This window comes from Bos javanicus, chromosome 25, assembly GCF_032452875.1.
Source record: "Bos javanicus breed banteng chromosome 25, ARS-OSU_banteng_1.0, whole genome shotgun sequence".
Classification (NCBI taxonomy): Eukaryota; Metazoa; Chordata; class Mammalia; order Artiodactyla; family Bovidae; genus Bos; species Bos javanicus.
The window spans coordinates 39,513,087-40,634,861 of NC_083892.1; the positions used below are offsets into that span (position 1 = coordinate 39,513,087).

General features: G+C 48.0%; 2 protein-coding genes and 3 long non-coding RNA genes across 15 annotated transcripts; 2 read left to right on the plus strand and 3 right to left on the minus strand.

Annotated features, from left to right (window-relative positions):
• Positions 1-3,051: 3,051 nt before the first annotated feature.
• Positions 3,052-5,118, minus strand: LOC133238797 (uncharacterized). The gene is made up of 2 exons (XR_009733634.1): positions 4,730-5,118; positions 3,052-3,204 (listed from the first exon to the last, which is right to left on the minus strand). It is a non-coding gene; the product is annotated as an uncharacterized LOC133238797 (long non-coding RNA).
• A 29,237-nt stretch (positions 5,119-34,355) lies between these two features.
• On the minus strand, positions 34,356-767,981 carry LOC133238799 (protein sidekick-1). 5 transcript variants are annotated; one of them, XM_061402289.1, is made up of 45 exons: positions 767,538-767,981; positions 487,798-487,957; positions 468,408-468,514; positions 466,149-466,296; positions 321,293-321,426; positions 222,113-222,224; positions 221,301-221,491; positions 214,714-214,797; positions 211,206-211,400; positions 208,981-209,097; positions 207,544-207,711; positions 205,577-205,679; positions 203,053-203,229; positions 196,325-196,461; positions 183,196-183,343; positions 182,157-182,297; positions 177,492-177,673; positions 154,860-154,975; positions 152,457-152,649; positions 147,978-148,076; positions 142,482-142,673; positions 139,873-139,994; positions 119,254-119,363; positions 118,191-118,341; positions 117,395-117,632; positions 110,765-110,880; positions 109,362-109,551; positions 107,419-107,517; positions 97,971-98,165; positions 96,461-96,662; positions 92,604-92,707; positions 90,298-90,368; positions 82,344-82,479; positions 81,115-81,174; positions 79,022-79,123; positions 71,556-71,671; positions 69,514-69,700; positions 67,679-67,816; positions 63,299-63,460; positions 62,494-62,619; positions 50,923-51,087; positions 48,049-48,186; positions 45,185-45,305; positions 44,735-44,864; positions 34,356-35,391 (listed from the first exon to the last, which is right to left on the minus strand). In XM_061402289.1, exons 1-45 carry the CDS (start codon positions 767,776-767,778, stop codon positions 35,146-35,148), a joined length of 6,570 nt encoding a protein of 2,189 aa, XP_061258273.1. In that variant the 5' UTR covers positions 767,779-767,981; the 3' UTR covers positions 34,356-35,145. The 5 variants fall into 5 exon arrangements, with proteins under 5 accessions (XP_061258273.1, XP_061258278.1, XP_061258274.1 ...); XM_061402290.1 differs by lacking the exon at positions 34,356-35,391 and adding an exon at positions 35,963-37,824; XM_061402292.1 differs by lacking the exon at positions 34,356-35,391 and adding an exon at positions 37,639-37,819.
• On the plus strand, positions 442,366-444,677 carry LOC133238798 (uncharacterized). The gene is made up of 2 exons (XR_009733635.1): positions 442,366-443,867; positions 443,974-444,677. It is a non-coding gene; the product is annotated as an uncharacterized LOC133238798 (long non-coding RNA).
• A 187,251-nt stretch (positions 767,982-955,232) lies between the features above and the next one.
• On the minus strand, positions 955,233-974,605 carry LOC133238801 (uncharacterized). Its single transcript, XR_009733636.1, has 3 exons — positions 972,950-974,605; positions 971,741-971,911; positions 955,233-955,494 (listed from the first exon to the last, which is right to left on the minus strand). It is a non-coding gene; the product is annotated as an uncharacterized LOC133238801 (long non-coding RNA).
• Positions 974,606-983,972: 9,367 nt separating this feature from the next.
• CARD11 (caspase recruitment domain family member 11) lies at positions 983,973-1,091,190 on the plus strand. Of its 7 annotated transcripts, XM_061402299.1 has the most exons (26): positions 1,032,888-1,033,001; positions 1,033,964-1,035,179; positions 1,050,897-1,051,030; positions 1,059,643-1,059,855; positions 1,062,995-1,063,132; positions 1,064,200-1,064,525; positions 1,067,327-1,067,506; positions 1,068,385-1,068,537; positions 1,069,104-1,069,229; positions 1,069,795-1,069,992; positions 1,072,113-1,072,289; positions 1,073,668-1,073,719; positions 1,075,202-1,075,284; positions 1,076,428-1,076,528; positions 1,077,513-1,077,565; positions 1,079,610-1,079,742; positions 1,080,333-1,080,534; positions 1,080,908-1,081,034; positions 1,083,289-1,083,529; positions 1,084,343-1,084,439; positions 1,084,796-1,084,891; positions 1,086,315-1,086,450; positions 1,087,621-1,087,800; positions 1,088,109-1,088,233; positions 1,089,582-1,089,697; positions 1,090,531-1,091,190. In XM_061402299.1, the coding sequence occupies exons 3-26, from the start codon at positions 1,051,024-1,051,026 to the stop codon at positions 1,090,733-1,090,735; spliced, it is 3,465 nt and encodes a 1,154-aa protein (XP_061258283.1). In that variant the 5' UTR covers positions 1,032,888-1,033,001; positions 1,033,964-1,035,179; positions 1,050,897-1,051,023; the 3' UTR covers positions 1,090,736-1,091,190. The 7 variants fall into 7 exon arrangements, with proteins under 7 accessions (XP_061258284.1, XP_061258285.1, XP_061258280.1 ...); XM_061402300.1 differs by lacking the exons at positions 1,032,888-1,033,001; positions 1,033,964-1,035,179 and adding an exon at positions 983,973-984,716 and having other exon boundaries at positions 1,076,431-1,076,528; XM_061402301.1 differs by lacking the exons at positions 1,032,888-1,033,001; positions 1,033,964-1,035,179 and adding an exon at positions 983,974-984,716 and having other exon boundaries at positions 1,059,565-1,059,855.
• The last annotated feature ends 30,585 nt before the right edge of the window (positions 1,091,191-1,121,775 follow it).

The following is a 1,121,775-nucleotide window of genomic DNA, read 5'->3' on the forward strand; positions in this document are numbered from 1 at the left end:
TAGTCAAAGCTATAGTTTTTCCAGTAGTCATGTATGGATGTGAGAGCTGGACCATAAAGAAGGCTGAGCGCCAAAGAATTGAGTTGTGGTGCTGGAGAAGACTCTTGAGTCCCTTGGACAACAAGGAGATCAACCCTGAATATTCACTGGCAGGACTGAAGCTGAAGCTCCAATACTTTATCCACCTGATGAGAAGAGCTGACTCATTGGAAAAGACCCTGATGCTGGGAAAGATTGAAGCAAAAGGAGAAAGGGGCCGTCAGGGGATAAGATGGTTGGAGGGCATCATCGACTCAACAGACAGGAGTTTGAGCAAACTCTGGGAGATGGTGAAGGATAGGCAAGCCTGGCGGGCTGCAGTCCATGGGGTCGAAGAGAGTCAGAGACGACTGAGCAACTGAACCACCCCCACCTTCAAAGTGGGAGCTACGAGAGTCCCTGATGGTTTGGCTGTGAAATCTTAGAGTCAAGAGTGCCTTTAAGGTTTCAGGCTGAGTGGCTGCAAAGAAGGCAACATCAGCTTGGAGGGGAGGCTCTGGGTGTGGGGGCTTCAGAGGAAGACCCGGGGCTCAGCCTTGGACACATCAATGTGAGGGGACTGCCAGCCGTTGCACTATCTCCTGCCGTAACAAACGACCACAAGCCAGGGAGTTTAAGACAACAGACAACTGTGCATCCTCTCTCACAGCTCTGGGGCCACAGGGGTCATGATCCCTGGGGGCCAGTCTTGCTCCCTTCTCTGGGGCAAAGTCTTGGCAAGTGGCGAGGGTGGGCATCTTAGGCAGAGAGACAGCAGGTGACAGAGAGCCTCTGTGGCATCGCTGGTGGGACCTTCAGGGACCCTGCGAGAAGCAGGGTGGAGGTTCCCCACCCCATCAGCACAGGGACAGTACCATTGCCCAGGGCCGCTAAGCAGTGGCATCACATACTATCAGGAATGACTTCTTAGTTACATACATCATCACGAGACCTTCAGAGAGCTTCCCAGGAGGCTGTGGTAAAGAACCTGTCTGCCAACGCAAAAGCCACAGGAGACGCAGGTTCCATCCCGGGGCTGGGAAGATTCCCCTGGAGGAGGAACACTGGGAAGGTCGGGAAGATTCCTGGAGGAGGAAATGGCAACCTACCCTAGTATTCTTGCCTGGAGAATCCCATGGACAGAGAAGCCTGCCAGGCTACAGTCTGTGGGGTCGGAAAGAGTGGACATGACTGAGTGACTGCACATGCGCACACGAGACCTTCAGATCATTTGCTGGAACTCTTGAATTCTTAGGTGAGCAGGCCCAGAGACAGGAAAACGAGGATCTCATTATGGTTAGATGATGCGGGAAGGAGGGAGCTGGGTTTCAAACTCCAACCTCCATCTCTTCTTGGCCTCTCTGCCATGGTGACCTTCAAACCCAAGTGACCAACCCTCAGAGCAGAAGAGTGTTTGGACTGAGGGTTTGAGTTACAAGCAACAGAAACAGAATCTGGCTCAAACCCTGGAGGAAGCTTTGCCAATGACCACATCGAAAACTCCAAAGAGCAAGGACCCCCTGTGCAGCACAGGGAACTGTACTCAGTAACTTGTAAGAACCTATAATGGTAAAGAATGAGAAAGAGTATGTCTACGGAATGGAATCACTCTGCCGAACGCCTGAAACTACACAAGACTGTCAATCAACTCTGCTGCTGCTGCTGCTAAGTAGCTTCAGTCGTGTCCGACTCTGTGCGACCCCACAGACGGCAGCCCACCAGGCTCCCCCGTCCCTGGGATTCTTCAGGCAAGAACACTGGAGTGGGTTGCCATTTCCTTCTCCAATGCATGGAAGTGAAAAGTGAAAGTGAAGTCGCTCAGTCATGTCCGACTCTTCAAGACCCCATGGACTGCAGCCCACCGGGCTCCTCCGTCCATGGGATTTTCCAGGCAAGAGTACTGGAGTGGGGTGCCATTGCCTTCTCTGTCAATCAACTCTACTTCAATTTAAATCATCAACAAAGCCCAGATTCACACGGGAAGACACTGCAGCCCCACCCCAGGCACCGCTTGGATGGCACACACTCGGGCTGCCTCAGTGGCTGGCTCCCGACACTGCACCCAGAAGCTCTGCCGTGGTCACTCTTGGCAGGATGGACCCACGAGGTCCCTTTTCCTTGAGCTCCTGGCACCGATTCCAAGACTGGAGAAACTGTAGCCTAGGGAACAAGCCCTCGCCCACTTTCCAGGTGGCCTGGCAGGATGCAGAGGCCATTCTGCTTGGTTCCCCAGACCCAGAGGAGAGGCTAGGGTACGGGGCGGCCAGGATTTGCAGCAGGGTTCACAGTGAGGGGCTGGAAGTGCCCCCTTGACACAGTGACAAACAACGATCCTCCAAGAATACAGGCAGACCTCAGACTGTGGACCATTCCAGACCACTGCAGTGAATCAAGTCACCTGGATTTGTTTGTGATTTCCCAGGGCATAGAAAAGTTATGTTTTCACTACACTAACGTCTATTAAGTGTGCAATGGCATTATGTCTAAAAAACAACAGGCATACCTTAGTTAAAAATACTGCTATAAAATGCAAACCATCATCTGAGCTTTCGTCAAGTCTTAAAGTTTTTGCTGGCGGAAGATCTCGCCTCAGTGTTGGTGGTTGCTGGCTGATGGGGGGTGATGCTGAAATTTCTTAAAATAAGACAACAATGATGTCTGCTGCATCAATTGACTTTTCCTTTTATGAACAATTTCCTTGTAGCCTGCAGTGCTGTCTGATAGCATTTTACCCACAGAACTACTTTCAAAATCTAATCCTCTCAAACTCTGCCACTGCCTTATCAACTAAGTTTATGTTATTTCTAAATCCTCTGCTGTCATCTCAACAATTAAGTTCACCATCTTACACGGGTACAGTTCACGACACCCCAAAACAATTTGAATAGTAGCATCAAAGGTTGAACGCAAAGGTGGAGGGGACATATGTATATTTATAGCTGATTCACGTTGTTGCACAGAGAAACCAACACGACATTGTAAAGCGATTATTCCTCAATTAAAAAGAATAAAAATCACAAAAAATGAAAAAGATTAATCACAGGTCACTGTAAGTATATTGAAAACAACAGTAAAACATTTGAAACACGGCCAGGTTTACCACACTGGGCGCAGAGACACGAAGGGAGCAAACGCCGTTGGACAAATGGTGCGCACAGACCTACTGGACTCGGAGTGGCCACGGACCTTCAATTTGTAAAAAGAAAACAAAAAACAGTATCAGTGAGCACAAGAAAGCAGAGCTTGTACCGTGTCGGCGGCGTCAGGCTTAGACTAAACTCAGTGCATCCCGGGTAATACACAACAGCGGCCGCCTGGGGCAGCCCGGTGCTTGCCTCCGCCCGGTCTGTCCAGGCTCAGCTCTCACTCTGTCACCTCCCACCCCCACTCAGTTCAGCAGCAACACACCGCATGCTCTGCAGACCCTCCGCCCATTTTCTGTCTGCTGCATGTGTTTCTTTTTCGGGTAAAATTTACATACAGTGAAACACACAAGTCCTCCTTGCAATCTGATGAGCATGGACAAGTGCACACAGCTGTGAGAGCCAGGCCCTCCTCAAGATCTAGAGCTTTCCAGTACCCGGTCATTCTCTCAGCACCCATGCCTAGAAGCAAATACTGACCCGCTTCCATCACGATGGGTTTGTTTTGCCTGTTCTAGAATTTCATACCCCTGAATCCAAGCATGTACTTGTGCCCAGTTCTATCACTTAGCAAACCGTTTATGAGACTCTCCGCGGGTTGCCGTGAACATTAGCTGTGAGTCTGTGACTTCTACTCACTATAACGGGATCAAGGGGTCCGTGTGGACTGCAGAGAGGCTGGGAGACTCAAGCTTTCAACAAGGATTCTTCTGATCCCTGAGGCTGGCAGAGGGAAGGGGGGGCCCTGAACCCACCACAATCAGGCTGGTTTTCAACTCTTTACACAATGACAATTTGGCTAAGATTGCATTTGGGGAGCGGAGAAGGCAGTGGCACCCCACTCCACTACTCTTGCCTGGAAAATCCCATGGGCGGAGGAGCCTGGTGGGCTGCAGTCCATGGGGTCACTAAGAGTCGAACACAACTGAGCGACTTCACTTTCACACATTGGAGAAGGAAATGGCAGCCCACTCTAGTGTTCTTGCCTGGAGAGTCCCAGGGATGGCCGACCCTGGTGGGCTGCCATCTACGCGGTCACACAGAGTCGGACACGACTAAAGTGACTTAGCAGCAGCAGCAGCATTTGGGGAGAAGAAGACTTTTTTTCTATAGAACGAGCATCATCTGAGAAACACGAACTGTGGACGTCAGATCTGCTTGTTTTTCTCAGAATACAGCACATCCTCCAACTAGAGACCATTTCACAACCAACAGGCTGAGATTTTAGAAAATCAATGAACGAGTGTCTGGCTGCCCAGCGTGGGTGAAAGAGCCCTTAGACTCGGTAGAGAACTCGGGAGAGGTTCAGCTAACCGTTCTGGGGGCGCAGATAAGGGTGAGGGGAGGGGCGGGGTGGGGATAAGGGTGGGGGAGGGGCGGGGGTTAGTTTGGGGGCAAGGGTAGAGGTGGGGTGGGGGTTGGTGGGGGTAAGGATGGGGCGGGGGTAAGTGGGAGTGTGGGGGGTGTTGCAGAGAAGACATCTCTGAGTTACGCAACAGTTGAGGCTTTCTGGGTAAACTTTTCGGTGAGCTGGGCTCCTGGAAGAAATGCAAGCAGCAGAAGCTCACCGGAGACGGCGCAGGCGGAGCGGCGGCGGGAGACGCGGAGCTTCTGTCGGCCCTGGAGGGGGGCCCGCTCACCGCATCCCCGCGGAGCCCGCCGGCACTGGCCTAGGTTCCTGCCGGCCCACCCCTGGGCGCCCGTTCACACGACGGCTGAGCCATGCAGGGTGCGGGGGACGCGTCCAGGAGCCACAGCCCCTGTCAGCTCTCCTCACACCGCAGTCCTGGGGCGCCCGGCCCGGCTGCCGGGGGTGGGGGGGCCCCCGAGCCTCCGTGCACCGCTGGCACCCGGGAGCCAGCCCTGTGACCACACTGGTGGGCCAGCCTTCGGGGAAGACGGAGAAACGCCGCCGGAGTCCAGCACAGGGGGCTGCCTCGGGCACCAGCCGTGCGGCCCTCCCGCTCGCACCCCATTGGCCCCTCAGAGCCACGTGAGGACGTGGCGCGCCGTGGGGGCGGGGCTGGGGCACGCGGGCGGCCACGTGCTCAAGGATGGCGCTCTGTTAACACGTGAAAAGGAGAGACGGGACTTCGCTGGTTGGCCCTTGGGGGAGCGCGGAAACGTGTCAGCCCCTGGGAGGGCATTTTTCTCTCCTGCCAGAGTGGGGCGACTTCTCACCCAGTTTCTTTTTTTAAATTGAGTGAAAGATTCTTTAAATCCTACAGTGCCTTTCCAAAGTTTCACCCACCTGATTTCATATCATCTCACAGTAACCCTTTTTCCCCTTCCCACCCCTATACTGCCCCACTTTCCCCTCTCCCCACTGGTAACCACTTGTATGTTCTTTGTGACTCTGCTGCTTTTTTGTTTTATTTACCAGTTGTATTTTTTAGACTCCATATCTGAGTGATACACAGTATCTTTCTCTGATTGATTGCACTAGGCATAATGCCCTCGAGGTCGCTCCCTGTTGCTGCAAATGGCACACTTCATTCTTCTTTATGGCTGAGTATTACTCCCGTGTATACATATTCTATTCCTTTAGCCACTCCTCTGTTGATGGGCACTTGGACTGCTCCCCTGCCTTGGCTATTGTAAATAATGCTGTTATAAACATTAGGGTGCATTCTATTTTCAGTCAGTGTTTTTTCCCCAAGGTATACACCCAGGAATGGAATTGCTGAGTCATATAGTAACTAGTTTTTTTGAGGACCTGCCACACTGTTCTCCACAGTGGCTGCACGGATTTACACTCCCACCACTAGCAGAGGAGGCCTGCTTTTTTCCCACCTCCTCTCCAACATCTGTCATTTGTGTTCTTTTTGATGCAGGCCATTCTGACAGGTGTGGGATCACATCTCATTGTGGTTGGGTTGCACTTTCCTCTTGTCAGACAGGCTTTACAGTCTGGCCTCCTCGGCTTCTCTGAACAAAACTCGTCCGAGGATGCTCCCCCGCCGCCTCCCGCCCCGGCCCCCACACCACTGTTGCTGAACCCCTCATCTGAAACACAGCATTCCTCCCTGCCACTGGTGCCCCACGTCCTTCCCTGCCTCCCCTCCTGTCGGGTCTGCTTTGTCAGTCTGCACACGTACTTTGAACTCTGCGGACTGTATCTATTTTCTGGTTTCCCCAAAAATAGAGTTGATAGGGCTTTGAAATTCTCCTTGCTCCTAATGCATGATTTCCAGGAGGAAACGCAGAAAAACGTTCCTACGCGGCCACGTTCATTCTGAAAGGCGATGGGACAGTTTAACGAGTCACTTTGTTCTGGTTAGAAGGAGCCAAGGACGCAGCCTCTTGAGACGGCGGTAGAAGGGATTGCTCTGGGAGGCAAAGGGACTGCGGCAAGTAGCAATTTAAGCCGGTGACAGAAAATCTACTTGATGGACTGACAATGAGAGCGCGCAAGGAGGAGAGAATGCGTCTGGGTTAGTGCCTTCCTGACTGCCAGTCCTGACATCCTTGGTAATTCTGTCCCGGGCAAAATCTAAGCCAGAACTCTCCACAGACAATGGGCCAGATGCACTTCGGAGACAGGTAATGATCCTACAAAAACAGGAAAAACTCCAAGGAAATGAATGTACAAGCACCACTGAGAAAATGGAAAGCAGAATCTCGGTGGGCGCCACCAACCCCTGCCGGGCATTGTAACTGCGGGATGGAAATGAAGCGATGAGAGAGCTGACAGCGCTGCTGCTAGGGCCGTGTCTGCCGCCGTGTGGCTCTCCAGGCGGATAAAGACAAGGGCCGCTCACTTCATCCTCTTGACCGTGACTTTCAGCGCTAAGGTTTCTCTAGGGCATCCAATTGTGGTGTTGTTTTCCCTTTTGAAGCAGATGCTGATCTCAGAGCCAGAACTATGAACATTTCTGGGTCCCCACAATGTAACCTGTCGCCAGGTTAATTCTAGACAGCGTGTGCCGTGTTTGGATAGAGGATGTGGCCAGGTGCCCTTCTGGGATTGCCTTCATTTGGGACGTCCTTCCACAGCTAGCCACCCTGCTGGGGACTGAGGACAGGGCATTGTTCTCAGTAGTGATAGGTGGTGTTGCTGCAGCCATTTTGTGACCCCAAGGCAAAAAACCAAACACGAGTTTGCTCAGATTCATGTCCACTGAGTTGGTGATGCTATCTAACCATCTCATCCTCTGTCACCCCCTCTTCCTTTTTGCCTTCAATCTTCCCCAGCATCACCTGACTTTTCCAGTGAGTCCTCTCTTTGCATCGGATGGCCGATGTTATCGGAGCCTCAGCTTTAATCCTTCCAATGAATATTCAGGATTGATTTCCTTTAGGATTGACTGGTTGGATCTCCTTGCAGTCCACGGGACTCTTGAGAGTCTTCTCCAACACCACAGTTCAAAAGCATCAAGTCTTTGGTGCTCAGCCTTCTTTATGGTCCAACCCTCACATCCATACATGACTACTGGGAAAACCATGTAGCTTTGACTAGATGGACCTTTGTCAGCAATGTAATGTCTCTGCTTTTTAATATGCTGCTTAGGTTTGTCATAGCTTTCCTTCCAAGGAGCAAGCGTCTTTTGAATTTCATGGCTGCAGGCACTGTCTGCAGTGATTTTGGAGCCCAAGAAAATAAAATCTGTCACTGCTTCCACTTTTTCCCCTTCTGTTTGCCGTGAGGCTAAGTTGGGAAGATGCTACAAGGGTGAGGGTTTGAGGGGCACCTAAGGGGTGCTTCTACGTAACATTTTGTGGCACGTGGGCCTCAAAGGTGGAGATCAGATTATCAAAGGGATCAAGGACCATCTCCGGACTCCCTGTGCTCTTTGGGTGCTGATTTCACCAACCGGCCTCTCTCCACAGCCATGGACAACAGATGTGGCGGTTTCCCTCCCCCAGCCCCGCCCTGGGTCTTAGTCCCGAGAGTCGGTACTTGGGGCTCACCTGGTGGCCTCTATTTTCTCTCTCTTTTTTTTTCAATATGCCTATTTTTTTGTTAGGCAAAAATTCATGTGTTCTAAAATATATGCATTATACGTATTACTTAAATATATACATAGAAAAGCTTTTCTAATGCTTGATAAGGGCTTGAGGAAGAACATAAAAAGAAGAATTGGAGACATTGGCAAACAAACGAAACGAAATGGGACACTGAGTAGGAAACAGAAAACGTGCGACTAACTAGGTAGGCCCGTTTTCTCTTAGTGGCCGCTGCGGGAGGGTGTCCCTCGTGCCAGGCTGGAGTCGGGGCGAGTCCTCACGTCCACGAACTCACGAGCGCACAGCACCACGGGGCACGTTTGGGCAATAAACAGCTGAAGTGCTGGGAAGGGGGAGGCGCCTACGTCAGTTCTGTTTCTAGAGACATTGAATCTCTTTCTAAAGAGACTATCTTCTCTTTAAGAGAAGGGGTTTGAGGTAGAGTTAATGGCGACCTCCAGGCGGGTTTGTGCCAAGGGGCACCTTCAGGGGCTGCCGCCGCCGGCGCCCCCGTCCCCGCGGTGAGCCACTGCCGACCTCCAGCACGAGCTGGAAAGAGTAACGGCTGAGACACAGAGATACAGATGGCGAGACAACGTGAAAAAGGAAACAGAGATCAACCAAAGAACACCAAGGGCCACGGGCAACCAGCAGAAGCTGAGAGAAGAGCATGGAAAATGCTTCCCTCAGACCCGCCAGGAAGGGCCAGCTGTCTGAGAAACCTTAATTCTGGCCTGGTGGTTTCCAGAACTGTGAGACAATACATTTCGTTTGGTAAAAAACAAAGGGTTTGGGGCATTTGTTTGAGCTTTGCTCTTACTTTTGCGAACCTGGAGGCAGAGTTCTCTTTCCATGAGACGAACCATATATGGAATACATTCCCAGAAGACAGAAGACATTTAGCAGATTTCCAGGAGGGAGGGCTGTTTTAAAACAGGAAAGGCATTTCACAAGAAAGGCACTGAGAATAAAGTCCTTCCATCCCTACATTAACTCTCGATTCTGAAGAGAAAGCACCACCAAGGTCTCCCCATCTCATCCAGACGGAGGCCTGGGAGCCGCGTGACTCTTGATTACAGACCTTGGCCAGACGAGGGGGGAGCCGAAATTCAAGGTGAAGGGAGGCCCGAGAAGGAGAGATACGTTTTTCCGCCATTGAGATCAGCTCTGTGTCGGGCCCCTGCTTTCATCTGGAGACATAATGAACGTCAGGGGGGAGGACAAGGCAGGACACAGCAAAGGGACTCGGCAGAAATGAGAGCTGGTCATTGACCTCAGCGCCGGGGAGAAAACCAATCAGGGAGGCGGGATACAGCCAGGAACGCAGGGTGCCTCCCGGCCCCCCGGTTCGTGCACGGCCCTCTCTTGGGATGAGCAATTGTTAATCTGCGAGCAATAAAATAAGAACCGCACATAAACAATACTCAGTATCTTAAAAAATGAAGCCATTAGTGGAACTGCATATGCTGCTCATCCTTCCGCCTCCGAGACGTATGAAAAATCCTTTCTCCAGGGCCAATTAGGATCCTCCACCATTTGCTCAAGCAAAGCCACTTATTATAGGTGACAGTGTAATGCTAAAAAGACGCTTAGAAATAAAACCCAGGCTGTAATCGTTTGGCTGAATAAGACTCCCTGGTTTTGACGGCCTCATATATCTGTTAAAAATTCTTCTTTCCGCAAAGGCTACGTCTCCGTTTACTATTTATTTTGGTGCGTGTGGGGCTGGGGTAGGGGTGCTGTGGAGGGGGCTCTCCATCCACAACTTGGGTGTTTCAGAAATGTCCTATGTCTTCAGGGTCTTTACATCAGCTCAGGTGTGTCTTTGAGTTCCTGTCCTGCTTGGCTGGTGGGAACACGAGAGGGTTTTCATGACCGGCTCCCACCCTGGCTGCTTCTGTAAGTCAATCCTGGGATTTGGAGTTCCCGGTGGCGCAGAGAGCTGGGGGCTGCATGGGTCAGAGACCAGTGAGAAGACGGTGGCGCAGAGAGCTGGGGGCTGCATGGGTCAGAGACCAGTGAGAAGAGACATCCAGTGCCAGCTCCTACGGACCCTCCAAGTCTGGAGCTCGCTTGTCTGCCCCTGAACCAGCTCTGGGGCGGTGGACGGTCCAGACTGAGATCCATGCCCCGGGGACATCATTGGCTGTCGCCTCTGAGGTCTGGGCACAGCGTGGGGCCTATAGGCCTGGCCCCGGCCCCGTCGTTGAGGGGGCTGTAGCTCTTACCTCACGTGCCCAGGAGACGCTGCTTTTTCATCTGAGAGAAACTCCCTCTGCTTCCGTGTTGCCCCCAGAAGCTCACTTCTCTCAGCAAACTATATTCCCAATGAGCTTAGCCCTAGGGCTGGGGTTGGGAGGGAAATGGGCCTGTGTTGCTGTTGTTTACTCGCTAAGTTGTGTTGGACTGTTTGCGACACCATGGACTGTAGCCCACCAGGCTCCTCTGTCCATGGGATTCTCCAGGCAAGAATACTGGAGTAGGTTGCCGTTGCCTTCTCCAGGGGATCTTCTGGATCCAGAGATCGAATCCCTGTCTCCTGTGTCTCCTGCATCGAAGGCAGATTCTTTGCCACTGAGCCATCGGGGAAGTCAAATATAGTTGACTTACAACTATATTTTTATTAAAAAATTGTGTTTCAGGTGTACAGCCATGTGATTCATATATATGAATCAGTTATATACATGTATATAACTGAATTGCTTTGCTGTATACTTGAAACACAATTTTTAAATTGAAGTATAGTCAACTGTATGTCAATACAAATTTTTAACAAAACCACTGAATTGCACCCTTTAAATGGTAAATCTGAAGAATGAAATGGCAACCCATTCCAGAATTTTTGCCTGGAAAACCCCATGGACAGAGGAGCCTCATGTGCTACGGTCTATGGGGTTGCAAAGAGTCAGACACGACTTGGTGTCTGAACAATGAGAAAATGGTAAATTATATGGCACATGAACTCGATAAGCTGCTAAAGAAAAGAAAGATGAAGCACATGCCTCTGGCTGATTCTCAGGGTCTCTGTGTTGCTGCTGTCTTCAGCCTCACTGTTGGTGAGTGTGGCAAGAGCACAATGTTCTGGGGTGAGTTCTTGGCCAGCCTACACTTTGGTGTGAGTGGTGTTGGCTTTGGCCCCACGTATTTATCAGAGTGGATGCCTGCCTCCATCACTTTGAGAGCCAGAGTCAAGCTCCGCCCCCCGCCCCCACAAACACTGCCCTGGAGATGCCGTGAGAGTCCCCACTGGTGCCCAGTGTTTGTGCCCAGTCTGGGTTATGGTCCTGGTCTTGGGGGGCACAGACAGGCATCTGGAGCAGATGGAAAAAATGCCGCCTTGCGGAGAGCTCGAAGCCCACCGATGAGCCACAAGATGAGCGGTGAGATGTGGTGGTCGCTGTGCTTTATCAGCCGTCTCTCCGCCGCCTGCTCTCCCCACAGCTGCTCCCCGGCTGCGTCCAGCCAATGACCCTGCCTTGTCCCCCATCCCGCCTGAGGAAGGAGGCTGAAGTCACCACGCTACTGAACATCTTCCCAAATATCCAGCTAGGAGACCATGGTTTTAGGGCCGTGAATATAACTCTGAGTGGAAAAAATCATCTTCCAGAGGAGGTGCTGGGCTAACCTGGGCAGGATGACTCTGGGTTCACAAAGCAGCCAGTTAATATGAATTACATTATTTTGTTTGGCTCAAAAATGATCCCAAGTCTTCTTTATCATCCATGTCTCAGTAGCTCCCCAGAAACCTTTCAGCTGCTCTCATCAACAGATTAGACAGACCCACCAAAGAGGGTTTCAGGACTTCACTGTTATGCTCGTCTCTACTCCCTAGAAATCTGGGTCATCTTGTGCATTACTGAGGGCTTCCACTGCCTGTGTTCACTTGCTGTGATTGTGTTGGTGGCCAAAGGGTGAGAAGGAATCCAGGATTCTGCAAAGTCTAGTTCACGGGTGGAGCAAGAGAGGCCTCTATAGAAAGCAAGTGGCTTTGGGGGGCCAGGACCCCACTCCCCCATGCTTTACACAGGTGGCCTCAGCCCTCTGATATGGTCCTGTGACTTTTGACAAAGCAACTGCAATCCCCACCTCTATGAGCCCGTAGTGACAGCCTGTTCTGATGAAAGGGATAGTCAATTATGAACTGGACATCAAACAATAAAGAAAACCCGTTAAAATGTTTGTGTTGTGGGTTACAATCTTGGGTTTTATTTCACACAGGGACAATGGACTGAAAATTCTCTCTAAATTCATCTGTTATAAATCTAGAGGGTAAAGGTACAGAGAGCGAGTTTCCTCATCCAGCCCCTCTCTCCCCATCCTCTGTCTGTCCTGCTTTGGTTCTGTGGTTGTCGTTCAGTCGCTGAGTTGTGTCCGACTCTGCGACCCCATGGACTGCAGCCCACCAGGCTCATGTGACATCCAGTGCCACCAGCTGGGGAAGCTCCCCCAAGCCAAGGTTTCCACTGGACGCCAGCACTTGGCTTGGCCAACTCCGTGTGGCCTCTCTGGAGGTTAACATCCGCCAACTCAAAGCCCCAGGCCTATTTCACATTTTGACTATTTGCTGTGGCCCGAGATCCCCTGGAGGACGGCACAGTCACCCACTCCAGTAGAGTTGCCTGGAGAGTCCCAGGGACAGAGGCGCCTGGCACGTGTACAGGACCTCTGGCAAAACAAACACTTCTATCAGGCATGACATCCCCAGGGCTCTGAGATCACCTCCCAAAGCTGAGGGCAAGGAAGGGCCAGACTTCTTGGGGGCAGGTTAAATTCTTTGTGACGCTGTGAGGGCACCATGAAGATGTAATACCTGGGAGTTTCACACCCCCACATTGCAAGGTAAACCTGTTACAAAATACAAAATACAGAATCATAGGACTCTGGAATTTGGGAAGAGTTTTAAGAACCAACATCAGTGGCTATCAGGAAAACGCTAATCAAAGCCACAATCAGATACCACTTCACACCAGGTAGACAGCTAGGATCAGAAACTCAGACGGAAACAGGAGTTGGGGGACTTCCCTTGTGATCCAGTGGTTAAGAATCTGCCTTCCAACGCAGGGAACATGGGTTCCATCCCTGGTTGGGGAACCACGATCCCACACGCCACCGGGCAACTAAGCCCGAGTGCTGCAACGAATGGGCCCACGTGCCCAGGAGAGAAGCCTGTTCCACGAGCTACAACTAAGGCCGGACGAGGCCAAAAACAAACAAATATTGAAAACGGACAAGAGTTGGCAAAGACGTGCAGAAATCAGAGCCGTCACCCGCTGCTGGTGGGAATGGGAAGCGGTGCAGACGCTGGGGAAACAGTCTGGTCCATCAGACAATGAAACACCGACTCGCCACTGACCCAGCCTTCCATCCTGCGTGCACACGCAAGACTCCTGGGCCAGTCCTCTTTGCGCTAGAGCCTCCTCATGCTGGGGTTCGAGGTCGAGAGGGGGACGTCTCCCCACTTGCTACCGCCCGTCATCACCCCAGAGCAGAGAGGCAGGAGAGCCGTGTTTGCCGAGGACCACACTTAGCAAGCCTGTCTTCACCTGAGTCTTTGCCTCCGAAAGAAACTACAAATGAGGGAAAACTCCTTCAGAGGCCTGCCTGGGGCTCAGAGTTGGTGGAACAGGCCAAGGTGGGGGCCGACCGGGCTCTGCAGGGGCCACGGCTGCTCTGACCATGGACAGGCTCTGCCGTCCCTGCTCCAAGGTGGACACAGAATCAGGTCCTGCTCTGCCCGACCTGTCCTGAAAAGCCATCTACTTCGCTACGTTCCAGGCGATCCCCTTGATTGTGACCCTGTGGATTTATGCAGAGAAGGACGCGGACCCGGCCTCCTCCCTGGGGGCCATGCCCGGGGCAGATCCGGCCACATCCTCTCCGCTCCGCTGTGTGCCTGCCTCCGACGCATCCTTCTGGGCCGGCCTCCTTCGTTAGGCTGCGACCCTACAGCCAAGCCGGAAAATGGCTTGCTCGTAACCACAGCTGGAAAATTAAATTTTATTTTTGACACATCTTTACCCTTCTTGCTGCTGATCTGTCTGGCTCCGAGCCAGTCTCCCCACGGCTTTGGTTTTAATATGTGGCCATAAACCCCTCAGAGTTACAGCCGTTCCAAGCTGGTCCTGGTGTCAGTTTCCTCAACACAGTTAATTAAATTCTGAGCACAGTGTGCACACGGATGGTAAAACCCCTGGGCTGAGAGAGTGGGGTGGATGCGTCTGGGCGAACATTCGAATTATCTTTTTACAACGGTGTCGGCACTGAGTGGGCGGAGGCCGTCTCGGATTGGCCAGAAAGCACCACGTCTGCGTTCCTTCAGAAAAATTCTACGATGCATCCACCTCTCGAGATCAGCCCCGGGGAAGTGGAGACGTGGGCCCCCAGAAGGCTTTGTTGAGAATGATGGTGGCAACAGGGTTGGTTTTAGCCCCAAACTGGGGACAACTCGGGTGTCTGTGCCCGGGAGATGGCTAAGCATCCATACGAGGGACGATTTCGCGGTAACAAAAGGGGACAGATGATGTGAAAATACAGACCGGATGAGCCCAATTTCTGAAGGTCAGCGGCCAGCCAGACTAATCTACAGTCACAGAAGTCAGAATGGCGGTTCCTCATGGGGGTGTGCAGCCCGGCTTGAAAGGGGCCCCCGGGAATCTCCCACGGCGATAAAACTATTCCGTGTCCTGAGTGGTGCGGTGGTCATGCTGGTATGTGTGTGTTTTTTTTCTTTTAAAGACTTTTTTTGATGTGTACCATTTTAAAAGTCTTCACTGAATTTGTCAAAACATGGCTTCTGCTTTATGTTTTGGTTTTCTGGCCCTGAGGCATGTGGGCTTAGCTCCCTGACCAGGGATCGAACCTGAACCCCCTGCAATGGAAGATTTAAGTCTAACCACTGGAAAGGCAGGGAGTCCTGGTATATATGTTTATCAGAGCTCATTCACGGCATGCTTATGGCCTGGGCATTTTACTGTGTATAAACTTATTTCCTAATCTACAGAAGTTCCAAGATGACACAACCCTGAGAATTACCAGGAATTTGAGTGTCCAGCCTGCTTACCTTTCAGAATTCAACTCCTCAGGTTCTGGTCTTGTGATCGGGGACCAGAACTCAGATGGGGGTCATCAGCAGTGTTCTCTTGGAGAGGGTCACCCCACGGATCTTCAGGGTTTTCTTACAGACGCCCTCGAGATGTTCCCTGGGGACTAGAGCCTGAGGGACTCATTCACCTCTAGGGGTCCACCTGCTGGAAAGAATTGTGTTTATTAAGTGGCTACTGAACGTGTCCAAGGCTGGATACTAAGACAAATAACTCTGCCTTTCAGAATTCAACTAGGGCACCTCTGCTTGCCCAGGGCCAGCGGAGTAACTATCGAGGACGCTGAGAGCTGAGGGTGAGATTGTGCTGGACTGTCCCGTATCTCGTTGGACGTCATCCTGTATTTACTGCCGAGTCTCTTGTGCTGGGCTGCGGTGGTCGGGTGTGAGACGGAGGCCCGCTGGTTACCTTCAGGGCTCTTTTAGGGTTCGTGTAAAAGCGGAGATTGTGTTGAAAAGCAGAGACATTACTCTGCCAACAAAGGTCCATATAGTCAAGGCTATGGTCTTCTCAGTGGTCACGTATAGTTGTGAGAACTGGACCATAAAGAAGGTAGAGCACTGAAGAATTGGTGCCTTTGAACTACGGTGCTGGAGGAGACGCCTGAGAGTCGCTTGGACAGCAAGGAGACCAAACAGTCAATCTTAAGGGAAATCCACCCTGAATATTCACTGGAAGGACTGATGCTGAAGTTGAAACTCCAGTATTTTGGCCATCTGATGCGAACAGCTGACTCATTGGGAAAGTCCCTGATGATGAGAAAGACTGAGGGCAGAAGGAGAAGAGGGCATCAAAGGGTGAGATGGCTGGATGGCATCACCGATGCAACGGACATGAACTTGGGCCAACTTCAGGAGATGGTGAGGGGCAGGGAGGCCTGGTGTGCCACAGTCCACGGGGTCACAAACAGTCAGATACAATTGGGCAACTGAACAACAACAACAATCTTTCCTTTCTCAGAAGAGTCTGTGCCTAGGTGTGTATGGGTGTCGGGGTCCACCCAGTGTCTCCCCGAGGCGGCTAACCCAACGTGGCCAAACTCACTTCTCTGTCCCCGTCAGACTGTTCCTCCCAACTCCCTGTCAGCGCTCCTGCCCTCTACCCACTTGCACAGACACAAACCCTCAACGCTGCCCCTGACTCTCTGTTTTTAAACACACCCCATCCCATCCAGCAGCAAGTCTCATTGGTGTCATCCCCCGAATCTCTCAGGTCCAGGCAACGTCTCCACGTCTACTGCGCTGTCTCCCGCCGGGACCTCAGCCTCCTCGCTGGTCTCCCTGCCTCCATTTTCGCCCCGTGCGTGGGTCCCAGCCCATCACCCCGCTCAGTGGTTTCTCACTGCGGAGAACTCACAGCCCAGCTCCATCCCATCTACAAAGCCCTAAGGATCTGGACCTGCCCGCCTCCCCTGATTTATCTGCACCCCAGCTACCCTGGCCTTCTCCCTGGGTTCACGGAGCCCATTCTGGCCCTCCACCTGGGACACTCTGTCCTAAGGCTGCCTCCTCCGAGGGGCATTCTAGAACACCTGACCCCACGTGCGCCCTCCACGCAAGCCAGTCCCCAGCCTCTGCCCAGCTCCCGCTCCCTAGCCTGGGGCCCGCTGCCGTTCTCCCACCCAGTGTATCACCGTCTGCATTTGTCTTGCTGCTTCGCTGGTTGATTTGTTTCCTGCTCATCTGCCTCCTCCCCACCCAGGAGTATTTACACAAACCTGCAGGGCTCGGTGCAAAACGGAAACGCGGGCGCCCTAGTTCAAACATCAGTAAGACTTGCGATCAGAACAGGAGATCAAGGTGTGGCCCCGTGTGTCTGCTCAGGCCTCCCACCTGGGAGCCAACCCGTCTCTGCCCATCACGCCTGGAAGGAGTGCATACTGAGGCCAGAGACCTCGCCCTGCTCGTCAACACTGGATCAGTGGCGGTGAAGGCAAGGGAACAGGATAAAGAACCCTGTCAGGAGACCCCAGCTCAGGACCCAGCCCTGTGACGCGACTTCCCAACGTTCAGCTCCCCAGGGTCCCCCAGCCCTGCCCCCCACTTTCTTGCAGTCCCCCAGGGTTCCCAGCCCTGACCCCCAGCTTGTCCGCAGCCGCCGGGGTTTCCCGCCCGCCCGGCTGGATGGGCCTCCACACTTCACAGCCTGGCCAGCAGGTGCGTGGAGCTCACAGATGACCAAAGCCTGGGGCCGTAACTTCCAGCTCCATATCTTTTTATACCTGCTCTTAGTTCACGTGGGCTCTGAGCCTTTCAGGCCGTCCTAATAAAGTGCAGGCCGGGGAGGAGGCAGATGGGGCCCATCTGGCTTCACACGATGATCTATAAAAGGGCGAAGAAAATCGTGGCTATTTACGCCCACGCTGCTGGACCAGCGCCCCCGTCGTCCACGTGCTCCAGCTCCTGGATGCAGAGAGACCCAGCTGCCGCCTCTCCCCTCCCTGGCGGCCGCAGACTCTTCTGCCCTCACGAACTCATCCTAGGCCCCTGCCCTCTTGATGTTTTGCAGAAGAAGGGCCCTGGCGATGGACGAGGGCAAATGTCTGAAGCACAGTCCCGGCCATGCAGCCTCCACATGTCGGTGTGGCCAGTGCCCACGGGACGTGTGGGTGCGTCTAGCACAAACCCTCTGTTAGCCAGAATTGTGGAAGCACGGGGGTGGATGGGGAGGGTTCAGGTGAATTAAAACAGCAGGAGATACTCTGATCCCTCAGATTGAGCAAGCAAAGTGAAAGTGAAAAAGTGTTAGTTGCTCAGTCGTGTCTGACTCTTTGTGACCCCATGGACTAGAGCCCACCAGGCTCCTCTGTCCATGGGATTCTTCAGGCAAGAATACTGGAGTGGGTTGCCATTTCCTTCTCCAGGGCATCTTCCCAACCCAGGAATTGAATCTGGGTCTTCTGTGTTGTGGGGAGAGTCTTTACAGTCTGAGCCACCAGGGAAGCCCAGATTGAGCAAGAAAAGGACTTCTATTTCATGATGGGTCTAAACACGTTTTTGAAGCCTGAATTGACTTTCCTGCTTCTGCTGGTCCGGCCTCCGAATATAAACCTTCCTGGGGCCTAACGACCAGGTGAGCTGCAGCCGTCACTGTGCGGGAGAGGGGGCTGGTCTGGATCCTTGGTGGAGGGTTAGCGTGGGTGTGCAGGTAGGTGTCTAAGCTCCTAACTCTCCAGGGAACAGGCTGTGGTCTGGGGTCTTCACCACTTGCCATGGGGTGGGCCCTCTCCCAGGGCTGGCCTCAGGCTGCATGGGACATTCCTGATTGTCACCTGGGGCTGAGTGTGCCACAGCTGGCTCAGGCACGGGGCACAAGACTGCGGTTGCCCTCCCAGGGGCCCCTTCAGCTTCACTTCTAAGAATTTCCACTCTGTGTTCACTCTGCTGTCTTCTGGCCCTTTCTGCCTCAAAGGCGAGTGCAGCTCAAACACGAATGGCTGAGCAGGTGCCACATGGGGCCTCCCCCTGCTGGGCTCTGAGTGGCTGGGACCTGCTGGCAGGGTTCCCAAGGTGTCACTGCCCATGTCCCAGGGGTGAGCGGGAAATGGGACAAACGAGTAGCCAATGGTAGAAATGTAGTTCATGACCAGTGGACAGGAGGGGTCTGCCCGGGACCTCTCACACCCCGTACAGAGGCCACCAGCTGGGAAAGGCCTGGAGTCTTACACAGGGAACCCGTTCAGATCCTAGCCGCCTTAACATACAGCTATTTTAACTTCAGCAAAGAGATAAATTGTATTTTGGGAGCCACCACGGGTGCACGTATTTTGGCATTAACTTGTCTTCATGTTCTAAAAAGGACCTCAATTCGGAGGCAAATTTTCCACATCTTACACGCTGGCATGACTGCCAAGGTGCCAAACGGTATTTTTCAAAGCTATCCGAGTATGAAATGAACAATGAATATGAAAAAGGGCTTTAAGCCTATTAGCTGTGATTAATTTCTGTCTCGGGTCTAGAGGGAGGGAAAGGAAGCTGTCAGCTCGTGGAGGCTGTGTTTGACTCGCTTCTGGTCAAGAGCACAGACAGGAGGAGCAACCCCATGTCGGGACCCACCCTTCGGCCTGGGGGACACTGGGCCGTCTCCCCCAGTGGATTCTGGGATTCTGTCTGCATCAGCTTCTACTTGGGTCCACTCATTTCTCAAGACTTTCCTCAGCTATCGCCCTGTCCAAGAAGGTTCTGGAAATATGAGCCCTAGCCCTGTACCTGATTCAGGGCCCTGCACATAGTTGGGGTTCAAATTATTGTTGCCGTTTAGTTGCTAAGTCATGTCCGACTCTTTGCAACCCCATGGACTCCTCTGTCCACGGGAGTCTCCAAGCAAGAACACTGGAGTGGGTTGCCATTTCCTTCTCCAGGGGATCTTCCTGACCCAGGAGGTTGAACCCAGGTCTTTTGGATTCTTTACCATCTGGGCCATCAGGGAAGCCCATCCAGAAGGAGCTCAGGCATTAATGGAAACCACCAGCTCCTGGCCAGTGAAGATCCCCATGCAGGGACAGGAAAAGCAGTGTCTTCAACAGCTGTCTGTGAGGTTCAACCTAAAAAGTCAGCACCAGCTGGCGCCTGCGTTCCAAACTCGTCCAAGAAGTGGGGCTGAGCCGCAGTGGGTGGATTTATTGTGGAAACAGTCTCCACGCTCCTGGCTGTGCCTCGGCATTCTCGGTGCCGAGACAGCTTTGGATGGAGATGAATGTGGCTTCCCCAGAGCAGAGGACAGATGTGGCTTCCAGGAAATGAGCAAAGATGGAGCCTGGAATTCCGGAGTTGTGAATCCGCCTGGGCTGGGGGCTTGGCAAAGGGCCTTGTTTCCTCCTCCGGCCAGGCATGCCCTCTCCTCCCGTGGGGACCCAGTAACTGCCCCGGGTCCATGCTTCTTTCCTCTTTGCTTTCCTGACTCCATCTCTCTACTTCAGAGTGCCCCAAGACAGAGGACAAAAGAACCAGAATCAGCTGGACAAACCAAAGGGCGCAACTGCTGGGGGAGAATGACTCGGAAACATACTCACCTTTCAAGATTCCCCAAAAAATGTCCCATTGAGGGGTAGAGGTCCAGCAACAGTCTCCTATGACAATTATCCACCATATCCCAACCTGTGATGGAGAGAGAGGCTGTGAGTCCGGGTGCTCTGTCCATTACAATGTCCCCAACGATGGAAATGAGCCATCATCTGCGCTAGAATGGCGGGCGTTACCCACAAGTGATGCCGAACCCCCGAATGGTGACTGGTCTGAGGAAGTACATTTTAAGTTTTTAATTAATCTAAGTAGCCACATGTGCTGGGGGCTCCTGTACTGGACAGCACAGCTCCAGGCTGAGTGTGTCTAAGGGCGGGTGAGAGAGTAAAACGAGCCAAGACAGCCCCGCGGTCCATCTGCCTCCTCTCTTCCTTGGCAGGACGAACTGGAGGGGGCTGTGGACATTCTACAGGGTCATGTGGTTGCTGAGGGATGGTGCAGGGTTTCAGGGAGGAGAGCCGGGTCAGCTACAGAAAATAAAGTTTCCTCGCGGCCCCCCTCGTTTGCAACTACGACTGTGAAGCTCAAGCCTCTGTCAAGTTTACAATCTGATGGTGACCTTGGGGGCTTCCCTGGTGGCTCAGATGGTAAAGAATCTGCCTGCAATGCAAGAGGCCCGGGTTGGATCCCTGGGTCAGGAAGAGCCTCTACAGAATGAAATGGCAACCCACTCCAGTATTCTTGCCTAGAGAATCCCATGGACAGAGGAGCCTGGTGGGCTACAGTCTGCGGGGTCACAAAAGAGTCAGACACGACCAAGCGACTAAACAACAACTCCTAGTAGATGTGTCGGGGTGCCTCGCTGTGATTTTTTAAAACTTACTTAAAAATGATTACAGATGCACAGGAAGCTGCATGAGAACTGTAACACACCTTCACCGAGTCTTCCCCAGCGGTCCTCGCTCACGTAACTACCGTATGGGAGCAAAACCAGGCAACCGACATTGCTGAAACGTGTGGCCAGGTCTCTATCACACTCAGGATTTGGGTGACCAGCAGCGCAACGCCAGCACGGACGCTTCGGTGCCCTCCTGCTGCCTCTTGTAGTGACAACACCTCCCCATCCCACCCTCCTGGCTCCTGGCAGCCATGAATCTTCTATCTCGATGTTCGTGTCACTTCAAGAACGTTATGTAAGTGGAATCATACAGTTTGTGGCTTAAAAATTTTTTTCTGATGTGGACCACTTTTTAAAGTCTTTACTGAATTTGTTTTTAAAATAGTATTGCTTCTGTTTTATGTGTTGGTTTTTGGGCCATGAGGCATGTGGGATCTTAGTTGTCTGACCTGGGATCGAACCCGCACCCCCTGCATTGGAAGGCAAAGTATTAACCATTGGACACCAGGGAAGTCCCCAGTATGTGGCTTTTTCAGATCATTTTAATTTATTTATTTTCACTCAACATAAAACCCTTGAGCCCCATCCGTGCTCTTCACACCAGCTGTTCAGCCTTCTTATTGTTGAGCTGTATTCCACTGTATGGATGCACCAGAGCTGACTTAAACAGTCACTTACTATGGGATAATTTGGTTGTTTCAGGGTTTTTTTTTCTTATTTTGGCTATCACAAATAAAGGTGCCGTGAGCAATCACGTACAGGTGTTTGTGATGACGTAAGTTTTCATTTCTCTGGGATAAATGCCCAACAGAGCACTTGCTGGGTCATGTGTCAAAGGTCTTTTTTTAAAGTGTTTTTAAGAAACGGCCCTGCTGAAACATTGATATTCTCACCAGCAGTTGAGGAGAGATCCAGGTTTTCTACATACTCACCAGCATTTGGTATTGTCAGTATTTTTATTTTAGCTGTTTTGATAGGTGTGTATTGATGGCTCATCATAGCATTTCCCTAAAGCTAGTGATGTTGAACATCTTTGGTGAACTGTTTCTTTATGCATTAACCCATTATTCTACTTGGATTTTTTTTCTCAATTTTTATGAATATTTTACTGTTGATTTTGAAAGCTCTTTATATATCCTAGTCCTTGGCCAGATATGTGATTTTCAAATGTTTTCTAGTAGTATGTGGCGTGTCTATAGTATGCGGCGTGTCTGTAGTATGTATGTGGCGTGCCTGTAGTATGTGGCGTGTCTGTAGCGTGTGGCTTGTATGTATGTAACGCGTCTGTCGTATGTAGCATGTCTGTCATATGTGGTGTGTCTGTAGTATGTATGTGGAGAGTCTGTCGTGTGTATGTGGCGTGTCTGTCATATGTGGTGTGTCTGTAGTATGTATGTGGCGTGTCTGTCGTGTGTATGTGGCGTGCCTGTCGTATGTGGCGTGTCTGTAGTGTGTGGCTTGGCTGTAGTATGTAGCGTGTCTGTCGTATGTAGCATGTCTGTAGTATGCATGTGGCGTGTCTGTCATATGTGGCATGCCTGTTGTATGTGGAGTGTCTGTAGTATGTGGCTTGGCTGTAGTATGTATGTGGCATGTCTGTAGTGTGTGGTGTGTCATATGTAGCATGTCTGTCGTATGTATGTGGCATGCCTGTCATATGTGGCGTGTCTGTAGTATGTGGCGTGTCTGTCGTATGTATGTGGCTTGTCTGTAGTATGTGGCTTGGCTGTAGTATATATGTAGCGTGTCTGTCGTATGTATGGCATGTCTGTCATATGTATGTGGCATGTCTGTCATATGTGGCGTGTCTGTAGTATGTGGCTTGGCTGTAGTATGTGGCGTGTCTGTAGTATATAGTGTGTCTGTCGTGTGTGGTGTGTCTGTAGTATGTATGTGGCGTGCCTGTAGTATGTATGTGGCGTGTCTGTCGTATGTATGTGGCGTGTCTGTCGTATGTATGTGGCGTGTCTGTAGCGTGCGGCTTGTATGTAGTATGTAGTGTGTCTGTCGTATGTAGCATGTCTGTAATACGTGGCGTGTCTGTAGTATGTATGTGGCGTGTCTGTCGTGTGTATGTGGCGTGTCTGTCATATGTGGCGTGCCTGTCGTATGTGGCGTGTCTGTAGTGTGTGGCTTGGCTGTAGTATGTAGCGTGTCTGTCGTATGTAGCATGTCTGTAGTATGTATGTGGCATGTCTGTAGTGTGTGGTGTGTCTGTTGTATGTAGCGTCTGTCGTATGTAGCATGTCTGTAGTATGCATGTGGCATGCCTGTCATATGTGGCGTGTCTGTAGTATGTGGCTTGGCTGTAGTATGTGGTGTGTCTGTAGTATGTGGCGTGTCTGTCGTATGTATGTGGCTTGGCTGTAGTATGTGGCGTGTCTGTCATATGTGGTGTGCCTGTAGTATGTGGCGTGTCTGTAGTATGTAGTGTGTCTGTCGTATGTGGTGTGTCTGTAGTATGTGGCTTGGCTTTTCATCCTCTTTCACGTGGTCTTTCACAAGGCACATCTTTTTAATTTTGATGAAGTCCAGTTTATCGATTTTTTTCTTTTTGTGCTTTTGATGTCAAGTCTAATTCTTTACCCAGACATGGACCCCTAAGATGTCTTATGTTTTTTCTCTAAAAGTTGTATAATTTTATGTTTTACACTTAAATCTAGAATCCATTTTGAGTTCACGTTGATATGGGCTCTATAACCACTAGGAAGGAGGAGACACAGGTGAAGCTAACTTTGGCATATTGCTCCAGCTTTGGTCTGACTGCTTCAGAATTATTTCTGAAAAAGAGTTGCCTTTCTCCATTGAATTGCTTTTACACTTTTGTCAAAAATCAGTTGGCCTGGGACTTCTCTGGTGGGCCAATGGTTAAGACGTTGCCTTCCAATGGAGAGAGTGTGGGTTTGATCTCTAGTTGGGAACTAAGATCCCACATATCTTGTCATCAAAAAATCCCCCAAAACATAAAAACAAAAACCAAGGCAAAACAAACAAAAAAAATCCCAGGAGCAATATTGTGACAAATTCAATAAACTTCAAAAATGACCCATATCAAAAAAATTCTTTAAAACAACCAGTTGGCCATACTAATATGCAGCTATTCAGTGCCATGATCTGTATTTGGTGCCATGATCTGTATCTAACCTCTGTCAATAGCACACTATTTTTTGTTTTTAAATTTATTTATTTATTTGGCTGCATCAGGTCTTAAGTTACGGCACTCAGGATCTTTCACTGTAATCAGGGTGTGGACTCTGTGGTTGGGGTGTGGACCCTGTAGGTGGGGTGTGGACTCTGTAGCTGGGATGTGGACTCTGTAGGTGGGGTGTGGACTCTGTGGGTGGGGTGTGGACTCTGTGGTCAGGGTGTGGACTCTGTAGGTGGGGTGTGGATTCTGTGGTCCAGGTGTGGACTCTGTGGGGGGGTGTGGACTCTTTGGTTGGGGTGTGGACTCTGTAGGTGGGGTGTCGACTCTGTGGTCCAGGTGTGGACTCTGTGGTCAGGGTGTGGACTCTGTGGGTGGGGTGTGGACTCTGTAGGTGGGGTGTGGACTCTTTGGTTGGGGTGTGGAATCTGTAGGTGGGGTGTGGACTCTGTAGGTGGGGTGTGGACTCTGTAGTATGGACTCTGTGGTCGGGGTGTGGACTCTGTGGTCGGGGTGTGGACTCTAGGTGGGATGTGGACTCTGTAGGTGGGGTGTGGACTCTGTGGGTGGGGTGTGGACTCTGTGGTCAGGGTGTGGACTCTGTAGGTGGGGTGTGGACTCTTTGGTTGGGGTGTGGAATCTGTAGGTGGGGTGTGGACTCTGTAGGTGGGGTGTGGACTCTGTAGTATGGACTCTGTGGTCGGGGTGTGGACTCTGTGGTCGGGGTGTGGACTCTAGGTGGGATGTGGACTCTGTAGGTGGGGTGTGGACTCTGTGGGTGGGGTGTGGACTCTGTGGTCAGGGTGTGGACTCTGTAGGTGGGGTGTGGATTCTGTGGTCCAGGTGTGGACTCTGTGGGGGGGTGTGGACTCTGTGGGTGGGGTGTGGACTCTGTGGTCGGGGTGTGGACTCTGTGGTCGGGGTGTGGACTCTGTAGGTGGGGTGTGGACTCTGTGGGGGGTGTGGACTCTGTGGGTGGGGTGTGGACTCTGTGGGTGGGGTGTGGACTCTGTAGGTGGGGTGTGGACTCTGTAGGTGGGGTGTGGACTCTGTGGGTGGGGTGTGGACTCTGTAGGTGGGGTGTGGACTCTCTAGGTGGGGTGAGGACTCTGTAGTCACAGTGTGGATTCTGTGGTCGGGGTGTGGACTCTGTAGGTGGGGTGTGGACACTGTAGGTGGGGTGTGGAGCCTGTGGTCAGGGTGTGGACCCTGTGGTCGGGGTGTGGACCCTGTAGGTGGGGTGTGGACCCTGTAGGTGGGGTGTGGACTCTGTGGGTGGGGTGTGGACTCTGTAGGTGGGGTGTGGACTCTCTAGGTGGGGTGAGGACTCTGTAGTCACAGTGTGGATTCTGTGGTCGGGGTTTGGACTCTGTGGTTGGTGTGTGGACTCTGTAGGTGGGGTGTGGACTCTGTGGGTGGGGTGTGTGGTTGGGGTGTGTGGGCTTCATGGCTTTGTGGCACATGGGATCCTAGTTCCCTGACCAGGGCTGGAGCCCACATCTCCTGCACTTCAAGGCGGATCTCAACCCCTGGACCACCAGGGATGTCCTTCTGCTTCCCTTCCTGTTTATCATTGCAAGCAGCCTCCACAGCTTACTTTTAATTATGCCTGCTGTTTATTCCTGGCTCCTCTTACTTAAAAGTCAATCCCGTGGGTGGACCATTGTAAAGAACTCGACACTGATGTCTTGAATGAATTAATGATTACTGAGAAATACTTAGCTTTCCTTTTGTTAGTGTTTTAAGAGTCGAGTACAATAATAATATTCGTAACTACCATTTTGTGAATATTACTTGTGTTTTACAGATGGGAGAACCAACTCCAAGTCATGAAGCCAATAACTACAGGGCTGAGGTGTGAATCCAGACACTGTTTTTTGCAGGCTCCATGGCAGTGTCCCCAGTGTGGGGCTGTTATTTCACACCAATGTCACCTTAGTGGGAAGCAAAGGGCCTATATGGCTGAAGAAGTTAGGGAAAAGAGGTAACTTTTGGTTGCAATTTTGAAGTATTGAAAGAATCCTATGAAAGCTCCTGTGTGGACCTCTGAACAGGCTGGAGAGGTGAGAGAATATGACTCTGGAAAACAGAGCTTAATATGCAGGTGTGTTTTGATTTAGAGAAATGTAAACAAATGCTTTTGAACTGTGGTGCTGGAAAATATTCTTGAGAGTCCTTTGGACTGCAAGGAGATCAAGCCAGTCAATCCTAAAGGGAATCAGTCCTGAAAATTCATTGGAAGGACTGATGCTGAAGCTGAATCTCCAATCCTTTGGTCACCTGATGCGAAGAGCTGACTCATTATAAGAGACCCTGATGCTGGGAAAGATTGAGGGAAGACGAGAAGAGGGTGACAGAGGATGAGATGGTTGGATGGCGTCACCAACTCGATGGACATGAGTTTGAGCAAATTCCAGGAGAGAGTGAAGGACAGGGAAGCCTGGTGTGCTGCAGTCCATGGGGTCTCAAAGAGTCAGACACGACTGAGCGACTAACAGCAACAAACAGATAACCCCCACAGTCCCAGTCTACATTATAATTAGCTGGTATAAGCCTGAGGTTCAGACAGCAGCTGATGTGGGATTTTAGCTCCAGGAGAACTGTAAGCTGGGAAGACGGCCATGCAAAGCCTGTGCCTCTGGGGGACGCAGACGACCCCAGAAGCCTTTGGATCCCGCTCAGTCTGCCATGACTTCATCCTCTATCAGCCGCCTCCTGCTCTTTCCTGAGGCCTGGCGTGTGAACAGTCTCTTCCCGTCGGCTGGATGGAAGCAGCACATCAAAGAGCACAGACGAGCTGGCTGGTGGTGGATCTGGCAGAGGCAGCCCCTCTCTGGGAGCAGACACGGGCATCGGAGTCGTGCGGACCACGACCTCATCTACGCGTGGGCTCTCCCCACCCGCCATCCATCTCCCTGCTTTCCAATCATCTCTGCTAATAGCCACCAGGACTTGGTGTAGCCTCATTGAGATTCCAGTGCGTTTCCAGCATTAGTACAAGCTAGATTCTGATTCATTTGAAGGCAACAGAAAATTCAAACATGAAATTTAGTGGTGATTGTCCTTGACGTGATGAAAGACGATCAGAATTAAAGGCTACTCAGGAAGCCAGGACCAGGAGGACATAACGGGGCAAAGGACTCTGTAGGGGGTTTAGCCACTTAAGTTTTCAAATCTTGAGTTAGATAAGTATATATTTCTGAAACTTCAAAAATGGGTTGAAAAAATACATGATGCTTGTTAATACAGAGAGGATTCTGAATGACAGCTGGGACTCACACAAGCACTGTTTCTTTGCCAAAAGACCATAAGTTGTCCTGAAATGGAGCACTGCCCGCCAGTGCAATTTCAGTGTGAACTGGCTGAAGCCACTGCCCTGAGTTCTTTTTGGAACGGGGCTGTTTTTCTTCAAAGCCTACGTGCGGGCACCGTGTGGCCTGTCCCCTGCTCTTGTCCTCCCATGGACACCAGGTTGGCCTCCATTTCCTGCTCAAGGTCCCCTGAGATGGTGGCAGTGGTGACCCCAGGAATAAACCAACACCAACATTATCACCGGAGTCTGCAAACTGTCTTCCCGCCCTTTTCTCCCTTAAGCCTCACAATAACTGAGTTATATTAGAAGGAAAAAAGAGCAGAGAGGGCTAGTGTTTCCCCCAAGACCACACAGCTAGGAAGTGGCCCATGGTCTTCAATGCTTGCTGATGCTCACTGCCCTGGGTGCTGGGAGAAGGCAGGAGCTGGGGGTGGGGGCGGGGTGGGGGGTGCCCAGTCGGCTCGGAGCTGCAGCCCCAAGCCTTTAACAGGAGAGGATCATAGATGCTCCTGGTGAGAAGCACAAAGGCCGCCAGGGTGAGTCTCCCTCCCCTGGCTCCTCTCCTTTGTCCCCTCTCTAGAGCGAACTGTTCCCAAGTCCCAGGCATCTTTCCAGAGAGTCTCTCTACCTTTTGCACAGGTGTGTGTGTGCACGTGTGCCAGTGGACACACACATGCAGGAGCACACTTGTCTTGTGGAACAAGAACAGTGTAACTTGGGAGATTGCTTTGTACCCCTGTATGTGAGTCTGCCTCACTGAAACAGCTGCACTGTGTGGGTGTAGAAGGATTCATTTCCCACTGGGGTGACGTCTGGGCGGGGGGTGACCGGGGCGGGGAAGGCCTCATCTCTGGGCTTAATGGTGGGCGGGCCCACACTGGGAGTGGGGGTGGGTGCCACTGAGGTAGATGGTGAGGGGGGTGCTCCCGAGATGCAGATGAGCCCCCCCTCACTGGGGGTCCCTGGGAGGCTGTGTGGCCCCCTCTCTCCAACAGAGATGCCCCCAGAGGTCTTGCTGAGCCTCTGGTTTCTGTCACCCGTCATCTCTGGAGCTGCAAACCCCCAATCTTTCAGCCTTCAACAATCTCAAAAAAACATTCCCAAAGACTGAGAGGGCGTAGGACTGTCCCTGCAGACTCCAGGACTCCACCAGATTTCTTCTGGGCTCCCTTCGGGGGTTCCATGGTGCTGTCTGGACCTCTCAAGTCAGTAGGTCAATTATGCCAGTGGCTGGTTGGAGAATTCCACAGAAATGTGTTCAAGATGCCTTAGAAATATGAATTTTTTATTAAATGATTTGAGTCTGGATCAGATTCAACCCCATAATGTCGTGGTTTGCTTAATGACTGCAGAATATTGTCTTATCTGAGGAGAAGCGGGACATTTTAAGACCGCAGAGTCCAGAATTAACAGCTTGGAATTCTCGCCCATGCTGGCTGTTAATTGACTCTAGCTATTAAAGGGAAAGAGACTTTGGCAAACCCTAAGGCACTTGTACAAGCAAAGCCGGGGACGTGTTCAAATCATTTTAAAACAGGCGTCTGGCGAACGGATCATGTTCGGAAAACGGGCTGGTTGATCAGAAGGTCTGTGCTTCTGAATGAAGGGTCTGAAAATGGTTCCACTTCACGGCAAAGCCAGGCCTCTAACACCATCTGTGAGCGTCACAGCAATCGGCAACAAGCACGCGGAACTTCAGCTTCCTCGGGACGTCCGCAGAGGCCTCGTCACCACCTCAGAACTGCCTTTTCTTGGTGCTGCGGGGCTCCTGTGCCCTGGGCCCTCTGCCCAGAGGACGGTGGTCCAGGAGGCACACTGCTGGGCTGAGATGATCACTGCCTCCAGGTCGGGGGAGGAGGGTGAGGTGTGGGGAGGAGGGGGCACGTGTACGCAGGGGGCCAACTGGTCCCTGTTACCATTTATCTGCTGCTGCTGCTACGTCGGTTGTCGTGCCCAACTCTGTGCGACCCCATAGATGGCAGCCCACCAGGCTCCTCTGTCCCTGGGATTCTCCAGGCAAGAACACTGGAGTGGGTTGCCATTTCCTTCTCCAATGCATGAAAGTGAAAAGTAAAAGTGAAGTTGCTCAGTCGTGTCTGACTCTTCGAGACCCCACGGACTGCAGCCCACCAGGTTCCTCCGCCCATGGGATTTTTCAGGCAAGAGTAGTGGAGTGGGTTGCCATGCCTTCTCCTCCATTTATCTGAGCCACCCCCAAATGCTCTGGGTGGGTGGGCACAGCGATGCCAACTTAGGACACTCCTGGCTGGGCCATTTAAAAATAGCTCATGAAAACTAAAGTGTGGCCACGTTGTTGTTCAGTCGCTCAGTCACGTCCAACTCTTTGCAGCTCCATGGACTGCAGCACGCCATGGATCACAGCCTCGTCCAACTCGGTGAAATTGTGAGCCATGCCCTGTAGGGCCACCCAAGACGCATGGGTCATGTGGAGAGTTCTGACAAAACGTTGCCCACTGGAAAAGGGAATGGCAAACCACTTTAGCATTCTTGCCTTGAGAATCCCACGAACAGCATGAAGAGTTCCCATATGATCCAGAAATCCTACTTCTGGTCATACATCCAGACAAAACTCTAATTCAAAAAGATGCGTGTTCACAGCAGCACAATTCACAACAGCCAAGACATGGGAGCAACCTCCGTGCCCACTGACCGAGGAATGGGTACGGAAGACGTGGGGTATGATACAGTGGACACTGCTCAGCCTCGAAGAGAGTGAAATGAGGCCATGTGCAGCAACGTGGGTCAACTAGAGAGGATCATACCACGTGAGGTAAGTCAGAAAGAGAAAGACAAACGCCATACGGTACCACCATGTGGAATCTAAACGATGACACAAGCGTACCTACCTATGGGCCTGTGATAAAGAATCTGCCTGCCAATGCAGGAGACACAGGAGACATGGGTTGGGAAGATCCCCTGGAAAAGGAAATGGCAACCGTCTCCAGTACTCTTGACTGGAGTCTCCCACGGATGGTTACAGTCCAGGGGTCACAGAGAGTAGGACGTGACTGAGCACGCACACAGTAACAGCGTAAGGGTACCAACGGCCAGGCTGTGCAGGTGAACTCCTGCCCTTTCTCCTCAACGAAGGAGGCGGGCACGTGGGAGGGTGAGACCGGGGTTTCAGGTGCCTTTCTGTGTGGGCGAGGCCACCAGGCCGGCCCTGAGCTGCAGGCAGCGACCCTGCCTCCCGAGGCTGGCTGTCCCTGATGGGGCTGGGGCGGGTGTGGGAGGGGGACACTGGGGGAGGCCGACGTCCTCGGGAAGGCGGGCGTTCAGAGGTTCCACCCGCTCTGGGCCCTGCCACTGCCTCGTGTCCGCCTGGGGCAAATGGCTTCACCCTGGGCGTGTTTCTCCATGCCCGTGGGGACCCCGTGGAGCCCCCCTGCAGGGCCTGGTGGAGCCTGTGACGGGCAAACGTGGGGAGTGTGCGAGGACACGCGGGGCGGCCGGCGCCCTCCACACGGCAGCTGGGGCGTCCCCGACACGGAATGTGGGCTGACCTTAACTCTGCATCTATGGGGGGCAGGGCAGAAGTAGGTGGACAAGGTGTGAAGAGACAAAGGAGGCGCTCACCCCTGGCTGTCAGCACTGCTTGCTCCGTTGGTGGCTGCTTCTGGAGTGACACCAGAACTGCGGTCCGCTTCTCCTTCCTGCCCCCGGCCCGGTCCTCCCAGCACACATCTTCCTTGGGCAGCATCAGCCCAGAAAACTGGATACCTGGGCCCGACTCCCAGAGAGTCTGTGCCCCCGGGCCTGGCAGGGGCGCGGGCACTGGGAGTTTTGAGTGCCGTGTGGAGAACCGCCCTCTGCGGCCGGCAGGCCCTGAGGACGAGGGGAAGGCTGAGCCCTCCCGGCGGACCCGGGAACACACAGCAGCTGGAGCGGGCGGGAAGGCGCTCAGGCTGCCTGAGCCGGCGGGACCCTCACAGAGGGGACGGAGTGAGTGCCTCCCCCGCGTCCGGTCTGTGGCTGGCTGGGAGCAGTCTCCCTTTCAGCACCTGTGGAGCCTTCAGAGGGCATGCCGGGGGCAGGTGAGGGTGGCCACTGTCCACTCCAGGGGGTGCGGGCCCCACGCTGCCTGCCTCAGGCCCTGGCGACCCGCCAGGCTGCTCCCGGGCGTGCCTCTCCCTGGGAGAGCTCCAGCTGAGCCCCTCCGACCTCACCTGCCCCCAGCGTCCACACCTGCCTTTCCGGGAGGGGCAGGGCCGCGTGGCCTCCACACGGCGTGGGGCTGGCCTTTCAGCATTCCTTCAGCCCGAGAACCCCTGAGTCGTTGCGTGCACACTCACTGAAGAAAAGCACAGGCACACAAGGAACAAAATGATGCTTTTATTAAAAATCGAACCCATAGCACCTCTCTTCCTACAAGTGTTTTTGTTTTTAAAGGAGATCTAGTTTTCTGCACAATTTCAGAAAATGCGGCCAGGAAAAGTTCAGGACTGACCCAAGCCCCCAATAAACCAGCAGGTGAGGCTGACAGGGAACGAGGCGTGGCCGCCGACCAGTCCCAGGGTTCCCTCCTGATCCCACCTCTCTGACGGTCCACACGGCAGATGCTGAGCCAGAGAGTGGCGTCTGGATATGCGGACTGACGACTCGCTGGGAGAAGCCACCCTAATCCTAACTACGCTGTGTGCCAGGAATTTGTAAAAACCGAAAACCATGCCATGAACCATTAGAACCATCACGCAAACATGCTGCGGTCCGGTCGCCGTCAAGGGCAAGGGCAGCATCAACAGGGCTTCGCGGAGTGCGTGCCGCCCCCCATGGTCTCCCCCAACGCTGCCCCACGGCTCGTTTTCCTCCATGACGGCGTGTACCAAGGGCTCCTTAAAATCATGGCTGGGGATGGGAGGGCCTCTCTTTGGGCTGATTTATTCAGAGGGAGGAGGTGCAGGAGATCCAGGAGACGTGCTCCACGGCCGCCAGGTGTGGGGACTGTCCACGGCCCCGCCCTGCCGCTCACCGGCCTGGAAACCTGGGAGCCCCGGCGGGGGGAGGGGGAAGCCTGGGCACACCCATCTCTGCTGCTCAGGCAGAGAGTGCGGCCCTGCGGCCGTGGTCCTCACGGGAAGGGCAGCTCGCCTGTCCATCGCCGGGCCCTGGATGGGGTCCCCGCGAGGCCGAGCGCTGCACATCTGCAGGGCATTGCTGCGGGAGCAGGCAGGAGAGGACAAGCCTCCTGCCTCCGTTAGAGAAATGGTGCCTGTCCTGGGTTCAGAACCAGGATTACAATCCAATATCCATTTCCCTATCATGTGATTTTGTTTTTTTTCCCTCCCTCAAGAGGAGAGGTTAGGAACCCACGCTTCTCAATGTCACACGGTCTGGAAGCTGAAATCTAACCAGAAACACCCAGTTCTCCCTTGGGTCCAGCAGCTCTCACGCCCCAGAGCCCTGGGACCACGGGGCCAGGCACCAGTGCCAGTGCCATGGCAGCCGCGAGCCGCAGCCTCAGGCCCACAGTTCCGTCCCGAACACTGGGCTCCAAGCAGAGAGAACAGGAAGTGTAAGGAGCCTGGGGAAAAGGTGCTGCTGTCACAAAACCCCAGAGCGGGACACACACCTCAAACCAAACTGTCCTTGTGCCAGGACATTCCGGCACGCTCCCGTCAGCTAGGCAAGGCTCCCTATGGCTTAGAGGGCAGAGCGCGAAGGCAGAGTGTGTCCACGTTCTCTGTCCACTGCTTGTCTCCCAAGAAATTCGAGGTGCAGCCCCGCGGCTTCCTGTCCACTCCCCATCTGGGGCCCGAGAGGACAGAGGCCGGCCTGTCCAGGGAGATGGGGGGCTAGTCTTTGCAGGGGGAGGCTTTGGGCGGAGCATCCAGGATTTTTGGTTTAGAACGTTTCCCCTCCACTCAGAGAAGGAAGGAGAGAAAGGAGAGATGGAGGGAGGGGGAGGGGGGCCAGGGGGAGGGGGATGGGTGGAGGAAGGGGGGCGGCAAGAAAGGAGCTTTTCCACACCTCCTACCTCTACTTTTGGAGAAACCGAAAAGGGTTTTTTATCCAACACAAAACTCTAAAACAGAAAAGGTGTTTTTTTTTTTTCCTCACACAACACAAACTTTTCTTGGTCTCCTGGGGTCACACTCTGCAACTCCGAAAGCAGAGGGTCAAGATGGCCCTCTGCCCTGAGGAGGCGGGAAGAGGGAAGGAGAGACCCCACAGACCACGTGATACAGCCTGGCCCTGAGACAGGATCCTTACTGGCATTGGCCAGGCGCTGGCTCGGGGACAGGCCGGCCCCCCAGGAGGACGGACCGGCCCTGCTCCCCTGTGCTGGGGGGTGTGGACAGGCCCCTGCTGACCAGGCTGGTCACGGGGCCTTCCCACAGGCCCTGCGGGCACACCCTGGAAAATTCTAGACTGGGACCAGGGCTGGGGCTTGACCACCTGCACCTCCCACTCACTGCACAAAAGCGATGTGACGCGCTGGGGGCGGGGCTATGATGCGCTGGGGGCGGGGCTACAGCTTGGACTCATTTTCAGAGCAGCTCAAGCTACTTCCATTTAGCTAAAAATAAACGAAAACAAAATAATAACAATTACAGGGAAAAAGGTTTCCAGAAAACCCGTTACGGCGAAGAGCTGGCCGGGGGTCGGGGGCGGGACCACAGCGCTGCGCCAAGGAAGGGCACGACCACCCGCACGGGAGGGCCTGGGGGGCACAGGGCGGGGTGGGGGGGGGACTGGGGACCCCATTTTCTCAGAGCCGTTCTGCTTTACTTGGAGACGCCGCGGCTCTGTCTTTCCCGCGGACAAAGCTAAACAATGAACAGAAAGGCACTGCAGACAGCTGAGACGCATTCATTTCATGTGGCATATTTTAAAAAAAGATAAAAAGATTTAAAAAATACTCTGGTTAACAATGCACACCTCTTACACAACCAGCGATTCTGCGGCCGCTGTCTCGTTTCCTCGGGGCGGGGCAGGCGGGCCTGTGCTGTGCACTTGGGAGGAGCTTGGGGGGGGGCCGGTGGCGGGGGCAGGAGGTGGCTTCCAGATGGGACGCTTCCCGCTCCTGGATGATGGGGGTTGAAAGAAAGGACCGAAGCGGGAAAGCCCCGAGTATTTCACCCCTGGAATGAGCCTTGGCCTCTGCTGCCCTGATGCCAGGAACTGTGAAGCCGGCTCCTCGCCTAAAGCTGCCGACTGAGGACATTTCAGAGACGGACACTCAAGGTCGGGAGGCCCCGGGCCCAGGTCAGACACCTGCTCCTCGCGCCGGGAGTCCCCGGTGGGCGCTGGTTCTCAGGCAGGAGGTAGAGCAGAGAGAGGAGAGGCCTGGAGGGCCCCCGCCCCCTCCCCCCAGCCTTCCCGGGCCGCACGATGGAGAAGCCAGGCCCCCAGGACTCAGGCCTTCCCAGGTCGGGGTGCCGAGCCCTTGCACCCGGCGAAACACACCTTCTCGTAAAAAGAAAAGAAAATCAAAGAAACCTGCTTCCTGCAGCGATGTTACAAAAAGCCAGTTAAAAAAACGTTCCTAATTGAAATCGTGTTCACAGGGGGTGAAATCAACCATCAGCGTCAGATCTTCTCAACCCAGCTCGAGCCCAGTTCCAGGAAGTGATTGTCTCGACACGGCGGCCGCTCAGCTCACACGAAGGACGAGAAGCCGGTGAGCGGAGTCCGGGCGCCGCGGGCCGCGGGCGCGAACACGGCGCTCTGCGTGGTGACCACCGCGCGCGGGGCCGGCCCAGCCTCCGCTCCCGCCACTGCCTCGTACCTGTGCGGGGCCGCGCCCGCGCGCCGCTTCCATGAGTTGTAGTAGGTGGGGTCGCTCAGGTAGTGGTTGACGAACGAATGCTGGGGTGGCGCGTCCTCGGACTCGGAGTCGGTGACCTGTGGGCGGGCGGACGGACGAAACAGGCTCAGCCAGGCGGCCAGGACAGGGGAGGCCTGGGGCTCAAGGAGCGCGTGGAAGGGGGCTGGCGTGGGAGGGTATGCGGGTGGTCTTGAAGGGGCGGCCCTGGCGGGAGGAGCGGCCACGGAGAATGGGGGGTGTCGAGGAGGGAGGGGGCCACGGGGGAGGGGGAGGGCCACACGGGGGGTTGGGGCCGAGGGGGTGGGGCCACAGGGTGGGGGAGGGGCACACGGGGGTGGAGGGTGGGGGCTAGGGGCCACGGGGTGGAGGAGGGCCTCACGGGGGTGGGGGCCACGGGGGGTGGGGCCACAGGGTGGGGGAGGGCCACACGGATGTGGGGGAGGGACACACAGGGGTGGGGCCACAGGGTGGGGGAGGGACACACGGATGTGGGGGAGGGACACACAGGGGTGGGGCCACAGGGTGGGGGAGGGACACACGGGGTGTGAGGGGGCCACACGGGAGGGAGGGCCACATGGGGGTGGGGACTGGGGGCCACGGGGTAGGGGAGGGACACAGGGTCGGGGAGGGCCATGGGGGTGTGGGCCACGGGGGGGTGGGGGCCACAGGGCGGGGGAGGGACATGGGCGTGGGGGTGGCTGTGGGCAGCAGGGCTGAGCGGAGAGGAGTGGCCATCTAAGGCGGGTGGCACATCTCACCTGTTTGTCTCCCTTTTCTCTCCCCCCACCACCTGGGTGTGGACTACCCCAGGGCCCACCTCCACAAGACCACGGAGAGCTCAGCGTGTCCACGGGGGTCAAGCTGGGCAGCGGGAGCCAGCTCTTTCCTCCCAGAGGCTCTGCTCCCCTGCCTGTCCCTGTGCCTGAGCGAGTCCCAGGACATGAATCCACTGTACTCTGGCTTCAGGAGTCTGCACTCCAACCCCTCCCAGGACAGGTCTACACACCATCTCCTCTCTCAGGACATGTCTACACCCAATCCCCTCCCAGGATAGCTCTACACTCCATTCCCTACAAGGACAGGTCTACACACCATCTCTCTCAGGACAGGTCTACACTCCATCGCCTCCCAGGACAGGTCTACACTCCATCCCCTCCCACAACAGGTCTACACTCCATCCCCTCCCAGGACAGGTCTACACTCCATTGCCCCCCAGGACAGGTCTACACTCCATTGCCTCCCAGGACAGGTCTACACTCCATCCCCTCCCGCAACAGGTCTACGCCCCATCTCAAGGACCAGTCTATACTCCATCCCCTCTCAGGAGAGGTCTATACTCCATCTCCTTCCAAGGACAGGTCTACACTCCAACCCCTCCCAGGACAGCTCTACTCCATCTCCTTCCAAGGACTGGTCTACACTCCATCCCCTCCCAGATCAGGTTTACACAGCCCCCAGGGGATGCTCTGTGTTCTGTGGAGAATGCTGCAGTGCCCGGGAGTGTGGAAGGCCCAGGCACTGCAGACTGCCCGAGACTATGGCGCAGGCCCCCAGACCGAGGGTCTGATGGTGAGCTCAGTCAGGGTGAGGAGACGGTGTCCTCCGTGGGACACATGCCACATCCATGCCGACCTCCGTGGGGAGGTTTCCAAGGACAGAGGCCCTAATTGAGTGTGGTGTCTGCTGTCCAATGTCCTGGGGCCCTTCCCTCTGCATCGCCGAGGGACCTGACCCCTCACCTCGGGGTCCCAGAGCAGCCAGTGGAGGAGGCGGGTGGCTCATGGAGGTTCAAGGTCAGTGAGCCAATGGGAACCCGCCCTGGGAGTTTTCCCGCCGCTCCCGGAAGAGCTGAGTGCTTCCCTGGGGGACGGGGCCGTGGGCCCACCAGGTGGCCCCCAAAGCCACTGCTAAGTCGCTTCAGTCGTGTCCAACTCTGTACGACCCCATAGACGGCAGCCCACCAGGCTCCCCGGTCCCTGGGATTCTCCAGGCAAGAACGCTGGAGTGGGTTGCCATTTCCTTCGCTGGGACACAACAAAACCATGGCACAGAATGGAGAGGGGAGACTCAGAGCTGTTCCTTCAGCTTCTCGCTGTTCCTCTAGGGAGAGGGCGAGTGCGCCCGCCCCATCTTGGGACACATGGGGCCATGGTGAAGGCCTCGGGGCTCCTGTTCAGGTCTCACTTTTGCTTCCACGAGAAAGCACAGGATTAAAATGCCATTCCTTGTCCTGCTGCCTGCTCTGTTTATTGTTGATATGACATTATTATTTTTTAATGAGGATGTATTTTAGTGAGTTAGAATTATTGACAGAAAGGAAACGCTGCGGGGTCTTTTTTTTTCAAGTTTCCTGTGTGATGTGAAGTAGCGATGTGAGTCCGTTTCCCAGGAAACCGAGGAAGGCCAGCCTGTGATTGGATGAGTCTGCAGACCCGACCATGAGTTTCTAAAGGCGCGTGGATGCCTGGCAAGCAGCTAACAGAGATAATCCCAGGACTTCTGGTGCTGTGCTGGCAAGATGAAAGACTCCAATATTATTAGAGGATTAATTAAGTGAGAGGGGGCTGGTCTAAGTTGGCTGAAGCCAGAGAGACCTTGAAACCTGTTTCTGTGGATTTTGAAAATAATTTTTAAGATGTGATTTGAACAGTAGCCCTGATATAATTCGTAAGCAGCTGGGCGATAAAATGGAGAGAAAGCCCCTTATTTCTAAGTGGAGAAACATCAAGAGCCACAGCGTGTGTCCTGCGAGGCTGCTGGTCTAATTCAGAGCCACTCTGATCAGCCAGGTTCTCCTGCACCTGTGAGCCGGTTCTCAGAATTGTCACTCGAGTAACATTGCTGAAAACGGTTAAAAAACACCCCAGGGAGAAAATGACAGCATCACAATTTTTTTTTTCTTTCAGTGAAGTATTAGCTTTGCAGAAGAGCTTTTCCGGCAGAGAGCTCACAGGGTTTTTGCCTCTGGAGGAGAGGGTGGGCAGTAAGGGTGGGCAGGGGACCCCCTACCTGGCTCGTCAACCAACTACCAATACAAAAAGTACTTCCAGAATGGCCAGAAGGAGCAGCAGGTCTTCCCCACAGTAGAACAGTGACTTAACTGGGGGAAAATCAAATTATCAACAATCATTTAGAGTCCCTGGAAATGGTGCCAAGGGCATATAGCAAATGGGGCAAGATTTATTGCAGAAAATCTAAAATCACTAAGAAGAGCAAGAGTCTGAGCTGCTTGAACTCTGACCTGCTCCCCCACCCCCAGCTGGGGTGACGGAAGCTCCACTTGGGGAGGGGGAGGCACATGTGGCCGAGAAGCCAGGGCCCCTCCCCTAAGACTCCAGGAATTTGGTTTGACCTGGAGGAGGAAGCCGCGGGCATCTCCCAGCCAGCTGCTTGTCCCCAGCTCCACGATGCAGAGGTATTCCTGGAGGTGTGGTCAGAGAACTGAGCTCCCCTCCTCATCGGGGCTGCTGGGAGGCTGGCCAACGTGCACCAGGTTGGCAGGCTGCCTCGCCCTCGTGGCTGGTGGAAGGAGCTCCATGCAGGGGGGCCGGGGCGCAGCCAGAAACCCAGGGGCGTCCATCCCCACCCAGTGCCTCACTGGTCACCATGGAGAAGGGGGCCGTTGTCCCCACCCCAGCTTTGGTGCTGTGACACAGAGGTCCGCATGGCGGGAGAGTCAGCTCTTCTGAACAGAGAGCTCCCAGCTCTGCCTCAGGGGAGTAGCTTTATTTGGACCATGGCATGCCTCAGGGCAGGTGTCCCTGCTGGCTCGGATGGTAAAGAATCTGCCTGCAGGGCAGGAGACCCAGGTTCAGCACCTGGGTCAGGAAGGTCCCCTGGAGAAGGGCATGGCTACCCACTCCAGTATTCTTGCCTGGAGAATCCCATGGACAGAGGAGCTGAACGTGGACATGACTGAGTGACTTAACACTTTCACTTTTCATGCCTCAGGGCATTGCTGGAAACTGTGGAGGCCTCAGGGGCGAGAAATGAAGAGCTAAGTCCTTGAAAGCAGCAAGTGGAGCAATAAATGCGCCAGAGGTTTAACGGGAGGACCAGGCAAAGAGACAGCTGACGGGAGCCCTCTTGGGCTTAGAGAAGAATTCAGAGATTAACAACGTCCTGCTGCTGCCTGGGCTGTGATTGGATCCAACTGTGGAGTAATTTATACCCTGGAGCCTTGTCGAAAATAAGAGAGCTGCCAGGGAGAGGAGGTTAACAGCTGGGTGTGATACCAGCTGTGTGGGCCTTCCCAAACCTTAGTGGGGAGGTCAGAACAAGAGACAAGGGGATGCCTAGTGGAGATCTCAGTCGTCCCTGGTTGTCATGGAAACCACATGCCTGCCCAAGGCCACACCTCGGAGGGGTGATGTCAGAGCGGACTCGTTGCTGAGGACGTGGCTTCCCTAACTAGTCCAGACGAGTCACTGAACAAATAGGCCAACAACAATGACAACAGACAGAGGGGGCTGAATATGGGTATTCAAAGTGAATACAAGATACTATTTAAAATATGTTCTTGTTTTCAAAAAACAGCAAAGTGTGATACATACACAGGGGAAAAAAAGCAGGGAGCCTCAGATATTGGCAGGCAAAGAATTTAAAAGTAGCTATTATAATATGTTCAAAGAACTGAAGGAAACCATGTTTAAAGAATTAAAGTATGCTGACACTATCACACCAAGTGGAGAATATCAATAAAGAGATAGAAATGACTTAAAAGGACCGAATGAGAAGCTCCGGAGTTGAAAAATACCATAACCAAATGCAAAATTCACCGGGGGGCCTCAACAGTAGATCTGAGCTGACAGAGGAAGGACTCAGCGCACTTAGAGACAGACTGAGAGGCTGCTCGCCATGGTCAGTCACTCAGTCACGCCTGGCTCTAGTCCAAGTGACCCTGTGGACTGTAGCCCATCAGGCTCCTCTGTCCATGGGATTTTTCAGGCAAGAATATTGGGGTGGGTCATGCAACTTGAAAAACAAAGAGAAAAGAATGAAAAAAAAAATAAACACAGACCGGAACACCTGATAAGCGTGACAAAGTTGAGCGCAGCAGCCTGTGCGCAACGAGAACACGGGGTGAGAAGAGAGGGAAAGCAGCAGAAAGACGGTTGAGAGTCACATGACTTAGAACTTCCCAAATCTGGTAGAAAAAAAATCAAGCAAACAAAAAAAACAACTGCATACTTAACAAGCTCAATATACCACAAGATAAACGGAACAAGAGCCACACCCAGACACGTCACAGTTACAGCTAAAATTCTGAAAGACAAAGGCAAAAGAAACTCTTGAAATCGAAGGGAGAAAAATGACTCATCCAGCCCAAGGGAATTCAAATTACGCTAACAGCTGACTTCTGGTCAGAAAAAATGGAGGACAGGAGGCAATGGGCAGGTGTTGAAAGAAGACTGTCAGTCACGAATCTTTTATTTGGCAAAACTGTTTTCATAAATGAAGATGAAATAGGACATTCTGAGATGAAAACAGAAAAATTAATTGCTAGCAGACCTGACTTATAAGAAATACTAATGGAAGATGGTCAGATTGAAGGCCAGTGACACCAGAGAGCAAATCAAATCCACACACACACAAAAGCAGCAACAAGATCATCACATAGGGAATTATAAAAGGCAGTGTAAGGACTTAGTCTCCTTTCTTCTCTTATCTGATTTAAAAAGCAATTTCCTAAAGCATTAGGTAATAATTATATTGTTGGGTCCATGATATAGAGAAATGTAACAATTATAGTGGAACACAAAGGTGGGGAGAAATGAGAACCAAAAATCGCAAACAGAAGGGTTAACGTGATAAGCTCCAATACTTGCTCACCTTTCTCCTCTCAACTTCTTTAAAAGGTACAGAATTCTGTACAGGTAGAAAGATGCATCCTTGGGTCTGTCGTGAATATGGATGCATATAATAATAAGCACAAATGGGGAAGAGAGAATAGATCTATACAAGAATAAAGTTTCTATATGTCACTGAGATTTAGAATAAATCTAAAGCACATACTAATACGAGGGCAATCACTATAAAAAGCAACTGAAAAAATATAGTAAAAGCAAAACAAGGGAATGAAAATATCCCCCGGATATACACTAGAAAGTAGGCGCTTAACAACAGCAGCAAAATGACAGTGAAGGAAAAACACAGAAGCAGAGAGACGAGGCTGACGGACGGCAAGCAGCAAGCGGCAGGCCTAACTCTGGAGTCAGCAGCAACCACACTAACTGTGAATGGATCAAACAACCTGGTGAGCAGGAGGCACTGCAGGATGAATGAGACGGCATGATCCAACTGTATGCTGTCAACAAGAGACACATTTCAGATCCAAGGCTTCAAACAAGTTGAGAGTGAAGTGATGGAAATGATATGCTGTGTGCACAGGAACCAAAAGAGAGCCGGAGCGACTGTGCTGATGTCAGGCCAAACAGACGAAAACTGTGACTGGAGACCAAGAGGGACATGCTATACTGAAAAAGAGTCTGTCCACCATGAAGACACCACAGCTACAGACAGACACGCATCTGCAAACAGAGCCCCCAGGTACAGGAGATTAAAGCTGCCGGAAACGGAGAGAGACGTAGAGAATGTTGACAGTAACTGTTGGAGACCTCGGTACGTTAACAGATGGCGGAAAGATCGAGAGTGTGGAAGGCGTGAACGGCACGATAAATCAACTGGACGTGGCAGACACACACGGAACTCTCCACACAGCAACAGCAGAGCAACACGGCCTTTTCAAGGGGGTTCTTACAGCACAGGCCAGATGCTGCCCGCAAGACAAGACTCAATAAATATAAGAGGGCTGGAGATATACAAAGTATGTTCTTTGACCACAGCGGAATAAAATTAAAAACCATTAACAGCAGAAAATTTGGGAAGCTCATAAATGTGAGGAAACTAAAAACACACACCTAAATAGCCTATGCGGTGAAGACGTGAACTGTGCAGTGTGTGAATGACGTCTCAGTCTGGTTAAGAGACCAGACTAGTTCAAAGGAAAGGCTCCCATCGGAGCTGGCACTTCCAAGACCCCATGAATCTGCCTACAACTCTCCCAGGTTGTAAGGTTCAAAGCTGGGCCCCAGGAAGACGACAGAGCACAGAATTCTGGGGGGGAAAGACGGGCCTCACTGCATCTACCCGAGAACTCAGGAGCAGATGGGGAGCCCAGGAACGTGAGTTCTTAGCCTGGACTCCCGGAGCCTTCACAGGAGGTGCCCGCCCACCACAGGCTTTGGGGGGCCTGGAACCCCAGGTTCAAGGTGACATGCCTTGGTAGAGACGGCGTCCGCACTTTTGATCAACTTTCTAGAACCAGAAAGTGTTAGGACCCGCAAAGCATCTGTGGGAATCCGGGAAGGAGCCTCTTCCTCCAGGCACAGGGCATGCCACGGCCCGCCCTCACTCAGCCATGCGTCCCGGGCTAGGAGAACTCGGCTGGCCTGGTGGGAGGGACGGAAGGGAGCCCGCCGCCTGGGTCTGCATCCAGGTCCACCCAGGAGTGCGTGTCTGGGGAAGACACTCAAAACCCCGGCAAGCCTCAGCTCTCCCACCTGTTACGTGAGGATCCGAACGGCCTCCTTGCAGGATTTAGAGGGCATTTCCCATCCCTCTCGCCTCCTACCCTCACCCGCTCCCTTCTTCCCTTCTTGCTGCCTCCTTCCCCGTGTCTGTGTGTGCATGAGTGCACACGTGTATGCATACATGCGTATAGGCCTAGCGCCCACAGGCATCTAATGATCCTCCATGCGAATCAGCTGGATCTGACTCGCAAAACGCCCCCGTGTGTGAGAGGACAGACAGACTGGCCTGCGTTTAACCCATTTTGAGCATGCTTTTATGAACAAATAGTCAGAATCCATGAATTCCCAGTCCTGGCAATGCTGGGAATGGCCTCTGTGGCCCGGGTGTTGGGTGGGAGAAGAGGGGAAGGGCGGGGGCCAGTGGGCCCTGCAAGATGAGGGTGAGGGTGCATGTGTTGGGTGGCCTCGGCCTTAGGGGTGTCCTGGGGACACGGACGAGAACCGCCTGCCTCCAGGCCTGGCTGAGGAAGCACTCAGCACTTAGCCCAAGTGGAGCTGGAAAGCCCGCGAGGCAGCACAGGGTCGCTGTGAGCATCGTCCACGATGCTCTTCGAGCCCAGGAAGGTGGGGGCGGGCGCCGCCTCTGACCGCTGACCCGGGGAGCGCTGGACGGCAGCCCACCCCTTCCCGACGCGCCGTCTTTGGGACCAGTGGCTGGAAAAGGCCGCGGCCTCCTCGTCAGGAAGCTGGGCTCAGCGTTCTCGCTTTTCCCTCCACAGACAGCCCCTCGCGCGGACACAGCGCTCCTCCTGCATGCCCGCAGGGTGGCTTGCCGCTTCCAGGAGCCCACGGCTGCGGCGCAGACGGGCAGCCAGCGCCCGCGTCCACGGAGCATGGAGGCCGAGCGGCCCGGCCACTGGGCCCCCTGCCTGGGGGCTGGCCCATGTGGGCTCCTACACAAACCACAGTTTGAAAGAAGCCGTTTAATTGAGCCTGAGGGTGCAATCAGTCCTAAACTCAGGTCAAAATGAAGGTGAGACTTATTTTAGATTAAATATTGATTTAGAGTGTGAATGCCAAGCGGTGGGGTGGGCCTGCATGTCTGGCAGACAGCTTGGTGAATTCGTCCCTGTCGCGGCGTCTCTGAAACCCCGCGGTCAGGACTGGGCGCCAAGCTCCCTAACTGCGTCCACTGGTTCGCTCCTGTGAGATGGGCTCGTGGGGAAGGGGCTTCCCCGTGGAAGTGGGGCTCCTCACGGTGCCCCCACGGCTCCCTCCAGGGAATGTCCCCTCCCAACACAGAGACCTTGCCCAGGACGGGCCCAGCCCCGCAGTCAGTACCCAGGCACCAAGATGTGTGGGGCGGGGTCCTGGGGGTCACGGCTGGAGGCTGATACCCCTCGGGGGCGGGGTCTCCCTGGTCCCGGGGCTCCCGCCCTGCTCCGGTGACCCCGGTAACTGACCCAGCGGTGCTGTGACCAAAGCCCGCGCTGGCGCACAGGAGGCTGGCGGGAGGGGAAGCCCCTGTCTGGCGTGGGCGGGGGTTCAGGTTCTACCAGTAGGGTGGGTTCGGGCCCCCGTTACCCCTCGGGGGTCCAGAGGCCACCACGTTCCCTGGTGACCTTCAGGTCGGCCAGGTCTCTTTCTGAGCGCAGAGCTAAGCAAGGAGGTTTGCGAACCCAAAGTCCACTGTGGACCAGGGACTGATCGGGGAGGTGGCCTCGCGCACCAGAGACGAGCATGGACCCTCCCCGTCCGGGAAGGGGCGCCCTCTGTCCCGGCTCTGCCTGCTCCGAGCCTGTGTGTGTGTGGAGACGCGGCTGAGACCAGGGCAGGGCCCCGGGGCGACGGGAGGGGCCGCAGCCCGCAGCAGGGCGCGGGCACCCACCTCGGACTCCGTGGCGTCGCCCGGCTTCTCCTGGAGCGCCCCGCTCTCGGTCAGCGCGGCGCCGTTGTACTTGTTGCAGAGGTCTTCGTCGGAGTAGTGCAGCCCGCCGGGGCTCGGCCGCGGCGGGGACCTGGGGGACGGCACACCAGTCAGCCCCGCCTCCTGGCCCGCCCCCTGGCCTCATCGCGGCTGCGTCGAGGAAAGCCATGCACAGCCTCTGGCACCGTTTCGGTGCCACGCAAGCAGTTCCCAGGCCGCCCACAGCTTCCAGTGACGCCCGGAGGGGCCGGAGGTTCCCCAAGACCAGGTCCCTACACCTGAGACCTGCCTCTTTATCTCTAGAAACGTCCTTAAACCATTGCTAGCACCCGCCCTCCTGCCCTGGGATTCGGGGGACTCGTGGGCGTGGGCCTGGCCGGCGTGGCCCTGGGGTGGGTGCTGCATCCCTACCTGGTCCCATTCTTCTTGGAGAAGGTGTTCTTGACGTTGAGGTGGCGGCTGTTTAGCTCCAAGGCGGCAAACCCTCCGTTGTCCAGGGTCACGGACTCCTCCATGTTGGAGATGCTCTTACCTACATATGGGCGGAGGCGGCGCAGATGCGCGTCAGGAAATGGACGTCAGGGGTCCAGCCCCGAGCCTCGTGGAGCAGGGCAGGCTGCCCAGGGTGCTCCGGACCGCCTGCTGGACAAGCCCCAGGCCTGGCGACCCGAGTCAGCGCCCAGGGCAGGCGGAGTCAGGCTGGGGTGTACGGCTACACGTCAACCGTGGAGCAAAACGATATTAGCATTTTGGTGTTTCTTTTCCTTGATGCCAAAATCAAGTTGTTGTTGTTTTTTTTATCAGTGTCTTATTAAAGAATAGTCAGAGTGCATGAACCTTTTACACCATTGAGGATATTCAATAAATTTCACAATAAAGGCCCAGTCAGAACAAGGAAGTAAGTGGAGGGTAAACATATAAGGGGGAGGGCTCAAGGGTGCAGGGTCTTTTTCCTGCAGTGATGAACATGCTCCAGAACCAACTGTGGTGATGGTCACACATGTCTGTGAATGTCTGTAACTAAAAATCACTAAAAAATGAGTCCATCAGTACATATCAAAGCAGATTCTACAATCTGCTAGCCAAGCAAAGCCGTAAGTAACCAGGGGGACTGCAGAGCTCCCGGCGGCCCCTGCCTCGCTCGGCATGAGAGTTGGTCCTCACCGCTGTCCCCGTGCCCAGGCTGGCCTCCCCTGCCCTTCCCATCTCCCCCTGCCCCTGCCCAGGGAGCCCCTTCCCCCCACCCCCTCCTTCAGATCACAGCTCAAGGGTGGTGAGACCGGAGAGGACGTTCCGGAGCCCTGAGGTCTCCTCCCTGTGTCGTTTCTCCATGCGGTGCCCGTCACCACCTCTCCGTTTTGTCCTGAGAGCTGGCTGGCTGGCTTCCTGCGGTCCTGTCTGCCTCCCCTGCTAGGCTGTGAGCTCTCGGAGGCACAGACCCAGGGATGCTCACACAACCTTGTTCTTGGTGAGGTCCCAGCCCCCGGGACACTGCCCGAGCACACACCAGGGGCTTCACGCATGTTTTGTTGAATTCACCAGCATTTCCTATCCCAAGGATCCTGTCTGCCGGGGACCCCACAGCCCTCCGCTCGCCTCCGTGTTCTGCTTGTGTGCAACGGGGAAAGCCAGCAGCACGCAGACAGCAGCAGATGAAAGAGGAAGTCGCCTGCGCGTCGGGGTTGGGGTTGATGGGAGGCGAGCAGGTGAATATTATACTCAGAGAGGAAGTCTGATCGTGTACAAGAGAGCGTGTTGTCTGGGAGGGGTAGAACGAGGCTGCAGCACAGTGGTTTGGGCTCTGCGTGTCTCCTGGGCGGGCAGGGAGACATTCTGGTGGACAACTTTTTTTTTTTTTTTTCTTTTTTTCTGGGCATTAATGATGAGGTTAAGTGAACGCTCCAGGGTGAGGCTGAGGATTGGAAGCTGCAGGTTAGATTGGACTCTGCGGTCTGCTTCCCAGATGGAGAGGGAGAGGAGGGAAGGCAGGGCGACTTTCTCTGCACCAGACGTGGGATTCTGGGATTCTGTAATAGCATTAACTCGGGAAAATGACATGCCATTCATACACTGTAAATCCCGCAGGAATCAAATCTGATTTACGAACACTTGTTAGAAGTGAATTTACACAGAAAAAAATAAATCCTTTCTTGGAGGAATGAATGGCTCAACGTTACAGAAGCAAATGGCAGGCACTTTAGGGCCTCCTGGTTTTATTAACCCTCTTGGTGCAGGGACTACAGTGCTGGGGGCTGCGGTCGGGGCATCTGAGGGCCCCTTTCACAGAGGACCGTTTCCAGCACCCTGGAAGGTTCCCTCCCTGTTTATACTTCTGCACCAAGAACACCCACCATCCTGCCTTCTAGAAACATCCATTCATTAGGCTGCTCCTGACCTTCCTGTAAAGCAAGTCACGCTGTCTGTGCCCTTCCATGGCCGGCTCTGCCCACGTTCATTTGTCCATTTTTCTAGTGATGGGGACTCTCTCGGCTGTGGACACTCACTGAGCACTTGCTCCACGCCAGGCCTAGCCGTGCTGGGAAAACGGGGCCCAGGCTGCAGAAGGCTCAGAGCCGGGGTGCGGGCCCAGGCAGCACTCGCCCCATCGTGAGAAGGGCTGGACCACAGACCCGACTAACCATCCTGAGTGGCACCGAGGCAACTGAGCCGCACCCCGATGGCTGTTCTTGTGATACTGAAGGGGCCATTTCTCATCTCTTGAACACTTTCCACTTTTTTTTTTGAAGGTCCTAGCGGTATTTACATATTGCATCCATGTGTTTAAATTTACCAGTTAAAGTTAGCACACCTTTAAATCTCTGGGTGGAAAGAGATAGGATATAAAAACAGCAATCAGTGAGTGCTCCGTCGCTCAGTCGTGTCCGACTCTTTGTGACCCCATGGACTGTAGCCCACCAGGCTCCTCGGACCATGGGATTTTCCCGGCAAGAATACTGGAGTGGGTTGCCATTTCCTTCTTCCACTTTCCACATTTTAATCATACTAAAAACCACTCCTGCATTTGAGCAGCTGCAGAAATGGGAACAGACTCTCAGGGGCCGAAGGATCAGGGGACGAAGGATAAGGGACACGTGGCCTGTGTGAGGGCAGAGCCGGCCAGACGCCGGTGCCCAGAGCCCCGGTTTCCTGCCTCCAGAGGGACGTGTGCCTGTCTTAGGGACTGAAATGCAGCGTGGTGTGGGCACCCCAGACCCAGGAGGGACAAGCCCGACGTCTCGGCCCCAGGTCCCCGGGGGAGGCGGGGGCGTCCCCACCTGTGCCGCAGTTGCGGTACTTCTTGCTCTGGCCGTGCAGCAGCAGCGAGAACACCACCAGCAGGATGACCAGCAGACTGGAGAGCGCCATCACCAGGAGGAACCACCACTGCTCGTAGAAGGGCGTCTCCACCTGAGCTGCAGGGCGACAGGCGCACGGTTACATGGACAGAAAATCTGTCCCCGCCGTGACTGGGGTGGGGGGACCCCTGCCTGGTCTGGGTTGTCCTGGGTAGATCCACTGGTTTCCCGGAGAAGAAGCTCTGGGTCCACTGTCTCTCGGGCCTGGGGTCCCCTTGCCCCCGCTGCCCCCACCCCAGGCCTTGGCCAGCAAACTTACATTCTCCCAGTTTTATCTGTAGTCTGGGTTACAGGGAGGGAGGGACAGAAGTGCCCGGGCTTGCTCGTCTCTCCCAGTATGGGGGCTTTCTCCTGAGACACCTGCAAACCCCCTGGCTGCCCCTGTTCCCGCTGCCACCACCTGGTCTCACCACCTCCGCCTGCCAGCAGAACCCCCGCTGAATCCTTGACATCGCAGGGAGTTCTCGGGTGGAAAGTTGGCCCCTCCTGCAAGTGCTGCGCCCACGAGCCTGGCTGCCCTCAGTCTAAGCCTGGGAGCCCCATGACCAACCCCTCTGGGCCGAGAGCTGGACGCGCCCACACCCTCCCAGGAACCTCTGCTCACACGCTGCGGCTGGGGGGCCTGTCTGCTACCTGTCGGCCTCCTCTGCCGCACCAGGGCTCCCCGCCCACGGAAGCTGGGGCTCACGCTGCGGCTGGGGGGCCTGTCTGCTACCTGTCGGCCTCCGCCGCTGCACCAGGGCTCCCCACCACGGAAGCTGGGGCTCACGCTGCGGCTGGGGGGCCTGTCTGCTACCTGTCGGCCTCCGCCGCCGCACCAGGGCTCCCCGCCCACGGAAGCTGGGGCTCACGCTGCGGCTGGGGGGCCTGTCTGCTACCTGTCGGCCTCCGCCGCCGCACCAGGGCTCCCCGCCCACGGAAGCTGGGGCTGCGTTCTGTGCATTTTGTGCCCCCAGCAAAACTGAGAGTTACTTTGAAGGAGGATTGTCTTCTTCCTCATGTTTTATTCTGTTTACTAAGGAGAGAGAGATGGGAGTTGCTCTTTGCCAGGTGCCGGATGGCCCTGGGGTCCCCTCGTGCCTTCCACCTGCTTCCCTGTTGGGGGCACTGGATGTGTGGGACAGGACGGAAGCCCCAAGGTCTGCCGCCCAGAAGCAGAAACCCACTGGAAGGGTCTCAGCGGACGGACGTGAAGCGTGTGCGCCCTGCGAACAAGCGGAAGTCCTCTCTGGCTACTGTGACAGTCCAGGGAGGGAGCCTTGGCAGGCGGAAGCGCTTTAGATCCGACACACATGAGCTGGATTTCAGAGGGATGTGTGAACCACGGTGTCCACAGCCCCGAGGACCAGGAGCCGTGTTCTTACATAGGAACCAGCCTCTGGTGCCCCCTCTGCGTGTGCGCGATTGCAAGCCCTGTGCATTTGGAACTGCTTTTTGTAATTTTTTATATGTGGTCAAGGGAGGCAAACCCTGAATTGCTGGATGGAGTGATGGGCTTCCTTATTCCATTCTCTCTACTTTGGGGTGTGTTTACAAGTTTCTTCATAAAGACGAAGTAGAAAAGGTAGATTTGGTCTTCCTGCTTATTTTTCATTAAACAAGCGAGTGGTGCCCAGGCTGTCCCTCTCACCAAGCGCCCCTGGAATCCACGGTGCTCCCAGACCAGGAGGCACGGGGCCTGGGTGCCCACAGATGCTCCCCTCCCTCCAGGCCCACTCAAGGAAAGGATGAAGGATGTTTCCAATTTAAACAAGCGCAGTCAGCAGCTTAAACAGATGTGACTACGGGGATGGGGAACATATTTGTCTTGATTGGAAGGAAGGCTCGTGGTTTCTGGCCCAGAATCGGCTTGCGACCTCCAAACGTCTCTGCAGCCAGCTCCCTTCTCAAGTCGGCTCCAGGTGGTCAGCCTGCAGCCACCCCCACATCTAGAGCCTGGCTTGCAATCTCGGCGGCGTGGAAGGACCACCTTGGAGCTAGAAAATCATCAGGCCCAGACCCGTGACCCCCGTGACGCAACTGCTGTCCGGGGTGGGGCCCTGAACGACTGTTTTCTAACTGTTCCCGAGGGTGGCCCCTAAGGTGCAGCTGGGGTGGAGGCCCGCTCCTCACCTGCGCCCGGGGCCCCAGGAGCCGGTCCAGGCCGCGTAACCAGCCTGCCCCACAGCTGGTCCCCCCACTGCTCCCCCTGCCTCATGCAGGCTCTCCCTTCCCTGCAGCCATCCCCCTGCACCCTTCAAGACCCAGGCCCAGGGCCGTCACTTCCTCCCGGCGGTCACACCCCTTGTCACGTCACTGGTGAGGACGGGGTCTGTCGGCACCGACACTTGAGCTCCAGGTAAAGGAGCCTGGCCGCCCCCTCCACGTCTGTGCTACCCCCATGGCTGAGCCGGGGCTGACACTGGAGCCGGCAGCCCTTGGCCTCCAATCTCAGGCACCGGGGGCACCGGGCCCCTCGGCCGGCATCCCTCAAGGACGCCTGGGCTGACACAACCACGTGTCCAGGGCTTGCGCTGTCCCCGATGGCGGCTGGGGACAGGCAGGTTGGTGCAATCTTGCTTTTCAACTTTCGGCTCAACAGTAAGGACGCATCTGCTAACAGAGGGTCTCGGGCTGCACTTTGCAGGGGACGTCTTCTCCCCTGGGGGGACCCTGCCCAGCTCAAGCTGAGGCCCTAGCTCTGACAGAGGGCGAGAGGAGCTCAGTGAGGCCAGGACATCTCCTCCAGGGATGGCTGTGCTCTGGGCCCATGCCGCCCGCCCACCCCCCAGGGTCCCAAGGCGGGGCTCCTACCTGACACGGCAGCGGAGGGGCTGCTGGGCTCCCCGTAGCCCGCCTGGTTCACGGCCACCACCCGGAACTCGTAGGTCACTCCTTGCCTGAGCTGGTCCAGGCTGACGGTGTAGGCCGTGGCGCCCTGCGGAATGTCCTTGGCAAACATGTCCCACAGGCCTTCGTCTGCGGGGCAGCAAGGACGGAGTTCAGGGTGCCCGTCTCCCACATGGAGGCCCGGCGGGTGGACGCTGCCCGCCTTGCCCTCAGCCCCCTGCTCCCTCCCCAGGCTGGGGCCTCGCTCTCCTGAACGGACGCCGCCGAGGCTGCCAGATGGGCGGAAGCATCTTTCCTACGTCCTCCTGGCCTCTGGCTCTACCGTCTCCTCTTGGTGTAGGGCGCTGGCTCTTTCTGGGACGTCCTGCTGTCCCTGCCCACCGCGTGTCCCTAAGCCCCAAGTTCCCTCTATCCCGACTCACTGAGGACACGCGCCCCTGCCCCCAAGGGCCCAGAGGCCCCCACGCACACCAGCCTCCACTGAGTTCTCAGCCCCACTGCCTTATCACTGGAAATGACAGTCCAGCAGGCGGGTCAAAGAGAAGACGCTGAACCACAGCCTCGTGCACCAGCCAGCTCCCAGGTCCGGGCTGACGCTGTGACGCTGTCTACACTGGGTGGTCACTGTGGCACGCCTGGTGCAGCTTTTGATAATCGATAGCGGGTCATGTTCTCTCACGGGGCGATGGCACTGAGGGGCAGCTGGCATGGAGAGGCAGGCAGGGGCTCTGGGCCAACCCCACAGGGGCCTCGGCCCCTCACCTGGGGACCTGGCTTCACCTCCTGAGCCAAACCCCTGAAGCGCCTTCCTCGAGTTCAAGCATCCTTTGGAAGGGCTTCAGTGCCAAACCTGCCCTAAGACCAGTTGTTTTTAGTCTCTTTCCGGGAGCTACTAGACACAAGTATAGATTTTAAAAGATGTACTGGATTCTGACTCTTTGCAGTCCATGGGGTCGCAGAGTCAGACACGACTGAGCGACTGAATGACAACTGAATTTTGAACTTAAACGCCCACGTTCACAGAGCATTATTCACAGGAGCCGAGAGGTGATGAAAGCAACCTGTGCTCATCGACGGAGGGACGGATAGATAAGATGGTCCATCCAGCCACACAGAGAAGTGCGATCCAGCCTCAGAAAGGGAGACATTCTCGTGCCTGCTGACACAGCATGGATGAAGCTCGAGGGTGTGACACTGCGTCACACACACACAGACGCTGGACGTGTCCAGTCTAGGAGGTTCCCCGAGCGAATCCACAGGGACAGAAGGGAGAGGGGTGGGTGCCAGGGGCTGAGATGTGACTTAATGAGGACAGAGCCTCAGTCCGGGAAGATGAACAAGCTAGGGACGATGGTGCACAGCCGTGTGGACATACTTAATGCTGCTGAGCCGCACACGCACAGAAGGCTAAGGCGGCAAACATACATCACGCGTTTTACCAAATAAAAATAGGTACTGAATTTCTTTAAACCCTGACATACAGGAAAACATTAACAAAACTGAAACTGAAGCCAGAAAATCAGACGCAGAGAGAAAGGAAGCAGCTAGACAGCCTTGGCGCGAAGCTGCCTCACCACGCGTGAGCTCTGTGACCTTAGGGAGAGGGTTTAACCTCTCTGTGCCTCACTGGAGAACGCGGGCAACATCTACGTCACAGGCGTGCCTCGGGCACTGAACGGGTCAGCACTGATGAAGTGCTCGGTAAGCAGTACATCCACCGAGTGTTTGCGAAATCCAGTCTCTATGGAGCTCGTTGGGTAAAAAGTGGCCTCCGGGCCCACACTGTTCGTTTGAAGCACTGATCCTCCGTGAATTATAAATTCTGTTATAGGAGCAGGTGGGTGATCTTTTACAAAGAGCAGGCGATCTGGAGAGGAACAGCGCATTTGAACGTGCATGCTTCACAGGGAGGACGCCTCTCTGGGAAGCAGCCTCGTCACACGCCTCGGAACAGCAGCGGCTCGAGGATCAGCCCACGGTCAACAGCAGATCACCCGTGCGTGAGTCTGTGTTTGCACAGGGCTTACAGTGTGCACCAGTTAAGCACTGTAGTCACGGGTTAACAAAGGAATGGATGCGGGCGAGACTTGAAAGGCACAGACCTCGGTACAGAGGGGGAGCGCGATGACTATTTATTTCTAAATGCTCACCAAGACACCCATTACCATTAACAACATCCAAATGGCAAGTCATCGCTTAAGCTTCCTCTTCCTTCTGAGACCGTTAGGGTTCGCACATTCGATTGTTCTCTGTGGTCGATTTCTGGTGTGAAGGCTGCGCTTGCCCTGCAGGCCCTGCTCCCTCACCTGGAGGCCTCGGGAGGCCCTGCTCCCGCTCCACGCCCTCCCCCCACCGGCTCCATCCACAATCACTTCAGAGCTCTGCTCAGGCCCCGTTCCAGCCAACAGGGAGCCAGATGAGACTTCTGTTCTCAACGAGCTCCTGATAAATCTACAGGTGGGGGTGGAGGAAAACCAACAAGGTCATCTCACCCTTTCAGATTCACCTCCTGGAGGCCAGCCCTGACCCACTCCTGCACTCTAGGAAGAGACGGCAGCGTCCGCCTCTGGGCCTCCAGGACACTTCTCTACGTTTACCTGTCTGTCTGTACCGATGGGCTCGCGAATGTTTCAAGAGTTCAACAGGTATCAGTTGACGTGATTCACTCCCCCTTTCTTACCTCTCCCTTCTTACTTCATTCCTTCTTTTCTCCTCTTCCTCCTTCTCTCCATCCATCTTTCCTTTCTTCCACCCATTCACTCTTCCATCTACCCATCCATCTGTTTATCTTTCCGTCCACCCATCCATCCACCCACCCACCCACCCATCCATCCACCCATCTCTGTACCCCCATAGCTTTTCACAGGGCCTGGCACAAGCAGGTTTTCAATAAAATAACCACCTCTATTTATTTAGTGCTTACTATGAGCAAGTCACTGTTCCAAGGGCTTTAAACATTGAAAGAATCGTGTGGTGTTTTCCCTCTTAGAAGATAGTTTTATGCTGTCAAAGAGACTAAAGGAAAAACACAGACCCTAATACACTGGATAGTGCCTAAACCCACTGTAATTAAGGGACTAACAAGACCGTGAAAGGTGCTCCCAGACTGTCCTCAGCAGCTCGAGCACTCCTGCAGTGGGTTCTCTGAGTGTCTTTGGCACTAAAGTTTCTGTAATACTTTCCTGCTACTTGAAGAAAAAAAAATGATTTCCCCTTCCTCTCCCGTCACCCAGAGGCCACATTTTATTTTAAATGCTCTGTCATAGCTCCAGGAATTATGTGTATTTTTCATGTTTTAAAAATATTGAACAGAATCTCAACACAAAATGATTTACTTTACATGGAAAAATGCTGGGAGGCGGGGAGTCATACCAAGAGAATTTCCTTCCGAATTAATAGAAAAAAGTTTGTATTTTTGTTCTGCTTAATTCTGCCTTTCCAAAACCAGCATACTCAGCATTTGCAGCTCCACTTGTAACCCTCTGGGCTGTTTATCCACACTGATGTTCATGCCGTGATCGCTGCCGGCAGAAACCCCTGGCGGCCGCTGGAACGTCCACTCTGTCTCTCCACTGCCAACTGTTTCCCTCATCTGTACTGGTCATTAAATATCTCAATAGATCAATGACGGAGAAAAGTATGTCTACAAATTAGGGGGGAAATAACATTACAGAACTATTAAGCATGATGAGATTTGTGCAACTGATTTTCCACGCACCAGGATAATCCCTGGGCTTGAATGTCCATCTCGATCAACACTTGAGGGGCGTGCGGGCCCTTGTGTGTTTCTGGGGATGTGCTTGGCCCGCTCTCAGACCCTAGATGAGGCTACCCTGCCATGTGCCCCAGAGACCCCCGCCAGCTTCCCGTCCCGACCCTCGTGGGGAGCTCGGATCGGCCTGAGGGAAACAGTGGCCGTGTTTCCCAAAGCCACATCCCTGGGTGGCTGACGCCCCAGGCCTGAGGACCTGACCTCTGACCTCCCTGGTGGTGATGCTGACCTTCAGGCCAGGGCCACGTGACACCTGTGTTGGGGTGTTTGCGGTGTCTGCTGGGCCTAGCCCCACTTCGGGGACCCCGGCACCTTCCTGGACTCCTGTTACTGAGACACTGCTGGGAAAACACCAGAGCGAGTAAGAAGGTGGGGCAGCCGCTGAGAAATGAATGCTGCAGAATGTTGCCGGATAAACCACTCTGGTCACACGCCTCCATGTGCGCTGACTAGGGAGGAGAGCTGTCCACCCACACAGTGTGGCCCTGCCGGCCGGAAGCTCCTGGGCTTCTGTCAGAAGCTCTGGGCCGCCCTATGGCAGTGTTTGTTTCCTAAAACAGGAAGATGGCTAATTCTGAATGGCCGCAAGGAAAGCAGGCACCCTCTGTCCACATAGGCTGCCGCCCCGACCAGCTTGTTTCCAGGGAACAGAACAAGGCGACTCTTTGCTTTCGGGGCCAGCACCTCCCTCCTCGCCTGGCGGCGGCAGGAGGCCCATGTCTCGGGGACGACATCCTCAGCACCAGGAACCAGGAAGACCTCCCTCCTGACCAGAGCCCCGCCCAGCACAGGCACATCCCGGGCTCTGCGCTCCGTCGGTCCCCCAACACCCAGAAGCGCAGGCAGACACCAATACAAAAGTCTGATTTCCTGGACAGTTACACAGTCTCCACACTGAATGAAACTCATTCACGGCCCGAGATTTCTGGTGCCGCTAACTCACACGATGAACCGGGACACCGGCTTGCAGTTCTGAGCCTGAAGCTGTTGACTTCTTGTTTAGTCGCTAAGTCGTGTCTGACTCTCTTGCGACGCCATAGACTATAGCCCACCAGCCGCCGCCGTCCAGGGGGTTTCCCAGGCAAGAATACTGGAGTGGGTTGCCATTTCCTTCTCCAGGGGATCCTCAACGCAGGTCAGGTCTCCTGCACTGGCACATGGATTTTTCACTACTGAGCCACTGGGGAAGCCTGTTTATTTCTTGAATGCTGCCATTTCTCTTTGTATAAATGGTCTGGGTTGGAAATTTAACTGACATGGTGAGGATTAAATTTGAGGCTAAATACATCTGATTAAAAAAATTGTATTTTATCTGGTCCTTGTTTAAGGCAGGACACACGAGATGAATGTTGAAATGCAAAGGATGGCCTGTGATGGGGGGCCCTGCCCTGGAATAAACGTCCGCAGAGGCTGACTGGCTGTCACGGGGGGCTGTGAGGGAGACAGGCGTGAGCACAGGCTAGTGGCACAGTGGGAACTGTAGCCACAGCATGCCTGCTGAGGGTGCTGACTCAGCAACTTCCATGGATTTTTTTTTTTTTTTAAACCTTTAGCGAAACACTGATGTTTTCCTTTGTTCAGCTGAAAAGTCCTGCAGTCAAAGACTGCAGTGGACAGAATGACTGGGGAGGGGTCTGGGAGGCTCCCAGGAGGACTGAAATATTTTGGGGAGGACCACCGCCCCCACACCCAGGGACCAAGGACCATAATCCGTCTCATCTGCGCCCATCTCCGGGCTAAATACATTATTTGTGAAAAAAGCAACACAATGTCTGCCTTGCATTCGGTACATCCTAAATATGTATATTTCACGGCTGCTTTGGAGAGGAAAATATATTTATAGCTCCTTCAGTGCCATTCCCGCCTATTGTGTAAATATGTAAATGAGGCTTCTTGATCTACACAGTAAAACGCCTCGGAATAATCTGTGTAAATAAATCAGCTGCATATGCCCACTGCACAGTTCCCATTGCCTTCCCCAGAGCTTAGCAACACCGACTTGGAGGAAACCTTCTCAAAACCCCAGAAGTGAACCTCCGGCAGGACTGTCCGGCGGGGTCTGGGGCCGAGTCCATGCTCGCTGACCGCCCTTCTCCAGGACTGGGAGGGAGTCTGTGTTCTAGCCCCGTGCGAATTTCCTTAGTAGCTGTTCAGTTTGGGGTGTTCATGTCAGAGCATCAACAGAATTCGGTTCAGTTCAGTTCAGTGCTCAGTCATGTCCGACTCTTTCCGACCCCATGGACTGTGGCATGCCAGGCTTCCCTGTCCATCACCAATTCCTGGAGCTTGCTCAAACTCATGTCCATCGAGTCGGTGATATCATACAACCATCTCATCCTCTGTTGTCCCCTTCGCTTCCTGCCTTCAACCTTTCCCAGCCTCAGGGTCTTTTCCAATGAGTTGGTTCTTCACATCAGGTGGTCAAAGTATTAGAACTTCAGCTTCAGCATCATTCCTTCCAACGAATATTCAGGACTGATTTCCTTTAGGATGGACTGGTTGGATCTCCTTGCACTCCAAGGGACTCTCAAGAGTCTTCTCTAACACCACAGTTCAAAAGCATCAATTCTTCAGTGCTCAGCTTTCTTTATGGTCCAACTCTCACATCCATACGTGACTACTGGAAAAACCATAGCCTTGACTAGGTGGACTTTGTCAGCAAAGTAACGTCTCTGCTTCTTAATATGCTGTCTAGGTTGGTCATAGCTTTTCTTCCAAGGAGCAAGTGTCTTTTAATTACATGGCTGCAATCACCACCTGCAGTGATTCTGGAGCCCAAGAAAATAAACTCTGTCCCTGTTTCCATTGTTTCCCGATCTATTTGCCATGAAGTGATGGGACTGGATGCCATGATCTTCGTTTTCTGAATGTTGAGTTTTAAGCCAACTTTTTCACTCTCCTCTTTCACTTTCATCAGTAGACTCTTTAGTTCTTCTTTGATTTCTGCCATAAGGGTGGTGTCATCTGCATATCTGAGGTTATTGATATTTCTCCTGGCAATCTTGATTCCAGCTTGTGCTTCTTCCAGTCCAGCATTTCTCATGATGTACTCTGCATATAAGTTAAATAAGCAGGGTGATAATATACAGCCTTGATGTACTCCTTTCCCGACTTGGAACCAGTCGGTTGTTCCACGTCCAGTTCTAACTGTTGCTTCCTGACCTGCATACAGATTTCTCAGGAGGCAGGTCAGGTGGTCTGGTATTCCCATCTCTTTCAGAATTTTCCACAGTTTGTTGTGACCCACACAGTCAAAGGCTCTGGCATAGTCAATAAAGCAGAAATAGATGTTTTTCTGGAACTCTCTCACTTTTTCAATGATCTGACAGATGTTGGCAATTTGATCTCTGGTTCCTCTGCCTTTTCTAAACCAGCTTGAACATCTGGAAGTTCTCAGTTCACGTACTGTTGAAGCCCGGCTTGGAGAATTTTGAGCATTACTTTGCTAGCGTGTGAGATGAAGTGCAATTGTGCAGTAGTTTGAGCATTCTTTGGCATTGCCTTTCTTTGGGATGGGAATGAAAACTGACCTTTTCCAGTCCTGTGGCCACTGCTGAGTTTTCCAAATTTGCTGGCATATTGAGTGCAGCACTTTCACAGCATCATCTTTTAGGATTTGAAATAACTCAACTGGAATTCCATCACCTCCACTAACTTTATTTGTAGTGATGATTCCTAAGGCCACTTGACTTCACACTCCAGGATGTCTGACTCTAGGTGAGTGATCACACCATCGTGATTATCTGGGTCATGAAGATCTTTTTTGTATAGTTCTTCTGTGTATTCTTGCCACCTCTTCTTAATACCTTCTGCTTCTGTTAGGTCCATACCATTTCTGTCCTTTATTGAGCCCATCTTCGCATGAAATGTTCCCTTGGTATCTCTAATTTTTTTTAAAGAGCTGTCTAGTTTTTCCCATTCTATTGTTTTCCTCTATTTCTTTGCATTGACCACTGAGGAAGGCTTTCTTATCTCTCTTTGCTATTCTTTGGAACTCTGCATTCAGATGGGTATATCTTTCCTTTTCTCCTTTGCCTTTCACTTCTCTTCTCAGCTATTTGTAAGGCCTCCTCAGACAATCATTTTGTCTTTTTGCATTTCTTTTTCTTGGGGATGGTCTTGATCACTGCCCAATCATCAGCAAAATTGGCTGTGGTTAAAATGCAGATACACAGGGCTGCACGGCCACCTGCCCGGGTTGTCCAGGCCTGCTGGCCACACTCCCCAGACCAGCCAAGTGGGTGAGCTCCATGCCTGTCAAGGCAAGATGGAAATGAGACAAGTGGGTGGACGGTAGGCAGCCTGGGGCCCCTGGGGCCTCCCCAAAATGGGCTCAGTCTTCCCAGACCCTGGGCAGCCTCTGAGAAAAAACTCCCTGTCCCAGGGACCCACACACCACAACCAAGCTCCCTTCAGACTCCACTGCCCTACAGAGGGCTCGGGGGGCTGCAGCAAGATGGTGCCGCATTTACTCTCTGTGCAATGAGGCCTGTAACAGATGACAGCTGAGCTCCAAAGCTCACAGTACCGGCAAGAGTTTAAACATTGACAATCTGTAACCGCGTTTCATCTGACTCCAAGCAGCTGCGGGCCTCTATCCTGGAGAGCAGGGGGCGTCCTTCTCGACTTTCAGACGCTGGACGGTGAGCCGGTCAGCCTGCCCTGGTCCAGTCAGCTGCTGGAGGAGGGACAGATTTTCCATGGACAGGGCGGGGGTTGGTTTCAGGATGGTTCACGCGCGTTGCGTTTGTGTGGTTTCAGGATGGTTCACGCGCGTTGCGTTTGTGTGGTTTCAGGATGGTTCACGCGCGTTGCGTTTGTGTGGTTTCAGGATGGTTCACACGCGTTGCGTTTGTTGCACACTTTGTTTCTGTTGTGATTATACCGGCTCCACCTCAGACCAGCAGGCATCAGATCACGGAGGCTGAGGACCTGGGGGCCCCTGCTCGAGACCACGGCTTCCTTATCTTTTCTCGGTGCCGTGGACCCTCTGACAGCTGGCTGACTTTGAAGGCCCCCGTCTCAGAGTGGTTTCAGATGTGTGAAATACAACGGAAAAGGAAACGAGTCACACTGGTGATGCTAAGTGCCTGGCGGTACCCGGAGATGCACAGCCATGTCCGTCTCCAGGCTGCGAGGAGGGTCTGGGTACGTGGGTCTTCTCGGCGCCCTGGGTGAGCCATGCGGTCTTTGGAAGATGTGGTAGAGAAACGTGGATTTCCATGGCACCCTCACACCAGGGAACTCAGAAGTCTTGGCTTCGTCACGAACGCCTCGGATAAGGAGGTAGAGCAGGGTCTGCGGACGACGTAATTCCACCGTAAGGATGAGTGTGAAGGATCCGGGGAGTCTCTCCACGGCTGGCACGTGACACGCATGCAGCCGTGACTCCTGCTGCCGGCAGCCTCACAGCTACTGCAGTGACTTAGGTGGCTTCTCACCTCTTGTCGTGGACTGAATTGCATCCCCTTGTCATTCACACCCTCGAGGCCTGATCCTCAGGCTCTCAGAACGTGATCTTATTTGGAAATAGGGTCTCTGCAATTAATTAAGATGCAGTCATGAAGGTGGGCCTCTGTTCCATATGACTGGGGCCCTTCTAAGAAGGGGAAATTAGGGACTTCTGTGGTGATCCAGTGGCTAAGAATCCACCTGCCAGTGCAGGGGACACGGGTTCGACTCCTGCTCTGAGAAGATCCCACCTGCCACGGAGCAACTAAGGCCGTGGGCCACAACTACTGAAGCCCACCTGCCGAGAGCGCGTGCTCCGCAGCGAGAGAAGCCGCCGCGATGAAGCCCGCCTGCCGAGAGCGCGTGCTCCGCAGCGAGAGAGGCCGCCGCGACGAGAGGTCGCGCACCATGACTAGAGTGGGCCCCACTCTGCGGCTGGAGAAAGTTCACAAACAGCAAAGAAGACCCAGCACATCCAAAACAGTAAATGAAGAAGAGAAATAAAAAGAGGACATTTGGACGCAGGCGGGAACACAGGGAGGAGGCCAGGTGACGAGGAAGGTCGGGGCCTGGGTGATGCTTCTGCTACAAGCCAAGGCACCGCAGAGGCTGTGGGCAACGCACCGGGAGCCGGGGGAGGCGCTGGACCGAACCCCCCACCCCCGGCTCGGCCGGCCTCGGGAACCAGCCCTGCTGACCACCTTGATCTGAGGATTCCCGCCTCCGGAACCGGCAGCCGGCACGTCTCTGTTATTTAAGCCGCCTGTGCTCGGTGCTCGGTTACAGCAGCGAAGGAAGCTGCCGTGTGTTTATCAGTGAAGGAAGTGCTGCTTTCAGTTAGAGGTTAGTGAAGATAAAAACATATTTTTTCCCATCTAAATGGTTGGAGCTCCAGAATTCTATCCATGAACACTGCGGGGGCCTGGGGAGCGAGCAGGGTAACCCCTGGATTTGAGGGGCAAACAGCTTGCTTCCTTTGGGTCAGCATGGCCTCCACAGGCTTGTTTGGGCCCAGACCCCAGGGGCCTTTTAGCCACGGTGCTGGCTGAGCCCGGCCTGCCACAGATTTGGGGCCCTCTGTTTCCGGCACAGGACAAACACCCTGCTTATCAGAAACTGGCCAGGTCCCAGGCTGGGGGCTGAGCATGGGTGTGGGAGCCAAAGAATCATTCACGTTTCATAGAAACCGTCTTGGTTTATGGACCAGGTTTCTCCTCAGAAGTTTGTAGAAGGCACTTCTCATTAGGAACCTCTCAGAACCAGTTTGCTGGGGAGGAGGGGTGCCTGTGTCACTGTGGGGTCTGCAGCTTCAGGGCCCCTTCCTCCTGGTCTAATAGGTGCTTTAGACCGTAGTCTGAAACATGCCCAGAGCTGGACCCCATCTAGCAGGAGGGACCTGGCGATTTGCGTTCTGAGTGTGGCGCTGGCCCACCAGGCACGCTCACCCTCAGAGGTTCATGCTGAGCTGTGCAGCCAACTGAACGTACAGTGCTCCTGTGTGGGCGACACCCCCACCCCCGGCCGTAACACCAGACTTAACCCATCAGAAGTTCATTTTCCAATAAGTCCTTCCTAAAAGCTGAAGCTCCAACATTTGTCCACCTGATGCAAAGAGCCAACTCATTGGAAAAGACCCTGATGCTGGGAAAGATTGAAGGCAGGAGAAGGGAGTGACAGAGGATAAGATGGTTGGATGGCATCACTGACTCAATGGACATGAGTTTAGGGAAACTCCAGGAGTTAGTGATGGACAGGGAGGCCTGGTATGCTGCAGTCCATGGGGTCGCAAAGAGTTAGACATGACTAAGCGACTGAGCGACAACAACAAAAGGTATTAACTGAACAGAAGGAAGGGGAGAGCCCGCTCAGGGCGGACGGGGTCGGGTGGATCTCAGCCTTGCTCTCAGCAGGTGACGTGGGTTCCTGGCAGGAAGGCTCACAGTGAGGGGTGAGCAGAACCCGGTCCACCAAGACCCTCAGCCTGTCTCTGAGCCACTCGCGGGTGTCACTGGTGAGCCGAGAGCGTGTGTGAGGGGCCCTAAGTCCTCAGCATGTGTATCTGAGTGATGGTTACCCTCCCCTAAACCTGGCTCACGTGGCCACCTTGTCGTGGGGCTGATGCCCGTGAGGTTATGAGCACAGTCATGGTTATGAAAACAGAGGGTGAGGGAGTGAGAGGGAGGCTCTCATTTCAGCATCACTCCCTCGGTCCCCTTGTCGTCAGGGAGATACTGCCAGGCGGGCCTGCGGCTTGGACACGTCCCCCCTTGTACAGACGCACGGACACGGTTTTGGGGTGGTGCCCACCCTACCTGAGGGTCTGGCCTCGATGACGTAGCCCGTGGTGGGCGTCCTGCCGGCCCGGCCCTCTGTCCAATGCAGGGTCAGCTCAGAGGTGGATTTGGTGACCGAGACGTCTCGAGGGGAGCCCGGGGACCCTGTGGACAGAGCAGAGCAGGGGGCTTTGGGGACGCCTCGCCCGCCCGGGCTCTCCAGGCAGGGCCACCACGCTCAGTCTCAGGTTCCTCCTCTAGAAAGTGGGGGTGGGGTGGGGGCCGACGCAGGCCTCACAGGGTCCCTCAGAGGATCAAGAGAGGTGAGGCCTGGGGGTGCCCCCTGGGTCCGCTGCCCCGGCCTCGCCTCCATAAGCACCTCTGTAAACAGAGGCCAAGGTCGTTTGTGAAGTGGAAACCTTGGCTCAACCTCACGTGTGAAAACTTCAAAATTTTCTTGTGTATCTTGAATTGAATGCACTTACTTTGTCTTAATAATTTTCCCAGAAAAGAAATACAAACTTGACATGCCTAGGAATTTGCTCGTCTACACTGAATGTGTTCACGTTCAGACACTTGCGTTAATATGCGCTTTTGAAGACAGGGTCAAGAGATTCCCCTGGGGGCCCGGCGGTTAGAACTCTGCGCTTCCACTGCAGGGGGCCCTAGGCTGATCCCTGGTCGAGGATCTAAGGTCCCACATGGCATGGGGTGCAGCTAAAAGTTAAAAAAAAAAAGACAACGGGACCAAAAGAGGCCTGAGCTGAAGCCAGCTCTGAGCGGCCACAGCGGCTCGCTGGAATGCAGACAAACCCGGAAGAGGACGAAGGCGGCTGGTACTCACCCTCGGCCGGCCCGGCCGTGACGTTGGCCTGCAGCTCGGGCCCGTAGGCGATGGTCCGTGCCTGCACACGGAAGAAGTAGGTGACTCCCTTGGTGAGGTCCCGCACCTTCAGCCAGCGCGGCCAGTTCCCCTTCACATCCACGGTCACCACTTTGCTGACCCCTAGAGCCGCAGGAACGGGGAGAGGGGTGGATTCAGAGGGGTCCTGAGCCCCGCCTGCCTGCCCGGCTCTGATAACAACGGCGGAGGCCCCTCGGTCTGCTAAGGAGGTATTTCTTACAATTATGAGGCGTTTAAGTGGTGATAATGGCCAATTTTCAGCACAGATAAGTGCAATTAGAGTCTAAGCTTGATAAGCGGGTGCTGACAAGGGAAGAAGCACCCTGAGAACATGTGGGAGGAGGCGGTCAGGCTCGCTGGTCAGGTCAGGGGCAGAGACCTCTGGCGACCAGCACCACCCAGAGGGCAGGGCCTTGGGGTCTGTAGGGCCCCTTCCCACAAAGTCCTGAGTCACGTCAGAGGCGACCTCGGGCTTCCCGACTCAGTCCTGGAGGAGACTGTGAGAGAGGAAGACTCAGGAAGACTTCTGGGGGTTAAAGCTGCACCCCTTCCTCCGCCCAGTAGGGACCACCCTGTGGTGTGAAGGCCTCGGCCACGCACGACAAGCACAGCTTCGCCCGGGACTTGACTCGAGGATGGAGCACCTGTCACCACAGACAGCGGTGCCTCAACCCAGAGACCAGGACGGCCCGGGACCCTCTCCCTCAGACACGGGGATGGAGCGCGCGTGATGCTGGCTGCACGGTGTTTAATTAGAAAACAGAGCTTCAATATTTTGGAAGGAAGATACATCCTGAAAAATACATAAATGCAGCCTTTTCCAGAAGGGAAAATAGAGTTCTCTATGACGTTTGAAAACGAAGCGTTTGAACAAAAGAGCTACAGAGCTCTAGACTGCGGGACTTCTCAGAGCCTCCCACCCGCCGATGGCTGTCGGGCACCTCTGTGTGGGGCGTCAGGCTGCAGTGGGTCGGTCAGCAGAGGGTGTGTGGACACGCTGCGCGTGGTGCCTGCTGTCCAGGGTCCAGAGTCTGCCCCACTGCGTCCCCCACACAGAGGACTGCTGGGCTTCCCGAGACCGTGGGCCGCCTGTCTGTGCTCGCTGTGAATGGCCAGTGTTCTCTGCACCTTGAGTGCAGAGAACTCAAGGGCAGCCTTGACCTCAGAAGAGCCCCAAAAATCGTGTCCTTGTGCAAAACGGGTCCACCTTCCAAGTCGCCAGAGCAAATCCCTGCAGTCCTGCAGGTCCCAGGGTCTCTCCTCGTGGCTTACTGCGTTCACATCGTGCCTTTTATCAAACACTTGACCAGCTAAGTCATTCTCTTCCCAATTATTTCAGAGCGATTCTGGGGGCTTTTGCCTGGTCGGAGCTTTTCACTGGAGAAGCAGGGCTGTTTCTGCCCAGCAAAGCTGCCCCTCAGGCCCATCGCTCCGGACGGGGCTCCCGGGGGGCACAGCACGCACACATGGAGAGCGTCCTCAGCTGATGCTGGGGGTCCTGTGGGATGTATAGTTTTTGGCAGAGCAGCATCCCTGCCCCCTTTTTTTGTTGTTAGAAAAGAAATACCTTCTCCTTAGAGTAGAACCAACCCCGGGCACAGATTTTGTGAACTCTGTCCCCCCAACCCCTGTCCCATCCCAACCCCCCATTCCATCCCAACCAAGGCAGAATCTTGTTCGTTTAGTCCATTTTAAAACTGTGCCCTGCGCTATAAAGCCTCATGGTGCAATTCCCTAAAATACTTCCATTTAAAACATTTTGTTGTTGATGTTCAGTAGCTCAGCCATGTCCGACTCTTTGCGACCCCATGGACTGCAGCACGCCAGGCCTCCTGGTCCTTCACCGTCTCCTGGAGCTTGCTCAAACTCATGGGCATTGAGTCAGTGATGCCATCCAATCATCTCATCCTCTTTCGCCCCCTTCTCCTGTCTTCAATCTTTCCCCCATTTAAAAGACATTTTTAGAAAACATAAAAACAGCTCTTCTATGGAATCAGATTCCCAAGATCAGGGCCTGGCGCTCCGAGGGCTGCTCTGCTGGGCTCCGGGGTCCACAGCACTGGGTCCACGCTGGGCCCCCCGCTCCCTGGGCTGAAGGCAGCCCACCAGGTCTGGGCCCGGGGCGGGGCACGCAGGGTCAGCCGGGGCGAGGGCGCTGCTTCACAACTTCTGTTTACTGTCTTCACTGCAAGCGTGCGTGTGTGCGTGTGTAACGCACATATCACATCCTTGGTGGTCTTCACGGGGAGCCAGCTGCCACAGAGAGCTGACATAGAATGAAGACACTCGAGGGTCCCCTGTGTTTGCAGCCATGTCTCCGGGAGACACCGGGCCCTCTGAGACACGTGAACGCATCGAAATTGTCCGGAGCCCCCGTCACCACTTCCATGGTTCCCTGTGGGAATCCCGGATCCCACAGTGAAGGGGGCCAGGCTTTTCCAGGAGACCCCCACTCAAGAGGCCCGCACGCCCATCAGACTGGCCGGCCGCCTTAAGCAGGGGGGATACATAATCCAGGAACTGGGGGGCCCTGGTGAGGGACAGGCCGAGGTGTGGGGACTCGTGTGCAAACACTTCCTAAGCCTCCGCCTGCCCGAGGTGGCTGCTGTTCTGGCGTCAGCCAGCGCTGGCCAGTGCGAGGCCCCCAGCTGAGCCCAGAGTAAGGGCTTCCCATGCGAGGCCCCACACCCGTCACCAGCAGCCCCGCCCCGCCCTGGGCATGGCCTCCCTGCAGCCCTGCCTGGCAGACCCCACCTTCCTGGGCCGCGGGCCGTGGAGGCTGGAAGGGCTCGGGCCCAGCGTGTGACTGAAGAATCAGGGGTTTGGGGAGCGGCCGTGGTCCAGGCAGGCTCCGGGTGGGATCCTGAGAAGCGGGCCTGGGTTGGTGGTGAGCAGGGCGGATCTGGAAGGTCATAGGTCACCAGGGTGGCACTCAGGCAGCGGGCCTTGATCTCTGCCCCTAGGGATGGGGTGTGTGCTGGTTGCCGGGGTGGCTGGGGCAGGTGTGAGGCCTAAGGTCAGCCTTGCTCCTGCAGGAGCTGGGCCAGAGCTGTCGGGGGGCGGGTGGGCCCGGCTCAGGGCAGCTCTGGGGGTAGAGGCGGCCCCAGGGCTCCTCGGGCCGGGCTGGGCACTGCCAGTCACTGGTGCTGTCACGGTCAAGGGCAGCAGCCCCAGCCCTGGACAGGGCACTGGACAGACGAGTGGGAGTCAGGGTCTGGGACGTGCTGGTCAGGAACCTGGGCTCCAAACAGGAGCCGGGTCAGTGGCTGTGTGACAGAGCGCCAAGTCCCCGCCCCCACTCACATGGGCGAGCAAAACGCTGGTGTCCGGTAATTCTCGGCCCTTCCTGGCCGCTGGACGAGCAAGATCCTGGCCCGTCTCCTCCAGGGCCTCTGGGGCTGTGACCGCGACTCTGGCCAAGCCCAGGCCACCTGTCCCCAGACTGAGCGGGGCTGAGTAGATGTGGCCCCGGCCTCTTGGCCGTTGGACAGCCTGTGTCCACACGCCGCCTCTCCTGCTATTTACCAAAGTTCATGAATTTTCTGAGACGCGTGCCCCTCACGTGTCCATGTCTGATCTGGGATGCAGCTTGGGACAGTCGCTGCACACGAGGCCTGGGCCAGAGTGCATCGGAGGCCCTTTTTCCTCCTCAGCACTTAATAAAGTTACCATGCATCTCAGAGCCCACGGCAGTTGAGATGCGATGAAATAAAATCTAGGGCTTAACTTTTCTTCTTCACATCAACTCCCTGTTTTAGTTGAATGTGCTTATTTTTATAAAGGAAACGTTTATCGCGGCGCTTTAAGTGGAAAGCCAGGATCGTTAGACGTGTGGGTGGTATCTTTCCCTCCTAGACATTAAACAATCCGTAACTTTTACAGTCTGCCTGCGTCTATGACCAGGGGCTCCCCGCCCTCCTCTGCACCACGGTCCTGGGCACACAGAGGGGCACAGAGAAAGGCCCACTCAGCCCTCAGTGTGTGCTCTGGGCCCTGGGGCTCAGCTTCAGTCTCCTGTTGGGGAACAGCCCACGGTGTGCACCCCCTAAAAACCTTCGCTGAGTAAACGTTAGAATGAAGGGTGGCCGGAGGAGCAGCTGGGGGCAGCCTCTGGGCCCAGTGCCCCCTCTGGCCACATTGCCCACGTGGTTCTGGCTTGTAGTGCCTGGGTGGGACGAACCCTGGGGCCTCAGGAGCGGCAGGTGGTGAAGACCCGGGTCGGGGCCCCAGGAGGGCGGCTGTGCGAACGCGCCACGCGCTCGGCCCGTTCACCGGCCTCTTCCCGTGTCGACGGCGGGCGCCAGGCCCTGCGAGGCTTACCTTGGACGGGCGCGAGCGGCTCGTACACCACTCGGTAGCCCTGCAGGACGCCGTTGGCCGCCACGGGCTCACCCCACGAGACGTTCAGCGTGGTGGAGGTTATTTCCGAGAACGCCAAAAAGCTGGGGGTCCCGGGAGCTGGAGGAACAGGGCAGGACCTTCAGTGAAGCTCCTTTTATAGCAAGAGATCATCTACATGTGTGTCCACGCCTCCGCCCGGAACAGAGATGTTTATTAGATGTTATTTTCTACTTGGTGCAGGCTCAATGCCACACGCTGTATAAAGGTGATTTACTGAGCATCCCCAACCTCCCAGGATCAATCGGAAACTCAAACCCTCCCGAGAGGAGCAGAGGAAACGACGGTGTTCAAGCACAAAGGAGCCTGAGCAGCACGGTGACAAAGGTGTAAAAACGAATGAGAGAGACAGGAAGCGCAGCGCAGACGGCACCGTCAGCTCCGGCCTGCGCCTCTGGGGGCCAGGCTCCGGGGCGGGTGGTGGCTGAAGGCTCTGCCCTCCTCTCCTCTCCCTCTGCAGGGCCAGGAGGCCCCAGAGGACACCCCCACCCTCGTCCTCACCTGGGATCCCCTGGTGCCCAACCATCTCACGGTCCCCCTTGGTCTGGAGATGGGGGAGCTCACAGGCCACCCTGAGTCGGGAGACGCTTTTTCCTGGCAGACGCAGAGGCCGGCTGGGGGTCAGGGAGCAGGCTGATCCACAAGGCCCCCGTCCACCTGGACTGGAGTCCCGAGCTCCCCTCACCGTGTGGGGACTGACGTGCCCCCAGCCCGGTTCCCCTCAGAGGTGAGAAATGCCCACTAAACCAGCCCCTCCTGCCCCTCTTCCACACTCCCCCGCCCTGGGGGTCCTGTGGTCCCACGATCAGCTGGGCCCACCGTGCCCAAGGGTCTCCGCCTCCCACTCTCAGCTGCACAGCTCCACCCCTTCCCTCTGAGTCCACGATGGCCCCTTCCTGGCCTTGCAGGGACTGCTGGACAGGCCCCGGGGGCACGGCCCGTACAATCTGGCTGTGGTCATCTTGTGCAGGGCAAAGCGCTTGGGAGCCCCTGCTCCCAGGAAGACTGAACCCACAGAATGTTGGGGAACCACGAGAGGAGGGTCTGTATCCCATGGGCTCCCGAACCTACTTTGCTGGCCTGTGACCCTCTGGATCTCATGAAGTCCCTCGGAGCTCCTGGGACCCCAGGCCCAGCCTCCTTTCCCTTGGGAGGCCTGGCTGGCCTCACAAAGCCCCCCAGGCCACAGGGGATTCCAAGAGTCACCAGGACAGTGAGCGATCAGCTCAGAATGCACAGTGGGTGAGGAGAGGAGGCCATGGGCAGTGTGACCCCCGGCAGGGCAGTCCGGGCATGCTCTGGGATCTGCCTGGGGCATGTGCCTGAGAGATGGCAGGCCAACCGCTTCTGGAGGGCTCTGCAGCTGAGGCCCCCGGGGGCCCACACTGCAGCCCAGGCTCAGCAGGTCAACAGACAAGGGGATCTCTGCTCTGGGAGCTGGACCTGAGAGAAGCCCCCAGGGCCCTGGGGCTAATCCTGCCTGTGAGGAACAAGGCCTCGTGCAGCTGGAAGCCTGTTCACCTGACACCCTGCACGGCTCACAGCAGGCAGCTCCATGCAGCGGGCCCAGGCTGGGGGCCGGAGACACCATGTGGGTCAGACCCAGAAATCTCCGGCTACATGGGGCTGGGTTTGAGGACCAGCAGAGTGGGGAGCTGGGGGAACTGGAGCGGGGGTGGGGGGCAGCAGCGGGGCAGGGGGCAGCGATGGGGCAGGGGGCGGCCTGGGCAGTCGGTGGGAGGCTTGTGTGCTCCTACCTGCCTGGTGGGTGCAGCCCGGCTGGGGCTCACTCCGGGGCCCGTCGCCCGCGGCGTTGAAGGCCGAGATGCTGACCAGGTACTTGGTGTGGCTGGTGAGGTTCTTCAGTTTGGCCGTGGTCTCGGGCAGGAACAGCACCCGCATCTTCTCCGTGTCATTCTGGCTGTCTGCCTCCCAGTAGTAGATCTGCCGGGAGGAGCGGAGGCTGGAGGCCGGGAGGCTCAGAGGGGTGGCGCCCCGTCTCAGCCTGGGGACAGGCGGCCACCAAGCCGGGGCGGGGGACCCCAGTGCTCCTGGGGGGGTGAGTGCGCCTCTGCAGAGGCCAGGCCAGGAGGATAGGGCCTGCAGACGGAGGTGACTGCCAGGAAAGTGCCTTAGGACCAGGCTCCTGGACGTAAGGGAGACCGACCCAGCCCCTGCTCCAGCCTGTGGACGGCCCCAGCCCCAGCTTCACTAGAGGCTCCTGCATTTTAACCCTGACATGCATCGAAGCCTGCGATTGACGTGACCCAATACTGTGGACGTTAAAACAGCCTCAGATGACGAGCAGAAGAGCCACCCTGGGCTCAGCGCTGCCGGGGGGCCCGTGTTTCTCTTGGTTCTGTTTCCTCGTGTCTGGTTTACATGTGCTCGTGAGCAAACGTGATGCCCACACACGGAGGTTTGTAAGGTCATCTGAACTGTTTCCCTTGATAGCTGGCAGAGAACCACAGCCTCAAGCTGGTGCCAGCCAGGCTGCCCAGAGACAGCCCTGGACCGTGGATCTGCCTTGGCTCAGTGGGTGTAACCCGGGCCAGGCAGTCAGAGCTGTTGGCCCACGTGCGGAGCAGCAGAGTTCCGTGTGGGGCCGGCTCTCCGGTGTCCACACGTCTGGCCAGGCCAGAGCAGCCCTGGCGGGTTAGCTACGCTCATTCCCTCCTGTAAGATGAACTCCAGCTTCTGCACCCTGAACTGGCCAGTGAGGCGCTCTGCTCGAAGAGGCCGCACTAACCTGGACACTGAGGGCAATACCCACGTCAGCGTCTGTTCAGGACACCGTTATTGGGAATTATTAATAGGGAACGCGCTTTGGACACACACACACAGCACCTTGCCTCCAGGCTCAGGGGACTTGCTGTCGCCTCATCAGTCATTGTTAACGGCCCTGCCACGGAGGAAGGCCTTTCTTTTCACAAAACAGCTACAGAAATCATTCTTAGAGGAACATTTACTCGGCCCAATAGTCATCATCAGGGCAGGTGAGCCCACAAAGTCTGAGGACTGATCAACTTGAGGCTCATCAGACCAGACAAGGAGACTCACCCTGAGGGGAGGATGGGGGTTTGCAAGGGACGGCCCTGGGCTGGTTACCTCAGGAGGGTTTTGGCTGACCTCATGGGGTTCCAGCCCCGTCTGCAGGGGTGACCTTGGAGGTGGAACCCTGGGAGGGGCTCCCTGCCCCCCACCAACTTCTGTGACTGTTCATGCCCGATGCTCTTACGGGAATGGTCTGGTGCCTTCCTTCCATCCCACTTCTGGAATATTCAGATGTGGGCTCAGAACAGGTCAGTGTCGGGGTTCTCAAACTGAGGTCCCCAGGAACCAGGCCCCTGGGGAGCTTGTCACACATGCACATTTCCGGGCTCCATCCTGGACCTACTGAGTCAGGACTCGGGAAGCATCCAGTAGTGACACGGGGTGGAGCTGGGGGCTAGGCCTGGTCTCCCCTCCTGCACCGTCAGCAAAGGTGGTGGAGGCTCCCCGAGGGGGCGCAGGGCAAGGAGAGGCCAGCCTGGGAGGGAGGGGCTGCTGGCTCCACCATGAGCCTCCCCGACCCCCAGGTCCGGGGGAGGTGGGCTGAGCTGGCCCAGCCCCTCGGTGATGCCCTCGGGTCCGAGGGTGAGGGCCGCCGCGTGCTGGCGCAGGACGCAGAGGGCCGCCGTGAGCTGGGGGGCCCGGGCCGCCGGCCCTCGTCCCCAGGTGGCCGGGAGGGCAGACCGCGCCTCGCGAGGGGTCGTCCCCAGGTGGCCGGGAGGGAGACCGCGCCGTGCGAGGGGCTTGCCTTGTAGCCCTGGATGATCCCGTTCTGGCTCTCGGGCGGCGGCGGCTCCCATGCGACCTCCAGCTGGCTGGCCGTGAGCGGGTTCACGTGCACACGCTGCGGGGCCTGGGCAGGGGCTGTGGGGCAGAGAGCAGAGGGTCAGCCGAGAAGCCCGCCCCCGCGTGCGGGCTCCCAGGCCCCACCCCGGCCTGGACGACCATGGACCCTCTCAGAACCACGGTTCCCCGCGCGGGCTCCCAGGCCCCTGCGGCCCCGCCCCTGCAGGCCCCGCCCCGGCCAGGACGACCACGGACCCTCTCAGAACCACGGCTCTAAGTGCACACAGTGAAATCTGGAGAACCCCAAAGAAAAGCGATTATACACAGACACAGGGGCGCTCGTGAGAACAAAGGTGAGACAGTAAGCCACGTGCCTATGACTGAGCTGTGAGGCTGCCTGGGACAGGCAGGGACGGCTCAGCAACCTCCAACCTCGCTGCGTCGGGTTGGGGAGGGCCCTGTGGCTGGGAGATCAGGCCCTGCAGACCTGTGCTGCTGGCTCTCACGTTCATTGCCAAGTTGCTGCAGTTGTTCAGGCGTTAAGTCCTGCTGACTCTTTTCCACCCCAAGGCCTGCAGCACGCCAGCCTTCCCTGTCCTTCACTATCTCCCAGAGTTTCGCTCAGATTCACGTGCATTGAGTCGGTGATGCTCCCCAACCTCTGTCGCCCCCTTCTCCTCCTGCCCTCAATCTTCCCCAGCATCAGGGTCTTTTCCAGTAACCGCAACCGAGGGTAGTGCTAAAGTCCACGTGGAACTCGGAGAAAACAAAGGCCATCTGTGGGAATGGCCTGGAGGTCCGGGGGTTAGTCCTCTGCCTTCACTGCTGGAGGCCCAGGTTCGATCCCTGGTGAGGAGCTAGGATCTCGCACAGCACAGTGCAGCCAGAAAAGAAAAACCAAGGCGTGTGTGATCCTGTCTGGGGTTCAGGATGCCGGGGTGCACAGCCCCGCTCCTGGGGGAGGGGCTGGCGTCTGCGCACCCGTGGCTACCCCTCCTCTGGGACGGAGCACAGAGGCCGCTGCCGCATGTCCCCTGGGGAGGACCCACCCCTCTGGTCCTCCTCCCACCCTGAGGGCTACCCCCGCCCCACTGTGATGGGCTGGAGTCACAGGTGCAGGTGAAAGGTGAAAGGTCACTGGCAGGGCCCCCGTGGCCGTGGCCTTGCAGGTAGCCTCAGGGCAGCTGGGAACAACGCAGACGACCCATGTTTCTCCCTGCCCGGCAATCCCGCCGGCCGGTCTGTCCCCTGCCCGCTGCGGGCCGCTCCCTTCACCCCCATGGGTACCCCCCATCCCGGCAAACTCCATGATGGGCTGGACCTCGGAGCTGTCGGGGGGGGTGCCTGGTTGCGGGGGGCAGGATACCAGCCCAGCGCCCTCACCCCCTGCGGCCCTGCCTGCAGCCCGGGCACTGCCTTTGGGCTCAAGTCTGTTTACGGTCACAAGTGGAAGGAACCAAACGGACAGTCACCATCGGGGGAGATGGCCGGGCACTTGGTCCCTCTGGAGGGGGCCTCCGCGGAGAGGACGACCTTCGCGAGTCGCCCCTTCCCTGCTGCCCCCCAGCGCAGAATAAAATAGTAATTAACACGCACTCAGCCTGACACCACCTATTCATTCTGCTCTAACTGTGCGGCTCGTGTTACCACGGCCCACCCCGCCGCTAATGGAAATGTTAATAACCCTCACCAGGTTGTTGTGACAGATGCTCGGCCTCATTATCAGAAATTCTTATTTACCGCTCCATTAAACAACAGAATCACACAGAAAAACAATTCAATCAAAACTAACTGGAGGAATTTTAACAGCCGCATTAATAATCCAAAACATAAATAAAGTTAATGTCTTTGCATGTTTGCCATCGGCGACTCTGTTGCGAAATGACCGTGGCACAGTTAGACGGGGAAAGGCAGAGTGGGACGCTGCTGCCACGCCGGTGGGGTCAGGGCCGTGTGCGAGTGTCCACTGCCCCGAGTTTCCTCCTTGAAGACGTGGCAGAGCCAGGGCCCAGGGCGGCTCGGGGGTGGACACGTGCGACGCAGAGCTCCCCCTGCCTGGCCCGGTTCCATCCCGGGCGGCAGGCCCACCTGTACCGCTGTCCCCGGGCGGGGCTCCCCCGGCCCCCAGCCCGTCCTGGAGCACAGTGCCTCCCTGCCCGTAACAAGGACTTCCCCGATGAGGACACAGCAGGGGAGAGGGAAACTGATGTAAACACAGAGCAAAGCGCGCTGGCTTCTAGACTTGTTTTTGGCTCCTAAGAGCCTCTGGGCCTCCCCAATGACTTGCAGGCAGATGCCCCGTTTACACCCCACAAGGGATCCTCACTCGTCACGAAGGGTTCGGTTTGGAAGCTGGTGGGGTGTCTGACGGGCCGTGATCTCTTTGTTCCCCCACTTTACAGTCTGTGGAGGACGGTGCATGTGAGCATCAGCTCAGAATGCCGTGTTAACACGCATAAAATCAGTTTTCAAAAGCCCGCTGGCCTGGCAGTCTGGCATTAGCTGATACGTGGACGCCACGGACGGTGCTGGAGGCAGGGTCCGGGCTGGGGCGCGGAGCAGAGGTTCCCCTGGGCGCCTCGGCCGGGCAGACGATGCTGCCCCACGGCCGTCACCCACCAGCCTGCAGGGAGGGCCGACCATGGCGGCGACAGAGATGGTTCTGGACTGTGGCAGGCTCCTTGTACCCAACAGTGGTGATGGAACACCAGAGATTTCTGGAATCTTCTGGGATTCTGGCTGAATGCTCAGGAAGCCCTGCAAAGCTGGGAGCTGCAGGCTGGACTGGGCGGGCAGGTCCCAAGAAGCAGTGAGACCGGCACTTTGTCCAGCTCCACTGGCCCCTGGACAGGCGTGCTGGCCCCGCAGTGACCATGCAGCGTCAAGGGAAGACAGCAGCTGCCCCTGGCTTTGCGTGGACGTGCTGGTGGAGGGGGTGCTGGCTCCCAGGCCCCGACTCTCGGACTCCTGACTGCATGTCTGGCAGACCCTGGGCAGCCCCGGGCTCACTGGGGCCCCGCAGCAGAGCCTTTCAGAACCTCTGCTGCAGGGCGGCGGCTGGCCGGCCCCCGTGTGCTCACAGCATCTGCAAAGGTGTCTGGCAAACGGCCAGGGCTGGGGGCACGGGGGCTGCCCACCGCTCGGGCAGGACTGCTCACCATCCAGCCCCTCATCCCTCACCCTGCCCCACTGTGGGGTGGCGACCACCCTGTGGACAGTCTCCCGGAGGGAGCTACACGTCTCCCCCTGGAACCAGTCTGGCCGATGACCCGTGGGGCATTTCCCAGCAGGAACGTCCAGTGCGTTCCGTGGGCTACAGTCCATAGGGTTGCCCAGAGTCGGACATGACTGAGTGACTCAGCACGCAGGCTACAGAGCCGGCAAAAGCAAGGCCCAGAGCAATCCAGCGACTCTCCAGGGGTCACGCAATCAGCGGGCATGTGGACTCTGCTTTGTGTAAACCCAGGCAGCCTGGCTCTGAGCCTCTCTCCTTCCCTCCCTCGTGGTGAGGTTCCGGGGGCCTGGGGAGGGAGAGAGGGGAGGCGGGTGGGGAATTCAGCCCTCCACCCCTCGCTGGCCCAGCAAGTCTCGCCCCTCAGGGCCCCGGCCCCACCCCTCGCCAGCCCAGCACGTCTCGCCCTGTCTCGCCCCTCGGGGCCCCGGCCCCTGCCTCTCTTCTGTCTCCTCTGTCACCTCCCCCCTCCTCTTCACCTCACTGCTGAGCCAGAACCAAACACAACTCCAAGGAGGCTTAACGGGAAGAAGCGGGAAACTGGTCACAAAAACCAGTTTCCAAAAAACCGATGTTGTGCTCTCCAGGCTGCAGGAATGGGGGCTGGAGGCTGCGGGGAAAGCCCTGCACGGCGAATCCAAGCCCTGGGCTCATACAGCGGGATGTGGGGAGTCTGTCCAATCCCTGAGCGCCACTTCGCTGTTTGTAAAATTGGAGAAAATGTGGGACGTGAAGGGTCTTGCAGCTGAAATGAAACGGGTGGTGTGAGAGCAGAGAGCACGACCGGCAAGGAGCGTGGGCAGTGTCCCCAGGCGGGTCCCCGAGGTGACCTTGCCTGCGGGCGGGTGGGGCGTTGCTCCTGTGTGGGCTCTGTCCCCATGGAGACGGAGGGCTTCTGGGTCACCCTGTACTGATGCCTTTAAATGTCCATCTCCCCTGGGGGTGCCCATGTGACCTGAGAGCCGCCCAGAGGTGTCATCACGGACCTGCGATGCCCTCCAGGGACCTGCTCCTCGTGCTCACACCTTCATGCCATCCTTCTGACAAGCAGGGTCCTGGGGGTGCTTCTCCCTCTGGGGTCTGCCCCCCTTGGGGGACTCCTGGGGAAGAGGTGTTTCCTCCCTGTGGGAGGAAGCGCTCTTTCTGCTGCCTGGAGCCACGGGGCCACCTTGACAAAGAGCCTGCCTGAGACAGGAGTGAGCTGAGAGGAGGAGGAACCAAGAGGGGGCACAGGGACAGCCTGTTAGCATGCTGGATCCAGCCATGCCTGAAGCTGTGCCCAGGCTCTTCAACTTCTCCGTTACGTGAGTTAATGACAGATTCTTTCAGCTTAAGCCTCTTTGGGTTTCTATCTCTTGCAAGCTGTATTTCTTACTAGTGTACTATTTTTTACCAATTTGTAATGCTCAATGACTCAGAAATCAATCTCAATGAGAGATCGCCTAAAGGTTACCCTTTCTCTCTGAGATTAAAAGGATTTAAAAACTACATATTCAGGCTAGAGGAGACCCAAAGATCATTAACTCTCGACCTCTCGCTGTTCTGTAGGACGAGACCAATCAAGAACCTGCACAGGGTCTCAGTCACTCACCACTTACTGACCGGCCCTGGTCTAGGCGTGTCCTGGACATTTATCCTGCAGGCAGGACGGGCGAGCTGGGGGCAGGGTCGAGGTGAGGACCCCCATCGCCTCACTCCCAGCCTGCAGCTTTTCCCTCTGCACCATGGTCCTCAGGGCCTGAGCTCAGAGAGGTGGAGTGACGGGCCCAGCATGACAGAGCCGGGGACCGGTGGAAGTGACCCTCAGACCTGCAGGTCTGACTCGGGAAACACACTGTTTTCGGGCAGTTTTCACACAAGTCTGAGTGTTTCCTGCCGAATGGTCAGGATGGTGAAGCATCCGGCTGAGTGAATGGAAACTGCCCCATTTAGCTTTATTTTCTGCAGGCCTGAGAGCAGCCCAAAGTCAGGAGGAACACGTTACAAGGGCCCCTGGGCTGCGAGAGGCAGCGACTGGACGGCCAAGGGTGCGTGGCAACAGTGCTGGAAGCATGGCGTCCTCCTTCCAGAACATTCTATGCGGCGTGAACACAGACGGCAGAGCAACGCTCTGGGGCCGAACATCCACCCGACCTGTGGGGGCAGCCTGAGCGGGGAGCCTGGCCTCTTTCTGGGTTCTGCCTCTGCATCCCCGACTGGAGGCTGTTGGAGGCCGCCCACCCACAGAAGCAGCCGACGGACACCCTCCTGCCACTTGGGAGAAACACGTGGCCCGCCCGGGTTCACAGCAGCTCCACCGCAGCACCCGAGACCAGGGGGCCACCGAGGGACTGCCAGCGAACGCGGAGTCTGCACCCAGAGGAGAGTCCTCCCCCACGAGAGGGAGCCGAGTTTGACGCCTGCTGCAGCTCGGGTGAGCCCGGGAAACATGCCGGGAGACGGGAGCCAGGTAAAGCGGTCAAACACGGCTCTGGCCCGTGTCCATGAAGCCCCCGGAGCAGCGAGCCCACAGACAGGAAGCAAGTCAGGGCCGACGGCGGCTGGGGGAGGGGGCCTGCCCATGGCTGAGGGGCGTCTGTCTGGGGAGAAGCCGGGGCTGGGGGAGGCGGGCGGCGGCCACTCGGCCAGTGGACAGGCTCCCTGCCCCTGGGCTGGACGCTTGCCGGTGACAAGGACGGTGTGTGTCACGTCAACCGTGCTTTACCATAAAACGAACAACAAACAGCCACAGACCCAGGACGCAAGCCCGGAGGCAGGCAGACGTCCATGGCCGTCTGGCTGGCTGCTATGGCCCCGGTGCTCCCGGGTCTCCCGCCCGGGTTGCAGCCCTGTTCTCCACACGCCTGCACCGGTCCTGGGATGCAGGCCCTGTCCGCAGCACCTGGGCCCCGCCGCTGGTCCTCTCGCTGTGGTGCAGGCTGACGAGTGGGTGGGTCAGCTCCGCGGGTCCTCGCCAGCCGGCCATGTGCACCCTGAGCTCAGTGGCAGGGCTGGCACGGCTGCCTGCACGACGCCCCGCCAGGCTCCAAAGCCCCTGCTCTCACGGACGGCGTGTGCTGCGTCTGCCCCGCCTGTGTGGGCTCTTCTGTGGCCAGGCCCAGGCCCTCCTGGAGTGCCTGGCCCCCAAGTGACCTCCACTCCTTCCGCCGACAGACTCCCGGGCAGAGGCCAGGGTGGCTTCCACTGTCTCCTGTGGGGTCACCTGGTTTATCCTTGTCTACGTGAAAATGCCGTGTGACTCTTCCAGAAAAACCCTGCTAAGCCAGGGACCCTCAGTGCTGGCTCGTTTCCGACAATAACCTCTCCAAACTGCACAGTCGCCTGACGTGTCCTGTGGCCGGCCCAGAGAATTCAGCCTTCATCCCCCGAAAGCCTGAGTCCCCGTCCCCAGGGGCATTCCAACCCATTCACCCTCCTGACTCTGCACCCGCAGATTCGAGCAGAACCTTCAGCCATGTGCCAAGATCAGAGGAGACAGCCGTCTGTGGTACAGTGTGTGTGTGTGTGTGTGTGTGCGTGCGTGTGTGCCTGCCCAGGGGGGGTTTCTGTGGGGAGACGGCAGGCCGTGAGGCAGTGTGTGTGTGTGTGTGCGTGCGTGTGTGCGTGCGTGTGTGCGTGCGTGTGTCCGCGGGCAGCGGGCGTTTCTGCAGGTTGAGGGCGGGCGACTCCCTCCTTCCAGGGCAGCGGGGGGCTGGGTGAAGGCAACACTCCGATCTCAACGTGGGATACGACCTCTCCCTGTGCGTCAGCCCCACAGAGGGGACAGTTCTTAAGACAAACCCAGGGGCCAGATCGTATCTGAAACGGGGACTAACGTGGATCTGTGTGGCTTTCGGAGATGGGGGAGTGGCTGTTATGGAAGGTCAGGCTGACTCGGGGCCGGGGCCAGCGCTCAGGCTGGCCAGAGACGGTGGGTGACAGCAGTTCCCCTCCCCCCACCCAGGACCCCGCAGTCCTGGACCCCCACGGGGACGACAGCATGGCTCGCCTAGAGCACGTCCTGATTAATCCGATACCTCCAGACCTTAAACACCCCTGTGTCTCAAAAGCAAGACTTGATCACTCCCGGGGCCACCAGGACACCCAGCCCTTGGCCGAGGACTCTTCCCAGCATGACCAGAAGCCTCCTGAACCCCCATAACCTGACCTTCGACGAGGGGGACGCTGCTGGCCCCTGAGCTGCAGGCAGGACTCACCGGCCTCGCCAACGAAGACCTCCACAGGCGCGCTGGCCGGGCCCTCGCCGATGACGTTGTAAGCCGTCAGGACCACTTCGTAGCGCCGGTATTTCTTCAGATCTGCAAGGGCGAGGGGACAGGGTCAGCAGGCAGGAGCCCCGCCGTTTCTTAGAAAGCTCCCTCTGTGACCAGTGCCCCCTGGGGGGACAAGGGAGCCCTTTCTTGCAGAGAGAAGCCTGTGAGGGGCCGGCCACCCTCCGTCCAGCAGTGCCCCTACCCGCCCGGCAGTGCCCCCTACCCGCCCGTGACCCTGGTGAGGCAGTCACGGCCGTCCTGCATTCGGGGAAAGGTGGCAACCAGCTCCTCGTCTAAGGGAGCGAGTCCAGGACACAGAGCCTGACCTGGGCCTGCCTTCTGGTCCCGAACCTCTCCTGGAGAGCAAGAGCGGACACAGCAAGACCCTGGTGCCGCTCGACCACGCGGGCCAGTCGTTGACCCCTTCTGTGACATGATGGCGGGAGGGCCTGGGGGTCACATTCACTGACCTCTGCAGAGCGGGGTCCTCTCTGGGAGGTACGGTTTGCAGGGACCATGCGCTCAGGCGGTCAGACACATACGTGGGGCCTCTGGACAGTCATGTGACTGGGAGAACCTTCCAGAAAGTTCTGGCTTAAAAAATCAGCTGTTCCCGCCACATCGAGTAGTGCAGAGCTCGTGTGTGGCTGCCTGGCCTGCACGATGCACTTGGCGTCTCATGTGTGGCTGCCTGGCCTGCACGATGCACTTGGCGTCTCATGCCCTTTTCTTCCCAGGATGTGGCCATTCAGACCTCACGGGCCTTGGTTTGCCAACATAGATACATTTAACGGCCAAGATCCTGCCCCCGTGTCAAGCTCTGCTGCTGAGAAACCACCAGACGGCTTCATCTCAACTTGGGGCCTCGTGTGATTGCCAGGAATCCACAGAGATGCACCAGAGTGGACGCCGGCGTGTGGCCCGGGCGCCCCTTCCATGCTTCCTAACCCGAGACTGAAAGGCCTGGGCGGAGACCCGGGGAGGGAGCCCTCGTCACTGGGGCCAGCCTGCACTTGACTCTTCACCCAACCTCTTGGAGAGGCCACCTCTGGGAGACGCCCGGCCCAGGAGGGACTCGGTGGAAAGACAAGGAAGCAGCGAGGCGGGGAGGGGCAGGCGGGCCGGCCCGCGATGGATGACGCAGAGCTTCAGGGGGAGGGCACAGCTCCGGGAACCCCGCCCCCGCTGCCGGGCTGGTTGGCTGTCCCAGGTGGTGGCCGGGGTGATGGGGGACAAGCTGGCAGAGCGCTGGCACCCGCGGGGCCTGGCAAGCCCGGCTCTTCCTCCCCTCCATTACCCGCTTTCTGATCCAGCGACCTCTGCACTGGACTGAACTGCAGCTTGGTCCCTGAGTCTTGCACTCGGTCACTGAAACCCACCCTGGCCGGAATCCAAGGGGCAGCACCACGATTTGATAAGAAGGAGAGAGGCCGGATGGACAAACGCTGGACATGTGCATGCGATGTCCGCCCCCCACCCCGAGAGGAGGGAGACCCCGACGCTGCAGTGAGGAGGACGCTAGGCCTGAAGCCAGCGGACACAGAGGGGCCCGCTGGGTGAGTCCCCTGCTGCGAGGTCCCTGGAGGGGCCGGGGTCACAGAGACAGGAAGGTGGGGGTGGGCGCCCGGGGTGGGGCTGGGGGAGGTGGGGGGCGTGCGTGTTTAGTGGGGCAGTCTCAGGTTGGGGGCGAGAGGGTTCTGAGGTGGGCGGTGGGGACGGGCGCACGGCAGTGTGTGCACATAACAGGGTGAAGGTAAATCCACAGCTAAAAAGGGGGCTAAAAACAAGCCGACAGTGTCAGAGAAGAGCGCTGCCGTGACTTTCTGTCCCAAACTGAGAACGGCTGTTGGGAACCCCTGCCCAGCCTGTGTTTCTAGAAACTCCCTTTCGGTGGTTCTGGCCCATCACGCATTTTAGTGGGACGGGGTGGGGGGCTCCAGGAACGAGAGCTGGGAATCCGAGCTGGTCTTCACTCGGTCCGCCGAGAGGCTGAGGGGCACTGCCCAGCTGCGCCAGCTGAGCGCAGAGTCACTCACGTGTTAACTCGTAGGTTGTCTCGGTGGAGCTGCTGTTGACGGTCTTGAAGCTGCTCTGGGCTGTGGGGGGCGAGCAGACAGGCCGTCAGTGTGGGGACAGCCGGCGCCAGGACGGGCCGCAGACGTGGAAGGAGGCCTGGCCAGGAAGCTGCTCTGCCTCCAGAGCAGCCACCACACGCCCGTCTGCTCACCGGGACCCCCGCAGAGCCTCCTGATCCAGCCAGGCCCCCGGCCCACAAGGGGGAGGAGTGTCTCCCCTCTGATTAAACGGATCTAATTGGCATCTGGCAGAATGTAGCGCAAAGCGGCACTGGGGGCCACAGGACTGGCTGGTCCCGGGGCAACCGCGTCTGATCACGTGCTCAGGTGAGTGCCCCAAGCCAGTGGGGACGACCAGCCAACAGTGAGCAGGTGCACAGACCCTCGCACCCCCTTATTCCAGGGTGTGTGTGACTCAGCCCAGAGGGACAGTCATGGCCAGCTGGGCATTGGCAAGGGGCACCGGGGGAGACGCTGTGAGTGCGGGTCTCAGCGGAGCCAGGTCCTCCCCCGGTGGGGTCGGGGCCAAGCTGTAGCCCCTCGCCGACCCCAGAGGGGCGCTGGGGGCTGAGCGCAGTGTGTGTGACCCGCGCGAAGAGGCCCAGGCAGAGCTGGACCCGGTGCCCTGGCTGCCCTGCCCCCACCCCCACCACGCGGGTGCCAGGGGCCCAGGTGTCTTCTCTGATGGTTCTGGGGGTCATCTCTTAGCCTTCCCCCAATAGAGAGCAGAAGGGGACAGTGGCTTAGGGCAGATGAGCAGGGAGAGGGAGGCCGGGTCTCCACAGGCCCCAGCACCCCGGGCCTGCTCCGTGTGGGGCGGCACTGCTGTCTCCGGAGGCCTGACTACTCCTCCTCCAGGGCACACAGGCCCCTATGGCTTAGCCCTGCCCTGGCCGGCTGACCCCTGCCTCCCCCCACTGAGCTGTGCCGGGCCCTGCGTCACCCTCTTCCTCTCACGTCCTCCGTGACATCCTTTTTACCCCGACGGCCCCCTCAGATGGCTCCTCCTCCAGGCAGCCTTCCTGGGTGCCCTTGCTGTGCCCTGGACCTTGCACACTGTCGGGGTGCTGGGGAGGGGGCAGAGCTGCACCCCTTCCGGCCCCCACAGCTGTTCCCAGCAGGCCTGGGGTGGGCAGATGTGGTGGTTATGGGAACCTCCCTGCCGTGGGGTCGGGGGGCGGGGGGCTCACCTGTGAGCTCGGCCCGCAGAGCCGAGGGCGTCTTGAGCGTCTTGGACTCGGTGGCGGGGGCCGCCTCGTACTCCAGCTCACGGTAGTAGATCCGGTAGCCCTGCAGGAGGCCGTTCAGGCTCTCGTCCCTTGGAGGCTGCAAAGACAGCACGGTCAGGGGCCTGGCTGCATGCTGGCTGGCTGTGTGGACAGGCGGGGCGTCACTGGTTCAAGACAACTAGAGGGGCCTCGGTTGTTGGCAAGAGGACAGGCAGGTGTCCCACTGATGAGGAATGACGGGGTCAGGGATGGAACCCAGGCCTCCTGGTCCTGTGTGCGTGGACATGGCCATGTCTCCCTGTCCAGCCTGGACACCCGAGCCCCAGGGCCGGGGCTGGAGACTGTGGCCCAGGTCACAGATAGAGAGGAAGTTGCCCATTGCCGGCAGACCCAGAACCGAAGGGGGCCGTGGATGCGGCCTAGCCCTGCGTCGTCCACCACTGACCCACCCTGTCCCTTCAGTCCCCGACCCTCCCGTCCACCCGGGCTTATGGCCGTCTCGCTGGGACCCTCACTGACCCCTCTGCGTGCCATGTGGGCCCCCTGCCTGACAGGCGTAGGGCTAGAACACCCACTGCCACCTCAGCTGGCGTGAGAGCGGCCGACGGTGGGGCAGGGCCTGACTCCTAAGAACCCAGCGGAAGGCGGCTGACGGGCGGCTCGGAGACAAGGTCGGACGGTGGGGCAGCCTGAGCCTGTGTGTGAATCCAGGACCTTGCAACCGCTTCCCTCTGCGTACCGCTGCTGCTCAGGGAGGGCCCGGCCCGACTGCCCCTCCCCCTTTGGCTGGTTTCTGTTGATTAGTGAGCCTGGGGAGGGCATCCCCAGCTGGGTGACAGGTCTGTCTGTGGAAGGAAGGCCATCCCACTCCACTTGGAACCCCAATAAGGCCACGACACTCACCCCAGTGCTGGGGGCTACGGGCTCTGCTCCCCCCTCTACGGTCCTCAGCAGGTCAGGACTGAACCTCCCAAACTGCAGCTGGACAGATGGACCAAGAGCGTGCTGGTGCCCGAGTGGACGCCACAGCTACTGTAAGAAAGCCCCCCTGTTGTGGGTTAAACTGTGCCCCCCTAGGAGACATGCTGAGTCCTAACTTCTGGTCCCCGCAAAGTGACTTCATCTGGATTTGGGTCTCTGCAGATGTAAGCAAGTTAGGAAGAGGGCACCGGCGGAAGGGAGCACTCTACGGCGATGGCAGGCTTCACAGAGGGCGGTTCCGTTCTATTTGCCCAGATCTTTAATGCAGCAATCACACGTCCAGGAACTGACCCCACGTGGAATCTCAGGTGTGCGCGGTCCTGAGACCCACAAACGTGAGCCTGGGACTAACTCTCCCCCACCCCTCAAAACGCCAAGACCAATCCTCTCCGGGTCTTTTCAATGCCACCAAGACAACAGGATGGCCTTCGAGCTTGAAGGGCTTGAATCTTCAAGCTTGAAGATTGCCTGCAAACAAATTGGCAGACCTGGGGCTCGTGAACACCATCGGATGATGTGATAATTGATTCACACGGGCACCTAGATGCTCAGCGTGATGGATCGTGAAGACAAAACACATTTTAAGAGGCAATATAGAATCTAGCAATTATTTAACAAATGCTGAGACTGGAAAAAGACCCAAAGATTCTTATAAGATGAGGACATTTGGACACAGAATGTCACGCGAAAGCAGAGGTCGGGACTGAAGGAAGCGTCTAGAAGCCAAGGAGCGGTAAGGCCTGCCGCGGCCGCCAGAGGCTGGGAAGAGGCAGGCAGCAGGCTTCCCTGTGTCTGCAGTCAGCTACCACCTTGACCGTGGACGCTGGTCTTCGGAACTGTGGGAGGGCAGGGCGCCCGGTTCCAGGCGCTCTGCTGTCCACACTCGCACCCTTCAATTTCAGTCCCTGAACCCGGGCGGCACCGGGGGGACCCGGATGCTCAGGGAAGTCTGTTCTCTGTGACCTCTGGCTGCTCTCGGTCCCAAACTCGGGACCCCTGCAGGAGGGGACAGCTCTCTGCCCTCACTCGCCAGTGGGCAGCGCACACAGCAAGGGCGCTTCCTCCCATGAGCGGGAATCACCACGTTTTTACCACGAGAGCCCAGGGGTTTGCAGGGCGGGTCTGCCGCAGCCCCCAACGTGCTCTCCCGCCACTTCTGAGTACTTGGACCCCCCCACCCCCCGTCCCCGCGCTGAAAGCGCCGTGGCTGGTCGTTCTTCCCGTCAGACGCAGACACTCAAGCCTGGGAAACCGGAGTGGACTCGCCACATCCCCAGGATCCACGTGCATCCCTCTGGTCAGAGGAGCCCAGCAAGCCCACCCGGATGACACTGGACTACTAAGCATCACCTTCACAAACACTGAGAAACCAGACAGTCGTGTGAGTCGCTTTACTGCCAGATTCTCTCTCCTGTGCGGGTCTGGGACTGGACCCCATATTTCCAGGGTATCAGTGCTCGCTCCGCTCTCCTGACGCCCACAGGTGGAGACATCTTTAAACTCACCTCACGGTTGTAGAACTAACGATCTGAGAGTGAAGGTGGACCCGCTCAGATGCCCGCGTCGCCTGGATGGGGCAGGTGACCGGCCAGGCACGCAGGGTCCCCGAGGCACAGGCCCGTCTGTCCGGGCCCCGGGCTGAACCATGACACTGATCACTTCCTCCAGCAGCGAGCCTGTGGCCCTCTGCCCCGACCGTTCCCAAAACGAGGCCTCAACTGACCAGAGTGCTAGGAACTCGGGGAGCTGTGTGCTGTCAGGAAGGGAGGTGAGGACAGGGCTGAACCCTGGGGGCCTGCCTGGGGGGGCAGGAGAGAGGCTCTGTTTCTTGTTGCAGTTTCTAGTTTATTCTGCCCTTTTCTTTCCTACCGATTTTGATGGACAGAACCTCTGTCCCCCGCACTGCAGATTCAGGGACACCCCTGAGCGGGGCACGCCCTGGCATGCTGGGCGGTCCCTATGCTTCCTGTCCAGCCCCGGCCCTGGAGCCTCCCCGCCCTGAGGGCAGCGTTTCAGATCCTCTGATACACCTTTTTTTAGATCCCTCCCCTTTGAGCTCATAGGATTGGTTCAGATAGCTTTAAGGGTTTTTGTTTTGCACGACCCTCTGCTATTTAAAACTAGGTTCCACGCGGTAAAGGCAGACACCGTGCAGCGTTTACTGCTAATCGGTGCCACGTGCAAGTCGTGTGTGCGTCTGTGTGTGTAATGCACGCAGGCGCCATCTCCTCCTAAGGACGGACGCCCACCGTCGGCCACTCCGACCCTAGCCCTGGGTTTCTTACTGGCCACGGCTGAGACAATTACAGTCCTCACCCCTAGGCTTCCTTCAAGCACAACCATCACAACACGTAAGAAAAAGTTTATTTCACCCCCTTCTTAAAAAATACAACGGATGGGAAAGTCTACCCGTGAGAATAGAGAGAGACGTTTTCCCACCTGACACCTAAGCCGTGCAGACAAGGTCCAGGTTCAGTGACGCGCTCTCCACCGCCCTTCCCAAGTGAGGCTCAGCGGTCGCAGGGCCTCTGACCCTCTGGGTCCCAGGCTGCCCACAGCGGTGACCCCTGAGGGAGGGTCCTGAGGCCCCCGCCCCACAAGTCCCCCTGCAGTGAAGGCGCCCGGCTGAGGCCCCCGGGAGGTCAGCGGAGCTCCTTGCTGCAGAGGGCCCTGCCTGCACCCCAGCCCTGCCTCTAGAGCCGACCGGCTCTGCAGGTTGATGAGGTGCCCTGAGCTGCGACGTAAGTGTCTTAAGTGCTTCACCCTGCCTTCCGCAAATCGGAAATTCCACCAGCCGGTCCGCAGGGGCCCGGGGTGTTTTTGCAGTTTTGGAAAAGGGGCCCTTGTTAAAGTGCCCGTGACCTGGTCGGAGTGCATTGGCCTTGACCCCCCACTCCAGCGGGCGGGAAGAGGACAGAGAGCTGGGGCTTCTCACCATGAACCTCAGTCCTGGCCGAGCGCCAGGGGTCAGGCTGGGACCAGCTCAGTGGGCCTTCCCAGACAGGGCGGGCCGCGGGGGGGGGGACCCGGGGCTGGGGAGGGTCCACACGGAGTCCCTTCCCAGACAGGGCGGGCCGCGGCGGGGGGGACCCGGGGCTGGGGAGGGTCCACACGGAGTCCCTTCCCAGACAGGGCGGGCCGCGGCGGGGGGGACCCGGGCTGGGGAGGTCCACACGGAGTCCTCCCAGACAGGCGGGCCTCGGGGGGGAGACCCGGGGCTGGGAGGTCCACACGGAGTCCCTTCCCAGACAGGGCAGGCCGCGGGTGGGGGGACCCAGGGCTGGGAGGGCCCACACGGAGTCCTTCCCAGACAGGGCGGGCCGCGGGGGACCGGGCTGGGGAGGGTCCACCGGAGTCCCTTCCCAGACAGGGCGGGCCGCGGGGGGGGGACCCGGGCTGGGAGGGTCCACACGGAGTCCTTCCCAGACAGGGCGGGCCGTGGGGGGGACCCGGGGCTGGGGAGGGTCCACACGGAGTCCTTCCCAGACAGGGCGGGCCGCGGCGGGGGACCCGGGCTGGGAGGGTCCACACGGAGTCCCTTCCCAGACAGGGCGGGCCTCGGGGGGGAGACCCGGGGCTGGGGAGGGTCCACACGGAGTCCCTTCCCAGACAGGGCAGGCCGCGGGTGGGGGGACCCAGGGCTGGGGAGGGCCCACACGGAGTCCCTTCCCAGACAGGGCGGGCCGCGGGGGGGGGGGACCCGGGGCTGGGGAGGGTCCACACGGAGTCCCTTCCCAGACAGGGCGGGCCTCGGGGTGGGGGGAGACCCGGGGCTGGGGAGGGCCCACACGGAGTCCCTTCCCAGACAGGGCGGGCCGCGGGGGGGGAGACCCGGGGCTGGGGAGGGCCCACACGGAGTCCCTTCCTAGACAGGGCGGGCCGCGGGTGGGGGGACCGGGGCTGGGGAGGGCCCACACGGAGTCCCTTCCCAGACAGGGCGGGCCGCGGGTGGGGGGACCGGGGCTGGGGAGGGCGCGGGTGGGGGGACCCGGGGCTGGGGAGGGCCGCGGGTGGGGGGACCGGGGCTGGGGAGGGCCCACACGGAGTCCCGGGTCTCAGGGTGAGCCGGAGGCAGAGCGGGACTTCCACTGCCATCGTCCTGGGGCCCGAGCCCGGGACTTCCCACCACCTCTGTTCCCTGGAGCCCAGAGCAGGGGTCCCTCTGATGCCTGCTGGACTGAGTCCGTGGCTCAGCGGGCACGGGAGGCCCTAGAGAACCAGCTCCAGGCGCCTGCCCTTGAAGCCCAGCAGCTGTCACACCTGAGCCTGCATTCCTGCGGACGTGCCACTGGATAATGACCTGCCTGCCCTGACGGGTGGGGGCGGGGACCGGCCATCCTGTCACCTCCCACCTCCCTCCAGCCGCTGCCCTCCTGTCTTCTCACTGAGGCCTGTGGACCTCACAGCAGGGAAAGGAGGCTCTGGGTGCTCAGAGCCCGGCGCCGGAGCCAGTCCTCACAGACGACAGAGCGGGCGGTGAGAAAGGAGCAAAGGCCAGGATGTCCCAGAGAGGCCAGGCCCCCGTGTCCCCTCTGACCGGGGGCTGCACCACACTCTTAGGAAGGCGCCCTGCACAGCCGAGTCCCCTCCCCGAGTCCACTGCACGTGATGCAGTCTGTCCCTTAGGACGATAATTTTGCTAGAAAACAGCCTCAAAATCCACTCAGAGAAGAGGGGACCAGAGAGGAAATGCATGTGAGTCACAGACTGTGTGACCCGCTGGAGGTTTCAGAACAGCCAGCTGAAATGTGATCAATTCAGAGACATGAATGCCCAGTATGAGCTGCACTCAGTGTGAACACAGAGCCACTGCTGTCTAGAATATACGCACAAATCCTCAGATTCCAACAGCACCGGCCCCCGAAAGGCACAGATTGACCATCCCACTCAGGTCAGTTCAGCTCAGTCATGTCCGACTCTTTGTGACCCCATGGACTGCAGCACGCCAGGCCTCCCTGTCCATCACCAACTCCCAGAGCGTGCTCAAACCCACGTCCATCAAGTCGGTGATGCCACCCAACCATCTCATCTTCTGTCTTCCCCTTGTCCTCCTGCCTTCAATCTTTCCCAGCATCAGGGTCTTTTCAAATGAGTCAGTTCTTCGCATCAGGTGGCCAAAGCATTGAAGTTTCAGCTTCAGCATTAGTCCTTCCAATGAATATTGAGGACTGATTTCCTTTAGGACGGACTGGTTTGATCTCCTTGCAGTCCAAAGGGCTCTCAAGAGTCTTCTCCAACACCACAGTTCTAAAGCATCAATTCTTCAGCGCTCAGCTTTCTTTACAGTCCAACTCTCACATCCATACATGACTACTGGAAAAATCAGTTTTGACTAGATGGACTTCTGTCAGCAAAGTAATGTCTCTGCTTTTTAATATGCTGCCTAGGTTTGTCATAGCTTTTCTTCCAAGGAGTAAGCATCTTTTAATTTCAAGGCTGCAGTCACCATCTGCAGTGATTTTTGGAGCCCAGGAAAATAGTCTGTCAATGTTTCCATTGTTTCCCCATCTATTTGCCATGAAGTGATGGGACCGGATGCCATGATCTTAGTTTTTTGAATGTTCAGTTTTGAATGTTGATCATCCTACTAAGAGGAATCAACTCTGATGGACAGCCCATTCAAGTGGGTCAGTGGCCTTGGAATTACAGGCAGTGCTTGCGTTTTTAAACAAATTACTAAAAAAGATTTACAGGTGAAGCATTTTGTTTGGAATGCAAATCTATATTTAAACGTCGTCCCTTTGTTCCCTTGGCTCTGATTCAGTAAATTACTCATAATTTTAATTATACTTCAACTGCCTGGCAGTTGACAGGCATTTATTTCCGCAATGCATCATACTGACCACCTCCTGCTCAGGCTTCTTGCGATTAGTTTCTCCTGCTGGGCTCTGAAGGGGGACAGCTGATGGGCAGGCACGCCCAGCACCTTCCGTGCAGCTCTCCTCGCCTCACAGGGCGTCTGGGACTGAGCGCTCGCAGCCCAGGGGCTGGAGGCGGGAGGGCTGGGTTGACAGCCAGCACTGCAACCACAGCTGCCTGTCGAGAACGGCTGAGGTGCCACAGTCCCGAGCTCAGCTGGCTACGGGGCAGCCAGACCCATGTCTGAGACCAAGCACGTACCCGGCAGAATTCAGCACCACCCAGAAGACCGTCTGCTCTTGGTTGATTGTGTTAGTGGAGAGCGGGAACTGGAAGTGCTTGGAACCTTCAGTTTCCATGTTGAATGTTCCCCATCTCCCACCAGAGATCCTGATGGAAGTCAGGGGTCTAACGGGCCTTGGATCAGAGACCTCATGGTGGCCTCAGAGGGGACCTTGGAACCCTTGTTTTACAGAGGAGGAACCTGGGGTCAGAGAGGCTTCTGGGGTCAGAGTCTTGCTGTGGCAAACTGGCCCGCAGGCCGAGGCCAGGCCCTGTCCCTCTCCCGGGGCCCAGAGGGCCACTCAGCTGTGGCTCCCCCGGGACAGCCGTCAGAGCCCAGCTGAAGCCTCCTGGGTCCTCATCCAGTTTCAGCACTCCGGGGAGTCTGGAAAGTGCAGAATGCCACAGCAGTGAGCTCCCAGTTCACCGGGAGGACACTTGGAAATGTCTTCTGTTCACACTGAAAGGTTCCCGTTACCCCAAGGAGCTGCCACTTAGCGACACAGAAGAGGGGAAGTGGCCTGGGATGACTCGGTCACCGGACGGGCTGTGCGCTGGGCCCACTGGCCATCCTGCTGACCGCCCCCCACCCCAACACACCGAGCTCCGGTCCACTCTGCAGGTCACCACGGCGCTGGACTTCCCCCCTTGGAGGTCACACTCACACCACGGCCCTGCATGGTGCACCAGCCGGACTCTCCAGCCCAACCCAGGGTCGGCCGGGTGCCCGCTGAGCAAGCTCGCTGCTGCAGGAGCGGGGTTCACAGAGTACCGTGGGGTCCCCGGGCCTTACCTGCCACTGGATCAGAACAGACGAGGTGGTGCGTGGTGTCACAGACACAGAGCGCGGGGGCTCCCCGGGGACTGGAAGGAAGAGGGAAGCAGCACGGGTTAGGCGTCGAGCTTGGCCCGGCACTCCTGAGCCCGGTCCCCGCCTGCTCTCAACCAGCCAGCACACGGCCCCCTCCTCCCGGGGACGCCCTTCCTCCGCCTGCCAGCCTGTGTCCAGGAGAGAGGGACCTCATACTGGACCGCCTCCCCGACCTCACCTCCCACGGACCCGCCCCACTGGACGCACGCAGAGTCTGGGTCTCTTCATGGCCGAGGCGCCCGAGCGCCCCTGCAGTTCCCTGATCTCCCCAGAGGAGGAGGGGTGTCATTCTTTTGGGGTACGTGGGTCAGAGCGACTTCTGAACAGGACACATGAGCAAGCCAGGCCCAGGGCCCTTGACTCTAAACACGGACGTGACTGTCAGGAAAGGGGCGTGACTCCGGGGGCTGGGGAGACCTCTGGCCCGGCCTGGTCCCGGTGGTGGCCTGGTGCAGCTCCAGTTTGACCCCACCCTGCTCTCTAGAGCGTGTGTCACGTCCAGCAGGCCGTGCCCCACTCTCCACCACGTCTGCCCCTGCCGGGCCTCGGCGGCCCGCTCCCAGCAGACGGACTGGCCTTCGCACAGCGGCCCCGCTGTGACACCCCGACAGAGTCAGTGTTCAGAAACGGGCTTTGAGCAGAAGGATTTAGGGCCTCTCCCCACCCGCCTCATCTGTGTGCCCTGCACCCCCAGCCTGCTCCCCACTCTGACTCAGCTGCTCTGAGCGACCCCTGCACCCTGCAGGCTTCCCCGTCCTCCGGGCCCAGACCAGGGATGGGCCCATGCTGGCCACACTCCAGGCCCCCTGCCCCAGGGGCCGCTCTCTACCCTGCCCCTCTGACCTCTGGCTGTTCCAGCTCAAGGCCCTGACCCAGCGTTCCTGTCCACGTGGGGCGGACTCAGTACTCTCGGGATAAGAGACCCTTTCCCAGCAAACCATCTGCATGCTCCCAAGCCCCTCGCCCAGCACTGGCCCCAGCCCTGGGGTCAGCCTGGCCTGTCCTCTCCCCTGAGAGCTGGACTCAGAGTCACGGGACGAAAACACAAGGCCAACCCATTGCAAAGAGAAACTGGAGTCTCGAAAAGGAAGATGAAAAGGTGATTTGAACATGAAAGGGCTGAGAGAGGCCCCCTTCTGACCGACCTGTGAGGGGCAGCGGGTGGGCGCCCCTCTCCCGCAGACCAGCTGCCGGGTTTTTTCCTTCTAAGAACTAACTCTCAGGCAAGGCGCTAACGCAGGAATACAGAGGATGCCACGGGGGACAAGCACTGCTTCTCCAGACCCGGGGCCGCCCTTCCTCCCCGGCCTCCCGCCTACGGGGTTGGAGGGCACCTCTCCGGTCAGGATCATGGGGCCCTGGCGGCCTGACCTCGGCGAGTTCAAGAGCCAGCAAGGCCCTGGACCCCGCGGCTGGTCCCTCAGGGCAGGAGGCCCCGACACCCCGGGCTACAGAAGAGCAGAGCTGAAGCCCGGAGGCCTGGTGTGATCGTGGGGATGGGCTGGTTTGAAGGTCGCTCCACTGCTGAGTTAAGCAGGGAAGGGGGAGCTCAGGGTGGGCCTGGGGATCGTCACAGAGCACCGCCCAGTGAACTGAGGGTCCAGGTCCGTCGGCTGGGCTCCGAGCCTCAGCGTCGTCGTGCAGTGGCCGTGCTCTGTCCTGAGCGCCTGCCTGTCTGCTGGGTCGGCCTGAGGACCCCGCCTCCCTGTCCTTCCGGGCCTGGTCTCACTGCCCATGGCCAAGCAAACTCACAAGGGATCTTCAGGCCCAATTCCTCTGAGCAGAACCAAGCAGGGGTGGGGGGCGGGTAGGGACCTGGAGCTTTCAGGGGGTCTCTCTGCCACCACTTCACTGTGCATTTGTCAAGCGGCAAAACCGGGATGGCTCATGAATGAGAAAAATGGGGAAAAGCTCTTACAATCCAGCTACCCCATGGCATCTATCTTTAATGACCCTATAAATTATTCAATGTCAGGGATGCTAATGGATCATCGGGTTTGGAAGCTAATCAAAGAAACGTCCCTCCGTTTGGAAGCCCTTGAAGTCTGATTTACGGCCCTGAGCTGTGCAGGGGCACCGGCTTCTGCTGCTAATTGAACCCCACTGCCCATGGTTGCTCCCCGGCTCCCTTGGGTGACCCCTTCCTGGTTCAAGGGGAGAGCGGGCCTCTCTAGGAGCCCAGGTTTCGGGGTGCACAGGCAGCAGCGGGAAGTGGGCCTGTTGCTCACCATCCTGCAGCGTGGTGACCGCCTCTGTCTCGGCGCTGAAGTCACTGTCTCCAATGTCGTTGGTGGCCTTCAGACGCAGCTTATAGGAGGTGAAGGGCCTCAGCCTGAAACAGAAGAGACCTGTGACCATGGAGCCCCTACTTGGGGGGCCCCCAGGAGGGGGCGTTCTGGGGCTGCATCCCCCAGGCAGCAGTGAGCTGGCCTGGGACTGCTGGGGAGCAGCCCCCAGCCCCCAGCGCTGGCTTGATGATCAGTCTAGGGGGACAGGAGATTCAGGGAGGGGGAGGAGGGGGCGCAGAACTCTCGGTGGGGATGGAGCTTAGGCTCAGGGCTCCTGGGGGAGAAAGCCACCTCCTGTAATTAGAGACACTTTTGTGCATGCACAAATTGCTGCTCTCCAAGGAGCTGGAGGATTCCTCCAGAGGCGCTAATTACCTCGAGCTCTGGCCCACTCCCCTCCCCGCTCCCCCAGGGCTCCCGCCTGCAGCTCCCGTGACCTGGGGCTCTAGGGTCTGCCCTGGCCTCCTCCCTCCTTGACTGAGCCAGCCAGGGTACCCAGCGCTTGACCAGCACGACCCTCTCTAACCCCCAGGGTGGCTCTACAGAGTGGAGCCGTCAGGATTCCCAGGTCATGAGGAGGGGACAGAGGCCTCTGCCCTCTGCAGAGACTGGTCAATGGTTGGGGTGGGAAGACGACTCTCCTTTTAAACAACCCTAAGTAAAACGGGTCGCTAGGAATCAGACACGACTGAGCAACTTCACTTTATTTTTTCACTTTCATGCACTGGAGAAGAAAATGGCAACCCACTCCAGTGTTCTTGCCTGGAGAATCCCAGGGACAGGGGAGCCTGGTGGGCTGCCGTCTATGGGATCGCACAGAGTCGGACACGACTGAAGTGACTTAACAGCAGCAGCAGCAAGTAAAACCAAGATGATGTCGACTGCCCACAGTGAAATGATGTCTCCCCTCGGCCCATGGATGAGACTTTAGGGACACGAATGCACTTCTTGGTGCCACCACCTCGGGCTTCCTCTTTCCCTTCCATCCATCCACCCACCCAAGTTGTCCGGATCCACGGGGGTCTTGTGTGCCCAGCACAGAGCCACACCAACAACCAAGGCTTCAGATGGACTCGTCTGCGCCGAGGACACACACACCTTCACCACGTCCCTGGGGACACCTCCCGCTCACCCCATTCAGCAGCTGCTGCTAGTCCTGCTCACGAGGAGCCAATGTGGACCCCGCCTCCCCCTTCCCTCTGCCTCAGGCGGTGGCCCCGTCATCCTCTCTGTTTCCTGGACCCAAACATCCCAGGTGATTCTAGGTGCTCCCTCCCTGTCCCTTAGTCCAGACCGCCTCCAGGTTTCCTCACCTCGGTCTAAGCACAGCCCTCCTGCCTCAAACCAACCCTGCCTTCTTGCTTCCCATCTGACCTGTAAACCATTGGTTTTCGAACTGAGGACCAAGGAACCCTGAAACTCTAAGGAACCCTCTGGGGGTCCAGGGTCTCCACTCCCCCTGTGTCAACCAACAGCTGCTCCTCATGCATCTGGTTGGTAATGGCTTCTGGGAAACACTTTGTTTAGAGAAAGGATTCTGCTATCTTGAAACATTGAGGACTGTTTTTGGAAGCCGTGATCAGAAAGCTTTCCTCTCCCTTTGTTTTCATATCTTCTCCTGCGTGAGACCTCCTGTGGTGGCTCTCTGTGAGTTCACACTTGCAGGGATGCTCTTGCATCACCGGCTGGGCCTGGTGCCAGGCGGTGCTGAGTGAACGCTTGCTAGAGGGACGAATGCAGGGGGACATTATCTGCCCCGGAGGTTTCTCGGGAGGGTTGAACAGAGGACGCATGAAAGCCGGCGCAGGCTGGGGACGTGGTGGGGGCCCCGGAAGCGACCCTTGTGTTCAGACGCAGCACTTCGGCCACCTGTGCACGCGTGCTCTGTCGCTCAGTCGCGTCGGACTCCTCGTGACCCCGGGGACTGCGTCTAGTGCGCTCTATTTGGGACACGGTAGTGCACGTGGCCTACCACGTTACATTCAGCACTTCGCTCTTCTCTGAGGATTTTGGGAACTGAGGCCAAAGAGCAGGCTCTTTGAAGACCACCCTTTCTTTCCTGAACTCTGGGGTCTCAGGGAGTCGGGGGCACATCACGGGCAGTGAAGGATGACTTGACAGCTGGATGAGCGCGCCCGGGTCTGAGACGGACGGGCTGGGGCCAGGGGACCGGGAATCAGAGCTCCCAGCCTTGCCCTGCGCTGAGCAGACTCCCTTCCTCTAGAGGACCCACGACTGTCCCTGGGGGCCACGGAGCTGCAGGACTTTCTGTCTCAGCAGGAAAGCCCTGCCTGGCACCTGGAAATAGGCACAGAATGGCTCAGAAGCCATGAAAAGAGCAGCCAGCTCATTACCCTGGAGAGGCAACAGTGGCTACAGAGCCCGGACAACTGGTCTACCCTCTGCCCCGAGCACTTGTCATCACCACCTCCCTCCTGCCCAATCGCTCCTGCCGCCTCCCTGCTGAGCACAACAAAACTTCCAGGACCACTTGGAAAACGGAGGAGGAACAAACCCTCTGATTTCCCCGAGCTCTGCTCTGTTCACTCCCCCAGCCCTCCTCCAGCCTTGGCTTTGAAGAGGGCCAAGCGGGAATTCCGATTCTGGCCCCACCTCTCCTAACTGGGGCACCTCATTTAATTTCTCTGGAGTCTCACTCGACTCATTTCTGGAAATGGAAGTGATGGTATCTGCACTTCCAGGGGAAGTTCTGTTGCACAGCCTGCCTCGAGAAGTCTGGTCACACAGCAGGCGCTTAATAAATGTTCCTTTCTCTTTCCCGTCTCCCCATAGGCTGCTGGAGAGGGCATGTTCAGAGGAGCAGCAGGGCCCGTGGTCGCTGGGCATAGCAGCCGTCACTGGAGCCCAGGCGGTCACTGCCCTGTTCCTGAGGGACACCCAGCTGGATGAGAACGTAACCCAGCACCCAGCACAGGGCTCTCGGGAGCCAGGAGAGGAGCCGTGGTCAGCTAGACAAGCAAGGGGCCTCCTCTGCCCTCCTAGGAGGTCCTGGCGAGGGCTCTAGACCCACAAAGACAGGGGTACCCACTGCTGGGCACCCTGGAGTGTGAGTCCATGGAGTCAGGGGGTGAAGGACAGAGGTGATGTTGGGCGTCTCCCTGGGGCCAGCCTGGACCACTGCCAACCCCACAGCCCAGGGCTTATGTCCCGGGGGACCGTCACTCCCCAGGCCTGCCCATCTAGACGGTTCCATCTGGAGGAACCTGGCAGGCAACTTAACGCCCCAAAGCCCTCACCTCCTCCACCACAAAGCGGTGTGGCCAAGAGAAGAGGCCCGGTGGGATCAGGACAAAGCGAGCCCAGGGCCTCCTCCCACCCAGCGGTCACCAAATGGCTGGCTCAGGGGCAGCCCTGCTCCTGCCGTCAGCCGTCACTGCGGAGCCACGGATGGCAGCAGGCTGAAGAGGTGTGCCTTGCTGACCCAGGCCGGGGCATAGAGGAGGGTGGTCTCCCTGACCGTGACACTGGCCTGTGACATGGTGCCAGGGGCAGGCTGGGCCTCCGTCTGCCTCGGGGACTGGGGGGGCCTCCGCCCCCGTCACCTCGTTAGATCCTGGAGCTCGGGGGTGGGGGCAGGGCAGACAGAGCTCAGAAGGACAGGCAGGAAGAGGCCGGGGTGGGCCTTGGGACTCCTGGGTCCCAGCATGGGAGGGCCAGCCAGAGGGCAGATGCGGGCTCGCAGTGTGGGTCTCCCTACTGGGAGGGTGGGAGCTGGCGGGGGAGCGCAGGGCAGGGCCCCCAGGGGCGGGGCAGGGCCCTCCCCACCCTCTTGGTACCTTTCGACGACACAGGCCGTGGCCTCGTGGCTGATGGACGAGGAGTAGGTCTGCCACTGGCCCCTGGGGAGCTCACGCAGCTGCAGCGTGAAGTACCGGATCGGGGAGGCGCCGTCGCTGCCCGGCACCCACCGCAGACACAGGCTGCGCGCCGTCACGTCGGCCTGGGGCACCTGGAGCTCCCTGGGGGGCGCGGGCCGCTCTGCGACAGAGAGAGGACGCCAGGTCAGGGCCGGGGGCACCTCGAGTGGTTCCGGGGGGGGGCTTGGCGGCTGCCCGGGGCGCTGGCTGTCCAGCTCAGACAGCCAGCAGGCCGTCATCCACAGCCATGTGAGGGTCCCGGACTCTGGCCGGACCTGACTGGAGACCCCCGTTTAGTCCCAGAATGCTCCACTCTCAGAGCAGAAACAGGCAGGCTGGGGGACCGCCACGCTCCCCGGGAGCACCACCAGACGCAGGCATCCTGGACGGCGCCTGGGAGCTCCCGGCACCTCCAGGTTTCTGCCGACGCTCTCCCTCTTTCCGATTTTGGGTCAGTGCCTCTTTAACCCTGGTTTGTGCTCCCTGGACATCAACCCGGGCCTGAGACCATAAAGGCTGTGGAGCAGGTGGCCTGGGGGCTGCTCTGAGCCTCTGGGGTAGGGACTGGGGTGCAGGGAGCAGGGCCGGGACCCGTTTCTGAGTGGGGGTCACTCGCCTGTTGCCCGGTCTCCTCACCCCATTGACATCAACAGAGAAGCCCCACGGGGCAGGAGTAACTGTTGAACTGTGCATCGTGACGAGTGCGGGTTCTGATCAGGACATGCGGGGTGAAATGACGCTGCAGCTGATTGCCGGCGCCAAGGGGATGGCCGCTAGGGACCCGGATCTAACTCCCTTCCCTGAGGCCCACGCTGCGGCCTGAGAGCCCGAGTCCCCTCCTGGGCCCACGGGAAGGGGCCTGGCTCTCTCGGGCCCCTTGCTGAGCCACGGGGGCTGCAGGGAGGCAGGGGCACTTGGGGGCTGGAGGGTGGAGAACAGGGCTGCTCCTGAGGGAGTTCACGTCTGCGCCTCAGTTAAGTCACACCAAACCTTGAGCAAACCTGTCCGTTTCCTGCTCCTTCAGCAGGGGCTGCGTGGACCCTGAGGAAGAAAGCAAGAATAGGGGCCCGGGGCTCTCGGTCGCCTTGTGGTGGGAGCTGGCCTAACTGCTTCCCGGGGGGCGGGGGGGTGGGCGGTGAGGAGCCGGCAGGGGGCTCTGGCTCCTCTGGTGGGAAGGAGGGGAGAAGAGGGGGAGGGGGAGGAGGGGCAGTCTCTCTCCTTGAACCCCAGACATCAGGGCTGAGGATGTAGGCCTGTGGCGAGTGTCAGGCTGTGTGGATCACCTGTGTGTCCAGCTCCAGGAAGGACTCAGGAGGTGCTTAATAAACTCACAGTTCGCACAGCCACCCCCCACCCCCTACCCCCTGCCCAGGCACACCAGGCCTCTCCCCACTGCTGGCCGACACTGAGTCGGGCCTCTGGGTCTCACCTCTCTTCTCGGTGGTGATGACCGTGGCCTCCAGCGGCTCTCCCCAGCCCTGCCTGGTCTTGGCCGACAGCCGGAAGACGTACGCGGACTCGGGGGCCAGCTCGGTGGCCGTGAACTGCCTCACGGTGGCGCCGACCTCCACGGTGGTGAAGGTGTTGGGGCTGCTGCTGGCCAGGCGGTAGGCGATCTGGTAGCCTGGGGGAGCAGGGCACGAAGACTGCTGGTCAGCCGTACCCCCCTCACAGGGAAGCCCCCAGCCCCCACCCGGGACACCCCACGGAGCCCCGGGTTTCTGCGCTGTCTCCCTCTACCAGGCCGGCATCTGAGCTGCAGGCTGGGCCCTTGAGAGGGAAGCCAGGCCCAGGGATGAAGGGGGCCTCGGGGCGCTAGGCCCCCTCTGCATCCTTTGCAGAACTTGACTCGAGCACAGCTACCTCCTCCCCATGGCCCGGCCCGGAGGACACTCAGGAGCAGCACAGAGGGCGGTGCCTTCTCTGCCCCGGCCCCCACCTTCTAGCAGCTCTGCCCTCGACCCCCAAGGGTCTCCCTGCCTGGAATGCCCCTCTCCCCGGAGCAGGCCGCCCTGGAGGCACTCATGCCTGTGCTCAGGCCCCGTGTGTCTGCTGTCTGTCTGTCTGCACACCCCTCTTCCTCCTGCCACCCCAGCGCTTCTGCTCCCCAGAAGCCTCACCCCCATGGCTCTGAGCAGGTGGGGTCGGGGGCTCCCCCAGGGACAGCTCTCCCCGCAGTCAAGGAAGCGGGAGGGGGCTTGCACATCAGCTCCAGGCGGGCCCTCAGCTCAGACCGTCTCTCCGAGTGCCCTGATCATCACGGGCCCATGGCTGCTCAAAGTCACATCATTAAGGACCACATCATTAAGGACCATTAAGGACCAGGCCTCTGCGTCTAAAGCGGCAGAGGACTTGCAGACCCAGCTCTGAGACACCCGGACACCTGGTGTCTGGAAAAGGAGGGCAATGTGGTCAGCGTGCCCACCTGGGTGAAGCCCTCCTCCTGCACGCCCAGCAGTGAGCGCCCTCTTGGTGGGAGCACCACCCTCCCCCTTGCTCCCTCAGCCCCCCTTGCCTGTCACACCGTCCTGATCAGTTACGTCATTGCTCTCCTTCTCCCCATTACTCTGTAGAACATGTACATCTCTTCTCTGTTAACCCCCAGCTCTCTCCTGAAGCTCAGTCACTGCTGCCAGTGACGTAAGCTGCCTTCCCACACCAGCTGCGACCTCAGGGCTTCTGCTCCAGCCTTCATGTGCCGTATTATTATTTGTACATTGTCGGGATTTGCGAAGAGACTGAGGCGCAGGGTGAGGCCTGTGTTCAGCAGATTTAGAGGGGCAACCGGGGAGATCAGACGTGGGGGGCGGGCAGCGCCATCCACGTGGGCACATGGTTCCACAGCAGCTACAGCAGGTCTCATAGGGGACGGGGGGGTCTGTGATGGGACACAGCCAATGACCCGTGTCCACCTGGCCACTGGAGGAAAGTCAGCCTGTGCCCCGTACGAAAGTAGCTGAACTACGGCAAGGAATTAAGGAAAGGTATTCTGCAAAGAATTGATGCTTTCGAACTGTGGTGCTGGAGAAGACTCTTGAGAGTCCCTTGGACTGCAAGGAGTCCAACCAGTCCATCCTAAAGGAGATCAGTCGTGGGTGCTCATTGGAAGGACTGATGTTGAAGCTGAAACTCCAATACTTTGGCCACCTGATGCGAAGAACTGACTCATTTGAAAAGACCCTGATACTGGGAAAGATTGAGGGCAGGAGGAGAAGGGGACGACAGAGGATGAGATGGCTGGATGGCATCACCCACTTGATGGACATGGGTTTGGGTGGACTCCAGGAGTTGGTGATGGACAGGGAGGCCTGGCATGCTGCAGTTCATGGGGTCGCAAAGAGTCGGACATGACTGAGCGACTGAATTGAACTGATTCTGCCAAGACAAACTGAACTTTACGACCAAACGCAAAGACTACAGAGGCAGACACAGAACACCAGGAACATGATCAAACATAATGTTTTAAAGACCTCAAGAGGGAGGCGTGTCCCCAGGGTGAGTGAGCTCGGCCACTGAAGAAACACCACGCCTCGTGAAGAAGGGACTCCAACCCTACCCTCTGCCCTCAGAGAGGCAGAAAGGAACTCTGTGTTAAAAACAGGTGAACATATGCACTCCTGGGGCCTGGGCCCTGTGTGTGTGCACACTGAACTTCTGGGTAGCTCTGGGCTGACCAGGTTTCTTTTGCAGCTTGTGAGAAGGCATGGCTACACCTGAGACGGCCGGGGGAGCAGATACCACCTGCCTAGCGCCTCCCAGGCACGGGGCCCGCAGGAGACACTGCCGTTAACACGAGGCATCCCAGGGCCCCCCACCCCTCACGGCGCCCACCAGCCGGCAGTCGGGCCCTTCACGTGTCCCTTTGTATTTCAGAGAGTCACGTGTGATGAAGACGCCTTGATCATTCAAATCGCCTTCTGCCAGTGAGTCTGAATCAATGAGGATTCAGATGTGGTTACTGATGTGCTTTTGTTATCGTTGGTTCTTGATCACATTTCACTTCTGCTCAGATTATCTGCTGCTGGAGTTAAAAATCCTGGGGTGAAACCGAGATTTTGTTCAAAGGCACGTCTTTGTGAGCTGCGATCTAAACGGGACCCACTAATTGCCCCCTGGGTGGGCTCAGGTCTGCCCTGCACCAAAGGCTCCACCCCTACTCCCCGCCCCGCCCCTCAGGGCACGACCCCGGGGTGACCCTCGACCTCACCTCCACCTGCCCGTGTGGGCTCCGTCACACGGCCCCTCACTCACTCCTTGTCCTCTGTCTCTTTTGGACTGATGGGGCGTTTCTGCCTAGCCCCGAGGCTCCAGGCAACCCCGGAGAACCACGCGAAACCTGGGCTAGTCTCTGATCCAGGTCACAAGGAGCACCTGGGAGAAAATGCCTCCGCCCTGGAGTCTAGGAGCACCTTCCTCTCTAGGAGCACCTTCCTGTCCTTTGCCCTAGAAGAGGGACCGTGTCCCTGCCGTCCTGTTCTGCGGTGCCGTGACCATGAGGATGAACGCCCACACCTCACCTCAACACAGGCTCGATGAGCAGGAGAGAGCCTTCTGTACAGGAGCAGCCAAGAGCTACTGCGGAGCACTGGCCCACACACTCGGGAACACGGATTGGGAGCGAGGCAGGACGGGGGTGTTTGCACAGAAAAGGCTCGTTATCTGGTCCCAGGTCCAGCAAGCTCAGAAACAGGAGCTGAGCCTCAGCGACAGGAGGTCAGAGGGTGCAGCCACACGAGGAAGGAACGGGGATCTGGGTCCCTGGGCGGAGAGGAGAGGGCCGGGGGCAGCCGCGGTGGAAGGTCCCCGGGGGGAATTAAGAGGGGCATGACCACGTGCGGCCCATGGGGATGCAGGGGGAAAGCAGTGGGCTGCAGAAGCCCGAGCAGCTCGAAGTCACCCGGAAGATGAGGACACGTCGCTCGTCTAGAAAACCAGGAGGGAAAGAGGCGCGCGCCACAGGCTGGAGGGTGGGTTCCGGGCCACCCGCGGGGGAGGCCAGGGCCGGGAGAGAGTCGGAGAAGGTGCAGCCAAGGACGGGGTGCCTTTGCAGGGGGTGGGAGGGGGGCATCTCGGTCAAAGGAGCTGACTGTGGAGAGACCCCAGAGCGACTCTGGAGAGTCGAGGGCGGACCTCCTGGGTGGTGGCGAGGCCTTCCCAGGACTGGGTGGTTCCTGGGTAGCAAATGGTGTCTGCTTGAGAGTTCCGTCCATTGTCTGTTTGGGGACCATCCTGGGCCCCGAGGCCAAGGCTGTGAGGAGGGCACAGGGCTGCTGACCCCCTTGCAGGCACTGTGGGTGGCGATGGTCCCTCAGCGCCCACTCCTGGCTCGGGAATCCACAGCGGCTGAATCTCCCAAGGGGGAGTGGGCAAGCATCAGCCTGGCCCGGACGCTGCCTGGGTCGCTGGTTTTACAGCTTCTCCGTGTGAGGCTGGGGGTCAGACAAACCCAACAGAGCAGCAAACCACGCGTTTGCTAACACAGATCCTATTCAGCTGAGCCCCTAATTCTCAGCAGAGTCCCGCACACCCTCGTGTAACAAGCTAAAGGTCAAGGTTCAGCCCCCATGGGCAGGCTGACTTCTAATTGCATGGAGGTGGGATCCGGTCTGTCTGGAGGGACAGACCCTCCCGGTCTGAGGAGCACACACGTCACTCGGGCTTTGCAGCATCTGAGCGACTGTGGATTAGCTGCAAACGAGGGGGGACGGCCGCTCTCGGGTGGCTCCCACCGCACCCTCCAAGGAAGGCTCTAAACGCCTCGAGCTCTCCCGGTAAAATATTTACGCAAATAAGCAAGTGTTTCTCCCTGTAGGCGCCTCCAGTATTTCACACTGCTAATCTCTTTCGGAAATGAAAGAACATGTTTTGATACAGATTACAAAAGCTCTCGCCGCAGAGGTGTTTATATGCTCAGAAGGCCACGCCGCCGGAGTCGGGACGCCGACTCTAGGTCCCTGCACGTAAAGCGAGTCTCGCAAAAAGATGTTTTCCTTCCTCCCCCGTGAACGCCAATCTGAATCTTTAGAAACTGTTTTCCCGTCTTTCCGCAGCATCTACAATTTGCTGCGCTGGTGGTAATAATATCCGGGTGACAGGTTACCCAGACAATGTTTGTTACAATTACCGCTACACGCCTCACAGCCCCGGAGGGCGTCGGGGGAGGTGGCGAGCTGTGTTACGCAGCCTCGGAGTCCCACCCCCTCCTGACCTGGGGTTTTGTGATTTTCAAGGACCCCTGGGGACTAGAGATCTACGGCCAGACTTCTCAGCACCCCCGGGGGCATCCTGTAACCTGGCCCAAAGGCGCCTCTCAGCAGGAACCTTCCGTTGTGGAGCCGCCAGGGCGATGGAGAACGAAGCCCCGCCACTCGTCCGTGATGGACACAGAGAAATGCCGAGTGCAGACACGCAGCGATGCGGAGGAGACCTCTCTGGTCCGAAAGCAGGGAGGAGGCGCTGAAGGCCCACAGTGCCCAGCTGGCGCTGACCGGCACTGGCTGTTCTGGGTTTCTGGTGCCCTGCACGATACCCGGGAGGTCTGATCACCGGTCCCCCTGAGGTGGGCAGCCCTGGCCCAGAGGGACTACGTGACTCCTGGGAACGGAGCGAAGGGGCTGCTGAGTTACCCTCCCCGCCCAGGCTGTACGCAATGCCTGAGGCTGGACCTCAGGCCGCCTTACTGAGAATCTGGGGAGAGGGATACAAAGGGGAGGGGAGGCCAGTCACTTTAGAGCAGGAACAGAGGGGCCCTGGTGGGCTCTGAACCCCGGCCACCAGGGCCTGTCCGCACGCGACTTTCTTGACTTTGCTGCTGCTGTTGTTCAGCCGCTCAGTCGTGTCCCACTCTGCGACTCCATGGACTGCAGCATGCCAGGCCTCCCTGTCCCTCACTGTCTCCTGGAGCTTGTCTGTTGAATTGGTGATGCCATCCAACCATCTCATCCTCTGCCGCCCTCGTCTCCTTTTGCCTTCAATCTTTCCCAGCCTCAAGGTCTTCCCGGTGAGTCATCAGGTACTGGAGCTTCAGCTTCACCACAGGTGTGTACCCATTCATGACAAATGGTCGTGTCTGCAAGGTTTTCACGTGTGCAGAGACATCTCCGGGCCGTGTGGATGCTTTTGCAACTTGTTTTTCCGCAACAGATGTTTGTGAGGCTTTTCCGTGGCACCTCCTGGAGCACACGTTCGTTACTCTAACGGCCTCTGTAATTTCTCTGTGCAAATAGCCCCCAGTTTGCCTTCTCACCGCCTCACTGATGGACATTTGGGTTGTTTCTACTTGTTTCTTTTCTAAATTTCCTGTTATTTAAAGCAGTCTGCCGTGACTCTCTGTGCGTTTGGCCCTCTGAACAGCAGGGAGGGTTTCTCAGAGTTAAGGCCTTGGAGGAAGGCGGCTGGGTGGGGGTGCACCCGCCCTGGTCATCCCCTCTGCAGCTGCGCTTGCGCTCCAGGGAGAGCGCGTGAGGCTTCTCCCCGCCTCCTCACCTCTCCCGGGGGCCATCAGACCTTCTGTGCTTCTAAGTCTGAGGACTGTGAAGTGGTATCTAGATTATCTGCATTGTGGTCTGAATCATCATTCTACATGTTGCTTTCACGATCAGAAAAAGTTAAAGACCAGTAAAAGTAGGGCACATGATTCTAAAGTGAGCGCTGAGCTTCTGTGGACGGGGGACTCATGTGGTGACTGTGGGCGCAGGAGCTTTGGGAGCCAAGAGGAGAGGAGACCGGCCCAGGTGGGGATGGGTGGGGAAGGGAGGCAGCAGGCAGAGGCGCCCTCTCATGTGGTTCTCAGAGAGGAGTGGCACCTGGGGGTGACGGGGGTCTTTCCTGGCAGGGGACTCGGGAAGGGTCACCGCCAGCGCTGGCTGAGGCTGGAGCCCCGCCGGGGTTTCAGGGAAGTCCTGGGAGAGGCAGCTCAAAGTCACGGTCACAAAGCAGAGCACGTGTCTGTGTGGGCACAGGGAAGGGCCGGCCTTCCTCTGCCCACTCCGCGGAGCGCTGCTGTCAGAACCGGTTTGCATTGGCCCGGGAGGGCTGTGGAGAGCGCGGAGATGATCACAGACCCGGGACCACTGGGTCTCAGCAGAGGTGGTGTGTGTGTGTGGGGACCCCCGGGGGGCCGGGCGGGGGGACTTCACCTCTCTGCTCCGAACGTGCATCTTGTTTCGCAGCACGCAGGGGCTCCCCCGGGAGTGGGCGGTGATCAGACGGTTTGTCCTGCTGCTTCCATGACAGGCTGCCGAGAGGAGGGCAGCCCTGCCCGCGTGCGGGCTCCGGGCACCTCGAGAGCCTCGTCAGCTCCACAGACCACTCCCGCCCCGGGGCCTGAGAGCAGCTGCCCGGGGCCTCTCAGCGGCACAGGGTCTGAAATGCACACGGCAACAGAGGCTCCTCGATGATGGTTGTGGTTTTAGTGGCCAGAAACTGCAGGTCCTTGGTCACCTGGCTCAGAAGCGCCGTCCTCACACATAGCAGCGGCTCCCGGGGCCGCAGAGGACAGGGCCGAGCTGTGCAGGTGGCGAGTGTGCCCCGGGCGTGTCTTAATGAAGCCGGGGCTCGGCAAGTATCTGCCTTGCTGTTCGTCCTTTCACGGCTGCCAGTTATCCAGAAGACAAATCTGATCATATCCCTTAGCTGCTCAAGGTCCTTGGGGGACTCCCTTGGCACAGATTTTCAAACTTTTTTTTTTTTTTAATGAAGTGAAACCCTTTTTCAAACAAAATCTTACAGTCCTCACCTGGAGAGCAGGTGTAAGTGGTATGTTTTACTGCATTAGGGTGTGATTGTCAAATTACCTGCAACCCGAGCAGACGTATTTGGGGTCTGCGGTGGGTGAGGAGGAGGAAGGACCGTATTTTTCAGGGCCAGCCTGGCCCCAGGAGACACACCAGGCCCTCAAAGGCCCAGGTGGGAAGGTCTGGGCCGCTGGCCCCTCCTGCACACGATGCCTTCCCAGGGGTTCGCAGCCCGGCCGGCCCACACCCCCCAGGGATGATTATGCTCCCGCAGGCGGAAGGCAGCATCGGTTCAAGACTCTGGAAACCACCCATGTGACGGAGCAGACCCTCTGGGTCTTCCTGGGACAGCCCCCTCCCCGTGTCCTGTGCTGGGGCGCCTCTCTGAAGCACCCAGGAACAGTGTGTGCCGTCCCTCAGTTCTTCCACAGATGCTGAGACCCCCACCGCAGGGGAGGCGGTAAGCGCTGGATAACCGAATGACCTTGAGCACACAGCGCCCAGGTCTGCGGAGCCTGAGGAGTGCTGGGCTAACCCCTGTGACCCCGCCTGTCACCTTGCCGTCCACCAGCCACAGTACAGCGCATGCTGATCACACCCCCCACCAGACTGAAACCCACTGGGGAGTTGGGGCGTTTTGAGCACCAGCTGCCCTGACGCCTTGCGTGTCGCCTGGCAGTAAACGCTGCAGAGTTCGTGTCTGACTCTTTGCGACCCTGTGGACTGTAGCCCGCCAGGCTCCGCTGTCCATGGGCTTCTCCAGGAAAGAATACTGGAGTGGGTTGCCATTTCCTTCTCCAGGGGATCTTCCCAACCCAGGGATTGAACCCGGGTCTCCTGCACTGCAGGCAGATGCTTTATCCTCTTTATCCTTCTCCACGGCCCGGTGTCAGGAGACTGGCTTTACTGCCTGTGGGTGAGCAGACCCAATGTTTTGTTTACTAACACTCATCCTCAAGCTCCAGGCTGAAAACACCGTCCAGCCCTGAGCCCCTGATCCAGGAGACGCTGCCCTGCAGGGCATTCTGCGGAACCTCCCCGCATCGAGGGCTTCCCGGGTGGCTCAGTGGTAAAGAACCTGCTGCCCAAGCACGAGATGCAGGGCAAGCAGGTTCAGTCCCTGGGCTGGGAAGATCCCCTGGAGGAGGAAATGGCAACCCACGCCAGTAGTCTTGCCTGGATAATCCCACGGACAGAGGAGCCTGGTAGGCTACAGACACGAACGAGTGACGAGCACGCACGCACACCCCACATCGAGACCACGCGGTCGTGTCACTGGTTCCTCCTCTTCGAGGACCTGCCCCGCCAGCGTCTTACTCACTCCTTACACCCCTCCCCCTCCCCTCCCTCTCTCTCATCTTCCCCTCTCTCCCCTCCCCTCCCCTCTCCCCTCCCCCTCCCCTCCCCCCTCTCCCCTTCCCCCCACCTCTCCCCTCCCCGCTCTCCCCTCCCCTCCCCTCCCTCATCTTCCCCTCTCTCCCCTCCCCTCTCCCCCTCTCTCCCCTCCTCCCTCTCCCCTCCCCCTCTGCATGAGGCCTGGCACATCAGAGGCTCCTGATTCGTCACAGTGAAAGAGTGAACAAATCAACGGACTGATGACCTTTAAAAATAAAACCTGCTGCCTTTGGGAAAACTGGGGCAAATTAAGACTCTTCATCAAAGTTTTCAGAGCTGGCCCCCTGAATGCCAAGTTCAAAGCAAACCGCTTCCCTGGGACCCAAGCACGCAGTTCACTTGGGAAACTTCCTCAAAGGATTGGGTGCCAGGCCTGCAGCAGCAGAGAGACGCTTCTGGGACCTTGGAGCAAGGCCCGCATGGGAATCTTCTGTGAAAAGCCAGCCCGCTGTTTTCCAAACACACATCAAAATAACTGGGTTATTTCTGAGCAGAGGGAAGGTCAATTATAGATGGTACTGCCGTGAACCGTGAACAGAGAGATTCTGGGCGAACAGAATGTAAATTTCATTCTGCGAAGAACCCCTTAGAGCAGGAGACACAGGGCTGCGGTCTCTCGGCTCAGAAAACGCCAGGCTGCTGCAGATGGGATTTTTTTTCTCTAACCTTTTAGACATCTAATAAAAATGGATGAAATCAATCTAATTGTCATTTCTCTCTGAGCTGTGGTCCCCGCCGCTCCCTTACCTAGAATAATGCCGTTGGGCTCCTCTGGAGGCTGCCACACGATCCGCACAGACGTGAGCCTCACCTCCGGGAACACGAGCCTCACGGGCGGGCCTGGGGCTGAAGGGGGAAAAAAAAAGACGCGAGAATCAGGCCCCACTGGGGATGTCACTCGGGTACACGGCGGGGTTTTGCAGGGTCCTGTGGGCTGGCCAAGGACAGTCATGACTGCTGACGACACTGCTCACGGGTGAATCACTCTGAGTTTTGGGAAGGTGACTTTTGCAGTGCTCATGAACCACGCTGGGAGTCCTGAGTGGTGCCAAAAGCTGGCCACTACAGTCGCTAAGTAGCATGGTAGAGGGTACATCAAGTCAGACTTCGCCAATCTGAGCTGACTCCTCTCCCAGTCTGGACGTCCATACGGCAGATGAAAGGTGAAGAAGGTGGCTGAGTGTTGCTCCCAACTTCCAGTGGAGGTTACAGTGATTGACCAAATAACACGGCTACAGCAGTGGCCTTTCAGACACACGAGCCCTCTCCTGCATCGTCCCAGAAAATCAAGAGGCGATGTCCACAAATGAGTGTCATAGTTCTTCTTCATGGTCTGGTGCACCAGTAATTCAAAAACTAGCTATGTATGCAGGCACCACTGAATAATAGGCTCGTAGACGCTGTAAAATATATTTACTTAAACGGACAACCTAGTAAACGTGTGGCCAGCGTGGGAACTTCTCATTGGAACTTAAGAGCTGACTCTTCCCAGGTAAGAGGCAACAGGCATGGAACAATCGATATAGAAATAAAATGACGTGCGTGACAGCCACTCCAGGGCTGTGAACTTTGCCTCGAGCTACTTAGCTGAGAACGGTATTTTAAATTATAAACTTGTGCTCTGACCCCTGCGTTTGGGTGAAATAAACTGAAGGAGACCACGGGCTCACACGCCAGGACCGACTCACAAACGGGAAACTCTGACGTCTGGTCTGTCTTCCATGGCTTCTGCCCCTCACTGTCCCCAAGGGTGATCGCTTGCATCGCGATGAAATGAGGGGAAGGAGAAACAAGTTTATATCACGATTGTGGCCGAAAACAGACGGCGGTCCATGACTCCCCTGCCTGTGCGTTGGGAAGAATACCCTCCCCAGTTTGAGGAACCATTACTAAACACCCCTGTTACTGTTCATTCGGGTGGTCCTGGACACAACATACAGTTTTGCAAAGACATGGCCTTCAGGCCACAGGGTCCCTTTCAGACGCTGGCTGCCCTGAGACCAGCCCCTGAGGAAGAACGATGCTTGAGGCGCCCCCTCCTCTGACCCAGGCGAGGCCCAGCTCCCGGGCTGTCTCCCAGCAGATGGGGAGGAGGGTGTCATCTCAGCGGTTAGAGCACTTTCCAGGCTGATTTAATTCCTTCAGTAAAAGGGTGAAGAAAATCTCTGGTGCCTTACTTTCAGCTGAATCTGAGCCTGGGTTTTTTGGGGGGGAGAATATTTGCCACAGTCTGGTTAACAAAGATCATGTACAGGAACTAACCTTGGGTGGCTGACATCTGCTAAGTGGAGAAACATGGCTGAGAGTTTAGACAATCATCAAGAGGTATTTGTTTCTGGGGTTGGGAACCTGGGCGCCTCAGCCCCTCAAACATGCCCTCTGAGGGGGCCACACCAGGGAACCTAGGGCTTCTCAGCAGCTTTGTGCCAACGCCACCAGGAGCGGCCTGAGGCGTCCTGGCCTGGCCCATCCGGCCTTTCAGGCTCACCCCTAACCTGTAAACACTCACTCTGGCTGAAACTGGCTGTAGGGGCACTCTGTGGTCAGAAAACAGCTTTGCTTCATTTTCCTCTGCTGAACCGAGGGGAGAAGGAGTGTTCTGAAAATTAAGTTGAAGATGACCACCGTCCGAAGGGTATGGATGGGGACAGCAAACCTGGGGGGCGGGCGGAGGCATGGCCCCGACGTACCGTCGTCTTTAGTGCGTTCCAGGATGGGGGGCACGCTGGGGACCCCGTTCCCGATGCGGGTGAAGGCCAGCACCTGGAGCTCGTAGAGCACGAACTTGCCCAGGCCCGCCAGGAGCGCCGACTGCGTGTGGTTCCCGCGCACCACGTGGCTCCGGGGCTCGGGGTCCAGGTCTTTGGCCCGGAACAGGATCTGAGCGGCGACACACGAGGGCGGGGAGGGGAGGCAGTGTGTGAGGAGGGGCCTGGGGGGCTCAGGACCCGTCCTCCCCCAGGGCAGCTAGTTGAGGACGTGGGGATTTAATTCCTAACCGCTGGCACTTTTGGGGAAAGAGGGAAGTGCAGCAATTTCCTGGAGACTGGAAAGTGGCTGCAGCGATGACCCAGCCCTCGGCTGGCTGGGTGAGCCAGACGCTCCGCTGTAACTGACAGGATTTGAGGTCCCCGGCGGCAGCCCCTAAAACCGGGGCTCGACACAAACACAGAGACATCCCGCTTCTTTTAAAGGAGCCAGCGGCCACTCGGCTGCATGGCTGTTAGGAGGCGGGCCTCCTGCCTCGGAGGACCTGGGGACCCCTGAACCAAGACTCCGCCCCGGGGCTGTTCACTGCCCTCACTGCAGCCGCAGCCGCGCTGAGACGGTCCCTCCACGGCCCGCCGGCTCCTCACTCCCAAAGCTCCCCCCGCCGGGAGCTGGCCCGCAGGAGCAGTGGCTGGAAGGCAGTGAAGGGCGGGGGTCGGGAGGGAGGGCTGTCCACGGCCAGGTGGGGCTGTGGGCGCTGCTCTCAGAGCTGGGCTGGGGGCGCTGCATCCAAACAGGCCAGAAGGGAGCTATCAGGATGCCCCGGGGTGGCGGTGGGGCGTGAGGATAGGAGGAAACAGAACGGGATGGAGAAGATGGACGGCCCAAGGAGAGGCCACAGCACATGACATGCGCGGCCTCACGGTCAAAACCAGGAAGGTCCGCCCTGCTGCTGGCGGAGCGGACGGCACAGAACAGGGGGGTTTTGAGGGCCTGGGTAAAAGCACACAGGGCTGGCCCAGAAAGGTCTCCCAGAGAAGCCGGGAGGTGCCAAGCCTCGACGCCAAGGCCAGCGCCCAGGACGGACACGGGTGGTGATGACACCTGCAGACACGTGTGTAGGGGCCTCTGGACACGTCCTTGGCATTGTACAAAATCAGCCACCATCGACTAGAGGGAGCAACTGCCGTTCCGCCCATCTTAGGCTCAGAGCGCCTTGCGTGGGCCCGCGTGACGAGGGTGGAGCGACCCTCACCACAGACGGTGACGAGGGAGATGAGAGGAGGAGGGTGAAGTCCAGGAAATAGGCCAGAGCCAGCGATGCACAGGCCATGCGAGCTTGCCGGCCGGGGAGGCAGGCGGGGAAGGTCACCTGAGCACGTACCTTGTAGCCCAGGATGAGCCCGTTTTGGTCTGGTTCGGGGACCGAGGCCCACGTCAGTAAGATCTGGGTGGAGCTGACGGCCTCGGCTGACACGTTTTCAGGGGCGGCTGAAGGAACTGCAAGGAATGAGTTAAAGAGATTGGCTCCGGAAGTCTAAAGGCTTCTACAAATAAAGGTCTAATTTTTACCCTTCTAATCAAGTTGTCCTTGAAATAGCAATGCACTCTGAGCGTTTTTGCAGTGATCAGATTAAACCTGCAGGGGTATCATGGAAATGTAAATCTCCTTAATATTAGCAACAAATTCCATAAATCCTGGGTATTTAGGAGCTCCATGTTACCGGAGTCCACCCAGAGAGAAAATAAGCTTGCCTGATTCTTATATTAACTGGTGAGAACTGTGGCTTTTATCTCAGACGGAATCCTCACTTTCAGACACAGTTCATGGACCTCTCTAAATGCGGACTTTGTGGGGGACAGGCGGAGAGGGGGAGGAGGGGAGGTTATGATCTGCGCCCGGGGTGGGGGCAGGGGAGCCTTACATGGTGCACCTCTCTGTGGGGAGGGGGTGACAGGAACGACCAAAGCGAGTGTCAGCACCCCCAGCACCTCCTCGGTCGAAAAGGAGAACACATCAAGTTCACGAAACTCACGGGCACAGAACACGTGATGGGGCTGTGACACCTTCTCAGTGACCACCCCCAGGACCAGCCTGCCGACTGGCTCACTCATCCACCCGTCCATCCATTCACTCATGCATCCATGCACTCCTTCACGCGTCCACCCCCTCGCTCATTCACTCACTCACTCGTTCACTCACTCACTCACTCATTTATTCACTCACTCACTCATTCACTCACTCATTCATTCATTCACTCACTCACTCATTTGTCCCCTTCCACACTCACTCACTCACTCATTTGTTCTCTTCCACACTCACTCATTCACTCCCTCATACATGAGCACTTCCTTCTTTCTGCTCAGCCACTGTGAAGGCTCCTCTGGTAGTCAGTCTGAAGACAGAAAGTAACATATTTTTGCACGACACTGCTCCCCAACTCTGCTTCCTAGAGCTTCTGTACCAAAGCGATGTGGTCTTTGCTGTGGGTTGAATTGTGCCCCTTCAAGCTCCCATGCTGAGTCCTGACCCTCTGGGCCCAGAATGTGACCTTATTGGGAAATATGGTCCCTGGGATGTAATGGGTCAGATGAGGTCACATGGGGGTGAGGTGGTCTCTATTCCAGCAGGACTGGCATCCCTGTGAGAAGAGATGGACGTGCACGTGGGGAGATCCCCAACCCCTGGCAGGACTGGGTTTGTACTGCCACAGCCGAGGAGCTTCCAGAAGCTGGGAGGGGGAAGGACCGCCCCTCCTGGCACCTCCAGAGGGAGCTCAGCTCTGCTCACATCCCTTTCTCCACCTTCTGGCCTTCAGAGCCTCGAGAGAATACATTTCTGCTGTTTGAAGCCACCACTCTGGGGCACGTGATTACAGCAGCCCCAGGAAACAAGGGGCTGCTGTAACGAAGTCTTTAAGAAAAAAATGACAGGACTCATGCAGGCCCTGGAGGAGATGCTCTCCGTTGTTGGCCAGCTGGTCCCGGTTGCTCCGCAAGTGGCAGGTTTGGGATGGAGGCAGAGGGGCCAAAGAGGGCCCAGTGGCAGGCCGGGCCTCGCACTGGGCCTGGAAGCACGGCTTTCCTGGCCTGACTGCCTGGGAGGCGGGAACCCCCCAGCCCTTGCCCACTTGCGAGGCTGACTGATGGGCCTCGGAGCCTGACTGACGAGGCTGACTGACGGGCCTCGGAGCCTGACTGACGAGGGGCTGACTGACGGGACTTGGAGCCTAACCGATGAGGCTGACTGACAGGCCTCGGAGCCTGATTGACGAGGCTGACTGACGGGCCTCGGAGCCTGATTGACGAGGCTGACTGACGGGCCTCAGAGCCTGACTGAAGAGGGGCTGACTGATGGGCCTCGGAGCCTGACTGATGAGGATGACTGACGAGGCTGACTGACGGGGCCTCGGAGCCTGACTGACGAGGCTGACTGATGAAGCTGACTGACGGGTCTCAGAGCCTGACTGACGAGGGGCTGACTGACGGGCCTTGGAGCCTGACTGACAAGGTGACTGACAGGCCTCGGAGCCTGACTGATGAGGCTGACTGACGGGCCTTGGAGCCTGACTGAAGAGGGGCTGACTGACGGGCCTCAGAGCCTGACTGATGAGGGGCTGACTGACGGGCCTCAGAGCCTGACCGACGAGGGGCTGACTGACGGGCCTCGGAGCCTGACTGACAAGGTGACTGATGGGCCTCGGAGCCTGACTGATGAGGCTGACTGATGAGGCTGACTGACGGGCCTTAGAGTCTGACTGACAAGGGGCTGACTGATGGGCCTCGGAGCCTGACTGACAAGGGGCTGACTGACGAGGCTGACTGATGGGCCTTGGAGCCTGACTGACAAGGTGACTGACGGGCCTCAGAGCCTGACTGACGAGGGGCTGACTGATGAGGCTGACTGACGGGCCTCGGAGCCTGACTGATGAGGCTGACTGATGAAGCTGACTGACGGGTCTCAGAGCCTGACTGACGAGGGGCTGACTGACGGGCCTTGGAGCCTGACTGACAAGGTGACTGACAGGCCTCGGAGCCTGACTGATGAGGCTGACTGACGGGCCTTGGAGCCGGACTGACGAGGCTGACTGACGGGCCTCAGAGCCTGACTGACGAGGGGCTGACTGACAAGGCTGACTGATGGGCCTTGGAGCCTGACTGACGAGGGGCTGGCTGACAAGGCTGACTGACGGGCCTTGGAGCCTGACTGACGAGGCTGACTGATGGGCCTCAGAGCGCAGGCGCGAACCAGCTGCCACGTGGGTTGGCCAACGCCCCCACAACACACACACACCGCTGTTGGAGCCTGTCTGTTCCAAGCACGGGGTCCTCCTTCCTGACAGTTCTGGAGAGAAGATGCTGGCCAGCTTACCTGGTCGATTAACTTTTTCTTCCCAACTACGTCAGTAGAGGGTCATTCATTCCATCATTCAGTCATTCAACAAAACACTATAATTCACTTGAGCAGATTTGTGTCACAGGGAGAGAATCTTCCTGGCTTCCAGTGAACTCAGCCCCCTGAAGGGAGCAGGCCGGCCGCACACACCACTCCGAGTCCCCCACCTTCTGCAGGGGCTCCCACGGTGCCACTCGTGTCCTCCGCCCATCAGGGGCTCCCCCTCGGTGTTGTAACTGCCAAGGCAGTTACCAGGACATTGCTGACACATATGCTTATTTAATTAAAAAAAAACAACTGAGCGAGAAGCTGGCACCTTGCATCAGTTGTGAATTAAAGGTGTCACTTATCATTCAAAGAGAAGGTAAACCTACAATTTTCCGATTTCATTTTCCACTTTATTTAGAGCCAGGTGAGAGGAGCAAGTATACTGTACCCAGACACTAGTGTTAAGTTCTAAATTTCCATCTCTCTGCAGAGAGAGAGGCCATCATCATAGCAACGCAAACTGGCTACCTCTCAATCCTTAATTGTCTCCTGCGGTTCATTTTGGAGACCATAAGTGCCCAGTTCTTATGTAGACCTACATGTAACAGATGACTTCCTAAGACGTGGTAACATGTGCCTCCACACACTGGCAGGCCATCCATGTCCCCAGAGAGTGAGGGCAACTGGGCAATTGTGGCAGCTCAGCCTTGGTGCCCAGAATGCAGCTGGGTTCCCAACGAGGAGACAGGCTGAGCAAATGGTAGTGTTCACGATGAAAATTTCAGCCCATTTGAGTCTTACCAGGGAAAACTGCCATTTAGTTACAAAATATTTATGTTCTTAAGATTTTGGGAAAAAACCTTGCACATTACATAAGTTAAGGGAGATTCAACTCCTTTCCAACCTGGTATCTTGAATTTTGAGACAATCCTAGAAACTCCCCTTTCATTAAAAAGAGTACCATTTAAAATGCATTTCCTTCTTTTCTTCTCTCTCCTCTGCAGGGCTTCCCTCTTAGCACCAGCTGTGCCTCATGTAGTGTCTTTGATTTTAAGGGCCTCATTTACCCATATGATATATCATAAGATGTCATGAAACCAGCTCAAGTGCCCATCAAAACCGGACACTTCATGTAAATGTGGCTTGAGTAGTTCTGCGTGGTGCTTCCACGGCTGGCTTTCAGCATGTCTGTGCACAGAGCTTCTTAAAGCATGGACATACAGCTATTGTCACGGAGGTGCTGCGTGTTCCAGAAGGGACCTGCAGGCTTCCTCTCCTCCCAGCTCCCTCCGACCCCATCTGACTCCATCAGCAGCTGTGACTCTCCACCAGCGTGCCCTGGAGACCCCTTCACCCTCTTCATCAGATGCCGTGATGACCTCTGACCTCTGACCACTGTTTTTTGTTGTTGTTGTTCAGTTGCTAAGTCGTGTCTGACTCTCTGTGACCCCATGGACTGCAGCACGCCAGGCTCCCTGTCCTCCACTATCTCCTGGAGTTTGCTCAAACTCATGTCCATTGAGCTGGTAATACCATCCAACCATCTCATCCTCTGTCTGACCACTGGAAGGATGGCTGGAAAGATTTTTACAAAAAGATACTCTCAAGACAGTCATTTTGCCATTGGTCATCTTTGTTGAGTGTTCTTTAAAAACTTATCCCAAAATAGTATTTTCCATTTAAAAATTCACTTTTTTCACCTTCACATGATATTTCATTGTTTTCTGAACAAAAGGCTGTGGCTAAGTGCAGAGCTTGAGGTTGAGTTACTTTCTTTCAGTTCCTTCAAGATTATTATTCCATTGTCTTCTACCCGCTGTTGTTCTTGAGAAGTTGGTTTCAAATGGTCTTTGCAGGTGAGATGCCCTGGGTCCAAATGTTTTTAAGATATTCTCTTTGGCTCTGGTATTTTGCAGTTGTAGGGCAGTGCAATTTGGTGCAGATTTATTTCTATTTTTCCTGTTCAGGAGTCTTCAGTCTGATACACAGTGTCTTACCTCAACTCTGTAATTTCTGAGCCGTAATCTCTGTGTGTTTCCTCCTCTCATTGCCCTGCCCCTGCCCCTGATCCTTTCTGAATCTTACTGAATGTATGTTGGGCCTTCTCAGTCCAGTCTTTGTCTGTTAACTTCTCTATCATACTTTCAGTGTCAATGTCTCTGTGCTGTATTTTGAGATTTTCACTCATTTTCAGCTTCCAGTTTGGCAATTTTCTCTTTCGCAGTGTCTAACCTACTTCTTACCTCAATCATAGTGTTTTACTCAATGATTGTGTTTTGTTTTATTTTTCCCTAAGAAAAACTGTTTTAAATGGTATTTTAATCTCTACTTAGAGTTTTAATGCTTTCTTTTAATAATGAAAGACTTTAATATTTATTTCTAGCTTTAGAATCAACGTTACGTAAACAAGTCAACGTTAGATATGATTTGTGTTTAACACCGTGTAAGATTAAGGTATACGCCATAAGACAGGACTTGCCCCGGGCTCAGGAAGCCTCTGGGGAAATAGCTCAGTCCTGATGCAGCTAGTTTCCTGTCTCAGACTTCCCACCTTCGTCTCAGCCTTCTTGGGTGGAGGTCAGGAAGGTATTCAGAGCATGACATCTAACCCAAGACTTCCCACCTTCGTCTCAGCCCTCTTGGGTGGAGGTCAGGAAGGTATTCTGAGCGTGACATCTAACCCAAGACTTCCCACCTTGGTCTCAGCCCTCTTGGGTGGAGGTCAGGAAGGTATTCAGAGCCCGACTTCTAACAGCCCATGTGGTCTAGGGTAAGCAGTTCCCTGATACATCAAGTGCTGAACAGCCTGGGTGGGGGTGAGCTGAAGAGCAGAGATGGTCTTTCTTTTCAGGAGAAATCCTCACTATTTCAGACCTTCGGAAAGAGCTGGTTTGTGTGTCTTTAAAGAGTGTCAGCAACACTCTTTTCTGTGTTTCTACAAGCTCAAACCAGGCCAGCAAGGGTCCTGCAAACTGCTGTTGACCAGTCTGGCCATGGAACCTAAAAGATAAGCATTCTGCCAAGCGACCTCTGGAAGCTCTCCTCCCTTCCTGGCAGTAAGCAAAGGGTTGTGAGCTGTCTCTGGGCAGGTGTCAAGAGGCAGAGGCGCCCACCCTTTGCTCATCTCTCCCCTCTGGCCACTGGGTGAGACGGCAGCTAGTCTACAGGACGGCAGAGCCTGGGTCCTCAAATCACTCCATGGACTCACTAACAGGAACACCCATCTTAACGCTGTAAAGAGAGACTCCCATTGTGCGAAAGCAACAGACTTTGAGGGTCTATTTCCTGGGGCAGAGGAAAGTGTCTCAACACACCACACGCACAACTGTCGGGAGGAATTCCTGAACACTGTGCGTCAAAAAGATCCCATCAGTCTCCGTACGCTCCTACTTCCGAGCACTGGTGGTGAAATCATCCCTAGTTAAAAACAACAACGCAAGTCCAGCCCCTGGGAGAATCCATCATCAAATGCAGAGCAGTGTCACAGGCTCTGAGGCAGGTTGACCTAATTACTCAGGAAAGACACAGTAAGGGGTGTGGGGTGGGGTAAGGATGAGCCAGTGAGATGCCACCGAGCCTGGGCCCACTCCTCCTCCAGGAGACACGGGAGGGCCCGGAGCCCCGACTCACCCGACTCCCGGGTCCGGCCCCGCACGGCCGCACTCCAGGGCCCAGCACCGATGGCATTGAAGGCCTGCATCTGCAGCTCGTACTCGGTCCACTCCTCCAGCCCCTCGACCGTGAACTCCCGCTCCAGCCGATCACTGATGACTTGGGTCAGCACCGCAGAGGGCAGGTCCGGGCGCCAGTACTTAATCCTGTAGCCCACGGACTCGGGGTTCCCGTTGTACTGAGAGTCTGGCAGTGGCTAGAAGCAGACAGCAGTCTGTGGTGGGCCCCCGTCTCGGAACCATCCCCCATGAGGGTCCCCAAGCACCAGCCTGTCTTATGGGGCTGAGTCCATGGAACAGCTACTCTGGGGTGAATATTCTTGGACTTTTTCTTTTTAACTTTTCCCTGGAACTTTTCTTCTGTTAATTACAGGAAGCCTTGTCAGTAACTTTAGCTGAACTTAATTTCTTTTAATATATTGTGGCTTAATTTTGTGAGCAAATGTTCTGATTCAATATCAAGCTGGCTCTCTTACAAATACTTCAGACCCCTTCTGTGTCGACCGAGCTTAAGGACTTATAGGTCGAGCCTGTGGGATGGTTGACTTTCTTCCCTGAAGAATATGTCTTGGTTCCAAGAAGCCAGTGGGTAACGCTACTAATTAATAAGACAGCTGGGGATGGTTTGAGATCCAACACTAATTATAGGGTGCGCTACTTCTTGGTTTAATGACGAGATTAGCTTTGACCTGGACAAAGGCAGGAGGAAGCGATGACTAGGCTCCGGGCTCCCCCCAGCACCGCCCCCGACTCACCACCCAGCGGAGCCGCAGGCTAGTCTCGCTGGCAGTACGGACAGTGATGCTGGTGGGGGCCACGTCCGGGGGGGCCTGCAGCGTCTGGATGACCCGGGAGGACTGGCTGAAGGGGCCGGCGCCGACGACGTTCGCCTGCCTCATGCGGAACCTTCGGGGAGGGGACGCGGGAAAATGGGAGGAAACAAGGCCCCGCGCCAGTTTCACATGGCACATCACGGGCCTCGGCAGCTCACTTTACGCTGAATGTTTCCCCCTAAAAACGAGTGAATCTTGATTCATCTGCTCTAAACTAGGAAGGATGTTAAAATGAGCGTAGGTTCAATAGCACCTCTCATTAGGTTTTTTAAAAAAAAAACAAAAACCCTCACTTTGGTATTATATTGAAACGGTGTTCTTCACAAAGATATAATTTCCCCTTTTACTCCCTGAATTAGTCATTCTCAGTCTTCTGTTCCCCGGTCACATGAAGTGCATCCATCCTGGCAGAACAGTGAGGCTATCACACCCAGCATCCGAGATAACTGGAAATCCTCTCTCTCTCCTCAATCTTACGGGAAGTCATGGCATCTCAAGCAGCCGCCGACACTCTGTCCTTTGTTTGGGCCAAGGATTTACTGCCTGGATAAGTTTCAGGGTCAAGAGGCAAAGGTTAAATGGCACGTTAAGTGCTTGATCAGTGAAACCCACGCCTCCGGGACCCGGGGAGGGTGAGGAAGGTGTCTCAAGGACGTCTGCTCTTCACACACACAGCACCCTAACAGCCCCAGAGGTGGGGTTCTGTGGAAAAAAGAAAAAAAAAGACCTACATCTTCAACCACGTGGGTCTTGGCTACGGAGCCTGATACACCAGCCATGCCTGCTGGCTGCCCGGCCAGCGAAGCTGGTGGAAGGGACGCTGCTGGCCTGGCAGCAGGGACAGTCTCTCTGGGAATGACACTCAACAGCATCTCGTGCCCGGAAAAGCTCAGTTTACTGCTACAGTGGCTGCAAGCGTCTCGCTCGCACGCGTGCAGCTGGGTTTCACCACTGAGGACAGAGGGCCCTGGTGGGCGGCTCTCACCGGTAGTGAGTGTAGGGCGTGAGGTCCGGGATCTCCAGCATCTGGGCATCCGGCTCGTTCTCCTCCTCGCAGAGGGTGACCCACTCCTCCTCGTCCCCGATGGCTCCAACCTGCAGGATGGAGGGCCTGGGACCCACTGGACCATTTGGGGCTGAGCCCACTGGCCAACCCCTCACACAGGGGGCATTCAGTCCCGTGAGCGCACACCCCCCACCCCCCGACCTGCACCTCTGAGCAGGGACCCCTCTGTCCCCACCACTGGGTCTGGGGGTTTCAGTCACCAGCTCGCGGTCAAGGCCTGGGCACACCTGGCCCCGGGGACTCAGACCAAGAGCTTGGGACAGGACCTGCCTTCAGGACCTGTGGACAGGGGACCAGCTGGCAGAGAAGACCTGCCCAGCCCCACGGGGCCCGAGTGGCTGGGTGTCCCCAGAGAGGGTCCAGAGCTGTTTCCCCTCCACGCCTCCTGCTTCCACCCTGACCCCTTCTGCCTGAACGCACGCCAAAGACGCCACCACTGGCTGGGCCTCTGGAGGTCCCTGTGCAGGGGACTCGGCTGCTGCCCTGGGAACTAGCTGAGGTGGTAAAACCCGCCTTGGAGCACAGCTGACCCAACACCTTCTGTCCTGAAGCCCGCCTGTCCCTTGTCCTGCGCGATGCTCTGCTGCTGCTTTTAGTCCCTGTCCGTGAGCTCCCATCCGGTCAGCTGCCCAGGCGGTGCTCTCAGCCCTTCCAGGACCACCCGGCCTGACCCCGAGCCACACCTCTCCCGATGCCCGTCCTCGTCCGAGCGGCTTCTAGTCCTGCCCGAGCAAGTCTGACTGCCCTGCTTGTGCTGCCTGCCCTGTGGACCAGTGGACCTGACCCCGCAAGACAGCAACAGTGCGGGTGGGGGGCACTGGTCACCAGCTGCCAGGGAAGCCCCCCGCGTTCTCTGCAGGTCCCTGCACCCCGTCCAGGCAGGTGCTGGGCCTGTGCAGGCCTGGGGGGTCGGGGGCCCAGGGACACCTGCAGATGGAAGGCTGTGGGCACGGAGAGCCTCAGGCCAAGTAGGTGGTGCCGAGTTGGGCTGGCCAGGGCCCCGTGCAGGCGACACCCCACAGACGGCTTCAGGGACAGCACAGGAAGCACGCTCGCGATGTCTGCAGAGAAACCAAGCTGGCAGGCGGTCACGGGGGTGGGGGGTGTGTGTGTGTGTGTGGCATGAGGATTTAGAAGGACCTTGGTGGACTGGAGCATGCAAGACCAGAAGGGGACAGCAAACATGGGTCTGGGCGGTGCGAGTCCCAGAGAAACGAAACACAAAACTCTAACCCTCTCCATTCACAGCGTGAAAGCGGCTCAGCAGGTCCTCCAGCAAACCCAGAACCACCATGCGACCCAGCAACCTCACTTCTGGGTCTACACCCCGAAGAAGTGCAAGCTGGCTCTCCAACCTTTGCGCACACACGTTCACGTATGCTCTGCTCACAACAGCCCGGCGGGGAGCACGCAAGTGCCCGTCCATGGTCGACAGGGAAACAGTGGTGCAGCCCCAGGACGGACACTGCCCGGCCACGGAACGGGCGGAGCGCTGACCCCTGCTGCACCGCAGGCGGGCCTTGAAGCTGTGATGCCCAGAGCAACCAGACCTGGAGGCCCCACGCCGCGTGATCCCATCTCATAAAATACCCAGGACAGGTGGACCCGCAGGAGCAGAAAGCAGACGGCTGGGCGCCAGGGCGGGGGAGGTGGGTGCGGCATTGCCTCAGGAGCCTTGAAACATTTCGGCCCAGGTGGGGGTGGAGGCTGGAATGCAGGCACCAATCCGTGAACCGTACACTTCGACGTGGTCAACTTTATGTTCGCCACAAATTTCACCTCAATGAGAAAACATCAAAAGTGCAAAAGGCGGTGACCAGCCAAGAACATGGTGGGGAAAAGATCCAGATGTCAGAGCGGGTACTGAGCTCAGGGGGCAGCGAAGCGGCGAGCGGCTGGGGGGCAGGGACGTCGGGAGGAGGGCGGCCGGGGTCCAGGGCCTGGCACTCAGGGGCCCAGGTCTCCCCGGCCTTAGCCTGTGACCCCATAGGAGGTGCTGTGGTTTGGCTGTGGGGCTTTAGTTCTGAAGAGTGTAGGGCTGGGGTATCCAAGTCACACTTCCCCTCCTGTCTACAGCTCTTTTTTAAAAGACCTGGATTTGAATGGAGGCCACATCATCGGGGCTCAGGTGGGTGCTTCACGGCCACGTGGACCCGTCGGCCATTCTCCACATGAGCCCATCTGTTGTGACTTGAGAGCATCACACTCGAGAGTCTCAACACCCGAACCTCCCAAAAACACGTCCGCTCTCTGCTCTTCTCCACAAAGCCAGCGACGTCCTTAGAATCTGGACTGAAACCGGGCCTTCGGGATGAAGTCCTTGGAATCTGGACTGAAACCGGGCCATAGGGACACCTCCGTGAACAGGACCACGCCGCCCCCAAAACTGGCCACAGAAGGCGATGCCCTAATTCCATGCCCTCCGGCACCTTCCGCGAGCCCGATGCAGGGCTGGTCACGCCCAGGCTCGCTCAGACACGTGCCCGGCAAAGGTTCCCAGTGCTTGCGGGTGAGGGAGCGGCGGGTGGTACGGGGCTCGGGGAGAGCACCCGAGGGGCAGTCTGGAGCCCAGAGAGGCAGGGGGCCGTGAGCAGACGGCTGCGTCGGGCGTGACGCTGGTCAGAAGGGTGACGCACGGGACCTCCAGGCCTGCGGTTTCTGCAGCTTTGCACCTCAGTTGACAGCGTCTGGGCCGGACCCTGACGAGCGAGTCAGACGCCATCAGCAGCCTTCAGACAGAGGGGCCTTGGGCGGTGCTCACTCACAGGCCCTGGCCTGCCTCCCGCTCGGGGAACGCGGCGTTCCCGGGCCACGGGTGTGGGCACGGCCGGCCCCGCAGCGGAGCCTCGAAGCGGCAGCAGAAGCCACCTGCCGCACAGTCCGTGTCCTCACTGTCCGCCCACCCTGTCCGGGCCCCCGCGGCGGAGCGTGCCCCACCCCCACCTGCCACCGCCTCCTTCCCGAGGCGTCTTCCCCGCTTGTTGTCCCTCGTCCCACGAGCCCCTGAGGGGGGTTCGGGGTCTGGCTCACCACCAAAGCCCCAACACCCCCACCGGGGTCCAGCCCAAACTCAGGGCCCGACTGGTCGGCTTATTAACATACGGATGAATGTGTTAATACAAACAAATGTGCACGATTTCAAAATCAGCATTGAGACGGGCTGCCTAGCGCTGAGCTCCAAAACTAACGATCGGAGAACGTAACTGTGGCTCCAGACCTCAGGGGTGGGGGGTCGAGATTCCGTAACAAGCGGTTTACACGTAGAGTAAAGAGAGGGGGCACTTCTCCGCCAGGAGCCAAGGCCTGTGTTTCCTGCTGGGCTCCTCAGGCTCTCCGCTTAGATTCCAAGACCGTCAGGAAGGAGCGTTCTAGAAGCAACCAGCGCTCACTAATGATAGATAAAACAATCAGAGCTCAACGGGGAACTGGGGTTTTGACAATTTTTTTTTTTTTTGCTTCTTTTTCGTTTAAAGCTAACAAACAGCACTTTGCAATACTTAGGACGAGAGCAGAGATGCCATACATCTCAAATGCTGCTCAGCGGGGGGCAGCCGTGAGCATCCACAGGGAGCCCTGCGTCCTGTGCTGCAGCCCCAGGAGTCGCGGCCTCCTGCATCCTCTGGGTAGGGCTCTGGGCTGCTGTCCCCAACCCCGGCAGGCACTTGGCACCCACGACCCCGGAGGCGGGGCTCCTTCAGACCCGCCTGCCCTTTGAATGCCTGGGGTCCCAGAACCTCCACCCCTGCTGAGTGGGTTTTTCATCAGGGTTGCCAAGTTGCCTGCCCTGGGAAGCCCCTGCCTCTGAGAAGTCAGGTGGAAACCAGCCCGCCGGGCAGAACCTCTGGTGTCCCCGCCACCCGCGGCCCTGATGAGCTCAGCATCCCAGGGGCCGGGGATCGATGGCCACTCAGAGGAGAGGCATTAACCTCATCCACAAGGGGACGGCGAGTGGAGAGCGGGCACGTGGAGCTGAGCTGTGGGCAGGGAGGGGAGAGGAGGAGGGGGCCCTGTTCTTATGCAGAGTGGAGGAGAGAGAAAGCTCCAGAATCCATGCCATGGAAGCCTGCTGAGCTGAACCCCGGAGTCAGCAGGAAAACCTGCCTGTCCAGCAGCCTGTGGTCTGAGTGGCGTCCCCACACCCAACTGCCCAGAGGGGCAGCTGGGGGCATGGAGGAGGTGGGGTCAGATGGGCCGCCCCGCTGGCAGACTGCAGCACGACCAGGGCGGGACTCAGACCTGGAAGGGACTCAAGGCCAGTTCCTGAAGAGTCTGGGCAGCCTGCGACCCTAATGAGCTCCCCCGCCCACCCCGCACTGCCTGATACCAGCTTGTGCCGAGGTTCCTAATGGGAAGCAGCCCTAGGCTGGCTTCCTCCTGATAGTTGGTGATTCATTTACTTTTTAGCTATTTCATAGTCTTTCTGTCTTCAGAGGCAGGAGGATTGTGACGCGACCGTTCCAGAGGCTCAGGGCTTTGTCCCCGGCCCCCGCACCAGTGAACAGCCCTGGCGACCGCAGATTCGAGCCCGGCTCACTGCCCTGGCCCCATGGATGGCCCAGGGCCTTCTCCGCTGCCCAGCCTCCCTTCTCTTACTTCCCCCGGGTGCTGGAGTTTCTACCACTTTATTCACACTCCCCCTGAAATATCCTCCTAGGAACCAGTTTTCCATAAAGTACCCCTGTCCCAAGAAGAGGCTTCTCCTGGAAGCCACTCTGGACCCAGGACTGTCCCTGCACTCGGGGCCCCTGGGGGCTTGCCTTCCTTGAGTCTGTAGACCCACTGTGTGTGGCCTGAGCCCCCCACCCAAGAGCTGCTCTACGACTCGGGGTGGGGAGGGAGGTGTGGGACCAGCCTCAGCCCTTCCCTCTGCGTCTCCCTGGAGCTACCAAGGGAGCCGGGCACCCAGCTCCCACTCAGCCCTCACGTGAAGCTGGCTTCCCACCATCCTCCACGAGCGTCGGGGGGACGGTTCTGTGTCTGTCGCTTCTCTCACTTACACACCCCCTCTCTAGGGCAAACAGGACTGCCCGCATCTCCATGCATCCTGCGCGGTGTCGTACCACTTGCTAAGACCCCGAGATGCCATCACTGATGAAGTGCGGTGGGGTGGGAGTCTGGGGGGCTGGGAAAGGGGTAGGAACCCGAGAAGCCGCGCCTCCTGCTCATGTGATGCGGGCACCTGGCCTTGGAGTGGCGACCACAGGACAGCCTAGAAGGCGCACCGGGAGACGCTGATGGGGCAAGCGTGCAAAGCGCTGGGACACCCTGGCTCGAGCTCAGAGACCGGGAAACTCAGGTTCTCAGGAACACAGTCCCCTCAGCAAGGCCTTGCAGGCCTCACATCGGCTCCCTCCTCCCCTCCGGTGCCTGCTCCCATCACTGCCTGCTCAAGTCCAGCCGCCCAACCACGCTGCGGCTCAGCCTTCCCCACGTGTACCAGCCACAGCTCTCGCTCTGTATCAAAGACCTGGACACTGGGGCCTTGCCGACCCTGCAGGGACCGCCCCTCCCTGGGCAGCTGGGTCCTAGAGACAGTAAACAGCTCAGCCGCGAGCACGCCTCCCTGTGCAAACCGGCCAACCCAGAGCCCACTGCCCACACCTCCTCCACCGGCTCCCAGCCTCTGGGCCACCATCCACCTGTCCTCTCCACCCTGGGCAGGTTGCATGCAATGGGGACAGGCCCTGTGCCCTGGAGCCTGCGGGAACGATCCAAACCAGCCAGTCCTCAGCTGCCCACCCCGCCTTGTCCACTCCTCCTGCAGAACCCTCATTGAGGTCTCTGGTCCACACTGACCCGCCCTTCCTCTGCCTCCAGCCGCCCTGAGGTCTCCCCGTGTGGCCCTGCCTGGCATCGCGTGCCCCCTCCTCTCAGGAACTGTGAGTAACAAACGATCTTTCCAGGCAGACATCTCCTGACCCCTGGCTTCACTCTACCCAAATAATAATAAAATTTACATTTTAAAACAACCGGGGGCCATGCGCCTGTCACTCTGCTATTTTCTCTGCTTGGAGTGTCCTGCTCCCCATCAAACTACAATAAGTTCACCTCCTACGTGGAGCCCTCCTTGATTATCCCACTCTGTTACCCATTTTCTTTCCAAGGCTGTCTTGGCAACGCTTTTTTTTTTTTTTTCTCATAACAGTTCTCACAAGCCTCATTTTATTATTACATCTCAATCATTCCTCCTACCCCCTCCCCCAGTTGTGGGTTTCTAGAGGTGGGGACTGAAAGCTTTCCGTCTTTGTAATCTAGCATGTGGCATGAGTCTGGAGACCAACGTGACAGGAGGGGCTCAATACGTGTTTGCTGGATGAATGGATGACTGGAAGAAGCAAATAGAAAACCTAATGACGGGAAAAATGAAACATATAGGCAAATCTAAAATCTCAACAAGAGAATCAGGATGAAAGAATCTGAGCGGTTCTCAAAAAGAACAGGAAAACATAACTCCCGTAAAACTTAATTCAGTTTGACAGGGGTGATTTATACGGACGTTGACCTCTGTTTCTTGAAAGTGACATTTGTCGTAAAGCGCTTCCCTCGGTCGTGCTTGAGTTGCCCCTTAGGCTGCAGTGTCTCCTCCTCCTGTGGTATGTTAAAAAGTCCCGTAATAGGAACTAAAAGCACCTGATAGACGTAACGAACAAAAAGCCACTTCAAACCACTCATCTTGTGCAGTCTTCCCACACAAGTCGAGGAATAAGAGCAAAGTCCTCACAAGGGTGTTATTATGGACAATCAAGCAAACAATAAACACTGTGAAATACCCGCGTGTGCACGCCATTGCCACCCATCCCCGCGGCACGCACGCGCTCGGGCAGAGGCGTCACACCGGCACCGAGCTGTCCCCATCTCGGCAACTCTACCTGATGGCCGAGCCACTCCTGAAGGAGCCGTCAGTGATGACAGCCCTCGTACGCACACGTGACAGACCGCTCAGGAAAAATGCTGCTCTTTTCCTTCCTATTATGAGAAAGAGACTCCACCACAGTGAAGGCTTAGACAACTGAAATGTTGACAGCCCCTCGTCGGGAGGGCCGCAGACAGCACTGACACCACCCATGACGAGGGAAGGAGGAGATAAAATCAGCGATTAGAAATCCCCAACTCCAGAGCTCGAGGGGATGAGACGAAGGACATCTGACCTATGACCCTGCCAGAGACAGAACACGCCGTGGGAGGTGGCAGGCAGCCAGGTGGATGGATACATAGGCAAAGGATGGACAGTCTCCTGGGCCGGATGTGGCCTGGTCCTGGTTCCATGTGAATAGACTCCTCCACGAGCTCCTGGACGCTCTGGACACTCAGCTGACTCAAGCCGGGCCGGCTTCTGGCCTCGGGAGCTGCTCCTCCCGACCAGCACCCCTCCTCCCCCGCCGGGGACGCGGGCCACCTCGGGTCTCTGACCGGAGACCATGGAAGTCCAGCACCTCCCGAGCCGAGTGTCAGCAGGACGCTGCCCTCAGGTGGGCAGGTGGGCCTGGCCTGGCCTGGCAGCTGGCTTGACGGCAGTACTTTCCGGGCCGAGCTGTGCACTCTGCACAGCCCATCCCGGGAGCACTCCCAGGGCAAGGACAGTCCTTCCTTGGAGCCACGCTGCTGCAGGCTGCTCTCTTTGAGTCCAAACACTTGCCTTGACTTGCACAGTTTTCTCATCTGCTTGTGTTTATTAAGTGCTCAGTACATACAAGCCGGCATGGAGGCTCTCAACGCGGTGTCCTTCTCCCAGTGTTATCCTGAGGTAGCCAAGCCCCCGAGGCCACAGGACTCGTCTAGTTTTCTCTGGGGAAGCGTGTCGGCCATCAGGAGAGGAAACAAAGCCTGGATCCACCTCGGGGGGAGTGGTAGGGGGAGACAGAGCCTCCGTCCACCCCCCCACCTTCTCTGCGGGAGGAAGGTGCGTCTCCACCGGCCAGCCCTGTGCCCCACCGACTGCCTCGGGCCTCTGCGGGCACCCTGCCCGGGGGCCCCGGGCACCGGCCCTCCACCCCAGCTCCTCTTTAGTTACCGAGACCAGCACTCAGAGGCCATGCTGTGTTTTATGAGCATATAACGCTCCCTGAAACCGTTCCCGTTGAGAAAATGGCTACTATTATGCACAAATACACACTAAGTGAGCTTTTTTTTTTCTTTCCTCTTTCCGATGGAAACAGTTTTTATCTGCACCCAGGCACTACCACCAGCATCTTCATGGCAGAAAACCATGCTCAGAGCAGGCTTGGGAGCAGCTGGGGTGACTCTGGCTATTAGAGCTCAGCCCACGGCTGTGATGGGGGGTGGGTGCAGGGGCTCCGGGCGGGTGGGCAGGCGGGCGCGGGAGCAGGGAAAACACGTGCCATCTGCAGTCTCTCCTCTCCTGGTGTGCCGTGAAAATGTGGGAAGAGAAGCTGTGCTCACTTTCCAGTCAAAGGTTACTGATTAAGTGAAGCATTACAGGGCCAGAGTTACCTGGGAAAACGGCTGTTTACAATTTTATTAACCCACATCTGGGCATCAGCTTATTTTAGGGCCTTTCAAGGGGGCTCCTCTCCCTTGATGATGACCCCAATGATGAGGGTCTTTGATTCCACAGTTCACCGGCAACAACCCCAAGGACGCAACCTTCTCGGCACACTTAAAAAACGGTCAGAATTCAAAAGAAACTTCTGCAAAGATATGGATCAGAGGAAGAAGAGCAGAGGCTGTCCCATCATGAAGCAATTGGCGTAGCCTGGTCCTTGCTCCCAGAGGCTGCCCGGCTGCCCTCTGCCCTCCCTGGCCAGTGGCCGTGGTCCCTGTGGGGTGGGCCAGGATGCCACCCCCTCTGTGGACCTCCACAGCCACCTGAGTGGACTCAGGCCTCCTTCCTCAGCCAGCACCCTGAGCAAGCCTCTATAAATCACCCCCCTGCCTTCCATGCGATGAATCGCTAAGTGGCCCACCTGCCCCTGAGTCTCACTACTCCGGGGATCCCAGCCCGCGGCCAGGCACAGGGCAGGAGGCGCTGACTGCTTCTCAGATGAGCAGCCGAGTGAGTGCAGAGAGCAGCTGCCTGGGCTTGACCCACATCCATGCGAAGGGAATGAGGTGTGGAATGTTTCAGAAGGCTTCATATACCCCACTCATGGTCTCCAGGGCCCCAGTATGCTGAGTTTAGGAAGTGTGGAGCCTGCCTGGGCCAAGGAATGTGCCCAGACATTCTCAGAGGAATGGCGGGGGTGCACCGAGGCTTCCTGGGGGGCAGTGTGACGTGGACACGGGCTCCCCCTGCCCTGAGGCACTGACGGGCTTCTCAGAGGAGACTCTGCTCGTAAAGTCTCGTGTCCACAGAACACGGAGCCATGCACTTCCAGGATATGCAAACATGCCCACGCATCCCGACGCTCCAGCAGCCCGCGAGATGGCTGCTGTCAGTCCTGCTCTGCTGCGAAAGCACCTGAGCAGACGGCTCACCAAGAGCCGCCCAGCCGGGAGGGCGGAGCGGGGGCTCCAGGCCCAGCCTCTCTGGTCCCGAAGCCTGTGCTGACAGCCTCTGCATCACCAACAGTGTCGTTCTGCACACCATGTGTCCTCGGGGGCCTTGTCCGTGGCCCCTCCCCCGGGGTGAGTCGGAGGGTGATATGTGGAAGGTGATGACGGCCAGGAAGGCGGTTCTGATACAGGAGAGGGGTGATGGGGCCTCTCGAAAGGTCTCAGAGGCTGCGGGTCTGTTCACTCCCCGGACGGGGCCACGTGTGTATTAGCAGATGAGCGGGGTGGGTCAGAGTGCATTCTGCCTTCAGTCTGAGATAACTGAACACCAGCCTAGCAACAAAGGGCCTTCCAAGACCTTAAAGAGATGCCTATTCCTTCATTACTATTATTTTTTTTTCCCACTGTGCTGGGTCTTCGCTGCTGCACGGCTTTCTCTAGTTCTGGCGAGTGGGGCTACTCTCTAGATGTGGTGCGTGAACTTTGCGCTGTGGCGGCTTCTCTCGTTGTAGGGCATGGACTCTAGAGCATGGGCTTGGCCCACAGGCTTCGCTGCTCCGCAGCATGTGGGATCTTCCCGGATCAGGGATCAAACCCACGTCTCCTGCATTGGCAGGCGGATTCTTTACCCCTGAGCCACCAGGGAAGCCCCCTTCATTGAGTTTTGAATGGACCCCCTGCTGTAACATGCCTTCGAGGCTACTTAGGAGCAGTTCATAAATAAATGTAGGATTCGTTTGCCCCAAAGTGGACATCCACGCTAACCTTTGCCACACCATTGTGAGATTTTCTTGGGATAACTTAGTATATGAATGAAAACCAGTTCTGACTAATTCAATCAACAGGATGGATGAGCACAGCACACACCCGTGGCCGTCTGCTGACGGAGTCGGTGCAGAGGATTGAGGAGCGTGGTGTCTCGTCCGCCAGGCAGGAGGGGCATCACAGAGGCCGAGTGTGTGTCAGCTCTAGGACGGGGGTGGCTCAGGGCGCCCCAGGCACCAAGTGATGAAATGTCAACACTTATCCTCCAGTCTCCTCTTGGCCAGGAAAAGTCTGTAATCCTTACCCCTGTGGGTTGGATCCAAGTTTCTTTTTATAGATGAACATTTACTCGCTAGGAACATTGAAACACAAATGGTTCGGATAACGAGTTTCAAGGGAAAACATTTCCTTTCTGCTTTTGAAGTTCCAACCGTCTGTACTACCAGAATTTTCAGACTTGCTGAGTTAATATTAAAATATTTTAGACAAACTATTTTGGAGGGACTTCCAGTTCTGAAGATTCGGCAGACAGATAACCTCCCATCCGAGAGCCAGAGCAGAGCTGGACAGAGTGTAAGAGACACATGAGCAATGCACAGCTGAGCGTACAGGGGAGAAAGGTACGTGCCTGGAGGCCAACAGAGTGGGAAGTGAGGCAGCGGGCACACTGGCTGTGAAATCTAAGCAAGCGCTGACTGTGGGAAAAGATGCCAATAGGCATCACAGCCTTTGGAGATACAGGAAAGAAGGTGGGACTGAAATGCTGGGCACAAGTATGACTCCACTGGAATTAAGAATTTTAGAATCTTGTATCACTGGGAGGAAGAGAGAGATAATGGCTAACTTTAGATTTTGATAGCTTAAGTTTGCAAAGGTTTCAGGGCCGCCTTCACTCTTCCTTCCAGAAGCACAGTGCAAAGGAGCCCAGTCAGGAAGGTGGGCAGAGAAAGTGTCCAAGCAGGGTGGTCATCGCAGAGGACTGGCCACACACGGGGGATTCAGCAAGGAAGTAAATAGAATGAGAGCACCGGGGGAAGTCAGGCTGGCGGCAGCGTGGGAGTGGATGAGTGAAGGGTGGTGCTGAACTGCGTGCATCCCTGGTGGCTCAGACCACAAGGAATCCGCCTGCAATGTGGGAGGCTTCATCCCTGGGTCGGGAAGAGCCCCTGGAGAAGGGAACGGCTGCCTGCTCCAGTATTCTTGCTTGGAGAATCCCACAGACAGAGGAGCCTGGCGGGCTACAGTCCATGGGGTGGCAAAGAGTTGAACACAACTGAGCTACTAACACTCACATGTGCGCGTGCACACACACATACACACACACACACACACACTGAACTGTATTTGGAGGTGCTGCTGTGAGCCAGTGCGTCTCAGCTTATGTAGACAGACACACAGACCCGGGGGCAGACCTGTGAGCAGGGTCTCGGAGAAGTGACACCCCAGGAGCCGTGAGCACATCCAGCGCCCAGGTCTTGGTTTCTAAATACCACTTTCTGCAGAAAAGATCCAAAGTTCCTCAGAGAAATGGCTGAGAAAGAAGAGGAAGGAGTGAGATGAGCTAGAACATCTCGTGCCAGAAAGTAAGGAGGGCCTTGGAATAACCGGAACTTGTGAAAAGGACACAGAAGTCAGCTGGAGGGACGGCCTCCTGCACTGACAAAGTAATGATCGAAACGGATTATAATCTGTCATGTAAAATAGGAAGCCATGAGTCCACACTGAGGTAAACAAACAAGTGAGATGAGAAAGCTTAAAAAAAAGGAAAACAATAAAAGTCCAGTCAATAAATGTAGAAGAAACGATTGAATTAGAAAGGTCACAATTGGGTGCCTCATTATACTAATTAATTCTACAAGACCTAATCAGGGAATGATTCTCTAGGAGGTGAATGGAACGGAGAATGAGATTTTCACACAATCTGGAAGCATCTCCCACAGAATACTCACTCATTGTGCAGGGGAGAGAATCGGGTGAGCAAAACCAGCTCCACCAGAGACGGGCCTTTCCACGTCCCACTACGCACAGCAGGGTGCAGTGCAAAGCGTCAGCACCGCTGTGGTGACATTCTGACCAAAGATGCATAATCTGGGTCTAATCGTGAAGAAATACATGGATCCAAATTGAGCGATATTCTAGGAAATGAATGGCCTGTGATCTTTGACATTGTCAAAGTCAAGAAAGTCGAGGAACGACCGAGGAACTGGTACAGGTGACTGGGAAGGACGGACAGGGCAGCCAGGCGTGGCGCGCGGTCCCGGGCTGGGGCTTGTTGCTACCGAGGACAGACAGGACAGCCAGGCGTGGCACGAGGCCCTGGGCTGGGGCTTGTTGCCACCGAGGACATTTAGGCACAACTGACAAGACTCAGATGGAGAGTTTGGGTGGGTGGAGGGCTGTTTCTTTGTGGTATTCTAGCAACTTTTATGCAGTTTTGAAATATTTTCAAGGTGAAAGGTAAACATGAATTCAGGGCAGTGCCAAACTTTTAAGAAGTGGCTATAGGCTGATGGTGAGCTGGCGGTGAGCACTCTGAGCTGTGGACCTGCCCTGCTGGGGCTGCTCTGAGATGCTGGGTGCAGCCTGGGGAAGCGGCAGGGAGCCCGCCCGGATCGTCCTCCTCAGGGAACCAGAGCCTCAGAACCTCCAGGCAGAGACCTGAGAAGAGGCTGGATCACTGACACAGCCCCTCCAGGCCCCGCGCAGGGGCCCCCAAGACAGGACCCGAGCAGGAGACATGGTAGCTCTTAACCTGCTGTGGCTCCCGGGGGACCTACGTCATCTTGTTCATGTACAAATGGGAAGGTGCCTGGACCCCAGACCTGGAGATGCTCATGAACTGATTTGTGTGTGTGTGTGGGGGGCGGGGTCTGGGTGCTAAAATCTGCCCACCCGCTAATGCACAGCTGGGATGGAGAACCCCAGGAATCTTAGGAAGATGATCTCCAGGTTCCTGTCTGTGCTGGCGAGGTCGGGGTGTCAGCACCCCTGCCTCTCACCTCCCCCTTCAGAGCAATCACAACATTATTTACGAAAACTGGTGAGAAAGTAAGCTCGATTTTCAGAGCCAGACCAACAGCCAGAAAAGGCCAAGTTCACTTATGAACATGGACACAAAAATCTTAAACCCAAATTGAATCAAACACTATAAACATCAAATTGTGTTTATCTCAGAAACACTGGGACTGGCGAACATTAGAACATCAACCTAAATCATCTTACCAACAGACAAAAGATGAAAAAAGATGAACAACTTGATAGATGCAAGACACAGTTTGACAAAATTACACTTCTTTATGATTTTTTTTTTAATCCCAAAATTCCCCAAAGCAACTCCTAGCAAAGCAGGATTAGAAAAGAATTGTCTTAACCCAATATAAGCTAGCTGTAAAAACAAAATACCAAAAATTCCCCACAAAACCAACCATAAATGTTGTAAATGTCAGGCTTGATAATAAAACCTTAACCGAATTTCTTTAAAGTTAGTAATAAAACAAAGGTTGTTCTATCACTGCTGTGATTCAATATGATACGGGGGATCCAGGCCGTCCATTGAGAACAATCAATAAAAAGAAACAAAAAACAGAAAGAAAGGATATGAAGGTTTCAAAGGAAGAAATAAAACTGTCAGTGGTAGCAGGTGACGTGACTTCTTTACAGAAACGACCGAAGAATTAACAAACTAACGAGAGATTCTGGGAGCTTTGGGTCGTGAGGCCCTAATGCTGGGCTGGGCTAGGACACAGCCGTAGCCTCAGGTCAGCACCGGGGGCCAGGCAGCTCGGGCCGCCTCCGTTCCTGGGCTGAGCTGTGCGATTCAGTCCCTCTGGTCTTGTCTGCAGGAAGGGGTCACAGTGACTCCTCACAGTCAGTATGAGGATTAAATGAGTGAATGTGGAAAAGTGCTCACAACACATTTGTTTCGTCGCTCTGTCACGTCTGACTCTCTGCGACCCCATGGACTGTAGCCCGTCAGCCTCCTCTGTCCACGGAGTTCTCCAGGCAAGAATACTGGAGTGGGTTGTCATATCGTCCTCCAGGGGATCTTCCTGACCCAGGGATCAAACCCACAGCTCCTGCGTTGCAGGCAGATTCTTTACCATCTGAGCCATCAGGAAAGCCCATGAATACTGGGGTGGGTAGCCTACTCCTTTTCCAGGGGATCTTTCTAACCCACCCAGGAATCGAACCGGGATCTCCTGCATTGCAGGCCGATTCTTCACCAGCTGAGCTACCAGGGAAGCCCAAGAACACATGAGAGTTCATTAAATTAAAAAAATAAAATTCCAAAATCAACTGTGATCCTACAGGCCAGCAACAGTCAGAAAAAGCCATTTCAGAGGCACTGCTGCTGCTGCTAAGTCGCTTCAGTCGTGTCCGACTCTGTGCGACCCCAGAGACGGCAGCCCACCAGGCTCCCCCGTCCCTGGGATTCTCCAGGCAAGAACACTGGAGTGGGTTGCCATTTCCTCCTCCAATGCATGAAAGTGAAAAGTCAAAGTGCACAGACGCCCATTAATCCTCATGCTGGCCTTGCGACGGCACTGCTGACCCTGTTTATAGGTGAGGACCCTGAGGCTGGCACAGGAGTTAAACATGCCCAGGACCCCGGAGCTGGTAAAGGGGGCAGGAAAAGGGGGCCAGGGCAGCTGGTACAAAGTCCACATTCTTCCTATCATGGCTTTCGGGGCACACTGATTTCCCCCCAGCTGCCCTGCCTTTTGAGGAGCAGAGTGAAGGTAAGAAGAGAGAGCCCAGTGCTTTTCCTAAGAAGGAAACACCCGATGAAAATAGACGTATGGTGGAAAGACATGCTGTGTTCGTGGATGGAAAGACTCGACGTCACGAGACGTGAGGAAGGTGAGAAAAACACCACCTAAGTCAGGCAGTGTGCGGGGGTGTGCGCGCGCCTGCGTGTGTGTGATGGTGGGGGTGGTGAAGACCTCACCACACACGGAAACACATTTTGAAGTCTTGCTAATTAAACAATGTGCAGCTACTTCATGAACAGCCAGACTAATAGAACAGAATAAAGATTTCAGAAACAGACCCACGTGCTCATGGGAATTTAATGCTACAAATGAGGAGGGGGGAAAAATGGACTTCTTAATAGACAGCTTTGAGACAATTACACAGCTGCTTGCAAAATCGTAAAATATGGATTCATATCATTCATATAAAAGAACAAATTCCAAATGGATGGAGACCTAAATGCAAACATGAAATCACAGAAGTGGTGGTAAAAACTGGATGAATTCCTTTATGATCTGAGAATGAGGAAAGCTGTTCTATCTAAGGCCTCTACATTCAAATGCTTGCAAGAAAAGACTGATAAATTAAACTTCAATTTTTTTTCGCATGGCAAAAAATTCTATACATAGTTGACAGAAATGCAACATGTATGACCTGCAGCAGAAAGCTTCGGTAACGTCTAGAAAGTTTACACTCCCTGTTGGTTCCGAAATCCCATTCCTAGGGATGGAGCCGAGACTCAGCCGCATAAACACAGAAGGAGTGTGCGAAAGTCTGAGAGCAGCCTTTAGGCAGAAGAAGGCCCCCTGCAAGCGTCTCCCCTAACCCGGAGGTCCACGCCCTGAACCCTGGGGCCTGCCGGCAGGTCACCCCACATAGAGGGACTCTGCAGACGTGACTAAGGTTAAGAGCCTTGAAATAGGGAGATTATCCTGGATTATCTGGGTGGGTCTAATCGACCCTGAAAATGCAAGAGAGAGGCGGGAGAGTGGGTCAGGGAGAGAGACGAAAGAGACAGTGGCAGCCTGAGAAGGACCTGCCCCTCCACCGCTGGCTCTGCCGGTGGAGAAAGGAACGTGGGGACTCTTGGAGCTGGGGATAATGATGCCTGGCTTGGTCCCAGGACCTCAGCAAGTGGGCGCTGCCAATAGCCTGGACAAGCGAGGGGAGCGGGGAGATGGTGGTCTCCCAGAGCTTCTGGACAGGAGCACAAGCTGCCCACACCACGGGGAATGGAGCCAATGTTTTATAATAACTGTAAGTGGAGTATCGCCTTTAAAAATCACAAATCACTATATTGTACGCCTGTAACTTATGTAATACTGTACAGCTACTACACATCAATTTAAGAGAAGAGGAGCAGAGTAGCAGGCATGAAATAAGTAAGATAAAGGATTCAGTGTACAGCACAGTGAATACAGCCCATATCTTGTAATAACTTTAAATGGAGTATAATCTGAAAAAATCACTTTGGCCACCTAATGTGAAGAGCCAACTCACTGGAAGAGACCCTGATGCTGGGAGAGATTGAGGGCAGGAGGAGAAGGGGGCGACAGAGGATGAGATGCTTGGATGGCATCACCGATTCAATGCACATGAGTGTGAGGAAACTCGGGGAGATGGTGAAGGGCAGGGAGGCCTGGCGTGCTGAGGTCCACGGGGTCGCAGAGAGTCGGACACGACTGAGCGACTGAAGCACGAGACACAGCACAGTGAATGCAGACAATATCTCATAATAACTTTAAATGGAGTATAATCTGCAAAAATAGTGTACAGCTGAAAGGAATATATATTGTAAATCAATGATACTTTACTAAATTTTTTTAATTGAAAAAAAAACAAACAAAATACTGCTCCAGCGATAACAGAAAGAGGGACCAGATGAATGTAGAGAACAGAAGAGGTGAGTGTGGGTGAAGGGTGTGTGGGAGCACGTTCCGTCTGGGCACGCTGAGAATGTTTTATACTAAAAACACAAGTATTAATAGGTCCGTTGTAGAAAGAAGCATAACGTGCATGCACTTTATGTGCAGAGAGGTGCCACGTGCTCACCCATCACCTTCTCTCCATGGACAGAAGAAGGACCCCTCCCTGACCCGGAGCCCGTGACCGTCCTGGCGAGCGGGCCCCGGCAGCAGGAGCAGGCCGCTCCCAGGGCTGGCTCCGGGGTCACAGGACGCAGGTCTCGAGCAGAGCCAGCAGAGGTGCATCTCCACTCCCGCCGCCCAGCCTGGCCTGACGCCCACCCTGAACAGCGTCTGCCCTTTGTGCCTGGTGGTACTGCTGTCCAGGAACAGTAAGGACGGGCTCCTGGCTTCTGTGCTCCTTGGAGCGCGTGCCTGGCTCTGTCTGGCCGACTCTGTTCCTCTGCTTTCCAGGAGGGACCATGGTTTTCCTCCTTTATTTTCGTTGATGCGTTTTCAAGCTTGCTTTTATTGTTTTGGTTTTCATTTCCCGGGGATGTATTTTTTCAGTGATCCTTTCCTAAGTAATTAATTGTTCCAGCCACACTGATCGATCGGTTCCAACTAGCTGGCCCACTGTCAGGATCCTGCAGAGGCTTCCAGAAACTGTTGGTTAATGAAAGTTTTGAAGACATAGATGAATCCATGCCCTGATTTATGGCCAAGTTTCCAGGATCGAATTGTCTTGCAACAGAGCACAAGCATAGTCATGAAAACCACCAGGGTCTTACTGCTGACGTTAAGGGTCTGGAAACTTACGCTCTCGGAATGCGGCTTGGCGTCAGCTTGCTCTGCTCTGGGTGGAACAAGGTGCCTTGGGGCAGGTGGGATCCACGGAGGCTGGTGGGACCCTCCCCCTGGCACATGAGCCCTGTGGGTCCTGCTCTCTTGCTATCATGCTCTGAGTCACGTGCAAAGTCCTCCTAAGAAGGACCCCCGGGCTCCCCATGACCTTCCCCCAGCTCTTCCCTACACCCCGCACTCCAGCCGTCTGTCCCCCACAGAGAAAGTTCCTGTTCCTTTCCCAGCAACCTGAAAGTCCTTCCCCTGAGACAGAACCTTCCTCCCTGAGTGCACAAACGGCGTCTGTTTCTGCTCACCGCTGCGTTCCTCATGCCAGACTAGGGCCTGGAGATAAACACATGCTATAAACACTGTTGAGTAAACGCAGGTTCATCCATTCAGACTGTACCAAACAACCGTCTTAGTCCGTTCTGTTGCTCATTGTGATACAGAATTAAAGGATAAATCGCAACCAACGACACCATCAAATTGGTGGAACCTATACCAAACCACTGCTGAGCTTTACAAACTTGCTGGCATACCGAGTGCAGCACTTTCACAGCATCATCTTTTAGGAGCTGAAATAGCTCGACTGGGATTCCAGCACCTCCACTAGCTTTGTTCGTAGTGATGCTTCTTAAGGCCCACTTGACTTCGCATTCCAGGATGTCAGGCTCTAGGTGAGTGATCACACCATTGTGGTTATCCGGGTCATGAAGATCTTTTTTGTATAGTTCTACCATAGTTCAACTGTATATTCTTGTCACCTCTTCTTAATATCTTCTGCTTCTGTTAGCTCCATACCATTTCTGTCCTTTATCGAGCCCATCTTTGCATGAAACGTTCCCTTGGTATCTCTAATTTTCTTGAGGAGATCCCTAGTCTTTCCCATTCTGTTGTTTTCCTCTGTTTCTTTGCATTGATCGCTGAGGAAGGCTTTCTTACCTCTCCTTGCCATCCCTTGGAACTCTGCGCTCAGATGGGTGTCTCTTTCCACTTCTCCTTTGCCTTTGCTTCTCTTCTTTTCCCAGCTATTTGGAAGACCTCCTCGGATAACCGTTTTGCCTTTCTTTTTCTTGGGGACAGTCTTGATCACTGCCTCTTGGACTGGAAAAGGTCAGTTTTCATTCCAATCCCAAAGAAAGGCAATGCCAAAGAAAGTTCAAACTATCGCACAATTGCACTCATCTCACACGCTAGCAAAGTAATGCTCAAAATTCTCAAAGCGAGGCTTCAACAGTACATGAACCGAGAATTTCCAGATGTTCAAGCTGGATTTAGAAAAGGCAGAAGAATTGTCGACATCCGCTGGATCACAGAAAAAGCAAGAGAGTTCCAGAGAAACATCTACTTCTGCTTTATTGACTATGCCAAAGCCTTTGACTGTGTGGAAGGCACACTGTCACAACAAAATGTGGAAAATTCTTCAAGAGATGGGAGTACCTGACCCCCCGACCTGCTTCCTGAGAAACCTGTGTACAGGTCAAGAAACAACAGTTAGAACTGGACATGGGACAATGGACTGGTTTCAAATTGGGAAAGGAGTACATCAAGGCTGCATATTGTCACCATGCCTATTTAACTTATATGCAAAGGACATCATGTGAGATGCTTGGCTGCATGAAGCACAAGCTGGAATCAAGACTGCCGGGAGAAATATCAATACCCTCAGATATGCAGATGGCACCACCCTTATGGCAGACAGTGAAGAGCAACTAAAGAGCTTCTTGATGACAGTGAAAGAGGGAAGTGAAAGAGCGCGCTTAAAACGCAACGTTCAAAAAATGAAGATCATGGCATCTGGTCCCATCACTTCATGGGACATAGATGGGGAAACAATGGAAACAGAGAGAGAGTTTATTTTCCTGGGCTCCAAAATCACTGCAGATGGTGACTGTAGCCATGAAATTAAAAGACGCTTGCTCCTTGGAAGAAAAGCTATGACCAACCTAGACAGCATATTAAAAAGCAGAGACATTACTTTGCCTACAAAGGTCAGTATAATCAAAGCTTTTTCCATTTAGTTCAGTTCAGTTGCTTAGTCGTGTCCGACTCTTTGCGGCCCCATGGACTGCAGCACCCCAGGCCTCCCTGTCCATCAGTCATGGTTTCCCAGTGGCCGTGCATGGATGTGAGAGCTGGACTACAAAGAAAGCTGAACTGATGCTTTTGAACTGTGGTGTTAGAGAAGACTCTTAAAAGTCCCTTGGACTGCAAGGAGATCAAACCAGTCCATCCTAAAGGAAATCAGTCCTGAATATTCATTGGAAGGACTGATGCTGAAGCTGAAGCTCCAATACTTTGGCCACCTGATGCAAAGAACTGACTCACTGGAAAAGACCCTGATGCTGGGAGAGATTGAAGGCAGGAGGAGAAGGGGACGACAGAGGATGAGATGGTTGGATGGCATCACCGACTCGATGGACATGAGTTTGAGCACGCTCCAGGAGTTGGTGATGAACCAGCAAGCCTGGCGTGCTGCAGTCCATGGGGTCCCACGGTTACACGACTCACATGACTGAGCGCCTGAACTGAACCGAACCATGACTCCCACGTGCGCCCCCGCCAGCCTTTCCTCCATTATCCTGTAAGAGTCCAGTCTGACACCCTGTGTCCCCGCTTGCTCCCACGTCTGACCCGGGCGCCCCAGCCACTCCAGTCTCCGTTTCTCCTCCTCCAAACGCCACTGCCCCCCAAAGCATCCAAGGCCGCCCCAGCCAGGGGTCATCTATCCTGCGAAGGCATCACTGAGCTGCCTGTCACCTCCAGGCCCTGCGTCACTCTACGGGGACTGCAGCTCTCCGCTTCAGGGTGACCATACCTGTCCCTGCACGATCCACCTGGAGATGGCTGTCTTCCCATCGTACCCTGGTCGGAACTGGAGCGTGGCCGAGCGAGGGCTGATGTTGGAAATGACCAGATTGGATGGAGCACCAGGAAGTTCTGGACACAGAGGAGAGAGGGAAGGTGGAGATTTAAATCCTGCCACAGCTCAGGAAAGGTCACGTCAGCAGCAACCACTTCCAACACGCCTTCATACCCAGACAGGGTTGATTTTCACAACTGCCAGAGCGAGAAACACAGTGTTTCCTCCGAGGCTCCTAGAAGAACCAAAGGGCTGAGTCTCCCTTCTGACAATGCCCTGGTGCCTTTGAAAGAGGATGGGGAGTGGGCATGCACCCCGAGTAGCTCCGGGCAGCTTGAAGCGGGAGGTGTGCGGGTCCCAAGCCGTGGGCTTCTTGGCTCTGGTTTCCAAGACAACCGGACTCAGGTGAAAGTGCAGAACTCACCCCACTCTGCCCAGGCTCTGTTGCTCTGGCAACTGAACAAGGGCAGGTGGGCTCTGCGTGTGGCCCCTCGTCTGCGGCCACCTGTGGCTAAGCCTCCTCCTTGAACAGAGGCCCTTCTGCAGGTTGATCCCCCTGGCCCGCCCCCGGGAGCCTGTCCCACTAGAAAGTGAGATGCTGTGGGTTCATAGTGAGAGCTCTGACATTACTGGGCAACTGAAAAACGCTCGAGGAAGACCGCGGGATGCGACGAAGGCAAGAAAGACGTGACACCAGTGTCAGGAAAGGCTCCCAGATGCACCGTGTCCAAGGGACGACTTCTGGACTCACTGTCTCCGGGGTGTTTAAGACCAGGTCTCGCACGGGGGCAAAAGGACCACTCTGGTCATGGTTCAGGGCTGGCACACAGCACATTGCTGGGCCCTCAAGGGTCCTTTCCACCTCACGTTTAATGAACTTGAAGAGAAGACTATTTAAATCGAAGGACAGGTGATTCTGTATATCTGTCAGCTCTCTGGGTTCTTTAGCTGGTTCTCCAGTCACGAATGGATGTAAACTTCGAGCACCGCAAACAGATTGCAGCCCAGAGTGATGGTCATCATGTGCGTTTTCTTGGTGTGTCCCAGGATAGACCCCTGGGTCCTGGGGACCTGACCATCAGGGAAGCAACAGCAGCCCCCGGCCTGCCCCCAGCCAGGGTATCAGGCCCACTCAGCGTGGCCGGGCCCAACTCCCGCAGCCCTTCTCTGCATCCGGGGTACTGCTGCTCACAGTCATGCTGGGGCTGAGGCCGCTCAGAGGTGAGGCCAGCTGGCCACTTGGCCCCGGGGGGACGATGTCCAAACCATCCAGGGAACAAGCTGGTCGCTCAGGGATGCTCCGTGTTACCCTGGCCACTGTCCATTAGCCGGTTCTAACGAATTAAATCACATGGCATCATCGCCACCTCATTGTCACCAGTTACTAAGGTCCTAACCACGTTTTGAATGTGTGCTCTGGGAGCTGCTGTGTGCGTGGAATACATGAACCTCTCTGGAAGCCAAAGACTTCCTTCTTAAGAAAGGACACGTGTCTTACGTAAATGCCTTGCTACGCTAAGTCGCTTCAGTGGTGTCCGACTCTGCGCAACCCCATAGACGGCAGCCACCAGGCTCCCCCGTCCCTGGGATTCTCCAGCAAGAACACTGGAGTGGGTTGCCATTTCCTTCTCCAATGCATGAAAGTGAAAAGTGAAATCGAAGTCGCTCAGTCGTGTCCGACTCTACGTAAATGCCTTAGAGAAGACATCTGATTGGCTCAAGTGTGGGCCCTGGCCAGCAGCGTGGGCGCCACCTGGAGTGCGTCCTGGGGCAGGCTCTGCAGCCTTGCTCACATCCAGGGGGTGGCCACGTGGCAGTGGGCCCAGCACAGACTCGGGGCGGGGGTCGAGATGGATGCACAGGACAGTGTGAGAAGCCCTGCCCGAGAGAGTGGATGGTGGTGGCTGTGCGTCAGGGAACAGACAGCCTGCCACGGGACCCCAGGCTCCTGGCTCCCCGAGGAGAGGGCTGCAGGGATGACCACTGGCTTCACTCTCGGGGGCTGTCCTGCTTTTCTCAGAGACCCAAAGGAGGCGACCGGACGGCTTCTGGAGAGCACAAGGTCTCCGATTTAGCTACAGAACTGAATCGATGGCCTTACAATGTTTTCTCACATCTGTGTGTTGGTGAATTCCTGGGAAAAACGCTTTCATTTTAAATGTAAACCTTGGAGAGAAACAGTTGAGTGCAATTTCTGAGGCTGGAATGAGTGTGAACGTTTAGGGAGATGATCTGACTTCCAGAAAGGCCCCACCGAGAGTGGGGTCACTGGGCCCCGCTGGGGGTGGACGCGCTCCCTGACCTTCACTGAACCCCGTCTGCCCGCTTCCTCCCCACCTTCTCCTCCTCGCAGACCCACACTTTCTCTGATTGCTGAGAGGATACTTTTGTGCTTCTTAGTCTTAACTGCAATAATTCACTGACCCCGACCATCCGATGCCAGGGCTGACACCCCTCTTTCAAAGGCCCCCAGTGACTTCTGCACAAAGATGCCCACCAACTCAGAGCGAGAGCGAGGCCCAGGGGACATGGCTGCGGGGAAACTGGGGCGCGAGCGTACTGACCTGGGGGCACCCCGGAGGAGATGGTGGACGAGGTGGGCACACCGGCGCCCGCGGCGGTGACAGCTGCCACGTCGATGGTGTAGGTGGTGAGAGAGGACAGCCCCTGGATCTTGTACTCGTGTGTCGAGCTGTTGAGGGTGAGCGTGAGCCGCGAGGTGCTCTGCCCGTACACCTCCCAGGAGACCTGGTAGCCTGGAAGGCAGGCGGGGCACAGGGTCAGTTCTGGGGTTCGGGGAGCTGGGGCGGAGGCGGGCGCCCCCTGGTCTTTGCGGGGCTCTGAGAACAGTGAGGACCCCAGCGGGGCTGCCAGTCCAGGGCCCATGGGGACGAGACCCCAGCCACAGGGGGCAGCAGGAGGATGGGGCTGGGGTGTTGGCAAACTCCGTCCCCGGGGCAGGATGGAGGGGGGCCTTGGGGAGGATGGAGGAGGGGCTGGGGGAGGAAGGGGAGGGGCTGGGGAGGACAGAGAGGGGCTGGGGGAGCAGGGGGAGGGGCCGGGGGAGGAGGGGGGAGGGGGCTGGGGGAGGAGGGGGGAGGGGCCCGGGGAGGACGGAGTGGGGCTGGGGGAGGAGGGATGGGGTGCCTGGGGGAGGATGAGGGGCCGGGGGAGGACGGAGGGGCTGACGGAGGAGGGCTGGTCTGCGGTCCTCTGTGCAGCCTTCCCTCGTCAGATGATGCACGCGCTTCATCCGCATTTCCATTTTTATAAACCCATATTTTCATCACCCGGCGCCCTAAATCAGAGGCTTGCTCCTGGCTTGCAACTAATTTGTGGAAACGCTGCTGCTCTTCCCTTATAAAATGATTGATAAAGCGCTTTTTGCGGTAAAGTTTCTCCCCCGCCCAGGCACTAGCGTTGCTCCCAGCCCTCCTTCCCCCTTGAGCCTGTTTTCCTAGCGTGACACCAGGTCCCCCCCACCCGTGCTCAAGTTCATCCGTCGGGGCCTCAGGATCACAATTCATTCAGCCTTGGGTCCCATCGCGATCCGGGGCTCAGAGAAAAAAGACCCAGGCAGCCCTGAGTCAGCTGCCTGGGGGGGTGTGTTCTGTGATCAGAGAACACTTCGGAGCGCCCCCCCCCCCACCCCCGACGAGGGAGGCGCTGATGGAGGGCCCCGGGCCGGGACGAAGTGCTGAGAGCGCTGTTCTTCTGTCCTCCCGGCTGAGAGCGTGGAGAGAGAAGTGCTGGGAGGCTCTTTGGGCTCCTTCTCACTCTGATGAAGCAATAAATCGAGCGAGAGACTTGCACTTGCAGGTAAACAAGAATTTAGAGGAGAGTCTCAGGACTTCAGGACTTTGGAGAAAAAAATAACGCTAGAAGCCTCTGCCCGTCAGCTGCCCCGCAGCCTGGCGGCCTCCGCGGGCGGGGGTGTGGGGGTGGGCGTGGGGCGGGGGCGGGGCAGCAGGCCGTGGAGGACAGGGGGGCCCTGCCGCACACGGCAGCCCCCGCTTCCCTGAGCTGCACTTCCGGCCGCGGGGTCCCCACCGCGGGCCCACGTGAACCGAACTGCGGACTCGGCTGCCTCCCTGACCCCTCCCGTCCCCGTCGTTCTACGCACAGAGGACGGTGCTCACCCCAGACCTGAGAGGCTCCTCCTGGCTTCCCGCCCTGACCTGCCCTCCCTCACCCTCAGAGGCAGGAACACCCCAAGGCTCTAAAATCCATCCGTTCTTTTTTTTTTTTTTTTTTGCCGAGTCAGACTTTTGGGACTAACTGTACAGTGAAAACCAGACCACCCGGCAGGGCAGTGAGGACCGGTGACTTCACACACGCCGTGTCCATGACCTGTGATGTCCTGAGTGCCCCACGCGCGTGAATTCACTCAGCCTCGGACGGAGCTCTGAGGCTGCAGCATCACTGCCCCCGCCTCACGGAGGAGGGCACCAAGGCCGCGGCTCCTCACCCTCCCAGCCCGCCGGCTCTGGGGAACCCTGCTGCGCCCAGGAGGACTGGGGGTTGTCCGAGGGACCTCCACTCTGAGAGGCTCGAGTTGGCCCTGCACGCACCGGACGAGAAGGGTGCTGCTACACACTCGTGTTTTCACGCGTGCCGTTAACATCACCACCTTGCCCGCCAGACAGTTCTCTTTGTTTAAAAGCTGTTCTTCATCAAGCTTTACTAAAATATAGCATCTTGTTCTGCATGGCAACCTGGAGCCCAAACACAGCGCTTCCAGCACCCTCAGCAGAAGAGGATGAGCAGGGCTCCATGGCACGGCAACAGACAGTCTGGTGGGTGGCCGTTGTGGATGCAAATGAAGCCAAGCGCACAACGGAAGGCCCTCACACGCTCGGGAAAGGACGCGGCAAAGGCCAGCGAGAGCAGCGGGCCTGGATGCTCCGCACAGAGGCATGGAGCGTGGGCACGTGGTGGGCAAGGCCCCTGCAGGCAGGCCTGGCCGGAGTGCTCCTCGGGGCCCGGTGCGGGAGGAGGGAAGAGAGAGCCCCCTTCCCAGGGTGTGCCTTACCTGCTCCAAATGCTGCCTAACTGAGACTAATGACCAGTGGGGCTTCAGAAACGATTCCCTGTTGAGCTGAAGTTCATTCTCCACGAGAGAACAGTGCATCCAATCGTGAGCTGTCTGTCCGTGTCTTCCTGCTCATAAATCAGCGTTTGGGGGGGACCGTGGGGAATGCTGCCTGTACAGGGGCAGCGCGGGCAGAGTTCGCTGGGCGCCCCGCGCCCCTGCCATCTCCCGCTGGCTCCTTCTGGGCGCTTCAGGGGAGCTCCCAGCACCCAGTCTCCTACGGGTGTCTGGGCCACAGAGCGGCCCGTGCGCAAGACTGGATGTTGTGGTGCCATCTGCTCAGCAGCTTCTCTGACCGGCATTGACGGGATGGCTTGGGAGGGATGGTGGCTGGTGCCCTGTAGACGCTTCCTGAAAGGGGCTTTCGGAGGCCAGGTTTGCCCACAAACACAAACACGGTTTTCTTTTGCTGTACTTGGTGGGATTCTCTCCCTTCAGCCTGTAAAAGGCCTTTGGGGTGTGGCTGGCGTGCCCCACGGGAAACCAAGTCCGTCCGGGGGTGCTGCCCTGCATGTCCAAGTGGAGCATCCAGGGCAGGGAGGGTCCCACAGAGGGCAGGGGTCCTGGGGGGTGACTGTGGGGACACTGAAGCCGGGGTCTGGCCTCTGGGAAGGCCCCCTCTCCCTGCAGCCCATCTTACGGAGTTGAGGGGAGAGGTGAGGCAGAGAACAGACCAGGAGGAACAACGTGCCCCCGAGGGAGGCATGGTTGGAGCAGAGCGTCTGCCTGAAGCTCTGACCCTCGGAGCTGCCACTGCACACCTGCTTCCAGCCCAGGGCAGGGCGGCCGGCTCTGAACAGCGCGAGCTGTGAAGGCCGAGTTCCATGACAAACAGTAGCTGTTGCTGGTGACTGCAAGTGTTTGTTTAATAAAACACGAAATTGGGTTCATTAAGCCCTATTAGCTGCAGGAATTGATGGTCATCAATCAGGAGTGTTGGCTGCGGGCGCCCAGCCTGGGGAGGTGGGCACCACTCGGGGGGGTGATGCCCGTGGGTTTCCCACAAGGCTGGACACTGGAAGGGAGAGGCGGGCGGTTGCTGGGAGGCCTGGGAAGGGCCGAGGGTGCGACTGTCAGTGGGAGACCTTCCAGTGGAGTCTGTCCACCGAGGCGTCCTGGCCAGGTTTTTGAAACGTACCCCCTTTCTGTGGATCCTCAGGGCTGAGCCGATGAAGGCGAAACGTCTGCCTGCCCCGCGGCGCCCCGGCCCCCTGAAGTCCGTGGCAACTGCAGCTCTCACTCACTCTGATTTGGGCCACAGGTGTCCCCATAGGGCTGAGCTGGAAGGACTCCCTCCACGTGGGGGCCGCTGCTCGGCTTTCAGTGCTTCTGAGTTTGCTTCCCTCTCGCTGGTCGTCTGATTTCCTCCCTTTGTGCAGCTTAAAGCCCCAGGAAGCTGGATTCCTCTGGGTGACCGCCCTTCTCTGCCACACCACCCCCGCCACTTGGTCTCATTCCTTCCAGGTGTCTTCCCTACACATGCGGCACTGCGTCCTCTGCCCAGAGGCCTCAGAGTGTGAGCAGACTGGGCTTTGGAGGTCTGATTTCCGTAGGGACTGTCCCCCTTTCCTGGACTTAACATCATTCACAGCTTCTTGAGGGCAGATCTAGATTCATGCATTTATTTAAGAGGGTCAGAGGCGGCATTGGCTCAACGGTGCCCCTAGTGGCGCCTCCCGGATCGGAGCACTCCCCCTGTAGGGGGTCTGGTTGGGCGAGGTGAGCAGAGGGCACCTTCCTGAGCAACAGGAGAGAAGCGGGGAGCTCAGCATAGGGACAGACCCCGGGCTGTGTGTGGGGGGCTGTGTCTGAGGCCCCGCATGAACCTGCGGCTGGAGCCAGTCACAATCCCGGGATCAGAGCATGCCGTGAGCCTTCGAATGCACCCTGTGTCCGCTGCGTTCCCGGCGGTTACAGAGATAAGGACATGGAACCGTGTGAACACCACGTGGGGCAGGAAATTCGGGAGGCGGGCGGGGCCCATCGGATTCCAAGCTGGAGAAGCTGGGCAGTGCCCGTGGCGCACACATCTCACTGGGAGCTAACTGGTTACTTAGGAAGGAAATGCAGACATTCTTCTTTCAATGAACGCATCTTCGTCTTTGAAACGGCTGTTCAGTTGCCGGGATATAATACTTATAAAAGCTGTCTGCACCTAACCACTGAGGAAGCGGAATCGCCCGGCCTTCCCCTGGCCAGCGGCACAGGCCCCGGGAACACGTGGAGCGAAGCCCTGGCCCTGGGCGGGGAGCCTGGGCCAACCCCTGTGCTGCGTGTGGATGATGCGATTTAAATGGAAATTCAGCCCTATAATCTGGAAGGTTCTTCAAAAACCTCTTCTACAAAATGAAATCATTAAAAGTCCTACCAAAGTGAGCCGCTCCCCTGAGACGGCACTGCGGGAGAAGGAGGCGGCCGACGCGCAGCCTGGGGCCCTGCTCCCTGGACGCCCCTCACTTGCAGTGCCCCCCGGGTGGCCTGGCATCGGGGCAGGGGACAGGCGTGGCCTGGCCGCTCTCTGGGGTGGGGCCAGGGGGTGGGGGAAGGCGGGGGCAGGGCCACCCCATCACGGTGCCTGTGTTCGGCTCTCCCTGCCCACCCGAGCCCCAGCCTCCTCAGCTGTAACACTGCCGTGATCTCAGCTGTCAACTCCCTCCACGGCCACAAGATTACGGAAGAGAAATAGTGGTGAGAGGACACACCCGGAGCACGAGTCTCCTGGGCATGTCAGGGGCGTGTTGAACACGCCCAGGAGACCGAGCCGGCACGCTGGGAGGCTGCAGCCCAGCCAGGAGGCGCCCACACGAGGCGAGGCCCCGGGACAGGTCTTCCCCCCACCTTGGCCCTGTGACAGTCACCCTGCAGGCCCTGGGCACCCGGGCGCTGCCAGCTGTGGCGCCTGGAGCTGTGTCTGTCCCTCTGTGTGTGGCAGACTTGTTTTGCCTTTTCTGACCACAGAGACCCTTACCTGTAATGATGCCGTTTTTCTCCAGGGGCTCCTGCCAGCTGACCTTGAGAGACGTGTCCAGAATCTCAGTGAAACTCAGGTGGCCCACGGCTCCCGGTTCTGGAAATGAGAACCAGAGACATCTGTTAGCATGCAGCCCGATTCTCTCCAGACGGATTGGTGGGGAACGTCTGTCTGTGGAAGGAGGCGGGAGCTGGGACCAAGCCTGCGGGTCAGAGCCCTCAGGAAAAGCCAGAGAAAACCCAGAAGCACAGGGTCTGAGATGTTAGAGGGACTGGGCTACGGTCACATGAGTGATTTCTGTCGGCCTCACCCCGGCCTCATTGAGAACTGCAGAGACTGGCAGTGGGAGATGCGGACGCAGTCCCTGCTCTTTCTCCTCATCGGATCTAGTTGAACAATCGGGCGGTTGGACCCCGCAGGCTACTGCTTACTCCAGCGTCCCTGACGCCCCTGCATCCGTGTTGTGTGTCTGTCTCGTGTGGGGCCGCAGCCAGGAGCCCTGGCCAGGAGGCCGGGCCGGCCATGCCTGGTCGCTGGCCGATGCCTGCCAGCCTGATCCAGGCTGTGACCTGCACTTACTGTCCCCAGGGAGCCCAGGGGCAGGGCAGGCGTGAGAAATTTCCAGCAAAAATTGCATGTTTCCCTTGAATTTCCCTGACAGTAGCCTCCTCCTAAGGCAGGAGGGCAGCGCAGCAGAGCGGCAGTTGCTTCAATGCTGGGCTTGGCTGGGCCGAAGCCTGGTCCCTGCTGGCCGGCTCTGTGGTCCTTAGAGTGGCTAAGCCTTAGTTTGCTCATCTGCGAAACAGGGAAAATAAAAGTAACTCACGCTGCAAGGTAATTGTGAGAAAAACATGTAATAAAACACGGGAGCGGTTAGCACGTCCCCGGCCTCACAAGAACGCTGACTGACGGGCTGCTGTTGTCAGTAGCTGTCAGTTATCACGCCATCAGAACATGGAGTCGTTTCTAAGCTGAGCTTACTGTCGGTTTGCAAAGCGCCGGAGAGAAGAGGCCTGAAAGGCCAGCACGTGAGCTAAACAGGTCCAGACTCTCAGACCCAGAGGGTCGTCAGGAGTCCGCTCTGACCCTGCCCCGGTTCTCCGGCTGTAGAATTCCACGCCGGCTCAGAGCAGGGATGCGCAGGGGCCAGCCTGGAGCTGGGTCCAGCACCCGGGTCTCCTGCCTGCCCTGGAGGGACTGCGGGGGCCACCAGGGGGCTCTGAGCCCACCGCCTGCTCCAGCTCCTCCAGGCTGAGCACTCCAGCGCCCCCACACCCGGTGCCCTCAGGGCCGCCTCCCCAGGAGGTGGGAAGAGGTGACAGGTGACTGTGCCCACAGTGACGGGTCACACGTGCTGGTTAGGTCCCCTCTGTGCCGCGTGGCGGGGGGGCAGGTGGGAAAGGAGACCCTGGAGAGGAGGCGCAGTGGTCAGACGGGGCGGGGGCTGGTGAGGCGGGGGGAGAGGAAGAGAGTGGAGGTCCCTTGCGTCCCAAGTCCCGAGCCGGGCATCGTGGGGCGCCTGGCGGCACCCCTTGCGCCCGCAGTTCACCAGCCCTGCTCCGCGTGCCTCTCTGCGGTGGCACCCCCCACATGCACCCCTCTGCCCTTTTGCAGGAGAAGTGCAGGGGAACGTTAGGGGGAGGAAAGGGAGGAGCAAAGGCAGATTCAGAGGGGAGACAAGTGTGCTCCTTGCTGGGTGGGGAACCAGGTTCTTGCTGGCCTCCCGTGGACACCTCTGGGCAAGGGCACACAGAGAGCTTTCTCACAATAACAAAGCATAGTTTCTTCAGCCTAGAACAGGAGAGCATGAAGTCAAGGGTCCCTGGTGTCCATCCTGGAGCCGAGCTCAAGGATTCCAGCTAACCGGCCTCAGCCCTGTTCTGCCCACTGTCAACCCTGTAGAGACAGCAGGATTTTAAGGCGAATCCCACACCTGGTACCCAGTTGGTACTTGGACAAAGCTTCTGAACACACCTCGTGATTTGAAAAAAAAAAAAAAATGATAACAGCCTCAGCAAATTCACTCATCTGGGCGAAACTTTCAAAAGACTCTTTATGGATAAGCTCACACGCTCTGACAAATTTCACTCTCTGAGTGTGGAACACCGTAAAGCAGGATGGCTGTCAAGACCGTTTCATCCTCATCCAATTCTAAGATTCCAGAAAGACACTCTGACGGATTTTTGAACTGACTTGTTCTTTTTTTCGATCGATAGAATAGCGAAGAAAGCTTTTTGCTCCTTTTATGTTCTCAGTGTTTCTGCTTCCTGGATTCCTGCCCAAATATGCTTGTCCTCTAGCTCTGCTGGAACCAGCTGGCAGCGTCTCGGCTGAAATTTATATTCTGTTTCCTCTCTGCTGCGCTGCCCCCCCTCGCCCCCTCCCCACAGTTCTTATTTCATCAGAGCTTTGGAGAAGGAGGCCCGCTGTGTGTGCAGAACTGACCAGGGCGCCATCTGCGTCGTCAGTATGGGGTGATGGGGGCCATTTCGCTGGCACGCAGAGCCCCAGGTCCTCTTTAAAGGCTGCACCCCAGAGCTGACAGCAGCCCTGTGTGTGCTCAGTCGCTCAGTCATGTCTGACTCTGTGTGACCCCGGGGACCATAGCCCTTCAGGCTCCTCTGTCCATGGGATTCTTCAGGCAAGAATATTGGAGTGGGTGCCCATGCCCTCCCCCAGGGGATCTTCCTAACCCAGGGATTGAACCCGCATCTCTTATGTCTCCTGCTTTGGCAGGCTGGCTCTTTACCACTAGCGCCACCTGGGAAGGCCAACGGCAGCCCACCTCCCACCTCTCAGGGAGACCGTCCACGCCCACGAGGATGCTCTGTCTTTCTAGGTAGGACCGACAGGCTCCCTGTCTATCAAAAAATGGTGGTTCAGTTAGAAAATTCTAAAAAGATGATGTCATTGCTACTCTTCTCAACTCTCAAGAAACTTCTCATTTCTCCTTCTTACTGACGGTGGGCCTGGGGCCCTGAAGGCCCTGCTCCCTGGCTGCCCAGCACGGTGACGTTTCTCCTTCTTCCTGACGGTGGGCCTGGGGCCCTGAAGGCCCTGCGCCCTGGCTGCCCAGCACGGTGAGATGTTTCCGCGTAGATCGAGTCTGTCTTTGTTGGTGTTCAGTCGCTCAGTCGTGCCGCCTTTTGTGACCCCATGGACTGCAACTTGCCAGGCTCCCCTGACCTGCACTGTCTCCTGGGGTTTGCTCAATCGCATGTCCACTGTGTCTGTCTAACTGGCAACAATAGAGCTTTTTAAGTCAAGAGTTCAGCCGGGAGTCTTCTCTCATTTATCTGAAGAAGTTCCCTGCTTTTGGCACTTGTTATTTTTAGTAAGTGTCCTCTGGAAAGTAACACCCAGTGTCCAGTTGGATCTGCTGTGGCTGGAGCTGAGATGCTGCCCTGGGCTCTTCTCTCAGTAATGAAATGGAAGAAAATGCCCACATGATGAAGAGCTGCGAGGGGTGCCTGAGGCGCTCCGAGAATTCACCGCCGCCTCCCTCAACTGGGGGTGGGGGGCTTGCCTTCCCACTCGCCTGCAGTCATAAAGGAGTCAGCTGTGTTTCCTTCAGTGCAGTGGAGAAGGGGCCTTCCAGCAAGCAGAGCTCCTCCTCTTCCAGGGCCCCCCACCCCGAGGCCCCCTGCTCGCCCCTCTGCACACAGGCTCCAACCAGCCTCCTCGCACACGGCGGGGCCAGGGCCCAGCCAGCCTCCTGCTTCTCTGAAGCCCCCTGATCCCAAAGCGACTGCACCCACTTAGGCGGTTTAACTGCCAAGGGCCTCGTACTCAGACGCCCCGAGGCAGCACTGATTTCAAGCATTTCCGTCTGTGGTGAGACTGCACGCTTCCGTTACAGCCCCAGCCTTTCCTGGGAGAACACGGTCACAGTCGCTAAGTGCTGGACTCCCAAATCTGCTTCTTCAGGCCCGCTGCTGCCTCGACGTGCGCGGGCCCCGACTGCGCCCCGCGTCCCAGCCCTGGACCTGCCTTCACATTCTGGTCACGGCCGTCACCGCCACCCCGTCACCCGAGCCGCACTTTGCAGAGTCATCCTGGAGAGTCCCTTCTGCCCACCCCGGCCCTGGGCCCCACCAGCCCCGGCCCTCTGTAACACGCCTCTGCGTCTCCCCTGTGCTAGCCCCGCGTCCGGGGCACAGGCTCTCATGATTGTCCGCCTTCTCCCCAGACTGCATCACCTTGGTCTCTAGTCCATCACCACAAAACCTCCAGACAGAGCTTTGAAACCACTCGAGCCACAGCCCCACGGGAAGTCCTTCCTCGGTCCCGAATGCCTAGACAGCTCCGACTACGAGTCTTAACTGAGCCGTTGAGATCCCTCTGGTCAGCTCCCAGCTTATTTCTCTAGGGTCACCCGCACCCCAGAGATACACAAAGCTAAGCTGGACAGGACAGTGGCCCAAGCCTCTTTGATGACTAAGGGGTCTTGAGGAGACCCTTGGAGAGGGGACTCACTGTCTTCATGCGTCCATATGAGCTGCGGCGTGCTCGGGGGCCCGTCCCCGGGGGTGGTGAAGCACAGAACGGACGTGAAGTAAGCAGTAAACTTCTTCAGGTTGGTGATGTACCCGTGGTGGACTCCGTGGAAGTCTGGGGCAATGGTGACGACAGTGACAGCTTCGGGGACGTCATCTGGCCAAGCCAGAAGCTGGGATGGAACAGGGTGAAAACGAGGTTTAATTTCATGCTTTCAGCCTCAAATCTGCACCAAAATTTTATTTTGTGATAATATGTCTTTGAAGAATGCAAAATCATGATCAAGAAATTTACTATAGTCTACATTTTATAATCTCGCTGAAAAATATGGATTTTAAAAGATATCTCACAGACTACTTGAGTACAAATATGTATATTTATGGGCTTCCCAGGTGGCGCAGCGGTGAAGACTCCGCCTGCCAATGTGAGACAGGCAGGAGATGTGATCCCCAGTCGGGAAGATCCCCTGGAGAAGGACAGGACAATGCACTCCAGCATTCCTGCCCGGAGAATCCCACGGACAGAAGAGCCTGGTGAGCTACAGTCCCCGGGGTCACAAAGAGCTGGACGTGACTGAGCAACTGAGCATGTGTATATTCCTATATGCATTTTATACACGTGTATATAGAATATCTACTGTAACTCACATTGGGAAAAAAGACACTTCTCAAACTTTCACTTTCTCTTCACTTAAACTTGTTGCAGAACATACATATATTTAACATTAAGAAGTAAAGATGACATTACCTGTTATTTGAATGGATCAGTACAATGAAACATCAATACAAATATTTTTCTGGATGGGCACCTACTCTGACTCAAAAAGAAGTCCTAAGTTCAATGGGAACAGTGTTAATTATTTATAATTTATCTCATGCCGGTTTTCTAAAAATGGATTTGGGGAGACTGATTATCAAAATCGAAGTGTTAGTTGCTCAGTCATGTCCAACTCTTTGCGACCCCATGGACTATGGCCCTTCAGGTTCCTCTGTCCATGGGATTTCCCAGGCAAGAACACTGGAATGGGTTGCCATTTCCTTCTCTGGGGATCTTCCTGACCCAGGGATCAAACCCGAGTCTCCTGCATTGCAGGCAGATTCTTTACCACCTGAGTCACCAGAAATACAGTATATATACACATTCCAAAGGAAGTTATTTTAATGTTTTGGCACATTACTGTATGAATGTGACTTTTAATTCCTCTGACATCAAACATTTCTAGCACTAACTAGGTCTTAAAATTGACACACCACAGGACAAGGAGTGTATTTATGTAGAGTAAGGTGACAACCAAGCCACTGAATGAACGCCCTGGTCTTGCCAGAAAGATCTTCACTGATCAATATGATTTCAAAGAAACTTCTGTCTGTAGCTACCTCTGGGAGAAAAGAAAAGACAGGACAAATTTCCAACTATGCCTGTCTTTCTAGTGAAAAACAAGTGTTTTAATAAGTTGACTCCAAATGGCGGGGGCGGGGAGTGAACTGCGTTCTGAGGAAATAACACTCTCTGAATCTGAAATTATCAAGTTTTTAAGCAAACTAGGTGGAACCCCTGAGTTGACCTGCTCCTGCACAAGATATGTGAACACATCACACTATAGATGAAATGAAGGCGGGCTCCCTGCCCCAGCCAGGAGATGCTTATCCAAAAGGAAAGCAGAGCTGTGCTTCTGGAAGCTGCATGCAGGCAGAGCTCTGAAGGTCAGAGGCTGGTGCTCAGACCCGGCACAGGGCAGGCAGGAGCGCGTTTTGTGTCTGCTCAGTTCAGGTAGGGGCCCCGAGCCAGCAGGTCTCGGATCCACACACAGAACTTGTCCTGAAGCAGTGAGGGGGCACCTATTCATCGTGACTTGGTAGAAACCTCACTCAGCTGTGCCCGGTGCCCTCTGTTCCGAGTCTGCGCTCCTCAGAGAGACCCCCTTCTGGAAGGAAGCATTTGGTACGCGTTTGGTAAGCATTTGATTTCAACCTGCCAGGCCGGGTCTCCCACCGGTCATTTTAAATGGACGGCCTTCTCATAGCGTTGCTCAGTCCTAGCGGAACCAGCCTTTTCTGGTTTTTTTTTTTTTTTTGGCTGTGCGGGATCTTAGTTCCCCACCCAGGGATTGAACCTGCACCCTTGGCAGTGAAAGTACAGAGCGCTAACCCCTGGACCAGCAGGGAATTCCCAACAACCATCCTCTCCACAACCAGTAATTAGAGTTTATGAGTCAGTATGGCTGGTGATAAGACTGCGGATGAAAGGAGACCCCGCCAAGGTCAACATGTCTGTAATGGATGCCGTGGGTTCCTCACGAAAAGAGGTGCGGGGCCCCTCCCTGATCATACGACCGCGCCGGCGCCGAGACGGCCCCCTCCCTGGCTGTGGCCCCAGGCGTACCTTGTATCCCTGGTTGATGCCGTTGATGAACTGCTGAGGCGGAGGGTTCCACAGGAATTGGATGGTGGTGGAGTTCACGGCTTCCACCTGCACATTCTGCGGGGGCGCGGTCGGCACTGCTCCAGGGCGGGGGCAGCAGGAGGTCCGCAGGAGGCACGGGGCGGGGGCGGGGAGAGAAGAGACCCTGAGCCGCCGCTCTCGGCTCACCAGCACGCTCAGCGCTGCGAGCCCGGAGGGTGCTGCACGGTTTTGGAAGCGAATCATGATGTTACAACAAGAAAGAGCTGGGCTACTCCTCACTTTCTGTTGGAGAATTCTTAAAGGCACAGGCAGAAGAGTGGACCAGGTCATCTCAACCCACGGTGAGCCTTTCCTAGGGGGTCCCAAGATGACAGACAGCAAACAAAAGCTTTCTCTGATTTTTTTTCAGTTAGCCAGTATTTGAGATCAAGGCAAGGTTTGATCTAGGCCTCTGCATCCCCTGTTACGTATCATTCTGTTTTCAAGCCCAGTTATCCTTTATATATTAAAAAAAATCCCTTTTCATATGTACTTACTTATCCATTCAGAGGCTAAATTTCTCTTTGTCTGCCATAGAAACCACCAATAAAAAAATTTCCACTTTCCATTTCTTTTATTGAAGAGCTATTGAGCCCAATTATGTGCCTGCCCAGAGCCCTCCAAGGAAGTCACATTCCTGGGGAGCGGCCCACTTTCAACTTGAATTGCCCCAGGCAGCTCCCTCCGGTGCACACACAGGCGGAGCCTCTGTGCCAGGTGTGTGCGGAAGGCTTCAGGCCAGGGGACACCGCACGAGGGCTGGGAGAAAGGGCAGACCTCCGAGGGTGGAAAGGCCTTGAGAAAAGTGTTCGCTTCGGGGAAAATGGAGTCAGCAAAGGCAAGCGATTATGAGAAGCCTGGTGAGTGGTGAGAGAATGATGGGCGTGGCTGGACATGGGGTTCTGGGGGAGGAAGGGGCTGAGAAGGTGGGCGGGTCACTGTGGGGATGGCCCTGGACGCCGGCGGCAGAGGTTGAGAGCGTACACGGAGGGCAGTGGGAAATCAGCGGGCTTCTGGAAATGGCAGAGACAGGACCCGGCCGGCCTCTGAAGGACGGCCTCTGCAGAAGGGGCAGGCCGCGGGCTGTGCTGTACAGCTTTCTGCGGGACACATGGGCAGGTCTTGGTTCTTTAGGAGCTTGTTTCAAGGGAAAGACAGCGGATCCCAGAGGATCCTTTGGCTCCAGGAACAGAAACAGAGACACGTGTCTCTTGGCACAGAACACGTGAGAATTCAGTATGGTCCTGTTAAAAATCACCGCAGCTTTCATTACGCTCTTCTTCAGAATCTCACGTCATCCGGCAGAGATGAGAAAGACACACGGTATCCTAGCCCTCCCCTCCAGACTCCAAGCCGCCCAGCTGCTCCCGTCTTCTCCCCCTGCGCTGTCTCTGGCCCCTCCTTCCACACCATACCAGGAAGACTGTCCTGCTCACTTCCCGCTCAGCACCATCCTGAAGTGGTGGCCTGAAAACGGCCACAGGCATCACTGAGCCGAGGGTCTGGGCAGCTGGGAAGCACGGCACAGCCATCAAACACGAGGAAAAGCTGAACAAATGAAAATGTCTTACCCTTTTGTGAGCCCATAAGGAAGCTGAGGCCACCGGTCCACTGTGTCCGAAATACAAGAAAAGAGGGACCCTTCCCCTCTTCTTAAAAAATAGCTTAAAAGTAAAAGAATGGGAAAAAATACTCGAAAACACTAATTAAGATAAACCTGGTGTCATTACATTAATATCAGAGTAAATATCCTACCAAACAATAAACCGATGATAAACCAGCTCGTGACATGATGATGGCGTGCTCTGTCCCTCAAGAAGACCCAACAATCCTGAATGTGGATGCACAGAGCTTCAGCGTACAGAAGGCAAAACAACAAAACTGACAGTAAAACTACACAAAACTCCCGGGACAAGTGGAGACCTCAACACTCCACCCAAAAAAAACAGGCAGGCCAGGCATCTCAGTAAGGATCTCCGAGGCCAGAGCAACACCACACAGAATCTGACCCACACGATATTTACGTAGAAATCTACCCAAGGGCAACAGACTACACATTCTTCTCAAGCACATGTGGAACTTAACCGAGATGGACACATTTGAAATATATATGTCATGCAAAACAAGTCTAAACAAGTTAAAAATAACTGAAATCACAAAAAGTGTCTTTTATGACTCAACAGGATTAAACTTGAAATTAACAACAGAAAGATATGTGGAGAGTCCCTAAAAACTTGTAAATTAAGGAACACACTTCAAAGTAACCCATGAGTTAAAGATGAAATCACCTGGAAAATTAGAAAGCATTTTTAGTTTAATAAAAGGGAAAAATACAACATACCAAAATTTGGGGATTCAAAAGTGCTGGATCATCAAAAAAGCAAGAGTTTCAGAAAAATATCTACTTCTGCTTTATTGACTATGCCAAAGCCTTTGACTGTGGATCACAACAAAATGTGGAAAATTCTTCAAGAGACGGGAATACCAGAACACCTGACCTGCCTCTGAGAAACCTGTATGCAGATTAAGAAGCAACAGTTAGAACTGGACATGAAACAACGGACTGGTTCCAAATAGGAAAAGGAGTACATCAAGGCTGTATATTGTCACCCTGCTTATTTAACTTATATGCAGAGTACATCATGAGAAACGCTGGGCTGGAGGAAGCATATGCTGGAATCAAGATTGCAGGGAGAAATATCAATAACGTCAGATATGCAGATGACACCACCCTTATGGCAGAAAGTGAAGAAGAACTAAAGAGACTCTTGATGAAAGTGAAAGAGGAGAGTGAAAAAGTTAGCTTAAAACTCAACATTCAAAAAACTAAGATCATGGCATCTGGTCCCATCACTTCATGGCAAATAAATGGGGAAACAATGGAAACAGTAAGAGATTTTTTTTTTCTTTTTGGGCTCCAAAATCACTGAAGATGGTGACTGTAGCAATGAAATTAAAAGACGCTTGCTCCTTGGAAGAAAAGCTATGACCAACCTAGACAGCATATTAAAAAGCAGAGACATTACTTTGCGTACAAAGGTCTGTCTAGTCAAAGCTATGGTTTTTCCAGTGGTCATGTATGGACATGAGAGTTGGACTATAAAGAAAGCTGAGCGCCGAAAGACTGATGCTTTTGAACTGTGGTGCTGGAGAAGACTCTTGAGAGTCCCTTGGACTGCAAGGAGATCCAACCAGTCCATCCTAAAGGACATCAGTCCTGAATATTCATTGGAAGGACTGATGCTGAAGCTGAAGTTCCAATACTTTGACCACCTGATGTGAAGAACTGACTCATTGGAAAAGACCCTGATGCTGGGAAAGAGTGAAGGCAGGAGGAGAGGGGACAACAGAGGATGAGATGGTTGGATGGCATCACCGACTCAATGGAAATGAGTTTGAGAAAGCTCCGGGAGTTGGTGATGGGTAGGGAAGCCTGGCATGCTGCAGTCCATGGGGTTGCAAAGAGTTGGACATGACTGAGCAACTGAACTGAACTGAATAAATAGCCTTTAGATGTTTATATTAGAATCTAAACTTCAACTGTAAGAACCTATAAAAGTAAATTAAAAAAGAAGGAAAATAGTGAAGAAAAATACCAGAAATCAGTGAAATAAAAATAAACAATAATAGAAAAAAAAACAATGAACCCAAAAGCTGTTCTTTTAAAAATCAGTAAACTTCTAGCCAGACTGATAAAAAATAAATAGAAATTGCAAATTACCAACATCACCAATAACAGGAGACACCTCTATAAACTCTACTGATGCTAAAAGAATAAAAGGACATTTTGAGTATCTTTATGCTCATTAACGGAGAAGGCAATGGCACCCCACTCCAGTACTCCTGCCTGGAAAATCCCATGGATGGAGGAGCCTGGAAGGCTGCAGTCCATGGGGTTGCTGAGGGTCGGACAAGACTGAACGACTTCACTTTCACTTTTCACTTTCATGCATTGGAGAAGGAAATGGCAACCCACTCCAGTGTTCTTGCCTGGAGAATCCCAGGGACGGGGAGCCTGGTGGGCTGCCGTCTATGGGGTCGCATGACATGACTGAAGTGACTTAGCAGTATGCTCATTAATTCAACAACTTAGATGAAATGAACAAATGTCTTTAAAGAAACACACTTCCAATCTACTCCAGAAGAACTAGATGACCTGAGTAGTCAAATAGCTATCAAATATTTGAATATAAAATTAAACACTTCCAAAAAACAAAACTCTTAAGCATATAAGGTTCAATGGTTAATTTTACTAAGCATTTGAAGAAAAAGGAAATAAAAGACATTCTAAAGCATTAAGCTGACACCAAAATCAGAAAAAGGTGCTGAACATAAAAAGAAAGAAAAGTAGACTATAGGCCTGAGAACATAGATGCAAAATCCTTAATAAAATATTAGAAAAATCAAATTTAAAAATATGTAAAAATCACAATTTATCCTAATTCAAGTAGGGTTTATCTTACAAACACAAGGCTGGTTCAACATTTGAATATTCATCAGGGTAATTTGCCATTATCAATAGAATTTAGAAAACATGATCATCTTAATCGTTTTAGAAAATCGTTTAACAAAATTGAACCTCCAATAGTGATTAAAGGAAAAGTGAAAGGGAAAGTCGCTCAGTCATGTCCATCTCTTTGCGATCCCATGGACTCCATGGAATTCTCCAGGTCAGAATACTGGAGTGGGTAGTCTTTCCCTTCTCTGGGAGATCTTCTCAACCTAGGGATCGAAGCCAGGTCGCCCGCATTGTAGGCGGATTCTTTACCAGCTGAGCCATAAGAGAAGCCCAAGAATACTGGAGTGGGTAGCCTACCCCTTCTCCAGTGGATCTTCCTGACCCAGGAATCGAACCAGGGTGTCCTGCATTGCAGGCAGATGATTTACCGACTGAGCTACTAGATTAAAGGAAAAACAACTCTCAAAGTAGGAATTAAAAGGAGCTTACTAAACTTGCTAAGCACGCATGCCGCATGCTAAGGCTCTTCAGTCGTGTCCGACTCTGCGACCCCATGGACTGTAGCCCGCCAGACTCCTTTGTTCATGGGATTCTCCAGGCACGAATACTGGGTGGGTCACCATGCCTTCCTCCAGGGGATCTTCCCAACCCAGGGATCGAACCTGCGTCTCTTAATGTTGCCTGCACTGGCAGGCGGGTTCCTTACCACTAACGCCACCTGGGAAGCCCAGGCTTGCCAACAGGCGTCTGTAAAACACCTACAACGAACATTTTATTTAAGATGAAAGACGGAATGCCTTCCCCTAAGACGAGCAGCAAAGCAAAGCTGTCTTTCTTACCACTCCTATCCTGGAAGGCCAAGCTGGAGCAGTAATGCAGAAAAAGGGCATACAGATCGAAAAGGAAAACAAAGCCAAAAAGCCTCTCTATTCACTGACAGTATTACTCTCCGTGTAGGAAATCCCCGCGTTTACTCAGAACCGAGATTAGCAAGATCACAGGATACAAGATCAAAATATTTTGAAACACAAGCTATGGAGAACTGGAAACTGAAATTAAGAATTCAGTATCAGTTACATGGCAGTTAAAACATGAAATAGATATAAATTTAACAAACTATAGGCAAGATCTGTATGCTGAAAATTGATGAAAGAAATAGAAAACTCTTGAGAGTCCCTTGAGCAGCAAGGAAGGAGATCAAACCAGTCAATAAAGGAAATCAACTCTGAATATTCATTAGAAGGACTGGTGCTGAAGCTGAAGCTCCAATACTTTGGCCACATGATGCAAAGAGCTGACTCACTGGAAAAGACCCTGATGCTGGGAAAGACTGAGGGCAGGAGGAGAAGGGGACCACAGAGGATGGTTAGATATCACCGACTCCATGGACGTGAGTTTGAGTGAACTCTGGGAGACAGTGAGGGCAGAGGAGACTGGCATGTTGCAGTCCACGGGGTCGCAAAGAGCTGGACACAACTGAGCGACTGAACAACAACAACAGCAAACTGGACACACCTCCAAAGCCCTTCAGTGGCTGGAGAGGAAAACCAAACCGGCCCATCCACGGGATGGACTGTGGCCCGCGGTGAAAGGGGAGGAGCCGCTCACTCTTGCCAATGACGCGGACGGCCTTAGTGCCAGACACGGGAAAGGGCCAGACGCAGCCATGGCATGCTGGCTTTTCCCATTTCTATGATTCCTGTGAAAGGGAAAGCTAGAGGAGAGGAAACAAGAACCGTGCCAAGGGCGGGGGTGGGGCAGAGCTCTGCGCTCAAGGTAAGTAAGTTATATACCTCAGTAAATCTGACTTTAAAAAGGCTGCAGAAACCTTGATGCCTTTTCTCATGTAGAGGTGGTGTCTGAGGCAAGCGGTGTTTGAGGCACTTCAGTGCAGACTCTGTGACTGTTCTGACCAAGAGAATATGACCCAGGCCTTGATAAACTAGAAGCTTCCATGCCTTATCTCTAGAACCGTCCTTTCTGGAAGTCCTGAGAGGAGAAAGGAGTCTGCTGTCCCTGTGGCCACCGTGCTGGACTGGCTGGGTGTGGTGCCCGGGGGGGCAGCCCCAGGGTGCCCAGCCTGATGGCCTTCCGGTCAAGGCACCCACACTCGAGGGAACCCCTCTCCGCTCTCCTGACCCTCAGCCGCCAGCCCAAGGTACCGCCCCTCCGGATCCCATTCCCAGCCTGTAAAACCACGAGATACGGTACGACGGCGCTGCCTGCGAGCTCCAGGTTTATTCTGTGGCAACGGGTCACCCGGACAATCTCCCCGCATAAGAGAGCAGGGAAGGGGGTGGGAGGGGAAATAAGGAGGGAAAGAACTGAAAGGGGCCGTGACTTCTCGGAGAGCCCACGTCCTCATTCTTTGCAGGCTTAGTTCTGGGATTTCCTTTCCAATTACTGACTCTGAAGTTCCATAAAATTTTCTAGTCAAATGTGGTTATATTCTCTAAAGTAAGACCACACCGATCGAACACGTCAAGAAAATGGCATTTTGCATAAACTAAATGAGCAATAGTTCCTGCTGTTCCTTTCTTTGCTTTGTGTCACGTAACAGCCACGCTGAGAGGCCCTCTCTCCATCGGGTCAGTGCCTCCCTGCCTTCCCCGCCCCGGGGCCCAGATACCAGGCGTCCAGGCCTGGCTGACCCAGTTAAGAAGGCAAGCTCCCTTCTCCTCACGTCACAGCTCACAATGCTCCTCAGCTCTCTTCTGCTCTCACATCCTTGAGCATCTCTTTCTCCTAATTACTGTCATCAGAAGTGACTCACAAATTTGTGGACAATGGGATTAAAAATTCCCTCAAGTGAGAAAAAGACCTACAGCCCATAAATCCTTCTTGACAGAGCTTCAAATAAAGAAGCTGCTATGGCAGAAAGGTCTTAATTACGGGGGAGGGTTACCTAACCCCAGCCTTCCGGGAAAGGCAGGGCTCAGCCCCTGAAGAGCCGCTGCTCTGCAGGACGGTGGAGGCCCACGCGTCCACAGCTGGGCTCGGTCTGCACACGGACGACCCTCCTGGGAAGCTGTGGCCTCCTGCTGCCCGAGTGAGGCCTCCAGGGGCATTCTCTCCCCAGATAATTAGCACCTGAAGTGCCATTCTTTCCAAGCCTCAAACTGCAGGCCATGAAGAGGCCTGGTGAAGTGACAGGGGTTATGCCTTTCTGTGATTTTTACTGCTCAAAAAAAAAAAAGATCCATTTTCACCGGATAATTCCCCCTAGACCCCAGTGAGGACACATGACCTGGGTTCCCTGGACACTGCCTCAGCTTTCACAGTTAAGGACAAGGAGCCCTGTGCGGAAGCCCCCAACGCTCTGGGGCACCGAACAGCCAGGCTGTGTGAATGGAGAGCCGCACGAGTGGCTTCAGACACAGAGGTCCTCTTCCTTCGGGAAACATTTGCAAGTTGATAACACAAAGGCCCTTCCTGGTTGCTGAGGATGGATTTCTTGGGGTGGCCAGTAGAGGGCGGAGTGGGGGTACAGTGGTCCAGTCAGGTGCCGCCGCTGAGGTCCGCCTGGGCCAGGAGACGCTGTCCGCGTTTCACTGTAGTAAACCACTCTTTATGGCCACTCAAAAACATACAACTGTTGAAATTACATTTGAAAACTATGCATGCGCATTATATACATTGCTGAAGTGTGTGTGCCTAGCCATACCCAGCTCTTTGTGAACCCATGGACTGCAGCCCACCAGGCTCCTCTGTCTATGGAATTTTCCAGGCAAGAATACTGGAGTGGGTTGCCACTTGCTCCTCCAGGGGATCTTCCCGACCCAGGGATCGACCCGGCGTCTCTTACAGCTCCGCATTGGCAAGTGGATTTTTTTTTTTTTACCACTAAGTCACATGAGTATTGAAAAATAACAACCCACATGAGTAAGTCAACGCATTAGAAAGGTCTACAGGGTTTTGACGGTTTCAAATACTTTACTTTTGAGATATTCTGGATAAGATAGTATATAACTAATTGTTATGAATTTTTCAGAATTTAATCCTTAATTAAATAAAAAGGGAAATATCAATATTGGTTACTGCATGCTTCTTTTTTTTCTGATTTTTTTCAATCCAATTTATTTGAAAATTTTAAGAATTTGTTCAACCACAACTTTTTGAAAAGTTGATTTCTGAAGTTACTACATACATACAGTCTGCTTTATTATTCTTTATATTTAAACATGTGTTGCTGCTGCTCAGCTGCCAAGTTATATCCAGCTCTTTGCAACCCCACACACTGCAGCAAGCCAGGCTTCCCTGTCCCTCACCATCTTCCCGAGTTTGCCCAAGTGCATGTCTGTTGAATCAGTGATGCCATTCAACCACCTTATCCTCTGTTGCCCTCTTCTTCTGACTCAATCTTTCTCAGCATCACGGTCTTTTCAGTGAGTCGGCTCTTGGCATCAGGTGGCCAATGTACTGGAACTTTAGCTTCAGCATGGGTCCTTCCAAAGAGTATTCAGGGTTGATTTCCTTTAAGATTGACTGGTTTGATCTGGCTTTTCGAGGGACTCTCAAGAGTCTTCTCCAACACCACAGTTTGAAAGCATCAATTCTTCAGTGCTCCACCTTCTTTATCATCCAGCTCTCACATCTGTACATGACCACTGGAAAGACCAGAGCCTTGACTAGACGGACCCCTGTCGGCAGGGATGTCTCTGCTTTTCAACACACTGTCTAGGTTTGCCATAGCTTTCCTTATCAGATGGTGAATCGAACAAAACCCAAGACTCTATAGTCCCAGCTGTTTTTCACTTTGTGAAGCAATGGGATCAGAATACCACTTTGACAAAAGAATTCTTCTGAGGGGTTAAAGCCGGTGCTGTGCATCAGTGCTCATCAACCTGCGATGGAAGTGATCTGGATTTAATGATCTGGACTGGGCTCATCGCTGTGTCATCTGACATGCCATCCATTTATTTTCTAACAGTATTATTCGTAACAGAACTTTCCTATTTTAATTTTAAACTGAAGTCTACCAGCTGTCCAAGAGTTTCTGTAAGAGTTTGTGAACAAAGTGTTATTATTATCATTGTTGTTAATGTTTTTAGTGAATGGGTCTCACTTTGAAGGTCTGTTGAAGGAAAAGCTATTGGCACCAAAAATGGCCATTAATGACACTCTTTAGCACCTGACTGGAGGCACAGAGAACTCCCCAGACCATCTATACGAACGTGTACGAGTGATATGCAATCAGTTTTATAATTCTAAAGGAATCAGCATTTGAACGCTAAAGAAACTATTATTAAGATGGGCAGCAGTATCTGTGTAGATATATACAAATGCCCATTATTTTAAAATACTTTCTGTGAGAAATATGTGATCAGATTCCAAATCCAGTCACATTATCACAAAAACTTTGACATTACACGTTTGTAATGTCAAAGTGAAAGGAAGGACTGTTAACTTAGGGCAATACTGCCCCCTTAAAGTACAACTCAAAGAGGGCGAATTGTCTCCATTCTGGTTAACAGTAAGACAGAAGTTTCTCTTCACTGGGGAAAAAGCGATAAATAGTCTTCAGGCACTCATGACCACCTACCTGTGCAAATGCTCTCTTGTTAATGGGTACCTTCAAATCCTTGAAGAGGTTATAATTAGAAGTCTTGATGGTATCTGAATGGCACCATCTCGAGAATAAAACCACATATTGAATAAGTTGTGTTCACCCACTGAGGTCAAGTTTCTCACTCAAAATTTTGAGATTTTGATTGGAAAGTTTTATACAAATACAGCATGTAAAAGTTCCCCTAGCATTCTCCAAAGTTGATCAGTGTGGCTCTGAAAATACACACTGTTACGAATCCATGGACTGAAATGTATTTGGAACACTTCAATTCGTTGCAGTTATTATGACTGATTTTCACATTATCCCATCTTTAACGAGTGGGAGCCTCTTCAAGGTGGCTCAGGGGTCTTCTTGACAAGCTCTCACTGGGGTTTGATAAGCTTCCTCACTTTTTGGAATTATATATTACATTACATTATATTATTTACCGCCTGCTCCTGACCTGGAATCCCCCATTCAGCCAGGAAAGCCTGTTTATTTGGGGGTTACTGAGAAACTCTGTGCTACTAGGATGGTTCTCATTTCCAGGCCTTTTTACAAGAAATTCTTCCTTCCTTTGAGGATAAAATCATCATACTTCCAATTCCAATTTAGGGTTTCAACTTTGCCAAAAATCTCGGTTCCCAGTGACAGCCACACAGTGGTCACTCGCTTTATCTCACAGCGCTCACACAACTGTGCCTTAACAGCACCGAATGCAGCACATCCGTTCCCATGGCCGCTGAAAGCTGTGGGTCCTTCTTCCTCCAGCTTTCGATTTTGGTTCTGTGCTAGGGATGGGCAGTCAGACCATCACATTTCAAAGTTACTTGAAATAATCACTTTCCATCTGGCTGAGTTCACCAACTCAACACACCGCTGTGTTCATCTGTCTCATATTGCCTTCAGCTTTTCAGACTTTCCGTTATAAATGTTTTAAAATCACTTAGTTTTATGAATAGATGAGGGCTCTCCAGGTGACACGTGGTAAAGGATCCCCCTGCCGATGCAGGTGGTGTGGGCTTGATCCTTGGGTCGGGAGGATCCTCTGGAGCAGGACATGGCACCCCACTCCAGGATTCTTGTCTGGGAAATCCCACGGACAGAGAAGCCTGGTGGGCTACAGTCTGTGGGGTTGCAAAAGAGTTGGAGATGACTGAGCGTGTGTGCACACACGAATAGATGAAATACATTTACATGGCTTCAGAGTCAAGGAGAAGCCTAATTTCCGTCTCTACCTCCTTCTCCTGTAGGTATAGTTCCAGCCCCCCACGGTCCTGGGGTTCACCAGCTTGTCCTCGCAGGAGCCCACTCACTGTTCCCGACAGGCGGCCACTTGGCGGCCAGTAGGGCTTCCTGGACCGCTTCCTTCTCTGCAGTCCCGTGTGCCCTGGCCGAACACTGTAAAGGGATCTGCCTTTCCTTTCACAACCGCTGCCTGTCCACGCCTGTCCGTCTCCCTGCCCGCAGAGCCAGTGGACCACCTGAAAATCACAAATCTATCCAGCTGGGCTTGGCTCCCAGGGGCCAAGTAAACACTCTGCTTCTCCCGTTTCCTGCATGATGGCCGGACAGAGCCCCACCCGTGCTGGGCCCCTTCTCCGTGGACCCCCGAGTCCTCACCAGCCCTCACGGTGAGGCACCTGGAGCTGGCCTCCGGGCTCCAGCGGCATTCAGCCCAAACAGGATTCCATGGCACTGGATCTGCCCTGATTCGGAAACGTGTCATTGACAAGACTGGTCCCAGCTCTCCCTGGATCTGTGCTCAACTCACCTCCCAACTCTGTTTATGGCAACAACCGGCACATCCCGCCCCTCCTCCTCTGTCACATGGCTGGTCGTGTGTCTGGAAAAGCAGCGTCTGGCTTTCATGCTTCAGCCTGATTTCAGCCATCAATCTAACACTGCAGTTTATTTTTAATTCTGATTCGGGGACAGAACATCTGAATGGCTCTCTCAGCTGTGACACCTGCAGGCTTGCCGGGCACATCGTCTCCACCCGCTACGAGTCCCTGACGGAAGTGCTGAGCAAGAAAAGCCCCGAAGGGCGATGGGTTCTGCAGCTGGGGTCACCTTCACACTGGTGGTGCTTCAAGTGAACACTCTCTGAGCAAAGCTGAGTCCTTGGGGTTCACCTGATGACTTTATCACCCAATGCATGGTCTCCATCTCAGCCACAAGGGTGCTGGTTGAGAGAACTGATAAGTAAATGAAGCAATGAGTGGAAATCAAGCCACAGAATGAACATAGCATTTGGAGCTATCAACTCGGCAACCCTCCCCCAGGAGGAAACGAGGTTGTTAGGATCGGCCTGTCTGAGTGACCCAAGGTGACTCCCAGCGACAGTTTTCCACCTTTTCCTCCAGGAATGTCTACTGCTGTTCACAGTCCACAGAATTTGAGACTCTGTCGGGTCAGCACTTCTCCTGAGCCAGTCTCTGCAGCTGGGAAGAGAGACACCGGTTGGGCTCATGTTTGCTGTTTCATTCAAGTACTCAAACAACACGATGCATATTATGCAAAGCTGATCTCAGGACCCCAAGTAAATTCTAGACTATCATTACAATCCATCTTCTCTGCAATCTGTGTAAACAGCGGAAATCGGTTTAAAATAACAGTTAATCAGAAGAAACGTGCGCTGGCCATGGAGCTACCTGATGTTTGGGAGATTCACAACATGTCAAATAAAATTAATGGAGTGATACCATGAAATGCCAGCAGGGAGATTCCCAAGGTCTCATGGGGCAGGTGGGTGTGAGCGTCCAGGCCTCCGTAGGGGAAAGTGACTGACCTCTGCCTCCTCCTCATCCCATATCAGCTGGTGGAATCCAATCTAAAGATGCTGATGTCCCAGGGACAATGCTGTCAAATCAGCAGAATTTAGCACAGAATGAGATGATAGTGCACCGCTCAACAACATTTCTGTATGCTAACATGCTCGTGTGTGTCTACTTGAGATACCAGACCGACCATATCTGTTTCAAACTATGAAACCTCAGTGTCCCGCATGATGGCGGCTCATCTCTCACCATCCTCAAGGCAAGGTCAGTTCTCCTGGTTGGAAGCAGCCTGGCATGTGAACACTCAGGGCCTCCCTCACCTAGAGAAATGCCTCTTCACCTCTGCTTATCTTCTATTCACTGGGGATGGAGCTGCTGGCGGGATGGCTGGTCCCAGCAGTGGCCATGCCACGGAAGGATGCCCAATTCCTTACGTCTCCACCACAACCACACACCCCGATTCTCCTTATCCTGAACTTGTATGATCTCAAGTATCGGGGACTGAAGAGTCCACCCAGAATTCATGGGCATCTCCCTCTCCAGGTGAGCCTACACCACTACCTGCCTTTCAGAGAAGGGGAGAAGCAGCTCACGACGTGGAGGGGCCACGGGCTGCAACTCTGCTGGGTGGACAGCTATATTCCATCTGCGTGCTGGGCGGTGTCATCAATTCCGGGGCGTTGAAGGCTACGGCTGAGTTCTTGTGTGTGACAGCGCTCCTGGCTTTGATGTGCCTGCGTGTCCTCCCTGCATTAAACAGTCCTGACACTTTGTGAGGATAACAGATCTTGCACAAAGAAGCTCAAGAATCCCTTTTTAAGGGTCCTGCATAAGAAAATACCTTAACACTGAAAAAGTTTTGTGTATCCCTTTCCAAACTTGTTTTCCCCAATTCTTTATGCACCAGGCACTGAGGGGAAAGCCTTCGGGACCAGTTTGCAGGCTGCGGAGGCGCAAGGCCAGCAGGCACTGGGTTCTTCTTCTAAGACAAGAAGACGACCACGGGAGAGAAGGCTGGGCATCATGCTGAACACGGACACTCACTGGCCCACTGGCGGGAACCGAAATAGAAACAGCAGGCGTTCGCCATAATCAGACGTCTATTTATGCTTCATTTATTGACGTGTCAGGCACCTTGCTTGGGTTTGGGGGTACAGATGTAAATAAGATCAATCAGATGCAGCCCCTGCCTTCAAAACTCTCACAGGCTTGTAGGGAAGACCAGTCTGAACCTCCACAGACAGTGTCTGGTTGCAGTACTGGGCTCCCAGGCGGCACTGGCGGTGAGGGGCCCGCTGCCAACGCAGGGGTGTGAGAGGCGTGGGCTCCGCCCCTGGGTCAGGAAGACCCCCGGAGGAGGAGATCTCCAGCATTCCTGCCTAGAGAATCCCATGGACAGAGGACACTGGTGGGCTACACGGGGTTGCAAAGAGTCCGGCACGACTGAAGGGACTTAGCACGCAGGCACAGCCATTTAAGGCGGGTCTGACTGTTCCCTGTGTCTTTCAGTGGCAGCTGAAGGGCAAGTCCTCTCCCACAAGGTCTGCACAGACACCGGTGTTGGACTCGACCTGCCTCCAGCCCCCGAATCTCGGCTTGGTGCCCAGGCTGCCCCACTGGTGCCCACTCAGCCCCACCCCTGTTGGGTCTTTCATTGTAGTATCTCCTTTGGGCGCCCGGCTTCAACCTTGACCCTGATGTGAACTACAGGCCAGTTGACGCCTGTTCTGAAAGGGATTCATGGCCAACTGAACCAAACACCCTGTACTGCTTGAATTCAGGGTTTTTTCAAACTGCAGGCCACTACTGCATTAGCAGCAGACCAGAAACTCAGCTTAGCGATCGCAGCCTGCATTTGTTAAAGAAGGAAAGAATGAGACAGAATGGAATAGAGCAGAAAATATTAAAAACCATCACACACTGTCAGGGTAATTACTGTTCTCTGACCCTTTTGTTTCAGGAGTGTGTGTCTGTCCTGGGTTTCCATGTAAAGCAGACTTATTGTGCCTGCTTTTCATTCCAGTAAAAAATATCCACAAGCTATTGCAAACCCACTTGAGCACTGAAAATCTGGAAGCGATTTTTGCCCATGTTTATATGCTGAGCCCCGAAGAATTGATGCTTTTAAACTGTGGTGTTGGAGAAGACTCTTGAGAGTCCCTTAGACTGCAAGGAGATCCAACCAGTCCATTCTAGAGGAGATCAGCCCTGGGCGTTCTTTGGAAGGAATGATGCTAAAGATGAAACTCCAGTACTTTGGCCACCTGATGTGAAGAGTTGACTCATTGGAAAAGACTCTGATGCTGGGAGGGATTGGGGGCAGGAGGAGAAGGGGACGACAGAGGATGAGATGGCTGGATGGCATCACTGACTCGATGGACGTGAGTCTGAGTGAACTCCGGGAGTTGGTGATGGACAGGGAGGCCTGGCATGCTGCGATTCATGGGGTCGCAAAGAGTCGGACACGACTGAGCAACTGAACTGAACTGATGGTCACACAGTCTCGTGAATATGTGGAAACACACTGAATTGTACACTTGAAATGGTGACTTTTATGGTGTAAGGGGACGACAGAGGATGAGATGGCTGGATGGCATCACCGACTTGATGGACCTGAGTCTGAGTGAACTCCGGGAGTTGGTGATGGACAGAGGCCTGGTGTGCTGCGATTCATGGGGTCGCAAAGAGTAGGACACGACTGAGAGACTGAACTGAACTAAACTGAGAAGGAAAAGCATAAATTTGAGCACTTCCCAGTGTTTTCAACCTGTGTGACCTTTGGAAAGCTGATTACCTCTCTGAATTTCTGCCTTTTTCTCTGTAAAACAGGAACCATGGTGCCTCTCTCACACAACGGCTGGGGGATGGCTGCAGAAGGCGATGAACATACGTGGATGGCACACAGGACAGTGGAAACTGGCACACAGTGGCTCCCCCTGAAGAAGGCGATTCCTACCCTTTCCTGTAAGGCCTCAAAGACCAAGTCAGGCCCACACCTAAAGGAACACCCGCACGGCTTTGCTCAGTTCCTACTGGGTGCTTCAGGGGATGCTGGGAGAATCTGAACATTAGCCTGTCCATGGGCGCAGCCTGAGGTCTACAAAGTCATCAGGACTGAGAAACAAATCTTTTCGTGCAATGTCATTTATGCTACATTGAGAATTTCCCAAGAGGAGATAGGAATGGAGCTTGCAGAGTGCTCATTTATAATCCTTACTTTAGAAAACCCTGCGAAGCCCAAGTGAACATTTAGGGGCTTTTACTAATGTTTTAGAAACCTGGATAACCAAATGTTTTTTCCCATTTCTCTCTAAATATGGAATAGTTCTCCTTCATTAGAAGGTAATGTTCTGAAACCAGAATAAATCATTACAGCACAAAAATACCTGTTACAAGAAGAAAAATGATAAAGAAATAAAACCAGAAAAAATTAAAATCTTGGCATGCTCAAGAATGATGATTTATAGTATAATTTGTCTTTGAGCCCTTTATAGAAAAATCAGCATTTGCATCTTAATGGACCCATTTAAGGAAGGAATTCTTGCCTGGAGAATTCCATGGACAGAGGAGCCTGGCAGGCTACAGTCCATGGGGTCGCAAAAGAGTTGGACATGACTGAGCGACTAACACATTTAAGGAAGGGATCAAGTTTGCTAACCTCACTGGCTTGGGGCTTCCCAGATGGCTCAATGGTAAAGAATCTTTCTGCCAATGCAGGAGACACAGGAGACGTGAGTTCCATCCCTTGGTTGGGAAGATTCCCTGGAGGAGGAAATGGCAACCCACTCCAGTATTCTTGCCTGGAGAATTCCATGGATAGAGGAGCCTGGTGCAGGCTTACAGTCCATGGGGTCACAAAGAGTTGGACATGAGTGAGTGACTGAGCACACCTCAAATCTGCTTGGTCTGCCCTGGCTCTTTACGACTTGTTCAAGAATTATCTAACACAAACTTTCTCACCTCCTAGCTTCTCATATGCCCCACTGGCCCCGATTTTGCTCATCAGTCCCATTTAATAGATGTTGTTAGCAGGGCCTCATGACCTCTTTCCTGCAGAAGGAAGTTTTAAATGTGAGAGATTAACCTAAACATGGGCTTTCTCTCTGGCTCAGTGGTAAAGAACCTGCCTGCAAAGCAGGAAACACAGGAGATGTGGGTTCGATCCCTGGGTCAGGAAGATCCCCTAGAAGAGGAAATGGAAACCCACCCCAGAATTCCTGCCTGGAGAATCCCATGGACAGAGGAGCCTGGCGGGCTACAGCCCATGGGGTCGCAGAGTCAGACACGGAAGCAACTGAGCACGCACACAGGCAATGCACACACGGAGCAGCAAGACTCTTAAAACAGCTCTAACCACATGAACCCAAGCTGTCAAATCTCCACTGCAATCACCCAAATGAAATGGAAGACAACTTCAGTTCACTCCAGAAGTTCTTTCCGAACCCTTCCAGAAATCAATATGCTTTTGGTTTCAAGAGGAAAAAGCCAGAGAGTCTAAGTTCTGCATAACTAAACACCCCGTATAATTATGAGCATTTTTCCTACTGCCAATGTCTACTTCAGCAACTTTCTAATCATCCAGGAAGGGGAGAAAGGCACTGTAGTCATCTGGAGCAATCAGTGGTTCCAAGTCGATGCTGACGCAGTGGTTAGCTCCACAATCAGTTTCTGTTAAAAACTGCTCAGCTAATGGTGAGAGACAGGTGAAGCAGTCACGTGACCGCGGAGTTCTCAGGGGAGCCTCGGAGTGGCTGGGGCCGCACACAGCGTCAGGACGTGGGCCGTAACAGATGCTTTTACTGCATCTCAACAATAAACGGGACTGAGGAGAAACCTGGGGCATGACAGGTGGATGGCGGTTCTCACCACTTCCGGGGTCAGTTCACTGGGCTGAGGTATGGCCCCCTTATCTTCCTTCAGGAGCCCCCTTGAGGGAAGCCCCTCTGAGACTGAGGCCGCGTGCTTGGGGCCACGCATCTCTGGGCAGCAGCCCCCCCACCCGCATTCCCGCCCCCTGTGCCCTCGCCGGGCCGACACCGTGTCGTTCACACATCCTCTTGCGGGTGACCGTCTGACATGCACACGCCCCCCTGGCGGCAGTGGGAGCCCCTCGAGCTCTCCCAGCATTCCGACATCTTTTCAAGAGGAGCCTTATTAAAGTCCAGATAAATCACACTGCGTGTCCCCGATGGCTCTAGTCCACCACGCGGCTAATGGGAGAGGAAAAGGAGGCCGGCTGGATGGCGGCTCAGCTCTCCCCTTTGCTCCTGCTCCTCCACAGTCTCCTGACCAGCTCCAGAATTGTGAGTACACACATTCCAATAGTTTCCCAAATTAGGCTAATGAATAATTAATCTTAGGCGTAATTCACCCCTCCCTACCCCCTTAACATATCAGCATTTTAATTCTTCCCTTTTCAGCATCAGGCACCAGTTAGCCCCCCAGCCTTTCTCAGCGCCGGCCGCAAACAGCCCTGGGACACACAGCGGGTTGCCGGAGCAGAGCCGCTGAGCTCCAGAGGAGGCCGAGGGGTCTGGGGACTCCAGTCTGGGTGGTTACGAAGGACCAGGAGGTGCTCTGCCCGCAGCGGCTGTGAGACAGGCTGTCTCACCAGTTTATCCCTGGAAACTGTACATCCTTCGGGCGACTCCTCAGCAGGAGTCGCCGGACAAGTGGGACAGACACTGCTAGCTGCCCTTTGCTTGCCCTCCCCTCTTCCTTCCTTAATAGTGGACGTAAACGTGCCCAGCTGAGGGACCCTTCCCAGGCTCTCTGGCATGGAGACAGTCCATGAATTGTAAGCACAAGTCTGTAGCAGATGGGACTTCTAAGAAAGTTCCTCAAAGGTGGGCAAACTTGATTATTGGGCCACAAGGCAGACCCTGTGCCTTCCTCCTTCTAGAATGTGGATGTGATAGCTGGCATCACAGTAGTTAGTTTGCAACCACGAGGCAAGCACTACAGATAGCAAAGCAAAAAAAGGAGGACTTGGTTCTCTGGTGACCATACAGCTGCCACTATGACTCCACAGAACCCACTGCCCCGTTTGGTGTCAGAAAGATGAAAACACATGCCCACTTCATCTACGGTGCTGTTCCTTTGGGTCTGTTTCTAGCAGCCGGATTCCATTCAGAACCAGTTCAGCGGCTACACGTACTTCCCTGACGCTGTCCCAGGAAAGCCCCTTTGCGGGGGTGCCTTCACAGTGACGGCACATTCCCCGAGCACCGAACGGGACTGCCTTCCTGAGAACGAGGCCGGACTCTGTTCTCATTCTCGATCTTGTTTCACAAATGCTAGTCTTCACTTCCGGTCGAGGCTGAAGCCCCCAGGCTTGACAATGAGACAGGTGTCCCCTCTGGTCTCAGTGCCCTGGCCTGTTGCGTGGCCCTACTATGTCACTCAGCAGGCACTCACACCAATTCCTCAACGTGCGTTCTTGATTTTACTAATAGCAAAGAAATTGACCTCAAATTTCTTTCTGTACGACTATCATGATGGAGACATTCAAATCCCACAATAGATACTGGTTGTTGTCAGGGTGGATGGAGGAATACAGACAGAAACATGGGTGTGTGTGTCACAGCTCAGCATTTAATAGCATGGCTTCCCTAGTGGCTCAGAGGATAAAGCATCTGCCTGCAATGCAGGTAGACCTGGGTTCGATCCCTGGGTCAGGAAGATCCTCTGGAGAAGGAAATGGCACCCCACTCCAGGACCTTTGCCGGGAAAATCCCATGGACGGAGGAGCCTGGTGGGCTGCAGTCCATGGGGTCGCGAAGAGTTGGACACGATGGAGCCACTTCCCTTTCACCTACATCGCTTCCTTTTCTCTTCACAACTGCCCTTAAAGTAGTCAGGGCGGGTGGAGATGTCAGAACTTTACAAATGCCAAAAAAAAAAAAAAAAGCAGAGGCAGAGAAGAGCTAAGATGTTTCTTGAAGGCAGATAAGTAGTATTGATAAGTAATAAGAGTCAGGCTTTATGGACTCTGGGCCAGGGCCAATTCTGGGCCTGTGTAGGCAGAAAGGTGTGTGTGTGTGTGCCCTTGGTGAGTGTTCCCCATGTAAGTTAGCCCCACGTGAACCCCATGTGAGTGAGCCCCGTGCTGAGGGTCCAGATATCTCCCCTGGCCGTGTGTCCATCCTGATCTGCCAGCTGTGGAGCCCAAGGGACCAGTCTCGGGGCTCAGGCATGACCCTCAGACAAAAGGGGAAAGGTCAGAGGCTGAAATGGCCTGAGAAGCTCTGCTGGTGACCGAGGGTCCAGGGCAGGGGCAGGGCAGGGCCTGGAAGCAGAGCATGGAGCAGTGCTCAGGGTCAGCTGCCCGGGCGTTACCACTGCACGGAGCACACGGGTCTGGGCGTGCCAACCACGGCTGGAAAAGACGCCAGGAGCCCCAGAGGATGTGTGTTTCCTGAGTCCACACCGAGGCTGGCGGGATCACAGCCTGCATCGGGGACTCACAGAGGGTCAGAAACACCCTCAGGTGAGCAAAGATGTGGACTGTGATCACCCTGGGGGCCCGGAGACCTGCCGGGACTCCTAGCTCCAGGCTCCCCTGCCAGCCACCCAGTAGCCAGGCCAAGGAACGGTGATCCACAGACGCAGGCTGACACGCAGATGGGAAAACCGCACACGACATCTGCTCATAAGCAGCTAAGAAGAGAGAGACTCTGAACACCTCAGCACGCAGAGCTACCGGAAGTCAGGTTCTCACCTACGCAAGGAAGCAGATTCCTCCCAACCTCACCCGAGCCGAGGCATCCAGAGACGGCTCCACGCGGAGTCAGCGCCTGCCTCCCGCTGTGTCCAGATCCACAAGGCCCTCGTGCTGGAGGGGCAGGCACGCCACCAGCATTCAGGCTGGATGAATCCCCTGCGGGGCCCCACTGACCTCAGAGGAGCCAAGGGAGCCCAGAAAACAGCGCTGCTGACTCAGAGGACCCAGCGTTATCGCTGCTCCACCTGTATTAGCCCAGCGACCTCAGACCCGCTCAGCGTGAGCAAAACACACCGTTTCACCCTAGAAACTGCCAGTGAGCTGAGGAGGGGGCTGGGCTGGTCCCATGGGACAGGACGCCCCAGCGAGAGCTCGTGTGGCAGGCTGGACGGGGTGGAGGGGCAGCCCAGAGGGGATACGTGTGAAGCCGCACTGCACACGCCCATGGCTCCTCTCAGCCCGCGTCGGCGATGGGGGGAGTTCATCAGCTCACAGCCGAACCAGCACTCTGCCGTCTGCAGCGGCTGCCCCACCCTCGGGCCCCTCCAGTCTCCCCTGCACCCCTGCCGACAGGTCTCCCTTCCTCACACAGCGCTCCGATCACGTCGCTCACAGCCCTGAAGCTCCCCCCGGGACGGCGGGGCAGACGCGAGATGCAGCGCCCCACAGCCCTTCCCAGTCAGGGGGAGACTGAGCCCCGCACAGAACGTGAGCGTGCCGGCAACAGGAGGAAGCCGTCACTGTGAACGGTGCTGGGGGGCCGTCAGCAGCAGTGTCTGTCAGTTTAAGTGTTTCCGAATTTATTGTTATTTTATTAAACGGACTAATTAAAGCAAGCGTTAACAGAGCAGGTTTTCAGCTATTTTCATTTTCCAATGAGTGATCAAGAGGTGCAGGCAGACACCAAGCCCTTCCTGTCGTCCTGCATGCTAAGTCTCTCTGCTCCTCACTGTGAGAGCAGGGCTGACGCCACTTAATTCGGGAGGAGGATTTATGGGCTCAGGGATGACAACAGACGGCCGATCAATACGGGATGATAATGACAGCGTGTAATATCAGGGAACATTAGGCCTCAGGCATGATTTGGGGAGAGACGTGGGCAGTTAGGAACCTTATCATCTGAAAAAGGCCAAGGCCTGGTAGCAATAAAAACGCCTAAGCAAATAAACTCACACCTGTGAGTCAGGACAGGGGAAAACTGCTCAGCGAAAAAGGGGTTTAGATTTGGTGGGAAAATTGCTTCCCCGGGCCAGGCTCTGGGCTGCTCTGGTGCGCCACTGTGTCCAGAGAGGGTCTATTTGTTACTGTGAAGAGCATTGAAAGTGAAATGCAGACATGGAGAGTGTCTCTGAGGGTCCAGCCCTTCCTGGGGCCAAGACCCAGACCCTGCAGAAAACAGTGGAATTAACTGGAAATGACGGGGTTGGGTCTTAGCATATAAATTTAAGACCTGCTGGCTTTATGGCACTCTGGCTGGTCAGTTTTGGGGGGTGGGTGTGGGGAGGAGTTTTTATGGATCTAGTGAATTGTTTGCCTGTGTAACTGAAAAAGGAAACCCAAAGTGGGGGTGGAGAGCAGCGAGTCGCAAACCCCATTACTAACAATTGTGTTACATCGCTAAAAACAAAACACTGAATGATCACTCTGTGAAAAACGTTCACAGCTTCACACAGGACTCCACAGCCACCTCCACTGCAAAATATACCATTATTCCTTTTAGAAAAAGTCAATTCCACAGGAATTTTCAGAATAAGTGGACCAGTTAAAGGATGTGTAGAGACACATTTCATCCTTAGGAACAGGATGAAAAGCAGCAGACAGAATAATATATACAATCCCTTTCTGTGGTTTTGCTATAGTTTATGAATAGAAGGAGAGATTAAATTAAATATGTGATTCATCCCCTTCTGATTGCTCCCTAGAGGACTGAACAGTCTATTTTTATTTCAACAGAAATAAATATTTCAAATATTGAGTGAGCTGATCAACTCGCTTGCTCCAACAGAACTCTGCACATCTTGCTCCCCAGTGAAGAAGACCGTGCCGCCTCGGGCAGGCTCACCTCCTTGCAGGGTGTACTCAGTCACGGCCCTGCTGAAGACGCCCAGGCCGGCTCCGTTGTAGGCAGCCACCTGTATCTCGTACTGGGTCCAGATGATGAGCTCGGTGACCAGGCAGTAGCTGACCTCAGGGCTGCTGATGTTCCTCTGCTGGTACTCCCCGGGCAGGCCGGCCAGGCGGTACCTGCGGCAGAACGAGAGACGACTTGAGCCAGAGACTGGGCTTCCCCGAGGTTCCTCCACACGGTTAGAGGAGATCAGGGGTAGACAGACAAGAACAAAGCCCAGAGGTCTGCCCCAGATGACACTACTTCCACTTCTATCGCTAAGAAGGTCTGATCTAATCTCACAGTGACTAGAAGCTCTGGGCTAACAGATCTGACACTTCAACCATGTTAGGGTTCAGGAAAAATGATCCCTTTTTAAGTGTCAGTCGTCCAGGGAGTACAACAACTCAGGACCCCAGTTTTCAGACAGGATTTCTAGTGGGTTGTAGCTATAAATCAGTCCTAGAGACCCCTTCCTCCAGTGGCTCTGAAACGACGAGGAAAGAAGTGGGCAGCGTGGTGCCCCTCGGTGTCCGGGGGCTGAGCTCCCTGCTGGGCTAGTGCATGAAGTCCAGAGTCAGAATGACTGGCTTTCAAAGGTGCTCACACTCCTAAAATTCGGGCCCACTGCTAAGAGTGGCTTTTAGGGGACCTGTGAGAGGGCAATGTGCAGGCTCTTCTGTGGACGAAAGGCAGATTTAAAGTTGCATTTATTTAAAACAATGATGTACACAACTCTGAACACAGAAAATGTATTAGCTGGGAAACTGTTATTTGCACAGAGAAAGGACTGTTTTAACTTTATTTTGAGTGACGGACGTCTTCCATGATCATGTGTGCAGAAGTGAATTGTTCCTCTGGGTAAACTGAGGGGCGAGAGCTGTGGGAATAACTTCCAAGAGCGTGGAGTTTCTAGCCGAGAGCTGGCTACTTCCTCAAGAAGATGAGAGTCTGGTGCTCGGTGGGGATGGCAGAATTGCAGGAGGACACAGGCCTGGAGTGGGCGGGAAATGCACGTACTCCCCACAGCGGGCCGGGGTCTTCAGGCGCCTCCAGAACGCTGAGTGGCCCTGCAGAGTCCCGGTCAGTCACCGTGCCGTCCCCAGGGCCACAGGGCCTGGACGCAGGGAAGAGCCTGAGCCAGACTCACTCGAACCAGCATGTCAGCAAGGCCACCGCCCTCAGAGAAAAGAAGGAACTCCGAAATCCACGCCTGGAGCGGTAAACAGCTCTCCAAGGAGAGTGATGACTGAAAACGCACTCAGGATGTACGGACATGGTAATAAAATGTTCTTCATGAACATCAGGGATTTCTGAGACTCGTCTTTGAGCCCTTCCTGCTACAGGCCACTTGCGTGTGGTGAGTCCTGCCGGAGATGAGGCAGAAAGGATCGAGAGCAGGCGGGCCACGAAGAGCGCAAAGGCCCCGGCCTTCCTGCCTCGCGCCTGAGAGGAGCCGCAGGACGCGGGCCCGCAGCGGCCCTGCGGGGAGCGCTGGCACACGCATGGCGCTCCGTGACGGGCAAACGTGCAAGAGGCCTCATACCCATCTGTGCTTCTCTCCCACCCCTCCAATCCCGCTGCACCTCATTGGACCCCCAGCCAGGGGTGGGTGCCACTCACGGCGGGCTGAACCAAGTCTATCATACGACGGCCTGTCTTCTAGGCAGGGAAGGCTTGGTGTGGCGTCATCCGAGTACCAGCCATCTCCCCATCTACACAGCAGGGACTTTGAGAATAAATGGCCCTGGGACAATCAGACAGGCATTTTGAAAAAAGGCAAATATTGGCTCCCACCCACACCAGACCCCAGAGTAGCCTGGCAAGTGAGTGGGCCCAGGACCACAGGTACCCAGCAGGGTACAGCCGGGCATGGCTGCTGGAGACCCCTGCTTCACTGTCCCGTACGCATTCCAGGGAGGGCAAAGCAAGCCGCCCAGAAGACCAAGCTGGGAAGAAGACTCACGCGCTGGAAGGTCTGAAGCCAACTCTTACCTCTCTGAGCCTTGGGTTCCTCCTGGCTAAGGTGACGTGGTAATAATGGCATCCCGCGGGGGCGGTTCAAGAACAGGATGAAAACAATGGGCGGAAAGGAGATGCGATGGATTGAAGCACCGCCCCCAAAACATTTCTCTGTGGGGAACGCTGCTTGTGTGGGATGTGTGCCAACAGAGAACCCTGAGTTCTGAGCCCTGAAACGGCCTGCTCACCCCTCCTCCCAGACCTATCTGTATGAGGCGGGGAGAATCGACCTCCTAGATTCCTGGCTCTCCCTTCCGGCAGGGAGCGTGGTCCATTCTGACCAGCGGCTTCAAGGCGCTCTGGTAATATTCACAGAATGTCTAGGAAGGTCATAATTAATAACAGAAGCGCGGGGCATCATCCGCTGAAGGGCCGGATACGTTGCCCAGGAGACCGTCTCAGAGAGAACAAGAAGATTCTTTACGTGGAAATAAACAGGACAATGTTTTTAAAGGACATAACCCCTATGTTCCTCTCAAAGAAACACCCTGCCCATTATTATGAATATTTTATTACTGTGCACGCACTCTAACTACTTCTTACAGCCGGAGCGGCGGCGGTGATTTATTTCCATTTTGTTCTTCCGTGGACCGTGCTGCTGGTCTGACATGGAGCCCTGTGCCCCGGAGGGTACAGGCTTGCAAACAGAGCTGATCTGCAGACTGGAGGATTATTCGGAAATGTTTCCCAGCAAATTCATTTTGGCATGGGTCTTTAATTTTTGAAAACTTGGGATATTCACAGCCTGTGTGGTACACCCGCGTCTTGGGGGCTCTCTGGATTGAAGCCCCTGCAAATACGGATGCCCTCTTTTCCAGCGCTTGCCTCTACTGACACCATCACAGAAAATCCTTTTAAGAGTCATAATCCCACAAAACAGGGAAATGTGCAGTGCCCGACAGGGCCTTGCGACATCAGAGAGCTTGCGTTAGGAAACTCCACGCCCCGAGCCTGGCTCTGTGGCCTGACTTTTAAAGTCCTTTTGGCAGATGGAGCCCCAGGAAACTTTTCTTCCCTGTGGTCAAAAAAAGACAGAGACGGATGGGATGACAAGCATGGGAGGGGGAGGCCGTCCAGAGGGGAGACCAATTATCTTCATTAGTTGATGAGCAGGGAACCAGGGGACAGCTGGGTGAGCAGCGAGGAAAACCTGGGCCTCGAGCAGCGGGAAGCGCTGGGCTGCTTTCCCAAGGGAGACACCAGGCTCTGGAAGCACCCACGGGCCCACAGTTCCACCCACGGGTCTGCAGGCGTCCCCTGCCCACAGGGGGCCGATCGGCAGTCTCCTCTGTGAACCGGGGGAGGCCAGGGGCTCAGGGACCGAGGCGGCCCTGCGTATAGGTTCAGCCCTGCGGCCCTTGTGCAGCCAGGGGACGGCCGCGTTTGAACCTCTTCAGGCTTAGATAACGATCTGGCTTGTGTTCAGAGGATAATTCATATGCTTCAGGACAACTGGAGAACAGCAGTGAATTGGTTGTGACAGGCACACATTACGTTCACATAGATAAATGTGTATTAAATGATGAGCGGGTGATCACATAAATACATGCTGGGGATGAGCTGACTTCTGTACGCAGACAATGGAGTTAAAGAATCAACTCTCTCATAATGTTTTACGTTTAGCTAAGACGTTACGTCACTCTACGTTAGGCCTTTGGTAGCCTGGTGTCTCCTGGTCATGGGTCTAGCACGAGCGTGGGCTGGGCATCTGCATGGTGGACACCTGCCAGCCCTGCCCGGAGAGGCTGGCGACGGGTGCGCCCAGCCCTGCCCGCGGAGGCTGGCGACAGGTGCACCCGTTAGGAGGGAGGTAACAGTTACCTTTTCAATACTGGTTTGCTTTTTTCCTTTCACTTGTGTTGACAAACTACCAAAACGATCGCTTTCGCGGCCATTTTAAACTCAGCAGTAATTTTTGGCAAAGCAGGTTCCTTTGCCAACCCAGCCAGGGCTGGCGCGGTTCACGCGAGGTGCTCAGAGCCAAACCCCTCCCAGAGGGGCAGAGAGAGCAAACTGGCCGCTCCCGGGCCGTGTCTGGTCTGCAGCTGGGAGGTGCGGCCTGCCCTGCGTTTAGAACATACTGGGTTCATTCCCAACACGGAAAACTGAGAGAATGCAGGTAAAAAAGCCAGACTTTTACCTGTTTTCGGTAATCCTGGAAAACCTGGCAGGCTCAACATACTAGCATGGTAAAAACTGGCTTGTAATGAAATCAATTGTATTTTTATTAATTAAAAATCATTATACTCTAGAACGCACACCTCTGGTAAAAACCTCGAGTGAAAGGATTTACAAGGAATAAACACACCTTGCTTCCAGCCTGGAACACTCCCCTCCGTTCTGCTAAACGGCACTCCCCAAGGGTGGGTTCCTGTGTGTATGCATCACAGCTGGATCTGCAGAGCCTGTCCCCGAGAGGCTGCCCACAGGTGCTCGTTCTCGCTGTTGGCCGCAGTCTCTACCACCCCCGGGAGTCCTACCACTGGCCTGAGTCTGGATTACCGCTGGGCTCCTGCAGACATCTGAGCTTGCGGCCTCAGCAGGACGGACACTGGACTGTCCACGAGGGTGCACGTGTGGCCGGGCGCGGCTACTTGCCTGAGGATGTACCCGCGGAGCACCCCGTTGTGCTCCGGCTCTGGGGGCGGCTGCCACTGCACCATGATGGACTGGTTGGTGCGCCCGCTGGCCACGATGTTTTTCGGGGGAGCGCTGGGTGGCTCCTCCGGGAGCATCAGTCTGAAAAGAGAGGGCGGGAGGGGAGGAGAGATGAGCCCCAGGAGCATGGGGCCCTCGCTCCCATTCTCAATCTTGCTGAATCTTGAGCCGAACTGTGTACTTGAATCGAGTGACGAATAAAGCAAAACACACAGCTGATCCGACAGGAAGGACAAATCGATATAACGGGTCCCGAAGACACAGAGGGCGAGCTTGTTCTGCCTGAGCGGCCCACGGCACCCCTGCCCTGTAAGGACCTGGCGAGCCGGCTCGTGGGCCCGAGTCCGGGGCTGTTTCCAAATCGCTTTCTTTGGCTCCTTCAGTATTTCACACACCAAGCCCCCACGATTAGAAAGCAGTCATTCAGAGCTCTCAACACTTCCACCACACAGGCCTGCCGAGTGCTCCGGCTGGCTGGGGAGGATGTGCTGAAATGCGATGAAGCCCTTTCCCCAGGTCACATCTGAACGGGCTTGAGAGCAGCTGCCGGCCTGGGTGGGGAGGACTCAGCATCAGGACCACCACCAGGGAAACGCGGGGGCTCGCTCTGCCTCCCGTGAATCTGCTGGGTGCTTCTGAGTCCCGCCCCGCAGGCGGTCAGCTGCACAAAGGGCCCAGAGACACCACCAGCTCTTTAATGTCATGGACACAGGGGGCTCTGCGATCAGGAATGACTCCTGTCTGCGCAGTCTGAGCGCCCCAGGGACCTAAGAAACTTCCCTCTGCAGTGAAGGAGCCCCGACCTGCCCCGTGAACCCCACGCTTCCTCTCAGTTACAGGCTTCCCACTCGTGTCTGTTCCCCACTAAGGTCACTAAGGGCGGAGGTCGACGACCTCGAAGTGACCTCAATGATGGCCTCCCTCCGCTCCACGAGATGCTCGGCCCCCTCGCTGCGCCAAGGCTGCCGCGGCGGCTCACCTGCTCGTCTCTGCGCTGTACTGGCCCTTGCCCACCTGGTTCACGGCGCACACTCGGAATTGGTAGGTGCGAGCCGGGGTCAGGCCGCGCACCGTGACGCCCGTCATCTCGGGGCCGACGTCTGACAGATGCACTTTCCAGGGAGAGTCTGAAAGGAGGAGCAGAACGAGTTCGAACCTCTGCAGGCGCCCATCTGAATGATAACAAGGGAAGGCAAAGTGCATCCGCATAAACCGTCTCCCTCGCTCACCAAGGCAGATGGAGGGGTTGGCCCCGCTGAGCCGACACATACACTGAGGCGTCGGGCCGTGGCCAGTACCAGTGAGCCTGGCCCTGACTCAGGCCGTCCGCTCCCAAGTCCGGGGGTGCCTGCCGCCAGCCCCAAGCTGTTGTCTACACGTAAAGGGATAGTTTTTGTTCAGCCTGCACGTGGCAGTTTAAATGGAACCAGAATGTTGTTCCTCATTCCCGTGTTCACTGGGTAATGAGAAGACGCTGTCAGCTCACGTGGCAGATTGCAGATTTGTCTCCCAGAAAAGGATGCTGCACACGCCACCAAATGATAAATAAAAACTATATTCATTAACATTTTAATAAAAGAGGAAATGAGCATGATAAAGACAGATGGGCCATGCATTCTGCCGCCCATCTGCGTGGCGGCCCGTTCCATCCACGCCCCTGAGCGGCTCTGGCTGGAGAGACGCGGAATGAAACTCACAGAGAATTTAGGAGATTTTTCCCCCCGGCTTTCCGGGCAGGTGTGGAAGGGCGACCCTGCCAGCCAAGGGAGCTCTTCCATGCAAGGCTTCGGAAGGGCTCTGCCTGGACCCCACCCCTCCCCGGGACATTCTCTGCAGAGTTGAGACAGGCTTTTTGGCCGAATCACCTCGCGGAGCCTTAGGATGAACAAGCGCCCTCTGTCGGGTCCACTCGGAATTGCTCTGAGGCTCAAGTTATCAGTGAAGTGAGACGGGGGGGGGGGGGGGGGGGGGGGGGGCGGATGGGGACCTCTCACGGGGACTCAGATTGTCCTTCTTGTTCCTTGGAAACGGTAGTGCAATCGCTCGCCCACGTCTGCGAGTGTCACACAGGGGCGACTTGTGACCCTGATGTCAGACAGGCTCAGCTCAGACTGCACACAGGCTTGCACAGCCCACACACAACATCACAGCCACTTCCGTGAAGACCTAGAGGCCTGGCTATGGAGACTTACAAGTCTGCACTTGGGGGCTCATCAGAAATGCGCTCGGGGTCTTTATGGGTGAAGAGGTGGCCATAAGCTGTTCTGAGATGAAATGAGGCCCTGAGAGGCAACTCCTGTTGACCCACACGCAGTGCCATCCACCCTAAGTCTGGACTCCTCGATGGAAGCTGCACGCTCTGCAGCACGGCGCCAGTTGGGCCATGAAGGCTGAGTCTTTTTAATTATTTCAAATAAAGCTGCTCCCAAAATGGCTTTCTGGGATGGCAGTCCTCGCCACCAGCTGGGCATCCTGGCTTGTGCTGCTCGGTGATGGAGGCGATCTAGTGCTGACAAGGAGCCCTGCTTTGACGTTTCCTTTACAAGTGCAATGTGTGTGTCTCCAATTAACTGTAGAAAAACTCGCACCCGTGTTTCCTTTCACTTTGGAAGCCTGAGACCCCTCTAGGGCGTCAAACAGCTCGTGGTGATCTGGTTTTCTGGGCAGGTTCCCTTACAGAAAAGAGTCCTCTGTCACCATGGAGGGGGACGGACGCTCCTCTAGTGTCAGCGTAGCTGGACGTGGTTGGCGGGAACTGGGCACGCTGAGTCAGGCTTCACAGGAGATACAGGCTCCATCCTGAAGATGGCTGATACCCAGGTGAAAAGACAGAGGCCAAGTTGACCCTGAGCTCTTCCGCTTGCAGCGCTTCGGTTTCGTTCCTGCTTCTTATATGAAAATGCGCGTTATGTGTGCTCGGCTATTCAATTGTGTCTGACTCTTCGTGACTCCGTGGACTGTAGCCTGCCAGGCTGCTGTGTCCATGGGATTTCCCAAGCAGGAACACTGGAGTGGGTTGCCATTTCCTCCTCCAGGGGGTCTTCCCGACCCAGGGATTGAACCCACGTTTCCTGCGTTGGCAGGCAGATTCTTTACTACTGCACCATCCAGGAAGCAGTAATATTGGGGGGCGGGTTGCAAATTGAAAGCCCACTGAAGTCCACTTCACACCCATCACTGCCGCTGCTGCTAAGTCGCTTCAGTCGTGTCCGACTCTGTGCAGCCCCATAGACGGCAGCCCACCAGGCTCCCCTGTCCTTGGGATTCTGCAGGCAAGAACACTGGAGTGGGTTGCCATTGCCTTCTCCATCACACCCATTAGGACACCTGCTATCAACGAGCAGACAATAACGTGTTGGCAATGACGGGGAGAAGTTGGAACGTGTATACACCCCTGGCAGGGATGTAAAATGCTGCAGCCACTATGGGAAACAGGGTGGCAGTTCCTCAGAAAGTTAAAAACAGGATTACCGTGCGATCCAGCAATCCACGTCAACACATGTACCCCCAAAGAACTGAAAGCAGGCTCTCAAACAGGTGTCTGTACAGCTCTTAATAGCATTGTTCACAATAGCTAAAAGGCGGTGCAAATAAGCATCCATCAACAGATGAATGTATAAACAGAATGTGGTCCATCCATGTGACGGAATATTAGTCAGCCTTGAAGAGGGAGGAAACTCTGAACTATGCTCCCACACGGATGGACCTTGAGGACATTATACTTAGTGAAATAAGCCAGACACAAAAGGACAGAAAAACGTATAATTCCACTTAAATGAGACAGCTGGAGCAGTCAGATTCATAGAGCGAGAATGTAGAAGGCCAGGGGCCGGGGAGCTGCTTAATGGGACAGGGCTTCAGTTCTGCAGGATGGAGTCTGCGGATCATCTGAACGCCGCCACGAGTGCGTCATTAGGATGGGGCGCTTCGTGTGTGAATCTCACCACAGTGAAAAGTTCCACCTGATTTACACACAGCACGACGGGGGATACCACGCGAGTCCTGAGGCCAGGGCGGGGTGCTGCGGCCTCTGGCCCAGGCCTGGCCCCGCTGGGGACTCTGCTGGACGTTCCCATCTTCACCCAGACCCTCGCGACCGTCCCCACCTTGCCTGTGCCCCGGGGGCCTGTCGGGCAGGGGGGTGCTCTTCCCTCCTCACTGGAGACACTGCCTGCTTTCTTCACACCAAGGTCCCCTTCTCTTCTCTGGGGGCAGCTCCGCACAGCCCCTCCCCGGGCTCCGCGGCTCCCGGGCCCTGTGGCCACGGGCGAGTCTGGCCCCGCTGCCGCCAGCCACTGGTCACTCAGTTCCCCCGGCCCCACTCCTTGGTCAGCTCTCCCGTGTAAAGGCCCCCTGACCACAAGCCGACAGTGTGCCTGCTCTCGCGGGGTCCTGAGCGACACGATGCAAGAAAGCGTCTCTTCATCCCTCTCTTCCTGCAGACGGCAGGGTCTGGGAGCAAACAACTCACCTGCTCAGCCAGGTATGGTGGCCGTTTCACAAAGGGGCAGCGTCAGAAGGACTGTGGTCCAGGCCGTGGACTAAAGGATGAACTGCACAGGCAGGAGCCGAGACGCGCCCGGACGCTACCTTCCAGCCCCACGCAGGCCCCTCCCCCCACCGATCCCCGACTCGGCCCCACGCGATTCCCTGGCTCAGGGCCATCTGTTCACGTGGGGTGTAAACAGCTCCTGAAGTGCAGCCCGAGCCGCAGGAGCTGCTGCCCAGTCTGATTTGACAACAGGGCCTATTAATCTGCTCCAGACCCTGGGGCTTTGCTCAGTCCTCCTGCTGCATCTATAGGATTCTTTATTTATTCTTTTTCCCTCTCCTGCTCGAAGATAAAAGATCTGGCAGGAAGAGAGATTAAACTGAAAACTAATACAAATGAACCCGATCCATCTCATGGGCACTCTGATTTGTCAAAAAAAAAAAAAAAAATGGTTGTGGGGAGGATTTGCTCATTCACAAGCTTTGGAATTGCTAGTTTGCTGAGAAGTGTTAAAATTTAAGTAGCAACTCTGTTCCTGACAATCAATAACACAAAATCCCTTTAAAAGATTCTTCCCCAGGTCCTCACAGAAAAGTACCACAAGATGCTTCTCTTAGGGCTGGAATGCAGAAGAACCTTTCAATAGGGGAAACCACCCCATAGAAGTCTCAATAGCTTTTTCCCTCCCCCTTGGGGATGCCCCTTGCTCCTCTGATCTAGAAGACTAAGGAATTCCAGTCTTTCCCAGCTGGGCTATTAAAAAAACCTCTGCTCCACAGATGGGCATCACTGAGCTTTTTTCCTGGCTTCCAGTGCCCGGAAACCAGAAGGCGGTAATCACCCCTCCACTCTGTCTGTTGGTTAAAAAGCTGGTGGGTTTCAATCTTCCCAAACATACTGAAAGCTTTTTTTCCGATTAAAAAAAAAAAAAAAAAAGAGCATCACTATTTTCTCAATTAAAGGTACTTGAGGAAGGAAACTAGTTTCCAAAGAAAATTTCCTTAATTGCCAAAAGAACTGTTATTACTGTTAATACTTAATGTTTGTGCTGCCGTCTGCCTTCTGGAGGCTGTTTCACATCCATGACCACACGAGACCTCTAGGGGAGGAGGCACTCTCTCCCTGCTTAACAGGCCGAGAAATCAAGGCTCCAGGAAGTTTAAGTAACTTCTACCCAGACGTATGGGCTGTCGCCGCCTAGCCTCCTGGGGGGCTCCAACGTCACTGAGAGCAGAGCAGCAGGGCTGCCAGTGTCTCCTCGTGTGACGAGGTACGGGGTGCCCAGCAGCACCCAGGAAGCACACACACACGCATACACATACACACGCGTGTGCGTGCGTGCACACCAGGAAGGCACACAAACCAGAGGCTGAGTGTCTCTGGGCGGTAACGAAGGTGCAGGGACCACTTAGATGGCACCGGGAGGAAGCAAGCAGCCAGAGCCTGGAGACACTGCACAGGAAGTGCCCTGGCCTGTGCGCCAGGGAGAGCAGGGGACGGGGGTGGGCAGGAGGGCAGGGCACGGGGCGGGGGGTGAAAACAGGGAAAGTTGATTAAGAGATGAAATAGGCAAAGCCACCAACACGACAGATGGACGTGGTTTGGGTCCTGATTCAAGCAAGTCAATTGTGAAAAGGCTTTTTTTTTTTTTTTTTAAATAGGGACACTTAAATGTGGACTGAGTGTAAGATGATATTAAGGATTCTATTAATGTTGTTTGATGTCCCTGTTTGAGTATTTACTGCATCACGTACGGATGAAATGACAAGATCTCTGGGACTTCTTTTAAAATACTCTAGCAAAAAGAGTGGGGCAGCTGATGAAACAAATACCGTCAACTATTGATGGTTTTCCAAACTGAACACAAGAATACTCCGCACCTTTGAGTGTATTTAGTATTTTTCCTGATGAAAAGTTTTTAGAAAGTGACTGTTTTGTCACAGCATTGCCAGCAGTGAGCATTACGGCTGTCTTCAGCTGCACACTTGGTAGGCGAAATGATCAGATCTCACTGATGCTGTCCCTTGTATTTTTTGGTACAAATAAGAATGAACGTGCTTTCCTTAAAACAACTTCCCCCAGGTTACTGAGAACTAAGTGGAAAATCAAGATGCGAATTTATCATTTTTCTAATTGTAATCCCACTGCTGAGTTGGCTGCAGCTGTCTGCACTCCTTCTCTCCTGAAACAGAAGGGTTATCGTAAGAATTATAGTAAGAAGAGACATCCACCTAAGCAGGGCTTCCCAGGTGACTCAGTGGTAAAGAATCTGCCTGCCGATGTAGGAGATGCTGGGTCGATCCCGGTGTCAGGAAGATCCCCTGGACGAGGCAACGGCCAACCTACTCCAGTATTCTTGCCCGGGAAATCCCACGGACAGAGGAGCCTGGCGGGCAAGCCCACAGGGTCACGAGGGTCGGACACAGCTGAGCGACTGGAGCATGCGCTCACACGCATCCACTTAAATAGCCACTCAGGAGATAAGCTTCATTCGGCTGCATCTGAGTCACTGTCAGAGCCCCAGCACCTAGAGGAGGGCCTGACTCACCCCAGGGCCCGGATCCGTCCTTTTTTTTGGGAAGCAGCTGCCGTGCCAGGCGCTGTGGGATGGCTCCATGGTGACCTGCACTGGGCGCCATCGTCCACATCCACACATGGGAAACGGAGGCACGGATGACAGCCTGATCCTCCCATGTCGTGGAAACTTCCGGAGAGGTACACGTTCGTTGTTTCGACGTCTGGCAGTTGCTCGGTATTGCAGCAGGAAAGCCAAGGGCTCGGTCACAGAGAGCACGCAGAAGGGGAGCTGGACCATCACCTTCGGGGTCCGGGGAGGTCACACTCAGGGGAGACTCTCCTCTCCCAGCCGGGGCTGGCCATGTGGATGCGAGATGCAAGTGCTCTGGGTTTCTGAGGCTGACAGTGCACACTCAGGACGGGGCGATGGCGGAGGCAACCCGGGCACACCTCACTTGCAGCTCCCCCGTCACAGGCCCGTCCGCGGCACCAGCAGCAGCCGCAGAGAGCGGTGCCTGGTGGGGGCGGGGCGGTGAGAGGGTGCTGCGCCCTGTGGTCCCTCCCCAGATCCCTCGTCCCAGCCTAACTGTGAGAGGACCTCCGACACTCCCCTTCATCCCCAGATTGCCACCGTCGTCCACGTCAGGGTAAGTCTGAGAACCTGCCAGGCCAGGAGGAGCCCACGGAGATGCCCAAGGCCCCCAAATGGGGTGTGGGCCCGGGTGAGGCTCTGGGACAGAAACAGATGCATGCAAAATGCCGGGGAGACGGAATAAAACCTGGCCTTTAGGTAACAATCATACGGCAACATTGGCTCACTGATTTTGACAACGTCCCACACAAAGGCAAGTTAATGAGAGGGGAAATCGAGCGTGGGGTTTGGGGAACTCTCTCCCCACGATTGTTCTGTAAACCCAAACGTTCTGAAATAAAATGTTTAGGAGGTGGGGAGCAGGGAAGGCCAGCCAGTTAACGGGGCAGTGTGGACCGGGGCGTGTAGGCCTGGACTGGACACCAGGTGTCCTGCAGGGAGGACGGCGGGGCTGCAGTGTGTGGCCACCAGGCATGCCTGGTGCATGCTAGCTGGACGTGGAGAGCTGGGACTGAAGGCCGCGGGACTCTCCTGGAGCTCACACTCTGCAAAGTGGGCCCTCCTGTCAGGGCTCACAGGAGCCTCTCCTGTTTGGGGACCTGCTGCCTTTGGGGTGCACTGAGAGCAGGGGGCTGGGCCTCACTGACTGCGAGAGCGGTCACCCGATGCCCTCTCCAGTGGCACGTTGAGCCCTTGGCCCCCATCTGCACTGGCCCTGCCCAAGATCCCCGTGGGGGTCCTTTCACCTTTGAATGTTTTTATTTTTTATGTGTAATTTTACTTGCCACTGCTGCTACTGCTAAGTTGCTTCAGTCGTGTCCAACTCTGTGCGACCCCATAGACAGCAGCCCACCAGGCTCCCTCGTCCCTGGGATTCTCCAGGCAAGAACACTGGAATGGGTTGCCATTTCCTTCTCCAACGCATGAAAGTGAAAAGTGAAAGTGAAGTTGCTTAGTCGTGTCCGACTCTTCGCGACCCATGGACTGCAGGCTACCGGGCTCCTCCATCCATGGGATTTTCCAGGCAAGGGTACTGGAGTGGGCGCCATCGCCTTCTCTGGTAATTTTACTTAGTTATTTTTGGCTGTGCTGGGTCTTTGCTGCTGGGCGGGTCTTCTTTAATTGAGGTGAGTGGGGGCTATTCTCCAGGTGCCATGTGGGCTTCCTGCTGCAGTGGCCTCTCCTGTTGCAGAGCAGGGGGCTCTATTGCGCTCGGGCTTCAGGAGAAGCAGCACGGGGGCTCAGCGATTGCAGCACATGGGCTCAGCGGTTGCAGCACGCGGGCTTAGCGGTCGCAGCACACGGGCTCAGCGGTCGCAGCACGCGGGCTCAGCGGTTGCAGCACGCGGGCTCAGCGGTTGGCGCGCACGGGCTCAGCGGTTGCAGCACGTGGGCTTAGCGGTTGCAGCACGCGGGCTCAGTGGTCGCAGCACGCGGGCTCAGCAGTTGCAGCACGCGGGCTCAGCGGTTGGCGCGCACGGGCTCAGCGGTTGCAGCACGTGGGCTTAGCGGTTGCAGCACGCGGGCTCAGTGGTCGCAGCACGCGGGCTCAGTGGTCGCAGCACGCAGGCTCAGTGGTTGCAGCACGCGGGCTCAGCGGCTGGCGTGCACGGGACCACTTAGTTGCTCGGCGGCATATGCCATATTCCTGGACCAGTGATTGAACCCACGTCCCCTGTGTTGCAAGGTGGATTCTTAACCACTGGATCACCAGGGAAGCCCTGAAAGGTTTTTTTCTTAACAAAATCTCCAAAATTACATATGCTATAAAACCTGGATTGACTCTGAGAACTGTACATCCACAGAGTAATACTAAAGGTAAGTTTTATTTAAAAACATATAGACACATACATAAATATATATGTATGTATTTCTCAAAAAAGTAATATAAAATCATTTCCAAAATTTGGAGGAAAAAAAAAGGGGGAGCAGCAGAAAAAAATGAAATGAAACAAGCATAGGTTGATACTATGGTTGTTTTCTAAACCACCCTCATGATTTTTCAAGTGCTCGCTGTAATTATTTTCAAGTTTTTCAGAGACTCTGACCTATATTTCAGTGCTCAGCTCAACGAGTTATTGAAACTACTTTGGTGGGATGAATAACATTTACTTCTCTATGCTAAAGGGCCCTCAGATTATTGTCATCGTGTCAACAGAGACAGTTTCAAAGCCCAGACAACACATAATCTCAAGCTCCTCAGAGTGAAGCCACTAGGATGGGGGCTGTGGAATTGATCCCCGCTCTGAGCCACTCATCTGCTCTGGGTGGATGTGAGAACTCAGAGGTGAGCGTGTCTGGGCCATGGAACAGCCTCTCCTGGCTTATTCACAGCTCATCCGGACGTTAAAGGAGAAGCACAGATAATAGCTGGTTCCATGAAAGTTAAATGAAATCATTCTACAGGATTCTGGATAAGGAATGATTAAAAGAATGAGAGGAATATAATTTGTAGTGGCACTTTAGAATTTCAAGCTTGAGCTGGCAGAAATAACAGTTCTAGAATAGGCCGTACTCTTGAGAGAAGACCACGAGGTCTTCCGTGATTCTATCACACCATCAAACATACCTTAAGTGAGTGAACCGAAGCACAACTGTGAAAGGGTGCTGTGACTCAGACCTGCTCATGGCGCCCATGGCGGGTGAGACTGAGGTCTCCAAGGTCCCCGAGGAGGGCTGGGGTGAGAGGCTGAGACTAGTCAGAGGCGCTCATGGGGCCAGGAGGGGGAGCAGGAAGGGACAGCATTTTCTGTCTCAGACAGAACCCCAGAGAGCAGGCGGCTACAATAGTTCCACAGCCTCCACTTTGGGAAGGCTTTCTCTGCTGTATCTGTTTTAGAGAAACAATAAAACTGTGCACGGTTAGAGTTTTAAGTTTTGTCTTAAAAGTGAAGAACAAAAAGAGCTGAGAACTTGGGAACTAAATGAAATTCCCGGCTAAGGAATATGGCCAGAGTGACGGCAAGAACAGGCTGTGAGACCATCAGCCGTTCGCATCCCTGGGTCTGAGCCTCCTAGCTCTGGGGGAGATGCCAGACGCGCCCCAGCTGGGCTCACGAGGGGACTCGGTCCTGGGAAGGGTGTGGTCCCTGAACGGGAGAGGCTGTTTGCATCAGAGGAGATGCTAGCTAGAGCGGCTAGACACGGGGCCTGGACAGGCCCAGAAGTGGAGGGGAGCTCATCCCGGGGTAGGAGACAAGCCCCCAAGCCCCCCGCCTCAGTCCGGCTCCACACCAATGACATGGCGACACGACAGGGAGGGTCTGGATGGATTTTAAAATGGGAGCAAGTGCTGTCAGTGTGAGGTTCAATATGCAAAACCCACAGAAAGTGGGCTCGGATAAAGCCACCTCCTCACTCTCACAGGCTATGAGAAGGCATCCGTGTGACATGTGTTTCAAAGATAGTTGCAAATAATCTGAAGCATAAGAACAAAGTCTCTCTGCCACTTTGGCAAGAAAACAACATGCAGCCAGGTGTCAGCTTTGAAGTTCATGATACCAAGCGGGGAGGAGGAGGCTACACATGCTCCTGGGGTGGCAGCTGCCGGCTGACGGACAGACAGACACCCATGTGGGAGGAGAGCAGGCTGAGCCGTGAGCGGTCTCACCGGGAAGGCGGGCTTTCCCCACCTCCCCGGGGACACGACTGTGCGGCTGGACTGACCTGAACTGCGCCAAAGCCCGGCCTCTGCGCTCTAAGCAATGAGCGCCTCTACGCAGGAACAGTCTGGGGCTGGCGACCGGGTCGGAAGTGCGCCTGGAACTAGTGTCCAGGCTGTTGGAAGCACAAACACATTTGGGGGCCACAATTGGGGCCACCCCACGGACTGGAGCCCACCAGGCTTCCCCACCCTTGGGATTTCCCAGGCAAGTATACTGGAGTGGGTAGCCATTCCCTTCTCCCAGGGATCTTCCTGACCCAGGGATTGAACCCCCATCTCCTGCACTGGCTAGCCGATTCTTTACCACTGAGCAACCAGTGAAGCCCAAAGATTTTAGCCACCATTGATTAATGAGGGAACCAGTAAGATGTTACAATGTATCAGAAGAGCATTTGAACAACATATACACATGCTGACCATCGGGAAGGCTAAAATGAACTTACAAACAGTTGCAAAACTGGCCCATAGCTTCAGAGCAACAACCAACCACTACGGTCACGACCTATCACAAGGACAATTTCCATGGACAAGAATTATTTGCATCATTGCGAGCTTTCTAGAGAAAGCTCTAGAGTTGCGAGATTACCCTAGAGTTGTAAAAATAGCTCAAAAACAATGAAAAGTACAGGCCCCTAAAGCATCAGGTGACCCTGAAGGTGGCTCGAAGGGCCACGGTGACCTGCCCTTCGGTCCACTTCAGAGTCCCTCACAGGTTTTTCTGGCACTCTCCCCCGTGGGACTGTACCAACCTTAAAGACTAGTCTTGATCAAACTCGACCAGCACTTTAGAGCAGGCCACGCCCTCCTGCTGTGTGACAGTCCTCAGCCTGTCTGCAGGGTCCCCTGCCCTCTCTCTTTTCCTTTGTTTGAGTCACACAGCCTGTGGGACCTTAGGTCTCTGACCAGGGATTGAACCTGTGCCCCGTGCAAAGACGGCTGTCTTAACCACTGGACTGCCATGGAGGGTCTGCTGGGCCTTCCCCCCTCCGCCCAGCAGGCTCATCCTTCGGGCTGGGCCTTGGGATGTGGCAGTTCTCTCCAGTCCCTGGCCTCTGGCAGAGACGCCTGGGACCAGAGGACGACCAGCTCCCTGGGAGGAGCTCGGGACGCCTGCAGGGGCCACGCTCCGCACAAACGGGCTTTGGGCTGGTGGCACCTGGGCCCACTGCAGCGGCAGCTTCAGAGCTCTGCTCCGTGAGCGTGCTGACAAGGCCGTCCTGTGACACTGGCTGTCGAGAGGGCAGGTGTCACCCAGCACCTGCCTCCTCCACAGAGCCACGCAGAGTGGTCTCTGCAGGACCCACTTCCAGGGGGACGGAGGCTGACTCTGCCTTCCAGGCGGCGCTGGCGTCGGCCAGTACCCTGAGAAGTGGGACGTGGGGACTGTCTGATGGGGTTATTTAGAACCGTCCGCTGGCACAGCCCTCAGCGCCGGCCAAATACCATCTCCATTTTAGCACGTTAGCTGCTAAGCGGCTCTTTCTAACCGTGATTAGCCAGCGTGTTCACGGGCTTCTTAAGGGCACTGTTACCTAATAAAAATAAACCCCAGATTGTTGGCCCAGATGACAGTGCTTGTCTTGCTATCTGCTCAGCAGGGAGATGTGTGACTTGCCCACTGATAAGTGGGCTGACTTGGCCGAGGCCGCAGATGAAGTCAGGGCCAGCCGGAGAGAATGGTCCTCTCCACTTCAGAGTCTTTGTGGTAACGATGCTCAATGTAGTCGTGATGACGGTATGAACTACTCAGGACTCTCCTCTAGAGGCTCTCAGGGAAAGCGTCTGGGCAGTGGCCAGCTCAGGCGGGCCCAGCAGGGGAGCCAGGGGCAGAGGATGCCCTCGGTCACCTTCTCGGCATCCTGGCCCCTCCTGCACGCTGTCCTCACTTCAGAAGCTGTTTCCACACGCCTCGGGGTGACACGCTGCCCCCTGCCCTCGCCCGCCCCGGCCTCCCACCACTCCCGCTAGGGGCACCATCCGACCGTCTCCCGCCTGGGCCCTCCCCCCACTGTCTCCGCATGGCAGTTGGAATGAAGGCACCTCAATGGGAGAGCGCAGCACGGCAGGACGCGAGGACACGTCTGACCATGTCCTTCTGTCAGCGGTTGAGGCTGACCATGTCAGCATGCAGCCAGCACCCGGCAGAGCGCCTGGTGCAGAGCAGACGCCCAAGCAGGACTAAGTACTGGGCAGATGGATGGATGGAATGAATGACTGTATGTAAAGCCTGCTTCTTACTTAGGCAAGATGTCTGACAAAGAGCCAACAACCATGCACACTGTTGGAGCAGCTGGCGTGCGCGTGAAGCCGTGCCCTATTTTACGTAACCCGGGCACCCCAGGGCACCTCCCTCACGGCCAGAGTCGGTGACTATGACCCGAGTACATCCTCTGGGAATCCACCAGGGAACCTGACCCCGTTCATCCGTGAGTGCCTATTAAGGGCACAAAGACGAAGGAAACAGAGTCCTGATTCCAAGGAGACGACGCCCACGGGAGTCGGCTACGTCAGGATCCCGACGGCAAGAGGCCGCTCCTGCGGGGTCCTCTCCACCCCACGCAGACAGGGCGCCCCTGCGGGCCCGGTCCCGGGCCCTCAGCATGGACCCTGGCACCCACCGAGGGAGGCCCTGGGGCCACTCCGGCTGCTGCCCGCCTCGGTGCCCACGCTGCCCTTTCATTTTCCCGAAGCCTGAGCCACGGTTTCCATTTGAAACTCTGTAAAGCATCCGGAGCGTTTCACTGGCTGGTGTGGGTCTGAGCCAGAAGGAAAGGTTAAAGACATTAAGAGCTGGGGAGAAATCTGATTATTGCCCATGGCGACACCACCGCCTCGCTACTTACTGTTCTCGGACAGCTCCACGATGTAGTAAAGAACAGGGCTGTTCCCGTCGAAGGGTCGGACCCAGGAGAGCACCACGGCGTGGCTGTGTGCAGGGTTCAGGCTGGCCACGAGGTTCTGGGGTGAATGGGGCAGCTCACTTGGATACAAAGGAAGAAAGAAAAAAAAAAAAGCACGTATCAGAATTGTGTGATAACCTCCTGGCACTCATACTGCCGGCTCCTGGGGTGCAATGTTTGGAAAACAGCAAGCAGGCCCTGAACACAAATACTAATGACTCGCTGCCCTTCTCCCCCACAAAAAAACAAAAACCATCACCATTCACAACGTATTTTATTTTCCAAACGTAATTTGATTTAATCCCTCTGGTAGGGATTAAGCAACTAACAACTCTCGCTTAAATCGAGTGCGGAGTGCCCATTTCATACAGTAGATGGTTTAATTGAGAAAACTTGGTCACCAATTTGCTTCTGCAGTGAGACGCTGTTAATGGGAACACAGCAAGCCACCTACGAGGAAAAGGCCCGGGAAACAGGGTCGACTGTGGAAGTTCCCGACACCAGCTATCTGGAGTCACCAGCCAAAATGCCCATATGTGTCCTGGGACAGTGTGGCCGTCTCACGACTGGGCGTGCGCAGTTATACTGTCGCCCTGGTTCTGTTGGGTAATGGAGATTGGGAGAGGCGTTGAAAGGCAACTGCGGTGAAAATGCTAACTGAAAACCCATGGAAACAGTGAACAACCCATCAGCAAGGCCATAAAATGCAAACACAAAGCAGATAAATTCTGGAAAGAAGTTACAAGCAGAAGGGTCTTCATTGGGATTTACTGATGATGAAGCTTCAAAACCCAGTTGTGTGGTTTCTGCCACTGATGGGGGTGAGACCTTGCACTTCTGAGCTGCCAGGCTCGTGTTTAACCTTCGCCCCTTGGGCCCTGGGGCAGGGCCCTGTGTTTTGGACTTTAGGACTGGCTTCTCCTCCTGCTGGAGAGGGGAGGGGGCTGGAAAGGGGACGCTGGGTGTGACCTGTTTCACCCACCAGCTAGCTCTGGTCTCTCTTACACATCAATTACTGCTGACCCACACAGGCCAGCACAGAAAGCCATAATTATACTTGATATTTTTAATTTAAAAAATGTACTCATTACCCTCGGAAATTTATTAAGCTGTTACGTGCTTGCAGCTACCTAAGAAACACAGCTCTCTCTAACCACCCATGCGGTTTATAAACAAACTAATATTTCTCATGTAGACCGCGACTTTAAATCAGTACCACGAAGGATGAACTCGGGCCTGAAACGTCGTCCTGTTTTCTCTTTAATTGTGAACTGAGTTTTAAATCAGGAGAGGGGCCCCTCTGCTCTGTCCACAACACCAGCGCTCCCGGGGTCGTGAGGCTCGGGCTGCCCAGAACCCTGCGCTCTGCTGGGAGTCATGCCGCTCCCTCGCCCTCAGCAGCGCCCCCTCCCCTCTCGTCAGCCAGCACTGCCCCCCAGGCACTCTCCAGTGAGCACAGCGCTGCCGCGGGGGCCAAGCCCATAACCCATCACTCGCCCAGCCTCCAGAGCCCAGTCTCCCCTCTGTGGGGACCCTCTGAGCCTCCTCACCCCCGACTCAAGCAGAACTCATCACGCCTACCTCGACTCTCTCTGTAATTGATAGACTTTTTAGTTGGACAAATGTCGTGAAGCCCACAGAGCAGGGCCAGGGCGTGTGCTGGACGACGGGCCCTCGTCCTCTGCCAAGCAGCCTTGTCCAGCCCGCGTCACCAACGCCTGGAGCTGAGCGGCATGCAGGGGACAGGGGGAGGGTGGACATGCTGACCCCGCCGGGGCAGAGGGAGGAACCGAGCCCTCTCCAGCCCGCCCTCCCAGGTGTGGACACAGCCAGAAGGTGGCCCTGGCCCTGGCCACCCAGAGCGCCCAGCTGGGAAGCCACGACGGGGACAGCAGCTGAGAGGCAGTGCCCTGTGGGAGAGGCGGGGGCCGAGGACGAGAGCATTGGGGGTGAAGATGGAGGACCAGGCGGGCAGTGGCCACTGGGGTCACAGGCAGGGCCGGGGGCGCCGTGGGGTCACAGTGGGGGAACGCAGGGCTTGCACTGTGTCGTTGAGGGGGGCAAGTGAGGGAGGCCCGGGTCCAGAATTTCTGGCTGTCGGTGTGACGCTGGCTTTCTGGGGCTGGAACCGGGACCCCAAGGGCAGCTCGCTAGAAAGGGTCCTGGGGACTCACTGTCGGAGGGTGCTCTGTGTAACCTTAGGAGGGAGAAGAGGCGAGCGGCAAGGCTGGTCAGTGGTCAGAGGAGGCAGGCGGCCGGGGCTGACGCGGGTGGGGTCAGGAGAAGACACGGCAGCCGGAGGAGGGGTGCCCGGCGGGCCCGGGACCAGCTTCGCAGAACGGTTCTCCTGTCCCCGCGGAGGGACGGACAGGACAGGGGGCGGCGGGAAGGGACAGGCTCCTTCTGCACAAGAGGAGAGTCGGCCGTGGCCTGGAGCGTCTCTGCACACCCTGTCCCGGGGGTTACGAGGGGTCCGATCCTAACGTTCCCACAGCCGGGAAGACCCCGGGTCTGCGCTCAGCGTCAGATCATGCCTCTCAGCCTAAATGGGGTGCACTTAGCAACAACCCATCTGACAGGTGAGTGGACGGCTCTCTTCCTAGGGCTGGAGTGCTGTTGAGACGGAGGGCTGCTCACCACTCCGTGTCTGCTGGTCACTCCAGGCAGCCTTCTGTCCAGGTGTCCACTCAGGAAGCCCTGGAGCCAGCTTGGACAAGGCCCTAGTCCATCCATCTCACCAGGGGCGCGGGTCTGGGGTCCTGCCTCCCGGCCCCTGAACAGCCCCCAAGGGGAAGAGCACAAGGCCTGCGGAAAGGGGGTACGCTGGACAGCAGCAACGCCGCCCCAAGCCTGCGGCGGACAGGTGAGCAGAGAATTCTAGAAAGACTGGGGAGACTTAAGAACTTAAAAGGCAAAGTGGCCTTGAGACATTTAGTGCCGGTACCGAGATCTAGAGCCAGTGGTGCCCAAGGACGTCGCCGTTTGGGACGCAGCTAGAGATAATGAGCCCTCGTCCACCGCCGCCCAAGTCCACGGTCACCCCCGGAGGACGGCCGACGCAAAGTGCGGTTTTTACATACATTACAGGACTCCAAGTCGGAAGGAAATTTAGATTTTTTTTTCCTTCTGATTCCAGCCTCTCCCCATTTGGAATTCCTCTCTAGCATATCTCTGGCGTTCAATATTACCGGGTTCACAATGCAAAGAACTCTTTAATATACACTGGAAACGTACACTGTTTCTTTAAATGATAAGTTTCGGTTATCTGGAAAATTAAGCTTGGTGAAATACTCGACTAACCCGTCCACAGCTGACAAATGAGGCTTTCCGATATTCTGAATCCACTTTGGAGGATCTTATCTGATAGCAGGAGAGGGTGTCTCAGCACGTCTCTGCCAGCTCGGAAAGGAGATAAACGATCAGCAGAGTGACTCGCGACCCTGACGTGCAGACGGTGTGACAAACGAAAGGATCCGAGGACGCGGGGGTGAAGCCCATGCTGAGTCACCGCGCAGTTTGAAGAGAACTCGCCATTGGGGAACTAGGCCGTGGTAAAGGCAGAAATTACCAACAACCAGGCCCGGCCTGTGCGGCCGGCGAGGCAGCGAGGTGCATTTGGGAAAAACCAGCTGGGGAGAGACCCGAGAGGAAGCGGATGGTGAAGGGGCGCCCGCGGGGGGCTGCCCGGGAGGGAGAGGGGCCGATGAGCATTTTATAGAAAAATGAGCATTTTCCTATAGAAAAGCCCTGCCCCTTGAGCGGACAAACGACGCCTCGGTCAAACCCATCTTCTCTGACTTCACTCCGAGGATGAAGGCAGCGGGGGCTCGATAGCTCTTGAGAAATGGCACTAAATTGTTCGCTCTGTATTACGGCTTTGTCAGAAGCGGTTCTAGTGAAGGAAACCTCTCCCACTGCCTCGGGGCCACGTCTCCAGCCGCTCCGTAAATGAGGCTTTCCTCTGTACTCTGGCTCAGAGGAATTAGTCTCTGGTCTCAGAAGGAAAGACGCGGTGCTAATTGGGTTTTTAAATGATTAACAGTCAACCCACAGAGCCTTGGCGTCTGGTCCCTCTGGGGTGCTCAATACAGCAAGAAGCTTCGGGGGTCTGCGGTCACCCCAGACCCAGTTTCTTCCTGTAAGGCCCCAGCAAACTGGTAGGACAGACACAACTAACACGGCCGGTGACCAGCATAACCAAGACTGCGTGTTGTTAATTGGTCAGATGTGTCATGAGACCCTCTGGAATTGCAGAGACTTCTCCTCTCTGGGAGGGGGTGAGGCAGACCCCTCTGAAATTAATCCTCCTTGGTGGTACCAAATACCCAAACTGTCTCAATCTGCTAAGTGGAGCGGGGCTTCCTCAGACACTGATGGGCCACCTGTTCCAGGCACCGAGGCCTCCGTGGCAGATAGACATGCCTGGTGCGTCCGAGGGTCACAGACTTCAGGCAGAAATAAAGTAGGGTGAAAGAGAGACACCTCTTGGCCCCAGTGTGTGTGTGGGGGTGCTGTTGATGAAAAGAGGAGTATTTCTTTATGAGATGGTGAGGCATAGTAAGATCTGGGACTGACTGTCCCCCCTGAGCGGGGCTCCTGGCCAGTCCAGTCAAACTTCACTGCCATCCTTCAAGGTAAATGACAACGCACCCCATTCACAGGTGAGAAGACCGAGGCTGCAGCATGGGAGCTGGGGAGGGGCCCCCAGGCCAGCATCGCTCGGGGGCAGCCGGTGGCCCTGCTGCAATGGTGGCTTCTCCCCCAACCAGGGTCCCCTAGCCCCCCTGCCCCCCAGGCTGACACAGAGCAGACACTCCAGGGCGCCAACTATGGAGCAAGCCCACAGGAGAGCTGCCAGCGGCCGGCCTGCTCCTGAGAAGCCCACTTGTAACGTTTCTAATTTCTATATTTAACAAAGTGGCTTTTAACTTGAGCGGGGAGGCTGGGAAGCATGCTTTCAGGCTCTTCTGAAGGATACTATTTAGCCGAGAGTAGCTCTCAGTCACTCCTGCAACAGGAGACTGTGGTTGTTGTCATCCGAGCGAATCCGGGAGATGTTAACGCGCTGGATTTGCAAGTTCTCTGAGAAGCTCGAATGCCCCGAAATCCTGAGTTATGACTATTATCATCACTATTGTCATTGCCGACGTCCTAGAGTTAGGACCTTATTGGATCTAAAGATACGCGCGCTCTAACCTACAACCTTCCCCATTCATTCCGATTTGGAAGAACTGAGAGCTCATTACACCAACAATTCACGAGGACCGCTGTCTCTCACATCAGCTCTGCAACCAGTCGCACCTAAATTGGTTTGAATCGCGAAGCTGCAGTATTCTGTATTTGGAGATGAGGTGTTTTCCCATTACAGAAAGCCCATTATTTTATAGATACAGCAACATTTGCTGGGAAAAAAATGCATTTTACTTAGAGGAAATCAAATAAGCAAATAGTAGGGAAGATATGTAAATCAGCAGAACATAAAAGCTGTGCAGAATAAAAGCACCCACTACACTGCAAGCGTGCAGTTCGGCTTCTGCTGACAGAATCTTTATGAAATGCTCACATTTATTTATTTGGTACCAGTGATGGATGATCTGAGTTCTCAAAGGTAGTTTAACTGTGAATAGCGCGGTGTGTCACGTGGATTCATGGGTCGTGGACGCCAGAATCATCAACAATTTTTAGGAAGGTCTTCCCCTGAGCTGTGGATGGGGGAAGGAAGACAGGGGACCAGGGCTGAGCAGGGCGGGCACCCTCAAGCGGTGGGGGGCCCAGGCACTCACACACCTACAAGGAAGGCCAGAGGCCTGAGCAGACTGGCTGCGAGGACTACTGGAGGCCCGCGACACACATGTTCATTCAACCACCAAAGTGCATTCACTGAGCGCCCCAGGTATGCCAAACACGGCCAGGCCTCAAAACGCAGAGCTGTGTCATCCTCCAGTCCCGGGAGAGAGAAGGGGGAGACAGAGGGTGAGGTGGTTAGACGGCATCACTGACTCAGTGGACGTGGATCTGAGCAAACTCTGGGAGAGAGTGGAGGACAGAGGAGCCTGGCGTGCTGCAGTCCATGGGGTCACAAAGAGTTGGACACGACTGAGCGACTGAATGACAGCAAATAAACGCTGCAGAGATGACCTGGTCAGCAGGCCCTTCAGCTTCCTGCCTGTGAGGAGAGGGGCTGTGGGGGGCGAGTGTGGCCCCCACGGCTCCCCACCCCAGAAGGCCAGGCAGCTGCCCATCCCGCCTGCCTGGCCTTCCTGCCACCTCCGTGAGTGTTGGTGGGAGGTGTGTGCCTCCCCTCAGAGAGCAGTGGGCTCTCAGCGGCACCAGGCCGGCCTGCTGTCCCTTACTGGCTGGAGATTCTGACGGGCATTGCATGGAAGGGCGGGGTAAACAGTTCGTCAGGACGCAGGGTCGGAGGGGATCATCGAGGAGGAAGAGCGATCATGAACCAGCCAAGCTGAGGGCGGACATGACCCGACTTTAAGGTTGCCGACCCCCACCCTGTAAGTGTGGGTGTCTGAGGCCCAAGGCGATGACCAAACCCCCAGCCCTGCAAGCGTGGGTGTCTGCGGCCCGGGGCGGCAGCCTCTGATCCCTGTTGTCGACCCACCGCCGTGTGACCAGCGTGGAGGAGCGGCGGGCGCGCAGGCGGGCGAGGCACTCACATCACCTCCAGGCGCGCCGTCCTGGAGTCGTTCCCGCCCTCGGAGATCACCCCACACGTGTAGTCCCCGATGTCGCCCGACCACGTCTGGCTGATGAGGAGGGACCCGTCTTTCTCCACCACGACCCTGGAGCTGCTGGACGGGGCGATGACCACGTTGTCCTTCTTCCACACGTAGCTGTGGGCCAAGCAGAGAGGCCTGAGTGAGGACCCTGGCCGCTGACCTTCGCCCTCTGTTGAAAAGTGAGCCCTTGGTGACTTGTGAACGTGTGTGTGTGCTACACTGCTTCAGTTGTGTCCAGGCCTTGTGACCCCATGGACTGTAGCCCACCAGGCTCCCTCTGTCCGTGGGATTCTCCAGGCAACAATGCTGGAGTGGGTGGCCATGCCCTCCTCCAGGGGACTCTTCCTGACCCAGGGATCAAACTCACATCTCTCATGTCTCCTGCATTGGCAGGCGGGTTCTTTACCACTAGAGCCACCTGGGCAGCACGACTTTGTGAATGAATTGTAGTAAATAGTAAGAACCACTGAAATGTGCTCTTTAAAGGGTGTTACCTAACATGGGAATTACACCTTAAAAAAAGGAAAGCAACCTAAGGTCTTGGTCGAAACACAGAGGCAGATGCTGAAGTTAAAAGCTGGACACTGAAGACAAGGGCAGACACTGCTCAGTCCTGGGCTTCGGGACGGGCAGTCTGAGGGGTTGTGGTCACACCTGTCACCACTACATCTGTCCCTCCCACGGAGGAACATCCTGGAGGCCAGAGTGAGGCTGGACGGGGGCAGGGCTGCGTAAAAGTCCCCAGGGCGGAATTCCCCAATTCGTGAAGAAAACGCATCACACCCCGGCAACACGCTTTCTTAAAACCCAGTCATTCAGTCCTTAAAACTGCACGCTCTTCTCTTTTTATTCCTTATGACGCTTTAGCACGCTTTTCTTTTCACATGTAGACGCTGCTAGGAGCCCGCCAGCCTGGGGCTGTGGGTGGGCAGGGGCCCCTCACTGGTCACTGCTGGATGGGATCACAGTGCTGGCTCTCCTCTCCCAAATCCTGGACTGGATTTCCAAAACGTGCCCAGTTCTTTCAGGCTTGACGCACACAGAGCACAGGTGTCGCCACTCGGCTCGTCCGGCATCACCCGCAGACAGAGCGGGACCGACCCTGCGGGAAGGAGGGGAATCCGCTGCTCGCTCCGGGAGCAGCGATCAGGGCCAGCGCCCCTCCGGTGTCCAGGCGGGGGCTGCCAGAGTGAGCAACTTAATCACTTCTCAGGAGTGAGCTCCGACTCTGTTTAACCACATAAGGAGCTACAAGGAAACCGCACAGATCTGAGGGGTTTCTCTCGTGGCCTTAGGGCAGCAGAAAATACCTGTTTGTCCTGTGTTGGGTGACACTCCTAAGTCCTTTAGAAATGAATGAATCCTCTAGGATCCAAGAATTCTCTAGGTTATCTTCTAATTCGTTGGCTTTTGTGTGTTTGCTTTACATTCAACATTCTTGGAAGGAAGGCAAACTTGATTTCTGAGCTCTGGGGAACTCCAGAGAGGCAGATAGAAATACAGCAATTCTCAATTTGTCCAACAGCTGCCCAAGAAGAGAGAAAACAGCCGGGCTCCACATCCAGGTAGTGACGTGTCTATGCGTCCACCGCCCTCTCCCCCTGCTCAGAGAGGAATGGGAGGAAGCAGGAGGACACCTCGGTTCCGTCAGGGCCCTCTCCCCCTGCTCAGAGTGGAATGTGAGGAAGCAGGAGGACACCTAGGTTCCGTCAGGGCTGACTGCATGCCTTTGGGGCTGAGGCCAGAGTGGAAACACGAGGATGACCGTGTCCTCTTTCTAGATGCATGCTCAAGGCTGGTTCTGAAAATTAAAAACTCTTCTGAAAGTGGCGGCTCTTGGGGAAGAAGCTCGTGGTCGACAGCCACCTGGGTCTGCTGCCCCGTGTCCACCTGGATGGTCAGGTTCTTCATCACGACCTTCCAGGCTGAGTCAGACAAAGCTGGGGCGGGGTCACCGTCCCCTGAGCGGGCCTTCACATCCTCCAGTTCCCCTCGTTCCATGTGTTTTCCTCTAAGCAAGGTGATCACTGCGGGGCCTTCCCCCACGTGGTGCTCCCTCTCTGCCTGATACACAGGAGCCGTCCTTGCGGTAGAGCAGACCCCTCGGGTCCAGCCTGGCCCCAGTGCAAACACTGCTGAAATCCCATTCTATCTCTCTGGATTTTTCTCTCATTAAGTATCAGCCTCTGACAAGCACGTTTTACAGATAGTGTATTAACCTTGGCAGAAAAATCATGAAACGCTGTATTGAAGTCATGAAGTGGAGCACAGCTCGCTGTAAATAACACATAAGGCTGGAGTGGAAAATGGGGTCTGTGTGATTAATGAAGGGGCCCGGGACTGTACGAGGCTGTAATCAGGGATCTGTGGCTGAAATCAAAGCTCCCGAGATTCTCCCCTCTCATCTCTACCTCAGGGCCCCAGCTCACGGAATGTTAATGCTGTAACTGACGGAGCTGACCGGAGAGAAATGCGTGGGTCGTGGGTGGCTCCACAGTGCAGCGTGGCCGTGGTCCCCTTGATCACCACGAGGTCCTCTGGAGGGGTCACGATGGACGTTCGATCTGCAAAGACACAAACTGCAGCTCAGACAGGACCCTGTGGCTGAGAGCTTCCTCCCTCGGTGGGGGGTTGGGGGGTAACAAACTGGTCATCTGACATCACAACCTCGCTTCCTGTCACCTTGGCAAAACGAGTGTAAACGGAAGCGCTCAGAGATGTTCAGGGAATGGAAAGCAAGCCCATCTGCATCTCGGGGAGGCAGGCAGGCCTCCCGTCCCCCACCCCCCAGGTCATGCCCCGACCTCGGAACGCTCCAGAAGGAAACGGGAAGCAAGATCACAGGCAGGTGTCTACCAGGCTCTACGCTCTGAGGAAGAATCTGGATTCTTTCCCGAGAGGATCAACATTCTGGTAAGGTCCACACTGCACCTCATGGCTTTGCAAAGCACTTTCATTTATGGGTTTACTTAATCCTTACAACAGCCTTGCGAGGGCTGTGATCCTCCCAGTGACCAGGAGGGGAAACCGGTGCTCGGCCCTGCAGGGTCTCTTGCCGGATAGTCCGGGGCCAGTGCACGGGGGACCCGGTGCTCTCTGCAGGCCTGAACGCCCGCCCGCACTCCATGGCCCCGCCCTGTGCCCCCACGCCGCACACCTCGAGGCCGGGGCTGCTCTGAGGCAGGAAAGAGCCCGGAGCCCAGATCAGGAGGCTGGGTCCCTGCCTGACCGCTCACCCGTGGGGCATCCAGAGAAGCACCTCTGCTCAGAGCTCGGTTTTCCTGCCTATGAAAGGGGTGCTGCTGTTTGCTCCCACTGGGACAGACAGGGTGGGGGTGCCTGGGGAGACCCCAGGCCACGCGGGGCTGTGCCAGCCATTCTTGTGTTACCACAATTTTGCATCTTAGCAGACCCACAATATGCTCTGCTGAATGACCTACAGAGATGCAGACATCAGTTTTCCAGAAGCTTTTACACTTAGTTAATTTCCAGGGATGCTGGATGAATCAGATGTGGCTGACACATTAGGTTATCCCATGGAACAAAACCTCTTTTCTAGTAAATATTTAACAATATGGGGGGGGGGTGCTGTACTCATGGTTTTTTAAAAAACTAGTGATATCTTTAGAAAACCTAATAAATTAGGAAGGGCCATTTATCAGAGTGGACACCAACTATATTATAGAAATTTAAACCAGATATGAAATAAAGCACAAGTGCTTTTCTAGCTTTTCTTCAAGGAAGGTATTTTAACAAATTACTCACTCATGCAGTTCAAAGTTTCTCTCCTCATATAGATGGCTTTAGCAAAATCTATTAATGAGCACTGTTACTGGCTGTTTTGGACAATGTTTTGTAGTGATATGGATACGGATGAAGCAGAGAGGGAAAAGTTTATCAGCTGGTGAGGCTGAATACTTGGTAATCCAAACCCTAGGTTCTGGAAAACAATTTATTCTGCATTTCAGAAATAGTGTTATAGTTCACTCCTACACATAGGAAACGTCCATACTTAATATATGAGGAATGTTTTAGTTGGTTATAATTACAGTATGGGAAAAATACTTCCCCTTGGATTTGAATTCTTGATCTATTCTTCTCATGTGATTTGTATAAAATTAGCCAACTTCTCAGTTTTGTTATTTGAACTAGTTTGGCATAATACCCCTACTCTACTGACTTTAAAAAGTTAACCTTTTATCTCTCCTGAAATGTTCCCATTAAGTCTTTGAATACATTTTCTAATTATTCTTTTAGAAGCTGAAAAAGACTAATTGCTCAACAGATTTCTCTAAATTAGTTGTAAAAATAATGATTCTCCTTTGATTAGATTAGGGAGTCCAAGGGCACATTGACATCCCCAAGCGCAGACGATGTGCTGATTAAACCATTAGTAACGGATCGGCCCGCGTGGGCCGCGGTCCTCACTCCACACGGTGAGCGTGGCGGATGCGTCCAGGGAGCCCTCTGAGTTGGCTGCGTGGCAGGTGTAGCTGCCTGCGTCCTGGATGGAGACGGGGGCGATCTGCAGACCCCCAGACTCCAGGAGCATGAACCGGGGGATCCGCACAGAGCCGCTGGCCAGAATGTGGCTTCCTGTGGACGACAGAGAAAACAGGGACGTGAGAACTGTAACGTTCAAGGAGATGCAATGCTGTGGCTGCAGCCGGGAAGATAAACGAGGAAATAATCGGAAGAAAGTGGAAACTATACGCACGGAAGTAACCAAAGCAGTTTGTTTAGCAGTCGTTAGGATAACCGAAGCCAAGAACACCCTAACTGTCCAATGCGGAGAAACTCAGTTAAGAAAATTGTGATCTGTGAATGGACATGTACACTCTGCTGTCTTTCTCCTGTACAGCACGTGGGACTCTGCTCAGCCTCATGTGGCAGCCTGGATGGGAGGGGAGTCTGGGGGAGAAAGGATCCAAGTGTACATTTGGCCAAAGCCCTTAGAGTTCACTGGAAACCGTCACAACACTGTTAATTGGCTAAATTTTAACACAAAGTAAAAAGTTTTAAAAAATTACGATCCATAAATGTGATGGCTTCCTCTGAGTGGCTGATTCTGAGTTTTCTGTATATAAATTTTCTTTTTTCTTTGTGTATATACATTTTCTATCTAAAGCTATTATTACATTCTAAATCAGGAAAGACAAGAAGAAAATATCTAAAATGAAAGAATCCCCTCTTTCCGATTAATCGGTAGCTTCCCAGATCTTTGTGTCTATAAGCTGAGGCCCCTTCGAGAGTTGGGAAGCCACCAAAGGCTTGTCTGGGTGAGAAAAAAGTGTAAGTTTTGAGGTTTCACCTGGATACAGTCCATCAAGCATGATCTATGGGGAGGAACCCAATTCAGCTGCGGCTTGTCAAGGACGGACCGCGTGTGCCATCCATTCAGTGGCGGGGTGCCTGAGGTGTGGATGGGGCTGGGCGGGGGGCAGGGTGCTGTGACGAGCCCGGGACGCGACTCCACACAGGAACGGAAACAGAGTCAGACTGAGCGTCGCACACGTCCGCTGAGGACGCAGGTGATCCTGCGCTGGAAGCAGCTCGCTTACAGTAACAAAGGACGTGCTCCTAGCCGTGACCTCCCTCCTTCACAAAGGGGCTGAAACCGGGCGCCCTGATTTAAGGGGCCGCCCGGCCCGAGGCACTGACGGAGGGTCTGCAGAGGAAAGAGTTGTCCGCGCGTGGTAGGGGCATGTGCCTCTCCTTCGGACGGTGAGCTCCGTGGAGCTCGTGGGGTCTCGCCGGTCTGGCTCCCCAGGATCTTCCGCGTCACAGAACGGGTGGGTGAGCGGGAATAACAGAGGTAACCCTGCCCGGCCGGCTCGCCTCCCGAGGCAGGTGCGAGCCACCTACCTCTGCTCCACACGATGGCCGGCCGGGGGGCCCCGGACACCTCACACCTGAGCACGGCCGTCGTCCCGTCGGTCACCGTGGTGTCCACCGGGAGCTGGGTGAAGGCGGGGGCCACATCTAGGCAGAGGACGCGACAGTGAGACGGGAATGCTCAGGCCAGCCTGGAGGAGGCATCTGCCTGGGAGTTTACGGGACTAACCGCAGACGGTGCTGCAGCGATAAAGGGTGGAACCCTTCAGGACCGACTGTAACCCTCCGCCAGCACGAGGCGGCGAGAGCAGGAGGGCCTCTGCACGCGTGCTCAGTCGCTTCACAGCCGGCGCTTCTGTGACCCCGTGGACTGCAGCCCGCCAGCCTCCTCTGTCCCTGGGGTTCTCCAGGCAAGAATACTGGAGTGGGTAGCCAGGCCCCCCTCCAGGGGATCTTCCTGACCCAGGGATCAACCCAGCCCATGTCTCTTATGTCTCCTGCATTGGCAGGTGGGTTTTTTTACCACTGAACCACAGAGCGTTCAGATGAACATTAAAGAGAAGATGGACATTTATTTATAGAAATCAAACAACCTGCTTTCATTGTTAAAAAAAAATAGAGATCTAATTTCTGAATATTAAATATCACCCAAGAGATGACATTTTGACACTTCCTAGGATCCATTTTGAACATTAAAATAACTAGAGTCTAAGGACCTCAGAAAAGAATCTTAGCTTTGTCCCTGAGCCTCACAGGCCCAGAGTAACTGACATGGGTGCTCAGTAAATGCTTGTTAAATGAAGAAATAGATACTGATTGTTTTGCACACTATATTTTTATTTCATGAAAAGTGCTTTAATTAAAAAAAAAATCCACTTTGCAAAGCCCTGTACTTACAAAACAGATACGTAGCATGATCATTACAGGTATTTATTTGTTCCTGCTCCAGTTGTCATGGGAACCAGGTTAAGTGGCACTTTCATTTAAATTTCCAAACTGATCCTCCTGAGACCCCTGTGACCTGGGCTGAGCTGGCTACATTTTGAAGAGAGAGCTGAGACTGGGTGGGATCAGGTGGTCTTCCCTGGGTCTCCCATGAGAGCGGGGTCTGCGGCCTCCACCCTGGGCCTGGTCCAGTCTGTCCCTGTTTCTGTAAATGAAGCCCTGTGAACAGCCACGTCTGCTCAGACCTGTCTGGGCTGCCTCCAGGTTACGACAGCAGAGGTGAGTGGGGGCAACAGAAACCACCTCCCTCAAAGCCAAAAGCAGTTACTGGCTTTGTACAGTCCCTGCCCCGCACACCCTGGCCCCCTGCTGCAGAACAGGCTTAAGTAATTCCGGGCTCACTCAGTCGAGTCTCACTCTTTGAGACCCCATGGACCACAGCCCGCCAGGCTCCTTTGTCCATGGGATTCTGCAGGCAAGAATACTGGGGTGGGTTGCCCTTCCCTTCTCCAGGAGATCTTCCCAACCCAGGGATCAAACCCGTGTCTCTTATGTTGTCTCCTGCACTGGCAGATGGATTCCTTACCACTAATGCCACCTGGGAATCCCCAAGTAATTCTAATAGATCAAAACTCAGTTTCCAGCTTAAGACCCCAGTATTACTTTTACTGCTTGAAGTGATACTGGTTTCCTAGACTCCACAATGGAGGGGAAATTTGACCCTGGGCAAGGTCAGAGGAAGTGACTCCTAGTTTAGCAAAACGCATGCATGAATATCTCAATATTGCACCAGTGTCTTCTGAGTCACCGCTGACAAGAGCCACTGGCCATGCGCACGCTGGCCGTGATTTGATTTCCTGAACGGCCCCCACACCTGGAGACATCAGCATTTTGCTTCCAGACAGGGCAAGTATGAGAATTCCATAATCACTAAACTCTACTTGCTTTAGAAGAAAAGCAACTACGGGAGGTTAAAGAGAAAACGCACAGGTGCCTTTATCTTATTTTTCATAGTGCCAAAGCGTTTCTGTTAATGGGATCATAAAAGAAACTCACGAAAGCACTATAATTGTTCAGTAAAACGAAAATAGAGAATAAATATATAAGAACAGGTAGAAAAAGATCAAAAGAAGAAGATTAGGCATGAGCCATCCACTTAGTCTTTCCAGTTCTGCCCAGAAAGATGGGGACTTTGCTTCTACGTCTCAACAGAGCAGCGCGTTCAAGTGGCTGGGGTGAGGGCACTTGGGCTGGACAGAGACCTGTGTTCTCTGAGCGTCCATGGGGCGAGGGCAGGGAAGCCTACTCACTGGTGACGTCCAGGTAGGTGTGTGTCTGGACCTCCCCGCCCGCGTTGCTGGCCAGGCACTGGAAGATCCCTGAGTCCTCTGGACGCAGCTGCCGGACGCGCAGGCCTCCGCCAGCCAGCACTTGGTACCGAGGGTTCTGGAGCTTGTTGATGGAGATGGCATCCTTGAACCACTGGAGGGCGGGAGGAGGGACCCCTGCAGAGAAGTGGAAACAGTCGGGCATTTAAAACTCACTAAATTTCAAGAACTGCTATATGAGGACTGAGGCAAAATGACTCCAAGGTAGAATGGCGGCACTTCACTGGGCATTTCCTCACCCCTCCAAGCGCCCGGTCGGGTGGTATTCTTATCTTCCATGCAGATGGGGAGCGGGCTGCAGACCCTTCCAGCTCTTCCCACGGCCTGGCCCTGCCCTTGACCTATGGGTACAGCTGTGACTGACCTCAGACAGTGCTGGGAGGAAGGCCCCTGGCCCTGCGGTGACTGCCTCTGTCTCGTGGGGACTGGGGAAGGGTCACCAGGGTGGGAGACAGGTGCCCCCTCCAAGCTGTGCCATTGGGCACAGCAGGTAACCCCTCTTCTTCCCTGTTCCCTGGGACTCGGTAAGGAAGTGGTGTCCCCCCTCAAAGGTGACTGTGAAGACCGAGCGCATCAGCACATAAGCTCCTCCCAGCGCCCAGCCCAGGTGGCGTGCTCACCGCACAGCCTGGGACTACAGCACCCCATCTCAGGAGTCGGGGTCACTGATCCACGCGCTCCTGATGCACGCACGATCAGTCACATGAATCAGGCACTGATCCACGCACTGGGGGCCTGGTGGATGGGCTCAAGCAGCACGCATGCAGGGCGCATCTGGTCCAGGTTGTGGATTCGGGAGACGTCACTGTGGCCCCGAGACCAGGCTGGTGCAGAGATGACGGGGTTGGGGGGGTGGTGCTCCCATGCCTGTGCCCAAGAGCAGGTGGGCCAGCATCAGATGGAGGCCCAAGGCCCAGCCGCCCCTCCTGGGGGCCCCTCCGCATTCGGGTGATGTCACGGGGAGGCCGAGACTCCCGAGCAGTGAGACGAGCTGCACACGGCCTCGCCACCTGGAAGGAGGCTTGAGGTTGGGGTTCGCCAGGCGGGTGTGCTCAGTGGACAGGGCCACGGGGCAGAACCTGGGGTGTAAGTGAGGGGCTGTCTTTGGCCCAGGAGCACGAGGACCTCTGTTGCTTGTCCCCCAAACGGGTGTGGTCACTGCAGGTGGCCAGGCAGCCACATGGAAACGCACTGTTCCTGGTGGCTTTGCTGCCTGGGACACACCGGGCCCTCCTCTCGGTTCCCTTAGGTCCTTGGGGAACCAGCAAAGGGAAGATTGCTTCCCTGCTCCCTCCTCCTGAAGCCAAGAAGGGTCAGGCCACCCAAGAGGGTGGACCAGAGAGGCCGTCGGTGGAACAGACCAAGGCACTCGAGACGGGGTCCTGGGCTTCCATGCGCACAGGACGCCGGTTGTCGGAAAAATGCGGAAGCACCTGGCTTATTTCTAGATCTTGGATCCTTCTGTGCCTCAGCTTCCCTAAATATAAAATGAATTTGAATAAAACATCTTGACACGATTCACGCTGAAAGGCACACTCAGATCTGTTCAATTGTGATACTGTGTAGGTGTAAGATGTCTTCTTTAATAAATAAAGCTAATATCGTGGAATATTTCAGGATAATGTATTCTCAGATTCTGTTCTTTGCCTTCATTATGTTTCCTGTCACTTTTCATTAAATAAGGAAATTAAAAAAAATTCATTTGAAGGTAAAAGCATAACCATTGCATGTAAAGTCTCATAATAGCATTACATGACGTAGCTTTCATAAAGAATAACCTCTTCGCATGCTGCTATGGTTTCATTGTCAAAATTAAAAGAAAGCAGTAAATTATATGATGGCAACGCAATGTTGAAAGACCTGTTCGGTACGTATTTATAAGCCTGTACTTAACAAGCAGTTTACTCTGTAGAAATCATGCAAGAAAAGCATCTTCTTGTCAAAGGGAGAGCCTAACATTGTCATTTATAGAAAAATAATTGTTAGTGTACAGGGAACTAGGAATAGTTCTATTTGGGGGCAATTTAATGTCATAAACAGAAATCTTATCCCTGCAATATGGCAGACTCTTGTTTCTAAAGTATAAGCACTCTAAATATTTTATAGTCTCACTTTCAGAGAGTTGTTGGCCTTAAAAAACTGGTGTTTAGGCAGAGGTGAGAACAACAGGGCCACGGTAAGGAAAGATTTCCCCGGGAAGTTCACAGGACCCCTCCTCTCCCCTCCTGGCGCCATCCTTGTGGGTCGAGCCAGTCACAGAGAAGGGCGCAGGGCAGGGCTGGACACGGCGCTCCGGGAGCTGCTGGGGCAGGGGCCGGAGCCCCAGAGGAACCAACTCCCCTGGGCCGGAGCCGCTTCTGCAGGAGGCTCAGTGGATGCAGGGGCGGGCACTGGACGCCTGTGTCTACGTTGACCCTCCACACTACCCTGAGGGGCACCCCCGCTGCCTCCCTGCAGGTCAGTCGCATCTGTTTGGGTCCAGGCCTAAGCACTGGCTACGGAGAGCTGGTGGATGTGGGTTCGGATCTGGCCTGTCCAGAGATCTGTGAGCAGCGCCCTCGCCAGACCCCAGGTGGTAACTTTACAACAGGGTCTCCTCCATCTTCCCACCTCTGTGTCTAAGGGGGTGCTTTCCTGAAGATTCCCAGAACTGCTGGGAAACACTCAGCCTCCAAGCCGAAGAAAAGCTGAAACCCTTAAGACGCACAGGTCTTAATGTCAAAGGTCCTTCTCATTCCCTGACCCTCTCCAGGGCACTTGTGCAGTTTTGATTATGACCCGGCCCTGCTGGAGGCCTAGTGTGACCACATGTGTGCTGGACGTGGAACAGGAGCAATGGCCAGCGAGGGGTCAAGGCAAGAGGTCAAATCATCCCTGTGACAGAAGAAAGGTCAGTCAAAGGCTGAAAAGCCAGAAAAACAGGAAGATTTCCTATTCAAGAAGTTAGAAAGATCTCTCTCCCCTCAGAGCGGACATGATCAGCACCCCCTCTCACCCCAGGGATGAGAACGAACTTCCTGCCCCAAGTCCTGGGAGGCTCACTCTGGGGGAGTCGGAGCCTCTGAAGGGAGTCAGGAGTGTAAGACTTGGTCTCTCTCTGTTAGAACAGATGCCGTTAAGGCTTCACGGCTGTTCCTTTGGGTAAATACTCTTATCCCTGCTTTGCAGGTGAGGACGCAAAAGCCCAGCAAGATCAAAGGCCTTCCCCAAGGTTGCACGCCCAGCAGCTGAGTTCTGCTCCAGGTGAAGCGTCTGCCTTCTCACCGTCACAGCCCACCTGCCAGTGCTGCCCAGACGATGGCTCTGCCCTGGAGATGCCCTGTTGTTCCTCCACCGTGTGGAGGCTCCCTGCACAGCCTCTGTGCACCCGCCCACGGCTCCCCCACCCTCTATGGCTCACCTGCACCCACCCACGGCTCCCCTCACTCACCCATGGCTTCACACACGATGTCCACGTTTTCTTCCACTTCCGCTAATATCCGACTCTTGGGTTCCGCGGTAAAATAGGGTGGCTCTTTAAACAAGAAAAAAACCGAAACAGCCCCTAAGCCAAAGAGATGTATTTCGGAAGACCCTTACAGCCTGAAAGAGTTTGAACTCCTTTGATAGAACTGTTTTTGAAAACTTCATTAGCTACCTACCGTCGTGCACACAAACTCAGGATTCAGTGAGCAGAGTCCAAAGGCAATTTATAGTCCAAGGTTTCACAAAGCAAATTACTACCCAGGGCAATGGCCACTTTTCAGTTTATGGGTCTGAATCATGGAATATCTTAATTCACATTTTAGAAGGACTATCCCATGAGGTTCACAAAGGTTTATATTTACAGCACAGTATTTTATAGGCTAGTTTGCTTCCATGTCTAAACTAAACAACAACTCACGAAACCTGTCAAATAAAGCACCACAGGCAGGTGCCCAGCCTGTATCAGGGAACGGGGCAGCCTATTAGCATATTTTTCAAAGTCTTAGCAGTTCTTCTCCAAAATATAGATTTAATACTTCAGTGGAAGGCAAAATCATAGTTAAGAGAAGAAGGAAATGGACCTCTCATCCATCTTCAGCAGCAAAGGAAGCACAACCCCTTGCGTATCTCCAGACACCCGGCCCGCCCGCCTGCCGCTGGATGAACAGCAGAAAAGCAGTGGTTGTAGTAAACAATGAATTTCCTTGGAGAGTAAACTGCAGTATTTTTCTTGGTTTATTTAGCAGGAACTCAACATTGGCATGGCCACGTTTGTCGAGTATTAAGGTAGCAGTGTCTTCATTATCAGGATAACCAAGGCTGGTCATTAGCTTTCCTTGTGATAATTTCCGGGGACTGTCTTCCAGACAGGTTTGTTTCCAACTCTAATTGTGTGACTGTGGATACTAGAGCTTGGCCTGCCTTCTGTACTGACTAAATCTTTAAACAGGGTGGGACCTAAAGGAGGAAACAGAGAAGGGAAAACTTCAGCGTTTCAGAGACATGATGGAGGAGGCAAGGCTGCAAGTCCCTCCCTGGGAGCAGTCAGGTGTCAGCCCTGCAATCACGGCGTCGCTCAGGCAGGAACGACCGCTGGACGGAGCCCGTCTGGCCGAGGCCACAGCCACAGATGGGGGCAGACTCTCCACCTGGCTGTGTGTGTGTAGGCCAGGCCTCGAAGAATACTGCAGCTTCCCCGTCAGCAGGCTGGTCTTCAGCTACGCACACACACACACTCACACACGCACGCTCACACACGCTCACTCACACACGCACGCTCACACACACTCACACAGGCACGCTCACATACGCTCACTCACACACGCACGCTCACACACGCACGCACGCTCACACTCCACCACGTCTCCTTCATCAGTGGTGAGGCCAGCAGCACTAGCCACCGGCAGCAGGAGCAGACGGCAGGCTAACGACCCGGCGGCTGCGCCCTGCCCGGGCCCCGAGCCGTCCTGGATGCTGAAGTCAATACCTACCCTGCTGCCTGGTTACAGGGAGGTGAGGGGAAAGGAGAAGAACTAAGGTAAAACATCAGCATCTGCCGTGATTGACCACATCTTGCTCTGGGATCCCTGGAGAGCCCCACGCAGCTGTGATAAGTGAGAGAGCCCCCGCGTCCTTTGCTCGGTTTCCCGACAGGGAAAGGGGCACCTCACGTGTTCGGCACCGACCCCTCCAGCCCTGCCCGCCTCCCGTGTGTCCCCGTGCGCACGTGTATGTGCACACGTGTATGCACTTGGCCCCGTGCACTGTTACAGCTCATGTGGATCTGCGTCCACACCACAGTCAGGATGCGGAATGGGTCCAGCCTCCACGCTGCCCTTCTGTAACCACACCCACCCCAGTGTCCCACCCGGGGTCTCTGGTAACCCTCAGCTGCTCTCCGTCTCTTTATTGCTGTCATTTCAAGAAAGTTACACACGTGCAATCACACAGTACTGGCCGTGTGGACCCGGCTTTTCTCATTCAGCATCCCTTGAGGGTCTCCTGAGAGGAGTCACACTTTGACGGTAAAACCCCACACGTAAGATGCTCAGCACCCACGGGACCAGACAGCCCTGAGGTGCAGACTGCAGACGCTGACTGGCACGCCGACTGATGTCCTGGGGCCGTTCTCCTGGCTCTGCAGTGTCCGGGGCTTCCAGACGCTGGGGAGCAGCCCGCCTGGGCTCAGAGACGAGGGGCCGTCGTCACACGGCGGCCCTCGGCTGGCCCAGGCTGGCCACAGGCCTGGCTCTGGGGCTGCAGGTGCCTGGCCTGGCCGCTCTCCTCTGAGCGCCGTCATCCCCGCCTGGCCAGCGCCCTGGTGCCCAGCTCCGTGTGCTCTGTGACCCCGAGGCTCCCTGGGCACGTCTGGGAGGGCAGCCTCTGGAGCTGGCCGAGCACTGTCTCCTCTGCTGCCAAACCCCAGGCAGGGTTCAGTGGCCGAAATCCAGGGAGGCCAGGTCTGCTCACTCATTCATTGATTCTCCTGCCTTTTCCAGAAAGCCTTCCAGGTGGCTGAGCACGCAGAGTAGCCGCGGGGCTGCCGCAGGCCTCAGACCCTCCTGGCTTCCGATGGTCATCCCACCGTGCCCCGCCTCCGCCCGTTATCTCTCCCCACCTCCTCCAGCAGCCCCGCAGCACTCAGAAGACTCTCTTCTCCACCCTCAGCTACTTCAGTCAGCTACAAGGAGAACAGACGGGGAGAGTACCGGCCACATCAACCGAGAGACACTGAGGTGCCTGGTGGGGAGAGTCTGCTGTGAACGAGGCAGCCCCACCGTGGACTTCTCGGGGCAAGTGCGTGTCCTTGCTCATGGGCAACAACCCTGTTATAGAAGGGCACTCTGCCAGTGAAGGCCCCGAGACACCCCCTCAGCCATCTGCCCCCCACCCCACCCCCAGAGCCACCGTCTCGGGAAGCGGCAGAGCCCAGGGTGGGCCCTTGACTTGCCGTCATCATCCACACGCTGGCGCCTGTGTCCACTGGGGCAGGAAGGACGCCCCCAGAGGTGTCCACCCCCAGTCAGCGGTGCCCAAGAACACGCTACACCGCATGGCAGGGGGGCTCTGCCGACGTCATCGAGGTCATCGATCTAAAAATGGGGAGACTTTAGATCTGTTGGGTGGACCCATCCTCATCACAGGAACCCTTAAAAGCAGAGAACCTTCTCCGGCTGGAAGCAGGAGGGACGGCAGGAGGGGAGGTCAGAGGTCTGGGCATGAGGACCCGGCCTGCTGCTGACTCTGAAGACGGAGGTGGCTGTGGCCAGGGATGCTGGCTGCCTCCAGAACCCAAGAACGACCCTCCAACAGTTCGGAAGGAAACAAGGTCCAGTTCCACAGCCTCGTGAACTGAATCTGCCAGCCCCTGGGTGAGCCAGGAGGTGGACCCTCTCAGAGCTTCTAGACAACAGCCCAGCCCAGTGCAGCCTGGAGGCCGGGAACCTCCTGGAGGTTCCGGGAACCTGCCTGGAGGCGACACGTCTGTGTTAGTTTGAGGTGTTGGGTTTGTGGTCCTTTCTCACCTGAGCAACACAAAGGCTGCCCAGTCATCCTGGTTCCTTTGCAGGGAATGTCCTACTCAAGTCGCTTCGCTGGAAAATTCAGACTCGATCTGCAGGGCCAGACCTCCTGCTCCTTCTGCAGAGCCTCCCTGACCTCCGTGGGCTGGGTCTACCCCCCCACCTCGGCCACGTGCCCTGGGGCCGATGACCCACATCTCTGTGATGTACCCAGACTCTGGGTCTACCCCCCCACCTCGGCCACGTGCCCTGGGGCCGATGACCCACATCTCTGTGATGTACCCAGATGGCGGTCTTCCTGCCATGCTGGATGCTGCTTCGAGGAAGAACATGTCATCTCTGTGTTTTCTGGACCTGATATAATTTCCGAGATGACACTTAGAAACCCCCTACCTGAGGAGAGAGAGAGGAGATGACCCCAGGCCTCAGGAGCCTAACACTCCTTTAGGGATGGACATGCATCTTCCTGGTCTCGAAGTTCCCCTCCTCCCCACCAGGCCACGCAGTGCTGGACAAACATGCTCCTGGGGGGTTAACTCCAGCACTTCCAACCTGTCACACGGAAGGCGCCCTGGCCCCACGCACTGGACACCCTGGCCACAGACAGCTGGAGCACTGACCCCACACACTGGACACCCTGACCCCAGACAGCAGGCACCCTGACACCACACACTGGACACCCTGACCCCAGACAACGGGCACCCTGGCCCCAGACAGTGGGCACCCTGAACCCATACACTGGACACCCTGACACCCAGACAGTGGGCACAAAAGGAAATGGACCCTGCACAGGGCGGGTGGAGGAGAACACGGGTCACCAAGCCTAGGAGGCCACCTTCCCCAGGAGAGTTACACCCACGACACTTCTGTAGTCAGACCCCATATTCCTGTTTAAACCTCAGAAATGAAGCCACCCAGCGGGGGAGCTGGCGCGCGGGGTACGCAGCCACAGCTCTCCTGACTGGTCTCACTAGTATGAAACAGAGCAACGGGGAGCCAACCTGGGTCTGCTCCCTTTCATCTGCATGTTCATGGTGACAGCTGCCCACAGGGTTCCCCGTGACAGCCGGGCCCCGTGTTTCTCAAGGACCCCTCCCTCCACCATCTCGGGGCTCGGGGCCGTAATCTCCCGAATCAGTCTGAACTAACAGGCTCTTCAGGGCCTTCCCAGGACTCAACCAGAAAATCCCACCTGTCACAGCAAATTCTTATGAGTACAGGGGATTTAAATCAACATCATAAAGATGCAAGTGCGTCCGTGCACCTTTAAAAGCTGAATACGGAGAGGCGGCACCTCGGAGAATACAGTAACAATCTGCTCTGGAATCCAGATGGAAATGCAGAACCAAGTTCCCATGACCGATTTAAATATTTTTCAAAGGGAATTACGACGGAAACAAATGTTCTAGTTCACAGGGAGATAAATTTCTTCTCTTGATTAAATAATCTGGCCATCTGATGCAAAGAGCCGACTCATCAGAAAAGACCCGACTCATCAGAAAAGACCCTGATGCTGGGAAATATTGAAGGCAAGAGCAGAAGGGGATGACAGAGGATGAGACGGTTGGATGGCATCACTGACTCGATGGACATGAGTTTGTGCACGCTCCAGGAGTTGGTGATGGACAGGGAAACCTGGCGTGCAGTCCATGGGGTCGCAGAGTCGTACGTGACTGAGTGACTGAACAATAACAACAAAAAACGTTTTATCACAATTCAGCCCCGTCTGCTGGAGACTTAAACGTCACAGACTTTAACTTGGGCTCTACCTGTGACATGCTGCACTCACATGGCCGTAGGTCACCCCCGGAAGAAAGGTCTGCCTCAGGAAATGGGGTGCGGGATGGACCACTGTGAAGCGTGGATGAGGAGGGCAGTGGGGACCCAGCCCGGCTCCCTGGTGTAGAGTCTGACTCAGGCCTGCCTCGCCAACACTTCATAGTTCATGCGTGTCTCTCAGAGCGGCGGGCAGGCTCTCGACACGTGCATTTGACAGCCATTCTTGGGCCATAGAGCTGCTTCCTCATGACTGACAGGAACACGGCGCGGACTGCCCATTCTGCAGCATTTCTTCACACTCTTGCTAATTTCTTGTGAAGACACAGGCTTCTGTTCTTTCTTGGTTTGCAAAGAGGCAGACTGCAGGGTCTGTGATTAATGCGGGAGGAGTGACTGCTCTCAGAGGCTTTCTGCTCCTGAGAGACTTCCCTTCCCATTCTCACCTGCCTTATCCTCAGAGAGAAGCAGGGGTCGTCCTTCCTGGGCCAATCCCGCGTGCACCGCTCATCGGCGGCAGCCACCACTCCTGGACAGGCCACTACAACAGTGATTGCAGCCAGTGTGGGTCCTAACAGGGGCTTAAAACACGCGAGAACTACAGGCCCTGCCTCGTGATACAGTGCAACCTGTTCATAACCTGAAAACAGACGAGGATCCCCTCAGTCGGCGTGCCAGGCGCACCTCCTAAACGCCAGCATCTCCCGGGATCCCCTTAGTCGGCGTGCCAGGCGCACCTCCTAAACGCCAGCATCTCCCAGGGGCTAGAGCAGCCGGACTGTGCCTCGGTTTCAGGATGACACGTGGTCCTGGGACACCTGTCTGTTCTCACTTTTCAGTTTAACAAAAGGGAACACTCAAGACTCTCACTCTCTCCTGGCTCAGAAAGTAAAAAATACAATGGTAATAGACTAACCTCTGAACACTGATCAGAACAGACAAATAAGAGTTATAGAAAAGCATCGTGGCAGAAAGACCAGTATCCAAAGGCGATAAATATGCCAAGGATCTTGACACTCTTATTTCCCAAGCTTTACGATTCAAAGTTTTCAGAAGAACATTTCTAGGAAGTATTCAGAACATCAACTCTTTGGATTGAATGCACTGATGTTCTTGGGAAAGAAGAACAGGCTGAGTCTGGGAGGCAAACTTCACCTCCATGTGCTGAGTTAAAAATAAAGTGAGTGGAATACGGGAGTTAGCTACGCTGTTTTCCCAGACTGAGGTGTGGGGCCACTCCCCGTCTGAGCCTTACCTATGATCGAAAGGAAGGCTCTGGCTCTGGCGGGCTCGAAAGCGCTGCCGGGCAGGGCCGCCTCGCAGACGTACACCCCAGTGTCCGAGGAGGTCGGGTTGCTGATGGTGAGGCGCCTCCCAAAGCCGTGGAGCCCAGTGGTGACCCTCACTCCGTTTCTCTTCCAGGTCACACTCAGCTCCTCGGCGGGCCTGGGGAAACGAGGGGCGTTAGTGACGGTAACTGTGGATGGCGTAGGGGGCAATAATCTTTCTACCAGGAACCATGGTGGGCTGAACAATGGACACTTAAAAACCCATCCAGATGCAGCTCTGCTCCCTTACGGCACCCGCGGATGACACATTCTGCTCAAGGGCTGCTGAGCAAGGATAGCTAATTGCAGCGGCAATGGACCATAGTGCTAATGGTTCCATCGGCTCCGGGAAAGAATGTTTAAACTAAATCCTGCCAGGGGACACGCTACATGGGAGGCCTGACCCCAGGGACTCGAGCGTGCGGCGGCCACCAACTGGGTGGAGAATACCTCGCACGACAGAGAAGAGGGGGTTAACGCTTTCCTTTGCACCCAGAGGCCTCAGCTCCCCTCTGCTCCTCAGCCAGAATCTCAGAGGATGCTCTCCACTTGACCCCCAGTTAAAGCTCCGACTTCGAGTATAAATGTTACACCCAATATAAACTCTGCAGAACAAGGCCTGGGAAAGGTGCACGCGGTCTTCCCCTGATGCGCTGTGCCCACAGCCTGGCTGTGGGACCAAGTCCTCTGCTGCTGGGGGAGCGGGCCACACCCAGCAGGTGGGGGACCAGCTGCCTACCTGGCATTGGCGATGCACTCCAAGGTGGTCTCGCTGGACCCGGCCACCACACTCCTGTTGCTTGGGGGAACCACGATGACGGGGGCCACGGCTTCAGGCGTGCCAGTGTCTCCTGTGGCAGAGAAAGCGGAAGCCATGAGGGGGGCCTCTGGAGCACAGACAGGGTGTGGACTGGAACGTGGTGTGAGGTGGGGCACAGACATGAGTCTCGTTGAGCCACTCCCACAGGACAGCCAGCATGTCCTGGCCTGACCCAGCCCCAAGGAGGCCTCCCTGGGGTCCTGGTCGGGCGTTTTTGACCAGGGGCCGGGGTTGGAGCCCACAGCCCGTGAGCCCACGTCCTGCCCAGAAGCCCTGGAAACTGAGAGCTCTCGCTGCCCCTCTGCACAGCGTACTCATGACGGCCTTCACACGGCTGCACGTGTTCCACTGCTGACCTTATTTATTAATTAAAGACTTTGCTGATTGAGGTACCTGGTCTAGCCACTACTTTCAAATCCATCCAATTCCACAACTATTTCGTGGGTCAGGCCCTCTCATGGGTACGTGTGTTGTTGGGAAGTGGCCACTCTCTTATGTGGGCCCGAACGTGACCCCGGAGCAAACATATCCCACGAACCAAGCACTCGGTGCAATCCTTTCTCTCTGAAGCATAAATACCCTGACTCCATCTCTGTTGTTTGAGTATCAAGCTATAAATAATTCAGCTCATCCCTCTGGTGACAAGGGAGAAAAAAACACGAGATGGTTTTGCAACTCTTCTCTCAAATATGTGTAATATCAAAATTAAACTATGCCCAGTACACATTACTACTGTTTATCCAGGGAAAACGAAGACTGATCAAATATTTCTAGAATAGGAATTTCAATAAAGGGTGGAGACAGAGGAGACTGGAAATAAAGAATAAATGGACATCATGGCAAATGCAAAATGCTTTCCAGAGGACCTGAGGCTGCAGAGACGCGTCACCCGCGTGAGCGGCTGAGGGGCTCCCTGGTCGGTTCCACCGCGGGCAGCGCGGTCAGGGCTGTGGAGAGAGAAGAGGCAAGGAAAGAGGGCTGCCCTCTAGTCACAGCCCCACAGCGCTGAGTCCTGCTCTCACTGACTCACCGGTACGAGATGTTGGAATGAAAGGTTCGTGTGAATTAAAAAAAAAAAAAAATCTTGCTGCAGGCAGAACCAACAAATCAATTTTTAAACCTATATATCGACTACGCTAATGGGAGTCGCTTCCACGCTACGCTTCGTGGACCCTCAGGTCTCCTGGAAAGCCCTGGGCAGCCTGCCCCTCCCCACAGCCGGCGCCCGTGCGGGTGGCACCGTGGGGCCCATGGGGCTGGTGGTCAGACCTCCGTGTGCAGACAACGTTCACGACAAAGGACAAGGGCTCAGGAATGCCAGTCACATGAGCAGCCCGCCTGTCATCTGTGAAAGTCGCTGATGAGGAGAAACGACCCGAGGAGCTAATATTTACACACGGTCATGTGACGTGAAGGAGAGCAGCAGGGTGTGGGGAGGTCGCCGAGCAAGGTGTTAATTTGGCATTAATCGCCTCTGGCCGGGCGCCCAGGACGGAGCCTGTGCTCAGCACTTGTCCCGCCAGCCCGGGGGGCACGGTCCCCGGAGACAGGCCCCTGACTGCCCACCGGGTCGGTGGGCCAGCGCCCAGCTCACAGCCCCTGGGGATGGGCAGCCGGTACCCCCAGGAGGGGAAAGGAGGAAGCTGCTGGTAACGGGGATTCATACGGGACGGGGACTTCTGTTCGTGTGGCTCTCACTGCCCCAACGATGACAGGAGCTCAAGGCCCCTCAGCTGTTGGGTTGGCAGGACAGGCCACATGAGCAGCTGCACTTGCGGCTGGGACGCGTCAGCCCATCCTCAAACCCGTGTGAGCATGTGGATTAAACAGAACAGCAAAGAGACTTAAAGTGGAACAGCCCGCCGCACCTCCCAAATGTGATCTTTGTGGCTTGTCAACGGGCAACCTGGCTTCAGTCGGGCGGGGAGCTCAGGGCTGCTCCCAGAGGCCCTCGAACCCCAGCGCACAGAACTCCTTCCTCGGGAGCCGTTCCCTCTCAGAAGGAGGGCTCCTCACCTGTCTGTCTGTCGGTCCACCTGTCCATCTGCTTTACCTGCTGAGCACTCTGCACAGAGTGGGAGGTAGGGAGCAGACTGCTTCAGACAGAAACCATGAACTGATCCCCGTTTCTAGCTGTGTTAGCAGCGGCCCCAAGGTGGCCACGTCTGTCCTGGGTGTCTCCAAGCCGAGACCCCTTTCCCCTGCCCCAAGGTTATTATTCCTCCATCCAGACATTCTTCTCATCTTTCATTCACTAATAGCTCCTTCTTCTTGTCCTGTGGACCTAAGTCTGCTTTTCAGTGGGCTTTTACTTCTAAGTGAGAGGAAAAATCATAGATGTGCATTTTTAACCTGCCAAGCTGACATTTCTACCATTTTTTCCTCCCACATTCAATTCTTAGCAGAAAAGTGCAAAGACTATCTGGGCATTTTAAAAAGAATAAAATGACCTCTTCATTTCTGCTATTCCCACAGTATCTGAGATACAGTAAGTACTCCACAGATACTCAACGATTGGTTAATTTTTCATAAATATTCTACAATAATGAGTCACTATTACCACTGCCAGGAAAATTACCTTCTCCTCCAGTGTTCTGCATTAAAAAACATGTTTAAAAACCATATGCCAGTGTAGTAAGAATTATTTCCAAGAAAAATGAAAACAAAATGGGAAGCGGGAAGGAAAGCGTGTTTCACCAAGTTCCCACACGGCTGCCCAACGCGGCTACATGTTCACATTCACAAATGTTGCCCCATTTAATCCAACAACAAGCTATTAAGATGGCTATTAGCACCCCTTTTATGCATGAGAAAATTGAGCCCCAAAGTCACGTGACTTCAGATGGCAGAGAATGGGTTTTAAACACAAATGTCCTCATCCTAAATTCATAATCTTTCTTTCACATGACGACGCCTCCTCCCAATAAAAACTTTGGTTGTGCTCAGTTAACCAAAAATTAAATTAACTGGAACACTCGTTCCCCTGAGCATTTCCTTAATTGGGACTTTACTGTAGCATCTTCATTGAATGTCTCCCAGGCTGGTGTATGTGGTTGGGAGGTGGAGACACAGGCTCAAGAAGAGGGTTTCTGCTGAGGTCAGCAGCAGTGGGCACCAGGCAGCTTCAAAAGCAGAAAGGCAAATGCTTTGTAGTCCAGGGAAGAAGGGCTCCTGGCAGGGGGACCTGGGGCCCCATCTGAGCCGGCTTCCCCCACAGGAAACCCTCAGTCATCAGAGAGGTGGAGTGGAGAGAGCTGTCCAGGTTGCATTTAATTAAAAAGTACATTTAAAGAAGATTGAATCACTCAGATGGGGGGAAAAAAAAGTTCAAAGTGTACCTGAACTGCTAAGCTGTGGAATTACTGCAGATACAGCAGATGAAGGGCAGACGTCCCGATGCCCGGCAGTCAAGACTGTGTCCTCGGGGGACGGCCTAGTGGGGATGGATGCAAACCACACTGGCCAGGGGAGCCCGCGGGGAGGCGGGAGGTGCTGACCGAGAGCCCGAAGGGAGGAAGCAGCCGCAGGCATCCAGACGCAAAGGCTTGAACTCTGGGGACTGAGCGGGGCACAGGAGGATGCGGGAAGCCAGCCCGGTGACCCCACGAGTCCGTGGGAGACAGCCACGTTTGGACTGGGTGGTGGAGGTGAGACAGGAACTGGGATGTTCTCAAACAGAGCACACGCAGTGTGGGTGAACTGGACGTAGGCACGATGGTAGGACCAAGCTGGAAGAGGGCCCTGCGGGGTCTGAGAGGGCAGGACCAGGTAAAGGCCGTGTGGGCAGTAAGCCAGCCGCCTTGGAGGCGGGAGGCCTGATAGTCTCCAGGCTCATCGGCAGCCTCTGGCTGTTCCTCCGTGCTTGGTCCCTGCCTCTCTGCTCCCAAGACAGACATTCACTTGTCTTACCCACACAACCCCCTCTCAAAACAGCTGCCCATTCCTCATAAATAAATAAATAAACAAATAAAACGAAAATGGAACTACCGTACAACCCAGCAATACACTTCAGGGTGTACAGTTGATCCTTGAGCAATGCTGGGGTTATGGGTGCCGGGCTCTGGCAGGTGACAAAGCCCACCTAGCCTATGGTTGGCCCTCTGTACACACAGTCCCTTCATATACATGCTCCCATACATGGTCCCTCCCCTCCAGATACAAGGTCCCTCTGTACACAGAGTCCCACCAAATACGTGGTCCCTCCAGATACACAGTCCCTCCAGATACATGGTCCCTCTGTACAAGTGGTTCCACATCTGAGGCTTCAACCAAGACAAAGTATCTACTATTAATGAATGCATCTACGGGCAACACAGCAAGCCCTCATTTAAGTTCAGTTCAGTTCAGTCACTCAGTCGTGTCTGACTCTTTGTGACTCCACGAATCGCAGCACGCCAGGCCTCCCTGCCCATCACCAACTCTCAGAGTTCACCCAGACTCATGTCCATTGAGTCAGTGATGCCATCCAGCCATCTCATCCTCTGTCATCCCCTTCTCCTCCTGCCCCCAATCCCTCCCAGCATCAGAGTCTTTCCCAATGAGTCAACTCTTTGCATGAGGTGGCCAAAGGACTGGAGTTTCAGCTTTAGCATCAGTCCTTCCAAAGAAATCCCTGGGTTGATCGCCTTCAGAATGGACTGGTTGGATCTCCTTGCAGTCCAAGGGACCCTCAAGAGTCTTCTCCAACACCACCAAGTTCAAAAGCATCAATTCTTTCGGCGCTCAGCCTTCTTCACAGTCCAACTCTCACATCCATACATGACCACAGGAAAAACCATAGCCTTGACTAGATGGACCTTTGTTGGCAAAGTAATATCTCTGCTTTTGAATATGCTATCTAGGTTGGACATAACTTTCCTTCCAAGGAGTAAGCGTCTTTTAATTTCATGGCTGCAGTCACCATCTGCAGTGATTTTGGAGCCCAAAAAAATAAAGTCTGACACGGTTTCCACTGTTTCCCCATCTGTTTCCCATGAAGTGGTGGGACCGGATGCCATGATCTTCGTTTTCTGAATGTTGAGCTTTAAGCCAACTTTTTCACTCTCCACTTTCACTTTCATCAAGAGGCTTTTGAGTTCCTCTTCACTTTCTGCCATAAGGGTGGTGTCATCTGCATATCTGAGGTTATTGATATTTCTCCCGGCAATCTTGATTCCAGCTTGTGTTTCTTCCAGTCCAGCATTTCTCATGATGTACTCTGCATAGAAGTTAAATAAGCAGGGTGACAATATACAGCCTCGACGTACTCCTTTTCCTATTTGGCACCAGTCTGTTGTTCCATGTCCAGTTCTAACTGTTGCTTCCTGACCTGCATACAGATTTCTCAAGAGGCAGGTCAGGTGGTCTGGTATTCCCATCTCTTTCAGAATTTTCCACAGTTTATTGTGATCCACACAGTCAAAAGCTTTGGCATAGTCAATAAAGCAGAAATAGATGTTTTTCTGGAACTCTCTTGCTTTTTCCATGATCCAGCAGATGTTGGCAACTCTCTTGCTTTTTCCATGATCCAGCGGATGCTGGTTTTAGTCTTCATTTAGCAGCACCTAAACCCAGCAGGAAGCGGCCCCCTCGAGCCGGGGCGGCGGGCTCTCATCATCCGGCAGCGTCCTGACCTGTGGGGAGGCCTGTCTACCCCCTGGGATGAGGAGGGCAGGCGTGCTCGTTGTCTTTGCAGGAAACAGACGCCAGGGCTACAAGAGCCCCCCTGTGGGTACTTGTTGAAGGAAGAACTAAGTCTCAGAATGCGGTTGGTCATTACTATCCTGTCGTCTTCATTGCTGAAGGGTGGTAACAGTAGTAGCAACCTGTTATTTCTGCGGCACAGTGCTGGGCACTGTAAGCGCGGCGTGGGGCGGGGTTTAACTGCAGAGGTCAGAGGTCAGTGACATCGAGGAGGCTCGGGTTTATAGAGGAAGAGAGTCGAGTCAGCAGAACTGGTAGGTTATTGTGGGACCGGGAGAGCCGGGGTGGGGAGCGGGCAGCAGGGCAGGGGACGCGGCAGGACGTGGCGGGGTGAGTCCCTCCAGGGGACAAGGCAAGGCTGGGGCCAGGCCCTGGGAAGACGGCTAGGCGTTCACCAGGCAGACGAGGGGGCAGAGGCATTTCGGGAACGGAAGGTGGAAACTGGGTTGGCGTGTTTGGAAAAGTGTAAGTGGTTCTTGAAGGTTGAGGGGAAGCTGGGGTCTGTGGGTGGCCTCAGGGGAGGCTGTCCACGGCAGGGGGCTGTCTACAGAGTCTGGGCTTCGTCCAGTAAGGAACTGAAGGACTCGGGGGAGGAAAGCTGTGGTGGAGACAGTAGGAGGCAAAAGGGAGGAGGGTGGGGGAAGAGGAGACACTGGGCTTGTGCTCCTGCGGGTTCTGGCGGGAGAGGTCTGGGTGCAGGCGGAGCATCCAGCAGGGCGAAAGCTTAGGAGCCAGGGCGGGCTGGGTGACGGTGTGCACGCGCGAGGCAGGCGAGAGGGCGCTGTGGGGGTCCACGGTGGGTCAGCGGCACCAGATGGGGAGGCCGCCCCCCAGCCCCCGTGGTGAGAGCACGGAGTCAAGGTCAGAGGACGGGCTGGGCCTGGGATGGAGCCCAGTGCCTCTGTCTAGAAGGGCAGGCAGAGCAGCGCACGGGGCCCGGGCGACAGGCGGCCAGGGCAGTGGAAGAAGGGCGAGGAAGATGTGATGACAGGAGGAGACACAGGCTGCTGTTTCTTCCAAACGGACCAGAGTTCTCCCACAGACAGTCAAGGTTTCTAAAGATGCAACTCTGCATCTGCCTGGTGGAACAACTGCTAAGGAACGCGGGGCTATATATATACGAGCAAAAATCCTGACCTTCACCAAGAAGCCGCTCACCGTCCACAGAGCTCACCAGACACGCTCAGCGGGAGCCCCTCTCCTGTTCAGTTGTATCGCTCAGCTTCTGCACCCTGGCCGCCTCCCACCATTCTCAACGGCTTTCTGGCAACAAAAACACCACTTAATTGGTCAGTCTCTTATGATTCTTAACCTTCTTCCTTGCACAACTGGGTACATTGGTGCCCTTTTGGGAGATGGGTGAAACAGCTCCGAGACATTTCACTTAAAGAAAATCGAGTGGCTTTTCTGCTCACCAATTGCTTTTGCAGCCACATGGAGTCTGTCATCTTTGTCTGCATTATTCAAATGGCCTGGCAAAGGGGTTAAGTGCCTTCCCGCACGCTGAAGCATCTCAGCGTGCGCACCACAGGGAGCTGGCGTCTTGAGAGCTTGAATCCTACAGAGCTGAACCCTCCAGGGCACGTGTCTTTTAGGAGACTAGGAGATATACGCATGTGTGTGCATACATATGTGTACATGTGTGTGTGCTCAGATGCTCAGTCATGTCTGACTCTTCGCAACCCCATGGACTGTAGCCTGCCAGGCTCCTCTGTCCACGGGATTCTCCAGTAAAGAAGACTGGAGTGGGTTGCCACTTCCTTCTCCAGGGGATCATCCCAACCCAGGAATCAAACCCGTGTCTCTTGCATCTGTCTCCTGCACTGCACTGGCGGGCGGACTCTTTACTACTGGCGCCACCTGGGAAGCCCCATATGTGTGCACATATAAAATAGATACAATCTCCAAGAGCTCACAGAAATTATTATTATTATTTTTTTTTGTTAATATGTAACAATAAATGGTACACGTGCCGCTGGCAAACCGGGTCGTGTCCTCGTATTCTAAGAGGTGAGTTTCTCGAGGCAGAACCTAGGCAATTTTAAGAGGTACTTTATTCTGAAAACTGAAATAAACAGCATGAATTTTCCCCTGACTGGAAAAATCACGTTCACTAAATTGAAAGTTCCTCCCACCTTTTACTTTCCCCAGGCTCACTCTTTAGTTTCCCCTCGCCCAGCCCCTGAACGGGTGAGGTGGCTGTGTGAGTTTCTGGGCTGATAATCTGTCGTGTGTGGAGCTAAGAGAGCTTCCCTGTCCTTTCAAACACCGCATACCCTCTTGATCGTTAGCCAGAACCCAGTCATGACCTTGAAGGCACGGGGCGGTGCGGCGGGGGATGGAGAGGGGGCATGTGGGGCTGGGGGCGTGTAACGGGGCAAACCCCACTACAGAAGCTCCCCCTGCCCCCTCCGGACGAGTCTGTACCAGCCGGCTCAGGTCTTCTTGTTTACTGGCCAACGGTGGGAAGAGAGAAAAATGGGAGGACACACAGCAGTGCGTCCCATTTACACTGTCATCCTTACATGTACTTCCATTTTTATCTCAATACACTTCTGGACTTTCCTATTGACAAGAGACGATAAATAAAATAATATGACAGCTTGACAAACAACCCAGCCCTTTCTTTTCTTCTCATTTATAATGTACTTGAGAACTTGCACACTTGGAAATGAATGGAACGTTACCAAGAATGTATTTTCATCGGCTTTTTACTGGGCAGAGAAAAATGAAGGTGTGAAAGGCAACTTTGCAGTAGGCTTATTCATTTATTTATTTATTTTGGGATACGCGCAAAGTGGTAAACCGGAGAGCTGGAGTGTGGATTTAGGATCTGCGTGGTTGGACACCAGAGCGATCCACATAACCAGGGACAACAGCTGATAACCTGCTTTTCATTTAAGTGTATAAATGCAAAACCTACTGCTTAATGGGCTTCCTAGGTGATGCCAGTGGTAAAGAATCTGTCTGCCAATGCAGAAGATACAAGAGACATGGGTTTGATCCCTGGGTCGGGAAGATCCCCTGGAGGAGGGCATGGCAACCCACTCCAGTATTCTTGCTGGAGAATTCCATGGACAGGGGAGCCTGGTGGGCTACAGTCCATAGAGACATAAAAGAGTGGGGCACGACTGAAGTGACCTAGCATGCACTCGCTGCTTAACAGTAGAAGAAGCATTGCTGTTTTGGTCACCCATGGGCGACCCCACGGACCACAGCCCATCAGGCCCCTCTGTCCCTGGGATTTCCCAGGTGAGAATACTGGAGAGGTTTGCTATTTCCTCTTCCAGCAGATCTTCCCAACTCAGGGATCCAACACAGGTCTCCTGCACTGGCAGGTGGATTCTTTAACACTGAGCCACCAGCAAAGCCCAAAAGAAGCATATCCAAGAGAAAATCCGTGTGCAGTTCAGTGGGCCAGAGGAGTAAGAGGTTATTTTTCATGAGATTAGTTCCATTTTCCAAATGGTGTTCTGAAATTATTGAGAGTGTCCCTAGGAGCAGTAATAGATCACTTTTAGCTTCTATGAGAAATGTCCTTGAATGATTTTGCCAAACATGCAATCTGGGTGTGGAGCCGACTGGGGCAGTTGATCCCCACATAAGACTATTAGCATGGATGATGGGGAGCCACAGGGAACCTTGGGGGGCCTTCTGAAGCCTTGGCCTCTCCCACTACCCTCACCTCCAGAGCTGGAGGGGCTCCAGAGTTCACACGAGACCCAAAGCACGTAGAGGCTGGTAGACCGGCAGGAAGAGAGCCATGGCATGGAGAACCCCCAGAGGAGGAATCAGACCCACGGGGATTTCTGTGAGGACCGTGAGCCCGCTGTCAGGGGCAGGAGATACCCCGACAGGGCCTGCCCCGGGGGCTGGGGGCTCTGACGGGGACGGGACAGCCCTCCCTGCCACGCTCATCCCTGGGCCCCCATGCCAGGGCACCCTCCGCAAGCAGTGCCAGTCTGTCTGTCTGTCCCCACGGGAGTGTGGCCGGGAGCACGGGCACCGCCCCGGCCACTCTCTCAGCACTTGGTGCCCAGCGGTGCCCAGTAGGCATCTACTGACTGAACAGAGAGCAGGGCTCAGCTTCCCTGGCTCACTGGCCACGTGCCAGGTGCTCTCTGAATCGTCCCAAAGCCACCCTCACCCCCGACTTGAGCGCCACACCCCCCAACAACCCTCCCCGTTCCTGCCCCGCTCCCTGCACGGTTGCCCCCTGAACCCCCACCCATCTGCTGAGGTCAGGGAGCATGTCACCTCCTCCAGGAAGGCTTTCCGGGCTTCCCTCCCCGGGGTGGTGGGTTCACTGATGCACCCGCATGGGTGTCTCTCCCTTCTCTGTCTCCTGTGCCCACACTTCCGAGGGTCACCTCTCAGTAAACACTCACACCCACATCTTCCCTGAGCTCACACGTTCCGTTTCTGGGGAGCAGTGAGGTGAACGTGTGTGTCCTTCAGAGGAGGGCATCTGTGCGAGCACATAGCTGCCCCGTCCCGTGAACGCCTGAAGGTGTGTGATCCACATATACCTCTGTCCTCCTCAGAGCCTCTGGCAAGCAGTAAGTGCCTAACAGGTGCTTGCCAAACTGAATCTAACTTTACAGTTTCCAAATTAATATCAATATCTGTTCCTAAGACAATCAAATCTCATCCCAAGACCAGCGTCTGGCATGTAAGTTCTTGGAGAGAAGCTCAGCTCTGCTCCTTGGATGTGCTTATGACTCTCGGCCAGGCTCAGATCTGCTAAAATATCAGCTGTTCTTTACACAGCATGATTCATAAACAGAATCTGTAACTAGAAAAGTATCTGTGACAGATAAAACCCAGAACAAAGAAATGCAATCCTGAGTCCCTGGAGAAAACAGAAGATTATCTTAACAAACGCTGTAAGCACGTGAAAGAAAAAAGGGGATAAGTAAGAGAGAAAGGGGTCACGGTATGCTCACAGAATGTTATCTGGAAAAATCGCAATCGTGCCCCCCGCCCCCTGCCACACTAAAATACAATGAGGATCTTTAGAGAACCAGACTAAATTGAAGTTATTTTCCCTTGCTACAGATACCATTGTTCAACTCACAGACTAGAAATTATGGCAACTGAAGCTGAAGGTAAATTCATGGGCTAGTTATACAGACGCCTGCTCGGGAAGCTATGCTGCTGGCGAACACTCCCTGGGCTGTTACTTTTTGAAGACTTCACTTGATTGGAACGACATAACACTGAAAGCACTATATTTTACGCCTCCCCCCAGCCACGTGAAAACATGAAGAACTGAGGGGCCAATATTGTGAGAAACAGGTTTCTCAAGGTCTCAGCTCTTTCCCGGAAGGGGCACCCCACAGACCCACAGATGACCCTCTTTTCATGTTTCCGTGTGAGACTGATGTCCTAAATAAAAGCAGAGCTTCTCAAATGAGAAATCCAGAAACCAATAAAACCTCTCATTTACATATTTAGTGTTTCATAAAACCGAGATGCCGCGAGGTGGTTCTGCCCAGAATTGAAGGAACGCTTTATCAATCACGCGGTGTTTTCTTATGCACTCCCACCTTAAACGCTAATGTTCATACAAACGTACTGAAGAACACTTCCTCTGCTGTGTTTTTAGGTGATCAACTTCTTATTTATTTCATCTCAGAAGAGAGAAAACTCGGAGGCAGAAAGTCTTGTAGGATCTCTATCCTAACCAGCGTAGAGCAACTGTGAGCACTGAAAGTTCCAAAACAATAAATAGTAAGTAAATGATTTAATGAATAACTGTGTCCATCAACCATATTCATCCCAAGCTGATTCTGGGAATAGAACCGTGTTCTGCTTTCTGACATTAGGATCAAGGAGCAGTTCTCTCTGGAGGATGGAGGCAGGGCTTTAACTCAGCTCATCTCCGGGTGGGCCAGGCGGGGCTGTGCCCTCCACCTACATGGTGTGGCTGACTGCTTGCCCTGTACCAGGGCAGGTTTTGGGCTCAGCCTCATTGGAGAGTCATCATCCTGAGTGAGGATGAGATGGTTGGGTGGCAACACCTACTCAGTGGACAGGCATCTGAGCAGACTCTGGGGGAGTGCAGCAGTCCATGGAATGCAGCGGTCCACGGAGTCGCAAAGAGTCCGCCACAACTTAGTGACTGAACAGCAACAACAGCACCCTGAGTGGGGAGCCCTGACCCCACGAGGAACAAGTAAGCAGGCTGGAGAGTAACATCACGCTTGGCCTGAGCACACAGGTGAGATGGGATGAGGCCTTGGCTTTGCCTTGGTCTTCCTCTCTCTCTCCTGCTCCTGCCTGTGCTCTCTCCCCTCTGTCTGCCTCTGGGGACTAGGTGGGTCATTGTCCTTGACGAGGCCACAGCAAACACGATCGCAGAATGAGCGGGGCATGGAGGCTTTGATGGTGAAGGATGAGAACTCACAACTGCGGAGGAATGCCCCCTCTGTTTCCCCATCTCGTTTCTTTTTTGTTAGACTTGCTGTATCAGAATTACCCTTGGGTGTGACAACAGAGGTACAGACAAATCAGGAAATCTTAGGAGAAGAAAATATTTCTTTCTCTGTCTGCCCTAGCTTCCCTTAAATGAATAAAGTCAGTCCCGTGGTGCAAGAATAGAGTGCTCAGCTAGAACAAGACATTTTCCGATATGACCCAAGGTTATCTATTTAAACCAACTGGTTCTCCACTCAGTCTGCCAGGAAGCAAGGATTCTTTTTTTTTTTTTTCTTTTTTATGTCAACACAATCTCATTTATATTTTGGTCTAAAATCAGCACTGACAATAAATCTAAGGTTGATGACAGAAAGAGGGAGAGTACATAAAACAGAAGCTGTGCATATATAGAATTAAGCGTACAGAACACAGCCAAGATCCCGCTGAAGATATATACTTGCAAATAGATTATCACAAGCCTTATGAGGGGAGTGCACTGCTGGTAGAAACATAAGAAGTCTGTTCACATAAACTGGAAGGTGGATGAATAAAGAATAAAGTCCTAAACCCATTTATGTGATTGTTCAAATATATTAAGGAAGAATTTGGTCAGTGCGGGCCTATTTAACATGCAGAAGGTCGATGATTACTCAGCAAATCTGGACAGTGCAAACTATCAGTTCAAACAAACGAGCCCTGAGAGTGCTCCCGCTGTAGTTTTAAAGCAGTGTGGGTGCTCCGCCTTCTGTGTGACAGCATGAATAACAGATTTATAGAGAATTTATAGGAAATCTAAAAGTAATTATGGCAAATCATTAAGTGACAGGCACTTCCACCAAACCTCTCCACAGCTTCCAATGAGAGGATGCCATCCAGGTGTTTAAAAATTTGACTTAGTCTCTGTTCAGTGCATGGAATGACTTGCTTACAAGCAGTGAAACGCCCCCACAGCCCCCCAGAGCGGGAGACAGAAAGGGACTGGAGCTAGGACGAAGCTCTCTTTAAGCCACACAGGATCAATCAGCATGTGGATGTGGGCGGAACTCAGGATGGCAGGCAGTGGGGAGCTTAAGGAGTGTAAAATCTGCCCCATGTGCAAGAATATGAGGCAAGGATTCCCCCCAAATTATTTCCCCGCAAGGTGAGAGATGCCTCTCTCAGATGACAAATGCTCCCTTTATTTCTTTATTTTGAAAATTAAGGACTGTTTGGGAAAAACATTTTAGCCTAAAATAACCCTCATCAAAACATATGGTGGTTACCTGACAGGAGTCAGAAAAGATGTAGAAATTTAACATAGGTTTAGCAATAATTCTCTGGGGGTACGACCTCCTACTTACTGGTTATTGTCATGAAAAGGGCTTTTAAATATCATTTTGAAAAGCAAAATACTAAGGAAGTATATCACACTGTTTGCTGCTACCCAGCAGCAAAAAAATGATGAGGAAGCTCTTTATAGACTGACAGAGAAAGGCCTCCAAGACGAGCTGATAAATGAAAAAAGCAAATACTGAAAAGCAAGTATGGCAGGTTCCCTGCGGGGTAGAAGAGAGGGGAGAAATGAGACTATACATGCATGTTTGCTTCTATTCACATTAAAAATGATGGAACAAAAATTAAAAATAATTCAGTAAGACAGATGCAGAAATCTTTTTTTTTCTTTTACAACTAGGCTTTTCTACGAAATAGCTATAGATAAGACCTTCTAAATGATGTTAAAAATACAAGTTAAATACATTCATAAATATATTTTTCTTCTTCTAAGCCTGGTACAAAATTTATTTTTCTCAGAGTATCTTTTCTGGTTAATTAATTTCAACCCCCTTACTAATTAGCTTAATTTGACATCAATACTTTCAGTTTGCAAAACACTGAAAAACAACATGCAGTTTTACAAACATTCTTAAGACCTTTTTATTGATATCTTCTAAGCTTCTTCTCAAGCCTTCGTGTGCACACAAGTCACCTGGGAACCTGTTCAAGGGCAGATTCTAAACCAGCGGGTCTGGGTGGATGGAGCTGAGGTTCCCCACTGCTCAGCTCTCAGGGGAGCCTGTCCTGCGGGCCATGCTCTGGCAGCAGGGCTCCCACTCCTTAGAGGGGAAAGATCATGCTTCTCAGCACATGGTGAGTTTTCAATACGTATCAACCAACTCACTGCTCCTGAGTGGAGCTGGGACCGGCAGTACAGACCTCTCCTGGGGGGTGGCTGGAGGGGCAGAGACTCAGGCCACACTCCAGACCCCCCGAATGAGGACCCGAACGGTCAATTCTGAGTGACACGTGTGCTCATGCAATTGGAGGAGCTCTGTGCTAGGTGATCTTGCTCTTCAGTTAGGATTATATTCACGTGGTTATCAATTACATAAAAGAAAACACACAGAAACACCCTGTCTTCATGAACATGAAGGAGGGGGCGGAAGGAGGCAAGGTGTGGCACAGCTACCGGGGAGAAGAGGCAGGAGGAAACCTGGGGTGAGTCCAGGGGCTGCTGTGCAGCACCGACACCTCCAGAGACTCTGGAGGACGCCGGCTGCTGGCGCCTCCGTCCTGCAGAGGAGTAGCAGGCAGAAGGCGGGCTGAGCTCGGCAAGCTGAGCATGCTAGAAGGTCGAGAGGGGACTGACGCCCCAGGAAATGACTGAAATTTGGACACCATGGTGTGGAGGAAGGAGAGGATGCTAGAAGGGGGCTAACAAATTGGGCAGTGGAGACAAGCTCTGTGTTGAAGAAGTAAACAGGCAAAGGCAGGAAAAGTGGGAGGGAAGGAAGACCATGAACAGAATTAAGGACCCCAAAGGCAGAGACTTTCAGATTGTAATTGCAGCACACTCGCTGACTGCTTAGCATGGGCCAGACACTGCGCTTTTCTCCACGTGTCCATTATCGTGTGTATTTTTTTGTTGTTCCAGTTTTGACAGGTAAGTAAACAGACTCACAAGGTAGTGCCCCTGCCTACAGGACAGAGCGAGGATGTACACCCAGGGCTTTGTAACTAGACTCCCACCCCATCCTGACTCCAATGAAGAGGTCCAAGGTGCGGCCGTGCACAAGTAACAGAAATAAAAGCCCAGTGAGAGAAGGCTGAGAGATCCTTCAGCCAGAGTGATCACTTCGAATGCTGAACTCAGGCCAGTGTTCCCAGAACCCAGCTCGTCACCCTCAGACCCTGACGGCTGCTGCAGGACCTGGCACTTCCAGTCTCCGCCCTCTGCCTGGGGTGGGAGTCACTATGGAGGCTCACCAATATGTTGAGTTCTCTTCTCCGTCTTGACACAAGAGCAGGGTCCTTCCCTGTTCCCAAAGAGTTAGGTATCAAGAACAGTTAGCTGTGTGGCTGGTTTGGGCCAGGAGATGAGAGTGGAAGGGACCTGTGTCATTGCCAAGCAGCTTCATCCAAGTGCCGGCGTGTGACCCCCATGCCCTGCAGTGAGCCTGGGGACAAGGCCCACGTGGTGGAGCAGGGGCGCCGTGCGGCGAGGACGCTTCTTCCACACTGCACCTCCGCTGCACGAGCAATCTGAGTGAGGAACAAACTGCTGCTGGGGCCCCGGGGGCTTCCAGGTGGTCTTCACTGGGGTGCTCCTCTGTCTACACTGATGGATTCACTTGGTTCCCCACCCAGAGTATCCGTCTCCACTTCTCTCCAGCGCCCCTCCCCAGCTCCGGTCATTCTGGTTTCCTCGTGCCTGGCCCGCGAGCCCCGCTGCTTTAGCTCTGCGCCTGGCTCCTATCCAACCCTCCACCCTCCCCACCGATCCACCACTGACTGCAGAGGTCATCTAGTTTTGCAGACATCCTTCAGGGGCCAGATTAAACTCCTCCACCTCTGAAGATTTCCTTAATCACCCTCACCCCTTCTCCCAAATCCACACGACCCTCACAGAATACATTACAAAAGGTAACACTGCAATAAACGGTTGTTTGAAGACATTTAGAAGATCAGTTCTGTCGCTCTGTCTAAAAATGTCAACAGAATCCTGAGGTTAACCTTCAAAAGCCCCTGGGGGCGGGGGACACGTGATGCTACTTGTATGCTCCTTGCAGGTTAGAGTACAAATCTGGAATGCTCTTCTGGTTGCCAGATCTCCAGGAAAGGAGGAAAGAGTTAGAAAGGTCTGAGGAAGACACATAAAACACCTAGGCGATGGCAGCCTCACCTGAGGGTGCCAGGCCTGCGCAGGGCACTGGTTCAGTCTGGCAGATGCAGGCTGGGCAAATGGTCACCAGCCATGAAACACTGAAGCCAAAGAACAAGATCAGTAGGGACGCAGCCGTCAAGTCTTAGTAATGAACGATGGAATTGGGTGGCAAGTGTTGTCTTCAAGGCTGACTCTGCCCAGATCATAGTTTGACCAAGAGTGATGATAAACACAGCGGTTCCCAGCCCTTAATGAAGCTTTGAGGCAGCTAAGACTCCCTCGAGGAGACTCCTGTGCGTCTGGCGCTGACACTGGGAAGGACAGCTGTATGCGATGCGTCTCCTGAGGACACTGACAAAGAGAACCAGATGGGACAGAGTTGGATCCAGCGAGGCACATTTTATCTTCTTCAAAGAAGTCAACCCCTACAAGGCAGTCTGGCCGAGTGGTTGAGAGGACACGCCGGGGACTCACCCAACCGGCCTCCAGCTCTCAGCATCCCGCTCAGCTGGGTGACCGTGGACAAGTTCCTGACCATCTCCAAGTCTTAGCTTCCTCCTTTGTAAGTGAGACAACTCCTCCTGCCTAAAAGTGAAAGTGTTCATCACTCAATCGTGTCTGATTCTTTGCACACATATGGACTGTAGCCTACCAGGCTCCTCTGTCCATGGGATTCTCCAGGCAAGGACAGTGGAGTGGACTGCCGTTCCCCCTCCTCCAGGGGATCTTCTGACACAGGGATTAAACCAGGCTCTCCTGCACTGCAGTGAATTCTTTACCATCTGAGCTGCCAGGCAAGTCCAAGAATACTGGAGTGTGTAGGCACTCCCTTCTCCAGGGGATCTTCCTGACCCAGGGACTGAATTGGGGTCTTCTGCATTGCAGGTGGATTCTCTACCATCTGAGTCACCAGGGAAGCCCCAAGGTTGCTACAAATGTGGAGAAGAAGGTTGACTTCACGGGCCCAGTCCCAGGGGCGGACGGAGGGTGTTCCAGCGCTAGTTACTGCGCTTTCATCACCGTCGCTGCCGTCATCCTCTGTACTACTGGTTTTCCCAGAGAAAACGTGCTCTGCTCCTACAGCCGAGCAGAGCTCAAGCTACATAAAATTGTTTGCAGTTTTGTATTTTGGGACCTGAACTGTTCTTTGCCATTCTTGAGCAGTTTCTTTTTTTTTTTTTAACTAAAAAACTCTCATCATCATAATCAAGTAATATTTGCACATGTAGATAAAATGTGCATATATTAATAAAATTAACTTGTGAATGGTTTTTAATTAAGTCGTAGAATTGAGGCATTTTGAACTAAATAATAGTATTAGCTCACTACAGGGAATTTTATACTAGAAAAATAAAGAAAAGATTTGTTCAGTTATCTAGAGAATTCAGACCAAAAAATCCACTTGCACTTTAATCAACTAGCCTAGCAGCCCTAATGGCTCTGGATACAGTAGATAATGACTATAATTTACATTGGCTGAGAATTCTATTAATTTTCTTATACCTTTCTTGAAGTTATATCATTAATTGCTATTAATGCTTCCTAATCAAGACAGAGCCAGTCACTGAAACAATTAACCTATTTCTGAAGGTCCAAATAGAAAGATAATTCATCAATTTCCTACTTTTTCTCCTGCTGCAACACTAGGCTGGCTGTTGTCACTAAATACTCTTCTACTCAGGACTCACAGCGGTGGCTGTCAGCAATCAAGGAAAAACAAAGCATGTGTTCATTTACAAGGGTCACTCCTGTAGTTCTGTGGTGAGGAACAATCATCTGTTAACTCAGGTAAGAATCTCAGTCACAACCACAATTTCCGCCATCTGAATACATTAAATGAAGACAGATTCCTGCCACATACACACAAAAAAACAACCCCCACACACCTCAAAAATCCAGTCTGTTTGTGAAATTAGAGGACATTGTCTTCCGGCCGAGCAGATTTCTCTAAAGTGACCGAAGGAGAGTCTGATCTGGGAGGACGGACGGGGCAGGTCATGGAGCAGGTTACAGACGCCAGCTTCTGTCCCCAGAGGACCAGTGGGACACGGCCTGGGCCATAAACAGGAGTGAGAGCCCCACACCTGTGGTCCCGACAGGGGCCTGTTATGGAGAGGCCTGGCCCTTCCCCACCGCACACGCTCGGGAAGAAGACGGCGTGCGATGCGGGGCAGTTACCACGAACAGGAGGGTGAGGGGGAAGGACGTCCCTGTGACCTTTGGTGCCGCTTGGTGAGCTTGGGAGTTACCATGCCACAACTCCTGGGAACCCGCTGGGGCCGCTGCAAACTAATCAGCAAAGTGGGGGGACTGCGGGCCTGAGGGAAAGGGCTGCCCCGCCCCGGTCACCTCTCAGGGCCCGGGGGAAACACCCTGACCGTCCTCCTCATGAGAGCCAGGCAGGACGTGAGAGCCCAAGGAGGTGTCCCGGCACAGGCCTGCGTCCGCCTGCAGCCTGCCTGCTGCCCCGCAGCTGGGCGCGTGGCCAGGGAGGCCGGGGCGCTCTGCTCCAGGAGGCTGCACCCTTGTCTCCATGCCCAGCTTGGGCCCGCCCCGCTATGCTGGCCGCGGCACCCCTGGCTGGGAAAGGCGTCCTCCTTCTGCTCCCACCTCCAGGGCAGCACTCTGTCTGAGGCAGGCACCCCAGGAGCAAGACTGCACCTTCTAGCACATAGTCATCCTTCACCCCGTCCTCCCTCACACTCCTCAAGCCACCGCCACCAAGGTGAGCCCTGCTCCTAAGAGCTCAGCGTCTGTCAGCAGCATCACTCGCTGCCCGACAGCCAGCCCCACGGGCCACCGGAGGGCACAGCAGCTTTCCCTCGGCCCCAGGTCTCTGAGGTCACCCCTGAGTCACCCTGAATGCTGCCATTAAAACAAAATCAAACTCCTGCCCCAAGGTGATTTGAACGCACCCATTTTGTGCTTCTTAAATCCTATGGACATTTCCAAAGGAACAAATAGGGAAATAACTATACTAATACTGAAAATCAGGATTGCTACCCTGCACGGGAGAGTTCTTATGGGGTGGTGCGAATGAGCCCTGCTTGGGGCAAAGGCTTGCTGATCTGAACTCCTAACTCCAGGAGAAAAGTCCAAGGCACTCCCCAGGGAACCGCACAAGCGTGGCCAAGGCCAGCACGAGAAATCTTCATTTTAAAGCACTTGAAAGAACATCTCCTTTATGAAACGGAACACTTCAGGAAGTTTCTGAATCAAATTGATTCGGATGAGTCAGAAAATCTGAATCAAATAAAAAACTCATTGAGAAGAGTCAATATATACTATAAATATGAAAATGGAATAATCTGAGATCAGAAAAGATTGTTTTTAGATGAGAATAACAGTTGCCAAAATTAAAAATTCAATAGAAGCCCGGAAGAACAGATCAAAATAGTGTACACAATCAAATCAGTGAATCTGGCTGGAATTGAGGGTTCTTCCTAGAATTCAGAGAAGACAGATTAAATGAGCTATAAGGAGAGGATAAGTAGACTGAAGACTCTTCCAGGAGACCCAGTGTAAGCACAGCAGGAGCCCCGGACGGGAGAGCTGGAGGCAGTGAAAGGAAAGCGCTAACCACGTTAACAGCAGACATGAACAAAGACGATTTGCGTCTTCAACTAAAAGGGCCTGCTGAGGACCAGGAGGGAGAGAGCCACACCGTCACGTCCCAGTGGGATGTGGGGGCTTCGTGGAGAAAGGAAACTTGCGAGAGTTAGGATAGACTGAAGCAAGGTATCCACCCAAAGAAACAAAAAGGAAAACCAAAGACCTCCAGACTTCTCTACAACATTAAAGCTAGAAGAGGATGAAGTAACTTCTACAGAATTTTAATAGAATTGAACCGTATCACAAATATCCCAAAGATGTAGGTCACCAGCTGACCCTTTCTTGAGGAATCTGACAGGTTCATTCCATGCGACACCCAGGGGTTTTTTGATAAGCAGTGAACAACCGGCCCTGATCTGCTGCTGCTGCTGCTGCTAAGTCACTTCAGTCGTGTCCAACTCTGTGCGACCCCATAGACGGCAGCCCACCAGGCTCCGCCGTCCCTGGGATTCTCCAGGTAAGAACACTGGAGTGGGTTGCCATTTCCTTCTCCAACGCATGAAAGTGAAAAGTGAAAGTGAAGTCGCTCAGTCGTGTCCGACTCTTCGAGACCCCATGGGCTGCAGCCCACCAGGCTCCTCCGTCTGTGGGATTTTCCAGGCAAGAGTACTGGAGTGGGGTGCCATTGCCTCCTCCGGCCCTGATCTGCAGTACCCTCCAATTTCCCTGGTGGTCATTCCCACCCTGGCAGGTCTGAAGATACAAACACAGCACGACGTTCGCTGCACACGGTGCTGGGAGGAGACGCCCACAGCCAGCGCCACCCGCACACGGCTGAAATCTAGCCTCAGCCGCTAACCCAAGGCTGTCCAGAGTTAACTGGCCGGGACTCAGGACTGCTAGGAATCTGCCAATCAGACTTACCTTCTTAAGAATTTTATCAGACAGACAGAGACGACTGTCAGTCCCTGAAGCTGTGATATAAAACTGAGTCTGGTGGCAAAAGAAGTCCGCAAAATAGGCCGGTGAGGAGGAGGAGGGAGCCAGGAGACAGAGGGGGCGGAGATGGGGCCACCTGGCTCCTGAAGAGCCGGGAAGCGCTTTGCATCCGGGAAGCCTTATTTTTCAGTCTCTCGAGAGGCTTGGGGCCTCCATGAGCTGCTCTCATTCCTTTTGTTCATTTGAACCCTTTTTCCACACTGGAGCCAGCAGGTTTGTATGGGTCTCTGCTTTTTTTGCAATTAAAGAGTTCTACTACGACTACTACGAAGTCGCTTCAGTCGTGTCCGACTCTGTGCAACCCCATAGACGGCAGCCCACCAGGCTCCCCCGTCCCTGGGATTCTCCAGGCAAGAACACTGGAGTGGGTTGCCATTTCCTTCTCCAATGCATGAAAGTGGAAAGTGAAAGTGAAGTCGCTCAGTCATATCTGACTCCCAGTGACCCCATGGACTGGGTCCTCCATCCATGGGATTTTCCAGGCAAAAGTACTGGAGTGGGGTGCCATTGCCTTCTCCAACTAGAACATGCTTAAAAAACAGTTCCACTCCTAGGAATTTATTGTAAAGAAATAATTTCAATATTCACATTAGATGTAGCGAAAAGGATATTCATCATTCTGTCTATAATGGTGAAAACCTGGAAACAATCTGAATGTCCAACAACCGAGGATTAGGTTGATGAATCATGATGTCTACTTACAAAGGAGATGAGGCAGCAACTTAAAGTGATAAAGTAAGTATTAATGTTGTATAAATAATAAGATATTAAGTGAACAGACTTACAAAAGAGTCCATACAGTATGATCCAATTTCACTAAAAATGTTTATGTTTAATTTGTATGAGACATACACAGGCAGACGTGGCCGTGCTGCTAGCTCAGCCCCAGACCACCACCTGTAATGGGAATGTCACAATAAAGCAAGCCCACGCGACTTTATGCTTGTTCTATGCTGTAGTCTCTAACTGTGCAATAGCATCGTGTCTTAAAAATAAGGTAAAAGTGGAAGTGTTAGTTGCTCAGTCACATCCGGCTCTTTGCGATCCCATGGACTAGAGCCTACCAGGCTCCTCTGTCCATGGAATTTTCCAGGCAGGAATACTGGAGTGAATTTCCATTTCCTTCTCCAGGGGATTTTCCTGACCCAGGACTGACCCTGGGTCTCTCGCATCGCAGGCAGATTCTTTACCATCTGAGCTACCAGGTACATACCTTAATAAGAAGATACTTTATTGCTTAAGAATGCTACCCATCATCTGAGCCATCAGTGAGACGGATCTCTTTGCTGGTGGAGTGTCTTGCCTTGATGAGGATGCCTGCTAACCGATCAGAGTGCTGGCTGCTGAAGGTGGGGTTGGCAAAGTCTTAAAACAAGAAAAGAAGGACGTTCGCCACCCTGCCTGATTTTCCTTCAGGAATGACTTCTCTGTAGCGTGCAGTGTTGTCTGAGAGCACTTTATCCAGAGTAGAACTTCTTTCAAAATTGCTGTCCAGCCTCTCAAACCCTGTTGCTCCTTCATTTCATTTCGCGGCAACAACGTTCACAGCATCTTCACTAGGAGGAGATTCCAGCTCCATAAATCACTTTCTTTGCTCCTCCATGAGAAACACCTCCTTACCCATGAGAGTTTTGTCCTGAGATTACAGCAATTTAGTCCCATCTGCAGGCTCCACCTCTGATCCTAGCTTTCTTACTGTTTCTACCGCATCTGCAGTTACTTCCTCCACTGATGTCTTGAGCCTCTCAACGTCATCCATGAGGGTCAGCGTCAGCTCCTTCTAAAATGTTAATGTTGACATCTTGATGTATTCCCATGAATCAGCAATGTTCTCAATGGCGTCTAGAAGGGTGATTCCTTTCCAGAGGGTTTTCAATCGACTTTGCTGAGATCCATCAGAGGAATCACAATCAAAGTTGGCTACAGGCTCATGAAATGTATTTCTTAGATAACAAGACTTGAAATTTGAAATTACTCCTTGATCCATGGACTGCAGAATGGATGCCGTGCAGGGAACAGGCATGAAAACATTCATCTCGTTGTTCGTCTCCATTGGCTCTTGGGCGACAGGTGCACTGTCCATGAGCGGTAATATTTTGAGTCTTCTGAGCAGTAGGTTTCGAGCGTGGGCTTGAGATATTCAGTTTCTCACACTGCAGACAGGTGTGCTGCCATGCAGGCTTTGCTCTTCCACTTAGAGAGCACACGCAGAGCAGATTAAGGGCAATTCTTACGGGCCCTAGGACTTTCAGAACGGTGACTGTCTTCAACTCTAAGTCACCATCTACTTTACCCCTAACGAGACTCAGCCTGTCCTGTGGAGCCTTGAAGCCAGGCAATGACTCCTCCTCTCTTACTATGAACGTCTTGCATGGACAGCATCTTCTGTGAGAAGTCTGTTTCATCTACAGTGAAAATCTGTTGTTCAGGGTGGCCACCTTGATCAATTATCTCAGCCGGATCTTCTGGAAAACTCGCTGCAGCACCTACACCAGCTGCTTCAGCCTGCACTTTTATGGAGACGGCGTCTTGCCTTAAACCTCATGAACCCACTTCTGCTGACCAGATTCCTCTTCTGCGGCTTCAAGTCTTTCATCCTCACAGAACTGAAGGGTCAGGGCCTGGTTCCGGACGAGGCCAGAAGGGGCTCATGGAATGTTGTGGCTGGTCTGCCCTGCGGTCCAGCCCAGTTAAGTTTCTCTCCGTACTGGCAATAAGGCTGTTTTGATTTCTTACCGTGTGTGTCTTCACTCCTGTAGCACTTTGTATTTACTTTAAAACATTGCCCTTGCACTCCCAACTTGGTGAAGTTTTGGTGCAAGAGGCCTTGCTTTTGACTTATCTCAGCGCTTGACAGGCCTTCCTCACTGAGCTCGATCAGTTCTAGCTCTTGATTTAAAGTGAGAGACAAGCGACTCTTTCACTCGAACACCTGGAGGTCATTGCAGTGCTGTTAACTGGTCTAATTTCAATACTGTTGTGTCTCAGAAAACAGCGGGGCCAAGAGAGAAGGAGAGAGATGGCGAAACGGCCGGTCAGTGGAGCAGTCAGAGCACGCAGTGCTTATCAGTTAGGCTTGTTGTCTTAGGCGGGTGTGATTCGTGGTGCCCCAAACACAGCAGTCATGTCAAAAAATCACTGACCACACGTCACCGTAACACGGTAATAATAATGAAGACGTTTCAAGCTAGAAATTCCAAGCCCTTCTCCTCTCTTTAGCTCCATGAATTAGTGCATTGTAACTCCTGCTGACTCTATGTTCTCCCCCAAACTCGTGGACACGATCCCTCCCATCCCCGCCTCGCCGCCTGCAGTTCAAGCGCTTCTGACACCTCATCCAACGCGCCGCTAAAAGCCTTCTTTCATTCGTGTGCTGCAGCCAGCAAGGTCTTAAAACACTCACAGGTCTAAAGTCTGTAATGAATTAGCACGACCCACGATGTGACGCCCACAGGTCTCAGGCACCATCTTTCCCTATTGAGCCCCAGACCTGTTCTCCATCACCTCCCTCAATACAACGCCACCAGCCGTGGTGAGGCCACCGCTTTCCAGGGAAGTTCTCCCCGCCTCTGCAGGCGGTCCCCCAGCCCTGCCCTGCCCTTTCACCTGATGCTCCCCACTGCCTCCTCTCCATCCTGAGACGGTCAGCAAACCGTCTCCTGGTGAAGCTTTCTCAGAACAGGCACCCCCTAGGGCTAATTAGGCAGCCCCTTTGGTGGCCGCAGAGCCCCCAGGCTTACTCTGGTGGTCGGCACTGCTGATCGCATCTCTCTCGTTTCCCTTGTCTCTCCCTGGGCGGGCTGCGGCCTCTCTGAGGCCCAGTCTGTGTCCGGGATGTGAGCAGTGTGCTCAGTCCGGGTCTCAAGCAGTCTTTGACGCGCAGCAGGTCCCAGTGAATTATGCTGTGAGGTCCTCAGCTAGACTGCAAGCCTCTTCAAGGCCGCAGTCTCCAGCTACTCCACGGAGCCTGACAAACAGTACGGGTTCAGCTGATGAGTCAGTGGAATCTTTAAGAGCTCCGAAGGCCAACGCTGCCCTTACAGCAGACTCCATGGAGCATAAACACGTGGCAATGTTTGGTCAAAGCCTCGACGTGATCAAGGCTTTCCACTCAGTCTCTCAGCTCATCAGGGAGGGTGATGGGGCACCCTAGTCCCTCCGCCACCCCGCCCCTCCTCCAGCTGCTCTGTTCTGTTCTCACTGGAAGGGTCCAGAGGGCCGGGCATGTTGACCCACCTCTGATTCTTCACCTGCAGCTTCAGGTGAGCCCATGGCCTCGGCAAAGACAAAATCCGACGTTAAGAGAGGCGCTGGTGCATGCCCATGGGCCACACAGCCAGGCATTCACCTTACGTGCCACCTCTGCAGACGAATCAGCCGTTCACTGGTCGCTGACACGTGTACTGTGTTCCGGGGAGGGAAGTCTGCTCAGGATCTTCTGGGAAGCCCAGCTTGTTCAGTTTGTTAGATGAGGCAGGGACAGGGTGAGAGGGAGGAGGGGGAGATGAGGCAGCAAAGATGGGTCATGTGAGATGGAATATAGTTAATAATAGTAATTATATTAGTAGTAGCATGAATTATTCATATTTAGTTAATAGTCATTATATTAGCTATGATAGTAATAGTATGAGTTAATGGGCTAATGATGATTGCATTGGATATTGTAATAATAATGGATAGAAGAATAATTCCATGCCAACAGATCAATCTGAAAAGAAGTAGAATATAACACTGTTAGTGGTACGGATGTGTTCACGAGAAAAAGGGTGTGAGAAGCCATGCTTGTGGAAAATGATTAGAGGACAAATCGGGCCAGCTAAAAGAGGAAGGCTCTCAGTGGAAGTGACCACCCAACGTCACCTCCTACAGACAGACCTCAATGACCACAGCTGCTTTCCAAGGGCTCCAAGACAGCATGGTGTGGGGATGGGAGACAAAGGGGGCCCTACTTCTGGGGTGTCTGACCACGCCCTGGCTTTGGGCTTGAAGGCAGCTCGTGACCCAGTCAAGGGAGACGCTGCCATCTTCTCTCTGCCTAGAAGGGAACCCCTACAAAAGTATGACTTGTGTAGGAGGCCCATGAAACTAACAAACTAGAATTAAGAAACTAAAAACAGAAGGCTAGAATTTAAAAAGAAGTTGTTTCTGTTTTACAGAGAGTTTACAGAATCCATGAGCCCCAGATCTTCTCATCTTCCCGTGAAGCCCATACACCCTGAGGGCAGGAAGGCGTGTGTGTGCGTGTGGTGTGTGCATGCACACACGTGTGTGCGCACACATGGATGTGCAGGTGTGTGTATAAGCAGGAACGTAACTTTGAGATAAGTGTTAGGAATCAAAATTTTGTCAAGATGTCTTAGTTTTCCCTCCTTCAGAGCCCTGGAAATAAACGGTGTGACTTGTGGCCTGAATTTGCCTACTGGCCACGTGCAGGTCCTCTAAGCCTGATGAAGGAGTTTGGTTGTCTTCAAATGAGTGCCATGGTTTCCTGACCCCCCACCTCCGTATCACCGTGTCCGCCCCACTCAGGGTCGGCTCAGTGGAGAATCTCCGTGGTGCCGCTCAGCACAGGGAGGGTCTTCCCTCTGGGCGCCCAGTGCCCAGAGCCCTTGCCTGGGGACATCTGAGCTTTCGCACACCCTGGCTACAGGAAGTGTTATTGTTGTTTAGTCACCGAGTCGTGTCTGGCTCCTGTGGGGCCCCATGGACTGTAGCCTGCCAGGCTTCTCTGTCCATGGGATCTTCCAGGATAGGATAGAGTGGGGCCATTTTCTCATCCAGGGATCCTCCCGACCCTGGGATTGAACTTGCATCTCCTGCACTGTCTCCCGCTTGGCAGGCGGATTCTTCACCACTGAGCCACCAGGACTTCCCACACGTTACTCGACACTGGCTGCAGAGGGCACCCGGCTGGGACACTTGCTCCTTAGGTAGCAAACACAAAGGCTCCCACAGGGAAGAAAGAGGGTGAGCTATCAGTGAACCTGCTCGGGGAGGCTTTGGAGGAAGAGAGCTTATGGGGGAAAGGACGTTACCACAGCGGTGCCGTGGTCTGGAGGAAATGAAGGTGGAGTGGAGCTAAGGCGGGAGAGGAAGGCAGTGGATGGGAGAGAGACAGACGGCAGCCCTGAGGCCTGAACAGGCCCAAGGAGCTCCCTGTGAGGCCCGGAGGGTCTCCACTTCCAGGCCTCCTGCAGGCTGCACCCCGCCCCTGTATCTCGAGTCCCCTGTCGTGAACTCCCCCTTAGTCTCAGGGCATCCTCTGAATGGGGAGCAGTGGGGAGAGTGAGGAGGAGAAAAGACAAGAGCACCTCCTTTTCTGGCTCCCCGAGCCCAGCCCCACCTCAAAGGCCCGCGTGGCTTCTCCAGGCCTTGACACAGAAACAGCTCCCATCCCTGAGAACACACGGCGTAGCAGAAAGGTGCCGTGCTGTCTGGTTAGAAAGCGGGAAGCCAGGTCGTGGCTTCCCCTCCGCTTCCTTCCACGGGATGTCTGGCTGCCTGTGCTCAGCTCAGCTGGAGGAGGCTGGGGAGCGGACAGCGGCGTGGAGAGCCCCGGGGGCCCAAGGGCCCAGGGCAGGCCCCCGCCCAGCCTGCTGGGAGGGGCGGGGCTGGCGCCGTAGGTGGTCAGCGGCTGGCTCTGCTCTCTTCAGTGACTCTTGAGTGGTCCCTGCATCTTCATTCCCTGTGTGACTGCCAGGCTCTCTCACTGGCCCTTCCATTTGATGAAGCCTTTCTCCAGGATGCAGTGTTTCTTAAGCCCTATTCTGTGGAATATGGCATTGTACTTGCTTATTGGTTCATGCAAGACGCTGAGGGCCTGCCATGTACCAGTCACTGAGAAAAAGAGGTTCTGTGGTCAAATAAACATAGCAGCTCCTCCTCTCCCAGAATCCACAACATGCACATTAGCATGTGAAAGCAAAATCTGGAAGGAATAAAGGCAGCTCTCTTCCTGTGGCCTAAGAAACGCTGTGCCTCAGCTCTGCCTCCACGTGCTAGGTTCATCTTCCTGAAACACAGCTGTCACCACAGAGCTCCTCGTCTTTAAATCCTTCTGTGACGTCACACAACAAACTCCAGCTCCATCCACGTTCCTGTGGCCTCGCTTGTCTTCTTTTGTACCAAGTGGAGGGGCAATCCCCACCCACAATCCCTTGCTCACACCCACACCCAGAATCCCCTGCTCACACCCCCACCCACAATCCCTTGCTCATACCCCTTCCCACAATCCCTTGCTCACATTGGTTCCTTTCCTGGAAGGCTTCCTGGTCCCCAGATCTCTGTTTCCACCTACCCTTCGAGGCACATCTACAACACTTGCACAGCCAGGGAACTCCGCATCTGACTCTCTCAGGTCACTTACCTGCAGCCTCTGATGGATGACTCACACCACACACACTGAGGGGAATGGACGGTCCCCTTACCTCCTCCGGGGGAGGGCCTGCTCCTAATTCATCATCATTTGCACGTCCCGTGTGACCTCCCTCCCCCAGCACCCAACACAGAGCTACAGGCTAAACAGAGGTCCAGTACAGAGCTTGCTGGCCGGGGCTGCCCCCCAGCTACGAGACTTGAGTAGGTCATCGAGTGTCCATTGCTGTCACTTTCCTTCACTAAGAGCACGTATTTTCCTTAGTTTACGACAGGGTTGCTTCCTGATAAACCCACTGTAAGTCTAAAACATCTTAAGCTGAAAACGTATTTACTACATCTAACCTAGGGGATTCCCAGGTGGCTCAGTGATAAAGAATCCGCCTGCCAATGCAGGAGATGCAAGAGACGTGGGCTCAGTAAGATCCCCTAGAGTAGGACATGGCAACCCACTCCAGTACTCTTGCCTGGAAAATTCCATGATAGAGAATCCTGATGAGTGATAGAGCAAGGGGTCTCAAAGAGTCTGATATTACTTACTGCGCACACACACACACATACAATCCCCTAAATTACTGAGCATCAGAGCTCAACCAAGTGTCCCATAAACATATTCAGAACACACACTGGCCTACAGTTGGGCAAAGCCATCTAACGTGAAGCCTGTGTTATGATAAAGAGTAGAATATCTCACATAATTTATTGAATACGCTGTATTGACAGCGAAAAACACAAGGGCTGCGGGGGTCAGACTGGCAGCAATTGTGTCGACTGTTTGCTCACGATCACAGGGCCAACTGAGAGCCGCAGCTCGCCGCCACCGCCTGGCATCACGAGAGGACATCCTACTGCACGTCGCCGGCCAGCCTGGGAGAAGACCAAAATTCAGAATTCGAGTACGGTTTCTATTAACTGTGTATCACTTTTGAGTATCACCCTCAAGTCAAGAAACTAAGTTGAACCATAGGAGGTTGAGGACCATACGTATAGGCTTTGGCGTCCAGACGAACAGTGGATTGAAGTCTAGCTCTTCACCGGGCAGAGGAGACAAGCTCAGAGCACAGTGGCTGCATGAAGCATGTGTATGTACATTCAACTTGATCCACTTTTTATATACCTGTCATTTCAACTTTCGTCCCAGTTAGAAAAGACTGGCTCCCCACAAGTTCCCTGGCTGGGCCACTCCAGTTCCCACAAAATCGGGAGCTGGCACAGATCAAGGATGCCCTCCTGATAAGGCCCTGCAAACCAGCCTGTGGAGAGCTGGGGCCACAGGAGCTGCACACGTGAACTTGAGCAGAAAGGGGTCACTGGTGCTAGAGGGCCCTCTGCGCCCTGCAGCAGTGTCATATTTATGGAATACAATAGAGTGCCGGTTATCCTGACTAATTGGGGATTTAACGATCTGAATAACCAACTTTTCTGGATGAGTGATGCTGATGGTTGCAAGAGGAAGAGCCATCAGCTGTTTGGGTGGAAGGGCCAAAGAACTGGGCTTTCAGGAGACCTGCACGCCAGAAATGAACACTGAGGCCACTTCCGAGCTAAGACTGCAGGACAATGAAGGAATAGAGACGTCTCCCCCCACGCCCTGCAAGGAACGTGCCTGGGCTGCGTGTTTGTGCAGGACACCCCACCCACCCCCGCCCGAGAGGCCGGGAGGCTTCAGGCCGGGACGGCAGCACACGTGGACAGGACGGTGGTCAGTCGATGCTTCGGAGTGGCCTCGGAGAAGTTCTGGACAGGACGGTAGTCGGCCGATGCTTCTGAGTGGCCTCCGAGAAGTTCCGGCACCGTCCAGAAAGCCAAGGAAATGGAGCCCTGGCCAGAAGGGTCCCACCTCTTGAGGCCACACTCGGTAACATGCAGCTGTTTTCCCTACACTTGCAAATTCTCCAACACCAAGAGCCTTTGCAGACAGAACACGGCTTAAAACACGTGCCTCACAGGAGACAGCTCTGAACAGAGCTCTGCGGTGTGGCGCTGCGACAGCACAGCAGAACAATCGGGTTTTGTCTCGTCTCTTCGAAACGTTCCGATTCTCTCTTTGCTGAGGCTCGCGAGCTGCAGAGAGAACAGAGGCTCTGGGCGCTGCACATTCCACCAGAAAACAATGCTCCTGTCTGCTGATGCAGCGGCGGGGGCGGGATGGGGGGGGTGTGCACTGTGTCACTGTCTCCCTGCACAGAAACTCGGGGCTGGCACGCCGGCATCACCCAACGTCAGCAGCCCCTTCCGATGGCCTTGCAATCCCTGGGCACTTTTACTATTCTTATACATTTTAAATGGACCTGATCCTCCGCCCCCGACTTTTCCTATAAGGGAGGCATCTCTCCAGGGGTGTCGATGCATAATGACCTCTACTGTTCATTTATGTTTTCAAGGCCGTGTTTCAATCCGGTCGCATTTAACTTCTATCCAAAAGGGGCTGATTTATGTATTAAGAAGTACCTGACTTTAAGCAAGTGAGGCGTACAAAACATAAAGCCATAGGTCATGGGAATGAAGAGAGGATTCTTTAATCGTTGAGCTTCTCTGTGGTAAATTTTAAAATATTTATGCCTAGAAAAATAACTGAAACCTGGTACTCAGAGCGTGTGCAGCGCGAATCCGTCTACACACGCGTGATGCTCGGTAGACCCTGTGCCGGGCACTTCGGGGCTGCCCGGACGGTCCCTGCCCTCAGCACGTTTCCCCAGCTTGGCAGCTTTGGGAGGGCTAGGGACACACTGAAGAGTTAAAGGTCAGTCAGGGCTGCCAGTGGCCAGGCTAGCCCAGGGAGAGGCCACCGCAGGGCCAGCGCCCATGCCTGCCCACCGGCCACTCCCAACACCAGTCGGCAGCATCACCACAGAGTTGATGGAGCACCAGCCCATGGCCAAGCCAGGTTTAAGGCTACAGTTTCCAGCAGCAATCTGGACAACATCTGAGAGCTTCAGAATGGAGCCAGACTGGAGGACAGCAAGGCCAGATATGGGAAGAAGCCCAGTTCAAGGGACTCAAACGTGTGGATCCAGTCGTGTCTGAAGACAGTCTGCCCCCGGACCCTTCCGTTACCTGTGCCAACAAACTCCCTGGTCGTTTTTAAAGCCAGTTCCAGGAATACATAACCATCAGGGGAACCAAGAGGAACACGGGCTAAGAGGTGCCGTCCCAGGGCCGCCTTCCTAGTCTCCTTCCACCCCGGCCACCTAAGCAGAGGATGACTATCTGCATCTGGCCTCACTCTTGTCTCCTGCTGGCCCATCTGAGAACCCCTAGAGGACCTGCACTGTGGAAAGGACACCTTCAGGTACAGGGGACTTCTACCCATGTCTTCCGAATGTGGCTTATTCCTTCTTTAGTCCAAGGCATCCAGAAATAATTTCTTTCCTTCCTGGGTCCACACCTCCCCCGCCGAACACTGCTTTTTCCTCATGCCTGCTCTGGAGGCCAGGGAAGACACAGGACAAATACACTCACTACAAATGCTCTTACAAAACAGCATGACTTCCCCTGTGACATTACATCGAAAGTATACTAAACTGATTTGAGGGAAAAAAGACAACTATCGCTATAAGCTTAAGGGTGATAAGCTGTCTGCGTACTTAACAGAGGAAGGGATTGCTAACGGGCAGCAGTAACAGGTGTACTGAGGGTCGGCACACCCGGAAGTGTCCACCACACACTCTGGGGTCGCTGCCATGAGTCCCATGCTGTTCCTGTGCACCACGCTTCCTGCTCACACCTGACTGCACCGCGGGTGGGCGTCTGGCCGGCCGTGCATGAAGGGATCTGCCTGCACCACGCTTCCTGCTCACACCTGACTGCACCGCGGGTGGGCGTCTGGCTGGCCGTGCGTGAAGGGATCTGCCAGTGCCCCTGGGCAGGAGGTCCCTGCCCCTGGCAGGGAATTAGACACTCAGTATGTGTTTAAGTAAAAGAAAGCTGAGCCCCAGTAAGAGCAGTGATGAGAGAGGCCGGGGCTAACACTGGAGCAGAAAGGAGTCTAGCCCTGATCTGCATCACCCCAAGCCCCAAACACACAAACCACCCCTCCCGAAATAAGAGTAAAAGATGAGCAGTATGTATATAAGCACTCACTCAGTCAAGTTATCTTAGATCCAAAGAAAGTCACACTGGATACACAGGGTGTACACAGCTGAGCGACATGTGTCAATAACTGGGCAATTCCAGGGCTAAACTCTATTGGTCTTGCCCTTGAATGTCGTAAATGAGAACCCGGGCAGCAGCGACCTGATGGAAGACCCTCACCGCCTCTGCTGCTTGAGCGCTTCGTCTTTGTGCTATGTCTTTCGTGATTTATTTCATTTTGCTAAGAATCTATTTAAAACCGTAAAATTACCAAAACCCTACTCCTAGGTGCATTACCCTAAAGGACTGAAAGCAGGGACTAAAACGGACCTTCGTAGGTGAATGTTCACCGTACCACTGTTCACAGCAGCTGGAAGGTGCAAACAACCCAAATGCACGTTGACAGGTGAACGAGCGAACAGACTGTGGGACAGCCAGTCAATGGAACGGGATGCAGTCACGAAGAGGAAGTGACGTTCTGGTGTACACTGCAACGCAGGTGAACCTTGAGAACGTTACGCTAAGTGAAATCAGGTACGGACAAGAAGACAAATGGTGTATGATCCCACTTTGAGGAACCACCTAAAATATGCACATCCATTGAGATAGACCGGAGATAAGAGATCACCAGGAGCGGTGGGCGAGGAGTGAATGGGGAGTTAATGCAATTGGAATAGAGTTTGTCTGGGGCGATGGAAATATTTTGGGGATAGATATTGGTGATGATTGGCCAATATTGTGAATACAATTAATGCTACTGAATTGTATGCTTAAAAATGGTTAAAATAGCGAGGGTTATGTTATATATGGGCTTCCCCAGTAGCTCAGCTGATGAAGAATCTGCCTGTGATGCAGGAGACCCTGGGTCGGGAAGATCCTCTGGAAAAGGGATAGGCTACCCACTCTAGTATTCTGGTCTGGAGAATTGGGTAGTAAAAGAGTCGGACATAACTGAGCAACTTTCACAATGTTATATATATTTTACTACAATAAAAAATCTACTTAAAGATTTTTACAAAGATCTAGTTCTAAGATCTAAAAAAAAGATACAAATGAACTTATTTACAAAGCAGAAACAGAGTCACAGACACAGAAAATGAACTTAGGGTCACGGGGTGGGGGAGGGTCGGGGTGGGGGAGGGATAACTTAGGGTTACCGGGGTGGGAAGGGACGGGGTTGGGGAGGGATAACTTAGGGTCACGGGTGGGGGAGGGGCGAGGTGGGGGAGGGATAACTTAGGGTTATGGGCGTGGGGAGGGACGGGGTTGGGGAGGGATAACTTAGGTTACGGATGTGGGGAGGGACGGGGTTGGGGAGGGATAACTTAGGTTACGGATGTGGGGAGGGACGGGGTTGGGGAGGGATAACTTAGGGTCACGGCGTGGGGGAGGGGCGAGGTGGGGGAGGGATAACTTAGGGTTACGGGGGTGGGAAGGGACAGGATGGGGGAGGGATAACTTAGGGTTACGGTGGTGGGAAGGGACGGGGTGGGGGAGGGATAACTTAGGGTTACAGTGGTGGGAAGGGACGGGGGTGGGGGAGGGATAACTTAGGGTTACGGTGGTGGGAAGGGACGGGGGTGGGGGAGGGATAACTTAGGGTTACGGGGGTGGGGCGGGGCGTGGTGGGGGAGGGATAACTTAGGGTTACGGGGGTGGGAAGGGACGGGCTGGGGGAGGGATAACTTAGGGTTACGGGCGTGGGAAGGGACGGGGTGGGGGAGGGATAACTTGGGGTTACGGGCGTGGGAAGGGACGGTGTGGGGGAGGGATAACTTAGGGTTACGGGCGTGGGAAGGGATGGTGTGGGGGAGGGATAACTTAGGGTTATGATGGTGGGAAGGGACGGTATGGGGGAGGTACAGACTGAGGGTCGAGACTGACATGTACCTACTGCTACAGTTATGATAGAAAACCTAAGGGGTTCACTTTGCTGCCTCCCTGAAACTAATATAACATTGTGCTGCTGCTGCTAAGTCACTTCGGTCATGTCTGACTCTGTGTGACCCCATAGACGGTAGCCACCAGGCTCCCCCGTCCCTGGGATTCTCCAGGCAAGAACACTGGAGTGGGGTGCCATTGCCTTGTCCAATGCATGAAAGTGAAAAGTGAAAGTGAAGTCGTTCAGTCGTGTCTGACTCTAGCGACCCCACGGACTGCAGCCTACCAGGCTCCTCCATCCATGGGATTTTCCAGGCAAGAGTGCCGGAGTGGGGTGCCACTGCCTTCTCCAATATAACATTGTAAATCAACTCTATTCTAATAGAAATCAAAATAAATAAATAAAATAGATAACCAACAACGACCTACTGTATAGCACAGAGAACTCTACTCAATATTCTGTAATAATGTAAAAGAATGTGAAAAGAATTGAAAAGCAATAGATACATGTATATGTGTAACTTAATCACTTTGCTGTACGCCTTGAAGTAACACAACATTGTTAATCAACTCCGCTCCAATGTTAAAAGAAAACAAATACTAAAAAACATCTATTAAAGATTTCTGACTTAGCTACATAGCAGAGTGAGCTCATGGTCCTCACCTCTGCTTATAAGCAGGTAAAGTTTTAGATGAAGCATAAAAAAGAATTTTAAAAGTCAGAGCTAAGTCTGAAAGAGAAAAACAAGACAACTAGTATATCCCAGAAAACAGGAAAGTTCAAAAAGACAAAGAAATACTACTTGTGTTTTGTAGGACTCCTTAATCTAAAAAATTAATTTAAACTGTTACCAGAACAATGAAACCAGTGGGACAAAGACACAAACAATGCAAAAGGGCTCCATGTTAACACTTCCATGGTTCATGAACAGGAGGATTAAAGCCAACAAAGATGCGCTCTCTCTTTACACAAAATACGGCCACCATCAGAAGGGCCAGTGTATTCAAAAATAAGCCTTACACTCCTGAACTTGAGGCAAGAGAGTAATTTGAGAGGGACTATAAAATAAGAAAGTTTGAAATGATTAAGCAAGAGAAAAAAGAGAAATTCTAACAAAAATCATAAAATACTATGAAAAGAAAAGGCAGTTTTTAAAAAGTGCTGAATAAAACTTCTACAAAGGAAAAATGTCATTGAAATTAAAAATTCAGAGGTAAGGATACATATCAATAAGACAAAGCTAAAGTGAAAATATTTAAATGGAAGAGAGATCAAGAAAATTTCCCAGACTACGGCAAAGACAGAAGACACGGGAACTAGAAAATGAGGCTAAGAGAAAGTAAGGTAAAAGAAGAAGGCCCAAAATATGTCTAAATAGGAGTTCTAGAAAGAGAGACTACAATAAGAAAAAGAAAAACAATATCCAGGAGAAGAATTCTTAAGAATTTTGTGATTGATAAAAGACGTGATTCCTTACGCTTAAGACACGTCGTGAATCTCAAGCAGGAGGAAATGAACCAGTTAGTGAGAATGCAGACAGAAAGACGGCGGGAAGAAGCCTTAAAGCAGCCAGAGAGCGAGCATCCACAAAGAATAACTGAGCTGGCAGCAGACTCCCATCCAAAGATACAGCGGCCCCAAGAAAACGGAACAGCAGCATAGAGGCGAGAGAAAGTGACCGTCAACCTGGAACTGCATCCACCTCTAGACTTCATTCAAGACTGAAAGGAAAACCACCCCCAATGACTCACAAACACAGACATGGATATTCACGGAGGCATTACTTATAACAGATAAATACTGAAAATTTAGATGTCTATACATAGGAGATTGTAGAATAGACTCTGGTACAATGAGTATGCAGCTGTTGTGAAAAAGGAATGGTAAAGGATTTTATGAATTGATTTCCAGAATATTAATTGAAAATAAAGTGCTCATATATATATATATGTGTTTATATTTTTATTGATATAACTCACATACCATAAAATTCACCATTTGAAAGTACACAACTGAGTGGTTTTTATTATCACAAGGCTCTGCAGGCACCAACACCACCTAATCCCAGAAACCACAAAACTTCTAGAAGAAAACATAGGCAGTAAGCTCTTTGACACTGGTCTAAGCAATATTTTTTTGCATGTTTCTCCCCAGGCAAGTGAATCAAAAGCAAAAATAAAAACACGGACTACATCAAACTAAAAAGCTTTTCTGCAGCGAAGAAAACTATCATTCAAATGAAAAGGCCACCTACCCAATGGGAGAAGCTATTTGCAAGCTATGTATCTAATAAGGGGTTAATATTTGAAATATGCAAAGAACCCTAATAATGCCACTGCAAAATAACAAATAGCCCAATTCATAAATGAGCAGAGGACCTGAATAGACAGTTTCCCCAAAGAAGACATATAGACGGGCAAGAGACACATGAAAAGAGGCTCAGCATCGCTTATCATCAGAGAAATGCAAATAAAAACCACAGTGAGGCGTCACCTCACGCCTGTCAGACGGCCACTGTTAAAAAGACGACACACAACACTTGTCGAAGATGTGGCGGACGGGGAGCTGCCAGCACTACTGGAGGGAACGCAGAGTGGCACAGCCCCTGGAAAGCGACATTCGGGTTCCTCAAACAGGTAGAGACGCAAGATGTGAAGCAGCTGTGTCCACTGATAGACAAATGGATAAAAAAAGAAATTATGCATAAAAGGTCAGAACTCAGTAACTGACAGGGACTCTCAGTATGATATCTTTAGTGCACAAAAGGAATCCTGAATTCTACTAATGACTTTAAAGTAGGTATTGTTTTGGCAATTTCAACACTTTATAGCGTGAATCCTATATAGTGGATTACAGGACCGAGAAAATGAATAAATATATTAATTTTGTCAGAAATCAGTGGTCTCACTGTGAGATAAGGGAGACACAAATCTGTAGTGGGGGAAAGGGAGAAAGAACCCTGTGATATCAACACTAAATTGAAATTTAGAAGTGCCAGTAGAAATGTATGATGTTAGGAATAATTATATATATACAAAATATATACAAGTATAAATAAATTTATTTTTTCAGTGGACAGAGCAAGGAGATATACATATATCTTATATGTCTTATACCATATTATTACATATCTTATCTTATCTTACTATATATATCTTATATGGCTTCTTGATCTGTCCATTGTAAGAGCTTTGAAGCAATATCTCAGTCATAATGAGCACACCTACTTCCCAGACCTTGGTTTCTAAACACCATACCCATTCAAAGGAATCATGGCTCTTGAAACAACGGCTGATGCCAGGGCTGTGAGCAGGGAAAAAACAAGGTGAGCACCTTGCTGTGACTGAAAGTAAGAAATTCTCAAAATCAGATAAAAATGTGTTAAAACAATATAAGAGACACTGAGTGGACCCCTACCAGCCACACGTGAACCACTTTTCAGCATCAGAATGAATAACCGAAGGATTACAGTATAATGTGCTGAGTTAATACAAAGAGCACACGATTCCATTCTAAATTTCATTTACAGGGCAGAGGTATGAAGAAGGAAAGACAGTTCTTTACAGAAGAATGCTAAGTTAAAAACACTGAACGCTCGAAGTTTAAAACCAGTCACTAGCACTGAAGCCAGAGTCATCAATAGACATTAAAACCATTGGGAGACAGAACAGTAATACAGTTTCAAAGTATTGCCACATAGATTTTTAATTAATTACAAGGGAAAAATGCATCTTCACATGTGGAAAAATCTGTTAGCCTCAATTTAACCAAATAATCCCTTTCTCAAAACTCATCAATAATGAGACAAACAGACCTCAGGTGGCCTCTGACGCGGTACTCGGAGAAGGGCACAGTATCACCAGGACGTTTAACCCGAATCGAATAGAGATGAAACAATCAGATAAACTCAAGACTGAAGAACATTCTGAAAACAACCAGTCTGGAGTTTTCAAAAATGTCCATGTCAAATCAGACAAAAGGCCAGGAACTCTTAGATGAAGGATAAGAAGATGAAGAGGCCATGAGAACTACCGCAATGAATCGTCCTTAATTGGATGCCAGGACTGAAAGAAGCTACAGAGTTCTTTATTATAATGAGGGACATTTGGACGTGGACTACATTAGATAATAGTGCTAAATCAATGCTAAATTTTAAAGAATGATAATTGTACTATGATTATGGAGGAGATTGCTCCTACTCATAGTTGACAGATGTTAAGAGTATTTGGGGGGAATATCTGCAAAATATACTCAGATGCGTTGGTCAAAAAAGTGTGTGTGGTGTTGGGTGGGGGTGGGACAGAGCACGGGAGGGCGGGAGGGAAGGGGGCAGAGACAGCGAGAAAGGGAGGAGGGAACGCCAACAACCTCTGCCTCCAGGGAAGGGTGGAAGACACAGGAGCTGTCGGCTACATGTTCCAAAGGAACAGCTGGAGAACAAAAGAGTGAGGTGAAATAAAGACCCTCTCAGGCTTCCAGCGGAAGGCGGCTTCTGAAGAAGGAGACTGTGTAAGGATACTAAACTCTGAAGGAGGCAGGGGTGGGACAAGCGACGATGAGTAAATCGAAATAAGCACTGATTCCGAAAAAGGAGCTTTATGCCATTAACACAGGGAACCTGGGGACTGACGAGAAGACGGGCTCCATGGACAGGGCCACACAGACGTGTGCCTGATCTCTGTCAGGTCGGTTATGCCTGCTAAATATGGGAGGAATAACCAGTGTAAAATGGAAAACTTCATGTGAATTTAAAAATAAACTATATTCTATAGGATTTGAGGGGAGGAAATGTGTAAGAAAATAGGAAAACATAGAAGAAACAACACCAAATTCCAGTTAATGGTTCTCTCACCAAAGAGAAGGGCTTCCCTGGTGGCTCAGCGGTAAAGAATCTGCCTGCCTGCCAATACAGGAGACACGGAGTCGATCCCTGGGTCAGGAAGATTCCGCTGGAGAAGGGAATGGCAACCCACTCCAGTATTCTTGCCTGGAGCATTCCATGGACAGAGCAGCCTGGTGGGCTACCGTCCGTGGGATCTCAAAGAGTGGGACAAGGCTGATCGACTCTGCAGGCATAGCAAAGAGAGGAGGAGAAGGCCGGGAGGGTGATATTTAATTTCTTTAATAAAAGAGTCTACTCACATAGCTAACAATTTATAAGGTGAGGCCCAGTGTGAGCAACGGAGCCAAAACTCAAGAGAAGAACTGGGCTTTGCTATGACATCTCCTGTGGCTGAGACGAGCTCAAGGCCTGGGAGCGGGGGCCCTTGGGTCAGGAAGCATCCTCTGGATGAGGGTCATCCTGGCTGCCACTTGAAGGCCGCTGTCAAGTGGACAAGGGTGTTCACGGCAGAAAGAAACGGTGCGGCGGTCGGGGGACAGCGAGCAGAAACCAGGGTACAACAGAGCCGGGCGTCAGGACCACGGTGAGCAACCGAACGTGATGCGGGTGTGGGTGTGGAGCGGGAGGCGGCCAGGCGTGTGGACGCAGCGGCACCACGTCTGCACCAGACGCGCCAAGGGCTTCACCTGCTTTCTCATCCAGCCTCCCACCAGCGTTCTTTTGAGAACCTCGGTCACGCCCATTTTACAGACAAGGAAGCTGAGGCTTAGAGAAGAGCATTGCCTGTCAGTCACACAGTACGAGGCAGATATGGGATATGCACACAGGTCTTTCCTACACAGAGCCAATCTGCAGGCGATGGGGAGCCATGCGAGGCCCGTGTTACACAGAGGAGGGCGTGGCCCAGTGTGCTGTGGGGACGCCCTGGGAAAGTCCCAAAGCAGAAAACTGCTGTAGGGGCCCTGAGGGTGGCAGCTTAAAAACAAATTAGTTTTTGGTTTGGGTTTGGGGGTCTCTCAACACCACACCAAGGAGGTAAATGTCTTCGTTTTTCAAGACAGTTTTTGCACACTGTCCCCCTTGACATTGACAGTAAATGTGGGAGGATTGGAGGGAAATACACCTGAATGAATTTATCTTGATTAAAGTTGAAATAAAGAAACTTAGAATTATACTGTTACAGTAGTAAAATGAGGTACAAATGGGTTGTTTCACCTTTCTGTATTACTAGAAAACCTTTAATTCAGAATTTATGATACTTTATTTAGGGATTGGGTTAAAAACTCTACATTGTTTAAAGATGAAAACTTTTCTCAGCAAATCAACAATATAAACAAGTTGTTGAGTATAACCTCTTTGCACTTAACAAAGGAAAAATGTTGCCTGTGATAAAATCACCATTCATTTATTAAAACATGTTCCCAAAGAGCTCTAATTGCTAAGACATAGTTTGACAATCAGAGGTGACAAAATGCCTTCAACATAATAACATTTAAACTCCAAATTAGTCATTCTGACTTTTTACTAATTCAGATGACTTATCATTAGTCAGAATTACTGTGAGGCTTCCTTTTTGTTTTGGGAGCAATTATTTTCTTAAGAACAATAGGATGTAAAAAGCAAAAGACAAATGATAAAACTGAACAAATATTTGCAACACACAATGTCTAAAACCATTCAAAAATGGCCAAAGGGCATGAAAAAGAAATGCAATTTTCATTGCCCAATTTTAATTGTCACACACGTGTATAGTTCTCCAGATACGGCTTTGAAGTTTAAAAAGTTAGTTGAAAAGAATTCTTGGGAAAAGAGACCCAAATGACATGATGACAGGAGGTTTCTGCTTTTGCTCACATCACTTCTCCTACTTAGCACGTCTCTGCCACCGCTGGGGAGCCTGACTGCGCCCAAACCCGGGACTCAAGTCACCCGTCAGTACTCCAGCGGAGCCTTCCTGGATCATCGCCAGCCAAAAATAACCTTCCTCATTGAGTAAGTGAAGCGCCGCCTCGGTACTGCTTTTCATCTGCAGGCTGCAGTCGCTAGGGCTCCCCGCTAGCACCGTCGGCATGTCAGCGTGCTGACTGCTCTCTCCGCACACGGCGGCTTCACAAAGCTGCTGCCACACGTCCACCGAAGGAGGAGAGGGGAAAGAGGGGGCTGAGAGAGCAGGAGGGGAAAGGGAGAGCCGAGAATGAGGGAGAGAGAAAAAGGAGGGACAGAGGGAGAAGGGAAGGAGAGAAAAAGGAAAGCAAGAACGGCGAGGAACGGGAATTTGATCACAGTTGACTAATGAACTGTATGCATTTATCTCTTATCTTGTAAGGATTTCAGATAAACATACACACACTCAGCTACACCTGTAAAGACAAACTGGACAATCTGGGCAGACGGCCATCAGTACTCGTGAGGAATTTCAACAAGCGCGAGTATTAAAAGTTCATGGAGAAGACTAGTGTCATCACAGCAGCCAAAAGGCAGAAGCACCCAGCTGTCTGCTGAGAGACAGGCACAGCGCGGTCCATCCACACGATGGACACTCAGCCTTCACAAGGGAGGAAAGGCTAGCGCGTGCTACGACACGGGGGAGCCTTCAGGACACTCTGCCCGGGAAACAAGTCAGACACGGGGCACGTGCTACATGTCTCCACTGAGCTGGGGGATCTACAAGTTACCAAATTCACAGACACAGACAGTAGAAGGGTGGGAGCCAGGGCTGGGGAGGGGAACGGGGACTTGGCGTTTGAGGGACAGGGTTTCAGAGGGAAGAGAAAACGTTCCCGGTGACGGCTGCACGGCAATGCGAATGCACTGAACACTTCTGGACTGGACACTTGGCATGGTTGTGATGGTTTCGTGTCCCAGTTAAGGCTCTTTTACTTAAAAAGTAGATGGAAAGGACTTTTGCCTTCACCTGTGAAAGAGAAACGGGAATCAGGTGTATTTCCTCACCTTAAACAGATGAAAGAGGTGAAACAGTGACTTTCAGATGCTGGGCCACAGGCTGTATAGGGCACTGATCCCTGAGGAGAAAGGGCCTGGGCACCCTGGGCCCGGAGTGTCCATCCCAGGGAGGGGCCCGGACACACACTTTTGGGTTTCCTGACTTGACAAGAGACTTCAGACTTCGGGGAGGCCAAGAAGGCTAATGCTGCTGGGCCGGAAACCCAGAGAGGAGGCAAGAGCACAGACACATGGTCCGGAGATCTGCAAGGGAGCCCCTCCAGTCCCCTGCTGGCGCTGACCTGTGTGCCTGCGGTCCAGCGCAGGACACCGCCCAGGCCAGCATTGGGTGGAGGGAGGGGCAGGCAGTGCACCCCCAGGAGCCCAGTGCGGCCAGAAAGAGCTCATGCTCTGCCATGCCCGAACAGACCCTGGGACCCGCAGGCCCGTTCCATCAGGAAGCGGGAAGCAATGCCTTGTGGAGGAAGAAAAGGATGCCAGGCAGAAGGCTGGATGCACATGAGGGGGTAAGAAGCACCCCAAGAGGGCAAACATGTGGGCAGATGTAAAAGACGTCTGTTTCTCATTTTAAGAATTCCTTTGAAAGAAAAGTTAGGGCTTCCCTGGTGCTCAGTGGTAAAGAAGCCTCCAGCCAATGCAGGAGACATGGGTTTGATCCCTGATCTGGGAAGATCCTACATGCCACGGAGCCACTGAGATCACGTACAGCAACTACTGAGCCTGTGCTCTGGAGCCTGGGTGCTGCAGCGACTGAGCCCATGCACGGAGACTACTGAAGCCCGGACACCCCAGAGCCTGCGCTCCGTACAAGAGAAGCCACTTCAATGAGAAGCCTGCGTACCAAAACTGGAGAGCAGTCCCTGTTTGCCGCAAGTAGACAAGAGCCCATGCAGCAAAGAAGACCCATCACGACCAGTGAATAAAACAAATTACTTTTTAAAGCTTTAGTTCAATTCAGTTGCTCAGTCGTGTCCGACTCTTTGCAACCCCATGGACTGCAGCACACCAGGCCTCCCTGTCCACCACCAACTCCCAGAGCTTGCTCAAACTCATGTCCATCGAGTCAGTGATGTCATCCAACCATCTCATCTTCTGTCGTCCCCTTCTCCTGCCTTCAACCTTTCCCAGCATCAGGGTCTTTTCCAATGAGTCAGCTCTTTAAAAAGTTAGGAAAACAGTAAAGATGTAGAAGACTTCAACATTATAACCTACTGGACCTAATTGATATTTACAGGACATTCCACCCAACAACAGCAAAATATAAATTCTTTTTAAGTGCACACAGAACATTTGCCAAAATACTGTGGGCCGTAAACCAAATCTCAATAAATTTAAAGGGACTGAAATCATGCAAAGTATGTTCTCTGACCAGAACAGAATTAAATCAGAAATCAATAAGGGAAAGATAATCTGGACAATCTCCAAACAGCTGGAACTTAGCAACGCGCTTATAAATAACCCAGAGGCCAAGGCAGAAATCACAAAGGCTATTAGAAAATATTTTGTCATGAATGAAAAGGAAAACCCAACGTATCAAAAATCTGAGATGCACCTAAATCGCTGCTTAGAGAAAGATTCATAGCATCAAATATTTACGTTAGAAAAGAAGGTCACTGGTGTAGGAACCCAGTTCATGCAAGTTCAGAAACAAGGACCACTGGGGTCAGCAGAGGGACGTGGTGGTGGCAGGGGTGGGCAGGAGGCCGGCTTTGCCCAGGCTGCAAGGGGGTGTCATCACAGAGTGGACACAGCTTTAGGGAGATGGGGTCCCCAAGCTTCTAGGCCCAGGAGTGCAGCCTCCTGCCCCCCAGGAGGCTGAAGGGGGAGCTGCAATTTAGAAGGAACCATGCACTTTTTTAAGCTGCTCCAGATTTAAGTTACAGGCGGAGTAAATTAAGTTTTATGAAAGCTTTGACTTTTAATACTATCGGCAGTATATTAAAATGCTCTGAAGATTATTTATGGTACATATTTTCTCAAACTGGTCCAACTTCAATGATGGAAAGCTCGAAAAGCTCCCAGCTTAAAGCACTTACGGCACTCCTTGTCATAGTGAGAGGGGAACCTCAGGAGACATTGCTTAAGAAGGTTCCCGTGCCTTTTAGTGAATTTATTCCTGTATCTTAAATGTTCCGGCCGCCGCAATGCCTGGCTGTTGAGACACCAGCAGGGGTGTCCCTGGCAGTCAAGCTAAGAGAGGAGCAGAGAGGACACAGGGGGAGAAGGGAAGCGCAGGGCGTGGGTGAGGGTCTCACCTCTTCAGTGGGAGACCCAGCGGATCCCCAGAGAAAATCTGCCGTTGTGACCCCCATTCAGGTAAACCCTGTGTCCTAGAGTAGACTGCTTCCTTTAAGACAACTGAGTTTCATTCAAATACTGTGGGTATTTTATCTTCATTCCAAATGCTAATAGCGTGCACTTGGTATCTAAAGACAGGAATTTTTTTAAAAAGTGGAAGCTGACTTGATGTATTGGTATCAACGCTAAAGGATCAAATCTGACTTTAAATGTAAGTGAAGAAATAAGCAACCACTTCACATATTTCACAAAAAATTATCTATTTCCTCTCGCATTCTCTACTTGAAAAGACCAAGAAATTCAGGAAATTGTTACTTTCTCTTTCCCCGATTGATTAAATGAACACTTTCAGAGATCCACTCAGTAAGATCACTAACCCAGACCATTAAAATAGAAGGCCGGAGAATAAGAAGTGAACCTTCATAGCAAAGAAAAAAACAAATGGTTATGATGCTAGAATCAGAGGGCTTCTCAAATGTAAACCATGAGCTCCTCAGTCCTGGACCAGGAAAATCTAAGTCAGACAAAAAACTTCACGTGGCGGGTGCCCCGGAGGCAGGGTCGGATTGGCATTAAGTTCACCAGTGTCCAGAGAGGGCAGGGCGAGGCCCAAAGTGACTGAGCAGCCAGAGCTGGCAGGGAGGCCGCGGCGGACCGTGCGCGTCCCCGGATGCGCCCTTCACCCCTCTGAGCGCTGACTCCAGCCCTGAACGCACTTGCCGCTCCTTCAGCTCTTACCCAGGGCTGCTGAAGCCGGTTCCCAGGAGGGGCTGGTGGGGAGTGCAGAGACCCGGATGCCTGCAGGGGGCTGCAGGGGGCTGAGGGGTTTAGCCTGGAGAAATACGGGGGGCTGCAGAAGGCAGGGAAACCGGGTTCAGGCGGCGCAGGAGCTGCCTTCCGAAGCAGGAGCAGCGACAGTAGCGGCAGCAACTGTTCTCACGGGCGGCTGTGGGCGGGGACGCTGAGCGGCTCACTGAGACTGAGCACAGAGCCTTAAGCACCCTCCTGGCCATACTCCCAGCAGCGGCGGAGCTGGACTCAGACGTGGGCGGCCGGCGCGCACGCTCCTGGCTCTTGCTGCCCCTGACGGAGGCGGGACTGCGGCCAAAGGTCACGGGTGAGGGCGTCAGATTTTGACTCAATGGAATAGAATTTTCTCATGGTAGGAATTGCCCGAAACCATCCTAACGATAGTGCTATGAGTTGCTGTGTTCATTACGCGGACAAGGAAATCAACCCAGAAACTTAAAATGGCCCTTGTTTCGCCTCTGGCTTCCCTGAGAGGTCAGTTGGTAAAGAATCTGCCTGCAATGCAGGAGACCCCAGTTCGATTCCTGGGTCTGGAAGATCCGCTGGATAAGGGCTAGGCTACCCATTTCAGGTTCCTTGGGCTTCCCTTGTGGCTCAGCTAGTAAAGTATCCACCCGCAATGCAGGAGACTTGGGTTCAATCCCTGGGTTGGGAAGATCCCCTGGGGAAGGGAACTGCTATCCACTCCGGTATTCTGGTCGGGAGAATCCCGTGGACTGTATAGCCCAGGGGATCACAGAGAGTCGGATAAGACTGAGGGACTTTCACTGTCCACGTCTGGTAGATGCAGAATGGGAGAAAATGGAATCAGTTGGTTCCCAAGCCTGTGCCCTTTCCCCCACAGCCCAGACCCCTCCTGATAGAGCCTGCAGAGAACCAGAGCATCCTCCGTGAAAGCAAGAAGGTACCACCTAAAGCAAAGGCGGCCATTCCCCTTGTTACTAGTTAAGAGCAGCTTGAGACCGCAGGGGAGAAGTCTCTGGCCCATGGCAGTGTACGCGGTGGTGCTGCAACTCCCCACGGAGCTCTCCCTGTGGCCCAGAGCTGGAGCCGGGTGCGCAGCTGGAGGAGCCCGGCCTCGGAGGCCGCATGGTTCATGTCGGGCCTGTGCTTCTGCTGCCATAAAAATGCCACGAGGCTGTTCTTGGTGACTCACTCCCAGGCCTCTGTACAGAGTCTGAGCCCGTGAGTCACGAAGGTAGTTGTTCGATACCACGTACCTCCTCTCTGTCCTTATCACGACTCCCCGGAAGGTGAAGCGTGCATTCCCGCCCCATTAGCTCTGGACTTCCCTGTCACCAGTGGGAGGGGACAGCGTGCCAGGCCCCAGCAGAGGCTGTGCGGGGTCGTGTGGGTCGTGTGGGTCTCCACTCTGCCCTGGGCTCCTGCCCCTCCACCATGAGAACAGCTCAGCGCAGACGGCGGCTGCTCGTTCAGGCACCGTCTTGGCACGGGGAGACGGGGAGCGTGGCCAAGCCAGCAGAGTGCAGCTGACGAGCAGGACTCTTAAGTGAAAAGCAAATGTTGGTTGCTGGATGCTGCAGAGATCTGGGGGCTGTTGGTTACTGCGGCAAAAGCTGACTAGCGCAGAAACCGGGCACACGAGTAGGGCTGCCGTGGCAGGAAGCTGAAATCTACGGCGCGGTTTCCGGTCGAGGTGCTAGGGAGCCAGGAAACTCTTGGAGGAAGTTGGAAAAGTCGCACCTCCAGGGATGCAATCCTGAAACATCTGGCAACAAACACCACCTGTGATAACTTAGATGGTAGAAAATGTACCTGCTGAACTTGTTCTCAGGATGCCCATGTGAACTGCTGTTAAGGATAACTTTACCCCCCACAGACAGAAGAGAGCCCCCACCGCAAAACAAGACACAGCCCACTGCTGTGCAACTGAAAGGGAATCAAGAAAACCCCCAAATTTCAGGACCTCAACGATTTGAAAATGGAACTATTTCTCACCAAGTCACGACTGGCCATTAAGGCTCAGCCTCCTCCAAGAAAGTGAAAGTGAAGTCGCTCCGTCGTGTCCGACTCTTAGTGACCCCATGAACTGCAGCCTACCAGGCTCCTCCATCCATGGGATTTTCTGGGCAAGAGTACTGGAGTGGGTTGCGATTTCCTCCTCCAGCCTCCTCCAGAGACTAAATCAAATGTAGGACTATTACTCCCTTTGTTGAACATCCCCAACCTCCCCCAACCCCTCCAGGGGACTTCCTTAGTTGCACAAAAAGACCCTGAGAAAGAGACCCAGAATTTGATTTCTTGGAAGCACCAAAAGCTCAAATCACTGAGCATGTAGAGAAAGAGAGGACCTGGGCTGAAAGTGACTGGAATGCTTCGTGCACAGGGAGCCCATAGGAGTCACGGATTCAAAAGCAAACAATGGTTTCATGAAGCGCCAAGCACGCTCTGAACCTGAATTAAAACAGACTAATCACTTGAGATCGAAGATGACTCTCAGCTTCCACCTTTTCTATGGGCAGGACAAAAGTTAAGAAATCTGTTTGCCACTGGGGAGGACATCTCTTCCAGCACCTTCCTCAGAGGGAGCCGGTGAGGATAAGAGAGGAGTGCAGCTTCCAGAGGGCTGTCCAGAGTCATGTGAAGGGCAGATGGCAAGACCTCTACCCCTCCTGGGCTCTGAGCAGCTGCCCAGCAGGCCCCCAGGACTGGCCTGGCCGCCGTGGGCCCCCACCTTCCAAACGGGAGCCATTGCTCCGATTACCCTGCCCCTGCTCCACCAGCGGGGAGGCAACGAGCCTGCCCTTTGGTTCACGAGACTCGAGGTCAAGAGGGGCTGCGCTGGACGCCCTAAACGTGCGATGCTCCTTCACGCGGGAGGAGAGTGAACACGCGTGAGCATCGCATGCTCACACCCGCTCACCCCCTCCCTGCCGCGGCTGCGTTTTCCAAGCAGGCAGGTTCACACCCCCGCCACCTCTCCTGCGGACCTGGGCACGTGAGCTGCTCTGACCAGGGGCGCAGGGGAGAAGGGGTGGTGTGCCCCCCCGCCCCACAAGCAGCGGCTCAGGAGGAGGCGCTGGTGTCCCTGCTTGCCTGCTGGAGCTGCCACAATGAGGAGAACGGGCCCCAGAAACCGGCTGCTCCACCAGAGCTGTGTCCCTAGGGGAGCAGCACGTGAGCCGGATGAGAGGAGCCCAGCCGGAGCAGCCACGGCTGCCGGGCAGACTCACGGGGAGAAACAAACGTGTGAATCTGTGGAGCATCTGCCACAGCAGAGACTGACTGGTGTTCAAGCATAACCAGCAAAGACACCCTGCTGTCCCGAGACTCACGTCGTCTTCTCTCCTGACTGTGTTCAGCAGCTTTGTTCAACAGAGATGGAATCTAACCTGCACGTGTAACTTTCTCCGGGTCGGGAAGATCCCCTGGAGGAGGGAACGGCAACCCACTCCAGTGTTCTTGCCTGGAGAATCCCATGGACAGAGGAGCCTGGCGGGCTACACTCCATGGGGTCTCTGAGAGTTGGACACGACATGGTGACTAAACCACCACCACCACCACCACCACCATTGAAAAATTACATGGTAATGGGTTCAAAAACACATTTTATCTCATCCAGTATGTCTAAAAATAATCATTCAAATGCGATCAACACAAAACATGAGGTCGTCTCCTCTTCTGATACATGTCACAACTTGGATACACCACATTGTAAGCGCGCAAAGCCCCCGTGTGACTAGTGGCTACCATACCGAGCAGCACAGGTCTCCAGGGTGACTCTTCTCCCCGGTCAGAACTTCCACAAATGAAAAGGACAGAGTCCCAGCTCCAGCTCTGCTGCCAGCGGTCACAGAACTCCGAGCAAGGGGTATGTCTGGGAGTCATCTTAAAATGAGAGATCAGACCACCTCCCAAGTTTCCTTCTGTTTCGGGCACTCAGGAATCGCCAGCCAACACTGACCGCCCAATCTTTCGGGGGTTCTTGGTTGTAAACGAAAGAAACCAACTCAGGTTAACTTATGTAATGCAAGGAAGAAGGCGGGAGGTTTCCTGGAAGGTTCTCAGGAGTTCACAAAGCCAGTAAGAGGCTGGCCGGCCAGTCTTAGAAGACAGACACGCAGGAGCTACGGTGTGTCTGAGACAGTGGTGCGCAGTCGCTGCCTTCCAGTGGGAACGGTCTGGCGAGGGTGTCGCTGGCACTGCTGTGGGACGCGCCGCCTCTGGACATGGCCACAGTGGGTTCTGAAGCGGTTACGGTGCCCTCTCCAGGCCATACGCCGCCCCCCCCCAGGAGGGCCTGCCTCCTGGGTGCCGGGGGCAGGGGCAGGACAGGGCACACCACGTCCTCCAGGGTCTCACTGCCGTCATCACCAACGCCAGTGCTTTTGGACACCAGGGACTTGTCTTGGTATTAGAAAGTGTGCAAAAGCTCAATTACATCTTGTTCTGTCCTCAGGGATCTTGGAGGTATTGATTAGACATCACTTTCAGTCTCAATTCTTATCAGACTTCAGAAAGCTCAGAGCTACTAGTGGGCTTCTGAATTTCCAGGTCCTAGAGGGCAACAGGAGTACGGATGATTTTTGTCAGGATCCTTGAAGTAGTAACAACACATCTCATTAAAAAACTGACGAGCAACAAGGGCTTCCCTGGTGGCTCAGTGGTAAAGAATATGCCCGCCGATGCGGGAGACATGGGTTTGATCCCTGGTCTGGGAAGATCCCACGTGCCACAGAGCAACTAAGACTGTGCACCTCAGCACTCCAGCCTGCGCTCTGGAGTCTGGGAGCTGCAACCACGGAAGCCTGAGCACCCAGAGCCCGCAACAGGAGGAGCCACCGCAGCGCGGAGCCTGCACACCATAGCTAGAGAGGAGCCCCCGGCTGCTGCGACTGGAGAAAAGCCCACACAGCAACGGAGACCCAGCACAGCCAAAGATAAATCAATGAATAAAATTATTAAAAAATTAAGAGCAACACAATTATGCTACTCCCATATCTCCACTTAAAAAAAAGTCAAATTTCACAGTTCCTTTTAAAATTCTGGCAATTTTCAGAAGTGCTCACAGGTTCATTTCTAGATAAAACAAAAGAACTAAAGTGAACATAGCTTATCATTTAGAACAAGAAGAGGCTCAGTCAGAAGATGTGAAAACCTTGCCAATTCCACACCAATAATTTCTATGTAAAACATGGCTTCTCACAAGGTGTGCAGGGGGTTTTGTACCTCTGTACAATGCAGAAATGAAATCTACTGCTCCACGAGCCCTGATAACCCCAAATTGGATCTACAGGAGAATTCTAAGATCCTATTTGTGTATAATTTATCAGTCATTTCTGCTGTGGTGATGTTACCATTGTTTTGCGATGATATACTGTACAGAATGCCATTATCAGGGAATTACATCCTGTGAACAATGCATTCAGGAGCAGTCTGTTAATGCATCACCATTGATTTATTGGGTACATTTTCCCTTTGGGTCCTCGAAAGCTTTCGTAAACCTACTCTCCATTGGGACCAGTAAGAGAACGCGCCCTCCACAACGGGCATGCTTCCTGTCCTGCCCTGCTCTCGGTGGACACCGCTGCCAATTCCGTCCCGGGGCCAGAGGCCAGGCTGTGCGTGGGGCACAGTTATGAAAACAGCACCGGGCTGTGTGCTGCTGAGTCCTTCTCCCTTAGAACAAGCAATTATTTCCACATTTTCATAACACATTGCTGCTTGAGGACAGCGTGGGGACAGCTGGAAAGGTAAGGTTTCTTCCCTCATCAACCAGAATCCCTGCAAACCTGCAGAAAACAGAGTCACAGACTTAGAACACAAACTTAGGGTTACCAGAGGGGAGGGGCAGGACAGGGTGAACTGAGAGCCGGGGCCGACACACACGCGTTACTGTGTGTGAGACCCAGCTAAGTAAGGGCCTGCTGTGCAGCGTGGACTAGCACAGGGAGCTCTACTCAGTACTCCGTAAGGACCTAAATGGGAAAAGAATCTAAAAAAGCCTGGATGAATACATGCATGTGTATAACTAAACCAGTTTGTTCTTTACCTGAAACTAACTCAACATTGTAAATCAGCTATGCTCCAATTAAAAAAATGAAGGCCTGGCATCTGCTAATCACTGTCAAAAAAGAAAGTCAGACTTCAATGATTCATTTCAGCAAACACGTTCAACTCCTTCCTAAATCTGTTGGTCTCCTTTTGGCTGAATCACATTAAAAAAAAAAATTTGGAAAGCGTCTGCACACCTTTAGTGTTAAGATGGCAAGGATGACACGTTGCCGCTTTTTCTGTAAGACAAGCAGGCAGAGCAGAGAAAGAATACAGGGTCCAAGACCAGCAGGTCTCACACGGGTTGCTAGGAAGAAAAAAGAATTATTAAACATTAAAATGCATTTTTTAAGTTGTTTAGGTTTCAAAACAGCTGTGACAACTGTTGATTAGTACCCTGTGGTGACATTTCATGCCAAGAAGATTTATTCCCGAGCACAACTTGGAGGGATAGGGCCGGAAAGACGTGACAACTAACATGATGAATAGAGTGGCGATCAGGCACCTGCTTTAAGAACCGTCAAGACCACGCCAGTGACAACACGCTCTTTTGATTTGCTAAATGACAACATGCTTTTTTTGATTTGTTAAATAACCAAACACATATATCTTATTAGCAATAGCAACCTTGGCTCTGGGCATTTCTGAGGAATTAATGAGCAACTGACATTTGCAGCCCAAGGCAAAACTCTCCCAGCCTTTCAGCAAACCCCAGGAAAAGGCCCCAGGAGGCCCTTGATCATGACTGCTTATTTATCCTGACTTCCCTTACTGGGGAAGGCGTTTCTGAGACCCAGTGGTCCCGCGCCCGCCCACCCTTCCTAGGCGCTTCCAGCCTTCTTGTACGGAGCTGGGCCATGGGACAAGACCTGATGAGTGAGACGGGTCTAGAGCGGGCATCTTCACTGCAGGCTGAGGCCCCAGCAGGAGTCTCCATCGTGCCTGTGACCTGAAGGCACGGCGCCCTTGGGGTGGGGGAGGGCCACAAAAGCTGCCTGGGGCCCCGAGCCACCACAGGGACCCCCAGTGAAAGCTGAGACCACGGGCCTGTTTGTGATAGCAGCAGAGCCCGGGCTCCTCACTACCCAAAGTCTGAGTCAGAGACACACCACTCAACAGAAACTCACCCAGCCTCATCCATTTTTCTTCACTGAAGCAAGTCGCCTGGCATCTCGAGAGCCAACTTTGGGGCCAGAATCAGGTGGAAAGGGGGCTTCCCAGGTGGCTCAGTGGGTAAAGAACCTGCTTGCAAAGCACGAGATGCAGGTGACGTGGGCTCAGTCTCTGGGCTGGAAGATCCCCCGGAGGAGGAAATGGCAACCCGCTCCAGTGTTCTTGCCTGGAGAATCCCATGGACAGAGAAGCCTGGCGGGCTATAGTCCACGGGACCCCAAAGAGTCAGACACGACGGAGCGACTGAGCACGCAGGTGGAAAATGCCCCAGCCCAGAAGGAGGTGGTGCCAAGCCCGTGAAGCCACTGTTGAGCTGGACTGTGAGTTAAACCCCTGGATGGGCAGAAAGGAAGGGGAGTTTACACGGAGCAGAGAACACGAACGACCAGCACATGTCACCGGAGGCCAGTCGCCCAGTCCACTAAGACTGTGTGATCATCAGTCTGGCGAAAGAACCACGGCGGCCTCGGGCAGCAGATGCTGCTGCTCCCTGACCATGTCCACCCCTCTGCCCCCCACGGCAGTGCCCGCTGGCCCACCTCCCAGAGCCAGCATCTGTATGCCTCGGCCGGTGGGCCCTCTGGGGGCTGGGTCCCGCTCTGTGAGTGTCATGTCTACCACTGTCGCCAGCTGATCGCGGCAGGGAGCTGCCCTGTGGACACCTTGGCTCCCTCGTCCACCCCGGCACGCTGTGCGCTGGCTCTGGAGGCCCCGAAGGGATGGAGCTGTGCTCTCCTCTGGACCACCATCCACGACACGACGTGCCTGGTGGCGGCCTTCTGCTGCTCTGCCTTCCCTGGGCTGTGCCACGTGTTGCCCCTGCCTCCCAGATGAACCGTCTGTGCTGAAGTCCTGGGCTTAGGGTGTCAGTGGGAGAATTCAAAGTAAAACACCACACAAAGGCACTGCGTGGTACCCTGCCTCCGGAAGGCGCTGGATCGATGCTGACCAGCATTGGTCACTGTCGTTTATTGGGAGCTCTGGGAGGAAACGAGAGAGGGGACAGCCTCCATGAAATGGCACAGCTGAAGAAGGCTGGCACTGCGGAGTCAGGGGATGAGGCAGGCCAGGAACAGCTGAATAATTAAGCAGCAACCATCTTGTTTACTGAAAGATACAATATTCCACATCTTGGAGAAATCAGATGCACAAAATCGCCCCCAGCTCCACGGAGGGCTGTGAGTGGCTGCCGGACGCACGCCAGGGTGCTCGGCCACCCTGACTCTGTAGTAAAGCCATCGCCTTTTCCCTCGGACGTGCGAAGGGGTCACAGCACAGGCGCACTGAGGTTTGGAGACTAAGCACCTTCTCCACACACAGTGGGGGATGTCCCAGCCGCCCCCCACCAAGCTCTGTGCTCGCTCTACCACAGAACTCCCCCTCTTTGCCCCACCCCCTGGGAGCTGCTGTGTTCCCACACAAGCTGGGCACACAGCAGGTGCCTATAGACTGCGTGCCGGGAGGGTGTTAAAGGACAGCGGAGTCAGGCGGACCCTGCTGAGTCTCCTCATCCGAGGGATGGAGTCAGTCCCGCCTCCTGCTCAGGGTCCTGGCGTCAGAGGCTGGTGCACGGGAACCCAGGACATAGCAGCAGCCACCGAGTGCAGCAGACACCCCTCCACGCGCCGGGCACCTTCTGTGGCTGCGGCACAGGGGTCCACACGTGGGAGGCTGGCAGGGCATAGAAGACACACAGCCAACAGGAGCTGCCAACAAAGGGGCCCCTCGGAAGAGAATGCACATTGTTAAGAGGTCTGGGTGGGATCTGCTATGGGTTCTTTGTAGGGGTGGTGACTCCTGGTGTCTGTACTAGAAGTAGGACTCTGGGGGCCATGTGGAGCTTCAGGAAGGAAAGAGTCTGGGGCTGCAGAGCAGTGAGAACCCCGTGTCCTGAGGGTGATGAGATCTAGGGTGGCGGGCGCAGTGGGGCCTGGGCTCCAAACTCCGCGCCCTGATCACCAGGCAGAGCAGTCACTATGGCTGACAGCGGCGACGGGCTCTGGAGAGTGATTCAGGCTTCTGTTCCGTCTTCACGGAAAAGTCTGTGTTTCTTAGAAGGGAGACAAAGGCCTTCGTGATTTGGGGGCTCAAAGTCTCCTGGGGCCTCTGTGAGCCCTGGTTAGGCTTCAGGATGCATCTCTGAAACTCAGTTTTGCAATGAGACAGCTTAAACTACAGAGCTTCACACACACACAGACATACACAGATACACACAGACACAGATACACATAGACACAGAGACACACACAGCCACACATATATACACACAGACACAGATACACAGACACACACAGACACACAGACACAGACACACATACACAGATACATATACACACAGACACCCACAGCCACACACATACACACACAGACACACATACACACACAGACACCATACACCCACAGACACCCACAGACACAGATACATATACACACACAGATACACAGACACATGCAGACACACATGGACACATACAGACAGAGCCACGCACACACCTAGGTCACCGCACGGGAGACAGACGTCTTCAAGCACTCTTCAGATACACTCGTTCCTCAAGGCTCTCAGGAAGCAGACCAACCCTGTGCTTCATGAATTCCTTTGAGACGGAGCAAAGGGCTCTACAAGCAGTGCTGTGCACACTCTTAAACTATTAAGAAACATTTTTTTCTTCCTTAACAAGTCTTAGGAGGAACTTCAAGGTAGAAAACAGAGGAAAGTGGGGGCCATGCTGGATGAAGCATGTTTGCTGGGGGTCGGGCCTGGCACCCTGTCCAGTAGCCACCAGAAATCTGCTTTATGTTGGGGGGTCTCCTGGCACCTTCCCAGGACCCCTGGGCTCAGCAGAACCAGCAGAGAAGCCCCTGGGCTCACTAGCCACACCAGTAACTCAGAGCGGTAGCCCTCACGTTCCCACTTCTCACAAGGAACACACCTGTGTGGCCCCTCCAGCCAGCACTTGCTCTGATCTATGGAAATAGGGCAAAAGCTCCCTTACGGAAACCACACGACAGGAATAAGAGCTGGAGTGCTCTCTTAGGTATGCGTGGCTGAACTGTTTTCTGCATCAGTACAGTAACTCAGAGGAAGCAGAGAAAGCCCAAATTATAGAATATTTTCTTTTAAATTCAGTTTCATTCATTTTAATGGCTCAAATGAATTGCCAAGAAAGTGGTTTCAAAAAGAGGCCTCGTCAAGGCCCCTGCATGGAAAAAGAAGGTTCGTCTGTAAATAGTGACATCAGAGGTGCCTAAGGCCTCACAGGGCCTTTGCTCAGGGAAGCAGGCAGCAGTACCTGTGCAGTGCTATTTGCATCCCATCTCGGAGATGCCAGGCCAGGGGCCCGCAAACCCTAAAGGTGCAGAGTCCAGACGAGGCCTAGGGAAACCATGCACACAAATTCCAGGAGGGCAGAATCAGAGCCTGGGGTCAGATCATAAAGGAGAGAAACGAGATTAAAGCCCCGAGAGGAGGGGGTTCTTGGTTAACGCTGGCCAGTCAGCCTGCCTGCTCCGCCGCAGGAAGGGTCTTCTGCCCGGCCCGCCCCCGGCCTGGAAGGGAACGGCACAGGGCCTCTCAGGAGAAGGCAGAGCTAACGTTTGTAGAGACGGATCTAGAGGCCGTGTGCATTAACCACACGGGGGCCGGCTCCCCGCAGTTTCCCCGGAGCCTTGCTGGGTCCTGCCGGAGACGCTGAGGACCCAGCGTCTGCGAGGGTGAAAGGCTCATCTTCCAACCCCCAGTAAACTCATGTGCATCTGAAGTCCGCGCTCGTGGCCCCCTCGGCCTTTCCTGCTCAGGAAAAGTGACCACGAAGTGGAGGTCTCCTAAGGAGTCCTGCCCTGTGGTCTGTGTGCGGTGGAGGCACAGAACCTGGCGGGCGGTGCAGCAGGGCCTCGCCCCGCGGCTGTGCTCTCCGCCCGCCTGGCACCTTCGGTCACGTCACCTCCACCGGGGGAGCCTGTTCGAGGGGAAGCCGCATAAGAGCGGGCCTGGGTGGAAGGAGCCGCCGGCAGCCAGCTGGGAATGCAGCTCAGGTGCTTCTGAGCGGAAAGGACTTTTAGTTTTCACCTGTCTGCATGTTCTTAAAAACACAACAGGGCCTTGTTTTCAAATGTCAGCACACGGCCATGCGTCGCTGCACTTGTGTGTTGACAGCGGCGGCACCCTGGGGCAGTGCCAGAGAGCCCGCAGAGCGTGGTCCTGCCGCCGGCTGCCCGGCTGCTCATCACCCGGTCAGCCCGCCTCGCCCGCCGGCCTGGCCCACTCTCCAGTTCTTCAACCACCCGAGGCTGCCTCGTGTGGCCGGGCTATGGCCTGACCAGCTGTCCGGGACATATTTCTAATAGGGCTAATATTTTAAAATTATTTTTGCCAGAAACAAAGGCTTGCCTGACCATCCTGGGGTCATGCCACACACCCTTCTCCCAAGCATGGCCAGCTTTACGCTCATTAAAATCTTTTCATAATGACACCCTTGCTATCAAAGGGCATGGGGATGATTGACCTTGGCATCAGCATTATTTTCCTTGATTACCAGCAGCAGAATAGAAGGGAAATTATAAAGCCATTGAGAGGATTAATACAGCCTTGATCTCTCTCTCCTGGCTCTTTATCTCGAGTGATTAAAATTCTGCAGGAAAAAAAAAAATGGTCATGTAGCATACGCCGGCTGCCACAGACAGATACAGTATCAGCTCTGTGCATCAGCTTGTGGTGACAGCCGCGCAAAGGTTAATTATGCATGCTGTATATCGTTTTAATCACTTTAATCAGAGCACTGTTTCGCTACAGTCCAGACTGTAACTTTTCCACATGCAGGGGAAGCAGTGCAGCCGAGGTTGTGTTCGTGCAGGAAAAGAAAGAAAAACGGTACACTGACCACAAAACAGAAAGATAATGCCAGAGCTATTGACTGAGCAACAAGATTAAACCCGCTGTCCCCTCTGAGCACGCAGGCAAGGGTGCAGTGAGGCCGGGGAGTGGTGGCTGAGCTGGGAGGCGCCGCCGACCCTGGGCCTTCTCCGCCTGAACTCCGAGGCCCAGCCCGGCACCTGCTCCGGGAGGCGGGACGCTACGGCCTCTGCGTCCATCGAGCTCAGGGGCTGCAGGCACACGGCTCTGCTCCCAGGCTCCACTGCTGGCCGCCGCACCAAGTAAGCTCACAGACGCTTCTGATTCCTGCCAGGTTCTCTGATGCAGAGTGCCCGGTCCTTGCTGTCCCTCCAGGTTCATCCAGAAACTGCAAGGCTAGCACCAAACGATATCTTGTGCCAAACCGTCCATATGTGATTTTTGGCCAGCGTGTACAGCAATGTGCCCTCAGTGACCTGCGCTTGCACACCACCAGCGTGTACAGCAATGTGCCCTCAGTGACCTGCGCTTGCACACCACCAGCGTGTACAGCAATGTGCCCTCAGTGACGTGCGTTTGCACACCACCAGTGTGTACAGCAATGTGCCCTCAGTGACCTGCGTTTGCACACCACCACGTTTTGCCCCTACGATTTCATGGTCTGGTTTCATGGTCAAAGAGCAAGTCTGCTGAAAGCTTTTTCAGTGCTGCGGACAATGTAAAAACTAGACGAGTTACTGCATACAGGACACTGAGAAGTAATTGCCCCCAGAGGAGAACAGAAGAGGGCAGACCTGTTGAGTACGTTCTGATGTGAAATTATCGATGGTCTGATGTCACAGTTGCAGTCCAGGGAGTATTCAGGGCAGTTTTACATTTTTTGTTATGGTCACCTGAGTTAGAAAATGTTAATACAAAAATCTTTTTTTGTTCTTGACCCACGTGGTGAGTACACAGGTGTGTTTAATAATCCATTCAGTTGAGATTATTATACTTTTTCTCTATGCATGTTAGACTCATCTATTAAAAAAAACGTAAATGTCACAAGGCAGCCCTGAGGTTAGGAGAAAAATGATATTTCCTCTGCAAGTAAAAATGGTGACCATCCCAGGATGGGGAGGCAGGTGACGGGAAAACTGACAGAGGATCCAGGGCGCTTTTCAGCCCCCTGACTGCAGACCTCCGGCTGCTCATCTCTAAAGAATGATGATTCTCCAAGACAATGTCTAAGACCCCATGCTGATTCTGATTAACACAGTTTTCAAGTTACTAGGATCAAAGGCTTTAGTTTATAGTTAAAAGCTTTTGTTTATTTTTTTAGATAACTGAATTTCTTAAAATTTTAATAAAAAAAATTTTTTTAAAGCTGCTTTGATTTTACGGGAGAAAATGTAAAGAAAATGCTCTCACAGAAAGAATGTAGAAATATTTTATTCTAAAAGTCCACGTGGAGATATAAAGTTTACATATGCTTCAATGGGAATGTAACTTAGAGCAGTCTTTCCAAGTGAATTTGACAATATGCCTCATTTAAAATATGCTTTCCTGGGACTTCATAGTTAAGGATCCACTTTCTAATACAGGGGATGTGGGTTCAATCCCTGGTCGGGGAACTAAGATCCCACATGCTGTGGGGCAACTTCACGCCATAACTAGAGTAAGCCCACGCACAGCAGCGAGGAGCTGGTGCAGCCAAAACAAACGAACAAATGCTTTCGTTTTGAGCATCCAATCAACTTCTAAGACTGTATCCTAAGACAAAAACCATCTATGTATGAAAAGACACACGTATAAGGGGGATCACAGCGGCTCACTGGGAGTAGCCTGAATGTCCACTGATGGATGTTATTCCAAATTAGCCTAATTTAACACAATGACACGCCATGATGATGTTATATACTGACATGGAAGCAGGTCTATGCTACAGCATTAAGGGAAAAGGAGGTTATAAAACACTGTTTCATATAATACCATTCCTGTACATACTGGTAGATTTTCCCCAAAAATGTGGAAGGATATACCCCCAAAATTGACAGTGGCTAACGCCCTATGATAGCATACACGTGATACTACATTTCTTTTTCTTACTTTTTCCATAGTCTCTCGTTTTTTATACCCAAAATTAAAATAGAAAAATCACCTAAAGTTTTAAAACTGGGAAACAGAGGAAAGTCTCCATCAGGTATCGTTCATATCTCTAACCGACTAACCCCGTCCCCGGAAGCGATGTGAACTCAGGGCAGCAGGCGAAAGTGGGAGCACGCTGGCTCTGCCTGAGACCTCCGACACGGACAGCATCATCACAGCTGCCCTCCGCTGGGGGCCCGCTGTGTGCGGGAACCTGTGCCTGGGGAGTCCTCGTGACACTCTGCCAGACAGAGGTTACTGTTCCCACCTCTGGAGGGAACTGCGCCTCAGAGGCTGACCTCCCAGCGCAGGGACCGTGGAGAAGGGACGAGGCCCAGCAGCTCAAGGCCGCCTAACGGTGCAGGGGCTCTGATGAGTCAGGGGACCATTCCAATTCACCTTGTTAGAGGTCTGTTCTGGTCAGAATGTGAATGCAGTTCTAAGTCTGAAGGTGGACTTTTTAACTGTGCCCTTTCATCTACAAGCATGCTGCTCTCAAGCTAAGAATTAAAATTTATACATAAGACCCATGGGAGGGGGAGAGAGAGGAATTATTTACCTTATTCAACAAGTCTTAGCTTCACAAAAAGAACAATGTAGAATTTTTTTTTTTTTTACAAATGCCTGTTATTATTAGGATATATTTCAAGCCTCCAAAACTGTTTTGGGGCCACAAAGTAAAGTATTAGAATGCTTTAAGTGTATGTTGATATATTTCAGCTACTCCACGTGGAAGCATGGTCACTCGTCTCAATTAAAAGTGCCACCGCGTCCAAAGAAAAGACAGGAAGTGTCCATGTCCCTGCAAAAGAATCCTTCCTTTGGCCACTGCAGGTCTGTGGTAGCACTGTACTTTGAGTTCTGAAATCTGAAATGTAGTCTTCAATATCTTAAACTTGAAGTGTCTCAGGATGCTATGGTTCATCTGTTTTCACATTTTAAAATTACAAAAATAACATCTGGAGAAAAAGTGATGTCCTGCTGCCAGTTACTACAAGCATCCATTCTCTTAAATAGAACCAGAGCTGGTAAGAGGACGACAGTATTGAATTTCCCCTGTCTCAGTTCTACTGAGGTCCTGAGAAATTTAAGGAATGACTTCTTCCTTTTTCCACAGTGCAATCTCAAAATAAGACCTGCAACACTGGATGTCAAAAGCTTGCTTTGCACATTTTCAACCTAAAGAGGCTGGGAAAAGTAGCGCCTAAGGAGCTGGGGATTAGAAACAAATTTTGGAGACAGTTATCAGAATGCTGAGAATCTGACCTTCACTCCAGTCACCTCAAGTACTAGGGGCTGCAGGAGGCCCCTGGCAGAGCTGGGATACCTGTCCCTGGCAATCTGGGGGAGAGAGCACGCTGGAGTCTGGCTGACACCGGACCAGGCCAAAGAACTGGCTGAAGTGCCTCCAGTGTAAGAGCTGCCCCTGGGAACGCAGCCACCCTCCCCCCACGGCCACGCGGCTGCAGAGGAGCAAGTGCTCCACGGATCATGTATGAGCCAGTTTGGCATTGTCTCAGACCTGGCCAGGAAAGGGAAAGAGGGAGGACGGTACAAGCATGGCACCGGGTACCTGGGCTCAGGAAGGGCACACAGGGCCTGGCAGGCTGGAGGAGGCGCATCCTTCTCGACTGAGGGCCCTACAGCTGGAGACGCCCAGCAGGAAGGGGTCTCAGATTCACAAGGGCTCTCATGGGAAAACACTGCAGGCAAGAAAGTCACGGTCACGTAAGAACTTCCCTGCATCCTCTCTTTATTCCTCCCCAACCCCACCTCTAGTCAATCTTTCCCTCCTCTGTCCCTGGGTCTCCAGCCTAGGAGGGCTGGGCTCGCTGGGAGAGGGAAAGGAGAAGCAGAAGTGGGGAAGTGGGAGAAGCCCCCCGCCACCCCAACCCCTCTCCCACTGCCAGCTGCTGGCTCCGCAGAAGCCTGAGAAGACAGCAGGACAAACAGCTTCAAGAGCATCTCCTCTGTGTTTTGTCAGATGGTTTAATTCCTGAACTGGGATTATCTGAGGTATTAAACAGAGTGCAGGGTGTTGATTTTTCTGAGAGTGACTTGAAAGGTAAATGGTAGAAATTCGATACAGTAAAACATGTAAAGAGCATCACTCCCACGATTACAGCAAGAAAAATGCTGGACAAAGTGCAAGCTAATGATTTTTCCTAAAACTACCAGAGAACTGAAGCTGCAGGCAAACAACTGACTCCAAATTTGGAAAGAGACAGGGACCTCCAGGGAGAAGTAGGATCTGAGCCCTGCATTTGCTTATCTGGGACAGACACCGCGGAACGGAACTGAAGCCCAGAGGAAGACTCAGCAGAAGTTGTAATGAAACGCCTAAGGCCGCGCATGGACTAGTGTGAGCGTGCCGTCCTGAGGGCCACAGCCGTGCGTGGACTAGTGTGAGCGTGCCGTCCTGAGGCCACAGACATGCGTGGACTAGTGTGAGCATGCCATCCTGAGGCCCATGGCCGCACGTGGACTAGTGTGAGCGTGCCATCCTGAGGCCACAGACATGCGTGGACTAGTGTGAGTGTGCCGTCTTGAGGGCTACAGCCGTGCATGGACTAGTGTGAGTGTGCCGTCCTGAGGCCCAAGGACACACGTGGACTAGTGTGAGTGTGCCGCCCTGAGGCCCACGGCCACGTGTGGCTAGTGGCCTACCGCAGGGCTTCCCTGCTGGAGCCCTTCAAGGTGCTCACCGGGAAGGTCGACGGCGGTCTGAAGAAAGGCCGTCTCCTGGTGCTGGCGCGGGGGGAGGAGGAGAGCAGCCACCGCTGAAACTCAGCCCAGACCTGTCTCTTCTGTCCCGTCAAGAACAACATCCCACCTCTGCAGGGGGGACAGCGAAACCGAGGCCTTGAGGCGCCGGTAGAACCCTACAGCAGCTGGGAGAAGGCAGTGGTGGCGGTCAGCATCGACAGTGCCCATCTCCCCCAAACCAACCCCCCCCCCAAAAAACGCAGAAGGCTTACTAGTCAGAGAAAGAGCAACAGACCTGGCGGGAGGACACTGTGGAGCCCCCTGGGTGGGGAGCTCTGCTTCTGCGAGACCCAGGAGCACATGCCAGCCCAGCAAGGCATGTAGAGCAGGGACAGGAACACCCGTAAAGGCCACAACCCTGCCCAGGGTCACAGGGCCTGCCTAAGAGGCAAGTGTATTCCAGTAAAAAATTACCTTAAAGTGTATAGTGTAAACTCTACAGCAGTCATGATAAGAGTTTTCAAAAAAGAGACACAGTCAAAGAAACCAAAAGTTGGTTTTTTTTTAAATACCAACACAAGTGACGAACACCTCGGCCGGCCGACTGAGGAGAGGAGGCCTCAGCTGAGAACACTGGAGCGAGGGAGGGGCACCGCTACCGACGCTATGCACAGAAGAGCACAATAAGCAAGCCCATAAACGACTCCAGGCCAATGGGTTTGATAACATGGACTAATGCTGTCAAATTGGCCCATATCAGATGACATGGACTAATTCCTTGAAAGAAACAAATGACCAAAGCTCACCCAAGGAGAAAATCATGATCTTACGTCTAAAATAAGGTATAAGATCTTATGTCTAAAATAAAAATAAAATGAAACGAAACAAAATTCCAGTCCCAGATAGTACCACTGGTGAAATCTTCCAAACATACCAACTCCGCAGAAAGTAGAAGAGAAAGGGAATATGTCAACTCATTTATGAGGTCAGCATTACCCCAGTACCAAATAGGTGATCACATTACAAGCAAAGAAAGCTGCAGATGAATACCTATCATGAATACAGATGTATATATTCTCCATAAAATATTAGAAACTGAATATAGGAATATACAAAGTGTACAAAAGAAAAATACATCATTACCAAGTGGACTTTATCCCAGGATTGGAAAGTGGGTTCAATATCAAAAGAACAATCAATGTATTAATAACTCAGCTTATTAAAACTACATAAGAAAAACCATATGTACATTTCAACAGATGGAGAAAAAAGAAATTTATAAAGTTCAACGTTCATTCATGATAAAAACTCTCAACAAATGGTAAAAAAGGGAAAGTTTCTTAACCTTTTGATGCCTTTGAACTGTGTTGGAGAAGACTCTTGAGAGTCCCTTGGACTGCAAGGAGATCAAACCAGTCAATCCTAAACGAAATCAACCTTGAATATTCACTGGAAGAACTGATGCTGAAGCTGAAGCTCCAATACTTTGGCCACCTGATGCGAAGAACTGACTCACTGGAAAAGACCCTGATGCTGGGAAAGATTGAAGGCTGGAGGAGAAGTGGGTGACAGAGGATGAGATGGCTGGATGGCATCACTGACTCAATGGACATTAAGTGTGAGCAAACTCCAGGAGACAGTGAAGGACAGGGAAGACTGGCGTGCTGCAATCCATGGGATCGCAAAGAGCTGGACGCAGCTTAGCGACCGAACAACAACTGCCTGGGTAGTTTTCCAAAAGAAGAAAACTGTCTTCTCCAGTAGACAGTTACTTAGGGGTGGCTAAATAACCCTGAGCCAATAATAACTTCTTGGAAAAAATCCTGATGCTGTGACTGAACAACAACATTCTTAACCAAACATAGGACATCCATAAAAACCTACAGCTAACATCATACTTAGCAGTGAAAGGACTTTTGAGATCAGGAACAAGGAAGGGAGGTCTCCTCAACGAGCCCTACTCAATCTATTCATTTCCTACCTGTATGAAAAGGTCATAATACAGATTGAAAAGAAAGAGAGAAAACTATCTCTATTTACAAATGAGATGACTTGTCCATGTGGACACTCTTAAAGAATTCATGAAAAAGCTCCTAGAATAAGTAAGTTTCCCAAGATGGCAGTGTACATGATTAATATATGAAAGTCAACTATATTCCTGTATACCAGCAATGAACAACAGGAATCTGTGGGGAAAAGAACCCACCACCATTTACCCTTGCACCAAAAACAAACAAAAAAGAAAAGAAATACTTAGGTATAAATTTAACAAAATCTGTGCAGGATCTGTCTGCTAAAAGCCATAAAACACCGATGACAGAAGTCAAAGAAGACGTGGATGAATGGAGAAGGATACCATATTCATGGATAGGAGATCAGTTGTTGCAAAGAGGGCAAATTCTCTCACGCTTGATGTACAGATGCAATTCAGTACCAATCAAATTCTACAAATATCTGATCCTTTCAAAATTTCAAGGTCATGAAAAACAAGGGAAAAGCGAGAAATGATTACAGATTGAGGGAGACATAACAACTACATGCAACCTGACAGCCCGAAGTAGACGCTGCGACAGAAAAAAAAAAAAAGACATGAGTGGGAAAACGTGAAATCTGAACAAAATCTAAACATTAGTTAATGGCACTGTACCATGTCAATTTCTCAGCTTTGATAAATGTATCATGGTTACATAAAATGTTAGTGTCATGGGAAACTGGATGAAGTGTATACAAAACTTTCTGTACCAACTGTAATTCTTCTGTAAATCTAATATTATTTAAAATTAGAAGTTTACTTTCTTGTTTTTAAAAAAACAAAAGGTAAATAGTACCTGCTGGAGACTTCCCCCAAGTGGTTAGGGAACGACTGGTCTAAGGAGAATGTCTTAATGGCAGTGACCTTGACACTAAACGACAGTGAGAGCCAAGAATTAAAGACATTTATTTAAAAGTGACTGCATCCTTCTAAATGCAGTCTGTTTGGTATAACAGTTACGCCCTCATGGCGCATGCATTTTATGCCTCATAACTGTCATCTTTCCATGGAAACTGGCACGTAAGATCAGCTTCCTTAGTTTAAAAGGGGCGCAGAGCAGTAAAAACAATGGGAAGTGGCAACCACTTGGTATATGATAATAAATTTATAGAATGAGAGAGTTAATTTTAATATATAAAAACACAGAAACCCTGGCCTCCGGACTGTAATATCTCCATGGAATCTTAAAAGCAAAGCATTACACAGGTTTACATAAACTTTTCTGAGTGCTGACAAAGGCTTTTCATTAAAGAAAAATGCATTTTTAAATGCCCTTTATTATTTTGATCATTTTTACTTCAATGACACAATGACAGAACTCCATTTACCCAGAACCTTTCATATTACACTCAGACGGATGATCCAAAATAAATCCACGAGACACTTAAGTTGTAATACTCAGGGAATGATAAATATCAGATGGCATTTCTTTCAAATAAAATTATTTAAACAGCATTTTCTTTTTCTACCCCGTGGGAACAAAAGGAATCCGAGTATGATTTGCTAAAGGTTGCATGCGATGCGTTCTGTTAGTTTTTGACCTCAACCGCACACATGAGCCCTTCACTCTTTCGCTGGGCAGCACGGCCTTCCTGTGTTCAGGAGACTGCCGGAGACAGCCCATGTCCTCCTCCAGGTGAAGTCTCAAAGTCTTACCTGTCAAAGAGTCAAAAGCAGTGTGCCCACCTTTTCTCACTGACAGGGAGAAGGCACCTGGCCTGTGGAGCGCTGAGCATGCTGGGGGAGGAGGAGTTATCCAGAAGAGGAGATGGGGCTTCCGAGAGCTCAGAGCCGCCCGTGACTTTCGGCCGCCCCACTTCCCTCCAGGCTTTGCTCCCCTGATGGAAATCTTGGAGAAATGAGAAGCACAGCTGTGCCAAAACGCACAATGTTAGTTCCCACTTGTTCTTTTTTGAAGAAAATCTTCAACTGACAATGCTCTACAGCCAAGCAGAATCCCCTACAAGAATCACCAGAGGTAGCTCTGTTTTTCCTGAACGAGAAATGTCAATCAACCTCGTGTCTCCCTTCTGTATTACCGCCTTTCGACAATGTAATGTATAATATGATAATTTACATTTTCTTATACAGAGCACTGGCACTGCACACATCATTTATTCATCTCAGGATATTAGGCAACAAGAACAGGCAAGGCAGGTACTTCACTCTGAAGGCTAAAAGGGTGCCTTTCTATAAATTCCTTTCTCATAAACAGCAGCTCTTGAACACCCTCCTATGGGTGCACGTCAGCAGAAATGCTTACGATTTAACTCATGTTACAGAGAGAAAGATACATGCCAGGCTGCACATGACCCTGGTGCCCCTGGTTTCTGAGGAAACAACAGGAGGGCGGCTTTACAGCCACACTAATTTTAAAAACAGAGGGGCCGTCTAGACTGTTTACCATGGTTCAGTTCAGTTCGGTTCAGTTGCTTAGTCGTGTCCGACTCTTTGCGACCCCACAAATCGCAGCATGCCAGGCCTCCCTGTCCATCACCAACTCCCCAAGTTCACTCAGACTCACATCTGTCGAGTAGGTGATGCCATCCAGCCATCTCATCCTCTGTCGAACCCTTCTCCTCCTGCCCCCAGTCCCTTCTATTTACCATGGCAGAATGCAGCATAAAAATATCGGAAATTCTGGTGAAGAAGAGCACTGAGGAGAGAACTGGGTTGACCAGAGTGGCAGAGCACGTTACCTTACCTGGCGGCGAAGGCACCCACGCGTTTTATTTCATCTAATAGTAATGCAAACTGTGCTTTCAACAAAAAGAGCAAACTTATTAGCCAGATGTCACCCAGTCTGTAAAGCCAGCTCTGGTGAGGTGGCTTTCTTTTCCTCTTTCTTTTTTAATAAAGTCTAGCTCCCCTGTACAGACAGTTTTAATCTCATTATATCAAGGGTCTGCTTGATGGTATTTAATAATCACAGTGCTTCCCTGAGACAAATCTCCCTGCTCAGATGAGGCTGCCACTGAAATAAACTGAGCAGTGTGTTTTTTCCAGAATCAATGGCTGGTGACAGTTTTGTTTATTGTTCATTAATAAGCAATAAACGATAACATTTCTAGTGGGTAATTGTCAGGTTACTTGATTATATTTCCTTCCAATTTATAAGGCTGACCTATGACTCATCTAAACTTTACACAGTCACAATCCTTCACCGTGGCAGCTAAATATGCCAGAATTAACATTCTGCTAAACGTTCAAGCCAAAATGACTCTCGAGTTACGAAATAGGGTTTTATGAGAGGTTTTATGTAATCTGTGAACTCTGATCATCTCTAGAAAGATATAAAGGATAAGTAACGGGCTGCCAGAAAACATTTATCTCTTTCGTGAAAGAAAAGCAAACAAAAGACAGAACATGCCACGCAGCAGAAAACCAGGCATGGCCAGTGGATGGCGGCTAGGAGATGAAACGCACCGTTAGCCCCCAAACCAGTTAGAATAGCCTGCTGTCTCAATGCCGGAGAACAACCCAGAGATCCAAACGTGTATGTTAAGTTTTTCTAAGATGTTTTAATCAAAAGGACCTATACTTCTATATATCTTCCCACCAAAATAATCAAATTCTAATTTCTTAATGTGCTTGGGAAAAATACGCTTTCAATGAAGAGTTCATTTTCTTTTTTCTCCTGTGTTAAAAGCCTTTTTATTTTTCTTCAGCCAGTTTGAACTCATATCCTCAGACTGATTGACCAAGACAAATTCTTAATCCAGCATGATAAAATCAACAAACATGCTTTTTCTGTGTTGGGCTGGACAAATTCTCTTAGTTCTTGAGTCATCACTTGGAGAAATAGGTTTCCATCAGTGCCAGGAATGAACACCCGCTCACAAAGGCCACGTCCACAGTCTCCCGCGGTGCCTTGTTAATCTGCCAGAAGGGCAGAGGAAGAAGGCAATGACCGCATCCTCCAGCCTGAGTGCGTCAGGGTCCCACAGGCTTGCTCCCACGCTGGCCAGCGAGCTGAGTGCTGTGGGCTCCAGGCCATTTACCCTCTCGGTGACCCAGCTCTCATGACCAGTGGGGTCGAATCCAGACTCTTCAGCTGGCAAACCAAGTCCTTCATGGGGGTCCTGACCCCTTTCTCTCACACTGTTTCCCTATCATCACCACCCTGCAAACACGCCTTGTGGTTCTCTCACAGGGAATGGTACGCTTCCCCATTCTAACATCGCAGTTTCTGTATGCCCCCAAATCAAAGCTCAGTCTCTCTCTTGCACTGATCTGCGGCCCATGGACTCTGAGTAGGAGGTGGGGGCAGCCATAGCTCCCTGTGTGAGTGTGTGCACCCTGCTGGGCCACGGCGCTCAGCATCCGCCCCTCCGCTCCCCCGCGGCAGCGACGGTGGCTTCGCTGCTCTGGCCTCCTCCCCCTGAACCTCACAGTCCCCTTCCTTCCTGGGGCCTCTGTGCTTGCCGCCTGCCTCCTTCACCATTCCAAGCACTCGTCCCCTCTGCAAAGGCTGCAGTGAGGCGCCTGTTGACTTGTCTGCTGTCTGTCTTCCCACAGAACAGGTCTCATCAGAGCAGGGTCACCATCAGACTTCCAGAGCCTGGAACAGGTCTAGCCAGAGAGACACCCAATCGATATTTGCTGAATTAATGAATATGTGAACGAATCAGCCTTTCAAAGCAGTTTGAGACGTGAGAGAGGTTCTGATGTAGTTGTATGCGATGAGGGAAATGAGCCTCCTGGTATTTAGAAGGACACTGTGTGATACTTGTAACGTATCTAACTCAACCAATACAACACAGCCTTGATGTTCTCTTCTTTTCGCCTTCTGATCCTTTACGGTGGCTCCCTTTCCTTGCAAGCAGGTATCGAACCCCTCTCAGGCGTATGTATGCATTGCCTTGTTGACTGCTCTTCTCTATCTTTTTCAAGTGCATGTTTAAAAGTTACTCACTTCTACAAAGGCTTCCTTTCCCCATGACCCTCAAAATAACTTCTGGAGAGATGCTAGTGGTAGGGCCTTGGGCTGCATGTGGGTTACACAGAAGGAAGCCCACAAAACCAGAGTGTCAGGAACTGAGGCCACTGGCTGCCTGCTGAGGGCTGTCCATCATTTCTTCATGCAGACAGATATTTTGGTAAATGGCAGGTCATACGTCAAAAAAATTTCTGAACCCGTGCTCTTATTACTATTTCCTTCCAACATCCCTTCAAAGGGAGAAGGAAGGACTGCTCTCCCCAGTCTCTCCGTCAGACTCACTCCTTCAAGGCTAATTCCACGTCCCTTTGTCAGGAGGCTCTGTCCAGCCAAACCCGCATTTCCACCCTCTCCTTCTTCCCCTCTCTCCTGCCCCCTTCACAGTGGCTCCAGCATGGCTTCCTGTAAGTCTCATCTCCTTGGACACGCTTCACTCCCCAACTCCAAGGCCAGGGTATGCTTTGTACTCCTGTGTGATATCTAGGGAAAGAGGTTTGAGTGGTGGGAAGCTGCATAAATGTATGAAAAGTGTGGACAAAGCTAGCAACCCCAGAAGGCTGGCAGCCGGAGATGACGTTCAAGTAGGAGCAAAGGAGACTCTGCTACATTCGGGGGGATAATTCTGAGGAAAAGGCTTCTTCGCAGAGAGATGTTCACTCCTGATCTGTTTCTCTCTCTCCCTCCGCTCTGCATTCCTTCCCTCACTGGGGAGAGATGGGACTTAGCTAAATGGTGACGTGGGGGGAAATACAGACAAGGTGTGCTCAGCTTGTAAATAGCGCAGCCACTGTGGAAGACGATACGGCAGTTCCTTGAAAAGTCAAACAGGATTACCATACAATCCAGCAAGTCCATTTCTGGGCATGTGACCAAAAGGATTGAAAGCAGAGACTTGAACAGATACTTGCACATCCATGTTCAGAGCAGCAGTAGTCACAGTAGCCGAAGAGTCGAAACAACCCCAATGTCCACTGATGGATGAACGGGTAACAAAATGTGGCTCATCCACACACGGGAGTGTTAGCCTTAAAAACGAGGAAATTCTGACGCCTGCTGCAACCTGGGTGAACCTTGCAAACCCTGTACTGAGCAGAAGACGTCTAACACGAAGGGCAGAGGCATTATCCCAGGTAGAGGAGGAGTAGCTCAATCCAGACAGGCAGCAGGGAGCACAGAGTTTATGAGTGCAGGGAATAATGAGTCACTGTGTAGAGGGGAAAAACTGTCAGTTTGGGAAGATGAAGGAATTCCAGAAGCGGATTGCGGTGATGGTTGTGCACCAGTGGGAAAGTGCTCAGTGTCATTCAGAACTGCTTAAAATGGTAACTTTTATATTATACATATTTTATCACAATCTTTTTTTTTTTTTTTTTTTTTAACAAAAGGACCCATTTGGCAATGGGGTGTGGAGACATTGATGGAAACCTTGAGAAAAGTTTCTACCAGAACTTCTCTCCGAGGAAGCTGTGTGATGAGCGGCAAGATGACGTGAGAGGCGAGCACCCCGCGGGCCAATGGGAGCGACAGGTGTCCTCCTGGGTGTTCTGGTCACAGCCGAGGAGAGCTCTCCAGTCCGAGACAGAGTGGAGGAATGGCTGAGGATGACGGCGCACAGGCTGGGTGTTCTCACCAGCACTTCCCTGCCCTCCCTCTGAGGGGCCCTGGAAGATACGGGGCTGAGACCAGACGCCCTCAAGGAGAGAGCCACCAAATCCTAGTTCTGTCAGAAAAAGGATGACCTTTCTGATAAATACAAGGACAAAACTGAGTGAAAGCCACTGGTTATCTAAGGTTTACCTAACATATAGTTCAGGTGACCACATTTTCCAAACCTGGAATTAGAAAGTGTCTGAGGAAGGGGTTTTTCTGACTTGTAAATATGGGAGGGAAGGTCTGATAAGGTCACAAAGTTACCATTAATTCTATATTTAACACACACCCTTTGTGTGGTTGTGTGTTGCCGCGTTCACTCAGTCATGTCCGACTCTGCGACCCCATGAACGGGAGCCTGTCAGGCGCCTCTGTCCAGGGGATTTCCCAGGCAAGAACACGGGAGTGGGTTGCCATGCCCTCCTCCAGGGGATCTTCCCAACCCAGGGGTCAAATCTTCCTCCTGAACTGGCAGGTGGGTTCTTTAACTGCTGACCCACCTGGAAAGCCACACACCCTTTACTGAGAAGAATAAAATGTCAAAAATTACTCTAGTTTAGAACGACACAGCCACCATGTGATAGCAACACAGACTGGGATTGTGCTATCCTGGAAACGCTGTCTCAGTCAGGGGTTCTCGATCCTGGCTGCAGCCCAGAATTACCTGGGGAACTTTGAAAAGTGCCCATGCCTGGCTCCCCCACCCCGATGTTCTGGTGGAATAGGCCTGGGTGGGTTCTGGGACTTTCCGAAGTTCCCCTTGTGATTCCAATGTGAAGCCACAGCTGAGCTCTGGTCTAAATAAAGGAAACCAATTTCCTAATCATTGCGTAAGTAGATGGATCTGCAGATGTAGTAATTCAAATGAGATGTAGATTCAAGGGGTTCCTAAGAACTCCTTGCTGTTGGCAAGGAGCTTTTGGAAACTTGCTCTCAAAAATGTTTATACAAAACAGTACCCAGGAGCCTCTGTGTTGTGCCGGGTCACTCAAAGCTGACGGCTGGAGTCTTCTGGCTCCAAGTCAACCTCAGTCCCTGAGGGCCTGCGAGGAGGGGTGCCTGTCACCCCGACAGCTGCTGTGACCGTTCTCTGCAGACGGTACCCACCTTTACGTGGGGACAGATAAACACAAACTCCCCTAATTCGGCAATCAGGACAGATAATTGCATCTTTGTAATTGTTTTCTTTTTTCAGCTTAGGTTCACTTTGATGGGAGATGGTAAAATTAGTCCACAAGCCATGTGAAGTTTGCTTCTTTGCTGATTAAAGCCTTAATTGATTCAGAATGTTTTACAAATCAATCTCTGTGAATTACTCCAGGCACACGAAGCCATCTTATAAAGAAGTGTTAGCCCCAAATAAGGTTGTGAACGAGCACCAAGTTAACAGACAGCCCTTCTGGTGGAGACATTCAAGTTCTCCTTGGGATAGAAATGAGTCTTGCTTTCTCCCATTTGTGTTCAAATTACTCATTCCATTTCTTTTTGGAGGCAACCAAGCAGCAGGGGACCAACTAAAACTCTTCAGCTTGAAGCACACAAACCTCCCCAGACCCAGAAGCGCCCATGTGGGATCACCAACCCCTGCAAGCAGGGGAGAAACGACGTACTGGAGACGCAGCTCTGGTTTTACTGAGACATCAAAGGAAGCAATGCGTGGATTCTACTTAAACAAAGAAACACACAAGAGAAAGGCGGGAGGAGCCAGGCTCTGGCGGTGCCACAGGCTGCTGCAGGCGCTGCCCTGCCCTCCGGCTGCACACGTGGTGCCACCCAGTTGTTAAAAACCGGTAGGAGTTGAGCTCCTCTGCTCCCTGAAATCCAAAGGAACCCGACTGATGAGCGGCTCTCACATCCTAAGAGCACCACCACCCTGAGGACACCGAAGTAAAGGTCCTGAGAACAAGTCACCGCGAGGACAAGCCAGCCTGGAAGGAGACTCCTAACCCAGCGCCCAGCTGACCACGGGTGGGCGGGAGATAATCCTCTGGCTTCATCCTCCTGCTTCATGACCCACAGAATCACGAGCAGAGGCAGGGAGGGGGAAATGATTGCATTTAGCAAGTAAATGTTGGAGGTAGCTTTCACACTGGATAACCAAACACAGTACATTTGCTCCTTCCTGCTCCAGTATCAACAATCTATTACTTCATCTTTATGATATGCTTTGAGACCCCAGGGGAAATTCCAGGCGGTCTAGTTTTTTGCTGATGAACGTTTTCTTACATGTTTCCTAAAGTAAAGCACGCATCTTCTATTTGACTTGCTCTTCTCAATGTTTCCTTGCATAAATACCCTTTGTTGAGTTTGGTGTCGTCTCTCCTCCGCGGTGTTTCCTGGCTGTTGAGTATCCCCTGGTGTTGTGTTCATCTTTGCCTTTGAGACTTCACGGGAGAATCTTGCTGAAGTGAGAAAGGGGTCACGGTGCTGCTGACCAGCGTGCTTATCCAGGTAGCCCGCTGGGAGAGAGTTCTAACCTCTCCTCCTGGCTTTAGAACTAGAGGACTGGCCTGTCTCTCTCTCACACAAATCTCAGTACTCAGAGCTCTCATCTGTGGGGAAACACATCTGTGGCCACAGCAGCGGGGGGGCAGTGAGACGTCCACGGGTCTGGGGAACACCGTTGGCGGAGCTGCTGCAGAGCAGTCAGCCCCCCATCTGCATCTCCGTGCCACCATGCTCTCAGCGGCTCCTGCCTCTGGTGCTGCTCCCACTGTCTCCAAGCTTCCTTCCCACGCACTCTTGTTTGCTCTCTCTCTTCAGGAATTCTTCATAATATATCCCCTTTCCTTTTTTTCTGTGTTATCTAGCTGAGTCTTTGGAAAAGACCCTGATGCTGGGAAAGACTGAGGGTAGGAGGAGAAGGGGGCAACAGGATGGCGTGCTTGGATGGCATCACAGACTCAATGCACATGAGTTGAGCAAGCTCCAGGAGATGGTGAAGGACAGGTGAGCCTGGCGTGCTGCAGTCCATGGGGCTGCAAAGAGTCAAACTCAGGTGAGTGACTGAACAAAAACTTATTATCTACCATCTGTCATTCATTCATTTATTATCTATTGTCATCTCTCCATCTTTGTTCCTGTTTCTACCATTTGGAGGAAGAGGAAGAGGCTATGAAGAATCTTCATCCCCCATTTGAACTGAAACCCCTCAAATATTCTTCTTCTGTCTCCAGTCGGCAATACTGTAGAATAAATCCACAAAGTCGCTTTTATGTTTTCTAATAAATATAGGTTCTCGAGTATAATTGCGACTTTTTAAGATATCACGAGCAGATGTTTCTTAAATTTACATTCCATGCCCACTGAAAGACCTTGTCAGCACTAGGGAGTACGGTTGCTATGTTCTCTATAAAAATCAGATCACCTTCAGTGGCTAATAACAGATAATGGCGATAAGTACGTACTGAGAGTGTGGGTAAGGAAATAGGGGAGATAATGAACATTTGCTGCATGTCTGCCGTTTTCGAGGAGCTCTTTTTATATCATCTGACTTAATTTGCACAAACACTCTGGAAGGCGTGTTTGTGCACCTTGCACAGACGAGGCATCTCTTGGGCTGAGGACTCACGCTTGAGTACAGGCTGCATCCATTCACTGCGGGGAGAGGATGTGCGGGTCTCCGGTGGGCCCTGGTGCTCATCTCGGTCACCCCAGGGAGCGCCTTCTTCCCTTTCCTTTAGCTTAGCAAGGGTCTGAAGGCACCCTTCCTGCAGGGAGTCACGAGACGAGGGAGCGATGGAGCAGAGACCTGAACCCCTGCTCCTCTAGCATTTCATGGATCATATTTGGCCCCGACAAGTTTTCTAAGAAAGTGAGATTTACTGTATCATCCTCAAGTACTTTATTCCTTGGAGTTATAATCCCTATTCCATATTCTCAAATTAAGAAATTTGTTAAGCTTTATTTTTTAAAAAAATAAACACATGCACATATTCAAAATCTGATTACAAAAATTTCCTTGCATAGCTTTCAATATTTAAATTCATTTGATTAAAAAAAACCCCTAAGGACCATAAAACATAAGACAGACTAGACTGGGAGGGCCTAAAAGACAGTCATGTTTATCGCTATATCCCCGACAGCTGATGCTGTGTAAACGCCACCCAGGATAGTCAAACAAACAAGCACACTCCAGAATCTACACTCGGGGCTGCAAACTGCTTCCAAGTTTAGTCTGAACAAGAGATTTCTTCCCATCTTTCCAAACAGCAAAGTCAACACACACACTGGGCATCACCCAAATGGCAGACACGTCCCGTCTATGCTGCTGGGAGGGAGACAGAACCAGTCAGCGGGACCACAAGTCAACACCCTGCATTCATAAGGACTGATCCCTGGGGGTAGGCAACTGCGACGACAAAGGGACGTGGTATTTAAAGACTAAGGAAACAGGTTTTACTTTCCTTAAATAGCACGTTTTAAAGTAAATTTCAAGAAACAGATTTTTAAACAAATAGCACCTCTCACCCATTTGCCAGACTCTTAAAATGGATGTGTTTCCAGTTGCGACGGCTGATGACGGCATGGTGACCACGTCTTCCAAATGCATCTTCCAAACACATGAGCTGTCCTTCAGAGGCTTTCTACATCCAGCCCTCTGGTCTGCTAGACAGAGGACGCTAGCTAGAACCACTTTCGTCATCAAAATTTCAAAATGATGTAATAACGATCCCAAGAGAAAAACAGGAGTTGACCCACACCCCTGAACACAGTTAACCATGAACGTGAGGGCCTGGAGGGCAGCAGCGGGGCCTGTCCTCTAACTCAATGGTCCACAAAAAGGCCGGCTTCCCATCCAACACGTCCTTCTCTTTCCGTTCACTCAGATTAACTCACCTTCCACTCCACAAGTAACCTCTCAATGCACCGGGACCATTAAACAGTTTAAAATATACTTCAAACACGTACTTCCTGTTAGGAACGTGTTCTCCCATTTGTCACAATCTGTCAGGGATTTCAGAATGCACCCTTTCATTTGTAGGCCTCACTCCTTAGCAGCCACTCTTTAAATCCATGTCTCTTCCTCCAGGGGGCGAGAGGAGCCATTTAGCCATTTTGCATCCGGGTCCAGTCTTTTCCAAAGGGCAACTCTGCTGTGCTCACAGTGGCCGCCTGTATGAAGCTTTTCTCAGACTTTCCCGTAAACCACACGTGCCAAGATACCTAATGCCAGCTGGCTGTGCTTAGTGAACAGCATCCTCACAATACCTGTATGATTGACAAACTCTAACATCAAAAGATATCACTTATCTAAATTATTATTCTCTTGGGATTAGTATTTTCAAACTATAGCTCCACTAAAGCGAATGCTGGTGACAAAGCAAGAATACAAACACATAATACAATGAAGCATATTATGCTTCTATCTTTATGGAAATATGAAATATAAATTAGTTTTAACTCAGATTTAAAATATGCTAAATACTTATAACATTATTAACGTGAAGCCAAAATTAAATATCAATTTCTTAAGAAATATAAAATAGGATAATTCCTTCATTAAAATGTTAATATCACCAAATAATTCAATTAAAAAGACGATATCATGTCTTCAAGAGAGACATTGTCTCCTAAAAGCTTATTATTCGTGCTAGATAGTATCTTTGTCTGCTTTTAACAAGCTTTAAATGCATTTTAATAAAATGATAATTTTCACTCTAACAAGTAAAAATTCCAACATGTATTGTATAATTTTGAATTATAATCATGCACATATGGGATTTTTTTTTTTCAGTTAGCCCCTCAGATTTGGTCAAGAACTCAGACGCTTTTTAGAAATTAAAAAAGATGTCCTGTTTTAATTAATATTAAAAATGGCATATGATAATCATTTAAGACATGCATGTGTGCTTGTCGTTCAGTCCTATCTGATTCTTTGTGACCCCATGGACTGTAGCCCACCAGGCTCCCCGTCCCTGGGATTCTCCAGGCAAGAGTGGGTTGCCATTCCTTTCTCCAGGGGAATCTTCCTGATCCAGGGATCAAAACCTGGTTTCCTGAGGCTCCTGTATTGGCAGGTGGATTCTTTACCACTGAGCCACCTGGGGAGACCACAGTCAATTAAGTCAATAACAGATATTTCTTGAAAATGTTTATGCTTAATAAAAATGTTAATATTTTTAAGAAATATGCAAGGAGGTGCCAAGGTTTGTACAGTTCTTTCAGTAGGAAGAGGAGCACAAGCCTGTGCAGAGTCCAGGCGAGCCGATGGGAGCCTGGTGGTGGCAAGAGGGAGACAGGACACATGAGAAGTTTGCAGGGGGCAGGAGAAAACAGGGCCAGGCCTCCCAGAAGAGCGGCTCCAGGAAGTGGGGGTGTTTCAGGGGTGAGCAGAAGCAGGAAGACCCCTGGGAAACAGGAGGGAAGCAAGTTAAGAGCCAGGCAGTACACACCGACTTGGAGGGAATTTATAGAGGGGTCAGCTGGCTCCTCTTCCTCAGGGTCAGCAGTGTGCTGAGAGAGTGAGGAGCAAGGGCGGCTGGGGGAGGGAGAGTCGTTTGTGTGGAAACACTGACCGTGGTCCGAGATGAACACGGTATATATTTTCCGAAATGACCTATCAGGAGGTAATCAAGTTCCTTAGGCAAACGTCCTTCTCTTTTTAAAATCAGAGGGTAGAATTCCCTGAGCACATTTAGAATTCACACCTAATACTCTACTCACTTTATGCAATAAACATAATTTATAGGAAATCTTTACTGAGATCCCTTTAAACAGTGTATTAACGGCACACCCCCAAGGGCTGTGTCTCTGCGTAATCCGTTTCCCATGCGTGCCTAAGTGTGCTGTGGGCATGCACACACGTGTGACTGGCTGTGTGTCCCCTGTGAGCCTTTTTGTCATTCAGCTCATGGAAATAAGGGAGTGTGTCATTTATCAGCAACCTAAACTTACTGTTAATAAAACTTCTGGGCTCTTTTTCCTCCTGCTATGTGCAAGCTCCTTTCATTTACTTCAAACAGAAATATATACGCGTTATCAAGACATGCAAACCCAACCTTCTTCAAGTAACTGGGAATATGGTCTAAAATTACTAAATTGGATTTCTGTAAAGTTGTGTGTAGGGGAGCAGCTCCAATAAAATACCATTTCCACTAAACTTATTCCAGAAACCACACTTTCAGCCTGTTCATACTGAGGATCCAGTCACTTCCTAAACATAGCCAGTAATTTTCCCTATTCACTCAGATGTTTTACTTTTATTATTTGGGGGGCTCATATAGCAAGTGACCTGTTCAGTGTTAAGTAAATATTCACTGCAAATGGAGCTTCTTTTTGATTGACTAGTCTGCACTTGAAAAAAAAAATTAGAAAAAACTGTGCACAGAGAGAATCCCATGTAAATGCTGAAGGAAGACCTACTGTCTGGGGACTCTGAGTCAAGACCTGCTTTCCCTTAGGGCAGGTCTAGGACCTCTTTTCAGAGAAGGCAATGGCACCCCACTCCAGTACTCTTGCCTGGAAAATCCCATGGATGGAGGAGCCTGGTAGGCTGCAGTCCATGGGGTCGCTAAGAGTTGGACACGACTGAGCGACTTCACTTTCACTTTTCACTTTCATGCATTGGAGAAGGAAATGGCAACCCACTCCAGTGTTCTTGCCTGGAGAATCCCAGGACGGGGGAGCCTAGTGGGCTGCCGTCTCTGGGGTCACACAGAGTTGGACACGACTGAAGCGACTTAGCAGCAGCAGCAGCAGCAGCAGGACCTCTTTTCAGCACAAGCCAACTGCAGGCCATCTGATGAGCTCCACGGCCCACACGTCCCTCTGTTCTTTCCATGGGTCTGGCCGACCACCGACAGACCCAGATGATGTTTTTATCCTCTTTCACCCGCTGGCTTAAGCAGCTTCGCCTCCCTGCTCAGAACCCTCTGTCCATGAGAACCTGCTGGGTCCCCCCTCTCGCCCAGCCCCGGCTCTCAGACCTCCTCCCCTGATGCTGCCCGGCAGCGGGGGGCCTCCCTGGGCTGGGCCGTGGAGCCCAGTTCCTTCTCTGTGTCTTGTGTGATCACGGATGTTCTGCTGAGACACACATTATGTGACCAAGTATTATGTGAAAAGCCCTTCTCTTGGCGGAGGGTGGGGGGCGGGGATGGGCGGGGCAGGAGAAATGCACACTTGTCTGTTAAGTAATGATTGGATTCATTCAGGAGGTTTTGCTCCTAATGGATTCTGAACACATAATCGCACATATTATCAGAATTAAGGCTCTTGTTTACTCAGACCAAATCAGAAGCACAGTAGGAAAACAGGTTTGACTTCTGTCTCTGAGGCTGTCAGGACAGTGATGTTCCGTGGTTTGGACTTATGCTGGGAGCTGCTGTTGGCATTAAGGGGTTTTCCGAGGTGGTTCTCTCCAAATTCTTCGCTGTTGAAATTATAGTTGAAAACGTGGATTTTCCCCTGGGTTTGCTGAAGTTTGGTTTCACAGTGTTGTGTTGCAAAAGAGAGTAAGTTGCAGAAAGTCGTTTATCTGGGGAAGAAGATCAGCGAAGGTGCAGACGCCAAGCCTCAGTGTCCCCTGAGAGCCAGGTCAGCAAGTCCCAGTCCCTGCAGTCTAGGACCAGACCCCTGATGGAGTCCACTCCCCTCCTCCCATCCCCTGGCCCTGTTTGAGGATCCCCCCGTAGGGAAAAATCCTAGAGCTGCACCAGTCAGCTTTTGATTGGTATTCTTTACAGGGCTGAGAAAATGTTTAATCAGCATAATAGTCACAGAAGCCTTTGTATATATTCTTCCCACATCTAGTCTATAAAAGTTTATTTAGTTTTGTTGGGCTCATAAAACAGAAGTTTAGACTTCACAGGGTTCAGACTCCTCATTTTACAGATGGAAAGACTGAGGCCCAAATCCTCAGCAGTGAAAAAACCAGAAAGCCTCTGAAGTTTCATGGTGAGCTGGGTTCTCTACAAAATAGACTCAAACCTTCAGAGTGGAAGCCAGGCTTTATAATAAAGGCCTTTTTGTATAACAATGTTTGAGTGCCTATGATAATATTGTTTCAGTTCTAAAAGAAACTAATTAATTTTCATCAAAAGCATTATGAATTTAAAAAAATCAGATGTGCTAAAAAATGAATGAAAACTAATGAAGGAATATCATCAATTTTAGTTAATTTGGAGAAGGAAGAGCCAAGTTCTATTTTGCAGGTGATAAAATTTTAACAATTTCTTTTCCACAATAAAAGTTCCTTTTTAAAAATTGCTAGAGACAAAGTTAATAAATCATATGCCATCTGTAGTCAAAGAGAAGACAATTTGAAGCCAGGGTATTCAACTTGGTCCAGAAGACAAAGGAAGGTGAGCCCACGCTCTGCAGAATCCTAGTCAAGGAGAAAGAGTCTGTCCTCCCGTCTGGGTTGGCACCAGGCCCCACGCCTGGAAGTCGAGAGCCCAGGGAGGCGCAGGTCTGCACAAGCCCCTCCAGGATCAAGTCCCACAGGCGGCTGCTGGCTGGGCCGGGGCTTCCGCCTGCACAGTGACTGCGGAGGGGCTTCTGCCGGCGCTCGGGGCGCCCTGTCCCAGGGAGCGCGGGCGGGCCCCTCCTCTCCTTGCTGCCGCTTGCTCTCCTGAGCCTCCACAAACGCCGTGGCTGTTTCCTGGCCACACGTGTGCTGACACCACGCTCTCTTTGCCATGCAGACTTGGATGCCTTGTTGTCAGGCTGTCAGGGAGTCGATTCCAGGGACGTAGAGTGAGGAAGGAAGGGGGTGTTCCTCGCCCTCGGCCGGCATGTCAGCTGGACCGGGCTGCTGGTCTGGGCGCGGGAGGTGATTGAGACCTTCCTCAAAGTGTCTAGGTGACTTTCCCCACTTGTTATGCATCAAGGCCCACAGCAGAATGGGTGGCCACAGGCTTGGGGACGAGTGAAGCTTGGGATGACAGTTTCAGCAGCAAGTCTCTCACTAAGCTGTCCTTTCTGGTCTTGAACTCCGAGTCATCTCCCTGAACTAACTGGAGGCTCAGAGCGGTCCAGGTCCATGTGGGTTCTCTCTAGAGCAGTCCTTCTCAAGTTCTACTATCAGAATCTGGAGAGCCGGCTGAGCCACAGGTTTCTGGCTGTGGCCCCAGAGGTGCCGGTCGCTAGGTTGGGGTGAGACTCTGAGAATCTGCGTGTCTAGCAAGTATCCAGGTAATCCTGACACTTCTGGTCCCCGGACATTCTTTGAGCAGCTTTGCTCTAGAACCTTTTTACAGCACCACTTGAGAACTCGGCTGTTCAACCAGCAGCATCACCTGGGAATGTGTTAGAAATCTTGGCTTTCTCAAACTTTACTGTTTAGAATAGGAATCGCCTAAATATCCTGTTAAGATGCAGAATTTGATACAACAGCCGTTAAGATGGAGCTCAGAATTTTGCATTTATAACAAGCTCCCAAGACGATATGATAATTATGGTCCAAGGACCACACTTTGGGTTTGGTCTGATAATTTTCAGGGATGGCCACATAGTAACATCACCTGGGCACTTAAAAAGGGTCCTGAACCAGCCCAGTAACTTTCTTGGGTGTCCAGGGTTAAGGAGAGAGTCATATACTTAACAATACGTTTATTCCATTCTGTCGCTTTCCCTATGATGTTATTAAGTACCCTGGCCCAGCACTTCTGAGTTTCCTGTGACTTCTCCTTTGTCAGTGGGCTCCCATTTCCACTGTCCGGGCCCTTCAGGAGGGCAGTCAGCGGTCCTCAGCTCCACACCCCCTGCCCCACCTCTTTCCCTGTTTCAACTTTCATTTCCAAACTAAGCACAGACCTCTCACTACCACTTTCACTGAATGTGGGCATCACATATTTATGCCCATATCAACCATAAGAGGATTTTGAGAAACTATATCCCCTGTATCCCTTTCACATCTTTTAAGCTTACATTTTAAACGGTTACATTGAATCCAGGAGATGGTGAATGACAGGGAAGCCTGGCGTGCTGCAGTCCATGGGGTCACCAAGAGTTGGACATGACTAAGCGACTGAACAACAACATTTAATTTCTAGTGTATTTTAAATAAACCTTCAGATCACTCTTTCCCAGGCACCTAAAAGGGACCTAGATTCCTTTGTGAAATGATGCCAGCCTTCATTCATTTAAAAATCTCCTTTTAATGTCTAGAAATTTATGTCATTCTTTTTTCTCCTTCAATCCATGACAGAATTCTATTCATTGTAGTATGTTTTATGTTTGAAAGTCTTTTATCATTGCATCACACTTCTCTACATAAGAAAGGAGAGATATTTCATTTTTTTCAAATTCCTCTAATTCTAAAACTCTATATGTTAAAAAAATTTCTAGGTTGGTTATCCATTATAATTATTATTAATATTTAATAAATCAAACCAACATATATCATTACAAATTTTGAAAAATACTGAATATAAAAAGTAAAATTCTACTGGTAATGCATCTCTTAATGAGATGAATGAGACTGTTCTCTTTTTAATTAGTTCATGGATTCATGGATGAATATTACTTCCAGCTAAAATGAGAAAGCATTCAGCATCAATTTTATTCCTATTTTTTTGTTTTTATAAATGTATGCACTGAGAAAACTTATTTTCATAAATAAGTAGATGAGAATGGAAGTTTCATTGTAACAATGTCAGTCACTTCTTTGACATTATTCCGATGGCTATGCCCAAAGTCACACAGTAATTTATCACCAAACATTATTTTTCATGATCTATTGGCTGACAACTTGACTAGGTCCTCCTTCCATTTTGTTGAAAGCTAAGAACTGTAAGCCACCCAACTTGCAAGAGGATCTCTTACCCAGTTATTAAGGGCATCTGCTTTCTCAGCACTGACCCCAGTGTTTGAAATTATCCTTCGTCTGACAAGTGGAGGGCTTGACAGTCCAGAGCAATGCAAGGAAGAAAGACTAGCCTTTGGTAGGACGAAGCCTCTTCCCTTGTGTGGTGGGAGAAAAGCAGTTGAGAAAGGGAGGGGATGCCCTGCTCCTTTGCTGCAGACAATTCCTTGGGTAGATCAGTCCGGGAGACAGTCCATGCGTGAACGCGGGGTAGAAACTGGTTCCTGGAAACCCATCCATCTCTGGGGCCCCGGAGTAACTGAGCCCCGACCTTAGGTCCTGGATGGAGGCGAACCCCGTCAGTTAGTGGAGAGCAGAGGGCACCAAGCAGCCAGGCAGCAGGGATGACTCCGCCGAGCACTGTGAGATGCTCCCAGCTTCTCTGCCTGACTTCCGCTCACCTCTTTCTGATAGAGATCGGGCACTGCAGAAGACATCCCGCTATGAGAAGGACAGTAACCGGCACCTGGCTGGCATCCTTGTCAGGGCAGCTGTCTGGGACCGCCGGGACTGCCCATGAGACTTGGGTGGCAGCCGCTCTGGCTCCCCGCTGTCTTGAGGGTATGTGGGTCCAGGGCCACCAGCTCTTCAGTGTCCATGTGGAATCTTCTGGATTTTTTAAGGCTGTTCACATTTCCTGAACAGGCCTATCTGGGCCTCTGCTCAGACAGTCTGCTTCTCGTCCCGGAAGTTTGTATGTTCCAGCTGTGAACAGAGTGGGGTCTGTTGACCCCAGGCACTGCTGGGCCCTAATCAGGGCAGCCTCCTCCCCAGCCCTTGAGCCAGTGAACTCCTACGCAACCCTTGGTCTCAGTCAGCATCAGGCCCTCAGGGACCACCTTCCCAGGGTCCCCCAGACGAGGCTGGATGTCCACCTTGGGGTTTCCATAGTGACCTGGGCTTCTCTCTATTATGGCTCACATACTTCTTTAATCACCTATTTAATTAGATGACCTTCTCACCCTTGGTTCCTCTGACTATTTCTGTAAGGAACTGTAATGAGGTCATCAGTCACTTACCAAGTACCCCACACTGGCGGTGAGCTGACCACTTCTTTGGGGTGCCGTTAACACAGATTATTATAGACCCTGGAGGTGCGCAGTGCCGCTGCCCCAGAGGAGTGACTGACCACCCGTCTTTGCCAACAGAAGCCTGCCCAGGGGAAGCCGCTCCGTGGCTGCAGACCTTTGGCGCGTGAACCCAGGTGTGCATCCGCTCACACCAACAAGGGGGCTGGAGCCAGAGTGTCACTGGTCACAACAAGCCCTCGCCACCTCTACACAATTCCAGGAGCACATAGAGACCAAAGGCAGCGTGCAGGTGGCTTCAACGGGAGTCCTTTTGTACACAGAGTGTTCTGTGTTCTCACAGGGCTGTTCTGTCTACTGTACTCCCTGGACACATGTGGTTACTAAAATTAAAATAGTAAAGTTAAAAAGCCACTTGCTCAAACACTCTAGTCACATTTCGAGTACTCCACAGTGCCCTGCGGGTACTGGCCACCACACTGCACGGCTCAAGTAGAGAGGACCCCCATCATCACAGAAACTGCCCACGGGTCAAAGCTCAGGTGCCCCCAGAGCAGTGGCTGGAGATTCAGAAACATTTCTCTCCAAAGAGGGGGTCTGTCAACACAAACACCCGAGTTCCTCAAGAATGAAGAGACTTCTCTCTCACTCTGAAACAGCTGCCCATCTCACAGCTTTAAACCTGCAATCATTCAACATTCCACAGGAAAGTTTTCCCCAAACAAAGAACAGTGTGCTCCCCGGGAAGACCCGAGCCTCTGCCTCAGGAGGTGGTGCTCAGCCAGGGAGACAGCTCCTCTGGGGGAGGTGGCAACTTGTCAAACAGTTTCTGAGGTCAGAAAAGTTTCTCTCAATGCTTAAATACTGGTTCATGGGTTTTTAAGGTGTTGTGTGGACTAAAGGAGACCCGGGAAAGGAGCAAACACATCCCACAGATGGGAAGTCTGGACTCCTGATCTAAGACCTCAGGAAAGAAGCTACAAGAGATAAAAGAAATTGGGGGCGGTTGTGAACTGAATGGTCTTCCCCATCCCATGGACTGTAGTCCGCTGGGTTCCTTTGTTCGGGGGATTCTCCAGGCAAGAATACTGGAGTGGATTGCCACTTCCTTCTCCAGGGGATCTTCCTGACCCAGGGACTGAACCCACATCTCCTATGTCTCCTGCGTTGCAGGTGGATTCTTTACCTGCTGAACCATTGTGGAAGCCCTAAAATCCGTATGTGGAAGCCCTAACCCTCCTTGTGACTAGATTTGGAGATCCAGCCTCTGCAGAGGGAATTAAGGTAAAATGAGGTAATGAGGTCAGCCCCGATTTGATAGGACTGGTGTCCTTATTAGAAAGGAAAAGACGCCAGGCATCTCGCTTCCCTCCCTCCCCCGACGGGTGCACAGAGGACACAGCTGTCTTCAAGCAGGGAGAAAGGTTTCACCAGGAAGCACCCCGGCACCTGGCTCTGGGACGTGCTGTTTACACTGCCCTGTCCATGACGTCTTGCTGTGGCAGCCTGAGCTAGGACGAGAGTTCTAACTTGTGTGTCTAAGTCATTTTGTGTACACGTATATGAGTCATGCATGTAACACATGAGTTATGAGGAAATCAGTTTCTATGGATCACATACTGGACGGCTTAGAGATGAGGAGCGTGTGCTAATGGTCCAGTTGTAAAGCAATCCCTCTCTTACGTTACAGTCTGATACACTGGTGCTATATTATGCCACAGGGCTCGGTCAGCTCTGCCCGCAGAAGGACCCTGCTCCTGAGAAAAGTGATACTGATGGCTTGGAGGCTGTAATTTCACTGATCTGTTCTATTTATCTCTAACATAACCTGTCTCTTGAATTTTGTTCATGTTTTCTCTATATAAGCCTACACTAATAGTCATACAAATAAGAAACACTGTGAACTCTTCTCACAAAAAGAGTTTCTTCAACACACAGCTCGCACATATTAACTTCATGCTTATCAACCAGAGGGCTTCCCTGATAGCTCAGTTGGTAAAGAATTCGCCTGCAATGCGGGAGAGCCCGGTTCAATTCCTGGGGCAGGAAGATCTGCTGGATACGGGGTAGGATACCCACCCCAGTATTCTTGGGCTTTCCCTGTGGCTTAGCTGCTAATGAATCTGTCTACAGTGTGGGTAGACCTGGGTAGGGAAGACCCCCTGGAGAAGGACTAGGCTACTCACCCCTGTATTCTTGGGCTTCTCTGGTGGCTCAGACAGTGAAGAATCTGCCTGTGAGGCGGGAGACCTGGGTTTGATCCCTGGGTTGGGAAGACCCCCTGGAGAAGGACTAGGCTACTCACCCCTGTATTCTTGGGCTTCCCTGGTGGCTCAGACAGTGAAGAATCTGCCTGCGATGCGGGAGACCTGGGTTTGATCCCTGGGTTGGGAAGACCCCCTGGAGAAGGGAAAGGCTACCCACTCCAGTATTCTGGCCAGGAGAATTCCATGGGTTGTATAGTCCACTGGGTCACAGAAAGTCGGACATGACTAGTGACTTTCACTTTCACTTTCCCAACCCTACCTTTTAAAGCAGGAGAAGGATTAGAAAAGGAAGGGGCAGACACTCAGGACGCGTGGGGAACGTCTGCCTCCAACTTAGGACGCCCAGGGGAAAGTGCTGGTTTGTCTCTTGCTCCCAGCAGTGCAGCTCTGACAGCAGAATCCGGCCTGCCTGGATCACCAGTACGTTGTCAGGGGCCAGCACAGCACTGCCACTCACCAAGTGCTGAATGAGCTCAGGTGTGCTGAGTGAACCAAACAGTGGACGGATGGGTGGGCATTCTAAGGATCTGGGATTTAACTACATGATCAGGGAGAGCTGAGAGCTGGGAGCACAGAAAGCAGGGGGGATGACTTTGTAGGGAATTTAAGAGAAGAACAGACTTTGAGGCAGGAAGTGGAAGGACACAGGCTAATTTGATTTCCAAGCGACGACGTCCAACAGCACCACCTGAGATTCTGTTCTCAGGGCCTAACTTCCTGATCGCTTTTTCTCCTGTTACCAGGAGGTGCATAATCTCTTGGATGAGGGAGAGAGAGAAAGAGGGAAGCCGGAGACCTGAGGGCCAAAAGGAGTCATTAAACAGAAAACAGTCAATAATTGAGGAGGCGCATGGGAGCAAGACTTCCATGTCAGGTCACCTTACTAAGTCAAGCAAAGAAGTTAAATAGTTAGAAGATAATCAGGATTTTAGAGTCATCATGGACTTAAAATCATTCATCCAACTTTCTGCTTAGCAAGGACTGGATGCTGAGAAGTATCGGGAGAGGACATTTGACCGAAGGTGACAGTTACAGTCACAGAATCAGTGAGTCCTCCGAGGAGAAGTGAACAGCGGAAAAGCAAACAAAACATTGCACCCGAGGGTGAGACAATGGAGAGGCCTCTCGTGTGGGAGTGGAGGGAACCGAAGGAGCTGGAGACCCCTAAAGACAAGGAGCTGGAGGAGGACAGGAGGACAGCTGGTGAGAAGGCACCAGCCACAGGTGGCAGAGGTCAAGGGCAGGAGGGCACAGGGACTTCCCTGGTGGCCCCTGGCTAAGAATCGGCCTTGCAAGGCAGGGCACGTGGGTACCACCCCTGGTCAGGGAACTAGGATCCCACATGCCTCTGGGCAGCTAGGCCCGCACACCACACCCGCAGAGCCCGGGAGCTGCAGCAGACAATCCCACACGGCAACAGAGAATCTGCGTGCCGCAACTAAGACCCGACACAGCCAAATAAATAAATGTTAAGGAAAAAAAGAACAAGAGAGTACAAATAATGGTCCATTGCGCAGGGTGAAGAATGAAGACAGGGAAGAAAGCAATGCATTTGCTTCACTCATTCACAAGTCTTTACAGAGTCCCTATTACTTGCCACGCATTCTTCGAGCCGCGCAGAGAAACAGACACCGCCCCCCTGCCCCCGCCCCCGGCCTGGTGGAAAGCACGTTCTGGTGGAGAGAAGACGTGTGTTTGAAGCTGGGGGAGCGGCCACCAGGACGGCAGGTCTAGTGGTCTCCAGCCCCACAGAGCACAGTCCGACCCCAGACATCCTCTCGTAACCACCTCGCTGGTGCTGCATCCCTCCATCAACAGGAGACGAGAGGACAGAGCTCTGCTAACAACGCTTCTCTGGCCCTAGAAGAGAAACGTCCATTCGGCATTTAACATGCTGTATCCTCAACATTTGCTCATGGATCCACCTCTCCTCAAGAAAGAGCGAGCTCAGGAAGAGCAGGAATCGTGTGTCTTATTTTTTTTTTGGCCACGTGTGGCAGCATGTAGGGTCTTAGTTTCCTGATCAGATGGAACTCATGGCCCTTGCACTGGCAGTGTGGGGTCTTAGCCTCTCTGGACTGCTGGGGACGTCCTAAGAACCACACGTCTCATTCATTCACTTAGTTTTCTCAGTGTCAAGTATAATGCCTGGTAGATATTAGGTGCTCAGTGTTTTCTGAACAAAATACCAGGGAGGAAGTCTGAAGTTCTTAAATGGGGGTTATACATTTTGGAAGAAAAATGAGAAGCCAAGGAGACGGCCCTGCAGCACTTCTGACTGCTCCTCTTCAGGTGTTTGGGGCTGAGCACGGGGTGACTCCGGAATGGCAGAGGATGCCAACTGCTCCCACAACGATGCTCCAGCTACTTCTCTGTGCATCCTGAGTGTTCTTCCGGGCCAGGGATTCAAGATGTCTAATGACCATCAGGCCAGCAGGGTAGGGGCACCAACCAGTCGGCACTGAAGCCCGTGGGGGCACACTGGTGACCACCCAGTCCCTCAGGTACAGACTTCAGAGGTAGATTCAACCCAGCTGATGTCAACGCCAGGACAGAGTTCAAGAGAGCAGAACTCCTGCCCTCATCTTTGTAAGAGCATGGTCACCGTAATGATGCTTTTAATGTTGTGGTGAAAATGAAGAAAGGAATGAAAGGCTCTAACTACACCTGTTCACTTTATATTTCTTTATGATGGTAACATTGTTTGCATAGGTTTTTCTGAGGATGTTTTCCTCTATTGAGTTTGGTCTTCCTGAGTAAACCACTGAAACTTTCTTAAACGAGCTATTAACCAAAGGGCAGCCTGTCTGTCTGGTTTTCATACGTAGGACACTCTGACTAATCAGCATGCTTCCCAGAGTCTGAAGGGATGGAAAGGGAGCAGGCTGAATTCGGGAGCCATTAGTGCTGGGAACCCTCCCAGATGACAGCAAGCCTTGCTGTGCTTCGCCCTGTCTGAATCCATACAGCCACTGAGCGACACCCTGATGGGGAAGTACGTTAGCGTGTGGACAATCTTCCAAGGGAAGTGAAGGGAGCTGCAGGGAGAGGGTCATTTAATACCAGCTGGGATACAGCTCAGCGAACTCCATTATCAGTAGAACAGGCAAACAGACAGACCACCCACCCGCGGGGCCAGCCGACTGGGTCGCTGCCACCAACTTACGTCTCCTGGAGCTCTAACTCCTACTCCCAGGCCCCGGACCAAAATGAAAAAGCAGCCATCCTTCCACCAGAGTTTTTGCTCTTCTGGGTTTTTGTTTATGTCCTGCTCCCTGGGAAAACCACACAGTACATCCTTCAGGCTCCTCAGATAGTCATTCTCATCTGCAACTAAGGTGAACCAGAAAATCCCGAGCTCACATATCTGTGATCCTATAAAACTACAGGAAAGAGCAGTCCTCGGAATCCATCTTAAGAAGCTACGCTTGCCTGACGTTCCTGGGCCAACAGCAAGTTACACTGACCATCAGAAGTCACGCTTCTTACACTCGCAGACGCCCTGCTTTGCCAGATATCGAGCTACACGAGGCTGTGAGAGTGGGGACTGACTTTGTGCCAAGCAGGATATTCCTGAAGATCATGAGAGGTGAGAGGGCACAAGCAGGATAATTGCCTGAAATAACAAAGAATTACATGCAGAGACCACTGCGGAGGACTCACCAGTTAGAACACAGAAAGGGTCTACTTCTTAAGATCGGTTTCTGGCTCCTATTATTTATGACATAAATGTCATCTTTTTTACATTTCGGATACAAAATGTTCTTGGAAGAGCAGGGGACTCCGGCACTTGGGATCTGGTAATGGTCTTCAGAGCAGCTGAGTGGCCTTTCTCTTTAACAACATTTTACCTGATTTTCTTAAGATTTGATTTAATATTCTCAGCCACCGTGTAAAGAGCTACAATTTTAATTACCTGCTATAACTGCCTTCTGTAAGAGCCAAAAGAACATCATTTATTGTGATCAGTAATAAAACATTATGACTGAGCGGTAAAGGTAGATCTGAGCTGTTATCAGAAGATGACCAAACATCAGGCTGCCTACTTAAGGCCACAACCAGTTTAAGGACTTTCAATACAATTTTACAAATTGAAAACAATTCTGCTATCTAAATAATCTACAAGCTGGAGTTGGAAAAACCTCAAAAAGGCCTAAGGAAGAGAAGCTAAACAGATGTTTCTGAATTATCAGATTCCGAATACTGAACTCATTCATAAAAAGAAATGGTACTGGGAAGTGTGTGTCGTTTTTATTCAACAACTGAGAAAACCACGTTTACAACTAACAACTAGTTCTGCGGTCTCATCTCAGATGATAACTACAACTTTGCCTGGGATTTCCCCAGACAAGATGGACAATGAATAGATGTTAGAGTTCATAAATGATTATACAGAAAATTCAATTTTCCATCCCCTTTGTCTGTGCAGTCTAAAAACTCCTTACCTTTGGTCAGAACTAGGAAGATACTGCATAAGTATACAGTAAGTTAAAATGTTACAATATTGAGTTATAATGTTGAGTTGCTCTCCAAATGTTATTAAGTTTTGAAATGTTATGTTTGCATATTATGAGCCTATAGTGAAATGTTCTTCAATTCTCAGTTACCTAAATTTAGGATGTGGCTGTTGGCTAGGGTTAAGACACTGGACCCCAAAGTCAAGGGTAAAAGTTGTTAGAGGTACTTCTATTGACAGTTCTCCAGCTGCCTCAAGAGTCCTGTGTTTAAATATCTGGCTATAGGGACCTCCCTGGTGGTAGAGTGGATAAGAATCCGCCAGCAAATGCAGGGGACACAGGTTCGATTCCTGGTCTGGGAGGATCCCACATGCTGTGAAGGAGCTAAACCCGTGTGCCACAACTACTGAGCCCGCGCTCGGGAGCCCGGGAGCCGCAGCTACTGAGCCCGCGCTCCGGAGCCTGCGAGCAGCAACAAGAGAAAGCACCTCAGTGAGAAGCCCGTGCACCGCAGCCAAGAGTCGCTCCCAGTTGCTGTAACTAGAGAAAGCCTGTGGGCAACAGTGAAGACCCAGTGCGGTCAAAAATAAACACATATCTGGACATAATCACCTGAAGTGGTACGGTTAGTAAGGGGGCAGGAGGAGAGGGGTTTTGGGGAAATTCTTAAAGCTGAGTTTTGTGGAAGAGTCTGTAAAAAACCTGATTAGGCAAATCACTGCCTAATTTATTTGTGCCCTTAAATAACCATGTTATAATTGGGAGAAGTAAATGAATACTATGGCTCATTTACCGCATCCAGCTGGTCAGGATCTGCTTGGTGAATGGACTTCCTCCGTGTACTCCCCTCACTCCCGGGGGGCGTCTCATTCACTCAGTCTGCAAAATGCACCCCAGCGTGTCAACAGGAATGCTTGGGAAGTGGGGGAGCAAAACCGTGCCTGTGGGAAACACTGAGACCAACCACATCCCACCTGACAGCCCACGTGGTGTCTAGTGTTACAGGAAACACCGCCACTTAGCTGTTGGATGTTGTGATTTATCGCCCTGATGCGCGCTGGTCAGCGCTGGCTCCAGTATCATCTCCCACGACACCCGAAAGCCCACCTGTGTCCAGGTGAGTGGGGTCTAAGTCCAGGCCACCCGAGCTGACCTCAGCGGGTTGCAAAACGGGGCCAGGCTCCACACTGCGTCTGCACAGGCAGCACACGGGCTTTACCAGGACTGAATGGTTAGCGGAAGTGGTTCTGGGGTCAAAACAGAAGCTCTCGCTTTTTAAAACACAGCCTCCTCCTCTGTGGCCAGGTGTGGAAGAGCTCCTGACAGAGAACCTCCAGACCAGGGGGTGCTGCCTCAGGGAGCGGCCACTTTGCCCACACATGTAGCCTTTTCCTGGGGCTCCCCGCATCAGTACACAGCTCACACCAAGGGCCCGGCCCAGCCTCCCTCCTAGAGGAGAAACTAGGGTGTTTGGGAGTCAGACAGACCTTGGCTTGAATTCTCAACTCTCCATTTAACTTCTTGTGCTTTCCGTCAATAGCCTAATTCCTTAGGGCCTTAGCGACCTCAGCTTTGAAATGGGTGGATCATTAACTCCCAGGGCAAGTGTGGCATTTCAGGAGGAAAACGTATGTGAAACACCTATCTTTATCTCAAGGAGCAAGTACCCTCTACCTGTGCCCTTGAGGAGTCACTCAACAGCTTATTTATAAATTATCACCAAATCTGATATAGCTTAGACAAGTTTTTGCTGTTACATCACCTAAAAGAACTTTTTAAAAACCAAGTTATCATTTCCATAGCATAAGTTGACATCTGAAGTTTTTAAACACAGATTTGAAGAAGTGTAAAGAATATAATTTCTGGTATATTTTAATATTTTAATGTTCTAGTATATTTTAATAACATAAACCATTGCAGTACTCTTATATGTATCCAAAGGAACCTAAATATTTGATAGAGCAGGTCTAAGGATTTGATATGCATCAGCACCCATTTAAACAATTCATGAACAACCTCTAGTTTTTAATAGTCAAAAATTTTCCATTTCCATTTTCCTTTCTGAATTTGTGTTTCCATTATATTCCTCCAACAGAATTTTATCCTAATTTATTGTATTTAATGATTAAATGTATTTTATTGATCACCCTATCACAACCTCTGAAAAACTATGTATATAAATTAAAAAATTCCCAGCAAACAAAGGCTTCCAGAGTTTTAAAAAACCTCATGCTCTAAATTGAGCTACTGTTACAATTATTACTTGCACCCTCCAAAAAAAAAAATACATGTATAACAAATTTTAGTGAATATTATATACAAGAAAAAAAATCACAGGACATGCATGAGATGGATGGCAAGGCTTACCCTCATTCTAATCCTACTTTTCTTTTTTGTAGAAGTAACTGCTGGGAAATTTTGCTCATATAAAAAAGTAGATGAAAATGGAGGGAATTCTGTTATAGAAATCTCTCTCAATTGTTTAAATTCCTCTTAGTATACCACAAGTCACAGAGTAATTTATTAGATATGTAGACTACTATTTGTTCCAATAACAAATAAACTCTGCAATCTCAGTGCTTAGCACACAGAGTTTTCCGCTGGTTGTTGGCTGTTGTTTAGTTGCTAAGTTGTGTCTGACTCTTTTGTGACCCCATGGACTGTAGCCCGCCAGGCTCCTCTGTGGGAGCCTAGCATTCTCCAGGCAAGAATACTGGAGTGGGTTGCCATGCCCTCCTCCTTCAGGGGATCTTCCCAATCCAGGATTGAACCCGTGTCTCCTGCTTTGGCAGGTGGATTCTTTACTACTGAGCCACATGGGAAGCCCTTTCCCACCCACGTTGAGTCTCACGTAGCTGGGGTGACTCCCCAGGGCTGTTCTTTCCATGCAGTGGTTCAGCCTGCCCTGCTGGCGGCTCCACCATCTGCATGTGGCCCCTCCATGGTGGGCCCACAGGGGAGGGGGAGCGTGAAGGTGGGCTGCTAGCTCTTGAACACATGGCCTGAAGCCACCGCCCCTTTCACTCATTGTTTGCTGAGTAGAGCGGGGCAGTCCCCAAACTGCAGGTCTGGAAATGCCTGCCCATACTGAAAGCAAGCGGGCTTTCTGTCACTTGGCGATCGATCACGGAAGATTGCTTATAATAAAGTGTCAGCTGACAGGGCCTTTGGGATTTGCCTCATTTTGTAGACAGCAGCGAATTGAAAACACCTGATTTATAAAAGGATTTACTTCCCAGCTATTAGAGTACTTCACTGTCTCAGTTCTGACACCGACATTTAGAATTACCCCTTTGTTTGGCTCCTGGAGTTTGTACCCTCAGATGACGCCTGTACTGAAGATTCAGGAAGAGTGGGACACATGCCCATAGGAGAGGGACAATGGTGAGAAAAGTCTCCCGACACTTGGGGCATCCTCAGGACAGTCTGGGTTTTATCTTTAATTTTTAATTATTATCATTGGCCATGCTGCGGCTTGCAGGATCTTAGCTCCCCAACCAAGGTTCAAATCTGGACCCAGGCAGCGTGAACACCGAGTCATAACCACCGGACTACCAGAGAATCAATCCCTAGGATGATCTGATCTTTACAAAGAAGATGAGGAAGCAGTTGGAAACAGCTGCCCTGAGAATCACACCAGATTGCTCACCCTCTGGGAAGTCTCTGTGCACCCTGGGGGGGCATCGTAGCCCATGTGAGGAGCACTGCTTTGGGAGAGTGGCGATGTTGGGCACCCCAAATGTGCTTGAAAGCGGAGGGCAAATTACAACTCATGCTTGAACCCAACACCCCAGGGTTTACCAAGGACGAAGTTAGACTGAAATAAGTCACAGAGGGGGAAAAGGAAGACAGCTTGGGATGAGAAAAGACGGGAATTCGATGGAGAGAAAACGAGTAGATGACAAAAAAACAACCCGGCTTTGTCTCGTGCACGTGGGGAGAGAATCAGGGCCTCGTTGTTTTTAATCACTTTGACCTTTATTTCTCAAGTCTGGCGGAGAATCCCCAGCTGTACACTTATTCCAAACCTCACCCACCACCGTGGACACCTACACCAGAACTGGCATTCTCGCTTGTGTTCTTGAACTGGAACCGTAAGAAGAGAACTAATCGTCAATGCCGCTATGCAGATGGGGGTCCACCAGCGTGACGGCCCACCACACACTGCACGCAAGAGCCCCAAGGCAGGTGGAAACTCTCATCTTCCAGGCGGGCAGTATCCCTTCCTACGTCCATCTGCTCTCAGAACCTTCCAGTGGGCCCTGGTTTCACCTTTGCCTGGTAGGTGGATTCATGTATTTGTGTATTTTTAGCTAAACTAACTCTGACAGGGTAGACAACTGGATACAAAGTACCCCTGGGGGGGAGTCACAGATCTGAGTTACAAGCCTAGCAAGGGAGCCACAGAAGTACAAATGGCGACATCGACACCCGAGCCCTTCATCAGCCACGTTCCAGGACAAATGCCCTCCGCAGTCAGATGTTGAAGAGCCTGTCCAGAGAACTGAACACTATCAGGAGGACCGAGCAAAATACGGGTTTCCATTCGCCAAGTGTATCTTGTGTCCTGAGACACGAACTGAAGATGGAATGACGCCGTCACGATTCGCAGGATACTCAAGATACCGTGTTCTTCACCTTCCTGTACCTCACCTGTTGGTATGATACATGCTCATTCCTCAGCACAGCTCAGTGTGCACACATCAGGCTGCAGTCCATGGGGTCACAACTGAAGTGACTCAGCACGCACAAGCTCAATGATTAAATTCTACTGTGAAGGACACTTCCTGTTTTTATGTTTCTGAACATTCTGGCGGTGAGGTACCATGTAACCTATAAAGTCATCGCTGGATCTGAAATTGGTCGTTTGTAATAAGACACTACCTCCAGATTGCTTTCTAAAAACATTTCAAATCATTCCTATCACTTTGGGCATCCAGCCCACGTCAAAGAACAAGAGAAAGCCGCATGCTGAAAGGCCCCTCTCTGCCTGTGGTGTTAGAGGCACGAAGAAAGTAAGACGGAAGTTTATCCGGGCACACGAAAGCCATGCTGTACAGGGCAGTCCTCTCGGACGAATGCTCGCAGACATTATTCTCAGGAATTCACTTTCAACTGCTAACCGTATACGAGGGCTGCGGTTAAATTAGCATTATAGAGGACAAAAGAGTGTTAAGTGGGCTTCAGAATTAAAAGCAAGGGTTTGCCAGCCTCAAGGAGCATCAGCTGAAATGATATCCTATCTGCAAACGCTGTTTGAAGAGGAGACATTAAAATGAGAGAGGTGAGAAAAGCAGGAAGGAGAGAGCAGTCGTTTCTTTCCTAATCTAAGCTTCGTGCCCAGCAGAGAGTCTCATTATGCTGGACATTCTGAAGATTAGGTCAGAGCTGATGATGTGTCTAAGGCTCGTATGAGGGCGTTGAAACAATAATCGGTTAATCACTGTACAGAACTCGTCTCATCTCCTAAACTCTATCTTTCCCTTTTCAAAAAAGAAACTCTCATTCACAGATTAATTCACTTTAGAAGATCTGATCCACACGAGTTAAGTCGATGTAAAATCTTCAAAGGGAAAGCCGAGCGCGGCTTGACAGGTGTATGGAGCTTGCCTGGGTTTGCCCTCAGACTGGAAACGCGTCCTCTCAGGCGAGCACAGCCCGTTCTTTTCCTGGCGTGCACCTGAGCTGCGGGAGTCGGCCATGAAAAATTCATGCAGCGTGCTTCAGCGGTCCACCTACGTCCTTAACATCTGCTGGCTTTACGTCACGTGAAAACTTCAAAGTGAATCCACCCCGAGATCGCGGCAGGCTTTCCCCGGGAGCAGGGGTGGACAGCCCAGAGACGGCCTCCCCTTCCCGGCAGGCAGGAACGCCCGGCAGGACGCGGTGACTTACCCTCTTAACCACATGCAGGGGCAGGGCGGGGAGCAGCGGGGGTACCACGGTCGGGCTGCACGGCCACTCGGATTGCCGCGCTGCCTCAAAATTTTATTTTTAATCTCAACCTTTTTGCTTCCTATAAGCTTCCCGTGTAGCCAAAATATTCAGCCACTGAGGTGGTGGTAAGGTTACTGTGCGGGGAAACACAGCGTCTCCTCCTGCCGGCCGGGTGACAGGGGATCGCTCACTTGGGGGGGTCCAGGCACGGCCGGCCCGGGAGCTGCTCCAGCTGGACGCCAGGCTGTCCCAGCAACAGGAACAGTTTAGTATGATGACTGCAAACAAGCGGTGGGCTGTGTGGCTCTCTCCACTTTTAAGTTAATTACAGTGCAAGCCACCAGGAATTTAATTGCCAGCAGCCTACCACCTTGATCAGATTCACTACAGAAAGGTTCCCTACTTTATTCTCCTGATGCCAAGGGAAAATTTATCATCGTTAAATGATAATTGGCTGTAATATCTTTAGATTCTTCAGAAATGCTGGCTGGCCAGTTTCTAAAATTTTTCATCAATCTTGTTTGGTATTTTTAAGAAGCCTACATCAGAGGAAAAAAGATGTCTAGGTCTGAAGAACACACTGCATCTTACTGTCTGCGTGAACAGGTCTCAAGAGTGTTTCATAATAAATTTATGGAGTTTACTTTTTCTATAATTTTAATTTTATTCATTATTTATAATCCCATAATAAATCCGGTGGAGGTGATGCACCCTCCGTATTTCTCATGGTGCTGGCAGGGGTCCCCCCATCCTCACAGTGTCCCCACAGTCCAGAGAGGAGAAACACCTGAGCAGTCACTCTGGGGCCTTCCCTGGCGTCCACTGGGGGGCCCGTGGTTAGGACTCTGAGCCTCCACTGCAGGGTGGGGGGGTTCCATCTCTGGTCAGGAAACGAAGATCCCACCAGCTGCAGAGCACGGTCCAAAATTTTAAAACAGAAATAAATAATAGTAAAAATAAATAAACAAGCAATTCTGGGGTTTTCTGCAGATTTATCAAGACTTCTGATCTTTAGAGGTTTTCTAAATAGAACTCCAGTGAGAAAATGCATGATTGGGTGCCATTTAACTTTTAGGGAAATACGTCAACAGGCCAGTTCACTCAAGAATTAAAATGGTTGTCTCCTCAGTCTCCTTACTTGTCACGTTCTATCTGGTCCCCATAAACAGCAAGGGACACAAAAGCAGACAGAATGCAGGTCTTCTCCTAAGACTTAGGATGAGTCTGTCCATAGCATCACATCCTTACATCTCACCTTCTACACATTTTACCTGGTGCCAACAAAAAGATAAAAATACACATGGAACAAAATGCAAGGCAGTTAATTATAATATTTATGAGCTGCTTCTAAAATGCTTCTTGGTTAGACACTGAAATTATTAAAAAATTTACATATTCCAATTATCTAAGGCTTGGTACTGTGTTAGCATGGCAACCTGCAAACCCACTGTATTGGCTCATTTTCCGGCCCCATAGGAAACTCCTGGGTGTGGCTGTTTCAGAACTTTGCGAGGTCGGCATCAAGTTAACCAGAATATCTGTGCAGCGCCCCCCACCCCCAATAGACTAAGGTCAACTTTTTTGTTTCTGACTCAGAATTCTACTAATCTGACCTATTTTTATTAGCCTAGTACATACTTTACAATTGAGTGTTGAATCAGATTTGCTAAACAGAATAAATGGCTCTAATGATGTAAGTTGGAAATAACTAATTATCACAGTCTACTTAATAACACAGTTTCCTCCATCCATGGGATTTTCCAGGCAAGAGTACTGGAGTGGGGTACCATTGCCTTCTCTGATTAGTATTGAAAATTCTTCATAAATCGCATTTTTTACTGCTGTGATTCTTGGTTCACGGGGTCCTTTAAACAGCAGAGCAACGCACACCGGATGTTGTGAGCCCAATGTCGAATCAGTGGACACAGCTCTCCACAGCCCGAAGAGGCCCCACTGAAGGCCAGACCTGCACCATCTGTGGTCTGGAGCTGAGGACTCAACTCCCAGGAATTACGGTGCTGACGACAGGGTGGTGGCCCCCTGGGAGCACTTGCTGGGCACGTGCAGGGCAGGTGAGGGCACACTCGGTTAATGCCTGCTGCCTCCTGACCCCGGTGCTGGCTACACTCTCCCAGGAGCTGTGCTGGGCCTAAAGCAACTGCATCATTGGGGACCAGGTGAGGCAGACGCTGTGGTCGAGCTCATCTATGACACAAAACCACCGAAGGGGAAAGCCATTCCTCCAAAGAGCTTTGTAAAAAGATGAAATCTACCACTATACAGACAAAGTTACTTAACTCACTCTATTATGATGTGATCATAGTATTCTGAAATTTTCCACAACCATCTTCCAGCTGTGTTTTCTCAACAGCACAGTCCCTGCCTTTCCGACCATGAAGCTTCTCGCTGCAGACATTGGTGGCACTTCTGAGACTTACCTTTGATCTCTTTCGGCTCCAAGTTCTCGCTTCTAATCATTCCCCACTTCTCTGGCAATCAGCTCTTGGACGGACAATTTTTGGAGCCTTCTTTCGAAGGCCAAATATGTAAACTAAGTTGCTTCAAACTAAAACTTCCTTAAATAAACTGAACATTTAACTGTGACATGTGTGCATTTTCTTCATGATCCACGCTTTTAGTTATTCTTAAGATACACTCCTAATTTTAACAAAACTTAATATCTGCATTTTCTCAAAGGTTTTTTAAAAATTAAAGTAAAAGAACACAACCTGTGGCCTAATCTCGTCCCATATAAGTTTCATGGATACGACTCCTTATAAGCCCCAAGATGTTCTGTTCTTAAAAAACATATACATTAACAGAGTACCAAAGCAAAAAAAAAAATTTTGTTTTTAAGTTCCCCCAAATAAATAAGATCTTGCATTTACAATTACTGGTCGGGTTCACATTTCCTGCCAGTCACTTCAAGGAAAGCAGCTATAGACACTGGATCAACCCTGAACCATAACCACCAGCCAGAGAGGCGAGACTTGCTGCACAGCCCCGCCCGTGAGTCGCGGCATCGCCGCGCCCAGCGTCACCCGCCCCCGTGGCCATGCGGGCCGGGCACTCACTGGCTATGCTCAGGTGCACGGGCGGGCTGGTCTTGTTCTCCCCGTTTCTCTCGTTGACTGCCTGCACGTAGTAGGCCCCCGCGTCGCTGGCCGCCGCTGCCAGGATCACCAGCTGGTTCTCCAGTGTGATGGCTCTGCGTCAGGGGAGAGGAAAGGACAGGGTCAAGGCCCACCCACAGAACTTCTCTGCAAAGCACGTTAAGTCACCAGGCCAACTGCAAAGGAACGTCCACAGTTGGGTTTTGTTTTTTGTTTTTTAGGTTAAAACAAGATCTGGAAGGACAGAAACGAATCCCCAGGCCGACCTAAGGAATGAGGCGGAGGCCGAGCCTCCTCGGTCCAACGATGCACTCGCTCCTGCCGGGCAGGGGTCTGGGAGCCCCAGATGCCACCTCCCCCAGCTGTGGGAAGACAGCCTTTGGAACACACACACCCAGGGCTTGTCACACTCAGAGGTTCCTCTAGGCCATCATCCCTGACTCCTCATATACTCCAGTCCTACGGTGAAAAGGAACCCCTGGGACACATCTGACCCGCACACCTTCTCTTTAGAAATGAGAAAACCAAGGATCAGAGAGGTTATGTTGTTTGTCCAAGGTAACACAGAGGCATCGCTTTGCTGACAAAGGTCCGTCTAGTCAAAGCTATGGTTTTTTCAGTAGTCATGTATAGATGTGAGAGTTGGACCACAAAGAAGGCTGATCCCCGAAGAACTGATACTTTCGAACTGGGGTGATGAAGAAGACTCTTGAGAGTCCCTTGGACTGCAAGGAGATCAAACTAGTCAATCCTAAAGGAAATCAATCCTGAATATTCATTGGAAGGCCTGAGGCTGAAGTTGAAGCTCCAATACTTTAGCCACCTGATGCAAAGAGCCAACTCACTGGAAAAGACCCTGATGCTGGGAAAGACTGAAGGCAGGAGAAGGGGACAACAGAGGACGAGATGGTTAGATGGCATCGCTGATTCAATGGACATGAGTTTGGGAGATGAGTTTGGAAGCTCTCGGAGATGGTGAAGGACAGGGAAGCTTGGAGTACTGCAGTCCATGGGGTCAAAAAGAGTCGGATACAACTGAGAGACTGAACAACAATCAAGGTAACCCAGCAAGGTGACGATGCCAGAGGGAGGACTAAGTCTTCTCACATATAGACTGGTGGTCTGCCAACCATACCCCATACAGACTCTTACCCTTATTTAAAAGAAGAAGAAGAAAAGCAATAAAGACAAAAATTTCATAAATCCGAGCAACCTTTCATTAAATGGGTATGCTTTGCCCATGTTATAGTTCTGTATTCTTTTTACTAGTTAAGGAGGTTGGGAGGCGGTAAGACCCTGTGTTAAAAAACAAAAAAAAAACAAAGGTAAGTGATCGTTTCCTTGTCTGCTGAAGAGCGCTTTCTTCACAGTCTGAGCACCGAATGTCCTCCAGCCTACGCCCTCATGTTCAAAACACTAGAAAAATCCTGGGACACTGGAGTGGATTATATCACCTCCCAAAACTGTGTGACTCTATGGTGAACAGTTTTATTTGTTCGCTTTTAATCCTACATAGTCACAGCCCTTCCAGATTCAGGTAAACTGAGATCTCTATTCCAGTAACATCAAAAAACATACAAAATAAATAACTTCCCATGAGAAATTTTAACATAACAATCATCTTTTTCTTCCTGCTACCTCCAAAAACCTTTTTCGAAATCTCTTGATTTTCAGACACTTTTTAAGATTATCTTAAGAAGTTACTGCTTATTCATGGTTCCCATAGGATATATTAGATTTGCGGTCTCTATGACTAACTTACCCCATTTCTCATTTAAGAAAATTTCCCTATTAAGAAGTTTTCAATTTTTAGTCCCATAAAAATATTTCACAAAAGCTTTACTATAATTATTTATAACTCCTTTATAGATTCCTTTATAGAATCATGGAAATTGTTCCATTTTATTTTAGTATATGTTACACTGGCACCTAAAATTAAATACGAATTATTTATTACACATGAAGTTTCACATTTAATAGTACAATTTAAAAACTGAATACATCATAACTTTTTTTCTTTAACATCTGATTTTTGCAATAGTAATTTCAAATATGCCTATTATTCCTCAGAATTATTCTCCAAAATATATCCATTAATTCTCTGTATTATTTATGACATTGTTTCAAGGGTACTGAAAATAAAAAAGTACATAAAAAATAGAAATATTAAAGTTTACGTCTATTATAATTTATATCTATAAGCTCATTTTTTCTTCTAGCTTTAAATTTCTGTAGCAAAGTCAAAACTTGTGAAGAGAAATGTATCTATTGCCGAAAAGAACACCACAAAAATTCCCAAACTTTACAGAACATTACATTAATAAGGGTCAGTTCCCCAGAAGACTTCATCCCTGCCTATTCAACTCTTTCTGAACAGAGCACTTATACAAAAGGAACTGATTTTTAAATGAAAACTAAAATATCTAACAACATTCAACTCATTCACAACTCTGGTGACGGTTGTAATGCTTAAGAAGAAGACCATCTTTAAAGACTGGAGCGGGTACCAGGCGTCCATGCTCTGAGTCCTCTTTCCTGGGAGATCCTGAATTTGGGGTGGTGCCCAAGCCTCCCCAGGCAGCCACATGATGAGGAGTCAAGCCAGCCCTGCTCCCAGCAGCAGGCCTGCCACCCCGGCTTCGTTCAAGGCAGTGAGGAGCTGCCAGGGGACCCGAGCTCCCCATGAGGCCAGCCGAAGGACTGTGCCAGGGGGGCGTGCCGGTGGCCGCCCTTCCAACCCCAAGGGGAGGGAGCATGTGAACAAGTCAGGAGGAAGGCTGGGACTGTGAGAATCAGTGCAAGCTAGCCCACAGCCTGAACGTAATGATGAGAAAGTGACCGATGTGATCCTTTAATACGACTCTTACACTTGTTCATAAAATATTCAGTGGTGATGTGAGGTCACCAGGTGGGCTGATGTCCAGCGTCTCCTCACAGCCCACCCTGGGGCAGCAGCTCTGTGCTGAGAGGGCCACGCCACACAGACTGGTCTGTGCCAGCTGGTGCTCTCCAGTCCCTCCCTCTAGCGACGGACACAGGAGACCAGGTTCCAGCCAGCCGGGCTGTGGCATGGACCTGAACTGACATTGGTCTGGGGTGGCCACAGACTAACTTAGGCCACACCTAAGTTAGTTCATCAGCTTAACGGGCAGGACGCCCATCCCTTGGCTGGGGATCGGGCTTTTTCTCGCGCTACTAGGTGTGAACAAGGAAGCCTGTTGCCCCAGATAGATGCTCACGGTGACAATTTTATGGCCGTGACGGGAACAACCTTAGCACGAGGCTGACATGTTGATGGCAGGACAGAGACAATGGACAGCACCTGTGTCCTTGATCTTGAGGCCCTGGTGGGGCCAGTGAACTGTCCTGCAGGCCTCTTATCCCTGGACTTCCCGCTTCACGAGGTAATGTTCGTCATTCATGCTTAAACACAGTAGGTAAGGGTTTCTGTTACTAGAAGTGCAATACATTTGATATAGATTCAGCACAGACAATAGCAGACAAGAGTGAAAAAGCTGGCTTAAAACTCAACATTCAAAAAACAAAGATCATGGCATCCAGTCCCATCACTTCACGGCAAATAGATGGGGAAACGATGCAAACGGTGGCAGACTTTCTTTTCTTGGGCTCCAAAATCACTGCAAATGGTGACTGTAGCCATGTAATTAAAAGACACTTGCTCCTTGGAAGAAAAGCTACGACCAACCTAGACAGCATATTAAAGCAGAGACATTACTTTGCCAAAAAAGGTCTGTCTAGTCAAAGCTATGGTTTTTCCGGTAGTCATGTATGGATGTGAGAGTTGGACTATAAAGAAAGCTGAGCGCCAAAGAACTGATGGTTTTGAACTGTAGTGTTGGAGAAGACTCTTGAGAGTCCCTTGGGCTGCAAGGAGATCCAACCAGTCCATCATAAAAGAAATCAACCCTGAATATTCATTGGAAGAACTGATGCTGAAGCTGAAATGTCAATACTTTGGCCACCTGATGTGAAGAGCTGATTCACTGGGAAAGACCCTGATGTTGGGAAAGACTGAAGGCAGGAGGAGAAGGGGACGACAGAGGACGAGATGGTTGGATGGCATCACCGACTCAATGGACATGAGTTTGAGCAAGCTCTGGGAGTTGATGATGGACAGGGAAACCTGGCGTGCTGCATCCATGGGGTCACAAAGAGTCGGACATGACTGAGCAACTGAACTGAACTGAGGGTAAAAAAAAAAAAAAACCTAAAGCATGTGTATCCTCTGTGCATAGAAATAACCCCACATATCAGCCCAGCTACGTGCAGATGTGAAATGGAAACAGTGGCTGTCTTGTGTGCTGGGTAAGTTGTGTCTGACTCCTTGCAACCCTATGGATCGCAGCCCGCCAGGCTCCTCTGTCCATGGGATTCTCCAGGCATGAATACTGGAGTGGGTTGCCACACCCTCCTCCACGGGATCTTCCCGACCCAGAGATTGAACCTGTGTCTCTTGCATCTCCTGCACTGGCAGGCAGGTTCTTTACCCCTAGTGCCACCTGGGAAGCCCCTAACAGTCAGTGGCTAGCTCCGAGTAAAAAGATTCCAAGTTATGTTCTTTTGATTTTTGTTTTTTTTTTAAATATTTTCCATAGTAAATATCACTTTTGTTATCAAAAGAGAAAAAAAATCTCAAAATGAATGCAGGGTATGCTAAGTAATTAGCAAAGTTCAATAATTTCCCATATTACAAACTACGTAGCTTCCACAACAATGTAATTCCAAAGTACTAATTTAAAACTTACATTGATTTTAATAGGAAAACTACAGTATTAGGCCAGAGATTTCCCTTCCCTTAACTTATTAAAATAACTGTATGTATGGCTTCATATAAAATTATTTCCTTAGTCTTTCCCAACTTCAAAGCGACACCGTATAATCTGAATGCCATGGAACATGCTGCTGCTGCTGCTGCTGCTCAGCCACTCGGTCGCGTCTGACTCTTAGTGATCCCATGGACTACAGAACTTCCCTGACCTCCACTTCTCCTGAAGTTTGCTCAAAATCACGTCCACCGAGTTGATGATGCCATCCGACCATCTCTTCCTCTTCTCCTGCCCTCAATCTTTTCTAGCACTAGGGTCTTTTCCAGTGAGTTGGCACTTGGCATCAGGTGGCCACAGTACTGGAACAGTGATATAGAAAGTAAGAAAAAATGAAGGCACCTGGTCGAGCATGGGTGAAATAAATGCGCTTTAGTCAGGAAACCAGAGCGCTGGACCCATAAAAAAGAAGCTAAAGGCTTACACACCAGTCACTGACTCTGAGCACAGGGAGCTGTCACTGGCCAGTCGCCCTTAACAGTGGACATTCCTGACAGAGGAAGCGCTGTGGTTCCACAGAAGAAGACCAGTTAGAATGGACAGCCCTCTAGGGCTTTGGCTTCCACTTGGTTCTCCCGGCAGTGGGCAGAATAAGAATTCTCCATTTCAGGAAAGATGAAACCCCAAGGAGCTACTGGCGGTCTTTGGTTGTCAGCAGCGATCAGAAACACTGAGGGGGACAGGCTCCTGGGAGGCGGCTCCCAGACCCGGGCTGATGCATATGGTGCGTGGGTTTTGGGGGCTGGGCAGTGGCAATATGGTCAAGTGTGCTTCCCCTGACACCAGCCTGTGCCACACGGAGCATCTGCTGTCAGAGAAGTGACATCGTTGTATCAATTCCAGAAGCACCAGGTTTGTCACTGATGCAAACAGCCCAGGGTGTGCCTGCTCAAGACCAGGAATGGAAAGCGAGGGCCTGTGTTCCCTTGGGTTGCCATGGAGACAGGTCCAAACAACTGTATCACTAAGGAGTGGGCAGCCATTTGAGTTCCCAGGCCTGACTGGAGTGGAGGGAATCCAACCTGAACCAGGCACACATTGCCCATGTCCCATGGCGCTTAGAGCTGGTACATTTATACACCACATGAAGTAACAGGAAACACTAATAATTTGCCCTCAAGACTGCTAAGAGTGGTTTGGGGGCTTCTCAGGTGGTTCGGTGGCAAAGAATCCACCTGCCAACGTAGGAGACAAAAGACACTCAGGTTCGATCCCTGGGTAGGAAGATCCCCTGGAGAAGGAAATGGCAACCCACCCCAGGATTCTTGCCCAGGAACTCCCATGGACAGAGGAGCCTCTCAGGCTACATACAGCCCATGGGGTCATGAAAGAGTCAGACGCGACTTAGCGACTGAACAGCAGCAGCAGCAAGAGTGGTTATGGACGCAAAGAGAGGCGCTCCAAGTTTCCCAAAATTTCCATAACGTTCATCACAGCGTTCAATGTGGGCTTCCCCAACGGTCTAGTAGTTAAGAATCTGCCTGCCAATGCAGGGGACACGGGTCGATCCCTGGTCGGGGAGGAGCCCGCGTGCTACAGAGCAGCCACGCTTAAGCCTGAGCGCCGCAACGCGGAGGCCCTCGGCCCTACAGCCTGCGCTCCGCAGCAGGGGACGCCGCCGAAACGAGAAGCCCGCACACCGCGACGAAGGGTGGCCCCTCTCCCTGCAACTAGAGAAAAGCCCACGGCAACGGAGCCCCAGCACAGCCAAAGGGAAGTAAATAAACCTTAAAAACACTTTCACTGTAACTCATCCTTTTTGTTTTCATAAAAAAATTTAAATATATACTTAGTTCTCAATAAGTATTTTGACCTTTGACACTTTTTAACACACAGCCAGATGGTAATATAAACACCGATCTGTATTGACACTTTATCAAACAGTCCAGACACGACCAAGCGACTACCATTATGATGAAAACTCGGTCAAGGCTTCAGGAAAATAAGAACTTTGCCCATGAGAGGAGAGTATAAATCTGGGTCTGTGGTTTTACTATTGCAGATGTTAAAGCAGCATTTGACTGGTTTCGATTGTTATTCGATTACACTTTTTTTTAAATTGGGAGTGCAGAAAAATGCAGAACATTAGTTTTTAAACCCTTAAAAATAAAAATGAAACATTTAAAATATTCCCTATTTTAATTAAACAGCTTTTTAATGGGTCGGTTCTGAGGTTTAGTGCTCTGAGGATAATCTGGATATCAAGCCTTCCTGTGTAACAGCAAGTTCAAGGCAGACAACTTGTAAATTGATGAACTTCCCTTACTTGTACAATTACAAGAACTAAAATTGCTTTTAAGGAGTTGTCGGCCGTAAGGAGTCCCTGGGTACTCAATAAATGTTAAGGCAGCGGAATGACGTGTTTACTTAGTCAAGATGTAAACACTTGCTGCTCACTGGTTGCCCCGGGTGCGAGAAGAACATTTTAAAGGCAAGTGAACAAGAATTTGGGAAACCTATTTCTCAGAATTTCAAACCCAGAGAGGTGGTGAGTTGAGTTGTGTTCATTGGTAGAACAGGAAAACCCAGGATAGACGACAAGGAGTAAATGGGATTTGACTTTAGCTCTGCTGTACCCAGTGCTGCAGGCCCGCGAGAGCTCAGGCTGTGCAGTGAGGCCTTGTCCAGTTGGGGAAGGACCAGAGGTGACCTGCGAGGAAGACGCTAGAGTCGGGGAGGGCCGTTCAAACCTCCACCAGGTCAGTGAGCAGCACGGCCCGTGCCTTGTGGAACATTTCCTACTCTCAGACCACTCAGGGGCCCTGCTCTATGGCCGCCGTATGCTAAGCTCAGTCGTTAAGTCATGTCTGACTCTTTGTGACCCCGTGGGGTGCAGCCCACCAGGCTCCTCTGTCCATGGGATTCTCCGCAAGAACACTGGAGCGGGTTGCCATTTTCTTCTCCAGAGAATCTTCCTGACCCAGGGATCGAACCCCTAAAAATGTTCAGACAAGTTTGACCTCGATGGAGCAAGGCCTGGAACCAGAGCTGGCCCTGACTGTTCCCCGAGGCTCCTTAGGTGGTTTTTTTCCCATCTGTGAAAGAAGAGCAACAGTACCTACATCGAAAGGACCCTGTGAAACAGAAATCAAGGCAGTGAGGGACACGAGGCCGACACACACCCAGTCAGTCAGTGTTGGCTGGCGCTGAGCCTGGTTCCCAGGTGTGGTGCACACAGATAATAAGTGATCAACTGAGAAACACAGACAACTGTCCTATTTGTGGGGGTGCTAAATAGCAACTACTGCCTAGAGTTTTAGTTCACAGACCTCCCTATAAACACACACACGGCCAGGCGAGGGAATCATCGGATTAAGGTCATGAACCATCTGATGCGCTACCACCTAAAAGCCATCGCTGGGGAGCCGAGGTGTCATGATGCAGCAGAGACCCGGGAAGAGCCCATTTTCAGACACGTCCGCCCATCTGAGAAACAGATGGCAAAGCCCACTTTACAAGACTTTAATGCAGGAAAATCCACGGTGGCTTCTCAACACGTGTTGGTGTGTCACAAATAGAACCGACCCTTTTCCTCTGGAGCTGACACCGAACGACGGGAGAGACGGAAAAGAAACACGGAAATTACAGGGTGACGATGCAACGGTGAGGGGTTCATCTCATCAGGGACTCTGCCAGCAGAAATATATTTACTGATAACAGGCTTTCTTAACATTTCTAGCTAGTTTTCTAAAGCATTTCAGTCGATCTATAACTTAGTCAATTTATGCTCAGGGGGCTTTTGTTACTTTAACCAGTTGTCAGCACAGACACAAATAAACAGCCTTGCACGGCTCCTGGTGTGCTCAGTCATTCGACAAAGAGTGAAGCGGCAGAGGAAGGGTTCAACGGTGCTGAGGTCAAGGCACAAAAATTTCCAACCAACCTTTTTTTTTTTTTTTTCCTGCTAAAACAAAAAGAATAAGAAACAAGACTTAAAATGTGTGGAATGTGTGTTTTTAGGTATTTAGGTCCAAAGAGTGTCCTAAACACCCATCTTATACTCTGAACAGAGTGTAAGATCCACTCAAACTAAAAGCCATTTGAAAACATAACAGAAAGGCATATGAAAAAAAGGGCACCCGTGACGGCTCCTCTACCCTGAGACCCTCTAAAAATAATGGACAGGGCTGAGGCAAGTCCATGCTATGCAGTGATCTAATGAAAATGGTATGTGATTCAGCCAAAAATTAATGAGTAGCCAAGTTAGAGACTCCCCACAAAGTAAGAGAGCATGAAGACCAGGGTGGTGGCCAACCCAGGGGCACAGCGTCTGGTGAAGAGCTCTGCAGGGCGTGAGGTGACCCGTGTGGGCTCAGTGAGGTGGGCCATTCTCGAGGCAGGGTGTGTAGAGACCCCGTGTGGGCTCGGGGAGGCGGGCCATTCCCAGGGCAGTGTGGAGAGGAGGGGTAGACCCAGCTGTTCCTGTGTGCAGGTGGAGTCAGGAAAGCCTGCGGCTGGCCAGTGAGGCTTCCAGATGAGCCAGTTCCTCTCTGCGCCCTGCTCTCTTCAGAGGAAGGCACGGTGGGCGGAGCACTCGACCCTGCTCCGAGTGCTTCCACCGAGCAGGACTGTGTCCTCACGGCAGGATCAAGTGGGTGGAGCAGCGGCCGTGGGGGAGGCGCTCTCCTTTACGACCTGACGCTGGCAGAGGGGCCCTGGACCACGCCAGCGGGCACAGGTTGGCAGAGGGGCCCTGGACCACGCCAGCGGGCACAGGCTTTTGTACATGCCTCTGCCTTTCAAGTCGGCCGCAGCGTTAGCTCCTCTTCAAAGAACCAGCTTATCACAAAGGCGGTCTACTCTTTGTCCACCTCTGTAGTTATTAAGAGACAGAGCTGTGCGCAGAGCCTCAAGCGCTGCAGCGGATCTTCAGTGACAGCGGCCCGGAGGCACTGCTCCCCAGACTCCAGGGCGAGACCCTCACGCTCAAGGACACAACGCCCTTGACGGCGAAGGGGAAGTTAACTGGGAAGACAACCCGATTCTCTTGTAACTTCCTTTCCTTCTGGAAACTACCATTGTGCGTAAGCAGCAGTGTGTGAGCGCAATGTCTGCTGTTCTCCGCCTCCTCAGGGGCCCACGAGCCGTCTGCGGTTACATGCAGGCTCTGACACACGCAGGGAAGTGGCAAACTTTCAACAGAGAGCAGCTAATTCATAAACAAGGTCGGGAGATATTTAACACCCTGGGCCCTTACACCAAATTCTCTGGAGAGGTCACTGTGCCCCTTCACAGGCCGGTGGGGGCCGTGGGGCCGGAGGGAGTCTACAGGTGCCATCAAAGAACCAGCTGAGCAGCAGCACAGTGGGCAGACGGACGCTGGCATCCTCAGAGCTCTGACAGGGTGCTTTGCGTCCGGTCTCAGCAGGGGCGAGCCTGGCTGTCTTAACAGTGCCCCTGAGGGCTGACTCCCAAGTCGTCGCCCTGTTCCTCTCTCTCCCTGGGTGCCCGTGGGTCCCTGAAGGACCAGGAAGCTCCCTTGCATCTCCCCTCTGGGCACCTGCCGTGGGCCTGCCCGGGGCTGAGTCTGCAGGCACCGTTTACCTCATCCTCCCGGCTGCCGGGGGTGAGCAGCCCTGGTGTGGGTGCAGAGCGGGGCTCCTCTGACACCCCTGTGGCACTGAGCAAGCTGCCCGCCTGCTGGGCGGCACAATCCTGATGCCCCCTCTTCCCAGTGTAGGGGTGAGAGACAAGTGAGATTGGGTCTACAAACAATTAGTACCACAGCTGGCACACACTCCACACTCCAAACTGGTTACGATGCCCATGCTACAGGCGGAAACAGAGGCGCTTAGGGGTGAAATAGCCTTTCCAAAGAAAAGGGAAGAGCCGAGATGCTAAGCCAGCACCCTCCAGCCCCCCGCCCTGATGCAGTCCTTGCTCAAGGCCCCTCACCCCAGGCTATGCCACCTGCCCTCCGCCCAGCCCGGGAGGCTAGCTTTGGTCCTGGGGCGAAGCGCTGTCTGGGGCGTCTCACTATTGCATCCTGGGCCGCTCTCGCTTTCTCTCTCTGTCTCCGTCCCTCTAGCCCCCACCGCACCTCTCTAGGACTCCTGTCTGGCCCCCTGGTGGCTAAGCTGGCGCCTGGCATACGGCAGTCCTGGTGGAAGCGGTGATGCAGTGGAGTGGAGCTGTGACCGCTGGACGGGGGCCGTGCCGGCACCCACACCCACTGGGAGGACAGCGGTTCTGTGATGCTCCGGACCCCCGTGGGAGCCCCGTGCCCCGAGGAGTGTAGGCTGGAGGGGAGGGGCCCCCTTTCCTATCCTGGAAGGCCTAAGGCCAGGCCTTCTCGGTCACAGTTGCGGAAGTTCCCGTGTCCTCTGGGTCACAGCCGTCAGCCCTGGAAACAAGAGGCAGGGGCAGGGGGCCCGGCTGGGTCATGACAGTTCGTGAAAACGCTCTTTCCCTTGGGGAGACCGAATGTTTTTTCTCAAGAACTATCTACTTTGGACCCTCCCCAGAAAAGCTTAAATAGCCTTTGTGTGGGGCATTAGAATGCATCTAAAATGAGAAAACGCGCCGGGGACTTGAGACACGTCTGGGTAAATGGTGATCTGCCCAGGGTCTAGCCATAAATACTGTAAAGAGGGCCATTTCGGGAAAGTCTGAGTGAACTGGAAACATTATGAACCATGACACACACCTGTGAGATGCAGGCGGCGTGCGTCTTTAGGTGACATCACTCACAGCGCCTAGACACCCCAACGCACATAAACAGGAGGAAAGTGGATAAAAATAGAAAGAGACAACAGCCACTTCTCCCAACTGCCTCCACTTCTTGCTGCCGTTACTGATCTCGCGGCTCATTTCCGTGACAAACAGCACCACAGCACGAAAGCAGTCACCTCCGTTCGTCTCCGCGGAGCTGCGCTGGGGTTGGCTGGGTGCTGATGCATTTGCTCCTGGCCCCCGGCCGCATTTCTCAAAGGTCCCCCAGGTTCGCCACAAGCCCTGTGTAACTAGCACCCTGGCCCAGAGTGATTCGATGAGCCAGGCAGAAGCTTCCAACACAATGGAAGACCTCAGGCAACGCTCACAGAGTGGCAGAGGTGAAGACCTCCGGGCTTTCCTAAGGAGAGGGGACCTTTGCTGGAAGGAGAGCTAAGGAGAGGTGAACATGCAGCCCACCTGCGCCACGCGCCTGCTGTGTGACCCTCCTCTGGGTTGCAGGACAGTGGCCTCAAAGATGGCCACGTCCTAACCCCCAAACCTTTAAACACGGTACCTCGCACGGCAAAGGGACTTTGCAAATGCAGCTAAATTAAGAATCTTGACACAGGGAGATGATGGTGGACTCTCCAGGTGGGTCCACGTAATCACACAGGATCTTAAAAGTGAAAGGAGTTGGGCGCATCCGAGCCAGGGAGACGTCTGGAGGTGTGATGCGAGGGGCTCTGAATATGGAGGAAGGGGCCAGAGCATGGAACGCAGGTGCCCCAGAAGCTGGAAAAGCCCAGGACCCTCCAGAGAACACAGCCCTACCGACACCTTGATTTTAGCCAGTGGGGCCAGTTTCAACCTTCTGACCCTCAGAGCTGTAAGACAGGAAAACTTCATTCCCTTCTCCAGGGGATCTTCCTGACTCAGGAATTGAACCCCAGTCTCCTGCATTACAGGCGGACTCTACCATCTGAGCCACCAATTGAGCCCTGTTAAGACACTAGGTTTGTGGTAATATGTTACAGCAACAATAGAAAAACTTCAGTTTTCTGGGCTCTAGTTTTTTCACTTCCGAAATGAGAGATTCCCTACCCAGCTCACAGGGTTGCTATGTACATTGAATAAAGTGAGTTTAAAGTGTGTGTGTGTGTGTGTGTGTGTATGAGTGCACGCTAAGCATAGGGCCTGGCACTGTAAAATATTCAACACACTTCCCATTATTAGACAAATTCAAATTTATGGCAAGACTGATTCAGAGCTTCCTCTGACAGAATGTTGGCAGCATTTATCATTTATTTGTGATGAGAATAAAAGAGAAGACTTTTAATCAAAAGCATTTATGATCTCCCTGTGTCTTTACTTCAGGGTCTTCTTGAGCTGTCTGGGGTAACAGCAGAGCCCTAGAGGAGCAGGGCCTGGGGGCTTCACACTGAGAAGAGAACTGGAAATCCAGAACTGACCCAGAGGGGAGGGCGGGGAAGCGGCCGGCTGGAGACAGGGGCGCGGGGGTAGGGGGGAAGGGTGGATGGGAAGTGAAGTCTGCGTGCTGCCTGTCTGTAATTTCTGGAGAGGCTGGCAGTGATTTTAGTTGCTTTGACAACACTTCTTTTTTGGATGGCTGTATTATATTTTTTGCTTTGCCATCAAGTAGGGATTGCACGAGATGTGTTTCACTCGCGTGTTCATTCACTCACTCATTCATTTACTTACTCGTCTGACAAACGACCACACACCTGTCCTGGAAGGTGAGGTCAGAGAGGACGAGGGAGGGCTTCTCGGGCTCCGCACTCCAGCAGGGGCTGAGGTCGGGCGTGTCTACCGCAACGGCCTAAAGTGCTGGCTCCAATCCCTAAGCCAGACTGTGGTCCCCAAACGCTGCTCCCACGAAAGGGAACCAGGGCCTGCTGGAGAAATGGTTAACGGTGGATCTGGGGCAGGACATGTACAAGACGAGCCTTGAGCATCTGGTGTCACACGGGGAGGAAACAACCAAGACGAGGTCGATGGAAAGGACTCAGGAATCAACCTGAAGATGCTTTCACTGCCTTAAAAGGGCACGATTTGACATCGGTAAGACAGCATGCATGAAGACGCAGCACAGTCGTAAATAAATACATAAACATTAACAAAACAAACAAGACAAATAAGACAGCACGAAAATCAGAAAAGAAGACGTAAGCCGTCTCGATCTGCAGATAGCACAGTCTGCATGGAAAATACCCAGAAATCGACAGAGACAAACACAAAAACAACCCGTGGAATTAATAAGTGAGTTCTGCAAAGGCGTCAGGATGTGAGATAAGCACAAAAACCAATTATATTTCTGTATAACAGCAACAAACACAAAAGTCAAAATTAAAAATGTAACACCACTTATAGCTGCTCAACAGAAATACTCATGTGAAAATGAAAATATATACAGGATTCCTATGCAAAAAACTCCACAAACACTGAAGAAAGAAAACAAAGTTCTAAATAAATGAAAAGACATACTGAGTTCATAGACTGAAAAAGTAAAAATGTTAGTGCTCTCCAAACAGGTCTATAGGCTTAATGTAATTTCTATCAAAATCCAAGAAATAGTTTTGGAGATGTAGGAAAGATATTTCTAAAATTAATATGGAAGATTAAGAAATTAGACTGGTTAAAGCAATTTTTAAAAAGTAGGAAGAATTACTGTATCCAATGCCAAGATTTACTGCATAACACAGTTACCAGAACAGCGGTGCTGACAGATGAACAGACACTTCAGTCAACAGAATACACTAGAGAGCCCAGAGAGCGCTGACACAAGTCCAACAGAATACACTAGAGAGCCCAGAGAGCACTGACACAAGTCCGGCCGCTGACTCTTGAGAAAGGTGACAGCACAACTGAATGGAGGAAGGGGTCTTTTTAACAAATGGGGCCGGGCAATTGGGCACTCCTAGGGGAAGGCACTGCAGTACTGGGGAGACTCTCGAGAGTCCCTTGGACTGCAAGGAGATCAAACCAGTCAATACTGAAGGAAATCGACTCTGAATACTCATTGGAAGGACTGAAGCTGAGGCTCCAATACTTTGGCCACTTGATGTAAAAAGCTAACTCACTAGAAAAGACCGTGATGCTGGGAAAAACTGAGGGCAGGAGGAGAAGGGGGTGACAGAGGATGAGATGGTTCGATGGCATCCTCAACTCAACGGACATGAGTTTGAGCAAACTCCAGGAGACAGTGAAGGACAGGGGAGCCTGGTGTGCTGTAGTCCATGGTATCACAAAGAGTCGGACATGACTGACTGAACAGCAACAACAAAAGGGAAAGTACAATTAACTGTGCTCTAACCCACATCTTATAAGAAAATTAACTCACAATATGTCAGAGATCATATGTAAAATGTAACACTATAAAACTAACCCCCACACATCTTATAAGAAAATTAACTCACAATATGTCAGAGATCATATGTAAAATGTAACACTATAAAACTAACCCCCACACATCTTATAAGAAAATTAACTCATAATATGTCAGAGATTATATGTAAAATGTAACACTATAAATTTTCTGGAAGACATTTCAGGAGAAATTCTTTGGGACCTAGGGCTTGGAGCAGACTTCTTAGACATGACATTGAAAGCAAGGAGAAAAAAATCAATAAACTACACCATCAAAATTTAAAACTTTTGTTCTATGAAAAACCCTATAAAAAACAAACAACATATTATAGATTTGGAAAAAATATCTATAAATCATAAATCTGACAAAGGATACATATCTGAATACATAAAGAACTCTCAAAAGTCTATAGCAGTACAAAGAAAAAGAAACAAAACTAAACAATCGAACTAGAAAATTGGCAAAGGGCATGAAGTGGCATGTCACTGAAGAGGGCATACAGATGGCAAATGAGCACACGAAGAGATGTTGAACATCACTCGCCATTAAGGAAATGTAAATTAAGACCATGGTGAGATATTCATACACACTTATCAAAACAGCTAAAATCTGAAAACGGTAGGGTAGAGAACCTGCACCTTCCTTTTATTGCAGGCGGGAAGGTAAAACGGTGCAGCCAGTCTGGAAAACTGGTTGTCAGTTTCTTAAAAAAGCTAAACACAAACATACTTACCATTTGACCCAGCAATTAGAGCCCTGGACATTTTGCCCAGGGAATGAAAACTGAAGTTCACACCAAAACCTGTGTACAAATGTTCATAGTAGCTTTATTTGGAATAGCCAAATTCTGAGAACAACCTGAGTATCTCTCAACAGGTGAAGAGTTAAACAAACTATGCTGCTGCCATACTAAGGGAAACTACACAGCAATAGAAAGGGACTACCGACCGATACACACAACTCAGATGGATCTCAAGGGCGGTACGCTGAGTGAACAAGCCGATCTCAAAAAGTCACAGACTGTGATTCCACTTACATGACATTCCAGAAAAGCCGAAACTTTAGCAAGGGAGGACTGGTGCGTGGGGGCTGCAGGCATGCCGTAGGTGGGAGGCAGGTGCGACTATACGGGGCAGCACCAGAGGCCTTTGTGGAGAAGGGGCAGCTCTGCACCTTGACAGCAGACGCGGCTACTCAAAACCACATGCGTGATAAGCAGACATGGAGCAACATGCACACCACACCAAGCTCAGTCTCCTGGTAAAGCACACGTGTGATTACAGGACACAGCAACACTCACATCACGCCAAGCCCAGTCTCCTGGTAAATTACCTGCGTGATAACAGGACACAGAGCTACACTCACACCACGCCAAGCTCAGTCTCCTGGTAAATTACATACGTGATAACAGGACACGGAGCTACACTCACACCACGCCAAGCTCAGTCTCCTGGTAAATTACATACGTGATAACAGGACACGGAGCTACACTCACACCACGCCAAGCTCAGTCTCCTGGTAAGTTACACACGTGTGATTACAGGACACAGCAACACTCATACCATGCCGAGCTCAGCCTCCTGGTAAAGCACACACGTGATAACAGGACACAGGGACACTCACATCACGCCAAGCTCAGCCTCCCCGTTTTGACAGTGTGCCGTAGTCACGTGAAACATAACCGATGGGTGACAGGGGCACGGGACCTCTCTGAATGATTCTGCACCTGCCTGTGAGTGTATAGTTATTTCAAAATAAAAAACTTTAAAAAACCGGGGTAAACCTATGCCAGAGAAAAGAAAAAGAAGGAACACTCCCAACTCATTCTCTGGGAAGACAACAACTTGGAAACTAAAACCAACAAGCTGTTTTATTCTCCTGGAACTCCCCAGCTGGTCAGCGGAGACTTACAGCCGGAGTTTCCACGGGGGACACGAGCTGGCTGAGTGCGGATGGTGAGCAGGCCAGAGGCTCCGGGTGTGCCCACCGTGTGCGGGGCCCCGGGCGGGACAGGTGTGGGGTGTTCCTGGGTGTCAGAGGCTCCGGGTGTGGCCACCGTGTGCGGGCCCCGGGGCGGGACGGGTGTGGGACGTTCCTGGGTGTCAGAGGAAGCATGGAGGCTGGAGCAGACGCAGCAGGGAGACAGGGCAGGAGACACGATGGGGGCGGCCCTGGCCCCTGGGCCTTTCCAGACCTTCCTCACTCAGGAGCCCTTTTGCTCCAAGGTCACCCTTGCTTCTTTGGTCAAACTCAGGGACCAGAGCCTCAGGGCTGAGAGAGGAGGATGAAGGAGACGGGGATACTGACAGTGCAATGGGAATAGATAAGCTATTTAAATGCAGCTCTGAGAACTCCAAACGCAGAGCTGAGGCCAGTCACTGAACTTTACAAAGAAGGATTAAACAACTCAGTAGACTGTAAGGGTCAGGGAACAGGAGTTAATGCTTTTAATTATAACCTTGAAGTGATATTGAAAAGAGAGTAAATTACATGCCCTATGCTCTAAAATAAAAGTAGACACGTTCTAGAAAAGTTTTCAGTAAAACTAACACAGAGTAAAAATGAAAAAGGTTATAGTAATAAAATGTCACTTTCAGCTATTAAAGAAAAGCCGTATTATGTGAAATAGCGAATCACATAGTAATGTCTCATAAATGAAATAGGCATGTGTCTTACATTATCTTCTGTGTCTCTGTCCTCCTTTGCTCAAAACCTGTCAGGTTGGCGTGACCAGTTTACGGGTGCTTTTAGATGTAACAGTGAAGTGACTTCATTATGCAAGCATCTGCATTTGGGACATTTCAGTTAGTTAAGAACAAAGGGATCAGTTGATACAAAAAGAAAGTTAAAGGTAGTTAGCTCAAGGAGAGCCAAGAATTCTGACAACGATAGCTCTGCCGAGCCCAACTTCTCAGTGGACGGACTCTCTGACACCACCTTAAGCTGCTGACCGAGACTAATGTCACCAGTAATGCCTGATGCTGATGTCATGAGGCATGACCAGATGAGAAGTTCACCTCCCTGTCCTTTATCCCCAAATCTGTAACGCCAGCCTTGCTCTGCTGGGCAAGGCCACACTCATGAGAAACCCGTAGGTAGGTCAAGAAGCAAGAGTTAGAACCAGACATGGAACAATGGCCTGGTTCTAAATTGGGAAAGGAGTACATCAAGGCTGTATATTGTCACCCTGCTTATTTAATTTATATGCAGAGGACATTGTGCGAAATGCTGGGCTGCAGGAAGCACAAGCTGGCATCAAGATTGCCGGGAGAAATATCAATAACCTCGGATATGCAGATGACACCACCCTTAAGGCAGAAAGTGAAGAGGAACTAAAGAGCCTCTTGATGAAAGTGAAAGAGGAGAGTGAAAAATTTGGCTTAAAATTCAACATTCAAAAAACAAAGATAATGGCATTCAGTCCCATCACTTCATGGCAAACAGATGGGGAACAATGGGAACAGTGACAGATTTTATTTTCTAGGGCTCCAAAATCACTGTGGATGGTGACTGCAGCCATGAACTTAAAAGATGTTTGCTCCTTGTAAGAAGAGCTATGACAAACCTAGACAGCATATTAAAAAGCAGAGACATTACTTTGCCAGCAAACGTTCGTCTAGTCAAAGCTATGGTTTTTCCAGTATCCATGCATGAATGTGAGAGTTGGACAATAAAGAAGGCTGAACATCAAAGAACTGATACTTTGAACTGTGGTGTTTGAGAAGACTCTTGAGAGTCCCTTGGACTGTAAGATCAAACCAGTCAATTCTAAAGGAAATCAACCCTGAGTAGTCATTGGAAGGGCTGATCCCGAAGCCAAAGTCCCAATACTTTGGCCACCTGATGCGAAGAGCCGACTCATTGGAAAAGACCCTGATACTGGGAAAAACTGCTCTCATCTCATATGCTAGGAAAGTAATGCTCAAAATTCTCCAAGCCAGGCTTCAGCAATATGTGAACCGTGAACTTCCTGATGTTCAAGCTGGTTTTCGAAAAGGCAGAGGAACCAGAGGTCAAATTTCCAATATCCGCTGGATCATGGAAAAAGCAAGAGAGTTCCAGAAAAACATCTATTTCTGCTTTATTGACTATGCCAAAGCCTTTGACTGTGTGGATCACAATAAACTGTGGGAAATTCTGAAAGAGATGGGAATACCAGACCACCTGACCTGCCTCTTGAGAAATCTGTATTCAGGTCAGGAAGCAACAGTTAGAACTGGACATGGAACAACAGACTGGTTCCAAATAGGAAAAGGAGTACGTCAAGGCTGTATATTGTCACCCTGTTTATTTAACTTATATGCAGAGTACATCATGAGAAACACTGGACTGGAAGAAACACAAGCTGGAATCAAGATTGCCGGGAGAAATAGCAATAACCTCAGATATGCAGATGACACCACCCTTATGGCAGAAAGTGAAGAGGAACTAAAAAGCCTCTTGATGAAAGTGAAAGTGGAGAGTGAAAAAGTTGGCTTAAAGCTCAACATTCAAAAAACAAAGATCATGGCATCCGGTCCCATCACTTCATGGGAAATAGATGGGGAAACAGTGGAAACAGTGTCAGACTTTATTTTTCTGGGCTCCAAAATCACTGCAGATGGTGACTTCAGCCATGAAATTAAAAGACGCTTACTCCTTGGAAGGAAAGTTATGACCAACCTAGATAGCATATTCAAAAGCAGAGACATTCCTTTGCCAACAAAGGTCCGTCTAGTGAAGGCTATGGTTTTTCCTGTGGTCATGTATGGATGTGAGAGTTGGACTGTGAAGAAGGCTGAGTGCCAAAGAATTGATGCTTTTGAACTGTGGTGTTGGAGAAGACTCTTGACAGTCCCTTGGACTGCAAGGAGATCCAACCAGTCGCGATCAGCCCTGGGATTTCTTTGGAAGGAATGATGCTAAAGCTGAAACTCCAGTACTTTGGCCACCTCATGTGAAGAGTTGGCTCATTGGAAAAGACTCTGATGCTGGGAGGGATTGGGGGCAGGAGGAGAAGGGGACGACAGAGGATAAGATGGCTGGATGGCATCACTGACTCGATGGACGTGAGTCTGAGTGAACTCCGGGAGTTGGTGATGGACAGGGAGGCCTGGTGTGCTGCGATTCATGGGGTCGCAAAGAGTCGGACACGACTGAGCGACTGAACTGAACTGAGGAGGAGAAGAGGGTGACAGATGATGAGATGGTTGGATGGTATCACGGACTCAATGGATATGAGTTTGAGCAAGCTCTGGGAGACTGTGAAGCTCAAGAAAGTCTGGTGTGCTGCAGTCCATGGGGTTGCAAAGAGTCATACACGACTGAGCAACTGAACAAATAACCCCAACCTAATTATGAGAAAACATCAGACAAGCTGAAATTTGGGGACACTTTGAAAAGCAAGTAATCAGTGCTCTTCAAGGGTGTAGAAGTCAAAGAGAAGGAAAGATGGAGAAACTGTCATAGGTTGCAGGAGATTAAGGGGATGTGATGGGTAAATCCTGAAATGCAGGATCTGGATGGGCTCCTGGAGCAGAAAAGGGGCACTGACTGGACTACACAACATTTAGAATGTTATACCAAAAAGTCAAGAAGACTGAAAGGCAAACTGCCCAAACGTATAGAACAAACACAAAATTCATTTAAGAACGAAAACGGAAGAATGCATATTTTAAAAAAGCTCGGCATTGTCAACAGCAAAATTGTCATTGCAAAAGCAATGATTAGTGTCTTCATCAGGGTCAGAGGGCACAGCTGAACCCAAGCGCTTGGACCTCAGCTTGGTCTCCTCACCAGGAGACAGTGGTAGTCATGGGGAGACGGTGAGAAGCGGTTGCACCCAGGACGTTCACAGCAGGCGGGGCCCACGGAAGAAGGAAACAGGGATGCAGGGGCCCACGCCGTCCAGGACGGGAGGCAGAAACGCACAGCGTCTTTGGAGGGGGCTTTGCTTCTGCGGGGAGGCGGGGAGCGAGAGCAGCCTGCACACAGGAGACCCACCTCTACGTTTTGTTACCTTCTTGATTAAGAAATTCTCTTTCTTGGCCGAGAAAGCCTCTCTCTCTCTAGTCAGGCCTCTTCCGTTTTATCTGGCCATCTGTGGGCTCTGGCATAAACTCTCCAGGCATCCCATTCACTCATACTTAAAGACCTCATTAGTTTTCCCGTTATGAGCCTATACACACTCGAACCTCCCTTTCATTTTACAGAACTATTTTTTTATTCCTTTAATCTTTTTTTTAATTTAATCTCCAAAACATCACAAGAAGTAGAACTTACACCTCCAAGAAAATCGAGAGACGTGGAGAAGGAAGAAAGAGGGCACACAGTTGTCAAGCTCCGTTTTACTGGTTTCCAGAGAAAGGGTGGTTGAGTTCACAGAAAGTCCATGATTTTTAGAGCCAGAGGTTATGACTTCTATTTCTTAGCTCTCTCGTGATGTCTGTGTGTGCATTTGATCATGAATCATCACCTTCCCAGAAACACATTTTATGACATCTAAAGTTAGATTTATCGTCCTTGCTGATATTATTCCGAGTATAATCAGTCAACCTCACAGATTTTACTACCTGAGTCAAGGAAGAACGCAGATGGGTACACACCACTCTTGCAACTTTACCCTGTAACTGTATCACACGGGGAGAACACGGACTACTTGCCAGAGTGATGCTTCAGAAAAGACACGTGTGTGGTTAGATTGAGAGCCGAAATCTGGTGGGTTATAACATATTAGCATCACTTTCCAATTTAATGTAATTTAACTTTTCATGGCATTCAAAACAGTCAATCCTAAAGAAAATCAACTCTGAATATTCATTGGAAGGACTGATGCTAAAGTTGAAGCTCCAAAACTTTGGTCACCCGATGCAAAGAACTGACTCATTGGAAAAGACCTTGATGCTGGGAAAGATTGAAGGTGGGAGGAGAAGGGGACGGCAGAGGATGAGATGGCTGGATGGCATCACCGACTCGATGGACACGGGTTTGAGTAAACTCCGGGAGCTGGTGAAGGACAGGGAGGCCTGGCCTGCTGCAGTCTATGGGGTCGAAAAGAGTTGGGCATGACTTAGTGACTCAACGGCAACAACTTTTCATGATAAATAAGAGGAGGGACAGAATGCCAGCTTCGGGGAGGGTCACAAGGAAGATGTCCCCGGTCAGCCGCCCTCCTCCTCTTGCTCTTTGCAGACCCCGCCCTCCTCTCAGGTCCCGTTTCTGAAGGAGTTCTGGGCACTGTGTATTTGTTCCTAGGCCCTCGGATTCCCCCTCTGTCATAAACTCACACAACCATCTGTAAGCCTTGACATGACCCCTTCAAGCAGCACCAAGGGAGGTGCCAGCTGTACACGGAGAGCCAAGTCTTCTTGGCCTGGCATACGAGGTGGTATCAGTTTATAAGACACATATACCCAACACTCCTGAATGGGAAAAAAAATGATCACAGTCAGAGCACGCTGTCCACTGAAGGACGACAGAGGACTGAGCCGGCTGAGTCCCGGCTGCTAAGCCCCGCCTCGTGTGCCGGGAGGGCACCGCGCGGCTGGTGATGCTGGAGGCAGGCGGCAGTGCCGCCAGCCTTGGACAAGCTGCCTGACCTAACGGCAGCTCCGTCACCCACGCGAGCAGACGAGCGAGGATGCCCCACGGGACGACTGCGGCAGAGAGGAAAGGGCACACAGGCACGGCGCCCAGCAGAGTCCCTGGCAGGGCTCATCCCGAACGGTTAACAGTGACGGCAACAGCAACAGCTATCATAACCTGTTATAGGAAGCCCATTCATCTTTGCTTAACGGACAAATTTAGCAGCCAAGAATTCATGCAGGCAACAGATAGAGGATCCCAGGCAGAGGCCTTCCAGGCCGGCCAAGTGGGGAGAGGATGGCGTCCACTTCTGAAATGGGGGTGGGCGTGCGGGCGAGCTGGGTGTCCCCAGAGCTGGTCCCCCACAGGCCTTATTTTCTTGCTTTGATAACTTAGCCTTTATTTTTAAAATTCCCAGCTGTACTGAGATACATTTGATATATTGAATTTTTTTCTTTTTTTGAAAAATCATACGAAAATAAAAATGCAGCAGCAGCTAAAACAGGAACGTGAAATACAAGATCCAGGATGCTGTCTACAGCTCGAGGGCTGGAGGAGCAGGAAGGGCCGGCACGTGCTCAGACAACGCTCCTCGCCCTCGGCTGCGAGCCGGGCAGGCCAGGCCTTCAGGACGCTCTCTTGCAAACTGTTTTTGTACATATAAAATAATTTGTACATTTTTTAAAAACGGAGGCAAAAATTGTAAGATATCAAATGAACTCAGTGAACATATTGAGTACTTTTATAAAGATGGTGTGTTTATTCAAAACCAGACAGTGCTCCCAACAAAGGGGTTGGGGGACACCCCGGGAGCAAGAGGGCTGCAGAAGCAGAGGAGGGGAGGGCTCCGCAGAGAGAGGGCAGGGAAGGCCCTGTTCCCAAAGGCCCCTTTTAAGGGGTGGGGGCAGTCCTAATCAGGCTTAGGCAGACCCGGGTATGTTTTCCAAGGTGACTGCAACTGTGCAAAAACGCTGTTCCCCACCCCTCACCCTCAACCCAGGCTCAGCCCATTTCCTTCCTGCGATTCCAGAAGAGCTGCGCTGCACAGCCATTAAAGACTCAGTGTTCTGAAAGCTGACACCCCACTTATTCTTTAAATCTCACTTCCAATAGCTAAGCGGCAGAAGAGCAGAAGGTTAGAAAAGATGCAATTTATAGCTTCCCAAATCTAAAGAAAAAGCAAGTTGCTGACAACAGCCGTAGAACTGGCAGACTCGGAGGCTGTGGGCGCTGCAGGGACAGAGGCCCCAGGCTCCGGGCAAAGGCCGCACAAGAGCGGGGGCCGGATGACTGTCCGCGGCCCAGGAGCCCCTCACCACCCAACGTGACTGCCACTGTGTGGGATGTTCAGGGCTGGTCATGCCAGTGGCGGGGCGGGCTTTTCTTATGGAGCAGGGAGATCTCCACAGCTTTTCTGTCCATTAGAAAATACATTTTATGTGCTGCTGATGATTAATAATGACCATGTCTTTTCAGATGGATATAAGAAAACATGGTTTAAAACTAAGTAAATGAATCATTTACAGGATCTTGTAACAGTGGAGGGGTTGCCTTCAAATTTAGAAATGTGTTACTTGTCTTTTACAGAAACAGACTAAAATACTGAACTTATAACCCTTACACGTTACAGCAACTCTTTAAAAAGGGACATTTGGGCAGCTGTTTCTCATAACAGCACGTCACTCGTCTCAGTGAGAATTTTTTCATCGTCCCATTTGGAGGATTCTGGAATCCTTTGATCTTTTTTTTTTTTTTAATTGCCTGCACAATTTTGTGTATCACTGTGAAATGAATCTTTATCTTTCCCATGTGAAAAAAACCTTGAATTAGTACAATGTTAACATTGCATTGTGTTGAAGCTGCAAATAACATGTATTCATTAAGCTTTCTATGTTAAAAACTAGGCTGGTATATGTTAGAAGTTGCAGAGAATGAGCCTGGGCAAGAGTCAGCAACGGCACTGATGTTAAGTAAATGAGCTTACAGTGAGATTATAGAGAACCACAGAGGATGGATAGATGGGCAGGTGGAAGAATGGATGGATGGGTGAGTGGATGGGTGGGTGGATATATGGGTGGGTGAATGGGTGAGTGGGTAGATGAATGGGTGGGTGGGTAGGTGGATGGATGGATGGATGGATGGATGGAAGAATGGATGGATGGGTGGGTGGGTGGATGAATGGAAGAGAGCAGAGATATTCAGTCCATGATGAGACACCTCTCATGAAAAACAAAGTGACAGCATAAAAGCCCTGTTCTGTGTGATCTGTTTGTCAGCTAATAAAGGTCAGTTCTCTGCAGAGCCTGCTTGGCAGGGGTACATGAATATAAAGATATACAAGATACATTGCATACCTTCAAGAACAGTAATTCTAGAGTTCACTAGAAATGACTGATGAAGAATGGGAAAAAGAATGCAGGAAAGGAAGGTATGAACACTTACGCAGGCCGGCGTACTGGGGGCTCTGTCTCTGGCTGAGACGAGCAGGACGCCCACACCAGCAGGCAGCTGCAGGTCAGGGTGTGGCCACTAGGGGGTGGGAGTGCTTGTCCAGGACAGCGTGGACCCCGGTCTGGGGTCTGTGCTGGATTCCAAGCAATGCCAGGGATCTGCAAGCTTTCTTCCATGTGTGGCCGAAGGCTCCCAGATTGAACTGCTTCCCCAGAGCACATCCTTGATCAAGGTCTAGTTCAAAATCGATCCCTTTTCAAAGACAGAGAACTGGAGGCTTCCTTCAGCGGAGAGGGCGCCTGGGCGTGAGCCCCCACCTCGCCCAGGTTCCCATCCCCCCTCCCTGGGGGGAGCTTCCGGCATCATTCCACTCAGCTTTGGGCTGGGTCCTGAAGGAATGAAGGCCAGGCAGGAGTCACACCAGCAGCCTTTCCCTGTTAGTAGGATCTGGAAGATTCTGCCGCTTTGGGCTCCTGACCAATGGGCTTGGGGGAGCTTTGGAACAAGCAGCTACTGCCAAGTCAGCCTCCCCTCATGTCTGTACTATGGCTTGCTCCATGTGACATGGTTTCTGCGATAGCTCCCTTCCGGTATCTGGAGCTCTGGCATCTCCATCATTCAAACCAGTTCCCAGGGGTTCAATCTGTTTCCAGACTCCTATTTCACCAGCTGTAGTCCCACTGTGACTGGATCTCACAGCCTTATGTTCCTGGTCAACTAAATTCTGGCTTTGCTCACCAGCTCAGTCACAAATGGTACAAGCCACAGTCCAGGTTTTCTGTTTAAAAAGTACTGACATGATGTTTATTGTAGGCCGGCACTGTTCAGCTTTACAGTTTACAACTACTAAATAATCCTTGCAACACTTTGGGAGCTGGGCACTATTATTAGAAACTGAGGCACAGAAAGGTTAAGTAACTTGAGAGTCCCTTGGACAGAGATGAAATCAAACCAGTCAATCCTAAAGGAAATCAACACTGAATGTTTGTTGGAAGGACTGATGCTGAAGCTCCAATACTTTGGCCACCTGATGTGAAGAGCCAACTTATTGGAAAAGACTCTGATGCTGGGAAAGATTGAGGGCAGGAGGAAAAGGTGACGACAGAGGATGAGATGGTTGGATGGCATCACCCACCTTGAGCAAAGTCCAGAAGATAGTGAAGGGAAGCCTGGTGTGCTGCAGTCCGTGGGGTCACAAAGAATTAGACACAACTCAGTGACTCAGCAAGAACAACAACAGTAACTTGTACAAAGTCACACAGTTAGTGAGGGTGGAGCTGAGATTCAAACCTGAGGAGGAGGCTCCAGAATCAAAGCTCTTTGGGCCACTGCAAAAGCTCGAGCTAGCACACCCACACGGTGCTCTTCTTCCCTTATCCACGGGGGAGGCAACACCTGCACGCCCGAAACTGGGGACAGTATTAATACCCAGCACCCCTCCCACACACACTATGGTTTTTCCTATAGGGACATATCTATGATAAAGTTTAATTTGTAGGTTAGGCACGGTGAGAGAATACACAAATTGCCAGCATGACTACCTGTGTACTTTGCGGCGGCTATTAAGTAAGACGAGAGTGATGAGCACAGGCACTGGGGCACCACGACAGCTGATCTGATGATCCAGATGGCTACAAGGGACTATCGGTCAGGGGACACTGGACACAGGAGTGATTCACGGCCCGGGCGCGACAGAGTAGGACAGCACAAGATTTTACCTCTCTACTCAGAAGAGTGTGCAGTTTAAAACCTATGAATTATTTATTTCCAGAATTTTCCATTTACTATTTTCAGACCACGATTGACCGCAGGTTAATTGAGCAAAGTGAGGTCGCTGATGGTGGGGGCGGGGTCCACCGTGCTTGTATTTCTCTCCCGAGGCACAGCAGCCCCCATGTCACCCCTCCCCGGCTCCCTGTACCTACTCCAGAGACTCACTCAGCCTCTGAGGCTTCTCCTCTGGTATCTGCCTCTGTGTGGGCCACTCACTGGGCACCAGGATGCGGGCTGGGCCTCTGTAGGCTGGTTCCAGACTCCTCAGCAGCGGCCACTGCTGGGTCCTCACGGCGAGCCGCCCACAGAGCCTGGTATTTGGGGGAACAGGACAGACAGGCCCCAGCATGCAGCCTGCCGCTGCATCTCCCGTCACCCTCTGCTACACCTCACACCCCCACTCGGGGTCGCTCTCTGGGTCATCTTCCCCAAAGGACAACTGGTCCTGGCAGGTGGGAGGTGGGATAAGGGGGAAAGATTTCTATCCTGCAAAGCTCTCTAGAGGAGCTGGAGCTGGATCAGCAGAACCAAGGCAGTTACGATGGGTCCCATGGGGGCAGGTCCTGAGGGGGCTGGTGGGGTGCAGGACGGAAACAGAATTGGTGGGAAGTTCACATGTAGACTTTATACAACCTTCCCAGCAGTACCTAGCCCACACCCCAGAACAGCTGACTTTCCAGGGAAATTACCCTAGAGAGAGTCCCCATGTGGGGGTGCTAGGTGTGGCAGAGGGTGGCATGCCAGGAGCTGGAGTGACAGGCTGCCTGCTGAGTGCTGGACCTCCTGCCCGCTGTCTGCCTCAGCTCAGTTCAGTTCAGTCGCTCAGTCGTGGCCAACTCTTTGGGACCCCATGAACCACGCTAGGTCTCCCTATCCATCACTGACTCCTGGAGTTTACTCAAACTCATGTCCATTGAATCAGTGATGCCATCCAACCATCTCATCCTCTGTTGTCCCCTTCTCCTCCCGCCTTCAATCTTTCCCAGCATCAGAATCTTTTCCAATGAGTCAGCTCTTCATATCAGGTAGCCAAAGTATTGGAGTTTCAGCTTTAGCATCAGTCCTTCCAATGGACACCCAGGACTGATCTCCTTTAGGATGGGCTGGTTGAATCTCTTTGTAGTCCAAGGGACTCTCAAGAGTCTTCTCCAACACCACAGTTCAAAAGCAGCATTTCTTCAGTGCTCAACTTTCTTTATAATCCAACTCTCACATCCACACATGACCACTGGAAAAACCATAGCCTTGACTAGATGGACCTTTGTTGGCAAAGTAATGTCTCTGCTTTAATATGCTGTCTAGGTTGGTCATAGCTTTTCTTTCAAGGAGCAAACGTCTTTTAATTTTATCACTGCAGTCACCATCTACAGTGATTTTGGAGCCCCCAAAATAAAGTCTGACACTGTTTCCACTGTTTCTCCATCTATTTCCCATGAAGTGATGGGACCGGATGCCATGATCTTCGTTTTCTGAATGTTAAACTTTAAGCCAACTTTTTCACCCTCCTCTTTCACTTTCATCAAGAGGCTCTTTAGTTCTTCTTCACTTTCTGCCATAAGGGTGGTGTCATCTGCATATCTGAGGTTATTGCTGTTTCTCCCGGCAATCTTGATTCCAGCTTGTGCTTCATCCAGCCCAGCGTTTCTCATGATGTCCTCTGCATATAAGTTAAATAAGCAGGGTGACAATATGCAGCCTTGACGTACTCCTTTCCCAATTTGGAACCAGTCTGTTGTTTCAGTTCTAACTGTTGCTTCCTGACCTGCATACAGATTTCTCAAGAGGCAGGTCAGGTGGTCTGGTATTCCCATCTCTTTTAGAATTTTCCACTTTATTGTGATCCAGTCTGCCCGGTGCCCCTCAGACCAGCAGCTGGACATTTACATCACAGACTGGAAGATCTCTGAAGAAGCTGAATGAACTTGGGGGAAAGACTTCCACGTACTGATGTTTGTGAGTCAGGGAAACAGCAGCCACGCCAAGGGTGTCAGCAGAGGGGATTTACACGCGGTGCTGACTCCAAAGGTGTCCAAAGCCTGAGAGCAGGAAGGAGCTGATACAGAGCAGCCGCTGTGGGAGTAGCTGCCACTGTGAGGGCAGTGGGGACACAGGGCCAGGAGGAGCAGCGCCCAGAGCTGGGCTCCAAGGGGGTTACGCACCACTGGGCGGCTGCCGGGAGGGCCTGGCTCACAGGGGGTCTGGCGACCACATCCTTCACTCACCTGGTGTCAAGAGGCAGAGGATCTCCCTGCCTCTGACGGCACCAGTGAGGCTCCAACTGGGAGCCAACAGTCACACAGGGCGTCCTGCCTCCAACTCCACAAAGGCACGCGGTTGTGGGGCCAGCCCTGGTGGTGCAGCTTTGTGGCTGGCCACTTACTGCCCTCCTGAGTGTACCAGGGACCCTGATCCCGAGGGCAGCCGATTCCTCAGCTGTCCCAGCTCGGTGCAGAGCTGCCCTGCGCTTCTCCCAGTGCTCTGTGAGCATCCAGCCTGCATTCCACGCCTGTGTCTGCAGACCTGCTGAGAGAGGGTGCTGGGCCCTCTGCCCCTGACACTGACGGCAGAGAACTCCCGCGCTCCTGAGGCAGGGGGCCCCAGCGAAACGCCCTCCTATGTCTAGGGACGATTTGATGCAGCGGTTCACTAAGCTACTAAATGTACGAGGGACAGCAGAGAGAGCAGATATGTTGCCTTCTGCCAAGTGGGCCAACTTCACGGGGTTTAAGAGTGCCTCTTGCACTCACTGTACTATGGTGAGCTGGCTAGAGGGGCGCGAGTGGTAAAGAGCCCATCTGCCAGCGCAGAGACAAAAGAGGTGTAGGTTTGAGCCCTGGGTAGGGAAGATACCCTGGAGAAGGGAATGGCTACCCACTCCAGTATTCTTGTCTGGGAAATCCCATGGACAGAGGAGACTGGCGGGCTACAGTCCATGGGGTCGCAAAGAGTTGGACATAACTGAAGCGACTTAGCATGCACGCACACACATTTTTAAAAAAGGACACCTGTGAATTGGGCCAGCTTAAAAAAAAAAGGAATTATCTATTACTATTTATACAGAGGTGCTTTGGGAATCTCTGAGATACAGAAATTGAGGGAATTAGAAGCGATTTTGCAACACTGCCTTAGAAAAGCAAATGTTTCAAAACTAGTTTCTACAGGTATTTCTTTCTTCTTCTCGTGTAGTTCGCCTCTCAGGAGAGAAGATGCTCTTCACGCTGTGACAGAGCAGGGTCGGGGGAAGCACAGGCCTGTCCTCACTGTGCAATTCTTTGTTCCTGAGCTCTGTCACCTTCCCCTTCCTGCAAATGCAACAAATATTTCATTCCTGTACCTGAAATAACTGCTTTCTTTGTGCTCTTCCTAGTTAATCAGAATTTAGATAAATACATTCAGGAAAAAAAAGGATTTTGTCAGTCATCATTAGCATTCAAACAATGCCAGGACATTAAAATTAAGTGGGCAAAAGAAGAAAGAAGATTAAGGACCATACTCTGCGGCAGAAAAGTTTTCCTTGTGGGATTTTTTTTTTTTTTTAATGATTTCAGTAATAAGTCTTTCCTGGGATGAAGGAATTTTAGTGATAATGAATACATTGTCAAGAGAGGTCACATTTATTTGCAGCCTGCAAACAGAAGCAATGTTTATGTCAAGGGAACAGCATCAACCAATTTGGTTTGAGCAAAGGAAGGCCACATGTTTATCTCCTGTTTCTTCTACTTTCTTTGTTATGTTTTAAATAAGTTGACATGAAGTTCCAGTGAAGTGAAGTGAAGTGAACTTGCTCAATAGAGTTCGACTCTTTGCGACCCCGTGGACTGTAGCCCGCCAGACTCCTCTGTCCATGGGATTATCCAGGCAAGAATACTGGAGTGGGTTGCCATTTCCTTTTCCAGGGGATCTTCCCAACCCAGGGATCGAACCCAGGTCTCCCGCATGGCATGCAGATGCTTTATCCTCTGAGCCACCAGGGAACGGCCACCAGGGAAGTTCCAGTAATACTCCTTTTTTATGAACCAGCATGTGTGTGGGGGTAGAGAAGAGCAAAAAGAGCCAAGGGAGTTGCAAAGTACTAGTTGTAAGGAGAACTTGCCTGCATGCGAAGACGTGCCTGACTCTTTGGGACCCTATGGAATATAGCCCACCAGACTACTCCATCCATGGGATTCTCCAGGCAAGACTACTGGAGAGGGTTGCCATCTCCTTCTCCAGGGAATCTTCCCAACCCAGGGATTGAACCCACGTCTCCCATGTCTCTCGCATTGGCAGGTGGATTCTTCACCACTGTGCCACCTGGGAAGCCAGTCGTAGGGCAGTTGTGTTAAGAAAATATATACATATTTTTAAGGAAACATGAAGTGTAAAGCATGCTGGTACCATTAAGCTTACTTCTTCTCTCCCTTTAGCCCTAACGCAAGCAAATATCCTCCGCATCCGAGAGAAAAGACCAGTAAAGGCGTTTACTGTTTGAAACTCACCGTTGCCAAAGCACATAGCTAGTCCTGACCTCCAACCACGGGACACAGAAGTAGCTCTGCCCCTTGGCAGACATCTGAGGGATCTTATGTGCCTTCTTTCATATGGTACCTAATGCATCAAGGGCATTAACCAGAACCCCTCTCCTTCTTTTGTGCTTCACATACGTGACTGCCACTAGGCCAGAATTTACCATCCTGAAACCAAAGGTGTCTGCTAGGTTTTCAGGTGGGAGAGAGGAGAAAGCCTCCCCAGGGTGGCTGGGGAGGAGGAGGCCCACTTTGGAGGACGCCTCTGCTTTCAGAGCCCTGGTGCTCACTGGGAAGCCTGTCTAACTGGCAGCAAGTCGCCAGCAGCAGTTACTGATGGTGGATAACAGCCTCGGCCATAAAGAGGACTGTGCTTGGGTCAGCCGTGCATGCTCTGTCCAGCACACAGGTGCTGTTCACCAGGACGTGGGGAGGAAGGAAGTGGAGAGAGAAGCCAAAAGATGGACAGAAAGAACTCGAAGGAAGAGGAACAAGACAGGAAGACGAGGGGATTCAGGAGAACAACATGCCTTTTCCGCTCCACTGTGGTGCCAGCTTGCCCGATTTTGAAAGACATCGTATTTGTATATGATGTGTGTGACCACGACTGTGTCACGTGACACAGAAAGACGACAAGATCCACGACCTAACACAAGCGAGCAAGTCTCTACAGCTGTGTGTATCTGAAACCCACACTTTATTTACTTAGCATGTATTCACCAATTTGCATGGGGGAGTAAGATAAGGGCACTGCTGTTTGGACAGCCTGATGATGTGACTGAACGGGTAAAGACGCAACAGCTGTGGGCAGACTGCCTGAATCTGCGATGCGCTGGGAATTTTCAGGACTGTCTTCTCTTTCCTTACACTCTTCAGACTTAGAGCTTGGAAGGGTACTTATGTTCATGGGCGACCATATTTTTCAAATTAAATAAATGTCTTTGCTGACTGGGTATGCAGATGATACCACTCTAATGGCAGAAAGTGAAGAGGAACTAAAGAGCCTCTTGATGAGGGTAAAAATGAGAGTGAAAAAACTGGCTTAAAATTCAACATTCAGAAAACTGGCATCCAGTCCCATCACTTCATGGCAAATAGAAGGGAGAAAAGTGTAAATGGTGACCAATTTTATTTTCTTGGCTCCAAAATCACTGTGGATGGTGACGGCAGCCACAAAATTAAAAGCCACTTGCTCCTTAGAAGAAGAGCTATGATAAGTAGAGACAGCATATTGAAAGCAGAGACATCACTTTGCTGACAAAGGTCTGTATACTTAAAGCTATGGTTTCTCTAGTAGTCACGTACGGATGTGAGAGTTGGACCATGAAGAAGTCTGAGTGCTGAAGAACTGATGCTTTCAAACTGTATTGATGGAGAAGACTCTTAAGAGTCCCTTGAACTGCAAGGAGATAAAACCAGTCAATCCTAAAGGAAATCAACTTTTAATACTCATTGGAAGGACTGATTCGGAAGCTGAAACTCCAGTATTTTGGCCACCTGATGTGAAGAGCCGACTGTGATGCTGAGAAAGATTGAGGGCAGGAGGAGAAGGGGACGGTAGAGGATAAGATGGTTAGATAGCATTATTGACTCAATGGGCATGAAATTTGAACAAACTCTGGGAAAGAGTGAAGGTCAGGGAAACCTGGCGTGCTGCGGTGCACGGGGTCATGAAGGGTTAGACACGCCTTAGTGACTGAACTACAACTGGCTAATTCCCCATATGTGTTCAGTTTTCTTCTCCCTTTCCTTTATGAAGCATTTATATCAATGGTCTGTTAAAAAATAATCATTTCATTTGCAATGTTTTCCTACATTTTGTGTCTGTTTCCACAGTTTCCACGTGGACTGCCCTCAGCTTCTTAATTATATAATGTTTCCCTAGATTTTGTTTCAGTTAGAAGATTCCTATCATCTTAAAAGTTAAGTCCAAAAAAACAGAGAGATGCAATATCAAGATCTGCTGCTATGTCGCTTCAGTCGTGTCCAACTCTGATCGACCCCATAGACGGCAGCCCACCAGGCTCCCCCGTCCCTGGGATTCTCCAGGCAAGAACACTGGAGTGGGTTGCCATTTCCTTCTCCAATGCATGAAAGTGAAAAGGGAAAGTGAAGTCGCTCAGTCGTGTCCGACCCTCAGCGACCCCATGGACTGTAGCCCACCAGGCTCCTCCATCCATGGGATTCTCCAGGCAAGAGCACTGGAGTGGGGTGCCATTGCATTCTCCATACATCAAGATCAACAGTAGCTAAATACAAAAATTATTTTTCACTCATGGGTGTTTAAATAAAACTGAGTCTGGGGACTTCCCTGGTGCTCCCAATGTAGAGAGCCCAGGTTCCATCCTCGGTCAGGGAGCTACATACTGTGTGACAAAAGCAAGAGCTTGCCTGCCTCAGCTAAGACCTGGTGCAGCCAAATAAATTAGAAAAAACAAAACGGGTCTGACTCAGCTACCTTTGTCCGTGACTGTGAAAGGTACTGGACACTTATCCCTTGCCACACTGAGAAGAGTGCGACGTCACCAGCAGATGCCAGCTGCTGCTCAGTGTCTCCCGCTTGTCTGCAGGGTCACGTGAAGCTCTGGTGTCTTCGGGTCTGTCTGACCCCTGCCAACTCAAGAACGGGGATTTATTGTGGGCTGTTATTAAACCACACCAGCCCAAATGAGACTCCTTTTTGAAGCTTAGGAGAGGTGATCTGGCCAACGTCAGCTCCACACTCCTCCTATTCAGAATTTCTTGGACCAGATGGCATACCCAGTCTTAAGGATAGTGTGTTAAGTTTTTATATCAATCAGTTTGAAATAATATAATTAGAAAAAGAAACTGGGCAGAATTCTTATCCAAATGATAAAAAAGGAGCATCCATAATTTAATACTGTCTTTGCTAATTTCATTTTACTCCAAGGCATTCAATTAAAGTGTCTGCAATAAAAGCTGCTGCTACACTGGAATCCCAAATCCTATTAAGTGTCAGGGATGTTAAACCTACAAAACTAACAGATTCTTTAGTGTGGAGCCATTTAGGTGCTTTATGCTGCCGCCAGCTAGCCTCCCACCTGAATAGCGCTTCACCGAGAAGGCGGTCTATGATGGGTAATCATCGGAGCACTTGGAAATAATCGACCCCACAGGGCCCTTCAACCTTATTCAGTTTACATTAAATAATTATGAACTCATCATTTTGTTTAAGCTTATGCTTAAAGTCAGCCAAGTCTGTTCTGTTAAGATGAAATGTTTTTTAGTTTATGGATCATCTTAGATTCATGGTTGCTCTAACTATACTTCAACTGACTAAAAACATATGTGATGTGCTTGACTATAATGAAACAAACACACACGCATGCTGTCAGAGCATAAATACAGACGCAGGCGAGCCGTCTGCTCGTGTGTAGAAATAACTGTTGGATGAAACAAAAACATTCTCTGCCTATATTTTTCAGATACAAAAAGATAACGTGAACTTCAGCCCAGCCATGTGAAGAATCATGCAGTGGGAAATGGAGCTCCTTATGGAGACATTCTGTCCAAGGCCCAAAACACTTAACAAAGGCATTGTTTAAAAAATCTGAGTCATGAGGGCTTGTTCCAAAATATATTATCACCTTGCTTTTTCATGATTTCCTTTAAGAAAATTTTACAAAGATATGGACCAATGTACAGAAAATTCTAGCTTATACCTTCTTTCTTAATAAGGAAAACAAAATTTGCTTAAAGGTAGAAAGACTTTCCTATTATACACCACTGGCTGTTACCAAGACGGTCGTCATAATGGCAGGGAAAATGCAGGCCCCGTTTGACTTCCGTGTGCATACATTAGAAACAAAACAAAAACAAAACCCGTCTTTTGCCTGAAGGTAGATGAGAGGATGATGAAGAAAGAGCTCAGGCTACTTGTGTAAAGTAAAATCATGTTAGGAAATGCCAGCTACCAGATAACAACGTCTGCCATCTCCTGCTGACCCTTTCTCTACAGGGAACTGGTGCTGTTAAGGCTTAGAAAGGTGGGGGGCAGACCACATCTCCTTTCATAATCGCCACATATTTTTAGCAATACTTTTAGGACAACTTTCTGTAAAAGTCCCTAAGATTAAGACAATTAGAGCAAAATAATACATAAGTGCACACTGTAAAAGGGCGTGACAAGCTGCAGGCTGGTACTCGGTCAGAACTTTTGGAGCGCCCACTCTGAGCCCAGGCTGCAGATCACAGGGGTGGTCCCAAGGAGACTCCAGGGGCAGGACAGGCACGTGGACTCGAGCCTCAGGCCCCAGCTCCACCGCCGGCCAGTGGATTCGCGTCAGAAGACGCATCCTCATCCGTGAAATGACAACCTCGCTACCGGCCCCGGCTACCTCACAAGGTGAGGATCAAGTTGGATTATGTGAGTAAACACTTTGACAGCCGTAAAGTCTTACTCAAACATTAGACTGTTTGTAAGAAGGCTCAGGGAAATCTATTAAGTGCATGCTAAGGAGGGCGAGTGAGTGCACAGCCTCCTGAATATGAAGCAGGGGTGAAAGTCACTTGAAGATCACACCCAGGCTTCATTCAGGTCTGGGAGAAAACACTTGCTTTAAGTCTCGAGGGTCTTCCTCATAGCGCAGAGTTTGCAGCCTCATGGAGACACCTCCATCTCCTCCTGTGTAGGAGCCGAGGGGAGAAGAGGAGATGCCAGAGGAGTGAGTTAGAATCAGATTTTGGAGGAAAAGACGATCGTGACTGGGGACGAAGAAGCAGGTGTCTGAGGCGTGGGGATGCACAGAGAGAAGCCAGCCGTGGGGTGTGGGCAAGGACGCACATCTCTTGCTGGACATTCACATAGGTACGCGCTGCTCTGTGCGCCACAGTCCTCTGTGTGTTGCTATGGAGATTTTGAGACGCTTCACTACAGGGCAGATTTGACAAGGCTGCTACACGACCACGTTGGGTCTCTGTAACAAAACCAAGGTCAATTTCTGTCGTCTGTCCTTTCCAGATTCATCCCTGTCCAGGAAACCAGGCTACTGGTACATGAGCTGCTGCTGCTGCTAAGTCGCTTCAGTCGTGTCTGACTCTATGTGACCCCAGAGATGGCAGCCCCCCAGGCTCCCCCATCCTGGGATTCTCCAGGCAAGAACGCTGGAGTGGGTTGCCATTTCCTTCTCCAATGCATGAAAGTGAAAAGTGAAAGTGAAGTTGCTCAGTCATGTCCAACTCTTAGCGACCCCACGGACTGCGGCCCACCAGGCTCCTCCGTCCATGGGATTTTCCAGGCAAGAGTGCTGGTACATGAGCTAGGTGTCTGCTTTAGTTCTTCTAGGAAAAAAAATTAGAAAAATACCTCCTTTTCATTTACTATGGGTCAGTCATACATCTTGCAATGATTATATATAAACAGTCATACACAGTGACTATATGCTTAGAATCCATGCTGTTTGTATGTGTATGTGCGTGAAAGTCGCTCAGTTGTATCCGACTCTTTGCGACCCCCTGGACTATACAGTCCATGGAATTCTCTAGGTCAGAATACTGGAGTGGGTAGCCTTTCCCTTCTCCAGGGGATCTTCCCAACCCAGGGATCGAACCAGGGTCGCCCGCATTGCAGGCAGATTCTTTACCAGCTGAGTCACCAGGGAAGCCCAAGAATACTGGAGTGGGTAGCCTTTCCCTTCTCCAGGGGATCTTCCCAACCCAGGGATCAAACCAGGGTCGCCCGCATTGCAGGCAGATTCTTTACCAGCTGAGCTACCAGGGAAGCCCAGGTTTATATACAGTCATATATCATTCCCATTGAAGCCTCAAGACACCTCTGTGAGCTGGGTGAGGAGAGTGCCCAGCAGAGAAAAGTTACACAGCAAAGGGCCTGGCCGGGCTCATCAATTTCATGGAGCTAGACATGGTGGATGGGACGGAGAGCCGGCACAGTCTGCTCGGGTGACGGTAACAGAGGCGCTAAATTACCTGCACGTCGATGTGACAGAATATCATTTCAGGATGTAATTGGGAAGCAGAAGGTAGGCACAGCATGTATGAAAAACAAGAATCCCCTTGGTTTCCCCAAAGCCCCCACAGATCCACCCTCCACATCCATGACTGTCCTCCGCACACTGGGCTGGAGCCGTCTGCCCACACCTCGTCTCTCCCCAAAGACAAGAAGCTCCGCCAGAGCCAACACCACTCGCTTGCCCACTTGCTCTCTCGTGTATCCATTCAACACTTGCTGAGCATACACCATGGATCCACCATCACACCCACAGCCCAAGCACCTGGCACTCAGCCTGGGGCACAAGCGGGCGGTACATGGAAAGTGCACTGGACGACACAGGGAGGGAGACAGCTCGCGCTCGAGCAGGACAGCGAGTAGGAACTTGCTCAGTGAGTCGGTGCCAATACTGGTCACAAGCAGTTAAGTTGTAGGAGAGGGAGAGTCAGAGACATTAACCCAAAGATTATTCCATTTAAAGAGGCAGTAACAGCTGAGTGTAAGAATTAAACAGAAAAAAAATCAGAAGAATAAAAAATGTTATGGAAGGCAGGAAACTACTTTATAACATCAGCTGGAATGACCAGGACCAATGTGTGTGTAACGGACAGAAGGACCGTGGGCCATCTGCTCTGCAGACAGGACGGAAGGCGCCTGGAAGGCACAGTGGTGAGCAGACCACGGCTACCCAGGCTGCGCGGCGTGCTGAGTCAAGTCTCGCTGCCTGTGCTCAACTGCGCTGACCTACTAATGGTGAGAGCACACACCTCAGACTAACAGAAATCCACCCGGCCTGAAAAAGGCGAGGAGCTCATGAAAACCAATGCCTCGCACTATTTCTAACCCTCTAACTTGAACTGTATTTCCTGAAAACCTGCCCATGCAGAGCAATGACCCAGGTGATTCCAGAACCACTGGGACTGAGTGGTGATTTTCTCCAGGAACGGGGCTCGGGGGAGAGCGTGGACAGGAGCTAACCCTGCTGCCCACCAGCACCTGGGCCCGGACCAGCCTCCACAAGTCCTCAACCGATGGATGGACAGGCACAGAGATCAACAAGACAGAAAAGAGAATAACCCAGAGATAGAGAAATATGGACTGCATTTTTTTTTTAACAAAGTCACAAAAGTTGAACAGAGGAAGGACAGTGCTTTCAACACCTGGACATTCACAGGGAAGAGGAAAATCAACCTCGACTTAATCTTCATATCTATACAAAACTAACCCAAAGGATCATGGACTTCAATATAAAATGTAAAATTACAAAGCTGTTAGAAAGAGATACTGGATACTTTGGGACCCAGGGCTTGTTGAAGGGGTTTTAGACTTGATTCCAATAGCATGGTCCACGAAAAGGAAAAGCTTATAAATGAGGCCTCACCAGAATTTAAAACCTTTGGCTGCAACAAAGTTTGTTGGGAGGTTGAAAAGACAAGATACAGAGTAGGAGAAAGTGTTTGCAACCCACAGATCCAACACATACCTAGCATCTGGAGCATAGAAAAACTCCTGAAAGTCAACAACAGAAATTCAGTCAGAAAATGAGCGAATGATGTGAAGACTTGAAGATGGCAAATAAGCAGATGACAAGTCCCACGTCAGTTAGCCACCGGGGGAAGGCAAGTTAAAACCACAGCGAGGTATCACTACAGACCTAGATGTAGGATGGCTAAGATAAAAAACAGTGACTGCCAACAGCAAACGCGGATGAGGATGCACATAAATGGGCCACTCAGACACCGCTGGCTGGAGAGTGAAAGAGCACAGCCACCCTGCAAAACGGCTTGGCAGTTTCTTATAAAACCAACATAAGCTACCATATGATGCAGTGACTGTACTCTTGGATATTTTATCTCTGAGAAGTGAAAGCTTGTGTTCACACAAATGTTCACAGCGGCTTTATTCATAAATCACCCAGATGGCCTTCAATGGGTGAACGACTGAGCACACTGCGGAATGTTACTTGGCAAAAAAATGAGCCAACTACGAATATTCACAGCCACCCGGATGGACCTCAAGGGAATTATGCTGAGGTCCAATCTTGAAACTAGTATCAAGTGGTTATATACTGTATGGTTATGTTTATGTACCAGTTTTGAAATGGCTCAGTCATAGAGACGGGGAGCAGGGCGCTGGGTGTGGAGCGGTGGAGTCAGGGCAGGCAGGGCAGCTACCAGAGGGCAGCGGGAGGGCCCGTGTGGCGATGGGGTCACTGTGCACCCTGACTGAGAAGACACACGAGTGCAAGCAAACTGGGAAGTCTGAGCAAGACGGGCAGGTCACTGTCGCTGTGCCAACACCAGCATCCTGGCCGTGGTACTGCAGCACACTTTGTCAAGATCTCCCGACTGTCGGGGCTGAGTCAATGGTACATGGAATCTCTCTGTATTCTTTACCTGTGAGTTTACGATCATCTCAAAATAAAAAGTTCCATTTCAAAAGCTCTATTGCTGAAAGCCCAATGGAAGCCACACTCGGGCACCCAGAGAAAGCAGCTTTTGTGCCGCGGTCCTGCAGACGTCACTCGGCACACAGGAGCTACCTGCTCCATGCGGTCCTGAGTCCCCACAGCAGGGCCGCCCAGCAGGGCCAGAGCGAGGAGGAGGGAAGCCTGAGAGAAGACGCAGGCAAAGACGACGCGGCTCACGGAGCGGGTAGGCGGTGGAGGAAGAGCAGGCTGCCGAGGGCCGGGCGTGGAGGCTTCTGGACACGCAGGTGTGGCGACCACTTCTCGTCCATTTCTCAACACTCCTACAGCCGAGTGCTACCGCTTTAGACTCCAGGCAATACGAAGTGTGAAAACTTCTGTCAGCACATGAGAACAGGCAAGTAATTCACCCCAGACTCCCAGCAGCGCTGAATTTTTCAAGAGGCAACTGTGGACATTCCGAATGTATGGCACACGCCTGCATGATCCAATCATTAGGGCTCAGCCACAGAAACTGCTGCTGGGCCAAGGAGTACTGACAGTCTAACAAGGAATACTTGCTGTTTGATGAAATATTGTCTTTGAGGTTACTGATTTTTATTTAGTTTCACTGAAATCTAAGGTTCAGGAGTGATAGTGAAACAGGTCACCAGCACGCTAAATGGACTGACTTTGCCCAATACAATCTTCCCTTCTCCTGGAGTTCGGGGGCCTCTGCCCTCTGCTTCCTGGAGGGCAGATCTGTGATGCTTCAGAAGCTTCAAAGCTCCTGTTTTTCAGCTGATACTTAGCTGGTATAGGAGAGGGATGCGGCTATCTGCTATATTCACAGCTGCTTTAAAGAGAATAGCAAATATAGTTAAAGAGCTGGTTGTTAACCCAAAGAGTAAATGGGGAACCGGTGATGGTCAGACGGCCGTCCAGAGCCTGAGACGGCCCCAGGCTGTCCCTCCTTGATGAGTGATCTCAGGCAAGTGAGGCGCCTCTAGCCCCTGTACTTGTGAACACGGACCATAATAACTGTACCCACCTGTTAGGGTTGTGGGGATTAAAAGGGGGAAAGGAACACAAAGGACTAAAGAGTAACTGGTTCAAAATAAATGTGCAATAATCATCTTTCCTTTTTTTTCCATAAGAAGCCATTCCATGACAATCAACGACCTGGAAGGAGGAAAACTATAACTTGGTCTTTCTCTGTGTTTTGCTGCCTTCTAGATAATTCCCAAGTTTGAGTTCTTTTGTTTTGTTTCATTTTATTAGGCAACACATCATAATTGAGAACAGAGAGTCTAGGGACTTCCCTGGTGGTCCAGTGGCTGAGATTCCACCTTGCCATGCAGGGGGTGCGGGACTGATGCCTGGTCAGGGAGCTAAGAGCACACGCGCCTCACGGCCAAAACACGAAAACAGAACAGAAGCCACATTGTAACAAATCCAATCAAGACTTTTAAAAAGTGGTCCATATCAAAGAAATCGTAAAAAATATAAAACAGAAGACAGAGTCGGGACTCAGATGGCCTGGGTCAGGTCCTGGCCCTTCTCCTTGCATCTCAGTAAAGCAACAAGAAGGATGTTGCCCGCCTCGCTGGGTGGCCAGGAGGTGAGAGGAACTGGCACACATCGAGGGCTGAGGCCAGCGCTGAGCCTGCACACAGTAAGCTCGAAGTACCTGCTGGCGGTTGTGGACGTCACTTTCTGTTACAACAGGTAAGTGCAATAAAGTAGCAAAAAATGAGGAGAAAAGCCTTAATTCTCGCCCTCCTAAGTCTCCCACCCCAGCGGCCTCCACCGCCTGGCTGAGTGTGGGAACGTCTGAAGAATGCTAGAAAAGCACTCTCTCAAACATCTTTCTGGGCTGCTCTTGTCCTCATTCTCCTCAGCAACACTCTTGAACCTTCTCCACGTGGAGACTGGAGGAGGGTTCAGGATGGGGAACACATGAGAAATAAAGGAATAAAAAAATAAAAGTCAGGCACTATTCCAAGTGTTTCACATTCTATCACCCCATTTAATAATTACAACAACCCTAGTAAGCAGGTGCCATTGGTATGAGGTAGGTACAGTTAATCCCATTTAATGGATAAGAAAGTGGAGGCAGACAGAGAAATGACCTGTCTGGTGGAGCCAGGACGAAAATCAAGAGTCTGACTTCAGACATCGCACCTGCTGCTACCATTCTACTTACTTCTCAAGGTGAAAAGTAAGGTAATAATACACTTTGCAATTCATGGTGGCTGGGTTATTTTCTTGGAGTAAAAGATCTTCCTGAGGCATGAATTTAGAAAATGTTCAGACTGAGAAAAAAGTGAATAGCTAGTCTACTGATTTTACATTAACCAATGCAAATCAGATATCAAGGAGATACATATAATTATATACAACAGGAATAATGCCCTCCATAAATCAATATTAGAACCTTGCACATAATTCAAGATGCCAATCCTTAAACATGATGTTTCTATCCATCATTGCAAATCTTGGCCAAATGGCCAGAAATGTCATCTCTTGGAAAAATGCCAGTTTTCTTAGTAAATGATACACTTATTAAAAACATGTTCTTATAAAACAAATGATTAATTCTTTGCATTATAATGTTAATGCTACTAGGTTCAATATTCCAGCAAGAATGATGAGCTAAGAAGAAAATAAAGACTTTAAAACATGATCCAAGAAGTACTCTCAACTCTTTGGGATCCAATCCACTCAACTCCTTTTAAACAACAAATATTTAGTAATGCTCACTTCACTCTTCTGAAGTGAAATTCATAGATAAAATAACCACATTTTACATATAATTTCAAAAAATCAATGATATAGAGAAGAAAAAATAAAACAATTTATAATGACCATGCATTTCATGCATTTCACGACCATGCATTTCATGAGCACCAAAGAATTAATGTTTTTTAACTGTGGTGTTGGAGAAGACTCTTGAGAGTCCCTTGGACTGCAAGGAGATCCAACCAGTCCATCCTAAAGGAAATCAGTCCTATTCATTGGAAGGACTGATGCTGATGCTGAAGTTCCAATACTTTGGCCACCTGATGCGAAGAATTGGCTCATTTGAAAAGACCCTGATGCTGGAAAAGATTGAAGGCAGGAGAAGGGGATGACAGAGGATGAGATGGCTGGGTGGCATCACTAACTCGATGGACATGAGTTTGAGTAAGCTCCTGGAGTTGGTGATAGACAGGGAAGCCTGGCGTGCTGCAGTCCATGGGGTCACAAAGAATCAGACACGACTGAGTGACTGAACTGAACTGACACATTTCTATATGTAGATGCTTAAGCCTGACAACACTGGAAGCAAAATGAAGTTGTCAGGTGCTTTGTGTGTGTGTATATGTGTTCAGTCTTGTATGACTCTTTGTGATCCCATGGACTGCAGCCTGCCAGGCTCCTCTCTCCAAGGGGTTTTCCAGGCAAGAATACTGGAGTGGGTTGCTATTTCCTCCTCCAGGGATCTTCCCACCCAGGAACTGAACCTGAGAACCTGAGTCTCTTGTATCTCCTGCACTGGCAGGTGGATTGTTTACCTTGAGCCACCTGATAACCTTCTTAAAATGAATACATCTGGATGTATTAATACAAATGTAGGATTAAAAACTATTCCACTTGACAGTACAGGAAAATGAAAGAGGTCTAAGTGGACAAGAGAACACGAACTGATGTTAGAAGTGAAGAAAAAGAACAATTTATTATTGCACATGACTCAGTAAATGTCCACAGGCGTAACGCTGTGTGAACCATAATGGACATAAAAGTGAGTATCCTTTTTGGTCTGTTTACACGAGATCTGTGGATGTCAGGATGACAGCTACTTCTAGGGGGCAGCAATGATGGAAATATTTTACACCATCCGGATGATGTTTTCATGGGCACACATATACTTAAAAACTCACTGACTGTGGTACATTCATATAATGGACTATTATTTATCAATAAAAAAGAATAAACTGCTGGAAGATCCCCCAGAGAAGGGAATGGCTACCCACTCCAGTATTTTTGCCTGGAGAATTCCATGGACAGAGGAGCCTGGTGGGCTACAGTCCATGGGTTGCAAAGAGTTGTATACGACTGGGCAACTAACACTTTCTTTTTTTCACACACAAACCAAAGAACATGGATGAATCTCAAAACCATTATTTTGAGTAAAATAAACTTTGGACAAAAAACTTACACCTCTTGTATGATTCCATTTATATGAAGTTCTAGTACAGGCCAAACTAGTGGTTCTCAAAGTTTTTAGTTTTATTAACCTCTTACAATCATAATTATTGAGAACCTCCTGAAGTTCTGACTTACGTTGATTATATCTACTTCTATTTCTCATATTCAATTTTAAAGACACTTAAAATATTCATTAATCCATTCAGTTCAGTTCAGTCACTCAGTCGTGTCCGATTCTTTGCAACCCCATGGACTGCAGTATCCAGGCTTCCCTGTCCATCACCAACCCCCAGAGCTTACTCAAACTCATGTCCGTCGAGTTGGTGATGCCATCCAACTATCTCATGCCCTATTGTCCCCTTCTCTTCATGCCTTCAATTTTTCCCAGCATCAGGGTCTTTTTAAATGAGTCAGCTCTTTGCATCAGGTGGCCAAAGTATTGGAGCTTCAGCTAAAGATTAATCCATTAAGAATGGTAATAACAAACTTTACATATATAACATCATATTTTATGAAAAATAATTATATTTTCCAAAGCAGGAAAAAAAAGTTGAAAGAATGGCACTGTTTTACATCTTTGCAAATCTCTTTAATGTCTGACCTAATAGAAGACAGCTGGACCCTCATATCTGCTTCTGCATTCAATTTACATATTAAAATACGTATTCATTATGAATTACTTTCTTTTATTTCTCCTTTACAGCAACACTAGGGCATTATATTGATTTTCTGAAATTATATGTGAGGGCTGGTTTTTTAATCTACGAGTTTCATTGCAGGCAAGTAAGGGGGCATGATTAAATATTTGTTGTAATAAAAGAGGAGGGCGATTTTGTCCAGTAGGTTTGAGAATAACACTGCCTTAAAACGTGCTTTAAGGTGTTTGCTCTTTCCCAGCTCTCCGTCCTCACTGAGATATGACACCGAGCAGCGGCCCTGCCACACGGAACACTCACGCGGAGCCAGAAAACCCCGGCAGGCTCCCCGGGGAACCAGACGGACAAGGGCAAAGAAGACCCAAGTCGCCTGCAAAAATAGTCTGGGCCCCACGGTGCCCCTTCAAGGTTTCCACCCATGAATCCAAGGCCCAGGCTAAACTAATCTCTGTTGGAAAAAATCCGTAACATCCTCCGTCCTCTGGGGGTGGGGGTCAGGCTGGACCGGGGAGGGCACCAGGGAACGCGGAGGGTGATGGTGGTTTTCAGTCATGTCTGGGCGTGCACACAGATGTATGCGGTTGTAAAAAGGAACCACACGGTACACTTACTATTTATGCAGTGTACTGTACTCAAGGTTTACCCAAAGAGAGTAAACAAATAGTGAAGTCTGTTACCATAAGCATGGTGAAATGTTTAGGGGGTAAGTTACTGACGTCTACAACTCACTTTGTAAAGCATCAAACAGGACCCATGGGTCGACAGAGAGACACAAGATGAGGCAAAGGCAGCAACATGTCAACTGCCGAAACTGGGTGGAGGGTGAGAAGGTGTTCAAGTCATGTTGTTTTTTTTATGTTTGAAAGTGTTCATAAGAAAATACGGGAAAAATCCACTGAGTTTTATACTTAAGATTGGTGTACTTTGCCACGTGTAAGTTATATCTCAATAAAAATTTAAATTATTAAACAATTTAGGCTAAATAACAGATGGCAAATAATAAGAGAAAGAGGAAGTTATATTCACCGAAATAACATTTCAAGACAAATTACACATGATTAAAGTGAAGAAAAAGAAGTACACGATATTCTCAGGAATAACGAGGCTTATTTTTGAATGCTGTGTCCACGTACTGTGCTACTTTGACACGGGACAGGCTGCTGAGAAGTGGTCCTCCAGAAAAAACCGCTTCTGTTGCACATTCCTCCACGTGCCAAGCCACAGGCCTGGTCTCTATACTTCAAGGGAAAGAACGGAGCGGCTGTAACACGTACGCCGCTGGGGCCAGGATCAGAGAGAGACGAGAGACGGAAAAAACAGCAGGCAATCCCCTCAAATCAGTAACTTAAGTATGCAATTTTATAATGTATTTCATATGGTCATACTACAAGAACAAAAAAGAGAGAGAGAATGACAATAAACGACATTTTATAAAACCTAATAGGCATGGTGTCTTCACATTTAATACTCCTCTACTAATTAGAAAACATTTGGTTCTAAGTCTCTTGTTTTGAATCCCTAGTTCCCTCTGTTAGATGCTTGCATGCCATGGCTACAAATGAAGACAGATACAGGTGTGCAATAATAGCAGCTCGCATACCACAGGGGCATTGCTGAAATGGTGAACAGCTCTTGGTAAAGTTCCGAACAAAACAAAGTACAATTTTCCCTCAATTTACTCAGTAATTGCATTTGTGGGGAATTCCAGTGTATGTTAAAAACTCTGCAAAAACACAGTGTGCTTATTTTTAAATGGAGTGCTTGGCTCGGATCATAGTCGATGTTTGTTTTTCTAAGTCTGTGTAAACATCCAGGGAGGTTGGGGAAGCCACGCAGGCACAGAGCCATTCCTCATCCTGCAGGACCATCGTGAGCCCCTCGGGCAGACTCGCCTGCCTCCTACCTGGCGACTGGCTGCCATCGGGGACCAGACACACCTCACCAGCACCCCACTCGAGGACGCACCTCCACTAGAAACCAGCAACCTAAGGTGAGCAGAGGCCGGCCTGAGGAACTTCCAGGTTCCAACAGGGGAAACGGAGTCCCCCAAACAGGACTAGCAGTCTATCGTAATTTAAGTCTATCGTAACTTAAGTCTATCGTGTGGTCTTCCCTAAACCACTCAATGCAAAAATATTTTCAATTTCTTTAAGTAATTCTTGGCGGAGTTGTGGTTAAAAATAACACAACCCCACAAAGATGTATTCAGATACACAGTGGGCTGACATTTCCTGACTATAGTTCTTTAGGAAGAAAGTGTTTCGAATAGTGGCTAAAGACTTGTCACATGGAAATAATATTTGCTTATTCCTGCCTAGGGCTGGAGTTAAACCACTGAGCCAGAAGGGAAACGGTCTGCATTCTGCCATTTAAAAATGGAAGCAAGTACAAAAACCTCATGCTTGTTCTTCAATACTGTGCTTATGATTTTTGTTATCCGGTTTCAGATCATCCAGCCTTGGTGCCTGGTGCTGTGTGACTCCAAGCCTTGACTGTTTCCACTGTCGGTGTCCCTTGGCAGCAGCACTGCTGGTGTGTTTTTATCCTTATCAGGCTGGTGGCACCAACGCCCTCGAGGCTTTTCCATGTCTGCCCCACCCTCCCCAGCACCCTAGAGGATGTCTTCTGCCCTTGTCTCCTCCTTCCTCTCTTTTTCTTTCTCTCCCCCCATCATCTCTGTACAATGATTAGGCATATTTTTTTTAAGGCAAGAAAAGATGAAATGACCCCTGAGTTTGTTTGTTTAGAAGAGGTACTGCCAAATAATTAAACAGATCACTAAGTATGGACCAAAAGAAAAATGTTCTTGATCAACAGGATACTGAATTTTTCAAGGAAATTAAGGGGGAAAATCGGTCAACTAAAAACAACAACAACAAAAAACCCACATAGTAATTGGGCAATCAAAACGCTCACTAAGGAAGAGTGCTGTTCATTCTATGTTCTCGGTAAAAAAAAACGTTTTGCAAACACAGACATAAAAATTAAACATGTAACTCTGACCCACTCCTAGGTATTCACCCAAGGGAATCGAAAATGTAAGTTTACAAAAGAGTACGTAGGCAATGCTTATAGCAGCTTTCTTCCTAATCACCCCAACCATCAGAACATACTGTGGCAGAGGAGTGGATAAACAAATTGTGATACTTCAGACAATGGAAGACAGCTCAGCATTAAAAGGAACACGCTGCTTATTCACACAACTGCATGGAAAATTTTAAATACATTTTGCTAGGCAAGACCTAAAAACCCATGTATATGACATACTGAAAATGGCACAACGGTGTGGTCAGAAACAGCCTAGTGGCTGCCAGGGCTGGTGGGAAGGACTGAGCACGGAGGACGCACGGCGTCTTCAGGGCGGCGGGCCTGTGGTGTGTGCTGCTACGGCGCACACGCCACTCGGCGCTTCCGTGACTGCCACGGGAGGCCCAGCGAAGACCGAACGTCACTGCTTGCCGACTGAAAAGAAACAACTCAGCCAAGGAACTGGAGGCCCCAGGATGGAGCTTCGATGGTGACAATCGAATGACTGATGAGTGAAATGCAGATGTGAGATGTAATCTTACTGAAGGAAGAGAGGAGAAGGGAAGTGCCCTAACTAGCTTTGGAAAACTGTGTTTTGACTGGCTACTTCAAGGCTAAAGGTAAGGGAGTTATACCTAAACAGTGCTTAGTTGGTGAACCTGTTTCTCACAGGGGTGTGAGTTAGCAGTTCTGAAACTAGCTACACTGGGGTTAAGTGGGTGAACAAACTACAGAGAACGGGAGTCAGAGAAAGAGAGAAGTGACAGAGAAGAAATGGAAGAAAACGGAACGAACCCACGGTCCTGGATCACGGAGAGAGAGCCCTGCATGAACTCATGGTTATTTTAAAATGTATACAGATAGCTACTGGAACATAGACTCGTGTGTGTGTGGGGGTTAGAACATTTGTGTTGATGTACTAGCTCTGTCCACCGCGAGGCCTAGAAGTGTGACAATCTAGCAGCAGCAAGCATACTGAGGACCAGATCTTTCTAATCCCATTTCCAGTAAAAGAAACCCGGAATCTTCTAAGGCCTGGCCAATTCTGAGGCTGGTGCACATAGTACACGAAATGAGCCTGCAGCGTCTCCTGGTTCTAGAGAGGAGGGAAGTGCTGAGCAAAAAGAAACAAACAAACAAACAAACCAAAAAATCAAAGGGACACACAGAAGCCAACCTGAAAAAACTCCCAAGGCTGGAATAATCTGAGCCACAAATTAAAAACAGATTATAACTCAAGGAATAACATAAATGCCCATGCCCATAATAATATAATAAATGACTGGATAAAAAAAAAATACATGGGGAGAAGAGACAAATCTTTGTTACAGAAGAACTCAAAATGATAAACGTAGAAAGAACGAGGGAAACGGAACTTCACCACAATAACTGCTACAAGCAAGATCTCCTGGTGATAAAATTTAAGGAGAAACAGCTATTCGAATAGCCCTAAAACATCGCCTCAGAATATCAGCTGATTGCTGCGATGGTTTTAACAGGTGCCCATGCCCACATTATTGACACCTGTCTTCAGAAAGTGGAGTTTACACCCCGCCATCCTGAAGGGTGGGCTGGACCAAGTGACTGACTTGCTTCTAAGTAATTGGAGACCAATGCGAAACACACATTTGATCTCTGCCTGGGTTCCTGGCAATTCAGTTCCCGAAACAACTGGGATTTCCTAAGTAAGGGAGACAAAGGTGAAAGAGGAGAGTGAAAAGCTGGCTTAAAACTCAACATTCAGAAACTAAGATCATGGCATCTGGTCCCACTACTTCATGGCAAACAGATGTGAAAAAAGTGGAAATAGTGACAGATTTTATTTTCCTGGGCTCCGGATTCACTGTGCATGGTGAAAGCAGCCACAAAATTAAAAGACATTTGCTTCTTGGAAGAAAAGCTATACCAACCTAGGCAGCATATTAAAAAGCAGAGACATCGCTTTGCTGGCAAAGGTCCATAGAGTCAAAGCTATGGTAGCAGAAGATATTAAGAAGAGATGGCAAGAATACACAGAAGAACTGTACAAAAAGATCTTCATGACCCAGATAATCATGGTGGTGTAATCACTGACCTAGAGCCAGACACCCTGGAATGTGAAGTCAAGTGGGCCTTAGAAAGCATCACTACAAATAAAGCTAGTGGAGGTGATAGAATTCTAGTTGAGCTATTTCAAATCCTGGAAGATGATGCTGTGAAAGTGCTGCACTCAATATGCCAGCAAATTTGGAAAGCTCAGCAGTGGCCACAGGACTGGAAAAGGTCAGTTTTCATTCCAATCCCAAAGAAAGGCAATGCCAAAGAATGCTCAAACTACCGCACAATTGCACTCATCTCACACGCTAATAAAGTAATGCTTAAAATTCTCCAAGCCAGGCTTCAGCAATATGTGAACTGTGAACTTCCTGATGTTCAAGCTGGTTTTCAAAAAGGCAGAGGAACCAGAGATCAAATTGCCAACATCTGCTGGATCATGGAAAAAGCAAGAGAGTTCCAGAAAAACATCTATTTCTGCTTCATTGACTATGCCAAAGCCTTTGACTGTGTGGATCACAATAAACTGTGGGAAATTCTGAAAGAGATGGGAATACCAGACCACCTGACCTGCCCCTTGAGAAATCTGTATTCAGGTCAGGAAGCAACAGTTAGAACTGGACATGGAACAACAGACTGGTGCCAAATAGGAAAAGGAGTACGTCAAGGCTGTATATTATCACCCTGCTTATTTAACTTATATGCAGAGTACATCATGAGAAACGCTGGACTGGAAGAAACACAAGCTGGAATCAAGATTGCCGGGAGAAATAGCAATAACCTCAGATATGCAGATGACACCACCCTTATGGCAGAAAGTGAAGAGGAACTCAAAAGCCTCTTGATGAAAGTGAAAGTGGAGAGTGAAAAAGTTGGCTTAAAGCTCAACATTCAGAAAACGAAGATCATGGCATCCGGTCCCATCACTTCATGGGAAATAGATGGGGAAACAGTGGAAACAGTGTCAGACTTTATTTTTCTGGGCTCCAAGATCACTGCAGATGGTGACTTCAGCCATGAAATTAAAAGACGCTTACTCCTTGGAAGGAAAGTTATGACTAACCTAGATAGCATATTCAAAAGCAGAGACATTACTTTGCCAACAAAGGTCCATCTAGTCAAGGCTATGGTTTTTCCTGTGGTCATGTATGGATGTGAGAGTTGGACTGTGAAGAAGGCTGAATGCTGAAGAATTGATGCTTTTGAACTGTGGTGTTGGAGAAGACTCTTGAGAGTCCCTTGGACTGCAAGGAGATCCAACCAGTCCATTCTAAAGGAGATCAGCCCTAGGATTTCTTTGGAAGGAATGATGCTAAAGCTGAAGCTCCAGTACTTTGGCCACCTCATGCGAAGAGTTGACTCATTGGAAAAGACTCTGATGCTGGGAGGGATTGGGGGCAAGAGGAGAAGGGGACGACAGAGGATGAGATGGCTGGATGGCATCACTGACTCGATGGACATGAGTCTGAGTGAACTCCGGGATTTGGTGATGGACAGGGAGGCCTGGCGTGCTGCGATTCATGGGATCGAAAAGAGTTGGACATGACTGAGCGACTGATCTGATCTGATCTGATGGTTTTTCCAGTACTCATGTACAGACATGAGAGTTAGCCCATAAAAAAGGCTGAGTGTCTAAAAATTGATGCTTTTGAACTATGGTGCTGGAGAAGACTCTTGAGCTTGGACTGAAGCTTGAACTCCCTGGACTGCAAGGCAATTAAAACCAGTCAATCCTAAAGGAAATTAACCCTGAATACTTATTGGAAGGAGTGATGCTGAAGTTGAGGCTCCAATACTTTGGCCACCTGATGCGAAGAGTCAACTCCCTGGAAAAGACCCTGATCCTGGGAAAGATTGAGGGGAAAGAGGAGACAGAGGCGACAGAGAATGAGGTGGTTGGCTGGCATCACTGACTCAATGGACATGAGTTTGAACAACGCTGGGAGATGGTGAAGGCCAGGGAAGCCTGGCGTGCTGCAGTCCACGGGGTGGAAAAGAGACACGACTTAGTGACTGAATAACAACAACAAAGGGCGACAGAAGCGTCTCTCCTTCTAAAGACGGGGTTCCTGGTCGGTTCCTGTGGAGCTTCCAAGACTGGGGGGCGGGGGAAGGGGCTGGCTGCAGAAAGACAAGCCTCGATCAGAAACTTGGAACTGTCAGTTCCACTCCCCCAGGCTTGGGGAGGAAAGGGATTGGGGATCGAGGTAATCGCCAGTGAGCAATGATGTACTCAACCACACTTATGTTATAAAACGTCCATAAAACCCCTAGACTGAGGGGTCTGCAGGGCTTCCGGGTAGGCGAATACACGCAGGAATTGGGAGAGGGCACACCCAGAGAGGAAAAGGGAGCTCAGCTCCCGGGACTGAATTGCTGGACACCAGTTGCTGTCAGAGAGCTGGAGCACTGGTGTGGAAGAGCATTACATGTTTGGTCAGTGTGTGGAAAAATCTGCCAGGAGTGTAGGGAAAAAACTCAGGAACTATACCTTGGAGAAACCCGTCACCCATCACATGCACAAGCGGTCCAGGTCCCCAGGTAGGGAGCACGGCAGGCTGGGCTCCTGGAGACCCAGAGGTGATGCCACGCAAATGGCCCTGCACTTGGTGCTTCTCTCCCAAGTCCACAAGCCCAGGCTGATCGTGAGGCAACGTCAAACACGTGGAAGAACGTTCCACAGAGCAGCTGACCAGTACTCTTCCAGAGTGCCAAGGTCATAAAAATAAGGAGAGACCCAGAAGCTGCCGCAGACTGGAGGAGACGAAGGAGACAGGATGACTAACTGCAACGCGGGATCCGGGATGGGATCCTGGAGCAGGAAAAGGGCATTAGGGAAAAACTGGTGGAATTCAGATAAGACCTAAAGTTTAGATTTTTTAAAAAAGAGAATAAACAATTGATATACATAAAACAATATGGATGTGTCTTCCACTTTATGACATGTGAAAAAAGCCAGATCAAAAAGCTCTGTACTCTGCATATCTATTCATATGATGTCTTAGAAAAGGCAAACCCACAGGGCCAGAAAATGGATGAGTGGTTGCTTGGGGTGAGGGGTGAGGGGTGTGGGAGGGGCTAACTATAGCGGGAAAGTGCAGGACCTCTGGAGGTAACATTCTATGTCTTGACTGTGGTGGTGGTCAGATTCTACATCCTTTGAAGAGAGTAGATGTTACTATATACAAGTTAAAAAGCAATGTTTAAAAATATCCCAACATCCTTCTTGATCTAAAGCTTCCCACTGAAGAATGTTCAGCTCACACGTGACTAGGTAAGGTTCTCAGCACGAGATGCGAGACTGAGCACACAAGAGAGACCATGTGAGGCAACGGGCACTGACCCACGAGAAGCCTGAAGAGACCAGGCATGCCCGCTGCACCCTCAGCTGGGAGGCTGAGGCCCGGCCACTGGTGGCCCCCAACCCCTCCCCAGCTCAGGACCACCCAGGGGAGCCCACGACACTCCCCAGATCAGACCCTCTTCCAGGCAACCGCCTCCAGCCTCCTAGGCATGGCCTCCGAGCAAGGCCCGCAATGCCCCCGTCCTCTCCCTGTAAAGCCCTCCAGGCCTTGGCCAGCCTTTGAGTCTCAGCCAAAAGCAAGGCTCCCTCCCTTGCTGGAGTGAGCGGGCAGTCGATAGCCTCTGTTCTCCTCGTTTATTTCCACAGACGCAAACTCACTTTATAAAACAAAGCCTTATCAGAAATTAGATAAAACATTGCCCAAGTGCTATGTAATCAGTAATGTAAGCCCCTCTGGGCCCAACAAGTGAACAGTGGAAAGGAGGCTGGTGAGAGCTCCCTGGGCTGCAGGCTTTCAGAATCACCAAAGCCCTTTGAACCCTGCGTATTCCCCCAACTAAGGCCACGGCGATCACACACGGGCGGCTCGGTGAGCAGGTACGGTCTTGTCAGACGAGACGCTGCTTCATCACTTGTGAATTATTCACTGCATATTATTAACCACTGACAAGGAACTTTTTTTTTTTTTTTCTTTTTTCTTGGTTACTCATAAACCAGGTCCTGCTGTTATTCTAGTCAGCAATCCTGGAAGAACTTCTGGGATAGGAGGAGACAGGAAGGAAGGAGGTGCATTAGGCAATGAAAGGGCGACTAAGGAAAGCACTGGCTTTTCAGTAAAATACAACTTTCCTTTCAAGGATACAGGAGGGTTAGTAATGGAATGCTTCCGAGGACTGAAAACATGATTGCACTTCACAATTTAACATTTTAATGCTTCCTATAAAAGTGTTTTCTTTCTTACCACCTGTAACAGCTTGCCAAGCTATTTGAATTTCAGGAGAAATATTATATAGGCTAAATTCGCTGGTGTAAAATTAAATTGTTCTGACAGAACAACACCAAGCAAAATTTGATGAAGGAATTAATAAATTAAGAAACTTTCTTAAAAATGCAATATTCAATTATAACTTAAGTAAATCCTTGGGGTATGAATGAAAATAATTGTATTAAAAAGTAATATTAATTTCTCAGAAAAAGAACTTCAGGTTAGTTGAATAAACTCTCCAAGGGCCAACCTCATTGGCCAGCATAACATCCAAGGCTCTTGGATCAGCCTTCTTTTAAACATCTTTTACAACCATTTCCACATGGCCAAGACATTTATGTTTATGGTTTGGCCAGAAGTCTTGAATGGAAAGCCAAGAGCAATGCCTAGAAATATCAAGTCTCTAAGAAAGATGTTCCTTATAAAATCATTAATTTTTTTACATTTACTTTCCTTCAAAATTTTATATTATAGGTGATGCTGAATTCTCATCAACATGTTATTAAATATAGTAAAAAGAGAAAAGAAAAAAGACAGCAAATACAGAAGGGTCCAGTTCTAGTTACTTCAAAATATGGCTTTTAAATCTCTTTTTATATGAGATCATGGCCCACAAACACCACTTCACCAACTTATGAGTGTGCCCTCATGCATTTCACTGCTGAGAAAACTGCAAAGTCAGGCTGCTGAAACTGTCCCTGAGATAAACAGGTCCACAGGATGGCCTTCATTGGAAGGACTGATGCTGAGGCTGAAGCTCCAATATTTTGGCTCCCTGATGCGAAGAGCCAACTCAATGGAAAAGACCCTGATGCTGGGGAAGATTGATAGCAGGAGGAGAGGGGGGTGGCAGAGGATGAGATGGTTGGAAGGCATCACTGCCTCGATGGACATGAGGCTGAGCAAACTTTGGGAAACAGTGAAGGACAGGGAAGCCTGGCATATGTAGTCCTTGAGGTCACAAAGAGTTGTAAGTGATCTAGAGATGGTTTAAAGCACAAGAGAGGATTCCGATGTTACATGCATATACTGCACCATTTCATATAAGGGGCTTGAGCATCTTTGGATTTTGGTAGCTCTGAAGTGAGGGGTAGTAGAGGGTGAGGGTTCTGGGACCAACCCACTGAGGATACCAAGGGATGAGTATAATCCCAGATGATATAAATGCATGCTAGAATTATAAAATCAAAACGATTTCTGTAAATGTTTCTGAAGGCATCTCCCAGCATGCTTTTGATTTCTTAAACACAGAATCACACTTTGACCAAGAGTTTAAAACTTCTCCTAATGGTCAGTAACAAAGTTTCTCCATGGCCCTTGTTTTCTCGTCTTGTTTGTGTTTAACTCTGTTAAAATCCTAAGGTCCAAAGACATTAAAAGTCTTGGGAGTCCTTGCAAAATAGTAATTACGCATCAAAGTGAAGGCATGGAAACTGTGATGTGCGGGAAACTATTTAAATGAATGAAAATCAAAAGAAAGGGATCTTTGAAGTCCTAAACATGCATTAAGATTAAAATAATTGATCTAATAAATTCATTACTTAGATTGCAGTCCTTAATAGCAGTGAATAAGAGCTTTAGGAAGACAAGTTAACAGAGTCAATTTCAGCCTCAGCCATCAGGTTTGGCAAGATGAAAACAAGAATTGTGATGTATGTTCAATCATGTAGGCAGAGACTTAGAAAGTTTATTAGTTAACTTTCTCCCCAAAGGCTGTTTTGAAATGTAAATCATAGAAGGCAAAAGGGATGCTTTCCCCACTGGCAGAGAGCTCATTTCACCCTGTGCTCATTGGAAATATGCCTCACATGAAATGCTATCTTCAGTCTCTAGACCATCATCCGTGATGTTTTTAAAAATTAGATATAACCACATACATTTTGCAACTGAACCAGGGAAGGAAATGGAAGCAGAAAATGATTTTCCCAGGGCTTTCAGAAGAGAGCAGTCCTCAGAGGCAATGAGGAGGGGAGGGATCTGGAGCCGAAGCCCAGCAACTGGCAAAGCTGCCTAGGGGCCATGGCCAATGTCTTGCCCCAGAGACACCCTTCCGGGCTTGTGGGCAAGGTCTGATCAGAGCTCAGCACTGCCAGCAGGGAAGTGCTGAATAATTTCTTGTGAGGAAAAGCACCTTTCAAGAAGAGGTCTGTAAGGCGGTAAGAGACTCATCACTGGCTGAGATTCAGTCCCCTGGCTGTAGTCCACAGGGATGGTTAACGAGTAAACAGCCCCCGGACCATCAGGGGCTCAACCACACCCCTGCCCCCTCCAATCCCTGCCCCACGCTCTCCTTCTTGCAGGTGGTGTCTCTGGTCCTACCCACATGCTTTGTTTGCTACAGGCACCGTCTTGGGGTGAGCGACGGTGCAGCAGTGATGAATTATGAACGGACGCGCTGACTTCAAGGTTTATGGGACAGGAAGTAAAAAGGGGCATTATCCTATTTTATAGCCCTTTTATTCGATGGCTTAAGAACTATCAACCTTCAGAAGACTGACGTGCATGTGAAAATCACTGACTGAAATTTAAGTTTCATGTTAGTGAGAGCCTAAACGTCCCATGATAACGGAAGCGCGAGCCCTCAGGCCGGTAGCCATACAGGGACCCAGGGGAGGGCTCTGGGCCAGGACAGTGAGGCCCCAGGCTTCCTCTGGGACCACAGCTACAGGGGGAGCCCCAGGAATCACTGTGGGGGGCAGGCGGCTCTGGAAGGAAAAAGCAAATTCTCAGAAGGGACAGGCTCTGCACATGCCAGTACGTGAGGCTGTTTCGCGAGAAGGGGGACACTCATCACCATGCTCAGGCATCGTCCCACAATTTAAGCAGAAAATGTGCAGGAAAGAAAGGTGTGAATCGATGGCAAAAACTGAAATGTTTTATCGCATTTGACTCCATCAAGTACCTCTTATCTCAGTATTTATAGGCAGCATTACATATAAATTATATATTTAAATACTTTTATATGTGTTGATTTGACACGAGAGAAGACATCGAAATTAAGTGGTTTGCCTTAGTCTCCACTCTTCTGCAATGCAATTAGCACCTCTTTCACGTTCCTTGTCCATCTAATCACTTGAATCAAGCACCTTCTTTAGAGATGCTTGTAAGATCCTACTAAATCTCTGGTCCTCCTTGGCAATGATACACTGATGCTATTAAGTGATTTTTAATTGAAGCAGTCAAAATAACCATATATTCTGAGAGTAAAACATTTTTGCCAATTTTGTTCAATAACTTAGTCAATTCTGTGGTTGGCAAATAAATCATGTCTTATTCCCTAAACACACATTACGTCTCACCAAGTTCTGTAAGCCTGCGTGAGCTTTGTATTAAAAAGTGTGAAAAATGTCTGGATGCTAACAAGAATGTAAGCTAAACCAGTGTACGCTGGTGTTCTGGGAGAGGTGGGGTTTTGTTTTCATTTCTGCTTCTCTACAGTGCTGACTTGGTCCAAAGTAAACCTGCATTGCTGCCATTGCACACCAGGACAGCTCCAAGCCTTGGGAGCTAGCTGCAGGGCGTGTTCCTATCACTGGGAGGGAGATGGGAGAACTGCCCCGTGCACAAGCCGGGCAACCTCACCGCCCTGCCCCTGGCCCAGCAGAGAGGAAAGGGGGTGCGAGCGGCCTTTTCTCCTCCGGAACCAGGGCGTAGCCACGAGCAAGCGGGGCCTCCCAGGTGGCACCAGTGGTGATGGGCCCGCCTGACAGTGCAGAAGACAGAAGAGCTGTGGGCTCGACCCCTGGGTTGGGAAGATTCCCCGGAGAAGGGTATAGCAGCCCACTCCAGTACGCTCGCCTGGAGAGTCCCATGGCCAGACAAGCCTGGTGGGCTCCCGTCCATAGGGACGCCCAGATTTGGACACGACTGAAGTGACTCGGCACACAGGCAGCAGGGGAGAGCTTTCCTTTCTCTCCTTCCGTCAGTTTAAGAGGTGGTGCTCCCCTTATCCCTCTTTAATGCATTCATCCACTAGACCATGTGATTAGATTCTGGGAGCATGAAATAGAATACGATCTGCCAAAATATTCAGTACTGGTATGTCTCCATCTATAACACGGCTTGATTTTTTTTGCTCCCTGATATATGGAAACTTCCCCTAAACCAGAATATCATTATGAATGAATTTCTGCAGAAAAGAAAAAGTCTAGATATAACAAATCACATATACCCAAATAACAGTGATACTGTGAGTAGTACTGAAAATAAAAACATATGGTAGCTGAGGTTCTAAGTTTATGCAAATTATATGGTTGAACCAAGCATTTCTGAATTTTTAAGATTTGTTTTTGCTCCCAGTCAAATAAAACAGGGATGAGATTTAATTCACCCTATGATACCCGTTGATAACAAAACTAGAATTTTTACAGTTCAGGACATGAAGCATGAAGAAGCTGAACACGTTTTAGAATTCCTGAAGCAACTGCCCACGGCTAGGTGGCTTCAGTTTCTTTCCCAGATCCATAAGTTTGAGAAATCCATTTCAACAAAAAAAAAGCCCAAAACACTGAAGCTTAAGGGTTCTTGGAGGAAAAGTGGACACTGAAGCTCTCCAAGGTAAAAGGCCAGCACTAGCCCTGACTCCATGCCATTTAACAAGTGCCTGCCATGTCATGTCATCAGCCCATTCTAATATTTATAGACTATCCACTTAAATGTTCCAAGGTAAAACAGAACCTATTTTTCTGAAATAATACATATTTTCCCCAGGTAAATGGTAACACCTATTCATTATAGAAAATTTAGAAAATAAAGGAGAATATTAAAAAATGCCCTTCCTCTTACCACATTAAAAAGCCACTGAAGTAACAATCTGGAATTATTTCTCAGTTTCTGCATGTATATACATGCAATTTTTCTTTATCAAAATTATGACTAAACTATACATGTTGCTTTGTGCCCAGTTTGTATAATTTCATATCCTATCATTAAATATTGTATCACTGTCACTAAAATTGTGTCATTTATTAATATCGCATAAGTAATACTGATACACAATATAATTATGATATACTAATACTGCATCATAAATTATGTAACTCAATGTTGTATCACATTGGAAACGTCTTCCTTGGAAATGCTGTTTTTGTGCTCGTTTCTGGTTCAGGCCCGACATCTGGTGCGTTGTCTCCCTTCTGACCTCACAAGTGCCTCTCCTGAGCTCTGCGTCACCCTCTTACCCCCTTGTACCTCCTCCCTGACTCTTCCTGTGGACTCGGTCAGCCTCGGGCTCTTTCCCAGGGAAAGCTGGCATTCGCCGCCCCTCCCCCTGCCACACACAGGCCCACAGCCAGTCCAGGTGGAACCCTCCGTGACAGACACTCACCCCCTAGACTGTCCTCTCTGATCAGCAGTGATCACTCTGTTGTTGTTTGGTGCCTCGGTCGTGTCCAACTCTTTGCGACCCCATGGACTTCCCACCAGGCTCCTCTGTCCATGGAATTCTCCAGGCAAAAAGTACTGGAGTGGGTTGCCCTTTCCTTCTCCAGGGGGTCTTCCTGACCCAGTGATTGAACGCACGTCTCCTGCACTGGCTGGTGGGTTCTTTACGGCTGAGCCACTCACTCTACTTTCAACTTTCTTCTTACTGCTTCTGGTTTACATATCAACTTTAGCACTCGAGTATTATTTTGTCAACATTCCACCATGTATCTTCCAGGAATGTGACTGAAATTGCATTAAGTCAACCAGTGAATCAGTTTAGAGAGAAACAGTGTTCTCACAGAGGAGGGCAATCCGCCCCAGTGTTCTTGCCTGGAGAATCCCATGGACAGGGGAGCCTGATGGGCTTCAGTCCCTGGGGTCACAAAGAGTCAGACACAACTGAAGCAACTTAGCACAGCCCAGCCCAGCACGGTGTTCTCACAATGTCGAGCTTCCCCGTTCAGGAAGGAGGTGTAACTGAACACAGGATCAACACATCACTTAGAGTCATTTGTAAAGTTTCTGGTGGTCTCATAGAGGTCTTCTATACTTCTTGTTGTATTTGTTTCAAATATTATATTGAGAGAATTTCTTTCCATGATGTTTTCTATATGGTTACTGCTAATTATTTGGGGCTTCCCTGTTATCTCAGAGGTAATGAATCTGCCTGCAATGCAGGAGACACAGGAGACTCAGGTTGTATCGCTGGGTTGGGACGATCCCTTGGAGGAGGAAATGGCAACCCACTCTAGTACTCTTGCCTGGGAAATTTCATGGACAGAGGAGCTTGGCAGGCTCTGGTCCATAGAGTCACAAAGAGTCACATAAGATTGAGCAACTGAGTGAACACATACACACTGCTAATTATATAGGCAAGTTATCTGAAAAAATTTTAACTATGAAATTACACACATAGAGTATATGAAACAAAAATACTTTTATAAACTACAACCTAGGTCAAAATACGGAGCCTTTGTGCCCCTCGCAGTCTTCACACCCCAGTGAACCTTTCCCCCCTATGTGTTCATCTCTACACACCGTAATTCAGGTTGCCTATACTTGAACTTTGTAAAAATGAAACTATACAGTAACTATTCTGAGATGCTGATGTTTTACATTACAAATACAAAATGTAAACTATTTTACATTAATTTATTCCCTCTATAATGTGTTTCCTTTCTTTATGCAGATTGGAGCTTCTGACCTGAATAATCTTCCTTCTCTCTGAAGAGCTTCTTTTAACATTCCTTGCCAGGCAGGTCTGCTGGCAACAAATTCTTGAGTTTGGGGCTAGAAAGTCTTTCTCCTTCACTTTTTCTCCCTTCAATTTTCAAGTGTAAATTTTACTGGATACAAAATTCTAGGTTGATGAGTTTTTTTTACTGAATGCTTTAAACAGTTTACTCCACTCTCTCCCTGCTTGTACAATTTCCAGCAAGAAGTCTGATGCGTTTCTTATTCTAGTTTCCTGCTTAGCAAGGTTTTTTTTTTCCCTACTCTTTTTCCCCCCAAATTTTCTCCCTGTTTTTGATTTTCTATAGTTTAAATGTGATTTACCTAGTAGTAGATTTCTGGAATTTATCCTCATTGGCATTCACGTAGATTCAAATTACCTAGAGTTATTAGCTTTAGGCTGGGACAATTTTCTTCAGTGTTTCCTATAAGGAGGGTCTGCTAGTAACAAATTCTCTCAGTCGTTATCTGGGAATGTCTTTACTTTGCCTTCATTTCTGAAAGATGGCTTTGTGGAGTATAGGACACTTGACTGACAGGGCCCCCACTGCTCAGCACCAGCAGGGTAAGTGTCTTACCCCATTGCTTTCTGGCATCTATGGTTTCTAGTAACATGTTCTCTGTTCATCTTATTGGGATTTCCTGGCAAGTAATGAACCATTTTTCTTTCTTGCTACTTTCAAGATTTCTCTCCTTGTCTTTAACTTTCAGCACTTCTACTATGATGCAGCTGTTTATAAAGATACAATGAGTTTCTTTGCTATTATCGTACTTTGACTTCATTGAGCATCCTGGATGTTCATCAAGGCTATTGTTTGTCAATAAATTTGAGATGTTTTCAGCCATTGTTTCTGCAAATTTTTTTTTCTCTCTTCTCTTTCTCTCTTATATTCCCACTATGCATATGTTGGTGTGTTTAACAGTCTCCCACATTTCTCTGAGCTCTCATTTTCTTCATTCTTTATTCTCTCAGCTCTTCAGCTTGCATGACCCTATCAATATTTTCAACTTTGCTTATTCCTTCTCCTACCAGTTCAAATCTACTGTTGAGCTCCTCTAGTGAATTCTTTAATCCACAGTGGAGGTTGGGTGGCAAGAGAGAAGCCTGCACCAATCTACTGCAGTTACTGGAGCTGAGACTCAGCAGCACGTAGTTAAGATGGATGAGAAACACCGACGTTTCCTCACAGGAAGAAAATCCTTCATTGGGGAGGTGGAGGCATAAGGAGCCCCAGTCTAGGCTGAGGGAGTCTGGAATGGAGCCTCTGCCTTGCTAAGCTAGAAGGAAGGAGCAATCTTGATACAAATTGCACAGACTGTGGAATTTGTGTATCAGGAATGTGTATGATACACATTTCCTCTAGAATCTTTGTAGATATTCCTCAATAGATATTTCTATTTTTGTCCCTTGCACTTATATTTGGCCATTTATAGAAGCTCTAAATTTTTTTTTTTTTTAACAATTTTATCAGTTTCACTGGGGACTGGGTCAATGGAGTTCCTCATACTATGATGTTAGAAGTTGATATTCTCTGATTTTTTTTTAAACATCTAATTTTTTACTAGTTGCCCTTACTGACTTCTCTTACTGGTGGTAATAACACAAATAAGAGAAAACACTTATACATCACTTTTAGGTCAAATTATATGGTATGGCCAATATACAGCCATTTTGATCTACAAAAACAGCTATTTCTTATAATTTAACCTCTTATATGTTGGGTATAGTTCTAAATGCTTTACATATGTTATTTTCCTTAAGCCCCACAAACGGTTCAGCAAGACAGCCTCTGTTCTATTTCTACTCTAAGGATGAGAAGAAAGGTGAAGTAGTTTGCTAAAAAATTACAGACAGTCCACAGTGGAGCCGAGATCCAAACTCTCACAGTCAGGCTGCAGGGTATACATTCTTAATCACCACAACCTAAGAACTTCCAAATTAATAGTCTGAAAGCATTTACTTTGGGTATTTCTGAAAAGACAAATAAAAGATACATTATCTCTTTTCTATTCCAACAATGCTACTACTATTATCATGTCCATTACATTGGCTAGAAATCTTAAAAGAGGGCATGTTAAAGCTGGTGAGAACCGAATAAAGTTTGTAGTCCAGTTAACAGTGTTGCATGAACATCATTTTCTTGGCCTTGATATTTCACTACAGTCACAAAACGTGTCACCACGCAAGGAGCTGGACTCTCTACCAGTCACACCACGTGTCACCACGCGAGGAGCTGGACTCTCTACCAGTCACACCACGTGTCACCACGCGAGGAGCTGGACTCTCTACCAGTCACACCACGTGTCACCACGCGAGGAGCTGGACTCTCTACCAGTCACACCACGTGTCACCATGCGAGGAGCTGGACTCTCTACTAGTCACACCATGTGTCACCACGTGAGGAGCTGGACTCTACTATTTTTGCAACTTGTTGCTGTTTAGTTGGTAAGTCATGTCCAACTCTTTATGACTCAATGGACTACAGCACTCCAGCTTTCCCTGTTGTTCACTGTATCCTCCGCCACCCTCTTCTCCTTTTGCCTTCAACCTTTCCCAGCATCAGGCTCTTTTCCAATGCATCAGCTCTTCACATCAGGTGGCCAAAGTACTGGAGCTTCAGCTTCAGCATCAGTCCTTCTAGTGAGTATTCAGGTTGATTTCCTTTAGGATTGACTGGCTTGATCACCCTGGTGTCCAAGGTACTCTCAAGAGTCTTCTCCATCACCACAGTTGGAAAGCATCAATTCTTTGGTGCTCAGCCTTCTCTATGGTCCAACTCTCACGTTCGAATATGACTACTGGAAAAACCACAGCTTTGACTATTTGGACCTTTGTCAGCAAAGTGATGTCTTCGCTTTTTAATATGCTGTCTAGATTTGTCATAGCTTTTCTTCCAAGGAACAAACTTCTTTTAAGTTCATGGCTGCAGTCACTGTCCAGAGTAATTTTGGAGCCCAAGAAAATAAAATCTGTCACTGCTTCCACTTTTCCCCTTCTATTTACCTTGAAGTGATGGGACTGGAGGCCATGATCTTAGTTTTTTGAATGTTGAGCTTTAAGTCATCTTTTCCCCTCTCCTCTTCCACTTTCATCAAGAGCCTCTTTAGCTCCTCCTCACTTTCTTCCACTAGAGTGGTATCATCTGCATATTTGAGGTTGTCGATACTTGTCCCAGCACTCTTGATTCCAGCCCGCACTTCATCCAGCCTGGCATTTCCCGTGATGTATTCTGCATATAAGTTAAATAAACAGTGTGACAATATACAGCTTTGTTGTACTCCTTTCCCAATTTTGAACCAGTCAGTTGTTCCATGTAGGGTTCTAACTGTTGCTTCTTGACTGGCATACAGGCTTCTCAGGAGACAGATAAGGTGCTCTGATATTCCCATCTCTTTAAGAATTTTCCACAGTTTGTTGTGAGCCACACAGCCAAAGGCTTAGCATAATCGATGAAGCAGAAGCAGACGTTTTTCTGTGACTTCTATATCCCCAGACTTTGTAACGTTATGTTTTTCACTCTCATTGAACTAAAAAGGTTTTCTAATTTTCCATGTGATTTCCTCTTTCACTCATGGATTATTTTGAAGTGTGCTCCTTAATATCCAAGGAACAAACTAGGAGCCATTGCAATCAACAAGATGAGAGATGGCTGTCCTTCCAGATATCCAACAGGATGATTCTGGATGCAAGTTACAGAATGCCTGAATAAAGTTGCTTCAGGAACAGTTTTAATGGTCCTTGTTTTACTGATCACCCGGAACAACAAATACAGAGCAAATGCATCACCCTTGAGGGTTACACTGACTCCAGGGTCGGTGCTGTGACTGAGCCATGACTCCATCTGGGGAGACACATCTTACAACCCACTCACGGCTACAGACGGTCCTGACAGGCGCTACTCTGGCCCCAGGTGTTGCGCCTTCACACAATAACGCCCAGGCAGGAGGGTTTCACAGAGTAACGCCCAGGCAGGAAGGTTTCACACAATAACGCCCAGGCAGGAGGGTTTCACACAGTAACGCCCAGGCAGGAAGGTTTCACACAATAACGCCCAGGCAGGAAGCTTTCCTCATCCTGCCTCTGTCTTTACCTCTTTCCATGACACTCAAGGCTGGCATATTCAGTCTTTTCCCTCTATCTAATTACAATGACTATTACATAGCAAGCACCAAGCACGTTCCTTCCTGGTGCATGGTAATTGTTTCTTAAATGTTGACTATTATAACTGTTCATAGTTGAGGTTATTTTTAGGCATTAGGGTATTTTGTGTCTCAGCATATCTGTTCTAGTGAAATAAAGCAAGACTGGAAGGTGTGAGTGTTTTAAGAAGGCGTCTGCCTTCTCTGGGGCTGCTTGGCTCCTCCCCATTAATTAAATAAATTAAAAAGTCAACTCTAATTGCTCTGATAAGCCACAGAAGAGAGGCAGAGGGAATATGGCAGGGAGAAAGGGCTGAATGTGTATAGTTCAGGGAGCCCTGAGAAGAGGGCACTGGGCAGGTGCACCTGACTACAAAGGCTGAGTCAGACTCACCAGGCGCCAGACAGCATCCAGCTCCAAACGTGCCTGCTGCTATCTCCAGGCATAAACTACACAACGGGTCGTGTTTACACCATCCCTATGCGAGTCCCCCTCACCCCACATCTGTGTGTCTAAGTACACCTCTCCTAGTCACGGCACCCAGGATGCTTCTCATTCTTGAATACAGCCTTTCCTGACACAAGCCATGTGCACTGATGTGGGAAAATCCTGTACGACCAATTCTATGCCTTTCAAGAAGCAGAAGTGATGTCGCACCAAAGCTCAGTACAAACTACCAATGCTGATGATGAAGAATCACCCTGCAGGAAACCAGTCCCAATTTAATAAGTATAGTTTCCTGGTAATTCTTTTTGCTTGTTAGTAACAAATTTTTTTCTAGAATATTTCTCCAGGGATGTCTTCCCGTGAACAAATTCCTGTGAACTCTGATCAAAAGGGCATTCATCTTTGATGTCATGCACTTTGACAAATGCAGAAGAGATTGAGAAGGAAAGAAGATAAAGAAGAGGGGAGAACAAGAATGAGGGAGAAAGGGAGAGTCAGATTTAATGAAAGCAGACACATGAAAGCATAATTTAAAACTGCCCCCAAATTCCTGTTCTGTCCCCTCTATTTCGAGGACTAATTCTGAAATTGCTACAAATATTGCACGCACATATAGCACTGGAGTACAGTACCCAAGCTACAGCTCAAGAAAATGGATGGAGTATTGGGTTTACAGTGCAGAGGGCTGGGTATTGGTTGGTTGTCCAAGTCAACAGCCAAATACGCATCTATCTTAGGAAAGTCATGTATGCTTCTTGGTTTACACAGTAGCAAAATTAAAATAATCAAGCATGTCAATCCCAATAGCTCATCTCTTTCTTTGGTGAGTTTGTGATACAGTGACATAAGATAAATGGGACTGTAAGTGGAAATGTTGGGACTCTGAGCTTAAAAGCTTCATATAATTTGCATAAATCTGCATGCTGAGTTCAAAAGGCACAAATCTGTAACATTAAAGTTAATTAGGACAAACTACTATTTAATATAAATCCAATATTCAAGAATAACACAGATGAAATAGAGTAGTTTAAAGGAAAAAAAACAGTTGTTTTAATCATTTCCTGATTAGGATTACTAAAATAAGTTCCACACACATATGGTACTGGCAGTGGGGGGCACGATGCCCACACAGACCACTGCAGGGGGGCGGGGGGCAGGCTGGGGGAAGGGCCCCTCCAGAGCTGCACGTTTCTGCTCAGAGCTCCGGTGTGCAGGGGTGCTGACAGGGGTTTCCTAGAGTTCCGCCTCTCAAAGACTCTGCTGGATAAACTTAAAATGCTGCAGATAGTCCTGGGGCTGCTGGTGGGGGGACACCTGTCCCAGAAACTCCATCCTGCCTTCCTCGGCGACTCGGCAAGAGCCTAGATATCCACCTGGTGTGTAGGAGGTGACAGGTGGGGCAGGTGTTCGGGGACACGTGGTTGGAAGCAGCCCATGTTCTTCCACCAGCCACGTTCCACTCTGGAGGCTGGGAGCGGCACGGGCACACAAACCTCAGGGTCGGTCCCTGACGGCTTTTCTACACAAAGAGGCCCCTCCCTGCGTCCACATCTGGTTGAACCACTGGACACGAGTGAAAGAGATGAATGAAGCAAATGTAGAGAGAGATGCAAAGAGAGAAAGATCTAGAGGCTTCTGGTTCTAAGCCCTTCTGAGTCCCAGCTGGACTCCTGCCCTATGATTCTAAAGAGACCTCAGTAGTCTGGTTACAAAGTCCCCGCTGAGAGTGTGTCATGCACCCACAAGAGTCAGCCCACACGCACACAAGGAGAGTGAGGGACACAGTCACTAAAGACATGTCGCTTCTTCACAACTCTGCCAAGAGCCTGTTATCGGTGGAACTCAGAAAATAAAGAATATGGGGGATGGAAAACATTGCTCCACCTCCAAAGGAAGGCTGACCCTAAAGATATTATATTCAAGTAATTCATTTTTAAGACAGAGGCTATTCAGTTAAAAACTGACACTGTAGAAGATGAAGTGGCTTAGACACACATCAGCCGCGTTCATAACAAATACCCCATGCCTCTCAAAAATACTTTGGCCTCCAGCCTTTGCTGTTAACACTCACTTCCTCCAAGTGGAAAAGAACTGGTGTTTAACTAATGGCTATTTCGTTTGATCAGGTTTTGAAAGGGAAACATTATTTAAACTGCAAACGGTAACTCATCTCAGATAACATCTTTAGCTGAAATGTTTAGCCCTCTTACCAGATTACTGACTTAATACTTGAGGAGAAGCTTGCTTATAGACAAATTCTAAATTCGGATACCATTTTTAACATCGTCTGCAGGTGGGTCAGAGTCTGAATGGAGATGTCGTGACCGTGATTAACGTGGGAAGATATATTTCCTCAAGCTGATCTGTGCAGAGAGAATGTCCACACCCTCTTTGACCCAGTTCTGCCAGGGCTGGTGTCCGTCCTGTAGGGAGGTCACGGAATGCGGGGCTCCTCTCCTGCGCCTACAGGGCACCAGGAGAGCGCCAAGGCCTCCGCCCCAGGAGCAGGAGACTGTCCAGGGAGCAAGCCGTTAACAAGTGTAAAGACAATATAAACACCAGCAGATGCTACAGGGAAAGGAGAGGCGCCCTGGCTCCTTAATTCCAGGTGCCTGCCAGAAAGGAGAGGTAATGGGTTGTAGGAGCCTTCATCTTACTGGGAACCTGGGCAAGAGGAAGGAGCTTCTGGTCAGTGCCAAGACTAGTGGCAGGTCTGGACCGACAGTCACTGGCATTGATTCTTGGGGCAGTTTTATGGGAAACATCCTGGAGCCTTTGGAAAAGTGAATCCTCAGGGCCACTTGTTGGAGATGCTGGGTCAGGAACTCGGGGCTGGGACTCTAGAATAAGTGCCCTGGATGACTCTGACATACCTTTAGGGTTGAGAGCCATTGGTCCTGAGAACAGTCACCACGGGAAGTGCGCACTGGGACAGGAATGACACTAAACCTCGCACAGAGAAGGCGAGTGGCCCGCAGGCTCCTGCAGCGCCTCAGAGAGAAGCCACTGCAGCCCCGCTGTGCCTTCCTTCGTCCCCTCCTGCCCAAGCACCGTCTGGACTGGTCATCTCACCTCTCGTCACTGCAGCAGGCGTCAAGGAGGCCCAGAGACAGAGGCAGCTCTAGGAACCAAGGGGAGGTGGGCACAGGTCTCAGGGAGATTAGAGGCGGGGGAGCTGGTGCAGGTGCCCAGGAAGCCTGCCACCTGCAGGCACTTCCTGCTCTGTGCTCGGACCACCAGAGTGGGGAAACTGAGACCCTGTACCTCTGGAAGGAAGACCCAGTGAATTCGAGGAAGGCAAAGAGGGTGCTTCTTTTAACTTGTGGTTTCTATACACCAATCACGAAAAATAACTCTAGAGACAGCCTCTCCTGTATGAAATACTATAATTTATTAATACAATGGCCATCTAACTCCACTTGTGTAGAAGCCTTCCCAATACGGTGATTATTTTCCTGTCATCCTGTTAAAGTTCTTAAGATTCAAGTGGCTGACTGAAAAACACAGGGCGATAAATGAACAAATCCTCTAAAGACCCAGCACATCACACAGGGAGCCGTTCCCAGCCACCCAAACCCTCTTTTCAAGAAATTTGTCAAACTCTTTTACACTTATCATTGAACTTCTGACGTCTGTTTCATTAATTAGGGAAACAGAACTGCAGGGGTGGACTCACTTGCCAGTGTGCAGACCAATGACCAAAACGCAAGCTTGCAACGGCTCTCAATTTAACCCTGGGATTACCTGCGAGAAACCGAACCGCGTCCCCAGATGCGAGGAAAACTTGCAATCCAGATAAACTCACTCTCCACCCAAGTCAGGACAGCCGCTTTAAGAGACGGTGACTAGCATGCTGTTTGTTGCTCAGTCGCTCAGTCATGTCCGACTCCTCTCAACCCCATGGACTGTGTCCTTCACTACCTCCCAGAGTTTGCTCAGGTTCACGTCCACTGAGTCGGTGATATACTATCTAACCATCTCATCCTATGCCGTCCCCCTTTCCTCCTCCCTTCAATCTTTCCCAGCATCAGGGTCTTCCAATGAGTCGGCACTTTGCATCAGGTGGCCAAAGTATTGGAGCTTCAGCTTCAGCATCAGCCCTTGCAATGAATATTCAGGGTTGATTTCCTTTAGGATGGACTGGTTTGATCTCAGAGAGACACACTGATCACACCTACATTCCCGTGAAGTTTAAGCCCTGGCCTGCCACAGGAGTGCTGCCTTATGCTTCCTGTGGCAGCTACAGGAGCCTGAAGGGAAGGTGCCTCCCCTCTCTGCCGTTAAATCCCACCTACCGACTGCATTCCCAGCCATTCTGCGCCTTGGCTAATCAGCTAAAAGGACACACTGCAAAGACTGGTCAGGGTTTGCCGCTTAGTCTCTCTGAACACATCACATGAAGAGAGGAAAGAAATGTCTTTCCAAAAAGAAAATAAAAGTATCATTATTAGCACTGAACCAAAGGAAATATGTGAGTAGAAATGGTTGAGATTGAGAGGACTGATGGTAACGTAAATATGAACTGTATAAAGTAAAAACTTACTGTATTGAATGTTAGAAAAATCCTACCTGTCTTTTCTTGGAATTTTAGAAAGTTCTATTTTATTCTAGCTAAATAAACTCCAAATAATACGGCAGCTTTCTCCTGACAAAGTGTAAAAATGTATTCTTATAATTTGCGTATGTTCATAAATACTTCTATATTCATTTGATCATAACAATTGGAAAACCAGTGGTTTCATGCCCCACCAACAAAACACACAAGTGGCTAGAGTTCCCTCCTTCATGATTCCGCGCCATCTACTCCCCAAAAAGAAAAAGAGAAACCCAACTGGAGCTTTATGTAGTCCAGCAAACATGTCTTCCTTCATTACTTTATCTTAAAAATAAAATCACCAGGAAGTTTTTCTCCACGGGGATTCCATTCTGCTTCTTCTTAAATCTACACGCTTCTTTTCTTTAGTGCATCTGAACACACCATGGAGAGCGGTGTTTATATTCCTGGGGTTTCTATCATCATCACGTAGGTGACAGAATGACTGAGATGGAAAATTATCCACTTAAAACACCTAGTCAGGATGCCTGCCGAGGTGGATCTAAACCACAAAGAAGATTAGAATACACGCCATGTTTAGCTCTAGAGCAGCAGCAGCAAACATAAAGGAATATGAGGAGAAAAGTCCTCCCAACGATTGGCAGCTGGCAGCTGGCTCCCTTGCCTGTCCCCGGTTCTGGCGGAGTGACAGCATTCCTGGCCCCAGACCTACCTCTCTGCGTCCACTCCCTGGAGTGATGCCCACCCACACTGACTCTGACCTTGGCTGTGTGACCTACTGGATCGCAGCTCCATAGGAAACATAATACACACAGCGCCTCGAAAAGCACTTGTGAATTTCTTTCTCTCTGGACACATTGCTGGGAGAACACACCAACTCAGCCTCACCGAAGGACAACGATGGCAGGTGGGGGAGAAGTGTGAGGCCACCCCAACCAGTCACTCCCAGTCATCCCCCATCCTTGATGATGGATGCATAGGTGAGCCCACATCAGCAAAATCACCCAGCCTATTGATAGACTCATGAAAAATAATAAAAAGATATTCCCTTAAACAACTAAGTCTGGGGGTGGTTTGTTACCCAGCAATAGCTGGCTGATACATTACTTGATGGAAATGTAGAGAATATGAGCTGAGAACCAAAATCAAAACCAAAGCTGTCCCAAGGCTCAACCTAAAATACACCCTGATGCTGTATTTCAAAGATGGATGGCAGCCTTGAAAAGGCCTCAAGTTTCGGAGCCAAAGCAAAAGTCAAGGCCAGAGTTGGTGGGACACAGCTGCCAAAGTAGCTGACGATACGTCCTTTCGCTCCTCTGCATCTCTTCCTGCATCTGAGGCTCTTCCAGTTGGCCGCCTCTTGATCTGTTTGCTTTAGCTAGTTTCCTGGAAGGAATGTGGACCTTAATTTTGTGAGTAAGAAAAGATGATCTAAGATCTGGACCCCAAGCCACAACTCTTGCATGTCTTTGGCTTCCTTCCCAGAGAAAAAGGCCATTTGTCACCTCGTCCTCTCGGACCTGCTGCCAGGACACTTACTCTTCTGACGGGCTCTTCCCGCTGGCACCAGTCCACCCACTGCCCTCCTGGAGCCGTCTCATTCACATCTCTATTACCTCCATGTCCTACCCCACAGTCATTTCACAATCTCTTTGAAAAAGTGGACACAGACAGTCCCAGAAGATTCAGAGTCTGGGAGATAATCTCTTCTATCCCCTGGCTCCATTCCAGGCCTCCTACTCTCACTGGGGCTGGAGAAAGCAGCCGGATGCCTCAGCCAGTGAGAAGGCACACAGAGGCCCGCAGGGCACCCACCACCATCAGCAGACAGGCAATGAGCTGTCACTGTGTGGGGGTCAGACACCTCCCCTCTCTCCCAGACTGACCATTCGTTCAGCTCCAAATGGGGGGATTCGCCAGCTCATTTCTGTCTCAAAGGAATCCCCATTAAAGATGGTTCCCATGTGGTGGGCCATTTTACCCCCGTGAGGACAAAGCTTTCTTTCCAGGGGCCATGGAATCCATATGCAGCAAAGCACTAACTGGAGACTGAATAAATAATAGGTTTCATACCACTGATAGGGCTTCCCTCATAGCTCAGTCAGTAAAGAATCTGCCTTGGAGGCAGGAGACCTGGGTTTGATTCCTGGGTCAGGAAGATCCCCTGGAGAAGGGAATGGCAACCCACTCCAGTATTCCTGCCTGGAGAATCCCATGGACAGAGAGCCTGGCAAGCTATAGTCCACGGGGTCGCAAAGAGTTGGACATGACTTAGCGACTAAACCAACACCACCACATACCACTGATGCTGCAGCTGAAGCTCCAATACTTTGGCCACCTGATGCAAAGAACTGACTCCTTGGAAAAGACCCTGATGCTGGGAAAGATTGAAGACGGGAGGAGAAGGGGACGACAGAGGATGAGATGCTTGGATGGCATCACCAACTCAATGGACATGAGTTTGAGCAAGCTCTGTGAGTTGGTGATGGACAGGGAAGCCTGGTGTGCTGCAGTCCACGGGGCTGCAAAGAGTCGGACACAACTGAGCAACTGAACTGAACTCAACTGACACCACAGAAACACAGGTATTGTTGTTTTTCAAATGTTGTGTTGACAAGACAGAAATGACTGCAAATATCTTACTGACCCACAGCCACTCTGTGAGCAAGTGTGAATGTGTGTGCTCCCATTATGATGCATCTTCTCCATTACTCAAGAGTAAGAGGTCAACAATCATGCGAGACTCCTTGAAAGTTCTGGTCATTAAAAAAGGTCTTCTATTCAAACAGGCTGAGTGGAAATCACTGTCTAGAATTATCCTGGAACATTCTGTAAGGCTCATTCTTTGGTCAACCCAGGGTCACAGACAAGGTAGCTCTTTGCTGGGGGCTGGGGGTGGTGGGGGACGTGGCTTCACCCACATGTCAGTAGCAGCGCCTTCCACCCCACTGTGACAGCTGTAAATGCCCCCAGACATTGCCAGCGTCCCCTAAAAGACATGCTCCTTCCTTGACCCTGGAGCCACTACCCGAGGCCACCGTGGGCATCTGGAGAACAGCACGGACGATTCCAGCGTCGAGCCTTTAAACCGTCCCTTTGTGAAAGTCGGGTTTCACTGGGCTAACAATTTCACACCTGAATACGTAAGCATTAATTCTGATTCTAAATTGAAAACAAAAGAGTGAATGATTTAGTATTATAAAAAAGCACTGTTTCATTGGACCTTATATCCAGACTTTTCATTAACACCCAAAGTAGTGTGAGGACCTGTTAAAATAAATACAGACACTACTCAGGCAAGGGCAGCGATGCCAGGAGAGGCTAAACAGAGCTGTCAAGCGGCCCAGCTTGCCAGCAGCTGATCCCCACGGCTGAGGTCGGGCGACCGGGGTACCTTATATTCTCCCTAAGTCACTTCCTTCACAATTCTTAAGCCAAATTTTCTACACATTTTGCTGACACTAACTAATGCTTGCATGTATTCATTTCAATGGGAACTTGTGGCTGTTTCGCAATGCATTTCTTTATAAGCTACAGGACTTTTGCTGTTGTTTCCGTGTGGGATGCCTGCTTTGCTGGCGCCAGGGATCAAGAATACTCAGTTCTCGTGGCTGATTCATGTTGATGTATAGCAAAAACCACCACAGTATTGCAAATTATTTAGCCTCCAATTAAAAAAAAAAAAAAAGAATACTCAGTCCTTCTGCAGAGGCAAAACTAAGGATAATATAAAAGACAAATGGCAGAGAAAGAAGATTGAGTCTTAGGAACACACCCATGAGAGTTCAGCTCTGTGCTAAAGCCTGAAAGTTACAGAAGACATAAAATACATGGTTTCTGATGGAAAGTTAATATAGGGGAAATTTTTCAGATAAAAGAACAGTGAACACCAGAGGCTGAGGATAATTAAAAGCTCAGAGTTGTGCAGAGAGGAAGTCCAGGGAGGTGACCTCATAGCAGGCAGAGCATCATGCCACGTGTCCTGCCAGTCGGCCACGGCAGGCTAAGAGCCCAGTAAAGTGACAGCTCCAGGCACCTTTCTGGAAACAGTGCCTTTCTCTCAAGTATGTGTTCTCAAGCCTGTGTGCTCAGCTGTGTCTGACTCTTGGCGACCCCATGGACTGTAGCCTGCCAGGCTCCCCTGTCTATGGGATTTCCCAGGCAAGAATATGGAACTGGGTTGCCATTTTCTGCTCCAAGGGATCTTCCTGACCCAGGGATGGAACCCAAGTCTCCTGTGTCTCCTGCGTTGCAGACAGATTCTTTACTGCTGAGCCATCGGGAAAGCCCCCTTTCACTCTTAGAAACAGTCGTTGGAGTTTTCTAACTCAGGATTCTGTGGTCTCCTGGCCATTCTCCTCAGGGTCACTAGACCCTTCTCCACTGTGGATCCCACAAAGCAAATTTAGAGGATTTCTGAGGTTTTACCCAAGAATGAAAAACAGACTGTAGTTTTGATATATTGTGGAATTGTAGTTGGGTCACTCAGCTAAGAGTCGGTGAGCACTTCCCTTCCTGGTGCAGTTCTCAGCAAATCAGTCTTGTATCAAACAAGAAGCCCATGGGTGGCTCAGACGGTAAAGAATCTGCCTTCAGGGACCGGGTTCAGTCCCTGGGTCGGGAAGATCCCCTGGAGAAGGGAATGGCTGGCTACCCACCCCAGTGTTCTTGCCTGGAGAAGTCCATGGACAGAGGAGCCTGGCAGGCTACAGTCCACCGGGTCGCAAAGAGTCAGACAGGGCTGAATGACTAACACTAAGAAGGAAAATCTACAAAGTATCGTACCAGCACTCACCCCCACACACACCAAGAAAGGAAAAAAAAAGAACTATCAAGGTCATCACAGACAAGGACGTCTAAGAAACCATCACAGAGCGCCAAGCCTGGAGGAGACACGGCGACCAAGTGTACTGTGGAGGCCTGGACGAGATCCCGGGACAGAAAAGAGACGTGGGATCTGAATGGAATAGGGCTTTAGTTAACATGTTTTATTTCTGATGAGTCATTCTTCACTGGTGCTCTTGGCAAAAAGAGGATGGCAGGGCAGAAACAGCCTCATGCGGGGAGCACAGAAATGCTGCCGAGGACGTCTTTGGGGCCTGGCGGTGACAAGCTGATGGCAAACACTGGTGGCAAAGCCAGCATCACACTTTCTTTCCAGAACAGAGAGCGAGGGAGTGAAACCACTTCCTATTTAAGGATCCTGATTACACATTAGATCAGCAGACACAAGCAAATAGAGCTCTGATTAAATCAATATGGCAACAAGGTTGCTTTTAAAACTAAAAGTAACTTGCTCCTCTATCTGCCATGTAAACAATCAGCCAGGGACACTCTTTCCAATGCCTACTTAGGATGCAGGTGAGATTTTAAAAATCAATTCCCTTTAATGGAGGGAAACATTGCTGTCTCTCTAATGTCAAGCCTGCTTTCTTGTCACAAACACATCATGTCTGTAAAGACTGAAAGGTGCATTCTCCAGAATGCCACTCAGAGACCTATTCTTGATCTATTTATCATGGAGACAGGCAATTACAGTTTGATTAGCATGTATAAATGGCATTTCTTTCCAATATATCCAGCAAAGTGGGGAAGCAAAAACCGTTTGGTATCATTTACACCCCTACAGGGGCTTCCCAGGTGTCGTGAGTGGTAAAGAACCCACCTGCCAATGCAGGAGAGGTGGGTTCGATCCCTGGGTCAGGAAGATCCCCTGGAGGAGGGCATGGCAACCCACTCCAATATTCTTGCCTGGAGAATCCCATGGACAGAGGAGCCTGGTGGGCTACAGTCCATGGGGTTGCAAAGAGCTGTTGACTGACGTGACTTAGCACGCATGTGCACCCCTCCAGACTCCACAGTAGATTGAGCAAGGGGAAGAGCTGGGTTGGTCATAGAACATTTACTAGAAAAGTGGAACCCAGAAGATCTGGTGGCCCTGTGGTCACTGCCGAATCTGCCGTCATGAGCTGTGACCTTCCCAGCTCCCGACAACACCGGAGAACCCAGTTTAATGTTCACCACTATCCACCTTTTAAAGTTTTTGAAGGATTAAAGGTTTATATATATATATATATATTTTAATTTGATTTGCAATTGTGGAGCAGATTCAATGACAAAGAATAAACTAAGAAATAATTGCGCTGCGATGGATAAAACCAAGCCTCAGATCAAGTATTTTAGAAAGCTCTTACCAAGACAAAGACTTACTGCCTCAAAGGAAAACACGTAGAGGGAACAGTTGGGCCTCAAAACTTGCCAGAAAGGCTACAGGAAATTGATTTCCTAGAAGTAAGAAGTATCTACAGTTGAGCTGCTGCTTCCGATTTCACTGTTTGCATGTACTGTCCAACTTAATATCCAAAAGCATTAACTCTGTTCTTCATGCTGATCGGAGGTAATGGAGTTGGGGAAGCATGCCTCTAAATCCACTTTTTAAAAAGAAAGTCTCTGTCAACTCAGTGGCTGTCATATTTTGCCTGCGGTAGCGCAAAGATTCTCACAAACTGGGTTCTGGCACTGGACTGGAATCGTCTCTGGAAATGCTGTCTCCGACCCCAGGACTCTTTGCTGTGAAGTGGGAGTCCCTGTTCTGTCTCCCTCGGATGCTGGGAGGGCCAAGCACAAGGAAACAGAAGGTGAAATGACTCCAAGCAGACTTGGCAAATCTGCACTACTTTCCCCTGAAGAGTTTCAAAAGCGTCCCTCTTGCTCTGAGACACTGGTACAGGAACACAACCTTATTTTTCTCAAATCAGTCATTATTTTGTAACGTAAGCATGTTTTAGCCCCAAATCAATTGACTGTTCAATACAATTGAATTCCGACTGCAGTAATCTTAGAAACTTTATTACAGCAGTAAATTGTGGTTTCAAATCAGATGTCATTCATGACCATGCTTGCAGAGGAGGAGACAGTATACTCTCACGCTGGGCTGGGCAATTTTCCTCTCTCTAACAGTCTTGGCTTTGGGCAGCTCTGAAGTTAGACTGGGGGTGGCTGAGCCCCCAGGGACAGAGGCTGCGCTGATCATTTCTTCAGTGTGGCTACCCTCGCTGTTCTTGGGGCTCTTGTCTCTCTATATATGGTTTATGTTATGAAAATGAAGAAGTGTTAGTTGCTCAGTCGTGTCCGACTCTTTGTGACCCCATGGACTGTAGGCCACCAGGCTCCTCTGTCCACGGAGTCTTCCAGGCAAGAACACTGGAGTGAGTTGCCATTCCTGCATCCAGGGGATCTTCCCGGCCTAGGGACTGAACCTGGATCTCCCGCATTGCAGGCAGATTCCTTACAAACTGAGCCACCAGGGAAGCCCTTTCTGATTTAACAAAGTAGAGAGCAAAAGAATAGCAGGGGTGGGCTTAAGTTTCTGCAGTAGCAGTAATTTTAATGATAGCATGAATACTCTTAAGGGGATCCTTTATTACAGTCCCCTCTATAATTATGATTAAGAAAAAAATTTTTTTAAAACAGAATTTGTCAAAACTGAAGTCCTCTTTGGATTTCAAGGAGAAAAGCCCGGAGGGTTACTTAACAGAAAGTCCATCTATCGACCTTCCCCAGCCCCCCATTATACATTAACAGTAAGGCACTGGGACTTGAGTTCCTTCACGTTCAAGGCCCCGGCACACACACCTTGGGTCTCAGTTTGTGAAATTCCTAGAAGTGATGCCTGGAAGACTCTCTACCTTAAACCCTGCCTTCGTTCACCTCTCCAGTTAGACTAAGGGTAGATTTTCAAGTAGTTTTCAGAATGCTCAGGAAGTCTCCTTCCTTAACTAAACTCTAATCAGAACAATTAATTTCTGTATCAGGTGAAAACAGATTCAACTCTCTAGGACAATCTTTCACTTAAAAGTACCTGTTGAGGCCCACAGGTCTGGAGACAAAAACATGGCTAAGGACAGAAGTCTAAGCTAATACAGCTGAACAAAGAGCTTCTGGGCGGACTGTCCACCAAAATCCACCTTCTATCTCTAAAGCACACAGCTATACCTGGGAAGCAGCCCCCTGGCCATGACTGGTGCAGCCACCATGGAGGTTCCTTAAAATGCTCAAAAAAGAGCAACTAAATGATCCAGCAGTCCCACTGCTGGGTGTATATCCAGAAAGATGAAAACTCTAAATCAAAAAGATACATGCATCCCGTTCACAGCAGCAATGTTTGCAGTAGCCAAGACAGGGAGGCAACCTAAGTGTCCATTGAAAGATGAATGAATAAAAGAGACGTCACACGTGTGTGTGTGTACTCACACACACACACACAAATCTTACTCAGCCACCAAAAAAGAATGAAATGTTGCTATTTGCAGCAACATGGATGGACGCAGAGAATATTATACTAAGTTAAGTCAGACAGAAAAGACAAATACTGTAGGACATCTCTTATATGTGGAAACTAGAGTAATACCAATGAATCTATTTACAGAGCTGGAACAGACTCACAGACACAGAAAACAAACCGACGGTTACCACAGTGGAAGGGGTTGGGGAGAGGGATAAATGAGGGGTATGGGATTAACAGCGATGTACTACTATATATAATATAGATAAGCAACAAGGGTTTACTGCAAAATATAGGGAACAATACTCAGTATCTTGTAATAAGATGGAAAATCATCTTAAAACATATATATGGTATATGCATACATATATATATATGATTCACTTCACAGTACACTTAGAACTAACAGAATATTGTAAATCAAGTGTACTTAAATAAAAACACTTTCTCTTAACCTCACCCTCAGCACACAACAATTAAATACCACTCAGACATAACAAGCTGATGGCGCCGTAGAACAGCCAACTACTCGATCTACCATGTTTTACTTCCCAAATGCCGTGAATCATCTTTTTATAATTCCTCAGACTACAGCAATGAAAACAGTCCATGTTTGAAATTCAAGCTTTACAATGAAACACTGTATTATCATAAGGTCAACAAAACAGGTAAAATTCTCTCACTGATTTTCCTAATTTTACTGCTAATAAGTGAATAAAGAAAACTGAAGAAGTAACCTTTTTCACCTCCCCAATTTGTTAAATCCCCAAGATATGCAGCAGCCTTTAGAAGTGTCCTTTTATCAACAAATATCCTATTTTTTAAAAGCTTGTATTTAAGATGTAGAAACTGTTATTCTAATATTTTAGGAAAGTGCTCTCTCAGTTCCAGGGTAATGATCCGAATTTATGTCTACATCTCAGTACACAGAGGCAACTTATTTATTTGGTCTTATTTACTCTCTCATCTTGAGTTCTTAACTTATTACTCATGAGGGATGAAGCTAAATCTTGAATACGGAAGCCTGTTATTTTTGAACACACTTGAGAAAGGTCTGAGAGCCAAACTACGTAGTCACAAACTCCTTCCAAACACAGGCGTGCTACCTGGCCTTGCAGAAGTTGCGTAACCTCAACGTTTGTTTCCCAAGCGTGAAACTGAATATTACACGTCACTTCTTTCTTTATCCATAGAGTCAAGTGAAGTGTAAAGCTTGTAAAGCAATTTCAAGGTGAAAGGCGTTTCTAAATTCTAAGTATCAGTACTCCGGCTGCTCTTCCATGCTGCCCTGGGAAGTGTTTCCTGAGAACGGAAGAGCAAGGCCAGGAGGGGTGGTGTGTGGCCCTGGGGGTGAGAAGCCCGCTCTGGTCCAGTGTCTGCCGGGGCCTGAAGGACAGGCAGGCGTGTGTGCTGACCCTCCACAGCTCAGTCCCTGCCTCCGAGGGCCCTGGGCCGGGATGCGGGACGCTTGATGCCACAGTGTGCGTGTCTGGGCACGCTGGGGCGGGGTGCTGCTGAACTCACCACGGCCCTTTGTAAGCACTTCCTGCGTGTCCGGAGGGTGTGGAGTGCTGCAGGGTGCACACTGTGTGCCCATGAGGAGTCCCAAGTCCTGAAAAAGCACACAGAGGCAAAGGACTGGAGAGCCACACAGGCCAACAACAGCTCCTGGGTGCCTACTGTTTAGGAAGCCTTACCACTCGATAGAGTCGAGTTAGGGCTTCTCTGGTGGCTCAGACACTAAAGAACTCGCCTGCCAAGGCAGGAGATGGGAGTTTGATCCCTGGACCGAGACGATCCCTTAGAGAAGGAAATGGCCACCCACTCCAGTATTCCTGCCTGGAAAATCCTTGGACAGGGGAGCCTGGTGGGCTGCAGTCCATGGGGTCGAAAAGAAGTCAGACACAACTGGAGTGACTGAGCATGCTTGCTACACATATCTAGCACCACTTCAGATTGTGTTATAGGTGTTTTTTGTTTTTTTTTTCCTTTGAGTTTCAAATATAATTTAAGAAATTCATGAGGGGGTAGTCTGTTGAGTTTTGTTTCTCTAGCTGTTTGTCCTTCTTTCCTTTCTGCAGCTCCCAATCTCCTCCTCTGGTCATGCTCTCTGTTTGGAGGGCCTCCTTTGGTCATTCTTCCAGTGCTGGTGTTGTAGAAACACATTCTCTCAGTCTCCTTAGTCTAAGTTTTTCCCCTTCATTCCTGAATGATATTTTTGCCAGATATAGAACTCACAGTTGACAATTCTTTTTTATTTTTCAGTCTGAAGAGTTTTCCTTTTTCTTTACTTTTCATAAGTTTAAGTATGAGGTGTCTTTGAATAGGTTTCTTTGACTTTATCTTATCTGGGATTCACTCAGCTTCCTAAATCTCCAGGTTGGTTTTGTTTTGTTTTCCCCTCTAATCTAGGAAGTTTTCAGCCATTATTTCTTTGAATACTTTTTCAGCCCTGCTCTTTGTCCTCTCCTCCTGGGCATTCCAATGGTATGAATGTTAGGTCTTAGTTTATAGTCTCACAGGTCCCTGAAGCTCTGTTCTTTTTTTCTTTTAAGTAAATGTTTTCTTTATTGTTCAGGGGAGTCAGCCTGACTCCGTGTAGCAACAGTCAAGACCAAGCAGTTGACCGAGACACCATAAACAAACAAATGAAATCAGAGGCCCTCAAGCATGAGAGTTCAGTGCCTCAAGGCGGACGCTAATCAGGATGCCTGTGAGAACTCAGTGGCGGAGCTAACGGGCGACGCAGCGTCTTTCAATAAATTAATAAATGATTACAAAGCAACTTCCCTGTGAGTTTCAAATTGCAGGAACTATCTCTGCCCTCAAGGTACCAATACTCCTTAGTAGACTTTCTGGGGAATCGGGATGAAGGACTATTCAGCCGATTTCGGGTTGTCGATAGAGGTGACATGAACAAGAGGCAGACCTCTTTATACTGCACTTTGCAGATAATACATTTTTTACAAATTGCAGGTTTGTGGCAACCCTGCTTTGAGCAAGTTAATCGGTGCCATTTTTCCAACAGCATTTGCTCACTTCTGCATCTATACACCACGTCCTGGTAACTTCTGCAATATTTCAAACTTCCTCATTATTATTTATTGGTCATGGGTCATCTGCAATCAGTGACCTTTGATGTTACTACCATGACCCACTGAAGACTCAGAGGATGGGTAGCATTTTGTAGCAATAAAGTATTTTTTAATTAAAAAAATAAAGAAAATGATGGATCAAATAATTTTTACCAAAATTTCTATTAAGTATTATAGCTATATCATTAAGTAGTTTACAGTCTGCAGTTCATCTGCAAAAAGTAAAATAAAACCTGAAGTTTGTAATTCAGTTCAGTTCAGTTCAGTAACTCAGTCGTGTCCGACTCTTTGTGACCCCATGAACTGCAGCACGCCAGGCCTCCCTGTCCATCACCAACTCCTGGAGTTCACTCAAACTCATGTCCATCGAGTCGGTGATGCCATCCAGCCATCTCATCCTCTGTTGTCCCCTTCTCTTCCTGCCCCCAATCCCTCCCAGCATCAGGGTCTTTTCCAATGAGTCAACTCTTCGCATGAGGTGGCCAAAGTATTGGAGTTTCAGCTTCAGCATCAGTCCTTCTAAAGAACACCTAGGACTGATCTCCTTCAGAATGGACTGGTTGGATCTCCTTGCAGTCCAAGGGACTCTCAAGAGTCTTCTCCAACACCACAGTTCAAAAGCAGGAATTCTTCGGCGCTCAGCTTTCTTCACAGTCCAACTCTCACATCCATACATGACCACTGGAAAAATTATAGCCTTGACTAGATGGACCTTTGTTGGCAAAGTAATGTCTCTGCTTTGGAATATGCTGTCTAGGTTGGTCATAACTTTCATTCCAAGGAGTAAGCGTCTTTTAATTTCATGGCTGCAGTCACCATCTGCAGTGATTTTGGAGCCCCCCCAAATAAAGTCTGACATTGTTTCCACTGTTTCCCCATCCATTTCCCATGAAGTGATAGGACCAGATGCCATGATCTTAGTTTTCTGAATGTTGAGCTTTAAGAAGTTTGTAATTATATTTGAACAATTTATGACAATGTAGTATATTTGTGATTAGGGTAGTTTAACATCTCTCATTAATTATATGTACAATTATTTTGGTATACAGTGAACAATAAGGACAATTACAATCTTAGCATTTAATAAATTTTAAAGTCATCATTTGAGAAGTTGAACCACACTGAGAGATGAGTGGTCTCTCTACTTGAGTCTTCATTTACTTTTTATTGGAGTTTTAATGCTATATAATATTGATTCACCATTTTAAAAGATTAGAATTATTATCAATCTAAGCCCACACTGCATTCTCTCAAAGCCCATTTTAAAATCTCAGAATTGGTGCCATGTATTAACTTCATTGTAATTTGCACGCAATTAGAACCTCTCCGCATCTGAGACACACACAAAACAGCTCACTCTGGCATAACTGGGAAATGAGACATCCTGCAAAAGCAAACATCCCAGACATCTGATGCGCAATGCTTCAAGCAGGGTCAATTGTTTTAGAAACACATTTTGGAGAAAATTTTCTGAAATTAGTTATACAACAGTTCTTTTCCTTCTTAAATAAAGCATACGGCATGACATCTAACCCTTTCTGGAGGCCTCAGGGCCATTTTCACAATCTGTCTGTTGCTCTGTAATGTATCGCAGGAATGACAGCATCACTCATTCATAAGAGTGCAAAGCTCACAGAATGCAAGGAGTTTAAGGGCATTGTTTTACTGGAATGAAATGGGCAAGTAAAGTACAATTATTTTCTCAATTTAGGAGGAAACCGAGTCTCAGGATGAGTGACTAGTCAGTAATTAAACACCTAATCAAAGGCAGAAAAAGGACTTTTTAGCTAATCTTTACATTGTACTTTTATAGAGCCAAAGTCCTTTTCACACGTATTATTTCTTTTAATTCTAAGAACAATAATTCTTATCCTTCATATTCACCATTAAGAAACTGCAACTCAGAGATTTTAAGCAACTGGACTGCAAGGAGATCAAACCAATCAATCCTAAAGGAAATCGACCTTGAATATTCATTGGAAGGAGTGAAGCTGAAGCTCTAATACTTTGGCCACCTGATGCAAAGAGCCAGCTCACTGGAAAAGACCCTGATGCTGGGAAAGACTGAAGACAAAAGAAGCGGGTGGCAGAGGATGAAATGGCTAGACAGCTTCACTGACTCGGAGCAAACTCCAGGAAATAGTGGAGGACAGAGGAGCCTGGTGTGTTGCTGTCCACGAGGTTGCAGAGTGGGATGTGACTTAGTGACTGAACAACAAAGTCTGCTCACAGACGGCACTTTGAGGCCTCTCCAGACCCTGTGCTGCCCGTCGTGGGGGATGGGTAGGGTGGGAAGCCGTCTGAACCTGAGCCCAGAGCTGTTCCTGCCCCCCCACCCCCGTCCTGCAGGGTCATCTACACCCTCACGGTGGGATTGGGTGCTGGTGGTGACTCTGGCCCCACGCTCTGCGCTCCCCTGCCTCCTCCAGGGCTGCCGTGCTGCTGGCTCCCTCCGCGCTGCTGCCTGGACACCTGCTTCTCACTGCTCCTAACCTGAGATCCCAAGCGTGTGTGTGGACTGAGATGAAACAGCCTTTGAATTAGGGTCTGAGGAGCGCTGTCTCTAATCCAGCCCTGAATTAATGTGGTGCTTATTTTGGCTGTGTAAAGTCAGCTTTGCGGACTCCTGGGTCTCATTTTGGTTCTTAATCACAAAGGTTACTAGATATATGACTTGTCAATAAATGACAGGTTGTGACTATAATACCTGAGCATAAGCAAATTATACAGTAATTAAATTGCTGGGTGGTTTTGCTTTCAAAGCCAGTATATTCTCCAGATGAAAGCTCGAGTTCTGATTCCACGATCAATGATCAAATAGAGGAACAGAGAGCTGCTGAGATTCCAGTGACATTTTATCCTAATGGAGCTGACACATGCTTGAGAAGATTCTTTTTTGCCCTTTTTGTTGCAAATACTAAAGTCTAGACCAGGCCCGATTCAGTGTAGAAGACTGTGGTGGGGAGAAAGAAATAGGCGTCTAAGACAGAGCGAGAAATGAGTGAAGAAAATGTGTGACACGCATCCACACCCCACCGAAATCCTTTCTTACTTCAAACTCTTTGGGAATCCCCCCCTTTTTTGAGAGTCTGGATTTCTCTAGGTGTGGAGAGATAAACATCCCAAGTGTACTTCACACAGAACCTCAGTTCCCAGAGGACTCTGAAGTAAGAAAATCCCTATCTTTCTTATCCTAACGGAGAAGACAATGCCTTCACCGTCCATCAATTTGTTGACCGGCTAGACGCAGCTCTGAATACAGGTGCTTGTCCCCGGGGGTGTGCCCACATCTCCCAGGACTGCTGAGGGGTCCCCGTACCCCCGGCTGTCCATGACCCGCTGCCCACCCCCAGACTTGCCAGCAGCAGGGCTGGGTCCGTCCATCCCCCTATATCCTGAGACTCTTCCTGTCACACTCATTTTCCTCCGGTTTCTTCGACACACTCAGCTCTTCCGCTCGGGCTCTCTGAGCCACCATCTCCACGGCTGGAAGCACTCTAACCACAGGTATTTGCTGGCTCAGTCTTACACTTTAGGAATCAGTGCAGATGTCAACTTCTTAAAATAGACTTCCTTGACCACCATCCACTACATAAATCTCTCAATGCCCTTCATGCAATTTATGTTGTGCTGCGTTGTGCTAAGTCGCTTCAGTCATGTCCAACTCTTTGTGACCCCATGGACGGTAGCCCGCCAGGCTCTCTGTCCTTGGGATTCTCCAGGCAGGAATACTGGAGTGGGTTGCCGTTACCTCCTCCAGGGGATCTTCCCGACCCAGGCACCAGACCTTCACCTCTCACGTCTCCTGCACTGGCAGGCAGTTCTTTACCACTAGTGCCCTTGGGAAGCCCCTCATGTAATTTATAGCCATCTAGAGTCATCTTGTTTATTCATCTGCTTACTTGTTAACGGCCTGTCTCTCCATGTAAACTTTACGAGGTCAGGGACCTGGTTTGTCTTCTCTCTGATGTATCCATAAAGTGTAAGCCCAGCACTCGGTACACATTTAATGACAGAATAAGTGAGGCCTTACAAGCAAAGGTGGCACACAGCACCGCCTCCTAAGTTAATGGGGATTATTTTCACTTTAAAGAAAAAAGGAAGTCTGCAAAAGTATATAAAAATATTTTTATGTTGTTTGAAAAAATCAAATAATACTGTTTACTATAATAAAAGAAAGTATATCAACTTTCTTAAGTTACATAATTCAGACTTTTAGATATAAAGCTAATCTACCTTCTGAGCAATAATATTAATTGTGGTCAAATTATAGGTCATGCATACAAAAGTACTTCCTAAGAGTTCAATGGAAATAAAATTAATGTTAGAAATTGACATAAAGTTAAAAGAGTAATTTTAAAATGCACTTTATATTTTAGAGAAAAACCCCTATATTACTGTGCAAGGCACAGCGATAAAGATCCCAACCAGATATTTGTTAATGCTGTAGTATTCACTGTGTTATGTGGGAGTATAAGGGTACTTGAAAATAGAAATAACCAAGAGTGTGAACATTCCTGGGGATTTACTAAAAGGTGGAAGGGGGTGGCTGCTAAGACTGCAGACCCCCTTGGGTGGACTCTTGGGTGCCCTCCTGATTACCAGGGATCCCCTTTTCTTCAAGCAATGACCATGGCTGCAGGTAACTTGGGGTGTGTGAGCACTGTTACAAGTTCTGCCTTTGATGGCACTGCTCTGTGTTAGCATGTGAAAAACTCTGCTTAAGGAAAAGTACATTGTGAAGCACTGAGAAAGAAAGAAGAGAAAGATTTTCCCTAAACAGCTTGTTCATATGTTGAAATTAGAAAGGACAACCATCAGATTTCCGCCCTTAATGATTCCAACGTGAGAACTTTAATAAAAACAATCAGATCTGGGCAATGAGCTTTTCCCTGTCTCATTAAAATAGCACGGAAACTGAATAACCAGTGAACACGCAAGTTACTAGTTGTGTGTCCAGTGTGTAACAACCTCACATCAAGCTAGTTATTCTGAAGGCAGCAGACGTGTTTCACGGGACTCCCTCCCTAAGATGAGGCTTCCCAGGTGGTGCTAACAGTAAAGAATCCATCTGACAACGCAGGAGATGCAAGAGGCATGTATTTGATCCCTGGGTCGGGCAGATCCCCTAGAGGAGGAAATGGCAACCCATTCCAGGATTCTTGCCTGGAGAATCCCATGGACAGAGGAGACTGATGGGCTACGGTCCATGGGGTCACAAAGAGTCGGACACAACTGGGCTCATACGTACACACACATAACTCTCTAAGAAAGCCAGGAGGGAAAGCAGAATGCATGCCTGTGGGACAGTAGGACAACTAATCGCAGCGTATCACTGGCTATAAGTGCCACAACATCCGCCACTGAAAAGCTAGAGAGATATCAATCCCCTACCTGCTCCTGAAAGGATTTAAAAAATAAAAGACACTGTAGGCAATATTAAAAGTATATAAGAAATGTGTAAGGAGCTTTAATAAAATCTCTTACTCTGTACTCAAATAATATATCAAATGGTTTTAAGACAATTTACCAAAAGATAAAAAAAATAACATGAAACTAAGAAGTTTGTGGGAGACTCGGGGCATCTGCCACAAGCTCTGCTCCCTTGAGCTGCGATGGACCTCAACACAAAGGTCCCTGATGACGAACACCAACAGGAGACAGCCTGGAGCTCTGACCTTTGTAGATTCTCCTTTGATGGCAGAAGTTTCATCCATCCTGGAAAGCAGCTAAGGAAAGGCTTGCAAAAGACCAACTTCAAGACAACGAATTTACTGACAGGAGCCATTTGTTGGTGCAAATAAATAAATAAAAACAGTAAAACCGTAAGATGAGACAACAGTGAGACCACGTGGGAAGCCAGCAGCAGTGCAGGAAGATGGTTTGACAGAATCTCACAGCCACGCCTGATGGAGGTTATCGCGAGACTGGGAACAGAATTTCCTCAATCTGTAAGCAGCGCATACAGAAGTCCCACAGCTGACGTCTTACTTCACGGGGACTTACCGAACGCCTCCCTGTAGACCTGGTAACAAGACAAGGGTGTCTCTGCCCTGGCCACTCTTCTTTAACACGGTAGTGGAATTTCTAAGCAGCTCAATAATGCAGAAGAGGAAATAACAGGCATGCAGGTAGGAGAGGGAGAAAAATAACTGTTCCTATTTAGCAGGGGGCATGATAGTCTACTTGGTAAATCCCAAGGAGTCTACTTTTTAAAAAGCTCCATGAGTAACTGAACTTAGCAAGGTCACAGGATACAACATCAACATGCAGAGATGAACCGCATTTCTATACGGTAGTGATGAACACATGGAAAATAAAATAAAAATACAATATCTTTTTACAATTGCTTAAAAAAGAAATATTTAGGTATAAATCTAACAAAACACATTCAGAACCTGATGTTGAAAACTACAAAATATAATAGAGAAATCAAAGATTTAAATATATGTTCCATGGATTGAAAGAAGTCAATTTTCTTCAAATTGATGTATATAAGTTTAATACATCCTATAAAAATCCTAAGGAAAAAAAATTAAGTATAAAAGAGATTATTCTAAAATTTATATGGAAAAGTGAAGAAGCTGAAACAACATTGAGAAAGAACGATAAAGTGGAAGGGTTCACTCTACCCAATTTGAGTTCTTATTACATGGTTAAAGTAATAAAAACTCTGTGGCACTGGCACATGGCTAGACACACACATCAGCGAAACAGAACTGGGAACCCAGAAGAAGACGGACACAGGTACAGCCAACTGATTTGTGACAAAGTCACAGTAGCAGTTCAGAGGAGGAAGAATAGTCTTTTCAATAAGTGGAGCTGAAAGGATTAAACATTCGTAAGAAGAAAAATAAGGCCTGACCTAAACCCTACTTCTCATGTAAAAATTAATTCAAAACATGTTAGATTAAACATTAAAAGTAAAACTATTAAACTTTTGAAAGAAAACATAAAAGGAAATCTCTGGGTTTTAGGATTTGGTGAAGAGTTCTAGACATGACCCCAAAGACACGGTCCATAAAAATCAACAAATTGGGATTCTTCAAATTTTAAACTTTAAAAGTGCCTATTCAGGGAATGAAAAGACAAGCTGTGGACTGTAATAAATACTTGAAAGCCATACATTCTCTAGAATACACAGAATTCTCCTGAAACTCCACAATAAAAAAAAAAACCTCAACTTTAAAATGGGCAAAAGATACAAAGAGACATTCTATGAAAGAGGGTCTGAGATGGAAAATAAGCACATAAGATATTCAGAAACACCAGTCATGAGAGAAATGCAAATTAGAACATGTTTAAGTATCCATGGGGTCGCTAAGAGTCGGGCACGACTGAACAACTTCACTTTCACTTTTCACTTTCATGCATTGGAGAAGGAAATGGCAACCCACTCCAGTGTTCTTGCCTGGAGAGTCCCAGGGACAGGGGAGCCTGGTGGGCTGCCATCTATGGGGTCGCACAGAGTCGGACACGACTGAAGCGACTTAGCAGTAGCAGCAGCAAGTTATCACTAAGGTGCTATTGGAACAGCTAAAATAAAAAGGAGTGGCTGTGACCGAATGCTGGCAAGGGTCTGGACTGCTCGTGCATTGCAGGACACAAGGCAGGAGGGTCCGGCCACTCTGGAAAAGTCCACATACCCTGCGGAAAAGGCCTGGCAACTGCGCTTCTGTTGAAGCCTTGTGGTTCAGTTAGTAGAGAATCTGCCCGCAGTGCGAGAGACCCAAGTTTAATCCCTGGGTTGGGAAGATCCCCTGGAGAAGGAAATGACCACCCACTCCAGTATTCTTGCCTGGAGAATCCCATGGACAGAGGAGCCTGGTGGGGGGCTACAGTCCACGGAGTCGTTTCTGTTTAAGTGGGCTTCTGCCACCCTGCTTCGGCAGACGGGAGGCAGCACCTCCCCCTCACTGGTGCCAGGTGGGAACGGAAGTTCAGGAGGCCCGTGGCCTCAGCTGACCCCTCCCTGGATGGGATGTGGAGGGGGTCCCTGGCTACTCCTTGCAGAGCCTCCGCTGTCACTGCGGGGAGGGCGCCCTGTCACCACTGGTGGACGTGGAAGTCCCGAGTCTCTGCCAGGCCTTCTCCGACACCAGCCCAGTGAGGAGGCAGGAACAGCACCAGGTGTGAATACAAGCCCAGGCACCCCCTGGGTCCCCCCTGAAACCACAGGGGAGCCCACGACCACCCAGCGGGGACAGAAGGCTCAGCAGCACACTCGGCCTTCTCTCCCACCTCTCTGGGCAGTGGCAGGGGAGTGGAACTGCCCAAGGCAGACTGGCAAGGCCAAAGTCTAGGCTCCCATTGGCTTTATTGATGGAGTCTGTGAGTGTAGAGTTTGATGCAATAAAGTGGTTAGTGGTTAAGGCTCTTCTGTCTTGCGACACCAGCCCTCTTGTGGTCCTTTGTCTAGAAAGGACAGGGTTTCTTGAAGGCTCTTTCCTCTGTGTCCATTGGCACCTGGGTTTCCAGCTTCTCTGGCACTCCGTCCAACACATCTGAGGTGAGCAGAAAGCTCAGGGAGCCAACCATAGTCATTCATCGGGTCCCCAAGTCCCCAGGCAATCTGCCTTCTGCACTCCATGTTTCAGGCTATCCTTACGTTTTCCATATAAAAAGTTTATAGATTTTAGCTGTACTGAGCAGGAAAAATAAGCACATCTACTCCATCTTTCCAGAAGCAAGGGTTGAGAAGATTCTTTTAAAAGTCTTTCTTTCTCTTCCACAGACTGATGATCAGCAAAATAAGATTCAAGGATCATTAGCACATAGAAATGCTGGAGAAACAACAACAGAAAAACCTGCTACAGGATGGAAGTGGGAAGAAGAGACGGGTGAGTTACAAACTGTACACCAATGTAAAAACACGAGCGAAAACAAGGACCCTGCCTGCTCTGCTTAGGGCGAAAGACAATGGCTTGGTGACGGAGATGGCCAAAAACTGTCCAGGACAAAGAATAGGAAGGCAATAATAATTTAAGAAAAAAGGAGGATGAAAGTTATGTTAATACACATGGCCTTAAGATACAAAAAACACAAAACCTTTTTTAAGGTCTCATGTCAACTTTTAATGAAGCGGAGCTAAAGAGAGATTCTTCATAATGTTAGCCAAACATCGCTCAGTTCCATTAGTTGAAGATGAAACCTAATTGCTGAGAAAAAAGGCAGAGACAGAAGCTCCAAATCAGCAACTGACATTCTAAAGACACACTGTAAATTACAGTGGAGGAGAGAGGATGAGTAATTAGCACTACACAAATTTCAATATCTTGGCTTTTCTTATAATTAGCAGACAAGCAATTTAAAAGCCACAGCCCTGCGCTGTTATTTTCCAAGGTAATAGAAAAAAATCCTTGCAAGAAATGGTTTAAATTCCCTTCACTCACTCCATGAGGTTTTATTATAAAAATCGGTATAAAAACAGCTACAGGGGGACAAGCTAGAAAATAAAAGATTTGTCTCACATTACAATTATTATACTTAAGAACATGAGGATGTATATCCATTTCAAGGTCTTCAAGGGATTTTCAAACTCATGGTTCACGCAGCAATGTTATTCTAAACATGAATGTATCATTCATACCATGTTATTTCGGTTTTCTTTAAGAAATTACAATGGTAAATATTAAAGGTCTCCAAGTTATTAGTGTTGGACACCCTAGGGAATCATAAGCAATGAAATACTCTTCCTTTACAGTAAATTACTTTCCTATAATTATAGTCTCTAAATTCAATATATGATCTATTATAATAATTAGAGAATCAATAAATTTGAAAGTAATTAAATATATTTTCTTTCATTCTTTAATTAATTTTCTAAATCTTATTTTAGAAGTTAGCACCTACAAAGGGTTAGAAATTTAGACAATAATTACATTGGATGCAATCATCTTTGCTTTTTGAATAACCTTAAATACAGAAGATGAATTAAAGGAAGAGAGAACAGTATACTCTGTGAGAGAAAGTTGGACTATAATTTCAGAGCACCATCATCATATCCTGGGTAAAGAGAACAAGAAATATGTAGAAATAAATAAAAGAAGATTTTTCATCACCACTGGATGGTCACATAGGTCTGAGAAGAGAGGGGATAGTCAAGGTCACACAGTGGAATGTGGACTCGCGCCAGGGCCACAGTGAACATCAAGTGTTAAGTGAGCCCCTCGGCAAAGAGAGGAGGGGAGGATGCGCAAAAGAGGACCACACTCCCTTTAGTCCAGTCCAATCACTCAGTTGTGTCCGACTCTTTGTGACCCCCCTGGACTGCAGCACACTCAGCTTCCCTGTCCATCACCAACTCCCGAAGCTTACTCAAACTCATGTCCATAGCATCGGTGATGCCATCCAACCATCTCATCCTCTGTCGTCCCCTTCTCCTCCCACCTTCAATCTTTCCCAGCATCAGAGTCTTTTCCAGTGAGTCAGTTCTTCGCGTCAGGTAGCCAAAATATTGGAGTTTCAGCTTCAGCATCAGTCCTTCCAATGAATATTCAAGACTGATTTCCTTTGGGACTGACTGGCTGGATCTCCTTGTAGTCCAAGGGACTCTCAAGAGTCTTCTCCAACACCACAGTTCAAAAGCAGCAATTCTTCAGTGCTCAGATTTCTTGATAGTCCAACTCTCACATTCATACATGACCACTGGAAAAACCATAGCTTTGACTAGATGGACTTTTGTTGGCAAACTAACGTCTCTGCTTTTTAATATGCTATTTAGGTTGGTCACAGCTTTTCTTCCAAGGAGCAAGTGTCTTTTAATTTCATGGCTGTAGTCACCATCTGCAGTGATTTTGGAGCCCAAGAAAAGAAAGTCTGTCACTGTTTCCATTGTTTCCCCATCTATTTGCCATGAAGTGATGGGACCAGATGCCATCCATGATCTTATTTTTCTGAATGTTGAGTTTTAAGCCAACTTTTTCACTCTCTTCTTTCATTTTCATCAAGAGGCTCTTTAGTTCTTCTTTGTTTTCTGCCATATGGGTGGTATCATCTGTGTATCTGAGGTCATTGATATTTCTCCTGGAAATCTTGATTCCAGTTTGTGCTTAATCCAGCCTGGCATTTCATCTGATGTACTCTGCATAGAAGTTAAATAAGCAGGGTGACAATATACTGCCTTGACGTACTCCTTTCCCGATTTGGAACCAGTCTGTTGTTCCATGTCCAGTTCTAACTGTTGCTTCTTGACCTGCATGTGGATTTCTCAGGAGGCAGGTCAGGTGGCCTGGTATTCCCATCTGTTTAAGAATTTCAGCACTTCTACTACGATGAAGCTGTTTATAAAGATACAATGAGTTTGTTTGCTATTATCCTACTTTGACTTCATTGAGCATCCTGGATGGACAGGCTATTGTTCGTCAATAAATCTTAGATGTTTTCAGTCATTGTTTCTGCAAATATTTTTTTTCTCTTCTTTCTCTCTCTTTCTCTCATATTCCCACTATGCATATGTTGGTGTGTTTAATAGTCTCCCACATTTCTCTGAGCTCTCATTTTCTTCATTCTTTGTTCTTTCTGCTCTTTAGCTTGCATCAATTCAGTTCAGTCGCTCAGTCATGTTACTTTGTGACCCCATGGAATGCAACACGCAAGGCCTCCCTGTCCATCGCCAACTCCCAGAGTTTACTCAAACTCATTTCCATTGAGTCGGTGATGCCATCCAACCATCTCATCCTCTGTTGTTCCCTTCTCCTTCCGCCTTCAATCTTTCCCAGCATCAGAGTCTTTTCCAATGAGTCAGTTCTTCACATCAGGTGGCCAAAATATTGGAGTTTCAGTTTCAGCATCAGTCCTTCCAATGAATATTCAGGACTGATTTCCTTTAGGATGGACTGGTTGGATCTCCTTGCAGTCCAAGGGACTCTCAAGAGTCTTCTCCAACACCACAGTTGAAAAGCAGCAATTCTTTGGTGCTCAGCTTTATAATCCAGCTCTCACATCTATACATGACCACTGGAAAAACCATAGCTTTGACTAGGACTAACAACAGGGAGGTCAAACAACAGGGAGGGAACACAGCCCCTCACATCAATAGAAAATTGGAGATGTACTGGGTTGCCCAAAAAGTTCTTTTGGTTTTTAAGTAAAAATACAAGACATATTTTTCATTTTCACCAACAACTTTATTGAACAGCATATTCACTGTTTTGTTCCATCAACTTTTCCCATTTTCCAAAATTCAAGCAACTTCATAATTCCATCTTCCCAAAACTTTTCCTTTTTTTTTTTTTTTGAACAAAGAACTCTTCTGGTGCCTTCTATGGTCTTCTAGGGAATTGAAAATTTTTCCATGAAGAGGATTTTGTAAAGACTGAAATCAATGGACATCTGAAGGTGCAGTGTCTGGTGAACACAGCGGATGAATCGGAATTTCCTAGCCAGGTTGTAACAGCTTTTACCTCGTCATTGAAGAAACACGTGGTCTTGTGTTATCCTAATGGAAGATTCTGCATTTTCTGTTGACTAATTCTAGAGACTTTTTGTCGTGTGTTGCTTCAGTTGCTATAATTGGGAGCAGTATCTGTTGGAATTAATTGTTTGGTTTTCTGGAAGAAGATCATAATAAAGGACTCCATTCCAATCCCACCATATACACAAGATCGTCTTCTCTGGATGAAGATCAGCCTTTGGTATAGTTGGTGGTTCATTTTGCTTGTCCTATGACCGCTTTCATACCACAATGTTGTACAGTACCCAATTCTCATTGCTCATCACAATTTGTTTCTTAGAATGGAACGTTTTCATTAAGTAGAGAGTTGCATGTGGAAATAGAGCCAAGAGGTTTTTTTTTAACTTGACTCTGGGCTTCCCCAGTGGCTCAGAGGTGAAGAATCTGCCTGCAAGGCAGGAGGTGCAGGCAGACCTGGGTTCGATCCCTGGATTGGGAAGATTCCCTGGAGAAGAAAATGGCAACCCACTCCAGGTGTCTTTGCCAGGATAATCCCATGGACAGAGGAACCTGGTGGCCTACAGCGCAGAGGGTCGCAGAGCCAGACACGACTGAGTGTGCACACATATGCACTATGGTGGAACCCCAATATCAAAGTGGTTAACACAGCTGAGCTGGTGCGAGTGATTCTCAGCACTTGATTTGGATATTTTGAGTATGTCAGTTATCTCTTGAGTGGTATAACACTGATTGCTCTCAGTTAATATCTTAATTTCATCACTATCAACTTTAACTGCTCTGCCCGATCATGGAGCATTGTCTAGAGAGAAATCTCTAGCACGAAACTTCGCAAACCACTTTTGACCTTTTGGATCGGTCACACACTTTTCCATACACTGCACAAATCTTTCTTTTCTGTTTGTTTCAGTTGCGTTTTACCTTTGTTGAAATGATAAAGCATAATATGATGAAAATGTTGCTTTTTTCCTCCCATCTTCAATATTAAAATATTAAAAATTTACCATAAGACTTTTTTAAACACATGCTGATATGATAACTGTCACAATACAATCTAACAAAATGTTTCAAATGAAGTTAAAGACAATTAAATGACATCTTACGAGGAAAAAAACTTTTAGGCCAACCCAATAATACTGTAAAGATGTCAGTTCTTTCCAAATTTAACTTATATTTTTAATGTAATTCTAGTCAAAATCTTTAAGAAAAAATTGTGAACATTCCACTGTGATTCTGAAACTCATCTGAATAAGAGACAACACTATGACACAAAAAATTTAAGTAATTGAGGTAACTTGCAATAACAAATAGTCAAACATTTTCTTATGCAAAAAAGGCAATCAGTAAGAGGAAGACAAGGTCATAAAACAACACAGATCAACAGACAGACCTTGATGCTTAGCTAGATGCAGGATCCACAAGTAGCATTACAAATTAGTGTGGGGTACGTTGCTAGTCATAAAAATAATAAATTCTCAATATCCTCCAGAAACAATATATCTATATTAACGTATTATATAGGAAATATATTGTCATGTTAACGTAATACATAGTGGCATCTAAAACTTTATTTATATTTGTTCATTTAATTAAAAAAGACTACAGTAATAGAAAATAGGCAAATCACACACAGGCACATGACATACAACTGATGATGAGCAACTGAAAACACTAAAGGATCAGGACACTACTTTTGCCCATCGAATTGACATATAATTTAAATCTGCAAATACTCAGTGCCGGGGACATGGAAACAAGATACGTACACATTCTGAGAATGGGTGCATAAATTGATACAATTCTATAAAATAGGAGTATGCTTCACATTATATATCTATAATTTGGGTCAAAAGCCATAATGTTTTTATAATGCTTTACAGATGACATGATATGTATATGTGGCATGGCAAAAATATACCCTCTGATCCAGTAATTCCAATTCTAGATACTATTCTAGGATAACAAGAAATGAGACCAGGATTTATACTTTCATCATCACATCAGTTAAAATAACACAAAAATCGAGACGACATCATCAAAATGTATCCAAAGAAAAACAGTTAAATGATTTAGGGTAGATAAAATATCATTCAGTAAAACTAAAATATATTTTAAGCATATTTAATAACAAGAAATTCTCACTATTTAATGGTCATTTAAGGCAAACAACAAAACTGAGAATACAGTATGATTACAAATGCACACACGTGTGGGCACATATATACACACACACATAAAAAGAGAAGAAGTCAGGGGAAGGAAATGTATCCAAATGTTAAGGGCATTACCCTGTTCTCCTTGTAGAGCTGGTAGGTTATTTTTTCTTGATACAGTGTTGTATTTTCTAGGTTGTCTATAAAGTTTTAGAATCAGAACTAATTTTTTAAGGAAAAAAGGAAATCAGAAATCATTTGGGGGTCTCTGAACAGAAATTACAATTGCAACTAAAGTTATTTATACAATCATTTATTTAACGTGTCTCCCCACTCGGGTAGAAGTTAGAGCAGGACCGAGAACAGCTGTGGTCTGAGGGCCTGGCACGTTGCAGGGACGGAAAGAAATATGGATGGATGAATGAATGAGCAGAAAGAAAGGAGAGGGAGGCAGTGCAGGAGGGAGAGGAGCAGCCAGGCCCGGGTGAGCCTGGCAGGCAGGCAGCCCCTGCAGCCGCTAGCTTCTCAAGGACGTCCCTGCGGCACACACGCGACGCACCTTAGGACACATGCCAGACACCTGCTGAAAGAAGGAGTAAGCAGACGAACCGCGACTCACTGCTTAAGACAAGAACAAACACTACGTGTAGACCCCGTTTTTCTCCTTCTCTGACACGCTCTGAACACCACTGACAGCAGACCTCACAGCAACGCATGCATCTGTATTGGTGTCGGGCAACCGAGGTCACGTGGGCCACGTCTGATAATAATCTATTTATTTCTCTTTAAAACATCAAACCACCAGAGCACATCTATCTTCTACTTCTTATTGTGAACACTACTGCCTCCTTATATAGGTCCCTGAAAAGAGAAGAGGGCATCTTATTTTTTGAGCTATCTCCAACGTTTGGCAGTTCTATGAAATTTCCACAGTCATGTAGGGGAGGTTGTCTATCTCAGGGCAAAACTGAGCCTGTGATTCATTTTCACTCCAAGGAATAGCCTGACCTCTTCATATCCAAAGACATTCTGATTTCACGGCATTTCTATTCTGCTATGTGATCATCATAAAACTTAAGAAAATTTGAGCCCTTTTGGTTTTTTTTTTGGCCCTCACAAGTCTGAAATTCAGAAATTTGTAATTGGTTTTCAAATACATCTGAATTTATTCATGTTGAAAGGTAATTCTCAGGTATGAAACATTAGTTTAATTGTCTGAGAGAAATCGGTGCACTTCCTGCTAAATGATAAGAAAATGAGAGAGGTGTTTTTCTATCATAAATTGAAGAAATTTTCTCCCAAGTAATCTTCCTTGAAGAACAAAATCATCTGACAAAGACAAACCATTATATTTGAGTATTTCTGGTGGGTCACACAGAGTCTTATAAAGAAATATGAGCCCAGTGAATTGCCTGTAAATGCAGACTAAAATATTAGTGTACTTTTTTTCCTGAAATGTTTTGAGACTACACATTAGAAAAGGTGTTACATAAATGCAAAGTATTACTTCCAAATTAAATTTTCTTGGAACTCAAAGACAAGTCATATGGGTTTTATTAATGTAAAGTTTATACGGGTCTTACAATGGAGAGTGTAATCAACTTGAAAACATATTGGTACGTTATACGGGGTTAAAACTGAGGTGGAATCTTACCATGAAGACGTGCTCTCCTACTTTCTAAACAAGACTGACCGTATGATGTTTGCTTGGTGATTTATCTGTAAAGTTACACAATGATCACATAATCCAATATCAGTAGAACTGCTCCACGCAAGATTTATTGGATTTCTCTTTATCCTAAATGCCAGCAAAAGACACAGGCGATTCAGTGGGCTTACTTTTTCATTTACTATGTGTAAAATCTGGAAGGGAAACCATGTGAGAATTATTATTAAAAAAATAAACGCTTGCCACTATCATTGAACGGCAACAGTAAGCTTCAAGTGGATTACTATAATTGTGACAAAAAAAAATCTATTTACTCACAGCCCTCAGAAAATTATAGTTACAATAAAAAGATCAATATTGTATGATGCTTGGGACATAAGTATAACATGCCATTTAATTCTGGCTTCGTGACACTCACACTGGAAGTCCATCCAGCCGGTGTTGGCTATAATGCTGGAGTCGTGGCGAGAACACCGACCACTGCTCTGACCGTACCCAAGCTGTCTGTCCCAGCTGTCATTCCCTGTCTCTTCCAAAGGTTAGATCTGCTATGGGTTATAAACCGTAAATCTCATCTCAAAGCGTAATTGCCACTGGGTGCTTCTCCAAGGCAATATTCTAAGAAATGGATGGATATATTTGCAAAAGCATTTGGCAAAAATATTTTGTAGCTTAACTCAAATACAAAATATTCATTTCCACGCAGATGATCAAAACAAGTATTTCTAAACTGAAAATGTTTTTGTTTGCAATAGAAACACATGTTCTGGATGTCAAAACATTTCTAAATAAAATATGATTTTTACAAAAGATATTTAATTTGACAAATATGTGCCTGTGGACACATAGACTCAAAGTAAAATAAAATTACGTATGGATTCATCAGAAATAAAAACAATAACTTCCAATTGTTTGTTTATTCCATGGAAGAGACTGAGCAAAAGTTTTATATGTATCATCTAATTTAATCCTTGTCATTATCATTAAATGAGAAACAGAGAAGACACTTGAGGCCTAGAGAAGTAATGTGTCCAGTTTCACAATAGTAAAAGACTGTAATATTGGTTTTCACTGAGGCACAAGCAAGAACAACAACCGTAAAAATGTTTTAAAGGAAAGGAGCTCCGGGAGCAGCCCAGCAGCTCAGCGAAGTCTGTAAGGAAGCCTGCCCTCCATCGTTCTGTGGCTGCAAGGGAAGCTGGGAAACGGAGGGCCGGCAGGACCACCACTTTCTTAGAGGAGGGGCTGCAAACACGCTCTGCACAGCGCCGGGCAGTGAACAGCTCAGGGTCTGCTGCCATGTGGTCTCTGTCACAGCTACCCAACTCCTCTGCCCACGCAGACGGAAAACGACCACAGACAACACACAAATGAATAGCCTGCTATATTCCAATAAAACCTTATTTACAGAAACCCTGAACTGGAGGGGGGGGGGCGGGCGGTGGTCGGGGGGCACGGATTTGCCTTTGGCAGCTGTAGGTTGCTGACCTGTCTTAGAGAATCAGGATTCAGGTCAGGAACGGGAAGCACAGAGCGCCACCATCTTGAACAAAGCCACGGTCCCGGTGCGAAAGCTGGCCACGAGCAGCGCATACCGAGAACAGAGCGAAGGCTCAGTCTAGGCCCAGAAGGTGCCACAGGCGGTGCACTCAACCACTGTTTGCTGTGTGTGTTTTTTTTAGCTTGTTTTCTTTACTTTTTAAAAAAACCACTGTTATTTTTATCATTTTATCTCCAACAAGATCACCTTAGAATCCCAGAAAATGAACACTGAAAGGTACTTTGCATATTATCTGCAATGTCCTGCCTGCAAAGATTCTAGAAGAGGAAACTGAGGTCTGAAAAGCTAGGTTGAGGCAGGAGGCAGATGGGTCCCCCACCCCCATCCCCTGGCCCCAGTAAAGCAATTGGAGATTCATTCTCTATTGACTGAAACTCCAAGACAAAATAGCAGGGCAATGAAGGGAGGAGGCTGTGTCCTGCTCAGATGAGTTATTTCTCATTCCTGAAGTAAGACCTCCCAAACCACACATGTGCAGAAAGGTTTCTTGTAATCAAAGGGGAGTTATGTTAAGGGATGTTGACCTCCCATTTACCTCTTCGGTAGGATCCACCTTGGCTGAGAGATGAGTGTGTACACATGGGAGGATCCTGAGATATACCATGTTCGGCCTGTGAACCAGGCAAACCAGAACGGTGGGCCAAAGGGAAGTGCAAGTGCAAGTCGCTCGGTGGTGTCCGACACTTGCGACCCCATGGACCGTATAGTCCAGGCTAGAATACTGGAGTGGGTTGCCATGCCCTCCTCCAGGGGCTCTTTCCAACCCAGGGATCGAACCCAGGTCTCCCACATTGCAGGCGGATTTGTCACCGTCTGAGCCACCATGGAAGCCCAGAGGAAACCGGGAAGAAATGCTCCATGTAAGTGATTTAACCTGCCACAAGGGGGCGACTCGGTGATTCTCTCGCTCCGAGTCCACCCGTGTGCCTATCCACATGTACTGTACTCTTTTTCCTCTTAATAAACACATAACTTGCTTCACTACTTTCCATCTTTGTGGAAATTCTTTTCTGCAAAGCCAAAGGGCTAGGGCCCTTGTCACTGACCACTGGTCTGATGGCTGGGATCTGGTGCTCTTACCACTGTGAGCCAGCCCAGTCTCTGGCCGGGAACTCAAGGCTGGCTCCAAGCCGTCGCAGGCCAAGGCTGCCCGAGATCAAAGTGACCTTCTAGAAGTCGCACCCCAAGTTAGGGGCAGAGATGAAACCTGTCCCCGGACTCCCCTGTCCACCATCACGACCGCTCCTGCTTCTAAGAACACCGACAACGGCAGTGGCAAAGCGGGCATCGCAGAGCGCCGAGGACCCACTTTACGGTACGTGCCTCGCTTGTCCTTCGCGAGACCCTTCAGGAGGGGTCTGCCCTGTCACTGCTCAGTCCCTGTTCTGCAGCAAGAGCTGAAGCCCAAAGATTAACCGGCCTGCCAAAGGTCACACAGCCAGGAACCGGCGGGGCCAGATTGAGAGTCCAGGTCTGATTCTCAAACCACCGGGCTGAACCAACTGCGGTCTCCTGTGAGCCATGTCGCCCTCCAGGACGTTGGAGAGGCGTGTAAAGTGCCTAAGAAGCACTTAGGAAGCCTCGGCTGTCCTGAAGTAGTAATAATACGGGTAGCTTTGTGTACACAGCGCTCAGAGGGGTTAGGAATTGGCTGCATCATTACTGCACTGATGGTCCTAAAGCTCTAATGCATCCACTGCCCTGAGTGGTTAAAACAGTTTCTGGAGCAGCTTCCCTCCTGAAATCCTCTAACTTTTGGGAGTAAAACCTTTCCTGACAATCTGTGAAGCTGCCACAGCTCCCCTTCACTCCCTCGCTCTAAGCGTTTACGACGCATGTGCTGACTCCAGGCCACAGAAGGAAGAGGTGGTCGCCGCAGAGCATCTGAAACCAGAAAACCTCACTGCAAACATCTCAATCTTGTAAAACAGCCCAAGTGTCCATTTGATGCGTTGTGTGTAATTGCATATTTAGATTTACAAAAACTGCCAGACTGTTCCTATACTGAGTGGCTGTACCATTTTACATCCCCACCCGCTATGTATGGATGAGTGATGGAAGTGCCCCCCCTCCGCCCCACCAAGTGCTTTGATCAATCTGAGGAAGTTCAAAGTTCCCCTCTCTGTGACAGCTGTTGTCTGGCTCCCTGTGCCTCCTCTGCCCGACCGGGGCCTGCTTCACCCACACCCCACTCCCCTGACGGACCTTCCTGCTTACTTGACCCAGGCCCCAGCTAGTGACTGCTCTTATCAAAGCGGTGGTGAGGGGCCTGCCCCTCTAACTAGTTTTCGTGGTAACTAATGAGCCCACCTGGCCTCACTTCCCCTATAACTGGTAATCTCCTCCCCCCGGGAGAAAAGCCTGCCCGCAGGTACTGTCCTGCCAACACGGCGGGCTGTCACCCCAGGACCTTGCCTCTGACACGTAAGTTCCCCCATCCATTACACCGTTGGTTGTCTCTGTTGCTGACTGCAGGCTCTTCCCTTGCTCTCAAAGCTGGGTGATAAAGGCCAGGTAGCCTCTTGTGTGCAGCCCAACAACCAGTGGACCAGCCAGGAGACCAAGGAAAATCCCGTGAACGCAGAGATGTCGGGAAATTCAGGATGGGGAATAGGAAGCCGCAGGGGCTGTCCACTAGCAGGCAGGGCCCAGAAGTTGCGAGTGTGAGCCTGGGCGGCTCTCCACTAACACGTGGGGCCCACAGGTTTCCAGGGGTGATCTTGAAAATGTGTGTGTGTTGTGGGTAGAAAGCCCAAGGTGGCTGCTCACAGGATGCTGGGCTTTGTGGTGACTGTCCTTGATAACGGTGGCTGCCAAGACGTCCTGCAAACAACGGCCTCTAACATCTCTGCTACTGTGTCAGAGTGAGCCTTCTGTAACTGACTAGCTAGCTTTCTAGAAGGAATTGGGATTTCTCTTGTGCCTTTGAGAGTAAATGAACTACCTGGTCTCTATGCAAATTTAATCTTACATGATCTCTAAGAGTAAAGGAGAAGAAAAGAGCTTTTAGGTAAACTCTTAATAATTTTAGGTAATCCCTAGAAGTAATTATGTTTTGGGAATGCCTATCTAAAATAGTCTCTCTTAGATTTTGGTAACTTGAAACTAAATTTGAAAGTGTAATAGGGAAGAACCTTTTGTATTTTCTTCCAAAGGGAAAGTGAAAGTGGCTCAGTCCTGTCCGACTCTTTGAGACGCAGGCCAGATTCTCCAGGCAAAAACACTGGAGTGGGTAGCCTTTCCCTTCTCCAGGTGATCTTCCCAACCTAGAAATTGAACCGGGGTCTCCTGCATTGCATTCATCTCTAAAGGTATGTTGCCTATAAGCTTAAATTATACATAATGGTCATCTCTGGGAACCCTGCTTCCCAGGGAATGAGCATTAAGCTAAAATACCTGTGTTTATCTCACAGGAAACCTCGCAACTAGGCCCACTTGTGAATGGCTGCAGAAGGAGGAAATTCACGACCTGTCCAGAGGCTGATGGGAACCAGGAAGTGTTTGACTTTACTCCCTCCCCTTTTAGCACAGAAGGAGCCTGAATCTAACTCAGGCAAGACGGTTCTTTGGGGCACAGGCTGACCATCTTCTCAGTCTGCTGGCTTTCTGAATGAAGTCATTATTCCTTGCCCCAACAACTTGTTTCTAGATTACCAGCCTGCCATGTGGTGAGCGGTATGAGCTTGGACTCGGTGACACAAGAAGAGAATTCATGGGCCATTTCAAACAGGACAAAATGCTGGGATATTAGTTGCTGGGTGTGGGTCTAAGTTTATCTACTTTTGCCTGCTCAGGAGAGGAAGAGTAAAGCATTGCATTTTCCACTTGGAAATGCACAATTTCTTGCTTCTTGGATTTTGCCAGACGTTAAGGTTTTCAAGGGTTAAGATTATAATCAGTTATAATTTTTGCACCCATGTTTCTTTATTGGTTATATCGTGATCAGGTGTTTAACTGTGCCTTTTTAAGTTTTTTTTTGTCATTTATAGACAGTTTTTGTTTTCTTCTGATTCTTTTGCAAAAGTGCTTCATCTTCAAGAAGATTCATAGGAAGGATGTTTTAACAAGTACAGATCTCTGGTAAACTTCAGATCATACTGCTGACCTAGGTAAGTAGAATTCTAATGGAAAACCCAATGGCTTCATAAAAAGTTAACAAAAGGATTGGTTACTGAGAGAACTGGTGAATGTGGTTATAATGTTCATGGGTTTTGTCTGGAATGTTACTGGTTTTCATCTGTGTTTTTATGGGGAAGCCCTTCCCCTCAGGTTAGTTATGACTTACAGCAATTTGATAAACTACATGTGGATTGAACTGAAGCATTTTTATTTTCTCTCTGTCTGGTCTCCAGAAACTGAGACTCGTGGGTTCTGAGCCACCTCAGAAAGAGGTGTCTCCCATCTTGTGCAGGAATCTGATTATTTTTGGGACCTCTAAAAGAGATAAATCCAGAGGTGGGGCCTGGTGACTGGCCTTTGGCATGGTTCCTGACTTGGAGAGGCGTTTTGGGAATCCAGTCTGCCACTCCTTCTGAGGAGCTCCATCACAGCCAATTTGGAGGAACCCGGTCCCACCACTTCATAGGAAATAGATGGGGAAACAGTGGAAACAGTGTCAGACTTTATTTTTCTGGGCTCCAAAATCACTACAGATGGTGACTGCAGCCATGAAATTAAAAGACGCTTACTCCTTGGAATGAAAGTTATGACCAACCTAGATAGCATATTCAAAAGCAGAGACATTACTTTGCCAACAAAGGTTCATCTAGTCAAGGCTATGGTTTTTCCTGTGGTCATGTATGGATGTGAGAGTTGGACTGTGAAGAAGGCTGAGAGCCAAAGAATTGATGTTTTTCAACTGTGGTGTTGGAGAAGACTCTTGACAGTCCCTTGGACTGCAAGGAGATCCAACCAGTCCATTCTGAAGGAGATCAGCCCTGGGATTTCTTTGGAAGGAATGATGCTAAAGCTGAAACTCCAATACTTTGGCCACCTCATGTGAAAAGTTGATTCATTGGAAAAGACTCTGATGCTGGGAGGGATTGGGGGCAGGAGGAGAAGGGGACGACAGAGGATGAGATGGCTGGATGGCATCACTGACTCGATGGACGTGAGTCTGAGTGAACTCTGGGAGTTGGTGCTGGACAGGGAGGTCTGGCGTGCTGCAATTCATGGGGTCGCAAAGAGTCAGACATGACTGAGCGACTGATCTGATCTGATCTTATGACCAATCAACCAGACTTTTTTGACAAACAAATTAATCTTGCTTTGGCTGTGTTTGGTGGAGGTGCACGTAGTTTTATAACAGTATTATGTTTCAGTGGATGTTAAACTCTAGCTTTGTTTATTGAGGTCTGTATTTATGAAAGTTACTGTGTTAGCCATACTTTGGCCTAGATGTGGTGGTCGGAAAGAAAATTATCTAGTGAAACTGTCGGTATAACTACTCATGAAGTGTGACACTGCTTGCTTTAAGTCTGCTGCTAAAAGCAAACGTATGGCGCTTGTGTGACAATGGGCACAAGGATCAAATGCACAGCCTATAAAGCGCTTCCTCATTAACAAACCCTGAGATTTGATTCGCTTTCTCTCAACGTGAAGGACTAAGCAAACTATAACGAAGGCCTAGCAATCAGGGGACGTGGCAGAACCTGGGGCAGTGGAGCTAAAGGGGGAGGACACGGCCTTTGAGGACATGCGTGCGCCGGCCAGAACCAGCGAGGTCCCGGGCGGCGGAAGACCCTACCTCCAGTAGACCCACAGCCTCATCACAGGCTCCTTGTAACGCACGAGCATCTAAATGCCACACCCACCAGCGCCATGGCACCTCCAGGCCAAACATAAGAGGCCCCCAAACCGGTGATGGCCCAGTTTCTGGAAATCCCCTCCCTTTCCCCAAAACAGTGAGGACAGCCCTCCCACTCATCAGCCTAAGAAGTTACCCAGCCTGTGAAAACTGATCACCCCAGAGCTTGCCCTCTGAGGTGGCCCATGCTCAGCCTGCAGACTTCTTCTCCCTTGAGTGCTCTTGCGGTCTGAGATGACCCCTGCCCTGGGGCCGCCCTCACCCTCTGAGATGGCCCACGTTCTGTCTGTGGAATATGTCTCTCTCTAAAGAAATCCATACCTTACTTACCACTTTCTCCCTCAGTTCTTTCTGTGATGAGACAGAAAGAGCCTGAGCTTCACCGAGTCCCGAGACCAGGCGTGTCACCTCAATTCAGAGAGTGGGTTCACGTCCAATCACAGTCTGGGCTGAGCAGTGTAGGTGGGAGCCAGCACCCAGCAACGAGGGACAGGTATTTTAATCATCAGTGCTTTCTATTGAAAAGTTTGCGATCAGAAGGGGAAATGATGGGAAAACCCATGTATTCAGGTATGGGGAGGTCATTCTGGCTTATCCATGGCTTAAATTTTAGTGAGTGGAGCGGCCTGCTTTGTGGTCCTTCACATGTGCAGTGTACATCTGCTTTGGCCACTGAGAAAGGGAATACATTTAAGTCAAGATGGAGTAGCTGTGATTCAGACATCCAAGGTAAAACTGGTGGCCACTGTGTATGTGATTTTGGACACGTCCTTGTATTACTGAAAACGGGAGTCTTCTAAATTGTACTGCAGACCAGGACAGAAGCCAGTGGTGGGTGTGCCATTCTCTCTGAATGCTTGTATTTTGCCCAGTTGTCACCATCTCCCGTGACGGCCAGTCAGGTGTCTCCCCTCGCGTCCCTAGTCTGAGGGAGGAGACCTATCTGAGCACCAGCGTCGGCTTCACTGCGAGATGAGCACAGCTGCTGCGTCCACAGTGAGATGCTGCCGTCCTCCTCCGGGTTTCCTCCCCAGCAGCTTCCTCTGGCTACTGTGACTACGGGGGGACTACTGCCCAGGGAAGGAAAGGCTTGCCTCATCTTCCCATCCTATCTCCTGGACGTGCTTAAACTCATGTCCATCGAGTTGGGGATGCTATCCAACCATATCATCCTCTGCTGCCCCCGTCTCCTCCTGCCTTTTATCTTTTCCCAGCATCAGGGTCTTTTCCAGTGAGTTGGCTCTTCCCATCAGGTGGCCAGAGTATTGGAGCTCCAGCATCAGCTGACTCTTGACTCGGCCAATGGAATGTTTCTTTTAGAGCCAGGGTCTGCCCTTCCCCGTGGGGGTGGCCTGGTCGCGCCTTCCCCAGGGATAAGGTGGAAGAGGGGCAGACCAAGATTGTAAGGGTGGTTCAGGGTACGGAGCGGGGGGCGTATGTGGTCAGGTCACTCAGATGACTGTTCTCTGGCTCCCTGTACCTCCTCTGCCCGACCGGGGCCTGCTTCACCCACACCTTGCTCCCCTGACTGACCTTCCTGCTTACTTGATCCAGGCCCCAGCTAGTGACTGTTCTTAGCACAAGGCGGGTGAGGGGCCTGCCCTCTACCGGGTTCCCTGGCAATTACTGAGCCCACCTGACATCAGTTCCCCTAGGACTGGTAACCTCCACTTTCCCCTTGCAGTGATGACACCTGCCGCGTCCTGCCTGCCATCAGCCACACAGTGGGGTGTCGCCCCAGGACTTTGCTTCAGACAGGTAGGCTCCCCTATTCATTCTGCCACGGGGGCTCTGTTGCTGACTCTGGGCTCTCTCTTGGGTCTTAAGCTGGCCCAGTGCAGGCCTCGTAGGCCTGTGGGGTGCGGCCCAACACCCTCTATTCCTAGTTGGCTGACAGTTTTTACCAGACATAGGAGTTGGATTCTGCCAAGCCTTCTTTCTGCATAATTTGATTTTTTCTTCTTCTTTAGCTTATTGAGAAAGATGGACTACATAGACTGATTTTCAAATGTTAATACTTGGAATAAATCCTAGTCATGATATATAATTTTTTATACATTACTTGAATTGATTTGCTAATATTTTAGTGAAGAATTTTTATGACTAAATGTATTAAAGATTGGTATATAGTGTTATTTTCTTTTAAATACTATATTTGATGTTGGTATCAAAGTAATACTATCCTCATAAAAAGAACTGGGTTTTTCTTTAATGTTCCATCATATATGGTTTTCTGTTGTTTTACTTTCAGCCCACCCCTGTCATTGCATTTAAAGTCACTTTCTTGTAGCCAGCACAGTTGGATCCTGTTTCTATTATTCACTCTACAGATCTACATCTTAGATCGTGTGTGCGTCCTAAGTCGCTTCAGTCATGTCTGACTCTTTGCAACCCTATGGACTATAGCTGGCCAGGCTCCTCTGTCCATGGGATTCTCCAGGCAAGAATACTGAGTGGGCTGCCACTCCTTCTCCAGGGGATCTTCCTGGCCCAGGGATCGAACCTGCATCTTTCAAGTCTCCTGCATTGGCAGGCAGGTTCTTTACCACCTGGGAAGCCATGTCTTAGATCACTTACATTTAATATAATTATTGATATATTAGGGCTTAAATTTGCCATTTTATTTTTCTGTTTCTTTCATCTGTTACTCTATTTCACTTTTCTTATCTCCCTGTGGGTTATTGAAACATTTCTTAGGAATATAGTGATTTATTTCTAGTGTTTTTCAGTATCCTGAATGGTTTCCTTACAGGCTGATGTAGGTACTATATGCATATATAAGACTTACCACTCTAAAGTTTAGAAAACTTACTTCCATTTAGATCCCTTTACCTTCCCCACTTTTAAAGACAAGTTGTTTGAACTATTTCCCCTGCATATACTGAGCACCATTTCAGACGATGCTATAGTGTCTGCTTCAACCATCAAGTACGATTTAAGACAGCCAAGAGAAGCAGAATAGTCTATCAAATTCCCTCCTTTTTCTATGCACTCCAGTGTTCCTTCCTTTCTGAAGTTCTAAGCTTTCTTTCTGTCATATTCTGTTCAGAGAATTGCCTTTAGCTGCACTTCTATCAACAAATTATCTTAGTTTTTCATCACCTGAGTATGTCTTGATTTCCCTTTCTTCTGACGGATGTTTCCACCAGACACAAAATCTCCTGTTGACAGTTCTTTTCTTTCAGTACTTAAAAATGTTAGGCCAATTCCTTCAACACCCCACAGTTTCAGATGACTGCTGTCATTCGAATGCATGTTCCCCTGTAAGTAATGTGTCATTTCTGACTACTTTCAAGACCTTTTCTTTAGTGTTCAGAAGTTTAATTACGACATGTCCAAGTGTGCTTTTCTTTGCATTTATCTGATTTGGGGTTTACTCAGTTTTTTAGGTTGATGTTTTCGGCCCAATTTGGGATGTTTTCAGACATGATGTTTTCCAACCCTTTTCAGCCCCACCTTCATTCTCCTCTCCTCCTGAGCCTTGACGATATGACTGTTGGCTCCTGTCCCTGCTTACAGGTCCCTGTGGCTCTCTGCTCCTCCCCACTGCCCCGCCCCATTCTACAAGTTCACTGATTCAGTCCTGCCCTCTCTGTTGCCACCAAGTCCATCCAGTGCGTTATTTGTTTGGTCGTCATTTCTCTGTTCTTTCATTTCCACTTTGGTCCTTGGCTTTTGTTTCAACTTACTTGCTAAGCTTTTGTAGTTTTCTATCTTATTCCATTTATTTGAGGAGAGTTAATAACTCCTTGTTAAAGTACTTCTGTGACTGGCCCCTTTACAATCTTTACAGGTAATTCCAAAATCTGATTTATCTCTGGGTTCGTGTCTCCTGACTGACTTTTCTCACTCAAGTTGTGATTTTCCTGGTTCTTAGTATGATAAGTCATCTGAAATTATGTCCTAGACACTTTGGATAGTACATAAGACTTTGCATCCCACGTAATTTTCATTTTAGCATGCAGTTCCATGACTGACACATACATATGGCTTTGCACTGCTGCCCCCAACTCTACTCTGGCAAAGGCGGTGGGGCGGGGGGGCGCTCTGACTCCCACGAGCTCTTTTCCTGAGTGAGAGTGAAGGTCAGCTCCACTGTGTGCCCCCTCCCACAGCCTCCAGGAGCGGGAGGTGGGGGCGACTGCTTTGTTTCTGCAGAATGGGCTGAAGCTCCCCTCCTTCAGGGCCCAGATGGAACAAGTGCTGAGGGTGCCCGGGCCCACCCCTACCGGCTCCTTAGGGTCTCGTGGCTGCTGAGTTAAGGGCACTCTGGGCTCCAGGATGGACAGCACTCTGGTGGGGAGGGCTCAGAACACCACTTGTGTCTTCTGGGTGGAGGATGGAGGATCAGCTCCCGCTCAGTCCTGCCAACACCACCCAACACGCAGACGTGAGCACAAGCCTGCTTGGGTGGGGTGGGGCTTGAGCTGAAACATCAACTTTCCCAGAAAGAGGAGCTGGTGGCGGGAACATTTTTCCTGTTGCTATCTGGCTAGAGTAGAGGAGGGTTACCACAAGGGTAACACCTGTGGAGACTCCTCCCAGTCCTCTGGGGAGAAGGAACAGTCTTCCTCGGGGGTGGGGGGGGCGGTGTGTGTGTCTCTGCGCGTGTGTGTGTTGCTGGCTCAGGTAAGAGTTTCTGCAGCTCCTCGTCCGGGACACACGGTGACAATGAGGAAGCTCGGGGAGCGCACCAGCCCTGGATCCTTAAGCGCCCAGTCCCCAGCAGGGCTGGCCCCTCTCCCACCCTCAGACGCCCTGGGTGCCTTTGCGGTGCCACGGGCTGGGAGCTTCAGTTCTGAGGGGAGGGCCTGGGAGCGGGGGCGCTCCTCCATCTTGGCGGAGCCTGATGTCAGTGAATACTCCCTGGATTGCTACTGTGAGCAGGCACAGGCGGGTTTCCTGTCCCCACCAAGCCCCCTGAATCGCAATGAACAGACGACACGGAAATCACGATGACTGCTTATGATGAGCACTCCTTTAGGGCATGTCAAAGTCCACCTAACTCTCCACAGAAATCCTATCTGATTCTTCCAGCCTGACACTGTTTTTAACTGAGCTCAAAGGCACACTGCTCTTAAAAACAAGAGCGCAAACAATCATTTGTTTATGAGCAGGTATCTGGCCAGTGCAGAACGTGGGCTGGGCCTGTTGCAGGTCTTAGGAAAGCACAGGGAACAGAACAAGGAGCAGCCTCGCCCTCACACGGCTCACGTGCTACTGGGGGAGGCAACTCAACCTCCACCAGCAGGCGGAGGAAGCCTGAAAACCTGCGGCCCTTCGCTCGCTCAGCCGGTCAGTGTCAGTCCCTGCCAGCTAGCGCCGGCCTGAGGCGGGCTGCTCTCATCCTCAGGTTTGCCGCTAGGTCTAGACAGGTCCCGGACGCCTGGTTCCGGGTCGTCTTCCGCTGCGGGAAGAGAGCGGGCTGCAGTGCAGCGGGCAGCGCTACGGAGCTGAGGACTCGGGGGAGGAGACAGGCGCAGAGGCCGATGCTGGAGGCGAGAGCGTGCAGTGTGCACAGGGTCAGGGCGCTCGCTGCAGCAGGCGCGTGAACGCTGGCCCTCACGGCCCAGAGCACACACGTGCCTTGGCGGGAGCACTGCCCTCGCTTCTGTTTCCAATCTCAGTACAACCGTGCGTGATTTATGGCCGCTTCATCATGAAGAAGCCTCCTCCCCTCTGGAAATGTTAATTTACAAATCACAGAAACTGCTGCTTTCATGAGAAGCGGTTGCGGCACTGTTGAAAAAGTATGAGAATCATGACAAGGTTTGTGTTCCGGCTCTGCTGTTCAGTGGGCCCTGGGGCAGGATCCTTCCTTTCTGGTGACTCAATTATGGCACCTGGGAGGCGAGGACCATCCTATCTACCTGGTCTGTCATCGCATGGAGCTGTAGTGAAAGCTGCAGCAGGTCTATGAATTTTGTTTAGTAATTTTTAGCATCGTAATCTTCAAGTGATCTGACAGGCAGGTCCTCTAAAATTCTACTAATCAAACGATTACCTTAACTGCTCTAAGGCTATTTACAGTCTGTTCTTACCCCATTTAGTCTGTCATAGTCTCACCGGCAGAGATGTGAACACGTTTGACGGCGCAAGGCTCCCAGCGTCCACACTTGTGGTATTAGGTAATATACAGTGTGTGGACTGCTACACTTCCTAAAAGGAAATATTTAAAACTCTGAATTCCAAAATACATCTGGTCTCCAGGGGTTCAGAAAAAAGCCTGTGGACCTCAAGTGAAGGGAGGAAAGATGTCTTTGGGACATAACGCCCATGACTTTGACTTATTCATTCAACAAACCATCTGCTATGTTTGCCACGTCTTAGGCTCTGACCACAGAGTCACCAAGAGAGGGACACGACTGAACGACTGTACTGACAGGCTCTGTTACAGATACTGCGGGTGCAGCATAGAAAAAGCAAAACAGTATTTTCAGATATCATTATTCTAACGATAAAAGTCATACCTAGACATTATGAATAAGTAAAATATGTTAAGTCATTAAAGGAAAAACTGGACAACTAGACAAATGCTTTGAAAAATAGGCATTTCCTCATGAATCTGAGAACATGCCTACCTTTTTGACTCAGCCATTCCTTGGCAAAACCCAACAGTCATGTGTGCAGGAATACCAGGGAATATGTATAAGGATGGCTTATAATAGTCTAAAAAGGAGACAATTTAAAAATCTATTACTACTAAAATGGATAAACAGACCGTGCTGTGTGCAGACAATGGAAAATTAGAAGGTAATGAAAATGAACATTTACTTTCTAGAACAAGCATGAATTTCATAATATGTTGTGTGAAAGAGGTCAGAACACAAAAAGAATAAGATTTCATTTAGTCTAAAGCCTAAATTATTGTACTTGGGGGTACACCTATTAACGATATTAATTATTACAAATTAGAAAGAATCACAAACTGGCTTATATACTTATGAGTCAGGATAGCTGCTCCCTTTAAGAGAAGAGAAGGGGTAGGATGGGCGACAGGCAAAGCTAAGCTTCTCAGAGGCCGCCATGTATTTGCTGGCATTGTTCCTGCAGGGATTCCCCCTGCAGGAGTAACAGTCAGCTCCACAGCTCTGTTCTGAAGCCGGTCTGAGATTGTAAATAATAACAGATTCATGGGAAGATGCACAGACAGTAAAGCATCTGGCCCGCTTCACCCAGTCTCCCCCACAGGCAGTCTTATATAATTATCGCACGATGTCAAAACCGGAGTAGCCACTGGCACAGCCTGTAGACTGTATTTAGACTTCCAGGTTTTATGCAAGTTTAGCGTGCATACATCACTTGTGTCACCACCACCAAGACACACAGCGGTTCCATCACCACGGAGGGCCTTGTGCTAACCTTCCACACGCACACCCACCCCTCGGCCCTCCAAACTCTCCTGGAGCTGCAACTCCAGATGACTACTGGCTTTCTCCATCTCCACAGCCGTGCCATGTTGGAAACATCACAGAAACGAAACCATACAGTACAGAACCTTTGGAGACTGGGTATGTTTCACTCGGCATAATGTCCTTGAGATCCCCTCAGGTTGCTGCCTGTATACACAGCTCATTCCTTTTCACTGCTGAGTTATATTCCACGGTTATGGTGGACCACAGTTGCTTTAATCATTCACCTCCTGAAGGACAACTCATTTTGATTCTGACTTTTGGCTGATTACAAAGAAGTGTCTACAACTTGGCTATTACAAATAAAGCTGCAGTTTCTGTTTGTATACACATTTTTGCTTGAACACAGGCATTCAGTTCTCCAGAGTAAGTGCCCAAGTGCCTGTGATAAGTTTGTTTTTTCTGTTTTTTTTTTTTTCTGAGTGGCTGTGTCAGTTTACACATCTCCCAGCAACACAAGTGATTCAGCTTCACATCTTGACAGCGTTTGGTATTGTCACTACTTTTAATTTTAGCTGTTCTGAAAGGTGTATAATGAAATCTCATTGTGGTTTGAATTAGCATTTTCCTAATGGCTAATGATGTTACCAACATCCACTGGATCATGGAAAAAGCAAGAGAGTTCCAGAAAAACATCTATTTCTGCTTTATTGACTATGCCAAAGCCTTTGACTGTGTGGATTACAATAAACTGTGGAAAATTCTGAAAGAGATGGGAATACCAGACCACCTAACCTGCCTCTTGGGAAACCTATATGCAGGTCAGGAAGCAACAGTTAGAACTGGACATGGAACAACAGCATGGTTCCAAATAGGAAAAGGAGTACGTCAAGGCTGTATATTGTCACCCTGTTTGTTTAACTTAATGCAGAATACATCATGAGAAACGCTGGGCTGGAAGAAGCACAAGCTGGAATCAAGATTGCCAGAAGAAATATCAATAACTTCAGATATGCAGATGACACCACTCTTATGGCAGAAAGTGAAGAGGAACTCAAAAGCCTCTTGATGAAAGTGGAAGAGGAGAGTGAAAAAGTTGGCTGAAAGCTCAACATTCAGAAAATGAAGATCATGGCATCTGGTCCCATCACTTCATGGGAAATAGATGGGTAAACAGTGGAAACAGTGTCAGACTTTATTTTTGGGGGGCTCCAAAATCACTGCAGATGCTGATTGCAGCCATGAAATTAAAAGACACTTACTTCTTGGAAGGAAAGTTATGACTAACCTAGATAGCATATTCAAAAGCAGAGACATTACTTTGCCAACAAAGCTCCATCTAGTCAAGGCTATGGTTTTTCCAGTGGTCATGTATGGATGTGAGAGTTGGACTGTGAGGAAAGCTGAGCGCCGAAGAATTGATGCTTTTGAAATGTGGTGTTGGAGAAGACTCTTGAGAGTCCCTTGGACTGCAAGGAGATCCAACCAGTCCATTCTGAAGGAGATCAGTCCTGGGTGTTCTTTGGAAGGACTGATGCTGAAGCTGAAACCCCAATACTTTGGCCACCTCATGTGAAGAGTTGACTCATTGGAAAAGACTCTGATGCTGGGAGGCATTGGGGGCAGGAGGAGAAGGGGACAACAGAGGATGAGATGGCTGGATGGCATCAATGACTCGATGGACATGAGTTTGAGTGAACTCCAGGAGTTGGTGATGGACAGGGAGGCCTGGCATGCTGTGATTCATGGGGTCGCAAAGAGTTGGACACGACTGAGCAACTGAACTGAACTGAATGGTGTTGACAATATTTTTATAGGCTTATTTGATGTCTGTGTATCCTCTATGGTGAAATGCCTATTCATTTCCTTGACTCATTTCATATCTGGATTTTTTTTTAACTGTTATTTTGAAAATTCTGTATATATTCCAGATACAAGCCCTTCAAAAGGTATGTGATTTACAAATATTAATGCTTTTTTGCCAGTCTGTAGATTATCTTTTCATCTTCTTCACAACATCATTCACATTGCAAACTTTTCAATTTCAATGAAACCCAATTTCTTTTTTTTTTTTATCTATGAGTCATGCCTTTATCTAAGAATTCTTCACTACTGGCATGCTTTCAGTTTTTGTTGTTGTTCTGGTGTGAAGTTCAAGTTGAAGTTCATTCTTTTTGCCTACAGACATCCAGTTGGTCAAGCACTATTTGTTGAAAAGATTATTCTTTCTCCACTGAATTGTTTTCTTTAGAATTGCTATTCTGTATGTATTTAATGGGCTTCCCTGGTGGCTCAGATGGTAAAGAATCTGCCTGCTAATACAGGAGAAACAAGTTCAATCCCTGGGTCACGAAGATCCCCTGGTGGAGGAAATGGCAACCCGCTGCACTATCCTTGCCTGAGAAATCTCATGGACAGAGGAGCCCATGGTGTCACGGAAGAGTCAAACGAGATTGAGCACACGTGCATGCGTGCATTTAATAGCATTAAATACATTAACAACCGTTAACATTGTTACAACATTGTACAACCATCACCACTGTTTCTTTCTCAAATAAAACCAACATTTACGTTTTCCTCCCTTAAAGCGAAAACTATTGTCCACATGTAAAGAAGTGACTAAGCCAGCGGCAGGGAAAGTGGGCCTGAAGAGAAGCTCTGTGTTGACAACAGACCCTTGGCTTTGCACAGCAAGAGAGGACCACCTTGATGTATTAGGAAAATATAATATTCAGAATCACATGAGACAGGAAGAAAAAACACAGAATACAACCACACACGGCATCTCACAACTGATGTGAATCAACTCAGACGGGAACATGCCAGCAGGACCGGGGTATGCCAGCATCTTCATTTTGGAATGTTTAAACATTTGCTTATAAATTATGAGGCGTGTAAGACTCTCCTGTGAGCTGATGAGCACAAAGAGCCGCCACATGACAGATAGCACGTGACACCAGGGGGAGACCGAGGCTTCCTTCGGAGAACCAACGCTTTCCTCTCATCTTCCGGTCCAGCTCTCAGCTGCTTCCATGCAGTGAGTGAGCCTGTTGATTGCAAACCGCTCCCACGGGCTTTGCTACCGCGACGCTTCATTCTCATTTCACGCCTCCATTCTATCAAGTCTAGTCAATATCCTGTCCATAAGATGGTGTTTTGTAGATAAAAACAATCCCCTTTGGAACTTGTTTTCTGAAAAGCTTGGTGTGTCACTGAAATTTAGGGGCCACTGCCTTTTAGTTTGGTCAAATGCTAGAAAAAAAGTATCTCAGTCCTTTAAGTACTTATTTACTATCAGTAAAAGCAGCCTCAGAGTCAAAGGACATATAAAAAAAAATTATCCTTTAAAAATGATGGGAAAATAAAGTAAATAAGAGGACATCATTTGGAATCCTTCAAAGAAATGTTTAAAGACGTCCCTAGAAAACGTGTTTAACTGTTTCAAGAGCTGGAAGCGAGTGCTCACCTGCACTCACTGCCCACAGGGAGGGCCGGGTCCTTGGCACGGGGCCCGCGGGGGCGCCAGCGTGCTCTCTGAGCGAGCGCTTTCTGACTGTTCTCACTTCTGCACATCGTCTCCTGCACCGAGGCAGTTCTGGAGCCTGTAAACGGGACTGCGTCTGGACCTACCCAGGCGCTGGTGTCAGCTCATCTCTCCTCTTCACCTGCATGTCCTGTCTCTTTTGATGATGCCTCAGTTTTTCTCCTCAAGAATTCCCCACTAGAAGGTTAACTCTAGATGGGGTTGTTCATGTTGGCCTATCTCTAAAAAGGCCAAGAACCAGGAGGCTATTTCAAGGTTTCAAGGGCTGGGTGGAGTCAATGAGCCACTTTGTTCTCACAGAATCAGGTGTCCGTGACAGCCTCACACCGCGGAAACGGGACTGGTGTGTCAGCCACGCGATTCTTTAACTTTCTTATAATGTTAAACATACATTTATGTTAATACCAGCAGGTCCATTCTAGGAATTTAACTCAGTGAAAAAAAGATTATGTTCACATGAAAACCCATTTGTGAATGTTTCTAGTAGGTTTTTTCATAAATGGCCCAAACTGGAAATATCCCCAGTGTCTTTCAAGGAGTGAGCAGAATAACAAACTGAGGTGCAGCCACACAACAAGACATCCCTTGGGAATAAAAAGGACCCAGTTGCCGATGCGTGCAACCATGGAGATGATGGGCAAATGTGCGGTGCTAAATGGAAAGGTCAGTTAAAAGGGTGTTCACTGTAGGATTCCGTTTACATGCCGTTCTTGGAAGATTCCAAACCATAGGAACAGAAGACAGGTCAGTGATTGCTAAGGACTGAGGAGTGCGGAAGGGCTGAACACAAAACAGGGATATTCGGGGCGACGACAGTGGTTTATGTCCTGGTTGTGGCGGGGGATCAGAAACCACATGTTTGTCCGAATTCACTGGACTGTACCCTAAAACGGGCGGACTTTATACCTTAATTTTAAAATGAAGGAAAAAAAGATACGAGCTCTGGGTAGGAAAGACTCAGGTAGGAAGGGGCTGGGAGGAAGACTTTCTTTTCCTGCTAGGTAACCATGCCACCTTGCCCTCATAGCAGGAGAGCACAGATCTCCCGGGAGGGAAGCAGAGCCGCATCAAGGGGACCCGCTCGGAACCAGGAGCTGCCGCTGAGGGCAGCTTTCCCGTCTCTCCCCACCCCGGCCTGCCCCAGGCCTCCGCCTCATGTCCTTTCTCCTCAGGCCCCGGCCCACACCGCCCTTCGCTGCCTCCTCCATGCACAGAGGCTCCTCTGTCATCCAGTAATTTCACAGGAGGATGTGCGGCTTTTTCCAAGAAACGACTCTACAGGCTTCCAGTGTCTGGGTTTCCTAGGACAGCTTTCTTTAAAGATTCTGATTAGCCAAGGGTCAGCGGTGGATTAATTTCTCCGTCACCTGCGATCTGAAATCAGCCATGCCCTGAGGAAGGAGCCGTGCAGTTCACACTTGGCCCCCTGGGTTCTGCCCTTTAGCAGGAAATGTGACCGTGAGACATCTTCCAAAGAAAAGGTTCATTATGTGTCACCAAACAGGATTTTTTTAAGTTATAGGTTTAATGGACCTCGAGACAGGGAAACCCAGACAGAGAAATGACATAATTAACCAAAGGTAAAGAACCGAGAAGCCACAAGATGTGTTTCAAAAATAGCAAGTGGCCTGTTCTGCCTAAAACCACAAGACTTTTTGTGGTAGGACTAAAGAGAGAGAAGCCAGATGCACTCAACTCCAATAGACGTCTATGCTCAGGGGCAGGGACTGGAGATACGGCGAGACATACCACAACCTGGAAAAGAAGGCTTCTTTCACAGTAACAGTGGTGCGAGTCGACCCAGCTGTACTCTGCTCTGATGGTGGGGAGAACAGGGTGGGTCAGCAGGTAGCCTGGAACAGAGCAGCTGAAAGAACAAAGACTTGGCTGTGTTTCTCAGCCCAGTTCAAGAAAGGAAGAGACTGACCTGGATGCATACAAAACCCCAGGTAGACTGCTGTAAAGACAAAGTGTCTAGCCTCACCATGGCTCAGAATAAATATCTGTTAAAATGGTCTAGCTCCTTCTGTCTGCACAGAACACATTCTGTGACACCAACTTAGCTTCCTGGATCTTCTGGTCCTGCAAAGAGGGCGACCTGAAAAACAGATATGAATCTAATGGTCACGGGAGTGTGCTGCCCCCTTACTGGAGATGAGTGCTTGGCACGTCCATCACTCAGTCCTCAGGGTCCTGACCAGTTCCAAGAATTCAGACCAAACAAACAGAAGCCAGCCTGGTGTGTGCGGAGCTGAGGACCTCATTCTGGATGTGGTGATGAGTCCCCATAGGAGCCAGCTGCTCTTACCTGATGAGGTGCTAACTCTTCTTGCTAAAACAACAGATTTTTTTTTTGAGGAGTTTTGAATACCAAAAAAGACAAAAGTCAATCATATATGAAATAAGTGACATTCTGTTTTGTTTTGTTTTTTTCTTTAGTTCAATATAGAATCACCAGAGTGACATATTGGGAAAATTTACCTGGTGAGGTGAACTGCCAGATAGAGGCAGGAGGTAACAGCCAGGCATCAGGTAATAAGAGCAGAAACAAAGGAGTGTCAACAAAAGAAAACGAAGAATATGCAGGATTTGCCTTCACGCCACAGACAAAAATCAAGTCTGTAGGTTAGGGACCCCAGTGTAAAAGAGGAAACTGTAAGGGTCTCAGAACCTAGGAGAATATCATCTTGTTATACAACAAGAAAAGAGACCTTCCTCAGGCCAATAAAGGCATTAACCATAAAGGAAAATATGGTGAATGTAACCATTGTAAAAAATAAAAAAGTTCTTCTCCTCAATAGACACCATAAGGAGTGAAACGGCAACCTGCAGAGATGAGGAAAATACCACAGGCAAAGGATGTGCGCCCAGTGTCCATAAAGAACTCCTATGAATCAGTAAGGAAAACGGCCAACTCCAGAAGGAAAATGGGCAGAAGGTGTGAAGACTCAAACCGGTACCGCATGAGGGAGGAGATGCAACTGACAGACACACGTATAAGAACATACAACATACATGAACATGCCACTGCTAAGTCGCTTCAGTCGTGTCTGACTCTGTGCGATCCCACAGACGGCAGCCCACCAAGCTCCCCGTCCCTGGGATTCTCCAGGCAAGAACACTGGAGTGGGTTGCCATTTCCTTCTCCAATGCATGAAAGTGAAAGTGAAGTCGCTCAGTCGTGTCCCGTGTCTGACTCTTCTCGACCCCATGGAACTGCAGCCTCCCAGGCTCCTCTGTCCATGGGAGTTTCCAGGCAAGAGTACTGGAGTGGGTAGTGTTGGGGAAATTAAAACCACTGGGATATGACTATACACCTGCTAGTGTGGCAAATGTTTAAAAATCTAAATATTGATGAAGAGTTGGAGCTTTTTCTTCCTTTATGAAGTTCAAAAACAGTTTGAAAAATACAGTGCAACTGAAGACAGGCACAGCCTATGACCCCACGCACCAGGAAGCACATGCGAGGACACGGCGTCAGCGGGGGATGGTGTCCGAGACCCCCAGCGGCCCTGAAAGCTGGGAGACCACGTCCTGTGTGCACTATGTGGTCTCCTGTATAAAGATACCCACGACAACATTCAGCCTACCAGTTAGCCACAGCAGGAGAGTAACAAAGTGACTGATAATGAAACAGATGTAACACTATACTGTGAGAGAACTTATATACATGTGGTCTCCTTGAAATACCTCACTGTACAGTTCTCACCCCTCACCTCACGTGAGAAGGGAGGTGAACGGCAGCATAACCCAGCGTGAGGCTACCATCAGCCTTCTGACGGCACGTCAGGAGGAGGGCCATCTGCCTCAGTGATCTGAGACCCTGAACGGTGACAATGTCCACGACCGGATGTCAGGAGCAGACGATGCGGGTGCTGGGGCCTCACCGTGGTGGGACAGAGCAGCATGGTGAGAGACTGCATCAAGCAACTCTCAACAGCGCTCGATGTAAAACTCAAGCACTACTCACTTGTGGGCCTTTCCGTTTAATAGTTTGGGCCTCAGTGGGCAACTGAAACTATAGGAAGTGACACGCAGACAAGGGGGGACTGTGCACTCATAGCAGGGCCGCCCACTGCAGCCAGAACTGCAAACAAGACGAATGACTGTTAACCACAGGACGGTAATCTGTGGCATGGAAACCACAGGGCAACGAGCATGGGCGAGACACAGCTACAAAAGCACGAGGCTCAAAGCATAACGCTGAGCTGAGACAGCAGCACGCGAGGGAATACATTCTATTGATTCCATCTGTATAAGTGCCTCTCCCCAACCCCCGCCAAAGAAGCAAAAGATAGAAGCAGTAAAACTAAAGAACAACAAGAAAGTATTTCCACAGAGTCAAGTCTTCTGAGGAGAAGGCGATGGCACCCCACTCCAGCACTCTTGCCTGGAAAATCCCATGGATGGAGGAGCCTGGTGGGCTGCAGTCCATGGGGTCGCTAGAGTCAGACACAACTGAGCAACTTCACTTTCACTGTTCACTTTCCTGCATTGGAGAAGGAAATGGCAACCCACTCCAGTGTTCTTGCCTGGAGAATCCCAGGGACAGGGGAGCCTGGTGGGCTGCCGTCTATGGGGTCGCATAGAGTCGGATACGACTGAAGCGACTTAGCAGCAGCAGCAGCAAGTCTTCCGGGGTTGGAATGGAGGAGTGACTGGAAAGGGACCCACAGGAGGGTTACAGGTTGTGTTCAAAACTGGAATGACAGGTGGTCATGTGGGTGTTTGCTGAATATCATGTTTTACTTTGCACATTTATGTTTTGTGCACTTTCCCACATGTATGTATATTTCATAATTAAATATGGTGGTTATCAGTTAAAACAGGGACATTAATAGTACAGCTGGGCTGGGGAAGAAGGCAGATTTCAAAGGAACAAGATCAGGGTGACGATGGTTCATTCTGTAAAATGCTGGTCGATATTTAGACATGCTGAAGGAGAAACAAAGACAAAGATATTGGAGTTTTAGTAGAAAGTGTGCATTGTTAACTTTTTCTCTTAATTGTTGCATTGTGTTTATATTAATTCCACAGGGATGGTTTTCTAAAATAAATTAGCTTAGTTAAAATTAATCAGATAAGTGACACTTTACATATGTTGATTGTTAAAATCTCAATGCAACATGCCTTTATATCTGAGCTGAAAACACAATAATGAGAGTATGAGATTGAAGCCTGGTGAGACATTAAGCCTTACACTTCTGTCACTCACACGCCCCTGCCCCACGTTAGTGCAAGGCGTATGCCTGTCTCACTGTCAGCGACACTTCCATGCGCCTCTGTCTCTGGTGACCAGAATTACCAGCTCCTGCGAGGCAGCTATTTATAGATTTTCATTTAGCCTCAGTTTTTCAAAAGGCTAGCTTTAAAAAAATCATTCTAGGCCAAAATGTTGTTCTACATTTTACTTGTATAAAAAAGAAATAAGTGATGTTATCATTTTTAATAACAGAATAAATAGAAGCTGCAAAGTCCCAAAGATTAATTTTTTATAATAATATAGTTATAATAAAATTACATTTGAACAACTATATAAATTTCACGGATATATATTTCTCAAATGAGAATCTACCCATGGTTAGGTCAGAATAACCTGGCAGGGTATAGAGATACGCACAAGAAATTGCGTGTGTTGTAATTCATCGGGATTTTTATTTCTTGTATCATTTATTTCTCTTCTAGGAGCACATTATGAAAAAAAAATCTCTACCACACAATGTCCCAAACTACCAGAGCACCCATTTAACAAAGCACAAGTCCTTAAAGAGAAAAGTAAAATGAAAACCCGCTTCAACTCCAAGTTTAAAGAGACAGAGAGATGTGATCACGTGGCTCAGGACCATCGGGTAAGAGTGAGTGTGAGTATACCTCACCCTCTCATCCTGCAGGACCTGAGACAGGAGAGAATTAACCAGTTACCTCCCCACGGACAGGGTGAAACCACGCTGTCGCTCAGAGCCTTTTATCTCCATGAATGTACTTTAATAGACAGGCAAGTATGGAAGGAAAATTAATATTAGTCATAAATCAACCAGTACACTCAAATTCAACTGCTTCCTGTGCGCCAGGCGCTGCGTTAGGGCCTGGGACACAGGCGACTGACACTGCGTCCATCCTCACGGAGCGCACAGGCTGTCGCTGCTGACGGGCCCAACCGCGAGGGAAACAGGACCACACAGACCTCGCCGCGCCTGGGCTCAGCCAAGCGGCCTGGGAAGTGTTCTCAGAGGAAGACGACATGCAAAGCCAAGAAGGGGTAACCAGTCGGCGGAATGGCCTTCCGGGCAGTGGACGGCGTGTGTGAGGTCCTGCGAGGGAGGGCCCAGCGCAGGCGGGGCAGAGTCCACATGGCTGTCGCGCGGAGGGACGGGGCAGGCGGGCGGAGCCGGGGGCAGGCGGCCGCCCGCAGGGACGGCTCCAGCACAGGATTCGTCGTGAAAACCACGGAAATCACTCACGGAGGGCGCCCGCGGGACCTCGTGTGGCCTGCGGGGAGCGTCTGCCCTCCAGGGCAGAGGCTGACCAGAGAGGACGAAACTGGAACCCGGGACGTGGGTCAGGGTTCCTGCAGCGAGCCAAGTAGCGCGTGCCCGCGGCCTGACGGCGGTTGGTGCTGGGGGAGAAGGAGGACGTGATGACACCGGGGACTCACCGAGCGAGGCGAGGGAGGGGTCAGGAGACGGCGGGAGCCGTTCTAGGTTCTCGGCCCTTCACTAATGAAGCCAGCTGAGAAACTGCCTTCATCACTCCAGATCAATCCAAGTCTGCCGGTAGAGAGAGGAAAAACAACACGACACTCCCTATTTCAAACGTGAATAAACCGTTTACCACTTTTCTGACCCTGGGGGCCACTAGACAGACTGTAGACTGCCGAGGTGTTGGCGTCAGAGAAGGGCCTCTTCTCCACCGGTCGCCCTGGGTCCTGGAACTACCTCGGAGCACCACTTCCTGCTGCCCTTTGCTGTTGCCTTATTTCAGGGAGGAGAGGGGCAGGACAACTTACTATGGGATGTCAAGCACAAGCCAAGCTCCATTCATTCATTCCACCCACAAATATTCCTCAAATACCAGCACGTGTGGGGCACTGTGCTGTGCGCCAGTGGTGCGAAGGTAAAGAAAAACCAGTCCCTCCCTCCCTCAGAGAATTCCACCCTAGCTGGACTTGAGGAAGTAGGGACTGGAACAAAAGTAACAGCAGAATTATTCACTATTTTAGGTGATGTACCCATTCAGATGACTTATCCATCGGGTCAAAGAGAGCGTGCAAAACTTGCTCAAGTGTTCCCCTAAGTAAGACTGCTAATCATAAAGTGTGGTGCCAAGGGGGTCGGACTTCGGGATAAGGAGAAGAGGCTGGAGCCTGGCGGGGGTGCACAGAAGGGGTGCCCACGCCCACAGGCCCACGACTACAGAGAACTCACATCTGGACCCCGCTTCACAGAGGAGGGGCCCAAGCACTGGTTCTCATGACTGAGTGAGAAAGCCCACTCTGTCTCAGAGAGGTATATCTTTCATCTATTTCTCTACTTTCATGTGAAGTCAACAATCTCCAAGTTAGTCAAAAGAACCTATCAAAGTTATAAAGATCTTAATCGTTCTATTGATATGGCTCATATCTATGCTTTCTGAAAATGACATACTGTCCTTTAAAGTCACTGCTATTTTTCAAACATGAAGTTATGTAAGTAACATTTTCTATTTCTTGGAGGCAGTGTTTCTTTGTCTGAGAGCCCAAACCAAGGTGCCAAGTTGTTAGAAGTCATGCAGACTTCATCTACATCCTCAAGTGTGCAAAAAAGTTTCCCTAGAAAGAGATTCAAGCATACCAGAAGCTAGATTATACCATTTCTATTTTTCAAATTTATAAGCACAACAGCAAAGGCATTAAGATGGCCAAAATAAAGTGTGCATGTGAGAAGAGAGCGCACGTATTACCCTTTCGCTCTGTACTTCGCCACGGCGTGACTGGAGCTGCCCTGAGTGCGGGGCAGCCAGCCGCTGGCATGTCTCCGTCTCAGTGGCGCAGCCGCAGGCACGCCCGCCCAGCTCCCCTTGCGTCTTACCTCCCCTTCAAGGCATGTGTGTGTTTGACCAGCATTCCACCAAGAAGAAAGAAAAACATCTCCCTGTGGCAAGCTAGGGAAAGCTCACTGAGCTAGTTTCAGCAGGTATGTTTCAGTGAGCATTGGTGCTGTTCAGACAGAGAACAAAGCGCGAGACAAACCAGAATGCTTGTAAAAAAGGGATGAGCAGTTATATCTGTGAGACTAAACTGAGATGCTGGGGTCAGGGGATATCTTAACAGCTAATTTTTCTCAAATTGACAATGCCTAGCATACTCTGGAAGCATATCACCTTCTTCCCATGGTGACAACAATCTCTTACTTTGAAACATGCTTTGAAAATAAGTTCCGTTCAACTGAAAATAAGCCTCGCTTAGCAATTACAGGATACTTAGCTAAGGTTAGACTTCTTTTTCTACTTTCCCAGCTTCTTTAATAGATGCAGAGCCTTTGACACTGGCAGGGAAAACATATAATACAGCAAACTTTATAACGATAGTAGCCATAAAGAACAGGTTGGGTGGCCAACCATCCGTGTTGCCCCAGGGACTCGCGGACTTTCAGTGCTAAACTGGAACAGTCCCGGGCAAACCAGCAGGAGCGGTTACCCTGCAAGCCACACACCCTTCCACAGACATGAGGTCTAAACAACTGTTTATTTTCTCAGTGTACCCAATGTTTCATTGTACAAATCCCTCGATTCCAGCATAAACCTCAAGAGGGAAAATAAACAAACAAAAACCATGGAACAAGCCCCGAGTCAAGGAGATATGCTACAAACATAAATTCAAGTTCCCTAAATATTTAATTCAAAAACTCGAAGGAGAAAAAACTACTATGCATGAAATAAACTTTCATTTTTTGATTAATCCCCCTAGAATCACCTCATTTGAAGACAGAAACATGGATGTTCATGTCTCTGCTCTGGGACATTTATCATTACAAATCTTATTCTAAAAGTATCACAATCTTACTTCAAATATGGAAAAGTCAAATCTTTTCACTATTATAAATAGATTTAAAAATATGGGAATATTTGACTCTATGTAGTTTATTAATACTAATTTAAAATAATCTAATTATACATTCCTTCAAAGTCCAACCTGAAATCAAATTTATGTCCTAGCTGTCGGATATATGTAAGATGTATGTTGTACACACCTGCATGCACATACATATTCAGGCATGTGTTTATACATGCTATACATTTGTTCCATACATGCGTGTCTCTGTGGATGTGGATGTGTGAGCATGCACACACGTGTGAACATGAGACACACCTGGAGGACACAGGATCCTGAATATCTGCCGCTGCTGGGCTGTCTCTCAGCAGATGAACCAGCCCCAGCACTGAGCCTGCAGGCTTCTCGCCTCGAAGCGTCCCTGTGAGCACCCTTCCTTCTCAGGCCCAGTGAAGACAGTCTGCCTCCTGGTGCCATCACCATCTTGCTAAAATAGGGCCTTGACGTGGACAGATGGACTCTCAGGAGATTGTCAGCAGCAACTGGTTTTGTTCCTTTTAGAAGTAAGGAGCAAGGCACGACAAGGGGGATGGCAAACACTAATCCCCTTGCTCCAAGCCTCAGCCTGGGAAATGTGCTGGGGCTTCCTGTTCCCTGAAACTGAAGAGGGCATCTCCTGGAGAGCACCAGGGCTCACCTGATCTGTCCCTACACCAGCAGGGCTTCATTACAGCTCGCCCACAGGCTCTGCCTCACTGCTCCTCCAGGAGTCCCATCTCACCTAATGCTTTTGAGGACCTGGACTGTGGTTCGCATGAAGGATTAAGGAAACCACGTTCACACCTCCAGATGGGATGAAAGGAATCAGAAATACAAAATGCAATTTTGCTTTGCAAGATTTACTTGAAAGGAAATAACACCGGGAGAATACTACAACCACTGCCTCCTCCTCTATTTGAAACCCTCACATGAGTAATCACAGTAAGAGAGGCAAGAACCACTAACAGTCTCAATGCTCTTATACAATCCAGGAGCCAGGCCAAGCCCTCTACGTGAGTGGGTGCTTGTACAGTCCCATGAGGTGGGGATTACTGCTCTTCCAGCAACACAGAAGGGGAAACTGAGCCACAGAGGAGCTGAATAACGTGCCCAAAGTCACACACCATTAAATGGCAGGACCAGGGTCTGAACTCAGAGTTCACATTCTCAGCCACCACTTTACATTGCGTCTTTCTGAGCTGTACGTATTATTCTTCCTAACCATACTCAGAACAGTAAGACAGCAGAAAGTGCTAAGATGGTTACAAAAATTTTTTTAAGTTCTTTTTAAAATTTTTAGTCATTAGATGCTTTTCAAAATTTCCATCACTGAGACAATTCCTTAATTTCATCATGAGATCAAAGAACTGACTAAAATTTATCTGAGGCCTTTACAATTTATTTAAATTCATACAGAGTGTGTTAGATGAAAACCAGGCACTGAACAGACAGACACTCCACTCACAACCAGAGACCACAGACAAGCCACCGACAGGCCGCCAATTCCGCCTTCCTCTCCACCTTCAATTAACATGAGCATGGATTCACATCCATGTTCACAGACAAAATTTGTAAACTTAACTACAATTTAATTCAATAATATTAACCCATACACAGCAACTTCAAAACAGACTATGATTTCTCCATATATATCTAGTTTTAAAATCAGAAAAAGTTAGTAAGATTATTGACAGTAAATTAGTTGTGTAAAGCTCACACCATGATACAGGTTTCAGGCAGAACACGAAGCTCCACAGAGCTTAGGTAAATAGTGATCATCATTGTAGGCAGAAATGACTTCCCAGTGATTTTTGTGGAATGAAAGACATGTGTTAAAATGGGTAGACTTCACACAGATGATTTCTAAATACCCAAGGTTACTCAGCATAGGTAATGCACAAAAGTGTCTCATGCATTAAACTATAGGCTCGGACTACAAAAATAAAGTATTCACATTGTACATGTAACCTCAGGACATAATTTATCAATCTTGGATATAACAATTTTCCTCGTCTTATAATGAATGGGCACGTCTCGACTGAAGAAGGAAAGATTCATGCTCTCAAAGATAAATAAGTTCTAAGGACTCCTCCCCATTTATAATCTTCCAAGGTAAAACAGTAAAATTCCGTCAGTGGTGATAGAGACGGAGCACTGAAACACCAAGAATCATCATCCTGGGTGAAGTGTGAGTGTGCCTGGTAGGGCTGTTTGAGCCCAGGCTTTCCAATCTGTCCACAGCACACTGTGTCCAGAGGGCCTTCCAACTTATGGCCACGGCAGCGAGGAGACTGGGCCTCTGCCTGGCCCGTCCGCAGAGCGGAGTCCAGCGGGTGCACGTTTTGCCCGAGAGGTGGGGAGCACGGTACTTTCTCTCTCTCCCCGGGTCTTCCTCTTCGGCCCCACGTTTCCTTTTCTCCTCCTCTGCCGTGCTGGTGCTCTTCCTGTGATCGCTTCCGCCCCTCCTCTCCTCCTCTGCCGCCCCCACCGCCCCCTCCTCACTGTGTTTGTCCTGGAATTCGGGGTCTATCCACTACCTGTGGGCGCATTCAGGTAAGACACTCTCTTCTTGGTGATTCCCGGACATCAGCAGTCCTGGCTGCCTGCTCCCTTCCTGCTCTCTCTTTTTGTGGGCAGCTTTTTTTCTCTAAGTGTTGGCACTCTCAGAGCTGGCTTCTCTTCTTTTCTAACATCTCTCTCCCCTTCTCACGGTTTTAAATGCCACTTGTACACTGATAGATTTCCAATTTTCTGTCTCAAGCTTAGATATTTCCTTTGAGCTCCAGACTTTTGTCATTCCAATTGTTGATCCAAAAGTTGATCTCTGCACACCGATTCTTCACAGGCGTCTCTCTCAAACTTAGCATTCTTATATAGTAGTCATTGTTTCAGTGAATCAGAAACAAGAAGCCTGACTCCACAATGTACCCAATTGATCTTTAAGCCATTGAGTCTAATTGTTTAATCCTTATTCATTCTATAACTGTTGATTATACTTTGAACCTATAGCTTTAATTCGTCCACTTTCCCCAGTTGCTCTGCCCTGTCTTAATCCAAGCTGCCAGGGCTGCATTTGCAAATAAGATGTTTGCAAAGCTTCCTAAGGATTCTGTTTCCACTGTTACCACCCATTCTTCACAAAGCAAATCAGATCATGACACCCGCCATGCCTTTCCACTGCACCGAGAACGAAACCCAAACTCTCCTCCAGCGCACGCGATGGGGCCCCGCTGTCACCCGGGGAAGCCCCGCACTGTCGCCACGCAGATTCCTCTCAGGTCTCAGACCACCCGGCTCTTCACCACCTCAGCTTCTACCAGCAGTGGACCAGAACATGCAGCTCCATTTCTTCATGTCACTGGCTCCTCTCTCTTCAAATTTTGGTCTAAACGTTATATCCTTGAATAGGGCTGATTCTCTTGATGCATTTGTTCCTTTGCCCATGTTTCATCTGTTTACCCTTACCAGACTCTAAATTCTGTGAGAATAGGGACCCATGGGATGTCATCAGCTGCTAGAGTGTCTGACACAAGGAAGCATCTGACAAGTGTTTCTCAAGGAAACAAAGGCACCTCTTTACCCACACAGAACTTAGCTCAAGAAAATTACAAAAGAAAAAAAAGGTCCAAGGAAATATTTAATGATGATCAGTGAAAGTAAAAAATAAGATTCAATGAAATATTTAGTGATCATCAGTCAAATGTAAAAAAAAATGCAAAAAACGAAAACAAAAAAACAACTCAGAAAAGACTACATGAGGCGTCAGGTGTCAAAAAATCACACACTGTATGATTCCACTTACATGAAACCTCCAAAACAGACAAATGAAGAGGGACAGAAAGGAGGTCAGCGTTTGCCAGGGCCCGGTGATGGGGGCGGGAGCGGGGGTGCTGGTGGTGAGCTACAGATGCTGGGTGTGGGGCTTTCTTTGGGTGATGAAAATATTCTGTTAGTGGTGGTGACTGCCCAGCTCTGAATACACTTGACCTTTGAACAATGCACGTTTGAACTGCACAGGGCCACCCATGTGTGGATGTTTTTCAATAGTAATATTTCCAGTAGTCATGCATGGATGTGAAAGTTGGACCATAAAGGTGGCTGAGCACTGAAGAATTGATGCTTTCAAAATGTGGTGCTGGAGAAGACTCTCGAGAGTCCCTTGGACAGCAAGGAGATCAAACCAGTCAATCTCAAAGGAAATCAACTCTGGATATTCATTGCAAGGACTGATGTGGAAGCTCCAATCCTTTGCCCACCTGATGCGAAGAGCCAACTCATTTGAAAAGATTCTGATGCTGGGAAAAATTGAAGGCAAAAAGAAGAAGAGGGCAGCAGAGGATGAGATGGTTGAATCATATCACCAATTCAATGGACATGAACTTGGGCAAACTCTGGGAGATCGTGAGGGCAGTGAAGCCTGGCATGCTGCAGTCCATGGGTTTTGAAGAGTTGGACATGACTTAGCGAATGAACAAATACTACAGTACTTGGGGTCTGTGGTCAGAGGAACTGGAGATGCGAAGGGCTGGCTGTAAGTTATATGTGGATTAACCCCGACACTGCTCAAAGGTCAACTGTATACTAAAGACCACTGAACTATACAGTTCAAAAGATATACTCTTTTTTGTAAATGATTTTTTTTTAATTTTCATTTTTTGGCCACACTGTGCTGCATGTAGGATCTCAGTTCCCTGATCAACCAGGGATTGAACCTATGCCCCTGCAACGGAAGTGCAGAGTTGTAACCACTGGGCTGCCAGTGAAGTCCCCAAGATATATTCTTTTAAAAGGATTAATGATAGTTGAGTTACATCTCAATAAAGCTTTTTTTATTTTTAATAAAAGGACTGTACAAGATGAACTATGCTGAAATGGCTACAATCCACTCACTAGACTGTGAGCCTTTCTGAGGCAGAATCACTGTATTGATCTTTTTATCCCCAGATCCTAGCACAGTGCTGACTGGTGCTTGGGCTGAATGGATGAAGGATGACCTTGAGATCAGTGACTGTCATTTGGATGCAAATTCTCCAGCAATTAGGTCTAACTAGGCTTTACTTGGATCTGATTACAGCCAAGAATGAGCCCTCATGAGAAAATGATTCCGCATCACACAGACGTGACACTTTGTAATTCACAAAAGGCTATGATATCTGTTACTCTATCTGAATATCACACACAACAGTAACATTCCTGTGAGGTGGGCTGGCCGGTTTATCATCACTTTCGTTTTCCAGATGGACAAATGGAGCCTCACTGAAGTTACAGACTGGCCCTAAGATACCTGCCTACACATGGCACTGTGGGGTCAGAGAGCAGGTGAGACATGCCCACTGCAGGCCTCTTTTGCAAATCACAGCCCTCTTGGGCAAGCTGAGACCACCTCTGCCGTCCACATTCACAGGGATAACCTGGACGGCATCTTTCCGGTGCTCAGCTCTATCCCTGGCTCCATCACTAACAGAGATTTGACCCTAAATCATGGAGCTACTCTCTTCCCCCACGCAGTCATCCACAAAATTGGTGTGATAAGACTTCCTCTACTTTCTCGACTGGGACGTCATGAAGATTTAGAGCGGTCTTGCAGAAAGGAACAGAGATAGGCTGGACCCTCCGTCACACCTGCACGCACATCACTTACCCTCCCCAGCAGACCTTCCTCCTCCCGGGAATGCCGGCTCCCTCCGCTCCTCCGCAGAACCCCAGCCAACAAATGGGCAGGATGTTTTCACGTCTGACGTTCACACAATCGGTGTGACCCCATTTCATGTGTGAAAAAGCTACGTCCCCCAAACATTAACTAGGCCTGCCCAGAATCAGGAAAAGGTCAGAGTACAGCTGACTCTCAAAGTTGTCTCTTCTCAGAAAACCCAGAGTGCTATCCAAAGCCCACCCCACTCCTCAAACTTTGCCTGCACACAGGACTGCTCCTATTGACACCTGCATTCCTTGACCACTTCCATATACAGGATCTCCAGGACTCTGTGGGGGTACTGCTCCCCACCTCCTGAAAGGCTGCCACTCTTCCCACAAAGGGGGACCTGGGGACGCAGGCTGCCAACCAGACCAGCACCTCCTGCCAAGTTTAGCTGCCCAGGTCCCTCTGTGTGACCTTTGATCCTCTCCATGCCCCGCTGCCCTGACCTCTCCAGTTCACAGCTCCCCAGGGCCCTGGCCCTAAGGGCCACGAGGGCCCGGAAAGGACACAGCCTGTGAATTTCTCTTGGCTCTAAGAACATCCTTTCCTTCCTGGAGTTTCCTTCTCCTCCTCGTTTGTGTGGGAGGAACTCAGACTTGTATCCAACATTTCTTCCTGAAGATCCAGGTAAGACCAGACGTGAGCAGGCTTACCACAATACAGAGGCCACAATACAGAGCCCCCAAGTGCGCGTGTAAGCTACCGAGCCACACTCGGCGGCTGGCTCTCCATGCACACGCAGGTGATACGCATCCCAGAGCGTTACCAGAAGGTGCCCTGGCAGGCCAGGCCCTGCGTCCGGGTTACAGATGAAATAGTGTCACCACGTCTTCTTGACTTATTAACTCCAGCAGGATCTCCTGGCCTGGGTCCAAAGCATATTTCCTTCACAGGGGATTTCGTGCTTCAGGAGTGACTTCCGTGGATGACACCAGTGCAACTCGGTGCTTTTAAATGAACAGATAAGTGAGTGAGTAAATGACCCAGATTTAGGGAGAGTGACGCAGACACGGATAATCTAAAAGGGAAGCTAATAAGCGGCACTGCTTTTTGACTGTGTAATAAACTCTGCGTGAGGTGCTCAGGTAGAAATGCCTCCCTGGTTGTCCAGCCAACGGTAAGACTGGCTTAAATTTCCCAAGGACGTTTTAAGAAGGGGGCACTGGAGGAGGCATATCTCTCTCTCTGCTACAGGAGCCATTGACCAAGGACCAAAAATTCATTGCAGAACAACCTAAAAAATCCATAGTTCCAAATGAGCTGATGATTAGGAAGCCGACTCTGAGTACTAATGCATGCTTCCTTATATAATTGAGAGCATAATGAGCAGAGAGGGGATGGTGATAAGAGGTGACGTTTACTCTACAGGATAGAAAGGGATTTCACATCTGTAATTCTGTCCACCAAATCAACGTTCCCCAGGATAACTCCAAGAGTGTGGTAGCGTAGGTACCATGATTTCATTTGGGATATCCCATCACATCATCTCTGTTGGGAGTAGTTAAAAGTCTTGCGCAAGGTCACACAGCTCCTAAGGGATGAAGCTGAGACAAAGACCTTTGTTTTCTAAGTCCCAGCCTAGTGCAGGCGGTCCCCACAGCACGTGCCCAGAATGAGCCAAGTTCTGTTATTTATTTATTTATCCAAGAAATACTTTCCATTCATCCAACAAACATTAACTTCTCAGTATGGCCAAACACCGAGCTAAGTGCTGGGCCTCCAAAGACAAAGAAATAATCCAATTAAAAAACGGGCAATTTGGGAGAATGGCATTGAAACATGTAAAATATCATGTAAGAAACGAGTCGCCAGTCCAGGTTCAATGCACGATACTGGATGCTTGGGGCTAGTGCACTGGGACGACCCAGAGGGATGGTATGGGGAGGGAGGAGGGAGGAGGGTTCAGGATGGGGAACACATGTATACCTGTGGTGGATTCATTTTGATATTTGGCAAGACTAATACAATTTGTAAAGTTTAAAAAACACATTTTTCTGAAGAAGGTATTCAAACTGCCAATAGGTACATGAACAGGTGCTCAAAAATCACCAGTCACGAGACAAATGCACATTAAAATGACCATGAGCTATCACCGTACACCTCGCCGAATGGCGATTATCAGAAGATAAGTGACAGCAAGTGCTACTGGGGATGCGGAGAGAAAAGAATCCTCACACGCTGTTGCTGCGAATGTGAACTGGCATAGCTACTAGGAGAACAATTTGGAGGTTCCTCAAAAAATTAAAAATAGGCATCTTTGACCCAGCAATTCCACCTCTGGGTATATATCCAAAGGAAATGGAATCAATATTTTGAAAAGATATCTATAGTCCCACCATGTTCATAAGAACATTATTTATAATTGCCAAGACACAGAAGCAGCCTAAGTATTCACTGATGGATGAATGTGTATATGAATTTTATTCAGCCATAAAAAAGAAGATAAACTTGAGGAAATTATGCTAAGTGAAATAAGTGAAATAAGTCAGAGAGAGACACTGTATGATCTCATATGCAGAATCTAAAAATCTGAACTCACAGAAAGAGAGAACAGCTTGGCGGTTCCCAGAGTGTGTCCTGGGGGAAAACAGACGATAGTGGTCTAGCCATAAGGTAAGTAGGTCCCGAGGATGCGATGGACCACATGGTCCATTACAATACTATACTGCACATTTGACAGTTGTTAAGAGAGTAGATATTAAGTTTTCACCACAAGAAAAAGTCTTTAACTATGGGTTGTAGGGAATGTTAACTAAACTTACTGAGATACATATATATCAAATCGTGATGCTGCACGTCTTAATACAATGTTACACGTCAATACATCTCAGTAATACTGTACTGGGGCGGGGGGAGGGGAGACAAAGAAAAACTGTTCCCTGCTTCTACAGGTTATTATAAGTAACAAACAACCAACTTTATGCAAGGCAGATAGACAGATGACAGCCATTAAGAAGCATATTATTTAGTGGTACATACTGCCTCTTGGGAAACCTGTATGCAGGTCAGGAAGCAACAGTTAGAACTGGACATGGAACAACAGACTTGTTCCAAATAGCAAAAGGAGTATGTCAAAGCTGTATATTGTCACCCTGCTTGTTTAACTTATATGCAGAGTACATCATGAGAAACGCTGGACTGGAAAAAGCACAAGCTGGAATCAAGATTGCCGGGAGAAATATCAATAACCTCAGATATGCAGATGACACCACCCTTATGGCAGAAAGTGAAGAGGAACTAAAAAGCCTCTTGATGAAGGTGAAAGAGGAGAGTGAAAAAGTTGGCTTAAAGCTCAACATTCAGAAAACTAAAATCATGGCATCCGGTCCCATCACTTCATGGGAAATAGATGAGGAAACAGTGTCAGACTATTTTTGGGGGCTCCAAAACCACTGCAGATGGTGACCGCAGCCATGAAATTAAAAGACACCTACTCCTTGGAAGGAAAGTTATGACCAACATACATAGCGTATTCAAAAGCAGAGATATTACTTTGCCAACAAAGGTTCATCTAGTCAAGGCTATGGTTTTTCCTGTGGTCATGTATGGATGTGAGAGTTGGACTGTGAAGAAAGCTGAGCACCAAAGAATTGATGCTTTTGAACTGTGGTGTTGGAGAAGACTCTTGAGAGTCCCTTGGACTGCAAGGAGATCCAACCAGTCCATTCTAAAGGAGATCAGTCCTGGGTGTTCACTGGAAGGACTGATGCTGAAGCTGAAACTCCAGTACTTTGGCCACCTCATGCGAAGAGTTGACTCATTGGAAAAGACCCTGATGCTGGGAGGGATTGGGGGCAGGAGGAGAAGGGGATGACAGAGGATGAGAAGGCTGGATGGCATCACCGACTCGATAGATGTGAGTTTGAGTGAACTCTGGAAGTTGGTGATGGACAGGGAGGCCTGGTGTGCTGCGATTCATGGGGTCACAAAGAGTCGGATACGGACACGACTGAGCGACTGAACTGAACTGAACTAATAAATGCATTTACAAATGCCTCTTGTTCATGGTTGTTGCTGTTTCAAAACAAAATGTGGACACAGATTTAAGAGCTAAAAAAAAGAGCAAGGTATGATTCAACTAACACATTCTGGGCTTCGCAACTTCAGAATTTATTGTTCATTAAAACTGTATTTTAATTATCCTAGTTTTAATTAAAGTATTATGTAGAGCTGGTGAAATGCAATTATGTGCAACTGACTTAAGATGTATAATAGGCTAATATTTGTAAAGAAATGCATTATTGTCACTAGATCTGCTCGTGGAAAATGAAGTGGTATTTTATTTTCAAATGAAAAATTGGTACATAGAATATTAAACTCTTGCCATTAAACACTACATTGCCCACTCAAATGGAACCGAGTAACTGTGAGATGCCCACACCCACGCCCAGGCTACTTCCTCTGCACAGGAATGGTCCTCTGGCTGTGACATGCCCTGTGTCCCAAAGCAGGGGCGCAGGGTCAGCTGCCTGCACATGCCCAGGGACCTTCACCCTCTGCATCCTGCTGTGGTTAGAACAACCAGAACAAAAAGAACTCTCTAGGCTTCAGCAATGAGCATTTGGAAAGCCCATGGAGCATGCACAGGAAGCCAAGGCAGCGGTGCTGTGCCCCGGGGCTCCAGCACACTCTCTGCCCTCGATCCCTCCTTCCCAGCTTACTCTAAGTCCCAGAAGACATCCACAGACACAGCGCGTGCTCAGCCACATGTACTCAAGACACTTCCAAAGCAGGTGTCAGGACATGACTGCTGTGTGCAACGTCGTGTGGGTGACAGAGTGCCTCAGGCCTCATGTCCTTGAGCACCAGTCGGTCAGTCGCTTCTCACCGGTTATCTCCTCGCCAGTCGGTCGGTCGCTTCTCACTGGTTATCTCCTCGCCAGTCGGTCAGTCACTTCTTACCGGTTATCTCTTCACCAGTTGGTCAGTCGCTTCTCACCATTATTTCTTCCCACACCCCTTACCAGCACATACCCACCCTTACTCCCTAAGAGTCTAAGTCCACCCACAAGGACTCAACCGGGCCACCCTCCTGAACTGCATCACCAGATCCCATCAAGTGGAAGGGACTGGATGGAGCAGCCAAGGAGAGGATGAGAGGATAGGAGGTGCCGGAGCACCCGCCTCCCCTCAGTCCCCCACTCAGGCGCTCTACCACCCCACAGCCATAGTCATCTGACTCTGCCAAACTGGATCACCCGTCACTTCCTCACAATACAACACACAGACAACCAAAAGCCACCTCCCTCCTGCAAACCCTCCACATCCTTGTTTCTCAGTCCTGTGTGCCAGGCTACATACTTCACCCTTCTTTGAACCCAACGACCTTCTCTGCAACTGCACCAGAACCTCTCAGCTTTCCTGACACAGTCCATGACCACAAACCACAAAGGTGCGGTTGCACTCAAATGGGCCTCTAAGTCCAGTGTGTGGCTCGATTTGCTGTTGACGCTCCAGATAATTATTTAAAACCTTCACTTCTCTCCTTGTGTCACACTTCACTCTAAACTTATAACTTATTCCCAATATTCACAGAGGAAATAAAAATCACAAGAAAGTCCTCAGCTTTCCACAAGCACATCTGCAAACAGCATGCATCCACGCTCTGTGTGGAAGTGGCCCTCGAGTCTACTCTCTTGCCCTCTACTCTAGCCCTGACGGGACCCCCACCACACTGGGGCCCTGCTTCCCGTGCTGGTGGTAAGAGTGTCTGTGCTGCCCAGCCTCCTCCAGGACTCTGCCCCTCGCCCACATCTCACTGGGTCCCCACCTTCTTCTTCTCTAGGAGAGCATTTCTGTAGCACACAAACATTCTCAGTCATTTTGCACCTTGAACACTGGTGCTGCCCCCCCACTATCTCATGGACACTTGCCATTTCACTGCAGCCATTCCCAATAAAAATCCCCCCAGAGTTATTTCAGCTTGCTATCTTTACAGCCTTCTCTGTTATTTTAAATATGCTAAAATTGTAATTACTGAGCATTTCCTAATTAGAGAAAATAATAAAATGATGACCAATATTTCCAACATCCTACTTCCTCCTGGGTTCAACATCCCTTGTCCTCAAGCTGGTCCTTAGCAGCTCTTCCAGCAAAGTTCTCAGAAATGTATATTTTCAATCTGAAAAGGTCTTCCTTCCTCCCTTACTCTTGGATGTTAACTTGGCTGGATATGAAATTCTGTGATGACCATTGTAGCCTCAAGTATGATCATCTTCTCTATTATTGCAGTCAACTGTCATCTAACTAACGTTTTGAGGAAATCTGAATTATGTGTATGGTTGCTTTTAAGGCTTCTTCTTTGTCTTTGAGGTTCTACAGTTACACTATAATAAGTTTAAATTTGGATTTAGTTTTATTTATCTTACTTGCAACCTTTTCTGTTTCTTGACTCTGAAGGTTCCTCATGTTAGGAAATACTGCAATAATTCTCTCTCTGAATGTTACCTGCCCCATTTTCTTCATTCTTCCTTTCTGGGGCTCTTCTTAGATTTCTACTGATTATTCTATCCTCTTGGCCTGCCTTCTGTATTTTCCATCTTTTTATTTCTGTGCTTTATTCTGAGTATTTTCCTTCAATCTAGCAAAACAATATTTCTTACTTTAGCTGTAATATTGTCTGCTCTTTCACCCATTCAATTGGTTTTTTAAATAAATGATTGTATTTTTCACTTCAAGAAATTTAGTTTTTATCTATTTGGCTCTTTTTAAAGTCAGCACATTAAAAGATGTTCAACATCATTAGCCATTAGGGAAATGCAAATTAAAAAACACAAGGAGTTATAATTACATACCCATCAAGATGGCTAGAATAAAAAATAGTGACAAGATTGAATGCTAGTGAGGAAGCGAAGACACTGGGTCACTTCCACCACTGGTGGGGATACAAAATCATACAGTCACTCTGGAAATAGTTTGGAATTTCCTTAAAAAAAAAAAAAAAAAAACTCAACACGCAAATACCAGACACCCAGCTGCTGTGTCCCTGGGCATTTATTCCAGAAAAATGAAGACATATTCACACAAAACATATACAAGAATATTTACAGCAGCCTTATTCATAGGGTGAAAACCTAGATACAACCCAAATGTCCTTCACCAGGTGAATGGTTGTATGAGCTGTGATATGTCCATGCAATGGAAAACCACAAAATAACAGGGACTCTGGATACAACCCAAGTGTCCTTCACCAGGTGAACGGTTATATGAGCTGTGGTATGTCCACACGATGGAAAACCACACCATAAAAGGGAATCTGGTACTCGCACCTGCAATAACCTGAACGAATCAGAACTATGCTGAATGAAAAAAGTCAACGGTAAAAAGTCACAGACCGCATGATTCCATTTACAGAACATTCTCTGAATGATACAATTACAGAAATGGAAACCAGCTTTGTGACTGTCAGAATTTGGGGCATGGATGAGGGTTGGAGGAAAGGGATTGTGATATAAACAGGCAGCGTAGCAGGAATATTCTGTGTTTTGAGTGTATCAGCCTTAATATCCTGGCTGTGATGCTGCACAACAGCCCTACAAGGTCTCACAACCTTGTGGGGAAGCAGCTAAAAAGCATATGGGAGCTCCCTGTGTGACTCCTAACCACTGCATACGAATCCACAATTAACCCAAATACCAAGTCTGATTAAAAATGAGGAAAAACCAAATATTATATGATTTCACTCATATGAGGGACCTACTGGCATCAAATATCAATAACCTCATATATACAGATGACACCACCCTTATGGCAGAAAGTAAAGAGGAATTAAGGAGCCTCTTGATGAAGGTGAAAGAGGAGAATGAAAAAGCTGGCTTAAAACTCAACATTCAAAAAACTAAGATCATGGCATCTGGTCCCATCACATCATGGCAAGTAGATGGAGAAACAATGGAAACAGTGACAGACTTCATTCTTGGGCTCCAAAATCACTGCAGGTGGTGACTGTAGCCATGAAATTAAAAGATGCTTGCTCCATGGAAGAAAAGCTACGACAAACCCAGATAACATATTAAAAAGCAGAGGCATTACTTTGCCAACAAAGGTTTGTATAGTCAAAGCTATGGTTTTTCCAGTAGTCATGTATGGATGTGAGAGCTGGGCAATAAAAAAGGCTGAGCGCTGAAGAACTGATGCCTAAAAACTGTGGTGCTACAGAAGACTCTTGAGAGTCCCTTGGACAGCAAGGAGATCAAACCAATCAATTCTACAGGAAATCAATTCTGAATATTCATTGGAAGGACTGATACTAAGGCTGAAGCTCCAATGCTTTGGCCACCTGATGCGAAGAGCCGACTCATTGGAAAAGACCCTGATGCTGGGAAAAATTGAAGGCAGGAGGAGAAAGGGATGACACAGGATGAGATGGTTGGATGGCATCACTGACTCAACAGAGAAGAGTGTGAGCAAATCCCAGGAGATAGTGAAGGACAGGGAATCCTGGTGTGCTGCAGCCCATGGGGTTGCAAAGAGCTGGACATGACTGAGCAAGTAAACAACAGCAGCTGGCATCAAACTCTGGAGACAGAAGGTGGAGGGTGGATGCCAGGGGCTGGGGGTGGGACGGACAGCTAAGCGTGAACGGGGACAGTGTTTCAGTTTACAGGATGAAGGGGCTCCAAAGGTGGGGTGGTGGTGATGATGGCTGCCCAGCAATATGAATACAGTTAATGACACTTAATTTACAGAGAAAAATAGTTAAGGTAGATTTCAGGCTACACATAGTTTGCCACAATTTCAAAAAAATTTCCAAAAATAAAACCCACAAACACTTCGAAAGATGTACCACTGTGCGTGGAATACAACCCAGATTCTTTCCCAAATTCTGGCACCTCCAGGATCCCATTTCCCCTCTTGGGCCCCTTCTCTGTCCACTCTCTGTTCACAATGCCCTGAGCACCAGACCACCAGTTAGCAAAGGTGACAGGCTTTGTCCTGGATTTGCATGTATGTGACCCCACTGCTCAGAATATTCGTCCTCTAGATCTGTGCATGGCTCGCTCCTCCCCCTTTGGACAGGAGCCCAAGAGTACAGTGGGGCACAGGGGCAAAGTGTGGGCTCAGCACCGACCAGCTGTTGGCCTCTCTCTGTCGCTGCTCCTTTCAGCAGAGTGACAGTAATGTTAATAACAATACAACCCACCGGGCTGCTGTGGGGCTTCGGTGAATCAGTACAGAGAAAACACTTCAAGCGGCGCCTAGCACTCAAAAAATACCTAAAAACAATACTTATCAACAGCACCTCAAAAATATCACAGAAATCATGTCCAACAAAAGAAGGCAGAAACAAAGGATTCCGTATTCTGTGATTCTATTTATAAGCAATTCCAGAATAAGCAAACTAGCCTATGGCACCAGAGTGAGATCAGGGGCAGAGTGTGGCGGGACCGGGGGTAAGAGTGAGATTAGGGGCAGAGTGTGGCGGGACCGGGGGTAAGGACTGTCCTAGGCAACTTGGTTAGGAGGGTGACAATGCCCGTGTATACACTTGCTAAAATTCATCAACCTGTGTCCTTAAAATCTGTATGTCCTGTTGTATGTAAATTACAACTCAACAAAGTGGATTTTAAAGCCTCACCTGCACAGAGGCGTCCTTGGCCACACCCCGCTCCTGCTCAGCTCTCTCCCACCCACCTTTCTACACCCCTCGTCACTTTCATCATCCTCTGGATACGCCTGTGTTTCCACGCTGGACCATGACTCCGGGAGAGCAGAAGCTCCAATGTCCTCAGGCCCCTACCTGGCCTGAGCAGCTGGAACAGTGCCTGGCACAGAACAAGTGCTCAGCAAGTACCTACTACATGCAGGAAGGAAGAAAGAGCAGTGGAGAGGCAGGCCTGGCCCTGAGCATTGCTGGTGCAGACACCAGAAAGGACCTCAGAGGCCACCAACGATGCTGTCCTCATTTTTGACACGAGAAAATGGAGGCAAAGGAGAGTAAGTCATCTTCCCAAGGTCAGAATTAATGGTGGAAGCAGGTCTGGAGCTTGCATCTCCTAGTCTTCTTTACTTATACAAATATGGCTCAATTCACACGTATAGACATACTCTATAAACATTCACAAAATGCCTATAAAACATAATATGAAAATTTTAAAAGCATATTATTTTGAAAGCCCAGTTAACTATAAAAATATTATTACAACCAGATCTACTTCATTCAAGCATTAAGTTGTGACTCCCAATACAAGTGCTAATTTAAATACATCTTTCTTGCAGCGCCTGAAATGAAATGGTAATAGGTTAATGGATGTTGGAGTATTTAAGCATGGACAATCATGAGTCAGACTGTTTTCAAGTCACCTGGGATGCTGTTTCCTGCCCATACTTCACAATTCAGCTCATTCTGAGCAAGTCATCTCACAAAACTGACTGCAGGTTTGAAATATTTAGTCTATAAACCTCACATTCCTAGGAAAACACATGTCTGTACACTTGTGCTTACACATGCCCGTCAGGTAGGCTAAGGGTGCAGTTTGAGAGTAAGAACCTGCAATTAAGCAGAAGAATGGCACTGCACAGAACACGTTTCTGCGTCCTAATCTGATAACTACCAACATGAATTACCTCCCGGAGGTAAGAGGAGTACTGAATGACATCAGCATTCACATTTCATATTTTGAGAAATAAAAGGAAACAAAGAACATATATCTAAGCTGAAATAACACAGAACAATTTTATTATCAAAGTAGACTATACTTATAAGATAAGGCTATACTCATCTCTGACGTGCAAAGATAGCAAACCAGCTGTTGGGATTCAGTAAATCAGAAAAACACATAAGCACTTTTTTCATCTTTTCAGATAAATAAAACCTATAATTACCAATTCAAAATTCTAAGTATATCTTATTCTCAATTCTTTCAAAATATTGTTTGCTTTTCCAAGATATATTTCGCCTTCGTTAGCACCACTTTCTCCTGAGGTTTGTTATGTCTCTCCCCTACCCCCCTGTTTTGGTGAGGATGTTTATACTACTACAGGAATTTCCTTCACATTCCTCATTTGTTCCGTTTTTCCAGTATTGCATCTCTGCTCTGCACAGCACCAGGCCAAGGAGGGCGATAAACACAGACATCTTAGATGGTCAGGACTCAGGGGAGGTGAAAACCCCTTGAGGAGACAGCATCTACAGACACAGGGCAGGGTCGTGACTCTCGCTAGCTAACGTCTCCAGGGGAGATGTTGAAAGAAAGTGGCCACGTCTGCCACATGCTGGTCACAGGGACAGACCCTCAGCTTAACTGCTCCAGACCCAAGACACCTGCCTCCAGGTGAGACCCCTACCTTCCCACCGTATCAGTCCCCTGTGGAGCCCTCTGCCTTCAGTCCCTTTGCCGTGTTACCGCCCATACGCCACAGTTTCAGGAACTGGGACCTGCATCCCCTTGGGAGGTCCTGCTCCCTGCTCCTCGGGCCTCAGGAGGGGCCCTGGCTGCCACCCCGTCTGCTTCGGTTGGCCAGGCTCTGCAGTTCTCCAAACACTCCAACGTGCTTCCTTGGTGCTTAGCCAGAGGCATCCTCTGTGACTTGCAGCCAAGAGCATCTTAACTGATACGATGGAACTCTCTGGGCTTTGTTCCCTGGCGTGTATGGTCCATATGCCCTGTAAAGCCTATATGTAACAATACAGCAACCACCCCCAAGGTTCACCGAGCTGCCTTTGCTAACCTTGAAAGTGGTATACACAACTGTCCAATGACTGGATCCCCTTGGCCATCCAAGGGGATGTCACTCTTAACAAAACAATCCAAAACAAATGTCTACACCTTAATTAGAAGGGCGTGTTTGCCTTCTCTTTGTCAAGAATTTCTGAAGATAGGGACCAACAGACCCAATACAGAGAGGACAAACAGCACACATGCAGGCATGTTCACTGACGTGGGCGTGTGATTGTGTGAGCCTGTGGCTCATGGCAAACCCAGGCTAACCTACAGTATTTCAACTTGAAAGCTGCTGTTCTAAAACAGGAGGAAAAAGATGAAAGCAGTAAAAGGAAAAAATAAATCAAAAGCACGAAGAAGGTTCGGCAAAATAAAGTGAAACGAAGAATTGGCCTGATGCAGAAGAGAGCTTGAGATGTAGAGTCGGCAGACCTGGGTTAGAGCCCCGACTCTGCCATTTGTCAGCTATGCGCCCTTGGGTGGGTCATTTAACAACTCCAGTCTTCAGTTCTGATAGCTAATTATACCTGCCTCAGTAGGCGACTCTGAGGATTAGAGAAGATATGTTTAAAGTACTCAATAATAGCTGCTGTTAGTATTATTAATAGACTATTCAACTAATTTTTCAAGTTGAAAAACATTAGACTCACCTTTTCCCTTGAAAATGAAAAAAAAAAAAAAAGTCATTTAATTTTAAGCCTAAAGCTCACATTTCTCAGGTTATGAGATAATGTTAAAGCGTGGCGGGGAAGGGGTGGCAAGGTGAGGAGGCCCCTCCTTCCCTTGACAGCGGTCCATCCCTCCCGTGTGTTAGGGCGCTGACCCCAGGAATCGGTAAAAGCCGATGGAGAGGTCTGAGCTGCCTCAATAGGCGTGAAACACCTTGAGCCAAACGCTCCGTTTTAAGTGACACCTCTCACGGTCAAGAACAGACCTAATGCCATCTGAGTTTTGTCTGCCCGCCATCTGGGCAGAGGCGATGCGTAAGTGCTCTTCCACCTGAGGTCTGAGCTGGACTTCATTGGAAGTGTAAAGTAATACATCTGTGAACGATGCATAAACTTGTGGAGATAACTACGCAAGTACTGATTTATGATACCTCGCACAGCAGGTACTTAATAAATATGGGGGTGATGATGAGGTGGAAAATACGAAACTAAAAGGCCTTGAGAAAGTGTAAATATCCATAATCAGCCTCATCTCATCTCTTAAAAAAAAGAAGCCATCAGGCATATTACTCTACTGAGACTGGAGATTTATCAGTCACTTCACGGTGGTAAGCAGACTGTCTGCTATGACACTAAGTTAAAGCCCTATGAGTATCTTTTGTGTTATTGGCTCACCAGGAATTAAGCAGTCTTCAGCAAGAAATCACAAGTTAAAAAAAAAAAAAAAAAAAACAACAAGCTTACAAAATTAAGAGTTGTTATTTCTTTCTGCATCCTTTTGTACTTGAATAAATGTTGTCTCAGGAACATAGCTAGATAATGGATTAACAAATGAATTACTTTGTAGTTATTTGCTACTGAATGAAAATAATCCTCCACCACAGTCACTAATTAGAATCTCCAGTGTTTGAGGGGAAGCCTAAGTCAACCTACCCGCCCTTCCAAGGACTGACTCTTTCCACCCATGCCCAGCCACACTGTGCTCAACACAAGGACCTTCCAGAACACTGCACAGGAATCTACCTCAGCTGCCTTATTCTCAGCCCCACCACCCTGTAAGAAAACGAGAAATTGATCCCTTATCTCTGTTTCACGCCAATTCCAGAGGCATTTGTTATAATTGGAATCAATATAAACATGGATACCTAAGCAAGTTTCAATAAAATACAGAAAAAGGGCATAAGTTATCCCATTTCCCAAGGTAATTTATATTTTTACTAGAATTTTAAAAATGGCTTTTACATATTTCAGTATTTTTCCTGTTTTCAATAACCAGGATAGAAACATTTGCTAAATAAGCTTAAGAATTATGTAGGCACAAACAGAGTTCTGATGCCCAGGCAGAAGAGTGGGGATTCTGGGCTTAAAGACAGGACCGAGTGGACGGTCAAGTGGGGAGAAAGCATATTTGAAAAACCATTCAGCAAATTCTCTTACACATAACCTTTCTGGGAAAAAAATAAAACCATTTTCTTCTCACAGTTTTTGTTTTTTTTTCCTGAGTGCAACCATCTGATGGCATAAATATTTGACATTTAGCCCAAGATTATAGCATTTCATGATCCTTTCAGAAATGTCCATCCTCAAAACCTTTATATTCAGTATATTATCTTTAAATTACATTGCAAAATGCCCACTTATGAAATATATCCGAAATGTTCTTTTTAATCACTTAAAGCTTTCAAATGCAGAAACTATCTTGCATTAGATAAATATCTTAAATGGGAGATAGGCAAGAACACCTTGAAATAATGCTTATCTAATCACAAAGCAACTGCTCTGCAATAGATGGGTGAACCACTAATTAGACAAAGGGAAATAAAACTGTCATGGTAGGATAAAAGGATAAAGAGAAATAAGCAGTAATTACTGTTTTATCGTCAGAGAAAGTAGTATCAAATGTGGCTCAGTAAAAAGAGGGAAAAACCCTACAGCTCTGTAAGTAAATACCAGAACTCATTAAATTAGTACTTGGAGCTCAGTACAACTCAGGATGACAATGGCATCTCAAAAAAGTGCATTCAGAAAAGGAGAAAAAAAAACAAACCACCATAAAGAGTGAGTGAGGGTGCTTTAGTTAGGGCATGTGCTATACTGGAGAATAACATTACATGAGGCTTTCCTTAAACTGCTTAAAAATGTCCAAGCCAGTCTTAAAATAGCTCTTGATTAAGGCTCGAGGTAGGTCTAGGAGACCAGGTTACTCTTTCTGAAGCTTAATTGGCACACTTTATATGTACAGTGGTACCGACCGGTGTCACGAGACGTGTTTCGAACTGCAGGTTTGGAACAACTTACATCCTGCTGCTGGGGATAATCTTGTGCCCGTCTCGGAACCACGTCACCTGGGGCCGCGGGCAGCTGCTGATGGGCGGCAAGCTGAGGACGGCTGCGCGGCCTTCCGAGACCACTCGTCTCTCGTCTGCATCCGTGAAATCTCCCATATCTGTAGAGGAAAATCAGACTTCTAAGTTCCAGAAGACTCTTTTTGAGAGGGAGGGAGGTCAAAGATGGACACTCTGTTTTATGGCAAAGTCACCGACGTCGCCCTCATGGAGCAGTGAGACCACAGAGGAGCGTTCCTGCCGATGAGTGCAGGCTGGGGGCGGGGAGAAGCGAGGGCAGGAGAGGGCCCACAGGACGCGTGCGTCAGCAGAGCTCCGTGGTCTTTGTGTTGCTGCCGCAACAGGACAAGGACACGTGTGCCACCGATTTTAATACTGACGTCTTTGTGAGAAAGCATCCTCCTGCTGCATGAAGCATTTGCTCAGAAGCGCTAAGAAAATGCCTTCGGATACCGCCCAGACCTCTGCCGCCGGTTCTGCCCAGGCAGCCCTGTTCAGCTTCGCCGCTGTTTCTGGGGTGAAGGCTTCCTGAAAGAATCTTCCGGGAGAAGTGTTTTTTTAACCATTAGTTCACTTTTGGAGAGTTCTCTAAACCCCATGCTACTGACTTCATTTGGGGCAGGTAGGTTTTGTTCCAGTCTTTGTGCTACTTACTGGTTTAGAGCATTTAAAAAATAGGATCACAGGGAAAAACCCAGACATTACAATGTGGGTATATGTGGCCAATTTTAAAATTAGTACCATCTGAAAGGTTTGAAAAATTTTCATATTATGAGTAGCTACAGATATATGTATATACACATGGGTATGGAATTCATATACATTTGGAACAGTCTATAAAACATCTCTATTATCAATGAATTTGTGATTCAAAAGAAAGTATTTACTATGTTGCAAGCAGTATTTAATAGTCTAGGAAACATATGAAACAATGAAATGGATTAGGATATTCACAGGTAAAGTGAAATTTGTTATCAAAGAGAGAAATTAGAGATAAGAAAGTCTAGCCCTAGAGATAAAGGATAGCAAGAAAAAAGCCCAAAATTAAATTTTATAAACTAGTACTTAATATATTATAATAAATTCTAAGCTTATTCAAATATATTTTGAGTACTGACCTTAATTTTTTATTTATGAATTGTTTTCAATTATTCAATTGAATAAAAATTCTGAATTATTCTGCAGACAGGTTTAGTTGAGTGACTTCACCACCACAATTCAGAAAAATGAAGTCTTCCTAGTAATTAAAACTAAACACGTATAGCATCAGCACCGTACACAGTCACTAGTAATTACAGGGGAAAAGTAGAATAACTATTTTATTTTATACAGTAACACTGAAAACTGCAAGCCTTAACTGAGGTCAAAATGACAAGTGAGAAAATACCTTCATCATTGGTTGACGTGACCCAATTTAGGAGCTCTTTAGAATTCTCTAAAATCTATTATGAGGCATTAATATGCAATTTAAAATGACAACAGTTTTTGCTGTCTTTTAAATAAAGAGACATTTTGGTTATAAATTCAGAATATAATAAAGCCTACAGGCCACTTTACATGGACCCTACCCGTCACAGATTTTGGACTAAAGTATTAAAACTAAATATTAATACTGAAGTATTAAATGCTTTGAATTGGCCGACTCCCCTCTCCACCATTCTGCTAAACACTACACCAAAATTCCAGTCCCTGCCTTCTGATATCCCCTCTGGTTACTTTTAAAAGTTTCATTCTCTCAAATGGTCTGCCCAGCATAGAATTATTAACTCACTCCAGAATTGAGACATGCTATCCGTGGACTTGGGCAGTTGAAGGATTTCTAAACAAATCATCATTGGAGAGAACTGGCTACGAACAGACAAAATCTTATCTGAGTTTAACTTTTTTATTTTAAAAACATTTGAATCTGAATATAACAAAAGCTGAGAGCAGCTAATTCATAAAGCAGAAAGCATCTTGCTCATTTTTCCTATCCTCCACGGGGCCTTATCTCCTAAATTGAAAGAAGTGGCATTCACCTCACCAGCCCCACCATCATCGTCGGACCAGCTGCATTCGGTATTTACTTATCTCTCAACCAATTTTAGCAATTATCCTCTTCCAAATAGAACCCGAGATAGAAACTCAACTCCCACCATGGTCAAAGGTGACTTTGATTAGCGTGCCCACAGACACTGTTTAACATTTGTAGATGTTTTCACTGTGCACATACATGCGACTTGAACTTCCGATCTTCTTTGCAAGAGTGCTCCCATTCTGTTCCGAACAACGCAGCGGTAAAACCCGGCATCCAGCCTTTGCAAAGATGGAATAACGTACCTGCCAAACAGCAAAAAGCAGTGTTACTGGTTGTATAACTACACAGCCAGCCATGACACCCAATCTAGTATATTTTGGTATCTAGCAGCAAAAATATTTTAATTTTGGTAAACTAATATCTATGCACCCCTTTGCTGACCAACAGGCTCACTGCAACCGCAGTTTATCTGTGAGGCTATGTAATGGCTGTTTGTCTCTCCAACTAGGCGTTAACTACCCCACACCCCATGGGCCCGTCTTGTTCACCGCTGTACCCCATGCCATCATGTAGACACATCACTCAAAATGGCCTCAATGAAAGATAACTGTTAAAAAGCTGAAAAGCATTCCACTTAAACTAGGCCTTTTGATTTTTTTTTATAATTCCTTTTCTTAGAATTTCTAAAAATTCTTTCTAGAACTGCAACAGTTATGTGCTCCTGCATCAAAGTTCAGACAACACGGGATGAGACACAGGCCTCATTCAGGCGAAGCGAGAGGGACACCAGGACACAGCTCTGCTCCCCACAAAGAGCAGAGCCTTTGGGCAACATTCACTCCACACACCTGCCTTTCTTCTACACATATGGCCTGATATTAACTTTAAAATCTTTCCTGATTGACTAAAAGTTTGTTTTATTTGTATTTTCCATTCCTATGATTATAAATAACCATTCCTCAAATCAATGCCTTTCTAAAAAGATCAGTAAATATTACAGGGGGGAAAAGGTAGTTAGAAGATATGGTCTCCATAAAAGCCCTGGTTTTTTATAATTCAGGGATTTTTTTTTTTTTTTTTTTGCTAGGAGGATAATTGCTTTACAATACTGTGTTGGTTTCTGCCATACATCAACATGAGTCAGCCATAGGTATACACACGTCCCCTCCCTTTTGGGCCTCCCTCCGTCCTCCCCTCCCCTGCCCTCCCATCCCGCCCTTCTAGGTGGTCTCTGAGCACTGGCTTTGAGCTCCCTGTAAGCATGTCCCCTGCCTTTTGAGCCTCCCTCCTCCCCTCCCCTCCCCTGCCCCCATCCCTCGGAGCACTGGCTTTGAGCTCCCTGTAACTCAAGATGTTTTTATTTTTATTTATTTATTTTTTTAATTTATTTTTTTTTCTAATTTTATTTTATTTTTAAACTTTACATAATTGTATTAGTTTTGCCAAATATCAAAATGAATCCGCCACAGCCAAGATGTTTTTAATTCCATAAACAAGCAGGAGACAAGGGGGGACCACTTGAGGTGAGCAGCTCCGGAGCTCGAACCTCTCATGCTACCTAGGAGAGCACATTTAATAGGTTTCTAAGCTATGTTCACCAAGAATCAAGACTTGAGTTCTGGATACTTATTACACATGGAAGGGTGCTATCCTAAGAAGGAAAAAGAGAGCCTGAACCCAGTCAAATAGGCGCCTACTTTCCCAAAAAGAGAAGACACCATGATGCCATCCTTTTCTAACAAATGCTCTGCTAATCGATACCTAGTTATCTAGTAACAGGTATCGTCAACTTAAAAATACTTCCTCTTACAAAGTATAATCAGAGAAATGTAAAAAAAATAATAATTATCAGGTAAAAGGCACCAAGTAACATGTGCTTTATTTGCTCAGTTCCTACACATACCTTGAAATCACTTATATTCAACTAATTGCTCATCTTTTTACTCAAGTATGTCCAATTAGTCACCCAGAAAAAGGAACTGATAGGCATAATTTTTAAGTGAATAAAACATTTGGAAAATACAGGTAATTCAGTATTAAGCAAATATTAATCAAAGTGTGTTTGCCCCCGGATAACCATCATGAGATCTTATGGCAAGATTAATAAAATATTTTATGAAAAAATACTGCTGAGCCTTAGTCTTCAAAATTTTATTCTATACTGAAGAATGGTTCTTCTCAAACAGAAAATTAATTAGTGAAGACAATCAGAACAATACCAAACTGAACACAAAGAGTCAATGCCATTTATTTAAATTACAAATCAAGACTAGAAGAATGAGCACCTTTGATTATTATATACTGTGATTATAATAAGGAGGAGTTTTGAGATTAGGTTAAAACAAAATCAAGAAAAGTTTTTGGAAAAGAAATAACAGAAGTTACTGGAGTACATATTTGAAAAAATACAAGAACAGTTTCATGATTGCAACTTAACCACATTTATATGATTGTTATTAATATTTTGTATTTTTGGAATACCCTGAATAGCTTTTATATTCTTACTAATTTCTATCGTAATCCTATGTACTAATATGCAAAAACAGCACTGCTTTCAAACAGGGAGAAGCAGACACAAAACTGAATATTAGGCATATGCTGCTTTGTACTGTCTCTTAGTCTAATGTCTCACCAGGGAAAAGAAATATACAAAAAAGTTGCAAAGTATTCTACCTAATACAGGAATTCCTACACAAATTATGTTCACCCAACAGATGGGAATATTCAGCGCAAGCCTATTGTTTACAAACATACACTTTTAAGCAAAGAAAGTTCCCTGACTCTTTGTAAGAAAGCGTGATAAAATCTTAGCACCATATGCCACTAAAATATAGAAAATGCTTGCTCCCATTTCAAAAAAGCACAGCAGGGAACATTTGTATTCACTGTTTCATGGCAGAACCTACCAGACCAACAGAACCTTTTCCAGGCCCAGTTCATTATCAGGAGGAGCAAATTAAAGAAAATCGAACACAAAATCACAACAAACCCAAGGTTTAAATGTTCTTTCTGGTACGTAGAGTACCTCAGCTCTGAACTGCCACTTGAAATGTGCAACAGCGACAGCCTAGACTTCTCTAAGCAGCAGTTCTAGGCCCAGTTCCGTCCTAACAGTGGCTCGACCAGCCCTCCCTGGAAAGGGTGACTGACACTGCGTGCCCAGGGTCTGCACCGTGTCCCTGTGTTTGGAGAATTCTCTGCTCTGAGTCCTGGTAGAGGCAGACCCTTCCATTAACAGGGCACAGGAATGAGATAGTGCATGGTCCCTGAACACACACAGTCTGGACATTTAGATCTGGGACTGGTGACACAGGAGCAGGGCTAAGAGAGCATCTGTCCAATAGCACAGCGGCAGGGCACCAAGGAGCCCTGGGTCAGGGGAACGGGGCAGGTGTCCAGTGCCAATCAGGTGGAACCAGGGTCCGGCAGTACCAGCAGCAGCAGGACCCGATGGGGCTGGCAATGGGGGTGATTTGGCTCTGGTGGGCCCACTTCCCTCTGTTCTTGCCTAATGTCAAGCCAGCCCTGAGACTGTGAGAGCAACCCAATGACCAGGTAAAAACTTCCTTTATTTCAGAGAGGGTTTGATTGGCTTGTCCTGGAACTCCCCGGAATGTAGCTGACATAATTTTGGTTGAAAAAACGTCTTAAGTTACTAGGTACTCATAATGGTCACAGAAAAACCTCAATAATGCCTCACTGAATAATCTCTTTTTAAAAAATCACGGCTTCCTGGTTAACCACTAAGAATCATTAAGTGGTAAATAGTGCCCAAGAAACTGAGACTAATTAACATATAATGAGGAGTATCCCTAACAAGAGCCACTCAAATCTTAGAAAGTATCTGACAAAATACTGTCTGTTTCAGCACAGTTACTGCTGAACAGTTATTCCCAACAAGAGTTAGATGCTCTAAGCACACAGGTCTACAGAAACCTATCAAGTTCAGAATAACAAAATTACATCCTCCTTGTAGAAAAGAAAAGCCATACTTCTCCCTCTAATGGCAAGGGATGTAACTCAATCCACAAGAACGATTTTTCATACCCATTTAAATTAGATATGTTTTTATTTTTCTTTTTGGGGGGCCTACATTCATTTTATGCCACCGCAGACAAGACTATTCCCCACAACTTTAGTTTTTTCACACTGGTATGGAAATATCTATTTTCCATGAAAATAAAGAACCAAGTTCTATAATAAACTTTCCTATTTGGGCCCAAAGTCTAGCGTTATTTTTTTAAATATTTATTTTTATTTATTCGGTTGCTTTGGGTCTTCATTGCATCAGTGGGATCCTTAGTTGAGGCATGAGAACTTCCAGTTGCACCACGTGGGGTCTAGTTCTCTGACCAGGCTTTGAACCTGGGCCCCCTGCACTGGGAGTGCAGAGTCTTAGCCACTGGACCACCAGGGAAGTCCTTCATTCTTTAAAGTGTTAAGAAAAAAAACAAAAACAAAAAACAAAACTAAGCTGTTTATATCCTTCTTGGGACTAACTCAATTCTATTTTTGGAAACAAGATGACAAATAATTGTATTTTCAATTTCATTTTTAAAAATTTCTTATTTGAAACTTTAAAACATAGCAACAGTCAAAAGTAGAATGAGTCTATAGTTGATTTTTTCCTCAAGTAAATAGTGAAATGAAAAATCCAGACTGAAACTTGTTAAGAAAGAGATGGAATTTTGAAGCATTGTCCAGCTCACTAATATGTCCTAGACGTTAAGGGTTACGTTTTGAATTCAAGAGTTAATCGGTATGAAGTTAAAGTAAACAGTATAATAAAGATGGAAGTTAGTCAACGGGACCATTATATCCTCAAAAGTTCTCTAATCTGAATTTTATTTACTTAAAAACTTGTATTAAGTTGAAAGGGGCAACAGACAGTCCCTTCTGGGATTGGGCTAGGAAGCACCTGTGTGTCTGTTGTACTGTTTGAGAACATAAATCTGGGGACTGCAAGCGCTCCAGAGAACAAGTGGATGCTGAGTATCCACAGACCAGTAACTACATGTGAACTGTGTATTCACGTATAAAAACCAGTTCAAGATTTCAAGAGTCAACACTGAAAAGTTTCAAAATATCTTCTTCTGGGATTGTGGTTTTTGTGATTTTCTCTAATGGGAACATTGTTTTGGGATCACTCATTCTTCATCCATTCCTAGCTTCAGTCACCAAACAAGGGACAGAAAAACAGAAATTCACATTTTGGGAAATACAGACACATGTCTGAAAATATTGTCAGATATGTGATTAGGAGAAAACACCTCTCAAATGAGGAAGAACAGAGCCTCAGAAATCTTTGTGAAAGACCTCGGGTTTTTTTAGAGCTAAATATCCTTTATTCCATCTGTTTACTTAATTCTTTATTTTGCCAGGTTCTCCAAAGACATAAAAAAAATCTAAGACCGTTATATGAAGGGCTAAAATATGAGGAGAAATGTCAGTTCCTACACAGTCAAATTGATCCACACCAAACACAATGGAAAGAGAACCTAGGCTATTAAGTGTTACAATATTAGCATAAATGAATTAGAAACAAATTAAAAAGCTTTCACTTGTCTTGTTGGAAGCATTTGTCGACAATTATGTACACACTTGTTTGGTCATTCTGGTTAAAGTTCTTAGATTTGACAATGATGATTAGATAAACGAGGCAAATGGGATTAACTGTCTAAATCCAAATCATCTCCAATAAGAACTTTTAAAAGTTCAATGATAATTTTGCTTCAGAAATTCTCTGGAAAGAATCATATCTGCTATGACCACACGGAGTTGAAAAGATAGTCAATTAAAATCAGAAATACATATAAACAATACACAACTGGGTAGGAGGAACATAAGCCTTGTGACGCACAACTAATATTAGAGGTCAAGGTCAAACAAGGCAGCACAGGCTCACACCACGGAAGCCTGGGACTCAGCACGGGATGCTCTGACTAGGAATGAGATGAGAAGAGTCTGCCCACTTTTCCCTGCCAGAGTTTATCTTCCCCTTCCTTATAAACAAATTGACAAAAGGACCTGATGCCTTAGGAATAAGAATTTCATTTACTAATTCCAGGGCTTTAAATATAGCTTTGTAATATAGAAGAAAGGCCAAAATTAGGCTGAAAGCTTTACACCTAGTGCCCAGCCATTCACATCTTGGGCTCCAGGAAATAAGAAAGCTACCCCAAGCGTTAAGAGTTTGGGATTATAAGGGATTCTGCTTACTTTAGTCAAAGTGGGCAAGACTAGTTCGTTCATCTGACCAAACCACAACCCACTGTGGTTGTTGTGAGCTGGGCAGCTCACAGAGGACAGTGAACCAGGAGGAATGACCAGAAACAAGGTTGGGAAGCTGAACAACCTGGGGACTCGGCCCTATGTGGGAAAATGCGTGGGGGAGGCGGGGGGTGACCCTCAGTTTGGCTGGTTGGTGACAAAACCAACTGGTTACGTTTCACTTAAGAAAACGGACGATGAGTAGGGGACCCAGCAGATTAAAAACAAAAGACTCTGTTAGCCTTTGCCCTGCTTCGATTTGCACTCCAAGGCCAAATTTGCCTGTTTCTCCACGTAGCTCTTGACTTCCTACTTTTGCATTCCAGTCCTCTATAATGAAAAGGATATCTTGTTTGGCTGTTAGTTCTAGAAGGTCTTGTAGGTCTTCATAGAACCGTCAACTTCAGCTTCTTCAGCATTACTGCTTGGGGCATAAACTTGGATGACTGTGATATTGAATGGTTTGCCTTGGAAACAAACAGAGATCATTTTGTTGTTTTTGAGATTGCATCCAAGTACTGCATTTTGGACTCTCTTGTTGACTATGATGGCCACTCCATTTCTTCTAAGGGATTCCTGCCCACAGTAGTAGATACAACGGTCATCTGAGTTAAATTCACCCATTCCAGTCAAACTTAGTTCGCTGATTCCTAAAATGCTGATGTTCACTCTTAACCATCTCCTGTTTGACCACTTCCAATTTGCCTTGATTCATGGACCTAACCATCCAGGTTCCTATGCAGTATTGCTCTTTACAGCATCAGACTTTACTTCCATCACCTGTCACATCCACAACTGGGTGTTGTTTTTTGCTTTGGCTCTCTCTCCATTCTTCTGGAGTTATTTCTCCACTGATCTCCAGTAGCCTATTGGGCACCTACCAACCTGGGGAGTTCATCTTTCAGTGTCCTATCTTTTTGCCTTTTCATACTGTTTTTGGGGTTCTCAAGGCAAGAATACTAAAGTGGTTTGCCATTCCCTTCTCCAGTGGACCACATTTTGTCAGAACTCTCCACCATGACCCGTCTATCTTAGGTGGCCCTACACAGCATGGCTCATAGTTTCATTGAGTTAGACAAGGCTGTGGTCCATGTGATCAGTTTGGTTAGTTTTCTGTGATTGTGGTTTTCATTCTGTTGGTCCTTTGATGGATAAGGACAAGAGGCCTATGGAAGTTTCCTGATAGGAGAGACTGACTGAGAGGGAAACTGGGTCTTGTTCTGATGGGCGAGGCCATGCTCAGTAAATCTTTAATCCAATTTTCTATTGATGGGTGGGGCTGTGTTCCCTCCCTGTTGTTTGACCTGAGGCCAAACTATGGTGGAGGTAAGAAAGATAATGGAGACTGCCTTCAAAAGTTCCCATGCACGCACCGCTGCACTCAGTGCCCTGACCCTGCAGCAGGCCACTGCTGACCCACAGCTCCACCAGAGACTCCTGGACACTCATGGGCAAGTCAGGGTCAGTCTGTTGTGGGGTTATTGCTCCTTTCTCCTGTGTCCTGGTGCAATACAATGTTTTGTTTCTGCCTTCGAAGAGTCTGTTTCCGTAGTCCTCTATACAGTCAGCAAAAACAAGACCAGGAGCTGACTGTGGCTCAGATCATGAACTATTTAATGACAAATTCAGACTTATATTGAAGAAAGTAGGGAAAACCACTAGCCCATTCAGATCAGATCAGATCAGATGAGATCAGTTGCTCAGTCATGTCTGACTCTTTGCGACCCCATGAACTGCAGCACGCCAGGCCTCCCTGTCCATCACCAACTCCCGGAGTTCACTCAGACTCATGTCCATCAAGTCAGTGATGCCATTCAGGCATCTCATCCTCTGTCATCCCCTTCTCCTCTTGCCCTCAATCCCTCCCAGCATCAGAGTCTTTTCCAATGAGTCAACTCTTCGCATGAGGTGGCCAAAGTGCTGGAGTTTCAGCTTTAGCATCATTCCTTCCAAAGAAATCCCAGGGCTAATCTCCTTTAGAATGGACTGGTTGGATCTCCTTGCAGTCCAAGGGACTCTCAAGAGTCTTCTCCAACACCACAGTTCAAAAGCATCAATTCTTTGGCGCTCAGCCATCTTCACAGTCCAACTCTCACATCCATACATGACCACAGGAAAAACCATAGCTTTGACTAGACGAACCTTTGTTGGCAAAGTAATGTCTCTGCTTTTGAATATGCTATGTAGGTTGGTCATAACTCTCTTTCCAAGGAATAAGTGTCATATTCAGGTATGACCTAAATCAAATACCTTATGATTATACAGTGGAAGTGACAAATAGATTCAAGGGATTAGATCAAATAGAGTGCCTGAAGAACTACAGAGGTTCGTGACACTGTACAACAGGCAGTGATCAAGACCATCTCCAAGAAAAAGAAATGCAAAAAGGCAAAATGGTTGTCTGAGGAAGCCTTATAAATAGTTGAGAAAAGAAGAGAAGTGAAAGGCAAAAGAGAATAGGAAAGATATACCCATTTGAATGCAGAGTTCCAAAGAATAGCAAGGAGAGATAAGAGAGCCTTCCTCAGTGATCAATGCAAACAAATAGAGGAAAATAATAGAATGGGAAAGACTAGAGATTTCTTCAAGAAAATTATAAATACCAAGGGAACATTTCATGCAAAGATAGGCACAATAAAGGACAGAAATGGTATATACCTAACAGAAGCAGAAGATATAAGAAGAGGTGGCAAGAATACATAGTAGAATTATACAAAAAAGATATTCACAACCCAGATAACCACGATGGTGTGATCACTCACCTAGAGCCAGACATCCTGGAATGCAAAGTCAAGTGGGCCTTAGGAAGCATCACTACGGACAAAGCTAGTGGAGGTGATGGAATTCCAGCTGAGCTATTTCAAATCCTAAAAGATGATGCTGTGAAAGTGCTGCACTCAATATGCCAGCTAACTTGGAAAACTCAACAGTGGCCACAAGACTGGAAAAAGTCAGTTTTCGTTCCAATCCCAAAGAAAGGCAATGCTAAAGAATGCTCAAACTACTGCACAATTGCACTCATCTCACATGCTAGTAAAGTAATGCTCAAAATTCTCCAAGCCAGGCTTCAACAATACGTGAACCGTGAACTTCCAGATGTTCAAGCTGGTTTTCGAAAAGGCAGAGGAACCAGAGATCAAATTGCCAACATCTGCTGGATCATGGAAAAAGCTAGAGAGTTCCAGAAAAACATCTATTTCTGCTTTATTGACTATGCTGAAGCCTTTGCCTGTGTGGATCACAAAAACCTGTGGAAAATTCTGAAAGAGATGGTAATAACAGACTACCTGACCTGCCTCCTGAGAAATCTGTATGCGGGTCAAGAAGCAACCAGTTAGAACTGGACATGGAACAACAGACTGGCTCCAAATAGGAAAAGGAGTATGTCAAAGCTGTATATTGTCACCCTGCTTATTTAACTTCTATGCAGAGTACATCATGAGAAATGCCAGGCTGGATGAAGCACAAGCTGGAATCAAGATTGCCGGGAGAAATATCAATAACCTCAGATATGCAGATGACACCACCCTTATGGCAGAAATCAAAGAAGAACTAAAGAGCCTCTTGATGCAAGTGAAAGAAGAGAGTGAAAAAGTTGGCTTAAAACTCAACATTCAGAAAACTAAGATCATGGCATCTGGTCCCATCACTTCATGGCAAATAGATGGGGAAACAATGGAAACAGTGATAGGCTTTATTTTCTTGGGCTCCAAAATCACTGCAGATGGTGACGGCAACCATGAATTTAAAAGATGCTTGCTCCTTGGAAGAAAAGCAATGACCAACCTAGACAGCATATTAAAAAGCAGAGACAACATAGAACCTATTATACAGAGTGAAGTGAGTCAGAAGGAGAAAGATAAATATCATATTCTAATACATGTATACAGAATCTAGACGAATGGCACTGAGAGCTTATTCACAGGGCAGCGGTGGAGAAACAGAATAGCCTCATGGACTGGGGAGAGGGGAGGGGAGGGGAGATATATGGAAAGGGTAACTTGGAAACTTACATTACCACATGAAAATAGATAGCCAACAGGAATTTTCCGTGTAGCTCAGAAAACTCAAACTGGGGCTCTGTGTCAACCTAGACGGGGGGGATGGGGAGAGAGACGGGAGGGAGGTTCAAAAGGGAGGGGATGGTGTATACCTATGGCTGACTAATGTTGAGGTTTGACAGAAAACAACAAAATTCTGTAAAGCAATTATCCTTCAAAAAAAATTTAATTAAAAAAAAAAACAGAGACATTACTTTGCCAACAAAGGTCCGTCTATTCAAAGCTATGGTTTTTCCAGTAGTCATGTATGGATGTGAGAGCTGGACTATAAAGAAAGCTGAGCACTGAGGAACTGATGCTTTTGAACTGTGGTGTTGGAGAAGATTCTTGAGAGTGCCTTGGACTGCATGGAGATCCAATCAGTCAACCCTAAAGGAAATCAGTCCTGAATATTCGTTGGAAGGACTGATTTTGAAGCTGAAACTCCAATATTTTGGCCACCTGATGAGAAGAACTGATTTATTTGAAAGACCCTGATGCTGGGAAAGCCTGAAGGCGGGAGGAGAAGGGGATGACAGAGGATGAGATGGTTGGATGGCAGCACTGACTCAATGGGCATGAGTTTGAGTAAACTCTGGGAGTTGGTGATGGACAGGGAAGCCTGGCGTGCTGCAGTCCATGGGGTCACAGAGTCAGACATGACTGAGAGACTGAACTGAACTGAAAATAAAAAACAGGTAGAGGAGTCTAACTCATGACTTAGTGATGAAGTGCTGTCTCGGGGTGTTAAGCCTAAAGGGTACGGCCAAGCAATCAATCAATCTGGGAGAGTCTGACATGGCAGCAATACTAAGTTTTTAGACACGTGGACATGGCATATCTGTCCTTTTATTTGGGTGTTCTTTTAGGAAACTTAAGCAATGCTTTATAGTTTTTAGTATAAAAATCTTGCAAACACCTTGTCATATTCATCTCTAAGATTTTTGAAGATATTTTAAAAAATATTTTTGTTTTTATTTTACAAAATAAATTTTATATATTTTATAAAAATCATAAATCTTAATAAATTGCAGATTATTCTTTTCTAGTATACAAAAATATAAGTGACTTGTATGGTCATCTATAACTTCTCTGATAGCTCAGTTGGTAAAGAATCCACCTGCAATGCAGGAGACCCCAGTTCGATTCCTGGATCAGGAAGATCCACTGGAGAAGGGACAGTGTACCCACTCCAGTATTCTTGGGCTTCCCTGGTTGCTCTGCTGGTAAAGAATCTGCCTGCAATGCAGGAGACCTGGGTTCGATCCCTGGGTTGGGAAGATCCCCTGGAGAAGGGAAAAGCCACCCACTCCAGTATTCTGGCCTGGAGAATTCCATAGACTGTGTATTCCATGGGGTTGCAAAGAGTCGGACACGACTGAGTGACTTTCACTTTCATGTGCTCATCTAGTATCCTGCTGCTTCTGCTGCTTCTAAGGTTGCTTCAGTCGTGTCTGACTCTGTGCGACCCCATAGATGGTAGCCCACCAAGCTCCCCCGTCCCTGGGATTCTCCAGGCAAGAACACTGGAGTGGGTTGCCATTTCCTTCTCCAATGCATGAAAGTGAAAAGTGAAAGTGAAGTCACTCAGTCGTGTCCGACTCTTCGCCACCCCATGGACTGCAGCCTACCAGGCTCCTCCACCCATGGGATTCTCCAGGCAAGAGTACTGGAGTGGGTGCCATTGCCTTCTCCACATCTAGTATCCTATCACACTGCTAAACACATGTGAATTTTAGCAGTTTTTTAAAGACAATATCACATTTTCTACAATCACATAACCTTCAATAAGACATTTTTACATATCCTCTTACAATCTAGATGCTTTTTCTTTTTCTTATTATACTGGCTAGTAACTCCATTATTAGGATCTGCTCAGTTTCTTGCATTGATGAGTTTGTAATTTTCATCAAATGCAAACATTTCTCAATATTATTTATTCAAATACTTTACCACCCCTGTCTTGGGATTCAACTCATACATATATTAGGCCATGTGAAGTTGTCCTGTAATTCACTAATGGTCTTTTCATTGTGTTCATTTATTTTTTCTTTCATTTTTATTTATTTGTTTTTGACCGAGCTGCACAGCACATAGATCTTAGTTCCCTGATCAGTGAGCAAACCTGCATCCCATGCATCAGAAACACAGAATCTTAGCCACTGGACTGCCAGGGAAGTCCCTGCCTTTCGTCTTGAGTAGTTGCATTGCTCTATTTTTAAGTTTACAAATATTTTGGAGTGGGTAGTCTACCCCTTCTCCAGGTGAACTTCCCGACCCAGGAGTCACACCTGGGTCTCCTGCATCGCAGGTGGATTCTTTATCAGCTGAGCTACCCGGGAAGCCCATTATATCGCTATGTTTTTAAGTTTACTAATATATTCTTCTGCAATGTCTAATCTGCTGAGAGTCTCACCCATTGTGCTTTCCATCTCAGATGTTATGGGCTTCATCCTTAGAAATATCTTCTGCCTTTTAATATCTTTCACGTCTCTACTTAACTTTGATCACATGGAATACAGTTATCGTGTCTCAATACCACTCTCTACGAATTCTGACATCTGTGTCACCTCTGGTTTGGTTTTGGTTGATTGATTTTTCTCATTTGGATCATGCTTTCCTGCCTCTTTACATCCCTAATAATCTCTGACTGGATTCCAGACATTGTGAATTTTACCCTGTTTTGTGACGGTATTGTATTTGGTGCTATTTTTGTATTCCTATAAATATTCCTGAGCTTTGTGCACCACTACTGCAAAGATACTTAGAAACAGTTTGATCCTTTCTGGTCTTTTAAGATTCCTCAGGCAGAACCAGCGGAGAAGGCAATGGCACCCCACTCCAGTACTCTTGCCTGGAAAATCCCATGGATGGAGGAGCCTGGAAGGCTGCAGTCCATGGGGTCGCTGAGGGTTGGGCATGACTGAGCGACTTCACTTTCACTTTTCACTTTCATGCATTGGAGAAGGAAATGGCAACCCACTCCAGTATTCTTGCCTGGAGAACTCCAGGGACGGGGGAGCCTGGTGGGCTGCTGTCTATGGGGTCGCACAGACTCGGACACGACTGAAGTGACTTAATAGTAGAAGGCAGGACCAGAGCTGTAGTTGGTCCAGGGTTAGTAACTCCCCACTATAGACCCAAGAGCCTTCTGTTACCTTATCCAATAATGCCGTGAATTTTGAGGATTTTCAGTTTGGCTGCTGAGAAAAGGCACTCAACCCAGCCCTGTGTGAGCCTGGGAACGACTGCCTCCACTTCTTGGGTACTTGGTTTCTTGGACTTGGGCAGTCTCCTTACACGAATGTGCTGGCGAATAATCTACTACTCAGAAAAAAAACCTCTGCAGATCTCCAGAGTTCTCTCTCTCTCTGCGTGGCTCTCCGCCCTCCAGTCCTCTGCCTTGATCTCTCTCAACTCTCGGCCCCCTCACCTCAGGGGTTGGTGCCTCCCGGCTTCACCTGTGTTCTCCCTCTCTGTGCCACAGCCTGGAAATTCTCTCAGGGCGGCGAGTCGGGCAATCAGAGGGCTCACCGTGCTGGTTTTCCATCTCTCAGGTATCACACCTTCGGTTGCCTGAGGCCCAGTATCTTGAAAACAATTATTCCGTATACTCTGTCCAGCTTTATGGTTGTTTAGATTTCCTATCTAGAATTCACCCTTATATCTCTCGGTGAGGTTTTCTATTTTTCTTCATACTCTACTCATTTCCTATAAAGGTTATTCCCAGGTATTTATTAAATTTTATTGATATTGTAGAATTTTTGTCCCTTTATAGGAAATAAGAAAAAGTAACTTTCCCCTTAACCATTCCTATTCTTCACTGAAATGAAAAATAAATATCCATCAAATTTCTACTGTTTATACTGTAATAGAAGATAGATCACGAAAGGAGACTATAAGATTCTCAGCAAAGTATCCAATTATTCCTCGTGCTGGAGTGCCTAGCACTAGAAATTTTGAGCATATATATATATACACACACACACACACACACACACACACACACACACACATATATTTTGAATATAATTACAAAATATTTTTTATTCCAAAGCAGAAAAAATAATTTACGGTAAATATTTTCTGGGAGAAAAAAAAATACAAATCTGCCTATGACACTTATGCAACTTTGTTTAATCACTGAACTACTCTCATTTTCCCAGTGTAGCCACACCTGTGCTTAAACATAGAGACAAGCATCAGTATGATTAACGTAACATTTGAAACTCACTGAAATTCATCCTGCAGTTTGTAACACAAGCAGCAAAGAATGTGCTATTTTTAGCCAAAGATGGACAAGCTGAATTTATACTATTTGCTTTTCTTAGGGTTAGGATTTTCATTGTCTACACCAAAGGGTAGAGTGGAGGAGAAAGAGGGCCTCAATGCTAGGTAGGAATACAGCTCCCGTTTCATAGCACATCCATGTTTTTCAATTTGAGACTTACATCAGCCTCGTGAAGGCTAACATATGACAGCTGAATGTGCTTATTGGAAGGAAGCAGATAAAAGAGTCATTTGAAAAAATAGTCTAGGACTTTTAGACAGGTTTTATATCTTGAAAAAAATGATGACAAAATACAATGGATCCTTGATAACCCATCTCAGTGTCTGAAGCCCTCAGTGCAAAGAAAATAATTCATCACGTCTAACCTAAACCATTTTTGCTTCAGAATAACCCATTTCTTCTTAACGAGTTTCTGGTGAAACGGTAGTGAAGCATCTACTTTATTTCAATGGTGCATATATAATGAACCATATATAAATATAAAGTGAATCCTGCTTCAGTACAAGCAACAGCGCTTTGTCTTCCTGGGGATTATCGAGGGTGTGTCAGGCTAGCAGGTAAATTTGCTGGTGCAAAGAGCCATGCAAAAAGCTTAGTCTCCTCGCATATTTTTAAGTTGACACAAAAGATGTTCTCTCACAGAGAAGTTTAAATAGTTGCACATGTAATAATGGCACGGTGTGTGTTTTGGCATTTTAAAATAAAACTGTCACACAGTTTGAAAAGTATCCAATGGAATTTAAATAATATAATTATTTTGATATCCACAATATTTATTTCTTAAAAATGAACAAACAGAACTCTCATATGGTTTCTTTTTACTCTTTGAACTTGAGTATTAAATCTACTCACCCCACAGAATTTTATTCTAATGTGACATGTGTCCATACCTGAAAGATACTCATCATTTATTATCCAACATACTTCTCTGAAATAAAAATATACAATATATAAATGATAATTTTAAAAGAATATCCTTTGACCAAAATATTCTGAGCACTTAAAAAAATTTCATGTGGATTACATGTTGATTGTAATTATTGTTACTATACAGCTAATCAAAACAACATATATGTATTACAAATTTTGAAAAATCATCATTGAACAGTAAAATTGTAGAAAGAAGGTATGCCTCTTGAGTGAAAGTGGTTTTTTCTCCCCCAATTACTTTACATTTTGGTGAGTGGGAAGTTATTTAATAGAATGAACAGAACTGGATAGAAATTAACTACAAAAAGAAAAGTTATTGATCACATATCTGCATACAGTTAATTTAAATCTAATGAGAACACAGAGAAACAAACAAGTAGCAAAGAGGCTGATGCATACCAGCAAGCAAAACACACTGAGGTAATAAAAATGAATATGGATTTGGAATATCAAATGATATCTTTTTGCAAAAGTTAATGCAAGTGTCTTCCAAATGAATGAGAAAATATAAAGCATTAACTTTCCTATAGTGCGTGGTCTTTCTACATCAAGGGGGAACACTGATTTGAAGAAAATAAACAAAACTTTACACACTCACACACACACACACACACACACGCACACACTCGCCCTCATTGCGATCTGCCACTGAGGCCTTGCCAAGATCTTCTCCTTTCTGGGTAGGTGAAATGGAGATAAGTGTACTTCAGAGAAGAGTATTTCTCAGCAGATGTTTTCTTTCTGACAAATCCTGAAAACTGTAATTCTATTTTGTGTTAATGTGTAAGCCACGGAGCTTGATGCTAAGTTTACAGCCCGGATACAACAAGACGCCTGGCCTGTGGTGTTTCTTGCAGATGTCTCCCTGCTTTGTTCTCATAAACATTCCTTGAGGCTCAATATATACTTTGATGATGGTTGGAGAATGGAAAAGGGAAGGGTGTTCACAAGAAAATGGTACCGCTCTTGCTGACCACCTACAGACATCCGAATTAGGAAAATCCCAAGACTGGGCAAAAGACCCCATTTTTAGTGTCATACTCTTCCCTTGAAAGAAGTACATATAGAGAGAAGGCAAGAAGCTCCAGGGGATGTTTAAAAGAGGCTTCTTCGAGCCCGGTATTTTGTTTTACTTTTTAATAATTATTTACTTGGTTGAGCCAGGTCTTGGTGGCAGCATGTGGGATCTGCGATCTTCATTGCAGCATGCAGAATCTTAGGTGCAGCACATGCAATCTAGTTCCCTGACCAGGGATCTAACCAGAGGCTCCCTGCACTGGGAGCTCGGAGTCTTAATCTCTGGACCACCAGGGAAGTTCCAAGCCCAGTATTTTAAACTGTGCTAGTCTTGTGCGCTGAAGATGTGGTTGCACAGAAGACTCAAACTGGGAAAGGTGTGTGCTTTTCTGTGAAGTGGAAGAGACAATGCAAAGCAGGTACAAGATGAGAACGGCAGGTACCATCACAGAGATGCGTTCTCAGGCAGCTCAACTAATATGCCTGAGGAAACGGGAGATCCAGAGACCATTCCTCTGCCACTATCCATAGCATATCCCCCAGTTTTAAGACCACTGTTATGGATCACCCACATTACTAATTCTTTTCATGGGGAAAAACAAGATGGATTCTTTTGAAACCTCACTTCCTTCTTCCTGGGGCATTTGAAACATCATATCACTTAATTTTTATGAGACCGCTTTAGGGTGGGTTTTATTATACCCATTTTACAGATGGGAAAAGATCAAACTGGGTTAAATAACTTGTCCAAAGATAGTAAGTTGAATAGTAGTATTTGAACCCAAGTCATCTGCCATCAAAGCTCATAACAGTTCTCATTCCTAAGTTCACTTTTTTTTTTCCTTTCTTATACCCCCTTCTAATAAACCAAGCCCTATGTCATATTACAATAAAATATAATGTTGCCTACAATTTATTAACTGTTGCTTGTGGGCCAGAAAGTATGCTGTTTTACATACATGAGAGTCTTTCAATGCTCACAACACCACAGACGAGGCTTGATCACCCCTATTTTGCAGGTTATTGAAAGTGGGGCTAACAGGCAGCTTGTAACTGGTGGTGAGCTGAGATTCAAACCTAGGTCTGTCTGACTTCAACATGCTCTTAACTATTGTGGTCAATTGCTCTCAAAACAGCAGGTCCTCTCACAGTACAGACCAAATGATGAAAGAGGAGGACACAGACTCCTCTGTCCACACAGGGCAGGTGGATAACAGGACCGCACAGAGCAAGTGGGGTGTTACAGGGTGGGGACCAGAGCGTGCTGAGAAATGGGTGTCCCTGCCGGCACGCAGCACAGCATCGCCTAGCACCTGCTTCTGTGTGCACCCAGGAGCCCAGGCCTGCTCATTGTTCCAGAGGGCCTAAAAAGCAGAATTTTATGTGAACTCTTATAAGTGTTAAATGCTGGCAATCAACTGAGGAACAAATACTGGGTGTATACACACACACAAATATATATCTTAACTGATATTTAAAATATGCACACCGCATTCTAGGCGGGCTGACTGCGGCTCATGGACCACCATGTTATAACTTCTGGGGTGAAGAATACACGGTGGGCTATGCCCCCGTGGAGAAGCTCATTACTCTACTGAAAACACCTCTAGATCGTCAATTCTCTTTCTTATTTCCTTTAATTAAGAGCACAGCACTGCTGAATCCTGCTGACTTTGGGGCCTCTGGGAATGTTTGGCAGTCAGTAATTCTCCATCCCACTTAGAACTGCATCCAGCATCATCCCCGCATTGAAAAGGAGGTGGGAACACACACCCGGGAAGACCTCAAGCGCTGCCAGGAGGTCCCGAGGCTGGGAAGCTGGTCCACACGCTTCCTGGGGAAGCTACACCTCAGACCTGAGCTCCAGCTCCCCCTCAGTCCCTGTACTGGGTCCCCCCGACACCCTCACCCCGGCCCCTCTCAGTCCCTGTACTGGGTCCCCCCGACACCCTCACCCCGGCCCCTCTCAGTCCCTGTACTGAGTACCCCCAACACCCTCACCCCGGCCCCTCTCAGTCCCCTGTACTGGGTCCCCCCGACACCCTCACCCCCATGCCCTCTCAGTCCTCTGTACTGGGTCCCCCCAATATCCTCACCCCAGCCCCTCTCAGTCCCCTGTACTGGGTCCCCCCAATATCCTCACCCCAGCCCCTCTCAGTCCCCTGTACTGGGTCCCCCCAACACCCTCGCCCCCGTCCCCCTCAGTCCTCTGTACTGGGTCCCCCCGACACCCTCACCCCCATGCCCTCTCAGTCCTCTGTACTGGGTCCCCCCAACACCCTCGCTCCCATCCCCTCTCAGTCCCCTGTACTGGGTCCCCCCGACACCCTCACCCAGCCCCTCTCAGTCCCCTGTACTGGGTCCCCCTGACACCCTTGCCCCCATCCCCTCTCAGTCCTCTGTACTGGGTCCCCCCAATATCCTCACCCCAACCCCTCTCAGTCCTCTGTACTGGGTCCCCCTGACACTCTCACCCCGGCCCCTCTCAGTCCCCTGTACTGAGCACCCCCGACACCCTCACCCCGCCCCCAGTCCAGTGAATGCTCACTTTTGCTGACTGTACATGCTTTGTTCATGCCCATCCTCCTGGAGTTCCACTGTGCCCACCCCAGCTCTGACGGTCAGCCAGGGCAGTCTTGTTGGCAACCAGAGCTCCAGAAGCTCTGACCTGTTGAAAGCTGTGATGCTCTTCAGGCAGGAACAATACTGGTGGGCAGGACTGTTGCCTCAGGGCGGCAAGTTTCATCAGCTGAAGCTGTTATTTGCATTCCACTGTAACTACACCTTCTTTTGGTCTGGTAATTTCACTAAGGGGCTTACTCTTACAAATATAATGACAGACTTCCTAAGTGTAAATACAACCTGTATTGGATAGTAAATCACATTCTGATTACATGTTCAAATGGATTCCCTTAATCCTTAATGCATTACCAATGCAATCCAATATTCCCCCCACCCCGTGCTATCACGGCCAATAAGGCAAATACTCTGAATATACCACTGTGAAGCGTAATCTTATTTTCAAGGAATCAATTACTTATATTCGCTGGTGTAGGTGGTGAGCTCACTGTCGTTGTGCGTCCACTTGAATTCCAAAGGCCAGCTCCCTTCTGCAAGGCAAGTGAGCACGAGGCGGTTCCCTTCCAGGTGGATCTGCGGAAGGCCTGGCTCTGTTTTAAAGTATGGCACAACGTCATCTGAAACATTAAAGAAAAAAGAGAGAGAGGAAAAAAAACTGAGTGGAAAACACATGAAATGGCGTTCATCCAGCTAATCGATCACTGTCTTTAGAGAGACCTGACTTTAAAAAGCAGCAACGGTGGCCATTTGGCCCAGTTAAGTAGCAAATTATCCTTCACCCCCTAGAAACCTGCATTCCCCCAGGATAACATTTCAAAAGGTTGGTGTTCTATGACAGGACCATCTTAAACCACCTGGCAAGCTAATCTAAGTCATTTCCATTCGTGATTAACACTTACTTATCACACATCACACAATCTCTGCTGATGCAAGCCTTTGTTTTAATATGGTATTATACTCTCAAAGTGGGCTTCCCTGGTGGCTCAGTGATAAAGAATCCACCTGCCAATGCAGGAAACTCGGGTTCCATCCCTGGTCGGAAAGATCCCTTGGAGAAGGAAATAGCAACCCGCTTCAGCATTCGTGTCTGGTAAATCCCAGGGACAGAGGAGCCTGGCGGGCTACACTCCATGGGGTCGCAAAACACTTGGACATGACTCGATGATTAAACAACAACACACTCTCAAAGTATGACAATCAAGGTTATATACTTTGATTCTAAAAGAAAAATATAACCTTCACTTAGCTGAAAAAAAAAAAAAAGTAGGATGAGCAATATTAACCTACAGATGTAAATGACATGAATCTCAATCCAGCTTTCGTCTCACACACACGCTGCATCTCATGGTGACATTCAGGGGCTATCACACCGGAAAACCCATGTGTATTCACACAGAGGAACAGCTCGCAGCAACTGTAAGGAACCCACTACTGCCATACACAACACAGGACGCCACGGATGGATCTCACAGATGTACGTGTAGTGAGAGAAGCCAGTCAGGGAAAGGATTACAGCATAAGGCTCCCATGCAGAAGTTCATAAAGTTCAAACCCAGGCAAACCTGGTCTGCAGTGCTGGGGGTGAGCAGAGGTAAGATACCTCTCGGGGAGGGAGTGCGGGGCGGGGTGGGGGGGGTGGGGGGGGTGCAGCAGGGCAGCTGTGGAGAGCACACCAAGATGTGGGTACACAGGGGCTCTCACTGTGAGAACTCAGAAAGTCATTCTGACTTGTGGAATTTTTGTATGATGCTTCATTAATTTGAAAAAAAAAAAACCACACAGGAGACTTGCTTCCAGTGCTAGCTCCCGATTCTCTGTGTGATCCTGATCAGGACATGTGGATTTTTGTTTCTTCATGGGTAAAACAGAAAGAATTACCGACCTCTCATTTTTCTAACAAAAGCCCTGGGGCACAGCCTCATAGTCTGTCCTTCAGGCCTCCTACCGCCTGGACTCAGGGACGCACTCGGGAGAAGCCCTTTCTGCCTCAGGGACCTTTCATGCTCCTTCCCCACCCTGGGTACTCCCCCCAGCTCCCAGCAAGCTGATGAATTCCCCTCCTCCAGGTTCACAGAGCTCCTCCCACCCACACGCCCTAACAAACCCTGACTTACACTCAGCGGATTCCCCTGCCCTGTATTAATCTTGTCAGAGTTCTGAGACCAATGCCAGGAAAAAAGTATAAATATTTGTTCAATGAATAAATATAATAACAGTACAAATAATAGCAACAGCTAGGATTAACTTAGTGTCTACTGTGCTGGAAACTGTTCCAAGTGTTTTATATGCATTAAGTGATTTAATTCTCACAGAAGCCCTCTAAAATAGACAACCTAAAACCTGTGGGACACTGTAAAAGCAGTCCTAAGGGGAAAGTTCATAGCAATACAGGCATACCTCAAGAAACAAGAAAAAAGTCAAATAAATAACCTAACTCTACACCTAAAGCAACTAGAAAAGGAAGAAATGAAGACCCCAGGGTTAGTAGAAGGAAAGAAATCTTAAAAATTAGGGCAGAAATAAATGCAAAAGAAACAAAAGAGACCATAGCAAAAATCAACAAAGCCAAAAGCTGGTTCTTTGAAAGGATAAATAAAATTGACAAACCATTAGCCAGACTCATCAAGAAACAAAGGGAGAAAAATCAAATCAATAAAATTAGAAATGAAAATGGAGAGATCACAACAGACAACACAGAAATACAAAGGATCATGAGACTACTATCAGCAATTATGTGCCAATAAAATGGACAACGTGGAAGAAATGGACAAATTCTTAGAAAAGTACAACTTTCCAAAACTGGACCAGGAAGAAATAGAAAATCTTAACAGACCCATCACAAGCACGGAAATTGAAACTGTAATCAAAAATCTTCCAGCAAACAAAAGCCCAGGTCCAGACAGCTTCACAGCTGAATTCTACCAAAAATTTAGAGAAGAGCTAACAACTATCCTACTCAAACTCTTCCAGAAAATTGCAGAGGAAGGTAAACTTCCAAACTCATTCTATGAGGCCACCATCACCCTAATACCAAAACCTGACAAAGATCCCACAAAAAAAGAAAACTACAGGACAATATCACTGATGAACATAGATGCAAAAATCCTTAACAAAATTCTAGCAATCAGAATCCAACAACACATTAAAAAGATCATACACCATGACCAAGTGGGCTTTATTCCAGGGATGCAAGGATTCTTCAATATCCGCAAATCAATCAATGTAATACACTACATTAACAAATTGAAAAATAAAAGCCATATGATTATCTCAATAGATGCAGAGAAAGCCTTTGACAAAATTCAACATCCATTTATGATAAAAACTCTCCAGAAAGCAGGAATAGAAGGAACATACCTCAACATAATAAAAGCTATATATGACAAACCCACAGCAAACATTATCCTCAATGGTGAAAAATTGAAAGCATTTCCCCTAAAGTCAGGAACAAGACAAGGGTGCCCACTTTCACCATTACTATTCAACATAGTTTTGGAAGTTTTGGCCATAGCAATCAGAGCACAAAAAGAAATAAAAGGAATCCAAATTGGAAAAGAAGAAGTAAAACTCTCACTGTTTGCAGATGACATGATCCTCTACTTAGAAAACCCTAAAGATTCCACCAGAAAATTACTAGAACTAATCAATGATTATAGTAAAGTTGCAGGATATAAAATCAACACACAGAAATCCCTTGCATTCCTATATACTAATAATGAGAAAACAGAAAGAGAAATTAAGGAAACAATTCCATTCACCATTGCAACGAAAAGAATAAAATACTTAGGAATATATCTACCTAAAGAAACTAAAGACCTATATATAGAAAACTATAAAACACTGGTGAAAGAAATCAAACAGGACACTAATAGATGGAGAAATAGACCATGTTCATGGATTGGAAGAATCAATATAGTGAAAATGAGTATACTACCCAAAGCAATTTATAGATTCAATGCAATCCCTATCAAGCTACCAACGGTATTCTTCACAGAGCTAGAACAAATAATTTCACAATTTGTATGGAAATACAAAAAACCTCGAATAGCCAAAGCTATCTTGAGAAAGAAGAACGGAACTGGAGGAATCAACCTGCCTGACTTCAGGCTCTACTACAAAGCCACAGTCATCAAGACAGTATGGTACTGGCACAAAGACAGAAATATAGATCAATGGAACAAAATAGAAAGCCCAGAGATAAATCCACGCACCTATGGACACCTTATCTTTGACAAAGGAGGCAAGAATATACAATGGATTAAAGACAATCTCTTTAACAAGTGGTGCTGGGAAAACTGGTCAACCACTTGTAAAAGAATGAAACTAGAGCACTTTCTAACACCATACACAAAAATAAACTCAAAATGGATTAAAGATCTAAACATAAGACCAGAAACTATAAAACTCCTAGAGGAGAACATAGGCAAAACACGCTCCGACATACATCACAGCAGGATCCTCTATGACCCACCTCCCAGAATACTGGAAATAAAAGCAAAAATAAACAAATGGGACCTAATTAAACTTAAAAGCTTCTGCACAACAAAGGAAACTCTAAGCAAGGTGAAAAGACAGCCTTCAGAATGGGAGAAAATAATAGCAAATGAAGCAACTGACAAACAACTAATCTCAAAAATATACAAGCAACTCCTGCAGCTCAACTCCAGAAAAATAAATGACCCAGTCAAAAAATGGGCCAAAGAACTAAATAGACATTTCTCCAAAGAAGACATACAGATGGCTAACAAACACATGAAAAGATGCTCAACATCACTCATTATCAGAGAAATGCAAATCAAAACCACTATGAGGTACCATTTCACGCCAGTCAGAATGGCTGCGATCCAAAAGTCTACAAGCAATAAATGCTGGAGAGGGTGTGGAGAAAAGGGAACCCTCTTACACTGTTGGTGGGAATGCAAACTAGTACAGCCATTATGGAGAACAGTGTGGAGATTCCTTAAAAAACTGGAAATAGAACTGCCTTATGACCCAGTAATCCCACTGCTGGGCATACACACTGAGGAAACCAGAACTGAAAGAGACACGTGTACCCCAATGTTCATCGCAGCACTGTTTATAATAGCCAGGACATGGAAGCAACCTAGATGTCCATCAGCAGATGAATGGATAAGAAAGCTGTGGTCCATATACACAATGGAGTATTACTCAGCCATTAAAAAGAATATATTTGAATCAGTTCTAATGAGGTGGATGAAACTGGAGCCTATTATACAGAGTGAAGTAAGCCAGAAAGAAAAACACCAATACAGTATACTAACGCATATATATGGAATTTAGAAAGATGGTAACAATAACCCTGTATACGAGACAGCAAAAGAGACACTGATGTATAGAACAGTCTTTTGGACTCTGTGGGAGAGGGAGAGGGTGGGATGATTTGGGAGAATGGCATTGAAATACGTATAATATCACGTATGAAATGAGTCGCCAGTCCAGGTTCGATGCACGATACTGGATGCTTGGAGCTGGTGCACTGGGACGACCCAGAGGGATGGTATGGGGAGGGAGGAGGGAGGAGGGTTCAGGATAGGGAACACATGTATACCTGTGGTGGATTCATTTTGATATATGGCAAAACCAATACAATATTGTAAAGTTAAAAAATTAAAAAAATAGACATCGTTATTATACCCACTTTAAAAATGTGTAAAGAGAGGCAGAGGGAAACTGATTTGTTCAAGGCCACCAAGACGGTATGTGGCAAAATCATGATTTAAACCCCAGTTAATCTGTTAAAGAAAAGTGGTAAAGAAACCTGCCTGCCAATGCAGGGGACATAAGAGACACAGGTTTGATCCCTGAGTCAGAAAGATCCCCTGTAGGAGGGCATGGCAACCCTCCTCCCCAGTGTTCTTGTCTGGAGAATCCCTGGCAGGCTACAGTCCGTGGGGTCGCAAAGAATCAGACACGCATACAATCTGTTCCAGAATCCAGCTACTCTGTACATCATAACTCTAAATGTCACAGATCTCTCAATAGAGACACCTTCTCAAGAATCCCTGTCATAACTTCAAATATTTGATAAATTTGTAGAATTACAAGACTGAACTTTTAAATTACTGTATTTTTCAAATAAAGCATAATAAATATCAAATATGCAAGGCAATGGCACCCCACTCCAGTACTCTTGCCTGGAAAATCCCATGGACAAAAGAGCCTGGTAGGCTGCAGTCTATGGGGTCGCTCAGAGTCGGACACAACTGAGCGACTTCACTTTCACTTTTCACTTTCATGCATTGGAGAAGGAAATGGCAACCCACTCCAGTGTTCTTGCCTGGAGAATCCCAGGGACGGGGAGCCTGGTGGGCTGCCGTCTCAGGGGTTGCACAGAGTCCGACACGACTGAAGTGACTTAGCAGCAGCAGCAGCAGCAGCATGCATATAAAATAGCATATTAACAGTGCTAAAATCGAGAGTATATTTTTACATTAAATTGTATATGTTTAGCCGGTTTCTTCTGTACTAAGTACATAAATTTAAATAGATAGAGTTTATTTTGCCATTGTGCCGACCACTGTATTCTATAACTGGTATATTGGTAATACAATACTACCAGTTTCTTACCAGTATTTATTCAAATAAATAAATGCTAAAGTGCATCAGTGAGTGTAGTTAGAGTCTATAATAAGGAGATTTAACCTAGTCAGTGAGATGCCAGACAGGAGCTAACAGCTGAAAGATCAGTAGTTTTCAAATACTCAGACAGCACGTGCAGAGGCCCAGTGGGGCGGCAGGCAGGGCAGGCGCCGCCAGACAGCACAGAGGTTGACCGCGAGCAGCGCTGCGGCTCAGGGAGGGCGATGGCAGCGGGCGCGGCAGGCACACACCTGCTCCCCACACCACCCTTGTGTGGGTCCCAATGGCGCCCACTTCACGTTCAGAAGCGCTCTCGTGTGAATGATGAATTGTGTGACCACCCTATTTACAGGCCTTGGTCTAAAGTACTGTCAGTATAATGATGATGATGATGATTGCTATTTGTCCAAAACGACAGCAGAAAGGCTGTGAGGGGGCTGTGTGGTTAAAAGCTCATTTTGGCTGCAAAGTTGAGGAGGAGTGAAGAGGGCCAGAGCAGTGGGGGCAGACCAGGTAGGAGGTCCCTGCAATAACCCAGGAAATGCTCTGAAAGGCGATGGCAGGCTGGGTCAGGGAACAGGGCTGACCGCGGTGGTGGAGACTGGGGGACATGGATAGCTCTAAAGCAAGATTTAGGTGGCAAAAGAGACAACGACGGACCGAACTCGGGGGTGAAGGAGAGAGGGCTGTCCAGAAGGAGACTTGGATCTCTGACTCGCACCACTTCCTGCTCAAGAAGCACACCCTGATCCTGTCACCAGTGCTGGGAGTGTCAGGACAGGGCACACTTTCTGTCCCGTCAGAGGTGACAGCCTCCATTGAGCACAGGAGAAGGGCTGGGCAAGTGTCCAATACTGTGACCCTAACCTAACTCAAGGGCTGGAGCAGCCAATCCTCGTCCCAGCCCCAGAGCTCCAGGGCTTCTGCCACACATCACCTGCTGCTGCTGCTAAGTCGCTTCAGTCGTGTACGACTCTGTGCGACCCCATGGACTGCAGCCCACCAGGTTCCCCCGTCCCTGGAATTCTCCAGGCAAGAACACTGGAGTGGGTTGCCATTTCCTTCTCCAACGAATGAAAGTGAAAAGTGAAAGTGAAGTCACTCAGTCGTGTCCGACTCTTAGCGACCCCATGGACTGCAGCCCACCAGGCTCCTCCGTCCATGGGATTTTCCAGGCAAGAGTACTGGAGTGGGGTGCCATCGCCTTCTCCACACACATCACCTACTCTAGGTTATAATTCAAGCAGATTGTAGGCTCTGAATGCCAACTGTGTGTCCAATTTCCTTTTTCACTATATGAAAGTCGCTCAGTCATGTCCCACTCTTTGTAACCCCACAGACTATACAGTCCTTGGAATTCTCCAGGCCAGAATACTGGAGTGGGTAGCCTTTCCCTTCTCCATGGGATCTTCCCAGGGATCAAACCCAGGTCTCCTGCATTGCAGGCAGATTCTGTACCAACTGAGCTATCAGGGAAGCCCTTTTTGCTATGTATTTCAGCTAAAATCATCTAGTGCCATGACCCAAGCAGTCTGATAAAGCTGAGTTGCAATGGATATAGCTTTGACACCTTGGGACTGGCTGAGCTACAGGCCAACGCCTTGCCATCTGCACTACGCTCACCAACAGAGGAAGACATGCCTTCGTGTGGTTCCCCTCCTACAAGGGCGAATCATGGGGAAAAAAAAAAACCTTTCTGAAAGAAAAAGGCTTCAAGATAAATGCTCAAAAACTTGATTTGGTTGTATAATTGACAAGGCATCACTGATTTAACGTATAAATGTTCTAAGTGTAAATACCATAATAATTCAAGTTTTCCAAGTATTCACAGTTTAATAAATATGCCTATGGGCTTCCCTGCTGGCTCAGATGGTAAAGAATCCACCTGCAATACAGGAGACCGGGTTTGATCCCTGGGTTGGGAAGATTCTCTGGAGAAGAGAATGGTTACCCACTTTAGTATTCTTGCCTGGAGAATTCCATAGACAGAGGAGCCTGGCAGGCTACAGTCCATGGGATCACAAAGAGTCATATATGACTAAACAACTAACACTTTTTCACAAATATGCCTATACTATGTAAAAACTGGGTTGGATACTGTGATCTAGGAGAAAAAAATTTTTTGAAAAGAATAGTTTCAAATAGCTGGCAAGCGGAAACCTTGTGATCTAAATGACTGTACAATTACAGTTAGCACAGACTCTAACATTTATTGTAGGAAGAAGGGTAGTAACTACGTCAATGTTCCGGAACACTAAATGTCTAATTTAAAATTTTTAATTACAACAAGTATTTTAATGTAGATTAGCCAATGTGCAGAATAACACAGTTAATCTTTCTGAACCTAGAGCTATTCAGCACTAAAGTATAGCGAGTTGATCGTGAAGTTAAGAGGGTTTAAAGCTAACAAAACATAAAAGCTCTGGGAAGAGAAAGAGAAGCAGAAAGGTTAGTATTCAGGTCTGCTCAGATCCCTACAAAAGTTTGTGATCTTTATATACCTTAAATGGAGCAGAAAGAGTCTGAAAAGACCCATAAAGACAAAAGTGATTGAGTTACCTGAGATAAGATTCTCAGACGGACCTGGGGCAATGTCAGTGCTCTGCCTGGTGCTCTCTGAGGCGTGTGTGTGTGGTGTGTGCGTGTGTGTGGCGTGTGCGTGTGTGTGGCGTGTGGCGTGTGTGTGGCGGTGCGTGTGTGTGGGTGTGTGTGTGTGTGTTTTCCCAGGTAATGACTAACAGATCTCTCCTTCTTCAGGAAGAATGAGCAGAGATTAAGTATGCTTCTGTATTCGTACAATGAACATTCATAGAATCCTGAGTGAATTACTAAGAAAAACTGTGAAATTTCCATTTTCACATATGATGAAATAGAACACAAGTCACTGAGGAGAGAGAGATGATACACATTTAAGGTCCATCCAGAGGGAAGGAATGGACATAATGCTCTCTCAAGACAACATCTTGGTTTTAAGATGTAGAAGTCATTTCCCTAAATGGACCTTTAAGGTTTTCAGATAAAATGTAAACAGATTTACCTTTACCTACCCAATATGAAGACCACCTTCTGTTGGTCTAGAAGGGAACCGGGACCATGTGCCTCCACAGGAGTCATTTCCATGGGGAAGCCAGAGGCTGAGATGCTCTGAAGGAGAGCCATGTCTTGTGGTTCCACGCTAGCCTCCCGTGTGGAAGGGGGCCTCGCCGTGGGTTTAATTATCTGCCTCCCGTGGAATATGGAGGATCTAGTACCAGACACTTTCATGGCAGAATGGACGGGACTCAACTATCAGGTGCTAAGAAAGTCAAACGTCAAGTGATTCTTGCAATGCTGCCCGTGAGAGAATTTCAGCACGACCACTGCTAATTGTAACCTGTTCAGTACCTTCCCTTCTTCTCCTCCGTTTTAAAGTGATAATGGGTAAAGAAATAATAATAATCACCTTCCACTTGGTAGAGGAATCAACCTGCCACAAACAAGGGGGTTCTGAAGCAGAGGAGCCCCCTGTGCTCTGGTGATGGAGAAAGTATTAAGCCGTGGTAATCAGCCCTGCCAGTCAGGTGGGAGTGCAGCAGGAAGATTAGGAATCTCAGTGTGAGGGAGCAATCAGCTGGAGCAGGACCTGGCGTTACTGAACTCGGCTTTCTCAACAGCTGAATTTCCCAGGGTGACTAATCTTTTGGTTTAAACCACTAATCTTCCTTTCAAAACTTCTTTTATATCAAATTCAAACATTTTCATGCCCCAAGCTTATGAATTTACCACTAATGGAAAGTTTTATTTTTCAAACCCAGCGAGAAACAGAAGCACAGGGCGTAACACATCATTTGCGAACAGCTACTCAGAAAAATATGGGTGAAAGGCTCTTTCCCATAAATACAGTCATTCAGATCTCAGCCCTGCAGGTCACTCTGTACACCTGTCGGAGCCGGTAATTCAATCTCACACCACATTGTGCTTCTTCATAATAGTACTATTAATCTTTTTAAAACAGCTGTTGTGGATTTTAAATGTATTTCTAAGGTAAACTTTAAGTATATGATTAGATATGGTCTCCTCTAGTTAAATCTGCAAATATGGAAAGGTCACACCACAATGTAGAAAGACGATCCTGTAAGACAACTGTCTCAGGAAAAAGTCCTCTGTGTGTTTTAAGCCTAGCTGTTTCAACCTGCACTTTCTGTGACGACCTGATGCTAAGCTTAGATGAAGAAGGGAAGGAACACAGACAGAAGAAAGAGGAGGAGACAGTGGCTCTGCCATCCCAGCTAATTCTCGGGCCTCTTACTTCTACTTTATCAGAAACAAACATTTTCCAGTGACAGACTTTCAAATATAGTAGGATATACCATCACATTCTGTGGCTAAAAAAGTTAGCCAGCTTCTCTGCATGTCACGTCAAATGTTCCTACCTCTGCCCTGTAAAATGAATGAATGTCACGAATTTCAGGGCGAGAGGTAGCTACAACTGAACAAATATCAACAGATCTGATTTCAAACATAATAGACCTAACCTATTACAATGACCAGGAGACACAGGAATCAGGTGTTCTCACACTGTCACTCTCTCCTAAGTGCTTCTGACAGGGGCAGAACTGGAGGTTGAACTGTAAGCCAGGCTTCCACCCCCCACCCCCACACAGCAGCATCTCTGATCAACAGCAGCCAGACCCTCACCCCTTCCTGGTCTGGGCAGAGCTTTGTACAGAAGGGGCTCCTGCCCCACGTCACACCTCATCATCACCTCACCACCCCTCACCTGCTGAGCAGCTCCCAGCTGCCCAAGACAGCTCATTCCTGCCCTGAGGAGTCACGGCCTGGAGAGCAAGAGGCTGGTCAGCCACGCCAAGGGCAACAGAGGAGGTAAGCACACAAGTGCCAGCCAGGGCCCTGGACGGCCCGCAGTGCGGTTCGGGGCCGCAGACGCCCCCTGGTTGAGGGGTCCAGCGTCCAGAGCAACCTGACAGACCCAGACTGCTCAGGGGCTGATCCACGGCTGGACGGAACCACGAGGCTCAGGTCCAGCTCACTGTGCCGCTTCAGCTACACAGTGGCTCGCAAAGGCTTCTGGAGGCTTGTTAGAGAACTGTCTCATCCTTTACGACAAATGAGAATCGTTTTAGGTACGGCACGCCTCCATCCGCCATCCGTCTGTAGGTCTGGGCCTGGGCCCAGCTCTGAAAGGTGAGCAGGGCGCCGTCCTTGCGCCCCTGGAAAGGCCCCTGGATGAAGAGGACTGGCCTGGTGGGGTGGCAGCGGTCGCTAAGCTTGGCTGGGGACAGGGCTTGGGAACCAGCGGCCAGGACACCTGAGTGCACTACAGGGAGGAGGACAGGGCCGGCTGCTGACTGTCCTCTGGGAGCACTGAAATCAGGAGAAAGCAGATCAAACGGCACACCGCGTACACCTCGAGTTCACGGTAGAGTCATCATTTTCTGTTCAAAAGTTCATCTAGGAAGAGCTCGGCGGTGTTCCGCTGGTGTTGGGAGCTGTGTGCAAGCAGGCAAGCAGGAGGGGTCTCCGCAATTCCCATTAAACAGCACTGGAGCAGCTTGCCGACGCCTTTAGTCAGGGGGAGCCAAACTGATTCTCTCTGTTTTCTCTAAAATCAATGCGAATTAACAGCATATTTAAGGGGACTCATGGGGTAAAACTACCCTTCCAATGTCTTCCCCTAAGAAGCCGTTCAAGCTTTCAGTGAGATGAATCCACAGTGAAGCTGATGGTAAGACATAAATGGCTGTATTTATGCACTGGTTTGAGCCTGCACTGTGCTAATCTATTTCAGCATATCAATTAATAATAAGAGGCAGTGGGGTAAAAACAATTTCTCCGTTTCTCTAAACGGCAATAAGCTTCCAGCTCTCCAATATTTTATTTCAAAGTAGAATTGTACTAAATTGTCATTTCTATGGTCTGCAGTATAAAAGTATGACCAACCAAAGAGGAGGGTTATCAGAAATAACCAACATTTTTCTTGAACATGGTATAATATTTCTCTCCAATATTTTTTCAAATAATCCTAAAACTCCAAATCAGATTAAAGGCCAAAAGGTCCGAGAAAAGAAATTCAGGTGCGATTTATCTTTCTCTGATTAATGCAGACTGGTGAGTTCCTGTCACATGTGAACTGACATAAAACTGGGACTCAGAAGAGACCTAAATGGTGAAGGTTTAATTTTAGACCAAGAAAATTACATGGGAGAAGAACTTCTTAAGAATATCTAAATTCAAGTAGATAATGCTTACTGATTTCAACAAAGTCATAAACAGTAAAGGGTTCTCAAAGAGAAGTACTTGTATTTATACATCATAGCTGCTTAGAGCAAGGACTCAGGAGGCAGACCACCACAGCTCAAACCCCACCTTTACCCCAACCAGCTCTGTGAGCTTGGCTAACTCAACTTCCTACTCTAGAGTTTCCTAATCAGCAAAATAATGAGATTGTCTCAAAACGTAACTTGAAACAAACGCACTGTTAAGATAATGAATATGAAAGCCACAAAGTGGGAGAAAATATTTTGGTTACACGTATCTTGAAGACTTGAAGTCAGATTATATATGAATGCCTACTACTCAATGATAACACAAAGAAAATGTAAATAAAATGAGCAAAAGTCTTGAACACACACTTTACAAAGGAAGAAATACCAAGAGCTAACAAGCACACAGGAAGTTGCTTAATACCATCTGACATTAGGGATGATTATGGCTAAATTGTAAAAGACAGACATCACTAAATGTGGGCAAATACATGTTGCAACTATAACATCCTCCTCAATGACCGGTGAGAGTGTAAAAATAGTACAGCCATCTGAGAAAAAGATCTGGCAATTTCTTATCAAGTTAAACACCTGTTCAATGAACCAGAAATTTCCGGCCTATATATTTCTCTGAGAGAAAAGAATGTCCACACAAATAACTTTATATGAATAGTCACAGTGGCATGAATTATAACACCCTAAATTGAAAACAACAGAGATGACATTGATAAAAATGAAGAAATCAATAACTCGACACAATGGAGGAATTTCACGGACATCATGCTGGGTGAAAGGAAAACTGTCCATACTCTAGGATTCATCCCTTTATATGAAATTTAAACACAGGCAAACCTAATCTATGTGAAAAGAAATCAGAAAAATGGTTGCAGACAGTGATAGAGATTGACTGGAATGGACAAGAAGAAATGTGATCGAGTGACAGAACTGTTCCGTTTCCCGACTAAGGTGGTGGCTGCGCGAATTTATACATTTGTCAAAACTCATTGAATTGTACACTTATATCTGTGAATTTCAGTATTTACAAATCTTACCTCAATCAAAAGTCCTTAAGGCAGACATCTAGCCGTTGCCTCAGAAATAGACACACTCCTTTCTCAGCCACTGCTCCAAGTGCTTCAGATCAATAGCTTGTGTCTGCTCACCTGGTCACTGGTATTTCAAGACACTCTCACCCCCACTGTTATGCTAATGAGATTGCCCATACAGTACTGACTTAAAAACTATCCTCTCTTGCCATGGTTGCAAACTTTATTAAAGCAGGAACTGGTACTTTTTATATTCATTATGTCCAAACAGTCAACACATTTAAGCTAATAGGCACAATGGAGGAAACATAAGAGATGTGGTCAATGCTTGGGCTGGAAGGTCCCCTGGAGAAGAAGACGGCAAGCCGCTCCAGTGCTCCTGCCCGGAGAAACCCATGGGCAGAGGAGCCTGGCGGGCTACAGTCCGTAGGTCACAGAGAGTCAGACGGAGAGCACCCCACATAACAATGCTCAACATCAGTCATTACAGAAATCAAAATCATAATGAGAAAACCTATCCCAAACCACCACTATAACGGCTTTTACAAAGACAAATAAGAGCAAGTGCTGGCAAGGACATGGAGAAACTGTAAGCCTCACACATTGCTGACGGGACTATAAAGTGGAAGCAGCCTATCAGCTCCTCAAAGCGTCAAACATAGAATTAGCACATGACCCAGTAATCCCACTCCTAGGTACTCGTCCTCGAGAAATGAAAACACATGTCCACACAAAAACTCATGCGTGAATACTCACAGCAGTGCTAGTCATAACAGCCAAAAGGTGGAAACACCACAAGTGTCTTTCAGGAGACGATGGATAAACAATATGTGAGTGGATAAACAACGTAATATTATTCATCAGTAAAACGAAAAACAGATGAACCTTTGAATCACTGTGCTGAGAGTGGTTATCACAAAGAATCGCATGGCTTACGACTGCATTAATATGAATGCCCAGAATAAGGCAAGTCTATATAGACAAAGTAGGTCAGAGGTTACCTGAGGAGAGGAAGCAGAGCAGGAAGAGGGAAGAGCATGGCAAGAGACTGCTGACAGGGACAAGGTTTATTTGGGAGGTTCAAAAGTCAGTGTCTAGTGACGGCTGGACAGCCCTGTGAGCCCTGTAAAGGAAGAGCTCTGAATTTATGCTTCAAACAGGTGGGTTTCACAGCCTCAAATCATCTCAGTAATGCTGTTAAAGTAGCCTGTTTGGGAAATAACAGTAACAGCTAGTTGTGCTAAGCATGTTAAGTGCTATTATGTTCGCTGCTTTACAGATGAGGAGCCTGAGGCAGGCAGGGTCGAGGATGTGCCCACGGTCCACAGCGGGGAAGTGGCAGAGCCGACTAGGGAACCTCATGCAAAGTCTAAGAACCTGCTCGGCCTTGTGTCCTCTTGAACAGAACCGGTTTGTCTGTGGGCGTCAGCAGCGGTCAGTGAGCAGGAGGAAGGGGCGGGAGACTGGAGGGGCACAGGAGAGGACACAGGAGAAGGCTGGGAGGACAGTTGGCTTGAGTCCGGACATACGTGCTTGAAGGCTAAAAGGATCTCCCCTGTGGACTGGTGGCCCTCTTTTGGACCAGATCTTGGGCAAGGCTGATGGATTTAATTTGAGAATAAGAAGGAAAACCATCATGAGAAAGTCTTCAAAGTTTTCTTCAATACTAATAACAATCATGTTCTAAACGAGCAGAATTATATAAAAATGAGCTGAGTACCTTCTGAGCCTCCAAGGTCCCTGAGTAAATAAAGCAAAGTTGAAGGAAAGGGGCAGCTGACCCGTGGTCGTTGCCCACTGGGAGCACGTGCCGTTCCTGACCTGAGGGGCAAAAGAAGGGAGGGACGGCCTGGTGGGGACGCTCTACACTGTCCCCATGTCCTCCACACCCGACAGGGAGCCCCAAGGCAGCAGCTGCCAGGTAGAAATAACTGAAGGCAAGTGCCTCTTTCAAAAGCCCTGAGGTGCTGAGAACACAGCATTACTACACAAGCATGTTCTTAATGTCAAGACACAGCCTTAAGGTGGGTAAGACTTCTCAGATCAGTGCCTAGACCCTAGCGTGCCATCACAGATGCTGAGTCAACTGAACTATGCGCCCCACAGTGAGACCGAGGCGGCCCCAGGAGGCTCCAGCTGCAGCACTGCTTTCCAACAGCGTCTCACGGGGGAGTTCTCGCTCCCCTGGCGCCTGTGGGGGAGCAGACGCGCGGTCACTCACCCCCACTGGCCACTTTTCACCTTAATCCCGAGGATACAGATAAGCAATGAGTTAGAGACCTGCTGCCAAACCAGCCAGTGTTTCAGAAGTGTGCAGTAAACAGATGCCCTCAAAGGGCCAGGTACCATGTGTAAGGGGTGGCGATCTGAGCTGCGTCTCGAGTCGGGATGTGGCCAAGCTCTTCTTTGTCTAAAGCAGTGACATTTACCCACACAGGGCTCCCACAGGGGGAGCCCACAAGCTCCCCTAGTCTGCTGGCACAACACAAAGGCAGGGAAAGGAAAGTCTGGTAGCAGCACAGAAAGGAAAGAGAATACCAAGACAAGTAAACAGAGGATAGAACCTAGCTGAAGAGAAAACAAATAAGCTTCACTGGACAGAATTCAGCAGCAGCAACACATGAACAGCATCCCTAAAATGTCACAAGGATGACCCGGAGGTAGAGAGACAGAAAGGGCAGTAAGTGGAGCTACAATTATCTGGACTATTAACACACTCAAAATAGAAGGCAGGCAGTTTCTCAGATTTGCAAAGCTTGAACCTTGGACTGCTCCTACTCATTTTGCAAGGATTCTGTTATTCTTAAATGTTTGCACGTAAGGGAGAGAGGAGAGGCATGGCAATTATATTTAAAATGGCATGTAATTTTTTTACGACAGATAGCTGACATTTTACAGTAAGACATCATTTTGATTTCAGACTGTTGGGTGATTCTTATAAGGACTTGAGGAGCTCTAAGGAAATAAAGTATCAGCAGGTGGTCAGTCAAATACTAAGAAATTCCTCACTCCACAGGCAGTAATCAGGTTGAAATACTTCCTCCATTATTTCCAAAAATAGAGCCGACAGTGATACACAGACCTTCCCAGTTTCAAAACTATAATTTCCACAAATGGTAAAACACGTGCATTTGCTTCTGTATGAAACCGTCATAGACGCGCTGGAATCTGTCAGGGCTTCTAAGAAAAATAGCTTTGGGGACAAAGTTTATTTAAATCACTGCCTCTCCAACTTTGAACCCCAAATTTGATACCATATCTGATCCTGATATGCCTACAAAAGTTGGAGACTCACCCATTCAGAGGTTTACATTTTAAAAATGAACTTCATGTTTCAAGGTTCTTTTTTTTTTTTAAGTAATATACGTACACCACAGCACGTCCATGTGTGGGTGCATATACACGCAGTCACACACACACACCTACCCACCCCAGAGGGTCACGCAGGTTACAAACAGCTTCCAGCAGCTGTGGCCTCAGCATCGGCACTAACCCTTCTTCATCCATCAGCGCACAGTAGGCAGCCTGCAAATTCTACCAAGAAATACACACCAAAAAGACGTTTGGTGCACGTTCTTTCAGGGAGGACGAGCCAGCCATTACTGCAGTTTGTTTTTCTGAATGTCAGGCTGAGCAGCCAGTGCAAAATACTTCTTTAATTTTATGACTTTCACAACGTGCCCAATGCCAAGGCCTCTGGGCAAACACATAAAGGACATCCAGAAAGGAATTAATAACAGGAAGGCCTCCCCTAGGTGCCCAGTGATCCTCCCTGTGTCAATCAGATGAAAGTACTGAATTAACAGCCAGGTCCTGCCATAGCCTGTAGGCCCAGAACAGTTTAAAAAGGGTCTACGGGGAGGTTTCAAAAACCTAGGTCCTGGTGCTCAGTATATGATGCTGCAAAAGGAAAAGGGTAATCTTTACAGTAACTGCCATCTGAAATATAAAAACTTTAAGGATAAAGGTCAAGATTCTGAATTGCCTGTAAGTTGATCTGAGCTACCTTCAAAATTTTAAACTCTAAAGTCAAAATGTTAAAATACGGAGACCTAATTAAAAAAAAAAACAAACAAAAAAAAACAAGCAAATGTGATTAAAGAATGATTATAATAAACTATCTATGGTTCTTAACATTGGAAGCACATTAGACTCTCCTGGGGAGTTTTACAAAATGCTTATACCCAGGCCATAATCCAGAACAATGAAATCTGAATGTCTGGGAGTGGAGCTCAGGCATTAGTATTTTTCAAGCTTTCTTTATGACTTCACTGTGCAGCTGAGAATGAGAACCATTTAAAGCAACTGAAGGATATCACACACAGTTATCTGACGATAGTAATCTTGCCCAAAATATGTTTAGACTTTAAATTTTAATTAACAGAACTCTCTTGCATAAAGTAGGAGATTACTATGATTTAGTGATTTCAAACTTATTGGTATTCATTTTTTAGAAGCTACACAGAATATTTTAAATTGTCAATTCACTTTTTCATTAAATTTGTTTGCTTCATTAGATTTCATTAAATTTGTTACATAATTTAAAAATAATAAATCTTCCCTGAGTTTGATTTTCCAATTTACCCGTAACCTGCCTTCTCTGCTGTGTTTCATCTGTGAGCATTGCTCATTTACACTTCAATCCAAAGAAAAGCAAAGGAAACAGAAACAGGAAAGGAGCCTGAACATCTAAATTGATCCCTGACCGCCCCCCCCATTTTTAAAAAAAACTTCAAACCAGCCAGAATTCAAGAAAGACTATTTCTACTTCAAATCCACTAACATTCAACTTTTACTCAGAAGGACCCATAACAGATGGAGAAAATGAACCAGAGCCCTCCACATCCTAGGAGCAGAGTCAGAAGCCACCTACTACAAGCAGCACAGGTCGGCTTCTGTTGTCGTTGCTGTTATTCAGTCGCTCAGTCGTGTCCGACTCTCTGCAACCCTATGGACAGCAGCACACCAGGCTTCCCTGTCCTTCACCATCTACCAGACTTTGCCCAAGTTCATGTCCACTGAGTCGGTGATGCCATCCAATCATCTCATCCTCTGTCACCCTCAATCTTTCCCAGCATCAGGGTCTTTTCCAATGAGACAGCTGTTCGCCTCAAGTGGCCAAAGTATCGGAGCTTCAGCTGAATGCGGTCAGCTTTAGTCTTGAATTTTATAAACCCACACATAGTTTATTTGCCCTCTATCCCATATTTATATTCACACCAACATGAAAACACACCTTCCACCCCCATCACTTATATATATCCTGGCGTGGCACCACAGGACTAGTCCAGGAAGCATACACCTCTGGTTAAGTGGGGACTGTGATGAGCACAAAGACTGAGGGGGTGGACAATCTAAAGTTTCCATTCATCCATAATTTTTTGAATTGCTCAAATAGTATGCCTTATCCCTGGTGGGCTACAGTCCACAGGGTCACAAAGAGTTAGACATGACTAAAGCAACTTAGCATGCATGTGCCTCATTCAAGAGATTATTATGCAAATGATATCACACTGTCTTCCAAAAACAGTGGTCACAGCAGCCAACACTAATACCCACATGAAAACTAGAAGACGGCGCCCTGGCTGTGGAAATGGCCAAGAGGATTCCAGACACTGATGCCCCAGGGATGCACTCACAGTGTGAGCAAGTTTGTTTATCCCTGTGAGTCTCGAGATCTGCAAAATGGGGCTAACAATTTCCAGCCTGCAGAGCTGTGAGAATTAAATGAGGTGATATCTGTACCATAACTGTTAGTGAGTATCAGTACAAATTAACTCCTGCCCTTCACATCCGATTCACTGTTCCCTGTCAGGAAACTAAAATCCCAAATGAAAAGGAAGCCTCTTCTGTAGTAAATGACAACTTCAAAATCATTTTTGACAAGCAGAAGTCATGTGAAAATGACTATGAAGAGAAAGGAGAGCAAGCGAAATGCATGCTGTGATTTTTTATTGCTTTGGTTTGGATCATCCAAAATAGTGATCCAAAGGAGCTGTGCTTTTTTTCTCAAGTTCCTCTCATATAATAAATTACTTCATTCTAGAACACAGCAAGAAGAAACTAAATCAATCCAATACAGATGTTGATAAAACCTGATCAATTTTAAATGAGTAATTCAATCAGTGAGGTGTCCAAAAGGTTTCACTAAATCTCTCTCAACATCTTTCTCACACTTAACATTAAGCCACAGCCTAAGGACTTTCACCACCACAATAGAGAACCCAGGAGCACATGGTCAACCCAAGTCACAGAAGAAAAACTCAGTGCGTTGAGTCAGGGGCCTTTTACAAGTGAATTTTCTTGGCCAGAGCTTTGGCTGCTTGTATATTCTTTTGTTTTTATTAACCTGCTATAAAATGGAAAACAGTTCAATATAGAATTCACTCATTAGTGTACAACTGAAATAATGCTTTAACTGAAATCTACTAAATATCTGCAGACTAAAGATAAATACTGCTGGAATTATGATATTATTAATCTAATGCAATAAACCCCATGGCTGGACTTCTGAGCCACTCTTTACCTAAAAAATAGGTACACTTGACTTTAAGGAACACTGTATTTGGCCAGCATATCAGATTGCAACAAGACACTTTATCTCTCTACGGATCAGCTTCCTTATCCATGAGGACTCTTGGATTCCCAAAGATTGACCTAAGTTTCCTTTAAATGCTGAAGATCCCTTGTACCTTTGAAATAAGATTCAATTTACAAAGAATTGATTTACCCACAGCTTTTCAGGAGCAATTCTGTATTGGCATAGACATAAGTTTATTGGATCAATGAACCATCCAACACATTCTTATTGAACATTCAGTACATGGAAAGCGTTGTGTCGGCTGCAGAGAACACTGAGGAGAAGACCGGGACTCTGCTCCAGGGGAGCTCATACCTAACCAGGATGTGGAAGTCTGATGTGCACCCCTGCGAAACTAGGACTCCATCCAAGGAAGGCCAGGGAGGAATGCGACGGTCACTTTCATGTGTCAGCCTGACTGGGTCAAAGGCTGCCCAGACGGCTAGTTAAACTGTGAGGGTCTTTGGGGAGGAAGTGAGCATTTGAGTCAGTAGACTGAGTAAGCATGGCCCTTCTCGCTGTGGGTGAGGACCGTCCAATCCATGGAGGCCTGAACAGAACCAAGGGCCCTTCTCGAGGTGGGTGAGGACCATCCAGTCCACGGGGGTGCCTGAACAGAACCAAGGGCCCTTCCTGCGGTGGGTGAGGACCACCCAGTCCACGGGGGCGCCTGAACAGAACCAACAGGAAGAGGAGTGCTGGACTCACTCTCCCTCTGCCAGACTGCTCAGCCGGACACAGACCGGAACCCACAGCACCAGCCCTCGGGCTTTCCAACTGCTCCACCAGCCTTCCCGGGCTTCCAGCCTGCAGATGGCAGGTGTGGGACGTCTCAGCCGCCATCCTCAGGTCTCGCTCTCTCCTGTTGCTCTCCCACTGGTTCTGTTTCTACGAAGAGCTCTAACACAAGCAGCAGATGCTGGCAGTCTCACACCCCGTAGACCCCCTCTGACCCCTAGTCCTCATCACCTTCTCCTCTGCTCCCTCACCTCTCCTTTGAGCTTGGCGTCAGTCTGACTGCTAAATTCTCAGTCGTCTCCTCCCCCTCCCTAGGTCCCTGAGCAGAGTTTGTGTCTAGACCCATGACCAGCCCTTCCAACATGATTTCATATAGGTCCAAGAAGCCCTCCCTGCTGGAACCTCAGGCCATGCCCACGATGGGAACCCCAAACCTCTGCACTGAGCCCCACGCTCTCCTCCGCCTCCTCTTCCTTCTCCTACCACAGCTGGCAGTTTTGTCAACTGCTTCACCACAAGGCCGGCCAACTCTATGTGGACCCTCGCTGCTTTAAAAATAACTCTCCTACGAAATTCTTATCACACTGCCTCTCGCACAACTTCCCAGCACATTTCACCTCTCTGCAGAAGGGGCCGCGTCTGTGCCTCCACTGAGTGCTCCCCCGTTGCCTGCACAAACATTAGGAAATCCCCCTGATGGACAGATGACAGCTAAGGTCACTCTGTCCTTGGACACTGCAATAACAGTGTCTATAGTGTGGGAAATCCAAATCCCTCCTCAATTTTGCTGCTAATCCCTGAGAGACGGGCTACCAAGGTCACAGAAGCTGGGCAGGCTTGCTCCTGCTCACAGTTGCTGGCCCACAGCTGGGTTCTCCTGCGGATCCATGCTGACCCAGCAGAACGTGGCCCCCTTTTTTTCAGTATGACTTGAATCCTTCCTCTCGCGGCTCCATCTTGCCAGAGATACTGGCCCAAGGTGTTCTGTGCACCACTCACTTCATTGAGAGTACGAGCACCAGAGCAGTGGCTCTGGCCTCTCTCTCCATCCCCAGCGACTCAGGCCTCTCTTCCGGGCCAGTCCCAACCCCAGAGTCAATTCCCCCCACTTTACTCAGCACAGCAATTAGCTCTCTGTCCTCCACCCAATCAGTTGTGGAGCCCATATCTGCATATCCGAAAGTTCATTCTTGTTTCATCTGAGACCAAGAGCCACAAACTCTGTTTCCTTTAAGGGCAAGAAAATGGAGGAGGCCCTGCAATGTCAGTCTTCCCTTTAATAGCTCAGGCGCCAGTCTCTAAAGGTGAAGAGAAACAGACATTTATTTCCCCAGTGGCGAAACTGTGCCACATCTTTAGAGACAAACGTGGCTATAACCTGTTTTGCATTTTGTTTGCTTTTCCCGTTTCATCTATCTTACCCTTCCCTCAACCCAGATGTATCTTCTAGCACTGCCGTCCCTCCATCAAACCAAACTTCCAGCCGCAGTGCCACCATGGCAGTGCCCACAGCACCACCGGTAAGTGTGAGTCCCCTGCGCCGTGCCTCCCTGAGTCCAGGGCCTGACCCACTTTCTGCCATGAGGACGCTCCTCTTCAGAGTTCTCAGTGGCTGCACACTCCATCCTTGCTCCCGAGTCACCTGTCCTCTCCCTCCACGCCAAGGCAGCCCACCCCCTGTCTTTCTCTGCTCACACCCGCCCACATGCAGCTTACTCCACCTCGTTTTTGTCAGTCATCCCTGAGAGACCTCCCCCCAAGTCCTTATCTCTGGCTCCTCTACCCTTGGTTCTGAGTCCCCTCAGCAGCTCCCGCGGGGCATGCCCTGCCCTTCCTGTCCTCCCAACTACTCATCTGGATCACTGTGAGATGGTCATCCTTGCTGCCCCAGCCCAGCCCGTGCAGCCATCGCACTGTCTCTCCGAGTGAGCCCTGTGAAACTCTGCTCGCGAAGGCTCAACAAAAACAGGATTCTGCCTTTGCTCAGGTTCTCTGGACAGCAGAGCCTGAGGCAAGGATTAAGTGCTGACACTCTACTTGGGAAGCACAAGCTAGGGCAGAGGATGTGCAGAAAGAAACGTGAGGCAAGAACAGAGGTTAAGTGCCAGGGCATCCAGATACTGTGATGGCACAGAGTCAGAGACACCTCAGCTCACCTGGCAATGCGTCCAGGCACAGGCGGCTTCTCTGAGAAGTTCTCAGGAGAAGCCAGCAGAGAGACGGAGCACGGGAAATCCACCAGCCCAGCTCCCCCAATTCCTATAGATCAGCATTCACCTCTTGGGAAGTTAATCTCCCAGAAAGTCTGGGCTGCATCACCCACTCCTGGGCCGCGTCATCAGGAATGCTGTCAGGAGGCATTTTACCTGCGTCCAGGACTGGAGGGCAAGTGAATCAGAATGGAGCCCGGGGGTAGGGGGGCCCACGTGGAGCTGTGAGTTACACAGGGAAGGCGGGGCAGGCAGCACCTGAGGCAGGAGGAGGCGGCAGCCAAGGGAGTCCCAAGGGGGCAGCCGGCTGGCGTCCCACTCGGGCTTATGATCCAGGACATTCGAAACGGCACAAAATGCATCACCATCTAGAAGGTCACAGAGCACATCAAAGGCACTGGACAGTCTTAGAGTAAAGGCAAAGAGCCCCCTTGTTTTCCCTAACCACACTCTAATCTGGCTTCAAAAAACATACTTTGGAAACATTATTCAAATCAACTTACTTTTCCTGTTCTATAAATTCTAGAAACTTCTCTATCATCAGCTGCCTCAGCCCGGCATCGGGTTCCTCCTAGATGGTGAAATATGGCTGCTGTCTGACCCCAAGTCAGAGTTCTAGCCTATTGCATGATAGACTGCTGGCATTCCGCCCTCACTTCCACCTAGACGTCCCAGGGCTCGCAGACGCCACACTCTCCCGTCCACAGTGTGCCCTGGGACGCCTGCCCCGCTCCCTATCTCCTGCCTAAGACTGCGGCACAGACACCACCTTCTCCAGGCCGGTTCCTCTGACCTGCACACTGTGCCTCTCAGAGGGCACTGGGACTCTCCGTCTCTCGCTTTAGGACTAGTTTCATTTCCCCTCTCGAAGTGTACAGGCTCAAGGGCCAGAGAACGGCTGTGTCTCATTCATTTCTGTATCTTGAGGAGACCCCCTGGGTGGAGGGCCTTGCACAGAACAGTGACTCAGTGAGTGAAGCAGAAATACGTGCCATGAACTGGACAGGAACAGCCTCTCAAAGCCATAAATACGGACTTGAATGTCAGTGTTTTAAGCGCCTCGCGTATTTCCAGCAAGGGACTGCCAACTCTCCTTGTGTTTTAAAACTGTTCTAACAAAATCTTATTTCAAAGTAAATAAAATATTCTTTAAGAATCAGTCACCTTTAAGAGCAATTTGGCACAAGAAGAAGAAAGCTTCTAAGTGGTAACATAATAAACTGAACATTTGCTTACTGAGAAAGCGGTTTACTCCCCGAAAGATGGAGAATGCTATTTTAGAGTAAGAACTGTCAAGTTTACCTACTCGCAGGCATACATGATAAGCCTCATTAGACCAAGAGCTATAAACAAGGTCGCGCTGATACAAGGCCCATACGGCTACAGTCAAGGCCTGAAGGATGTTCTCACCAGTCTGTCCAGTCTCCAACTGGAGTTTCTTTATCGAAATACCTTTCCCACCACCCCACCCCACCGTCTCCTTATGGCCAACAGAGAGGACTTTGGGACGACAGTTGCCTCAGGCTTGGAAATTCCTATATGTACTACCCATGCTGCTGCTAAGTCGCTTCAGTCGTGTCTGACTCGACGGACCACAGACCACCAAGCTCTTCTGTCCGTTGGCTTCTCCAGGGAAGAACACTGGAGTGGGTTGCCATGCCCCACTCCAGGGGATCTTCCCGACGCAGGGATCGAGCCCGCGCCTCTTCTGTCTCTTGCATTAGTGGGCAGGCTCCTTACTACCAGTGCCACCTGGGAAGCCCGCCATGCCCACGCACATGCTTTACTAGCCACCACAATCCTCCGCAGGTCTTTCCCTCCAACACCGCTGGGGTCCTAAACAATAAAGTCCTCGCCACACATAGGCCACAGAGCCAAATGGAGATGAGAAGGTGGAAAAAACAGGAAGCAGGCTGAACTAGAGAAGGGCCTGACTGCGAAGTCAGAACAAGGACTAGAACGGAAGGACTGGCCTTGATACTCCTTTCACAGAGCCTCCCTTTTAGGGGGAAATAATGCAAACTGCAGGGGGAAAAATACAAGATGAATCAAAAAAGGGGGGAGGGGACAGGAAAGGAAGGAATCTCGCCGCCCCTTTCTCCTCATCACAAGGTGAACCTAAAGGATGTGTCTGACCAGCTCTCCTGCTCACCTTCCTCTGATCCTTTCTCTGTATCTCGGGTTGCCTTTAAACTGCATTAATTAAGGCATTCACTGCAAGCCTCTTTGTTGTATGGACATATTAGGGGTCTCCTGGGAACATGGAAAATGAGGAAATTACAGTCTTTGCCCTCATGAAGCTTGTAACATGGTTGGAGGACAATACAAGCAAATGAAAACTTAATGCGAGCCAGGTCCCTCATTTGTAAAATGGGGAATGCTTTCCTCCCAGGACTGCTGCAAGGACGAAATTCTCAGTTTACTTCACTCTAAGTTAACAGACACAGAAAGCTCTTAGCACAGGGTCTGACACAGAGATGCCTAAACAACTGCAAAACGGAAGACTTCCCTGGGGTTCCAGGAGGGAGGGGAACCCCCGAGGGGACCTGCCTGCAGGCTGGGCCCCTTCTTTCCCGGTCTCTTCCTCCTCTGAAAGACTGTGCAAATGACAGCGCCAGACCAGAGCTCTGTTGTTACCACCGTGGTCGTCGCTGGGGCAGAAGATTCACAGGGGAGCACCGGGAAAGGACATGCCAAGCTGGCCCGGGGGGGTTGCGGGGGCTCCAAGACTCCAGATGCAGGAGGCCAGACTCGGTGCAGGGTGGTTCAGAGGAAGATGAACCCTCCAGCGTGGCCAGGCCCCAGGGGAGTCACGTGCGGCCCGTCTCTGCGAGGTGGACTGGACACGAGGACTCACGTCAGGAGGTGACTACAGGGCACTGAGGAAAGACCAGGAAGTCTGTCCACAGTGAGGACGGGCACACAGATGCACGCCAAGTCTACCCTCTGCTCAGGTGCCCACCAGTTGCCCGCTGTTGCCCAGAGGCAGGTTTAGGTGGTGCCCGCAAACAGCAGCCGCCTTTGGCTTTGCAGAGACGACTTACACAGCTTAGGTTCACACCTTCCACCTGAATCAAGGAAGCAGCGGGAACAAAACGCAGAAGCTCTAGTCTCCGGGGCGGTAAAGAAACGCTACTTTTAGTTGGTTCACATGGGTTAACACATCAAAACACAGCCACACACCCTGTGCACAGTTCACACAGGGACAAGTGACGTCTCCTGCCCTGGAGAAAGCTGGCAGAACTGATTACGACATGCTCTTTCTAGCAAGTTAAAGATACTGGCTGCTTTACCATAGTGCAACCAAAGTGCTCAAGTGAGGAAGTTATTTGCTGGACAGCTGAAGGCATGGTACCCCCGACCCGGTGAGCTCCCTCCAAAGCCACCACACTAAGTCACCAGGGATCTTCCACTGCCTTCCTGGCGTCCACTGGGACGTCTCTGATCCCTGTTTTCTGCACTTGCTCACAGGTCCCCTGCAGAAGGTGCAGTCTTTCTCTAACCAGGCAGCGTGCAGCTTACTTGCTCCCATTGCCCACAGCTGGTTCAGAGTCAGAGCCAGGTGTCTGGTGCAATCTCAGAAGCCTTCACCTGGGGCAGGCCACCATCTACTCTGTAAACAACGGTGACCCCAAGGGACCTACATGGGGGAGAGGGATGGACATAAAAGAGAAGTCTGAATAGCACAGCAGCAGCATCCTACATTACTCCTAATGGTCCATGAGAGATCCAGAGCACAACTGGTTTGATGGAAAATTCTGTCAAGAGTTGGAAATGGCAATGGAACTGTCTCTAATTACAACTCTAACTCTGCTCTGAAAGGTAAAGTCAGATTTGTGATTTTCCTCATCTTTCCCCTTTCTTTTCTCTTTGCCTTTGAACACAGTCCAGGTAAACAAACACATTCATAAGAGAAGCAGGAACACTGAATCACTGCTGACCGGGACACATGGGGAGGGAGGGACTCAGATAGATGAAAGGCTTCATCTCCTATTTCTCTTGGCTATTCATGGGCCTCACTCTGGAGCTTGCACCTTTAATAAAAAATGAATAATAGATTTACAGCCTCCTCTGGTCTGTAACAAGACAAATGCTATTGTGTTTTGGGTTTCAATGATACATGATAGACTGGGAATCTTGCTTTTAATTCATTCCCGTAACTTTAAAGAACAAAGGAAGCTTAATATCTTTGAATGCTATTAATAAGTTGATCCCCCAAACTGTCTCTAAACAGAGTTACTGCCTTTATGAAGATGGCCCCTTTGAAGTTCTTACTTAATGGAATTTTATAGTTTATCTCTAGATTTACTTTTCTTGCTCATGAAAAATCAAAAGCCAGCTGAAATCACTGTTTATAGCCTATGTGGGTGTTTTCCCCCTTTTGAAAATTGATAAATGTATTCTTCTAGCTTAAATACAGAGAAGGCGATGGCACCCCACTCCAGTACTCTTGCCTGGAAAATCCCATGGACGGAGGAGCCTGGTAGGCTGCAGTCCATGGGGTCGCTAAGAGTCGGACATGACTGAGTGACTTCACTTTCACTTTTCACTTTCATGCATTGGAGAGGGAAATGGCAACCCACTCCAGTATTCTTGCCTGGAGAATCCCAGGGATGGGGGAGCCTGGTGGGCTGCCGTTTATGGGGTCACACAGAGTCAGACACGACTGAAGTGACTTAGCAGCAGCAGCAGCTTAAATAAACATATTAAATGAGATGCCCCTATGGACCAGAGGCTTCTGTTGCCCCTAACTTCATATGTTAAGGTCCTAACATCCAGTGTGATGGTATCTGGAGATCAGGCCTCTGAGAGGTGACAACAATGAGATTAAGTCATGAGAATGGAGGTGGTGCCCTAGAAGAAGACACCTGGGGGTCTGCACTCTCTCTCTTTGGCCACCACGAGGACACAGCAGGAAGGTGGCCATCAGCAAGCCAGGAAGAGAATTCTCACTGGGAACCAACGTGGCCAGCACCTTGATCCTGGATTTGTCTTCTGAGAAGCAAAGGCGGGGGGGTGGTCCTCCTGAGTGTAAAGCAGTGATAACTCACACAGCCTGGAGGGGGCTGGAAGGAGCACCTTGGAAAATGACTCCTCAGCACTTAGAGGTGCCAAGTGGCTCCAACACAGCAGCTCACACTCAGACGTTTTCTATAATTCAGAGAAAGTACTTTTCATGTTATTAATTTGTGAGCCTGATAACTCCTGATCTTAATCCTAGAATTCTTATTCATTTCAGTAGACTTACTTTTCAACTTTCTTTTGCCTTTTATCACATGCTCCTTCATTCGGTTTAGTAATTGGTTTGCTTCACATCTTAAGTGAAATGTTTTCCTTCTGATTTTTAGGAAGCCAGACAGTGCAGTGTTGCGCCAACTCCTTTATAAGATGACTTTGCTGTGTGGAATGTGTGTGTGGAGGGAGATGGAACACAGGGGAATGGGCATCTTGTTTGCAAATGGTGGGACCCTGAGTCTAGCACTGATGAGGGTCTGGGCTGTGGAAAGGAAGCCAAGAATCTTCCCAGGTTCACACACTCTCAGGAACAGCATGCTGGCCCTACTGGTTCCTTAAACACAGGTTCCACCACCAGTTAACGGCAGAAATTTATAAACCACGTCAAATCAGGGACCACAGAGAGTCTGCTTTGAAAAGACAGCTGAGCCCTCACTGTGAAGCCAAGTCTATCAAGTTAACTCATCAAAGTAGACTATTAGGAATCCTGCAACACACCCTATCTTCCGAATGCCAACTCTGCAAAGAATGACACCTAAAATACAGCCCGTCTTTAGTAAATATTCAATAAATGCATGTAGAATTGATGAAGCTGTCAGGAAAAAACAAAGATAAAAAACACTGTCTAGGTTTGAGCTTATCACACATTCAGCTTTCCTTTCCTTTCTTCCTTCTGCTCTGTCTCTTCTTTCTTAATGAGCACTGGAACAAGAGTGGAAAATGGAAAGAGCTGTGGGGGGACTGGAGGGGCCCCAGCTGCCTTAGAAAAAAAAGAAGAGCAGAAATCACAGTGTCTGGTGGCCACAGTGACAACAAAGCACCCGGGTTCCCAGAAAGTCTTCGGTTTTTCAGTTTAGCTGTGGCCCTGAGCTCATCCAGATGAGGCACAACCCCTGGGGAGAGGAGCATTTGATTACTATTCTTATTCAGAGGTTTTCCAGGTGGCTCAGTGGTAAAGAATATGCCTGCCAATGCAGGAGACTCAGGAGACCCAGGTTCGATCCCTGAGTCAGGAAGATCCTCTGGAGAAGGCAGTGGCAACCCACTCTAGTGTTCTTGCTGGAGAATAGCTAAGCCTGCTTTCTATCCAGAGGCTGGCTCTGGAGGAAATGCTCGTTTACCGGGCGCTGGGCAGGACTGGGGCTCACTGCAGCCACCACTCTCCCAGGCTGCACACACAGCGAATGCTCCCATTCTGTGGTGGGCAGCTGGGCTACTGCGGTCCAGTGACCCTGGCTTCCTAGTGCCAGCCCTTCCCTGGGCCCTCGAGTGAACAGATCCACCCATTTCCCATTGCTTAGAGTATACAGCACCCCAAGACTGACCCCATCAGAAAACTCTTCTGAGTCTCACCTCTGTCCACTGTCCACAGCTCTGTGGGATTATTTGCCTTCTTCTGCCCTCCTGGTCACAGCTGATCAGCCTCAGCCCCTGGCCTACTTCCAGCCCCAATTCTGCCATCGTCCCTGGTTCTGCAGCAACTCCTCCACCAGCCCAAACCATTCTCCCCTTTGAGACCAGAGGAATTTTTCAAAGTGTCTTGTCAGATCCCAGCAGTATTTAATCTGTAGCTCCCAGACTGCAATGGGATAAAGTCCAGGCACCTTCAGAGCAAGCTAGAGGCCCTGCCCAAGCAGAGCCCATGCGGCCCCAGACCCGGGCTGCACCCCGAGTTCCCGGGGGCTGTACACCTCCCTCCCTTCTGGATGGCCACTGTGGGTGCTGCCGCTACCGGAACAGGGTTCCCCTCACCCCCTACTCTCAGCAACTGCCACCCGCCTTCCTGCCAGAACACCCCTTCCAGTGGGAATTCTTCCTGCACCTGCTCTTCAGAACACATTCCAACTGCGTGCTGTATTCTGCCACCATCACACACGCCGTGCACTTGCATCCCCCACAAGTTCCAGGGGCAATGAGTTGGTCTGTCTAGCTCACAATGGAATCCTCTGTACCTGGTGCCCTGCCTGTTACATCACAGGTGCTGATGAAAAGCTATCTTCACAGAGGAACGTTCATCATAAAAAAAGAAGAAGAAGAATAGAAACCACCATTTATTGAGCCATGAGGCAATGTGCGAGGCCCTTTCACATGTCTGTCTCATTTGACCTGAGGTCTTTCTGGCACATTCCTGCTGTCTCCCCATGCTCATTCCGTGGCCTGTGCACCTCACAGAGCATACGGAGATGTCACTCCGTCAGACCTGATGTCTACACCAAGCCCAGGTCTCGATGCCCACTATGCCCATAATCTTGCCCTCTGAGGGTCTAGAGGATCCTAATCCTAAATAGGCTCCACTTCCTCTCCAATGAGGCGTTTTTGCCTAGGATTGTCATTAAAAATCTCTTTACAAAAATACCTCAAATACCATTAAACAACTTAATAAACAGAAACGTCATTTAAATTGGAGTCAGGGGACCACAGGGAGAGCTCTCACACCCTACTCCTTGACATCAACAAGAAGAAACGTACATTTGCGTCTCCAAAAGGAGGAAGGCTATTTACCACTCAGCAGGTGGAAAGGAGAATTTCTCCCTGCCTAGCAACAGCCCAGCCAATGAGAGACTGTCATGACCAGTCCCCCTTCTCCACTATAAAAGACTGTTCCTCTCCTTTGTCTCTACACTTGCCTGTGGTTCCCCAAAGATCACATGTCCTCAACTGCAATTCTTTTCTGTTCCTGAATAAATCCATTTTGCTGATAAAAATAACTGGCTTTTTAATTGTTTTAGGTCGATGAATTCTAGCAAAGTAATAGAAAAAAGCAAGAACAGAAGTTACTTTAAATAACAGACTATTGACTTATTAGTCCTCTTATTATCCATAATAGTTTGAACATAGTAAGTATCTAGTAAATGCCTGTCAAATTGAATTAAAAAAAAATTAGTCATTTCCTGCTGATCAAAAGGTTTACCTTAATGGGTTAAATGTCCTGTCTTTGATGGTTAGGCATTGGTAGTTAGCCAATAAATCCTATGTACTTAGATATTCAACAAGTAGATTTTGAAGATTTTCCTAATAGGATAGCAAGAGGGTAACTTGGGTAAGAGGAGGAAATAACAGGATGAGAAGAAAGAATGACTGCTGACTTTTTAAGGGCTGGGCAGAGGTTTACCAATCAGCTTAAAAAGCACAGACAACAGATTTAATTCAACATTAAGAAGACAGGTCAGTTTACATTTCCTCATAACTCATTCTAGAATTGTTTGTCCAAGTTAAAAAAACTTGATCCTATTCTCTGATTACCAAGAATGCTATATTCAGTGAGCTCCTTACAGTTCTCAAAGTTGATTTAAAATAGGGGTTTTAATGAACCAATATTTTTCAAAAGATAGGAATTCCCTTATAACAAACTCTAAAACAAAAAGCTACTTCATTAACAACAAAGATAGCCTACAAGAAAGAACGATACCATCAAAATCAAAAATTTGCAGATCAGTAATATAAAGTATCTAAAATAAGCTTGCTGCTGCTGCTAAGTCGCTTCAGTTGTGTCCGACTCTGTGCGACCCCATAGACGGCAGCCCACCAGGCTGCGCCGTTCCTGGGATTCTCCAGGCAAGAACACTGGAGTGGGTTGCCATTTCCTTCTCCAATGCATGAAAGTGAAAAGTGAAAGTGAAGTCACTCAGTCATGTCCGACTCTTAGCGACCCCATGGACTGCAGCCTACCAGGCTCCTCCGTCCATGGGGTTTTCCAGGCAAGAGTACTGGAGTGGGGTGCCATTGCCTTCTCCAAAAATAAGCTTATATATCTATAAATATATATAGAGATAGAGATACTGCAGCTAATACTTTTAAGTAAATAATCCACTTCAACCACCCAAATGTAAATTAAATTGCATGACATAGAATGCTTAATTGGAATTTTAAAAATAAACATTTCAATGAGAACATCCTAATTTCATTAAATAAATATATTTGAGAAAAATATAAAACATTAGCTCCCTGGGGAAATGTAAAACAAATGAGTGTACTGTAAGTACAAATATCTCAGTACATATTCTGACAGAGAAACTCATACTACCGATGGTAAACACATAAATCACCACAGATTAAAGAAGCATGCATTAAAAGTAAACAAGCAAACTGTGATTATAATGAACTCTAAGCATTTATGTATTGACGAAAATCACTGAACAAAATAAAGAGCATTAATTTATGTTAACGCACTTTGTGGGGCAAAGCATGCACTGCCTTCAGGGACCCGCGGGTGCAGTCGATTGCAGTTCTCACATGTCGCGGCATGCCGCACAGCAGGTACAGCCAGGCCACTGCCACCTGTGGCTATGACATGAGCTAATGACCGTGCTGTTGCAAATAAAACTACCACTAGAAAACAAAAACTATCCCCAGATAAGACAGAATTTGAGAGATCCTCTCAAGAGTGATGAATTCAATGTGAAACCTTGCTGAACAGTGAGAGGCAGAGAGCAGTTTGGGGAAACAGAATCATTAATTAAGTGACACTAAGGGGAAAAAAAGGGAAGAAACAGCCTAAGGATTCTCTCAAACCAACTGGATGCCAGTTCAGTTCAGTCGCTCAGTCGTGTCCGACTCTTTGCAACCCCATGGACTGCAGCATACCAGGCCTCCCTGTCCATCACCAACTCCCAGAGTCTACTCAAACTCATGTCCATCACGTTGGTGATGCCATCCAACCATCTCATCCTCTGTCATCCCCTTCTCCTCCCGCCTTCAATCTTTCCCAGCATCAGGGTCTTTTCAAATGACTCAGTTCTTCACATCAGGTGGCCAAAGTATTGGAACTTCAGCATCAGCATCAGTCCTTCCAATGAATATTCAGGACTGATTTCCTTTAGGATGGACTGGTTGGATCTCCTTGCAGTCCAAGGGACTTTCAAGAGTCTTCTCCAACACCACACTTCAAAAGCATCAATTCTTTGGCACTCAGCTTTCTTCAGTCCAACTCTCACATCCATACACGACCACTGGAAAAACCATAGCCTTGACTAGACGGACCTTTGCTGGCAAAGTAATGTCTCTGCTTTTTAATAAGCTGTGTAGGTTGGTCATAGCAGCAGCCAGTGGTTTCTGTCCCTATCTCTCTCAAATGATGGAACTGTTGTCGGTGATTTAAGTCGTGAAGAAAAAGAGTGATAAGAAAATGATGGTCATGCTGTACATCAATGTGATATAGCTGTGAAAGTGAAAGTGTCAGTGGCCAAGTCGTGTCTGGCTCTTTGAGACCCCATGGACTGTAGCCTGCTAGGCTCCGCTGTCTATGGGATTCTCCAGGCAAGAATCCTAGATCGGGCAGCCATTCCCTTCTCCAGGGGATCTTCCTGACCCAGGGATCAAACCCAGGTCTCCTGCATTGCAGGCAGACTCTTTACCATCTGAGCCATCAGGGAAGCCCATACATGTATTTATGTATACATATAGCTGTTCTTTGGAAGGAATGATGCTAAAACTGAAACTCCAATACTTTGGCCACCTCATGTGAAGAGTTGACTCATTGGAAAAGACTCTGATGCTGGGAGGGATTGGGGGCAGGAGGAGAAGGGGACAACAGAGGATGAGATGGCTGGATGGCATCACCGACTCGATGGACATGAGTCTGAGTAAACTCCGGGAGTTGGTGATGGACAGGGAGGCCTGGCTTGCTGCGATTCATGGGGTCACAAACAGTCGGACACAACTGAGCGACTGAACTGAACTGAACTGATAGCAGTATGTATACATAAATCCCTTCCCTCTTGAGCCTCCCTCTCACCTTCCCGTCCCACCCCCAGGTCATCACAGAGCACTGAGCTGAGCCTCTATATAAAGCTTCCCGTTAGCTATCTACTTTACACATGGTAGTGTAAGAGAGGATGAGATGCTCAGATAGCATCACCAACTCAAAGGACATGAATTTGAACAAACTCCAGGAGACAGTGGAAGCCAGAGGAGCCTGGCTTGGTACCGTTCACGAGGCTGCAAAGAATCAGACACAACTTAGCAACTGAACAACAATGACAAGTGGATATATGTCAACACTACCCAGTAGGAACTAACAACATTGTAAAGCAACTATATTCCAATAAATAAATACAAAACGACAGTCGAAAGTCCAAAGGCAGAGAAAGGCTGAGCCTCTGGGAGGCAACCTCAGAGGAAAAAAGTGAAAGTGCTCTCCTGCACGTCACACGCACCAGGGACACGGTTCCCACTGACACAGTGAGCCGGGAGGCAACTGTGCGGCACGAAGAAAGAACGGACCCTGACAAGGTTAAGCTCAAGTTTGTCTCCGAAAGTAACAAGTTTGTGGAGCGTGCTGATGCAGTGAGCGTTTCCTTCAATAAGTGAAAAGCAGAAGTCAGTGATTCCTGGGCGCACAGACGCCCTGGCCTCTCTAGCAGAGGCTGAGCCAGCTGCCCTCGGGACTCTTCACAAGGCTTCACAGGATGCTGCTGAGACACTGCTCATGCAGCCTTAGTGTCCTCCCTTCAAACTTCTCAAGAAACACAGCCTCTGGTCCTGGCATCCTCAGTAGCTGTGCTCCTTTGAGACAAGCAGTGACTCTATCTGGTGACCCCTGGGAACCAGGCAACTGGCAAGGACCCCTTTTTCCTGTTGGCTGCAACACAGCATGTCACTGAAATGGGCAGCTGGGACCATGGCCCCGGCTCTGCGTCCTTCTATCAGCCTCACGTCTTGTTCCAGTTTGAGGGCCCACTTTACTTTTTCCTTGTTTCTTTTTTTTCACTTCTGATACCTTTTTTTTTTTTGGTACTCTCTATATCCTTTTCATCAACTTTAAACTAAAGTTTCGAAGTAAATAAGATATAAATTTTAGATGAATAAATAAATATAAAAAATACAAATTCATTAAATTTTCAAGTGGGAAAATTAAGGTCCAAAGAACTGCTGATAGTAATGTGGTACCAGAAAAAACATACGCCATGCTAAAATATTCAGTAATAAATAAGAGAAGCTAAACTAAATGCTTATTTGTATAGCAAAAAAAGATACTAAATCAATTTTTCTATAATGCCTTTAGGAAAATATTTTCTGTTTTATTAACAACATAAAATGGATATATGCTCCTATGTAGGAGCAAAACCTGTTGGTATCTGAGTGGTGTTTGAAAGGATCTGGTGATCAGTATTACTCAAAGATACTCCAAGATGAGGCCAATTTAGGGGAAAAAAATCATTTCATATCAGGGAGTCTGCCAAAGGCCACATCCATATGTCACCAGAGGTGGAGTCATAAATTATAAAGGCTCTGTCTGCCAAGGGTCTGCTGTTTATCACAAGCTGCTGGTGTAAATCATTTCTGAGGTCCTTCGGAATGCAGTACTGAATAGCCTTGGGGGACATTCTGAATATTTACCAGAAAGAAGTCCAAAGGATACCAAGGGGGAAGGTCCAATCCAATTCAACAAAAACTCCTTGAATGGTAACCACTTGAGGTATTTCACAATGAGCAGCCACAGTCCCTGACCAGAAGCATCCAAAATCTAGCAAGGGGAAAAACATGCACGTTACGTACAAAGAAGAATGGCGCTCACTGCTCTCACGGAGGTACGAAGCGCAACGGAAGCACCAGGAAGGAACACGCTTCCTGCCAGAAAGCAGCCAGAAATTAGGAATGGCAAATCACAGTTGTCTAAAGCCGCCGACTAAGATTAATACGGTAAACCAATGGCTCCATGTGCTGTCACTAGTGACACTGGCTCAAGCAACAAGTCTGCTAACAATCACCCGCTTGAAGAACACACTGTATGATCTCAATACCTTTAGACCATGAAGCTTTGCACCTTGCTGTATGTCCTTGGATATGTTCAGTGTCTCCTAGTTTATAGTCTATGGGAACTTAAATAGAATTTGTATCCTACTGTTGTGTGAAAATTGCATAAATCTTAATTATGTTGAATTCGTTCATAATGCTTTTCAGTTTTACTATATCCTTCAACTTCTCTGTATATTCATTCTATTTATTTTTGAGAGCTTGATATTGCAGCTCCAACTAGAAATCTGAATTTATCTACTTAAAAAAACAATTGTAATATATAACTATATGTAACCTTGTTCTGTACTTTCCAAGTCTCCTGTGCATTCTCGTATGTTCATAATTTAAAAGATAAAGAGGAAAAAACCAATCACCTTCTTGAGAATCATCGAGAATGTGATAAAAGTAGCAATGGGCAGCCATTTTAACCCCCTCATTGACTAGGAACCAAAGACGAATCAGAGGAAAACCTCAGGGGTCACCATCTCTTACTGATGCTGGTGGAACAACAAAATGAAGAGTGAACAGGTGAGCAGATGACCCGAGTGCAGAGCACGCTGGAATCAGAGCACCGTGAAAAGCAGCCACAGCTTTACCGTCATCTGTGACACTTACCACCATGTAACATATGCCGTGTTTATTTACCTTTTTGGTTGTCACTGTGATCATTTAGTTCCACCCTTGTCTAGACGTCAAGACATACCGTGGACACACAACACATACTTATTGAATAAACAAATGAATGATGAGTCTTTAAAAAAAAAAAGTTAACACCAATTAATCCAGGGCTTCTGCTTCTAGAAATAACTCCATAGCAATAAGCTACCACTTACCAAGCATTTATTATCTGTCAGACAGTCTTCTGTTACAGGTTTAAGTCATTCAAGCCTCACAACAACCCATGAAGAAAGTAAGGCAAAAGGTAGAAATACCTTGTCTGGGGTCATAGCTAGTAAATGCCAGAGCACCGTTCTTTCTAAGCAGATAACCTCAAAAGTGACCAAGTGTTTATTTGTAAAGATGTTCATCGCACTGCCTTTTATAACATAACCCTGTGTGTGTGTGCTCACTAGCACCCGACTCTTCGTGACCCCACGGACTGAAGCCCTCCCGGGTCTTCTGTCCATGGAATTTTCCAGGCAAGAATACGGGAGTGGGTTGCCATTTCCTTTGCCAGGGGATCTTCCCGACCCGGGGACTGAACCCCCGTCTCTTGCAGCTCCTGCACTGGCAGGCATTTTCTTCAGCACTGCGCTGATGTTAAAATGTATCAAATGCTTTCGCTACACTGAGATAATAATTTTCCCCCCATCCTTTTAAATGTGCAGTCATAGACTTTCTGATAATGGCTACAACAGCTTCATAAAATAAGCTGAGCATTTTTTCCCCTCTATCTTCTATTTTCTGGAACAACTGCTAAAAGAGAAAAAGTGACTGTGAATTAAAAGTTTATCAGACATCACCTATAAAATTTTCCCCAGAGATTTGCGGAGAAAAAGCCTGTGACTATTTTCCAAGACTGGTTTAAAATCATAGCTTCATCTAACTACGTTCTCTATTTCTTCTTGTGACAGTTTTGACATTTTACATTTTTTTTGAAATTTTATTAATTTGATTTAGTCCCCCCCAAATTTATTAGCATATATTTGTTTCAATACTTTTTTCATCTGAAAATGTCTGATCTATAGCCTCATCTTTTGTTCCCGCTCTTTTCTCTTCTTCACTTTCAGTCTCTTAGAGGCCTCTCAGAGACCCAGTTTTGGCTTTTCTTAGCCTTCACTATCATTTATTATCACTACTGTTCTGCATTTTATTGTCCCTGTGCTTACCTTTATTATTTCCTTCCTTCTAGACTTTTTTTTTTTAATACTAAGTTTTGAGTTCAATGTTGGCTCACTTATTTATTTTGCATTTTTAAAAGTTCATTTATTTTTAATTGAGGGATAATCGCTTTACGACATTGTATTGGTTCTGCCGCACACCAACAGGAATCAGTCACAGGTATACCTGTGTCCCCTCCCTCTTGGCCAACCTTCCCACCTCCCACCCACCCCATTCCTCTAAGTTTGATGTGTGACTCGAAGCTCAAACCAGCTCATTTATTTTTTAACCTTTCTTTTTTACTGATAAATGTATTTCAGACTGTAAAATCCCTTTAAGCACCACTTGAACTATATCCCACAATTCTTACATTTAATGTTTTCACTATCTTTCAATTCTAAATATATCATAATTTCATTTTTTTATTTCCTTTTTAACCCAAGGGTTATTTAGAAATATGCTATTCAATTTGTAATCATAAGGGGTTTTTTTATGGGAGGGGCATGCTATCATTTTGTTATTAATTTCTTATTATACTGCACAATGAGAAGGCAATGGCAACCCACCTCAGTACTCTTGCCTGGCAAATCCCATGGACGGAGGAGCCTGGTAGGCTGTAGTCCATGGGCTCGCTAGGAGTCGGACACGACTGAGCGACTTCACTTTCACTTTTCACTTTGATGCATTGGAGAAGGAAATAGCAACCCACTCCAGTGTTCTTGCCTGGAGAATCCCAGGGATGGGGGAGCCTGGTGGGCTGCCATCTATGGGGTCGCACAGAGTCGGACACGACTGAAGCGACTTAGCAGTTAGAATACTGCACAATATTTAGGGAAGCTAATTTGTATCACTTTCATTCCTGGGAATTAGTTGAGGCTTCCTTTATGGCATAATATATATTCATTCCACATGAGGCTCCCCCCATCAAAGTCACATTTCTGTGAGTTACACAGTTTTAGGTGTATTTCTGAAAGCTCAAGTTTATTAATGTGGTGTTCAGGATTTCTCCATATCCGCTTATTTTTTAACTGCAGGATTTAAGTTTCTAAGAGTGGTGTGTTAAAAAAAATCTTCAAATACAACTGTTGATTTTCTCTCTCTTTCTCAGCAGTTCTGTCGATTGCTGCTTGGTATATTCTCAGGCTGCATTGTTAGACACCTGTGTTTCTGACGCCTGCACCATCTTTGTAGTCTTGATGTTCTAATGCTCCTTTTATCAGTATATACCATTCCTCCTTCTCCCTTATATTTAAGTTACTGCTACTTTCTCTTGGATCATATTTGTGCATTTCTTACCTATCCTTTTATTTTCAACCTTTTCCTGCCTTTCTTTTGAAGTATGTTTCTTATAGATAATTCATTTTGCATCTTGTTTTTCTATTCAGTCTGAGAATGTCTCTTTATAATGTACATTACAGTAACATACACTATAATTGGTATCGTATTGGACTCTGACTACCTTTTTTCCCATTTCCCGTTTTAATGTACTTTCTTTCTGTTTTCTTCCCCATCCCACCTCTCTTTCCTATTCCTGATTAGAAAAATCAAGTTTTCTTCTGCATCAAGTGCTGCACCTTCTGTTTTCTGTATGCACAGTGACTGCTTTTAAGACCCATTCTTATGTTTGTTTATCCCTATTACCCAGTCCCTTTGGTTCCCCTTCAACCCAGTGATGCAGATAAGATGTAGAATCTTAGTCCTGGGTCATTTTGCCTATGGAGCTTCTCTTTTTAAAAAAATTTTACTTATTTTTAATTGGAGGATGATTGCTTTACAATATTGTGTTGGTTTCTGCCACACAGCAACATGCATCAGCCACAGGTACACGTGCGTCCCCTCCCTCCCGAGCCTCCCTCCCGCCTCCCGTTCCATCCCGCCCCTCCCGGCTGCCCCCGGCTGTCGCAGAGTGCTGGGGTGAGCTCCCCACGTCACATGGCAGGTTCCCGCTGGCTGGCTGTCTCACACATGGTAGTGCACATGTTTCCATGCTACTCTCTCAATTTGTCCCACCCTCACACCTATGGAGAAGGCAATGGCACCCCACTCCAGTACTCTTGCCTGAAAAATCCCACGGATGGAGGGACTGCAGTCCATGGGATCGAGGAGAGTCGGACACGACTGAGCAACTTCACTTTCACTTTTCACTTTCATGTATTGGAGAAGGAAATGGCAACCCACTCCAGCGTTCTTGCCTGGAGAATCCCGGGGACGGGGGAGCCTGGTGGGCTGCTGTCTCTGGGGTCGCACAGAGTCAGACACGACTGAAGCAACTCAGCAGCAGCAGCAGCACACCTATGGGCACCTTATCTTTGACAAAGGAGTCAAAAATATACAACAGAGAAAAGACAGTCTTTTCAGTGAGTGGTGGTGGGAAAACTGGACAGCTTCATGTAAAAGAATGAGGTGGATGACTCTGTCTTTATTTGATAGCAACATAAGTCCGCTTGCACTGACAGGAACACCTGTCAAGGAACCTAAGCTACACCACGCACAACAGCTCAGTCTGGCAGCTCACTTGGCCTCCCCACCGGGTGCAGCCACACACCCGCCCATTACACAACAGCTCACACAGCCTTCAGCTCCACAAGGGGCCTTCGGGGTCTGCTGTCCGCTCTTAGCACCCATGTTTCCCTTGAGTTTCTGTACTTTCTTCCCAAGAGCAGGAAATAGGTGGTCTATGCTAGTCTACCCTTTTGCCTGGGACTAAAGGTCTATACACCACTTCTTATACGTAAAACCTAAAGACTCCAAATTATTTTCCATGACGAGCATATTTTCCTTGAATAAACAGGAAATGTTATTTTAAAGGTTTAAGGGTCAAGGTTGATAACGACAAGTTATTCTTGGAAACTTTACACTGTGGTCTGAAACCCTGGGAACCATCTGTTGCTCAGACGCGGCGCAGCTCCGCAAACATCAAGTCACAGTCTGCACGCAACACCGGCTCTCAGGCAGGACGCTGCACAGATACAGCCCTGCGTTCCGTCCCAGCTGAACGACGTAAACGTGGCCGCAGAGTGGTAAAAACAGAGACCTAAAATCTTTACGACGACTGCAAATCTCCTCTGTGCTTGCCCCCACTGGCATTTCTGTTGTTAAAATTAATCTTTCTCAATCCATTTTCAGAAGAAAATGAAAGCAAATGTGAATTTAAAAAGAAAATTTTGAAAAGAGAGTGAACTATTCATAACTTACAGGTTCCTTATAAAAATCACTTCCCAGTGCAAGGCCACCCCTATAATGAATCTTGTTTAAGCCCATATTCAGAAAAACCTACTTAGCTCGCTTGTTAGAAACAGTGCATCCTGGGAGGAAACATGCTCTTTGTAGCCTGGCCTCTGATAACATCTCCTGCAGCTTCAGAATGTAAATACGTGAAGGCCAAGTGTAAGCTGTATGGGGAGAAACTGAAGTCATCAAATTCAAATTCAGGGGCCCAGTCTTGATTCACGAATGGTCTAATGAGCACTTACTATGTGCCGGACATTATGTTAGGCCAATAACCACCATTTAGGAAAATACACATCCTGATGAGTAAGTCTCTTAAGGAGTCCCTGCCAGAGGAAACAAATCATCAAAGGAAGGTTTATGCTCCCTCCTGGGCCCTTCCAACTTCTACAATCACGCTTATACTTTCTAGAACTGACCTGGGACACCCATGTGGGAATAAAGAAGTGACCAGAGAGGAGACAGCATTTTTCTTGTCTCCACTAGAAGTTCTGTCTCTGACGCCTGGAGAAAGCAGTGTCCACAGACAGTTATTAATAGACGGGTGGCTCAGAAGAGTGGGGTGCCACTGCCTTCTCCAAAAGTTGGCCCAGTATCCTACAAACATAAGGCAGGCTTTAGACTTTGAGGGTGAGTGTTAGGGGTCTGACTCAAGACATGACTGAGGGCTTCCTTGGTGGCTTGGAGGTAAAGAATCTGCCTGCCATTGCAGCAGACACAGGTCCGACCCCTGGTCTGGGAAGGTGCCTAACTACTGAAGCCCGCATGCCCTAGAGCCCATGCTCCACAACAAGAGAAACCACCTCAGTGAGAAGCCCATGCGCCGCACCTAGAGAGTAGCCCCTGCTCGCCACACTAGAGAAAAGCTCGCACAGCAATGAACAGCCTGCATGGCCGAAAAATAACTATTTTCTTTAAAAAGACATGAGTGAGAGAGAGTTAAGAGGAAGCATTCTGATAACTCTGGACACAGCTCAGTATTAAAGGAAGATTTCCTGGTATGGCTGGTATGCATCAGGCACCATTCTATCCTGCCTTTATCAAGCTTAGAGTCTAGAGATGTATTCTGCAAAGAAGGAAAGCTGAGGAAGAAAGAGGTCCAAGGAACTCTCAAGAGTCTTGTCCAGCACCACAGTTCGAAGGCAGCAATTCTTCTGCGCTCAACCTTCTTTATGGTCCCGCTCTCACATCTGTACATGATTACTGGAGAAACCATAGCTTTGACTATTTGGACCTTTGTGGATAAAGTGATGGCTCTGCTTTTTAATATGCTGTCTAGGTTTGTCCTAGTTTTCCTTCCAAGGAGCAAGTGTCTTTTAATTTCATGACTGCAGTAACCATCCGCAGTAATTTTCGAGCCCAAGAAAATAAAATCTGTCATTGTTTCCACTTTTTCCCCCTCTAACTGCAATGAAGTGATGAGATCAGATGCCATGATCTTAGTTTTTTTAATGTTGACTTTTAAGTATCAAAAAAAAAAGTGAGAAACGGGGATATGCTCTGTGGTAAGTGTGAAATTTTAGATAGGATGGCCTCACTGCAAATGTGACTTCTGAGGAAAGACCCCGTTGAAGTATAGAAGCCAGCCATCTGGGGAAGACCTGGTCTGGCAAAGGGTACAGTGAACACAAAGCCCTGAGGAAGCACCAACTCAGGCATGCTAGAGGCACAGCTAAGAGGCCAGACTGGGGGACAGAGAACCGGGAAGAGGAGTCAGGAAGGGAACGCCAGGGCCCTGCGGGGCCTTGCGAGGACCCAGCCCTCAGTCTAGTTAGACGGCTGGCCACTGGACAGGGCTGTGCCAATGACTGAGGCCGCGATCCAACCTGCGTGTTTACAGGATCACATGGATGCTATACGGATCCTGAACAGAAAGGAGACAGGAGGGACAGACACAGCTCCTGAACAAACCCAGGTAAGACGTGTTGGAAGATAAACTGAGACATATTTAAAATAAGAATTTATTTGAGCATAAATCAGTTTTAATCATGCAACCCAAACAGGAAGTGACCAGAAGCAGTCTACCCAACGGAGCCAGGGGAAAATCTTATGTAAAGTACGGAAGCAAAGGAAATCATTTGCTTGGCTATGGTAAAGCCCAGCTGGCTGTTTGTGGTCACTTGTTCTCAGGGTTTGGATTTCATAATCTTCAGGACACTTACAGGCTCAGGTTTTGTTTTGCTTACAAAAGCCACCAGCACTAGAATCATTTTAGTCTCATAGACTCCTTGTTCAACTTAAGAGATGGTGGTGGCAGCAGCAGGGGTGGTTATAGGAGATCTACTTCATGATATATTCCCAAGGCAGAGCCAACAGTAATTTCAAGTAGACTGGTTGTAGACATGGAGAGAAAGAAACAAGTCGTGGATGACTCGACAACTGTTTTGCCTAATCAACTGGAAAGACATAATTGTCATTAACTAAGATGATGCATTGAGAGATGGACAGAAGACATACATTTGGAAGTCATCAGTATATAGACAGTACTTAAATAGAATGTAAATTAAGTGGACATTTGTATTTCTCAAAAGCAACAGAGATGCGTTAGGGGCATTCAGGATACACACAGTGCATTTTCCAGAAGCATGAGAGATCACATTTAAAGTAATTTTTGTGATAAAACACATATAGTCCTACGATGAAGTAGAATTTAAAATGTGAATGAGTTTTTAAGATAAAACACCAGACTTCAAAGAAATGTGCTTGTGACAGGTTGCTTTGAGCCATATCCTGGTCTCCTGGGGCTGTGCATTTCTGTCTTCTCCCAATACAAGTTTTTCTGTGTTCTTCCAAGTTCTGAGGAGCTCAGTACTTTTAAAGTTGATTCAACATCAATCACCTTGAAACATTTATTGAGTGTCAGGCACTATACTGGGAACTGGGGACATAGTGGTGAACAAGAGTCCCTGGCCTTGTCAAGTGGACAGTCTATGTCGACAGCACTAAGTTCATCTGTGCTTGTTTTTGTTCCGATGAGTTTTAAAAAGAAAAAACACAGTGCCATGTCTATTTGAACTTCGCAGGGTTATTTTGGAGGTTCAGATATTTATGGTTGCAAAAACAGTTCAGAAATTGTAAACAGATACACAGGTAAATTAAATCAATACTTCTTTACAACAGGGCTTCACAGATAAAGTAAAAGTGATCGCAGGACACTTGAGAATGAATCGTAATAGAGCACAAATGAACGACTTACGCCTGAGGTGCCGAGTCCTACATCTGGGTAGGGAACTGGACCCCTAAGTGTGCATGCGTGCTAAGTCGCTCCAGGCACGACCGACTCTTTGTGACCCTGCGGATTGTAGACCGCCAGGCTCCTCTGTCTATGGGTTTCTCCAGGCAAGAATACTGGAGTGGGCTGCCACCCCTCCTCCAGAGGATCTTCCCAACCCAGGGATGGAACTGGAGTTTCTTACGTCTCCTGCACTGGCAGGCAGGTTCTTTACCACTAGCGCCACCTGGGAAGCCACCCCCTAGGCCACTAAAGAAAAATTTAAAGCATGCATCTTCTCGTTTTCTGACAAAACAGACACAAAAATTCACTGGCAGAGAAAATATTTTTCCTGGAAATTGACCAAAGCAGAGTTCACATGGGTCTTCATGTAAGCCATGCTGAATAACAGAGTGGACAAGAAGACTGTCCATGGCCACTGTACCAAGGAGGCAACAGCTTTGTTCAAACCGATGCTTCTTGTGTCGATGAGTATAAGTCAGACTGCATCACAGTAAATTATACCCTTGCAAGTCATTAGTGCGTACTGCTCAGGATTTTGTTTCCAAGCACACATCTGCCTTTTGTAATATTAATAAAAATGACTGTTTATATATCATAGTTAGGTTCAGCATCTCAAGTACAGACAAAAAAGACTTCAAAGAAAACACCTTCAGTTGGAGAGGGCATGCTTTCTATTTTCATTCTTAAATTTTCAAAAAGATACATCCTGTATGCAACAGGAACATTTAAAATATTCAGCTGTTGCTTCTAACATCCATTAGTCAAAAGCGTGCTTTCAAACAATTTTAGATACATGACCTCCAGTGTGGTAGGAAAAAGTGATTATTTGAATTCAGAGTGGAATACACATTTGCCTAATAAAAATATATATTAAAAATATACAAGTATTCCTTGTTTAAATGTTATTTTAAAAATATTTTTGATAGTCTCTAATATAGATTGGTTTGTCTGTAACAGGAGGGGAGAGGTCTACTGAACTCAAAAGCTATAACAATTAAGCACATTTTAAAAACCGTTTTCATAGTCACGTATCTTGCCCCGATAACCACCATGGACCACAGCACTCCTAGGGCCTACTGGTCACTCTGATGGCCTCCCTCTCTGCAGCCATCTTCATACAGCAAAAATCTCCACCTCCTATCCACGCTGCCGGGCTGTTCCCCAAACACTGCTCCTTTCCCACTCTTTGGAAAAGGATGGGAATGTGACCCAAACCAGGCTCATCTCAGTCCTCCCTAGGATTTCTTCAAAAAACTCTTCAGGGAGGGAAGTTCCCTTCCCTTCTGACTGAAGGAAGGTTAGCATAAGACCCCAGAGGCTCCTAGCGGTCCTATTGCAAGAGGTTTTGGCAAATGTTCATCTGCTGCAGAACCCAAAATGTGAGAAGAAAAAAATAAGATATATGTAGAGAGCCTGTATCCCAGGTTCCAGCTTCAGGGACCCTCAGAGATCTCTTGTCCCTCCACAATTCATGTGATCCCGTTACCTACTCCAAGATCCTTCCAAGAAATCCTCTGTGCTCCAGCAATTTCTTTGAACCATATGAAACTGCCATTTCTGTAAATCAAAAATGGTCTAACTTGACAACCATACAGGCAATTTCAATTGGTTCTACCAAACAGGCCATGTCAGGTTTATGTCACTTAGAATCTAGAGTCTCTGGTGACCACAACTGCCAATATTGAATGGAATCTCTAAACTATGTGATAGAAAAAACCTATATCATCTCATATTAACCACTGCTGATAAAGATACACATGCAAACACCAATGTATCCACACACATACATACTCACTTTTAAATTTACACATAGTATGAATCAATGTGGCTGCACAAAACTGCTTAGTAATGCAATGTCTCAAATTACATGGCAGTGTAGACATGTTATTGGGAACACAGGTTCTGGAATCACACTGTCAGGTTTCAACTCAAAGTAACAAGTTGCTTTTTATTTTTTCAACTGAAAATGTAATTGAGATAATTATACATTCACACACATTTGTAAGAAATTGTAGAGATATTCAATACCTTTCATCCAGTTTTTTCTGCAACAGTAATATTTTGCAAAACTACAGGATATTGGGACCAGGATTTGACACAAATAAAACCCACTGCCTTCAGATTTCCCCAGTTTAGCCTGCTCTCATTTGCGTGCGTGTGTGTGTGTAATTCTACAGTTCCAGCACGGTGTGGGTTTGTGTGTCCATCTCCACAGCCAGTACACTGAACATGTCCATCCCCACTAAGGTTCTGAGCATTGCCCTTTTGTGACCACAGCTCTACCCTGGATCGATTTCCTTGTGGCTATAAAACTTCAAAATATCTATTTCATCTTGATTGAGTTTTGGTAGCTTGTAGTTTTTGACAAATTGGTCCATTTCTTCTCAGTTGGGAAACGTATGAGCACAAAGTTGTCCTTTATACCTTTTAATGGCTTTCAGGATCTGTAGTGTTATCCCATTTCATTCCCGATATTAGTGATTTGTGTCTTTTGTTCTCAGTCTTGCTAACGGTTTATCAATTTTATTGATTTTTTTCTTTTTTACAAAGAAGCAGCTTCTTGCTTCACTGATTTTCTCTATTATTTTCAATTTCATTGATTTCCTCTCTTCAATGTTCATTCTTTAAGCTGGCTTTCAGGGGTTTTTTCCCCCTCTTCTTTTTCTAATTTCTGGAGGTAGGAACTTAGATTATTGATTTGAGATCCTTCCTCATTTTTGATGTAAAATTTAGTGCTATACATCTCCCTCTTAGAACTGCAATAGCTGCATTCCACAAATTTTGATGTGTTTGTTTTCATTTCCACTCAGTTCCATGTACTACTGTTTCCTTTAAGATCTTTTTGGTCCATGTATTACTTAGGAGCGTGCTGTCCCATTTTCACCTGCCTGGAGCTTTTCCAGGCTCTTGAGTTTTCTCTCTGCTCTTGAGTCCTTGTTCTCCTCCACTGTGGTCAGAGGGCACTCTGCATAAGGCCAACTGCTCTGCATGTGCTGAGGTGTGCTCTCAGCCCTAGATGTGCCCCATCCCAGCAAACATCCATCAATTCTTGAGAAGACTCCATTCTCTCATTGTTGGGTGGCATGTTCTAGAAATGCCAATCAGCTCATTGACTGACTATGCTGTCCAGCCCTTCTACGTTCTTGAGGATTTCTTCTCTAGGTAGTCACTCATACAGGTCTTGGCCTACCTTCATGAACTGTGGTTTTAATGACAGTCTAATTTTCAGAGCCACTGCAATGCTCTTTTGGTCTGCTTCATTTGGCTGGTGAGGCTTCCACAGGTACTGTCTGAGAGGACAGAAGGGGTTTCCCCAGGTACGAGTGCCTGCCATCTCAAGCCTCCAGGCTGGAAGAGGCTTCCCAGGCCTAGCGCTTACCAGGACCCCTGACCTGTGTGCTCACTACCCTGTGTCTCTGGGCAGGGAAGGGAATCTCAGACCCATAAGACGAAGGAGTTACCTGGCAGGGCCAAATGTTACGGCAGGTCCCCCGTAGCAGGGGCTGCCAAGCACCCAGCTCTTTCTCAGGTCCATCAGGGAAACAGAGAGTACACCCTGGCCAATGACTGTTAGAGGAGCTTCTACTGGTCCTCCTTGCTGGTGGCATGAAGCTTGTTCTTCTTTATCCAGGGAAGGAAGGGGCCCATCTGAGCTGCCTATGTTGCTAGTTCAGGGGCCAGAAAATGCCAGGTCCCACTGGTTCTTGTGCTGGCTGGGGGACTGTAATATGCTCTACTATTATTCAGTTCCTCCAGTCCAGGGGTCCCAAACCAGCTTGCCTGTTTCTTACCAACTTTCAGAGTTCTCCTTTTTAGCCTCTTGCATAATTTCTAAGGTTTACAGTTGTTCTCAGTGGGGAAGAGGAAGGAGAAACAGATCTATGCCATTTGTACAGACTGGGGATCTCAAGTTTCTAATTTTTTGACATTGAGTAAAATCTCTCTAAGTCTCAGATTCATCATTAAAAACTGTCTCATAGTGTGTGGTGAACATTAAATAGATAACACATATAAAGTTCTCAGTTCACTGCCTTCTATGAAATAAGCACTAGGAAAATGTCAGTTATTGTTGCAAAACATAAAGTAATAATTACATTTTGTGAAAAAACATGAATTGAAAAGGCCAAAATGAAATCCACTAAATAATTATACCTCTAGATGGTTGGATCATGGATACTTTTAAATTTCCTGGTTTTATATTTTTATGTATTTTCCAAATGTTGTACAATTAACAGGTTTTAGTTTGATGATAAAATTCTTAAATAACTATAATCTAAATTTATCACTTTGTATTTAAATATCTTCTGCACAATCTTCAAATAAAGTGAGGAAGATGGACGCAACAATAAGATCCAAACGTATCTTGCATTTATGGGTTTATGAGACATCAGAATAAAACTGGGCAAGAGCATTAACTGCTGCTACTTCAAAGTCTTTCACTTCCCCTAACCCCTACAATGACTTAATTAGCAAATTGCATGACAGCTAAGATAAATGGATTAATATGATTCACAGCCAAAATCACTGCAAATGGTGGCTGCAGCCATGAAATTAAAAGATGCTTACTCCTTGGAAGGAGTTATGACCAACCTAGATAGCGTATTCAAAAGCAGAGACGTTTCTTTGCCAACAAAGGTCCATCTAGTCAAGGCTATGGTTTTTCCAGTGGTCATGTATGGATGTGAGAGTTGGACTGTGAAGAAGGTTGAGCACCAAAGAATTTATGCTTTTGAACTGTGGTGCTGGAGAAGACTTTTGAGAGTCCCTTGGACTGCAAGGAGATCCAACCAGTCCATCCTAAAGGAGATCAGCCCTGGGATTTCTTTGGAAGGAATGATGCTAAAGCTGAAACTCCAGTACTTTGGCCACCTCATGCGAAGAGTTGACTCATTGGAAAAGACTCTGATGCTGGGAGGGATTGGGGCCAGAGGAGAAGGGGATGACAGAGGATGAGATGGCTGGATGGCATCACTGACTCGATGGACGTGAGTCTGAGTGAACTCCGGGAGTTGGTGACTTTGGACAGGGAGGCCTGGCGTGCTGCGATTCATGGGGTCGCAGGGAGTCGGACATGACTGAGCGACTGAACTGACTGAACTGAAGATTCATAGCCATAAGTGAGATGAGATCCTACTCTGTGGTTAGTCCAGCTCAGAAACATTGCTCGGAATCAGCTTAACCAAAAAGAGCTCTCTAAAATGTGAGATCCAGCAAAATGAAAATAAGTTCTCCTAAAGAAAAAGTACGTGTCACAAACCAACAGAGCAGCAAATTCTGTCTTCCCTTCAGACTACAGCAGCCTCATCAGCCTTACTGAGAGGGGAGAAGCAGCAGGTAAAACCTAAACAGCCTCTGAAGGATGGAGTTGCTCGGTGAGCATTCCTTCAGCAAACATCTTCTGAGGGTCTGTGACCATGACTTCCAGCAAGCAGAGGGTCTGAAAGAATAAGATCTCCCACTTAGGAGTTCTTGTACCGAACTGAAACCTCAATGACACCTGTACTTAATCTTCTTGATTGAGACATGAATCAGAATTTCTAATCTAAATAATTCCCTTAAGAAAAACTTTAAGAAAACTTTTAAGGTTGTCTGTTATATAAAACTACTAAATTCAGGGGGAAAGTGAGATCAGCTAAACTGGTATTTCTATTTCTGGATAGCTTTAATTCCAGAAAGAAAAAGACTGAAGAAGCACGCAAGCCGAGCTTGAAGTTTAACTGACTCAAAAATTATTAACATAATCGTGTATAAATATGTGCATAATTAGCCCATTTTAAAGCAGGAAAACAACACCTGAGGTTGAGTCCAACTTTAGGCTTGCTGTAAAGTGAGGGAGAAACACTGCAGCTGATTCCTGATTTGCATCTGAAAACTTTTTACCACAATAATCTTGGCAGGTCGTATTACACATGAACATTAAAAATTCATTTTATTTCAAATACCATAAAATAGTACACAGATGCTCATTTTAAATAATTCACATACCCATTAGGTACTGATATATTAAAGTAATATGACCTATATTAATAAATATTGCATTATAAACACAGATGTGCTTTTTTATTTTTTATTTTTTTGACTGGGTTGTACCTCCTAAAACCTGGAGAAGGAAATGGCAACCCAATCCAGTATTCTTGCCTGGAGAATCCCATGGACAGAGGAGCCTGGCGCGCTACAGCCCATGGGGTGACAAGAGTCGGACACAACTTAGCTACCAAACCACTACCACCACCACCACCTTCTAAAAACATCTACTCCTGGCAAACTACCATTATAATAAATAAAAATGCAAAAGAATAGAAAGGAAAAAGATTTTTAAGCAAGAAAAAGAGAAAATTTAGTTTGCATGGTTTAAGAGTATGTGAAGTCCTTAAATAGTTTTTCTTTCTTGCTACTTTGCTTTAAAAAAAAGGGTATCAAGAGCTGGTTGAGTTTACCCAACACTTACACAATTTACTTTAACCTTTACTTCTTTTAACAATCACAAATGATAAAAGAAGGTTTAAAATAAGCTAATATGTGCATTTCAACTATACTCTAGAGCAGTGTTGCAAAAAAAAATTATAAGTACTTACCTTTAATAGAGGAAAACATTTCCTAGAAATACCAAAACATGAAAATAAAAGAAAATATGAGAGTTCTTATAAGAAATATTTTCTTTCCTAAACTATTATTTGTTATAGTAACAATATATCACACAAAGCATTTCAAATTTTACTTCACATTTTAATGACTACAAGAAAGTTTCAGAACATATCTGTCAAATGGATATAATCAGCACAAGAAAACTCCTGACTTGTTCTCTACATGTTATAAAAGTCCACTTCTAGTAGTCATTCATCAAGGGTTAAGGACAGAGAAAAATCAGACTGATATATGATAGGCAGGCAAGGAAGTATTACAACTTATAATATTCCAATAAAATCAGAGAAGGAATAAAAGTAAGTATACAGTAATAACTAAGGAAGGTTTTAAAGGTAGAGAGGACATGAGATGCATGCTTTAAGCAAGTGTTTATCAGCACGGACATGACTTAGCGACTAAACAAACATGAGCACTACTCTGACACAACCCCTAGTAATGTGTGCAATACCACAATTTTCACTTCACCATAATACACTGGTTTTCAGTATATTAATTCATCTGAAGACTATATTAGGAAAGGGAAGAAAATGTAAGTTACTGAAATGTATAAGTTTAAAAAATCCTAGGCACTAAAATATTGTGAGTTTATTTAAACATCACAGTTCAGTCACTCAGTCGTGTCTGACTCTTTGCGACCCCATGAATTGCAGCATGCCAGGCCTCCCTGTCCATCACCAACTCCTGGAGTTCACTCAAACTCATGTCCATCAAGTCAGTGATGCCATCCAGCCATCTCATCCTCTGTCGTCCCCTTCTCGTCCTGCCCTCAGTCCCTCCCAGCATCAGGGTCTTCTCCAATGAGTCAACTCTTCGCGTGGGGTGGCCAGAGTATTGGAGTTTCAGCTTTAGCATCATTCCTTCCAAAGAACACCCAGGACTGATCGCCTTTAGAATGGACTGGTTGGATCTCCTTGCAGTCCAAGGGACTCTCAAGAGTCTTCTCCAACATCACAGTTCAAAAGCATCAATTCTTCGGCGCTCAGCTTTCTTCACAGTCCAACTCTCACATCCATACATGACCACAGGAAAAACCATAGCCTTGACTAGACGGACCTTTGTTGGCAAAGGAATGTCTCTGCTTTTCAATATGCTATCTAGGTTGGTCATAACTTTCCTTCCAAGGATTAAGCATCTTTTAATTTCATGGCTGCAATCACCATCTGCAGTGATTTTGGAGCCCCCAAAAATAAAGTCTGACACTGTTTCCACTGTTTCCCCATCTATTTCCCATGAAGTGATAGGACCAGATGCCATGATTTTAGTTTTCTGAATGTTGAGCTTTAAGCCAACTTTTTCACTCTCCTCTTTCACTTTCATCAAGAGGCTTTTTAGTGCCTCTTCACTTTCTGCCATAAGAGTGGTGTCTGAGGTTAACCTGCATATCTGAGGTTATTGATATTTCTCCTGGCAATCTTGATTCCAGCTTGTGCTTCCTCCAGCCCAGTGTTTCTCATGATGTGCTCTGCATATAAGTTAAATAAGCAGGGTGACAATATACAGCCATTCCCTTCTCCAGGGAATCTTCCCAACCCAGGGATTGAACCTGGGTCTCCTGCATTGCAGGCAGATTCTTTACGGTCTAAGCCACTGGGGAAGCCCATAATAGTCTAGATCTGTGCTAAAAAGTAAAACCAAAACCCCTCACTGCATGGAGACCAGATAACCGTGATCACAGGACACAAATGCTCTAAATTCAGTCTAGTATGCACTGTGATTGATGACACATATCCACCCTATTTCACATCGAATACCGTATGACGTAAAATTCCCTGCTCTGACAAGAACTTTACTTTCCTTCACCACAAGGGATAATATTTAGCGCAATATATTATTTTAAAACATTTAAGTAATATGGCAGCACACAAGAAAACTTACGTCATCAAATAATTGGTGAGATGTCATTACTCCAACTCCGTCTCTTGGTGACAGGTGGAGGTACAAAAAGTGTATGAAATAATAATAATAGTACTGTTTCAACCCTGTGGCAGCTTCCACAAACAGACTGCATCCTCCCAAGAAGACTAGACCTCATAGCAATCACATTTCATGGTCTTTGGAAATAACTCAGTAAGTTCTAGATTCCAGCAAAGAGAAGTGTATGGATGAAAGATAAGTAAACACAGGAGTAAGTCTTAATACACTGCATGCTGTCATATAGTTTGGAAACGCACTGCACTTCCAATGAACAGATAGTGCAGAGGACGGAAATCAAGTAGCGGCCAGTTCCACTGTGGGTGGAGTTCACTGACAGCCTGAGGCAGAGGGGCCTCTGGCCACCCCACAGATGATATGCTGACAGTACGCAAAGCAAAGCCTACTGCTGCTGCTCTGTGTGACCAGAGGGTAACAGAGGCCTCTGATTAACGCTAGAGAAGAAGATACTTAGGGTCAAAGAAGTGATATTTTCTTCCCGACCTTATTGATATGTTACTCTGCAATAGATGATAAAAAGGATAAAAGAATATTAACTTCAGACTTCACAGGAAGCCCTAAGTTAATTAAAAACTTGCCAGTATAAAAAGATGGGGGAAATTACTTTTCTATGACAAATGATGGTCTAGAAATAGAAGAATAGTAAGATTCTGAGTACAACACAAGAGCCAAACCACTAAATTGGCAGGGCCTTTCTGAAGAGCAATTTTTAAATTCATTTCAAAAGCCTTAAAAAACCTGAGTATCCTTTGAATCGGCTGCTTCACATCTAGAAAATGGTTCTAAGAAAATAATCACGGATCCACTTATCAATCAAGATATAATTTATAAGCATCATTTATAAGGACAAAAATAAAACAAAATGAGAACTATCAAATGATGAGCAACAGCAAACATCTCTCTCCCGTCTCTACTCCAGGAAATGTCGCAGGACCGCATGAGTCAGCGTTCTAGATGCCGAGCACAGGACCCGCATGAGTCAGCGTTCTAGATGCCGAGCACAGGACCGCATGAGTCAGCGTTCTGGATGCAGAGCACAGGACCGCATGAGTCAGCGTTAGATGCCGAGCACGGGACCGCATGAGTCAGCGTTCTAGATGCCGAGCACAGGACCCGCATGAGTCAGCGTTCTAGATGCCGAGCACAGGACCGCATGAGTCAGCGTTCTGGATGCAGAGCACAGGACCGCATGAGTCAGCGTTAGATGCCGAGCACAGGACCGCATGAGTCAGCGTTAGATGCCGAGCACCGGAACCGCATGAGTCAGCGTTCTAGATGCAGAGCACAGGACCGCATGAGTCAGCGTTCTAGATGCCGAGCACAGGAACCACATGAGTCAGCGTCAGATGCTGAGCACGGGACCGCATGAGTCAGCGTTCTAGATGCCGAGCACCGGAACCGCATGAGTCAGCGTTCTAGATGCGGAGCACAGGAACCGCATGAGTCAGCGTTAGATGCCGAGCACGGGACCGCATGAGTCAGCGTCTTAGTTGCCGAGCACAGTGCGGGAAAGACCTGGACGCGAAGCCTGCCTCTGCAGCTTGTGTGTCTGAATGTTTAGAATAATAATGTACCCGAAATTTATAGTCATATATATATATATACACATAGTAGGAGAAGGATGTTTAAAATTATCTTCTTCTGGAGTATGATCAGTTTTTTCAATGAAATTTAGGAAATAAACCATCTTTCTGAACTGATTTTTGCAGCTTGATCATATATCAGATCTTTACATATACTTGTATCTCTAAAATATTCAGTAGATCTATTTCAATGTTAATTTATACTGATTTGATCATGGGAAATTGATATTATATAGTACATGGTTTACAGTTGTCCCACACTGAAATATTTCAAAATTAGGGGGCCATATTCTTGGATCTACTCATCCATTGGTACTTTAGAAATAAAAGGAAAGAGGATGGTGGGAGAAACTGTTATGATTTCTAATAAATTCTTCAACAAGAATATGTAGGGTGACATGATCAGAGAAGGTATCTGAGGAAAGGGCCAGCAGAGAGAAAGGGGGAAAGCAAAAAGCAATTGTCTAAGGCTGACGTGTATCTGAGTCTTAAGAGAGTATTGAGTGTCCCCACATCTTAATATCTTGCTTTTCCACCCTTGCCTGCTTTAGAGAAGATTCAGTTATAGCCAAACGGGTAAGACAAATGTAAGAAACGTGTATTACAAAGGATCCAAACAGCAAGTCAAGATGAAGGGCCAGAAGAGGACCACACACTGCCTCAGGGATTCCCAATATTTTTCAGGTATGAGGATCCCCCTTTTAATGCCAAGAATCTAAACTGAACCCATAGGATAGTGAATCCTTTGGGATTCACTAGTTGAAAAACACATAATAAAATCTACAGTATTACAATTGCAGTAAAGCTTTCACATAAACATTCATCATAATGGCAGCCAGAATATATAGTTACACTTCACCATCCAAAGTTCAATCTGCTACTCAGATACTGTTTTTCCCAAGGTAAGTTTTAAAATCTCAATTTTATTGTAAAAAAAAATAATTTTTATTTACCAGATAAATTGCTCTGACTTCTAAAATTCGTCCAATTTTCTACTTAAATCAATAATATTGTTAATGATAAATTATCACTGTAATCTTAAATATAGGGCTATTAAACCACTTAAAGTAAATACGTTAATATTCTGCATTCAATAGGAAATTTTAAACACACTATTAAGTATAATTTAAAAAACTAGAGTTAAACCATAATAAAATATCTAAAACTCTTAAGAATGGAGAAGGTCACAAATCATAAAAGAGAAGTGCTGGTGCTGGTCAACTGTGTATGAGCTATGTTTTTTAAGCTGAGATTTTTCAGGGACTTTCCTCACCCATCCTGTTTGGCTAAAAGTTTCAGTAGACTGCTATAGACCTAAATGTGTGTATCCCCCCAAAATTCACGTGTTGAACTATAACCCCAGTGTGATAGTATTAGAAGGTGGGGGCTTTAGGAGGTTACCAGGTCACAAGGGTGGCAGTTTAGTGCCCTTATAAAAAAGACATCAGAGAACTCCCTTGTGCCTTCCATCAAGTGAGGTCACAGCAGAGAAGGCTCCCTATGAATCAGGACTGGGTCCCTCACAGGACACCGAATCTGCTAGCACCTTGATCTTGGACTTGTCAGCCTCCAGAACTGAGAGAAACAACCATCTGTTGTATATAAGCCATCCATCCGCAGCATTTTGTTACAGCAGCCTGGATAGGCTAAGAAAATGACACTACGTATCTTTCTGATATTTATATTTACAACTATCTTATTGAGATGAGTTTTAAATGCTGGCAAAACAAATAATTCTGTACTCTTAATTTCACCAAACTCTAAGTAGGTAACCTGAGATTGATCCGCAAAAGAATAAACTTCACATTCAAAATGTGTGAAAATTACAGATTTCTAGGTTTCAGGACATTAGCTCTGCAATTAGACAGTTCCACAGCAAGGAAAAACCAGTGTCTTCCTGTGAAATGATGGTCTTTACACAGTAAATTTTGGGTAAAGGCCACCCTAGCAGCTCACCACAACCTTTCCTTCTTTGAATTCTTAGTATCATTTCAAGTATTTGGCATCTGGGAAAGTCCACAGTGCTGCTGTTCTTTTTCTTCCTGTGTTCTATCCTCCACTGCCTTGCACAGAGTACCCCACATACATGTGGCTGCCAATTAGATGTCCATGGTTCATAATACATAGGACATACTAAAGCAGTATGTTCACAGAGCTTCACTTTTTAAAAAAGTGGTTCTGTTATACAATCTTATCTGATCCTCTGTGAGGTCAATTATGACCTTCATTTCCACAAGGACACAGAAAACTAGAGGGGTTGAGTAACTTACACACAATCAAACGTTTATTAGGTAGCATCACAGAGATTCAAACGCATGCACTTTTCTACTCCACTTTCAGTGTCCTTTCCTCCTCCTCATTGCATATCAAAGTGTGGCTTCCCAGAGCAGCAGTCTCATCACCTCCAGCCCAGACTAGCTGGGCCATAAACTCTGGGAGCCAGGGCTCTGCAACCTGGGCGTTAGCGAGCCCTTCAGGTGACCCTGATGCACTCAAGTTGGAGAACTGCTGCTCTACACCCCAAGGTCTAAAAAGTAAGCTATATGTCTAATTATGTTTCGTGATTTTCGTAATAAAAAGTGAGGTCAAGAATACCACAAGTTATAAAGTCTTTAAGTGAATAGATTATATTAATTTAGGTTTTCCTAATTTTAATACACTCAAAAGTAGGAAATAAAAACAAAATGAAAATTACACACCAGATACAAATTTACTTCTCACTGCTCAGCTCTCCGAACACTTGATTATCTTTCCTGCTTGCACTGGTCCCTCCAAGATGAACAGAGCAGAGGCCGGAATGCTCAGAAACGCCATCCTGCTCTCGCTGCTTCCGCTACCAGCAACCCCCGGGATAAGTCTGTGAAATCCCCAGCCAAAGGGGTAGCAGGCACCTGGCACCATGGGAGGGGGCTGCCAGAGGGTTCCAGTTCATTCATTCAATAGTAATGCAGTGCCTGTACTGTCAACCACGTGCTGGGCACAGAGGATACAAAAACGGACCCTTGTCCTTGAGGAATTCATACTTGAGTGGGAAAATACATGCAAATAACTATATTTGAATTAAGCCTGGAAGGATGAGAAGTAAAGGATGTTGCACATTCTCGAAGTGAAGAGCTTCTGGGAACAACTGCATACTCATCTTTTCCCCCCCAAATCTGCAATGTCATGTTGGCCTAAACTGGACTGTTGACACTAGTCCCTGCTGGCATTCTGCTCATTCAGTGCGCCTCACCTACTTTTCTAACCCTCCACCAACCCACGACATGTCTCTGCTCGCTAACACCTCTTGTACCAGCCATCAGCCTCCTTCTGCACAGTGTGGCCATGTCTTGAGCAAAGATCTGTTATCTGTCAAAATTTTCTCCTAACGTTGGCTGTCGTTGGACGACCGCCTTTGTAAAGTGCGGTTTTAATCCTGTAGCGTAGCAGACGTTCTCAGTTCTGCCAGGCCCTGTTGTGTCTGCACTTCCCCACCCCCTGAACTAGGTATGGCATCTTCCTTCAGCCCCTGAAATGCAAGCAGACGCCAGGGGCCTCATTTCCAGGCAGAAGCATTAGTACTTCGTAAACTATATGCATATACATGTGGGGCACACTGCCTTTCCCTCTGGCGGGCATCAGCATTTGAGACGGTGGCTCCTCCACTGGCCTAGGGCTGTGCTCAGTTGAAGTTCCCCTGCCTACCCACACTGCATGTGTAGCCTAATCAGGAAAGAAGCTGAAATTCAGAACCCCCCCTACACCCACCCACCACACCCTGTGCAGCACTCTCTGGACGCCCACACTGCCTCTGAGGCTGGTGGAGGTCCAGACTGCTTGACCCAGGCCCCCTCCTGCGCTGCCTTTGCTGACAAAACGCACTCTACTCTAAATTAAGTTGCAAAGGGAAAATGTCTTTTAAATTATTCTGCCAGTTATAAACTGTTGGGAACCAACATGGGTACGTATGGTCCTTGGAAAGTGAAGAATTCTTACAGAACTATACTAGAAAATTTATAAGCAGTCAAGCATGTCTCCATAGGCATTTAAAAATGAAATTGATGCTATAAAGGCCAGATAGTCAAAAGCATTTACTAAAGAGAAAAGCCTTTAGCCAAGGATAACATAATTTATGAGGAAAATAATTCAAATATAAAAAGTGTACAATTGTTACAGTTGAAAAAAGAATTAAAGAAGCTGAACACCAGCAAAGATGCGTAGTGGAAACAATCTATGAGCAAAAAATGATTATTTTTCAAAAATAAAATCAAGCCTATCTTAATGATAAAAAGTTTATAAAGCTCAGATGGCTATTAGTGTTTTATTATCGGTAATCAATAAGTGGATATTTTGAGGTAATGTAGAAGTTAATATTCATCAAATGCTCTGAATAGATCATCCTCCTGTACAGAATAAGCCAAAAATGAAATTCAAACTATATGATCGATAGAATTTAAAACATATTTTAACAAAAAGTCTTTATAATTCCTGTCCATGTCTGCAAACATGCATAACACAGTCAGAAACACCCTGAATGCCATTCCAAGTCTTTTTCTTGGAAGGAAGCAAATGACCATCTTGCACATTTCCAGGCCTGCAGGTGACTATGTGTCATCTTTATCACCCACTATTAGAAGTGGCCCCTGGAAAGCTTATTAGTCAAGTGCAGTTGCCTCCCACCTGACCTGCCTGGGGTCCATTCTGCGCAGACTCCTTTCACACTGGAAAGCGCATCTCGTCAGTAAAATGGCTGTCCCCACAGGGCAGGAGTCTGGCCTTGTGACTTTACCCTCACAGTCACAACAGATAATGATCAAATTAAATACTCAGAGTAGAAGAGGAGGCCAAGGGAAATGGGATCTATTTCTTCAAAAGGTCAAACCTTATCACAAATGCCCTCTCAATGACAATTCCTCTATGGTGATATCTCAATTTTTTTTCTTGCTAATGGCAGAAACATTGCTTTGTCAATTTAAGAAAATAAAATAGAAATGAAGCATAAGCTCAGTTAGCTTAGAGAAATACACTCTTTGGCAGAAAACATTGAAACACAAACAGGAACGACATCTAAGTTTGCCCAGTGTGGTGATGAGAGCAACAGCAGCAACTGCAAACTTGCGGAGAGGGTGAATTTCCCCAGAGGCTTCTGGATCCAGGAACTAGACAGGCAAGAGAGGGGAGGAAGGTCTCAGCAAGCTCTGCCCGCTTCCTCACAGTCCCCCCTTCTGGGAAACTTCTGAAGCAAGGGTAAATCCACGTTTACTTTCCCTCTTAGAAATCTTCCTGTATCCTTGATGTTTCTGCCTCATTTCTCCATTTACACTGTAAAAAGGCCCCTTTCAGAGCTCTATACCTTCCCTGAAGGTACTCCTCATAAACAAAAATAAAACTAAGCCTACCACATAATTGTAGTGAAGAGTAAGTTGCTCAGTTGTTTCAGACTCTTTGCAACCCCATGGACTGCAGCCCATCAGGCTCCACTGTCCATGGAATTCTCCAGGCAAAAACACTGGAGTGGGTAGCCATTCCCTTCTCCAGAGGATCTTTCTTGGGCTCCACAATCACTGTGGATGGTGACTGCAGCCATGACATTAAAAGATGCTTGCTCCTTGGAAGAAAACTATGACAAACCTAGACAGCATATTAAAAAGCAGAGACTTCACTTTGCCAACAAAGGTCCACATAGTCAAACCTATGGTTTTTCCAGTAGTCATATATGGATGTGAGAGTTGGACCATAAAGAATGCTCAGCACCAAAGAATTGATGCTTTCAAACTGTGGTGCTGGAGAAGACTCCTGAGAGTTCCCTGGAGAGTAAGGAGATCAAGCCAGTTGATCCTAAAGGAAATCAACCCTGAATAGTCATTGGAAGGATGGATGCTGAAGCTCCAATACTTTCTTTGGCCACCTGATGCAAAGAATTGACTCAATGGAAAAGACCCTGATGCTGGGAAAGATTGAGGGCAGGAGGAGAAGGGGGCAGCAGAGGATAAGATAATTAGATAGCATCACAGACTCAATGGACACGAATTTGAGCATGTCCAGGAGATAGTGAAGGACCGGGGAGCCTGGTGTGTGGCAGTCCATGGGGTCACGAAGAGTTGGACACAACTTAGTGAGTGAACAAGGAGTTATGTTCATGATCTCTGCAAAGCAGAGGTTAAAAGATCTTTTTAACATACTGGATCATTTTTCCAATACTAGTGTTGGGAGAAAAATAATGTTTTAAGTTGTCTTGTGTGGGTCTTTGACAATTATTAGATTTCTGGACAATAAGTTGACTTGTGGCATATCTGAACTATGTAATATCAGGCTATGACAGAACAGCAATCTACTGCAAATTACTAGAGAAATAGCCATCCTTCTGCATGAAAATTCTTGAGTTTGCTTTGTCACCGACTACTTAATCAACAATTATTTAATCAATGTGATCCCTCTTAAAATAAGATAGTGTTGGATTTTTGAATTAATTAGCTTGTGAAGCCTTAGGTATATATACGTAGCCCCTCTTCCTTTGAAAATTCTTATTTTTTGTTCCTTTGTTTGAATTACATAATAATAATATGTGAGATGACTTACTTCATCACACTGTAAATATTTAATAACACATTGGGTTACTGGTTTATTTGCCAGAGTCGTGCACTACAGTAAAATCTGTCCTAATAAGTGGATTCAATCTAAGTCAACAATCATTGGTTGAAAAGTTCCCTCATGTCAGATACATGCATAGATGCAGAAATTAATCAGCAGACTTTAGGAATCTTACAGTTTTGTGGAAGAGAAAAATACCAAAAAATACTGTTTGATAAGTGTTTTATTCATAGTATACAAGGTCTGTTATGGGGATAATGATAAGGAGGGATTAAGGAGAGCTGTAGAGTAACTGACATTTTACATTGTCCCTGCTGGATAAGTAGAAGTTCACAAAAAAAGGTTAGAAGAACAGGAGATTAGGGGATGGATGGACATTCCAGGCAGAGGACAATACATCAAAAAAAGACATGAAGGCATGGAAGTACAGAGAATGATGAGCCGTGCGGCTCAGATTATCCCCTCTTCAGCATTAGGACAATAAGCCAAACTGTATGGCTTTGAGCATGTGAGGTACATGGAGGGAACTCAGTAAATGGGTTTTGTTTGTTCAGTGAGACAATTTTCAACTTGCAAAAAGCACTCAGAGTAATTTAACTATAAACTTTCTATTTCAACAAATAAAAATGAAAACATCTTCTATTAATCCAATGCCTTAGACAGGACACATTTTGTTCTGTTCAAGGATAAACCTTGTTCAATTTTGACTTAAAATGCATATATCACTTGAAAAACATTGATGAAGTTTAGCAAATGGAAATGATTGTGTCAAATGTTTGAGAGACTTTGGAAATCTGTTCTTTCGTAGATAACATGACAGAAAATTAATATGAGACTTTACCTGGGCTTCCTTCCAATAAAATAAAACCTCCTGGAATAGGATCCATTGTCATAACTTTACCCAGACAGACAAGACGAAGGCCTATCTTAACATAGTAAAGATACAACAAGAATGATTCCCTTGATAGTTTCATGTAAATTCCTTGAAAAAGTTTAAATACTCCTCTGAAGTATTATATTTTGGATACATGAATAATGGTTTTCAAAATGTCAAGTTAATTTACATGAACTTGGACTCATTTTTTTGTCAAAGCTTTAAGGAAATAACTTTGAAAACAAATTTGGTCCAACTGATACTTAAGTCACAGTCTGGACAGTATTTATGCCAGGCCAAGAATAGCTGCATAATGCTAACATGCATTCCCCCTGCATTCATGAATGATTCACTGTGCTCTCTAATTACTTGACTTCTCCATAGCATATATCATAGCAGACATCCATCAACCTTGCCCAGTTTTCTTGAGAGTCTTTCCTTCTTAAGATTCAAGTTCACTGTTCTCCTCCAGCTCTTTAATTACCCTTTCTCAAGCTTGCTGGGAATTTCTTTTCTTCCACCTGCCCCTTCCAGATTCCTGGCACCCTACCCTTCTCTTCTTGTCTGATTTTCTGGAGAGAGCAGTGTGAAAGCCAACAGAACCAATTTGACCTATACATGTGTTTTATGTGTTCCTCAAAACACTGCAAATTTAAACATCAGAATAGTTAATGTTGTCCTCTGAAAGTCTAGGAGCTCTGTCATCATATCTACCAGCAACAGCTGAGCAGCAACGGCCGTCATCAGATAAGGTATGTGTTACCCAGCCGGCCACTGTCCACTGGCACTGGGCCAAGCTGCAGCTATCATCCCAAAGTGAGCACTATGCACTCACTCATGGGGACCCTGTACACACAGAGGTGATGAGTCCTGTGGCGGTGACATATGCAGTAATTCCCTGCAGCCTCACCCGTTCCTAGGCCTCATCTTGGTGTGGATGATCACACCCGTTCCTAGGCCTCATCTTGGTGTGGCTGCTCACTGCCTTGCTCAATGGCGGTGGTGGTGGTGACTGCCTCATTCAGTCAATTGGCCCCCGTTCTTAGGCCTCATCTTGGTGTGGCTGATCACTGCCTTGCTCAATGGTGGTGGTAGTAACTGCCTCATTCAATCAGTTGGCCTGAATAATTCTCTGCAGCCTCACCCGTCCCTAGGCCTCATCTTGGTGTGGCTGATCACTGCCTTGCTCAATGGTGGTGGTGGTAACTGCCTCATTCAATCAATCGGCCTGCAATCATTTTCTGAGCACCTATCACATGCCATGAACCATGCCAGTTGCCAGGAGTTCAGAAACAAATGAGATGTGGCCCTGCTCTAAATGAGCCTGTGATCCCAGGGAGGGAGCCAGGCAAGTAAATTAGCCCCTGCTGAGCTCCAGCCCAGAGTCTCCAATCCCCAGGGACCTCGCATGCAGAGGTTCCAAAGCCAGCACAGACTCAGTCATCCAGCCTAGAGCTCCCGCAAGAAGCCCCCAGCTGGGACTGCAGGTATCAAGGGCAAACACTCAACAGCTCCTCTTTCACTTTCCCATTAAAATTCCACACAAACATTCAAATACTGTTTGTAAATCATGTATACATCAAGTCCTTGAAGGAATTTCTACAGATGAAGTACCACCTGGATAAGGTCTTCACAGCCAAGCCCCAGCCTCTTGGAAGTACAAGTAACAGGATGCTCTAGCCGCCCCTCCCACACAGGCCCTAATGGCGGAAAGATGCTCATCAACCTGGCAACTAGGTGATTTGAACCAACAGGAAGGTCCTACTGGAAAACCTGTCCCTGGAGTCTTCTTGTTCCCCCAGTGGTGGTGGAGAGTATTCAACTCAAACAAAACCAGAGTCGTTTCTTAGGAACTGAGTCACGCCCGTAAGTGACTAGGTTGAAAAGGCAGAGAGAGATGATACCAATTTGGGAGACAGGACAGAAATGGGGAAAAAAACAATCCAGCAAAAACACTGACAGAGGAGATCCCTTCTGGCTCTTGTTCCTATTACCATAAAATCATGACAGCAGGATAATACACTGTGGATCTCCCACTCTCTTCTCTTGCCCCCTCCACACCCACCCCCATCTTTTGTTCCTTAAAACATTAGCTAGCCACCAAAGTCATTTCCTCTCCATCAGCGCCTGCGTGAGCCTTTGTGCCCTCCTCCAAGTTGATCACGTTCTGGGGTGAGAAGCGTCTTGAATTCCTATGTCCTGAGTCCAGCACAGAAATAGCTGGGTTGGCAGATGTGAGGGGACCATGAGGACTCAGCTGATTCCCGCATAAAAAGAATACAGTGGAAGTTATTCAGTGCACTGTCCAAAGCATCTCAGTCCAGCACCACCTCCCTTTCCAGTAAGGGGTCGTGTGCCTTAACAGTGAATAAGGATGGCTGACAGGACAACGGGAAGGTGTTTGGAGTCAAAATTACATTGATCTTTGGAAAACAAAAACATTCAGTATTTCTGAACCTGCCTCAGAATTAATAGAAGGAAACGATTTTAAAAAATAGAAGTAATTTTAAAAATCTACTCCTAGACTGCCTTTCTTTTTTAAAAAGGGGGAACTTCCAAGATAAAGATAGCAGGCTAAAAGTACGTGTTTTTTAATTCTCTTCTGAAACTTCATGAGATGACAGTAAAGGAATTTTCTCTTAAAAGTAAAGGGAACACAGGAGAGAATATAAAATTTGAACAGCTGGAAAACGTTGCAACAGCGGGAAATGCTATAGCTGATGCAAGAAGCCTGAATCCAAAGTTGGCAATAGGGAAACTAACAGCAGATATGATGACTTATAATGTAGTCCCCAAAGGATTTGAGTGGCCTGAGCTATGCCAGAGAGGAGTGCAAAGGAGTCAGACAAGGAAGATTACATGAAAGGTAGAAAAGAACTCTGGGGTCACACAGACCTGAAACCAAGTTCTGATTCCAGTGCTTCCAAGCTCTGCAACCTTGGCCCAGTTATTTAAACACTAAGAAGAATAGAAATAGGGTTTTCAAAATAGTGATGAAGACACATAAATATATTATGTATAATGAAAGAGTCAGACACAAAAGAGTACAGAGAGTGGGATTTCATTCAAATGATGCTCAAAACAGAAAAAATGAATCTATTGGGATAGATACCAGATCAGAGGTTGCCTGGGTGGATGATATGGATTGATTAAAGAGAGATTTGAGGGGGTTTTATGGGCTTATTGGAATGTTTTATATTTCAAGTGCAGTGGGTAAAAAACTCATCAAAATGTATAGTTAAAATCTCTGCCTTTTATTATATGTAATTATGCTTCAATTAAAAAATAAAAAGAATGGTTAAAATGACAATAAAATACTTTAATGAGGTGCTTTTTAATAGTCAATAAAGAATATGGTTTTACAATTCAATTAAACTACTGATTGATAATTACTTCATAATAGCATGGTACTTTTTATTAAAATGGATTCCCCCCCCCATAAAATGTCAATTGCTAAAAATATGAAATAGGAAAGCATAAAGGAAAAATTACTTGAAATTTAACATCCAATATAAGCATTGTTAACATTTGCTTTATTTACTTTCAGACATTTCTTCATACGTAGATTTTTAAAAGTTATTCTGCTGTTACAATTCAAACATGCAAGGGGGAAATTAAGGTTTAAGGAAAAGACAAAGAATTAAAAATTAAATTTCCTATTAAATTATAAATTATAGCTACCAGAAATTGATTAAAAATAAATATGTTCAGGAATACATTTACATAAAATCATTTCAAAGGTGTAAAGAGGACAAAAGTAAGGTGCTAAATAGTTCCTGTATTAGGACTTAAGTGTCTATATGCTGACAAATACACGAAAAATTTCTGCAATAACGTACAGAGACCATTAGCATTTATTAGCTGTCACTGTAGACTTTTAACCTGTTTTGTTTTGAGTGGGGGTGGGAGCAGAATTTCACTTTTTGTTTTATACACTTTGATAACATCCAAAATTTTCACCATGATACACATAGCTTACAGAAAAACCCAAATGAACTTTTTAGCCAATTTAATATACATGTATGTATGTGGATATATATGTTTGCATTAGTTGATTATTGGAGAAGGAAATGGCAACCCACTCCAGTGTTCTTGCCTGGAGAATCCCAGGGATGGGGGAGCTTGGTGGCTGCTGTCTATGGGGTCGCACACAGTCGGACACAACTGAAGTGACTTAGCATAGCATAGTTGATTATATGTTAATTTAATAAGAAAGACTATAAGGACATAATTTGTCATATAATAAGGGAGTATTACAAATAGAGGAAACTCAAGGGCTCTCACTTTACAGCTGAGAAAACTTTAAAGCAGAGAAGTTAAGTACTTCTGTAAGAAGTTAAGTACTTGTGGAAGGTCACACTGCTAAGTAAGTAGCCTAACTCAACCTGGAGTTCTCTTGGTTCCCAGGCCCGATTTCTTTCCATACTGTAGCCACAGGGTATAAAGCAATTAGACATTCTTATTAAGAAAGAGAGTCATGAATTTATGAATGTAAAATTCAACATTAGTGCATATAATTATGTTTTACTTTTAAATTAAACCAACAGATAAGGGACTCTTTATAGCCTACCATACTTTCTTTAATATAATAAAATAACTACCCACACTTAAATACAATCATATTAATGAAAATTGATGTCCAAGTTTTCATATTTTATTAGCTTTGATAGTTCTGAAATTAATTGGTGCACTTTATTAATTTAAATCATAAGGCTAAATACTTTTTTCTCACTTTAAAAGACCCTTAGCATCTATTTGTAAAATGATTTTGAGAAAAGTATCACTGCTCTTTTCTATGAAAACACTGAACTTTCATAATATCTGCCTTTTTAAAATAGTGGTTTAAAATATTTAAATCAGTTTTATATGAAATAATTTCTCAAGAACTAAGTATTTAAGAATGAAAAAAATAGCAATTACCCTATCCTAATTAAGGATCACAGCAATGAAGTATTACTTAGGAAGAATTCTGAGCCACGTAAGTGGATAGTTACTCTATCGGAAGAAGTATGTGTTGTAGTTTGTTAGTCTAAATCCAATTTAACCCCTGAATTACGGTGAAGTTTGAGGAAGCAGAATTGCAATGTTCCTGAAAATAACACCCTCCCCACCCATGAAAAGACAAAGACTGTGCTCCCAATTCCCCCAACAAAACCTCTCATGTTAAACATGCTGCAAACAGATAACATTGATATTTATAAACAAGAAGTTTTCAAAAGTTTTAAAGCCTTTCATAATAATTCAGTGCAATATCTAATATCATTAGAATTTAAGTTTTCCTTATGCTTAATTCAAATAGCTTTCTAGATTTGCCAGTTAAATGTGGAGCACTTAAAAGGAAAGAACTATGTACACTGACACCTGGAGGACCCCACTGAGATAAGATAGCTCACCTTATAAAAAAGCGTTTGGGTCTCCTCCATGTGCAAGGAATTCATGACCTACAGGCATCTGAGGAAAGCCTTCGACACAAAGGACCAAGACAGACAAAACCGCAAAGGGACACAAGCAGCAGCAGAGGCAGTGCAGGAGGCAGAAGGAAAGGCGACTGTCCTCAGTCAGCCAAGCAAAACAACGGTGAGACACCGCAGCCAGGGGGGCGAGACCACGGACAACAGGAAAGACAAACGGGTGAAACGGGCTAGCTAACCCAGCAAAGCCAACAGGAGACCAACGAGAGTTCCAAAAGGAAATAAAAGACAAAGAGAAAAAAGGAACTATCAAAGAAATAACACCAAAAGTGAAAAAGAAAAAAAATCCCAGAACACGAATTTCCACATTATAAGGATAAACAGAGTACCTGATACTGTTCGTTTTCATTATAGACTTAAGGTGCTAATTGGTTTTATATAGCACATGTGTTGGGCTGATAAAAAATACAAATATTTAAATTCAGAACACTGCTTATACCATAATCCCTTATTGTCTAGAGAAGACAAAGAATTTATTTTGGCATCACCCTCAGAATAACAAAGTTTATGTATTTAAGTCACATATACCGGTGCTCACTTGCTTCAGTTGTGTCCAACCCTTTGCGACCTGATGGACTGTAGCCGCCAGGCTCTTCTGTCCATGGGATTTTCCAGGCGAGAATACTGGAGCAGGTTGACAGTTCCTACTCCAGGGGATCTTCTCAACCCAGGGAACTAAGCTACGTCTCCTACATTGCAGGCAGATTTTTTATCTGAGTCACTGGAGAAACCCTATAAGTACCCCTTAACTGTTTCAAGTCATAGTAATTTCATTTCCTTCAATATATACTAATGGGTGTTCTTAATCAACTTCTCAGTTTATTCACTAGAGCTCACTTTTTTTAGCCCTGTCTAAACTTATTATTTAGTATTACCCTGCACTGGCTTCCCTGGTGGCTCAGATGGTAAAGTGTCTGCCTGCAATGCGGGAGACCCGGGTTTGATCCCTGGGTCGGGAAGATCCCCTGGAGAAGGAAATGGCAACCCACTTCAGTACTCTTGCCTGGAGAATTCCATGGATGGAGGAGCCTGGTAGGCTACAGTCCATAAGGCCACAAGAGTCACGACTGAGCGACTTCACTCACCCTGCATTAGAAACTCTAATCAGAGTTTGACCAGCCGTAAGCACTGTATTTAGAGAGATGGACCTTATCTATCCTATTGCGCCTCCAGGCTCTCATGGTGTCTCACTCCACATTGCACCACAAGGTGTAGGCTGACTGTAACACTCGAATCACTTTCTCTCACATCTACATATGCACAGTTCAATTAGTTTTCTGCCTGTATTTGGGTGTTTCTATTTTTCGACTCTTTGGTGCTCCCTCTCTGCCCCTCAAGTATTCATGGTGGTCCACAGTCTCTCCATCTCCCTCTTTCTCCACGTATATTCTCCAGTGATTGACTGTTTATACTGGTCAAACGGATGGTGCTTTTTGAAGACAGTGATTCCAGAAGCAGGATGCAGAATAAAGAGAGAAAAAAAACAGTAGAGGACCAGGCATGGACCAGGCCTGTGTAACAGAGTTGGGGAGGAGGGAGGGTTCTGGAAGAGACTTAACCAGGCAAGGTGACAGTAACTCCTGGAATGGAGAGCACTGGAGAGTCTAGGGGAGTCCCTGCTTTCTAGAGTAGGTAAGAGGGTGAATGACATGAGTCCCTTTAAGAAAGAACAGACTGTTTTTATTTACCAAGACTGATGACAACGTTCTTAATAACTGCCTGGAGTTAAGATCACAGTTACAGTAGAGAAGCGCTAGGCTTGGAGACGGGAGTCTGAAGCTAAACCCAGGGTTTGCTGCTATTTAGTGTAAGCCAGGGCACTCCCTTAGGGCACACCTCTAAGGGAAGGGGGAGGAAACAGGTAGGACCTAACATACCATGAGTCATACCACGCCTCAGCAGTCAGCCTTTCAGGACAGCGTTCCGAGTCCAAGAGTGACGAGAAAGAGGTAACGCATGCCCAGCTGATGAGAAGGACAGAGCCCGAGCAGCACCCCTGCTTCCTGAGGCCCTGCTCCTCCTCGATTCTAATTTACCATAAACAGTAATTCCTAACAACTCTGGTTTCACAAGCCATGGAGAACAAAAAGCAAAACCACCAAGAGAAAAAGAAGAGGTATTGGAGGTGATAAACAGCAGAGGAAATGGCAGCTTATTATTAATCTGACCAGAAAGAAAAAAATAAAAAACTTCAAAGTAGGCATAACACTCAACTTCCTCATTTTTAAAAAACTGTGGTCCTGAATCATCAGAAAAAAAGATTGAATTACATTGAGAATCCTCTGATTAAGAAAACATAGGAAAGTAAGAAAGTAGAAAATGTGTACTATAAAGATTTCCTTCAAAAATGGTTAAATTTAAAAGATTTTAGTCCTTGAAGGTGTAAGATTCAGTTACCTGGAAAACTAATTTATGATCAGTTACCTGGAAAATTCCATCTTATTCTGGAAAATGACCAGATAAATGGGGTGTTACTGAATGTGCTACTTTAGTACAAATAAATGAATCAAGTTTAAAACAAAAGCCTACCTAATTTCTAGACAGCTTATTTTACCTGAACTGCAAAGTATTTCCTATGGATTCCTTGTATGTTTAAAATATTAATGTGTAATACTTTGCACTGTTCAGATAAACATAAGTAGTAAACCAAAAACCATTTCTTTTTTAAGAATAAACTCTGTCATGTATCAGTTCTAACAAATGTCAGTACCCAGAACAAATGGAAAACTCAAAATAATGAAATTAATAAATTATCTACACTAACAAGGAGAAAATACAAGTGATCCAAATAATTTTAAATATATTAATATCATATTTGACTATCCGAGACATACTTAGATAATGACACAAATATAATTACCTACACACTAAGTATGTTCTAACTAACCTACATTCCCTTCTGGCTAGATTCAGGACATGGCTAGGAAAATTTAAGTCTCTATGAAAATATCCAAAGACAAACCAATGATCAAATAGCTGGTAAATTCTTTTTTCTTAATTTTAAGAAAGTAAAAGTCAAATTTATCCCAATTTAGCCTCCAATACCCATTATTCAATAACGACTAAATCTGCCACATTTCTCACTACCCTTAAGTTAAAAAAAAGTCATGAATATTTCAATACAAAATTTAGGGTAAATGAAGTCCTTACATGAAGCACTAACATAGGGAATGGATTAAGATCACTCCAAAAATGTGCCCTTGAATTATTCAAGTTAAAATGTTGCCTTATCAAAAGATCTATTTTAATATCAACTGAAAGCCATATAGCCTGAAAGAACTTTGGTCTGACAATCAGGAGCAGATCCAATATTCAGAGAAGAGTTCACAATAGTCAAATCTTGTTAGACTCTTAAACGAATCATTCATTCACTGCTACATGAAGCAGAGCTAGTTTGGTAGAATATTCTTAACAGCATAATTCTAAATACCAGTCATATACTTCCAAACCAATGAAAATTCAACAGAGATGATCAACCGTACAATAAGGTTTTTCATTGAGAAACACATTGTAATCATATTTAGAGTTGACCTTCTGCACAGTTGTCTGTATTTTTATAGACAGAGGAAATAATAAGGCAAGCAAATAATTCTTTCAGAAAATATGTTATCACACAAATTTGTTCATAGGTGTAATTTTACAGACTCTAGCATTCCTCATGAAGCAAATGAATGCTGACATTCCAGGTATGAATTTAGCTACCACAGCTTACAGTTTCATTTCTCAGTCATGTACATATGCTAACTTCATATTCACGGTAATTTTGAAATAGATGATTGACTTTATATGCCTACCTACTTGAAAACCGGTGGTACACTGTCAATAATATCACAAATAAACAACAGAAATACTATTTCCCATTTATTTCCCTCTATATTTATGTTCCATTTATTTTCCTCTATAAAACATGAGTGAATCTTTAAGTTCTGTCTAGCCCTACTTTATTCTTTCTGACTTGTTTTTTTATGTCTCTCATGGTTTATAATCATTCTAAGAACTAGTCATTAATATTAATAGATGTCTTCTTCAGGCTACCATGTCAGTTAATAATATGGTAAAAGACAAATTTCCTTTAGTAACTTGGAAAGGCCTAAAATTTTAATAAGCATTCAGCCTTAAAAGAAACCAAATCTATGAACTTTCACTGGAAATGTTTAAGCAGAAAAGTGATGAACATCTGTAAGGGACACCACAGAAAATGTCCTAACACAGAAGTATCTATTAATAATTAGCATTTGTAGGCAAGTTGAAATGGGTCATTGAAAGACTATGGTTTATTTCATTATTAATTTTGTGTCTGTGTGTTAGTCACTCAGTCGTGTCCAATTCTCTGTGACCTCACGGATTGTAGTCTGCCAGGCTCCCCTGTCCGTGGGATTTCCCAGGCAAGAATACTGGAGTAGGTTGCCATTTCCTTCTCAAGGGGATCTTCCCCACCCAGGGATTGAACCTGGGTCTCATCCATTGCTGACAGATTCTTTACCATCTGCGCCAACAAGGAAGCCCATTATTATTTTTCAATGCATGAAAATAAACTCAGTGCCATTTTGAGCTAATGTAACTGGTACTTAAGTACAAATCACTAGTGTGCATGGAAACTGGTGCCAGGTTGGGGAAAATAATTTAACAATACTTTTCAAGAGACTTTAAAAGTTCTTCCTCTCTCATCCAGTTATTACATTCTTAGAACTCTATCTCATGAAATACTCCTAGGGATAGAATTCTACCCACAAAGGTGTTCCTCACAGAGTGAAAACTTAAAGCTGCGAAACCATACAGTGTTGAACTATGACATTTATATGATGGAATACTATTTGATATTAAACAGCTGCTTATAAATAATGTTTATTTTTCAGCGCTCTAACTGAGCGCTGATACCTAACATTTCTTTGGAGCAATCCCATTACGCCCTAAATGACTAGCTGTGTTGGGTTTGCTTGTTTTGTTGTAAACCTCTGCCCACAAAAGGACTTCAAGCACTCCAGTTATCTGGCATTATGCCACTTCTTAACCCCACATGGCCCTCTCCATGCGGTCGATGGATTCAAACTCTACCTGCCCTACCCCTACGCTCTGGCTGGAGGCCCTCTGGAACTCACGCCAGCCACGCCTCCACATCCTCAGTCCCCTCTCTGAACAGCCCCGCCCCCTCTTCCTTTACTGACACCAGGCTGTCCCCTGAAGCCCCATGAAGGAGGTGTAGGAGGCATCAACCATTTTCTTCTCCACGCCCCATAGCCACTGCCATGGAGATATTATGCCATGGCTGGTTCCAAATCTTCTTCCTCACTCAAAGTTTCTGCAAATTTAAAAAATTAGCCTTAAATCATTTGTATTATTTTTCTGATGCTGTTCACTTCAGTAGTGAAAGTCACTCAGTCATGTCCAGCTCTTTGTGACCCTATGGACTATACAGTCCATGGAATTCTCCAGGCCAGAGTACTGGAGTGGGTTGCCTTTCCCTTCTCAGGAGATCTTCCTGACCCAGGAATTGAACCCAGGTCTCCCACATTGCAGGCGGACTCTTTACCAACTACTCCTATTATAACAAATTACCACAAAATCAGGGCCTTAAAACAACACAGATTTACTATCTTGCCGGGAGCAGGAGCTCCGCCCCTGGCAAAGGTCATGAGGAAGGAGGCTCGGCCTACACAAAGGTGGGATCGAGCCTCAGGTGTCCCCCTGGAAATTCTCGAGCATCTACCCCCAAAACCAGAGTCTGCCTACTTCTGCTTTGTGCTCTCACCTACACCTCTGACTTCACGGGGGGCTGTCCCCCACTACCTCTCTCTGAAAAAAAAAAAAAGAGTTAACTTATAGCTCCAGTTAATAAAGTTCCTGGGTGTGATAGTGTTTCAACCTACAAACTCCTTTGGAAGTCCTCTAGCCTGCCTCTGAATAGGTTTTTCTGGCCACATGTGATTGCTCAGAGCCTCCCAACTGTGAGAGGCAAGAGATGTTCTAAACTGTCTAAATACAGATTCCTTTGAGCAGTTAAAAGATTGATTAGAAATTGTATTGGTGAAGGGTTTTTCACTTGTTGGGCCAATGTTTGCTGCTAAGTCTCCATATCCCTTACCTGCTGTGTCCCTGGCAGTGTATTGATTAATATAATTGGTGTAAGTAGTAGCTTTAATGTTTGTAACCTTGGACCCTTGAGTTAATTCTTTCTCTTGTTGTAGCCCACCACACCTCTGCCCTGTAGGAATGCAACTTTAATGCTTTTGGAGGGTGGTGCCTGACTAATCACCTTTAGAGAAAAATAAGTTTTCTGAAGAAAGGGTCTTAAAATGTTAACAGGCCTCCGGGCCAGAAGATGATGCAAATCACCTAAACTTTTGCATATGATAAGTCTGCAGGAAGAAAGCCTGGCTTACTGCATGACTCTACCCCTTCCCCCGTTATCCTCTATGCATAATTTAAGGTATAAAAACTACTTTGGAAAATAAAGTGTGGGCCTTGTTCACCGAAACTTGGTCTCCCCATGTCGTTCTTTCTCTCACCTTCTGGCTGAATTATTCAGCCTCTTTTCTCCACTGAATTTCCTCACTGAGCTGTCCTTATTCTATTACTCTTTATATCCTTAATTAACGTTTAATTAAGCAGTTGTTTCCTGATCCTCACTGACGCCGTCCCCGCTTCGAATTCCCTGGATCCACCGGGCTGGACCCCGGCACTATCTCACCATTATGGATGTTAGAACTGCAGAAAGGGTTTCACTGGGCTAAGATCAAAGTGTCGGCAGGGCTGCACTCCATCTGTTTCCTTGCCTTCCCAGGTCCTCGAGGCCTCTGTACTTCTGAGCTGGGGGCCGCCTCCTCCATCTTCCACACCAGCAGCACAGCATCTTCTCAGTCTCCCCGACTCTGCTCCCATCATCACTCCTTCTCTGACTCTGACCCCCCTGCCTCCTCCTTACAGGGACTTTTGTGATGGAATTTGGCCCAGGCAGATAATCCAGAATAATCTCCCTATCTCAAGAATCTGATTGAAATCACATCTGCAAAATCCCTCCTGTCATGTAAGGTGACATACGCACAGGTTACAGTCATCGGGATGGGGATATTTTTAGGGGGCCATTATTGTGCTTACAAGACCATTCACCCTACTTGCTTCTTGCTAAAATCAGCTAGGGACCTTCTGGCTACCCTTTCCCCTCAGTGATGAAAATGTCAGCATGGAGGCTGTGTCTTTCTCACATCATCCGTCTCTGTCATGATTCGATGTGCACACAGATAATCCATCCCTCACACTCATCTCTCAGTTCTTCTCTGTCATCACAGCTGAAGAACTTTTCCTCTATCCCAACTTGGTCGCTTCCTCCCATGATGACACTCTAGACAGCCTGACAAAATCTCAGCCTCCAGTACCCTGCTGTGTCCTGGCTCACTTCCTCATTATCAAGGCCACTAAGATTTCTTCCTGGCTGCAGGACTAGAGCTGTGCAATAAGGCAGTCCTGCTAACACACCACCAAACAACAGCCAACCTCCATCAGGACCTTCACGCCGCTGACCTCCAGAACATCTTAACTAGTCACTCTTCTGTTCATGCCCTCTCTCAGACCCACCTAGGGTAGACGCCACTGTCCATCACTGTAATCTTCCCTTGCATGCATACTTGCTAAGTCGCTTTGTCACGCCCGATTCGTGGCGACCCCATGGACTGTAGCCCACCAGGCTCCTCTGTCCATGGGATTCTCCAGGCAAGAATACTGGAGTGGGTTGCCATGCCCTCCTCCAGGGGATCTTCCTGACCCAGGGATCGAATCTGCATCTTTTATGTTTCCTGCAGTGGCAAGTGGGTTCTTTACCATTAGCACCACCTGGGAAACCCTTATGAGCACCCCAACTTCCTTGTCCTCTTGCCCTGCTCACAGACAGCTGGAAACCCCAATACTGATTATACCAAATGCTCCACTCCCACCTCACCTGGACACAAACAGCTGAACATGGTTTATGGAAAACACAAAACCACGCTGGCCCAATCTCACTTTCAATGCCATCTTTACAATGATGAACCCTAAAATTATTTCGAGCCATAACTCCTAGAAATCTAGGTTCCTAAATGCAAAGAGTACACTAAATACTTAGCTCTTATAGTCTACATTCCATCTTCCACTAAATAATACCCAAGGCTCCACGAGGGAGTTGCTGATTCCTGCATAAACATAAGATGATGCTAGAAAATGTATTTGTGTCAGAAAGCAAGGATGGCTTTGCATTGTCATACGGCAGAAAAAAACACAACATTGTGGAGCAATTTTCCTCTAATTAAAAAATTAATTTAAAAATTAATCAATTAAAAAACAAAAAAAGAAATCAAGGAAGTACTCAGAATGAAGGGTCCTGTCCAAAAGCTAGAGAACCCACACTGAGGAGCTCTCACTGTCCAAATTGTGGGCAATTTGAGTATCAAAATAAATAGTGATGGTAATAAAGACAAATAAATAAATGGGAGAGAAGGAAAGTTCTTCCTTACAGCAGAATGCCTGCTAATGAATGAGGAATGAATAATGAAGTAAAAAGAAAAAAAATCACCATTTGGCACCCACTGTGACGGTGACTGATTGAGGCATCGATGGATGCTGATGTTTGGGGGGGAGGTTTGATGAGAAACAGAATAGTGGTGTAGTCTTGGCTTATCTCCCACAAAATACTTGAAGCACACAGGGAAAGCTGGTGACTCAGTGATCAAGGAGAACACTGGCCGTGGTGGGATATGGTGACGTCACATGCTTCCTGACAAGACGTACTGAGAACAGTATAAATTAGGTGGTAAATCTGCCAAAACCCCAGCCCTGGACTGGGTATGAGGAAACACTGGGCAGACTCAGGTTGACAGGGGAAGAGATAAACCTGAACTCTTTAGAAATGTCAACACTGTGAAGATGGAAAAAACAGAGAAACCAATAAAGACTAAATGACAGGAGACACAGCAACTAAAGGCAACATATGGACACCATAGTGGGAAACAGAAAGAGACCACAGGCTGCTTGGACAGACCGTGTAACAGTAACACTGACTTCCTAGTTCAGATGGTTATATGGTGCTTATGGAGGTGAGGATTCTTGTTTTCTTGCTTTTTGTTTTTTAACAAATGCTAACCAATTCACCGTCCTTTCCTAAAAAAACAAAACAAAAACAAAAAACCCCTCCATTTTAAGGACGACAAATCCTCCACTTAACATCCAAAGTCTTCAATGCCCCTGCAAGCCCTCTGATCACCCCTGCTGCCTCTCCAACCTCAGCTCCTACCACTTGCCACAGCTAACTGCCGTCAGCTCCCTGACCTTCTTGCTGTGCCTGGGATGCACCAAGCTAGTTCCACTCAGGGCCTTTCCAGGGGCTGCTCCCTTCTCTAAACAGCCCCTCAGTCCACCAGATCCAACAGGACTCTGCTTGAGTGCCACCTTTCCCGGGAGGCCTTCCCTGACCACAGCAATGTCTTTGGCTCCGTCCCTGCACCCTGCTTCGTGTTCCTGGTAGCACTTCACATGCTCTGTGGCTCCCTAAGGTTTGTATTCTCTTGCTTACTGTCTGCCTCCCATATGAGAATGTGATTCTTATGAGGGCATCCAATGCACCATGGTATCCCCATTACTCTCATGCCTAACATGTGGTGGGCATTTAACAAATGTATGCTAAGCTGACACATGGGCAGAAATGAATGTATAACAAACATTAACAAAAGAGAAAAATAATCATCTGAAGATGTGGATTCACCATAAATGGTAAAATAACAGGGTTAGTGACACTGACCACTAGCAAATATTAGGAGCAGGCCACCAAACTGGAGATGTGCCATTCATAATCAAATTTATGTAATTATAGAATACTGAAACTGAAGATAGATTTATGGCAATTTAACTGACAACCTGCAATATGAACAGTAGGAAACTGTAAAACAGGAGGAAAGCAAAGCAGAGAGCCTCAGGAAGGCTGCCTTTTGGAGCCGCCCAGATGACAAATATCTTCACAATAATATAGAGCTAAATTTGGAAGACATATATAGGATTCAAGACTGCATACTCCAGTGGTTTGTATATGCATCAAGAATGAAAATCGAGCAAATAAAAGACATCCATAGCTCTGCACGGCAGTGAAAAAAGCAAAAGACACAGAACCGGTAGACAAATGAGACAGATTGATAGCATGAAGGAAAACTTGACAAAAATAAATGGAACTGCAGGAAACAATCATGATGGTGAAAAACAGAAATGAAAGTAACTATTTCATCCAGCATTTCCAAGCAAAGTGATAGAGGAAAGCATAACTAAAAAGAAAAACTCAACCTAAAAACTATCTGCAGACAATGAAAAAAATTCCATATATATATGTACATATATATGAACATATATATATCAAATACATATATACACATTACTACATATAAGGAAAATATCAAAAGCTGATAAAATTTCAATCTAAAAACAATGATTATTAAATAGAAGTTATATCAAATCATAGGAGAAAACATTGACTTTAAAAATTTTCTTCAATATATGAAAAATACTGCCAATTTACAGTGAAGCAGGCACCATAATAAAAATCCACGGTAAATCTTATGATGTAAAATTGGATGGTAAAAGTAGCAAATCCTATAAAGGCCAAAATGTGAATTATTTGATAGTGGGTATATATTATGTTATTAATCTCTATCCCATCCCCATTTTAAATCCCTGGTAAAATTTGAATTTTATTTAAGTGAACAAAATTATATAGGACAAGTTATTACTTCAAATGTGATAGTTTTTTTATTGGTCAGAGAACAGGGAGTTAGGGAATTTCAGGCAGAAAAAATCTTCTGCAAAATAACTGAGACAGAAAATAACCAGGCAAGTGGGGAACAGCGTTTGGAGACCAACTGTAAACATGCTTCTGTGCCGGCATCACCTGTCCTAGGCCGGCCCTCATCAGAAACAGCCCTCCAAGAGAGGAGAGAGGGGACAGGAAGGAAGCCTGACTCAACACCAGGGCAGCGGCTCCTGCTGGCCGGAGTACAATGTGCACGCAACAGCTGCAAAGCACCTCCCAGGTTCCCAGTGCTGGGCAACACTCCTGAGTTGGTTCTGCTCTCTTGTAACCGGTGACGCAGAATGCACTGGGCAGGGGGGTGAACGTATGGCAACATCAACCTCCCAGAAGATAAGAAAAGGGGGATGTGGGGTCTAAAGCACATGACGAACGAAAAAGCACCCCCTCAAGGACCAGTGAGCAAGCTGCCTGACCTAAACTCACTAGATATGGAAAGGGCAGGAGGCAGAAAGTGACCCACTGCACCCAGAACCCCCTCCTTATGCTTGAATCCATGGAGACGGCCCATCATCCACTCTCACACATGTGAACTTACTTCTATTCCCAGGCAGCTGTGTTTGAACGGAGACACACAGTCACATCAGCTGGGCTCCCTTTAAACTCATGACTGCAGACCTCAGGTGGGTCTCTTCTCGGGGTCTGGCGGTCCCACTGTCTGGCCAGTCCCTCCTGCAGTCCCCTACATGACAGTATTGTACACCCTTCCCCAAACCCCCTGCATCACTCCTGCTTCCTCATTTTCAGTCGGCTCCACCTGCCTCCGTATCTGTAGATTCTGCCCTCTCCCCTATTATTATTGTCCATGCTCCCATCTAAGGCCAAGCCTGCATCTGCACACTCAGTCATGGACCTAATTCCAGCAACCCACCCCGTATCTCCCTGTCTCTAACTTGTCCCTCTCCCCCTCTTTACTCTCCTTTATAACAAACTCCAGCTGCACTTTCTCCAATTTCTTCTGTCCACTGCTTCTCTGGAGAGAGTTTTAGGTTTTCATCAATATCCAGTAAGGTTTTCATCAGGGTCACTCCATCAGAACTGTCTGTTTGAGGTCTCAAATAACATCCAAGTGGCTGAACCCAGTGCTCAAGTGTCAGTGTCCCCACACTGGATACAGTAGCAGCGGCTGGCACAATGACCGCCTTTCTTCCCTCGCCTTGCAGGATGCCTTGGGCCCTGGTCTCCTCCCACTTCTCTGCTTGTCTCCTTTTTATTGTCCAGATCTCTAAATGTTGGTGAATCCAGTATTCAGTTGAAAGTCTTCTCTCTTCTATTTGCACTTACTCCCTTAGTGGCCTGAGTCAGCACATCAGCTGTGTTGACAACCTTGCTTCATTCAATCATTCAGTACAGTTCAGTCACTCAGTCGTGTCTGACTCTTTGTGACCCCATGGGCTGCAGCACACCAGGCTTCCATCACCAACTCCCAGAGTATACTCAAACTCATGTCCATTGAGTCAGTGATGCCATCCAACCATCTTATGCTCTGTCGGCCCCTCTCCTCCCGCCTTTAATCTTTCCCAGCATCAGGGTCTTTTCCAATGAGTCAGTTCTTCACATCAGGTGGCCAAAGTATTGGAGTTTCAGCTTTAGCATCAGTCTTTCCAAAGAACACCCAGGACTGATCTCCTTCGGGATGGACTGGTTGGATCTCCTTGCAGTCCAAGGGACTCTCAAGAGTCTTCTCCAACACCACAGTTCAAAAGCATCAATTCTTCAGTGCTCAGCTCTCTTTATAGTTCAACTCTCATATCCATACATGACCACAGGAAAAACCATAGCCTTGACTAGATGGACCTTTGCTGGCAAAGTAATGTTTCTGCTTTTTAATATGCTGTCTAGGTTGGTCATAACTTTTCTTCCAAGAAGCATGTGTCTTTTAATTTCATGGCTGCAATCACCATCTGCAGTGATTTTGGAGCACAAAAAAATAAAGTCTCACTGTTTGCCCATCTTTTTGACATGAAGTGATGGGAGCAGATGCCATGATCTTAGTTTTCTGAATGTTGAGTTTTAAGCCAACTTTTTCACTCTCCTCTTTCACTTCCATCAAGAAGCTCTTTAGTTCTTCTTTGATTTCTGGCATAAAGGCGGTCTCATCCACATATCTGAGGTTATTGATATTTCTCCTGGCAACCTTGATTCCAGCTTGTGCTTCCTCCAGCCCAGCGTTTCTCATGGTGTACTCTGCATATAAGTTAAATAAGCAGGGTGACAATATACAGCCTTGACATACTCCTTTCCCTATTTGGAACCAGTCTGTTGTTCCATGTCCAGTTCTAACTGTTGCTTCCTGACCTGCATACTTCTCAAGAGGCAGGTCAGGTGGTCTGGTATTCCCATCTCTTTCAGAATTTTCCACAATTTGTGGTGATCCACACAGTCAAAGGCTTTGGCATAGTCAATAAAGCAGAAATGGATGTTTTTCTGGAACTCTCTTGCTTTTTCCATGATCCAGCGGATGTTGGCAATTTGATCTCTGGTTCCTCTGCCTTTTCTAAAACCAGCTTGAACATCTGAAGTTCATGGTTCACGTATTGTTGAAGCCTGGCTTGGAGAATTTTGAGCATTACTTTACTAGCATGTGAGATGAGTGCAATTGTGCAGTAGTTTGAGCATTCTTTGGCATTGCCTTTCTTTGGGATTGGAATGAAAACTGACCTTTTCCAGTCCTGTGGCCACTGCTGAGCTTTCCAAATTTGCTGGCATATTGAATACAGCACTTTCACAGCATCATCTTCCAGGATTTGAAATAGCTCAACTGGAATTCCATCACCTCCACTAGCTTTGTTCATAGTGATGCTTCCTGAGGCCCACTTGACTTCACATTCCAGGATGTCCGGCTCTAGGTGAGTGTGAGTGATCACACCTTCGTGATTGTCTGGGTCATGAAGATCTTTTTCGTACAGTTCTTCTGTGTATTCTTGCCACCTCTTCTTAATATCTTCTGCTTCTATTAGGTCCATACCATTTCTGTCCTTTATTGAGCCCATCTTTGAATGAAATGTTCCCTTGGTATCTCCAGTTTTCTTGAAGAGATCTCTAGTCTTTCCTATTCTACTGTTTTCCTTTATTTCTTTGCACTGATTACTGAGGAAGGCTTTCTTATCTCTCTTTGCTATTATTCTTTGGAACTCTGCATTCAAATGAGTATATTTTTCCTTTTCTCCTTTGCTTTTTGCTTCTCTTCTTTTCACAGCTATTTGTAAGGCCTCCTCAGACAGCCATTTTGCTTTTTTGCATTTCTTTTTCTTGGGGATGGTCTTGATCCCTGTGTCCTGTACAATGTCACAAACCTCCGTCCATAGTTCATCAGACACTCTATCAGATCTAATCCCTTGAATCTATTTCTCACTTTCACTGTTTAATTGCAAGGAATTTGATTTAGGTCATACCTGAATGGTCTAGTGGTCTTCCCTACTTTCTTCAACTTAAGTCTGATTTTGGCAATGAGGAGTTCATGATCTGAGCCACAGGCAGCTCCCAGTCTTGTTTTTGCTGACTGTATAGAGCTTCTCCATCTTTGGCTACAAAGGTTATAATCAATCTGGTTTTGGTATTGACCATCTGGTGATGTCCATGTGTAGAGTCTTCCTGTGTTGTTGGAAGGGTTCGAATTTTCCTTTGTTTCTGTTTTCTACCTTGATGAAAAGAAAAAGAGTTTTGCATTGCTGCCAATCAAAAGGTAACTGGTTGTTAACAACTGTCACAGCTTACTTAATACTTGATCATTCTGACTTCTGACAGTTACAGATTTTCCTGCTGCTCTGGGACACTGGGCCCCCCAGGCTCCCCACGCTGCATTCATTGTGATGGCTGTACCCACTGGAGCGTCGTAAACGCTGTGACAGAAGCACACACTCCAGAGAGGAGGTAAAGGGTCAAAGATAAGAGACACGTGGGGGACTCTGCTAAACTTCAAGAGCTTGGTAGCCATTCACCAGGCAGACACACTTGGAAGAAGGGTCATTCAGTACTCCAGTGCTTGGTGATGCCTCCCTGTGCGCAGAGTGCTCCCTGCACGCTCGCTCTGCACCCACAGTAAACCCCCTTGGACACATATGCCTGAGTCTGCGGCTCATTCCCCATGAGACAAGGCAGCCCAGGCCTCGTCCCGGACCCAGCGCCCAGCTGGATCCGTTTGTAGATGGAGAAGGAACAAAGCTGTTTCATTTATGACTTACAAATGCTTTTGCAAAATCTGGTGGCTCTTTAGCAATTACATCATTCAGGTCAATTGCACTTAGTGTTTTTCAGGTGATTTCACTCCAAGTTTTCTCAGAAATATTTTCTCAGACAATATACCAATATTGTCATTTCTAATTCAAATGTGATACCTACTTTTTCCCTTTATTTAATCCTCATCTACATCATCTGTCTCATGATACAAATGTTAAAGGTATACCAATTTACCACTTTGTATTAAATTATGAATTTGCCTTGAAGAGGGTTTTTATAAAACTATTACCCAAGTCCTATACAGTATAATTAAATAAGTCAAACTAGCCCTTAGGGACCTCTTACTTTGAAATGAAATTTTAGAGCCAAACAGTGCCTGTAACCTTTACTGAAGTCATGTCCAAATGCTAGTCTGAATTTAACAAACTAATCAGATCTCCTTAGAAAAGGCTACTCACACTCTGATGTGAATACTTGTGAATTCCCTCTCCACCAAAAGGATTAACATGGAAATTATTTTAAAATAAGATTGTGTTTTTCAGAGGGTGCTGTGAGCCTCACAGCTGGAACCTCACAAATCAAGCACTCTGGGTGAGACTCTTGCCAGGTTATCCACTGACCTTCAAGCCTCTTGAACTTTGGAAGAAAAGAAGCAAGCAGCTTTTCAAAGGTGAGCCAAGGTGATCCCAATCATCAATCATCAATTTAATAAGCATCTCAGGGCTCATTCTATGAGCTAGGCCCTGTAACAAGCCCCGAAGCACCAAGATGATCAAGTCTCTGCATGCAGGAAGCTCCAAAGTATTTAACATATGCCTCATAGATAAGTCATCTGCTTAAAAACTAGTAAATGAATACATATATTTATTTAGCAGGAAAATTATTCAGGTTAGCTCAAACTGTGTATCTGAAGATTCTCTCTACTTATCTCCAAGAATAGCTGCAAGGATAGGGCATGGATCAGAATTAAAGCCCAGGATTTTGCTTCTACTTATGACACTGACATCCCGAATGATCTTGATAAAATAACCTCGGATTTCTGAATTTCACCTCTTCATATTCAAATAGAAAAAGCAATTCTTTCTATCCTGCATGCATTCTGAAGATAGTTATCAGAAAAGTGTGTGAAGCACTGTAAGTCTGATACAGGAGAAAAGTTTATCACTCTTACTGACATCAAAGCTGCCAAAGACAGAGGAAGATTTATTGTATACAATAAAACCAAAAAATCTCATCATTAATGAAGGAATTAATGAAGTCACCTCTTAAAGTGTATGCTTGAAAATCATAAAGAAAAGTCTTATGATGCCAGTATTTAGAATGCACTCAGCACACAGGGTGCTTGATGATGATGGTCCAAACCCTGGGCCCCACTGGTCCGAGCTCCACCTTCTCCATCTTCCATCCATCTTGCAGACTGCTGCTGGACTAATCTTTAAGAAACCCATTTCCTTATACTACTCTCACTCAAAACAAAGTGGCTTCCAATTTTTAAAAAATCATACCTAAATTCCATTGTATGACTCTCCAAGCTTTCTACAATTTGTACATGTCATTAACTATTCCTCGCCTAGTCCATGTAGCCTCTTTGCTGTCACATAAATGAACCATGTCCAATCCTACACCGTATTTGTTTGCGTTGATCAAGTTCTTCCCACATTCTACAACCCTCAGTGCTTAGCATATGAAAATTCAATATAGTCTTAAGGCCTTTCTATAAAGCCTTTCTTATTTTCCATCTTCACTGAATTTACTTTCCTTTAAAATCCCCCCAAACCAATAGTAGATTTATCACAAGTCCTCAACTAGTTTTTACCAACTCATGTGTCAAGACTCCGTCCCTTGTTTTCTGGGTGCCTGCTACTATGGGTAACACAATGGTCTCCACATAGAAGGGATGTGAGAACAAACAGGCTCTGTGGTAAACACAGCAGCACCGCGGACCCCCGAGCACCTCTGACTATTTACTTTATGAGGTAACAGGGACTCTGCAAACGGAAAAGGAAGATCATCCTGGATTACCTAGGTGGCCCCATCTAATCACAGGCGCTCTGACAGCAAAGGGGGCCTCAGGAGGGAAGTGGGACGTCACCTTGAAGAAGAATCAAGCTCATGGAAAACAGGAGAAGGAATGTCGGTGGCCCCTGAGGGGAGAGCTCAGCCGCTGGAGGAGAGCCAGCAAGGAAATGGGGGCTTCGGTCCCACAACTGCAAGGAATTAATTTCAGACAGCACTCGAATGAGCCTGGAGGCCAGCTCACCCTCAGAGCATCCAGGAAGAGACAGAACTCCACTGTCACCTTGATTCTGACCTTGTGAGACGCGAGCAGAAAAGCAAGTCGAACCATGATGTACTCAGACTTCTGATCTACAGAAATGTGATGTAATAAATGAGCATTGTTTCAAGTTGCTAAAAGTGTGGTAATCTACTATGGTAGCAATAAGAAGTTAATCTGCTCACAAATACAACAGTGCAAAGTCAAACAAGGTGGTACACAGGCCGAAAGGAAAATTCAGACAAGCCATTCAAACAGAAGCTAAATGCTGGTAAGTTGGTTAAATAAACGTGCCCACTTGCACAGAGATAATAAAGAGCAGACCATGTTTCAGTTTTGATTAAGGATAACTTGGAGATTCCCAAACAAACTGGATTTTAAAATAATTGGGTTAAATATATTAGAATTATAGTATATGACAAGGCTATTTGCTTCAGTTGCTTTTGAAATAAACTGAGATGTTTATATAAAAATTCCCAAACACTCAGGCAAAACATCTTATGATCCAAGGAGTTTTCTTTGACAAGATTATGAGAACAGACTGGAACACAAAACACAGTAAAGTTAAATAGCCTACAGAGAGACTATTCACACAGCTTCATTATTATAAATGCTGTACTAACGAGATAACCATCCAAAGGCTCAACAGAGCAGGCAGATAACTGCACCTGATGTTCTTAACACACAAACTAGAGACAGATGTAGATAAACCAATGGAACCACACAGCTGCATCCAGAAGCCCTAGGGGGAAAGACAGTGAAACTATGAACTTGTTGGTCAAATCTGGACAACATGTTATTTACAAGATCACTGTGCCAAATTCAGGGAGGGTGTAAGTGTAACCACCATAGGAAGGGCTCTGGAGAAGATTCTGATACATGACACTTAGCATTTTTATTTACTTAACTGGTACATGGCTAAAATATACTTAAAGGTAGTAACTTTTAATCTAATTATTGAAAAAAATCTTTTTAATTTAATTTTATTTTTTAATTTTATTTTTAAACTTTACATAATTGTATTAGTTTTGCCAAATATCAAAATGAATCCACCACAGGTATACATGTGTTCCCCATCCTGAACCCTCCTCCCTCCTCCCTCCCCATACCATCCCTCTGGGTCGTCCCAGTGCACTAGCCCCAAGCATCCAGTATCGTGCATCGAACCTGGACTGGCAATTCGTTTCATACATGATATTTTACATGTTTCAATGCCATTCTCCCAAATCTTTCCACCCTCTCCCTCTCCCACAGAGTCCAAAAGACTGTTCTATACATCAGTGTCTCTTTTGCTGTCTCATACACAGGGTTATTGTTACCATCTTTCTAAATTCCATATATATGCGTTAGTATACTGTATTGGTGTTTTTCTTTCTGGCTTACTTCACTCTGTATAATAGGCTCCAGTTTCATCCACCTCATTAGAACACAAAAAAATCTTTTTAAAATTTTGTGGCTCAATAGTTCAGTTGTGTCCAACTCTTTGCAACCCCATGGACCACAGCCCACCAGGCTCCTCTGTCCATGGGATTCTCCAGGCAAGAATACTGGAGTGGGGTGCCATTTCTTTCTCCAGGGGATTTTCCCAACTCAGCGACTGAAGACGTGTAAGACATGTCTCTTACATCTCCTGCATTGCAGGCAGACTTTTTAACACTCGCATCAAGAATAACATTTCTTTCCAAACGTAGAATAACGTCCTCAATGGAAAAAAACTTAGGAAACAGAAAAAATACATGCACAAATAAAATCTACCATAATCCCAAAATCCAGGGGTAGTCAATACTGTTAATATTGTGTTAGATGATTTCCTAGTTTATTTATGTAATATCAGTATTCAAATTTATGTCTATTACTTTTTCTACTTTTTATAAAAATAATTTCATACTTTTTTTAAGGTTTAGCATAATGGAAGGCATTTTCTACAACTTGAATTTTTTTAATCTCATAGAATTCTACTGTATGATTTTCTGCTTATTCAATAACAACCTCTATTTGTGGAAATACAAGTATATTCAAAAATTTTCATCTATTACACATATTTTACTGCATATCTCTGAGACTAATAGAGGCAAAATAAAATCCTGGCTTCACCATTCACTAGGTAAATGATACTAGACAAGTTATTTAGCTTTTGGTTCCTCAATTTTTTAGTCTAAAAAAAATGGATACAACAGTATCTATCTCATAGGGTTGTGATGAGTTAGTTAATACATGTAAAATGCTTTAAAACAACATCTAAAATGCAGCAAGTGGTATAGAGATGTTAGCTATTATTGTTACTATTTCCTACAATAAATTCTGAGAAGTATAATTATTGGGTAGAAAGGCTCACACTTTAAGAATTCTTCATATGTATTACTATTCTCTTTTCCAAAAAGGATAGTACAAAATAAGTTATTCACCTAAAAATTATATATTCTCTTGCCTTATATCAACATTGGGTAAACTTACAAACTTACAAACATCTTCTAGGCAAAAACAATACTATAAGCATAAATACCTCACTAAAACACTTTGAAAGATTAATTATGTCTTGACAAGAAAGGGCCTAAAACTGTAACTTTAATTTGGCTCTGTAAGTACCCAGGTAGGCTTCTGCACGAAAAAGAGTGAGGGCACTAAAACAGACTAACGAAATACAAATGAGTTCACCATTAGGAACACACAGTCATCGGGTAAAGGTAGCACAGTAACAAGAAACTTGTTTTCTGGAAAAAGCAATTTCAACTGCAGTGTCAGCCACTAGAAAAATGGTCTTATTTGATGATGACCTAGGAGAAGAGATGCACAAGAAATTCTCTAGATGAGCTAGCAAGAGAAAGCACTGGGCGGTAATAAAGTTACAGGCTAATAGATCATGCAACGTGAAAAAGCTAAGTGCTTCCTCAGAAAAGCGGTGGGTATCGACATGGACAAGCTGCAGGTAACACACTGCAGACAATAACTCAGCCTGCTCCAGAGAGGACAGGCTCTGAGCTACGAATCATGTGTGGTGACATATCCGTGGCTCTCTAAGTTGTCCTGGGGCATTTCCTAATGAAACAGGCTCAATAACCTCCTGCAGAAAGCATGTAAAAGTGACAAGTATCATCAGGAAGAGCATCTGAAATCGAACATGACTTGACTTCCTCTTTTGTGGAACCATGATGTGTTTCTGCCTCTGACACTGTACTGAATTCACATGGGTACAATCCAAGAGGAGAGGCAGCAAATAAAACAAAAATCAGCTAAAATAATAATGTGGACATAAGAAACCCGCATAAAGATAGACTAAAAACATTAGCACACTACAAAACAGAAGAGTAAATTGGGGATAACTGAAGTTTTCATGTAAAGATGGACATGCTTGAATTATGGGGCACACTCATAAACCTGAAAGTTGTAATTTCCTGACCATCAGAGCAATTGCTGGTATTCTTTCAGAAGTAATTGCTTAGGAATAAGTTCCTTCCAGAAATGGTTCAGACTAAAAACGTAAGGAGGTTCAGTAAGAGTTTCCATACCTTTATGAACGGTGCACACAATACAGGTCACAGAGGAAAATCAGGGCTGTCTGCTTGTAACCCTAACCCTCTAACAGGGCATAATCTCTGCTTATAACCCTAACCCTCTAACAGGGCATAATCTCTGCTTATAACCCTAACCCTCTAACAGGGCATAATCTCTGCTTATAACCCTAACCCTCTATCAGGGCATAATCTCTGCTTATAACCCTAACCCTCTAACAGGGCATAATCTCTGCTTATAACCCTAACCCTCTAACAGGGCATAATCTCTGCTTATAACCCTAACCCTCTAACAGGGCATAATCTCTGCTTATAACCCTAACCCTCTAACAGGGCATAATCAAGACAAAAACACCAAATCAGTCTCTGGTTGCCAACATCAGAGAGTTCCTAGCAGGCTGATCTGACCCAACATGGCATTTCATAGCTCTGTAAGTGAGCAGTTTTTCCATGTCCCCAAATTATACGTAATGAAGTCTATTACAGTTAATGGATTCTTAAGAAAGTGATGCTTTCCTTTGTATGATTTTGTATCAATTTCTTTAAAAGTAAAAATGTATAATACTGGATATATTTCAAATTGTTAACTGTTAGAAGATAATCAGAGTTTTTCACAAAAGTCTTCCATGAACTTTCCAAAATTATCATTTATACAAACCCACAATAATTCACTTGAAAGGCTATTACTCCCTGATTAATGTATCTTCAGAACATTTTGCAAAAGTATTGTGAGTAGTACACTACTTCTTTAAGAGGTCATGGAAGCTCTAAAAATATTTCATCTAGAAATCAGGAGCACGTTTTCATAAAAGGTTTAACGACTATGTCTTTATTTCTTAAAATATAAAACAGCCCTTTAAAGTAAAATACTTTAAAATATCTTATTACACTTTCAATTATTAGCCTGTGGCAAATAAATTCAATGTATAAAAGTCAGCTTTGACTAAAAGAATACAGAATCATCCAGGAGGATGGTTGACATAGGTAGTCTGTGTGTCTGCGTGTCTTTGAGCGTGAGAGTAATTATACATAGGCACGTGTATGTGCAACATTATATATAAATATGTGACTTATACATAAGATGTAGATATACATGTATAATTTACATAAATATAGTATGTAGGGATATATATATATATATCATATAGGTGTTTGTATATATATTTATATATAGGGGATGGAGTTTGTATATATACATATATTAAGAACTATACACACACATGCCTATTTTGAAAGTGGACCAAAAACAAGAAAATATTTTTTGAGTTAAAGGGTAAGAACAAAGGAGAGTTCTAAAATTTCCTTACACTCTTCTAACTTAATGCACTGAAGACTTAATATTTTAACTAGTTCTCATCTGATCAGTTATAAGCATAAAATAACAACTAGTAATGAAATAATTACATATGCAGAAAGCCCTTCTAATTATACAAGAATATTTCCAAAAATAAAAAAGCTAAGCCTCTTATACATAGTGAAGACTTTTTAACTTTTTATAATGGAGTACAGTTGATTAATAATGTGATAGTTTCAGGTGTATAGCAAGTAGTTCAGTTATACATGTATCTATTCTTTTCCAAATTCTTTTCCCATTTCAGTTCAGTTCAGTCACTCAGTCGTGTCCAACTCCTTGCAACCCCATGAACCGCAGCACGCCAGGCCTCCCTGTCCATCACCAACTCCCAGAGTCCACCCAAACCAATGTCCATTGAGTCGGTGATGCCATCCAACCATCTCATCCTCTGTCGTCCCCTTCTCCTCCTGCCCTCAATCTTTGCCAGTAGGTCCTTGTTGGTAAGACTTTTCATTAGTTTTGTTTCAGTCTTCAAAAATTGATCAAAATACAATGATTTATAGCTTTGAGACTATGTTATTGGGATTTCTTAACAATGCATTTGTAACTTAAAGTAATTGGTAATGTGGGCCTTATGCAGATGAACCTGTGCTGAACAACTCATAAGGATGCAATTTTTGCCCTCCAGAATTTTGCTGACTAGGCTACCTCTCCTTAGACACAACAAGAAATAACAAATTTTCTTCTTTTTCTAAAATGCAGAAGGCTTTCCTCTTAGGGGACTATTTCTTAGAATGGTCCCAAGAGTTAAGAGTCAGCTCTCAGTCCAAGACATGCTGAACCTCCCAAGATTATTCAACAACACAGCAGAGTAAGAAGTTGCTGCACCTTCAGGTCCAGTCTTCTCCTGGCCAATCCGGTCTCTCCATTCTCTCATCTGCCTCCTGTGCCCACAGATATACAGAGAGATGTCAAAGGAACAACAGTGTTCAAGGTACCTTCCAAGCCTGACAACGTCTCATCCTGAATCTTTACAGTCAGTGGTGAAAATGGCCAAAGGGATTCTTTTTCTAATCAGTATCACAAATGCTCCCTTTGCTTATTACACATAAAATAAATGCTTTTTTGTTTGTATGTAAAAAGAGAACATTCAGTAAAGCAGAGCAGAGATGGCTACTTATCTATCCCAATATCTATTCTCCAATTCCTCTTCAGTAATAAGAACTCCTGATTTCTAGCTGGGCACAAAATACTGTATCTTGTTCACAGCCCTAATGTTCAGCCAGTGAGAAAGAGTGCAAGTAGACACCTCCCTAATAGAAAGCTGGGTATATACCATTTGCTCTGGGTTCCTCGGCTCTCCTCCTTCCTACAAGCCAAAATGCATGACCGTTTTGCATCCCTCTAGCATGACGACATGCTCTCCATGGCAGGCTGATGAATCACATGGAGCCTGAGTCCTAATCACTGTGGACCTACCACACCAGCCCTGGACTGCCTACCTCTCTTAATGCAAGAGAAAATTAATCTCTCTCTTGCTCAAGCCATGTGGATTTTCTGTTGAAAGCAACCAAAGCTAATCTATCTGATAAATAAATTTTCTATACATACATTTGTGAGTTGTAACTGCATATTTTTTCCTTGTTTCATTAACAGAAAGTACACATCGACACACAAAAACATGCCCAGAAAACAAAAGATGCTCATGTAGCATATTCAACTTATAAAATGAAGGGAAAAGAATCACACTTGGAAAAACATACAAACTCCAGACAGTAAGTCTGTAGACAATTGCTCTGAAACCTACCTTATAAGGCTTATAACCTACCTTGTCCTTCCGCTCTTTCCTTGTTTCTAAAATGCCACTATTTTATTTATATTGTATACCATATATTCATGTTTCCACCACATGAGTATTAAGTCTTCATTAAGAGACACTAAACATGACAAAGATTTGAATAAAGACAGTTGCTGTCTAAAGGAAGACTATTTTTTAAATGTCAGTTACTTTCAAATTGATTTATAAGGTGAACACAATTCCAAACAAAATCCCATAATTAGGAAAAAAATGTATATGTAAATATTTATCAACTTTCTGGATGATGTTTCTATGGTTCAAAGAAATAGAAGAAATGATATAAGAAACAAATTTATCTTCTCAGACCATACTTTTTTTAAAACTGAAAACCTGCAATCAAAGAAAGAAAGAGAAGTCACTCGGTTGTGTCCAAGTCTTTGCGACCCCATGGACTGTAGCCTATCAGGCTCCTCTGTCCATAGCATTTTCCAGGCAAGAGCACTGCAGTGGGTTGCCATTTCCTTCTCCAGGGGATCTTCCCAACCCAGGGATTGTACCCGGGTCTCCCACATTGCAAGCTAAAGTAGATGCTTTACCGTCTGAGCCACCAGGGAAGCCAACTTAAAAATTAAAGCCAACTTAAAATTGAAATGCAAATCAGAAACCCACACAAAATATTTGTGACAAATATGACACAGTATAGATAGGCTGTTTCATAGCAAGTTAATAACAATTTAAGGTCATGAAAAAACAAGAACAAAACAAGAAATACAAATGAATAATACACGTGAATAATTTTTCATTAATTTTTCCAAGTAAACCAAAACATGAAACCATGTCTCTACTATAAAATTATGGAGATTTTTAAAACCGAAACTTTAAAATAGTAGTGATCTGGGACTGAAAACCAATGCAGTGTTTTCCTGCAAAGCAGCACAGCAAACAGGTGCCAGAGCAAGGGCTGTGGAGGAGACAGGCCACCCGGGTTCAATCCTGACTCTGCTTCCACCATCTCCCTGGGCTTCCATTTCTCCAGAGATAAAACAGGGTCATCACAGGTACCCCCACACAGGAATTTTAAGAGGATCTAATGAACTTAGCATCACTACGAACAAAGCTAGTGGAGGTGATGGAATTCCAGTGGAGCTATTCCAAATCCTGAAAGATGATGCTGTGAAAGTGCTACACTCAATATGCCAGCAAATTTGGAAAACTCAGCAGTGGCCACAGGACTGGAAAAGGTCAGTTTTCATTCCAATCCCAAAGAAAGGCAATGCCAAAGAATGCTCAAACTACTGCACAATTGCACTCATCTCACATGCTAGTAAAGTAATGCTCAAAATTCTCCAAGCCAGGCTTCAGCAATATGTGAACCGTGAACTTCCTGATGTTCAAGCTGGTTTTAGAAAAGGCAGAGGAACCAGAGATCAAATTGCCAACATCTGCTGGATCATGGAAAAAGCAAGAGAGTTCCAGAAAAACATCCATTTCTGCTTTACTGACTATGCCAAAGCCTTTGTGTGGATCACAATAAACTGTGGAAAATTCTTCACGAGATGGGAATACCAGACCACCTGACCTGCCTCTTGAGAAACCTATATGCAGGTCCGGAAGCAACAGTTAGAACTGGACATGGAACAGACTGGTTCCAAATAGGAAAAGGAGTATGTCAAGGCTGTACATTGTCACCCTGCTTAACTTATATGCAGAGTACATCATGAGAAACACTGGGCTGGAAGAAGCACAAGCTGGAATCAGGATTGCCGGGAGAAATATCAATAACCTCAGATATGCAGATGACACCACCCTTATGGCAGAAAGTGAAGAGGAACTAAAAAAGCCTCTTGATGAAAGTGAAACAGGAGAGTGAAAAAGTTAGCTTAAAGCTCAACATTCAGAAAATTAAGATCATGGCATCTGGTCCCATCACTTCATGGGAAATAGATGGGGAAACAGTGGAAACAGTGTCAGACTTTATTTTTGGGGGCTCCAAAATCACTGCAGATGGTGATTGCAGCCATGAAATGAAAAGATGCTTACTCCTTGGAAGGAAAGTTATGACCAACCAGATAGCATATTCAAAAGCAGAGACATTACTTTGCCAACAAAGGTCCATCTAGTCAAGGCTATGGTTTTTCCTGTGGTCATGTATGGATGTGAGAGTTGGACTATGAAGAAAGCTGAGCGCCGAAGAATTGATGCTTTTGAACTGTGGTGCTGGAGAAGACTCTTGAGAGTCCCTTGGATTGCAAGGAGATCCAACCAGTCCATCCTAAAGGAGATCAGTCCTGGGTGTCCATTGGAAGGACTGATGCTGAAGCTGAAACTCCAATACTCTGGCCACCTGATGTGAAGAGTTGACTCATTGGCAAAGACCCTGATGCTGGGAGGGATTGGAGGCAGGAGGAGAAGGGGACGACAGAGGATGAGATGGCTGGATGGCATCGCCGACTCAATGGACATGAGTTTGGGTAAACTCCAGGAGTTGGTGATGGACAAGGAGGCCTGGTGTGCGGCGATTCATGGGGTCACAAAGAGTCGGACGCAACTGAGTGACTGAACTGAACTGAACTGAAAGAACTCAGATGGTAAAGAATCTGTCTGCAATGCAGGAAACCCAGGCTCAATTCCTGGGTCAGGAAGATTCCCTGGAGAAGAGAGTGGCTACCCACTCCAGTATTCTTGCCTGGAGAATTCCATGGACAGAGGAGCCTGGTGGGCTATACCCCATGAGGTCGCCAAGAGTCAGACATGACTGAGCGACTAACACATACACAATGAGATAAAACATTGGAATAAAACAGCTCAATATTCACTGCATCATATTTATTAGTATAATTTTTGGAAAGCTACCTCATAATGTGCATATAAGACCCTCAAAAATGTTTCTGTTCTCCAAATCAGTCACTTAATTTCTGAGAATGTACTGTAAGAAAATAATCTAAAATACAGGAAAGGTTTTTATGCAGTTATTTTAATTGTGCAAACATATAAATGCTGTTTATAACTTTTAAAAGGTGAAGATAACCAACATTTCTAAGAATAGGTGAATGTTAAATCTCATTACAATCACACAGTTCTTACAATGACATGATGTATTTTCAACAAAACAGGAAAAGAAGCTTTTATTGTGATGTTAAGTGTGAAGAAAGTCACAAAATTACATTTACCCCAAATCTCAACTATTCATACAAGTAAGCATAGAAATAAAAAGATGGGAAAAATAATAACATTAGGAATGGTTGACTCAGAATGGTAAAATTATGGTTGATTTTATTTTTTTCTTCTTTAATTTTTTTATGCTTTATAATTTCTTACCTTTTTATCATTAGACATTTAAAAAAATAATTGTGAAATGCTGCCACTTTTCACAATTACCAGGAAAAATCTGGATTAGAAGGAATTCCACAATATTAAGGAGACAGGAATAAGTGCTAAATAAACATTTCAACAAGGTATTTAACAGAGTCTGACAATTTGATTAGCAAATTTTACTCATTAATTACATATTCATTAAACAGGAAAATTTTAATGTAAAGCATTAATGTAAGTAAAATGACCCAAATAATCCACTTAATGAACTTTAAATAATTTAAACATGAAAGAATTGAAGATATTTTTTTCAACTACAGCTTTATTTAAAAACTTTAGCCCTGAAATCAAACACAAAATCTCAGACCAGATAAATAGGTGAAGATATTACCACTTGGAGAATAATAATGAGAATAAAGTAAGGTTCCATGTAAATATATAGAAGATTACATATAATCCAAATATAGCTTTCAGAATGTAGCAAATTATGTTAAAAATGCCCAAACATGGAAGAAATAAAACTCAGTATCACCTTATTAAATTACCAGCTGCAGCCTGTGGTGAACGCCAAGAGAAAACAAGAAGGGTGGGGGCCATCCTTGACCCCTCATCTCAGACGACACATCCACCGTGGAATCCCATTGGCTCCACCTCCCAGCACCCCTGACACCCCCATCCAACCCCCCTCTGCCTGTCTTCCTGCAACAGCCCCCGGCCCGGTTCCCCCACCTCCCAGCACCCCTGACACCCCCATCCAACCCCCCTCTGCCTGTCTTCCTGCAACAGCCCCCGGCCTGGCTCCCCGCTTTCACCCTCATCCCCATGCTCTTCCTCACCGCAAGTCTTTTTCTCCTGGATCTGGTCACCTCTGGTGCTGACGGCTTCCCATCTGACACAAAGTCAAAACCAAAATCCTTGCAAACACACGGCCACCCATGCCCCTGTGATCTCTAACTTACTTTTCTTCTGCTGGCCTCTGTCTAATCTGTAGCGCACGGCCTTCTAGTTGCTCACAGAAATCTGTGGAAGGTGCCTCTGCTCTGCACCCCATATGCTATTTGCACTCACTAGCACATTCCTTCCTAACAATTGCACTGTTCATTCCCTCACTTCTCTCCAGTCTGCTCGAATGTCACCACCTCCATGAAGTCCTCCCTCAACCACTCTATTTACAACTGCAGGCCACTCAACTCCATCGCTCATATCTGCTCTGTTTATTCCTCATAGCACCTAGTTTGCAGCATGTGTCTATTACTTACTCTTTGTCCCCAGTGAATACTGTCACTAAATAGAAGCTCAATGAGAGAAGGATTTCTGCCCATTTTGCTCACTGATGTCTCCCAAGCATCTAGAGTTTCATTGGCACATGAGTGTATGTGCTAAGTTGCTTCAGTTGTGTCTGATTCTTTGTGACCCCATAGACTGTAGCCCACCAGGCTCCTCTGTGGAATTCTCCAGGCAAGAATACTGGAGTGGGTTGCCACGCCCTTCTCCAGGGGATCTTCCCAACCCAGGGATGACACTCGCATCTCCTATGTCTTGTGCAATGGCCAGCGGGCCCTGTACAACTAGCACCACCGGGGAAGCCCACATTCCCAGGCGTATGTGAGGTGGTGACACGTGCACCTCGGCACACAGAACACACTAAACAAGTGTGTGCTAAGTGAGAAGAGTGGGACCAATGATAATCCACCTAAAAATAAATTTTAAATGTGCACTTCTCTTTTAAGACCAGTGATACTTGATGTCCGTACTGTGAAAGGTCATTATTATCAGACATCAAGAAACTATACTCATTGTGGAAAAAAGCATGCCCTGGAATATCCAAAAAGAGCAGTAAGAAAGATAAAGACATTCCTTCTCCAAAGCTAGCCACTGACTATCCTTCAATTCTTTACTTCATTGTCCATCTACCATCTTAATTCTTTTTTAAGCAAAACATCAGAATATCAGCACCCAGTTGAAATACAGTCACAGGACATAAACAACCAAACGCTGCATGGCCAGCAAACACAGGTGAAGTGAAAATTTCAAGCAGCCTAGGGTTACACGTAGGGTGGGACAGAATCTTCTGTGCAAATCCGTAACATGTTGAACACCCAGCCTGCTTCCCTGTGAAATTTTACACTCCTTGATACACTAGCTTCCTCCCCACCTCACACACACCTGCCTCATGACTAGGAGCACACAGTGGTGCACAAGTGAAATTCAAGTTGCAGTGAAAAAAAAAAAAAAAGTGCCCAGGTCCAAGCACAGCCAAAGCGCTGTGAGATCTCCTGCTGAGAAGGCCGTCTCCTGAAAAGCCTGGAGGCACAAGCCATAACTGAGCCTCCACCCAGTCTACATCGGTGGATCTGCCCAACCACGGCTGCACCTCAGGGCCACTCGGGGAGCTCCGACAGGCACGGAGGCCCTGATCCTCATGTGCAGCCTAGCTGAGAACCACTGATCTCATTCACTCTACTCTAAGGTGTAGACCCCACATGCTCACTCCCCATGTGTACTGGGGGCTCCTCCCTCTGCCCGTCCTGCTCCTTTTCTTCCAGAAATCCTACCCAGGGCCAATGGTAGAAAACACCTGCCCTGAGTGACAGCTGCTGTGGGAGCCTGACCACGCTGTTAAATGAAGGGTCACATGGTACGTGAAGATGCAGGCATGATGTAGGGAAAAGGACCTGGAGAAAGGTCAGTTCTGTTCCCCGAGGAACCCAGGGACACTCAGCTGCCTGGCCCACAGTTTTGCATCTGTAAAACAGGGATGACAGAATAACCCCTAAGATTGTGGTTTTAAGCATTTACTTAACAAACCCTTAAACAGTAATGATTATGTGCCAGGCACCCTTAAGTGGCTTACAAATCATTCCCATTTTTACACATGAGAAAACTGGAACATGAAAAGGTGAATAAATGTCTTAGGTCACATCTTGGCAGGGCTGGGATTCATGCCCGAGTACCTCTGGCTTCAGGGTCAGCCTGAGAAGCCCCCGTCACTAATATTGGGAACACACTGCAACAGGAAAGCCTGAGCACCTCCACCCCCGAGGATGTGTGTCAGTGCTGGCACCTTGGGGTTCAAGTCACCAGGCACAATTCCATTATCTAATGCAGCTTAATCTTACTTCAGATTCTGACTGTTCCTTTAGGATGGATTGTGTACATATATGCCCACGTTATCCCACAAGCATGCATAAACACACGTGCACACACACACACACACACAGACCTCATTCCTTAGGCCATCATAAAATGTTAAGTTCATCACTGCCTGCCTGCTATGAGTGCCATCACTGCTACAGCTATTACTAGAACATTCGATTTGCTACATTTTAAATGTGTTTATTCTTTAAGCAGTGGTGGTTTAGTTGCTAAGTCTTGTCCTACTCTTGCAACCCCATGGATTGCAGCCCACCAGGCTCCTCTGTCCATGGGATTTCCCAGGCAAGAATATTGGGGTGGGTTGCCATTTCCTTCTCCAGGGGATCTTCCCCACCCAGGAATCAAACCCAGGTCTCCTGCATTGCAAGCGGATTCTTTACTGACTGAGCTATGAGGGAAGTAACTTTAGGAGCAAAAGAAAAAACTACATGCCACATTCAGTAAAAGAAATAATCACTTTCTGTAAATCTTATTTCTTCATTTGTTCACTGAACATATACTTACTAAATACCTACTTATAGATTTTAGTTCCTGCCATCAAAGAACTTACCTACAACCTAATTTGGGAAACAAACAATCCTGGGGCAAGGCCAATGCAATACAGGGCGATTTCCAAACAAAGGTTCTATGTGCCGAGACAAAAAAGTACAAAAATCATTGGAGAATTAGGAAAGGATTCTTGGAATTAGATATCTAAGTTGCAGTCTGAAGAATGATAATGTCAGAGAGCCAAGAGTAATGATTAGTTTGATCAATTTGAAGTATACTGAGTCTGACAGTCTGATGGACAGGGAATACAAAAGTCAGCTCTCTACATGAATCTAAAGCTGAGAAAAAAGTATGGCCAGAAAAAAATACATGGAAAACTCCAGTTTGTGGATGCTAATTCAAGTTACAGAAGTATTCGAGATTGCCAAGGAGGCGTGTGCATAATCAGAAAAGACAAAGACCACAGACAATACTCAATAATTGACATCATTTTATGCCTGGTAAGAAAGAAGGAAATCAGGAAAGAAAAGAATAGCCCAAAAGGGAAGAAGAAAAGTAGGAAATTGTGATTATTAAAAAAAAAGAAAACGAAAGAAAGAAAGAAGAAAGTGGGGCAGGCGTGGGGAATTTCAGGAAGTGTCAAGTGCCACCAGAAATTAAATAAGATAAGTAGAGAGAGAGTCTGCTCACTTAAGTAACAGGGGAGCCAGCAGTAACCCTGACAAATGCTACTGCTGGAGAAATACTAGGTGAAAGCAAGAATGAGACAGGTTGAGAATTATGACAGCAGGTCTAGAAATGGTTTTTTAAGACACGGGGAGATAGAAGCACGTATAATGCTAACTGGAGGACGTCAGCCCAGTAGGGGATATAGGACATATAGGAGAAAGGGGGAGATCATCTATTCAATAAAACATTCTGCAAATATTTACTAACCACTTAATATGTCTTAGGCTTTGTTCCAGACTCAATGATACAAGACAGAAAGGAGAAAGTCTTTGCACTAATCAAGCTGACAAAATATTAGCAAGACAAATAATAAAGGGACTGCTAGATACTGTGAAATACCTAGCATTGGACCAGGATTCCTAGAGTAAAAAAACTAGAAGACAAAATATGAGAAATATGAACAAAATATGAGAAATAACTGTTTTCTGTCACTAGACTATGATGCCCAAGAAAAAGGAAACAAATGAGGCGAGCCCTACAGTCACCTTGGATTTCTGCCTTTAGACATTTACTGGACCATGTTATGGCAGGTGGGAGCCCAAGCAGCTGGACCTGTCAGCTGGAGAGACAGATGACAGGAGTTTGTGGAGAACACCAACAAAGGAGGTGTTTTACCGACAAAGAAGTCCAAAAATCAGCATACAATCCCCTTGATTCTTTGCCTGAAAAAAACTGTACACGTGTAGGGTGAGATAAGAAGAGACAAGGCAAAAAAAACCACATCAACTGGAGATAAATAAGCTGGATCATTACTGGAGTGAACACAGGGTTGGATGACATCACAGTCCCACTCGAACTTCCCTAAACACCAGAGGTATTAAGTTGAGTTGAAGACCATGATTTAGAATTAGGGCTAAAACACTGCTACAGTAAGGACCACTTTTCACTCACCAATCAAAACTCAAAAGACAGACTTGAAGAGATCAAGTTGACATACATGTAATTTAGCTGGCCACCAGAAAAAAAGAAAACAATAAATGCTTTTAAAGGAAAATGTAACTTAACCAGAAGAAAAAATCAAGCAATATAAGCAGATACAGCAATGACAGAGAGGATAGATTTAATAGGCAAAAACTTCAAGTGGAAATTTAAAAGAAAATAAACAATGAATTTAGATGAAAATATAGGGAAAAAATCTAGAGGTGAAAAACACAATGCCCAAAATGCAAAAGTGACTGAATGTGCTTAAAAATCACATAAACTTGGGAGAAGAACCGAACAGTAGGTTTGAATACAGGGCATTAGAGACTGTGCAGACTGAAGCATGGGGAGAAAAAGAGCCAATGACACAAACAGGCCCGGTAATCAGGAAAACCATCAAGCAATGTGTTTCAGATGTCCCTGGAGTCTTGGAAGAAAGCGAAGTGTTTACATTTGAGAAATTAGTTAAGAACATGAATCCACATATCCAAAAGGCCTATACACCTCAAACAGAATAAAACCAAGAAAACATACCAAGGCACATAATAATTACATGTCTGAAAACCGCTGACAAACTTACAAAGTAGTCAGAGGAAAAGAGAAAATAGATTAAGAGCAATTCCTGACTTTCCATACAGACAATGCAAGTCAGAAGACAATGGAAGAAAATCCTTCTCTTTAAGGAAATAAATTAAAAAAACTGCCACCCTGCAATTCTCAATCCAGTGAAAATGCCATTCAAAACTAGAACCAAAAAATGTTGAGATAATCTGATTTCAAAAGACCTGAACTTTAAAAAGAGCTAAAGGAAGTTCTTCAGGTAAAAGACAAGCATTAATAAAAGCTTGAAACTACAAAAAGGAATAGAAAGCACTGTAAGTGGTAAATATAGGTAAATTTAAATTTAATTTTCCTATTCTTTTAATTTCTTTAAACAATAACTGGCAGTTAAAAGTAAAAATAAAAAAAATTGTAGAGTTTATACATATGTAAAAAATATGTGATAGTAATAGCACAAAGGGCAGGAAGGGGAAAACAAAAGCATATTGCTTTGGTTTATTATCTTTTACATGAGGAGGTTAATATTTAAAGACAGAATATAAATCAAATACACATGAAAACCCTAGAGCAACCAGTAAAAATTAAAGGGTTTTAGTTAATAAGGCAAAAGATAACAGGTTGTACTTTAAAATTCTGAATCCAAAGGAAGGTAAGAAAAAAGGAAAATTTCTACTTCACTTTTTTCAACTACATACAATCTATACTTTTTAAAGAAAATTACTCTAAAACTCAAGTATCTTACCATATAGAAAAAAGAACCAAAATAAACATCTAGAGTTGTATCACTCCCTGAAATGTTATGTATTTTACTTGCTTATTTATTTACTTATATTATTATACAAAGCACAGAGAGGTGCTCAATGCTCAATAAATAGTAGATGTATGAATAAATCAAATTATTATAAATGGTGGTTGATGCCCTAAACACATACTTCACATTATTTTTTAAAGCAGTAAAGTACGTTTTCCAAATAAAATCGTATGTGGAACTACAATCTATATAATGAATAAAAGAAAAGGGACTTTGTTAGAAGTCAGAAGGCAGCCTGAGGGCACCCGAGGTCCCTGTCCCTGTCTTCCCTATCACCCATGGCAGTTCCAAATACATCTCTTTGCAACAAGATGGTCTATGAAGCACAGTCCGTAAACTTTCATTTTATATCATCTTACAACTATGAAATAGCTGGGTTTTAAGAAAGTTCTATTGAGATATGTCATTTATCATAATTTTAGCTGTTTAAAGGGCATAATTTAATGGATTTTAGTAAATTCTATGAGTTGTATCACTATGACAATCCAATTTTAGAATATTTCATCATCCCAAGAGAAACTTCAATTCTATTAGCAATTCCCATTCCCCATCTCACTCCTATCCCTAGGCAATTATTATCTTTCTCTGTATATAGATTTGCCTGTTCTGCACCTTTTATATAGATAGAATCAAACAAAATGTGTTCTTTGTGTCTGTCTTCTTCACTTAGTATAATGTTTTCAAGATTCTTTCATGTTACAGAATGCAGCAGTATTTCCTTCCTTTTTATTGCTAAGTAATATTCAAGGGTATGGATATAGCACATTTTATTTACTAACCAGCTGATGGACATTTGGATTGATTCCACTTTGGGGCTATTATGAATAACACTGCTAGGAACACCTGTGCACACATTGTTGAATGGATGTATATTTTCATTTTTCTTGCATACATATCTAGGAGTACAACTGCTGGCTTGCATGATAAGTGTATCTTTGACATTTTGAAGAACTGCCAAACTATTTTCCAAAGTGACATTCCCATGAGTGATCCACAAGAGTATTTTTCTTTTGTTTCTTATGCTTTCAGTATAATATCTAAGAAACTAATGCATAAATGGCTGAAGATTTACTCCTGTTTTCGTCTAAGAGTTTTATAGTGTTAGCCATAGAAGAGAAAAACAGAGTTATTTTGGTACAGGTGTGAGGTAGGGATCCAAAACATTCTTTACATGTGGATATACAGCTGTCTCAGCACAATTTTCTGAAACTATTTTTTTCTCCACTCAGTTGCCTTAGAATTTTGGTTAAAAATCAATTGACTTTAAGTGTAAAGGTTTATTTCTGCAGTTTCAATTCTACTCTATTGATCAACATGTCTTTCTTTATGCCAATACCACACTGTCTTGATCGCTGTAGCTTTGGAGTGTCTGAAATTGGGAAGTGCAAATCCTCCCATTTTACTTTCTTTTTCAATATTATTTGGTTATTTTGGATCCTTTGTATTTTTATATGACTTTAGGATCAGCCTATGAATTCTGCAACAGAAAGATTCAGCTGGATTTTTATATGAATTGTGTTTAATCTGCAGATTTGGGGAATAATGTCACTTTAATAATATTAAGTTTTCTGATCTATAAACATGTCATGCCTTTCCATTTACTTAGATGTTCTTTACTTTCTTTTAACAATATTAAAAAAAAAAAAACACAATGTTTTATAGTTTTTGGTATACTAGTCTTGCACATCTCTTTATTCTTAAGTATTTCACCCTTTTAATGCTATCATAAAATGTAGTTGTTTTCTTTAATCCATTTGTGGATTATTCACTGCTGTATACTGTGTTTGACAAGATTCAATCATTGCAGGCAAAAAATGAATATACTAAAATATTATGAATACCATAAGCCAAATAATCCAACTGTTCCAAATACAATTGCTGGAATTTCTTGAATTTTAATTAATATTTTCTTACTCCCTATTTTTCCCTAGAGCTGATAAATTCTTCAGAACCTTGTAATTATGTATAATTTAAATATTTCGTGTTAATATTCACTTGCCATTTGCAGAGGAGGACAAGATTGCAGCAAGCATGCCACTATCTCCCTGTAATTTTAATTAAAAGAAATCCAAAACATTGGCTGATACAATGGCATCATTATCTAGTCCACTGTACTGAACATAATACATAATATTAATGATAATATCATCTATTTAGGTAACTCCAATTCTAAAAAGAAGAAAATATTTCACAAACATTCATTCATTAATCCTCACAATATTGCAATGATTTGGTAGAATCAGGATTAACATCTTCATCTCAGTTTTATAGCCAAGAAAAGTGTGTTACAGAACAAATAAACAATTTGTCTAGTCTCTCAGAAAAGCAGAAGCTGGACATGATTTCTACCAAAAAGTCCTTTCATTTGTCAAAAAATATAGGTATATATAAGCTCATGCAAAATATGTAGTCCTGAAAATGCATGTGAACCCAAATTTTGCATATATAATCAGACTTTAAATACATTAGATACTATTAAAATAAATCATCTTGTGACACATTTTGTTAACAATTTTTATGAAAACAATGAATGTTAAAATTCTGAACCAGCAACCTCCAATTAACAATCCTTGTATATACATGAGTTTTCATTTCATAGCTTTGTTTTAATGGCAGTGACTTAATAAAACCATGATTTTAACATTAATAGGTTAATTCATTGTAAGCGAATGACAATGAGCTTACATATAAATGGAATTTTTATTCAAGGTTTTTCTATCACTAGAAATCTAACTGTATAAAAACATATAAAATCATAAAAAAAAATACATCTCTGGTCTAGGAGGGCAAAACAACAACCAAGAATTAGTTAAAATGGCTACTGAACACTTGAAATTTCCAAACGTTTGTAAATCAAAAGGAAATCAAAATATGAACCTTGGAGAACATCAAAAGTAAGAAATACTTCTCAAACATAATCTATTACTTTTGAGAACCTGTACATAGTTTATAATTACAAAAAGTTCAAAGGACTGTTCTAGTTCAACAAAAATAAAGATTATGATAATTATGGACCAGTATTATTTAATTCAGTAGGAAGATTAGAGAACAAAGTAATAAATCATTTTATCATCAATAAGAGAAGTACACATACTGGATCAATTGAAATGGTCAAGAAAAAACAAATTATTCCAGAACAATTTGCAATAACACTTCGTCTATTTAGAATTCTGTTACATGAACACATCATGTTTCCAGAGTACATCTAAGAACACAAAATAAACAAAAATATGTTTCTAGGTCACCAAAATAGATGCCAAAAAGTCCACACATTAAAAGCATTTTATGCACAGGCCAGTCCCTTAGGCTGTCACTCAGGATTTAATTGTTATAATTTCAAACAATCCTAATCAGGTTTTCCCCCCATCTGCTAGATATAGAAAATTGGAAATAGCAAAATAGAGAAAGGAAGAAAAAGTGACCAAAGCTAACATCCAAGTTAAGTGATTGAAGTAATCTCCTCTAGGGAATCTAGTCCAACAGGAATTCTCTAAAGATATTAATGTCAAAGTGACCAAAGAAGAGCTCAAGCAGATCATCCTGCAATGAAACTCCAAGTTAAAATGCCCCACCCACATGCTTAGCACTTTCCATCCACTTTCCAGCCTGCTATTCGGCATTATAATCACATATATAGGATTAATAGTCATCGAAGGAAAGACTTCCAAGAAGTCAGAAATCAAAACAATTACAAAGAAAAGCAACCATTAGAATGTAAAGACTATGCAGAAAGAAGAAAACTCAAAAAAATATATCATTAAAATTCTCAGAGATATGGAACAAATATTGCATCTAACCAATAAGAACAGGACACTATAAAAAGAACCAACACACACACACACAGACACTGAAAACTTAATAGCATAAGAGGAATAAAGGAAAAGTTGGAGAATGAATTTAAAGAAATCTCTTGGAAAGTAGAGCAGAAAGTCAAAGAAATGTAAAATTAAAGAAAAGATAAGAAATAGAGGGCCAGCACAGGAAGCACAGCATCTGAATAAAAGGAATCCCAGAAAGAAAGAATGAAAAAAAGAATGGAGAAAAAATCATTAACAAAATTATTCAAGGAAACTTCTCAGAACTGAAGGAAACCAGTATTTGGGTTTAAAGGACCCACTGAGCACTCAGATAGATGGAATAAAATTGGTTCCACCTGGGTATATCGTGGTGAAATTTCAAAACATGGGGGAAATGAGTAGTTCTTACGGGGCATCACTGGGGGCTCAGTAGTAAAGAACTTGCCTGCCAGATTCTGGGTTCGATGCCTGGGCCCGGAAGATTTCACATGCCGCAGAGCAACCACTCTGCGCATGCCAGTGCGCCACAAGTCTAAGCCTGTGCTCTAGAGCCCGAGAAACACCACTACTCTTTCCATGAACTGCAACTGCTGACGCCCATAGAGCCCATGCTCCACAGGAGAAGCCATACAGTGAGAAACACACACAGAAACTAGAGAAAGGGCTGCACAGCAGTGAAGATCCGGCACAGCCAGAGGGAAATAATATTATTTTAAAAAGTAGTTCTTACAAATAGCCTAAGAAAAACCGCAAGAACACATCAAAACAATTAAGAAACCAAGTGGCTTCTAACTTCTCAACAGCAACACTGGAAGTGAGAAGGCAATGGAGCAACACTTTCATGTTACCGACAAACATTATTTCCAATCAAGAATCCTCAATCCCTCAATCTAAGAATGAGAATAGGATAATGATTTTTTAGATATATAAAGATTTCAAAAAAGGCATCTCCCACGTGGCTTTATCTCAAAAAATACCGGAGGCTGTGTTCCACCAAAACAAGAAAGTAATCTAAAATGAGGAAAATGCGGGATTCAGGAAGCAGGAGGTCCAGCGCAGAGAAGCAGCAAATGGAATCATGACAACAGTGAAGAATGATCCTAGAATCAGGACTGTGAGAGGGAGGATTAATCCAGTTTCAGCAATGTGACTAATGAGATACACAGGCTGAGCGCTATCACCACCAACCCCATCCCCTCCCTTGCCTTTTTGTAACCGCCTTTTCAACCTGAATATAAAATGCCCAGGTGAGCCTGACCCAGACTCTTCTCTGTGCTTTGGCTTGTTCTAACCATGTGTGAATGAAGTTCCTACTCAATTCCCCACCAATGCCCAATCCCACCTTGAAGCCTTTACCCACTGAGGACTCTCTTCTCACCCTATGATGGCTACTCTCCTCTATGCTGGAGAGCTGTGGTGGCCACGGTGAACTCAGAAATCCCACCTTGAAGCCTTTACCCACTGAAGACTCTCTTCTCACCCTATGATGGCTACTCCCCTCTATGCTGGAGAGCTGTGGTGGCCACAGTGAACTCAGAAATCCCACCTTGAAGCCATTACCCACTGAAGACTCTTCTCACCCTATGATGGCTACTTCCCTCTATGCTGGAGAGCTGTGGTGGCCAGAACCACAGAATTCAGAAACAGAGAACAGAGATGCATGCACCCTGTGTTAGCGTTTTTCTGCCAGGCATCTGACACATGACTCACACAACAGCCCTGCCAGGTTTTCTGATTATGGTAAACCTTTTGTTTCCCAGAACTCATTCATGACCTTGAGCACTAACTTCCCCAGAAGAAGCTTTGTAAACCTCCAAGAAAAATGAAGCCCAGCTATGACCCAGAGACTCAGCTCAGTGTCTCTAACCATGTAGACCGCAGTGGCAACACTGCCCTTCCCTTCCACACCCAGATGTACAAAAGGAACTCCGTTTTTCAAAACAAACGTCTCCTGGGGGTTAGGGAAAAGGGAAACACAGGGAACGACTTCCCAGGGAGCTTCTAGACACTGATAATGTTATTTACTTAATCTGGAAGTTGATTACTTAAGTGTTATTTTACTATTACTCTTTAAACCATAATACACATTATATATACTCTTCCCCATATAGTATATGTCTCACAAGTTTCTTTAAAAAAAACTAAGACATTAAGAATAACTGGTTAATAAACCCCATTTTAATAAAGTTAGTGCTTTATTAAAATGACTAAAAAGTTACAATGACTGAACACTATAGCTGCTGCTGCTGCTAAGTCGCTTCAGTCGTGTCCGACTCTGTGCGACCCCATAGACGGCGGCCCACCAGGCTCCCCCGTCCCTGGGATTCTCCAGGCAAGAACACTGGAGTGGGTTGCCATTTCCTTCTCCGATGCATGAAAGTGAAGTCACTCAGTCGTGTCTGACTCTTAGGGACCCCATGGACTGCAGCCTACCAGGCTCCTCCGTCCATGGGATTTTCCAGGCAAGAGTACTGGAGTGGTTTGCCATTGCCTTCTCCGAAAATTATAGCACTTTCATAATAAAGGTGCAATGATGCCTGTACAAAGAGTGATAAATAACCTATCAAAAAATAAACTAAATTGTAAAAAAGAGTAGGTAGCTTTGACATGGCATTTATCCAAGTTAATACTGTATATATGACTATTAACTGTTGAATTAAATTAAGGCACATGATAAATTTGCAAAGATGTCCATCTTAAACAACTTAGTGCTGCACTGGTACAATTTCAGCAATTCAGAAAACCAGGTTTTCCAAAACAAATTGTAGAGGCATCATCATAACCAGGAACTGTAGAAATTGAATACTTGACTGAAATTTACTTGTTTTATGCTGTGACATGCAACATCAGACTTTAACCCCTACATTTTAATTAAACTTTGAATTTCCACCTATTCTTAGTTAACCAATAAGAGCTGGCTCAGATCAATGGTATTCATTCCCAAATTGATCTTTACCTGCCCTTATGGCCACATGAAGCCTGATCTGCCCTGTAAGCAGGATAAGAAATGCCTTTCAGAGGATCCCAAAAGAGAGACTTGGGCTGGAGATCAACACATGGAAGCCACTCAGCATACAAACAAGCCACAGCTGAAGTCCTGGCTGTGCTCAGATTATCTACGGATAGTGTGAAGGAAACAAAACATACAAGAGAAATTCCAGTATTCATAGGCAGACGGATAAAGAAACAGGTGAAAGGCTGGGGCACTGTGTCAGCGGTCCTGAGGAAGAAAGGTGAGAGGAGGGTTCTTGAAGCCACAGAGGAAGCAGGCTCAAGAAGGGGAAAGTGATGGCTGTTAAGAGCAGCTGGTAATTAGTATCTAATCAGGAAGGGAGGCTATCTTTCTTCTATGTGCTACACAGTAGGTTAATCTCACTTAATTCTCCCAACAATGAGATGAAATGGGTTCCATCGTCACCCCATTTTACAGACTCAAGAGACTCAGAGGGGTTAAGTATGAGTTCAAATCGAGAAAGCTGGTAAATAAATCCACCTACACTTGCAGCTCTTGCAAGATCTAAAAAGAGACATAAATTCAAATTATGAGCACATACTCATAGTCTGTAGAATATAAACCATTCTTCATAAAACCTGACATTTTCCAAGGTAGGCCATGAGTTTTTTTTTTCACCCCTAAAACTCACATTGACAGCAAACGAGGCCTTAATTTTTTACGTATCAGTCCGAAACAAGTTTCAAGAATAATGGCTTAAAACTTCAAATTAACGTGTAGGCCAGTTTAGCCTTGGGGTTTTAAATGACCAACTTTCAGAGAGCTGGTTTCTTTAAATCAATTATGATCAATATAAACCAGATGGCTGGACTGTCAAACTGGATAGAGCTGTCTGTGTGATAAGGTCACTGCATCTGTCTCTGGGAGACTTTGGGGAAAGGGTCACACGCAGAACTCCCTAACCTCACAGCCTGTATAGCTGAGAAAAGTCCACCAGGGATTAAAATGTGCAGGGAGGGGACTAGAAGGGGTTACAGCATTTGACAGCATTTGCCTGTCAAATTACTGTTGGCATTTTTATTTGGGGAGTACAGAAAGGAAACAAAATCAAAAGCTCTCCACAGCCTAAATAGCATCTAAGGGGTTTATCAAGGTATGTGATTTTATTCCTTCATCTTTAAATGACTTTTTACTCCATCTTATACAAACAATATAATCTTAACAGGCGCCATACTGTGTCTGATATCAGGAAGGATATTACCATAATTAAATGTTATTTCTGTGAGGATACGTGTGTTACAGGTTGAGGCAAGATCATATATAGTATTATATTACAATTTGCAAAATCATCTCACTCCTGCTGCTTCAGAAACTCACTCTGGAATAGCAATGATTGGAAAGCTGCAGCACTCTCAAATACAGGTGCAGTGATGTCTGTGGCAGAAAGCTACGAGAAGAGTGATAAACATCATCTATCAAAAAATAAAAAATAAAATGTAAAAAAGAGTAGGTAGCTCGACATTCCCCACAAATACTGTATTTATTCACACAAATCTGCAGCCCGGTCCCCCATGTACATTTCTATTCCACAGTTTCCGCCGAGGGATGCCCATCCTCAGGGCAAAACAATCCAAAAACTAAAAGGGTGACCACTGGGCTCATGTGGAGGTAACGCAATTATAGGAACATTTTTCAGGATCTCTCTTTTAGGTCATAGATTAAAATAAAGCCTTGGGGATAAGCACTGTCTTGTCTGCCAATAAACATTCTTAATCTAGAATGATTTCAACGCTCGCATATTTGTTGCGGACTTTTTCACTGGGAAAAATGGCATGACCAGCAACAGTAATTATTTAATTACTCTGAGCTAGAAACACAAAGGGACAGAAATACGAATATGGGGACACATTGTATGGCTGCTTCACAACCACAATTAAATCAGGTGACCTCAGAAGGAGTCTGGTCACGCACTACTAACCTAAGTGTGGGAGGTAAAAAAGATTTTTATCTTCCAGCCTGTAGAAGAAATTAGCCAGATTTAGCTTGAATTTGTATACCTTCACTACACTAAATAAATTAACCAATGGCCCATTCTTTACGCCTTCAGAAAGTAACCAATGAAATCGAACTGAAAGGCTAAACATTGAGAGCACAGGCATTCTTTCATAAAACAGAGAAATTCAACATGTAAAAATTCATTGATTTGAAATTTATTGAGCATAAACCAGTATATTATACCTGACCTGAATCTTCACCATTTAAAATTTTCACTCTCACCAAGCAACTTGTTCCAAACAACTCACCTGTTAATACAAAACAGTATTATTTTCTCTGTGTATTATAATTAGGAAGCAAAACAAGATAAGGTAGGTACGACAACTTTTCCTCTTAAATTTAGAATGCTGAAGACATGTTAAAAATAGGGCCTGATACCCTGACAAGTTACAGGAACTTTAAAAAAGTATATATGTATATGTGTCTATGTTTGCAAAAAGAACGGTTTACTTCAGAATCCCATAAACAGACTGTAGGAATTACAAACACAGCTGCAACCGAGATAATAGAAATGACCACAGCTAAATATACAGCATATGACTCCATACGAGGCATTATCCTCGAAGTTTCAGATATGCTGACTTGGTTGTTCCTGCAGCAACCCTATGAGACAAGTACTGTATCACCCCCACATTAGGGATGAAGCAGCAGCTGACAGGGCGGTTACAGCCACAAAGCTACTTACCCTGGGCTAGAGCAGGGATTCAAGACCAAGCCACGTGCCTCCAGAGCTCAAGCTCTTAACCACTATGTTACACTGTCTCTATGCCTTGGAAAACGTTTATCAATAACTTTACAGTTAAGATCTTATTTGATCTTCACAGTAACAGTCCACCGTGAAAATATGATAAATATGCCCTAACTTATGTAGAAAACTGTCCTGGAATAGAAGAATTGAAATTTTAAGCTTACTACCTCTACACTAGAATAAGCTGTTAACTCGAGAGACAGTGGTCTCTCCTTCCCTGGGATTCAGTACTCTAAGAGCAGCACCTGCAAATTCACTGATGTGTGGGGGCACACAGCCCACTGTGGAGACCAAGGTGTGGCAGGTGGGGAGAAAGCAGAGGGAGCTAAGGCTGTGGAGGGATGCAGAACCCGGACGACCGAGGAGTTGGTGGAGGTCCCTGTGGGAAGCATGACACCATCGCTGCCATTTTTAAGGGAACAGTTAGGTAAATGCTGCAGGAAGCCTTCATAAACCAAGGGAAAGCATTTGGAACTGTTACATATTCCAGCTGCTGGCCTGAGCTAAGAGCACAAAGGAGTCTCACAGGAAAGATGGTTCTGGGGAAACGTAATGTTGTGATCAACAGGCTGCAGAGAACAAGCGTGCGCCAGGCGCTGAGATTCCCTTAAAGCTCCAGGCTTGAGAGGCAGACGCTGGTGTCCCCATTAACCAAGCCAGGGAGTGACTCTGAGTAAGAAAGACAAAGAGAAGCCTTTTCTTAATGCCTTTATGACAGATTTTAAATCTGGGGAAGTCCTTATTCCCATCCAAAGAGTTCATAAATAGAGATAGCAGAGCAAGTTCTTTATTTTAACACAGCCTTTCTGAATAGATAAAAGATGGCATTCGCAGGCCCCAGTCCGACTTCTAACAGGCAGGGCACAGTACCAAGGCTAGGAAGCCTGCCTCCCCATCCAGAACTGATGGGTTAACTCCTACACTTAATAAGGAAGGATAAAATTTATGCAGCTAAATAAGAAAAAAAGGACTATCACCTAAAGATGCTCCTGGCTCAGTCCCCAAGCTCTCCACCTGCGGTGACACTGAGCTTTTCTGTCCCGCTGGCCCACAGGTATCGTCTCCACATGTACTACTGTTATTCTCTATCTCTTTTTGCACAAATGTGTTCAAGTGACATTAGGTTTCAAGTTTTCACAAGACAGAAGGACATTGCTAAACATTACCGTGTAAGAAACAACGGTTAGATTGCAGGCGGATAGAGAAAGACACACATGAAACCGAGGCCAAAGCAGCGGGCACCTGGTGAGAGGAGAAACCCCCCTCACCTCCGCGCACGACAGTGACGTGCAGTGAAAGCCGCTCAGCCGTGTCCGACTCTTTGCGACCCCATGATGGTATAGTCCCTGGAATTCTCCAGGCCAGAACACTGGAGTGGGTCGCCTTTTCCCTTCTCCTGGGGATCTTCCCAATCCAGACATTGAATCCAGGTCTCCCGCATCGCAGGCAGGTTCTTTACCCACTGAGCCACAAGGGAAGCCCGAGAATACTGGAGTCTCCAGCGGATCTTTCCGACCCAGGAATCGAACCGGGGTCTCCTGCATTGCAGGCAGGATTCTTTACCAACTGAGCTATGAGGGAAGCCCATAATAAGTGCATGACAAATGCTTCCCAAATAAAGTATATGGATTGATCTCTGAATTATGCAGCATAATCAGTGAATGAGGTACTCCAAATAGGTGAACTTTGCATACATGTGCTCTTAGTGGAGAAGGCAATGGCACCCCACTCCAGTACTCCTGCCTGAAGAATCCCATGGACAGAGGAGCCTGGTACGCTACAGTCCACGGGGTAGCGAAGAGTCAGACACGACTGAGCGACTTCACTTTCACATACATTTGCTCTTATCTTTTTAAATATTAGGTTAAACTTTTATTAGTTTTAGTGGTTTTCCCAATACATTGTCTTTTTTAATAAAGTATATAAAACATAACCCTCTTTCATAAACTTATGATTTCCAACACTACTTTTTTTACTACAGCATAATGCTATGCTATCCTTAGAAGTTATTATTGGCTCAGTTATTTAGCACACCCCTAAATATCCCCAGACTACTATAATTCTTCCTTCTCTTCCAAAAATGATTACCCCATCATTTTTCATTGCTTCATCTAGCACTACTCATCACCTCCCCCCGAATTCCTATTTTTAATCTGGACTATAACAGAATAGCATAACAGAGCTTGTTAAAATTGTATATGAGGTAAGTATACTGATTCAAGGTTAAAAAAAAAAAAAAGCATAAAAGTCTTATGCAGTAAAAAAAAAAAAAAAAAGATTTCATAATAACTATTTTGAACATTGAAAGGAAGAGGTGTTTGTTTGCTTTCTCTGGTCCTTGAAATATATCCAAATTCTATTAAATGGGATAAAAGTTTAGTGAAAAACCTAACTTTTCAAAACCCACCTAAGGGTGATGCAGAAACGGACTGTTTCAATAAACAATCTATACAGAAACTTATTCTTCTGTATGCTCTGGCTGTATCAAACCACTGAAACATTTGATGACTCATGAGCTTCCTGAATTGAAATTTCCCATTCAAACCTGAAGGCTGGACGAAGGATTTGTAATGGAACTTCGGTGCCAATTCACTCTAGTCACTGCATGTACAGAGAGGGTCAGACCGATCTACTATCCAGCAGATCCACAAGTCAGAGGCTATGTTAGTGAGAAAGGACGACCAAAGACAGTAGTTGTGAGCTAACATGAGAGTAATTCTTTTAACCTTGCAAGACAGAAGTGGAAACTGAAAAGCCCTGACAATACAAAAGCGCTGACTCAGAGATGGAATCCATAAAGTTCTTCCTATCATTCTCCTTTTCTTTAGTTAAATAAAAGAATTATCCCAGGAAAATCAAATTTCTTGATTATGACTATTTTATCTGTGTGGGTATATCCTTGTAAAAATGTATAAATTAGAAATAAAGGAAACAATATTCTGTAGTGAGAACAGCACAGTACACCAGAAGAAATATTTTTAATTTTCTTTTTTGAGAGCAATATCCATAAGCATCATTAAAATGATTATTACAATAACTGAATGACCAGAACTCTAGACTAGAGATTAAAAACTCAGGTAGAGTTTTAGCTCTCAAGCAATGTCAAGGATAGATAAGTACATGTCAGGCAGGTAGATAGACAGACATATATTTAAATCTCTTGGAACACAGTACATGCATAAACTAATTATTTGAATCTCAATTAAATTCCCACTGTTTTCTTGACTCATCTAAAATATAAAAATTTTAGTCATTAGGCAATGAAAGGCTGAATTAAGGTCTATGTTCAATCAAGAAGAGCACGCTACACAGCTGCATCTGTCTGTCTGCCACTACTGTCAGTGAGCTGGGGCTTTGTTTTATAATTACAGTCTTAATAGGATGTCAGGATGTTATGTAACAAACAAAGCATCAGGACACTTGTCAAACATAAACTGTGAGAGACGGGACGAAGCCACCGTGTGGAGGAGGAGGAACTCCGATGTAGAACTGCTCAGTGCATGCCAGCTGTTCACCCATTCCTCTGGTAAGATCACTAATTCCACAGACATCTGCCAGACACCAGCTTTCTAATTACAGACATCACTCTTTCACTCACAAATCTGCCCTCACACATAATAAATTTTAGCAGAGAAGAAAGTCTGAGTTGAGAAGAAAAGACTTTCGGAACTGCTCTGGATTTAAATAAGCAGTTATTACGGCTTTCTCGTGCTTTAAGTTCCTAAAAAGCATCAATTTTAGGAAATTTAAGGGTTATCCTGCCCAATAGTCCAAATCACGTTTGGCTTTGAAAATGAAACTAACACCTTGAGTCATATCCAGAAACCAACAGGGAATCAATGTAAAATGGAATAAAAGGTAAGAGATAGAAGACTGTAAATGCCTATATTTCATAAGAGGACCTGAACTCACTGCATCAAATAAGTGGTGGTCAATAAGATACTTTTATCTGTGCTAACTTTGATTTCTAATTCTTAAATTTAAATTCTGTTCAAGAGCAAGAAATCTTTAAATAGCTACTTTATAGTTTGATTAAATAATTGTTGGCACATGAGAAAAAGCAGTTGGCTTGCAAACAATATTGGATTTATTGCTCTGATTCATTTAAAAAGCCATAAAGCTCAAGTAACTTTCAGTGGAACGATGAGACAATATCTAAAGTTTCACCTCAGGTAAGAATACCTAATTATTACTAATTATTGCCTTAATTACTTGCTGCAAAAGGACTTCAGGAGAGACACAGCTATAAGTTTATTTCTTTTTCTAAGTAAATCTCGTCAGGCAAAATTAGGTAATTCTATAGAAGACTACTATCACAATTGTTTATGAATGAGGGGAAAGAGAATTTTTAATCTTTAATTTATTTTATAGATACTTCAACATTTTTCAGTAACATCTACCATTAAAATTGCAACAAATGTGTTATTCAAAGTGGTTCTCATATTTGACTGTGTACTGAAATCATGAGGACACTTTCAAAATACTGACGGCCCAGGCTCCACGCCTAGAGGCTCCGGCAGGGTCTCATACAGCGCTCCATACCGCGGTATTATGATGGGAAGAGACACGGACCTGCCTGAACCGAAGCCAGCGTGGGCCCCTTAGCAACCAGGAGACATCCTGCTCACTTAAGGCGACATATGCCTGTAAAATGAAGTTCCATGAGTACATGCTTGGACTTCTACGAGGCAATCCAAACGAGATCCTGGTCCTTTCTCTCCTGCCACCTGTAAAGTGCTGTAAAGTGAGGCTGACAAAGAGTACGCAGAGCATGAGGCATGAAGAAGGTGATCAACCGAGTGATGCTGTTCATTTTCACATCTGCAATTTCCAAATTTCACATCTGCCACATTTCACAGGATGAATGCTACACAGGAGTGAATACCAAAGAGAAGAATATCTGCCTGGGGGAGCAAGGGACAGGGGGATTCCACTACTCTCCTAGTCTTTCCCTGAAGTCTGGTCCAAAAATGCCCCTAGAAATGAGAGAGAGTGCACTTCATCAAAGCATAAAGGAAGCTCCCTGCCTTGCAAAAATCTGGGAGACCATCCCCAGAATCACAGGGAACAAGGGTCTCTGGCATGTCCTGAAGCTGAGGAAGAGGCGGTGCTCACAGACCCCCGCGTCAGGGCTGTGGGCCCAGGTGGCGCTCTCCCCGCTCCAGCCACTCCCAGCAAGTAAGTGTCTGAGCAGGCAGGACTTCACTCACATGTCCACTGAACCATATTCCTGACTGAGTTAAACGGAGGTGACAGGAAGTCAGAGCTTCCTACATGGTAAATTCTTAACACAAAATAACATCTCTAAAGAAATATAAAGTCATAGCGATCTTTAAAGTGACATATAGAACACACGAATGATTGGCAACCACAGACACTCAGTAAATACTGTTTAATTAGTAAATATATTTATTCTATGCCAGATGTGATATCTAGACCCAAATTTATACACCTTCCCCAAGAGTAACCAAACAATCCTGAAAGAGCTGTTAAATCCTGGGAATTCATTTCTCTTTTGCTAATTGGTATCAGTGATGAGGAGGGGATGGCAAAGGATGAGATGGTTGGATGGCAGCACCCACTCAGTCAATGGACATGAGTCTGAGCAAACTCTGGGAGACAATGAGGGACAGGGAAGCCTGCGGTGCCGCAGTCCATGGGGTTGCAAAGAGGTGGACATGACTTAGCAACTGAACAGTATCAGGGATAAGACTATTAATTTAAAATATGTCTATTTTTCTATTAAAATAAATCAATAATCCATCATTCATATAAAATTACCTGGATGCAAAGGACCTAGCAGTTACCAGACTAAACAGTCACAAGATACACATACTAAAGTAATTTTACTTAAGATGGATTTCTTTTCACTTAATCGGTTTCAGTTGAACACCAGGCTTGAAGGCAAGTGACAATACATCGTTCTGGGTGTTCTCTCAACAAGAGAGAAAGTAAGCGAAAGGCCAGGAAGCGCAAGGGAGACAGACGAGCGCATCCTGACAATGAGTCATGCAGACATACTAACCTGTGACCACTTGGTGTGTAATTGGCAGCATTGTTTCTTTATGACAGGACTCGTTTAGTGACACCACAACTTCACATTAACTCAGTGCTTTATCACAAACTTGAACTAGTAATTAGTATGAATCTTGCTGTATTACTATATATACTTTGTGACCAAATTTTAATAGGACTATCTCATTTGTATTCACAAAATGCTGTTAAACCAATTATTTTTTATATGCTGTCTTAAAATAAATCTTTTTCATATTAGACACTTTCCCTGGATTACAAATATGCAGGAAAAAAATAGCATTTTTAATAAAAACAAACTAGGTAGCTAATCACATCTTGAGTTACATTTCAACCTATCTCCAGATATGTACCTTTTATTATTACTAATAATTAGTTTCTGGAAATACTGTGCTCACTGCTGGATGAACAATAAAGAAGACACAATGTCTGCTCAAAATCCTAAGATTCTGAGTTATAAACAAAATAGCAAAATATATACATCTGACATACTCATAGTAACAGAGAACTTAATAGTAATCATTTTTTCAGGGGGCAGCAATTACTTATTAAAGACAAAAATCACATCAAACTTCCCATGATAAACTGAATTATTTACAGCCAAAATGATGCTTAAGTTACACCTGAAAAATAAATATTCCAAATGAACTGCCTGGATTGTTTGTGCAGCCTCACAGCTGATAGAGGGCTCAACCACGTAGACAGGAATGCTGGTCCCCCACCCAGTCACCGTCCCTACACCCCCGCTCCCCCAGGCTTCACACTCTCTCTCAGAACTCCCCTCTGGCTCAGGGTCCATGTTCTCTGGGAAAGGCAATCGTGGCTTTTGTGCCTCCAACTCTGACTCACTCACAAGCGGCAAATTATCACTGCACTTACCACCCATGGTGGTCTTATTCCCAATGACTGCTTTAGGAATGAGCCCCTTACTCAATTCTGGTCATTCAGAGCGTGTTGGACCTACAGTAGCCTCTGGGGAAGGTCTTACACACACAAACACACACACGCGTGCGCACACACTAAAATGAGGGCATTTATTCTTTATCTGGTCATTATCTGTGAGAGACATCTTGAAACCAGGGGAAGAACCAGCCTAAGAGCATAAGCCCAAGCTGAAAAGGGGAGAAAGGAAAAATGAAAGGAACTTCGGTTTTGATGACACTACTGAAGCCCCCACTTAACAAGTTACCTGAATTACCCGACTTAAGGGCTTCTTATTATGCAAATAATCAATTTCCTTCTTGCTTAAGCCATTTACAACTGTTTTTCCATGACCTATAGCTGAAAGCAACCTAAACTGCTGATCATTGTGATAGACTTCAAAAATCACTTTATGATCACAAAACATTTATAAAACTTGATTACATATTATGCCATAAACTAAGCCTCAATTCAGAAGAACATAAATTACACAGATCACATTCTGTGAAGATAATGTAATAAAAGTGAAATTCATGACAAAAATATAAAACAAAAATAGATAAATAAGAATACTTTAAATTCTCCTCAAATACTAAATCATTTCTCAAATAAGAATTTAAATAAGCAATTATAATTTAAGCAAGAACCCTGCCTACCAAAAAAAAAAAAAAAGAAAGATACAGGGAAAAAAAGAAATATAATCAGGTTTATATCAGAAGAAAAGATACCACATAAAATTGGGGAGAGGAAAAGTAGAAAACAATTTAATCATTCAATTAGGGATAGTAGGCTTCCTTGGTGGCTCAGCCAGTAAAGAATCCACCTGCCAGTGCAGGAAATGCAGGTTTGATCCCTGGGTTGGGAAGATCCCCTGGAGAAGGAAATGGCAACCCACTCCAATACTCTTGCCTGGAAAATCTCATGGACGGAGGAGGCTGGCAGGCTACAGTCCAGGGGGTTGCAAAGAACTGGACCCAACTAGGCACCTACACACTACAGAACTATCAGAGTAAAGATAAAAATAGATGAATCTGGGAAAGCCCTGAATGAGAAAACTAATCCAAGAGAGTTTCTCTGAAGGGGCTGGTAGACTAGCCTCTAGCTAGTGTAACAGAGAAGAGAGAGAGAACACATCACATACAGCAGTTAGAGTAAGAAAAACATGGGGCCTCAGAAACAGACACTGTAATAACCCTAAAGAACAGTCCCAGGGAAGCCCCATTACATTTAGAAAACAGTACTAAATCTGAACGCCTTACCATTTTCTTATTATCATGCCCCTAAGGAGGCTTTCCTAATCGATGACCTGCCCTAGAAATTAAATGCTAAGGAGTAAGATTCTGTCGGGTAAGACTCCGCTTTGAACGGCCACGAACTACTGCAGTTTCTAAGATTTATTTTTGCCCTCCCCTGCCAACCCAAACCAATTTTCATAATATTGTTCTTTCTGAGAAATCATGCATCAATACAAGTAAAATGTTTTAGCAAAATAAGGATTTTCAATACTGATTCAAGAGGAAGGATACCAGAAATGCCAAACATGGGTACAGCTGTACGAATTTAACACATTGTTAACACTACCAAAAAGGTTAACACAGATGACACTGCAGAAAGATAACACCCACATTTCAGAGTTTCGTAATCCTTACGCTGGGCCAGGGGTTGGCAAACTGAGACCAGTGGGACAACTGTTTTTACAAATAAAGTTTTACTGAAACACAGCTGTTCTCTCCAATAGTCTGGCCACCTGATGTGAAGACCCGACTCAATTGGAAAAGACCCTGATGCTGGGCAAGATTCAGAGCAGGAGGAGAAGAGGATGACAGAGGGTCAGATGGTTAAACGGCATCACTGACTCAATGGACATGAGTCTGAGCAAACTCTGGGAGACCGTGAAGGAAAGGGACGCCTGATGTGCTGCAGTCCATGGGGTCGCAGAGTCAGACAAGAACAACAACAAAGCCACTCTCTCATTTACATATCATCTAAGGCTATTTTCACACTACAAGGGCAGAGCTGAGCAGCTGTGATAGAAACCATCTGGCCACAAAACCTAAAACACTTATCACCTGACCCTTTACAAGACAAAATTTCCTATTCTAGACCACAAAAAGATAGCTAATAAAATATTTGGGGCTTCCCTGATAGCTCAGTTGGTAAAGAATGCACCTACAATGCAGGAGACCCTGATTTGATCCCTGGGTCGGGAAGATCCGCTAGAGAAGGGATAGGCTACCCACTCAAGTATGCTTGGGCTTCCCTGGTGGCTCAGCTGGTAAATAATCTGCCTGCAATGTTTGAGACCTGGGTTCGATCCCTGGGTTGGGAAGATCCCCTGGAGAAGGGAAAGGCTAGCCACTCCAGTATTCTGGCCTGGAGAATTCCATGGACTGTATAGTACATGAGGTGGCAAAGAGTCAGACATGACTAAGAGACTTTCACTTTCAACAAAATATGTGCAAAGCAAATACAACTTTTATGCACTTAATACAATAGTTTTAATATATAAGATAAAAACAAGGAGAAATGGAAAGCTATGAGACAGATAAATGTACACTCAACAAATTTGGAATGTTCACAAAAATTACCAAATATTAGTACAAAAGTACATTCACAAATTCAAAAAAACAGAAATTATATAAACCTTTGTAATGAATATAATGAGATAAAATTAAAACATGGCTACAAAAAATATTCAGATTCAGATCAGTCACTCAGTCATGTCCGACTCTTTGTGACCCCATGAATCGCAGCACGCCAGGCCTCCCTGTCCATCACCAACTCCCGGAGTTCACTCAGACTCACGTCCATTGACTCAGTGATGCCATCCAGCCATCTCATCCTCTGTCGTCCCCTTCTCCTCCTGCCCCCAATCCCTCCCAGCATCAGAGTCTTTTCCAAAGAGTCAACTCTTCGCATGAGGTGGCCAAAGTACTGGAGTTTCAGCTTTAGCATCATTCCTTCCAAAGAAATCCCAGGGCTGATCTCCTTCAGAATGGACTGGTTGGATCTCCTTGCAGTCCAAGGGACTCTCAAGAGTCTTCTCCAACACCACAGTTCAAAAGCATCAATTCTTCGGTGCTCAGCCTTCTTCGCAGTCCAACTCTCACATCCATACATGACCACAGGAAAAACCATAGGCTTGACTAGATGGACCTTTGTTGGCAAAGGAATGTCTCTGCTTTTGAATATGCTGTCTAGATTGGTCATAACTTTCCTTCCAAGGAGTAAGCGTCTTTTAATTTCACAGCTGCAGTCACCATCTGCTGTGATTTTGGAGCCCAGAAAAATAAAATCTGACACTGTTTCCACTGTTTCCCCATCTATTTCCCATGAAGTGATAGGACTGGATGCCATGATCTTAGTTTTCTGGATGTTGAGCTTTAAGCCAACTTTTTCACTCTCCACTTTCACTTTCATCAAGAGGCTTTTTAGTTCCTCTTCACTTTCTGCCATAAGGGTGCTGTCATCTGCATATCTGAGGTTATTGCTATTTCTCCCGGCAATCTTGATTCCAGCTTGTGTTTCTTCCAGTTCAGCATTTCTCATGATGTACTCTGCATAGAAGTTAAATAAGCAGGGTGACAATATATACAGCCTTGATGAACTTCTTTTCCTATTTGGAACCAGTCTGTTGTTCCATGTCCAGTTCTAACCGTTGCTTCCTGACCTGCATATACATTTCTCAAGAGGCAGGTCAGGTGGTCTGGTATTCTCATCTCTATACTAATTTACTGAACTTTAAAACCTTACTTATAAATATGTTTTGGGTAAAGAAAAAAAAGGAAAAAATTTTATTTCCTTTATACATAAATAACAATTAGAGCTTATAAAATAAAGACTGGGAAACAGTCAAAGCAGGGTCACAACAAAATCGGAAGATAAAATACATTTATTTAGAAAACACATGAAATTTTAGTCAGTTTTTAGCTCAGAAAATGAGTCAGGGGTATGGGGACACTCATAGATAAATCCAAAGAGGAAAGCAGAATAAATTATTAAAGATAAAAGAAGAAACTAATTAGAAAATAAAACAAAAATGCCAAGACACTTGAAACCTAGGTTCTTTGGAATGACAAACGAAACTGGCAAAGTCTGATGAAGAAGAGAGAACATCCAGATAAAACACTCCAGAACTGGAAAAGGAAAAATCCATCTTTGAGAATGTTTCCACTTTAATTTTAAAACCTAGGCAAGATGGATAAAATATTAGAAAAATATACTAGAAAGAGTACAGTAAGAATACAATAAAGGAAAACATGAGCAGACCAAGTGACCATAGAAGAACTAAAATATTAATAACAGTTAATGATATAACTCTAAAAATTAAAACAGCACTAAACTCAGATGGTTTACAGGAGAGTTTTCCAAATCTTCAAGGAATAGATGATCCCCATGTTATATAAAATGTCTTGGGACAAAGAAAAGTATTTTTCAAAAGGCTACTTGACATATTTTAACAAACCAACACTAACTGAATTCATAAACATGATAAACATGATAAGAGAAACTCAGAAATAACACTTATGAACACATGTAACTTTTAAAAAATAAAGTATTAGGATATAACAGTTAGGCAAGTGTTGTGACCATGTAGGGTTTATCCAAGGTATATAAGTTTAGTAATATTTAATAATTATTTAATATCCCATTATTTAATAATAATGGAAAAAAGAAAAGAACCACAATGAATTTATTGTAGTACTCTATTAGAGAAAAAAACATTGTTATCAAATAGAGGCTGCAATATCATTTGATGATACCCAACTCTAATTTCTAACAAAAATGCTTAGCAAATTCATCTCAAGGGCATATACCAGAAATTTAGAGAAAATTTTATATGGAATGGTCAAATATGAGGGGTATCCATTAAAGGAAGACTGAAACAAGGAACTTGGTTTTATCTGCTAATACCCCACACCCAAATACTTGATTTGGGTATTGCAACTAGAGACAGAAATATAGAAGTATAAATATAGGAGAGGAATAGATAAGGTTTCATAATTCATAAACAATAGTAAATCAGAGGCAATCAACAGAAAAATAAGAAATTTTGGCAAGTGGACACATAGTCAACACAAAAATCAATAGCTTTCTTCCACCTCCAAAATAGTCAATTTAAGAATCTAATAGAAAAAAGTAACATAAGCACTAAAGTGGTGTAAAACTAACAGAAACATTTAAGATCTTTATGACATCTGTAAAACTTTACTGAAGAACATAAACAAAGCCAAATAAACGAAAAGATACACTCTGTTCAAGAATGGTAAGACTTAGTATTGTAAAAATGTCAGTTTCTAACAAATTTATTGATAAACATAATCCCTAACCCAGAAATTTGACCAATTAATCCTAAAACTTCCACAGAAACTTAAAACATGGAAGAAAGTTTTTTTTAAAAAAACAATGAAAGAGTTTGAGCTATATGAAATAATAAGAAGCCAAAATAGCATTATATTAAAGAGTCAAAATAATACAGGAAGAGAAACAGCAATTAACTAGACAATTTAAAAGCTTTGAAATCATGAATATCATTGTTGCCATCATCATCATCATAGCTAACATTTCCTTGGCACTTATTATGCGCCAGGCATGTTTCTAAACTTATTGATAGATTAGCTCATTTGTTTCTTACAATAATCCTCGTAAGTAGGTACATTTTGATTGTTCTCACTTTATAGCTGAGGAGACTAAGACTCAGAGAGGTTAAGTACCTTGTCTAAGATGCCATAAGTAGTGCCTGGCAGATCGAGATTCAAATCAGCATATCTGATCACAGTAACCAGCACATCACCCTGGTACAGTGCCACATAGTTTATGGAGGCTCAGGATTTTAAAAGATAAAACTTTCCGTCACTGGGCATGCTTAACCTCTTCCTCTTAACACACCTCTCCAGCTGTGCCCTTCTGAACCCTGCCCTGTGACCAGGCGGCTGACCTGTCTGGACTGCATTAGCGGGCTTCTATGACTTCCAGTTGGTTCCCAATGGGGAGTGAGGGTAAATAACTAGGTCAAGGTATTCATTCTGGCCCTTGAGCCTCAACTGTCTCCCTCCACACACACCAGCTCTGTTTCTACAGGGTTGCCACAGAGTTCTTAATGCCTCTTGGCAAAATGTCCCAGCTCCTCTCAGGTGGCCCTCTCCACATCTATTGTCCACTCCCACTGACCTTCTCCCTATAGGCCTACTGAGGAAAAAAACAGCTGCTACTTGCTCCAGGGTATGGCAGGATTCCTTTCAGTTTCTTTCCCTCAACTGCCACAATTTGTTAAAGTCTCTTTATTAAACTCTTCAAAAACTATCCCTGTTTACTCGCCCAATCTGTTTTCTGCCAGAACCCTGACTGATACACTGAGACAGAATCAGGTAATCAAATCAGCTATCCTTTGGGGGAAATAAATAGTTAAAGCATACCTCATATCAATCACAAGAAATATTACAGACATACTGAAGATCAATATATTCAAAACAAACTATATAAATATTAATAGAGGGTAAAGGGAAAATAAATATTTTATAACCCTGGGTAAGAATTCCTTCTTTACAAAGACACAAAACTGAAAACACATAAGAGAAAAACAATGAATTTAATGACACCGAAATTTAAATTTTTGTGTGACCAAAAAAAAAAAGGCAACAGATTTGGCAGACAGAACTTGTAACATAAAAAAGGATTAATAATTGAGACATGTAAAGGATGTCAAAACATCCATAAAAAAGATAAACCACACAACACTAAAGCAAAAAAACATATTCTACCAGACACACTGCGAAACCACAGCGATAAATGCACAGTGATTCTACCAGACGCACTCTGAAACCACAGCGATAAATGGGTAGTGCTGGTGTATAGAGAGAGACAGGCTTTACTTCATGACAGATCAGACACCTGAAACACGTACCTACTGACAACAATTTAAAATGTTAGATGAAATATTTTTAAATTTTTAAAAGGTATTCCAATATGTATCTCTGATCAGGCAGAGCGTAAGAAACCGGCAGGGAAAAAAGTGAAAGATATACTCCAGGAGGGCAGTGGGGTTTTACCATCTCTCTGAACTCTGGTGGCCCAGAGCTTCTGATTTGATGACTGCATGGGGCATCAGAGATAAGCAGTAAAGTCCACGCTGGCTACAAGGGGGTAAGCTCAAAAGAGACTTCTGAATACAGTTGGAATCACAAAGTCCTTCGCCCACAGTGTAAAGGTGAATGAGAAATAAACCCCTGAACAGAAGAAAAAGGCAAGGACACAGGTCTGAGCTACTGTTTTAGAAGGGAAAGCACATCCCTGAGAATTTCTAACCACCAGGGGGCCTCATGCAGGTCTGTGGCCCAAATTCCCTCTACACTACCAGGAAGTCCAAAACAATAGCAACCTAACAGTTTTTAAATGTACCCTTCAGGTAGCTATGCCCCCAGGCAACTGGCCAAAGCAAATAACAATCCCGTGTGGAGGAAAGCAGCTTCAACCTGGATTCAAAGCATTACTGAAGGCAGCAAACAGAAACAGGTAAAGGATTAGCAAGCAATCCACACAAGATAAAATGTACATCGTCAATAAACAGAAAACACAGAAAAAGTTGCAGCCTCAACAGGAGTAATCAGAGATACGCAAATAACAAAACGTGATATCACTGCACCCAAATATTGGCAAAGTTTATAAATCTCTTACTAGGTGCACACAAGGATGTGGGAAAATTGAACGCTCTCTCACATGTTGCTAACTCATTCATTGTTCAGCAAAATATTTACTGAGCTCCTACCTGTACCTGGTATTATTTTGGTGAAAACACAGAGTCTGTTTTGAAGTTTACATTATAGCAGCCAGAGTCAAAAATAATAAACAAATAACCATATGGTGAGGGCAGAGGGTTAAAGGCTATAAAGAAAAATAAATCAGGGTAAATACCCAGCACAGAGGTCTCAAACATTTCCTGTGAAAGGCCAGACAGTAAGCATTTCAGGTTGTGGGAAACAACCTCAGTCCAGACAGCAAGCATTCTAGGTTGTAGGAAAACGACCTCAGTCGAAACTCCTGGCATTCCTCATTTCACTGCTTTCCCCTTTATTGCGCTTCACAGATACTGTGTGTTTATTACAAGTCGAATCTCCATGGCGACCCAGTGTCAGGCAAGTCTGTCTGTGCCATTTTTCCAACAGCATTTGATCACTCTGGGGCTCAGTGTCACATTTTGGTAATTCTCATAATATTTCATTATATTCTCATAAAACTTGAAACATTTTCATCACTATTATATTTGTTAGGGTGATCTGTGATCAACGATCTTCGATGGTACTACTGTAGTTCTTATGGGGCTCCACAAACCATGCCCATATAAGACAGTAAGCTTACTCTACAAATGTCCATTGTGTTCTGACTGCTTCAGTGAGCGGCCGTTCCCCTGTCCCTCTCCCTGTCTTTGAGCCTCCCTATTCTGAGACACAACAATATTGAGATTAGGCCAATTAAAAACACTGATAATGGCCTCTGGGTGTTCATGTGAAAGAAAGAGTCACACCTCTCTCACTTTAAATCAAAAGCTAGAAGTGATTAAGCTTAGGGAGGAAGACATGTCAAACTCTGGATAAGCCAAAAGCTAGGCCTCTTGTGTCAAACAGCTAAGCGAGTTGTTAGTGTAAAGTAAAAACTCTTGAAGAAAATTAAAAGTGCTACTCCTGTGAATACACAAATGACCAAAAAAAAAAAAAAAAAGTTAAACAGTCTTATGCTGCCATGGACAAAGTTTTAATGGTCTGGATAAAAGATCAAACCAGTCACAATATTCCAGTAAACTAAAACCTAGTTCAGTAGGAGGCCCCAGCTCTGTTCAATTCCATAAAGTCTGAAAGAGATGAGGAAGCTTGTGGAAGAAAAATCTGAAGCTAACAAAAGCTGGTTCACGAGGCTTAAGGAAAGAAAGCGTCTCCACGACACTGAACCGTGAGTTGAAGCAGCAGGTGCAGACGCAGAAGCTGTGGCAAGCGTACACTGTAGGAAACAGAAAATAAACTAATCGAGACTCCTCAAAAGCTTTTTCTCTGCAATAAAATATACAAAGAAAGACGAATATTTGAAATTCCTTTTATGTTTATAGCTTAGCTCACAAAGCGAGGGAACTCCTTTTCAAAGGGTAACACAAGTAAGCGTGAAGCATAAAGATGGAGAACCAAGCCAAAGCAGCTTACACTGGCAGCCCAGAACCAAGAGCGTCTGCTTTAATGACCATGCAACATACGAAAGACAAGACCCGGGGCCCAAGGTGAGAAACTACATTAGAGCAACTAAAGATCCCTACTTCCTGTGAAAAGATAAAAAAGTCTATTTTTATGGTCTTAATTCTGGATAAAGGTGGTGGGGGTGTCTGAATTTTAATCACAAATTGACCCTAATGAATGACTGAAATCTAAGTTCACTCTATCTGTATGGTCCAAAGCGTACACTATTATTGTTTAGTCCCTAAGTCATGTCCGACCCTTTGCAACCCTGTGGACTTAAAGCCTACAAGGCTCCTCTGTCCACAGGATTTCCCAGGCAAGAATATTGGAGTGGGCTGCCATTACCTCATCCAGCGGATCTTCCTGACCCAGGGATCGAACCCATGTCACCTGCATTGGCAGGCAAATTCTTTACCACTGAGCCACCAGGGAAGCTAAAGTGCTCCAAACAGAGAAATTAATTTGAAGTAGTCCCACCTGAGTAGCTGTCCCAAAGAAAGAGAAGACAGTTGCCTCCAGAGAAAGTCAGCTCATGACGCAATCTTCACATTTTTACAATTAAAATCTCCATACACACAAACTTATAATAAAAATAACGTATGAGAAAAGCAAGCATTGTAGTGAGGGTCGATGCATAAAGCAAATGTGATCATGAGACTCACTAAAAAATTTAGGATACACAGAATTTTAAGATATTGAAGACAAGCCAAGATACTCAACATGTTTTGAAAAATAATAGGCTACTTAAAGTCACAGGAAAGAACCAAGAGACAAAGTATGACCAAGCACACTTTACAAAGGAAAAATACACCTTCTAAGAACAAACAGAACTAACTGAACAGCAAGTTAGATATAGCTGAAAAGAGAACTTTTGAAGCAGGAGATAGAAAAGAAGAAAAGTAACTAGAATGTGGAATAAGGCAAACAGAAAAAAACTTTTTTTAAACTTCAAAGATGCAGAATAGAGAAGTACTAATACATGTAACAGGAATCATCAAAGAACATGCAGCGAAGATATAATGACAGAAAATCTTCCAGAGCTGATGACAGACATAAATCCTCAGATTCAGGAAGCACAACAAATCCCAGTTCAACGAAGATAATTACAAAGAATTCACACTTCAGCACATTACCATGAAATTTTAAAATACCAAAGTCAAACAGACCATCTCAGCAACAGCAAGTCAATTTACAGAGAATTCTCATCAGTAACATTGGGAAGTCAGAAGACAACAGAAAAGTCTATGATACAGAAAGAAGATAACTGTTAACACAGATTTCTATATCAAATAAAACTCTTTCAAATACAATGCAAAAATAAAAATATTTTAAGGCAAACAAAACCAAACGATGTCAAAAGGAATTTCTGAATGATATATACTTGCAAACCCAGAAGGATGGTCTGAGAATGCAAGATGAAGAGCTGGGCACAGCAAATAGTAAACACACAGTTAATCCCAAACTATCTAAAACAACAATAAAGATACTGCATTTGGGATTAAGAAAGAAGAAGAGATAGAACGGAAAACAAGAATGTAGAAGAGAAATGACCAGAATTAAGATCATTTAGATCTTAATTAATCATTTAGATCTTGGGAGTGGTAGAGTGAAGTCTTTAGACTTTAAATATGCACATTAAACCTTTAAGAGTAACTGCAAAACTGACAGAAAAATAATTTGTTAAATCTAAAGGAGTGGAGAAAAATAGGAAAAGGTTTTTACAACGTCAAACGGGGACAAAATAAAATTGCGGAAATACAGTGGTAAAAACGGCTCCAAATATATCAATAATCATAGCAGGTATAATTGTTCTGAATCTTCCAACTAAAAACAAATATTGTCAAACTAGGTAAAAAAATAGAAATCCCCATTTGTAATGCTTACAAGAGACACAAGGCACAAGCATAGTGAAATACAGAAAGGTAAAGAAAAAAGATACACCAGAGAAACACTGACAAGTCTGATGCAGGTCTTACTGGGCTACCCCAAGCTGAGCTGCCTCCTTTCTGGAGGCTGAAGGGAAGGACAGCGTTGCTTGCCTTCCCAAGCTTCTATGGTGTCTGCCTCCATTGACCCACCTCTCTTTCCATCTGCAAAGCCAGCAACAGCTGATTAGGTACTTCTTACACCGCACCTCTCTGACCTCATCTCCTGCCTCCCTATCCCACACTGCAGGAACCCAGTCATCACACCACATGGCTGACAAGTGGTGGAGGGCATCTTTCAACCAAAACCACTGACTCAAAATCCCAGAATCTTCCTCTGTCCTTCATTGCTGTGAATATATACGAATAAGAAAAGCTAAGAATACACATGGATTTGGAAAAATAGCCTGAGAAAAATAAATGTAGACAATACAGTGGTCTAAAATGATCACCTAGTTTCTACCACACTAAACATTATCCTGTATCAATATATTAGCACCTTATTTTAGGAACTAGGGTTCTACGTTTAGGAAAAAGAAGCTAGAAGTAGAATGACTATAATTACAAACATAGAATGAAAAAAAAAAAAAAGCAAGAATTGAAGATATGCTAATAGCTGAGCCTAGAGGGAAAATGTAGCAGTAATCAATAAGCACGTATGAGTGAAAGTTGCTCAGTCGTGTCCGACTCTTTGCAACCCCATGCACAGTCCACGGAACTCTCTGGGCCAGAATACTGGAGGGGGTAGCTTTTTCCTTCTCCAGGGGAGGAGCACATGTGAGCACACAAATTTAAAAGGCTTCTCTAAAATTATTTAGGATTGCCAACATCTGACTTCATGCAAGAGTCCCATCTAGAGGTGGGTGGTCCCTCGGTTAAAAACCCCACAAAGCTATTCTTCAAACCAGCCTAGATTTTTATTTATACTATGTAATAACTAGGAATAGTGCATACAACACAAATCTACAAGGATTACTTAAGAAGTAAATTTATAAAGCATTTTTTAAAGGCGCAAGCCAAATAATTACAACAAGCATTAAACACAATTTCACTCCTCGTTTTCCACATGTTCTAAATGATTCCCTGGTTCGGGAAAGGATTTGGGATGGAATCAACTTTCTGAGAGGCAGTGGGAAAGGCTTGGAAAAGGACATCTGGGTTTGAGGTCTTTTTTCATTTACTGCAGCAAATTATTTCACTGATTTCAGGTGTGTTTTATCAGCTTTGGTCAGACAAGCCTGACCTACCCCACAGGTTTCTAGGTTTCTGTAATGCTCAGGTAAATTGGTATATATAAAAAGATTTTTAAGCCATAAGGAGCCATTCAAATAGAAGGGATAATGACACTAATGATGTTGATAATGATGGAGAAAGATGGGTAGCAGAGAAAGAAGAACAAAGGTGGAGGAAGGAAAAGGGTCAAATAAAATGAACTTTCATGTTATTACATCAATAATACTTATGAGTGTCTCTTCCTTAGGTTTGCCAACAATTCAGACTTGTATATTATCCCATGTTCTTATGGCACTACTATTAAGTAGCTGTTTATCTTAGGCAAGTCACTGGTCTTAACTTCTCCAAACATACATTGAGTAATTTAAGCTCAGGTTCTAAGTTCTCATAGCTTTCTCAGTTCAGTTCAGTCGCTCAGTCGTGTCCAACTCTTTGCCACCCCATGAATCGCAGCACACCAGGCCTCCCTGTCCATCACCAACTCCCGGAGTTCACTCAGACTCATGTCCACTGAGTCGGTGATGCCAACCAGCCAACTCATCCTCTGTCGTCCCCTTCTCCTCCTGCCCCCAATCCCTCCCAGCATCAGAGTCTTATCCAATGAGTCAACTCTTCGCATGAGGTGGCCAAAGTACTGGAGTTTCAGCTTTAGCATCATTCCTTCCAAAGAAATCCCTGGGTTGATCTCCTTCAGAATGGGCTGGTTGGATCTCCTTGCAGTCCAAGGGACTCTCAAGAGTTTTCTCCAACACCACAGTTCAAAAGCACCAATTCTTCGGTGCTCAGCCTTCTTCACAGTCCAACTCTCACATCCATACATGACCACAGGAAAAACCATAGCCTTGACTAGATGGACCTTTGTTGGCAAAGAAATGTCTCTGCTTTTCAATATGCTATCTAGATTGGTCATAACTTTCCTTCCAAGGAGGAAGCGTCTTTTAATTTCACGGCTGCAATCACCAACTGCAGTGATTTTGGAGCCCCCCAAAAATAAAGTCTGACACTGTTTCCACTGTTTCCCCATCTATTTCCCATGAAGTGATGGGACCAGATGCCATGATCTTCATTTTCTGAATGTTGAGCTTTAAGCCAACTTTTTCACTCTCCTCTTTCACCTTCATCAAGAGGCTTTTTAGTTCCTCTTCACTTTCTGCCATAAGGGTGGTGACATCTGCATATCTGAGGTTATTGATATTTCTCCCAACAGTCTTGATTCCAGCTTGTGCTTCTTCCAGCCCAGCGTTTCTCATGATGTACTCTGCATATAAGTTAAATAAGCAGGGTGACAATATACAGCCTTGAAGTACTCCTTTTCCTATTTGGCACCAGTCTGTTGTTCCATGTCCAGTTCTAACTGTTGCTTCCTGACTTGCATATAGCTTTCTCAAGAGGCAGGTCAGGTGGTCTGGTATTCCCATCTCGTGAAGAATTTTCCACAGTTTATTGTGATCCACACAGTCAAAGGCTTTGGCATAGTCAATAAAGCAGAAATAGATGTTTTTCTGGAACTCTCTTGCTTTTTCCATGATCCAGCAGATGTTGGCAATTTGATCTCTGGTTCCTCTGCCTTTTCTAAAACCAACTTGAATATCTGGAAGTTCACAGTTCACATATTGCTGAAGCCATAGCTTTCTAGTGCTCCACAAACTTCACTTCAGTAAAACTGATTTTTTTTTTCTTAATTCAAACAGTAGTACCCTATTTATTTCAAGGCCCTGTGATAGGGAAGTAACCATTTTTAACTAAATATAGAACTAGTCATTATCAATTATAATTACTCTGCTAAGATATAAAAATAATTTTATGTATTTGTTCCCTCAAAACATACTTATATATTTAGCTTGTATTTTTTTCTAACTTATTAGCCTCATCTTTCTAATTATGTAATAAATCTCTTCAGACAGAAAAATGATTAATTCTTCTAATCTCCTTCCTAGTACCTAGCAACACACTAGGCATATGCCAGATGCTCAATAGAATTTACACAAAATGTGTAACATGTAGAAACTCAATTGTTCTTTATCATCCTTCCTCTTTCAGCAAAAGGTGTTTTGAAATTGTGAAAACATAATAGCTAAAAATGGAATTTTGTGGATATCTAAAAAACAAGAGATGCAAACATTGACAAACCTTTTGCCAACAAAACAGTAGTGGAGGGAAGTATGAATTCACTAACTGAAAACACAGCAGAGAAGGGGACATGGACAAAGGATAGAAAGCACTCGTGTTCACTGCAGCACCACTTTCACGTAAGCCGAGATACAAGAGGGGGAGAAAAGGATTACAAAAGGGAAAGACTGAATAAACGCTCAAGACTACAGCACACGCCGCACGTAATGGTGATTGTGGTTATAAATAATTTGAAGAGTTTGATTTTTTTTTTTAAAGAGGAAAAGAGCCTTTTTCACAAATCAAAAATACTTCAATGTTTGTTTCAGAGAAACTTCACCTTACAATTGAAGGTTAAAGTCCCAGAGTGTTTCATACAAGTAAAATCAGGCAAGTTTTATATTAAAAACAGAAAGCCAAATGGACTATACAAAGTAAAGACCCATAACGCTCGTTTTGTTCTTGGCTAGTAAAAAGCGGTATTTTATTTGTTTCTTTGCAATGTTACCAGTCCTTCTCTTGAACACAAACTAAGTTGGTCTATGTAAATAAGTTGACGTGAGTTTCTTATTCTTGACTTCTAACATTTCAGACAAATGAAAACAAAGTATAAATATGTGAAATAGAATTTCTCTGAATTAGTTGAAGAATCTAAATTGACTGCTCATATTGATGACTTTATTAATGAACCCTTACTTAGCATGGTTTTAATTACCTGTAGTTTGAGGATTAACACATGTTAAAAATTATAGTGTGAAATGACCCAGTTTACAATATCTGGAGATGATAATGATTTTGTCAAGAGAAACAAGGTCTAATAAAAATAATCCAGATTCCTAATACCACTTACTGACAATCACAGCTTTATATCATGCTAAAATTACATACTTATCTCCTCATTAGCAACTAATCTCACTGACTCTTTTTGCCAAACCAATTATGAGAAAATTTTCAGGCTCAAAGCAATTAATAGGACCCTTGGACCGCTCTCGATCTTCTCGTGACTCAAATAATTAGCACGCACTTGTACAGGAAATCCAAATTGTTTTCCTAAACTAATGAATGAAATGAAGGACATCAAAATGTTATCAACTGACAGCAACAGAAGTCCTAATACACCAAGAGTCCTCCAACAGATACAATAACTGGAAGATGCTGGCAGGTTATTTTTGGTCAACTCAGACTATTTGGGGGTATAAATGAGGAGGAAGGAGAAGTAGTCACTTATCAAACACAGCAAACTATTTATGTAATAAAGGAATATTTTATAGGCAATGCTTTGTATATTAAATAGCTTCTGGGTTCTCGCAACTCTTTAGGCACATAATGCAAGGTGAACACATTATTACAGCAGAAATTTGCATTTATATGATACTTTTTTCCAGGCAGCTCAAAATGGAAGAACATAAGGCTAAGCCATTTTCTCACAATTTCATAAAAAGCCTGGAATTTCTGAAAAGAAATTTGGAAAGTTTGATTCTCCTGTCGGTCCCTTATTTTCCGTGTCCTTTCAACCATTCATTTCAGAAATCAGACTGTAATCCTTCACTAGACTTTCATAGTTTCCTCTCCTTTCACAACCCCAAACTCAATAAAAAGTTTCCACTGTACACAGTTACAGCTTTCTCCCCAAGGTTTTCTTACTGACAGAAAGAGAGCCTCAAAGCAGACTTTTTTCACAGACATATTTTATGTTACAAATCAGCAGCTCATTAGCCACCCCCAGCTCTAACTTTTTAAAAGGCTAAATTAATAGTCTTAAAATGAAACTTTGTTTGATTACAGGCTTTATATTTCTTTACTAAAACTGAGGCCCTACAAGACATCTTAGTTATATACAGTGTTTTGAGGACAGTACTTTGACTCTGAAGCCCATTGCCTGTCAGATCCTATACCTGTTAGATTTGCTCCTGGTAAACAGTACAAACCTAGAATCTGACAAAAAATAAGCACTCTCTGTATATTTGTTTAAAATGAGGAAAGGGGGTTGGCATATAAGTTTCTGAAATTTTTCAACTCAACTCAGAAAAGCCCAGTTGCAAATTCTTCCAATGACACCAGGCCCCAACAAGGCTGAAAACCATTGAATCTTGCTGGTCTCTGTCCTCATGGACATGAGGAGTGTTAAATACAGGAAAATTAATGGAAAGACGTTGCTTCTGGCCATCAATATTATGGCATAAATTCTGAGCCTGAGATAACATTAAAAATATTCTCTCATACCAAGTCAAGCAATTCTCTGAAATCTCTAACCAATGACTAAGGCATTGATCAGCACATTACTTTCCTATGTCCTAATTCAAAGAAGCTTCACCTGATCTGAAATCTTGGGAAGCACTTTCCATTTCCTTGGGATAATGCCTGGCAGACTTCTTTTTAATCTCCCTTTAGATGAAGCTCTCTGAAGATCAAAGGGGCCTCGCTCAGGCAGATGCGTTTTGCTGTCAGTGGCTAAGAGGGAAAAACAGACTTCAAGCAAACTGCTCAGAGAATCCTCAAATAATTAGGAATTAAATGGAGAATACAAAGACTTCAGAAATGTCAATGGATAAGGGAAAAGCATGGCATTGACACTTAGCAAAAACTTTCTTTGAAAAACCAACCTAGAAATATGCCCTACCTGGAAAACTAAATCACAATTAAGTAGACAAGCTCTTCACAAATATTTTAAAATACTGAAGAAGTATACATAAACTGATGCTATTTCAGCTCAGTTCAGTCGCTCAGTCATGCCCGATTCTTTGCGACCCCGTGAATCGCAGTACACCAGGCCTCCTTGTCCATCACCAACTCCCGGAGTTCACTCAGGCTCATGTCCATCGAGTCAGTGATACCATCCAGCCATCTCATCCTCTGTTGTCCCCTTCTCCTCTTGCCCCCAATCCCTCCCAGCATCAGAGTCTTATCCAATGAGTCAACTCTTCACATGAGGTGGCCAAAGTACTGGAGTTTCAGCTTTAGCATCAGTCCTTCCAAAGAACACCCAGGGCTGATCTCCTTTGGAATGTACTGGTTGGATCTCCTTGCAGTCCAAGGGACTCTCAAGAGTCTTCTCCAACACCACAGTTCACAAGCATCAATTCTTCGGCGCTCAGCTTTCTTCACAGTCCAACTCTCACATCCATACATGACCACAGGAAAAACCATAGCCTTGACTAGACGAACCTTTGTTGGCAAAGTAATGTCTCTGCTTTTCAATATGCTATCTAGGTTGGTGATAACTTTCCTTCCAAGGAGGAAGCATCTTTTAATTTCATGGCTGCAGTCACCATCTGCAGTGGTTTTGGAGCCCCAAAAAATAAAGTCTGACACTGTTTCCACTGTTTCCCCATCTATTTCCCATGAAGTGATGGGACCAGATGTCATGATCTTAGTTTTCTGAATGTTGAGCTTTAAGCCAACTTTTTCACTCTCCTCTTTCATTTTCATCAAGAGGCTTTTTAGTTCTTCTTCACTTTCTGCCATAAGGGTGGTGTCATCTGCGTATCTGAGGTTATTGATATTTCTCCCAGCAATCTTGATTCCAGCTTGTGTTTCTTCCAGTCCAGCGTTTCTCATGATGGACTCTGCATATAAGTTAAATAAGCAGGGTGACAATATACAGCCTTGACGTACTCCTTTTCCTATTTGGCACCAGTCTGTTGTTCCATGTCCAGTTCTAACTGTTGCTTCCTGACCTGCATATAGGTTTCTCAAGAGGTAGGTCAGGTGGTCTGGTATACCCATCTCTTTCAGAATTTCCCACAGTTTATTGTGATCCACACAGTCAAAGGCTTTGGCATAGTCAAGAAAGCAGAAATAGATGTTTTTTTGGAACTCTCTTGCTTTTCCCATGATCCAGTGGATGTTGGCAATTTGATCTCTGGTTCCTCTGCCTTTTCGAAAACCACCTTGAACATCAGGAAGTTCACAGTTCACATATTGCTGAAGCCTGGCTTGGAGAATTTTGAGCATTACTTTACTAGCATGTGAGATGAGTGCAATTGTGCGGTAGTTTGAGCATTCTTTGGCATTGCCTTTCTTTGGGATTAGAATGAAAACTGGCCTTTTCCAGTCCTGTGGCCACTGCTGAGTTTTCCAAATTTGCTGGCATATTGAGTGTAGCACTTTCACAGCATCATCCTTCAGGATTTGGAATAGCTCAACTGGAATTCCATCACCTCCACTAGCTTTGTTCGTAGTGATGCTTTCTAAGGCCGACTTGACTTCACATTCCAGGATGTCTGGCTCTAGATGAGTGATCACACCATCGTGATTATCTGGGTCGTGAAGATCTTTTTTGTACAGTTCTTCTGTGTATTCTTGCCATCTCTTCTTAATATCTTCTGCTTCTGTTAGGTCCATACCATTTCTGTCCTTTATTGAGCCCATCTTTGCATGAAATGTTCCCTTGGTATCTCTAATTTTCTTGACGAGATCTCTAGTCTTTCCCATTCTGTTGTTTTCCTCTATTTTTTTTGCATTGATCGCTGAGGATGGCTTTCTTATCTCTCCTTCCTGTTGTTTGGAACTCTGCATTCAGATGCTTATATCTTTCCTTTTCTCCTTTGCTTTTCGCTTCTCTTCTTTTCACAGCTATTTGTAAGGCCTCTCCAGCCAGCCATTTTGCTTTTTTGCATTTCTTTTCCATGGGGATGGTCTTGATCCCTGTCTCCTGTACAATGTCACGAGCCTCAGTCCATAGTTCATCAGGCAGTCTATTAGATCTAGTCCCTTAAATCTATTTCTCACTTCCACTGTATAATCATAAGGGATTTGATTTAGGTCCTACCTGAATTGTCTAGTGGTTTTCCCTACTTTCTTCAATTTAAGCCTGAATTTGGTAATAAGGAGTTCATGACCTGAGCCACAGTCAGCTCCCAGTCTTGTTTTTGTTGACTGTATAGAGTTTCTCCATCTTTGGCTGCAAAGAATATAATCAATCTGATTTCAGTGTTGACCACTTGGTGATGTCCATGTATAGAGTCTTCTCTTGTGTTGTTGGAAGAGGGTGTTTGCTATGACCAGTGCATTTTCTTGGCAAAACTCTATTAGTCTTTGCCCTGTTTCATTCCGTATTCCAAGGCAAATTTGCCTGTTGCTCCAGGTGTTTCTTGACTTCCTAGTTTTGCATTCCAGACCCCTATAATGAAAAGGACATCTTTTTGGGGTGTTAGTTCTAAAAGGTCTTGTAGGTCTTCATAGAACTGTTCAACTTCAGCTTCTTCAGCGTTACTGGTTGGGGCATAGACTTGGATTACTGTGATACTGAATGGTTTGCCTTGGAAATGAACAGAGATCATTCTGTCGTTTTTGAGATTGCATCCAAGTACTGCATTTTGGACTCTTTTGTTGACCATGATGGCTACTCCATTTCTTCTGAGGGACTCCTGCCCACAGTAGTAGATATAATGGTCATCTGAGTTAAATTCACCCATTCCAGTCCATTTTAGTTTGCTGATTCCTAGAATGTCAGCACTCACTCTTGCCATCTCTTGTTTGACCACTTCCAATTTGCCTTGATTCATGGACCTGACATTCCAAGCTCCTATGCAATATTGCTCTTTACAGCATCGGACCTTGCTTCTATCACCAGTCACATCCACAACTGGGTATTGTTTTTGCTTTGGCTCTATCCCTTCATTCTTTCTGGAGTTATTTTTCCACTGATCTCCAGTAGCATATTGGGTACCTCCTGACCTGGGGAGTTCCTCTTTCAGTATCCTATCATTTTGCCTTTTCATACTGTTCATGGGGTTCTCAAGGCAAGAATACTGAAGTGGTTTGCCATTCCCGTCTCCAGTGGACCACATTCTGTCAGATCTCTCCACCATGACCCGCCCATCTTGGGTGGCCCCACGGGCATGGCTTAGTTTCATTGAGTTAGACAAGACTGTGGTCCTAGTGTGATTAGATTGACTAGTTTTCTGTGTATGGTTTCAGTGTGTCTGCCCTCTGATGCCCTCTTGCAACACCTACCATCTTACTTGGGTTTCTCTTACCTTGGGTGTGGGGTATGATGCTATTTACTACATCTTAATTTCTAAAGAATTTCTGATGAAATCAATTGATAGAAAATTCCAAATTTAAAAATCAGCCTGTACATAATCACATAATCAGAAAAATCTATCTTTAGACCTAACAACATGCTGTTACTGAGTGTTTCATGAAAGTGAAAGTGTTAGTCACTCAGTCATGTCCGACTCTTTGTGACCCCACGGACAGTATCCCACCAGGCTCCTCTGTCCATGGAATTCTCCAGGCAAGAATGCTGGAATGGGTTGCCATTCCTTTCTCCACGGGATCTTTCTGACCCAAAGATTGAATATGGATCTCCTGTATTGCAGGCAGATTCTTCACTGTCTGAGCCACCAGACTTTATGTAATTAGAGAAAAGCTCTCTAATTAGAGAGGAATGGTAAGGGGAGGGAGATGGAAGGGGGGTTCAGGATTGGGAACACGTGTACACCCATGGTGGATTCATGTTGATGTATGGCAAAACCAATACAATATTGTAAAGTAATTAGCCTCCAATTAAAATAAATAAATTTAAATTTTAAAAAATAAATAAAATATTTCTGGAAAAAACTAAAAAAAAAAAAAAAAAGAAGAAGAAGAAAAGCTCTAATTGTGTAAACAGCCCCCAAAATTCCATAAACTAATTTGTTTTTAACCTTCTGGAAAACATATTATTAGGCATCAGAAAAATCATATTTCACTAGTACTAAAAGAAAATATTCTTCTCTGAAGCAACATGAATATCACATGAAGTAAGAATAAAGAAATGTTGAAGATTTATCTGAAATTGTATCACAACTTGAACTTGCCTGGTGACTCATACAGTAAAGAAAATGCCTTCAATGCAGAAAATCAGGTTTGATCCCCGGGTCAGGAAGATACCCTGTAGAAGGCAATGGATACCCACTCCAATATTCTTGCTGGAGAATCTCATGGACAGAGGAGCCTGGTGTGTTACAGTCCATGGGGTCACAAAGAGTTGGACACAACCAAACAACTAACATACTTGAACAAACGATTCTCTGTGTTTTAATTTTTCCATTAAAAAATATTAAGATAATTTTTCATTTCTTGAATATTCATCATTATAAATGACTGAGGCAAAGAACTGCTTAAAATGCACAATAAAAAAATATAGTAACAGTGATAATTATGTCACCTACGTGTAACAATTAGAAAGCCAGAAAGCCTGAAAATCATAGAAAAGCAAGATCTCTAATAAACCTGTGATGCATTTTCAGATTTTTCCAAGCACTGTTCCATTGCATTAGCTAATAAATAAACAAAGTCTAATGCTAAGGAAAATTAAGTTTTCATTTGGAGAAAAAGTTTTAATTAAACACTGTCCATTTATAAATTTTACTGTTTTCAATTGTCAGCAATTTTTAAAACAATTTTTCTACCATAAAAGTAATATGTAATTATATATATATTTTTTTTACTGATTCACTAAAAATACATGTTCTCCATGAAGCACAGAGCAAAGTATAAAGAAATAAAAAGTATCCCAAATTCTACCACTCAGGTATAACCACATTTATCAACATATGGTGCCTTTACTTAAGATCTCATTTATCAACTACATGTATGTTTTCACATATATTATATGCATATGGAGAGAGACAGAGGGAGACAGATTTTTACCAGCATACTTATCAAAGGAACTAAAGACACTAATTAAGAAGAATTGGATGGTACATGATGTTTACCATGGATGATCTGTAAATACTCCCAACTCTAAAAAGTCAATGCCTCCAGTCATTTCACATCAATTTAAACACACAGTAAATCATTAGTCAAAATCCTAAGGTAGAAAATTCCCTTTATCTTGTTCAGTTCAACTCTGCTATGGAGAAGCAGGGTAGGGGGGTACTCGCTGTAATCCTCTTGACAGATTACCACAATCATTTGGATAGTTCTGCCATTACTAGCAAATGCTACAGTAGAAAGGAGCCAGTTATTATTTTATGTGATAAGCAAGAATGACAAGCAATTTCACATGAACTGTGGATATGGAACATGGCTCAAAAAACAGATATCCTCATTCTGAGATAAGAGTGGCTGAAGATGGGTAAACCTGCCAGAAACAGGACAAGGCTGAGTTCACAGCCCAAGCTAAGGAGTCCAACTGACAAGACACAACCCAACTGAATTATTGAGGTTAGGACACAGCTAGGTAAGGATCCTGTCTATGAAAGAACAATGCTCACTTTGTTCTACAGGCGAGTACTCAGAATGCATCCAGTGTCCAAGAGCAAGCGCGAATCGACGTTGCCGCACTTCCGATTACTCCCTGTTTGGGGCAGCAGCGTCCGTGATGAACACCTCACTGTTTCACGCCCTGCAGAACACAACTCTCAGAGCTATTGTAAAAAGCTAGGAATCTGCCTGAGGACCCGCAGGCCCTCTCCACATCCCAAGGACTAAACAAAAGTTCCTTTCCCATGAGTGTTCACTTGTTAAATCATGACTGCCACCGTGCCCAACAGTCCTGTTCTATGAGGCAGAAGTCAAGGAGTAGCCAGTAACAAAACCTCACCTAAGACAGTTGCCCATGTGAGGAGAGAAAAACCACCACATCCTGAAGTAGCACGTACAGGGATCCGTGTATACGCTTTATAATCAGCCCAAGGAAACAGGAGCGATCAGAAATCACTACAACTTTTATTCAGGAAGGCCAAGGGCCATGTGAACATATCCAGGGTTTGGTTAATATAAAATTCTCCTCACCAAGCTCCTGTGGTTCGTTGTATATATATTTAGACCTATGGCTAGCTCATCGTTGATTCCCCAGAATGCGCCATCGTAGACTGCAAAATGGTTCTGTAAACACCAAAACCATGCTCTAAGCCAGCTCACCAGGCACTCTTTCCAGTCCTTCCAAGTCCTGTGCCTGAATGGTCAGATAAGCGAATGATAAGAAAAATAAAAAATGGGACTATCTCCCTTCCTGGACCTTTCCCATCCTCCACTAAATGGTTAATCAGGAAGAGTATGTTTCCAGTACATGGGGGGCTTGGTCCCACCAAAAACATCATACAAACCTCAGCAATTAGAGGGGTGGAGGGCCAGTCAAAAAGAAAGTGTCCATAGGCATCACGTGACAGGAAAAGCCAATGGTCAGGGACACCAGAGTATCTCTACTAGAAATATCTCTTCTCAGGTTTAGTCTTCAATTGCTGAGATCTCAAATTATACTGAGATTATTCATTATGTTTTAAGTACCTACTTCTCCTAATGTTCCTTTGTTGGTTTAAATAGCTTCATTCATAGTTGAGTTTGCATGTTATAAAAATGATGGGAAAAATTATGACAGTTTCTAGAGAATGCCATGCACTGACACAAGTGGCAAACTAGACAGGAGGCTCCTCTTCATCCCGGACCACCAGTCGGAACAGCCACGAGAGCTCATCGCAGAACTCTGCAGTCCACTCCGAAGTGGATGCCCAATTCCAGCTTGCTTTGGGATCTCCCACATTGCAGCCTCATTTATAGAGTTGCCTCCACCACTTTCACATTTTCCAACACAACCTCTGTAGGAGTTCGGGCCCTCCTTTCAGAACTCCTCCTACAAGTGTACCTTCAGCTAGTAATAATTTTAGCTTCAAAATAATCAACTATGAATATTTTTCAAATATGATACTATTATTAGTTCAGTGTCAAATATGATACAGTTTCAAGTATGATATTATTAATATAGTTCAACATCAAATCTAAAAGAAAAACATCATATAAATGTATATTTTCTCCAGGTAAGGGTGATTTTAATGCACAATATAGTTCAGATAAGATCAGATCAGTCACTCAGTCATGTCCGACTCTTTGCGACGCCATGAATTGCAGCATGCCAGGCCTCCCTGTCCATCACCAACTCCCGGAGTTCACTCAGACTCACGTCCATCGAGTCAGTGATGCCATCCAGCCATCTCATCCTCTGTCGTCCCCTTCTCCTCCTGCCCCCAATCCCTCCCAGCATCAGAGTCTTTTCCAATGAGTCAACACTTTGCATGAGGTGGCCAAAGGACTGGAGTTTCAGCTTTAGCATCATTCCTTCCAAAGAAATCCATGGGTTGATCTCCTTCAGAATGGGCTGGTTGGATCTCCTCGCAGCCCAAGGGACTCTCAAGAGTCTTCTCCAACACCACAGTTCAAAAGCACCAATTCTTCGGTGCTCAGCGTTCTTCACAGTCCAACTCTCACATCCATACATGACCACTGGAAAAACCATAGCCTTGACTAGACGGACCTTTGTTGGCAAAGAAATGTCTCTGCTTTTCAATATGCTATCTAGATTGGTCATAACTTTCCTTCCAAGGAGTAACAATATAGTTAAAGTCAAGACTTAATTTGACTATAAAAATCTGCTATTAAAAATTTGAACTGAGAAATGCATTAAAATTGAAACATGTTTCAGCCAAAATACTTTATATGTGTGTATAGATACACACATATGTACACACACCATAAACATTAAACACATACTGTGAAACAAGCAGTAAGCAAATACTTACCATATTATAAATATTGCTTTTAAAAAAAAACATAACTTTTCTTAAAAAAAAAAAAAAAGCAATTGATGGAAAAGACACTTCAAGTTTTAACTTTTATACCTTGCTTTAATAGAGAAAAACAAGTTTCTCTGTCCCAAAAAAGTGCTTTATATACTTGAAATGTGCATTTCTATGTTTTCACTTCACAGAAAAATGTATCAGTATAATAGTACTCAGAAATAAGTACACAAAAGATTTTAAAATAATTTTCACAAATGATAAAAAAGTCGTAGTTTAAAAATACTAAAAGGCATTTATTTGTTTTTAGATCAAAGCTATCAGAAAGAGAGGAAGGTTTTACACCTGCATGGCTCTCTGAGTTCAGAAGCTCCAGAGATGGGGAAACGGCCCTGAGCACAGATGCCTGGAGTGGGAAAAAGAAGAACTATGAGGCCTACACCCCTGGAATGTCAAGTTCAGGTTCCTATGTCATCATTAAATATAAAAATTACAATAGAAAGAATAATGTACAAAAGTCATGGATTAATATAGTACTGTAGGGACATCAGTTGTTCCCAAGTTCATCTACGGACAACATAATCCCATTCAAATCTTTGCAGAGTATTTGTGTGTGTGTGTGATTTGACACATTGATTATATAAACTTACATGAAAATACAGGAAGGTCAATACTGATCAAAATAATATCAAAGAGGAACAAATTTAAAGATTTTCATTATCAGATATAAATCCTATTTATTAAACTACAATAATTGAGATAGTATGGTAATAGTGCACAAAAGATGAGAGAGAATGATAAAACAGAATCTCTGTTTGCTTGAGCAAAAGGATGAGTCCTAGCACATGGTCATCGATTCATGACAAACATGACATGGCAGTGCACTGCAGACTAGATGGTCATAGTGATAACGGTGTTCTGTCAAACACACAGATACGGAAGAGATGGACTTTGTACCTTCTCATACTATATATAACAACAAATTCCAGACAGATGTATACTTATAGATTATTCTATTTCCTATCAGTACTCTGAACATAAATGTGATTTACAAAAAGAAAAAAAAAAGGAAGAAAAAAGGATGTCTCTTGAAAATAATAATGGATTAGCAGACAAAAAAAGCAGGAAAGTGGGATGATCAATGAAGGGAATCTCCCTGTGTATATAACAAAAAGAAAAAGACTTGTAAAAAGAAGAGCAAAAACAGCTAGAAGATAAATCCAGATTTAACTGCCAAATAGAATTCATTTATAAATTCATTCCATATTTATTGTACAGAGTACTTCATTATAAAGGCAGGATACCAGGCACTGGGGTAAAACAATGAGAAGAAGAGATAAAAAATCTCTCTAGTTTTAGAGCTTATACTCTAGCAGAATCTCATAAAGTAAGAAGAGGAACATAAGATGAAAGATATTACCAAAGAGATAATATTAGACATTTTCTGAAAAAGGATGAGTTTCCAGATTAAAGTAGCCCACTAAGACCCAGCCCAATGCCACAACCACATCAAGTCTATTGACACAAAATTTCAAAACATCAAAGATAGAGAGATATCATAAAGTATTCATCTTCTTATATGTCCGATACAAGAATTAGGATGACATCTGATCTCCCAAGAGAATCACTGGAGGCTGGAAGGCAGTGGGCAACACTTTGAAAATTCTGAAGGAAGATAATTAAGAAATTCATACCTAGACTAGTATGAGAGCAAAATAAGTATTTTCAAAGATCAAAAGTGTCTAAAAGTGTACATCTCTCATGTGCATTTTCAGGAAACTCCTAGAGGGTATGCTTCAAGAAATAGGAAACAAAATAAGGGAAAAAAACATGGAATCCAGGGAGCTAAGGAGACCCCAAAGGAGATGGGTGAAGGAAGCAGATGGACAGCGTGATGTGAAGCTTTAAGACGGGGCTGCACAGAAGGCCCAGGAAACAAGCAGCTCAGACTGAAGCCTGCCTCTTGGAGGAACATCTCTAAGATGAAAAAGGAAATGATAAGCCACCTCATATGTCTGGCCATATTAAACTGAATTTTATAGAGTTCAGGGATAGACGAGTAATAGATACACAGAAAACTTGGGCAGAAAAGACATATCTTCCACAGTCCATTGTGTGGGCCAGCCAGGAACAATAATTACTAATCATAAAAATGGAACGCCATGTTCAAGATTCAACCAAAAGCTGTGAAATTGGGAGCGTGAAAGGAAGGGATGGACAATGCACGTAATATATGTGGGAACAGATTGGGGAAAGGCACAGGGTCAGCTGAAGAGCTGAATCTTCACCCCACAAGGACTGGGAAAGATGGAAAGAAGAAATGAACTGGTTAGGGCTGCCAGCACTGGAGGAACAACAAAACGGCAGGGCATCTTATGAACACCCACCTGACAGATAAAAACACACCAGGCCCAGTGTTTCCCAGTCTCTAAACCAGCAAAGGTTAGGTCAGTTCATTGCAGTGGCGGATGGAGCTGAGGAAGCAAAGCTAGGACAAACGGAGTGCGGCATTAAAAATAACAACGGCCACATGCAGTTTTCTCGCGGCTGAATAAGGTGGGACAGGGCAGCTGACATCAGTAAGGGCTTCACAATGGAATGTGCTCTGTGCTGGCAAAAAAAAAAGAAAAACAGAAAGAGCCACAAAACAAAAGGAGGCAGAGACGAAAGGGGTACCTCAGTAGGGCAAGCAACAAAAATCTGACTCATCAAAAAAACCTTACAAGACTTTTGGGAAAAGTAAATGACAGGAATTTCTAACAAGTTGGTGGACGAAGGAAGGGAAATTCCAAGAAGTCACACAATGGCATGTATTCCTTTGAATTTTAATATTTGTATGAAGGCACTTTGAGCTCTTAGTATTGAAGCAAATAAACAGAAAATTAAGAGTTTTCTTAATGTGACATTTTAGGAGTAAAGGTTTTGACTTGTCATTAATGCATTTTCCAAATAACTTTCTTGCTTTTTACTTTTTGATACAACAATCACATGGTTAACTTTATTCCAGGGATGTTTACTGTAAGAATTTCCCTATGATTTAGAACGAATTAATAAATTCATGTTATCAATATGTTGGTATATATCTCAACCTGCCAGCTTCCAGTATCAACCTCCTGCTTCTAGAGGGTGGCAGAAAGAAACCACATGCTCAGCAAGAGCAGCGCACAGCCGGCATCTGAAACCTGAGATGGCACCATCGTCCTAGAGTCCTTAGGAAAGTGACTACTTATTCTGAAGAGCTTAGATGAACACTTGACCCGTCCCAAAGAAAGCTGAAATGACAAAGGCCCCACATATGTTAATAGACAAGACTCAAAAATGTCTGTGACTTATTTTTAATCACGTGAGTCAGTTTCAATAACCTTTGACAAATTTATAAAATCTAACTCTTAAAAATTTTAGCCCTCTGTTCCTGTTCTAAGATACCAGTTTATTCATGTTAATGAGCTCTGAACAAATTATTTTTTCTATATACAAAAAATATTATAGACAGAGCTCATAAGTAGAGAAACCTATACAGTATGTTAACACTCCTACTTGGGGTCCATTTTCTTGGCAACTGCCCAAAGCAACACTTTCATGTGCTAACAAGGCTCTTCCTTACTGCACTGGTGTGATTGGCCATATACAGGTGGTTCATAGTTGAAGGAAAAGTGTTGATACTGGAAAGAGAGCAAAATGGAAAGTAATCAGGCAGAGCGGGGTTCATAAAGGCTGATGGAACTATTTAATTTTACTTGTGTGTTGCTCATCAAATATTTATTTTAGCTTAGATTTCAGTAAATCAGTCCTATATTACACATAAATTCTCAGTATCAAATATCTTATGTGGTGAAAGATAATGGAAATTAGGTTTTGTTGCTGTTGTTCTGCCCCTAAGTCGTGTTTGATTGCTTGTGTCCCCATGGACTGCAGCGCACCAGGCTTCCCTGTCCTTCACTATCTCCCAGAGTTTTCTCAAACTCATGTCCACTGAGTGGATGATGCCATCCAACCATCTCATCTTCTATCATCCCCTTCTCCTCCTGTCCTCAATCTTTCCCAGTATCAGGGTCTTTTCCAACGAGTCGGCTCTTTGCATCTGGTGGCTGAAGTACTGGAGCTTTAGCATCAGTCAATCCTTCCAACAAATATTCAGGGTTGGAAATCGAGTTAAATCTGCTTAATTCTGATTCCACGTCAATACATCAGCAGGACCGGGGACAGCGGTCCTGTGCAGACGCACTCTGCCAGGCAGCTCCCTTCCCTGACCAGGGTCCCCAAGTCCTCTCTCTCCTCTCTCTGTCCTCAGAAGGCATCTCTTACTTCACAAAAGAAAATGCATCTGTCTTCATTCTTCCCCCTGCTTACTTCACCTCTGACCCAAACCTGCCTGAACCTTGTTATGTGTCTTTCCCTCCCTCTCTACTGACACAGTGGGAAGGACTCCCCATTTTTCAGTAGAGCTCCATGCTCCCCCATCTCTTTAGGGATATTGTGTCAATCACCTCCCTCATCCCCTTTCACTCTCTATTCCTGAAACTTAGGATACTGCTCAAGTTTTGTTCATCTTATACACACGCACACCTCCCTTAGCCCTACACCATCTCCTTCTAGCTGTTGTATTGTCTACTTTCCTGACAGCCAACCTACTGAAATCAAATACGTGTATGCTTGTCTCTGCTTCATCTCCAGTCCTCTATTCAGTCCCCACTGGCTTCCATCTTTCAGTTCCACTTCAGAAATCTGAGTCTGGCTATACCACTGATAACCTCTTTGTTGCCAAATCCAACAGGCACCTCTAAGGACTGAGCTAACGGGAGCTCTCTGCAACAACTGACCACACTAACTACGGCATCCCTTAGAAAACCTCCTTTTCCCTTGGCTTCCTCCTATTTTCTTACCTTTCTAACTATTTCATATTAGTTCATGTTATTTGGTAAATGAAAATGAGTGAAAAGTTAGTCCCACAAGTCTTTCTACTGGTATCTTTTGAGTTTAAATGCTGGATATCTATTGTAGATGATACTTTATCATGAAACATGATATTGTGAGAATATTTATCTACCATAAATAGTCATTGAAATAGAAGATTCATTACCGACATACTATTCCATCCTAGGAATACAGCATTCTATTTACTTAGGTCTCACTGTCAGATATTTAAGCTGTCCATTAAAAGGGTTCTGAGGGACTCCCCAGGTGGCACCGTGGTGAAGAATCCACCCACAATGCAGGAGATGTGGGTCTGATCCTTGGGTCAGAAAGATCCACTGGAGAAGGAAATGGCAACCCACTCCACTATTTCTGCCCGGGACAATCCCATGGACAGAAAGCCTGGCAGGCTGCAGTCTGTGGGGTCGCAGAGTTGGATGTAACTTAGTGACTAAACAACAAGAACAATGGGCTCTGAACAGACTTCAAGAGCCTATTTTTAATTACAAGGATGCTCGATCATTACAGTGATGGAATATATAACCAAATCTTCGCAAATCTGTCATTAATATAATTCTTGCTGCTACCTCTTGATTAGAGACACTGAAGTTACTTTTCCTCTCTTTCATTACATGTATGATGGTAGATAAACTCAATCAGCATTCCTCAGCAAAAAGATTTTGGAAAGCACACTGTTGTAGAACCAATCCCAAAGACTAATTTCCACAAAGAATGAAAGTAAGATATGCCTGGATTTGATATCTCTGTGCAGGGAATACTTAAAAGATAACCCAAACAGTACTGGCAAGTGGAGAGTTTGACTTCAGATCCCCTGGAGGAGCAGCTTTGAGGTGCCCTCAGCTGAGAGAGTCATCCCTATGTAGGCTATGCCATGGAGGAGAGAGAAGGCCTCTGGGAACCTAAGTTCTCTGCATATGTTTGCGAAGAAAAAAAGATTTCTTTCTTATATTTAATAAATTACTTTCTTCATAGTAGTTATATGTTACTGTTTTTGTAGAGGCACTGAATGAATATCTCAAATTTTCCCCTTTTTACCCAGGGTCTTAAAATTGTTAAGTTGCATCCTGATTAGAGGATTTGTTCATGGCAATAATCCTTCTTGTGCTTGCAATTTCAGTCAGCAACAATGAAGAGTATCAGGTAGCATTTGACATTTGAGCACAGAGAAATAACCTTTCCAATTTACTAAATCCTGCTTTTAAAAAGTCATTACCTTTCTGAAAATGGGTTAAGCTGGAGAAGAAATGTAATCATTTAAATATTTTAAAAGAATACTGATGGCATTTAAATTTTGAGGGGGAAAGGATGGTTTATTTACTAAAAGCCATTAGCATAATAAATGGTTAGCTATCAAGAAAAAAGCAAAGCTTGGCCCCTGCATCTCACCATACATAAAAGTAAATTACAGATGACTTAAAGATTTCCATACAAAAAAAAGTAAAACGATAACATTCAGACTACGAGCATTTAGGAGATATGTGTAGAACTAGGGAAGACAGGAAACTCATGACAATATAGATAACTGTGAGAACATAATTTTGGATTTATTCTATAGCAAAAAATATTGTCACTTCAAAAATGTTACAGATTGGTAAAAAAAAAAAAAATAGTTCAAAAATAAATGATCAAACATTTAATGCCTGATACAGAAAGAACTCCCACAAATTGAAAACAAAAAGACAATTCAATGGGAAAATAGGCAAGTAACACAAAGAGGAAATACCAAACTGAAGTGGCTAATAGAAAATTAAAAGATATACAACATCTCCAATAGTCAGAAAATGTCACTTAGAGCAAAAATGAGAATCTTACCAGAAACTACTGAAATATCCAACAATATGGAATGACTGCATAAACCGACTGTCCCACCACAGGCACTGCTGCTGCTGCTGCTAAGTCGCTCAGTCGTGTCCGACCCTCAGCGACCCCATGGACTGCAGCCCACCAGGCTCCTCAGTCCATGGGATTTCCCAGGCAAGAGTACTGGAGTGGGGTGCCATTGCCTTCTCCCGCTATAGACACTAAACACTGTGAATAAACTGACTGTCCCTACTACAGACACTGCTGCTGCTGCTAAGTTACTTCAGTCGTGTCCGACTCTGTGCGACCCCTGAGACGGCAGCTCACCAGGCTCCCCCGTCCCTAGGATTCTCCAGGCAAGAACACTGAAGTGGGTTGCCATTTCCTTCTCCAATGCATGAAAGTGAAAAGTGAAAGTGAAGTCGCTCAGTCGTGTCTGACCCTCAGTGACCCCATGGACTGTAGCCTACCAGGCTCCTTGCCAGGGATTTCCCAGGCAAGAGTACTGGAGTGGGGTGCCATTGCCTTCTCCCACTACAGACACTAAACACTGTGAATAAACTGACTGTCCCACCACAGACACTAAACACTGTCAAAGTGAAAGTCGCTCAGTCGTGTCCGACTCTTTGTGACCCCATGAACTATTCAGTCCATGGAATTCTCCAGGCCAGAATACTGGAGTGGGTAGCCTTTCCCTTCTCCAGGGGGTCTTCCCAACCCAGGGATTGAACCCAGGTCTCCCGCATTGCTAGTGGATTCCTTTAGCTGAGCCACAAGGGAAGCTCTTAGTTAATTTTAAATAGTTTGGATGTATATCTATCATCCTGAAGGAAGGAGAGGAAAAAGGCAATTTGAAGACTCATATGTATGGAGAATGGTCCCATTTATGGAGCACAGAATTACTGTCAGTGAAGTCTAACACATTTGATATGTACATGGGTGTAAGTATGTGTGTGTGTGTACTTGAACATAGAAAAAAGATGTGGAAAGATAAACTCTCTGATGTTCTTGTTTTAATATAAATGTATTTATTTTAATCTGATATTAACATTAGTAGGCAAGAGGGAAAGAGGACAAAGAGGAGGCTGCTGGCAGAAAATTAATGTTTCTTTCATAATGTGCTAATTGCTTCAAATGTTACAATTAGGTTATTTTACTTTTGTAATTAAAGTACTGAACATAAAATTGTTTCCTCTAAAATAGTTTAATGTGTAATATTTAATATATTAAAACAGATACAAATAATGCTGAATTACAACCTGCTGAGTAGAGAACACTTTCAAGATGAGATTTACTATATCTCCATCCTCTAACATTTTAATAAGATTTCAGGTTCAGAGCTCTGTAACCTGTCACTTGCACAAAAAAGGGGCCTAAAACCCAGCACATCAGATTCATTCATATTTCACATCACTTCATTAACTTTCCCTTCATGAAATCCATCCATCTTTTTCTCAACATTTTTCTTGAAAGCTGTTCTATTGATTACACAGTCTTTAAAAAGATGACCCACATAAAGACTTTTTGAAAGTCTGAAACAGAATTTGAAGAGAATAAATTCATGGTAAAGCAATAATCTTATAAGCAAACACACTTGACGCTAGAGTTTAACATCCAAACTACTTGTGGCTAAAACACTACTCTAGGACATTAACCTACTTCTATGCAGGGCCACTGATTTATATTATTTCTCAGGGATTGAATTCAAATACAGTTTAATCTTGTTTGAAAACAGGTATTGCTTAAAGTCATAGTTAACTTGTTCCACAAATGCTGTTTTACAATACATTGTCAGGGATGTGCTGGAGAAAATTAAAAGCAGAGACTTGATAGAGTTGAATGGATCCAAAGTATTTAACTGGATAAAGTTTCTGAAAGTTGCTTGTTCTTACCCAAACTATTTTTAAAATCCTACTTTAAATGCAAGTCAAACAAAGCATTGACAGAGTAATTTTAATTTTGTTTCCAGAAGGGCTGGTGGAAATTTTGCTAACTCTAAGATTTTATCCAATTTTCTGCAACTGTATGATAAAGGCAAAGGGCAAATATTTTAATATTAGACAAACTCTGGTTCATACCCTATGCAGCCATTTCTTCATTTGTGACTTCGGCTAAGTTAATTTACTTCCATGAGCCTCAGATGCTTCATGCACAAAACAGAGATAACACAACCTGATGCACAGGGGTCGAGAGAAGATTAGAGACAGTGTGCAGAGCGTCGAGTGCACAGCAGAAGCTCCCTAAGTTACAGTAACCAGTACTGTGATTATTAGCAAAATTTTAGATTTATACAAAGCTATCAAAAATTCCAAAACCAAAATACTGACGAATATGCATAAAACATGTATAAGTGAAACTGGCTGAACATTCCTTTACCCTGGGAAGAGAATATTCTGATTTAATGTGAAAACTATATTTAAAAGATATATAATCATTAAGGAAAGCCTCCTGACTTGCAGCTCCAAATCAAGATGAAGTACATGTACTTTTCCCTATTTCTCCTGCTAAGTGAAGATAAAAACTCTAAACCTAATCTATAAAACAATCATAAAAGCTTCTGAGAGGTGGAAAGAAGTAAGCTTGGCTAGGGGGACCCCAGGACCCAAAGAATGACACAGCAGTATATTATCTTAGTTTTCTTTTTGCCTTTTCCCAGATCAGATGCTGAAGAAGATGGCAACCCAGAAACCTCAATGGGACTAGACAAAAAACCTCCAAGAAAAACTTCCTCCAACAACTAAAGCATAAGGAAGGACACAACCTAACAAGACAGAAAATTTTTAGACAATAACCATTCTACTCCAGCAAAACACCTCTGGGAAAAACACAAACTAACACAAATTCTTACAAACAGAAGCCAAGTGGGCTGCCTAGATGGCTGGTCTTGCCCTGTATCAAGGTACCATTCCTCCCATTCCTCTGGGATGGTTCTTTTAAAAGAACTTTGAAAAACTATAGTTTTCTTGTAAAATGAATGGAGTTTTCTTATTCCTGGATGGAATAAGGAAAGAGCCTTCCCTGTTCTTATTAACAGAACTACTTACCACTGAAATTATATTCTGAATTCCCCCACTCATTCAACAAGTATGTATTATCCCAAACACAGGGATACAAAAGTAAGAAAGAGAAAAGGTGAGGAGGCAGCAGAGGAAACAGTTTGGAAAAAGGGAATCTAAAGGGGCTCTAAGCACATGTGAAACTGGAGATGTCTGCGAGACATCCAAGTGCAAATGTCAAACAGGCCAAACTAGCTGGCAGAGGAGCATAAATACTGAAGACCACTCTACTGGAGAGAGAGAGAGAGAGAGAGAGACCACCCAAGGAAGAGAGCAAAGAGCTGGGGCCTGGGCTCAGGAGGTATCAATCATCTGTCTTATAAATAAGGACAGAACTAGACTAATTTGTCCTTTCCAGGGAAAAAGCACACAAGAGAACAGCAGTGCTGGGTGAAGGTTTCTGCAGCGGTGCAAAGGGCTACAGAGGTCTATTAGAGACAGGACAGGGATGGAAGGCTGCTCCATGGCATCTCCTGAGCCCTTCCACTTCCTGTCAGGCTCCACGCTCTGGCAAAACAACTCTAGGTGCTCCCTCACTGCTCTGGTCCACACTTACTTTAGCTCACTGCAATCCATTGTCCAACTGCAGTCATAGACTTTTGGTAGTTTTGTTTTTTTTTAAGTCAAAACTGAAGTTTAATCATGGTCCCTCTTTTTCTTAAGCCCTCCTGTGGATTCCCTTTACAATACAGCATAGGACACATCTCCTGAAACTGGCTTCCTAGACCCTGTCCACTCAGTGGCTGTTCTCTCCCGCCACAGGGACCCTGCGTTGAGCCCGTCCGTCTCCTGCACACTCTTTCTCCCTTTCCACCTAGTCAACTTTGGCTTGGAATTTAAGCAATCCATTCTTAAGAGAGCCTTTCTTGACCTCCAGCATCAGTGACAATGAAATGCTCCTGCCTTCACAACACCACCGTTAGACTCTCTGGAGTGACTATCTGTCCACCCCACTCTAGGGTATAAGCTACTCAGAGATTACCGAATCCTTGGCTCACTACTCTATCTTCAACACTGGCGTAGGGTCTGGCATACAGTGAGCACTCAACAGTGCTGGTTGACAAGAGATGAAAGACAGGAGTGAGGGCTCATGATCACGAGTAGTGCATGATCAGAAGTCAAACACCTAATACAATCTCTTGTCTATGCTTAGACATTCACTCACCATCTGAAGAGTGTTTCTCTTCTATATTAAAGTAAATGTCACATTATATGAAAATAATGAACAATGCTCTTTTGTGACTGAACTATTTATGTTAATAGTATCCTACATTCAGATCTTCAAGTCATACTAGCAGATTATGTTCTGCTTGGCTTTAACTGAACTTGACATTGTCCGTTTGCACTTTTTAAACTTTCACTGGTGATATCACTAGCCTGACAACATTAAATTTTAATAAAAAAATGTAAAAATAAAAGCCATTATGCTTGCTGACTAAAAAATAAAAATAGATTTACTATCTTCAAGGTCACTTAAAGCTGAAGTTAGCAAATTCAGTTTCCCCCTGGCAATCACAGATGAAGAAAGTAAGCACAAATCAAACTAATATCAAGGTTGTATGACTCCTACTGGTGCCAGCTGATGGGGAATGTTTAAACTTGGTATTCAGCTGGTACTATGGATTTTGTAACTAGTCATTATCTCCTTCATTAATAAGCAGTTAGTGACAAAATCAGATCACATCATCTGTGCAGTTAATTACAAGCTGGAAAATATTCAGGGTATACAAATTTTATTAGCATGGCTGACATCTGTCAACTATTTTGGTTAATTACTTCTGAATTTGGATTCTAGCATTTCAATATTTCAAATTTAATACATGTGACATAAAGGGTTTTCAAGCTACTATTACCTCTGTTTAGTAGTTTTGTCTTATTCCCATTCTAAAATTGTCAGAAATAAGCTAAATAAAATAAATAGTTAATTGGCAGAAAATGGTTAATTTTTTTTTATCAATGCTTATTAAATACTCTCAGCACTAATAGGACACAAAATATTTTGAAATCTAAGTTTCAGGATAGAATGCTAAAACTTTTCTCTTTGCTCTGGGATAGGAAAATCATTTGGCTTTTTATTTTTGCAGGTTGGATATGGAGAGATTGTTTCTGAGGTTGTGGAAGTAAAGATATTTCCCATCCCTCCTCTAATCTATAAGTTATTTGTGGTGTGTGAGGGCAGGCTTCTTGGAAGAAATTAGTTTTGAAGTAAAAGAGAAGGCTGACTGAGGTGAAAAGAAAAGATCAAAAAAGTAAGAGGGAATGCAAGAGGTGAGATGGGGTGAGTAGAACAAATAATTTACACAAAGTAAAGCAAAAGTCGTTCACTGAACACACAGTTCACACTCTCACAGGTAGTCAGGGGCAACAAGAATATACAAAACGAAAGATTAAAAATGCGTTATGCTAAAAACACAAAATGTACCAAGCACACCAAACCCAAGTGTTCATTTTTAATATTTCTGTGCTATGATTACAATTTTCTGTACCCTTTAAAGAAAAGAGGCATACAGAAATGGACTCACCACATGTGCAAAGGCAGAATGGTAATCTGAATCCATGTAGGCTAATTTCACATCCTCAACCACAACACGATCCTAGCTCATAAGGTTGTATTTTCCACATAAGAGAACAGCACAGGCACATTGTCAGTGACAGAGAGTTCTGACTTGCTTTGAAGGACTGGTGGTTTGTCTGCAATGACCCTCACCATTCTATTTGTTGTCTTCACATAACTGACTACACAGGGCTGGTGGGTCCAAGCTCTGGCAGCGATAAGCAATCCTGCTGTCTGTGTCACAGCCTGGTCTCATACTATGTCAACACTCCTTCAGAAAAATATGAAGCTGCAACATGAAAGGCTATAATTCTATAAAAGGCGTGGTTATCTGGATACCTGTGATATCTGACTTCTTCCCTTCATAACCAGAATTATGCTGCTCTTATTGATAATGGTCTCATCTTGGTTGCATGTATTCCTTTGCCTTTCCGGCAGGAAATTCCAACCAAGAGTTAGCTGATCAAGGGAGGATCTGAATATTCTTGGATCTCTAGCTTGAACACCTCTTATTTTCATCCAAAATGTTCACCACCCAGTGTGGTATCAGCAGACAAGGTGAGTACACCTGTTTATGACTGACTGGCATCTTGGGACAAAGATGCCTGTGGAGGGCTTGAGGTTTCTATTGAGTGAGACATCTAACATTTAGACATTCCACGTTAAATGAAAATTTTGTGGGGAACTGATCAAGAACTAAACAGCCAATTAATATGCAAATCAAAACCACAATGAGGTACTACCTCACACCTGTCAGAGCAGACAACAAACAACAAGTACTGGTGAGGATGCAGAAAATGGGAACTCTCATGCACTGTCGATGGGAACGGAAACATGAGTGAACTGGTGCACGCACTGTGTAAAAGAAGGTGCAGATTTCTCAAACAATTAAAAACAGAACCATGTGATCCAGCAATTCCATTCCTGGCGATTATCCAAAGAAGATGAAAACACTAATTTGAAAAGATATCTGCACTCTCATGTCCACTGCATTATTTAAAATAGCTGAGACATGGGAGCAACCTAGATGCCCATCAATAGATGAATGGATAATGAATAGACTACTACTCAGCCACAAAAAAGAACAAAAGCTTGCCATGTGTGACAACACAGATGGATCTAGAGGGCATTATGTGAGTGAAATACATCAAAGAAAGACTACTACTATATAACTCCATGTATATGAGAAATCTAAAAAACAAAACAAATAAACAAACATGAGACAGAAAGAGTCACAGGCACAGAGAACAAACAGGTGGTTGCCAGAAGAGAGGGAGATTAAAAAGTACAAACTTCAAAACAAAAAAATACAAACTTCCAGTTATAAAGTAAATGAGTCATGGGTATGAAATGTACAGTGTGGGGAAGATAGTTTAATTAGATGTAATATCTTCTATGGTGACAGATGGTAACTAGACTAATAAATGTATAGAAATATCAAACCACTATGTTATGCACCAGGAACTGACACAGTGAGGTAGGTCAATTATACTTTGCAAACAAACAAACTCATAGAAAAGGAGATCAGACCTGTGGTTACCAGAGGCTGGGGAGGGGTGGCATTGCAGGAGGGAGGAATTAGATGAAGGCAGTCAAAATGCATGAACGTCCAGTCACGAGATAAATAAGCACTAGGGATATACAACGTAGAGCATGATAAATATAACCAATGCCGCTATGTGTTACACAGAAAAGAAAATCCTCAGTTCTCATCACCAAGAAAAAGGTATTTTTCTGCTTTTTAAATTTTGTATCTATATGTGGTGATATTCACTAAGCTTATTGTGATAATCATTTTATGATGTATGTAAGTCAGCCATTATACTGTAACCTTGAACTTATACAAAGCATGTTCCTGCTCAGTCTCTCAGTTGTGTCTGGCTCTTTGCAATCCCACGGACTGTCACCTGCCAGGATCATCTGTCCATGGGATTCTCTAGGCAGTAATACTAGAATGGGTTCCCATTTCCTCCTCCAGGGGATCTTCCCGACCCAGGGACTGAACGGGAGTTTCTGCACTGGCAGGTAGATTCTTTACCACTGAGAAGCCCCAGACATATATAGCACTATATGTCAATTACAGCACAAAACTGAGGGGATAAAAAGACCAGTGTTCCAGTGTACTTGTTAATCTGTGAGGCACCTGAGGTATTTCTTTTGCTTTGTTCTTGATTCCTGAGTGGTTTACATTTTGAACCCAGATACTCATTTTAAATTTTCAGAGATCCAGACACCCTGTCCATGGTTTGAAAGACTCAATATTCATTAAGACTCAGTTCTTCCCAAAATGATCTATATATTAGATTGTAATCTCAATCAAAATCTTAGCGGACCTTTTGTCAGAAAATGACAAGCTGGTCCCAAAATTTATACAGGACAGCCAAAACAACTCTGAAAAAGGAGAACAAAAGAAGAGCAAAGACAGAAGGCTAATGCTACCTAACTTCAAGAATTATTATAAAACTACTGTAATCAAACCTTATTCTACTGGTATAAAGAGAGAGAAGTAGATCAATGGAACAAAACAAAAACAAACTCATACACACACGGACAAAAGATTTCCAGAAAGTACAAAGGCAATTCAGTGGAGGGAAAAAATGAGCCTTTTCAGCAAATGGTACTAGAATAATAAGAGACCCATTTACCAAAAAGAAAGAAGGAAATGACTAAGATCCATCCCTCACACCATATATAAAAAATAGTTCCTAATGGAGCATAAACTAAAAACTAAAAAAATTCTAAAATAAAACATAGGAGTAAACATTTGTGATCTTGGATTAGACAAAGGTTTCTTAGATATGATACCAAAAGCACAAAAAAGACAAACTGGAAAACTTGACCACATCAAACTTGAAAACTATTCCTCAAAAGAAATTATTAAGAACAAGTAAAAGTGAGTCACAGACAAGAAGAAAATTTCTGCAAAGCACATACCTGATATTCTTGCTTTCAAAATAAAGAACTTCCAAAATTCAACAAACAACCTAATTTCAACTGGATGAAGGATTTGAAGATACTTCACCAAAGAAGATATATGGATGACAAATAAGCACATGAAAAGATGATCAAAATCACTAGTCATTAGGGAAATTCAAATTAAGACCATAATGAGATACTTCTACATGTTTATTAGAGTTGCCAAAACTAAGAAGACCACACCACTGGGACGACCCAGAGGGATGGTATGGGGAGGGAGGAGGGAGGAGGGTTCAGGATGGGGAGCACATGTATACCTGTGGCGGATTCATTTCGATGTTTGGCAAAACTAATACAATATTGTAAAGTTTAAAAATAAACTAAAATTAAACTAAAAAAAAAATAAATAAAAGATAAAAAAAAAAAGAAGACCACACCAAGTGTTGGCATGAATGTGAAGAAACCAGACATGGAATAACCATTTTGGAAACAGTGTCCTTAAAAAGTATACTTACCATATGACCCCACTACCCTCTTCCTATGTTCTGCCCAAGAAAAATGTAAACCTAAGTCCAGATAAACACTTAGCAAAAATGTTCATACCAGCTTTATTTGTAATAGACAAAACTTCAAAATAACCCAAATATGCATCAACAGATGAACTGATAAACTAATTGTGGCCCATCCACACAATATAATATTTACACGGCAGCAAAAATGAACAATGAACAATTGATACACACAAGACAGACGAATCTCAAAACAATCAGGCCAGACAAAAAGACGACATATTGCATGCTTTCATTTTAAATAAAACTCTACAAAATGCAAACTAATCTACACTGACTAAAAGCAGATTCAGTGACTGATGAGGGAGGCATGTACAAAGACCCTGCTTGAGGAATTACCACTCTGCTCAAGGGAACCTGAGGGGAGGAATATATGTGTTCACTACCTTGACTGTGGTGATGATTTCATGATATATACACATCAAAATTTACTAAATTGTATACCTTAAAGATTTCCAGCTTGTTGTATGTCAGTTACACCTCAATAGAGCTGTAACTTTAAAAAATGTACAGTATAGGTTTGCTAAGTCACTTCAGTTGTGTCCGACTCTTTGCGACCCCATGGACTGTAGCCCGCCAGGCTCTTCTGTCCATGGGGATTCTCCAGGCAAGTATACTGGAGTGGGTTGCCATTTCCTTCTTCAGGGGATCTTTCCCACCCAAGGATCAAACTCTGGTCTCCTGCATTGCAGGCGAGTTCTTTAGGTCTGAGCCACCTAGGAAGTCCATGATAGGTTTAGGAGTTATTTTCATTCATGTCCCATTCTGATTCACCTAGATGCTTCAGGCACAATAAAAGGGCCTTTTGGTGGGGATGAGTTCTTCGGTGTGTAGTCAGGGCTGAGCTGGCCATTCTGACAGTCTTCTCACAAAACTGATACATTTACAACATGGTAATAAAACCAAGAAATGCATGAACAAAAAATTTTTTTCTGTTCTATAAAGCAAAGTCTGATAGTTCATCCAAAAGTGTATTGGATTAAGAAACAAGTTAAAAAGTAGGAGAAACATTTTTTTGAAAACCCAGTGGAAAGTATTAGCTAAGCCAATACAGGACATTCCTAGCAACACTGACTCCCAGTATCATTCCTATACATTATCAGGACTAGTATTAACATGTGGAATTTTTGATTCCACTTCCGTATCTTGGCACAGAGCTGACTGCTGTCCATTGAGTCAGTCCTGGGAAAGGTTGACCACACCTCCAAACAAGTTAATATTTTTCATGACTATTTCGCCACAGTTTTGTAAGGAGTGCAATAATGGTCTCCAGTGAAACAGCTGGACCCAGAGCTTGCATGCTCCTCATGTATAATCATGGCCTGAGAAACAGTTTATCGGTTTTTAGCAAGAAAGTGGCATGTAAACAAATGCACGGAATGTTTACTCAGGGGAAATTTAACATTATTCATCTTTTGAAAAAAGTGAGTTCACTATGTTGTATGTAACCAGCTGAGGCTCAACTGAAGACTTCTGTGAACTACACATTCAAAAAAAAAACAACAACAGGATCACTGCCAATGAGGGAATTAGTGAAGAATAAACTTTTTTAGAACTGAGTATGAGGGCTGTCCAAAGTGAGTGAAGGTTCTACAGCAAGAAAGATTAAGAACTTGAATAGGAAAACAAAGAATCAAAGATGAGCGATGGCAGTGAAGATGAGAGGCCCCATACCGACCAAGCGGCAGCAGGAGTGGGACCCAGACATCGGCTGTGCCAGAGCCAGTCTTGACCAGTGCTAAACCAACTTTCTCGCACGCCACCAGTGGCAGGAATGCACGGGCTAGCAGCCTTCCCAACAGACAGTTCAGGAGGCTGGTGCTGTCTCTGTAGCTGAGTGCACTGTACAGATGGCACAGGCAGCGCAGACACACTCAGCAGCAACAGGAAACACACACGCTGATGAGGCTGCTCTCTTCCCGAGGGTCTGGAATAGGCTATGGCTAAAGAAAGGAGTGACTCAGAATATGGGGCTCATCCTAGTCTGTAAATGGAGGCGTCAAATTTAGCTGGAAGACAACATAACTATAAAAGGATAATCTTCGTTACATGTTATAAGCAGAAGTTATATTGAGAATATGAAATAGCAATGTCATGTAGATCTTAGTAGCAAATTTTTGGCTTAGTGTTAAATATGACACATAAAGTCAAAGGAATCAAAGGACTATACAACACAGCACCTTAAAAGCACTGTGGGGAGAAGGAGAGTTTTGAAAGGTCTGGAGCTTAGTTACAAATGTTAACCATGTAGCCTTGGATAACAATTATTCTATTTCTTCATCTGTAAAATGTAAAATAATCCCACCTGCTCTAACAATGTCTCAGAATTGAGAGGATCAAATGAGATAGTGATAAAGATGCTGTCAAGTCTCTCTCACACATATAAGGGGTATTCTCAATTATCAACACATTATCTCTTTCCGGGGTATCAACTATGTGGTTTCTTCACTAGTAAGTTACAGTACTACAAAAGATGAAGCTTCTATTCAATCAAAGCTTCTACAAAGCTATGTGAATAAGCTTTTATTCTGCTTAATCATACCTGATTTTAACTGCTGACATCTGATAGGAGTTACAGGTGTCATAAATTTCCATATGATTTTTTTTAAGTTTTGCCTTTCATATACTATTAAACATTTGTGTTATCATGCTAAATCATCATTTTTAAAAAGTCAAATTTCAGCCTTGGAAATAGTCACATTCATCTTTTATTGAGAGGTGGCCTCTCAATATTGGGAAATAACAATGTTAGTTCTTTTTTTTTAAGACTCATTTATTACTACTCAGTCAGCTCAGTTTTTAGGTCTGTTTTTGATTGGAAGCTCTCCTTTCCCCTTGAAGGGCACTGATCAGCAAAGGTGAAGAGCTACAATAAAGCGTCCTGCATGCATCTTTTAAGGATTGCATTAATTGTCTTTTAGTGTCAAGAGATCTTTGGGAAAGAAAAGCAATGTTAAACTATACCGGGCTCTCCTGGACTATGAACAGTAACTGCTGCCCTCTGGATATCTAACCCATGAATCTTACTTTTCATGTGACTGATCTATTAGGTATTTTAAGCCCTACATTTTTTATCAATAAGTAATAAAGAAGTAAAGATATACTTTCATTAGAGAACATTCTATTGTCTGTGCAAGTTCCTGGGGAGGGCAGATGAGTTTTTAAAGTAGTCCAGCATTCTTCTGGTTTTCATTTGCAACTCTAGATCAAATGTTTCAGGGAAATGCGGAAGAATGTGAGCACAAGGATTCTGTTCTAATTTAAATATTCTGTTCTAATTAACACACTCTTCACAATTTAGTAGTAATTACTTCTTTTAAGGTTCAATCACCTTCTAAATGTTACAAAATAGAAAGATGAGAAAGATATTACATGATTCATAGACAAGAACATTAATAAAAGTAGTTTCTAAAGTATAATCATTATTTTCATTTTCTATTTAAAATTTTTCAATTTTTATTATAGTTGCCAAATTTTAATCTTCATTGATTAAAAACACAGCAGAACTCCTTGCATACAAATGTATTCAGTTTGCAAACATCAAATCATCATTAGATTAGAGTGACAAGCATGACAAAATTAATACTTCAAAAGAGGTTCAGGAAAATATAAAACCTAAAAAATATTGAATTAGGTTTTAAATTTAACTCATACAAGCTTAAGTTCAATGAAAACTAACACTGCACATTTTTTAATCAATTATTTTATAATCATCCCCCTAAATTCTTTAACTTACCAAGAAATCCTATTTAAAATAAGTTTTCTGAAGTCAGCCATAAAATACCACTGAAATGCAAATTGATCTAAAGTCCCACTGAATCCATCAAATGTCACCTCACTTTAACTCATCAAATTGCTTTATGTGAGTGAATGCAAAGTATGCTCATACTCATTAGTGTCACAATTAAAATCCATATTATATAGAAAATAAAATGATGTAATTGTTTGGAACCATTATGGAACTAACTCTTTAAAATAACTTTAGGATGCAAGCCACATCATGCTACACTCATTTACAACCTAAAACATAATTTAGGCCTAATTTCCAAAGCTAACATTTAGTCAAGAGCACCAGTCCTGCCTTTTTTAATATTTCTAGTGGAGAGAAAGCTGCATCAGTTTCATTATACAATCTTGTGGCTAACAAGTAAATATAGAGGAGAGAGCCTAGTAATCTAAGTGTGGGAGTAATCACCATAAATCCATGAGAAAGGATGAGGTCCCCAGACAGTGACCACAGACAGAAGGGAGGTTAAGGGAGGGGAGGGAACAAACAGAGTAAAGTCAGAAGACCCCCACAGAAGACAATCAAGAGTTGGGGTAGTAAAATAGCATAGAGATCAATTACCTTCACTTCCCTCTTTGAACAGCAGCCCCCTTAAGTAAGTCACATGTCAAAACATGTGGGTCTGGAAATTACACAGTTTGCTTTTCTGCCAGTCATTGTCTTCCATAAAATAGTGAGAAAAAGAAAATATTTATATCAGTAATATTTTAACAAAAGTCTCTTTGTATTATTAAGAATCACAAAACTAAACTATAAGTTAGAAATCGTTATTTTTTGTGAAGCCAAATAGATGGCAATTAACTGATCAGAATAAGAATTATGTAATTTGGAAGTTTATTCTTTGTGATACAACTTCATTTCTTATTAGTGGGATCCAGATAGAAACTTAACAATTAGAGAAAGTCTTCAAAAATTGCTCTAGAATTTTAGCCCATCTTTCCTCCAGGAAAATCACCTATGAAACAAGAAAACATAAACAGTGCTATGAAGTGGGTCAATTCTGACCTGTGTCTGAGTTTACTGGGGGTCAACATGGAAGCAAAATATGCTTGATTCCAACCCACTCTGCTGCCAGCACGACTGCCCACCAGGGGTCGCAACGCAGAACCCCCAAGGCAGGCAGTTAGGGTTGGTGATGGTAGCAAGCCGCACCTCATGGGGAAGCAATCTAGGGAAGCAATTAGGACCATCTGTGTTGGGTCAGCTGACTCAGGATAGACTCCCAGCTTGGTCACTTAGCTGGAAAACTGACCTAGGATGAGCTAATGAGTATCTATGAAATGGAAGTACTTTAGTTGTTGTGAGAGTTAAAATGGGGAAACGTGATCTTCCACACCTGGCAGCTCCAGCTACAGCACACCATGCTCTCCAAGAGAACCCGGCATCTCTTGTGGCGAAGCAAACTTCCTCAAGGAAAGTGCGAGGGGGCATGGCTAGAACACTCATTCTCAACAAAACTTTTACTCAAGAGAGGACTTGAGTAAAAACTCCACTTCACACACTAAAATCAAAGGGAACAAAGTACAAACTCTCTTACAGATCCTGATGAAAGAAGAATCAAATTAACACACTCTTCATTAAAACAGCCTTTGGAAACAAGACCTCCTAGTCTTCTCTCCATCACGCTGGCTCTCCCCAGGTAAGGTGAGCAGCACTCCAGGCATGATCTCTAAGTCTAAGTCTTCAAAGAAATGAAAACAAATCCACCACAAAACAGGCCAAAGTTATCAGCAAAAACAGGCTGTCAGATGGACCCACATCTATGCTTTTTGCCTCTTTTCTGTTATCATTCCTTTCTTCAGTTGACTGCTTAAAAAGAGCATTGCTTTAAACTGACACTTATGTGGGGTAACAATTCTCAACACTTCCTTAATACATTGTAGTATTTACATGCAAAGTAAGCTATTTAACAAAAATTAAAATTATTAATAAATCACTGCTGCTGCTGCTAAGTCGCTTCCGTCGTGTCCGACTCTGTGAGACCCCATAGATGGCAGCCCACCAGGCTCCCCTGTCCCTGGGATTCTCCAGGCAAGAATACTGGTGTGGGTTGCCATTTCCTTCTCCCATGCATGAAAGTGAAAAAGGGAAAGTAAATCACTAAATACACAGAAAACTTCGATGCAAAATTGTGTTTAAAACAGATTTTTTGGAAGTCAGCTGCAGCATGCATGGAATCTATAAGGTTGTCAAGCTTGTGATACATAAGAGCCACGTTAAAGATGAGAGCTTTTCAAATTTACAATTGTATCTTTTTTCTGCTACGCAGTGACTATTGCTCTTAAATTTTTTCTGGGTCAGTTGAGCTAGAACAGCAAAAAGACTTCTAACATGTTTGTATTTGATGTTGGTCCCTAAAGGCTTTCATACAAAGATTAATAGGTTCTTGGCCAAGCAGTCTTTAATGTTGCAATCGCTCAGTCATTGTGCTGGAACTTTTTTCCTGTTTAATATACACCTAAAGGGAGAAGAAATAGGGAAGAAGAGAGAAAAAGAAGAGATGGAGATAAAACTGAAGACAGAGATAGTAACAGAGACAGAGATGGTGTTGGGATACCTGGGAGAGGGGAGTTTATTAATCAAATACAATAATCTGAGAACCTGCCTTATCTTTCTCAAGAGAAAAGAAATAACAGAAATCTAATCCAACTAAATCTTCCTCCCACATATCAAAATGACTAAACCAAGCATTTCAAGTGCTGCACTAAATCAAGCATTGCAACCAACTATAAACCAGTAACTGCAATGGCAGAATGTTTGTAGTATCATGAAAGGCTACAAAATTTGTCTCTGGGTTAATATTCATTTGAGGCCAGCTGAAATCAAGAACCAAAGTTAGAGAACCAGATAATTCAGGCAAAAGCAGACACATTCTCTGGCCTCCACCCGGTTTCATTTGGACTTGCTGAACACTGCGCTGTCATACTTGGAGTCAGCTGGTCAGCATGAGTTATGTTGATTGGAATCTCTGGGGGTATGTTTTGCAACCAAGACGAAACTTTGGGAAAACCTTCCTCTAAAAGAAACAGAAAACCTAGCTTTTTCTCAGCAGTATAAAAGAATGCCAAGATTTTAGTCACTCTTTCCTGTAAATGAATATTTACAAGTTAGCAATAACACGCTGTGAACCCATGCAACAATGAGGCTCAGCCACAAAGCCCTTTCTGGAAAAGATGGCAGAGCAGCATTCATCCTCAGACTGGTTTGGGAGAGTCTCTTTCAGATGGAGAAAAACAATTTTATTGGGGAGTTATAAGCAAATTTGGTTACACTACGGAGGGAGTGGAATATCTCCTTCAAACACAACCCAAAAGCACATATCGGTTGGTTTCAGAACCCAGTCCACCAGCACCCTTCTGCAACAGTTCAGACAGCAGTCTGGACTGGGAAGTTAGGAAACCTGGGTTCTTAATAAGATCTGGATGCTGTGTCTCTAGCCACCCAGTCTCTGGACTTGAGGAGTTTCTCTATGTGAAAACCGGCAAAATGTACTTTTAAATAACTAAGACTGCTATGCAAAATTCAATATAAATATATAACAAACTGCTATTTATTTCTTCCTCCTATTTTAATCCTTTGAGTTTGTTTATATGTGAGCTTTTAGGGTCCTTTGCCCTCTGGAGAATAAATTCACAAGTAGGCATAAGACTGCCATAGTACAAATCGAACCTTCAACACTGCTACATCAAAATTCCAGTAGCAGCAGATAAACTGAAACTGCCTACAGGCCATTCCTGACTGGAGCAGGATGACAAGCTGCCAGTGTGAATGTCGACTCAGCACCGGTGTCATGACGCCAAGACCAATATGACGATGCCCATGTCAACAAGTTAGAAAAATATGGCAGAAATGGCATTACTGGCATTCTCATACTGAAAAAATTCACCCTGAAATCTAAGGTCTCAAAATAGTCTTTGTTTACTGCTGCCTGCAAAACATTGTTTTTTAGTATTTCACATGGATTTACTGAGTTATCAAATCATAATTCTACCGAATTTTTTTCTCACAGTATCCAATAAGTGTATTTTTTTAAACTTGTATATATAAATTTAACTTTTGTCAATTAACTACAGTTTAAAAGCCTGAGAAGAGGTTGGATTTTAAATGAATTCTAGGAGGAATCTTCTTACAAACCACAGTCTTCTGATACCCACTCCCAATTCATATAAAATCTCTCTTATTATTTAGTTTGCTTAAGTCAGAATGTACCTATATTCTGATCATTCCATCAGGTAGATCCCATTTTACACATGAGGAAGTAGACGAAGGTTAATGTGCTTTTATCAAGGTCACAAAGCTAGTCAGTTGCAAAACAGATTCTCTCTCAGAGCTCCAAATTCCCGGTCCTCTCCTTAGTCCACTGGGCCATGCTGCTTCTCTGACAGAACTGAAAATAGATTACAATAAAAGATTACCATAAAAGTTTGATTCTTCCATTCACCACTTCATGGACTGCTTTTGTAAGGACAATTGGCGTTCACCCTTGGTACTTCTCATCACAGTGAGGCAGCAAGGAATGTGACCAAAGGCACAGTCTAACCCATAGGCCAAACCAGCGCGTGTGTCTTCAGATCACGCAGCTAAACAATCAGCAGTCTATTGGGGTCCTGGTGAGTAAGAGAGATGCGTTTGCTTTAAAATACCTTCTGCAGTTTTCAGAGTAAGTCTGCTCCTGGTCCTCCTTGTACCACAGTTCTCTGGGAGCCCTTTATTACTGGGAATACTTCGGAAGTGAATTTTAATTTGAAAATACACAATGAGTGGTGATAACTGCTTCCTTAGTTTAAAAGGAGTAAAATACAAGAAAGCCAGAAGCAAAGAAGCCAAATCCAATTAGTGAGTAACACACCACTATCAGGCACCTCCCAGTCTCCCCCTGCTCCTGTTCCAGCAGAAGACCGACTTCCAGCAGCACTGGGGAGGGCAGGACTTGCCCCCCAGACCATGGACATCATATGGATACCTAACCAGTGGTGGTATCTACCTTAGGGTGGGCCAATCATCAGGTCATTCTGTCTCTGGGATTCTGGAGTCACGTCTCAGAGATTCTGGTTAGAATCTGCTCACTAGAAACTGAGGAGATAAAAAATCATGAGCAGGGAGGCAGCCACATAGGACTCTGTGCTCAGAGGCTGAAGGCAAACCAGTGAACAGAGAGAGAAGGAAGTCAACAAGCAAAGAAAAGGCTGTTTCAAGTGACCTTAAAGCCAGAGGGGCAAAGGCAGAGACAGAGATGAGCTAGAGAAGAGTCAGACAAGGAGAGAAGCTCCTCGCTGTCTAACAGAGTCCAGTGCCCAGTCTGGACTCTGCGAGTCCCAACCTGAAAATACCACTGAGGCTTTAGAACAAGTGTTTTTCCAATACAGTATACTAACACATACATATGGAATTTAGAAAGATGGTAACAATAACCCTGTGTACAAGACAGCAAAAGAGACACCGATGTATAATCAGTCTTATGGACTCTGTAGGAGAGGGAGAGGGTGGGGAGATTTGGGAGAATAGCATTGAAACATGTATAATATCATGTATGAAACGAGTTGCCAGTCCAGGTTCGATGCACGGTACTGGATGCTTGGGGCTGGTGCACTGGGACGACCCAGAGGGAGGGTAGGGGAGGGAGGAGGGAGGAGGGTTCAGGATGGGGAACACGGGTATACCTGTGGCGGATTCATTTCGATATTTGGCAAAACTAATACAATATTGTAAAGTTTAAAAATAAAATCAAATTAAAAAAAAATAAAATAAAACCAAAAAAAAAAAAAGAGAAAGACACTGCTGGCAAGATGAAAGTCACTATTTTATGTGACCTCGTCACAAACGTGGCATCCCCTTACCATTGCCATATTCTGTTGGTTAGAAGCAGGTTACTAAAAGGAAGAGGATAGCTCAAGGCCATGAATGCGAAGAGGTAGGGGCCGTTGGGGTCATCCTAGAGGCTTCCTGCCTTAGGTATGTGGAAGACAGATAATTTTCTATTCAGTGTATAGGTCTCTGGGTTGAGAGTAGCGGAGTCTGGACTGATGCAAATCATAGGATCCTGGACTTTTGACAAATACCATAATTAGGTGAGGCTTAGGGGAGAGGGTGGTCATTGGATGGGAGTGAATAAGTTTTTCATGTGAGTGAGATGTGAACAGTTGTATCCAAGAGGACAACCAAAATAGGTTGAATTTTTCACCCCATTTCTTCCTTCCTCTGTAGTAGAACCCCTGCTTATAGTCTCATGATGTATGGGGTGTAGAATCCTTGCTGTTGGGGAACTCATTATTTCCATAATTGATATAACCTAAAGATATGAGTAAGTTCAGGAAATATTTATATGAATCTATGAATGGTAAATCCAGATTTGAATAATAAAGGACACCAGGGAGTTTGAAATGAATCCCAAAACTTCAGAGGCCAACATTAATGCAATACTACAAGACTTTGAAACCACAGGCTAGTTAGACCATTGGGTTGACCCAGTATTGCATGTCTTATATTTATATCATTTGGTTTTTAAAAATAAATACTCATTTTAGTATAAATTCCTAAAAAAAAAAAGAACAAGTGTTTTTTTTTAGTAGACTAGAGTCTGTTTTTGTTACTTGCTATGAAAAGAATTTAATTACTAATGAAGACACACTTCCAATACACAGAAACGATTCATTAAGAATGCTCACATGGAAAGAAAAATGGCACATAAGAATGTATCAGGGAAGTGCTGTTTATTCTCAAATTTAGAATTCCCGAGAAGTGACGCACTGGCCATGCCGCTTCTCTCGAGAACACAGAGATGGAGACAGCTGCCACCCGGCACAGAGGAACTCCCTGACAACTTACCCACTGGTGCTCGTGTTCCTGCACAGTGCTGCTCCCAGGAAGGGCAGCCCTCCAGGTGAGGAGCAGAGCCCCGAGGGCCCCTAAGATATACCCCAAAATGTATTATTTTATATAATAATTGTTGGTGTTTAGTCACTAAGTCATGTCTGGCTCTTTTGTGATCCCATGGAGACTGTACCCATCAGGCTCTTCTGTCCATGGGGTTTGCCAGCCAAGAACACTGGAGTGGGTTGCCATTTCCTTCTCCAGGGGATCTTCTTGACCCAGGGATCAAACTCTGGTCTCCTGCATTGGCAGGCAGATTCTATACCACTGAGCAACCAGGGAAGCCCTTATATAATAATTATATGGATTTTATTGATCAACAGTACAGAAAGCTATATATAAAGAAATCAATATACATATCAAGACACAGAAAGACAGCCATAAACACATAAAATAGGTTTCTGCAGTATGGCCCAGGTAATAAATCACAAGTGCAAACATTATTTCCAGAGAAACATAAATTCTGGGGTTCCTGCAACAAGATCAAAAATGTTCAAGATCGAAGATGAGACATGCACTCCCAAAATGTCTTACTTTTAATGTTTTACTCTGGTATCTTTCATTTAAGAGCTATGTGATATATTAAAATGGGTCTGGGTTTAAAAAGAAAATCTCAGCTTTACCACTTACTAGCCCTAATAGTTCGGAGAAGGCAATGGCACCCCACTCTAGTACTCTTGCCTAGAAAATCCCATGGACGGAGGAGCCTGGAAGGCTGCAGTCCATGGGGTCGCTACAGTTGGACACGACTGAGCGACTTCACTTTCACTTTTCACTTTCATGCATTGGAGAAGGAAATGGCAACCCACTCCAGTGTTCTTGCCTGGAGAATCCCAGGGACAGCAGGGCCTGGTGGGCTGCCGTCTATGGGGTCGCACAGAGTCGGACACGACTGAAGTGACGTAGCAGCAGCAGCAGCAGCAGCCCTAGTAGTTAAGTTACTTGACTTTTTTGAGTCTCAGCTTACTTGTCTCTGCAATGCCTCCTAACAAGATTTTTATGAGAATTACATAATTAATAAGTAAAAGTCATGCACAAGGCCTGGCATCTTAGAGGCACTAAATAATGTCAGATTTTTTCTTTAATCAATTTTTTTTTGGTCTTCATCTTTCCAGGCCTAGTATTAATCCTACAGTCCATCTCCATATCACAATTCTCCTCTACCCTGAATAATTTAAGATATTCTGAATAGGATCTCCTCCATTTTGGAAGCTGGATTGTAAATTAGAATCAGACTCGCCCAGATTTAACTACTCAGTGTGGACTCCAACTATCAGCTGCCCAATGAATGGAGCACAGACTACACTGAATCCTGGAAACTAAAGGCAGGGTCACTCAACATCCCTTCCCACCCTGCTCATCTCCCAGCGTAACCAGGCATCTTCACTGCTAAGCAGTGAGTTAGCCCACTTCTCCCCACTCAATTAGTGGGATGTTCTTTTCCTTCTCTGGGATTTTTCATTTGTTCCAGGGTGGTTCCACCTTCATTCTAAGACTAAGGAGTTTTGATTCATTCCAAGAAACAATCTTGGAAGGCCAAGTGTGTCACTAGCTTCCAGAAGCTTTGTGCAATCATTGTATAATAATTCATTTTTCAGGCAAGCCCTGGCAATATTACATGGTCAGCCCAGCTAAGCAGAGAGTCCCCTAGAGGGCTACAGACATGATTAGATAGGCGGATGAGTCTTTGAAAACAATCCACTAGTAATTCGAGCTCCATGGGTATTCAGACAGAAGCATCAACAGACAGGTTGTGAGTTCTTACAACACTAATGTCCGGAGACATTAAAACGTTTTGTTAATGGGTTTCTGACACTTCTTACCTATGTGGCCTCAGACAATTACCTAATCTTTCCAAAATTTGGTTTCTTTGCTTGCAAAATTATTAAAATGTACAGGCAGCCCTTGCTTTGCATGGTAACAGTTGCTGCTATTGATTGAATGCCACGTGCCAAGGACTGTCCTAAGGGCTTTACTTCTATACAATGATTCAATCAACCCTCCTAACAAACACATCCTCAACCTGCTCATCCAAGGGGTCATCCTCTTTCCACCAGGGGCTGCATCACTTCACTTACAGCCCTCTCTTGCTGTCCCTTTAAAACAGCCAAGATCAACTGCTTATCTCCTGACCAACTATTTTTTCCATGTTATTAACTGTTTAAGTCATACAACTACATGTAACAAGAGGAAGACAAAGAAAGGACCATTTGAGAATAAAAGACAATTTCATGTAACCCCTCTACCTACAGGATGCCATCTATAGATCAAAATTTTTCTGAGGAGAAGGACAGTGTTCATGAAACTATTTTTAAAGTCACCTATTTCTAGCTTTTCCTTCCAAGTGAGCTTGCATATCTTCCATCTTCTTTTTAGAGACATCCTCCTGAAGGAAAGTCTCTTGGGAAAGTGTTCAGAAGATCGTGGGCTAATACTTTTTCACTTTTCTAGGACTTGTGACAGAAGTTATTTACTCTGCAAATGTCCTAGAAATGACGGGCTTTTCCTATCTACTTGTTTTCCTCAATGAATGGCACATTTCATCATTTGTACCTTTAAAAATAAATACATACTTCATTTTCCCTCTCCCACCTAAAAGGTGGACATACATAGTTGCTTCAGTCAATCCCAGGCATTGGATTCCCACCACTCTATTAATTGAGGTCATTTACTGAGTTGTATAAGAGTTCCAGGTGAATTCCAGGAGCTCCTTAACAGAAGAAAAATAAATCTATCACTGGTATTAAGTTATATTTTAGTTATTCGTTTTATGCCAAAATATAGAAAAGTGGTTGAAAATGGTCATTTAAATGGGTTACAAAAAAAGTTACTCAGAAATCAGTCTCCAAATCATAGATTTATGCTCAAAGGGAAAAATAGTCATTCAGTGCTTGATTTATACCAGTCATTCATAAAGTCTTCACCAGATAAGGGCCATAAATTTGCTCTCTGTAAAAGTGTAAGTCAATGCCACTGGACAATAACACTGGCCTGCCTCCCCGAGATCACTCAGCAGCAGCAGCTTATGCATAGAAAGAAAAGGTATGTTTTAGTTCAGTAGTTCCTACAGCTCTTCTACCACTTGCAAAAAAAGCTGACAATTTTACGTCTGACAAGTGGAAAATCAAAGACCTCAAGGTTTTGATATTTTTTCCATATTGAGGATGTAATATTCATTCAGTTCAGTTCAGTTCAGTTGCTCAGTCGTGTCCGACTCTTTGTGACCCCATGAATTGCAGCACGCCAGGCCTCTCTGTCCATCACCAACTCCTGGAGTTCACTCAGACTCACATCCATCGAGTTGGTGATGCCATCCAGCCATCTCATCCTCTGTCGTCCCCTTCTCCTCCTGCCCCCAATTCCTCCCAGCATCAGAGTCTTATCCAATGAGTCAACTGTTCGCATGAGGTGGCCAAAGTACTGGAGTTTCAGCCTCAGCATCAGTCCTTCCAATGAACACCCAGGACTGATCTCCTTTAGGATGGACTGGGACTCTCAAGAGTCTTCTCCAACACCACAGTTCAAACCATCAATTCTTCGGTGCTCAGCTTTCTTCACAGTCCAACTCTCATATCCATACATGCCTACTGGAAAAACCATAGCCTTGACTAGATGGACCTTTGTTGGCAAGTAATGTCTCTGCTTTTGAATATGTTATCTAGGTTGGTCATAACTTTCCTTCCAAGGAGTAAGCGTCTTTTAATTTCATGGCTGCAATCACCATCTGCAGTGATTCTGGAGCCCAAAAAATAGTCTGACACTGTTTCCACTGTTTCCCCATCTATTTCCCATGAAGTGATGGGACTTAATTAACATATAGTCAATTTTGCTAGAAATAGTTTTAATCAGCCATAGCCATTTCAAATAATGAAAAATATTTTGCTATTTATCTTAAATATTTTGGGTTTGATTAATTATGAAGAGAAATTCTTAGATAAACAAAATTGCTTATCAGACTATTAGCAAAAAGAAAAAATAAATTTTGATGCATAAATGAAACAGCTACCTCAAAATCTCCCATTTTTTTCCTTTCCACAATAATACTAAAGCCTCCTGTTTGCTTCGGTATGAAAGAATTCCTAAAATATCCTACATGGTTCACAAATCCCTATACTTGAGGGTGATCTAACTAGGTTTAAGTATTTAAGGAGATGATTTCAGAGAAAAGACTTTTCTAAACATAGTTATTTACAAAAAGATACCAGATATCTATAGCAAGCTATCTTGGCTAGCACACCTTTGAGCATAAAATAATGGATCTTTTTACATCTTTGATCAAAATAAACTAAAAAATAACATCCCTAAAATTAAATTAATATGTATTTGCCAAAAATTAGTTATTATTCAGAATATGAAGGGAGAGAAACAGAGTAATGATTTTACTTATTTTTACTCTTTGTATTATTTACAGAAAATACAACATTAGAAAATTTTCCCAAGGTTGAATTATAATTTTCATAGCAAAGAAAATGATATGATGTCTGTCTGATCATCTGGTCCCTGGTTGCCTGAAAGGAATTTTCCTAATCCACTCAGATAGCAAAAGCAAAAGTAAATTCAATCTACGTCACTGAACTCTGTAATACAATACCACCTGGAAATATATTTCTATTGTATAGGATTCTTTGTACGGACGGAAAACAAAAGCAAAAAAAGTATAAAAAGCAACTGACTCCATGATTAAAACACAATTCAGGGTCTTTTTCGATTGAGTTTCCACTCCTGAATTTACTATTTTTATGTTCTCATTGTCCCCAAACACCCATCTTATGAAATCATAGAAACCTACTATCTCCAGAAATTCTCCCTGTTGCAGATTCAATTAGCCTTGCTCTGTACTCCATTTGCTCACTAACTTGTTCAAAAGTTCATTGTTCTTTTGATAGGGATCATGAAAATTAACTACGTATTCTCCTTTCCTAAAGCAGGAAACTCAGGTTCTGGCTCCTCCATAAAAATTTTACTCTTCTCTATCGTCAGATATAAACCAAGCCGACTACGCTGCCACAGTAAAAAAGGTAAAGTATTGGTGTCGTTTGCGCTTAAACTTTCTTATAGAAAGGAGGAGAGCTCTCACCAGCCAGCATAGGACTTTCTCTTTACATCAGTACCTACAGCCGCTCCCTTCAATTCTTTATTATGATTACTCCCTAGACTTTTCAACTATGGCTGATTCAAGTTGATGTTTGGCAGAAACCAATACAATTCTGTAAACAATTATTCTTCAATTAAAAAAATTTTTTTAATTTTTAAAAAGAGCAAAGGGGAAATACTACAAAAAAAAAAAAAAAAACTTTAAAATCAAGGTATCTATGTCTTGTACCTTATATGCATGTTCTTTATACCTCTGCAGATATATAAGATTGGCCTGTCCATTAATATCCCTGAAAATATGTAGTGTAAAATGAGATAACAAAATACTTAAAATAAGACCTGCAACACTCATTAAGTGCTATCTATTTTTATGATTACTTCTGAAAATCAGGTTGTTTCTGGTATTCTTCCCTAGAACTGACAGTCTATCACAGTCATATCATCTCCTCGCCCACTTTTAAATATACCCAGTTTATCACTATCTTTCCTCCCTTTGGTCCCAGGCCTTGCCAGAGTAGATTTTTCAATCAATTAATCAGAAATGCATATGAACTCAGAGCTATAGAAAGGAATAATGTATTTGAGTTTTGAAAAGCACTCCAGTGTTATTAAGAAAATAAAAACTGGTTATGTTCCACAGTGTTTCCTGTGCAATGAATGCACTTAGCGTCACAACCTATTAACTAACAATTATTCAGATTCAAGTTCCACTGGTTGCATACAAGCCATTGTTTCTTTTCTATAATATTGTGTGGGTTTTTCACCCTAGATTTTGCCACTGCCTTCAATATTTTCTTAATTTTTTTCTGAAAGGATTCATAGACTAATAGTATGTCTGCCAACATGCACCCTTTAACCACTTAAGTAATACTATTAGCTGGGTACAGAGTCCTTGGGTCTGTCTGTCTTCCACTTGAAGTTAACATGTTATATTCTGACTAGATACTTGAATTTTCTCTTTATTTTGAAATTCAGAAATCCCAATACAGATACTGATATATATGTGTGTGTGTGTGTGTGTGTGTGTGTGTATATATAATTATATCCCCATTACTGTTGTTAACCAGATATTATGTCTTCTGATTTACTATTTGACTTTGAGCACCATGCAATCTGCTATTTATTTCTTCTCATCAGCAACCATGCTCCACATCTCCAAGAAGTCTCTTCCATGCTCAGACATTTTTTATACATCTCTTATTTTGTACATTTAGCAGATTGAAAATTTTATTAAAAACTTTATCAGGTTTCAGTTTAAATGTTTTTCTTATAGTAGCCAATGCAGATCTAAACTAAAACTTAAGCTATCTCGTTTTTATTCAGGCTCATCATAACAGACTAGGGATGCTCTGTGGAGGCAGGGAAGTAGTATTGAGACTCTACAGGATAATTCCACTTCTCTAGGGTCTTATCAACTCAATCAACTTACAAGAAGAACTTTTGCCCACTTTCCAAAATAGTCTCAAATGCCCAGAAATTGGAAATAAAAAATGGAGCTCCTGGAGCACTCTATTTATTTGAGGTTGAGAGCAAGTTCTCACAAACTCACACTACTCTAAACATCACCCTTAACTTAGGGGATGGGAGTTGTCTTTTGGTATAATACCCCCTGTCAAGTCCACAAGAATACAGTCCCAACCAAGAACTAATGGGAAGCCACCTCATTGCCTAGAGAGGTACTTGAGTTTTGGACATTCAGGCAAAGTAGAACATGTCCATTCTCGATTGATTTCATTTTGTAATATAATCAGTTTACATATGGTAGCTCAGTACTAAAAATTAAACTCTACATGTCTAAAGTCAATAATATGAAATTTTAAGTATTCATAAAATATTTAGGTCAAAAGGTTTTCTATCATAAGTAGCAAATATGAAAAGCAATTTTAAGAGCTTTGTAATTGTGAACATCACAATTATTTAGTGACAAACAGTAAATTTAACATTGAAATAACTAAAAGTGGGAGTTCAGAGAAGGAAATCCATTGTAAAAAAAGATCATTAGTAAAGGGTTTTACTCTTTTCTCCTTTGCATTACCACTTAAGCAACAATGCAATAAGGCAATCCCAAGTACTATGTTTAAAAATAACTGTTCCTGAGATGTGGTAAATTCTTCTATATTCTTTTTATATTAAAATGAATACAATGAGATAACATTCAGATTCTCTAAAATGGCAATTTATTATAATCCTGCTTATTGTACAATACAAAGTATATCACAAAATTAAGCAAAACCTCCCCTTCCCCTCCCCCAAACATCAGCAAGGCTATTAAGAGACATGATGAGGCAGACACACAGACACATAAAATGCAGAGAAGTCCATTAACACCTGACTGCTTAGGCATCTCTTCTATATACAGTAACATGGTCACGGCTCTGAAAGAAAAATTAATGAGGAAGGAAACGTGGAAAAAGAGGATCAGAAGGGTGTTGAAAACATCTGAGCTGCAAAGTCTTCCCTGCTGCTGGCAATCCATCAAGCTGTGCAAAATAAATGCTATTTCATCTAACCTTTAAAAATCCTTTAGGTTAAACAATACTTTCGAATTCACCACACCAAAAAAATAATGGGAAAATTTTAATGCTAATATGACAATACTGTTGATCCAGCTATGATATTATTACTGACACTTGTAAATTTAAAGAATACTAAATTGAATATTAAATAGCATTTTGTTTTGTTTTCCCTCCAGGGCATTCTTTTCTTTGCAAACGACTAAGGAAGGCTGTCCCGTGCACCACTGACAGGAGGTCTGAGTGTCAGGGAAACACTTCAGACACCCAGTGCTGGGGCGGCACATTCACAACCCGGGGCTGGGACGAGTTTCTCGGTTTTATCTACTTCTGAGTCACTGGCACATCTCTAATGGTTTTGCATACTTTCCAATTTTACTTATTTATCTTTGCTTTTCCACATTTTTCCCTTTTGATTGTGGAACTTCTAGGCAGGGATTAATTCCAGACCACACTGAGCTTAGTTCTGTTCTTTAGAGAAAGCTGTTAATTCTTTTTTAATAGTGTAGTGCATTTCTTGAACACTGGGAACTTCAGTACTTAATGCATACACAAGGTAGTTATCAACTTTAAAAACAGATTAGGTTTTCCAAAAGTGTGCATGTAAAACAGTTATCAGAACTAGGAACATATTTTCTCAAATGATCAACATGGTGAAGGCTGACTAGGATTTGTGACCGGCATTCAGAAACTGACTGAACCCACAACAAAGCTCCCACTGCAAAAGAGTCATACAGAGCCAATGACAGTGTCCAGAGAAACTGATACACTCCAAGACAGTAACTGCCTGGGTGGGAGGGTGGAAGCGTCTGCACTGAGGCTTCTCTAGACACTCACACCCCAAGGGAAGAGGGGTCAGGTAAACAGCACAAGGGGAGGAGGAAGGAGGCAGAACAGGGAATGGCAGTCAATCCCAGGTCCTGACTGTATAATCAGCACCATCAGAGGTACATTACAGTCTTGGGGAACAAGGATTCTGAAGCCAGAAGGCCTCAGTTCAAACACCAGTTCTGCCCTCCTGGGCAAGCTACTCTCTGAGCATCAGTTTCCTAATGGATTAAAAAGAAAAAAAGGAATAGGGCAGCTTCCTCATAGAATTTGTTGCAAAGACTAAACGAGTAAATGCATGTAAAGTGCTTGAACAGGTGACTCACCGCAAGGGTCAAGCATTTGTCACCGTCACTACTGTCGCAGGTGGAACACACCAGGACTGCACGCAGCACTGCCTGGGGTCTGCCCACTGCACCTTCCGCAACACAGCCTGGGAGACGTTCACAATTAGGGTCTTCACAAAGCCACTTCCACCACATAAGGCTTTTCAAATTACCTCATGCTTATGTGAAGAGCTGGTCTTCTAAGGTTCTGTTTCAAGTTCTGTTGAGCACAGAGATGAAAGAGTACATAGTTTTTGATGCCAGTGGTACTGAAAAAAAAAAAGAGATGACTGTACTTTTGGCTCAGTGATAAGCAGAGGGGAAGAGAACATCTGGGCTACTCTTTGCTCTTCTGGAGCAGAATGCTCTGAACTGCCTGCCCGTGATTACTTTACTGAAGTGAATATTCCATTCTATCCATTATCCGCTGAGAAAAGAAATCATAGTACCATGTGTTGGGATTTATTTTTTATCTTTCTGTAATTTGGAGGATTCTGACAGTGTTCACTGAGTTAGTAAAACGTAAGGAAAGGTATTATCAAGTCGAGAAATTATGTGCAAGTGTTCCAGTGTTTATAGAGAGTAGTCTTGCTTTCCTTTGTAACATATTCTGCAATCTCACTCCTGTCCCCACTCTTCCACTAAAACTATGCCTTCTAACATACCCAGTGACTCTACCTGCCAAACACAATGGACACCTTCAGACTCTGACTTGCCACCCCCAGCAGTGTGTGTCACCGTCGGACACTGCCACTTTATTTACTCAAGAAATCTCAGTTGGGCACAGAATACGTGCCAGGCACTGAACACGCAGCGCGAACAGAGCATGAGCAAGACTATCTTGAAAGGCAACAAGAAAATAACTGTATAAACACTTCATTACAAGCGTGACAAATGTTACTACCAAGAAATGTGAGGGGCAGTTAGTACATAGACTCGGTATACTTGCCTTAGCGTATTAAAGCAGGCAAACCTAGCCTGGAGAGTCAGAGAAGGTAATATTTAAGGGGGAACTTGAAGAGTTAGTAGGACGTGACCAAGGGAAGGAGCAAGAAAGGGTTTCGGCCGAGAAAATAGCATATGCAAAGGACACGGGCGGAAAGAAGGCTGGGGGGCCTGAGAAATTAAAAGAAGGTCAAACTAAGTGTCATGAGAAGATGCTGGAGAGGTGGGCAGAGGCCAGACTTGTTCCAAACTCTATTATCTCTATCCTTTTCAAAGCAAAATTATATACATTTTCTCCTGTAGCCAAAAGTAGAACCTCAGTCTGTAGACATTAAGCTCACCATTCAGTGGTTAATACACCAACCTGCTCCTACTGAGATATTCTGCAAATGAAGAGTCACTCCTTCTTAATTTATTTGTTCCATATTTCTCTTTTCTTCATATTGTAATACCGTGGAGTGGAGTTGCATCGTTTAACCAATGGCATCTTACAATTAATTGGCAGCATCATTTTTAGTGAGACATAAAACAGTGCATCTTTTTAATCAGTGGCATCTTAGATTTAATTAAATACAACAGCTACATTTATAAAGTAAAATATTCCTGTGCTGAGTAGGTATTTATTTGAAGGAAGACAGACTGTTTTGGTACCTTCACAAATAAAAGTAAAAGGCTTCACCACATATAAAAGCAACTATCATCAATGTGCCCTGACAGGATCCCTCAGGATTTTAACTGCTTTTATGGGTTCAAATAGGTCACATTGCTTCTGAATAGCTGAGTAAATTCCTACAATGCCAAGATGCTGGCTGAAGATTCTGTGAGACATAAGTATGAAGAGAAAAGTTTCAACATTGCAAAGGATGGAGAAAATCAAGACTACCACCATTACGGGGTGGGAAGTGTAACAGGAAATGCGTGGCTCACGTCACCATCACGCCTGGCTCTAATCAACTGAGCAGAAGCACAGACAGATGGGGATCAAGCACTGCCACCTATAGTCCCTTGCAGTTCTGGTGACTGTGCTGGAGAATAGAGCTTGGGCTGAGGGTCACAAATGAGGCTCCCTATGACCTTCCTCATGACCTGATTCACAGAGAGCCTTAATTGGCTTACCCACCCAGGAAGGCTGAGACAGGACCAGACGCGTCCTGCCAGGGCTGACCCGCTCGCTCTGCTTATTGTGAAGCAGGGAGAGCAGAGGAGCATCTTTACTGCCACGAAACACTCGGGGAAAGAGTCAGAACAGAGATGTGGAAACCAGAAACTTCACCATATTGTTGTTAAGCTCCAAACTTTAGTGTGCCCTTCTTTTTCCTGTGGGGAGAAGATAGTAAAGAGAAAGGAGGGACAGACCCTAAGTGGAAACAGTTCTCTTCCTCCATATAAACACAAAGAGGTGAAATCAACATGTTCCTGAAAGGCAAAACTATTAGTAATACTCCTTCCAAATCTGATCATAGACATCTTTCTTTCTACAACTACCTAAGCTGTGCAATTTGACACTTGATACAACAAAGCCATCAAGATTTATAGGATACATAATCATTACCTTGACAATGAAGATAAAATCTACTGAGATATCATAAAATACTCCATACTTTAAAGGAGACAGCAATGACTTCTGCAGCAAAGATGTCTTTTCTCCTGCTTATTTGCACACACCATCTGCTTTATTAGCACGTCATGTCACACAGAACTACTCTTGTAATTGCAGGCCTCATATTATGGGGGAATATGAAGGTATGAAGAGACAATAAGCAGAAAGGGAGAATGGCTAATCTAATCTGTCCCACCCTACCTTCTTCCCAAAATACTTTAAGTGGCCTGATACTCATTTGCTTAGCCATTCAAAAATACGCTTTCACGTTCATGCGCTAGGTACATCGTGCTAGACAACGGAAATAAAACAGTGAAGAAAATATGACCCCTATATAAAGAAACTGACAGTCTTGTAATGGAAATAATTTGTTAAATATATAGGAAAGAGTAACGGCAGGAATTCTAAAGCTCAGAAGTAGAGACGCAGACCAGCCACTACACAGACTGGTGTATCCGTTTTCACACTTCTGCATGTGAGGAACCATGTATGTCACTTCTTCATGGTTTTCTTAGCTTACGTAAATGATGTTATACTGTATCTATCATTCTGCAACCCATTTTTTCACCAGGCATTATGTTCTATGATTTTAAATCTATTTCTGATGAGGTGTGTGTATATATACACATATTTTCTGCTATGCAGATAACTGTTCTACACACATATCTATCTGCAACAGACTTCCACTATGTGAATATCACACATTTTATTTACCCTTCCTGACCAATATTTAGGTTTCAGTTCTTCCCTAAATTAATCAATACATCAATGAATCTCATTTTAAATGTATGTTTGTGACAGATGCAAGCTTTTCTCTGGCCCAGCTAATCTTTCAGAGCTTCAGTTTCTTTTCTCAGTCACTGTGATAAAAATATAAAGCACTCTGTAGATATTAAAATTCTATATAACCTTAAAAAGTTAAACAAAGGTTACCATATGACCCAGAAATTCCACTCCTAGATACATAACCAAGAGAAGTGAAAACATACGTTCACACAAAACATGTACATGAATATTCAAAGCAGTATTATTTATAATGTCAAAAAAAGCAGGAACAACCCAAATGTCCATTAACTAATGAATAAATAAAATGCGGAATGGTATATCCATACAATGGAATATTATTCAGCAATGAAAATGAAAGTGCTGAAAGATGCTACAATATTGATGAAATTTGAAAACATTAAGTGAAAAATTTCAGTCGCAAAATACCACACACTGTGTGATTCCATTTATATGAAATATCCAGAACAGGCAAATTCATAAAGATAGAAAGTCACTGGTAGTTCCCAGGGATGGAGGGTGGGGGAGGAGGAGGGAGAACGAGAGTAACTTCTAATCAGTATGGGATTTCTTTCCAAGCTGATGAAAATCTTACAGAATCAGTGGTGATGCTGGCATAAACCTGTGAATACATGAAAAATCAGTGAACTTGTACTTTAAAATGGTGGATTTTATGGTATTTGAATTATATCTCAAAATAGTTCAAAGCTATAAGCTTTCCCAGGACATGAAATGTGCATTAAGCATCTTTTACTCTCCAAAATATTTTGCTGCATCAATATTATAGGCTCCAGAAATATTATGGGCACTCATCAACTTCACTGGAAACTTCACCCCTAGACTACACCAATTCTTATCTAATTTTGGCCTTTCACTAAGATAAAGTGTAGATCTTATTAAAGAGGGTAGAAGTCATTCCCTTGTTAAGTGAAATGAATGGTCACAGTATGCCAAATTATAATACTTGAGGGAGGGTGTCTGAAAATCTGCCAAGAAGGAAGCCCAGGAAGCTCACTCAGGTTGGGTCACAGGTCTGGGGGTCTACAAGCCCTGCCCTAACCCTGCCCACGGTTCTGAGTTGGGCTCTATCATTCTCCCGCCCACCACCCATGCATACACAATGTCAACTGTATAAAAGTCTGATTGTGCTTTTTGGTAACTTACATAGTCTGTTTTCTATTTTTGGTTAATTTTGAAACACACCAATAACATATATCATTATATTGTGTCAGATAAATTTTTTGTAAATGTTCTGACTATGAAGCTTCACTCACTCCTTCTTTAAATTACACTGATTAAGGACTATGTGCTGGGCATTAATCTAGGCAATGGGCTCATATGTGGTGAACAAAGCTCCAGCCCTACCAAACCCTCATAGACATCAGACAAGTTAAACAGCAGAGTTCATAACCTGCTGCTCTCAAAATATGGTCTAGTCAGCTCATAATTTGTTGACTGTAGAGAAGGCAGACACAAAGAATTTAAGAAAAAATGGCAAGAATTAGTATGAATAAGACTAATCATTGCATTAAAAGGAAGCTTTTCCAGGTTACCATTGGCACATTGTTCATCTTTTCATGGGAGTGTATCTACTGTATTTCGGATTTGCAGAGAAGCATCACAGATGCACAAGATAGCTGAGTGGTTCAACGAGATCTTTAATTAAACTGATAAATGTCAGATACTGCATGGTTCTAGGATATTCTGTTGATAAAACTTATGAACAAAAGAATAAATCTAACTCCAAATTTTTGCTGATTCATCAACATCACTAGATCATATACTTCTGTTTCTTATTGTATTTTTAGTCAATTGATTTTAGCTCCAAAGGGAAATAAATTTAATCTGTTAATACCAAACAGTGACTGAGACTGCCTTTTCTCAGGCAGCATTTGACAATGTCAACCAACAGGTGCTTTTTGAAGCTTTCTTGTCCCTAAATGCAGAAACTATATGACCTTTCTCTACTCTCTCGTTCTCTCTGGAGTCTCTTTGTCCCACTCAGACCTTCTCCCTTTTCCCCTTTCATTCTTCCCCAGCAATTCTCAAATATCAAGCTTCATCTGCATCTTTCTGTAAGGTTTTCTCTCTTAGAATGATGTGAAAGTGAAAGTCACTCAGTCGTGTTCCACTCTTTGCGACCCCATGGACTATACAGTCCATGGAATTCTCCAGGCTAGAATACTGAAGGGGGTAGCCTTTCCCTTCTCCAGGGGATCTTCCCAACCCAGGGATTCAAACCTAGGTCTCCTGCACTGCAGGCAAATTCTTTACCAGCTTATCCACAAAGGAAGCCCAAGAATACTGCAGTGGGTAGCCTTTCTGCAGGTTAGGTATTTTGTCCTCTATCTTTTCTCTACACCACACAGCCTCTGCAGAAGAGCTTATCTTCACAAAGGAAGGAGATACACAAGTGTAGTTAAGAATACAGTTTGACCTGGTTCAAATTCTTGACACTTACTAATTATGTGACCCCTGGCCAAGCAGTTAAGGTGCTCAAGTCAGGTATCCCTCTTCTCTACAATATGCACAGCTGACAAACAACATGGGCTTGATTGTACAGGTCCACTTACAGGTTTTTTTCATAGGTACATATATGTACTATAAATGTATTTCATCTTCCTAAAATCAACCCTGGATATTCACTGGAAGGACTGATGCTGAAGCTCCAATACTTTGGCCACCTGATGCAAAGAGCTGACTCTTTGGAAAAGACCCTGATGCTGGGAAGGATTGAAGGCAGGAAAAGAGGGTAACAGAGGATGAGATGGTGGGATGGCATCACCAACTCAACGGACATGAGTTGGAACAAACTCAGGGAGATAGTGAAGGACAGGGAAGACTGGCATGCTGCAGTCCATTGGGTCGCAGAGTCCGATACACCTGAGCATCTGAACATGATTTTCTTAAAACGTTTTCTTTCCTCTAGCTTACTTTATTGTAAAAATACAGGGTTTAATACATACACAAAACATGTTAATCAACTATTATGTTATTGGTAAGCCTTCCAGAGAACAGTAGGTTATCAGTAGTTATTTATGCGTGAGGGTGTCAGAAGTTATACAGATGTTTGACTGTGCAGGGGCTCAGCTTCCCTAAGCCCCACACTGTTCAAGTGCCAACTCTATAATCATACCTCTTTCTAAACAAATCTTGAATTGTGATGGTGATGATAACTAGCATTTAAATGTTAGTTATTATGTTCTAAATACTGTTAAGCACTTTACACATATTAACTCATTTAATTCTCACAAAGATCCTATTTTGCCCCTTTTATGGACGAGCAAATTTAGGCTCAGAGAGCATGTTCATATAGGCCTCATCACCGGAGCTAATAAGTATTCAATATGTGACTCTCAAACATACATCCCAGCAAGTACATACCTTTATTCACTTAAACTCTGTTAGTGCTGAAGAACCCACCTGCCAATGCAGGAGACATAAGAGAGGCAGGTTCAATCCCTGGGCTGGGAAGATCCCCTAGAGGAGGCCATGGCAACCCACTCCAATATTCTTGCCTGGAGAATCCCATGGACAGAGGAACCTGGCAAGCTTACAGTCTACAAAGCTACAGGGTTGCAAAGAGTTGCACATGACTGAAGCGACTAAGCACACACACAGGGGATTTCCAAATGGTGTCTCAACAACATAAACTAGGAACATCGAAACTCAGACTCCACATTCCACTCCGCTCCTCTTGCCCATCCTCCCAACACAGAGGCTGCTTCTCTGCATGCCTCTCATGTCAGCAGCTGCCCAGCGTTTGGCTCACAGTCACCCCAACACTCGGCTCTCCTGCTCCGTCTCAGCCCAACTCCAGTCTGGGTTTCTTCCTACTTGTTCTCCTGTTCTCTCCATTTCCACTTCATTCACCACCGCCCCGCCAAAGCGCTTGATTCTAAAGCCAGTAAAACTGTACTAAATGTATGCTGTGGAGTAATTCCATAATTTACATAAAGTTTGATGAAAATGGAAAACAGCAACACCTCAAACCCCACCCACAAAGGATGTCTGAAAGGCACTGGAAGGACAAGAGGCAGAACAAGACCACCTACCCAAATGCACAGTCAACCAGAAGGCAAACACAGGACAAATGGACTGTGAGTGGCTCTCAGTGTCACCAGGCTTCCCAGGTAGCTCAGCAGTAAAGAATCTGCCTGCTAATGCAGGAGACATGGCTTTGATTCCTGGGTCGGGAAGAGACCCTGGAGAAGGAAATAACAACCCACTTCAGTATTCCCGCCTGGGAAATCCCATGGACAGAGGAGCCTGGCTGGTTACAATCCATGGGGTCTCAAAAGAGCTGGACACGACTTAGCAACTTAAACAACAATACTTCAGAGTCGTCACTGGTATGACTCCAATGGCCTTGAAGGTATCCCAAACAAACATGTAATAAAATCTTAAGAGACCATCACACGGGAAAGGTGGGACACAGGATATGAAGATCAGGGAAACCTCAGCAAGGCAAAGAACTGGAAAACCACCAACCCACACTGAACAAAAAGGCCCATGCTAATCACAAGAAAAAGTGTCAGTTCACATTATCTGGTTCTGTTTTAATGCCATGAAAAAGAAAGCCCACTCACACCTCCAGGGTGGGAAGGGAACCAAGCTGACCACGGGGATGGCATTCTTAGACGTTCCCTCTCAGCAGCCTGACAAGCACGCACTATGTGCCCTGGACTGTCAACAGGGCTGACAGAGCCACTTAAGCTAATTAACTAGCTTGGTTCTGAAAACGCGATGGGAATGGTACATCAGGACTGCCTAATTATTTCAAAACTGGAAACTACAAAATAAGTATTGCAAGCCTTGGTAAATAAATGGCCCTGCCAGTTTATAATGCATTATTATCAAATGTTAGTGAATAAAGTTGAGTATGCAAAAGCAAATGAATTTCTAAAGGCAGAATTTAGAATATATATTAAAATAAAACAATTTACTCATAGAATAATTATTATACTCAATTATTACTCATAAATAGAGTAATCCATAGTACTGTCTATCCAGCAGATTAAATGTAAACAGTTAATTCAAGTACAGATCAAATCAACAAGCTTTTACAAACAGGTGCTGAAAAGAATGATCGATTCAACATATAGGAAGCAGAAATTGGCTAAAATCTCCTTCAATAACAAGATAAATGAAATAGTCATATTATTCAAATATTTTTTCAGTAATTTGTCAAATGGCTTGCTGTATGGAATTTGTTCGTAACTTCTTTTAGAAATAATCAGAATGAACTTTTTTAAAAAAATCAATAAAGCAAATGCTTATAATTAAAGACTGAAGATGGATAATTAATAATATAGAACAGAGGAAAAGTAACATTTTAGTCATAAAGGGAATTTACTTGAGCAAAAAGAGTGAACCACAGAGTTCCCAGGTTATCACCATACACTGGACTGATTCTCTGTAAGTTCTGTTTGAGCTTCCCACCCTCGACTGTCCCTTTCTCTTAATAGTCATAGTGTATTCTGGGAGCAAGACTATGCCTGCCACTATCTCCAGAGTCTAGAACCAAATCTGGCACATTGTAGTCATTCAATAAGGACTAGTTACAGGATTTGCTACAATTCTGCCACAAAAGTAGGATCCCCTTAAAAGCAAGGACCTATTCTTACACACCCCTGGATACCCAATGCTAGAACAGAGCCTGACATATCATCCAAGAAACGTTTGCTGTATGAAGAATCTTCAGTTTCTAGTACCCAGCTTGAAATGTCAAAATACAGGTAAATAAAATATTATGATATCATTCACATAAAGCTGGTTTCCTGAAAATAAATCTTCTTTATTAAAGGAGACTGACCAATGTTACACGCGTTGGGAAAAACTTCTTCCTGTATGCAAACATATTGTTGCTAAACTCATTTTTTCCTTCATTTCTTTGTTCTTTCAGTCACATATTTTCATCACAGATTAAGCAGGTTGCTGAGACCAGTCAACCATGCCACTGGTCACACACACAAACACAAAATATCACTTCCCATGATGCAAAAATCTGTGAAGCCTGGCACAGTGCAAGAGCGCTCAAAGAAGCTTTGTTTTCAAAGAGTCATTGAAAGAACAAATGTTTGGTAATGGCTCTCAGCAAAGATTATGCTGTCTGAAAATTCCTTCTGTGATCTATGAAATGTTTAATATGAAGTTCCAGGAAGCGCAGTGCATTCTGAGTAGGCCGTTAACTAAGGGAGAAACAAAAGCCAACTCGCAAGGACTCCCTTCACCCCAGGCGTCATCAGTGCCGGCAGTATGCTGTCTCTGTTCATTGTGTGTGCTTGCTGTTGTGTGTTTTTGTTTTCCCTACTCGTATGGAGAGAAAGAGCAATTTCAGGTGAAAGGATAATCTGTGCCTCTTTCCTCTAGGACGCTTAATCCTGTTGGCAACAAATGGTCTGTGCTTCACCAACTCTGCAGTTTGCTCAATCTTGTCCACAAAGACATAAAAATTAGAAGAGGTTGTTTTCTGCTTTTCTGTTTTAGTATAAAAGTGGAATGCTTACGTTACAGATGTCCTGTTTGTTCTTATTCTACAAAATGGAAACTCCTCCGTTCATCAATTAACCTTCTAAATTCACTTTGTGCTTATATCAGTTTGTATTCATGCGCACATATGTGTCCTTGTGTGCCTGGGTGTTTATATGTGGATGTTGTGTGTGGCTTCTCCATCATTCAAGAAGCCTTTGGTGGTTTTCCCTTAAATATTCCTTCTGATGAAAAACATTCAAACACTAGGAGATTGGCTTATTCTTGTTTACTACCCTCGTCTTGATGATAAAGCTATATATTTTTAGTATGTTTCATCACATCCATAAAATCATCTATCTATCAATGATCTAAAATGAAACAAAAACTCAGGTGGATTAATGAACTGGCCCAAAGTTGAAGAAAGAGACAAGATTTGAACAAGGTCTAACTCTGGTGTATCTGATCTCGACTTGACAACAATGTGCCCAGACAGTGCAGTAGGAGAGGATAAGATAATAAAGCAAGTTTCCCCCAGATACAAGTGGTACATAGAGAAACACGTTTGGTACTTCAGTGCAAATTTAGGGTTATTTCTACTGTCTGTGGGCTATCTGAAAATCTTCCCCACAGACATATCAATGCAGATAAGATTTATATGTTGTTGTTGTTCAGTCACTCAGTCATGTCTGACTCGCTGCAATTTATATAGATATATCTATATCTAATACTGGGTTCCCTGATGGCTCAGAGTAAAGAACCCACTTGTCAATGCAGGACATACAAGTTTGATCCTGGGGTCGGGAAGATCCCCTGAAGAAGGAAATGGCAACCTACTCCAGTATTCACACCTGGGAAATCCCATGGACAGAGGAGCCTGGCGAGCTACTGTCTACGGGAACACAAAGAGTTGGACATGACTTAGAGATGGAGTATGCATGCATGCATATCTAAGATAGATTTTCTAAGCTAAGAGTCCACTGCAATACACACATCCAAGTTCTATGCCAAGATAAGCATAGTGAGATGGTAATTGACCGAGTTCTTATTTCAAAGCATCAGCTTTTAACTGACAGCAAAAAACATTTGGATTAAGTTGTTCTACATTTTGTTTAAATGTTTTAACATACAGAACTATTCTGAGGAAGACAGCAATGAAACAAAATGAAAATACTGCTATTAACTTTCTTACAGGGTTAGCTACCCAGACACTACCCTTCTCTATCAACCTCGCACTGTTTGGCTAAAGTGAACTTTCCTATAAGCATAACTGATGACGTCACTCTCCTCTCCAAACCTTTCTATGTCTACACATTACCCCAACATGGGGTAAACCCAAAAAATTCCAAAGGCAAAAAGGCAGAGATGACAGGCAGCTATGAAACAAAACGAAGGTAGAGACTATGGGGAATGGAGAGGGTACACATCTATAAGGCTGTTCAATACACAATGTTTGGGACAAGCGTTAAAACCAGTGGTCAGACCAGTGGCTGCTTGCTCCTAACTTGTGCAAATGGTGTGAAATCTGTGCAGTCCTGTCTGGCAATAAGGCTCTGGGTCATCTGGATGAGGCACATCCATGCTTCACCTCCAACTACTCTATCCTCTCCCTTAAACTTATACAGCCACTAAAGCCACACTCATTTCCTTCACAAAGTATTCCAGGACTAAGGAAGGTTTCACAAATGAGAGAGTTGGACTAGATCCTCTTTAACAATGAGGATACTAAAATGCCCTGAAGTTAAAAGGCCATGATATGCCTTGATAAGGCAAAGATAGGCCATGATAAGAACCCAAGTCTTTAGTGAACTAGTTCAATTTTTTAAGTCCAATTGTTTTTGCTCAGAATCTTTCACTTGTTGGTAATCCCTCTTATATAAAAGGTTTACGTGAATATTTTCATTTACTTAATATAAAAATTGAAATCTCAAATATTACTCTATATATAACAGAACACAAAATTAACAAGTTACATTATTTTAAACTTCTGCCTTTGAAAATACTCCAAAATAGCTTTTCCATTCTGGTCCAATCAAAACATATTTACTTAAACACCAATTACAGCCTCATTTAAAAGGATCCTATATTGTACCACCAGGCAGAATTAAACCATTTACCAAGGCAGCAGTTGTTCTAACTCTGAAGTAACTGACCTCAGTCATGTAAAAACACTGACAAGAATCAACTGGCTTTCAGCCCAGAGAAGCTTTCAAACCCAGTTCAGAAGTACTTAATAATTTTAATCATTTCCAACTCCTTTCCCACAACTTCTACTATATCCCTACAACAATGCCAATCCTAAGGGCAGACTAGTCATTTGTTTAGATAAACAAAGAAAAGTCAACAGACTCCGTTAATAATGCTATCAATTCTCTATTACCTGAGATAAACAGGTAGACACACACATATTTCCATTTAATTCAATCTGAAATACAATACTCTAGTACCCATCAGATGTGCAGCACACCTGCCCTCTCAGAAAGTACACACCAGTGAGCAATCCACACGGGAACAAACCACCATATCAGCCTATTTTTAAGAGAGAGTAACCTTTGGGCTATTGAAACTGATATGATATTGAGTTAACCTTTTTTAATGTACTTGTGTTTTTCACTTTATTCAGATAGGTATCATCTGTTATTTTGCTCATAATTATAAAGAAATTTTTGTTTGCCCAAGTCATTATCTGCTACCTAAATAACCGATCATTATATTAGAACCAAAATGCCTTTGTTCCCAGTGGCATTTATGAGTCAGCACCACAAATCAAACAGAAAACACTGTCAAATATTAAAATAATGTGGTAGGCAATAATAATTTTTAAATTTCCAGTATTAATTTCCAAACATTTGAAAGAAATAATCATTTATTACTTTTAGAGGGAAAAAAGTAAAACTAAAATCACAAAATTTTAGACGAAGGGAATCTTAGCAATCTCCTAATGAGTAAGCAAATGACACAGGTACAGAACTGTTGGTTTATCCAATTTATAATAAACCAAAGTGTGCATAATTAAATCTCTACCAATCAGAAGCCATCACATTTATATAAGAACACATAATATTAGTAAGTTTTCACATAGTTATAATAGAACCTACTGTTGAATTTAAATAAAGTTTATATTAACTATAAGACTCAATAATGTTGTAACTTAAACACACTGGTTTCTATTTTTAAGGTACACAAATAGTGAACGGAAAATTGCAATCAAAAAGGAAACAATATAGTGATCTATTTAAATACCTCAAAATGTCATCATAAAATGGCCCATATAAAAAAAAAGAAACTACTTCAAATTATTTGCCTTTCACAATGCATATTATTTCACTTGGGAAATTTAATTGTGTTTTGCGTATGACCTTTAAAACATCATTGTCACAGCTTGATGATAACATCCAAATAATTCCAATAAAACATCTACCACAGATGGGATGTAATAAAATCATAATAGAAATACTCAAACTTTATAATAGTATCTAGGAGAAATTTCTTTTCTAAAACTTAGTCTTCCTCTTTAGAAATGAATATTGTGCTTCCAAGTAAATTTCTTAGGAAGACAATAAAAACTCTCTGATTAGCCAGACTTCACCATCTTTTATGTCTGATAATTCAGTTCAGTCCTCATTAAATCCTTTCCTAAGAATCTCAATTAGACCTCACACATATCCCCTGTATATCCTACTGAGTGCAAGACACTAAGCCACATGGAGCCTTCTCTTCTTTAAGACATTTTTACATTTATTCTCTGCATATTATTTTCTGTAAATGACACCACTTTATCATTTATGTTTCGTAAAAAAGCAACACGTGATGAAGCAAATCAAGGTCCACGAGTAGGACCAGTTTTCTGCTTCTTTGTCTTTCCCACAACAGCCTGCACACGGCACACACAGCAGCAGGTGTTCACACTTTTCACGTGACAAAACCAGGAAAGACAGCCACAAATACACGTGAGCATCAGTATCAACTGCTAGCAAATGCTGCGCATTGGCCTTCAAATCCAGAGAGTCAAATGACAATAAAACAGAATGGCTATGCATTTGTACAAATGCATGTCCTCTGATTTGGCCAGTATTCAAATCTTATGTTACATTTTCAGTATTTGAGAAACCAAGGGATAATTTTTGTATTCTAAAACAAGTAGATACAAAATCATGACAAGTTGGCAGAACTATCCCCGTAGTTCAGACAGGTAAGTAAGAAGCAAATTCAGAAAGGTTGGATTTTCACAACCAGTGAACCATGGCTGGTTCCAGCTACTGTAGCCACAAGCAGCCTTGCTATTTTCCTCAACAAGCCATAAAATAAACATTTCCTATGGATTCCATACGTGAAAAGGTTTAGGAGCACCATCTGACTCTACCAACACTGTCTCTCAAAAAGATTTTCAGTGATATAAATTACCCAGTGGCAGTACTCCCATTATCAATTCTCTGTGCTGACACTTCTATTTTAAAAAGTCATTCTTTAAAATAGAAAACTGTGGCTGTTTAAATTTCATTTTTCTTCATTTCCTCTCCATTCTAACCCTGCCTGCATGACACTATGCACAAGTCATCCTGATGACAGTGTGGGGTATCTCCCCCAGCTCTCCACTTGGTTATTCTAAAGAATCTCTTGAATGCTTGAGCAACCAGAAAACTTCATGCTTTAAACACAGATTCAATAAGGGCAGAATTGTCTGTGTCCTTATTGGGGCCTTGCTGACCGTTGCTCTGTATTTATTAAACCCCTCAGAGCACACTGTGGAGCTGAGGGCTACGAGACTGAAGGTGGTGGCAGGGACCTAGGAAAGGGCAGTGTGTGACAATCTCTCATCTCAAAGCAGCACTCCTTTCTTCAATATTCCTATCTTGTCCTGATATGGAGGTATGGCAAGCTAAGGCAGTCCCATGGGGGACAGGGCAGAGATATGCTCCCTAATTCTTCTGGCCATAAAAACGGATTTGAAAGCCAAGGTCAAAGCTCTTTTATGAAACTCCATTACATAATAGATTCCCTATCTCGTGTGTTAACGTGAAAGTAACCACAACCGTAAAATTTTTTGTGTATGTTTTATAATAATGTAATAAAATCCCATGAACCCAGAAGTCCAAAATAAAACTGGCCCTTAATTATAACACACATACTCCTATCTACCTCATCCCATCCTACCTCCAGGTCTGCCTCCACCTGAGGAGACCACTATTTGGAACCGTTCACGTATTTTGGGTGATGCAAATATTATATATATTTTATGGATTTACATACACGCATTTGTGTTTTTAGTTCTAAGTGTATGAAATGGGTAAATGATGTATGTAACATTCATGGTCTTATTGCTTCACTTGCTATTAAAATTGATCCATATGGGGGTAGGGGTCAGGGAATGGCAGATTCCAGAATAGTGGAGTGAGGACCTGTGTAAATGCTCTCATCCAAAAGAACAATGAAAATGCCAGTGTAACTGAAAAACTTTTTCAAAATTTTGGAAACTAACCAAAAGGTAACAAAAATCCAAGGAGTGCATTTCAGAAAGACAGATAAACCTTGCTTAGAGCACATTACAACGCCATACACCACTCCTCTCCTAAACTCTCATAGAAACTAGTGACCTTGCCAACCAGCAGCCCCACAACCACAGGAACTGTAGACACCTGCAGCCCTGCAGCCACTGGGTTTGGACCTCCTTGGAGAGCACCATTTCCAGAACACTGTCTCAAGTCCCTGGAAAGGCCCCACTCAAAAAGTACTTTTACTGCTGTCAGTTAGAACTCACTAAGCAGGAAGGCCACATCCCCAGAGTGGTCTGACAAAAACAATTAGATTAATGGCTTGCTGCTGCTACTGCTACTAAGTCGCTTCAGTCGTGTCTGACTCTGTGTGACCCCATAGACAGAAGCCCACCAGTCTCCCCTGTCCCTGGGATTCTCCAGGCAAGAATACTGGAGTGGGTTGCCATTTCCTTCTACAGTGCCTGAAAGTGAAAAGTGAAAGTGAAGTTGCTGAGTCGTGTCCGACTCTTAGCGACCCCATGGACTGCAGCCTACCAGCCTCCTCCACCCATGGGATTTTCCAGGCAAGAGTACTGGAGTGGGGTGCCATTGCCTTCTCCGGATTAATGGCTTACTTCTCATTTAAAACCAAGCAGGCCAGAATTCAGTGAGTGACATATTCCAAGCACTGAAAGAAAAAGATTATCAACTAAGAATTATGTATCCAGCAAAACTATCCTTCAAAAAATAAAGTTAATTTCACAGATAAAGAAAAACTGAAAGTATCTATCACTAGCAGACTTGCTCTACAAGAAATTTAAAAAAGGGATTTCTTCAATATGAAATGAAACTAAATGACAATTCAAATCCAAAAGAATACCAGTAAAGGAAACTACATAGACAAATATCAAAGACAATAATTATATTTGGGGAGGATAGAAGGTGTAATGAGTTTCTTCTATTTGATTTGAAAGGCAGTTATATAAAGGAACAATTATAAAAATGTGAATGGGCTTATAATGTATAAAGATGCAATCTGTAAAACAAAAATAGCATAAAGATGGGGGAAAGGGTTAGAGCTAATATAGCTCTAGAGCAAGATTGTGTGTACTACCGAAATTATGTTAGGATTAATATGAACTGGATTGTTTTAAATTAAGATGTTAATTATAATCCCCAAGATAACAACTAAGACAATAACATATACGTGAAAAAAATCTACCTAACATAAAAGAAGGCAGTGACAGAGCAATGAATGAATCAAAAAGATATAAGCCATGTAGAAAATAATAAAATGGTAGATATTTATCTTAATTTATCAGTAATAACAATAAGTGAAAGTGGATTAAACACTGAAATTTAAAAAAATTAACTATGGATGTTTTTTAAATGACTCAACTATATGCTATCTAAAAGAGACACTCAGATTCAAAGACACAAGTAACTCAAAAACAAAAGGATAAAGATGAATCATGCAAACAGTAAGTAAAGCAGAGCTTACTAATGTCAGATAAAATAGACTAAGACAAAAAATATTACTTGGAAAATAAGAGGGAAATTCTGTGATAAAAGGGTCAGTTCAGATGAAAAGGTAACAATTTATGAACTTAATAACAGAGCCCTAAAGTACACAAAAGTAAAAATGACAAAATTAAAGAGAGAAACACACAATTCAACAGTAATATCGAATATGTCAACATTTCACATTCAATAACAGATAAAAAGCAAGCAGAAAGATCAATAAGGAAATGGAAGACTTGAAAAATACTAGCAACCAAATTACCTTAGTGTTAGTCGCTCAGTCATATCTGACTCTTCGCAAGACCACAAACTGTAGCCCTCCAGGCTCCTCTGTCCATGGGATTCTCGAGGCAAGAATACTAGAATGGGCTGCCATTTCTTTCTCCAAATTACCTTAACCAACATCTATAGCAGAGTCTACTCAACAACAACAACAACAAAAAAAGAGACATTCTTCTCAAGTACAGAACATTCTCCAAGATAAGCCACATACAAGGCCAAAAAAAAAAAAAAAATCATTAATAAAGATAAAAAGATCAAAACTATACAAAGCATATTCATCAAATATGATAGGGTCAAATTAGATATAAAAAAATGGAAGAAAATTTAGAAAAATCCACAAGCATTTGGAAATTAAACACATTTCTAAATAACAGTGGGTCAAAGAAAAATACATGGGTAATTAGTATGGATCTTGATATTAGCAAAAATAAATACACATCAGGTCAAAATGTATGGGATACAGCTAACGCAAGACTTAAGGGAAAGTTTATAGAGAGTTAGATGCCTATATTAGTAAAGAAGATAGACCTCAAGTCAAAAATCTAAGCATTTGCCTTTAAAATGTAGAAATAAAAGGAAAACATATTGAAGGCAATCATAAAGAAGGAAATACTAAAGATGAGACTAGAAATTAAAGAGATATAAAACAAAAATAATAGAAAAAATAAGTTTTCTAAGATAAATTTGAAGAACCAAAAATAAGTTCTTTAAAAATCAACAAAATTGACAAACCCTTAAGTATATAAACCCTTAGCAAGAAAAAGAAGAGAAAATACAGATCACAAAAATCAGGAATGAAAGCCTACCTCTGGCCCTTGAGAAATTAAAAGCTCTGTGGGGAAATACTATGAACTTTATAGTAACAAATGCAATAACTTAAATGACAAAGTAGGAAGAGAACATGGGCTGATTTCTTTGCATATATCTTCTTTTACAATGTTGACAATGAAACCATGTAATCCTATTATGTAATTTAAAAACAAAATTAAGCAAAAACAAACAAAAGGCAGTTACTGAGATAGAAAATGAACTAAATTGCACAAGTTGGTGGCATAACCACACAGAGAAAATAATTACTTCAAGTTACTTTAAAATGCTGAATTTGCGGAGTTCCCTGGTGGTCTAGCGGCTAGGATTCAGCGTTTTCACTGCCATGACCCAGGTTTAATCCTTGGTCTGGGATCTGAGATCCCAAAGCCACTCAGTGAAGCCAAAAAAAAAGTTGAATTTTCACTAACATCTCTCCAGAGGGATACAGCTTACGGTAGGGGATTGGGAATGGGGATGGAGAGGAGAAAGGCATGTGAGGAGGAAGAGAACCGCAAAGAAATATTAAATTGCATTCTGTAGTCTTTCTGTAAATAGAAATACTGTGGTATCATTGTTTCTAACTATCATAGTTATATCAGAATAATTCAAATGAATAGTATCATACTTTCCAACATAAAATCAAAGATGACCTAGTACACTTTGACTTCATTTAGAAGCATAGGTTTTTCACTTTAAAAGTAATATTTATCATATTACTAAAAATATGTATGTGTGTACATGACCTCAGAGATAGAAATGTATGTATTGGTGTGTATTTTCTAGCTCTGACCACTGTAAACACCGAAAAGTAATAACCGAAACTATGGTTTCTAAATAGTGTCTCCACTAAATGGAACAAGGGCTATTTTCCAAAATGCTCGATTCCACAATGAAGTGATGAAATGTGCAAGATGAGACTAAGACACTTGCTATTCTAGCAACCAATAAAACTACCAAAAACTAACAAGGGTCTCAAAAAAAATATCAGCAACCAAACCCAACAGCATCTCAAGAACTACACACCATGACAGACTTATGGACACGGGCATGGGGTAGGAAGAGGGGGAGGAAGGAGAGAGTGGGACGAATGGAGAGGTGGCATGGACACATATACACTATCATAGGTAAGACAGACAGCCAAAAGGAGTTTGCTGTACCGCTGCAGAGCTCAAATCAGAGCTCTGTAACAACCTAGAGGGGTGCAAAGGGGGGGAGAAGGGAGGGAGATTCAAGAGGCAGGGGATATATGTACACCTACGACTGATTCATGCTGATATATGGCAGAAACTAACACAATACTGTAAAGCAATTATCCTTTGATTAAAAAAAATAAATTTTTTAAAAAGAATTATACACCAGGACCAAATTTGATTTACCCAGGAATGCAACAGTGCTTCAACATAAGACAATCGGTGTAACACCCATTAATAGAACAAAGAACATTAAGAGAACCATATGATCATAATTGACAAGCAAAAGCATTTGACAAAATTCAATATTCTTTCAAGATTAAAAAAAAAAAACACATTAAAAGGCAGGACTAGAAGGAAGCTTTCTCAAAATAATGAAGGTTATTTACAAAATGACCCACAACTAACATCATTCTCAATAGTGAAACACTGAAAGATTTCCATGTAAGATCAGAAATAAGAAAAGGATGCCCACTCTCACCACAGTGATTCAACACTGTACTGGAAGTTCTAGCCAGGGCACTTAGACAATAAAAAGGTAAAAAAGCCATCTGAATTGGAAAGGAAGAAGTAAACTCTCTCTATTCAAAGATGATATGATCCTATGTGTAGGAAATCCCAAAGCATCTATAAGAAAGTTACTGGGGCTTACTAAATGAATTCAGCAATGTTGCATAGTACAAAATCAATATGCAGAAATCAGTTACATTCCTATACATCAGCAATACTCTATCTAAAAGGAAATTAAGAAACCAATTCCATTTATAATAGAATCTAAAAGAATAAATAACTAGGAATAAGTTTCATCAAGAAAGTACAAGAATTGTACACTAAGAACTATATAACATTGCTGAAATAAAGCAGACAAATAACAGTAAAGACACCTCATGTTCATGGATCAAAAAACGTAATATTGTTAAGATATCAGTACTACCTGTAGTGATCTGCAGAGTCAGTGTAATCTTTATCAAATGCCAGGAGTCTTTTTTTATAGAAATGCAAAAGCCAATCCTCAAATCCAAAAGGAATTTAAAGGGGTCCCAAACAACAAAACAATCTTGAAAAAGAAGAACTAAGTTGGAGGACTCATACTCCTAATTTTAAAACCTACTACAAAGCAACAACATTTAAAACAGTGTGGTACTGGCATGAAGATAGAGATACAGACCAACAGGATAGAACTGAGAGTCCAGAAATAAATCCATAAATCCTCCACAGCCAGCTTAGTTTTGACAAGTGTTCTACATCCCATTCAACAGGAAAAGAGTTGTCTATGCAACAATGATGCTGAAACAGCTGCATGTCCACAGGCAGAGAATGAGTGACGTGGTCTTGGGCCCTTCAGATCAGCCCACACACCTTCTTCCACATTTACCAGTACTGTCGGCCAAGCCCTCCAAAATTCCTTACCTATCAAACAATGATGTTTAATAAAACAGTTGTTTTACACCCCTTGAATCTTGGGGTAATTTGTTACACAGCAGAAGATAATCAAGCATTAGCTTACTACTCTGAAAACTGATAAAGGAAAAAAAATTAAGATTTATCTTTCCCTTCTAATATAACTATTTCAGGGTAACTATATAGCTGATGAGGGATAAATTATATAAAGAATTCCAGCTAATAAAAGCATAAAGAATGCTATCATTAGAAACATACTGGTTTTCAACCTGAGGAAATTATGGTTCTGGGCAATAATCATCAATGAACTAAAACCTCAAATGGAAGGTTTTCAAGAGAAGGCTCAGGCATTCCACTGGAACACCCACCCCTCCCCCCAAACACGTGTCACAATCTCACACAAAAACACACACAGCAAATAAATTGCAGGAAATAAGAGGGAAAGCCATTATACAACCAAAGAGGTTTGAAGGGCATAATCAAATACAATGGAAGGACTTTTGTTTACATCCTAATCCAAATAAGCCAACTGGAAAAAGCCATCTCTGGACACCACCTGAGAAGTCTGAATGTGGATGGAAAACTAGACGACATTAAGGAACCACTATTCACTTCTTTCAGTATGATAATGGAACAGTAGTTATGTTTAAAAAGTTAAGTACCTAGGATGTAAACAGAAGTAATTACAGGCAAAAATGACATGACTTCTAGTCCTCTCTTAAAATTCTCCAGGAAAATAAAACAACACATTCTTCCTCTCAAATCTCTTCAATTATAACAAGATCATCAAAATGTTGATAACTGCAATGGCACCCCACTCCAGTACTTTTGCCTAGAAAATCCCATGGATGGAGGAGCCTGGTAGGCTGCAGTCCATGGGGTCGCTAGAGTCAGACACGACTGAGCGACTTCACTTTCACTTTTCACTTTCATGCATTGGAGAAGGAAATGGCAACCCACTCCAGTGTTCTTGCCTGGAGAATCCCAGGGACGGGAAGCCTGGTGGGCTGCCGTCTATAGGTCGCACAGAGTTGGACACAACTGAAGCGACTTAGCAGCAGCAGCAGCAGTCAAAGCTAGATGATGGGCACATGGTTCATGATACTATTCTCTTCTGTGAAGTTTGAAATGCCTGCTATGAAAAACGCTGCAAGTGCTCAGTTATTGATTAGAGCTGAATTTATGGGTTAATGTGTGAACAACCATCATCCTTACAAAACTGATACCTTCCACGGTGAATATGGTACATCAGTGCACTTACTGATAACTCTTTTGCAAAGACTGCATGTTTTTTTTTTTTCTAATTTAATCTTAGGCTATATATATCATGCTATCTTGAATAGAGAATATTTTTTTAATATTCCTATTTTTTTGTTTATTGGATACATATATTTTCTTTGAAATAGTTTTTAAAATTACATATTGGGTAAAATTACTTCCTTGTGGGAAGAAATCTTTTATTCTAAGGTAGAAAAACTAAAAAGAAAAAAACACAACTTCACTTCACAGAATGTACTTTAAAGCAGAATTTCAAGGGACAACTCTATTCCACAAAAAGAGGCATGTGTTGGGTCCCAGCACTGCTATAAGCAACTGCTTACATTCGAAGTGCATTTCTAAGTCCTGCACAAAGACCAAAGGTCATGTGGGGGTTGATGGGACAGAGGAAAAGAATGACGGGAAGTTCAATTTAAGAGCTGACTTCTGTAGAGTCTATCTATTACTTCTCTGGCCAGCCCAGGGCAAAAATTACAAGCAAAGAAACAAATTGCAAAAGACATGGGGCCACTTTATGCAACCTCCCTTCTAGTTCTTTCTTGTCCCTTCTTAGTTTGATATTGCTTGATTTTGTTAAAATGTCTTTTCACTTCATTCTAAATCTCACCTGGTACAAAAGGTTTGAGAATTATCCAAGGAGCTATCGTCACTAACTTTCACCTCCAGAATTCCAAATTTGGAAGACAGCCATCATAGTCATTGGCTCTGTGGGAGAGTGACATTTGCTATCAGGTTTTAATTAATTTGCTAGAGCCCTTTACCTAATTTGTACTTGTTAGAAGATGGATTTGTTTCCTAGAGTTGTCAAAACAAAATACAACAAACTAGATAGCTTAAAACAACAGAAATTTATTCTTTCAAAGTTCTGGAGACCGGAAGCCCAAGATTAAGACTGCCAACAGGGTCAGTTCCTTCTCGGGGGCTCAGAAGGAGCATCTCCTGCATGGCTCTCTCCTGGCTCCTGGTGGCTGAAGCAACGCTTGGTGTTCTCAGCTTAAAGCAGCACAATTTCCATCTCTGCTTCTGTCTTCGTGTGGTATTCTCCCTATGTGTCCCTGGGTCCTAATTCCCCTCACTGCATAAGGGAATGTCACTAGATTGGGGTTCATCTAATCCTGCATGACCTCATCTCAACTTCAACACATTTGAAAAGACCCTATTTCCAAATAAGGTCACAATCCCAGGGTGCAAAGTAAATATGAATGGAGGGGAGGGGCAGAGGGGAGAGAAATGCTCTTCAACATAGTAGGGGAGAAACACCAAAACTTTTCAGAATAAGAGAAGGTGTGGTTCTTATATACTGGCTTGGATCACTGTAATTAGATCAATTAAGTTATTGTCAGTTGTAACATGTTGAAGACTGATGAGCAAATTGAAACTCCTATACGTATGACATATGTTTGACACTCTAAACAAACAATGATGGTTCTCTAAAACCTTGCTATTCAAAGTGTGCCCACTGGGGCAGGCTGTCAGAAAGGGCACGCTGGAACTCTAGGCTACGCACTGAAGCTGCAGTCCACAGAAAGAACTTCTCGAATTTTACCATAAGCAGCAACAAGGAACCAAGACGCACCTTCAGCACACTGTATGGAAAAATCCTCAGCTAGATATTCAAGCCGATCACTTACAAGTTCTGCTTTTTATAAAACTTCAGGGCATAATTCAGCTAAGCCTCCTGCCATGATATTGTAAAACCAGAATCTGCTTCCCCCAGTTCCAACAACAAGCTTCCCATTCCCTTCCGTGCGCTCAGCAGAGCCTTGAACATCCATATTTCTACCAACAGTCTACTCAAGGCAACCTAGGTTTTTTCAGTCATGCACATCAAAATCAACCCTCCAGCCATTAACCATTTCCAAAGTTACTTCTACCTTTTAAAGCATTTGGTACAGCAGCACCCCTCTTCCAGGAACCCACATCTGTATTTGTTTTCCATTGCTGCTATAGCAAATTATTACAAACTGATGGCAAAAAATAACAGTGATTTATTCTAACAGTCCTGGAGGCCAGAAGTCCAAAATATGAATATAAAAGGGCAAAAGTCAGCCAGAGCTTCACTCCCTCTGGCACCTCTTAGGGAGGATCCATTTCCTTGCCTTTTCTAGCTTCCACTGATATATAGCTGGAAAAAACTGTAATTGGGAAAGATACATGCACGCCAACATTCACTGCAGATCTATTTACAACAGCCAAGACATGGAAGCAATCTAAGTACCCATCAAGAGATGAATGGGTAAAGAAGATGCGATGTACATATATATATGTGTTTGTGTGTGTGCGTGTATACACACACAATGGACTATTACTCAGCCAGTAAAAAATGAAATGATGCCATTTGCAGCAACATAGACGGACTCAGAGATTATCATTTGTTGTTCAGTCACTCAGGCTCAGTCATGTCCAACTCTTTTGACCACATGGACAGCAGCACACCAGGCTTCCCTGTCCTTAAGCATCTCCTGGAGTTTGCTCAGACTCACGTCCATTGCATTGGTGATGCCATCCAACCATCTCGTCCTCTGTCGCCCCCTTCTCCTCCTGCCTTCTTTCTTTCCCAGCATCAGGGTCTTTTCCAATGAGTCAGCTCTTTGAATGAGGTGGCCAGAGTATTAGAGTTTCAACTTCATCATCAGTCCTTCCGATGACTATTTAGGGTTGATTTCCTTTAGGATTGACTGGTTTGATCTCCTTACAGCCCAAGGGACTCTCAAGAGTCTTCTCCAACACCACAGTACAAAAGCATCAATTTTTTGGCATTCAGCTTTCTTTATAGTCCAACTCTCACATCCATACATGACTACTGGAAAAACCATAACTTTGACTCTATGGACCTTTGCTGGCAAAGTAACGTCTCTGCTTTTTAATATGCTGTCTAGGTTGGTCATAACTTTTCTTCCAAGAAGCAAGTGTCTTTTAATTTCATGGCTGCAGTCACTGTCTGCAGTGATTTTGGAGCCCAAGAAAATAAAGCCTGACACTGTTTCCTTTATTTCCCCATCTGTGTGCCATGAAGTGATGGAACCGGATGCTAAGATCTTACTTTTCTGAATGTTGAGTTTTAAGCCAACTTTTTCATTCTCCTCTTTCACTTTCATCAAGAGGCTCTTTAGTTCTTCTTTGCTTTCTGCCATAAGGATGGTGTCATCTGCATATCTGAGGTTATTGATATTTCTGCCAGCAACCTTGATTCCAGCTTGTGCTTCATCCAGCCCGGAATTTTGCATTATGTACTCTGCCTGCAAGTTAAATAACCAGGGTGACAGTATACAGCCTTGATGTACTCCTTTCCCATTTTGGAACCAGTCCTGTTCTAACTATTGCTTCTTGACCTGCATACAGGTTTCTCTGGAGGCAGGTAAGGTGGTCTGGTACTCCCATCTACTAAGTGTAGTAAGACAGAGAAAGACAAATATCACATGGTATCACTTATATGCGGAAACTAAAAAAATGATACAAATGAACTTTGTATCACTTAAAATGATACGAAACAGAAACTTTGTATCAAAAATGATACAAAACAGAATTAGACACACACACATAGAAAACAAACTAATAAGGAGAAAGAATCTGAAGAATAGGTGTAGGTGTGGAAAACTGAATCACTTTACATGTGAAACTAACACTGTGAATCAACTACACACTGTATTAGGCTCCCAGGGTGCTCAGCAGTACAGAATATGCCTGCTAATACCGGAAACACGAGAGACGTGGGTGCAATCCCTGGGTCAGGAATACCCTAAAGTAGAAAATGGCAACCCACTCCAGTACTCTTGCCTAGGAAATCCCATGGGCAGAGGAGTGTGGAGGGCTATAGTCTATGGGGTCACAAAGAGTCGGTCAATAAAAAGAGTAGAAATTTCTGTCATCAAGTAAGATTAGGAAACACCGAATTAGACAATGCTAACCTTATTTCTTTCCTCGAGGTTTCTCAGATCCTTCAGTCTGTTAATGTACATTGTTAGCCTTGTAAAGAGAGGATGCAGTATGCGGTCTTTCCCAAATTTACTGAGCCATGCAATCATTTTTGGAAAAGTGTCTCTTAAAGGAACTTCTGTTCCTCAGACTGTTCTTCAGGATATACCACTACTGAAAAGAAAAGTACATTCCAGCTGATTCCTTTGGAACTGGCTAATTACTGACAGTCACTAAAAGGTATCCATTAAACAGAAAGATTAAAAGGCAAAGATTAACAAACACATAAGAAAGTTTGGCATTTTAAAATAAAATTAAAATATTAACCATATAATAACGTTTTCTTCTATAAACAGCTATAAAAGAAGTTTCATTTCAAATATCCACAGTAATAACTATGCATCAATTCTATTTAGTTCTTTAACATCTATATTAAGTCTGCATAAAATACATTTATTTCCAAACTTCAAGTAATAACTCAGCAGTTCTATGAAGTACAGTGTGAATAATACATGATCACAATTACCTTCTGAAATATAAACTGTTTTTTAATCAATTTATTTTTTAATTGAAGGATGATTGCTTTACTTTTGTAGTTTTCTGCCAACTGTTTTAATTTGAACTAGAAGGATCTACCGTGACTGAGACTGGCGTAAGCCCTCTAGCTGCAGAGTTTAAAGAGTGTCCCTCTAAAACAGGAAAAAGGGCACTGTGTGCTGTTGTCCTTTGGCTGAGACTATTGGTTCAAGAAGGTCTAGTCGAGCTAATTCAAGTGATACTGGCATTTAATAGGTGCCATGCATCAGAGATGTTTGACAATCATTAACCTTTTAGGGCTACAGTAATTTGTGCAATTAACTTGGGGGAAATTATTTTTCACAGTCACATAATTAATTTCCATGCCATCTTAAAAAATTCTTATACCTGAACTAAAATTTATATGCAAATACTAAGACTATTCAGTTTAAGATCAGGTCCCCAACACAGAGCACAATTAGTAGACACTTTAAGGGCTTCGATATGCATGCAACCTAATTGATTATATGAAGGCAGATAAGAGGTCAAATATCCTCCACTAACTTGGGCAACCACTGTCACAAGGATAACTTTTATCCTTTTAATTAAGACCTTAATTTGAAAAAAATAATCACCCAATTTCTAAATTCATGATTTTAAATGGAAAATTTTAACTGAAGTATAAGAATACTATTTATGAATATTTTATTAGTATGAAAGAGTGGCCGATTTACTTTTAATATCATTGGTACCTGGGTGTGTTCACAAGTTGGAGGTGAAGTGAGAAGTTAGGAAGAATTCCTTCTCTTTACTCAAAACTTTTATTCATAAATAAAAGGGAATTGGGATGATCAGCAGTCAATAATATGTAATAAGTCAGAAATCTCCTGAATTAAAAATGAATCCATATTTCCTGACTGACTACCACTCACTGAATCAGATGTATGGAGAATACAAATTCATAATTATTTGACTTTTATACAATACTTGATTATATGTAATTTATATATATTTGATTATATATGATTTTATATATTTGATTTTCAATATTTCTATAAGTATGGATTGATTTATAACCAGAAGAAATGTCTTGAAAGAAACTGATATTTACCCTGTGCTTTGGCTTATAATGATTTTATATATATTCACAGACAATAAATTATGGATATAGATAATAGATAAATAATGGAAATGAATACTAAATAAGCAGGCTTACACCTCCTGCAATTTAGTCTATTTTTATATTGTGAGAAATTAAAGTTGTAATGTTTGTTTTCTTCTATATTTTTGCCAATATTCCCAGCAGATTCCCACCAGCACAAAATACAATTTGTCAGTATAATCAGGAAAAGGTAACATCACTATAAAAATGTACTCATTTAAAGTAAAACAGGACTTCCTTGGTGGTACACTGCATTAGAATCCGCCTGCCAATGCCGGGGACATGGGTCCAACCCCTGATCCGGGAGGATCCCATATGCTGCGGAGCAACTAAGCCCACGCACCACAGCCACTGAGCCCACACGCACCTAGCACCTGTGCTCCACAGCAAGCAGCCACTAGAGAAACGAGAAACCGCAACTAGAGAGAGCCCACGCACGGCAACAAAGAAAAAAAAGCAAAACAAAACTGGGGAGTTGCCTGGTGGTCTAACGGTTAGGATTCAGTGTTTTCACTGCCAAGGCCAAGGTTCAGTCCCTGGTCTGGGAAGTGACATCCCACAAGCCGCAAATCCAGGCCAAAAATAAGCAAAAAAATAAAACAAACCAAAGATACTATTTAAAAATGAGAACAAATGTGATTTCAAAAATCAAAATAACTAAGGTTGTACTGAATAAATAGTTCAAAATGTCACAGAATATGGCAACTAAAATACTTAGGGCAACACCTGGAACAAAGCAATCTATCACCTTGGCAACTATTTGGGTGAATACTGTGTATGGGGTTGAGCCATAAAACTGCCGATCTTCTGTCATTTTTTACCTACAAAACAGGATATTTTATGTGGTTCGATCCACACAACAGTAGTTAATAACACAACTCTGGAGTCAATGAGACGCAGGTCAAGTCCTGTTGTTACTACTAACTAGCCTTGTGATCTAGAACATGTTATTAATTATCTGCGCCTAGGTTTATTCATCTTTTAAATGGCAACAATAATACACCTGCCTGCTAGATTTCTCTTGTGAAGTTTGTATAAATCATGCAGGTAATGTGCTTACCTTTTCACCTGGGACAGAGTGGAGCCCTCAATAAATGTTAGTTGTTATTATTAAAAATTACTTGCTTCAGAGACAAAGAAACCTATTAAGCATGTTTCAACAGCTTTTTTCTACAAATCTATGATTATGTACCTCTAAAGTGCTTATAGGTATCAGTCAGAAATGTCAGCTAAATTTTTTAAAATATGTTCCTCCGTAAGATAATGATGCAGGGCATGTTGGTACTGTGGAACTTAATTTAACTCAGGTTCCTAAGCATGACTGGGCTGCAACCCGCCTATCCATATCTCACTCTCCCCCAAATTTCCTACAAAACTTATCAATCATCCTGTCCATTCTCTTCAGTCTCCACATCTGCCATCTCTTTCATAACACTGAGGAAGACGTCTTTACTCATCTCCCAGAAAAGATATCCCTGCCACCAAACTACGGAAAGTCCTTCTGTGTCTCTGTCTTTCCTTACTGCAAAGCTTACCTTCCCCCTCCGGGCTCTAGATCGCAACAACTTCCATGTCCCTTGGGAAATACAATTCTCCGATAGAAAGCCTTTCTCAGACATTTAGCTGCGGTCCAGTATCACTGTCCAAACACACAGCTCCCCCAATCACTGCTCTCCCTTTCCCACCCTCTGTTTTGCTCAGAAGCCTTTGAGAGTCCTTTACTCTCACTGCCACTACTTTATCCCTCTTTACTAAATAGCCCACAGCCACCACTGAAAACACTTTCTCCAAGGTCACCAATGGATGAATCACAAGCTGGAATCAAGATTGCTGGAAGAAATAGCAATAACCTCAGATATGCAGATGATACCATTCTAATGGCAGTGACCAAAGAGGAACTAAAGAACCTCTTGATAAAAGTGAAAGAAGAGAGTGAAAAAGTTGGCTTAAAATTCAATGTTCAAAAAATTGAGATCATGGTATCCAGTCCCATCACTTCATGGCAAATCAGTTCAGTCACTCAGTCGTGTCCAACTCTTTGCGACCCCATGGACTGTGGCATGTCAGGCTTCCCTGTCCATCATCAACTCCCGGAGTCTACTCAAACTCATGTCCATCGTGTCGATGATGCCACCCAACCATCTCATCCTCTGTCGTCCCTTTCTTCCCGCCTTCAATCTTTCCCAGCATCAGGGTCTGTTCCAATGAGTCAGTTCTTCACATCAGGTGGCCAAAGTATTGGAGTTTCAGCTTCAGCATCAGTCCTTCCAATGAATATTCGGGACTGATTTCCTTTAGGATGGACTGGTTGGATCTCATTGCAGTCCTAGGGACTCTCAAGAGTCTTCTCCAACACCACAGTTCAAAAGCATCAATTCTTCAGCGCTCAGCTTTCTTTATAGTCCAACTCTTACATCCATACATGACTACTGGAAAAACCACAGCATAGCTTTGACTAGACGGACCTTTGTTGGCAAAGTAATGTCCCTGCTTTTTAATACACTGTCTAGAATCGTCATAGGTTTTCTTCCAAGAAGCAAATGTCTTTTAATTTCATGGTTGCAGTCACTGTCTGCAGTGATTTTGGAGACCCCAAAAATAAAATCTCTCACTGTTTCAATTGTTTCCCCATCTATTTGCCATGAAGTGATGGCACCAGATGCCATGTTCTTAGTTTTTTGAATGTTGACATTTAAGCCAACATTTTCACTCTCCTCTTTCACTTTCATCAAGAGGCTCTTTAGCTCTTCTTCGCTTTCTGTCTTAAGGGTGGTGTCATCTGCATATCTGAGGTTATTGATATTTCCCCCAGCAATCTTGATTCCAGCTTGTGCTTCATCCAGCCCTGCATTTTGCATGATGTACTCCATGGCAAACAGATGGGGAGAAAGTGAAAGCTGTGATAAATTTTCTCTTCTTGGGCTCCAAAATCACTGCAGACAGTGACCACAGCCATGAAATTAAAAGACACTTGCTTCTTGGAAGGAAAGTTATGACAAACCTAGACAGCACATTAAAAAGTAGAGATATCACTTTGCCAACAAAGTCAGCATAGTACCTTTACTGACAAAAGTTGGTATAGTCCAAGCTATGGTTTTTTCCATAGTCATGTACAGATGTGAGAGCTGGACCATAAATAAGGCTAAGTGCTGAAGAACTGATGCTTTTGAACTGTGGTGCTCGAGAAGACTCTTGAGAAACCCTTGGACATCAAGATCAAACCAGTTGATCCTTAAAGGAAATCAACCCTGAATATTCATTGGAAGGACTGATGCTGAAGCTCCAATACTTTGGCTACCTGATGTGAAGGGCCAACTCATTAGAAAAGATCCCAACTCTAGTAAAGATTGAAGGCAGGAGGAGAAGGGGGTGACAAGAGGACAAGATGGTTGGATGGCATCACCAACTCAATGGACATGAGTCTTAGCAAACTCCAGGAGATAGTGAAGGACAGGGAAGCCTGACATGCTGCAGTCCATGGAGTCGCAAAAGTCAGACATGACTTTAGAGACTCAACAATAAGTTCACACCTTAGTTCTTGGTGTACTTGACTCATCAGCACACAGGACAAGATAAACTGTCTTCCTCTCTCTCAGAGGCTTAGAAAATGCCACACCCATCAGGTGATCACCTTTCTGCCACTCTCACAGTCCCTCTTTCTTAGTGCCCTCGCTGGAGAATACACTTTCCTCTGATCCTAAAGTTCCTCAGGCTCTTTCACCGATTCTCATTTCTTACTCTGAATACTCCCTCTGAGTAGTCTTAATCATGCTCCTGACTTTTATTACCATCTATAAGCAACCATTCCTGTAGCTGACACAGCAAGTTGCCTAACCAATATCCATTCATCCTTTTATTAATAGAACCCTATTTCGTTTTGAAGAGCAATGTGCTCTGGCTTAAAAACAAAGAACAAAAAGTTGCTATCTCAGGCTTCCTTACAGTTAACTACAAACAGCTCTGTGACACAGTTTTAACCAGTGACAGGCAAACGGGAGTCCAACAGGTGAGGTTTCTGTGACAGCTGCTTATTTTCTGATAAAAAGGGACACACCCAGCTGAAATGCCCCGCCTCCTTTGCCCTGCCTGGATACAGACGAAATGTCTAAAGCTGCAGCAGCCACCTCGTTGCTGTGATGCCAACAGCCACACTGAAAGAACAGTAAGTCAGGGAGAGGCAGCCTGGCTCCTTCATGGCATATTTTAAAAACTGCCATACATGTCCTAACTTTAAAATTTTAATTTAAAGCTTGCTCTCTCAAAATTACTTAGCAATTGTTTTTTTGGGCTTATAAGTCAAACCATAAATTAGACATTAAGAAATTTTTTTTCTGACTACAAAAGCAATCCACACTCATAGGAAAGCTGAAAATCAAATAGAAAAGTATAAAAAAGGTCATAAAAAATCACATCATCCCACCTAATAAGGATAATATTTTTGGTATTGGTATGGTGGTGGTGGTGGTCTAGTCACTAAGTTGTATCTGACTCTTGTGACCCCGTGGATTATAGCCTGCCAGGCTCCTCTGTCCATGGGATTTTCCAGGCAAGAATACTGAAGTGGATTGCCATTTCCTTCTCCAGGGGATCTTTCCAACCGAGGAATCGAACCTGGGTCTCCTGAATTGCAGGCAGATTGTTCACCAACTGAGCTATGAGAGAAGCCCTGGTATTGGAATAGTGCCTTCATATTCATTTATATATAGCATAGCACATACAATATGTAAGTTTTTTTATGTTTCATTTATTGCTTATATCAGAAAAATTTTCCCAGATTATTATTCTTTGAGACTTCTTGTTTCAATTAAGACAACTAACTGATCAAACTTTTTCTCTCTCCCCCACTTCATGAAATGGGAGAATAAATATATAATGAAACTAAACATAGCAACAGCAAGAGGAAATGCCCAGTAGACCACGTTTACCCTCACCTGTAAGGTCTCTCCACCTCCTCCTCCCTCTGCTGGCAACACTCTTGTCCTTACCTTTCATCTCTTAGGTCTTCTTTCTCTTCCCAGAGCTCAGGTCAACTGTCACCGACTCCAGGTAGAGTTCTACAACAATCCCTCTCCCAGTAAGTAGCCCTTTCATGTGTCCCCAAAGCACACTGCACCTTTTCCTCACAGAACATGAGCTTCCTGTAAGTCAGTCATCTGTTTAGTGCCCATCTTCCCCACACAACTATGTATAAACTCCATCACGATGGGCGGTTCCTCTTTTTGTTCACCTTAATTTTCTAAGGCCCAACACATTTGCCCTCCACAATAAACATTTGTGGAATAGATGAGTGAATTTCTGGAAAAACTAAAATTGATGAGAACACAATGGCAAATCCAAGGAAACATAAGGAACCTGTGACAGTTGACAAGTTTCCCAGCAGACGCTCAGAATAATCCCATTATCAGTACAGTGCAGGCGAGGGGAGGGAGCTGGCCACACACAACTGGCCAAATAACTAACTGGAGGGTAGGAGTGCTGAGTGAGTCTCCCTACCTCAACCGCTTAACTCTGATGTCTGCCCCAGGGGAGGGGTGGGTCGGCATGCGCACAGCCTGCTAACCGGGAAGACAGCCAGGTGCACAAAGGGACAGAGGAAATGGGCAGGGCTGCCTCCCCCAGCGGGAAGCTCAGGAAAACCCCTGCCCCACAGCAGCCCCTCCTGGCCCCTGAAAAGTCATCTGAAGTTGAGCCCTTGTGCTGAACCTGTATTTGCCATGGGGTGAGGGGGGAATTCTCACTTGAGCTAAAGAAATACACTCCGTCATTGATCATTACCTACAGATGTGAACAGGAATACAAGAAACACTGGGTGTTTGAGGTAAAGAAATGGCATGAAAAAGAGGCACCCAACTAACACCCAGAAAAGTCAGTGAAGCCGCTGGGATGGACTTGAAGTCGGACAGCCTGGTCTGAATCCTTATTGTGACTTCAGTGTCTCCTCGTGTACAACAGGGATAGGTGCACACTCCCAACCCCTCACTAACTGTTAGTTCAGCAAACAGAAGAAATTTGAAAGTAATCACTTAAAGAACTTCAAGGAGATAACACACCACAAAAACAAAAGCCAAAAAAGCAGGGCATCTGTGCACACGTGTCTGTTCTCTCTCCCACCAAAGGCCTCATGCACTGACAGAAGACTGTTGTTATTAAAGAATTCTGGACCCAAAAACGGTGCCATCAGCAGATTAAATATTTTATAGGGTGCCTGGAAACCAGAAAAATTGCAGGACTGAAAACATGAGGGATTCCTGGAAGACCGAGCAATGTTAACTGTGGCCCCAAACAGAAGGCAAGAGCAGTTCTCAGAGAAGCCAAAAGAAGTTCCCAGCTCAGAGCCAACAAATACAGAAAACAAGAGTGGCTCGACAATAAACTGATGAAAACGTGGAGCTGAGAACAGCCGGACTCATAAGCTCCCCGCCCATAACCCCTGCCCTCCTTGTGGCAGTGAAAGGGCAGCTCAAAGTAGATGGCTGACCTGGAGAGAGCTCCAGGTGTGGCTGTTACAGCCCGAGACAGAACAGGGAAAGAAAACTCTGCAAAAGACAGGGACGGGAGGTGAGGCAGTGGGGAGGGAGAGACGCAGCTCTGCCCGGACGCAGACACCGGTACTCCCCACGACACAGTGAAGTCCTTCCTATGTGACAACAAGCTTATCAAGTACTGTTTTCTAGAGCACATTTTTAATAACTTTCCTTTTTCTTTTAGGTCTGAGCTGAAATGCTTTTTATTCCCTCTTGCTAAGAAATGTCAGTATTTAAGTACATTCATTTTCCTCTAGGTATGGCTTTGATCACATCTCAGCATTAACATACACTTTCCATTATACAGTTTTTCTAAATGTTTTGTAATCTTAGTATTGCTTTTCTCTTTAACCCAGTCAAGAGTTATTTAGGAAATGGCTTGAAGCAGGGTAGAGGGGGAGAACTCAGCACTTTTTGTTTTAAATTTTCATGTACAATGTTTTTGAAATTTCACTGTGGCTAGCGAATGCATTTTCTATTATATTCAGTTTGTTGTAAGTTTAGATTTTATGATCTAGAAAAAAGAATTCTCTGGGGCCCTAAGAAGGAATCATCTCTGTTTTCAGGGTAAAGCTTTCGACATGCATCTTAGCTCGCCATTAGAATATTCATACCCTCGACCATCCTGCCTTCTTGTCTAACAATCTGCCAAGAAGAAGCATCAGTGTCTCATTACCCTTTGCTTTGCTTTGTGTTCCCAGTGATTGATGTTTATTGTGATGTAATTTATCCCATAAAAATTAACGTCACTTCTTTCTTGTGGCTTATCCGTTTCATCTTCATGACTACTTTTGTTCCATTTTAATGCTGTCTTAGGGTAAGGGAACTTATATTCTCCTTGTGTACATTTACCAGTCTCTTTCCTTTAAGCCTTTCTGAGTCATTTTATTTGGCACATAGCTTTTTATAAAGGACATATAGCTGGATTATTTTGGGTTGTGTGTTTGGGTGGTGAATTTTCAGTTGAGCTAGTCTGTTAGCCCGTACTGCTAACCTCCAATCAAAGGATACGCCATAAACATCAGGAGGCTATACAACTCCATGTTCTCCTTTCAAAGTAAAAAAAAAAAAACAAAAACAACCTAAAATCCAAGAGTGGTCTCTTCCATGGATAAAATATGTATCTAAGGAGCTTTTTGAGGGATGGAACATGAATGCTCTTATTTTACATCTGAAAATAGTCATTTAAAAATAAGATTTTATGTGTGTGTGTGTGTGTATATATATATATATATAGAGAGAGAGAGAGAGAGAGAGAGAGAGAGAGAGAGAGGGAGAGAGAGAGAGAGAGGGAGAGAGGGGCTGAACACAATTACAGAGCCACAGACTTAGAGTGTTCCCTTGTTAGTAACCTCCTTTATTTCCTGGGTTTGCTTTATCCTTAAAGTTCAAATATTTTGCCAGAATAGCCTAAGTAGGAACTCGTCTTCATTATTTTTGGCTGCTTCTCAGGATGCCCTTTGAGTTTTACTCACTTTCTTCTCTGGCATGGGAAAGCTCACTCATGACTTCCCTGATAACTGCTCTAGTTTCCTGCTATGCAACACCTCTTGGGTTGAAGATCTACCCTCCATATCTACTTCCCATTACCTATCTTTGTCCTTTTCTTCTCTGCCTTCTGTTCTCAAGCTTGTTGTCCATAATACTTCTCCATGCTTTGGAATCTCAAAGCTTCTTTTGATTGCCTTAATACAAATTTTAAATTTTATCACAATTTTTTTTCTTGCATTCTTTTATTTCAACCAGCTTTGACAATTCTTCTTTTATCTCATCCTGTTCCTCCTTAGGGCTCTCTGGTTTCCTTTTTACTCAAGGTCATAGCCTTTTAAGATCCCAGGAAACTGACACTAAATTGTTGTATATTTATACTAAATGTGTTTCTTACATGCAATCATTTTCAGAGAGATATACTATATCTTCAAAGTCATGATTTAATTTCCCTTATTTTCTAGAATCTTTTCAGAAACTACACGATAGACATCTTCCATATACAAGTTTTGTAGAGGACAGAGCTATTTAAATCTAACATTCTTGCAGACAAGGTAACGTGTCTTTAGTCCCCTCAATGTCCACTAAATGTTGGCAGGTTCCCCCTCTCAGACTAAGACTCAGATTGAAATTAGATGTGTTCTACTCTCAGCTCAACTGTTGATGGGCAACTAGACATTCCTTCTAATGTGATCATGTGGAGACAGAAACTCTTCCTGATCTAGTAGGCACTCCTGTCAGCTGTCATGCACACTGTACATAATATATGAAACACACGGGCACCCACAGCTCTTGCTACTTTTCTTTAAGTGACATGCAGGGTAGGGTGCCCTCAGCCAACTTCACCTAGCTCCTGCTCCTGGGCTGAACATTGGGAGTTGGGTTTTAGAGGAAGATGAATGGAAATGAACTAGTGGAGATGGGAAAGCAACAGGTTAAGGCCACGGATTTGACGGACTCAAAATCTACAGGCAGCAAACTTTTCCACTCAACATAACCCACATGCTTCCAATTTTCAAGTCTCTTAAATCTTTAACATGTGCTCCCAATCTTCAAACTCTATCCTACATTGGGTGGGGCCTGTTCTACTGATAGTTCTGAAGCAGAACTTGTGCTATATAATCCCTGCTGCTGCTGCTAAGTCGCTTCAGTCGTGTCCGACTCTGTGTGACCCCATAGACGGCAGCCCACCAAGCTCCGCCCTCCCTGGGATTCTCCAGGCAAGAACACTGGAGTGGGTTGCCATTTCCTTCTCCAATGCATGAAAGTGAAAAGTGAAAGTGAAGTCACTCAGTCGTGTCCGACACTCAGCAGCCCCATGGACTGCAGCCTACCAGGCTCCTCCATCCATGGGATTTTCCAAGCAAGAGTACCCGAGTGGGCTGCCATTGCCTTCCCCGATATAATCCCTGACTAGTCTCAATCCATTCCACCAGCTTCATCTGGAAAGCTCCTACCCAGACCTTAGCATATGGCATTTGCTCTATAGTTCACTTGCCTGTGTTTGTCAACTACACGAAGGTTTTAACAGAAATTGGGAAGCAATCTATCAGGCCCAAGCAGCATGCCGCCACAATATCTTAGAAACATCAGACCTAAGAGTTTGTTTCCTTTTTATATTACATCATCTTCCACTATTTTAGTGAGAACTGAGATTACAGGCTGCACTTGTGCATTTAATGCATACTTTTCTTAAAAGATCTCTTTTCCCACACCATTCTGAAGTCAAGCTACAGACTTATAAAGAACAACTGACAGCAATTGTCTTCTCACTCCCTCAGGGGTTAACATTTGTGTAGCTGTCTCTTTTGGTTGGCACACCCTGTACTGAAGAAAAAGAGCCATCTGCCTTGCTGTCTGAAAAACACCACTTGTCTGAAATTCCCCTGCCAGTAAGGAGACTGCTCTGAAAACCCATGTACTCAAGAAGCAGATTCACTTTGGGGAAATTAATAATCCCACTATCAAAACCATATTCTCTGAAGGCACATATATATTTCAATTTAAAGTCAGATCTAAATCAAATTTTATCTTAGACCTATGTTCGTAGTCTTTATTATGACTCTGAATCTAAGTGATTCTGATTTAGTAATGATACATTTCAAAACAAAGATTGGTCCCTAAAGTCCTCCTCAGTGGGAAGCAACATGCTGTCTCCTGTGGATGAAGGTGATACCACTGACTCCTCATGTCTGGAATAATGTTCTGAGTTGGTACCATGAGCTGATGAGGCTCAGCGCTGCCCTGCAATTCTAATTCTTATGAAAGCAAATCACTACACGGCATACATGTATTTATTCTTAGTAAGTGGAGAGAAATGTACCACAAATTTTATAGGTTCCAGTTTTCATCTATTATGAAAAAAAAAGAAACCTCAAGCATTTAAATTAATTCACATAGTGTACTGCAATTGGTTATCTTTTTAATAATTTACAGTAATTCAAGATCAGCTCTTTGATAACATAAATAAAAACCTAAATAAACATCTTATTTTGTGCTATCCCCTTTTATACAATATCATTTGTTTCAATGAGATTAAGAGAAATGAAGACTAAATGATGGTTTCAGAAAACTGTCACCTGAGTGCTTTATATTCACTTTTACTTTGGATCAGAAGGCCCTATATATCAGGCGTTGGCAAGTTCTTCCTATAACATACAGTCAGTAAATAATTTTTGTTCTGCAGACTACATAATCTCTGTCTCGTCTACCTAACTCTGCCATTGTAGAGGGGAAACATATGTGCATGGTACATGAACAAAGGAGCATCACTGCGCTTCAGTCAAACTACTTACACTATTAAATGAGGTATGAGGAAGCAGTGCAGTGACACATAAAAATTTGGGACAACACAATTTCATAGAAGTACAGAAGTCTTAACTTTTATGTATAAAATAGAAGAAACAAGGAGTAATATTTACATTTTTAACAGCCATCAAATTGTATGTGTAATAGCTAACTTTTATTCAGCTCTTACAGTACTTGTGTCAAGTACTGTTCTAAGTGCTCTGCATTAATTGTCTCATTTGGTTCTCATAAAAACTTGGACAAGTTTGAAACAAAGTGTTAAGATACAGATGAGATGCCAGGTCATACCAGGCTCCTTTTTGCTTCTAGGAGTAGAAATGAATAGAAGCAAAGATTGGGCTGGCAAGGTCAAGGGCACATGCTTAGGTTCAAACGACAGACTGCCAAAGTCTCAGAGAGTTTCCAATGGGCCTCCTTTCCTCCTGTCCTTACTGGTTTATCCCTTCAACTCTACCATCCCACGATTCAAATTCTTCCAGGCTGCTTTTAATTCTCAAATTATTAATTTCACTCAATCCCCTAATACCCTATTACTAACTGCCCTTCTGCAACCCCATGAAAACTGGATGGAAACGTGATGGTACGAGGTACAGGATTTTAAACCCCTCTGATTAAATCTGGAACTGAATAAATGTTTCCCACAAAAGTGAGCTGGGCAACAGGTGATTTTTAAATGTTCATTTAAATACTAGTCTAACAGGAGGACAAATATCTTTGTCAATAGTGGGTAAACAAAACTTTCTGTCTTTCAGGGAAGGAGAGGTTTGAAAACACTTTCTTCTCTTTGTAATATCCAGAAATGATCAGGACTTCCATACTGACTCAACAGTTAACTATGTTTTACATATTCTACCCGTTTCAATTTTCTTTAACTCATAGAAGCCATTATTATTAAGTTTACCCTTAGCTGAGGACAATAACAACTACAAGAGTGTGGCAGGACTCCTTTCTGATGTAGATCATTTCCTCTCAGAACTATCACTTCCACAGAGAGATCAGACAGTTCGATGGTACCAGGGTTCAACAGTCTCTCTGCAAAGTTCATCCTCAAAGGGAGTATTGTCAGCAACATTAGCATCCAATAAACAGGAATTAAAGCACGTTCTAGTTATTCTGATCTTCTTTAAAATTTTTCTGTATATTTGTGCTGCAATAATAGTGCACCAAACAAGTAAAATCTTATTGCCATCATCATCCAAACAGTATATTAAATACTCTGGAGGTACATGACTCTACTATCTGATTTTACATTTAAGGGAATTTTTATTAAACTTACTCAAAATGACGGCAAGGAAGTAGGCAGTTAAACAAGTTGAAAGGGAGTTTAATTTCAATGGCTAAGATAAGGGGTCAGCAGAATATAAAGTGAAAAAGTGAAAGTGTTAGTCGCTCAGTTGTGTCCAACTCTTTGCGACCCCATGAACTGTAGCCCACCAGGCTCCTCTGCTCATGGAATTTCCCAGGCAAGAATACTGAAGTGGGTTGCCATTTCCTTTTCCGGGGGATCTTTTTGACCCAGGGATGGAACCTGTGTCTCCTGCATTGCAGGCGGGTTCTTTAGCATCCATGGGCCAAATCTGCCCACTCTGCTCCCTCCCCCACTCCCCATCAGTTTACTCTGACAGAGCCATGACCTTCATTTACATATTGTCTAAGGTCCTCTTTACATTACAAAAACAAATTTAAGCAATTGTGACACCATATTGTCTGCAAAGCCTAAAATACTTCTGTTCTGGCCCTTTGCAGAAAAATATTGTAAACCCATTTTAGGCAAGAGATGCAAGGAACACAGACTATGGAAATACATTACAAATATAGAGGGAAAAGGGGAATACTGTCCCACAAAAATAATTACCACCACCAGACAACTGTTTCACAAATGATGAGTTTACGATAGACAAAAAGCTTGTAGAGGATCTATGGTCTTCTGCTATCTGGTGAGAAGATTAATCAACATAGGACCTGAAATAACGCACTGTTAGTGACAGATGGTTTGAAATATTAATATACCCCAAAAGGTGAGCAGCTAGAGAATGCAGACATGAAAAGTAATTCCTAACTTCTCTACCCCATCCATGTAGAACACATGCATAAAGATCTAGAGCAAATGAGATTACAACTGTAAGATGGTATTTTTCAAAACACACATCCAAAAAAGATCATCCTAAAACAAATGGGAAACCAAATTATATTTAATACTCACAATTCATCTCCCAAGAAGATAATCTTTTTCTTCAAAAATAGAAGCAAGAGGTACCAAAAATCTGACAGATAAATAGGCAATGAAAAAATGAACCAACAGTTTACAGAAAAGAAAGCTGTTAAATAACTTTTAACGCTCAACTATACCCATAAGCAGAGAAGGCAATGGCACCCCACTCCAGTACTCTTGCCTGGAAAATCCCATGGACGGAGGGGCCTGGTGGGCTGCAGTCCATGGGGTCGCTAGGAGTCGGGCACGACTGAGCGACTTCACTTTATTTTTTCACTTTCATGCATTGGAGAAGGAAATGACAACCCACTCCAGTGTTCTTGCCTGGAGAATCCCAGGGATGGGGGAGCCTGGTGGGCTGCCGTCTATGGGGTCACACAGAGTCGGACACGACTGAAGTGACTAGCAGCAGCATACCCATAAGAGAAATGTAAACCAGAACTACACTGAAACACTAGTTCCCACTTACCTGGCAAAAACCTTTTCTCCTGGCAAGGTTGAGAGGTAACTGAAAATGTCAAACAGTGTTGATACAAGTACAAAACAAAATCCCCATAAAGAGGAATTCTGTAGTATCTAATGAAATACACATGCAAAATTATCCAGTATTTATGCTGCCATAAAAAGGAGTAAGGAATGCCTCTATATAATATTATGGAGTAATCTGCAGGATATATTGTGGGGAAAAAAAAGATGGAGAACAGAGAATATACAATACTATCTCTTGTATAAGAAAATACACATTTCCCTATTTTTATGAAAAATTAATAAAAAATGAAGGAGATATTGGGAATGAGTGAAGGGATTAGAGATGGAAGTGAGCCATCTCAAAAATAGCTTTCCATTTAATTTTGACTTCTGAACTTAATGTAAATATGTGTGTGAAAAGTGAAAGTGAAAGTTGCTAAGACATGTCCAACTCTTTGTGACCCCATGGACTATACGGTCCATGGAATTCTCCAAGCCTTTCCCTTCTCCAAGGGATCCTTCCCAACCCAGGGATAGAACCCAGGTCTCCCACATTGCAGGTGGATTCTTTACTAGCTGAGCTACAAACTCTGGAAAATTCTTAAAGAGATGGGAATACCAGACCACCTGACCTGCCTCTTGAGAAATCTGTATGCAGGTCAAGAAGCAACAGTTAGAACTGGACATGGAACAGACTGGTTTCAAATAGGGAAAGCAATACATCAAGGCTGTATACTGTCACCCTGCTTATTTAACTTATATGCAGAGTACATCATGAGAAATGCTGGGCTGGAAGAAGCACAAGCTGGAATCAAGATTGCTGGGAGAAATATCAATAACCTCAGATATGCAGATGACACCACCCTTATGGCAGAAAGTAAAGAAGAACTAAAGAGCCTCTTGATAAAAGTGAAAGAGGAGGGTGAAAAAATTGGCTTAAAACTCAACATTCAGAAAACGAAGATCATGGCATCCGGTCCCATCACTTCTTGGCAAATAGATGAGGAAACAATGGAAACAATGACAGACTTTATATTTTTGGGCTCCAAAATCACTGCAGATGGTGACTGCAGCCATGAAATTAAAAGACGCTTGCTCCTTGAAAGAAAAGCTATGACCAACCTAGACAGCATATTCAAAAGCAGAGACATTACTTTGCCAATAAAGGTCCGTCTAGTCAAAGCTATGGTTTTTCCAGTGGTCATGTATGGATGTGAGAGTTGGACTATAAAGAAAGCTGAGTACCGAAGGATTGATGCTTTTGAACTGTGGTGTTGGAGAAGACTCTTGAGAGTCCCTTGGACTGCAAGGAGATCCAATCAGTCCATACTAAAGGAAATCAGTCCTGAATATTCGTTGGAAGGACTGATGGTGAAGCTGAAACTGCAATACTCTGGCCACCTGATGCGAAGAATCAACTCATTTGAAAAGACCCTGATGCTGGAAAAGATTGAAGGTGGGAGGAGAAGGGGATGACAGAGGATGAGATGGTTGGATGGCATCACCGACTCAATGGACATGAGTTTTAGTAAACTCCCGGAGTTGGCAATGGACAGTGAGGCCTGGCATGCTGCAATCCATGGGGTTGCAAAGAGTCGGACACGACTGAATGACTGAACTGACTGACTGAGCTACAAAGGAAGTCCAAGAATACTGGAGTGGGTAGCCTATCCCTTCTCCAGAGGATCTTCCTGACCCAGGAATTGAACTGGGGTCTCCTGACATTGCAGGTGGATTCTTTACCAAATATGTGTGTATGTATATGCATTTGTACATGTGTGAGGGTAAGAGTATGATATCACATATGTAGAATCTTAAAAAATGATACTTATATATTTATTTACACAATAGAAAAAGACTCAGGAACTTACAGTTACAGGGGGGAAGGGTGGAGGGAGGGATAGTTAGAGAGTTTGGGATTGGCATGTACACTCTGCTATATTTTAAATGGATAACCAAAATGGACCTATTGTATAGCACAGGGAACTCTGCTCAATATTATGTAACAATCTAAGTGGGAAAAGAATTTGACAAAGAATAGATACAGGTATACATATAAATGTATATGTATATGAATTTTTTGTACATATACATGCATATGAATTGCATTGCTACACACCTGAAACTAACACATCATTAATCAACTATATTCCAATATAAAAATAAAAAGTTAAAAAAATAAAATGCCTTCTAGGGAGAAAAACCAATTGTATACAATTGTTAATAAATACTGTTTTTCCTAATTACATGTTTCAAAACTATAATTCACACTGCAGAATGTTTTAGTTTAAAAAATAAATGCAATGCTTTTATTTTCTAAAAATTAGTGAATTTTAAATCTTGTGTTTTCCTTTGAAAGTCTGAAAAGAAAGAATAAATTATCTTTAGTTTTTTAAACCTTAGTATTCTAATGGAATTTGTAAAACACTAGAAAATATTAAAGATGGCATTTCTCTAGATATAATAAATCCATGAACAATTATGAATTTGGTGTACACATTTTCTGCTGCTGTATATTTATGTTCAGACACAGTCATCAAAATCCTACTCAAATAATAAGACTACCACGATGACAAGAAGAGAAGATTCAAGCAGTATTAGATAAATCCTCACTAAAAGGAATCACCAAGAGCCAAAAAAAAAAAAAAAGTAAAGGAAGGCTGCTTTACACTCGGCTCACACACATATTTGTGTACTACACTGTGTGAAAACAGATTATACAGAGTCATAATCGGCCACCTAATGCCTCAGGGATATACAAGTTCTCTCAGTGTTAATTTCATCCCAGATTCTACAGTGAGAGTTATTTATCACAGTATAGTCCTCAGATCAAAATGCTATTGTTAAGAACTAGGTCCTTTCACTCAGGAAAATTATTTTTCTTTCCTTTCCATTCTGCTCTAAAATTGCAAGAATAAACCTTAAATCCGTTAGGTCTGAGATTTTTGCAATAAAGCCTGGTACCAGGTCATAACTCAAGGTAGAGAAAATGAGGCTTGCCACTAAAAAATTAAATTGCTCCAAGGTAAAGACCTAAAATACTTAAAACAGATTTTTTAAAATGCCAGGTTGTGCATATGGCTTCATTTCAGTATCTATTATCGGTATAGCACTTTAAATAATCACCCTGAAAAATTCACTAGCTATTTTTAATTGATTGAGATCAGAAACTTGCCCAACTATATATCTTTCCTCTAATAAGTATTCAGTAAAGGTCTGTACACTTTGCATGACCAAAGGAGAATTTTAGCCAACAGATAGGTCTAAGTAAGGAGGAGGCAGCCACAGGGGAGGTCAGGAAGCATAGCTAGCTCTTAATCTATTTGAAATCGCCTACTGACACAAATAATTTAAAAAATAAATAAATGAGAGAGTTAAAGCATAGATATAAATGGAATGAATCAAAAGTAAAAGATAAAGAGAGAAAATGAGGAAATGAAGACATGATAGAAGTAACTTGAGGAAGGAGAAGATACATGGAAATGGAGAAAAGACCAGATCTCCTCATTGAAGCAGAAAATATACGAAAACTTACTAGTAGGTATGACATAAGACAGAATCAAAGAACAAGTAACAGACGTATAACAAGAGAAATAAAATTTTCTTACTGCAAACGTCCAGAAAATTAGCACTAGTTTCAATAAAGGTTTTTTAATTAAGTAATTATGGAAATAATGTCAGTATCAGAGATAAATGACCATGTATTTTTTCTAAGAATTTAATATATGTTTATCTTTTGATCATATTAAATTCCTTAAAGTTTGTTACTTTAAAATTCAACCAAAGCAAAAAGATGGCAGACATGATCGGCAACTCATTTTGTTTTTTCAGCACACATGCTATAAATGGCAACTAGTCCTTACTATTCAAATGTGCTGAATTGCTATTCCGTGTAAGTACATGGCGTAACACACAGGCAGAACCATTTCCAATATGGAAATTCCCCAAATTAAAACTCCCCCCTCCTTCCAGTGGGCTTGCAATTTCATAACAGAGCATAGACTTCCCTCCTGAGGGCTTCTCATGGAGCGAAACCCTGACAACTTCTCCTCCAGCTGCTCCAGGATCCACAGGCCAGGTGGCTGGGACTGTGGAGGCCGCACTGGGCCAGGGTTACACAACTTGGGACAATCAACCCAACAGTAGCTTCTCACATACTTCTGACATGTTTTAAAACACACAGCAAAGAAAAGTTGACGTTTCAACAGGAATCTTCAGCAGTTATTCCTATTGAAGAATGTCAATAAACCTAAGGAGATGTAATGCTGAAGAAGAATTGAAAGTAAAATCTGTTTTGCCCCCACGACACACACACACACACACACACACACTTCACTTACTGACATTATGGGCCTGGCATTTGAGTAGGCTACCCAGAGTTACGTATTTGCATGATAGTGTTTCTATGAAGTCTAATTGCTTTAAAATACTTGTTTTCTGCACTGATCTGATGAGAATCAGCCCCACAAGCCACTGAAATTTAAATACCCGAGGAGCTTTGTTCATTTATTCAACAGATTGAATAATGAGCACCTGTTGTGCCAGGTACCCCACTGGGTCTAGTGAAGAATGTAATGTGAACAAAACTAGCTTGTCCTCTGTCCTCTTGAGGTTCACATTCTAACACTGAAGAAGTAAACCAACAGCAGTGGTGGGAATGTTCAAGAGAGGGCGCTGCATTCTAAGAAGGCCGTGAGAGAGGAAGGAACGCCTGTCGCCCGGTCCCTGATGGCAAGTGGGCTGCAGAGATGACAGCAGAATGGCAGAGCCAGAAGTAACATGGAGGAAGCGCAGTCATATCTTACCTATAAAAATTTCTCTGTGAAAGGATCTACTGCTCTAGACAGGCACAAGAACTCCAGAGGCAAGGAGGAGACCTCAAGATTCACTCAGACCAAGAGCCTTCCTGCGTTTGCCTTAAGACCCAAAGAGTCATGACTAGAGTAAAAATTCCTATCTGTGGGGCTTAATTACTGAGCATTATGCCTTTTTACCATAACTTCCAGAATGCCCTGAATAGTAGCATCCTCTGAAGAGCCGCATGAAGCCTAAAGATTCTGTCTTGAACTTGCTAAACTCTTGAAAGTGAGGCGCAGACACTGAACAGCAGCGGCAGGAGCTGCTGTGGAGCCGGCGCGCACTCTGCGGCTCTCCCGCTGTTCCAGACTGGGAGCCCCACATCCTCTGGAGTTGAATGTCGGCACTAAGGGGTCACACAGGCACCCTGTTTTGAGAGCAGACATTTTATTGACAGTATCCAAAATGTTTTACTTAAATGCATTCCTGGACAGATGTAAAAATCTCTCATTATAAGGAAAATATAATAGTAAATTAAAAAGTAAAGCTAAAAGCCTAGACTATGATTATTTTAATAATGATGATCTATTGAAAAAACAAACATGAAAGAGTACCATATGCAGCAACATAGATGGACCTACAGATTACCACACTAATTGAAGTAAGCCAGACAAAGACAAATGTCACGATATCTGTACATGTTAAGGGAACAAAAACATACAAGTGAACTTATATACAAAACAAAAATAGACTCACAGATACAGAAAACAAACTTATGGTTACCCAATGGGAAAGAGGGGGAATGCTAGAATAGGAGTTTGGGATTAATATATATATACTACTAAATATAAAACAGATAACCCACAAGGACCTACTATATAGCACAGGGAACTATACTATTTTGCAATATCCTATACAAGACGCTTACTCCTTGGAAGGAAAGTTATGACCAACCTAGACAGCATATTGAAAAGCAGAGACATTACTTTGCCAACAAAGGTCCGTCTAGTCAAGGCTATGGTTTTTCCAGTGGTCATGTATGGATGTGAGAGTTGGACTGTGAAGAAAGCTGAGCGCCAAAGCATTGATGCTTTTGAACTGTGGTGTTGGAGAAGACTCTTGAGAGTCCCTTGGACTGCAAGGAGATCCAACCAGTCCTGAGTTTTCATTGGAAGGACTGATGCTGAAGCTGAAACTCCAATACTTTGGCCACCTCATGCGAAGAGTTGACTCATTGGAAAAGACTCTGATGCTGGGAGGGATTGGGGGCAGGAGGAGAAGGGAACGACAGAGGATGAGATGGCTGGATGGCATCACTGACTCGATGGACGTGAGTTTGAGTGAACTCCAGGAGTTGGTGATGGACAGGGAGGCCTGGCGTGCGGCGATTCATGGGATCACAAAGAGTCGGATACGACTGAGCGACTAAACTGAACTGAACTGATAGTTCTCAATGGAAAAAAAAAAAAATCACACAGCTTTAACAACAAAAAGAATGCACCCACAATGCAAGTAATTAGCCCGAGAGGGGAAGACTCCTACCTTTAAGGGACCCAGATTCCTAGAGTGTCATCAGGGCTTGAGTGCCTTGTCTCTGCTCCCTCCAAGGGCTGCATTCCTCAGAGGAATGCCCCGACAGGGCCAAGAAGGTGGCTACTTGGCAACCCACACACAAGCAGCAATCCAGACAGAAAGACAGTCCTTCCCTGCTAGTCCTGCAGAAAAGTGCCAAACAACTGCCAACCGACCTGGCTGATCACACGCGCATCCCTTAAACTAACGCTGTGTCTCCACGGTGCTGCCGTCCAGTTCTGTCAGGAGTTGGGGGAGACAAGAGAGGACAGCTTCCACAAAAGAGCCACTTACTACACTTAGGCACTGCCACACAGTGTGGACTGAGAGAGGTCTGAGAGAAAACAGACAGAAGGAAAGCCACTCTAGATAGAAAACTACAGTTGCCACTGCCCAGTACAACAAAGTTTTCAACTTTTCATCTTTATAAAAGTAAGCCTTTCTTTAAGCTAAGCCTCAGATTTTATTTTTGTACTGAGGGCAAATAAAGAGAGAAAAGCAGAGCTCGATGGAAAGTAGGGAGGAGCAGCATCTTCCCTCCTACATGCCTATACACACCCCTGTCCCCATAGTGATGCCTGAGGGGACTCCCATAACTCCTGGAGTTCTGAGGGACGGTCTGAAAACCAGGGCTCTGATTTAGATGTTTTGGAGGGAAAGCTGCACTAATGTTCCAAATCATGCCTTAGAAATGGTGTACCATATCTCTAACAATCAGTATTTAACCCTTCTTTTGCAATTGCAGGGCTTCCCTGATAGCAGTTGGTAAGTTATCCACCTGCAATGCAGGAGATCCCAGTTCAATTCCTGTGTTGGAAAGATCCACTGGAGAAGGGACAGGCTACCCACTCCAGTATTCTTGGGCTTCCCTTGTGGCTCAGCTAGTCAAGAATCCGCCTGCAACGCAGGAGACCTGGGTTCAATCCCCAGGTTGGGAAGATCCTCTGGAGAAGGGAAAGGCTACCCATTCCAGTATTCTTGCAAGAGAAATTAAATAGTTAAAATGCTTAATGCTTTTATTAAATGCTTAAAATCCACATTTTGGCTCCCTCTAGGATGCAGTTTTATTTACTGTAGTCCAAGTACATATGAAGGTCTCAGAAATCAAGTCCTCCAGGGATGACTGCCAATTGGTTTAATTTTCAAAATCAATATCAATGCTCAGAGCTACTACAACCTTCAATCCTACAGAAAATTCTAGCTGCATAGTAATTCCAGACAACACTTAATTCTTTCTATTTTGAGATTGCTTTTATAGGAAAACTTTCTCATGAGTCATACCTTAACTTATGCTGTAATCTTAAAAGACCATTTTAATGATTCAGATCATTTCAGATCAGTTCAGTCGCTTAGTCGTGTCCGACTCTTTGCAGCCCCATGAATCCCAGCACGCCAGGCCTCCCTGTCCAACACGAACTCCTGGAGTTCACTCAGACTCACATTCATCAAGTCGGTGATGCCATCCAGCCATCTCATCCTCTGTCGTCCCCTTCCCCTCCTGCCCCCAATCCCTCCCAGCATCAGAGTCTTTTCCAAGGAGTCAACTCTTTGCATGAGGTGGCCAAAGTATTGGAGTTTCAGCTTTAGCATCATTCCTTCCAAAGAAATCCCAGGGCTGATCTCCTTCAGAATGGACTGGTTGGATCTCTTTGCAGTCCAAGGGACTCTCAAGAGTCTTCTCCAACACCACAGTTCAAAAGCATCAATTCTTCAGCGCTCAGCCTTCTTCACAGTCCAACTCTCACATCCATACATGACCACAGGAAAAGCCATAGCCTTGACTAGACGAACCTTTGTGGGCAAAGTAATGTCTCTGCTTTTCAATATGCTATCTAAGTTGGTCACAACTTTCCTTCCAAGGAGTAAGCATCTTTTAATTTCATGGCTGCAGTCACCATCTGTAGTGATTTTGGAGCCCAGAAAAATAAAGTCTGACACTGTTTCCACTGTTTCCCCATCTATTTCCCATGAAGTGATGGGACCAGATGCCATGATCTTCGTTTTCTGAATGTTGAGCTTTAAGCCAACTTTTTCATTCTTCACTTTCACTTTCATCAAGAGGCTTTTTAGTTCTTCACTTTCTGCCATAAGGGTGGTATCATCTGCATATCTGAGGTTATTGATATTTCTCCTGGCAATCTTGATTCCAGCTTGTGTTTCTTCCAGTCCAGTGTTTCTCATGATGTATTCTGCATTAAGTTAAATAAACAGGGTGACAATATACAGCCTTGACGTACTCCTTTTCCTATTTGGAACCAGTCTGTTGTTCCATGTCCAGTTCTAACTGTTGCTTCCTGACCTGCATACAGATTTCTCAAGAGGCAGGTCAGGTGGTATGGTATTTCTATCTCTTTTAGAATTTTCCACAGTTTATTGTGATCCACACAGTCAAAGACTTTGGCATAGTCAAGAAAGCAGAAATAGATGTTTTTCTGGAACTCTCTTGCTTTTTCCATGATCCAGCGGATGTTGGCAATTTGATCTCTGGTTCCTCTGCCTTTTCTAAAACCAGCTTGAACATCAGGAAGTTCACGGTTCACATATTGCTGAAGCCTGGCTTGGAGAATTTTGAGCATTACTTTACTAGCGTGTGAGATGAGTGCAATTGTGCGGTAGTTTGAGCATTCTTTGGCATTGCCTTTCTTTGGGATTGGAATGAAACTGACCTTTTCCAGTCCTGTGGCCACTGCTGAGTTTTCCAAATTTGCTGGCATATTGAGTGTAGCACTTTCATAGCATCATCTTTCAGGATTTGGAATAGCTCAACTGGAATTCTATCACTTCCACTAGCTTTGTTCGTAGTGATGCTTTCTAAGGCCCACTTGACTTCACATTCCAGGATGTCTGGCTCTAAGTCAGTGATCACACCATCGTGATTATCTGGGTCGTGAAGATCTTTTTTGTACAGTTCTGTGTATTCTTGCCATCTCTTCTTAATATCTTCTGCTTCTGTTAGGTCCATACCATTTCTGTCCTTTATCAAGCCCATCTTTGCATGAAATGTTCCTTTGGTATCTCTGATTTTCTTGAAGAGATCTCTAGTCTTACCCATTCTGTTGTTTTCCTCTATTTCTTTGCATTGATCGCTGAAGAAGGCTTTCTTATCTCTTCTTGCTATTCTTTGGAACTCTGCACTCAGATGTTTAAATCTTTCCTTTTCTCCTTTGCTTTTTGCTTCTCTTCTTTTCACAGCTATTTCTAAGGCCTCCCCAGACAGCCATTTTGCTTTTTTGCATTTCTTTTCCATGGGGATGGTCTTGATCCCTGTCTCCTGTACAATGTCACAAACCTCATTCCATAGTTCATCAGGCACTCTATCTATCAGATCTAGGCCCTTAAATCTATTTCTCACTTCCAATTGCTCCAAATGTCCTCCTTTATTAAAATAACTGAAGAAACAAGTTGTCAAAGATCACCACGTCCAGCACCAGAAACAAACAGGTACACGTCAACCTATGAACATTATTAGCAGTTTAAAAATGTTAAGCTACATTCAGTGTTACTAAATACATGGTTTTTTAAAGCAAATATAATTGAGAAATACATCTGTCCATAACTGCAACACGATCATGAAAGAGGAAAAAAAGCACACACTTAGTCACAAATCATAAATACCACAGCAATGAAAGTTTAGCTCAACTTTTTTGTCTGTAAGAAGGTATTATCATCAAGGAAGACCTGCCCAATGGTCACATAATAGTAGGGCACCTATCAGACCATCCTCAATGTGCTGACACTTTAGGTCATTAAAACTGTCTGCCTTTCTCTTCAGTCCCTCAGGTCATAGCTATATGACACCTGGGTCATCTGATACCTGTGCCATTATGTTTTAAAACTTAGTTTTGTGTTTTCTATATCATGTTGAAGTAAGAGAAAGAAAGGGAGGAGAGAGAGAACAGTGAACAGAGATGGAAGAGGGGGAAAAAACAGAAAAAGAAAAAAGCCTGATAAAGAGGTGAAGCAAGAAGAAAAAAAAACACATAAAACATCACATTTTCTAAGACCCTGATTCTGAATATATACATCAACTACAAGAGTGTACTGAGCCTGTCAAAGATTAAATTCTGACTACAAACACATGATTTCAGGAAGAAAGAAATAGAAGAGATATTTAAGGAGATTAACATGATTGAGCAGGTATTCTAACAAGTTCAGAAATGTTCAAAAGACAGAGACATGTCATATGTATAAGAAAATGGCAGGAATCTCTAGAAGTATTATCAGAAAACAATCTCAGAATAAAATGAGGTTTGTAAAAACTAAAGTTCCATTTAGTTATCCTACACTATTAACAATTATAGAAAACATACATAACTCTACAAACACCTTCTTGGTCAAAGAATATAATCTTCAGAATATATACAGAAAACTAAAGCTGGAAAAAGGAACACTAAAATCCAAAGCCTGGTGAAGATACAGAAGTCGTGATTCTTCAGTTCAGTCGCTCAGTCGTGTCGGACTCTTTGCGACCCCATGAATCGCAGCACGCCAGGCCTCCCTGTCCATCGCCATCTCCCGGAGTTCACTCAAACTCATGATTCTCAGATACTCTAAATAAATTGCAGTCTCCTAACTTGTATTAATTACAGTGTAGGAACTTGTGCACGAGCTCATGGAATACCTGCCTAATCTGTCAAGAGAAGTAACAAAGCAAGTGCTCCTAGGAGCCAGCAATGTCCTACTTCTTGATCTTGGTGTTGACTACACAGGTGTTTATTTTATAGCTGATTGAACTGTACATCTGCTTTATGCACATTTTATGTGCTGTATTTCACACACACACACACACACACACAAAAGGCTAAAAAATTTAAGAGGTACAGGATGACTGGGGAAGGGCAAATGTGGTCTCATTTTTCAAAAACTATACCTAGATACATTTAATATGAATCCCTACCAAGAGTCTTACAAACCGAGAGAACAGTCTGTAAAAGTTAATGAAGATGTCATGGGAATTCACACACTACAAGGCCATGAAACCCTCCTTTTCCAACAGCGTTCCTGTTTGGAAGAGCTACAAGGTGTCCTATTCACACAGGGCAGCCCTCGTGGTAAGGGGGTGGGGAGAGGCAAGATGGAGACATGCCCTGATGGAACTGTTGTGTAATTTCCTAACTTTGAGGAACCAGCCATAAAGGGAATTGTTTCTGCATCAAATTCACCCAAGAGGGAAAACTCTAGGATGTGCTGCACAGGACTATGTCCCATCCTCTCAAGGCAAGAAAATCAGAATTTGGAAGGCATATGACGGCAGATTTCATGGACAATGAATCTGGGCAGAATAGATGAATTTAGGGGATCCTTTCTGAAGTTAGGACCAGGCGCCCTTAAAATGCAGATGGTAAGGATGGGTGTTTAAAAGAATAAACATGTGGAAGGGTAGGTAAGAAGTCTGGAGTGTTTCCACTAATGGCTTCTGTTTCTTCTATGAAGGGCACACATGAGGAGGGAGACAGTAGGGAATAGAGAGGGATGGGGAAAGTCGATGTAGAGAATGGAAAAGAAGGCTGCCTGGAAACACAGTGAAAACATTAAGGTTTAAATTTGCAAATGGCAAGGAGTGCATTTCACCACTGTCCATGTTTTAAAAATAACTCCATGTACATATTTCCACTATTTTTTAGATTCTTCTCCCATCCAGGTCATTACAGAGTACTGACTAGACTTCCCTGTGCTATACAGTAAGTTCTTATTAATAATTTATTTTATATATAGTAATATAAAACAGGTTCACTTTGCTCTACACCTGAAATTAACACAACACTGCAGATCAACTATACTCCAATAAAAATTAAAAATAAATATAAAAAATAACTCCATTATCATTATGAGTAATTCATTTATATTTTAACAAAGATTTTTAGCCCTAATTTCAGAGGATATTCAAAACCAAATTTTACATATGAAATATTCTGAAATCTTTAGTTACTTTAGTATTTTTAAAAATCTTAATAAAATATATCAAGCGAATCATCACAAGAGTAAAAAAGACTAGATTTGGCCAGATACATCCCATTCCAAGTTAAGTATAAGAAAATGAGAAAATAAAGAGTTTAAGTTCAACAACTTCTTCATTTAACTTTGCTTCACTCTATTTCACTTTGAGATATTTAAGCACAATGTAGTCAATAATATTTTGCTCTTATACTTCAGGATATGTTTTTAATAAGGGCAAGGGTTAATGCCTTTGCTAGCAGAGCTAAACAGTCTACTCCAGACTTACAAAGTCAATATGAATGTCCAATGAAATGTGATTAACTGTATGTGATTTAATAAATGTGTGATTTTGATATGTATGAAAAATATAAATGGATCATTAATTTTTTCAGGAGCTTTTAAAGCATTAAATAATACAAAAAAAATGTTCTCACAAATGAAATGTGAGGACAGTTCAATTTAACTTTTATGATGTTGCATTTACCAACATTTTTCCCAGAAAATTAATTTCTAAAATGATATTTACCAAAGAAAAATACTGCTTAAAAAAAACTCTTCCTTATATTCATTTTTTTCCAGACATAAACAGAAGACCTAAAATGAAATCATACTGTCCCCATTTGCTCACAGCTCTGGGTTCCTTTGTCTTAAAAAAAAAAGTCTGAATCTTTGTGATATTTGACAGTGGTCTAAAATGTTGATTCAGAACCTAATTCTATCATAAAATGTGTTACTTGGGCAACTAGTCAACCTTGCTGTGGGCTAGATCCTTGTCTTCAACTTCATGGGATCATTATGAGGACTACACAGGTACCCTAGGGAAAGACTCTGCACAGAGGCTGACACAGGATGAGCTCAAGCACATTAGACTGCTGCTTCTGTTCATTGTCTGTACGGAGTCCACAGGGAACGGAGCTTCGCCAAACGAGGACAAACATGGCCCATGTACTACGGATCACACAGTCTGTGTATGTTAACCTAGTTATCATGGTTTCTATTCATGACAGAGTGGTAATATTTCGATCCCTGGGTTGGGAAGATCCCCTGGAGGAGGGCATGGCAACCCACTCCAGTATTCTTGCCTGGGATTCATGGACAGAGGAGCCTGGTGGGCTACAGTCCATAGGTGTGTAAAGAATCAGACACAACTAAAGGGACTTAGCACACAGAGTACAACTAATGAGGGCTATGTATTTTTTTTAATTTTACAAAGAGAAGAGAGAGAGTGAGTTATTCTGTTAATTCCAAGTAGTAAAATTTAATGTCTCTCAATATGCATTTTGCACAACAAACTGTGGAAAATTCTTAAAGAGACAGGAATACCAGACAACCTGACCTGTCTCCTGAGAAATATGTACGCAGGTCAGGAAACAACAGTTAGAACTGGACATGGAATAACAGACTGGTTCCAAATCAGGAAAGGAGTACATCAAGACTGTATATTGTCACCCTGCTTATTTAACTTATACGCAGAGTACATCATGCAAAATGCTGGGCTGGATGAAGCACAAGCTGGAATCAAGATTGCCAGGAGAAATATCAATAACCTCAGATATGCAGATGACACCACCCTATGGCAGAAAGTGAAGAGGAACTAAAAAGCCTCTTAATGAAAGTGAAAGAGGAGAGTAAAAACGTGGCTTAAAACTCAACATTCAGAAAACGAAGATCATGGCATCTGGTCCCATCACTTCATGGGAAATAGATGGGGAAATGATAGAAACAGTGAGAGACTTTATTTTGGGGGGCTCCAAAATCACTGAAGATGGTGACTGCAGCCATGAAATTAAAAGATGCTTGTTCCTTGGAAGAAAAGCTATGACCAACCTAGACAGCATGTTAAAAACCAGGGACATTACTAACAAAGGTCCGTCTAGTCAAAGCTATGGTTTTTCCAGTAGTCATGTATGGATGTGAGAGTTGGACTATAAAGAAAGCTGAGTGTCCAAGAATCGATGCTTTTGAACTGTGGTGTTGGAGAAGACTCTTGAGGGTCCCTTGGACTGCAAGGAGATCCAACCAGTCCATCCTAAAGGAAATCAGTCCTGAATATTCATTGGAAGGACTGATGCTGAAGCTGAGACTCCAATACTTTGGCCACCTGATGCAAAGAACTGACTCACTGGAAAGGACCCTGACGCTGGGAAAGATTGAAGGTGGGAGGAGAAGGGGATGACAGAGGATGAGATGGTTGGATGGCATCACTGACTCGATGGACATGAGTTTGAACAAGCTCCAGGAGTTGGTGATGGACAGGGAAGCCTAGCATGCTGCAGTCCATGGGGTCACAAAGAGTCAGACAGGACTGAAAATGTCAACAATTTTCAAAATAACCCCAAAATGAAAGATATTCATTAAAATGTGCAAGTATCTATCCAGGATTAATCCAATACTTTAAGAAGAGTAAAAGAGGATACACAGCTGATCCTTAAATAATGCAAGAATTAGGGGTGCCAACCCCAAGCAGAAGAAAATTTGCATTTAAATTTACAGACCAGTCAGCCCTCTATGAGGTTATGCATCTGTGATTTAACCAACTGCAGACTGTGTAGTCGGAGAAGGCAATGGCACCCCACTCCAGTACTTTTGCCTGGAAAATCCCATGGACAGAGGAGCCTGGTAGGCTGCAGTCCATGGGGTTGCTAGAGTCGGACACGACTGAGCGACTTCACTTTCCCTTTTCACTTTCATGCATTGGAGAAGGAAATGGCAACCCACTCCAGTGTTCTTGCCTGGAGAATCCCAGGGACGGGAAGCCTGGCGGGCTGCCGTCTATGGGGTCGCACAGAGTCGGACACCACTGAAGCGACTTAGCAGCAGCAGCAGCAGACTGTGTAGTAGTGTAGTATGTATTTAGTGAATAGTGAGAAAACAAGTGGAGGTGAGGTGTTCAAACCAGTGTTGTTCAAGAGTCAACTGTAATGTACTATGCATGGTCTTCAAGTTTTCCATGTCATTATCTACATCACTCAGATATCCAGCCTCTGCTCAAAAAAGAACAACAACAGGAAACAAAGAAACTGCCTTAGGAACAGTAATTATAAATTGGGATAATGTGGAAATTTAAAAAAAAAAAACTAATGAGGCTATGATCACCAGAAAAGCACATGTATCTCCCTGCCCTTAAAAAAGCACACTTAACCTGCCCTTACATGCACTGGTCAAGACAAACCCTCTCTACTTCAACAAGCTATTCCATATACAGTGTGTTCCTGCACCCATGATGTGACAAATTATTTCTTCAACCTGGTGTCTGTCCTTCTTCAGATCCTCACTCTTTCTCATTTCCTTTTCAGAAGTTGTGAATGCCTGAGTCCTTTCATGCTACTCAAACCTTTTAAAAGGAAAAGGTGGCGAGGCGGGGCCAAGGAGGGTCTCCAGATCGCAAACTATCAGTAATGACCTAAAACACTTCTTCCCTCTTTTCCTCAGAAATGGACATGGGAAGGGGTGGTTAAATCTCAAACACATCGGTGAAGGCCTGCAGGTGTCTCTGCTACCATCATATAAATACAGAAGTACAATTAACACACTTCCGCTTGTCTGAGTCTCAAGCTCCCTTCCGTGTCTCCAGCCCACAGTCTCACTGCAGGCTCAGCTGGTCTCCAGAGCTCTGTGAGCTGAGACCTGCACGTGAATATCCCGTCTCTGGTAAACCCATGTGTTTCCTGGTCGTGGCACATTCTCCTGCCACCAGCAGGAGTGATCTTTCCCCTATTTAGATCAGAGACGTAGATGATTCAGTTTAGATGATCACTGGGCTCCAGGGAAAGGAGAATTTTCAACATACTGGAGATCTCTGGAATATAGAATTATCAAAAAATTTGGACATTAAGAAAAATATACCCAAATGCCGACAATTTTTAGTTACTAGGTTCAACTACAGGGATTTGTTAATGTTTTTTAAATGACTGTTTCCTGTCCTTTCAGTGCTTCTATAAAACTTCATTAATCTAGAAAACATTTTAAATGACTGGTTTTTGTCCTTCCAGTGCTTCTATAAAATTTCATTAATCTAGAAAACATTTGGAAGTATTTTTTTGTGTTTTAATTAGAGTATAATTACTTTACAATGTTGTATTGATTTCTGCCATACAACGGGAGTCAGTCATAACTATATATATAAATATACCCCCTCCCTCCTGAGCCTTCCTCCTACCCCTCCCATTCCACCTCTCTAGGAAGTATATTTCTTACTTTTTAGACATATGGAGATTTTCCTGTTATCTTTTCATTATGGCTTCTTTCCATAATGGTGCAAGAACATACTCTACATGATTTTCAATCATCTGAAGTCTGTTGAGACTGGCTTTACAATCCTATTCACAGTTAAGGTCAAATAAAATTCTGTATGTGCTTGGAAAGAACGGGTTATACAAAAAGTGTATGTAACATTCTATATACATCTATTAGGTTAAATTTGTTATTTATGTTCTTCAAATCCTCTATATATTTCTGAGTTTTCTACCTGTCAGTTCTATCAATTATTCAGAAAGTTGTGCTAACTTCCCACAAGACTGAATTTGGCCCTCTTCCTTCTGTTTCTGTATGTTTCCTTATGTACTCACATATGTCACAGAGTACCTACGTTCTCTGCATTTGATGACCTGAATCTTCTACCACTGTGCGGTGCTTTTCTTCACCTCTACTGTGCCTTTTACCTTAATCTCTGTTTTGTCTGCCATCAATATAGTTATATACCAGCTTTCTTTCAATTAGAAAGAACCTGAAATATAACTTTCCATTCTTTTACTTTCTGTATCCTTATTTTTAAGATATGCTTTTTGTACACCTGGCATCTCATTAGCTTGGGTTTTTTTAATCTAATCTGACTTTTATTACCTGAATAACCTAGTCTATTTACATTTATTGTAATCACTGACACTTGGATTTATAATGATGTTATTCTGTATGTTATTCCCGCCTCTTCTCTATTTTTCCTCTTCTGAGAAGACAATGGTGTTAAGGTTCATTCTCTTCTAAGTTTCTACCTTGTGTTCTTTGTGAGTAATGACAATAAATTATTAGGTAAATAAAATGATTCATCAATTTTTATTCTTATTATTTATATGCTTGTTTTCTCAATGGGATTGGGGTGATGTTTAACTTTCCTAGTTAATAAATTCTAATGATTTTAACAGGGCATAAAATCTTTATGAAATTTTGATACAACTACCATCTGGTCTTTAAGATTAACCAATCCATTGAAGTACAAGGTTACCCATTTAAAAAGATGGCAACAGACTCTCAGAATAAGTGCTGTTTAGGCAGTAACCAAGCTGCTTTCAAATTTGTTTTTATTCTTCTAGTTTTATATCTAGTGAAACTAGATAAAACTCTAGTTTCACTAGAGTACATTATCACAAAATAAATGTCTACCTATCAGATATTACTGATCCTTGCAGCAACCAGCTGTCACTAACTGTGTTTACTATTCTATCATAATTCTCTTTAAGATCCACACAAAAACCATTGAAGCCAAATTCCTCAGAAACAAAACAGTGTTATTTCACTTTTAATGGGGGGAAAATGAGAATTATAATTGTATCATTGATTTTTTTTAAGTTTCAAGCAAACTACCATATACATGATCGATTGTGAGATGGTTATGCATTGTAAAACACAGCAAAATTAACATGACACGTTGGGTGACTATAGAAGTAAAAGCTGGAACATCACTAGGAAAAGGCTGCAAATGGCCACGGCTAGTAGTATACAGTAAGACTCAGTCTTGTACTCTAGAAACTTTATCACAGTCCTAGAGTGTCTCAGGAAAGACACCTCAATCCAAACTTATAGTCTATAAGCCACATTAAGCAAAATAACATGTTGTCAATATTATTGGTAATTTACAAGAAAATAACACCCAAGATGACTAAATACTTAACTTTTCTTGTCACTGTAACCTGTCCCCACAGGTGTGCTATACTGAAGAACTAGAGTGGAGTAACAACAGATGCTCAGTGGGGCAGATATGGAATCACACTGAAGAGTCATTTACTGACTTCAGAAGTTTTATCCACTTTCAGTATCAGAGTATGCCTGTCCTCTCCAACAGACACTCTTCAACAGATAATGCTCACACAGGCACTAACAAGTTCTTGTTGTTTGAGCTCACTGCTGAATGGCACATGCATATGTCCACTGTTACTACTTTTAGATCATGTTATTTGCCAGGCTGGGGTGGGGGGGTCTCTCACTCACCCCTTTAATCCATTACATACTGGTTGACTCAAAATAGTTTATTATTTTCAAACCAAAGGCTTCGCAGGCAGCGCTAGTGGTAAAGAAACTGCCTGCCAATGCAGGAGACACCGATTCAATCCCTGGGCCAGGAAGATTCCCCCGGAGGAGGGCATGGCAACACACTCCGGTATTCTTGCCTGGAGAATCCCATGGACAGAGGAGCCTGGAGGGTTATGGTCCACAGGACCAAAAGAGTCAGACACGACTGAGGAGACCTAGCACACACACACCCTCAAACTAAGTTTACTGTTACTGGAGCACCTCATCTATATACCACCAACATCATGACCTTACATAATCATGCTCCGTAAAAAGATGGCACAAACACGAGATGTAAAGGAGAAAAGCCAAACTTCATCTTCCTCCTGCTACTTTATCTGAAGCCTGACAATGCTCAAGGAGTACATCTTAACTCTACCAACAGGGAGCTCTCTAAGACAGACGTACTCTGGTCCCCAAAAGCAGATAAAATGTCACAGGCCACGTGCCCATACTGCTCACCTCTTAGTCCTCTAGCTGCTTCCACACAGCTGCTCCCTCACAGACACCCACTGCTGCAGCACCTTCCAGGACATCCTGGTCAGTCACACTTGGGTCCAAGAGTCAAGCGAAGTTCCACCCTACAGGAACCCAGAGTTCCTCTCGTACCCTGCTCTCCAGCCTTGGTGCCACTCACTTTCCTGCCTCGGAAGCTAGCCTCCTGTTCAGATGAGCCAGTCCAAGAGTGACTTTCCCCTTAAGTGAGACCCATCTTACCACAGAACCACAGGGCTCACGAAGTCCACATCACACAGCTACATGGAGGATCTTTTTCTTCTAACTGCAACCACATGGCAGCTGAAGACTGAGGAAAGACGCAGCAAAAGGAGTGAAGGCGCAAGACACAGAAAGGAAATGAAGAAAATGCCAAAACTCAAGCTCTCTGCGTAGGGGGCAAAAAGGAGGGGGGAAAGCAAGCAGCCACAATTCTACAGTGACATGTACAAAACTGTAGGGAGTACATTCTAAAGACAGGACAGAGGCTAACAACAGGGAAACAAGGGGCAGAGCATCAAAGTGTTCTGCTCTGTGAGGGGCGGACTCCATCTGCACCTTAAAACTGGAACCCTACAGATGAACCTTCTGTGATTAATCACGCTAAAGGTAAAAGCGGTCCTGTCCTCCGTGCTTGTTGCCACATCCCAGGCAGAGCCCCTTTCATCACTCACCAAAAGGCACAACGGTGGACAGTACACATAGTGGCTCGCGTTTACCGAGCTGCTCATCCTCAGAGCGACTTTACGAGTTAGGCACTGGTAGTATTCCAGTTTACAAGTGAAAAAGCCTGAGTTGGAGATTAATTTGCTTAAGGTCAAACAGTTAACATAGAGAAGCCAGGAACCAAACTCAGTGCACCCGAATTATACACTAAAACCTAAGTTCTTAAATGCTGGAGAGGATGTGGAGAAAAGTGAACTCTCTTGCATTGTTGGTAGGAATGTAGACTGGTACAGCCATTGTGGAGAACAGTATAGAGATTCCTTTAAAAACTAGGAATAAAACCACCATATGACCCAGCAATCCCACTACTGGGCACATACCCTGAGAAAACCATAACTGCAAAAGACATATGTACCCCAATGTTCATAACAGCACCATTTACAATAGCTGGGACATGGGAGCAGCCTGTCATGTCCACTGACAGATGAACGGATAAGGAAGATGTGGTCCATATATACAATACGCACTACTACTCAGCCATAAAGAAGAATGAATTGGAGTCAGTCCTAGTGAGGTGGATGAACCTAGAGCCTGTTATGTCGAATGAAGTCAGAAAGGGGAAAACAAATACACTGTATTAATGCATATACATGGAATCTAGGCAAATGGCACCAGTGAAGCTACTTGCAGGGAAGGAATGGAGACACAATGCAGAGAACACCCTTGTGGGCCAGCGGGGGAGGGAGGGAGGGAGTGGGGCGAGCAGAGAAAGCGACACTGACACACGTACACTACCCAGTGTGACACAGACGCCAGTGCGAGGTGCTGATAACATGGGAGTCAGCCTGGCCCTCTGCAATGCCCGAGACGGATGGCATGGGGGGAAGATCACAGGGAGTCGACATATGCATAATCATGGCTAGTTTGCATTGTTGTGTGGCAGAAACCAGCACAACATTGTAAAGCAACTTTCCTCCAATTAAAAATAAATTTTAAAAAAACCTAAGTTCTTAACAACTGTCCTGTGCTGTCTCTAACATAAGCATGATTCTTGACTTTAAAGATGAGAAAAATGTGGGGAGGTTAAGGTACCACAGTCTCACAGAAGAACAGTGCTGAGCTGGGATATGAGCCTGGTTCCTCTTTATTACTACAATATACCCCTCTCTCACTGAAACATTACACATGTTTAAGTATTTATGAAGCAGGAGTCCTAGATTTAAGCTCAATTGCCATTTGTTTTCAAGGGCTCAATTCTACTTTCCAAAACGGGGGGAAAAAATTTCATAGTGTATGTGTGTAACTAGCTAGATACTAAGCCACACTCTAATGCATAAGTTATTCCCTGGGAATTAATAAGGCACTTAAGAAACTTGTATTAACTCTTTCAGGCCACAGGGGTATCATTCAGTGAACTGAATTCTTCATTTACTAAAATGGTACCCGAGTGGTTCAGAAGCACATTAACTACCTCTGAGGGCATAGGGAGAAAAAACCTATAAAGCTATTTAGGAATATAAACCAAATTCAGAATACAATTAAAAACAAGCTATAGGGAGATACTGCTCTAGTGATGGGCCCTGGGCCCTCAAGAATTTGGCAGAAATGAAATTAAAGGGAAGTTGTAAATATCTAGGTCTTTTGGACAGAAAACCACCTTGGACAGAGTATCTTGGCTACACTTGACTGTAGTCATTAGAGAACAGGAGAAAGTAAAAGTTGACTTGCTCCTGTTTCAGCAGGTCCTTTCGGCAGCGAGAGCAGGAGAGCAGCGGCTCTAGGGAGAGTCGCCAGCCATCCAACCAGCACCACTATCTCCCCATTCTCTCCCACAGCCTCCTCACTTGGGGGCTCTAACCTGTCACAGTCTGTCTGCCAGCAACAGTCCTCCTTGTCACTGTCTTCACAGTAACAGCAGATCAGTATTCACAAGTCTACAGCAGCTTAAAGTTCACTGTATATCTTACATGTTTGTTGCTGTTCAGTTGCTCAGTCGTGTCCGCGTCTGACTCTTTGTGACCCTATGGACTGTAGCCAGCCAGGTTCCTCTGTCCATGGGAGTTCTCCAGGCAAGAAGACTGGAGTGTGTTCCCATGCCCTCCTCCAGGGGATCTTTCCAACCCAGGAATCAAACCAGGGCCTCCTGCACTGCAGGCAGATTCTTTACTCAAGACTAAACAAGCACTACCAATGTCGCATTAAATACGCTCTTTAACCTATAAAGCAACTGCTCCAGGTACTACAGAATATCACGTGACTTACTTCAAATATTATCAGAGTAGTACAAAACAGCTGTTAATACAGGAAAAGCAAGAACATAAAAAATCAGTTTTGGTTGGTGCAACTGGAGAGGAATTCTTGGAAAGAGTGAGTCTGTAAGGAAAACTACAACTTAAAGAAAGCAGGCTAACATCAGATGATGGAGATAACAAAAAGATCAGAATCAACAGTGTGAACAAATGAACAGAATGAGAAGACAGTCTTGCAGGGAGCAGCAAACAAAGAATTCCACTGCAGACATCAGTATCTGAAGAGAAATTCTTTCTTTTCTTTAGTAAACAATAGACTGCTGGCTGCCAGAAGCAGGAGATAGATGAAAGGCACAAGGGTGATCAAGAGATTCAAAAGTTCCAGTCAAAAGTCCTGGAGTTGTAATGTGTGGCATGGTGACTATATATTCAGTACTGTGTATTTTGAAAGTTTCAAGTGCAAGTGGTTAATGGACTGAATATAGAATGAGAAAGAGAAGACCAAGGACAATGCCAAGGTTCTGGGCCTGAGTTACTGGATAAATTATGTCACTGACTAAGATAGAGGACACTGGGTAAAGGGCAGAATTGGGAGAAGGAAACAAAAAAGTTGGTTTTAGACTGATCTGAGATATCTAAGAGGAATCAATGTAGGCCTCTGGGGAAGATTAAGGCTAGAGATAAATTAGGCAGGTGATTACCCATAGTTAGTTCAGTCATTCATTTGTGTCCGACTCTTTGGGACCCCATGGACTGAAGCATGCCAGGCCTTCCTGTCCATCACCAATTCCCGGAGCTTACTCAAACGCATGTCCATTGAGTCGGTGATGCCATCGAATCATCTCATCCTCTGTCATCCCCTTCTCCTCCCACCTTCAGTCTTTCCCAGCATCAGGGTCTTTTCAAATGAGTCAGCTCTTCACATCACGTGGCTAAAATATTGGACTTTCAGCTTCAGCATCAGTCTTTCCAATGCATATTCAGGACTGATCTCCTTTAGGATTGACTGGTTGGATCTCCTTGCAGTCCAAGGGACTCTCAAGAGTCTTCTCCAACACTACAGTTCAAAAGCATCAATTCTTCTGCGCTCAGCTTTCTTTATAGTCCAACTTAGTCCAACTCTCATATCCATACACGACTACTGGAAAAACCATAGCTTAGACTAGACAGACCTTTGTCGACAAAGTAATGTCTCTGCTTTTTAATATGCCGTCTAGGTTGTTCATAGCTTTTCTTCCAAGGAGCAAGCGTCTTTTAATTTCATGGCTGCAGTCCCCATCTGCAGTGATTTTGGAGCCCCCCAAAAAAAGTCTCTCACTGTTTCCATTGTTTTCCATTGATTACACACAAAGAGAGAAGCAAAAAAAGGACTGAGCCCTGAAGCCAGGAGAGGATTCAACAAAGGAAAGAAATGGCTTCAGTCAGTGAGACAGGAGACAGAAATGTCCTAGACTCCGAAGACAGGTTTTCAAGAAGTACAGAGGACCCTGATGGTCTCAAATGCTTGTGAGAGGCCGATTCTGGAGTCTCAACAATGTTTTTTTTTATCTCCCTCCTCACACTTACTCTCCTAACTTTCTGGACTCCAATTCTAAGAATCTCTGTGCTCCTAGGAACTTTGCTGACTTGTGCCTCCGTTTTCCTGCATTCTTTAAGGGTTGCAAGCTCCTCACAGTAATTCGAAAGGGACAGGAAAGAAGACAGAAGAATGATTAAGTTCACACCACAATTTTTTCTTTCAAGCTTGAACTGTAGTACCTGCTAAGATTAAAAGGGACCAGAGTGAAGTAGAGCAGGAATTGACACTTTAAGGAACAGAAGAAGCACCCAATTGAGGACAAGTGAAAGGACAGTGGAGCAATTTTGAGGAACCAGGTCTAGTTCGAAAACACACACCTAAGGAAAACACTGTAGACTGACTCACTCAGAGCTACTCCAGGCTTCTTACAACAATGCAGAAAGACATTTAATTCCCTGTAACAAAGCTCCTTCTGTATAAAGTAGTAAGAATTAGATTCTATTCTCTACAACTGAATCCTGACCAATACAAACACTCTTTAAAGTTGATCTGACTCACTCCAAAGTGCTCAGCAATGTGGCCACAAGAGAGGATAAAGTGAGCTTATCTTGGTGGTAGGGATTTGCATGACACGAGAGATTTTAAAAGTAAGAGATCCCAGATACCCCACAAGTGGTTTCTGAGCATCAGGATTTTGCCAGGAACCGGCCCCATCAGCTCTGTGCATTTTTACCTTCATTAGGAATCTGGCACCCTCAGAGCAACAGAACCACAGCTCCCAATTTCTTAAGAGGTCTGAACTCATTCACAGAGCTCCCACCTGTGAGAATGACATAATCAAATACCCTGCCTGAAGGAGCAGCCTCTTCCTATCTTGGTAATGCCCTTATAAAAGAGTATGACATATTGACAAGGAGAAACAGAATAGCCTTTTCTGGACAATGAAGCCTAGTCCCCAGGCTCAATTTAGCCTTCAATCCTCATCAGTGGTAATGTCAAAGTGGTAAGCTTTAACTTAAAATGTTAATATTTAAAAATAAATAAATAAATAAAAATGTTAATATTATTTAGGTACCTTCAATGATATGCTGCTGTGGCTGCTAAGTCACTTCAGTCGTGTCCAACTCTGTGCGACCCCACAGACAACAGCCCACAAGTCTCCCCAGTCCCTGAGATTATCCAGGCAAGAACACTGGAGTGGGTTCAATGATGTGAGATTCATTAAAAAAAAAAAAAAAAACTCCACAGATTTACCAAAAATATTTATCTATTTAGGGGAGGGGGGTTTATTTAGAAATAGAAACAACTTATTGGCTAAATGTCAGAGTCTTTAAAAGTTTTGTTGTCCCTATAGCATAATATGACATTCCTAGAAACTATTTCAGCCTCTACTAATTTTAATTATGAAATGCACAGTCTTTCTAGGGTCTGCTGCTGCTGCTGCTAAGTTGCTTCAGTCGTGTCTGACTCTGTGCGACCTCATAGACAGCAGCCCACCAGGCTCCACCATCCCTGGGATTCTCCAGGCAAGAACACTGGAGTGGGTTGCCATTGCCTTCTCCAATGCATGAAAGTGAAAAGTGAAAGTGAAGTTGCTCAGTCGTGTCCAACTCTTTGTGACCCCATGGACTGCAGCCTACCAGGCTCTGGTGTCCATGGGATTTTCCAGGCAAGAGTACTGGAGTGGGGTGCCATTGCCTTCTCCATTCTAGGGTCTAGAAATATATTATTTCTAAAATAAATGGTAAATTTGTTTTTCCAAATAACAGATTCCATTATCATTCCTTTATAATCACTCTGACTTCACTTTGAAAGAGTTATTATTAATATATATTAGAAATGTGAAGGAAGGCAATTTTTAAGTTCCTGAATCCTACTGAACCATATCCCTTTTGCCCACAAAACAAAAATTTATATCTACACAAGATAAAATGCCAGAATAACAGGAAGACTGTGAGAACAATTTACAGCACTGACATTAAAGGATGGAACCCTGCTAGGAGTAATTTGTACAACTTTAGTCATACTTATCAGTAAGCCATGCCCTGTACATTAATTATCCAGAAAAAAGAGATTTAAAATTACAATAAAGAAAAAAATGTTTAAGTTTCTGCAGATGACCAAAAATAAATTGGTTTAAAATATCAAACAACTTCAGTATCAACTAGTGTTACTCAAAAATGTAAGAGGTATTAACTTTAAAGATAAGTTTGGATAAAGTGGTTTTTAATCTGCAATAAATTAATCACCATCTTAGCTTTAAAAACAAAAAAAAGAGGCTTACTGCTAATCAAAATAAAGCATGAGAAAGCTACATTTTCAAACTAAAAATAGATTTTTTAGTACCTATAAAGTAACAAGTGTTTTACCATAAATATGCAGAACTACACTGCAAATTAACATGTTATAAAATGTTGATTAATTTTATGAAAATACCTTTAAAATACTGCCAAGTAAAACATCTAAGTCAACTTAGTTGACACTCCCTTAAAATAGCCTGTACCTAAGATGTTCAAGGAGAGTTTGAAAGAAACATGTTGCACCAGTATCCAAATGGAAGGTGTTTCACCAAGCAAATTCACCATCTAAAAATGTATGTTGAGATATGACACCAAAAGTACAAGAAACAAAAGAAAAAGATAAATTGGACATCAAAACTTAAAACTTCTGTGCTTCAAAGAACACCATCAAGAAAGTGAAAAGAAATTCAAAGAATGGGAGAAAATACTTGGAAATCATATACTAGTTAAGAATTGTTACAACTCAAAAATAAATAATTTTAAAATGTGTGAAGAATCCAAATACACATTTCTCTAAAGATATGTAAATGACCAATAAGTACATGAAAAGAGGCTCAACCTCACTAGCAGTCAAGGAAACACAAGTCAAAACCACAATGAGATACCACTTCCACTTCTAGCGTGGCTATAGTTTATTTCTTTAAGTGGAAAATGACAATTACCAGCACAGATTTGGGGAAGTTAGCACCTCACACAGGGTTGGCAGAAATATAAAATGATGCAACCACTTTGAAAACAGCCTGGCAGTTCTTCAGTCATCATATGATGCAGAAACTCCACTTCTAGGTGTACACCCAAGAGGAAAGCAAACACAGCCACACACAAAGTTGTATGGCAGCATTATTCATAACCACCAAAAGTAAAACCATCCAAATACTTGTCCATCAGCTGATGAATGGATAAATAAAATGCGCCATATCCACACAATGGAATACCATTCAGCTATAGAAAAGAATGAAGCACTGATACTAGCTACATGAACCTTGAAAATATGATGCTAAATGAAAGAAGCCAGACACAGAAGGATCACATGACACTGTTTATAACAGATGTCCAGAATGGGCAAATCTATAGAGACAGAAAGTAAATTAGTAAATAATCTAACTGCTACTTAGGTGAGACCACCCACCACCCTATTGCCCACCCAGGACTCTAAGGATGGAGGGGTCACAGCTAAGGAGTGTGAGGTTTCTTTTAAGGGTAATGAAAATGTTCTACAATTGACTGTTGATTGGTTGTACAACTCTGACTATACTAAAAGCTGTTGAATTTTACACTTTGAATGAGTGAATTATATGGCATGTAAATTATGTATCAATAGAGACATTTAATTTTACAAGTATATGAACAAGGAGCTCATAATGAAGAGAGGAGAGAGAATCTGTTTCTCTCCAATGTCATAAGAGTGCCTCATGAAGGTAATTCAGAGACACGGGAGCTGAGAACCTACACGAGTACCAAGCACTGTACGCAACATGAAAAATGGCCTGGCTCACACATGAGTTTTTTCAACTTGACATTAACAAAATATAAATTAATTTCAATGAAAAAGTAAAACATACCTGCATAAATAATACCTAGCAGCAGCGAGAGGGGATGAACAGCATTCGTGAACACAGTGAGTAGATGGACTGTGAGACTGTTTGGGGATTCAACACTATCAGTATGTGTAGATGTACAATCCAGTGTTTTCAGAGTAAGAATCCACCTTTTGGATTTTCTTGCAAAAAATATGTCAAACTACACACAAAGGTATTCAGCACATGATCATGTCTAATAAAAAAAACAAACAACCTAAAGGTCCATCAAGGACCATTCATGAAAGTTAGGATGCATGTTGAATACTGCACAGTGACTACAACTACAAAGATGTGCGTTTATAGAAAGATTTCTAAAACATATGTGAAAAAGTAATGGTCAGTGTTGTTTGGCCACTAAACCATGTCCGACTAACTCTTTTACAACCGCATGGACTGTAGCTTGCCAGGATCCTCTGTCCGCGGGATTTCCCAGGCAAGAATACTGGAGTGGGCTGCCATTTCCTTCTCCATGAGATCTTCCCAACCCAGACACAGCAGGCAGATTCTCCCCACTGAGCCACCAGAGAAGCCCAAAGGTCGTTATACAGAATATACAATCCTATGTGTATAATTGTTTTAAAAGACACATAAGCTAACATGAATAAAGATTTTGAGGGTTAAAAATACACAAAAAAATTTTTCAGTAACAGTTATCTGAAATTCTTTTTAACATGTTTTTCTGCTGCTTGATTTTTTTTTTTTAACCAGGTGAGTTGTTTTTATAAATATATTTTTAAACCACACTACCTTTTGGTGTGAGTTTGGTGTGTGGCTTTCAATATAAGCAACCTAGATCACTTGAACTAGAATGCTAGCATGATCTAAAATGAAATCATCATCATTTACAAGTAACTTCAATATATATGCCTAAAAGAAAATTCAGAGAGTTCATAAATGTGGACCTTAAAATAGGCCTGATTCTGTTTTATGATACATTACTTCATTTCAAATAATTCAAAATAGCATTATAATGCACTAATCAGACTAGATGAAGTGAAAACATCTTGAAATATGTCACTTGCCTCTGGAAGACATATTTTTGTTAAACATCTATAATATTTCAGCTATACATTTCAACATTATTTTTCCCATTTTCAGAAGAAATGTTAAACACGTACTGAATAATAATACTATACTTGTAACATATTATTTTCAGGCAATCCTATTCTGAATATTCTACATCCTAACCTTATTTTCATAGCCTCCAAAGGATAAATGGGAGAACTTATTATCATCCTCTTTTTATATACACATAGTAATCAGGTACCAAAATACACAGTACATCATTTAATATATGAAAAAACAGCCATTATATTATAGGTACAAAAAGTCTTTGGACCAGTGTTTTAGAATTCAGATTTCTTTGGGTTTTAGATCAGTAATAATACAACAGTACACAACACCCTCTGGGGTATGGCAAAGCACAATATAATCTAACACATTACTGTTTCTGCAAAGAAATGTATGAATACTCACACCAAGGGGGACAAATAAAGACATATCCGTTCAGGTCAAGTTTCGCCTCCAATGAGTTATAAAAAATATTTCAAAACTTTATGCTGAAGTGATGGATATGGAATTCTGGGCCTATACTGGGCAGTTTCCTAGCTGGAAATTTTTTTCTACTGAAGAGTATTTTCTTGTGTGGCAAAATCACCTTAAGCCTCAGAATTAAGTCCTCTTTTGGAGAGAGGGGTGTGTTGGGTGTATATCCGACAAAGATCATCTCAGGTTCTCCTGGAAACTCAAAAGCATCACATAACTAATCACTTGCTTTCTTTTATCAGCTGTGTATAAACAAAATCAGTAAAATCCAAGAAGGAGAGCCAGAGAAGAAATATCATTTATTGCTACTTAATTAGCAGCTTCTTCCTCTTTATCTCCCCAAAACCCTTCCACATGACACATCATCAGAGTTACCCCCATTCATCACCTTCTTTCCTCAATTTTGTCTTCTCCAAACTAAAGATGCCCACCAGGCTCCTTCAACCATCCTCTGTGTGACATTATTCCGTAATTTTTTCCACACTGATCACTCTCTTGAAGGCACTCTCATTTGTCAACATCCTGAAGATGTCATACACAGGACCAAATCAGACGTTATCTGACCAGCACAGAGTCTAGTCTAGTCTTTCCTGGAACCAAGTATTATCTTTACCTCTAACATCTTAAGATTATTAAACCTAAGTGCTAAATCACACTAATGCAACTGGTATAAATTGAGAGAGAGAAGATCAACTAATTCACTACTAAATTAAAATGTATAACCACTTGGCACCCAACATGTATATAAAAAGATACTCATTCTCAGTAACAGAGAGATGTAAATAAAAATGAGGTATTAAATAATAATTTGACACAGATTAAATGGTAATGTCTGGAACATGCTTCAAATGGACAGGCGGAAGGAAGCAAGTGGGATGTTGATGCAACAAGATTAGCCATGAGCTGAAATCACTATGTGAAAAAACTGGGTGTTAGGTGCATATTCTCACACGCTAGTAAAGTAATGCTCAAAATTCTCCAAGCCAGGCTTCAGCAATATGTGAACCGTGAACTTTCTGATGTTCAAGCTGGTTTTCGAAAAGGCAGAGGAACCAGAGATCAAATTGCCAACATCCGCTGGATCATGGAAAAAGCAAGAGAGTTTCAGAAAAACATCTATTTCTGCTTTCTTGACTATGCCAAAGCCTTTGACTGTGTGGATCACAATAAACTGTGGAAAATTCTTCACGAGATGGGAATACCAGACCACCTGATCTGCCTCTTGAGAAATTTGTATGCAGATCAGGAAGCAACAGTTAGAACTGGACATGGAACAACAGACTGGTGCCAAATAGGAAAAGGAGTACGTCAAGGCTGTATATTGTCACCCTGTTTATTTAACTTCTATGCAGAGTCCATCATGAGAAATGCTGGACTGGAAGAAACACAAGCTGGAATCAAGATTGCTGGGAGAAATACCAATAACCTCAGATATGCAGATGACACCACCCTTATGGCAGAAAGTGAAGAGGAACTCAAAAGCCTCTTGATGAAACTGAAAGTGGAGAGTGAAAAACTTGGCTTAAAGCTCAACATTCAGAAAACGAAGATCATGGCATCCGGTCCCACCACTTCATGGGAAATAGATGGGGAAACAGTGGAAACAGTGTCAGACTTTATTTTTCTGGGCTCCAAAATCACTACAGATGGTGACTGCAGCCATGAAATTAAAAGATGCTTACTCCTTGGAAGGAAAGTTATGACCAACCTAGATAGCATATTCAAAAGCTGAGACATTCCTTTGCCAACAAAGGTCCATCTAGTCAAGGCTATGGTTTTTCCAGTGGTCATGTATGGATGTGAGAGTTGGACTGTGAAGAAGGCTAGCGCCGAAGAATTGATGCTTTTGAATTGTGGTGTTGGAGAAGACTCTTGAGAGTCCCCTGGACTGCAAGGAGATCCAACCAGTCCATTCTGAAGGAGATCAGCCCTGGGATTTCTTTGGAAGGAATGATGCTAAAGCTGAAACTCCAGTACTTTGGCCACCTCATGCGAAGAGTTGACTCCTTAGAAAAGACTCTGATGCTGGGAGGGATTGGGGGCAGGAGGAGAAGGGGACGACAGAGGATGAGATGGCTGGATGGCATCAGTGACTCGATGGACGTGAGTCTGAGTGAACTCCGGGAGTTGGTGATGGATAGGGAGGCCTGGCGTGCTGCAATTCATGGGGTTGCAAAGAGTCGGACATTACTGAGCAACTGATCTGATCTGATCTGATATTCACCACATTATGATTTAATATGGAGAAGAACGAAAACAACTTCAATGTCTATTAATCAGAGAGTGAAGGAAAATCTGACTCACACTGGAGGAGAATGCACTCACCCATTGAAAATAACGGTGCATGTCTATATTTACAGGTTTGAAAACACATTGTTGGGTGAAAGATAACAAAAAACATACACTTTGATCCCACTTCATTGGGGATATGTATACTTTTCCATATGTATGTAAGCACAGAGAGATTCCTAGAAACAAGTTCATCAAAATGCTAACAGCCATTATCTTTGTGGAGGAAGATTTTTGTTGATCTTTACTTTCTTTTCTTCTCCAGTTTAATTTTTACTTTCTTTATAGTTGTCTACACTCGACTTTTTTTAATGAACAAGTCACATTTTTACAAACCCTAAGTCATCGGGAGTGGAAACTAAACCACATGAAGAGGTATTTGACAAGATACATAAATGCCTAAGTGTTTTCACTTTGGTGGCTCTTTCTCCCAATGAGAGTGTATATGAATACAACCAAGCAAGGTGGCCTCTCTTAGGTCTCTCAAAGGGAATGTATGTGACTCACGCAACCTAACCACGACTTTTAAAAGCCTGCCACTTTCATCATAGCCACCACCTGTAAGATCATCCTGCTCACAAAAACTTAGTTGAACAAAACATAAGAAATTCAAGAGGTCTGAGAACTATTCATATATATTTTAAAAATGTGTAAGACATTACTCAGCAATGGTTATAGTACTATTTCATAGCTATATAAAACTATATTATTTAGCAAAATTCATAATTTTACACAAGAAGCTGGCTTATTTTGTTGATATGCATTTTAATCCCTCAGTTGTATAATGGAAATAGTTATTTTCATATTCTATCATCTACAATAAAAATCATTTTGGTCCCTGGGAACCAGGATTACACAAAAAGAGCTTCTTCATATGATTATAATAAAAAGAGCTTTAAGTGTAACATCAAAATTCTCAATTTAAGATGTATTCATATTTTTCTTTTAAAGTTCATATTTTTTGAATATTAGGAAAATAAATAGATAATGACATAAATTACTTACATCATATATAGATATATGCAATAAATAATCCATGAAGTTAGAGAAATACACAGTTATAGGTTAAGATGATACCTGCAAAGGTCAGGATATTATACATAAGACTGGGAATGCTATATGTAACCAGAAAAATAAACTATTGATACTTAGATCATGAATACTCAGTATCAGTATTTATGATATGGTCTATCACTTTAAGTTGTCAGATTTCTCCCTTAGAACACCATATCAGAATCTGTGGCTTAACATGGACCTGTGACACTTTCATCACCCAACTGTGGATGAGTAAAGAAGGTTAAGAAGCTGTCTTTCCCAAAGGGGCCAGGATTCTTTTGGTAATGCAGAGAATAAATAAAGTTCTGAGACACACAAACTAATAGATATGCCATTATCAAAGTCTTATCACATCATACAGGGCTTGAATATAGCTTCTTAAAATTTGTTCTGTTAAAAAAGAAAAGTTCTACATGGAAAACTTGCCATATGTTAAAATAGAAAAATTTAGCATGGAAAAAGGACTACCTTTCAACACTGGCTCCTAAGAACGTTCAAACATATAAATTCTGTAATTTTGCCCTTTTCTATTTTCTGAGCACAGGTTTAACAAAATTATAGAAGAGAAAAACTAAAATCTCTGGTCTTAGAAATAAAATACAAAAACCAACCGCCACTTCACATTGACCCCATTAGGTTGACTTTCCTAAAGAACAGTTTTCCAGTTTCTATTTTACACTTGATCTTAGCCAAAAGGCCGAACAGCAATTTCAGTTTCTATCTTAACAGTAAAAGTAAGAGCCTACTACTGCTTAGAGTGCAAAGCCCATTTTTACAACTAAAAGTCAGTGATACAATGAGAGTTTATTTCTTATTGCCAAAAAGGTAAGGAACCTAGCCCCACATCACCTCTGGTCACTAAGTCCCATCCTCTGCAGCAAACAGACTTGCAAGAGCAACCTAACTATGATTCCATGCTCCAAACAGGATTATCTTTTGTACCTGCTTCTTTTAAAAGTTTTTTTAACCGATTATATAACCAAAAAGTTCTTCAAACTAATAAGCAAGCAAAACACTGCTTTCAAAGGGACCATAGGACAGTCAGACTTCTGGAATACGGGTACTTGTTTAATGTTTTGATCTGGATATTAATTACATTTGCTTGTTCCATTTGTGAACATTTATCAAGTGATATATTATTTGTGTACCTTTCTGTATGTTTATTTCAGTAAGACACTTACTTTAGAAAAACAATATTATGCTTATAATCAGAACAACCTACTCAATTATTTCAAATGCTAAAGTAGAAGAAAGGCAAGAAAAACAATCTGAATCTAAAACTGAAATTGAAGAAACATGAATCTCATCTCCCTAGAACAGTACATACTAGATTTCATTATGGGGACCAACAGTCCATTTAAACTCATTTCTCTCAAGCTTATTTCCACATCATGAGCTACATCACATGACTAAGATCCTTGTCACATATGCAGCAATAGGATGCCAAGGGGCTTGAAGAAATGGAAACAGGTCACATAAACCCTCACGTTAAAAGGCAGGGAAAGACATACTTTACTGGTCAAAGCAGAACCCTTACCCAATCTGTCAAAACATCACTAAGCTTTGAGCACTGCAGTAGGTAGAATTCCAAAAATGCCCCACCCCACCCTCTGGAAGCTTAGAGCACTGTGACATACACAGACAGGGAGACTATCCCAGTGGGCCTGCTCTGGGCACATGAGCCCTGGAAAGCAGAGTTTCTCTGGCTGAAAGCAGTAGTCAAAGATTTTCAGAGAATGAGAAGGATGCGGTATGCTGTTGCCGGTTTAAAGATGGAGGGGCTCTACAAGAAGGAAAACCTCTAGAAGCAGAGAGTGGCCCCAGCCAATGTGCAAAAGGGACCTCAGTTCTACAAATACGAGGAACAGAAGTGATCAATGGCTGAAAGAACTTGGCAGGAGGTTTTCCTCTAGAATCTCCAACTATATTATGAGCTACTCAAAGGCTGGCCTATGTTAACCATATTATTTCTTTCTATCTTTTACAGCAAGATCTGGAAATTCAATAAGCACAGGCATAAATGTTGGTAAAGGACAATTGTACAACATATTCATTCACTCAACAGGTATTTTCTTGGGTTCCTATTATATATTGGGCACTGCACCAGGAGTAAGGAATATAATAATGAATAAAATAATCCTAACTTTTGAGGTTCTCGGACTGGTGAAGAGAGACCGCCACAGTCAACTATAACGAGGACAGTGCAAAGGTGGGGAGATGCACAGGATGCTGTGGAAAGCAAGGCACTTCTCTGGCTGGAGGACACAGAAACCCGAAAGGCGGTGATGACTGAGCTGAGGCTCAAGGAATAAGCCAAGTTCGTCTGGCCAAAGGCAGGGAGAGCCGGGTTAGGAGAAAGTGTTTAGGACCTTCCCTTTGGACCTGCAAAAACAAAGGAGGTAAAAACAACATAGATGGGGAGCAGACGGCTGGAACTACTGGCAACTCAATATTCTGAGAGGCACCTGTACCCCAGGAAGAGATTACACAGCAGAGGGAGACGAGGCTCAGATTATGAAGATCTCCCTGGTAAGAGCCACTGTAAGCAGAGATTCGTGGGGAGATTTGTTTTGAAAGCCATGTGGAGGATGGATTTGACCAAGAACTGGGCAGAAAATTCAGTAAGAATGACAACAGATTTTAGAAATACTTAGAGAAGAAAACCCAAGGATTTAAAAACTGACTGGAGGTAAGGGATGGAATGCCAAGGGATGGGGAAGGATCAAGAAGGAAGAGGGAGATTCAAGGTGAATCTTAGGTTTCTAGCTGAGGTGACTCAGTGCACAATGGTGACCCCAAGACATGGAAAATACTGGCTGAAACTTAGACTAGGTTACAGAAGAATACAAGAACCAGCTGGGAAAGTGTTTAGTGATGTCTACAGGCAGGTGAAGAGCTTTTAGTGTTGGACGCTGTAAAGTGCTGGACTTGGACTATCTGGAATAAAGACTGAAAATGGAACCCAAGTAACTGGGGAACAGGTTGAATAAACTGCAGTATATCCATATAGTGAGGTACTATTCAAAGAGAGGGGGTAGTGAGGGGAGGAGAGAGAATCCCTATGTACCTATATAAATTGATTTCTAGATTATATTGTTAGGTTGAAAAATTAAGCTACAAAAAACACTAAAAAGAAACTAGTAAGAAAATGGGAGAAAATACACCAATCATACCTGGTAAGGGTTCAGATAGAATTTAGAAGAATTCTCACAGCTCAACAAAAGACAATGCAGTTTAAAGATGGACAAAGAACTTGAGACATTTCTCCAAAAATGATACACAAATGCCCAATGGTTTTATGGAAAGATGTTTAACGTCATTAACTATTACAGAAATGTAAATCAAAACCACAAAGACATACTAATTCACACTTGCCAGGATTACAGAGAAAGAAAGAATAGCAAGGATTGGCAAGGATGTGGCAAAACTCATACATTGCTAGTGAGACTCTCAAGTGGCTCAGCCATTATGGAAAACAATTTGGTGATTATTTAAAACATCAAACATAGGAATATCACACAATCCAACACTTCCACTCCTAGGAATATACCCAAAAGAAATGAAAGTACTCAGACACATGTTCGTACATTTTCACAGCTACATGATTCACAACAGCAAAAGGTGGAAACAATGCCAGTGTCCATTAATGGAAGAGTGGATAACACATTACGGCACGTCCGTAAAACGGACTACTACTTAGCCCATAAAATAAACGGAGCACTCCTAAAAAGTGAGGAATAATACCACCATGTGACCCTGCAATCCCACTCCTAGGTATATACCTTGAGGAAATCAAAACTGAAGAAGACACATGTACCCCAATGGTCACTGCAGCACTGTTTACAATAGCTAGAACATGGAAGCAACCTAGATGTCCATCGACAGATGACTGGATAAAGAAGCTGTGGTACTTATACACAATGGAATACTACTCAGTTATAAAGAGGAATGCATTTGAATCTGTTCTATTGAGGTGGATGAAACTAGAATCCCTTATACAGAGTGAAGTAAGTCAGAAAGAGAAATATAAATATCATATAAATGTTAGTGTTAGTCGCTCAGTCGTGCCCAACTCTTTGCGATCCCACAGACTGCAGCCCACCAGGCTCCTCTGTCCATGAGATTTTCCAGGCAAGGATATTGGAGTGGGTTGCCATTTCCTTCTCCAGGAGAAAATATCATATACTGACACATATATATGGAGTCTGAAGAAATAGCACTGGTGACTTTATTTTCAGGGCAGCAATGGAGAAACAGACAGAGAACAGACCTGTGGGCAAGGTGGGAGGAGAGGAGGGAGAAGGGGAGATGTGTGGAAAGAGTAACAGAAATTTGCAAACCACGTGTAAAACAGATAGCCAATGGGAATTTGCTGTATGACTCAGGGAATTCAAACACGGGCTCTGCGACAGGCTGAAGGGTGGGGTGGGAGGGAGATGGGAGGGAGGGGACATGGGTGTACTTATGGCTGCTGCTTGTTGATGTATGACAGAAAACCACCCAATTCTGTAAAGCAATTACCCTTCAATTTACAAATTTAAATAAATAACTAAATAAATGGAGTGCTGATACACGCAACAAGTGAATGAACCTTGAAAACATGGCTAAGAGAAATAAGCCATAGTAAAGTTCCCACACTGTATGACTCCATTTACATGAAAGAGGGAAATGCAGGCTGACAGAACGTAGCTAAGGGAGGGGACAGCTGGGGGCCCTGGGGGCAGCCCCTGCTAACGGCTACAAGCTGCCCTCGGCCACAGTGAAAGCGCTGTGGAGCGAGGTAGAGGCGGTGGCTGCACCACACTGTGAAGGTGCTAGGAGCCACTGAACTGTTCACTGTTAAATGGTTGACTTTATGTTATGTGAATTTCATGTCAATTTTTAAAATTATCTTTAAAAGAAAGAAGCTAGGATGGTTACCTGTGACAGGAGGTGGGGGCAAACAGGCTAGAGGGCAAGGATATAAAGCAAGACCTCTCTATATACACTTCTATACAGCTCCACCTTTGAGTCCTGTAAATAATCTCACAAACCAGTCAAAAACAACTCCATCTTTTTAAACCAAAGGTTTAAAAAATAACTTTTGCCACAACACAGAGAGTGTTTCTTTGCATAAACTTCTTAAGATAATATAAGATCTTTCTAATATTTTAGCTGGGTTTTTTTTTTTTTTTTGTCATTGTTTTTTAAGGAATAAGCATGGCTTTTTTGAGTTCTTGCAACAACATAGGTTAGTTCTTCTTAAAACAGTAGGAGAGGTCCTGATAGTCTCACCCAATTCACATTCCTGGGCTGAGCTTTCAGAGCCAGGGCTAGCAGAACCAGCCAAAGCCTACTGCCAACCACCTGACCAGCCAGGACCCCATCACGAGCACTACACTCTACTCTGTCATGAGCACCTTACACGGGACATGGAAATCTACACAAATCAAATGACCCAGGAAAATCAAAGATGACTTCCTAATTCATTTTGACTTTGATTTTGAAGCTTCTAAGCAATCTGCCAAAAGATTCTGTAGTATCATCTTCTCCCAGGTTATTTTTTTAAGATTTTTGAGTTTCAAAAAAAAGATTTTTTATGTACAACCAGTTCAGTTCAGTCGCTCAGTTGTGTCCAACTCTTTGTGACCCCATGAACCACAGCACACCAGGCTTCCCTGTCCATCACCAACTACTGGAGTTCACTCAAACTCATGTCCATCAAGTTCGTGATGCCATCCAGCCATCTCATCCTCTGTCGTCCCCTTCTCCTCCTGCCCCCAATCCCTCCCAGCATCAGAGTCTTTTCCAATGAGTCAACTCTTCACATCATGTGGCCAAAGTATTGGAGTTTCAACTTTAGCATCAGTCCTTCCAATGAACACCCAGGACTGATCTCCTTTAGAATGGGCTGGTTGGATCTCCTTGCAGTCCAAGGGACTCTCAAGAGTCTGCTCCAACACGACACTTCAAAAGCATCAATTCTTTGGCACTCAGCTTTCTTCACAGTCCAACTCTCACATCTATACATGACCACTGGAAAAACCATAGCCTTGACTAGATGGACCTTTGTTGGCAAAGGAATGTCTCTGCTTTTGAATATGCTATCTAGGTTGGTCATAACTTTCCTTCCAAGGAGTGTCTTTTATTTTCATGGCTGCAGTCACCATCTGCAGTGATTTTGGAGCCCCCCAAAAATAAAGTCTGACACTGTTTCCACTGTTTCCCCATCTATTTGCCATGAAGTGATGGGAACAGATGCCATAATCTTAGTTTTCTGAATGTTGAGCTTTAAGCCAACTTTTTCACTCTCCTCTTTCACTTTCATCAAGAGGCTTTTGAGTTCCTCTTCACTTTCTGCCATAAGGGTGGTGTCATCTGCATATCTGATCTTATTGATATTTCTCCCGGCAATCTTGATTCCAGCTTGTGCTTCTTCCAGTCCAGCGTTTCTCATGACGTACTCTGCATAGAAGTTAAATAAACAGGGTGACAATATACAGCCTTGACGTACTCCTTTTCCTATTTGGCACCAGTCTGTTGTTCCATGTCCAGTTCTAACTGTTGCTTCCTGACTTACATATAGCTTTATCAAGAGGCAGGTCAGGTGGTCTGGTTAATCTTCATTTCAAGAGCCATCAGTAGGCATGCTCTGATGTATCTTAAAATTTTAGCACAGCAAGACATACCTATACCCTATGTTAGGTTAGAAAAGTTACATTTCAGAAGAAAAACACAGAAACTTCAAGAACTTTGTGATCCTCTCTGTCCAAGTCTACAGGCAACATTCAATTTTTATTAAGTACAGGCAACATTCAATTTTTATCAAGTACAAGGTTTAAAGTAAGGCTGCCTAGCCTTAGCTGATATTTCTAAGCCAGGACCAAAGTACTAATTTATCTAATTCCTGAGATCAAAATTACTTTAAACATTTTTTGTTAAGTTTAACACTATAAACAAAGTTTGGTATTATTCTATAAACAGCAAAGAATATATGAAAGGTCTTTTATTTCCTTTCTTAACAAAGATAAGTAGTTGAACAAACTTTGTACCTCAGGAAGGAGTAATTCTGGGATGTTTGCAATTATGAGTAAAACAGAAATTGCTTAAAATATGTAAGATATTTGACAGAAGTCTACAAAGACCATGAACTGGCACTACAGATTTTGTTTGATTTCTAATGACTTACTTGTAAAGAACAAAAATTAGTCAAACAGCTTCCTCTATCTTCAGAGTGTTCATATACCAACCAAAACAAACAAAAAATCAGTATTAAACATGGCCAGTTTTTTAAAGAAGGAATTCTGATGCTGAAATACACAATTCTGAATGCTAAGCAGCAATCTACAGGAACATGAGTTCTCATTCTGTATAATAGAAAAATACATATAATTTTACTTGTAGCTTTCTTCATAGAGTCCAAGGTATTATATGTAAGGTAAGAACATGAGATGGGGGCGGGGGGTGGGGGGGAACCTCCAACTGCAAAGGAGGACAAAGATGTCTGGAATTAGAATGGCTAACTTTTTGAGTGTATTTATCCATGTACAAGGGGTGAGGAGGGAGAGAGGGGGAGACTGTGTAAGAGGCAGAATCATCTGTGCTTCTTAAACCCACACATCAGATAGAATGGGGCAAGGAGAAATGAATCTGGAAGGGTGGTTTCAAAAGGCAGAAGAACTATGATTCTGCCACACCACACCCTCTACCAATTCTGAGCTATTCTAAAATGAAATTCATTTTCTCACTTTCTCAGAAAGCCTTGGTACAGAGTTGAGCTGTCATCTCTTTAAATGTTCAAATTTTCAGAAAAGTAAATGGAAAAAATAAAAAGAATTTCTAAGAATGGAATAGATCTAGACAAATGGAGGAAATCAGATTTTTAATATAAAGAAACAGTAACAAAAGTGAACTCCCTGAACAGAATGTTTCAAATGTATTTCAGTAGCTACATCTCTATACATTTCTTTCAGCGATTACAGTTCCAAGACAGAAAGGCTATTTGAGTTGGCAATACACAGACCAAGGACATGCAGACCATCACCAGATACCCTGGGAGTAGATAACAGATCCTGACTCATGACCACAACATATGATAGAAACTCAATGGGGACAAAAACATTAAGATTATCAAACAGTGCACATATGTATCATTCAGGTAATGAAAACCTATCAAAGCCAAGAAGCCAGAAAGCACAACCTTGAAGAGAGGATAAAAGAAACCTCTCAAATATAAGCCGGCTTGTTTAGGCCACCCGAGTCGGTGGGAACAGATGAAATCACACTGATGTGAATTAATACTTTAAACTGGGCAGCTAAGCCCCCAGACACTTTTCCAGGCACTCAACCCCCTTAAAAAGGTCCACAAGCATTCCTGGGTGCACCACTCCTCAGTCCTCCAAGTGTGACAGCTTGGCATGCTCTGTCAAGTGAGACTCATGCTTCCCCTGTGGAAAAGGCTGGGGGCTTCCCACAGCTAGACAGCTCGTACTCTGGAGCAGAACATTAGAAGAGCTCAGTAAGGAAGCTCATCTGGTTTATATGCACCAATTTTTTTCTTTTTTATAAAAACACACCATACCCTGCATACTATTCCCCATGAGAACCCACTGCCTCTGACTTCTCCTGATAGTTTTTAGTGAACAATGTATCACTGCATACCCCCAGCCATGCACACACACACTTCCCCCATCATGGTTTGGCCTCCTAGGGCCACCTCCAGACAGGCCCACAGTTGAAGTGCCTCTGTAGATTCTCAGGCCCACACTTAACCCTGTCAACTGCCATCTGTATCCAAATCTCAGTTCTATCCCGGTTGAAATCCCAGTCACAAGAAGAATCATCCTGTCTAGTGACATGACTAAATGCGATTGCCAATATTAAATTCACTCCAGAGTATCATCAACAGAAACACGCCTTCTCTGCTGAGGTTTATACTAAAGCACAAACGACAGCACCTGCCTCTGGCCACCGAGGCCGAGAGTCAACTCAGGAAAAGACCTGACGCTGTGAAAGACTGAAGGCAGGAGAAGGGGCAACAGAGGATGAGACAGTCATATGGCAATCCCTGACTCAATGGACATGAGTTGAGCAAATTCCAGGAGAGAGTGAAGGACGGGGAAGCCTGGCATGCTGCAGTCCATGGGGTCACAAAGAGTCAGCGCAACTCAGCAACTGAAAAGCAACAATTTGAAAGGAGGACACCACTGATCAGTAAGAAACCTCACAAGTAAAAGAAATACGCATTATTGACTGGGGAGAGGGTGGGGAACGGAGCGGGAGAGAACATAAACAGTAATAGACTGGAAGAAAAAGGACAACCAACGTAAGTTAAGAGGTCAAGAAACATGGAATGCTTCCTGTGTATTCTACTTTAGTTGAGGAAGGAGAAGCACATTAGCGGTTCACTTGATCTGATAAATTCAGGAGCATAATAACAGCTATGATTTATTAATATTAAGCAAGACATTGTGCTAAATGCTTTACATACATTTTCTCTTCTAATCCTTGCAAAAACCTTGTGAAGAGATACTAACTTTTGATTTCATAAATGAACAACTGAAACAGACAAATTATGTACCTTGCCCAAAGTGACACAGTTTATAAATGGCAAAGCCAGGATTTTAACCCAGCTCTAAGACTCAAGATATCATCATGTTATAATGTCAATACACCATAGCCAATTACTTACAAGCACATTTTCTATATACGTATTTAAAAATAAGATACATCTGTATTTCCTAACTTGAAACAACACATTATTAAGTGAATAACTACGCTGAGGCCAGTCTCCAAAGTATATAACAGCATGCTACCATTTGTTAAATGCTAAAGCAGGGGGGTGGGGGAGGAGATATACGTATATGGTTGCCTTACACAAAACTTATCACTGAAAGAATAATCAGAGAACAGTGATGACCTCAAGTAGAAAGGACCAGGATCAGAAAAGTAGATCCTTTTCCCACTCGTAATTTTTCACATGGAATAAACATTACATCAGTTCAGTTCAGTCGCTCGGTTGTGTCCGACGCTTTGCAACCCCATGAATCGCGCACACCAGGCCTCCCTGTCCATCACCAACTCCCGGAGTTCACTCAAACTCATGTCCATTGAGTCAGTGATGCCATCCAGCCATCTCATCCTCTGTCATCCCCTTCTTCTCCTGCCCCCAGTCCCTCCCAGCATCAGGGTCTTTTCCAATGAGTCAACTCTTCACATCAGGTGGCCAAAGTATTGGAGTTTCAGCTTTAGCATCAGTCCTTGCAATGAACACCCAGGACTGATCTCCTTTAGGATGGACTGGTTGGATCTCCTTGCAGTCCAAGGGATTCTCAAGAGTCTGCTCCAACACGACACTTCAAAAGCATCAATTCTTTGGTGCTCAGCTTTCTTCACAGTCCAACTCTCACATCCATACACGACCACTGGAAAAACCATAGCCTTGACTAGATGGACCTTTGTTGGCAAAGGAATGTCTCTGCTTTTGAATATGCTATCTAGGTTGGTCATAACTTTCCTTCCAAGGAGTGTCTTTTATTTTCATGACTGCAATCACCATCTGCAGTGATTTTGGAGCCCCCAAAAAATAAAGTCTGACACTGTTTCCACTGTTTCCCCATCTATTTCCCATGAAGTGATGGGAACAGATGCCATGATCTTCGTTTTCTGAATGTTGAGCTTTAAGCCAACTTTTTCACTCTCCTCTTTCACTTTCATCAAGAGGCTTTTGAGTTCCTCTTCACTTTCTGCCATAAGGGTGGTGTCATCTGCATATCTGATCTTATTGATATTTCTCCCGGCAATCTTGATTCCAGCTTGTGCTTCTTCCAGTCCAGCGTTTCTCATGATGTACTCTGCATAGAAGTTAAATAAGCAGGGTGACAATATACAGCCTTGGCGTACTCATTTTCCTATTTGTTGTGCCTATGGAACAACAACCAGTCTGTTGTTCCATGTCCAGTTCTAACTGTTGCTTCCTGATCTGCATACAGATTTCTCAAGAGGCAGGTCAGGTGGTCTGGTATTCCCATCTCTTTCAGAATTTCCTACAGTTTATTGTCATCCACACAGTCAAAGGTTTTGGCATAGTCAAGAAAGCAGAAATAGATGTTTTTCTGGAACTCTCTTGCTTTTTCCATGATCCAGCAGATGTTGGCAATTTGATCTCTAGTTCCTCTGCCTTTTCGAAAACTAGCTTGAACATCTGGAAGTTCACGGTTCACATACTACTGAAGCCTGGCTTGGAGAATTTTGAGCATTACTTTACTAGCATGTGAGATGAGTGCAATTGTGTGGTACTTTGAGCATTCTTTGGCATTGCCTTTCTTTGGGAGTGGAATGAAAACTGATCTTTTCCAGTCTTGTGGCCACTGCTGAGTTTTCCAAATTTGCTGGCATACTGAGTGCAGCACTTTCACAGCACCATCTTCCAGGATGTGAAATAGCTCAACTGGAATTCCATCACCTCCACTAGCTTTGTTCGTAGTGATTCTTTCTAAGGCCCACTTGACTTCACAGTCCAGGATGTCTGACAGAATGTGGTCCACTGGAGAAGGAAATGGCAAACCACTTCAGTATTCTTGCCTTGAGAACCCCATGAACAGTATGAAAAGGCAAAATGATAGGATACTGAAAGAGGAACTCCCCAGGTCGGTAGGTGCCCAATATGGAACTGGAGATCAGTGGAGAAATAACTCCATAAAGAATGAAGGGATGGAGCCAAGGCAAACACAATACCCAGTTGTGGATGTGACTGGTGATAGAAGCAAGGTCCGATGCTGAATGTCAGGTCCATGAATCAAGGCAGATTGGAAGTGGTCAAACAGGAGATGGCAAGAGTGAATGTAGACATTCTAGGAATCAGCAAACTAAAATGGACTGGAATGGGTGAATTTAACTTAGATGACCATTATATCCACTACTGTGGGCAGGAATCCCTCAGAAGAAATGGAGTAGCCATCATGGTCAACAAAAGAGTCCGAAATGCAGTACTTGGATGCAATCTCAAAAACGACAGAATGATCTCTGTTCATTTCCAAGGCAAACCATTCAATATCACAGTAATCCAAGCCTATGCCCCAACCAGTAATGCTAAAGAAGCTGAAGTTGAATGGTTCGATGAAGACCTACAAGACCTTTTAGAACTAACACCCAAAAAAGATGTCCTTTTCATTATAGGGGACTGGAATGCAAAAGTAGGAAGTCAAGAAACACCTGGAATAACAGGTAAATTTGGCCTTGGAGTACAGAATGAAGCAGGGCAAAGGCTAATAGAGTTTTGCCAAGAGAACACACTGGTCATAACAAACACCCTCTTCCAACAACACAAGAGAAGACTCCACACATGGACATCACCAGATGGTCAACACCAAAATCAGATTGATTATATTCTTTGCAGCCAAAGATGGAGAAGCTCTATACAGTCAGCAAAAACAAGACCAGGAGCTGACTGTGGCTCAGATAATGGACTCCTTATTGCCAAATTCAGACTGAAATTGAAGAAAGTGGGGAAAACCACTGGACCATTCAGGTATGACCTAAATCAAATCCCTTATGATTATACAGTGGAAGTGAGAAGTAGATTTAAGGGACTAGATCTGATAGACAGAGTGCCTGATGAAGTACGGACGGAGGTTCGTGACATTGTAGGGGAGACAGCGATCAAGACCATCTCCATGGAAAAGAAATGCAAAAAGCAAAATGGCTGTCTGAGGAAGCCTTACAAATAGCTGTGAAAAGAAGAGAAGCAAAAAGCAAAGGAAAAAAGGAAAGCTATAAGCATCTAAAGGCAGAGTTCCAAAGAATAGCAAGGAGAGATAAGAAAGCCTTCCTCAGCGATCAATGCAAAGAAATAGAGGAAAACAACAGAATGGGAAAGACTAGAGATCGCGTCAAGAAAATTAGAGATACCAAGGGAACATTTCATGCAAAGATGGGCTTGATAAAGGACAGAAATGGTATGGACCTAACAGAAGCACTACATAATAAAACATAATTGTAAACTAAAATCCTGTCATGAAAAGACACCTTAAGCCTCCTTGCTTACCAAAACTAAATGAAAGAAAGAAGCTTAAGAACCACAAAGGCACATCTACTTTAATAAAGCATCACTTCTAGGTGTTTTCAGAATTAAAGGGTACCTAATAACTTTGCTCACATCCTAAACGTGGACCATACATGCTGCCACACACACGAGGAGAGACTGCAGGTAAGCAACCTTGGTAAGGAAGGGGAGAACAACAGCCCCTCAAAAACAGAATGCCAAGAGAACAGGAATGGGCAGAGAAGAGCCCACTCCCAGAGGCCAAGATGGGCACAGCCACAGGAGGAAGCCAAGCCACAGAAATGGAGGGGGAGCTGAAGGCACGACAGTGCCTTAAGCAGGGTTAGAGGAAGGAATTTTCACTTTCCAATTAATCTGGAAAGTGGTTAAGATGAAAGCAAGATCAAAACAGGCAAAGACCAAATCCATTTGTTGTAATTCAATGAGTAATACACCCATTCAGAATTCAGAACATGTTCCTTTGCTTGCCTTGAAATATTTACTATTAGAACTTGTACAATTTTTTAATTTATAATACAGTTCAAAATTACTGGCAGCGCTTACTATGCCTTCCCATTTTAAAAGGTCTGAATATTGTTTGCTCCAAGAAAAAACTACACCGGCTAGCTTAAGCAAAAGGAAGTCATACTGGAAAACAGACTTGAGGAAAAGTCAAGCATGTAAACTTCAGGGTCAGCAAGAACCAGAGAAGCTCTGAAGCTGCAGGACTCTGCAGAACTCCATGAAAACAAATCGAGAGATGACAGAGCAGAGAAACGGCCAGTGGGCTCCCTGCTGTGCACCAGGGTCATTCTTAGAAGACAGCATCTTTTGTGGTCAACTACACTCCTGCATTCATACATAATACTCTTGTAATTTGCATTTATATTTAATATATATGTATTAGTTCATAATTTTTGTAAAACACAAATTTAAAATCACTAATTTTCATTGAACACAAGCTACATGCTGCAATGTTTATATACATAATATCATTAAAATTTAAACTTATTAAAAGTATTTGATATCAGAGCTGTTACTGGGAGAAGTGACACCAGAACCATAAAATATTAAACATTACTAACTAAAAAATCGATGGTACAAATGTGTTTATCAACTCATCTTTCAAAGGAGTTTTTGTTCTTACAATAAGCCTGTAATGTAAGATACTGCATGCCTTTTTCAAGTAGGTGAACAAAACAAGGTCCAAAACAGTAATTTAAGTTTCCTTGAATAGAAAAAAAGCACCCAAATCTCAAGCCCCCATTAATGCAATCTCAGGCTGAACCACTAAATTACTTTAATACTATATTCCTCCCCAAATCCACTAATATCACATTATGTCAAATAATAATTGCTTTCACAATTTTTTTAAGTTATAAATGCTTATTGTTTGAAACTTAGAACTTATAGAAAAACAGAAAAATTTCCCATAACACAGAGATAAGCACTTTAAGCAGACTGGTCTATTCCTTCAACCATACTTGCTGAATATAGAACAGTAATTTCTTATCCATTTCTGACTTAAAATTATATCCCCATTACTTTTTTTTAGTCTGTTACACCGTTCTATAAGATTTTATACTACTTCTGATTTCAAAAGCAATCCAAGCCCATTATAGAATAATTAGAAACTAGAGGAAAGTAAAAGGAAATAAAGCCATCACGAGACCACCGCTCTCAAGGCGCCGGCGCACCGCGCCCCAGGTCCTTGTCTACAGACACACGCACGAATGACCCTGTGTCAGAAGCGCCCCACCACGTGTGCTCGGCCACACACGCGGGCAGCACAGGGCAAGGGGCAGGGGCGCTGGAGTCGGCCGAAACTACACTCAAAGCCCATCTGCATCACTTACTAAGCGGGTGACCTCAAATTCTCTGTACCTTAATTTCCGCATCTACGAAATAGGGACTGTCAGAAGATCAGATCTTGTATAGAAAGGCCTTAGCACACTGCCTGCTGCATGAGAAGCGCTCAATAAAGATAGGCCATCACACTGTACAAACCATGCTATAACCTCATTTTTCACCTAATATATTCTGAAAATGCTTCCATGTCAATTATATCCACTTCTACAACATCTTTTTAATACCAACATAGTACAGTAGTTTTCTCATGTGCTACATCAGCCACTAGAAAAGATGCCATAAAAATTCACATCTCACCATTTTGGTAAGAGCTGCCTGCCACTGACTATTACATACAGTGCACGGGACTCCATCCAACCCAACTTATTCCCTAAAAGTGGGGTATGGGGGTCAGAGCAGGTTAAGACTCCCAGTGTTTCCTCACTAGCTGACTTTGGAGAAGGGCAAATGGGGTTTGGGTTTTGTTTGTTTTTTAGAGTTTTTTATTCTCAATAGTCTCTATGATGAAATTAAGTTTATTCACCCAAGAAAGAGCAACTTTCAAAGCAAAGAAATGTAGTTTCTAAAAGTCCTCTTAAGCTGTATTTTCAGATAAAATGTTAAACTATAGGTTTTAACTTGTTACAAAGTATCTATCCACATAAAAGCATACCACAACTTTCCTTTCACACTTTTGATCCCACGGGGAACAGCAAAGTTATGATCCAGATGACTGTTGTCTTTATATACTGTGATACTAGATTTAAGCAATTTTCAAAGTCCAGGAGTTGGTCAAAAACCACCAGCCAATCATATCAAGTTGACACAAAATGGCAAAAGTCAACACTCACATCTGCGATTTATCCTCATCCATTGAGCTTCTTTGTATCTTAACCATGGTCCTCCTTCCATATGTATGCTTTCCTCCAAATGTTAAACGTAGTTTACCCTGTGCATTGAATATCTAATAGCTAAGATTCAAATCCTATTTTTCCACAGCTAAGACCCCAATTCAGAATGTTAAGGAGGTCATTATGGAATGTGTTGGCTAAACATGGAGGTCTTGACATTGGTCTACATTCCTAATCATGTAGACAAGGAATTCATCACTGCTGTCACAGTGTCTTTCTTACCTGAATCCTTCATCTTTGTGCTTCCAAGTGCTAAGCTGAATTCCGGACTCTAACTGACCTGCCTACTCATAGCCCTACCAGGACTCTTGTTTCAGCTGATCCGCCAGGTTCTGACCCCTCTGTCAGCACTTCACTATTTGTATTTCACTCCTCCTTTCAGTTTTCAATTTCTCTCTTCCTGAAATACATCTTCTAGTAGTTCCTTCAGCAAAAGTGATCAACTTGGTCTCCATCTACAAAACTCATGTTTCATTTTCACCCTTGAGTATTACTTTATATGGATACAGAATGCCAGGTTGATGTCTCTCTCTCCAAACGCACTTTGCAGATAATAGTCTATCACCGTCTGCACCAGCAAAACACTTTCTAGTCTAGACAGTGACTTTCCTTGGCTGCTTCTACCTTGTTTCTCGTGTTTCAGGTACAATATGTCTCGGTATGGAACTCTTTGTATCTTGCTTGGGGTTCACTGTGCTTCTTGAACCTAAGAAGTAAGCCTTGCATTTATTATGGAAAAATGTCTACCATTATATCTTTGAAGAGTCTCTCTCCCACTCTATTTTCTCTTTCAGGAAGCTCACAGAAGGTAACGGTGAACTTTCTTGTACTAAATTGCATAAGTCTTAACCATGCATTTTCCACTGTCTCTCTCTCCCAAGCAATTTCTTCAGAACCCCTCAAAGATGAATAGTTTTCTCTTTATTTATATCCACTCAAGCTGTTTAACCTATGCACTGAGGTTACTTGAGGTTTCCAGAAGTTCTACTTGGTTCCTTTCCAAATCTGTGTGTTCTCTTCCCAATCTGTGATGTTCTTTCATTGCAGCCTTATTATCGCTAATAATTTTAACCAAGTGATTTCTGTCCCATGTCCCAGGAGCACCTTTCTCCTGTTTACAGCACCTGCCAAAGCTCCTTCATGATGATTCATTTCCTTGTGTGACTGGCATGTTTTATTTCAAGTTCATCCTTAGCATGAGTGGTTTCCTCTGTTGAGTCCCGGGTTGTTCCTCTGCTCTGCAGGACAGTTTCACACTTATTTCTGAGGGCTCCCACAGTTCTGGACCAGATTTTGTGCTAATTTCTTAGCTTGAGGGTTAGTTACACTGTAAGAAATGTTAAATTTCAACCTACCCCCAATGTGAGGTATGGACTTGCTTTTTTTATTCCTAGTTACACACAACCCCAGGAGGACAGCACGTTTCTTTGTACTCCCTCAGTCTAGTGGGCAAGACTTTTCTAGTCTTCTTTTCACAGATGGGACACCCCTCAAGATTTTCTACTGGAAGACCCCAACTCTGCCTTCCTTCCTTAAGCAGACCTAAGACCATGTCTCCTGCTCCTTCATGAGACCCTTGGGTCCTATACCCAGAACTAAAACCACCACAGGCCTTGAGCTCCCAAGTATACCCTGGCTTTGAATTCTCTTTCCACTTCTGACCTTTGGGATTCCTGGTTCACCAGGCTCAAGAATACTTCTACTTGTCCTTGTTCTCTTTTGTCCACAGTTTCAACGTGTTTACAGCAGAGTGGGAGTGGAAGTCTTCTACATCAGCTCCAGTAGCAATATTGCTAGAAGCCTCCAAGGGTCACAAAATAGGAAACTGTGAATTGATCACTTCAGAGAATTGTGATGATTACTTACAGTTTTGCCAGTTGACAACAGCCCACAATTTTTTTCAGCCTTGAGAACAGTTTTTAAATTGGAAAAGATAAATATTCCCAAGGCATTGTCACTATACACTTCAAATGCCTTTGCAGTTCTTTACTTGAGAGTTTTAACAGTATGAGAAAAACACCTGTTGACTCCATTCTCTCACTGCCCATGCACTCTGTAATCAACTTCAATCTGCTTTATGTTCCTACAACTCTAGCGAAATTATACTAAAAAGAATCAACATTTCCCACTTTATCAACAAATCCAATGACCGTTTCTCAGTCCTCATATTAAGCTCACTCTCATCAATCCCTCCCTTCCTCCTTCAGTTTAACCAGTAAGTCGTTGCCACTCTGATATGACTACATTCTAGTCATGACAACTGTTCACCAGCCCCGTTCTGTCCTAATGGCTTGTTACTTCCCTGAAGGCTCTCTCAATACAGGAGACCCAGGTTCGATCACTGGGTCAGGAAGAGTCCCCTGAAGAAGGAAATGGCAACCCACTCCTGTATTCTTGCCTGGAAAATCCCCATAGACCGAGGAGCCTGGCAGGCTACAGTCCATGGAGTCACAAAGAGTCTGACATGACTGAGGGACTAACACTTCAGAACTATGGGAAAAGACAAAATGAATGAGGCATGATTCCTGTTCACAAAAGTGTAAACAACCACACCACCACCTAACATGCACTGGAGACATACTATGTACTTGGCTAAATACCTTTCTTATCTGTCATGATTTCAACTGATTCTCACAATAGCTATATGAAGTAGGTACAACTAAGAAGGTACATTGTACAATTATACTTCAGGGATGAGAAATAATGCTTAAAGAAGATTAAGTAGCCAACCCAAGGAAGCACAGCTAGCTTTTATGGGTCAATTTTATTTTATGCCAAATCTATCTTCTTAAACAGGCTACATTATCTCCATAAGTATTTATATCAAAAGCCCAGAGCTACCCTCTAACTGCAAAATCAACATCCAAACATCTTCTTGACAAGTCTGTCTGGTTGCCTCAAAGGTACCTCACATTAATACACTGAAAATCATGATTACCCTGCCCAAACTAAGGTGTCTAACCTCAGTGACTGACTCCCCTAATCAACCAGTCGTGCAAGTCGGAAAGTCGGACACTACCACCTGACATTCTCACTCAGCCTCTGTATCCAACCTATTGCCAAATCCTGTCCATCTTTTGTCCCCTATTTCTCTCTCAACCCATCCATCTTCCTCTCTCATCTCCAACTCTACCACCCTGGCCCAAGCTGTGACTTTCTCTCACGTCAACAGGTGACACAGTCTAACTTGTCTACAGGCATTCTGGTTTCTCCCAACCCATTCTCAATTTTGCAATCAAAGTGTTTTTTTCTTCTCAAGATAATGCTTTTAAAATACAAATCTGACTATTTCACAACCAAAGCTTTAAGTCAATCTTTATTTCAGAGTCTGAGGCAATAAGAATACAGCCCATTTTAGTCACAAAGAGAAAGGCAATTTCAGTGAGCATCAAGAAGGACCCCAGCACACGAATAGAAGCAAATAGAGATGATGACAAAGAGGACAGCACCTGAGAGGTTTTGAATTTTTGGCTCCAGTGAACTTCCAGATGTTCAAGCTGGTTTTAGAAAAGGCAGAGGAACCAGAGATCAAATTGCCAACATCTGTTGGATCATTGAAAAAGCAAGAGAAAAACATCTATCTTTGCTTTATTGACTACGCCAAAGCCTTTGACTGTGTGGATCACAATGAACTGTGGAAAATTCTTAGAGATAAGAATACCAGACCACCTGATCTGCCTCCTGAGGAATCTGTATGCAGGTCAAGAAGCAAGAGTTAGAACTGGACATGGAACAACAGACTAGTCCAAATCAAGAAAGCAGTACATCAAGGCTGTATATTTCACCCTGCTTATTTAACTTATATGCAGAGTACATCATGCAAAATGCCAGGCTGGATGAAACACAAGCTGGAATCAAGATTGCCAGGAGAAAGATCAATAACCTCAGATACGCAGATAATACCATCCTTATGGCAGAAAGCGAAGAACTAAAGAGCCTCTTGATGAAAGTGAAACAGGAGAGTGAAAAAGTTGGCTTAAAGCTCAACACTCAGAAAACTAAGATCATGACATCTGGTCCCATCACTTAATGGCAAATAGATGGGGAAACAATGGAAACAGTGAGAGACTATTTTGGGGGCTCTAAAATCACTGTAGATGGTGAGTGCGGCCATGAAATTAAAAGACGCTTGCTCCTTGGAAGAAAAGCTATGACCAACCTAGACAGAATATTAAAAATCAGAGACTTTACTTGACCAACAAAGGTCCATACAAAGCTATGGTTTTTCCAGTAGTCATGTGTGGATGTGAGAGTTGGACTGTAAAGAAAGCTGAGTGAGGAAGAATTGATGCTTTTGAACTGTGGTGTTGGGGAAAACTCTTGAGAGCCCCTTGGACTGCAAAGAGATCCAACCAGTCAATCCTAAAGAAAATCAGTCCTGAATATTCATTGGAAGGACTGATGCTGAAGCTGAGACTCCAATACTTTGGCCACCTGATGCGAAGAATTGACTCATTTGAAAAGACCTTGATGCTGGGAAAGATTGAAGGTGGGAGGAGAAGGGGACAGAGGATGAGGTGGTTGGATGGCATCACCAATGAGTTTGAGTAGGCTCCTGGAGGTGGTGATGGACAGGGAAGCCTCGTGTGCTGCAGTCCATAGGGTCACAAAGAGTTGGACACGACTGAGCAACTGAACTGAACTGATCCCAGAGATGGAGCTGAATCCTAAATTTGCCAAGTTTCAAAGTATTTGTCTTGTAACATCGATACCTCAAGATGCCTTCAGTAAAATCATTTTTCTATTAAGTCATTCATACTGACTTTCTAGTTTGCAACCAAGAAAGTCTTAGCTAAGGGGAAAAAAAAAAAAAAAAAACAACCTTAGAAAAGCCAAGAAGACACACTTAGAAAAGGGGGACACACCTACACAGAAAAATAAAACAAATTCCACATAAAGTGAAAATACCTTTGGCCAGAAAATACATAAATACACACAATGTTTGTTAACTCATGTATCTCCTCCTTTTAAAGGTGTTACATAAAATGCTGGAGGCTAAGAGCCATGTTTTCTTTTATGTTCTGCAAATCATCATAGATTGCTGTAGAACTAAACACTGAATAAAAAATTAGAAAAAGCATAACTGTACAATAATATAAATCATAAAGTTGCATCCTTGGAAACCCACTCCCTCTGGGAACAGTTTATACATGCACTCATGTAAATAAAATGTCTTTTTTTCCCCAAGTAATACTTTACCACTACTTTATTTCCTGGTTGTGATTTGCATTGTAAGGTATTATGAATTCACCTTGCTCACAGCCGAGAATTTTATATATTGCATGAAGTGCTGAAAAGCAGTGTACCATGGAAGGGAGGGGAAAAAAATAGCTACACAAACTAGAGATTACATCCTATATAAATACTTTTCCTGTTGCCATCTGGTGGTTCATGTATTAAATCAACACTGACGCTCATTGTACAGCAGGCTTGGTCCACAAAATCAAAACCTCCTATTCTTTTTGCATCACATTTAACACCTAGAGGGAAGGTGAGATAGAACTGACCTTCAACCACAAATATACACAAAACTAAGGCTCACACTACAGAGAAAAACCCATAGATACCTGTGGATTTAACATATGAACAGGTTATACCCATGTGATATAAGCTATGCTCTCTCCCCTCACCCAAAATCTAACTTTCTCAACTAGCCTGCTTGGGTTGGTATAATTCTTAATAAAGGTAACTAACAGCACTCTGAGTAGCCATATTCCTCTTCCAATTGCCACCGTCATTCTTTAGTTACCTTCCTATATTCTTTCTCTTGGAAAGATCATTCATCTTCATAAAAATCAAGCTTACATATTTGAGAGCTTCCAAGCCTCTCACAATAAAGAATCATGTCTAGAATACAGAAGAGAGTTCTAGAAGAGAGAAAAGGCAACAAAACTCTACATCAAAGGCTAAATTTATCTGGGTGATAATATGGGCCCAGGACTCTAGCCCATTCTCACAAGCCCACATCCCCAAAATTACAGACAGACACACACACACACACACATCCCCAAAACACTGCAGAAACTACAGACTTGGCCCATGTTCAACAAGCTAATCTCCAAATATCAATACATTAGAAGATTTATCTGACTGACATTCATTATTAAGAAACTAGATTTAATTGATAGCTGTTATCTTCACTAGACATTGTCTGTATACCAACAGCATGCCAGCTAAGCCTGTTAAAGTGAAAAATAATCACTGTGAATTTTGAGAACCATCTGAGTTACTGAAAGTCCCTAATGAAGACAGCCAACGCAGCACCAGGTAGCGCCCAGGAACAGACAGCATCTACCATCTCGTCAATAACTGATGGTCACTGTCCAGTAAACGTGAACATTCTCATATCACTATCTCATCTCTTTTAAACTTTCTCACTGCATTAATGACCTCCTAGGTTTCAATTAGTCTTGCCCTTTTTTTCTTCCAGCCGTTTAAATAAATAAGCATCTCACATTTTAAAGAAATTTATTCCTCCAAACTTCAGGTCTTCATTGATAAATTGCAGCACTAATTCATTTTAGAGAACCTAAAATTTTGAGTATGAACCACTTTCAGGCTAGAGTAAATATATCATGTGTAAGATGGCAGCACCTAAGGAGAAATATTATATTGCATCTTAGTTATCTTCGACATTGTAAACACCACAGCAAAAGCAAAATGAAGAGAATTAGGTTCTAAGAGCTAAGACATAAGGAGTTATAGAATCCCCAGATAGAAGACACAGAAGCTTGGTAAAGGGCAGAAAAGATGTGACAAAATACAAATCAAAAACTCACGGCAGAACAATTCTGAAGATGTAGTTTAACCTCCAACTTTTACAGGAGAGAAAAAAATCAACTCAGATGCTAACAAACCTGCTAATATAACAAGTTAGTTAGAGAATTAAATTAAAACCAGGTCTACTAATCCTTATCCCAATGCCTTTTGCATTCACCATATCCTTTTTTCTAGGAAAGTTTTATAAAATGTTCTCATTCCCACAGTACTCACAGGAGACCCTGGGGACAGGGAGCCTGCAGCCAGATCAAGGCAAGGAGTGTGTCTTCAGAGCGGCCTGTCAGGGGGTCAGAGCACGTCAAGGCCAGAAGAGCAAAGGAGCAAACAAGCGCTTCCTGAAGCACTGCTCCTGACATCTCTAACCCTGTCTGTACTTGGATATGGGTTAGTAACAATGTGTTTCTCCAGAGCAGGTCTCAGGTATGGGATCAATAACTGGTGGGTGGTATTTATCAAACTATGAGACACTTTTCTATTTCAGGGAATCATTAAAAAAACACAAGACTAATTTCTATGCACTGCTACAAAAGAATGACATGAGAGGCCATCGCTGCAGTTCCATGTGGCAAAATAAGGCACAAATGTTTATATTAGAGATTATTATTTTATTTTTTAAATAAATTTTTTATTTTAAATATTTTATTTAATTAATTTAAAATACATTTAAATTTAATTAAAATAATTAATTTTAAAAATTAATATTTTAAAGTAAAAAAATAAAAGTTCTGTTTTATTAAAAGATTTATGAACTGAGGGTAAATTTTAAGAAAATACCTTATGGAAATGAGGAAGTCAAATTACTAATTAGAATGAAAGGAACTGTATATGTATTAAAATGCCCAGTCACATTAGGTAAAAAACAGTGACTGCTTACCCCAAGTCTTAGCCAGATCATAAACTTACGTCAAGAGCTTTACTTTTTTACTTTTTTTTTTTTTAGATAATTGTATTTTAACTCCTCTTTGTACTATACCTTTCAACCTCATTTTCATTCCCCATCCCCACCTTACTCAGCTTTCATGGATTTGGACTTAAAGAGTCTACTTTCAAAACTACTGCTTTCCTTACTTCTTACAGGAATTTAAGTCATGACCTAGCCACGATTCAGTTTCTGAGTTTCACTCTGTCTCAGTCTCTAGACGTACTCAGCACACATTACTGGTCTCTGACCTCAGGGACACCTGGAAGAAGGCACTCCTTCCCCCACCAAGTTCCCCCAGCGAAACAACACGAGGACTCAGGATGGACAGAATACGAAGGCAACTAGTAGGCAGAATTTCGGAGAAGGCAATGGCACCCCACTCCAGTACTCTTGCCTGGAAAATCCCATGGATGGAGGAGCCTGGTAGGCCGCAGTCCATGGGGTTGCTAACAGTCGGACACGACTGAGCAACTTCACTTTCACTTCTCACTTTAAGCATCAGAGAAGGAAATGGCAACCCACTCCAGTGTTCTTGCCTGGAGAATCCCAGGGATGGGGGAGCCTGGTGGGCTGCCGTCTCTGGGGTCGCACAGGGTCAGACACAACTGAAGTGACTTAGCAGCAGCAGTAGGTAGAATTTAGAGGGCTTCCCAGGTGGCCCCGGTGGTAAAGAATCCTCCTGCCAGTGCAGGAGATGCAGGCTTGATCCTTGGGTTGGGAAGATCCCCTGAAGAAGGCAATCACTCCAGTATTCTTGCCTGGAGAATCCCATGGGCAGAGGAACCTGGCAGGCTACAGTCCATGGGGTCTCAAGCAGTCGATTGTGACTGAGCACATACACAGGTAGGACTAAACTACAATATGCTGTTTGATTCCACTTCATCACCAGTTAGCTTTCCAGAGTGACTTTGATTTACTCCAATATTTGGTGACACAAGAAACTTTCTGGTTAGATATAATCTCAATATGTAGCTGAACTGAACCGGGGTTAGATAAAATGCCTGCTAACAAAAGATCAGTACCTTACAAACCCCACCTCTCTATTCCCATTTGAGGAACTTAAATACATGTACTTGAGTGAGCATTTTCCAAGTGTCCTTCAAAGAAATGGTTAGTATGCTCCTAGTAGTCAATTTTGGGGGGGTTCAAATCTGCCAACAGACTGAGAGGGCTATGCATATTCTTCTCTATTTACCAGACTGTTTAATGCAGTTTTTATTGTTCCGTGGGAACAGTAAATAAGGTAACCTGAACCTTGAGGTCATGTAACTCAGTAGTGTTTGGAAAGCATCGGCCGCCATCTTCCCTCTGGTATTCATCAGACTGCTCCCCGCTCCTGCCCTCCCCCATGAAGCCACAGGCTGCGTGGGAGACACCCCAGTCCACTGGTTATGCACAGAAACCGTGGATCAGGCAGTCTGCCTTCCAATCTGGTTCTACCCCTAGCCCTGAGACCCTAAGCAAATTAGTTAATAGCTCAGCACCTCAGTCTCCTCATAAGCAAAATGAGTACAAAATGCTACATGACTCTCTGGGGTTGTTGTGAAGAGTAAATGAGCCTACCTGTAAAGCACATCGTGCCTGGCACATAACAAGGGCTCAGGAAGGTGAGGTACAGGTGGCCACATGTAAGACTGCACAGAGGGTGACAGTCGCTTATTGTTAGATTTACAGGCCGGTTGCCATCGGTTAACCACGCCACGGGCTGATAAGACGCACTGAACGCTACTAAATGCGGCACCATGAAGACTCTCCGGCGAAGCTAGCAGCCTGGAACTCAAGCTCCACCTGAGACTCAAATTACAAAGATGTGAGAAGTGGGTGTGCGAGTAAGAGGAACAGGGGAAACAAACCACTCTGGGAGGACGGGAAGCAAGGAGGGCCCAAAACGAAGGTAGGTTTGTATTGAACCAATTCAGCTCTGTTTTGAGATTTCTTCAGCAAGCCAGAGGCAGAGTAGACCTTACTCAAGGCTGAGATTTGCCCAAGAAAAGGGATCCACGTAGGAGGCTAGGTCACAGCAAGTCAGGGTAAGGATGACAGAGAACTGGGTATGATTGTGAGACTAGCCTACAAGGATAAAACCATAACACAAAGACACAAGAAATCACCTGCGGAGTTTTTAAACCCGCACATTCTCCCTCCAAAGACCTGCTGGTTGGAGGTAGAGCCCAGAGAGATGAGTATTTTTAAATTGCACTGGTGACTCTGATGCAAACCCCAGACTAGCACAAAGCAGGAACTTGACAATGTCGGTAGGAATAAATAGAATGAGTGACTCAAAAGCTAATTAAGTCTGGAAGACATTTCAAAGTTTGAGATCATAAACATGGAACAAGTGAAAATCAGCTAAAAGTGTAGAAAGCTCACTGGAGTTGTGGGTGGTCCAGCAAGGGGGTGCACAGTCTACAGAACCACAAGACCAGCCAGAAACAAGGTTAAAGGAAAAATCAAGCGATCGTAGATTAAAAAAAAAAAATTAAAACAGTGATTCTCAAACTTTACTGCACACTGGAACCACTTGAGTTTTTATATCTCCTGATGCTCACGTCAAACCAAAAGTCAATTATAACAAGTTCTGGGAATAAGAATCAGCCCTCTGTATTGTTTAGAGCTCGCAGGTGATTTGGACATGCAAACACGGGGAATCAATAGGTGATGGGATGCGGAAAAACTAAGCAAGCCAAGATAGTGGTTCTCAGACTCTGGTTGGGTATCATCAGGGACATGTGGAAGCAAGTTCACCACTTCAGTGTGACTCACTGAAGAACAAAAAGAGCTGGCCCTCTCTAGGTTCACTCAATTCCCCAAGTAATTCTGATACACACCACAGCTGGAGAGCCATGAGTCCAGGGGGCTGGAAATAACTCCAAAGGAGAAACTAAGAACTGTGAACCACCCCAAGCAGTAACTGAGAAGTGCATCCCTACACTTCTCCTCTTGATAAACACAACCTTAACACAAGGCTGTACTGAGCATTATCAGAATCAGTAAGCCTGTAATGGTCCATCAGGAAAGCTAAGACACCACAGACTTCACACAAATGACACACATGACCCCGCCATCCTCCGCCCCAGAAAGCATCCTTCTTCAACACTCAAGTGTGGCTCCCTAGTGGACAACATACGGAAAGCATGCACTGCCACCTGCCTTGAACAACTAAAAAGACTTGGCTCTTTAGCAATGAAGAAAAGTCCCAAACACCCACCAGTGAGCGGACTATGTAATTCAATTATCATTACTGTGTAGAAAGAAACTCCAGGACTATTAAACAGTTACATTTAGAAGACCTGAACTTGGTGTTTCACTTCACGGTCAATTACCCGATTACGCAATCTGCTTAAAACTTGGGTTGTGAAACTATGTAACTTTTACTAGTCCCTATGGCCCTTGTTTTCTCCCAAGGTATCATGGCCAAGCCTAGCCACATGAAAGGCCATTAGAAGGAAACAGTTAAAGAGAAATTAGGAATTGCTTCACCTAGCTACATAGTAATATAGCACTTCTGGCTGGTTCTAACCTAGTGGTAAGTGTTCCATTTAGAATGTTACATCTTATCTGATAAGATTCAAGAGAATACATTCCCCATGCATATGGCCAACTCATCATTCCATCAGAAATCTATAGCAGCCCCAGAATTTTCATTTTCAAGATACATGAGCTTTTGTCAAATGGTGACATCTCCCCTGTAATATGAATTTTCAATATGATATAAAAAATGATGGATATATTACACATTTCACAGAGCACAGAGAACAGAAACCTGTCAATGAATTTAAAATTTGTGACAACCTATTTGAAATTTTACACTGAAAGATCTGTACACTTTATAAACCATGTAAATGTAAAATGTGAAATAGGTAACCCCCTCCCCCCCCTTTTTTTTTACTGGCAATGAGGAATAAAATACTCCACTCTAACAAAGTTTGTCTTAGTACTTGTTTTAAGTTAATTTCACTAACATTGCAGTTGTAAAAAGCAACACACTGACAGCCTTCAAACTGATAAAAACTTAAAAATATATATATATTTCAAAACAAAGCCAGATTTTTCCACTCTGAACTTGTACACAAATCTTTACATGGATTAAGATTCAGAGCTTACTGTAAAGTGCAAGTCACTGTTTTGGGGGGGGGGGGACAGAAAAGGACACTTAATAAACACCCTTTCTATCTTAAAGGTCATCCCTAACTGATTTAGATTTCCTCATTTGAACCTGGCTTCTCTGGCAATCTCCAGATCCCATTTTACAAAACGACTTAATAAATGCTTTTCTACCAAAGTCAGTCATTAAGCAAAAAAGCACAAACAAGCGAAACGAAAATTTTCCAAGTAATGGAGGAGAGTTAAATTAACCAGAAATATGGCAATTTGTTTCCATGTAGCAAAACACGAGAGCGGGCACTTAGGAAAGCCTTGGGGAGAGGGAGGGGGAGGACCTCAGTGCGGATCAATCAGGTTAACATTCACAGGAGAAGGATGAGTTATCTGCTGTTCCACGATCGGATGATAGTTTTGAGATCAGACCTTTGAGATGCGATTCCATTTAAACCATCATCCGTCGCTACACACACATCACCTTCTCTGGACACCGAACACGGGTAATTTAAGTTCAGTGCTCGCATCTGCCGTCCACCTGCCTCCCGCGACGCCGAGGACCACCGAAGCCAAGCCCCTGGAGCCGCCCGCGGCCCCGTGAAAGCCCGCACCGAGAGGGCGCGTGCAGCCAGGTACTTCCACCTCTCCGCCTCCCGCGTCCACCTTCATCCTCCCCAGACCTGCAAACTTCAGCGAGCAGGGATGCTCGGGGGGCCGGGGGGGACGTTCCGGGTCTTGGAAAGAACCCAGGTTTCGGGGGCCAGGCTCGGGAGAGACGCCACCTCCCCGTTCCAGCGGTCACTTGGCGCCGGCAGAGGGGCAGCACCTCCTCAGACCAGCGCGGTCTCCGGGGGCACAGGGGCGGGTGGGGGCGGCGCGGGGCCGAGGGCGAGGCCGCGGGCACCCGAAGTTCTGCTCCGCCAGCCGCCGGGCTCCGGACCTGAGGGGCGGCGGGGCCTGGGGCGGCGCAGAGGCTCCAGGTGGCCGGCGCCTCGGACCCTGACAGGCCGGCGCCGCCCGGCGCGCTGAGGGGCGAAGGGCTCCCAACTTGGAGGCTCGGGCGAGCGGCCCTCGGGGCGCCTCCCCGCTCCCGGCCCGCGTCCGCGCCGCGCTTACCTTGAGCCAGCGCCCGGAGCAAGTGCAGCTGCAGCGCCGCGAGCGCCCACCACCCGCGCCGCCGGCCCGCGCTCAACTTTGTCGCCGGCCGCCCGCCGCTCTCCCCCGCGTCCCCGCCGGGGCTCCCGGGCGCCGCGCGGGCTCCTCGGGGCCGCCGCTCGGGGCCGGGCCGGGACCCCCGCGGCCGCCCCGGGCCCGCCGCGCCGCCGCCGCCGGCCGCCAGCCCGGCGCCCCGGGCCATGCCGAGGAGCCGCCGCCGCCCCCGGCCCCGGCCTCGGGCCCCGAGTGCGGGACGGCGGGCGGGGGCCTCCGAGCCGGGCGTCCAAGTGCTGAGGGGCGCCGGGCGCTGAGGGGCGCGGCGGGGGAGAAGTTGTCCGCGAGGAGACGCCTGTCACGCCGGCTCCGCGGCCGGAGCGCCCGGGCCGCGCCGCGTCTCTACAAGGGTCCGGCGGGCGCTGAGGAGACGCCGCCGCCCCCGCCCGGCGCTGAGGAGAAAGTGCGCCCGCCCGCGCGCCGCCGCTCGCTCGCCCGCCGCCGCCGCCGCCGCCGCGCCCCATTCACAGCCCGGCCGCACGCGCCGCCCGCCCGCGCCCGCCGCCGCCGCTGATTGGCCGAGGGGAGGCGGCTCGCGGCCCCCCGCGTCCCGCCCCCACGCCCTCGCCTGCTTTCAAACTCGCCGCGCCCGCCCGCCTGGAATTTCGCGCCGGGCCCCAGGGCTCCACTCGGGCGGCTTCCCGCGCCGGCTGCGCCCCCTAGGGACGCGCGGTGGGCACTGCAGGCCGGCGCCGGCTCTGCACGCGCGACCCGGGCGGCTCCCGCGGGGGCGGTCCGGCCTCGCCCAGCCCCAGCGCGCCCGCGCGCAGGTGGGCTCTCCCGTGCGGCCGCCGGACGGGCTGGCTGGCGGGCGGACGGCTGGTGGGCGCCCCTCTCGCAGCGCCCCGGCCCGCCTTCCCCGCTGCCCCCTGGGAGCCGCCCCCTCCCGCCCGCTCGGCTTTAGGGTGATTAGGCGCCAAGTTGCCGGGATTGCAAACGAGAAACACGCCGGATCGGGTTTTCAGATCCCAGCAACTAGAGGCACCTGTGGGTGCAGACCCGCCGCCTGTTGAAAGGAGTGGACACTGGCTTTGGAAGCGCGTCCAAGGTCATGAGCGGCCGGCGGGGAGCTCAGCTTGAGCTGCTTCCCAGCGTGGGGTGGGCGGGCCTCCTAAGGGAAGCATCTGCTAGGGGGATGGTCTCCCAGGGGGTGGGTCTCCTAGGGGGAGGGCCTCCCAGACGGAGGGTTCACTAGGAGAAGGATCTCCCAGGGGGAGGGTCCGCTAGGGGGAGGGTTCACTAGAAGGATCTTCCAGGGGGAGGGTCGACTAGGGGGAGGGTTCACTAGAAGGATCTCCCAGGGGGAGGGTCCTCTAGGGGGAGGGTCCCTGCGTGAAGATGGTCTCCTAAAGCAAGGGTCCCCCAGGGGAGGGTCCTCTAGAGGGAGGGTCTCCTGCTGATTCTGAGCCAAAGCGAGGTGGGCGCGGTCGGCGGAGCTCCGCCGCATGTGGTAAGCATTAGTCGAGTTTATGGGGTGAACTAAGCGCCCTGGAGGCTGGGAGGCTAGAATTTTTGTGGGAGGAGGGCCTGGAAAGTGACACGCAGTCTGAGGCCCGGGCCTGTGATGACTGAGTGCGATCGCGTAGGTGGTGATGGCAGCCGGACAGGGCCTGCGCCCCGCTCGGGGCTGTGTCCCCAGGAAGCTCTGGGTGCAGGTTCCTTGTTGCTGCATTTGTTGCTCCAGGCGAGGACAACTCAGGCGGGAGAGTGGACAGCAGGTCACGAAGCCGAGGTTTCTGAGCGGGGGTTAGCTCCGGCTTTCAGAGCACCCACTGTGCGCTCCCCAGCCTCTGCTAAGTCTGAACAATGACCCTGAGAAGGAAAGGTGGGGAAACTGAGGACCGAGGACAGCAGCCAGTTGAGGAGGTGGATTCTGAACGGGATGGGATCCCAGGCCCTGCCCTCTGCCCACTTCTACTTCGGGCGAGGAGGGCTGAAAAGTGAGATGCAACCCAAAGCCAGCGTGTTCTCTAACGCCCTCTGGAAACACGGGTGTGCGCTGACTCCAATACCACAGCAGAGCCCTGGGGACCAAGGGTGTCCGAAGGGCACTGAGCGGCGGGCTGGGGAGGGGGGCTATATCAGTTTCCCTTGCAGCAGCCCTGTGTATACTCAGTGGCTAGGTACTGTCTGACTCTGCACACATACCCTGCCACACACACGCCCCACCCATGGACTGTAGCCCACCAGGCTCCCCTGTCTGGGATTTTCCAGGCAAGAATATTGGAGTGGGCTGCCATTTCCCTTTCCGGGATCGAACGTGAGTCTCCTGCATCTCCTGCACTGGCAGACAGATTCTTTACCACTGAGCCACCAGGGAACCCCTATTATTCTTACCTTATGCAGCAGCCCTGGGCCTCTGCTAACTTGCAGGGTTATGTAAGAGTCTAGAGAGGAAAATGAGCCGTGCCTACCGGATGTTGACCACCCCAGCAGGCCAGCCCTGTGCCAGAGCATCACACTCACCCTGCCACACACCGTGTGAGAGGTGTGCCCCTAGTGCAGCGGGGGAAACAAGATAAAAGAGGTGAAGTGGCTTTGTTTCTAAGCACCTCTGCTTTGCTCAGAGATGTGGAGGGGGTGGGAGGGAACCTGTGGAACAGATGAGGGTTTGGAGGTCTCAGCTCCACTCTTGCCAATTGTGAGATCTGGGCAAACTGCTGACCATGTCCCTGTAAAGAGTAAGGAACAAGTCCCATTTCACAGGGTTGTTGGGAAGGAGTGAGATAATTCCCAGTCAATAAACGCTTGTTTCCCTTTCCTCATACCAGTGTGTCCTGAAGCAAACCACCCTCGCTCTGCCTGCCAGCGAGTCCAGTCCACACTTAACCTCTTCCTTTCGTCCAGGAACACATGCCCATCCATGACCTTCCTTGCAAATGGCAGCGCGTGCCCATCTTGCTGTCCGGTGGCTCAGTCGTGTCTGACTCTCTGCACCCCCTTGGAAGGCAGCACGCCAGGCTTCCCTGTTCTTCAGTGGCTCGGGCAACTTCTTGACGTCAGGACGCTCAAAAAAGTGCCCCGAGCCTCTTTTGCTGTGATTGATTTTGCAGTTCAGAGGAACCTTTATGGAAACTTGCTTGGAAATTGGATAGCCAAGCCAGTATGCTGGAAGTTGCAGCAGAAGCATTGACATCACTGCTACTCCGAAAGGTCTGGAGACACCTCTGGGAAATTTTTTATTCCAGAATCATCCTGAGTAAGTGAGGCTCTAATGGCGTCTCATTTTACAGTTGAAGGAACCAAGCCAGGGAAGTTTAATAGATGCAAAGTAGCCGTGATAAAGCCAGAGCAGGAGCCCAGTTCTCTTGAGCCCAATTCTAAGACTTTTTCCACACCAGACAGTGTTACCTCTTACATGACCCATTAGGTTACTGTCTTAGGGGATATGTTTAGACTCTAGGTATTCTTGAAAACAGATTACAGAGAAACCCATCTATAATGCTGGGGCAAGGAGGTGGCCAACACAGAACTGGAATGTTTCTGCCCCAAAGGGCCAATTAATTTCTCAGTGTAATTTTATCCAGCCCAATAAGAAGGTCTCAAGAAGTGGACATTTTATACATTTTAAAAGCTTTAGCCATACACGTATTCTAAAGGACCAAGGTGTGGAGGCATGTTACTCCATGAAACCAGAGTTATTTTTCTTTAAAAAAAAAAAAAAAAAAAAAAGAGCTACGGCTAGTTCCTATTTCCCAGAACAAGAAGTTAGGGTTTTCCCTGCTTACTTAGAGAAAGGATTTTCAGAACAAATGATAATTGAAGTGGAGTTAGTACTGTTCGCTGAGACCGCTGGTATTTTCAACTTGTCATAAACTGAAGCTCTTCCAGATGTAGTCCATGGGCCATCAGCCTCATCTGGGAGCTGGTAAGAAATAGAGAATCTCAGTCCCTTCCTGGACCTGCTGAATCAGAATCCATAGTTTAACAAGATCTCCAAGGGATTCACATATGAATTAAAGCTGGAGAATCACACTGTCTCAAAAACATAATAGACATGATGACTACAGCTCTCTCTTCTCACTCTTCCTCCCTACAGACCTCTTTTCCTTCATTCTGTGCTTTTTCCCCCCTCTTCTTTTGCCCATAATGGGTCATGAAATAAAAGGAAAGATTTTTATTCATGATAGAGTTATAATTTTGCCTTTTTAAAAGGAACATATGCATCTTCCTAGAACATAATAGACTCAACTGTGTAGACTCAATACACTTATGGGACCGTGGGGAGGGGGGAGAGAAACAAGCAACAAACTCCATATAAATGGTATTTATGTCAGTACAGAAAATAGATGAACAATTCCTAACAGGAAGATGAGCAAAGCCCATGAACAGGCAAGTCTAGAACAAATACAAAGGGAAAAATCAATGCTTGAAGAATGCCCAAAGAAATTGATCCAAGAAATAAAAAATTTAATAGGGCTTATAAAAATGTTAAAGGACTGACAATGGCAAGTAGTGGTACGTGGAAAAGGGTACTCGGGTTGTGGGTGGAGATATAAATTAAGCCTTTCTGGAGAGAAACCTGCAATCTGTAACTAAGCTTTAAATGCAAGTTGTCTTTGATCTAGCCATTCTACCTCACAGATACACAAACGTGTGCCCCAGGTTGTCCACTGCAGCACTGCTAATAATAGCAAAAATGGGAAGCAACCTAATTGTCCATCCAGGAAGTTTAAGTACAATAAGGTGAATCCACACAATAAAATCCCACGTGACTGTTAAAAGAATGAAGCAGACAAAATCAATACAGAAATGTCCACTATATGCAGTTAAGTGTTCTCTACTATAAAGTTATAGGGCAAGTGTAAATAAAATAATACATTTTATGTTCATTTTATTCTTTTTTTCTAAAAGGGTGGACACCAAACTTAAATGTTTCCTTTAGGGGATTTAGAATTATATGATTTTTCTCGACTTTAAAAAAAAATTTCAAATGTGAATATGTATTTCATAATAAACAAAGAGCTTATTTTTAAAAAGCAGATGGCGAGGAGCCCGAGTCATTTCTCACCTATCACTCATTAAGAAACGTCCCTCGTGGGTTCTCAGTGGCTCTTCTGAGAAAAATATTCCCCGATCCCATTAGAGGCTAAGTTACTGCATCCACATCTCCGCACAGGGATGGTGGGCCCATCCACGTGCAAACCAAGGCAAGATGGAGGGGATTCCTTCATCTGGCTTCCCTGGCCTTCTGATAGATGTCTACCCTCCGAATGCCTTAGTCTCACTCGAAAATCCTCACCACCTGCCTATCCTGCCCTCGCCCTCACCTTTGTTCCGTTGCCTAGCAACCCATTAACAAGCCACCAGGTGCTGCCTTTGATTCCCATGGGGGCCTGTGCTTTGGTTACCTTAGAGCCAGCCCAGTTTCCTGAGAATCTTTTCAGAGACTGAAGTCTCTTGTGAAATGCTCTTCTTAAGGGGGCTGCAAAAAAAGACAGGTACCAGATGTTTGGTTCCCAGGTGGCTCGGTGGGTTAAAGAATCTGCCTGCAGTGCAGGAGACGCAGGAGATGGGGGTTCGATCCCTGGGTCAGGAAGATCCCCTAGAGGAGGGCATGGCAACCCATGCTAGTATTCTCGCCTGGAGAATCCAAAGGACAGAGGAGGCTGGTACGCTACAGTCCATGGATCTCAGAGTCAGACACAACTGAGGTGACTGAGCATGCACACATGCGCCAGAAATTTACCAAGCCTCCAAAATCTTCCACCAGCCTTCTTTACAGGTAATTGTCCTTCACCTTTCTAAGTTCTTAACGTGTGGTCCCACGCCATCATTATCATCACCTGGTCGGAAATGCAAATCCTAGGACGTCACCCCAAACGTCAGAATCTCGGGGTGAGCCCTCAGGGGATTCAGATGCATGCTCAAGTTGGAAGACCCACTGGAAAGTAACTCCTTCCGTTCTTATTTCTCAACAAGTGTTTATTAAATTCCTGGTTTGGGCCAGCTCCAGTGCTAGGCAAGAGAGAAACAAGCAATTACAGTAATTGTGTGATAAGCAAAAGCACTTAAAGGAACATCTGAGAAAAGATCTCGAAGTCTGGGGGAATCAAGGAAAGTTTTCCAGAAGTCAAGTCTAAATGTAGACCAGAGGGATAAATGGGAATTGAGTCAATAGCCGGGAGACAGAAGGACGTTTCAGACAGAGGGAGCACCAGGTGAGGAAGCCCAGAGTGTGAATTTTAGCATGACACCAATGAACATCTACTTAAGGTTTTTAACAGGCAGTTACACAATGAGATACATTTTTAGAAGCATCATTCGGATGGTGGGTTGGACTGGAGTTGGGGCAAGATTGGAAGCCAGGAGACCTGCTAGGAGACCATTGCAGCAATTAAATAGGAAGTGGCGGGGGATGGCAGAGAAGGGGCAGATTGAGGAGCTATGTAGAAGGTAGGATCCATACTTGAGGAAGGGAGGTGTCTAAGAGGACTCCTGCTTTCTGGCTTGAGCAGCTAGAAAAACAGCCTTTTGTTTCTTAAGAGGGTGAACACAGGTGGAGGAACAGGATTGGAGGGATGAAGGTGGGAGAAACACTGATTCCACTTTGAATGTTAGAGTTGAGATGTCTGTGGAACAACATCGCACAGATATGAACACTAGACACATGGATCTGGGGGTAAAACTGAGAAGGAGGGAGCAGAGGTTGGGGAAAGGCAGGAGAGGGTGTGGTGTCCAGCCGATGGGGAGACGGGTGACTTCAGCAAATCTTCAATGGCAAAGACAGCAGAGTGTCCAGGAGCTCTGGATGGAAAGGTGACCCCTGGATTTAGTGACCAAGGTGTCCTCCCAGACCTGGGACAGCAGTTTCAGCGGGAGCCTGAGCCAGCCCCAGGTGGGGGAGGAATGAGTGGGAGATGGAGGTGACATTTTCAAGAGGTTTAGTGCGAAGGTGAGGGTAGAAGGTGGCAAGATTACTTGGTGTTTCAGGGAAGTTTCTTTTCTGTAGAAAGAGAGACCCAAAAAGAGAGGTTGGTAATTAATAGCTCAGGGTCCTGAAGACCCTTGGGAAAGTGAAAAGTGAAAGTCACTCAGTTGTGTCCGACTCTTTGCGACCCCATGGACTATACAGTCCTTGGAATTCTCCAGGCCAGAGTACTGGAGTGGGTAGCCTTTCCCTTCTCCAGGGGATCTTCTTGACCCAGGGATAGAACCTGGGTCTCCCGCGTCACAGGCGGATTCTTTACCAGCTGAGCCACAAGGAAAACCCAAGAATACTGGAGTGGGTAGCCTAGCCCTTCCCCAGCGGATCTTCTCGACCCAGAAATCAAACCGGTGTCTGGTGCATTGCAGGTGGAGTCTTTACCAACTGAGTTATCAGGGAAGCCCAGACCCCTGGGAGTGTCCCATCAAGTGAAGGTTTGACCATATACAGGGGAAGGCCATCCAGGCCGCTGTAAAGGGAGGCCAGGGAGAGGGGCAGGGGGCACAGCTTAGTTGGTGAGCAGCTGGAGAAAGTTAAGGAAGATGTGGTTGATATTTTCTGTTTACTTATCTATCCTCTCTCTCTTCATCACTCTCTTCCACAGGGGACCTTAGTTATTTTAGGCATAGAAAGAGGAAGGGAGTTGGCAGACTTTGAGAAGTTTTGAGATATTTGCTTTAGAGGAAGGGTGAGACTTTAACAACAGATTCAGACAGACATCTCCCCACCTGGCTTCACACGCTCATGTTGGTGCTCAGCCGCTTCAGTCACTTCCGACTGTTTGCAACCCCGTGGACCGTAGCCCGCCAGGCTCCTCTGTCCATGGGATTCTCCAGGCGAGAATACTGGAGTGGGTTGCCATTTCCTCCTCAGGGGATCTTCCCCACCCAGGGATCAAACCCGCGTCTTTTGCGGCTCCTGCACTGCAGGCAGAGTCTTTACCGCTGAGCCACCAGGGAAACTCGGTTTTCACAGAAGCATGATATTTAACCCTCACAACAATCTCTGTGATAGGAAATGTGTTTCTGCGCTTCACTGAGGTTCAGTGAGCTTCCATCACTTGTCCAGGGTACCCAGCCAATGAGCGGGGGTTTTAAGCTATGTCCTGTGCTGTCTTCTACTTCGGAGGCAGCCAAGACAAAATACTGTACAGACAGCATCATGAAAACTGATCAGAGGGGACCTTAAAAGGCATCTTGTTTAAAAGAGGAACTTTTAAGTCAAACACAGGAAAGCTCTTAATTCCCTTTGGGAACAAGGCATGGAAGCGATGGGATCTCAGAGCTGAAAAGGAGAGTCAGAACGGATCTTAATGCCTATTAAGTCCAATCGTCTGCCGGAGGCACTCAACTCCTCTTGGTCCGCCCTCAAGATTGTTCCATTTGGAGAAAGCTCTGGTTACGACCAAGGTCTCACTTGCCCTGAATTATAATCGGCCTCTCTGCAACGTCCATCCGCTGGTCCTTGGATGCACTCAGGAGCTTAGGCAAGCATCACTACTTCTTGTCTCCAGTGCCCCAGTGGTGTGTGGTTCACTGGAAAAAAATAAACACTTGTTTAAAAGTAAATAGTGGAAGGAGCTGTGGACTGAAGGTTGTTGAGAGCTGGAGAATAATCTAGTCCCATCATTTACCCATGGAACAACGGGTAATTCCACTGTCCCTCTTTTGGCTTCAGTGTCATCATCCCAAAATGTGATATAAAAAAAAAAAAAATCTCTTTACTCTGCTCACAGGTTCTGAGAGTCAGGAATTTAATCAAGGTTCAGCCAGGAAAGGACTGGGGACTGGAATCATCTGGAATATCCTCATCGATGTCTGGTACCTGCATTGGGATTACTTGCAGGCTGGGCTGGATTGCAGCTGTTCCCCAGACTGCATTCATGCAGTTCCTCCATATGACTTGGGCTTCCACACGACATAGCAGCTGAGTCTGAGAGTGAGTGTCTGGAAACTGTATGGCCTCGCATGACCTAGCCTTGGAAGGAATGCACCATCACTCCATCTATCTGTTGAGACTGGCCCATATTCAAGAAGAGGGAGAATTAGATGCTATCTCTTCACTGGGCTGGAGGTAGCGCAGAGGCCAAGTCACCTTACAGGAGGGCAGACAAGTTGCGAAATACTGTTGTAGCCATCTTGGAAAATAGTCTCCCAGAGACAATCCCTGTGGACTCAGGGAAATATTGGGTTGGCCAAAAAGTTTGTTCAGGTTTACCCTGCCATCTTACAGGAAAACCCCAAAGAACTTTTTGGCCAGCCCAGTACTTGGAAGAAGAGTATTTTGCAGGGTCCAGGAGTCCTGCCTTAGAAACCCAGGGTTCAGATTAGAAACACACAGCCCTCCATGTCAGCCACTCCTTCTACTGCTAAGTATTATGTGTCCACCCCCCAAAGTCATGTGGAAAGCCTAATGCCCAATGCCTTAGAATGGGGCCTTACGTGGAGAGTGGCTTTCAAAGAGGCGACGTAAGCTACCATGGGGTCAACAGGGCAGGCTCTAATCCATTCTGACTGGTGTGTTTGAAAGAAGCGGAAATTTGGGCACACAGGAACACCAGGATGCCCACACAGAGGAAGACCCTGAAGAGGTGGCAAAGCAGGCAGCCATCCACAAGCCAAAGAGAGAGGCTTCGGAAGGAACCTGCCAATGCCATGGACGCGGATCTCTGGCTTCCAGAACTGTGCGAAAGCTTGATTCTGTTGCCTAAGCCACCCAACCTGGAATCTGTCAGGGCAGCCCTAGCAAACGGATACAGTGAGTGACTCGCTGTCACGGTTATGGGCACAGTCATCGCTGCCCACCCGTGCTCCTTGGCACCTCAGCCGCAAGTAGAACATTTATTATGTGTTTTTACCTTTCACTCTCCTGTGCTCTATTCAATTAGGAAGTGAAGCTGAGAACTGATTGCCTCCATCATTCTGAGAAGTTATTAAATGAAAAGAGGTGCATGACCGCAGGGTCACACAGACTGTGCACAGTGCTCTGGTGACACATGTATGTGAAAAGCTTTAAAAGAATTCATATTCTTTGGCCCAAGATTACATTCCAATAAATATCTCTTTAAAATAATTGAAAATGTGAAGATTCATGTATAAGAATGCTTATCTTGGCATTGTTTGTGATAGGGAAAAAATATTGGAAGCCACCTAAATGTCTAAAAGTAGAAATTATTATACATCATGGTTTATCTGCTTCATGGAATACTGCAAAATTTATTAAATCTGTATTTTCAAAGACTATTTAATGACCTAGGAAAATGGTCAGGATAAGTGGGAGAAGTTGTCTATACCATTTTTCTTTTTTAAAAAAAAATATGGAATACATGGGTATATTTTGGATGGATGGATGACTGTAAAGATGGATAAATATTAAAAAACAATTGGAAGAAAATGCACCAAAATATTAATGGTGATCGCTCCTGTATAGGATTATAGGTGACATTTTCATTAAAAATTTTAAGAATTCTAGACTGAATACATTTCACTTTATAATAAATAGTGAGTAAACAAAAATAAGTTATGTTTTAACGTGGAGGTGGTAGCAGCCACTCTCTCCTCCCACCTGAGGAGCAAAGAGCATTTATCCAGCTCATACTGGGAGATGTTTGGAATTTCCAGTAATGCTGCCTCTTCCTACTTCTGCTTCTTTTGTCTTTTCTTTTGTTTTTAGTTTTTAATTGGGGGATAACTGCTTTACAACGTTGCATCAGTTCCTGCTGTGCACCCACGTGAACCGGCTGTGCGAGCACATCTACAGCCGCCCCACCCCTTCCCCGCCCGCGAGGTCCTCTCAGAGCGCTGGGCTGCTGTGCGGGATGGACAGCAGTGTCCCGCTCGCTATCTATGTCACACATGGCAGTGTGTATGTGTCGAGGCTGCTCTCTCAGTTCCTTTTCCTCTCAAAAACCATTACAACTGAGTCAGCCTCCTGGCCCTTCTGGCTCCATTCTGGGGCCAACCGTGGCTCCAAAGAACACGGTGGTGGGAGGACCAAGAATCACAGGATTTGAGAGCTGGAAGGGGCCTCTGAAACCATCTCGTGCAACAGTTATTTATCCTGTTGTCGGCTGGACAAGCAAGAAGAGTGTGGCAGAACACCCCAGCTTGCCAGAGTGAGCAAGTGAGTGAGTCTCTCGGCCATGAGGCTGTCTGCGTCATTCCCCAAGCTATTTGTATTTTCAAGTGCACCGTTTCCATAAATCTGCTACAGGGGGAAGCACAGGACGGGGAGGACATGGTTTCGCAGCAACGTGCGTGAGGACAGGGAAGCCTGGCGTGCTGCAGACCATGGGGTCACAAAGAGTCGGACATGACTGAGTGACTGGACAACAAGGGACTCACAAGGAGGGGGTACTCTCTGTGGAAGGCAATCCAACATTCAAAATCATAGTTGCAAAAGGAGAGTGAAGAAAGTTAAAAGGAACACCCAGCAAGGAGGGGCTAGGGCGTGAGGGGAGAACAGTGAAAGAGAGGCATTTCATGAAGCAGTGGGACAATGAGCGATGTCATCTAGTGACCAGGTGCCCTTCCCAGGAAGATCCAGTATTCTATCTGTGTCTTGCCTGACATGTGCCAGCAAAAGTGCACAGTGCCTGCCCGAGCCCTTCCCTGGGTCCCCGGCTGACAGCACCGTGTAGCTCCTCCCTAGATGCATTACCCAGGTTTGCCCCAGTGAAGCTCATTTGCCACTTTCCTGCCCAGGCGCTAAGCCTTGAAGACCTCCCGTCATTCATCTCCATTGGCCTGATGTACCACCACCCAGGAAGGTCCAAGGCCAAGTGCCGAGTCACTGACTTCACTGGGCAGTCTTCTTCCAGACTGTTTGCAAAAGTGTCACAAGGGACCATTTCCAGGGCTCCTCGTCGGGGTCCCGCCAGTTGAACTGCTCCTGCCAGAGTTGCCTCTTCATTACTGTTCTTTTCTCCCTAAGTCATTTTCTCATTCATTAAAAAAAAAAAAAAAAACAACCCACACTGCCCACCCCATCCTACGCTAACTAAAGGTTTAAAAATAGATGTTGGGGCAGAACAATGTCAAGGGCTCTTCGGAAATCTAAAATACTCTTTCTATGTGTTTCCTTTTCTGCTCATTTACTCCCTAACAGAGATGTCATCAGCTCAATTTCCTACACCAAAATGATGACACTTTTCCCAGAATCTCTCATCTCCTTTGGTTGGTGTTGGAGGATCATTACTATTTATAAGTGAGACACTATCTTGCCCTGAGCAGAAGTGACATTCCCTTTGCTGTCCTCAAAGTCCCCTCCTTGATATTTTAACAAATAACCTTTACCCTCGTTGTGCAGATCCATGGGGTTCTCAATATGAAAATGATGAAAAAGATCCAGGCTGCTGCCCTGGCTGGTGAGAGCAGGTGGACAGTGGCCCAGAGTGTGGGAGCCCCTAGGAGGAGGGGTTGGGGTATGAACTCTGGGTTGTTCGGTTTGCATATGAAAGGTACGCTATGGGTGAGTTGTTTACCGTCTCTAGAAACTGGTTAGCCAGCCTTAGGAGAACATCCCTCCAGGGTCTGCAAGTTCCCAAGATAGCAAAGCATCAAAAGTACAGAATAAGAAAATATGATTAACATACATGGTTCTCATTAGTATCACTCAGGGGGCTTTAGAAGCACACCCCAGGCCAACTAAGTCAGACTTTGGAGGTAACTGGTGAGTCTGCTGGGAACCAGCACCTCACACCAGTTCCCCAGAGATAAACAAGGAAAGGGCTTCCCAGGTGGCTGAGCTGTAAAGAACCCGCCTGCCAATGCAGGAGATGCGAGTTCAATCCCTGGGTCGGGAAGAGCCCCTGGAGGAGGAAATAGCCACCCACTCCATTATTCTTGCCTGGAAAATCCCATGGAAGGAGAGCCTGGCAGGCTACAGTCCATGGGGTCACAAAAGAGTCAGACATGATTTAGTGACTAAACAACAGCCAAAGAGGAAAAAGCAGTGGAGGAGGTCCTGGCCTGGCCAACCCTTAGCTGGGAGATCTAGGTCAGGCCACTGTCCTTCCAAGAACCTTGGTTTCCTCCTCTAGGAAATGAAGAATCTCTTTCAGGCTTCATGGTAGAGGACAATCCAGAACTTGTAAATTCTCTGTAGTTACAACAAGTTCCACAAATACTGTTGTTATTGTTTTGCCAATGTCTTATCCCGAGAGCTTTTGAGATCGTTTCAGGAGCAGGACTCTTGACAATGTTTTCATCTTCTTCTCATGGCACACATTTTTCTCTGTCGTGTCTGATGACCACTTGTGTGCTTGGGTCGTCCTTCCCCGAGACACTGGGAGCTCCTAAGAGCCTCAGTGGCTCTTCAGGTTTTGTCATTGGCCTTATGCGGCACCTGGAACACTGGCTCCCAACAGAGTTTGTAGAATGAACGCCAAGAGGCCTTGATCTGTAGCGGATCAATAATTACAGGTTGTATTCAATCCTTCCCGATTCCTCCCCAGGCCCTAAGCCCAGAAAAGTACCCTGCAGACACTCTACTTTGCTTAACGATGGCATTTGATGACTTAAAAAGCCAAGGAGTCTCTGAATTGTTAGCCATCTGATGTCTAAAGGAAAATGGCTTGTTCCTTCTGAAAGACTGTCCAGTTAACAAGGGGTTATGATTACAGCAATGAGGATGCTTCTTGTTTTTTTTAAATAATTTTCTTCATTTGTTTCTGGCTGTGCAGGGTCTTCATTGCCATGCAGGCTTTTTCTCTGGTTGCAGAGAGCAAGGGCAACTCCAGGCGCAGTTCAAGGGCTTCTCTTGTGGAATACGGGCTTGAGGGTGTGCAGGCTGCAGTGGCTGTAGCACGCGGGCTTAGCAGCTCCGCGGCATGTGGCATCTTCCCAGACCAGGGATCGAACCCACGTCTCCTGCACTGGCAAGTGGATTCTTTACCACTGAGCCACCAGGGAAGCCCAGGAATCTTTATTCGATCAAAGGACATTTGTTGAGTTGTTATTAGGTACCTGAAACAATTTGAGGGTTAGGGTTAGGGAGTAAGACACAGCCCCTGTCCTCAAGGAATTTATAGCTTAGAGTAGGACACCCACAGAGAAACAATTAACTATAATACAAATGATTCTCTAGCTTTCACAGCTCAACTCATATAGGCTCTATTACAAGAGTTTTAAAAGGTCCACGACTTCTTTCACTAGATTCTCCAAACTTAAAATAAGATGGGAGGAAGCCAGCGAGTGATAAAGATTGATGAGGCTTCTGTTCTAGAGGCCAGGAGGAAAGCCTTGTAGCCTTCATAAAAAAAAATAAATGGAATAGACAGAAGCTGACCCACTGAATGAGACATTACATAGGCAGAGAGCGGACAAATAAACAAAGCCAGATTACATATCCTGATGCCAGGAGCCTAAATAACAGGCTGGCTCATATGGATCCTTGGCTGCAAATGGAGATCTTAACATGGCTGGCATCTTGGAGACCTGGTGGCAGGGATGCAATTGATGAGACCGGCTTTGAGGCCAAAAATGATACAAGAAGGAGAGAGACAGCAGATGGAAGGAGAAAAGCTGCTTGCAGAAGGATGATGTAGGTAGCAGCGGGCCCCTGGCCTCACCTGGCAAGGATGTGCTAGGGAATCCCAGGAGGTGGAGATTCCATCTCAGGTAATAAGAAACGCGGGCGGGACACTTGCCGCCCCCATACTGCCATGCCCTGGGTGGGGGCGACCAAGATGAGAGAGGAACATTAACAGTGTTAGCAAAAAGGCCAGTCTAGACCTGCTATTGATGGAAAGCTTTCACTACCCTGCATCGGTAAGCCAAATATCTTATTGAGCAGAAAGTAAAGGTCAAGTGGCTCTGAAGGTCAGTGGCTTTTGTTTTTTCTTGGAAAAAATTCAAATTCACAGCCAAGTTGAAAGACTACTACAATGAATGCACATATAGCTTTCTGCTAGGTTCATCTGTGTTAACTCTCTCTCTCCCTTCCTCCTTCTCTCTTTTCCTTTCTCCCTCCCAGCATCATCTCTGTCTCTCTCCTTGAGGAATTATTACTATCATCCTTCCCCCAATCACTTCATCATACATCTTTTACAAATAAAGACATTTTGGGGTCATTTTTCCCCTGGTGGTCTAGTAGTTAAGATGCTGTGCTTCCAGTGCAGGGGGGCATGGGTTCAAACCCTGATCAGGGAACTAAGATCCCACATGCCTCACAGTCGGGAAAAAAAAGAAGATAAGTGTTTATTTAAATTTTTAAAAATTTAAAATTTTTAAAAATAAACACATTGTCCTATTTTTTTACATGGAATGTCTCATTTAATCCTCTCCACCACCCTGTACAGGAGGTATTCCTGTCCGTGGATCAATTCCAAATCACAGAACAAATTCATGGTCTGGGGAAAAGTGCAGAGAACACATACTCAAGAATTAGTTTGCCTACTTACCTGCTCCATTTAGAAAGATAATGCAGATAATACAGTCAAAAGTGGACTTTCTGAAAACATGAAGGGAGCTTAAAAGGAACGAATAACTCCATAAAAGCCAGAGCACTGTTTCAAGCCAACTTACAGGATGAAAAAATGCTTCAATGCAGGAAAACACGTGATCAGAGCTGATCAGTTTTCTTGAGGTCAAGTCACTTTTATCTCTTCAAGGCTCAGTTTTCTCATTTTCAAAATGGGCCAGTACATCCCAGAGCAGAGGCTGATCCCAGTCTTTACGGATTTGAAGCTTACTCAATCTGGAATAAGAAAAAAAAAGTATTAATCAAATCAGGAACAAAAGTGAGTATTTATTTGGAATGAGAAAAGAAGTCATCACAAATTAGCACGTTTGTAAAATTTGACAAGTACCACATGCAGCATACAACCCAAAGCTTGGAGAGGAGCCCACACGAGTGAGGGATCTTGAAGGCTGAGCTTCATCAGTATCCCAGAAAGTTTTCCTGGACCCTGCGGTCAATCTCCATTGCTTCCTGAGATGCCCACGAGCCCAGCCTTCGAAGCTATTCCAAATCTGTCCAGCCTCACTGCGCCCTCTCCCCCAGCCCTACCTCCTTGGAGCAAGGCTTCCTCATCCCCCACCTGGACTGTCACAGCTGGTCTCCCAGTTTCCATTCTAGACTCCATGTAGCTTCCAGAAATGTTTCTTTTTAAAAAATGAAATATTTTATCTGTTGGGCTGCATTGGGTCTTAGTTGCAGCCCACGGGATCTTTCATTGTGGTGCATGGATTCTCTGATTGTCACGCATGCTCCAGAGTGTGTGGGCTGCAGTCATCACTGCGTGCAGGCTTAGCTGCTCTGTGGCATGTGGGATCTTTGACCAGGGATCAAACCTGCATCCCCGGCATTGCAAGGCGGATTCTTAGCCACTGGACCACTGGGGAAGTCCCAAAAGATCCTTCTTAAAGGTCATTCAGTTCATGACCCTGCCTGTGGTCCACACTACCATGGACCCCAGAACACGCAGGACGGCCCTGTCTGATATGCCAGCCACTAGCCACATGTGGCCACTGAGCACTTGAAATGTGGTCCATGTAACTGAGGAAGTCAATTTTTAATTTATTTCAATAAAGCAGAAATAGATGTTTTTCTGGAACTCTCTTGCTTTTTCCATGATCCAACGGATGTTGGCAATTTGATCTCTTGTTCCTCTGCCTTTTCTAAAACCCGCTTGAACATCTGGAAGTTCACAGTTCATATATTGTTGAAGCCTGGCTTGGAGAATTTTGAGCATTACTTTACTAGCGTGTGAGATGAGTGCAATTGTGCAGTAGTTTGAGCATTCTTTGGTACTGCCTTTCTTTGGGATTGGAATGAAAACAGACCTTTTCCAGTCCTGTGGCCACTGCTGAGTTTTCCAAATTTGCTGGCATATTGAGTGTAGCACTTTCACAGCATCATCTTTCAGGATTTGAAATAGCTCAACTGGAATTCCATCACCTCCACTAGCTTTGTTCATAGTGATGCTTCCTAAGGCCCACTTGACCTCACATTTTAGAATGTCTGGTTCTAGGTGAGTGATCACACCATCGTGGTTCTCTGGGTTGTGAAGATCTTTTTTTGTAAAATTCTACTGTGTATTCTTGCCACCTCTTCTTGAGAAATCTGTATGCAGGTCAGGAAGCAGAAGTTAGAACTGGACATGGAACAACAGACTGGTTCCAAATTGGCAAAGGAGTACGTCAAGGCTGTATATTGTCACCCTGCTTATTTAATTTATATGCAGAGAACATCATAAGAAACACTGAGCTGGAAGAAGCACAAGCTGGAATCAAGATTGCCAGGAGAAATATCAATAACCTCAGATATGCAGATGACACCACCCTTATGGCAGAAAGTGAAGAACTAAAGAACTTCTTGATGAAAGTGAAAGAGAGTGAAAAAGTTGGCTTAAAGCTCAACATTCAGAAAACGAAGATCATGGCATCTGGTCCCATCACTTCATGGCAAATAGATGGGGAAACAGTAGAAACAGTGGCTGACTATTTCTTTGAGCTCCAAAATCACTGCAGATGGTGACTGCAACTATGAAATTAAAAGACACTTACTCCTTGGAAGGTAAGTTATGACTAATCTAGACGGCATATTGAAAAGCAGAGACATTACTTTACCAGCAAAGGTCCGTCTGTCTAATCAAGCCTACAGTTTTTCCAGTAGTCATGTATGGAGGTGAGAGTTGGACTATAAAGAAAGCTGAGCAGCAAAAAATTGATGCTTTTGAACTGTGGTGTTGGAGAAGACTCTTGAGAGTCCCTTGGACTGCAAGGAGATCCAACCAGTCCATCCTAAAGGAGATCAGTCCTGGGTGTTCATTGGAAGGACTGATGCTGAAGCTGAAACTCCAATCCTTTGGCCACCTGATGCAAAGAACTGACTCACTGGAAAAAGACCCTGATGCTGGGAAAGATTCAAGGTGGGAGGAGAAGGGGATGACAAAGGATGAGATGGTTGGATGGCATCACCGACTCAATGGACATGGGTTTGGGTGAACTCCAGGAGCCGGTGATGGACAGGGAGGCCTGGCATGCTGCAGTCCATGGGGTTGCAAAGAGTTGGACATGACTGAGCAATTGAACTGAATTAATTTCAGAACTGATGGCCAGCTCAGTTATTAGGAAAACTTTTCAGCATGTTTTAAACACACTGAATATATGCATCTACTTTCTCACTATAAACATATGGACTCTAAATACTGATCAAGTATTTCTGATAAAAATTCAACACTTGGTCAAGATGTGTTATGTATTGGGTTGCCCAAAACGTTCATTGGGATTTTTCTATAAGATGGTATGGAAAATTCCAAATGAAATTTTTGGCCAACCCAATATAAGTGCAAAATATATAGCAGATTTTTAAAAACACTATGAAAAAAGAATGCCAAATATCTCATTAATTTTTTATATTTATTGCATGTTGAAATGTTAATGTTCTGTGTAAGTGTTTAAAAAAATATGATTAAAGTGATTTCACCTTTTTTTAAAAAAAATGTGGTTATGGGAAAGTTTTGGATTACAGTTGTGGCTCCTGTTTTATTTCTTTGTGTGGTTCTGGAGTAAAATTCAGCATTTGTCCTAAATGAACTGGTTGCAGTCTCTCTCTGACCTTATCCCCTAAGACTATCTTCATGACTGCCAGGTACAGTTGTCCAGGTCGTGTCCTACACAATGACGCCTGGTGTTAATTAGTCTACCCAGAGCAGGTGCCTTTTTCTAATTAACCTGAAGGTACAGTTCACTTCAGTTCAGTCACTCAGTCATGTCCGACTCTTTGCGACCCCATGAATGGCAGCACATCAGGCATCCCTGTCCATCACCATCTCCTGGAGTTCACTCAAACTCATGTCCATCAAGTCGGTGATGCCATCCAGCCATCTCATCCTCTCTCGTCCCCTTCTCGTCCTGCCCCCAATCCCTCCCAGCATCAGAATCTTTTCCAATGAGTCAACTCTTCACATGAGGTGGCCAAAGTACTGGAGTTTCAGCTTTAGCATCATTCCTTCCAAAGAACACCCAGGACTGATCTCCTTTAGAATGGACTGGTTAGATCTCCTTGCAATCCAAGGGACTCTCAAGAGTCTTCTCCAACACCACAGTTCAAAAGCATCAATTTTTTGGTGCTCAGTTTTCTTTGTAGTCCAACTCTCACATCCATACATGACCACTGGAAAAACCACAGCCTTGACTAGACAGACCTTTGTTGGCAAAGAAATGTCTCTGCTTTTGAATATGCTATCTAGGTTGGTCATAACTTTTCTTCCAAGGAGTAAGTATCTTTTAATTTCATGGCTGAAATCACCATCTGCAGTGATTTTGGAGCCCCCAAACATAAAGTCTGACACTGTTTCCACTATTTCCCCAACTATTTCCCATGAAATGATGGGACCAGATGCCATGATCTTCATTTTCTGAATGTTGAGCTTTAAGCCAACTTTTTCACTCTCCTCTTTCACTTTCATCAAGAAGCTTTTTAGTTCCTCTTCACTTTCTGCCATAAGGGTGGTGTCATCTGCATATCTGATCTTATTGATATTTCTCCCGGCAATCTTGATTCTAGCTTGTGCTTCTTCCAGCCCAATGTTTCTCATGATGTACTCTGCATAGAAGTTAAATAAGCAGGGTGACAATATATAGCCTTGACATACTCCTTTTCCTATTTGGAACCAGTCTGTTATTCCATGTCCAGTTCTAACTGTTGCTTCCTGACCTGCATATAGGTTTCTCAAGAGGCAGGTCAGGTGGTCTGGTATTCCCATCTCTTTCAGAATTTTCCACAGTTGATTGTGATCCACACAGTCAAAGGCTTTGGCATAGTCAATAAAGCAGAAATAGATGTTTTTCTGGAACTCTCTTGCTTTTTCCATGATCTAGCAGATGTTGGCAATTTGATCTCTGGTTCCTCTGCCTTTTCGAAAACCAGCTTGAATATCTGGAAGTTCACGGTTCACGTATTGCTGAAGCCTGGCTTGAAGAATTTTGAGCATTACTTTACTAGCGTGTGAGATGAGTGCAATTGTGCAGTAGTTTGAGCATTCTTTGGCATTGTCTTTCTTTGGGATTGGAATGAAACTGACCTTTTCCAGTCCTGTGGCCACTGCTGAGTTTTCCAAATTTGCTGGCATATTGAGTGTAGCACTTTCACAGCATCATCTTTCAGGATTTGAAATAGCTCAACTGGAATTCCATCACCTCCACTAGCTTTGTTCATAGTGATGCTTTCTAAGACCCACTTGACTTCACCTCCCAGGATGTCTGGCTCTAGGTGAGTGATCACACCATCATGATTATCTTGGTCATGAAGTTCTTTTTTGTACAGTTCTTCTGTGTATTCTTGCCACCTCTTCTTAATATTTTCTGCTTCTGTTAGGTCCATACCATTTCTGTCCTTTATTGAGCCCATCTTTGCATGAAATGTTCCCTTGGTATCTCTAATTTTCTTGAAGAGATCTCTAGTCTTTCCCATTCTGTTGTTTTCCTCTTATTTCTTTGCATTGATTGCTGAAGAAGGCTTTCTTATCTCTTCTTGCTATTCTTTAGAACTCTGCATTCAGATGTTTATATCTTTCCTTTTCTCCTTTGCTTTTCACTTCCCTTCATTTCACAGCTATTTCTAAGGCCTCCCCAGACAGTCATTTTGCCTTTTGCATTTCTTTTCCATGGGGATGGTCTTGATCCTTGTCTCCTGTACAATGTCACGAACCTCAGTCCATAGTTCATCAGGCACTCTATCAGATCTAGTCCCTTAAATGTATTTCTTACTTCCACTGTATAATCATAAGGGATTTGATTTAGGTCATACTTGAATGGTCCAGTGGTTTTCTCCACTTTCTTCAATTTAAATCTGAATTTGGCAATAAGGAGCTCATGATCTGAGCCATAGTCAGCTCCCAGTCTTGTTTTTGCTGACTGTATAGAGCTTCTCCATCTTTGGCTGCAAAGAATATAATCAATCTGATTTTGGTGTTGACCATCTGGTGATGTCCATGTGTAGAGTGTTCTCTTGTGTTGTTGGAAGAGGGTGTTTGCTATGACCAGTGAGTTCTCTTGGCAAAACTCTATTAGCCTTTGCCCTGCTTCATTCCATATTGCAAGGTCAAATTTCCCTGTTACTCCAGGTGTTTCTTGACTTCCTACTTTTGCATTCCAGTCACCTATAATAAAAAGGACATCTTTTTTGGGTGTTAGTTCTAAAAGGTCTTGTAGGTCTTCATAGAACCGTTCAACTTCAGCTTCTTCAGCATTAGTGGTTAGGGCATAGACTTGGATTACTGTGATATTGAATGGTTTGCCTTGGAAACGAACAGAGATCATTCTGTCGTTTTTGAGATTGCATCCAAGTACTGCATTTTGGACTCTTTTGTTGACCATGATGGCTATTCCATTTCTTCTGAGGGATTCCTGCCCGCAGTAGTAAATATAATAGTCATCTGAGTTAAATTCACCCATTCCAGTCCATTTTAGTTTGCTGATTCCTAGAATGTCTACATTCACTCTTGCCATCTCCTGTTTGACCACTTCCAATCTGGCTTGGTTCATGGACCTGACATTCCAAGCTCCTATGCAATATTGCTCTTTACAGCATCGGACCTTGTTTCTATCACCAGTCACATCCACAGCTGGGTATTGTGTTTGCTTTGGCTCCATCCTTTCATTCTTTGTGGAGTTATTTCTCCACTGATCTCCAGCAGCATATTGGATACCTACTGACCTGGGGAGTTTCTCTTTCAGTATCCTATCATTTTGCCTTTTCATACTGTTCATGGGGTTCTCAAGGCAAGAATACTGAAGTGGTTTGCCATTCCCTTCTCCAGTGGACCACATTCTGTCAGACCTCTCCACCATGACCCACCTGTCTTGGGTGGCCCCACGGGCATGGCTTAGTTTCATTGCGTTAGACAAGGCTGTGGTCCTAGTGTGATTAGATTGACCAGTAGGTACAGTACAGGCTAAATAGATGCCCAGACTTGCCCTCACTTTCACAGCATTGGCCTCACTTTCGCAGGTTATTAGGAATCTCATGCCTGCCCTAGGATCATTAGACATGCTGTGCATAGACCTGGACCCCTTTTCCCATTTGCTTACTCCCTGAGTTCACTTGGGTCTCTGGTTTAACGTCAACTCTTCAGAAAGGCTTTCTACTATTATCTGTCTAAAATGGCATCCATGCCCCTAGTCACTCTCTGACTTGATCTATTTTGTCTTTGCCAGACTTACTATAACCTGAAATCATAGTATGTATTTATTCACTCACTCATTGTCTCTCCCTCTGGAATGTAACCTCATGAAGGTTAAGAGCTTTGTCATGCTCATCTGTTTATTACCAGTGCCAAAAACAGTGACTCGACAGAGTAGGTTTGTTAACCTAATGAGTAGATTCCTATCTTGAAAGGTGGCTGACAGCATTTAAGGAGGCATATGGACTTCCCTGGTGGCTCAGTAGGTAAATAATCTGCCTGCAATGCAGGAGACTTGGGTTCAATCCCTGGGTTGGAAAGGTCCTCTGAAGAAGGAAATGGCAACCCACTCCAGTATTCTTGCCTGGGAAATCCCATGGACAGAGGAGCCTGGTGGGCTACCGTCCATGGGGTCACAAGAGTCAAACACGACTTAGTGACTAAACCAAACCACGACTTACAAAAGTGCTTTATAAGCAGTTTAGGTCACTGAAAGAAAAAGAAGAAAGAAAAAGAAAAGCTTGTCCAGGTGGAAGTGGAGAATCCATGGAGGCATAGACAGACAGTTGAGCCTCCAGGATTTCGTTGTGTAGTTTGCAATAGATTCTCACACCGGTCACAAGAAAAGAAGTCTTTGAATGATGTTAAAGAGGAAAGACTTCTAGAGATTCAGTAGGAAACTCAGTTGAGTGCTGGATTCATCTGGACACATTGGTTATAATCAGCAGGAGCCCACATGAACCAGCTCAAGGGGAAAAGGAGGATCCATTGATTCATGTAACTGAAAGGCAGGTGATGCTGCTGGCTCTGGAGACCTCAGAAATTGAGCTCTGGGGGTGGGCAACTCTCCTCCTCTCCAAGGTCCTCCCATCTCTTGATTCTCATTCTCTGAGCTTGTTTTACCTATCTCAAACAGACCCTCACCGGAGAAGTGAAACAAGGACCTTAGCAGGTCTGGATTGTATGGCTAGAAATGGCCACCCCATCAGGATCTATTCAGAAAGATTTGGGGAAGGATTCTGGTTGACCCATCCCTGGACCAATCACTGTAGCCAGGGAGATGGTGTGCTGTGATTGGCAACACAGCACAACCCCTGTGATGGAGTGTGGGAGGAGCAGTTCCCTAAAGGGAGAGAAAGTGGTACTTATCAGGCAGGCTCCCCAAGATGGGACGTGATGGAACCAGGGCTTCTGCCCAGGTCAGTCTGACTAGAATCAATACCCTCAGTCACTAAGCAACACAATTTCCTGATCAAAGTCAAGGTCAATATCCTGCTAGGAGAAGGAAAAACCACCAATCCAGTTGCCCACTTTGTTTTTTACAAGGATGAAACGACTAATGGATAGACGCTCTCTATGGGGGAGAGGATGAAAAGAAAACAGCTAACGGATTGAACGGACTTCCAACCTTGGTCTACAGAAGCTATTCGAATGCCTTCTATAGCAGACAGGTACTAGATCAAACCATGGTCAATACCAGGATGTCCCAAGCCAGACTGAAGAGAAGTACGCACAGATGAATCATTGCAAGCAGATGGCATCCACCTGAGACAGCTGCAGGAGATCATGGATGAAATTGGGAACGTCGGTTGGCAGGAGTGGGGGACCTGTCGTTGCAAGTGGCCGCCGAGCTAGAGGACGTTGGCTCACAGATGTGACCTCCACCTTCAGAGCACCGCGGCAGGGCCAAGGGAATCCCAGCACAGATGATTCAGCTCAGCCTCCATCCAGACCAAGCTGATGGTGACTGGAATAAAGAACAGAAGGCCGTGGGCTCAGAAATAACCTACAGGGGAAGGAATGAATGGGGTGTGGGAGCAAGAGCGGCCGCCCACGTGCTGCCCAGAGGACTCACACCTGAGGGTCTCCTGGAGTCCTCAGAGGTCGAGGGGGCGAGTCAGCTGTGCACAGAGGGGAGCTGAGGCTCTAGTTTCCACAGGGTGATGAGCCCAGGAAAGAGCAGGTTTTTGAAGTTGCTCCATCCTGGCTCCAACCCCAGCTCTGCCACCAGTTTAGATGAGGTCAACTTAGGCTGGTTGCACAGAGCCTCCGTTACCTCTCCTATACCCTGAGGATAGTCATACCTCACTCTAAAAGCAGTGTTGAGAATTTAAACTGATTTTTTTTAATATCCAAAGAAAAGTTACCCCAACTTTCATAAAACAGAATTTGTGCTATAAGACACATTGCATTTTTTAAAAAAGTACCTGGCAGGTACTTCATGGCAAAGAGATGGGGAAACAATGGAAACAGTGAGAGATTTTATTTTGGGGGCTCCAAAATCACTGTAGATGGTGACTGCAGCCATGAAATTAAAAGACACTTGCTCCTTGGAAGAAAAGTTATGACAAACCTAGACAGCATATTAAAAAGTAGAGACATTACATTGCTGACAAAAGTCCGTCTAGTCAAGGCTATGGTTTTTCCAGTGGTCATGTATGGATGTGAGAGTTGGACTACAAAGAAAACTGAGCACCCAAGAACTGATGCTTTTGAACTGTGATGTTGGAGAAGACTCTTGAGAGTCCCTTGGATTGCAAGAAGACCCAACCAGTCCATCCTAAAGGAAATCAGTCCTGAATATTCATTGGAAGGACTGATGCTGAAGCTGAGACTCCAATACTTTGGCCACCTGATGCAAAGAACTGACTCACTGGAAAAGACCCTGATGCTGGGAAAGATTGAAGGCAGGAGGAGAAGGGGACGACAGAGGATGAGATGGTTGGATGACATCACTGACTCGATGGACATGAGTTTGAATGAGCTTCGGTAGTTGGTGATGGGCAGGGAAGCCTGGCATGTTGTGGTCCATGGGGTTGCAAAGAGTCAGACACGACTGAGCAGCTGAACTGAACCTGGCAGGTAGCAGGTATGTTATAAGCACTGGCCAGTATTCTTGACTACACTTGCAACCCAAAGATTTCCCATCCAAGTTCTGCAGTCCCTCAGATCGCTGAGGGGCGGAGCCTTCAGAGCCACTTTGGAGGGCCTTCAGGAAGGTCATTGAACAAGGATCCAGGCCTCCTTACCTGCTTTTCCCAAACAGCTCTGCTTGCCTTCATTTTCAACATGAGATTATTTTTGAGAAAAGGTGTGACAGAGTAGGATTCTCTGTCCCCTCACCTCCCATCCCATCCTCACTGTGGGGTTATTTAACCTAATTAATGATAGTGCTGCTGCTGCTGCTGCTGCTGCTAAGTCGCTTCAGTCATGTCCGACTCTGTGGGACCCCATAGACGGCAGCCCACCAGGCTCCCCCGTCCCTGGGATTCTCCAAGCAAGAATACTGGAGTGGGTTGCCATTTCCTTCTCCAAATGATAGTTCTACATAATAGTAATACGAGTTCATTGGTTTCCAGATTTACCACCTCAAAGACTCTGAGCATCTATACCTTTAGTGCAGTGGCCAAAAGTGTGAGCTCTGGAGCAGACTGTCTAGGTCTAAATCCTGGCTCTGCTTCTACTGGCTATTGTCACCTTAAGCAAGTTACTTAACAACTCTATGCCTTGATTACCTCACCTGTAAAATGGGATTGATCATAAAAAAAATACTTGGCTCATAAGGGTGTTCTGAGGATTGAACGAGTTAATAAATGCAAACTGCTAAGACTGGCGTCTTGCACTCTTTAGTTACTGATGCCATTACCATATCATCATCATCATTATCACCAGCACCACCTCCATCATTATTATCTTCATCACCAGAAGCATCATCACCACTACCATCTTCAACTCGATCTTCATTATCATCATCTTCATTATCACCACCAACCTCACTACACCCACAGAAAACTGTGATTTCTTTTTGCCCTACAGGATAGAACAAAGAGAGCGATTGTTCCCTGACTTTGTGCAGGGAACCAGAAGCTGAAGACCAGGACTCTGGATGGGAAAGTGGATTGAAAAGGGAAGCTGGAGGGTGACTCTTGAAAGATAGGCTCGTTTATAACTGATGTGTGTGTTAGTCCGTCGTGTCCAACTCTGTGATCCCATGGAGTGTAGCCACCAGGCTCCTCTGTCCATGGAGTTCCCCAGGCAAGAATACTGGAGTGGGATGCCATTTCCTTCTCCAGGGGATCTTCCTGACCCAGGGATTGAACCTGGGTCTATGCACTGCAGGCAGATCCTTTACCATCTGAGCCACCAGGGAAGCCCTGCAGCCTATATCTGAGGCCAATTCTGCAACAGCCTAAAGGTGACCCAGGCAGGAAAGGCTTGTTTCCTGTGTTGCACTGTTCCCTGGGCTCCTTGTTACTATTCATGATCAGCTACCCATTGATTGAGTGCCTCTTCCAGTCTTGGATATACTTGGATATACTCACACCCTTCTAGATGCCCAGTGGTGGCACAACAGTGGGGTAACTAAGGATTTTACTACTGCTGCTGCTGCTGCTGCTAAGTCACTTCAGTCATATCTGACTCTGCGTGACCCTACAGACGGCAGCTCACCAGGCTCCCCGTCCCTGGGATTCTCCAGGCAAGAACACTGGAGTGGGTTGCCATTTCCTTCTCCAATGCAGGAAAGTGAAAAGTGAAAGGGAAGTCGCTCAGTCGTGTCAGACTTTTAGCGACCCCATGGACTGCAGCCTACCAGGCTCCTCCATCCATGGGATTTTCCAGGCAAGAGTACTGGAGTGGGGTGCCATTGCCTTCTCTGAAGGATTTTACTACTACCAAGTTTCAAATGATACCTCCTTACACTTTCAAGACTTCAAGAGGAATCTTATCCACTTTGAAATAATTGAGCTGCTGACCAGTTGAGGTGGGGACTATCTTGACACAGTCGGTGAATGACACAGACCAGGGAACAAATGCCAGTGGTGAGGGGACAGAGCCTTTCTGCACAGGGAGGTGTAGAGAGCAAGACTCCTGAGGGATCAGGGCCAGCTCCAGTTTTCTTTAATATTCTCTCGCAAGAGCTGGAGGCAGTGGGTATGGTGCGCTGCAGAGAAAGCTCGGGGTTAGCTGATGAAAGGACAAGGGCTGGAAAGTGATGACGGAAAACAGGAAGAACTCAAGCATCTGTGCAGTTGAGCAGGAAGGAGAGAGGTGAGACTGAATGTGAGCAACTTCAGTGTGATGCGCTCCACAAAACGGGAGGTCTCTGTGACCGTCCCCAGCACCTGCTCTGGCAAAGTCCCCATGATCCAGACACCACTAAGGAAGGTTAAAGACAAAATGGGAAGGTCGCCTGCCACTTACACGTTAAATTCATCCCCGTGTTTCCCCCTCATGCCCTGTGTTTGGGTGATGTTCTGAGCTCAGTAATGCCAAGGCTGGGAACAGCTGAACTGCGGGACTGGGTCAAGGAGGAGGGGGGAGTCAGCTGTCTGTCGAGTGGGCCATCTGGCTTGTCCAAGTGCTAACAGCCGTGTTACCTTCCAGAGGATGACCTACAGAGTGGAAAAGAGCCATAATGCAACTACCACCTTCCAAAACAGCCTCTCAGCTCAAGTGGCGGATGACTGTATTTTTCTCTCCAGAATGCTTGTGGGCAATCAGCGATCTCCCAGGCCCAGTGGCAGTATTTGTGAGCTGCAAATGCTTGGGATGGCCTGGCTACGAAGTCCTTCCTCTGTCTGTGCCCTGGAGCCCCGTGCCCAGGGTCCCTTCCCTGCTGTTTAGAGCTCCACTGTGAGCTCATTGCACGGATGGCCCGAGGGGCCTCCCCAGCCAGCTGGCTCTCCCGAACAAGCTCCTTCTGCCTTTGCCACTCCTCCATTCTCCTCTGTAAGGCTGAGTGTAAGAGCGGAGCAGGCTTGGCTTTCGACAGTATTATGTGTCATCTAAATAAATACATCTCACTGGGGAAAATATGCTAAATATGATATTCCCATGAGTTACAAAACAGCTGTGCTGGCTTTGCGGCGTGAAGTCGCTCCCCCGTCAGAGCTCAGGACTGGAGATCACGTTTCAGAATGGGCAGACCCCAGAGCCACAGGAAGGGGTCACCTCCTGGCATTCCGAGGGGGCCCCCAGAACTGCTATGGAAAGCACAATGGCCTTAAAGAATGTCACCCAAATAAAATGTGGTGACGGTCCAGGGGGCCTGATACAGATGGGAAGTCCATGGAGAGGACGAGAGATGGGCAGAGAGAGCTCTGTGAAGCAGGATGATTACATCTCCCTTTGCCTCCATTCCTGTCCCAATGGAAAAAAATAATAAATCAAGCCCAGCACGCCTCCCACCCACCCACCCTTGTGCCAAGTGCTAGGGATCTTGTTCACAAACAAATGAGCTAATATGTACAAAGACACTTTGTAAAATCCACAGTGCTCTTGGTGGACTAGGGAGAAAGGCTTTAGAATAAAGTCAGGCCCCAGATTTCTTACTTTCAAATGTCAGAGGGTCTTAAAGGATGGCTTTGGCTATGGCCAACTGTAATGCATTCAAAATTCAGAAGGCAGAAAAAGAAAAAAAGAGTATTTCATTTTACTCTCCCCAGATGGCAACTTAGTTCTGTGTTTCCGAAACCTAATTAATGACACTGGTGTCACAGTGGAGGAAGGCTCACGGTGACATCACCACAGTTTTCTGATGTGCTCTGCAGAGGGGACAACTCAGAAAGTAATCTCTAAATCACACTCACAGATTGCCTGTGTGTGTTCTTGAAATGCTATTTTCCAAGAACGTTTTGAGACCACCCCCAGGAGAGAGCCAGCAGACAAAAGGTATGAGAATGTTACTGTCAACTGTTTAGAGAGTTTGAGGGAAGTATTTCTAACAGGGCTTTCACCTTCAAATCTTAATCCTTTCGGACCTCTACAAACAGCCTACCTGGCTCCTTTTTCTTAAGTCTGAGAATGCCTCTGGCAAAAGTAGACTAAGGACATTTCAAGGGAACAAGCAATAAAGGGAACAGGTCTAAGATGCTAGGAAGCTCTCCGTGGTCCAACTCTCCCCATCGCCCTGGCTTTGATTTTTCATGATCATTCCAACTGCTTGTGAATCTCTGAAGCCTGTCAGCCCTGATCCTGTGCCTAGAATCACATGTGGGACATACTCCCTTCTAATAAAAAAATCTTAAATTAAATCCTCATGTCCTTTGATAGCGTCTTTCAAAAGCAAAATTGCCTGCCCAATTACCCACATAGCACCTTCTGCTGCTGCATAGAAAAAGGAGATGCAACAGACTTCACACACCTAATATTCTGTTTTCAGAGGCACATACCATCAAATGTATTTGTTAGTATAATTAATTTCAGTCATGCCTACCAAGAAATTTTTAAATTATATTGCTATTTGAATAAGTGACATGATTATAATAAACTAACATTCTTTTTTGTTTAAAAAAAAGAATGCATATTTATTGTCAAGTGGTAGGAAGAAAACAGGAAAGGCATGGAAACCATTATTGTGAAGGCTTGAACAACCACAATTTACTGCGAAGAGATAAAAACCAAACACCTCAGCCATATTATCACCATAATTGTCTGCCGTTTACCCATCTTGTAAAACAAACGGATCATGAAATGTGAGAGCACATTTCAAAACATACATAGGAGGTGTTAGAGTGATTATGCGTAGGCTGCCTGACTTAATTGTAAATTGTTTTGCTTTCCACGGGGAAGTGAGAAGGTACTAATTAGCAGTGGTTTCGACAAGATTGGAAGTCCGTGGACTTTGACTGAGTGAGAACTCTGCAGAGGTGTCTGCAACCTTCTGAGGGTTTTCAAAAAAATTTTTTTTCTCTAGCTTTTAATGGCATTTTGTTGTTTGTTAATCCCTGGTGTGGGTACAAACCAGAAGATCCAAGATTTGATAAATGTACAAGTGGCTCAAATCTTAAAAGGAGCTTTTCTCTCCTAACTGCAGATGGTAAAGGCAAAAGCCAGATCCCATCAGGCAGCCCTGGGGAGCTGCAGACAAGAATTCGGACACGGCCACCATGCCAGCTGTCTACTACAACTTTAGAGGTGCTGGCACCAAAGTGGGATCTAACTTGATACTCCTCTCCTTCCTACCCCATCACTCTGTTCCCTGCCTTTTCCACCAAACAGGTTTTTATTCTCAGCAGCCAAAATAATTTATTGGTTTCCACTGTTCTCCTTGGCTGAATCCTCAAGTGCACCAGCTCTCTGCCTTTCTGGACAGACTGTCTATAATTCAGCTGGCATCTCATCATCTCAACAGCACCTTGCTGCTCTTGCATCATTTCTCCAGAGTCATGATTCTTTCTTGCCTCCCGAGTCCAAGAGGAATAACAAGCTAATAGACACCATCCAGTTTGGGTTAAACCCAATGGGGAATGAACACTTTCGCAGTTTTGGTTCTTTGTTGAAATAAGCTCAGTTTCTGCCCTTGCACAGAGAGCACATCAGCTTCATGAGGGCCACGAACGTCGCCCTTGTCCTCCTGGTCTCCATGGCAATTCTGCGATTCCCCACTCACAGGTGTGTTTCTTTATCTTGTCCTCACTGAGAGAGTTTTCTGAGCCTCACGGGGCCCTGTTTCACTTGGATCATCAGTGCTGTCCTCCTTGGGGGCTCAGACAGTAATAAAAAATAAAAATAAAAAAAGTCCACTTGCAATGCAGGAGACCTGGGTTCAATCCCTGGGTTGGGAAGATCCCCTGGAGAAGGGACGACTACCCACTCCAGTATTCTTGCCTGGAAAATCCCATAGACAGAGGAGCCTGGCAGGCTACAGTCCATGGGATCACAAAGAGTCGGACATGACTGAGCAACTAAAACTTTTCTTGACGGACGCAAAAATAAAACCATTATGGGAGGAACTTCCCTGGTGGTCCAGGGGCTAAGATTCCCAGCTCTCAATGCAGGGGGCCCAGGTTTGACCCCTGTGGGGGCGGGTAACTAGATCCCACCTGCAGCAACTAAGAGTCCATGTGCCAGACTAAGGGCCCGGAAAGACACAGCGAAGATGAAAGGTCCCAAGCGCTGCCACGAAGACCCAGTGCAGCCAAGTGAATAAACGAGTATTTTAAAAATTATGGTACAGATTCCTTGGTTGTGGTGGTTTAGGCACTAAGTCATGTCCAACTCAAGCCCCATGGACTGTAGCCTGCTAGGCTCCTCTGTCCATAGGATTTTCCAGGCAAGAATACTGGAGTGGGTTGCCATTTCCTTCTCCAGGGATCGATTCTTTAGGTCAGTGAGAACAGAGTCTAACCATGCGGGGAGTGGATCTGGTGGTCAAATTCAGACTGTCATCTGTGACGATCCATCTTCCCAGGAAAACCACCCAGAGTGTGCGTAACTGGGGTTAACCTCCTTGTCACAGACAAAGCGAGGTGACAGCATGGAAGTGGAAAACGATTCCAAGAGTTTAGAATTCTGCTGGGCTCTGTATAGCTTGTGTGTGTGTGTGCTTCATACCAACCTCCACTATTCTTCTAGTTTTAAGCTGAGACTTCCATCAGTCCATTCATTTCAATGACAGATTTCAATGAACTGAACCGTCCATGGGGGCATCTGGATGGACCTGGAAGCAGGTAGATGGCCCACAGCTCGCCAACACGCAGCACCAGGAAACAGATCACATGTGAGGAAACGTCAAAGCGCTGCATCCTTCCAGCCCAGCTGTGAGACCCCACCAGCTCACACCTGTACCTCTCCTTTTACAACAACAGATCTCCGAGTCCTCTGAGTTGTAAGTTAAACGTTGCGGACAAAAACAACATGAAGGGTTAACATTTAAAAACGCTGCCTGTGAGTGAGGGTTTGGAACGGGGTGCTGAAAAGAGGCAAACCTTGGACGTGTGTCTAAAAATAATATCTGCATCTCCCTCTGCAGCTTTAATTATTTTTACACCCCTGGTGAGCTGTCTGAAGGCTGAGTTGGGAAGGTCTTCCAAGCCTCTCCTGCAGTCCCTGACACTTGGTTATTACTTTACTTAAAGAAGACATTTAGGCAAGGCGGTCAGAAGACTGAGGGCCAGAACGGGGTTTGGGAACATCGTCAAATCCACCTACAGCTGTCGGCAGGATGGACACCAGCTCCCTAAACAGCCGTGGTTTTCAGTGTATACCTATGGCTGATTCATGTGGAGGTTTGTCAGGAAATAGCAAAACTCTGTAAAGCAATTATCCTTCAATAAAAAATAAATTAATTCAGAGAGAGAGAGAAAAATGAATCCTTCAGAAGGGTTAGATCTCCCTCTCTGCCGCTTTGCAGGGCTGGAGGGGCGTGAAGATGGAGCTCTTCCTCACATTGAGCATGGAGCCCCTGCCTTCTGATTGGATCAGCGCTGAGGACGTTTAGAAAACAGCCTCTCAAGAAGAATCTTAAAGACAGTGCTGAGAAAGTGCAGTCAGCAGCTAAAGAGAATCTACTCTAGGATTCTACACGACTCCTTCATTCTACCATAAAAACACAAACACAGTTCACTGATGCTGATGGAAGTCACAGTGGTCATGATCCTTTGCAGGGGGTGGGTCTGTCACTGGGAGGACCTTCTGTGGTGCTGGGTTCTGCACTACGCTCCAGAAGTGTTCACCTTGTAAAGATCTATCAGGCTGTACACCTGGGATGGGTCCATTCACTGTTAAGTAAGATGCAGCTCATTAATTATGTCTTCATATAATTTCTCTCTCCTTCTAGCTCACATACAATGAAACCTGTCAAACATACAGACATGTACAGCGGACGACATCGATGCTGAAGCTGGAGCTCCAATACTTTGGCCACCTGACAGGAAGAATTGACCCACTGGAAAAAACCCTGATGTTGGGAAAGTTCAATTCAGTTCACCCTAGTCACTCAGTCGTGTCCGACTCTTGGCGACCCCATGGACTGTGGCACACCAGGCTTCCCTGTCCATCACCAACTCCCAGAGCATGCTCAAACTCATGTCCATCGAGTCAGTGATGCTATCCAACCATCTCATCCTCCATCGTCCCCTTCTCCTCCTGCCTTCAATCTTTCCCAGCATCAGGGTCTTTGCCAATGAGTCAATTCTTCCCATCAGGTGGCCAAAGTATTGGAGTTTCAGCTTCAACATCAGTCCCTCCAATGAACATTCAGGACTGATTTCCTTTAGGTTTGACTGGTTGGATCTCCTTGCAGTCCAAGGGACTCTCAAGAGTCTTCTCCAACACCATAGTTCAATAGCAGCAATTCTTCGGCACTCAGCTTTCTTCACAGTCCAACTCTCACATCCATACATGACCACTGGAAAAACCATAGCCTTGACTAGATGGACCTTTGTTGGTCAAGTAAAGTCTCTGCTTTTTAATATGCTGTCTAGGTTGGTCATAGCTTTTCTTCCAAGGAGCAAGAGTCTTTTAATTTCATGGCTGCAGTCACCATCTGCAGTGATTTTGGAGCCCAGAAAAATAAAGTCTCTCACTGTTTCCATTGTTTCCCCATGTATTTGCCATGAAGGGACAGGACCAGATGCCATGATCTTCATTTTCTGAATGTTAAGCTTTAAGCCAACTTTTTCACTCTCCTCTTTCACTTTCATCAAGAGGTTCTTCACTTCTTCTTCGCTTTGTGCCATAAGGGTGATGTCATCTACATATCTGAGGTTACTGATATTTCTCCTGGCAATGTTGATTCCAGCTTGTGCTTCATCCAGCCCAGCATTTCTCATGATGTACTCTGCATATAAGTTGAAGCAGGGTGACAATATACAACCTCGATGTACTCCTTTCCAAATTTGGAACCAGTCTGTTGTTCCATGTCCAGTTCTAACTGTTGCTTCTTGACCTGCATACAGGTTTCTCAGAAGGCAGGTCAGGTGGTCTGGTATTCCTATGTCCTTAAGAATTTTCCAGTTTGTTGTGATCCACACAAATGCTTTGGCATAGTCAATAAGCAAAAGTAGATATTTTTCCAGAACTCTCTTGCTGGGAAAGACTGAAGGCAAAAGGAGAAGGGGGCAGCAAAAGATGAGAAGGTTTAGATGGCATCACTGACCCAATGGACATGAGTTTAAGCAAACTCCAGAAGATAGTGGAAGACAGAGGAGCCTGGTGTGCTGCAGTCCATGGGGTCACAGAGTCAGACATGACGTAGGGACTAAACAGCAACAGGTGGCAACCTGGACTTTGTGCCTGGCATGAAGTGGGTGGCATGAAGTGGGTGGGGCCAGTCTTGAGGGACTCAACCGTTCACCTGTAGGGTCTGCGCTAACTCCAGTTAGTTAGTATCAGAATTGAAATAAATTGTAGGACACTCAGTATGGAGAAGGCAATGGCACCCCACTCCAGTACTCTTGCCTGGAAAATCCCATGGACGGAGGAGCCTGGAAGGCTGCAGTCCATGGGGTCGCTAGGAGTCGGACACGACTGAGCCACTTCACTTTCACATTTCACTTTCATGCATTGGAGAAGGAAATGGCAACCCACTCCAGTGTTCTTGCCTGGAGAATCCCAGGGATGGGAGAGCCTGGTGGGCTGCCGTCTCTGGGGTTGCACAGAGTCGGACACGACTGAAGTGACTTAGCAGCAGCAGCAGCAGTATCAGAGAGTTGGAAAACTGGTGTGAGGCAAAAAAAATGCCACACCTTTGCTGAAAACATTTCGGCACACACCTGGAAACAGAACTGGAGGGAGATGGGGCACATGTGTCTCCAGCTTTACAAGACACCACCAAATGTTCTTTCAAATCTGTGCTGACCTGTGTTTGTACAGAGTAAAGGAGAGCTTGTGTTTCTCTCCATTCATGACACTCTCAGTACTGTGACGCTCTAAAATTTTTGCCTATCTGATGGGTGTGAAAAACAGTTTCTCGTTGTTGCTTTGGTTTGCACTTGACTGATTCCTAGTAAGCCGGACCTCCTTTTTTCCCCCATATATTTATTCGCTATGCAGATTTCCTTGTCAATGAATTATTTGTTCATTTTCTTTGTGCATTCTTCTATTGAGTTTTTGTTTTCTTGTAGGAATTCTTCATATACTCCAGAAACCACATCTGAATCAGTTATTGCTTTTCCTCATCTGTGCCTTAGATTTTAATTTAGTCTCTTTATGTCCAGAGACTTTGCTTTATTATCATCAGATTTATCCATTCGTATTTTCCTGTAGTTTGTACTTTTTTGTGTGTCTTAAGAAATCCTTTCCTACATGGAGGCCAAAAATATATTTTTCTATATTTTCCATTAAGAGTTTTCTAATATTATTTTTTACATATCAGCTTTCATCCATCAGGATTTATTTCTGTATACATTATGCAGAGGGAACTAATTTTTATATGGATTATTAACTGGCCTTTACCTTTCCTCACTAATGTGAATATTAGTTTCCATATACATTGGTTTTTCTTCTTCCCAGTCTATTCTGCTAGCCTATCACCTTATTGTTTGTGTTATTATTATACTATTTTAAACCCAAAAACTCTATGAAGATTTGGATACCGAGCAGGGCAAGTTCCCCACTCTTTGTTTTCGTTCTTCAACAAATTGTAGGGTATTCTTGGCCTTGGCCTTCACATGACGTTTTGAGTAAGTGTGGGAAAGCTCTGTAAGAATTACTGTTGAGATTGAATTCAATTTATTAATTAAATTGGAGTAGAATTAATATCTTTATTACTAATACATTAAAGATTAACAACCTTGCATATGATTTATCCTTGCTTTTAACAAAACAAATTTTCCTCTGGTCATATTTTGTACTTTCTTCCTGAAGTTTTTGTAAGATTTATCTATTCACAGCTATTGAAAATATATTTATTTGATATTGTTCTTCTATTTGTTTTGTGTTCCTTTTCCTTCTATGATGTTTTCTAACTAGTCTCTATTGTTACAGAGAAATGCTATTGATTTTACATTTTTATTTTATATCCTGAACATTGCCTACCTATTAGCATGGAATCTGAGTTTTCAGGTTTTTCACTTGCTGTCCTGGGATCCCATGGGGTTTAGCATTAGTCCTGGATCTCCTGTGTTTATTTATTTGGGGCTTGCTGAGTGGCTTGTGGGATCTTATTTCCCCAATCAGGGATCAAACCTGCACCCCCGACAATGAAAGCATGGAGTCTTAACCACTGGACCACTGAGGAATTCCCTCGGGTCGCTCATTTTTACCGTGATAGTATTTAGCAACTGCACTTACACAGAGCAGAATGGACCTGGCAGACCTACCTTTGTAAGTCCAGCTTCTGCAGGGGTCTTGCCTACACCTCATCTGAGACATCTAGGTCTTTGCACAGTAACAAAGTTCTCAGGTTAACACAAAGCTTACTGTGAGGGATGGGCAGTGACAACCCCTCTTTCTTTTCCTGACTCTTTCTATGGGCCAGGCTCCCGATGCCTCCTTTCTTTGTAGGATAACGAACAGGGCGCTGGCTGGTGGAACAGAGGTGCCCCAGCCATCTCCGTTTGTGATCTTGTGAATATCTGGTTGGCTCACCATGATTATACTAAGCTTATAAAATATTTCAGTAGCTTCACCTCTTTTCCTAGTCTCTGTAATAGCTTTTATGAGATGAGAGCTCTCTATTTTTTGAAGTTTTGTTAGGACACATCTGTAAAACAGAATCCAGCCCTCTGGTCTGTATGTACTGGGTTTGGGATATGGCTTGTGGGAGTATTTTTGATTGTCAATTCAATTTCTTTAATAGTTTTGGTGTATTTAAACCTTCTTGAGTCAACTTTGGTAGTCTGTATTTTTCTAGAAGATAACTCACTTCATTTCAGCTTTCAAGTTTCTTGGTGTCAGTTATTCATTGTATTCTCCTGATTAAAAAAAAAAAATTCAACTGTATCTCTGTTTACCCATTTCTATACCTACACTTATTTATGCCTTTCTGATCCACTTCTAAATCTTGCTAGAAGCTTGTCTATTTTATCTGTTTAATTAAAAAGCCAGCTTTACAAAATATCCTTTCTTTTTGATCCCAGTGTTCTATTTCACTGGTTTTCATTAATTGCATTTTTTCCTCTATTAAAACAAAAAATAGCATTTTAAGATAAGCAATAATTCATTGCATTTTCCAATGTATTTAATGAATTTTTGTGCTGTTTCTCATTTTTCTTCTTTTTCTCATGCTTCTCATGCTTTTCTTTTTTCACTTCCTCTGATACGGAGTGTCTGCTGATAATAAACTCTCTTATTTGTTGTACATCTGAAGATGTTGCTATTTAGCCCTGGCTGATGAATGATGGCTTAGCTGGGTATAGAATCCCAGGGAAGGTGTTTTTAAGAAGTTTTCTTCATTGGGCTCATTGCGTTTTATAATTATACACACTGTGTGATTATTTGAAAAATGTCCATCCCCCACCTGAATGATTTTTGTTTGTTTTGTCCACTGCTGTGTATCCTAGTCTCTAGAGCAATGCCAGGCACACAGTAGGCACTCAAAAAACTGTGTGCAGTGAATGAGTGAGTGAGTGAATGAGTCCTTCACTGGGCCTTCTGTTTTCTGATAACAAGGTAGGTGTCTTCTTCAAGGCTGAGGCCTTGTGCCTTGCTTAGTCCCTGACATAATAGCAACTAAGTGAACACTTGTGTGATGGAATAAATTAACTTACCCAAGTTCTAAAACAAGAGCATAAGAACAGTGATCTCGGCAATCGGTACCTTCTGAAAAGCAATCTTCGGAGTCCTCTTTTGTCGTTGTTCAGTCACTAAGGCCCCTCTGACTCTTTGCAACCCCATGGACCGCAGCCCTGCCAGGCTCCTCTGTGCACGGATCTCCCAGGCAAGAATCCTGGAGTGGTCTGCCACTTCCTTCTCCAGGGGATCTCTGCTGCTCAGGGACTGAGCCCGCATCTCCCACATTGGCAGGCAGCGTCTTTGCCCCTCAGCCGCTGGGGAGCCCTGGGGACCCCTGGGTTCATGTTTCCTTTCTGAAGTTTCTTCCCTGCGGTTAGTGGCAGGGGAATTAGGGACAGACAGGGAGCTTTCCTAAAAGCAAAACTCTCCTTGGGAAGGGAGTGTTCCCTTTTACCAAATCTTCACAAACTTTCAAAGATCTGTCCTCAGAAAGGAGACTGTTCTCCAGCTTGACCAGGAGCTGGCTGAGTCCTTGTTTCTAAACAGACTACAACGCATCATCGCTGGCGGCTCCTTTAAAGAGAAAGGGTGTCACAACAGGAAAGACGACATCCAGATGCGGGCTTCACAGACAGACACAGTGACTAATAAAAGATTCAGCAGCTGCCACTGTGGTCTCAGCGAGGACTGCAGCTGAGCCAGCCGATGCCCCAGCTTGAGAAGTGCCCTGGGATTTTGCAGAAAGGCCCACTTAGGAAGGGGGTGGGGGCCTCTGAGGGCGTTGTCCAGGAGGCATTTAAAGACATAGCCCCGAGAGCACTAATGCACTTCGATCTGGCCACCTATGAAACAGTCGATCCATGGACAATAGCCCACCAGGCTCCTCTGTCCGTCAAGTTCTCCAGACAAGGATGCTGGATTGGATAGCCATTTCTCCTCCAGGGGATCTTCCCGACCCAGGGATCGAACCCAGGTCTCCTGCATTAGCAGGCAGATTCTGTACCATCTGAGCCACCAGGGAAGCCCACAGAAGAAACTATTAGGACTCAAAAGATGCCTGACCTGCACACTTGAGGATGCAAAGGTCAGTTGAGTGTCACCAGCGTAAGAGGGTCATTCATAAGGCCCTTAGTCTGTTTGTTAGTCTTAAAACTCTGCTCACAATGCCCTGTGGGCTGGTGGTTTCTCCATCCTCTGGGCAATTCTAACAATTCTCAAATGTCTTGTCTCACACATGCAGAATCCCAACTGTAGGCAGTTTCTGTAGACCCAGGCAGCTCCCTGTCCCACTCAAATTGCCCCTCAAATTGGAGGGAGCAGTAATCTTATAATGCACACTCTCTTCCAGCTGGTGGCAGAGCTCCAGGACACATCTCTGCCCTGATTACTCTTAAGACCAAACAGTCCACTGACAGCCATGTTGGAGAAAGACAGAAAAAGAGGAGAAATATGAGGTTTGAAGATGCCAAAGCTAAAATGTTAGCAAGATTTTAGAAACATGTTTTCCTTGGCTCACCGAGAGCAGGACTTTTCGCAAACCATGTCTGCTGCAGCCGTGACGTCTTCTCTGAAACATGGGAGCATAAACAAGGGAAGTATATCCCTTCCAAAGAACGGTGCAGAAGCAGCCAGAACACACTTGCCAAAGGAAAAGAACAGAAAAAGAATCAGAAAAGATTGGTTTTTGAGGCATCAAAGTAGGTTTCCCAAACAAGGGAGAGTGCCTATTTCTTTGTTAGGAGGGGAAAAAACCATCATGGGACACAGTTTACAGTCACCCTTGAATGTCGATAGATGGCAAAAATCTTATTTTGATCTGCCATCCCATTAGGTTTTGCCTTCCAGAGACATTTCAGCTTTTGCATCCTCAGGAAAGAGACTGACTCGGTGGCTTAAGACATCTTTCAAGTGAAGATTAACAACAACAATAATAATAAAGTAACAAATTGGCTTTGGAGCTTGGCAAACCCGAAAACCATATGCTCTGAGAGTTGCTTCATTCATTGGTAATTAAGTTTTCTTTTCTCCTCCCAAATGAGGCTTTTTCTGGACCCAGCACATAGCTTGAGGCCTGTGAGCATCTTAATGGGGACTCCTCTCTCCTTTTGAAGATCAAATCCTGGCTAGTTTTCTTTGAAGTTCAGAGCCCTGTATGGGATGTGAAACTCGTTAATAAAATAGTAGTACATATTTGGAGTATTTCTACAACCCCAAAGACTTCATCCTGGGAGGGAAACATATTAAGGACTCACTGACTTTAACCACAAAAAAAAAAAAAAAAAAGATGGCCTCTAACTTAATCTGACATCATGGAATCATGCATATACCTTCATGCCCCTGTCGTCATGCTCCGGGCCACCAAAAAGACTCAGGCGTGAGGATGCCAGGGCATTATCTGCACCTCTTCCAATCAAAGCCCAGCCCAGACGGTCATCATCCCTCTCCACAGCAAAAGTCACTGAGCATTTGGGTATCTCCACAGTTTGTTTGTCTTTGAATTAGAGCAGCCTTGAAAAACAGATGTTTTCCTCTTAATCCTGTTTGTACTTTGCAGTGGTCACACTCGAAGTCACTGGGCTGCAGGAAACCCCTCCAGGACTTGATCCCACAAGAGAAATGGCGTGTGCGTGGAGCCATCTGATTGGGGGCTGCTCCTTGCCTCTCTGCATTGCTGAGCACACTTAATTTATCTGAACAGAATGGATTACGAGGGTGAAGATGCACGTACAAATACCTTTTTTTTTAAACGCTAACTCTATAGGCTCTCATTAAGGTCAGTTTAGGACTGTGGTTTACACACTTTTGGATATTCACTCCTCTGCCAGAGAGCCTTCCTGGCTTTCCTGAGAAAGATGACTCAAGAGCTCAGGCCGATGATAAACAGTCTGGACTCGAGTCCTGGACCTGCTGCTTCCCTGCCTGTGTGACCTTGGGCAAACTATTTAACCTCTGTGGGCTGCTTATTTAACAGTAAAGAGGAGCTCATACAAGTATTACATCACAGAGCCGTGGCAAAGATTAAGGGGGATGCTGCACAGAGGCACAGGGAGTAGACATGCAACGCATGTTTGTTATTCATTTAATCTCTGTTTCCTGGGCCTTTTGTTACTCATTTCAGGCCCTTGATCTCATAAAGAGCCCGCTCAAGAGTCAGAACCTTGGAATGAAACAGACTGTGTGTATGTTTCTCCTCTGCCCGCGAAAATGTCCACTTTGCTCCCTCTTTTGGCTCAAGCAGCAAAGGCGGCTATGAAGCACGATATTATCATGTTACTCACATCCCGGGCATTCTGTGATCCAGAATATGGATCAGCTCTGGAGAGAGACTTGGTCTTAGATGAACAGGACATGGGGCAGATAAAGTCCAGATTCAATAAGCATTCACTGAGAGGCTACTCTGTGCCAGGAAATTTGCTAGGTCTATTCTTTGTATGGTTTTCTTTAATAGTCACGACAAAACTCTAGGACAGGTGTCCTTATGACCTCTCTGCTAAAGCAGCAGCAGCTGAGCTTTATTGAGGTAATTTGTCCAAGATCCGAAAGTCCCCCTTTGCCATCAGGATAAAGTCCCAGATGCCAGAGATGACCCGAGGGCAACTCGGTGGGACCCTCTAGCCGTCCACCTCACCCCCATCCCTATCTTACCTCACTGTGCGTCCTGGGCTGAGTCACTCAGTCGTGTCCCATCCCCTATCTTTCCTCACTGTGCGTCCTGGGCTCAGTCACTCAGTCATGTCCCATCCCCTATCTTACCTCACTGTGCGTCCTGGGCTCAGTCACTCAGTCATGTCCCATCCCTATCTTACCTCACCGTGCGTCCTGGGCTCAGTCACTCAGTCGTGTCCGACTCTTGTGACCTCATGGGCTGTAGCCTGCCAAGCTCCCCTGTCCATGGGATTCTCCAGGCAAGAATACTGAAGTGGGTTGCTATTTCCTTCCCCAGGGGACCTGCCTGACCCATGGATCAAACCCACGTCTCCTGCATTGCAGGCAGATTCTTTACCAGCTGAGCCATCAGGGAAGGCCCATACCTCGCTGTAACCCAAGGTAAATGCAGCCTTCTCTTTCCTGCCTTGAAGGAGACTAAGTCTCCAGTAGCCATAGCACAACCAGCAGAAAATCCACCCCCCGAGGCACTGAACTCTGTCACCTCAAGCCCCCATCTATGGGAGCTGCTCGTCTCATTTGCTTCTCTCCTGCATTAATTCTCAAGTGCCACCCTTCTCTCCCTGCTCGCCTTCCTTGGGCCAACAGTGTGGCCAGCCCTGGGGTCCTCCCTGTTGGCTCCCCTCCTGGCCAGGTTAGCATGGCCACATCCAGCAGGAAGGGAGGTCTGAGGGTGGCAAACACGGGTCTGACAATTGTTTTCTTGATCACATTCATGTTGCACTTCCAGACAAACCAAACCAGTGACAACTTTCCAGCGGAGGCCACGCCACTTAAGACCCTGTCTGCCCCAAGCAGCCTGCTTCTCCCCAGACTCTCCTCATCAAGCCCCGCTGCTGGCTCAGGCCCAGGGAAGAGGCCTTTTCCGACTGACCCCCCCTCCACCTGGGCGAGAGGCTCAGGGGCCCCTTCTCTGGGCTCCCGAGCATCCCCGAGCGTAACTCACGCGCTGCGGTTACCGTGCGATCCTGCACCCAGCCGTCCCCTCTCACCTTGGGTCTCCCTTTCCTCGGCTTCAGCTGCCTGTGGTCATCTATCAGAAGACGCTAAATGGAAAATTCGAGAACTAGACAGTTCCTCAGTTTTCACTGCGGCGGGATGAAATCCCCTGCTGTCCTGCTCGGTTCCTCCAGCACGTGAGCCACCTCTTTGTCCCGCGCACCCTGCTGTCAGTCACTCAGGAGCCGTGTTTGTTATCAGCTTTACTGTCACAACGTCGCAGGGCTTGTGTGCAACTCACCTTTGTTTTATTTAATAACTGCCCCCAAAGTGCCAGAGTAGTGATGCTGGCAATTCAGATCTTCTCTTACTCTGCCTACCTTATAAACTAGACTTCACTGCAGGTATGTACATGTAGGAAAAAACAGTACAACTAGGGTCTGATACTAGTCACAGTCTCAGGCACCCCTGGGGGTCTTGGAATCTACCCCTAGGACCCCTGTATTCATTCATAGATCCATCTCCCACCATGCTGTGAGTTTCTGGAGGGCCCCATAGCAAGCTCTTGCCAGATGATTGCTTCTGTTTTTTATTTCAATGTGTTTATTGTTTTGGGAAAACAATAAATAATAAGAAATAACATAGATCTTGTGTTCAGTAGAGAAGAACCCGCCTGCCGATGCAGAAGCCGCAGGAGATATGAGTTCAATCCCTGGGTCGAGAAGATCCCCCTGCAGAAGGCATGGCGATCCACTCCAGTATTCTTGCCTGGAGAATCCCATGGACAGAGGAGCCCAGAGGGCTACAGTCCATAGGGTCACAAAGGGTCGGACACGACTGAAGTGCCTTAGCAGCCAGCACGCACGCAGAGAAGAAATATTAGAACGAGGATGAGTGGTGTTGTGATCATGAACGTTCATAGGTGCTAAGGAGTGTAGACAAGGATGGGGAACAAATCCCACTGGCTGGCATTCCCCATCCATGCCTCTGCTGTTTTCTTAGAGAGGATTAAATAAATAAGAATTGATTCTTCTCCATAACAAAAGGACAAGCGGTGGGTCCTTACCAGCGTTGATTCAGCAGCCACCATGCAGAGGCAGGCCCACCCTCCCTGTGGTCCTCCAGGGCTTCCCATCACCGCACAACGAACGGCTCCTGCGACTTTAGACCAGCGGCCCCCCACCTTTCTGGCACCAAGGACTGGTCTCATGAAAGACAGTTTCTCCACAGACCCAGGCGGGGTGGAGGAGAGGGAGCATGGTCGTGGGATGAGTCAGGTGTGCATTTATTGTGCGCTTTATGTCTACTATTATTACAACAGCTCCACCTCAGATCATGAGGCATTAGATCCTGGAGGTTGGGAACCCCTGCCCAAAACGGGGCAGCCATGTCCAAGGGAGGAAGAAATAGGGAGCAGAGCTGAGGCCAGCTGCCTGAACGCTGACCAGGAGTGCACGGCTTTCCTAGAACCCAGACTGGCCTTGAACCCAAACCCAGGTGTCTTACTGGCCATTGCTGGGAGGGAAAACATTTCCCCACCTTGTTTAATGCATCATTATGATCTGACTTGCTTTGCTTTTTTGGACTAAAAGTCATATGACATAAAATAACCATTTTAAAGTGAAAAATTCAGTGGCCTTCCGTATAATACCAATGTCATGCGACCCTCACCTCTATCTAGTTCCAAAGACTAGACTTGACTAGGGATGACTTTGTCATCCCAAAAGGAAACCCTCACCCACCAAGCAGTTACTCCTCATTGCCACTGCCCCTGGAGTAGGAAATGGCAACCCACTCCAGTATTCTTGCCTGGAAAACTCCACGGACAGAAGAGGCTGGTGGGCTACAGTCCTTGGGGTTGCAGAGAGGCGGACACGAGGGAGCACGCACACACTGGTAACACCCATCTGCTTTCTGTCTCTAGGTTCTCCTTTTTCTGCACATTTCAGATAACTGGAAACATACCATACATGACCTTTTGTCTGGCACTTTTTCACGGAGCATCGTGTTTCTGAGGTTCAGCCACGTTGCAGTGTGTACCAGAGCGTCATTCCTCTTTATGGATGAACAGTTTCTCTTGTATGGATATGGAACAGTTTGTCCACTGACTCACTGGTGGGCACCTGGGATATTTATCGTGTGACTTGAACCCAGGCATCCTGGCTCCAATCTGCATCACCCACACTGTGAGCACCCGTAGAACACCAAGACCTGGGCTTCCGGCTGGAGAAGCGCTGCTGCTTCTTCACCCCGAGAAGGGACTGGTGGCCTGGAGGGAGTGAACTTGCTCCCAGGATGGGGAGGGGTCACTGGGGGACCTGCTGGAAACCATCTTCGCCTGCTTCCCAATCTTTCGCGGCCCTGTGAACATTTGCCTTCGGGGAGCCTCTCCCTCGTGCCAGGGAAAGCAGTCGCTGTCTTCAGCTGGGGTCGGCCCATCCAGAACTGCGCTGGCTGGAGCCCAAGCAAGAGCATTCCTCAGCACCAGTGTCATTTTATGTAGTTCTTATTAGTAATCAGGTAGGATTCATAGCCAGTTGACTCTTCATTCTTGCCAGAGGCTGATAAATTGGCTGGACACAGGAATCATTCTTCAGTAATTAAAAGCCTTTATGGCTTGCAGAAGGAAGCAAATTTGGGAGCACCAACCACAGACCTGGACACTGCTTCCAGCCAAAGACACACCCACCAGGGGACGGTGATGGGCCACCTCTGACGCGACCCTCGGGATCTCAGACCAGCCATCCAAAGGCACTGGTCTCCGCAGAGTCAAGCACTTTAGGGTGTCCCTGGGGGTTTGGAAGCAAACCCCAATCGGTCCAGGGAGGCAAAAGGAAGCTCTGAATGGGCTCAGCATCCAGGAGGTTTGCATGGAGGGACCATTTCAGCCCCACTGAATGTCTTGCTCTGGAGACCCAGAGAGGGAAGTGTAAGTTGGCACACTGCTGGCTTTCGAACTGTGGAGCTGGAGAAGACACTTGAGAGTCCCTTGGACTGCAAGGCAATCAAACCAGTCAATCCTAAAGGAAATCAACCCTGAAAATTCACTGAAAGGACGAATGCTGAGGCTGAAACTCCAATACTCTGGCCACCTGATGGGAAGAACTGACTCATTGGAAAAGACCCTGATGCTGGGAAAGACTGTAGACGGGAAGACAAGGGGATGACAGAGGATGAGGTGGTTGGAAGACATCACCAACCTGATGGACATGAATTTGAGCAAGCTCCGGGAGACGGCGAAGGACAGAGGAGCCTGGCGTGCTGCAGCCCGTGGTGTCACAAAGTGACACAACTTAGCAACTGAACAATAACAACACTGTCCTCAGCCCCCAAGGAAGGGTCCTGTCTCCCTAGGGAAGAAGCCAGGAAGGGACAGCTCAGCCATGGCTTAGGGTAAGCGAAGGAAAGATTACATGATGATACACAAAGGCACTCAATGGAGAAACACAGCCCGAACCAACTTACTTTCCTCAAAAGCAGAGCTTTTATTTCAACACGACCTCTTACAGCATCATGCTTAAGATTTCAAACTTTTGAGTCAAAAAAACCTGAGTTGCACAGATTTAGAGAATGAATTTATGGTTACCAGGGGGCATGGTGGGGGGAGGAATCGACTGGGAGTTTGGGACTGGCATGCACACACTGCTGTATTTAAAATAAAGTGTCTTCCCATGAAAAATAAAAATTTTTTAAAGACCTGAGTTTGAATCCTGGCTCTGCCACTTAGTAGCTGGGTGTCCTTGGGTAAGTTCCTTGACCTCTCTGAGCCCCCGTTTTCTCATCCATAGAGCAAAACTAAAGTCAACTTCAAGAGGAGCAAACGGGATGGTCCTGTGAAGTGAGCGTCTGGTACAAGGTGAGAGCCCACAGATTACCTGTGACTCAGTTCCCCTCTTCATCTGCCCCCATCTGTCCAGACAGAGCCACCCGGGTTCCCAACACCTCCTGTTTCCGTCCTTCAAATCCAAAGTGTCACGGACTCACACCTTGCCAGGGTTTTTTCCTTAGGGGCCCCTCCATGCCAGGATGGGCTGAGGATTATAAAGTGTGGCTAAGAGTTTCAAGGTCAAATCCTAGCACTTCCTAGGAAAATAAAAAGAGAGCAGTCCATTACATTGTCAAGTTAATACAGTGTGATGAAGCATCTCCAGACTGCACTTCCTGGAAGACTGTAAAAGTCTAATAGATTTAGGGAAACTGTACCTCGGGGAGCGTATTAGACAGCACTCATCAGTGGATCAAAACTGTCTTCGAGGCTCCCTTCCCAGGGAACAGCAGCGCCCCTTAAATGATTGCTTTCCCGCCAACAACCTGGAGATAAATTGTCCTTCATACATTAACTATGCACTAGCGAGGCACTTATTTTGAATGGAGAATGCACCTTATTTTACCCCAAATGGAAAAGCATGTCCTTTGAAAGCCAAATTCTGCTTCCTTCTAAATTACCGTAAGATGACATAAGGCCATATTGACTTCCCCGGCTCCGTCTCTGCTGATTTCAGATGTACTCGGACACATTTCTATGCCTCTACTGAAGTGTCTTTAATTATTCCAAAAGATGTCTTCATGCATTTAAGTTTTAATCGGATATAAAATTAGCCGAGTGTAAAGTTTGCACATATGCTCCTAGGAAGGCGTCGTTTCAATGAGCTTTCATCCTGGGAAGAAATGCCATTTTACAATGAAAATGTTAACAAGAATAACATAAATGAACTCTTTAGATTTTTTAAGAGTCACCACATGAAATCATCAACTTATTTTCCTCATTTTGTGCAGTCTTGAAATTGCATACGCGTTTACAAACTGAACACTCACTCAGGAGGCAGCATTCCGATGAGCTGAGGGTTAGTAAGCAGGAGAACCGCTGACAGATTTTGCCCCTTGCTTCTCATGTGTCTTCCTGTGAGTTGGGATTTAAGCTCTTCCATGGGGAGGAGTGCTCAGACTGAGTAATTTAAATACCCTCAGCGACTAGACAATGCATCACGGCACGCCGGGGACCAGGCTGGCGGATGGAGCATCCGTTACCGAGTCTTGACTCCTCTTCAGAGGCAAGACACTATGGGAGGAAGTTACCCACATCACTCTTTCCGTAAGTTGTTCGTCAAAACAGTCACACGCCAGCCCAGGTCTCAGAGGAAGGGAGAGAAACCCCATCTCTTGATGAAAAGATTGTCAAAGAATGTGTGCAGCTGTCTTGAACCCCCCACGGCAACCAAGAAAGCGTGCAAGGCAGAGGTGTTTCTAGGGCCTGAATAGTGCTGTTTGAGGCACACTGGGATGCTGACCTATGAAAGGCAGGTCAGCAGAGATGGGCTTACAGCCATACTGAGAGCGGCTTAAGGTCATTACCAGACTTTCTACAAAATACATCTGATTTGTCCTTGTTCCTCATTCTTCATTTCTAAGTGACTCTAAGAATCACTAAATCTTGTTCATTTTACCTTCTAAGCATGTTGCAGACCTCTACAGCTCTTCATCTCCACCAGCACAATCACGGTCACCACCATAGCCACCATCCCAACCACCACCAGCCCAACCACACCTCTACCACCTCCATCGCCACCACCTCCATCACCACCACCTCCCCCACCATCACGTCTACACTCCCCCTCCACCACCCTCACCACCATTATCACCTTCACCACCACCATCACCACCACCACCTCCATCACCACCGCCTCCATCACCACCGCTTCCTTCACCTCCATCACCACCACCTCCATCACCACCACCTCCCCCACCATCATGTCTATACTCCCCCTCCACCATCCTCACCACCATTATCGCCTTCATCACCACCTCCATCACCACCGCCTCCATCACCTCCATCTCCATCACCTCCATCTCCATCACCTCCCCCACCATCACGTCTACACTCCCCCTCCACCATCCTCACCACCATTATCACCTTCACCACCACCATCACCACCGCCTCCCTCACCTCCATCACCACCGCCTCCATCTCCACCACCTCCATCTCCACCACCTCCCCCACCATCATGTCTATACTCCCCCTCCACCATCCTCACCACCACCATCACCACCACCACCTCCATCACCTCCATCACCACCGCCTCCATCACCTCCATCTCCATCACCTCCCCCACCATCACGTCTACACTCCCCCTCCACCATCCTCACCACTGTTATGGCCTTCACCACCTCCATCACCTGCATCGTCCTCACCATCACCTCCACCGCCACCACCACATCTGTCCAGCCTACCCCTGTGTCACCTGCAGCAGCCACTGACTATTATAGCCACACCAACCATGACTCCTTCCAGTCCAGCTGTTCCACTGCAGAGGGGTCATTTAAAAGCCTGCCAGTGTCACAGAGCCCCCTTAAAACTCTCCAGTGGCACCCGGCTCTCTCACAATGAGAACTGGTGGCAGAGATTAGGCAGCAACCCATCATTAGCCATAATTTTATCCCTTTCTTCAAAATGTTAATAATGAGATAAAGAATTACAAGTGAAAGTGAGGTTATCTTTACCTCCTGTACCAGTTCCATTATTTCTCTCCACTCTCTGGAAGCAGTTAGCACCAAAAATTTGGTATAAACACATTAATTCTTGATTTTATTTTTCTACATATATATACTATCATAAATAATGCTGGTATTGCTTTGCATATCTTACAATTTTGTACAAATGACATCAAATATTTCACATTATTCTGAAATTTTTGTTTTATGAGATCTATTCATTCTGATAGTTCAGTTCAGTTCAGTTCAGTTGCTCAATTGTGTCCGGCTCCTTGCAACCCCATGAATCACAGCACGCCAGGCCTCCCTGTCCATCACCAACTCCCAGAGTTCACCCAGACTCACGTCCATCGAGTCAGTGATGCCATCCAGCCATCTCATCCTCTGTCGTCCCCTTCTCCTCCTGCCCCCAATCCCTCCCAGCATCAGGGTCTTTTCCAATGAGTCAACTCTTCGCATGAGGTGGCCAAAGTACTGGAGTTTCAGCTTTAGCATCATTCCTTCCAAAGAAATCCCAGGCTGATCTCCTTCAGAATGGACTAGTTGGATCTCCTCGCAGTCCAAGGGACTCTCAAGAGTCTTCTCCAACACCACAGTTCAAAAGCATCAATTCTTCGATGCTCAGCCTTCTTCACAGTCCAACTCTCACATTCATACATGACCACAGGAAAAACCATAGCCTTGACTAGATGGACCTTTGTTGGCAAAGGAACGGCTCTGTTTTTGAATATGCTATCTAGGTTGGTCATAACTTTTCTTCCAAGGAGTAAGCGTCTTTTAATTTCATGGCTGCAGTCACCATCTGCAGTGATTTTGGAGCTCAAAAAAATAAAGTCTGACACTGTTTCCCCATCTATTTCCCATGAAGTGATGGGACTGGATGCCATGATCTTAGTTTTCTGAATGTTGAGCTTTAAACCAACTTTTTCACTCTCCTCTTTCACTTTCAAGAGGCTTTTTAGTTCCTCTTCACTTTCTGCCATAAGGGTGGTGTCATCTGCATATCAGAGGTTATTGATATTTCTCCCAGCAATCTTGATTCCAGCTTGTGCTTCTTCCAGTCCAGCATTTCTCATGATGTACTCTGCATATGAGTTAAATAAGCAGGGTGACAATATACAGCCTTGACGTACTCCTTTTCCTATTTGGAACCAGTCTGTTCCATGTTCAGTTCTAACTGTTGCTTCCTGACTATGGATCTATTAACTGCTTATGATATTTCATTATACACGTATTCTATGATTTATTTCTATTTTATACTAACGGTCATTTAGGTTACTTCCAAGTTTTCATTAAACAGACTGTGTTGGGGTAGATGTGGGACACGGAAACTAGTTTCTCTGTATCCAGGAACAAACGGTACTCAGTAGAGACCTTCTAATGTGAACTGCCCAGACATGATTCACATGGGGTACAGTCCATACGCCTGAACAGAACTGGCCGGTTACTTCTTAGAGATGTCTTAGAGACAATTTTTAAAAAATTATTTTATTGAAGTATGATCGATTTGCAGTGTTGTATTAATTTCTGCTGTACAGCAAAGTGATTCAGTTTGATTCACATATACATGAATATATATTGTATACATAATACATATTACTATATATAGTTGAATACACATATAATGCATATTGATCTAACTGGATACATTTACATACATATATTCTTTTTCATGTTAGCCCATCATTATTTATCACAGGACATTACCTATGGCTGCGTGTGCTGTACAGCAGGCCCTGCTGTCTGTCCGCCCTGTATGCCGTGGTTTGCGTCTGTGAATCCCCCACCCCCAGTCCTGCCCTCTCCTCCCCCGGCAACCACGAGTCTGCTCTCTGTGTCTGGAGTCTGTTTCTGTTTCACAGGGAAGTTCATCTGCCTCACATGTGAGATTCCACATGTAAGTGGCATCGTATATTTGTCTTTCTCTTTCGGATGAACTTCACCTAGAGTGATACCTCTAGGTCCGTCCGTGTTGCTGCAAATGGCATTATTCCATCCTTTTTGTGGCCGAGTAGTATTCCACTGCACACATGCACCACATCGGCGTTCATTCATCTGCTGATGGACATTCACATTGTTTCCATGTCTTGACTATTGTAAGTAGTGCTGCTATAAACACAGGGGTGCGTGCATCTTTTTGAATTAAAGTTTTTTCTGGATATATGCCCAAGAGTGGGATTGCTGGATCGCATGGCAATTAGAGACAATTTCTGCAAGGAACTGAAGATTTATCTGGTTCCTTCTGATTCTAATTCTCTGTGGTTCTAGGTATTGGGAGTGTAATCTTTTGCAATCAGGGGTTGGCAAGCTGTAGCCAGAAGGCAAAATTCAGCCTGAGGCCTGTTTTTGTAAATACCATTTCACTGGGACACAGCCATGCTCATTCATTTACATACTGCGCATGGCGTGTTCATGCTGAACGATCTGGCTGAGTAGTCACATAATAAAATCAACAACATTTACTATCTTGGCCCTTTTAAAAAGTGCTAGAAGATTTGGGCTTCACAGCTCACACTGTTTTAAATCAGTCACCCAGCATCTCTTTGCTTTGGCAGCTCACTGTAGTTTCAGAACTCAGTGCAATGCCTGGAACACAGCTGGTGCTCAATAAATACTTGCGTTAACAAGCCAGAGGGTGATTGAATGACTGGCAAGGTACTCTCTTGCAGCAAGAACACTGAAAAAGGGTCCTCAAGGGCAGAGATCTCACCTGTGCCCTTCCCACCTGCCACACCACCCACCACGAGGGAGACCCTCACCATGTGCATGTTGCATGGAATTGCGCAGGTCTGCACAGGCGGCCTTTTATTCCTTAAACATGGGCCTCCGTTTCCTCAGGCTGTGCCCCGTCAGTAAACCAGCAGTCTTGGTCAGCTTGGAGAAGCTCGAGGGAAGAGGCGCTTCCTCTCTTGCCTTCAAACAGATGTAGGTCTGGCGGGTCCAACTCAGGAACAGCGACACTGCCAGAGGGCACAGGTGAGCAGGACTAACTGTTCCCTCAGCTGAGCCATCCTCTCTGTCAGGAGTTGGCAAATGCGGGCAGGGCTGGCCAGTGACCTGTTCCCACACAGGGCTGAGGACTTACCAAACCCACGGTACTCGACTCCCACAAAGCAAAACCCAGAGTTGCAAGCCATTCAAACATATCGCACCCCAGAGCTCATAAATGCACAGGGTCTACATCAAGGACTGTGCCAGGGCTGGCACGACAGATCTGCTCTGCAGGAACCAGCAGTGCTTGCTGCAACCACGTCTCCTTTTGCAGCCTCATCCTTCAAGAAGCATGTCCAGGGTCACCCCCGTCTCCAGGAAGTCTTCCCTGAACTCACCTGTAAAACTACCTACCTCTCAAATTTATGATGACCCTACAAAGGACTTGTGACCAATAGTCATGAAATTCTGAGCCATCCATGCCTAATGACTAATCTCAGAGAAGAAGGACGGACGAGGAAGATGAAAAAAAATCTAATCTCATTTGTTTTACTAGCTTAACTCTCAGAGTCTTCATCTGAGAAGGGGGAGAATTCCCGCCTCACCTCGACAGGGGGAGAATTCACTTTCTCAATCTACATAGCCTGCTTCAAATCTTCCCCAATTCTATCTACTCATCACATTCAACTCCATTACTAAAAGATGCCAGCTGCGATGCATTGAATGCTTATGTCTTCCCAAAATTCTTATGTTGAAATCCCAGCCCCCAAGGTGATGGGGAATGACGAGCTCAGGAGAGCAGAGACCTCACGCAAGAGATCATGTTCGGTCACTCAGCCATGTCAGACTCTTTGCAACCCAGTGGACTGTAGCCCGCCAGGCTCCTCTCTCTACGGAATTTTCCAGGCAAGAATACCGGAGTGGGTTGCCAGGTACTTCTCCAGGGGATCCTCCCACTGCATGGATCAAGCCCATATCTCCTGTGTCTCCTGCATTGGCAGGCGTGTTCTTTACCGCTGAGCCACAAAGGAAGCCTGATGGCATCAACGCCCTTATAAAGAGACCCCAGAGATCCCTTGCTCCTTCCATTACGTGAGGACGCAGCAACAAAGCAGGTGTCCACAAACCAGGACTCTGGTCTTCACTAGACTCCAAATCTGCCAGCATCTTGACCTTGGACTCCTAGCCTCCAGGACTATGAGAAATGTTTATTGTTTAAGCCTCCCAGTCTAAGGTAAGTTCATTTAGCAGCCTGCATGGACTAAGACACCAGCCCAAAACACAGTATTGAACATACATTAACGGGAGAAATATCAACAACCTCAGATATGCAGATGACACCACCCTTACGGCAGAAAGTGAAGAGGAACTAAAAAGCCTCTAGATGAAAGTGAAAGAGGAGAGTGAAAAAGTTGGCTTAAAGCTCAACATTCAGAAAATGAAGATCATGGCATCTGGTCCCATCACTTCATGGGAAATAGATGGGGAAACAGTGGAAACAGTGTCAGACTTGATTTTTTGGGGCTCCAAAATCACTGCAGATGGTGATTGCAGCCATGAAATTAAAAGATGCTTGCTCCTTGGAAGGAAAGTTATGACCAACCTAGATAGCATATTCAAAAGCAGAGACATTTCTTTGCCAACAAAGGTCCGTCTAGTCAAGGCTATGGTTTTTCCTGTGGTCATGTATGAATGTGAGAGTTGGACTGTGAAGAAAGCTGAGCACCGAAGAACTGATGCTTTTGAACTGTGGTGTTGGAGAAGACTCTTGAGAGTCCCTTGGACTGCAAGGAGATCCAACCAGCCCATTCTAAAGGAGATCAGCCCTGGGTGTTCTTTGGAAGGAATGATGCTAAAGCTGAAACTCCAGTACTTTGGCCACCTCATGCGAAGAGTTGACTCACTGGAAAAGACTCTGATGCTGGGAGGGCTTGGGGGCAGGAGGAGAAGGGGACGACAGAGAATGAGATGGCTGGATGGCATCACTGACTCAATGGACATGAGTTTGAGCGAACTCCGGGAGTTGGTGATGGACAGGGAGGCCTGGAGTGCTGCCATCCATGGGGTCGCAAAGAGTCGGACACGACTGAGCAACTGAACTGAACTGAACTGAACTGAATGACTGTTCACTAACATTTTCAGGTATTTTAGATTTTTTGTCCCAGAGGAATTTTAAAGCTTCCTGAGGGCAAAGACTGCATCTTTTATTTCTCTTAAGTAACAATCACATAGGAGAGCTTCCTGGTGGGCTGAGGACATTCTTCAAGGGATTAGGGCAATGGTCTTCGGTTTGTTGTTTAGTCACTCAGTCGTGTTTGATTCTCTGCAAACCCACGGACTGTAGCCCCCCAGGCTCCTTTGTCCATGGGATTTTCCAGTCAAGAACACTGGAGTGGGTTGCCATGCCCTGCTCCAGAGGATCTTCCTGATCCAGGAATTGAACCAGCATCTCTTATGTCTCCTGCATTGGCAGGCGGTTTCTTTGCCACTAGCGCCACCTGGGAAGCCAAATTTTCATCTAAAGCGATGCATTTGAAATGCCCTTCTGAGGGGTCCAACCTGAGGCCAGCAGCTCTGAGCTCACCTTGCTGCCAGGTGTCAGGTTCTGCCCCGGCCCAGCTCAGCCCAGCTCCCAGGGCCACCAGAGGCATCAGCCATGATCTTGTTCTGCAGGAGGGAGACCCAGGGCTCTAAGTTTCCCTCCAAAGGCTTTTAGCCCTGCAGCTCCAGGGGTGACATGGTCATTACCACCAGACCCCCAGAGTCAGCGACTGAAGGTGAGCAGGACTCAACTTCTCACCAACCGCCCCCCCTACCCCAGAGTTGGATGAAGACAATTCGTGTGTCAGCAGCTCCCCGGCAAGGATATAGGAGCTGTCAATGTGCAAAGTCCCAGCTCCGAGTTCAGATGGAATGCGGGATTCTGTTCCCAGTTTACCCGCACTGGCTGCCTCATTTATTACTGAGAGGGCAAGACAGCTCTTGGCAGGGACGCGTGACGCCTGGCTTCATGTACCTGCCGGCCAGGACAGGAGGGCTGCTACTCAGCCAGCTCTTCCACCTTGATCAACAAGCCTGCTCCCTGACACCACACAGATGCTCAGCAGAAAGGAAAGCACGCTCTCTCTCTCTCCCCCCTTCTCTCTCTCAGTCTCTTTCTGTCTCTCTCTCTCCGTCTGTCTGTCTCCTCCCTCTTTTTCCTGTCTCTCTTTCTGCTTCTTTGTCCTCCTCTGTTCTCTGTTTCTGCCTCTCTCTGTGTGCATCTCTCTGTCTGTCTTTCCATCTCTCTCTCCATCTTTCCATACAGAGAGGCACTTGAACGTGTTTCGATTCTTGGCGCTGGCGTCATGCTACCACACTGCCTGAAGCACAGCCCTGAGACCTGACAGAGAATGTGATTCTTTGATTTTTGCGGCAATTTGGTGAAATACACACAGAGGAGTTTTGTTGTGTGTCTCTCTCTGCGCGTGCATTTTGAACTGTCCCAGGCAGGCCACAGGGGAGTGGCGATCTGAAGGCTCCGTGCCTGTGGAGAACGCAGGAGGAAGATGGGCTGCTGTTCAGAAACACAGCGGCAGCATCAGCTGCACGTCGGACTCGGAGCTGCCAAGATGCGTTCTCCCGATAGCGGTCTCTTTTGTGAGATACTGACATGCAGGAGCCACACGGCACTGCCAGCAGCTTTGTGGACAACCCTGTTATAAGCCCTCCACAAAGATCCAGTTATTTGGCTGTTGTTATGGGAACGGTACAATTATGGCCAAATTGGAGTGGCGATGGGGGACAGAAAAGAAAGTGGATTGAGGGTGGGTGGAATTGCTATTTTCGTTCACATGCATTTTGGCTGATCACCTGCACCGAATGTGAACAACCGTCAGAAGGACCAGAGGGCAGAAACCCTGCCTGGGTTTGGGGGTTATGAGGCCCGAGTCTGTGCTGGAAAAAGAAGCTGCCTTTCAGAGAGAACTATCACATCCTCTTCCTTTCTTTGTAACTCTACAAAAATACCATAATTGTGCACCAGAGCAGGAACTTCAGCGATGTTCAGAGATTCTCTGTGGCCTCTCTGCCTTTGTTATCCAAGGTAATACACGCCTGAAATATGTCATTTTGCAATTTAAGGTTTTCGATTGAGAAATCTAAAGTATAGGTCAATAATCTTTTTAAAGTATTGTTATCATTATCCAGACTTAATACAGTTATCAAGCTAACGCCTGACTACAAACTAATTAAGATAGCGACTGAAACGCCACGGTGATCTGTGCTCCGTGAGGCTGCGCTGCTTTTTCAAAGCTGTAGGCGGGCAGGGGAGGTTATTTCCCATTAAAACGGCAACGTGAATGCACACAGCCCTTCTTCATTCCAGTTCCAAAATCACAGAAACAACAAACAAAGTATAAACATATTCTAAGACGTAACTGCCTTGGAAAAATATATAGATGCTTTGAGAGCTAAATTCTGCAAGACAAAGAGAACAGAAAATGGTCTCCATGTATCCCAGAATGGGGTCCAGTCTGGGGAGGCCACTCCCATCCACGAATAGAGTTCAAACATTGCATCTGTGGCCCAGGGTGGTTGCCTGGGGTGACAGGAACCAGCAGAGGCACCTGCGGTGCTTAAGTCAAATCACACCTGCTCAATGTCACTGTAAAAGCCCCCTTGTTACTCAGAAGCCCCCTTGTTACTCAGAAACCCAATGGGCTTGGTGGAGACCCCTACAAAACTGCGGTCACAGTGGGCAATCCCAGGGAGGGGAAATGTACCGATAGACACAGAGAACTTCAATTCAAGATGAGCTTTCAAACGAAAATTCCAAAGCACATCTCATAGGAGATGAGCAACAAATTCATCAATCCCAAGGAAATGAAAATGTGATGTTAACATGAAATGGATTTAAAATAAGTATGATCACAATCCTCAGAGATAAAGAGAGGAATGATACCCACTGAACACGACCAAGGGAATGCAGCAGACAAGAATAAGTGAAAAAGCAAGATTTTTAAAAATTAGAAAATCTTGGAAATAGGAACTTCCACTCACAGGAAGATAGAATTCATGGACTTTTTCCTCAAAACCTTGTACATCATATTGAAAACAAATACATAAAGAAGCTGAAAGGTAGAGAGAAGAAGGCAGAGCTCTGAGGAAAGGAGAAATGAGACACAGCTCTGAGCGCTTTAGTCTCCTTCTGCTTCATCTATCCCTTGTACACCCACTGGAGAAGCTAGCGATTTGGGAGCACCAAAAGGCACAGACCAAAAAAACTCCCAAGGAAAGCCAGCTTTCTCTAACTAATGAACCGGGAAAGGGGCAGCCTAGAAAGAAAATTTCAAGCAATAGCTGCTCTACTGCAGGCAGACATCACAGGAGACACTGTGACCCCACCTGTGCTCAGCAGCCCACCAACAAAGGCCAAGGGGAAGCCCGAGCTTTCACCCCCACTGAGCGGGGTATGAGGCCCCACCCCATGGTGTCACTGGAGACCACGGAGGGGGGCCTGAACGTCCACCTGTGCCCAGTAGGATGGCACGACCGTCCACCTCCCTGCTGCAGTGGCGTCAGAAGAGCCAAGAGGAGAATCAGACCGTTTGGCATCATCCAGCGGCAACAAGGCGACCCTCACCTGATGACAGGCGACACCACGCAGAAAGGAGTAAGGAAGTGCCACGCGCTCACCGGCCGGGGTGGCAGTGTGGCCGGTGGAGGGAGCCAGCCCTCCACCCGGCTCCAACCAGGAACACCTCCCCCTCTGATGCTACTGCACACCAAATGGGAAACCTGCATTCCCCCCACCTCCACTGAGAACAACAAGGGAAGGACCCCTCCAACGGCTGAAGGAGTGTGGAAAAGGCGTACTAAGACAGAAGGTTTAAATAAAATCCAGACTCTCATAACGTAACACTCAAAATGTCAAGTTTCAATTGGATTTTACTCATCATATAAAGAACCAACAAGACTCAACTTGAATGAGGAAAAGTGAATCAGCAGATGCTGTACTGTGTTGAAGGGCATCCCCCCAAAGTCTATGCTCACCTGGAACCTCAGAATATGACTTCTCTGGAAATGGGCTTCCCAGGTGTCCCAGAAGGTACAGAATCTGCCTCCAATTAGGAGATCTGGATTCGATCCTTGGGCCGGGAAGATTCCCCCTGAAGAAGAGAATGGCAATCCACTCCAGTATTCTTGCCTGGAGAATTCCATGGACAGAGGAGCCTGGTGGGCTACAGTCCATGGGGTCACAAAGAGTCAGACACAGCTGAGTGACTAACATTTTCAATTCAATATCTGGAAATAGGGTCTTTGCAGATGTCCTTGGTTAAGGATGTCCAGATGAAATCACCATGCATTTAGGTGACTCCTCTCCTAATCTTATCAGAGCCCCAGGTGGCACAGTGGTAAAGAATCTGCCTGCCAATGCAGGAGACGTAGGTTCAATCCCTTGGTTGGGAAAATCCCCTGGAGAAGGGCATGCAACCCACTCTGGTATTCTTTCCTGGAAAATTCCATGGACAGAAGACCCTGGTGGGCTACAAATCATGGGGTCACAAAGAGTTGGACATGACTGAGCACACACTTCACCCGTTCTTACAGGAGTAAGGACACAGCGAGATTGACCAAGAAGAAAGCCATATGAAGACAGAGGCAGAAACTGGACCTATAAGCCAAGGAGTGACAAGGATGCTGGCAGCCACCAGCACCCCTCTGTCTCTCCCTCAGACCCTTGAGGAGGAGCCAGGCCTGCTGACACCTTGATCTTAGACCTCCAGCCATCAAAACTGCGAAAGAATAAATATTGCTGCTTTAAGTTACCGAGTTTAAGGTAATTTGTTGTGACAGCCTTGGAAAACTAAGACAGACGCCAACACGGAGATGATGCAGATGTTAGAGCTGTCTGACAAAGATTTTAAAGCACTCATAATAAAATGCTCCAGTGAACAATTATGAACATACTTGAAACAAGTGAAAATAAAAGAAAGTCTCAGCACAGAAATGGAAAACAATTTTTTAAAATAAAAATTTAAAAACTGAAAAATACAATAATCAAAATAAAAACCTCAGTGGATAGGCTTAAGAGAAGAATGCAGAGGACAGAAAGAGTGAATGTGAAGAGAGAACAATTAAAACGAACAAATCAGAACAACAGAGAAAATACACAGACACAAGAACAGAGACTTGGGAATCTGCAGCACGATAACAAAATATTTATATTCATGTTATCTGAGTTCCAGGAAAAGAGGAGGAAATGGGTGGGACTGAAAAAGTCTTCAAAGAAATAATGGCTAAAAAGTTCCTCAATTTGGCAAAAGACACAAATTTACAGATTCAAGAAGCTGAGTAAACCCTAAACAGGATATACTAAAAGAAATCCATATCACAAGGAAATTTATGAAAACCCTTTGGTTAAAAAAGAAAAAGGGAAAAGAAAAAAAAAATCTTGATAGCAGTGAGAGAAATGAGACCTTATCTAAAGGGGAAAAGGCAATTCATACAAGAGTGGATTTCCCACCAGAAACCACAGAAGCCAGGAGCACTGACACGACATTTCTCAAGTGCTGAAAGAAAAGAACTGCCAGTTCAGAATTTTATATCCAGTGAAAACTCCCGCAGGAATGGAGGGAAAATCAAGACTTTTTGGAATGACTAGAAGCTAAGAGAATCTGTCACCAGTAGAACAACGCTAAAAGAATAGCTAACGGGAGTCTTATAAAGAGAAAGAGAAGGACAAAAGAAGGAATCTCAGAACACAAGGAAATAACAAAGAACACAGTGGGCTTTTGCTCTTGAAATCTCCAAATTATGCTTGATGGTTGAAGCGAAAATTATAACACTGATGTGATTCTCCATGATTGCTCTATCATAACAGGGGAGGATAAAGGAATATTAAAAATAAGTAAAATTTCTACATTTGCTCAATCTGCTAAAATACAGACACCAGTAGACTGTTAAATATTTTGCATATATAACATAGTACCTAGAGCAACAGTGAACAAATCTATAAAAGAGATGCCGTCATCAAAGGCACTACAACAAAATGGCAATAGAAAAGAGTGGTTGTGTCGCCTATGAGAAAGCAAGGAAAAGAACGGGAACCTGATTTCCAACTTCAGTCCCGTCCTCCCAGGTTATCGCTCCCATCATCCCAAGAAGAAAAGTGCTGAACAAAGCGAGTAACAACTCTTCTTCGGCCCTCATGGAACTGAGGCCACGGGGCCAACCTCTGCTGAAGTCTGGACAGATGGGTGAACACAGGGAAACAGCTTATGGGGGACAGAAGCTCCTGGAGAATTTAAATTCCTAGGGGCCCAGTTCTGGGGGTCCCCCAATTACACGTTTTATCTTTTATTTACACCCAGAACTTCACTTCTCAGCCACACGGGCCTGTTCTCAAAGGAAACTCCCAGACCCTCTCTGATCCAGGGTAAGGGCAATTAGACAACTGGAACCAACTCTAGCCTTCCTATCTCACATACGTTGAGGGGAAAACAGCTGATAAACACTTCTGAGGGTTGCAATCCATGGACTCAGGTCCCCTGAAAAACAAAAAACAACCAAAACCCAAACAGAAAAAGGCCTGAGATTTAATCATTAGATGATAGAATGTCTCTGCTCACCAGCGCCTCACCACCACATCAGTGGGGCTCTGGCATAATCATAGTGAATTACAACTGAGAAATCTGCAAGGCACAGACTCTATTTAAAAAGAAGTTTCCACGGAAACTCAGACACAGGGAGAAAAAAAGCAAGGACACCAGAGGCAATGGAAGCCTCTGACATTGAAGCTGCTGCAAGCATTAACACAGCCTAACCTCCAGCCGGTAAACAGAAAACCTCACGCTGAAAGCGAAAGTCGAGTCACTTCAGCTCCTGTTGCCTGATATGCCATGTCTGACTTTCAAAAAAAAATTACAGGCGTGATAAAAGGCCAGGAAAAAAAAAACCCAGTCTGAAGAGACTAAAACAAGTGTCAGAATCAAACTCAGGTATGACACAGGTGTTGAAATTAGCAGCTGCGGTTTTTAACAATGATGAATATGCTAAGGGATCTACTGGAAAAAGCAGTAACATGCAACAAAAGACGGGTGATGTAAGCAGAGAGATGAAGTTCATTATAAGCATTTTCATCTACCTGCTTGCATCACCGGGAAATGCTAAAAAAAAAAGTAACAGAAATGAAGGATTTTTTTTAAAAAGGTTTTTTGATACGGACCATTTTATAAGGCTTTATTGAATTTGTTACAACAGTGCTTCTGTTTTATGGTTTGTTTTTTTGGCCATGAGGCATGTGGGATCTTAGCCCCGCAACCATGGGCCAGACCCACATCCCCTACGCTGGAAGGCAAAGTCTTAACCACTGGACCACCAGGGGGCTTCTATGAAGGGTGCTTTTGATGGGGAAGTCAGTAGACTGAACACGGTCGAGGAAAACCACTGAGCTTGAAAAATGTTGGAAGACACTTCCCAAACTGAAATACAAAGAGAAAGATCAATGAGGAGAAACGAGGGACAAAATACCCGACAATTGTGGGATGATTACAAAAGGTACAAAATTTTGTGTAATGGGGACAACAGGAAAAATGGAAGATTCAAAGTAATGGCTGAGGATTTTTCAAAATTAATGACACGCACCAAACTACAATTACAGGAGAACACCAAGAAGGATACATACCCAGGCATCTTCACCAAAGCAAATCACATTCAAACTGCAGAAAATCAAAGACACAGAAAAATCTTGAAAGACGACAGAGGAAGAAAACACTTTACCTACAGAGGAATAAGAATGAGAATTTACCTCACAGATCTCTTCACAAAACATGCAAGCAAAAAAGAATGGAGTGGAATGTTTAACGTGTTGAAAGAAAAAAAAAAAAAAAGACTTCCAGCCTTGAAACTGTATCTAGTGAAGTTACACTTAAAAAATTAAGAAGAAACACTTTCTCGAACAAACAAAAAATGAGGAATGTATTGGCAGTAGACCTACCTTGCTAAGAAATGCTAAAAAGAAATCCTTCAGAGAGAAGTAAAATGATTTTTAGAGCAGAAACTCAGATCTGCATAAAGAAGGGAAGAACCGTAGAGAAGAAATAAGTGAAGATAAAAGTTTAAAATATTTTACTATTCTTAATTGAGCTGAAAGATAACTTCAAAATAACGATAGCAACAGTGAGCTGGGTGTTTACAACTAACAGAGAAGTGAGATGCACGACACCAGTGTTATAACAGAAATCGGGAATACTCTGCTGTAAGGGTGTCGTGTAGTGTTATCTGAAGGTAGACTTGGACTAGCTGTAAATACACATTGAAGCCACTGAAACATTTTTTACAGAAAATATAATTGACATACTAATAGAGGAAAGTAAACTGAATCACATAAAATGCTTAATTCAAGGTGGCAAAGGCAGGAGAAGTAATAAAGACACCCCCCCCCCAAAAAAAAAGAGACAGAGAGAGAAGGGGTGTGAATAAAAGACAATTAAAATATGGTGGGCTTCCCAGGTGACTCAGTGGTAAAAAATCCAGCTGCCAAGCAGGAGACGTGGGTTTGATCCCTGGGTTGGGAAGATCCCCTGGAGGAGGAGACAGCGATCCACTCCAGCATTCTTGCCTGGAGAATCCCACGGACAGAGGAGCCTGGCAAGTGACAGTCCATGGAGTTGCAAAGACTCCGACACAACTCAAAGAAACAACAAAATAAATATGATAGTTACACAACCCAACTGTAAAAAGTTATACTCGAGAAGTCTCATCTCCCTATCCCAGTCCCCTAAACCTTTTAGGTAACTGTTTTCATTAACTTTTGCTTTTGTTTCCTGTATTGATTTACAGAAAAAAAAAAATCAAATACATACATACATACAAAACTCAGCATATTATAACACTCTTTTGAACTTTTTTTACTTAACAATATATTCTGGAAATCACTCTATTAACTCGTAGGGATTTTCCACATTGTGTTTTCTAGCTGCCGAGTAATCTACTGCATTTCTGATTTGTCCAATCCATCTTCTATGGATGGGTAATTAGGTTGTCCCTGATATCCTGGCATTAGAAATGAGACTGAAGTAACGGCCTCACATCAAGTCATTTCACATTTGTGGAGACGTGTCTTCAGGGTGAACTCTTAGAAGTAGGATTGGTGAGACCAAGAGTAGATGCTTGGTATTTGGTTGAATACTGTCCAATCCCCTACAGGGGGGTAGTCCCTCTGCACCCCACTATATCTTCCCCTGGCGGCTTCCAAGGTAGCCCAGTGGGTAAACAATCTGTCTGCAATGGAGAAGCTGCAGAAGACTTAGGTTTGATCCTTGGGTTCGGAAGATCCCATGGAGAAGGGCGTGGCGACCCACTCCAGTATTCTTGCCTGGAGAATCCATGGACAGAGGAGTCTGGTGGGCTACAGTCCTTGGGGTTGCAAAGAGTCAGACGTGACGTAGCAGGCATGCACACATCTTCCCCTAGAGTGTTACTCAGTTGTTCTTAAATTTTTGTTAAAATGAAAGATAAGAAATGATACTTCAGTGCAGTTTTAATTTATATATCTTATTGAGGGTAAAGTTGAATACCTTTTCATATGTCTAAAAGGGCTATTTTGTATTGATTTTTATGAAGTATGTGATTATATCTTTTGCTCATTTTTCAGTCAAGTTTGCGGGCTTTCACCCCTCCCTTTAAAAGGCTTTTTATATTTAGGAATATTAACCCTTTATCTGTAATGTCCCTGGCTTCTCATTTGCTGTTTTTTACTCAGCTTACATTGATTTTTTTAATTATAAAAGGCATATATTTTTCATGCAGTCAAATATACCAATCTTTTTATTTATTACATCTAGATTTTTCATCATAATTTTAGAAAGAGTTTCTCCATAGCCAAGTTGTAAAGGAATTCATCCATAAAAAAAAAACAAAAAACTTGTGCAGTTTCATTGTTTACATTAGACTTTGAATCCATTTTGAATTTATTGTAGTTTATTATATGAGAAATGGATTAACTTTTGATTCTATGTCCAAATACATATCACAAAATTGTTCATTTAAAAGTCTATCTTGAGAAAGACTAATACTGTATGATATCACTTATATGTGAAACCTAAAAAATACAACCAACTAGTGAATATAACCAAAGAAGGCAATGGCGCCCCACTCCAGCACTCCTGCCTGGAAAATCCCGTGGACGGAGGAGCCTGGTAGGCTGCAGTCCATGGGGTCACACAGAGGCGGACACGACTGAGCGACTTCACTTTCACTTTTCACTTTCATGCACTGGAGAAGGAAATGGCAACCCACTCCAGTGTTCTTGCCTGGAGAATCCCAGGGACAGGGGAGCCTGGTGGGCCGCCGTCTATGGGGTCGCACAGAGTCAGACACGACTGAAGCAACTTAGCAGCAGCAGCAGCAGCAGTGAATATAACAAAGAAGAAACCAACTCACAGATCTAGAGAACAAACTAGTGGTTACCAGCGGGGAGAGGGAAAGGGGGGAGGGCAATATTAGGGTAGAGGATTAAGACACACAAGCAAAGAGGTTGTAAAATAAGCCACACAGATATATTCTACACGGAACATACCCAATGTTTTATAATAGCTATAAATGGAGTATCTGCTAAGTCACGTCAGTCATGTCCGATTCTGTGCAACCCCATAGACGGCAGCCCACCAGGCTCCCCCATCCCCGGGATACTCCAGGCAAGAACACTGGAGTGGGTTGCCATTTCCTTCTCCAATGCATGAAAGTGAAAAGTGAAAGGGAAGTCGCTCAGTCGTGTCCGACTCAGCGACCCCATGGACTGAAGCCTACCAGGCTCCTCCATCCATGGGATTTTCCAGGCAAGAGTACAACCTTTAAAAATTATGAATCACTATATTATACACCCGTAACTTCTATATTTTATAGCAACTTCTGTAACTTCTATATTTTACTTGAAAACAACAACGAAAAAAAGTGTATCCTATCCCCCATGATTTGAGATATCACATTAACCACATATTAAATATTCATATGTCCTTGTATCTATTTCTGAACAATTTCCTACTGTTCTTTCTGCCTGTTTATGCACCAAAGCAACACTCTTAGTTATAGAGGCTATATAATGTGTTTTAATATCTGGAAGAGTCATTAGCCTTTATTGCCCTTTTTGTGACTTTCCTATTTTTGCATGTTTATCTTTCAATTTGAGCACTCAAATCAACTTGTGTAGTTGCAGGGGAAAAAAATTGGTATTTTTATGATGGACTGACATCTTCATGACATTGAGTCATCCGGTACAAGAATAAGAAATGTCTTTCCATTTGCTCAAGTTTGTTTTTGAAGAAAGATATTGGATCCTTAATTAGAAATTTCACATCTTGTGCTGAGTAGGAGAAATACAAACGAATTCACTCAGATGATTCTAGTGAAACTGCAGAGTATTAAGGATAAGCAGAAGAAGATTCATAGCTGCCAGGGAGAGGGTACTGATTGCCCACAAAGCAAAGACAATTAGGAAGAATCTCATCAGCAACATTAGATACCATAAAACTGCTAAGCAAAAAAAAAAAAAAAAAAAGTCAGTCTAGAATAATATACCCAGATAAGCTATCTTCAGAGGAGAGGGCAAACTAAAGACATTTTCACATATAAAATGATTAAGAGAGTTTATTTCCACAGATGGCCCCACCCTCACACGAGAAAGCTACTAAAGGATGTCCTCCAGAAGAAAGACAAGAAGGAAAAGGTGCAGGAGTGCGACACAGGAGACCAGAGTGAACAGCATCGTCCTCAACCAATCTGATAAGCCGTGGTTACTACTGACTGTAAGAAAAGCTACTTTTGTGTTTACAAAAGATAGATATGAACTTCTATAGAACGGCAACATGGAAACTGGGAGGGAAGAGGCTGAATTTGCTAAAGCCCTTTTCTTGCTTGGAAGAAGAATGGAGACACTGTACACCTTTAGGCTTTTGAGAAGACTATCTATGTTTACGGTTTTGTGAGTAACAAAGGCAGAACAGAAACATAAGCTGTCATTTCCATCACAGTGAAAGAAACAAACGAAAATAAAGAAAGCTCATCAGTACACAGGAGAAAGGAAGGGGCAGAAACACGGCAAACAGGAAAAAAATACAAAATCAGATGACAGAATTAAATCCCGATATATCAGCAATCACAATAAATGTGATTGGGTTAAACTCACATATTAAATATCAATTTGGATTTAAAATAGAGTTACATGCTGCTTGTAACCAGGAGACACACTTAAAACCAATAACTCAGAAAGGTTAAGATCATAAGGTGGCTGTTAATCTTTGTACACCCTGTGGCTGCTTTTATTATTCTTATCCCCAGGACAGAATTTTATTTTATAAAACAGCAACTTGTTAACTAGGCTGTCATTCTGGGCTGTTGATGATTCTGATTCTGTCCTGCTTTATGACATGTCCCTCTTTGATCAGCCTTGAATGACTTCAGAAAAAGGCTAAGAAAAGAGTCCTAAAGCAACCCAGTAGAGACACCAAATCCCTACTTGTCCTTATTTGGACACTTTCATTCCCTAAGTTGCAAAGTCACCTGGCCATCTTCATCCTGCTATTTCCCCAGCTTATCCAGATATCTCACTATGCCAGGGCTTTGACTGCCAAGACGCAGAGAGAACTTGTGCTAATAACAGACTTAACCACATCACAAGTTGTTTTGCTGTAAAGCCCCAAACAGCTTAAACCCCTTTCTTAAACTGGAGAAGGCAAACATCAGCTGACAGAGGATACTGTGTTCCTGCTGCTTAATTAGCACATCCTGTACTTCAAAAATGCCTCTGATGTCAGTTCTTTTGTTTTCCGTTTACAGTAATTGAGAAATGAAGGCTGCAAGTCTAGAAACAGTGTCAGAACAAAAGCCATAGCTGCCACTACCAGTCACTCAGCACGTTTAAGTGGAGCCGTCTTAAAAAGTTCATTGAGAAGTCCAGGCAAAGCGCACCAGTGGCGCACCTGTCTCTTTCAGCTGATACAGGAATAATTAATTACATGAAAATGACTTCCATTGGAGGTTAATTTATTTTGGCTGACAGTCACATACATACACAGATACGTCTTATGCCGCAGTAGAGCAGAGCTTTATTTAGAACATTTTATTTATATCTTGGGTGATTTCATTTCTAAGAAATTGAGGGAGAGAAAGAGGAGACGGTGCAGGAATGCGAGAAGGGAAGGTTTCTCACCATTTTTTTTTTTTAAATAAAAGGGGAAATAGGGCAGTGTCACAACTAAGAAACTGGTTTTCTTTCCAGAGTGCAGTAGAACTTGGGACACATCAAAAGAGGGGTCAAATGTGTGTTGGGGGCAGGTGAGCAGGGGAGGGTAAGGGCAGGGTTGGTGGGCTCGGCTGATCGTCTGTGAGACCTGCCAGTCTTTATGTGTTCACTTTCTCCCGAGAGGTTGGGCCAGAGGCCAAAGCTGCCACCGTGCTGTGCTCGAAGGAAACACAGTACAAATGCAGGGCCTCTGATCAGCCCACACCGCCGCACACGCGCGTGCACACACACACGCGGCCCCAGCCTCCCTGGGAGCCAGGACAGACCCATCTTTCCAAACAACGGCTAGACTTTGTTGTGGGTTTTATGTGCTAGTCACTTTACACGCATTATCTCATTCCATCCTCACTCCAGCTCTGAGCGGTGGGTACTTTTATTGTTACCATTTATGGATGGGGAAACTGAGGCTCAAAGAGGTTAGGGAACTTGCTCAAAGTTGGCACAGCTAGCCAGTGATGGAGCCAGGTTCTGAACCGAGGACTGGAGCTGACTCTCCCAATCCATACTTGTCGCCAGCGCACACACTGCCTCTCTGTCATCACTGTTATTATCACCATCAAGACAAGTGGTCCCACACATCTCTGGAAGAGCTTGTGGATTCCTGGTGTGTATTTCTGAATACGTGTGCTGGGTATTTAAATTTAGGCATGGACAGCATCATCACCTCTGGGGGGTCAGGGAGCTTTAGCAGACCCTCTGCCTCACTGGCACATACAGAGAACAAAGTGAGACATGAGAGGGCACGGTCTCTAATAACCACCGTGCAAGCCCCTCCTCATCGGTGCTGCTCGTTACCATCGGCCACACTTACTTCACTCTCCTGGGGCGTCGGTCACAGTGGGGCATCAGCTCAGGCTCCCGGGAGCCCGAGCCGCCAGCCTGTCATAATAGTACTAATATCACCATTACCATCAATACTCTCCACTTGCTCATCGCTTACTGCAGCCAGGATCTGGGTTCAGACACCCCCTCCCCGATTTCACCTCCACCACTAACTAGCTTTGTGATTTGGGGACAAGTCATGTCCCTTCTCTGAACTTCATTTTCTCTTGGGTACAATGAGGCTAGCAATGCCCATTTAAAAGCAAATATTCATTTGGTGATGACTGTATATGCATGATGTATTTACATGCATGGTTTCATTCATTCTCACAAGAGCGCTGTTAGGCAGACACTCTCAGGATGCCCACCCTTAGACGAAGAAATGGGACTGAACCTACAAAGGCCACAGCTTACTATATGGTCGAGTAGGGATCTAAAGTAACTTCAGGGTGACTCCAAGGCCCAAGCTTTTGGTCATCACACACCTCCAGGGCTTTTGTAAGAACTAGATACGATGTGTATGAAGGGCTTAACCCAGTGCCCAGCACACAGTAGGACAGAGTCATCAATACACAGACACCACCGTTACCATCTCCAGGGTGAACCCCAGATCACAGGCTCCGCAGGCGGCAGCCACAGGAACACCCCCTCCTAGGCAGGGTGAGGAGAGAGGTGAGTCGCCGGCAGACAGAGGGTCACCAAAACTGATACTCATCTGATTTTAAAGTAGGTACCTATTTTACAGCAAAACAAAGCCAAAACCTGTTCCGCCAGACTGCCCGGTTCCCTTACACAATAGCTATCTTAATGAAATCTCGAGTTCATTTAACTCCATCTGAGAGCCTGTTGAAAGGAAAATCCAGGTTCCCAGCCCCGGGCCAGAAAGAGTGCGCTAGGTGACCAGCCCACGTGTCTCAGCAAAACCTGGCCCTGACTTTACAGCAGGTAATCCTTCCGCTCCAGCTGCCAGGACGGGGAATCAATCATTTATGGGAAACAAGAGGGTGCCCTGGAGCCCTGAGCACGTGGAGGGCTGTGGTGAAAGGCCTGCTGTGGCTTCTGGCTGCCTGGGTTGAAACCCCAGCTCGGTAACAACGCTCCTGTGCCTCAGTGTCCTGCTCTGTAAAACGGGAAAAATAAGATACCTACCCCCACAGGGCTGACGCTTGGATCTGACGATCACTCCTGCCACGTTAATAAACAAGGATGTCATAGTCATCAGCTATCCCGGCCCTCCAAATGTGAGTTTCTGAATCCAGAAAGTGAAAATGTCAATGGCTCAGCCGTGTCCGACTCTTTACAATCCTATGGACTGTAGCCTGCCAGGTCCCTCGGTCCGTGGAATTCTCCAGGCAAGAATACTGGAGTGGATTGCCATTTCCTTCTCCAGGGGATCTTCCCAACCCAGGGATCAAACCTGGGTCTCCCACGTTGCAGGTGGATTCTCTACTATCTGAGTCAATGGAAAGAAACAAAAAACAGAAACGCCTGTGGCGTGGCAGCTATCAGATGGCTGCCACTCCCCAGGACGAGGACCGAGGAGCTCAGGATGTGAGAAATCAAATCGCAGGGTGCTGGCTCCAGATGGCTCAGAGGCGAACAAAAGGAACAACTTCAGTGATCCCAGACTCTTGTGTCTTCCCATACACAGAAAAGTGCTACATTCTTTAACTTGGGAACCTGGTTTTCTTCAATGAACAATAATCTTCTGATGCTCAGACTACCTGCCCCTTGCTGCAAACTTCCGTGTAAACTGGCTCCTCGCCCCCCTCCTTGGAACAGTTCTCCCAGGTCACTTGAGACGCGGTCTCGCAGGCATGGAGCCCTGAAAATCTGCACCAGATGAAACCTAACTCTCAGCTTCCAGGCGGTGACTCCTTTTTTAAGCCGACGTGTGTACTGTGTCTCCAGCAGCACCGGGCGCGTGGTCACACCCATGGGGCTTTCAGTAGTTATACTATTTATCATGATAATGATCACAATGAATATTAGTTTTACTGTCATATGGAAATAGGTTTCAACCCTCCACATCCTGTGGCAACCCAGCTCCTGGAAATATTTTTACAGGCAGATTTGCACAGTCAAGAAGACTTAAGTCAACAGCTTGAGATTTGCAAGTCTGTTGTTGGGGTTTTGCAACAGAGCCTGGTGGGGGCAGGGATGGGGTGAGGGTCAGTGTCTGCTGTTGGGGATAGAGCTGGTGGGAGACTAAGGTCAAAGAGGTTAGGAGAGGGGCAGAGGCTGAGGGTGCCCTCCTGACAACGGGGCCTGAGATGGGGTCAAGGATGCAGACTTCAGGAGGAGACTTCCTCAAACTCCAGGGCAGCCTCTCTGCTCAGCCCTTGCTTCCTACTGCAAACCCTTCCAGAATTTGAGGGACCACCTCAATTGGAGAGAACAGGGTAGAAGGGAAGGTTCTAGAAGGGGTAGGCCCAGAGGACCATCAGATAGTTTTAGGCAAAGACGACAGTATTCTCAACTATTCATACACCGTGAAAGTGTTTTAGGTGACCCGCCCCCACCCCCAGGGGTGGCAAAGCTGAATTTTACCTGAGTCCTGTGCTCTGAGAAAACAGCAGGGTTAAGAAATCCCCCACCCTCTCATGTTCTGGAAACAGCTCACTGAAAAGAAACACCGTCCCCCAGTATGACCTGGATAAGACCCAAGGGTGCAGACACAACCACGAGGCCAGACTCAGACCCTCTCCCCACAAATCCCCATCTTTTGCTTCACAGATGATTTGCTGGATTGCTCGTCCAGCTGATCACGCAGAACCAACCCGTTAACAGAACTTGCGTTCACTTTTTCTCCTTCGTGCGGTCCCTGGATTCTGGCCATCCAGGAGAACCTGCAGACAGGCACCTCCCTTCCTGAGGACAGCCTGGCCTCAGGGGAAGACGCTCTCTGATTTGCTGCCACCCTCTTCCTCCCACTCCCGTCGGAATGACTCCCCCACAAGGCTTCTTCCCAGACTCGATGACTCTTTTACAATAGTTATTTACTTGGCTGTGCCGGGTCTTAGCTGCGGCATGTGGGATCTAGTTTCCTGACAAGGGATCAAACCTGGGCCCCCTGCATTCGGATCACAGAATCTCAGCCACTGGACAGCCAGGGAAATCCCACTTACTCTTTTCCGTAAGAGAAAAACCTTGCGATGCTAACAGATCTGTGGTCAGTGTTCCCCAAACTGCAAGGGTCCCCATGCCCCACCTCCCTGCTCACAACGATCCCGCCACATAAAGTCTTGCCATAAGAAATCTAGACTTGTTTCTTACTGGACAGAGACGGAAACCTCGGCATGGGATCTCCAAAGACAGGCTGAGGCCTGTCTCTGCTCCTAGCGGCTTTCTTGATCTTTAAGACGCAGAGGACCCATCTCCCCGGAGGAGCCGTGTCTGCACGGTGCCTCCGGGAGGGGGGCACCTGCTCGTCTCTCCTCTCCTGAAGCACCCCCTCCTTTTCCACGTGGCTCCTCCATCCTCTCTCTGCCTCCTCCTGTCTCAGCCACCCCAGGACGTCAGCCAGAACTTGGTGAGCAGGCCACCCACATGCCCCACGGCCTTGCAGCCTGGAGCCCAGGGCAGCTGCCAGCCTCCCTCCGCGTTTCCTACTACGGGGATTCCCATCAGGTCTTTCATCGACTTCTGTCACCCTCTGCGTTGGCTGCACGAGGTCAAGTCCCCAAGTCTGGCCCCACCTGCCCAGCCAGGTGAGGTCACGTGAGCAGGGCAGCAGGAGGCATCCTCTGCAGAGGGGGCACAGGTGGGCCCAGTGGCGATGGGTGTTTCTACCCCCGTCCCTCAAGGAGGCTTCGAGGAAGCCAACAGGCCTCTTAGCAACTACAATGAACTCTTCTTTACAAGCAAGTGTGAACCTAACCTCAGCTGCTTTATTTGCTCATTTCTCCACTTTCCCAGGGCATCACTGTTTAATTTTTTTTGTATTTTACATGCTGCATGGAGAATAACTTAAAGTGACTTTGCACAGCACTGACTCCCCTACAAAACTCTGCAGTTTGACCCCCAGCCTGAGTAAGAGGAAATCTGTCCACCACCTCGCTCAGTCTGGAGTAATTCTTTGTTCTATGTGAAAAAAAAAAAAAAATCTCTGTATTTTTGCTGGTGCTGCAGCCAACAGAAACCCTTTTTTCTTTTTTTAGTTTCAACGGCTCAGGATGCTACACTGTGCCTGGATACGGAGGAGAACGGCTCACTCCGAGGGTGCTGGCGGTGCGGTCTGTTGAATAATATAAAGGCAGCCGCCAGTGTGAAGCAGCGAGGATGAGCCGTGGGGAGGAGTGGCCCTGGAGGGACCAGATCAGAGAGTCCCAATTAGGGGCTCGAGAACAATGGGAAGCGCCGTGTCCAGGACTGACTGCTGATAAGGATGTTCCGGATAATTAAAATGTCAGGGCTCCCTGGTTCCTCCGGATTGATCATCCGGCCTGGGAGGTAACACTTGTCCGCTGGTCAGTTCCTGCTGATAAGAAACTCTGCCTGACAGTTACTGAGGTCTTTGATAAATAAAATATATAGGAAAACAGATGAATTATTACTTAATAAATGCAGTGTTGTTGGGGAAGCTTTCGGAGCGCACAGGTCCTGTGCTGGCAGCCAGTGGATCACGGCCAGTGCTTGGGCATCTTCTACCTGGGTCTGCACAGGATTCGGGGATTTGTTTTACTCATTCACAATATTAGAAAACAGAGGTCTCACACACACACACGCTCCCCTCAAATCCAGCCCTGTGCCTTCGCTTGGGAACCGGCCCTGTGTCCAGGTGGGGGTCAGCGAGTGGCTGAGGCTAAGTACCGGCCACTGCCCACCGATGGGCTCGTGGGCACCACCCCCTCCCCACGCTGGCGGCCACAAAGCAGGCACTTGTGCTGCGTCCTCTGTCTCCCTCTCGTCTGGGGAGAAGCGGGGCTAGAGCATGTTAGGGTGTGTACCAGGGTGGGTTGCTTCTTTGTTTGTTCTGCTCCTGTTTTACTCATTGACTTGATCCACTGGCCTTTTCAGGTGAGGGGTCAGCACACAGTGAGATCTGGCCCAACACTTGTTTCCCTAAACATTCTTTAGAACGCCGCCACGCTCAGTCGTCTGCAGACTGCCCGTGATGGCGTTCATGTTTCAGCGGCAGAGACAAGCAGCTGCATGGGGCCTGTCTGGCCCACAGGACCTAGAATATCTACAATTTGACCTCAGCAGACAAAGTATGCTGCTTCGGCTCTTGGCACTTGAGCTTCTGGCCCTTGGGGAAGTGACTCACCCGGCTGGCTGTTTAACCGTGGGCAAATGACTTAAATTCTGAGCTTCAAGTGCCCCATCTCTAAAATGGAACAGTATGAGATTCTGTTCCATAGGATTGTTGGGGGATTAAATGAGATGAAATATGCCGGGCACACAGTGCAGATAGGCTTTTCAATACATGTTATCTACTGTTATCAGTCAAAACACTGGTTCTCAAAGGGTAAAAATAACAAAAGTTACTCCATGTGTTTATTTAATGTTGAGAGAAGTGACGTGGGAATTTCAGGACACTCCAGAGACTTCACCTTCCCCCCAAACCAAAGGGCTCCAGGCGTCTCTTGGCCGAGTCAGTGGTTGGGAGAACACCGTCTACAGCACAACTTGGCTCCAGAGAGAAAGTAATTAAGAAACGTACCAGAGGCAGCCGGCTGGCCGGAACGCGCCTCCAGGGGCTACATGTCTGTAGCTCCACGTCCCAGGTTTGTGCAAACTCTAGAGAAACCTGTAAGAAAGCAGGCATCCTGCCAGCCTTACTCAGAGCCTCAGGTGGATCCGTTATACCTTCATGCCCACACACCAGGAACGCCAGTCCCAAGAAGGAAGGGAGTGGGGCGTTACTCGTGGCAGTGGGTCAGGACTGTGGAGGAACCAGAATGACTGAATAGACGGTCTCCTGCCTTTCAGCCCAGGTTGAGTGCTCAGCCGCTAAGTCGTGTCTGACTCTTTGTGACCCCATGGACTGTGGCCTGCCAGGCTCCTCTGTCCACGCAAGAATACTGGAGTGGCCTGCCATTCCCTTCTCCACTATTAGCCTAGACTGAGGCCACAATTCCTGGGCCCAGAGCCGGGAAGAGGACTGCCTTACAGATCGGTTCTGTACTACGGGCAAGTTGGGCGACTCCTGCTCACCCTCACCTTTGACCCTCAAACAACCTGTTGGGGTTGGCACCTTCGCCAACTTCAACTGATGGAAGGAGAAACTGAGGCTCAGAGGGGTTGAGGAACTCACCCCAAATCACACAGACTCAACTGATGGAAGGAAAAACTGAGGCTCAGAGGGATTGAGGAACTTACCCCAAATCACACAGACTCAACTGATGGAAGGAGAAACTGAGGCTCAGAGGGATTGAGGAACTCACCCCAAATCACACAGACTCAACTGATGGAAGGAGAAACTGAGGCTCAGAGGGGTTGAGGAACTCACCCCAAATCACACAGACTCAACTGATGGAAGGAGAAACTGAGGCTCAGAGGGATTGAGGAACTCACCCCAAATCACACAGACTCAACTGATGGAAGGAGAAACTGAGGCTCAGAGGGATTGAGGAACTTACCCCAAATCACACAGACTCAACTGATGGAAGGAGAAACTGAGGCTCAGAGGGATTGAGGAACTCACCCCAAATCACACAGACTCAACTGATGGAAGGAGAAACTGAGGCTCAGAGGGGTTGAGGAACTCACCCCAAATCACACAGACTCAACTGATGGAAGGAGAAACTGAGGCTCAAAGGGGTTGAGGAACTCACCCCAAATCACACAGACTCAAGGTGGCAGAGCTGAGACTCAAACACTGGAAGTCCACAACGCTTTGTCAGGGACGAAGAGCCCACGAGGCCCAGATCATCCTGGTTGATAACACTGGGGCCACTCCAGGAGTAGCCCTATCCCACGCCCCTAAGTAAGGGTGACCATCCTGAACGCCTATCCCAACCCACTCAGGGTCCCCTTTGTGACTTGTTCCTTCCCGCCCAGTTTCGGCACTTTTTTCCCTTTTGTGATCGTTTTCCTGGAAATGGTGCTTGCAGACACCACCCTTGTCCTAGCCACGAACCTTACTACATTCAATTATCCTGGTTTATTAGGCTCTTTAAAGCTACTTTACTGCTCTCTCCTTGCCATGACCCTAATCTTCACTTTTCCTCTCGCTTTCTCCTGGGTTATTGATCGTCAAGAGAAGGTTGCCACGGACTCAAAAGAAACAGGGAACTAGGCAAGAGAAGGCTGGCTTCCGGCTGTCAAGCTTGCTTTCACCAACATTAAACTGATAGATGGAGGGCCTCCACTCTTTTTCCTGTCTCTTCTCAAGCTACATCTTACCAGATTCTAGTTTCAGAAATAACAAATCATTATAATAAAATTCTCTACTAGCATCAGAGTCTCCAGTGTACTTTCATACACACGTACATCTTAGTTAATTCTCAGAACAGTTCCGGATGGCAGGCAGAGGAAGTGTTATTATGTTAATAGCCATTTTGCAAAGAAAGAATAGAAAGGTCCTCTCACACCTGAACTTCCAGCTCAGGATGCAGATGAGTGGCCCACGCCTCCGGGGTTCTCCTCCTCACAACTGAAGACCCCTGGGCATGACAGAGCAAAGAGGCACACAGCCAGGTCTCCAGCTCGGCTGTGCACCTGCAGCAACCCAGCAGCGGGACTCACGTCCCCACTTCTCCCACCCCTGTGTTGGGGGAGCCTAGCGGCGGGGCTTAGAGACAGAAGACGGCACAAGGATTCACATCCCCACTTCTCCCACCCCTGTGTCGGGGGAGCCCAGCAGCGGGATTCACGTCCCCACTTCTCCCACCCGTGTCAGGGGAGCCCAGCAGCAGGGCTTAGAGACAGAAGGCGGCACGAGCTATTCCCCTCTTTCACCACAAAGGCGTCTGCAGAGCCAAGGGGAAAGCAAGCCGCTGCCCACCCCGCAGCGAGGCGGCGAGAGTCAGCAGTTGCTTCAGCCAGGATGGTGCAGGGGCTCAGCTGAGATCTGGCCACACAGCCTGTCCACCCTCGTGCTGCCTCCCAAAGAGGAGACTGCCCGCTCAAGAGAAAACTGGAATAGGATCAGGGCCTCACAATATAATACTCCCAGTGACCAAGACAGAACGGAAAAGTCGCCCTTCTTACCAAGAACCAGGAAAATCACAACTTGGGTGAAAAACAAGTCGACAGGCATCCTACAGAAATGAATGGGAGGTCGGAATGGCCGAGAATCTAAGAGCAGCCGTCGTAAAGAGGCTCAGCAAGCAATTACAAACTCTTTTGAAACAAATAAAATAGAAACTCTCAGTAAAGAAATAGAAGTTATTTTTTTAAGCCAAATGGAAATTTAAAAACTGAAAAAATACAATAACCAGGAAAAGACCTCACAGGATGGGCCCAATACAAGAGTGGAGATGACAAAGGACAGAATCAGCAAACTTGAGTTTAGAGCTACAAAAATCCCTAGTCTTAATACAAACATAAAATAAGTTGAAAAACAAAAGATCCTCAGGGACTTCGAGACAGTGAAAGAGGATAAATATCCATAGCTTCTGAGTCCCGAAAGAAGAAAAAGTGGGACTGAAAAAGTATCCAAAGAAATAATGGCTGAAAACTCCCCAAATTTGGAGAAAGACAATAAAGTATAGATTCAAAAGGCTGACTAACTTCAAATAGAATAAGTGTAAAGAAATACACATAAAAATTACACATCTGCAAATTAAGACAAAGAAAAAATATTAAAAACATTGAGAAACAGCACATTACTTACACGGGACATCGATTTGAATGACAGCAGGCTTCTCATCTCAAACTATGGAAGCAGAAAGTTATTCAACATTTTTCAAGTGCTATAGAAAGCGCTGTCAACTGTGAGTTCTATATTTGGTAAAAATATCCTTCAGAAGCCAAGGAAAAGGAGAGATTCTCAAATGAAAGCAAACCAAGAGAACTTATTGTTGGCAAACATATGCCTAAAGATTAGGTAAAAGAAGTGCTATAAACACAAGCTTTTTAAAATATTACTTCTGTTTCTTTACTGAGAATTTCTATTTTTTTCATTTGTTTCAAGAAACCTTGGTACTTCAGAAAGGAAAAAAAAAAGAAGTTTCGAATGAGTAGAAATAGGGATAAATATAACAGACTATTACTTCTCATGAATGAGTATCTTAAATTGTATTTCATAATTGAAGCAAAATTATAACATCTGATGTGACTTTCATGTATGTAAGAAATACTTAAGACAATTATATACATAATCGTATGTGTATATACTCACATTATATGTATGTATGTGATATTTTTTTTTTCTTAAATGAGGCAGTAATAGAGACCTAAGTGAAAGTAAGCTTACATCTTACCCAGGTGGTAAAGCAACAACTCTAGTAGACTGCAAACAGTTGTGTTTATACACTGGAATCCCTACAAAAACCAGTAATTCTACACCATCTCTCCCAGAAAATACAAGAGAAAGTAACACTTTAAGCTTATTTTATGAGGCTAATATTACCCTGACACCAAAACTAGATCAAGGTAGGTAAAAGAAAGAAAAGCACAAGCCACTATCTCTCATGTATTTAGATTAAAAAATCATCAACAAAAACGTTAGCAAACTGATTTCAATAATATGTAAAAAAGAATTTTATACTATAACAAAATGGAACTTTATTCTAGGATGCAAGTCTGGTTCAATATTAAAAAGTGAATGTAATCTCCCATGCTGCTGCTGCTGCTAAGTCACTTCAGTCATGTCCGACTCTGTGTGACCCCATGGACAGCAGCCCACCAGGCTCCTCTGTCCCTGGGATTCTCCAGGCAAAAATACTGGAGTGGGTTTCCATTTCCTCTTCCAGTGCATGCATGCAAGCTAAGTCGCTTCAGTTGTGTCCAACTCTGTGCGACCCCATGGATAGCAGCCCACCAGTCTCCTCTGTCCACAGGATTCTCTAGGCAAGAATACTGGAGTGGGTTGCCATTTCCTTCTCCCAATATCCCATACTGACAAGCTAAGGAAGAAAAATCATATGATCCTAACAATTTATGCAAAAAAACCCCACTACACTTGGCAAAATCCAGCACGCACTCATTGCAAAAGCTGTCTGGAAACTAGGACTAGAGGAACTTCCTCGACTTGAGGAAGCAAACACCGAAACCTTTCAGCCAACATTGTATTTAATGGTAAAATACCAAATGTTTTCCCCCTGAGACTGGAAACAAAAGAAGGCTATGGTCTCTCCCCACTTTATTCAACACAGTACTAGAAGTGCTAGCCAGTATAATAAGGCAAGAAAAGGAAATAAAAGTTATATAGCTTGGATGAGAAGAAATGAAACTGTCACCATTTACAAATGGCCTGACTGCCTATACAGAAAATTCTAAGGAGTCTACCAAAAAACCTGCAGAACTAGTAAAGAGTTCAGCAGTGTTGTAGCGTGAAAGATCAACTTATAAAAATTGATCACATTTCAACATAACAACAATGAACTGTGAAAAGTGAAACTGGAAACAGTGACAGTTGCTTCAAAGAAAATAAATACTCAGGTATAAATCTAACAAAGCATGCACAGCCATCTGTATCTTGAATGTTACAAAATACTAACAAATTAAGCAGAAAAAGACCTACATAAATGGAGAAATCTACCACATTCATAGTTGGAAGATTCAATATAGTGAAGATGTCAATTCTTACCAAATTGATCTATAGGTTTAACACAAGTACCATCAAAATCCCAGCAAGATTTTTTACAGATAAGATTATTCTAAAGTTTCTGGGGCAAAGCACAGGACTTCAAACAGCAAAAATGTTCTTGAAACAGATTGAACTGGGAGGAATTTTTCTAATATTGAGGGTTACTAAACAGTTACCCCTGGGATAGGAACTGGCAACCCGCTGCAGTATTCTTGCCTGGGAAATCCATGGACAGAGGGGCCTGGCGGGCTACAGTCCATGGGGTCGAAAAGAGTGGGACACGACTAAGCACACAAGCATGCATATATAGTTACAGTGATCAAAACAGTGCAGTTTTGCCAGAGGAATTAGACACATAGGTCAGAGAAATCAAATAGAGAACTAGAAACAGACACACAAATACTCAACTGATTTTAGAAAAGAGGAAAAGCAATTCAACGGAAGAAGGACAGTCCGTTCAATAAACAGCACCGGAGCAGCTTTGCTCTTGTTCAGTTGCTAAGTTGTGTCTGACTCTTTTGTGACCCCACAGGCTGCAGCCTGCCAGGTTCCTCTGTCCATAGGATTCTCCAGGCAAGAACACTGGGGTGGGTTGCCATTTCTGTCTCCAAGAGCAACTGGACGCCTGTAAATAACCACCACCACAAAATGAACCTCTATCTAAGCCTCACACTTGACACAGAACTAACTCAAAATGGGCCATGGACTTAAAATACAACTACACTTAATGATTAAACAATGCAGGGGCTTCCCTGATGGCTCAGTGGCAAAGAAATCTCCAGCTAATGCGGGAGACATGGGCTCTATCCCTGGGTCGGGAAGATCCCCTGGAGAAGGAAACAGCAATCCACCTCAGTATGTTGCCTGGGAAATCCCAAAGACAGAAGAGCCTGGTGGGCTACAGTCCATGGGGTCACAAAGAATTGGACATCACTGAAGTGACTTGGCATACACATTCAACAATGTAGGGCTGGGGCGCCAGCCCTCCACCCAGTTGGAAATCCATGATTATTTACTTATAGCAGCCCTTCATCCAGGGGTCATCTCCATATCCATGGTTTTGTCATCCAAGGACTGAACAAACTGAGGGTGTGTAATCCTGTAGTCTTTACTATTGAAAAAAATCTGCCTGTAAGTGGACCCACACAGTTCAAACCCGTGCTATCCAAGGTGAGCTGTATACAGTTCTTAGAATTAAAATAGGAGAAAGCCTTGACAATATAGGGCTAGATGAAGAGTTTCTTGAAAGCACATTTAATATAAGGAACATTTGGCTAACTGGATCTCATCAAAGTTAAAAACTTTGCTCCATGAAAGACCCTGTTAAAGAGGATGGAAAGACAAGCTATGGACAAGGGGGAAATATTTACAAACCACTCCCGTCTAGGATGTAAAAAAGATCTCAGAAAATTCACAGTAAATAAACACTCCAGTTAGAAAACTGGCAAAAAGCATGAACAAACGTTTCAGCACAGAGGACACAGAAGGCGAGTAAGAAATGGGGCAAGAGGCTCACCGTCCTTAGCCAATGAGGAAACGTAATCGTCAAGTCACAATGACCTGTCACCACATGCTCAGAGGAAACCCAGGATGAGATCAAGCGCCGGCGAGGAGGTGGAGGAAATGAACCACACAGCGGGTGGGAACGCAAAGCCACCCCTCTGGAAAGGAGCGCGGCAGACTCTTGTAAAACTGAGCACGCGCTTATCGTCCAACCCAGCTATTGTCCTCCTGGGCACTTATCCCAGGGAAATTAAAACTTATGTTCACACTGAAATCTATACAGGAATGGTCACAGCGGCTTATTCATAATAGCCCCAAATTGGAGACAACCCAAATGCCCTTCAAAGGGTGGGTGATTAAACAAATGGCAATGTGTCTATACCATGGAATATGACTGCGTAATAAAAGAAAAAAAAGAACAGACTATTGATACATATGATAACTTGGACAGATCTCAAGAGAATTGTGCTAAGTGCTAAAAGCGAACCCTCAAGAGATTACATAGCGTATGATTCCATTTTTATAACTCTCTTGAAATGATAAAATTAGAGGTGAGAACAGATTAGTGGTTGCCAGGGGCTTCCAGGGGAAGCGGGGAGGAGAGGTGGCTCAGGCTATAAAAAGGCAGCACTAGGAATTTTTTTTTTTTTGACCGCTGCTATGTTTGACTTGTGGGATCTTAGTTCCCTGACCAGGGATTGAAGCCGGGCCCTCTCAAGTGAGATCATGGGGTCCTAACCACTGGATCGCCAGGGAATTCCCATGAGAGGTCCTTTTGATGGAACTGTATAGACTGTGGTTGACAGTAGTCACACAATACTCACAGTTATAAAACTGCATGGAACCAAATGCACACATTAACATACACATTGAAACTGGAAACAATTTCCTCTTGGGATGTTGTAACAGAGTCACACAGGTTGGTCTCATTGGGGGAAAGTAACTGAAGGGTGTAACAGTATTCTGCTTGTTTCTTACCACTATATGCATATTTACTATGGTCTCAAAGTTTTTATAGAAGGTCACACCTGTGTAATACACAGAGGGGACTCAAAGTTCTGTCATTCATCAATCCTGATGTTCGTGCTAAATGGAAGACACGATTCTGGGTGAGCCAGGGGGACACAGCTTCTGCTGCTGCTAAGTCACTTCAGTTGTGTCCGACTCTGTGGGACCCCATAGAGAGCAGCCCACCAGGCTCCCCTGTCCCTGGGATTCTCCAGGCAAGAACACTGGAGTGGGTTGCCATTTCCTTCTCCAATGCACGAAAGTGAAAATCGAAAGTGAAGTCGCTCAGTCATGTCCGACTCTTAGCAACCGCATGGACTGTAGCCTCCCAGGCTCCTCTGTCCATGGGATTTTCCAGGCCAGAGTACTGGAGTGGGGTGCCACTGCCTTCTCCAGGGGGACACAGAGCTGGAACTCTAGACACAGAACTTGTGCTCTAGCATCTTTCATGGGAAGGAGGAACTGGATTGGTGGGTAAGGAAGATCTTGCAGGCAACGGAGGGAGCCACCAAGACCGGGTAGTGCCAAACACACAATCAGATGTTCCTGGAGGGAAGTGAGAAATGCCCAGTGGTGGCCCAGCCACCAAAGGCAATGGAGTCAGACAAGGGGAGGTCCGCAATGCAGGAGGGTCTGAGGAAGCGTCACAGGAGAGGCAGAACCGAACAAGTGTGAGTGTGGGCTTAGACCCCTGACTCACTTCTAGAGACGAGATGACAGCAAATGTGATGGATGTCATTTCTGAGATGAGGACACAGAAGTCTGACTGACATCCTGATAATATTCTCTCTGTCTCTTTCTCTTTCTGACAAAGCCAGCTGCCATGCTATGAAACTGCCCCACGGTGAAATTACGCAACAAGAGCCCGGGGCCTGTCTCCGGCCAACAGCCCGAGAGGAACTGAATTGTACAGTTCAGGGAATTGAGCCTGGCAGCGGATTCTGCCCCTGGTCGATCCCGCTAGGCCTCTGGTCCCATCTGAGCCCCGTGTGCAGCCACACAAGAGGCTGCAAGCCAGAGGACCCAGGTAAGCCCAGCCCTGACCCCTGATCCACAGAAACTGTGAGTGCACACTTAGTGCTGCTTAGTTTGGGGGTGATTTGTTACACTTTCCAAGTGATTCAGTGGTGAAGAATCCACCTGCCCACGCAGGAGACACAGGTTCAACCCCTGGGTCGGGAAGATCCCCTGGAGGAGGAAATGGCAACCCATTCCAGTATTCTTGCCTGGACAATGCTATGGACAGAGGAGCCTGGCGGGCTATGGTCCATGGGGTCACAAAGAGTTGAGCATGACTGAGCAACTAAACAACAGCATGTAAAACAGTTTGGCTCAGGGTTAGCACTGAGGGCTTCCCTGGTGGCTCAGATGGTTAAGAATCTGCCTGCAATGCAGGAGCCCTGGGTTCAATCCCTGAATGGGGAAGATTCTCTGGAGAATTCTCTGGAGATGGAAATGGCAACCCATCCAGGTATTCTTGTCTGGGAAATCCCAAGGACAGAAGAGCTTGATGGGCTACAGTCCATGGGATCGCAAAGAGTCGGACATGACTGAGCACGATTTGTTATGCAGCGAGTGCTAACAGATACAGGAAGTGATGTCTTCATTATCCAGCGGGTGATAGCCCTGGACTGTTCACAGGACAGCTGCAGGGTCCAGAGAGAGAGAGGAGAGTGTGCAAAACGTCAAGGGGCCCACATTTAGAATTCGGACCTTTTACTTTGACAAATTCTACTGGCCAAGGCAAGTCCCGAGGATTCGGGGGTGGGGCAACGGACTCTTCCGCAGATGGGAAGAGCCTGGAAGTCACTGTGCAAAGACGCTTGGATATAATTTTGCAGACAATCAAAAAGCCCCCGGGGTCCGAAGGTGGATGTCAGAGCTGCTGTGAGACCCACAAGGAGCGGGGTCAGAGATTACAGCAGGCTCAGAACTGGAGACTACAGTCCAGCGGGTGTTCTGTGTGGGAACTAGCTACAGACTCTCCCCATGCTGCGTGCTTAGTTTTTCAGTCGTGTCCAGCTCCGCGACCGCATGGACTGTAGCCCGCCAGGCTCCTCTGTCCATGGGATTCTCCAAGCAAGAATACTGGAGTGGGTTGCCATGCCCTCCTCCAGGGGATCTTCCCAACGCAGGGATCGCACCTACGCCTCTTGCGGCTCCTGCATCGCAGGCAGGTTCCTTACCGCTGACTTCGAACCCTCTGCTCTCCCTCCAGTCCCTTCCCCACTGTAGCGGGAAATGAGCTTTCGAACAGGCTACCTTGGCACCCTCCACAGCTCCCCAGGCAGGCAGGACAAAGCCCTGCAACCATCACCAGGGTCTGGCCTTGGCAGGCCTGTCCAGCCTTCTACCAGAACCTCCCACTCTCCACCCCTAAGTGGCCTGGACCCCTTGCGATGTGTTGGGGTCGCTCTCTGTGACCTCCCGCGGCCCCTGGACTCCTGCCTCGGCCCCACGCACAGCAGCCTGATTTCCAAAGGCCAGAGCCTCACAGTTGTTGGAGAGTCGCTGGAAAACCGCCGTGAATTCCCAGAACTGCCTAGAAACCAGTCTCTCCGCGCCACAAGAGGCAGCCTCTCACCAGGCCGGGCACAAACGCCCTGGCCCCGCCCTCGGGATCCCTGCTGTTTCCCTCTGGTTTGTTCTCCAGACTCCACTGGCAGTGTGCTCTGCGAGTCTCTCCCCGGCCACTCTGCAGCCCCTCACCCGTGACCCGTCTGGCCCAGGCAGCTGAGGCTGTGAGGAGGCACTCTCTCACCTTCCCGGTGACAGCGTCCAGTGGCTCAGGGGACAGAACCACCCCCTGAGTGGGCTCCCCATCCATGCTGATGGCATGAGAAGCAGGCTCCCCATACAGCAGGCCGCTTGCCGCTCCCAGCACGAAGGATGGAGAGAATCAGGTCCTCCTGGTCCATGATGCACGGGCTTCCCGCACCCTCAGCCTCGAGTCTCCACGTGGAGGAGTCCCAGGCTCCTCCTCTGCCCGCAGCCACACCCGTGAGTTAACGGGGCCCAGGAGAAGGAAATGGCACCCCACTCCAGTACTCTTGCCTGGAAAATCCCGTGGATGGAGGAGCCTGGTAGGCTGCAGTCCATGGGGTCCCTAAGAGTCGGACACGACTGAGCGCCTTCACTTTCACTTTTCACTTTTATGCATTGGAGAAGGAAATGGGAACCCACTCCAGTGTTCTTACCTGGAGAATCCCAGGGACGGGGGAGCCTGGTGGGCTGCCGTCTATGGGGTCGCACAGAGTCGGACACCACTGAAGCTACTTAGCAGCAGATCCACTTCCTGCCTCTGGGCGCTGAGAACATCCAGGGCCCTCGAGAACATCCGGGTACCTAGAGAACACCCGGGGCCTCGAGAACCCGGCCTCGAGACTACCCGGGGCCTCAGACCTGATCTCGCGGGAGGAGAGAAACGTGAACAGAGGCTGCGCACGCAGGCCCAGCCGCACTGGCAGTGCGATGGCACCAGAAACTCATTAAAATCGCACCACGAAGCTCAGACCCAGGGCCAGGGGAAGGGGGGCAGGGCGGGGCAGGGGGCCAACCCAAGAAAGAGGTTGGCTGATGGGAGAGTCTTGGGTTCTCCGTCTCTGTGGTAGTCTGGAGTTTTAACCATGCCAGGCACAGCTTCCAGGCTGGACGGGGCTCAGGTGAGGAGGCTGCGCCGTCCACACGTGGCACCACACCCTGTGGGCGTCTCTCCTCGCTGCCCTGTGCGGAAGGCACTCGTTGAGGCCCCGCTTTCCTCTCCGGGGCCTCCTCCCCTCCGACGTCCCTTCCCTGACACCCCCGGCCGCTTCACTTCCTCCCCTGCTCCAGAACCAGAGCTGGGCTTCTGCCCGCTCTCCTGACGCTCTTCCCCTGGGGTCCCCTCCCCCGGGGATCCCCAGTCGCTCCCAGGATACCAACGTCTGCCCCCACAAACCCCAAGCTCCCCAAGTAAAGCCCACCAGCCAAGTTCACGGAGCTCAGAACTGAACTCATCATATAGTCCACCCTCCCCCGACCTCCCACCCCAGCTGCCTTCCAAGTGCCCCACACTCTCCTAGCGGACTGGGGAGGAGGGTAGGAACGCCTCCCTCCATTCCTCTCCCGGTGCTCGTAACTGTCTCATTCATTCACAAGTTTTCATTGAGAGGGTTCTCTGTGTTGGGCCAGGTCATAAGACGCCGAGCAGGGGAAAAGCCCGTTACTATTCTTGGGGCTCAGACAGGGGGAGCCAAGGAAAGAGGGTGTGCATCCCGGCGTTGACCGAGGGGCCTCGTGAGTCCTGACACGTGTGGCTTCTGACAGACACCATCTCGGAGTCTGGGCGGTCCTCGGTTGGTTTCTAGGTAGTCAGTGCATCTCCGCACCATATGGGAGTGAATTTCCTTTCCGCTCGGCTTCCCAGAGGGCCGTAGACAAAATTGCAATTTAGATTCAATCAATAAATGTTTATTGAGAGTCTGTTCTTCGCCTGCAGATCATGGGCTTTGTGGGGACACAAAAGGAGATGCTGTGGGAGGTGCTTGCCATGGAAACATCTCCCGTCTGCTCCGCGGTGTTTACCATGGCCAGGAAAACAAACAGGAACGGTTTTGCCGACAATGGAGGCAAGAAAGTGAGAAAACAACCAAAAAATTGTCCTTGGTCTCCACACAGGACAGCGTTCCGAGTGGGTGAGGCAGGTCTGATCTGAGGAAATCATATAGACCTCCCCTCCCTTCTCTAAACTGCTTACTAAAATTCTACCACTAGAGATTTATTCCTCTGATTAAACTCTGCATCCCTAGGACAGTTCTTATTTTTCCAAATGAAAATACTAATACTTCTATAAAAAGGACACAATGCCCTTAACCTTTTAAATGACACATAATTTGACATGTGTGCCAATCTGGACCTGTGGGTAGTACTTGCCTGAAATATTGTGTTGAGAAAGCCTCTGAGGCTCTATATGGCCTCCAGTCCAAAGAGTATCTATTGATTAGTTATATCTGCCATAAATACAAGAAGGGAGGAGAGTATTTACTTTCCCTGTCTTAGAGGAGAGGAGGTTAAGTGACTTTTTTTGTCTCCTACTTTGACAGGAGAGAATGCACGTGCACACATGCTAAGTCCCTTCAGTTATGTCTAACTCTTTGGGACCCCAAGGACTGTAGCCCACCAGGCTCCTCTGTCCATGGGATTCTCCAGGCAAGAATACTGGAGTGGGTTGCCATTTCCTCCTCCAGGGTATCTTACCAATTTAGTAATCTAACCCATGTCTCTTATGTCTCCTGGATTGGCAGGCAAGTTCTTTACCAATAGTGTCCCAAAAATCTGATGCTGCAGCCCCTGAAGGAGGGCCTTGAGACCCGTGCAGCCCCTGAAGGAGGGCCTTGAGACCCTAATCTCATCGTTAGCTGTGCCCGCTAATCTCATCATGTTACCCGTGGTCTGTCCATGGCCCAGGCTTCCAGGACCTGCAGCGGGGGTCCGGAGCCCAGCCCCTCCTCTCAGAGCCACCTCGGGTGTCAGCCCACCTGGGCTTCCAGCCGTGGACCTGCAGCGGGGGTCCGGAGCCCGGCCCCTCCTCTCAGAGCCACCTCGGGTGTCAGCCCACCTGGGCTTCCAGCCGTGGACCTGCAGCGGGGGTCCGGAGCCCGGCCCCTCCTCTCAGAGCCACCTCGGGTGTCAGCCCACCTGGGCTTCCAGCCACGTCTTTGACCACAGTCCTGGTCCTTTCCTGTTCCAGCCTCTCTGAACTCTTTTCCGCCCCAGCTTTGTGAGGTTTAATGGCACACAGAGAAATATGTATATTTAGGTTGTACAATGTGACTTTTAAAAAGTGTATAATGCAGTGATTTAATATGTGTATACAATGTGATTACCACAATCAAGTTAATATATCCATCACCTTACATAGTTACCATTTTGTGTGTGTTGAGGGAGGGGCTGAAAACATAAAATCTTTTCTCTTAGCAACTTTCAAATATTATTAACTATACTTACCATGCTGCATATTAGAGACTTAGAACTTATTCATCTTGTAACTGGAAGTCTGTACCCTCTGATCAACTTCTCCCATTTCTCATGTAACCACTGCTCTAGCCTCTGATTCTATGACTTTTTCAAAGTGTGTGTGTGTGCGCTTAGTCGTGTCTGACTCTGCAACCCATGGACTCTAGTCCACTAGGCTCCTCTGTCCATGGAATTCTCCCAGCAAGAATACTGGAGTGGGCTGCCATTTCCTTCATCAGGGGATCTTCCCGACCCAGGGGTCACACCCACATCTCCTTTGTCTCCTGCATTGCTGACAAATTCTCTGCCACTGAGACACAGATACATATAAGTGAGGCCCTACTTTAATTGTCTTTGTCTGTCTGGCTTATTTCACTCAACACGCTGTCCTCTGGGCTCCTCCATGTTGTCACAAATGGCACAGTTTCTTTCTTATTAAAGGCTAAATAGTCCACAATTTCTTTATCCATTTATCCGTCACTGGACACTTAGGGTGTTTCTGTGTCTTGACTATGGTGTGAATAATGCTGCAACAAACAAGAGAGTGCAGATATTTCTTCAAGATACTAATTTCATTTCTTTTTGGTGTGTATTAATATTAATATACTCAGAACTGGGTCATATGATGATTCTATTTTGAATTTTTTGAGGAACCTCCGTACTGTTCTCCATAATGACTGCACCAATTTGCATTCTTATCAACAGTGTACAAGGGTTCCCTTTTCTCCACATCTTTGCCAACACCTGTCATTTCTTGTCTTCATGAGAATAGTCATCCTAACAGGTGTGAGGTGATATATTGCTGTGGTTTTGATTTGCATTTCCCTAACGGTTAGTGATGTTGAGCATCTTTTCATGTACCTCTTGGCCATTTGTAGGTCTTTGGAAAAATATTCAGCTTCTTTGCCCATGTTTAAAGTAGTTATTTTTGCCCCACTGAGCCCTTTGCAAAGCCTGGATATGTGTTTATCTGCTTTTCCTAGACCACCTAGAGCATCCATGCCCACTGTCTCCACAGGGAAACTCTTATGTCATTCCATCAAGACCCGACTCAAACATCACTTCCTCTGAGAAGCCCTCCCTAATTCCTCCACCTGAGGAGGAATCACTCCCTGACTCATCACTGTGGACCCATCCTCTGTCTGGGTCTGCCCAGCCTCCATCCTGGCCATCCTCGCCCTACCCTTCAATGCATCTTGCTTTCTCTTAAGACTGAGAGTTCCATCGAGGGCAGGGCTAAGGCTGGACCTCTGTGAGCCCAGACCCAGCACTGGGCCTGATGCACAGCTCATGTGCAGTGACCACTGGCTGAATACAGGACTGGCTGAGTGCGTGAGTCAGCATTTTAGATGTCACAGCGTTGTGAGGCTCAGTCCACAGCCAAGTTTCCGTGCTTCTCCTTGAGTTCCTACAACAGTGCTCTAACCTAATACGGCACATCATCCCCAGATCTTCATGGCTCAACATAACCCAGGTTAATTCCCGCCTACAAAGCCCAGCATGAGCTGTCTTTGTATTAACCATGTCCCTTGTTTTCTAGTCTGATGTTGTCACATCTGGAGGGGAACCACCTCTCCCAAGATTAGCTAGTTCCTAGAGGCTGGGAGGACCAACCCCACGTCCAAGGAGCCATGGCTGCACAGGCGCAGGAGGGCCTAGAGGAGCTATCCCACATTGAAGGTCAGGAAGGGCAGTGGTGAGGAGATACCCCTTGTCCAAGGTAAGGAGCAATGGCTGTGCTTTGCTGGAGCAGCCGTGAAGAGATACCCCACGCCCAAGGTAAGAGAAACACAAGTAAGACGGTAGGTGTTGCAAGAAGGCATCAGAGGGCAGATACACTGAAACCATACTCACAGAAAACTAGTCAATCTAATCACACTAGGACCACAGCCTTGTCTAACTCAATGAAACTAAGCCATGCCCGTGGGGCAACCCAAGATGGGCGGGTCATGGTGGAGAGATCTGACAGAATGTGGTCCACTGGAGACGGGAATGGCAAACCACTTCAGTATTCTTGCCTTGAGAAACCCATGAACAGTATGAAAAGGCAAAATGATAGGATACTGAAAGAGAAACTCCCCAGGTCAGTAGGTGCCCAATATGCTACTGGAGATCAGTGGAGAAATAACTCCAGAAAGAATGAAGGGATGGAGCCAAAGCAAAAGCAATACCCAGCTGTGGATGTGACTGGTGATAGAAGCAAGGTCCGATGCTGTAAAGAGCAATATTGCATAAGAACCTGGAAAGTCAGGTCCATGAATCAAGGCAAATTGGAAGTGGTCAAACAAGAGATGGCAAGAGTGAACGTCAACATTCTAGGAATCAGCGAACTGAAATGGACTGGAATGGGTGAATTTAACTCAGATGACCATTATATCTACTACTGCGGGCAGGAATCCCTCAGAAGAAATGGAGTAGCCATCATGGTCAACAAAAGAGTCCGAAATGCAGTACTTGGATGCAATCTCAAAAACGACAGAATGATCTCTGTTCGTTTCCAAGGCAAACCATTCAATATCACAGTAATCCAAGTCTATGCCCCAACCAGTAATGCTGAAGAAGCTGAAGTAGAATGATTCTATGAAGACCTACAAGACCTTTTAGAACTAACACCCAAAAAAGATGTCCTTTTCATTATAGGTGACTGGAATGCAAAAGTAGGAAGTCAAGAAACACCTGGAGTAACAGGCAAATTTGGCCTTGGAATATGGAATGAAGCAGGGCAAAGACTAATAGAGTTTTGCCAAGACAATGCACTGGTCATAACAAACACCCTCTTCCAACAACACAAGAGAATACTCCACACATGGACATCACCAGATGGTCAACACCAAAATCAGACTGATTATATTCTTTGCAGCCAAAGATGGGGAAGCTCTATACAGTCAGCAAAAACAAGACCAGGAGATGACTGTGGCTCAGACCATGAACTCCTTATTGCCAAATTCAGACTTACATTGAGAAAGTAGGGAAAACCACTAGACCATTCAGGTATGACCTAAATCAAATCCCTTATGATTATACAGTAGAAGTGAGAAATAGGGCCTAGATCTGATAGATAGAGTGCCTGATGAACTATGGACTGAGGCTCATGATATTGTACAGGAGACAGGGATCAAGACCATCCCTATGGAAAAGAAATGCAAAAAAGCAAAATGGCTGTCTGGGGAGGTCTTACAAATAGCTGTGAAAAGAAGAGAAGCAAAAAGCAAAGGAGAAAAGGAAAGATATAAGCATCTGAAGGCAGAGTTCCAAAGAATAGCAAGAAGAGATAAGAAAGCCTTCTTCAGCAATCAATGCAAAGAAATAGAGGAAAACAACAGAATGGGAAAGACTAGAGATCTCTTCAAGAAAATCAGAGATACCAAAGGAACATTTCATGCAAAGATGGGCTCAATAAAGGACAGAAATGGTATGGACCTAACAGAAGCAGAAGATATTAAGAATACACAGAAGAACTGTACAAAAAAGAACTTCACGACCCAGATAATCATGATGGTGTGATCACTCACCTAGAGCCAGACATCCTGGAACGTGAAGTCAAGTGGGCCTTAGAAAGCATCACTATGAACAAAGGTAGTGGAGGTGATGGAATTCCAGTTGAGCTATTCCAAATCCTGAAAGATGATGCTGTGAAAGTGCTACACTCAACATGCCAGCAAATTTGGAAAACTCAGCAGTGGCCACAGGACTGGAAAAGGTCAGTTTTCATTCCAATCCCAAAGAAAGGCAATGCCAAAGAATGCTCAAACTACCACACAATTGCACTCATCTCACACGCTAGTAAAGTAATGCTCAAAATCCTCCAAGCCAAGCTTCAGCAATATGTGAACCGTGAACTTCCTGATGTTCAAGCTGGTTTTAGAAAAGGTAGAGGAACCAGAGATCAAATTGCCAACATCCGCTGGATCATTGAAAAAGCAAGAGAGTTCCAGAAAAACATCTATTTCTGCTTTCTTGAGTATGCCAAAGCCTTTGACTGTGTGGATCACAATAAACTGTGGAAAATTCTGAAAGAGATGGGAGTACCAAACCACCTGATCTGCCTCTTGAGAAATTTGTATGCAGGCCAGGAAGCAACAGTTAGAACTGGACATGGAACAACATACTGGTTCCAAATAGGAAAAGGAGTTCGTCAAGGCTGTATATTGTCACCCTGTTTATTTAACTTCTATGCAGAGTACATCAGGAGAAACGCTGGACTGGAAGAGACACAAGCTGGAATCAAGATTGCCGGGAGAAATATCAATAACCTCAGATATGCAGATGACACCACCCTTATGGCAGAAAGTGAAGAGGAACTCAAAAGCCTCTTGATAAAAGTGAAAGTGGAGAGTGAAAAAGTTGGCTTAAAGCTCAACATTCAGAAAACGAAGATCATGGCATATGGTCCCATCACTTCATAGGAAATAGATGGGGAAACAGTGGAAACAGTGTCAGACTTTATTTTGGGGGGCTCCAAAATCACTGCAGATGGTGACTGCAGCCGTGAAATTAAAAGATGCTTGCTCCTTGGAAGAAAAGTTATGACCAACCTAGATAGCATATTGAAAAGCAGAGACATTCCTTTGCCAACAAAGGTCCGTCTAGTCAAGGCTATGGTTTTTCCTGTGGTCATCTATGGATGTGACAGTTGGACTGTGAAGAAGGCTGAGCGCCAAAGAATTTATGCTTTTGAACTGTGGTGTTGGAGAAGACTCTTGAGAGTCCCTTAGACTGCAAAGAGATCCAACCAGTCCATTCTGAAGGAGATCAGCCCTGGGATTTCTTTGGAAGGACTGATGCTAAAGCTAAAACTCCAGTACTTTGGCCACCTCATGCGAAGAGTTGACTCATTGGAAAAGACTCTGATGCTGGGAGGGATTGGGGGCAGGAGGAGAAGGAGAAGACAAAGGATGAGATGGCTGGATGGCATCACTGACTCGATGGACGTGAGTCTGGATGAACTCCAGGAGTTGGTGATGGACAGGGAGGCCTGGTGTCCTTCGATTCATGGGGTCGCAAAGAGTCGGACACGACTGAGCGACTGATCTGATCTGATCTGATCTGAGAGACAGTAAACAACTCACCCGTGAGCACACCTTTCCAAGGCAAACCAACCAACCCAGAACCCATCCACCACCCTCCCCCTCCTCCACGGGGCTCCCACCCTCTGGGCCACTGTCCACCTGTCCTCTCCACCCTGGGCAGGTTCCACACAACCAGGGATGGGCCCTGTGCCCTGGAGCCTGCAGGAAAGATCCAGACCAGCCAGTCCTCAGCTGCCCACCCCGCCTTGTCCACTCCTTCCACAGAAACCTCAGTGAGGTCTCCGGTCTGCACGGCCCCTCCCTCCCTCTGCCTCCAGCCACCCTGGGGTCTCCCCTTGCGGCCCTGCCTGGCATCGCATGCCCCCTCCTCTCAGGAACTGTGAGTAACAAACGATCTTTCCAAGGGCAGTCATGTCCTGACCTGCTAATCTTTCTGTACCTCGAATTTTCTATCAGTCCATTTTAAAAGTCTTCCGTTCAGTGACTCTGCTATCCAGGGAGCTTCCCATGCTGCTCTCCACTTCACTACATGGCTCCTACATTCTCTAAAAGAGAGTGGGAATACCTCATGTCAGCTGTTAACTACTCCTGCCCGGAAGTGCCTCATGCCACCTCAGATCGCCACCCATCGACCAGAAGCAGTCACACAGTACCCCTGAGGCATGAGGGGTGTGACTGGGGAATCTGGGGGTGGGGGGCTTGGCTGCCTGTGCTTCTGGTCTTGACCCTCCCCTTCAAATTAAGAATGAATCAGCAACCTAAGGTCAGTGTTTATTTATTTAATAACGATGGCATGATATGATGGTAGAGTCCCCTTTGCTGTGGATATGACCTAGTTTGTCACCAGAAAATATGGAAGCTGAAAGTTAAAAAAAAAAGCAGAGACTGCAAGGAGATGAGGCCGAGGACTGACTGGGCCATAAATGTGCTCGGGCATCAGGGCTGCCAGTGAGATTAATGGGCCTAGACCCCAAGTGCTCACCTGCTCTCACCTCCGTGGGCCAGCACAGATGGGGGCCGTCTGGGGACGGCTGGCTTAGGCTGGGATGTGGCCAAGGAGGAAACATGTGTCCAGCACCTCCCTCTCCTGCTAATATCCTCTGGGTGTGGTGTCTCTGGGGCCCAGATGTTCACTCTCAGTGGTTGCATTAAGCAACCGGACCATCATCAGGCTCTCGAATATTCATGACCAGGGAGGGGTCATCTGAGGAGAGGCACTGAGAATCCTTGAAAGCACAGTCCTGAACGAGATGATGATTTCAGCTTCTTTCCCCCCAAGATATTAACTGCAGCTGCTCAGAGGTGGTAAAACGAGCAAGATTTCATCTCTTCTTTGTCCCACCCTCGGGGACACGGAGGCGGTACACCGGATGGAGGAGGAGTCTGACGAGAAGAGAGAGACTTTGCAGGAGGCAAGAGAGCAACCGGACGTGTGATTCAGGCCCCATGAATGTGTGCTTGGTCACTCAGTCGTGTCTGACTCTCTGCAGCCCCGTGGACTGTGACCCACCAGGCTCCTTCGTCCACGGGATTCTTTAGGCAAGAATGCTGCAGTGAGTTGCCATTTCCTTCTAAAGGAGATCTTCCTAACTCAGGGACCAAACTTGCATCTCCTGCTTGGCAGACTCTTCACTACTGAGCCACCAGAAAAGCTGATAACTGTATTTACTCCTCACACATGAAAGGAGGTTCTCATGTTCACAAATGAGGATGCAGAGGGGGTAGGAAACCAGCCTGGAATCACACAGGATTTGAGTGGGTGGCTTTGACCCGGTGCTCCTTCTCCTGCACAGGTCCAGCCTGCAGCTCCGGGGTCACTGAGAAGACGGTGTCCCAGTCCAGAGCCTTTGCCCACCTGAGGGATGGCCGTTGACAGAGAGCAATGGCTTTAACCTCGTGGAGGATGCCTTCTGGAGGCTGGTGACAGCTGCATGTGGTTTCTGCAGAAAAATGCATGAACCCGCAGGCAGTCACACGCACCGTGGTTCCGCCCACGTTTCAGGGTGTTCCTGGGTGTCCCAGATGGAAGTACAGCCGGTGGGATGCAGGTGAAGCACTTTCTCCCCAGCCTGGTGTACTGCAAAGTCCTTCCAGGCAGTACACTGTCACACCTGCAGTTAGAGAACTGATGGACCAGTGTGAGAGGAAGCAGCGTGACCTAAGGACGGGGGCCCCAGACACGAGATCAGAGGCACGTGTTGTTTCGTGTGTTCAGCCCCTCCCAGGGTTAGAACCCGGTCTCACCTTTGCTCCACGAGGTGGGGGGAGGCACCTGCCTTTTGCGTCTCACCCCCACGCCCTCCCCTAGCCTCAGAAGAGGACCTTTCCTCCTCAGTATCTCAGGACCCCTTCTCCTCTCTTCCCCGAGACCCTCTCTCATGATCTCCATTCTACCACTTGGTCGTCAACGTCCTCGACTCAGAAAGCTGGCAAGGAAGGTGAGCTGCCAACCACAGATGGGTCAGGACATGGAAGACCCCACTTGGGTTTTGGCAAAGGGGCTTCTGCTTTCCATAAACAGGCGGAGAGAGAGCGGGGACTTGAAGGTGAAAGCAGCAGCATTGCTTGTGTTTATGCGGCCTCCTGTGTCTCAGTTTCCCCATCTGTAAAATGGGTCAATGTCAGTTCTAGCCTCATAAGGTTGTTACCCCTGCAAAGCAAGGAGAACAGTACCTGGAGCACAGGACTCACGACACACACAGGAGCTGTAGTCACTCCAGCCCCTGTGTCCACAAAAATCAGGTGATGGGGTCCGGGGCTGCAAGGGGATCTCCAGTAAATAAACCCCTTGTTCCCTGGGCTCTGAATAAGTCAAGTGAGACCAACGAGAGAGCAAAGCATCTCCCTTGTTCTCCATGCCCCCAAAGTCCATCCCACCACCGCCCAGGAGTGTACAGAGGCCAAGAACCAGGGTGAGGGATGGGCACTGCTCTCTGCTCCGTCCTGCCAGCCCCAGGCCTGCATGGCTCCCATGGCCTGAGATGTGTGTACATTTGTGATCATCGAGTCGGCTTCGCCATCTAGTTAACCCCATCAGTGGAATCATCTATGTGGGCTTTGTATAGAAACGCAGTCTCTGTTGCACTTGGGTTGTTTTTCCAAATCAAGTTCTTTAAGAGTCTCCATCTACTTGGTTTGCTTGTGGTCAATAAGTCAGGAACACAGGGAGAGGCCAAGGGCGTGCTCCCCACCAGGTCCCCACAGGGCAGAGCACAGCCACTCGTACCCTGAGGATGGAAGGAAAAGGCCCCCACTCCTAGGGGTTAAAGCTGACAGGGCAGCTTCTCCTCCAGTGCGGCCCTCACACGTGGCTGCGATGCCCCATTGCCTCACTGTCCTCCTGTGTCAGCGGGTGCCCCGAGAGTGCCAAGGTACCTGCAGCCCTCAGTGACTTGGCTCAGCAGCCGCCTCTGATTGGAAACATCTAAAGACTGAAAGCCAATAACGAGGGCTTCATGGCCTCAGCTACCTCCAATTTAGTTTTTCAGCAAGAGAAAAGCATCTGTATTATTAATGAAATCAAGGTTTGGGGATAAAAAGCATACTTCCAGCTGACTCCTCAGTTCAGTTCAGTTCAGTTGCTCAATCGTGTCCGACTCTTTGTGACCCCATGGAGTACAGCACGCCAGGCTTCCCTGTCCATCACCAACTCCTGGAGCCTGCTCAAATTCATGTCCACTGAGTCGGTGATGCCATCTAACCATTTTATCCTCTATCATCCCCTTCTCCTCCCACCTTCAATCTTTCCCAGCATCATGGTCTTTTCCATTGAGTCAGTTCTCATCATGTGGCCAAAGTATTGGAGTTTCAGCTTCAGCATCAGTCCTTTCAATGAATATTCAGGACTGATTTTCTTTAGGATGGACTGGTTGGATCTCCCTGCAGTCCAAGGGACTCTCAAGAGTCTTCTCCAATACCACAGTTCAAAAGCATCAATTCTCAGCTTTCTTTATAGTGCTCAGCTTTCTTTATAGTCCAACTCTCACATCCATACATGACAACTGGAAAAATCATAGCTGACGACTCCTGCTGCTGCTGCTGCTGCTGCTGCTAAGTCACTTCAGTTGTGTCCAACTCTGTGGGACCCCATAGACAGCAGCCCACCAGGATCCCCTGTCCCTGGGATTCTCCAGGCAAGAACACTGGAGTGGGTTGCCATTTCCTTCTCCAATGTGTGAAAGTGAAGTCATTCAGTCATGTCCGACTCTTCATGACCCCATGGACTGCAGCCTACCAGGCCCCTCCTTCCATGGGATTTTCCAGGCAAGAGTACTGGAGTGGGGTGCCAATAGCTGACTCCTGGCCTTACATAAATACAATCCACTCGAAGGAAAGCAACAGACTAGGAAAACCATTGTTAACACTCATCACAGAAAGAAGATTATGTTTGATCACATGTAAAGAGCTCCTACAAATCAAAAGCAAACAAAAACTACCCAGCATTAAAAGGGTGATGAGCGTTGTTTGGAGCTGTGCTGGTCGCCTGCTGGGGTGGCCACTCCTGCGCCCCCGTCCCAGGGCCCTGGGTCTGCTCAGGTCACCACCTCCATGTGGACCTGTGCTTGGGGCAGGGCCCAGCCCCAGTGCCCTGGGATCTGGGGCTGACTCCCATGATCACTGACTCACCATGGCCAGTTGCCCATAGACAGGACAGGTGGAGGGCAGGTGATGTCACCTGTCCCATCGGCTGGGCGTGGGGGGTGGGGCAGAGAGGAGGACAGGGAAAGAGCTTCCTCAACCTCAAAAAAGAGACGCCACCAAGACACGCCCTTTCCTGCTTGCTGTCACCATGGTGAAGTTGTGAGACCAGAAGAGGCCACAGAGGTCTTAGAGCAGGAGGGGAGATGGCTAAAGACGACAACGTCCCCGAGGTTGGAAGGGCAGAAAAATGGAAGGAACCAGGGCCTCCCTGACATCACTGGGCTGCGGAGTTCACCAACCCAGGAGATGTGTTTGTTTTTACTTTAAAAGTTGTGTCTCTCTGTGATAACGCGCGTGTAACATAAAATACCATAGTGATGACGCGCATTGTTCTCAAGCGCACAGCTCGGCGGCGTTAAGCACATTCAGGGTGTCGTGCCAGCCTCCCCGTCCTCATCTCCAGCACTTACTCATCTTCCCAGATGGAGACTCTGTCCCCACTAAACACTAACTCCCCATCGCCCCAACCCACAACCTCTTCTGCTTTCTGTCTCTATGAATCCGACTCCTCCAGGCACCTCGTGTAAGTGGCATCACACTGTATTTGTCCCTTTGCAACAGGCTCATCTCGTTTCACATGACATCTTCTGGGTTCACCCACATCGTAACATGTGTGAGAATCCCTTCCTTTTTTAAGGTTGAATAACCTCCCACCGTTTGGACGGACCACACTGTGTTTATCCCATTCACTCGCTGATGGACACGTGGGTTGTTTCTGCCTTCCGGCCGCTGTGAATAATGCTGCTGTGAGCATGGGTAAACAAAGGTCTCTTTAAGTCCTTGCTTCAGTCCTGGGTATAAACCCAGGAGTGGAGTTGCTGCGTCATATAGTGATTCTATGTTTATTTTTTATTTTTTTTGAGAGAAAGACATACTGTTTTTCAAAGCAGCTGCACCATTTTGCATTCCCCCATCTCCAGCTCTTTTAATATAAGAAGATAAATTCCTTATCGCTCAAGCCAGTTGAGTCATGGTTTTCTGTTCCTTGCTCCCCAAAGCACCTTAATTACTACAGTTAGGAATAGCCACTTTTATAGATGAGATATGATTGGCCAATTAACATATGAAAATATGCTCAGCCTAAGTAGTTACACTGGGAAATGCAAATTGCAATAACTGATATAGTTTGTGGCCATTAGACTGATAAAGAGTAAAAAGATTGGTAATAGGTAACATCAGGTCCATACAACCAAAGCTATGGTTCTTTCAGTAGTCATGTATGGCTGTGAGAGTTGGACCCTTAAGAAGACTGAGCACAGAAGAATTGATGCTTTCCAATTGTGGTGCTGGAGAAGACTCTTGAGAGTCCCTTGGACTGCAAGGAGATCCAACCAGTCAATCTTAAAGGAAATGAACCCTGAATATTCACTGGAAAGACTGATGCTGAAGCTGAAGCGCCAGTACTTTGGCCACGTGATGCGAGGAGCCAACTCATTGAAAATGACTCTGATTCTGGGAAAGATTAAGGGAAGCAGGAGAAGACAGCGACAGAGGATGAGATGGCTGGATAGCATCACTGACTCCATGGACATGAGTTTGAGCAAACTCCGGGAGATGGTGAAGGACAGGAAAGCCTGGTGTGCTGCAGTCCATGGGGATGCAAAGAGCCAGACACAACTGAGTGATGGAACACCAATAAAGTCAGTGAGGTGTGAGGTATGAGCTCTCGCATGCAAGTGGAGGAAGTGGTCACTAGAAAACATTTGGGGAAGGCAATTCGGTGTCACTAAAACCTCTTTTTTTTCATTTTCACTGGAGTATAATTGATTTAAAATGTGTTTATTGTGTACAGCAAAGTGAATCAGTTATACATATACACATATCCACTCTTTTTTAGACTCTTTTCTCATATGGGTCATTTCAGGGTATTGAGTAGACGTCCCTGTGCTCAGCATCACTAAAAATTGTAATGCATCTATCCTTTAGTCTCACAATGCCAAGTCAAGCTGCTTTGTAGGAACGCCAGCACAAACACACAAAGAAGTAAGGAGAGAGAGCTGATGGTAATAGGAAAAAAATATGGGAAACCTTCCAAACAGCTTCCAAGAACTTGGTTAAACAAACCACGATGCAGTCACACTGTGGAAAACTATGCGGCTGTAAAAAGAATGCATTTCACCACCAACTTCGCAAACGTGGGGAAATCCCCAAGACAATCGGTTTTGAAATCCCAGTGAACATCAAGTCGCAGAATAATGCAAATAACATAATCACACTTACGTCAAACCTTATATCTGCACGTATGTACGTACGCATGTTTACACATACGCAAACTTGTAGAGAAAAGACCATGAAGGAACAGACTGCCGGGTGAACAATAGTTCCTCTGTAGGGAGAAAATGAGAGCTGGAAATGAGAAGAGACTTGAACTTCTCATTCTACATTCTGTTTGAAAAACATTTTTTACAGTGTGTTGCTGCACTGTGCTATTTCCTTAAAATGCAAGCCACTCATGTTCAAAATCAATATATAAAAGGGTTGTGTTGTGGAAAGAAAGGCTTTCATTGTAAGAGAGGTGGTTCGCCTGCCCCCTACTCCTCCGACGCCTGACCCCATTTCACAGATGCATGAATTTCCCTGCCAGTGAGGAAACAGCAGCAGCTCAGAGGCCAACCAAGGCGAGGCCAGGGCCTCCGATTTCTCAGCCTGGGAGCCAGAGAAGCCTGAGCACAGAGCTGCTTCCTGCAGCTCCCAGGCCTCCACCTGCACAAGCATGAATCTCGCCCAACCACCCCGCTTCTCCCTACCTGCTGGAGCCCACGGAGCCCTGGCCTCAGTACGGAGCTGGCTGCCCCAGATCTGTGGGCTGCAGCCGCCTCCACCACGTGTCGGAGCCACGTTCCTGGCTGACTGCCTCGTGGTTTGCTTTCAGAATCTCTGACAGCTCTGAGGAGCATCTTACCTTGTTGGGGGGCGGTGCTGAATTCAAGGGGTACACTGGGCTTTGTTCACCTCTGTCTGGGGTCCTTAACCGAGTTCCCCAGGTGCAAGTCAGAAGGTTTGGGAACCTGGTACCAGGCAATCTCATGAATTTTATTTTATGTATTTCCGTATCTTTTACAGCCCCCTCCAGGGAGGAGACCCGGCCCTGCCAATTTGGCAGTCGTGAACCTGGGCAATGTCTCCTAACCTTCCAAGCTTCAGCTTCCTCATCTGTGAAGAGGGGCTAGGAGACCTGGCTCACAGAGTTGCTGCAGGGATTAACGCACAGCCTCAGTGGTGTGATCAAAGAGCCTGGAGCAACGGGAAGGGGCCCAGAAGAAGGAATGTCTCGACCCAGCCTAGGCATCCTGGAGGGCTTCTTGATGGAGGAGCACAGCCGAGTTTTGAAGATAGTCTAATTACCACTGCTGTGTAAGTTTAAAAAAGAAAACACCCCACATTGAAATATATATTACCATGTGTAAAATAGACAGCTAATGGGAAGCTGCTCTATAGCACAGGAAGCCCAACCCAGTGGTCTGTGACAATGCCGGGGGCTAGAATGGGGTGGGAAGTGGGAGGGAGGTTCAAGAGGGATGAGACATGTGTGTACCTATGACTGATTCATGCTGATGTGCTGCAGAAATCAGCGCAACATTGTAAAGCAATTATCCTCCAATTGAAAATTAGAAAAAAATAAGTTTAGAGAAGGAAAAAAAGCACCCTGAAACTTAGTAGCAGAAAAGAACCTTTTCCTTATGCTCATGGATCCACGGGCCATCTCCACGCACATGTCTCACCTGCTGCTGGCTGTTGGCAGGGACCTTCCCGTCCTGCTGGCTGGAACACTCACCCAGGCCTCTCTGTGGTCTCTCTGTATGGGCTAGTTGGGCTTCCCTGCAGTATGGCAGCTGCATACTGCCATATGCAAGAGAGAGCCTCCCAAGAGAACCAAGAGGGAGCTTTATGACTTTTTAAACCTCACCTCAGAAGTCACATAGCATCACCTAGCCAAGGTCATACACCCTCCAGATTCAAGGGGATGGAATGTGGACTCCAACTCTAGATGAAAGAACTGTCCCTGTAAGGTCGCGTGAAATGGGAGATGTCATTGTCAACAATATCTTGGAGAACAGAATCTGTCACGAAGGCCAGAGCAAATAGGAAGTATCTGAGCTAGACTGAGGGGAAAAGAATCCGTTTCCAGGACTGCCTGGGACTGTTGTGCAGGTCACACGCTGCAAAAAGGCAGCTAGCCGAGAGGCAAGGGGAGCTGAAATCCATTCTGTCCTCCATTCACTGGGCTCTGCGCTCATGCGTATGCGAAGCTGCATCTGTGCTGAGGAAGGGCAGACTTTTCCTTTTCAAAGGGTGTTGTCCCCTTGCTCAGGTGAGCACCCGTGCAGTTGGGTGCCCCCAGAGAGGGACACTTTTCTAATACCACATGGAGCGGTGGGGGTCCTGGGCAAGGTGAGCAGGAGAACTAGAGCCTGGAACAGGAAGGGGAAGGAGGGAGAGGAAGGAGGGGAGGGGAGGAAGGGGAGTGGTGGGGGACGGGAGGGGCCAACGCTCAAGACTCAGGCTGAGACCAGGGTCCTTGCTCTTCTTTCATCATCCCCCCCACCCCTCCCCAAACACACACACCCAGGAAGTCATTTCCGTCTCCCTTTCGCATCTTCTGCCAGGATTCTAGTTTGCTCTGCTCCCAAATCCAGCACACCTCAAGTTCACAAAGAAGCCCCAATGGTTCAATATGACATGGAGAAAACCTTCAACTCAGAAGAGGTGCAGGAGGCAGGACTTGGGCCAGACTCCAGGTGTCTTTGGGGACGTAGCCTGTCCTGGAGGAGAGACAGAAAGAACCAGGACAAGAAGTCCCTCCTTAGAAGGTTTAGAAGAGCATCCTGCAAGGGCTGAGGTGCTGAAGCAGGAGGCAAGGACTCCTAGCCAGATAGAGCAAACATCCCCCTGCTTAGCATTTGATCACTGCCCCCCACCAGTTTCCTTCTATGGAGATGGGCTATTTTGAAGATGCTCAGCGCTATAAAAATAAAGCCAGAATCACACATCTGGGCTTCCGGAGAGACCACAGTGGAAACGTGGAACACAAAAGCTATTTATACAGCGAGGGAGCGTTTGGGCAAGAAACTTACAACCGGCTTTTAGAATTAATTTAGCGCCTTGTCTGCTCCAAGGACATATGCTATGCGTCTAGAATTATGACACCTCCAACACCGTATGTGTCTGTTTGATGTGGTCGGGCAGGATCGCAGGGCCTCCCAGCACACAGGCTCCGTGTGTCGGCGATGATCACACCTCCCTGTGTGTGCGAACACCACCCAGGCATCTACAATCCTAGAGTCTTTGGAAACAAGTGGACATATGGCATGTGTCTCAGGTTTTGGCAGTAGACACAGGAAATAAACGGTGTGTGCAATCCAGGGTGAGGTAGGGGCAACCTGTGCTGTTTTTGCTGTCTCGACGCCACACGATACGGCAGGTTCCCAGCTCAGAGGGGGCATCCCCAGGCTTGGCATCTGCACATCCTGGAGTCCGAGGTGGGGCCACTGGAACCAAGGGAACGGGCACCCACCTTTTCCGTAACTGGCAGCTCTTGGCCGTTTTCACCTTCGAAACACTAATAAAAAGGTAACTGGTACATCTGGTGATGCAGAGCTAGAAAATCTGAATTAGCCAGAGACTCAGTCACTGCCCCAATGGAGAGGCAGGGAGACAGACCCATGGCAACAGATGTGGGGTCATAAGCAAGAACTCAGACCCTGCTCCAGAAGGAACTGGGGAAAGCAGTGATCGTCACCAACCAGGTTGGACTCCTCACTGTCCCCGTGGTGCCCAGACACACTCAGGAGCCCCCAGACCCATCCCTACTTTCCCTGGAAGAGACAGGAACAAACCACCTTCTGCCCTCAGCAAATATGTGTTTGGTACTCTCGCAGGAGGTATTCATACAAAAGAGACAGGAGATCCACATGCCTGTCTTCACGGAGCTGAGGTTCTCATGGGATGATGCAGTTGTATTGTCAGCCCCGGCTGCCATGACAAGAGACCACAGACTGAGAGGCTTCAACAACAGACGTTCCTTTCTCACAGTTCTGAAGACTAAAAGCTCAAGGTCAAGGTGCTGTCAGGGTTGGTTTCTAGAGAAGCCTCTCTTCCTGGCTCGCAGATGGCTCCCTTCTCACTGTGTCCTCTGGGTGGCCTTTCCTCTGGACACCCCGAAAGAGAGAGATTTGGTGTCTCTTCCTTTTCTTATAAGGTCACCACTCCTATTGGATCAGGGCCCCAGCCTTATGACCTCATTTAACCTTGAGAATGAAAGTGTTCGTCACTCAGTCATGCCCAACTCTGTGACCCCCAGGGCTGTAGCCTGCCAGGCTCCTCTGTCCATGGGATTCTCCAGGCAAGAATACTGGAGTGGGTAGCCATTTCCTTCTCCAGGGTATCATCCCATCCCACAGATCAGACTGGGGTGTCCTGCTTTGCAAGCAGATTCTTTACTATCTGAGCCACCAGGGAAGCCCCGTTTAACCTTAGTCACCTCCTTCAAGGCCTCATTTCTAGATATAGTCACACTGTGCATTGGGGCATCGAGATAAATTTTAGGAATGGACACAGTCTTGTTCATAAACGGGGAAGAGATGCACAGAAGAGTTAAGTCCATTACATCGGGTGTTAGAAGGAAGCTGCCATGAAGAAAAAGGAGGCTGGAGAGGGGAGTGAGGAGGGCAGGGTGGGTTTGCAAATTGAATGGCAGTGGCCAGGAGGGCCTAGGTAAGAACTGACACTCAAGTGGAACAAGCCGCTCGGCCTCACAGAGACCCTGAGGGGCTGCAGGGGCCAGAGACAGGTGCAGAGACACGTGCAGAGCACAGGTGCATGTCAAGAAACAGAAGGGAGGCCACCTGGCAGGAAAGGTGGACACGGGGGCAAATCGAGTTCAGAGAGGGCAGATGAGGTCAGACCAACTTAGGGTTAGGGTTAGGGGTCATGGTGCCCCACAGAGCATGGTGGAGACATGGTTTCAGAGCCAAGTAGCCACGTGACCTGACCCCCATGGCGGCTGCTGGGTGGAGAATATTCTATATCAGGTTAAAGCAACGTTAAAAAATTTTTTGAACTCAATGAATTGTTGCAGGAAAAAAATCAGTCTCTGGTTTCCAATTCCAGTTTTGGACCCTGCAGAGAAAGCACAAAGTCATAGGTTGTTGTCATTTAGTTGCTCAGTCGTGTCCGACTCTTTGAGACCCCATGGACTGCTGCACATCAGGCTTCCCTGTCCTTAATTATCTCCCAGAGTTTGCCCAGGTTCCTGTCTATTGAGTCGGTGATGCCTTCCAACCATCTCATCCTCTGTCGCTGCCTTCTCCTCCTGCCCTCAATCTTTCCCAGCATCAGGGTCTTTTCCAGTGAGTTGGCTCTTTGCATCAGGTGGCCAAAGTATTGGAGCTTCAGCTTCAGCATTAGGAGAGTCAGGAGAAGAGTCAGGAGATGCATAGTCAGGAGACCCAGGTAGAGGCCCTCACTCTGTCATCGTGGACACGCCACTTAAATTGCCCTGCCTCAGTTTCCCCATCCGTCAAATGGGGACAGTCTGGCGGGCCTCCCCCTACTCACTAGTAACCAGCATGAGCTGAGACTACAAATGCAGCCATGCAAAGCTTAGACAGTAAAGATGCTCTTCAGCTCTGGAGAGGGGGTGGAGATGGCGGGGGGGCGGTACCAGGAGCGAAACCAGCACTTCTTGCCCTTACGCCTCCTTGTTCAAGCCAGGGCAGGGTGTGTTGTCATGGCTTTTGAAGTGACCCCACACCAGGCTGTGTCTGCAACGTGAGCTGAGCTGCGAGAGCTGTCAACCTAAACAGGAGAGGTCTCGCAAGCAGGAGTAGTCTCTTCTTCTGGAGTGGGGAGGAACGGCCGTCAGGACAGGGTGATGACTGACCTCTCCCGGAGCCCTCTTTGTACTGGTGGAATCTTTCCCTTCTGCCTCCAGTGTTCCTGCCTGGAACAACCCACGGACAGAGGAACCCGATGGGCTAGAGTCCCGGGGGTGGCAAAGAGCCGGGCATGCCTGAGCACGCATGCTCACGAGCAGGGTGACTTGTGTGGTGTTCTCACCAGGGATCATCCCGTAAAGCCCCCTAAACTCCGCCCCCACCCCCTGAAGCTAGCAACTTGCAAGAAACAGACTTTTTTCTTTTCCACTTAACAATCACAAAATTCATCTTCCAATCGTGCAAACTGAAAATCAGCTCATGAACCAAGAATAATATTACCAACCAGAACATGCAAGAACTTTAAAAAAAAAAGTTAGTTTAAAAAAATTAGGGGCACTTCCCTAGCAGTCCCGTGGTTAAGACCTTGCCTTCCAACGCAGGGGGTGTGGGTTTGATTCCTGGTCAGGGAGCCAGGATCCCATATGCCTGGCAGCCGAAAAACCAAAAACGTAAAAACAGAAGCAATATTGTAACAGATTCAATAAAGACTGTAAAAGCGGTCCACATTAAAAAAAAAACTTTAAAAACATTAAAAATAAATAAATAAATTAGGTACTACTCGAAGAAAGGAAAGATTTCATCATACAAAGAGGCTTCAGGGAAAGGTCAGTCATCATCCTGTCCTGACACCCGTTTCTCCTCCTCAGAAGCAGACTGTTACCAATGTTCGTGCTTCCACCCACACCTGTAACTCTGCCTTGAGGTATGTTTACACACACATGCATGTATGTAATTCCTTTAATTCCAAAATGGATATGAATCATGCTTCCTTTGGCACCTCCATTTTTTTTCACTTAGCAATAATGATTTGGATCCTGCTCCAGATCAGCACTTAACTTCCTCGCTCTTGTCCATTTCTTCTTGCGCCTTCTTTTTTAAAGAGTGAAAGCACCATAATTTAGTCCAGCAGACTCCTATTGACTTGGGTTGTTTTCCTTTTTGGCTAATTTCCGCCATGCTGGAAAGAATATGCGTACAAATGCTTCTGGCGACCTGTCTGAATACATCTGTGGGATAAATTCCCATGAGAGGAAGAGCTGGAGCAGGAAGCACGGGCTTTAGGCATCTGGATAATCTCCCCAAGTCGCCTTCCCAAGAGCTTGCATCTACGCCACGACCCCCAGGGCACCAGCACCAATGCTCCCCAAGAGGATGTTGTGTCTGTTTCCTGGGGCCCACTGTAAACGTGACCAAGAGCTGTGGCTTAAAACCACAGCAGCGCCTTGTCACACAGCTCTGGGGGCCAGAAGTCCAGGTTCAAGGTGCTGGCAGGACTGGTTCCTCCTGGAGGCCCAGGGAGAATCTATCCACGTCTCTTTTCTAGTTTCTGGCAGCTGCTGGTGCCCCTAACACGCCTTGGCTTATAGGTGAATCGACCTGGGCCCCTGTCTTCACAAGACCTCTCTCTCCTGCAGGCCATGTGTCCAGATTTCCCTCGTCTTCTAAGAACACCAGCTCAGCTGATGGATTAAAGCCCACTCTAGTCCAGTACGACCTCATCATACCCTGAGTACATCTGCAAAGGCCCTATTTCCAGACATGGTCACATGCACAGGTGCCAGGTGTGAAGACTTGGACTTACCTTTTGGGAGGACAACCTGCATCGGAGGTGTGATGGGATGTTTGAACTCTGACCTTCTGAGGGACCCCAGGCACTTTTTTGGGGAGAGAGTTTTGGGGCTTCCCTCATAGCTCAGTCGGTAAATCATCCGCATGCAATGCAGGAGACTCGGGTTCAATTCCTGGGTCAGGAAGATCCCCTGGAGAAGGGAATGGCTGCCCACTCTAGTACTCTTGCCTGGACAATCCCGTGGACAGAGGAGCCTGGTGGGCTACAGTCCATGGGGTCCCAGGAGTGGGACGCGACTGAGCGACTAACGCACCGCCAATAGTCGCTTTACAGTGTTGGTTAGTCTCTGCTGTACAGCGCGGTGAACCCTCTATCCGTCCACAAACATCCCCTCCCGCACGGCCTCCCCCCAGCCTCCCATCCCACCCCCTAGGCCATCAGAGAGCTCTGCGCTGCTAGCATCTGCTTTAAACGTGGTCGTGTACGTGTGCCGATCGCAGTCTCTAGGTCACGCCTCCCCCATCGTGTTCACACGTCCTGCGTCTCTATTGCTGCCCTGCACGTACGGTCATCAGATTCCACAGACATGCACTAACATGACGATACTGGTTTTTCTCTCTCTGACTTACTTCACTCTGTGTGACAGGCTCTAGGCCCATCCACGTCTCCACAGATGATGCAGTGTCCTTCGTTTCATGGCTGAGGAATATTTCACTGTATATATGTGCCGCATCTTCTTTTTCCATTTATCTGCCGACGGACGTTTTGGTTGCTTCCACATCCTGGCTTTTGTAAACAGTACTCCAGTGAATACTGGGGTGCACGTGTCTTTGGGAATTATGGTGTTCTCAGGGTATGTGCCGAGTGGTGGGGTTGCTGGGTTGTATGGTACTCCTATCTTTAGTTTTTTTAAGGAAGCTCCATACTCTTCTCTCCCTAGCGGCTCCACCAGCTTACATTCCCACCAACGCTTTGTCTCAGAATTGAGTCAAATTAGTGGTGGAAAGCCCAAGCCAGCCGCTCCCACCTAAGCCTTCCTGGCTGCCTCCTCATTGCTGCTGACACCTGAAGTCCTGTGGCCACCTCTACCAGAAGCTTCCTGAAGCTCCCTCATGGGTGAAGTGGGGGTTAGGGAGCTGGGAGGAGTAGGGGGCTGTGAGTGCTGTTCTAAGATCTCCCCAAACCTGGGACCACCTGGGGAGGCTTTGCCAATACAGACGCCTGGTCCAGTGGGGTCACACGTTTAACTGGAGCTTCAATTCTAAAGTTCCACAAAGTAAAAACCACACAGAGTTAAAGTTATGCTTGCAAAGGCCCCTTAGACATTCAAAAGCCACTGCCCAACTTTTGTTTGCCTTTGGCAATGCAAAATGGTCCACGGAGGCCAGGGTCTGGCCTCCCATCTGCATGATGGGGAGACAGAATTCTTCTTCTCTGTCCTTGGGGAAGGATGCTCCCATCCAGGGAAAGCTTTGACCTCTTCAGCCTCCCTCTTCCCTTCAGCCGAGATTTGAAGTAAACAAATTTGAAAGCACTTGGTGCCCGGAGCACAGGCTTCGCCTACAGGGACCCCCCACCTGCGGTCCATCAGCAAGTTGAACAGCCTGGAGATGGACTGGTGACCCCCGGGGACACAGAGGGCGTCTCCGACCCTCTCTGCAGCCCCGCCAGCCCCCTTTCCATCTTCACTCAGTGGGGCCAGCGCCCTGGTGATGAGCCTGTGTCCTCAGCCTTGCGGTCGCCTTCACTTTGAGGGAAAGTGAGTTGGGGGAGGGTGGAGGGAATCCTCTCCCCACCCCCGACCCTGCTCACTAACCCAGGAAGATGCTGTGACTTGGGGAGTGAAAGCAGGAAAAATGAGAGCCCCCTGGGCTCTGACAGAGACGAAGAGAACCCCGGGGCCGGTCGATGAAGTACGTAATGGGCTGAGGGAATTTGCTTTGGGAAATTCCTTCATCTGCTCTATCCAATTATCCTGTCTCCTGATGAGGAGCCTAAGTGTTTTACCCCCATTTAATGATATTTAAAGACTTTGTGTTGAAAGGGGGGGTGGCTCCCAGCACATGCCAGTTTATGTGGAGCTAATGGAAATACTGTGCACATTTCTTGATGAATTGACTTACTTCTCCCAGCAAGTTTCCCACCAGGAACGGCATGGGGCTGGACACCATGGGAAAAACTTGCGAACACTGCTCAGGAAATAGGGGGTCACCCCCTGAACACATAGCCTGCTCCCTGCAATGATCAGAGAGAAAAGTCCTAGAGCACAATGCATCGCTGGGGGTTCAAGGTTCCTCCCAACGCAATCAAAGTTCACAATCAGGGCCTGATGAATGTACCAAGGTGTGGAATTTGATTTGCCAGAGTTTCTCATTACGGAAGTTGTTTATTGATTTTTAAAGCTTCTTCTTTTTTTAAAAAGAAGGCTGTTAGTGCTTACAATTTTATTTCCTTTAATATTTTAAGAGAAACATGATCCAATATTGGAATTACTTGCAATTAGTGTTATCTGATGGCTTGTTCTGCCAACGTGACCCTATACTGAACAGAGCCTTGTAGGGTCTGGGGGATTACTCAAGTTACATTTTGGGGGGGTCACATCCAGATTCTAGTTCAAATGTGTCATACTCAGTGTTCAGTTCAGTTCAGTTCAGTTGCTCAGTCGTGTCTGACTCTTTGCGACTCCATGAATTGCAGCACGCCAGGCCTCCCTGTCCATCACCAACTCCCGGAGTTCACTCAAACTCATGTCCATCGAGTCGGTGATGCCATCCAGCCATCTCATCCTCTGTCGTCCCCGTCTCCTCCTGCCCCCAAATCCCTCCCAGCATCAGAGTCTTTTCCAATGAGTCAGCTCTTCGCATGAGGTGGCCAAAGTACTGGAGTTTCAGCTTTAGCATCAGTCCTTCCAAAGAACACCCAGGACTGATCTCCTTCAGAATGGACTGGTTGGATCTCCTTGCAGTCCAAGGGACTCTCAAGAGTCTTCTCCAACACCACAGTTCAAAAGCATCAATTCAAAAACAAACAAACAAACAAACAAAAGCATCAATTCTTCGGTGCTCAGCTTTCTTCACAGTCCAGCTCTCACATCCATACATGACCACAGGAAAAACCATAGCCTTGACTAGACGAACCTTTGTTGGCAAAGTAATGTCTCTGCTTTTCAATATGCTATCTAGGTTGGTCATAACTTTTCTTCCAAGGAGTAAGCGTCTTTTAATTTCATGGCTGCAGTCACCATCTGCAGTGATTTTGGAGCCCAGAAAAATAAAGTCTGACACTGTTTCCACTGTTTCCCCATCTATTTCCCATGAAGTGATGGGACCAGATGCCATGATCTTCATTTTCTGAATGTTGAGCTTTAAGCCAATTTTTTCACTCTCCTCTTTCACTTTCATCAAGAGGCTTTTTAGTTCCTCTTCACTTTCTGCCATAAGGGTGGTGTCATCTGCATATCTGAGGTTATTGGTATTTCTCCCGGCAATCTTGATTCCAGCTTGTGCTTCTTCCAGCCCAGTGTTTCTCATGACCTACTCCGCATAGAAGTTAAATAAGCAGGGTGACAATATACAGCCTTGACGAACTCCTTTTCCTGTTTGGAACCAGTCTGTTGTTCCATGTCCAGTTCTAACTGTTGCTTCCTGACCTGCATATAGGTTTTTCAAGAGGCAGGTCAGGTGGTCTTGTATTCCCATCTCTTTCAGAATTTTCCACAGTTTTTTGTGATCCACACAGTCAAAGGCTTTGGCATAGTCAATAAAGCAGAAATAGATGTTTTTCTGGAACTCTCTTCCTTTTTCCATGATCCAGCAGATGTTGGCAATTTGATCTCTGGTTCCTCTGCCTTTTCTAAAACTAGCTTGAACATCTGGAAGTTCATGGTTCACGTATTGCTGAAGCCTGGCTTTGAGAATTTTGAGCATTACTTTACTAGCGTGTGAGATGAATGCGATTTGTGCGGTAGTTTGAGCATTCTTTGGCATTGCCTTTCTTTGGGATGGGAATGAAAACTGACCTTTTCCAGTCCTGTGGCCACTGCTGAGTTTTCCAAATGTGTTGGCATATTGAGTGCAGCACTTTCACAGCATCATCTTCCAGGATTTGAAATAGCTCAACTGGAATTCCATCACCTCCACTAGCTTTGTTCATAGTGATGCTTTCTAAGGCCCACTCGACTTCACATTCCAGGATGTCTGGCTCTAGGTGAGTGATCACACATACTCACTGTGGACCTGGGCAAAGAGAGAGTTTTCCCCTCCTGGCTTCTGGACGTGTGAGGTCCGGGATTAAAGGTCCATCTGACTTGAGTCATTCCAGTTCTTAGAATACAACTGCAAAGTCAAAGAGGCATTACAGAGAATACCTTAAAAAGAAACCATGATTCCTAAGAAAATGCATTTTACATGGAGAGTCTCAAGATGTTACTCACCCAGTAATAAGTGTGTGTGTGTGCTGTTGCTCAGTCATGTCTGTTCTGCCACTCCATGGACTTCAGCCTGCCAAGCTTCCCTGTCCATAGGATTTCCCAGACAAGAATCCTGGAGTGAGTTGCCATTTCCTGCTCCCAGGTGGGCAGAGAATATTGCCCCACATTCTGCCCCTGGGCTCACCCACGGGACCTGATCTGCCCAAAAGAGCAAGGAGGGTGTGAGGCTTCGTTCCCAGCCAGCTCCCAGCCCAGGCCTCAAGGCGGCCTGCACGGCTGCGTTTGGCCTTTTGGCCTTCTGCCAGCATCAGGAGTAGGACAGGTCTGGCTAGCCCACTGTCTCAGCAGGAAAATGAGAGGCCTGGGGAATCTGAGCCACCCTGCCATGCGCAGCCTGGGTCATCTAGTCCTCAGCTGACCTTCAGCCCCGAGAGCTTGAATAATGACAGTTTTAGGCCACTGAAGTTGAGGGTCTTTTTTGTCATGAGGCAAAAAATAGCTAATTGATACATTGCCTTCCCATGAACCACTTGGTCCTTCCCATTCCATACATTTTTCTTTTTTACACAATTTTTATTTTATTTATTTGGCTGCAACAGGTCTCAGTTGTGGCATGTGGAATGTTTTTAGTTGTGGACGTGAGATCTAGTTCTTCGGCCAGTGATCAAACCCAGGCCCTCTACATTGGGAGCACAGAGTCTTAGCCACTGGGCCGCCAGGGAAGTTCCGCTTGCATTTTAGCTAATCTGCAGCTTCACCACCACCACACCAGCTGCCCTCTGCATTCTTTATGCTAATATTGACTCCCTAAGACCCTTCAGCACCACCATCGATTTTCCAGTCCCCGTGTGTCCCTTGTATCGATGCTTCCATCTCCTTTGAAATTTTCTCGGTCCCGCAGCACCCTTTACACAGGGAGCTGGCTCATCCCGCCTGGTCCCCTCCTCTCCCTGCACCTGGCTTCCATTCCCGCCCTCCCCCTGCCCCCACCGCCTCTCCCGGCATCGTAGAAAGTGGGCAGGTGTTCGCCCTTCCCCCGGGAATCTCTGCTCCTTCTTTGCAGGAAGGCATTTAGAAACGCCCTGTGGAGGCATTACTCATACATGAGACACTGTCACCGTTGACGGGGCAGGCAGGCCCCACCGCGGGCTCGGTGACCTCCGGTGCCAAGCTCTCCTGGCAGAAGCAGCCTGGCTCCCATGCAACGGACGCAGCCTCATCTGGCAGCAGGCAGCCTCTGCCAACAGCAGATTCCGCCCGCTGCAACTGTTATTTGACAGCATTTGTTAACATATTAATGACAGGAAGAGGCTTTTGGCAGAAATAGCTCATCCCTGGGTCTTCCTCTCTGAAAGAAAGCGATGGGGTCATGTGGGAAGGTGAAGCAGACCCAACAGATCGATGCCCTCTGAAGTGCCCCCAACGTTGCCAAGGCTGTTTCGAGTGTCGGGTCTCAGGCACACGCGTCTGTCAGTTGAACCCCAGAGCCACACAGTTTGGCTTCCTTGCGCCCAAGGAAAAGAAATGTCTCCACTGGCCCATCCATCGACCCCGATGGGAAGCCACAGACAGGTTGGTCCATTGATGTCATCCATACAGATCAGGGAAGGAGAGAGGAAAGAGGATCTGGATGCTCGAAGCTCTCAGGCAAACCCCAGGACAGATGTTCAGGGCTGGGTTCCACAAAGTCTGAAGGATTCCAGGTGTGGTAAGACACGCAGACAGAAGAAGGGAAGATATTTACACCCAGGAGGCTTAGGCCATGCAGCGTCACACCTGGCAGCACCAGGGTCAGCCAGGAGACAGAGGGCGGAGCAGCGCGGACTGGAGGCCTCGCTGAGGTTTCTGCAGAAGGTGTGGACGAGGCGGGGTGGGCAGCTGAGGACTGGCTGGTCTGCATCGTTCTCGCAGGCTCCGGGGCACAGGGCCCGTCCCTGGTTGTACGGAATCTGCCCAGGGTGGAGAGGGCAGGTGGACGGTGGCCCAGAGGGTGGGAGCCGGTGGAGGAGGCGTGGGCTGTGGGCCCTGGGTTGGTTGGTTTGCCTTGGAAAGGTGTGCTCACGGCTGAGCTGTTTGCTACCTTTAGGAATTAGCCGGCCCTGGAGGGACGGTCCTTCAGAGTCAGCAGGACTGCACGTGTCCAAGCATCAGAACCTAGAAAATGAAAGAAACGATTAACACAAATGGTGAGGCCAGAGAAGAAGAGTTCTGAAAGGGGAGGCTGTACTCACAGCGACTTTTTCAGCAGAACCTCCTGTGTGTGAAGACCTGGGCCAAACACAGGAGAATCCCAGGAAGCGAGGGGTCCCTGCCATCATCACGCATCTGATGCAGATGCACGGTCTTCAGGGCAGGTGGACCGGGAGCCCTGTGTGTGCAGGCATCATCCACTCCAGGGGGGACCCCTGGGGTCAGTGCCAGGAGCGGGCAGCCAGGGGTCTGCTCCCAGAACCAGTTCTCAAAGTGGCTGAGCACACACACTGCTGTTCCCTCTGCCACAGCCATCCCCTGGCTTTTCAGGACACGATGTTTTCCGCTGAATGACCACTACGAGGCCCTCTAGGGAATGGGTGGAGGCGGCAGGGGAGGTGGGAAGGCAGCATAAAGGATGCCCTGGGGGAAGTTGGGGTGGGCCAGGCAGGCTAGCACCCCCTAGAGAAAGAACACACCACGAGGGGCAGCGCTCCCTGCCAGCTTCTTTGCATTTAAAATAGATTACACACTGAAATGTGGGAGCCTCCAGAGAGCAAACGCCAAAAATCTTCAAACAAGGCAATTAATTTTCCCGCTCAGACCGCATCCCCAATGCTACGAGAGGTTTCTTTCGGCAAACGTGGAACATTAACGTGGCTGGAAGTCAATCAGCCACCCACGCTGAAAATAAGAGCTGCACACCAAAAGAAAAATGGGAAAATGTCAGGAGGGTACAAGAAAATCGCCCAGGTTTCAGTGTCCTTTGAAAAACAGCGCCGGGCGCTTCCGATGGCTTCCAAATTAACGGCCCAGTAAAGCTGTTTGTCCCTCCTTCACAGGGCGCCCTCTGCCCAGCACCCTTGGGGTCCCTTTGACACAGATGAGAGCCAGTCCTGCTCCCGACAGCCCTCCTTCTCTGGGGGACGAGCAGGAGGCGGGCGGTGGGGAGTCTCTGCATTGGGCCAGGGAGGCCCCATTGAGGCCAACAACTCAAATGCAGCATCACACGAAACATTCAAAGCCCAGGACAGTTGCAAACGCCTTTCTTCATTATGATTTTTTTTTCCTTGAGCTTGCTAATTAAATCATTAAAATTTTATCTTCACTTAACTATGGATAAGAACCATTTGAAACATTTAATTAGTATGCTGCAAGAGACACGCAGGAGCCAGGAGTCTCTGCAAGGTGGGACTGTTAGGAAGGGGAGGGGGCTGGGGAGGGAGAGACACGGGCAGAGAGACAGAAAGAGAGTGGACGGTTCACTTAGGAAGGAACCTGCAAAGGAATCTCTCCTGCCCAGGCGGGAGCTGCGAGAGGAGCCGGATCCTCCTGCCTAGTCCTGCCTCTCTGCCTTTTCTCCTGAGCTCTGGCTGGCAGCCAGGTTCTCTCCCTGTTGCAAGCCTGTGTGTGTGCACACGCATGTGTAGAGAGATGGACAGATAGAGACAGACAGAGGGGGACAGACAGAATGAGACCGAGACAGAGCAAGAGGCCCAGGGCCCCTGGCTCAGTGATCTAAACCGCATTTCAAATTTTACATACATTTACATTCAGGGTCTCCAAGTTCCCTGCCCTTCTCACTCCCAGCCAGCAAAATAAAACATCATGAAATAAAATTGAAGTAGTGCAGCTCCAAGGTCAAGCTCATATTCAGCAGGTTGGGAGAAAGGCCCTTGAGTCCCCTGGGGATTGAAGCTGCCAGTTTCAAGCCCTCCCTGCTGGCCGGCAGCTTGCTAAGCATTTTTCTAGGGTCGCACACAATCCCACGATAATCCCAGAGTCACAAAGTCGGCGGCTTAGAAAACTGATGGCCTCACATATCTGGAGACCAGAGGGCCAAAGTCCAGGTGTCTGAAAGACCGTGCTTGCCCCCAGACCTGCAGGAGACCCCCTCCCTGCCTCTGCCGGCTTCAGGAAGCCCCAGCTGTTCTCTGGTTGATGGTGGCCTCAGTCCAGTCTTCACCGTGGGTCTCCCCGCATCCATCTCCACATCCTCTCCCCTCTTCATGTGTCTCTGGGTCCAAATCTCCCCGCTTATAAAAGGACTCCAGTCCTCTGGACCCCAGCCCGTCCCAGTGACCTCACCAACTCCATTACCTCTGCAAAGAGCTCATCTCCAGGTCAGGCCACATCCACAGGGACGGGGGTCAGGACCTCAACGTACCTGGTTGGAAACACAAGGTAACCCATCAGCGGGCCTGGGAGAGATCTCAACACGCCTGCAAGGGCACACAGCCGGTCAGTGTGGAAGCTGGGTTTACAGCTCCAGGTGGCTAACTGCTACGCTGCTCAGGGAGCTTTCCAGGCCTTACGTGCAGGGGCTTCTGCCCCGTCCTGGGACCAGCAGGGGTGGTGCCAGCCGGCCAAGCCCAGCCAGAGCCTGCAGAGAGCCTCAGCCTCTCGTGCCACTGGCTTCCGTGTCCCTCCACACCCGCAGGACTTTCTCTGCCCCCGCACCCCCATCCTGCTCAGGCGGAGCTCCAGGTACCAACCAGAGAGAGGAGGCTGGGGAGGGGCGAGGAGGGGCGGTCTCTGAGAGCCAGGCACCCACCTGTGTGACCTGCCCGCTCAGGTCAAGCGGATTCTCTCTTCAGGTGGCTCCTCGCCAAGACGCACCAGGCTTCCGGCAGGAGGGGATTAAAAGAGGGGAAGGAGTTCCCATTAAACACGGCAATTACTAAAATCCTTTGAGGCAGCACCCAGGAGAGAGTATGCGAAACATTTAAGGGAACTTCTGGTACCAAACCGCTATTATCCTGTAGAGTTCCAGACGCGGGGGAGGAACACACGGAGGCCAGCGTTCCGGAAGCACCGCATTACAGGGCCGCAGGCGGGGCCCCCGTGCGCGCTGCGAACCCGGCCTGTGTGTTAGGAGGTGATGAGAGTGTGCCGGGCTTTGATTTCAACCGCTACCTGGCGAGTTTAGCCCTTCTCTCTGGTTCCCATGTGTTCAATCACGTCCAGACTCTGTGACCCCATGGACTGTAGCCCGCCAGGCTCCTCTGTCCATGGGATTCTCCAGGCAGGAATACTGGAGTGGGTTGCCATTTCCTTTTTCTGAGGATCTTCCTGACCCAGGGATCGGCCCCAGGTCTCTTGCTTCTCCTGCATTGGCAGGCGGATTCTTTACCACTGAGCCGCCTGGGAAGCCCTCTTCTCTCTGGGTGGGGGTGGAATATGTAGTGTCACCAAGGCTTCTTTGCAGCTGCATGTTGGGGAAGCAGGATTTGTGCTCTGGGACAGACAGAGCTGGTGACCAGACTCTGGTCTCAGTGAATTCCAGAGATTTCTTAAAAGAACAGAGGGAGAGAGTGTGCTGAGCGGGCGAGGAAGGTAGGGAAACAAGCCCTCCATCGCGGAGATCACCTCCCTCACTTAGTCCAGCATTTCTTCCTGGCCAGGGAGGGGCAGACTGAGAACCAGGATAGGGGTGGGGGGCCATGCAGACCTGACTTGCGGACGCAGGACTCCCCCTCCCCACGGAAACTGAGACCTGGCCGTCCACCCCGCACCCCAGAGTGCGTGCCCAAGAAAGTTCTGGTTAGATTCTCGGGCTGGGCAGAGAAAGGGTCGTTATCTCTTCCTTGTTAGAAGGGAACAGGCCACAAAAGCAAATGCAGAAAGGTTTTTGTGAGGTGCATCCGAACTTTCTACTTCCCCGGGGCGCTCCCTGGGACTTTATTGATGCCCCAGGCAATGAAGTCGAGTGGGATCTGCCGCGAGCTCCTAATTGCTCCTGAACTGACAGCTAAACGCCATCCTCCGTAGTTACCAGCTCCACTCTCCCCATGAAAGGAGCCATGCGGCCCCTGTGGCCAGTGAGATTTCTCCGCTGACCGGGAGCTGTGGCAAGGCTGGACATGTCCCCTCTGCCAGCCCTGTGGACAGTGTCCAGCGAGGGAAAGCCGCTTGTGTCGTTTCTCTGCCAGGCCACATGATCCCCTGGGGCCGTTGCCAGTGGCATTCTAAGAGTCTTGGACTTGCTAACAGAGAGGTGTTCCAGGGACTAGCCAAAACCCATGCCCACTGAGTCCACTTTATCCAGCTCTTCAGCTCATCCAGGCACATCACAGCTTGAGAAGCGGGTCTGTGAGATGCTCCAGCCTGGACGGCACTCATGCCCCCACCCCCACCTTGCAGGAGGGCAGGAGGGAAGAAATCTACAGATTGGTCTGAAGAACAGTCCAGAAAGCAAGGACTGGATCAGGGACGTGACCTCTGCACCTCTGTATGGACCGGGTGTCTGTGTCCCTCCCCAGTACCCACAAGTCACGTGTGACAGTGTTGGGAGGTGGGGCCTTTGGGGAGGGGTTCAGGTCATGAGGGTGGATCCCATGATGGGATCAGTGCCCTTATAGAAGGGACCCCAGAGAGCTCTCCCACCCCTTCCATCAGGTGAGGACCCAGCAAGAAGATGAACCAGGAAGAGGGCCCTCACCAGGCACTGAGTCTGCTGGCACCTTGATCTTGGGCTCCCGGGCCCCCAGAACTATGAGGTACTGTCTGCTCATATCAGCCTCCTCCCCACCACCCACTTCATTACAGGAGCTTGAATGAACTAAGAGAGCCTCCTTTGCACACGGAAAAGAAAGAGCTGCTTTTTGAGCTGGGCTTCTTGCAGGGTGTACCCCCACAGCTCTGGGAGGAGACGGTGACCCCCACCCAACCCCAGAAGGAAACCGAGAGTGCTGAGAACAGACAAGACGAAACGCTCCCCAGATCGAGTATGCATACCACGCTGTCTGCCCCAACCTGTGATGTGTGTGAGCTATCGCCCTCTGCTGGGCTCTATGAGAAGTACGCCTGGGGGCTGTACCGGACGCCTTGAGTTCAGTTCAGTTCAGTTCAGTTCAGTCGCTCAGTCGTGTCCGACTCTTTGCGACCCCATGAGTCGCAGCCCGCCAGGCCTCCCTGTCCATCACCAACTCCCGGAGTTCACTCAAACTCATGTCCATCGAGTCAGTGATGCCATCCAACCATCTCATCCTCTGTCGCCCCCTTCTCCTCCCACCTTCAGTCTTTCCCAGCATCAGGGTCTTTTCCAATGAGTCAGTTCTTCGCATCAGGTGGCCTAAGCATTGGAGCAATATTCATGGCATAGACTTCACCACTTTAACCGGTTTGGAGTGTACAGCTCAGCAGCTTAATACACATTGTTGTTTCACCATCACCGTCTCCAGAACTTGGTCATCTTCCCAAAAGGAAACTCTGCTGATTAAATACTAACTCCCCAACCCTCTCCTGAGGATGCATTTTCTCCTTTGTGTCTCCATGACTTTGTCTACCCTAGGAACGTCACACAGTGGGACAAGTATTTTTTTCCCCATAATTAGCTAATTTAAACTAAATTTCCCTTCTTAAAGGAAATCAACCCTGAATATTCACTGGAAGGACTGATGCTGAAGCTCTAATACTTTGGGCACCTAATTCAAAGAACCAACTCATTGGAAAAGACCTTGATGCTGGGAAAGATTGAAGGCAAAAGAAGAAGCGGGTGGCAGAGGATCAGATGGTTAGATGGCATCACTGAGTCAGTGGACGTGAATCTGAGCAAACTCTGGGAGATGGTGAAGGACAGGGGAGCCTGGCGTGCTGCAGTCCATGAGGTCGAAAAGAGTTGGACACAACTTACTGACTAGATAACAAACTAAAATCATTTAGCATTTTACTTGAAGCAAACAGACATGCTAAAGTACACATGCAGTTTATTGCAATATATAAAAATAATTTTTAAAAATTAACTTTGTGGGGACTTACCTGGTGGTCCAGTGGTGAGGACTCTGCGCCTCCACTGCCGTGGGTGCGAGGGAAGTAATCCTGCAAGCCTCACAGCAAAAAAACAGCGAAATGAGCAACAAGATCCACAGACTATCTTGTATTTCTGCAAATGGACCTCAAACAATCAAGGCCAGCGCAGAAATAACAGCAGCCACCCCAGCCACTTCAGGAAAGGTCTAGAAAGTGGGACGTGGAGCCGATTGTGCTGGCACCTGACCTGGGAAGCCTGTGTCCACCCACTGGCTCTCCAGGTGGCTGGAGGCCTACTCACAGTCTGTTTCTAAGCCAAGCTGCTCTCCTGTCTGAGAGGCTGCCACAGCCCGCCGGCCACAGCCAAGTCTGGAAGCCAAAGGTGGCGCGGTCGGCATCTGAGGCACGAAGCCAGGCAGCTGGCTGCGGAGATGCGCCTGGCCTCGTGCATGCCCACCGCTGCCCCCTCCCCGAGCTGGCAGCTCCCAAGAAGGCTGGACCCAACCCCCGGGTGATCCCAGCGTCCTGTTGGCAAGGGAGGGAGAAATTCAGAGATCCTGTCCAGCCGCCCCGCTCCCTTGGAGGAGGCTCCCCTCATCCCTCCAACATTACTTCCAAGTCCTCTCCCTTCACAGGAGAATGCCTTTGCCCCCAGGGTGAGCGGAACTGCCTCCTGCTAATCGTCTCACCTCCAGAAGCTGGTCTAGACCTGAAGGAGGTTCCCAGCTGCCAGACGAGCGTCCCCAGATGAGGATCTGTGATCACGGCTCTCACTGGGCCACTCTAAGAGCCCGATTCCCTCAAACCACCCTCCCGTCTCCTTCCCTCGCTATGTCCACAGGGCCGGCTTTGGGTCTGTGTCTGGCACTGAAGCATACACACCATGATACGATAAATAGACCGCCAGGGGGAATCTGCTGTGTGATGCAGGGAGCTCAAGCCCTGCGCTCTGTGACAGCTAGAGGGATGGGGCGGGAGGTGGGAGGGAGGCTCAAGGCGGAGGGGCCACATGAAAACCTGCAGCTGATTCATGTGGCAGAAAGCAACACAAGATTGTCAAGCAACTGTCCTCAGATTAAAAATAAGTTTTTTAAAAAGAGCTAACACCAATCCTACTCAAACTCTTCCAGAAAATTACAGAGGAAGGTAAACTTCCAAACTCATTCTATGAGGCCACCATCACCCTAATACCAAAACCTGACAAAGATGCCACAAAAAAAGAAAACTACAGGACAATATCACTGACGAACATAGATGCAAAAATCCTTAACAAAATTCTAGCAATCAGAATCCAACGACACATTTAAAAGATCATACACCATGACCAAGTGGGCTTTATCCCAGGGATGCAAGGATTCTTCAATATCTGCAAATCAATCAGTGTAATACACCACATTAACAAATTGAAAAATAAAAGCCATATGGTTATCTCAATAGATGCAGAGAAAGCCTTTGACAAAATTCAACATCCATTTATGATAAAAACTCTCCAGAAAGCAGGAATAGAAGGAACATACATCAACATAATAAAAGCTATATATGACAAACCCACAGCAAACATTATCCTCAATGGTGAAAATTTGAAAGCATTTCCCCTAAAGTCAGAAACAAGACAAGGGTGCCCACTTTCACCACTGCTATTCAACATAGTTTTGGAAGTTTTGGCCATAGCAATCAGAGCAGAAAAAGAAGTAAAAGGAATCCAAATTGGAAAAGAAGAAGTAAAACTCTCACTGTTTGCAGATGACATGATCCTCTACATAGAAAACCCTAAAGACTCCACCAGAAAATTACTAGAGCTAATCAATGAATATAGTAAAGTTTAAGGATATAAAATCAACACACAGAAATCCCTTGCATTCCTATACACTAATAATGAGAAAATAGAAAGAGAAATTAAGGAAACAATTCCATTCACCGTTGCAACGAAAAGAATAAAATACTTAGGAATATATCTACCTAAAGAAACTAAAAACCTATATATAGAAAACTATAAAACACTGGTGAAAGAAATCAAAGAGGACACTAATAGATGGAGAAATATACCATGTTCATGGATTGGAAGAATCAATATAGTGAAAATGAGTATACTCCCCAAAGGAGTCCAGAGATTCAATGCAATCCCTATCAAGCTACCAACAGTATTTTTCACAGAGCTAGAACAAATAATTTCACAATCTGTATGGAAATACAAAAAACCTCGAATAGCCAAAGCAATCTTGAGAAAGAAGAATGGAACTGGAGGAATCAACCTGCCTGACTTCAGGCTCTACTACAAAGCCACAGTCATCAAGACAGTATGGTACTGGCACAAAGACAGAAATATAGATCAATGGAACAAAATAGAAAGCCCAGAGATAAATCCACACGCATGTGGACACCTTATCTTTGACAAAGGAGGCAAGAATATACAATGGATTAAAGACAATCTCTTTAACAAGTGGTGCTGGGAAAACTGGTCAACCACTTGTAAAAGAATGAAACTAGAACACTTTCTAACACCATACACAAAAATAAAATGGATTAAAGATCTAAAAATAAGACCAGAAACTATAAAACTCCTAGAGGAGAACGTAGGCAAAACACTCTCTGACATAAATCACAGCGGGATCCTCTATGACCCACCTCCCAGAATACTGGAAATAAAAGCAAAAATAAACAAATGGGACCTAATTAAATTTAAAAGCTTCTGCACAACAAAGCAAACTCTAAGCAAGGTGAAAAGACAGCCTTCGGAATGGGAGAAAATAATAGCAAATGAAGCAACTGACAAAGAACTAATCTCAAAAATATACATGCAACTCCTGCAGCTCAATTCCAGAAAAATAAACAACCCAATCAAAAAATGGGCCAAAGAACTAAATAGACATTTCTCCAAAGAAGACATACAGATGGCTAACAAACACATGAAAAGATGCTCAACATCACTCATTATCAGAGAAATGCAAATCAAAACCACAATGAGGTACCATTTCATGGCAGTCAGAATGGCTGTGATCCATAAGTCTACAAGCAATAAATGCTGGAGAGGGTGTGGAGAAAAGGGAACCCTCTTACACTGTTGGTGGGAATGCAAACTAGCACAGCCACTATGGAGAACAGTGTGGAGATTCCTTAAAAAACTGGAATTAGAACTGCCTTATGACCCAGCAATCCCACTGCTGGGCATACACACTGAGGAAACCAGAATTGAAAGAGACGCATTTACCCCAATGTTCATCGCAGCACTGTTTATAATAGCCAGGACATGGAAGCAACCTAGATGTCCATCAGCAGATGAATGGATAAGAAAGCTGTGGTACATATACACAATGGAGTATTACTCAGCCATTAAAAAGAATACATTTGAATCAGTTCTAATGAGGTGGATGAAACTGGAGCCTATTATACAGAGTGAAGTAAGCCAGAAAGAAAAACACCAATACAGTATATTAACGCATATATATGGAATTTAGAAAGATGGTAACGATAACCCTGTATGCAAGACAGCAAAAGAGACACAGACATATAGAACAGTCTTTTGGACTCTGTGGGAGAGGGAGAGGGTGGGATGATTTGGGAGAATGGCATTGAAACATGTGTAATATCATATGTGAAACGATTTGCCAGTCCAGGTTCGATGCAGGATACAGGATCCTTGGGGCTGGTGCACTGGGATGACCCAGAGGGATGGTACAGGGAGGGAGGTGGGAGGGGGTTCAGGATGGGGAGCACGTGTACACCCATGGCAGATTCATGTTGATGTATGGCAAAACCAATACAATATTGCAAAGCAATTAGCCTCCAATTAAAATAAATAAATTTAAATTTTAAAAAACAAATAAATAATAAAAAAATAAAAAAGTCTCAATTCCTCTTCCTTTAATGATGGTGGGAGGGGGGTTCAGGATGGGGAGCACATGTACACCCATGGCGGATTCATGTTGATATATGGCAAAACCAATACAATATTGCAAAGCAATTAGCCTCCAATTAAAATAAATAAATTTAAATTTTAAAAAATAAATAAATAAAAAATAATAGTTAGACCTAATTGATACCTATAGGACATTTCATCCCAAAACAATGAATTTCACCTTTTTCTCAAGCGCACATGGAACCTTCTCCAGGATAGATCACATCCTGGGCCATAAAGCTAGTCTTCGTAAATTCAAAAAAATAGAAATCATTCCAAGCGTCTTTTCTGACCACAATGCAGTAAGATTAGATCTTAATTACAGGAGAAAAACTATTAAAAATTCCAACGTATGGAGGCTGAACAACACGCTGCTGAATAACCAACAAATCACAGAAGAAATCAAAAAAGAAATCAAAATTTGCATAGAAACGAATGAAAATGAAAACACAACAACCCAAAACCTGTGGGACACGGTAAAAGCAGTCCTAAGGGGAAAGTTCATAGCAAAACAGGCACACCTCAAGAAACAAGAAAAAAGTCAAATAAATAACCTAACTCTACACCTAAAGCAACTAGAAAAGGAAGAAATGAAGAATCCCAGGGTTAGTAGAAGGAAAGAAATCTTAAAAATTAGAGCAGAAATAAATGCAAAAGAAACAAAAGAGACCATAGCAAAAATCAACAAAACCAAAAGCTGGTTCTTTGAAAGGATAAATAAAATTGACAAACCATTAGCCAGACTCATCAAGAAACAAAGGGAGAAAAATCAAATCAATAAAATTAGAAATGAAAATGGAGAGATCACAACAGACAACACAGAAATACAAAGGATCATAAGAGACTACTATCAACAATTATATGCCAATAAAATGGACAACTTGGAAGAAATGGACAAATTCTTAGAAAAGTACAACTTCCCAAAACTGGACCAGGAAGAAATAGAAAATCTTAACAGACCCATCACAAGCACGGAAATTGAAACTGTAATCAAGAATCTTCCAGCAAACAAAAGCCCAGGTCCAGACGGCTTCACAGCTGAATTCTACCAAAAAATTTAGAGAACAGCTAACACCTATCCTGCTCAAACTCGTCCAAAAAATTACAGAGGAAGGTAAACTTCCAAACTCATTCTATGAGGCCACCATCACCCTAATACCAAAACCTGACAAAGATCCCACAAAAAAAGAAAACTACAGGACAATATCACTGATGAACATAGATGCAAAAATCCTTAACAAAATTCTAGCAATCAGAATCCAACAACACATTAAAAAGATCATACACCATGACCAAGTGGGCTTTATCCCAAGGATGCAAGGATTCTTCAATATCCGCAAATCAATCAATGTAATACACCACATTAACAAAATGAAAAATAAAAACCATATGATTGTCTCAATAGATGCAGAGAAAGCCTTTGACAAAATTCAACATCCATTTATGATAAAAACTCTCCAGAAAGCAGGAATAGAAGGAACATACCTCAACATAAAAAAAATAATAATAATAATAATAAAAAAAATTAAAAAGTCTTGATTCCTCTTCCTTTAATGACATTGTGGGGCAGGGCCCCCTGGTGAGATGCAGGCCGTCCTTCCTTTTATTCTTTTTAATTTATTTTTAAATTTTTATTTATTTGTTTATTTCTGGCCAAGCCATACCACTGCGGGATCTTAGTTCCCTGAGCAGGGACGAAACCTGGGTCCCCTGCCTTGGAAGTGCCAAGTCCTAACCATTGGACCGCCAGGGAAGTCCCTTCCATCCATTTAAAAGATGAAAGAACTTCCCCAGCGCAGAACCTGACCAAGTAGAAACGGCACAGGCTGGTCCCAACAGGGTCAGCTACTTCCATTTAACAAGCCCCCTTCCCCCAGGACCAGCCTCATCTCGGAGGAAGAATCACAGCCTGCTTCTTAAGAAACCTTGCCGGGCCGGGCGGTCGAGCGGGGCGAGCCAGCCTGAGGGGCTTGCTGAGTTTCACCCTCCTGATTAGTTTAGGGATGTCTTCATGGCTCACCAGTCGCCGCCGCCTCTCTCTGACTCTCTGCTTTCCAAAGGGAACAGATTCAGGACCGGAGACACGACCTCTCTGCTCGGTGCCCTCATCCCCTCCAGGCTAAAGAATGAGGCAGGGGACAAGCTTCAGTTCCCCAATTTAATGAGCAAGACGTCCACCCCAGCGGGGCTCAGCCATGGGGAGCTCAGCGGGGTACAGGGGGTCTGCCTGGGGGAGGGGAGGCGGCACCATCTGCAGAGCTGAAGTTGGGGAGGGCTTGGGGGGCGAGGGGCCCAGACGGCCCCCAGGCAGGCCCCTGGGAGGCTGGCTTTGATGCGGTCCCAGAATTTGGTTCAGAGTCAAAGCAGAGGAATGGATTTGTTAGTTGGAATGCAGCCCTGACTTCTCCCCAGGAAATTCTCTGGAAAAGAGATTTAACCTGGGAGGGTTTCAATGAGGTGATGAATCACCCAGCTCCTCTCCAGCCTTTCATATCCAGGGGTTCACTTTTCTACCTTGGATGAGATAAATGGATGCAAAGCATCCTTAGATTCCTGGGCGCTTTGAAGTTTTCAAAGGCCTTTACGTACCTTGTCCCCTAGGGCGGAATGGGTGAGGTGAGGTACTGGGAGCTGGGGGTGGGGGGACCGAAGGCCCACTTCGTACCAGTAGAGAAACAGGATGTCAAGAAGGTCCAGCGACTCTCCCGAAGTCCCACCGCCCGGGAAGTGTGGTTGGGACCAGAGCCCGGTATCCACCGCCAAGGAGTGGGTACCACTGAGACAGACCAGAAAGAACAGTGCGCGGTCACAGGAATCACCCGTGGACTGCAAAAGGGCCGGAGAGCAGGGCGGGTCCAACCAGAGCCCCAGGCCAGTCCCTGCTGTTCTGCGTGAGCAGTGTTACTGGAGCCGGGCCACCGCTCCTTCGTCCCGGGCCTAGGGCTGCTCTCAGGCTCCAAGGGGAGAGGCCAGTCGTTGCCATGGAGATCTTTGGCCCGCAAAGCCGTAAATATTTAGTGCCCTATCCTTTACCAGGCTTTCCTGGTGGCTTTCCACCCCAGATGGTAAAGAATCGGCCTGCAGTGCAGGAGACGCGGGTTCAATCCCTAGGTCGGGAAGATTCCCTGGAGAAGGAAATAGCAACCCCTGCCTGTCTTCTTGCCGGGGGCATTAGGCCCTTGACCAGAAGCTTGCCTTTCCTTGCTCTCGTTGTTGTTGTTCAGTCACTAAGTGTCCGAATCTTCGAGACCCCATGGACTACAGCACCCCAGGCTTCCCTGTCCTTCACCACCTCCTGGAGTTTGCTCAGACTCGTGTCCATGGCATCAGTGATGCCATCCAACCATCTCATCCTCTGTCGCCTGCTTCTCCTCCTGCCCTCAATCTTTCCCAGCATCAGGGTTTTTTTCCAATGAGTCAGCTGTTCACATCATGTGGCCAAACTATTGGAGCTTCAGCGTCAATCCTTCCAGAGAGTATTCAGGGTTGATTTCCTTTCGGATTGACAGGATGGATCTCCTTGTTGTCCAGGGACTCTCGAGTCTTCTCCAGCACTGAATCTCTAGTTCCACTCAGGACTGCTCAGGGTCACCCAGAGCCCAGAACGATCTCAAACCACAGGATGATTTTTTTTCTTCCTTCTGTTTCATCTGAGCAGCTTTCTTCCTGCTCTGTGTCCACCCACCCCTCACCTGTTCTAGTTGCCGGAAGCCCTCTCATGGGCCCCTGATGGATCAAGTCCATAGGACTCTTCAGAGTGAAATAATCCAGGGATCATAGAGCAGTCATGGATCTATCCCTTTGCCAAGCCCCAGACCAACAGCATCTTACAGAATCTTCCCGACAGCCGTGTGAGAGGGGGGCTGTTACCAGCCCATTTCATAGATGAAAACACTCAAGTCTTCCTGAAACCAAAACTTATATTCCAACCACTGTGCATTATTGCCTCCTGGATGATAGCTATGACTTGTTTTCAAAGAGACAGACTTTTCACTAAGGAAAATCCCAAACATTCATGTGTTTGGATCCATGGTGCTAGTTACCCTTAAGGATGCTGGATGGTTGAAGGGACTCCATTGGACCAAGCTCCCCCTACACTTTTGGCAGCCTCTAGCATAAGAGCCATCCATCATGGTTGATCGGGTCAAGGAAAGACAGGGTCCCCTCACCTTGCCACAGGCTGCAGCATTCCAGCTGGCCAATCTGAGGTTAGCCCATGTGCAGAGGCATGGTTCACACAGCAGCCATAAGTAGAGAATGTTCTAGAACCCAGGCAGGTGGTAGGAAGGGGCAGGTACCCTTCATGGTCAAGAGTGAGAAATGTGGACCCAAGTACCCATGATGAGGGGTGTGTCTAATCAGGTTATGTTCGATGCACACACTGGTCCTAAGCCTGCAAACACACATGCCACACCCACGCATGCACACCTACACACGCCACACCCACGCAGACACACCTATGCATGCCCCACCCTCGCAGGCACACCTGCGCACGCCACACCCACACAGGCACACCTACACACACCACCCGCGCATGTACACCTACGCACGCCACACCCGCGCATGTACACCTATACACACCACACCCACACAGGCACACAACCACTGCTCATAAGGAAAAAAATGCCCAAGCTCCAGTGCCACCTGCTGAAACACACAGATGCTCACACATCTCAGAGTCGGCCAACCAGCTTGGCTCAATAAAGGAGTAGATTCTCTTTTGAAGGCACCTTTATGTCTTTGAAGTTTCCCTTCCTTCTCTTCCCATCTCAGAACTCAGGCTGTGCCAAGCAATGCCATCCTGGACTTACCAGTGAAAGTCTAGTCTAAGTGGGATTTCTTAGGTCATTTCCAAAGTCTGCAGATCTCCACTGGAATTCTCTTTATTTGTTCAGTCCCTGCTCAGGACAGGATATTGGAAGTGAATTATTTATACCCCCAAGAAACCAGAGAGAGAGAGAGAAAAGAAGAGAGTGCAAGAAAACAGTAATTTCTGTGTGGCTGTATTGCAGGTGTCTGCCTTTCTCACCAAAAAATATTTCATTCTCCCTTCGTTTTTGAAACTTTCATTTGTGTACTGCCACTGGAGGACAACGTTATTGATTTATTTAAAATATTTATGCTGAATTACAGCATCAGATAGACACATGCATTAGCAGGAGCTGTGCGGAACAATATGCCCACAAAGTTTATTTTTGAACAGAAAGTTGAGAAGGCTGTGTCTACAAACATCAAATGACTCATTCTTCGCTAATTACTGACACCTGCAGCAGAATCACTCTCTACTAAAAACTCAGCATTTCGGTTAATTTCTGCTCCAATTAGTGTGGTAACAAATGCATCGCCGGCTTGATATAGAAACGCAGAAGCCTCACAATGACTTCGGGAGCTTTCCGTCTTCTTCCTAAAACCCTAGCCAAGAAATTAAGAATTTAGAATTAAGAAATTAAGGCAACCATGTGGGCTTTATGGACGGACCCAGGTGGTCAGGGTCCCTCACCAACAGCACAGCGGCTTCAGTTCAATCTTTTAAGCTGGGACAGCAGAGAGGTCGGGGGTTGGGGGTTCATGACAATCTTGGGTTCATGTTGCTGCTCTGCTGTTCACATGGTGTGTGACCGTGGGCAAGTCACTTAGTGTCTCTGAGTCTCAGGATGGGGATAAAACAATCGGTCCCATTTCACTGGGATGCTGTTGAGGCAAAGTCCTCGGACTTTGATTGGTGCTCCATGAACACTGTCCCCCTTGGCTACTGCTCAAGATCAGCCCCATTTTTGACCCCAAAACGCCCCACGAATGTTGCCCCCATTTCAGTTCTCCAGGCTTAGCTCTTAGTCCTGGTTCCAGTGCTGCAGGCTCCTGCCTTCCACCAGTCCTCGATGGCACCTTCATCCTAACCTGGCCTCACCCGCCAGATGGAGAGAGCAGTGATGAAGCAGCCACCACAGCTTGGTGCCCACCAGTGAGGGGAAGAGCACTTCCTGTGTCGTAAGGGGCCTCACGTGCGTGAAGACAATAAACCTTGGTAAGTGCTATTGCTCCCCCATTTTATGGATGAGGAAACTGAGACTTTAGAGAAAAGCTGTCCAAAAACAGAGACAGACAATTCACAGAGGAAAGGATCCAAATTGCCTGCCGAGCTTAGGAAAAGTTGCTCAGATTCACAAGCCACCAAGGAAAAGCAAACTACACTGGTCATGAGACATCCTTCTTCATCAGTTACATTAGCAACTGGTGCAGAGGGCAGCAGCCTCCAATGCTGGCAAGAACGTGGGAAGTCAGGCGGTCACAGACCTTGTGAGACGGTGTGATTGCTGCAGCCTCTACGGGAATCAACCGCACAGTAAACAGCTATGAAAATTTTAAATGCGTGTCCTTTGAACAAGTATTTGCACTTTGGGGAATCTGTCCTACACGAGTCAGGTCAGTGCTGCGTGAAAGGTGTGTATCAGGGTGTCTGCGGTAGCATGGTTGGAAGCAGGGAAAAAGAAGGATTCCTACAGCATTGTAGTGGAGAAAAAATGGAAACAATCCAAGGATGTCAAAGGATTGTTTGTATTAATACTGTGGGGAAGTGGAAACAAACTTAATTTTCATCAATAGAGAGGAGCTGAATAAATTTTATACATCCATATTACAGAATATCATGCAACAGTTTAAGGATTTTTTTGATGTGGGCCATTTTTAAAGTCTTTATTGAATTTGTTATAATATTGTTTATATATATATATATGAAAGTAAAAGTGAAGTTGCTCAGTCGTGTCCAACTCTTTGTGACCCCGTGGACTGCAGCCTACCAGGCTCCTCCATCCATAGGATTTTCCAGGCAAGAATACTGGAGTAGGTAGCCATTTCCTTCTCCAGGAGATCTTCCAGACCCAGGGATTGAACCCAGGTCTCCCGAATTGTAGGCAGACGCTTTACCATCTGAGCTACCAGGGAAGTCCATATACATATATATGATAATATATATACACATGCCAAGAACAAGTGGGATTTTAGCTTCTGACCAGGGATCAAACCCACACCCCTGCCCTGGAAGGTGAAATCTTGACCACTGGTCCACCAGGGTCGTCCCCATGTAACAGTTCAAAAGAAGGAATTACAATTTTACATGCCAGATTGCTAAGTGAAAAAAACAACCTAAGATGCTCCTTACGATGGGTCAGAGAGCGACATTTTTGCTAATAGGAACTTGTTGTTGTTAGTCATTCGGTCCTGTCCGACTCCTTGCAACCCCATGAACTGTAGCCTGCCAGGCTCCTCTGTCCATGGAATTTTCCAGGCAAGAATGCTGGAGTGGGTTGCCATTCCATATTCCATTATTTTAAGGGCTGTAATATAATGCCTTCCCAGGTTCAAAAACCCCAAAGTCCCCCAAATTACTAAAACTCTCTCCAATAATCATGAAGCAATCCACCGAGAATTTATAACATCAGGCATTTAAAATATCAATAACCTAATTATTTAACACTTCACACACCCACTCCAGGGGGTCTGTGAACACGTTCAATGGCATTGTTCTCCTTTATTGCAAATTAAAGTACCCCGTGATATCAGCAGAGACAAATAATATATTAAAGGTACCCAGTGAATGCAAATAAGATTTAGCAAACTAAAGTGAACAAGGGAACGTTCTAATAATGGTGGTTTACCGATTAGTCATCTGAGAGGCCTGGCTGATGCGGCTGTGATGGACGCCCCCCAGCCCTCTCTTCGGTGGGAAGCTTGTCTCTCCAGCTGCCGGCAATGCCGTGGGCAGACAGGCTCTAGCTGTGAGTACTTCAGGAACGGCATCCCCCGGGGCCACGGCCCTGCCTGGGACAGCTGGTCCATGTGGGTCACTGGTTCCCCGGTCTGATGGACACGGCCAGATGTCTGTTCACCCATCAAGACTGAGCAGGGTGGGCAGCTGAGGACTGGCTGGTTTGGATCGTTCCCGCAGGCTCCGGGGCACAGGGCCCGTCCCGGTTGCGTGGAACCTGCCCAGGGTGGAGAGGGCAGGTGGACAGTGGCCCAGAGGCTGGGAGCCGGTGGAGGAGGGGTGGGCGGCGGGCTCTGGGTTGGCCGGTTTGCACAGGGAGGTGTCTCGCGGCTGAGCTATTTACTGTCTCTAGGACCCAGCTGCCCGGGGAGGGGCGGGCCCTGCGGGATCACCAAGGCCCCGGATGTGGAACCGTCAGAACAGAGAATACGAGTGGGCACACCTGTGGACCGAGGCGGCTGGAGGACTGCAGTCCACAGGGCTGCAAAGAGTCGGACATGACGGAGCACCCACGTTCACACCTGTACGCTGAACCAGCAGGTGAGGACAGGGAAGCCTGTTGGCAGGAGGGGCACAATCGCAGGAAGGCTGGAGCCTGTCCCAATGCCCCTCCCGTTTCACCTGGAGCCTCCGAGGATGGCTCACAGGCTCCGGGACACAAACCGTTGGGCTCGAGTGCCCCGGGGTGACTGCCCCCCGCCTGGCCCCGCTTCACACCTGCAGCTCCTCCGCCAGCACCCAGCTGCGCCCGTGAGCTCAGCCTCCGGCCAGGTAGGGCACCCCGAGACAGAACCGGCCGCAGCGTGCAGGGCATTTAGTGAAGGGGCTCGCGCCGTGGACGAAGGAGGAGGCGGGGGAGAGCCAGGGACAGGTCGCCGGAGGCCACCTCACCCTGTCCAGCCCCGCGGGGAGCCCCTCACGATGCCAGCTGGACCTATGCATCAGCGCCCTGGGAGCCTGGAGGAGACCCAGCAGCAGGTCAGAGAGGTGCGGGCCATGCGGAGGAGGGTGTCTCGCGCAGGAGCATTTGCAGAGGAGGAGCAGGGCTCCGCGGAAGCTGGGAGGCCGGATCTGGCGAGGTTGGAGGGAAGAGGGCCTTAGGAGCAGCAGGGCCTTGGCGTGCGGGTCCCCTTGGGTACTGCAGGGCGGCTTGAGTGATGCCCGCTGGGCAGAGGGAGCTGGTGAAGAGGGTTCAGCAGGGCCGGAGCAAGCCTTGCCTGAATCTGCTCTGGTATCGGGGCGGTCCGTGGGGCATCCACGCCTGGCTCAGTTTCTGTGCCTCAATCAGTGGACGGAAGCAGTTTGGAGCTGTTGCAGGCAGTTCGAGGGGCCGCGGACAGAGCCTGAGATCCTTGGTGACCGATGGAAATGCGTGCGTGCAGGGTGGGCAAGGAGCAGAGGGAGCTGCAGAAGGCTCCCTGGTAAATCTAACTTGCTGCTCTATGAGTGTCCCGCATTTAACTGAAACAGAACTCAAGGGCAGCATGGATCTGGGATGTAGTTACCTTCATGTGAGCAAAAGGCGTCCTGCGCGGAATCCAGTAGACGATTGTTTCAAAGTGCTGGGCTGCAATTTTCCTTTTCCGCAATACCTTTGTCTGGTTTTGGTATCAGAGTGATGTAGGCCTCAGAGGATGAGTTCAGAAGTGTTCCTTCCTCTGCAATTTCTGGGGACCGTTTCAGAAGGACAGGTGTTAACTCTTCTCTAAATGTTTGGTTGAATTTGAGAGCTTCAGGCCACTGTCACTGATGAACACAGATGCAAAAATCCTCAAAAAAAAAACAAGCAAACCAAATCCAATACATTAAAGGATCAGACACCATGGTCAGGTGGGCTTTATCCCGGGGACACAAGGATTTGCAAATCAATCCATATCTGCAAATCAATTAACAAAGTGAAGAATAAAAACCCTGTGCTCATCTTAAATGCAGAAAAAGCTTTTGATAAAATTCAACATGAATTTTATGATTAAAAAAACAACTCCCAGAAGGTGGGCATAAGAGGGAACATACCTCAACATAACAAAGGCCATATAGACAAGCCCACAGCTAACGTCATCCTCGGTGGTGAACAGCTGAAAGCATTTTCTCTGACAGCTGCACCGATGCTCATATTGAGGGCAGCGGCTGCCCCTCCTCCCTTTTCCGTCCCCACTCCCTCCTCCCCAAAGTTCATTTTCAGCATCAGGGAATTGGGCGGCCTACACACGGCATTAAGGAAAACCTGGCAAAAATTCTATGTGACTTAAAATTCATTTGGGATACCTAGTCTTTCCTTAATTATTCCAAAAGCTGTATCCAGTGCGTCCAAAACTAGGGTGAGGTGATGAGTAGGGGTGTGCACGGAGGTCTGCCGACGCAGGCTGAACGGCCCTGCAGATGGCTTATCCTCCCCAAGTCTGCTTCCTGGACGCTAAAACACAGCAGAAGCCACCCCTCAGCATGCAGAGAGGGCCCCGTGAAATCACCATCATTCTTTTCCTTCTCGAAGCAGCTCTTCTCTCTGAGCTTGGAGGTATGAACTATTCAGCCCTGGCCAGAGTGGGCATCTCCCTGTCACCTCTCTATCCCTTGTCCACCCCCCGCCCCCGACTCTCCTTCCCAATTCTTTGGACGTGACCTGGGGCTGCGGTTCCACAACCCGAAGACAGCAGGGGGGGGCCCCCCATCCCCGCCCTGCCCCCACCCCCGGCCTCACACCCATTTCCATAACCTGAGTCCTTCCTCCCCAGTTAGCAACAACTTCCTTGGTAGATGATTATGAAGCGGAAAGTGGTCCCTTCTAGGCGAGAGATTACTCAGAGTAAATCGCAGCAGCATTTTGCCTTCTTGGTTTTTTTTCCCCCTCCGCTGCAGTCCGTGCTCCATCATCTTAAAGATCTTTGTTTGACGGTTAAGTGCATTCACCTAGACGGGTGTGATATTTCTTCCCTATTGTAGTGATTATTTCCTCTTTTAATTTCTGAATTTATGATTGCTCCCCGTGATGTGGCCCCCAGCTCTGGCACATAGAGGTTTCCACCTCACCTCAGTAGCCGTGCTGCGGGGCGTGATGGAGCAGACCAACACGAGCAGGAATAGAACAGCAGCACCGATCTCTAAGCAGCGGAGCGGCGCCCTGGAAGCAAGGCGCCGGCCTGTTCACAGCAAATGGGTCCAAAGGCAGGTGAGCAACAAGGTCTGAGGCAGCTCACATCACCTCCGATCATAATGTGATTCTTTACGTGGCACCCTTAAGCACGTGTGCCAGGTCACTTCAGTCGTGTCTGACTCTGTGTGACCCCTGGGCTGTAGCCCGCCAGGCTCCTTTGTCCATGGGATCCTCCAGGCAAGAATGCTGGAGTGGGTTGCCTGGCCCTCCTCCAGGGGATCTTCCCGACCCCGGGATCAAACCCACATCTTTTACATCTCTATGTCTCCTGCGCTGGCCGGCGAGCTCTTCACCACCAGTCTCACCTGGGAAGCCCATGGTACCATTGTGATTAGGTTCAAGATGTGTGTTTATCAAAAGCTCTGTTCTCCGTGTGCTTCGCGAAGAACTTTCTGTTCTTTCCTCTGCATCGCTGACGCAGCTCCACAGCCCCTGGAGGCAGAGGGAATCAAAAGGCGAAACAATCAAACGCTCGACCTCTCTCTGCCCAAGCTTTGTGTACTCCGTCAAGCGCCATCAGTGTGTCCTTTGCTGCCCGGCCTTAAGGTGGTGTCGGTGACTTGGACTTTAAAGAGATGAGCCGGGCAGCCAGGAAGTCCTTCATCGGCCAGAGGTCACAAGTGACAGGTGATGGAAACCCTGGCCACCAGGAGTGTGGTTTGGAGACCACCAGCCTAGCATCACCCGCGATCCTGTTAGAAGCAGACCCCACCTGCGGCAGTTTCTGGACACTCGCAGGTGACCCGTCTGGACACTGGAACTTGAGAAGGATTGGTTAGGCAAGAGCTTCTTGAAAGTAAAACCCAGAGAGATGCTGGCGCTCTGGTGTGAATGGAGAGCCGGGGACATGAGGTCGGGGCCAGTTTTCAGGGCTTCGAGGCAGCAAGCTCCCCGGAGCTGGGAGGCCTCACCGAGCCTTTGGGAGCGTTTCACTCAAGTGTACGGGCATGCCTCCTTGATTACTGGCTGCAGACACTGCATTTTCCACCAAGTCGAGGTCTGTGTCAAGCCTGCATCTGGCAAGTGTTTCAGCTCCGTTTTCCCAGCAGCTTTTGCTCATTTCCTGTCTGTGTACCACGTTCTGATCATTCTCACCACCTCTCAGACTTTTTCATTATTACTGTGATTGTTATGGTGACCTGTGAACAGTGATATCTGAGTGACTACTATGACTTTCTGAAGGCTGAGAGGGTGAGGCGCATTCATCAGCAAGAATGAACTTTTTAATTAAGGCATGTGCGTTTTTATTTTTTTTTAAGACACAATGGTACTTCATACTTAATAGACTACAGTAAAAGTGCGAACATCACCTTTCTAGGCTCTGGGAAGCCAGAACGTTCATGTGACTTTCTTAATTTCAACATTCGATCTACTGTGATGTCCTGGAACCAAACCAAGTCTCTCTGAGGTCTACCTGCAATTGTGCTGCTGTTCAGTCGCTCAGTCGTGTCGGACTCTGCGATCCCATGGGCTGCAGCTCGCCAGCCTTCCCTGTTCTTACTTCCCGGTGCTTGCTCAGACTCATGTCCATGGAGTCGGTGATGCCATCCAACCACCTCGTCCTCTGCTGCCCCCTTCTGCTCCTGCCCTCGATCTTTGCCAGCGTCAGGGTCTTTTCCAGCGCGTCAGCGCTTTGCATCACGTGGCCAAAGTATTGGAGCGATGTGTTACTCAGTGTTTTCGGATCAGTCGGATTTCAGCAACTGCTTTCTCAGAAAGTGTGTGTGAACTTGAAATAAGTGTTCAGGTAGTTTTCTCTGCCTCACATCTGGTCAACTTAGATTTCCGAATGATGTAACGTGCAGTTTGGTATTCTGATATAATGAAAGGGGGTGGAGGAGGAGAAAAAGAAGGAAGGAAGCAGAAAGAAAAAATTGAAGTCAAAACTGCTTTTTATTTTGGGGAAACGTTCCAACCCTGGTCCCTGGTTGGGAAGCATCATTTATTTACAGAAATGTTTATTTTTCTAAATAGTGATCCAGTGCCAGGTAGCCCCAGGGCTTCCCAGGTGTCTCGGCAAGTAAAGAAGCCACCTGCCAGTGCAGGAGACACAGGAGACCCCGGTTTGATCCCTGAGTCGGGAAGATCCCCTGGACAAAGGAATGGCTACCCACTCCAGTATTCTTGCCTGGGCAATCCCATAGGCCAAGGATCCTGGTGGGCTACAGTCCATGGGGTTGCAGAGTCAGACATGACTGAGCGACTGAGTACGCATGCACACCAGCTAGCCCCAAGTCTTGGACTTCATCAGTCTGCTTTTCTAAGTGGGACAAAGGATATCAGCTTGCTCTGCATCAGGACTCCTGACTGGGGCAACGCTAGAGGCCAGAAGCCTGTGTCGCCTGGAGACAAAGGCGCTTGTGCACGGTGACAGTCAGGTCCCAGGTGTGTTAGGGTCCTGCGGCTCCCGTAACAAAATACCACAAACCAGCAGAGCTGTGCTCTCTCAGCGTTCTGGAGGCCAGGAGTCTGAAACCGAGGTGCCAGCAGCCTGGGGCTCCCTCTGGAGGCTCCAGGGAAAGATCCTTCCAGCCTCTCCCAGCTTCTGGGTGCTCCTGGCATGTTCGTCCATCCAGTCTCTGCCTCTGTCTTCACGTGGCCTTCCTTCTTTGTTCTTATCAGAAATGTAACTTTCTTACTGAGGGTGACTGCATCCCAACTTAAATGATTACATCTGCAAGGACCTTATTTCCAAATAACGTCAAGTCCAAGGTCCTGGGTGGACATGAACGCTAGAGGGGAGGGGCGAGAGGTGCTATTGAACCCACACAGCTGACAGACAGCGTGGCCAGAGCCTCAGACAGGCAACGGGCCCCTGAGTTCTCCTGGCTGGGCTCCGTCAACAGGCCTCGGACTCCCTCGTGTTGGTAAGGGAAAAAAAGCACCCTCAAGGCCTTGACTGAATTATTTTCTCTAATTCTACAGTGGCAGAGCGTCCACCGTGGATAGTTGCAAGGGAACCAACAAGGAGAAGGAGCTGAAATTCCTCTCAAATTTGGGGGCAAAGTCCCAAGTTTCAGTGCAGTCACCTCTCTGCCTCCATCTCCTTGCTTTTCAAATGAAGCTAATAACTCGAAACTCATGCGCAGAAGTGTTGCAAGAGGACTGGTATTTACAGGGAATGATTCTCAGGCGTGTTACAAATAGGAAGTGCTACAGGAATACCAACGAGGGGTGACCTAGCAAGGTTTCTCAGATTCTAAATCTGGCAAGGGGGAGAAGGGGGGAGAGGGGGGCAAGTGAGCTATTTTTAATTCCTGGCCAAGAAGTGATTTTTTTTTAAAAAAATCCACACTAATATTATGAGCTCAGCCTGTTCCAACAATGAATTCTGTTTCCGTAATTGTCCTGTCCACGGTTATGCTGGTAGAGAGAACAAGAATCGTGGTGATTTCTCATCTAAAGCTGCCCGTGTTTCCAGGTGGCCGAGTTGGGGAGGGGCTGCGGGAGCCCCAAGAGAACCCGGGGATGGGGGAGGGTGGCCCCCCGGCGGCCAAGCCATATGACTAATAATTAATATTTAACACTGCTTTTAAGATAAGTGGCAAGGCCCTCCATCAGCACATAGGATCTAAGGTCAGAAATAGAAGAAATGCATTTATGTATCGATTCGCTCTGAACCCTCTCCTCCCCGTCTGTGTCTCTGGGTGTATGTGAATCAATATTGCCTACCATGTCCAGGTTTTTTTTTAAAAGGTCTCCTGGAGGCAACTATGAAGACAGCCAGCTCCCTCACGGGGAGGAGGGTGTGTCGGCAAGAAACTCTCCCATTTTAGGGGGGGGGGTGTTCCTTCTCCTTCTGCCATCAGACCTGCTGCGGAACAACTCATTATGAATCGAAAAGGGTCAGATAAATTCAGGATATCGTTTCTCGTTCATTTTAATTTTTTCGAAATGTTTAAAACGCAGAAGAGGGCAGAGACCATAGAACAAATTCCCAGGGGCCCATCACCACCCTGGAGAAGGCAATGGCACCCCACTCCAGTGTTCTTGCCCAGAAAATTCCATGGACGGAGGAGCCTGGTAGGCTGCCATCTACGGGGTCGCAGAGTCAGACACGACTGCAGCGACTTAGCAGCAGCAGCAGCATCACCACCCTAAATTACCAAATGCCATTTTCTGTCTTTTCTGTGCTCAGCTGCTTCACTCGTGTCTGACTCTAAGTGACATCATGAACTGTAGCACACCAGGCTCCTCTGTCCATAGGATTTTCCAGGTAAGAATGCTGGAGTGTGTTGTCATTTCCTCTTCCAGGGAATCTTCCTGGCCCAGGGAGTGAACCTAGGTCTATAACATCTCTTATGTCTCCTACATTGGCAGGCGGGTTCTCCTGGGTCTGAGCGTTCTCAAAATATAAAATGAACAGAACATTACAGCTCAGGATCCGTTCCTTTCAGCCCCCTGGTGGGGCCTTCCCTCTCGCCTCTGGACTGGAGTGTGGGTCATCGGCCGTTGTGAAGGCTTCTGTGCCCCTCCCAGTGTGTCCGTGAACAACTTGGGATGTTGTTTGGGCTGCTTTCAGATTCCTGGAACTTGCTGTCTCTCACTGGACACTATGGTGGTGATAATCACCCATGCTGATCAGCTACCTCTTGTTTATCGACTACACTTGCGTATAGACGCCCGTGGCATGAATGCGCCTGGGCTTGCTCGTCTGTCCCCTGCGGATGGACGTTGACGTGTTTCTGCTTTCCGTGGCGTTTCTCTTTCCGTGCCGCCAGTGTGCGTGCACATGTGGGATTTTGCGCTTCTATCACATGTGTTTCGGCCTCAGTGGGTGCTGCCGAGCTGCTCTTCAGAAAGGCTGGATCGATTTGCAGTCAATCAACAGGGCATGAGAATTGCTTTTCCCATTCATTCTCTCCGACATTTAATACTGTCCAACTTTTCTTCCTTGTTCTAAACAACGTGCTAGGTCTCGAGTAGGAAATGGCAACCCCCTCCAGTACTCTTGCCTGGAAAATCCCATGGAGAGAGGAGCCTGGCAGGCTTTAGTCCATGGGATTGCAAAGAGTCGGACACAACTGAGAGACTAAGAATAATGCACTCACAGGTGGGGGAGGGCAAGGGCCCTCAAGATAGTTTTCAGCAATCTGGAGAAATGGTATAGATGATCTAATTTGCAAAACAGAAATACAGAAACAGACAGAATAAACGTTATGGATACCAAGGGGGAGGGGAGGGGAGGGGTTGTGGTGGGATGGATTCAAAGACTGGGATTGACCTATGTGCACTATTGATACTCACTTCAGTTCAGTTCAGTCGCTCAGTCATGTCCAACTCTGTGACCCCATGGACTGCAGCACGCCAGGCCTCCCTGTCCATCACCAACTCCCAGAGTTTACTCAAACTCATGTCCATTGAGTCAGTGATGCCATCCAACCACCTCATCCTCTGTCGTCACCTTCTTCTCCCACCTTCAATCTTCCCAGCATCAGGGTCCTCTCAAATGAGTCAGTTCTTCGCATGAAGTGGCCAAAGTATTGGATTTTCAGCTTCAGCATCAGTCCTTCCAATAAATAAATATTCAGGACTGATTTCCTTTAGGATTGACTGGTTGGATCTTCTTGCAGCCCAAGGGACTCTCAAGAGTCTTCTCCAGCACCACGGTCCAAAAGCATCAATAGCTTTTCTTCCAAGGAGCAAGCGTCTTTTAATTTCATGGCTGCACTCACCATCTGCAGTGATTTTGGAGCCCCCCAAAAATAGTCTCTCACTGTTTCCACTGTTTCCCCATCTATTTGCCATGAAGTGATGGGACCAGATGCCATGATCTTCGTTTTCTGAATGTTGAGTTTTAAGCCAACTTTTTCACTCTCCTCTTTCACTTTTATCAAGAGGCTGTTTAGTTCTTTGCTTTCTGCCATAAGGGTGGTGTCATTTGCATATCTGAGGTTATTGAGATTTCTGCTGGCAACCTTGATTCCGGTTTGTGCTTCTTCCAGCCCAGCGTTTCTCATGATGTCCTCTGCATAGAAGTTAAATAAGTAGGGTGACAATATACAGCCTTGACGTACTCCTTTCACTATTTGGAACCAGTCTGTTGTTCCATGTCCAGTTCTAACTGTTGCTTCCTGACCTGCATACAGGTTTCTCAGGAGGCAGGTCAGATGGTCTGGTATTCCCATCTCTTTCAGAATTTTCCACAGTTTGTTGTGATCCACACAGTCAAAGGCTTTGGCATAGTCAATTAAGCAGAAGTAGATATTTTTCTGTAACTCTCTTGCTTTTTTGATGATCCAACGAATGTTGGCAATTTGATCTCTGGTTCTTCTGCCTTTTCTAAAACCAGCTTGAATATCTGGAAGTTCACGGTTCACATACTGTTGAAGCCTGGCTTGGAGAATTTTGAGTATTACTTTACTATTGTGTGAGATGAGTGCAATTGTGTGGTATTTTGAGCATTTTTTGGCATTGCCTTTCTTTGGGATTGGAGTGAAAACTGACCTTTTCCAGTCCTGTGGCCACTGCTGAGTTTTCCAAATTTGCTGGCATATTGAGTGCAGCACTTTCACAGAATCATCTTTTATGATTTGAAGTAGCTCAGCTGAAATTCCATCACCTCTACTAGCTTTGTTCTTAGTGATGCTTCCTATGGCCCACTTGACTTCACATTCCAGGATGTCTGGCTCTAGGTGAGTGATCACACCATTGTGATTATCTTGGTCGTGAAGCTCTTTTTTGTACAGTTCTTCTGTGTATTCTTACCACCTCTTCTTAGTATCTTCTGCTTCTGTTAGGTCCCTACCATTTCTCTCCTTTATTGAGCCCATCTTTGCATGAAATGTTCCCTTGGTATCTCTAATTTTCTTGAAGAGATCCCTAGTCTTTCCCATTCTATTGTTTTCCTCTGTTTCTTTGCATTGATCCCTGAGGAAGGCTTTCTTATCTCTCCTTGCTATTCTTTGGAACTCTGCATTCAAATGGGTACATCTTTCCTTTTCTCCTTTGCCTTTGACTTCTATTCTTTTCACAGCTATTTGTAAGACCTCCTCAGACAACCATTTGGCCTTTTTGCATTTCTTTCTCTTGGGGGTGCTCTTGATCCCTGCCTCCTGTACAATGTCACGAGCCTCAGTCTATAGTTCTTCAGACACTCTTTCTATCAGAACTAATCCCTTGAATCTATTTCTCACTTGCACTGTATAATCATAAGGGATTTGATTTAGGTCATACCTGAATGGTCTAGTGGTTTTCCCTACTTTCTTCAATTTAAGTCTGAATTTGGCAGTAAGGAGTTCATGATCTGAGCCAGAGTCAGTTCCTGGTCTTGTTTTTTCTGACTGTATAGAGCTTCTCCATCTCTGGCTGCAAAGAATATAAACAATCTGATTTCGGTGTTGACCATCTGGTGATGTCCATGTGTGGAGTCTTCTCTTGTGTTGTTGGAAGAGGGTGTTTGCTATGACCAGTGTGTTTTCTTGGCAAAACTCTATTAGCCTTTGCCCTGTTTCATTCTGTACTCCAAGGCCAAATTTTCCTGTTACCCCAGGTGTTTCTTGACTTCCTACTTTTGCATTGCAGTCCCCTATGATGAAAAGGACATCTTTATATATACAAAATAGATAACTTATGAGATCCTAGCACAAGGAACTCTCCTCAATGCTCTGTGCTGACCTAAATGAAGAGAAAATTCAAAAAAGAGCAAAAATATGTATACATCCTTGTTGTACAACAGATACCAACACAGCCTTGTAAAGCAACTCTACTCCAATAAAAATAATTTTTAAAATAAACAAATTTTTTTAAAAGATTAATTTTCATAGCATCATTCTCTGGCTGTCTCTGTTGGAGGTATGAAAAGACAGCAAAAGGAATAAAAAGCAGAGCCCGAAGCAGATTTAAGAGATCTGATGCTGGAGGGTCTGCCCGGTTCCAGCTCCTCAGAGACCTCACCAACACGACACTGGCCATTTCAGGAAAGAGGAGTAATACAGTATAAGTATCTCGAGAACGAGTGCTGTCGTTGGCAAGAGCCATGTGCTGGCTCTAACCCTTTCTTCAGACAGCAGGCTTCACTCTCTGAACCTCGTTTCCTCAACAGTCAAACCTGGGCAGTAGTTTCTATCCCACAGGCTTTGTAAGGATGAAAGGAGACAATACTCGCAAAGGACTTAACACATCACATGGTCTCTGGTGTTCAGAAATGGCCACCTATTATTGTTAATAATCAATGGTATATTGAAAGGATCGAGTCTGGACTCTGGAGGCACTGTCTGGGTTTCTTTCCTGGCTTGGCCGCTTGCTTGCTGTGAACCTTGGTTTTCTCACCTATAAAATGGGGATGCTATTCATACCAATTTTGAAAATCAAGAGAGATCATTCACATAAAAAACTTAGTGCGTGGTATGCAGTAAGTGCTCAATAAATTACTGCTCCTGTTCCTAACAGAACAGACTATCAAAAGCAGACCTACCCTGTGAAGTGGGTGGAATGCACTCAGGAACCTTGGGCTGCAAGGTTGCCGAACGATGAAAGTTTCATAGTGGAATGCCCCTCATTCAATGTCTTCCAGGCAATGAAAGCTCCATCTTCCTTCCCATTGACTTTGGCAACCGGAAGAGGACCAATGAGCGCAGTGGGAAGCACCCCACACACTCGGTGGTCCTTCCCCGCTCCCTGCCAGGTTCTGGCCTCCAGACACCCAGGTTTTGAGCAGAGGGAAGAGAGGGAGCATAAGAGGACAGAGGGGAGCCGCTCGTAGGAAAGCTGCCTCGTGCACAGCCCAGGAGGAAAGCACGCCAGACCTGTCGGGTAGCAGAAATGCCAGCAGGAAGCAGCATCAATTCTCTTCTCTTCTGAGATTTCCCCTGCCAACACTCTGAGTGATAATAAATCACTCATTCCTGACATGGTTTATTTTTCAAGGCATTTTTATAGGAAGTACCCAGTCATCTCATTTCAAGCATAATTTAAATGCGGGGGGAATACGCTGCAATGTTTATTATTAATTAAACAGGATTACACGACGGACTTGGTAGAAATGTGCAAAGGGAAGCAGGCATCATCCTGAATTCTTCACGCCCAGCCCCCAGGTCTTTCTGGGAGGGGGCTTCCCGACAAGATTCCTTATGTCATAAATCCAAATCTCTCTTCATGCCTATCTGCATTTCGATGCTGGAATTAGATGCTCTGTGTGTGCGGATGTTGGAATATTTATTGACAGTTAAAATTTCATGTTCCCTGGATTGATGTTTGTACATCAGGACAAATGACTAGTGTCTTGCAGGTAGTTTGAACGGGTGTAGAGTAAAGATTATTTAACATCAGCTTCTGCTTTCTGTCTTTAGATTCTCCAGGAAACGAGAAATCAAATCTCCAGGGACTATCCAGGTGGGAAGTGGAAATAAATGATAAACATATAAATAAGTTAGTTCTGTCTCCCATTGGTTGGAAACAGGCTTTTTCTTTTATGATCTTGTTACTGTTCCAAATTTATGAATTCTAAAAAATGTAGAGACAATTTGAAATATTTAAATGTGTTTAAAAGACTCTGCTTGGGAAACGGAGCTGTAACCTGACAACATCCCGAGTGCCTCTCACAAGCCTGCGCTTACCCTGGGAGGGCTTCTGCAGACAGGGCCTGAGTCCGTCCACGGGATGCGTGAGCTGCATGAGAGCCTGCGGCTGAAGGTGGGTGACTGTACCCACATGACTGGGTGGGTACCATCCAGTCACCATCCATGACTGGGGTGACACTGGGCACCCAGAGTGACCCTGGGGACCACCTCCCAGAGCACTGTCCTCAGAGCATGGACAGCAAAGACCCCCAAAGAGTGTCGGGCGCAAACGCCTCCAAACCACTGGTGCCCGCTCTGTTTATTCAGAAAGTGACCCCTCATTTCTAGAGACTTGGATGGACCTAGAGACCATCATACAGAGTGAAGTAAGTCAGAAAGAGAAAGACAAACACCGTATATCAACACACCAACATGGGAGCTAGAGAACCGGTATAGACGATCTTACTTGCAAACCAGAGACAGACACGCAGATGGAGAGAGCCAGTGTGGACACCAAGGGGAAACGGGGCGGGGGGCGGGGGTTGGGATAAACTGGAGATGGGGACTGGTGGACGTGCACTGGTGATGCTGAGAGTCAAACGGGTAACTCGTGAGAACCTGCAGTGCAGCACGGGAGCGCATTCAATGCTCTATAAAGCAACTGTACTCCCCATAAAATGCAATTTTTAACAAAGGAAGAAAAACTGTGACCCCACAGTGTCCTGTGCGTACTTCGTAACTGGACAGATCATTCCTCAGTCGTCCCGGGAGTGGTATGTGTGGGGAGGGGAGCTGAATGCAGAGTAGGGGGCATCTTCCCCAGGGGCCCCAGGAAGGAGAGTGTCACCTGCAGAGAATTTAAAAACAGTAATAAAACCACTTCGAAGCTTCCCTGCTTGTGATTATCACCAGACACTGACAATTCTGCACAACGCCTGTGGCAGCATGTCCTTCTGTCCCGAGGTCCGTGCGCTGGTTTCGGTTCTCCCCTGTTACCATTGGGCTTCACGGATGTAGCTTCCGGCTGGCACAGCTGTCTGCCTCATCCTCTGATAAACACTGGATTCAATGTGGAGGGTTGTACAATTTGCCCCCAACATTCAGGAACGGCTGTGTGTGCCCATTTGAAGCAGAGGTCCTCCAGGGTTCGTAACCGTGAGGACTCGCCAGGGTGCTGCTCGGGTCCGCGACGCTGTGATGCTCAGGTCCGCGACGCTGTGATGCTACATATTCCTGTGTTTCAATGGTGGCGTCAAAATAAACAGCAGCTCGGTTGTTGTGACGACAAAGAGACAAGTGTGAGTGACTTCGGTTCTGCCGTTCACTGTGGCCACTTGGAGTTTTGTTTTCAACATTTAAAATACCAAAACAGAAGGAGGCCCGAGAGCTCATATTTTTGTTTGGCATGTGCAAATATTAGTGTGTATAAGAGATGTATTTCACTGACTTCAAATCATATCTTTAAAAGTTTACTTGTGAGTTGTTTCACTGTTTGTTTTAAAACGGAAGGCTGTTTCAGGAAAATAATTCTTGGTCTCTGATTATTACCGAAAATAATTTTGTCTTTCAGAGGAGAGGTTGTTAAAAATGACAGGCTTCGGTGTCTGCTTTGCCTGGCTTGGCACAGCCGCCCAGCGCCCTTGACCCAGCTGGGTGTGTGCTGTCAAGCTTGTTCCTATAAGCATGTCCTCCAAGTGCTCCTGCAGAGACCACAGAGACATTTCTTTTTTACATATGTAAAGTTTTATTCTTTAGAAGATGTTCGTCAGTGTTTTTCATGTATTATTTATGCATTTAAGCATGTCGGGTCTTCGCTGCAGCACTCAGGACCTTCATTCTACCATGTGGGATCTTTCGTTGCAGCTCTCTGGTTGTAGCACGGGCTTAGTTGCTCCATGGCATGGTGGATCTTAGTTCCCTGACCAGGGATCGAACCTGCGTCCCCTGCATTGCAAGGCAGATTCTTAGCCACTAGACCACCAGGGAAGTCCCATTTCTAAAGAGTGAATTCCGTAGCTAGTTAAGCATAAATGTCACAGGTGCCATGAAAGAGAGCAACACCGGAAGGAAGGGACGGCATCAGCTGTCCATTGCTAGGTAACGAATCACCACAAAACAAAGAACGGTTACTATCTCCATTTCCACGGCCCCACCGGGTGGGCCTGGCTGAGTCTCGGGTGCAGCTGCAGACAAGACGTTGGCCGGTGCCGCATCGTCAGTAGGCTCGACTAGGGATCAGAATCCGCTTCCAGACTCACTCATGGGCAGAGGGTCCACTGGCTGTAGACCCAACTGGAGGGCTGCTTGAGTGTCGCCACAGCGTCTGCCGGCCTCTCCCAAGCGGGCCCCGCAGGAGAGGAAAGCGGGGGAAGCCACGGCGCCCGTTACGACCTGGCCTCAGAAGCACACGTCGCCCCTTCTGCTGTGTTCCGTCCATCGGGAGTGAGTCCAGTCCACTCGAAAAGGGAGGGGTTAGGCTTCATTTTGGAGGGAAGAATATCAAAGGGTTTGTGGACTTATTTTAAAACCCACATGCCAACTCTGCAGTGTGAATGGGAACTAAGTAGGGAAAGAAAGAGGGAAGAACACGCTGAACACAGGGGAGCCGTGTGCATGGAGGCCGTCGACAGGAGCGGATGAAGAAGATGTGGGGTGTGTGTGTATGCACACACACACATACACACACACATATATATGTATATGAAATTGGGTCATTTGTAGAGACATGGGTGGACCTAGAGTCTGTCATATGGAGAGAAGTAAGTCACAAAGAGGAGAACAAATATGACACCACCCTTATGGCAGAAAGTGAAGAGGAACTAAAGAGCCTCTTGACGAAAGTGAAAGAGGAAAGTGAAAAAGTTGGCTTAAAACTCAGCATTCAAAAAACGAAGATCAGGCATCCAGTCCCATCACTTCACGGCAGATAGATGGCAAAACAATGGAAACAATGAGAGGCTTTATTTTTTTGGGCTCCAAAATCACTGCACATGGTGATTGCAGCCATGAAATTAAAAGATGCTTGCTCCTTGGAAGAAAAGTTATCACCAACCAAGACAGCATATTAAAAAGCAGAGACATTACTTTGCCAGCAAAGGTCTGTCTAGTCAAAGCTATGGTTTTTCCAATAGTCATCTATGGATATGAGAGTTGGACTATCAAGAAAGCTGAGCGCCGAAGAATTGATGCTTTTGAAATGTGGTGTTGGAGAAGACTCTTGAGAGTCCCTTGGACTGCAAGGAGATCCAACCAGTCCATCCTAAGGGAAATCAGTCCTGAATATTCATTGGAAGGATTGATGCTGAAGCTGAAACTTCAGTACATTGGCCACCTATTGCAAAGAGCTGACTCGTTAGAAAAGACCCCGATGCTGGGAAAGATAGAAGGCAGGAAGAGAAGAGCTCTACAGAGGATGAGATGGTTGGATGGCATCACCAACATGATGGACATGAGTTTGAGCAAGCGCCAGGTATTGGTGATGGACAGGGAGGCCTGGCATGCTGCAGCCCATGGGGTCACAGAGTTGGACACGACTGAGTGACTGAACTGAACTGCAAGGAGATCCAACCAGTCCATTCTGAAGGAGATCAGTCCTGGGATTTCTTTGGAAGGAATGATGCTGAAGCTGAAACTCCAGTACTTTGGCCACCTCATGCGAAGAGTTGACTCATTGGAAAAGACTCTGATGCTGGAAGGGATTAGGGGCAGGAGGAGAAGGGGACGACAGAGGATGAGATGGCTGGATGGCATCGCCAACTCAATGGACGTGAGTCTGGGTGAACTCTGGGAATTGGTGATGGACAGGGAGGCCTGGCGTGCTGCGATTCATGGGGTCGCAAAGAGTCGGACACGACTGAGCGACTGATCTGATCTGATTTGGCCATGAGTTTAGCCTTGTAGACAAAGAGATTCTTGGTGACTCAGTGGGTAAGAATCTGCCTGCAATGCAGGAGACCCAGGTTTGATCCCTGGGTTGGGAAGATCCCCTGGAGGAGGAAATGGCAACGCACTCCAGTATTCTTACCTGGGAAATCCCATGGACAGAGGAGCCTTGGGTCACAAAGAGTTGGACACTACTGAGCTACTAACACTTATTTCAGCCTTGTAGACAAAGAGATCAATTTAGAGAAAAGAGGAAATAAGACAGAAAGATGACATTTGAATCTCTTTTTTTCCCCCTCAGCTTAATTCTTGTCTGCTTTCATGGTTCAGTTAGACAAAGTCACCTGTTTTGCTTAAGCTACTTAGAATTGGGTTGGGTTTCTGTCACTTGCATTCAAAATGTTGTGACACAGAAGACTACCTGAGAAGAGCTTACTACTTCTCAGAATGATAAATCAACTCTTCTTCCTACTTGCAAAGAAAAAAGATGAGAAAGTTCTTAATTTGTATGCAAATGGGGTGGATGGTGACCTCTTCCTCATCAGTAGCAGCGTGTCCTCTTTGCAGAAAACAGAAACTTACTTTCCACTTTTGACAAATGGTACATCATGGAATGGCAGCCTGAGGCAAACATTCCCTTCTTCTTCTTCTTCTTTTGCTGCTGATTATTAAGCGAGCCCTCACTTGCTGTGTAAATGCTTCCATAACCTTTGACACGATCATTTCAGATCTTTCCTCCTGGGTAAAACTTTCAGCAGAAGTGCCTGGGCAGAGAAGTCTAATTAGAAAGCGGGTCAGCCTCCCGCAGGTGATCAAAATTCAGTGTGTGGGTCCCTCCTGGCAATGATTCTAGAAAGAGGAACTGAGGGAAGCCAAATGGGAGGTGGCCTCATGTGTCAACATCAGGTACCCGGTCAGCAGATCATTCTCCTTTCTTAGAAGAACATGGATTACCACAGACCTGACATGTTGGAAATCCCATGGACAGAAGAGCCTGGCGGTCTATAGTCCACAGGGTCGCAAAATGTGATGTGTGGCAGAAACCAACATGATATTGTAAAGCAAACATCATCCAATTAAAAATAAATAAATAACAACAATAATTATTATCTTAGAGCTCCTGGGAGTCGGACACGACTTGGTGACTGAACAACGACACTTTGGGATGGAAAGGAGGGCGCTAGACGAGGTGGCCTTGAGTGTCATCTGGGATCCCATGATGACACTCCTAGGAATAACAATCCACGAGGCATTTATCACCTACAAAATGGTTTTCTGTGGATTGCTCACTAAGCCTTCTTCTTAGAGCAATTCCCAGTCTTTATGGGACCTAACTTCTAAACAAACCCCCAGGGTCCAGAAATTCCTGTTCCTTCAGACCCACCTTCATCAGCTTTAGAGTTTAACATATTCTGGGGAAAAAGTGGCGATGTCTCTTGTATTTCAGCGCACAGACAATTACTCCAACACATCACGCCTTAGAAACAGTAACTACTGGGGGAAGGAGAGGGTGGTGTGAACAGAGAGAGTAGCGTGGAAACATGTGCACTGCCATGTGTGAAACGGCCAGCCCGCGGGAACCTGCCTTGTGACGCGGGGAGCTCACCCCAGCGCTGTGTGACAGCCTGGAGGGGCAGGAGGCGGGAGGAGGCTCGGGAGGGAGGGGACATACGTATACCTGTGGCTGATGCATGTTGCTGTGTGGCAGAAACCAACACAATATTGTAAAGCAATCATTCTCCAATTAAAAACAAATAACTGAAAACAATAATTATTATCTTAGAGTTCCTAGTGGTCAGGAGTGTAGGAGCGGCCTAGCTGGATGGTTTGGGCACAGGGTGTCTTGTGGGTTTGCAGTCAGATGTTGGCTGGAGCTGTGTGATCTGAAGGCTTGAGGCTCCCCTTCCAAGACGGCTCGGGCACGGAAGGCTCACTCTGCAGGGCTGCCTGAGAGGCCTCACGTCGCGGCAGCCAGCTTCCTGCGGAGTGGGCAGTCCGAAGGAGGGTGCCAGGTGGAAGGCCCAGTGCCTGTTCTGACCTGGTCTCCGAAACCAGGCAACACCACTTCTGCCATATTCTGCTCATCAGAAGTGAGTCACTAAGTCAAGGCCACACTCAAAGGGAGGAGTATCAAATAATTTGTGGACATATGTTAAAACCAAGTCTCTTTAAGTCAAAAAGCTGGGAGAAGAGGCATCAAGTCACTTTAATTATTCATTGAGCAGAGACTAGCCAACCCAACTCCATCACACACATTGCATTTTGCAGTGAGCACTTTTTATCAGTCAGGGTCCTCCCAGAAAACAGATGGCATGCTCAGATGGCAGATCATCTCAGAGACACAGAAAAAACAATTGACAAACTACAACACCCATTTGTGAGAAAAAAAAATCAACAAACTAGGAATACAAGGGAATCTCCTCTACCTGATGAAGCACATGCTTGATGGTGAAAGACGGAGGGCTTTCCCCAAAGGCTAGAAATGAGGCAGAAAGGTCCAGTCTCCCCAGTTCTATAGAAGGCATCACTGACCCAGGGGCATGAGTTTGAGCAAACTCAGGAGAGTGTGAAGGACAGGGACGCCTGGTGTGCTGCTGTCCATGGGGTTGCAAAGGGTCGGGCGTGACTTAGCAACTGAACAGCAACATGCCATTGATTCTAACCATTGAAATGAAGATGGTTTCTTTATTGATTAATAAAGATTCTAACCATTGAAATGAAGATGGTTTCTTTATTGATTAATGAAGATTCTAACCATTGAAAGAAGGCCCCCAAATTAAAGGCATTCAGATTGAAAAGAAAGAAGTGAAACTTTTTATTCACAGATGGCATCATCCTATATGTATAAAATCCTATGGAATGTACTTACACACACACCCTCCTAGAACTAGTAAATTTAGCAAGTTTTCAGGATAAAAGATCAATACACAAAAATAAGTTGCATTTTTTATATTAGTAATGAACAATTTGAGCATTAGATTTTTTAAAATTTCATTTGCAGTAGCATCAGAAAAGAATAAACACTTCAGAATAAATTTAACAATAAAATGTGGAATATCCATACACTGAAAGCTATTCAACCTTACTGAGAAAAATTAAAGAAGATGTAAATAAATGGAGACATATTCCATGTCTATGGATTGTAAGATTTACTATTGTTAAAATGTTAATCTCCTCAAATTGATCTATAGACTCAATGCAACATCAATTCATATTCCAGCAGGATTTTTTGAAGAAACTAACAAGCTGGTCCTAAAATGTATGTGGAAATACAAAAGACCTAGCTTTGCCAAAACAATTATGAATAGGGAAGAAAAAGCTGGAGTACCTATACTGTCCAGTATGAAAACTTCCTTAAAGATGGCCTCACAGTAAGCAGGGCCGTGTGACACTGAAGCAAGGATCAGAATACTGACCAACGGAACAGACGCAAGACTTCAGAAATTAAACCCTCGCATTTACGGTCAATTGATTTTTGACAAAGATGCCAAGACAATTCAACAGGGGAAAGGAAAGGACAGCTTTACAAAACTGGTGTTTTAGCAATTGAATATTCATATATTAAAATTTTAGTTCAGGCCCTTACCACATACCATGTATAAAAATGAACTCAAGGTGAATTACAGACCTAACTGTAAGACCTGCAATCATAAAACTTCCAGGAGAAACCACAGGAGAAAATCTTTCAGACTTTGAGTTAGGAAAAAGATTTCTTAGGCATGGCATCAAAACCACAAGCCAGTTGTTAATCTGGCTATCGTTAAAATTAACATCTTTTGCACTTCAAAAGACACCATTAAGAAAATGAAAAGACAAGTCACCATCTGGGAGGAAATATTTGCTAATCAGATATATGACAAAGAACTTGCATCCAGAATATAGAAACAGCTCTTGCAACTCAATAAGAAGACAATCTAAGCAAACTAAAAGAGACCAGGAGACTTGATGGACATTTTACTGAAGACGACAATCCAGAGACTTCCCTGGCGGTGTAGTGGGTAAGACTTTGCCTTCCAAAGCAGGGGGTGTGGGCTTGATCCCTGGTCAGGGAACTAATACATGCCTTGAGGCCAAAAAGCAGGACATAAAACAGAAGCAATGTTGTAACAAATTTAATAGAGACTTTAAAATGATCCATATTTTAAAAAATAAAAAATATTCTTATTAAAAAAAGGTGGCAATACAAATAACTAATAAGTACTTGAAAAGACACTCAACAGTATTAGTTACTAGGAACAAATTAAAACCACAGTAGGATACTATGAGACGCGTAATAAATGGCTAAAATATTTAAAAATCAGACAGTACCAAGTACAGGCAAGGATGTACAGTAGTTGGAACTCTCATTCATGGCTGGTGAATATGTAAAATGATACAATAGCTTTGGAAAATAGTTTGACCGTTTCTTTAAAAGTTAAGCATAACCTTACCGTGTGATCCAGCAACTGCACTCCTCAGAAGCTACCCAAGGGAACCGAAAGCACGCGTCCACACACAGACTTGTGCATCAGTGTTCCCAGCAGCTTTACTAATAATAACCCTAACCTGCAAACAACACACATGTCCACAAAGCACAGGCGGTGTATCATGGAACACCAGCTGGAAGAAAAAGGAAGAAAAGGCTGAGACACATTTGAATGTGGTGACCCTCAAAAACGTTACGCTGAGTAAAAGAAGCATAGAAGACTTTGTATTGCATGATTCCATTCATACAAATCAACCCTGGATATTCGCTGGAAGGACTGATGATGCTGAAGCTCCAATACCTTGGCCTCTTGATGTGAAGAACTGACTCATTGGAAAAGAGCCTGATGCTGGGAAAGACTGAAGGCAGGAGAAGGGGACGACAGAGGATGAGACGGTTGGATGGCATCACCGACTCGATGGACGTGAGTTTGGGCAAACGCTGGGAGATGGTGAAGGACAGGGAAGCCTGGCATGCTGCAGTCAATAAGATTGCAAGGAGTCAGACACGACTGAGTGACTAAACAACAACAATTCGTACCATATGTCCAGAAAAGGTAAATTCTGGAAATTGCCTGGAGCTACTGCAAACAGGCTGGGGTGAACTATGGGACTGGTAATGGAAATGTTCTGAAACAGGATTGTGGTGATCAAATTACTAAGAATCACTGAAATTTACACTTATCGTGAACTCTATAGTATGCAAACTATACATTAATAACTCTGTGGGGTAGAGGGGGAGGAGAGAGAGAGAAAGTGTCAGAGGGGAAGGGAGGCCAGTGATGTTTACAGACATCAGTCGCGGGGCAGAGAGGCCGGTGGAGAGGGTGGCGGGAGTTCTGAAGGGGCAGATGTGGAATACCCAGGCACGAATCATTTCTGCGTGCCCCCAGCTTCCCTGCTTCCTGGTACAGCCCTGCAATCCTCCTGGGGAGAACAGCTCCCCCAGGGCTGCAACGACTTCTCACGTCTGCCTACAGGGAGAAGCAGGTGATCGGGGCCCAGCCAACCAACGTCGACCCTAAGGGTTTTAGCAGAGCTCTTGGGAAGTTGTTGCTTCAGCTTCTAAGCAGGTAACACAGAAGACTGTCCCTGTAGCGGGACAATTTTCCCACCATGGAATAGGTCAGCACGGAGGAAAGAAGAGCTGAGAGATGGAGGAAAAGAGAGAAAGACACTCACGATGTCTTGAGGTCCAGCCACTTCTAGACGTTTCAGCTGAGTCATCGAACTGCTCTCTGGGATTCCGTCAGCGTCTGCAAGGCTTCCATCGCTTGTCACAAACAGTCCTAACCCCCTGCTCCCTGCTCCTGCTTCATCGCCCGCTCATGCCTCTCCATTCTCCCCCTCTCGTTCATTCTCACCCCCTACCGTGAGGCTCCTGAGTATGCAGGTGGAGGGGAACCAGCCTCTCACCACCTGCTGCGTGAACTCGGTGGACAGTGACTTGCTTCCCTGAGCCTCTGTCACCTCATCTGTAAACCGGGGCTAATGACACTGACCTACAGGTTTTGCCAGAGGGTGAAGTGAGGCCCGTACGCCAAGCGCCTGCCACACAGTGCTGCGTGCTAAGTCGCTCGGTCGTGTCCGACTCTTCGCAACTCCATGGTCTGTAGCCCACCAGGCTCCTCCGCCCATGGGATTCTCCAGAAGAGAACACTGGAGTGGGTTGCCATCCCCTGCTCCAGGGTGTCACACAGTAGGTTTTCCATAAACATATTACTGCTGTTTTTAGATTTTTTTTTAAATGTTGACCATTTTTAAAATGTTTATTTTTTTTAATTGATTGATGATTGCTTTACAATACTGGTTTGATTTCTGTCCTACATCAACAGGAATTAACCATGTGTACATACGCCTCTCCCTCCTAAAGCTCCCTCCCACCTCCCACCCATTCACACCCATCTAGGTTATTCGGTTCAGTTGAGTCGATCAGTCGTGTCCGACTCTTTGTGACCCCATGAATCGCAGCACGCCAGGCCTCCCTGTCCATCACCAACTCCCAGAGTTCACTGAGACTCATGTCCATCAAGTCAGTGATGCCATCCAGCCATCTCATCCTCTGTCGTCCCTTTCTCCTCTTGCCCCCAATCCATCCCAGCATCAGAGTCTTTTCCAATGAGTCAACTCTTCACATGAGGTGGCCAAAGTACTGGAGTTTCAGCTTTAGCATCATTCCTTCCAAAGAAATCCCAGGGCTGATCTCCTTTAGAATGGACTGGTTGGATCTCCTTGCAGTCCAAGGGACTCTCAAGAGTCTTCTCCAACACCACAGTTCAAAAGCATCAATTCCTCGGTGTTCAGCTTTCTTCATAGTCCAGCTCTCACATCCATACATGACCACAGGAAAAACCATAGCCTTGACTAGACGGACCTTTGTTGGCAAAGTAATGTCTCTGCTTTTGAATATGCTATCTAGGTTGGTCATAACTTTCCTTCCAAGGAGTAAGCGTCTTTTAATTTCATGGCTGCACTCACCATCTGCAGTGATTTTGGAGCCCCAAAAATAAAATCTGACACTGTTTCCACATCTATTTCCCATGAAGTGATGGGACCGGATGCCATTATCTTCGTTTTCTGAATGTTGAGTTTTAAGCCAACTTTTTCACTCTCCACTTTCACTTTCATCAAGAGGCTTTTTAGTTCCTCTTCACTTTCTGCCATAAGGATGGTGTCATCTGCATATCTGAGGTTATTGATATTTCTCCCGGCAATCTTGATTCCAGCTTGTGTTTCTTCCAGTCCAGCATTTCTCATGATGTACTCTGCATATAAGTTAAATAAGCAGGGTGACAATATACAGCCTTGACATATTCCTTTTCCTATTTGGAACCAGTCTGTTGTTCCATGTCCAGTTCTAACTGTTGCTTCCTGACCTGCATACAGATTTCTTAAGAGGCAGGTCAGGTGCAGAGCCCCAAAATCACTGCAGATGGTGACTGCAGCCATGAAATTAAAAGACGCTTACTCCTTGGAAGGAAAGTTATGACCAACCTAGATAGCATATTAAAAAGCAGAGATATTACTTTGCCAACAAAGGTCCGTCTAGTCAAGGCTATGGATTTTCCAGTAGTCTTGTATGGATGTAAGAGTTGGACTGTAAAGAAAGCTGAGCACCGAAGAACTGGTGCTTTTGAACTGTGGTGTTGGAGAAGACTCTTGAGAGTCCCTTGGACTGCAAGGAGATCCAACCAGTCCATCCTAAGGGAGATCACTCCTGGGTGTTCATTGGAAGGACTGATGCTGAAGCTGAAACTCCAATACTTTGGCCACCTCATGGGAAGAGCTGACTCATTGGAAAAGACCCTGATGCTGGGAGGGATTGGGGGCAGAAGGAGAAGGGAACGACAGAGGATGAGATGGCTGGATGGCATCACCAACTCGATGGACATGAGTTTGAGTGAACTCTGGGAGTTGGTGATGGACAGGGAGGCCTGGCGTTCTGCGATTCATGGGGTCACAAAGAGTCAGACACGACTGAGCGACTGAACTGAACTGAACTGATGTGGACTATTTTTAAAGTCTTTATTGAATGTGTTACAATATTACTTCTGGCTTATGTTTTGGTTTTATGGCTCCAAAGATGTGTGGGGTCTTAGTTCCCTGGATGGAACTTACACACACTCAGGATTGGAAGGTGAAGTTTCAACCTCTGGACTGCCAGGCAAGTCCCCAGTGTATTACTATTTATTACTATTATTAAGAAAAGTAATTATTAATAATTATTATTTCTTAGCATTAGTGACCCAAGAGGTGATGTTTGGTACCAGAGCTCTGCACAGGACCAACCCTTCTGTGCCATGTCCGGGTGAAGATGTCAGAGTTGATTCATGGGTCTCCCTGGGATGGCCAGCACACTGGTCCATGTACCCCGACAGGTGGGAGCAGTTGGAGAGCAATTAGCTGGGGTTGAGGGCAAGGGGGCTTGGAATCATCAGCAATAAGCTATAATCCTCCCAATCACTACGTCAGCCAAAGTTCCCAACCTCCAAAAAGCACAAGGATCAGCTGAGAATCTTGTCAGTGTGTGGATTCTGACCCAGGTGGCCCTGCAGGTTCGGGAGCACCGGTGTGGGGCCTGAGATAGTTCCTCTAGCTGGCTGCCAGGTCCTTGGACCACACGTTGAGTAACAAGGGCTCCCAAACACGTGTCCATATTTGGCTTCGTGTTGGAATCACCTGCGTGCATGCATGCGTGCTCAGTCACTGCAGTGCGTGCGTGCGTGCTCAGTCACTGCAGTGCGCGCGTGCGTGCTCAGTCACTTCAGTTGTGTCCGTTTCTTTGCTACCCTACGGACCGCAGCCCGCCAGGCTCCTCTCTATGGGAATCACCTGGGAACTTAAAAAACTACTGGTGTCTGGTTGTGCCCGAAAGGGCCTCCTCAGTTGCTCTGGGGTGTGGCCAGGGCCCCTGTATTTGTTGAGGTGTGCTCAGGGGCAAGCGGGGATGGGATCCATGTTCCTAAAGAAACTGCGGTCTCTTTCCCCACACGTCCTCAGGCGAGAGAGATTTGCTTTAAACACCAGAGGGGGAAACTGACTTTTTAAAAATCCTTCTAGTAGTACCCTCCCCCGCCCCCCCACACACACACAAGAAGGAAATAAGTGACTCATAGCTTGAACCGTCACACACTGAAATATCAGCACAGATGACACATGCAAGTCAAGCAGGAAGGCCTTGCAGAGCCTTTAACCTGATTAAGATGCCTCAGTGGTCCCGGGGCAGGCGAGGTGCAGGCCGTGAGCTCTGTTCAGGAAACAGAGCAGTGACATTTCACTTGGGGAGAAGAGAGCGCCTCCCCAAACCGGGGCCTCAGCGACGCTCGGAGTATGTTCAGGGAGCCTTGAATGTTAATGTATGCGCGCTGGAAATGTCTCGTTCCCAGAGAAATGTTATCCCTGGCCCTCTGGGCTTGGAGGTGTCCCTTTGTTTCTGGGGTCCGACGTGGGCCCTGCCGCTCTCCTTCTCGAGACCCTAGGATCCAGCCTCTGTGCGGAGCGCGGTGCGCCGAAGGCCAAGCCTGCCCTCGTCCTTGCCGCAGGCAGAGTGGGGTCAGCCCCCGGGGCGAGAGCCACCTCACCTGCACTCAGCTGTCACCCCCGAGTCGGCCAGAACTGGGAGCGACCGCCCTCAGGGTAACAGGAATGAGTGGAGCCTGTATCAAGAGGGCAGGTTCTTCCCAAAACGTCTGCCTGAGACCGGGGTTTCCAAAAGCTCAGCGAGAAGACCCTGTACCTGATGACAGAAATCAGGCCGGTTAAAATAGAGCGCCTTTGCCTCTCACTGGAGTCACTCCAGGGAAACACTGCTCAGCAGGGAGCAGTGAGGTGCTGGCCGCCTGCTGTACGTCTTTGATTAATGTTAATAATTTTTAAGTGAGTTCCTTATTTCTCGAGTAACACAGCACAGGGGGCCTTTGTCTTCCGTTCCTCAGTGGGGGTGTCTTCACCCCTAGGATTGCTCTGTCCTTAAACTTCTGTCTACACCGGTCGCCCCGAGATGCAGAGCTGAGGGGGAGCTAGCTCATTTCTGTTCTGTACAAGAAAAACATCTGTGGGCCTTTTCCCCAAAAATGAAAAGGAAGACGTTATCTTGTGATGAACTAGTTTCCAGCTTTTGTCTAAGTGTTGTTTAAGAAGACCTTCGTGGGAAACGGCGCCAGCCGCTTCGAGTGGAGTGTTCGCAGGTCTTCTGGCTGAGGCTGAGAGAGGTGCTGGTAGGGCCCCCGTTGCTATGGAGACGGTGGGGAGGTTCATTATATGTAAATTCCAGGCAGACAGGAGGTTGTGCGGGTGAGTTCTCTCAAAAAGGGGGAAATTTCGGGAGAAATAGGGAAGCCAATTGGCAGAGAAACTGTGATTGGAGAAACTCAGTCTCAGGGGCTCTGTTCTCCAGGGAGATGTGGACGGAGGCAATCATATTTCTCTTTCTCTCCCCAGGGAAGTAGTAAATTCTCATCTAAGCTTTTCTTCTCATAAACCAGGGGTCCAGGCAGGGATGTCAGATGGGATAAAAATATTTATGCTAAGAAAGAGTTTGCTTGCCTGAAATCCACATTTAGTCTGGTGATCCTCAGTCCAGGGGACCACAGCCTGCCCCCGAGCTTTTTCAAGACCACACCAACACCCCACCTCAAGTCCCAGTGTCTGCTCTCAGATCTTTATGGAGTTAACTCGTGTGTGTGTGTGTGTGCATGTACGCACACGCATGTGCACACAAGCGTGAACTGGAACATGACAGAGTGTGAAACTGACCAGGGCATGAATCGGCCTTGTAAGCATGGCGTGAGTCTGTGCATTCTATGCCTCATACAGTATAAATCACATTTCAGGGAAGACAAGACAGGTACTAAAGAGCAAAGATAAGCCTAGGACACCACCACCCAAAGAAGCTGACCTCTGTCAGGGCACTTTGGAGTGGGCACACTCCCACCGCTCTGACCCCGGCCCCCTTCCCTCCCACCACTCTGACCCCAGCCCCCTTCCCCACCCCTGCACAATGGTTTTTTTCCACCTTAAGCCCCCAGCTTGAAGCTGCAGCTTTTCTTCAGATGGTCCGTATCACTCAGCTGATTTCCTGCCAACCAGCCTGGAGCCCATCCACCCAGGGCTGTGCTCCCACATCCAAGCTCAAGTGCTCTGCCCAGCAGAACTTGAAGGAGGCCACAGATGGTCCCCAGCTTCTCAAGCCTGGGTCCCTGCTGTGCTCTTTACTTCTATTATTATTACATCAGCTCCATCTCAGCTCATCAGGCAGTAGATCCCAGAGGTTGGGGGCCTCTGAATGTTTTAAGGAAAGGCAAGAGAATCCCACTTGGCTGGGTGGATGGGTGGCACTGAGGAGACAAGGGATATGCTGTGACTTCCAGGAGGGAAATTGATCTAAGTCACTAGTGGGCCAAGACAGAAGCTATAGAGTTCTATCAAAGCCTCAGGTCAAAAGGGCAAGCTGAAGCTAGAGACAGAAACGCAAGCCGTGGGTGATCAGTGAGTTCAGATGCTGGAAGAATTCCAAACAAGGTGGCGGGCGGGAGGCGGGGCTGGGAGAAGCGCAGTTCAGAGCCCGAAGTCAGTGAACCTAGAGAAAACGCTGACATGCCCTTAAACGGAGGGGGTGTGGCCAGATGCAGGGCTGGGTGTGCCAGCTAAAAGGAGCCTGCGAGGCTGGCCATGTGTCCTGGTGCTTCGCCTCGGATGCTCATCCTTCTGCCCCCTTGCTTTGTCCTTTCCCAGTCTGGTCCCACACTTTGATTCTCAAGCAGCTCTCAGCTGCTGCCCTGCCCACGTTCCCGACTCCACCACCTTCAGCCCCACTCGCCACTCTCTAATATAGAACTGAATCATTTCCTTACATTTAGAAAAGAAACACCCTCTAGAGAAATGCCCCCTTCCTCTCCACCTCCACCCGTTCCGAATAATAAATCTAGAAGATAAAAACTGAGGCCATCAGAATAAAGTCACTTGCTGATGAGCTCTGACTTGGGAAAGCTAAATATTTATGGATAGAAGGGAACAGGGGAAATCCACTTGGGGGAAATGATTTCTAAAGTTTGCTATCTACTTATGGCCTTAAAAGTTTTCAATTTCTCAAGTTGCAGGAGAAGATCAATCGTGGGGAGGTAAAAATTTGTTTTGGAAAAGCCGTGAAAAATGTCTTTGCTCTGACATAAAGTTACAGAGTTTTGTCTCATGTTCCTGGTGGGCATGGTGAGGAAGATGGGGCTAAGATAAAAGACGGATGGTGCTGGTGGCTTATGTTGCTGACACATAGTCTTAAAGATGATAATCAGCTCGCCTGGGAGAGCTCAGGGGAAGAAGGCTACGCGGGTAGAATGAACACGTATGATCTATTAATAGGACACATGCTTGAGAAGCCATTCTCTTATCTGGAGGCAGGCTCGCGTCTGTTCCTTCATTGAGTCTGCCTGTTAATGGTGTTGCTGGAGCTTCTATTAATCTAATGACTGTGCTTTGGAATAATAATGCTTCTCTCCTGGCCTGTCTCTCCCATTTGACGGACAGCTTGGATTCATCAGAGAAAGGGCCCGAGAGCTACATCAGTCATTATTAAACACAAATCGATGGAGGCTGTTCTGTGAAGGAAGCTGCGGGTCCGTGATAGGCGGCCACATGTTACCTCTCAGCTGCCAGGTCCGGTCCAGCTCCCGAGCACCAGGGCCTGGTGAGGCCACGCTGGGCCTCTGGGGCCTGGAAACCTGTGCGTGGTCATTGGAAGTTAGTCCTGCTAAGAGGGCAATCGGGAAGGGATGCAATGTCAGTGATGCCCCCAGCGGGGAGCTCATAGGCAGCCCTGGTTCTGGGCTCCCCAGGTGGGCAGAAGTCAGCCTGAATCCTCAGCTCCAGGCTGCTCGGTGCCCATCATACACCCCACACACCCACTCTGAACCAGCACGGTGGGAAAGACTACTTGGACCCCCAAATGGAAGGAAAACCAGGAACTGTTGGTCATCTGAGGGTCTAACAGCAGGGGTCCCCGGTACTTGCAGAGTCACAGAGTCACTGACCACCAGCCTGGCTGGCTCCTCCCCACACCTGCCCTTCCTCTCTGTTGTCTTGGCCCCAGCTTCCTCCCGGCACAGTTAGGGGAGGGGTCCTTCCACTACGCTGATGACCAGAGAGGCACTCATAACTGCACGTCCTCCCGTGCATCAGCGAGCTCCCCAAGAACTGGAGGAAGGCGTAGGTGTCCCCAGCTCCGCTCCATGCTGCTGGTCCAGGGCTGGCACCCAGGCCTCGGCCGGGCTCACCCATTCCTATTCAGACAGGTGGCGCGTGTGCGCATGCTCAGTCGCAGACAGGTGGCGCGTGTGCACATGCTCAGTCGCGTCCAACTCTGCAACCCCACGGACTGTAGCCTGCCAGGCTCCTCTGTCCATGGGATTCTGCAGGCAAGAATGCTGGAGTGGGTTGCCGTTTCCTTCTCCAGGGGATCTTGCTGACCCAGGGATCAAACCCACATCCCTTGCATTGCAGGCGGATTCTTTACCGCATGAGCCACCAGGGAAGCTGCCAATGAGTATGTATGATCCCTGCAGAAATCGATGGTGGGCTACAGTCCATGGGTCACAACTCCCAGTCTGCCACTAGGACCTCCGTTTCCAGGACAGGAAAAGAGACTTACAGAAATGAAGTAGCTTGAGCAAGTTGGCATGGAGAGCATCACGGCCACCGCTCAGCCCACGTGCGCAGAGTGTGATGCCCATGTCCACCTCCACCATGGCGATGCCCCCCGTCGTTCCTGTAGTTCAGGTCCACTCCCTCTGCTGGCCCAAGGCTGACATCTGTCCTCCACACTACAGTGCAAAGCCCCCGCCTTCATCTAGCCTTTATGCCTGAACCCGCCCAGAGCTGTGGTCACTCTGGTCAAGACACAGATCTGAGTGATGGACCCCTCGCCTCTGCTCTGTCGCCACCCCCTACAGCCCCACCACCCTGGGTTCAGAGGGTGTATGTCTCTCATGGCACCAGGCACAGGCTTGGCGGCTGCAGACGGAACAGCCTCTTCTTGGTCAAAAGATTCGCTTCCTCTGAAAATTGTGCCGGAGCCCGATCACGTTGGTGCCAGAGTTTCCCTGAGGATTAGGACTGACAAGCCTGGGCGCAGGGCCCGGCAGAAGCTGCTGGAGGGGTAAGTGGATCAGGGGCATGGGGGCCGTGGTCTTGGCTCATTCAGATAAGGCAAGTCCTCTCCCGAGAAGAGATGCTGGTTTAGGGATACCAGCCTGAGCTGGGGAAACTTCCTGCTTGTAAAACTCAAGGGCTCCCACGATAGCGCCTAACTAATTAGCCAGTGGTTCTGTGTAAATTTGTCTTTTATCAATTCAAAAGACCAAACTCCTTGGACAAAAGTCCAACCAAAGTTCAGTTTTAAAGAAAGTCTCAGAGAGAGTATCTAGCTGGGTTTGTTTAGACTTTTATTAAAGAAAGATATACAGGGGTTCCCTGGTGGCTCAGTGGTAAAGAGGCTGCCTGCCAATGCGGGAGACACAGGTTCAATCCCCGATCCAGGAAGAGCCCATGTGTCATGGAGTGACTAAGCCCGTGTGCCACAACTACTGGACCCACATGCAGCAAACACTGAAGCCCACGCACTCCGGAGCCTGCACTCCACAAGAGAAATCACCGCAGTGAGAGGCCTGTGCACTGCCACTGGAGAGCAGCCCCCACTGGCTACAACTAAAGTCTGCACAGCCCCACATATAGAAATAAGTAAAAACAAATGGGAAAATTAAAAAAAAAAGAAAGAAAGATATACATATCCATATATATGTATATATTAAAGATATATATTATGCATCATACTTTACATATATATTTTACATATATTAAAGCCTTATATATACATGATATGTCTATATCTATGTATGTGTTCTCTGTGTGCTCAGTCGTGTCTGACGCCTTTGCGATCCATGGACCCTGCCATGGGGTCCCCTGCCAGGCTCCTCTGTCCGTGGGATTTCCCAGACAAGAATACTGGAGCGAGTTGCCACTTCCTCCTCCAGGGGATCTTCCCGACCCAGGGATCAAACCCGAGTCTCCTGCATCTAATGCATTGGCATAGATTCTTTATCACTGAGCCATCTGGGAAGCCCATCTATGTATATACACAGACCATCTATATATCTTGTATATATAAATAGATCTTCAGTCTATGTTGAACTTCAAACATGACGTTCAATGAATTTTCACCACCTGAGCTCGTATAATCAGCATTCCCATCACGAAGAGGAAGATCTCAGCTCCCCAGAGTTCTCCTCACTTGCCTCCCAGTCATTGGCTCTCCCCTTGTCCGATGTCTAATACCACAAATTAGTCAGGCAGAGGTCATGTGAGTGTCATTTTTAATTGAACTATAATTAACACACATTAAAATGCACAGATCTTAGGTGTTTGGGTCGATGAATTTTGACAATTGCATACACTCAGGGACCACTACCCAAAACAAGAGTCAGCCCAGCACCGCTCAGTAGCAAAATAACAAGAGCCACACACGTCATTTAAAAATTTCTAGCAGCCACATTAGGAAAAGTAAAGAGAAACAGGCAAAATCAATTATAATACCATATATTTTTATCCCAACACATTAAAAATATTACCACATCAACATATAATGAAGATTAAAATTATAATTAAAAATTTTACTTTTTTTGGTAGCAAGTCTTTGTAAGTGTATATTTTGTACTTAGAACACGTATCAATTCAGATGCTACCTTTTTAGCTGTTAATGTGAAACGCCATCCTACCAAACTATGGGCTTCCCAGGTGGCGCTGGTGGTAAAGAACCCACCTGCCAATGCAGGAGATTTTGATCCCTGGGTTGGGAAGATCCCCTGGAGGAGGGCACGGGGTATTCTTGCCTGGAGAATCCCATGGACAGAGGAGCCTGGCGGGCTACAGTCCATGAGGTCACGAAGAGTTGAACGTGACTGAAGCGACTTAGCACACACACACCAAACTACAGCATTAACAGCGTATTGCACTGCTTCAGTGTTAAATTTCACTAAAGTTAAATCAGATTTTAACTTCATTTTCTCGCTTGCACTAGCCACAGTTCAAGCCACGTTTTGTGTGGCTCATGGCCTCCACACAAGAGTGAATGTGCTTCGTTGTATAATAAACGGCTCTCCAAAGGGATGGGACCGTCTCACACTTGTAACAGCAACGTCTGAGAGTGCCATCTTCTCCGCATGTTTGCCAGCATTTGCTGCTGTTCATCCTTTTTGTTTTAGTCTTGTATCTACTGTGCTTATAATTTGCATTTCCTTGGGACTACGATGTTGAGAAACGTTGATGTATGTATGGGCTGTATTCTTAGACCTTTGGTGAGGGGTCTGATCAAGTCTTTGGTTCTTCTTAAAAACTGGCTTGTTGTCCCTTTGTTGTTCATTTGTAGGAATTCTCTACGCGTTCTGGATACAAACTGTCTGTCAGATATACGTGCTGCCAATATTTTATGCATTCTGCACCTGTCCTGATGGTGTCTTTTTATAAGCATTTTCTGACCACAGTCTTGTGATGAGCAGAAACTTTACATTTTCATCATATCTAATTTACCCAATTTTTAATTTTGTGCTAGTGCTGTTTGTGTTCTAACAAGAAAACCTTTGTCAGGGTCATAAGATTTCCTCCTAGGCTTTGATAACTCTCGGAGTAGATCCAGCCTAATGCCTGTGCTCGGATGGCTTATGAACTAAGCATGATTTTACATTTTTTAAATAGCTGAGAAAAAAAATCAAAAGTAGCGTTTTGCTACATGCAAAAACTATATACGCGATTCAAATTTCAATACACATAAAGTTTTATTGGAACACAGCCTCATCCACTTTTATGGGCTGCGTGTGGCCCACTTTTACACCACAGAGGCAGAGCTGAGGAATTGTGTCCTTGAGACCTAAAATAGTTGATATCTGGCTCCTTATAGGAAAAGTCTGCCCACCCGTTCTAGAAGCTCCTATGGCTCTGGGTTTCGGGTTTGGGTCTATGATCCATCCTGAGTGAAGTTTTGTGTTTGGAGTGAGACAGTGGTCAAGTTGCATTCATACAGATATCTTTAAACAGTTGTTTGAAATATGTGACTGATCGGAAGACTCAAGGATGCAGCCCAAATTCCTGGACCTGGCAAAAAGCACCTCCTTCCGCCCCTCTGGCAAGGGGCCGTGTGCCCTGCCCTCCTCACCTTACCCCCTGGCTCCCTAGGGTCTGGTGTCCAGGCTGAGGACCCGGCGACAGGGTCTCCTCTGGGCCTCTCAATGCCCAAAGAAGCTGACTTAGAACTGGCACGGCTTTCAACGCCTGTGGGTTTCTCCAGATTACAAGAACCACTTCAAGTCTGGGTTTTTTATATTAAAATTGCACTCCTCTCTTTGCGGTTGCCCACCGTTCATTTCCTCCCTGGTGTGACGTTCCTCTCCAGATGGGGATCACGGCCTTACGAGGGCTCTCAGCAGAGCCGAGAGGCTCCGCGGCAGCTCAGGTCCCGGGCATCCACCCGTCAGCTCCCACTTTTCTCAGCCTTTTATCTCGCAGAGCGATCTGCTGCTGCTCTATAACCACAGGAAGACGCAGTGGAAGCCTCGCAAAGGCTAATAATTAGTTCGAATCTCTTTATAGCCCGTCCAAGTCTGCCCCAAGAATGGAGTTCAAAAAGTCACCCCGACTCACAACCGCCCAGAAATGTTTGCCTGTCGCTGAAAACTCCGCCGCTCTCCGGGGCCGCCTTGCCTTAAAGTGCTTGTTATGCAAAGCATTTGGAGATGAAATTTGACTTCAGCGTTCGGGGAAGGGCTGCGGCGCATTTATTAACCGGCTTTGTTTGCTTTGCCTCTCGGGTTCCGCGCTCCGTCTCCTCTTGTTACCTTTCATGCAGGGCCAGGGCCGGCGGTTTCTTTACCTTTGTAAAGCCTGTTTTTAATAGAAAGCGCACGCGCGCGCGCACGCGCACACACACACACACACACTCCTTAGGTGTGAATCTAAGGCAGCAGGCCCCTGCCAGCCTCTGCCTCCCCACTCTGCCCAGATGACGATCATCTAATTATGATAACACTCTCCACCCACGTGCCATCCTTCATCTACAACTGCAAAGGCTTTCACAAGCTGCCCTATCAGGTCCTTCCAAGAGGAGAGGCCAAGCCCCCCACTGCCCCGGCCCCCCACCGACCCCTGAGACATTTCATGTCACTGACCACCTCCCACCTCGCAGGGCTGCTCCAAACCCGTCCCTCCGCCCTGAAGGATCCCGACGCTACCCACCACTCACCGTTCTCAGTGTGTTGGGCTCTGCTCTCAGCGCCTTTCAGGATCCAGCACAATTAATCTTCGCTACACTTCGTACGCCCGTGTGTCACGTGGGGAAAATGAGGCACTGGGAAGGCTTGGGAAACTGCCCAGGGTCACCAGGCCAGTGAGAGGCAGAGCTGGAATCCAAACCCAGGTGTGTGTGCGTGCGAGTGTGAGCATGTGTGTGCATGCTCAGTCGGGTCCCACTCTTTGCAACCCCATGGGGACTAGAACCCCACTGGGCTTCTCTGTCCATGGAATTTCCCTGGCAAAGAATACCGGAGCGGGGGACTTCCCTGGGGATCCATGGCTGAGATTCTGCGCTCCCAATACAGGAGGCCTGGGTTCGAGCCCTGGCCCAGGAACTCGATCCCATGTGCTGCGACTAAAGGACCCGCACGCTGCAGCGGGTAGGAGCTCCTGTGCGCCACAGCTGAGTCCTGGTGCAGCCAAGTGAGGAAATAATTAAAATAAATATGTATATAAAGAAAGAAGACTGGAGCGGGTTGCCATTTCCTCCTCCAGGGGATCTTCCTGACCCAGGGAATGAACCCATGTCTCTTAAGTCTCCTGCAGAGTCAGGCAGATTCTTTACCACTGGCGCCACCTGGGAAGTCCAAGTCCAGGTAGGGGAGCACCGAAGACCACGCTGTCGTCTGCTTTGTCTCACACGGCAGACGGTGCCGTGTGGTCATGACTTGCCCTCCTGGGGAGGAGACTCAGGTGACACACAGCTGGGGGCAGGCATCCACATCCAGACCTGGAGACTGCCTGAATGTGAGCGATACACGGGCCTCATCTGCTCGGCCGCGTTGTCCAAGGATTTCTCTGTGACTCAAACGAAAATTGAAAATGCAGGTTTTCACTGGGTGTTTTTTAATTTGCTGTATGTTGGGCACAGTTGACTTACATCCTCATGTTTGTTTCAGGTATTGTTACTGTTGTTTTTTAGTTGCTAAGTCATATCTGACTCTTTTGTGACCCCGTAGACTGTAACCCACCAGGCTCTTCTGTCCAGGCGAGAATACCAGAGTGGGTTGCCATTTCCTTCTCCAGGGGATCTTCCCGACCCAGAGATTGAACCCTCGTCTCTGGCATCAGCAGGTGGGTTCTCTACTGAGCCACCTGGGAAGCCCCTTTACTGAGCGTTTTGAAATCATAACTACACTCCAGGGCGCCTCACCTAAGAGTGTGTGGTCAACTCTGTAGCTCGCTCTTTGTGAACAGAGCTTCAGAAAGAAACGCAGTGGAGCAAGACGGCTGTAAAAGTGGTGGCACGTCAGTTTCACATTAAAATAAGTACGTGTTTTCACACGCAGGGCCTCAATCTGTATGCAAAGCGGAATGAACCCCACATCGAAAATTTTATCTAGACTTTTCCCTGCCTTAGCACACAATCCTCCGAGGATTTTTCTGTGAAGACAAGTAAAATTACAAGGTTGTTTTTTTTTAGTGAAGTCACAAATTATAGTAGTATAAAGGGCAGTTAAAAGGCCAATGATCGTTGTGGCAAATGAACATTCGTTAACCCTGGAGGACAGAGACATGGCACAGGAAGCTGCCGACGCGGGGCTGTGTGAACGACCTTTCCTCCTTGCCCCCAGTCCAGCTACTGAGACAAGTGCACTTCCCGTGACCTTGGGGACGGGAGGAGATGGAAGGGAAGTCACAGACCCTCCCCCAGCCCTCCCAGCTCACGACATCTTCAGGCTGGAAATGTTTCTGAGACTCTGCTCCTAACCTCTTGGAAATCTGTCGACATCTTTCACTTATTCAACAACATTTAACAAATGTCTGAGCACCTCCAACATGCCAGGCTCAGTGATACGATGGTGAAAGACACAGGTGGGGTCCCTGCCCTCCCAGAGCCTGCATCTGGTGGGGAGATGAGCTCTGCAAGTAGAGTGTCCCAACACAGATGAGGAATTCAGGGACCAGTCAGGAACGCATCCCCTGCAAAGAGCAAATTCCTAACTAGAGAGGCTCAAACCAAACGAAGGTATTTTTTCCACATAACAAAAAGGTCCAGGTGGGCGGCTGTAGGTATTGGTTCAGCCACTCAGTGAAGTCAAAATCCACATCTTGGCAAGTGTCTGGGCCTTTGCCTCAGGACCACAAGGTGGCTGCTACAGCTCTAGCCATCTGTTCTCGTCCTCGGCAGAAAAGGGAGGCAATGGGAGTGCACTGTTCTCTTTCAGCAGGAAAGCAAAAGCTCTCTCAGTACCCTCAGTGGCATCACATGACCATCCCAGCTGCAAGGCAGATCAGAAGAGCCAGTGTTTAGCGAGGCACATAGCCAGTCCAAACAAAACCAGAATCCTCTTACCAAGGGGGAGGGATGGGCAATGGGTTTAGGTAGCCAATTGCTTCAGTTGTCTATTGCTGTATAAAAACCACCCAGACATAAGCATCTTTTCTGACCACGGTGATACTAAACTAGAAGTCAACTACAAGGAGAAAGCTGGAAAATTCACCAACCTGTGGAGATTAAACAGGATCACAGACTCGATGGACATGAATTGGAGCAAACTCCGAGAGGTAGTGGAGGACGGAGGAGCCTGGCGTGCTGCAGGCCACGGGGTCGCAAAGACTCAAACATGACTTAGCCACGGAACAAAACAGCAGAAAGAAAAACAACCAATGGGTCAAAGAAGAAACAAAAAGAGAAATGAAAAAATATCTTGAGACAAATGAAAATGGAAACACAGTGTACCAAAACATATGGGATGCAGCAAAAGCAGTTCTCAGAGGGACGTTCATAGCCACAAACACCTACATGAATAAAAAATGAATGTGGAATCGGCTGCCCTTCACGTGTTCTTTTTTATTTCAGTATAGATGATTTACAATATTGTCCCCATCTCTGACATACAAAAGTGACTCAGGTATACACCTATACACACACACACATACACACATACACATCTACCTATACACACATATACACATCTGTGTGTGTGTGTGTGTGTGTGTATGTTTTATATTCTTTTCCATCATGGTTTATCACAGAGTATTAAATACAATTCCCTGTGCCATTTGCTCTTTCCGTGTTCCTCAGTGGACTTGGAACAACTATGACGATAACGACTTCACTTTTCTGCAGACCACCCAACGACCCCATGGTGGGACACGCTGGTTTTCCTAAACGCAGACAGTAAGCAGCGCCCCAGCCCCACCCACCCCAGCGCCGCGCAGCCTCACCCAATAGCAGGCGCCCGGTGCCTCCTAGACGCTAAACGCTCGCTGCGTTTTCAAATGTCCTTTTTGACGGGAGGGAGAGTCTGAGAGGCAGGACGTGCTCGGGGTAGCAGATGAGGTTTCATTTAACACGTTTTCATGTAAGGCTGGTAATGCAGTTTCCTCTCATTAAAGATGGTTTGTTCCTAGCAGCGCACCATTCAAGCGGCGTTAAATTTTAAGACCTAGTTAAACTTGTATTTCTTCAGGCTAAGTGGAAACTCGGGTAGATTATTTTTTCCCAATTAAAATAATAATAAAACTGATTTGGAAAAAGATAAAATTAAACAAGCTTGAAGAGATCTAAACATATCTGTTTGTCAGTTTTACCATTACAAATAGAATTAGTCCAAACATTTAAGTGGCTTCCAGGAGCCTACCTCCTATGGGTTCCCTCTGTGTATATTCTCCATGCAGAATGTTATTAGCTATAATTTATCCTCCACTAATTTATTAGATTATGTCTATATACTGCTGTACTTATTTTAACAAAGAGGTTTTTAAACAAATAGAAGTAAATGTAGATTTAATTTATTTCACCAGGCAAGGAATTCTCCAGAAAATCAATTTTCATTTGCACAGGTATTCTGGTTGCCTGGCACTGCCCTCCCCCCACCATTATTACCCTTCTGGTCCTTCCACGCTGGCGTTTACATGACAAATAGCTTCATTTCTCTGCCATGATTCTATTACTTACAGGAAAATATGTTTAAGGAGTATTAAAGGTCTAAGTTAAACTGACAGAAGTCACCAAAGCTTGTGTTGAGGCTTTAACTTACTTGGGTGAAGGGGAAATTCGGGGAAAGGAACACATCACCTCTGATGATGGGAGTGCGTCTGTCTTTATTTGCAGCCCCCCATGTTTTGTTAACTTATGAAAAATATTTAAGGCTTTCTAAATGGAAGAGAATATTCATTGGAAGGACTGATGCTGAAGCGCCAATACTTTAACCACCTAATGTGAAGAGCTGACTCATTGGGAAAAGCCCTGGTGCTGGGAAAGATCGAAGGCAAAAGGAGAAGAGGGCAGCAGAGAATGAGACAGTTAGATGGCATCACAGACTCAAAGTGCATGAATCTGAGCAAACTCCAGGAGACAGTGGAGGACGGCAGGGCCTGGCGTGCTGCCGTCCACGGGATCGCGAGTCTGACACGACTTGGCGACGGAACAACAGCAAGTAGAAGAGGGGTCTCGGACCAGCATGGGAGCGTCTGAGAACGGATTTTCTCTCTTTTCTCTGAAACTGTGCTTCTCAGAACCAGGGTGTGTGTGGGGTGCCCCTGCCAAGGTTCTAAGGTGGTTAGGTCTTAGGTCTACTTCTAAATGCTACATACAGCTCATCCCATTTTTTTTCCTACCCTCAGGGCTCATTGACAGACATAAATTAGATCATCTTTTCTGTCCTCTGCCCAAAACCCTTCTAACAGTTTTCCATCTTCCTTTCCAAACTCCTTACCGTTGCTCCTTATTATGAGTGAGAGAGCTGGCTGGTACCCCCTCTCTAGAGCCAGACTTGCATCTCTTTCCAGTTCTGCATTTAGGGTTCACCTTGGTGGATGACATCAGCCAGGATGTGAGTGTTTACATCGTGGAAATTGGCAAACACTGCAAATTGAGACTGTAGGGGGTTAGGGGAGGAGGGTTAGTTTTGTTTTTTTTTAAGAGCCAGCTGAAAATATTGACCACTCCATCACTGGCTCCCCTTCCCCTGATCCCTGCATTCCTCACAGTGTTCTGACCACACTAACCTCCTGGAACTCCTCCAGCACTTTCCTCCAGAGTGTCAGGCCCCCAGCACCCAAACCTCTCGCTCTTTGTGGCAAAGGCTATGGCTTCCCTGCTTATAGCCCATTCCCTTCGCCCATCTGTGCACAAGCCTCCCAACTTCAAACTTGCAGCACACGTTTATCCCAAGGATGTGCTCTGTTCACCCCTGGCTGGTGGTAGAGACAGCCTCGCTGCCAGGAATTGAAGCACCAGCCCCAACCCTAGCGCTGATGAAGGTGAGCAGGGGTCAGTGGGTCCACAGCCCGGCTCCCTGGCCCTTGAATGGGAAAGGTCTGGATGCACTTTCTACACACATGTGCCCGTGTCAGCGGCTCCTCTTCTCTGTCTCGCTTCCCCAACCCTCTGTGGTCTTTCCCAGGATCGCCTCCTAAAATAAACTTCTTGTACTTTCATCTCTGTCTCGTGGTCTGCTTCGAGGGGAATCCAAACTAAGATCCTCAGCTGGGTTTCTCAGGTGGCTCAGATGGTAAAGAATCGGCCTGCAATGCAGGAGACCCAGGTTCAATCCCTGGGTCAGGAAGATCCCCTGGAGGAGGGCATGGCAACCCACTCCAGTGTTCTTGCCTGGAAAATCCCATGGACAGAGGAGCCTGCTGGGATACAGTCCCTGGGGCCACAAAGAGTCGGACCTGACCGAGGCAACTGACATAGTCACTTTCAACTGTCCCCTGGCTGGCTGCTTCCTCCCCTTCGGATGTCAGCTCAGCTTTCTACTCCAGGAAGCCTCTCCTGATTACCAACCCATCCAATGCCTCTCCACCCCCACCGCCCCCCCTCATCAACACCAGAGCTGGTTTTGAACTCAGACCTCTGTGGCTCTCAGACCAGGGACTCCCAGAGTTCCATCTCCCGGGGAGGCTGTTAAAAGGCAGCTTACTGATTCGTAGCTTTCCAGCAAGGTCTGGGAATCTAGAACCTATATTTTATTTTTAACATGTTTTCCCCCAAGTGATTTTTATTCATACTAAATAGTCCCCAGAAGAGAGTTCTCAGAGGTGGTTCAACAGTGAAATGCAATGTCTTTGTAGAACTACTTTATCATGTAATTTACTGCATATTCATTCACTCAACACGTATTTGTGGAACTGAGGTTACGATGCCTAACAAGACGGGCGTGGCTCTCTCTCTGTGTGGAACTTCCATGCACACTTGTTCTCTTGTGACTGGAAGAGGAACTCAGTCTGTTTGCAGTTCAGTTCAGTCGCTCAGTCGTGTCTGACTCTTTGTGACCCAATGGACTGCAGCACGCCAGGCTTCCCTGTCCGTCACCTTCGTTGTCTGTTTACAAAGAAATATTAAATGTACAGAAACATCTGTCAATTGAGGGAAGGGATGGTCACTTTCCTGGGCCGCCCATGGGGGCTCCCTGGGTCTGGTGCTTCCTCCAGAAGCCTGCCCTCTCCAGGGCTGACTAGCCAGCACTTGGCAGTGCTGCTCAGGCAGCTTTCTCCAGGCATTCCCACCAGCTCCTCTCATCTCCCTTCTCAGAATCAAGTTGTCCTCCTGATTACGACCCATTGCCCACTGCAAAGTGCATCTCTTAGAATGTTGGTCCATCAGAATGTCAACAAGCATCACAGAAAGAGGTTCCACCACCGAGTGACTCTGGAGGACGTGGTGTCTTGAGAAGCACAGCACAACGGAGCCCCACCTTGGAGATTCACAAAGCACAGCTGGGCATTAAAGGCTCTGAGAAGTCCTGCCGCGAAAATAACAAAAAGTCAAAACGCCCTGCCGCTTCATCTGTGTCTCATCCAGAGCTGCTTTGTGAATCTCAACAGGGAAAGCTCACTGTCTCATCCCCAACTGGCCTCCAACTCTCAATCCAGGAACGTTTATTGTAGGACCTGCTTCATGCCATGCAGCACAATGTAGGCTGGGATCCTGATAATGAAAGAAATGGACACAGCCCTCACCCTCAGGGATCTTACATTCAGCAGGGGAGATGACCTGTCTATTCAATTACAGTTGTTTTCTGGGCAGTGATGGAAAATTCCAGTGTGGTGAGCCTGCAAGCCTTTCCATGGATATAAGCTCAGACTCAGCACTTGCTTTGAGGAACAGGGCAGTGCTTCTCAGCCTTCTTTAGGGGACCCTTCGGTTGTTGAAGGACGTGACAGTCCGCCCACTCCATTCTCTGCCATTTCCATGTTCTTCTAGAAGGACGTTTTGGTTGTTATGACATGCAAAAAGCAACACTCAGATGAGTATTCATTTATAGGCAAGTCATTTCACATCAGAAACGAACAAAGCGCTTGCAAATTATGATTGTCACAAAGTCTACTTGAAGATGTTTATGGAGTACAAAGTCTGAAGGTCTGAGAATCCTGGGTTTAAACCATCCATGAGTTTCCCAAACTTTCTCCGGTGTCCCGCTGCTGAATGGATATAATCGCATTCCTCCTCCTTCCTGGTTGAGATCTTCTGAAACAAAAGGAAGCAGATTGATGTTCTCAGCATCCAAGACCCCCTATATAATCAGTCACTCTTATGGGGGACTTGAGTGGTTTCCCAGCTCTTCCCAGGCTGAGACCCTACCCTGGAGACCCCAAAATTTGGTGCGGAGCAGGGTTGGGGGAGAGCTTCGAGTCAGAGACCCAAAAATAATAATGAGAGACTGCTCTGGAGTGGAGAGTGTCTCAAATTCCGGAAGTCAGAGACCAGTCTTGTGGCGTCCTTGTGCTGGTAACCTCGTTGGAGGCCATCTCTGGGCCCTGACTGGGACATCTGTTGACCATGGGGCTTTAGTCCATGCTAGGTAGGTTAACCACGTGATTGACGGCAGGGACTTCGGGTCACAAGAGGTCAGTGACACGGGGAGTCAGCCATGACCGCGTGATGCAGCCCAGTGGGACATCAAGGGGGCCACTCATCACTGCTGGGAGGGGTCAATGCCATCCATATTTCCATCGTAGGAAGGGTACAACGGGGAGTGCCGTGTGGGGACCCCTCCTGGACTTCGTGCCCTTGGCTGATTCTAATCTCTATCCTTTGCTGTAATCAACCATAACCATCAGCATGAGCTCTCAGGAATTATTCTGTGGTTATGCATCAAAACTGAGAGTGATCTTGGTGTCAGAAGTGAGGAGAGTCTTCTTGACTGCCCACTCACGTCAAAAAACCCCAAGTGGGACTTCGCTGGTATGCCAGTGGTTGAAAACCCACCTGCCAGTGCAGGGGACACAGGTTTGATCCCTGGTTTGGGAAGATTCCACGTGCTCAGGGGCCACTGAGGTCATGTACCACGACTGCCCAGCCCAGGAGCTCCAGAGCCCACGCTCAGCCACAAGAGAAGCCCCGCCCCCATAACCGGAAAAAGCCCCGTGCAGCAACACAGACCCAGGGCCACCAAAAAGAAGCGGAGACCCCCGAGCTCCCAGGGTCACGAGCCCCTTGCCCCTTCCCAGACCTCAGGGCCCCCAGCCGTGGCCGCTCCCTGGGACACCGCCTGCTCCTGATGGACTCCATGCCGTTCGCTGCTGGCCTGTGCGGCCCGAGTTCCCGACCTGCTCCCTGCCCCCACCCCCATGTCAGTCTCCCCAGGCCGTCCTGCCTTTGTGCTTCTGCCTTTTGGAACCTGGCTTCTGTCTCCCCCGCACCCGTGCTGGATTTCTCCCCCATGAACAGGGACAGGGGCATCTCCATGGGTCCCAGCCCTGCCCTTCCATCTCCTCTCCTCCCTTCAGCCTAGAGGACAGCTGAACTGACCTCCCGCCCCTCCTGGTAGCGCCATCCGAGGTGCCATGAGACAGAGACGTCTGCTGATTTGGGAAAAGCCCAGCGGGAGCTTTCTCTCTGGATTTCCTGGTTCTCTGCACCCAGGGAAGGTCTCTCTAGTCCCAGACTGAACCTTCCATTTCCCGCTTTCACAGAACAAGCTTGTCCGATGTTTTTAGCCTCCATGGGCTCCAGGGGTGAGGAGATGCCCTTTATCTTGTCACGACCACGGTTCCCTCTCTGGGCATCGATGGAGACCCTCGGGTCTCACGGTCTGCTTCCTGGAGGGAGCGCGGAAGGGTCTCTGTGTCGCAGTCCCAGTATGTTTCAGACCAGGCGACACTTGAGTCTTTCTCAGCCATCCGCCTGGGGCAGCTTCTTGCTGACATGAAAACAAAAACGAAACCCAGGCTTCCCTAAGTGGGGATCACGAGAGAGAATCTGTCACAGGGTCTCTTGGAAATTAATTAGGCTTGATTGTGCTTTAGATCTTCGCTAAGGAGCAGCCGTGGTCCTCTTGACCCCAGTACGCCCCGCTCTGCTCCCACATGGGTTCCCGAATGAGGCTGCATGGTCGGCATTTACTTCCCAGGTTAGAAGGGTCGTGGTTCCGGCAGTTCCGAGCCAGCACTCTCACGCCAACTGCTGTAACCGTCCCACTGCCAGGCTTCCGGATCCCTCTCCGTGAGCTCAAATTGGCTCCAAAGGTTGAAGCCTCTTTCCATCAGCACCATCATGGCGCTCCGTTGTTTTTTTGTTTTTTTAAAGAGCTTCACCGGGTTATCCATCTCATGGAAATTTGAACAGGGTGTTGACTTCTTGCATCATGAATGGCGCTGTTAGACAACTGATTCTGTGGGCTCCGTCTGAGCACATCTCTAACCACCGGCCTCACGCGTCTGATTCCTTTTGGTCAGGATTTGTCGCTTTCTCTGAAGGGTGCACTGGGGTTGAGTCCAGGGCGGTGAAGGGACCTGATGGGGAACACCCTGACTTATCTACTTTTAGCCGGAGGCAGCAGCGGATGCTCTTGGTCCACTTGGAGCCAGGCCGTGGAGCTAAGTGGACCTTCCATCTCAGGCCAGGCATTTCCCAGTGACACACCCACAGGCGAGGCCCTGATTCCCTAAAACCTCAAGCTCTTCATCTGTAAAATGGGGATAACCACAAACCTCCCTTCCAGAGCCACTGGGGGGCTTAAAGGAAATACCGACCCCGCAGACCCGACGCTGTGTCTGCCCGGGGTGGGCACCAGCCAGTCTCCACCCCTGCTAAGCCCCGGCCCCTCACCCCCTAGGCATTTCCCTCTTTGGTCTGACGTCTGGGGCCTTTGCATATCTGAAGGGCGTGATGTCAATCAAAGCATGGTTATAATTAAAAGCATCCAGCTTGGAGCTCACCTGCCTTAGCTACATCCGATTCTTAACCTGTGAGGACTCATGGAGCATCGTTAGAGAAATAATTGTGTTGTCAGACGGCAGTCGTCAAAGCAAGACACATTCACCCTGACTGCAATTCTTCAATCGTCAGCAAAAGCCAGAGAGAGAAGTAAAAAATGTATGAGCACTAAATGAATTGATTTTCATAAAATTAACATTATATCGTATAATAACATTTCCCAGTGTAAAGACGTTTTCCTATGAATATTTATAACCTGGGATTAAATCATACCTTTGTGATTGTTTAATCTTTTTTTTTTTCAACTTTATTCTGGTTCAAAGATAAGAGTTAGTTATGGGTATGTTTTGGGGTTGAATTTTTTGTTTTTTGGCTTTTGTCTTCAAGAATGTTCTGGTGACATTCTGTGTTCTTCCAAGATCTTGTACCTATAATAACAGTCATGAACATCACACACAAGAATCTGTCTTGGAGTTGGTGGGACTGAAAACTCGGCCTCAGTACCCAGCTTGAAATAGCTCTTCTTTTTTCCTGTTTCATTTGCAATTATGTCCCTCCTTTGCCAGGGAGAGAGAACCAACATGCTTAGCCCAGCCGCCCGCTCCGCCCCGACCCAGGGGTCCTGCCCTCCGGGCGTGGGTCTCAGGCAGAGTTGGGGAGCAGAGGTGAGCAGCAGTTCGGGCCAGCCGACTCCCGAGCTGCGGGCGCAGGAACTGCGCACCAAAGCCGCAGGCAGAGCAGGAAGTGGGCCCTGCAGCCACATCCCGGGGCCTCGAGGAGGGGGAGCCGCCCCTTCTTCCTTTCACAGCAACAGATTTTTTTTTAAAGCATCACTTTTTAAAAAAATCTCAAACTCACCGGTATTTAAAGTTGGGGCGTCCTGTGAACACGTGAGCTCGTCACTCGAGCTGAGTGATGGTGAGAGTCACACGGTCTACACAGCCACGGGGAGAAGCCGCCACAGGCTAGGTGGTTCCAACAGCAGACGCACAGCGTCTCTGCGTTCTGGAGGCCGCAAGTCCAAGAGCAAGGTGTGGGCAGGGCTGGGTTCTCCTGAGGCCGTGAGAGAGGGTCTTCCCAGGCCCCTCCCAAGCTTCTGGGGTTTGCCCGTGTTCTTGGTGCTCCTCCGCGCGGCCGAGGATCGCCCTGCAATCTGCCCTCACCTCCACGTGGGGCCCTCTCTGTGTGAGTCTCTGCGCCAAACTCCCCCTTAGTGTAAGGGCCGCACTCCTGCTGGATGAGGGTCCACCCTAGTGGTCTCGTCTTAACTTGATCCTCTGCAAAGAGCCTATTTCCAAACAAGGTCACGTTCACAGATGCTGGGGTTAAGACTGCAGCATATTTTATGGGGGACATGACTCAACCCAATACCACTGCCCCAGCCTGCCCTCCCCACCCCAGTGCAGACCACCAGCTCCCTGGCCTGACCTAGGGAGCTCAGCCCTTCATGATGCACCCTCTCTGACCTCTTTCCACCCCTAACTGACACCATCTCCTCCTCCAAGAGGCACTTCCTCAAAAAAACCCCCACCAGCTCCATGGTCAAGTCAGACTCTCTTACAATAGGATGTCAGCGCACCATGCAACTGCCCTAGGACACACATCTGCGACTTTACATTCATTTAGGCGATTATTTGGTTATTTTCTAGTTCCAACTGAATTGTAAGTGCCTTGATGATGGGCACCAAGTCTGGGTTTTTGGGTTTTTTCCCCACCATTGTTTTCCCAGAACCTAGCGCAAGCCTGGCAAGCTTCCCTGGTGGCTAGTGATAAAAAGAATCCTCCTGCCAATTCTGGAGACACAGGAGATGCCAATTCAATCCCTTAGTCGGGAAGATGCCCTGGAGGAGGGCGTGGCAACCCACGCCAGGTCTTGCCTGGAGAGTTCCATGGACAGACGAGCCTGGAGGGCTACAGTCCATGGGGTCATGAAGAGTCGGACATGACTGAGCGCTAGAGCACATGCATACACGCGCACACACGCACACGCACACACACGCACACACACGCACACGCACACACACAGCACAAGCCTGACACATAGTAGGTACTCAATAAAACACTTATTGAATGAGTGAATCACTTCACTCACAGTTTATTAACATAGAATAGTCTTCACACTGTAATAACACTCATGAATGAATGAATGACTATATGCGTCCACTCATCGGTGACCAAGTCCCCATAACGGAGGATTTCAGGGGAAACCTGGGAGCCATTCACGTTCTCTGTCAAAAAGCAAAAAGAAAAGCAAGCACTGGCGGTGTTCGGGTCCCTGAAAGCTGTGAGAGATCGGCTCTCCAGCAGGTTAATAAACAGCAGTGGGCCCTGGAAGACGCCAGGGAGCTGTTTTTCCGCGCAAGGACACGATTCATCGCTTGTGGGGATTTAGTAAATGGCCCCCCAGTGGACTGAACTCGAATTTGCTTTCCCAAGTTGGGCTTGACCCGCCCCCTCCGCGGGTCCCCTGACAGAGGCGGGGAGGGCGGATGCGGCTCCCTGCCTACATCCCAGAGTTCTTTCCCAGCAGGTTTACAATCCTGGCTGTGTAGGTCCTTCCTGGCGAATACACCCATGCCAGAGGGAGACAGGCCCAAATAACGGGCCTTGGGGTATTAGCCCCAAATACCCACAAGGAGTCCCATTTGTGCATCTCCACTGGAGTCAGACGTGACCTGGTCCACTGGCCGAGAAGTCGCCCTCTGCTCTGGCCCCCTTTCATCGGCATCTTTTCCATTCTGTCACACCCCGTTGTTCCTGCTGCCTGGGGTCCCCACACCCTCCTCTAACATCAGCAGCCCCGCGTGGCCTGCACTGAGCTCCTGAACGCGCTCTCTCATCTTCATGGTGGCAGCAACCTGGTGAGGTACCCACTGTACACATGGGGCAGCTGAGGCTAAGCCATCTGCCAGGGCTTGGGTTCCGCCTCAGCCCAGGGTCTCCCCGCAGGTCCCACGCAGACAGTGCCGAGCACAGGGTGGGGACGAGAGGGTCCAGGAGAGGGTCTACAGAGAGCAGAGACAGGTGGGTCATCCGTGGCTAACACCTGCCCTTGGCAACCGTGTGCTTTCCCAGGCCTCCTGTGGGGGCTGAAAGGGGTGTTTGTCCTTCTGCAGAGACCTAAGACGTGAGGCGCTGAGTTCTTGGCCATCGGGCTCGCTGACCCCGCAAAGGAATCTCTCGAAGTTCAACTGCACCCAGAGCACCCATCAGCTCCTCCTGTCCTCACTCTTCATTGTTGCTACACTGAGACCAACAGCCCACCAGCCCATTGGAGGAAATGGGTCCCACACCAGGCCCGGGAAACTGAAACCAGCCCCAGACGGCCACCTCGGCGCTGATCCTGGCCCCGGAACAGAGCTACAGACACGGAGAAGCGCCTCTGGAGCCCGGAGTGTCTTCCTGGCGTCCGCGTCCTAAATGGCAGGTCAAACATGGGGACCACCTGACAGGCGGAAGCAGCGCCCCGCGCCTCCTGTGGCCTTCTGTTCCCAGCCCTGCGCCAGAAAGTAAATGTTATGCAGTAAATTCTTTCCCAGCACGTCAGCAGTGCATGACCAGAGCATTCTCCCCCACCGACAGGATCATCCGTCAATGCCAGGAAGCGGGATGCAGGTTTCCGAGCTCCCGGCAAGACGTGGCAGCTGAAAGCACACACCTGTCTCAGGGTGGCTCTGCCAGCCCCGGAGGATGACAGCCTCGCCGAGAGATTTCCACGGAGGAGAGCTCCGAGTCTGAGCCTCTCCTCCGCCAGGTGAAAAGAAGGGTCGCTATTACCCTGGAGGGTGACCTAGGGCTCGCGAGAGCTGGGCGAGGCTCCTGGTTCTTCGGGGGCTTCACAGACTGAGTGCCACCCCCAGGGTTAAGGTCAAGCTGTTTCCAGGTCAGGAAACCCCCTCCCTCAGCGTGCCTGGGTCACCGAGCAGAACCTGCACCTCCTGCAGCCCCGTGGGTATCACCCCAACAGCCAAATGGCTGCCTGCACCACCGCTACCCCGCCGGGGTTTGGAAAGCAGGTCGTCTCCCTGGAATCTGAGACGCCCTGTCTCGTCCCGGGGAGAGAGGCAGCCACAGCTGATGAGAAAGCATGCTAAAGAGCATCTGAAACACCAAATGAAAAATGACACTCTCCGGCTCAGCAAAACCAAGAAGAGAGACCACTCCCGAATTTCTCTGAAAGCTGGCTTTGTAGCCTCCAGGCAAGGCTGTCATTTTGGACTAAACTCAGCCAAGGAGAAACGAATGCTAATGGTTTATCATTGGCTCCCAGCTCGCCTGACTTTGCCTTGTTAATACATCCTAAGTAATTCCCCTCCACCGCACCCCCCGCCCGCCCCTGGCCCCCACCCTGAGTTAATGATGGCTTGTTTCCTGCCTGGGCACTTTGCAGGCATGACAGTGAGAATCTTGGGAGAAGGTTCCACTGTCGCCATTAAATTAATAAATAAGATGAAATCGTCCACTTTTCCTGGCCCGAAACCCCATCTCAAAGTATTAAATCCCTTCCTGCTCTTCAAATATATGGCCAGCATCCCTGTCTGTGTTTTGTAAGGACAAAATAGTAAATATCACCTCTCTTCTCTGGCCATCAGCTGAGAACGCGAGGCAGAGAGCATCGTAATTCTTCTCCTTATGAAGGTGAGAAGCATAACCCCGAGGACATTATCTGAGCCTGACCCGGAGTCTCGAGTGTTTCTGGTGCGGCCGGCCTTCCAGCCATTGCAGAGAGCCTGTGTTCACCCCCGGCTGGTCTGGGGATACCCTTGGGCTTATGTCTGTGAATCTCTGAGCATCTTCACCCTTTCTAAAATGAAAACAGGCTAAACTTAATAGGAGTCTAAACTATGTGGGCCTGAAGTCAGAATCTAAAATAAAATAACACCAAAATAGAAAGTGGGGGGAAAAAGTCATCTCCCTGGGCTTCTGTTTCACTTTGGTGTGTTCTCGTTCTGTTTCCCTGGGCTTCTGTTTCACTTTGGTGTGTTCTCGTTCTGTTTCCCTGGGCTTCTGTTTCACTTTGGTGTGTTCTCGTTCTGTTTCCCTGGGCTTCTGTTTCACTTTGGTGTGTTCTCGTTCTGTTTCCCTGGGCTTCTGTTTCACTTTGGTGTGTTCTCGTTCTGTTTAGTTTTGGTCTACGAGATGCTAACGTCTGCCTGATGTCCTCCATTACCTCCAGGACGCTCTGTGTGCCCCAGGGTTTTACATGTTAACTTCTGTTTTTGCTTTCAGGGAGCTCATTTTGGATCCATGTGCCAGGCTCACGCTGGAAGCTGTTTTCGTCTTGGGAACGCTGGGTGTAGAATCGGGGACCTGGATTCCCAGGGCAGCTTTGTAATGGTCTTTCCAACAAGTCTCCCCATTCTGAGCCTGCATCCCGAGGACCCAGAGTCCTTCCCAAACACTGATGCTCAGTTTGCTGTTCTCACCCAGCACCTGGTGACTCCAGGACCCCACCAGTGTCACCCCCGAGTGTCCTTCAAGTGTCGTCAGCTGAGACCCCCTCCCCAGCTTCCTCTTCTTCTGGGTTTGGGTGTAACCCACCAAGCTGGGTCCGCTAACCCTGACTCTCCACCACCGCTGGGGGGCTTCTCTGACACAGCCCGCCCTGGTCCTCTCTCCCTGGAATGTCTCCACGGCTGGTCCCCCATCCCGGGAGCCATCCACCTCTCCATCTTCTGCTGAACACACGTGTGCTCCATCTGCTGCCACCATAAACCTTTACAGCTTCTCCTCCACATCAGAATTTTAATCAAAACATCACCCCTGGCCCCTGAATTGCCTCTGGGTCCCCACCCATCCCCAGACAGGACGGTACTGCTTCTTCTGTCCTGGTCAATCGCCACATGCCCAGTCCTCCCCAGGGCATCTCAGCCCTCAGGAACACCCAAGACCCCTCTGGCCCCGACAGGTCTGGGTGTTCCTGGGGGGCTTGCAGCTCCTGGTTAGTGGCGCCATCAACCCGCTCCTCAGCCTGAATGAAGCTTGGGCCCGCTGCCCGCGTTTGTGGTTGCCCTACGACGTTTTCCGATTCCATCCGTTTGATGAATTGTGTGCTGCGGACACAATTGTGTGCTGCCTGTATTTGCACAGAGTCAGTAATTAGCTGTGGAGGGTTTTGTTAAACTCCCATGTGCGAGATACTGGAGAGAAATAAATTGCCTCGGGTCGTCTGTCACTCCTGAGCCGCCCCACGCCAGCCTCTCTTTCCTGCTTCGTCGCCGCCCTGAGCGTTGCTAGTCTGGTCTTGACGGCTGGGTCTTTCCAGCCTTTCCAGCCTCAGCATCCATTTCCCCGGGCTCAGAGCAGTTCCTACCAACTCCATCCTTTTTTTCAGAAGGGTCTTATTTACCAAAGTTAATTCCGCTCATATTGCGACGTGCTTGAAAATAAGTATGAATCTTGTTTATTTTCATTTGCAGTGTTCCACCAGCGAGTGGCAATTGGAACTAAATTACACGTGTTCAAGGAATGTGCTCGCATATTTCCAAGCTGTTGAGAAACATCTTGCTGGACTAAGCTGGGTTCAAACAGAGCCATAAACCAAACCATTGTTAGCTTTAGGACACCCCAGAGAGCGGGGCCGCGGGGGCCACGGCAGGCCTGGAGGGGGTGTCGTTTGTTTTACTTGCAAAAGCTGGTCACAGTTTTACCATCTGTCTCGCTCACATCCCTGGCAGGCAGGCTGGGGATGGCATCAACTTAATGGTTCCTAGCCCATTAGAAATGCAAACCTTTTTATTTCCTTGTAAATAAATCTCTGCTTATTTCCAAAGCTGCCCGTAAGGAATGCGGCTGCCAAGGAAGGACTTTGTACTTTCTCAACAAGGTTATTCTCCGTTTCTTCCCGGGAAGCTGCGGGGAGCGGGGTACAGGGGAAGGGAGGGGGCGGCAGGAAGTCCAGCAGCCAGTCTTTTTGGTGGGCTTGCCATGAGCTGGGAAAGCAAGATGGGCAAGGTCCCTGCCCCCATGCAGTTTGCAATCTAGCAGGTGAGGAAAGTGCTAGATTGCGGGGAACAGCCAGGAGCCCCAGGGAAACCAGAGTGGAGACACCTCTTCAGGCTTTGGACCCAGACAAGGGCTTTCTGAGAAAGTGATATTTCAGCCAAGGTCAAAAATCCTGACTCTAGCAGCCAAGTTCGGGGATTTTCTGTTGGACTCAAGCCAGGGACTCCCACCAGCTTCATCACTTAATATGTGTAGATTTCCTGGGGTACAGTATCAACTTGGAAAACCATGTCCCTAGAAATGTGTGGAAAGATTCAGATTTTTCCATCAGACTTAACGTCAGGCAAGCTCATCGTCATCTCTGACTGACGGCTTCATGCCAAGGACCCTTAACGCTTATTTCGCAGTGTTTCTGCCCCTCCTTGTTGCTGCTCTTCGGTCGCTAAGTTGTGTCTAACTCCATGGACTGAGGCACGCCGGGCTCCCCTGTCCTCCACTGTCTCCTGGAGCTTGCTCAAGTTCACGTCCATTGAGCTGATGATGCTATTTAACCGTCTCATCCTCTGTCGTCCCCGTCTCCTCCCGCCTTCCATCCTTCCCAGCATCAGGGTATTCTCCAATGAGTCAGCTCTTCGCATCAGGTGGCCAGAGTATTTTTAACCACCCCCAAAGTACTCAGACTTGAATCTCAGGTTTTTATACTCAAAATAAAATGTTTAGTGACCCTCTCAGTTGATGACAAAAATGACCCCATTTCTTCGCCCTTCCTGAGACCTAACCCCTTCGCCTCTAGCTCCGCAGCATCTCCCGTGAGCCTAGTTCCCCGCCCCTTGAAGTGGAGCTGGTCATGTGGTTTGCTCTGGCCAAGGGGATGCAGCAGGAGTGATGGAGTGCTTGTCGGGAGCCCAGGCCTCAAGGGCCTGGTGCACAGGTCCTCTCTCCCCTTCTGTGTCCCTCGCCCCTGCTGTTGCCATGACGACACACCCCGGTTCCCTGCCGGAGCGTCGGAAGCCCCAAAGCAGCACGGCCGCGTCACTGCTCTCCCAGCTAGGGCCCCTGAGGACCCGCTGCCAACCACGCGCTGATGCATGGGGGCTCGGCTGGGACCACCCAGCCCACCTACAATCATAAATGGTTAGACTGGGCGGCTTAGACCACAGAAGTTTATCTGCTCACAATTCCAGAGGCTGGGCGTTCAAGGTGCCAGCAGGGTTGGTTTCTTCCCAGGCCCCTCTCCTTGGCTTGCAGGTGGTCGTCTCCTACTCATGTCCTCGCCTGCTCTTTCCTCTGGATACGCTGCTGCCATGCTGTGTGTACTCAGATGTGCACACAGACTCTGCAACCCCATGGACTGTGGCCCAGCAGGCTCCTGTGTCCACGGGATTCTCCTTTGGAGAATTTCCTCCTCCAGGGGATCGTCCCCACCCAGGGATGATGGACTTCGCGTCTCCTGCCTCTCCTGAACTGGCAGGAGGGTTCTCACCAGAGCATGTGGGAGCCCTTCCTATGTAAGTGTAGTGTCTTAATCTCCTCTTCTCATAAAGACACTGGTCATATTGAATTAGAAGTCTCTCCTAAGACCTCATTTTACCTTAACCACCTCTTTAAAGACCCCATCTCCGTGTATATTCTGAAATCCAAGAGGCCGGGATTCTAGCATATGACTTTGTTGTTGGTGTTCAGTCGCCCCTCATGTCCAACTCTTTGCAACCCCATGGACTGCAGCTCGCCAGGCCTCACTGTCCCTCACCATCTCCCAAAGTCTGCCCAAGTTCATGTCCATTGCATCGGTGATGCCATCCAGCCATCTCATCCTCTGATGCCCTCTTCTCCTTCTGCCCTCAATCTTTCCCAACATCAGGGACTTTTCCAGTGAGTCAGCTGTTCGCATCAGATGACCAAAATACTGGAGTTTCAGCTTCAGCATCAGTCCTTCCAAAGAGTATTTGGGGTTGATTTCCCTCAAGATTGACTGGTTTGATCTCCTTGCTGTCCAAGGGACTCTCAGGAGTCTTCTCCAACACCATAGTTCGAAGACATCAATTCTTCAGCACTCAGCTTCTTTACCATCCAGCTCTCACAACCATACGTGACCACTGGGAAGACCATAGCCTTAACTATCCCCTGAAGCATATGACTTTAGGGGAACATAATCCAGCCCATCACAGCATGTCTTGTTTCATAGCATTATTATGGCAATTAACAACACAGATGTCCTCAGTAAGGACCAGGCACTGCATCTGCACCGGGATTATAAACGAGCACAAGAAAGGATTTGAGCCCTGCCCAGCAGCCCACGGTCTGTTGCTTTTCTTCATCTGTCACCCCGTACGCAGAGCCAGCCACGGACACGCCCGTACACACATTCTAGCCCGCAACCATCCACTGTCGGCTGGCAGACTCTAGAAACATCGGCGTAGGGAGAGAAAACACTAGACTCCCCTCGTACCCTCACATTCAGTCACATAATAAGCAGTTACATTTTGCTGCCCCAGGCAACAGCGTGTTCTGTTTTAATTAACTTGCCTTTTATTGAATTTCCATATCCGTCACCAAACGCCAACACACCTTCACACGCGTCTATAAAGTCAGCGATCACAGCACCAGGCGCTCTGGGGCACGGGGACCTCCGATCCCGGGGAGGAAGGGTCTGGCCAACACCGGCTAGTGTCTTCACGGTTTGATTGGCGCGATTGGGGTGGGTGCAGCAGGAGAGGGTGTGAGGAGGAGAGGAGGGTCACAGACGACGGGGGAGGCGAGGTCAGGGCCATCCGCAGTGGCCCAGGGAGCAGAGCATCTGGGGCTCGGTTACGATGCTTAAAGGATGAGACCCGCCTTGCGCTGGCAGCTTCATGGAACATGCACTTGATTTCCGCTTGTAAGAGCAAGAAACCTGAGGCAACAGGGAGAGGTACCAGGCACAAATCAAATCTGCACTGAGGGGTGCCTTCTCCAGTCTCCACCCGGGCCTTGTGGGGATAAGGCTGTACTGACAACAAAGCAGAGAACAGCACCATCGGAGCAGATGCATAAATTCCACCCCGGCCTGGAAAAACCTCCCCTTCTGTGGCCAACCTAGACAGCATATTAAACAGCAGAGACATCACTTTGCTAACAAAGGCCCGTATAGTCAAAGCTATGGTTTTTCCAGTAGTTGTGTACGTATGTGAGAGTTGAACCATAAAGAAGGCTGAGCACCAAAGAGCTGATGCTTTTGAACTGTGGTGTTGGAGAAGACTCTTGAGAGTCCCTTGGACTGCAAGGAGATCCAACCAGTCCATCCTAAAGGAGATCAGTCCTGAATATTCTTTGGAAGGACTGATGCTGAAGCTGAAGCTCCACCTGATGCGAAGAGCTGACTCATTGGGAAATACCTCGATGCTGGGAAAGACTGAGGGAAGGAGGAGAAGGGGCTGACGCAGGATGAGATGGCTGGATGGCATCACCGACTCAAAAGACGTGAGTTTGAGCCAATTCCGGGAGGCAGTGAAGGACAGGGGAAGCCTGGCGTGCTCAGGCCACGGGGTCACAGAGTCAGACACAACTTGGCGACTGAACAACAGGCCAAATGGAAGGATGCCAGCCCCACCAGCAGAGGGTTCTGCCTGTTGGCTTCACTGCCCCACCCCCAGTACCTGGGAACAGGGCTTGGTACCCAGCAGGCACCCAGCAGGTGCTCGGGGAATGTTGATTTCAACAAAGGCACGTGACCGCACCATCTCTTGCTCCTCCCATCACGTGGGGTCTGTCTTAGGTTGGGTTTTCCTGAAGCAGATTCTGAGATGAGGGTTTGAGTGGTGAGGGGGTGAGTGAAGTGGGTGGGGAGAAAGAAATTTTCCCAGAGGAAGACCCCAAGATCTGGTGGGGAAATACAGATGGGAGGAACTTTTTAAAAATTGAGGTAAAATCGGGACTTCCCTGGTGGTCTAGTGGTTAAAACTCCACGCTTCCACTGCAGGGGCTAGGGTTCAATTCCTGGTGGGGGAAGTAAGATCCTGCAAGCTGTGAGGTGTGGCCAAAAATACTAAGGTGAGATTCTCGTAAGATTAATCATTTTAAAGTGAATGATGCAATGCCGTGTAACACATTCACGGTGTTGTGCAACCATCACCTCTGTCTGGTTCCAAAACATTTCTATCACCTCAAAAGAAACCGTGGACCCATCAAGCCATCACTCCCCATTCCTTTCTCTGCCCGGCTCCCATCCCCCACCAGTCTACTTTCTGTTCCTGGCGATTTACCTACCTTGAACACTTCATATAAAAGGAACTGTCAAATAGGTGACTACTCGTATCTGGCTTCTCTCACTCATCATCACGTTTTCAATACCTCTTCCTTTTATGGCTGTGTAGCACTCCATTGTATGGATATACCACAGTTTTCCCATCCAGCCACCCACTGACGGACACTTGGGTTGTTCCTATCTCTTGGCTCTTGTGGACAGTGCTGCCATGCACACTCACAAACACGTGTGTCCGTTCAGGAGTTTATTTCTGAGACCACACAGGCAGCGAGAAGCAGATCTTAAACCATCTAGGTTCCCTGGCTCCCGGCCTAACGTGTACCCTTGGACTGGGTTAGACTTGGATGCAGCCAAGAGATACAAGGAAGGAGGCAGGCAGCCAGGTCCTGGCTGTTTCAGAGGTGATTTTAGCAGTGAATCAGAACCAGAAAATTGCCGTAGAGTCGGATCCTTCCCAGATGTTCAGACAAGTCTAATATCGTACAAATAAAGCCACCTGGCAAAGAGGATTCAAAGAACCAGAGAGGGTTTGATCTTATTCTTTCCTTTAAGAGCTGAGCAAGCACATGTGCACGCAGGCACACACACACGCACACACACACACACACACACACACACACACGCTCCATCCTGCCGTACGCTGAGCCCTTGAAACAGCCCCAAACATTTTAAATACTTGGACTTGAGCCTCAAAAGATTCTTCCCCCGTAAAACCCATTCAGGATGCTCCTTTGAGCCTGGGGATTTTCTTTCATCTTCCCAAACCCAGGAGAGATCCTACAGTAAATGACAGCTGCTGAGGAAAGATGAGCATTGTCCCCAGAACAGAAAGAACCCGGCATTTCCAGCTTTAAAACCTCTGCATTTCATGGGTCCCTGGCACTGTCTTTGTGGCTGTATTTTGAAAGAAGCATTATCACCCCCAGGGGCCGCGGCAGGTTGCAGGCTTTGAGTTACGGCTTCAGATCTTGCTATATGTTGGTTGTTATGCAAAATTAATTATCTTGGTCATTTGAATGTTTTCCCCTAAACATAATATAATCTCATTACAGACTACTCCATACCAGAATGAATCTCGAGCCAAATTCCATTTAGGAAATTGAAGGTAATTTAGAGTTATATGATTTGCAAAAAAAAAAAAAAATAGGAAGAAGAAGTCCCTTTCTGTGCTAAATGCTAATTTGCTGTCTCTGTAATGTCGAAGTGACATTCGTTTGTTGGGGAATTGCTGTAATGTAGGGGACTTGGGCAATGGGTGGGGCAGCCCAGAACTGTGGAGTGAGTTCTCTGGAAGTAGCCTGTGCAGAATTCTGGGATACAGGCTGCAGAGTACAGAGGCCGCCGGGCTTCCCAGGGATGGCGTTTGTCAGCTGGGGAGCCGGCAAGTGCGTGGGCAATGCCGCCCTTCCAGCGGAGACTGCTGGGCCGGCCTCGCTTCAGCTGGCACCGCGGGGGTCAGTTTGCAGGGGCGGGGGAGGCTGAGCTGCCTTAACAAAGTACCACCCACTGAGCAGCTTAAACAGCAGAAATTCCTTTTCTCACAGTTCCGGAGGCTGGAAGTCCAAGATCTAGTTGTGGGCAAGACTGGTCTCTCCTGAAGCCTCGTTCCTTGGCTGCCTTCTCCCGGTGTCTTCATGTGGTCGGTCCTCTGTGTGCGTTGAGGTCCTCATCTCCTCCTCCTGTAAGGACACGGTCAGATTAGGTCCACTCTTGCACACGTGCGTGCTAAGTCGCTTCAGTCGTGTCCGACTCTTTGCAACCCAATGGGCCATAGCCTGCCAGGCTCCTCTGTCCATGGGATTCTCCAGGGGGGTTGCCACACCCTCTTCCAGGGGACCTTCCCGACCCGAGGACTGACCCGAATCTCTTGCGTCTCCTGCGTTGGCAGGCACGTTCTTCACCACTAGCACCACCGGGGAAGCGCAGGTCCACCTTCTAACCTCATTTTACATGAATTACCTCTTTAGAGACCCCATTCTCCAAACACAGTCATATTCTGAGGTCCTGGGGTTAGGTCTTCAACACACGAATTCACAGGGGACACAGTTCAGACCCTAAAGGACTGTGCAGCCAAGGCCGTCCGTCCAGCCATGAGCTCATCTCGTCAGACACCCAGGAGCCGAACCTGGCTTCCCTGCTCCCACCCTCCCCTGCTCCTGATGCTTTCCGCATGGAGTAGCCTGAGTGAAGATGCTCTTAAAACATCTACTAGGTCATGACCTCCCCCCGTCCTCAGGTACCTTCCCTTTGTGTTGTGAGTAAATACAGACCCTCCAGCAGCAGGGTCCCCAAGCGGCCCCTGCCTCACTCTCCAGCTCTGAGCTCCGGTCCCTGTGCTAAGGGCGCCTGCACCGCATGTCTCCCCCTTGAGCTCCTGAGCACTTTCTTCTCTGCCCCAGGGAGACACCTGTCTCTGCTTATCGTCTAACCAGCTCGCTCCTCCTAACCCCTGGAGTCCCTGTTTAAATATCACTTCTGCAGAAAAGCCCTCCAGTCTCCCCCATCCTGACTGAAAGAAGCTCTTCCACTGCCTGGAGTTGGGGGAGCAGGCACCCCATGGAGACTGGCCAACAGAAGAGAAAATGAAGACCCAACATAGTCCCCAGCAACTTCACTCCTGGGCACATATCTGAAAAAAATAAAAACTCGAATTCAAAAAGATTCATGCAGCCCAGTGTTCATAGTGAGTGAAGTCGCTCAGTTGTGTCCGACTCTTTGCGACCCCATGGACTGTAGCCTACCAGGCTCCTCCCTCCATGGGATTTTCCAGGCGAGAGTACTGGAGTGGAGTACATTTCCTTCCCCAATGTTCATAGCAGCACGATTACAACAGCCAAGGTACGGAAGCAGACTAAGTGCTCGTCACCAGATGAATGGACTGAGAAGTGGCGTGGAATACTACTCAGCCATTTAAAAAAGAGTGAGAACTCGCCGCTTGCAGCAGAATGCATGGACTTGGAGGGCAATGTGCTAAGTGAATTAAGTCGGACAAAGGCAAATACGCGTGGTATCGCCTCTACGTGTAATCTCTTGTGTGGTTGGAAGAGGGTGTTTGTTATGACCAGTGCATTGTCTTGGCAAAACTCTATTAGCCTTTGCCCTGCTTCATTCCGTATTCCAAGGCCAAATTTGCCTGTTGCTCCAGGTGTTTCTTGACTTCCTACTTCTGCATTCCAGTCCCCTATAATGAAAAGGACATCTTTTTTGGGTGTTAGTTCTAAAAGGTCTTGTAGGTCTTCATAGAACCGTTCAACTTCAGCTTCTTCAGCATTACTGGTTGGGGCATAGACTTGGATTACTGTGATACTGAATGGTTTGCCTTGGAAACGAACAGAGATCATTCTGTCGTTTTTGAGATTGCATCCAAGTACTGCATTTTGGACTCTTTTGTTGACCATGATGGCCACTCCATTTCTTCTGAGGGATTCCTGCCCGCAGTAGTAGATATAATGGTCATCTGAGTTAAAATCACCCATTCCAGTCCATTTTAGTTCACTGATTCCTAGAATGTTGACATTCACGCTTGCCATCTCTTGTTTGACCACTTCCAATTTGCCTTGATTCATGGACCTGACATTCCAGGTTCCTATGCAATATTGCTCTTTACAGCATCAGACCTTGCTTATATCACCAGTCACATCCACAGCTGGGTTTTGTGTTTGCTTTGGCTCCATCCCTTCATTCTTTCTGGAGTTATTTCTCCACTGATCTCCAGTAGCATATTGGGCACCTACTGACCTGGGGAGTTCTTCTTTCAGTATCCTATCATTTTGCCTTTTCATTCTGTTCATGGGGTTCTCAAGGCAAGAATACTGAAGTGGTTTGCCATTTCCTTCTCCGGTGGACCACATTCTGTCAGATCTCTCCACCATGACCCGCCCATCTTGGGTTGCCCCATGGGCATGGCTTAGTTTCATTGAGTTAGACAAGGCTGTGGTCCTAGTGTGATTAGACTGACTAGTTTTCTGTGAGTATGGTTTCAGTGTATCTGCCCTGTGATGCCCTCTTGCAACACCTACCATCTTACTTGGGTTTCTCTTACCTTGGGCATGGGGTATCTCTTCACGGCTGCTCCAGCAAAGCGCAGCCGCTGCTCCTTACCATAGAAGAGGGGTATCTCCTCACCGCCGCCCTTCCTGACCTTCAACATGGGATAGCTCCTCTAGGCCCTCCTGTGCCTGTGCAGCCACGGCTCCTTGGAGGTGGGGTAGCTCCTCCTGGCTGCCCGCCCTGACCTCGGATGCGGGGTAGCTCCTCTCGGCCGTTTCTGCGCCGCCGCAATCTGGCACTCTCGGCTGCTGCCCCTGACCTCAGACGTTGGGTAACTCCTCTTGGCCGCTGCCCTTTGGGCATGGGGTCCTCCCAGCTTCTGCCCCTGACCTCAAATGTGGGGTAGCTCCTCTCGCAGCTGCGCTTAGCGCGCTGGTCACAGCCACGAAATTAAAAGACACTTACTCCTTGGAAGGAAAGTTATGACCAACCTAGATAGCATATTCAAAAGCAGAGACATTCCTTTGCCAACAAAGGTTCGTCTAGTCAAGGCTATGGTTTTTCCTGTGGTCATGTATGGATGTGAGAGTTGGACTGTGAAGAAGGCTGAGCACCGAAGAATTGATGCTTTTGAACTGTAGTGTTGGAGAAGACTCTTGAGAGTCCCTTGGACTGCAAGGAGATCCAACCAGTCCATTCTGAAGGAGATCAGCCCTGGGATTTCTTTGGAGGGAATGATGCTAAAGCTGAAACTCCAGTACTTTGGCCACCTCATGCGAAGAGTTGACTCATTGGAAAAGACTCTGATGCTGGGAGGGATTGGGGGCAGGAGGAGAAGGGGACGACAGAGGATGAGATGGCTGGATGGCATCACTGACTCGATGGACATGAATCTGGGTGAACTCCGGGAGTTGGTGATGGACAGGGAGGCCTGGCGTGCTGCAATTCATGGGGTCGCAAAGAGTCGGACACGACTGAGCGACTGAACTGAACTGACTGATGTATAATCTAGAAAGTACAGTGACCTGGGGCTTGGCTCCCCTGCAGCTTGGTGGTAAAGAACCCACCCGCTAATGCAGGAGACATGGGTTTGATCCCTGGGTCAGGAAGATCCCCTGGAGAAGGAAATGGCAACCTACTCCAGTATTCTTGCCTGGGAAATCCCACGGACAGAGCCTGGCAGGCTACAGTCCTTCGGGTTTCAAAGAATTGGACACGACTTAGCAACTAAACAACGACAACAAGAGAACGTAACAAAGAAAAAGCGAACTCACAGACACGGGAAGCTAACTAGTGATTAGCAGCAGGGAGAGGGGAGCAAGAAGGGGCCCAGCAGGGGTGGGAAGCAAGGGGTTATTACAGGATTACAGGGAATCGTGTGTGAAACTTCTGGAAATTGTAAAGCCCTATAGAATTTAACAAATTTTTCATTCATTAGAGAAAAGAGAATGAATGAGCGAGTAAGTGAACGAATGAACAAACATCTCCAAACACAGTATGATAACTTTCGCTCCAGTGAAAGTTGACAGCGTCAGCCATGGGGTCGTGATCTCAGCCCTGGTGCAGAGGAAACACCCTTGGGAACTCAGGGGTGTTCTCGCCCTTGGCCACCCAACAGAGCCTGCCAGGAGGAGCTCACCTCTCTCACTTCTTTTCCCCCTCAACCCACTGCAGGTGAAAACCCATAGCTGTGAGAGCCCTGGGACCTCCACCCAAACTTCCATCCTCGTAGAAATATCAACTTATAAATGTAAACCGTTGAGAGTGAAGCTGAGAAACATTTCAAGCCGCAGTGGGAGTCCCCTTTAGATTTCTCCCTGATTTCTTTCTCTGGATTATTATTACCTGAAAACCTAGTCAAGCCAATCTCTCCTTCCTCCTCAGACTGATGGCTGCGAGTTAATGAACAACCCTCCAAGAATGTAACATCCTTGTTCAGACTCGGGCAAGTGTAGCTGTTAGTGAACTGTGAGTAGGACATTAGTAAACGATTCCTGGAAAGAATAGATCAGAATGTCATTCCCTGGTAACTGACATGATCAGAAGTGTGGTCCTCACCCTGAGATGAGGAGGGGTCTGGGGCTCGTTTATTGGGAAGTTGATTCCAGGAAGAACTGAGGAAGAGAGGGTTCAGTGGGCTGAATCACACCACACTCCCTGGTGAGATATCTGAGTCCTATTTCCTGTGACCTGTACAGCGTGGTGAGGTTCAGGGTCTTGAGGCACAGAGGTTGTCCTAGATTATATGTGTGCTCTTAACACAATCACGTGTATCCTTGTAGGGCTTTCCAGGAGGGGGTAGCGGTGAAGAACCAGCCTGCCAATGCAGGAGACATAAGAGACGCAGGTTCCATCCCTGGGTCGGGAATATCCCCTGGAGGAGGGCGTGGCAGCCCACTCCAGTGTTCTTACCTAGAGAATCCCACAGACAGAGGAGCCTGGCGGGCTACAGTCCATGGGGTCGCACAGAGTGGGGCGCGACTGAAGCGACTGAGCACACGTGCACATATCCTTGTAGGAGGGAGGCATATGGAGATTTGACTACAGAAGAGAAGGCCGTGTGTTGGCAGAGGCAGAGACTGAAGCGATGCAGCCACAAGCCGAGGATCCTGGCAGTCACCACACACTGTGGGAGAACTGTGTCTGTTGCTTTTAAGTCAACAAGCCTGTGGTCATTCATTATGGGAACCAATACTGTGTGGAACCAAGAAGCTTCCTGCTACGGGCAACTGGGGCTCAGTCCACGGGCCCATCCCAGATCCGTCCCAGCTGGGGGATGAGCAGCTGGGCGACTGAGTCACTGTTGCATCAGTCATTGGGGGAAGCCCATTCCTGGGAGGCTCCCCTCTGTCCCACGTGCAAACCACGTGCCAGCAGCCAGAGAGAGCGCCCAGAAAGAGCTGCAGCTACCACAGTTACAAGCCAGCCGTGGGTCAGACTGCACAGAAATGAGGAATGCCAAGGGCTCACGGGTGGGGCGCCGACAATGTCTACTACACGCAGAAAATAAAAGAAAAACTCAAGAGTGAAAAGCCAGGGACTTCCCTGGTGGTCTGGTGATGAAGAATTCGACTTCCAATGCAAGGGACGTGGGTTTGATCCCTGGAGGGGGAAATAAGATCCCACATGCCATGGGCCAACTAAGCCCATGTGCCACAGGGATTAACAGAGAAGCCCACACGCTGAGAGGAAGACCCAGCACAGCCACACACACACAAAAAAAAAACAGTGAAAACCCAAACTAGGGCACAGTGTTGAACCTGCACCAGGACGTTCTTCAGCGAACACACCGGGACGCTGACTGAAGCTGAACACCAACCCGCAGCTCCAACGTTACCTGTTACAACATCCCGGGATGGCAAAGAGAGCTAGCGCGGGTTGAGGGTCTGCCTCGTCTTTTCACTGACTGGACCACGGTTCTCTTCAAAGGGCTAGGTCAGTTTTCTGGGGCTGCTGTAATCAATTGCCACCAAGTGGATGGCTGAAAACAGAAGTCTATTTAGTCCCTCGTTCCGGAGACTAGAAGTCCCCGACCCGGGCACTGGCAGGGTCAGCGCCTTCTGGAGGCTCCAGGGGAGGCCCCACTCCGTGTCCCCCTCCCCTGGCTCCTAGGGGGTCGCTGGCGATCCTCGGTGTTCCTGAGCTGGTAGGTGCCTCCCTCCAGCCTCTGCCTCCATCTTCGTGTACCCTTTCCCTGGGCATGTCTCTCTCTGTATCCTCGCCTCTTCTTATAAAGACACTCATCCTTGGATTAGAGTTCAACCCAAACCCAGGATGATCTGAAGATCCTTAACTAGGGACTTCGCTGATGGTCCAGTGGTTAAGAGTCTGCCTTCCCATGCAAGGGGCTCAGATTCCGCCCCTGGCCGGGGAGCTGAGATCACACCTGCCTCAGGGCAGCCAAGGCCACGTGCCACGACCGCTGGGCCCACACTGCGCGGGAAGCACCCCGTGCTGCAGCCAGCAGACCCAAGGAAGCGAAATTAGAGAAATGAAATGTCCTCAACTGACTACCTCTGCAAAGGCCCGATTTCTGAATACGTGCGCATTCTGAGCTTCCAGTGGACATGAATTTAGTGATAGTGAAAGTCGCTCAGTCATGTCTGACTTTTTTCGGCCCCGTGGACTATACAGTCCATGGAATTCTCCGGGCCAGAATACTGGAGTGGATAGCCTTTCCCTTCTCCAGGAGCTCTTCCCCACCCACAGATAGAACCCAGGCCTCATGCACTGCAGGTGGATTCTTTACCAGCTGAGCCACCAGGGAAGCCCAAGAACATTGGAGTGGCTAGCCTAGCCCGTCTCCAGCAGATCTTCCTGACCCAGGAATCGAACCAGGGTCTCCTGAACTGCAGGCAGATTTTTACCAGCTGAGCTATCATTTACCCACTATGAGGAGTTACCAGTATTGGCATTTTTACGGACAAGGGAACTGAGGGTGCCCAAGGTCACAGAGTTAGTGTGTGGAAGACAGATGGTTTCAGCCCAGGTTTCTAGGACATGCACATGCTCACGGCCTCACTGGACTGTCGCTAAGGAGGCTGTGGAGCTTTTGGAAGCTCCGAGAAAAGGCTCCTAGCAAAACAGGCTCAAGGTGGACCAGGCGCAATGCAGGCTCGGTCAATATTAATTGCACAGCTGGAATGAATGTTCCAAACGGGCCCCAAATTCCAGGTTCTAAACACAACTAGTGCATTTCCTTCCTGCCTACTGAGGCTGACTTTGCCCTGGAAAACCAATGGCTGGGGAGTGGGGGTGGATGGGTGGGTGGCATGATCTGGCCAAGATCAATGGTCCACAGTTTGGACTTCTGTCCACCGCCGTTGTCCTTGGCATTAGAAAAACCCTCGGCGGCAAACCATTCTGTATTTTATTGCCTTTCTACCTGGTTCTCAAACAGTTTCAAGCACACTGGCGCATCTTTTATCCTTAATGATCTGTCCTCCCGAAATTTATTTTTGGAAACAAATGAGTAAACGAAACCAAACCCAGCTTGATCCCAATAACTCTGAACCAAACAAATTGGGTCTTCTTCCTCATTTCTGTGCCGCTCGCAGGGCTTTAAAGGGTCTTACGAACCATTAATTTGTTGGCTCCTGTGGAAGTATTTATGCACAGCCATTAAGTAGCACAAACTCCGGAGGACGGTTGGGATTCTTTATGCATCTGGCCCCTGCCCCTGACTGCCTGTCTCCTCTCCAGAGAGGAAACACAAACAAGACTTTCAGCCGTGGGGCGGCCAGTTCATCAGAGCTGGGTTTTCCATCTCCAGACAGTCGCTTGCCACCCTTACCCTCCCCTTCAGTCAAAAACAGCAGACTAAACACAAAGGCTGAAGGTTTTCTTAGGGGAGAATCTAGGTCCTTGAGTAATGAATTAGTCACACCCTAAAAAGTGATTTCCCCACCCAGAAACGGCAAGTTCGCATCTAAATGGTATCCTCTTAGCCGTGGTACGAGAAGGAAACTCTTACAGTGCAATTCTGACGCCGACAGCGGGCGTGGCGTTAAATGCGACAGGCTAAGACTGTGCTCAGCGCGGACACTGACGTCTCAGAAGTCCCCGGGCCACCTGCACTTCCTTTATTTTTCTTTATTTCAATTGTATTGCTAATCATCTTTTTTTTTTAATATATGATTGATTGATCTTTGGCTGCGCCATGGGGCATTCAGGATCTAGTTAATCGGCCAAGGATCACAGCTGTGCCCCCAGCAGTGGGAGCGTGGAGTCTTAACTCCTGGGCCACCAAAGAAGTCCCTACCCGCATTTCTGACCATCTGGCTACAGACTCAGGGCCCCTACCACTCCCCCAGGTTTGATGATTCACTAGAATGACTCCAAGAACACAGGAAAGTGATGTACCGACTATTATCTTTTTTTTTTCATAAAGGATACAAATGAGGACCAGTCGAAAGATGAGACCCGAGGGTGAGGAGTGGGAGAGCCCCAAGGGCAAGCTTCCGTGTCCTCAGACACTGCACACTCCCCAAACATGCACACCTGATTACCAACCACTAGAGCAATGAGCTTCAGTGTCCAGAGCTTTTCCTGAAGTTTCATTGAAAAGGCATTATTCTTTGAATCATCAGATATGTGACTTAACTCTCTCTCAGCCCCTGACCTGCCCAGAGGAACGGCTGATGTCACCTGTCACCTCAACTCCCTAATCACAAGGTTGGTCTTTCTGTGCGGCCTGTCCCCACCCTGCATCATCTTTCTGGCATGAACTCAGGTGCGGTCTGAGGCGCCCACCAGGAGCACCAGACTCGCCTGTCATGAAGCCTCCCCCCAGGAAGCAAGATCAATTAAACTTATTCTTTTTTAGTATTTTATTTATTTATTTGGCTATGCCGGGTCTTAGCTGCAGCATGAGGCATCTTTTTAGTTGAAGCACATGGGATCTAGTTCCCTGACCAGGGATCGAACCTGAGCTGCCTGCTTTGGGAGCATGCAGTCTTAGCCACCCGACCAACAGGGAAGTCCCCAGACTTACTCTTCTGCTGCTGCTGCTGCTGCTGCTAAGTCGCTTCAGTCGTGTCTGACCCTGTGCGACCCCATAGATGGCAGCCCACTAGGCTCCCCCATCCCTGGGATTCTCCAGGCAAGAACAATGAAGTGGGTTGCCATTGCCTTCTCCAATGCATTAAAGTGAAAAGTGAAAAGTGAAGTCGCTCAGTCATGGACTCTTAGTGACCCCATGGACTGTAGCCCACCAGCCTCCTCCATCCGTGGAATTTTCCAGGCAAGAGTACTGGAGTGGGGTGCCATTCAATACAATTGATGGGGTCCAAATTAGAAAATATTCTCTCTCCTCTTGAACTGATAAAAATCTGTTGTCACTGGGTCAGTTTTCCAGTGCCTAAAGAGAGGGGATTCTTGCTTGCTAGAATCTGATCTACAGGACAGGCTGGAAAGGGTGGGAAAGGCTCCTGGAAGCCAGGGCTTGGGAAACAGTTGTTGGGGCATGAGTGGACAGTGGAGGAATGGGAGTGGGGGGATTGGGGCGTTGAGGACTGCTCAGCATGGCTTTAGGTTGGACTCCCCGTAATATGTTTGGAGAAACATAACACAGGAATGAAACTCATTTGGATTTCTTTTGACTGTGGTCCCGTGCTTTTAAACATCTTCTCCCTGCAAAGATTGAGCTGCAAGGCAGATCCCCCTGGGATGTATCATGATTCTATCCATATATAGATCTTCTGATGGGGACATTTTCCCCTTTCACATGACAAAGCCTCACCTTACAAATGGCAGCCTGTGCTTCGGCCTTCAAATCCAGGCAGGAAGGGCGTGAGGCAGGCCTTGGGGACCAAGGATGAAAGGCGAGGCCCTGGACCCAGGGACTGGTGGTTTGGTCATAGATGTTAGTCGTGCTTTTTCCTGTATGACTCAGTGCCCCCTGGAATTGGAGGGGAGACTGGCCTTGGGGAGGGTTGGAGGTGGTTCAAGTGGAAAAAAGCTGGTGAAGGAAGTCACCAAGGGTGGGGCCAAGGCAAGAGGAAAGGGCGCCACCTAGGGGTGGGAGGAAGAGGTGCCAGAAGAGTAGCCGGGAACCGAGGTCAAAGTGGAAGTGGCTCAGTTCAGTTCAGTTCAGTTCAGTCGCTCAGTCGTGTCCAACTCTTTGCGACCCCATGACTCGCAGCACGCCAGGCCTCCCTGTCCATCACCAACTCCCGGAGTTCACTCAAACGTCCATCGAGTCAGTGATGCCATCCAGCCATCTCATCCTCTGTCGTCCCCTTCTCCTCCTGCCCCCAATCCCTCCCAGCATCAGAGTCTTTTCCAATGAGTCAACTCTTCGCATGAGGTGGCCAAAGTACTGGAGTTTCAGCTTTAGCATCATTCCTTCCAAAGAAATCCCAGGGCTGATCTCCTTCAGAATGGACTGGTTGGATCTCCTTGCAGTCCAAGGGACTCTCAAGAGTCTTCTCCAACACCACAGTTCAAAAGCATCAATTCTTCAGCGCTCAACCTTCTTCACAGTCCAACTCTCACATCCATACATGACCCCAGGAAAAACCATAGCCTTGACTAGACGGACCTTTGTTGGCAAAGGAATGTCTCTGCTTTTGAATATGCTATCTAGGTTGGTCATAACTTTCTTTCCAAGGAGTAAGTGTCTTTTAATTTCATGGCTGCACTCACCATCTGCAGTGATTTTGGAGCCCAAAAAAATAAACTCTGATACTGTTTCCACTGTTTCCCCATCTAATTCCCATGAAGTGATGGGACCGGATGCCATGATCTTCGTTTTCTGAATGTTGAGCTTTAAGCCAATTTTTTCACTCTCCACTTTCACTTTCATCAAGAGGCTTTTTAGTTCCTCTTCACTTTCTGCCATAAGGGTGGTGTCATCTGCATATCTGAGGTTATTGATATTTCTCCTGGCAATCTTGATTCCAGCTTGTGCTTCTTCCAGCCCAGTGTTTCTCATGATGTACTCTGCGTATAAGTTAAATAAGCAGGGTAACAATATACAGCCTTGACATACTTCTTTTCCTATTTGGAACCAGTCTGTTTTTCCATGTCCCGTTCTAACTGTTGCTTCCTGACCTGCATATAGGTCATGTCCAACTCTTTGTGACCCCATGGACTATATAGTCCATGGAATTGTCCAGGCCAGAATACTGGAGTGGCTGGCCTTTCCCTTCCCCAGGGAATCTCCCCAACCCAGGGATAGAATCCAGGTCCCCCACATTGCAGGCAGATTCTTTACCAGCTGAGCCACCAGGGAAGCCCAAGAATACTGGAGTGGGTAGCCTATCCCTTCAACAGCAGATTTTCCAGACCCAGGAATCGAACTGGGGTCTCCTGTGTTGCAGGCGGATTCTTTACCAACTGAGCTATCAGAGAAGCCCAGAAAAGCAGAAGGATTGGCCAGCATCACCCACCCCAGGAGAACTGAGGTCTTCGTGCTCCTCAAGTTTTCATTCTTGTTCCATGTCAGTTGCTCAGTCGTGTCCGACTCCTTGTGACCCTATGGACTGTAGCCCGCCAGGCTTCTCTGTCCACGGGATTCTCCAGGCAAGAATACTGGAGTGGGTTGCTATTCCTTCTCCAGGGGCTCTTCCTAGCAGGAATGAATTTCTCAGAGTCTGGGCCCCTGGTCCCTGGAATCTGTGTAGCTCTCTGCCTCTGGTGGGAACGTGGGTCTAACACTGTCCCCACCCCCACGGTTCAGGTAGGAAAGGGGGACTCCTTCACCTAAACTACATTTTTTTTCCTTTAAAAAAAAAACTGTTATTACTGTTATTTATACCACTTTTGGCATAAAGTTTAATTAACATCAGAGAAGCACTTCATATTTATAAACCACCTTTCCTCTGACACTTGTCTGACACTTACCAAAGGGAACTTTAAAGAAGCCACATAGACCTCGGCCTGACTCCACCCTCCTGTCAAAGGCAAGCGTGGAGAGGGGAAAGAAATGGACCACGGGGCTTACTCAGCATCCCCACCGACTTCCCAGAGCAAACCAGTGATGTGGGAATTATATCCCCTCCTCACAGGCACAGAAAGAGCTTCCCAGAAGCAAACTGCGTGGCTTCTCTGTGCAAGGTCGTGTGACCCAGGCCACGCTTTCCCAAAACACTTCCCACCCACACGGACCTATGAGGTCTCCAAATGAAGTTCACCAACACATGCATTCTTCGTTCATCTTAAAGCAACCCACATCAATATCCTGCATAATTAATCCACATCTTTTTTTAAGATTTTTTTTTTGTATATGGACCATTTTTAAAGTCTTTATTGAATTTGTTACAATATTCCTTCTGTTTCAGGTTTTGCTTTTTTGGCCAGAGAGGCATGTGGGATCTTAACCAGAGACTGAACCCGCACCCCATGACTCGGAAGGCGAAGTCTTAACCACTGGACCACCAGGGAATCCCTTTTAAAATAAATCCCCAGATCACCTTGGGAGTTGCACAATTAGTGTCCTCATCACAAGAAAAACATTTTCTAACTATGTGAGGTGGTGGATGTTAACTAAATTTATTGTGGTGACCCTTTGCTACATAGTCACATATCAAATCATTAAATTGTACACCTGATAGTAATACCGTAACATATGTTAATTCATGCTCAGTCAGTAAGTCATGACCAACTCACGGCAACCCCATGGACTGCAGCCCGCCAGGCCACTCAATCCATGGGATTCTCCAGGCAGGAACGCTGGATCTTCCTGACCCAGGGATCAAACCCTCATCTCCTGCGTTGGCAAGTGGGTTCTTTACCACTGAGCCACCAGGGAAGCCCCATATGTCAATATATCTCAATAAAACTGAGGGGAAAAGAACTTAGGTGAGATTCTCTAAGAGTAAACATCGGTCATGAAATCAGAACAAGTGATGACGATCCTCAGTTCACAATCTTTACAAAAACAGAGCTGCAGGGCGGATTTGGCCCATGGGCTGGTGTTTGCTGACTCCCTCCTCTGGCAGATGATGATCAATCAAGAAAAGAAAAACATGGACGTGGTCCTGGCCTCTCCTGGCTCCTGAGAGCCCCTCGTCAGCTCTCTTCATTTCGCCTTTTGTTCTGTCTTGAGTTGGGGACCTCAGAATGGGATCCTGAAACAAAGACTCGAGGGCACATCATTTATACAGAAGTGGTCCCCGGACTCCCCAGGAGGGCAGCGAGGAAATGAGATGGGAAAGAGTAGGCATGGACTGAAGGATCTGCCACTGACCCCGTTACCATGGTGAGCGGCTGGCGCTGGTCTCACTGGGACCCCTGGAGACAGAACACACCTGGGAGTTGCCCTTCCAGCCCGGGCGTGACTTGGAGTAATTACCCTCCAACCCCACTGGTAACTAGCTGGGCGCTGCTCCTATGAGTCTGCGAGACTGCCTGGCGGTTCCCCTGATAATGGTGGGGACTTTGTACGTGGAGTGTGAGGTACCAGGGGATGGAGTGGGACCCTGGCGGCATCGTCCCCTTTAGCGTCTTCAGGAGCACACACTTCCTTCGCAAAACAATTCTCCTTTTCGCCCTGTAAGCAGCAGCTCTGAGTTACTGGGCTCACGTAAGGAAATGACACCCTCTCCATTTCCCCCTAATATGTGCAAAAAAAATGTAACACATCTTGAAATATATTTTGACAAGCTCAAGGCTGTGAGCCTCTGGAGAGCAGGAGCGATAGCAACAGGTCGCTTCGCCCTCTGATTATTCACAAGGCCTCACTCCTTCGACAGCCACACCCCCTTTGCCTTCGACAGTGAAAGAGGGAGGGGGCTGAGGTGGTGGCGGCGGGTCAAGATCGCACCTTTGTCTCCGTTTCACGGAAGAGAAACCAAAAGAGCTGCAGCTGTGGGCCCAGGGCCACACGATGAGTAACAGCGGAACCGAGCCATCATCACAGGCCCTCGCTGCACCCGAGGGCTGCCTGCAGCCCCTGCAGCACGAGCTGCGCCGGGAGCAGAGCTGCGCCGGGGCAGAGGCAGGACAGACGGAAGGGAGACTGGCACTCAGCCGGCCCCCAGGACTGTCTCCGTCCAATCGGCCACAGGAGTGAGGGGTCTTCCGTGTGCGGAAATGGACGCCTTAGCCCAGGCCTGTGCGTGGCCTGCCGCCCACACCAGACACAGAGCTGTCCAGAAGTCGTGATTGGAGACTGGCGGCCAGCGGGGAGGGCACCGGCTCACCAGGGCTGGAGGCGTGGGAGCGTCCACCCTGGGCGCAGGTGGTGGCGGGCATGTGCCCCACGAAGAATAGCAAGGTCACAGTAAAACCAGCTGAAAGTGGGTGCGTTTCTATTATCAAGGTGCCACCAACTGTTCGACACAACACCAACGATAAACTCCTCTTCCTTGGAAAGTATCTTCCGTTGGTCTAAGTTCTAAACAGTGGCTGTGGTTACTGGTTGGGTATTTTTCAAACTGAAGTATAACTGATTTACAGTATCAGGTAAGTTTCAGGCGTACAGCACAGATTCTTTCCCCTTATAGGTTATTATTTAGCACTGAGATACGCCCCTGTGCTGTACAATAGGTCCTTTTTGGTTACCTATTTTATGAGTAGCAGCTCGTATCTGCTAGTCCCAAACTCCTAATCCATCCTTCCTCCACGGCCCCTGTCCTCCTGGGTAACCACAGGTTTGTTTTCTGTGCCTGTGAGTCTCTTTCTGTTTTGGAAATAAGTTCATTAGTGTACTCTAGTTTTCTTTTTTCTTTTTTAGACTCCACATATAGGTGATACCATATGATATTTGTCTTTATCAGACTTATTTCACTTACAGTGATCATCCCTGGGTCCAGCCGGGTAGGTGCAGATGGCATTATTTTGTCCTCTTTTATGGCTGAATAGAATCCCGTTGTGGGTATGTGTCACATCGTCTTTATCCATTCAACTGCCGATGGACACTTAGGCTGCTCCCGGGTCTTGGCCGTTGTGAGCAGCGCTGCTGTGAAGACTGGGGTGCAAGTATCCTTTCGAATTACAGTTTTCTCTGAGCACATGCCCAGGCATGGGACTGTTGGATCATATGGTAGTTCTATTTTTTGTTTTTTAAGAAACCTCCTTACTGTTCTCCATAGTGGCTGTACCAATTTACATTCCCATCTTGGGATTTAATAATACACATGTGAGCCTTAGATTAGCACATTTTTATTACTTGAATTTTAATAAATGTTGTATTCTCCTAGGGAGTTAATTTAGTTCTGCAGTCTGCCCCCAACACACTCCAACCCAGCGACACAACAGGCTCGTTTTAAAAGTGGGTTCCTGTGAAACGAGACAAGGACACCTATCCTAGGCTCTTCCACCAATGGGACCGGCCAAGGCAACTGGGCAAAAAGAAGAAGAAATACAAGGCATCCAGATGGGGCGGGGGGAGTAAAACTACCTCTATTTGCAGATGATATTCTCCTGTACATAGAAAAATCCCAAGGAATTCCCTAAAAAAAAAAAAAAACCTGAAGTACTAAGGTCAACAACATTGAGATCAAGATCAACATAAAAACCAACTGTAACCCTATGCACTAGCAATAAACCATTTGATAACAGAATTATGAAAACCATTTATAATTACATCAAAAAGGAATAAAATACTCGAGACCAAATTTAACAAAAAAAGTGAAGACATACACTGAAAACTATAAAAACATCATTGAAAGAAATTAAACAAGATCTAAATAAATGGAAAGACACCCCATGTTCACATTCCTCAAACTGATGCATAGATTCAACATAATTCCTATCAGAGTCTCCTTTTTTGAAGAAATTGACAAGCTGACCCTAAAACTCATATGGGAATTCAAGCGGCCCAGAATATCAAAGAATATTTCAACATTCTTAAAAATGAAGAACAGAGTAGAAGAACTCACACCTCCCAATTTTAAAACTTAGCTCAAAGCTACAATAACCAAGATGTGGTGGTAACTAGCATAAAGTTAGACAGAGATAATGAAATAAAATTGAGTCCAAAAATAAATCCTAATTTATAGTCAATTGATTTTTGACAAAAGGAGCCAAGACAATTCAATGCAGAAAGAAATCGCCTTTTTAATTACAGTGTTGGGGTGAAAAGATATTCTGGCACAAGAGAATAAACTTGAACCCCTACCTCATACCATATACAAATATTACATCAAAGGGGAATATAGACCTAAATGTAAGAGCTAAAATTATGACCCTCTTAGGAGAAAACATGGGAGTAAGTATTTATGGCCTTGGGTTAGCCAATGATTTCTTAGATATTTCACCAATATGGTGAACCCTGAAAACAATTTGCAAAGTGAAAAAGCCAGATACAGAAGTGCACACGATCACAAGCTGTAATGTTTTTCGGGGCGGGGAGGAGAGTAAGTATAAATCTTGGTTCATATATGAACTATTTTCCTGAATTTGAACACTATCTTTAAAACTGAAATTCACTTCTTATAACTGATAACTGTTTTAAAACCAAAATACAAACAAATAATGATTGGTACTGACTCTTGATACGGGCTTCCCTCATAGCTCAGTTGGTAAAGAATCCGTCTGCAATGCAGGAGACCCCGGGTTGATTCCTGGGTTGGGAAGATCCGCTGGAGAAGGAACAGGCTATCCACGCCAGTATTCTTGGGCTTCCCTGGTGGCTTGATGCAATTATCACTGAAAGTAACTCTGAAATATAGAGGAGATAGGTAAAAATGATCGGCTCCAGGCATCAGATATGCTGGTTTCCTGGGTGTCGCACGTGTCATAAATAGTTGGAAAAGCACACTTTAAAGAAACCAGTTGTACCCAGAGTAATATGGGTATTTAAGTCCAATGGATCTTCATAGTTATCAATAAGATATTGGTCTATTTCAGGTACCTAGTCAAGTACTTCAACCTTGTATGGACCATTTCCACATCATAATTTAATCTCCACACCCCCAAATACAAAAGCCAGTGCTAAAAGAGACAAATGTGTATATATGGAATACATAAGTACGTGTGTGTGGTTGTTCTTATTTGGTTTGGCTTTTATATATTTTTTTTATTTTATCTATTTTTTGGCTGTACTGGGTCTTCGTTGCGGCACGTGGGATCTAGTTCCCTGACCAGGGATCGAAGCCCAGGCCCCGTGCATTGGGAACGTGGAGTCTTAGCCACTGGACCACTGGGGAAGTCCTTGTTTGGCTTGGTTTTGATTTTGCTCTTCCTATAGCAGCTCTCAGGGTGGGTGGCTCAGACAATATGCCAGAGGAGGCCCTTCCACATGCACAGGGATTAGGGTGTTTATTTCGTGTGTTTATCTCGCGGCCTCAGTCCTCTGGGCTGAGTAGTTTTGAACCCTGTAGGTTCTTCCTAACATTCGCTTCTGTCTGATCAACCCTAACGTGGTTCGTTCTTGCTCTCACTTCCAATCACTCTTTCCTTTCTTCAAAGAAGCAAAATTTCTTTCATCCTCCCTGGAAAGGCTCCTCCCCTCCTCTTTGCTCTCTCCCTGACCCTGTATCAGCAGTGGTAGCCTTCCTCTGGGTTACACAAAGAGCTCTGCCGTGTCAGTAGAAACATTTCCCACGGACACGATTCTCTGATAAAGAAAATCAAAGGTCAGAGACACATATCTTCCGAACACTTCACGCACAGTTAAGTTCCAAGCAGATAACAACGCACTTAATTTTACAGGATGTAAACAATTCGAAGGTTATGCTGAAAGGATAGCATACGTACATGCACAGACGTGTATAATTCTTCTAAGTGGTCATAACAGGACTGTCGTGCGTAGGTGTTGACACCGACAAAGCGACAGGCGCTTTTCACATGAGTCGGGAACGGATGACGTCCTCCTGGTTGGCTGGAGTGGTCTTGCGAGTGCTGTGCCCAGGTGGACCCTGGGGAAATACACTGAAGAGAGACACGTACAGAGAACCCGCGAGATGCTCCATAAACACCCCGACTACTATAGAACAGTTTCAGAGCCGCTGGTGTGTAGACGACCGTGTTTAAAGTGGCCAATTCTATAAGCTACCACGTTCATATTTTTAATGAGCCCTGACTTTCCTGCTCAAACGCTGTGTGTTGAAAACAGACATAACTCAGAGCCATTTACATTGCTTGGGTGTTTCTAGCTGCTTTCTCTAAAAGCAAAGAGAAGGGAGGGGGGGAAGCAATTGGCAGGCATGGTGATTGATGAGCAGGGCAAAATATTTTCCGTTTTCAAACAGGGAGACCTAAAGCAAGCATTGAGCCACGGTTAAGTTCTGTGCAGAGAGGAACAGACTCCCAACTTGATGGAGCACCCTTCAGGCCTCAGGTAACCCAGAGCGCTCCAAAGCCTAATCAGTTACACGCTGGTAATACAGCCCCTGAAGACAAACAAAGCATCCATTACGTGCTCAATGCAATCGCTCACATGCACTTCTGGTCATTACTGAGATTACTCATTATTTATGTAGAGCCGCCAGCGCGTACACCGCGCTTTAAAATGGATGTAACGCGCCCATTACCCTAATGCTGATTAACTGAGAAGGAAACGGTGGTCAGCTTTCAGGGACTGTCGTCCGTCCCCTGGGAGAGGAAAGATGGACAGGACGCGGCACGCGCAGTGATGGAGCAAGCCCACGTTTCCTCCACACGTGCCTCCTGCAAGATGGCGCCTCCACGGCCCATCACGAACCCGCCCTCCCAGGCGCGGACCAGAAAGCCCTAAGCTCACTGCAGCGACGGGCCCACCGTCACCTTGCACATTTCATGCAGAAATATCTCTCCGCCGCTACTGTTTTCAGAGCGAAATTCAAGGTATATCTTTTCCTCCCATGAGATATATAGATGGCTTTCATCATATTTCATAATGCAAGCAATTGGAAACTATTGAACACACATTACCGGCCTATAGGTGGGGAAGTTTTCCTCCTGGATTGAAGCCATGCTTTCTGAAAGAATTAAAGGGTCATTTAAGGTGCTCAGCATACAAGAAAGTAAATGAAATTTTCAGGGGGTGTTTGTTATTGTTTTTTTAATGAGGGATAATGGATACAACTGACGCCTTTCTGGAATCATCTAAGGGAGATGGCAAAAATCAACCTGAAATTAAGAGGAGTGAGCTTGAGGGGCAGCGAGAACAATACCAGCATAAAAGTATAAAGTACGTAAAACATAATTAAAAGCCTGGTAGGTTGCGGTTTGCTCCTGATACTACTTTGGGGGGTTCACGTACATACAGTGGCAGTGAGGTGTGGCGTCTGCGAAAAAAGCAATATATTAATTCTCAGATCAATAGTTTGTGAAATGCCTTTTTGCTGTCCCAAGAGTGTGACGGTTTCCCGGATAAGGAATGATTCTCTGGGAGGTGAAGGCAGGTTTCACTGGAGGAGCTGCTCTCTGGAGGGGAGGGGGCGGTGAAGGCAGGTTTCCCTGGAGGAGCTGCTCTCTGGAGGGGAGGGGGGGTTGGGGGGCAACAGCAGAGGACAGGTCATTTAAGAGCTGGGATCGCATCCTCCCCGGCTCCCCATCCTTAATCCATTTTGTTCTCAGCACAACACAAAAATGTCTCAGAACACATCGCCGTGACCGGAGCTGAGATCCGGCTCCAGGTAAAGCCCTTCTCTCGTTTTTCCCGCTTCTGACCTCCTCCTGGGGCTCGGGAAACCCTGAAGCTGCCTCCTGCAGCTACAGTGTTTCGGGGAGGAGCTCAGAATTGAAGATGGGGACCGCTGGCAGACATGCTGAGACCTGCTGCAGGAGACCAAGGGTGAGAAAGGGGGCCCAGCAAACAGCCGGCAGACCATCCGGGGAGCAGGAGGAATTCCGCGCCCTGCTTCTGACCACGCAGCTCTGACCCGGGCCTGCTGGTCGCGCCCTTGCCCTGCCATTTCGAAGCCTCACACCTCCCCCCGCAGCCCACAGGCGGCGGTTAACCAACCCCCGCTCCAGAGCTCCCGGGGGTCAGGCTGGACCCCAGCCGGGACCACCTCTGGTTCAGCACAAAGGGGGCTCAGGGGGGACGCTGACAGGACCAGACGCAGGGCCGGGGCTGCCCCGCAAACCTGAGTGCCGCAGCCTGTCCCCGGGAGAGGGGCTGAAGCCCGGGCTTCCCCAAGCTCATCCGTGCAGTAGATGGTGATTGAGAGCCTGCTACAATACACACACACACACACACACACACACACACACACACACACACAGAGATACACACACAGACACACTCACACAGACACAGACACACACACACTCATATACACACACACACTCACATACACACAGAGACACTCACACAGAGACACACACACACAGACACACACACACACAGAGACACACACATACAGACACAGTCACACAAAAACACACTCACACACTCAGAGACACACACACACATAGACACACTCAGTCACACACACACTCACACACACACACAGACACACTCACACAGAGACACACATACAGACACCCAGAGACACACTCACACACACACACAAACACACACACAGACACACTCACAGAGATACAGAGACACACACAGACACACACACACACACACACTCACATACACACAGACACACTCACACACAGACACACTCACAGAGATACAGAGACACACACACACACACACACACTCACACAGCCTGCTAACACACACTCACACACACACTCACACACAGCCTGCTAACACACACACACACACACACACACACACACACACACACACGAGGCTGTAGAAACCCCCAGCAGAGCCCACAGGGTCCTCAGGGCTGGGCAAGACCATTGCAGACGCTCGCCCAAGTCAAGAAGGAGGAGCCCAGGAGCCCTGCAGAGGCTGGGGGCCAGCTCTCGATTCCCGCGGCCGGAGAAGGAGACGTCTTGCTCGTGGTCCCCAGGGCCTCGGAGTCCCTCCCCACCCCCACCCTCCGGGACTTCCTGAGGGGAACACGGAGAGAGGGGCAGCCATAGGAGAAACTGAACATGTTTATTCCAGAAAACCTGATAGGACTGCTGTGTTACTGGACTGGGTGACATTTGAAGGCAGATAGAGCTAAGGTTTCATTTGTCCTCCTGACGGGTGCCTTGTGTATACAGCAAAGGATTTCTCTGAGTGACCCTGTGACCCTAGCAGGTGCTCAGATCGTGATGACTTGGACGCAGGGTGAGACAGGAGCTAAACGGCCTAGTTCCTCCCCACCTCTCCTGCCCCTGTTTCTTGTAGAAAGGATTTACTTTTATTACAAAAGAATTGCATGGCATGGAAATACACAGTTTCTGCTATAGAAGGATATCCAGAGAAGACCATTTTGACCCTCCTCACTCCTTCCTGATTCAGCCCCTTAGAAATGACCATTTTTGACCAAATAAGATTTGCAGATCCATCTGATGTCATACTGTCTCCAATCCAGTAATTTCACAGTGCTTTCCAGTTCTTTGGAAAGCAAAAATCTAACTGAAAATTCAGATACATCCTGACACTTTTTTTTTTAGGTCTCCTGAATAGTTACTGGGGCTTCCCTGGTGGCTAAGCAGTAAAGAACCTCTCCGCAATGCAGGACACCTGAGTTCGATCCCTGGGTCAGGAAGATCCCCTGGAGAAGGGAGTGGCTACCCACTCAAGCATTCTTGCTTGGAGAATCCCACAGACAGAGGAACCTGGTGGGCCACAGCCCGTGGGGTCGAAAAAGAGTCGTACTGAGCGACTAACACACACACTTAGCTGTTACGCTTCCTTTTCATTGTTCTCATGGATTTATTTCGCTCTTCCCTGGATCCCACGTCTTCCTCTTTCTTAGATTTCTTTTTCATTTCGTGGTATTAATAGTACCTTCTCAAGTAACTGCTTTTTCTCCCCCTGCCCCTGCCACACGCATAGCCACGCCCATCATCAACCACCCCCAGCACAGCGGTACGTGAACCCTCATCAGCACATCATAATCACCCAGGGCCCACGGTACACATCCCTGCTCCCCCTGGCAGGGTACACTCTGTGGGTGAATGTGTTGATTTTTACGTTTTCGTTCCTCCCCATGTATATACCTGTATATTTACAAGTGAAACTGATATTTGGGATGTTATACAAAACAGTCTGGGGCTGGAGAAAAGGATGGTGGAGCAGAAATAAGATCAGTCATGAGCTGATAATTAAAACCGTCTTAGGGTTACATGAGACTTCATTGTATCATGTTCTCGGTTTATTTTTGAGACTTTCTATAGAAAACAATTTTTTAATACTAAAAAAATGAGAAAGTAATTGTGTTTCTGGAGAAGTGCTTGGGAGGTAGTTTCCCAAAGCCCCCGCATGTCTAAGAATGTGTTTATTTTACTCTCATATTTGATCGATGATTTGGTCGAATACAAGACTCTACATTTAAAGGAAGTTTCGCTGAGAACACTGAAGCAGCCCTTCATTATCTCCTCGCTGGAAGGTTGCTGATGAGAACCCTGAGCCCCATCTGATCCTCAGCATCAGCGTGCTTTTTCCCCCGTCTCTCGTGGACTTCAGAATCTTCTCATTATCCATCTTTCCCTTTTCCTTCCTGAAATTTCGTGAGGATGTATCTAGAGGCGGATGTTTTCACTCATCACATTGGTTCTCGCCAGACCCTCTCATTGTGGAGAAGGAGGTCACTCTTCAGCTCCGGCAAACATCATCATCATTTCATGGCTAACCCCTCCCTCCAGCTTCTCTTTTCCTGCCTGCAACGCTCTCTACGTGGACAAGGATCTTCTCGAGTTAATCATTTGCGTCTCAGCTCTCTGATTCCCTTTTCCTGTCACGGTGGGCTTCCTTTGTTTCGGCTTCCAGCCCAAGAGACACACTATACAGACATCTTCCAGCTCTTCTATTACATTTCATTTATTGATCCTATCTTTTGGCAGTTGTATTTTTAATTTCCATGACCTGTCCTTTCTTCAGGCAGCCCATTTCGTAGCAATCTGATCCTATTTTGGGGTGTGATTTCTGCTCGCCTCTCTCTGAGGACACTTATTAGAGAGTTTCTTGGGTCACTGTGCTCTGATTCCTCCCTGGCTCTCCCCACTTCTCCACCCACGGTAGACACTTGTCCTATCTGCTCAGCGAGGTCCCTCACTCTCAAGCTGCTGATTTCTGCCCATGTCTTCGAAGGCCCAGGGTGACTGCTGCTTCCCAACCTCCCCATCGAGAGCCTGGCTGGGCTCTCAGGGCAGATGCGGTGCCCAGCAGACTGCCCTCCCTCCAGGGAAGCACCTCTGAAAGTCTGGCCCACCGACCTGTGTCCTCCCATGCACCAGTCCCTGACAAGCAATGTAAGAACAGAAATCAAGACTGAGCACTTAAAAACCTTTACAGCTTTTTAACATTTCTACAATGACCGACTATGATCAGCAGGCCTGTATCTTGAGCGTCTTATTTTTTTAAATCCCATTTTCTAAATTTATTGTTGTTATATTACGCAGAAGTATCAGTTTGTAACAGATCAGAAACTTTGTTTAAGGTTGGGGGTGAGATGTCTTTTACTGCAGATAGTTCAGAAGGCACTACCCTGGGGGGCTTCCCGGGGGGTGCTGAAGAGCCCTCCTGCCAACGCAGAAGACATAAGAGACACAGGTTCTATCCCTGGGTTGGGAAGACCCACTGGAGGAAGGCATGGCAACCCACTCCAGTATTCTTGCCTGGGAAATCCCATGGACAGAAGAGCCTGGTGGGCTACAGTCCATAGGATCACAAAGAGTCAAACATGCCTGAAGCAACTTAGCACGCACCCATGCAGGGGGCCAAGCAGGGAGAAGTCCAAGCAGGCTGCCCCTCTGCTAAGTGTCCCGTGGGGAGGGGTCTCTTTGGGCTGCTGCCCCTATTCCAAGAGCCCTTGACCCTCTGAGCAAGTTTCTTCTCCCCCTTCACCTGGGGGAGAAGCTGAAGGTGCACAGGAGGAGGTCAGAGGCGGGAGTGACCAGGGAACTCTACATTCAGCAGTTCCATCCAATGTCACGTAGCATCTGCACCTCCATCGACCCCTCTCCCCTCAAGCCTGCCAGATCTGAAGGGCTCCCGTGAGAGGACCACCCCCATCTTTGCTGCCTCCTTCTCCCCTGCACACTCCGAGCTGGGGCTTCTGTTCACCTGCCTCCTATTCCCCTGTCCTGGCACCTCTGTAAGCCCATCACCTGTGCTTCTTTGCTGTCATTCCTGCTTTCCAAAAGAGGAGGTGAGTGTTTGCATTTAGTTCATAGTCTTGAACCAGAGTCCTTCGAAGACGTTTGAATTACCTTCGTCTTGGGGTCACAGAGGAATCAGGTTTTTAAATGGCATGCCTGGGCAGAAGGGAACTTTCTGGCTGATGCTAATGGTCTACCTTATATCTACGCTGTCCCATGAAAAAGGAAGGCAATATTTTAAATTTCTAGTAGCAACATTAAAAAAGAAATGTGAAATTCATTTTGATAATGTATTTTATTAAACCCAACTTGTCCAGCATATTATCATTTCAACAGGCAATCAGTATCAACATTAGGAGTGAGATGGTCGGCATTCTTTTGCACACACCATGTCTTCAAAGCCTGCTGCAGTTTTTACACGTACAGTGCCTAGTTTTCCTGGAAAATACTTCGCATGTATTTAGCTTCTGTAAAATTTGCAGTTGGAAAAGTAGATGAATATACTCAAGTTGCTCCCAACATGCTTACAAGTTTTCCAGTGACAGAATCAAGTATCTGTTTTTTCAGTTCAGTTCAGTTCAGTTGCTCAGTTGTGTCTGACTCTGCGACCCCATGAATCGCAGCATGCCAGGCCTCCCTGTCCATCACCAACTCCCAGAGTTTACCCAAACTCCTGTCCATCAAGTCAGTGATGCCATCCAGCCATCTCATCCTCTGTCGTCCCCTTCTCCTCCTGCCCCTAATCCCTCCCAGGATCAGGGTAATTTCCAATGAGTCAATTCTTCGCATGAGGTGGCCAAAGTATTGGAGTTTCAGCTTCAACATCAGTCCTTCCAATAAACACCCAGGCTGATCTCCTTTAGGATGGACTGGTTGCATCTCCTTGCAGTTCAAGGGACTCTCAAGAGTCTTCTCCAACACCACATGTTCAAAAGCATCAATTCTTTGGCGCTCAGCTTTCTTCACAGTCCAACTCTCACATCCATACATGACCACTGGAAAAACCATAGCCTTGACTAGACGGACCTTTGTTGGCAAAGTAATATCTCTGCTTTTTAATATGCTATCTAGGCTGGTCATAACTTTCCTTCCAAGGAGCAAGCGTCTTTTAATTTCATGGCTGCAGTCACCATCTGCAGTGATTTTGGAGCCCAGAAAAATAGAGTCTGACACTGTTTCCACTGTTTTCCCATCTATGTCCCATGAAGTGATGGGACCGGATGCCATGATCTTAGTTTCCTGAATGTTGAGCTTTTAAACCAACTTTTTCACTCTCCACTTTCACTTTCATCAAGAGGCTTTTGAGTTCCTCTTCACTTTCTGCCATAAGGGTGGTGTCATCTGCATATCTGAGGTTATTGATATTTCTCCTGGCAATCTTGATTCCAGCTTGTGCTTCTTCCAGCCCAGCGTTTCTCATGATGTACTCTGCATAGAAGTTAAATAAGCAGGGTGACAATATACAGCCTTGACGTACTCCTTTTCCTATTTGGAACCAGTCTGTTGTTCCATGTCCAGTTCTAACTGTTGCTTCCTGACCTGCATACAGGTTTCTCAAGAGGCAGGTCAGGTGGTCTGGTATTCCCATCTCTTTCAGAATTTTCTACAGCTTATTGTGATCCACATAGTCAAAGGCTTTGGCATAGTCAATAAAGCAGAAATAGGTGTTTTTCTGGAACTCTCTTGCTTTTTCCATGATCCAGCGGATGTTGGCAATTTGATCTCTGGTTCCTCTGCCTTTTCGAAAACCAGCTTGAACGTCTGGAAGTTCACGGTTCACATATTGCTGAAGCCTGGCTTGGAGAATTTTGAGCATTACTTTACTAGCGTGTGAGATGAGTGCAATTGTGTGGTAGTTTGAGCATTCTTTGGCATTGCCTTTCTTTGGGATTGGAAAGAAAACTGACCTTTTCCAGTCCTGTGGCCACTGCTGAGTTTTCCAAATTTGCTGGCATATTGAGTGCAGCACTTTCACAGCAACATCCTTCAGGATTTGAAATAGCTCCACTGGCATTCCATCACCTCCACTAGCTTTGTTCATAGTGATGCTTTCTAAGGCCCACTTGACTTCACATTCCAGGATGTCTGGCTCTAGGTGAGTGATCACACTATCATGATTATCTGGGTAGTGAAGCTCTTTTTTGTACAGTTCTTCTGTGTATTCTTGCCACTTCTTCTTAATATCTTCTGCTTTTGTTAGGTCCATACCATTTCTGTCCTTTATTGAGCCCATCTTTGGCATGAAATGTTCCCTTGGTATCTCTAATTTTCTTGAAGAGATCTCTAGTCTTTCCCAATCTGTTGTTTTCCTCTATTTCTTTGCATTGATCGCTGAGGAAGGCTTTCTTATCTCTCTTTACTATTCTTTGGAACTCTGCACACAGATGTTTATATCTTTCCTTTTCTCCTTTGCTTTTCGCTTCTCTTCTTTTCACAGCTATTTTTAAGGCCTCCTCAGACAGCCATTTTGCTTTCTTACATTTCTTTTCCATGGGGATGGTCTTGATCCCTGTTTCCTGTACAATGTCACAAACCTCCATCCATAGTTCATCAGACATCCTGTCTATCAGATCTAGTCCCTTAAATCTATTTCTCACTTCCACTGTATAATCATAAGGAATTTGATTTAGGTCACACCTGAATGGTCTAGTGGTTTTCCCTACTTTCTTCAATTTCAGTCTGAATTTGGCAATAAGGAGTTCATGATCTGAGCCACAGTCAGCTCCTGGTCTTGTTTTTGCTGACTGTATAGAGCTTCTCCATCTTTGTCCGCAAAAAATATAATCCATCTGATTTCAGTGTTGACCGTCTGGTGATGTCCACATGTAGAGTCTTGTCTTAGATTTTAATTGAAAGTCAATGGAACTTAAAATTTGGTTCCTTATTCACAGCAGCCACATGTCAATCCCACGTCAAGCCACATGTCAACGGCCCAGTGTGGGTGGTGGCCGCTGTGCTGGGTCACACAGTTCTGTGTCTTCACAGGGTTACACGGTGTAGCTGCTGCTTAGTCGCTTCAGTCATGTGACCCCAGGGACTGCAGCCCGCCAGGCTCCTCTATGGGATTCTCTAGGCAAGAATACTGGAGTGGGTTGCCATGCCCTCCTCCAGGGGATCTTCCCCACCCAGGGATTGAACCCGGGTCTCCTGCATCGCAGGCAGATTTTTTTTTTTACAGCCGAGCCACCAGGGACGCCCTACATGGTATATACATTTATCAAAACTCATTGCATCACATTGTTAAAACCTGTATGTAAATTTTACCTAAAAAACTATCTGGTTAATGATATGCCTGATGAAATATTTAAAAGTGAAATATGTTGATGTCATCAACTTTTGAAATGCATTTAAAAAAAGGATTGATGCCTAGGGGAATAGATGGGTATACATGTAATAAAGAAAATATAGCAAAACGTTCATTATAGAGTTCGGTGGTGGGATACATGGGGTTCAGTCTACAATCCTGCTAACTTATGAATGTTTAAAAAGTCTAATGAAGTGTTGGGAGACAAAAAGAGACAACATGTCTTCGACAAGCCACACATGCGTGTAATCCCATCACTCAATCCGAAACACGTGATATTGACAAAAAGCAGCCCGATTCAGAAGAGAAGCTATGAATGGCTCCATTTATATGAAGTTTTTGGACTTCAGAGGCAAAGGATTTGCTTGAGGTCAGAATGTAGTTTATTCTTGGCAGAAGGGGGCTGAGAACTGGGAGGTGCGTAAGGAGGGGTTCCGGGGTGCAGACAAAGTTCTATCTTTTGTTAACTTGAGTGTGTTCATGAAAATTCATCATGCTTTTTGCAGAATTTTTGCAGTTTTTGTTGATTTAAGGCCCACCTGCCCTTGATATCCTGCATGAGGAAAACCAGTGTTCCTCTTTAAAACCACACAGCCTGATTCAAAGGTTCACCGAGAGCAAGAGAGATTCTACCCTGGTCCCGGGCGGGCGGGTCACTGGGGACCGAGGACCAGGCTGCTGGCAGTACTGTTCTGTATTTTAGGAACATTCTCTCTGCGGCTCCTGATGACTTGGTTTAACATGCTCTGCAGAAAGCAAACTTATGTCTGCCTTCCTGCCGGGTCCATGTGCATCCATCAGCCGCGTTCCTCAAACCGCGGGGACTCCGCTTTCTCCTGCGCCTGGACCACCGCAGCATTATGTCTTTCTGCTTAGTTGCTTCATTTCTTGAGTGCCCTTCCCTCCGGGAACTCAAGGAACTTTACTCAGAGAACTTACAACACTTAGAACAGAACAGAAAGTTCTCCAGCTGTATCCCCTGAGAATCAAGTGGTTGGGAGGAGGGAGAGAAGGGAGGGGTAGACTGAGGCAGCGGAGGGGGAGCTGGGGAAACTGCAGCATCCGCAGCGGGCAGACTAGAACCCAGAGTTCTCCGGACCGGACCGTGCTGGGTTTGCCCAGATTCTTAAGTTCACGATTCAGAAACACCCTTGGGTGGGAGAGCAACATACCCAGGGGGCCTGTGTCACAGCTCTGGGGGTAAATGATTAAACCGGTGGCATCCAGAAGTCACAATTTCCCCTCCAGGTGTTGGGTCTGAGAGCACGAGTGGGGGATGGGTTGGCGGAGGGCGGACTCTGTCACCAGCCAGTGTCCAGGCGGGGTGGGTGTGTGCTGACCGGCCGGTCCCGGGAAGCTTCCAGAACTCTGGCTGAGGGAGGAAGGGCCCCGGGGGTGCCCTGCTGCCCACTCTTGCGTGGAACCAGCCCTCCCTCCCCCACCCCAAATCGCAGCGATGCCTCTGGGACGTCTTCGGAAGGGGCCTGTCGCCTGGACCGCTCGCCTTGAGCCCCGACACCCTCCACGGGGCGTCCCTTCCCACGGCCGCTCCTGGGCTCCGGGCGGGGTCGGCAGCCTTGGGGTCGCAGCTGGGTGGGGGCTGAGGCCCAGGCGGGGGTCCAGCCTCTCAGACCGGAGTGGAGCGGGCAGGGCCGCCCCAGGCCTGCGGTGGGGCGGGTGCGGGGGTCTCCTGGCAGCCCCGGGGGCCCAGAGCCCACCCAGCGCACCCCTTCGCGCCCTCCTACCCCGGCGGCACCCAGGCCCCGCCCCTCCCCCTCTTCCTTATCTCTTTTCTAACCTTTTGCATTTTTTTAGTCTCATTTCCTGTCGGGTTTTGCATTTCCCTCCCCCTTCCAGCCTATGACACACTTTCTCTCCTTTTTTCTCTCTTTTGCCTCCCTTGGCCTCCGAACTCCTGCCCGGGTGGCGCGCAGCAGCCCCTCCGCCCTGCAGCCCCTGGGCCGGCTGCGCCCCTCGGACGGTCCGGGCGGCGGGGCCCGAGGGCCGGGGCCCCGGGAGGAAGCCGGAGGCCTGCGCGGAGGAGGCGCCGCGGCTGGCGGAGCATGAGCGGCCCAGGTAGGCGCGGCGGACGCGGGGGTGGGGACCCGGGTTGGGGACCGGGGGGGGGGGGGGGCGGGAGACACCCTGGGGCGGCCGCCGGTCCAGGTCGGGGGCGCGGTCGGGGTGGGTTGGGGGCGCCGAGGGGGTCCGGAGCGGCTTGTTTCTCACCCCTCTGGCTCCATCTCCACCTCCCTCCGCCCGCCCAAAACTTCTTTCTTCCACTTTATCTCACCTCTGGGTTTCTCTCGGACAGTACGTCTCTGACTGGCCCCGCCTGGCGACGTCCCCCACCCCCGGGTCCCCCGCCCCTCCGAGAACAAAGGGATGAAAAGAGGGGGTGGGGGGCGGTGGTCGGGGGCAGGGGGGCTGGCCGGGCGCCCCTGGGGGCCCCAGAGGGAGGAAAAGAACCTTTTCTAAGACCTTAAAGGACAGGAAGTCTCCAGACCACAGCCAGGCCTGACTCGCAGGCTCCTGAGAAGGTGGGGCCCCGGGGAGGGGAGCGCGGGGAGCGAAGTGGGGCCCGGGCGCCCCCGCAGAGCCAGGATGGGTCCCTAGAGGCCTCACGCCTGGAGTACCCGCCTCCTGGACACCGACCTCCCCAGGGCGCTGAAGGGGCTGGAAAGCCGCCCCGCTTCACCCCTCAGATCCTCGCCCGCCAGGGTGTCCTGAACCCTCCCGGGGCGGGGAGAAGGGTTCTCTGGGGGAGACAGTTTTGGCGCAGGGAGCGGGGCCTGCTTGCGTGTGTCTGGGCTCCCAGCTTCCTGGCACCTGCTGGGCAGAGTGCGAACAGAGGGCGGTCGGCTCAGACCTGGTCTTGGGCCAAACCCATCTCTGCCCAGCCTCTGATCTGTAGTAGGAAAAGACCCCTCCTGACGTTTGCCGCCTCTCCTGAAGGTATAAGGCTGCTGCCGCTGCCCAGGAAGGAAAGACACACTGGTCCAGCCCCAGACGGTTAGGGGGTGCCTCCCCTGTGGTTAATGAGCACCAGAAATCTCAAGCCCTGGGTTAATGCCGGGGCAGGAGTTTAGCTAATATGCTGCCCTCTGTCTTTGCCCTGAGTCTGCACTTCCCTCAACCCCCAAGGCCAGGTAAAGAAGCGCGGGTCGCATTTTGGGCTGTGGGCCCTGGCTGACCAGCGGGCAAAGGGAGCCTGGGACTCAGCCTCCCCCATCCCGGGCAAAATGGTTTGGATGTCTGTGCATTTTAATTAGCACCCAGATCAAAAAGGAAGTCTGGTGGCCCCACCAGCCCCGAGTCTGTTCCTTTGTGTGATTTTTTTTTTAATTGTGGTAAAATACACATGACAAAAACTTTGCAGTCGTAACCACTTTTAAGTATACAGTTCAAGGGTAATAAGTGCCTTCATGATGCTGTACAACCGTCACCACCATCATGTCCAGAACTTTCCATCTTCCCAAGCTGAGCCTCTGGTCCCTGTAAACACTGATCCCCCACCTCCCTCCTCCAGCCCCAGGTACCACCCTTCTACTTCCTGCCTCTCTGAATCTGACTCCTGGGGGGCAGGGGCTCCATCTGGGTGGGATCCCACCTTTGCCCTTTAGTTCACTGGGCATCATGTCCTCAAGGTTCCTCCAGGTGGTAGCAGGTGTCAGAGTTTCTTTCCTTCTTAAGGCTGAATAATACTCCGTGGTAGGCATGGACTCTGTGTTGTTTATCCATAAATCCTTTATGTGATCTTTTAAAACGACTTGTAAACCTGACTCTTGTTCTCAAGGTGACGGCCCTGGATTGAGTCAGTTAGTGGGCACCTTTCGGGACACAGCAGAAGCAAGGTGGAACCCAGATGTCCCCCTCTAAGTAGTCCAGGCCGTATGGTTGTGTTGCCGTGCCCAGGGGCTGGTGGAGACTCAGATTAGAGGGGAGGATAGAGAGGAGGGCAGATGGCAGAGGGCGAGCGTGGGACCCACCGGCGATCAGTAGAAGGCTCGGGCCGAGACAGCGCTGGCTCAGACTAGAGGGGAGGATAGAGAGGAGGGTGGATGGCAGAGGGCGAGCGTGGACCCACCGGGGATCAGTAGAAGGATCGGGCCGAGACAGCGCTGGTGGGTCCCGACTCCCTTCTCCACCTTCCGACATGCGTTTCTCCATCCTCCCGATGGAAGCCTTGCTTTGCGGGACTGGAGGCTGTTTCTGGTTCGGTGATTATGGCGCTTCATGCATGAAAAGCCACATCGAGTCCAGTGTTCAGATGATTATGATGCAAAGGGACCCAAGGCTGATAAACGGAGCTCCTCCTGCCAGTTTAAAGCTGCTGTCCAGCCCCTCTTGCTTAGCCCTACCCTTGGCCTTGAAGACAGTGCCCCCTGGCAGTCAGGACGATGGTGAGGTCCCACGTGGGTCAGGTGCCCAGATGACCACCCCAATACCGAGTGTGACCAGATCTGTGAAACGTGTTAAAAAGAAGTCAGGTCACTGACTATGCTGGCAGTCCAGTGGTTAAGACCCAGCGCTTCCACCGTAGGGGTTTGTTCGGGTTAGATACCTGGTGAAGGGACTGAGATCCCACACGCCCTGCGGCCAAAGATTAAAATGTTCAAAAATTTCCGGAAGAATCAGATTGAGTAGGGAGGCAACAGGAGGTCCACGGTCCACTCTCTGTGTCGGGGGCCTAGTGGCAGGTGGGAAGGAGCCTCGGGCTGTGGCCCAGACGTGGCTTCCAGTCATGACTGCCCACCTGTGCCGGCCCGCCATCACTTCAGCAATCTGGGAGTCATTTCTTCCCGATGAAATCAGGGTATTAATGGGATTATTTTCAGGCCTGTCAGCTACATTAACCATAAAACGAGAAAGCACGAGATGTACATACAGCGACCTTTGCCGTTGTTATTCCTGAGATTCAAGGGGGAAGAGAGGATGGGTGCCGAGGTCGGGGCCTGGGGGTGGAGTGTGGCTTCCCCCGCCCGCGCTGGGTGGACCCCCTTCCTTGGTCTCCTTGTCCACAGTCCCCATCTTGCAGGACAGCCATGAGCATGAAGGAAATCTACCCTGTAGACACACTGCGCTATCCAGTAAGTCTAGAACATTCTGTCCGTGGAATTCTCCAGGCAAGAATACTGGAGTGGGTAGCCTTTCCCTTCTCCAGGGGCACCTTCCTGGCCCAGAGAGCAAACCTGGCTCTCCTGCATTGCAGGCAGATTCTTTACCGTCTGAGCCACCAGGAGAAGCCCTAGAACATTTTGAATGGATTTAAATATGGAAACAGAAAGAAAAAGAAAAGACAGCTGTCAAGGAAGCCCCTTAAAATGCTTTTCTGCTCAAGAAAAATTGCATCAGCGGATTCTCAGCCACCGTGCTCGGGAAGAACAGAGCTTGTGGGCATTACATGCAAAGAACACACCGGAGCAGCATCCCCCGAAGTCTCCTTGAGCAACTCCTGCCTGTGGGTCGGTGGTTTTACTGGGGTGACTATTTTCAGCAGGGTAGCCCCTTCGGTTGCGATTTGTTCAGGGCCCTGAGGTTATAATGGTTGCTGTCACGTTGGTGTGATGGTCAAGCGCCAAGGGGTGATGAAGGTTCTCTGTTCCTGCCTTCTCTGGCGCGCGCTCTTTGCCGGTCCAGCCCGGCAGTCCAGCTCCGCAAGCTCATCTCTTCTGTCACGGTCCTCTGGTCCTCCCCAATCCCTGCTGACGGATGAGCCAGAGCGAAGGCTCCATTCTCCCCGGGGGGTTTCTGTGTCGAGGCCGTAACCTTCCTTCTCACCCCACACCCACCTCTGAAACGTGCGTCCTCGCACTCTGGAGCGCCAGGGGCGAGACGGAGCCCCGAGCTCTGTCCACGCATCTCCCAGCCTGCAGGTGCCCCTGCAGCACCCGTCCGACTGCTGTGTACAGTCAATGCCTCCCCGGTGCTGGTCCGGCCTCCAGCGAGAGGCCAGATCCTTCAGTGGAAAGATCTAGGGACGTGGAGCCGGCAGAAAGGGCGTCCGTCCCGGGTCTGCCGCGTAATAGCTGCGTGACCTCGGGGAAGTCACTGAACGTCTCTGAGCCTCAGTTGCCGCATGTGTAGACTGGGTGTGGAAGTACCACCCCTAAATTAACATAGACCAGAGTGTTTCCGAATGAGAGTGCTTCTGCTTTTAAAGGCTCACCTGTGACTTGGCTATTTCTGACAGAGTCGCGGGTGGGCGGTACAGCAGAGTGAAGAATTTAACCCAAAACTGAACTCTCGTCGGACGGATCTGTTTCCTTAATCTACAGAGAACTCTCAGAAAAAATCAGGGAGATGCAGGAATCAGCAAACTTCTTCTGTAAAGGCCCAGGTAGTAAATATTTGAGGCTCTGACAGCCAGAAGGTCCCCGTGGAAACAGCCCAGCGCTGTCCTTGTAGCGTCGCCAGTGGGGCAGGGTGGCCAGTGCGGGGGGTGGGGGCACTCCATCGTAGTTTGCTGACTTCAGAATTCGGGAACTGGACCCAAGAGAAAAATGCTTGAAGGGTGTGAACAAACAGAACGTGAACGGACCGATCAATTTACGATGAATAAATGCAAACTAGTACAACAGAGATACGCCTTTCTTCACTGTCGGACTGGCAGAGATTAAAACACTGGAAAGGGGAAGCAGGCAAGTCTCATACGCTGTGGATTTGACAGTGTTTACTAACATGGTAAGTGAATAAACCCAAGAATTCCGCTTCTAAACATTATCTCACAAATAGACGCGTCCATCTTTTTTTTGCATGCAGATGTTAATTGTACCATTGTCTGTAATGGGGAAAAGCTTGAAACCACACAGTTGCTCTTCAAAAGCAAAGTCCATCCATACGGTGGAATTCTGTGAGGCCAGGAATGAGATGGGGGCATAAGGGGTTTTCTAGAAGAAAAAAACAAAGCAAAACCGTAGCACGTAGAAGAAACTGCATCTAGACACGTCTTGGTGAGATTTCAGAACTCCAAGGATAAGAAGAAAATCCCCAGAGACCTTATAAAGAGTAAGGAGTCAGATCAGATCAGTCGCTCAGTCGTGTGCGACTCTTTGAGACCCCATGAATCACAGCATGCCAGGCCTCCCTGTCCATCACCAACTCCCGGAGTTCACTGAGACTCACGTCCATCGAGTCAGTGATGCCATCCAGCCATCTCATCCTCTGTCGTCCCCTTCTCCTCTTGCCCCCAATCCCTCCAAGGATAAGAAGAAAATCCCTAGAGACCTTATAAAGAGTCAGGAGTAGGTCACCTATAAAAGCGAGAGTAAAATCAGTCTTGTGTCAGCACTGCTGAAGGCAGAGAAGCAGTGACTTCAGGGAGTTGGTTTTGGAAAGTCAAACTATTAGACTAAAAACCAAAACAAAAAACATAAGAAAAAAGAAAGAAACTGCTCTGGTGGGACGTCTGGGGAATGGGGGTTGGGGGATGGAGGGGAAAGTTCTAGTTGTCATTTTGTGCCCTTTTCTTTGTTTGTTTTACCTTAGCAACTGTTATCCTTCTGATTAAGGAAAATAGAAGGAAAAGCCGTGTTTGGAAGAGCCAGCAAGGGTTGGTGTCCCCCCTCTGCTCTGTCCAGCTGATCCTAGCCCTCCTGGTTCCCACCTGGATGGACTGCAGGAAGAAACCACCTCTTGCGGTTCTCAATTCAGTTGTGTCACAGGAAGGGAAATCAGAGGGCCTCCCCGGCCCTGTTGAAAGGCAAAATTGATTGGTTTAAAAAAAAAAAAAAAAAGAGGTTTGGTTTTCTATTAAGGCATAGCACGCACATGGTCCCTGTGGATGGTGTCGCACACACACCCACGTAGCTGGTTGCCCAGATCAAGACTTGGGTCCTTTCCAGGCCTGGGGTGGGGGGCATCCTCATTCTCCTTCCCAGTTGCCAAGCCCCCAGCCCCTCGCCTGTCCTTGACTGTCACACGCACGGCCTCGCACAGAGAGTGCTCTGGTGTGTCAGCATGATCCATCCGTGTGCGTAGCAGCTGGGTTTTCCTCCCTGCGTAGTTTTATGCTGTGAGTGTTCACCACTATTGTGTCCATCCTGCCGTGGATGTGCTTTGTGTCGTGTGCAGCTTCGGGCTATGGTGAGAGGTCCTGTGAACACTCTTGGAGGAGTCTCGGTGGTGATGACCCACTTTTCTTTTTTAATCTGAGGCCAAACAGAAAGCTTGAGCCAGCATCATTGGATGTTATGTCAGTAGATGAATGTTGATAGGAAGTAAAACCGTGTTTCATTGACATTGGTGCTTTGTTTCTTGCTTCTGAGTAAGGATTCGGTCTTTTACGGAAGTTTTCTAAGAAGAAATGGCCTTTAAAAAAGGGATTCCAGAGGAGTTGGTTGGGGGGCGGGGGGAGCGGGCGGTTGAATAATAACGATACTTCGCCCTTTTCTCTGAGTCTCCCGGCTTCGGTTCTCAGATGCTTTTCAAAACCAGCTTGTGAATCTGCATGGCGCCTGGGGGTGCCGAGGTAGCAGAGGGTAGCAGGTAGCAGAGACGCACGGAGATTCCGGATTCCTCCGGGAGTGTCCTGCAGCCTCCACAGTCCCGTGTTCCGTTCTCTCCGGGGAGGTTTTCTCACAGGTCCTGGAGTCACGTGGGTTCCGGGCATGCGGAGGTTTGCGATTGTGAAGGCAAGGGGCCTGGCGGGGACAGGGCGGTTTCCTCCAGACGCTCCAAGTAGGGGAGACCCCCCCCCCGACTGCGCCGAGCTCCTGGGCTGCTCCTGAGGAAGGGGCCAGTCTCTTTCCCCTCAATTTTGTGTAGAGACAGTCCACGATCAAGGCGTGGGCAGGGCTGGCGCCTCGCGAGGCCTCTCCTGGGCGTGCAGGTGGCCGCCTCCTGGCTGTGTCCTTACCTGGTCCTCCCTGTGTGCGAGCCCCCCTGTGTGTCTCTGGTCCCCTCCCCTCTTCTCGCAGGACGCCAGCCCCGCTGGCTTCAGGCTCACCCTGACAGCCTCATTCTAACTCACTCTTCAAAGGCTGAATCTCCAGCTGCAGGCGGTGGGGCTGGGGTTTCACCATACGAGTGTGCAGGGACGTGACTCAGCCTTGCACACCTTTGCCGAAGGTCTCTGTGAGAGTGTTGTCTGCACTCTCCCCAGTTCTGACCCCTTGTCTGTCCTGGACCTGCTTCAGTCAGGCCTTTGCCCACAGCCCTGAGTTTAACGACCCCTTACCAAGGTCACGCAAGCCCAGGTCCGCTCGCAGTCCTCATGGGACCTAAGATGCTCGTTCAGGCTGGCCGCTGGCTCAGCTGCTCCGTCACTCCTTGGAATGTGGCATCAGTTCCCTGCCTTGGTTTTCTCCTGCCTTCCTGGCCGCTCTTTCCCAGTCTCTCCGAATGCCTCCGTGTCCCCTGACCTCTGAGGTCAAAGGGCTCGGCCTCTCCCTCGGGGCCCCTCCCTGGTGGTCTCAGGCAGACTCACGGCTTGAGAGCCGTCTCTGTGCTCACACCCCAGGTTTACCCCGCCCTCCGAGCATCCCCTGCTGAACGCTGGACTTCGGTAGCCAGTGGTCCTGACTGCCCGGACGTGGAGTCGACCCACAGCTGAACTTCGGAGCCTTCCATCCCTAAGTCCTCTCTTCCATGCGGCTGAGTGCTCAGGCCTGAAAACCTGGGGGTGGTCCTTGGTTTCCCCATTGGGACTAGGAGTGTGTCCACTTGCTCAGCACAGAGGACCCAGGGGATCTGGTTGGGTCCCTGAGATGGTCATTCCCAGGCCTTCTTGCTGCACCTCTCAGGGGCTACTTGTTCCCCCAGCCAGTGGGGCCGCACCACCGTGTGCTGGGGAGACCCGTGGGGTCAGAACAGGGAGGCAAGACTTGGGTCCTGGGCCACCAACCCACTGGGCCATCTTGGCCAAGTCCCTTCTCCCCTCCGGGCTCAGTTTCCTCACCTGTGAGAGAGGAGACAGGGCCTGGGATGACCAATGGGTTTCACCTTGAGGGCGAGCTCCGGGCAACTAGTACTGGCTTGCTTGAGAAAGTGCCACCCCCCGCCCCCCAGCTCTGCGGAAGAGAGTAGCTCTGTGATCGATTGCCCATGTCTGCTGTGGGTGTGAAACTGACAGCTGGAGCCAGGGGTGCCCCCATTAGTCATTCCTGCCCCTGCTCCCCTAGACCAGGAACCCGCCAGCTTTAAAAACCTGTGATCGCGCCGTGACCTTGAGCAAATCACTTCCCTGTCCCAAGACTTTGTTTCTTCACCAGCAAGATGGAGACAAATAACCCCTGCCTTCCTACCGCACAAAATCGCTCTGAGGAGCAGATGAGATAGTCCGTGAAAAATGGCTTGGAAAATAACAGACCGCTATATAAATGCAAGGTTTCATTGTTATTAATTGACCTCTCCCAGCCACGACTTCGTGTTCATCACGCCTCCCTTGGAGCCATCTTCCCGGGCTGGGCGAAAAGCCTTTGCTTTCGTTTTTGCTCCCCCTTGGGCAAGAGAGCACCATTTGGATTTTCCTGGTGATGCTGAGAAAGGGGATTAATATGAACGCTGGGTGTGGGGGTGTGCTCTTTCTGTGCTTAGGAGACCGCGGCATCTTTCACAGCCTCCCGGAGGGTGAAACCGAGAGGCCTCTGGAACCTTTCAGCGGCTTGGTGCCTGCATCTTACCACCCCACCACTCTGTGAGGCTTCTGCAGGACGGGTGTGGAAAAACCCTCCCTGAGTAAATTTTTGTCTCCCTCGAGGGTTCATCCTTATAATCCAAATCTCTGGAGTTAAATTAATTCTCCGGTTGGGCAGTCAGGAGCAGGGGGTCTCCCCAGAGTGCCACCAAGGATGGCTCTGCTTAATTTCTGGAGGAGGCACGTGCCCCGAAACCCGTGGGGATCCAGTGGAGATATCCAGATATATCTCTTTCTGTTCCCTGATGAAAACCACATCCCTCCCCACAATCCACAAGCCTCCCCTCTTTCACCTTGAATGTTGTTAATGCCCCATGTTTTCTGCCAGAATCCCAAACAGAGTCTCTGTTTGCAGCTTCCCAGAGACCCAGGGGAGCCATCTGTTCTTACATTATTTGGTTTAAGCAAAGCTTTAGGGCATATCTTCTTGCCAGTGGTGTATCCCGAGTCGGATTCATTGCTCAGGCTCTTATTTATTGGCGAGTGTGTTTTATTGTAATGCGGTTCATTTCCTTCTGTCTTTTACTTTGGGCTTCTTCCTGCAACTTTTGTCGTGAACAATGTTTGGCGCGGTATGAAATGAGACGCATTCAGAACTTTCTGAGCCATAAAGTTTTGATTTTCTTTTTTTTCTGGTTTGATTCTTTTTTTTTTTTTTTAGTGGCAGAAAAATAAAGGACTCGTGTTTCCGGTAGGCCTGGAAACGGTGAATCAGATTTTTGTTTTGTTTAAAACTTGAGAACCTCAGGCAGGGGTTGAGAGTCGCTGGATGGAGCTGAATGCTGTGTTTCGGGTTTGGGCTGATGTCCCTTCCCCACGGGCCATTTCTCGGGAGAGGGGGTGGCCACCCACGGAGGCTGACTTGAGACGGGCCAGGAGGGCTGCCTGAGTCACAGCTGCCCCGGGCCGAGTGGGCACTCACAGTTCCTCCCTTGCCTGTTGTGCTCCCTGAGGCGTTTGTGATTCAGTGCCTGGTGTTGTTCACAGACTCACCGGTGCAGTTGAGTGTGAACTCTGCCTCTCCCAGCAGGCGACCTTGGACAAGTCACTGAAGCCATCGGTGAAATGAAAGTAAGACAGCACCCTTCCCACAGGAAGGCAGACGATGCTGCTGCTGCTGCTGCTGCTGCTGCTGCTGAGTCGCTCCAGTCGTGTCCGACTCTGTGCAACCCCATACACGGCAGCCCATCAGGCTCCCCCATCCCTGGGATTCTTCAGGGAAGAACACTGGAGTGGGTTGCCATTTCCTTCTCCAATGAATGAAAGTGAAAAGTGAAAGTGAAGTCGCTCAGTCGTGCCCGACTGTTAGTGACCCCGTGGACTGCACCCTACCAGGCTCCTCCGTCCATGGGATTTTCCAGGCAAGAGTACTGGAGTGGGGTGCCATCGCCTTCTCCAAAGGTAGACGATTGGCATCTACCAAATGCCGTGCGGCGGGCACAGTGTCCAGGCAGGCTCGGTCGTGACAGGTGTGCGTTCATGATACACGTGCGCCCTGCTCGTAGGCCGGGCGCCCTGGAGCAGGCTCTGAAGGGCCCCCGCCAAACCGAAAATCTAGCATGAGCCATTTACTTTCATTCCTTGCCTGACCCCTGTGCATTAATACTCACTACTGCCGTTATCCAGTATGCACCTTAAGAGGTAGCCAGCACCCACCACTCTCAGGCACTCCACAAGGTGCCAGGGATAAAAAGAGGTAAAGGCGGGGCTCCCCACCCCTCAAGCCTGTGGTCTGGTGAGGAGGCAGTCAGCTGGGAGATAAAAGAGGCCCTCCTTGAGGACAGGTGGGAGAGAGCAGGACACCCGGCTCTGCCCGAGGGAGACAGAGTGACCTCCAGGGCCGACCGAAGCCGAAATGAGACTTGGGAAACCGCAAGGCTTTTTGCAGGCAGAGAAGCGCGGAGGGCCCTCTGAGCAGAGAAATGGAGGTGGGATGAGTGTCGGTGTTGGCAAAAAGACGGGAAGGTGTGGGGACAGGGAGGAGGGGCCCCCGAGCGCCCCGGAAGCTGTGCCAAGGAGGCAGATGCTGGCCTGTGGGCGCGGGCCAGCTGCCGGGGCGATGGAGCTGTGGCCGGCAGCCAGGATGGATGCGCAAGTTCGAAAGATCACAAACAGCGGTGCTGAGAACAGATGGGAGACTCGGGGCAAGAGACAGGGAGGGCCCCTCTGCCGGGACGCGGGCCAGGATTAGCTGTGTCTTTATTGTAAATAAACTTTGCATGGAAGCGTAACATTCATACAAAGAGGCATGCACAGATCCTAAGTGTAGCGCGACGGATTTTCGCAACATGAACGCACCGTCTCCAGCACCCAGACCAAAAACAGAGTGTGGCCAGTTGAAAATCAGTATTTTAATGAAGAATAGTAATGGCTTTTCACAGAACAGAAGTTTTTAGTAGGAGTATATCCCCAATACTACATGGGACATTCATGTTCTTCAAAATTTGTCTGTTTATTCAAGACACAAGTCGAGCTGGGCGCCCTGTTTTATCTGACAGCCACGGCTGCATCCACGCTGTTGCAAGTGGCAGCTAGTGCTGCCGTGTCTGTGTTGCCAGTAAGAGTCTGTTTGAAGACTGTTTCACGTTTTATCAAGACCGCCACTGATGGATACCTGGGTGGCTTCCAGCTTGGGGCCGTCAGGAGTAAGGCTGCTCTGAGCATTCTTATACTTACCTTCTGGAGACATGTGCCTTTATTTCCACCCAAGAGTGGACCTCCTGGATCTTCGACTCTGTTCATGTTGAGCTCTAGTAAATACCGCCAAATCGTTTCCCCCGAACGTTGTTGCAGACTGCACCCCACCTCGGTAACGAATGGGGGTTCCAGCGGGTGCACAGACCTTCTCACAGCGTCTCGCAGACACAGCGTGGTCTGCCTCTTCATTTTAGCGGTTCCGACCAGAGTGCAGTCAAAACACGTTGGTGCGGTTTTAATTTGCGTTTCATTGGTGACTGAGTCGAATGCTGTTTCACATGCTGGTCAGCCATTTGGCTGTCCTCCTCCGTGGACCGTCTGTCCTAGTGTTTGGCCTGTTTTCCTATCCGCGTGTCTTTCTCTTGTTGAGCTGGAGTGGTTCTTTATATATGACAGGTAGGAGCCCTCTGTCAGATGTGTGTCTTGCAGAGAGCTTCCTTCCGTTTACAGCTTGGCCCTTCCACTCTTACCATGAGTCTGCTGATGAGCGGAGGCTTTAAATTTTACTACAGTCCAATTCACATGGGCTTTTCCCCTCATGGTTCCCTCTTTTTTGAGTCCTGTTGAAGATACGCCTTAGTAGTTTATCCAGTTTTATTACATTTCTTAATGTAGCTACTGTGAGGAGATCAAACCAGTCAATCTGAAAGGAAAACAACTCTGAATATTGATTGGAAGGACTGATATTGAAGCTGAAACTCCAATACTTTGGCCACCTGATGCAAAGAGCTGACTCATTGGAAAAGACCCTGACGCTGGGAAAGATTGAGGGCAAGAGGAGAAGGGGATGACAGAGGATAAGATGATTGGATGGCATCACCAACTCAATGGACATGAATTCGAACAAGCTCCAGGAGATGGTGAAGGACACAGAAGCCCAGGGTGTTGCAGTCCATGGGGTCGCAAAAGAGTCAGACATGATTTAGCAACCTAACAACTTAAAAATTAAAATTATATGTGTTGTTCAAAAAAAGAGAGAGAGATGCTCACCCCACGGTGTGTGTTTACTCCTAAAAGCTTTGCTGTTTCATCTTTCACGTTTAGATCTATAATACATCTAGAATGGATTTTTCCTTTAATAAAGGGTTATTTACGTACAATAAAACACACCTATTTAGATACAAAGGCCAATGAATTTTGATAAAAGTATATGTCCGTGTAGCCACAACCACCATCAAAATAGAAAAGATTTCCATCACCCCATAAAGTTGCCTCATGTCCTCTTGCTTCTCAGAGTGTGGTCCGTGGACCAACAGCCTCTGCCTCACCGGAGATCCGGTTAGGAACACACACTCTCAGGCCCCACCCCGGGCCGACTGAATTAGACTCTGCATTTTAACAAAATTCCCAGCTACTTTGTATGCACACTAAAGGTTCAGAGACAATCTGAGTTCCTTTGAAGAAAGATGACAAGCAAAAAATGCTGTTTCTATTGTTATTAATGGCATAGCCTGAAGCAAGGCAAGATAAATGAGAGATTATTGAGTTCCGGGGGGAAATGAAAGAGAAAGGGTTGGGGGGGAATTTGAAGTCGTTGAGGAAGCACTCTCTAGTCCCTGGACTACTTCCTCTTCTGGAGGCCTGACCCCGTAATGTCCTGTGAAGCTAAGAGATAAGATTTGCTGCTGTGGGGGCTGTGGGTTCCCGGGCCAGCTGCTTCCTGGTCTGTGCCCTGGATCAGCATGAAGAAATCCTCATGACCAAGCCCACAGATACCTTAATTTTTTGCTGTTATTTATTTGCTAAGTCATATCCAACTCTGTGACCCATGGACTGCAGCATGCCAGGCTTCCCTGTCCTTCACTGTCTCCAGTTTGCTGAGATTCATGTCCACTGAGTCAGTGATGCCATCCAGTCATCTCAGCCTCTGTTGCCCTCTTCTCTTGCCTTCAGTCTTCCCAGCATCAGGATGTTTTCCAGTGAGTCAGCTGCTCGCATCAAGTGGCCAAAGTATTGGAGCTTCAGCTTCAGCATCAGTCCTTCCAATGAGTTTTCAGGGTTGATTTCCTCTAGGATTGGTTGGTTGGATCTCCTTGCAGTCCAAGGGACCCTCAAGAGTTTCTCCAGCACCATTGTTTGAAAGCATCAATTCTTCAACACTCAGCCTTCTTTATGGTCCAACTCTCACGTCCATAGGTGACTACTGGAAAAAAACATAGCTTTGACTAGAGTGATCTTTGTTGGCAAAGTGCTGTCACCGCTTTTTATATTTGTATTGCTTTAAAAAGGCAAATACTTCCAAGGGGCCTATAATAAAACACACACACACACACACACACACACACACACACACACATCGGTTCTCCAGCCCACCCTCCCCACTCTTCTGATATTTCAATCATCTACTTTTCAGATGGGCCCTCACCCTTCGCACCTAGAATTCAGTTTTCCAGTGAGTAAACCTTTCTTCTGCCAGGGCTGGGAGAGAGTCAGGGGGTTGAACTTCATCTGCAGCTGATTCTTCTGGTGTGAACCTACCCTGCACGTCCAACCTTTGTGGTCCAAGACGCCTGTTTTCTGGGCGTTTCTGGGGTTCAACAGAGCACATCAGCTTTGTTCTTTCCCGCTCTTCTATCACTAAGCACTTAGGTTTTATCCTTTTCTACTCCAATCGCTGGGCTTCCCAGGTGACACTGCTGGTAAATAAGCCTGCCTGCCAGTGCAGGAGGCGTAAGAGACGGAGGTTCCCTGGGTTGGGAAGATCCCCTGGAGAAGGGCATGGCAACCCACTCCAGTATTCTTGCCTGGAGAATCCCTTGGACAAAGGAGCCTGGTGGGCTGTGATCCATAGGGTCACACAGAGTAGGACACAATTGAAGCAACTTAGCACGCGTGCATGCACTCCACTTCATTAGACATTTTAAAATTATTCGTTGTTTCCTTTAAAAATCAAGCAAAAGAATGTATACATATATTAAAAAGAATACTAACAAAAAGGCTTCATATTTCAGTCTATGGAATTTATTATTGTGAATGGTTTGAAATCCAATTAAATACGTCAAGTTAAATTGAATTTCCTCCTGAAGGGCTGTCCCATCCCTTTCCCTCTGAGCTGCAGGGGCGAGTTTCTCGTGTATTGTTTCCTTATATCCTGGCACTAAAGCTGAGCTTACTGTTCTGTTCCTTAGATCTGTTTGTCTTTTGCCAAAAAAATACCAGGCTGCCTTTTCCCTCTTTGTTTTTGCATTCTCGGGTTTTAACAGAGCATTTCATGGTCCCATTTTTACCTCCTCTCGCAGCATAGCGAGTGTTTTAAGTTGTTTTTAGTTTAGAATGTACATTTTAACGAATCCGAGTCTCCAGTGAAATGACCCCACACGGCGGACACCTCGTGACCGAATGATCCACATCCATCCCTCCCAACCTTCTGAGATTCCTATCCATCATTTCAGTCACCCGTGCGCTGCAGTTACCCCAGACGCTGTTACTTTGATGACTTTAAAAAAAAACGGTAATCATGCAGATCAATTAGGAATAAGAAAAATAGGAAATCCCGGGTGGCCAGTGGTTGGGGCTCGATGCTTTCACTGCCGAGGGCCCAGGTTCAGTCTCTGGTCGGGGGAACTAAGATCCCACAGAAAAGGAAAAAAAAAGGAAGATCTTATTTACTTTTAATTATTCCTTCTCCAGTGCCCTTCCTTTCTGTATGTTGTTTTTCTTCTGCCTGAAGAGCCTCTTTTATTGACAACATATCTTGCCTGCTGGCCATAAATTCCCCCTGTTTTCTTTACTCTGAGAAAGTCTTCATTTCTCCTTCACATTTGAGGACAGTTTGGCTGGAAATTGACGTCTGAGCTGGTGGTGTTTGCTTTCTTAATCTGTGCAGTGTCTCACCCCACTCCCTTCTTACATGTGTGTCTGTGGTAGGGAGTCCAGTGCCGTTATTATTTCTGCAGAGGACAGGTGTCTCTCCTCTCTGGCTTCTCTCAGGATTCTCTGTTTGGTTTTGGATTCCTGCAGTTTGGATCTGATATTCCCAGGTGTATTTCTCTTGTTATCTGCCCTGCTTGGTATTCTCTGAACTTCCTGGATCTGTGGGGTTTGGTCACAGTTCCGTTATTAATTCAACTATTACTAACATTCTTGAATAATGAAAGTGTTAGTTGCTCAGTCACTTCCAACGCTTTTGTGACTCTCATGGACTGTAGCCTGCCAGGCTCCTCGGTCCTTGGAATTCTCCTCCAGGCAAGAATACTGGAGTGGGTTGCCATTTCCTTCTCCAGGGGATCATCCCAATCCAGGGATCGAACCCGAGTCTCCTGCATTGCAGCAGATTCTTTACCATCTGAACCACCAGGGGGTTCCTAATAACGTTCTTGGCCAGTATTAACTCAACTATTTCTTTTGCTTTCTTCTCCCCCTGCTCATCCAACTATGAATATCCTACAGTTTCGATGGGCTTCCTAGGTGGCTTAGTGGTAAAGAATCCACCTGCCAATGCAGGAGATGAAGGTTTGATCCCCGAGCCAAGAAGATCCCCTGGAGAAGGAAATGGCAAACCACTCCAGGATTCTCGGGGAAATCTCATGGACAGAGGAGCCTGGCGGGCTACAGTCCATGGGGTCACAAAGAGTTGGGCACGATTGAGCAACTACAACAACACTTGGGGTATCACCCAGTAACTGTTGCTTATTCGGTCCTGTTTTCCTTTCATTCTTTTTTCTGCTTACAGTTCAGCTTCGAAGTTGTAATGACTTATACTCCAGCTCAGTGATATTAGTGAGGGTCAGCTACCCTGTGTAACAGACGCCCAAATATCAAGGTCTTAAAGAGCAGGTGATACATTTTTTTTCTCATGGAAGAACAGGGTGGGTGCAGGTAAACAGGGTGGCTTTCTTCAGGCAGCCCTTCGGGGACCCAGCCTTTTCCGTGCGGGCCCCTCTGTGCCTGGACTTCAGTGCTGTGCACATCCAGGCAGCAGGAGGACAGAAGGGCGCGCGCTGGGAGGTGTACTACAGACCCAGCCGGAAGCAGAGCACGGTGCTTCTGTGCACATCGCACTGAGAGCTCAGTCCTTGTGCCCAGAATTTCAGGAACAGCTCCCATCCTTACCACTTACGGCTTTGCTTCAGATCTTAAACACTCTGTTGGAATTTCAGTCGTATTGAATCTGTAGATCAGTTTTGGGGGAGACCGGCATCTTTATGATAAGTTTTTTCACCTGCAAGCTTGGTTTACCTCCTCGTTTTTAAAGTCTTCTATAATGTCTTTCAATAAAGCTTTAACATCTCTATAAAAGTCTTGCTCGGTTTTTGTTCAACTTATTCCTAATATCTTTCGGGTTTTACTGCTGTTATAAAGAATATCTTTTAAAACTTTGCATTTACGTTTGTTACTAATGTAGAGAAACACAGTTGATCTTTTTTATATTTAACCTTGGATTCATAACTATACTAGACTTTTCAATAATATCTAGTTTTTTGGGTTTTTCTATGTAGATACTATCATTTCTAAATTATGACAATGTTTTTTCTTCCTTTCCACTTTTTAGATCTTTTTATTTCTTTTTCTTTTCTTCATTTATTTTTTTCACTGTGCTGGCTAGCATCTCCAATAAAGCATTGAATAATAGCAGTAATCTTGAGCATCTATGTTTTGGCCTCAATCTTGAAGAAAAAGCTTTCAATGTTTTACCTTTAACTATTGTGTTTGCTAGAGGATTTTTGTGGATATACTTAACTAGGTTAAGAATGTTTATTTTCTTTCCATTCCAATATATTTTGTCAGGAATACATGTCGAATTTTATCAAGTGCTTTTTCTACACATCTTTTTTTAACAGAAATGGCTATACAGGCGCACCTTAGACATATTGAAGGTTCAGTTCCAGACCATCTCAGTAAGCAAGTCGTATGAATTTTTTCATTTCCCAGTGAATGTAAAAGTTATGTTTACACTATACTGTGGCCTGTTTAGTGTGCAAGAGCATCATGTCGAAGAAAACAAAGTGAAAGTGTTAGTTGCTCAGTCATGTCTGACTGTTCTCAACCCCATGGACGGCAGCACGCCAGGCTTCCCTGTCCTTCTCTATCTCCCAGAGTTTGTTCAAACTCATGTCCATTGAGTCAGTGATGCCATCCAACCATCTCATCCCCTGTCACCCACTTCTCCTGCCCTCAATCTTTCCCAGCATCAGGGTCTTTTCCAGTGAATCAGCTCTTCCCATCAGGTGGCCAAAGTATTGGAGCTTCAGCTTCAACATCAGTCCTTCCAATGAATATTCAGGGTTGATTTCCTTTAGGATGGTCTGGTTTGATCTTGCTGTCCAGGGGACGGACTCTCAAGAGTCTTCTCCAGCACCACAGTTCAAAAGCATCAATTCTTTGAAGCTCAGCCTTCTTTGTGGTCCAACTCCCACATCCACACGTGACTATTGGAAAAGCTATAGCTTTGACTGTACAGACCTTTGTCGGCAAAGTGACGTCTCTGCTTTTTAATACGCTGTCTGGATTTGTCATAGCTTTCTTCCAAGGAGCAAGCGTCATGCAGGCGGCTCACGCATGCAGTGAGCACTGAAGGCGCTGGTTGGCGTCTCGGGCCTCACCGGGGCCCTCCCACTTTCCATCTCTCCTCTCATCCTGCCGCCCTGCCCTTCTCCACCTGGGTCCCTGATAATCAAGCCAGGATCTTAGGCGCAGAAGTCCTCAGCCTGGAAGTTAGCGGGTCAGCTTAGGAAGAACAACACCTGAGCCACACCAGCGCTAATTACATCCTTATTTGGGGCAGGGCTCTGAGCTTGGGGTCGTAAAACCTTCACAGGAGGCACGAAGGTGCACCCAGGAGATGGCGAGAGACAGTCCTTGACCTTGAGAGGCTCTCAGCCTGGGTCTGAGAGGACATCCTGGAGACTCAGGAATGGCCCTGGGGGGTAAAGAGTAGATTCCTGCACGTTTAATGCCGATGACATGGTGTTACCTTGCACTGTGTTGTTTCACAGTCAGATGCCTGGACTAGTTGAAAAAGCCCCGGAACTTTGACTTGTTGGGATCCTGGATTCAGGTGAAGCTCCCAGTGTTTTTCTGGCCTAGCTTAGGCCTCAGGGGACAATGTCATCACACTCAGCTCCATCCCTTGGTCCAGGAGCTCAGGGGCACCCTGGGCTGACAGGAGGAGACACGAGACAGTGACGCCATGACTTCCATTCCCCCGATCTTTCTCCCCAGACACTCGAGTCTTGTCCTCCGAAGCCACATTTGATCTCAGAGGTGGAGGGGTCCACCCTTCCATCCCAGGTGAAGTGAGGTGGGTGAAACAAGACGGGCTGCCTGACATTTCATTTCCTTCTCCCGCTGCATCTTGGTTTTACTTGTTTCTAAGAAACGGGCCTTAACGTGTCCGAACGTTGCTAAGTGGAAGCCGTGCGTGCAGAGCTCGGTTCTCCAGGACTGTTGCTTTCTCATCGGCCAAGTGGATGAGTCACCTCAGGTTCCACCAAGACGCTGTGAGTTCTAATTAGCGGTGCTGTGAGGGTGGTTTGACACTCCGGTTGCAGCCTGTGGTGAGTCAGCGCCTGCTCTTGTTGTTTTAAGCTGCAGGGTCTCGATACCCTGCGTGACTTCCGTAGACACATTCTGGAACCCGAGTCTGGAATTGGTGTCCAGGCTGAGTGACCTGGTCAGCCTGGGGAGGAGGGCCTGGCCTGGGAGCCGCTCCATGCCCCAGGCCCCCCAGGCCCCCCAGGCCCCCCAGGCCCCCGACCGGTTGACTGTTGCGGACCCAGTAGTGTTCCCCGCCCTTCAAACTCATATGTTAAGATTCTTTCTGTGAGTCCCTCTAGCTGTGGGTGGAGCTGGGGTCTTCACAGAGATGATTAAGGTAAAATGAGGTCTCTAGGATGGCCCCCATCCAATAGGACTGGTGTCCTTAAAAGAAGAGGAGGTCAGGACACAGACTCACACGGGATGCGGGGGGGTGGCCACCTGAGGACGCAGGGAGAAGGCGGCCGTCTTTAAGCCAAGGAGGGAAGTCTCAGAATGAGCCCACCTTGCTGACCCCTTGATCTTGGACTTCCAGCCGCCAGGACTGTGAGCCAGTAAATCCCTGTTGTGGAAGCCTCCAGTCTGTGGTCACGGCAGCCCCCGCAGACTCATCCAGGAGGCTGACCCTTCTCTGCCGTGACTCCCCCCGCTACCCCAAGGCTTTGTGCCAACTCAAGGCGGGGACCCAGGAGCTCCCCCTGGGCACCAGAGACCACGTTGTTCTTATTGAGTCGCTCAGTCGTGTCCGACTCTTTATGACCCCATGGACTGCAGCACACAAGGCTTCCCTGTCCTCCGCGAGCCCAGAAATCACAGTACAACGATAAACACTGCGCCTGGCTGCGGCACAGACTCCTGGGCTCAGCAGAGCCCTTTCTCACCTGCAGAACCCTTGGGTCCCGGAGCAGAGCTGGAGGCTTAGCTGCAGGAGAAGCAGTCAAGGTTCCTGCTGTTCCCCGCCCCACCCCCGCCGCTGGCATTCCCCAGTACTACGGGGCACCTCAGTGGGCGTGGAGCTCAGCTAATTTTTTTTTTTTAATTGGCTCGCCTGACCATCTGTGGGAGCTTCTGGGAGTTCATTTTAAAGTCGGAGAGAGGAGAAGCAGGAGCTGGCTAATTCCCTGGTTCAGACGATGCTGCCTCCAGTTTGGTACCTTCCCCGCTTGGCACGTCTCTTTTATGACAGTTGGAAGCTGACAGACGAGAGCTCTGGGTGCCCTGCCTCTGCACTGAGGGGTCAGGACCAAAGGATGACATTACGACGCCCACCGCCCCCCTCCGGCCGCTCTGCCTCTTACTGCCGGTCTTTCATTATCTACCCAGAGGCAAAGGGGCACCATGTCACATGCCCGAGGCCGCCTCTGCTAGCGGACGCTCAGAGCGCTGGTCAGGTGAGCTTCCCAGACTCGATGTACCCAGTTCGTCACCCAGCCAGAGGGCCCCCTGCTCTCACCTGCCCCCACCCCCGGTGCCCCCTGCCTGCTCCATTGTCAGCCCGAGCACACCCTCCTCGTCCTGCATCTACTCAAGCCCAGGAAATCTGTTCTGCCTTTTCCTTTGCACTCCTGCCCGCCTTCTCTGAATTTCTAAATCTTGGGGACTTCCCTGGTGGTCTAGTGGTTAAGACTTCACCTTCCAATGCAGGGCATGCAGGTTCAATCCCTGGTCAGGGAACTAAGATCCCACATACTTTACGGCCAAAATATCAAACATAAAACAGAACCAGTATTGTAACAAATTCAATAAAGGCTTTAAAAATGGTCCACATAAAAAAAGAATCTTAAAAATGAAGCGTGGTGGGAATGTAAGATGGTGCACGTAATGTGAAAAAGCCTTGACAGTTCCTCAGATGGTAAAAGATAGAATTACTGTGTGACCATCATCAGCTCAAAGGACATGAGTCTGAGCAAACTCCAGGAGATAGTGAAGGACAGGGAAGCCTGGAGTGCTACAGTCCATGGGGTGCTAAGGACCTGGCCACAGCTGAGCGACTCAACAACCATGTGACCCAGCAACCCCGCTCCTAGGTCGGTACCAAAAAGAATGGAAAACAGGCATGCAAACAAATCCTGCACACAGAGGTTCACAGCAACACCACTCGCAGAGTAGTGGAGAGGCCCAGAGGCGGAAGGAACCCAATACACGTCAGCAGGGGAAGGGACAACCCAAGTGTGGCAGAGCGGTACCACGGACAGCCATTCAGCCATGGGAAGGGGTGTTGTGATGACACGAGCTACCATGAAGAGAAACCATCGCGCTCGGTGAAGGAAGCCGGACACATTAGACCATTTGCTATAGGATCCCACTGATGTGAAATATCCAGAATGGACAGCTGCAGAGAGGCCGAGAGAAAGCAGATGAGTGGTTGGCACAGGCTGGGGGAAGGACTTGACTGCTGATTGGGTTGGGGTGATTGGGTTGGGGTCTCCTTTAGGGACGATGAGCGTGTTCAGAACTAAGCTAATGGTGACGGTTGCACGGCATTGTGCAGTGTGTTAAATGCCACTAAGCTGTACACTGAAAATGGTTAATGTTATATGAATTTGACCTCCTGTAAGAAGGACGAAATCATGGATTCTTAGAGCTGGAAGGAACTTTGATCCAGTCCAACCTTGTAGGGATGCCAGGAAAACTGTAGTGTTGTGTGTGTGTGTGTGTGTGTGTATGCTCAGTTGCTCAGTCATGTCCAGCTCTTTGCTAATCTATGAACTATAGCCCGTCAGGCTCCTCTGTCCGTGGAATTTTCCAGGCAAGAATACTGGAGGGCATTTCCATTTGCTCCTCCAGGGAATCTTCCCAACCCAGGGATTGAATCTGCATCTCTTACGTCTCCTGCATTGGCAGGCAGATTCTTTACCACTTCGCCACCTGGGAAGCCCCAGGAAGACTGTAGGGTTAGGGTTATATCTTATTTATTTTTATTTCTAAAAATTCATACATGAAAACATTTCTTTTAAATCTTTCAAGTAATGTAGTGAAGTGAAAGTCACTCAATCATGTCAATCCAGGAATTCTCCAGGCCAGAATACTGGAGTGGGTAGCCTTTCCCTTCTCCAAGGGATCTTCCCAACCCAGAGATCGAACCCAGGTCTCCCGCACTGCAGGTGGATTCTTTACCAGCTGAGCCACCAAGGAAGACAACTGTAGACAAAGCTACTAAGCTTTCCTTGACAAACGGATCGATGCTGGTCCACTCTTGTGGCTGTGGTCTGGTGTGTCACCTTCCAGACCTCTCTCTAGGCACGTGGTAGGTAGTACAGGAGCGTGTTTGAGTTCTGTGGTCGTTGCTTTCCTGAGTAGCATCATTCAGTACTTAACTGTTCCACAACTTGTTTTCTTCCCTTAAAAATGCGCCTTAGAGATTCTCCCATGCCAGTGTTTACTCCAGCTCATTTTTATCAGCACCCACAGGGTCTTGCACCATCTAAATGCACCATGATTAATGTAATCAATCCTCATTTGATGAGCATTTAGGGGTTGTTCCCCCTGATCTTTGGTCTTCCTTGTCTGCACACACCTCCTTTGCAGAGAGGGGAATGCTTCTCTAGCTTAGGTGCCCACGTGGGATTGCCAGGTATCCGTTGCTCAGGCGCCAAGTCGTTGCAGCCCCTTGGACTGCAGCCCGTCAGGCTTCCCCGTCCTTCACTGTCTCCTGGACTTTGCTCAAACTCACGTCCATTGAGTCGGCGATGGCCAGGTGTAGAGTGCATACATTTTGTGTGTTCACGGATGTTGCCAAATTGCCAACAAAAATGGGCTGGACAAGTTTATATTCTCACCAAGACAATGTGAGAGTATTTTTTTCTTCACACCCTTGCCAAAACTTTATTTTTACCAAGACTGAAATGTTTTGCTGCTCAGATTATTGCAGTGTGCTAAAGCTGATCGTAGCTGATGCCTGTAGATTGTTGACTACGTTCCAGGCACCGCCCCAGGGACTTCACTTGTTTGCACTGTTGCATCGACTCATTTAATCCCATAACAATCTTACGAGGTGCCGTCCCTTGCTGTTCCTGCTTTACAGCTGACAAAACTCAGGTGCAGAACAAAGTCTCCCGTTTCAGGTTTTCCCTCGATTATTCCCGAGCTGAAGTATTGCTTCCTGTTTATTGATCACATAAAATGCTATGACTTGCTGGTGCATCTTCCTAGTTTCCTCTCCTACCGTATTCCTTGCCTTTTTCATATTGTCGTTCTGCACATTAATCTTTATTTCACGAATCACAGATGTTTTCCTAGAACACAGCTTACACTTTAACTTTGTGGCACTATTTCCCATCACACAGAAGTTTTAAATTATGATGCACTCGCGTTCATCAATCTTTTCCCCAATGACATTAGCATATTATGGCTTGTTTAAGAAGGCCTGTCTTATCCCAAGGTTATAAGCATATTTTAGACTTTGTATCCTCTAAAACTTTCGGAATTCATTATTTCATTTTTAAGTTATTAATCTATCTGCAAATTATCTCTGTAAAGGAGCAAAGTGGGAATATCATTCTCTCCAAATTGTTAGCAGGTTATCCCAACAGTTATTGAATACTCCTTTTATCTCTGTGCTGCTTTGAAACAAAACCCTAATCAGGCATTACTTTTCTGCACATAGGTGAGTTCACCAGGCTTCTGTTCGTTGTTCTGCTTCTCTGCTGCTGTATCACTGCAGCCTGTTGCTTCTCAGTGTTTTAATATCTGGGGAGTTTTAAGTTGACTTCTGTAGCCACCTTACTGAGCTCATACTCTACCAGTTTATGGTCTCATTATTGTTGCTATAAAAATAACTTTTAATTTATGTTTTTATATTTCTTTGGTGTATAGATTGAAGATGGTGTTCTTTTGTAATTTTTAAAAAAATTTTATATTTCCATCAGCCAATATGCCGCATATTATTTCTGCTTTTCATTATTGCTTGAATTTCTTGTGGCTAATACATGGTGAATTTTTGCAACATTTCCACCTGTATTTGAAAAGAGTTTTTCTAACCTATCTACAGAGTTCTGTAGAGCCATTAGAGCAAACATGTTAATTATTTTGAATCCTCGGTAACCATGCTTATTTGTCCCCTTCTTGGGGGCCTCAGGATGTCTCCGGCTGTGACGGTGACTTTGCCAGTTTCTTCATGTTTCTCTCAGGGTGGCTTTATGTGCTTCAAAGCTGTATTGTGAGGCCCAGAAACGTTCATGGGAGCTGACAGTTCCTCTTAATAGCATACAGTCCCCTTTGTCCCTTTTAATGCCTTTCCTCTCAATTTTCTTGTTAACCCTTTTATATTTGTTGTAATTTATGACTGGCTTCCCTGGTGACTCAGTGGGTAAAGAATCGGCCTACAATGCGGAAGACCTGGGTTCAATCCCTGGGTTAGGAAGATCCCCTGCTGCTGCTGCTGCTGCTGCTAAGTCACTTCAGTCGTGTCCGACTCTGTGCGACCCCAGAGACGGCAGCCCACCAGGCCCCGCCATCCCTGGGATTCTCCAGGCAAGAACACTGGAGTGGGTTGCCATTTCCTCCTCCAATGCATGAAAGTGAAAAGTGAAAGTGAAGTCGCTCAGTCATGTCCGATTCTTAGCGACCCCATGGACTGCAGCCTACCAGGCTCTTCCATCCGTGGGATTTTCCAGGCCAGAGTACTGGAGTGGGGTGCCATTGCCTTCTCCGGGAAGATCCCCTAGAGGAGGGAAATTTATGACACATGGGACTTATTCTTAATACCTTAATCTGTATTTTTATTTTCCAAAGGTTTATTGTGATCTTCCTTTTTGCAGAATTCATCAAGATCTCTTTGTTCTGTTTTTTTCTGTTGTGGTCTGCTGATCATTATTTTTTTACTGACCATCTGTCTGGTTGTTCTGTTCATTATTAAAAGTGGGTTATTGAAGTCTCCAAGTATTATTGTAGAACTGATATTTCTCCCCTTAATTCTGTCAATTTTTGCTTCATGTATTTCGGGCGCTCTGTTGTAAGAGGCATATATTTGCGTAATTGTTATTTGAATCGATAGATTGACCCTTTTATCAACATATAAAGTCCTTCGGCTCTTGTAATATTTTTAACTTAGACTCTATTTTGTCTGATAGCAGCACAGTTACCCCAGCTCTCTTGGGTCACTATTTGGGTGGAATGTCTTTTGCCATCCTTACTAGGACCCCACCCTAACAACCTCTTTTTAACTTAATCACCTCTTTAAAGACCTTGTATTCAAATAAAATACACTTACTCCTGAGGTACAGGGCATTTGGCTGTCAACCTGTAAATTTGGGGAACGCAGTTCAGATCATATCAGGTACATATCATTGTTTCTTTTTTTCTAAATTAAGAAATACTTATGTATCTATGTACCTGTTTGTGTATTTGGCTGCATCGAGTCTTAGCTGTGGCACACGGGGTCTTCGGGCGTGATGTGGGATCTCTCCTTGCAGAGCGAGGACTCTGTAGTTGTGGCACGTGGTCTGCAGAGCGTGTGGGCTCCGTTGCTTCGCAGCACGTGGAATCTTAGTTCCCCAGACCAGGGAGCGATCCCTTGTTCCCTGCGTTGGAAGGTGAATTGTTAACCGCTGGACTACCAGGGAAATTCCACTATTGTTTCTTATATCCTAATTTTTCCCCTTGGAATTTCTTTCCTCCTTACTGATGTGCATCATTTGGTGATTGTTTAATTAAAGGTCGGTGGATGGTAAATGTTTTGAGTCCTCGCATGTGTGAAAAGCTTTTGCCTAGTTTACACTTGAGTCACTGTTTAGCTAAATATAGATTCTAGTTTAAAAATAATGTTTCCTTGGAACTTGAAAGATAACACCCCCATACTGGTATCTGTATTGGGTGTTGCCAGTAGTCAGTCTGATTCTGTGTCTCTGTAGGCAGTATATCTCGTCCGTCTTTCAGGGCTTTTCCTGTGAACCTTGTGTTCTGAGGCTTCATCACGTTGTGAATAGATGTGGTCTTTTCTCTCGTATCTTCCCGGCACTCCTGTGTGTCCTTTTAAGCTGAGGAGGCATGTCCTTTTCCAATTCTGAAAATTATTTCCTTAGAACGTATTTGAGTGTGTCTTCTGCATTCTTTTTGTTCCCCCTTCTGAATCACCGCTAGGAGAAATATTGGAATGTCTGGACCCATCTTCCATTCTCTCAACTTTTCTTTCATTCTCTCTGGCCTCTCTTTTTTATCCCCCGCTGGATCCTGGGAGAATGTCTCAATTCCATCTTCCAGCTCAGTGATTCAGTCGTGGGCTGTCTGCAAATACAGTCCCCCTGCTGATTTCCATTCCAGTGATCTTTTAAATCTCCATTGGCTGAGCCCATATCGCATGCATCTTTCTGGGGACGTTACCTACGCATGGTCTAGAGATTTGTGCTGCTGGCTCTGTGGGCCGCTTCCCTGGCACGGCTTCCGTTTGTTGTGTGTGGTGGTTTCTCTGTAGTGGTGCCGGCTTTCCTTGAAGGTCTGGTGCCTCTTGGGGTGGGGGCTGTATTGACATTGGATGTTGTTCAGAGCATCCCTTGGACAGCAAGGAGATCCAACCAGGCAATCCTAAAGGAAATCAACCCTGAATATTCATTGGAAGGACTGATGCTGAAGCCGAAGCTCCAATACATTGGCCACCTGATGCGAAGAAGTGACTCATTGGAAAAGACCCTGATGCTGGGAAAGGCTAAGGGCAGGAGGACAGAGGATGAGATGGTTGGATGTGTGTCACTGACTCAAACATGAGTTTGAGCAAACTCTGGGAAATAGTGGAGGAGAGGGAAGCCTGGCAAGCTGCAGTCCATGGGGCTGCAAAGAGTGGGACGAGCCTTCCCGACTGACGACGATTGTTCTCCATAACCTGTCTGCCACGGCTGCATCTGTCCACTGCAGCCTTTTAGTGTGAGAGGGATGAGCCCAGGTGTGTTGTGGGGAAAGATGCTTTTCTCGGCTCTGAGGCTGCCTGTTCCTCCTGGGTCTCACCTGCGAACCCATCCCTTCTCCCAGCCACTCTCCCGCCTCTCTGCCCACCAAGCCCAGGGTCACAGCTCTCACCTGTGGGAAGACGTCCCCCGAGTTTGCAGCCTGGCTGTGGGAGGCGGAGGGGGTTTGCAGGGGGTCAGCCAGCCTGGCCACACCTGCCCTGGGCTGGGCTCTGACAGCACGCTAGGCCACTCCTGTGTCTGGCCCTCTCAAGCTTGGAGGTGACCCTTCTCTGCTGCCATTTGGGCTCACCTGTTCTCTTTCAGTCTCTGTGCTGTGCTTAGTCAGTCAGTCGTGTCCGACTCTTCGTGACCTCATGGACTGTAGCCTTCCAGGCTCCTCTGTCCATGAGATTTCCCAGCAAGAATACTGGAGTGGGTTGCCATTTCCTGCTCCAGGGGAATCTTCTCAACCCAGGGATGGAGCCCAGGTCTCCTGCATTGGCAGGTGGATTCTTCACCACCAGCGCCACCTGGGAAGCCCCTTTCAGCCTCTAGTTATCAAAAGATCCTTCACAAGTTCTCATCCACTGGGTTCGGCATGGGAGGAAAGGGAGAAATTGCATCACATACAGAATTTCCTTTCTTCGTACAGGTTACACTTTTTGTTGTTTAGTCTCTAAATCATGTCTGACTCTTTGTGACCCTGTGGACTGTGGCCCATCAGGCTCCTCTGCCCATGGGATTTCCCAGGTGAGAACATTTCCTTCTCCAGGAGATCTTCCCAACCCAGGAATCAAACCCATGTTCCCTGCACAGGCGGGTGGATTCTTTACCACTGAGCCACCAGGGGAGCCCCTAGTCTTACAGCTTTTAAGGGCCTGTTTTACATCATTATGTCACTTTGAACATTAAGTTAATCCAAAAAGCCCAAATGTTTTTTGTGTGGTTTTTTTGTTTTTTTCCCACAAGCCTCTGCCATGACAGCTCTCCCTTTTCCTGTCCTTGCACATTTTTGAGGCAAAATTCAACACTTTGCACGTAAGTCTGCTGAATTCCATCTTGTGATTTGGGCCATATAGTCTTGCCTGTCAAATCTCTGAATATTGATGAGCGCATTTATCATATTAACTATCTCTTCCAACTCTGTGTGCCCTTCGGACCCGATGAGATCCTCCTTTATGTCTCCACTCACTTCGTTGCCAAAAGCATTGCACACGGTACAGCCAGAGATGAGCTCTTTGGTGTCGCCGCTTGAGACCTCACCCAGGGTTTGTTTATTTATCCAACAGACCTTTATCAAGTCGAGTGGTGGTCAGTACCCTTCATGTAATGGCTCAACGATTTGTGAGTTCCCCTATCAGGAAAAACAGTTGATCCAAATTCTGTTATCTTACCCTCAAGGTTATCATGAAAAATTAGTCAGAAGCCACCACCAGGATGTGCTGGTCGTTAATCCGAGCAGATTAGCGCGTAATCGTCTTCCTCTTTCCTAGTTGCTCTGGGGTATCCGTTTGCCTCCCCAGCTGGAGAGTGAGTTTCTTGTCAGGGGAGGGGGATGTCATTTCCTTGCGGGGGGCAGGGGGGGCAGTGGTGCTGTTATGCACACATAGACATTCTGGCCTGGACGCCATCACAGTCAATGCTGTATGAATACTAATAACCGCACCAGGCTCGGGAGATGTTGCAATTTCAGTCTTACAGATGCACAAGATGGGGAAATACCTTGCACACATTACCCCACTGGTCATGGTGGACTTGACTGTCTGTCTCCAAGCCTCGGCCTCTGCTTTGCACACACATCCTTGCCAAGCATGGCCTCACCCCCTTGCCCGTTCCACAATTTGGGACGTGGTTCAGAGAATGCCCCCCTCGGAAATCCCACCCGACAAGAATTGAGGCGACATGAATGGGGTGCCCACCCAGCAGAGGTTCACCCACGAAAAGGGGAATTGAACTGGGTTGCTGGAGTGGCTCATTCGCTGACTGGTTCCTTCGCTCACCTCATCAGCAAACACCATGCCAAGGTGTAACCGAATGCAAGGGAACGTCACTCACTGAGCGTGTCTGTTAGTGATATGGCCCCACAACAGAAGTGGGGTGTTCTCATTTAAGAGTAAGAACTGGCCACGTGCTTTTTACCTGAGCTGCCTTGGGCAGGCGGTGGCTTGAGGCCACTCACACGTTCCCGTCTCCTGAACAGATGCAGAAAGTCCTAGAGTGGCCATGAGTTCATCAGGCTTCCCCAGGTTGGTGGACGTGTGTCCTGAGACGGTGTTTGTCAAAATGTGTGTGGCAGAAGACTAGCCCTGCGGGTTGATTCATGAAACAAAGATTCTCAGACAGCGCGGGGAGGGCTGAACACTGCATCGCCCTTAAGGAGGGAGATACACACGCAAAGGCTCTGAAGAGTCCTGCTGTGGCCCAGGCTTCCAGTCAGCTTGACCACATCCATGCTGGACTCCTCACCTGTCTTTTGTTGGCTAAACACACTTGTTGTTCAGTTGCTAAATCGTGGCCACCTCTTTGCGACCACATGGACTGCAGCACGTCAGGCTCTTCTCTCCTCCACTGTCTCCTGGAGTTTGCTCAGATTCATGTCCATGGAGTCGGTGATGCCACCCAACCATCTCATCCTCTGCCGGCCCCTTCTCCTTTTGCCTTCAGTCGTTCCCGGCATCAGGGTCTGCTCCAATGAGTCAGCTCTTTGCATCTGGTGGCCAGAGTGTTGGAGCTTCAGCATCAGTTCTTCCAATGAATATTCAGGGTTGTTTCCCCTGATTTATGAATCAGCCCCATAAGAACCCAGTGGCCCAAATGACCCAGAATGAAAGGGAAAATATGAAATTCCTCAAGCTTACAAAACAGCTGCCCGTCCCAAGAGGAGGATGATCCCATGAAATCGTCACCAGCTTCCTGGTCTCTCTGTGGAGATTTCACTTACCCTCCCTGTGGTCAAACTCTCCTGCCAAAATAGACCCGGCCTGATGCTAGGCATGCTCGGGCACGCCGTAGACAGCTGCGGAAGCAACCATTGAGATCAGCAGACGGGAGTTGTTACCTGGAAAGGCCTGTGGGGTCTCCAGGGCAGGCTGAGAGCTTCAGGGGAGCTTCTGGCCTCCCTCCCAGCACATGGCTGTGCTGCACAGCTGGAGTCTGATTTCTTTGGCTTGCTGGAGGCTGGCTCTCAGTTATCCTTGAAACGCCCGAGCTGCCCTGGGCCCTGCACCCTCCCAGCCAGTGACCCCCGCTGCTTCTCCTCTTGCAGCCTCTCTTGCAGTTTCTTTCCCAGCCCGTTTGGAGCTTTGATATCCCCACCCTGGTTGGTTCCCGGGTCTTTCAGCCCCTCATCCTGTAACTGTCATTTGCCCGGGAACTCTGAATGTCCTGTCCCCATGGGGACCCGACATCCCATCTCCATGGTAACCTGCAGAAACTTCAGGATGCCCTGGGACCTGGAGCCCTTGGATGTGGCCTCTCCCCACAGGGACCCCCGGTGGGGAAGTGATGGGGGGTGGGCAAGAGGAGGTCCCAGCACCTTCTGGGGCCGAATGTAGACAGAGGCATCCATTCCTGTGCCCTTCCTCACTCTAGGTTCTTACCAAAGGCACATCACTGAGTTGATGTGATAGTGGATTAAGGCTACTGAGAGGCCCCTTCAGGCAAAGATTCATTATTAATCAGCCAGGCTGTGATGATTAGTTAGGCCGGAGAACAGCAGAGCACCTGGGGAAGCGCACGCAATCTGCTTCAGCGCGCTCGGCCTCCAGGTGACTGGGCGGGGGCTCAGCACCGGGCGGGGCTCCGTCAGCACCCGGTGGCTGTTCATGGGGCATGGGCCAGGCGCAGGGACCCAGGCTGAGGAGACTGACGTGGTCCCCGGTGTCAGCAGCAGTCACGCCCTGTGCGCACGCCAGCCCGTACCCTGTGAGGGCCCTCCTCCTCCGTGGAAGCGGGCAGCCCTCCTGTGCCCACTGCCAGCCCTGACGCCCAAGGCCACCACCGTCCCCCACCTCCCAGGGTGTCCCCTCGCCTGCACTCTTGCCTCCCAGAGTCTGTTCTCCATCCGAGCCTCTTCTGTCTGTTTCACTGCAAACCACATCCTGTCACTCTCAGACCCAAAACCCTCCTGCAGCATCTCTGGGGTCCTTCCCAAGACCCTCAGGACCCCCACAAGCTGGCCCTGCCACTCTCTGTGATGTCACATCACGCTTCCTCTCCCTGTGGTCCCAACACTCCAGCCCCACTCACGCACTCACAGGTCTTCCTCTCTGCCATCCAGCATGGGGGGCCGCCCCCCACCCCCCCAGTGAGGCGCCAGGCACGTGAATATACTCATGCAAACAAACCAAGATGTGCTGGACGCGTGAATAGTCTCCGGGCTTCAAAGTCTTAGGATGAAAAAGAAAAACGATGCAGGAGATCTCATCAGCATTTTTTTTTTACACTAATCAGATGTCCAGAAGATCATATTTTGGATATATTAGGCGAAATGTTTGACAATATATTATTAACATTAATTTCACGTATTTCTTTAGACTTTCCTTGTAACATGGCTGATAGAAAACTCAGGGGACGTCTATGGCCCGCAGTCCCAGCCGGCGTCCTCCTATCAGGGGTCTCTGTCCTGGTCCTCTGCAGGGCTGTTTATTCCACGTCTTTGCGCCAGGATCCCTGCTCCCCTGATGCTCCGCTTACTTGGCTCCTCATCATCTGGGTCTTGAATTAAGACTGACGCAGGCCCCCCTGACCTCCTCTAAGAGCCTGCCCCTCTGGGCAGCTCTCTCAGCACCTACCTGGTTCTTCCTGGTGCTAATCACGCGGTGCAGCTGGTGCCGTTTATTGTCTGCTCCCCACGCACGCTGTGTGCCAAGCTCTGTGCTCAGGCTTTCAGGTGTGTTCACTGGCTAAAGCCTCTCCACTGCCCTAAGAGAAAGAAGTTTCCCATTTTACAGTTGGGAAAACAGAGGGATTCCCAACCCAAAGGCCTGGCTTCAGAGCCTGCTATTCTGACCCAGCGAGGGCAGGGACCTCGCTTGCCTTGAGTGCCCATCTGGCACATGTTGGTGCCAAATAAGTATTTGTTGACTATCCAGTTGTTCATTGACAGATGGAGGGACAAGCGAAATGTGGTCCATTCACACGAGGGACTACTACTCAGCCAAAACAAGGATGCAGAGCTGATGCGTGCTGCAACGGGGAGGGATTTTGAAAACATCACACCAAATAGAGGAAGCCACTATTGAAGCCACACTGCAGGCCACATATTGCTGGGTTGCCCTGATGTGAAATGTCCACAGAAGGAATCCACAGAGACAAAAAGCAAGTCAGTAGTTGCCAGGGGCTGGGGGAGAGAGGGGATGGGGAGTGACTGCTGATGGGTGTGGGGTTTCCTTTGGGGGTGATGTGGAAGATCTGGAATTAGGTGATAATGGTATGGACCTAACAGAAGCAGAAGATATTAAGAAGAGGTGGCAAGAACACACAGAAGAACTGTACAAAAAAGAGCTTTACGACCCAGATAACCATGATGGTGTGATCACTGACCTAGAGCCAGACATCCTGGAATGTGAAGTCAAGTGGGCCTTAGAAAGCATCACTATGAACAAAGCTAGTGGAGGTGATGGAATACCAGTTGAGCTCTTTCAAATCCTGAAAGATGATGCTGTGAAAGTGCTGCACTCAATATGCCAGCAAATTTGGAAAGCTCAGCAGTGGCCACAGGACTGGAAAAGGTCAGTTTTCATTCCAATCCCAAAGAAAGGCAATGCCAAAGAATGCTCAAACTACCACACAATTGCACTCATCTCACACGCTAATAAAGTAATGCTCAAAATTCTCCAAGCCAGGCTTCAGCAATACGTGAACCGTGAACTTCCTGATGTTCAAGCTGATTTTAGAAAAGGCAGAGGAACCAGAGATCAAATTGCCAACATCTGCTAGATCATTGAAAAAGCAAGAGAGTTCCAGAAAAACATCTATTTCTGCTTTATTGACTATGCTAAAGCCTTTGACTGTGTGGGTCACAATAAACTGGAAAATTCTGAAAGAGATGGGAATACCAGACCACCTGACCTGCCTCTTGAGAAATCTGTATGCAAGTCAGAAAGCAACAGTTAGAACTGGACATGGAACAACAGACTGGTTCCAAATAGGAAAAGGAGTACGTCAAGGGTGTATATTGTCACCCTGCTTATTTAACTTCTATGCAGAGTACATCATGAGAAACACTGGACTGGAAGAAACACAAGCTGGAATCAAGATTGCCGGGAGAAATATCAATAACCTCAGATATACAGATGACACCACCCTTATGGCAGAAAGTGAAGAGGAACTAAAAAGCCTCTTGATGAAGGTGAAAGAGGAGAGTGAAAAAGTTGGCTTAAAGCTCAACATTCAGAAAACGAAGATCATGGCATCCGGTCCCATCACTTCATGGGAAATAGATGGGGAAACAGTGGAAACAGTGTCAGACTTTATTTTGGGGGGCTCCAAAATCACTGCAGATGGTGAATGCAGCCATGAAATTAAAAGACACTTACTCCTTGGAAGGAAAGTTATGACCAACCTAGATAGCATATTGAAAAGCAGAGATATTACTTTGCCAACAAAGGTCCGTCTGGTCAAGGCTATGGTTTTTCCTGTGGTCATGTATGAATGTGAGAGTTGGACTGTGAAGAAAGCTGAGCACCAAAGAATTGATGCTTTTGAATGTGGTGTTGGAGAAGACTCTTGAGAGCCCCTTGGACTGCAAGGAGATCCAACCAGTCCATTCTGAAGGAGATCAGCCCTGGGATTTCTTTGGAAGGAATGATGCTAAAGCTGAAACTCCAGTACTTTGGTCACCTCATGCGAAGAGTTGACTCATTGGAAAAGACTCTGATGCTGGGAGGGATTGGGGGCAGGAGGAGAAAGGGACGACAGAGGATAAGATGGCTGGATGGCATCACTGACTGAATGGACGTGAGTCTGAGTGAACTCCGGGAGTTGGTGATGGACAGGGAGGCCTGGCGTGCTGCAATTCATGGGGTCACAAAGAGTCAGACACGACTGAGCAACTGAACTGAACTGAACTGATGGTCATACAGTCTCCTGAATATGTGGAAACGCACTGAATTGTACACTTGAAATGGTGACTTTTATGGTGTAAGGGGACGACAGAGGATGAGATGATTGGATGGCATCACTGACTCGATAGACATAAGTTTGAGCAAACTCCAGGAGTTGGTGATGGACAGGGAAGCCTGGTGTGCTGCAGTCCACGGGGTCGCAGAGTCAGACACGACTGAGTGACTGAACTCAGCTGATGATGTATGAATGAGAGCTCAATTAATATAAACAAATAGATTTTATGTTAGTAAATGAATCCTCACGGAGCAAATGGGAAAAGCCGGGATTCACCACCTTTCTCGCAGGGCCATCCAGGAATCTGTTTGCAGATGCAGAGTTGCACCTGAGTCACTTATTCATCCTGCATCTCTCCTGCATCTGCAAATATGCTGGGCACTTTGCCAGGCATCACGTTGCTGCTTCGAGTGAGACAGGCAGGGTTCCTGACCTTTGGGCTCCTTCAGGGAAGTCAGGGGGTTCTGTGGGTGCTTACAAGGCAATGGGAGGAGTGGGACCCGGGGCTGAGGCTTCTTACCCTGGAGCCCAGGCCAACACCACCCACCCCAGCAAATTTACATCGTTATTTTCTCTAATGGAAATCTGCCATTTCCTTCAATGATGAATTCAGGGGACAAGCCATCGCACTATCAGAGACAAGACTTTTAACCTTGTCACCAACAGAAATCACAATTACTGGACTGGCCAAAAAGTTCACTCGGGTATTTCCATCACACGTTATCGATAACTCAAATGAACTTTTTGGCCGAACCGATATTTTCATATCCCTTTATGGTTTTTGCAGATGCCTCAGAATATCGTTGGCCTATCCCTATCTCAAACTCAGGGCATCAATAAGAAGGCACACATGCTAGAAAATCACAGTTTTTAAAACATTTGATAATTCTGTTTCACTATCGCTTGTAATTCTCTGTATGTTATTTCATGTGTTTAAAAACATTATTCTGGAAGTGGCTCCAGATACCATATGGATTCCAGACAGTTATGAGCCTCAGCCCCTGGGGGACCGGCTCCTTGTTCAGGAAGGGTCCCTGTGGTTCCTGTAACGGAGGGAGGAGGCAGGCCTAAAAGGCAGCGGAACGGCAGCTGAAGGCCGAGGTGGCCGCACCACTGACCAGAGGGGTGACGCTCACTTTCCAAAAGTGGCCCCAGGGCAGAGCGAGCCCAAAAGGACCTGAGCTGCAGTGTGCTGCCAAAGGACAGGATGGCCGGAGGGTTCTGGGGTCCTCAGACAAAGCACAGCTCCTTCAGCAGGAAATGATAGTTTTAGCCCGCCTTAACTGGTCGAGTTTGGCCTTTGTTGCTTGAAAAACGCTTTGAGGCCGTGTAGACGGAGATATGGCAACCCACTCCAGTGTTCTTGCCTGGAGAATCCCAGGGACAGGGAAACCTGGTGGGCTGCCGTCTATGGGGTCACACAGAGTCGGACACGACTGAAGCGACTTAGCAGCAGTAGCAGCAGCAGACGGAGATATCTCCGAGGAGCTTCCTGAAATACCCCCAGTGAGGGTTGGGGAGCCCTTGATACCTCACTCCAGTGTAAGAGGGGAGTCTCCGTGTCAGGATGGCGCTGAAAGGAACGCACATTTCTGTTGCAGAAACAGTCAGAGGCAGGCACGTTACGGATGGCGCGTCGGCCGCTAACTGTTGGTGTCTTGGTTTCATTGGCCTGTGTCATAACCCTAATGTTACTTAAATGTAGTTTGGTGGTATTTTTTATTCCGGTTTCCCCCTCTTCTCCCCACAGCTGCTAACACTTCCTGCCTCTGCTCCCCGCTGTCCCCTTGTCGCCCTTTATCCATTACTGTCAGCGCCCTGCCGGGATGTCCTTGGAGAGGATTCTTAATGGAGCTGTCCTGGTTAAAGAAATTCAATGTGATTGAACTGCAGCGAAGAATCAAAATCCAAATATCTGAAAGGGATGAATAATAACTAGGTATTAAAGCATATTGGTTATTTATTACTGGCAGAAGGCAGGAAAACATTAGCATGTAAAAAGCTGTAAATTAATCACGGCTGGGGATAGGAAACCTGAAAAGTCACCTCTATCTTTGTTAACTCTGTTTTGTTATTCTTGATGTGTTCCCGCGTCCCCACGCCTGCCCTTCCGTGATAGATTTTCATCCCAGCTGGCTAGCTGCAGGCACAAAGCGGGGAGATTAAACCCCCCCAAAAAATGGTTAATCTCATGTCACCCTGTGGTTAAAAGAGGGCGGCCCGGGGAATGTGCGCCCGTGGGCTGATCTAGATTGAGACCCTGGCCACGCCACTCGCTAACTGTGACCTCAGACGAGCCACCTGACCTCTCCAGAGGTCTCCAGTCTCTCCGGTGCAGATGACCAACGCCTCCCTCGTAGCGCTGTCATGGGGATTCAGTCAGACACCGCCTTCACGCGTTTACGGCCGTGGCTGATGGTGGCTGCTGGCGGCAGAGGGACAAGGCCCTTGCCACTCAAATCGCTGTCAGTGGTCTGCAGCGTGAAAAATGCAGATTCCCAAGGCACACCTCTGGCCCCTGCTTTAGGCTCTGCCTTCGATAAGATTCCCCAGGCGAGACAGTTAGACATTAACGCTTGAGGAGCCCTGACACGGTGTTCTGATACGTATTAACACAAGGGAGCTTTTAGTGAACTGCAGAAAAAGATGTTCCGTTTTATGATGAAACCGAGAAAAAGACTGTTTATGTTCAAAGAGTGTGTTGACTGTTTGAGCTGGAAGGTACGTTGGAAGGCTTTGAATCCTGCTGTCTTTGGCACTGAGGACTCTGAGGTCTGGAGAAGTGAAGCGTCTGCCCGAGGCCACAGAGTTGGTGTTCTGGTTAAGTGTTGCTGCGTAAAAACCACTCCAAAACAGACTAGCTTTAAACCACTCGCTCACGAGTCTGCATGTTGGGCTGAGCGTAGCTGGATGCTAAGCTCATGGGTCTGTTCCATGTGCCATCAGCTTGGAGGACCAGGATAGCTCACTCCATGGCCATGGGCGGGGATCTGAGTGTGACGCCTGGGACCCTCCCTTCCTGGGCGTGAGGGCCTCTCCCGGCTGCTTCCACCCTCACAGCATGGTGACTGGCTGGTCATAGTACCCCAGGTGGCACTAGTGGGAAAGAACCCACTGGCAGCCCACTCTAGTACTCTTGCCTGGAAAATACCACGGACGTAGGAGCCTTCAGTTCAGTTCAGTCGCTCAGTCGTGCCCAACTCTTTGCAACCCCATGGACTGCAGCATGCCAGGCCTCCCTGTCCATCACCAACTCCCGGAGTTTACTCAAACTCATCTCCATTGAGTCAGTGATGCCATCCAACCATCTCATCCTGTTGTCCCCTTCTCCTTCCTGCCTTCAATCTTTCCCAGCATCAGGGTTTTTTCAAATGAGTCAGCTCTTCGCATCAGGTGACCAACGTATTGGAGTTTCAGCTTCAACATCAGTCCTTCCAATGAACACTCAGGACTGATTTCCTTTAGGATGGACTGGTTGGATCTCCTTGCAGTCCAAGGGATTCTCAAGAGTCTTCTCCAACACCACAGTTCAAAAGCATCAATTCTTCTGCACTCAGCTTTCTTTATAGTCCAACTCTCATATCCACACATGACTACTGGAAAAACCATAGCTTTGACTAGATGGACCTTTGTCAGCAAAGTAATGTCTCTGTTTTTTAATATGCTGTCTAGATTGGTCATAGTTTTTCTTCCAAGAAGCAAGCATCTTTTAATTTCATGGCTGCAGTCAGCATCTGCAGTGATTTTGGAGCCCAAAAATAAAGTCTCTCACTGTTTCCATTGTTTCCCCAGATGCCATGATCTTAGTTTCCTGAATGTTGAGTTTTAAGCCAACTTTTTCACTCTCCTCTTTCACTTTCCTCAGGAGGCTCTTTAGTTCCTCTTCACTTTCTGCCATAAGGGTGGTGTCACCTGCGTATCAGAAGTTATTGATATTTCTCCCGGCAATCCTGATTCCAGCTTGTGCTTCATCCAGCCCAGCATTTCACATGATGTACTCTGCATATAAGTTAAATAAGCAGGGTGACAATATACAGCCTTGATGTACTCCTTTCCTGATTTGGAAAATTCTAGTATTCTTGCCTAGAGTACTAGAAAATTCCACAGACAGAGGAGCCTAGTAGGCTACAATCCATGGGATCGCAGTCAGACAGGACTGAGCGATTTCACTTCACAATGAGTGCAGGAGACATAAGAGATGAGGGTTCAATCCCCGGGTCAGGAAGATCCCCTGGAGGAAGAAATGGCAACCCACTCCGTGTTCTTGCTGAAGAATCTCATGGACAGAGGAGCCTGGCAGGCTACAGTCCATAGGGTTGCAGAGTTGGATACTACTGAAGCGAGTTATCACACACACGCACATTATAAATTGCACAATAGAATAGTGTGAGCTTTGCTTTAAGCCACTAAAGCAAATTTTATAAGTATTTACACTTTTCTCTTTCTCCTCTCCTCCTAGGACTCTAATCACATTAGCCACTTATTTTTTGAAGGCTTTCCCTCCTGTTTGCCTGTATTTTTTTTTTAATTTTTAATGGGAGGAAAATTGCTTTACAGTGTTATGTTGGTTTCTGCTATACAACAACATGAATCAGTCATAATTATGTATGTACAATATATAATATATCAGAATATATGTAACATAGTACAGTATATTACCCCCTCCCTCTTGAGCCCCGCTCCACCCACCACCCCACCCCTCTAGGTGTTCGCAGAGCGCCGGCTGGGCTCCTGTGTTCTGCAGCGTTCCTCACGGGGTGGTGTGTATGCGCCAAAGCTGCCCTCTCGGTTCTTCCCTCTCCTTCCCCCGCTGTGTCCACAAGTCCTTCTTCTGTGAAACACTCATTATTTTTTTAAAGAAACTGCAAATGGAAGAAATTTTATCTTAACTCACACGTTTGCCATGTTGCACTCTTCAGTCCTTCATGCAGATCCTAGTTTCTGTCTGGCATCATATTTCTTCAGTCTGAAAAATGTCATTTAACATTCCTTACACTGCAGGTCTGCTGGTGATGGAGTTTTTTCAGCTTCTGATTTCTCAAAGAGAGAGGCTTTGTGTCATCTTACTTTTGAAAGATATCCCTGGGCCAAGAATTCCAAGTCGCCCTTTTGTTTCACGGCTTTAAAGGTCTGGTTCCCTGTCTTCTTTGCATTGTTTTTTGAGTGACCATTATTTTTATCACATTCATTTTATGTAGTGTATTCTTTTTTTTTTTTTTTTGCTGAATGCTTTTAAGATTTCTTTTAATATTTGATTTTCACCAGTTTAATATATACTTATGTATGTTTTCATGTTTATTTTGCTTAGAGTTCGTGGAATTTCTTAGATCTGTGGGTTGATATTTTTATTAAATTTGGGGGAAGGGAATTAAAGTCATTTTTCTTCCACATTTTCTCTTTCTCCTCTCCTTCTAGGACTCTAATCACATGAATGTTAGACCACTTTCCACAATCCACTGATTTTCTGTTCAGCCTTTTCTACCTTTTTTCATCTCCATGTCTTAGCTGTCTAGTTTCTATTGCCCTTCCTTCAAGTTCACTGAATTTTTTTTTTCTGTAGTGTCCAAATGGTTGTTAGGCCCATGTATTGAATTTGTAATTTGTACATTCTAAATTTTAAGTCTAGGATTTTCATTTGGTTATTTCTTGTTTTGTATCTTTTCCCTTCTCCTGCTCATATTTCCTTTAAGTCTTTGGCATACTTATAATAGCTCTTTCAAAAGGTTTGTATGCAAATTCCAACATTTCTGTAATTTCTGGGTCTGTTTCTATTGACTGGTTTTTCTCCTTGTCGGCGTATGCACGTATGTAGTAAACATTTTTTTATTGAGTTCTGGTCACTGTGGATGCCAAGTTTCTGGATTTTGTTGTTTATAAGTTGTGATGAGTGTTTATCTGGCAGATAGTTAATTTATGTGCGAATAGGTTTGATTCTTTTGAACTGTACTTTTTAACACTTACTTTTATTTGGAGGGTGATTGCTTTACGATGGTGTATTGGTTTCTGCTGTACAGCCATGCGAATCAGCAACAGGTGTACACGCCCCGCCCAGTCCCACCGCCAGACCTCCTTCGCACGCCCCGCCCAGCCCCGCCCAGCCCCGCCCCTCTGGGTTGCTGCCGCGCTGGCTTCCGCCTCACGTCTTCTTATGGCAAATCCCCCTGGCTCTCTGTTTATACACGGTAGTGTGTGTTTCTTCGTTCGTTGCGTGTAGACTGGTCCTCATTCTGGAGTTGGGGTAGCCCTGCTCGTCAGGTGTGACTGTCCTGGTCTCTGAACTTGCAGGGGGCGCGGTGAGGTCCCCCGGTCTGGCTGATGGGAGCCCCAGCGTTCAAGCCCCAGCCTTGTGTCACCTGAATCGCTCGGTTCACAGCCCCGTAATGCTTGTTCCCGGCTCCGCTCGCGGCCTCCCGCGTGTGCCTCGCGGTGTAGTCCTGAGCCGACTCGTTCTCTCGGGCTTCCCTCCCCTTGGTGCCCTTCCTCCCAGACTGCAAACCCCGGCAGCCCTGTACCTGTCTGTCACCTCAGTTTGGGCTCCACCTCTCTGCCCCGTGGTATGTAAAGTGCTTCCAGACCAAAAGCCAGCGATCATGAGGCTTGTTGTTCAGTCGCTCAGTCGTGTCCGACTCTTTGCGACCCCATGGACTACAGCACACCAGACTACTCTACGCTCCGCTATCTCCCAGAGCTTGCTTAAACTCATATCCATTGAGTCGGTGATGTCATCCAACCATCTCATCCTCTGTCGTCCCCTTCTTCTCCCGCCTTCAATCCTGCTCAGCATCAGGGTCTTTTCCAATGAGTCAGCTCTTCCCATCAGGTGGCCAAAGTATTGGTGCTTCAGCTTCAACATCAGTCCTTCCAAGGAATATTCAGGGTTGATTTCCTTTAGGATTGACTGGTTTGATCTCCTTGCAGTCCAAGGGATTCTCAAGAGTCTTCTGCAACACCAGAGTTCGAAAGCATCCATTCTTCGGCACTCAGTCAGCTGAGGCTTACCCGGGTCAGTTTGCCTTCCGCAGGGTTATACTGAGCCTCCTGATGTTCAATGTCCACAAACAGTTGTTTCAAACACGTTCTCCATTTTATAGTTACTCAGTATTTTCACTGTTTTTCATACCATATTACTTTCCACAAACCTCACAACTGATCTGAATTCACCAGGCCAGATAAGAGGCTATCGTGAAAGACTGGCAATGAAGGATCCGTTGTTGTAATTAGGATACATTGGGCATTCCGTCCCCAAATAAGACTTCGCATACACCCTGAATTCTCGTTGTATGAAATATTAGATTTTTATAGGAAATAATTGTGGGGCTTAATTTTTACTTTGCAGAAGCCTTCATTTTATAAAAAAGGCCTAGCTGCAAGTAAGCAGTGTTCTTCCTTAGCCTATTTAAGAGATTGGAAGATGACCGTTGTAAGCAGAGCTAGGTGATGGTCAGCAGAGCCCCCGAGCCTCGAGTCCTGGCAGTGGCTTCCAGGTGGAGCCGTCAGTCAGAAGCAGAGTCAATGCACAGGGAAGTGTCGGCGTGTCCGGGCACCCGGGACGCAGTAGCCAGGTGAGGGCACTGAGGGCTGTCGTATGAAGACCTGATCCAACTTGGGACTCGGTTGCCCCAAAGGATCTTGTGTGTCTGGAGCCAAAAACGCCAGGCAGGGTAAGAGCCAGAGAGTCCAGCGTGTGTCTAGAAGGTTCTAGGAGTTTAGATGGGGCGGACAGGTAGATCAACAACCAGTGTCTCGCGAAGAACTAGAGCCGTACTTCTCCGTGTGTGGAGAGCCTGTTCAAATGCAAGCTCTGCCTGAGGAGGTCCAAGGTGAGGCCTGAAATGCTGCAGGTCCAACCAGCTCCAGATGGTGCTGAGGCTGAGGGCCACAGACAATCCTCCGGCTGGTGAGGACCTTGTGAGCCAGAGCAGCTCCTTCTGGGGAGTCAGCTGTTACTTGTGGCCCAGGGGAGACCTCAGTGCTAGACTAGTAGATGGAGAGAAGAGGATCTGACTTACATAAACATTGCTCACCTGTACCATTTCACCCTGACGCTTCCTGTACCTGTTGAGGCTGGCAGTTATACCTGAGGGACGCCAGAAATCCCAGCCATGACCCCAGGAGAACTCCCCGAAGAGCCAGAAGGAGACACACTTGCCCTTCCTTCTTGTCCAGGAGCCCAAAGGCCAGCAGGATGGCAATAATCTTTAATTTGAAAAAAACAAGGAAGGGCTTTCCTGGTGGCTCAGTGGTAAAGAATCCCGTCTGCCGATGCAGGAGAGTGGGCTCGATCCCAGATCCGGGAAGATTCCACGTGTTGCGTGGTAACTGAACGCCTGAACTACAACTACTGAGCCTGTCCTCTGGAGCCCAGTGTTACAAGCGTTAGTCACTCAGTCGTGTCCGACTCTTTGCAACCCCATGGACTGTAGCCTGCCAGGCTCCTCTGTCCGTGGGATTCTCCAGGCAAGAATACTCGAGTGGGTTGCCATTTCCTTCTCCAGGGGATCTTTCCGACCCAGGAATCAAACCCAGGTCTTCTGCACTGCAGGCGGATTCTTTATAGTGTGAGCCCAGGAGCTGGAATTACTAAAGCTGGTGCATCTGAGAGCCTGTGCTCCCAAGAAGAGAAGCCCCCACACCCCAAACTAGCGTGTAGTCCCCACTCTCTGCAACTGGAGGAAAAGCCCTCGCAGCAACAAAGACCCAGCACAGCCAGAAATAAATAGTTGTGTGTTTTTTTTTTAAGTTAGCAAGAAAGCAGCCCTCAGACTCTCTTACCGTCTGCCATAAACGTTTTTCTTGAGTATGATCGCGTGTGCCTGGAGCACAGACTGTCTGAAGCTGGATGCTGCGGGCTCCGTCAGGACAGAATGTGGCCTTTTCTCACGTCTAATGGGACCTCGTGTTTGGGGAGTCTGTGCGCCTGCTCCCCTGTGTACACGTGGGGTGTGTGCATAGCAGGGGGGCTCTCCTCATGTAGGAGTCACATGTCACACCATCCACACACGCTTGGATTTAGACACGGATGCAGAGCACACGTAAGGCGGTGTTGGCTCTATTTCACCAGTGACCATGTGGTCTGGGTTTTGTTTCCCCGTCAAGTTTTGGAAATTAGCAATCACATTTTAACCTTGGCTTCTTAGATAACGCGTGGAATGGTCCATTTCTGATTAATAGGACTTAAGACGTCAGTAAGTTCTGGACTTTGGGTTTAACTACTAACCTCATGCATGGAGGGTGATGAAGAAAGCTCCCGTTAACTGAGCATCTGCTCTGCTCCAGGCAGGCTCTTTAGAGATGTGTTCAGTCATCACTAAAGCTCTGCCAGCTGTGGGCATTACGATTCCTATTTTATAGATGAAGCTGTTTATAGATTATTTATGGGTTCCTATTTATAGAGGAACTGAGATGGGGTAGTTGGAGAAACGGGGTGGGTGTTGGGTCTGACGTGTTTTGTGAAACGTGGTTCCCACAAAGGCACTCACCCACCAATGTCCAGAGTCGAGGAGAGGAACTGGGCTCCCAGGCTCTAGTGGTGTCTCCTTCTGCTTCTGGACAGAGGCCCCATTTCTTCCCAGCCCCTTCCCTCTGCCGGGAGACAGAACCAGGGCTCTGACAGGGCCAGCATGCCCGGGAACTTCTCGCAACCCAAGCAGGGGCATCCCAGCCAGAGCTGCGTCCAGGCCTCTGCCTGAGAGAGCGCGTGGCTCCCGTCCCGGCCTTTCCAGGCCCAGGTGTCCGCTCTGCTCCAACCCTGCGGGGACGAGGGAGGAAGCAAGAGGGAGCAGGAGCCGGTTCTGTTGTCCACGGGCTGCTCTCTTCCCCTCTCTGCTTCCATGGCGACTTCATTAGCAGCAAACTGCTAATTGAACTTCGTATTTATGATCAGAAAATAAAATCATTGGACCTTTTTGAAGCAGAATTTTATGAGTCTTGACTCTGACAACTGAGTCAGCAGTGAAGGGCCTGTGCTGTTGAGAGTTGTGGTTTCAAGGCAGAGATAAATAAGCAGACAGCGCGAGGAGGAGGCCCACCCCAAGTCCTTGGGCGGAACCGGACCTCGGCGGGTCGGCCAGCGGGACAGGCGGGCCCTGGGCCGGGGTTCCTGTACCGAAGCCACCAGTCCCCCCCTCACCCGGCCGTGGGCTGTTTTGTCTCTCAGGTCACTGAGCGCCCGTGGGGCTGTTCCCATCGCAGAACCATTGGTTTTTGCTCCGTCTCCTCCTCGCTGTACTGGAACAGTCCTCCCCACGGGCTCAGACGCGCGCCTCCCGGGGCGTGTGCAAAGGACGCTCTCGACACCACTTCCTCTTGTGTGATGCTGCTCCACCTAGGGCTCTCGGAGCTCCCTTTCCCCCTTGGCCTCGAGCAGCCCCTCCTCCCGGGAGGATTCAGCTCCTCGGCTCCTGGGATGTTGGCTTCATCCCCCTCGTGGACCCTTGACAAGGCCCGTGGGGATCTCTTCACCCAGCCGTGGGGAAAAAAAACAAACTTCTGCTATCCGTGTTTGGTCTCTCCGACAGGGCGTGTTTCAGAATTCAGAAGGGACTTGAGGGCTTCCCACCCTGGAACGTGGGCAGACGCCCTCTGCCCTGAAACGCCCCCATGAACGGACAGCTTCAGGCAGCATCGTCCTTGCTGCTTGTCACCTGAAACTGGAAGCATCCGCTTCTCTGAGGGGAGGGGAGGGCGGGGGGTGATGAGAGGTCAGTGTGCGGGGGCAGAAGACCATGGTCAGCCCCTGCTCTCCCCTACCCCTGTGGGGGGTCCTGGGCCCAGCGTTCAGCACCTTCTCCTGCAACAGAGCCTCTTCTGCAACACGGAGGGCCGCGGGCCCTGGTCTCTGGGATGCCTGCTGTGAAGGGCGGGAGGAAACTCAGAGGAGGGCCCAGCAGGGTCCGGGCCGGGCGGGGATGCTGTAATTCAGTAGTGCCTCAGCTCACCACGGCCCCTGTGCTCCCTCGACGGTGCGTGGCCGCGCCCATGGCTGAAATGGCACCCAGGCCCCCTGCCAGCCCCAAAACCCCATTACGGTGTGCTCTGACCGTGAAGATTGCATCTTCACGCTGTACTTCCCTGCCATCGATTGGTTCGGGGAGTCGTCCCTCCGCTGACAGCGTCGTGGCAATGCTCACGGCACAGCAGGTGACGAGGGGGCCCCCCAACCCCGCGGGAGGCACACGGAGCCCCCTGACCCCGCGAGGAACCAAACCGCCAGCACGGTCCAGCGCTTCTCAGAGCTGCGGGCTGAACCCATGGAGGGAGGTATGGCCTTCGGGTGAGACGGGGGTTAGACAGGGTCCTGGGTGGGGGCCTCCTGATGGGCTTAGTGATCTTGGAGGAAGAAGAGACAGCAAAGCCCCCAGCCCCCACGAGCTTACACTGAGGAGCCGTGAGGACAGAGCGAGAGGGCGATGCCTGTGAACCAGGGGAGGCACTCACCACTCACCAGACACTCAGCCACCAGCACCCTGATCGCAGCATCCAGCATCCAGAGCTGGGGGGATCGACGCTGGTTGAGCGCCTTCGGCACTCAGCCTCTAAGCGGACCGAGACCCCACGTGACCTCAGGCAAAGCCTGAGGGTTCTCTGAGCCTCGGTCTCCTGGAAGAACAGCATCAGGACGGCCAGGAGGCGGTGCGGGGAAGGGGGCTTCCCTCCGCCTGCTCCTGCAGGAGGGCCAGGAACGGGGGGAATAAGCAGCCAGCGTCTCCAAGAGAGCCTCCTTAGGAGGCTTTAAGGCGGTACCCTGCCCAGACGGGGGAGGGCCCACTTCCTCCTCCTCAGTTCAAGCAGCAGTTAGGCCATCAGCGCCTGGAACGTGCGTGGACGCCCGCAGACCACACGGCTCCCAGGCCCCGGCGCCCACCGGCCAGCCTCCCAGCGTGCAAGCGTCTCCACGCCCGCGTGCTCCCCAGTGAGCTCAGCACTGACACTGTCCCCACGGACAGAGGAGACACCCAGGACTCAGGAAAGAGGCCGGAAGGCCCCCGTCTGCCCTGCAGACTCACCCCCACTGCTGTGCCCATAGGCTGACCCCGAGAAGCCCGTCCATGGCTCCCTGACCTTTGGCCTCTCCCGTCTGACCAGTGGGAGAACACAGGGAGGGCAAAGGTCAGGTGATTCATCGTCTGGCCCCTCCCTGGGGGCCGACTTGGGGTTTGCAGAACCCACTACCCCCACACACCCGCCCCTTCAGGCCTGCGGGAACTGCGGTGGTGCAGCCCAGGAGACTGCCCTCTTCCCAGTCTGCTACTGACCTCCACAGCTTTGCAGATTATCTGTTAACCACACTCCGCCCAGACCCAGCTTTGCCACATCTGTGTCCTGCCGGCCCCTGACCTGCCCAGGGTCACCCAGCTGGTCAGTGGTGGCCACAGCATCCTGCCTGTAGCCACTGTGGGAGTCCTGTCTGGAGGTGCCTAGCAGGGAGGAGATACGTGAGGTGAGGGCAATCAGGGAGAGCTTCCTGTAGGAGGAGGCATTGGTGAGGGAGGGCCTTGAGGTCGGATAGGAGTTTGGGAGACATGATTCGAGATGCTTCTGGGTGTGTTTGTGTCCTGAAGCTGCCATAACAGATTCCCACAGTAGGGATGGCCTCAGACGAAAGAAACGATGTTCTCAATCGTAGAGGCCAGGAGTGTGAAATCAAGGCAGGGCCGTGCTCCCTCCAGGGAGGACCCTTCCTTCCTTGGAGTTTCTGGCGGCTCCAGGTGTTCCGTGGCTCGTGGCCTCCTCGCTCTGTCTCTGCATCCCACCGTCACGTGGCCGTCTTCCCTCTGTGTCTCTGTTTGCGTCATTGGGTTTAAAGCCCCCCTAATCCACGCTGACCTCGTCTTCATTTAGCTACATCTGCCAAGACCCTGTTTCCTAAAAGGTCACATTTTGAGCTTCCAGGCAGACATGGCTTTGGGGTCACTGTTCAGCCCAGTCCACCTGGGAGACAGAAGAATGAATGGCCCGGGTGGAGGGAGACCGGGAGGGGTGTGAGGTGGGAGGAGTGGGCTGTGCAGAGCGAGACGATGGGGTCTTTACTCAGCCAGTCGCGAGTAAATCTAAGGGCCGGCGCTGGCGGGGGCGGGGGCAGGGTGACAGGGCCACTTTGGGAGACGGAGTGGGGTCTCCTTGCAGAGTTCAGCGTGCACCCGCCCGGTGACCTGCAGTCTTTACTCAAAAGACGTGACAACATACACCCTCATGGAGGTTCCTACAGGAATGCCCCTAGGGCCAAACTGGGCCACGACCCAAATGTCCGCCAGCAGGTGAATGCATAAACCATGGCCCACACGTCAGTGGACAAGGAGGGACAAGCCAGACCCTGGAGAGCCGGCCAGGCTGCTGTACTTTGCTGAGGTCCAGAGAAAAGGCAAGACTGTGAGCACGGCCGAGCTAGCCTCTGGGGTGGGGGTGGGGAGGAGCACGGGAAGGGCCGTGAGCGCCCTTGCTCGGGTGGCCGCTGGGCCCTGCGTCTCGGTCGGGCTCTCGGCGACCGGGTGCTTTGTTTTCAGACCGTTCATTTAAGACGCACGCAGCTGACTGGTCATCCTGCAGTTGTGTAGACAAGGAAAGGGAGCAGAAAGGCTGGGAAAGAGAGGAATTGGGCTGAGCTGGAGGTCTGGGCTCTGTGTGGCGTGGGGCCAAGGAGCCTGGCGTGAGAAGCTCCTGTCTGGTGGCCGGGGGACCTAGAGGGCCTCCTGGCTTCCAGGAAAGTGGCGGGCCGGCCTTTCGTATCCTCCTAGGCCAGCAGGCCAGGCCGTCACGTGTCACCTCCGTCTCGCTCACAGTCTCCCTAAGAGTCTGCTGACCCATCCACTTTTAGGGCCTCCCGGGGGGTTGGGTGGTCCCCAGCCCACTGCAGCCCTCAGGGGGCAGTCCAGCGGGACTGGGCAGAGAGAGGTGGGCACCATGGTCAGAGGAGCTGAGTCAGCGTCCAAGGAGGATGTTGGGAGGAGAAGAAAGCGTAGTGGGGCGCTTGGCTCTGGGCAGCCCCGCATGGGGCCCCCGGAAGCATCGTCCATCCGGGAAGGAAGGTTCTGGGCCCCACGCTTCCCATCAGCCAGCCTCCCGCCTCCACGCAGCTGACAGTCAGGACCGTGGCCTCCTGGGTGAGGTCCGTACAGCTGCAGGGGCCCCAGGAAGGATGGGCTGAGCTGCTGCCCCTTCCCCTCCCCTCCTGTCCCCCATCCCCGCCGCCCCCCCATGGCAGACACAGCCCTCTTGCTCCGCAGTGCCCTGCCCACCCCAGGAGCCTCAGTCTCCTCCTCTCCCAGCCTCCCCCTCTGCGGAAAGTCACCCACAGCCGCTGCTCAGAACAAAAATAAAAAGGGAAGTGTGGCAGCCCCCCAGCCCCCACCTCTGCCCCTGCTAAAAATAGAGGCAGCCTCTGAGGGGTTGTTGAGTGCGGGCTTCCGGGGGGGGGCAGGGTGCAGTGCTCTCTGCAGCCTCAGCATTTCCTGGGGGCCTGGCAGTCACTGCGCTAGAGGAGAGGGAATTGGAGAGGACCACGGAGAGACACCCCCGCCGGCCACACCTGGGGCTGAGCTGGTTTGCAAACCCGTGAGTATATTTCCAACCGGCCGGTCCTCTTACTCCGATGGGTGTGCGCCCAGCTCATGAGCCCACATCCTCGGTCAGGGAGCATCCTTTGGAGCAGGCAGGGGCCACTATGGAGCCCCTAACCCCCTCACCAATCCGTCTGAACCGTGAGCTTGCACGGCTTCATCTTAATTTCCTAAACAATATAGGAGACTCGACAACAGGTGCCGGGCTGCTGTTTTAGGCTGTAGCTTTGATTGCACAGAGCGTGGACTAGAGCCCAGGGAAGGCTTTGAATAAATGCCTGATGATCAATTGGGACCAGAACGCTCTCATTTTTACGTGCTGGTGTTCGTTTTTTTTTTTTTTTAAACCTCTTCTTCCGAGGGAGCACCGTGCGGAGGGCCAAGGCATGGGGCTGGGTGCCTGGCGTGTGCTCCTATTGAAGGAGGGAGATGCCTGCAGCCCAGCTGGTGGAGAGGAAATGTGCAAACATCTGTCCCCAGAAGCTGGGGCCTCGCCTTTATCTGCGGCTCACAGCCCCACCGCCTTGCCCTCCCTGGGGTTCCCGCCCTCCCCGGGGAGCACCTTTCAATCAGTTCCTCTGAGGTGTGTGAAGATTCCGTGTGCAGAGAAGCCAGCCTGTTGCTAAACGTTGGCCAACCGCTCACCGGGGTCCAGCGCCTGCCCGCAAGCAAAATGGAATGAGAGAGGGAGACTGCAGAGCTGAGCTGGTGGGAGACCTTTGATCCAGAATCTGGGGAGGAAGGGCGTGATGTGCGGTGAATGGCGTCCCAGGGAAGCCGGGGGACTGGGCCCCTGGGGGGTGTCGCCCTCACGGAACTTCCCGGATGTATCTCAGAAGGTTCCCCATTTCCTCACGCAGAGCTTCAGGAATCCGCTGAGTCCTGGGGGAGTGGAAGAAAGCTTTGCAGCAGCCCCTGGGGGTCTTTGGCTTATTAGAGATTGGAATCTACTTTTAGGGGTCCCACTGGTTTGAGGGAGTCAGCTGGATCGTGGAGGTGTCCTTTCAAATGCGAAAGAAGGATGTGTCCGCCACACAGCAGATTACGTCCTGAGATGCAGAAATGTCACCGCCTGTCGGATGAAGCCCAGCCGGCTTGCAAGGCTGGGCTCGTTCAGCGATCACAGAGGCAGCCGTGCTCTGCTGATGGGACTCGTCCCTGGGGATTTCCTTGGTGGCCCAGTGGTTAAGAATCCACTTGCCAGTGCTGGGAACACAAGTTCAGTCCCCGGTCCAGGAAGTTTCACGTGCTGCAGGGCAGCCAAGCCCACGAGCCACAGCTGCTGAAGCCCACGCACCCTAGGAGCCCATGCCCTCCAGCAGGGGAAGCCTCCGCAGTGAGAAGCCCGAATGCAACTGCAGAGTAGCCCCCGCTAGCTGCAACTAGACAAAGCCCATGCACAGCAACGAAAACCCAGCCAACACCCGGCCAAAAATAAATAGTGATTCGTGTGCATGCATGCTAAGTCGCTTCAGTCGTGTCCGACTCTTTGCGACCTTTTGGACTGTAGCCCGCAAAGCTCTTCTGTCCATGGGATTCTCTAGGCAAGAATGCTGGAATGGGTTGCTGTGCCCTCTTCCAGGGACCTTCTCAACCCAGGGATCGAACCCATGTCTTACATTTCCTGCATTGGCAGGCAGGTTCTTTACCACTAGTGCTGCCTGGGAAGCCCCAGCGAATAAATTAATTTAAAACAAAAACTTGTCTCTCAAGTCCATACCCATGTACAGTGTCTGGGTGCAGATTTGATGGCTGCCTTAATTATTGTTGACTATGTCATGTGGCACAGGCAAAGAAAAAATCTTTCTGGTTTGCACCTGATTCACAAGCTTTCACTTACATGGTGAGAAGCTGGAGATGATCTCTGAACGTCAAGATTCCCGAATTCCCATCACTGTTCCTTTCAAACACTTGGTCAAGTTATTTCTAGCATGACTGTGTGGGAAGGATGAAACGTCAGAAAAAAAAAAACACAGGCTCATATTTGCCGGTACCTGGTGGCAGAGAAAGTGAAAAAGAAACGCCCTCCAGCCTCCAGCCCTGCCAAATTCAATCAGAGACACCTTGACATGGCAGTCCCTTGAGAGGCGGGCTTCAGCTGCTGGGGAGGAAAGTCCGCGTGTTTGGAGGTGTTTTGCGACCTTGTCTTCCCGACTCCCCTGACGTGGAAAATGTGAGTCTTCGGCGTTTGTATGTTTCGAGCTGGCGGGTGGCTTTAAAACAGGTGAGCCGGATTACAGGAAATCACTCAGGTCCGGGTGCCAGGTGCCCACGGTCTCGGGAGGTTTCAGAGCAGGCGTGTGATGACCGGGAGGCCGGGTCGGGAGCCAGGCATGCATCCCGGCCAGGCCGGCGTGCCCCCCAGCCCTCCCCGCGGCCCGGCGCCCCTGCCACCCACTCTCCTCCCTTGACGGCCGTCTTGCTTCGTTTCTCTGTCCTGTTCTCACCCCGCACCTGCGGCTACTAAATAAAGCTCCGAGTTCCTGTTCCCTTTTCTCTGTCCCCATCTCTTCTTCATACCCTCACCCGCCTCCCTCTGCCTCTCTCTCCGTTTCCTGGACACAGAGGTTCTCATCGTCTGCTCCTCCGATCCCCAGGCTTCCAGAGCCTGAGGGCTGAAACGCCAGGGGAGCAGAGCACGTGGCTGTCTGACACCCCTGCCCACCCGGGTGTCCCCCCACCCCCGCCTCAGCTCCCTTATCTCTTCATCAGAATCGGTGATGCCTTCGGCAGGGCTGTTAATGGGTTCCGGTTAATCTTGGTTGTCAACCTGGTACCTCACGTGTGCTCGAGAAACTGTCGCTGTTTTCGTTGATTTGCTTTGATTCGAGGTGACGTGGGCATCACGAAGCCCACCGTTTTAATGTGACCAGTCCTGCAGCGTCTGGCCGCTGCCACTTCTTCTAGTTCCAACCGTTCTCGTCACTCCCGGGTAAAGCCCTGTGCCCATCAGCGGCCACCCCCTCCTGCCCCCGCCCCAGCCCCTGGCCGCCGCCAACCTGCTTTCTGTCTGTGTGCACCGCCGCTGTTCAGCACTCTGTACCGACTGCCTAACAGCGTGTGGCCTTTGGAGTGTGGTTTCTTTGCTCAGTTCGATGTGTTCGACGTTTTTGTCCGTGTTGTGGCATGGATCGGTCCTTTGTTTCTTTTTACAGCTGAATAGTATTCCATTGTGTGTATAAGATGTCTTCCTTTGAAGGGTCACTGGTGGTGGGGGTTTGAGGCTGCCAGGACTGGAGAAGGAAGTGGGAGACACGGGAATGTGGCACGTGGCCCTGCCCACTCCCAGGGCAGTTCTGTCCCATGGCCGTGACAACTCCGTGCCACCCTTTGAGGGCCAGGTGGGAGAAGTCTGCCGTTTGACTCTGCTCCTGATGTTCTAGCAATCAATGACAGCCAGCCTCGATGATCCAAAGGAAAAGGAAGCTGGAATAACAGAAAGCTAATTGAAATGAGGCGGCAGGGAGGTGGGAGGCAGGGAGCGGGGCCCCGTTCCATGAGAGAGCTGTTTATTTGGGGGTTCATTCGGAGTCGAGAGACCCTTTCTAAGCATCTCTCCCTCTCGAGAGCCTGATGCTTAATGGAACACACAAGCCTATTTCACTCCCAACATGGTGGATGTTCCATGAACGCATTGTAACTAACTTACTCAACGCCATCTCTTTGGCAGAACATCTCGGGATAGAAAACCTGGTTTGAATTTCACTTCCCTCATATGGAAGTGCCCTTGTTATAATAATGGTGGCAACGCGCACACTATATTCTTCTAAAAATGTGTCCGGTAAATAGGGTTGCTGCCACGAGACCCAGGGAGGAAGGGGAACTTGGACAGATCCAGCAGCGGGAGCCACCCCAAGCTCGGTCGTTGGTCCCAGGATTGGGAGGTGGTGGTGGTTGCAGTTCTTGGCTTAACTCAGTCCTGTTCAGACGCTCTGAAGAGTGAGGCGCGTCTCTTGTTTTTCCTGCACAGTTAAAAACTAAAACTCGCTCCTGTGTCCTGTGGTTTTCCAGAGCTGGTACCTTGATAATTCCGTTCTTGGAGTGGGTCTGGAGTTGACTAAATTACGTACTGATCCACCACACGGGACTCACGGAGGACAGAGTCCCCCGCTCTGCGCCCGACAGCGGTCTCTTCTTAGACCTGCCTGCTCCACCCTCGCTGTTCGCTGTGGGTTTTGTTACTGAGTCATTCTGCGCCCTCCTGGGATCTGGATGCCACCTCCGACCCCCTGGGTGTCTCCGCTGCGGCTCAGCATTTGTCACGCAGCTGGCCCAGCAACGTGCCTTCTGAGGGTCAGCCGGGGGGAGGTCTCCGCAAACCTCCTGTTACCTGCCACGCTGAGAATGTGACATGTTGGGCTGACACCCCCCCCCCCCCGCTGCCAAATGCCGGCCCGTGGTGGGTTGTCCATTCTCAAAGTGTTAGGATTCCAGCAATGGAACCCCAGCGCCCCAGTGGCTGACTTGGGCTCTGCTTTTGTTTGTTCTTAGTGTTTATTTATTGAGAGTGGCAGGGCCTGCGAACGCTTAGCTGTGGCATGTGGGATCTGGTTCCCTGACCAGGGATCGAACCCGGGCGGCCTGCATTGGGAGCGTGGAGTCTTAGCCACTGGACCACCAGGGGAGTCCCCGCCCCACTGACTAGAGTGGGGTGTCCTTGAAAATGCAGCGTGTCCTTCAGACTCCGGGAGGGCCCCAGGGAAGCAGCCCGTTGCAAAAAAGCGGGGGTTGCCGTCACGCTGATGCGAGGAGCTGGGGAGAGTGGAGGCCGCTGAAGGGTTCTCAGGGCAGGATGGGGGACCTGTGGCTTTTCTGCATTTTCATGGTTTGTGACAAGACGGCTCTGCCCCCAGAGTCAGAAGCTGGAGGGAGGTATATTCTAGACTTCCAGTCCACGACTGATTGGGACTAGAAGATGGATTGGCGCTTAGATCTGAACTGCAGGCCCAGCGAAACCCGTGTGAGCCCGTCAGGCGGCTGTCATGTGCGAAGCTCCCCACCCCCGCGAGGGAAAGGTCTTTTCCACTGGAAGGAGGAAAGGATAAGCAGAGAGCCAGCGCGTATCCATCAGAAATCGACCACTCGATTAATATTAAACGCCTATTTGTGAAAGATCCTTGCTAGCCCTCGGGGGGCACACAGGAAAAGCAGGAGATGGCCCTGCCCAGAGGGCTGTAAGCGACGTGGCACGCAGGAGCTCACACCACCGGGCATGAGCAAGCAAATCAGAAACCCAGATGGCAGGGCTGAGGACAGGTCTTTAAAGTTTCCTCTAAAATCTGTCTGGTGTGGAGGTCATTATTCAGGACGCCAGGGTAGAGGTGGCTCTCCACCTGGAGTCTGCTGAAGACTTCTGAAGGTGTGGACTAGTGAGATTAAGTGCCTCGTATGTGGGACTTCCCTGGCAGTCCAGTGGTTAAGACTGCTCTTCAGATGCAGGGGGTGCAGGTTCCATGCCTGATCCGGGAGCTAAGATCCCGCGTGCTGCCCAGTGAAGCTGAAGATAATAATAATAATAATGCCTTCCATGTGCATTGCAGCAACCCTAAGACGTAGCTGCTGTGTCCAATTTTGTTGTTGTTTAGTCACTCAGTCATGTCTGACTCTTTTGTGACCCCAAGGACTGTAGCCCCCCAGGCTCCTGTCCATGGGATTTCCCAGGCAAGAGTACTGGAGTGGGTTGCCGTTTCCTTCTCCAGGGGATCGTCCTGACCCAGGGATGGAACCTGCATCTCCTGCATCGGCAGGCGGGTTCTTTACACTGAGTCACCCGGGAAGCCCTGTGTCCAGCTTTACAGAACAGTAAATGGGGCTCAGAGACGTTAAGCAATGTGCCTGAGGCCACACAGTGGAAAATGGCAGAATCCAGGACGATATCCTCTCCTCTGGAATAGCAGTCTCCAAGCTTTCTGGCAGGGACCGGATTTGTGGAAGACAGTTTTCCCATAGACCCGGGAGGGGAGGGTGGTTCAAGTACATTTCACTTATTGTGTGTTTTTTTCTTTGTTGTTATTACATCAGCTCCACCTCAGTTCATCAGGCATTATTAGACCCTGGAGCTGGGGACCCGGCTTTGGAACATAGGGAAGCAGAAGTTGCTGGTGTTGTCTCTTGGGGCTAGGATTACTTGGCTTGACTCTCCTTTTGTTCGACTCGAGTAAAATTCCTGCAAGCCTTCGCCCCACAGCCTCTATCTTTGGGAGGAGGAGGTCCGTGACACTTTCTACCCTCAAGCACGATGTATTTTAAGCTCTGGAGAGCAGGAGCCACCTCTTTGTGGGGGCCCTGCCCATGGAACCCCAGCCCCCCAGCTTCCTGAGCCCAAAGTGGAAGGAGTCACTCTCTCCCAGCCCTCAACCCTCCTCCCACTTTGCTTTCCTCTGCTGCCCGGAAATCTGCCCAGGGGACTGAGGTCTGAGAAAGTACAGTTCTGACCTCAAGCCTCGCACACCTCGGGGTGTTCATGAGGTCTACATGAAAGCCTGGCCTGCTGCTTCCTGCACCAGCATTTTCGACCAGCCCTGGAGGCCTCTCTAGAAACAGCTGCTGGGAGCCCAGTGCAGCTGGGGAAAACCAGAGCCTCGAGCCTCCCGCCGGCCTCCCTGCCGCAGCCGGGCCGTCCTCCCTGATTTCAGCGGTGGGTGCTCTCCCTGGGTGATGATGGGGGATTTAAGAGAGCTGGAGGCAAAAACACCCCACCACCACTCCCGACACCACCGCCCTACGCCCGTATAGGAAAACCTGACGTGTGCGTTTTTCTGGATACTAACCTGGTTGATTGAAGCCTTTGGCAGGCTTATTTTCAAACACATGGAAACGTGTTTAGGGGTGTTACTGCCTTTACCTGTCCCCCATGACATTTCAAGAAATAGCCGGCCCCACAACCAGAAATGCATTTTAAATTGATCGCCGCATCGATCCTAAGTAGGTGTTCAGGGTGTCTGATAAAACGCAGCAGGAGAGACCCGCGCTCGCTCTGCGTGCAGCCCGCCCACCGAGGCCTCAGAGGATGCGGCTCTGGGCCCTGGAGATAGCTCGGTCTGAGCAGCTCGGCGACCTGCAGCCCCCCGGCCCGTGCCTGGCTGGCGTGCCTTCTCAGCTGAAGCTCGGCTCTGTGACGAGGGCCGGCCAGCTGCGGTCCAGGCCCCTCCTCCTCCTCCTCCTCCTCCTTCAGCAGCCTCTGCTCCCACCTTTCTGTCACCCCTCCTTCCGACGAATCTGCAAGGTTTTCTTACCTTCGTTCCTTCAAGTTTCTGTCTCCGCCTCCTTTGCTGTGCTCTGAACCTCCCTAAATGTGTCGCTCGTGTCTGATCCTCACTTGTCCTTGTCTCCTTTCTCCTGAACCTTCTCAGAGTCTCTTTTCTTGGTCTTCCGTCGTCCCAGGCTCTTAATGCTGTTGAATCCACTAGATGGATGGATGGGTGACTGGCTGGCTGAGTGACTAGGGCTCCGCAGGTCGACGCTGACGTATTCTCATTACCAAACTCTGCAGACCTTACCCCGCTCCCCGCCGCAGGTGTCCAGAGGCCTCGGGCCCCGCCTGGCCCCCTCTTGTCACCTTGTCCCGGGCTCCCGTGGGATTCCCGTGCAGCCAGGCGAGGCGAGCAGAAGAGAAAGGGGAAGATTCACGTCTGCACGTGGCTCCCACAGAATCTTCCGATTCTCATTCTTGCCTGCTCTCCGAGTGGGGCTCTGGCTTGACGATGCTGGTGACCTTTCCTGCGAAAGGCAAGGACCTAGTGTTTTTGCTTAGAAGGTTCTCGGGGCCTCTGGGCTCATTGCGCACTCATCCGCCCGCCCGGGAGACTCGCGGCAGCAGGCCTCTGCGGGTCAGAGCTTGCGTTGAGGACTGGGCCTGCCCCGGGTCCGGTTCTGTCCCTTCCAGAAGGCCTCCCCGAAACCCTAGGCCGGACAGGAGCTCGTGGTTCCCCCCCCTCTCTTGTGCTAGAATTTAGCTTAGATGACGCTCGGGGTCTCACAGAGGGCTCCAGAATTGGAACCAGCCTGTAGTTTCCATGACTTGACAGCCCCCCATGGCCGAGGCGGGCTTGCTGACCAGGCCCGGAAGGCGCCCGCAGGAGGGAACACTGTTCCGTCACCGTCGGGGCCGCCCCTGAGCAAGACCGCGCCTCCCGGGAGTGAGAGAGGGGACCGACCGCATGCTGCCGTTAGGGTTTGGCAGAGGGGTGTCCCGCTGCGGCTCACGGAGACCCTCAGAGCTCTCACTGTGCCGTGTGTGCAAAGCTCTGGAATCCAGACAGGGCGAATGCTCATAAAGAGCCAATGTGATGAATTGATACACATTTCAGAACAATTTAAATCTGTCATCCCTAATTGCGCTTTTCACAAAAGCTTCTCTGCAGCGGTGGGAGAAAAATGAGAGCGGGCGGGCGGCGAGGGCAGAGCGTACCCACTGGTCATGCAGGAGGCGTGCGCCCTTCCCAAGTGCTCTGCCCTGCTGGCTGCCAGTCAGACGCCACTGCAGAAGTCTGGGTGTGAGGCGGGGCCTGCGGGGCGGAGGCCGTGCTTGCCGCGTCCCCCCACCACCCCCAAATCCTGGCTACCCACAGATGCTCCCCACTGTCCCCAAAGCTGTCAAGCTGAGACCTTCTCGTTCTGTAGAGGCCGTGAGCCCCTTGCCCGGGTCACCTGGGTAGAGAACCCCGATGAGCGTCCGGTGGAAACAGTGCCAGAGGGCCGGCTGGTGGTGGGCAGCGCCCTGGGCTGCGGGGCAGGATGAGCCTGGGGTGACGGCTGAGAAGTCTGGCTATAACTCGAGGTGGGGGGTGTTGCATATGAACTAATGTGGAGTAAAGAGAAGAGATGGACTCCAGCGGAGGCGACGGAACCTGGAGACGTGAGCAGAGACCGGCTGAAAGATGAGGGCACGGCTCAGGACTTGAGGCAGGACCCAAGAGTGGGATAGATCAGTCGTCCTGCCTGTGCGCCACAGCGGTGGGGTGTTGCTTACTGCCTCCCAGGCTGTGCTCCATCTCCTAGGAGGTCTCCCTCCGAGTCACGCTGTTTCTGTCCTCTGCAGGCCTTTGTACACGGGCAGTACTTAGTCCTTGTTGATTTCGTGCTTACTCTGGTTTTGTATTTAGGGGGAAAAAAGGAGCAGGAACAAATAGATAAAGAACTTGCTCAGACTGTAAGACTTACAAGTCTGTGGCTGGCTGGAAGCTATGTGATTTTCTCAAAAGGCTTGGGTCTTGTTTGTTATTTGTATCTGCTAGGACGATTGTTGCCTGCAACAATTGCTGACTGCAAGTTTTAATAGAAACAAAATCAGAGTTTTATACGTGCCAGGAATTTTATTCGTCTCATGAACAAAGAACTCAAAGGTTAGCCTGGACCCAGAGTCCTTTCAGCGTCCTGGGCGGCCATGTTCGAGCGTGACCTTCACGCTCACGAGACTGCTGCTCTGCTTCCTTGCGTTGCACCTGCATCCAGGCAGGAAGACAGGGGCGAGAGAAAAGTGCTCCTCACCTGACTCTGCCCCCTCTCCAGACCCTTCCAGATGTGTCATCTGGAAACTTCCACGTGCAGCTCATTGGCCAGACCTGTGTCACACACCCACAATTCCAGCTGCAACAGAGGCTAGAAATGCAGTTTTTTAAAGGTGGGCACAGTAATGCTCCAAACAAAACCGGGGCTCTGTTAATAAGAGAGAGAATGGAGAGACTTCCAGGTGGTCCAGTGGCTAAGACTCCATGCTCTCAATGGCAGGGGGCCCAGGTTCGATCCCTGGTCAGGGAACTGGATCCCACGTGCCACAGCCAAAACCCGGCACAACCGTGTGTGTGTGTGTGTGTGTGTGTGTCTGTGTACATCAGTCACTCAGTCATGTCTTTGCGACACCAGGCTTTGTAACCTGCCAGGCTCCTCTGTCCGTGGAATTTTTCAGGCAAGAATACTGGAATGGGTTGTCATTTCCTCCTCCGGGGGATCTTCCTGACCCAGGGATTGGACTTGTGTCTCCTGTGTCTCCAGCGTTGTGGGTGGATTCTTCACCTGCCAGCCATCAGGGAAGCCTATATATCACACACACATGTACTGAAGGGCTATTTATTATTAAAAAAAAGAGAGAGAGAATGGATATTGGGTTGGCTGCTGGCAGTGTCTGCCACTCCACTGTGAATTTAAAATGATAATTGCTGCTTTCACAATATGTACCAGCGAAGCTCTCCTGATTGCTGTACACATGTTAATTCATGGGAAGTATTATCATCCCAATATTTCAGTTGAACGAGCTGAGACAGACAGAGGTTAAAAGTTAACTGGGACGCCAGAGAAGACTCCTGAGGAGGAGTTTTCTAGCTGCCTCTCTCGGTGCCCTTTTTTGCAGGAATGAAAGGCCTGGCAGGGCAGGAGACCCAGGAAGGGCTGCTTCTAGTGCTTTTCCATTAAGCTTTCACTTCAAGGCTGCGAACACAGCAGACAGTGTGGTGAGTCCCCAAGTCTCCAGCCCGTTCTCCCAGGCCGTAGATTATCCTTCTCAATAATCTTCCCCACCGCCTTTTTTTCCTCTTTTTTTTGCCAGAAGTCCTTTCAATGAAGTGGAGGTTTCATTGGAATAATTAAACCTTCCATTTCAAGCCTCTCGTTCCAATCATCCAGGCAGATCAATTAACCAGAGGCACATTCATCTAGCTGACTGTTGACCCCTTCTCGTTGCAGACTTTTGCGCTGGGGCGGCTCACAGAGAGGGAGAGGCGTCTGTCCCTCTTTCCAAAGGGCTTGACATCTGATGTGGTAGCAGCCTCGTTGTTTATTTTATTCAGGATCTGATTTGTATTTTTTCACCCAACAGATATATATTGAGCGCCTCTGAAGAATCAGGCCCTGGGCTGAATGAGGGAGGTGGGGTTGTGGTGGAGGGTACAAAGGGGAAGCAGACGCAGTCCAGGTAGCTGAACCCCATGAACCTGTTTCCTCTTCTGTGAACTGGGGCCAGTGGTAGTAGCTACCTCACAGGGTGGCTGTATCAAATGACATCATCCACATGCACCACTTTTCTCTTTAACTTCAGTTCAGTTCAGTTTAGTTCAGTCGCTCAGTCGTGCCCAACTCTTTGCGACCCCATGAACTGCAATCACAGCAGGCCTCCCTGTCCATCACCAACTCTCAGAGTTTACTCAAACTCATGTCCATCGAGTCAGTGATGCCATCCAACCATCTCATCCTCTGTCGTCCTTCTGCCTTCAATCTTTCTCAGCATCAGGGTCTTTTCAAATGAGTCAGCTCTTTGCATCAGATGGCCAAAGTATTGGAGTTTCAACTTCAACATCAGTCCTTCCAATGAAAACCCAGCACTGATCTCCTTTAGAATGGACTGGTTGGATCTCCTTGCAGTCCAAGGGACTCTCAAGCGTCTTCTCCAACACCACAGTTCAAAAGCATCAATTCTTTGGCGCTCAGCTTTCTTCATAGTCCAACTCTCACTTCCATACATGACCACTGGAAAAACCATAGCCTTGACTAGATGGACCTTTGTTGGCAAAGCAATGTCTCTGCTTTTCAATATGCTATCTAGGTTGGTCATAACTTTCCTTACAAGGAGTAAACATCTTTTAATTTCATGGATGCAGTCACCATCTGCAGTGACTTTGGAGCCCAAAAACATAGTCAGCCACTGTTTCCACTGTTTCCCCATCTATTTGCCATGATGTGAGAGGACCAGATGCCATGATCTTAGTTTTCTGAATGTTGAGCTTTAAGCCAACTTTTCACTCTCCTCTTTCACTTTCATCAAGAGGCTTTTTAGTTCCTCTTCACTTTCTGCCATAAGGGTGGTGTCATCTGCATATCTGAGGTTATTGATATTTCTCCCAGCAATCTTGATTCCAGCTTGTGCTTCTTCCAGCCCAGTGTTTCTCATGATGTACTCTGCATATAAGTTAAATAAGCAGGGTGACAATATACAGCCTTGACCTACTCCTTTTCCTATTTGGAACCAGTCTGTTGTTCCATGTCCAGTTCTCTAAATTACTTATTTTTAATTGGAGGCTAATTGCTTTACAATATTGTCTCAGTTTCTGCCGTACATCAGCGTAAATCAGCCACAGGTATACGTATGTCCCGCCTCCCAGCCCTCCAGGCTGTCACAGAGCACCCAGGCCTAAGCGCCCTGTGTCATACAGCAAATCCCGCTGGCTGGCTGTTTTACGCACGGTATGTGTGTGTCTCCATGCTATTCTGTCCATCCGTCCCACCCTCTCCTCCCTCACTGTGTCCACAGGTCTGTTCACTTGGCTGCGTCTCCGTGGCTGCCCTGCAGATAGATTCATCAGTACCGTCTTTCTAGATTCCATATCTGCATTGATACACGTTGTTCACTTTTCTCTTTCTGACGTACTTCACTCCGTATGATAGGTTAGAACTGACTCAGATGCATTGTTTACGGCTGAGTAGTATTCCATTGTCTGTATATACCACAGCTTCTTTATCCATTCATCTTTTGGTGGACATCTAGGTTGCTTCCATGTCTTAGCTATCCGGAGCATTTTTTTTAAGTTTTGGTGTTTTGTTTTGTTTTTTTGATGTGGACCACTTTAAAGTCTTTATTGAATTTATTACAATACTGCTTCTGTTTTATGTGGGGGCTTTTTTGGCCATGAGGCATTTGGGATCTTAGCTTCCTCAGCAGGATTTGAACTTGAACCCCCTGCATTGAAAGGCAAAGTCATAACCACTGGACCCCCAGGGAAGTCCACACGTGAATTTAGGCAGCATCTGCCTATAGCAACTGCCGTGTGCCTTTTCCTGGAAGGTATTGGAGGATATGCTCCAGCCAAATGAGGGAATAGGATGTGGAGCCCAGGAAGCGAGGAGTCTGATTGGTTAGATTGGATGCTATGCTTTGTAAGTGTTAGCTGTGGTCGTGGCTGGTTTAATTAAGATCAGATGATGCTCAGTTGGTGAGGGTTGCATTGGAATCTTAGTGGTATGAGGTCTCACCGGGTTATTTAACTCTGATCCAACTTCCTCATCATAAAATGGGGATAATAAAACTCATCTTAGCAAGCTCCCGCGAAGGTTAAGCCCGGTGGCATCTGTGAAGTGCCCTGCACACACTCAGTGCATCTGATTTATGAAGGGGTGAGCTGTCCGAAGTTTTACAAAAAGTAAAATATAGTAAGTGTGCAGAGAATGGAGTAACTGATTCCTTATACTTAAATGCCTGACCCATATTTCCAACAGTTGACATATGTTATTTTTTATTGTTTTTCAACCATGGTAATACATATGTCAAGCAGAGTTAAAGACTAAAGTAGCAATTGTTGTTCAGTCACTGAGTCGTATCCAATTCTTTGTGACCCCATGGTCCTCTGCCTTCACTCTCCCGGAGTTTGCTCAGATTCATGTCCACTGAGTCAGTGATGCTATCTCATCCTGTGCCGCCCCCTTCTCCTTCTGCCTTCAGTCTTTCCCAGCATCAGGGTCTTTTCTGATGAGTCAACTCTTTGCATCAGGGGCCAAAGTATTGGAGCTTTGAGCATCAGTCCTTCCAATGAATATTCAGGGTTGATTTCCTTTAAGATCGATTGCTTCGATCTCCTTGCAGTCCAAGGGACTCTCAGGAGTCTTCTATAGCACTGCAGTTCGAAAGCATCAGTTCTCTGGTGCTCAGCCTTCTTCATGGTCCAACTCCCTTTCACCACCAGACACATCCACAGCTGAGAATCGTTTCCGCCTTGGCCCAGCCACTTCATTCTTTCTGGAGCTGTTAGTAACTGCCCTCTGCTCTTCCCCAGGACACCTTCCAGCCCGAGGGGCTTATCTTCCAGCGTCGTGTCTTTTTGCCCTTTCGTACTGTTCATGGGATTCTCCTGTCCGGGTTGCCATTTCCTCCTCCAGCGGACCACGTCTTGTCAGACTTTTTCACGATGACCTGTCCGTCTTGCGTAGCCCTGCACGGCATGGCTCATAGCTTCAGTGAGTTAAGCAAGACCCTTCACCGTGACTGTGATCCATGATGGGGAGAGAGTGAAATAGGCTTGTCATAAAAAAGCATCCATCTGTCCCCAGTGCTGATCCCCAGGGGCAGCCACTTCTAACCCTTCTCCATTTTGCTTTCTTCTGCTCCTTACGTCCTTATTTCTAAGTAATGTGCTTACGTTGCTATTTAGTGATGTGTCGGTTTTAAGACATTATTTGTCGACATGCCTTTAGGTAGATGGTACTTTGTCTCCCTTTCCTAGTCCCCACTCCATGCACTTACCCCACCATCATCTTGGCACATTCTGACCAGTTTACCTGCTACTCTATCATGACCAGGTAAATATTGTTCAAGTTGAGGCAAATTGTATGCTGGGATTATGTTTCCTTCTTACCTTTTTATTTTGTCCAAAGTTAATATTGCCTCTCTTTTCATTGGCTGGGGCTTTTTTAATCATAAAATGAAAGTGAAAGTGAAGTCGCTCAGTCATGTCCGACGCTTTGTGAGCCCGTGGACCGTATCGTACCAGGCTCCTCCGTCCATGGGATTCTCCAGGCAAGAATACTGGAGTGGGCTGCCACTCCTTCTCCAGGGGATCTTCCCGACCCAGGGATCGAACCCACGTTTCCCGCATTGGAGGCAGACACTTTAACCTCTGAGCCACCAGGGAGGCCCTTTTTTTTTTTATTATACCTGTCCTCAATTTTTTTCTGTCTGACTCTCACACTTGTCATTTGCCCAATGATGTCTAAGTTATCAAGGATGTCAGATAACCACTCATTACCCCCCCTGGCCCTCCATGGTCCTGCTGCAGTCTTGGCAGCTTCTCTTTGCTGCATCCCTGTCATCCCGGAACACTCCTTGCTGCTCTGTTTCCTGGCCTTAATATTTTTGTTTTATTCCCTCATTTTGCTGGCGTATATCCAACAGTAGCTTCCTAAGAAAGGATGCATGGAAGCTGGATGCTTAGAGTCCTTGCCTTTCTGAAAATAGCATCATTCTGCTTTCGCACACAATAGTTCCGTAAGGTATAGAATCCTGGGTTTAGAAGTATTTTCCATCGGAAACGCGAAGGTGTCATCTCACTGTCCCCCACTTCCCAGCATCGCTGTTGAAAGATCTGATGCCAGACTTACTTCTAGTCCTTTGCACATGGCCTGATGTTTCCTCCCAGGAAGATTTTAGGGTCTCCTTTTATTCCTCGGTGCCCTAAAATTTCAGGATGATACTCCAAGAAGGTTCTTCTCCACTAATTTGTACTGAGTGCTCAAAGGACCCTTCAAAACTAAATACTCATGTTTTTGCATGTGGAGAATCCTCTAATACTAGTGTCTCTGATAATTTCATCCCATAATTGATACTGTATCCCCACAAGACATACAAGAAAGGAAGCATACTTCTGTAACCTCTTTATAAGATTTCGCATTATTGGATATTAGACTTCCTAAATTGACCTCATTCCCCCTCCTCCTTTCTTATTTTCATTCTCTTTAACTTTTTATTAACTTTTGGGGATATTTCCTCAACTTTATCTTCTAACTTTTCTATTGATTTTAAGCTTCCACTTACTTGATTTTAATCTCTTAAGAACTTTTTCTTGTTCTTCGATTGTCCCCTTGTCAAAGCACCCTGCATTGTTCTGTGGCCGCAGTATCGTACCTGCTCTCTTCATGGATTTTAATTATTGGATTTTTTTTTTCTTCAGTTTTCTCTTGTGTGCATTGTCAGCTTCCTGCAGCTTCCTTGTGGCAGTTTGCCTCTTTCGATCTCTTCCTTTCACATGGAGACTTTTCTCGAACATGGAGAGATCCTTGGCTGTGTGTTTATTCTTATGCGACAGGCAACACAAACTGTGCTCCAAGCTCTGCTTGCGTCGTGGGCTTCGCTGGAGGGCGAATAATCGCTGGCTGATTGTGCTTGAATAACGCCGACGACAGGAAGCTCATAACTCACCAAGCAATTGAGTCCTGCTTTAAGAAGCAAGAGCTGTTTTGAATCCTGAGCCAGTATCTGCTCTGCTATCTTAAGAGCTTGGTTTTAGTTCTATCTTATGCTTGTTAAAGTGATATTTCAGGGACATTTTGTACATACACCTACTGGGTGAAAGTGAAAGTTGCTCAGTCGTGTCCGACTCTCTGCGAACCCATGAACTATATAATCCATGGGATTCTCCAGGCCAGAACACTGGGGTGCGTAGCCTTTCCCTTCTCCAGGGGATCTTCCCAACCCAGGGATCAAACCCAGGTCTCCCGCATTGCAGGCGGATTCTTTACCAGCTGAGCCACCAGGGAAGCCCAAGGATACTGGAGTGGGTAGCCTTTCCCTTCTCCAGGGGATCATCCCGACCCAGGAATCAAACTGGGGTCTCCTGCATTGCAGGGGGATTCTTTACCAACTGAGCTATCAGGGAAGCCCCACACCTACTGATGAGAGTCGTTTAAAAGGTGAACTTTTTTTTTAAGGCAATTCTAGGGGCTGTATAGTAGTGATTTAAAGGAAGTCCACATCCTGCCTTCCACACTAATGATGACTTTGAACCTGTCCAAGGCCTGATTTTTCTTGGCTGTACTGTAGTGATGATGGTGGTGATGATGGTCATGGTGGTGGTGGTGGTGGTGATGTTGATAGTGATAAAACCACCTGTCTCAAAGAGTTCTCCAGCAGTTAGGCTTAGCCAAGTGCCTGGCAGAATAAATAGTCTGCAAGCACAGGGATGATGTTTCCACCAGCTGAATGTTAAACCGATGAGTCAGTCTCTCAGGAAACATATCCTCTCTCCGACCTTAGGACCAAGTTGGTAGTTGGGTGGGTGTGTGCTCGGTCGCCTCTGACTCTGCGACCCTGTGGACTGCAGCGCGCCAGACTCCTCTGTCCATGGGATTTCCCACGCAAGAATACCTGAGTGGGCTGCCATTTCCTACACAAACCTGCTTTCCCTTTCCTGCAATTAAAACCTGTCTTACAATTAATTTTCTTAAAGGTTTTTCTTCTGATTATAAGAGAGGGAAAATGCAAGTGCATTCTTCTTTTTTAATGCAAATACAGAGAAGTGTCATTTCCCTGGGCGGGGTTGTGGGGCAAGGCCGGCCCTGCCCTGAGGACGGTGCTGAGCAGACCAAGGAGACGGTGACCTCCAGAGAAGCCCGTCTCCCTGCCCCCACCCTGGAGCTGAGGGTCTGTGACAGCTCACTCCTATCCAAGCTGACACCCGACAATAAGAGCTTCTGTCAGCCCTGGGAGATCTGGTGTCACCTGTGATTAATCCTCAAAGCCAAAACCCAGCAAGTTTCTGATTAAACGATGGTGTCCCGGGTCCCCGTCACCTCCGAGTGGAGCTGTGGGAGTCGCCACCAAGGGACCCCAGCAGCTCTCAAGACAAGCGTCTGCCCCTCCTCACCTTCCCCCTCCCCAGCTGCCCTTCGCCCCAAACCCACAGCCCCAGCTGGGCCCCTGGAGGGCCTGATGGACAAGACGGCCTTGCCGGTCACCACAGGGAACGGGGAAGCACCGTCATGTCCCTGCCCAAACCTGCAGGGGTAGGTGCCTGAGACGTGATCTCAGTGAAGGGAACCCTTCTGGACTCAGGAGCATGGTTTGCTACTTTTGACCTGATGAGTTAGCAGCTGATTAGAACCACTCTGCTCTGCAGATGCTTCAATCAGAGGCTTCTGACGGGCTTGCACTTGGCCACAAGCAGCCCCATGGTTACCATCTGGCCTTCTCTCTACGCCCGAGTGTGGGGACCTGGGGCCGGTGGCCTTCCCGCTGTCTGTGGGTGCGAACCAAAGCCCTTGTCCTGCAGCAGCTCCAGGCCCCGGTCCACGGCGTGTCCATCCCCTGGAGAGATGAGGGCTCCGGGATCATTTCATTCTTTCCTTCCAGAGCAGGGCCCCCCTTCGCTGTTTGAGAGGTTCTCTGTGCTAACTCGGACCATCTTCCCCCTCACAGATCCTGGCCCGCACAACTCCACACCCAGGAGATTGGCTGAGGGCAGGCCCAGCCCCGGCTGGGAGGAGTAGAAAGAAGTCAGACGTCAGTGACCGGCAGGCACGTCCACCTGCCAGGCGCCGACCCTATGCCAGGTATGTCACATCATCTCTTTTATGTAAAATAAATGTAAAGCGAGGGTTTCCTGAGACTCACCAGGGGAGCAGAGAGGGGTGGTTTCCAGGCAGAGGGAGGCACAGGAAGCAGGCGCTGAGCGAGCGGGCATCTGGCGGAGAATTGAGGTCAGTCAGCTGGGATGTGACCATCGGGGCTGGCGGGAGGCTTCAGCTTGGAGGTCGAGACAAAGATGCTAAACTGTGCCATAGCAGAGAGGGCTCCACACGATCCATGTTTCCAGTGAATGAGGAAGGGCCGTGAGGCCAGCAGCTGCCACGGGGCTGTCCACTGGCCGGCAGTCTCCTTGGCCTGTAAAAAGGTGAGCAAAGGACTTCCCTAGTGGCCCAGGGGTTAAGGCTCCACCCTTCTACTGCACGGGGTGTGGATTCAATTCCTGATGAGAGAACTAAGATCCCACATTCTGTGTGATCAAAAAATAATAATAAAGAACTTTAAAAAAAAATAGGTGTGCAAAATAGCCCTTCCTGTAGAACGTGGCCTGGGAGCCTTGAACATGTTCTTCAGCAAGTTTCTCTCAACCACAGCAGGTGCCTGTAGGTGAGTACCCAGGAGGCAGCACTACCAGAGACCCAGGGTCTTTCCACTTCTCTGCTCTGCATCGTGAGGGTGTTAGTTTTGTCCTTAGAGGAGTCCTCAGGTCACATGATGGCTGCAGCAATCCCAGCGTCACACACACCTTCACACGCCAGCACCCCGGTGCTCAAGGACTGTATCCCTTCCTTGTGTTCCTATCAAAGGTCAAGGAAGAGCACCAGAATTTCCCCCCAGCAGACTTCCTGCAGGTTCTACAGGTCATAAAGACTTCACATACTTAGTCTGACATCAAACAAGACTACCTTGTTATGTAGAGACCAAAAAAAGATCCACCTCTTGCTCAGAAGTTGCTCCCTGAAACATGAGGCCACCTGGTTCCTGAAGACAATAGGGATTCCATAAGCAGGAAAGGGGGATGAACGAAGCGGTGTTCGCCCACTTAATGACTTGCTGAGTCAACTTCTTAGGATGTTGACTCTTTAAAAATAGTGAAGGTGAGTGTATTTTCCTTTGTGAATGGAAAACTATCATGCTGACGCATTGTCAGAGTGAGTGCTTGTAGGAGATGTATTTGTGTTGCACTGAACCACGAACTCTCCCCACGTGACCCAGGTGGCCAGTGCTTAGGATACGAGCAAAAGGGCAAAGGTCATTGGATGGAACGTCCCCATTTTTCACCTCTGTAAACCAGTTGTTGCTCATAATAGCACATAGATATTTTTACTCAAGGTGCTTGGGTTGTTCATAGCAAAAGCCCACTTTAAACAGCTCAGATTAATGGGGAGATTCTTGACGGAACAAGAACCAGACATTACAAATGGCCAAGGCTCACAGGGCTGGGAAGTAGAGTGGTACACTCAGAGAGACGATGCCAGCTGCTTCTCGAGGGTCCTCGGGGTCTCTCACTGCAGCTCCACCAGCAGACGTACTTCCTCCACCTGCCTTACACCATCTCTGCCTCCGCAGCCTCAACCTGCCTGGGCGCGTTACTGCAGCCACATGCAGCCCCCAGCCACTCCGATGCACCTTCTAGCTAATTGCCCCCAGCACACTCACCCGCCCCACTCTCTCTTTCAGTCAGTTCAGTCACTCGGTCGTGTCCGACTCTTTGCGACCCCACGGACTGCAGCACACCAGGCCTCCCTATCCATCACTAACTCCTAGAGTTTACTCAAACTCATGTCCATCATGTCGGTGATGCCATCCAACCATCTCATCTTCTGTCATCCCCTTCTCCTCCTGCCTTCAGTCTTTCCCAGCATCAGGGTCTTTTCCAGTGAGTCAGTTCTTCACATCAGGTGGCCAAAGTATTGGAGTTGCAGCTTCAGCATCAGTCCTTCCAATGAATATTCAGTACTGATTTCCTTTAGGAGGGACTGGTTGGATCTCCTTGCAGTCCAAGGGACTCTCAAGAGTCTTCTCCAACACCACAGTTCAAAAGCATCAATTCTTTGGTGCTCAGCTTTCTTGATAGTCCAACTCTCACATCCATACATGACTACCGGAAAAACCATTGCTTTGACTAGATGGACCTTTGTCAGCAAAGAGATGTCTCTGCTTTTTAATACGCTATCTAGGTTGGTCATAGCTTTCCTTCCAAGGAGTAAGTGTCTTTTAATTTCATGGCTGCAGTCACCATCTGCAGTGACTTTGGAGCCCAAGAAATAAAGTCTCTCACTGCTTCCACTGTTTCCCCATCTATTTGCCATGAAGTGATGGGACCAGATGCCATGATCTTCGTTTTCTGAATGTTGAGTTTTAAGCCAGCTTTTTCACTCTCCTCTTTGACTTTCATCAAAAGGCTCTTTAGTTCCTCTTCACTTTCTGCTATATGGGTGGTGTCATCTGCATATCCAAGGGTTATTGTATTTCTCCCAGCAATCTTGATTCCAGCTTGTGCGTCATCCAGTCTGGCATTTTGCATGATGTACTCTGCATATAAGTTAAATAAGCAGATTGACAATATACAGCCTTGAAGTACTCCTTTCCCAATTTGGAACCAGTCCATTGTTCCATGTCCGATTCTAACAAACAGCTGACAAACAGGTGACGCGGTGATAAAGAACCCACCTGTCAATGCAGGAGACATAAGAGGTGTGGGGGTTCGATCCCTGGGTCAGAAAGATCCCCTGGAGAAGGAAATGGCAACCCTCTCCAGTATTCTCGCTTGGAGAATCCCATGGACAAAGGAGCCTGGTGGGCTACAGTCCATGGGGTCACAAAGAGTCAGACACGACTGAGCGCGCGTGCACAGACATCAGATCTGTGGCCATCTGAGGACGGGAGTGGGAAGGCAGATATTAGATAGTGGTGTCTCTGTTGCCCTAGACTGGGCTGTCATCTTTGTTACTGATTCTTTTTTTCTTTTTTCAAAGTATGCAAGTAATACGATGAAACGTGTGTGTTGTAAATAGTACTGATAACATCCAAGTTGTCCTGCCCAGTAACCTCAGAATTCATCCTGCTTCTTAGATAGAATCAGTGTAATCAGAGCCTCTCAAACCTCCCCCTCCCTCCTTCCCCTCCCCTCCCCTCTCCCTGTTTCTCGCTGGCCTTCTCTTTTCTCACACACACACACACACGCACACACACACACACACAGCCCTACCTCTGTAATTACAGGTGTTGCCTTACATGAGTGACTTTACACTGCATTGTGTTATTTTTCCGACACCAAATGTGTGATGTTTTCCCGACACCAAGCACGTGTCATATTTTCCACAAGTTCAGTTCAGTTCTGACACTGACTGCCCAGAGGCAGCCAGGCCACCACAGGCCCAGGGCTGGGCCCTTACGCCTGCCCCACCTCGGACACTGGCCCCGCCCCCTGCCCCACCTCGGACACTGGCCCCGCCCCCTGCCCCACCTCGGACACTGGCCCCGCCCCCTGCCCCACCTCGGGCACTGGCCCCGCCCCGGGCCGCCTGCACTCTGGCTCGGCAGCCGCGAGTCAGGGTCTCCCGAGCCTCCTGGCCAGGTGCTGTGTTTGCTGGCATGACTCACAGAACTCGGGAAAACACTGTACTTTATTACGACAGTTTATTGTCAAGGACACAAATGAAAGCACCCGCGAGGAGCCCCCGGACACAGAGGCGTCTGTTCCCTGGCTTTGAGATGGCACCCGTGCCAGCAGGGCCTTGAGTTCAGAAACTTGGAAGCTCTTTGCGTCGCGTTGTGCAGGGGTTTTTATCAAGTGTTATTACGTAACCATGATTGATTAACTCATTATCGGAATGGTGATTGGACTCAATCTTTAGCCTCTCTCCCTTGAAAGTTATAATCTTATAATCACTTGCTTGGTTTTTCAGTTCCCATCCTGAAGCTCCTGGGGCCCCTTACCCAAGAGTCATCTCATCACCATCCAAAAAACAGTCTTATCCCTCTGGGGGATATCCCTCTCGGAATCCTGGAGCTCCTTGCTCAGAACCAGGGGCAAAGACCAAATACATGTTTCCAATTGTATTTACTTATTAATTTCGCCTGCACTGGGTCTTCCCTGATCTGTGTGGGCTTTCTCCAGCTGCGGCGAGCAGGGGCTCCTCTCTGGTCTCATCGCGCAGGCGTCTCATCGCGGTGACTGCTCTTGTTGCAGAGCGTGGGCTCTAGGCTGTGGTCCTCAGTAGTGTGGGGCACAGGCTCAGTTGTCCCTTGGCATGCGGAATCTTCCCAGACCAAGGATCAAACCTATGTCCCCTGCTTTGGCAGGGAGATTCTTAACCACTGGACCACCAAGATCAGATAAGATCAGATCAGTCGCTCAGTCGTGTCCAACTCTTTGCAACCCCGTGAATCGCAGCACGCCAGGCCTCCCCCAAATCCATTTTAAATTATACAACATGTATGAATATATGCATGTATTTACTTTTTAAAAAACAATGTCTTGGAATCTTTTTTATGTTACCACATATTTTCAAATGTCATTCCATAATGCAAAAGGATCATAGAATATCTACTGAAGAATGTCTGGATTGCTTACATTTTTTCTAACTACAAATAATGTTAAATGTTCAAATAAAAACTTGGGGGGAAATTAAATATCCATTTTAGAGAAATGAAGAAATAAATTATGGTATATCCTGGCAATGGAATAATATATACAGCAGTTAAGAATGAATAAACCAATAGAAATTAAGGGATTGTCAGATTAGATTTAAAAAATAAGATCTCTTATCATCTACAGGAGAAAAACCTTATATCCAAAGGTACTGGGCTGGCCAAAAGGTTCGTTTGGGTTTTCCCATTTTACTTTGAGGCAAATGGAGATGCAACATATTGAAACTTAACCAGTGTCACTAAAGCAGCACTCAGAGGGAAATTTATAGCTATACATGTTAATATTTTTTTTAAAGATCTCAAATCAGTAACCTGACCTTCCACTTTGTGAAACTAGAAAAAAAAGAGCAAAGTGAACCTGAAGTGAACAGAAGGAAGGAAGTAACGCGTATTAGGACAAAAATAAATGAGTTAGAGAACAGAAAAGCAATAGAGATAATTAGTGAAACCAAAAGTTGTTCTTTGAAATATCAACAAACCCTGAGCTAGACTGACCAAGAAAAAAAGAGAGATGATTCAAATTACTAGATCAGGAATAAGAGAAAGGACACTACTACTAACCTTGTTGAAGAAATGAGGCAAAATAAAAATAAAGGAAAAATATGAATGTTGTTTCCAATAAATTTGGTTACTTACCTGAGATGGACAGATTCCTAGAAAGACACAAGCTATTGAAACTGACTCAAGAAAAACAGGAAATATGAGCAAAGGTACAGCAAGTGAAGAATTAGTAATCAAAAACCTACCCGCCAAGAAAAGCCTCTACCAAACAAAGACAAAAGCATGCCTGCTCTTCATTAACTTAACCAAAAAGTAGAGGAAGGAACACTTCCTAGTTTGCTCTATGAGATAAAAATTATCCTGATGTCAAAACCAGTTGGACATCTTGAGGAAAGAAAAGTACCAACTAATCTCTCATAGCTATGGATGCCAGAAGGCTCAAAAACATACTAGCAAACCAAGTCCAGCCAATCTGTAACAAACTGGGATTTACAGCAAGAATGCAAGGTTTAATGGCTGAAAATCAGTTAATGTCATATATTAATAGAATCAAAACTAAAAACTATATGGTAATCTCAATGAATGCAGAGAAAGCATTTGACAAAATCAAGCATCGTTTTTGCAACAAAATTACTCAGGGAGTTTCCTCAACCTGATGAAGGATGTCTGAAACACACTCACTGAACCCGGTGACGTTGTACTTAATGGTGAGAGACGATGCTGTTCCCCTGTGGTCAAGAACAAGACAAGGATGTCCATTCCTGCCCCTTCCGTGTAACACTGTGTTAGAAGTGCTAGCCTGCGGAATTAGAGAGGGGGGAAAAAGAAAAGGAAAGGCATCCATATTGAAAAGACAAATAAAATGAAGACTATAGCCCACGTTTATAATGCCATCCAAAAGAATAAAACACTTAGGAATAAATTTAGCAAAAGAAGTGTACACTGGAAACTACAATGCATTGCTGAAAGAAATTAGAGACCTGAATTAGCAGAAACACAGTCCATATTCTCTTTGCGACCCCATGGACTGTAGCCCACCAGGCTCCTCTGTCCGTGGTATTCTCCAGGCAAGAATACTGGAGTGAGTCGCCGTTCCCTTCTCTAGGGGATCGTCCTGACCTGGGATTGAAGCGGCCTGTCTTACCTCTCCAGCATTAGCGGGTGGGTGCTTTACCACTAGCACCACCTGGAAAGCCATATTCTCGAAGCATAACATGTAACTGGTAGATAGTATTACTGTTCAAATTAATCTACATATTCAGTGTATTCACTGTCAAAATCCCAGATTTTTTTTTTCAAGTATTGGCAAGCTGATTCCTAAAATTCACATGGAACTGCCAAGGGCCCTGAATAGACAAAACAGTCTGAAATGGGAGGAACAAGGTTGGAAGACTCACACTTCCCAATTTTAAAACTTAGCTATCCATCTACAGTAATGAAGACAGATCAATGGAATTGAATTGACAGTCCAGAAATAAACACTTAAACTTTTATGGTCAATTGATTTTTGACAAAGGTGCTAAGACCATTCAATGGGGAAAGAAGAATCTTTCCAACAAATTGTGCTGAGACAACTGAGTGTGTGTGTGTGTGTGTGTGTGCGTGAGTGTGTGTGTGTGTGTGTGTGTGCGCGCGTGCACGTTCAGTCACTCAGTCGTGTCCGAATCTTTGCGACCCTTTGGATGGTAGCCCGCCAGGCTCCTCTGTCTGTGGGATTTTCCAGGCAAGAACACTGGAGTGGGCTGCCATTTCCTCCTCCAGGGGATCTTCCCCACCCAGGGATGGAACCCATGTCTCCTGCGTGTCCAGCATTGGCAGGCAGATTCTTTACCCACTGAGCCATCAAGGAAGTCCCAGGACAACTGAATATCCACATGTAAAAAACAGTTGGAGCCTTACCTCACACCGTACACAAAAATTAATTCAAAAATGCATCATAAGCCTGAATGTGAGAATTAAAAGTATAAAACTGTTAGAAAACTAAGTAGAAGTAAATCTTTATAACCTTGAGTTAAATAAGCAGTGGTTTCCTAAATACACACCAAAACCAGAAGTGAAAAAAGAAATTGGACTACATCAGAATTAAAAGCTTTTATGCTACAAATAATACCTTTAAGAAAAGGAAAAGATAACTGACAGGAGAAAATACCTGCAAATCATATCTGACTTGTATCCAGAACACATAAAAAATCCATAATAAAAACAGTGCAGCTTAAAAACGGGCAAAGGATTTGAACAGACGTTTCTCAAGGCACAAGTGACCGATACACACAAAGGATGTTCAGTCGTTAGTCTTCAGAGAAATCAAATCAAAGCCACAGTGAAATACCAGTTCCCGCCAGCTCAGACGGCTACAGTAAAAAAAAAAAAAAAAGATGGACAGTAACAAGTGTTGACAAGAATGTGGATAAATCTGAACCTCGTATGTTGCGAGCAGGAATATAATAGGGTGCAGCCACTTTGAGAAACAGTTTAGCAGTTCCTCAAAATGTTAAAACAGAGTTACCATATGGCTCATCAGTTCTACTTCTGCCTATCTGCCCAAGGGAAATAAAAACGCCTCTGCAAAAAAACTTGCATGTGAATCTTCACAGCAGCACAATTCATAATAAGCAGACAACCCAAATACTTGTCGATGGATGGATAAACAAGGTGCGATATAGCCAAACAATGAAGAAGTGTTCCTCAGTAAAGAGCAGTGCTGAAACATGCCGCATGCAGCACTGATGAACCTTGAAAGGGAGCCAGTCAGAAAAGACCAGGTACTATGTGATCCCGTTCAAGTGAAATGGCCGGAAGAAGCAAGTCTACAGGTTCAGTAGGTGGGTGACTGCCTAAGGCTGCGGAGGGGCGGTCTTGGAGGCAAGTGGAGAGTGACTGCTACCCTTGGTAGGAAGTTTCTTTGGGGGGTGATGAATATTTTCTAAAATGAATTGTGTTATGGGAATATACTAAAAAGCATTGAATTGTACACTTTTAAAAAGGTGAATTATATGGTACATGAATTGTATCTCAGCAAAGCTGTTTTTAAAAATGAATGGATTAGGTCTGTATGTATCAACTTAGGTAAATCTCAATAAATGCATAAAGGAAAAAAACAAGTTGAAAAAGGAAACAAGAAAGCATATAGTATGACACCGTTTATGTGAAACTGTAAAACAAAAAGTATAGTGTATATTGTTTTCCGAAAGATAAATTCTTAGTAAGATATAAAAACTTGGATGGAAAGGATATACACCAACTGCAAAATTTCCCCTTTCTATAATTTTTCATTTTATGACCTATTCATCCATTGTTTATGTTTAGCACATAAAGAATTATATTGTCTGTATTCACATGCCTTTCTTTCTTAAATAAAAGGTAAAATTCTGTATATTCTTTTCTCTACCTTCTTTAACGGTAGATCCCGATCTCTCCAGAGGTGATAGAGCTCGTCCGGCGAGGCTCTTTGATTAACGGTGTTGGGGTTTGTGTCTGGAAGGAGGAGCGCCCGAGATGGACGACTACATGGAGACGCTGAAGGATGAGGAGGACGCCCTGTGGGAGAATGTGGAGTGCAACAGGCACATGCTCAGTCGCTACATCAACCCTGCCAAGCTCACACCCTACCTGCGCCAGTGCAAGGTCATCGACGAGCAAGATGAAGACGAGGTGCTCAACGCCCCCATGCTGCCGTCCAAGATCAACCGGGCAGGTAACCCCGGCGGGTTCTCTCCAGCAAGCAGCAGCAATGTGAAGTTTCCCTCACTCCGGGGTTTCTTAACTGGAGTCCACACACCTCTGGCCACCCCTGGTCCCCCACCCATTTGTCCATGTGCAGAGCAGATCTGTGAACTTGGACAGGGGGATGGAGACGGTGCCTCTTTATTTACTAACCTACACCAAGACTTAGCATTCCCTCCAGTTATGAACATAGCCGAGCAGTAGACCACAGTGATTAGCAGTACTTGTGACCTTGTCAACAGTGAGCATTCCAGATAGCTTATCACATTTCAGCTATTAGAGATATTCCAAAATACCATTTATACTTATCTCTCCCTTGAAATTATTGCAGTTATTAGACCTGCTGAGAGATTGAGTTATTTAATGCATTAATAAAGAAGCACATTTATTATGGAGCCACAAATTTAATATTTGTTAACTGTATCTTCTTATAATTGATTCCCTTTATAATCCAATATATTTTATCAGTTTAAAAATAGTATTTTGATAAAGAGTCCATAGGCTTTTCCAGACTGCCTAGGGGTCCATGACACTTTATTACATTCATTAAAGGTAAAATAAGTGTGGTCTGTGAACATTGTTCTGCTTTTATATACGTATGTGTGTGTATACACATATATGTTTGTAACAAAATACATCTTTGTGTGTAAGCATGTGGTCACAATATAAAATACATTTCTTTCTGTGGTTCCCAGTTTAAGAGGCTTGAAACTCACTTGCCCACAGTATGATGGGCGATGAGTAGCTTGCAGGCTGTGCTTCTCTTTTGCTTATATGACAGACATCACTAATCACAGCAAGCTTTCCTGCTGAGCTTGGATGTAACTTTAGAACCCCTCTCAACACAGTGCTCCAGGTAGCTCTGACAAACATCAATTGACATAAGATGAAGTTTATTTATTAAGTCTATCCTAGGGGAAGTGTAGAGTTTTAGGACCTCAAAGGAAGAAATAACTGAAAATAAAATGTTTAAGGAAGGGTCAAGAAATGGAAACAGTAAGTGGACCCAGTAGGATAAACACTGAAAACTGCCAAGGAAATTACACTTAAAGATATTTCCAGACTATGTGATAATCCCATTGAAGAACATGGAGCTGCCCTGCTTTCTATGACTTTTCCTGGGTCCCCATCCAAATACTGGTCTTCCAGGTCTGAACCCCAGAGAGCCATAGATTACTGTGTAATTGCTGCTGCACCTCCATCCTCCTTCTATCATAGATGAGCTGTTACCTGTGTGGTTAATTTTAGCCCCATTCAGTTGGGAAGCTCTTTAAAACCGCTGGTTTCCTATGGCTACAATTCCATTTATTCTGGTTCTACCAACTCCTTGTAGAAAGGAAAGTGTTAGTTGCTCACTCATGTCCGACTGTTTGTGACCCCACGGACTGTAGCCCACCAGGCTCCATGGAATTCTCCAGGCAAGAATCCTGGAGTGGGTTGCCATTCCCTTCTCCAGGGGATCTTCCCCACCCAGGGATTCAACCTGGGTATCCTGCGTTGCAGGCGGATTCTTTACTGTCTGAACCACCAGGGGGCTCAAAATTAGCTGCTTTGCATACTGCACCTGCCTGCTTGCATGCTAAGTTGCTTCAGTCATGTCTGAGTCTCTGTGACCCCATGGACCATAGCCCGCCAGGCTCCTCTGTCCATGGGATTCTCCAGGCAAGAACACTGGAGTGGGTTGCCATTTCCTCCTCCAGGGTGCCGGGGACCAGCCCCGGCTGATCCAGGGTATTCGAAGGAGAGACGGCGTAGGCGAAGATCAGGAGACAATTGCTTAATTAAACGTTAATTAAGGATATAAAGAGTAATAGAATGAGGATAGCTCAGTAAAATTCAGTGAAGAAAAGAGGCTGAAATAAGGATAGCTCAGTGAGGAAATTCAGTGGAGAAAAGAGGCTGAATAATTCAGCCAGAAGGTAAGAGAAAGAACGACATGGTGAGACCAAGTTTCGGTGAACAAGGCCCGCACTTTATTTTCCAAAGTAGTTTTTATACCTTAAGTTATGCATAGAGGATAATGGGGGAAGGGGTAGAGTCAGGCAGCAAGCCAGGCTTTCTTCCTGCAAACTTATCATATGCAGAAGCTTAGGTGATTTGCATCATCTTCTGGCCCGGAGGCCTGTTAACATTTTAAAACTTATTTTTCTCTAAAGGTGATTGGTCAGGAGCCACCCTCCAAAAGCATTAGATAAAGTTGCATTCCTACAGTGCAAAGGTGTGGTGGGCTATAACAAGAAAAAGAATTAACTCAAGGGTCCCAGGTTACAAACATTAAAGCTACTACTTAAACCAATTATATTAATCAATACACTGCCAGGGACACAGCAGGTAAGGGATATGGAGACTTAGCAGCAAACATTGGCCCAACAAGTGAAAATTCCTTCACCAATACAATTTCTAATCAATCTTTTAACTGCTCAAAGGAATCTGTATTTAGACAGTTTAGAACATCTCCTGCCTCTCACAGTTGGGAGGCTCTGAACAATCACATGTGGCCGGAAAAACCTATTCAGGCAGGCTAGAGGATTTCCAAAGGAGTTTGTAGGTTAAACACTGTCACACCCAGGAATTATTAACTGGAGCTATAAGCTAACTCTTTTTTCAGAGAGGTAGTGGGGGACAGCCCCCCGTAAAGTCAGAGGTGTAGGTGAAAGCACAAAGCAGAAAGTAGGCAGACTCTGGTTTTGGGGGTATATGCTCGAGAATTTCCAGGGAGACTCCTGAGGCTTGATCCCGCCTTTGCGTATGTCAAGCCTCCTTCCTCATGACCTTTGCCACGGGCGGAGCTCGCTCCCCACACCAGGGGATCTTCCCAACCCAGGTTTCAAACTCATGTCTCTTATGTCTCCTGCATTGGCAGGTGGATTCTTTACCACTGGTGCCTGGAAAGCTCTGGAGAAAGGAAACTAACACTGAACCCCTGCTGAGGGCCTGGCACTTTGCTTTACGTTGTCTGGATTGTAAGATATAACTCAAAGTGACAGAAGATGGAGACCATCTTCTTAACAGTGTACTGATGGATATGAGCCGGTGTAAGACTGGGTCTGGAGACTTGCATCCAGTCAGACGTGTACTCTTCCCTCTAAGTGATCTGATCTTTCCTCTAGGTCGACTGTTGGACATTCTACATACCAAGGGGCAAAGGGGCTACGTGGTTTTCTTGGAGAGCTTGGAATTTTACTACCCAGAATTATACAAACTGGTGACTGGGAAGGAACCTACTCGGAGGTTCTCTACCATCGTGGGTAAGTGGCTTTGCCATCAGCATTCCATCTGTGGTAGGAAGGGTGTGTGTGTGTGTCCAGCAGTGGGACAGCTGTCAGGTTATGAAGCTGTGATATCAGGATGGTGCCCTGGTGGCACTTGTGAACTGTCAACCACTTATTTCTGCCTGATGGTGAAAGGTAGGTGACACCGGTACAAACTGAATCAAGAGCCCAGAGAAGTGGATGTTCACTGAGCTTCCCCCAGGAGTGCTGGTGGGTAGAGCAGAAGCTAACCCTCTGGATCTTGTCTGCTTTCTTGCCAGCATCACATGAAGCAGAGCCCATGGTCATCTTGTTGTCTTAATTCTCCTTCCTAAATATTCTTGAGTCAGTCTTTTCTCCATATACACCACTACCCTAGTCAAGACCCTTACAAACCTCATCAACCCTTTATGTCCATTCCTGCGCTGCTCCAGTGATTTCTCTACTCCCCGTGTTACCCTCCCCCACGTAAAACCATTCGGTGGCTTTCCAGTGTTTTCATTTGAAGACCCAAGTGCGGCCCACAAGGACCCTGCATGGTCCAGCCCCTGATGATACTCCCAGCCTCACTTTTCCGCCTTTCTGTCTCTAAGCTCCAGCCACCTGGGTCTTCCTTCAGTTTCCGAAATGTACCAGGCCCCTCCTGCCTTCCCTTAGGACCCTGGCAATGTTGTCCAGCCTTCCCAGAATGTGTTTTCTCTCCTCAAGACTTCAGCTCATTCATCAAGTGCCTTCTCTAACACTTCGGTCCACTCCGCTGGATCTGGTTCCCCTGTTACATGCTCTCATGGACCCCTATACTTTGTGAAACCCTCTCAGTCTGTAGTTATATTTATATGTGATCATTTGCTCTTTTTTTTTAACGTCTATCTCCCTTACCAGACATAAGCTCTCCCGGGACCAAGGCTGTCTCGCTCACCCTGAATCCACAGTGCCCAGTGGGTAGTAAGCACTCGGTAGAACGTTAGGAGTGAATGAGTGAACTTACGACCGCGGCCCCACGTCTGGAACCCCTTCTTGCCCTCCCCAGCCCTCAGGCCTGACTGAGTGCCCCCTCTCCACAGTGGAGGAAGGCCACGAGGGCCTCACGCACTTCCTCATGAACGAGGTCATCAAGCTGCAGCAGCAGATGAAGGCCAAGGACCTGCAGCGGTGCGAGCTGCTGGCCAAGTCCCGGCAGCTGGAGGACGAGAAGAAGCAGCTGACGCTGACGCGGGTGGAGCTGCTGACCTTCCAGGAGCGGTACTACAAGATGAAGGAGGAGCGAGACAGCTACAACGACGAGCTGGTCAAGGTGAAGGACGACAACTACAACTTGGCCATGCGCTACGCCCAGCTCAGCGAGGAGAAAAACATGGCGGTCATGCGGAGCCGAGACCTCCAGCTCGAGGTGAGGGGCGCGCGGCGGGACCCCCGGGGCCCCACTGAGCGCAGGTGAAGCCCTGGGGCGAAGACCACCAGGCTGGCAAGCGCAAGGTGTAACGCCTGCCCGGGTGAGGGAGCCCGAAGGCCACTGTGCGCGTGCGCGTGCCTACCCAGGGAGGCTCAGCGCAGTTTAGCCTCGCCCCATCCACCCACCCACCAGGCGCATGTCTGCACATTCGCGCACGGACCTGCTGACTAGGACTTCCTGCTCCAGAGCCCGTGGAGCCACTGTGCACATGCGCAGGCATCCACGTGTGCAGACATGCACACCTGGAACCGGTGGGGCTTCCCTCTTGCTCCGGGACCAGACCCAGCAGGTGCATGTACCAGACATGCTGCACACGTGTCCTGAATCACACTGAGGGGAAGGTGGAGGACGCAGGGATCTGCCCACCTCAATGGCCCTTAGGAAAATCATCAAGGATACGAGCACAGCACCTGTCCTCTGGAGTCGTGAGGTCCTTGAGGCGAGGACTCTCCCCTTCACAGCTGTATCTCTGCATAGCTAGGCGTGACACAGTGGATATCAGTGAACAACCCAGTAGCCAAGTGATGGACGTTGTTAATAAGTTTACCTCCAAAAGGGAGATGGAGAAGGGAATTGGCTTAACTCATTCATTCCTTTTATTTATTGTGCACTGCCTTGCTACCAGGCTCTTTTCCAGGAATACATAACTCACGACCAAAGCCCTGCTGTCAGGGAGCTCACATTCTAATCAGAAAACAAATACATCAATACCTGGTAGTAATCAGTGCTATTAAAAAGAAGGAGAAAAGAATTTGGGGAAAGTGAGTGAGGGAATCCTGTTTTAAATAGGATGCTCAGGAAGGGTACCTGAGAAGGGGACACAGGAGCAGAGACCTGAGGAAACGGGGGGATCAGTCATGCAAGTCTCGGGGGGGAAGAGCAGAGAGTGAGTGCAAAGACCCCAGGTAGTGCGTGCTTGGTATTTTTGAGAAACAGCAGGAGAGCCAGCAAGGCTGGAGCCAGATGAGCAAGCAGCTTGAAGAGATGGCCAGGGTCCAGATCATGGGGGCTTGGTAAGAACTTTAGAATTTATTCCAGGAGTGATGGAAGCCACTGAAGGATTGAGAGCTGGGAGTGACAACTGATTTATATCTAGAAGGATCACTCTGTCTGCTGGGCGGAAAATAGACTCTTGGAATATTTATTAAGCACCTGCCATGTGTAAGGCACGGTGCTAAGCACTGCGGGGGACATAGGGATAAATAACCTGATTTCTGCCTGGGTCACTTACAATTTAGTTGAAGCAGACAGATCAGTAAACAGCCCACTGGAGTTCGGGGGAACTGAGTCAGTGGCATAGCAGGCAAAGAGCATGAACGTGTAAGTCCTTTGGATTCAAGTGCGAGACCTGCTTCTGGCTTTACCACTTGATTGGTCCTTCGCCTTGGTTTCCTCATTTGTAAATGGCAATTACATGAAAATGAAAATAAAACCTACGCCCTAGGATTGCTCAGTACTGAAATGTAAGTCTTTGTCAAAACGGCTGACCCAGTAGTACCCACTTCATGTCTACTCGAATGGACCTGGGGCACTTAGGTTCATCTTCCAAGATAGTGAGGATGTTTTATTTTACTTTTTGCATGACCAGGAGGAGAGGCTTCCATGCTGTATTTGTCTAGGATTTGAGGGTGTCGAGATTTAAAACTTTCTCTCTCTTAGGACTGTTTTATGTTTTCCTGACTATAGAGTAATAGCAAGAAAGCATCTCAGAACTTAAAAGAACTTTTCTCTTTGGTTGAAAGAATATCTGGGCAGCTGAGTCCTAGGCCATTTCTCAGGCCACAGGGGTGCAGCTGGGGTCCCCTCCTGGCTAAAGCCACCACCCTCTACCTGCCAGATTTCTAGAGGTGTTCTCCCCAAAAGCCTAGAATTGAAAAAGGACACACGCCCCTAGGTGGTCTCTTCCTTGCAGCACTTAAAAGCAGTCTTCTTCTTAGGTGTTTTGCCAACACTGATCCCTTTGGGGAAGCAAACAAACACAGTCACAGGGGTTTAAGAAGTCTTCTCCTGGCCCCAGTTCCTGACACTCACTTCTTGAGTGTGAAGCTCGCACATCGCCAGTTGTCAAAGTCCCAAGAATAATAACTGCCTCCTCCAGGAAGGCAGTCTTTCTTACACTAAGTCTGGGCAGATCCTTTAGGCCAGAGATCCTGCCAACCTGCAGTCCAATGAGTCTCAAGCTGTTCTTTTAGCAGTGGTGCCATTTTTTCAAATAAAATCTTGGATGAAACCCACGAGGCCAAATCACGTGCAGGCAGAGCTGCGCTGGGGCGTGAAGTCAAGATAGAGCCCGAATTCCCCTCACCCCATCTCTGCCCCCTTCTGAAACACTAGGGTTCTTCAGGAATCTTGTCTTCTGAGGATCTGAGTTTGAAACCTGTCAGAAAAGACCTTTAAAATGGAAAAGTGTACCTCAGGGAAACACCAGCTTGGGAACCTCTCATCCTAACCTGTAACCTGTTCCACACCCATGACGATTGCCCGAGGAGGCTTTCTGAGGACTGTAACTGCTCTAGTCCTATCTAAACTAACAGACAAGGACCTCTCCTCAACAAGGAGAGAGTGGTTTGTTTCACTGAAGGAGTATCTTTGAGCCCTTCTGTGTCACCAGCTGGAGGAGGAGAGAGGGACAGAACACGGCTCTTGCCGGAAGTCCAGCAGGCTGCGGGGAGGCAGTCCCTTTTCTGAATGTTTCCCTGCAACCTCGTTCTCTCCTCGGCCCCCCGGGGGTGTTTCAGATTGACCAGCTAAAGCATCGGTTGAACAAGATGGAGGAGGAATGCAAGCTGGAGAGGAACCAGTCACTGAAACTGAAGAACGACATCGAGAACCGGCCCAAGAAGGAGCAGGTCCTGGAGCTGGAGCGGGAGAACGAGATGCTGAAGACCAAGATCCAGGAGCTGCAGTCCATCATCCAGGTAAGGACAGGGACAGCACGCCTGCCGGGGCATCCCTTGCTGACCGCAGGACCACAGAGAACTCATGTCATCATCCTTGGCCACCTTAGTTCCTCCTCTGTCAGCAGGGGTGACCGCACCACCCACTGCTCAGACATTATGTGAGGTAACACTTGTGACGTTGTTTCCTTGGTTGAATCATTTCACGAAAATCAGTGTCCGGGGCACTATGAGGAAAGTACTTTGGGGAAAACCTTCTTGCCGTAAAGATTCCAAGAAACTCAGCTCTCAGCTGTGAGGGATTTGTTAAAGCTTTGAGGGCCTCTCTTTCTTTGTCATCACAGAGTCATCTGTGGGTACAGAGGATAAACATCCCCAGATACATGTGCAGGGGAGGAAGGAAGGCACCCGCCCCCTCCCCCAGAAAGAATGATGCCCCCCAGGATCATTGCCGCCTGGGGTGGAAGGCCTTGGTTCAGAGCAGAGACTAGGTCCCGGTTTAATCGGAGCAGATTGATTGATGTTTCAGGGGAGGCATCTGCAAGGCAGATCAGCCCCGTCTTTGTCATCACCTGTGAAATGTTTGGAGACACTGCACAACTGCCTCTCTGGGCTCTGATAAGAGCCGGGGCAGAACAATAGGCATCAGGATGTTTCTGAGCAGAAGTGGGTTTTATGCTTCTTTCCAGGTGATAAAATTCATAAGTAATAAGCCGCTTAAGGGCCCCAAGAGACAGCGACTCTTGCCTCTGCTTCCCTGGCACAAAGCCTTCCGCTCGCTGTGTGTCTGTCTCTGGCGCTTCTGTCTGCTGCCTTCCCAGGCCTTCTTGCTCCCTGTCCCGCGCCCCCCAGCCCATTAAGCATGCCCCCCACACACATACCACCCGCCACCCACCCAGGCCGGGAAGCGCAGCCTGCCAGACTCAGACAAGGCCATCCTGGACATCCTGGAGCACGACCGCAAGGAGGCCCTGGAGGACCGGCAGGAGCTCGTCAACAAGATCTACAACCTGCAGGAGGAGGTCCGCCAGGCAGAGGAGCTGAGGGACAAGGTGGGCCCTTGGACGGCTGGGGCTGCAGCTCAGGCTGGGAGCCCCGGGCCCCCGTGTGTGTCTGCAGAACCTCTGGGCCCCCCACTCTCTTCCAGGACCAGGTCTGAGCCCCGGTGTGATTACCTGTGTGTCAGCACCTGGCATTACTTGTGAACTGTTCTAAGTGTCCGCATGGCACTGGTCTTGCTCCCTGGCTGAACGCTGCAGCCACAGGAGAGCACACGCAGTGTCCACCCTGTCCCCCACCCCACCATGGCCGAAGGCCACAGGAGGGCACACGCGGTGCCCACCCTGTCCCCCACCCCACCCTGGTCGAAGGCCACAGGAGGGCACACGCGGTGCCCACCCTGTCCCCCACTTCCCCCGCACACAGTAGGTCTGCATCAGATTGCAGCTGGTGGCTGGCCTTTTACCACGGTCCCTACTCGTCAGAGCGCTGACTCTCAGAAGGTCAGGCGCCGCGGGGAGGGGCAGGCTGGCCCTGGGAAGCCGCGGCTGGAAACCAGCTGTCGGCCCTGATTTGTCAATGGCTTGATGCGAGTATTGATCTCTCCCTGTGCTCGCAGTACCTGGAGGAGAAGGAGGACCTGGAGCTGAAGTGCTCCACGCTGGGGAAGGACTGCGAGATGTACAAGCACCGCATGAACACCGTCATGCTGCAGCTTGAGGAGGTGGAGCGGGAGCGGGACCAGGTACCGGGCGGCTGGCCCAGGCTCCAGGCCGTGGGGGCCGGTGGGGTATTGTCAGGGTAACGCCACCAGCTCTGCAGGAACCACTCAGGAGCCCACCTTTCCTGCTTTCCTTCCAAAAATGAATCCCATCCCAGCTGTGTCACTGGTGTTTAAAAGCAGGGCGGGGGCCAGAATGGGACTCCAGTGTCCTGGGCTTCAGAGTCAGACGGCCAGGTCCAGGCCCTGTCCCTCTTCAGACGTGTGGCTGCACGCTGTCCCTGCCTGGAAGCCTTAGTGCTCTTGTCTGTGAAGTGGGAATAAAGTAACCGCACCGCCTCGTGGGGTAGCGGGTGGGCTCTGCCTCGGACCTCTTAGCCCAGCAGTGGGCGCACAGCTGGGGTGAACTCAGGAGGGGCTGCAGAGGACGGTAGCAGTGGAAACGCCCAGGTGTCAGATTCCGGAAAAGGGCCGGAGACGCAGTGGCTGACACATGGGCTGGGGGGCGGGCGTCCTGGGTCTGATTTGGCGGGGATCGGGGGGCGGGGTGGGGAGGAACCCAGCGACCTTGCCCTCCGCCTCCCGGCAGGCCTTCCACTCCCGGGACGAAGCGCAGACCCAGTACTCCCAGTGCCTGATCGAAAAGGACAAGTACCGGAAGCAGATCCGGGAGCTGGAGGAGAAGAACGACGAGATGCGCATCGAGATGGTGCGGCGGGAGGCCTGCATCGTCAACCTGGAGAGCAAGCTGCGGCGCCTCTCCAAGGACAGCGGCACCCTGGAGCAGGTGGGTGGGGGCGGCGCCGGACGCCGGGCAGGCCCCCAGCGCCCCGCCCCCCGCCCCCGCAGAGGACAGCCGTCCCGACCACGCCCCCGGAGCGCCCGCCCGAGCTCGTGAACCCTTGGGTGTCTGTGTTGTGATGAACAGACCAGAGCGCTCATTTTATTTTGTTTAGTTTTTTATTTTGTGTTGGAGTTTAGCCAGTTAATGATGCTGTTTCAGGTAACAGCGAAGGGACTCAGCCATACGCATCCATGTGCCCCTTCTCCCCCCACAACTCCCCTCCCATCCCACTGCCTCGTGACACTGAACAGAGTCCCGGGTGCCTAGGGGAGGGTGGACTGCTCGTGTGAAAGCTAGAAGAGGCGGGACAGGCGCCTGGCCTGGCCACCTGCCGTCTGGCCAGGGGTCTCAGGCAAGTCACTTCCAAGTTAGAACTGCAGCTGCCTCTCAGTTCGCCTCCCACTGGGTTTCCTTAAACCCATGTGGGCAGGCACTGGGTTTAAGATGCCCGGCTCCATTAGTCACTAGGGCCCGTAAAGAAAGCATCACGTATCTCGATGGGAAGTTCAAGTGCATGTCACAGCAGGGCCCCAGGCGCTCAGAAGTGAGTGACGCCCATGCAGGCAGCTGAGACTGTCTCTCACGGCTGTGGGTTCTGCAGGTCCTGAGCCAGTGCCTTCTGTGCCGTATCTGCTTTAACCCACAGGACTGTCCTTCCAGGACTGTGAGACCACTGTCTCCCTTCCCCAAGGGTAGAACTGAACACAAGCAGCTAACTTGCCCAAGGCCATCACTAGCCAGTGACCTGTGGGAACCAGGATAAGACCCTCCACCCCTCACCGTTTGCCCAGAGGACTCAGGTCTGATGCTGGAGGCGAATTCAGGAACATGACTTTTCAGCACAAATGCTGTAAATGATGAGTTGAAGGGGTGCTGTGAGTGCCCAGGGGAGGAGGCCCCCCTTCTGTCCAGGTTCCTGGAAAGACTCCCCACAGGAGGGGCGGGCCTCGGGGCCTCCATTGGGGATGTTGTCCCTGGACTTCACTGGCCAGGTTCCGTCCCCCTTTTGGGGTTGGCAGAAGCGTCACTTCCTTGGCTAGGCGATCGGTGGCCCCCATCGTGGAAACCAGGAGCCTCCGGGTTAGGGTCTCCCTTTTGAGCATTTCTCACAGTTTATAATTATGGAGAAGTTCTGTGTAGGCCCCTCTGTGTGTCCAGCACGTAGCACAGTGCCAGGCATGGCTGCACCCTTTGGGAAACATTTACGAACCGACACTGTGGTGTCGCCGGGCTAGAAGAGAGAAGGTGGGGCAGTATTCCAGGCCACAGGGACACCACGAGCAGAGACCCGGGGGTGTGACACCCATGGCCTGCGGTTGGCAGGCCGCGGTGAGCAGTTCTGTCGTCCTCGAGTGGCCAGCGGGGACAGGCGGGAGGTGGGCGGGAGCGGGGAGCAGCAGGGAGCAGGGTGAGCCTGTCTGCTAAGGAGCTTGGTTGGGAGTTTTTCCTGGACCGTGAAGGATCTGGGGCCGGGAGGAAAGGCCAGGAGCTTTGGGTTTGGCGGCAGCGTGGCTTGAGGATGTTACATGGCTTTGGGGGATCAACCTCAAGGTACTTAATACTCGACAGCTCAGCCTCAGATCACGGATGCGAATCCCTTAGGACATAGCCCTCTTACTGTGGTTCGGTCGCTCATTGGTACTTCCTGTGCTTGTAACTGAGGCACAGGAGTAGAACACGGGGGATCTGGTGGTGGCCGAAGGGCAAGCGGCCGTGGCCAGCAGGGAGGCGATCCCTTCACTGCTGGAAAGAACGCCAGGGCCTGAGAGGAGGAGAGAGGGGCGAGGATGACAGAGCTTGGCCTCGAGGTGGACACAGGGTTCAGGAAGGAGGGGCCGCCCCCTCCCCTCCGCCCGGAGCTCCAAGCTTGGTGCCGGGGAAGGTGAGCAATGGCACTCCGAGGTGGACACAGGGTTCAGGAAGGAGGGGCTGCCCCCTCCCCTCCGCCTGGAGCTCCAAGCTTGGTGCTGGGGGACGTGAACGATGGTGCCGTTAGCAGAGCCGTCTCCCCATGCGGTGGCCGCTCTGGGCGCTCATGGGGCGCGGCCTCTCCTCGTCTCCAGAGTCTGCCCAGGAACCTGCCGGTGACCATCATCTCTCAGAACTTCGGGGACACCAGCCCCAGGACCAACGGTCAGGAGGCCGACGACTCTTCCACCTCAGAGGACTCGCCCGAGGACAACCGCTACTTCCTGCCCCACCACCCGCCCAAGCGCAGGATGAACCTGAAGGGCATCCAGGTGCCTGCACACAGCGCGGCGGGCGGGGGCGGGAGCCGGGGCCCTCTGCAGGCGGGCGGGTCTCAGACCCCCGACGCACCTGGACCTGTGAACCAAAGTCGCACCAGCTTGTGCTTTCGGCTGGTTGTTCAGCAGTTCTCTCCTCCTATGATTGTGGTGGAAGTTAAGAGAGAGAAGGGAGAGAGTGAAATAAGCATGATCTCCAAGTTCACTTGTTTATTCCACAATGGGTATTGAGTGCCTGTTGCGTGTTTATTGACATAACTGGATTGTGATGGCAGCTGGCGGCAAAGCACTCGTCCTCCCTGCCTTGCTCTGTGTGCAATGCAGCCCATCAGCTGAGGAACGAAGGAATGTGAGTGAGTGTGCGAGCAAGTAAATGAGTGAGTGAGCAAGGGAGTGAGTGAGCAAGAGAGTGAATGAGTGACTGCGAGCAAGTGAGCGAGTGAATGAGTGCGTGAGCAAGTGAATGAGTGAGAGAATGAGTGAGTGAGCAAGGGAGTGAGTGAGCAAGAGAGTGAATGAGTGAGTGAGCAAGTGAATGAGTGCGTGAGCGAGCGAGTGAATGAGTGAGTGAATGAGTGAGCCAGCGAGTAGTGAATGAGTGAGCAAGGGAGTGAATGAGTGACTGCGAGCAAGTGAGCGAGTGAATGAGTGAGCGAGTGAGTAGTGAATGAGTGAGCAAGGGAGTGAATGAGCGAGCGAGTGAGTGAGCGAGCGAGAGAGTGAGTGAGTGAGCAAGTAAATGAGTGAGAGAATGAGTGAGTGAGCAAGGGAGTGAGTGAGCAAGGGAGTGAATGACTGCGAGCAGGTGAGCGAGTGAGTGAGTGAATGAGTGAATAAATGACTGAGTGAGCGAGTGAGTAGTGAATGAATGAGCAAGGGAGTGACTGAGCGAGCAAGTGAGTGAGTGAGCGAGTGAATGAGTGAGCGAGTGAGTGAGAGCATCTCCACGTGGCCCGCCTGTGCTCCGCCCTGCCCAGTTCATACCCAGGGAGTGGGGCGGCTCAAGCAGCGCCTCCGAGGCAGCCTGGCACCGCCGGCACCTCGCCCTTCCCTGAGAAGTGCCCCGAGCCGAGCGCCAGGTCCTGGCCCACTTCGCAGCGTCGCCTGGTCCACTGCACTCCCAGCTGTGGGAGGGTCCGAGCCACATGGCACCGCCTCCCGCGCAGGCGGTGTGTGAACCGGCAGCTGTCTGCTCGGGGCCGGGGAGCCATGGCCGTGAACACGGGCGTCCCGCGCCTCCCGTGGTCCTGGCAGCCACGTGACAAGGGCGACGTGGCCTTGCCTCAATTTATGTCTTTGCTTAGCGTGGGTGACGCGCCGGGCCTTGCTTGATTTGCATCTTCTGCCTTTCCCTCCGCTCCGTCTCTTTCAGCTGCAGAGAGCCAAGTCCCCCATCAGCCTGAAGCGAGCATCAGACTTTCAAGGTTAGCGAGACGCCTGGATCCCTGTCCTGTCACGCGGACTCTCGGTCCATCTGTTTCCCCATCATGGGCATCAGTCCTGCGAGGTTAACCCTGGAGTCTCGGGGTCCCCGGGGCCCGGGGTGGCGGGGTGTCCAGATGGTCATTACTGTTTGCTGTCGGTGGAGGGGGCCGGAGCCCCGACCACAGAAACATCACGTCTGAGGCCCCCTCCCCGCGGGTCCGCCTGGAGCCCCTGAGCTTGGCACTCAATGCTGCTGGCCAGTCAGCCAGAGGACTGCTCCTGTCCACACAGTCCCAGGCGTGGGAGGCCCCCAGCTCTCCTGTAAGCCCCTGGTTTTCTGAGACACACCATCCTGAGACTGCCCCCTCACACACCCTTGGCGTGACCCTGGAGCGATGGTCGGCCAGCGAGGGTTTGTCCCGGGTGAGCCAGGTGCCCGCGGTCCGCGTAGACTCTTCCAGAGCCCAAGGCCTCGGGCAGGGCCGTCTGTGAGGAGGTGGAATGCCGTTCGGACGGCTGCGAGAGCGGTTGCAGGAGAGTCAGAGGAGGACCTGTCGAGAAGGGAGCATGTAGACAGAGGGGCCGGGAAGGGGGAGAGAGAGGCCACTGGGCACGGCCCCCCGGGTCGGAGCCGGAAGCGGACACACAGCCGTGCAGCCAGCACAGTGCGCAGGGCTGTATGCCCCCTGCCTCCCGGGAGCAGAGCCGACGGTGTCAGGAGCCCAGGGGCCTGCAGAGGCTCATGGCCAGGCCCGGGTTCACGGACTTCAACCCCCTGAGGAGAGCAGGGGAGCCGAGGGGTCTAGAGCTTGGCTGGGCCTGGCGGGAGCTGGGGAAGGGGAGCCCCGAGCTGGGGGCCGCACCAGCTGTGGTAGGGACCCCATCCAGGAGGGGCCTGCAGGAAGCAGACAGGGCGCTCGTGCCAAGAAGCGGGAAAGGGGTGCAGGAGGGACGGAGCCCTGCCGGCTGCCTGGGGTGGGGCCTGGGCAGGAACACTGACGTGGCTGCGTGTGTGAGGCGACTGTACACGCGTGTGCACACGCACACAACAGGGTGTGGGGCCATCCGTGCTGTGAGACGGGGGCCAGACGGGTGTGCGGCAGGCCTCAGACAGCCCCAAAGGAGCGCGGCCCCCCGACTCCCATCAGCCTGGCTCCCCATAGGCCTGGTTGGGGGTGGTGTCGGGGTGTCCGGGCGGGCAAGTTCCCGCCCCAGGTCCTGCTGCTTCACGCCGAGCACCCGTGGGGATGCCCACCGTGGTCCCCAGGACAAAGGGCATCGTCCTGGCTCGAAGACACCACCCCAGACCTGGCTGCGGGCCCTTCGTCCAGGGGGAGGGGCGAGGAGGCCACCTCCTACCACCCACCCCGGAGGACGTGCTCCCCAGACGGGACGGCCCCCAGGGCGCAGAGCTCTCACAGTCTCTCCTCTCCTTCCTCCCCCCTTCCCCGCCGCACCCCTGCCCGGCCCGCTGAGGACAGGAAGGGGACAAGAAGAAGACCTCATGGACGCCAGCCCCAGCTCCTCCCGCTCCCTGCCCATCACCAACTCCTTCTCCAAGATGGTAAGCGAGGGCCCCACCCACCACAGCCCTGCTTCCAGCCCAGGACATGGCCCAAGTCCCCCAACCCCCGCCACCTTGGCCCCTCAGCTGGCCTCACCCGCTCCGTGGGCCCAGCCCTGCCTCCTTGCCTCTGCCAGGTCTGCGGCCCAGGCCTCCTTGTGTTTATTTAAAGACATTTCCTGGCCTCACGATGTATTTACAGCTTCTTACTGCCTCCTTTCCCAATTTAACACTCGGTAGGAGGAAGAGACGGGCCTCCACGGGGCTGTGGCACATTGCACAGGCAGCTGAAGACCCCGCCACCGCCCCTCAGCCCCTGGCAACTCCGGCAGCCGGAGCGGGGTGGCCGGCGGGGGCTGCAGCAGCTGGAGCCACCCACGGCAGGGCAGGGCCAGCCGGGCACACCTGTGCCTCCTTCCAGCCCACCCGGGAGAGGCAGGCAGGGTTCCGGCACCACGGCAGTGTCACCACCCACCCCCGACCCCCACCCCCCTCAGGGCCAGGCAGCAGAAGGCCTGCCATTAGAAATTCTAACCCCGAGGAGAAGCCCTGGGAAGCTTGTCAGCTCAGCTTCCAAAATCAGGCCCTAGGGGAGGCAGAGATTTGATAACGAATGACTCCTGTCTGAGTGCGGCTCTGGGAGGTGAAATCCAAGGCTCTTATTTCAGGCATCCCTTGCCAGGAGCCGCCAGGGCTTATCCCACAGGGTCATCCTGCAGCAGCAGCTGCGCTGTCTGCAAGGGCATCCGTGGCCTGCTCCCACCCCAACCCCACCGGGCCCAGAGGTCTCCCTCTCGTCCCGTGCAGGTACCCACAGCCGGGCAGCCCTTGTGGCAGAGCTGAGCCTATGCCAGTCACACGCAGGGCACCCCCCTCGGATCCCCACCACCTCCCCTGTCCCGCTACCCCGGCGAGCAGATGGACATGCAGATGGGCACCGGGCCCCATGGCTCTGCCAGCCCTAGGCTGAGCACAAGCCTTCTTTAGCCAAGGTCGCCGCCGAGACCTGGCTTGCCGGCCCACACTGCCTGCGTAGCCTCTAAGTTAGATTTAATCCCCGTGTATATAATATTTATGCCTGCCGAGGCACAGCCTATGAATACCCAGCTCATCCGTAACGCATCGGCGCGCGTGTGTTTGAAGCAGCCCCATCGGAGCCGTTCCAGCATCATGTCAATCACGGCCGAGCCCCCAGGAAACGACTCCATCGTCAGACGGTACAAAGAAGACGCGCCTCATCGGAGGTGGGCGACGGGCCGAGGGAGCGGGTGGGGCTTTTTCCCGGTGCTGGCTGACTCAGCGGGCCTCCGGGGAAGCTGGAAACCCGGGCGGGAGGGTGCCTGTTTTACAGATGAGCAGCCTGAGGCCCCAGGAAGGGAGACGGCTTCCCCAGGGTCATCCTTGCAGCCAGCAAATGATAAGACCTATGCTGCTTTGCTCCCTGCTACCCAGAAATCAGATGTCTCCTTCCCGTGGTTCCAGAGTGTGGCTTTTTCTGCCCAGAGAGGGAGAGACCCTGGGGACGCCCCCTCCGTTCCCCCTCCCTCTCCTCCTTCCTGACCGTCAGTGTCCCCAGGGTGGAAACCACAGTAGGGATAGCGCCCGGGCATCCAGACATGCCTCGTCAGCCGGGTATTTTACATTCCGAGTCAGAGGCTGGTGGTGGTGCCCGGAAGGGCCAGAGCAAGGCATGGCTGGCGGGACTGCGTTTCCGTCTCGGGTCGGGCCGGTGACCTGGCCTGGGCCTCATTAGTCCATCGCAAGAACCCCAGGGGAGCAAGTGAGGAGTCCCGGAACACACACCTCACGCCCGCCAGTCCCATCTGACGGAGGCTCCGCTATTCTGGGCCCGTCACGCCAGGCAGCCCCCTCCGCGTATAAATGGTACTAAGCACTCTGCGTCCAGGCAGAGAAGTGAGTGGGGCATGGCAGATGGGGCCGCCGGGTGCTGCACTCCCCGGCCCTTCAGAGTCACCCTCATCCCCACTAACAGGGCCTCTGCAGGCTCCAGGGCTGCCCTGCCCTCCTGGCCGTGCACCCAGCCACGTGCAGGCCTCGTGTGGCACACAGCCCTCCACGCACCCACAGAGCCCCCTCTCCTGCCCACCTTGCCCTCTCAGGACCAGAGCCTCTCACACGGCCGGAACATTCCGGAAGCTCCCCTCTCCTTTAACCACCTGCACACAATCAAGAGAGCCCCCCCGCCCCCCCCCAATTGTGTCTTGCAGCACAGTTGAGGAAGACAACGACAGCGGTGGCTTCGATGCCTTAGACCTCGATGGTAGGTGCCTAGCGGATCTGAGAGGCGTTCCAAGCGCGGAGGCCACTTCGGCCATTTCCTTGCCTGGGGCAAGGCCTCACATACGGGAGGGCCTTAGGAGACGTGTGAAGAGCAGGTTCTGAGAGTGCACACGGAGGACAGGCCCCTGAGCCAGGATGCACCCCGGAAGCCCAGCCTCTGTTTTGTGGACGGGGGAAGCAGGCCAGTGCTGAGTGCAGGATCAGTGAGGTCTGCGTTTTTAAGAAAGCATGGCTCCCGCAATTGTAGCCAGGCACCATGGTCCATCCCAGTGTCTGTCAGCAGATGTTTGTCCAGCTGCTTTTGTTCTCATGGTACGATTGGAGAAGCAGAGTCTTAGGGGGACCCAGGAGCAGCACGCTAGAGGGTGGACTGGAGGTGGGGGGCCTCTTAAGAGTCTGGGTGTAAATTAAGCCGTTAACCCACCTCAGCAAGACGAGTAGCAGGTGTGGGGTCCGGGGCCCTAGGATGGAGGTGGGGCGGCTGTGAAGGCTGGTTTTCACCCCCTGAATTGGGGGCGTGGGCCAGGCGAGCACCGGGGAGCCTGGGGGTGCAGTCACCCTGAACCAGCGCCCGGGCAGAGCTGTATGATGGTGGGGGGGGGGGGTGTTCCCGTGGCCCAGCGCATGCCACGCAGAGCCAGGCACAAGGCCTCCGTCACACAGAGTGATAAGCTGCTTGTGGCTCCAGCCTGCGCCCTGTACAGCAAGGAGGCTCAGCACACGTCCAGGCCCCCAGCATCTCCAGGCCCTGTTCCGAGTGTCCCTGAGCTCTTGCCGTGGCACAGACCGTAGTGCCACAGCTGTGACCCAGTGGGGAGACCAAGGCAGGTTTGCAGAACCTGAGCTTCTGTCCGAAGGGACAGGGCCGAGAGGAGCAGGCAGGGTCTGGCATCTCGGGTGGTGGCCTTGGGCTGCCAGCCGCATTCTCCGGCCCCTCCAGAGCTGGCAGCCTGGAGCCTGGCTCAGAATCCTCTGGGTGTGGCCCGCCAGCCCCCTCAGTTCCAGGGCTCCCCCAGCCTGCATCCACCCCCTCGCCAGCTCCGGCTGCCGGCAGATAAAGTGAAAGATTAGTGGCTGTCCTTAATTGGGGACCATCAGAAGCTATCAAGTGTTAAAGAGAGGTCAGCACCTAATCGAGGCGGGGTAATGGGAAGAACTTGAGGAGTTTGCAGAGGGGAGAGCTGGGGAGAGAGTTCTGGGCAGCAATCCAAAGCGTTCTGCAGCGTCGGGACAAATTCCCTCTGCAGAGCGGCCTTTGTTATCAGCCAGGAGCAGGGCAAGGCTTGCGGCTCTCCCATCCAGGCAGCCTGAGCTGTGCGGGGTGGGTGTCTTCCTCTCCCAGGAGGTTGGGGTCCCACTGAGCTGGGAGGAGAGGGGGCTTCCTACCCCAGACAGTGCTTTTGCAGCCCCACCCTAACCCCATCGGGGCTGTAGTTGGTGGTGAGACCTGAGGACCGCAAATGAAAACACGGGCCCCGATTTGAAGGGCTTCCCAGGTGGCACTAGTGGTAAAGAGCCCACCGGCCGATGCAGGAGACACGAGAGATGCCAGTTCGATCCCTGGGTCAGGAAGATCCCCTGGAGGCAAAAATGGCCACCCACTCCAGTGTTCTTGCCTGGAGAATCCATGGACAGAGGAGCCTGGCGAGTTATGGTCCATAGAGACTCAAAGAGTCGGACACGACTGAAGCGACTGCCAATAACAAAAGTCCAACAAGCGCTGCTGATAGAGACCCCTTTCCAGAGTCTCCGCCTGGAGGCAGGGGAATGGCTGTGCTGAAGGGGCTGCCAGGACTGGACCCTCGATGCCCCAGGGCCTCAGGCAGCAGCTGACTGAGGCTGCCCCCTCCCCAAGCTCCCTCATCGGTGTGGGGGGTGGGGAGATGTCCCAGGAGGCAGGCAGGCAGCGGGGAGCAGGGGCAGGAGTGCCCAGCCTGACCCCCGCAGCCATCCCAGCAAGCCCAGGGGCCATCTCCCTGCCCCGGGTCCACTCGGGGGCCTGAGGGTCCATCTGTCCTTCGCAGATGACAGTCACGAGCGGTGCTCCTTTGGGCCCCCCTCCATCCACTCCTCCTCCTCCTCCCACCAGTCTGAGGGCCTGGACGCCTATGACCTGGAACAGGTCAACCTCATGTTTAGGAAGTTCTCTCTAGAAAGGTACTGGGGTCGTGGGACAGGGGAGGCTGGGGGCGGGGGTGCTTGGGGGCTGAGAAGGGGGCAGGGAGGAGGTGAAGGCCACTTGCCCCTGGATCCCTACAACGGGGATCTTCCGAATTCCTAGACTGGACTCTAGAATCGGTCCAGGGATCACAGGGTCCCAGAGTTGGGAATCACTTCCCCTGACCTCTCCTCAGACCCAGAGAGGAAGGGGCTTCCCGGGGGTCACAGCCTGGTAGAGACCAGGAACAGGACTCTGATGTCCCACCGGGCCCAGGCCCTGGGGTGACTCCCTGAAACCCGGTGAGCTGTGCCCTGGGCCTGTTGGGGTGCGAGGAGGGCGGCCAGCCGTCATACCCAATGTGCACGCAGCAGGGCGCGTGTGGCGCCAGGCTCATGGCGGCAGTGTCCCCGGGGCCCCTGCTTCTGGTCTGTGCCACCCCGGTGGGAGCCGCTCTCCAGTTTCTCCTAAGGTGTCTGCTCCTGCGACCTGGGCCCCTGCCGAGTGTCCCGGCTGGGGATTCTGACCACAGCTGTCTTCCCCCGCCGGCCCCCCCAACCCCTCCCCGCCGTCTTCTCTCCTGCCCCAGACCCTTCCGGCCGTCGGTCACGTCCGTGGGGCACGTGCGGGGTCCCGGGCTTTCGGTGCAGCACACCACGCTCAGCGGCGACAGCCTCATCTCCCAGCTCAGCCTGCTCGGGGGCAACGCCAGCGGCAGCTTCGTCCACTCCGTCAAGCCGGGCTCCCTGGCCGAGAAGGCCGGCCTCCGCGAGGGCCACCAGCTGCTGCTGGTGAGGGGCTGGGGGCCCGGGGAGGCGGCAGCTCTGTTTCCTCTGCACTGAGCCGAGAATGCCTGGCCTGGAGCAGGGAGCGGGGAAGGGGCAGGCCCGTCAGCTCCTCGCCGGAAGCCCCCTCTCTGAGCCTGTCTCTCCTCCACTGTTGGCTCGAATGTTTCTAGAGCCTGTGCACATGCACACGCACGCTCCAGGCAGTGGATGGGAGGCACATGAACCCCCTTTCAGTGGGGGGCTTCCTGCCCTCAGCAGCACTGAGCAGGTCTTCGCTGGGGGGACTTCTACTCGGGTGGGTGGGGCAGCCTCGCGCTCGCAGCTCTGCCCACCTCGCTGCAGAGCCCGAGTCGGACTGTGTGTCTCTGACATCCAGCTGGAAGGCTGCATCAGAGGCGAGAGGCAGAGCGTCCCCCTGGACGCGTGCACGAAGGAGGAGGCGCACTGGACCATCCAGCGATGCAGCGGCCCGGTCACACTGCACTACAAGGTCAACCAGGAAGGTGAGGGCCCGGGCGGGGCGGGGCCGGGCACGCGCCCCCCACCTCGTCGCTCTGCAGGAGGCCTGCGAGAGGTCGGGAGGACTGAGCAGGGCAGCTGTGGGGCAGGGGTGGGGAAGGGCGGACGTGGAGACCCGCGTGCGCACACCTGCCCTGACCTCCCTGGGCTGCTGACCAGCTCTCAGGAAGACAGCATGTCCAGCCCCAAGCAGACTGCTGGCCGACAGCCACGTCACTGCCTGGACACCCCCCGCTTCCCTGCCAGACTGAGGTTTGCTTCTCCCGGGCCTCCCGGCCTTGACGTGGACGCTGACTCTGGGGTGGCCACTCCAGCACCAGCAGGTCCACTGAGCCACACCGCAGCCAAGACAGCCCAGCCTCACCCCGCCTCTCATGTGGCCCGCAGCCCTCCTGGGCAGTGTCTTCTCTCTCCCAAACTCTGAGTTCCTGTTCTCACCTCTGGGTTTTTTCTCCTGCATGATTATCTCTGCAGCTGGATCTTATTTTTAACCGCCAGGGCTCATGAATGTTTCAACAGAGCATAAATAGCCACTCTAGCCGTTCCCCACTGCAGCCTGCCTGCCTGCGCTCCTTCCCGGCAGCGCCGGGTCCATGCGGAAGATGGTAATGATGCTCTGTCCCCAAACACGGTGCCAGCCTCCGGCTCCCGCAGGCGGGCAGGCAGGCTCCTCCGCTCTGCCAGGCCTGGCGTCCCAGCCCAGCAGCAAGTCTGTGGGCGCGGCCCTGCCTGCCGGCCCCAGGGTCACAGGGTGCGGGGTGAGGCGCGCCTGGCTTGTGCAGCAGCAGAGCCCTGCAGTGAGAGCGTTCCCTCTGGCAGGACCCCATTTGGAGGGCCTGTCCTCCCTGGTGGGGCTGCTGTCACCTCCTACCAGGGCGGTGGGAAGGGCCCGGGTGGGGACCCCCATCTCCCCAAGAGATGCAATCAGATAGGCCTCCTGGCCTGAGTCTCCCTGGCGTGTGAGGTGCGGGCATTTGGCGAGGTCCTTTGGGGTCTGGCTGTTAGGACTGTTTTAGCTTCTGCTGTGTTCCAGCTCTCTGCGTGTGGGGCCAATTTCAGGATTTATATTATGGATTTATGCCTTGGACATTCGCGGGAAGTTTACTGCATTTATTGTATTCATGGCGTTATGTCCTGCTTCCTTCCAAAGCATTCATAAAATTTTACACTAAAGGACGAAGGTGTTAACTAAGGTTTAAAACACGTGCCATGGTCTTACCACTTTGGAAAACCATTTGGCAGTATCTACTCAGGCTAAATGTGGGCTTCCCCAGCGGCCTAACGATACAGAATCCACCTGCCGTGCAGGAGATGGAAGAGATGTAGGTTCAGTCCCTGGGCTGGGAAGATTCCCTTGGAAGAGGGCATGACAACCCACTCCAGTGTCCTTGCCTGGAAAGTCCCATGGACAGAGGAGCCTGGTGGGCTACAGTCCATGGGGTCACAAAGAGTCAGACGCATCTGAGCCCACACGTGCACTAAAGCTAAATGTACAGTCAGTGAGCTAGTGATTCTGCCTCTCTGTATACGGTCAAGGGAAATGAATACATCCATCCGCAGAGGTATCAGAGCACTCGTCACAGAGTTGTCCATGATAGCCAAACTCTGGGAACGGCACAGACGTGCACACCAGAGAAGGGAGGAGGCAGCAGCCCACGGAATACTCTACAGCGATGAAAAAAAGCATCCCACAGGTGTGACAGCACACAGAGGACGCCAGACATGGAAGAGCGTGCCTGCTTCCGCTTATGTGACGTGAGGCAGAGCTGGCCCGTGCGCTGGCAGGCGGCGTGGTGGTTACCCCGCAGGCTTCTGAGTGGTGATTACCCAGGCGTAGAGATTTGTGAAAACCCGTCATGCCGAATACTTAAGGACGATGGGGTTTTCTGCATATAAGTTACGCTTCAATTAAAGAAAATATGGTAAAACACAAGCCCAGTGTATGGCTGGTGAGGAACAGAGATCATAGCACATCTGAGGGCCCTCCGGGTAGGGCACCCAGCGCCCACCAGCTTCCTAGGTTTGTTACAACTTGGGTACAAAATTTTGCCCTGAGCTTCTTGGCAGCGAAGGCAAAGAGGGAAGCGCACCAGTGACTCAGCTGCTCACTCCTCGGGGAGGACAGACGTCTCCCTGACCGTGAGGCCTAGGAGGCCCGCACCCCGGGGCGTCTTCTGGGGGTGGCCTGGCAGCAGGAGGCCCTCCGCCGACAGCTGGAACCCCCTCCTCCTCCCGCAGGGTACCGGAAGCTGCTAAAGGACATGGAGGAGGGCCTGATCACGTCGGGGGACTCCTTCTACATCCGGCTGAACCTGAACATCTGCAGCCAGCTGGACGCCTGCTCCATGTCCCTGAAGTGCGACGACGTGGTGCACGTCCGCGACACCATGTACCAGGACAAGCACGAGTGGCTGTGTGCGCGGGTCGACCCCTTCACGGACCACGACCTGGACATGGGCACCATCCCCAGCTACAGCCGGTGAGGCCGGAACCGGCGGGGCCGAGGGGGCTCGGGGGAGCCTGTGCCTGCTGACCGGCGACCCCCGCCCGCCGCAATTCCCTCCTCCTCTGTGAAGCCCTATGTGCCTCCAGAAGGGCTTCCCTGGTGGCTCAGTGATCAAGAATCTGCCTGCCAATGGAGGAGATGTGGGTTTAATCCCTGGCTTGGGAAGATCCCCTGGAGAAGGCAATGGCAACCCACTCCAGTATTCTTGGCTGGAGAATCCCATGGACAGAGGAGCCTGACGGGCTACAGTCTATAGAGTCACAAAGAGTCAGGCACGACTTAGCAACTGAACAGCAACTGCCTCCGTGGACGTTGTTTTCTTAAATCCTGCTGCTTCACCAGTTCCCAGAACACCCTCTTTCCATCCTTGCTGGACACTTAGAGCCTGAGTTTATGCTTCTCCATCTCCCACCTCCCCAACATCATTCCGTAATTATACAGCAGTAGCCGCCAAGGGCTGAGCATCATCTTCCCCCTGGTCAGACGTCCCAGGCACCTGTAAATTATCAAGAGACTCCAGCTCTGTTGCCCAGGCCAGCCCTGCAAGGCCAGCAAGAGTAGACCCAGTTTACAGATGAGGAAACTGAGGTTCAGAGAAGTTAAGCGCCTTTACCCAGGCACCAGGATGAGTCCGTGCCTGAGAGGGTTCAGACCCAGATGTTCAGTGCCCAGTCCTCCCTGGGGCTCAGAGCTCACAGCCTGCAGAGAGCCCCCTGCCCCGGCCAGGTCCCTGCCGGCTTCCCCGGGTCCAGCCCCTGAGGCTCTGCCCTCCCATTGCCTCTCCAGGGCCCAGCAGCTCCTCCTGGTCAAGCTCCAGCGCCTGATGCACCGGGGCAGCCGGGAGGAGGCCGACACGGCCCACCACACGCTGCGGGCCCTCCGGGTAGGTCACCCGCGCCCCGCCAGCGTCACCCCGCCTCCCGGGGCCTTTCTGGAGGGGATCCCAGGCAGGAGCCACCAGTCCAGCTGGGATGATGGACTGCAGGGGACTGGGTTCCTCAGGAAAAGGGGGGCCCCCCAGAAGGAGGCCCACGTCTGTGCCCTCGCCCAGCTGTGATCTCTGCTGGAACAAGTCCTCAGGCCCCTCTCACCCCCAGAGCTCACTCCTGCGTCCGGGACGCTTTGATCCACGCCGAGCGCCTTCCCGCGTCTGCCCAGGGTGGGGCTGGGCAGGAGGGGGGCCGTCTCCTGCTCTCACCAGCCCGTGGGGGGCTCTGACTGGTTTATCACTGGTTTCAGAACACCCTGCAGCCCGAAGAACCGCTCCCCACCACGGACCCCCGGGTCAGTCCCCGCCTTTCCCGAGCAAGCTTCCTGTTCGGCCAGCTCCTTCAGGTAAAGCACTCACACCTGCAGGCTTCTCGGCACCTGCACCGCTTGCCCGGCTCTCTCCTGCCGAGAAGCGGAGGCTGTGTGTCCACCGCGCCTCACGTCCCCTGCCCCACTTCATCCTCACAGTGACGGGTCGGGGGACTACTCTGTGCCTGTAGGAAACAGACCCCGTGTCCATAAAAGACGGAGCACGCTTAGGGCTAAAAGAAGCTTGGACGCCTTAGTTGTTCAGATATTCATAGAAAAGTCAGGAGGAGAGAGACCTTCCAGAGATCCTGGTCAGTTTAGTCTGTCAGATTCAGCATTAAATTGATCTCTGAGCATCCCAGTAGCCCAGGAGAAAGGGGATTTCCAGCAGATTCTTTAACCCTTATCTGACGCCAAAACGTTTTAGCTCTTTGTGGCCAGAAAGAATTTTTCCCTCATATTTGATTGTAAAAGGTTTTTTTTCGGGAGGGTGCGTGGATCATTATACGAGGAACAATGAACAGCCTATGGGTGGCATATCCAGAAGTGATCTCATATGAACATAAGCATCTGTGCAGCCTTTTTCTCTATCGCCGGTCGGCAAAAGCCAAGAGTTCTGTTAAGAAGTCGTCCCGCGAGGGCGTTCCTGAGTTGGCGCTGTGCTAGTTAGGCCCAGGGGAGCTGGCATGTCACTGCACCGCACCGTCCTCGTGTTGCAACATAGGAAACCCAGAGAAATGGTTGACGGTGTGACCCCGAGCCCAGGTAGCAGAAAGACACTCATGGAGGGTGGAGGGGGACCCTGGTGAGGTCAGAGTCACAGGGAGGCAGGGCCATGTGAGGCCACGCCTTATTGTGGCCGCACGTCACACGAGTCCACACCCCTGAGCTTTGGGGTGACCTGCTCAAAGGCTGGTTAATAACCAAGCGGGGCCGACAGCCCAGGGCCCTGGCCTTTGCTTCCTGCAGAAGGAGGGCATGAAGGGATTCAGAGCACCCTCCGGGACTCCATTCTGAGTCGTAGCCGGGCGCAGGCACCCCCCAGAAGACTCGGGGACCCCGGGAGGGAGGTGACGTCACCTGCACCCACCCTCCAGGTGGGCCGTCTGAGCAGTCCTGCCAGTGGGGGCTCCCAGACACGGGCCTTGGGCAGCCGGAGCGCGCCAGGCCCCGCAGTGCCTGCAGACCCCCAGGTGTGGTCAGGATTGTAGGGGGCTCCAGTGAGGGCCTGCCTGGGACCAGCGCCCCGGCAGGTCTCGTCCAGCCAGGAAAGCGGGCGTGGGCATGTATCTACTTACTTGCCCGCTGACTGCGTCCCAGACGCTGAAGACCTTGTGCTGCTGGCTGGGTGTCCCCTGTCTTCGGTGGTGGGGCCCAGGCCCTGAGGCAGAGCTGGGATCTGAGCGGAGGTCTCCCGAGCCGGGGCAGGCCGTCCTCACGCCCTCCCCTCTGTCCCCAGTTCGTCAGCAGGTCCGAGAACAAGTACAAGCGGATGAACAGCCACGAGCGGGTGCGAATCGTCTCGGGGAGCCCGCGGGGCAGCCTGGCCCGGTCCTCGCTGGACGCCACGAAGCTCCTGACCGAGAAGCAGGAAGGTGCTGCGTACCTGGCTGCCTCTGGGTCTGGGTGGGCCAAGGGGGTCCCCGAGAGCAGGGCTGTGCCGCCCGGGGAGGAGCCGCCCTGACGCGGCCGGGAGGACCAACAGCCTCCTGGGCAGCGTCCTGCCGAGCTCCCCCACCACTGATGCCCCCTGCAGCTGGTTGGAGCCCAATCGTTGTTTAGTTACCAAGTCCTGACTCTTTGTGACCCCGTGGACTGCAGCTCTCCAGCCTTCCTGGTCCTTCACCATCTCCCAGACTTTGCTCAAACTCATGTCCATTGAGTTGGTGATGCTGTCCAACCATCTCATCCTCTGTCGTCCCCTTCTCCTCCTGCCCTCAATCTTTCCCAGCATCAGGGTCTTTTCCAGTGAGTCAGTTCTTCGAATCAGGTGGCCCAAGTATTGGAGTTTCAGCTTCAGCTTCCAATGAATATTCAGGACTGATTTCCTTTAGAATTGACTGGTTTGATCTCCTTGAGTGCAAGGGACTCTGAACAGTCTTCTCCAGAACCACAGTTCGAAAGCATCAGTTCTTTGGCGCTCTGCCTTCTTTATGGTCCAGCATCTGTACATGATATTACTACTGATAAACCATAGCCCAGGCGCCCATGTTAATTGGAGCTGTTTGCTACGGAGCCTTGACTTACTGATTCCCGTCTGAGCGCCTCCTGCCATTTATCCCAAAGCCTGCAAGAGGCCGCTCGGTGCACAGTCCCCTGGGGCAGGCCCTGCTGGTGGTGCCCAGGCCTCTCACCCACCTCCTGGGGCCAGGGTGGCTCTGGCGCTGGTGCTCCCAAGGGCCAGGGCGCCTCTGCAGTCCAGCCTCAGTCCAAGGCCCTCCCTGGAGAGCTGAGCAGCGGGAGTGTGTTCCAGGCTTGCTGTCCGCCTCCTGCCACTGCCGCCCCTCCTGGTCCGTGGGCTGGGCTGTCTGTCTGCCTGGCCCAGCGCTGTCGCCCCAGCTCCCAAAACGGCCCTGCCCTCGGGTCAGGCCTAAACTCTCCTGGTGGTGGAAGGCCATCCCGGGCCTCGGGCATGCGTCGCTGTGTGCCGTGCTTTTAAGATGTCCTCCGCCAACCCCCAAATGGTTTTCAAGGCTCTGTGGGGCCAGGAGGGCCCCCGGGTGCCCTGGCCCAGCCATAACCAGCCCTTGCCTGCCCCCTCCCAGAGCTGGACCCAGAGAGCGAGCTGGGCAAGAACCTCAGCCTGATCCCCTACAGCCTGGTACGCGCCTTCTACTGCGAGCGCCGCCGGCCCGTCCTCTTCACGCCCACCATGCTGGCCAAGGCGCTGGTTCAGAAGCTGCTCAACTCCGGGGGCGCAATGGAGTTCACCATGTGCAAACCAGGTGAGCCCCCGCGGCAGCCCCGCCCCCTCCTCCTGCCCACCCTCGTCCCTCCTGTCCCTCCTCCCCTCTCCCCCTGCCCCTCCATCAAGGGCTCCAGAGCAGCTGGAAGGGTGCAGACAGTGGGCTGCCGCGGAGAGTGTAAAGTGCGTTCCCGACCTTGCCCTCGGTTGAGAAGCTTCAGGGTCGAAATGTGGCAGAAAGGGACCGACAGGCAGGTCCATGGAACCCAGGAAGCAGGGCAGAGCCCGGAGAGGACAGTGGGCCTGAGACCCCCGAGCTGCCCTCAGGACTGGCCCCTCCTCCCGCAGATGTCGTTACAAGAGACGAGTTCCTCAGGAAGCAGAAGACAGAAACCATCATCCACTCGCGGGAGAAGAACCCCAACACCTTCGAGTGCGTGGTCCCCGCCCACATCGAGGCCGTGGCGGCCAAGGTGAGGAGGGCTAGAGTCTGGCGGGGCTGGGGGCCGCAGACCTGCTCCCCTCCCGCCCGCCCCCGGCGCGGCAAACCTCGTCCTCGCTGCCTCTGTCGCGTGCAGGCTTCTCCAAGCCCTGCTCCCCGGCTCTGACAGGCACTTACATTTGGAACCCCCTTCTATTTATGTCTCTTTTTTTAGTAATTTTATGTCTGTATTTTCGTTCGTTTGTTGGCTGTGCTGGGTCTTCATGCCTGTGCAGGCTTTTCTCCAGTTGCAGTGCTCTGACCTGTCACTGTGATGGCTTCTCTTCTTGCAGAGCACGGGCCCTAGGGCACCTGGGCTTCCGTGGTCTCGGCTCCCAGGCTCTAGAGCACAGGCTCACGTGGGATCCTCCCGGATCAGGGAGCGACCCCCTCTTCTGCATCGGCAGGCAGATTCTTTACCTCTGGGCCGCCAGGGAGGCCCTCCCCTTTCTCCTTCCGATGGCTTCCTGGTGCTGGTCCTCTGGTCCACGTTGTTCTGGGATGTGTGTGCGCCTGGCTCTGATAATAGGGAGGCCCTCCCCTTTCTCCTTCTGATGGCTTCCTGGTGCTGGTCCTCTGGTCCACGTTGTTCTGGGATGTGTGTGCGCCTGGCTCTGATAATAGGGGCTAGGGGTAGCAAGCGAGCGGGCAACAGGGACCCTGTTCTCCAAACCGGGGAGATGGACCATCAGGAGTGTTGTTGGCAGGGGTGCAGGAAAGCTGTCTACAGGCAATTTGGAATCTTCTGGACTCGGGCTTCACGACCCTGGCCGGCCCTGAGCACAGAGTTCTTCCTCAATCTGGGTCTGAACAAAGGCGGGGCTCTCAATCTCTCTGGGGCAGTGACTGGGGGTGGCAGGAGCAGGCATCCAGCCGGGAACTCTAAATTGTGCCATCCAGCTGACGGTCACTCCCGTGCCCTGCCGCCTTGTCACACTGATCAGAGCTCGAGCAGAGCTGTCAGCCAGCCTTGAACAGTTTGTTGGGTATTAAAGTTCAGAGAACTCTGACAGCTGGGGTGGATGGGAAATAGTGGGCAGGGTTGGAACTGAGATCGTTTCCGCTGCAAAGGAGATTGCGTTCAAGAATCTGTGCTGTTAGGAGTCCAGGAGTGGCTATGCTGTTGAGACAGGGGAGCAGTGACCGGAAGGGCATGGGGGCCGGGAGATGGCCATCTCTGCCGCTGGACCTGGGGGCTGGTTCCACCGGCACGCTCAGTTTGTGGCAGTCCACTGAGCTCGCCCCCAGCTCTGCCCCATGGAGCCTGGCCCTGCCTCAGGCGCCCAGGTGGGCTGGCATGGCGGTGGGCCCCCGGTGACCGCCAGCCGCTGTACCTGCAGAACAAGCACTGTCTGCTGGAGGCAGGGATCAGCTGCACCAGAGACCTGATCAAGTCCCGAATCTACCCCATCGTGCTCTTCGTCCGCGTGTCAGAGAAGAACATCAAGAAGTTCCGGTAGGGCTCCGGGACCCCCGCCCCCGGTCCCCCACTGCCCAAGCTCTGGTGTTCCCAGGAAGAGCAGCTGACTGTGTCCAGCACACCCCCACCCCCTGAATATCCCTTTAGTGTCTGTCCAAATCCAGGGGGACATGGCCCTCGCCCCAACAATGAAGACAGTAACACACACACACACACACACTCACATGCACACACTCCCGGGAGGGTGAGCACCAGGGGCCCCAGGTGGTCTGGGAAGCCAACACCTCCGGAGCAGGCGCACCACAGCGAGGCCAGGCCCAGACCACACCAGGCCATGTGGGACATGATGTTCCGTGAAATAAGCCAGACAGAGAAAGGCAACTGCTGCATGATTTCACTTGTCTGAGGGCCCTCAGGAAGTCAGACACAGACAGAAAGTAGAAGGGTGGGTGCCAGGGGCTGACAGGGAGGGTGGGGAGTGATGGTTTAATGCACAGAGTTTCAGTTTTACATGAAAAAGTTATGGAGATGGAGGCACATCCATGTGAATCACAACCACTGCTGAACCATACCCTTAAAAATAGTCAAGATGAGAGATTTTGTTTTCAATGAACTGGATCACAATTAAAAATTAAAATGGACCTATTTTTTGAAAAAACAAGGCCGCACCTCTTAGAATTCCTTGATGAAGAGAATAAAAGGGCACAAGAGACGGTGCAGAAACCCAGGGAGGGCGGCGGGGGCGGGGCGGGGGGGCGGGGGGGGGGTCGGTGCGGCGGGGCGGGGCGGGGCGGGGCGGGCGCGGCCAAGCCACGCCCCTCAGCCTGGCCTACCCGGTGTGCGTCTCTCCCCTCCCGCCCCATCTGCAGGAAGATGCTGCCACGGCCCGAGACGGAGGACGAGTTCCTGCGCCTGTGCCGGCTGAAGGAGAAGGAGCTGGAGGCGCTGCCCTGCCTGTACGCCACGGTGGAGGCCGACATGTGGGGCAGCGTGGAGGAGCTGCTGCGCGTCATCAAAGACAAAATCGCCGAGGAGCAGCGCAAGACCGTCTGGGTGGACGAGGACCAGCTGTGAGGCGGGGCCACCGCCGAGTCTGAGCGGGACTCGGGGCCGAGTGTCCGGATCCCGAGGGGCAAGGGACACCCTACCGCCTCCACGGCCTGGGGCGGGGCGTGCTCCGTCCTCCGGGTTAGGAAGCCCCTCCAGGGAGCGCCGGGGGCAGGTGTGTCTCCGAAGGGAGCAAGGAGCCAGTCTTCTCCACCCGGCGCTGACCTGCTGAGTCGGCCAGCCAGTGCTGGCCTGAGCGGGGAGACAGGACTCCCCCAGGAAGGACACAGAGCCCAGTGGGAAGCCGGGACAGCAGTTGAATGTAACGCGTGGAACAAGAGAGCTGCCAGTTGGGCGGGGGCCGGAAAGCCAGGCGTCCCCCAGCCCTCTGGACACAGGAGAGGCACATTCCCAGGCAGAAGGGGAGTGTGCCATGCTGTTATTTTTCTTGCATTAAAATGTCTCCATGTCCTTATTTTCAACCGTTTGATAGTTTGCTTCCCTGGTGGCTCCGCTGGTAAGAAATCCATCCACAATGCGAGAGACCTGGGTTCCATCCCTGGGTTGGGAAGAACCCCTGGAGAAGGGACTGTCTACCCACTCCGGTATTCTGGCCTGGAGAATTCCATGGACTGTTATAGTCCATGGAGTCCCAAAGAGTCAGACACAGCTGAGTGACGTTCACTTCCACTTTGAGGGACTTTCAGCTCTTGCAGCCTTCCTAGCTGCAAACCACCCCCAGCAAGCTCAGTTCAGGCTCCGAGTCATGTGCAGGGTGAAGGTGGGGTGACGACGCACCCCAGTTTTCCCAGGACACCTGATTTACATCTGGGTTGGGGTTAATAACGAATAGCACCCTCTGACTAAGATGTGTCCTGATTTGGACGATGCGTCATACCTGGAACGGGCCCCTCTTTCACGGGCTGCCTAGAAGGTCTCACTGTCCACACCCCTACGTTGGACATGACTGAGCAGGCACGCGCGCACACACACACACACACACACACACCACACAGCAAGAGCCAGCAGGCAATGCTTCCTCCAGAACAAGCCCCAGAACCAAGTTGGATGTGCCGGGTTTGGAGAGGCCATGATTCCAGGGGTCCCACTGAGATTATCTAGGGCCAGATAAGCTGCCGCACGAGGAGACGGGGAGCTGGAGGGTCTTCCCCTTCTATCTTGTTAGAGCCCTATGAGAAACAGTAAATTTTCCCCAAGCCCGGGCAATCGTGTTTCCACTTAGAAACCATTGCCTCCTCGTAAGTACTTAGAGCCAACGGGGACAGACGTGACTGGAAAAGAGTCCCGGAGTAAAAGGCCTGCTGATTTATTTATATTATTTAACTGCAGAATTCTCAGGCTTGTGCAGAATAATCAAAGCGGCAGCTTGCATATAATTGGGGATGTGGGGGCACGTGGACAATGCGGGTGAAGACAGGCCACGCTTGAAATACCTGAGCGAATTTGTAGTGGGTCTTTTCCCCAAGTAATCTTCGCCGGGATGCCGGCTGCAGGGTTGTGTGTATGTTAATGAGCTGGGATGGGACGAGAGGAGAGAAGGGTGAGTCCTGTGGTCTCTCCCTGGGTGAAAGCAGACGAGGCTGGGGTTTGGTCCCCTGGGGAGTTGGGCCCCGTGAGGATTTCCAAGGAGACCCCTGACATCATCTGCTCAAGCTCTGGGCTCCCGTTTGTCAGCTGCCAACAGCTCAGCAAAAGGCAGCTCCCCTAGCTGCCTGGGAAGGAGAGAGGGGTCTGGGGTCTGGGCAGTGGGGGTGCTGTACTGAGCTCTCTCTGAAGCCTGGCTGCGACTCAAATCGTCAGAGCGGGACCTGCAAACGGAGTGTTCCCTTTGGAGCCATCCCAGGAGTCAGGAAGGCTGCCTTGAACCGCACAGAACCACACAGTGGGGCTTGCTGCCCACCCAGCGAGCCCAAGCCCCAGCCTCTGGGAGGGGCCCTGTGCTAGGCAGGTAACACCAGTGTGAATGCTTGGTCCACCTCCAAGGGCACCAGCCGTGCAGCTCAGAGCCCCGGAAAGTGTGTTACATGTGTACACCCACACTTTTCTAGGGAGAATTCCAGGCTTCTTCAGATTCCTAAGGGGTCCTGTAATTCCTTCCCCCCAGCCCCTCGCCAAATTAAGAACCATCGCTCTTGAGTTGGGCGAATATTAACAACTACTTTTGAGCTCCTGCACTGTGCCAAGCACTTTATAAACGTTCTCTTGCTTACTGTCCCCAAACTCTTCTCCATGTTATACAGAAGAAAATTGAGGTTCAGAGAGGTGAAGTCACTTGACCAAGGTCACACGACTGACAGCCGGAACCCCGCCCAAGCCTGGCTGATTGGCTGCCTGCAGGCCCTGGTTGGATCTTCCAGTTCAGAGGTCCCATCTGGGGCCCTGGTGGCCTCAATGAGCTTCTGCTCTGCTCCTCCAGCGACTGGGGAAGTGGTGGGCGTCCAGGGCAGTATCTGGACTGGGGCCAGGCCAGCGGTTGGATCAAGAAGACATGGGCTTCCTCTTGGGGACCGAGGCAGCCTTCTGCCCTGCAGTGCCACCTGGGCTGGCCCTGGGTGTCTGCCTCCCCAGGCCGCATCTGGGGACACTAGAGGGGGACGTGGGAGGCGTGTGTCTGGGCTCCGGTGTCGTCACGCTGCCCTGAACGCCGAGGGCCTCGCTCCTCCTGTACGTGTGTCCCCGGTTCCCTAGCCCCCTGCCGGGGTCTGTCCCTGCTAGCCCCGCCGAGTCAACCAGGATGCTGAGGCTGCTTGACTGATGGGATGGCCCGGCTCCCGGCACCCTGCCCCTACCCCCTTTCACCCAGAATCTTCTGCAGGGGTTCCAGCAACTTCGAGAAAGCCTGGCCCCAGAGAAACCAGATTTCCCCGCTCCAGCTGAGACTGAACCCCAGCTTTCCGTTTCAATTTCAAACTCCAGGAACCCAAACCAAAAGCAACAGGAAGTGCCCCCCAGCCCCGCCCCCACCGTCTTGGCTCCCAACCCCCTCACCCAGGCCCGATCCTTCTGGAGTCACCAGGCTGTGTGTTGCTGGGGAGACAGAGCCCAAGAAAAACTCCATCATCCTCAAGGGGCCATGAGCAGCTTCAAGGAGGCCGCAAGTGCAGAACATCTCCCAGCCCGGCCCGAAGCGGCCATGGGTCACGGGGACCGTCCCCTACAAGGGACTGGGAGCCTCAGAAGGGAGAGGCTTTGAGAAAGACGTGTGGTTCATCCTTGTTTCTAGTCTGGAATTTTTGTACCTGTTTTTAATAAAGCATTCAGAGGTCAGAAGCCACACATTGTAAGAGGCCATTCTTACAATTCTCAGCTCTGCCGGTCCCCACCCCCCTACTCACAGGAAACCGCCCTTCTTGGGTCTGAGGTTCCCGGTCCTCACGCACAGACAGGCAGGACCCGTTCCTAGCCCCCCTCTGTTCCACGACCCAGAACACATTATTCACACTGTTCTCTGCTCGCTGTATTTTTTTTTCCCCCTTTTTACTGAAGCATGTGTCTGGGGACACTCACAGCTCTCTAGTGTCCCTGTCTGGACCCGTCATTTCCTCGGCCTCCCACATCAACGACCCCAGGAACAGCTGTGCCCTGCACCCCGATACCCCGAGTCCCCGCAAGACATGCTCTCCAGGGAGGGGTTTGCAGGGGCGGCTTCCCTCCCCCGAGGCCACACCGCCCTCCCCGGGGTGGGGGGGGCTTCCGCTGCTGACAGCCCTGCTCTCTGCTCCCAGACCCATTCCATTCCAGCCCCCCCAACCCGCAGGGGCCGCTGGCGTCTGGGGGACCCTCTCGACACCACCCTCTAGCCAGGGCCACAGTCTGCAGTCCCGACACCCTTACGTCTGGTGCTGCTCTTGCCTGCAAAAGGGTGTGTGTGCTTTGTGAGCTGTGAGCGCTCCCAGGGGCTCAGGGGCGGCCTTCGGTGCTGCGACCCAGGTCCATCTCCACGAGACACACACTGACCCCGCCCCCATCCTCTCGAAACAGTCGTCCACACAGGCCCCAAACTGAATCGACCCCTTCGCCCACCCTCCCCCTGCCTCGGCCACTCAGCCAGACACCTGGCTCCCCTTCTCTGTTTCGGTCTCTCTCTCTCACACACACATCACCACGTTCTCAGTCACTTCACCTTGTTGATTAAACTCTCTACTCCCTGCCAAATCGGCTGGCCTCTCCCGTGTCGCACGGCCACCATCCTGGTCCAGGTGGACCTCGTCTCTCCTGGGACGACGAGGACCCCCCACGCGACACATACCACACCGAGCCACGCCAGTCCTCTGGCGTTTCCTCTGGATGCTGGGGCCTCACACACTGTTCCTCTTCTCTGGAGCACTTCCTTGCCCTCTGCCTGACCGGCTCCCACTCATCCATCAGGTGTCACCGAACCACCTCGGGGAGAGGCGTCTCCCTTCTACACCCCGTCACCCTCTTCGTCCCGCCTTTGGAATGACTCTGTCGTCTGTCTTGACCTCTTGACTGTGAGCTGCTCAAGGGCAGGGAGCACGCACGTCTCATTCACTCCTCGCCTCCAACGCCCCAGGGCTGGCAGCCTGCCAGGATTGGACACACGAGAAAGCAAGTCGTTGCATTCCATCAGAGTTTTCCAGGGTCCAGCCAGGATGTGATGGGCTTCTCAGGTGGTGCTAGAAGTGAAGGATCTGCCTGCAATGTGGGAGAGCTGGGTTCAATCCCTGGGTCAGGAAGATCCCCTGGAGAAGGAAAACGGCAGCCCACTCCGGTATTCTTGCCTGGAGAATCCCATGGACAGAGGAGCCTGGCGGGCTACAGTCCAGGGGGTCACAAAGAGTTGGACGCGACTGAGACGACTTGGCATGCACGCAAGCAAGGATGTACAAGAGTGATGTGGGCCAGAGTAAGGCAACAGCGGGGACCGTGGCAACCGGGGAAACACAATCCATCTAAGGGCGGCCGCTGGGACTCAGACCCCGTTGCTTGGTTCCACCTAGGAAGCAAGCTCTGCTTGCCAGATCCTCTGATCATTCAAGCGGGGTGACTCCCAAGTTCCTGCAGAGTCTAGACCAGCCTGAGTCAGGTGTCCGCCCTGCTTTGACCAGCCATGGGCACCGGCAGGCCGGGGTTGGGGGACTTGCCATTTGGAGAGGGGTCGTAAGTGGGGGTCCCTCAAAGACCCTGCCCACTCTGTAATTCCGGCTTTCCTCATGGCCTTAGGCTTTGGAGGAGAAAACAATAATCCAAGAAAGACACCAGAGATCATTTACCACGTGGGCTGCTCACAGACGCAGCTCAGAGATGACAGTAAGCGGCACACGGCTGATCCCCTCCGTGGCCCTCCCTTGGCTCACAGCTGACTTTTCTCTGGATCCAATCGTGTTGTTGAATTTTTATGCATCTTTTTTTTTTTTAATGTAAACTGAAGGCAGAGGTCACTTTTGCTCTCGAGGCTCGTGGGGGTCTCCAGGGAGCTGCCCCCACCCCTGTGGGCTTCTCCTAAAGGGCCAAGTCCCACCCCCACAGGCTGGGGTCGGGGTGTGGTTGGCCAGCCCAACAGCCCCGGCCTCTTGTTAGCAGAGCTCTGTTGATGGATGAAGTGGCAACAACAGGGCTGGGGAGCCTCGGCCACGCCGGCCGGCCTTCGCCCACATCGATGCGCCATCACCTCCCTTTAGTTATCTGCTCGCGCCCACCTCCGAGCCTGGTGGGGATAGCCGCTTTGGGGGACCTAGACCTCCGATCTCAAAAAAAGACCCTCCAAACTAGCCAATGAGCGCCTCCCTGGGACCAGCACGCCTACTGTGTACTGGGCACCTTCCCCTACGTCATTTCCAAACCTGGCATCCATCTGTGCCCACAGGAAATATCACCCCGTTTAACAGATGGGGAACCTGAGGCTGGGAGGGGCCTTGCCGCCACGCCCCCAGCTCGGGAAGGGGCGGATCTGAGACTTGAAAGGGAAACCTCAGGACTGGGGGGCGGGGGCTTCCAGCTGTGGACTCACCCGGAGCTGACATCAGGCTCCAATTTAGGGGCAGGGGTCAAGGTCAGACAAAAGTCAGGAAGACTGGAGTGCTTGTGGGGGAGCACCGAAGAGAGAGAGGGCTCCCCTCTCCCATGCCCAGGTCACAGGGGTCGCCGAGATGCAGGTGGGTTTACCTCCGTCTGTCTTGTCCCCTCACCGGTCACCCACCCATGCTGACCCCGCACCCCTCACCCCCTGCACTGGCCCTGGTACCAACAAAGCCCCCGCCCCCAGGAGCACCCGGGGGCCTGGGTCCCTGGGTCCGGGCTTGCCCTCCCCGGCGGAACTGTGCGGGCAGGAAGTCTGGGTGTCTCAGGCGTAGGGGGAACCACTGCGCGGCTGCTGCCCGGGAAGGGGGTGAGCAGAGAAGGGGGCGTGCAGGAGAAAGAGGAGAGGAGGGTTTGGGCTTTCTGGTTTGTTTGGATTCTAAAATTAGCTGCTGGCGAGTGAGGGGGCCGAGGGCTCACACCCGCTGTCAGCCCAGGCTGCCGCGAAACCCCAGGTGCTTGGCTAAAAATTGTATTGAAAGTTTCCGAGCCAGCTGGGGTGACTGGAAATGAATCTGTAATACAGGAATTTCTTTCTTTCCTATCACATGTCGTGCTCGGTTCTGATCTTGTTTTGACCGACGCGGCGTGTCTCCCCCAGCCTTTGTGTCTCTGGACTTGAGTGTAGGTGGGAGGCTGCGAAACCGTGTTTGCCTCGGGGTGGGGGTGGGGGTGGGGGCAGACGGGGGGAGGTGGGAAACAGAGAGACAGACGGGCAGAGAGACAGAGCCTGAGGCCAAAAGGCCGTCAGCTCCTCCAGAACGAGGGCCGCTCTTGCCCTTGGGTGCCCCCAGCCGAGGTCCAGCGCCGGGCGGGCACCAGACATCTCAGAGACAGGTGTGCTCGGGTGGGCCCCACAGGAAGGGGTCCTTGTGCATTTGTGTGCTGAACAGGCAGCCTCCCAGGGGTGCCATGGGGACACCTAAGTGCTAAGATAACTTTCTGGGGCTTCCTGGGGGTACGGTGGATAAGAATGCACCTGCCGATGCAGGAGACACGGGTTCGATCCCTGGTCCGGGGAGATCCCCCATGCCCCGGAGCAACTAAGCCGTGTGCACCAGAACCCTGAGCCTGCTGTAGAGCAGCCCCTGAAGCCTGCGTCCAGAGCCGGTGCTCCACAGGAAGAGGAGCCTCCCCCCTGCCAGCAACGAGGACCCAGAACAGCCAAAAGTAAACAATAAATGAGCAAAATTATTTTTTAAAAAGATGCCTTTCTGTAACCCACCTCCCTAGGAAAGGTCGTCTGTAAAATGAAGCTATAAAACCTGGGTGACATGCTCACGGGGTAACCGTGAGGCCCAAGCGAGCACGCACAGGGACCCCGCCGGATTGGCAACTCCAGCCCAGCTGCTGTTAATCTCAGGTCTAGTGAGACCGGGGCCCCTTGGCTTCTCCAGTGGGATTTGCCCACAGTAGATACTCAAACCAAAAACGTGCCATTTCCCCCTAAATCCTCTTCCCCTTCCCCCCTCGTACATGCCATCACCCCCCACCAATCACTCAAGCCGGAAGCCTAACCCTCTGCCCCACTTCATAACCTCCAGTCCTCGGTCTCTCTCCAGCCCAGACCAGGGCCAGCCCCATCGACCGGATCATCCCCGACTGGTCGACCCGACCTGCAGTGACTCATCCGTGTTTGTGCCACGAACCCCCTGGACGCCTGGAAACCCAGGGACCCCTCCTCAGAACATCAGTGTCCACATTGAAGTAGGTGATTTACCGCACGGTGTCAGTCTCAGGTGTACAGCAAAGGGATTAATATTTCCTCAGATTCTTTATATGCTTCATATCTTTTATGATATGTACTGTGGTTTAGTTGCTCAGTCGTGTCCAACTCTTGGGACCCCATGGACTGTAGCCCGCCAGGCTCCTCTGTCCATGGGATTCTCCAGGCAAGAATCCTGGAGGGGGTTGCCATTTCCTTCTCCAGTGATATGTTTTAAGATATGTTTGTGCTATGCTTCATATCTTTTATGACATGTTTCAGATATGTTCGTGTAAGATGCTGCATGTAGTTCCCTGGGCTTACAGTGAAGGCTTGTTGTTTCTCTGCTTATATATAGCAGTATCTGTTAAACTCCTAATCTATTCTCCTCCTTTCATCTTTGGCTACCATAAGTTTATTTTCTACCTCTGTGAGTCTGTGTCTGTTTTGTGAATAATTCCGTTGTATTATTTTTCAGATTCTACACGCACGCGATATCGTATGATATTTGTCTGTCTGACTTGCTGCACTTCGTGTGGTGATCTGCAGGTCAGGCTCTCACGTTGCCGCGAGTGGCAGTGTCTCATCCTTCTTTACGGCCGACTAGTACTCCGTGGTCTATGAACCACATCTTCTTATCCATTCCTCTGTCGACGGGCATTCGGCTTGTTCCCACGTCTTGGCTATTGTGAACAGTGCTTCTGTGAACATAGGACTGTGTGAATGTTTTTGAATTATAGTTTCGTCTGGATATACACCCAGGAGTAAGCTGGCTGGGTCATATGGTAACCCTGTTTTTGGTTTTTAAGGAGCCCCAGTACTGTTTTCCACAGTAGCTTCACCCACTCACATCCCCGCCAACAGTGTAGGAGGGCTCCCTTTTCTCCACACCCTCTCCAACATTAAAATAACATTTTTAGATGCATAAAATAAAATTCATAGGCTTGCAAAGGAAGCTGTCTTTGTTGAAATACAGTTATCAAAATATTTAAAGAGCAAGCCCATAATCTGGTAACTTATGTGCTTTGCCACAAAGGTGTTAAATAACAATATTCAACAAGAAGACCCAGCGATGGGGCGACCACTGTCATTATCCCAGAGGCGGGACGAGCACAGGGGGTCTCAAGTCTCCTGTGACAGCCGCAGGGGACCCGGGGACGCTGGGCTTCTGTCCATCAGCAAGTCCCAGAGGCTGTGCCCACAGCCTTGAGGCCACCGTGTCCATTCACAGCGGAAGGAGAGACTCACTTTCAGTCAGGGGTTCAAGAAAATGAAGATGTAATTTTTCCAGTCAAAACTCACAGACCCCACCCACCCCCCAGATGTTGTGCACGGATCCAAGGGCAGAACCCCCAGCAGAGGGGGGTCTTCCTGGAACACGACTGGGTCACCTCACTCCCCTGCCACAGACCTTCCCACTGGGAGGTGCAGGGGGTGGATGAGAATGACCGACCCTGGCTTAGCAGCCAGCCCCGTCTGGTCCCTTCCGGAACCTTGTCCTGCCCGCTCTCCACATCCAGCCAGGCTAGATGTGCCCCTCGGGGGCACCTCCCCCAAACTCTTCCCGTCTGAGGGCTGCAGGGCTACTGCTCCTCTGCTGCGGGTAGGTCCCCTCAGCCCTCTCTAACCCTCCTTGTCCCACTCGAGATACAATGAAGACCTAACCCCCATACACATGCAGGCGACCTGATTTGGAAACATGGTCCTTGCAGATGTGATCCGGTTAAGATGAGCTACAAAGCTTCAGGTATGCGAGACGCAGAAGTTCTGGGAACTGACAGCGCGGTGAGACTGGGTAACAGCACAGCATCGTATGAGTGAGCTTGCTGTGAGGATACATCTTAAATAGAGAGTCCTGGGACTTCCTCGAGCTCCGGTGGTTAAAACTCCACACTTCCAATACAGGGGGTGAAGATTCCATCGACCCCTCGTTGGGGTCACCTAAGCATAAAACAGAAGCAATAACTGTAACAAATTCAGTCAAGACTTTAAAAATGGTCCACATCACAAAAGCCTTTAAAACAAAAAGACTTCTCACCACACACGGGCTTCCCTCATAGCTCAGTTGGTAAAGAATCCGCCTGCAATGCAGGAGACCCCGGTTCGATTCCTGGGTCGGGAAGATCCACTGGAGAAGGGATAGGCTACCCACTCCAGTAGGCTTCCCTGGTGGCTCAGCTGGTAAAGAGTCTGCCCGCAATGTGGGAGACCTGGGTTCCCTCCCTGGGTTGGGAGGCTCCCCTGGAGAAGAGAAAAGCTACCCCCTCCAGTATTCTGGCCTGGAGAATTCCATGGACTGTATAGTCCACGTGGCTGCAGAGTCGGACACCACTGAGCCACTTTCACTTTCACTCACCACATGCGCACGCGCACACACACACACACACACTGGCAACCACACAAGGGGATGGATTGGTTAACTTGATTGTGGCATCTTTTCACAATGAATGCATATACCAAAACATCAAGCGGTGCAACTTTGATGTTTATAAATTTTATATGTCAAAGAACTCCTCTGAACACAACAAAGAATCGATGAGGTCATAGTGGACAAAGGGTGTCTCTAATCCAGTGACCGGAGTCCTTAAAGGAGAAGCAAGGAGAGTTGGATACAGAAACTCAGAAAGAGCATGACCCTGTGAGGACAGAGGCAGGGGATGGGGTGATGTGGCCACAGGCCAAGGAAAACCGGGGGCCACCAGAGCCGGAAGAGGCGGGAAGAACCCTCCCCTCGAGCCCTGGAGGGAGACCAGCCCTGCGGCCACCTTGATCGCGGACCTCTGGTCTCCAGAACCAGGACAGAGGATGTTTCTGTTGCTTTGAGTCACATGGTTCAAGGTCATTTGTTACAGAAGCCACAAGAAACAGACCCAGGATGTAAACCCCAGCAGAACCAGGGTGCTTTCTTGGTCACCTGGTCACACGCATGGCATGCAGTCGGTGCTCAGTGTTCGGAAGGACTGACTGCATTCCCCGAGATGTCAGCCTCTGTCCAGGTTGGGGCGGCACTTTCATCCCTGGCGGCACAGGCCCCCAGGCCTCACGCCTACTGCCACCTGGACTCAGGCTACCTCCCTGCTGGGTCTGCAGTCGGGGGCGGGGGGGGCGCTCGGACGCTCCCCACACCCCTGGGACCCCTTCCTGGGTCTCTGTCATCCTTCTCTCCCCAAACCTGGGTCACGCAGGGAGTGCTGGCGAGGAGCCAGGGAGCCAGCCTGCCTCCAGGGTGCAGGAAAGACAGGTAGGGCCGGTGTGCTGGGAGGGGCTGAGGACAGATCACGGCCCTGCGCCTGGAGCCCCGGCAGGGGTAGGCCAGACTCACGGCAGAGGCCCCACAGTCTCCTTACGAGGGCCCTGAGGCTGCGTCTGACCTTGAGGGTGTGTCTGAATTTGGGCGTAGCTGGGCACCAAAGAAGGAAGGAAGGCAGACCTTCAGACAGAGCCTGGGCCAGGGAGGCTGGGCCCAGAACTCACCCCAAGGAAGTCCACCTCCCCCCTGGCCCCGAGGCCCTGACCACTTCAAGCAAACAACTCCCCAGACTTCCCGGTGGCCCCGTGCTCCAGAGGAGAGGGAGGGGGAAAGACAGGCTGCCAGCACGGGTGCAGTAAGAGCAGCTCGAGCTGCCCCTGGTTCTCCCGGAGCGAGGGCGAGGGGCTGGGCCAGGACCACCCGGACAGGGGAGTTCCCACATGGCCACACCTGCAGAAACCACTTCCAGGTCGTGAGCGGGAAGCAGGGTGGCCAGCTCAACCCGGGGTGTTGCCGTCTGAAACACGATTTCTGATGCCCACCCCCACACAATCCTTAGTGGTGCAGAGAGAGTGGAGGAGGGTGTGAGAAGGAGGTGCCCAGATGCCCCGAGCCTGGACGAGGGGCCGAGGAAGCCGGTGTGCACGTCAGGAGACATCTCAGTGCGGTCTACTGACCTGGGTTGCTGTTCTTTAGTCGCTCAGTCGTGTCCGATTCTTTTGCGACCCCACGGACTGTAGCCCGTCAGGCTCCTGTGTCACGGGATTTCCCAGGCAACAATACTGGAGTGGGTTGTACTTCTTTCTCCAGGGATCTTCCCGACCCAGGGATTGAACCCGCATCTCTTGCGTCTCCTCCGTTGGCAGGCGGATTCTTTACCGCTGAGCCACCAGGGAAGCCACTGACCTGGGAGGAAAGCATTAAGCATGCCTGCTAATCTGGCCCAGCCCTCGTTCACGCTTTGTTATTATCAGCCTCCGGATTTACAGCCATCGTCGGCTTGAATTACCATCAACTGCTATATTTTTTCAGACGTTTTCTTTTCTTTTTCTTTCTATCCTTTTTTTTTTGACTGTGTGGATGTGTGTGCATGTGTGTGTGTGCGTGCGCATGCACACACGCGCACATTCATCAGTTTCAGCAAATGAGTTTCTAGGCTGGGAAGACTTCTAGTACCCTCTAGTGGTGAGAATGTGTGTGCAAGTGTGTGTGTGTGGCTGTGTGTGTGGTGTGTATATGGTTGTGTGTGTGTGGTGTGTGTGGTTGTGTGTGTGTGGTTGTGTGGTGTGTATGTGTGGCTGTGTGTGTGGTTATCTCATTGTGTGTGGTTGTGTGTGTGGTTAAGTATGTGTGGCTGTGTGTGTGTGTGGCTGTGTGGGTGTGGTGTGCGTGTGGTTTTGATGTGGTTGTGTGTGTGGCTGTGTGGGTGTGGTGCGTGTGTGGTTTGGGTGTGGTTGTGTGTGTGGTTGTGTGTGTATGTGGTGTGTGTGTGGTATGTGTGTGGTTGTGTGTGGTGTGTGTGTGGCTGTGTGTGTGTGTGGCTGTGTGTGTGGCTGTGTGGGTGTGGTGCGTGTGTGGTTTGGGTGTGGTTGTGTGTGTGGTGTGTGTGGTGTGTGTGTGTGTAGTTATGTGTGGTGTGTGTGTGTGTGGCTGCATGTGTGTGGTTGAGTGTGGTGTGGGTGTGGTTGTGTGTGTGTATGTGTGTGTGTGGCTGTGTGTGTATGTGTGTGGCTGTGTGTGTGTGTGGTTGAGTGTGTTGTGTGTGTGGTTGTGTGTGTGGCTGTGTGTATGTGTGGTGTGTGTGTGGTTGTGTGTGTGTGGTTGTGTGTGTGGTTGTGTGTATGTGTGGTTGTGTGTGTGGTTGTGTGTGGTGTGTGTGTGTGTGGTTGTGTGTGTGTGGTGTGTGTGTGGTTGAGTGTGTATGGTGTGTGTGTGTGGTTGTGTGTGTGGTTGTGTGTATGTGTGGTGTGTGTGTGGCTGTGTGTGTGTGTGTGGCTGTGTGTGTGTGGTTGAGTGTGGTGTGGGTGTGGTTGTGTCTGTGTGGTTGAGTGTGTGTGGTTGAGTGTGTATGGTGTGTGTGTGTGGTTGTGTGTGTGGTTGTGTGTGTGTGGTGTGTGTGTGGTTGTGTATGTGTGGTGTGTGTGTGGTTGTGTGTGTGTGGTGTGTGTGTGGTTGTGTGTGTGTGGTGTGTGTGTGGTTGTGTGTGTGTGGTGTGTGTGTGGCTGTGTGTGTGTGTGTGGCTGTGTGTGTGTGGTTGAGTGTGGTGTGGGTGTGGTTGTGTCTGTGTGGTTGAGTGTGTGTGGTTGAGTGTGTATGGTGTGTGTGTGTGGTTGTGTGTGTGGTTGTGTGTGTGGTTGTGTGTGTGTGGTGTGTGTGTGGTTGTGTATGTGTGGTGTGTGTGTGGTTGTGTGTGTGGTTGTGTGTGTGGTTGTGTGTGTGGTTGTGTGTGTGTGGTTGTGTGTGTGGTTGTGTGTATGTGTGGTGTGTGTGTGGCTGTGTGTGGTGTGTATGGTGTGTGTGTGTGGTTGTGTGTGTGGTTGTGTGTATGTGTGGCTGTGTGTGTGGCTGTGTGTGTGGTGTGTGTGTGGTGTGTGTGTGGTGTGTATGTGTGTGTGTGGCTGTGTGTGTATGTGTGGCTGTGTGTGTGTGGTTGAGTGTGGTGTGTGTGTGGTTGTGTATGTGTGGTTGTGTGTGTGGTTGTGTGTGTGTGGTGTGTGTGTGTGTGTGTGTGTGTGGTGTGTGTGTGGCTGTGTGTGTGTGTGTGGCTGTGTGTGTGTGGTTGAGTGTGTATGGTGTGTGTGTGTGGTTGTGTGTGTGGTTGTGTGTGTGGTTGTGTGTGTGTGGTGTGTGTGTGGTTGTGTGTGTGTGGTGTGTGTGTGGTTGTGTGTGTGTGGTGTGTGTGTGGCTGTGTGTGGTGTGTATGTGTGTGTGTGGCTGTGTGTGTGTGTGTGGCTGTGTGTGGTGTGTGTGTGTGTGGTTGTGTGTGTGTGGTGTGTGTGTGGTTGAGTGTGTATGGTGTGTGTGTGTGGCTGTGTGTGTGTGGCTGTGTGTATGTGTGGTTGTGTGTGTGTGGTGTGTGTGTGGCTGTGTGTGTGTGTGTGTGTGTGTGGCTGTGTGTGTGTGTGTGGCTGTGTGTGTGTGGTTGAGTGTGGTGTGGGTGTGGTTGAGTGTGTGTGGTTGAGTGTGTATGGTGTGTGTGTGTGGTTGAGTGTGTATGGTGTGTGTGTGTGGTTGTGTGTGTGGTTGTGTGTATGTGTGGTGTGTGTGTGGTTGTGTGTGTGGTGTGTGTGTGGTTGTGTGTGTGTGGTGTGTGTGTGTGTGTGTGTGTGTGGTTGTGTGTGTGGTTGTGTGTGTGGTTGTGTGTATGTGTGTGTGTGTGTGGTTGTGTGTGTGGTGTGTGTGTGGTTGAGTGTGTATGGTGTGTGTGTGTGGTGTGTGTGTGGTTGTGTGTGTGGTTGTGTGTGGTGTGTGTGTGTGTGGTTGTGTGTGTGTGGTGTGTGTGTGGTTGAGTGTGTATGGTGTGTGTGTGTGGTTGTGTGTGTGGTTGTGTGTATGTGTGGCTGTGTGTGTGGTTGTGTGTGTGGTTGTGTGTATGTGTGGTGTGTGTGTGGTGTGTGTGTGGTTGTGTATGTGTGGTGTGTGTGTGGTTGTGTGTGTGGTGTGTGTGTGGTTGTGTGTGTGTGGTTGTGTGTGTGGTTGTGTGTGTGTGTGGTGTGTGTGTGGCTGTGTGTGGTGTGTATGTGTGTGTGTGGCTGTGTGTGTGTGGTTGTGTGTGTGGTGTGTGTGTGGTTGAGTGTGTATGGTGTGTGTGTGTGGTTTGTGTGGTTGTGTGTGTGTGTGGTGTGTGTGTGGCTGTGTGTGTGTGGTGTGTGTGTGGCTGTGTGTGTGTGGTGTGTGTGTGGCTGTGTGTGTGTGTGTGGCTGTGTGTGTGTGGTTGAGTGTGGTGTGGGTGTGGTTGTGTATGTGTGGTGTGTGTGTGGTTGTGTGTGTGTGGTGTGTGTGTGGTTGTGTGTGTGTGGTGTGTGTGTGGCTGTGTGTGTGTGTGTGGCTGTGTGTGTGGTTGTGTGTATGTGTGGCTGTGTGTGTGGCTGTGTGTGTGGCTGTGTGTGTGGTGTGTGTGTGGTGTGTGTGTGGTGTGTGTGTGGCTGTGTGTGTGTGTGTGGCTGTGTGTGTGTGGTTGAGTGTGGTGTGGGTGTGGTTGAGTGTGTGTGGTTGAGTGTGTGTGGCTGTGTGTGTGCACACGTCTGTGTGCACATGGTGGGGTATACGTGTGTGTGTCCATGTACACACACGCGCATCTGCTCATGCTGGGTGGGGGGTCAGGTTGGTGGTGGCGCACATGTGGGTGGAGACCCCGCCCCAGTCGGTGGCCCAGCACCCTCCAGGCTGGCTGCCACCTGGCCCCCAATGCCCCTCGCCCTCTTCAATGTCTCCCAAACAGGCAGCTGTCCGCTTGGCAAACCCAGTCCCGCGGACCATCCCCCAGGCTCGCTGTCAGGGCGACACAAGTCTCCCTGGATCCGCAGGGAAGGGGCCTGACCTGGACAGCCTGGGCCGCAGACCTCCCGCGCGGCTCCTGGAGCGGGAACCAGGGGCCTCCCTCCTGGGCAGCAACGCAGAGCAGAAAGGGAGAGCTCGTCCCCCTCCAGCCACCTGGGCCCCTGCGGCCTTGCACCGCCGGGGAGGCCCCCAGACCCTAAAACCCATCCCGCCACATCCTGCACCCCCATCGCTGGCCCAGGGTGGCCTGTGTGAGAAGGAAGTGCTCTCCAGACGCCCCGGGCTTACTGACGCCCCGGGAGCAGGCTGGCCCTCAGGACCACGGGACTCGAGAGCTGTCTCCGTGTTCCCAGCTGTGCCCTGGGCACGGATCTGTGTGAAACACACCGTGTGTCTCGTACACAGTCTCCAACATACATGGTAACAACGTACATTCGTGCAACACGGAGGTAAACGGTCAACGGGGAACCTGGCTCTTTCTTGGGAGGCGGACGGGAAAGGACCAGGGCAGGGGTCACAGGGTTGGGGGGCCCCACCACCAGGGTCCATCTCTTTCATAAGACCCCCGGGAAAGACCTGCACAGGGAGCAGAGGTCTCCACGGAGCTGGGCAGGGTACCCGGCTCGGGGGCACCCGTCTCATGTGGCGTCTCCCAGTGGCCTTCTGTGTGCTGAACTCTTCACGAGAAGACAGTGCAATGAAGTGGGCTATTAAGACCCCTCCGAGAGCTGCTGGGGGGTGGACGAAGCCCCCAGCCCAGGGCCGGGGTCTCACTCAATGCCCAGCTCACACCATCCCCACCCCTTACAGCCGACACCTCCCCCCCGGCCAGCCCTGACCCGGGCCGCACTCTCCTCCCCAGCCCCAGCAGAGCCAGCGTGGTCAGCGATCCTCGTGAGTGGGTTTGCTTGCTCTCGAGCTGTGGACGTTTTAGCAATACAACGACCAGACCCTCGCCTGAAAGAACTCAGCCACCCACTCAGACAGTGGGGTGTTTTCAACACGCAACACATGTGATCTGAGAGGTATGGGGCTTTTTTTTAATAATACAAAACATACTATAACATCATATATGTGGTGTATAGAAATAGCATCTATATACACATGCATACATTATATTTGTGAGCTACATGATAATACTACACAATGTGTTGGAGACACTTATTTTGTTGAGAAAACAGTGCTGGCTTCCCATAAGTCAGGACAATGCAAGACTTCCTTTTCTCATCAATTTGTGTATATCGGGAAAAAAAATAAAAGATGATTTAAAGAAAGATGCGAGGACTTCCTTGGTGGTCCAGTGGTTAAGAATCTGCCTTGGAATGCAGGGGACATAGGCTCGATCCCTAGTGGGGGAACTAAGATCCCACATGCCTTGGGGCAGCTAAGCCTGCATAATACTAGTGAGTCTACATGCTCTGGAGCCCAGCGAAAGACCTCACAAAACAAAATGAAGATCCTGCATGCAGCACTAAGAGCTGATGCAGCCAAATAAATAAATAGATAAATTTTTTTTTTTTTTAAAGAAAGATGCAGCTGGGGTCAGGAGGGTGTGTCTGTGCTGATCAAGACCCTTTGTCCCCCGCCAGAGTCCACGTGGGGCTAACATTCCTGTGCCCACTTAGCAGGCCACCCTGGCCGGGGTCACCCAGAGGATGGGCATCTTTTTCTGTCTCTGAAGGAACCATCCAGGCACCAAAAATTGTGAGGGTGGAAGTTGATCTCTGGAAGAGAAAGGGATGGCGGACACTCAGCCTCTTTTCTGCCTGATGACTCAGGAACCACCTACCTTTTTCCTTCCCCTCCAGTCCACGGGGCCTACAGGCCTGAGGACACCACACCCGGTCCATGCCCAGGTGGCCCGGGCTGGTGCCAACTCTCTTGCTCTCTTGCTGTGTGCTCTCAAGGCCCCACCCCGGGCGGGGATAAGCCCTGCTCCCAGGATGCCCACGGGCCTTCACTCCTGTGTGATGCCCCCCTTCTCACTGGGTCCAAAAAAGACCCTCTTATCATCTAGGCCACAGGGGTGGGTGCTGGGGTCACTCGCCCTCCAGGCCCAGCCCCCCACCCCAGTGAGACCTGAGCAGCCTCTAGGGAGGCTCCGTGAGGAAACGGCCTCCACTGAGAGCCAGACACTTAGGAACACGACCTGCGGAGCCCCCGAGGCCCCTGGGGGGAGGAGCTCTCATCGCCTCCGGCTGAAGATGGGGGCTGGCGGCCGGCCTGCGCTCAGCGGGCCGTGATGACCCAGGACGGGAAGTGCAGGCTGGCCAGCCTCCCTGCACGCGTGTGACCTGTGCACCCCACAGAGAGGCCAATGCCCCTCGGAACTCAGGTGCCCACGGGGCGGGCACCCCACGCTCAGCAGGCCTTCCAAAATACTGCGTCAGCGTGGCAACCCGCAGCAGCAGTTGGAAAGTGTCATCTTTGGATACGCGGGACAGGTGAGTTGGAGATCCCCCAAAGAGCTCCCTGAATCTTGAACTCTCCTCTCCCCCCTGGTCTGAGCACCTCATGTGGCTTCCAGCACCCATGAAGGGCAGGAAAGGACCTGCTGGAGGTGGGCACCTGAGCTGGGCAGGTATGCCCAGATGGGAGGAAGCTCAAGGAGGTCCCACAACTTTCCAAAGCGCCCCAGGTGGCAGGTCAGATGCCACCACGGATGCCCATCATCCCCTCCTGGAGGATTTGGCTGCAGCCCACCACCCCTTATAAAGGAGCCCCCCCACCCTGGGGCTGAGCCCACTTCTGCCAGGCACACCCCCCCCACCCCCATCAAGGGCTGGGATATAAATTAAAATTCAATTTCATTAAGCCAGTGAGTAATCAATCCCTGGCTCTGGCTAACAATGCCGGGCAGGGGGCCTCGCTTCCTCGGCGGCCATAATTCACCCGGCCTCCCCCGCTCTTGTTCGCAAACTGCTAGAGCTGCACTTTCTGCCCAAATTTATGGCGCTGGCAGCGTCTGGGCCTGAGTTACAGCTGCAGGTTTGATCGGGGACTGCATTATTCTGCATCTAATCCTCACGCCCTGACAGCCAGGGAACGGCCTGCTGCTCCCCCAGCACTGGGCATTGTTCTCTGGCCGGCCCAGAGCCGGGGGCGGCCCGGATGCTGGGCCTAGGTCCGAGCCACCCACGCCCAGGCAGAGACCTGAAATCAGAGAGCCTAACCCACGTGGGAGCAAACAGCTGCTGAACACTCACCCCTAGCGTCCTGTGAAGGAGGGCGGGGAATCCCATTTGTCAGATCAGCAAACCAAGGCACAGAGTTAAGTCACCTGCCCAGGAGATCTGGGCCTCACTCCTCAGCCACCGAAACACCCACCGCAGTGCACACTGCAGTGCACAGTCTCCATGGGTGCCCACTGCAGCCTTGCTTGTAAATGCCCCCAGAAGAAGAATTCAGCAGGCCACAGAGCGCTAAGAGAACCCACGGAATGCCAGGCTCGTAAGTGACCAAGGCAGTCCTGTATGTCCAAGGTACACAGATGGCCAAGATGTACTGTCCCGTGGAAGACGCTGTGTGTGATATGTGGGCAAAGCACGCAGACGTCCACGTGTGCAGGCTTGCGTGCGCACAGGACACCCGGGCTGGAGATGCCACTCATCAGCAGGGCTCACCTCTGGGTTTAGGGACGGAGGAAGCAGGGCGGGGCTCGCCTCCTGCCAGGCACAAATCTGAGTGCTGCCATGAGCACATAACACTTCTGCAAGGTAAACACCATAAAGCTTTCCTCAAGATCCACATTCTTGCCCACAGAGCGTCTGGCTGCATCTGGAAGTTTGCACACCCCCATCTGGGCGTCAGGTGGTCATGCGGATCCACGAGAGGAGGGCTCAGCAATTCATGCCCCCCACAACACCCCACTGGCACCCCTGAGCACCTCCCACAAGGACGGGGGCACCCAGCCGGCCTCCCTGTCCTCTGACCACCCCGGCTGGCTTTGTGAGGGGGGGAACACCAATTCGGGGACTGCAGAGTCTCAGGGGGACGTGGGATCGGCCAGAGGCGGAAGCCCCACGCGGGGAGGAGGCAAGTGGGGCCCTGAGGGAGCATCTCCCAACCTCTCTCAGAGATGCTGGGAGCCCTTCATCACCGTTTCCGCTCCAGCTGCCCCGCCGGGCCTCCGCCCCCACCTACAGCCTCTGAGAAGTGGGCTGATGGCTCCCACCATGTCAGGGAGTTCTCAGAGCATTGCATGCCCAACTTTGGGGGTCCATAGCACGTGGTTCCTTTCCCATTTCCCGTTTTTCTGTTTGGAGAACCTGTATTTAACAAAAGCCTCTTTTGTATCCCTGAGCGCCACAATTTCCAGACAGGATCCCTGCCTCCGGGGACTCAGGGCTCAGAAAAGAAGCAGAACCAAGCAGGTGGAAGGTCATGCCAGGGCGAGCCCATGCCAGCCTGGGCAGAGGTCCAGCCATCAGTGTCCCGGGGCAGGAGTGCTCCGAGGAGGGTCTCGTGATGGGGGTGCCACACACCGTCCCTCTCTCTCCATCGTGGCCTCCGCCCGCCTGAGTCCAGGCCACCATCACTTCCGGCTAGACACAGCAGGGGTCTCCTGCCCACACCAGCTCCCTCCACCCCGCTTTCCTCTCTGACGTCTCCGGGGTCCTGTGTGTCCTTCGGAAGGAGGGGCAAACCTCATCCTCTCCCCAAGAGTGAAACCCCTGGTAGGGGTTGGGAATGCTCCTCGCTTGCTCACAGGGCTTCTTTGTGAGTTGAAATGTATTTTTCTCGTTCCTAATTAACTCCCTGCCACCCCGCTTGCAGGAAAGCCTGATTTATTCCAGCCTTTCTGTATGCAGGGGACGGGTCATTTAATCTCAGGCAGCGCGGACTCCGACACACCGTCTCCATGAAATGCAGATCCCTCATCCCGTTAGCATCCTGCCAGCTCGCTTCCATCTTCCCAGTGTCCACAAGCCCGGCCATCCTGGGCCGCCGCTGCTGTAAATCACACAGTCTCTCTTTTCTAATAGCACCCTCTGCCCTTCGGCGCACCTGTCAGCGGGACTCTGAAAGCAACAGCTGGGTCCTCACGCCCGTGGGGGCCCCGGCGGCTAATCCCCTGGGAAGCCAGGTGTTCTCCCCAGTCTGGCCCTACAGCCACGCCCAGATCACCAGAAGGCACATACCTTCCGGAGCCCTCCGCCTGGGAGCACCAGCCGCCCAACTCCAGGGCTGGCCAGAGGCCGGAGGTGGCTTGGACCCTCAAACAAGGAGCAGCATGAGCAGTGTGGTGAGTTGGGAAGAGAAGGAAAAAAAAAGAATCCTAATTTGAAAGGTTCCCCAATTTCCGTAAGGTCACTGCTCCTCTCCAAGCTTGGCCTCGGCCAAGCACCATGCTGCTGATGAGGGCAAAGTTGAGAAGAGACACCCACTGAGTCTCAAAGACTGGTCCAAGCTAGCTCCAATGGGTGGGAGGTGGTGGGGGTACGGTTTTGAGGAATGTTCCAAAAGGCTCACGAAGGTCCACCACCAAGACTGAACCCCAAAGCCCACAGCTGTGAGCCCCTCAGCTGTGAGTTGAATTGTGTCCCCCAAAAGATAGGCTGACATCCTAATATTTGGAGCCTGTGCTTGTGACCTTATTTGGAAATAAGGTGTTTGCAGATGGTAATTAGTTGAGATGAGGTCACTCAGGCGTAGGGAGGGCTTGAATCCAATGACCAGCATCTTCATAGGAGGGAGACGGGGCACACAGAGAGGAAAACACCACGTAAAGACACATTCAACAGCTCATCCAATCCAATGAGCGGCATCTTTACAAGAGAGAAACTGGGGCACAGGGAGAAGGCAAGCCATGTAAAGACTCAGTCACTGGCCCAAGTGGGAAGAAGGGGACATTTGGGCTGGGTATGAAAGGTAAATAGGGCCCTGACAGAAGAGGAGGGGATGGCAGGCTACGTTTCCAGGAGAGCGGGGACAAGCCTGGGAGTGCCAGTAACTTGCACAGCAAGTGTTTAGCTTGTTTCAGAAATTGTATGCAGGGCAGGATGGTCTTGACCAACGCATGCCGTTACCATAGCACCCAGAGCAGCATCTGGTGTTGCATGAACACCCTCCCCTGACTGCAAACAGATGGATGGGTTTCTTTTCTGGAAGAATGAGCCTCTGAGCTCTATTTCATGATGACAACCACCCAGGTGGTTTTTGACAAGTTGTAAGTTGGGTCCCCCAGACAAATTTTTTTTTTCCAGAGGTGTTGAACTACATTCTTCACAGCCCAAAGGCCCGATACACTTTCTGGTGCCACTCAGCCACCCTCCAGAAGGTGAACCCAGACCAGGCCTGTGGACATGAGTCCCCACACCTGTGAAACGCAGATGCCGTGGGTCAGTGATGTTTCTCGGACTTGACTGGGCATAAGAATCACCAGGAAACCCCGAATAACGCCGATCTGGACTCTGTCTCCAGGATTCTGATTCCACCATGGGACCCGAGATTGTGCATTTCTCCAAAGTGCCCAGGTGATGCTGGTTCTGCTACACCACAGATGGCGTTTGGAGTAGCTTAGGACTCCAGTCCTACCCCCGGTTCCTGCCTGGATGTTCTCCAAACCCCACCTGGAAGAGAAGGTTCTTAGACTTCATCAGCGGCTGTGCCACCACGCACTCCTGCCAGCAGGGGAGCCCCACAGCGCTGCCTCCTGGCATCACTCACACTGTTTCGCAGTTTCCACCCTAACAGGCGTGTGTCTCCTGGCGTCTCCATCTGCCGTTCACTAATGGTTAACGATGACGAGTGCCTTTTCAGGTCCTGACACGACATCCAAACGTCGGTTTTAGGAAAGTGTCTGTTCAAATCTCCCACCCACTTTTTATGAGGTTGTTTGTTTTCTTTTTCATGAGTGTTGAGAGCTTTTTGTATATTCTGGATACAAGTTCTTTGTCCGTTCAATGTTTGGCTGCAACCTCATTTCCTGAGGATGGTTTTTCTAGTAGTCATGTATGGATGTGAGAGTTGGACCATAAAGAAGGCTGAATGCCAAAGAATTGGTGCTTTTGAACTATGGTGCTAGAGAACACTCCTGAGAGTCCACTGGACTGCAAAAAGATCAAACCAGTCAATCCTAAAGGAAATCAATCCTGAATACTCATTGGAAGGACTGATGCTAAAGCTGAAGCTCCAATACTTTGGCCAACTGATGCAAAGAGCCGACTCACTGGAAAAGACCTGATGCTGGGAAACAGTGAGGGAAAAGAAGAGAGTGACAGAGGATGAGATGGTTGGATGGCATCACCGACTCAATGGACGTGAATTTGAGCAAACTCCAGGAGATGGTGAAGTACAGGGAGGCCTGGCATGCTGCAGTCCACGGGGTTGCAAAGAGTCAGACACAACTTAGCGACTGAACAACATCTTCAGATGAAGGCCCAGGACCCAAGGGTTTGTCTCTGGGTACCTCAAAGTCACAGTCATTTATTTTAAAACAAATCTGCACTGGCGACCACTCAGTGGTGTGGTCAGAGCGCTGAGGCTGGGTCTGGGGAAACTGGAAGAGCCAGTAGGGCGGAATCTTGGGCATCTGAGAGGAGTCCATGAGTCCAGTTTAAGAAGAAAAAGGAGTGAAAGCGCCGGGAGGAGAGGACACTGCGGCCCACTCTGTCCAGGGCGGCAGTCGCCGGCCCCAGGCGGCCGGTGAGCACGCAGCCTGCGGCCTGTGAGGCAGGAGAACCACGCTATTTATTTCACCCCATTTTAAACTGATACAGGATTCGATTACTGGGCACCTTTAGTCAACTTGTGCATGCGAACCTACTTTTCCAACTGTTTTGTCAAGTCTAAACACAAGTCAGATATTGCTGGGTAAAAGTCCAGGTTGAGATGCGTTGCACTTGTAAAACACACACCATATTTCAGAGACTTCACAGGAAGAACTTAAGCTAAGTCACCCACAACTTTTAGACTGATTCCATGTTGAAATGATGACATTTTGCACCTATTGGGTTAAAAGAAATACATTTTTAAAATTCCTTCCACCTGTTTTTTTAATGAGGCGAGGAGACAGTTTTAGGTTAACTATGTGGTTCACAGGGCTTCCCTGGTGGCTCAGAGGGTAGAGAATCTGCCCACAATGTGGGAGACCCAGGTTCAATCCCTGGGTCAGGAAGATCCCCTGGAGGAGGGCATGGCAACCTACCTCAGTATTCTTGCCTGGAGAATCCCATGGACAGAGGAGCCTGGCGGGCCGCAGTGCGTGGAGATGCAGAGTCAGACACGACTGAAGCATCTGGGCACGCACGCACGTGGTTCACGCTAGGGTACTCTGAGTCTAAGGTCAGATCTGCTCTACGAGCTGGAGCAGAAGCCCAGCGTGCTGACAGCGTGTGCTCACGGCCTGGCACACACCTGCCCCAGCCTGGGCGTCCAGAGGTTAGGAAGGCGGCCACGCCCAGTCACATGGAACAGGAGAAATTCAAGCGGACTGGGTGGAAAGACTGGGAGCATTAACACCCGTGATGCGCATTCACACACACACACACACACATGCACACACCTTCTTCAGACCCTCCCTGTTGGGCAGGCAGCTGTCCCCTCAAGGCAGAGAATGCAAAATCTCGACCATTTTTTTTTAATGTGGTTCTAGAAAGATGTGGGAAGAAAATCAGGTCCTGAGAACACCCCGATTCTCCCTGCTCCCAAATGAGACGGAGCTCCTCCCGCGGCGGGTGAGGCGAGGCCTAGCGGAGGATGTGCCCGGGGTTCTGAGAGGGGTCCTGCATCCCACCCTCCTTGGGCAATAAGGGCACAAGAAGCCCCGAGAGGCTGGACACCTGAGGAGAGATGGAACCCAGGGAGCGGGTATGTGGAGGCTCACGGTGCTAACAGGGAGGAAGCTGGCAGCGGGGCAGAGGTTAGACCATGCCGCGAGCCGACCGACGCAAAGGAAACACTCCCCATGAAGGACGGGCACTTCGGGGACGGGCACCTGGAGGAGAGGGGTCAGGAGTGACAGTTCCCTGCAGGGACACCGGTGTTGGCGTGGGGCAGTGCGTACCAGGTGCCTCCCCAGTGTGGTAAGTCCCCACTGTCATTGTTCAATCACTAAGCCAAGTGCAACTCTGTGACCCCGTGGACTGCAGCCCACCAAGCTCCTCTGTCCATGGGATTTCCCAGTCAAGAATACTGGAGTGGGTTGCATTTCCTTCTCCAGGGCATCTTCCTGACACAGGGATCAAACCCCCATCTCCTGCATTGGAAGGTAGGTTCTTCACCATTGAGCCACCAGGGAAGCCTGTAAGTCCCCATAAACCCCTAGAATGTAGCTGCCACTTCAGGTGGAAGGAAGAGCAAAGGGACATCCCCAAACTGTGTGAGTTCAAATGACCGTGTTTACCTGGAATTGGCCAAGATGACATTATCTGCCAGCAGTGAGAATAATGGCTCCGTGGACAGGGCTGAGTTACAGAAACACACAGGCCTGGTTTTCTTCACCTGAGTCTGAGCAGTAGGAAATGCATGCCCATGGCCCGGGTGACCACTTCCTCCCCACAAGGCCAGGAAGCTTCCAGATCTCAGCCGTGTGGCTGAAGGCAGGAGTGGCTGGACCCCTGGGGCTTAGAACCCCGAGTTAAGTAAGACCTCACACAGGGAACAGGGCCAGCTGCCTTGGAGGCGTGTAGGAAGGTTGATATCACTCCTCGGGGCCAGCTGAGTGTCCAGGGAGGGCGGCCTGGGCGGGGGGCATTGGGCGGCTGATGAGAGCCCTTGCACAAGCAGCCTTCCCTGAAAGGCCAAGGCCAAGGCCAAGGCCAAGGCTGTGGGCAGGGGCAGTGGGCAGTGGCAGGGCTGCTGGACGAACGGAAGTGAGGGTCACAGACCTCCCGGATCTGGCTCCAGCACCCATTCCCCAAGGCCATCCTGCTTCCTCACCTACAGCTGCCCCTAGCTACAGAAGGAGGCCTCTCAGCGCAGCCCTCGACGCTGGGCACAGCTGTCTGGTCCTGGAGGAGGGACTCCGGGCTCTAATGAGGACGAATGGTCGCCTGGAGATCCCGTCTCTGGCTCACCGATGACATTGCCCCCGCCCTCTGCGACTTGCAGTTCCGGAGCCCCGCGCTGGGTTTCCTGGTGTGGTGTGAGCGACACCTGGTGGTTACAAGCGGGAACTGCAAGTCATGTTCTCTGGTGTACCAGGGACCACCCCTCAGCGGGGACTCTATGGGCCACTGTGAGACCACCCCTGAGCACCTGCCTGAGGACTTCGCACAGAGGCAGCAAGGGGACCACACCTCCCACTCAGGTGGCATTCATTCACCACCCCCCAAACCCATATTCATGTCCTCTGCGTGCAGGGCATCTGGGGTAGAGGTGTGCCTGGCTTCACGGCGCTCACACCACCTTGGGGGAGGTCGAGAAGCATAAAGTCAGGGCTTTTTCACATGCTGTTCCCTCAGCTGCAGTGTCTTTCCCACCTCATCCCCCTGACAAATCCCAGGGACCCTTTACAGCCAAACTCAAGCGTCACCTCTTCCATGAAGCCTCCCCGGATACTCCAGGGGCAGAATCGGCCCTCTTGCCCCTCGCCATGTTACCCATGCACCTTGTATGGACTCTTCCAGAAGGAAAGGCGTAGGCTGAGCATGAGCACTGGACCTGGAGCTTGGGAGGCCTCGTGTCCGGCCCCGACTGCCGCTTCCTGACTCTGCCACCTTGAGTGCCTTTCCTACCCTGTCCCCTCGCCAGTGAAAGACCGGACTGTAGTAGCACGCGTCTCCTGGACACGAACATTAATGCTGTCATGTCAGCAAAGTGCTCAACACCCAAAACCACCTAAGGTAAGTGTAAGCTGCAGTGGGTACTGATCTCGCTGTTGCTGTTGGTATTGGTATTGACACTGGTATTGCTTCCCGAGGCCAGACAAGCCTCTGCTTATTGTCTGGCTTCCCTGTGAGACTCTGAGAGTCTTATGTGCCTTGTCTCATGGACAGGGGCCTCTACCTGTTTGCCCCACCAGTTGTGGCCTGAACCTCCAGGCTAGAGGCAGATACCCCCAGGCAGCAGCAAAGGGGGTGAGAAGTCTTCTCAGGGCTGAAGAGGCGGCCAGAATGCTGTCCTGGACCCCCGCCCCCGCCTCCATCTGCCCTCTCCCTCCACCCCCCACCCCTCCTCCGCCCACCCCTCCACCCCCTACCCTCCCACCCCTCCCCCCTCCTCCCTCCCCTCCACCCCTCCCCCACCTCCCTCCACCCCCCACCCCCCACCCCTTCCAACCCTCCACCCCCAACCCCCCGACACCCCCACCCATCCCTCCACTCCTCCACCCCTCCCCCACCCTCTCCCCATCCCCCCTCCTCCCTCCCCCCATCCCTCCCCCCCACCCCCTCCTGTTCCACAGAGAGGGAGAGGAGAAGCCCCGCCCCCCCACCCCCCACCGACAAGCACAGGGCAAGGCCTGGCTGCTCTGCAGGGTCAGGATGAGTGTGCGACTGGATTTGAGGCTGACGTTGTGGATTCAACCAAACGGGCCTTTCCATTGCTCAGAAGAACCAGGGAATGACGGAGTCTGCCCTAGGAAGGGACAGGAAGGGAGGCTGGAAAGAGCGGGCTGGAGAGGGTGAATCACAGCGGGGAAAGACGGAACCATTTCCTGTGCCTTCCCGACAGGCGGCGAACGCTCAGAGCAAGCTGGTGCCCGACCCGTCTCAGCGGAGGCCGGCTCACGCCCCGCCCCGCACCCCCCACCCCGGGCCTCCCCTGAGGCGCTTGGCCGTGGACGCCCCACCCACCCACCCCCACCCCTGCCCCGAGCCCCTGCACAGAAGTGCTTGGTCTGAACCTCGGCCGTCCCCTTCCCGAGACTCTGAGGCCTTTGCAAACAAGGGCCCCACATTGTCCTGTCGCACTGGACCCTGCAAACCGTGCAGCCCTCCGGAGCCGGCTCTGCCTCCGCCTCCGAGGTCACAGCCGGGGAATGAACCCACCCCTCCCGCCCCAGGGCCCCCTGCCCGCCGCTCCCCACAGCACCTTGTGGGGGGTGGTCCCTGAGGCAGCAACAAGCAACCCCAGAATCTTTCTTTTTTTTTTTTCCCCCCCAGAATCTTTCTTATTGTGATGCAGTAACAAACAAACTGAACACACTGGGCTGAGTTTATTTAGAAGGTCCCTGTCTATAAGTTTGGAGTTTTCAGAAGACGTATTTATGTTGCTGCTAAGCTGTTAAGTCGCTTCAGTCGTGTCCGACTCTGTGCGACCCCATAGAGGGCAGCCCACCAGGCTGCCCCATCTCTGGGATTCTCCAGGCAAGAACACCGGAGTGGGTTGCAATTTCCTTCTCCAGTGCATGAAAGTGAAAAGTGAAAGTGAAGTCGCTCAGTCGTGTCCGACCCTCAGCGACCCCATGGACTGCAGCCTACCAGGCTCCTCCGTCCATGGGATTTTCCAGGCAAGAGTACTGGAGTGGGGTGCCATTGCCTGCACTACAATCAGAGCATGTAATCTATATGACACCAAGTCTTTAAAACATGCTGAAACTTATTTTATGGCCTACTATGTGATCAGTTTTTTAAAATGTTTCTTGAATTTGAACATAATATTCTCTAATTATTGGATAGATGGATAGATAGATATAGAAAGAAACTTATATATAGATCTATAGATATAGATCAGAGAAGGCAATGGCACCCCACTCCGGTACTCTTGCCTGGCAAATCCCATGGACAGAGGAGCCTGGTGGGCTGCAGTCCATGGGGTCGCTAGGAGTCTGACACGACTGAACGACTTCACTTTCACTTTCATGCATTGGAGAAGGAAATGGCAACCCACTCCAGTGTTCTTGCCTGTGATCTCTCCAAGGGCTCTTTCTCCAGGGGATCTTCCCAACCCAGGGATTGAATTCGAGTTTGCCTGGAGAATCCCAGGAGGGACGGGGGAGCCTGCTAGGCTGCGGTCTATGGGGTTGCACAGAGTCAGACACGACTGAAGCGACTTAGCAGCAGCAGCATAGATATAGATATGCATGCGTGCGTGCTAAGTCACTTCAGTCGCGTCCAACTCTTTGCAACCTCATGGACTGTAGCCCACCAGGTTTCTCTGTCCATGGGATTTTCCAGGCAAGAATACTGGAGTGGGTTGCCTTGCCCTCCTCCAGGGGATCTTCTCTCCCGGGGATTGAATCTGCTTCTCTTATGTCTCCTGCATTGGCAGGTGGGTCTTTACCGAAGTGCCACCTGGGAAGCCCATATGGAGATATACGTACATATAATTGTTTTAGGTCAGACTTGTTCCTTGTTGCTTCAGTGATCTAATGTGTATAACAAGCCACTTCACAACTTAGAGGATTAACGCATTTTATTTGGTTGTGATTTTGCAGCCTTGTCCTTCTGTGGCTGGGTTCGGCTGTATACTACTGAGGGCTTGGCTCAGTTGGGGTGGCAGGGGCTCTTTCCAAGTCACATGGCCTTTATCATTTACTGTGGCCTCTGCAGCCACCGGAAAAGCAGCTGGGCTTCTAAACTGGCAGCCCAGGACTCCAAAAACACAAAGACAGAAGGCTTTCTTAAGGCTTAAACCTGGAACTGGCGGGATATCACCTCTGCCAAACGAGATTCAAGTGGAAGAAGAACCAAGAGAAGTAGTTCATTTAGGGGCTATTAATGTGGTAGACTGGGCTTCCCTGGTGGCTCAGACAGCAAAGGACCTGCCTACAATGCAGGAAACTCGAATTCGATCCCTGGGTTGGGAAGATCCCCTGGAGAAAGGAATGGCTACCCACTCTAGTATTCTTGCCTGGAAAATCCCATGGACAGAGGAGCCTGGCGGGCTAGTCCGTGGGTCACAAAGAGCTGGATGCGACTGAGTGACTAACACACACACACACACACACACACAATACAATAGATTACCACAACTGTATTCTTCAACTGCATCAACCGTTAATTACTAAAAGAGGCCTATCTAACCCACACCTGAATCTCAGCAATCATGGTGGATTCCTCAGTTTCTCCTTGAGATTTGGTCGATTTCTTCCTTTACATATTTGAGGCTATGCATTTCTTTAAAATAATTTTATTTATGTATGCATTTCTTGAGGCTGTGCTGAATCTTTGTTCCAACGAGCAGGGGCCACTCTCTAGCTGCAGCCCGTGGGCCTCTCATTGCAGGCTTCTCTTGCTGGGGACCTCTGGCCTGAGGGTGCTCGGGCTTCAGTAGCTGGGGCTCCCGGGCTCTAGAGCGCAGGCTCAGCAGCTGTCTCATACGGGCTTAGCTGCCCTGAGGTGTGTAGGATCCTCCTGGATCAGGGATAGAACCTGTGTCTCCTGCGTCTCCTGGCAGGTGGATTCTTTATGACTGAGCCACCAGGGAAGCCCCACCGTTCCTTTTCGTATCCCAGTCCTTCTTTTGGGGGTCATTTTTGCTTCTTCCTGAAGGACATCAGATCACCTGGGCTGCCATAATAAAGTGCCACAGACAAGGGGGCTTGACAACAGAAATGAATTTCCTCAAAATTCTGACAGCCAAAAGTCTGAAATCAAGGTGTCGGCAGAGCTGGTTTCTTCCTCGGCCTGTCTCCCTGGCTTGTAAATGGCCATCTGCTTCCTGTGTCTTCCTGTGGTCTGCCTCTGTAAGTTTCCTCGTCTTATAATGACCTCAGCCATGTTGGATCAAGGCCCATCCTAAGGACATCATTGTAACGTAATCACTTTTTAAGGCCCCATCTCCAAGTACAGCCAGCTTCTGAGGCCCTGGGGGTCAGAATCTCAACATGTGTATTTCAGGGAGGAGATACAGTTCAGCCCATAATATACATTTGTAGTATAAAATAATCTTCTATTTTTATTTGTTTGAAATGCCCTTATTGTCTCCACTTTCTCAAAAGGTATTTTTACTGGCTTTGCAATTCTAGGTTAATGGTTATTTTTTCCCCTCAATGTTTTTAAGGTATTATTTCCCCTGGGACTTGCACTTTGGTCCTGAGGTATCAGCTCTTCATTTATGTTGTTTCTGTGAAGATTCCAAGAGATAGTCCATGCACAGTGCTTAGAACAGTGCCTGGCCCCTGGTAGCTAGTATATAAACAGCAGCTATTGGAAATTCCCTGGCAGTCCAGTGGATGGGACTCCGCACTTTCATTGCTGAGGGCCCAGGTTCAATCCTTACTCTGGGAACTAAGATCCTGCAAGTCACGTGGTGCAGTCCAAAAAAAAAAAACTGGCTATTATAACTTTCTCTCTGGAAGCCTTCAAGATCTTCTCTTTGTCTCTGATGTCCTTGAATTGAACTCATGGTGGTGTATCTTGGTCTGGATTTCTTTTTATCAAGCTAAGCATTTCATGGCATGTGTCAATTTAAAATTCTCAGCCATTATCACTTTAAATATTGCCTCTTCCTCACTCTCTCTATCCCCTTCCGGAACTCTAGTAGGTACACGTTCAATATTCTTCCTTTGTCTTTCCTGTTTCTCTCTTATCCTGTATGTCTTTGTCTGTGTTGGATTCAAGGTAATTTTTTCAGATTTATATTCCAGTTTATTCTCTTCATCTATTTCTTAATCTGCAACATATCTATTAAGTACCTATTTAAGTCATTATATTTTTAATTTTT

Excerpts from the sequence above, each read along its gene's own strand:
- CARD11 (XM_061402296.1), top strand. Across the intron at positions 1,059,856-1,062,994 it reads GTCCAAGATCAACCGGGCAG|GTCGACTGTTGGACATTCTA; the intron begins GTAACCCCGGCG and ends TCTTTCCTCTAG. Across the intron at positions 1,084,892-1,086,314 it reads TGTTCGGCCAGCTCCTTCAG|TTCGTCAGCAGGTCCGAGAA; the intron begins GTAAAGCACTCA and ends CTCTGTCCCCAG.
- LOC133238799 (XM_061402289.1), bottom strand. The coding sequence starts at position 767,778 with ATGGCCCGGGGCGCCGGGCTGGCGGCCGGCGGCGGCGGCGCGGCGGGC. Across the intron at positions 96,663-97,970 it reads CATCACCACCGAGAAGAGAG|AGCGGCCCGCGCCCCCCAGG; the intron begins GTGAGACCCAGA and ends TCTCTGTCGCAG. Across the intron at positions 69,701-71,555 it reads GGATCATCCAGGGCTACAAG|ATCTACTACTGGGAGGCAGA; the intron begins GCAAGCCCCTCG and ends TCCTCCCGGCAG.